This window comes from Ovis aries, chromosome 10, assembly GCF_016772045.2.
Source record: "Ovis aries strain OAR_USU_Benz2616 breed Rambouillet chromosome 10, ARS-UI_Ramb_v3.0, whole genome shotgun sequence".
In the NCBI taxonomy this organism is placed as follows: Eukaryota; Metazoa; Chordata; class Mammalia; order Artiodactyla; family Bovidae; genus Ovis; species Ovis aries.
In genome coordinates, this window is record NC_056063.1 from 70,699,178 (window position 1) to 71,852,610 (window position 1,153,433).

General features: G+C 41.6%; 6 protein-coding genes, 1 long non-coding RNA gene and 2 pseudogenes across 56 annotated transcripts in view; 7 read left to right on the forward strand and 2 right to left on the reverse strand.

The window, feature by feature from the left end:
- The first annotated feature begins 25,978 nt into the window (after window positions 1-25,978).
- Window positions 25,979-177,050, forward strand: LOC101109370 (ATP-binding cassette sub-family C member 4-like). The gene is made up of 29 exons (XM_042255125.2): window positions 25,979-26,049; window positions 26,623-26,743; window positions 36,006-36,230; window positions 43,576-43,665; window positions 44,970-45,133; window positions 46,290-46,415; window positions 47,615-47,864; window positions 50,211-50,312; window positions 61,773-61,862; window positions 63,753-63,944; window positions 69,755-69,849; window positions 70,073-70,159; window positions 86,110-86,206; window positions 89,885-90,082; window positions 91,432-91,572; window positions 92,298-92,335; window positions 92,999-93,093; window positions 96,264-96,410; window positions 101,079-101,158; window positions 105,090-105,240; window positions 113,993-114,112; window positions 115,282-115,392; window positions 126,652-126,752; window positions 127,851-128,042; window positions 148,513-148,671; window positions 150,966-151,055; window positions 160,223-160,395; window positions 160,837-160,942; window positions 168,309-177,050. The coding sequence occupies exons 1-29, from the start codon at window positions 25,994-25,996 to the stop codon at window positions 168,441-168,443; spliced, it is 3,732 nt and encodes a 1,243-aa protein (XP_042111059.2). The 5' UTR covers window positions 25,979-25,993; the 3' UTR covers window positions 168,444-177,050.
- On the reverse strand, window positions 71,996-77,575 carry LOC114116631 (uncharacterized). Its single transcript, XR_003590498.3, has 2 exons — window positions 77,082-77,575; window positions 71,996-73,449 (listed from the first exon to the last, which is right to left on the reverse strand). It is a non-coding gene; the product is annotated as an uncharacterized LOC114116631 (long non-coding RNA).
- Window positions 177,051-183,925: 6,875 nt separating the features above from the next.
- LOC101107612 (small ribosomal subunit protein uS12-like) lies at window positions 183,926-184,356 on the forward strand (annotated as a pseudogene).
- A 6,039-nt stretch (window positions 184,357-190,395) lies between these two features.
- LOC106991387 (ATP-binding cassette sub-family C member 4-like) lies at window positions 190,396-779,410 on the forward strand. Of its 13 annotated transcripts, none has more exons than XM_042255004.2 (31): window positions 358,381-358,805; window positions 371,838-371,948; window positions 372,442-372,562; window positions 384,203-384,427; window positions 390,810-390,899; window positions 392,463-392,626; window positions 393,783-393,908; window positions 394,839-395,088; window positions 397,373-397,474; window positions 405,091-405,180; window positions 410,387-410,578; window positions 415,499-415,590; window positions 415,814-415,900; window positions 427,538-427,634; window positions 431,428-431,616; window positions 432,981-433,121; window positions 433,871-433,908; window positions 434,601-434,695; window positions 445,673-445,819; window positions 449,562-449,641; window positions 464,125-464,275; window positions 472,717-472,836; window positions 473,981-474,091; window positions 485,444-485,544; window positions 487,136-487,327; window positions 500,305-500,460; window positions 508,271-508,360; window positions 520,902-521,074; window positions 521,514-521,619; window positions 531,911-532,045; window positions 540,463-542,265. In XM_042255004.2, exons 1-30 carry the CDS (start codon window positions 358,411-358,413, stop codon window positions 532,043-532,045), a joined length of 4,167 nt encoding a protein of 1,388 aa, XP_042110938.2. In that variant the 5' UTR covers window positions 358,381-358,410; the 3' UTR covers window positions 540,463-542,265. The 13 variants fall into 13 exon arrangements, 12 of the variants coding, with proteins under 12 accessions (XP_060250617.1, XP_060250616.1, XP_042110938.2 ...); XR_009595284.1 differs by lacking the exons at window positions 358,381-358,805; window positions 371,838-371,948; window positions 372,442-372,562; ... (26 more) ...; window positions 531,911-532,045; window positions 540,463-542,265 and adding exons at window positions 581,417-581,920; window positions 589,649-589,759; window positions 590,299-590,419; ... (26 more) ...; window positions 763,901-764,755; window positions 772,710-772,816; XM_042254995.1 differs by lacking the exons at window positions 358,381-358,805; window positions 371,838-371,948; window positions 372,442-372,562; ... (26 more) ...; window positions 531,911-532,045; window positions 540,463-542,265 and adding exons at window positions 581,417-581,920; window positions 589,649-589,759; window positions 590,299-590,419; ... (26 more) ...; window positions 772,710-772,844; window positions 777,515-777,623.
- Window positions 406,762-409,976, reverse strand: LOC121820459 (small ribosomal subunit protein bS18m-like). The gene is made up of 3 exons (XM_042255002.2): window positions 409,771-409,976; window positions 407,645-407,649; window positions 406,762-406,988 (listed from the first exon to the last, which is right to left on the reverse strand). Exons 1-3 carry the CDS (start codon window positions 409,974-409,976, stop codon window positions 406,762-406,764), a joined length of 438 nt encoding a protein of 145 aa, XP_042110936.1.
- On the forward strand, window positions 477,232-479,846 carry LOC132657281 (protein TOPAZ1-like). The gene is given in 4 exon segments (XM_060394255.1): window positions 477,232-477,304; window positions 477,471-478,742; window positions 478,745-478,870; window positions 478,873-479,846. Coding segments are annotated over 4 exon segments (2,379 nt in total). The 3' UTR covers window positions 479,781-479,846.
- A 26,233-nt stretch (window positions 779,411-805,643) lies between the features above and the next one.
- LOC105605916 (ATP-binding cassette sub-family C member 4-like) lies at window positions 805,644-974,629 on the forward strand. Of its 10 annotated transcripts, XM_042254991.2 has the most exons (31): window positions 805,644-806,098; window positions 811,984-812,094; window positions 812,645-812,765; window positions 828,670-828,894; window positions 833,581-833,670; window positions 834,705-834,868; window positions 836,034-836,159; window positions 837,973-838,222; window positions 847,781-847,882; window positions 851,741-851,830; window positions 852,997-853,188; window positions 865,723-865,817; window positions 866,041-866,127; window positions 875,258-875,354; window positions 877,595-877,762; window positions 879,101-879,241; window positions 880,032-880,069; window positions 880,460-880,554; window positions 892,258-892,404; window positions 894,440-894,519; window positions 916,028-916,178; window positions 923,293-923,412; window positions 924,565-924,675; window positions 929,700-929,800; window positions 930,881-931,072; window positions 940,144-940,299; window positions 951,610-951,699; window positions 957,087-957,259; window positions 957,687-957,792; window positions 970,718-970,852; window positions 972,698-974,629. In XM_042254991.2, exons 1-31 carry the CDS (start codon window positions 805,851-805,853, stop codon window positions 972,716-972,718), a joined length of 4,023 nt encoding a protein of 1,340 aa, XP_042110925.1. In that variant the 5' UTR covers window positions 805,644-805,850; the 3' UTR covers window positions 972,719-974,629. The 10 variants fall into 10 exon arrangements, with proteins under 10 accessions (XP_042110925.1, XP_060250581.1, XP_042110926.1 ...); XM_060394598.1 differs by having other exon boundaries at window positions 970,718-974,629; XM_042254992.2 differs by lacking the exon at window positions 879,101-879,241.
- Window positions 974,630-974,867: 238 nt separating this feature from the next.
- Window positions 974,868-982,749, forward strand: LOC114116673 (small ribosomal subunit protein uS12-like; annotated as a pseudogene).
- Window positions 982,750-1,000,919: 18,170 nt separating this feature from the next.
- The window catches only part of LOC105614203 (ATP-binding cassette sub-family C member 4-like), a 264,375-nt gene continuing 111,861 nt past the window's right edge, over window positions 1,000,920-1,153,433 (forward strand). For 4 of the 29 annotated variants that reach the window (XM_060394614.1, XM_060394608.1, XM_060394624.1 and 1 more), the window contains exons 1-29: window positions 1,000,920-1,001,131; window positions 1,007,475-1,007,585; window positions 1,008,132-1,008,252; window positions 1,019,469-1,019,693; window positions 1,023,709-1,023,798; window positions 1,024,834-1,024,997; window positions 1,026,122-1,026,247; window positions 1,027,622-1,027,871; window positions 1,033,694-1,033,795; window positions 1,035,912-1,036,001; window positions 1,037,550-1,037,741; window positions 1,043,715-1,043,809; window positions 1,044,029-1,044,115; window positions 1,056,041-1,056,137; window positions 1,059,410-1,059,607; window positions 1,060,337-1,060,420; window positions 1,061,211-1,061,351; window positions 1,062,108-1,062,145; window positions 1,062,843-1,062,937; window positions 1,071,591-1,071,737; window positions 1,077,476-1,077,555; window positions 1,093,495-1,093,645; window positions 1,111,964-1,112,083; window positions 1,113,265-1,113,375; window positions 1,121,154-1,121,276; window positions 1,121,681-1,121,781; window positions 1,123,070-1,123,261; window positions 1,134,757-1,134,912; window positions 1,141,647-1,141,736. In XM_060394614.1, coding sequence (XP_060250597.1) covers window positions 1,001,058-1,001,131; window positions 1,007,475-1,007,585; window positions 1,008,132-1,008,252; window positions 1,019,469-1,019,693; window positions 1,023,709-1,023,798; window positions 1,024,834-1,024,997; window positions 1,026,122-1,026,247; window positions 1,027,622-1,027,871; window positions 1,033,694-1,033,795; window positions 1,035,912-1,036,001; window positions 1,037,550-1,037,741; window positions 1,043,715-1,043,809; window positions 1,044,029-1,044,115; window positions 1,056,041-1,056,137; window positions 1,059,410-1,059,607; window positions 1,060,337-1,060,420; window positions 1,061,211-1,061,351; window positions 1,062,108-1,062,145; window positions 1,062,843-1,062,937; window positions 1,071,591-1,071,737; window positions 1,077,476-1,077,555; window positions 1,093,495-1,093,645; window positions 1,111,964-1,112,083; window positions 1,113,265-1,113,375; window positions 1,121,154-1,121,276; window positions 1,121,681-1,121,781; window positions 1,123,070-1,123,261; window positions 1,134,757-1,134,912; window positions 1,141,647-1,141,736 — 3,651 coding nt within the window. In that variant the 5' untranslated portion in view covers window positions 1,000,920-1,001,057. Of the gene's footprint in view, window positions 1,001,132-1,007,474; window positions 1,007,586-1,008,131; window positions 1,008,253-1,019,468; window positions 1,019,694-1,023,708; window positions 1,023,799-1,024,833; window positions 1,024,998-1,026,121; window positions 1,026,248-1,027,621; window positions 1,027,872-1,033,693; window positions 1,033,796-1,035,911; window positions 1,036,002-1,037,549; window positions 1,037,742-1,043,714; window positions 1,043,810-1,044,028; window positions 1,044,116-1,056,040; window positions 1,056,138-1,059,409; window positions 1,059,608-1,060,336; window positions 1,060,421-1,061,210; window positions 1,061,352-1,062,107; window positions 1,062,146-1,062,842; window positions 1,062,938-1,071,590; window positions 1,071,738-1,077,475; window positions 1,077,556-1,093,494; window positions 1,093,646-1,111,963; window positions 1,112,084-1,113,264; window positions 1,113,376-1,121,153; window positions 1,121,277-1,121,680; window positions 1,121,782-1,123,069; window positions 1,123,262-1,123,765; window positions 1,123,878-1,134,756; window positions 1,134,953-1,141,646; window positions 1,141,737-1,143,658; window positions 1,143,719-1,153,433 lie in introns of those variants that run through there. The other 25 variants (XM_060394626.1, XM_060394620.1, XM_060394625.1 and 22 more) reach the window with 15 other exon arrangements.

Consider the following 1,153,433-nt stretch of genomic DNA (forward strand, 5'->3'; position numbering starts at 1 on the left):
TGGAACCAGTCTGTTGTTCCATGTCCAGTTCTAACTGTTGCTTCCTGACCTGTATACAGATTTCTCAAGAGGCAGGTCAGGTGATTGCTTGTTTCTCTGATATCCTGGTCACCTCTCATTTGTTAAACCCAATCATGCTTGGCTAGTGCCTGTTCTCACCATCTTGAAATACTTAATTTTTGAACAAGGGTCCCTTCTTTTTCCATTTTGCACTGGGTTCTATAAATTATGTAGCCTACCCTGACTATGAGTATTCATAGGTGGTTTGTTTTCTTACTAAACCATGAGCTTCTAAAAACTTTAAACTGTGCCCTGTTTACTTTTTAATTACATCTTACAGCACAATGTGTATCACATTTTTGTTGTTCATTAGTCGCTAAATAGTGTCCAATTCTTTTGCAACCCCATGGACTGTAGGCCACTAGACTCCTCTGTCCACGGGATCTCCCAGGTAAGAATACCAGAGTGGGTTGCCATTTCCTTCTCCAGGGGATTTTCTGGACCCAGGGATCATACCCACGTCTCCTGCATAGGCAGGCAGATTCTTTACCACTGAGTCACCTGGCTAGCCTTGCAGCACAGTGTCACATAAGGGATACTCATTGCTGAATGAATGTTGACCGAAAACAAATAGTCTTTCTGAATGTTATGATTTTGAAATTTTAAGAGGTACCCTGGAGAAAGCAATGGCGACCCACTTCAGTACTCTTGCCTGGAAAATCCCACGGACGGAGGAGCCTGGTAGGCTGCAGTTCACAGGGTCACAAACAGTCGGACACGACTGAGCAATTTCCCTTTCACTTTTCACTTTCATGCATTGGAGAAGGAAATGGCAACCCACTCCAGTGTTCTTGCCTGGAGAATCCCAGGGACAGGGGAGCCTGGTGGGCTGCTGTCTATGGGGTCACATAGACTCAGACACGACTGAAGCAACTTAGCAGCAGCAGCAGCAGCTTGGGATAACAGAAAGTCCTGGGTTTGGAGTCAGTCACATTGATCTGCATGCTAATTCTTTATCTGTTACTTGCTAGCAGTGTGGGTGTTCAAAAAGTGTAGCATCCAGTTGGGACACTTGGGAGTGAAAGGAAATAACTAGCTAAGTTACCAACATAATAAACTGGCACCAACCTTGACAACATGGGCTCTGGATACCATATAGCCATGTAGCCTTAATTACTTGCATAGGTAAGTCTCAACTTCTGAATCTCAGCTTCTCCATCTGGAAAGTGAATATAAATTCTGCTCTTGAGCAGTTGCTTTGGTTGGATGATGGGTGGACCAAAAGCATCCAAAGAATCAAAGGATGGAATCACTGACCTTGGTGATTCTTAATCACCAAGAGAAGAGAGCAAGATGGATATGGATGAAAGTAGGTAAGAGACTAAAGGGTGTATTTGAGTAGGTTCTCATCTGATGGCCAAAGTTATAACTGTTCCTCTTTATTTAACATATAGTTAAAATGATATAAGCACATGGGGAGGAGCACAAGCTTTGGAGTAAGCCTTCTAAGGACAAATACTGGCTCCTCTGGGCATTGCTGACTGGGTTTGCATACAAGTTCTGCTACCGGTTAACTGTGAGCTGTTAAGGTTGGGAAGGCCACTGTGCTTCAGTTTCTTTGTAACGTTGAGATGGGAATAGTATGTTTCTCAGAGAGCAGTTGCACTCACAGAATATGGTCTGTGAGCTAGTGCCAGTTCATGACCTGTTTGTAATGAAGTCTGAAATAAGTACAGAAAATTCAAGAAAGCTAGAAACTCACAGCCATCTGCTATTGAAGTGACGTCCACGCTCAGGATGGGTGGGATCTTGAACAGCCCAGAGACCAGTGTGAGCATTGCACTTGCAGGGGTAGGGGAAATTGGCTGAGCAGCACACTAGCTGTGCACAGTGGATCAGTGATGAGATTGCAATGGGCTGAAAATGTAAAATTAAATAAAGTTGATTCTTAATCTGAGATGTGAGAAGCACTGCTTTAGAACAATACTGGATATGTGGTTAGCTCAACTACCTTCTTTACTGTTACCATATTTATATTTAAAAGTAGACCATAGTGATAATTCCCTGTCAGTCGAATGGTTAAAACTCTGCACCTTCATTGCTGTGGGCATGTGGGATGCTGATGCTGGTGCTCTGTGGACCACACTTTGCCAAGCGAGTGCCTGGAGGAGAGGGCTCTGGACTGGGTGTGTCCCCTTGGCTCTCAGAGGCTTCACCCTATGAGGACTGGGAGGGGGGTGTCAGTGGAGGACTAGACTGGGGTTCTCTAATGTGTGAGGCTCAGGGAAGAGGCCTCTTGCCCTGCTCTAAGAACAGCCTCCACTTTGGATCTGCCAATCACTGGTTTACAAGCCTGGCTACACGGTAGAATCACCTCAGGAGTTTCTCTAATGCCCAGCCACTCCTATAACTATGGAATCAGGATCACTAGAGGGAGAGGTGATCCTGATGGGCAGAGGGGTGTGGCAAACCCCTGGTCCATCCGAGGACTCTCATCTTCTGGACACATTGATTATAGATAGCAGTGAAATGAGACCTAAACCAATCAGCATAAAATGAGGTGCAACAACAAGAGTGGTCTAAAGATACACATGTATCCTAATCCCTGGAACCTGTTAAAATTGCCTAATACAGTAAATGATGTGGGTAAATAAGGATCTCCAGAGGAGAAATTCATCCTAGCTTATCTCGGTAGATCCTAAGTGCCATAACACCATAACATGTATCCTTGTAAGAGAGGTTCAGAGACTTTAGAGGTAGATAAGTGGAGGAGAGGTGATGTGATGGTTGAGAAGAGAGAGATGCAGCCAGGAGTCAAGGAAAGCCAACAGCCACTGGAAGATGGAAGAGGAGGATCTCTGGTCGAGCCTCCCGGGGGAGTGTGGGCCTGCCTGTCCCCTAATTTCAGACTTCTGGCCTCCAGAACTGTAAGAGAATAAATGTTTCTTGTGTTAAGAAATAAATGAGAATTCCATCTTCCTGACATCCTCACCAATACTTGGTTTTGTCAGTCTTTTTAATCATAGCCATTCAAATGGATGTGTAGTGGTATCTCATTTAGTTTTAGTTTGAATTTCCTTAATGGCTAGTGATGTTGAACATCTTTGCCTTTGTTTGCCATGTAGATTTTCTTTTGAATTGTTTCTTATTATAGTTTATATGATTTAGCATACACTATAATGGATAATTTGTTGGATTATCCATTATCCCAAATGGTAGGATACTGAAAGGGGAACTCCTCAGGTCAGTAGGTGCCCAATATGCTACTGGAAATCAGTGGAGAAATAACTCCAGAAAGAATGAAGGGATGGAGCCAAAACAAAAACAATACCCAGCTGTGGATGTGACTGGTGATAGAAGCAAGGTCCAATGCTGTAAAGAACAATATAGCATAGGAACCTGGAATGTCGGGTATGAATGACATGTCATGAATAAACGTCATGAATCAAGGCAAATTGGAAGTGGTCAAACAGGAGATGGAAAGAGTGAACGGCGACATTCTAGGAATCAGCCAACTAAAATGGACTGGAATGGGTGAATTTAACTCAGATGACCATTATATCTACTACTGCAGGCAGGAATCCCTTAGAAGAAATGGAGTAGCCATCATGGTCAACAAAAGAGTCCAAAATGCAGTACTTGGATGCAGTCTCAAAAACGACAGAATGATCTCTGTTCATTTCTGAGGCAAACCATTCAATATCACAGTAATCCAAGTCTATGCCCCAACCAGTAATGTTGAAGAAGCTGAAGTTGAACAGTTCTATGAAGACCTACAAGACCTTTTCGAACTAACACCCAAAAAAAGATGCCCTTTTCATTACAGAGAACTGGAATGCAAAAGTAGGAAGTCTAGACACACCTGGAGTAACAGGCAAATTTGGCCTTGGAGTACAGAATGAAGCAGGACAAAGGCTAATAGAGTTTTTCCAAGAGAATGCACTGGTCATAGCAAACACCCTCTTCCAACAACACAAGAGAAGACTCTACACATGGACATCACCAGATGGTCAACACTGAAATCAGACTGATTATATTCTCTGCAGCCAAAGATGGAGAAGCTCTATACAGTCAGCAAAAACAAGACTGGGAGCTGACTGTGGCTCAGATCATGAACTCCTTATTGCCAAATTCAGAATGAAATTGAGGAAAGTAGGGAAAACCACTAGACCATTCAGGTATGACCTAAATCAAATCCCTTATGATTATACAGTGGAAGTGAGAAATAGATTTAAAGGACTAGATCTGATAGACAGAGTGCCTGATGAACTATGGACAGAGACAGGCATCAAGACCATCCCCATGGAAAAGAAATGCAAAAAAGCAAAATGGCTGTCTGGGGAGGCCTTACAAATAGCTACGAAAAGAAGAGAAGTGAAAAGCAAAGAAGAAAAGGAAAGGTATAAGCATCTGAATGCAGAGTTCCAAAGAATAGCAAGAGGAGATAAGAAAGTCTTCCTTAGTGATCAAGGCAAAGCAATAGAGGAAAACAACAGAATGGGAAATACTAGAGATCTCTTCAAGAAAATTAGAGATACCAAGGGAACAGTTCATGCAAAGATGGGCTCGATAAAAGACAGAAATGGTATGGACCTAACAGAAGCAGAAGATATTAAGAAGACGTGGCAAGAATACACAGAAGAACTGTACAAAAAAGAGCTTCACGACCAAGATAATCATGATGGTGTGATCACTCATCTAGAGCCAGACATCCTGGAAAGTGAAGTTAAGTGGGCCTTAGAAAGCATCACTACAAACAAAGCTAGTGGAAGTGATGGAATTCCAGTTGAGCTATTTCAAATCCTAAAAGATGATGCTGTGAAAGTGCTGCACTCAATATGCCAGCAAATTTGGAAAACACAGCAGTGGCCACAGGACTGGAAAAGGTCAGTTTTCATTCCAATCCCAAAGAAAGGCAGTGCCAAAGAATGCTCAAACTACTGCTCAATTGCACTCATCTCACATGCTAGTAAAGTAATGCTCAAAATTCTCCAAGCCAGGCTTCAGCAGTACGTGAACTGTGAACTTCCTGATGTTCAAGCTGGTTTTAGAAAAGGCAGAGGAACCAGAGATCAAATTGCTAACATCCGCTGGATCATGGAAAAAGCAAGAGAGTCCAGAAAACATCTATTTCTGCTTTATTGACTATGCCAAAGCCTTTGACTGTGTGGATCACAAGAAACTGTGGAAAATTCTGAAAGAGATGGGCATACCAGACCACCTGTCCTGCTTCTTGAGAAACCTGTATGCAGGTCAGGAAGCAACAGTTAGAACTGGACATGGAACAACAGACTGGTTCCAAATAGGAAAAGGAGTAATCAAGGCTGTACATTGTCATCCTGTTTATTTAACTTATATGCAGAGGACATCATGAGAAATGCTGGGCTGGAAGAAGCACAAGCTGGAATCAAGATTGGCAGGCGAAATATCAATAACCTCAGATATGCAGATGATACCACCCTTATGGCAGAAGGTGAAGAGGAGCTAAAAATCCTCTTGATGAAAGTGAAAGAGGAGAGCGAAAAAATTGGCTTAAATCTCAACATTCAGAAAATAAGATGATGACATGTGGTCCCATCACTTCATGGCAGATAGATGGGGAAACAGTGGAATCAGTGTTAGATTTTATTTTTTTGGGCTCCCAAATCACTGCAGATGGTGACTGCAGCCATGAAATTAAAAGACGCTTACTCCTTGGAAGGAAAGTTATGACCAACCTAGATAGCATATTCAAAAGCCGAGATATTACTTTGCCAACAAAGGTCCATGTAGTAAAGGCTATCGTTTTCCCAGTGGTCATGTATGGATGTGAGAGTTGGACTGTGAAGAAGGCTGGGCGCCAAAGAATTGATGCTTTTGAACTGTGGTGTTGGAGAAGACTCTTGAGAGTCCCTTAGACTGCAAGGAGATCCAACCAGTCCATTCTGAAGGAGATCAGCCCTGGGATTTCTTTTGGAAGGAATGATGCTGAAACTGAGACTCCAATACTTTGGCTACCTCATGTGAAGAGTTGACTCATTGGAAAAGACTCTGATGCTGGGAGGGATTGGGGGCAGGAGGAGAAGGGGACTACCCAGGATGAGATGGCTGGATGGCATCACCGACTCGATAGACGTGAGTTTGAGTGAACTCTGGGAGTTGGTGATGGACCCCAAGGCCTGACGTGCTGTGATTCATGGTTTCGCAAAAAGTTGGACATGACTGAGTGACTGAACTAACTATAATGGATAATTAATTAATTTATAAAAATTTAACTATTTTGTTGAAAACAAATTGTAAAAATCTATATAACAATAAAGCAAAGCACTTTTCAGTTTATACTTTGTATTATAAAACAATATACTGAATACATTCTTAATGAACTCTATTGTATGTCCCTTTATTAGGCACTAATATTTGGAGCAATGGGGCTGTGTCAGACTTCATATCAGGTGCAACATCAAGTTTCTTCATTTATTCTGTTTCTGTTGGAGCACAGAAGGTGTAATGACAATGGAGAGAAGACCATAAATGGCATGTTTTGCAATATTGGGGCATTTTTGCAATGGGCTGCTCTTCAGGATCTGAAGGCTAAAATTATTCATCTTCATTCTGCATTGTTCAATTTTTTTGTGTTTTCAGAGCCACAAAATTGACTTTTTGTTTAAAACTGCAGGTCTTTCAGATCCATTCATAAGACAAGTAAATTAATCTTTTAATACACAAGGAACACTGAAACTCTCACAAATATGTGCTGAAATTATGACTCATAGCAGGCTGATGACTGTTGAGTAGACAGCATGTTGCTTACCTGTCCATGGGCATCGTACATGGACACATGAGGTGCCCTTATTCCCTGATCTCCCCAGGTGTGCTGTACCATTGTCTTGTTTTAGTAATAACCTCTTATGAACATATTTAATATTGTTCTTGCTGCTGCTGCTGCTAAGTCACTTCAGTCGTGTCTGACTCTGTGCGACCCCATAGACGGCAGCCCACCAGGCTCCCCCATCCCTGGGATTCTCCAGGCAAGAACACTGAAGTGGGTTGACATTTCCTTCTCCAATGCATGAAAATGAAAAGTGAAAGTGAAGCTGCTCAGCCATTTTTTACTCTTAGCGACCCTATGGTCTGCAGCCTACCAGGCTCCTCCATCCATGGGATTTTCCAGGCAAGAGTACTAGAGTGGGGTGCCATTACCTTCTCCGAACATTGTTCTTACATATATTTAAAAACTACATTTAAGAACATATATCCTTGCATAGGTTTTTTGCTGCTGTTGTTAAAGAACTGACTGTTAAGATCATGGCTCAGTCTGGGAAACCCTGTACCAAGCAGATTCACATTCATTATTTCACTGAATTTTATTTCAACTCTAGATGAAATAAAATTCACACTTTAGCAGTTAAAACTCATTTTAAATGTACTATCTGAGTAAAAGCTTTTTTTTTTTTTTTTCAAACTTGCTCCAGCTTGTTGTGAAGAACAAGGACTCAGGATGTGGGATTTGGATGGAATCTTTAAGCCCATCTAGTTGAGCCTCCTCAGCTAACAGCCAACTGAAATCACATTATGAAATCTCACAGCAATGTAATGGTTTTCTGTGCAAATCTCTAAAACACAAGGGTGTTTTAAAATAACCACAATATCAAATGCCCACCTAAAAACAATTAGCAATAATTTTTAATATTATCAAATACCCTTTTATATATATAATAATTTGAATATATATTATATATAATAATTTGAATTTATAATTATTTCATAGAAGATAGATTCGCCATCGCCTTAATGTATAATCACTGTCTAATCTGTCCTTTTATCCTTTACTTGTTCCACAGTAGCTGAGTCCAGCACTCTGTAAATGTTGTCATACTACATTTCGCCAGTAGATGGCACTGCTAATTGTGGGGAAGAAGGATGCTTGTTACCATTAAGATTCCTGCTTCAACTTCCCCAGGAGTTCTGATTCAGTTTGTCTGGGTAGGACTTCCCATATTCTCCAAGTAGTTTGGAAGAGTTTCTCAGGCTTTGAGAAACAATGTTCAAGGCCCTCAACTGCTAGTTTAAAACTGGGATTGTTAAATTTTCTGACGGGGCTTTCTTTTGATACAGGGATGGGAATTAGAAAAAAATATTATAGTCCAGTAACAAGCAGGAGAAAAAAATATAATTTAAAGACTTTAAAACAACAAGAACTTTAACTTGTTTTAAAAAGCAGTGTGTTGAACACATCAGCACTGCATGTGAAGTATAAACCCTCAGGTCCAATTAGAATCCTGTCAGCCTGGAGTCAAAAAACCCTCATCTCACACAAATGGCCCAGTGGTCTTAGGTAAATCACATGACAATTAGAATCCTATCAGCCTGGAGTCACGGAGAAGGCAATGGTACCCCACTCCAGTACTCTTGCCTGGAAAATCCTATGGACAGAAGAGCCTGGTAGGCTGCAGTCTATGGGGTTGCTAAGAGTCAGACACGACCGTGTGACTTCACTTTCACTTTTTACTTTCATGCATTGGAGAAGGGAATGGTAACCCACTCCAGTGTTCTTGCCTGGAGAATCCCAGGGACAGGGGAGCCTGGTGGGCTGCTGTCTATGGGGTTGCACAGAGTCGGACACGATTGATGTGACTTAGCAGCAGCAGCAGCAGCAGCAGCAGCTGTTTATTGGGACGCGCATTACCTTAAATCTCTGTACTTTTGGATGCTTGATATCATAGGCACTTGTCATGGGCTGTGCTCAGTCATGCGTGACTCTTTGCGACCTTTTGACTGTAGCCCGCCAGGCTCCTCTGTCCATGGGATTCTCCAGGCAAGAATACTGGAGTGGGTTGCCATTTCCTCCTCCAGGGAGTCTTCCGGACCCAGGTTTCCAACTCACGTCTCCTGTGTCTCCTGCATTGGCAGGTGGATTCTTTACCACTGAGCCTGGGAAGCACCTGTCACTGGACGATAAGACCAATTTCCTCAAACCCCCAGGGGGCGCTAGTGGTAAAGCATCTGCCTGCCAATGCAGGAGATCTAAGTAGGGGAACAGTCCCTGGAGGAGGAAATGGCAACCCACTCCAAGTGTTCCTGCCTGGGAAATTCCATCTTCTGTCCACGGGGTCCCAGAGAGTCGTCACGACTGAGTACACACACACACACCTCAAACCCCAGGCACAGGAATGTTCCAGTCACAGGCATGTGCCAGACCTGTGCTTGGCCAGTGGCTTGGAGCTCCCTGAGCTTCCCTGCGAAGGAGCAGATCCTGAAGTTACTGCTGAGCTGCTCATCCTGTTACAGTTCCCAGGGCTTCCCTCCCAGCAAACTCATAGGTTGTACTGAACTAGCACATACTGAGGGTAGTAAAAAACTGTACCTGGATGAGGAAACAGAGTAAACAAAGTGATTCTTCAGGAGCAGGAGTGTGTGTTTCTGAGTGCAGCGTGTAGATGAGGTGCTCATAGGTTTGTGCTGACCTACCCAGTCCATTCTAAAGGAGATCAGTCCTGGGTGTTCATTGGAAGGACTGATGCTAAAGCTGAAACGCTAATACTTTGGCCACTTCATGGGAAGAGTTGACTCATTGGAAAAGACTCTGATGCTGGGAAGGTTTGGGGGCGGGAGGAGAAGGGGACGACAGAGGATGAGATGGCTGGATGGCATCATTGACTCAATGGACGAGTTTGAGTGAACTCCGGGAGTTGGTGATGGACAGAGAGGCCTGGCGTGCTGCTTCTTGGGGTTGCAAAGAGTCGGATATGACTGAGTGACTGAACTGAACTGAAGGCTATGGTTTTTCCTGTGGTCATGTATGGATGTGAGAGTTGGACTGAGAAGAAGGCTGAGCGCTGAAGAATTGATGCGTTTGAACTGTGGTGTTAGAGAAGACTCTTGAGAGTCCCTTGGACTGCAAGGAGATCCAACCAGTCCATTCTGAAGGAGATCAGCCCTGGGATTTCTTTTGGAAGGAATGATGCTAAAGCTGAAACTCCAGTACTTTGGCCACCTCATGCGAAGAGTTGACTCATTGGAAAAGACTCTGATGTGGGGAGGGATTGGGGGCAGGAGGAGAAGGGGACGCCAGAGGATGAGATAGTGGGATGGCATCACGGACTCAATGAACATGAGTCTGAGTGAACTCCGGGAGAAGGTGATGGACAGGGGGGCCTGGCGTGCTGCGATTCATGGGGTCGCAAAGAGTCGGACACGACTGAGCGACTGAACTGAACTGAACTGAACCGAACTGAAGGTGGGGCTTGTGTGAAACCTCCAGGGAAAACTATGCCACACTGAAGATCACCAGCAGGGGGCAGCATAATCCACGTGACCAGGTGAGCAGTGTGCAAAGCCCGTGGAAAGAAGGGCCAGGAATGCCTTGCACGGGGCAAAAGTGGTCACAGGCTCCCACTTCACCCACCTCATCTACACGTTATACACAGAAACGCACACTCCTGCAGAATCACTCTATCTGTTCACTTTGTTTCCTCATACAGGTACAGTTCTTTATATCGTCAGTATGGGAAAGGCCAGGGGGTTGTAAACTTGGCTACAGGGGAGCTCTTTGAAATCCCAGTGCTGAAGCCTCATCTCAGTTGAATAAGAATCTCGGGGGGAGGGGAGGCAGGCGTCAACACTTTAAAACCCCACAGGTGATTCCACCCTGCAGCCAAGTGAGAACCATTGTTGGAGGCAAAAGATCTCATGTCTTCCCAAATGGCAGCTGCTTTCCCTGCTGGAAAGTGTGAATAAGTTTAAGTTGCTCAGTTGTGTCTGACTGTTTGTGACTCCACGAACTATATATAGCCCACCAGAATTCCATGGACTTCTCCAGGGAAGAATGTTGGAGTGGGAGGCCATTCCCTTCTCCAGGGAATCTTCTCAACCCAGGGATCGAACCTGGGTCGTCTCCATTGCAGGCAGATTCTTTACCATCTGAGCCGCCAGGAAAACCAAAGACGGTTTGATTTCTTCCTATTTTGTTACCGACCCTCCCCAGTCAGACCCCAAAGGCCAGGGGATTCCTTCTGCCAGGTGAGTGTGTGCTCAGTCACTCAGTCACATCTGACTCTCTGCAACCCGGTGGACTGCAGCCGACCAGACTCCTCTGTCAATAGGATTTCCCAGACAAGAATAGTGGAGCTGGTTGCCAATTTCAGCTCCAGGAGATCTGCCTGACCCAGGGATCAATGCGAGTCTCCGGCACAGGCAAGCAGGTTCTTTACCGCTGAGCCACCTGGGAAGCCCCTCTGTCAGGTATGGCTTGTGTCCATAGAATGTGCTGTAGAGGACAGACTTTCTCCTAAAAGCACCGCTGGGACTGCTGCGTGTGATTCTTGTCAGCTGGGGGATGGGTGGGTTCTCACAGGACCGGCTCGGCTGTGCTGCTTGTGGCTCCAGATCACAGTGCTGGGTCAGCATCTCTGCCCACGGCCCCCTGGCCGCCATCTTGAATCACAGTACCGGGCACAGAGACTCCGCACACAGTCCTTGGAGCTGAGGTGTCGGCACAGCTGTTTCACACCAGAGAGTCTCATCTGGTGCAAGGACCAGGTGCGAGGCTTCTGCACGAGGCGCCCTGTAAGCAAGTGAAACAAGACTCAACACAAAGGGAGAGATAAAAGGTAAACTTCATTATCCAGATTCTAACTTTACTCCCAGGAAATGGTTGATGGGCTTTATCAGTGTGACTGTTCCGTCACAGCCCAGCCTCCCTGAATATTAAGGGTCCCAGCTTACCTTAAATGACTGTTTCCTTTGTTACCTGTGGAGATAATCTTGATGAAGAGAGAGAGACAAATTTCTCTTCTATGCCTGAAGATCCAAAAGGGAAGGTATTGATATAATCAGTTTTGTTTTTTTTACTTATGAGCTAACTCCCTCTTGGCTGGGGCTTGATGTTGCTCCTGAAATAAGTGGGAGTCGGTGGTGCCCTTCATTTGAGGAAGGCAACCTGGTATTGCTTAAATGGGCAAGGGAAGGACATAGGCATCAGGGTACCAGGTCTGGACTTCCAGATGACAGGCTAAGATGGCCTCATCACTATGGAAATAGTGTTTCTATGCTTGTGAGACAGGATGGAAGAGGGGCACAGATATTGAGAAAATCAGGATCCCACAAAAACTGGCTTGGACCAGCTAAAATCAAGATGGTGTTGAGTACGGTCTGGCCTTTAACCTCTAACTTGTTACACCTTCATTATAACACTAAAATTCACACCCCTCTCACCGTGACAGGTGCTGTGATAGTTCCCAGGCTGACCATAGAAAGCCAAACAGTGATACCAAAGGGGCGGGTCTGGCTTCCTCACGCTCAAAAGTGAATAAAGAGGCCAGATTGGTAGAAAGGAACAGTTACTTTATTTTGGATGCCAGTTTGTGGTGAGGGGGAGGGTGGGCATCTGTCCAAATGCTGACTGCCCTCTCCCTTGAGAACGAATGGACAAGAGATTTTATAGACAGAGGGAGAGGTTTACGTGTAGAAATATCAGTCAGCACTGACAGTCATCGTGAGATTGGTCACTGGTGGTCTGATCAGCTTCATCTTTATTAAGTATAGTTACTCTTCAGCTCCAGGGTTGGTTTGTTCCCATTTCTCAAGGTCCATTCTCAGAACTGTGGTAGCTTATATCATGACTATAGTCTGGTCATCATGTAGTTCTTTTACCTGGAGGGGTTTTCAGTAACTATAAGACAGCTCACATGATACGGCTCAGAATATCATCTATAGCCCTTGGGAAGGAATTAAGAGGTCTTTGACTATGCTTAATGACTACATTATTATTATTTGGTCTCATTTAACTGTTTTCTTTTGCTTCTGCATGTTCTCACTCTGGGATTAAACTTATTTTTTGGCTAAAGATTTTTAACAGACAAAAGGCAGGCAGAGGACCGGGCAGGGGGCAAGGACCATTGGGTCCTGCTCCATTTCAAAAGTGTGCAGTGGTACAGTTCTTGGTTCTGTTCCTTCCCTGGAATAATAAGAGTATTTATCCCACTTATTATTGTGTGAAATTACCCTGTCCATGACAACTAACAATCTGGGTCCTCTCACCTTCTGAGAGGGTCCATATTTTGACTATGGAGTGTGTGTCTCCCTGAATAAGTCCATTTCCACTCTATTTCAGCTCCCTATTCAGTTCTCTCCCACAGGAAGCCAAAGCCCCTCACTTGGAAGCTGGTCCCTGGTACTCCCATGTCTCCCAGGATGAGATATTTCCTTCTCCTGCACCACTTGCAACGTGGAGGATGAAGAATAGGGACTATAAATCTAACCTGATTATAAAGCAGATGATCTGGTTTTAGGAAGAGTTTTTATTTATCTTCCTGGTGTTTCTTAAACTTTGCAAAGTCTGGTTTCCACTTTTCTGGGCAAATGTTTTTAAAAATGTATTCTGTTTTTAAAATCAACTCTGCTGTGGGATTTTAAAGGAAGGATGTAACTGGTTCTCATCTGCTCTCCAGCTGGATGGCACACGCTTCATCACCCTCTATGGCATTCTGTAATCCTGGCTCACAGACTCTGGTTGAACTGTTTCCAGTCCCTCTCCTCCCTGGACATGGGGGGTGGGCTGAAACTGCCAACCCTTTAATTAGATGTTTGGTTTTTCTGACAAACAAATGCATTCAGTAAAACTCAGGTGTAGTTGAAAGGGGCTTGTTAAAATTATCAAGATACTTTTTCACTCTTACCTTAGAGCACCTAAGGGTTTTAGGAGTTCTGTGCCAGCAACAGCATGAAGACTAAATAGGTATTCTAATTATAAGTCACAACTTAGTCTTCAAGGTTAATTCACGCTGTAGCACGTATCAGAGTTCCCTTCCTTTTTAAGGGTGAATGATACTCCACTGTATGTGTATACCACACTTTGTTTATTCATTCCAGAAATAATAGTTTTGAATACACTTATTTTCTTCATATATATTCATATGGGCTTTATGGAAAAAAAGTTTGAAGTTCTTTATTTCCCTCTTGCACTGATACCTGCTTATTGGCTGATTCAAAATTTATTTATTTGAGGGATAAACAAAGTAAACCTTGACTTCTTGCTTATGTCTTTTTCTCTGTGCTCAGATCACTGCTGAGTAACTGTCTTTCATGCCACAAGAAGGATGTGCTGTGGTCTTTCCTTTTCCCTCCACTTATCAAAACAGGATTCCTCAGGGCCAGCCTAGCAGTAGGACAGACACTAGGGAGTCTGGGGCTGTCATCTCAGTAGCCTGGAAGCTTTGTGCCCATCATCTGTGCTCACCTCCACCGTCCAGTACTGGCCACTAGCTCAGGGTATCTTGTGGTGGGGTGGGGTCTCTCCCGGAAAGGCCCCCCAGGGTCCTGCTCCATTCCAGTTGAAGACCTTCCCACAGAGCCCTGGTTTGGTCCTGATGAGGGCAGCGTGCCCAGAGGGCGGGCTGCTATCTCCTTCTGCCAGCTTTCTCCAGGTCTTCACCACAGCTGAGGGGCGTTTCTGCTGCAGCCTGCCCCTCCCTCTCCACCTTCTGTGTGGGGGTCCAGCCTTAGCGCGCGCCCTCCGGTAGCGGTAGCGTTTGCAGCCAGGGTGGGAGCGAGGGCGCCTGGAGTCCTGAGCCTTACGGTTCCCCCGCCGCCACCACCAGCGGCGCCTGCAGCCTCGCCTCACACCTGCGTGTGGCCCCCGGCTGCCCTCACCCCACAGGCCGGTAAGATGCGGCCGGTGTCCCCGGAGGAGAAGCCCAACGCGATGCAGGATGCGAACATCTGCTCCCGGCTGTTCTGGTGAGAGCCCGCCTGGGCTGAGACACCCCGCCGCCTCAGGCCAGTGCCTGAGCTGCGCCTCTCAGGGGCTGAGGGTCGAGGGTCAGGGCGAGGGACCTTTCCGATGGCTGCTTGTAGCGGGTGGGGTCTCCCCACGCCGGCCGCGGGGGTCCTTGTCTGCGCCCTCTGGGTGAGGCGGCGGGAAGGAGTAGCAGGAAGGGGAAGAGGGACCTGGTGGTGGGGCGCAGGGTCCCCCTGCCTAGCAGCTCGCTGCCCCGTCAGCCTCCTTCGTCCCGGGAGCAGGAGGCAGGGAGGCTGAGAACCCAGGCTGCCTAGGAGGGTCACCGCCAGCGGGAGAAGGACCGGACCCCTGACCTCCATCCTTAGCCGGCTTCCCCAGGACAGCTCCGGATTCATAGTTCTGAACTAATTCCTACTTTCCCCACTAAGCAAACAGCCCTGAACCGCTTCCTTAATCTAATTAGTGCTCTGCTTCTGTTGCCATTTTCCAATAATACTCCCAGCTTTCTCCATATTCTTGAGGTGACAGCTGAGTTCCAACTGCACCGGGCTCCCTTGTCACTGTGTCTGTGACCATGTCTCCCTGCCTCCCTCTGTGTGTGTGCATCTCTCACTATATTCCAGTATCTAGTTGTGACAAATTTCATGTGTGTAAAGAACACTTTTTAAGAAATGAACGGGGACATGACTCTTGAACCCATTTTGCTTTTATCTGGGATAGCAGCCCCTTCTCTTGCTGTGAATCTCTGCTTCCACTTTTGAGAGTCACCCTGGGGATGGGGTCCCTGAAGCCTGTGGGGTCTTATCTGCATCTCTAGCCTTTCCAGAAACAGTGCATGGTCTTGATGCAGGAGGTCCTGCCCAAGAGTCCTATGGTTTTAAAACCACTGAGGGGACCCTGAGCTGGGAGGAAACACACAGATGAAAAGCATCTCAGAGAGGTGAAGCTCTTAACTAAAGTTTTCCATCTGGTAGTTGCGACCACTAATTAGGTGGGCCGGAACCTTTGGGTTTAATCACACCTGAGTGATTATTATATCTTTCTTTCCTGGACCCGAAACCATCCATCTTTCCCACAAATTCTGATATTTCCTTTTCTTCATATGGGAGGTCCTTGGGGATTCCCAGGAAACAAGCTTCTGTGCTTGTTCTGATGGTGTATTCAGTGTGTGAAACTACATCTCTTGGCCATTTGGTGGCCCTTAAGGAAAGAGGGTCAAGAAGAGAAAATATGGGTGTAGGCTTCCTTGTTGGCTCAGTGGTAAAAAATTCACCTGCCATAGCAGAAGACCAAGAGATGTGGGTTTGTTCCTTGGGTGGGGAAGATCCCCTGGAGTAGGGAATGGCAACCCACACCAATATCCTTGTCTGGGAAATCCCATGAATAGAGGAGCCTGGTGGGCTACAGTCCATGGGGTTGCAGAAGAGTCGGACATGACTTAGTGACTAAACAACAACCACAATAAATAATAACAAAGTTAAGGGACACCTTCCTTAACTTCAGACAGGGCAAGGAACTCTTCAGGGCAAGGCATGTTCTATTTGTGGATTTTCAAAATGTATGTGAATGGAAATGGGAATGTGAGGACTTCTTATTGATTTGGGTGGGCACCCATTTCCAATTTTTCTGCTGGAGTGGAAGGAGCTATTACCTCTTATTTAACATGTGAAGTCACTGAAGCAGAGAGATTGAGTAATTTTTTTAAACACTTTTTATTTTATAAACTTGTGGCTCAGCTGGTAAAGAATCTGCCAGCAATGCAGGAAAACGGGGTTCGATCCCCGGGTTGGGAAGATTCCCTTGGAGAAAGGAAAGGGTACTCACTCCAGTATTCTGACCTGGAGAATTCCACGGACTGTATAATCTATGGAGTCGCAAAGAGTCGGACACGACTGAATGACGTTCACTTTCACAGCCGATTTACAATGTTGTTATAGTTTCAGGTGGACAGGAAAGGGATTCAGCCATATGTAAACATGTATCCATTCTGCCCCAGATTCCAATAGGTTGACCAGGTTGCCTACAGTCACACAGCTACTAGTAAGAGTTGGATACCAAACCAGTCAGTCTGGCTTCTGAGCCTGTGTTGTTGTGGATGTAACTGTAGTACTGAGCTGCTTCTGTTGAGATTCTTGTTCTTAAATGGAGGGAGAAGGTGATTCCAAACACACCTTTGGTCTGCTAAGTGGAGTTTCTCAAGGGAAGTTCTTAAAGATCTTGTTGTTGGAGATGATGCATGTGAAACGTCTCTATAAACAAGCTTTAGGGTGGCTGTTCTCAAATATGGCTTTCAGACCTGCAGCATCCCCCTCACCTGGGAGCTTGTTAGAAACGCAAATCACCACCCCCACCCCCACCCCACCCCACCCCTGCCCCATGCTCCACCTAGACCAATTCTGTAAAGTTAGAAACCCTGGTAATGAGGTTAAACAAGCTCCAGGAGATTCTGATGGAAGGTAGGGGCTGGTTTCTGCTTTAAGCCACTCCTCCAATTGGCATTGTTCCTTCAGTGTTAACTTTTAAAAGGGGTCCAGACTTTGTGAAGTTAGTTGGTGACCATGATTACCATCCTGTTTGTAAAGTCCAAGGTATCCTCATGATTTCCTCGTGTCCCCCGCTGTTGTCCTGGGAAATTGAAATGAGCCCAGGCAGGAAGTGCTGCTCAGAGACAAGATCTACCTTGTAGAGAAACTGAGTTTTCATCTTCTCATTGGGTGTTTGCTTTTCTTACATTTCGTCTGCTTTCTCAACTTGTAAATAATGCCAATAACTAGCTTATTGTCTTTATACAAATGTCCTCACAGGGGTTTTTGTGTTTTCACAGCACAGGTAGGACTTAGAGTCTAAGGGAAGGCATACATTACGGCTATTTGTAATTGTGAATTTTAGAAAAGAATATATATTTTTCTATTTCTATAAAAAAATTCATGGAAGAAGAAGGGCTTCCAGGTGGCCCAGACGTAAGGAACCCACCTGCCAATGTGGAGACACAGAGACATGGGTTTGATCCCTGGGTCAGGAAAATCCCCTGGTGTAGGAAATGGCAACCCACTCCAATACTGTTGCCTGCAGAATCCCATGAACAGAGGAGTCTGGTGGGCTACTCTGCAGAGAGTCAGACACGACTGAACACATAGAAGAAAGGAACAAGGATTTGTTGTGTTTTAGCCAGGTATACTTGCTGATACTTTGGTTATTTCTTAGTCTTTCCCCATGAAATTTTTGTGCATATCTGCACATGCATTTTTTTTTAAATAAAAATTATAGCTCATGTTTTTTTAGAGTTAATTTTTATTGTAGCATAGCTGCTAACAATGCTGTGTTATGCACACTTTTCTATAAAGTTAAATATCTTTGGATCCTGATTCCTTCTTAATTTTCTATCAATAACATTTATAGCATTAAATAATGTTCAAAATGTGGCATTTATTTTTTAGTTAAACTTTTTATTTTGTACAGGAATATATCCAACTGACAACATGATAGTTTCAGGTGGACAACAAAGGAACTCAGCCGTATATAAACACGTATCCATTCTCCTCTAAACCCCCGTCCCATCGAGGCTGGTGCATAATATTGAGCAGAGTTCCCTGGGCGATACAGTGGGTCCTTGTTAGTTATCCATCCTAAATACAGCAGTGTGTACATGTTCCTACTAAACTCCTTAACTATCCCTTTCTCCGATCACTCTCCCTGGCAACCACAAGTTCATTCTCTAAGTCTGTGAATCTGTTTCTGTCAAAATGTGGTATTTAATTGAAATGTATGCAGTCTTTCACTTTTATTTAGTAGAGTTTATTGCTAATTAGGATGTGATGCATATTTATGACCATATATTTTGGTGCATCTTTTCTTTTTCCAAATTCCCAGAAGTAGAATATTAGTGAAAGGCTGAATTGCTTTCCAGTAGGTTCAGGTCAATTTGCCCTCTTAACAGCTGTTTGTGAGCTTATTTCATTGTCAACTTTGAGTACCTGAATTACATTTTTTTCCCTGGGCCTAAAGTTAAAAATAATTAAAAGAGTTTTAATTTGAATTTATTTGATTTATGTGTGCTCAGTCACCTACTCCAGTTTGACTGTTTGCAACCCCATGGACTGTAGCTTGTCAGGCTCCTTTGTCCATGGGATTTCCAGGACAAGAATACTGGAGTGGATTGCCATTTGATTTGTAGAGATGGAAGATTTTTTATGTCTACTGACCATTTATTTGTGTTTCTTCAAATGTCTATTAATAGATTATTTTCCCTATAGGGCATTTATATTTTTGAAATAACTTGTAATTGTGCATATAATACTTTTTCAGATTTTCATTTGTTCTTTAGAGGTTTTAAATTATATATCATTAAATAAAATCAAGCTTTTCTTTTTGATTTCTCCTGCTGCTTTTGTAGTATGTGTTTTAAAAATCCTAACATCATCTAAATCTCTGTGTTTAATTTTAGCCTTTTTCTTATTTTAACAGTAAAAGCAGCTAGAATTTTTTTAGTTTTTGGTGTAACATAGGCCCCATTTTTTTTTCTAAAACAGCCCATTTCCCCATTATGATTTATTGAATGATTCTTCTTCCCCATTATTGGAAATCAGTGGCCTAGTTTGTGAACTGTGTCCCTCTGGGCACTGGACTGTCCAGTCTGCTGAGACTCTTCCCGCTGTCCTCACTGCAGCCTCTGGGGTGAGCTCTGCATTTCCCTCCACCCTCGTCCCAGAGCCCAGCAGGCTGGGGGCGAGTGCAGCACCTGTCCCCAGGGATGAGGTGGAGCAGGGTCTTGGACCAGATGCACTTGACCCTTCAGGGAGTGGTTACATGCTTGCTCCCCTGATACTGGCCACATATCAGTCAGTGAATTGTCCCCTTGCAGAGTGAGTGTGGATGTGAAAACTGTCACTGATGTTGAGACAGACTCTCCAGAGACTCTTGTCAGAGAAGCTGATGACAGGAGGGGGGTGTGAACTGGCTGAGTGCTGAGATGGTTTAGGGAGGTTGGTCCTGTAAGGCCCTCAGTAACTATCAATTGTGAATACATAGAAATGTTAAATTTCAAACTAGGACTCTTTGCACCATTTTCAGAATACCACTTGTTATTCTTCATTAACAGTCAGAAATCCACATGTTGGAGAAGGAGGCTTGGTGAGCTCTGCAGGGCTGTTTCTCTGGCCTTGACCTGTTCTCAATAACTGTTTAGTTTGATGAGTTTTGATAATTTTATGCAATATCCACAGCCTCAAGCAAGAGGTAGAACATCCCAATGGTATATTCAAATTTACTGGTATGTCCTTATGGCAAAATAAACTTCCTAACAAATTTAAGTTTATCTCCTGTAGTTTATTCTTGTTTTTTTTTTTTTTTTTTTTTGGTCTTAATAGTTCTTCATCTGATCAGCCTGAGACAAGTGTCCTTTCAGATGTGTCAAGTGGATAATTTGCCCTTTGGAGTATCCCACGGGTCCCCCAATCATGTTGATTCCCTTCCCTCTGTTCACTTGAACAAATAGAGTGTCAGATATTTCTCCAGCAAAAATGGGCTTATTCAGAATCAGCAGAGAATTGCAGTTTGAGGTTTGCATTTGTGAAGAGCCAAGTGTAAGTCCCCAAAGTGCCAAGGCTGGAGAGCACTTTTATAGAGGGGAAGAAGTTGGGAGGGCTCTTTCAGAGTCATGGCTTTTCATTGCCTGAATCCTTGCCAGGAAAGGAGAGGAGTCTTTCTTCTTCCTGTTGGGCACTGCTGTTGTAATCTCATGTATCAAACTTTCAGAGGCTTTCTACTAGGGACCACGTGGGATTACTCGAGCACTTTGTGGAAGGTGATGACTGCTCTTTGGAGGGACTTTGTCCTGTTCAGAGCATCACTGACCCTCTCAACATCCCAGGGAGTTGTTCTCTCCAGGTCTTCTCCCCACTTTCCCGAGGCCAATACTGAGAGGTTTTGTGGCTGGTCCACTGTCATGTAACCAGGAAGTGACAAAGTCTAGACTCTAACACAGGAACACTTCCAAATGAGGCACATCAGGTGCCATTTTTGTTTCTGATTAAATTTTTTTTAAATTGTGGAAAATGCACACAACATAAAATTTACAATCTTGACTATTTTTAAGCATGCAGTTCAATATTGTTAAGTACATTCACGTTATTGTGCAGCCAATTTCCAGAACTCTTTGCATCCTGTACTGCTGCTGCTGCTGCCAAGTTGCTTCAGTCGTGTCCGACTCTGTGCGATCCCATAGATGGCAGCCCACTAGGCTCCGCCATCCCTGGGATTCTCCAGGGAAGAACACTGGAGTGGGTTGCCATTTCCTTCTCCAATGCATGAAAGTGAAAAGTGAAAGTGAAGTCGTTCAGTTATGTCCGACTCTTCGCGACCTCATGGACTGCAGCCCACCAGGCTCCTCTGCCCATGGGATTTTCCAGGCAAGAGTACTGGAGTGGGGTGCCACTGCCTTCTCATCCTGTGCTAGTGTGCTGTTAAAGCACTAACTGCCCACTTCCCTTGTTCCCAGCCTCTGGCAACCACAGGGCCACTTTGTTTCTCTTTGAATTTGACTGCTCTGAGGACTTCATGTAAATCAAATCATAAAATCTTTGTCCTTTGTGATACATCATTTTATTTTTATTTTTTAATTTTATTTTTACTTTATTTTACTTTACAATACTGTATTGGTTTTGCCATACATTGACATGAATCCACCACAGGTGTATACGAACTCCCAATCCTGAATCCCCCTCCCACCTCCCACCCCATATCATCTCTGGATCATCCCCATGCACCAGCCCCAAGCATCCTGTATCGAACATAGACTGGCACTTCGTTTCTTACATGATAGTATACATGTTTCAATGCCATTCTCTCAAATCATCCCACCCTCGCCCTCTCCCTCAGAGTCCAAAAGTCCGTTCTGTACATCTGTGTCTCTTTTGCTGTCTCGCATATAGGGTCATCATTACAATCTTTCTAAATTCCATATATATGTGTTAGTATACTGTATTGGTATTTTTCTTTCTGGCTTACTTCACTCTGTATAATCGGCTCCAGTTTCATCCATCTCATTAGAACTGATTCAAATGTATTCTTTTTAATGGCTGAGTAATACTCCATTGTGGATATGTACCACAGCTTTCTTATCCATTCATCTGCTGATGGACATCTAGGTTGTTTCCATGTCCTGGCTATTATAAACAGTGCTGCGATGAACATTGGGGTACACGTGTCTCTTTCAATTCTGGTTTCCTCAGTGTGTATGCCCAGCAGTGGGATTGCTGGGTCATAAGGCAGTTCTATTTGCAATTTTTTCAGGAATCTCCACACTGTTTTCCATAGTGGCTGTACTAGTTTGCATTCCCACCAACAGTGTAAGAGGGTTCCCTTTTCTCCACATCCTCTCCAGCATTTATTGCTTGTAGACTTTTGGATCGCAGCCATTCTGACTGGTGTGAAATGGTACCTCATTGTGGTTTTGATTTGCATTTCTCTGATAATGAGTGATGTTGAGCATCTTTTCATGTGTTTGTTAGAGTATGTCTTCTTTGGAGAAATGCCTATTTAGTTCTTTGGCCCATTTTTTGATTGGGTTGTTTATTTTTCTGGAATTGAGCTGCATAAGTTGCTTGTATATTTTTGAGATGAGTTGTTTGTCAGTTGCTTCATTTGCTATTGTTTTCTCCCATTCAGAAGGCTGTCTTTTCACCTTGCTTATAGTTTCCTTTGTTGTGCAGAAGCTTTTAATTTTAATTAGATCCCATTTGTTTATTTTTGCTTTTATTTCCAGTATTCTGGGAGGTGGATCATAGAGAATCCTGCTGTGATTAATGTCAGAGAGTGTTTTGCCTATGTTCTCCTCTAGGAGTTTTATAGTTTCTGGTCTTAGGTTTAGATCTTTAATCCATTTTGAGTTTATTTTTGTGTGTGGGATACACCATTTTATAATCCCACTGTCACTGTGCAGATTTCCAGTTTCTCCACATCCTTGCCAACACTATTTTTTTTTCTTTTTTTCTCATGGTAGACCTCCTAATATGTGTGAGCTGATGTCTCATTGTGGTTTTCACTTGCATTTCCCTCATGATTAGTGATGCTGAGCATCTTTTCCTCTTCAAGCAGAATTTTAAAGAGGGTCTTTTGTGGGCTTTCCTTGTAGCTCAGATGGTAAAAAATCTGTCTGTAATGCAGGAGAACCTGCTTCAGTCCCTAGGTCAGAAAGATCCCCTGGAGAAGGGAATGGCTACCCACTCCAGTATTTTTGCCTGGATAATTCTGTGGACAGACCATGGGGTCGCAAAGAGTCAGACGCAACTGAGTGACTAATGCTTTCACTTTGGGGGCAGGGTGTCATCATCTGGGTAAGTCCCAGTGCTAATACCCTGAGCATTTTCTGAGGGGACAAGTGTGGAATAAATCACCCAACATGTTTCAAATGTGCTTAGTGGTAAAGCTCCTAGATATACACCTTTGTTTTGGAAGGAAACTGAGACCTAGAGATGTTAAAGGTGGTGGAGCTGGTGAACTGGAGTGGAGACGTGGAGCAGAGGACAGCTGAGGCCCTGGGTGCTCAGCACCACTGCTGGGACTAGAATCCAGTCTTCTGATTCCTGGATTGGGGTTCTTTAGAGGTGCCAAGGTACCCGGATTAGCAAAATCTGAGGTTCAGTCTTATTGCTTCTTTAATGAGTCATGGATATTCATACATTCAGCAAATATTTCTTGAGCATCTGTACCCATGTTGTCGTAGGAATAACAGGATAAAAGAAATATGATCCCTGTCGTTGCTGTTATTCAGTCACTCAGTTGTGTCTGACTCTTTGCGACCCCATGGACCAGCACACCAGGCTTCCTTGTCCTTTACTCTTTCCTGGAGTTTGCTCAAACTCATGTCTATTGAGTCGGTGATGTTATCTAGCCATCTCATCTTCTGCTCGCCTCTTCTTTTGCCTTCAACCTTTTCTGGCATGAGGGTCTTTTCCAATCAGTCAGCTCTTTGTATCAGCTTGGCCAAAGTATTGGAGCCTCAGCATCAGGCTTTCCAATGAATATTCAGGGTTGATTTCCTTTAGGACTGACTGGTTTGATCTCTATCCATGGGTTATTATGGTCTGGCCTTGGAAATTTCCTTACCCTGGCAAAATCAGTAAAAAGGTGTTTACTTATGGGCTGTCTCTGCATACTAACTATTATCATTTAAATAATGCATGATTGATCTGAATAGGTTTTTTGGTGGGATCATCTGTACAGTTACTGTTTTTTCCCTTTGTAATAAATAATTGCAGAGAGATAAGTTGAGATTATGTAAATATCATCTTCTGCTTCAAACTTTTAGCCAGTTTTTATTTTCCATTGATGATTTTCTTGACTTGATTTTTCCTTTTTTATTTTTTTGAATTGTTAAACACTTTTATTGTGCTGACTTATAACTTTTTAGGACTTGAAGGATAAAGAAGTATAAAATATCAGTAAGCATATAAAATTTCAGCAGTCTTTTGGACCAGCACTTGATTTGCACAAGGGACTAAGCATCTATCTAGAACAGACATGTCTTGGAATACATAGTTTATAGATTGAATCAGAAAACAGGTTCCCAAGTGATTTTCCTCATATAAAGATAAAAAATACCTTGCACTTAAAAATTATTCATATAGTACATTTTCCGTTATGTACACAGGTAAAAAGTAATTGATTACTCCTTTTATATGTGTTTGCATTTGTTTGCAAGAGCTTTCCTTTCTCTCCTGTTTATGTAGCAGTACTGATTCATGGATTCTTTAATTATTTACTGGGTTAAGGTTCATTGCCATTTATTTGTTTTGGTGTTCAAAGTATCTCAGATTTGTCTAGCAAGAGCCATTCAATCTTCTCTGTTCTTCCTACACATCCTTATGATTCCTTATTTTATGGCACAAGATGTCCCAGACCCATCTTGGACTTTCTCTGCCTGTTGGTGTTGGCCTGTAGATGGTGAGGCTTTTGCTGGGATTGCCTGGGGCTCTGCTCACCAGGGCTCATACTAGTTATGAGCAGCCCCCACAGAAATTCTCCTTTTGCAGTCAGTGTTGTGGCTGGATTGGCCCTTGTGGTTCATAGGATTGTGAGACACGTCTCAGCAACAACCATCAGGGAACTTTGAAATGCCAAGGTGTATCACTCACATGTCCTAGAGGGTACAAGGCACCCCTGGGGTGACACAGCGAGGTCCTGAGTAGAGAGAGAGAGCTCATGAGCAAGCTTGGCCTTGGGGTTCTGCCTTTTTGAGGTTGAGAGTGGGTGTCTAGGATTTTAAAGTTTCACTCTTTATTGGCGAATTTAAAAAATAAGGGCGGGAATTAAAGTGCAGGAAGGGAGAATCATACAGGCAATGAGATGGTCTGTTATCAGGTCAGCCAGAGCTTTCTAAAGCGGGAACTTCATGGGTGGGGTGGCCTGGCTCTTTATCTCTTTGTGTAGCTGTCACGTGTTCACTGGAGATGGATGTCTTTGACATGGATGTCTTCAAAGCTTCATGTCAGGCACTTATATTACAGTAAAAAAAAAAAAAAAAGAATTATCACATGCTGACATACACTGCCCCAATTTTAGAACCAGACATTTGCCCCTTTTTTTGGGGGGGTGGGTGGGAGGCAAGAATACTGGAGTGGGTTGCCATTCCCTTCTCCAGGATATCTTCTCGACCCAGGGATTGAACCCAGATCTCCCACATTGTGAGCAGATGCTCTACCGTCTGAGCCACCAGGGAAGTCTCCTTTTAGGGAAGAAGATATTAAAAAGCCAAGGTCTGGGTGAAGGGGGCCAAAGGGCACAAACTTCTATTATAAAATGAGTCAGTTGTGGGGATGTAATGTGCAGTCTGGTGATTGTAGTTAATCCTACTGTTCTGAATATTTGAAAGCTGACAAGAGACCTTAACATTTCTTACAACAAGAAAAAAATTGTGATTGTGTATGTTACCCCAAACCCCAAGATCAGGGGGCTAGAATGCTACCAGTGTGCCATTGCTTCCAGGGCCTCTCAGACTACAGAGTTAGGGACTGTTGTGTATGTATGTGTGTGAGTGTGTAAACACATATCTAATTATTCCCCCGTTCCTCTTTATATTTAAAATGTAGTTTTTTGTTTTTATTTAACAAAGCCCATAAATGTAGGATTCTAATTAGGGATATATAATTTGGATGTACAATTGAGCACCTGAGCAAAGCAGAAAGAATTTGGATATATGTCACTGTCCTTTTAATTTTTAGCAGGTGGCTAAACCCCTTGTTTAAAATTGGTCACGAACAGAAATTAAAACAAGATGACATGTACTCAGTGCTTCCGGAAGATCGCTCCCAGCACCTCGGAGAAGAGCTGCAAGGGTGAGCACAGGCAGCAGGGAGTAAGGGAGGGAGAGTGAGAATTTCCACGTGGGGCTAAAGGTGCCTGTTGGGGGGGCTTTGTTTCCTCTGGGTTCTTCTGAGCCTCCTCCCCTGACACTGCTCACTCACCCACTCAGGTTGACCCTGGGCTTAGCCCACTTTGGAGGCTGGGGGAGCCCGTGTTTCCTGTGCATCTGTGGACATGGAGGGAGCCCGCATCCATGGCCCTGGAGGCCGAGCTCTGTCCCTGGAGGTGGGGTCCCTGAGAATGGTGTCTGCCCTTCTGAGCTGCTCATGACCTCTGAATCCAGCAAAGCTAGGAAGGAACTTATTTCCAGAATTGGGACTTTTCTGCCTCAAAGCCTTTTATTTTGGTGCTTCAGGGTCTGCACTGCTTATCTCTCAGGAGCCTGTGAGCAGGTAGCCAGCATCTATTGCGCAACTGCAGAGCGCCCTGTAGTGCGGCTCGTCTCCCACTTCGCCCTTCCCCCTTTCCCCTTTGGTGCACTCCGCCCCGCCCCCTTTCCCCTTTGGTGGACACGCTGCTCTTCACTGTGCTCTTTCTCATCACAGGCACTGGGATCAGGAAGTGAAGACAGCCCAGAAGGATGCACGGGAGCCTTCCTTAACGAAAGCGATCGTAAAGTGTTACTGGAAATCCTGTCTAGTTTTGGGAATATTTACGTTTCTTGAGGTAAAAATTTTTACATGCTGTGCGTTGCTTTTAAGTGTATGCAGATCAGTACCGAGATGGATGTGATGGTGGGGAGAGAGGACAGCGGTTTGTCACAGGATAAATCTCATCATGATGTAGCCCAGTGGTTGTGTTTATTTTTGGAATGGACAGAGCTTAAAGGAGTGAGCCTCCAGGGGATTAGTACTAAGTTGGCTGAAAGTTCTTTCAGGTTTTCCCATAACAGCTTATGGGAAAGGATGGCACTGACAAGACAAGACATTTTATACCATATTAGGACACTTTTAGTGCTTAGTACTTGATATAAATGCTGAAAGTGATCCTTGAGAAAAAGATCCTACAACCTCAAGGAATGTGAGCCTCCTGGTTTGGAGGCTCATATTTGGATCAGAGCCCAGTAACATGAAGCATTTTACAGGTGCTCAAGCAAGTAATTGTTAACTTGCCCAGGTCACATCTGATAAATGGTTTCCTAAAAAGGGGTCCTTGCTTCTTCTCTTCTTGTGGAACAGAACTCTGGGCCCTGCATCTGGGCGGGAGCTGCCAGAGCTCCAAGAGCACGCCTTTCCCTCGGCTGCGCCCTCCCCGTGGGCCAGGTCACCCAGGTCAGAAACCCCGTGTGGAGGAGCTCCAGCTTCACCATGAATTCATGCACCCTCCATGCTGGTATCTGTTCTGGCTGTGGGGATGGTTTGCTGGTTGAAGGGAGGGTCTTGGTATCCTGGCTTTGGAGGAGGGTGGAGGAGGGGATGTGCAGGAGAAAACCGGAGACAGAAAGCTGTGAGGTCAATGACCTCCATGACCCTAAAGATCCTGGGTCAAGATCCCCCAGAGGACAGTTTACTTGGGGACACAGTGCCGTCATCCCCCTGTCCTGGCTGAGCCTGCTGGAGGTCTGCTGCAGACGCCCCTGGGGGGCTTGTGCTCTCCGTGGTCCCTTAGTGCTGCCTTAGGGACACGGGTGGCCTGTGAGTGTGTGGGACCAGGAGGGATGGAAGATGCAGTTGCTCTGAAAGGGGCATTTTAGGTGGGGAAGGGGGTGTGCTCTCCTCAGTCCATCGTGTTGGGGTGAGGTGATGGGTCAGGTGGTTTACAGGTGAGCGGCGTGGCTCTTGTTTAAAGGCTGTGTTATATTGAAGGGCACTGCGGGCAGTGGGCAGCTGGGCAGGTGAAGTCTGACCCACACAACTGGAGAGACAGAGAATCTGTCAGCTCCCAGGTGACTGGGTGGTCCTGGGAGATAGAGCTCTCGTTGATAACAAAGGTGTGTTGACTATTGTGCCAGAGGGTGGTGACAGGAATGTGGGGCTGAGTGCCGCCTTAGAGAGGGCTCTGACCACCGAGGCACTGCAGTGCCTTGTGAAGGGCGGGGTGGAGTGTTGATCTCACAGTTGTCCAGCCCCAGTAACACTTCCTGCTGGGGATCCGGGAAGGCCAGGCCTGGGGGCTGCATAAAGTGCAACTGGTAGAGCCCCGGCCCCTCTTTCAGGAGCTGGTTGTTGAGCAGTCATGGCGGAGAAGTGGGGAGTCGAGGACCTGGTAAATGGCGGGGCTCATCTCAGTAGTAGTACTACAAGTACTAGTGGCAGTAACAAGGGGTCACACTGCGAAGTACTGGTGGTGGCAGCCACAATACTATTAGTAGTGCAGCAATAGCAATTACTCGAAATAAGGTATATATCAGGAACTGCTACGAGCACTTTATGTGTAATAACATTTTTATTCCTTTGGCTAACTCAGCAAAGTTGTAGGTTTCCTATTACCCTCATTGTAGAAGAAAGGACTCTGAACCCAAGTAATTACATAGGTTGCCTGTGGTTACAGGGAGCTTAAAGGACAAAGTGAGGTTTCATTTCAGGCACTCTGACTTACAAGCTTGATCATCTCAATGATTAAGAGCTCATCCAGGATCAGGAAGGCTTGTCTTTAGAGCTTTGTCTTCAGGGTCTCAGACACATGCATCTTGAACTTTAATACAATAAATAGGATGCTAAGAACTTCCTGGAGCAGGAAGACAGATTTGGGATCATAACTGTGAGTAGATTTCAAGTGACCATGTACCCTGGGTGCCAGATTTGACTAGGATGTTGATGCCGGCAACATCATGCTGTGGTCAGATGGACTGGGAGCCTCTTAAGAAGCCAGCTTCCCCTCATTACCACCTCTGCTGCTGCTGCTGCTACGTCGCTTCAGTCGTGTCCAACTCTATGCGACCCCATAGACAGACGGCAGTCCACCAGGCTCCCCCGTCCCTGGGATTCTCCAGGCAAGAACACTGGAGTGGGTTGCTACCTCCTTCTCCAATGCATGAAAGTGAAAAGTGAAAGTGAAGTTGCTCAGTCGTTACCATCCCTAAGTGGTGATAATTTTAGGTAGTGGAAGATCTAAACTCAGCTCTGGATTCTCTAAAACATGAACACATTTACTTTGTGACCTCCTGCCCTCTTTTAATTCCTCTGGTTCACAGATGACTCATGGATTACCCGTGGTTCCCAGACAGTGCTGTGACCAACCACAGCACAGGCACTCCCGGCACACAGTGGGAAGAGGCAGGTGATGCCAGTCCAGGGCGAGGATTCTGGGGTTAGGATTTACGTGTGAAACCTCTGTCCTGTGAGAATTGAGGAGTGATCATAATGCTTGGGGAAGCCGGTACCAGGCTAATGTCCAACCTGGAGCATGTGCAGGTCACCCCTAATTAGAACAGAACAGCCAGTGAGTTCCCAGTACCTTGGCCCCTGTGTGCACCCCCATGGGGACCTTGGGTGAGGAGAACAGGTCTCTACCTGCCCGGGGCCCTCAGGGTGGAGAGGAGGGGCCTGAAGACTCTTCTTGGACCAGAGACACAGAGACCACCTCCCCAGGTCATCAGGGCTTCTCTGTGAGAGATGAGGTCTCCACCTGCTGGTGTGTAAGTGGGGTGACCTCAGAGAACCAGACAGGGTTCACCCAGTCCCTTCCCCTGAGAGGGGCGGAGTGACAAGGGTTTATGTCCTCTTCCCGGAATCTTAGAAATGGCCTGGCCTTGTCTAATTACTGACCTTTGTCCAAGGCCACTTTTGCTGATTGTCTCTGCTTTAGGTGGAGAATGTAGGAAGCACATATTTGTGTAAATCTTTACATTGGAGCTCAACTGATGATCAGGAAGTAAGCAGAATCCTCTGAGTCCCATAGTGGGCTTTGTGCCTCGACTCAGGGCTGGTTCCCTGAGAGCTGAGTGGTCTTTGTATTTATTTCCCAACCCTTCCTTCCATGTGTCCCTCACTTCTGCTCCACCCAGGAGGCTGAGGAGTGGCTGCTTGTGGCAGAGATATGTGGGCTCAGAGCAACCACTGAGGACCACACAGCAAGGAAGAGGAGGATGGGGGCACTGAACCAAGCAGCCAGGGACTTGCAGAGCAGACCTACCCTACTGATTCTTGACAGCATAGCATTAGCCATCAGATTTCAGTAATATCCACAGTGATGACCTTGAGACATATATGAGGGTAATGCTTTTCAATTCATTTTTTAAAAAACTATTTTTATTGTCTCATTGAAAAAAAGTTTTAAAAATTGAAGTATGATTGACTTACAATATTATATTAGTTTCAAGTGTATAGTGTAGTGACTCAGTATTGTTGTACATTATTAAATGATCACTCTGATCAGTCTAGTTATCCTCTGTCACCATATAAATTTTTCCAATGTTATTGACTGTATTTCCTATGTTGTACATTACATTTCCACGACTTACTTATTTTATAACTGGTTTGTGTCTGTTAATCTCCCTCACCTATTTCACTCATCCTCCAATTCCCCTCAATCCATTTTTTTAAAAAAATCAAGGATATAGATGACTCCTTTTTAAATAGATTACTCTCGTAATGATGAAAAAATAAAAATCCTGCTTAGAAGTGAAACTTTTAATTACTTTCCAGAAAAGTTGGCTTTCAGAAGTGACTTTTCTCAAGAGATCTCATTCAGCCATAATGGCCTATAAACAGCAATGAGTTTTCTAAGCCCTTTGTGAAACCAGCCTCTGCCATTAAGGATAGAATGCATCTCTTCCCAGGACTCCTGTCTTTTGTGCATACTGTAGAAATCCTTGCTAATTTTTTGCTTTCTGATGTGACAAAATATTTCTAGTTTATCGTTACACAAAAAAAGCTGCTCACCCTTAAGTACAGATTTGCCCCAGCCCTGGAGTCTCTATTTCTGCAAGCAGCCATGGCTCCTTCTAGCGGGAAGTGGTATTTAGAGACTATGGTCTGGGCACTAGGGGTGCTCATTGCTGTTGAGTTGGTTACTGTTTCTCAGCTTTGTCATTGGACAAAGCTAGTATACATTTTTTGTAGTAAACAAACCTTGAGTTTATATGGGTATTTTCAATCTGAATCAGATTCAGGACAGTAGTGTTTTTACTTTATCTTTTAACTCTTAGATTGGTATCTGTTTTCTTTCATCATCTGTTCTCTTTTCTGTCATGCCTAATCTCAGTTCTCAATATCAACATAATTAATCCTTTAAAAATCTTATAGCATCAACACTAGTAACCATAATGTGACTTTTGGAAGCTTTTTTTTTTTTTTTTTGCTGTTCATATTGTCCTTAGGCATATCACACAGGGAATGTGTTTTCAAATTATTTTTTTACACCTGCTTTTAATAATTCTTTTTTGTATAACTCAGCCTACTGGATGGATATAACCTTTGTTTCATTTTACTCTGAAATTTTAGGAATTGCTTTTTAAAACTTTATTGTTTTATAATTATAATTCTGTATAATGATTTGCTGGGAAAGATTGAAGACAGGAGGAGAAGGGGACAACAGAGGATGAGATGGTTGGATGGCATCACTGACTCAGTGGAGATGGGTTTGAATAGACTTCGGGAATTGGTGATGGACAGGGAGGCCTGGCGTGTGTGGTCCATGGGGTTGCAAAGAATCAGACACGACTGAGTGACTGAACTGAACTGATAATGTTTTCAAACTCTACCAACAGAAGAGGCTATTTTTAAGGAAGACTGATATCCTTGTTGGCTCCATTCTAATTCTCCCTTCCCTTTTAGAGGTAATATTACAAATTTTGATTCATGTTTTTATTTTGTAGATTTAGTATTTTATAAACATTTACTATTTTTCTGTAGTGTCAAATGAAAGGTCTGAATTTCATCATTGGAGTCTCAAGAGTTTGGATTCATAAGGAATTGTCCTAGAAGGATGATATGTAACATGGGACTCTGGTTAAAACCCTCTGTGGCACTTGTAAATCCTTCAGAGCAGATTCATGACCCCTCCACGTCCAGATGCCTGGATGATGCAGGAGAATAGCAGATGCTTACATGGGATTAGTTTCTGCATCCAGCATCTTCTAGGCAGGGGGAACTTCAGGCTCCGTCTCTAATCATTTGAACCTATATCAGTTTTTGGAGGCTGGGTTTCAGGCCTCAGAGTGCTCCTAACCCCTCCCAGGTGATGCTAAGCTGCAGTCAGGATGAAGACCACTGTATCAGGAGGAGTGAAGTTATATTTAGAATCCTAATGGTTATTATTTTCCCAGATTCACTGCTTTTCCTCCTTAGCTCTGGATCTTTCTCAGCTCTACTCTTTGTCACCTATTCCCCCATTTCTGAAGATAAACTTTCTATTCATTTTTTCTATAAGCTCATTCTTTTCTGCTTATATATTTCACTCAAGCGTTTTTTTCTTTGATAGCTTGTTTCTATTTTCTGTGTTTCCTTAATTTTTCTTATGAAGTGGAGATGGTGGAGTTGGGTAAGAAACCTTTTAAGTACATGTAAAAATGTAATGGAGAAACTATACTGACTAAGGAAATTTTAGCACTTAACCCTCTGAGAAGTTCCCCTAAGAAGCAGGAAATGGGGCCCGAAAGTCAGGTACTTTCAGAAGGTTGAATACTAGGGACTGCACCATGAAATGTCTGTCTGTCTGTCTCATACTGTGAGATTCCTGTGGAAACTTGAACGAATGTTGTCATATTGTATTGGACTCTTTTAAAAATCTTTTATGGTTTCACAGTTGTGAAGAATTCCTGTGAAGGAATAAGAACTCTAATCTCAATTGGTTTGTGGAAAGAATATTCACAGATCAAGCTTCAGTTCAGTTCAGTCGCTCAGTCATATCCGACTCTTTGTGACCCCATGAATCGCAGCACACCAGGCCTCCCTGTCCATCACCAACTCCTGGAGTTCACTCAGACTCACGTCCATCGAGTCCGTGATGCCATCCAGCCATCTCATCTTCTGTCGTCCCCTTCTCCTGCCCTCAATCCCTCCAAGCATGAGAGTCTTTTCCAATGAGTCAACTCTTCACATGAGGTGGCCAAAGTACTGGAGTTTCAGCTTTAGCATCATTCCCTCCAAAGAAATCCCAGGCCTGATCTCCTTCAGGATAGACTGGTTGGATCTCCTTGCAGTCCAAGGGACTCTCAAGAGTCTTTCCAGATCAAGCTTAGACTGACGTCAAAGATGAAAGGTTTTGGGAACAATTTTTGATCTTCTCCCTGCTTATCCAGAAAGTTTTAATTTAGTTAGTTTCAAGTTTGTGAAAGTCACTCAATTGTGTCTGACTCTTTGCGACCCCCATAGACTATACAGTCCATGGAATTCTCCAGGCCAGACTAACAGCGTGGGTACCTTTCCCTTCTTCAGGGGATCTTCCCAACCCAGGGATCAAACCCAGGTCTCCCACATTGTGGGTGGATTCTTTACCAGCTGAGCCACAAGGGAAGCCCAAGAATACTGGAGTGGGTAGCCTATCCCTTCTCCAGTGGATCTTCCTGACCCAGAAGTCAAACAGGGGTCTCCTCATTGCAGGTGAATTCTTTACCAACTGAGCTATCAGGAGAGCCCCCAGTTTCAAGTTTGATAGTGAATACTTTCTCAGTTGTTTTTTACCTCACTAATTGAGGGTTAGGATTAGGAACAGACAGAAGATTAGAAGCTATAGGTCCCGGACTGGCATTACTCCTTAGTGAGGCTGTTTGCTCAACTGGCATATTAAATTCTGTCTCTCAGCAGAAAAATTGAGACATTTAGGCAGTAATGACCTGCCTTTATTTTGTAGTTTTTTTTTTTTTGGCTTGATTTGTTGCATTTATATTATTCTTTAAGTAGGTGACATTACTCTTACTTTTCCTGTAATTACGATATTAGGACCAAATAGAGAGCTAAGTAACAGCAGTGATTCCCAAAGAGAATCACAGTTTTAGGACACTTTGGGATGGCAGGTTTACTGCTGGGCTTCTGGTGGAGAGCCCCAGGTTTGTAGCCTGTAGCACTGGGCTTCCCTTGATCATATCTGGGCTGGGACTGCCTTGTGTAGTTTGACATTCTTGCTTCTCTGTGTAAGCCTCCAGACTTCTATCTCAGTAAACTCTATTAACAGTGTGTTTTATAATCTATGATGTGAGGGAATCTTCTTAAGCTTTTAGCACCTCTAGGGGTGAATGATGGGGCTTTCTGGAAATGCAGCAGTAAGCCTTTGTGTTCTTGAAAACTGGTCATCTTACTCTGATATGGTTATCTTACTCATAATTCTTCCACAACATGGTCTTCTCTTCTCTGGAGTAGATGAAATCTCCCGTTACCTTGTGGAAGGTAAGGCAGGTGTTACAGCCTATGAACGTGTATATGTAGAGCAATACAGGAGGGCCTCATCCATTTGAGTGCCTCATTCATTTGAGTGCCTCATCCATTTGAGAGATGGGGTCAGCTTGCTGTAAATAATTTGAGCAGGTACTAGTTGGTTGAGCAGAAAATGCTTTTTAGTTATGCTTAACATTTTCAGCTTTGAATTCTCCTTCCTTTCCTCTTGTGTGTGGGTGCCTCAACTTTATACAGACAGTAGAGAGCTCTCAAAAGAAAACCCATCTGGGAACGTCCTTGGTGGTCCTAAGAGTCTGCCTTTCAATGCAGGGGTCACAAGTTTGATCTCTGGTCACGGAAGTAAGATATTACATGCCTCAGGGCAACTAAACTGGCAGTTCCCAACAAGAGAAGCCTGCGCACTGCAATGAAGACTCAACACAGCCAAAAAAAAAGAGAAAAGTTTTGTGCTGGAGGTTTCTTTGTGGCTGATGCTCCACAGTTGAGTAGACCAGTTGATAGTAGAAGTTGATAGAGATCAAATCCAGACATTGATTGAGAGCAATCAATGTTATATCATGTGGGAGATAGTCAACATACTCCAAATATCCAAAAAAAAAAAAAGTTGAAAGTCATTTTACCATTTTGTTTATGTTAATCACTTTGTGGTTTGGTTTCCACCTAAGTTAAGCTGGGGGCAAAAAACCCTTCTTGACCATATTTCCATGCTCAATTCTCTACTGATATGTAACTATTAATAAAATGCTCCTTTTTAAAAAACAAATTGTGATAGGCGATAAAAAGTAGATACTGTACACCGATTTGGAATGGAAGAGATCATGGGATAAGTGAAATGAACCACTACCAGCCACATCAAAGTCCAGTCTTCATCCAGAGAAGTTGATGTTATGTATATTGTGGGACTGAAAGGGAGTCCTCCATTATGAGCTTCTTCCGGAAAACCAAACAGTTAATTCCAATGAGTACTTCTCCCAATTATATCAACTTAAAGCAGCACTTGATGAAAAGTGTCTGAAATTAGTCAACAGAAAATGCATTATCTTCCATCAGGATAATGTAAGACCGCATGTTTCTTTTATGACCAGGCAGAAACTGTTACAGCCTGACCTGGAGGATCTAACTCATCTTCCATATTTACCAGATATTGCACTTTCAGATTTCCATTTATTTTGTTTTTTACAAAATTCTCTTACTGGAAGAAAATTTTAATTCTCTAGAAGACTGTAAAAGGCACCTGAAATAGATACAGAGTTTTCCTCAAAAAGATACAAAGTTTTGGGAAGATGAAATTAGAAAATTGCCTGAAAAATGGAAGAAGGTAATGGAACAGAACTTTGAAAAGGTTGTTCAACAAAGTTCTTGGTGAAAATGAAAAATGTGCCTTTTATTTTTACTTAAAAACCAAAAGTTTTCAGCCAACCCAATACTAAGGCTTTATTGTCTTTGTAAGATTTTGGCTTACATTAAAACTAACACTGTTGTGTGCTTGTCTTCTTTGAGATAGTGGATCTGTGCATTTTTCTTTTAGATTAGCCATGAATGTAGCGTTTTCTCAAGATGGTTTTTTAACATTTTAACTTTAATAAAAGTAAAGCTTGTATTAAGAAACACTGACATCACTTGTATTTCTAATTAAGGTTTTTTTCTTTCAGGAAGGCACCAGAGTAGTTCAACCCATATTTTTGGGGAAAATGGTTAGTTATATTGAAAACTATAATTCCAGTGATTCTGCCGCTTTACATGAAGCCTATGGCTACGCGGCAGGGCTGAGCGCCTGCGTGCTGGTGTGGGCCGTCCTGCACCACTTGTACTTCTATCACATTCAGCGTGCGGGGATGAGGCTGAGGGTAGCCATGTGCCATATGATCTACCGCAAGGTGAGTCACTCGGTACCATGGTGTGTACCTCCCCTGGAGCATCAGAAACATTTTGGGAAAGTTGTCTGAAAACTAAAAATTTGTAACTGGGATCATTTACACCTTCCTAGAGAGGCTTGCTATTTGCATCAGGCCAATTTTGTTCTTGTCATTTAAGCAAACTTTACCAGTAAATAATGAAAAGTTTTGTGTTGAGATTGGGTCAGGACTGCCTTTGATAACTTTTATCCACAGGTTGTTGCATAATATCCACTCAGCTTGTAATGGATTCTGATTATCAAACTGGTTTTCAATGTTTTCATACTTAAATCTCATAGCTGTATTTGTGGAACTTTTGTTGTTCATTAACCTTCTTTTACATTGAAGTTGTATTTAAAAGTAAACTTCAGTGATTGGATTTATAAAATTAAATCCAGGAGCAAAAAATGTATTTGAGAAAGGAAATGATTATATTTTTAAATGACCCATCTAATCATATTGAATATAATTGTGTGAACTAGAAAAGCATATAAAGGGAATCCATGCCAAACATAGACTCGCTCACTATATTCTATAGTTATGATTATTTATAATGGTATTAAAGAGTAGAGCTGAATGTTGGGCTGAAACTTGAAATTGTATCCTGTTTTTAGTATTTTGGTGAGAATTTGTTGCTATTCATTCAAGTTATTTAATTCAGTGTTTCTTTTTTCTTAAGTATGTAGTTTAGCACTTTTAATAAGACCTGATTTAATGTGTTCAGTGATTTTGTATTGAGAAATGCTGCAGAATTATTCCATAGTTCACCCTGGTCTTAACTAGTTTAAAAGAAATAAGGATTTTTGGTGATTTTATAAAGGAATTGCCACAGATACACCAGTGTTATGAGCTGAAGGGCTCTTTATAAACTTGATCTTGGATGTCTCTTTGCCCTGGGCTGTTTACACTTTTTTAGAAAAAAAAATTATATAACTGTATTTTATAGTTGAAATTTGCAGAGAGAGTAGATGTTAAGTGTTCTCACCACACATACAAAAGGGTAACTACATGTGATGATGGCGTATATTTGTTTGTTTTTCTACTGTAGTGTTTCCCAATGTTTATTTACATCGAAACATCACATTGCACATATTAAATATATTTAATTTTTACTACAAATAAACAAAACCCTCATTGAAAGCGAAAACCAAAAAATTTAAATGAAAAGTTTTGCTTCTCTTATTATTTGCTGCTTATCTAGAGCTTCTGTTTCTTGGGAATACTTTTCTGGGCAAAATGTAGGATGTGTTTTCCCCATCTTTCCTTTAGTAAAATGTTAAATCTTGGGACTGTGAACTCAGGGCCCTGGCATCTCACTGTCTGTGTTTGGCTATGGCGCATGAGTCCAGATTCTCCTTGGGTGACATACCCTCTAGTTAAGGGTCTTCATGGTCAGTCATCATCATCTTTGTTATTCTTTTGCACCTTGTTGTACCATTTAGTAGACAAAATACTCAGGTTTCCCCACAAGTTCAGTTCAGTTCAGTTGCTCAGTCATGTCCGACTCTTTGGAACCTCTTTGGACTGCTGCACACCAGGTCTCCCTGTCCATCACCAACTCCCAGAGTTTACTCAAACTCATGTCCTTTGAGTGGGTGATGCCACCCAACCATCTCATCCTCTGTCATCCCCTTCTTCTCCCACCTTCAATCTTTCCCCGCATCAGGGTCTTTTCCAATGAGTCAGTTCTTCACATCAGGTAGCCAAATATTGGAGTTTCACCTTCAGCATCAGCCCTTCCAATGAATATTCAGGATTGATTTCCTTTAGGATGGACTGGTTGGATCTTCTTGCAGTTCAAGGGACTCTCAAGAGTCTTCTCCAACACCACAGTTCAAAAACATCAATTCTTCGGTGCTTAGCTTTCTTTATAGTCAGACTCTCACATCCATACATGATTAGTGGAAAAACCATAGCTTTGACTAGATGGATCTTTGCTGGCAAAGTAATGACTCTGCTTTTTAATATGCTGTCTAGGGTTGTCAGACTGAACTGAACTAAACTGAGGTTTGTCATAGCTTCTCATCCAAGGAGCAAGCGTCTTTTAATTTCATGACTGCAGTCACCATCTGCAATGATTTTGGAGCCCCCAACCCCCTCAAAAAATAGCCAGATGTTTATCTTTCCAGATCATGCTTAGCTCCCATAAGTATGCAGTAAATTTCACCAGAACTGTGCTGTGAAAACCTTAACTTAGATTTGAGATGATGGTTTAGTCAAACAAAGCTCTTTCTTTGCTGCACAGGTGAGCCAGTGTCCACCTGGTTTTCTTCCTCTTCCCCCTAACACTTTGGAATGCTTCTTTTGGGAAATCTGATCTGACCTTGTATGTTGCTTATGTGAATGCCAACATCTCCCTAAGTGTTCATTTACTGGCTTAATTAGCCTAAAATAATAGTTTCTTTCAAAGTCAGAAACTGTGTATATAACCTGAAATTCCAGAAACATGGGAATTTCCTCATGGACAGCCTTGCATCTAGATTCCTACTGAGATGCAGGTAACAGGTGGGCTGATTTCTTAGGGCAAAGCTGGGGCTGCCAAACAGCTCTGAAATGCCCCTATGAACGTCTGTGGTTCATGCTTAGGCTCCGCCTCCTAACCCTTGGTCCTGGGGAGAAATCAGATTCGGTGTTAAAAATGGGATGGCTGCTAAGCTCATAGTCATAGTTTGTGATTTTGAATGATTTTGGGAGATGTATCATATATAAAGATGATTTGTCATTTATTTACCTTTTGATAAAATTACTTTTAGCTTTGGTTCATAATTTTAACAACTGTGGTAAAATATACACAACATAAGATTTACCATTTTAACTGTTTTTAAGTGCACCATTTAGTGACATTAAATACATTCACATTCTTGTGCAGCCATCACCACTCTGCATATTCAGAATTTTTTCTTCTTCCAAAACATAACCTCTGCACTAATTAAATACTCACTCCCCAGTCACCTCCTCTTCGTCATCACGACTCTACTATGTTTTTCTGTGAATTTGACTCCTCTAGGTCCCTCATTTAAATGAAATCATACAATGTTTATTATTTTATGTCATATAGTACAATATCTTCTAGATTCATCCATGTTGGAACAGATGTCAGAATTTAAGTCCTTTTTAAAGGTGAATCATATTCCTTCACATGTATATACAATATTGTGTATATCCTCATTGGCAAAATCAGGCATAAGTTGAAGAAAGTAGGGAAAACATTGAGAAAACTAAGATCATGACATCTGGTCCCATCACTTTATGGCAAATAGATGGGGAAACAGTAAGAGACTTTATTTTTGGGGGCTCCAAAATCACTGCAAATGGTGACTGCAGCCATGAAACTAAAAGACGCTTTCCCTTAGAAGGAAAGTTATGACCAAACTAGACAGCATATTGAAAAGCAGACACATTACTTTGCCAACAAAGGTCCATTTAGTCAAGTCTATGGTTTTTCCAGTAGTCGTGTATGGGTGTGAGAGTTTGACTATAAAGAAAGCTGAGCACTGAAGAATTGATGCTTTTGAACTGTGGTGTTGGAGAAGAATCTTGAGAGTCCCTTGGAGAGCAAGGAGATCCAACCAATCCATCCCAAAGGAGATCAGTCCTGAGTGTTCATTGGAAGGACTGATACGGAAGCTGAAACTCCAATACTTTGGCCACCTGATGCGAAGAAGTGACTCATTTGAAAAGACCCTGATGTTAGGAGAGATTTAAGGTCGAGGAGAAGGGGATGCCAGAGGATGAGATGGTTGGATGGCATCACCGACTCAATGGACATGAGTTTGAGTAAACTCCGGGAGTTGGTGATAGACAGGGAGGCCTGGCGTGCTGCAGTCCATGGGGTTGCAAAGAGTTGGACACAACTGAGAGGCTAAACTGAACTGAACTGATTCAGGCATGACCTAAATCAAATCCCTTCTGATTATACAGTGGAAGTTACAAATAGATTCAAGGGATTAGATCTGATACACAAACTGCCTGAAGAACTATGGATGGGGGTTCTTGACATTGTACAGGTGGCCATGATCAAGATCGTTCCCAAGAAAAAGAAATGCAACAAGGCAAAATGGTTGTCTGAGGAGACCCTGAAAATAGCTGAGAAAAGAAGAGAAGCTAAAGACAAAGGAGAAAAGCAAAGATATACTCATTTGAATTCAGAGTTCCAAAGAATAGCAAGGAGAAATAGGAATGCCTTCCTCAGTGATCGATGCAAACAAATAAAGGAAAACAATAGAATGGGAAAGACTAGAGATCTCTTCAAGAAAATTACAGATACCAAGGGAACATTTCATGCAAAGATGGGCACAATAAAGGACAGAAATGGTATGGACCTAACAGAAGCAAAAGATATTAGGAAGAGGTGGCACCAATACACAGAAGAAATATACTAAAAAGATCTTCATGACCCAGATAACCACGATGGTGTGATCACTGGACGAGAGCCAGACATCCTGGAATGTGAAGTCAAGTGGGCCTTAGGAAGCATCACTATGAACAAAACTAGTGGAGGTGATGGAATTCCAGGTGAACTATTTCAAATCCTAAAAGATGATGCTCTGAAAGTGCTGCACTCAATATGCCAGAAAGTTTGGAAAATCGGCAGTGGCCACAGGACTGGAAAAGGTCAGTTTTCATTCCAATCCCAAAGAAAGCAGTGCCAAAGAATGTTCAAGCTACCCCACAGGTGCACTCCTCTCACATGCTAGCAAAGTAATGCTCAAAATTCTACAATCCAAGCTTCAAGAGCACGTGAACTGTGAACTTCCAAATGTTCAAGGTGAATTTAGAAAAGGCAGAGGAACCTGAGGTCAAATTGCCAAGCTCCGTTGGATCATCAAAAAAGGAAGAGAGTTCCAGAAATACATCTACATTTGCTTTATTGACTATGCCAAAGCTTTTGACTGTGTGGATTACCATAAACTGTGGAAAATTCTTTAAGAGATGGGAATAGCAGACCACGTGACCCTGCCTCCTCAGAAATTTGTATGCAGTAGTTAGAAGCAATAGTTAGAATCAGACATGGAACAACAGACTGGTTCCAAATTGGGAAAGAAGTACATCAAGGCTGTATATTGTCACCCTGTTTATTTAACTTATAGCGAGCACATCATGAGAAATGCCAGGCTGAATGAAGCACAGGCTGGAATCAAGATTGCTGGGAGAAATATCAATAACCTCAGATATGCAGATGACACCAGCCTTATGCCAGAAAGCAAAGAAGAACTAAAGAGCCTCTTGATGAAGGTGAAAGAGGAGAGTGAAAAAGTTGGTTTAATACTCAACATTCAGAAAATTACAATCATGGCATCTGATCCCATCACTTCATAGCAAATAGATGGGGAAACAATGGAAAGAGTAAGAGATTTTATTTTTTTGGACTCCAACATCACTGCAGATGGTGATTGCAGCCATGAAATTAAATGATGCTTGCTCTTTGGAAGAAAAGCTATGATCAATCTAGACAGCATAGACATGAAAAAGCAGAGATATTACTTTGCCAACAAAGGTCTGTCTAGTCAAAGCTATGATTTTTCCAGTAGTCATGTTTGGATGAGAGTTGGAATCCAGAGAAAGCTGAGTGCCAAATAATTGATGCTTTTGAACTGTGGTGTTTGAGAAGACTCCTGAGAGTGCCTTGGATTGCAAGGAGATCCAACCAGTCCATTCTAAAGGAAGTCAACCCTGAATATTCATTGGAAGGACTGATGCTGAAGTTGAAACTCCAATAGTTTGGCCACCTGATGCAAAGAACTGACTCATTGGAAAAGACCCTGATGCTGGGGAAGATTGAAGGCAGGAGAAGGGGATGACAGAGGATGAGATGGTTTGATGGCATCACCGACTTGATGGACTTGAGTCTGAGTACTGACTGACTGACTGTGTATCTATTTATCTGTGAGTGGACATTTGAGTTGTTTCTACCTTTTGACTGTTGTACATAATGGTGCTATGAACAGGGTGCACAAATAACCAGTGAAATTCATGCTGTAAGTTATTCTGGGTACATTCTGGGAAATGAAATTGTATGCTGTGTACTAATTTCATGTTTGGTTTTTGAGGAAATGCCATACTCTCTTCCATTGTGGCTACATCATTTTACATTTTCTCTTGAGCATTGATTTTTCTGTTTAGCTTGAAGACTAAATAGAAAGAATTTATGAACCATGATATTTCGTTTGGATCCATGGCTCCAGTTGATGGTCTGTTGAAACAGCTCAAGGTGGTCTGTTCAGGTTTCTCAGTTCTCTAGGGAATTTTTCAGAGCTTTTTATCAAATCAAGGGATTGTACAGCACAGTGTGTGTCTTTTTGTAAAGTCAGCAGACTGGCGTTAAGAACATAGGTTCCTTACAGGATTAGTGTTTTGAATAGTATACTGGTTAGTTTTAGAATGAGGAAACTAAGACCAGAGTGTTTAAATGGTGTCACACCTGGTATTAATGACTGACCAGATTTATAGTCCAAGTCCCCTAATCTCTTTCCTTAAGGCGGCCTCTCCACTTTCATCTTGTTGTTGTTCAGTTGCTAAGTCCTGTCCAACTCTGTGACCCCATGGACTGCAGCACACCAGCCTTCCCTGTCATTTATTATCTCCTGGAGTTTGCACAGACTCATGTCCATTGAGTCAAGGATGCCATCCAACTATCTCATCCTCTGTTGCCCCCTCCTCCTTCTTCCCTTAATGTTTCTCAGCATTAAGGATCTTCTCCAATGAGTCAGCTCTTGGCATCAGGCAGCCAAACTGTTGGAGCTTCAGTTTCAGTATCAGTCCTTACAATGAGTATTCAGGGTTGATTTTCTTTAGGTTTGAGTGGTTGGATCTCCTAGCTGTCCAGGGGACTCTCAAGAGTCTTCTCTAGAACCACATTTCAAAAGCATAAATTCTTTGGTGCTCAGCCTTCTTTATGGTCCAGCTCTCACATCAGTACATGACTACTGGAAAGAACATAGCTTTGACTATATGGACCTTTCTTGGCATAATGATGTCTCTGCTTTTTAATATACTGTTTAGGTTTTGGCTGAAAATTACTTAGTTGGTTTGTAAGTCTAAACCTACATTCATTTATCCTTCAGGCAGGTCCAAGTTCACTGAGAAACAGGGTGGAGGGTTTTGCTTCTGTCTCCTGCTCCCCACTTTGCTGTCCTTGTGGGCAGGGCTGCCGCCGCATTGAATTGTCTAAGGATGAACATGGGTCCCCAAAGCCCTGCTTTCAGGCATCATTCTCATCCTGACACCACACAAGACCCCATGAAAACACACTCCATTTTGCTATCTTCTCAGAATGACTTGGTATCACTGTAGGAATCCGATTCTCTGTATCTTTCTCTCATTTCAGTCACTTCACCTGAGTAGCTCCGCCATGGGGAAGACCACCACAGGCCAGATAGTCAACCTGATGTCCAACGATGTGAACAGGTTTGATCAGGTAAGCTGCCCCTGAGGGATCCTCTTCCAATTCCCATCCTTCTTACTGGATTTAGCTTATTGGGATGCCAGGTGCCAGGGTTTGGTGTCAGTCAGCGTTCTGTTGAGGACATAAGACAAGGGTTCTCTTTATCCAACGCTTATTTCCTCTGTGTGCAACTTAGATGTGATAATATGTTTTGTCCTGTAGATGAGAAGTTTATTTTTCTGACATTGTCTGCAATATACTTCAGTAATAGGCAGGCAGTAGTGTTCTTGGACAGCTTGGTTAGTGTTCGTAGGGGTCCTCCATAGAAGTTTCGTAGTGGCCCTTCTTGGCCTGCAGTGTCAGTGTTGCTGCCTGAATTGTCTTCCTCTTCCTCTGGATGATGAAGGCCTGGTGGGCAGGGATTGTTCTTTCTCTGTGCCCTGTTCAGTGCTGCTTCACAGAGAGCCTTTGAGGAATATGCCAAGTGGGTGGTATCAAGCCATGCACAGCCTCCCCTCTGCTGTCCCATCATACCCATTTCACACTTACCTTATGAACAGATCACATTACCAGGGTGTTGAGCTGTTGGCCAGATCTGCATAGAACAGTTCTCTTTCCTGGATGATCCTGCCTTTAAGTTTGGGAGCTTCCCTGGTAGCTCAGATGGTAAAGAGTCCACCTGCAATGCAGGAGGCCTGGGTTTGATCCCTGGGTCAGGAACATTCCCTGGAGAAGCAAATGGCACCCTGCTCCAGTTATCATGCCAGGATAATTCCATGGACAGAGGAGCCTGGTGGGCTATAATCCATGGGGTTGCAAAGAGTTGGATGACTAAGCGACTAACACTTTCACTTCTCCTTCAATTATTCATTCATCAAACATGACGTAAGGCCTCTACTTAATTCGAAGGATGAATAAGCCTTAATTTCCGCCCTGGAAAGGCCACAGCCTGTCCGAAAGGTAAATGCACAAGCAGTTGTTGGAGAGTGTGGTAGGTGCCATAATATAGGCTCTTCTGGGGAGATGGGGCTGAATTTTGGGACAGAGAGAGTTTGGGGAAGCCCTGAGCTCATCTGTGCTGTGGACAAAATCAACGTCTTCTGTCAGTGGTGCTGGTCGTGTTCTCCCTGGATGTCCCTGAGGCCGGCCCTGTGCTGCCCTGGAACAGCGTCATCTGGGGTGGACACTTGGATTTCTGCTTCAGCAGGTGTAAAACTCACTGAGATCATTTCTGTTTAGATTCCTGCCTGTTCCTTCAGAGTAGATTGTTTCCACACCGTGTCCTGACTGGTCTTATTGTATGCAGTCCTAAGAAGGCTTTGTCTTTCTCTTTTAAGGTAACAGTGTTCTTGCACTATCTGTGGATGGGACCACTGCAGGCTGTCGCAGTGACTGCCCTGCTCTGGATGGAAATAGGAATGTCGTGTCTTGCCGGGATGGCGGTTCTCATTATTCTTCTGCTTTTGCAAAGCTGCTTCGGGATGTTGTTTTCATCACTTCGGTAAGAGAAACACTGGTTTAAAAAATAGGTGATATGTGCTTAGTAGCATGCAGCGTCTGCTTGGTGCTTGTGTTCAAACCAATGCCTTCTCTGATCTCTTCTTTGAGTGCGTTATAGACCCTTCAGTCTTTGCAGGTGGAGGCTCCAGCCTTAAGCTGAACGCTGATCTTGAATAGGGAAAGGAGATGGCACTCACTGGCTCCTCTCACTACCATAGCTGAATAAGTGGAGTGTCCTTAAGCAGAATGTACCTACATTGATGTTATGTAAACTTTATTAAATAGTAATAATCCTATAGGCTTAAATTTAGCTGCATGTATTTTTGTTATTCTTATGTTAGAGCAATTTTCAGGTACCTATTTTCATGTCTTGTTTTTAAATCAGTGTTTCCATTAACTTATAAGTGCCTCAAGGACAAGGTCAACCTTAATTAACTGTGTCTTAGTAAAGCCCCACAGTCCCAGCGGAATATGTGATAGAACAGTGGCTGGTGATGAAGGACCTAATGGATAGACCTGAAGCAGGTCCCAGAAGGTTGGAGGTGGGTCGTTGTCCAGGCTGTCAGGTGATGGAGGTGTTGTGCTCTTTGTAGTTTTTTTTTTTTTTTCCTTGAGATTTTTCTTTTTTTTTTTTCATGATTTTACATGTGATATTTTTGTCTATTTGAAATTCCCTTTCCTGTCTGCTGTGGAGAGATGCTCCTTATCCTTCAAGGCCCTGTTCCAATGGTACCAGGTCTCTGAAGCTCCTGTTCTCCTTTCCCAGTGGAATTAACAGCCCTATCTTTTCTGCTCCCCAGAACTTCACTCCTATTTTATCACAGCACAGACACTGTCTTCCCATCAGACTCAGTGTCTTTTTGCCTTCCCTGCCCAACTGCGACCTCCTTGGGCAGAGAGTTTATACCTGACTTACTTTGGGTCTTCCTCAGCCAGTACTGCGAGTTCTCCAAGTTACTCCTTGAATTAGGCTGAATGGTTGACTTCTAGAAGTCTTTTTCTCCATTTGCACTTTGAGAAGGACCTGCCTGTGATGTCAGCACAGAAGAGCTGTAGGGAATCATCAATCCCCTGGTCCCTCCCTGTGCCCCCTGCTGCTGCTGCTGAGGAAAGTTGGGCTGTGGTCACTGAGGCTCATCTCACGTCTGTCCCCTCAGGAGTAAGACTGCAGCTCTCACAGATGACAGGATCAGGATCATAAGTGAAGTCATAACTGGCATCAGAACAGTAAAAATGAATGCTTGGGAAAAGTCATTTATAGACCTTATTACCAGACTGAGAAGGTAAGTTTTTGTACATATCACACCGTATTTTTGTATTTTCCCCTCTATTTTTACCGACTGAAATTAGAAGTCTTACCAAGTTTTCACATGTAGATGAGCTTAAATACTATGAAATCCACACCTAACATGTGGCAGAAGGGTTAAGTGGAAGAGGGGAGATGTCATTTTAACCTGCTGTTCCACTTACGATCTTCTTAAAGGAAAAATTATGTATGCTTCTGAAGGCAAACAGATAGCCAATAAACACATGAAAAAATGTTCAACATCACTCTTTATTAGAGAAATGCAAATTAAAACTACAATGAAATATCACCTCACACTGGTAGGCATGGCCATCAACAAAAAGTCTACAAACAGTACCCTCCTGCACTGTGGTAGGAGTGCAAATTGGCACGGCTATTATGGAAAACAGGCTGGAGATTCCTTAGAAAACTAGGAATAAATCCGCCATGTGACCCAGCCATCCCACTACTGGGCATATGCCCTGAGAAAACCAGAATTCAAAAAGACACATGTACCTCAATGCTCATTGCAGCACTAGTTACGATAGCCAGGACATGTGCTTCCATAGAGGCCTTGGTGCCTGCCTCTGTCTGATGTCTTGGTGTCTCACTGTTTTGGGGCGTCTTATCCTCTTTCTCTACAAGTTCATGAGATCCAGGAGGAGAGGGGCTGTGTCTTTCTGTCATAAGTGGGGAGCCTGGCCCAGGACTTGTGGTTATGAATGCTTGTTGAAAGAATGTTCAAACCCAGTCCAATTTACCCACAGTGTTTAAAAGGGTGACATGAAGCCTCTCTTTAGTTGGGAGAGTGAAGTGGTGATGAAGTGTGTGTCCTGGTGTTGGGACGGAGCCCTGGGCGTGCACTGTGTAGTGTCTCCATGTGAGGACTTGAATTCATGCCTTGGATGTTGATGCTTCTTTTAAAACCTCTTTCATTGAAACATGTATAATATCATATAAGAAACAAATCACCAGTCTAGGTTCGATGCAGGGTGCAGGATGCTTGAGGCTGGTGCACTGGGATGACCTGGATGGATGGTGTGTGGGGGGAGGTGGGAGGGGGTTTGGGATTGGGAACACGTGTACACCTGTGGCGGCTTCATGTTGATATGTGGCAAAACCAATACAATATTGTAAAGTAAAAAATAGTAATAATAAAAAAATAAAATAAACCCTCTTTCCTACTCTCCTTTTCAGGAAGGAAATTTCTAGGATTCTGAAAAGTTCCTACCTTAGGGGCATGAATTTGGCATCATTTTTTGCCATCAGCAAAATTATGATTTTTGTCACCTTCATCACCAATGAGCTCCTTGACAACCGGATCTCAGCCAGCCAAGTGTTTGTGGTGGTGACGCTGATCGAGGCTCTGCGGTTCTCGAGCACCCTCTACTTCCCCATGGCCGTCGAGAAGGTGTCAGAGGCTGTCGTCAGCATCCGAAGAATCAAGGTTTGGGGACAAATAATTGTTTTCAGTTGTCGGTGGATTTTTTGTAAAATGCCCATTTGTTTGGTATCACTGTGTTCCAGTTGGGAGATATTTAGCTCTCTCAGTGCCAAAGCTGGCAGTCTTCCCAGAATGTTGTAGGTACTCCCCTTTCTTCTTAGGTAGAGTGTGTTACAGATGTCGTAAGACTGGTTCTCATGTAGGGGCAGTAGTATATATAATTAGCATAGCACAGGGCTCTAGTGTAGTGGTGCCTGCAGAGTGACTAAAATGTCTAAAAGCAGGAGAAGCATCAGAGTGCATCTCCTGTGCTGACTCCAGGGACCAGGCAGCGACTGTGCAGTCCTGGGGCATAGGGGTCCTCTCTGGGCCGGGAGGGGAGGAGCTTGCTGAGAGCTCCCTGCTGCTTGGACAGGAAGAGTAGCCTCAGATTCACTTAATTCTCTGTGTTCAAAAATGAGTTCTTTCCTCCACAGATGTTTTGCTTGTTGATATCTGAGCCACCTTTTGTGTCTGCCTTTTCATCCCTGGCCCCTCTTTATTTACTGCTTAATCCTCTCTCCCTAGCTGCCCTCTTCTTTTCACATTTATAATTCCCACCATTATGTGAACCAAGAAGTTCCAGATATACAAGCTGGATTTAGAAAAGGCAAAGGAACCAGAGATCAAATTCCCAGCATCCATTGGATCATAGAAAAACAAGAGAATTCCAGAAAAACATCTGTTACTGCTTCATTGACTACTCTAAAGCCTTTGACTGTGTGGATGACAACAAACTATGGAAAATCATGAAAGAGATGGGAATATCAAACCACCTTACCTGTGTCCTGTCAAACTTGTACGCAAGGCAAGAGGCAACAGTTAGAACTGGTCATGGAATAATGGACTGGTTCCAAATTGGGAAAGGAATACATGAAGGCTGTATATTGTAACCTTGCTTTTTTAACTTATATGTAGAGTACATCATGAGAAATGCTGGGCTGGATGAAGCTCAAGCTTGAATCAAGATTGCTGGGAGAGATATAAATAACCTCAGACATGCAGATGACACCACCCTTATGGCAGAAAGTGAAGAGGAACTAAAGAGCCTCTTGATGAAGGTGAAAGAGGAGAGTGAAAAAGCTGACTTAAAACTCAGCATTCAGAAAACTAGTCATGGCATCTCATCCCATTACTTCAAGGCAATAGGTGGAGAAACAATGGAAACAGAAACAGACTTTATTTTCTTGGGCTCCAAAATCACTGCAGGTGCTGACTGAAGCCATGAATTTCAAAGACCCTTGCTTCTTTGAAGAAAAACTATGACAATCCTAGACAGTGTACTAAAAAGCAGAGACATTACTTTGCCAAAAATGTTCCCTATAGTTAAAGCTATGGTTTTTCCATTAGTCGTGTATGGATGTGAGTGTTGGACCATAAAGAAGGCTGAGCACCGAAGAATTGATGCTTTGAACTGTGGTGGAGAAGACTCTTGAGAGCCCCTTGGACTGCAAGGAGATCAAATCAGCCAATCCTAAAGGAAGTCAACCCTGAGTATTCATTGGAAGGTCTGATGCTGAAGGTCCAATACTTTGGCCATCTAATGCCAAGAGCCAACTCATTAGAAAAGACCCTGATGCTGGGAAAGATTGAGGGCAAGAGGAGAAGGGGACGAGAGAGGATGAAATGGTTGGATAGCATCACTGACTCAACGAACATGAGTTTGAGCAAACTTTTGGAGATAGTGATGGACAGTGGATCCTGGAGTGCTGCAATCCATGGGATTGCAAAGAATCAGACACGACTTAGTGACTGAGGAACAACAAATACACTATATGATTATATTTATATGTAGCATGAGCTGTAATAGTAATTATTAATTATGTAATAATAGTAATTATGTAATGTATTATTCCATACATTAGTTAATATGTTCTGAGTGAAAGTGAAAGTTGGTCAGTTGTGTCCGACTCTTTGCAACCCTAAGGACTATAGATTCTGTGGAATTCTCCAGGCCAGAATACTGGAATGGATAGCCTTTCCCTTCTCCAGGGCATCTTCCCAACCCAGGGATCAAACCCAGGTCTCTTGCATTGCAGGTGGATTCTTTACCAGCTGAGCCACAAGGGAAGCCCAAGAATACTGGAGTGGGTAGACTATCCCTTCTCCAGCAGATCTTCCCGACCCAGGAATCAAACTGGGGCCTCATGTATTGCATAATATGTTCTGATGTGAACTAATACTTTAAGTACAGTGAGCAAAACAGTATTTAGACTGTTCAAAGTTTGCAAATCCCAGGAAAACAGTTGTTTTTGTTTGTGCTTTCTTCCTGCAGTTTAACAATCTGTTTTTTTTTTCTTGTTTCTGTAGAATTTTTTATTACTTGATGAAATACCACAGGTCAACACTCAGCTGCCATCAGATGGTGAAGTGATGGTGGACATGCAAGATTTCACTGCTTTTTGGGATGAGGTAACAGATCTTCCATTCCAAGATCATGACTGCTAACAGACAACTGTGACTAGGATTCATTGGAGAATTTTTAGATTTTACCCATGGTGTAAAATGTGACTTGCTCATTTGCTAAAAGTATGTTACAAAATTTTTCAAAATAGGGACTAATGTTTGTATCTAATGGAGATTAATTATAAAATCAGCCTAAGATGTTTGACATGTTGCTGTCTCTCTCATTTTCAAGAGAGATTTCAAAGTATTAGCACATTTTGAACTTAAAGTCCATACATTTGTAATGTTAGCATTTACAGAATTGGACAGTGATATGGGTTATCTGAAAAAATACACAACTAGTTTTTAAAGAGGCTTTGGAGAATCAGCATATATTTTTTGCCTTGATTTTCAGACCAGTTTATTATATACAGAGTGAGGCCATGATCTGGATCTTTGCTGTTGGGTAGAGTGGGGGCTATCCTATCCTGAGCTTCTGGATGGTTCTGGATACTTTGGTGGCAGCCAGGGCAGGAGGCGGAGAAGGCAATGGCACCTCACTCCAGTACTCTTGCCTGGAAGATCCCATGGATGGAGGAGCCTGGTGGGCTGCAGTCCATGGGGTTGCTAAGAGTAGGACACGACTGAGGGACTTCACTTTCACTTTTCACTTTCATGCATTGGAGAAGGAAATGGCAACCCACGCCAGTGTTCTTGCCTGGAGAATCCCAGGGGCGGGGGAGGCTGGTGGGCTGCCATCTATGGGGTCGCACAGAGTCGGATACGACTGAAGTAACTTAGCAGGGTAGGAGAAGACAGCAGGTGATCATAACGAGCGCCAGTGATTCCTAGTTAAAGGATTACGCTGTGTGGAAGCTGACAGGGAGAGCTGGTGATTTCCAACACTTGGTTTATTTGTTAGGTTCAGTCAAACAGAAAAAACAGGGTCTAGTCTCAAGAAGCTGTCAGTATCGCACACCCAGTTCAGCCCCTTTACCAACTGAAGTGCCCCACCTTTTCCCCGGTTCCGTGATCTTCTGTGCTCACCCTCCTGTATCAGTGAGGACTGATTAAGAAAATAGAACCCCACCACAGGAGAGGGAGTTCCATGCAGGGAATTAGTTACGCAGATGATGAAAGAGGGAGAAAAAAGCAGTAAGGGCAAAACGGTGGTGCGTGAGATGACCCAGGGGTTATCAAAGGCAGGAAGCTGCGCCCACCCCCAGGGCTGGGGGGACTCAGGGAGGTGGCACCTCCACCAGAGAGTCCATCCTCCAGAGCAGAGCCCAGGAGCTGGGCTGTCAGAGTGGGGACCACAGAGCACGCGTCCTGACTGTAGACTCACCCTGTCTTCCGTGCCTGTGAGTCTGTGGTGCGCCCTGCATCCTGTTCACCTGCTTCTGACTCAGCAGCTGCCGTCCCCACCGACCACCAGTGGTTTGTTCCCAGATACATGAAACCATGTCCCTGCACCTTCTGTCCATGGAAACTCACACAGGGTGTCTGATCTAACCTGAGAGCTTCTGCTACCTTAATACGGTGGATTTACCTTCTGGTTGGTGTTTCTCGTCGTAATGCTCTTGAAGCATTTATAGAAAGCACCACTAAAATTCCATTATAAAGACCATTTTATGTAAATGCTAACACATACTTTGTATGAACTTATTAGCTGATTTCTTTTGTTCCCAGCAAACATGTAAGGTAAGGTAAGGTAAGGTGAAGTCGCTCAGTCGTGTCCAACTCTTTGCGACCCCGTGGACTGTAACCTACCAGGCTTCTCTGTCCATGGGATTCTCCAGTCAAGAATACTGGAGTGGGTTGCCATTTCCTTCTCCAGGGCATCTTCCTGACCCAGGGATCGAACCCGGGTCTCCAGCATTGGAGGCAGACGCTTTAACCTCTGAACCACCAGGAGATTTACCTTAAATCAGTTCAGTATATGTTCTGCAGTTATTAACTGAAATAAAAATATCAGTGTGCAGCAGTCTGCCTGTGCAGCAAATGCCTATAAGGTAGAATAAGGCATTTTAGCTGTACTACAGTCCATGTGAATAAATCAGATGAAAAATCTGGAAAGGTTTCTATATAGCTTCTAGAGTTAAAAAAAACCTTATTACTAACTCAAGATCCTGAACTGCTGAAGGAAGAGGGGAAAAGGCTATGACTTCTGTTGTAAGGTTCTTGTAAAATCTAACTAATGGGATATTATGATTCTGTTAGAGCAGAATTCAAAATTACAGAGATGAGAGGCTTCATCAGCTACATTTTCATAAAAATATATACAAGGTTAACATTTTTGGGTGTCAAAGTTTCCTTGGAGAAGGAAATGGCAACTCCCGCCAGTATTCTTGCCTGGAGAATCCCACGGGTAGAAGAGCCTGGCGGGCTACAGTCCATAGGGTTGCAGAGTGACTGAGCAAAGCAAAACAAAGGTATTCCTATCTAGGTAAATGATGATTATGCTATTGCAGCTACTTTTTACCACTTCCATGGAATGGAAATTCTAAGTATTTTCAACTGAATCTAGTCTCTAATAGCACTCACTAAAAACTAATGGCCCTGGCACCATAATAACATTTTTTGTGAGTTAACTAGACTGTCCCTACTGAGGGAGACACAAAAATGTGAGGTAAGCATATCTTTTCCCAGAAGCCTTTGAAGCCAGAGATATTAACAATTAAGGCACTTGAAAACATTAGGGATATGTGTAAACTTGCGAGTAAAACAAACTGTAGCTGTACCAGCAAGCAATGAAGAAATAGTAAATCTTCATTTTATGAATCTTTAATTATCTAAATGTAAGGAATTTTGGCTTAAGAAATGGTCAAGAGCAACTTGTTGTTTCTTACTATATAATATTGAAAACCAAGTGCTAAATCCAGCCATTGTAGGGTAAGGGAACTAAAACAAAAAAGGCTTAATGACCTGGAGCCTTAATGAGCAAAAGCTCATTTTAAACTGACTTAAGCCCCTGAACTAATCCTGTGTGTCAAAGGCAGGGAAGAAGGATCCCTCTAAACCTGGAAAAAGTAGTGATTCACAAGGAAACTAAAGAGATGAAAGTATGCATGCTTACCATACCACACAGATTGAAACTAAGAAGAGAAAGATGGGTGAGAAGTTACCCAGGGCAATCATCATTAAAAATCGACAGTAATCCGATCAACTAAAATTTTTTTCTGAAATTACACTGTTCACATTTTCTGTGTCAAAACTTAAAATGATTGTCTCATTACAGAGTTAGTAAATCTAAAACTTCTTTCTTGCCTTATAAAAGTTACATGTTAAGAAAGCTCAGTGGAAATCTTAAGGTACAACAGTTAGGATACTTTTTGAAGTACAAAGGAAAATATAACTAAATCAACTTTATACTTTTTAATAGCCATAAAAATTTAGGTTGGTTCAATAGATGAAGGCTTTTGACTTCATATAAATTGTTTAAGTTACTCAGGCTTGAAATAAAGTAGGTAAGTTTTCAGTTATACTTAGAGCAGATTTTTTACTTCCACATCAACAGTTAACATCCTCAGACAAACTTTTGCCTTCTTTAATGTGAAATAGCAAATCACCAGCACTTTAGGTTAAGTCTAGACTTTAAGGCATTGTTCTTTAACTTCTAAATGATACAAAGTGCTTTTTAAGTATGAACAATAATCTGTTGAACTTTACTATTTTTGTGTTCTTTCCATTCATTTCTTTAAATCTGGGATGTGGCATCATTTTTCCATGTAGAAAAGATAACTGTTATCAAGCACAAAATTTTACTCTAAAGATACTAAATTTTAAAATTGATTCCACTTTTTAAATGATAGCTAAAAATTCACCTGATTGATGCTCATTTAGCACCTTCTTCTCAATTCTGGTCACTAAAGTACATCCTGAGTTTGAATAAAAATAATGCATCTTTCAGGGTTTAAAATGACTACTTTTTAAAAGAATTTTAATTGGAGGCTAATTACTTTACAATATTGGGCTTCCGTGGTGGATCCATGGTAAAGAATCTGCCTGCAGTGCAGGAGACCCAGGTTCGGGTCCTAGGTTGGGAAAATCCCCTGGAAAAGGGAATGGCAACCCACTCTAGTAATCTTGCCTAGGGACTGCTAAGTGACTTTCACTGCACCTGCAAAAGGGTCATGAGGTTGTCTGAGCAGGACAGTGTTTTCCATCACTTAGAGAGTTACATTTGGCATGTCAGGAAGAGAGAATCTAATCCCATAGCAGCAGCCATTTAAGGTAAAAGAAGAAGCCACAAATATTTATGCAGACTACTTTAAATATTCCCCTTGAGCAAAATGATTTAATTGATTTTTCTTCAAGAGTGATGCTCCGATATGCATCCCTTGAAAAATTAAAGACCCCAGAATAGCATCTTCCATGGGGGCATATTGAAAGATGATATTTTGGTTTCAGTGAGTTACATTCCAGCCCTTGTTAATTGAGCAGGTCAATTTTCAGAGGGTGGGGTTAGTGTTAGTCGCTCAGTTGGGTCCAACTCTTTGTGACCCCATGGACTATAGCCCGCCAGGCTCCTCTGTCCCTGGAATTCTCCAGGCAAGAATACTGGCATGGGTTGCCATTCCTTTCTCCAGAGGATCTTCCCTACCCAGGGATCAAACCTGGGTCTTGGCACATTGCAGGCAGATTCTTTACCATTTGAGTCATCAGGGAAGTCCACAGAGTGTGGTAGTTTTGTTTTTTAGATTTGCAGAATGTATGGAGAAAGAAAATTACAGCCTACACACCCAAGAAAGGACAATTACTCCAAAGAACCTGGCTGCATCAGAGGCAGTCTTTGGCGCAGGTTGTGAGCTCGGAGTTAGTGGTTTTAGTTACACCTGATGTGGCAGCTGCGGTGGGAGCTGCAGAGGGGAAGGCGGAGTTGTGGTGTTAGCTCTCGAATTGGTTGGCAATGGTGTGACAGCAGGCACAGACAGAGAAAGATTTCTGTGTTCACCACCTGGCAGTCACTAATTTTGAATTATGTAAACAATAGTTTTTATCTTTCATTCAGTCCAAAAGCAGGTAGTATTAGCAGTCTTAGCATCAAAACAGGAAACACAGCTGTTGTGGTTTCCCAGATTTCTGGGGCTGGAGAGGTGCCCCTGAGGAGTGGCGACACTGGGGCTGTCTTGGTGCTCAGTAAAGCCAGGCCACAGTCATGTCGGGGCCAGGGTGGTGTCCTGACCTGGTCATCACACAGAGCATGGCCAGGCAGCCTGCGGCCTGGAGCAGCGGGTGGGAGAGCCCGACAACGCGTCCTCCATGCAGATGTTCAAGTGGACCCATCGCTGCGTCTGTCCTTCTGTCCCGTGCATCCTCCCCCCTAATGTGTGCAGGTGACCACACTGATTTGGTTTTGTACCAAATTATGCAGCATTTTAAAATGAACTATCTTGTTCTTTCAAGAGCTTAATAACATGGTCACAGACTTCTGTGTAAATTGCACTGTAGTCTACAACACCCTGTTCTGTTGTCCTGGCCTTGCCTGTGGAAGGACTCTGCCCCTTGCTGGGGTCTTTAGTAATTAGGGCTGTCGGGTTAGGTCATGGGTGAGAGAGCCCTCGGAGGGGAATGGGAAGACGTTGGGGTTTTGGAGAGAAGCTGAGTCTGAATGAAGCCCCTGCTGGTCTGGGAGGCAAGAGACAGACGTGAGCTCTGTAACCTGCTCCCCTAGACAGCCAGGTGGGCAGGTGGGAAAGGTCTCAGGGACCCAGGTCTCATTCATGGAATGATGGGACTTGGTCTCAATCTTTAAGGTTTAAAATAAATGGTTCCAGGGACTTCTATGGTGGTCCAGTGGTTAAGAATCTACCTTCCAATACGGGGGACTCTGGTTCCATCCCTGGTTGAGGAACTAAGATCTCACATGCTATGGAGCAACTAAACCCCCATACCCCCAACAAAGACCCAGAGCAGCAGCCAAAATAATAAAAAAAAGAATAAGCAAAACAAACGGTCTTGTGGGAGCCTCCAGATCTCCCGGGGCGGGGTTTTGAACCGTGTCTGCACAGAGTAGTGGCTTAGATGATGATGTTTGTTGAGTTAGTGTTCCCTGAGCCTGGATAACCAGTCAGGGAGGGACCCAGCAGCCATGAGTTGTCGAGTGCTGCCCCCTTCTGGTCATGCCGGAGCAGTGCATGATCCTGAAGCGTGAACACGGAGTGAACTCTGTCCTTGACAGACTGAGGGGCTGTGATAGGACGTTGATGTTTGTAAGTGAAGTCGCTCAGTCGTGTCCGACTCTTTTTGACCTGTGGACTGTAGTCCACCAAGCTCCTCCGTCCATGGGGTTCTCCAGGCAAGAATACTGGAGTGGGTTGCCATTTCCTCCTTCTTCTGTTTGTAGGTGGTTCACTATTTTGCTGTCATAACTGAATGAAAAGGCAGTAAACTAAGAATCCCAAGTGTCAGGCAGGAAGAAAGTTCAGCTCAGTCGCTCAGTCATGTTCAACTCTTTGTGACCGCATGGACTGCAGCACGCCAAGCCTCCCTGTCCATCACCAACTCCTGGAGCTTACTTAAACTCATGTCCATTGATTCAGTGAGGCCATCCAACCATCTCATCCTCTGTCATCCCCTTCTCTTCCTGCCTTCAATCTTTCCCAACATCAGGGTCTTTTCAAATGAGTCAATTTTTCGCATCACATGGCCAAAGTATTGGAGTTTCAGCTTCAACATCAGTCCTTCCAGTGAATATTCAGGACTGATATCCTTTGGGATGGACTGGTTGGATCTCCTTGCAATCCAAGGGACTCTCAAGAGTCTCCTCCAACACCACAGTTCAAAAGCATCAATTCTTCGGCTCTCAGCTTTCTTTATAGTCCAACTCTCACATCTATACATCACTACTGGAAAAACCATAGCCTTGACTAGATGGTTCTTTGTTGGTAAATTGATGTCTCTGTTCTATAATATGCTGTCTAGGTTGGTCATAGCTTTCCTTCCAAGGAGCAAGCATCTTTTAATTTCATGGCTGCAGTCACCATCTGCAGTGATTTTGGAGCCCCAAAATATAAAGTCTCTCACAGTTTCCACATCTATTTGCCATGAAGTGATGGGACCAGATTCCTTGATCTTAGTTTTCTGAATGTTGAGCTTTAAGCCAACTTTTTCACTCTCCTCTTTACTTCCGTAAAGAGGCTCTTTAGTTCTTCTTCGCTTTTCTGCCATAAGCGTGGTGTCATCTGCGTATCTCAGCTTATCCATATTTCTCCTGGTAATCTTGATTCCAGCTTGTGCTTCCTCCAGCCCAGCGTTTCTCACAATGTACTCTGCATATAAGCTAAATAAGCAGGGTGACAATATACAGCCTTGACGTACTCCTTTTCCTATTTGGAACCAGTCTGTTGTTCCATGTGCAGTTCTAACTGTTGCTTTCTGGCATGCATACAGGTTTCTCAAGAGGCAAGTCAGGTGGTCTGGTATTCCCATCTCTTTCGGAATTTTCCACAGTTTATTGTGATCCACACAGTCAAAGGCTTTGGCATAGTCAATAAAGCAGAAATAGATGTTTTTCTGGAACTCTTTGGCTTTTTTGATAATCCAACTTATGTTGGCAATTTGATCTCTGATTCCTCTACCTTTTCTAAAACCAGCTTGAACATCTGAAAGTTCACAGTTCACGTACTGTTAAAGCTGGCTTGGAGAATTTTGAGCATTACTTTACTAGTGTGTGAGATGAGTGCAATTGTGTAGTAGTTTGAACATTCTTTGGCATTGCCTTTCTTTGAGATTGGAATGAAAACTGACCTTTTCCAGTCCTGTGGGCACTGCTGAGTTTTCCAAATTTGCTGGCATATTGAGTGTAGCACTTTCACAGCATCATCTCTTAGGATTTGGAATAGCTCAGCTAGAATTCCATCACCTCCACTCGCTTTGTTTGTAGTGATGCTTCCTAAGGCCCACTTGACTTCACATTCCAGGATGTCTGGCTTTAGGTGAGTGATCACACCATTGTGATTATCTGGGTAGTGAAGATATTTTCTTTATAGTTCTGTGTATTCTTGCCACCTCTTCTTAATGTCTTCTGCTTCTGTTAGGTCCGTACCATTTCTGTCCTTTATTGTGCCCATCTTTGCATGAAATATTCCCTTGTTATCTCTAATTTTCTTTAAGAGATCTGTAGTCTTTCCCATTCTAATGTTTTCCTCTATTTCTTTGCACTGATCGCTTAAGAAGGCTTTCTTATCTCTCCTTGCTATTCTTTGGAACTCCACATTCAAATGGATGTATCTTTCCTTTTCTCCTTTGCTTTTTGCTTCTCTTATTTTCTCAGCTATTTGTAAGGCCTCCTCAGACAGCCATTTTGCTTTTTTGCATTTCTTTTTCTTGGGGATGGTCTTGCTCCCTGTCTCCTGTACAATGTCATGAACCTCTGTCCATAGGTCATTCAGCACTCTGTCTATCAGATCTAATCCCTTGAATCTATTTCTCTTGTCTACTGTATAATCATAAGGGATTTGATTTAGGTCATACCTGAATGGTTAACTGGTTTTCCCTACTTTCTTCAATTTAAGTCTGAATTTGGCAATAAGGAGTTCATGATCTGAGCCACAGTCAGCTCCCCGTCTGTTTTTTTTTTTTTTTTTCCTGACTGTATAGAGCTTCTCCATCTTTGGCTGCAAAGAATATAATCAATCTGATTTTGGTATTGACCATCTGGTGATGTCCATGTGTAGAGTCTTGTCTTGTGTTTTTGGAAGAAGGTGTTTGCTATGAGCAGTGAGTTCTCTTAGCAAAACTCTATTGTCCTTTGCCCTGCTTCATTCTGTACTCCAAGGCCAAATTTGCCTGTTACTCCAGGTGTTTCTTGACTTCCTACTTTTGCATTCCAGTCCCCCATAATGAAAAGGACATTTTTTTTCGGTATTAGTTCTGGTGGCTCAGAAGGTAAAACATTTGCCTACAATGTGGAAGACCTGGGTTCAATCCCTGGATCGGGAAGATCTCCTGGAGAAGGAAATGGTAGCCCACTCCAGTATTCTTGCCTGGAAAATCTCTTGGACAGAGCAGCCTGGTAGACCACAGTCCAAGGGATCACAAAGAGTTGGACACAACTGAGCGATTTCACTTCACTTTCTAGAAGGTCTTATAGGTCTTCATAGAACTGTTCAACTTCAGCTTCTTCAGCATTACTGGTTGGGGCATAAGCCTGGATTACCATGATATTGAATGGTTTGCCTTGGAAAGGAACAGAGACCATTCTGTCATTTTTGAGATTGCATCCAAGTAGGTTCCCTGGTGGCTCAGAGGTTAAAGCATCTGCCTCCGATGTGGGTGACCTGGGTTCAGTCCCTGGGTTGGGAAGATCCCCTGGAGAAGGAAATGGTAACCCACTCCAGTATTCTTGCCTAGGTCACAAAGAGTTGGACATGACTGAGCGACTTCACTTTCACTTTCACTGCATTTTGGACTCTCTTGTTGACCATGATGGCTACTCCATTTCTTCTAAGGGATTCTTGCCCACAGTAGTAGATATAATGGTCATCTGAGTTAAATTCACCCATTCCATTCATTTTATTTTGCTGATTCCTAAAATGTCGACATTCACTCTTGCCATCTCCTGTTTGACCACTTCCAATTTGCCTTGATTCATGGACCTAACATTCCAGGTTCCTATGCAATATTGCTCTTTACAGCATCAGGCCTTGCTTCTATCACCAGTCACATCCACAACTGGGTGTTGTTTTTGCTTTGGCTCTGTCTCTTCATTCTTTCTGGAGTTATTTCTTCACTGACCTCCAGTAGTATATTGGGTACCTATTGACCTGGAGAGTTCATCTTTCAGTGTCCTATCTTTTTGCCTTTTCATGCTGTTCATGGGATTCTCAAGGCAAGAATACTGAAGTGGTTTGCCATTCCCTTCTCCAGTGGACCACGTTTGTCAGAACTCTCCACCATGACCTGTTTGTCTTGGGTGGTCCCACATGGCATGGCTAATAGTTTCATTGAGTTAGACAAGGCTGTGGTCCATGTGATCAGATTGGTTAGTTTCTGTGATTGTGGTTTCCAGTCTGTCTGCCCTTTGATGAAGATGGATAAGAGGCTTATGGAAGCTTCTTGATGGAAAGACTGACTAAGGGGGAAAGTGGAGAAGCTTAAAAGGCTTAAAAAATGTTTCTTGTATATTAAAATGCAGTTTCTTTTGATAGATTTTTCATTCCTAAAATCTGAAACTAGTTTTTTGGGTGATGAAAAATCACTGTCATTTTTTTAGTATGTGAATGTTGTTTAATCAGTTCAGTTTTTTCTAGAAAAAATTTCATTTGAAGGTTATTCAGACTTTTAATCCAGACTGTGTGCTTTTAGTCTTTTGAGTGTTTTACTTAATCACATATAAACTTTTTTTTTTTTTAACATGGAAGTTACTATTTTCTTAACACTCAGGATATGTAAAGACACATAGACACCCTAAGTCTCTTAGGAACGTGACCTGTGACCAGCATGAGGAGTACTTTGTCCTTCACCTTTGAGTTGGATTATGTGTTGTCACACATACCTTCATGTTTTATATTTTTCTTACAGTAGAAGTACCTTATTGCCCTGTTTAGCCAGGATATGTAATGCATGTATCATGTATAAAATTGAGGCTTTATCACTCTGACCCATGGTGTCATAATTAATTTCTTTATTACCCATTTTTTTTGTTGTTGTTGTAGGTGTTGAATTAAAGCTCTCTTTAGAGTTTTGAAGATTACTTATAAGAATTAATTTACCAAGAGTGACTTCTTAATATAAAGTGCCTCTTTGCTTGCTGAGCATTACTGAGGTTCATTCTATCAAATGAAAATGGAGAGATTAGTGGAGATTTCAAATTATTTAGGGCTTCCCTTATAGCTCAGTTGGTAAAGAATCCATTTGCAATACAGGAGACCCCAGTTCGATTCCTGAGTTGGGAAGATCCTCTGGAGAAGGAATAGGCTACCTGTCAAGTATTCTTGGGCTTCCCTTGTGGCTCAGTTGGTAAAGAATCCTCCTGCAATGCGACTGAGCGACTTTCACTTTCAATTTATTTATTTAGTAAAGGTCCAGGCATGCCAGGTACTTATGCTGCCACTTTGCGGAGATTAATGAGACAGTTAAAACCAAGGGTCCTGATGAAAACTTATAAATGATTAAAAACCTTCCACACTGGATATTGTATTAAGTACATTATTTTAATAAACTAGTGTGTATCATTCAGTTTGCATTTCAGGAAGGTGCCTTGTCATCTCTGCTACTAAATTCTGTGGGTGTCTAGAGCTGTGTCCATATATAAATCTAGTAAAAGAAGAAGGCTTCCTAAAGGCAACTTAAAACTACTTCAAACCCCCTAAGACTTAGTATTGGATGGAAAGGCCTTCGGGACACAGTATCTTAAAATAGGAAGGAGAAAAATGTGAGTTAATGTTAGGATATCAGTGACTATTACGTTACTTTCTCTACTTTTTAAAGTAATGTATATTACTTTATTGAAATGGGTACATTTTTATAAACTTTAATTTGCAGGAATCGGAAACCCCAACCCTACAAGGCCTTTCCTTTACTGTCAGACCCGGTGAACTGTTAGCTGTGGTCGGACCTGTGGGAGCAGGAAAGGTAAGTTATGATGCCTTTTGTCAGCCTGATGTAACGCCACAGCCCCTATTCAGTCCTCAGAGTGGAGCCCAGAGCTGAGTGTGACTCAGTTTGAGTTTGAATTGGGTCTATCTAGAAAGCTGCTTCTCTAGGAACATTCGTTTTGCAAAAAGGTTTCATGGCCAGATACATCAGGATAAATGCACATTGTGTTTTCCTTCTTGATGCCTCATGTGAATACTTGGGAACTGCTCGTGGGGAGTTTGCACGTCTCAGTGAAGGAGATTATGTGGCAGCTGTTCAGGATGGACGGGGACAGTGGGGACTTCTTTTTGTCACAGTGGCCCCTCCAGGAAGTCTGGAGGTGGTGAAGGCTCTTCCAGGAAGCTCTGAGCATTTCTTCATGTGACTTCATGTGGTCCCATCAGTGCACATGTAGGGAACGTGCAACCACGTGCTAGAGCTAAAGATATAGGCATGAACCAGACCTTGACACCTCTGCCCTCCAGAGGTAACCAGGTTCTGGAGCAAGACAGATATGAAGGCAGACTATTTTAGCCCAGTGTGGCGAGTGCTCTGACGGCGTGGACACAGGCATGTCATTTCTCTGTGTTACAGGAGATGTGAAGGACGTGTACGTGTGCGCTTAGTGTCCTGTGTTTTGTACAACAAAATCCAGAAACCTAAATGTGGGGTGTACACACGAGGGGGTGATGATTTCCTCCATGAAGGACTTTTTAAAAAATTTATTTTTAATTGGAGGATAATCGCTTTACAGTATTGTGTTGGTTTCTGCCATATATCAGCATGAAGCAGCCGTAGGTATACGTATGTTTCCTCTCTCTTGAACCTCTTTCCCGCCTCTCATCCCATCCACCCCCCTATTTGTCACAGAGCCCAGGATTCGAGTTCCCTGGGCATGGTGGACTTCTGTTCTTCAAATACAACAATCGCAGAGTTGTTTTAAATAATAATCTTTGGATATATTCTTCACACATTGTTCTTAATTTTTTTTAAAAAATATACTTATTTAGGTATTTGGCTGCACTGGGTCTTTGTTGCAGTGCATGGCATCTCTAATTGTGGCATGTGGGCTCAGTTGCCCTGGGCATGTGGAATATTAGTTCCCCCACCAGGGGACCAGGGATCTAACCAGAGCCTCTGGCACTGGAAGGTGGATTCTTCTTTTTTTCAGTGTTTATTATCTGGATATAATTATTGTTCTTTTAGCATTTTCTTTTGTGCTGGGGTGTAGCCAGTTAACAATGTTGTGATAGTTTCAGGTGAAAGTGAAGGGCGTATGTCAGCCATACGTACACATGCATCCATCCTCCCCCAAACCCCCTCCCATCCAGGCTGCCACGTAACAGTGAATCTCAGAGTGCCATGAGCTGTGCAGTAGGTCCTTGCTGGTGATCCATTTTAAATACAGCAGTGTGTACCTGTCCGTCCTGAACTCCCTAACTATCCCTTCCCCCCATCCTAGAAGGTGGATTCTTAACCACTGGACCACCAGCGAAGCCCCACATAGCTTTTTAAGAACAACTATTTGTCAAGTGAAAGATACCCAGATGCAGGAACAACTGCATTAAACATCAGATACAGAAAATACACATCCTGCTGGTCTGCTCTGCTAGTGAAGGATATTAAACATTCTTAGTCTTTGCTGAGTAGAGCATTTCATCTGAGGGAACTCAGGCAGAGTAGATTGTTATCATGTTAATATTCCTTATTAACCTTTACGGTGACCAATAATGCTCTTTTCCATTTTTTTCTTGTAGTATCCAAAGCTGTACTTCTATACTCTTCTGATATCGTGTATCAGGCACCCGGGTGGGGTCGGCTGTGCTGCGGGGCACATTCTGTCCTGAGTGTACCCTGTTCACGTGTGTGTGTTGCCGTCTATTTCAGTCCTCACTGTTAAGTGCTCTGCTGGGGGAGCTGCCCCCGAGCCAGGGGAAGGTCAGCGTGCTTGGGAAGATTGCATATGTTTCTCAGCAGCCCTGGTTGTTTCCAGGAACTGTGAAGAGTAACATTTTATTTGGGAAGAAATATGAAGAAGAGCGATATAAAGAAGTAATAAAAGCTTGTGCTTTGGAAGAGGTGAGTAATGACTCTTGAGTTGTATGTAGTCGAATTTCAAATAATGATAACGTTGATTTAAGCTCTAAGGTTTGTTAAAAGTTCTTTTTTTTTTTTTTTGAATTTGTGAGGTCTTATTTGTTGCTTTATGCTGGACTTCTGCGTAAGTATGCAGTCATATATGTTGCTGTTTTAATTCTGGTGTGATAATGATGGTCACAGAATACCTTTGTTTCATTTGGTGAAGTATCATTCACTTTTAGATCCTTTTTTTAATGGACAATTACAAAAATTTGTAAGAATAGAGAACACCGTGTAATGAACCTTCATGTTCCCACCCCCAGGTTCAGCCAGGGTCAGCTGGTGGCCAGTCTTGCTGGGTCTTTACCCCTGCCCTGTGCCACCCCTCCACCCAACACCCCGCCCCATCCCCTGGGATTCTAAAGCAGATCCTAGATCTCATGTAAGTTCATCTGTAAACATTTCATTGTTGTTGCTGTTCAGTCACTAAGTCCTGTCCAGCTCTTTTTGACTCCATGGACTGCAGCAGGCCAGGCCTCCCTGTCCTTCACCATCTCCTGGAGCTTGCTCAGACTCATGTTCATTGAGTTGGTGATGCCATCCAACCATTTAATCCTCCATTGTTTCCTTCTCCTCCTGCCCTCAGTCTTTCCCAGTGTCAGGGTCTTTTCCAGTGAGTTGGCACTTCGTATCAGGTGGCCAAAGTATTGGAGATTCAGCTTCAGCATCAGTCCTTCCAATGAATATTTAGAGTTGATTTCCTTTAGGATGGACTGGTTTGATCTCCCATAGGACTCTCAAGAGTCTTCTCCAGCATCACAATTCAAAAGTATCAGTTCTTTGGCACTCTGCCTTCTTTATGGTCCAACTCTCACATCCATATATGACTAGTGGAAAAACCATAGCTTTGACTATATGGACCTTTGTTGGCAAAGTGATGTCTCTGCTTTTAATATACTGTTTAGGTTTGTCACAGCTTTTCTTCCAAGGAGCAAGCATCTTTTAATTTCATGGCTGTAGTCAATGTCTGCAGTGATTTTTGAGCCCAAGAAAATAAAATCTATCACTGTTTCTATCTTTTCCTCATCTATTTTCCAGGAAGTAATGGGGGCAGATGCCACATAAATCATCAATAAACATATTCTGTTACCATAAGCAATATAGTATGTAACATTTGTATATTATCATTAACCACTTTTAAAAACTTAAGTTTTTTTTAAACAAGTTTTTATTAAAAATAAAACTTTTAAGGATTTTAAAAAGTTTTAAGCATTACCTAGTTAAAGGTATCATATTGATAAATTCTAGTTTGATATTTTCCCATATATATTGCTTGACCTTACAGCGCCCTCTTGGATGCCTGTAAGTTTATACTTTCATCTCATATTTACATACTCCTGGCAACTTGCACATTTTCTTTTCAGGTTGCCTTGACAATCATAGATAATAAGATCCTTCTGTGTCTAGGTATAGAGGCCTTCGAGACTTGAGTTATTTTAGTGTTGTCTTCATTTCAGATACAATCTTCGGTCACCCCGTGGGCCATGTGATGTGAAAGAGCAAAAGGCTATCAAGTGGTTCAAAAGGACATGATCTGGTTCAGATTCCAGCTTTTCTGTTTAACAGCTGACCATCCTCAGACCAGTGATATGACCTCACTTAGTCTCAGTTTCCTCATCTGTGAAATGGGGCCAGTGCTTCCTGTGAGCTTGTTGTGAGGATTAGAGATAATCTGCGTCAGGGTCCAGCACAGAGCTTGGTGCACAGATCTTACCCCTCAGGAGCTGAGAGAAGCCATGTACACGGGTACAAATGATGGAACAGAATAAGATGGTCCTTCGTGAGATATGAGAGATGTAAACAGAGCCTTAGGAACCCACCAGGTAGAGATGAGTCCAGGATGGTTTCATGGGAGAGTGTGCTTGGGATGAGCCTGGAAAGATGGGCAGGATGCTGACAGGCCGTGAGAGGAGGGGCGATTCCACAAGAAAGAAAAGCTGTGAAGGAAGCAGGGCTCCTGCTGCTTGACTCTAGAGTCCAGCCCTCCTCTGCCAGGGCCTCACGTCCGGCCCACATTTACCATTTCAGAAGTCTGCTCCCTGGTGCTTCTACTGTAAGTCTCCACCATTGCTGAAGGGCCCTTGATGTGCTTCTGGGCGGATGGCGTCAAGCTCGCGTCACCTTCTAGTTTGCCTCTAGTGTGTGTGTCTGCTATTCAGTGAGAATTGAGGAAACTTAAAGGAACCAGTCTGTTACAGGACTCAGTCTGTTACAGGACTACGTCAAGGCTGCATATTGTCACCCTGCTTATTTAACTTATATGCAGAGTACATCATGGGAAACGCTGGGCTGGAAGAAGCGCAAGCTGGAATCAAGATTGCCAAGAGAAATATCAATAACCTCAGATATGCAGAGGACACCACCCTTATGGCAGAAAGTGAAGAGAAACTAAAAAGCCTCTTGATGAAAGTGAAAGAGGAGAGCGAAAAAGTTGGCTTAATGCTCAACATTCAGAAAACGAAGATCATGGCATCTGGTCCCATCACTTCATGGGAAATAGATGGGAAACATTGGAAACAGTGTCAGACTTTATTTTTTGGGGCTCCAAAATCACTGCAGATGGTGACTGCAGCCATGAAATTAAAAGACGCTTACTCCTTGGAAGAAAAGTTATGACCAACCTAGATAGCATATTCAAAAGCAGAGACATTACTTTGCCAACTAAGGTCCATCTAGTCCAGGCTATGGTTTTTCCTGTGGTCATGTATGGATGTGAGAGTTGGACTGTGAAGAAGACTGAGCACCGAAGAATTGATGCTTTTGAACTGTGGTGTTGGAGAAGACTCTTGAGAGTCCCTCGGACTGCAAGGAGACCCAACCAATCCATTCTGAAGGAGATCAGCCCTTGGATTTCTTTGGAAGGAATGATGCTAAAGCTGAAACTCCAGTCGTTTGGCCACCTCATGAGAAGAGTTGACTCATTGGAAAAGACTTTGATGCTGGGAGGGATTGTGGGCAGGAGGAGAAGGGGACGACAGAGGATAAGATGGCTGGATGGCATCACTGACTTGATGAACGTGAATCTGAGTGAACTCCGGGAGTTGGTGATGGACAGGGAGGCCTGGTGTGCTGCAATTCATGGGGTCGCAAAGAATCAGACACGACTGAGCGACTGAACTGAACTTAAAGGAAAATAACGTGAATAAGAACACCATTCTGTCAGTGCAGGGAATTGTAGTCTATACTTAAGTCAGTCTTTTCCCTTTAACCTAATTGGAAAATGGTGGCTAGGAATTTAGCCTGACTTGGATTTTGTTGCAAATCCTGTGAAATGGTCTTCCTATTTGGGGCTGGTCGATAAATAATGTTCATAGTCAACAACACAGTCACAGTCTTGCTACAAGACTCAGAGAGAGCCTGTTTCTTGTGCCCTAACTGTGCTAAGGGGTGTGTGGGTGTGTGTGTGTGTGTGTGTGTGTGTGTGTGTGTGTGTGTGTGTGTGTGTGTGTGTGTGTGTGTGTGTGTGTGTGTGTGTGTGTGTGTGTGTGTGTGTGTGTGTGTGAGAGAGAGAGAGAGTGAGAGAATGAGAGAATGAGAGAATGAGAATGTAGGGCTGGGAACCTGTTTAAAGTGGCTCATTGTTGTTCATGAAAACCAAATTAAGACATGGTAATAACTTCTGAACTCAACAAAGAAAGAAGATGAAAGAATGATGGATTTTCATAACAAATCAATTGCTGCCTTTCATTGGATATAACCTAGTTAAGCTTTGAGTGAGCAGGGAACCTGTGTGTCTGTGTGCCTGTCAGGGAGGGTTATGATAGACATTCTTTCTTCTCTTTATGGTCATGTGCTTTGCATGTTATGACCCACGCTGTGAATGTGGTCCCACTGTGGATTTGATGGGAAAATAGGCATCAGCCACCAGTAGCAAGTTACAATCAACTCCAGTCCTTTTTCCATTTATAGAGAGTGTTGGCACTTTTGAGTTTAGTGACTCTGGTTTTTGTAGCACATTCTGTAGAAGAAGAATGGGAGACCTAGGGAGATCAAAGGACTTGTTTATCATGCAGACTCCAGTGTGCTACCCGCTTTCCCCCCAAATTTGCTAAAGTAGAGACAGAGAGTGAGGGCGTCATCTGCAGAAAGGTACTGCTGTGTATCTTAGGTTGGTGCCTGAGGGGTTTAGTAGATAATTCAAAGATTTCTAACATAATAATTGTGTAACTTAAACCTGATTGCTATCTTGCCATTTGGGGGATATTGTTGTCTTTTTTTTTTTTTTAATTTCCCCAGGTACTCTGGGGAAAATAGACTGATTTGTCCATTTACTTCTTAAATAATATTCAAATATAACTTATGGTAGATTCCCAGATCCTCGAGTCAAAGCTTCATATCCTTCTTTTTTTTTAATGTTTATTTTTACTTTATTTTACTTTACAATACTGTATTGGTTTTGCCATACATCCTGCTTTCACAGACAAGCATCTACTTAGTCCAGCTGAGCTGCTGGGTGTACGTCGAGCACACTCTTTCTTTCCTTTTGGTTTTCCTGCCCAGCCTGCTCTTTCTGCTCCCATTTCTTGTACAGACCTTGTCTGTCACTCTATGACTTGCCTTAAGTATCACTGTGAAGACACTGGCGCGGTGTTATCCCTTCTCTGAAAGTGAGACGCAGAGACCAAGATCAGGACAACTGGTAACTTGGGATAAAACAAGTCCTGTGCCTTCGCCTCCTGGGCCACCAGCTCTCACACCTGTGTCTCTAGCACAGACCTTCGCACCTGCATGTCCAGCTGCACCGTGACATCACCAAGAGCTCATCTCAGCTTGTCCACAAGTGATGTCTCCTAAACCTGCCTCCACCATCTTCCCCAGCTCAGTAAATGGAGACCCTGTCCATCCCCCTCCTCACCCCAGACACCACAGTCTCCTCTTACAGCCCACACCCATCCCATCAGCAGGTCTCACAACTCTGTCTTCCAAATGTGTCTGGAGTGTGACCCCGTCTCTCCAATCCTACTGTTCTCTAGCTTATTCCAGTAACATCCTCACTTGTATCTGCCCTCACCCTTCCCCACTTACTGCCTGGTTTCTGCAAAGCATAGGAGTTTCCTTGTAAACCTCAGACCATGTCAATCCTCCCCTCCCCCTTCCCCTTTTACTGAAGTGCCCCCAGGCTCCTCCTGCTCTGTCTCCACCCTCACCCCCTCATTCTCACTCTGCTCTCCTGTCTCCTTGTCCTGAACACCTTGGGCATCTCCCCATGGTCCCTGCATCCGCCCCTCCCTCTGTGAGGAGCAGCCTCTCCGGGTCTGCCTGAGCTCCCCCCTCCCCAGATCTGCTCACACCCTCTCTGAGCAAAGCCCTCACGCCCCAACGTGGACTCACTTCCCTTCTTCACTCTCCATCCCTCTGGGCCAGCTTTCTTTTCCTTCTTGTCCTCAGTCCTTGTGCTCAGGTTAATTTTCCATATCACCCATCTCCCACTGTGGAAAGAAATTCTAAGAGCTCTGTTTCCTCCTGGCTGAATTCATTGTGCCCGGAATGGTGCCTGGTGTATAGTCAGTCCTCAATAAATACCTGTTAAAGTGGTAAAATGCATAAATGCTTTGAAAAAATACAGAATGAAAACAAGTAAAAAGCCCCAAGATTTTTTTAAAAATTTCCTGGTTACAGTTTAGTCACTATGAAATAAGCACATTGCTGTTGCTTAAACACTTGTATGAAGAACTGATGCTGAAAGGTTAGGATGGCAGGGGAACACATTTTAAATGTTTTTCTTTTTTCCCTTTTCTATCTCCACACAGGATTTGCAGAATTTGAAGGAAAGAGATCTAACTGTAACAGGAGATGGAGGAACCCCACTGAGTGAAGGACAGAAAGCCCGGGTCAGCCTTGCCAGGTAAATGGGGTTTCAGTTGCCATCCTGCCCCTCCTCCTCCACGGCTCCTAGTGGACGTGAGCACTCAGACTCCGCTCACCGGGAGGGCCTGTGTGAAGCAGGGTCTTGGTCTTTTCCTTGGGCTCTTGGAATGAGCATGGGGTTTCTGGACGCTGTCATGATTCAGAGATGAGACCCAGGGAGTGTGAAGTGTCCTCTCCTGGTGTCTCTTTACATTTTCTAGAGCCATGTATCAGGACGCAGACATCTACCTCCTGGACGATCTGCTCAGCGCAGTGGACACAGAAGTCAGCAGGCACTTGTTCGAACAGTGAGTTTGCACCTGTTTTATATCATTTCTTCTTTCCAGGAACCCTGTAGGGATCAGGGAAGGGAGCTCAGGAAAGCCTTTGTGCTCCAAGAGCCTTAGCTCCCGCTGCCCTGGTGTTCCTCCCTTCCCTCCACAGAAGATTCATCGTAGAGAAATCTTACATCATGATGAGGGGAGGACAGGAAAATACAGCAGGTGCTTCCAGTGTGTGGAGGAGAGTGGGGTCCATGCTTTAGCGAATGAGGGATAGATGGCAGGTTCCCCCATGACTTGCAGTTGATGGATCCAGACCCCAGGGGTAAAAAGGGCAATGTAAAAATTGTAAATCAGAGAGTAGGACTTGGTAACCTGGTAACTTGATGCCAGTCCTTTTCCTCCATCATGTGTTGAAGACACATTAGAAGTGAAATTTTCAGTACTGACATAGGACTTCTGTGGAAAGACTGTTGGTTTATGCTTATTGATTAATCTGTTGGTTTGGAAATACATAATAAAGGCTAGAATTTACAAATGATTTATTTCACATCTGAATATGGCTCAATTATTTAACATTGCTTCATGGATTCCTACTAGAATTAATACTTGGACCCTCATGTAGGGTAACCTTGAATTTGAAACTTGGTGTCTTGGTTGAAGTCCTGACTCTCACTTTGTTTCTGGAATTTGTTATCAGTGGCTCTTTCTTGGCCACAGAACTCCTGAAGGAGAAGGGCTCTGATGCTTTTCTGTCCTAACACACACTGACCAAGGCCTCTGATAGAGACTAGACTGGCCTCTTTGAAAGCCTCATGAATTCACTGTTTCTGAAACAGCCTCCACAATCTACCCCTTGCTCTTGTTCACCTTGTAAAGGCAATGAGCCTTCCAGCTGCACTTATTAATGTCCTGCTGTTTACACTGAGATTGATGCCCTTACAGATGTTTCTACACAAAACCTCTCAGTTTACAAGGAGGATGGTGAGCCAGGAGAGGGGAAGGACCACACTGGGCCGAATAAGGGAGACTAGGATGCCCAGCTGTTATTCCTTCCTCTGAGGAATCTCTCTCTACATGGAGCTGGTTAAAAAAGATGCCTGGGAAAGCTCAGCAGAGTCACAGTTTAGAGAGTTTCCCTACAGGGTAGGAAGTACTAAGTGGAAGCGGAAGTGGAAGTGTCAGCTGGAGGCTTTCCCTGAAGTTGGAAAGCTCCCTGTGCCCGGAGCTGGGTGAGTGGTGCTCTGGGGGTCTTCAGGCTGGGCGGGTATGTGGAGGCTGAGAAGAGGACTCAGTCCTTTTTTGAAGGTAGGATAGAAGCTCAGGTGTGGAGGGAGGAGGAAGCAGGGCTGTGAGAATAGCAGGCATGTCCTCGTCTGGAGGAGGCAGGGTTTTTGGCAGAGAGAAGCCATCTGGGAATTCTCATTGTCAGGTCCTATGTTAGTTTCTAGGACTGTGTCCATCCAGGCTGCTCTCACAGGAGACCAGAGCTGGGTGGCTTAGAAATAATGGAAGTTTATCTATCTTGGTTTTGGAGGCTGAGAAAGTCAAAGTCGGTGCTGACAGATTCAGCGTCTGGTGAGGGTCTGATTCCTGTGTCCTCACGTGGTGGAAGGGTGAGGGAGCCCTGTGGTCCCTTTTATCAGGGCACAAATCCAATACTTTGGCCACTTCATGTGAAGAGTTCACTCATTGGAAAAGACTCTGATGCTGGGAGTGATTGGGAACAGGAGGAGAAGGGGACAACAGGATGAGATGGCTGGATGGCATCACTGACTCAATGGACACGAGTTTGGGTGAACTCCGGGAGTTGGTGATGGACAGGGAGGTGCTGGCGACGGAATGAAACACCAACACTGCAGAGTGGTTTAAATCTTTATATTTTAACACTTGCTTCTTACAGCTGCTTTATTTTATATCCCTTGCACAACAACCTACAGGGCAAGCTGCCAAGCACTACGATTCAGAGACTATACAGTGCGCAGGCGCAGGGCGAGATAACCTTTACCTTGGCTTATTTACTGCAGCTAAGACTTTGTTTTGGGGAACTTCCTTATCAACTTAGAATCCGTTTTGTCCCAAGGTCTGTTCCTTTTGAGGAATCAGAGAAATATCCTTGTGTGCAAGCAATGTTCTTTTCCCATGGGAACAAACAGGATTCTTAGCTGAATATCTCGTTTGCAAGAATGTTCAGCCCTGGTTGAGAGTCTCGTTTGCAAGCACTTCTCAACCTTCCTTAAACCTAGTTCCCTACATCTCCCCCTTTCTTTTCTTGTAGATGCTGAATAAGCGCTTGAATACGCAAAGCTTTTTCTTTCAATTGTTTCCCTTTTCGCCAGCGCTGGTAGACTATAAAAGCAATAAAACATAAAGCAACAATTAACAAAGTATTCACAAAGGATGTTGTTAACAATGTAGATACATGCCCTAAAGGATTAAGGTTATCTAATCCTTCTTGAAGACTCTTCAGTATATCAGAACCAAGAATATCAGGCAGCGTCTTACTAAAAGTTGACAATACAGTTTGTTCCAATTCCATAATTTCAGCAGTTAAATTCTGGTGTCCCACTAAAGACCTTTTCACCTTTTCTTAACCCTCACTCATATTAAAGGGAACAGGGGTTACACATAGGTGAGATGAGTTCCAATCACATTTTAACACACTCTTTGTAGCTAACACAGTCACTTGATCTCCTAACCAGGAAACTGTGTGTTGTAAATTCAATACATCAGTAGCCAATTGAGCGTCCAAATCATGCTGTTGTTGCCACAATAAATGAGCATCCTTATGCCACTCCCTGACAAAATCAGCAGTCTGTATGCCCTGATGCAAAGCAAGACCTGCTACAGTTGCTGTTGCTGTTACTGAAGCCACGGCGAGAACTGATGCGATGACAATGCCAAGCATTCTTCGAGATCGATGGAGAAGAGTTTGTACAGCATTCACAAGATGAGTGACAGCAAAAGAGTCCGACCAAGGTCGAGTAAGATTAACAGGTAACCAGAGTTCAGTCCGTGCTTTCACAATGACCAAAGAGTAATTACTGGAATGGACCATCTTGTTTTTACCATTTTCCCACCAGGAACGATTTATACATTGAGTCAAGTTACAATCAGAAATTCATAACTAGACGAGGGTCATGATCCCTGCAATGTTTTCTCAGCTTCTTGAGTCAGCTTCGTCAACTGTCCCCATGTCGGTGGGCTTGCCTCTCTTGTCGCAAAGGTGAAAGTCCTCTGCATTGACAGTTCCTGAAACTGGCACACGATTGGGTCGCTCATCCTGCAACTTCACCAATCTCAATGGAACCCAGATCCTGGAATTATTCACAGAAATAAAAGCATACCCTCGCTCCAAGAAGTGAAGTACTGCTGGAACCCATCCCTTTATCTCATCCTTATACCATACCTAGGAATGTTCAAAGCTTTTTGTCGTCTTTTCTGAATTGCCAAAATGCTGTTCTGCTGGAGTAATCTCACTTTTTCCCCAGACATTCAAAAAGTTAAGAGTTAATAGTGTTTTATTTAATACATCCCTTGGTGATATCACACCTTTCTCCCCCTTTCTTATTTTTTCAATGTATTCTCGAAGAGTCTGATTAGCTCTTTCAATTATAGCTTGTCCTTGACTATTATAAGGAATACCAAAAGTGTGCTTAATATGATATTGTTCTAAAAATTGAGATAATTTAGAGGATTGATATGCGGGAGCATTATCAGTTTTTAATTCTATAGGTATGCCCATAATAGCAAAACAAAATAATAAATGAGTAATAACAGAATCTGCCTTTTCTGAACTTAAAGCTGCAGCCCATTGAAAATGAGAATAAGTATCTATAGTATGATGAACATATTTCTGTTTACCAAATGAAGAAATAAAAACAACATCCATTTGCCAGATTTGGTTAGATTGTAGTCCTCTGGGATTTACTCCAGGAGGGGCAAAGGGCAAAATAAATGGTGCACATATGGAACAAGAACGAACAATGCGTTGAGCTTGTTTTCATGTTAACGAATAAGTTTTTTGTAACCCTTTAGAATTAGTATGATATAAGCAATGTTCTTGTGTTGCAGACTGTAAAGGATAAAGTAAGGCATCTATATTTGCATTTCCTTGAGATAATGGTCCGGGGAGAGAAGAATGAGCTCGAATATGAGTAAAAAAGACAGGGTTAGTTCGCCTAATTAATAATTGTTGAACCTGAAAAAAATAATTTATCAATATTAGTTTTTAAAGTTACTGGTAGAGTGGCTTCAGGAAGATAAATACATGAAAAGACTGCATATTTAGAATCAGAAACAATATTAATAGGAATATTGAAAAAATCCTGTAATGCCAAACAAATGGCCCAAAGTTTAGCAGGCTGCACAGAAGAAAAGGAATGTGGAACAACTTTAGAAGTAGTATCAGTCCAATAGCCAGCAGTATTTTTATTGGCATCTGTAAAAATAGTTTTTCCTTCAACTGGAATATTAGATATAGGAGATTTACAAACCATTGATGTATGTCGAAGAAAATCTATCATTTTAGATTGAGGATATTGATTAGAAAAAGTCCCTGAATAAGATGCAAGAGCTATCTGCCAATTTTCATTAAACTGTAAGCAATTAGAAATTTGGGTGGACGTAAGTTGAGTAATAATTGTTTGAGAGTCACTTCCAATTAACTGAGTAATATGGCCTCGACCTTTCAAAATAAGGAAAACAATTCTATCCATATAAGTAGTAAGCTTTTTTGTATAGTTATTGGGTAAAAACACCCACTCAATCAACCCTGCAGATTGAGCAATAACTCCAGTAGGAGAATAGGGAGTATGGAACACTATGAAATATATAGGTTGATCCTGTTGTAGATAAGTAAGAAACCCTTCATTCAACCATTGCTCTACAAAGTGTAATTCCTCTTTTGCTTGAGAAGTAAGAGATCGAGGACTATTAAGAGCAGTATCACCCTCTAAAGTAGAAAATAAATGACGCAATTGATGTGTAGGAATCCCTAACATGGGACGTAACCAGTTAATATCACCCAAAAGCTTCTGAAAATCATTAAGAGTTTTCAAATTATCTCGTCTAATTTGGACCTTTTGAGGTTTTATTCTTTGTCGTTCCAAAATAGCACCTAAATATGAAATAGGAAATTCAGTTTGAATTTTTTTAGGAGCAATTTGAAGATTAAAATCACTTAAAGCTTTCTTCACATGAATAAAAAATTTATCTCGTTCCTCTTTACTAGGAGCTGCCAATAGAAGATCATCCATATAATGATAGAGAAGACAATTAGAAAATTGTTGTCTCACAGTAATAAGAGCACAATCAACAAACTCCTGACAAAGTGTAGGGCTATTAATCATTCCTTGAGGCAACACTGTCCATTGATAACGTTTTACGTGCTGCCCATGATTATACACTGGAATAGTAAAAGCAAATTTATTTCTATCTTTTATTTGCAAAGGAATATTAAAAAAAAAAAAACAATCCTTCAAATCTAAAACCATCAAAGACCAATCCTGTGGAATCAAAGCAGGAGAAGGGAGACCTAATTGCAAAGCTCCCATAGGTTCTATACATTTGTTAACGTGTCTATACATTTGTTAAATCAGTCAACGTTCTCCATTTACCAGATTTTTTCTTAATGACAAAAACAGGAGAATTATAAGGAGACGTAGAAGGTTCAATATGGTCAGATTGAAGCTGTTCTTTTACTAATTGTTCTAAAGCCTAGAGCTTTACTTTTGGAAGCGGCCACTGCTCAACCCATTTAGGGACATCAGTTAACCATTTCAATGGGAGAGCTCGAGGAATCTGAGCAGTGGCTACAAGTTTTCCAACGAGATGGTGAGTGTTGTTCCTAAAGAAAATAAAAGATCTCTTCCCCAGATATTAATAGGTATATTAACAACGTAAAAAGAAATAGATACTTTCTTTCCATTAGACAATTGGCATGACAAAGGTTGAGCGCTTCTCCACACATCTGCTATTGATCCTAAGCCTGTTAAAACAAGAGGAATTTTTTCTTTTTTCCAGTCATTAGGCCACTGCTGGAGAGAAATAACCGAAACATCTGCTCCTGTATCCACTAATCCTTCAAACTGTTTACCTTCAATAATCAGTGACATTAAAGGACGAGAGTCATTAATAAGCATTCCCCAAAATATACTTTTTCCCGTACTTTTAAAACTATTGACTCTCTCTCCCTATCTCAGCCTTGTCAGCAGCTACCAGAAATAGGGATGCGTAAGGTGGTGCAGAAGGGTTAACAGCCTTGGAAGTTTGTTTTTTATTTAATAAAACCTTTCAAAAGGCAGCAGTCATTGTCTCTACAGAATCTGAATCCTCCCCAGAACTCACATCTCTATCTGACTCAGTGGATGAATTTTTACTATCATCCGGAGGTTTGGGCGGAGGCCGAGGTGAAGCCCCCTCCTCAAGATAACATGAGGCAGCCTCACTGTCAGCAGCCATTAATTTTAAAGCCTGCGTTATAGTGCTACATAGAGTCCACAGCCTTAAAGGAATCACATTTCCTTTTTGATGCTGCCTTCTTAACTCTTTCTGCACCACTTTCCATTCCTTCAAATTCAGCTGTACTTCTGTTTGATACTGAAACCAATAGCAATGCTGCTCTATAAGACAGAATAACTCACTCAAGCGGCGAGTAGACGTTTTAATTCCTATAGAATGCAGGAGCCCCTTAACCAGCTCCATATATTGTGACTTTAAAGACGGGGAATTCCCCATAGTTTTTTCTTTTTCTTTTTTCTGTTCTTTTTCTCTTATTTTTCTTATTTTCTCGAAAGTCTCCCTTTCGGATTTTTATTTCTCTTTTTCTCGAAAGTCCCCCTTTCAGCCTTTTGCTCCGGGGTGTTTACCCTTTCGGATTTTTATTCTTTTCTCTTTTTCTCTATTTCCCCAAAGTCCCCCTTTTAGCCTTTTGCCCCGGGGTGCTTACCCTTTCGGTTCCGTCGAGCCCCACGTTGGGCGCCAGATGCTGGCGACGGAATGAAACACCAACACTGCAGAGTGGTTTAAATCTTTATATTTTAACACTTGCTTCTTACAGCTGCTTTATTTTATATCCCTTGCACAACAACCTACAGGGCAAGCTGCCAAGCACTACGATTCAGAGACTATACAGTGCGCAGGCGCAGGGCGAGATAACCTTTTCCTTGGCTTATTTACTGCAGCTAAGACTTTGTTTTGGGGAACTTCCTTATCAACTTAGAATCCGTTTTGTCCCAAGGTCTGTTCCTTTTGAGGAATCAGAGAAACATCCTTGTGTGCAAGCAATGTTCTTTCCCATGGGAACAAACAGGATTCTTAGCTGAATATCTCGTTTGCAAGAATGTTCAGCCCTGGTTGAGAGTCTCGTTTGCAAGCACTTCTCAACCTTCCTTATACCTTGTTCCCTACAGGGAGGCCTGGCGTGCTGCGATTCATGGGGTCTTAAAGAGTCAGACACGACGGAGTGACTGAACTGAACTCAACTGAATCCCTTTCATGCAGGCTCCACCCTCATGATCTGATCCCCTCCTGATGGCCCCACCTCCTAATAAAGAGTGGGATTAGGTTTTAATGCATGAATTTTGAGGACAGAAACATTCACTCTACCAAGTTGTCACAGATGGAGGTGCTTAGAGAACAGAAATTAATTAATTCTCTCATGGTTCTCGAGGCTAGGAATTCAGCAGCAGGCAGCTTTGGTCTCTGCTGAGCACGTCTCCTCACCCGCTGGTGGCAGCTACCGTGCGGTGTCCTCACATGGTCTCCCCTCTGTCCTCGAGCACCCCTTGTCTCTGTCCTTCTTTATAAAAAAGTTTTTATTGAAATATGGTTAATTTACAATATTGTGTTACTTTCTTTGTACAGCAAAATGGCTCAGTTATACACAGCTGTACATTCTTTTAAATACTCTTTTCCATTATGGTTTACCTCAGGATATTGACTATCCTGAATATAGTTTGCTGCCCTATACCATAGGACCTTGTTGTCTGTCCATTATACACGTAATAGTTCTCATCTGCTAACCCCAAATTCCCAGTCCATCCCTTCCCCACACCCCCTCCACCCATGCGACCCCAAGTCTGTTCACTGTCTGTGAGTCTGTTTCTGTTTTGTAGGTAGGTTCATTTTTGCCATATTTTAGATTCCTCTATAAGTGATACGTGATATCTGTCCTCTTTCTGACTTACTTCACTTAGTATGATAAAGTCTAGGTCCATCCACATTTCTGCAGATGGTATTCTTTCTTTCTTTTTATTTTATGGCTGAGTAGTATTGCATTGTCTATAAGTATCACATCTTCTTTACCCATTCATTTGTCTATGGACATTTAGGTTATTTCCATGTTTTGGCTATTGTGAACAGTTTTGCTATGAACATAGGGTTGCATGTATCTTTTTGATTTATAGTTTCCCCCAGATATATGTCCAGAAATGGGATCACTGGATTATAAGATAATTCTGTTTTTAGTTTTCTGAGGAATCTCCATACTGTTTTCCATAATGCCTGTAACAACTGATAATCCCACCAGCAGTCTAGGAGGGTTCTCTTTACTCCATTCTCTCTCAGCCACTGTTATTTTAATGATTATTATTCTCACTGGTGTGAGGTGATACCAGATTGTAGTTCTGGTTTGCATTTCTCCAATAATTCACAATGGTGAGCTTCTTTTGGCCATCTGTGTCTGTCCTTTGGAGAAATGTCTATTTAGTTCTGCCTATTTTTTGATTGGATTTTTTGTTGTTGTTGAATTGTATGAGCTGTTTGTATATTGTGGAAATTAAGCCCTTGTTGGTCACATTACTTGTAGTACTTTCTCCCATTCTGTAGGTTGTCTCTTCACTGTGTTTATGGTTTCCTTTACTGTGCAAAAGCTTGTAAATTTGCTTAGGTCCTGTTTGTTTACTTTTTTAAAATTAAAAATAATTGTTTGTTTATGGCTATGCAGGCTCTTTGTTGGTGGGGCTTTCCCTCTAATTGTGATGAGCAGGGGCTTCTCGCTAGTGGCAGTGTGTGGGCTTCTCATCTCAGTGGCTCCCCTTGAGCAGAGCACTGGCTCTAGGGTGTGTGGGCTCAGTAGTTGAGGCTCCTAGGCCCCAGAGAACAGGCCCAGTAGTTGTGGTCCATGAACTTAAGCTCCATGGCATGTGGGACCCTCCTGGACTAGGGATTGAAACCATGTCTCCTGCATTGGCACATGGGTTCTTTACCAGTGAGCCACCACAAAAGCTCTTTTTATATATTTTCGCTTATGTTTCTATTGCCTTAGGAGACTGACCTAAGAAAATGTTGGTATAATTTGTGTCAGAGAATGTTTGCCTCTAATATGATTAAGTCTTTAAGCCATTTTGAATCTATTTTTGTGCATGGTGGGAGGGTGTGTTCCAATGTCATTGATTTGCAATCCTGTGTCTTGGTCCTTGTGTCTTAGTCTCCACTTCATCTAAGCACACCAGTCAGATTAGATTAGGTCCAGTATAATTAAGGGTAATGATTAACTCTTTAAAGTCTCTGTCACCAAATTCTAAGGAACTGATGGTTAAAGTGTCAAGTGAATCTGAGAAACAGCAAAGTGAAGAGACTTCAGCAGAGTCCAGTGTGTGAGAGGGAGACGTGAGGAACTCTGAGTTCTGGACACAAGGAGCTGGGATTCCATGTCCACTAAGCTGGGGTCGTTAGTCTTTGGTGGGACCTGCCTGGGTGTAGAATGTGCTGAGTGTTGGGGTGAAGAAAGAGTTGTGGAGATGGATGGTGGTGATGGCTGCACAGCTATGTGAATGTACTTAGTGCCACTGGGCTGTATGCTTAAAATTGTTAAAATGGTAAATTTCATGTTATATAAATTTAACACTTATACAAACCTGCATTGCCGGGAGCCAGCGTGAGGAATCCCACCCGTGGCAAAGGTCATGAGGAAGGAAGCCTGACAAAACGCAAAAGCGTGATCTGGCTTCAGGGGTTCTCCCTGGGTTTTCCTGAACATCTACCCCCCAAAACCAGAATCTGCCTGTTTTATTGTACTGTGCTTTCTGCTCTTCTGACATTCTCTGGAAAAAGTTAACTCAGGGCTTCAGTTAACAGTCTCCTGCATATAAAAAGAATGTCTCAGTTTAAACCCCTCTGATAGCTTTCTAACTTACCTGACTGGTCTGCCCGGACTTTTACAATTTGTGAATTGCTTACAGCCCCCCAACTATGAGAGGCACAAAGCTTAAGGCATCTTAAAGATACAGAGCCTTTTCTAAAGAGCTAAAAATTATATTGGTGACAGGTTTCACTGTTGAGTCAATGACTGCTGCCAGGCCTCCATATTCTTTATCTTTTAGGCACCTGAAGGTTATTAATCAAGGTAACTGGGATATAGAAAAAGGAATATAGTAGTTTTGATGTTAGCAACACTAGACTTTTGAGTTAATTACTCTTCTGTTTGTTATAAATCACTGTACTTCTTTCATTGTTACAAATTGTTGTATCCTTGCTATGAATGTAACTTTATTTAGTGCTTTCTGAGAGTGGCACCAGACTTTGGGAAGAACAGCACAAATAAGTTCTCTGGTTGACAGACCCTTATCAGAAAAGGGCCGTAAAATGTTAATTGGCTCTCTGGCCAGTAGATGATGTAAATCACCGAAGACTTGTGTATACAACTAGGTATGCAGAGAGAAAGCCTGGTCTCAATAAGAGTCAGGGCTGCTGATGCTGCATAATTTTATATTATCCATTGGTCTCTATGTACAAAAAAAGAGTATAAAAGGTCTTTCTGGACACTAGAAGATGGGCCAGTCACTGGAAAGACTGGTTTCCCCTGTGTGGTCTATTCTCCTTCTCTGCTTTTCAGGCTGAATTCCCATTTGGGGTGTGGAGGCTCGCCATGTCTACTTACTTGCCCTGGCTTCTGAGATCCACGAGAGAGGGAGCTTAAGGTGGGGCACCCTCCGCTATTCAAATGGGCACTGGTGGCCTAATGTAGATGGTGCAAATCTCTTGTCCTGAGGTTTTATTAGTTCTCCACGTAAACCAAGTTATTCAGCATCTTTTCTCCACTAAATTTCCCACTATACTATTTCTTCCTAATCCCTCTTATATTTCTAATTAAATAATTCTTTCTAAGATGCCACACTGTCTCCCCTTCAAATTACCCTGGATCGACTGGGGCTGGACCCTGGCACTGTATAGTAGCACTGAATCTTTGAGAACATGAGAGAACAGGGCAGATGACACATGGCATGGCCTCCAGTTCTCTGATCTGACCTCCCACCTTCTCCTGTTCATGACTTGATGAATTTTTCCTTAGAGAAGTGCCTGTGTCTTGTCATGAGTTCAAAGACAGGAGCTAGTGCTGTGACAGTGATTCCCTACCCCCACCCTCCTGGCATCGTGAGTATCTCAGCCTCTTTATTCCCAGGATCCTACCTTGAACTCACAAATGTGTGTCATCCCATCTTGTGAACATCTGCACAAGTTCCCCATCAGGGCAGGAACAGATCCTACTGGCTGTTGCATCCATGTCACAGGGGAAGGTAATTGGAGTGAAGTACAGTGTGCTGATCACAGAAATTCTCCTGAGTTCTTTTTTGAACACAGGAGATATTTATAAAATCCTCTCAAATACTTTAGGTGTATGACTTTGGATATATACTTGAGAGAAGCAGGCTTAAGACAGTTGTTTGCTAATCAGAACCACATTCTCTAGGGTGATTTAAAGCAAAAGCAGAGAGCATGAAAGCAATTTAGGAAATCACTCAGCAGCAGCTGGAGAGTGTTCTCAAGCTAGAGAACTGGACGGAACAATATGCTGTGAGAGATGGTGGTCACGTGGAAGCTTAGTCATGTGAAGGGTTCTGTATTAAAAGTGAATGAATCACACTTCTACTTATGATTAGCAGATTCCTTCAGTCATGAAGGAAGGTCATTAAGGTTTGTCAGTTTTACAGTTTATGCTGTGAATACTAAACGGGTTCTGTCACCCTCAGAAGGTGAGGGGCCTTAGGTGAACTAATGCTGTCTCACCTGTGTCCAGCTGTGGATCCTGTCCTGGTTCAGCCCCACATCCCACACCCCCGCCTCCTGCATTATCAAGTCTTTGGGTCTGTCCTGATCAGACTCCCACACTGCTGTCTACACAGCTCACCCTCCTGCTTCAGCCCTTCTCAGACCCCTCTTCACATTCAGGAAGCAGCTCCAGGTCCTCAGACAGAGAACAGGCTTCCTTGCCGTCTGCCCCCTTCAGCCTTTCCAGCTCCACCCCGACTCGGTGTCTGGCTGTGCTGGCTCTGTGGGGTCCTTTCTCACCCCGCCTGTCTGTGCACACTGGTCCCTCTGTCCCAGAGCCAGGGAGCAATGCACAGGACCCACAGAGAAGATGGGACCTGCCATTTCCTCCCACTCCTCCAGGGGGCGCCAGTGCCCCTCTGTCTTCCCACAGCCCTCTCTGGGTGCCCTTGACCATTTATGAGTCCCCCAACTGCCCCCAAGCTGTGAATGCAGGAAGGCGCCTCAGCCCAGCATGTTCTGTCCCAGGACCCCTGCACTTGCTGTGTCTTCTTCCAGATGTTTCCCCAGAGAGTCTCAGGGCTCCCGTGTCTCCCCAGAAAAGTGAGTCTCAGTCATGTCCAACTGTTTGTGACTTCACGACTATGCAGTCATTGGAATTCTCCAGACCAGAATACTGAAGTGGCTGGCCTTTCCCTTCTCCAAGGGATCTTCTCAACCCAGGGATCAAATCCAGGTCTCTTGCTTTGTAGGCGATTCTTTAGCAGCTGAGCCACAGGGGAATCCCAGCAATACTGGCGTGGGTAGTCTATCCCTTCTCCAGCATATCTTCCCAACCCAGGAATTGAACTAGAGTCTCCTGCATTGCAGGCGGATTCTTTACCAGCTGAGCGGTCAGGGACAGCCCTTATATAGGATTATATGTGGGATTATAGGATTAATACAGCATTTATATAGGAATAACAGTTAAACAACTGGTTGCTGCTCAGTAATTTCTCTGGCATGACTTGGAAATCTTTACTCTGAAAACCTGGAAAATAGTGTATTTTCCTAATGATTTGGATAAAAGCATTATCTAGGAAAAATTCAAAGCATCAACTGATCACTTTGTTGTAATTATTTATGTTACCTCATCTGTGATGGAATGTTAAGAAAACAATTTAAAAACTTTTGTGTTGGTCTATTTTGGACTTTACAGTCCATTAGATTTAATTAACATATGCCTTCTTAGACTACTGGCAGGTAATTATGAATTAAGGAGAAAAAAATTATATTTAAAAGCTTTAGTACTAAATCTGAAAAAAGTGTTAGTTAAGAAACTTAGTATGAACACTGAACTAACACATGCTAAAGGGTAAAAATGAATCCTTTTGGACTTAATGAAACAATGGTTTGTGTGTCTATGTCCTGGGGTCCTGATTCTGATCACAGACCCAGTGTCCAGAGTGTCTCCTTAGGACTTTTCTGTCCTGAGTCCAAAGCACAGGGCCACTTGTGGTTAGGGAAGAGCGGAGAAGGGGGCTGACATTTAATGAGTGTGTTGGTGGTTTGATTTCTCAGAACGTGTGGATGAAGTTGTCATTGACGTTCTGAGATGAAGAAAATGAGGTTTAGTTGCTCGTCTAACATCGTCAGGCTCATGAGAGGGACTGAGCTGCAGCCTGCTGCCTCCAGATTCTCCATCTGACTCATTCACAGGCTGAGCTGTGGCCCAAGCTCCTGAGATTTGCTCTGCGAGGGGCTCAGGTTCCCAGAGTACCTGCCTGGAGCCCTGCCCGTGGTCACCAGGGCGCCAGACCTGGACACTCGCTTCCCTAGAGGGGTTGTGGACCCTGTGGGATGAGACTGGGGCTGAGTTTCTCGGGTCCTGCTTTTAAAAGGTAGGAGAAGTTGTAATTTTTTCTTTCTGTGAAAAAAATTTAAGGTTCAATAGTGAGGGGCGTCTTGACTATAGAGAACTGATAGGTGCTCTGGGCTGTTGGATGATTTCCATTTTGATTTGGGCCCTTTGGGTTCTGTTCTTTTATTTTCATGTTTGGAAGGTGTTCAGTCCTAATGAAAGAAGTCTTGCTTCCTGATTGGGACTGGGAATGTTGCAGAGATTGATGGAGGCCACGCTAGGATTCAGTTTCTGTCTAACATTCTTTGGGAACAAGTGTCTAGCAAATGCACTGTGGCAAAGATGACAGAGAATCTATTAGTTTTTCCGTTGCTAATATTTACATCATTGATTATAATCATGTAGAAAGTTGCCCTAGAATGTACACATTTTTATATGACATAGATCCCTCTTCTTTCATTCCCACATAGCAATGAAATAGTATTTTAGTTCGGTCAAATTTAGGACTCTTAGTTGTTTTCCTTTATGAAACATGTAAATAATTGTTAAGCTGAGTTTTAGGGAAAAAAAAAACTTAGCTGTTGGTGCCTCCTTAATTGAACTACTGTTTAGAAGTTTTTCAGTTAAGTTCAGTCGCACAGTCATGTCCGACTCTTTGCGACCCCATGAACTGCAGCACACCAGGCCTCCCTGTCCATCACCAACTCCCAGAGTTCACTGAAACTCACAGCCATAGAGTTGGTGATGCCATCCAACCATCTCATCCTCTGTCATCCTCTTCTCCTCCTGCCCTCAATCTTTCCCAGCATCAGGGTCAATTCGAATGAGTCAGCTCTTCACATCAGGTAGCTAAAGTATTGGAGTTTCAGCTTCAAAATCAGTCCTTCCAGTGAACACTCAGGACTGATCTTCTTGCAGTCCAAGGGACTCTCAAGAGTCTTCTCCAACACCGCAGTTCAATAGCCATCAATTCTTTGGCTCTCAGCTTTCTTTATAGTCCAACTCTCACATCCATACATGACCACTGGAAAAACCACAGCCTTTACTAGATGGACCTTTGTTGACAAAGTCATGTCTCTGCTTTTTAATATGCTGTCTAGGTTGCTCATAACTTTTCTTCCAAGGAGTAAGTGTCTTTTAATTTCATGGCTGCAGTCACCATCTGAAGTGATTTTGGAGCCCCCCAAAATAGCCACTGATTCCACTATTTCCCCATCTATTTCCCATGAAGTGATGGGACCAGATGCCATGATCTTAGTTTTCTGAATGTTGAGCTTTAAGCCAACTTTTTCACTCTCCTCTTTCACGTTCATCAAGAGGCCCTTTAGTTCTTCTTCACTTTCTGCCATAAGGGTGGTGTCATCTGCATATCTGAGGTTATTGATATTTCTCTCCTGGCAATCTTGATTGCAGCTTCTCCATCATCCAACCTGGCATTTCTCATGATGTACTCTGCATATAAGTTAAATAAGCAGGGTGTCAATATACCGCCTTGACGTACTCCTTTTCCTATTTGGAACCAATCTGTTGTTCCATGTCCAGTTCTAACTGTTGCTTCCTGACCTCCATACAGCTTTCTCAAGAGGCAGGTCAGGTGGTCTTGTATTCCCATCTCTTTCAGAATTTTCTTTTTTTTTTTTAATTTTTACTTTATTTTACTTTACAATATTGTATTGGTTTTGCCATACATTGACATGAATCCACCACGGGTGTATACAAGCTCCCAATCCTGAATCCCCCTCCCACCTCCCACCCCATATCATCTCTCTGGATCGTCCCCATGCACCAGCCCCAAGCATCCTGTATCCTGTATCGAACATAGACTGGCACTTTGTTTCTTACATGATAGTATACGTTTCAATGCCATTCTCCCAAATCATCCCACCCTCTCCCTCCACAGTTTATTGTGATCCACACAGTCAAAGGCTTTGGCATAGTCAGAGTTAGGTTCAAATTTACTGGGGATAAATGTTAAGAACCTAGTCAGATTAATTGATTTATGTTTAATTTTTAGTATTGATTTGGTATTTAAACTGCAGATTTTTGACTACTATGTAGTCTTTGTCTTATTTTTTTCAAAATATAAGTTTCCAGTTTGAAGCACCCCATTAATCTGCATTTGCATACTGTGCCTTTGCATTTGTAGGTGTATTCGTCAGGCCTTGAAGGAGAAAGTCACAATCTTAGTAACTCATCAGTTGCAGTACCTAGAAGATGCAAGTCAGATTCTGATACTGAAAGATGCGAGTAGTTTCTAGAAGTCTGGGGAATTGCTTTCCTCTCAGGTGTGTTGAAGAACAGACCTCCCCGCAGGTCATTCTCCTTGGATTCATGGTAAACACCCCCTTCTCAGAGCAGGTGGTGGTCATGCCTTGGAGGATGAAACCAAAGCCCTGTAACCCCCAAGGCTCCTGTCCATGGGAATCTCCAGGCAACAATACTGGAGCGGGTGGCCATGGCCTCCTCCAGGGGATCTTCCTGACTCAGGGATCAAACCCGAGTCTCTTGCTATCGAATCCTGTCTCATTGGCAGTCAGGTTCTTTACCACTGGCACCACCTGGGAAGTCCAAAAATGGCACTACTACACTCTAAGCCACATAAACCCTAAAGTATATAAAAGTGCAACAGTATTACTAAATGGTCACTGTTCTGATGAAATCTGTTAAGGATAATGATTCAATTTTGTTTAGAAGTTTTTATTTTCCTCTTTCACAACTTAAGTCAAAATGTATCACTTAGAAATTAGAGATACTAACATCTGATTGTATCTAAGTGATTGTTATACATAGTTTGCCTAAAGAGCATCTTCCATCAACACTAGAAGCGAGGTTGGGTAGCTGAGCACCCGAGTCAGAGATGCCCTCTCTGCTGATGTCTCCAGTTGCTGGTCTTCCTGCCCAGGTCTCTATGTGCCTGATACGTGTGGGAGCCTGTGCAGCAGGAAGACAAGGCCCTGCCCTCACGGGGCTCCTGTTCTTATGGGGAGGATGTGACACAGAGAGGTGGGCTGACATCCTGGCTGCCTCCCTGAGGAGCTGCTGCCTCACGGGGTCTGAGTGACATGAAGGTGGGGGCCACCTGGGGGAGGGGGTCTGAGGCAGGGAGTCCTAAGGAAGGAGCTGACCTGGCAGGTTGGAGGAATGTCAGGAAGACCAGCGTGTCTGAGGAGAGTGAGCAGGGGATGGGAGGGAGCTGATCTCCGAGCTGTGGACAATGGGTGGTTGTAGGATGGAAGCCATCGGATGGTCTAGAGCAGAGGAGGGATGTGGTCTGATGTGGATTTGAAATATTCCTCTGATGGTCACTGAAGGGGTGACAGAAGAAGTAATTAGGAATCTTAGTAAAGCTGAGGAGACAGAAGTGTGGTCTCAGGCTAGAGTATCAGTTTCTAGAGCTGCCGCAACCAAGTACTACAAACTGGGTGACATAAAAACGACAGAAGTTTATCGTCTCCCTGTTCTGGAGGCTACAAGTCCCAAACCCAGGTGCTGGTAGGGCCATGCTTTCCAGGGGAGAATCCTTTCCTCCAGCCTATTTCACCGGCCTTCCTTGGTGTTCCTTGGCTTCCAGCTGCACCACTGTGGTCTCTGCCTCTGATGTCACAGGGTCATTGTCCCCATGTTTGTCTGAGTCTCATAAGAACCTCAGCCATATTGGATGTAGGGTCATCCTCCTCCAGAGTGACCTCATCTTAACTTGATTACATCTGCAAAGACCCTGCTTCCAAACAAGGTCATGTTCACAGGTGTCATATTTGAACTTATCTATTTGAGGAGGGGGCATCATCCAACCCCTAGCATGGTTGAGGGGTTAGGTGGAGAGTAGTGAGAAGTGTTCAGACTTAGAGGTCATTTGATGCTTCACTCTTTGGCTTGTTTGCCTCTGTGTCTCAGCACCTTTGTCATTAACCCCTGACTGTTCCACAAGCCCTTGGTCAAATTCCTCACTTAAGAAATGAATTTCTGCTCTAAGAAACATTATTAGAATGCAGACCCTCTGCCTCTCTGGAAGCAGTTCCATGTGTTGACTCCTACCTGATCCTCTAGGAATGGGAAGGGGGTGGTGGTTAAGGTTTTTTGAGCTTGAGGGCTGTTGATTTCATGTGCAGAAAGTGCAATTCTAGTGTGCAGATCCCAGTGTTGACAGCGTTATGAGCACAGGATCAGTGGGCAGGAGAATAACCTATTTATTCCATCCCTAGATGTTTTAGGGTCCCCTTATTGCTTCCTTTGAGGACACTATCCCCAATTTTACTACTAACAAAACAACTATTTGTCCACCAGTGAATACCCCTGCATGCGTTGGGGTCCATCCTTACTGTTTGTCTGGTCCGTCTCTCACAGCAGAGGGAGGATGGCTGCCCCCTTGTCCCCTTGGAATTGTCAGTGCTTGGCTGCTGAGTGAAATTGCTGTCTTTGTACTATGAGTCATTTCATTGTGTATATTACAGATATCAAATCGTGAGCACTAATTTCCTTAAAGAGGTGTATGCATTTTGCCTCCCAAGTGGAACAAGACACGCTATATCCTACATACGTTTCTAGTTCTGCAGTATCAGATGGTACCCAGATGCCTCACTGCATTTCTCCCATTGGCTCACCTCAGGGGATAGGGTGAGAGGGGTCCCAACTAGGGTCCCGAGTCATCTTCTCTCTGACCAGTGTTAACCAGAGCTGCTTGCACTTGATGAGTTTTGCATCCTGGGATTTTTTTCCTAATGTTTTGTTTGCCACTGAGTGATTCAGGTGTGTCTTGCTTAGGGATCAGAAAATAGTGAAACATCTGCACATTATTTTATATGACTTTGTAAGGGAGGGAAACTGTGCAAAGATCTGTCACATGTGTTCGAAGATTGATTGGCAGTAGCTTAAGCTCTAATTGATGATGAGATTGGCTGTAGCTTAAGCAGTTGCCTGTTTTGGGGAAGGCTGGTTGGCTGCTTGTGGGTGGTTGGTCTTAATTTTTTTTCTCGGATCTGAGTGCACTGATTCTGGCTTAGGTTTTGGTTTGTGGACACAGACTGCCAAAGCTTTAGAGCCACCCCAGCCCCATGGCCTCCTTGTTTAATTACTTTAAAAGGTGGAATATTGAATTTTCAGTTGGGAACTTGCTGAGTGTCTGGGGACAGTTGTAGAGACTAAGGAGAGGCCTCTCGTGGATTTTCTGTCTGGGGCTGGTTCCTATTATCCCAGCCGGGCACAGTGACAGTGACAGTGGTCAGTGGAAATTTCATGAGTGACTCTTACCTGTATGCAGATGTGCTGGTCTCCACCTCTGGGTTAAGTTTCAATTTCTTTCCTGGAATATCCTCCCCAACTGACTTTTTTTTAAAAGAAATTCTGCTTGTGACATGATGTGCTATATGTGCTTAGTCACTCAGTCGTGTCTGACTCTTTGTGACCCCATGGATCCTCTGTCCATGGGATTTCCCAGGCAAGAACACTGGAATGGGTTGCTGTGCCCTCTTCCAGGGGATCTTCCCAACCCAGGGATTGAACCCAGGTCTTCCGCATTGCAGATAGATTCTCTACTGTCTGAGCCATCAGGGAGGCTTCTCTCAATTCCCATGTTGTCTGTAACAGAGATTGCGCTGATCTTCCCACTAACCTCTGTGCTTTTTGCTTCCCTAAGTGCCCAGGGTACTTATGTCAATGGCCTGCATTTTAAACACATAAGCACATGTTTCTTTCATATCTCCCAGCACCTAACACAGGGTTTGGCAGAGAACACAATGCTCAGTTCTATACTGAGTTGACTGAACTAGATTTTTCAACAAGAATTCTAGACTCAGGGATCATTTTTTTTTAAAATTTTTACTAAAACCATAATTTAAGGCCACATAATTTTTCTTGATTAGTATTTAGGTTGTTTTAATATTATCAAAAGTAAATAAATTCCTTTCAATTTTTTTTAATTTTAGGGCAAAACAGTGAAAAGGGGAACTTACTCTGAGTTCCTGAAATCTAGGGTAGATATTCTTTCCCTTTTCGACAAGGGGAATAAGCAATCTGAACCATCTCCAGTTCCAGGAACTCCCACTCTAATCTCCAAGTCTTTGGATCAGTCTCTACAGTCTCGTAGACCCTCGTTGAAAGATGCGGCTCCAGAAGACGAAGATGTGAGTTTCTATCCATCAGTGTGCCCTGGTCTTTTTGCTCTTGGTGGCCTCATGGGCCTTCAGTCTGCTTCTCTAATGATATGATATCTTCATTTTTCCCAAAGTAGACCCCAAAGTTCCCAAAGTCTTATTCCATGGAATTCATGGAAGAGCATGAAGGGAGCAAGCCTGTTAGTGGTTCTCCTTTGGGTGTCGTTGGAAAATCCTATGGAGGTCAGCAGTGGGTGCACTGCTGTGTGCTGTGCATTTCTGGGTACATGTGGCTCACACTGATTGAGAACTCTTCAGTTTACCATGGTTATGTCCTACTTGCTCTCATGGCTCCCAACTTCCCTTATGCATCCAGAAGCTTAATGTGAAGACTGCCTTAGACTGAGTCCTGCTCTTGCCACAGTAAATCATCTACTTATCCTGCATGTTGGAATGTTCTAGCACTGCATATGACTAATGGTAGTATTTTACCTCGGTGTCAGATAGTTTGTGATAAGTCAGAGGTAATGTGTGCAAAGGACTTGACGCACGGTAGACACTTCAGTGTTAGTTCCTGTCCTCCTTACCCTTCAAGACCAAGAACCACATCTTATCGACCTTGGATCCCAGTGGGCAGGATAGAGTAGGACATTTTAGGCTCCCGTGACTCTATAATGCATTCTAAGTCCTCCAGACAGAAATGCAGAAACGTACTAGATCTCCCTTAAAATACACAGATAGTCTTTGATATCCAAACCTTCAATATCCAAATCCAGGAGCCTGGATGACTCTGATAATTACTCGGATTAGCTCTTCACTTTCTAGACTCAAGAATCACTCTGAAATTTCAGAACCAAATAGACTCAGATCGTACATTTGCAATGTGCTATCCAAACTGATTACTCCAGCCCTCTCTGTGATCTCAGTTCACTGTATTTGGCTAGTATTTTGAACCTGTGTTTTCTGTTTCTATCATTGAGTGACACAAGTCATCTAGAGGGATATATTAGCTCCATATCATTTTGTGTGTTATTTTAGAGCAAACTTCTGCATTTATACATTAATTGATTTTGTCGTGTGTGTGCTGAGAGTCATGATCTGTTTTAAGCTACCCAACAGTGAATAACCTCGTGCAAATGTTCTTTTATTTCTAATAGAGTCCTAGGAGTGGGATGGCTGTGTCCAGGAGTAAACGCATATGTGGTTTGCCCAGATATTCCCACACCCTTTTCCATAGGAGATGGACCATCCGGCGCTCCTGCCATGCATGTGATGTGTCTGTTTCCCCACAGTTTTGCGGTGGAGGGCAGTGTTGAACTCTTGAAATTTGGGGTTCATTATATAAAATTTCATCTCTCACTGCCATGTTTCCCTTCCAGACTGAGAACATACAGGTTACACTACCTCTAGAGGACCAATTGGAAGGAAAAGTGGAGTTTAAGACCTATGCAAGTTACTTCACAGCTGGTGCTCCCTGGCCTGTCATCATCTTCCTTATTCTGGTAAACATCGCAGCTCAGGTATGTAAAGGTTGATATTTGCATACTATTTATACTGTATTTTATGATTATTTTTGTGTATTAAGAGATTTATCTCAATGAATTAGCTCATGAGGTCGTGGGATCTAGCTTGGTGAATGTGAAATCAGAAAGGCAGGCCTGCAGGCTGGAACCTCAGTCAGGAGCTGACCCTGCTGTCTTGAGGCAGAATTTCTTCCTCCTCCCGGAAGCCTCAGGTTTTGCTCTTGGGGCCTTTGCCTGAGTGGATGAGGCCACCACAGTGTTGAGGATGATCTCCTCTACTTAACTTCTGATGATGGATGTGAACCACATCCACAAACTACCTTCACAGCAACATCTAGACGAGTGTTTGGTTGAATCACTGGAGACTGGCCCAGTCAAGCTGACACCGGAACTGACCATCACTGTACCTGTCAAGCTTTTTGCTTTGAAAAATCCCAACATTTGTACTGTTATTACTGCCTTTTGCAGTCCACTTGGATTTGCATTGACATACATTATATTTGGGGAGCAAAGCCTTCTAGGGAAAAGGGGAATTCTTTTAAAGATATTAACTTGTAAGTTGCCCTCCTCTGACCTGTGGTCATCTGGGGAGGGGGCTTGGTGAAGACCTGAGCCAGAAGGACCGTCTCCGTGTTCTGGAGCTTTTCCATCCCCCATCCTGGTGAGCGGGGTGTGAGGCTCAGTGATGTCTGTGTCTGAGTGACTGCTGTTTCCTGCTCCAGGTTGCCTACGTCCTGCAGGATTGGTGGCTTTTAAACTGGTGAGTGATTCCTGGTCTGACTGAAAGTGCTGAAAGTCTACATGAAGCCTCACTTTCCCACAGAGTCAGGGGGACTGACCCTCACATAGTTTCCCTGAAGAAAGATGAAAGTTCCTGCGGGTGGTGTGTGATCCCCCGTGATCTCTCCCATGTCCCTCCTTTTAGCAGCTTCACAGAAAGTTTTTTTTTTTCTTTTTTTGAACATTTAATATTGTATTGGAATATAGCTGATCAACAATGTTGTGATAGTTTCAGATGAACTTCAAAGGGACTCAGCCATACATATTCATGTATCCTTTCTCCCCCAAACCCCACTCACATCCAGGCTGCCACATAACACTGGGCAGAGTTCCATGTGCTATACAATAAGCCCTTGTTGGTTACTTGTTTTAAATCCAGCAGTGTGTGCATGAGCATCCAAACTCTCTAACTATCCTTCTCCTCGGCAGCCATAAGTTCCTTTTCTAAGTCTGTCTTCACAGACAGTTTTGAAAACTGAAAGTCGTGATTGAGATTTTTAAAAGGAAGACACACAGGGCCTTGTGAGCTGGGAAACGCTTTGCAGCATAAAATACATTTCTTGAATTGAGGTAAATTTTTTGATATTTGTATAAATTCTATGTATAATCTATAGTGTAATATTTTTTCTTCCCTGTTCCATAGGGCGAATGTACAAAGTGGCCTGTATTTAGGGACATATGTAGAAGAAGCTGCAGATGTAATGTTTGTGCTGAACTGGTTCTTAGGAGTTTATTCAGGTAAAGTTGTGTCATCTGCTCCATTATAGCAGAGTCTAAGGTGTGTATAATGAGTCTGTGTGATAAACTAGGGCTTCCAAAGTAATTCAGCAATGTCTTAACTGATTGTCTTAGTCTCATTTACTCTGTGGATTAATTAGAGTAATTATTTTAAAGATCTACTTGAAGAGAAGAGGTTGAATAAAGACTCTTAATTTGCTCTGTACTGGATTTTGGTAGTTAAACCAGGATTGTACATTCAGAAAATCAGCCCCTGGCAAATACATGGCTATTGTCTATTAAATAGATTGCTTTAGCTAAATATTTTATCTCTATATTGATGGGTAAGGGGATTAGAAATGAATCCCCACCCTGTGGTTCAGGTTGTTCCAATTCAGTCTAAATAACCCCTGGCTTTTATTGATCTTGGGTGAAATCCTCTGGCAGCATGGGCCCCAAATAAAAGCATTATTCCTTCCCAGGTATGCAAACCTCCCCTTTACCACACTGGTCATCTCTTGGGCTTCACTAATTACTAGAGAAGCTAAGCAGGGGAAATCCAGGGCCTGGGATTAGATTCCCCCTCTTTCTTACCTTGAGATCACAGTGTTGTCCTCTCCCCAACTGTGTGATTAATTTTACATTTGGTGTGTCAGACTAATATTAGCGTGACTGTCTCTATTCACAAGAATGTTTAGAATGTATATTGCTTTATATACTACTTAAAGGGTATCTTCACCTAAAATTTTAAATATCTTCTTTATCTATTTATTTGTTGATGGACATTTAGGTTGCTTCCATACCATGGCTTTTGTAAATATTGCTGCTATGAATATTGGGGTACATGTGTCTTTTTGAATTATGGTTTTCTCAGGGTATAGGCCCAGTTGTGAGATTGCTGGGTCATATAGTAGTTGTATTTTTAGTTTTCTAAGGAACCTCCATACTGTTCCCCATAGTGGCTGTATCAATTTACATTCCTACCAACAGTGCAAGGGGGTTGCCTTTTCTCCACATTCTCTAGCATTTATTATTTGTGTATTTTTTAATGATGGCCATTCTGACTGGTGTGAGGTAATACCTTATTGTAGTTTTGATCTACATTTCTCTAATAGTGATATTGACCATCTTTTCACGTGCCTCTTGGCCATCTGTATGTCTTCTTTGAAGAAATGTCTATTTAGGTCTTCTGCCCATTTTTAATTTTTTTTTTCCTGCTATTGAGCTGCATGAGCTGCTTGTATATTGGGGAGATTAATCCCTGTCAGTTGCTTAGTCTGTAGTTATTTTCTCCCATTCTCAGGACTGTCTTTTCATTTCATTTATGGTACATATATACACTGGAATATTACTCATCCATAGAGAGTAATGAAATTGGGTCATTTGTAGAGACGTGGATGGACCTAGAGTCTACCATGCAGAGTAAAGTAAGTCAAAAGAGAAAACCAAACAAAATGCTTATATTAATGCATATATATGGAATCTAGAAAAATGGTACATACACACCTATTTACAGGGCAGGAATGGAGTCGTAGATGTAGAGAACAGATGTGTGGACACAACGAGGGGGTGGGTGGAGGTGGGGAAGATGAACTGGGAGATTAGGATTGACATACATACAGTACCATGTGTAAAACAGATAGCTAGTGGGAAGCTGCTGTATAGCACAGGGAGCTTAGCTCAGTGCTCTGTGATGACCTGGAGGGGAGGGGTGGGGGGGACAGGAGGTCTAAGAGGGAGGGGATACATGTATACATATAGCTGGTTAGCTTCATTGTACAGCAGAAACTAACACAACAGTGTAAAGCAACTGTACCCTAATAAAATTAAAAAATAAATAAAAACTTAAATATCCTCACAGAAAACGCTTTTCAAAGTTTGCTTGTACAAAGAAAAGAGTGTGTTATGTAAAAATCCACTCATTGAAATCTGGCATTTATTTTGTTGATTACTTGTCAAGAAAATTGAATCCACCCGCAGTTTACCTTCTGAATTGGTGGGCAATGAGAGCTTAGAGAAGAAGGAAGGGATTCTGTTGCACATCCATATAGGATGGTGGGCTAAGGCAAAGGCCTGTTAATGGAATTCAGGAATTTAGCAGCTTTCAAAATTTAAATAATACTGGTCAGCTGAATGGAAAAAGTGCTTGATGGAATATTTATTGCAGAAGTTACCCCAACTCTATTTAGCATTGTGAGTTGAAGAGATGTTTAGAGGGCTCTTTTAATTTTTATATGCGTAGTAGTGTTCATTTATGTTATTGATAAAACATAAATTTGCATGATTATATTTGTTTACAAATGCTTTGGGGTTCTATCAAACACTTAGTGAGAGATTAGTTATTTGTTTAGATTAATTATCTCTGCCAGAATACAATTTGTAGTTTCTTACAATTCAGTTATTTAAGAGATTGTCCACTTGCAACTTAACATGGTCTTTTTATACTCTTTAAAGTTACTTGGGCCTAGAGTAGCTACTTTATTTTTAATATTTTAAATTTTTATTAATCTTTATTTCAGTATACTCACCAATGTTGTGTTAGTTTCTGTGGTACAGAAAAGTGAACCAATGATACAATATCCTCTCTCTGGATTTCCTTCCCATTTAGGTCACCACAGAGCATTTAGTAGAGTTACCTGTGCTATACAGTAGGTTCTTAAGAAGCTACTTTACATGGAAGTAAATTTCCTTGTAAATTATAGGGAAATGATAAATCATTTCTCCTATTTCCTGTGAATTCACATGCTGGTACCAAAGCATACCTCACTTTTAGATTGTGGGACATGTTGTAAATAGTGAAATTTGAAATGTGGAGAGATCAACTACTTTTTGCAATTATCAATCTGGTGAGTTTTTATTACAACTTGTAATTGAATTAGGAAAGTTTAGAATGAAACTGTAGGTAACAGATGATATTTTTACCCCTGTGTTATTTCTATTTAGTGAGAGTGAAACATTGATTTTTATATTCTTCTTTATAAATGTATTTTGTGAAAGTATTAAACTCTTACAGAATTTACTATATATATTTGCATATATAAAATTTTATTTATTCTATGTGCATATAAATTTCTGTGTAAATTTTACCTATAGAATTAAATGTATCATATCTTTATAAACTGCCTACCATGCTTCAGCACTGTTGAGGATTAGACAGAGATCTTGTGCTGACTGATGTTTCTTTATTTCAGGGTTAACTGTATCTACCATCCTTTTTGGCATCACAAGGTCTCTGCTGTTATTCTACGTCCTTGCTAATGCTTCACAAACTTTGCACAACAAAATGTTGGAGAGCATTTTGAGAGCTCCGGTATTATTCTTCAATAGAAATTCAATAGGTAAGTCAGACATGAAGCTTCTCAATGAATATGTCCTATTAACACATTTAGTGCCTGATTACAGTTTCATATTTGAAAATGGAAGATATGCTTAGGAGAAAATCACTGTCCATGTTTTTTCATTTTCTACAAAAAGCTTCATTGATTACTTTTCTTGGTAGGGAAAAAATCTGGATATAGGAGCATATAAGCTTTTATTCCAATTTATGCATGTCTGTAAAAAAATTAATGTTTACTTTGCAGGATGATTTAGGAGTCCATTTGTTATATATACCCAATATACAATGCAAATGTGTTGAAATGTTTTTGACTAGTTGTTGGGACGTTGGCCGTGTTACATGATGTTAAGCTAACTAGGAAGGACCTTCTTCCAGAAACATCTCTACAGGAGACAGGCTGTGTGTTTCTTTCTTTCATTGCCCCTCCATTTCTGGGACCACAGAGCTCTGGCCTGTGCTCATATTTTGAATTGTATCTGAATTGTAATGGAAAATTAATTTAAATGCAAGGTCAGTTAAATGTAAACATCCTCTTCGATAAAATCAACCCTCTAGTTTTACAGTGGAATTTTGGTTACATTTAAGAGGTCTTGTGGTACATATCAGGTGGATCTTCATTACTAAGTAAGAGTGTCCCTGAAGGTTTCCCAGTGGTTGCTTCCTCCACTCTGAGGCCTTTGACCTGTCTTGCTTTGGAAGGTAGTCTCATGACCTGGGTTTCTACAAACAGTTCATCAGCATTTATGCCCACTCTGTTCAGTTGGTTAGACTTGTGTTGAGGCCCAGGGCGGCTTTGTTTTTGTAGGTCATGATTAACAGGACCTGTCAAGGCAGGGATGTGACTGGAGAGAGGACAGGAGCTGCCTGGTCATCAACTAGCTGTGTGATCAAGGTCAAAGTAGGTAGATACTACTGGAGACAAATCACCAGGCAGGATATTGTCATGGTTATAAGTATGGACTCTGGAGCCAGCTTCTTAGGTTCAGTCCTGGTGCTAGTTGCTAATAGTAATAGCCAGTTATATTTATGTTAATAGTTATATGCAAGTTATTTAATTTCTCTGTGTCTCAATTTTCTTACCTATAAAATGAGAATATTATTCACACACCAATATCTTGATTTTGTGGGCATTAAGCAGGTTAATACATTCACAGCATTTAGCACACGGGCAGTACCTAATGAACTTTAGTGAGGATAATGACATAGTGTCTGGGAACTTCCTCTCCTGTGAAATGGGAATAACTGCTGTCCTTCCTGTTTGACAAGGCTGTTGTTTGAGGATTAAATAAGACTGTTTAGGGCTGCATAATGCACAGATTTATTCAACACATGTTGTTTAGTCCAGGCACTGTGTGGAGCACAGGATGGGTAAGGTGCAGAGGCTCATGCAGATCTCATCATATTTTGAAGCCATACTAAGGAAGTGATTGGAGGAGTCCATGCTATTGTGGCTGTGAAGCTGTTTGTCTGTTAATGTGAACGCTATGGTCATAAATTTGGGAGCATCAAGTGGCACTGAATTTCTGTTATCACAGTCCCTGAGTGCTCCTGACCACAGTTCAACAGGCTGATGATGACCTGTAGGCTTCTCCAGATGCTGATGTATTTGTTATTCAAGAATTTGGAATCAAGTTTAAATCTTCAAGGTCGGTAATCCTAGAGCAGCAGACATACCAGTGTATATCTTGTCTCCCCATCCTGTGTCCATTATCAGAACTTCTTTCTTTCAAGAAATAGAAGCCCAATTACGTGCTGCAAAGATATGCCCAAAGGTTTCAGGGCATCACTTATTTACTCTTTTGGTGGTACCTAAGTTGAACTTTCCCCTGTGTTTATTTTCAAAACTAGAATTTGTAATAGACTGTTTATGGTGTCTTTGTTTCTGGAATGTGATGGCATGAGGAGAGAACCACATGGAGTAGTGTTACTTGTTATCAAGTTCAAGCTTGCTCTGCTCGCCTCACAACGCCAGTAAGTCTTACAGATGATGTGTTAAAGCAAGAAATAGCAACTTTATTTGGAAACTTTGCAGACTAATGTCTCAAAATAACCATCTTATTGGGACCTGGATGCCAGGTTCTTTTATAGAACACAGAGGAGAGGAAGCGAGGAAGTAAAGCCATTTACCTTGCAAAATTGGAGGGAATTTGTTAATTTTTTCTTTTCTACAGCTATTCACAGATGGTGAGGGTCAGATTGTCCCCCTGTGAGCTGAAAAAAGCCACTTTAGTTTAACTTTGAGGCAGAGGGGCAGGGTTTCCTGACAAAAGCAGTGAACAGCAATGGTCAAAGAAACAGATCCAGCATGGAGTCAGTATTGGCTCCTTCTTGTTGCAGTTCCTTTGATGTGCACCCCCCTATCTGGGGCCAGTACCCTGTGCTTTCTCCTCCTCCGTCTCCTCAGGGTGCACCACCCTTGCAGGGATGGCTGCAGAGTCCTCATGGCTGCAGAATCCTTTGTTTACTGATGTGGCAAGTGGTGTTTTAAGTTCATACTAGATATTTAATAGAAATTAGTTCTCATATTACAATCCTGAAACCTTTATATATATATATATTGTTGTGGATATACTATTGTAGATTCTGAAAAGGGAAATAAAATCAATGATAAGTGATCCTTAGTCATTTAGTAATATATTTGTTTTCCTGCCTACATCCCTCTGATCTTCTTAGATGCTTATTCATTAAGTCTGTGTTTGTCACACCTGGTACACCTCTGAAAATAATGACTTTATTACCCCAGTAGTAAACTCACAACTTGGAAATGGTCAAAACTCACAGTTTCCCCAAATGTGAGGTGCTGTGAATGATCTGGAGGGAAAAAAATTACAGAGAGGTTATAATTATGTTGATTTAAAGAGTATCGCTAGACTGGAAGAAACACAAGCTGGAATCAAGATTGCCAAGAGAAATATCAATAACCTCAGATATGCAGATGACACCGCCCTTATGGCAGAAAGTGAAGAGGAACTAAAAAGCCTCTTGATGAAAGTGAAAGAGGAGAGTGAAAAAGTTGGCTTAAAGCTCAACATTCAGAAAACGAAGATCATGGCATCCAGTCCCATCACTTCATGGGAAATAGATGGGGAAACAGTGGAAACAGTGTCAGACTTCATTTTTGGGGGGCTCCAAAATCACTGCAGATGGTGACTGCAGCCATGAAATTAAAAGACGCTACTCCTTGGAAGAAAAGTTATGACCAACCTAGATAACATATTCAAAAGCACAGACATTACTTTGCCGACTAAGGTCTGTCTAATCAAGGCTGTGGTTTTTCCTGTGGTCATGTATGGATGTGAGAGTTGGACTGTGAAGAAGGCTGAGCACCGAAGAATTGATGCTTTTGAACTGTGGTGTTGGAGAAGACTCTTGAGAGTCCCTTGGACTACAAGGAGATCCAACCAGTCCATTCTGAAGGAGATCAGCCCTGGGATTTCTTTGGAAGGAATGATGCTGAAGCTGAAACTCCAGTACTTCGGCCACCTCATGAGAAGAGTTGACTCATTGGAAAAGACTCTCGTGCTGGGAGGGATTGGGGGCAGGAGGAGAAGGGGACGACAGAGGATGAGATGGCTGGATGGCATCACGGACTCGATGGACATGAGTCTGGGTGAACTCCAGGAGTTGGTGATGGACAGGGAGGCCTGGCATGCTGTGATTCATGGGGTCGCAAAGAGTCGGACATGACTGAGCGACTGAACTGAACCGAACCGAAAGAGTATCACTTGGGAAAACTAATCATGATAACTAAAGCAAAGTTAGTGTAACATTAGGATTGATTTAGGTATTTTGCAACTGTTTATTTACCAACTTAGCACTTGGAATGAGTCTTAGATGGGATGGCTCTAAAGGGAGGGAACATTCTGAAATCCACCAACCATTCTTGATACTGCCACAAGAGTCCCCCATTCTTTTAAAAATCAGGGCTCAGTTTCAACTCCCCACCCAATGCCATTTGGTGGTACTTTTGTTTCTCCTTAGGTATCATCCTGTTTTCTCTTTCCTTTTACACAGACATCAGCTTATTTCATTTGAATTTATAATATATAAAATTTGCTGTTTAATCATTAAATCATGTTCGACTCTTTTGTGGTCCCGTGGACTGTAGCCCATCAGGCTCCTCTGTTCATGGAATTTCCTGGGCAAGAACACTGGAGTGGGTTGCCATTTCCTTCTCAGGGGATCTTGATGACCCAGAGGTTGAGCTTACATCTCTTTTGTGTCCTGCATTGGCAGGTGGATTCTTCACCACTGAGCCACTAGGGAAATCCAATACATTAAATATTTAATAGGTGTCTTTCTTTTTTTAAGATTTATTTATTTATAGTTGCATTGGGTCTTTGTTGCTGCACACGGGCTTTCTCTACTTACAGCAAGCAGGGCTGCTCTTCATTGTGGTGCTCCCGCTTCTCATTGCAGTGGCTTCTCTTGTGGAGCTCAGGCTCTAGGCACAGGGGCTTCAGTAGTTGTGCCGCACAGGCTTAGTTGCTCTCCGGCATGTGGGATCTTCCTGGACCAGGGATTAAACCTATGTCCTCTGCACTGGGGACACTGTACCACCAGGGAAGTCCCTAAATACATATACTTAAAAAAAATAGTGTTTTGATTTGTTTGTGAATTTTTTTCCTATCTGAGGAAATGAGTAATTTCTCGTATCCTGTTCTTGCAGGAAGAATTTTAAATCGTTTCTCCAAAGACATTGGTCATATGGATGACTTGCTGCCCCAGATATTTCAAGATTTCATACAGGTAATGTACCAATCCTCTCAGAGTTCTTACAGGGAATAGTAGAGTGCCTGTTTCTCAAGGCCATTTCAGAGGGGCTGAGGGTGGCCCTTTCAGCCTGGCAGTGTGTCCTGTTATCTTGTGTAAGGTCATGTTTGTGAGACAAAGGTACAGCTGTGATTGGGAGGCTGAGTTAACATGGGAAACACCTGGGGCAGGAGTGGCTACACAGTCACGTCAAGGTTGGTCTGAAGTAGTGACATGCTGGGCAATTGGTTCTCCCTCTGCCTTCCAGCTGTCTCACTGGATTCCCTTTACTGTGAGCACATTTCACAACATAGAAATTATCACCTCTCATGGAAAGATAGCCTAGATTAACTAAATTATGCATTGTATCAGGCTTCCCAGGTGGTTCAGTGGTGAAGAATTTGCTTGTCAGTGCCGGAGATGCAAGAGATGTGAGTTTGATCCCTGGGTCAAGAAGATTCCCTGGAGGAGGAAAGAACAACCCACTCCACTATCCTTGCATGGGGAATTCCATGGGCAGAGGAAGCTGGTGGGCTACAGTCCATGGGGTCACAAAGAGTTGGACATGATTAAACACGAGCTGATACATTGTATTACCGCAGAGGACAAATATTTACTGCATTATTTTATTTGGATAAAGCCAGGTGTGGTTACTTACAAAAAGAGTGGTAAAAATAAGGTAAAATTCATACTTTAGCAAGGACAGTGTTGTTGTTGTTTAGTTACTAAGTTGTGTCCAACTATTTTGTGACCCCATGAACTGTAGCCCACCAGGCTCCTCCATCCATGGGATTTTTCAGGCAAGAATACTCAAGCAGGTTGTCATTTCCTTGCCCAGGAGATCTTCCTGACCCAGGAATCAAACCTGCATCTCCTGCATTGGCAGGTGGATTCTTTACCACTGAGCCACCTGGAAAGTCCAACAAGTACAATAGAGAGCAGTTATTGAAGATATAAGGCCTTTAAGCCAGTAATTCAATTCCATGATCAAAGCCATCTCATAAAATGTCTTTTGCTTTTGTAGGCAGTTTTTCTTTTAACAAGTTGACTGCTCTGTCTTAAAGAGTATTAAAAAAAAGAGAGAGAGACCTACAGGAATACTGTCTATCCAGCCTCTGTTTTGTCTGTGAATTTGAGGTTCTAAAGAATGATGTTGGGTCATCTCAGTTCTCATTTCTTTGTTCAGTACTATTGTTCATGTGGAGTGTTTTTTTCTGTTGTTTAATATTGTCAACTTTTTAGTGATTAAATCTGTGGGGAATTTTCATTTTCTTTCCAATTGTTAATTTCAGAAGTGAAATGCATTATCAAAAGCGGAGTGTAGAAATTCAGCAGTCAATATCTGACTGCAGACAGTGTAGCCTGTGGGCATGGCTTTCACTGTTACCAATGTGAATTAAGCTGAGATTTGGAGGTAGAGTGCTTTTACTGCAGAGATGTCTTTTCTTTTTTTTTTTCTCTTCCGCAAACTTATTTTATAAGTGCATCCTCCTGAGTTTAACTACATAATTTATCCCCGGAAACAAATCTTCCCTAAAAACAATGTTATATTTTATTTTATTTTTTTTTATTTATTTTTTTTTTTTTAAATTTTAAAATCTTTAATTCTTACATGCATTCCCAAACATGAACCCCCTCCCACCTCCCTCCCCATAACATCTTCCTGGGTCATCCCCATGCACCAGCCCCAAGCATGCTGCATCCTGCGTCAGACATAGACTGGCGATTCAATTCACATGATAGTATACATGTTAGAATGTCATTCTCCCAAATCATCCCACCCTCTCCTCTCCCTCTGAGTCCAAAAGTCCGTTATACACATCTGTGTCTCTTTCCCTGTCTTGCATACAGGGTCGTCATTGCCATCTTCCTAAATTCCATATATATGTGTTAGTATACTGTATTGGTGTTTTTCTTTCTGGCTTACTTCACTCTGTATAAAACAATGTTATATTTTAACAGTGATTGTGAATAACTTTGAAAAGATTTTGTGAAAGGCTCTGTATCTTTGTTAATGACAAGCTAGGCCAAGGTTGGGTTTCCTCCATGTGCATAGTATATGGTTAGTTAGTGGTCATAATCAGAATCGTCACATATTTTTGCATGACATATAGAAGGACAGTGATAGAAGCTACCTGATTTCTCTAGGATCCAAACTCAGTAATAAGGAGATAAAATTCTAGTCTCACTGATTTTGAATCCCAGCTTTGCCCTGTATTTCAGTTATCTTGAAGTTGAAGGTGGAGGCGTCCTGCAGGTCATTGGAAGTAAGAGTCTGGTGTTCGAGGGAGAGACCTGGGATGAGCATGGAGCCTGTGTAGTTTTCACTGAGCAGGTAGTAGCTGAATCTGTGAAGATGACAACCCAGGGAGAGTGAAGCAGTTTTAGGGGTCAAGATAAGAAGGTTCGATACTCTGAGAGAAAGCAGAGAGAAAGGGGAGGAGAGGAGACACACAATGAATAGCAAGGGAGAAAGGAGGAAGTAGATTGGGGAGCCAAGGAAGGATGAGTCTGTTCAACTCAAATAAGAGGGTGAGTCTGTGGAAAATTGCTGGTTGATTTTGAATCAGGAGGCTTCTGGTGACTCAAGGAACAGGATACAGATGGGAGGAGGCCAGACTGCAAAGGGCTGCAAATCCAGGAGGCATGGAAGGAAGGAGTTGAGGTGAAGACAGGCTATTTTTGGAAGGAGTTTGACTGAAGCAGGAGAGAGGTCCATCTGGAATGTAGGGTCTGAGGATATATTGCTGGCTGGTTGGATTTTAAGTTTGTGAGTCAGGTGTGTGTGAGGTGGTGAGGGTATTTCCCTCTCTCCCTCCTTCCCTTCAACAAACGGGATAGATTTGAGGTCCTGAGGTACAGGTGTGAGTCACTTATGAAGCCCTCCCCTTGTGGGTCTTCTCCAGTCCCCCAGGGGAGGAAGACATCTAGAAACTCACTCCTTGATGCTTCTGGACTCCTAATTGTGGGAGCTCTATCAAAAAAATAAAGATCATGGCATCTAGTCCCATCACTTCATGGCAAATAGATGGGGAAACAATGGAAACAGTGACAGAATTTATTTGGGCTCCAAAATCACTGCAGATGGTGACTACAGCCATGTAATTAAAAGACGTTTGTTCCTTGGAAGAAAAGCAATGACAAACCTAGACAGTGTATTTAAAGCAGAGACGTTACTTTGCCAACAAAGATCCATCTAGTCAAAGCTATGGTTTTTCCAGTAGTCATGTATGGATGTGACAGTTGGAACATAAAGAAAGCTGAGTGCTAAAAAATTGATGCTTTTAAACTGTGGTTAGGAGAAGACTCTTGAGAATCCCTTGGACAGCAAGGAGATCAAACCAGTCAGTCCTAAAGGAAATCAACCCTGACTATTCATTGGAAGGACTGATGCTGAAGCTAAAGCTCCAATACTTTGGCCACCTGATGTAAAGAGCCAACTCACTGGAAAAGACCCTGATGCTGAGAAAGATTGAAGGCAGGAGGAGAAGGGGATGACAGAGGATGAGATGGTTGAATGTTATAGCTGACTCAGTGGACATGAGTTGGAGCAAACTCTGGGAGATGGTGAAGGGCAGGGAAGCCTGGTGTGTTGCAGTCCATGGGGTCACAAAGAGTCAGGCTCAAGTTAGCAAGTGAACAAGAATACTGAGAAAGTTCTTTTTTTAAATTTTTTTTAAAAGAAATTATTTATTTTTTATTTTACAATTGTACAAGAATACTGAGAAAGTTCTTAATCATAGTGTTTGGTTCATATAATAAACATCATGAGGACCTCCTATAGTTTTATTTCTCAGGATGTGAAAGCATTCCTTACTGTTTCAACAAGTCTTTTGAGCAAAGGAGTTTAATACTAACAAAACAGCCAATTAAAGTTTGAAAAGTGTCCTTCCTAAGGAGGCCTCTGTACTTATTTTTGCCATTTCAGACATTTCTACTTGTGATTGGTGTGATGGGCATGATGGTGGCTGTGATTCCTTGGGTTGCTATACTTGTGATTCCCTTTGGCATCATTTTCTTTGTTGTCCAGTGGTATTTCTTAAGGACCTCACGAGATGTGAAACGCCTGGAATCTGCAGGTGAGTACCGGGGCTCTCAGGTTGGGATGGCAATACAGGCTGGCTTCCATTTATGCTGTAATTAACCATACCCCTGAAATTCCAGAGAGTCTATCTTCTGGAATTTCTCACTAAGTTGACATTATTGAATGTGATGGCCACCGTGAGTCAGTGTGGCCCTTAACAGGTGAGCTGCAGCTTTGCATTTTAGCACAAAGAAGATGAATGTGAGCGTGATGAGGACAGGCACCGTTCTGTCTTGTTTATGACATACTGCCTAACAGATTATCCACTCTATAAGTACTTTCCTTAAAAATAAAATATTTCATCATTTTGGAACTAATGTAGAAGGAAAATAGGAGTTTTTTTTCTCCTAAAGATGACATTTTTTCTTTCCTACTAGAGATGACAAGGATAGCAAAAGATTAAGAAAAGGAAAGGAGACATTAAGGAAATGTATATCAGAAGTGATATATTTGAAAAATACATTCATTTACATGTCCGAGTAAGTTGCAGCTGTTAAATGTGTTGGAAGTGAAGTGAAGTTGCTCAGTCATGTCCGACTGTTTGTGATCCCATGGACCGTAGTCTACCAGGCTTCTCTGTCCATGGGATTTTCCAGGCAAGAGTACTGGAGTGGGTTGCCATTGCCTTCTCCAGGGAAATGTATTGGAAAGATAAGTCCTATTATTTTCAGCTTCATTCTTTATCATCACCAGTATTTTGAGTGATCCCACACTGTTTGTGCTCCCTCCTTTCTCAAAACTTCTCATATAAATGATGCTATATGGGAATAGCTATATGAGATGCTATATGAAAAATATTCCCCTAGGAGGACCCAGGACGGGGAATCTGTTTGGTAGGCATTTGGTCTATTACCCCAGTCAGTTTCCTACTTGTAGAATAATGAGGAACAGGGACTTGTCTGGTGGTCCTGTGGATAAGATTCTGTGCTTCCACTGCAGGGGGCACAACTTCAATCCCTGGTTGGGGAACTAAGATCTCACACAGCACAGCCAAAAAAAAAAAAAACCAAAACACAAAATGGCAAACGCATTTTATGATGAATCCTTCTTTTCTATAGGTAATCACAGATGATGAAATAATTGAATTTATCTGATTATTAATGTACATATTTCATCAATATTAAAACAAAAAAATAAAAGTAGAATTGTTATATGTTTTCTAAAAAGTAATAAGAACTATAGCCACAAAATAAGGAAGGAAGATGTTTATATCAGAGACCTGAATCATGAATAATTATTACAAATTAATACCAACTTAACCTTCTAGAAACCAAGCCAAGAAGAGAAGCATAGAGTCCCATGATTCTTTGTATCTACCAAGTGGAAAAAAATCTAAGTTCATCCAGTCAAAGGAGTTTTTTCCCTTTATTGTGGCATTTGTGTGCTTTGTTTTTAATAATAAAAATGCTTAAGGATACTTACTCTAATTACTTGCAAAAAGAATAGTGATCATCTGTTTTATAAAAGCTTTAGAAGTTTTCACTCATCAAGAGAACTAGCTGAACTCCTGTGAGGTGTGGTCTTGTGAGGTGTTTGGATGGATGGGGAGCATTAGAGTCCAGGTGTGTGGCATTCTGCTGGTGTGACTTGGTAGCACAGTAGGACCTGGGGAGGCAGAAGAGGAAGTGATGAGCTCCATCCAGTCTTCTGTGTAGACAAGGCTTCAGACGTTTTATGATTTGAGGGTGCACGTGAGCTGGAGTCATTCAATAGTCTTGTGGGAAAAAGCAGGTCTCTGGTACATTCAAAGAGGGGTTGTTCCAGAAGGAACATGTGATTAAGATTTATACCTAGGGAAGGGCTACTTCCCATCCACACAGAAGTGGAGAGAAGGGCACTTCCTGAGGCTTTTTTAATGAAGAAGCAGTATAGGATTTTCTCAATCTTTCATCTGAAGAATCTGAAAACTTTGGCCCCATCTCTGTGGAATATTGGAATTTTTGGTACTCTAGTAGGCTGCAGCAATGTTAGACTGTAAATTCAATCCAGATACCCCCTCCTCCACACCCCAGATAACCACATGGTGGCTAGTTGATTAGAATTGTCTGTGTTCTCTCTCTAGGTGGTGGGTCTATGCCATAAATAATAACACTGCTGTTTTCTCTAAATAGTAACTGATAGTATATCTTAAGGTCACTGCTGGAACCACCAGCAAAAAGAAGGACACCTGACATCTGTTTTGTAAGTTCGCTTGCCTGACTGCTATGGTCAGGAGACATAAACCTGCTTCTTCTTTGTGCTCTGAAGGACCACTGATGTCCTGAGGTTTTGTTTCAAATCCTGCTGCCTAGTTGCCTCTAGATGCTTAGGCTAACATTTTCATCTTAATGATGAATATGCAGCTGATTATAATGGGTTTATTGAGCACATTTTTGCAAAATTGAGCATAGCAATAGTCACAGAGCAGTGCATAAAACCTGGATGGTGTTTGATTGTCTTTCTCTGCTGCTGCTAAGTCGCTTCAGTCCCGTCCGACCCTGTGCGACCCCATAGACAGCAGCCCACCAGGCTCCTCTGTCCCTGGGATTCTCCAGGCAAGAGTACTGGAGTGGGTTGCCATTTCCTTCTCCAATGCATGCAAGTGAAAAGTGAAAGTGAAGTCGCTCAGTCCTGTCTGACTCTTTGGGACCCCATGGACTGCAGCCTTCCAGGCTCCTCTGCCCATGGGATTTTCCAGGCAAGAGTACTGGAGTGGGGTGCCATTGCCTTCTCCATGACTTTCTAGCCAATTCTTTTTTGTTTGCTTTTAAACTTTTTATTTTGTATTGGGGTATAGCCAGTTAACAAACAACGTTGTGATGGCTTCAGGTGAACAATGAAGGAACTCAGTCATATATATACATAGATCCATTCTACCCCAAACCCCTCTCCCATCCAGGCTGCACTTAACATTCCATGTGCTACTCAGTAGATACTTGCTGGTTATCCATTTTAAATACAGCACTGTGTACACGTCCATCTGAAGCCCCCTATCTTTTCTCATTCTTCCCCCAGCAACGGTAAGTTCGTTTTCTAAGTATGCGAGTCTATTTCTGTTTTGTAAGTTCACTTGTACAATTTCCTATTAGATTCCACATATAAAGGATTTCATATGATATTTCTCCCTCTTTGTCTGACTTCATTCATGTGACACACTCTAGGTCCATCCATGTTGCTGCAAATGGCATTAGTTCATTCTTTTTGATGGTCTGGTCCACTCTGCATTTAGCAGTGCCTGAATGATGAAGTCACATGCAAATTCTGTTTGAAAGGCTGCTGTGATCAACTAGCAATGTCTGCCACAGGCTTTGGTAGCAGTGGGTTAGCACGTTGTTCAGGTGTATTCAGACCATGGATCCTTAAGTCTGCTGTTTTAAGGTGTTTTCATACAAGATTCCCAGAAACTTTGTTCAACCTCTGGTGCTTAATAAGATGTATGGTAATGGTAAAAGCTGTTAGTTATTAGCTGAGTTAGATCTGGGAGTTTTCTGAATATAAACAATAAAGTCTGGAGAAAAATGCATGTATTCACACATGGGCATCCTTAACCCTGATTATTCTCCCTCAGAGACACTGCAGCTGTGAATAAAAGCCCAGCCTTGGGAATAAGGGGCTTCCAAAGAGCCGGACATGACAGAGAGACTGAACTGAACTAGGTGGCGCTGGTGGTTAAGAACCTGCCTCCCAGTGCAGGAGACATAAGAGATGCAGGTTCGATCCCTGGGGTGGGAAGAGCCCCTGGAGAAGGAATGGCAACCCACTCCAGTATTCTTGCCTGGAGAATCCCATGGATAGAGGAGACTTGCAGGCAGCAGTCCATAGGGTCGCAAAGAGTCGGGCATGACTGAAATGACTTAGTACATAGGTACAGACTTGGGAATAAAACAGAGTTGGGTCTGACATCTGTCTGCTCTACCACTTAGGTAGGTTAACTTACTTAATCTTGGGCAGTGAGTGTTCTTCATCCCTCAGTGTCTGCGGTTCCTATGAGAATTTCTTGAGTTTGATGCTTATAAAGTACTTGCGGGCTACTGCCAAAGACACCAGACCTTGAACAAGAAGAAATAAGAAAACATTAACAACTAGTAATGTGATCCCTCACCTAGAACCAGACATCCTGGAGTGTGAAGTCAAATGGATCTTAGGAAGCATCACTACAAACAAAGCTAGTGCTGGTGATCAAATTCCAGCTGAGTTATTTCAAATCCTAAAAGATGCTGTTAATTTGCTGTGAATTCAATATGCCAGCAAATTTGGAAAACTCAGCAGTTGCCAGAGGACTGGAAAAGTCAGTTTTCATTCCTATCTCAAAGAAAGGGAATGCCAGAGAATGTTCAAACTACTGCACAATTGCACTCATCTCTATGCTAGTAAGGTAATGTTCAAAACCCTTCAAGGTAGGCTTCAACAGTACATGAGCCAAGAACTACCCAGATGTGCAAGCTGGATTTAGAAAAGGCAGAGGAGCCAGAGATCAAATTGCCAACATCTGTTGGATCATAGATAAGCAAAAGAATTCCAGAAAAGCATCTATTTCTGCTTCATTAACTACATGGAAGCCTTTGGCTGTGTGGGTCACAACAACTGAAAAATTCTTGAAGAGATGGGAATACCAGACCACCATAACTGCCTCCTGAGAAACCTGCATGCAAGACAAGAAGCAACAGTAGGAACTGGACATGGAATAACAGATTGGTTCAAAATTGGGAAAGGAATACTTCAAGTCTGTATTGTCACCTTGCTTATTTAACTTATATGCAGAATACATCATGCAAAATGCCAGGCTGGATGAATCACAAGCAGGAATCAAAATTGCTGGGAGAAATATCAACAACATCAGATATGCAGGTGATACCACTCTAATGGTAGAAAGCAAAGAAGAACTAAAGAATCTCTTGATGAAGGTGAAAGAGGAGGGTGAAAAAATCTGGTTTAAAACTCAGCATTCAAAAAACTAGATCATGGTATCCAATCCCATCCAATGGTCACAAATATATGGGGAAAAAGTGGAAACAGTGACAGACTTTATTTTCTTGGGCTCTAAAATCACTGTGGATGTTGACCAAAGTCATGAAATTAAAAGATACTTGCCCTTGGAAGAAAAACTGAAAAACCTAGACAGCATATTACATAGCAGAGATATCACTTTGCTGACAGTGGTCTGTATAGTCAAAGTATGCTTTGTCCAATAGTCATGTATGGATGTGAAAGTTGGGCCATAAAGAAGGTCGAGGGTGGAAGAATTGATTCTTTTGAACTTTGGTGCTGGAGGAGACTCTTGAGAGTCCCTCAGACAGCAAGGAGATCGAACCAGTCACTCGTAAAGGAAATCAATCCTGAATATTCATTGGAAGAACTGATGCTGAAACTGAAATTCCAGTACTTTGGCTACCTGATCTGAAGAGCCAACTCATTGGATAAGACCCTGATGCTGTGAAAGACTGAGGGCAGGAGAAGGGGACACCAGATGATAAAATATTTAGATAGTATTACCAACTCAATGGACATGAATTTGAGCAAACTCTGAGAGATAGTGGACAGGGAAGCCTAGCATGCTGTAGTTCATTTGGTTGCAAAGAGTCAGACATGACTTAGGGACTGAACAACAACAACTAGCAGGTCTCACGGAGCATGAATGATAACCTGCAGGAAGGCTGTCAGCCCAGGGTCCTTGCATGCAATTCCCTGGCCTCCCCCTGCTGGGGAAGTTGTGCTGGCCTTGTGGGGTTTGTTCCCAAGTGTCCTCAGGGTTGTGGAAAATGTAACTGAAATGTGTAGAGTAACATGAAATGTAGAGTTACACGTGTCTGTGACTGCTGAGTGATGCCATGTCTGTTACATATCTGCTTCAGGATAGTGAGCTCAGTGTTTCTGGGAAAAAGGATGTTACATTGGGCAACATAATACCAGAGCCTTGACATCCCCTCTTCTCCTGTACAAGTTAATTGTCTTTGCAGACCCTCCCATTCACTCATCCTGGCATCCTACTCAGCCCTAAGTGGGGTTTGAAAGAAACAGAATGGCTTTTCACAAGTGTGCGTTCCCTCTGGCCCACTGTAACTCTTGGGCATGAGGTGAGGTAGGTGGTGGGATGTTTGGTTCCCTGGTGTTCAAGGGTGAGATGACACCTGGTTTCTAAAATCGACCCTGCCCACCATCCCTGATGGAGAGAATCAGTTGCAGCTTTGATCTCCCAACAGGGAAGCAGGTGAGGGAGGCCTTGCTGAAGAGTTCGTTCCATGATCTCCCTGGGTGAACAGTCATGTCTGCTTCCTTCTCAGAAGCCTTGTCTGTGATGAGTAATGGGAGCCTGGTTGTAGTGAGTTTTCTGTGCTCTCTGGAGCTGCAGCCTTGGCATCCTCCTGACAGGGTGATGGCCCCGGAACTCACCTGTGTCATCCCTGTGAGCACCCTGCTTTCAGACTGAGTTCTGGTGTTGGATTGGGACACCTGCTGGGGTGCAGAAAAAGCGTGAACAGACATCCAAGCCTGTCTTATTTGGAGCATGAGTTTGGTCTGTGTTTGTGTTACTCTTATAAGGGCAAAGTTAGAGGAAGTTAAAATAAAAAGTTGTTCAACTTAATGAAGACAGAGAGCCTTGCGGGTGCTGAAATGAGAACACAGGCACACAACTGGATGACCAAAGGCAAAGCACCACTGACTCACTTTCAGCTCTCTGCCTGAACAACATACAAAAGGGAAATGTTAGATCATGTTCTGGTTCCGAGAAGGTTTTTCCTTTAAGTCAGTGTCACAGGTGGGGCCCTAATAGTTATAGTTCCTGGTCAGACACCCCCAGGTGGAAAGAGCACCAGGGTCCAGTGGATGCTCAACTGGCCTCCAGCCCAAGCTGTCCTCCTCCTGCCAGGGGTTCCTACCCTTTCTGTGCTCCAGTGTCTCACAGTAGGAAGCCTGCTCCTTCCTTGCTGGTAGAACTGAGGACAGTAAGCATAAGAGGAGGCTCTGTGTCTTTGCCCCCTTGTACCTCAGCCCCCACCCTCAATGCAGTGCCCATGTGCACATTGCTACTGATTACACTGTCACCCAGACAGATGTTCGGATGTTAGGCTAAGGAGTCAGGCCCTGAAAATAATTTGGAGTTCTCCCCCCTGACTTTTTCCCCTTTCATTTTATAAAATCTGCATAGCCACCTGCAAGATAAGTGATCTTAACTTCTAAACACCCCGGTTTTACTAACAGCTCTTCTCAGGAGATGCACATGTAACAAGGTGATATTGGTATTTCCTGCTGATAAAACACAAGTTATCATTCATCCCGCACAGAGGTCACAGTGTCACAGTCTGCCACTGACAACAGCAAGTTACAGCCTTGTTTACGGTGGAGAATGAGAACCGTAAGGGGTCCTCCCTGCCCTGCAGCCCACCTGCTCCCTGATGGGCAGGAGCCTGACCCTGGTGCTCGTGGTCAGTGTGCTCTTAGAGAAGATGTCAGGAAACAAATGACCAGTCATATGACAGTAGAACCCAAACCCACATGAAGCCACTCAAAAGAGAATGGACACTGTCAGATTCTAAAAAGGTGATGTGAGTGTTACATGCCGCAGTGGCCTCCGAACACCAGGACAGGTATCCAGCAGGGCAGTTATAAAAATATCCATCAGGTTCCCGGAATGGAAGTCAAGACCATTCAAAGGCTCCTCATCTGCCGGGTCCTGAGCACACAAGGGCAGTGCAGTGCCGGGTGCTCCGTGACCCGCACAGAGGCTCCTGGCTCAGGTGCAGGGGGAGGCCCAAGACGGGGGAGGCGGCAGACTGTCCCCCTGCTTACTCGTCTTCACCCTGTCCTGGGTCTGGCTCTGGTGTAGGGTGGGGCATGTACTGACTCTATCCCAGCCTTTAGGCTACTCATCTGAGGTGAAGACAGCATACAGGTAGCTCACCAAAGTTCAGTGTGGTGAGGACTCTAATGAATTAAATTTTGGAATGCCACTGACTCATAAATTAGTGAATAATTACTCAGTGAGGAAAAAGAATGAAATACTGCCATTTTCAGCAACATGGATGGAAAGAATATTTTTATTAGTAAAGTAATTCAGAGAAAAACAAATATGATATGTCATCACTTACACATGGGATCTAAAAAGTAAAAGACTATATATAAAACAGAAATAGACTCAGATACAGAAAACAAACTTATAATTACCAAAGGGGACTGGGAGGGAGGAACAAATTAGGAACATGGGATTAACAGATAAACACTACCATGTAAAAATAGATAAGCAACAAGGATTGGCTGTAAAGCATGGAATTTTATTCAGTATCTTGTAATAACCTATAATAGAATATAATCAGAAAAAATAAGTGACTCACTGTACTATATACCTGAAACTAACACATTGTTGTAAGTCAACTATCCTTCAATATGTTTTAAAAAACTGTAAACAATTTCCACATGGAGAGATGCCAGAAGAATTTGGAGGGAGGTGTATTTGAGAGGACCTTGATGAATTAATTAATAAAGAGTTCTTTTACATAAATCTAGCTTCAGTTTGAATTTGGTCAAAGGTGAGTTCAAAGAAAATCTTTAATGTCCAGGTTGTTAAAGTGAAGGTTGGTGTGAACAGGAGTTTCAGGGTCACATGGAGGATCCTTTCTAAAAGGAGAAGCTTCCTTCCCCAGGCAGCCCTCCAGGAAGCCCTGGGTGTGCCCTTTGGCGGGATGTGTGACCACAGAGCCTGGGAGGCAGTGGTTTCCTCATATCCAGCCTTCCTGACTTTCTCTGTCATGTGTCTGTCTCTGCTTCCCCAGCACAGAGTCCAGTGTTTTCTCACTTAGCATCTTCTCTCCGGGGACTCGGGACCATCCGGGCATGCAAAGCCGAACACAAGTTTCAGAAACTGTTCGACGCACACCAGGATTTGCACTCAGGTCTGTAAGTTTCTGGAGATGATTTCAAAGGATGAGATCTGCTGCCTTCTGAGGCCTGACCTTCTTCTCAGGTGGTCTGGCTGCTCTTACCTCTCTCTGTGCTGCCCCTCATCCCCCTCTGCACACCTGCCTCCACCAGCCCTTCCTCTCAGCATCCCTCTGTGTGCCCCTCTTCCCCATCACCCTCTACTTTTCTCCCCTGCCTTGTTTGCGTTGTCCTTTGTCCTTCCATCACTGTGCCCTGTGGCTTTCTCTCTCTTTAGGGAAGGAGTTAAGAAACTTTTTCTGTTTTTTTTTTTTTTGGTAAAGATCCAGGTAGAATATATTGTAGGATTTTTGTACTATACTGTCTCTAATGCAGCTACTCACCTTTGTTGTTGTAGCACAAAGACAGGCAAAGAAAATATGTGAGCAAATGGCCATGGCTGTGTTCCAGTAAAACTTTACAGAACCAGGTGGTGGCTGTTCTTGACCCACAGGCTTTAGTTTATTGACTCTCTTTTCAGAGTATGCAGGGTGGCAGATGTGATTGAGGAATATAATTTCCTGATTTGCCACCCACTTGATCATACTTTGTATCAACGAATTTTTTTCTAGGAAGAAATTTCAGAATTTCCACTAAGTCTGTAAAATTTTGACCTATCTCTAAAATCTTTATTCTGTTTTGAAGATAATGACTGCATTTAAAAAGCCACATGCAGATCTTGTTAGCTGATGGTCCTTTAGATATTGGCTCCTAAAAGTAGACACATGTAGGGTCGTGTAATGAGAACAGAAGGTGCTGGAAACAGTGTGAGCTGTGTTGTCTGCTATCAGAGAGCTGGGAAGAGTCGACATGTGAGAGGATGACCTTCATGTTGAGGTCTAGCACTGCTGGAAATGTGCGGATTATAAATTTTCCCCTTTTTCCTTGTGATTGTATTTCTGTTGATAACCAGTGAGTCGAGGTTTTCAGTGCAGGCTTCTCACAAAGGTGCTGGACTGATTCTATAGGTGCTATGTGTTGTCTTTGTCAGAACTTAGCTTTCTGGAATCTTCAGTTTCCTTGAATGTGTAACTTTGCTGTCCTACTTTGTGTAAATGTTTAACTAAGAAAAATGCTCTCCTTCATTAGAAGCAGCTAACATGGTTTTTATGTTTATTCATTATATTATGGTTCACAAATCCAGAGGCTTGTTTCCTGCTTTTGATGATGTCCCAACAGCTCGCTATGTATCTGGATGTCATCTGTGCCATCTTTGTCACTATTGTTGCCTTTGCGGCCCTGATTCTGGCAGATAGTAAGTAAAAATCTGAATATTTATGAAATGCTTACAGTTTATAGCTTCATTTCCAGTTATTAATTTAAACTCTTGCCACTTGTCTAATATATACTCTTTGATTCTAATGAATAGTATTAAAGTGTTTGTAGCATGTGACTCCACAAATGACTTCCGTGGTCCATGTGAAGTCATTTGCATCTTGATGAGAACTTTTATCTTTTTTTCCACTTATTTATTTACAGCAGATCCTTGTTGAGACCTTTAAAAAAAGATTTATTGGCATTTATTTGCTTTACAATATTGTATTAGTTTCAAATATACAGTCAAGTGAATCTGTTATTGTGTGCTTGTCTCTAAGCCATGTCAGCTCTTTGAGACTCCACGGACTGTAGCCTGCTAGGCTCCTCTGTCCATGGGATTTTCCAGACAAGAATGCTGGAGTGGGTTGGCATTTCCTTCAGGGGATCTTCCCGACCCAGAGATCAAACCAGTGTCTTTTGCATTAGCAGGCAGATTCTTTTTTTGTTTGTTTGTTTGTTTTGGTAACCCATTTTATTTTTTGTTTTATTATTTTTTAATATAAATTTATTTATTTTAATTGGAGGCTAATTACATTACAATATTGTGTTGGTTTTGCCATACATCAACATGAATCTGCCACGGGTGTACACGTGTTCCCCATCCTGAACCCCGCTCCCAACCTTCCTCCCCAACCATCCCTTTGGGTCATCCCAGTGCACCAGCCCTGAGCATCCTGTATCATGCATTGAACCTAGACTGGCAATTTGTTTCGCATATGACATTATACACGTTACAATGCCATTCTCCCAAATCATCCCACCCTCTCCCTCTCCCACAGAGTCCAAAAGACTGTTCTATACATCTGTCTCTTTTGCTGTCTCGCATACAGGGTTATCGCTACCATCTTTCTAAATTCCATATATATGCATTAGTATACTGTATTGGTGTTTTTCTTTCTGGCTTACTTTGCTCTGTATAATAGGCTCAAGTTTCATCCACCTCATTAGAACTGATTCAAATGTATTCTTTTTAATGGCTGAGTAATACTCCATTGTGTATACGTACCACAGCTTTCTTATCCATTCGTCTGCTGATGGACATCTAGGTTGCTTCCGTGTCCTGGCTATTATAAACAGTGCTGTGATGAATATTGGGGTACATGTGTCTCTTTCAATTCTGGTTTCCTCAGTGTGTATGCCCAGCAGTGGGATTGCTGGGTTGTATGGCAGTTCTATTTCCAGTTTTTTAAGGAATCTCCACACTGTTCTCCATAGTGGCTGTACTAGTTTGCATTCCCACCAACAGTGTAAGAGGGTTCCCTTTTCTCCACACCCTCTCCAGCATTTATTGCTTGTAGCCTTTTGGATTGCAGGCATTCTGACTGGCATGAAATGGTACCTCATTGTGGTTTTGATTTGCATTTCTCTGATAATGAGTGATGTTGATCATCTTTTCATGTGTTAGCCATCTGTATGTCTTCTTTGGAGTAATGTCTGTTTTGTCCTTTGGCCCATTTTTTGATTGGATCTTTTATTTTTCTGGAATTGAGCTGCAGGTGTTCCTTGTATATTTTTGAGATTAATTCTTTGTCAGTTGCTTAATTTACTATTATTTTCTCCCGTTCTGAAAGCTGTCTTTTCACCTTGCTTACAGTTTCCTTTGTTGTGCAGAAGCTTTTAATTAGGTCCCATTTGTTTATGTTTGCTTTTATTTCCAATATTTTGGGAGGTGAGTCATAGAGGATCCTGCTGTGATTTATGTCAGAGAGTGTTTTGCCTATGTTTTCCTCTAGGAATTTTATAGTTTCTGGTCTTATGTTTAGATCTTTAATCCATTTTGAGTTTATTTTTGTGTATGGTGTTAGAAAGTGTTCTACTTTCATTCTTTTACAAGTGGTTGACCAGTTTTCCCAGCACCACTTGTTAAAGAGATTATCTTTTCTCCATTGTATATTCTTGCCTCCTTTGTCAAAGATAAGGTGTCCATCAGTTCAGTTCAGTTCAGTCTCTCAGTCATGTTTGACTCTGCGACCCCATGAATCGCAGCATGTCAGGCCTCCCTGTCCATCACCAACTCCTGGAGTTCACTCAGATTCACGTCCATTGAGTCAGTGATGCCATCCAGCCATCTCATCCTCTGTCGTCCCCTTCTCCTGCCCCCAATCCCTCCCCGCATCAGAGTCTTTTCCAATGAGTCAACTCTTCTCATGAGGTGGCCAAAGTACTGGAGTTTCAGCTTTAGCATCATTCCTTCCAAAGAAATCCCAGGGCTGATCTCCTTCAGAATGGCCTGGTTGGATCTCCTTGCAGTCCAAGGGACTCTCAAGAGTCTTCTCCAACACCACAGTTCAAAAGCATCAATTCTTCGGTGCTCAGCCTTCTTCACCGTCCAACTCTCACATCCATACATGACCACTGGAAAAACCATAACAGCCTTGACAAGACGGACCTTAGTCGGCAAAGTGATGTCTCTGCTTTTGAATATGCTATCTAGGTTGGTCATAACTTTTCTTCCAAGGAGTAACTGTCTTTTAATGTCATGGCTGCAGTCAGCATTTGCAGTGATTTTGGAGCCCCCCAAAATAAATTCTGACACTGTTTCTGCTGTTTCCCATCTATTTCCCATGAAGTGATGGGACCGGATGCCATGATCTTCATTTTCTGAATGTTGAGCTTTAAGCCAACTTTTTCACTCTCCTTCACCTTCATCAAGAGGCTTTTTAGTTCCTCTTCACTTTCTGCCATAAGGGTGGTGTCCATAGGTGCGTGGATTTATCTCTGGGCTTTCTATTTTGTTCCATTCATCTATGTTTCTGTTTTTGTGCCAGTACCATACTGTCTTGATGACTGTGGCTTTGTAGTAGAGCCTGATGTCAGGCAGGTTGATTCCTCCAGTTCCATTCTTCTTTCTCAAGATTGCTTTGGCTATTCGAGTTTTTTTATATTTTCATACAAATTGTGAAATTATTTGTTCTAGCTCTGTGAAAAATACCAGTGGTAGCTTGATAGGGATTGCATTGAATCTATAAATTGCTTTGGATAATATCCTTATTTTCACTATATTGATTCGTGCAGCCCATGAACACGGTATATTTCTCCATCTATTAGTGTCCTCTTTGATTTCTTTCATCAGTGTTTTGTAGTTTTCTATATATAGGTCTTTAGTTTCTTTAGGTAGATATATTCCTAAGTATTTTATTCTTTCCATTCCAATGGTGAATGGAATTATTTCCTTAATTTTTCTTTCTATTTTCTCATTATTAATGTATAGGAATGCAAGAGATTTTTGTGTGTTGATTTTATATCCTGCAACTTTACTATATTTATTGATTAGCTCTAATAATTTTCTGGTGGAGTCTTTAGGGTTTTCTGTGTAGAGGATCATGTCATCTGCAAACAGTGAGAGTTCTACTTCTTTTCCAGTTTGGATTCCTTTTATTCCTTTTTCTGCTCTGATTGCTGTAGCCAAAACTTCCAAAACTATGTTGAATAGTAATGGTGAAAGTGAGCACCCTTGTCTTGTTCATAACTTTAGGGGAAATGCTTTAAATTTTTCACCATTGAGGATAATGTTTGCTGTGGGTTTGTCATATATAGCTTTTATTATGTTGAGGTATATTCCTTCTATTCCTGCTTTCTGGAGAGTTTTTATCATAAATGGATGTTGAATTTTGTCAAAGGCCTTCTCTGCATCTATTGAGATAATCATATGGTTTTTATTTTCCAATTTGTTAATGTGGTGAATTACATTGACTGATTTGTGGATATTGAATAATTGTTGCATCCTTGGGACAAAGCCTATTTGGTCATGATGTATGATCTTTTTAATGTGTTGTTGGATTCTGATTGCTAGAATTTTGTTAAGGATTTTTGAATCTATGTTCATCAGTGATATTGGCCTGTAGTTTTCCTTTTTTTGTGGCATCTTTGTCAGGTTTTGGTATTAGGGTGATGCTGGCCTCATAGAATGAGTTTGGAAGTTTACCTTCCTCTGCAATTTTCTGGAAGAGTTTGAGTAGGATAGGTGTTAGCTCTTCTCTAAATTTTTGGTAGAATTCAGCTGTGGAGCTGTCTGGACCTTGGCTTTTGTTTGCTGGAAGGTTTCTGATTACAGTTTCAATGTCTGTGCTTGTGATGGCTCTGTTAAGATTTTCTATTTCTTCCTGGTTCAGTTTTGGAAAGTTGTACTTTTCTAAGAATTTGTCCGTTTCTTCCAAGTTGTCCATTTTATTGGTATATAACTGCTGATAGTAGTCTCTTATGATCCTTTGTATTTCTGTGTTGTCTGTTGTGATCTCTCCATTTTCATTTCTAATTTTATTGATTTGGTTTTTCTCCCTTTGTTTCTTGATGAGTCTGGCTAATGTTTTGTCAATTTTATTTGTCCTTTCAAAGAATCAGCTTTTGGCTTTGTTGATTTTTGCTGTGGTCCCTTTTGTTTCTTTTGCATTTATTTCTGCCCTAATTGTTAAGATTTCTTCCCTTCTACTAACCCTGGGGTTCTTCATTTCTTCCTTTTCTAGTTGCTTTAGGTGTAAAGTTAGATTATTTATTTGACTTTTTTCTTGGTTCTTGAGGTATGCCTGTATTGCTATGAACCTTCCCCTAAGCAATGCTTTTACAGTGTCCCACAGGTTTTGGGTTGTTGTGTTTTAATTTTCATTCATTTTTGTGCATATTTGGATTTTTTTGGTTTTCTTCTGTGATTTGTTGGTTATTCAGCAGCCTGTTGTTCAGCCTCCCTATGTTGGAATTTTAAATAGTTTTTCTCCTGTAATTGACATCTAATTTCCACTTTCATGCTTGTTAGCATTTGTCTTACATATTGCGGTGCTCCTATGTTGGGTGCATATATATTTATAATTATTATATCTTCTTCTTGGGTTGATCCATTGATCATTATGTAGTGTCCTTCTTTGTCTCTTTTCACAGCCTTTGTTTTAAAGTCTATTTTATCTGACATGAGTATTGCTACTCCTGCTTTCTTTTGGTCTCTATTTGCATGGAATATCTTTTTCCAGCCCTTCACTCTCAGTCTGTATGTGTCCCTTGTTTTGAGGTGGGTCTCTTGTAGACAACATATATAGGGGTATTGTTTTTGCATCCATTCAGCCAGTCTTTGAATTTTGGTTGGGGCATTCAACCCATTTATGTTTAAGGTATTATTGATAAGTATGATCATGTTGCATTTACTTTATTTTTTTGGGTTCGAGTTTATACTCTCTTTTTGTGTTTCCTGTCTGGAGAAGATCCTTTAGCATTTGTTGGAGAGCTGGTTTGGTGGTGCTGAATTCGCTCAACTTTTGCTTGTCTGTAAAGCTTTTGATTTCTCCTTCATATTTGAATGAGATCCTTGCTGGGTACAGTAATCTGGGCTGCAGGTTATTTTCTTTCATCACTTTAAGTATGTCCTGCCATTCCCTCCTGTCCTGAAGAGTTTCTACTGAAAGATCAGCTGTTATCCTTATGGGAATCCCCTTGTGTGTTATTTGTTGTTTTTCCCTTGCTGCTTTTAATATTTGTTCTTTGTGTTTGATCTTTTCTAATTTGATTACTATGTGTCTTGGGTTTTTTTTGCCTCGGGTTTATCTTATTTGGGATTCTCTGGGTTTCTTGGACTTGGATGATTATTTCCTTCCCCATTTTAGGGACGTTTTCAACTATTATCTCCTCAAGTATTTTCTCATGGTCTTTCTTTTTGTCTTCTTCTTCTGGGACTCCTATGATTTGAATGTTGGGGCATTTTACATTGTCCCAGAAGTCTCTGAGATTGTCCTCATTTCTTTTCATTTGTTCTTTCTTCCTTTCTGATTCATTTATTTCTACCATTGTATCTTCTACCTAACTAATCCTATCTTCTGCCTCCGTTATTCTACTATTTGTTCCCTCCAGAGTGTTTTTTATATCATTTTTTGATTATTCATTATATATTGACTCTTTTTTCTAGGTCCTTGTTAAACCTTTCTTGCATCTTTTCAATCCTTGTCTCCAGGCTATTTATCCATGATTCCATTTTGTTTTCAAGATTTTGGATCATTTTCACTCTCATTATTCAGAATTCTTTATCAGGTAGATTCCTTATCTCTTCCTCTTTGTTTGGTTTATTGGGCACTTATCCTGTTCCTTTACCTGCTGGGTATTCCTCTGTCTCTTCATCTTGTTATATTGCTGAGTTTGGGGTGGCCTTTCTGTATTCTGGCAGTTTGTGGAGTTCTCTTTATTGTGGAGTTTCCTCTCTGTGGGTGGGGTTGTACGGGTGGCTTGTCAAGGTTTCCTGGTTAGGGAAGCTTGTGTTGGTGTTCTGGTGGGTGGAGCTGAATTTCTTCTCTCTGGAGTGCGATGAAGTGTCCAGTAATGAGTTATGAGATGTCAATGGGTTTGGAGTGACTTTGGGCAGCCTGTATATTGAAGCTCAGGGCTGTGTTCCTGTGTTGCTGGAGAATTTGCCTGGTATGTCTTGCTCTGGAACTTGTTGGCCGTTGGGTGGTGCTTGGTTTCAGTGTAGGTATGGAGGTGTTTGATGAGCTCCTATCAATTAATGTTCCATGGAGTCAGGAGTTCTCTGGTGTTCTCAGGATTTGGACTTAAGCCTCCTGCTTCTGATTTTCAGTCTTATTTTTACAGTAGCCTCAAGACTTCTCCATCTATACAGCACCATTGATAAAACATCTAGGTTAAAGGTGCAAGGTTTCTCCACAGTGACGGACACCCAGTGATGTTCACAGAGTTACATGGAGAAGAGAAGAGGGAGGAGGGAGATAGAGGTGATCGGGAGGAGAAGAGGGGGAGTCAAAAGGGGTGAGAGCAAGCTAGCCAGTAATCACTTCCTTATGTGCACTCCACAGTCTGGACGGCTCAGAGATGTTCACAGAGTTACACAGATAAGAGAAGATGGAGGAGGGAGATAGAGGGAACCAGGAGGAGAAGAGGGGGAATCAAAAGTGGAGAGATAAATCTAGCCAGTAATCACTTTCGTATGTGCTCTCCACAGTCTGGATCCCTCAGAGATGTTCACAGAGTTACATAGAGAAGAGAAGAGGGAGGAGGGAGATAGAGGTGACCAGGATGAGGTAAAGTGGAATCAAAAGAGGAGAGAGCAAGCTAACCAGTAATCACTTCCTTATGTGTGCTTCACAGTCTGGACCACTCAGAGATGTTCATGGAGTTATACAGAGAAGAGAAGATAAGAGGGAGGTAGGAGACAGAGGTGGCTAGGAGGATAAAGGGGGAATCAAAAGGAGATAGACAGATCCAGCCAGTAATCAGTTCCCTAAGTGTTTTCCACCATCTGGAACTCACAAAGAGATTCAAGTGTTGGGTAGAGAAGAGAAGGGGGAGGGAGGAGATAGAGGCCACCTGGTGGAGAAAAAGGAGAGTCCAAAGAGGGAGAGAGCAGTCAAGCCAGTAATCTTGCTCCCAAGTAAAAATGGGTACTGAAAATTGATTTCTTAAAGGTACAAAATTGATAACAAATACCAAAAGTCAAAGATTTAAAATCTAGAGTAGAGGTTGGATTTTAAAAATTACAATATTAAAGAAAAAAAAAAACCAAATTCACAAAAATTATAAAATATATGAAGTTTGCTTTAAAAAATAGGGTATCTTTTTTTTGCAAAGTAATAGTAGGTTATAAAAATGAAAATTAAATGAGTAATAAAGGACTTAAAAATTAAAAAAAATTAAAAAAAGATTGAAGAATGATAGTAAAAATATATCTAGGACTTTCTCTGGTGTTGTTGTGGGCACTGTGGGGTCAGTTCATTTTCGGATGGTTCCTTGATCCGTATATTTCTCAAGATTTATAGGACCCTTCCTATATAGTCAGTACTAACTACAGGGTTTTAATCTATTGCATCTGTCACTTCCAAGGAGGCTCCCTCTTTTTCGGCCTTTTCTGTTTGCTGGTCTCTTCAGTGTCTAATTTCCACCCTGACACAAGAGGGTGGTGGTGGACACTTTTAGGCTCACTTGTTCAGTCGTGCTGTGGGGAGGAAGGGACTCTGCAAACAAATAACACTGGTGTGTGCTTACAGTGTCTCAGCCACACTGGGTTTGTCCCCGCTCACGGCGTGTGTGGTTTCCCAGTCCACTCTGCTTAAGCTCTAGGTTGCTCTGCTGGGAATTGTCTGAGGCCGGCCCTGGGTTATTTGCACTTCCCAGGTCTAAGCCGCTCAGGTTCAGGTACTTGGGTACCTGCACCTCAGAGGTGCAGACTCGGTTTGGCCTGCATTTTGTGCCCTTTCCAGGTCCGAGCAGCTCAGGTGACCAAGTGTTTGGCGAGTGCGGTCGCTGCAACTTATCGCCTCCCTTGTCCTAGCAGGCGGATTCTTTACCACTGAGCCACGTGGGAAACCCAAATCTGTTATACTTATATCCCCATTTTTTGGATTCTGTTTTTCTGCCTTATGAACATTGGGCTGCATGAATATTTTTAGTAGTTTTCATTTTAAATAATACTTCAAATAAATGGCCCCTTTGGAAAGAATTTTTCTTTTTGGCTTTTGGAATCTTCAGGAACAAAGACCAGGTATGAATGTTCCTGTTCCAGCTGACCTGCGGTGACTTGGGTGCCTGCTTTGACTCACTTGGGCCATTCTTTTATTTTTATTGTTAAAGTATTTTATAGGGGTATAGTTGATTTTCACTGTTGTCTTAGTGTATAGTACTTCATGTGTACAGCAAAGTGAATCTGCTATACATATATCTTCTCTTTTTTAGATTCTTTTCCCTATAAGTTATTACAGAGTTCCCTGTACTTTATAGTAGGTCCTTATTAGTTGTCTATTTTATATGTAGTAGTGTGTATGTGTCAATCTTCCAAATTATCCCTCCCCTCCCTTAGCCCTTGTATTTTCTGCATCTGTAAGTATATTTCTGTTTTGTAGATAAGATCATTTGTAGCCTTTTGTTGGATTCTACATATAGGCAATATCATATGCTATTTGTCTTTCTCTGAATCTGACTTATGACAATCTCTAGGTCCATCCATGTTGCTGCAAATGGCATTATTTATTCCTTTTTATGTCTGAGTAATAGTCCATTGTGTATATATACCACCTCTTCTTTATCCATTCCTCTGTTGGTGGACATTTATGTCCAACTTCTATGTTCTGGTTATTGTAAATAGTGCTGCAATGAACATTGGGGGGAATTACGGTTTTCTCTGGATATTTACCCAGAAGTGAAATTGCTGGATCATATGGTAGTTCTGTTTTTAGTTTTTAAAGGAACCTCTGTATTGTTCTCCATAGGGGCTATACCAGTTAATATTCACACTAACAGTGTGGGAGGTTTCCCTTTTCTCCACATCCTCTCCAGCATTTATTGTTTGTAGGCTTTTTGATGATGGTAATTTTGACTGGTGTGAGGTGATACCTCATTGTAGTTTTGATTTACATTTCTCTAATAATTAGAGATGTTGAGCATCTTTTCATGTGCTTTTTTTGCCATTTGTATGTTTTCTTTGGAGAATGTCATTTTTGATCTTCTGCCCATTTTTTGATTGGGTTATTTGTTTGTTTTGATATTGAACCATGGACTGTGTATGTATTGGAGAATAATTCCTAGTTATTTCATCTGAAAATATTTTCCTCCATATTATGGGTTGTCTTTTCATTTTATTTATGGTTTCCTTTGCTGTATAAAAGCATTTAAGTTTAATTATGTCATATTTGTTAATTTTTTATTTTATTTTCACTACTTTCAGACGTGGATTAAAAAGTTATGACTGAAGTTTATGTCAGAGAGTGTTCTGTCTGTTTTCACCTGAGAGTTTTATAGTGTCTGGTCTTACATTTATGTCTGTAATCCATTTAGAGTTTATTTTTGTGTATAGTGTTAGGGAGTGTTTTAATTTCACTCCTTTACAAGTAGTTGTTCAGTTTTGCCAGCACCATTTATCGAAGAGACTGTCTTTTCTCCATTATGTATTCTTGCCTCCTTTGTCATAGATTAGGTGACAGTAAGAGCATGGGTTTATCTCTGTACTTTCAATCCTATTCCATTGATCTATATTTCTATTTCTGGTACCAGTAGCATACTGTTTTGATTACTGAAGCTTTGTAGTATAGTTTTAAGACTGGGAGTCTGATTCCTTCAGCTTTGTTTTTCTTTCTCAAGATTGCCTTGGCTATTCATCGTCTTTTGTGTTGCCATACAAATTGTAAAATATTTTGTTCTTATTCTGTAAAAAATGTCATTGGTTATTTGATAGGGATTACATTGAATCTATAGATTGCTTTGGGTAGTTTCTTTGTTTATTTGCTGTAGGTCCTTGTTGAAACCTTTTATCTTTTCATGTTTCTTTGAATGAGTTGAGGTCTACACAGCTGTAGCAACACGACATTCTGAACATTTCAGGTAATGTCCTGTAGTTGGGAGGGGATAATCAAGTTTTCTATTAAACTTTTCCCACAAATGAGAGTTTAGGTTTTAGCTTTAGGTCTACTTGGATCTCTTAGTTATTGGTAATGGCACATTGGGGCGAGAAATATTCTCTGTAGCAAAGATCAATATCCTCACTGCTGTATGGGTACAAGATTAGCAGATGTGGGTATGTGTGGCATGAATTCACCATCCCTAACTATTTCATAGTAATAACTCTGAATCATAGTCTTTGATAATGAAAAATGAGAATGATACTTTAGATTTAAAAGCACTGGCACCTAGAATTGATTGCCTTGTTTTTGTGATTTCAACTGCAGCTGCATTGGACATAAAAAGTGAGATTACATAATGATAATTGAAGCCATAATGATGAAAGTCTGAATAATGACATGATCCTCACTCATATAATACTGTCAACTGTATGTCAATCCAGTTGGGATTAATAAAATCACCTTTCTAGTTCTTTCTAAATTCATAGTGTTTTTTTCACTGTATTATGGTCCCAGTCAATAGACAGTAATATTATGAGTGATATTATCATTACATGGAAATGATTAAAATGTCATAAAGAAGTCTTCTCACTACTATATATTAATAAAAAATAGATAATTATTAAGGACCTACTATATAGCACAGGGAACTCAATACTCTGTAATGGCCTATATGGGAAAATAATTTTAGAATGAATGGATTTTATGTATATATGTGGCTAATTCATTTTACTGTACACCTGAAACTAACACAACTTTGTAAATCAAATATGCTCCAATAAAAATTATAAAAATAAAGGAGTCTTCTTCATAAAGTGACAGAAGGAACTAGGTGAGGGGGTGGAGAAGGAGACTGACTATTCCTCTTCTTCCTCATTTAGTTTTGAATCCTGGGGAGGTTGGCCTGGTCCTGTCTCTAATCGTCACACTTACGGGGATGTTCCAGTGGTGTATCAGGCAAAGTACCGAAGTTGAGAATATGGTGATGTTTATCTTTCTGTTCTTAGTCTTTTCAAGTCTCCTTGCTGTTAAATGGAATAAAAGCAATTCTAATGTAAAATAGTAAAACTATCCTTTTTACATCATTGTTAACAGAGGGATTTTTTAAAATATTCTTCTCCATCTGCTTAAAGTTAATGTTAAATAAAATAGATACATCTTTTTCTCAGTTTTATGTGCTCCATGTCAACAGGTTTTATAGTCACAAACTATTCTCAAGTATAATAAATGTCTCTGCAGGAGGGAGGTCATGTAATCCTGCAGAGAATATGAGCTAATTTCTTAGCAGCTTGTTTATCTTTGTTTCTTAAGGGGTAGTTCCTCATTTTTTGGAAAAAAAAAAAAAGAAGTCAGTACTTTTAGGTTTGTTTATTTAATTAACAGTTTCCTCTGCCTTTCCCCCCACCCATGTTATCATTTATTCTTGTATGGGTTGAGCACCTGAAATTGCTGGAAGCCCTTCTTTCTGGTAGGATAAGCTGTCTCTCAAAATGTGCTCTCAAAGGTGTTGAGTTCTAGTTGTTTAAGAGGACTTAGTCAATATGTAAATTATACACTTTCTAAATATTTGCACCCTCTCCTAAAGGGAGAAAAACAATAAAAATGAAGTCTTTCATTTTGGTCTTCTAACAGTGTAGAACGTGACTAATTATTAAAATGAAGTTTGATGACCGTCCAGTCCTGCTCATCTGTAACATGTGGCCCTTCTGTAACCACACATTACTAGTTGGTGTCCATACGTGTTCTTTTCTTTGAAAAAAATTCTCTTTTTAAAATATTCAGATGTGAGAGGTAGAGCAATAAAATCTTAAACATTCATTTCTCTAATTCTTTTAGCTTTAAGATAAAGTTGAAGGAAGTAATTGTAAGTAAAAGGGTTGAAGATGATGAACAAATTTGCAAATCACCCAAGGCCCCATGACTCCTACTTCTGTCCTTTGTGGATGCTGAGACCTGAGATATTCTATACCATATAAAAGCAAATGTGAAGATATAAAAGCAGAAGGTTTCACTTGCAATCTCTAAAATTCATAAGCAAGACTGTCTGATACTAACTCATGTGATGTCATATGCATTTCAGATGATTTCAGTAGAAAGGGGGATTGAATATATAGACCTTGAGAAAGAAGCACCCTGGGAACTCGAGTATCGTCCACCACCGTCCTGGCCTCATGAAGGAAGGATTTACTTTACTTATGTTAACGTCAAGTACAGCCTAGATGGGCCTCTGATATTGAAGAATCTGGACACGCTCATTGACCCAAGAGAAAAGGTTAGTTTAAGCCATTTGCCTCTTTAAAATCCAGCTAAAGATTTAGCAACACATCTGCTCTTGGCTTCCTTGTCAGTGTGTCAGGCAGACTCTTTGTTCCTAATGGATGCAGATTAGATCAGTGACACCATAGGTGAATCTTTCTTGGAAACTGAACATGGAATGGGGATACCAGCAATTTTTTCCCTGTGGAGTGAGCTCCCTCATGGTGGTAGATGGGTCCTGGTCTCCAGGGCTTAATCTTAACCTGACCCAGGACACTCACAAGGACACCAGATTATTCATACTAAGTCTGGGAAGTCAGCCCTGGCTCCCTGCCACTAACTGTCCAATATCCCCCACCTTCCCTCCTTTCCATCTTTTCTTCTTTGTATTTCTGAGATCTCCTCCTCCTCCTATGGTGCCCTTTGGTTGCTGCTTTCTCCTTTCTCCATCAGCCTTTCCTGTAGACATGTCCTCCATTCACCGACACTGAACTGCCATCACCCTGCCCCACCCTGCAGACTGCTTCTTTCTGAAGCACAGATCTGACTTTAACTGGCCTGGGTGAGCTGCTGGTAGAACCACAGCACAGCCCCAAGCCCAGTCCAGTAGGGACTGTGGGGTGAGCTCGTTGCCACTAGAGAAGAGCCAGAATCACAATTCAGTCACAGATGAGGCACCAGAGCCCCAGATGGAGACAGGGACCAGACACTCGTTTTGAGTCAAAAGCAAATTGAAGGGAGCAGGGAAGATTCACATTGGAGACAGCAAGAGGCTAGTAACCTGGACCTGCTGGCGTCCATGTCTGCTGATGATGTTCCTTTCATGCTCAGATTGGGACCCTCAACTGGGACCAGGGCAGACTCTTGAAGAAGAGATCAAACCAGAACAGATAAGGTGGTAGGAAGCCCTTGCTCCATCTCCCTCTGCAGCCAGTATGTCTTCTGATTTACACACACCGCTGCACTTGGGTTATGTGTAGCTTCTCCCAAAGCTATGTTTTCCCAGCTTCCAGTGTGCAGTCTGCCCCTCAACCTGAGAGACCCATCCCCTCTGTCATCTGGATGGTGAAAGTCTCCTCATTTTCTGAGGCGACTCTAATGCATCTTCGAGACTCTCAATTCTTCCTCAGTGTCTTATGTTTTCTTTTAACATAGCATTTACAGTACACTTGTGGTCATAGCAGGCAAAAGTTAGAAGGAACTAAATCCTTCCTTACAATGAAATATTATTCAGTCTTGAAAAGGAAGAAAATTCTGGCCTATGGATAAACCTGGAGGACATCTTGCTAAATGAAATAAACCAGACACAAAAGAAATGAAAACTCTGATTCCATTCATGTGAGTTTCCTAGAGCAGTCAAATTCAAGAAGACAGGAAGTAGGATGGTGGTCTCCAGGGACTGCTGGAGGGGAGATGGGGAGTTGTTTGTCTAAAGGGTATAGAATATCAGTTTTACAAGGCAAAAATAAATTCTCGAGCTTGGTTGCACAATAATGTGAATGTATGGAACACCAAGCTGTCCAATAAAATGGTTAAGTAATTAAATCTTATGTGAATTTTATCATAATTAAATTAAAAGATAGCACCTGTGACATGCCTTGTAATTTGAGGTCTGTATCTCATAGTACCTTGAAGCTTTTTAAAATCAGGAAGCATCTTATTTTCATCTTTGTTCCCTAGAAAGTGGCATTCTGCAGGGCACAGAGAGAGTACTGAGGGATTGCTGGATGACAGGGTGAGTGAGTAATACACAGGTGTGAGCAATCAGGAACCAATACACACACAGAAGACAACTCTGTAAATAACCAAAAGAAATGCTCTTTTAAACTCTCACCACCCCAGACCCACCTAGTGGACTGTAGCTGTAATTTAATGAATGATAACCTTGTAACATGAAAATGAAAAAATAAATATTCAACTTAATGCATAAATGCTACTCAGGGAGCAGCTTCAATTAGTCACAGGGCAAAAGCTGGCCCTAATTATTTCTAGTTCCACTGTAGGTCAGGAAGAAGGTGAACTGCCATGTCAGGAAAACATTCACCACAGCTCTTGCTACAGTTTTGTCCCTGAGAGCTCTGAAGGTGATGTTTGTTTACTCTCTGACAATAAGTCTGTTAGATTTTCCATTGTAAATGTAATTCTGTTAACTTGTCTTAAAATTTCCCCAAAGCCATAGAATATGAATTATCTAAGAAACTCTGTAGTAAAACTTAGGAATATAAGAGATTCTTATTCTTCCTTCTTAAACCCTGCAAGTCATAGGATTATTGAGATTCTAAAATGTTTGAGGGCAAATTAAATTTGGAGACTGAATTAATAACTGCAGCAACTTGACACAGTATTGCCATTAGCTTCATTTCTGTGTGGGGAGATGAAACCTGGGCAGCATGTTCATGAAGCCATTTCACTCCACCTATGTACACCCTAGGTTTCCTCTCCTGCTCATGGGTCCCCACCCCTGTCACTCAAGGACACACCTTTGGTGTTGGATTTGATTGAGAGAGGCTGCTGTGAGTGGGGAGGGGATGTGGAAGTGAACCAGCCTAACAGAAGCAGGGCTTTATTCTCTTTCCCTCATTTCCTCTCCTGTCATGATTCCTGGAAGTTACCATCAATAGGAAAGTGTAGTAGGTACTATGCAGGACTTTAATCCATGGAAAAAATGACAAGTGAAAATAAAGAACCAGGACTTCCCTGGTGGTACAGTGGAGAAGAATTCACCTGCCAATTGAACCAGGGGACACTGGTTCAATCCTTGATCTGAACTGAGAAGATTTCACATGTCACAGAGCAACTGAGCCTGTGTTCCACAACTGCTGAGCCCACTTGCCACAACTGCTGAGCCCACGTGCCACAACTACTGAGCCTACATGCCACAACTACTAAAGCTTGTGCTCAGCAACAAAAGCAGCCACCTCAGTGAGAAGTCCGTACACTGCAACAAGGAGTAACTTCCACTCATCACAACTCGAGACAGCCTGCCCAAAGCAACCATGACCCAGCACAGCCAAAAACTTAAAAAACAACAACAACAACAACAACAATTAGAAAAAAAAAAAAACAACAGCATGAAATAAATAGCATGCTAGGCTTCCTGGTTAGATTCTGAACATGGGCTGCATTTTTCATTTAGATGATTTTGTCAGCTAAGAATAGCTGTAGTGTAGTGTGAAGAGTTTGGAGAAGGAAATGGCAACCCACTCCAGTATTCTTGCCTGGAGAATCCCAGGGACAGAGGAGCCTAGTGGGCTGCCGTCTATGGGGTCGCACAGAGTCAGACACGACTGAAGCAACTTAGCAGCAGTAGCAGTAGCAGTAGCAGTGGTTGATTTGATCATTTTAGAAAGTCCTGGGCCATATTAAAGCATTTCCCAGCTCTTGAGATAGATTGATTTTGTTTGTTCCTGCTCACGGCTCTTACTTGGATAATACACTTTTACAGATGCTTACTAGACTTTGCTATAATGTGCAAAAATATTAGTTTCTATATTTTCTCTTTTTTTATGTACTGTTTTCTTATAAAGCCCTCCCTTTGCTCTCAGCTTGTCCCGCTTCCCCTGTGAAGCTACCTCATTCCTTGTGACTCAGACTCTGGTGCCAGAGCAGCAGCACCTGCATCTCCTGGAGCTTCTTAGAAATGCAGGGTCTCAGGCCCATTCAGACCACTTTCTCAGCATTGGATTTAAACAGGACCTCCTAATAAAGTCCTTTCTCTCCCATAGGAAGTATTTGATGACTGATGACCTGTGATTTCCAAAAAAATGTCCTTTGACAGTTTGAAACTGAGCTCATGAATCACCCAAACCCCTATTGTGACTGAGCAGGAGGCACTAGAAAGCTCTGTGCCACTTACCCTACAGATTTACTTACGTTTATATTCTATAAATTTGATTTAGGACATATCTGAATGGTGTAGTGGTTTTCTGCACTTTCTTCGATTTCAGTCTGAATTTGGCAATAAGGAGTTCATGATCTGAGCCACAGTCAGCTCCTGGTCTTGTTTTTGCTGATTATATAGAGATTCTTCATCTTTGGCTGCAAAGAATATGATCAATCTGATTTTGGTGTCGACCATGTGGTGATGTCCATGTGTAGAGTCTTCTCTTGTGTTGTTGGAAGAGGGTGTTTGCTATGACCAGTGCATTCTCTTGGCAGAACTCTATTAGCCTTTGCCCTGCTTCATTTTGTACTCCAAGGCCAAATTTGCCTGTTACTCCAGGTGTTTCTTGACTTCCTACTTTTGCATTCCAGTCCCCTATAATGAAAAGGACATACTTTTTTTTTGGATGTTAGTTCTAGAAGGTCTTGTAGGTCTTCATAGAAGCATTCAACTTCAGCTTCTTCAGCATTACTGGTTGGGACATAAACTTGGATTACTGTGATATTGAATGGTTTGCCTTGGAAATGAACAGAGATCATTCTGTCGTTTTTCAGATTGCATCCATGTACTGCATTTCGGACTCTTTTGTTGACTATGATGGCTACTCCATTTCTTCTAAGGGATTCCTGCCCACAGTAATACTGGTTATCTGAGTCAAATTCACCCATTACAGGCCACCTTATCCTAGAATGTCAATGTTCACTCTTGTCATCTCCTATTTGACCACTTCCAATTTGCCTTGATTCATGGACCTAACATTCCAGGTTCCTATGCAATATTGGTCTTTACAGCATCAAACCTTGCTTATATCACCAGTCCCATCCACAACTGGGTGTTGTTTTTGCTTTGGCATGAGAAACACTGGGCTGGAAGAATCACAGGCTGGACTCAAGATTGCCGGGAGAAATATCAATAACCTCAGATAGGCAGATGGCACCACCTTTATGGCAGAAAGTGAAATAGAACTAAAGAGCCTCTTGATAAAAGTGAAAGAGGAGAGTGGAAACGTTGTCTTAAAGCTCAACATTCAGAAAACAAAGATCATGGCATCTGGTCCCATCACTTCCTGGGAAATAGACGGGGAAACAGTGGAAACAGTGTCAGACTTTATTTTTCTGGGCTTCAAAATCACTGCAGATGGTGACTGCAGTCATGAAATTAAAAGACACTTACTCCTTGGAAGGAAAGTTATGAACAACCTAGACTGCATATTAAAAAGCAGAGACATTACTTTGTCAACAAAGGTCTGTATAGTCAAGGCTATGGTTTTTCCAGTGGTCATGTATGGATGTGAGAGCTGGACTATAAAGAAAGCTGAGCACTGAAGAATTGATGCTTTTGAACTGTGGTGTTGGAGAAGGCTCTAAGTATAGCTATTTATTTATTTTTCAAAGTTATTTGCACTGATTATGATTAAGGATCATAATCATAAACATAGTTTTTTTTAATAAATCATAAAATAAAGTTTGTTTTAACTTGTTTTTTAAAAGGTAAAGCAGCCTGGCACTGCAGTGCTGACTGTGAATCTTAAAATGAAGAACTGAGTCATAAAACACTGCAAGAGTAGAGTCTTCAGGGCTTGGCACCATGCTGGACTCAGGGAAGGGAGGTGGACAGTTCAGCCCCTGAAGCTGGGAATGAAGTCGTGAGAGTAATGTGGGAAAGACAGAGGAAGTGGTTGCTTTGTGTGGGGCATTTTGTATTGATTATGTTGAATTTGGTGTGTACAGAGAAATCCAGGTGCAAATGTCTAACAAGTTGATGTCATCATCAGAGACCAACCTGGCTGGAAAAACAGAAAGGGGCCATTTCAAAGCAAATATAATATTTTTTCCAAGTCTTTTTATAATTTTATTTATTTATTTTTGGCAGTGCTGGGTCTTTGTTGCTGCTCGGGCTTTTCTCTAGTTGTGGTGAACGGGGACTCCTCTAGTTGTGTGCCTGGGCTTCTCATTGTAGTGGCCTTTCCTGTTACAAAGCACAGTTTATAGGGTATGAGGGCTTCAGTAGTTGTGGCATGTAGCTCAGTAGTTTGGGTTCCCAGGTTGTAGAGCACAGGCTCAATAGTTGTGGCACACAGGATTAGTTGCTCTGTGGCATGTGGGATTCTCCTGGATGAGGGATTTCACCCATGTCTCCTGTACTGGCAGGTAGATTCCTTACCACTGAGCCACCAGGGAAGCCCTCGAAGAGTCTTTAATTGAAGAATGTGGGCTTACTGATACTGGTGACACTCTTCACGGGCAATTGGTAAAAACCCTTTGGTTACCCAGAAAAGACATTCAGACTATAGTTTTGATGACTGAACTGCAGGATAGCCAGAGCCAGACTTTCTTTGAGTTGCCTTTTTCTTTTTGGGGGGCCTGTGGCCAGGCAGCCTGTGGGATCTTAGTTCCCTGACGAAGGATTGAATTCACACCTCCTACAGAGGAAGTTCGTAGTGATGCTTTCTAAGGCCGACTTGACTTCACATTCCAGGATGTCTGGCTCTAGATGAGTGATCACACCATCGTGATTATCCAGGTCATGAAGATCCTTTTGTACAATTCTTCTGTGTATTCTTGCTGTCTCTTCTTAATATCTTTTGCTTCTGTTAGGTCCATACCATTTCTGTCCTGTATCGAGCCCATCTTTGCATGAAATGTTCCCTTGGTATCTCTAATTTTCTTGCAGAGATCTCTAGTCTTTCCCATTCTGTTGTTTTCCTCTATTTCTTTGCATTGATTGCTGAAGAAGGCTTTCTTATCTCTTCTTGTTATTCTTTGGAACTCTGCATTCAGATGCTTATATCTTTCCTTTTCTCCTTGGCTTTTCACTTCTCTTCTTTTCACAGCTATTTGTAAGGCTTCCCCAGACAGCCATTTTGCTTTTTTGCATTTCTTTTCCATGGGGATGGTCTTGATCCCTGTCTCTGTCTCCTGTACAATGTCACGAAGCTCATTCCATAGTTCATCAGGTGATGGAATTCCAGTGGAGCTATTTCAAATCCTGAAAGATGATGCTGTCAAAGTGCTGCACTCAATATGCCAGCAAATTTGGAAAACTCAGCAGTGGCCACAGGACTGGAAAAGGTCAGTTTTCATTCCAATCCCAAAGAAAGGCAATGCCAAAGAATGCTCAAACTACCACACAATTGCACTCATCTCACACACTAGTAAAGTAATGCTCAAAATTCTCCAAGCCAGGCTTCAGCAATACATGAACCGTGAACTTCCAGATGTTCAAGCTGGTATTAGAAAAGGCAGAGGAACCAGAGATCAAATTGCCAACATCCGCTGGATCATGGAAAAAGCAAGAGAGTTCCAGAAAAACATCTATTTCTGCTTTATTGATTATGCCAAAGCCTTTGACTATGTGGATCACAATAAACTGGAAAATTCTGAAAGAGATGGGAATACCAGACCACTTAACCTGCCTCTTGAGAAATCTGTATGCAGGTCAGGAAGCAGCAGTTAGAACTGGACATGGAACAACAGACTGGTTCCAAATAGGAAAAGGAGTACGTCAAGGCTGTATATTGTCACCCTGCTTATTTAACTTCTATGCAGAGTACATCATGAGAAACGCTGGACTAGAAGAAACACAAACTGGAATCAAGATTGCCAGGAGAAATATCAATAATCTCAGATATGCAGATGACACCACCTTTATGGCAGAAAGTGAAGAGGAACTAAAAAGCCTCTTGATGAAAGTGAAAGAGGAGAGTGAAAAAGTTGGCTTAACGCTCAACATTCATAAAACGAAGATCGTGGCATCCTGTCCCATCACTCCATGGGAAATAGATGGAGAAACAGTGGAAACAGTGTCAAACTTTATTTTTTGGGGCTCCCAAATCACTGCAGATGGTGACTGTAGCCATGAAATTAAAAGACGCTTACTCCTTAGAAGAAAAGTTACGACCAACCTAAATAACATATGCAAAAGCAGAGACATTACTTTGCTGACTAAGGTCCATCTAGTCAAGGCTATGGTTTTTCCAGTAGTCATGTATGGATGTGAGAGTTGGACTGTGAAGAAAGTTGAGCACTGAAGAACTGATGCTTTTGAACTGTGGTATTGGAGAAGACTCTTGAGAGTCCCTTGGACTGCAAGGAGATCCAATCAGTCCATTCTGAAGGAGATCAGCCCTGGGATTTCTTTGGAAGGATTGATGCTAAAGCTGAAACTACAGTACTTTGGCCACCTCATGCGAAGAGTTGATTCATTGGAAAAGACTCTGATGCTGGGAGGGATTGGGGGCAGGAGGAAAAGGGGATGACAGAGGATGAGATGGCTGGATGGCATCACTGACTTGATGGGCGCGAGTCTGAGTGAACTCCAGGAGTTGGTGATGGACAGGGAGGCCTGGTGTGCTGCGATTCATGGGGTGGCAAAGAGTTGGACACGACTGAGCCACTGAACTGAACTGAAATGAGCAGAGGGAGTACAGAATCTTAAGCACTGGACTGCCAGGGAGGTCCCCCCATTTTTTTTTTGTTTGTTTGTTTCTGTTTTTCTTTTATTCTCCTCACTGGAGTATGGAGTTCACAGACCTGTGGTTATGAGCAGTCCTCGGTGCTCCTACATATCTCAGTCCATTTATCCAAAGTCTACAAATGTTCCTGTTTGCACAATGTATCAGTTTCAGTGGAGCTGATAACATGGGAACATATACACATTCTCACAGATACAGTTCTCACTTGTGTCCTGATATGTGATGATTTGTGTATGAGAACACCCAGAAATATAGGCACACCTGTATTATTGTGCCTCACAGATAATGCATTTTTAAAAACAAATTGTACATTTATGGCAACACTGTGTCAAGCAAGTATATTGGCACAATTTTTCCTACAGCATTTGCTAACTTCATGTCTCTGTCACATTTTTGTAATTCTCACAGTATTCTGATCTGTGATCAGTGTATTTTAATGTTAAAGGCTCAGGTGATGGTTAGCATTCTTTTAGCAATAAAGTATTGAAAAATAAGGTTCTACATCATTTTAATATATAATGCTCTTGTACACTTAGTAGACTACAATATAGTATAAACATAAATTTATTTGAACAGAGAAACAAAAAATTCGTATAACTTATTTTGTGATTTTCAGGTGATTGAGGTTGTCTGAAACCAAATCCAAAATATCTTCGAGTTCTGCCTGTATACACACGTGAGCCACATATATACACACTACAATCTGTCTGTGGGCCCAGAATGGCCCATCTATATTATACAGATTAGGGTTTAAAATAAGGTACAAAATGTCCTGAGAAACCTGTATTCAGGTCAAGAAACAAGAGTTAGTACTGGACATGGAACAAAAGACTGGTTAAAAATTGGGAAAAGTGATCTAGTTTCATTCTTTTACAAGTGGTTGACCAGTTTTCCCAGCACCACTTGTTAAAGAGATTGTCTTTACTCCATTGTATATTCTTGCCTCCTTTGTTGAAGATAAGGTGTCCATAGGTGTGTGGATTTATCTCTGGGCTTTCTATTTTGTTCCGTTGATCTATATTTCTGTCTTTGTGCCAGTACCATACTGTCTTGATGACTGTGGCTTTGTAGTAGAGCCTGAAGTCAGGCAGGTTGATTCCTCCAGTTCGATTCTTCTTTCTCAAGATTGCTTTGACTATTCGAGGTTTTTTGTATTTCCATACAAATTGTGAAATTATTTGTTCTAGTTCTGTGAAAAATATTGCTGGTAGCTTAATAGGGATTGCATTGAATCTGTAGATTGCTTTGGGTAGTATACTCATATTCACTATATTGATTCTTCTGATCCAAGAAGATGGTATATTTCTCCATCTATTAGTGTCCCCTTTGATTTCTTTCATAGTGTTTTATAGTTTTTGATATATAGGTCTTTAGTTTCTTTAGGTAGATATATTCCTGAGTATTTTATTCTTTTCATTGCAATGGGCACGGGGATGATCCAGAGAGATGATATGAGGTGGGAGGTGGGTCCAGGATTGGGAGCTCGTATACACCCGTGGCAGATTCATGTCAGTGTATGGCAAAACCAATACAGTATTGTAAAGTAAAATAAAAATAAAATTAAAAAAAATAAAAAATATTGGGAAAAGAGTGTGTCAAGGCTGTATATTGTTATTCTGCTTATTCAACTTATATGCAAAGTACATCATGTGAAATGCTGGGCTGGATGAAACTCAAGCTGGAGTCAAGACTGCTGTGAGAAATATCAATAAACTCAGTTATGCAGATAACACCAACCTTATGTCAGAAAGCAAAAAAGAACTAAAGAGTGAAAGTGAAAGAGGAGAGTGAAAAAGCTGGCTTAAAACTCAACATTCAATAAACAACAATCATGGCATCCAATCCTATCACTTTGTGGCAAATAGATAGGGAAACAATGGACACAGTGACAGACTTTATTTTCTTGGTCTCCAGAATCCCTGTGGTTGGTTATTGCAGCCATGAAATTAAAAGACACTTGCTCTTCGGAAGAAAAAATCTATGACAAACCTAGACAGTGTATTAAAAAGCAGAGATATTACTTTACCAACAAAAGTCCATATAATGAAAGCTATGGTTTTTGCAGTAGTCGTGTATGGATGTGAGTGTTGGAACGTAAGGAAGGCTGAGCGCTGAAGAATTGATGCTTTTGAACTGTGGTGTTGAAGAATACTTTTCAGAGTCCCTTGAACAGCAAGGAGATCAAACCAGTAAATCCTAAAGGAAATCAACCCTGAATATTCATTGGAAAACTTATGCTGAAGCTGAAGCTCCAGTACTTTGGTTACCTGATGAGAAGAGCCAATTCACTGGGAAAGACCCTGATGGGAAAGATTGAAGGCAGGAGGAGAAGAGGATGACAGAGGATGAGATGGTTGGATGGCATCACCAACTCAATGGACATGAGTTTGAGCAAGCTCAGGGAGATGATGAAGGACAGGGAGGCCTGGCGTGCTGCAGTCCATGGGGTCACAAAGAGTTGGATGTGACTGAGTGACTAAACAACAACAACAAAGTATCTTATAGACATTGTATTATCTTTGTAATATAATAAAATTAGCTAAACCCGCTTTTTCTTATGTTTAATCTCTTTAAAGGTAAATTCTGCTTTGAAATGCCATGATTGATTTGACAGACAAAGATGTAAAACTTTAGAGATTCAAATCAGAAAATAGGAAAATTTCCAAGAATTCTGGTTATATTGCTCAGAAAGATTTAGTTGTTCCATTTAAAGCTATGTGTTTTAAAATTTTACTGATTTACAAGTGATCAAAAGCATGTCTTACACTGTCATCAATTCCAGATTCTAAATAGAGATGAAATCATCACTTGGGAAGCTTACTTCAGGGAATTTGCAGTTGGGCTTCCCTGGTGGCTCAGACGGTTCCATCCCTGGGTCAGGAAGATTTCCTGGAGTAGGAAATGGCAACCCTCTGTACTATACTTGCCTTGAGAATTCCATGGACAGAGGAGCCTGGCAGGCTACATTCCATGGGGTTGCAAAGAGCTGGACAAGACTGAGTGACTAATACTTTCTTGTACTTTCAAACTCATTGATAAAAAAGGCCAGTTTCTACATACATATTTGAATGAAATTTTATTCCTTACCAGTGTTTAACCTGCACTGTATAGATTCTTTAACTTTATTGTTAGTCATTTAATTTCTCTCTGCTTTGGTATTAATAAATAGACTGACGTCATTTTTTTTATTTTTCCAAAATTCAATTGTAGATATTAATTTTTATTTTTTATTTCTTTATTTTTTTAAGTCCTTTTTTTTAAAAATTTTAAAATCTTTAATTCTTACATGCGTTCCCAAACATGAACCCCCCTCCCACCTCCCTCCCATAACATCTCTGTGGGTCATCCCCATGCACCAGCCCCAAGCATGCTGTATCCTGCGTCAGACATAGACTGGTGATTCAATTCTTACATGATAGTATACATGTTAGAATGCCATTCTCCCAAATCATCCCACCCTCTCCCTCTCCCTCTGAGTCCAAAAGTCCGTTATACACATCTGTGTCTTTTTTCCTGTCTTGCATACAGGGTCATCCTTGCCATCTTTCTAAATTCCATATATATGTGTTAGTATACTGTATTGGTGTTTTTCTTTCTGGCTTACTTCACTCTGTATAATCGGCTCCAGTTTCATCCATCTCATCAGAACTGATTCAAATGAATTCTTTTTAATGGCTGAGTAATATTCCATTGTGTATATGTACCACAGCTTCCTTATCCATTCATCTGCTGATGAACATCTAGGTTGTTTCCATGTCCTGGCTATTATAAACAGTGCTGCGATGAACATTGGGGTACACATGTCTCTTTCAATTCTGGTTTCCTCAGTGTGTATGCCCAGCTGTGGGATTGCTGGGTCATAAGGTAGTTCTATTTGCAATTTTTTAAGGAATCTCCACACTGTTCTCCATAGTGGCTGTACTAGTTTGCGTTCCCACCAACAGTGTAGGAGGGTTCCCTTTCTCCACACCCTCTCCAGCATTTATTGCTTGCAGATTTTTGGACTGCAGCCATTCTGGCTGGTGTGAAGTGGTACCTCATTGTGGTTTTGATTTGCATTTCTCTGATAATGAGTGATATTGAGCATCTTTTCATGTGTTTGTTAGAGTATGTCTTCTTTGGAGAAATGCCTATTTAGTTCTTTGGCCCATTTTTTGATTGGGTCGTTTATTTTTCTGGAATTGAGCTGCATAAATTGCTTGTATATTTTTGAGATTAGTTGTTTGTCAGTTGCTTCATTTGCTATTATTTTCTCCCAATCGGAAGGCTGTCTTTTCACCTTGCTTATATTTTCCTTTGTTGTGCAGAAGCTTTTAATTTTAATTAGATCCCATTTGTTAATTTTTGCTTTTATTTCCAGAATTCTGGGAGGTGGATCATAGAGGATCCTGCTGTGGTTTATGTCTGAGAGTGTTTTGCCTATGTTCTCCTCTAGGAGTTTTATAGTTTCTGGTCTTACATTTAGATCTTTAATCCATTTTGAGTTTATTTTTGTGTGCGGTGTTAGAAAGTGATCTAGTTTCATTCTTTTACAAGTGGTTAACCAGTTTTCCCAGCACCACTTGTTAAAGAGATTGTCTTTACTCCATTGTATATTCTTGCCTCCTTTGTCAAATATAAGGTGTCCATATGTGTGTGGATTTATCTCTGGGCTTTCTATTTTGTTCCATTGATCTATATGTCTGTCTTTGTGCCAGTATCATACTGTTTTGATGACTGTGGCTTTGTAGTAGAGCCTGAAGTCAGGCAAGTTGATTCCTCCAGTTCCATTCTTATTTCTCAAGATTGCTTTGGCAATTCGAGGTTTTTTGTATTTCCATACAAATCTTGAAATTATTTGTTCTAGTTCTGTGAAAAATATTGCTGGTAGCTTGATAGGGATTGCATTGAATTTGTAAATTGCTTTGGGTAGTATACTCATCGTGACTATATTGATTCTTCCAATCCATGAACATGGTATATTTCTCCATCTATTAGTGTCCTCTTTGATTTCTTTCATCAGTGTTTCATAGTTTTCTACATATAGGTCTTTAGTTTCTTTAGGTAGATACATTCCTAAGTATTTTATTCTTTTCGTTGCAATGGTGAATGGAATTGTTTCCTTAATTTCTTTTTCTAATTTCTCATTATTAGTGTATAGGAATGCAAGGGATTTCTGTGTGTTGATTTTATATCCTGCAACTTTACTATATTCATTGATGAGCTCTAGTAATTTTCTGGTGGAGTCTTTAGGGTTTTCCATGTAGAGGATCATGTCATCTGCAAACAGTGAGAGTTTTACTTCTTTTCCAATTTGGATTCCTTTTATTTCTTTTTCTGCTCTGATTGCTGTGGCCAAAACTTCCAGAACTATGTTGAATAGTAGCGGTGAAAGTGGACACCCTTGTCTTGTTCCTGACTTTAGGGGAAATGCTTTCAATTTTTCACCATTGAGGATAATGTTTGCTGTGGGTTTGTCATAGATAGCTTTTATTATGTTGAGGTATGTTCCTTCTATTCCTGCTTTCTGGAGAGTTTTTATCATAAATGGATGTTGAATTTTGTCAAAGGCCTTCTCTGCATCTATTGAGATAATCATATGGTTTTTATTTTTCAATTTGTTAATGTGGTGAATTACATTGATTGATTTGCGGATATTGAAGAATCCTTGCATCCCTGGGATAAAGCCCACTTAGTCATGGTGTATGATCTTTTTAATGTGTTGTTGGATTCTGATTGCTAGAATTTTGTTGAGGATTTTTGCATCTATGTTCATCAGTGATATTGGCCTGTAGTTTTCTTTTTTTGTGACATCTTTGTCAGGTTTTGGTATTAGGGTGATGGTGGCCTCATAGAATGAGTTTGGAAGTTTACCTTCCTCTGCAATTTTCTGGAATAGTTTGAGGAGGATAGGTGTTAGCTCTTCTTGAAATTTTTGGTAGAATTCAGCTGTGAAGCCATCTGGACCTGGGCTTTTGTTTGCTGGAAGATTTCTGATTACAGTTTCAATTTCCGTGCTTGTGATGGGTCTGTTAAGATTTTCTATTTCTTCCTGGTTCAGTTTTGGAAAATTGTACTTTTCTAAGAATTTGTCCATTTCTTCCACGTTGTCCATTTTATTGGCATACAACCACTGATAGTAGTCTCTTATGATCCTTTGTATTTCTGTGTTGTCTGTTGTGATCTCTCCATTTTCATTTCTAATTTTACTGATTTGATTTTTCTCTCTTTGCTTCTTGATGAGTCTGGCTAATGGTTTGTCAATTTTATTTATCCTTTCAAAGAACCAGCTTTTGGCTTTGTTGATTTTTGCTATGGTCTCTTTTGTTTCTTTTGCATTTATTTCTGCCCTAATTTTTAAGATTTCTTTCCTTCTACTAACTCTAGGGTTCTCCAATTCTTCCTTTTCTAGTTGCTTTAGTTGTAGAGTTAGGTTATTTATTTGACTTTTTTCTTGTTTCTTGAGGTATGCCTGTATTGCTATGAACTTTCCTCTTAGCACTGCTTTTATAGTGTCCCACAGGTTTTGGGTTGTTGTGTTTTCATTTTCATTCGTTTCTTTGCATATTTTGATTTCTTTTTTGATTTCTTCTGTGATTTGTTGTTTATTCAGAAGTGTGTTGTTCAACCTCCATATGTTGGAATTTTTAATAGTTTTTCTCCTGTAATTGAGATCTAATCTTAATGCATTATGGTCAGAAAAGATGCTTGGAATGATTTCGATTTTCTTGAATTTATCAAGTTTAGATTTATGGCCCAGGATGTGATCTATCCTGGAGAAGGTTCCATGAGCACTTGAGAAAAAGGTGAAGTTCATTGTGTTGGGGTGAAATGTCCTATAGATATCAATTAGGTCTAACTGATCTAATGTATCATTTAAAGTTTGTGTTTCTTTGTTAATTTTCTGTTTAGTTGATCTGTCCATAGGTGTGAGTGGGGTATTAAAGTCTCCCACTATTATTGTGTTATTGTTGATTTCCCCTTTCATACTTGTTAGCATTTGTCTTACATATCGTGGTGCTCCTATATTGGGTGCATATATATTTATAATTGTTATATCTTCTTCTTGGATTGATCCTTTGATCATTATGTAGTGGCCTTCTTTGTCTCTTTTCACAGCCTTTGTTTTAAAGTCTATTTTATCGATATGAGTATTGCCACTCCTGCTTTCTTTTGGTCTCTATTTGTGTGGTATATCTTTTTCCAGCCCTTCACTTTCAGTCTGTATGTGTCCCTTGTTTTGAGGTGGGTCTCTTGCAAGCAGCATATAGAGGGGTCTTGTTTTTGTATCCATTTGGCCAGTCTTTGCCTTTTGGTTGGGGCGTTCAACCCATTTACGTTTAAGGTAATTATTGATAAGTATGATCCCGTTACCATTTACTTTATTGTTTTGGGTTCGGGTTTATGCACCCTTTTCGTGTTTCCTGTCTAGAGAATATCCTTTAGAATTTGTTGGAGAGCTGGTTTGGTGGTGCTGAATTCTCTCAGCTTTTGCTTGTCTGTAAAGCTTTTGATTTCTCCTTCGTATTTGAATGAGATCCTTGCTGGGTACAGTAATCTGGGCTGTAGGTTATTGTCTTTCATCACTTTAAGTATGTCTTGCCATTCCCTCCTGGCCTGAAGAGTTTCTATTGACAGATCAGCTGTTATCCTTCTGGGAATCCCCTTGTGTGTTATTTGTTGTTTTTCCCTTGCTGCTTTTAATATTTGTTCTTTGTGTTTGATCTTTGTTAATTTGATTAATATGTGTCTTGGGGTGTTTCGCCTTGGGTTTATCCTATTTGGAACTCTCTGTGTTTCTTGGACTTGGGTGATTATTTCCTTCCCCATTTTAGGGAAGTTTTCAACTATTATCTCCTCAAGGATTTTCTCATGATCTTTCTTTCTGTCTTCTTCTTCTGGGACTCCTATAATTCGAATGTTGGAGCGTTTCATGTTGTCCTGGAGGTCTCTGAGATTGTCCTCATTTGTTTTAATTCGTTTTTCTTGTTTCCTCTCTGATTCATTTATTTCTACCATTCTATCTTCTATTTCACTAATCCTGTCTTCTGCCTCCGTTATTCTACTATTTGTTGCCTCCAGAGTGTTTCTGATATCATTTATTGCATTATTCATTATATTTTGACTCTTTTTTATTTCTTCTAGGTCCTTGTTAAACCTTTCTTGCATCTTCTCAATCCTTGTCTCTAGGCTATTTATCTGTGATTCCATTTTGATTTCAAGATTTTGGATCATTTTCACTATCAATATTCGGAATTCCTTCTCAGGTAGATTCCCTACTTCTTCCTCTTTTGTTTGGTTTGATGGGCAACTCTCCTGTTCCTTTACCTGCTGAGTATTCCTCTGTCTCTTCATCTTGGTTATATTGCTGCGTTTGGGGTGGCCTTTTTATATTCTGGTAATTTGTGGAGTTCTCTTTATTATGGAGCTTCCTCACTTTGGGTGGGGTTCTATCAGTGGCTGGTCAAGGTTTCCTGGTTAGGGAGGCTTGTGTTGGAGTTCTGGTGGGTGGAGCTGGGTTTCTTGTCTCTGGATGCAGTGGAGTGACCAGTAATGGGTTATGAGACATCAAAGGTTTTGGAATAATTTTCAGCTGCCTGTATATTTTCAGCTCAGGGGAGTATTCCTGTGTTGCTGGAGAATTTGAGTGGTATGTCTTGTTTTGGAACTTGTTGGCCCTTGGTTGGAGCTTGGTTTCAGTGTAGGTATGAAGGCATTTGATGAGCTCCTATTGCTTAATGTTCCCTGAATTCAAGAGTTCTCTAATGTTTTCAGGCTTTGGATTTAAGCCTCCTGCTTCTGGTTTTCAGTTTTATTTTTACAGTAGCCTCTAGACTTCTCCATCCATACAGCACCGATGATCAACATCTAGATTAAAGATGAAAAGTTTCTCCACATTGAGGGACACTCAGAGAGGTTCACTGAGTTACAAGGAGAAGAGAAGATGGAGGGGGTAGTTTGAGGTAACTGGAATGAGATGCGGTGAGATCAAAAGAGGAGAGAGCAAGCTAGCCAGTAGTCACTTCCTTATGTGCGCTCTATAGTCTGGACCACTCAGAGGTATTTATGGAGTTATACGGGGAAGAGGAGAGGGAGGAAGTAGACAGAGGTGACCAGGAGGATAAGAGAGAGGAATGAGTAGGAGAGAGACAAATCCTGCCAGTAACCAGTTCCTTAGGTGTTCTCCACCGTCTGGAACACACAGAGATTCACAGAATTGGATAGAGAAGAGGTGGGGGAGAAAAGAGACAGAGGCCACCTGGTGGAGACAAAGGAGAGTCCAAAGGAGGAGAGGGTGGTCAAGCCAGTAATCTCGCTCTCAGGTAAACTTAGGTAGTGAAGTTTGGGTTTTTAAATGTACAAAATTGACAACAAAAACCTAAGAGCAAAGATTAAAGATCTAGAGTAGAGGTTGGATTTTCGAAAATACTATAGTAAAGAAAAGAAGCAGAAGGAAAAAGGAAGAAAGAAAAAAAAACCCAAGAATTATTAAAAAAAAACAAAAAACAAAAAAACTACAACAACAAAAAACAAACAAGAAACCACCAACAACCATCCAAAGACTATATATGGTGTTTGCCTTATAAAAAAAAAAAGTTTTTTAAAAATAGTAATAGTAGGTTATAGAATTAAAAATTTGAGGAGAAATAGAAGACTTAACAATTTAAAAAAGTTAGAAAAAAAAGAAAAAAGAAAAAACAAAAACAAAACAATACAAAAAAAGGGAATGATTTTAAAAGTAGTAAAAAATATATCTGGCCCTTCTCTGGTGTTTTGGGCCGTGTGGGATCACTTCCAAGGTGGTTCCCTCTGTTTAACTTCTTCTGTTTGCTGGTTTTTTAGGCTCAGTAGTTCAGTCGTGCTGTGGGGAGGGGGGATGCTGCAAACAAATAGCACTGTCGTGTGGATACAGTGTCTCAGCCCCACTTGACCTGTCCCTTCTTGCGGCACACAAACCGCTCCGGCTCTACGATGCTCAGCCGGGAACCGACTGGGGCCGGCCCTAGGCTGCGTGCACTTCCCCGGTCCAAGCCGCTCAGGTTCGGCGCTCAGGCAGCCCTCAGAGGCACAGATTCAGCTGGAACTGCGCTTTGTGCCCTTCCCAGGTCTGAGTAGCTCAGTAGTTTGGCGAGCGCGATCGCCGCAGCTTGTCACCTTTTCTGCCGCTGCTGCTCAGCTTTCTGGGTGGACCGCTGGCGCCCGCCGTGAGGCCGATGGTGACTGTCCAGCACCCCCAAAAGTCTTAGCAAAGAAGCCTGCTTGCAGTTAGGTAAGTAAAGTCTCTCCGGGTCTGCAATTGCCCCTTTCCAGTCCTTACGGCTCTGGCTGCCTGTCCCCGGCGGGGGATGGTCTGCAGCTGGCTTTTTCCATTCCGTCCTTTGTTCTGTGCTCGGTCCTGGCAGTGTCTTATGTTCGAGCTTTTCGTGTGATCGCTATCCCACAGTCTGGTTTGCTAGCCCAAGTTAGATCGTTCTGGTTGCGAGTGGGGCGCTCCTGCCCGATTCTTACAAAGCACTGCAGCCAGCGCCTCCCGCGCGTCCCTGCCCCGCCCCCCCTTCCCAATGGCGGATGCAGGCGTCTGTGCTGCTTTTCCGCTGGGGGAGTTACTGGTGGGCTTGTAATCTCTTGGTTTTAATTATTTATCTATTTTTCCTTCCTGTTATGTTGCCCTCTGTGTTTCCAAGGTTGGCCACAGACTCGGCAGGGAGAGTGTTTCCTGGTGTTTGGAAACCTCTCTTCTTAAAATTCCCTTCCCAGGACGGGCTTCCCTTCCTGGGACGGAGCTCCCTCCCCACCTCCTTTGTCTCCTTTTTCGTCTTTTATATTTTTTCCTACCTGTTTTTGAAGACAATGGTCTGCTTTTCTGGTTGCCTGATGTCCTCTGCCAGCCTACATAAGTTGTTTTGTGGAGTTTGCTCGGCGTTGGAATGTTCTTTTGAGGAGTTTGTGAGAGAGAAAGTGGTCTTCCCGTCCTATTCCTCCACCATCTTTACGGTTCTCTCTCTCAATTGTAGATATTAATTTTTAAATAAACTACCTTTTGTGCTGCTCTGATGAAAGGTCTCCTGTAAATAATAAATTTTCTTTGTGTTGTTTTTAATCTCATTATGTGCATTTTGTCTATTTTATATTTTAATTTGTTTTAAGATAGAATGTAATTAAGATATTTAATATCAGGAAGTGATTTCATTTTTGTACCAAAGAATAAGTCCTCTTAAAAGATCCCTGAGAAAGTGAGTACTTGTTTGTGTATAACACTTATGACTTGTTGACATCTCTGTAAAGCTACCCATGTAATTCTCAAGGTCAGATTACCCAGGCAGTAGGAATAGACCTAATTTAAAAACTGACTTCTTATGCACCACTTAGGAGACTGCTGTTTTTTCAATGCCAGCAGATTTTTTTTTTTAGTTATCTTCTTGCTTTATTTATGAATGTTAATTACACATATACATACACATGTAAACACATACACCACACACAATGCATGTCTCCCCCTTTTAACCTACCGCATAATGGATACTATGTGATAATCACAGAAAACAAACAATTTTTAGCATATTAAGCATTCCTTTGGGAAATCTGACTTCCCTGGTGGCTCAGACAGTAAAGCGTCTGCCTACAATGCAGGAGGCCTGGGCTCAATTCCAGGGTCAGGAAGATCCACTGGAGAAGGAATGTCAACCCACTCCAGTTCTCTTGCCCAGAAAATCCCATGGAGGAGCCTAGTAGGTTTACAGTCCATGGGGTCAGAAAGAGTTGGACACGACTGAGTGACTTCACTTTCACTTTCAGGGAAATCTGAATAAAACTACATAAATAAAACTGTAAGAAGGCATAAAAATCACTCACATTTGTATTACATATGCTTGGGTTGATGGTGGTCTCAAGGAGGGACGCTTGTAAATATCTGCCATTTTTGGTGCCACAATTTGGGGGTTGCATCTGTTATCTAGTGGGTAGAGTTCATTGCTACTGTCAAACATCTTACAATATGCAAGAGAGTCCCCAGATCCCCCAACAATGAATTATCTGGACCCAAATGTCATCAAGACCATGCTTGAGAAACTATAGACTACACTTTATATATAATACTTTGAAAATTCGTCTTCAACAAGCAGGGTTTAATTGCTCTGGGTCTCTTTACAGCGTGGCATTGTGGGAAGAACAGGAGCTGGAAAAAGTTCCCTCATCGCTGCTCTTTTTAGATTGTCAGAACCTGAAGAACCTGACATTTGGATTGATGGGATCTGGACAACCAACATTGGACTTCATGATTTAAGGAAGAAAATGTCAGTTGCACCTCAGGTATGCATATCAGAGCGTTCTCACACGTTCTTTTAATAAGGTATATAAGTTTAATTGCTTTTAATTTGATTTTTATTTTCAAGTTACATGAAAGGGTTGATCCTTATTTTCCCAATAGAGCATATTTTTAGCATCAGGTATTTTCAACAGACATTTTCATTGGATACCATGTTTTCTTTGTTCATTCATTAGTTCTGTGTGCATGTGATTTAATAACTTACTGAGATAGGTTTCTGGACTCAGTCTTCCTCAGTTGCCACAATTTTATCCACTGATAGCCACATAATTCTGAGAATAAAAGGACAAATGGTTTGTCTAGCACTGGAGAGGTTCCTATAGGGAAACATGACTTTTAAGTGTTTCACAGATAGAGTTTTGCTGTGGGAAATGAGGACATCTTTTCAAAGATGATAATCTCCTTGGAAGACTTTCTGTGAAACTGATGAGCTTTGAGAATTACAGGGTATATAGATTCTGGGGAGATTTTGACAGTTCATCCATTAATAAATGATTTTCACCAGGGAGGCAGTATAGAATAGTGAGGTAGAGCAGGTAACCGAGAAGTCTGTCTCTATGTACCTCAGTTTTCTCTCTCTGTTTTTTTTTTAATTTAAATTTTATTTTACTTTACAATACTGTATTGGTTTTGCCATACATTGACATGAATCCGCCATGGGTGTACATGAGTTCCCAATCCTGAATTCCCCTCCCACCTCCCTCCCCATATCATCTCTCTGGATCATCCCCGTGCACCAGCCCCAAGCATCCTGTATCTTGTATCGAACATAGACTGGTGATTCGTTTCTTACATGATAGTATACATGTTTTAATGCCATTCTCCCAAATCATCCCACCCTCTCCCTCTCCCTCAGAGTCCAAAAGTCTGTTCTATACATCTGTATCTCTTTTGCTGTCTCGCATACAGAGTTATCATTACCATCTTTCTAAATTCCATATATATGTGTTAGTATACTGTATTGGTGTTTTTCTTTCTGGCTTACTTCACTCTGCATAATCGGCTCCAGTTTCATCCATCTCATTAGAACTGATTCAAATGTATTCTTTTTAATGGCTGAGTAATACTCCATTGTGTATATGTACCACAGCTTTCTTATCCATGCATCTGCTGATGGACATCTAGGTTGTTTCCATGTCCTGGCTATTATAAGCAGTGCTGTGATGAACATTGGGGTACATGTGTCTCTTCAATTCTGGTTTCCTCGGTGTGTATGCCCAACAGTGGGATTGCTGGGTCACAAGGCAGTTCTATTTGCAATTTTTAAGGAATCTCCACACTGTTCTCCAAAGTGGCTATACTAGTTTGCACTCCCACCAACAGTGTAAGAGGGTTCCCTTTCCTCCACACCATCTCCAGCATTTGTTGCTTGTAGACTTTTGGATCACAGCCATTCTGACTGGTGTGAAATGGTACCTCATTGTGGTCTCGATTTGCATTTCTCTAATAATGAGTGATGTTGAGCATCTTTTCATGTGGCTCCTCCAAAAGTTGAACAGGAAAAGTTATTTGAACAATTTTATTATGACCCAGTCATAATGGGTTTCAGGTCATCCTGACTTTGCAGTTAGTAGTAAGGAGGCTCTGTGAGGCAGGTCATCCTGATGCACAGGTGAGAGAATGTGGGGATCAGGTTGATGTAGAATCCAAGGAGATCTCTCCTTGGACAGAGATGCTGCAGACCACAGGAGCTGACTTCTCTTTGCACGTGTGAGGATGTTCCTTTCACACAAATGGAGAGATTCCATATCCTATAAGACTGATCAGTGGAGAAAAGAGCCTACTTCATTCTTCAGTGCCAGTGTATAAATATTTAATGGTTTTGCTTTGAGGCACAAACCTCAACTAATTATGCTATTGATATTTCCCAGTCACACTAAGATTGATAATTAATTTAAGTAGATTTTGATGTAAAGTTTTTCCAGTGATTATATCCTCAGTTTGCGTGTGTGTACTTAAGCCCATGGTCCCAGGAAGCCTTTTTTTTGTTTTGTTTTTTAAAGAATCAAGTCCTCCTTTCTCTTCTTCAGGTTTTCTCTTAAGATAAAAAACTTCTTCAACATTTTTTTCTTCTCTTAATGTTCAATAGTCTGGAGGATATTTTGTAGCACGCTGGAAAGTTATTTTATAGATAATGTTTTCTAAATATATATTTGCAATTTTATTATTAATAATTACATTAAATTTTGATGTTTTATATTTTAATTCTGTTCTGTAAGCATTGGGATATAATGTAAAGAGGTTAAGGTAATAACATTCAGTATTTTGGGATATTTAGGAACCTGTTTTATTCACTGGAAGAGTGAGGAACAATCTGGATCCTTTTAATGAACATACAGATGAGGAACTGTGGAATGCCTTAGAAGAGGTAATTTATTAATATTAAATATCAGTATCCATGCGTGTACATTTAGAGTACTGCAGGCAATTAAGAGGAGCTTAACAGTTTAACTGACTTTGTTTACCTCCTAGAAGAACATTGATGACATGTGTACACTTATAATGTTTATTAATTGATGATGATGAAAACCAACAATATAATGCCATGTTTCCATCTTAGCTTTTTTCCTTAAAACCTTGAATGACTAGACACATTATCTTGTCCTTTGCAGAGCACTAAATTAGACATTAAAGTTGTGGGGTCAAATTCTACTAGTGATCTAGTGATGTAATTACCCTCCAGTGTTCGTTTTATTCCTCTGGTCTTAGGGAACATCTACTAAGTGGAGAAAATAGTAGTTTTTCATTATTAACTGAAAGATGTGAATGAGATCAGGCCAATAAAATGAGGAATTTTCATACTAAAGGGTCTATAAAAGTATATTTTATAGCTGGAATGTGAGAAGAAGACAGAAAAAAGAGATTCATGCAGTCATGTCTGACTCTGCGATCCCACAGACTGTAGCTTGCCAGGCTCCTCTGTACATGAACTTCTCCAGGCAAGAATACTGGAGTGGGTTGCCATTCCATCCTCCAGGGGATCTCCCCAACCCAGAGATCAAACCTGAGTCTCTCACACTGCAGGCAGATTATTGTCTGAGCCACCAGGGAAGCCCTGGAATGTGAGAATGATTATTTATTGGTGATTATGTCATTTTAATGCTGAAGCATGACTGCAGGTAACAGAACCCTGGAGAATGTGCTGAGCTTTTGTATGGAGAGGTTCATTTCTTGAGAATTTTCTGTCATTTGTGTCATGTTTCCCCTTGCCCCACTTCTTTGAATTTCCTTACCCTTGCATGAAACATTTTTGACTATTATCTTGCTGTTTGTTTAAATATTTATTGCAAATTATTTTGTATATTTGCCCTCATTTTACAAGTTGATTCTACTGAGGGCAGAAACTCTAGACTTCTAAACCACAGATAGTCTTTGAATTTTTCATAGGACCTAGCTCAGTCTTTTGCTTCTGAAAAGTAAGCACACGCATTCCTATACACTAACAATGAAAGATCAGAAAGAGAAATTAGGAAATAATCCCACTACCATTGCAACAAAAAGAATAAAATATGTAAGAATAAACCTACTTAAGGAGGCAAAAGATAAGTACTCAGAAAACTGTAATTTACTGACAAAGGAAACCAAAATTGATACAAACAGGTTGAAAGATATATTCTTGGATTGGAAGAATCAATATTGTGAAAATGACTATACTATCCAAAGAATCTACAGATTCAATACAATCCCTGTCAAATTACCAATGGCATTTTTTTCATAGAATTAAGGCAAAAATTTTACAATATGTATGGAAACACGAAAGATCCTGAATAGTCAAAGCAATCTTAAGAAAGAAAATATGAAGCTGGGGATTAGGTTCCCTGATTTCAGATTACATTATTAAGTTGGCCAAAAAGTTCATTACATACGATATTATAGAAATACCAAAATGAACTTTTTTTGACAAATTCAATGCAGAGCTGCAGTTGTCAAGATGGTATGGTACTGCCACACACACACACACACACACACACACACGCACACACACAAAACAAAACAGAAATATAGATCAAGGGAACAGTACAGAAAGCCCAGAGATAAACTCACATACCTATGGTCACCTAATCACCTAATCTATGACAAAGAGGGAAGAATATAGAATGGAGAAAAGACATCTCTTCAATAAGTGGTGCTGGAAAAATTGGATGGCTACATGTAAAAGAATGAAATTAGAACACTCCATAATACCATATTGGAGAAGGAAACGGCAACCCACTCCAGTATTCTTGCCTAGAGAATCCCGTGGACATAGGAGCCTGGTGGGCTGCTGTCCATAGCGTCACACAGAGTCAGACACGACTGAAGTGACTTAGCATGCATGTATGCATTGGAGAAGGAAATGGCAACCCACTCCAGTATTCTTGCCGAGAGAATCCTGTGGGCAGAGGAGGCTGGTGAGCTGCTGTCTATGGGGTCACACAGAGTCGGACACGACTGAAGTGACTTAGCAGCAGCAGCAGTTAATACCATATACAAAAATAAACTCAAATGGATTAAAGACCTAAATGTAAGACCAGATCCAATAAAACTCTTAGAGAAAACAAAGGGAAAACACTCTTTGACATAAATACTAAATTTTTAATTGCTCTCTTCATTTCAGAAAAGTGTGGCATAGTTCCTTAAATTTTTTTTCGTTACAAATCTGGATAATTGTTCGTGTTGTTTTGAATTGATGTATTTTTCATTTAGTGTTACCCTTACAGGCAAGCTCTGAAATCTGTAATATGTAGATGAACCTTGACTGTAAGCAGGGGGGTCATACATTTCCAGCCAGAAATTCTGGTTTCTGAAGGATGTCAGCACTGAGTCTTTACACACCCACCTGGCTTTCTAGCAACATGAGGATTTTGTTTTCCTAAATCAGGCCAATTGCTTTACCTTTTCCTGCCCCAAAAGAAGTGCACCTCTGATTTCATTTAAGTCTTTGAGTCTATAGTGAAATTCTAGAAGAGAAGAGGGGAGAGCAGTTAACTATCAAATATAATAAAAGATAGGATGATCCAATGATCTTGCTGAAGAATGCTGAAGAAGCTGCAGTTGAAAGTGAAACAGGAGAGTGAAAAAGTTGGCTTAAAATTCAACATTCAAAAAACGAAGATCATGGTATCTGGTCCCATCACTTCACGGCAAATAGATGGGGAAAACAATAGAAACACTGAAAAACTTTATTTTGAGGGTCTCCAAAATCACTTCACTTGGCGACCGCAGCCATGAAATTAAAAGACGCTAGCTCCTTGGAAGAAAAGCTGTGACCAACCTTGACAGCATATTACTTTAAATGTTACATTACTTTGCCAACAAAATTCCATCTTGTCAAAGCTATGATTTTTCTAGTAGTCATGTGTGAGTTGGACTATAAGGAAAGCCGAGCACCGAAGAATTGATGCTTTTGAACTGTGGTGTTGGAGAAGACTCTTGCAAGTCCCTTGAACTGCAAGGAAATCCAACCAGTCCATCCTAAAGGAAATCAGTCCTGAATATTCATTGGTAGGACTGATGCTGGAGCTGTAACTCCAATACTTTGGCCACCTGATGCAAAGAACTGACTCATTGGAAAAGACTCTGATGCTGGAAAAGATTGAAGGCAGGAAGAGAAGGGGGGTGACAGAGGATGAGATGGTTGGATGGCATCACTGACTTGACGGACATGAATTTGAGTAAGCTCCAGGAGTTGGTGATGGACAGGGAAGCCTGGCATTGTGTAATCCATGGGGTCGCAAAGAGTAGGACATGACTGAATGACTGAACTGAATTGAACTAACTGATCTTGAATTCACAGGACAGATTTAATGGTGAAATTATGACATCTTAAGAAAAATACTGGAAGAACTGGTAAATTATTTTTCTATTTGTTTCCCAGCTGATATATTTTTTCACAGATTCTCAGGTAGAAAAATTACTCTAGAATTTTTGAACACATTCCGTGGACAGAGAGGCAAATTTTATCTAAATTCTAAAAATGATGAAGTGTTGGAAAGGGTAGATAATACTAAGATCTGTCTTTATTTTAACTATATTTGGAGCTTTCTATAAAAAGAAATAGACATGAGTATATTTCAAAAGTGAAGTTTGTGGTTTCCGTATATTGCTTCTGGAATTTACCATGTTAACTTTGCTAATATCACTTACAGAAATCATCCCATCATTGTTTTTCTCTAGGAACTGCTTATTTGACTGTTTTAAAGAAAACCTACCAAATCTTTCTTTGAAAACATACACCTGTGATAAAGAAAAATTCCTGAAGAAATAGGATAATGGGGTGATTTATCACTCTAAGTGTGTGTGTGTGTGCATGCTTGATCATGTCTGACATTTTGTGACCCTCTGTGGAACTATAGCCTGCCAGACTCGTTTGTCCACGGAGTTTTCCCGGCAAGAAATATTGCAGTGGGTTGTTGTTTCCTCCTCCAGGGGATCTTCCCAAACCAGGGATTGAACCCTCATCTCTTGTATCTCCTCCATTTGGTAGGAGGATTCATAACCACTGTACCACCTGGAAAGCCTGTCACTCTAAGAGGTATCACTAAATCAGTGAGGTCAATTTTTATATGAACTCAAAACCATAGTTATTAGTGTGTAAATGGTGCCAAACTGGACACATGAACCCAAACTCACAGAGGTGGCCTGAGAGTGAGTAGGAGGGAAACACTATGTTTTCCTCTTTTAAAGTCCTCTAGTTCTGTTTTCTCCTTCTTCCTTGAGAGAGATGGACATTCAGAAGGGAGGCAGTACAATGGATTCTGCCCATCTCATCTTGGTTATTTTTCAAAATATGCTGAAAATACATTTTTCGTATACTGAAAACTAGCCACCTTACTACAAACTGACAAAAATTCATCAGTTAATTAGTGCTGATTGGGGCGCTAAGAAGCAAGATAATGCCACAAATAAAACATGAATGTACTTGAAGAGGAAGCACCTTATCACTCAAAGGTTAAAAGAGCACAGTAGATAAAACTCTCAAGATGAATCACTAATGTGTTGCTTCTGTTAAAAAAATGAAAACAAAGCAGCTAGGATTCTGGGATATGAAGTTAAGCATATGGTCTGTCCTGTCAAAACTGGGGAAGAAATCATGCAGTCAAATGTTCGATGTTGATAGTGTCTCTGTTTGGACAGAAATGTGTCTCATCACACAGGAAACCGAGATACAGAAACCTGGGCATCAGCAGCCTCTGCATCAGGAACCACGTGGTTCGTCCCTGCGGTGGAGACAGGTCACATGTCCACTTCCAGGCCTGTGTTATGTGAACGGGCTCTCCTTTACTTCCTTTACTGCCAGTCCTGCTCTAGTGAAAGTTCTTCCCCATCTGTTGATTGCATTTCAGTTTCTCCTTCAGTCCACACCAGCCTTTCTTTTTGAAAAGTAAGAAGGTTCCACAAAATATAGAAACCTTCTGACATCTGTGTTGATCTCCTGAGAGGGGTGTTGGTGCCTGGTTGGTAGATTCAGTACACGTAGTAGGTTACATTAAAATGTTTATAGTGATAGAAACAGGGCGCCTTCAATTTCAGTGTATTATTTTTCAATTTTGCTATATTCTGTTATTTTCCCAAACTCAAAAACAGTCTGAAGGATTCTCTACTGAGATGTATAGTTTTGAATAGTATTATTTACTCTGTTTTCCTTAAATCATAACTTTTTCAGTGCTTTCCACTGTTTAAAGTGTGAGGTTGTGATATCTTGGACCCAGTTAATTGTTATAATATATTCCTTTTATATTTAAACTTAATAAGAAGATAGTATTATGTATAAATTATTTATATATGTGGATTTATTTTCTAGTTTATTGGAACAGATGTGTTACACGATGAGATTCACTCATGCCTTCATACAGGCAACAAATATCTCCTGAGAGCTTGTTAGACAGGCAGTGTTGCAGATTGTAGGGCTGTCACAGTCATAAAAAGACAAAATCCTTACCCTTGGAGCTTAAAGTCTCTTGGAGAAGATGGAAAACAAGTCAATGCATATGTAACGAGGTCTCAGTGTTGATACATGCAAAGGAGGACAATGGAGCAGAACATGAAGAAAGGCCAGCTGACAGCATTATTATTGGGCAATATCTATTGATCTGTCAAAAATTCTACATGTACTGATTCATTTTATACTCTATCAATGTTAGGAGGTACCCATCTTTATAATTATAATATAGTCTTAGAGCTTAGGAAGCTAAGGTAGAGTAAGTTTAGAAACTTGCCCAGTTGGCAGAGCCAGGCAGGACTTATGCCCAGGCTGTCTGGCTTCAAGTCTCCATTTTTTTTTTTCCCTTTGGCTGTGCTGGTTCTTCATTGCTGCTTGTAGGCTTTCTCTAGTTGTGGCAAGCAGGGGCTAATCTTCGTGGCAGTATACAGCTTCTCACTGACATGGCTCCTCCTGTTGTGGCACCTGGACTCTGGAGCACACAGACTTCAGTACTGTGGCCTGCAGGCTCAGGAGTTGCAGCCCGTGGGCTCTAGGGTATGGGCTCAGTAGTGTGGCACATGGGTTTACTTGCTCCTTGCCACGTGGGATCTTCCTGGATCAGGGATGAAACCCATGTCCTGTGCATTGGCAGGTGGATTGTTAACCACTGGACCACCAGGGACTCCCAAGCCTCCAATTTATTGTTTTAAAATTTTCAAATCATAGGAACATGGAAGGAATAGTATGATAACACATATACACCTTCACCTGATTCATCAGCTGTTAGTGTCTTCCCATGTTTTCTCCATCAATATAATCTACATTTTGCTGAATTGTTTCTAAGTTGTAGAAATGTTTATTAAAAGTTGGATTTCACCTTTAAATACAAAAATGTAAACCTTGTAAGAACAAGCACGTTCCCTTATATGTCCTAACACAGTCATGTCAATCAATACATTTAAAAGTAATATTATACTATTATCTAGTATGTTTTCAGATTCTCTAATTGTAGCTCCTAGTTATTATTGTCTCTGCTTCTATTGTCCTTTTTTCCCATTTTAATACTTAATTATAATTTGATTTTATCATTATACTACAGAGAGCCTTCATATTCATATATTCTCATAACCATCCCTGATTTATAAATAAAGACAGAATCTCAGAAATTAACATTTTCTGAAAAACATTTCCCCTCACAACCCTTTTTCCTTGTGACTCCAATATGGACAAACTCAAAGGAAAGTATAAAATCAAATTAGTGATGAGATGTCATCCAAGTCAGAGGCAAGTGTGAGTCAGGATGTCAGTCTTAAGCAAGTCCAACCACTTGCACCACAATCTAAATCTTACTCTTTAGATTTTATGTACTTTTCATGCTAACACTATCTACAAATACCATATTTAATTCTAACTCAGGATTCCTTTTTCATGGGATCAGACTCCCATCTGGAACACAATTCAGGTTCACATTCATAGATGTGCTCCAGCATTTAGGATACCTGAAAAAAGAAAAATTAAAAACACTGCTCACTCATCCTTGGTGTGTTGTTATCTGACATTGTAAAGTGTCAGATAATTTATCAACCATCACTCATCAATCTGTTGGTCTCTTAATTTGGAGTGTATTTCTTCTTTGTTATTCAACTTCAAGTAAAGCCTGAGTTTGGTTCTTGCTCTATAATACGTTTCCAAAATAAATATTTATTGAACTTATCCCTACCACCAAATGTAGTTTCAGATTATCTTTGGCAGTTAAAAGTTTGTTTTTTCTAATCTTTGGAGTATAACTTTATGAAGATAGATTAATATAAACATCACCTATATCCATATTCTGGGGGAAATAAGATGTTGTGTTTTATTTTTCATGAGTTTTCATTCGCTATAAGACATTTATGACACCGAGGAAAATGCATTTGATTGGTCCAGTATTTATAGAAGTAAACCTGGGAAAGAACCATCACCAGAGCAGGTTCCAGGATTACTAATGTATAAGGTGCAGTTTGCAATTGTTTGAATTTGTGTATTTTCAGTTCAGTCACTCAGTTGTATCCGGCTCTTTGCCACCCCATGAACCGCAGCATGTCAGGACTCCCTATCCATCACCAACTCCCGGAGTCCACCCAGACACATGTCCATTGAGTCAGTGATGCCATCCAACCATCTCATCCTCTTTCATTCCCTTCTCCTGCCCTCAATCTTTCCCAGCATCAGGGTCTTTTCAAATGAGTCAGCTCTTCACATCAGGTGGCCAAGTATTGGGGTTTCAGCTTCAACATCAGTCCTTCCAATGAACACCCAGGACTGATCTCCTTTAGGATGGACTGGTTGGATCTCCTTGCAGTCCAAGGGACTCTCAAGAGTCTTCTCCAACACCACAGTTTAAAAGCATCAATTCTTCAGCATACAGCTTACTTTATAGTCCAACTCTCACATCCATACATGACTACTGGAAAAACCATAGCCTTGACTAGACAGACCTTTGTTGACAAAGTCTCTGCTTTTTAACATGCTGTCTAGGTTGGTCATAACTTTCCTTCCAAGGAGTAAGCGTCTTTTAATTTCACAGGTGCAATCACCACCTGCAGTGATTTTGGAGCCTCCCAAAATAAATTCAGTCACTGTTTCCACTGTTTCCCCACCTATTTGCCATGAAGTGATGGGACTGGATGCCATGATCTTCATTTTCTGAATGTTGAGCTTCAAGCCAACTTTTTCACTCTCCTGTTTCACATCAGCAAGAGGCTCTTTAGTTCTTCACTTTCTGCCATAAGGGTGGTGTCATCTGCATATCTGAGGTTATTGATATTCCTCCCAGCAATCTTTATTCCAGCTTGTGCTTCTTCTAGCCCAGCATATTTTCATGATGTACTCTACATATAAGTTAAATAAGCAGGGTGACAATATACAGCCTTGACGTACTCCTTTTCCTATTTGGAACCAGTCAGTTGTTCCATGCCCAGTTCTAACTGTTGCTTCCTGACCTGCATACAGGTTTCTCAAGGGGGCAGGTCAAGTGGTCTGATATTCCCATCTCTTGAAGAATTTGCCACAGTTTATTGTGATCCACACAGTCAAAGGCGTTGGCATAGTCAATAAACAGAAATAGATGTTTTTCTGGAACTCTCTTGCTTTTTCCATGATCCAGCGGATGTTGGCATTTTGATCTCTGGTTCCTCTGCCTTTTCAAAAACCAAATGTGCTGGTAAGATTTTATCTTCAGAGAAAAAGACTTATTGTAAAAATTTTTGAAGTTTTTTTTTAGTGTACCAACTCCTATGCAAAATGAACATTGGGAAACTTGACTCAACCATAAAGATTGTTTTAACTTTTCTGTTTAAACCACATTGGGAGAAATAGCTTCATTTTTTGAGAGACTTCCTTAACTAATCCCTCTGTGGGGTTTCTGGAGGCTATCCTGTGGCACGGATGAGGGAGACTGAGATCTTTCTCTCCTGACTTGACTCCACCATCTTTCTCAGTGAACACTCTTTGGAAAGAGCTCTCCACATCACCTGGCTGTACATGTAAGATACATAAGAAGTCCTGAGGACGTCAGAGTTCTAATGTGTAAGAGGCTTGTCTACTTCAGTAACAGTTTGCTTAGGAAAATGTCATTCTTTCTGTATCCACAGGTACAACTTAAAGACATCTTTGAACATCTTCCTGGTAAAATGAATACTGAACTAGCAGAATCTGGGTTGAACTTAAGTGTTGGACAGAGACAACTGGTGTGTCTTGCTCGGACTATTCTCAAGAAAAATCAGATATTGATTATTGACAAAGCCACATCAAATGTGGATCCAAGGTATGGAGCTGAGGTCCAGGAAAACTTGAATCTGAATCCTTGAATTCTAAAGGTGGTAAATGGAAAACATTTAGTGATGCTTAGAAATGTTTCTAAGTGTTCTCTTGGCCTCATGGATATTTCCTAATAATATTAATTCCAGAAAACAAAGGAAAAACCAGGACATGTTATATAGGGTTAATGGTGTTATAAGGCATACTGAGAGAGCTAGATTCCTAAATCCAGCTCATTATAATCTCAAGCAATTTTGAGGGAAGACTATTTCCCATTTTTGAAAAACATTAAATTTCTAAATAGACTTTTTATACTTAGTTTTTTAGGAACAAGATTATACATTAAGGTATTGATTTTTAAAAACATTATTAAAAGTATCATGATTTTTTAAGTCAAAAGTCTGCTTTCCCTGTTTTTACTGAACTAAATCAATGTCTTTGATTCTAGAACTGATGAGTTAATACAAAAAAAAATTCGTGAGAAATTTGCTCACTGCACTGTGCTAACCATCACACACAGGTTGAGCAATGTCATTGACTGTCAACGGATATCGGTAAGACTCATACCACTTTAGTTGTTTTCATTTATGTTCAATTTTTCAATGTATCCTTCCTTGTAAAATTTGATAGGAACCTCCAGTAATGTAATTTTCTGTTAGTTTCTCCTCTCTTTCCTCAAAATTGTTGTTGTTCATTCGCTCAGTCATGTCTGATTGTTCGTGACCCCATGGAGTTCAGCATACCAGGCCTCTCTTTGCTTCACTATGTCCCAGTTTGTTCAAACTCATGTCAGTTCAGTCCATGACATTGTCCAACCATCTCATCCTCTGTCATACCCTTCTCCTCCTGCCTTCAATCTTTCCTAGCATCGGGGTCTTTTCCAATGAGTCAGCTCTTCACATCAGGTGGCCAAAGTATTGGAGCTTCAGCTTCAGCATCAGTCCTTCCAATGGATATTCAGGGTTGATTTCCTTTAGGATTGACTGGTTTAATATTCTTTCAGTCCAAAGGACTCTCAAGAGTCTTCTCTATCACCACAGTTTGAAAGCATCAATTATTTGGTGCTCAGCCTTCTTTATGGTCAAACTCTCACATCCATACATGACTTCTGGTAAAACCATATAGCTTTGACTAGACAGACCTTGGTTGGCAAAGTAATGTCTCAGCTTTTTAATACACCATCTAGGTTTGTCATAGCTTTTCTTCTAAGGAGCAAGTATCTTTTAAATTTCTTGGCTGCTGTCACTGTCTACAGTGATTTTGGAGCCCAAGAAAATAAAGTGTGTCACTGTTTCCATTGTTTCCGCATCTGTTTGCCATGAAGTGATGGCGCTGGATGCCATGATCTTTGTCTTTTGAATGCTGAGTTATAAGCCAGCTTTTTTCGCTCTCCTCTTTACTTTCATCAAGAGGCTCTTTAGTTCCTCTTTGATTCTGCCATAAGAGTGGTATTATCTGCATATCTGAGGTTATTGATATTTCTCCCGGAAATCTTGATTCCAGCTTGAGCTTCATCCAGCCCGACATTTAGCATAATGTACTCTGCATATACATTAAATAAGTAGAGTGACAGTATACAAACTTGACGTGCTCCTTTCCCAATTTGAACCTTATTTATATTTCTTGCTTTAGAAATAGACACCCCTATTTTATTGTACTTCCCGGATACTATGTTTTTGCAAACTGAAAGCTTATCATAACCCTGCATCGAGCAAGTCTATGGGCACCATTTTACAAACAGTATTTCCTCATTCCAATTCTCTGTCTCACCTTTTGGTAATTCTCATTATATGTCAAACTTTTTCACAATCATAGTTTCTCTGGTGATCTGCACCATCAGTGTTACTGCTCTGACTTGCTGAAGTCCCCTCTGTTGGTTAGTATTTTTAATGGAAATGCATTGTTTTTAGGCTAAGGTCTCTACATTGTTTTCTCAGACATAATGCTACTGCATACTTGATAGGCCAGTGTCATGCAAACATAGCTTCTGTATGTTCTGGGAAACCAGAACATTCATGTGACTCACTTTGCTGCCATATTCACTTTGTTGAGGTGTTCTGGAACTGCACCCACACTGAGGGATAACTATACCTCGTTCCTTTCTGGAAAACAGGTGACTGTCTATTCTGAAAGCTTTAATGTGGGTATAAAGACGAGTCAATCTGTTTCAAAGCCTGATGCTCCAGAGGGCAGGTGACCGGCCTCAAGGAGTAGCTGGGGAAGTGTCAGATGCTGATAAAGGGCATAACCGACAGGGTTGTCACCATAAAGTCCTATCACTGCAAGTGATAAGGTGTAATAATTACATTTTATTGCATGTGAATACTTCTGCAGAAAGATAGATGAATATGTTTTTTAATTCTATTTTTAATTGAATCTAATCCATAAAGATATTTTTTGTGTTATAAAAAAGCAATAAATGTGAGAGGACGAAATAGGAAAATAAAAGAAAATCTCATAAAGGGAAGGTTACAAAATACCCACTACCAGAAAGTGGCGGTTATATAGTGCCATAATATTATTTGGATAATGTTAGAGCCATTTTAATAATTTGTTTTATTCTGCAAAACAGAATATTTCAGTACCAGAATTTTTATGTATTCTTAAAATTCCCCATGTCATTTATTAATTTTCCACAGCTCAATTCTTAAAGCTGCCTAAAATTTCATCATAGGGATAGAGCATAATTAATCTAAAACTTAGACATCTATATATTTTCCAAATTGTCACTTTTATCAAATATCTTGAAATGATTAGATGGATATGGTTCTGTTCACTGTAAGTAAATCCGAGAAAGGGCTTTTTGGGAAACAACTGTGACTTAATTAATAGCTTTGTGTATGTGTTGTCTCTCCTAAAGGATTTAGCCACTTTGATTCATTAAGCACCATTCATGTGTCAGGCATAGAATTTGATTCCACAAGGAAGTTCTCTCAATATTAAGTTTATTAAACATGATGGAGTCATAATGACAACTAATATAATCTTCCTTACTTTCTCTGTTGCCACAAAACAGTGGAGCAAGACAGACAAATTAGAAATGCTCTTTATCCTAAGACTCACCACTCTCTACACTAGAGGGTTCTTCCTGCAGTTTTTGAGAGTAGCTGGGTGCTTGTGACCTGCTTTCTCTGCCGCCAACAGCCGACCTCTTCCCTCCAGTCTGTGCACACTGCCACCTTCATATCACCCGGATTCTCCTGTTGGTGTGAACAAAGGAAGCATGTGACAATCTGCAGTTGCTCTAACAGTGTTATCTGTGGTCAACACTTTCACTGTCCTCAGAGAACTCTCTGGAAATGAATGAAGAACCAAAAGCAGAGCTGAGAAACTCAGATCCCACCTTTTCTGTTTATAGTCCATCTTATGGTTTTATATTCTTTGTTTCTTCCTCATCTCAAACCTCTTTTTAGAATTTTTCCCACAGAAGTGAAAATCAGAAATGGTTGTAACATCCCCACCTGACTGAACAGCTCAACCTAACTAGAGTTTTACTTAAATTCTGTTTTTTATCTTAATGGAACTTTTCTTTCATGAACCTACATGCTGTAATTAGAACATTTGAGAAGAGAAAAGCTCCTTCAAAAACACTCCAAGAGATTTCACTCAAGTTTTCAGAGGAAAGATAACTAACACTGAGGTAGAAAGTACAGTTGGGAAGAAGAGATACTTTATGGGGGGTGGCACTTATGTGCAAAGGCAGCAGCTTTGGGAGAGTGGCTGTGGAGGTCACCCTGACCCAGCGTTCATCCCTCCCCAGTGAGAAGAATGATTTACTATTTCAAGACCCAGGAAAGGATTTTGAGTTAATACTCACCACATTGTCCAGTCACTGAGAAAATCACAGGCACCCATTTTCCCAATGAGGACCCACCTTCCAGGGTTGGACAGCTGTCCCGTGTCATCACCAGGCAGCCAGAGACAAATCTGACACTCAGATCTCCCCCTCCCCACTCTGCTTGTTGCACAGTGGGAACTCTCTCCATTGATGTCATCATTTCCAGCATCTTTCTTATCAGGCTTCTCCTCCATCCTCTCTTGGGCACCCCCACCTCTTGGTGCACTGACCCACCTCTCCCTGCATTCTTCTTTATCACTGATGACATCTTGCCAGTGAAAAGGATCAAATTGTCTTGCAGTGGGTCCATTTCATTTTTATTTCTAGGATAGCTGTCTGGAATATCTGCACATAAACAAGCTTCATAAACAGATCTTCATTGAGCTTATGTAACTGACTTACTCATCCAACATAATGTAATTTTTACTTAACCTACTAGAGCTTGATAAGCAGTTCAGGGTTGGGGTTCCTGGAGAGATCTTAGGATTTGGGGATTGTTATCATACCAACTAGAATATGTGGTTTCAGTTCAGTTCAGTTGCTCAGTCGTGTCCAACTCTCTGTGACCCCATGAATCGCAGCACGCCAGGCCTCCCTGTCCATCACCATCTTCCGGAGTTCACTCAGATTCATGTTCATCGAGTCCGTGATGCCATCCAGCCATCTTATCCTCAGTCGTCCCCTTCTTCTCCTGCCCCCAATCCCTCCCAGCATCAAAGTCTTTTCCAATGAGTCAAGTCTTTGCATGAGGTGGCCAAAGTACTGGAGTTTCAGCTTTAGCATCAGTCCTCCCAATGAACACCCAGGACTGATCTCTTTCAGAATGGACTGGTTGGATATCCTTTCAGTCCAAGGGACTCTCAAGAGTCTTCTCCAACACCACAGTTCAAAAGCATCAATTCTTCGGTGCTCAGTCTTCTTCACAGTCTAACTCTCATGTCCATACATGACTACTGGAAAAACCATAGCCTTGATTAGACGGACTTTAGTTGGCAAAGTAATGTCTCTGCTTTTGAATATACTATCTAGGTTGCTCATAACCTTTCTTCCAAGGAGTAAGCATCTTTTAATTTCATGGCTTCGATCACCATCTGCAGTGATTTTGAAGCCCCCCAAAATAAAGTCTGACACTGTTTCCACTGTTTCCCATCTATTTCCCATGAAGTGATGGGACCGGATGCCATGATCTTCGTTTTCTGAATGTTGAGCTTTAAGCCAACTTTTTCACTCTCCACTTTCACTTTCATCAAGAGGCTTTTTAGTTCCTCTTCACTTTCTGCCGTAAGGCTGGTGTCATCTGCATATCTGAGGTTATTGATATTTCTCCCGGCAATCTTGATTCCAGCTTGTGTTTCTTCCAGTCCAGCATAGTTAATAGTTTATCTTGGATTATGAGAAGAGTTGGGGACCTAACGGGAGATTGTAGGAGCTTTTTCTTATAAGGGATGTTAAAAATCCAAAATTATACCTATTTTTCTGTACATAATGAGAATTTGGATTTGTTTTATGTTTATTTGTTCTGAAATATCTAGAGTCTTTTACCAAACCAGTAAATGTAAAGGCTAAGTTGGTAAAATTCTATTTCTGGCCTTTTTTCATCTGTGTCCCATCTCAGCTCTTGTAGCCCCTACATGAGCCTTGGCTTTTAAGTTTGATTATGTTCCATTTGTTTTTGCTTTTATTTCTTTTGCTTTGGGAGACTAATCTAAAAAAACATATTGTTTTCATTTAGTTTTATAGTTCCCAGCCTTATATTAGATTTTGAAGCCATTTTGAGTTTATTTTTGTGCATGATGTGAGGGAGTGTCTAATTTCATATATTTTCAGGTGTTCAGCTTTCCCAGTACTATTTACCATAGAAACTGTCTTTTCTCCAATTCTTGCATACTGTTTCATAGATTAATTAACGTAGATGTGTGGAGACCAGTGTTTTAAAACTGTAGTTTTTCTTCTTCAACATCAGGAGTGGTAGTTATGTTCTGTTATGCTATGCTTAAGTAGAATTTCACATTTGAGACATCTAAATTGACATGCCAAGTTACAGGGCTTCCCTAGTGGCTCAGATGGTAAAGATTCCACCTGCAATTCAGGAGACTTGAGTTTAATCCCTGGGTCAGGAAGATCCCCTGGAGAAGGAGATGGCTACCCACTCCAGTATTCTTACCTGGAGAATTCCATGGACAGAGGAGCCTGGTGGACTACAGTCCCATGGGGTCATAGAGAGTCGGACATGACTGAGCAACTTTCAGCAATTTAAACTGAACGTTTAAATTATTATGCAGATGTGAAAGTGAAAGTTGCTCAGTCATGTCTGACTCTTTATGATCCCATGGACTGTAGTCCACCAGACTCCTCTGTCCATATGATTTTCCAGGCAAGAATACTAGAATGGATTGCCATGCCTTTCTCCAGGGGATCTTCCCAACCCAGGTTTCGAACCTGTGTCTCTTGTGTCTCCTGCATTGCAGGTAGATTCTTTACCCACTTTACCTTGGAAGCCCATTAAGTGTATGAAACAGATTTGATTTTCTCGGACTCTTTTGAGAAAGCTGCCCTTAGCAGTGATTCACAGTACTAAACAAATGATTAACAGGAAAATGGCCTTTATGAGACTAGTAAATGTTTCCAATTAAATGCAAAGGATTAAATTTACTGTGGTACCTATATGTTGAAAAACAACCTGTATGTTGTTTAGAGTTCCTGCATATTCTGTTCTTTAAAAAAAAATAAAAACCTTTTATTTATTTATTTATTTTAGGCTGTGCTGGGTCTTCCTTGCTACACAGACTTTTCTCTAGTTGCAGCGAGTAGGGGCCAGTCTTCATTGCCATGTGCAGACTTCTCATTGCATGAGTTCTCTTGGTACAGAGCATGGGCTCTAGGCATGTAGCCTCAATAGCTGAGGCTCCTGGGCTCTAGACCACAGGTTCTGTAGTTATGGCACATGGGCTTAGTTGCTCTGTGGCATCTGCGAGCTTTCTGGACCAGGGATGAAACACAAGATTCCTGCATTAGTAGGCAGATTCTTTAATCGCTGAGCCACCAGGGAAGCCCATCCAGCATATTCTCTTAATATGCATTTATTTCAAATATGACCTAAATGAAGAATTAAATACTACTGAACATCAGAACTGTTTTTATAATTATATCACTTGGGACAATTGTTTCAGACACTTTTTCCCCATCCAGAACTATTAATCAAAGTCACTAATAAGTAGAAAGGCAGAGTGAAGGACCCCTTCCTCTCCCTTTCAGTTTGCATTTAGCAGACTTATTAATGAGCAATAAAAGGGGTGAAAGGAAGGCAACTGAAGAAAGAGGCCCCATGTGCTCTGTAGGCCATGATCACTGGAATTTGGAGCTCAATTTCTTACTTGCTTCTTTAGTCTTATCCAAAAAGAAAACTGGATTTCTAGAGATTTCTTCTGTACAGAGCAGTTTTGCAAAAGCTGCTTATGTACCAGCTCCTTTTGCCAGGCTTTCTCTCTCAGAAAAATAAACTGTAACCACATCAAGCTCAATCCCTTGGACAAGGATTCTGTTCCTCTTAGAAGCTGGCATAATCCAAGATCCTTAAGAAATCCTGGAAGCCTTTACGTTTTTCCCCAAATATTGCTCAGATTCTCAAATCGACCATTAATTTGTTGTCAGAGCACTGCTCTCTGGTTTGTATGACACCAACCTACTTTTTAGGTAAATGGAGTTTGGTTTTCTTGAATGAAGATATTTGCCAACTCTGTGTATCTGAATAAATTATCTCAAAACTCAGTCTGAGAGCTAAAAGTGCTAATGATAAAACCCCAAATGCCCTGAACATAAAATAAGATGCTATAGAGTACTAGTAGTCATAGTCTAAAGCTTCTATTTTCTTTCTTTCCTGTAACATTATGATATTAAAACATCAGGTTAGGCCTTTGTCTGCCTAGTAAAACAAATTAATCAAACTATTAAAACATCAGCCAGCTCTACCACCCAGATAGATATTCTCTGTTTCCCTATCCTGACACTTTTTGAAATATTGTCTGAGTTATATGTTACTGGGAGACATTATGTACTAATGGGTTTCTTTTTGCTGTTTACAGGTTTTGGATTCAGGGACACGGAAAGAAACTGGTCAGCCAAATGATTTGCTGCAGAATAGAAACAGTCTATTTTACAAAATGGTGCAACAACTGGGCAAAGAGGAAGTAGCTGTCCTCACTGAAAGGGCAAAATAGGACAGGGAGTTGTCATTAAAGTTTGTCTCCAGGTTCTCTCTTCACAAGATCTCCTCTATCAGGGGTCTGATAACTAGCACTCTGTGCCCTTATAAGCCTCCAGAGACTAAGCTTCATGACTAGGTCTTAACAGCACATGCCGGGTTAAGAGCAAGTCTGCTGGGAATCTGCAGCAGTGGTGGGGGTGGGGTCAGGATGTGTGCACCCTTCTGTGTGCACACACATGTGCCTGTGACAGAGATTTCAGATTGGACTTCCACACTTCTGGACTCTGCGTTCAGATTCTCATAGAGCACAGGACACTCTCATTTTGCAGACCCTTTACATTCATTCTGATTCAGTTCAGTTCAGTTCAGTCACTCAGTCATGTCCGACTCTTTGTGACCCCATGAATCGCAGCACGCCAGGCCTCCGTGTCCATCACCAACTCCTGGAGTTCACTCAGACTCACATCAATCGAGTCAGTGATGCCATCCAGCCATCTCATCCTCTGTCATCCCCTTCTCCTCCTGCCCCCAATCCCTCCCAGCATCAGAATCTTTTCCAATGAGTCAACTCTTCACATGAGGTGGCCAGAGTACTGGAGTTTCAGCTTCAGCATCATTCCTTCCAAAGAAATCCCAGGGCTGATCTCCTTCAGAATGGACTGGTTGGATCTCCTTGCAGTCCAAGGGACTCTCAAGAGTCTTCTCCAACACCACAGTTCAAAAGCATCAATTCTTCAGTGCTCAGCCTTCTTCACAGTCCAACTCTCACATCCATACATGACCACAGGAAAAACCATAGCTTTGACTAGACGGACCTTAGTCGGCAAAGTAATGTCTCTGCTTTTCAATATGCTATCTAGGTTGGTCATAACTTTTCTTTCAAGGAGTAAGCGTCTTTTAATTTCATGGCTGCAATCACCATCGGCAGTGATTTTGGAGCCCCCCAAAATAAAGTCTGACACTGTTTCCACTGTTTCCCCATCTATTTCCCATGAAGTGATGGGACCAGATGCCATGATCTTCATTTTCTGAATGTTGAGCTTTAAGCCAATTTTTTCACTCTCCACTTTCACTTTCATTAAGAGGCTTTTTAGTTCCTCTTCACTTTCATTCTGATTGGTGCTCAGCATATTTGTAATGCAAGTTCTGTCAAGGAATATCCAGGAAATTTGAGAGTTCAGGGGATAATTTTTGGAATATTTTGATTCTAGGAAGATCCTCCAGAGAAAGGTGTAGGTCTCTTCTGTTTTCCAATCTGTGAAGAAAACGTCTACATGATACTGTCAGCTTCTCCCTAATTCTTTGTTGTTTAGACTTAGGTGTATTTGCCGCTCACCACCCCCAGGCTTCCTCTACCTTCTAGAAAATGAAATTGTCATCAGGACAAATCAGGAACTCACAATACCTTCACACTGTAGTCTGAATGGTGCCTGAAGGTTTACAGAGCATTTTCTCATAGAGGAGGTGTGTGAGGCACTAAGCACTGTGCATGGTCTGAGGAAGGTGCTTGATGGGTAACACTCAGGTCATGTGACATCTTCCAAACAAAGGTGAGATGGTAACTGAGGTCTAGTTTAGGAGACTTAGCCATTGTCATGCAGCCATCTGTAAGTCTTTCTGGAAGAAGGTGGGAGTGGGAATAGGGTTGATGGGAGGATGGAGGGAAGGAAGGTCTGGTGTTCTTGACCCTTGACATTCAGTCTTTGGGGTGGGATGAGGCTTCCAGCTGCCTGTGGTGAGGCTTTCCCATAGAAAATTTATCTCTGAGTGTAAAATTATGGGTATGTTTTCTATTCTTCATACTTTTGTGCATTTCCCAGATTTTCACTTGTAAGTAGAATAAGATTACTAGTGTAGTATTTTAAATGTCTTAAAGAAAACATATCCCAGTATCTTAAGTACTACTATATGAAACATTTATCTAAATTGTGGCCTTAATTCATCACTGTCTCATCTCAGCCCTCCTTAGAAATGAGGAAATGCAGAGCAGTACCTTCCACTGCTCATAGTATAGGAGACTTCCTGGGTTGCAGAGCTGGCTGAAGAGGTGGCAGTTAGAGTTAGTACTTAGGTTTAGGGACAAGGAAGTCTGTGTTCTGAACATCTGCAAAGTACTTATATTGTATGCAAGTACAGAGTGTGTTAGTTGTCAAGTCATGTTTAACTCTGCAACACCATTGTCTGTAGCTTGCTAGTCTCCTCTGTCCATGGAATTTTGCAAGCAAGAACACTGGAGTGGGTTGCCACTCCCTTCTCTAGGGAATCTTCCCAACCCAGGGATTGAACTCCAGTCTCCTACATTGAGGACAAATACTTTACCATCTGAGCCATATATCACCCTATACATATATTTTTAATGCCTAAAATTCACAGAGCACTTTCATTAATTTGAGTGTCTGCCAGTCATTGAAGACTTGATAAGCATTTGTCATTTTTTGTGTGTGACCAAATCACAAAACATCCAGGAATCAAACTCTTTTGGTCTTTCCACCTTAGGCATCTCACATCAGAAAGAGTTGTACCCACCTGTGTCAAAGTCTTCATTTAAACACTATGCTATCATTATGTATTATCAAGACATTGAGTAATGAGAAGTAGATCATAGAATTTCTGATAGGTCCAGATAACATAAGATGATAGGTTTCAACAACCTCACTTTACAGGTGATGAAACTAAGGCCCCTTAGAAGGAAGGTGGCCCTATGTATATAATTGGTGTTAAGTTAGTTTGCAGCAGATACGGAATTAGACATCTTTCAGTAAATGTTTTAAATCAAGTGTAACATATATATAATAACAGACATGGGTCATAGAATTAGAAATCTTGTGCTTCCTGGTCTAGTAATCCTGCAGCTACTCTAACAAAATTCAGGGTAAGTTACATTTGTGTAGTTCTTTATAATTTATTTTACATTGTTCTCACATGTATGATTTCATGTAATCTCATGATGGTCCATTTCTATCCATGTAATGGATGAGGAGACTGGGTCCAGGGTTCACCTAAGGTCACAAAGCTGGTCCAGGGAGTACAGAGGGGCAATCAAGAGCGAGGCTAAGAGCCACCCTATGTACTGTGTTCTGTGTCAAGTCTGAGAACACTGCTTCTTTCATGTGGTAGCCAAGATGGGGCCATCATCCAAGTTCACAGAGTGGCAGAACTTCACTCTTGTGTTGCAGTCCTGCCACTGGGTCAGGTCACCTCTACAGAAAAAAAAAATGCACTTCTTGATCCTCATCCTAGTTGGTCATTATTTCTGCATACTCTGCATCCTCTTAAGTAAGCTGTCGGATTATCAGGTTTTTGGATGTGCAAGCATCAGATACCCATGCATTGTTCAGAGCTATAACACCAGGATCATTAGCCTAAGTCAACAAAATTTTCACTCTAATAGAATAGAATTCATTCATCTGAAAAGAAAACTCAACATCTGAGAAAAGGTGCTTCCAAGTCACATTTTTTAAAATACATAGTTCGGGTGAATCACTGAATCACTGTCTGATTGACCCTTTTAGATGGTCCATGAAATAGAGAAATTACCTTTCAGATACACAAAGCTGAAGGGGCATTAGTTTGCTAGGACTGCCATACAAAGTACCACAGAGTAGATGACTTAAGCAACAAAAACTTATTTTCTCACAGCCCTGGCGGCTGGAAGTCTGAGGTCATGGTGTCAGTAGGGTTGGTTTCCTCTGAGGTCTCTCCTTGGCTTGGAGATGCCATCTTCCCTGTGTGTCATCACAGGGCCTTCCCTCTGTTTGTACCTATATTCTGATCTTCTCTTCCTGTAAGTACTCCAGTCTATTAGATTAGGACCCACCTGTTTGACTTCATTTTAACTTTTTTGCCTTTTTAAAGAGTCTGTCTCCAAATGCAGTCACATTCTGAGGTACTGGCAGGTTTAGGACTTCAACATGTAAAATTCGAGGGGACGCAATTCAACTCAAACAAAGAATAAATGCCTGTCATTCATTCTGTTTTGTGATTAAGCAGACCTGGTTGAGTTTTTTGAAGTTTCTTTGTTACTTAGCCTATTCATGAAATCACTTAATACAGCCCAGAAGTTACAAAATCCTAATATCCTAGTTCTAGGCACCTGGACCAGTTTGAATCAGTGGAGGAGGCATTTAGCATCCATGTGGCCTTGTGTCCCCCGAGGCCTCTGAGCCTCAGGTCCTCACCTGTGTGTAGATCAGGGATTACAGCTCTGCCAGTTTCTTCAGACTCATTACAGGGATCAGATGAGAGAGCAGATGCTTAAATGCTTTGAGACTATAGAGTGTTTTACAGTATAAAAGTGGGATCATTTTTCCAACCTGAAGAATGGGAGAAAATAATAGCAAATGAAACAACTGACAAAGGGTTAATTTCCAAAATATACAAGCTGCCCATGCAAGGCTTCCCTAGTGACTCAGATGGTAAAGAATCTGCTGCAATGAGGGAGAACCCTGCAATGTGCAATACCCAGGTTCAATCCCTGGTTCAGAAAGATCTTCTGGAGTAGGAAATGGCAACCCACTTCAGTATTCTTGCCTAGAGATTCCCATGGACAGAGGAGCCTGGTGGGCTACAGTCCATGGGGTTGCAAAGAGTTGGATACAACTGAGATGCTAACACGACCACACTTCACATGCAAGTCAGTTCCAGAAAAACAACCCAATCAAAAAGTGGGGAAAAGACATAAGCATATATTTATTCAAATAAGATATACAGATGGTTAACGAACACATGAAAAGATGCTCAACATCTCTCATTGTTAGGTAAATGCAGATCAAAACCACAGTGAGATATCACCTCACACCCGTCAGAATGGCCATCATCAAAAAGTCTATAAACACTAAATGCTGGAGAGGGTATTGAGAAAAGGGAACCCTCTTTCACTGTTGGTGGGAATGTAAGTTGATGCAGCCACTATGGAAGACAGTATGGAGATTCATTAAAAAACTATGAATGAAACAACCATATGACCTAGTAGTCCCACTATGAGGCATATATTCTGAGGAAATCAAAATAAAAAAAGACGTGTACCCCAATGTTGTAGCAGCACTACTTACAATAGCTAGAACGTAGAAGCAAGCTAGATGTCCATTGACAGATGAATGGATAAAGAAGCAGTGGTACATATACACAGTGGAATATTACTCAGCCATAGAAAGGAACACTTTTGAGTCTGTTCTAAATGAGGTTATCATGAACCTAGAGCCTATTATATAGAATGAAATGAGTCAGAAAGAGAAAACAAGTATCATATACCAACGTGTATATATGGAATCTAGAAAGATGGTACTGATGGAATTATTTGCAGGGCAGCAATGGAGACATAGACGTAGAGAACACTTATGGACCTGGTGGGGTTGGGGGAGGAAGGAGAGGGTGGGATGTATGGAGAGAGTAACATGGAATCTTACATTACTGAATGTAAAATAGACAGTGGGAATTTGCTGTATGACTCTGGGAACTCAAACCTGGGCTCTGTAACAATCTAGAGGGGTAGGATGAGAAGGGAGGTGGGAGGGAGGTTCAAGAAGGAAGGGACATATGTATATGTAAGGCTCATTCATGTTGATGTTTGGCAGAAACCAACACTATTCTGTAAAGCAATTATCCTTCAATTAAAAATATTAAAATTAATAGGGGTCATTTTTAAAAGGCTGTAGTCAGAAGCCTTGCCTCTAACAATAAAACAAATATACCCATGGTTCTTCTAAGTAGCTTCAGAGACTCTAAATCATGGATCCCCAACCACTGGACCACAGACGTACCACTCCATGGGCTGTTAGGAACTGGGCCGCACAACAGGAGGTGAGTGGTGGGCTGGTGAACAAAGCTTCATCTGCTGCGCCCCATCACTCACATTGCACCTGAACCTCCTCCCCTCCCACCCCTGTCCTGTATGCGGACAACTTGTCTTCCATGAAACTGGGTCCTTGGTGCCAAAAAGGTTGGGGAGTGCTGCTGCAAATGATTAAAGGGTATTTTTAATAATAAGTTTTGAAACAAGTGATACATATACTGCTACAAAATTTAAAATCTTTTAAACATATTTTTTAAGGATTTATGAACAGAAAGTATATCACCCTTCACTCCTGTCATCACACAGCTCCTCCCCAGATGGAGCCCCAGCACCACTGTTGACTGTCTTGTTGATTGTTCTGTGCATCAGGAAGAACTTTTGAACATGTGGTCTTCCTGTTTTTAAGCACAGATGACAGCTGTTCTTTTCCTTTTTTTCAGCTAATATTATATCTCAGGTTATATCAATGCGTCTAGTTGTCTCATTCATTTTAATGGCTACATAGTGTTACACTTTCTCCATTTCCTACTCCTTATTTTCAATACTTGTCATGCAGAGTTTTTAAAACAGAGGGATTACAACCTGATATTAACATCCAAATTTGTTGTGCTCATATTATGAGAAACCCTTGGGCAGACAGTATTAATAGATTTCCCAGCCTCTTTGTCACTCTGTGTTTATCTCCAGGCTTCGAATTAGTAAAATGATTTTACTTATCAATTTGCTCTAGTGATAAAACTTGTTAATCAGAATGAGCAGAACTCTAGTGGATCTACAGGTTGTTTGGCATTAAGTTCAGCCCTGTTGAGGGTTCTAATGAGGCTATTTCCTCCGTAGAATAAGCACACCTGTTTTTTTAAATTGCGTCTCTAGTAGATATGATTTGCTTCAAATGAAGAAGGCACCTAGAAATGTGTTGCCTTAGGAGAAGGACTTTAAAACTCTTAAACATTTTGTTTTTGTCTTTCCCCACCCCCAGGTGAATTTTGAAGGAAATAGCCAGATATCACTCACAGTGACTGTGTGGTTTTATGAATATTATGAATGTCTAGGGGACAGCCCTCAGTCTTAACAATTTTTGAGTCAACTCTGTGATTCTACCATGAGTTCATGTCTATTCCAAAGGCATTTTTCCAATAGGTTTTTGCACTGCATAAATTGTACTTTTTTTGCACTAACAACAAATATTTACATATCACAAGATGTTTACTTTTTTCTATAATTTTTTCCTCCTCCTTCACTCGGTGCTTTCAAGCTCTTGCAAAAGGATTTATTATCTTTATTTATATGTTACAGTGTTTTCTTTCTTATCCAAATCAGAGTGCAGACCACCAATAAACCTGTCTCCCAGGTTTTGTGTCTTGAGAGACTCCAGAGCCAAACTCATTTTCTAAGAGTTGAGACAAAGTTGTCACAATTTTTTTTTTTTTTACTGTTTCCAGAATTACATATTACTTTCCAATTATGTCAGGGCTTCTGTTTACTTGAAGATAGTGTGAAGTTGCTGTTTTGTGTCACTACTTCCTTTAAAACTATGATCCATTTTTCCACTCAAAGATCTCTGGTTAAAATACTGGCGATAACTAATAGGGAAAACATATGATACATGTAGTTTAAGTGACATTATAGGAAAGAGAGGTGTCACCATTCAAAAAAACTATGGTTAAAATATAGGACAATATTTTATGTTCATCTGTGTCCCGTGCATTGCAGGCAGATTCTTTACCATTGAGCCACTGGGGAAGCCCTCTAAAAGAGAAGAAAGAGAAAATATGCTTTCTCAAAGTAGGAGCCCTTCCTGGGATTTGCTCAGAAGGACAAATGTGGGCTATGACTGTCTTCTAGATACAGGGCTTAATTTTTTTTACATTAAAAAAATATGGTAAAACATATAACATAAAATTTGCCTTATAACCACTTTTAATCATACGATTCAGTGGCATGAATCATGTTTACAAGGTTGTGCAACCATCACTGTCTAGGTAACTTTTGGTAAAGGTTGTTATTTCTGCAGAGTCATTCTGGTACATTTCATGTTTCTTGAAGTGGATTTGTTTCCTGTGAGTTTTGAGCTTGACTGGCATAAATATATTCACAGTATCTTATATGCTTAATCTCTGCAGCATCTCTGTCCTTTTGGCTTTTAGTTTTCTTTAAGCTTTTGCTTTTTTATTAACAATCTTGCATAACTTTTTCCTATTTTCAAAAATCAACTTTTTGTTTTATTGAGGCTCCATTTTCTTTTTTTCCTAATTCCTCACATCATTTTTTTTCCCTTCAACTTTTCCTTTGAGATTTTTTTCCTCTAAACTCTTAAATTGGAACATTAATAATGTCATTATTTTTCTAATATGAGTATATGAAGCTGACATTTTTTTCAGAGATCCACTTTAGCCATAATCTACAAGTTTTGATACCTACTACAATCAATAGTCAAAGTATTATGTATTTTGTAAATGCTAATTTAATTCATTAACTCTATCTTTTATCTATGGGTTATTCATAAGTATAATGTTTTCTAAGTTTCAAATGCTAATGGATTTTTTCTATTAGATTGAACCATGTGCACGTGCTAACATTCAGTCTTTTTATAAGCTATAAAATGGCACTTTCATATGGTTAAATAGAATCATTTTCTTTTGTTATTAATGTATAACAATTTCATTTTGGTCAGACATTAGATTGTGGATTTTAAACCAAAGGTAACCACATTCACACAAAAAATCATTGTTTCTAACATTTTGTATTTTATTTGGGTTTTTTTTTTAATGTTATAATTATGTATGTAACCAGTAATTTTCAAATAAATATCCTCCCTGAGTGCTGGAATGTTTTCTCATAAATGCAGGCTGATTCTCTAGGATGCAGACTCGGATGGAGTTTAGTGCTGGGATGTGTATCAGGGGTGCTTTGGGGTCAACATTGTGGAATCAGGAGGGACGAAATGGGATAGGGTAGAGGAACACTGGCCAGATGGCCTTAGCTGACCACAGGGGGGTCTTGGAGTGATGATAGCTCTCCAGGGTTGTCCTGACATGTCCACTGGCCAGGCTGTCATACCTCCCCCTGGATGGGTAGTGCACATAGGCTGTTCTTGGAGGGGCTGGTGGTTTAAACTTGCCCACTGGCAGCACTTCCAGCAGCTGGACAGTGAGTCCTTGAAGGGAGGTCAGGACAGCACGTCTCCATGTTCCCCCCACAGCATGTATCACAGCTCCAGAGGTAGGTGATGAGGGTGTACTGTGGAGGAAACTCTTGATGACTGATATGTAAGTCAAAACAGTGATTTAGTGATTCTTCTCAATACCCTCTGGTCTAAAAAATAGAGAAGGTCCATACAGGGGAGATATCCTCATTCTCCAGAGTCAGCCCAGTTGTCACCTCTTCTAGGAAGTCATCACCTAGGTAACTCGTATTTCTGTAGGACCCTGAGCACCTCTCGTTTGTTAAACTGAACCATGCTTGGTTAGTGTCCTGTTGTCACCATCCTGAGATTCTTCATTTGTAAACAAGGGGTCTGTTCTTTCCATCATGCGCTGCTTCTATATGATGTAGCCTACAGGTTAAAGCGTCTGCCTACAATGCGGGAGACCTTGGGTCGTTCCCTGGGTCGGGAAGATCCCCTGGAGAAGGAAATGACAACCCACTCCAGTATTCTTGCCTGGAGAATCCCATGGGCGGTGGGCTACAGTTCATGGGGTCGCAAAGAGTTGGACACGACTGAGCGACTTCACTTTCACTTTCACCCTGATTGTGAGTGTTCATACGTGGTCTGTTTTCTCTTTAAATCAAGTGAGAAAAAGACTTGGAATTGTGCCCTATCCACTTTTTAATTACATCTTCCAGCACAGTGTTCATCATGTGGGGGATGTTCAGTAAATGTTTGTTGAGTGAATAAATGTTGACTGAGAACACACCTTCCTTTTCAAATTTATAATTCTGAAATTCTAAGAGGTAGCCTGGGGGTAACAGACAGCCCTGGTTTTGGAATCAGTCACACTGCCTGTCGGGTCTTTCTCTGCTCTCACCAGCAGTGTGAGTGTCCAAAGAATGTATTGTCCAGAGTGGGATGCTTGAGAGTGATGGGAAACCGATAACCAGCCAAGATTCCAGGGAAATGAACTGGCCCCATCCTTGATAAAGTGGGCTCTGGACACACTACAGCCATGTAGACTTAGTTTCATGCTTGGGAGAGTATCTTAACCTCTGCCTCTCAGCTACTTTGTCTGGAAAATGAATATAATTCCTGCTCTTGAACCATTGCTTTGGTTGGGATGATGGATGGACCAAGAGCATCCAAAGTCACAGGGTGCAATCACTGACCTTGGTGATTCTTAATCACCAAGAGAAAAGAGCAAAATGGGTATGGATGAAGGAGGTTTATAGACTGTAGAAGGTGTATTTGAGGAGGTCCTTATCTGATGGGCTAAACCAAACAGTTCCTCCTTCACATGTAGTTAAAATGACACAAGCACACGGGGAGGAGTGCAAGCTCTGGAGTTAGCTTTCCAGGAACAAATCCTGGCTCCTCCGGACCCTGACTGGTTTTAGATACAAGTTCAGCTGCCTGCTAATCATGGGCTTTTAAGGTTGGGAAGCCCATTGTGCATCAGTGTCTTTGTCTGAAAGTTGAAGTGGGGATAGTATGACTCTCAGAGGGCTGTTGCAAAGATTACCTATGACAGTGACACCCCCAATGTGGTCTGTGCACTAGTGCCAGTCCGTGAACTGTTTGTAACCAGATTAGAAGTACACACAGGAAATTTAAGAAAGTTAGAAACTCAGCCACCAGCTATGGCTGTGGCCTCTACCCTTAGGATGGTGGGATCCTGAACATCCCAGAGACCAGTGTGACTGTTGCACTTACAGGGGGAGGGGCACAGGGCTGAGCTTCACACTTGCAGTGCACAGTGGATCACTGATTAGGTAGCAATGGACTGAAAATGTGAAATTAATAAAACTGATACTTAATCCCAGACAGGTGAGAAACACTGCTTTTGAACAATGCTGGATGTGTGATTAGCTGTCGATCAGTACTACCCTCTTTATTAATTGTTATCATCTTCAGTTCAGTTCAGTTCAGATGCTCAGTCATGTCTGACTCTTTGGGACCCCATGAATCGCAGCACGCCAGGCCTCCCTGTCCATCACCAACTCCCCGGAGTTCATTCAGACTCTCATCCATCAAGTCAGTGATGCCATCCAGCCATCTCATCCTCTGTCATCCCCTTCTCCTCCTGCCCCCAATCCCTCCCAGCATCAGAGGCTTTTCCAATGAGTCAACTTTTCGCATGAGGTGGCCAAAATACTGGAGTTTCAGTTATCACCTTACTTATGCTTAAAATGAGAACATATGGGCTTTCAAAAGGCCCTACTGTACATTATCAATATTTTTAATAGCATTAAAAAGTTGGAAATAATTAAATTTCTCTTTATGTTTAGAGGTTCCTCCCCAACAAGCCAATATTGTGCATGTATTTATATTGATGCTATTCTTAAATCAGCAACATGGTCCTAAAGTTGAAGAAGGTACCTGAAAATACAACGGGCTACTTTACAACTCTTCAGAGTTTTTTAAACACAAGATTTTATGTGTGAGCTCTTAATTTTCCTTTAAAAACAGAAAGAATAGGGATTAACTGAGCTTTTGTTTTTTAAACCTAATGTTCTAAGGAATTATTTTTTTCAAAAACTAAAACAACAATGTGTGTTGAAAACTGGGATAAACATATATTTATTTGAATTTAGACCTAAAAAATAACATTACAAGAAGGAATAACATGCCCAGCACTATGAAACCTCCATCTGTACTCCAGACCCATATGACTTGCCTTAGGAGTCAAACTGGGATTGTGTGTGTGTGTGTGTGTGTGTGTGTGTGTGTGTGTGTGTGTGTGTGTGTGTTTTAAGAAGAACCAAGGTTAGGACACACTAAGAATGCTTTACACAAAGTTTACATTTAATGGTTCTGACTAAATTCATTCTTTCACTCAGCAACCATGCTCACAAGTATCCATCCCAATAGGTGGAAGCTTGGGGTATGCCAAAACAGTGCTTGATCCAAAATCTAATCATATTTAATTCTGGAGAACATTATGTGAAAAACATTTTTCAAATTACATTTTGCAGACTATCTAGACAAGAATGAGTCTCCTAGATGTAGTTTATATCACATTAGAAATGTCATGAGTAATGATAAACAGAGGATTGAGGGTTTTAAAACCCTACATTTCACAACAATAAAATTTTTTAAAATCTGAATTTATATTGATTCCAATAAGACAGAAAATAGGAGGAAGGGAAAGCTCTTTTTTGCAGTAGAATGCCAACTCACAAATCTAAACAGATTGACAGGAAAGTACTATATGGCAGCCATCATTGTCATAAATAATTCAGACAAATTTCATCATTGGCTGAATAGACAGTGAATGTTTGGGGGTTGGGGGAGACATGGCATTTTCATGGACTCAAAGTATTTTCTCAGATTAATTCTTTAGGGAAGAATTCTATTTTTAAGTAGAAAAATCTGGCAAACACCAGGCTAAGCAAGTAACCAAAATAAACATTACTAATAATGAACCTAATGACACCCTTAGCTTTTTTTTCATGTTTCTTTAAAAATTTATTTAAGTATAGTTGACTTACAATATGTTAACTTCTGCTGTACAGCAGTGATTCAGTTATAGAGATACATACATTCTACTTCATATGAATTAAATCAGGGTGACAATATAAAGCCTTGTCATACTCCTTTCCCAATTTTGACCCAGGCAGTTGTTCCATGTCTGGCTCTAACTGTTGCTTCTTGACCTGCATACAGGTTCCTCAGGAGACAGATAAGGTGGTTTGGGATTCCCATCTCTTTTAAGTTTTCCAGTTTGTTGTGGTCCACAGAAAGGCTTTAGCATAATCAATGAAGCAGAAGTAGATGTTTTCCTGAGCAGAGACCATAAGGCCCCCAGAGCCTGGAAATACACTTCCTGGTCCTTTACAGGAAAACTCTGCCCACCCTGCTCCAGATCCTTGCTGTTCTAAGTGAGGCCTGTGGACCAGCATCCTTGGGCTGCCCTGGGAGGCTGTTAGAACACGGAATCTTGTCTCTAACCTGCCGGGGTCCAGCCCTGGTGGGTCCAGGGAATTCGAAGGGTGGATGGAGTTGGCGAGGAAAACTTATTTATTTATTAATATAAGATTAGATTAGGAAGAAATAGTGTAGTAGGAAGATTAAGTGGAGAAAGAGGGCTGAATAGCTTGGATTACGCGGAAGACCAATAAAATTCCAGACAAGGAATTTGCACCATCTACGTTGGGCCACCGGCGCTCGCTTGAATATCTAAGGGTGCCTCACCTTAGGCTCCCTTTCGCGTGGGTCTTAATAGCCAGGGCAGTAAGTAGACTTGGCGAGCCTCCTTGCCCCAGGTGGAAATTCAGCCTGAAATTAAAGTAAAGAGCAGAGGGAGGGAAAGGGAGAGAAGAAGAGAGAGACACGGGGGAAACCAGTCCAGCGACTGGCTCTCCTTCTATTGTCCTTCAAGGCCTTTTATACTTTTGAGTATAAATGGAGATCAATGGGTAATACAAAATTATGTAGAGTTCGCAGCCCAGACTCTTTCTGTACATCTTTTTGTATACAAAAGGTCTCAGGTGATTTACATTATCTTCTGGCCAAGAGGCTTGTTAACACTTTTTGGCTCTCTTCCTTAATGAATGTTAATTTTGTTTCCCCTAACTGTTTTTCTTTAATCTGCATTTCCTTAAAGCGCTAAAGTTACATCTCTATAGAACAAAGGCGCAGTGGGTTATAACAAAGAAGGTACTTAACTGAAAGATCTAATGTCACTAATACCAGGTCTACTACTTGTTTTTCTATATACCAACTATATCTAAAAATAAAGGATATGAAAATTTGGCAGCAAGTATCGGCTCAACAAATGAAACTTTTAATCAGTCCTATTCTAATGATTTTGACTCTTCGGAAGCCCCTACATTCCTAGGATGTTTTAAGCTTCCTGTGCCTCCTGCGGTCAGGAGGCCTCAAACAATCACATGTGCAGCTGTACGAGTCCTACAGGCAGGCTAGAAAGCCATCAGAGGGGTTTTTGGATTGAAACACTCTTTCAAATGCAGAAGACTAAAGCCCTGAATTGACTTTTTCCAGAGAATGTCAGAAGAGTGGAAAAGCAGGCAGATTCTTATTTTTTGGGGGGTGGATGCTCAGAAAATTCCAGGGGGAAAACTTGAGGTCTGATTAGCCTTGCCATTAGAGCTCTTGCTGCATGACCTTGTCATGGAATTCCACCAGCGTGGAATTCCTCACGCTGGCTCCTGGCACTAACCCAGACCCACTGACTCAGAATCTCCGGATCCCAGGTGACTCCTGCTCACAGTACAGTCAGAGAAGCGCTGGTTTAGAAGCCCTGCTCCATCATTCTGTGGTTGCAGCTTCCACAGGGGCAGGCAGAGAGGACCAGGGGCTGTGGCCACTGGGAGCCCCGCCCCCTCCAGGCTGTGCTCTGAGCACCTGGACCCCAAAATCCCTGCTCCCAGAGCCAGTGCCCACCTCCCTCCCGAGGCTCATGTCCCAGCCCGACAGGAGGTCAAGATTCAGCTCTTTAAGGGGCGGAAGAGGGTCCAAGTATGAGCTTGGACTTGAAGGCTGGGGGTGCTCTTTCTGAGCAGCAGATTGCTCAGGGGACAAAGAGGGTCAGAGCCAGAGGTGGGAAGAGCAGGGGGAGGGCTGAGGGCTGGGGCGGCCCCTCCTTCTGCTGTCCTGCCTTCTGGTTTGGAGCTCAGTGTCCAAAACCCCAGTCTGCCAGGTTTTAATTGTTAGGAAGGTGTACTCGACAATTTTGATTGACTGATTTATAACTTTTAACTGTTTAAACATATAGTATGGGCTTCATTTGTACTCTTGACCTGGGGCCACGGATGTAAGTGACAGGTCTGTTAAATGCTGCTCAAAATGTGTTCAGAGGACCCTCTGCATCAAAACCCACTGGGTTGTTGGTTAAAAATTCAAATTCCCAGGCCCCACTATGTGACCTCCTGGATCAGATCTTTGGGAACGGAGCCCAGGAACCTGCATTCTGACCCCTCCTGTGGTGACTCTGATCCACAGCAGAGCTACAGGAGCACGTGTAATGAAGAGAGGGTCATGGAGGGGAGCTGCCACGAGTGGTGGGAAGTGTCAGGGAGAGAGAGGGAGGTCCCAGGTCAGAGGTAAGTGCTGACCACGAGCTCACTCCCTTCCTGCTTCTCTCCTATTCTCCTCACAACCTGGCCTGACCCCACCCCCGGGAGCTGGCTGCAGGGAGAAGCTACCAGAATGGGACAAGGGTGTCCTCCTGCCGATTGTGGGGCTCTCGGGTCTGCCCCGCAGAAGGAAGGACACAAGTCAGAGGCAGTAGGAGCAAAGGGGCTGTGAGCGCCTGGAGGGACCTCACGGACCCACCCAGGGAGTCAGGCTGAAGCTGCTGAGCAGGTCTTTGGGCAGGGAGACCTCCTGGTCCTGCGGGACACGGGTGGAGTGGGGACAGACTGTGGGGTCCCACCTGCTTGGGCTCACAGGCTGCATCTGTCAGTTAGGAGTCCTATGACATTGATCAAGGTCCTAAAGTGCTGTAAGATGGGGCTTCTAATACCCTCCGAGCTTGTGTTAAAATTAAACATGATAGTCTTTTGTTCAGGCCTGTGATACTGGCAGAATGGGCAAGTGTCGTGGTCTTCATACTGCCAGGAATTTCTGTAGCCAATGACAAGCCCAGAAGTGGCATGGCAAGTAGTACAAGAAAGCCCATTTGGGCATAGCCCTGAAGGCCAACCCTTTTGGAGGGGCTTCTCATGCCAAGAGAATTGTGCTCAAAAAAGTAGTGGTTGAAGCCAAACAACCAAATTCTGCCATCAAGAAATGTGTCAGGGTTCAGCTCATCAAGAATGGCAAAAAGTCACAGCCTTTGTACCCAGTGATGGTTGCTTGAATTCTATTGAGGAAAATGATGGCATTATGGTTGCTGGATTTGGTTGCAAAGGTCATGCCATTGATGACATTCCTGGAGTCCGCTTTAAGGTTGTCAAATTAGCCAGTGTCTCTCTTTTGACCTTATACAAAGGCAAAAAGGAAAGACCAAGATCATAAATTTTGATGAAGAAAGCATGATAGTAATAAATTTTTATATACCAAAAAATAATTAAATGTGATAGTTAAGTAAAAACAAATCCTGACACACACAGCAGAATAAGGGGCAGCTGCTGTATATAGGGACTCTCATTACCTTACACCTCTGCACTTTTTGATGCTCCATATCATAGCCACTTGTTACTGGCTGTGTGCAGTCACGTCCGACTCTTTGCAACCCTATTACTGTAGCCTGCCAGACTCATCTGTTCATGGGATCCTCTAGGCAAGAATACTGGAGTGGGTTGCCATTTCCTCCTCCAGGGCGTCTTCCTAACCCAGACAAGGAACTTGCCTCTCCTGTGTCTCCTGCACTGGCAGGCAGATTCTTTACCACTGAGGCTGGGAAGCACCTGTCACTGCCTGATAAGATCAATTTCCTCAACACTGCAGGGGGCACTTGTGGTAAGGAATCTTCCTGCAACTGTAGGAGACCCAAGAGATGCAGGTTTCATTCCTGGGTCAGGAAGATCCCCTGGAAGAGGAAATGGCAACCCACTCCAGTATTTCTGCCTGGGAAATCCCATCCTCTGTCCATGGGGTCCCAAAAAGTCATCATGACTGAACACACACACCCCTCAGACCCCAGGCACAGGAAGACTCCATTCACAGCCCTGTTAAAGACTCGTGCTTGGCCAGTGGCCAGGAGCTCCTTGAGCTTCCCTGTGCAGGAGAGACTCCTGAAGTTACTGCTGAGCTGCTCATCCTATAAGGTTCCCAGGATTTCCCTCCTAGCAAGCCACACCTTGGGACTCAGGCTCAGGTTTGTGATGAACTAAGGCTGTGGTGGTTTAGTCACTAAGTCATGTCCGACTCTTGTGAATCCATGGACTGTAGCCTGCTAGGCTCCTTTGTCCATATGGGATTCTTCAGGTAAGAATACTGGAATGGGTTGCCATTTCATGCTCTAGGGGATCTTCCAGAACCAGGGATTGAACCTTGCAGCTCCTGTATTGGCAGGGAGATTCTTTACCACCAGAGCCACCAGGGAAGCCCAACTAGGCTGGGCTGGTATGAAACCTCCAAAGACAACTGTGCTATACTGAACATCACCACCAGGGGGCAGAAGAATCCATGTATCCAGGTGAGCAGCTGGAAAGGCCATGGAATGAGGGACCAGGAAGACCTCTCAGCGGGCAAGAGATATCACAGGCTCCCACCTCACCCACCTCATCTACACCCTAGACACAGAAGAACACACTCCTACTCCTACAGAATCACCTGATTTGTTTACTCTGTTCTTCGTCCAGATAGAGTCCTTATAGCTTAAACATGGCAAAGGCTTGTGGTTTGTAAAATCACCAGGCTGCTGCTGCTGCTGCTAAGTCGCTTCAGTCGTGTCCGACTCTGTCGGGGAGCTCTGTAAATCCCAGTGCTGAAGCCTCATCTCAGTTAAATCAGAATCTCGGGAGAGGGAAGGCAGGAGGCACGCTTTTTAAAACCCCACAGGTAATTCCACCCTGCAGCCAAGAGAGGACCTCAGTTGGAAGCAAAAGATCTCATTTCTTCCCAAATGGAAGCAACTTTCATTGCTAGAAAATGTTTGTCACTCCGTCTTGTCTGACTCTTTGGAACTCCATGGACCTTCAGCTCAGTTCAGTCGCTCAGTTGTGTCCGACTCTTTGTGACCCCATGAATTGCAGCACGCCAGGCCTCCCTGTCCATCCACCAGAATTCCATGGAATTCTGCACATAAGAATACTGGAGTGGGTTGCCTATTCCGTTCTCCAGGGGATCTTCCCAATCCAGGGATCAAACCCGGGTCTCCTCCATTGCAGGCATATTCTTTACCATCTGAGTCACCAGGAAAACCAAAGATGGTTTGATTTCTTCCTAGTTTGTTACTGACCCTCCCCAGTCAGACCCAAATGGGAGGCTGGGCGTCCTTTAACCAGGTTTGTGTGTGTGCTTAGTCACTTAGTCATGTCTGACTCTTTGCAACCCCATGGACTGCACCCCTCCAGGCTCCTCTGTCAGTGGGATTTCCCAGGCAAGAATATTGGAGTGGGTTGCCATTTTCAGCTCCAAAGGATCTTCCTGATCCAGGGATCAATGCAAATCTCCTGCACTGGCAGGCAGGTTCTTTACTGCTGAGCCACCTGGGAAGCCCCTTTGCCAGGTGTGGCTTGTCCCAATAGAATGTGCTCTAGAGGACACACTCTCTCCTAAAAGCACTCCTGGGACTGCTGTGTGTGATTCCTGTCAGCTGGGGGATGGAGGGGTTCTCACAGGACAGGTTCAGCTGTGCTGCTTGTGGCTACAGGTTATAATGCTGTGTCAGCATCTCTGCACATGGCCCCCTTGCCGCCATTTTGAATCATAGAGCTGGGCTTAGTGTCTCTGCACTCGGCCCTGGGGCCGCCATCTTGAATCACAGTGCTGGACTCAGCATCTCTCCACACGTCCCCCTTGCCGCCATCTTGAGTCACAGTGCCGTGTGCAGAGACACACGGCCCTCAGAGCTGAGGTGTCAGCATAGACTTTTCACATCAGGGAGTCTCGTCTGAAGAGCCAGGTGTGAGGCTTCTGCACGAGGTGCCCTGTGAGCAAGTGAAACAAGGCTCAGCACAAAGCAAGAGAAAAAAGGTGACACTTTATTTCATTATCCAGATTCTACTTTTACTCCCAGGGAATTGTTGATGGGCTTTGTCAGTGACTGCTCCATCACAGCCCAGCCTCCCTGAATATTAAGGGACCCACTTTACCTTTAATGGTTGTTTCCTTTGTTACCTGTCGAGATCATCTTGATGAAGAAAAAGAGACCAATTTCTCCCTATGCCTGAAGGTTCAATAGGAAACATTGATATAATCAGTTTTGTTTGTTTTATTTTCTTTAATGCATAAGGTAACTCCTTCTTGTCTGGGGCTTGATGTTGTGCCTGAAATAAGTGGGAGTCCCTGGTGCCCTTCATTTGAGGAAGACAACCTGGTATTGCTTAAATGGGAAAGGGAAGGACATAGGCATCAGGGTACACATAGAACCCTGTGTAACCCCATACACAGGTATGGACTTCAAGATGACAAGCTAAGATGGCCTTGACACTATGGAAACAATGTGTCCATGCTGTTGAGACAAGAAGGAAGAGGGGCACATATATTGAGAAAAACAGGATCCCACAGAAACTGGCTTGAACCAGCTAATCAAGATGGTGTTGACCATGGTCTGGTCTCTGAATCTGCATTGTAACACTGAAAGTCACTCCCCTCTCACCATGGCTGGTGCTGTGATAGTTCGAAGGCTGACCATAGAAGGCTAAAAAGTGATACTGAAAGGGTGGGGGGTGTCTGGCTGCTTGCTGCTCAAAAGCCAATAAAGAGACCAGGTTGGTGGTAAAGAACTTTATTTTAGATGCCAGTATATATGAGTTGGGGGAGAGTGGGCACCTGTCCAAAGGCTGACTGTCCCCACTGTTGATAGTGGACAAGAGCTTTTATAGACAGGGAGAGGGCTATGAGTATAAAGAGCAAAGTCAGCCCTGACAGTTGTATGGAAATTAGTCATTGGTGGCCTGACCAGCATCACCTTGATAAGTACAGCTAATCTTCAGTTTTCTGTGATTGTGGTTTTCAGCCTGTCGAGATTGCCAGGAGAAATATCAATCACCTCAGATATACAGACGACACCACCTTTATGGCAGAAAGTGAAGAAGAACTAAAGGGCCTCTTGATGAACGTAAAAGAAGAGAGTGAAAAAGTTGGCTTAAAGCTCAACATTCAAAAACAAAGATCATGGCATCCGGTCCCATAGATGGGGAAACAGTGGAAACAGTGACAGATTTTATTTTCTTGGCCTCCAAAGTCACTGCAGATGGTGACTGTAGCCATTAAATTAAAAGACCCTTGCTTCTTGGAAGAAAAGTTATAACCAACCTAGGCAGAAGGAAATGGCAACCCACTCCAGTCTTCTTGCCTGGAAAATCCCATGGATGGAGAAGCCTGGTGGGCTACAGTCCATGGGGTTGCAAAGAGTCGGACATGACTGAGCGACTTCGCTTCACTTTAGACAGCTTATTATAAAGGAGAGACGTTAACTGGCCAACAAAGGTCCATCTAGTCAAAGCTATGGTTTATCTAGTAGTCATGTATGGATGTGAGAGTTGGATTATAAAGAAAGCTGAGTGCTGAAGAATTTAAGCTTTTGAACTGTGGTGTTGGAGAAGACTCTTGAGAGACCCTTGGACAGCAAGTAGATCCAACCAGTCCATCCTAAAGGAAATCAGTCCTGAATATTCATTGGAAGGACTGATGTTGAAGCTGAAACTCCAACCTTTGGCCAGCTGATGCAAAGAACTGACTCATTTGAAAAGACCCTGATGCTAGGCAAGATTGAAGGCAGGAGGAGAAGTGAACGACAGAGGATGAGGTGGTTGGATGGCATCACCAACTCAATGGACATGAGTTTGAGTAAACTCTGGGAGTTGGTGCTAGACAGGAAGGCCTGGTGTGTTAGAGCCCAGGGGGTCACAAAGAGTGAGCGACTGAACTGAACCAGTTCTCAGACTTTACAGACACAACTGTGTCCCACAGTTAAGTCAATTCTGACACTGTCTGCCTGGAGTTTTTGTTAGACCTTGTTATAGGTCAAGGACCCAGTCCCACAATACTATCCCTTCTTCTCAACTTCAGAAGACAGTGGTGAGTCTAGGTGGTTACCTGTTTTTCTTACAGACTGATCATAAATCAGGCTTCCCATAACCTCCTTGGGTAATTTTCTAGAGTGGCTTACAGCTCAGGAAAACAGCTTACTCAACTAGATCACTAGTTTATTATAAAAGGATTCAACTCCAGAACATCCAGATGGAAGAGACGCAGAGAGCAAGGTAGGGGAGGGGCAGGGGCTTCCAGGCCTCTCCAGGTGAGTCACCCTCCCCGCACCTGCACAGGTTCACTAGCCGGGAAGCTCTGTGAACCCCATCCTATTGGTTTTTTATTGAGCCTTCATAGAAGCATACTTTAGGCAAGACTGGTTAATGCATTGGCCATTGGTATTTCAACTGTTTCCAGTCCTTCTTCTCCCTTGACATGAAGGGTGCTGCTGAAAATGCCAACCCTTTAATCAGGTGTTTGGTTTTTCTGACAAACAGATGAATTCACTAAAACTCAGGTGTAGTTGAAAGGGGCCTGTGATAATTATCGAAAGATACTTCTTCACTGTTACCTTAAAGCACCTAAGGGTTTTGGGAGTTCTGTACCAGCAACATCATGAAGACTAAATACATATTCTAATTATAAGTCACAACATCACAGTCTTCAAGGTTCATCCACGCTGCGGCGTGTGTCAGAATTTCCTTCCTTTTTAAGGCTGAGTGATATTTCATTGTATGTCTATACCACACTTTGTTTATTCATTCCAGAAATATTTCTTTGAATGCATTTATTTTCTTCATATATATGCATATGGGCTTCATGTATGGGAAAAATGTCTGAAGTTATTCATTTCCCTCTTGAACTGATACCTGCTTATTGGCTGATTCAAAGTTTATTTATTTGAGGGATAAAGTAAATGTTGACTTCTTGCTTATGTACTTTTCTCTGTGCATCAGTTTACTGCTGCGTAACTGTCCTTCATGCCAGGAGAAGGATGTGTTGTGGTCTTTCCTTTTCCCTCCTCTTATCAAAACAGGATTCCTCAGGGCCAGCCTCGCAATAGAACAGACACTGGGCAGCCTGGGGCTGTCATCTCAGTAGCCTGGCAGCTTTGTGCCCATCATCTGTGCTCACGTCCACTGACCACTACTGGTCACCAACTCAGGGTATCTCGTGGTGGGGTGGGGTCTCTCCCAGGAAGGACCCCTAGGGTCCTGCTCCATTCCAGTTGGAGACCTTCCCACAGCACCCTGGTTTGGTCCTGATGAGGGCAGCGTGCCCAGAGGGCGGGCTGCTATCTCTTTCTGCCAGCGTTCTCTGTCTTCACCACAGCTGAGGGGCGTTTCTGCTGCAGCGTGCCCCTCCCTCTCCACCTTCTGGGTGGGGAGTCGAGCTCAGAGCGCGCCCTCTGGTAGACTTGGCAGCCCAGTGCGGGAACGAGGGCGCCTGGGTTCCTGCGCCCCGCGCCTTGCGGTTCCCCCACAGGCTCCATCAGCGGCGCCTGCGGCCTGGCCTCTCACCTGCGTGTGGCCCCCGGCTGCCCCCTACCCCACGTCCCCGGCCCGCGCGGGTCCAAGCTGGCAAGATGCGGCCGGTGTCCCCGGAGGAGAAGCCCAACCCGCTGCAGGACGCGAACTTCTGCTCCAGGCTGTTCTCCTGGTGAGCCCCGCCTGTGCTAAGACACCCCGCCGCCTCAGGCCAGTGCCTGAGCTGCGCCTTGCAGGGGCTGAGGGTCGAGGGTCAGGGCGAGGGAGCGCTTCCCGATGGCTGCTTGTAGCGGTGGGGTCTCCCCACGCCAGCCGCGTGGTCCCTGTCTGCGCCCTCTGGGTGAGGCGGCGGGAAGGGGTAGCAGGAACGGGAAGAGGGACCTGGTGGCGGGGCGCAGGGTCTCCCTGCCTTGCAGCTCGCTGCCCAGTCAGCGTCCTTAGTCCCTGGGAGCAGGAGGGGCAGCGGGAGCAGGAGGCAGGGAGGCTGAGAACGCAGGCTGCCCAGGGGGGTCACCGCCAGTGGGAGAAGGACCGGACCCTGCACGGCATCCTTAGCAGCCTTTCCCAGTACAGCTCTGGATTCATAGTTCTGCACTAATTCTTACTTTCCCCACTAAGCAAACAGCCCTGAACCGCTTCCTTTATCTAATTAGTGCTTTGCTCCTGTTGCCATCTTCCAACAGTGTCCCCTCCTTCCCCCACATTCCTTAGGTGACAGCTGAGTCCAACCGCACTGGGCTTCCTTGTCCCTGTGTCTGTGACCCTGTCTCCCTGCCTCCCTCTTTCTCTCCGTGTGCATCGCTCACTGTACATCCTGGTATCTAGTTGTGACACATTTTATGTGTGTAAGAACACTGTTGTTTTTTTATTTAATGAACGGGGACATGATTCTTGAACCCATTTTGCTTTTACTTGGGATACATCGGGAGGACTGGAGGATGTATTTGACCAGCCCCTTACCTAACTGTGAATGTCTCTGCTTCCACCTTTGAGAGTCACCCTGGGAATGGGGTCCCTGAAGCCTATGGGATCTTATCTGCATCTCTAGCCTTTCCAGAAGCAGTGCATGGTATTGATGCAGGTGGTCCTGCCCAGGAGTCCTCTGGTCTGAAACCACTGAAGGGTCCCTGAGCTGGGAGGAAACTCACAGATGAGGAGGGATTCAGAGATATGAAGCTCTTAACTGAAGTTTTCCATCTGGTAGCTGCTGCTGCTGCTGCTAAGTCGCTTCAGTCATGTCCGCCTCTGTGCGACCCCATAGACAGCAGCCCACCAGGCTCCCCTGTCCCTGGGAATCTCCACACTGAAGTGTGTTGTCATTTCTTTCTCCAATGCATGAAAGTGCAAAGTGAAAGTGAAGTTGCTCAGTCGTGTCCAACTCTTAGCGACCCCATGGACTGCAGCCTACCAGGCTCCTCTGTCCATGGGATTTTCCAAGAGTACTGGAGTGGGGTGCCATTGGGACCACTAACTAGGTGGGGTGGGACCTCTGTGTTAATCACACTTGAGCGATTATTATATCTTTTGTTCCTGGACCCTAAACCTTCATCTTTCCCAGGCATTCTGGTGTTTCCTTTGTTGTTATGTGGGAGGGCCTTGGGGATCTCCAACAGAAACTCCTGTGCATGTTTTGATGGTGGTGTATTCAGTGTATGTGGCTACATCTCTTGGCCGTTTGATGCCCTTGAGGAAAGAGGGTCAAGAAGGAAAATCATGGGTGTGGGATTCCCTGTTGACTCAGTGGTAAAGAATTCGCCTGCAGGAGCCCAGGAGACGTGGGTTTGGTCTCTGGGTGGGGAAGATCCCCTGGAGGAGGAAATGGCAATCCACTTTAGTATTCTTGCCTGAGAAATCCCATGGACAGAGGAGCCTGGCAGGCTATAGTCCATGGGGTTGCAAAAGAGTTGGATATGGCTGAGTGACTAAACGGCAACAACTGTAAATGATACCAAAGTAGAGACACCTCTCCTTAACTTCAGGCAGGGCAAGGATCTCTCCAGGGATGTTCTATTTGTGGAATTTCAAAAGGTGTGTGTATGGAAATGGGAAGATGAGGACTTCTCATTGATTTGGGTAGACCCCCATTTCCAATTTTCCTGCTGAATTGGAAGGAGCTATTACCTCTTATTTTACACGTGAAGTCACTTAAGCAGAGAGTTTGAGTAATTTTTTTAAACTTTATTTTATATTGGAGTATAGCCAATTTACAATGTTGTGATAGTCTCGTGTGGACAGGAAACGGACTCCGTCATAGTTGCTCAGTTGTGTCCGACTTTGAGACCCCATGGACTGCAGCCTACCAGGCTCCTCCATCCATGGGATTTTCCAGGCAAGAGTACTGGAGTGGGGTGCCATCACCTTCTCTGATACATGTATCCATTCTCCCCCAAATTCTAAGAGTTTGAATAACTTGCCTGCATCACACAGCTTAATAGCTAAAGTTGGACCCCAAGTCAGGAGTCTTGCTCCTGAGTTTGTGTTGCCCTGTATGTAACTGCTATTCTGAGCTGCTTCTCTTTAGATACTTGTTCTTAAATGCAGGGAGAAGGCAAATGCAAACATACCTTTGATCTTGTAGGCAGGAGTTTTTCAAGGGAAGTTCTTAAAGTTATTGCTGTTAGATGCTCGTGAAACATCTCTATAATCAAGCTTTAGGGCAGCTGTTCTCAGAGTCTGGCTCTCAGACCTGCGGCATCATTGTCACCTGGGAGCTTGTTAGAAATGCAAATCTCCCTCTCAAGTCCTTTTAGACCAATTCTGTAAATTTAGAAATGGTGGGGGTGGGGTTAAACAAGCTCAGGAGAGTCTGATGGAAGGTGGAGGCTGGCTTCTGCTTTAAGCCTTTCCTCCCACTGGCTTTTTTCCTTCAGTGCTAACTCTTAAAAGGGGTCCAGACTTTGTGAACTTAGTTGGTGACCACAATTGCCATCCTGTTTGTAAAGTCTGAGGTACCCTTGTGATTTCCTCATGTCCTCACTCGCTGTCCCGGGGAATTGAAATGAGTCCAGGCAGGAAGTGCTGCCCAGAGACAAGGCCCACCTTGTAGAGAAATTGAGTTTTCATCTTCTCATTGGGTGTTTGCTTTTCTTCTCACATTTCATCTGCTTTCTCAGCTTGTAAATGATGCCAGTAACTAGCTTACTGACTTTATACAAATGACCGCACTGAGGTTTTAGTGTTTTCACAGCACAGGTAGGACTGAGAGTCTCAGTGAAAGCATACATTTTGACTATTGGTAATTGTGAATTTTAGAAAAGAATATATATATTTTCTATTTCTATAAAAAACTTTATAGAAGAAGAAGGGCCTCCCAGATAGGTGGCACAGAGGTAAAGAATCTACCTGCCAGTGCAGGAGACACAAGAGACACAGGTTTGATTCTTGGGTTAGAAAGATCCCCCAGTGTAAGAGATGGAAACCCACACCATTATTGTTGCATAGAGAATCCCATGGACAGAGGAGCCTGGTGGGCTATAGTCCATAGGGTCGCAAAGAGTTGGACATAACTGAGCACATACAAGAAGAAAGGAATAAGGATTTGTTTTTATTAGCCAGGTCTACCTGCTGATGTTTTGGTTATTTCTTAGTCTTTCCCCTAGAAATCTTTGCATATCTGCACATGCACAGTTTTTTTTTTTAATTAAAATTATAGCTCATGTTTTTTTAGACTTGATTTTTATTGGAGTAAGTTGCTTAATCATGTTATGTTAGTTATGCACCACAATGAGACACCAGCTCACACATGGGGGTAAAAAAGGAAGAAACAATAGTGTTGGCAAGGATGTGGAGAAACTGGAGCTCTGCACACTGGTGGTGGGGTTGCAAAAGGTGCATCACAAAGGACAAATATTTTATGATTTGATTTACATGAAGTCCTCAGAGGAGTCAAATTCAAAAAGAAAGGCCTCATGGTTGCCAGGAGCTGGGGTCAAGGGAAGTGGGAAGTTAGTGTTTGATAGCACACCAGTACAGGATGAAAAGTGTGCTGGAAGCTGGTTGCACGGTAATGTGAAGATAGTTACCAATAATGAACCGTGTGCTTGAAAAATCGTCAAGATGGTAAATTTTATGTTGTGTGCATTTCCCACAGTTTTAAAAAATTTAATGTGAAACAAAAATGGCACCTAATGTGCCTCATTTGGAAGTGTTCCTCTGTTAGAGTCTAGACTTTGCCACTTCCTGGTTATATGGCTGTGAACCAGCCACATAACCTCTCAGTACTGGCCTTGGGAAAGTGGGGAGAAGACCTGGAGAGAACACCTCCCTGGGATGCTGAGAGGGTTAGTGATGCTCTGAACAGGACAAAGTCCCCCCAGACAAAGAGCAGTCACCACCACAGAGTGCTCCAGTAATCCCATGTGGTCCCCAGTAGAAAGCCTCTGAGAACTTTGATAGATGATATTACAACAACAGCAACGCTCAACAGGAAGAAGAGAGACTCCTCTCCTTTCCTGGCAAGGATGCAGGCAATGAAAAGCCATGGACTTTGTAAGAGCCCTCCAAACCTCCTCTTCCTCTCTATATGCTCTCCAGCCCTGGCACTTTGGGGACTTACACTTGGCTCTCCACAAATGCAGACCTCAACTGCCATTCTCTGCTGATTCTGAATAAGCCCATCTTTGCTGAAGAAATATCTGACAGTCTGTTTCAGGTCAACAGACGGTAGGGAATCAACACACTAGGGGACCCATGGAAGACTCTGGGTGGAAAATTATCCACTTGACACCTCTGAAAGGACGCTAGTCTCAGGCTGATCAGGTGCAGAACTACAAAGACCAAAAAAATCAAGAGTAAACTACAGGAGATAAACTTAAATTTGTTAGGCAGTTTGTTTTGCTGTAAGGACATACCAGTAAATTTGGCTATGCCTTTGGGATGTTCTATTTCTTGCTTGAGGCTGTGGTTATAGTATAAAATTACCAAAACTCATCAAACTAAACATTCCCTGGGAACAGGTCAAGGTCAGAGAAAGCGCCCTGGAGAGCTCACCCAGCCTCCATCTACAGCATGTGGATTTCTGACTGTTAATGAAGAATAACAGGTGGTATTTTGAAAATGCTGCAAAGAATCTTACTTTTGAAATTAAACATTTCTGTCCATTCACAATCGATAGTTACTGAGGGCCTAGCAGGACAAACCTCCCTGAATTATCTCAGCACTCGGCCAGTTCCATCCCCCCTCATGTCTTCAGCTTCTCTGAAAAGGGTCTCCAGAGAGTCTGTCTTGATACCAGACAGTTTCCACATCCGCATTCCCTTTGCAAGGGGACAGTTCACTGACAGAGACATGGCCAGTGTCAGGGGAACAAGGATTTAACAGCTTCCTGATGGGCCAAGTGCATCTGGTCCGAGACCCTGCCGCACCCTCATCCCTGGGGACAGGTCCTGCACTCACCCCCAACCTGGTGGCCTCTGGGACGAGGGTGGAGAGAAATGCAGAGCTCACCCCAGAGGCTGCTGTAAGGACAGAGTCTCAAAGGACTGGACAGTCCAGTCCCCAGCTGGACATGCTTCATTAACTGGGCTTCTTATTTCCGATAGTGAGGAATAAGAAAAAGTCAGTAAACCATAATGGGAGAATGGACTGTTTTAGGAAAAAATGGGGCCTATCCTATATCAAAAACTAAAAAAAAAAAAAAAAAAAATTCTAGCTGCCTTTACTGCTAGAAATAAAATAAGAAAAAAGCTATAATAAAACACAGATTTAGATGACCTTAGGATATACTACAGAAGACATACTACAAAAGCAGCAGGAGAAATGAAAAAGAAAAGCTTGACTTTATTTAATGATATACAATTTGAAACCTCTAAAGAACAAATGAAACTCTGAAAAAGTATTAATGTGCACAATTACAACTTATTTCAAAAATATACATGCTCTATAGAAAATATATTAATAGACATTTGAAGAAAGACAAATGATCAACAGACCTAAAAAGTGTTCCATATTTACAAATCAAATGGCAACCCACTCTTGTATTCTTTCCTGGAAAATCCCATGGACAAAGGAGTCTGACAGGTTACAGTCCATGGGGTTGCAAAGAGTCTAACAGGACTGAATGACTAAGCACACGTAAGTCAAATAAATTCAAATTAAAACTCCTTGAATTATTTTTAACTTAAGGCCCAGAAAAACTGTAATTCAGGTATTCAAAGTTGACAATGAAATAAGCTCACAAACAGCTGTTAAGAAGGCAGATTGATCTGAACCTAACGGAAAACAATTCAGCCTTTATTAATTATTCTACTTCTGGGAATTTGGAAAAAGGAAAGATGCACCAAAATATATGATCATAGATGTGCATCTCATCCTAATTAGCAATAAACTCTATTAAACAAAAGTGAAAGACTGCATACATTTCAATTAAATACCACATTTTGACAGAAATAGACTCTCAGACTTAAGAGAATGAACTTATGGTTGCCAGGGAGAGGGAAGGGGGAAAGGGATAGTTAGGGAGTTTGATAGAGACATGTACATACCGCTGTATTTAGGATGAATAACCAACAAGGACCTACTGTATTGGACAGGGGACTGCTCAGTGTTATGTGGCAGCCTGGATGGGAGCAGAGTTTGAGTGAGAATGGATACACATGTATGTATGGCTCAGTCCCTTTGCTGTCCTCCTGAAACTATCACATTGTCCATTGGATATACTCCTTTACAAAATAAAAACTTTAATTAAAAAATAAATACCACATTTTGAACATTATTTAATGCTATAAATAAATGTTAAACTTTCCCATTGAAACTTAGGAAGGAATCTGGATCCAAAGATGTTTTGATGTTGAGTATCTTTTCCTCTTCAAGCAGAATTTTAAAAAGGATATTTTGCGGGCTTCCCTTGTAGCTCAGATAAAGGTGAAAAATCTGCCTGTAATGCAGGAGAACCTGATTCAGTCCCTAGGTCAGAAGGATCCCCTGGAGAAGGGAATGGCTACACACTCCAGTATTCTTGCCTGGAGAATTCTGTGGACAGACCATGGGGTCGCAAAGAGTCAGACACAACTGAGTGACTAATGCTTTCACTTTGGGGCAGGGTGTTATCATCTGGGTAGGTCCCAGTGCTAATTCCCTGAGCATTTTCTGTAGGGTACAAGTGTGGAATAAATCACCCAACATGTTTCAAACCTGCTTAGTGGTAGAGCTCCTAGATGTGCACCTTTGTTTTGGAAGGAAACTGAGACCTAGAGATGTTAAAGGTCGTGGAGCTGCTGAACTGGAGTGGAGATGTGGAGCAGAGGACAGCTGAGGCCCTGGGTGCTCAGCACCACTGCTGGGACTAGAGGCCAGTCTTCTGATTCCTGGACCGAGGTTCTTTAGGGGTGCCAAGGTACCCGGATTAGCAAAATTTGAAGTTCAGTCTTTTTGCTTCTTTAAAGAGTCATGGATATTCATACATTCAACAAATAGTTCTTGAGCATCTGTACCCATGTTGTTGTAGGAATAACAGGAGAGAAGAAATGTGATCTCTGTCGTTGCTGTTATTCAGTCGTTCAGCCATGTCCGACTCTGCAACCCCATGGACCAGCACACCAGGCTTCCTTGTCTTTTACTCTCTCCCATAGTTTGCTCAACTTCATATCTATTGAGCTGGTGATGTTATCTAACCATCTCATCTTCTGCTCTGCTCTCCTCCTTTTGCCTTCAATCTTTCCCAGCATCCAGGTCTTTTCCAATCAGTCAGCTGTTTGCATCAGGTTGGCCAAAGTATTGGAACTTCAGCATCAGGCCTTCCAATGAATATTCAGGGTTGACTTCCTTTAGGACTGACTGGTTTTATCTCTATACATGGGTTATTATGGTCTGGCCTTGGAAATTTCCTTACCCTGGCACATAAGTAAAATGGTGTTTACCAATGGACTATCTCTGCATTCTAACTCTTATCATTTAAATAATGCATAATCGATCTGAAGAAGTTTTTCGGTGGGATCATCTGTACAGTTACTTTTTTTTCCCTTTATAATAATTGCAGAGAGATTAGTTGAGATTATGTAAATATCATCTTCTGCATCAAGCTTTTCACACACTATTTTTAATTTCCATTGATAATTTTCTGCTTTAATTGTTCCTTTTCTTCTGAATTGTTAAACATTTTTATTGGGCAGACTTATAACTTTACAGGATATGCAGAATAAAAAAAAGTGTAAAATATAAGTAAGCATACAGAATTTTAGCAGTCTTTGGACCAGGACTTGATTTGCACACGGGACTAAGCATCTGTCTAGAACAGACATGTCTTGGGACACATAGTTTACAAATTGAATCACAAAACAATTTCCCAAGGGCTTTTCCTCATATAAAGATAAAAAATATTTTACACTTGAAAATTATTCAGTATAGTACACTTTCAGTTATGTACACAGCTTAAAAATAACTGATTTCTCCTTTTATGTTTGCTTGGATTTGTTTGCAAGAACTTTTCTTTGTCTCCTGTTTACGTAGCCTTACGGATTCATGGATTCTTTCATTATTTACTGGGTTAAGGTTCACTGCCATTTGTTTGTTTTGATGCTCAAAGTATCCCAAATTTGTCTAGTAAGAGCCATTCAAGCTTCTCTGTCCTTCTACACATCCTCATGATTCCTTATTTTATGGCGCAAGATGTCCCAGACCCATCTTGGACTTTCTCTGCTTGTTGGTCTTGGCCTGTAGACAGCGAGGCTTTTGCCGGGATTGCCTAGGGCTCTGCTCACCAAGGCTCATACTAATTATGAGCAGCCCCCACAGAAATTCTCCTTTTGCAGCCAGTGTTGTGGCTGGACGGGCCCTTGTGGTTCTTAGGATTGTAAGACACATCTCAGCAACAACCATCAGGGAACTTTGAAATACCAAGGCGTATCACTCACATGCCCTGGAGGGTATAAGGCACCCCTGGGGTGACACAGCGAGGTCCTGGGTAGAGAGGGAGAGCTCATGGGCAAGCTTGGACTTGGGATTTTGCCTTTTTGAGGTTGAGGGTGGAGTGTCTAGGATTTTAAAGGTTTACTCTTTATTGATGAACTTAGAAAATAAGAGCGGGAATTAAAGTGCGGGAAGGGAGAAGCAAGCAGTCAGTGAGATGGTCTGTTATCAGGTCAGCCAGAGCTTTCTGAAAGAGGGAACTTCAAGGGTGGGGTGGCCTGGCTGTTTATCTCATTGTGTAACTGTCACGTGTTCACTGGAGATGGATGTCTTTGACATGGATGTCTCCAAAGTTTCATGTCAGGCACTTCTATTGCAGTAAAAAAAATACAGAATTATCAGTGCTGACACACACAGCCCCAACCTTGGAACCAGCCTTTTCTTCAGTTGGTTCCTTTTTGGGAAGAAGGATATTAAAAAGCCAAGACCTGGGTGAAGGGGGCTAAAAGACACAAACTTCCATTATAAAATAATTTATACAGTAGGAGTAACTATAGTCACCAGACTGCACATTACATTCTCGTGAAAGTGAAAGTCCCTCTGTCGTGTCTGACTCTTTGTGACCCCATGGACTATACAGTTCATGGAATTCCCGCCTGCAATGCGAGAGACCAGAGTTTGATCCCTGGGTTGGGAAGATCCCCTGGAGAAGGGAAAGGCTACCCACTGCAGTATTCTGGCCTGGAGAATTCCATGAACTGTATAGTCCACGGGGTCGCAAAGAGTTGGACACAACTGAGCAACTTTCACTTTCATGAAGGTATAATGTCCAGTCTGGTGACTATAGTTAATCCTACTGTATTGAATACTTGAAAGATGATAGAGTAGACTTTAAAAGTCCTTCCCCCCAAGAGAAAAATTGTAATTGTATATGTTAAACAAAACCCCAAGAACCAGGGGCTAGAATGTTCTTTGCTACTAGTGTGTCATTGCTTCCGGGGCCTCTCAGCCTACAGAGTTAGGGAGTGTGGATGCATCTGTGTGTGAGTGTGTAAACATATGTCTAATTATTCCATCATATCTCTGTATATTTAAAGTATAGTTTTTTTTTTTTAACAAAGCCGATCACTGTAGGATTCTAATTAGAGCTGTGTAATTTAGATATATATGTCACTGTCCTTTTAATTTTTAACAGGTGGCTAAACCCCTTGTTTAAAATTGGTTATGAACGAAAATTAAATCAAGATGACTTGTACTCAGTACTTCCAGAAGACCGCTCCCAGCACCTTGGAGAAGAGCTGAAAGGGTGAGCACAGATAGCAGGGAGATGGGGAGGGAGAGTGAGAATTTCCATGTGGGGCTAACGGTGTGTGTGTGTGTAGGGTGCGCTTTGCCTTCCTCTGGGTTCTCTGGAGCCTCCTCCCCTGACACTGCACACTCACCCCTTCAGGCTGACCCCAGGCTTAGCCCATTTTAGAGGCTGGGAGCCTGTGTTCCCTGTGTATCTGTGGATGTGGAGGGAGCCTGCAGCCACAGCCCCGGAGGCCGAGCTCTGTCCATGGAGGTGGGGCCCCTGGAGGAGGGTGTCTGCCCTCCTGAGCTGCTCATGAACTGTGAGTCCAGCAAAGCTTGGCAGGAGCTTGTTTTCTGAGACTAAGACTTCTCCCTCAAGGCCTGGTCTGGTAGTTTTTCAGGTGCTTTGGTCTATACTGTTCATCCTTCAGGAGCCCTGTGACCCATTAGCCAGCACCTATGGGGCAGCCGCAGAGCGCCCTGTAGTGCAGGCCCCTGTTTTACCGGAGCAGAGCTCTTCTTCACTGTGCTTTGTTTCTCATCACAGGTACTGGGATCAAGAAGTTTTGAGAGCCAAGAAAGACGCACGGGAGCCTTCTTTAATGAAAGCAATCACCAGCTGTTACTGGAAATTCTGTTTAGTTTTGGGACTTCTTACGTTTCTTGAGGTAAAATCTTTTCCATACTGTGCATTGCTTCTCAGTGTGTGCAGATCAGTACTGAGATGGATGAGATGGTGGGGAGAGAGGACAGTGGCTTAAGGTCAGAAGATAAAACTTGTCTGTGAATCAGGATGTAGTTCAGTGGTTGTATTTACTTTTAGAATGGACAGGTGCTTAAAGAAAAATGCTCCAGGGGATTACTATTGGGTTGGCCAAAAAATTCCTTCAGGTTTCCCATACCAGCTTATGGCAAAACTTGAATAAACTTTTTGCCAAGCCAATATTTTTCTTTTAACTAATTAAAACATAGTATTGTGGAAGGATGGCACTGACAAGAAAATAATTTTATACAGTACTAGAAGGGAATAGCAACACACTCCAGTATTCTTGCCTGGAAAATCCCATGGATGGAGAAGCCTGGTAGGCTACAGTCCATGAGGTCACAAAGAGTCAGACATGACTGAGTGACTTTACTTACTTACTTACTTACTTAGGACATTGTTAGTGCTCAATAAATGATATAAATGCTAAAAGTTATCCTTGAGAAAAAGAAGATCCTAAAACCTCAAGGAATATGTGCCTTCTGGTTCGGAGGAAGTAAACTTGAGCCCCAAACATAAGACATTTTATAGTCACTCAGCAAGCAATTGTTAACTTGGCCAGGACACATCTGATAAATGCTTTCCTAAGAAGGGATCATCACCTCTCCCATTCCAGTGGAACAGGACCTGGGGCCCTGCATCTGGGTAGGAGCTGCCAAAGCTCCAAGAGCACACCCTTCCCTGGGCTGCTCCCTCCCCATGGGCCAGGTCACCCAGGCCAGAAACCCCCGTGGGGAGGAGCTCCAGCTTCACCATGAATCTTGGAGAATCCATGTACCATCTGTGCTGGTTTCAGTCCTGACTATGGGGGTGGCTTGCTGGTTGAAGGGAGATTCTTGGTATCCTGGCATTGGCAGAGAGTGTAGGAAGGGATGTGCAGGAGAAAACCAAGGCAGAAAGCTGTGAGGTCAGTGAGCTCCATGACCCTGAAGATCCTGGGTCAAGATCCCCCAGAGGCCAGTCCACCTGGGGACACAGTGCCGTCAGCCCCTGTTCTGGCTGAGCCTGCTGGAGGTCTGCTACAGACCCCTCTGGGTGGTCTCCGTGGTCCCTTAGTATTGCCTTAGGGACAAGGGTGGCCTATGAGTGTGTGAGGGCAGGAGGGATAGAAGATGCAGTTGCTGTGAAAGGGGTGTTTCAGGTGGAGAAGATGTGAGCTGTCTGTTGTGTTGGGGTGAGGTGATGGGTCAGGTGGTTTACATGTGGGCAGCGTGGCTCTTGTTTAAAGGTTGTGCTGGACTGAAGGGCACTGTGGGCACTGGACAGCTGGGTGGGTGAAGTCCACCCCACACAACTGGAGAGACAGAGAATCTGTCAGCTCCCAGATGACTGGGTCGGGAAGTCAGATTTGAGATCCTAAATGAGGGTAGAGTTCAGGTGTCCATGTCCCCTGGGTGCCAGATTTGACTAGGATGTTGATGCTAGAAGCAACATCATGCTGTGTTCAGATAGACTAGGAGCCCTTTAACCTTCACCTCATTACCGTCCCTAAATGGTGATAATTTTAGATAGCAGAAGATCTAAATTCAGCTCTGGATTATCTAAAACATGAACACATTTGCTTTGTGACCTCCTGCCCTCTTTTAATTCCTCTGGTGCACAGAATGACTCATGGGTTACCCATGGTTCCCAGACAGTGCTGTTACCATCCACAGTGCAGGCACTCCTGGCAGTACCAGTGGGAAGAGGCAGGGTGATGCCAATCTAGGGTGAGGCTTTATGAGTTAGGATTTCGAAGTGTGAAACCTCTGTCCTGTGAGAATTGAGGAGTGCCCATAATGCTTGGAGAAGCAAGTACCAGGCTATTTTTCAACCTAGAGCACGTGCAGGTCACCGCTAATTAGAACAGCCAGTGAGTTCCCAGCATGCCTGGGCCCTGTGTGCACCTTCATGGGAACTTGGGTGAGGAGAAGGAGAATAGGTCTCCTCCTGCCTGGGGACCTCAGGGTGGAGAGGAGGATCCTAAAGATTCTTCCTGGACCAGAGACACAGAGACCACCTTCCCAGGTCATCAGGGCTTCTCTCTGAGAGGTGAGGTTTTCACCTGCTGGTGTGTAAATGGGGTGACTTGAAGAGCCTCAGTGGGTTCACTCACTCCCTACCCTGAGTAGGGAGGAGTGACTAGGGTATATGTCCTCTTCCTGGGAACCTTAGAAATGGCTGGCCTTGTCTAATCACTGACATTTGACCAAAGCCGTTTTTGCTGGTTGTCTCTTTGCGCCTCGACTCAGGGCTGGTTCCCCAAGAGCTGAGTGGTATTTGAATTTATTTCCCAACTCATTCTTCCATGTGTCCTTCACTTCTGCTCAACCCGGGAGGCTGAGGAGTGGCTGCTAGTGGCAGAGATACTGTGGGATCAGAGCAACCACTGAGGACCACACAGCAAGGGAGAGGAGGAGGGGGCACTGAGGCAAGCAGCCAGGGACCTGCAGAGCAGACCTGCTGTGTGCTCCCTGCTGGTTCTTGAGAGCATAGCATTAGCCATCAGATGTTAGTAATATCCACAGTGATGACCTTGAGACATATATGTGGGTGATGCTTTTCAATTCATTAAAAAAAAAATTTTTATTGTATTTTTATTGTCTCATTGAAAACTTTTAAAAAATTGAAGGATGATTGACTTAAATATTATATTAGTTTCAAGTGTATAGCATAGTAATTCAATATTTTTATACATTATAAAATGATCACCCTGATCAGTCTAGTTACCCTCTGTCACCATACAAAGTTATTCCAATATTATTGACTGTATTTCCTATCTTGTACATTACATTCCCATAACTGGAAGTTTGTGTCTCTTAATCTCCCTCACCTATTTCATTCATCCTCAAATCCCCTTCAATCCATTTTATTTAATAAGGAAATAGGTGACTCCTTTTTAAAAAGATTGCTTTCATAATGGTGAAAAATTCAAAATTCTTCTTAGAAGTGAAACTTTTAATTACTGTCCAGAAAAGTTGATTTTTAGAAGTGACTTTTCTCAAGAGTTCTTGTTCTGCCATGATGGCCTATAAACAGCAGTGAATTTTATAAGCACTTTGTTAAACCAAGCTCTGCCATTAAGGATAGAATAGATCTCTTCCCAGGACTCCTGCTTTGTGCAAACTAGAAATCTTTGATAATCTTTGCTCTCTGGTATGACAAGAAGTTTCTCGTTTCTCGTTACACACACGAAAAAAGCGTGCATCTTAAGTACAAATTTGCCCCAGCCTTGGAGTCTCCATTTCTCCAAGCAGCTGTGGCTCCTTCTAGTGGGAAATGGTATTTAGAGACTATGGTCTGGGCACTAGGGGTGCTCATTGCTGTTGAGTTGGCTACTGTTTCTCAGCTTTGTCATTGTACAGAGCTAGAATACATTTTTTTAAAAATAGTAAACAGACCTTGAGTTTATATGGGTATTTCCAATCTAAATCAGATTCAGGACAGTAGTATTTTTACTTTATCTTTTTACTCTTAGATGGGTATCTCTTTTCCTCTCATCATCTTTTCTCTTTTCTGCCATGCCTAACGTTGACTCAGATGGTAAAGAGTCTGCCTGCAGCGTGGGAGACCTGGGTTCGATCCTGGGAAGGTCCCCTGGAGGAGGGCATGGCAACCCACTCCAGTATTCTTGCCTGGAAAATTCCATGGATAGAGGAGTCTGGCAGGCTATAGTCCCTGGGGTCACAAAGAGTCAGACACGACTGAGCAACTTCAGTGAATCCCAGTTCTCAATGATACTGACATAATTATTCATTAAAAAATTTTTTTAATCTTATAATATCAACACTATTAACCATAATGTGACTTTTAGAAGTATATTGTTGTTGTTGCTGTTGATATTGTTCTTAGATAGGCATATCACACAGGGAATGTGTTTTCAATTTTTTTTAAAAACCACTTTTAATAATTCGTTTTTGTGTAACTGCCAACCTACTGGATGGATATAGTTTTTGTTTCGTTTTACTCTGAAATTTTAGGAATTGATTTTGAAAACTTGATTGTTTTATAATTACAATTCTGTATAATGTTTTCACAATTCCAAAGTCAAATCAACAGAAGAGGCTAGTTTTAAAGAAGACTGGTATCCTCATTCTATTCTAATTCTTCTCCTTCTTTAGATGTAACATTACAAATTTTGATTCATATTTTTATTTTGTAAATACTGTATTTTACAAACTTTTTTTTCTCCTGTGGTTTCGAATGAAAGGTCTGAATTTCATCTTTGGAATCTCAAGAGCTTGGGTTCATAAGGAATTTTCTTGGAAGTATGATGTGTAACATGGAACTCAGGTTTAAAACTTCTGTGGTACTTGTAAATCCTTCAAAGCAGGTTCATGGCCCCTCCAGGCCCAGATGCCCTGATGATGCAGGAGAATAGCAGATGCTTCCATGAGATTAGTTTCTGCATCCAGAATCTTCCAGGGAGAGGGAACTTCAGGGTCCATCCTTAATCAGTTGAACCTAAACCAGTTTCTGGAGGCTTGCCTTCAGGTCTCAGAGTGCTCTTAATTCCTCCCAGGTGATGCTAAGCTGCAGTCAGGATGAAGACCACTTTGTCAGGAGGAGTGAAGTTATATTTAGAATCCTAGTGATTATGATTTCCCAAGAGTCATTTATTTTTCTCCTTAGCTCTGGATCTTTCTCAGCTCTGCTGTCTGTCACCTGTTCCCCCATTTCTGCAGATAAATTGTCCCTTCATTTCTCCCACAAGCTCATTTTTTTCTGCTTCTATATTTCACTCAAACATTTTTTTCTGTGTCTGATATAGGTTTTTGTTTTTGTTTTTTTTCTGTTTTCTGTGTTTTCTTAATTTTTCTCATGAAGCGGAGATGGTGGAGTTGGGTAAGAAACCTTTTAAGTATGTGTGGAAATGTAATGGAGAAACTATACTGAGTGGGGAAATTTTAGCCCTTAACCCTGTGAAAAGTTCTCCTAAGAAGCAGGAAATTGGGCCCAAAAGTCAAGTGCTTTCAGGAGGCTGAATACGAAGGACTCCACTGAGAGATGTCTGCTGCAGAGACTCAGATTCTTGTAGAACTTTGATCAAATGTTGTCATATTATATTAGACTCTTTTTAAAAATCTTTCATGGTTTCATAGTTGTGAAGAATTCCTGTGAAGATATAAAAACTCTATTCTTCAATGGTTTGTGGCAAGAATGTTCAAAAATCAGACTGATGCCAAAGATGAAGAGTTTTGGGGAACAATTTTTGATTTTGTGTCTGCCTATCCAGAAAGTTTTAATTTGGTTAGTTTCAAGATTGATAGGGAATATTTTCTCAGTTGTTTTATTCCTCACTAGGAGAAGGCAATGGCAACCCACTCCAGTATTCTTGCTTGGAAAATCCCATGGATGGAGGAGCCTGGTAGGCTGCAGTCTATGGGGTCGCTGAGTTGGACACAACTGAGTGATTTCATTTTCACTTTTCACTTTCATGCATTGGAGAAGGAAATGGCAACCCACTCCAGTGTTCTTGCCTGGATAATCCCAGGGATGGGGAGCCTGGTGGGCTGCTGTCACAGGGTCGGACACGACTGAAACGACTTAGCAGCAGCAGCAGCAGCAGCAGCAGCAGTTGAGGTGAGGATCAAGAATAGACAGAAGAGTAGAAGCTGTCGGCCATGGACTGGCATTACTCCTTAGTGAGTTTGCTCATCTGGGTTATTAAAGACTGTCTCTCAGTAGATAACCCTAGACGCTTAGGCAGTAAAGACCTGCCTTTATTTTATACTCTTTTTTTGCTAAATTTCTTGCATTTATTAGTATTCTTTTAGGTAGGTGACATTACTCTTACTCCTCCTGTAATTGAAACGATGTTAGGATCAAATAGATGAGTAACAGACAGCTGAGTAACAGCCAACAAAGGTCTGTCTAGCCAAAGCTGTGGTTTTTCCAGTAGTTATGTGTGGATGTGAGAGTTGGACTATAAAGAAAGCTGAGCATTGAAGAATTGAACTTTGGTGTTCGAGAAGACTCTTGAGAGTCCCTTGGACTGCAAGGATATCCAACCAGTCAATCCTAAAGGAGATAAGTCTTGAATATTCATTGGAAGGACTAATGCTGAAGCTGAAACTCCAATACTTTGACCACCTGATGCAAAGAACTGACTCATTGGAAATGACCCTGATGCCAGAAAGATTGAAGGTGGGAGGAGAAGGGGACGACAGAGGATGAGATGGTTGGATGACATCACTGACTAGATGGACATGCGTTTGAACAGGCTCTGGAAGTTGGTGATGGACAGGGGAGCCTGTCATGCTGCAGTCCATGGGATCGCAAGGAGTTGGACACTACTGAGCAACTGTACTGAACAGACAGCGGTGATTCCCCAAAAGAATCAGAGGTTTAGGGCACTTTGGGATGGCAGGTGTTATCACTGGTCTTCTGGTGGATACCCCCAGTTTTGTAGCCTGTAGTACTGGGCTTCCTTTGATCGTATCTGGGCTGAGACTTCTACGTGTATTTTGACTTTCTTGCTTCTCTGTGTAAGCCTCCAGACTTCCATCCCAGTAAATTGTATCAACAGTGTGTTTTATAATCTATGAGGGGCTCTTCTTAAGCTCTTAGGATGAATGACGAGGCTTCCTAGAAATGTGATTTGAGGATTGGTCATCTTCCTCTGATATGGTCATCTTACTCATAATTCTTCCAATAAACAGTCTTCTCTTCTCTGGAGTAGATGAAATCTCCTGTGACCTTGTGGAGGGTAAGGCAGGTGTTACAGCCTGTGAACATGTGTGTGTAGAACAAGACAGGAGTGTAGGGCTTCATTGCTTCATCCATTTGAGAGATGGCATCAGCTTTCCGTCAATAATCTGATCAGACACTAGTTAGTTGAGCAGAAAATGCTTTTTAGTTATGCTTTGTGTTTTGAATTTTGGATTCTCCTTCTCTTCCTCCTGTGGGCTCCTCAACATTTTACAGACAGAAGAGAGCTATCAAAAACAAACCCATCAGGGGACTTCCCTGGTGGTCCAGTGGTTAAGAGTCTGCATTCTGCCAGGGTCCAGCCCCAGTGGATCCAGGGTGATTCGAAGGGGAGACAGATAGGTGAGGAAAACTTATTTATTTAGAAATATAAGATTAGATTAGGAAGAAATAATATAGTAGGAAATTTAGGTGGAGAAAAAGAGGCTGAATAACTTGGTTTACAGGGAAAACCAATAAAACCTCAAGACAAGAGGTTTGCACCATCTACGTTAGGCCACTGGTGCCCACTTGAATATCGAAGGGTGCCCCGCCTTAGGCTCCCTTTCGCATAGGTCTTAGAAGCCAGGGCAAGTAAGTATACATGGTGAGCCTCCCCACTCCAAATGGGATTTCAGCCGAAAAAGGGGAGAAAAGAACGACATGGGGAGCCCTGCATTGGTGTAAGACTCAAGACTTTGTTTTCAAAATCAGCTTATATACCCCAAGTTGTATATAAAGAAATAATGGAATATGCAGAGTTATTCAGGGGCAGTAGTCCTGACCCTCATTGAGACCAGGCTTTCTTTTTGCATATCTTCCCGTATACAAAAGGTCTCCGGTGGTTTATATTATCTTCTGGCCAAGAGGCCTGTTAACATTTTTACGGCTCTCTTCCTGGATAATTGTCTATCAACCAAAAAACTCCTTTTCCCTAGAAGTGTTTTTTCTTTACTCTGCATCACCCTCAAAGTACTAAATAAAGTTACATTCCTGTAGAACAAAGGTGCAGTGGGTTATAACAAAGAAAGTACTTAACTCAAAGTTCTAATGTTGCTAATACCAGGTCTACTACCTGTTTTTCTATATGCCAACTATATCTACAAATAAAAGATATGAAAATTTGGCAGCAAGTATTGGCTCAACAAATGAAACCTTTAATCAGTCCTATTCTAATGATTTTGATTCCTTGGAAGCCCCTACATTCCTAGGATGTTTTAAGCTTCCTGTGCCTCCCGTAGTCCGCAGTCCAGAGGCCTCAAACAATCACATGCACAGCTGTACGAGTCCTGCAGGCAGGCTAGAAAGTCATCAGAGGGGGTTTTAAGCCGAGACATTCTTTTGTAGGAGACTGAAGCCCTGAATTAACTTTTTCCAGAGAGTGTCAGAAAAGTAGAAAAGCATGATACAGTAAGGCAGGCATATTCTTATTTTTTTGGGGGGGTGGGTACATGCTCAGGAAATACCAGGGGGAAAACCTGAGGCCTGATTCGCCTTGCCCATCAAGGCCTCGGCGGCAAGACCTTGTCACGCGTGGGATTCCTCATGCTGGCTCCTGGCAGCCTTCCAATGCAGGGGTCATGCATTTGATCTCTGGTTAGGGAATTAAGGTATCACATGCCTCAGGGCAACTATACTGGCACTTTCCAACTAAAGAAGCGTGTGCACTGCAATGAAGACCCAATACAGAAAAAAAAAAAAGTTCATGTTGGAGATTTCTTGGTGAATGATGTTTTTCAGTTGAGTAGACCAGTTAAAGTTGATAGAGATCAAATCTAGACATTAATTGAGAACAATCAATGTTACATCATGTGGGAGATAGCCAGCATACTCAAAAAAAAAAAAAAAAACCAAACATTGAAAGTCATTCCACCATCTCGATTCAATTAATCACTTTGATGTTTGGTTTCCACCTAAGTTAAGTGAGGAAAAAAAAAACCTTCTTGACCATTATTTCTGCATGCAATTCTCTACTGAAATGTAACTATTAATAAAATGCTCCTTTTTAAAAACAAATTGTGATGGGCAATGACATGTGGATACTGTACACTAGTGTGCAATGAAAGAGATCGTTGGGTAAGTGAAATGAACTACCACCAACCACACCAAAGTCCAGTCTTCATCCAGAGAAGGTGGTGGTGTGTATATGGTGGGACTGGAAGATAAGTCCTCTGTTATGCGCTCCTTCAGAAAACCAAACAGTTAATTCCAACGAGTACGTCTCCTTGTTAGGCCAACTTAAAGCAGCACTTGATGTAAAGTGTTGGAATTAGTCAACAGAAAATGAATTATCTTCCATCAGGATAATGTAAGACCACATGTTTCTTTGATGGCCAGGCAAAAACTGTTACAGCTTGGCTTGGAAGTTCTGACTCGTCTGCCATATTCAGCAGATGCTGGTTCTTCGGGTTTCTATTTATTTTGTTTTTTACAAAATTCTTTTAATGGAAAGAATATTAATTCCCAGGAAGACTGTAAAAGGTATCTGAAATAGTTTTTGCTCAAAAAGATATAAAGTTTTGGGAAGATGGAATTATGAAGTTTCCTGAAAAATGGCAGAAGATAGTGGAACAGAACTTTGAATATGTTCAACAAAGTTCTTGTTGAAAATGAAAAATGTGTCTTTTATTTTTACTTAAAGACCAAAAGAACTTTTTGGCCAACCCAATACTAAGGCTCTGTTGTCTTTGAATGTAAGATTTTGGCTTATGTTAAAACTATTGTCTGCTTGTCTTATTGGAGATAGTGGATCTGTGTATTTTTTTTTTTTAAGATTAGCCATGAATGTAGCATTTTGTCAAGATGGGTTTTTAAAATGCTAGTAATAAAAGTAAAGCTTGTGTTAAGAAAAACTGGCATGGCTTGTATTTCTAATTAGGGCTTTTTTCTTTCAGGAGGGCACCAAGGTAGTTCTGCCCATATTTTTGGGGAAAATTATTGGTTATGTTGAAAACTATGATCCTGCCAATTTTGCCGCTTTGCACGAAGCCTATGGCTACGCGGCAGGGCTGAGCGCCTGTGTGCTTGTGTGGGCTGTTCTGCACCACTTGTGCTTCTATCACATGCAGCGCGTGGGGATGAGGCTGAGAGTAGCCGTGTGCCACATGATCTACCGCAAGGTGAGTGCCACTTGGTACCACGGTGTGTACCTCCCCTAAGGGATCAGGAACATCTGGGGAAAATTCTCTGTAAATTACAAACTTTGTAACTGGGATCATTTACACCTTCCTAGAGAAGCTTGCTAGTTGCATCAGGCCAATTTTGTTGTTGTCATTTAAGCAAACTTTACCAGTAAATAATGAAAAGTTTTGTATTGAGATTGGGTCAGGGCTGCCTTTGATAACTTTAATCCATAGGTTGTTGCATAATATCCACTCAACTTGTAATTAAATCTAATTAAAAAATAAGTATAAAAAGTATCAAATTGGTTTTCAGTGTTTTCATACCTTAATCTTGTAGCTGCATTTGTGGCAATTTTGTTGTTCATTAAGACCATCTTTTATATCAAAGTTGTATTTAAAAGTGAACTTCCGTGATCAGATTTGTAAAGTTAAATCTAGGAGCACAGAATGTATTTGAGAAAGGGAATGATTATATGTTTAAATGACCCATCTAGTCATGTTGAATGTAATCCTGTGAACTAAAGAAAAATAAATGAAATCCGTGCTAAACAGACTCGCTCACTATATTCTGTAGCTATGATTGTTTATAATGGTATTAAAGAATAGAGGTGAATGTTGGGATGAAACTTGAAATCTTATGCTGTTTTTAGTAATTTTGGTGAGAATTTATTGCTATTCATTCAAGTTATTTTCTTAATTCAATATTTCCTTTTTTTTAATATGAATTTTAGCACTTAATAAAACCTGATTTGATGTGTTCAGTGATTTTGTATTGAGAAATGGCACAGAATTATTTCATAGTTTACCCTGATCTTAACTAGTTTAAAATAAATAAGGATTTTAGGTGATTTTACAAAGGAATTGCCACAGATACACCAGTGTTAAGAGCTGAAGAGCTCTTTATAAACTTGATCCTGCATATCACTTTGCCCTGGGCTGTTTGCTTTTTCCTAGAGAATTTTTTTTATTTAGCTGTATTTTATAGTTGAAATTTGCAGAGAGAGTAGATCTTAAGTGTTCTCACCACACACATATGAAAGGATAACCATGTGCAATGCTGGGTATGGTCACTTGTTTTCCTACTGTAACCATTTCCCAATGTTTATTTACATCAAAACATCATGTTGCCCACATTAAATATATTTAATTCTTATTACAAGTGAAGAAAATCCACATGAAAGCTAAAACCAGGCAATTTAAATGAAAGTTATTGCTTCTTTTACTATTTCTTACTTATCTAGAGCTCCTGTTTCTTGGGAATACTTTTCTGGGCAAAATGTAGAATGTCTTCCTTCATCTTTCCTTGAGTAGACTCTTGTTAAATCTCAAGACTGTGTGGACTCAGGGCCCTGGCATCTCACTGTCTGTGTTTGGCTTCAGCACATGAGCCTAGTTTCTCCTTGGGTGACATACCCTCTAGTTAAGGGTCTTTGTCAGTCATCGTCATTTTTGTTATTCTCTTGCACCTTCTACCATTTAGTAGATAAACACTCAGATTTCCCCACAAATTAGCTAGATGCTTATCTTTTCAGATCATGCTTAGTTCCCATAAGTATGCAGGAAATTTCACCAGAACTGCACTGTGAAAACCTTAAGTTAGATTTGAGATGATGGTTTAGTCAAATAAAGCTCGTGCTTTGCTGCACAGGTGAGCCACTGTCCACCTAGTTTTCTTCCTCTTCTTGCTAACACTTTGGAATCCTTTAGGAAATCTGATTTTGGAATCCTAAAGGAAATCTCGATCTGACCTTGTATGTTGCTCATGTGAATGTAAACATCTCCCAAAGTGTTCATGTACTGGCTTAATTAGCTTAAAATAATTGTTTCTTTACAAGTCAGAAACTGTGTACATAACCTGAAATTCCAGAAACATGGGAATTTCCTCATGCACAGCCTTGCATCTGGATTTCTAGTGAGGTGCAGAAATAAGACACTTCTTGCAGGTCACTGGTAGGCTGATTCCTTAGGGCAAACCTGGTGCTGCCAAGCGGCTCTGAAAGGCCCCTGTGAACGACTGTGTTTCATGCTCAGGCCCCGCCTCCTGACCCCTTGTCCTGGGGAGAAAGCAGGTCGGGTGTTGGAAATGGAATGGCTGCTAAGCTCAAAGTCATAGTTTGTAATTTGGAATATGTATCATATATAATGAAGAAGGAAATGGCAACCCACTCCAATATTCTTGCTTGGAGAATTCCATGGACAGAGGAGGCTGGAGAGCTACAGTCCATAGGGTCATAAAGAATCGAATGTGACTGAGTGACTAGTACGCACATCATATATAAGATTGTGTATAAAAGGCTTGTCATTTATTTACTTTTCTGCAGCTTTGGTAAAATTAGTTTTGGCTTTGGTTCGTTCATTTAAAAAAATTGTGGTAAAATATACACAACATAGAATTTACCATTTTAACTGTTTTTAAGTGCACCATTTAGTGAAATTAAGTATATTCACATTAAGCCATCACCGCTGTGCATCTCCAGAATTTTTGCTTCTTCCCAATCTGAGTCTCTGCCCCCATTAAACACTGACTCCTCAGTCCCCTCCTCTTAGTCATCACCCTTCTACTGCTTCTTTCTATGAATTTGAATCCTCTAGGTCCCTCATATAAGTATAATCACACAATGTTTGTCATTTTGTTTATGCCATGTAAGTACAATGTCTTCAAGGTTCATCAGTCTTGGAGCAGATGTCAGAATTTAAGTCCTTTCTAAGATTGAATCATATTCCTTAATATGTATATACAACATTGTGTATATCCATTCATCTGTTAGTGGACATTTGAGTTGTTTCTACCTTTTGATTTTTTTGCATAATGCTGCTATGAACACAATGCACAAATAATCAGTTTAAGTTTGTGTTTTTATATGAGTACATTCCTGGAAGTGAAATTCTATACTATATGTTAATTTCATGTTTGGTCTTTTGAGGAGCTGCCATACTCTCTTCCATTGTGGCTGTATCCCTTTATAGTCTTACTTGATCATTGATTTTTCTGTTTAACTTGAGGACTAAATGGAACATTTTTATGAACCGTGACATTTTGGTTGGATCCATGGCTCCAGTATGTGGTCTGTTGAAATAGCTCAAGGTGGTCTCTTCAGGTTCCTTAGACCTCTAGGGAATTTTTCAGAGCTTTTTATCAAATGAAAGAATTGTATAGCATAGGCTGTGCTTTGTGTAAAGTCAGCAGACTGGCATTAAGAACACATATTCCTCACAGGATTAGTGTTTTGAATATTGTACTGGTTAGTTTTAGAATGAGAAAACTAAGACCAAAGTGTTTAAATGATGTCACACCTAGAATTAATGACTTACTAGATTTATAGTCCAAGTCCCCTAATCTCTTTCCTTGAGGCGGCCTCTCCACTCTCATCTTGTTGTTGTTCAGTCACTCAGTCCTGTCCAGCTTTTTGTGACCCCATGGACTGCAGCACACCAACCTTCCCTGCCCTTAAATATCTTCTGGGGTTTGCTCAAACTCATGTCCATTGAGTCAGGGATGCCATTCACCATCTCATCCTCTGTTGCCCCCTCTTCTTCCTGCCCTCAATCTATCCCAGCATCAGGGTCTTTTCCAATTTGTCAACTCTTGGCATCGGTGTCCAAAGTTTTGGAGCTTTCAGTTTCAGTATCAGTCCTTCCAATGAATATTCATGGTTGATTTTCTTTAGGATTGAGTGGTTGGATCTCCTTACAGTCCAAGGGACTCTGAAGAGTCTTCTCCAGCACCACAATTCAAAAGCATCAATTCTCTGGTGCTCAGCCTTCTTTATGGTCCAGCTCTCACATCCAGTACATGACTACTGGAAAGACCATAGCTTTGACTAAATCGACCTTTGTCAGCATAGTGATGTCTCCGCTTTTTAATATGATGTCTTGATTTAGGCTCAAAATTGCTTTCAGTTCAGTTCAGTCGCTCAGTCTTGTCCAACTCTTTACCACCCCATGAATCGCAGCACGCCAGGCCTCCCTCCCTGTCCATCACCAACTCCCGGAGTTCACTCAGACGCACGTCCATTGAGTCAGTGATGCCATCCAGCCATCTCATCCTCTGTTGTCCCCTTCTCCTCCTGCCCCCAATCCCTCCCAGCATCAGAGTCTTTTCCAATGAGTCAACTCTTCGCATGAGGTGGCCAAAGTACTGGAGTTTCAGCTTTAGCATCATTCCTTCCAAAGAAATCTCGGGGCTGATCTCCTTCAGAATGGACTGGTTGGATCTCCTTGCAGTCCAAGAGACTCTCAAGAGTCTTCTCCAACACCACAGTTCAAAAGCATCAATTCTTTGGCGCTCAGCCTTCTTTGCAGTCCAACTCTCACATCCATACATGACCACTGGAAAAATCATAGCCTTGACCAGATGGACCTTAGTTGGCAAAGTAATGTCTCTGCTCTTGAATATGCTATCTAGGTTGGTCATAACTTTTCTTCCAAGGAGTAAGCGTCTTTTAATTTCATGGCTGCAGTCACCATCTGCAGTGATTTTGGAGCCCCCCAAAATAAAGTCTGACACTGTTTCTACTGTTTCCCCATCTATTTCCCATGAAGTGATGGGACCAGATGCCATGATCTTTGTTTTCTGAATGTTGAGCTTTAAGCCAAATTTTTCACTCTCCTCTTTCACTTTCATCAAGAGGCTTTTAGTTCCTCTTCACTTTCTGCCATAAGGGTGGTGTCCTCTGCATATCTGAGGTTATTGATATTTCTCCTGGCAGTCTTGATTCCAGCTTGTGTTTCTTCCAGTCCAACGTTAGTTGATCCCTAGGTCTAAATCTGTATCCCTTTATCCTTCAGGCAGGTCCAAGTTCATTGAGAAACAGGGTGGAGGGTTTTGCTTCTGTCTCCTGCTCCTACCTTTGTTGTCCTTGTGCACAGGGCTGCCACTACATTGAATTGCCTAAGGATGAACATAGGTCACTAGAGCCCTGCTTTCAGGCATCATCCTGCTCGTCCTGACACCACACAAGGCCCCAGGAAAATATACTCCATTTTTCTATGTTCTCAGACTGACTTGGTGTCACTGTAGAAATCCGATTCTCTGTATCTTTCTCTTATTTCAGTCACTTCACCTGAGTAGTCTGGCCATGGGGAAGACCACCACAGGCCAGATAGTCAACCTGATGTCCAACGATGTGTACAGGTTTGATCAGGTGAGCTGCCCCTGAGGGATCCTTTTACATTTCCCATCCTTCTGACTGGGTTTAACTTATTGGGATGCCAGTTGCCAGGGTTTGGTGTCAGCCAGGATTCTGTAGAGGACATAAGACAAGGGTTGTCTTTTTCCAACCCTCATTTCCTCTGTGTGCAGCTTAGATGTGATAATATGTGTTGTCCTGTAGATGAGGGTTTTGTTTTCCTGACATTGTCTGCAATATACTTCAGTAATAGGCAGGCAGCAGTGTTCTTGCCCAGCTTGGTTAGTGTTCCTGGGGTCCTCCTGGAGTGGCCCTTCTTGGCACGTGGTGGGAGTGTTGCAGGAATGTCTTCCTCCTCCTCTGGATGATGAAGGCCTGGTGGGCAGGGATTGTTTTTTCTGTGTGCCCTGTTCAGTGCCTGCTGCATAGGGAGCCTTTGAGGAATAATGCCAAGTGGGTGGTCTCCAGCTACGCACAACCTCCTCTCTGCTGTCCCATCATACCCATTTCACTCTTACTTTATGAATAGATCAAATAGTTCACATTACCCAGAGTGTTGTAGCTGTTGGCCAGATCTGTATAGACCACTTCTCTTTCCTGGATGGTCTCTGCCTTTAAGTTTGGGGCTTCTCTTGTGGCTCAGGTGGTAAAAAGTCCATCTGCAATGCAGGAGGCCTGGTTTCTATCTCTGGGTCAGGAAGATTCCCTGGTGAAGGAAATGGCAACCCACTCCAGCATTCTTGCCTGGGAAAATCCCATGGACAGAGAAGCTTGGTGGGCTACAATCCATGGAGTCACAAAGAATCAGGCATGACTAAGCAACTAACACTTTCACTTCTCCTATAATTATTTATTCATTAAACATGATGTAAGGCCTCTACTTAATTTAAAGGTGAATAAGCCTTAATTTCTGCCCTGGAAAGGCCACAGCCTGTCTGGAAGGTAAATACATAAGTAATTATTGGAGAGAGTGGTAGGTACCATAATATAGGTTCTTCTGGGGAGATGGGGGCTGAATTTGGGACAGAGAGAGTTTAGGGAAGCCCTGAGCTCGTCTGTGTTGTGGACAAAATCAACATCTTCCTTCAGTGCTGCTGGTTGGGTTCTCCCTGGCACGTCCCTGAGGCTGGCCCTATACTGCCCCAGAACAGCATCATCTGGGGTGGACACTTGGATTTCTGCTTCATCAGTTTTACAACTCACTGAGATAATTTCTGTTTAGGTTTTTGTCTGTTCCTTCAGAACAGATTGTTCTACACTCTGTCCTTACTTATTTTGATTTTATACAGTCCTAAGAAGGCTTTGTCTTTCTCTTTTAAGGTTACCATGTCCTTGCACTATCTGTGGGTGGGGCCACTGCAGGCTATCGCAGTGACTGCCCTGCTCTGGATGGAGATAGGAATATCTTGTCTTGCTGGGATGGCGGTTCTCATTATTCTTCTGCTTTTGCAAAGCTGTGTTGGAAATTCGTTTTCATCACTGAGGTAAGAGAAACACTGGTTTATAAACTGGGTGATATGTGCTTGGTAGCATTCACCATGTGCTCAATGCTTCTGTTCAAAAACAAAACCGATGCCTTCTCTAGTCTCTTCTTTACATGGCTTGTAGGCCCTTGAGACTTAGCCAGTGGAGGCTCCAGCCCTAAGCCGAAGGCTTTTCTTGAAGAGGGAAAGGTGACTACACTTGCTGGCTCCCTCCAGCACCATACCTGAATAAGTGCAGTGTCCTTGAGCAGAAGTTACCTATATTGAAGTTATTTAAGTATTATGAAATAGTAATAATCCTATATGCTCAAGTTTAGCTGCATGTGTTTTTGTTATGCAATTTTCAGGTATCTATGTTCATGTCTTTGTTTTAATTCAGTGTTTCCATTAACTTATATGTGCCTCAAAGACAAAGTCAATCTCAATTAACTTTGCCTTTATACAGCCACACAGTCCCAGCAGCATATGTGATACAACAGTGGCTGGTGATGAAGGGCCTAATGGTGATGAGGTAGACCTGAAGCAGGTCCCAGAGGGTTGGAGGTGGGTCATTGTCCTGGTGTCAGGTGATGGAGGTATTGTGCTGTTTGAAGATTTTTTTTTTTTCTTTGAGTTTTTTTCTTCTTCTTTTTTTGGTGACTTTAAATGTGATATTTTTATCTATTTGAAATTTCCTTTGCTGTCACTGTAGAGAGATGTTCCTTACCCTTCGAGGCCCTGTTCCAGTGCTTCCAGGTCTCTGAAGCTCTTCTTGTTTCCCTTTCCCAGTGGAATTAACTGCCCTATCTTTTCTACTCCCCAGCACTTCACTCCTATTTTATCACAACACAGACACTGTCTTCCCATCAGATTCAGTGTCTTTTTGCCTTCCCTGCCCAACTGTGACCTCCTTGGGAGGAGAATTTGTACCTGACTCACTTCAGGTCTTCCTCAGCCAATACTATGAGTTCTCCAAGTTACTCCTTGAATTGGGCTGAATGGTTGACTTCCTAGAAGTCTTTTTCTCCATTTGCACTTTGAGAAGGACCTGCCTATAATATCAGCACAGAAGAGCTGTAGGGAATCATGGATCCCTGGTCCCTCCCTGTGCTCCCTGCTGCTGCTATGGAAAGTTGGGCTGTGGTCACTAAGGTTCATCTCTCACGTCTGTCCCCTCAGGAGTAAGACTGCAGCTCTCACGGATGACAGGATCAGGACCATGAGTGAAGTTATAACTGGCATCAAAACAATAAAAATGAATGCTTGGGAAAAGTCACTTATAGACCTTATTACCAGACTGAGAAGGTAAGTTTTTTTTATGTATCACACCATCTTTTTGTACTTTCCCCCCTGATTTTACTGAATGAAATTAGAAGTCTTACCACTTTTCACATCAAGATGAGCTTAAATACTATGAATCCACACCTCACATGTGGCAGGCGGATTAAGTGGAAGAGGGGAGATGTCATTTTAACCTGCTGTTCCATTTACAATCTTCTCAAAGGCAAAATTATATATGCTTCTGAAGTCAGTCAATAAACACATGAAAAATATGTTCAACATCACTCTTTATTAGAGAAATGCAAATCAAAACGACAGTGAAGTATCACCTCACTCTGGTAGGAATGGTCATCAAGAAAACATCTACAAACAATACCTTTTTGCTCTGTGGTGAGAGTGCAAATTGGCACAGCTATTATGGAAAACAGTATGGAAATTCCTTAGAAAACTAGGAATAAGTCTACATATGACCCAGCCATCCCACTACTGGGCATATGCCCTGAGAAAACCAGAATTCAAAAAGACACATGTACCTCAATGCTCACTGCAGCACTACTTACAATAGCCAGGACATGTACTTCCAGAGGGGCCATGGTGCCTGCCTCTGTCTGATGTCTTGGTGTCTCACAATTTTGGGGTGTCTTATTATTTTCCCCCACAAGTTCGTGAGCTCCTGGAGTAGAGGGGCTGTGTCTTTCTGTCATCAGCGGGGAGCCCTGCCCAAGATTTGTGGTTATGAATGCTTGTTGAATGAATGTTCAAACCCATCTGATTGACCCATTGTATTTAAAAGGGTGACATGAAACCTCTGCTTAGTTGGAAGAGTGAAGTGGTATTGAAGTGTGTGGTCCTGGTGTCTGGACGGAGCCCTGGAGGTGCACTGCATAGTCCCTCCATGTGAAGACTTAGATGTCGATGCTTCTTTTAAAACCTATTTCATGCTCTGTTTTCCAGGAAGGAAATTTCCAAGATTCTGAAAAGTTCCTACCTTAGGGGCATGAATTTGGCATCATTTTTTGCCATCAGCAAAATTATGATTTTTGTCACCTTCATCACCAATGAGCTCCTTGACATGCGGATCACAGCCAGCCAAGTGTTTGTGGTGGTGACGCTGATTGAGGCTCTGCGGTTCTCGAGCACCCTCTACTTTCCCATGGCTGTTGAGAAGGTGTCAGAGGCCGTCGTCAGCATCCGAAGAATCAAGGTTTGAGGACAAATAATTTTTTTCAGTTGTAGGTGGGTTTTGTAAAATGCCTCCTTTTATTTGGTGTCACTGTGTGCCAGTTAGGTGAGATTTAACTCTCCCAGTGCCAAAGCTGGCAGTCTTCCTAGAATGTTGTAGGTACTGTCTTCTTCTGTTAGGTATAGTGTGTTACAGATATCCTAAGACTGGTTCTCATGTAGGGCCAGTAGTATATATAGATAGCAGTAGCACAGGGCTCGAGTGTAGTGATTCCTGCAGAGTGACTAAAGTGTCTAAAAGCAGGAGCCAACAGATTGCATCTCCCGTGCTGACTCCAGTGACTAGGCAGTCCTGCACAGTCCTGGGCTACAGGATTCCTCTCTGGCCCAGGAGGGGAGGAACTTGGTGAGAGCTCCCTGCTGCTTGGACAGGAAGAGTGGCCTCAGATTCACTTAATTCCCTGTGTTCAAAACTGAGTTCTTTCCTCCACAGATGTTTTGCTTGTTGATATCTGAGCCACCTTTTGTGTCTGCCTTTTCATCCCTGTCCCCTCTTTATTTACTGCTTCATCCTCTCTCTCTAGCTGCCCTCTTCTTTTCAAATTTGTAATTCCCACCATTATGTTAACCAAGAACTTCCACATGAACAAGATGGATTTAGAAAGGCATAGGAACCAGAGATCAAATTGCCAACATCTACTGGATCATAGAATAAGCAAGATAATTCCAGAAAAACATCTACTTCTCCTTCATTGAATACACTGAAGTCTTTGACTGTATGAATCACAACAAACTGTGGAAAATTCTGAAAGAGATGGTAATACCAGACCATCTGACCTGTCTCCTGAGAAAACTGTATTCAGGTCAAGAAGCATCAGTTAGAACTGTTGTTGGAACAATGACATGGAACAAAGACTGGCTTCAAATTGGGAAAGGAGTATGTTAAAGCAGATTCACGTTGATGTATTGCAAAACCAATACAGTAGTGTAAAGTAAAATAAAATAATAAATAAATTTAATTTTTAAAAAAGTTGTATATTATTACCTTCCCTCAAGGCTCAGTCAATAAAGAATCTGCCTGCAATGCAGGAAACCAGGGTGTGATCTCTGTGTTGGGAAGATCCCCTGAAAAAGGGCATGACAACCCACTCCAGTGTTCTTGCCTGGAGAATTGTCATGGATAGAGGATCCTGGAGGGCTACAATCCATGGGGTCCCTAAGAGTTGGACACGACAGAAGCAACTAAGCATAGCACAGCACATCAAGGCTGTTTATTGTCACCTTGCTTATTTAACTTATATTCAGAGTATATCATGTGAAATGCCAGGCTGAATGACACACAAGCTGGAATCAAGATTGCCAGGAGAAATATCAATAGCCTCAGATATGCAGATGACACCACTTTCATGGCTGAAAGTGAAGACAAACTAAAAACCTCTTGATGAAAGTGAAAGAGGAGAGTAAAAATGTTGGCTTAAAGCTCAACATTCAGAAAACTAAAATCATGGCATCTGGTCCCAGCACTTCATTGCAATATATGGGAAAACAATGGAAGCAGTGACAGATTTTATTTCCTTGGGCTCCAAAATCACTGCAGATGGTGACTGCAGCCATGAAATTAAAAGATGCTTCTTGGAAGAAAAGCTGTGACAAACCTAGACAGCATATTAAAAAGCAGAGATATTACTTTGCCAACAAAAGTCCATATAGTCAAAGCTATAATTTTTCCAGTAGTAATGGACAGATGTGAGAATTGGACCATAAAGAAGACTGAGCACCAAATAATTGGTGCTTTGGAATTGTGGTACTGTAGCAGACTCTTGAAAGTCCCTTGGGCTGCAAAGATTTCAAACCAGTCAATCCTAAAGGAAATCAACCCTGAGTACTCAGTGGAAGGACTGATGCTGAAGCTGAACCTCTAATACTTGGCCACCTAATGCCAAGAGCTGACTCATTGGAAAAGACTCTGATGCTTTTTGAAGATTGAAGGCAGGAGAAGGCAGCAACAGAGGGTGAGATGGTTAGATAGCATCACTGACTCAATCAGCATGAATTTGAGCAAACTCTTGGAGATAGTGAAGGACAGGGGAGCCTGGCATGCTGCAGTCCACGGGGCTGCAAAGAGTTAGACACTACTTGGTGACTGAACCACAACAAATGCACTATATTATATGATTTTATTGATATATACCATGAGCTGTAATAACAGTAAATATTATTCCATATGCTATTTAATATGTTCTGATGTGAACTAATACTTTAAGTACAGTTGGTAAAACATTATTTAGACTGTACAAAGGTTTTTATTGCAAATCCCATGAAAGCAGTTGTTTTTGTTTGGGCTTTCTTCTGCAGTTTAACAATCTGGTTTTTGTTTTTTCTTTTCTGTAGAATTTTCTATTACTTGATGAGATACCAGAGCTCCACCCTCAGCGGCCATCGGATGGTGAAAGGATAGTGGACATGCAAGATTTCACTGCTTTTTGGGATGAGGTAACTAGTCCTCCATTCCAGGATCCTGACTTCTAACAGACAACTGTGATGTGGATTTACTGGAGAATTTTTAGATTTTATGCGTGGTGTAAAATCTGACTTGCTCATTTACTGAGAGTATGTTATAAAAATTCTCAAAATTGGGACTAAAGTTGTATCTAATGGAGATTAAGTATAAAATCAACCTAAGACCTTTGACTTATTGCTCTCTATCTCATTTTCTTTTTTTTTTTTTTGAGTGAGAATGACTTTATTTATTTATTTTTTTGAAGTTCAACTTATTGATTTTTATTTATTTATTTTTATTTATTTATTTTTTAAATTTTAAAATCTTTAATTCTTACATGCGTTCCCAAACATGAACCCCCTCCCACCTCCCTCCCCACAACATCTCTCTGGGTCATCCCCATGCACCAGCCCCAAGCATGCTGCACCCTGCGTCAGACATAGACTGGTGATTCAGTTCTTACATGATAGTATACATGTTAGAATGCCATTCTCCCAAATCATTCCACCCTCTCCCTCTCCCTCTGAGTCCAAAAGTCCGTTATACACATCTGTGTTCTTTTTCCTGTCTTGCATACAGGGTCGTCATTGCCATCTTCCTAAATTCCATATATATGTGTTAGTATACTGTATTGGTGTTTTTCTTTCTGGCTTACTTCACTCTGTATAATCGGCTCCAGTTTCATCCATCTCATCAGAACTGATTCAAATGAATTCTTTTTAACGGCTGAGTAATACTCCATTGTGTATATGTACCACAGCTTTCTTATCCATTCATCTGCTGATGGACATCTAGGTTGTTTCCATGTCCTGGCTATTATAAACAGTGCTGCGATGAACATTGGGGTACATGTGTCTCTTTCAATTCTGGTTTCCTTGGTGTGTATGCCCAGCAGTGGGATTGCTGGGTCATAAGGTAGTTCTATTTGCAATTTTTTAAGGAATCTCCACACTGTTCTCCATAGTGGCTGTACTAGTTTGCATTCCCACCAACAGTGTAGGAGGGTTCCCTTTTCTCCACACCCTCTCCAGCATTTATCGCTTGCAGATTTTTGGATCGCAGCCATTCTGACTGGTGTGAAGTGGTACCTCATTGTGGTTTTGATTTGCATTTCTCTAATAATGAGTGATGTTGAGCATCTTTTCATGTGTTTGTTAGCCATCCGTATGTCTTCTTTGGAGAAATGTCTATTTAGTTCTTTGGCCCATTTTTTGATTGGGTCGTTTATTTTTCTGGAATTGAGCTGCATAAGTTGCTTGTATATTTTTGAGATTAGTTGTTTGTCAGTTGCTTCATTTGCTATTATTTTCTCCCATTCAGAAGGCTGTCTTTTCACCTTGCTTATATTTTCCTTTGTTGTGCAGAAGCTTTTAATTTTAATTACATCCCATTTGTTAATTTTTGCTTTTATTTCCAGTATTCTGGGAGGTGGATCATAGAAGATCCTGCTGTGATTTATGTCTGAGAGTGTTTTGCCTATGTTCTCCTCTAGGAGTTTTATAGTTTCTGATCTTACATTTAGATCTTTAATCCATTTTGAGTTTATTTTTGTGTGCGGTGTTAGAAAATGATCTAGTTTCATTCTTTTACAAGTGGTTGACCAGATTTCCCAGCACCACTTGTTAAAGAGATTGTCTTTCCTCCATTGTATATTCTTGCCTCCTTTGTCAAAGATAAGGTGTCCATATGTGTGTGGATTTATCTCTGGGCTTTCTATTTTGTTCCATTGATCTATATGTCTGTCTTTGTGCCAGTACCATACTGTCTTGATGACTGTGGCTTTGTAGTAGAGCCTGAAGTCAGGCAAGTTGATTCCTCCAGTTCCATTCTTCTTTCTCAAGATTGCTTTGGCTATTCGAGGTTTTTTGTATTTCCATACAAATCTTGAAATTATTTGTCCTAGTTCTGTGAAAAATGTGGCTGGTAGCTTGATAGGGATTGCATTGAATTTGTAAATTGCTTTGGGTAGTATACTCATTTTCACTATATTGATTCTTCCAATCCATGAACATGGTATATTTCTCCATCTATTAGTGTCCTCTTTGATTTCTTTCATCAGTGTTTTATAGTTTTCTATATACAGGTCTTTAGTTTCTTTAGGTAGATATATTCCTAAGTATTTTATTCTTTTCGTTGCAATGGTGAATGGAATTGTTCCTTAATTTCTTTTTCTACTTTCTCATTATTTGTGTATAGGAATGCAAGGGATTTCTGTGTGTTGATTTTATATCCTGCAACTTTACTATATTCATTGATTAGCTCTAGTAATTTTCTGGTGGAGTCTTTAGGGTTTTCCATGTAGAGGATCATGTCATCTGCAAACAGTGAGAGTTTTACTTCTTCTTTTCCAATTTGGATTCCTTTTATTTCTTTTTCTTCTCTGAATGCTGTGGCCAAAACTTCCAGAACTATGTTGAATAGTAGCGGTGAAAGTGGACACCCTTGTCTTGTTCCTGACTTTAGGGGAAATGCCTTCAATTTTTCACCATTGAGGATAATGTTTGCTGTGGGTTTGTCATATATAGCTTTTATTATGTTGAGGTATGTTCCTTCTATTCCTGTTTTCTGGAGAGTTTTTATCATAAATGGATGTTGAATTTTGTCAAAGGCCTTCTCTGCATCTATTGAGATAGTCATATGGTTTTTATTTTTCAATTTGTTAATGCGGTGAATACATTGATTGATTTGCGGATATTGAAGAATCCTTGCATCCCTGGGATAAAGCCCACTTGGTCATGGTGTATGATCTTTTTAATGTGTTGTTGGATTCTGATTGCTAGAATTTTGTTAAGGATTTTTGCATCTATGTTCATCAGTGATATTGGCCTGTAGTTTTCTTTTTTTGTGACATCTTTGTCAGGTTTTGGTATTAGGGTGATGGTGGCCTCATAGGATGAGTTTGGAAGTTTACCTTCCTCTGCAATTTTCTGGAAGAGTTTGAGGAGGATAGGTGTTCGCTCTTCTCGAAATTTTTGGTAGAATTCAGCTGTGAAGCCGTCTGGACCTGGGCTTTTGTTTGCTGGAAGATTTCTGATTACAGTATCAATTTCCGTGCTTGTGATGGATCTGTTAAGATTTTCTATTTCTTCCTGGTTCAGTTTTGGAAAGTTGTACTTTTCTAATAATTTGTCCATTTCTTCCACATTGTCCATTTTATTGGCATACAACTGCTGCTAGTAGTCTCTTATGATCCTTTGTATTTCTGTGTTGTCTGTTGTGATCTCTCCATTTTCATTTCTAATTTTATTGATTTGATTTTTCTCTCTTTGCTTCTTGATGAGTCTGGCTAATGGTTTGTCAATTTTATTTATCCTTTCAAAGAACCAGCTTTTGGCTTTGTTGATTTTTTCTATGGTCTCTTTTGTTTCTTTTGCATTTATTTCTGCCCTAATTTTTAAGATTTCTTTCCTTCTACTAACTCTGGGGTTCTCCAATTCTTCCTTTTCTAGTTGCTTTAGTTGTAGAGTTAGGTTTTTATTTGACTTTTTTCTTGTTTCTTGAGGTATGCCTGTATTGCTATGAACTTTCCTCTTAGCACCGCTTTTATAGTGTCCCACAGGTTTTGGGTTGTTGTGTTCTCATTTTCATTAGTTTCTATGCATATTTTGATTTCTTTTTTGATTTCTTCTGTGATTTGTTGGTTATTCAGAAGTGTGTTGTTCATCCTCCATATGTTGGAATTTTTAATAGTTTTTCTCCTGTAATTGAGATCTAATCTTAATGCATTATGGTCAGAAAAGATGCTTGGAATGATTTCGATTTTTTAAAATTTATCAAGTTTAGATTTATGGCCCAGGATGTGATCTATCCTGGAGAAGGTTCCATGAGCACTTGAGAAAAAGGTGAAGTTCATTGTGTTGGGGTGAAATGTCCTATAGATATCAATTAGGTCTAACTGATCTAATGTATCATTTAAAGTTTGCGTTTCTTTGTTAATTTTCTATTTAGTTGATCTGTCCATAGGTGTGAGTGGGGTATTAAAGTCTCCCACTATTATTGTGTTATTGTTGATTTCCCCTTTCATACTTGTTAGCATTTGTCTTACATATTGCGGTGCTCCTATATTGGGTGCATATATATTTATAATTGTTATATCTTCTTCTTGGATTGATCCTTTGATCATTATGTAGTGGCCTTCTTTGTCTCTTTTCACAGCCTTTGTTTTAAAGTCTATTTTATCGGATATGAGTATTGCCACTCCTGCTTTCTTTTGGTCTCTATTTGCGTGGTATATCTTTTTCCAGCCCGTCACTTTCAGTCTGTATGTGTCCCTTGTTTTGAGGTGGGTCTCTTGCAAGCAGCATATAGAGGGGACTTGTTTTGTATTCATTTGGCCAGTCTTTGCCTTTTGGTTGGGACGTTCAACCCATTTACGTTTAAGGTAATTATTGATAAGTATGATCCCATTGCCATTTACTTTATTGTTTTGGGTTCGGGTTTATACACCCTTTCGTGTTTCCTGTCTAGAGAATATCCTTTAGAATTTGTTGGAGAGCTGGTTTGGTGGTGCTGAATTCTCTCAGCTTTTGCTTGTCTGTAAAGCTTTTGATTTCTCCTTCGTATTTGAATGAGATCCTTGCTGGGTACAGTAATCTGGGCTGTAGGTTATTGTCTTTCATCACTTTAAGTATGTCTTGCCATTCCCTCCTGGCCTGAAGAGTTTCTATTGAAAGATCAGCTGTTATCCTTATGGGAATCCCCTTGTGTGTTATTTGTTGTTTTTCCCTTGCTGCTTTTAATATTTGTTCTTTGTGTTTGATCTTTGTGAATTTGATCAATATGTGTCTTGGGGTGTTTCGCCTTGGGTTTATCCTATTTGGAACTCTCTGTGTTTCTTGGACTTGGGTGATTATTTCCTTCCCCATTTTATGGAAGTTTTCAACTATTATCTCCTCAAGGATTTTCTCATGATCTTTCTTTCTGTCTTCTTCTTCTGGGACTCCTATAATTCGAATGTTGGAGTGTTTCATATTGTCCTGGAGGTCTCTGAGATTGTCCTCATTTCTTTTAATTCGTTTTTCTTGTTTCCTCTCTGATTCATTTATTTCTACCATTCTATCTTCTATTTCACTAATCCTATCTTCTGCCTCCGTTATTCTACTATTTGTTGCCTCCAGAGTGTTTCTGATCTCATTTATTGCATTATTCATTATATTTGGACCCTTTTTTATTTCTTCTAGGTCCTTGTTAAACCTTTCTTGCATCTTCTCAATCCTTGTCTCTAGGCTATTTATCTGTGATTCCATTTTGATTTCAAGATTTTGGATCATTTTCACTATCAATATTCGGAATTCCTTCTCCGGTAGATTCCCTACTTCTTCCTCTTTTGTTTGGTTTGGTGGGCAACTCTCCTGTTCCTTTACCTGCTGAGTATTCCTCTGTCTCTTCATCTTGGTTATATTGCTGCATTTGGGGTGGCCTTTTTGTATTCTGGAAATTTGTGGAGTTCTCTTTATTATGGAGCTTCCTCACTTTGGGTGGGGTTCTATGAGTGGCTTGTCAAGGTTTCCTGGTTAGGGAGGCTTGTGTTGGAGTTTTGGTGGCTGGAGCTGGGTTTCTACTCTCTGGAGTGCAGTGGAGTGACCCATAATGGGTTATGAGACATCAAAGGTTTTGGGATAATTTTGAGCTGCCTGTATATTGAAGCTCAGGGGAGTGTTCCTGTGTTGCTGGAGAATTTGCGTGGTATGTCTTGTTTTGGAACTTGTTGGCCCTTGGGTGGAGCTTGGTTTCGGTGTAGGTATGAAGGCATTTGATGAGCTCCTATTGCTTAATGTTCCCTGAATTCAAGAGTTCTCTAATGTTTTCAGGCTTTGGATTTAAGCCTCCTGCTTCTGGTTTTCAGTTTTATTTTTACAGTAGCCTCTAGACTTCTCCATCTATACAGCACCGATGATAAAACATCTAGGTTAAAGATGAAAAGTTTCTCCACATTGAGGGACACTCAGAGAGGTTCACTGAGTTACAAGGAGAAGAGAAGATGGAGGGGGTAGTTAGAGGTAACTGGAATGAGATGCGGTGAGATCAAAAGAGGAGAGAGCAAGCTAGCCAGTAGTCACTTCCTTATGTGCGCTCTATAGTCTGGACCGCTCAGAGGTATTTACGGAGTTATACGGGGAAGAGGAGAGGGAGGAAGTAGACAGAGGTGACCAGGAGGATAAGAGAGAGGAATGAGTAGGAGAGAGACAAATCCTGCCAGTAACCAGTTCCTTAGGTGTTCTCCACCGTCTGGAACACACAGAGATTCACAGAGTTGGATAGAGAAGAGATGGGGGAGAAAAGAGACAGAGGCCACCTGGTGGAGAAAAAGGAGAGTCCAGAGGAGGAGAGAGTGGTCAAGCCAGTAATCTCGCTCTCAGGTAAACTTGGGTAGTGAAGTTTGGGTTTTTAAACGTACAAAATTGACAACAAAAACCTAAGAACAAAGATTAAAAATCTAGAGTAGAGGTTGGATTTTCAAAGATACAATATTAAAGAAAAGCAGAAGGAAAAAGGAAGAAAGAAAGAAAAAAGAATTATTAAAAAACAAACAAAACAAATAAACAAAGAAAACCAACAACCATCCAAAGACTATATATGGTGTTTACCTTAAAAAAAAAAAAAAGTCTTTTTTTAAAAATAATAGTAATAATAGGTTATAGAAATAAAAATTAGAGGAGAAATAGAAGACTTAACAATTTTAAAAAAGTTAGAAAAAAAAAAGAAAAAAGAAAAAAAACACCAAAAAACAAAAAAGCAAAAAAAAAAAAAAAAAAAAAAAGGAATGATTTTAAAAATAGTGAAAATATTTCTAGCCCTTCTCTGGTGTTATGGGCCGTGTGGGATCACTTCCAAGGTGGTTCCCTCTGTTTAACTTCTTCTGTTTGCTGGTTTTTTTAGGCTCACTAGTTCAGTCGCACTGTGGGGAGGGGGGATGCTGCAAACAAATAGCACTGTCGTGTGCACACAGTATCTCTGCCCCGCTTATCCTGTCCTTTCTCGCGGCACGCAAACCGCTCCGGCTCTACGATGCTCAGCCGGGAACCGTCTGGGGCCGGCCCTAGGCTCTGTGCACTTCCCCGGTCCAAGCCGCTCAGGTTCGGCGCTCAGGCAGCCCTCAGAGGCGCAAATTCGGCTGGGACTGCGCTTTGTACCCTTCCCAGGTCCGAGTAGCTCAGGAGTTTGGCGAGCGTGATCGCCGTGGCTTGTCACCTTTTCTGCCGCTGCTGCTCAGCTTTCTGGGTGGACCGCTGGCGCACCCCGTGAGGCAGATTGTGACTGTCCAGCACCCCCAGAAGTCTTAGCAAAGGAGCCTGCTTGCAGTTAGGTAAGTCAAGTCTCTCCGGGTCTGCAATTGCCCCTTTCCAGTCCTTACGGCTCTGGCTGCCTGTCCCCAGCAGGGGATGGTCTGCAGCTGGCTTTTTCGGTTCCGTCCTTTGTTCTGTGCTCAGTCCTGGCGGTGTCTTATGTTCGAGCTTTTCATGCGGTAGCTATCCCACAGTCTGGTTTGCTAGCCCAAGTTAGATCATTCTGGTTGCGAGTGGGGCGTTCCTGCCCGATTCTTACAAAGCACTGCAGCCCGCGCCTCCCGCACATCCCTGCCCTGCCCCGCCCCCACTTCCCAATGGCGGATGCAGGCATCTGTGCTGCTTTTCCACTGGGGGAGTTACTGTTGGGCTTGTAATCTCTTGGTTTTAATTATTTATCTATTTTTCCTTCCTGTTATGTTGCCCTCTGTGTTTCCAAGGCTCGCCACAGACTCGGCAGGGAGAGTGTTTCCTGGTGTTTGGAAACCTCTCTTCTTAAAATTCCCTTCCCGGGACGGGCTTCCCTTCCCAGGACGGAGCTCCCTCCCCACCTCCTTTGTCTCCTTTTTCGTCTTTTATATTTTTTCCTACCTGTTTTTGAAGACAATGGTCTGCTTTTCTGGTTGCCTGATGTCCTCTACCAGCCTACAGAAGTTGTTTTGTGGAGTTTGCTCGGCGTTGAAATGTTCTTTTGAGGAATTTGTGAGAGAGAAAGTGGTCTTCCCGTCCTATTCCTCCGCCATCTTTTTCCTTCTCCTCTCTATCTCATTTTCAAGAGAGCTTTCAAAGTATTAGAACCTTTTGAAGTTAAAGTATATACATTTGTAATGTTAGTATTTACAGGAATGGACAGACAAAATGCTGCAGTGTGGAATGGGTTATCTAATAATTGCACAACTGGTTGTTAAAGAGGCTTTGGGGAGTTAGTGTACAATTTTGCCTTGATTATCAGATCACATTATTATATATAGAGTGAAGCTGTGATCTGGATTTTGGCTGGGGTAGGGTGGGGGCTCCACCATCCTGAGCTTCTGGATGGTTCTGGACACTTTATTGGCAGCCAGGAGCAGGAGGAGACAGCACATGGGCATAATGATCACCAGTCATTCCCAGCTAAAGGACTGTACTTGATGACAGGTTAACAGAGTTAATGACAAGTTGATGACAAGTTGGTGACAAGTTGGTGGTTTCCAACACTTGGTTTATTTGTTAGTTGCAGACAAAGAGAAAAAATGACTGAGTCTGGTCTCAAGAAGCCGTCAGTATCACACACCCAGTGCAGCCCCTTTACCAACGGAAATGCCCCCCAACCCCAGGTTTTGTGGTCCTCTGTGCTCCCCTCCTGTGTCAGTGTGGATTAGTCAGGAAAACTGAACCCCACCATGGGAGAGGGAGTTCCATGCAGGAAGTTAGTTACGGAGGTGATGAAAGAGGAAGGAAAAGTTAGAAAGGGCAAAACAGGTGCATGAGACAACCCAGAGCTTAGCAAAGGCAGGAAGCTGCCCTCACATCCAGCACTGGAGGGATTCAGGGTGGAGACACCTCCACCAGAGGGTCCACCCTTCAGAGCAGATTCCAGGAGCCCGGCTGTCAGAATGGGGACCACAGAGCTCGTGTCCTGACTGTAGACTCACCCTGTCTTCCATGCCTGTGACTCTGTGGTGCCCCCTGCATCCTGTTCACCTGCTTCTGACTCAGCAGCTGCCTTCCCCACCGTCAACACAGTGGTTTGTTCCCAGATACATGAAACCACATCCCCGTACCTTCTGTCCATGGAAACTCACACACAGTGCCTGACCTTCCCTTATGGTTTCTCCTACTTTAATATAGTAGATTTATCTCCTGATTGGTGTTTTTCGGCATAATGCTCTTGAAGCATTTATAGAAAGCACCACTAAAATTCCATTTTAAAGGCCACTCTATGTGAATGCTAACACCTACTTTATATGACTCATTAGCAGATTTCTTTTTTTCCCAGTAAACACATAGATTTATTTTATCTATTTATTTTTTTTGTAGATTTATTTTAAATCAGTTTGATATATGATGCAGATTGGTTCTGCAGTTTTTAATGAACTGAAATAAAAGTATCTATATACAACAGTATCTGCCTGTGCAACAAATATCTGCAAGGTAAAATAAGGGATTTTAGTTGAACTACAGTCTGTGAAAAAATCAGGTGAAGAATCTGAAAAGGTTTCTCTATACCTTCTAGAGAAAAAAGGAAAAATCAAATTATTAATAACTCAAGGTACTAAACTGCTAAAGGAAGAGGAACAAGGCTGTGAGGCTTTTCTTGTAAACTCTAATTCCATATTATGGTTTTGTTAGAGCAGCATTCAAAATTACAGGAGAGGCTTCATCAGCTACATTTTCACAGAAATAGCTATAGTGTTAACATTACTGTGTGGCAAGGTGTTCCTGTCTACCTAAATGACAATGATGCCATTGCAGCTAATATTTACCACTTTGGGAGAATGGAAATTCTATGTATTCTCAACTGAATCTTGTATCTTCTGCTGCTGCTGCTGCTGCTGAGTCACTTCAGTTGTGTCCGACTCTGTGTGACCCCATAGATGGCAGCCCACCAGGCTCCCCCGTCCCTGGGATTCTCCAGGCAAGAACACTGGAGTGGGTTGCCATTTCCTTCTTCAATGCATGAAAGTGAAAAGTGAAAGTGAAGTCACTGAGTCATGTCCAACTCTCAGCGACCCTGTGGACTGCAGCCCACCAGGCTCCTCCATCCATGGGATTTTCCAGGCAAGAGTACTGGAGTGGGGTGCCATTGACTTCTAGCACTCACTAAAAACTAACAGTCATGGCACTATTGTGAGGTACCTAGGTTGTTACTACTGAGGGAAACACAAAAATGTAAGCCTGCCTTTCCCCAGAAACCTCTGAAGCCAGAGATTTTAAACAATTAAGGCCCTTGAAAACACTAGGAATATGTACAGATTTGCAGGGAAAAGAAACTCAAGCTGTGCCAACAAGTAATGAAGTAATAGTAAATCTTCATTTTAAGAACCTTTAATTATCTAAATGTAAGGAAATTTGGCTTAAGAAATGGACAAAAGCAATTTGTCATTTCTTAACATAAAATATTGAAAACCAAGTGCTAAATTCAACCACTATAGATTAAAGAAGAAGTGAAGTGAAGTCGCTCAGTCGTGTCCGACTCTTTGTGACCCCGTGGACTGTAGCTCTCCAGGCTCCTCCGTCCATGGGATTCTCCAGGCAAGAATACTGGAGTGGGTTGCCATTTCCTTCTCCAGGGGATCTTCCCAACCCAGGGATTGAACCCAGGTCTCCTGCATTGCAGACAGATGCTTTAACCTCTGAGCCACCAGGGAAGCCACATAGATTAAACAAACTAAAACAAAAAAGCCTTAGCGACTGGAGCCTTAATGAGCAAACGCTCATTTTAAATTGATTTGAGCCCCTGAACTACTCCTGTGTGTCAAAGTCAGGGAAGAGGGACCCCTCTAAACCTGACAAAACTAGTGCTTCATAAGGAAACTAAAGAAATGGAAGTATGCATGTTATCACACCACAGGAACTGAAACTGGTAAAGGATGGGAGAGAAGAAAGAAAAAGTATGATCTGTTTACCCAGGGCAATCATCACTAAAAATCCACAATAATCTGACCAACTAAATTTTTGCTTAAATTACACTGCTCACATTTACTGTGTTAAAACTTAAAATGATCGTCTCATTAAAGAGAAAATGATTCTAAAACAACTTCTTTCTTGCCTCATAGAAGTTACTTTTCAGGAAAGCTTGGTGAAAACCTTTTTGAAGCACAACAGTGTTAGAGTAATTTTTTTAAGTACAAATGAAAGTAAAATTAAATCAACTTTATACTTTAAATAGCCATAAGAAAAACTTTGGGTAGTTCAATAGACGAAGGCTTTTGGCTTTGTATAACATCGTTTAAGTCACTTGGGCTTTGAGTAAAACAGGGATGTTTTCAATTAAATGCTAACAGTTAAGTATCTTAAAGCTGTTTTTTTACTGCCCACATCAACAGTTACATCCTCAGAGGAACTTTTCCCTTCTTTAATGTGAAATATCAAATCACCAAAATTTTAGGTTAAGTATACCTTTCAGTCTGTATTTAAGGCACTGTTTTTTAATTTGTCAATGATATAAGGTGCTTTACAAGTATGAACAATATGCTGCTATACTTTACTATTTTTCTTGTTTCTATGTAGGAAAAATTAGTTATTAAGCACAAAATTTTGTTCTAAGGCTACTAAATTTATAAATTTATTCCACTTTGGAAATGATAACCAAAATCCACCTGATTGATGCTGCTTCAGCATATTCTTCTCAATTCTGGTCACTAAACTACATCCTGAGTTCGCATAAAAATAACACAGCTTTCAGGCTTTAAAATGACAATATTTAAACTGCCAAGAGAGTCATGGGGTTATTTGCACAGGACAGAGTTTTCCATCACTTACAGAGTCACAGCTGACATGTCAAGAAAAGAGAATCTAATACCAGAGCAATGGCCATGTAAGGTAAAAGAAGATACAAGGATTCATGCAGAATGTTTTAAATATTCCCTTGAACAAAGTGATGTACCCAATTCTTCAAGGGCAATGCTCATAGGGGAACAATTAAAGGTCCTAGAATAACATCTTCCACGTGGGACATATTGAAAGATAATATTGCGGTTTCAGTTAGTTACACTCCAGTCCTTGTTAATTTAGCAGGTCTGTTTTCACAGTGCAGTAGTTTTGTTTTTTAGATCTGCAGGATTTATAGAGAAAGAAAATGACACCCTCTGCACCCAAGACAAAGACATTTCCTCCAAAGAAACTGGATGCGTCAAAGGCAGACTTTGGCACAGGTTGGGAGGTCAGAGTTAGAGTGGCATTAATTGTACCTGACATGGTCGCTGTGGTGGGAGCTGAGGAGGGGAAGGCAGAGCCGTGGTTTTAGAATTGAGTGAAAAAGTTGGCTTAAAGCTCAACATTCAGAAAACTAAGATCATGGCATCCGGTCCCATCACTCATGGGAAATAGATGGGGAAACAGTGGAAACAGTGTCATACTTTATTTTTTTGGGCTCCAAAATCACTGCAGATGGTGATTGCAGCTATGAAATTAAAAGATGCTTACTGCTTTCAGGAAAAGTTATGAGCAACCTAGATAGCATATTCAAAAGCAGAGATATTACTTTACCACAAACATTCATCTAGTCAAGGCTATGGTTTTCCAGTGGTCATGTATGGATGTGAGATTTGGACTGCGAAGAAGGCTGAGCGCCGAAGAATTGATGCTTTTGAACTGTGGTGTTGGAGAAGACTCTTGAGAGTCCCTTGGACTGCAAGGAGATCCAACCAGTCCATTCTGAACGAGATCAACCCTGAGATTTCTTTAGAAGGAATGATGCTCAAGCTGAAACTCCAGTACTTTGGCCACCTTATGCGAAGAGTTGACTCATTGGAAAAGACTTTGAGGCTGGGAAGGATTGGGGGCAGGAGAAGAAGGGGACAACAGAGGATGAAATGGCTGGATGGCATCACTGACTCGATGGACGCGAGTCTGAGTGAACTCCGGGAGTTGGTGATGGACAGGGAGGCCTGGCATGCTGCAATTCATGGGGTTGCAAGGAATCGGACACGACTGAGCAACTGAACTGAACTGGCGAAGGTTGGCAGTGGGCACAGAACAGAATTCGGCACCTGGTAGTCACCAATGTTGACTTATCGGAACAGTAGCTTTTAAGTTTCATTTATTCCCAAAGCAGGTAGTATTAATTTTAGAACAGGAAACACAGCTGTTGTGCTTTTCCCAGATTTCTGGTGCTGAAGAGGTTCCTCTGAGGAGTGGTAGTAATGGGGCTCTCGTGGTGTTGCTCAGTAAAGCCGGGCTATAGTCATGTCAGGGCCAGGGTGGTGCCCTGAGCCGGTCATCACACAGTGTGGCCAGGCAGCCCATGGCCCAGAGCAGCAGGTGGGAGAGCCCGACAACTTGTCCTCCATGCAGGGGTTCAAGTGGACCCATCACTGCATCTTTCCTTCTGTCCTCTGCATCCTCCCTGCCAGTGTGTGCAGGTGTCCATTGAATTGCTTTTGTGTGAAACTATGCAGCATTTTTAAGTGAACTATCTTGTTCTTTCAAGAGCTTAATAACATGGTCACAGACTTCTGTGTAAATTGCACTGTAGTCCAGAACACCCTGTCCGATTGCCCTGGCCTTGCCTATGGAAGGACTGTGCCCTTGCTGGGGTCATTAGTAATTAGGGCTGTCAGGTTAGGTCATGGGTGAGAGAGCCCTCGGAGGGGAAGGGGAAGACATTGGGGTTTTGGAGAGAAGCTGAGTCTGAATGAAGCCCCTGCCGGGTTGGGAGGTGGGAAACAAAAAGAGCTCTGTAACCTGCTCCCCTAGACAGCCAGGTGGGCAGGTGCGGGGAGGTCTCAGAGATCCAGTTCTCATTCGTGGAATAATGGGACCTGGTCTCAATCTTTAAGCTTTAGAATAAATAATCCAGGGCCTTCTCTGGTGGTCCAGTGGTTAAGAATCCACCTTTCAGTGCAGAGGACGTGGTTTCCACTTCTGGTTGAGGAACTAAGATCTCACATGCTATGGAGCAATTAAGTCCACACACTGCAACAAAGACCCAGTGCAGCCAAAATAAGAAAAATAAATGGTCCTGTGGGAGCCTCCAGATCTCACGGGGCAGGGGTTTTGAACTGTTTCTGCACAGATTGGGGGCTCAGCTGATGATCTTTGCGGAGTCAATGTCCCCCGAGCCTGGATAATCAGTGGAGGAGGGGTCCCAGCAGCCATGAACTGTTGAGTGCTGCCCCCTTCTGTTCACCTCAGAGTAGTGCTGAAGCCTGAACAGGGTGGAAACTCAGTGTCTGGCCCTGAGGGACTAAGGACCCGCAATAGAAAGCGGATGTTTGTAGGTGGTTCACTGTTTTGTAGTCATAACTGAATGGAAAGTAGTAAAATTGTAGTCCTAAGTGTCATACAGGAAGAAAGGAGTGGAGAAGCTTAAAAAGGTTAAAAAATATTTCTTGTGTATTAAAATCAAGCTTCTTCTTGATAATTTGTCATTTCCCAAATCTGAAACTAGCTTTTTTGGTGTTGAAACATCATTGTCACTTTTTAGTATGTGAATGTTGTATAATCAATTCAGCTCTTTTCAGAAAAAAATTTCAATTTGAAGATTATCCAGACTTTTAATCAAGACTCTGTGCTTTTAGTCTTTAGGGCATTTTACTTAATCATATGTAACCACTCCTTTTTTTTTTCTTGACACAGTGGTTACTGACAATTTTATTTACACTTTGAATATATAAAGACACACACACACACCCTTAAGTCTCCCAGGAATACAGCCTATGATTGGCTTGATGAGTACTTTTTCCTTCTTCCTCACATTGGAGTGTGTGCTGTTGCGTGTATCTTCATGTTTTACGTTTTTCTTACAGTAGAAGTACTTTATTGCTCCTATTTAGCCAGGACAGGTAATACATGTAACACGTATGAATTTGAGGCTTTATCACTTGATCCTATGATGTCATAATTAATTTCTTTATTCCCATTGTTTTGTTGTTGGTGTTACATTAGAGCTCTTGTTAAATGAGAGCTTTGACTGTTACATATAAAAGTTGATTTACCAAGAGTGATTTCTTCATATTAAAGTTCCCCTTTCCTTGCTGAACATTACTGAGCTTCATTCTTTATCAAATGAAAATGGAGAGATTTGTGGAGATTATTCTGTTTATATTTATTTATATTATAAATTATTAAAGGGCCAGGTACTTATGCTGCCACCTTGTGGACATTAGTGAGATAAACAGTTAAAATCAAAGGTCATGATGAAAACTTGAAAAGGAAGTGAGAGTTAGTTGCTCAGACCGCTCAGGGATCCTACTGTTTGCGACCCCATAGTGTGTAGCCCACCAGGCTCCTCTGTCCCTGATATTCTCTAGGCAGGAATACTGGAGTGGATTTCCATTCCCTTCTCCAGGGGATATTCCTGATCCAGGGATCGAACCCAGCTCTCCCACGTTGCAGGTATTTTCTTTAACATCTGAGCTACATAATTAAAAATCTCCCACACTGAATAGTCTATTAAGTACATTATTTTAAAAAACTAGTGTACATCCTTCAGTTTGCATTTTAGGCAGGTGCCTTGTCACCTCTGCTGTTTAAATTCTGTGGGTGTCTAGAGCTGTGTCCAGAAAACTGGTAAAAGAAGGAGGCTTCCTAAAAGCAACTAATACTTCCTCAATCCCCCAAAGAAATGGGATTGGTTGAAAAGGCCTCATGGACACAGTATATTGAAATAGGAAGGAGAAAAATGTTGGTTAATGTTATCATATCAATAACTATTATGTCATTTTCTCTACTTTCTAAAGTAAGGTGTGTGTTACTTTATTAAAATGGGTACATTTTTATAAACTTTAATTTGCAGGAATCAGAAACCCCAGCCCTACAAGGCCTTTCCTTTACTGTCAGACCTGGTGAACTGTTAGCTGTGGTTGGACCTGTGGGTGCGGGAAAGGTAAGTTGTGATGCCTTTTGTCAGCCTGATGCAATGCCACAGCCCTTGTTAAACTCTCAAGAGTGGAAGCCAGAGCTGAGTGTGACACAATTTGAATTGGCAATATCTAGAACAGGGCAATATCTAGGACAGTGTTTCTCGAGGTGTGTTCCATGGAATATTTGTTTTGTAAGAAGGTTTCATGGCCACATAACCCTGGATAAATGCACACTGTGCTTTACTTCTTGGTGCTTTATGTTGCACAGTTGGGAACTGGTGTCAGGAATTTGGACGTCTCAGTGAAGGAGATTATCTATGTGACAGCTGTTCAGGTTGGATAGAGACAGTGGGGACTTCTTTTTGTCATGGCAGCCCCTCCAGGAAGTCTGGAGGTGGTAAAGCCTCTTCTAGGAAGCTCTGAGCATTTCCTCATGTGACTTGACTTGATCCCATCAGTACATGTGTAGTGAAGGCGCAGCCACGTGCTGGAGATAAAGGTACAGACTTGAGCAAGACCCTGACTCTCTGCCTTTCAGAGGCAACCAGGTTCCGGGGCAAGACATACACAGACAGGTTATTTCAGCCCAGCGTGGTGAGCACTCTGATGGTGTGGACACAGATACGTCATTTCTGTGTGTTACAGGAGATTGAAGGATGTGTGTAGGTGCACTTAGTGCTCTGTGTTGTGTATGACAAAATACAGAAACCTAAATGTGGGATGTGTGCAGGAGAGGGTGATGATTTCTTCCATGGAGAACTTTTAAAATTTTTATTTAATTGGAGAATAATTGCTTTATAATGTTGTGTTGGTTTCTGCCATACATCGGCATGAATCAACCATAGGTATACATATGTTTCCTCTCTCTTGAACCTCTTTCCCACCTCTCACCCCATCCTACCCCCGTAGGTTGTCACACAGCACAGCATTTGAACTCCCTGAGCATGATGGACTTCTATTCTTCAAATGCAACAACCTCAGAGTTCTTTAAAATAATAATCTTTGGATATATTTTTCATACATAGATTAAAAAATTTTTTAATATATTTTAAAATTTATTTGGTTGCATTGGGTCTTGGCTACAGTGCATGGGATCTGTAACTGTAGCATGTGGGCTGAGTTGCCCTGGGGAATGGGGGATCTTAGTTCCCTGACCAGGGGACCAGGGATCTAACCAGAGCCTCTGGCATTGGAAGGCGGATTCTTCTTCTTCTTCTTTTTTTTTTTTTTCAGTGTTTATTATCTGAATGTAGTTATTATTTTTTTTTAACTTTTTATTTTGTATTGGCTTGTAGCCAGTTAACAATGTTGTGATAGTTTCACGTGAACAGTGAAGGGAATATGCCAGCCATACGTACACATGCATCCATCTTCCACCAAACTCCCCTCCCACCCAGGCTGCCACGTAACAGTGAATAGAGTTCCATGTGCTGTGCAGTAGGTCCCTGTTGGTTCAGCCAGTTCTGTTCAGTTAAGTCATTGAGTCATGTCCGACTCTTTGAGAACCGATGGACTGCAGAACGCCAGGCCTCCATGTCCATCACAAACTCCCAGAGTTTACTCAAACTCATGTCCATTGGGTCGGTGATGCCATCCACCACCTCATCCACTGTCATCCCCTTCTCCTCTTGCCTTCAATCTTTCCCAGCATCAGGGTCTTTTCAAATGAGTTAGTTCTTCACATCAGGTGGCCAACGTATTGGAGTTTCAACTTCAACATCAGTCCTTCCAATGAATATTCAGGATTGATTTCCTTTAGGATGGGCTGGTTGGATCTCCTTGCAGTCCAAGGGACTCTCAATAGTCTTCTCCAACACCACAGTTCAAAAGCATCAATTCTTCAGCACTCAGCTTTCTTTATAGTCCAACTCTCACATCCATACCTGACTACTGAAAAAACCATAGCCTTGACTAGATGAGCCTTTGTTGGCAAAGTAATGTCTCTGCTTTTGAATATGCTATCTAGGTTGCTCATAACTTTTCTTCCAAGGAGTAAGCATCTTTTAATTTCATGGCTGCAGTCACCATGTTGACTACAACAGTCACCCTGTTGATGATACATTTTAAATATAGCAGTGTGTACCTGGCCATCCTGAACTCCTAAACCGTCCCTTTCCTCTATCCTAGAAGGTGGATTCTTAACCACTGTGTCATTAGGGAAGTCCCCACATTGCTTTCTAAGAACAAGTGTTTCTCAAGAATATGATACCCAGATGCAAGAACAACTGCATTAAACATCAGATACAGAAAGTACACATCATGCTGGTCTGCTCTGCTGGTGAAAGATGTTAAATATTATTAGTCTTTGCTGAGTAGGGCACTTCATTTGGGAGAAACTCAGGCAGAGTAGATTGTTACAGTATTAATATTCCTTATCAACTTTTTCCAACATCTGCTGGATCATTGAAAGAGCAAGAGAGTTCCAAAAAAAACATCTATTTCTGCTTTATTGACTATGCCAAAGCCTTTGACTGTGTGGATCACAATAAACTGTGGAAAATTCTGAAAGAGATGGGAATACCAGACCACCTGACCTGCCTCTTGAGAAACCTGTTTGCAGGTCAGGAAGCCACAGTTAGAACTGGACATGGAACAACACACTGGTTCCAGATAGGAAAAGGAGTACGTCAAGGCTGTATATTGTCACCCTGCTTATTTAACTTATATGCAGAGTACATCATGAGAAACTCTGGGGTGGAAAAAGCACAAGCTGGAATCAAGATTGCCGGGAGAAATATCAATCACCTCAGATATGCAGATGACACCACCCTTATGGCAGAAAGTGAAGAGGAACTAAAAAGCCTCTTGATGAAAGTGGAAGAGGAGAGCGAAAAAGTTGGCTTAAAGCTCAACATTCAGAAAACTAAGATCATGGCATCTGGTCTCATCACTTTATGGCAAATAGATGGGGAAACAGTGGAAACAGTGGGTGACTTTATTTTTCTGGGCTCCAAAATCACTTCAGATGGTGATTACTCCTTTGAAGAAAGTTATGACCAACCTAGACAGCATATTAAAAAGCAGAGACATTACTTTGTCAACACAGGTCCATCTGGACAAGGCTATGGTTTTTCCTGTGGTCATGCATGGATGTGAGAATTGGACTGTGAAGAAGGCTGAGCACCGAAGAATTGATGCTTTTGAACTGTGGTGTTGGAGAAGACTCTTGAGAGTCCCTTGGACTGCAAGGAGATCCAACCGGTCCATCCTAAAGGAGATCAGTCCTGTGTGTTCATCGGAAGGACTGATGCTGAAACTGAAACTCCAATACATTGGCCACCTGATGCGAAGTGCTGACTCATTTGAAAAGACCCTTATGCTGGGAAAGATCGAAGCCAGTAGGAGAAGGGGATGACAGAGGATGAGGTGGCTGGATGGCATCACCAACTCTATGGACATGCTTTTGGGTGGACTTCAGGAGTTGGTGATGGACAAGGAGGCCTGGCGTGCTGTGGTTCATGGGGTTGCAAAGAGTCAGACATGACTGAGTGACAGAACTGAACCATCAACCTTTAGTTTACATTGACCAATAGTGCTCTTTTCCATTTTTTCCTGGCAATATCCACAACTGTAGTTTATCCTGTTCTGATATCATTGATCAAGCACCAGTGTGGGGTCAGCTGTACTGTGGGGCGTTTTCCGTTCTGAGTGCTGCCTGTTCATGCATGTGTGTTACCTTCTGTTTCAGTCGTCACTGTTACGTGCTCTGCTGGGGGAGCTGCCCCCGAGCCAGGGGAAGGTCAGTGTGCATGGGAGGATCGCGTATGTTTCTCAGCAGCCCTGGGTGTTTCCAGGAACTGTGAGGAGTAACATTTTATTTGGGAATAAATATGAAGAAGAATGGTATGAAGAAGTAATAAGGGCTTGTGCTTTGGAAGAGGTGAGTAATGACTCTTGAGTTGCATGTAATCGAATTTCAAATAATGACAATATTGGTTTAAGCTCTAAGATTTGTTGAAAGTTCTTTTTATTTCAATTTCGAAAGTCTTTTATTTGTTGCTTTAAGCTGGACTTCTGGATAAGTATGCAGTCATGTACGTTGCTGTTTTGATTCTTTTGTGATAATGATGGTCACAGAATGCCTTTGTTTCATTTGGTGAAGTTTCATTCACTTTTAGATTCTTTTTTTAATGGACAATTAACAAAAATTTTTAAGAATAGAGAGCACCATGTGATGAACCCCTGTGTTCCCACTAGGTTCAGCCAGGGTCAGCTGGTGGCCAGTCTTTCTGGATCTTTACCCCTGCCCTGTGCCACCCCTCCATTCAACCCCCATCCCATCCTCTGGAACTCTAAAGCAGATCCTAGACCTCAGATTAGCTCATCTGTAAACATTTCATTGTTGTTGTTGTTTAGTCAGTAAGTCCTGTACAACTCTCTTCTACTCCATGGATTGCAGCAGGCCAGGCTTCCCTGTCCTTCACCATCTCCTGGAGTTTGCTCAAACTCAAGTCCATTGAGTCGGTGATGCTATCCAACCATCTCATTTTCTGTTGTCCCCTTCTCCTCCTGCCCTTAGTCTTTCCTAGCATCAGAGTCTTTTCCAATGAGTTGGCCCTTCGCACCATGTGGCCAAAGTATTGGAGCTTCAGCTTTAGCATTAGTCTTTCCAATGAACATTTAGGGTTGATTTCTTTTAGGATTGACTCGTTTGGTTTCCTTGCATTCCAAGGGACTCTCAAGAGTCTTCTTTAGCACCACAATTCAAAAGTATCAATTTTTTGTCACTCAGTCTTCTTTATGGTCCAACTCTCACATCCATACATGACTACTGGAATAACCATAGATTTGACTATATGGACATTTGTTGGCAAAGTGATGTCTCTGCTTTTTAATATTATGTCTAGGTTTGTCATAGGTTTTCTTCCAAGGAACAAACATCTTTTAATTTCATGGCTGAAGTCACCATCTGCAGTGATTTTTGAGCCCAAGACAAAAAAATCTGTCACTGTTTCCACCTTTTCCCTGTCTATTTGCATGAAGTTATGGGACCAGATGCCATGTAAATCAACAATAAACATATTCTGTTACCATAAGCAATATAATATGTACATTTGTCTGTATATTATCTTTAACCACGTTAAAAAACTTAAGTTTTTTTTTTAAACAAGTTTTTATAAAAAGCTTTTAAGGCTTTTAAGAACTTTTAGGCATTACATAGTTAAAGTTGTGATGTTGATAAATTCTAGTTTGATATTTTTCCACATAGATTGCTTGACCTTACACATCCCTCTTGGCTGCCCAAAAGTTTGTACTTTCATCTTATATTTGCACACTCCTTTCAACTTGGAGATTTTCTTTTCAGATTGCCTTGGCAATCATAGGATAATAAGTGTATTGATCCTTCTGTGTCCAGGTATAGAGGCTTTCAAGACTTGAGCTATTTTAGTGTTGCCTTCATTTCAAATATGCTCTTCAGTTACCAGAATGATGTGAAAGAACAAAAGACTATGAACTGACATGAACTGGTTCAGATTCCAGCTCTTCTGCTTATCAGCTGACCATCCTCAGACCTGTTACGTGACCTCACTTAGTCTGTTTCCTCATCTGTGAAATGGGGCCAGTGTTTCCTGTGAGCTTGTTGTGAGGATTAGAGATAATCAGCATCAGGGTTCAGCCCAGAGCTTGGTGCACAGATCTTACCCCCCAGGAGCTGAGGGAGGCTGTGTGCACATGTACAAATGATGAAGCAGAATAAGACGGTCCTTCATGAGAGATGAGAGTTGTAAAGGGAGCCTCAGGAACTCAGCAGGAAGAGATGAATCCAGGTTGGTTTCATGGGAGAATGTGTTTGGGCTGAGCCTGGAAGGATGGGCAGGGTATTGACAGGCTGTGAGAAGAGGGATGATTCCACATGGAAGAAAAGCTGTGAAGGAAGGCAGGGCTCCTGCTGCTTGACTCTACCGTCCAGCCCTCCTCTGCCAGGGCACGTCTAGGCCACATTAAGCATTTCAGCAGTCTGCTCTGTGGTGCTTCTACTCTATGTCTCTGCTGTTGCTGAAGGACCCTTGATGTGCTTCTGGATGGATGGTGTCAAACCAGCATCGCCATTTCCTAGTTTGCCTCTAGCGTGTGTGTCTGCTGTTCAGTGAGAATTGATGAAATTTAACTTAAAGGAGAATAATGTGAATAAGAACATCTTCCTATCAGTGGGAGGAATTGTAGTATATACTCAAGTCAGACTTTCACCTTTAACATAATCAGAAAATGGTGACTGGAAAATTAGCCTGACTCGGATTTTGCATCAAATTCTCTGAAATGTTTTTCCCATTTGGGGCTGGTCCATAAATAATTGTCAGTCAACAACACACTCACAGTCCTGCTACCAGACTCGGGGGGAGCCTGTTTCTTATGCCCTGACTGTGCTGAGTGAATGAGTGGGTTTAGGTTCCTTTTCTAGAACATGATTAATATTGCTGTGCTATGATATGTTATTATTTTGAGAAACAAAATGAAACAACGTAGAATTAAAGCTTAAAAGCTAAGTGAAACAGTTTGCAAGGATTTCAACAGTGAAACATAGGCCAGTACCTGTGTGTGTGTGTGTGTGTGTGTGTGTGTGTGTGTGTGTGTGTGTGTGTGTGTGTGTGTGTGTGTGTGTGTGTGTGTGTGTGTGTGGCTGGGAACCTGTCTTAAAATGGCTCATTATTGTTCATGAAAACCAAAGCAAGGGATGGTAATAACTTCTGGACTCAACAAAGAAAGAAGATGAAATAATGATGAATTTTCATAACAGAGCAATTGCTGCCTTTCATTGGATGCCCCCCAGTTAATCTTTAAGTGAGCAGGGAACCTGTGTGTGTCTGTGTGTCATTGTGGCTGTCATGGAGGCTTGTGATGGAGACACTATCTTTCTTCTCTTTATGGTCATGTGCTTTGCATGTTATGATCCACACTGTGAATGGGTTCCCAATGTTGGTTTGATGAGAAAATAGTCATCAGCCACCAGTAGCAAGTTACAATCAATTCCTATTCTTTTTCCATTATGGAGGGTGTTTATACTTAGATTCTCACAGCATCCTTGAGTTTAGTGACTCTTGTTTCTATACCACATTCTGTAGAAGAGGAAAGTGAGACTTAGGGAGATCAAATGACTTATTTATGATGGAGACACCAGTGTACCATGCTTTCTCCCAAATTTGCTAAAGTAGAGACAGAGAAGTGAGCACGTCATCTGCAGAAAGGTACTGTTGTGTATCTTAGGTTGATGCCTGAAGGGTTTAGTAGATAATTCAAAGATTTCTAATATGATAATAGTGTAACTTAAACTTGATTGTTACCTTGTCATTTTGGGCATATTGTTGTCATCTTTTTTTCTTTTTAAATTTTCCCAGATACCCTGGGGAAAATAGATGGATTTGTCTATTTACTTCTTAAATAATATTCAAGTATAACTTATGATAGATTCCCAGATCCTCAGGTCAAAACTTCATATCCTTCTCAGCATAGAGTTTTTCCTGCTTTTACAGACAAGCATCTACTTAGTCCAGCTGATCTGCTGGTGCCCGTCGAGCACACTGTTTCTTTTCTTTTGGTTTTCCTGCCCAGCCTGCTCTTTCTGTTACCATTTCTTGCACAGACCTTGTTTGTGTCTGTCACTCTTTAAGTGTCACTGTGAAGACACTGGTCAGGTGTTATCCCTTCTCTGAAAGTGGGAAGCAGAGACCAAGACCAGCAAAAGTGGTAATTTAATATACAATAAATCCTGTGCCTTCACCAGCCTGGGCCACCAGCTCTCACACCTGTGTCTTTAGCACAGATGTTCACATCTGCATTTCCAGCTGCAATGTGGCATCACCGAGAGGTCATCTCAGCTTGTCCACAAGCCAAGTCTCCTAAACCTGCCTCCACCATCTTCCCCAACTCAGTAAATGGAGACCCTTTCCTTCCCCATCTTAATGTCCCAAACACCACAGTCCTCCTCTTCTCTTATATAGCCCACACCCATCCTGTCAGCAGGTCTTAAAGACTCTGCCTTCCAAGTATGTCTGAAGTATGACCCCGTGTCTCCATTCCCACTGCTCCCTAGATTATTCTAGTAGCTTCCTCACTTGTATCCACCTTTACCCTCCATCCACCCCTGCGACCACCTTGCTGTTTGTTTTCTGCAAAGCACAGGAGTGATGCCTTATAAACCTCAGACCATATCAGTCCTCCCCTGCTCCCTCCCCCTTTTACTGGAGTGACCCCAGGCTCCTCCTACTCCACCTCTACCCTAATTCCCCTCATTCTTACTTAGCTCTGCTCCCCTGTGTCCTTGTGCTGAAACCCTTGGGCATCTCCCGGTGGTCCCTGCACCTGCCCCTCCCTCTGTATAGAGCAGCCTCTCCAGGTCTGCCTGAGCCCCTCCCCTCCCCCAGATCTGCTCACACTCCCTCTGAGCAGAGCCCTCCGACCCCAGTGTAGACTCACTTCCCTCCTTCATTCTCCACCTCCCTGAGTCGGCTTCCTTTTCCTTCTTGTCCTCAGTACTTCCACTGAGGTTACTTTTCCATTGTGTCCATCTCCCACCATGGAGAGAAACTCTAGGGGCTCTGTTTCCTCGTGGCTGAATTCACTGTGCCCAGAACAATGCCTGGAGTAAAATCAGTCCTCAATAAATATCTGTTAAAATGGTCAAATGCAAAAATGCTTTGAAAAAAATGCAGAATAGAAAACAATGAAAATCCCTGAGAGGTTTTTTTAATTTTCCAGGTTACAGATTGGTCACTGTGAAATAAGCCCATTGCTGTTAATTACACACTTGTATGAAGAACTATAAAGGTTAAGGTGGCAGGAGGAGAACACATTTTAAACCTTTTTCTTTTTTCCCTTTTTTATCTCCATGCAGGATTTGCAGAAATTGGATAAAGGAGATCTAACTGTAACAGGAGATGGAGGAACCCCGCTGAGTGAAGGACAGAAAGCCCGGGTCAGCCTTGCCAGGTAAATGGGGTTTCAGTTGCAATCCACCCCTCCTCCTCTGCGGCTGCTAGTGGACATGAGGACACAGACTCTGCTCACTGGGTGGGCCTGTGTGAAGCAGGGTCTTGGCCCTTTCCTTGGGCTTGTAGAAGGAACATGAAGTTGTTGGACACCATCATGATTCAGAGACGAGACCCAGGGAGTGTGAAATGTCCTCTCCTGATGTCTCTCTCTGTTTTCTAGAGCCGTGTATCAGGACGCAGACATCTACCTCCTGGACGATCCGCTCAGCGCAGTGGATGCAGGAGTCAGCAGACACTTGTTTGAACAGTGAGTTTGCTCCTGTTTTATGTCATCTCTGCTTTGCAAGAACCCTGTAGAGATCAGGGAAGAGAGCTCAGGAAAGCCTTTGTGCTCCAGGAGACTCAGCTTGTTCTGCCCTTGTGTCCTTCTGTCCCCTCCCTTCCCTCCACAGAAGATCCATCATAGAGAAATCTTACTTCCTGATGAGGTTGGGACAGGAAAATACAGAAGGTGCTTCCAGTGTGTGTTGAGGAGAGTGGAGTCTGTGCTTTAGGGAGTGAGGTATAGATGGAAGATTTCCCCCTGCAACTTGCAGCTGATGAATCCAGACACTGTGGATGGATCCAGACCTCAGAAATAAGAAGAATGATGTACGATTTTTAAATCAGAGTGTAGGACTTGGTTACCAGGAAATTGGCTGCCAGTTCTTTCCCTCCATCATGCGTTGAAGGCTCATTAGAAGCGAAGTTTATCTTTCTCAGTTCTAGAGGCTGAGTAAGTCTAAAATCAGGGTGCCAAAAGATTCAGTGTCTGGTGAGGGTCCAGTTCTAATGTCCCCATGTCATGGCAGGGATGAAGGAGCTGTGTGGGTCCCTTTTATATGGACACTAATCCATTTCAGGCAGGCTCCATCCTCAAGACCTGGTCACTCCCCAGTGGCTATACTCTAGTACCTTTAATGTGGGGATTAGGTTTCAATGTATGTATTTTGAGGATGAAAACATTCAGTCTATACAAGTTGTCACAGTTGGGGGTACTTAAAAAATAGAAGTTAATTTTCTCAGTTCTTGAGGCTGAAGTTAAAGGTGTAGGCAGGTTTGGTTTCTGCTGAGACCGCTCTCCTTGGCTACAGATGGCATCCACCCCACATTGTCCTCACATGGTCTTCCCTCTCTCCTTGTGTACCCCTGGATCTCTGTCTTTTTTTAAAAGAAGTTTTTATTGAAATATAATTTATTTATAATATTGTGTTAACTTCTTCATGTGACAAAGTTACGCAGTTATATACATACATGTGCATGCATGCTCAGTTGCTTCAGTCCTGTCTGACTCTGCACATTTACGAACTGTAGCCCACCAGACTCCTCTGTCCATGGGATTCTCCAGGCCAGAATACTGAAGTGGGTTGCCATGCCTACCTCTAGGGGATATTCCCAACCCAGGGATCGAAACTGTGTCTCCTGTTATCTGCATCTCCTGCATTGCAGGCAGCTTCTTTACCCACTGAGCCACATGGGAAGCCCATATACATAGATACATTCTTTTTAATATTCTTTTCCATTATGGTTTCTCTCAGGATATTGGATATAGTTCACTGTGTTATACTGTAGAACCTTGTTTATCCATTCTATACATAATAATTTGTATCTGCTAATCCTAATTTCTGAGTTCATCCCTCCCCAACACTGGCTCCTTCCATGCATTGGCAAGTCTGTTCACTATGTCTGTGAGTCTGTTTCTGTTTTGTAGATAAGTTCATTTTTGCCATATTTTAGATTCTGCATGTTAAGTGATATCATATGATATTTGTCTTTCTCTTTCTGACTTTCTTCACTTAGTCTGATAATCTCCAGGTCCATCCATGTTTCTGCAAATGGCATAATTTTTTTCTTTTTCGATGGCTGAGCAGAACTGCATTGTCTCCAGTACCACATCCATTTATTTGTGAAAGCACATTTGGGTTGTTTCTGTGTTTTGACTGTTGTGAATAGTGTTGCTATGAATATAGGAGTACATGTGGTTTATAGTTTCATCCAGATATATGCCCAGGAGTGGGATTACTGGACTATAAGATAATTCTATTTTTAGTTTTCTGAGGAACCTCCATACTGCTTTCCATAGTGTTTGCAGCAATTTTGTATTCCCGCCAGCAGTGTAGGAGGGTTCCCTTTACTTCATACCCTCTCAGTCATTGTTATTTTAATGATGGCCATTCTTACTGGTGTGAGGTGATACCTCATTGTAGTTTTGATTTGCATTTCTCTAATAATTCACAGTGGTGAGCTTCTTTTCATGTCTGTTGGCCATCTGTATGTGTCCTTTGGAGAAATGTCTATTTAGATATTTTGCCCATTTTTAAATTGGATTTGCCTCCTTTGTCAAAGATAAGGTGTCCATATGTGTGTGGATTTATCTCTGGGCTTTCTATTTTGTTCCATTGATCTATATGTCTGTCTTTGTGCCAGTACCATAGTGTCTTGATGACTGTGGCTTTGTAGTAGAGCCTGAAGTCAGGCAAGTTGATTCCTCCAGTTCCATTCTTCTTTCTCAAGATTGCTTTGGCTATTCGAGGTTTTTTGTATTTCCATACAAATCTTGAAATTATTTGTTCTAGTTCTGTGAAAATGTGGCTGGTAGCTTGATAGGGATTGCATTGAATTTGTAAATTGCTTTGGGTAGTGTACTCATTTTCACTATATTGATTCTTCCAATCCATGAACATGGTATATTTCTCCATCTATTAGTGTCCTCTTTGATTTCTTTCATCAGTGTTTTATAGTTTTCTATATATAGGTCTTTAGTTTCTTTAGGTAGATATATTCCTAAGTATTTTATTCTTTTCGTTGCAATGGTGAATGGAATTGTTTCCTTAATTTCTTTTTCTACTTTCTCATTATTCGTGTATAGGAATGCAAGGGATTTCTGTGTGTTGATTTTATATCCTGCAACTTTACTATATTCATTGATTAGCTCTAGTAATTTTCTGGTGGAGTCTTTAGGGTTTTCCATGTAGAGGATCATGTCATCTGCAAACAGTGAGAGTTTTACTTCTTCTTTTCCAATTTGGATTCCTTTTATTTCTTTTTCTGCTCTGATTGCTGTGGCCAAAACTTCCAGAACTATGTTGAATAGTAGCGGTGAAAGTGGACACCCTTGTCTTGTTCCTGACTTTAGGGGAGATGCTTTCAATTTTTCACCATTGAGGATAATGTTTGCTGTGGGTTTGTCATAGATAGCTTTTATTATGTTGAGGTATGTTCCTTCTACTCCTGCTTTCTGGAGAGTTTTTATCATAAATGGATGTTGAATTTTGTCAAAGGCCTTCTCTGCATCTATTGAGATAATCATATGGTTTTTATTTTTCAATTTGTTAATGTGGTGAATTACATTGATTGATTTGCGGATATTGAAGAATCCTTGCATCCCTGGGATAAAGCCCACTTGGTCATGGTGTATGATCTTTTTAATGTGTTGTTGGATTCTGATTGCTAGAATTTTGTTGAGGATTTTTGCATCTATGTTCATCAGAGATATTGGCCTGTAGTTTTCTTTGTTTGTGACATCTTTGTCAGGTTTTGGTATTAGGGTGATGGTGGCCTCATAGAATGAGTTTGGAAGTTTACCTTCCTCTGCAATTTTCTGGAAGAGTTTGAGGAGGATAGGTGTTAGCTCTTCTCGAAATTTTTGGTAGAATTCAGCTGTGAAGCCATCTGGACCTGGGCTTTTGTTTGCTGGAAGATTTCTGATTACAGTATCAATTTCCGTGCTTGTGATGGGTCTGTTAAGATTTTCTATTTCTTCCTGGTTCAGTTTTGGAAAATTGTACTTTTCTAAGAATTTGTCCATTTCTTCCACGTTGTCCATTTTATTGGCATACAACTGCTGCTAGTAGTCTCTTATGATCCTTTGTATTTCTGTGTTGTCTGTTGTGATCTCTCCATTTTCATTTCTAATTTTATTGATTTGATTTTTCTCTCTTTGCTTCTTGATGAGTCTGGCTAATGGTTTGTCAATTTTATTTATCCTTTCAAAGAACCAGCTTTTGGCTTTGTTGATTTTTTCTATGGTCTCTTTTGTTTCTTTTGCATTTATTTCTGCCCTAATTTTTAAGATTTCTTTCCTTCTACTAACTCTGGGGTTCTCCAACTCTTCCTTTTCTAGTTGCTTTAGTTGTAGAGTTAGGTTATTTATTTGACTTTTTCTTGTTTCTTGAGGTATGCCTGTATTGCTATGAACTTTCCTCTTAGCACTGCTTTTATAGTGTCCCACAGGTTTTGGGTTGTTGTGTTTTCATTTTCATTAGTTTCTATGCATATTTTGATTTCTTTTTTGATTTCTTCTGTGATTTGTTGGTTATTCAGAAGTGTGTTGTTCAACCTCGATATGTTGGAATTTTTAATAGTTTTTCTCCTGTAATTGAGATCTAATCTTAATGCATTATGGTCAGAAAAGATGCTTGGAATGATTTCGATTTTCTTGAATTTATCAAGTTTAGATTTATGGCCCAGGATGTGATCTATCCTGGAGAAGGTTCCATGAGCACTTGAAAAAAAGGTGAAATTCGTTGTTTTGGGGTGAAATGTCCTATAGATATCAATTAGGTCTAACTGATCTAATGTATCATTTAAAGTTTGCGTTTCTTTGTTAATTTTCTGTTTAGTTGATCTGTCCATAGGTGTGAGTGGGGTATTAAAGTCTCCCACTATTATTGTGTTATTGTTGATTTCCCCTTTCATACTTGTTAGCACTTGTCTTACATATTGTGGTGCTCCTATATTGGGTGCATATATATTTATAATTGTTATATCTTCTTCTTGGATTGTTCCTTTGATCATTATGTAGTGGCCTTCTTTGTCTCTTTTCACAGCCTTTGTTTTAAAGTCTATTTTATCGGATATGAGTATTGCCACTCCTGCTTTCTTTTGGTCTCTGTTCGCGTGGTATATCTTTTTCCAGCCCTTCACTTTCAGTCTGTATGTGTCCCTTGTTAAAACTGGTCAACCACTTGTAAAAGAATGAAACTAGATCACTTTCTAACACCACACACAAAAATAAACTCAAAATGGATTAAAGATCTAAATGTAAGATCAGAAACTATAAAACTCCTAGAGGAGAACATAGGCAAAACACTCTCAGACATAAATCACAGCAGGATCCTCTATGATCCACCTCCCAGAATTCTGGAAATAAAAGCAAAAATAAACAAATGGGATCTAATTAAAATTAAAAGCTTCTGCACAACAAAGGAAAATATAAGCAAGGTGAAAAGACAGCCTTCTGAATGGGAGAAAATAATAGCAAATGAAGCAACTGACAAACAACTAATCTCAAAAATATACAAGCAACTTATGCAGCTCAATTCCAGAAAAATAAACGACCCAATCAAAAAATGGGCCAAAGAACTAAATAGACATTTCTCCAAAGAAGACATACGGATGGCTAACAAACACATGAAAAGATGCTCAACATCACTCATTATTAGAGAAATGCAAATCAAAACCACAATGAGGTACCACTTCACACCAGTCAGAATGGCTGCGATCCAAAAATCTGCAAGCGATAAATGCTGGCGAGGGTGTGGAGAAAAGGGAACCCTCCTACACTGTTGGTGGGAATGCAAACTAGTACAGCCACTATGGAGAACAGTGTGGAGATTCCTTAAAAATTGCAAATAGAACTACTGTATGACCCAGCAATCCCACTGCTGGGCATACACACCGAGGAAACCAGAATGGAAAGAGACACATGTATCCCAATGTTCATCGCAGCACTGTTTATAATAGCCAGGACATGGAAACAACCTAGATGTCCATCAGCAGATGAATGGATAAGAAAGCTGTGGTACATATACACAATGGAGTATTACTCAGCCGTTAAAAAGAATTCATTTGAATCAGTTCTGATGAGATGGATGAAACTGGAGCCGATTATACAGAGTGAAGTCAGCCAGAAAGAAAAACACCAATACAGTATACTAACACATATATATGGAATTTAGGAAGATGGCAATGACGACCCTATATGCAAGACAGGGAAAGAGACACAGATGTGTATAATGGACTTTTGGACTCAGAGGGAGAGGGAGAGGGTGGGATGATTTGGGAGAATGACATTCTAACATGTATACTATCATGTGAATTGAATCGCCAGTCTATGTCTGACGTAGGATGCAGCATGCTTGGGGCTGGTGCATGGGGATGACCCAGAAAGATGTTATGGGGAGGGAGGTGGGAGGGGGGTTCATGTTTGGGAATGCATGTAAGAATTAAAGATTTTAAAATTTAAAAAATAAAAAACTAAAATTAAAAAAAAATAAATTGGATTTGTTGTTGTTGAGTTGTATGAGCTGTTTGTATATTTTGGAAATTAAGCCCTTGTTGGTCACATCATTTGGAAATATTTTCTCCCATTATGCAGGTTGTGTATTCATTTTGTTTATGGTTTCCTTTGCTGTACAAAAGCTTGTAAGTTTGATTAGGTCCCATTTATGCATTTTTTATTTTATTTTTTAAAATAATTATTTATGAATCCTCTGGTTCTTTGTTGCTGCGAAGGTTTTTCTCTAGTTTGATGAACAGGTGCTACCCTCTAGTTGCAATGCATGGGCTTCTCATGGTGATGGCCTCTCATGGTGATGGCTTCTCTTGTTGCAGAGCACGGGCTCTAGGGTATGTTGGCTCAGTAGTTGCAGCTCCTGGCCTCCAGAGTGCAGGCTCAGTAGTTGTGGTACATGGGCTTAGTTGCTTTGTGCATGTAGGGTCTTCCCAAACCAGGGATGGATCCTATGTCTCCCACATCGACTGGTGGATTCTTTACCACTGAACCATCAGGGAAATCCCCATTTGTATATTTCTGTTTATATTTCTATTGCCTTCAGAGACTGATCTAAGAAAACATTGGTATAATTTATATCAGAGAATGTTTTGCCTGTAATCTCTACTAGGAGTTTTATGGTGTCACATCTTATTATTAAGTTTTTAAGCCATTTTTAATTTATTTTGTGCATGGTGATGGGGTGTGTTCTAACTTCATTGATTTCTATGCCTGTGTCTCTGTCATTATGTCTTAGTATCCTCTTCATTTACGCCCACCAGTCAGATTAGATTAGGTCCAGTATAACATCTGCTGGATCATTGAAAAAGCAAGAAAATATCTATTTCTGCTTTATTGACTGTGTCAAAGCCTTTGACTGTGTGGATCACAATAAACTGTGGAAAATTCTGAGAGAGATGGGAATACAAGACTACCTGACCTGCCTCTTGAGAAACCTGTATGCAGGTTGGGAAGCAGCAGTTAGAACTGGACATGAAACAACAGACTGGTTCCAAATAGGAAAAGGAGTGCGTCAAGGCTGTATATTGTCACCATACTTATTTAACTTCTATGCAGAGTACATCATGAGAAATGCTGGGGTGGAGGAAGCACAAGCTGGAATCAAGATTGCCTGGACAAATATCAATAACCTCAGATATGCAGATGACACCACCCTTATGGCAGAAAGTGAAGAAGAACTAAAGAGCCTCTTGATGCAAGTGAAAGAGGAGAGTGAAAAAGTTGGCTTAAAGCTCAGCATTCAGAAAACGAAGATCATGGCATCTGATCCCATCACTTCATGGCAAATAGATGGGGAAACAGTGGAAACAGTGTCAGACTTTATTTTGGGGGGGATCCAAAATCACTGCAGATTGTGGTTGCAGCCATGAAATTAAGACACTTACTCCTTGGAAGGAAAGTTATGAGCAACCTAGACAGCATATTACAAAGCAGAGACATTACTTTGTCAACAAAGGTCCGTCTAGTCAAGGATATGGTTTTTCCAGTGGTCATGTATGTATGTGAGTTGGACTATAAAGAAAACTGAGCACAGAAGAATTGATGCTTTTGAACTGTGTTGTTGGAGAAGACTCTTGAGAGTCCCTTGGACTGCAAGGAGATCCAACCAGTTCATCTGAAAAGAGATCAGTCCTGTGTGTTCATTGGAAGGACTGATGTTGAAGCTGAAACTCCAATACTTTGGTGATAGATGCAAAGAGATGACTCATTTGAAAAGACCCTGATGCTGGGAAAGATTGAGAGCAGGAGGAGAAGGGAATGACAGAGGATGAGGTGGCTGGATGGCATCACTGACTCGATGGACATGAGTTTGAATAAACTGGGTGTTGGTGATGGACAGGGAGGCCTGGTGTGCTGCAGTTCATTGGGTCGCAGAGTTGGACACGACTTAGCGACTGAATTGAACTGAGTATAACTAAGGGTAATGATTACTTTTTTAAGGTCCCTGTCACCAAATTTCAAAGTACTAATAACTAAGGTGTCAGCAAGTGAATCTGGAGGGGACATGATTGATGTACAGCAGGCCCAGAATAGCAAAGTAGAGACTTCAGCAGAGTTAGCAAATGTGAGAGAGAGACGTGTGAGGAGCTCTGAGCTCTGGACATGAGAAGCTGGGATTCCACGTCCACTAAGCAGAGGTCGTTAGTCTTTAGTGAAACTTGCCCGAATGTAAAATGTGCTCAGTGTCGGGGTGAAGAAAGAGTCATAGAGATGGATGGTGGTAATAGCTGGACAACAATGTGAATGTACTTAATGCCACTGAGCTGTCTTCTTAAAATGGCAGAAATGGTAAATTTCATGTTAGGTATATTTTACCACAATTAAAAAAAAAAACTGTATAGTATCATTGAATCTTTTAGAACATGAGTGAGCAGGGCAGCTGACACATGGCATGGCCCTCAGCTCTCTGATTTGACTCCCATTTCCCACCCTCTCCTGATCATGACTTGATGAATTTTCCCCTAGAGAAGTGCCTTGTGTCTTGCCATGAGCTGAATGACAGAAGCTAGTGCTGTGCAAGGATTCCCCACTCCCACCCTCCTGCCATCCTAAGTATAGCAGGCTCCTTGTTCCCAGTGCCCCACCCCGGACTTACAAGTGTCTGTCACACTGTCTTGTGAACATCTGCATTAGTTCCCCATCACTGTAAGAATAGTTTCTACAGACAGTTGCATCCTTGTCACAGGGAAGGGAGAGCAGGCATTTTAGTGCCAAGTACAGTATACTGATCATAGAAGTTCTCCTGAGTTCTTTTTCAAACACAGGAAAATTTGTAAAATTTTGTAATATTTGTAAAATTCTCTCAGATATTTTAGGTGTACCAGTTTGGATATATACTTGATAGAAGCAGGCTTAAGATTGTCTGCTGATCAGAACCACATCCTTTAGGGTGACTTAAAGCAGAACATGAAAGCATTTTAGGAAACCACTCAGCAGCAACTGGAGAGTGTTCTCAAGTTAGAGAATCAGATGGAAAAATATGCCGTGAGATATGGTGGTCATATGGAGACTTAGTCATGGGGAGGGTTTTGTATTAAAAGTGGATGAATCACACTTCTACTTTCATTAGCAGTTTCCTACAGTCATCACTCTATCTCCAAGGTCATTGAGGTTTGTGAGTTTATGTTGGGGAGTTTTATGTTGGGTACACTAAGTGGGTTCTATCACCTAAGAGGTCATAGGTGAACTGATGGAGTCTTATCATGCTATGGATCCCGTCCTGGTTCAGCCCCACATCCCAGACCAACTCCTCTTGTATCATCAGCTTTTCAGGTCTGTCCTGATCAGATTCCCACACTGCCATCTACACAGCTCACCCTCCTGCTCTAGCGCTTCACAGGGCCCCCTCAACCCCTCATGTTCAGGACGCAGCTCCAGGTGCTCAAACAGAGAATAGGCTTCTTTGCCGTCTGCTCCCATCAGCTTTTCCAGCTCATCACTGGAAACCCACACCAACTCAGTATCCAGCTGTGCTGGCTTTGTGGGGGTTCTTTCTCACTCCTCTCTGTCTATACATACTGGTCCCTCTGGCCAGAGCCAGGGAGCAGTGTCCGAAAACACAGAAAGAAGGTGAAAGATGGGCCCTGCCATTCCCTCCTGTTCCTCCAGGGCACCCTCTGTCTTCCCACAGCCCTCAGTAGGTGCACTTGACCATTTATGAGTCCCCCCAACCCCTCCTAAGCTGTGAATGCAGGAAAGTGCCTCAGCCCAGCGTGTTCTGTTCCAGGACCCCTGCACTTGCTGTGTCTTCTTCCAGGATGTTTTCCCAGAGAGTCTCAGGGCTCCTGTGTCTCCCCATCTAAGACAGTAGCACCCTGTGCTTTTCCGTCGTAAAACATGTCGCAGTGCAATAGTGCATTTTCTACTCTCATTCTGTGTGTCCCTGTGTACACAGTGCAGAGTATCATCTGCTGTCTTGTGTTAGGACAGTGCCTGGCTCTTCAACACACCTCTGCTGACTGAATGAATGGAGGTGGGGATTCTGTCTGTCTTATTTGTATCCCCTCCACCATGGGATGTGTCCTGTCTTAACACAGGCCTTATGTAGGATTATATGTGGGATTATAGAATTAACACAGCCTTTATATAGGAATAACAGTTAAACAACTGGTTGTTGACTCAGTCATTTGTATGGCATGACTTGGAAATCTTTCCTCTAAAAACTTGGAAAATAGTGTTTTTATCTAGTGATTGGATAAAAGCATTATTTAGGAAAAATTCAAAGACATCAACTGATCACTTCGTAATAATTTATATTACCTCATCTGTGATGGAATGTGAGGAACAAAATGTTTTAAAACTTTGGGTTGGTCCATCTTGGGCATAACAACCTTTCACATTTGGTTAACATCCACCTTCAGGGACTATTGGCAGGTAATTATGAATTAAGGAGAAGAATTCTGTTTAAATGTTTTAGTACTAAGTTTGAAAAGATGTCTGTCAAGAAACTTAAGTATGAACATGGAGCAAACATTGTCAAAAGGTAAAAATGAATCATTTTGGACTTAATTAAGTGATGGTGTATGGGTCTACATCCTGAAGTCTTGCTTCTGATCACAGACTCAGTGTCCAGAGTGTCCCCTTAGGACTTTTCTGTCCTTAGTTCAAAGCACAGGACCACTTGTGGGTTAGGGAGGAGTGGAGAAGGGGCTGAAGTTAACTGAGCGTATTGGTGGTTTGATTTCTTAGGAGGTATGAATGAGTTGCCATTGACTTTGTTTAGAGATGAAGAAACTGAGGTTGAGTTGCTCGTCTGAAGTTGTCAGGCTCGTGAGAAGGACTGAGCTGAAGTCTGCTGCCTCCAAACTCTTGATCTAACTCTCTCAGCTGAGCTCTGGCCCAGGTTCCTGAGATTTACTCTGTGAGGGCGTTGGGCTCCCAGAATACCTGCCTGGATCCCTGCCCATGGTCACGGGGGCCCTGGACCCAGCTACTTGCTTCCCTTGGCAGGTTGTAGACCCTGTGAGTGAGCCTGGGGCTGAGTTCCTAGGGGTCTGCATTTTAAATGTAGGAGCTTTTTTTTGTGTGTGTGTGTGTGTGTGAATAAAATTTAAGGTTGAATACTGAGGGGAGGGAGTCTTAGACATAGAAAACTGGCATGTGCTCTGAGCTATTGAGTGGTTTCCACTGTGATTTGGGCTGTTTGGATTCTGTTATTTTATTTTTATATTTGTAAGATATTCAGTCCTAATGAAAAGAGACTTGCCTCCTGGTTGCAAATGGGAATGTTGTAGAGACTGATGGAGACCATGCTCACATTCATTTTCTATCTAACACTCTTTGGGAACAAGTGCCTAGAAAATGCACTCTGGCAAAGGTTACCAAGAATCTATTAAGTTTTTGTTGCTAATATGTACATCTTTCATTATAAATAATCACCTAGAAAGCTGTCTAAGAATGTACACATTTCTATATGACATAGATTCTTATCCTCCCATTCCTGCATAGTGATAAAATAGTGCTTTAGTTCAGTTAAGTTTTGGAATCTCAGTATTACTCAGTTATTCTTCTTTATGAAGCATGTAAATAATTGTTAAGCCTAGTTTTAGGAAAAAGAACTTAGCTCTTGGTATCTCCTTCACTGGAGCACTTTGTAGAATTTTTTAAGCAGAATTAGGTTCAAATTTATTGTTGTTAAGTTTAAGACCTATTTGTATTAATTGATTTATGTTTATTTAATTTTTATTATTGATTTGATATTTAAACTTCAGATCTTTGACTGCTGTGTAGTCTTTGTCTCATGGTTTTCAAAATATGTTTCCAGTTTGAAGCACCTGCATGAATGTGCTTTTGTTTTCTGTACCTTTCACATTTGTAGGTGTATCCGTCAGGCCTTGAAGGAGAAGATCACAATCTTAGTGACTCATCAGCTGCAGTACCTAAAAGATGCAAGTCAAATTCTGATACTGAAAGGTGTAAGTAGTTTCTAGACGTCTGTGGAATCGTTAGCACTCAGGCATGCTGAAGATCAGACCTCTCAGAAGGTCACTCTCCCTGGATTTGTGGTAAACATCCTATTTTTCCTCAGTTTTTCACTCCCTTCTTCTCAGAGCTGTGTTCTTGCCTTGGAGAATAAATCCAAAGATCTATAGAAGTGTCTCTACTACAGTCTAAGTCACATAAACCCTAAAGTGTATAGAAATGCAACCAGAGGGTTATTGAATCATCAATGTTCTAATGAAATTTGTTTGGGATAATGATGCAATTTTATTTAGTCCAAGTGTATTTTTTAGAAATTAGGCTTAAGTCAAAGTATATTATTTAGAAATCAGAGATTCTAAGATCTGTTTGTATCCAGGTGATTGTTATGCATAGTTTGCCTAAAGAGCATCTTCCATTAACACAAGAAGCAAAGTTGGGTAGCTGAGCACCCGGGTCAGAGACGTCCTCTCTGCTGGTGTCTCCAGTTGCTGGTCTCCCTGCCCAGGTCTCTATGTGCCCGATACATGTGGGAGCCTGTGCAGCAGGACAAGGCCCTGCCTTCACGGGGGCTTCTGTTCTTTTTGGGAGGATGTGACAGAGAGAGAGATGGGCTGATATCCTGGCTGCCTCCCTGAGGAGCTGATGCCTCATGGGGTCTGAGTGACATGATGGTGGGGGCCCACAGTCACCTAGGGGAGGGGTCTGAGGCAGCAGGTCCTAAGAACAGGTCTCTGTTGTTCTCATGACGACATCAGTCATATTGGATGTAGGGTCACCCCTGCTCCAGTATGACCTCATCTTAGCTTGATTACATCTGTGAAGTTGGGGTCCATCCTCACTGTCTGGTCCCTCTCTCACATTTCCAAGTAAGGTCACGTTCACAGGTGTCATGTTTGAACTTATCTTTTTGAGCAGGGGGCATCATGCAACCCATAGCTCCTAGTATGGTTGGTGGTGGGGTGGAGATTAGTGAGAAGTGTTCAGACTTGGTGGTCATTTGATGCTTCATTCCTTGGCTTGTTTGCCTCTGGGTCTTAGCACCTTTGTTGTTAACCCCTGACCGCTCCATAGGTCCTTGGTCAGATCCCTGACTTCTGAAATGAATCTCTGCTCCAAAAAAGATTATTAAGATACAGAACCCCTATCTCTTTGAAAGCAGATCCATGTGTTGACTCCTCTTCACTCCTCTAGGAATGGAGGGAGGGGCTGAGGTTTTTAAGTTTGAGAGCAGTTGATTTCATATGCAGAGGGGGCTATTCTAGTGTTTAAACCCGTGTTGACAGTGTTACGAGCGCAGGATGAGTGGGCAGGAGAATAACCTGTTTAGCCTATCCCTAGATGTTTTAGGGCCCCCTTATTGCTTCCTTTGAGGATACTACCCCCAATTTTAGTACTAAAAAAACAACTATTTGTCCTTTGGTGAGCACCCCTGCATGAGTTGGGGTCCATCCTCACTGTCTGGTCCCTCTCTCACAGCAGAGAGGGGATGGCTGCCCCCTTGTCCCCTTGAAATTGTCAGTGTTTGACTGTTGAGCGAAATTGCTGTCTTTCTACTACCAGTCATTTCATTGTGCATATTACAGGTATGAAGTGGTCAGTGGTAATTTCACTAAAAAGATGTGTGAATTTTGCCTCCCAAGTGGAACAAGACACAATATATCCTGTATAATTTTCTAGTTCTGCAGTATCAGACGGTACGCAGATGCTACCCTGTGTTTCTCCTAGTGGATCCCCTCAGGGGAGAGGGTGATATGGGTCCAGGCGAGAGTCCTGGGCCATCTCCCTCCACCTGAGCTACCTTAACCAGAGCTGCTCTCATTTGATGAGTTTTGCATCCTGAGATTTTTTTTCCCCTGGTGTTTTATTTGCTATTGAGTGAATCCGTTGAGTCTGGTTTCAAGGAGTCAGAAAATAGTGAAACATCTACACATTATTTTATATGACTTTGTAAGGGAGAGAAACTGTACAAGGATGTGTCACATGTGTTCAAAGAAAATTATTTGATTGGCTGTATTTTAAGCAGTTGCTGATTTGGGGAAGCCTGGTTGGCTGCTTGTGGTTGGTCATTCCTATTTTTCCTCGGATCTGAGTGCATTGATTCTGGCTTAGGTTTTGGTTTGTGGGCACAGACTGCCAAGGCTTTAGAGCCACCCCAGCCCCATGGTCTCCTTGTTTAATTACTTTATCAGGTGGAATATTGAATTTTCAGTTGGAAACTTGCTGAGTATGTGGGGGCAGGTATAGACCATGGAGAGGCCTCTCATGGGTTTTCTGTCCGGGGCTGGCTCCTATTATCACAGCAGGACATGTGATAGTGTGACGGTGACAGTGGGCAGTGAAGATTTCATGAGAGACTCTCACCCACGTGCAGATATGCTGGTCCCCACCTCTGGATTAAGTTCAAATTTCTTTCCTGGAATTGTCACATGAGGCTTCTCTTAATTCCCAGGTTGCCTAAAAAGACTGTGCTGATCTTCCCACCAACCTCTGTGCTTCTTGCTTCCCTAAGTGCCCAGGTTAGTCATGTCGGTGGCCTCCATTTTTAACACATGAGCACACGTTTCTTTCACATCCCCTAGCACCTGACACAGGGACAGGGTTTGGCAGAGAACACAATGCTCAGTTGTGTCCTGAGCTGACTGAACTAGATTTCTCCACAAGAATTCTAGCCCCGGGGATCTTTTTTTTTTTTTTAAAGTAGTAATTTAAAACCAGATAACTTTTCTTGATGAGTATTTAAGTTGGTTTAATATTATCAAATATAAATTAATGTCTCTTAACTTTTTAATTTTAGGGCAAAACAGTGGAAAGAGGAACTTACTCTGAGTTCCTGAAATCCGGGGTTGATATTTTTTCCCTTTTTGAGAAGGGGGAGGAGCCATCTGAACCATCTCCAGTGCCAGGAGCTCACACTGTGATCTCTGAGTCTTTGGTTCAGTCTTTCCAGTCTCCCAGACCCTCGTTGAAAGATGCGGCTCCAGAGGACCAAGATGTGAGTTGTGCCCGGGTCTGTCTGCCCTTGGTGGTCTCATGGACCTTCAGTCTGCTCTGGTCATGACATCTTCATTTGTCCCAAAGTAGACCCTAAGGTTCCCAAAGTCTTGTTCCATGGAACTGGTAGAATTAGAAGAGTATGAGGGGAGCAAGCCTGCTTGGGGTTCCCCTTTGGTGCAGGATGGAGAATCTTATGGAGATCCGTAGTGGGTGTGCTGCTATGAATTTCTGAGTGAGTGTGGCTCACACTGACTGAGGACTCTTCAGTTTACCATAGTTACATCCTATTCATGCTGGTGGCCCCTGGCTTCCCTTATGCATCCAGAGGCTTTAATGTGAAGACTCCCTTAGACTGAGTCCTGCTGTTGCCATGTTAAATCACCTACTTCTCCTATATGTTGAAATGTTCTAGTACTGCATGTGACTGATGATATTATTTTGTCTCATTGTCAGGTGGTTTGTGATAGGCCAGAGATAATGTGTGCAAAGGACCTGACACATGATAGACACTTCAGTGTTAGTTCCCATTCTCCTTTCTTACCCTTCAAGACGAAGAATCACATCTTATCCACCTTGAATCCCAGTGACCAGGATAGAGCTGCGGATATCCTATCCCCCTGTGACTCTATAATGCATTCTAAGTCCTCCAGACAGAAATGCAGAAATGTACTAGATTTCCCTTAAAAACATGCGCAGATATTCTTTGATATCCAAACCCAAGAGCCTGGATGATTCTGATAAGTATTTGGATTAGTTGTTCACGTTCTAAACTCAGAAATCACTCTCTGAAATTGAGGAATCAAATAGATTCAGATCATGTGCTTGCAATGTGCTATCCAAAGTCGTATTACTCCAACTCACTCTGTGAACTCAGTTTACTGTATTTGGCCAGTATTTTGAGCCCCAAGTATGCTTTATGTTTCTATCATTGAGTGACAAAAGTCATCTAGAGGGATACATTAGCTCCATATCATTTCCTGTGTTATTTTAGAGCAAGCTTCTGCATTTATACATTAATTGATTTTTGTGTGTGTGTGCTGAGAGTCATGATCTGTTTTAAGCAAAGGTACCCAACAGTGAATCATCTTGTGCAAATATTTTTTTTATTTCTAATAGATTCCTAGAAGTAGGATGGCTGGGTCCAAGGGTAAACACATACGTGATTTGGCCAGATATTCCCACATCCTTCTCTATAGGAGGTGGACCATCCTGCACTCCTACAAGTATATGAGATATATCTATTTCCCCACAGCTTTGCAGTGGAAGGCATTGTTGAACTCTTGAAATTTGGGGTTCATTATTTAAAACTTCATCTCTCATTGCTATTTTTCCCTTCCAGACTGAAAATATACAGGTTATACTAGCTCCAGAGGACTATTTGGAAGGAAAAGTTGGTTTTAAGACCTATGAGAATTACTTCACAGCCCATTCTGATTGGCCTGTCATCATCTTCCTTATTCTAGTAAACATTGCAGCTCAGGTACGTAAGGGCATTTATTTTGGTTTGTGCACTCAGCTTGTTGTTTATGTACTATTTATACTGTATTTTATAATTATTTTTGTGTATTAAGAGATTTATCTCAGAGAATTGGCTCATGAGGTTGTGGGATCTTGCTGGGTAAATGTGAAGTCAGAAAGGCAGGCCTACAGGCTGGAACCTCAGACAGGAGCTGACCCTACTGTCTTGAGGCAGAATTTCTTCCTACTCCAGAAATCCTCAGGTTTTGCTCTTAGGGCCTTTGACTGACTGGATGAGGCCACCACAGTTGAGGGTGATCTTCCCTACTAAAGTTCTGATGATGAATTTGAACCACATCCACAAAACACCTTCCCAGAAACATCTAGAGGATTGTTTGCTTGAATCACTGGAGACTGGCCCAGCCAAGCTGACGCCAAGAACTGACCATCACTGTACCTGTCAAGCTTTTTGCTTTGAAAAGTCCCAACATTTGTCCTGTTATTACTGCCTTTTGCAGTCCACTTGGATTTTCATTGAAGTACATTATATCTGGGGAGCAAAGTCTTCTAGGGAAAAGGGGGTTTCTTTTAAAGGTATTAAATTGCAAGAGCCCCTCCCCTGACCTGTGGTCATCTGGGGTGTGGTGCTTGGCACAGACCTGAGCTGGAAGGACCGTCTCCATGTTCTGGAGCCTTTCCATCCCCCAGCCTGGTGAGCGGGGTGTGAGGCTCAGTGATGTCAGTGTGTGAGTGACTGTTGTTTCCTGCTCCAGGTTGCCTATGTCCTGCAGGATTGGTGGCTTGCATTCTGGTGAGTGATTCCTGGTCTAACTGAAAGTGCTGTGAAATCTACACGAAGCCTCACTTTCCCAGAGTCAGAGGGACTGATCCTTACTTAATTTCCTTGAAGAAAAATGAAAGTTCCTGTGGGTGGTATATGATCCCCCCATGGTCTGTCCCCATGTCCCTCCCTTTAGCAATGTCTTAAAAGAATTATTTTTTCTTCTTTTGAACTTTTAATATAGTATTGGGGTATAGCTGATCAACAACCTTATGATAGTTTCAGGTGAACAGTGAAGGGACTCAGTCATACATATGCATGTATCCATCCCCACCCCTAAACCCCTCCCATCCAGGCTGCCACATAACATTGGGCAGAGTTCCGTGTGCTATATAATAAGTCCTTATTGGTTACCTGTTTTAAATATAGCAGTGTGTGCATGACCATCCAAACTGTCTAACTATCCTTCCCTTCGGCAACCATAAGTTCATTTTCTAAGTCTGTCTTCACAGATAATTTTGAAAGCTGAATGTTGTGTCAGACTTTTATTTAATTTTTCAAATATAAATTTATTTATTTTAATTGGAGGTTAATTACTTTACAATATTGTATTGGTTTTGCCCTATATCAACATGAATCTGCCACAGGTATACACGTGTTTCCCATCCTGAACCCCTCTCCGTCCTCCCTCCCAGTACCATCCCTCTGGGTCGTCTCAGTGCACCAGCCCCAAGCATCCAGTATCATGTCAGACTTTTCAAAGGGAGATACACACAAGGTCTTATGAACCTGGGAATGCTTTACAGCATAAAATACATTTCTGTAATTTTATTTTTTTATATTTGTGTATTTTCTATATATAATCTATAGCGTAATATTTTTTCTTCCCTGTTCCATAGGGCGAATGTACAAAGCGGTCTGTATTTTGGGACATATGTAAAAGAAGCTGAAGATGTAATGTTTGTTCTGAACTGGTACTTAGGAGTTTATTCAGGTAAAGTTGAGTCCTTTGCTCCATTATACCAGAGTCTAAGGTGTTTATAACGAGTCTGAGTGATAAACTAGGGCTTTCAGAGTAATTCAGCAATGGCTTAACAGATTGTCTTAGTTGCATTTACTCTGTGAACTAATTACAATACTTATTTTAAAGCTCTACCAGAAGAAAAGAGTTTGAATGTATATTCTTAATTTGCTTTGTACTGAGTGTTGGTAGTTAATCCAGGATTGCACATTCAGAAAATCAGCCCCTGGAAATACATGGCAATTGTTTATTAAAAAGGTTGCTTTAGCTAAATCTTTTATAGCTATATAGATGGGTAAGGGGATTAGAAATGGAGCCCCTTGCTGTAATTCAGATTGTTCCAATTCTGTCTGAATAAGCCCTGGCTTTTATTGATCTTGGATGAAATCCTCTGGCAGCATGAGGTCCCAAATTAAAGGATTATTCCCTTGCAGGTATGCAAAACTCCCCTTTACCACACTGCTTATCTCTTGGGCTTCACTAATTACTAGAGAAGCTAAGCAGGGGAAATCAGTGTCTGGGATTGGGATTCCTTTTCTTTCTTACCTTGAGATCACAGTGTTATATCCTCCTCAGCTATGTGATTAATTTAACATTTGGCTTGCCAGACTAAACTAACATGACTCTCTCTATTCAGAAGTTGTGTTTCAGTTCAGTTCAGTCGCTCAGTCATGTCTGACTCTTTGCAACCCCATGAATCGCAGCATGCTAGGCCTCCCTGTCCGTCACCAACTCACAGAGTTCACTCAGACTCGCGTCCATCAGTCAGTGATGCCATCCAGCCATCTCATCCTCAGTCATCCCCTTCTCCTCCGGCCCCCAATCCCTCCTAGCATCAAAGTCTTTTCCAATGAGTCAACTCTTCGCATGAGGTGGCCAAAGGACTGGAGTTTCAGCCTTAGAATCATTCCTTCCAAACAAATCCCAGGGCTGATCTCCTTCAGAATGGACTGGTTAGATCTCCTTGCAGTCCAAGGGACTCTCAAGAGTCTTTTCCAACACCATAGTTCAAAAGCATCAATTCTATGGCGCTCAACCTTCTTCATAGTCCAACTCTCACATACATACATGACCGATGGAAAAACCATAGCCTTGACTAGACAGACCTTAGTTGGCAAAGTAATGTTCCTGCTTTTGAATACGCTATCTAGGTTGCTCATAACTTTTCTTCCAAGGAGTAAGCACCTTTTAATTTCATGGCTGCAATCACCATCTGCAGTGATTTTGGAGCCCCCCAAAATAAAGTCTGACACTGTTTCCACTGTTTCTCCATCTATTTCCCATGAAGTGATGGGGCCAGATGCCATGATCTTCATTTTCTGAATGTTGAGCTTTAAGCCAACTTTTTCACTCTCCTCTTTTACTTTCATCAAGAGGCTTTTTAGTTCCTCTTCACTTTCTGCCATAAGGGTGGTGTCATCTGCATATCTGAGGTTATTGATGTTTCTCCCGGCAATCTTGATTCCAGCTTGTGTTTCTTCCAGTCCAGCATTTCTCATGATGTACTCTGCATATAAGTTAAATAAGCAGGGTGACAATATACAGCCTTGATGTACTCCTTTTCCTATTTGGAACCAGTCTGTTGTTCCATGTCCAGTTCTAACTGCTGCTTCCTGGCCTGCATACAGATTTCTCAAGAGGCAGGTCAGGTGCTCTGATATTCCCATCTCTTTCAGAATTTTCCACAGTTTATTGTGATCCGCACAGTCAAAGACTTTGGCATAGTTACTAAAGCAGAAATAGATGTTTTTCTGAACTCTCTTGCTTTTTTGATGATCCAGCGGATGTTTGCAATTTGATCTCTGGTTCCTCTGCCTTTTCTAAAACCAGCTTGAACATCAGGAAGTTCACAGTTCACGTATTGGTGAAGTCTGGCTTGGAGAATTTTGAGCATTACTTTACTAGCGTGTGAGATGAGTGCAATTGTGCAGTAGTTTGACCATTCTTTGGCATTGCCTTTCTTCGGGATTGGAATGAAAACTGACCTTTTTCAGTCCTGTGGCCACAGCTGAGTTTTCCAAATTTGCTGGCATATTGAGTGCAGCACTTTCACAGCATCATCTTTCAGGATTTGAAATAGCTCCACTGGAATTCCATCACCTCCACTAGCTTTGTTCATAATGATGCTTTTTAAGGCCCGCTTGACATCACATTCCAGGATGTCTGGCTCTAGATGAGTGATCACACCAACGTGATTATCTGGGTCGTGAAGATTTTTTTTTGTACAGTTCTTCTGTGTATTCTTGCCACCTCTTTTTAATATCTTCTGCTTCTGTTAGGTCCAGACCATTTCTGTCCTTTATCGAGCCCATCTTTGCATGAAATGTTCCCTTGGTATCTCTAATTTTCTTGAAGAGATCTCTAGTCTTCCCCATTCTGTTGTTTTCCTCTATTTCTTTGCATTGATCGCTGAAGCAGGCTTTCTTATCTCTTCTTGCTATTCTTTGGAATTCTGCATTCAGATGCTTATATGTTTCCTTTTCTCCTTGGCTTTTCGCTTCTCTTCTTTTCACAGCTATTTGTAAGGCCTTCCCAGACAGCCATTTTGCTTTTTTGCATTTCTTTCCATGGGGATGATCTTGATCCCTGTCTCCTGTACAATGTCATGAACCTCATTCCATAGTTCATCAGGCACTCTATCTATCAGATCTAGGCCTTTAAATCTATTTCTCACTTCCACTGTATAATCATAAGGCATTTGATTTAGGTCATATCTGAATGATTTAGCGGTTTTCCCTACTTTCTTCAATTTCAGTCTGAATTTGATAATAAGGAGTTCATGATCTGAGCCACAGTCAGCTCCCGGTCTTGTTTTTGTTGACTGTATAGAGCTTCTCCCTCTTTTGCCGCAAAGAATATAATCAGTCTGCTTTCGGTTTTGACCATCTGGTGATGTCCATGTGTAGAATCTTCTCTTGTGTTGTTGGAAGAGGGTGTTTGCTATGACCAGTGCATTTTCTTGGCAAAACTCTATTAGTCTTTGCCCTGCTTCATTCCGCATTCCAAGGCCAAATTTGCCTGTTACTCCAGGTGTTTCTTGACTTCCTACTTTTGCATTCCAGTCCCCTATAATGAAAAGGACATCTTTTTTGGGTGTTAGTTTTAAAATGTCTTGTAGGTCTTCATAGAACTGTTCAACTTCAGCTTCTTCAGCGTTACTGGTTGGGGCATAGACTTGGATTACTGTGATATTGAATGGTTTGCCTTGGAAATGAACAGAGTTCATTCTGTCGTTTTTGAGATTGCATCCAAGTACTGCATTTTGGACTCTTTTGTTGACTATGATGGCTCCTCCATTTCTTCTAAGGGATTCCTGCCCGCAGTAGTAGATATAATGGTCATCTGAGTTAAATTCACCCATTCCAGTCCATTTTAGTTCACTGATTCCTAGAATGTTGATGTTCACTCTTACGATCTCCTGTTTGACCACTTCCAGTTTGCCTTGATTCATGGACCTGACATTCCAGGTTCCTATGCAAAATTGCTCTTAACAGCATCAGACCTTGCTTCTATCACCAGTCACATTCACAACTAGGTATTGTTTTTGCTTTGGCTCCATCCCTTCATTCTTTCTGGAGTTATTTCTCCACTGATCTCCAGTAGCATATTGGGCACCTACTGACCTGGGGAGTACCTCTTTCAGTATCCTATCATTTTGCCTTTTCATACTGTTCATGGGGTTCTCAAGGCAAGAATACTGAAGTGGTTTGCCATTCCCTTCTCCAGTGGACCACATTCTGTCAGACCTCTCCACCATGGCCCGCCCATCTTGGGTTGCCCCGTGGGCATGGCTTAGTTTCATTGAGTTAGACAAGGCTGTGGTCTTAGTGTGATTAGATTGACTAGTTTTCTGTAAGTATGGTTTCAGTGTGTCTTCCCTCTGATGCCCTCTTGCAACACCTACCATCTAACTTGGGTTTCTCTTACCTTGGGCGTGGGGTATCTCTTCACGGCTGCTCCAGTGAAGCATAGCCGTTGCTCCTTACCTTGGATGAGGAGTATCTCCTCCCGTCACCCTTCCTGACCTTCAACGTGGGATGGATCCTCTAGGCCCTCCTGCACCCACGCAGCCGCCACTCCTTGGACGTGGGGTTGCTCCTCCTGGCCACCGCCCCTGGCCTTGGGAGTGGGGTTGCTCCTCTCGGTTGCCGCCCTGGCCTCTGGCGTGGGTTGCTCCTCCCGGCCGCTGGCCCTGGCTTCAGGTGCCACCCCGGCCTCAGACGCCGGGTGTCTCCTCTTTGCCGCCACCCCTGGCCTTGGACGCAGGTAGCTCCTCTCGGTCATTCCTGCGCCATTGCAGCCTGACACTCCAGGCCGCTGCCCCTGACCTCGGATGTGGGGTAGCTCTAGGCCACGCTTAGTGCGCCGGCCGCCGCCGCCACTGCCTGCACTTAGTGCGCCATTCACAAGTGTGTTTAGAATACCTATAGCTTAATAGTTTGCATGTTTCTTAAAGGACATCTTCAACTAAAATTGTAAATATCTTCTTTATCCATTTATTTGTTGATGGACATTTTTGTTGCCTCCATGCCCTGGCTTTTGTAAATATTGCTTCTGTGAACATTGGGGTAAATGTATCTTTTTGAATTATGGTTGTCCCAGGGTACAGGCCTAGTTTTGAGATTACTGGATCATATGGTAGTTCTATTTTTAGTTTTTTAAGGAACCTCCATATTGTTCTCCATAGTGACTGTATCCATTTACATTCCTACCAACAGTGCAAGAGGATGACCTTTCATCCACATTCTTTAGCTGCCATTGCCTTCTCCAATTCCAGTGTATAATGTATAATGTACCATAAATGAGGTGGTGATAGCCATTCTGACTGGTGTGAGGTGATACCTTATTGTAGCTTTGATCTACATGTCTCTAATAGTGATGTTGACCATCTTTTCATGTGCCTCTTGCCTATATGTCTTTTTTGAAGGAATGTCTATTTAGGTCTTCTGCCCATTTTTTGATTGGGTTGTTTGCTTTTTTTGATATTGAGCTGCATAAAGTGTATATTGTGGAGATTAATCCCTGGTCAGTTGCTTAGTTTGCAGTTATTTTCCCCCATTCTCAGGGTTGTCCTTTCACCTCATTTATGGTACATTATACATTATACACTGGAATTGGAGAAGGCAATGGCAGCCCACTCCAGTATTATCACCTGGAAAATCCCGTGGATGAAGGAGTCTGGTATGCTGCAGTCCACGGGGTTGCTAAGAGTCAGACATGACTGAGCGACTTCACTTTCACTTTTGACTTTCATGCATTGGAGAAGGAAATGGCAACCCACTCCAGTGTTCTTGCCTGGAGAATCCCAGGGACCAGGGAGCCCGTTGGGCTGCTGTCTATGGGGTCGCACAGAGTCGGACACGACTGAAGCGACTTAGCAGCAGCAGCAGCATACACTAAAATACTCATCCATAGAGAGGAATGAAATTGGGTCATTTGTGGAGACGTGGATGGACCTAGAGTCTATCATACAGAGTAAAGTAAGTCAGAAAGAGGAAAACAAACAAAATGCTTATATTAATGCATATATATGGAATCTAGAAAAGTGGTACAGATACACCTTATTTACAGGCCAGGAATGGAATCATAGATGTAGAGAACAGACATGTAGAAACAGCCAGGGGTAGGGAGGTGGGGAAGATGAATTGGGAGATTAGGCTTGACATACATACAGTACCATGTGTAAGACAGATAGCTAGTGGGAAGCTGCTGTATAGTACAGAGAGCTTAGCTCAATGTTCTGTGGTGACCTACAGAGGAGACATGGTGTGGGGGATAGGGAGGTCCAAGAGGGAGGGGATATACATATACATGTAGCTGATTAACTTCACTGTACTTCAGAAACTAAACATTGTAAAGCAACTATACCCTAATAAAATTTTTTAAACTAAATGAAAATTTAAATATCCTCACAGAAAATGCTGGTGCAAAGTTTGCTTGTACAAGTGCTTATAGAAAGATTAATGAAGACTGAGTTATGTAAAAATCCACTCATTGAAATTTGGCATTTATTTTGTTTATTACTTGATAAGAAACTTAAATCTACCAACAGTTTACCTTCTGAATTGATGGACAATGAGAGCTTAGAGAAGATAGGGATTCTGTTACACATCCATATAGGATGGTGGGCTAAGGCAAATGCCTGTTAATGGAATTCAGGAATTTGAGCAGCTTTTAGAATTTAAATCACATGGGTCAGCTGAATGGAAAAAACTGCTTGATGGACTATTTATTATAGAAGTTATGTATGTATGTGAAGTCGCTCAGTTGTGTCTGACTCTTTGTGACCCCATGGACTGTAGCCTATCAGACTCAGTCTGTGGAATTTTCCAGGCAAGAGTACTGGAGTGGGTTGCCATTTCCTTTTCGTGGGGATTATAGAAGTTACCCCAACTCTATTCAGCATTGTGAGTTGAAGAGATATTTAGAGGGCTGTTTTACTTTTTATATGCATCAGTTCAGTTCAGTTCAGTCGCTCAGTCATGTCCAACTCTTTGCAACCCCATGAACTGCAGCATGCCAGGCCTCCCTGTCCATCACCAACTCCCGGAGTCTGCCCAAACCCATGTCCATTGAGGCAGTGATGCCATCCAACCATCTCATCCTCTGTCATCCCTTTCTTCTCCTGCCCTCAATCTTTCCTGGAATCAGGGTCTTTTCCAATGAGTCAACTCTTGGCATGAAGTAGCCAAAGTATTGGAGCTTCAGCTTCAACATCAGTCCTTCCAATGAACACTCAGGACTGATTTCCTTTAGGATGGACTGGTTGGATCTCCTTGCAGTCCAAGGGACTCTCGAGAGTCTTCTTGAACACCACAGTTCAAAAGCATCAATTCTTCTGTGCTCAGCTTTCTTTATAGTCCAACGCTCACATCCATACATGACCACTGGAAAAACCATAGCCTAGATGGACCTTTGTTGGCAAAGTAATGTCTCTGCTTTTAAATATGCTATCCAGGTTGGTCATAACTTTCCTTCTAAGGAGTAAGCATCTTTTAATTTCATGGCTGCAGTCACCATCTGCAGTGATTTTGGAGCCCCCCAAAATAAAATCAGCCACTGTTTCCACTGTTTCCCCATCTATTTGCCACGAAGTGATGGGACCAGATGCCATGATCTTAGTTTTCTGAATGTTGAGCTTTAAGCCAACTTTTTTAGTCTCCTCCTTCACTTTTATCAAGAGGCTTTTAGTTCCTCTTCACTTTCTGCCATAAGGGTGGTGTCATCTGCATATCTGAGGTTATTGATTTATATGCATAGTAGTGTTCATTTCTGTCATTGATAAAACAAATTTAAATGATAATATTTATTTACAAATACTTTTGGGTTCTATCAAACAGTTAAGAGATTATTTGCTTGTGTAGATTAATTATCTCATGTCAAAACATAATTCGTAGTTTCTTACAATTCAATTATTTAAGTGACTGTCCACATGCAACTTCACATGGTCTTTTTATACTCTTTAAAGCTACTTGAGCATGGAAGTAGCTACTTTATTTTTAATATTTTAAATTTTTATTAATTTTTATTTCAGTATAGGTGCTCTCCAATATTGTGTTAGTTTCTGCTGTTCAGAAAAATGAACCAGTGATACATATATCCTCCCTTTTTTGGATTTCCTTCCCATTTAGGTTACCACAGAGCATTGTGTAGAGTTACCTGTGCTATACAGTGGGTTCTTAAGAAGCTAGTTTACATGGAAGTAAATTTTATTGTAAATTACAGGGAAATGGTAAATCATTTCTCCTATTCCCTGTTAATTCACATGCTGGTACTAAAGCATTCAGTTCAGTTCAGTTTCTCAGTCGTGTCTGACTCTGCAACCCCATGGACTGCAGCATGCCAGGCCTCCCTGTCCATCACCAACTCCGGAGTTTACTCAAACTCATGTCCATCGAGCTGGCGATGCCATCCAACCATTTCATCCTCTGTCATCCTCTTCTTCTCCTGCCTTCAGTCTTTCTCAGCATCAGAGTGTTTTCAAATGAGTCAGTTCTTCGCATCAGGTGGGCAAAGTATTGGAGTTTCAGCTTCAACATCAGTCCTTCCAATGAATACTCAGGACTGATTTCCTTTAGGATGGACTGGTTGGATTTCCTTGCAGTCCAAGGGACTCTCAAGAGTCTTCTCCAACACCACAGTTCGAAAGCATCAATTCTTCAGCACTCAGCTTTCTTTATAATCCAACTCTCACATCCATACATGACCACTGGAAAAGCCATATCCTTGACTAGATGGACCTTTGTTGGCAAAGTAATGTCTCTGCTTTTTAATATGTTGTCTAGGTTGGTCATAATTTGGTATTAAAGCATACCTCACTTTTAGATTACGGGGCATGGTGTAAATAGTGAGATTTGAAATGCAGAGAGAAGATCAACTACTTTTTATGATTATCAATTTTGTGAGTTTTTATTAAAACTTGTGATTGAATTAGGAAATCCTAGAATGAAAGTGTAGTTTATACATGATATTTTCCCCTCTGTGTTGTTTCTATTTAGTGAGAGGAAAACATTGATTTTTATATTCTTGTTTATAAATGTATTTTGTGAACGCATTAAACTCTTACAGATTTTACTTTATTATATGTAAATATATACAACTTTATTCTATATGTATGTAAATTTCTATGTAAATGTTATTTATAGAGTAAAATACACAGTATCTTTATGAAGTGCTTATCATGCTTCAGCATCATTGAGGATAAGGCAGAGATCTTGTGCTGAGTGATGTTTCTTTATTTCAGGGTTAACTGTATCTACCATTCTTTTTGGCATCACAAGGTCTCTGTTGATATTCTATGTCCTTGTTAATTCTTCACAAACATTGCATGATAAAATGTTGGAGAGCATTTTGAGAGCTCCGGTATTGTTCTTCAATAGAAATCCAATAGGTAAGTCAGTCATGAAGTTTCTCAGTGAATACGTTTTGTTAACACATTTAGTGCCTGACTACATTTTCATATTTGAAAAAGGAAGATATGCTTGGAAGAAAATTACTGTCTGTTTTTTCATTTTTTACAAAAACTTCATTAATAATTTTTCCTGGTAGGAAAAAAAATCAGAATATAGGAACATCAAAGCTTTTATTCTAATTTATGCATGTCTGTAAAGATAAATGAATGTTTATTTTGCAGGATGATTTGAGTCCATTTGTTATGTGGCATATGAAACACCCAATATATGATGTGAATGTGTTGAAATATTTTTGAATAGTTGTTGAAACATTGACTGTGTTACATAGTGTCAAGCTGACTAGGAAGGACCTTCTTACAGGAAGATCTCTGTTGAAGGCAACCTGTGTGTTTCTTTCTTTCATTGCCCATCCATATCTAGGACCACAAAGCTCTGGCATCTGCTCATATTTTGAGGGTTACCTGAATAGTAATGGAAAATTAATTTAAATACAAGATCAGTGAAATGTACAGCCTCTTTGATAAAATCAACCCTCTAGTTTTACATTGAACTTTTGGTCACATTTAAGAAATCTGTGGTACATAGCAGGTAGATCTTTGTTATTAAGTAAGAGAGTCCCTGAAGGTTTCCCAGTGGTTGCTTCCTCCACTCTGAAGCCTTTGACCTGTCTTGCTTTGGAAGGTAGTCTCCTGACCTGGGTTTCTATGAAGAGTTAGTTCATCCATGTACATGCCCACTCTGTTCAGTTGGTTAGACTTGTGCTGAGGCTCAAGGCAGCTTTTTTCTGTAAGTGATGATTGACAGGACCTGTTGAGGCAGGGATGTCACTGGAGGGAGGACAGGAGTTGCCTTGTCATCAACTAGGTGTGTGATCAAGGTCAAGGTAGGTGGATACTACTGGGCAGGCAAATCTCCAGGCAGGATGTTGTCATGGTTATAAGTATGGACCCTGGAGTCAACTTCCTGGGTTCAGTCCTGGTGCTAGTTACTAATAGTAATAGCCAGTTTTACTTATGTTAATGCTTATGTACAAGTTATTTAATTTCTCCGTGTCTCAATTTTCTTACCTATAAAATGAGGATACTATTCATATACTTACCAATATCTTGATTTTTTGGGCATTAAGCAGGATAATACATTCACAGCACTTAGCACATGGACAGTACTTAGTGAACCTTAGTGAGGATAATGACATGGTGTCTGGGAACTTCCTCTTCCTGTGAAATAGGAATAACTGCTGCTTTTCCTGTTTGACAAGACTGTTGTAAAGATTAAGTAGACTATTTAGGGCAGCAGCATCTTGTGCAGATTTATTCAACATGTATTGTTTAGTCCAGGCACTGTGTGGAGCACAGGATGGTAAGATGCAGTGGCCCACAGAGATCTCATCATTTTTGAAGTCAGAGTGAGACGTGATTGGAGGATTCCATGCTATTATGACTGTGAAGCCACTCTGCTGCTGCTGCTAAGTTGCTTCTGTTGTGTCTGACTCTGTGTGACCCCATAGATGGCAGCCTTCCAGGCTCCGCCGTCCCTGGGATTCTCCAGGCAAGAACACTGGAGTGGGTTGCCATTTCCTTCTCCAGTGCACGAAAGTGAAAAGTGAAAGTGAAGTTGCTTAGTCAAGTCCGACTCTTAGTGACCCCATGGACTGCAGCCCACCAGGCTCCTCTGTCCATGTGATTTTCCAGGCAAGAGTACTGGAGAGGGTTGCCATTGCCTTCTCTGGTGAAGCCACTCTACTTTGCCTGTTAATGTGAAAAATGCAGTCATAAATTTGGGAGCATCAAATGGGACTGAATTTCTGTTATCACAGCCTCTGAGTGCTCCTGACCACAGGTCCACAGGCTGATGATGACCTGTAGGCTTCTCCAGATGCTATATATTTATCATTCAAGGATTTAGAACCAAGTTTAAATCTTCATGGTCACTAATCCTAGAGCAGCAGGCATACTGTGTGTATCTTGTCTCCCCATCCTGAGCCTATTATCAGAACTTCATTCCTTCAAAAAATAGAAACCCAAATAAGTACTGAAAAGATAGGCCCAAAGGGTTAGCAGCTTCAGTTATTTTACTCTTTAGTGGTATATTAAATTGAACTCTTCCCTGTGTTTATTTTCAAAAGTAGAATTTGTAATAGACTGTTTATGGTGATCTTTGTTTCTGATGGCATGAAGAGAAGAACCACATATAGTGGTATTACTTGTTACCAAGTTCAAGCTCACTCTGCTTGCCACACAACACCAATAAGTCTTACAGAGGCAAAGAATAACAACTTTATTCGGAAACCTGGCAGACTGAGAAGATGGCAGACTAATGTCTCAAAATAACCATCTTATTGGGGTCTGGATGCCTGGTTCTTTTATAGAACATAGAGGCGAGGAAGTGAGGAAGTAGAGTCAAAAGGCCATTTATCTTTCACAGTAAGAGGTTATTTATTCACTTTTACTTTTCTGCAGCCATTCACAGGTGGTGAGGGTCAGATTGTCTCCCTGTGAGCTGAAAAAAGCCACTTTAGTTTAACATTTAGGCAGACGGGCAAGGTTCCCTGACAAAAGCAATGAATAGCAATGGTCAAAGAAACGGATCCAGCATGGTGTCAAAATTGGCTGTGCTTTCTCATCCTTAGTCTCCTCAGGGTTCACCACCCTTTCAGGGGTGGCTGCAGAGTCCTGATTGCTGCTGCATCCTTTGTTTACTGATGTGGCAGTTGGTATTTTAAGTTCACACTAGATATTTAATAGAAATTGGTTCTCATATTCTAATCCTACAGCCTGTAGGATATGCTATTGCTGTAGATTCTGAGAAGAGAAATAATATCAATAATGAGTGATCCGTAGTTATTTCATAATATTTTTGTTTTCCCGAGTACATCCCTCTGATCTTCTTAGAGGCTAGTTTATAAGTCTGTGCTTGTCACACCTGGTACACCTCTAAAGATAATGACTTATTACCCCAGTAATAAACTCATAATTTGGAAATGGTCAGAATCCACAATTTCCCCAAATGTGAGGTGTTATGAATGATCTGGAGGGAAAAAATTACAGAGAGGTTATAATTATGTTGATTTAAAAATTATCACTTGGGAAAATTAATCTTGATAACTAAAGCAAAATTAGTATAACCTTAGGATTAGTGCAAGTATTTTTCAATATTTTATCTACCAGTTTAGCACTTGAGATAAGTCTTAGATGGGGTGGATCTAAAAGGAGGGAACATTCTGAAATCCATTGACCCTTCTTGATACTGCCACAAGAGTCCCCCATTCTTTTAAAAATGAGAGATCAATTTCAACTCCCCAGCCACTGCCACTTTGTGATATTTTTGTTTCTCTTTAGGTATCATCCTATTTTCTTTCTTTTTACCACAGACATGAGCTTATTTCATCTGAATTTGTAATATATTAAATTTGCTGTTTAATCGCTAAATCATGTCTGATGCCTTTGTAGTCCCATGGACTGTAGCCCACCAGGCTCCTTAGCCCATGGAATTTCCCAGGCAAGAATACTGGAGGGGGTTGCCATTTCCTTCTCCAGTGGAGCTTGATGACCCAAGGATTGAGCTCACATCTCCTATGTCTCCTGCATTGACAAGTGGATTCTTTACCACTGAGCCACCAGGGAAGTCCAATACTTTAAATATTTAATGCATGTCATTCTTTTTTTTTAAGGTTGATTTATTCATTTATTTTTAGTTGCGTTGGGTCTTTGTTGCTGCACATGGACTTTCTCTAGTTACAGCAAGCAAGGGCTGCTCTTCATGGCAGTGCTTGGGCTTCTCATTGCGTTGAGTTCTCTTGTTGTGGAGCTCAGGCTTTAGGCACAAGGGCTTCAGTAGTTTTGGTGTCCAGGCTTAGTTCCTCTGTGGCATGTGGGATATTCCTGGATCAGGCATTGAACCTGTGTCCTCCGCACACTGTACCAAGAGGAAAGTCCCTAAATACATGTACTTTAAAAATACTGTTTTGATTTGTTTGTGAATTGTTTCCTATCTGAGGAAATGAGTAATTCCTCATATCCTCTTCTTGCAGGAAGAATTTTAAATCGTTTCTCCAAAGACATTGGACATATGGATGAACTGCTGCCCCAGATATTTCAAGATTTCATCCAGGTAATGTACCAATCCTCTCAGAGTTTGGGGAATAGCAGAGTGCCTGTTTCTCAAGGCCTTCTCCCAGGGGTTGAGGATGGACTTTCAGCCTGGTGATATGTCCTGTTATATTCAGTAAAGGCCGTGTTTGTAGAGAGAGGGAGGCTGAGTTAACATGAGTAACACCTGGGGCAGGAGTGGCTACATGATCATGTCAATGTTCCTCTGAAGCAGCAACATACTGGGTTAGTGGTTCTCCCTCTGCCTTCCATGTGTCTGGTGTGGATTCCCTTTACTGTGATCACATTTCATACTAAAGAAATAATCACCTCTCATGGAAAGATAGCCTAGATTAACTAAATTATGCATTGTATCAGGCTTCCCAGGTGGCTGAGTGGTAAAGAATTTGCCTGCCAGTGCAGGAGATGCAAGTGATGTGGGTTTGATTCCTGGGGCAGGAGGATCCCCTGGAGGAGGAAATAACAACCAACTCCAGTATTCTTGCCTGGAGACTTTAATGGAGAGAGGAGCCTGATGTGCTGTAGTCCATGGGGTTGCAAAGAGTTGGACACTATTGAGCATGATGCATTGTGTTACCACAGAGGACAAATATTTACTACACTATTTTATTTGGATAAAGCCAGGGGTGGTTACTTACAAAGAAAAGAGTGGTAAAAATAAGGTGAAGTTAATGCTTTAACAAGAACAATGTGGAGAAGGAAATGGCAACCCGCTCCAATACTCTTGCCTGGAAAATCCCATGGATGTAGGAGCATGGTGGGCTACAGTCCATGGGGTCGCAAAGAGTTGGATATGACTGAGCGACTTCACTTCACCAGGGTTCTCACTTTGCTGAAAGCTGGGTGGGGTGGTGTGTCCTGTCTAAGTGGGGAAGGTAACTAACTTCTGGTGTGTGTGATAGGGAAACATTCTTTGCTAGAACTAGCTCCTATCTGAGGTCCAGATGTGGTTCATTGCTGCAGTCTCTGTAGCCCTTCCTAGGGAGTATAGCGACCAGCTTCAGATCCCATCCATATGGTTAATAGCACAAAGTTGGTGAAAGCCCTCAGCAAAGTGGGAGATAATGAAAACTAAGAACCAGGCTATTGTAAAACACAGTACCAACAGGATAAGGGGATCAGTGGAAGGGAGGGTGACCTTAAGAAAGGGGAAAAAAAAAAAGAAAAAAAAAGGACAATGTTGTTTAGTTACTAAGTTGTGTCCAACTCCTTTGTGACCCTATGGACTGTAGCCTGCCAGGCTCCTCCATCCATGGGATTTCTCAGGCAAGAATACTTGAGTGGGTTGCTATTTCCTTGCCCAAGGGATCTTCCTAACCAAAGGATCAAACCCACATCTTTTCCATTGGCAGGCAGATTCTTTACCACTGAACCACCTGGGAAGTCCAACAAGTACAACAGAGAGCAGTTATTGATGATACGAAGGCTTTAAGCCAGTAATTCAATTCCAGGATCAACGTCATCTCAGAAAATGTCTTTTGTTTTTGTAGGCAGTTTTTCTTTTCACAAGTTGATTGCTCTGCCTTAATGTTTCTTAAAAGAGAGAGAGAGAGAGAGAGAGAGAGAGGGAGGGAGGGAGGGAGGGAGGGAGGGAGGGAGAGAGACCTATAGGAATACCTTCTATCCAGCCTCTGTTTCATCTGTGAACTTGAGGTTGTAAAGAATGATGTTGGGCCATCTCAGCTCTTATCTCTTCATTCAGTATTGTTGCTCATGTGGAGTGTTTTCTCCTGTTATTTAATTCTGTCTACTTTTTTTGTGATTAAGTCTGTGGGGGATTTTCTTTTTCTATCCAAGTGTTAGTTTTAGAAATGAAATGCATTAGCAAAAGTTGAGCACAGAATTGCAGCAGTCAATATCTGACTGCAGACAGTGTAGCCTGTGGGCAAGGCTTCCAGTGTTACCAATGTGAATTAAGCTGAGACTCAGAGGCAGAGTGCTTTTATTGCAGAGATGTCTGTTTTATTTTATTTTTCCTCTTCTGAAAACTTAGTTCATAAATGTGTCCTGCTGAGTTTAACTACATAATTTATCCTCAGTAACAATTCTTTCCTAAAAACAGGGTTACATTTTAACAGTGACTGTGAATTACTTTGAATTACTTTGTGAAAAGCTCTGTGTCTTTCTTAAGGACAAGCTAGGCCAAGGTTGGGTTTTCTGCATGTGCTTCAGTTCAGCTCAGTTCAGTCACTCAGTCGTGTCTGACTCTTTGCAACCCCATGAATCGCAGCACGACAGGTCTCACTGTCCATCACCAACTCCCAGAGTTCACCCAAACTCACATCCATCGAGTCGGTGATGCCATCCAGCCATCTCATCCTCTGTCGTCCCCTTCTCCTCCTGCCCCCAATCCCTCCCAGCATCAGAGGCTTTTCCAATGAGTCAACTCTTCGCATGAGGTGGCCAAAGTACTGGAGTTTCAGCTTTAGCATCATTCCTTCCAAAGAAATCCCAGGACTGATCTCCTTTAGAATGGACTGGTTGGATCTCCTTGCAGTCCATGGGACTCTCAAGAGTCTTCTCCAACACCACAGTTCAAAAGCATCAATTCTTTGGTACTCAGCTTTCTACACTGTCCAACTCTCACATCCATACATGACCACTGGAAAAACCATAGCCTTGACCAGATGGACCTTTGTTGGCAAAGTAATGTCTCTGCTTTTGAATGTGCTATCTAGGTTGGTCATAGCTTTTCTTCCAAGGAGTAAGCATCTTTTAATTTCATGGCTGCAATCACCATCTGCAGTGATTTTGGTACATGGTTAGTTAGTGGTCATTATCAGAATCGTTACATATTTTTGCATCACCTATAGAGGAACAGAGATAGATGCTACTTGATTTTACTAGGATACAGTCTCAGTATGAGGAGAGAAAATTCTAGTCCTATTGATTTCCAATTCCAGCTCTGCCACTTGTAGTTCAATTATCTTGAAATTGAAAGTGGAGGCATCCTGCAGGTCATTGCCAGAGTCTGGTGTTTGAGGGAGAGACCTGGGATGAGCATGGAGCCTGCATATTCTTCACTGAGCAAGTAGTAGCTAAATCTATGAAGATGACAAGGTTGCCCAGAGAGAGGGAATCATTTTTAGTGGCCAAGATAACAAGCCTTGATATTCAGAGAGAAGGGAAAGAGAGGAGACACACATTGGATAGCAAGGGAGAAAGGAGGAAGTAGGTTGGGGAACCAAGGAAGGACAGATTTGTTCAACGCAAATTAGAAGGTGAGCCCACAGAAAATTGTCGGTTGATTTGGAATCAGGAGGTATATGGTGACCAGAGGGGCAGGCTTCAGATGGGAGGAAACCAGACTGCAAAGGGATGCAAATCCAGGAGGCATGGAAGGAGTTGAGGTAAAGGCAGGCTACTCTTGGAAGGAGTTTGACTGAAGCAGGAGAGAGGTCCATCTGGAATGTCGGGTCTGAGGACAGATGGCTGGTTGTTTGGATTTTTAATTTCCGAGTCAGGTGTATGTGGGCTGGGGAGGGTATTTCCCCCTCTCCCTCCTTCCCTTCAACAAACGGGATAGATTTGAGGTCCTGAGGTACAGGGGTGAATCAGGCATGAAGCCCTCCCTTCAAGGGTCTCCTCCAGTCCCCCAGGGGAGGAACACATCCAGAAACTCTCCCCTTGCTGCCTTTGGGATCCTAACTGTGGGAGGTCTGTCAAAAAACTAAGATTATGGCATCCTGTCCTATCACTTTATGGCAAATAGATGGGGAAACAATTGAAATGGTGACAGACTTTATTTTCTTGTGTTCCAAAATCACTGTGGACAGTGACTACAGCTATGAAATTAAAAAAAAAAAAAACACTTGCTCCTTGGAAGAAAAACAATGACAAACCTAGACAGCATATTAAAAAGCAGAGACATTACTTTGCCTACAAAGGTCCATGTAGTCAAAGCTATGGCTTTTCCAGTAGTCATGTAGGAATGTGAAAACTGGACAATAAAAAAGGCTGAGTGCCAAAGAATTGATGGCTTCATACTATGGTGTTGGAGAAGACTCTTGAGAGTTCCTTGGACTACAAGGAAATCCAACCAGTCAATCCTGAAAGAAATCAATCCTGAATATTCATTGGAAGGACTTATGATGAAGCTGAAACTACAATACTTTGGCCACCTTACATTAAGAACTAACTCTCTGGAAAAGACCCTGATGCTGGGAAAGATTGAAGACAGGAGAAGGGGGCGACAGAGGATGAGATGGTTGGGTGGCATCACCATCTCAATGGACATGAGTTTAAGCAAATTCCAGGAGATGGTGAAAGACAGGGAAGCCTTGCATGCTGCAGTCCATGGGGTCACAAAGAGTTGGACATGACTGAGCAATGAACAACAGTACTGAGAAAGTTCTTATCATAGTGTTTGTCTCATGCAATAAACATCACGAGGATCACCTATAGTTTTATTTTTTCGGATGGGAAAGCATTCCTTACTGTTTCAACAGATCTTTTGAGGAAAGGAGTTTAATCCTAACAGAACAAACCATTACAGTTTATCTTTGGAAAGGATTCTTTGTAAGGAGGCCTCTGTTTCTATTTTCTCTATTTCAGATGTTTCTACTTGTGATTGGTTTGGTGGGTGTGATGGTGGCTGCAATTCCTTGGATTGCTATACCTGTGATTCCCCTTGGCATCATTTTCTTTGTTCTCCGGTGGTATTTCTTAAGGACATCACGAGGTGTGAAACGCCTGGAATCTACAAGTCAGTACTGGGACTCTCAGGTTGGGAAGGCAATGCAGGCTGGTTTCCATTTATGCTGCAAGTAACCAGACCCCTGAAATTCCACAGATTCTGTCTTCTGGAACTTCTCACTAAGTTAACATTAAGTAATTGAATGTGATGGCCACTGTGAGTCAGTGCGGTCCTTAAGGCAAATGGAGCTACAGCAGGTCAGCTGCAGCTTTGCATTTAACACAAACAGGATGAATGTGAGCATGATGAGGACAGGGACCATTTCTGTCTTGTTCATGACCTACTTCCTAATACAGAGATTCCACTCTATAAACACATTTCTTAAAAATAAAATATCTTATCATGTGGGAACTAATGTAGAAGGAAAGTAGGGAATTTTTCTTCTCCTAAAAGTTACCAGAAGTGACAAGGAAAGGAAAAGATTAGGAAAAGGAAAGGAGACATCATGAAATGTATGTCAGAAGTGATATATTTGAATAATACATTCTTTCACGTGTTCAAGTAAACTGCAGTTGTTAAATGTATGGAAAAGATAAGTCCTGTTAGTTTCAGGTTTCCTCTTTATCATCACCAGTATTTGGGGTAATACCACATTGTGATTCCCTCTTTCTCAAAACTTCTCATAAAAATGATGCTAAAAATATTCCCCTAGGAGGACACAGGATGGGGAATCTGTTCAGTAGGCATTTCTTCTATTACTCCAATCAATTTCCTACTTTTACAATAATGGGGAACAGGGTGATCCTGTGGTTAAGACTCTCTGCTTCCACTGCAGGGGACACAGTTTCAATCCCTGACTGGGGGACAAAGATCCCACACAGCACAGGCAAAAAAAGAATAGAATAATGGGAACACATTTTATGATTAGTCCTTTTATTCAACAAGCAATCACAGATGATGAAAAAATTAGATTCATCTCATTATTATTGCACATACTTCATCAATATTAAAACAAAATAATTGTTATATATTTTAAAAGTTATAAGAACTATAGCTAAAAAATAAGGAATATATTTGTATCATAGACCTCAATCATGAATAATTATTGCAAATTAATACCAACTTAACCTTCTAGAAACCAAGCCAAGAAGAGAAGCATATTGAGTCCTATAGTTCTTTGTATCTACTAAGTGGGAAAAAAATCTAAGTTTATCCAGTCAAAGGAGTTTTTTATTGTGGCATTTTTATGTTCTGTTTTTAATAATGAAAAATGCTTAAGAGGCACTTATTATTTATAAAAAGGATAGTAATCGTCAATTTCATAAAAGCTGTAGAAAATTTTCACTCATCAGGAGAACCAGCTGAAATCCTGTGAGGTCTGGTCTTGTGAGGTATTTGAATGGGATGCAGAGCAGTAGAGTCCAGGTGTATGTGACATTCTGTTGATGTGACTTGGTAGGATGGTAGCACCTAGGGAGGCAGAAGAGGAAGTGATGAGCTCCATCCAGTCTTCTGTGTAGACAAGGCTTCAGATGGTTTATGGTTTGAGGGTGCACATGAATGGAGTCATTCAACAGTCTTGTTGAAAAGCAGGTCTCTGATACATTCAAAGAGGAGTTGTCCCAGAAGGAACATGTGGCTGAGATTTTATGCCTGGGGAAAGAGCCGCTTCCCATCCATACAGAAGTGGAGAGAAAACCTCCTGAGGTATTTTTTTTGAAGAAGCAGTATAGGATTTTCTGTGTTTCATCTGAAGAGTCTGAGAACTTTGGCCCCATCTCTGTGGAATATTGGAATATTTTTGTACCCTAGTAGGCTGCAACAATGTTAGACAGTAAATTCAATCCAGAAACCCCCTCCTCCATACCTCCGATAACCACATGTGGTGGCTAGTTGATTAGAATTGTTTGTGTTCCCTCTCTAGGTGGTGGGTCTGTGCCATAAATAATAACACTGCTGTTTTCTCTAAATAGTAACTGATAATATATCTTAAGGTCACTTCTGGAGCCACCAGCAAAAAGAAGGACACCTGACTGCTGTGTCCAGAAGGCATAAACCTGCTTCATCCTTGTGCTCTGAAGGACTACTGAAGTGCTGAGGTTTAATTTCAGATCCTACTGCCTAGTTGCCTCTAGATGCTTAGGCTAACATTTTCATCTTAATGATGAATATGCAGCTGATTATAATGGGTTTATTGGGTATACTTTTGCAAAACTGAGCATAACAATAGTCACAGAGCAGTGCATAAAACCTGGATTGCTTTTGATTACCTTTTTCTAGCCAACTTTTTTTTGTTTGTTTGTTTTTAAGCTTTTTATTTTGTATTGCGGTATAGCCAGTTAACAAACAACATTGTGATGGTTCCAGGTAAACAGTGAAGGGACTCAGCCAAACGTACACATGTATCCATTATCCCCCAAACTCCTTTCTCATCCAGGCTGCACTTAATAGTCCATGTGCTACACAGTAGGGCCTTGTTTGTTATCCATTTTAAATATAGCAGTTAGTACATGTCCATTTGAAACTCCCTAACTATCCCCTCTTCCCATTCTTGCCCCCAGCAACCATATGTTCATTCTCTAACTGTGTTGAGTCTATTTCTGTTTTTTCAGTAAGTTCATTTGTATCATTTCTTATTAGATTCCACGTATAAAAGATGTCATATGATATGTCTTCCTCTTTGTCTGACTTCATTCAGTATGACACTCTCTATGTCCTTCCATGTTGCTGCAAATGGCATTATTTTATTTTTAATGGTCTATCCAACTCTTTGCATTTAGCAGTGCTTGAATGATGAAGCCATATCCAAATTCTGTCTGAAAGCCTGCTGTGATCAGCTAGCAATATCTGCCACAGACATTGCTAGCAATGGGTTAGCACATTTGTCAGGTGTATTCAGACAATGGATCCTCAAGTCTACTGTTTTAATGGGTTCTCATACCAAATTCCCAGGAAATCTGTTCAACCTCTGGTGCTTAATAAGATGTACAGTGATGGCAAAGGTTGTTAGATATTAGCTGAGTAAGATCTGGGTGTTTTCTGAACGTAAATAAAGTCTTGAGAAAAATGCATGTAGTCACACATGGGCATCCTTAACCCTGATTATTCTCCCTCAGAGACACTGCAGCTGTGATAAAAGCACAAGAACTTGCCTGCCAACACAGGAGACTTACGAGATGGAAGTTCGATCCCTGGGGCAGGAAGATCCCCTGGAGGAGGGAATGGCAACCTACTCCAGTATTCATCCCTGGAGAATCCTTATAGACAGAGGAGCCTGGCAGGCTACAGTTCACAGGGTTGCAAAGAGTCAGACATGACTGAAGTGTCTTAGCATGCATGTACAAACTTGAGAATAAGACAGTTGGGTCTCACACCTGCTCTACTTCTTAGGTGGGTCCATTTAAATAATCTTGGGCAGTGAGTGCTCTTAACCCCACAGTTTTTGGCATTTGCATGAGAACTGCTTGAGTTGATGCTTATAAAGTACTTGCTGGCCACTACCAAATATAACAGAACCTTGAACAAGAGCAAATAAGAACATAGTAATAACTGCTGTTGTGGTAACTCACTTAGAGCTAGACATCCTGGAGTGTGAAATCAAGTGGGCCTTAGGAAGTATTACTACAAACAAAGCTAGTGCAGATGATCAAATTCCAATGAGGTATTTCAAATCCTAAAGATGCTGCTAAAGTGCCATACTCAAAACAACAACAAATTTGGAAAGCTGAGCAGTGGCCATAAGACTGGAAAAGGTCAGTTTTCATTCCAATCCCAAAGAAAGGAAATGCCAAAGAATGTTTAAGCTACTGTACAATTGCACTTGTTTGACATGCTAACAAGGTAATGCTCAAAATCCCTCAAGTTTGGCTTAAACAGTACATGAACTCAGAACTACCCAGATGTACAAGTTGAATTTAGAAAAGGCAGAGGAACAAGAGATCAAATTGCCAACATCTGTTGGATCATAGAAAAAGCAAGGGAATTCCAGGAAAACATCTATTTCTGCTTCATTGATTACATGGAAGCCTTTGGTTGTATGGATCACAGTTTCAGAAAAATTCTGAAAGAGATGGGAATACCAGACCACCTTACCTGTCTCCTGAGAAATCTGTATGCAAGACAAGAAGAAACAGAACTGTGCGTGGAACAAAGGACTGGTTCAAAATTGGGAAAGGAGTTCATCAAGGCTGTATGTTGTCACCCTGATTATTTAACTTATATGCAGAGTACATCATACAAAATGCCAGGCTGGATGAGTCACAAGCTGGAATCAAGATTGCTGGGAGAAATATCAACAACCTCAGATATGCAGATGATACCACTCTAATGGCAGAAAGCAAAGAGGAAGTAAAGAGCCTCTTGAGGAAGGTGATAGAGGAGAATGAAAAGCTGGCTTGAAACTCAAACATTTGAAGACTTAAGATCATAGCATCTGGGCCCATCACTTCATGGCAAATAGATGGGGAAAATGTTGAAACAGTGACTGATTTTATATTTTGGGGGTCTAAAATCACTGTGGATGATGCCTGAAACCACAAAATTAAAAGATACTTGCTCCTTGGAAGAAAAGGTATGGCAAACCTAGACAATCTCCCCAAGATGACAGAGTAGAAGGACATATGCTTATCTTTTGTAAGAAGACCAAAATTGCCACTAGCTGCTGAGCAACCATTGACAGGAGAACATTGGATCTCATCCAAAAAGACACCATATGTCCAAAGGCAAAGGATAAGCCCAGACAAGATTGTAGGAGGAATGAAATCATGTTTAGAACCAAACCTTATACTTGCTAGAGACACTCAGAGGATGCAAACAAAACCTTGTGTGCACCAGGACCCAAGGAAGGGAGAAATGACCCCAACAAGAGACCGAGCCAGACCTGCCTTTGAGTGTTGAGTGTCTCCTATGGAACCATGGGTCGGTAGTGGCCTGCCACAGGGACAGGGGCTCGGGCTATAGCAGACCTGAGAGGCATGATGTGTTACGTAAGTCCCCTTGGAAGAGGTTGCCATTAGCCCCACCATAGGGCCACCGAGGAGATACCCACAAAATGGAAAACAATTATACCAAAGAAGTTTTTGCACTCTTGCAAAAGTTCTAGGGCCCACAACAGATATCCCAACCTGAGGATTTGACAAAGGGACTGAGAATCCCCAGGGAGTTTGACTTTGAAGGCCAGTGGGATTTGATTACAGAACATACACAGGACTGGGGAAACAGACCTTGGAGGGCACAAATAAAACCTTGTCCACACCAGGACCTACAAGAGACTGAGCCAGATTTGTCTATGAGTGTCCAGGATTCTCTGGCAGGAGACATGCTGCAGTGGCATGCTGCAGGATCAGGGACACTGAATACAACAGTGAAAGGCCAAGGAGAAAAGGAAAGATATACCCATTTGAATGCAGAATTCCAAAGAACAGCAAGGAGAGATAAGAAAGCCTTTTTAAGTGAACAATGCAAAGAAATAGAGGAAAACAATAGAATGCAAAAGACTAGAGATCTCTTCAAGAAATTAGAGTCCCAAGGGAACGTTTCATGCAAAGATGGACATAAAGGACAGAAAATGTATGGGCCTAACAGAAGCAGAACATATTAAAAAGAGGTGGCAAGAATACACAGAAGTATACAAAAAAGATCTTAATGACCATGATAACCTTGGTAACCACGATAGTTGACCACTCACCTAGAGCCAGACATTCTGGATTGAAAAGTAAAATGGGCCTTATGAAGCATCACTATGAACAAAGCTAATGGAGGTGATGAAATTCCAGCTGAGCCATTTCAAATCTAAAAGATGATGCTGTGAAAGTGCCATACTCACTATGCCAGCAAGTTCAGAAAACTCAGCAGAGGCCACAGGACTGGAATAGGTCAGTTTTCATTCCAGCCCCAAAGGAAGACAATGCCAAAGAATGTTCAAACTACCACATAATTACACTCATCTCACACACTAGTAAAGTAATGCTCAAAATTCTCCAAGCTAGGCTTCAACAGTATGTGAACTGAGAAATTCCAGATGTTCAAGCTGGATTTAGAAAAGGCAGAGGAACCAGAGATCAAATTGCCAACATCCGTTGGATCATATATATTAAAAAAAGAATTCCATAAAAACATCTACTTCTGCCTTATTGACTGTGCTAAAGACTTTGTGTGGATCACAACACCTGTGGAAAATTCTTAAAGAGATAGGAAAACTAGATTACCTTACCTGCCTCCTGAGAAACCAGGATGCAGGTCAGACAGCAACACTTAGAACTGGACATAGAACAGCAGACTGGTTCCAACTTGGGAAAGGAGTATGTCAAGGCTGTATACTGTCACCCTGCTTATTTAACTTATAAGCAGAGCATGTCATGTGAAATGCCAAACTAGGTGAAGCACAAGCTGGAATCAAGGTGGTCAGGAGAAATATCAATAACTTCATATATGCAGATGACACCACTCTTATGAAAGAGAGTGAAGACAAACTCAGGAGCCTCTTGATGAAGGTGAAAGAGGAGAGTGAAAAAGTTGCTTTGAAACTCAACATTTGAAAAACTAAGATCATGGCACCTGGTCCCATCACTCATGGCAGATAGATGGGAAACAATCAATACAGTGATGGACTTTATCTTCTTGGGCTCCAATCACTGCAGATGTTGACTGTAGCTATGAAATTAAAAGATGCTTGCTCCTTGGAAGAAAAGCTATGACAAACCAGACAGCATATTAGAAAGAAGAGAAATTACTTTTCAACAAAGGCCCATCTAATCAAAGCTATGGTTTTTCCAGTGGTCATATATGGATGGGAGAGTAATACCATAAAGAAGGCTGAGTGCCAGAGAACTGATGCTTTTAAACTGTTGTGTTTGAGAAGACTCTTCTGAGTCCTGTGTACTGCAAGAAGATCAAAGCAGTCAATCTTAAAAGAAATCTATCCTAAATACTCATTGGAAAGATTGATGCTGAAGCTGAAGCGCCAATACTTTGGCCATCTGATGTGAAGAGCCAACTCATTAGAAAAGGCCCCAATGCTGGGAAAGATTGAAGGCAGGTGGAGAGGGTCATGGCAGAGGATGAGATAGTTGGAAGGTATCACCAACTCAAAGGACATGAGTTTGAGCAAACTCTGGGAGATCGGGAAGGACAGGGAAATGTGGTGTGCTGCAGTCCACGGGGTTGCAAAGAGGCGGATATGACTGAGCGACTGAACAATGAGATAGTGTGTTAAAAAGCAGAAACATTGCTTTGCTTTTGGCTTCCCTGGTGGTTCAGATGGTAAACAATAGGCCTGAAGTGCAGTAGACCTGGATTCAACCTATGGATTAGGAAGATCTCCTGGAGGAGGGCATAGCAACTATTACAGCATTCTTGCCTGGAGAATCCCCATGGACAGAGGAGCCTGTTGGGCTACAGTCCACGGAGTTGCAAAGAGTCAGACATGACTCACTGACTAAGCACTGCACTGCATCACTTTGCAGACAAAGGTCTGCATAGTCAAAGCTATGGTTTTTCCATTAGTCATATATAGATGTGAAAGTTGGACCATAAAGAAGACTGAACGCTAAAGAATTGATGCTTTCAAACGTGCTGGAAAAGATTCTTGAGAGTCCCTTAGTTAGCTAGGAGATTAAAGCAGTCAATTCTAAAGGAAATCAACCCTGAATATTCATTTGAAGGACTGATGCTGAAGCTCTAATACTTTGGCCCCCTGATACGAAGAGCTGATTCATTGGAAAAGACCCTGGTCCTGGGGAAGATTAATGGCAAGAAGAGAAAGGGGCTACAGAGGATGAGATGTTAGGATGGCATCACTGACTCAATGGACATGAATTTGAGCAAACTCAGGGTGATAGTGAAGGACAAAGAAGCCTAGCATGCTGTAGTCTATGGGGTCGCAAAGAGTTAGACACAACTTGGGGAATGAACAACAACTATCAGGCAGGTCTCACAGAAGATGAATGATACCTGCATGAAGGCTGTCAGCCCAGGGTCCTTGCATGCAGTTCCCTGCCCTCATCCTGCCAGGGAAGATGTGGTGTCCTTGTGGATTGTGTTCCCAAGTGTCCTCAGAGTTGTGGAAAATGTAGCCATCAGACACATGAAATGTAAAGTTACACGTGTCTGTGACTGCTGAGTCATGGCATGACTATTATATAGCCTGCTTCAGGATAGTGAGCTCAGTGTTTGTGGGGAAAAGGATGTTGTGTTGGGCAGTGTAATACCAGAGCCTTGAGATCACATTCCCCCCCCCCACCCCATACTAGTTAATTTTCTTTGCAGACCCTCCATTTCATTCATTCTGGCATCCTGCTTAGCCCTAGTGGGGTTTGAAAGAAGCAGGATATTTTTTCATGGGTCCAGATTCCTGCTGGCCCGCCGCAACTCTTGGGCATGAAGTGAGGTAAAGTGGTAGGATGTTTGGTTTCCTGATGTTCAAGGCTGAGTTGACACCTGATTTCTAAAGTCAACACTGCCTCCCTCCCTGCTGGAGATAATTAGCTGCAGCTTTGATCTTCTGACAGGGAAGCAGGTAGGACTCTCCCTAAGTAAACAGACACATTACTTCTTCTTCAAAAGCCTTGTCTGTGATGAATACTGTTGACATCATAACATTTGCTCTGGAAATGAGAGCCTGGTTCTAGTGAATTTTCCTTGCTCTCTGGAGCTGGATTCTCAGCATCCTCCTGACAGGGTGATGGTCCTGGAATTCACCTGTGTCATCCTTGTGAGCACCCAGTGTCCAGACTGACTGAGTTCTGGGGGTGGGTTGGGACACTGCTGGGGTGCAGAAAAGGCCTGCGCAGAGCTCCCAGCCTTTCTTATTTGGAGCATGAGCTCAGTTGGTGTTTGTGTTGCTCTTATAAGTGCAAAGTTATATTAAACTAAAATAAAAAGCTACTCAACTTAATGAGGAGAGAGCAGTGTGGATGCTGGCATGAGAACACAGCTGAATAACTGGATGGTCCAAAGCACCACCAAGGGAAGCACAAGGGAGACCTTTGTGGTGATGGAATCGTTCTGTATCTTGATTGTGTGGGGTATTAGATGGATCTACATACATGATAAAATGGCACAGAACTATACATATATATTATGCCAATGTCAATTTCCTTGTATGACATTGTATTATAACCACTGAAGGAAAACTGGGTTAAGAATATATGATATTTCTGTACTATCTTTGCAATTTCTGTAAATACACAATTATTTACAAAGAGAAAGTTTTAAAAGTAAAAAAAAAAAAAAAAAAAAGCACCACCAAATCACTTTTAGCTCTTTGCCTGAGTAAAGTATAAAGGAAAAATGTTAAAACTTGTCCCAGTTCAGAGGCTTTTTCTTAAATCAACATCATGGATGAGGACTCCTCACAGTTAATGTTTCTGGTCAGATGTTCCTGGTGGAAAGAGCCCAGGGGCTGAGTGGATGGTCAGCTGGCCCCCAGCTCAGGCTTCCCACCCTCTCTGAGCTCCCGTGTCTCATAGAGGGAGCCTGTTCCTTCCTTGCTTGTGGAACCAGGGACAATAAGCCCAAGGGCAGGTTGTGTGTCTTTGCGCATTTGTACCCCAGCCCCTCTCACGTCCCCACTCTAATGCCTATGTGCTTGTTGGTACTAACTGCCCTGTCACCCAGACAGACATTTGGATGTTAAGAGTCAGGCCCTGAAACTAATTTGGAGTTCTCTTCCTTGATTATTTTCCCTATCATTTTCTTTTTTTTTTAAATCTCAGTAGCTGTAAGATAACTGACCCTAACTTCCTCTAAACACCTAGGTTTTGCTATCAGCTCATCTTTAGATGTACAAGTAACAAAGTGATATCATTATTTCCTGCTGATATATCACAAGTTATCACTCATCCTAGACAGAGGTCACAGACTCACTATCTGCCCCTGACAACAGCAAGTAATAGCCTTCTTCACTGTGGGGAATGAGAACCGTATCCTCCCTGCCCAGCAGCCTGAAACCCACCTGTTCCCTGATGGGCAGGAGCCTGACTCTGGTGCTCATGGTCAGTGTGCTCTTAGAGAAGATGGCAGGAAACAAATGACCAGTGATGTGACACCAGAACCCAAACCCATGTGAAGTCATTCAAAATAGAATGGACACCAAGGCTACTATCAGATTCTAAAAGAGTGATATGTGTGTCACATGGCACAGTGCCCTTCAAATGCCAGGACAGGTATCCAGCAGGGCAGTTATGAAAACATTCATCAGGTTTCCAGAGTGGAAGTCAAGACCATTAAGGGACTCCTCATTTGCTGGGTCCTGTGGACACAAGGGCGGTGCAATACCAGGTGTTCCATGACTCACAGAGACTCCTGGCACAGGTGCAGGGAGAGTCCTAGGATGGGGGAGACGGCAAACTGTCTGTTCCCCTTACTTGTCTCACTCTGTCCTGTGTCTGGCTCTGGTCCAAGGTGGGGGATGTACTGACTCTATCCCAGCCCTTAGGTTACTCATATAAGGTGAAGATAACACATATGGAGCTCATCAGAATTCAGTGTGGTGAGGACTCTAATGAGGAATTAAATTTTACAATGCCACTGATTAAAAATTAGTGAGCAGCAATTATTCAGCTATGAAAAAGAATGAAATATTGCCATTTGCAGCAACACGAATGGCTCTAGAGAGTATTAGTAAAGTAAGTCAGAAAGACAAATATGATATGATACCCCTTATACATGGAAACTAAAAAATTACACAAATGTCTATATACAACAAAACAGAAATAGAGACATAGAAAATGAACTTATGTCAAATAGTTATGAAAGGGGACATGTGAATTGAATCGCCAGTCTATGTCTGACGCAGGATGCAGCATGCTTGGGGCTGGTGCATGGGGATGACCCAGAAAGATGTTATGGGGAGGGAGGTGGGAGGGGGGTTCATGTTTGGGAATGCATGTAAGAATTAAAGATTTTAAAATTTTAAAAATAAAAAACTAAAATTAAAAAAAAATAAAAGAAAGGGGACTGGGGGACAGGGAGGAACATATTAGGAGTTTGGGATTAATAAATACAAAGTGCCATGTAGAAGAAGTAAGTAACAAGGATTCTTGTAAAGCACAGGGAATTTTATTAGGTATATTATAATAACCTATAATGGAATATAATCAGGAAAAAACTAGATCTGTATTCTATATATCTGAAACTGATACATTATTGTAATTCAACTCTACTTCAGTGTATTTTTAAAAAACTGTGAACAATTTCTACCTGGAGAGATGCCAGAAGTATTTGGAAGGAGGTGTGTTTGAGATGACCTTGGTGAAAGAAATAGTAAAGAATTTCTTTACCTAAATCTAGCTGTGATTTGAATTTGGTCAAAGACGGGTTCAGAGAGAATCTTTCATTTCCAGGTTATTAAAGTGAAGGTCGGTGTAACCAGGAGTTTGAGGGTCACATAAAGGATCTCTCCAGAAAGGGTGTCATCCCTCCTCTCCCAGGCACCCCGCCAGGAAGCGTGGGTGTGCCCTTTGGTGGGATGTGTGACCACAGAGCTCAGGAGGCAGTGGTTTCCTCGCCTCCAGCCTCCCTGACTTTCTCTGTCGTGTGTCTGTCTCTGCTTCCCCAGCACAGAGCCTGGTGTTTTCCCACTTAGCATCTTCTCTGCGGGGACTCTGGACCATCCGGGCATACAAAGCCGAACAGAAGTTTCAGGAAGTGTTCAATACATACCAGGATTTGCACTCAGGTCTGTAATTTTCTGGAGATGATTTCAAAGGATGGGATGTGCTGCCTTCTGAGGCCTGACCTCCCTCTCAAGTGGCCTGGCTGGCCAGCACCACTCTGTGTCACCCCCATGTCCCACTCTGTCCACCTGCCTCCCCCACCCCTACCTCTCAGGATGCCCTCTGTGCTCCCCTTTTCCCCTGTCACCCCTGCTTTTCTCCCCTGACCACCTTGCATTGTCCTTCCATCACTGTGCCCCGTGGCTTTCTATCCCTTTACAACAGGATTCAGCAAGCATTTTTTTTTTTTTTTGGAACAAAGCAGATAGAAATTATTTTAGGCTTTGTGTACTATACTGTCTCTGTTGCAACTACTCACTTTTGCTATTATAGCACGAAAACAGGAAAAGATAATACATCAGCAATTTGCTGTGGCTGTGTTCCAATAAAACTTCATTTTCTGTTTTCAGAACGCAGTGGTAAGTGTTCTTGGTCCCCAGACTAGTTTACCAACTCTCTTTTCAGAGTATGCAGGGTGGCTGATGAGATTAAAGAAAATAATTTCCTGATCATCACATTTACTGCCCACTTGATGTATATCATCCTTTGTTTTCCTGAAGTTTTTTTTTTCTAGATAGAAATTTCAGAATTTCCTCTAAGTCTATAAAAGTTTGGCCTATCTTTCCAGTCTTTATTGTATTTTGAAGATAAAATGGCATTTCAAAAGCCACATGCCAGTCTGGTTAGCTCATGGTCATGTAGACACTGGCTCCTGAGAATAAACACTGTGCAGGGCTCTGTAGTAAATGCAGAAGATGTGGGAAAGAGCAGAGCTGTGCTGTCTGCTGTCTGAGAGCTGGAACAGTCAACTTGTGAGAGGATAATCTTTGCATCAAAGCCCAGCATTGCAGGAAGTGCACCGATGAGACCATTTCCCATCTTCTTTATTAGCATCATGTTTCTGTTTATAACCTGTGAGTTGAATTATTCAGTGCATGCTCCCCACAAAGAACCTGAACTGATCCCTCTGTCCTATATGTTGTCTTGTGTCAAAACCTAGCTTTTTGGAATCTTCAGGCTCCTTGTGTGTATATCTTTGCTATTCTACCCTGTGTAAAAATCTTTTGTAGTTCAACTGAGTAAAATGCTCTTCCTCATTAGAAGCAATTAACATGTTTTTTCTGTTTATGTATTATGCTTATTATGATTTTACAAATCCAGAGGCTTGGTTCCTGCTTTTGACGATGTCCCGATGGCTCACTGTGTATCTAGATGTCACCTGTGTCGTCTTTGTCACTGTTGTTGCTTTTGGGGCCCTGATTCTGGCAGAAAGTAAGTACAGATGTGAATAACATTTTGTGGTATGCTTACAGTTTATAGCTTTGTTTACAATCATTAAATTGTTGCTACCTCGTCTAATAATTTATACTGTTTTGTTGTAATGAATTGTATTAAAGTGCTTGCAGCATGTAATTCCACAGTGTGGTCCATATGAAGTCATTTGTGTCTTGATATGCTACCTTTTATCCTTTTATCTTTTGTTGAATGGGTTGGGGTCTGAACAACTGTAGCAAGCTGACCTTTTGAACATTCTAGGTAGTATCCTGTAGTTGTGAGGAGAGAACCAAGTTTACCATTAAGGTTTTTCTTCAGTGTAGAGTTTAGGTTTTAGCTTTAGGGCTACTCAAATCTATTGGATGTAGGTGCCTGGTACACACTGGGTGATAAAGATTTTCTGTAGCAAAGAATAGTATCCTCACTGCTGTATGGGTACCAGATGAGCAGTTGTTTGTGTGTGTGGCATGAATTCACCATCCCTAACGATTCCAGTCTAACAGCATTGAATCTTTAATATGGAACAAGGAAAGTAGTATTTTAGATTTAAAAACATTTGCTCTTAAAACCCGTTGTCTTGTTTTTGTGGTTTCAACTGCAGCTGCATTGGACATGTGGAAAGTGAAATTACCTAATGGTTTTTGCACCCATAATGACAAAAGTCTGAATAATGACTTGATTCCTCACCTATATAATGTGGTCAAGTATATGTCAATCCTGTCGGGATTAATAAACACATTTAACAGTCTTTCTGAATTCATAGTCATTTTTATTTACTGTTGTTATGGTCTCAATGAACGGATAGTAAAAGTATAAATAATATGATCATTACATGTGAATGATTTAAATATTATAAAGGAGTCTTCTTTATTAAGTTACAGAAGGATCTGAACAGGGCATTAAGAATAAGACTGACTTGATTCCTCTTCTTCTTCCTCATTTAGCTTTATATCCTGGGGAGGCTGGCTTGGTGCTATCTCTCACCCTCACGCTCACAGGGATGTTCCAGTGGTGCATCAGGCAAAGCATTGAAGCTGAGAATATGGTGATGTTTATCTTTTGGTTCTTAGCCTCTTCTAATCTCCTTGCCATTAACTGGCATAAAAGCAATTCTTATGTATAATAGTGAAACTCTTGTTTTTATATCATGATTAACAGAATTTTTTTTACATCCTCTCTGTCTGTTTAAAGTGAATGTAAAACTGAAAATTAAATATATATATGTGTTTTTCTCAGTCTTATGTGTACCATGTCAGCAGGTTTTATATTCATCACAAACTGTCTTCAGATATAATAAATATCTCTGCAGGAGAAAGGTTCTGAAATCCTGGAGAGAATACAAGCTAATTTCTTAGTGGCTTGTTTATATATGTTTCTTAACAGATAATTCCTCATTGTTGGTTAAAATATAGAATTAAGTGTTTTAAGATTTATTTAATTAGATTCCTCCACTCCCCATTTTATCATCTATTCTTGTGTGTGCTGAACACCTGAATTTGCTGGTGTCCCTTCTTTCTGATAGGATAAGCTCCCACTCAAAATGTGCTATTAGAGTGGAGTTCTGTCACTTTAAGAGACATTAGTCAGTATGTAAATTATCATCTCTTTTGAATATTTACACCCTCTCCTAAAGGGAGAAAAACAAATAACGTGAAAACTTTCCGCTTCTCTCTTTTAGTAAAGCAGAGAGTGACTAGTTATTAAAATGAGGTTTGATGACCATTCAATTTTGCTTGTTTATAACAAATGGCTCTTCTGTAGCCACACGTTACTGATTGGTGTCCATAAGTATTTTTTTCTTATAAAAATTATCTTTTTTTTTTTTTTTGTTCAGTTGTGAAAAGTGGATCAATAAAATCTTTGCATTCATTTCTCTAATTATTTTAGTTTTTATATAGTTTTTAAGGAAGTAGCTGTAAATGACAGTGTTACAAGACCATGAGCAAGTTTGTAAATCATCAAAGGCCTCATCCAGCTCTTAGCTCTGTCCCTCATGGATGCTAAGACCTGAGATCTTCTGAACCATAGAAAAGCTGATGTAAAGATATTAAAGTAGAATGCTTCATTTACAATCTCTGAACGTCCATAAGCAAGACCTTTCCTAACTCCTGTGATGTCTTATGTGTTTCAGATGATTTCAGTAGAGAGGGGGCTTGAATATACAGAGTGTGAGAAAGAAGCACCCTGGGAATACGAGTTTAGACCACCAACAGCCTGGCCCCATAAAGGAGAGATTGGGTTTTACAGTGTGAACTTCAGGTACAGCTTAGATGGGCCTCTGATATTGAAGAATCTGGGAGAAATCATATTCTCAACACTAAAGGTTTGTTTAAGCCATTTGCCTCTTTAAAATCTAGCTAAAGATTTAGTGCATGTCTGCTGTTGCCTTCCTTGTTAGTGAGTCAGGAGGATTCTCTTGCATGCAGATTAGATCAATGACACTATGTGAATCTTTCTTGGAAACTGACCATGGGATGGGGATCCAAGCATTTCTTTCCCTGTGTAATGAGCTCCCTCATGGCAATTGGTGGGCCTTGGGCTCCAGGGCTCGATCTTAACCTGACCCAGGGCACTATATGTGATGCCTGATTATTCGTATGAAATCTGGGAAGTCAGCACTGGCTCCATGTGCCTAACTGTCCAATATCCTCTCTGTTTCCTCCTTTCCATCTTTTCTTCTCTGTATTTCTGAGATCTCCTCCTTCTCCCATGGTCTCCTCTGGTTGCAGCCTCCTCCTCTGTCCCTTGGCCCTTCCCATAGACTTGTCCTCCACTCGCCCACACTGAGCCATCCCCCTGCCCTCCCCCCACAGACTGCTTCTTTCTTTAATATAATCTGATCCTTACTGGTGTGGGTGAGTTGCTGCTAGAACCAGAGCACAGCCCCAAGTCTACTACAGCAGGGGCCATGGGATGAGCTTATAGCCACTAAAGAAGAGCCTGAATCATGACTCAGTCACGGGTCAGGAACCAGAGCCCCCAGGTGGAGACAGGGCCCGGAGACTTACTCAAAGTGGATGAGATTTTACCTGTAAACATTTATGATCAGATCTATCAACACTCTTAGATATGCAGATAATATCATTTAAATGGCAGAAAGTAAAGAGGAACTAAAGAACCTCTTGATGAGGATGAAAGAGGAGAGTGAAAAAGCTGGCTTAAAACTCAGCATCGAGAAACTAAGATCATGGCATCTGGTCCCACCACTTAATGGGAAATAGATGGGGAAACAATGAAAACAGTGACAGACTTTATTTTATTGGGCTTCAAAATCACTTGGACAGTGACTGCAGCCATGAAATTAAAAGACATTTTGCAGGGCACAGAGAGGGTGCTGAGGACTGCTGGCTGGGAGACTGAGTGAGTAACACACAGGTGTGAACAACTAGTAACCAACACACACACACACACACACACACACACACACACGACAATGGAGTAAGCAACAGACTGCATTTAAATAATTACTCTTTGAGAACTCTACCACCGACCCACCTAGAGGACTATAGCTATGATATAATGAATGATACCCTTGTTACATGAAAGAATAAGTATTCAACTTAATGCCCGGGAGCAGCTTCAGTTAGTCACTGAGTAAAAGCTGGCTCCTAATTATTTCCAGTCTCACCATAGGTCAGGAAGAGGGTGAAGACTGCTGTGTCTGGAAAACATTAACCACAGTTCTTGCTGCAGCTCTGTCCCTGAAAGTGCTGGAGGCCATCATTGTTTGCTTACTCATAGCTCCATGTTGATCAGATCTTGTATAGTCAACATAATTCTGTTCATTTGTGTCTTAAATTTCCTCCAAAGTGATAAAATATAAATTATCTAAAAAACTTCATAGTACAGCTTAGGAAAATACAGTTTTGAATTCTTCCTTCTTAAAACCCTCCAAATCATAGGACTATCTGAGATTCTAAAATGTTTGAAGGAATATTTAATTTTGAGACTGAATTAATAAATGTGATAAGTTGCCTTTTGACCTGTATCTTGGTCTACTCAGCATCACCGTTAGCTTCACTTCTATATTGGGAGATGATACCCAGGCAATTTGTTCTTGAAATGATTTCACTCTACCTCTGTACGTCCCAGGTACCCTCTCCTGCTCATCTGTCTCTGCTCCCATCACTGCAGGACACCACTTTGGTGTTGACTTTGATTGAGAGATGCTGCTGTAGGGGAGGGGAGGACTTGGGAGTGAGTTCGCCCAGGAAAATGGGGCTCTATTCTGTTATGTCCTCTGCTGTCCTGATTCATGGAAGTTAGAGTTAATAGGAAAGTGTAGTTGGTACTCTGCTGGTTTATGATTCATGGAAGAAAAAAACAAAGACTCACAATAAGGTAAATGCAACCCTAGACTTCCTGGGTAGATCCTGAATATGGGCTGCATTTCTCATTTTGATGATTTTTGGTTGATTTGATAATTTTAGAGAGTCCTGGGCCACTTTAAAGCATTTTCCAGCTCTAGAGGTATATTGATTTGGGTTTGTTATTTTTTCCTGCTCAGAGCTTTTCTTGAACTTTTACAGATGCTTACCAGACCTTGCTATAATGTGCAAAAATATTAGTTTCCTACATTTTTTCCTTTTTTTTTTTTTTAACAAAATATTTTCTCAGGAACCTCTCCCCTCACTCCCAGCTTGTCCCACTTCCTCTCCAAGTTTCCTGATTCATTGTGACTCAGACTGTATTGCCGGGGCCAGCATCAACTGCATCTCCTGGAGCTTCTTAGAAATGCAAAGTCTCAGGTTCACCCAGACCTCTTGACTCAGCATCACGTTTGAACAAGACCTTCCAGTAAAGTCCTTTCTCTCCCATGGGCAGGTTTTGATGACAGATAACCCATGATTTCTAAGAAATATCCTTTGACAGTTTGAAATCGAACTCATGAATCACCCAAACACCTGTTGTGTCTGAACATGAGGCTCTAGAATGTTCTGCAGCACTTAACACCCTATAGATTTACTTACTTTCATATTCTGCAAATTACACCTTTACTTCATAATTCAACTCTGTATGATTCCACTGCATTTATTTGCATCTTTTCAGTGAGTCTGTCTTCATCACAGGCAGTTTTCACCCTGCTCCCGCATTCCCCACACCATCCTCCTGTGGGGACTGGAGGGATTTCCCACAGGGTCAGCCCTTCCTGGACCTGGAGTCAGAGACAGCCCCATGCTGCAGTGTATGTGTGCCTCTGTCACCACCTGATGGGATCAAAAATGAGTCTTGCTCCCAAGCAGGGCTCGAGGACAGTTTGGCCTGTTCCTTAGTCACCATGTACCCCACTTAGCAGCAGGTTTCTCTCCCAGCCTAACTGTGGGTGCTGGTTCTTCCTGTTGACAGCCAGTGAACCTGACCTAAGGTATACTTTTCTCAGTGATATCATCCCTCTTGTCCTACCCACCACATTATATGCATCCATGTCCAAGTCATGCTTCAACTTTCTGACCATGGGATCTCTATGGTAGGCCTGTTTCTTTAACTGCAGCTACACCTCTCCCCACTTTCTCTGTTCTAGCTACACAGAGGGACATGATAAGGTGTCTGGCCATCCTGGTGATAAGAAAACCATCAGCAGATGGAAAAGAGGCCAACATATATGGACTTGAGTTCCATCTTGTGCTTTATAGGCTCTCTTATTTCAGGCAGACTAATTAAACTTATACGGGCTTCTCAGTTGGCTCAGTGGTAAAGAATCCACCTGCAATGCAGGAGACACAGGTTCAGTCTATGAGTCAAGAAGATTCCATGGAGAGGAAAATGGCAACCGACTCCAGTGTTCTTGCCTGGGAAATCCCATGGACAGAGGAACTTGGTGGGCTACAGTCAATGAGGTCACAAGGAAGTCAGACACGACTTAACAACTAAACAACAGCAATGTAATTAAGGAAAGAGTTTATTTTGTTTTTCAAAAGTAGTGCAGCCTGGCACTCAGGTACTGAATCTGGTCCTTAAAATGAGGGGTTGAGTCATGAAACATTATAGAAGTAGAATCTTCAGGGCTTGGCACCACACTGGACGTGGGGAAAACTGGAAGTTAGGTGGACATTTTGAGCCTACGCGCTTGGGAAAGAAGTAATAATATTAGAGTGGGGACGTCAGAGGAAGCGGCTATTTTGTCTGGGGCACTGGGTTCTGATCATGTTAGGTTTGGTGTATGAAGAGAGATCTAGGTACAAATGTCTAACAAGTTGGTGTGGTCATCAGAGGCCAACACCAGCCTGGTCTGGGAAAACAGCAAGGGGCCATCACAAAGCAGCTAAAATAAGATTGTCTCCTAGTGTCTTTGTGTTAAGAATGTAAACTTACTCATGCTGGAGACACTGTCCATGGGCAATTGGTAAAACACATTGATGACCATGGAAATAATTCAGGTTATGTTTTTGATGACTGAATGGTAGAATTAGCCAGAGCCAGGTTTTCTTTGAGTTGCCTTTTCTTTACTTTCCTCACTGGGGTTTGGAGCTCACATTCCTATTGTGAGCAGCCTGTGGTGCCCCTGAGCATCTTGTACTTTTACCAAAAGTCTGTTTCAGTTTGCACAGGTGGATCAGTTTCAGTAGAACTGAGAGTATGGAAACATACATTCTTAGCGACAGTTCTCACCTGTGTCCTGATTGTGTTGATTTACATATGAGAACAGCCAGAAATATAGGCATACCTGGTTTGATTGTGCTTTGCAGATAGTGCTCTTTTTGTATGTTTTTTTTTTTTTTCACAAATTGAACATTTATGGCAACCCTGCATGGAGGAAGTGTATCAGCACCATTTTTCCTACAACATTTGCTTACTTTGTATCTCTGTCATGTTTTGGTGATTCTTCCACTATTTCAAACTTTTTTGTTATTGCATTTGTTGTGGTAATCTGGAATCAGTGTTCTTTAATGTTGCTATAACCCAGTAAAGGCTCAGATAATGGTGTTTTTTTGTCACAATAAAGTATTTGAAAATTAAAGTATGTACTTTGTAGACATAATGTAGACTATAGTGTAGTGACAATATAACTTTTATATGCACAGAGAAGCAAAAATTTTTGTATGATTTACTTCACTTTGCAATATTTACATTATTGAAGTGGTCTGGAATCAACTCCATGATATCTTTGAGACCTCTCTGTACACAGAACAATGAGTTTTATCTCTCTCTCTCTCTCTCTCTCTCTCTATATGTATATATATATATGTATATATACACACAGACACATGCACACACATACACTAGGCCTGCTTATATACAGAGACTGGTCCATCTATATTATGTAAATTATGGTTTAATGTGCAGTACAAAATGGCTACAAAGATAATAATCTAAAACCTCTTTTCTTACATTTAACCTCTGTAATGATTAAATTATTTTTTGAAATGCCATGACTGATTTTATGGACTAAGATTTGACAATTTGGAGATGTTCAAATGATAAAATATGAAAAGTTCTGAGCATGAGCATTATGATTACAGTGCTCAGAAAAATTATTTTTTCACTGTTTAAATCTCAGAGTTATGAAAATTTACTGAAATAATTGACAAATGATTGAAAGCATGTCTTACACCCCTCATTGATTCCAAATCCCTAAATAGAGATGAAACCATCTCTTGGGAAGCTCCTACCAGGGAATTAGCAGTTGAACAAGCTTGTTGGTTAGGAAAAAAAAAAAAAAAAAGAAGGGCCAGTTTTTGCATACATATTGAATGTACACAGCTAAAAGCCAATTTTTACAGTATAGTTTTATTCCCCACCAGTATTTTACCTGCGCTATATAGGTTCTTCAATCTTATTGTTAGTGTATTTTTTCTCTGCTTTAAAAAAAAACTTTAAATTTTGTATTATAGTATAGTTGATTAACAATGTTGTGTTAGTTTCAGTTGTACAGCAGAGTGTTTCAGTTATACATATACATGTGTCTATTCTTTTTCAAATGCTTTTCCATTTAGGTTATTACATAACATTGAGCAGTGTTCTTATGCTATACAGTAGGTCCTTGCTGGTTATCCATTTAAAATATAGCAGTGTATACATGTCAGTCCCAAACTCGCTATCTCTCTGTTTTGGTTTTAATAACTAGACTGACACTTAACATGTATTCTTACAAGGTGCAATTGTAAGTATTAATTCGTTAGTAAAATGCCTTTTGAACTGCTCAGATGAAAGTCCCCATATAAATAGCAAATGTTGTTTGTGTTGTTGTTGACTCATTATGTGCATTTTGTCTACTGGCACTGTCTTTTAAGACCCTGAGACCCGTAGTTTACAATTTTAAGATGTTTCCTTTCAAGATAGAATATGATTAAAATATTTAATGTAAGGAAATAATTTAATTTCTCTACCAAAGAATGCTGCTACTGCTAAGTCACTTCAGTCGTGTCCAACTCTGTGCGACCCCATAGACGGCAGCCCACCAGGCTCCCCTGTCCCTGGGATTCTCCAGGCAAGAACACCGGAGTGGGTTGCCATTTCCTTCTCCAGTGCATGAAAGTGAAAAGTGAAAAGTGAAAGTGAAGTCGCTCAGTCGTGTCTGACTCTTAGCGACCCCATGGACTGCAGCCTACCAGGCTCCTCTGCCCATGGGATTTTCCAGGCAAGAGTACTGGAGTGGGGTGCCATTGCCTTCTCCTACCAAAGAATAATTCCTCTTAAATAACAGATCCATGAAAAAGGGAGTATTTGTTTATATATAACACTTCTGACTAGACCTAACATCTCTGTAAAATAACCCACATAATTCTAAAGGTCAGAATACGCAGACAGGTATTTATAAACTGACTTTTTATGGACCACTTAGAAGACTTCTGGCTTTTCACTGCTAGAGTATTGATTCTGTTAGTTTTAAGTTGTCTTGTGACCATGGAGTCCCAACCAGGGGAGAGTTGTCAATGTCTGAAATTTTTGGTTGTATTGTTTGTGGGGCGCTTCTGGTATCTAGTGGGTAGAGCCCATGGCTACTGCTAACCCTGCTACAATATATAGGGTAGCCCCACATACTCCCAACAATGAATTATCTGGCCCAAAATGTCAACAGTGCCATGTTTGAGAAATTTACAGACTACTCTTTATATAGAACTTTTAAAATTCATCTTCAGCAATTATCTTTTCTCCCAGGTTGGTGTGTATTGTTAATTCTTAATCCCTCCTAGATCTCTTCAAAAGATGGCATTGTGGGAAGAACAGGAGCTGGAAAAAGTTCCTTCATCGCTGCCCTTCTTAGATTGTCAGAGCCTGAAGGTAGCATTTGGATTGATGGGATCAAGACAACCAGTATTGGACTTCATGATTTAAGGAAGAAAATGTCAGTTGCACCTCAGGTAAGCACATCAGAGCATTCTCAGATGTTCTTTTAATAAAGTATATAAGTTTAATTGCTTTTAATTTGATTTTTATTTTCAAGTTACATGAAAAGGTTGATCCTTATTTTCCCAATAGAGCACATTTTTAGCATCAGGTTGTTTCAACAGACATTTTCATCAGATACCATATTTTCTTTGTTCATTCGTTAGTTTTGTGTGCATGCGATTTGATAACTTACTGAGATAGATTTCTGGACTCAGTCTCCCTCAGTTGCCACAACTTTATCCACTGATAACCACATAATTCTGAGAATAAAAGGATAAATGGTTTGTCTAGTGCTGGAGAGGTCTCTATAGGGAAACATGACTTTTAAGTGTTTTACAGATGGAGTTTTGCTGTAGGAAATGAGGACATCATTTCAAAGATGATTATCTCCTTGGAGGACTTTCTGTGAAACTGTTGAGTTTTGAGAATTACAGGGTATATAGATGCTGGGAAGACTTTAGGCAGTATAGAATAGTGAGGTAGAGCATGTAACTGAGAAATCTGTCTCTATGTACCTCAGCTTTCTCTGTCTTACAAGGTAACTAAGAGTACCAATCCCTTGAGCCGAGGTGACTAAGTGTGAAGTGCTTCACATAGACCCAGATGTGACTGCTGTGATGGTGGAGCTTGGAATTGGCCATTGGCCAGTCTTTTCCTGGACTCTGATTCTGTTTTCTTTTCTTCTGCATCTTAAAGAAGTATAATTTTCAGGGAGTGTTTTGGAGACTGGATTATATGCACAATAGACACGTCTGTCATTCCTTGTGGTTAATTCACTCAACATAATTCGGTGAATATTTACTGAGAAAATACTATCCTCTAGGCATATAGCCAAGGGCAGCCTAGATTCTGTGTCCTCATCTTCCATCCTGCACTCTGTTTTGACAAACTCACTGATTAAAAAAAAAAAAAAAGAATTTGAATTTTGTAATATACTCGATAATCATCTGCTCATCAAAGGAAGCTCAGAAAAATTACCTTCTTGAGATGAAAAACAGAGAGAGGATGAGACCAAATGAGCCAGGCAATTGTGCTTCCTGGAATGTGGTTGTAATGTGCCCTGAAATGCCTGTTTATTGGGAAGCGTATAGAACATGGCACCCAAAGGAAAGGAGAATGTGGGCTTGGGTACAGCTGTTGCTACCTACCCATGACCTCTAAAATACCTGGAATTACTCTAAGTACTTTTGAAACCAAGATATTCTTTTCAGACTACAGTGAGATGCCACCTCACAACCTTTAAGATGTCTACTCTGACAGAAAAGAGAGAGAGAAAGAGAATAACAAGTGTTGGCAAAGATGTAAAGAAATTAGAAACCTTATTCATTGCTTGTAGGAATGTAAAATAGTAGAGCCACTATGGAAATCAAGTTGGTGTTTACTCAGGAAAGTTAAAGATAGAATTGTCATATGACCTAGCAATCCTACTTTAGAGTAGAAAGCCAAAAAGAATAGGCATAAAGGTCTTGAAGAGATACCTCTACATGCACGTTATAACAGCATTATTCTCAACAGCAAAAAGGTGGAGGCACCCAAGAGTCCATTGACAGATGAATCAATAAAGTGTAGTGTATATACATAGAGTTGAATATTATTTGGCCTTATAAAAGAAGAAAATTCTGACACATGCTATAATACAGATGAACCTTGAGGAAATTAAACTAAGTGGAATAAGCCAGTCACAAAGGACAAACACTGTATGACTCTACTAATAGGAGGTACCTAGAGTACTGAATTCATGGATACAGGATGTAGAATGGTGGGTGCCAGAAGCTGCTGGGAAAGGGGAGTTGTTTAATGGGTATAGATTTTTAGTTCTGCCAGATGAAAGGAGATCTGTGGCTGGAAGGTGGTGATGGTTGTACAACCGTGTGAATGTAATTAATACCACTGAACTGTGCACTTAAAAGTGGTTAAGCTAGTAAATTTTATGTGTATTTTTCTACAATTAAAACAATTTTTATTCGAAGGTGTTCATTCAGGAAAATATGGAAGAAATTTTTACCACATTCAGTCCCCAGGGGGGTTCAGGATGGGGAACACATGTACGCCTGTGGCGGATTCATGTTGATATCTGGCAGAACTAATACAATATTGTAAAGTAATTAGCCTCCAATTAAAATAAATAAATTTAAATTAAAAAATAAATTTATATTAAAAAATTTCTTCTGGCTATTAGATTTATGACTTGTGGTTACAGTAGAAAATAAATGAGCTTAGATTCCCAAGTTTTATGTTTTGATGGTATTCCTCTCTGAAGTAGCCAAGTGAGATGATCAGCTAACAGAAAAAAAGGGCATGTGTGTAATGTCCTTGGATACAAGGCTTTAAAAACATGCCCTACATTATTTTTAATCCTTCTCAATAGGAAAAAAGTTGTATGCTTGTGTACATAAAATAACACTATAAGTAAATATCATTAGATTATTCTTGGCTCTGCTAATAATGTTTGGAAGCACATCTGAACAAATACCAAGCAAACCTTTGCATCAACATGTTTTGGTTCTGTCCTGTTGGTTTCCACCCTTCCTTTGAATATGCCCTATATGCACACTCCAGACAGCATGCTTACAAAATAGTCCTAAGCTTTGTATCCATGATTCTTGCCTTGGGAACCCTATCGATGGTATGGAAAGGCAAAATGATAGGACACTGAAAGATGAACTCCCCGGGTCAGTAGGTGCCCAGTATGCTACTGCAGATCAGTAGAGAACTAACTCCAGAAAGAATGAAGAGATGGAGCCAAAGCAAAAACAACACCCAGTTGTGGATGTGACTGGTAATAGAAGCAAGGTCTGATGCTGTAAAGAGCAATATTGCATAGGACCCTGGAATGTTAGGTCCATGAATCAAGGCAAATTGGAAGTGGTCAAACAGGAGATGACAAGAGTGAACATTGACATTCTAGGAATGAGTGAACTAAGATGGACTGGAATGGGTGAATTTGACTAAGATGACAGTATATCTACTACTGTGGGCAAGAATCCCTTAAATGGAGTAGCCATCGTGGTCAACAAAAGAGCCCAAAATGCAGTACTTGGATGCAATCTCAAAAATGACAGAATGATCTCTGTTTGTTTCCAAGGCAGACCATTCAATATCACTGTAATCCAGGTCTATGCCCCGACCATTAATGCTGAAGAAGCTGTAGTTGAACAGTTCTAACAAGACCTACAACACCTTTTAGAACTAACATCCAAAAAAGAAGTTATTGAGGTCTGGAATGCAAAAGTAAGAAGTCAAGAAACACCTGGAGTAACAGGCAAATTTGGCCTTGGAGTACAGAATGAAGCAGGGCGAAAGCTAATACAGTTCTGCCAAGAGAACACACTGATCACAGCAAATACTTTCTTCCAACAACACAAGAGAAGACTCTACACATGGACGTCACCAGATGGCCAACACCGAAATCAGATTGATCATATTCTTTGCAACCAAAGATGGAGAAGCTCTATACAGTCAGCAAAAACAAGACCAGGAGCTGACTGTGGCTCAGATCATGAACTCCTTATTGCCAAATTCAGACTTAAATTGAAGACAGTAAGGTAAACCACTACATCATTCAGGTATAATGTAAATCAAATCCCTTACAACTATACAGTAGAAGTGAGAAATAGATTTAGGGGACTAGATCTGATAGACACAGTTCCTGATGAACTATGGATGGAGGTTCTTGATTTTGTACAGGAGATAGGGATTAAGATCATCCCTAAGAAAAAGAAATGCAAAAAAGCAAAATGCCTGTCTGAGGAGCACTTACAAATAGCTGTGAAAAGAAGAGAAGCAAAAAGCAAAGGAGAAAAGGAAAGATATACCCATTTGAATGCACAGTTCCAAAGAATAGCAAGGAGAGATAAGGAAGCCTCCCTCAGTGATCAGTGCAAAGAAATATAGAAAAACAATATAATGGGAAAGACTAGAGATCTCTTCAAGAAAATTAGAGATACCAAGGGAACATTTCATGCAAAGATGGGCTCAATAAAGGACAAAAATGGTATGGACCTAACAGAAGCAGAAGATATTAAGAAGAGGTGGTAAGAATACACAAAAGAACTGTAAAAAAAAGATCCTTACAACCCAGATAATCATTATGGTGTGATCACTCACCTAGAGCCAGACATCCTGGAATGTGAAGTCAAGTGGGCCTTAGGAAGTATCACTACAAACAAAGGTAGTGGAGGTGATGGAATTCCAGTTGAGCTATTTCAAATTCTAAAAGATGATGCTGTGAAAGTTCTGCACTCAATATGTCAGCAAATTTGGAAAACTCAGCAGTTGCCACAGGACTGGAAAAGTTGTTTTCATTCCAATCCCAAAGAAAGGCAATGCCGAAGAATGTTCAGACTACCACACAATTGCACTCATCTCACACACTAGTAAAGTAATGTTCAAAATTCTCCAAGCCAGGCTTCAAAGGTACATGAACTGTGAACTTCAAGACTGTCAAGCTGGATTTAGAAAAGGCAGAGAAACCAGAGATCAAATTGCCAACATCCACTGGATCATCGGAAAAGCAAGAGACTTCCAAAAATCATCTATTTCTGCTTTATTGACTATGCCAAAACCTTTGACTGTGTGGATCACAATAAACTGTGGAAAATCCTGAAAGAGATGGGAATACCAAACCACTTAACCTGCCTCTTGAGAAACCTATATGCAGGTCAGGAAGCACCAGTTAGAACTGGACATGGAATAAAAGACTGGTTCCAAATAGGAAAAGGAGTATGTCAAGGCTGTATATTGTCACCCTGCTTAGTTAACTTATATGCAGAGTACATCATTAGAAAACCTGGGCTGGATGAAGCACAAGCTGGAATCAAGATTGCCAAGAAATCTTGATCAAGAAATATCAATAACCTCAGATATGCAGATGACACCACCCTTACGGCAGAAAATGAAAAGAACTAAAGAGCCTCTTCATGAAAGAGAAAGAGAAAAGTGAAAAAGTTGGCTTAAAACTCAACATTCAGAAATCTAAAATCATGGCATCTGGTCCCATCACTTCATGGCAAATAGATGGGGAAACAGTGGGAACAGTGACAGACTTTATTTTGGGGGGCTCCAAAATCACTGCAGATGGTGATTGCAGCCATGAAATTAAAAGACACTTACTCCTTGGAAGGAAAGTTATGACCAACCTAGACAGCATATTAGAAAGCAGAGACATTACTTTACCAACGAAGATCCATCTTGTCAAGGCTATGGTTTTTCCAGTAGTCATGTATGGATGTGAGTGTTGGACTATAAGGAAAGTTAAGTGCAGAAGAATTGATCCTTTTGAGCTGTGATATTGTGGAGGACTCTTGAGAGTCTCTTGAACTGCATAGACCATACTAAAGGAGATCAGTCCTGAGTGTTCCATGGAAGACTGATGCTGAAGCCCAAACTCCAATACTTTGGCCACCTGATGTGTAGAGCTGACTCATTTGAAAAGACCTTGATGCTGGGAAAGATTGAGAACAGGAGGAAAAGGGGACAACAGAGGATGAGATGGTTGAATAGCTCACTGACTCAACAGAGATGAGTTTGGGTAAACTCCAGGAGTTGGTGACGGGCAGTGAGGCCTGGCGTGCTTTGGGTCATGGGGTCATGAAGAGTCAGGCATGACTGAGTAACTGAACTGAACTTGTATCCATGTACATTCCACGTTATATGCCTTTTTCTCCAAAGTGCAATGTTGGTTGATCAAAGAGAGAAAATCTAGAGAGAACTTGCAATGTGTAAAGGATCCCAGGAAACCATTCAGAAGGCAGAGAGGGCTAGAATGTTTAAAAGTGCAGACCAAGCGTCAACGTGACCCATAGTTTTACTCCTGCTCTGCCTCATATGACTGTGGGACCTTGACGATGTCACCTGGCTGCATCCTTAAATCAGGTCTGGGAATCATTGTCACACAGATTTGCTGTGAAGATGTAACTGGGTGCAAAGATGTTTGTGCCTGTGTCTAGTGCTTAGGAAAGTTCAGTCAATAAGAACTATTGTTATTCTTAAGGATCAGGGCACAGACATTTGGGTATTATTTTTCTTAAGTAAAAAGAGTAGCACCTTCTGGAGTGACTTTACTCTTCAATTTCTGCTTATATGTTTATAGTCCTTGGTTATTTTCTTTATTGTTACAATATTAACTAAATTGTTTTTATAAATATAAATAGTAAAGCAAAGAAACAAAGAACACAGTAGGAATTTTGGGGAAAAGTGTAACAGAGAAATGTATCTGATGTTTTCCACCAAGAGCAAGAAGACAGACTAGCATTTTTTTGTACTTTGATTTCTGGCTCCCCTCCCACCAGCTTCTCTCCTGATCACCACCTTGTACACACTGGCACTTTCTTATTTACTTGCTTATACCCCAAGACCTCTGGCCTTCTCAGTCCACCTCACACTGTCAACTCTTTTCTTCCTTTCCTTGAGAACAGAGCCTATATGTCTCATGTCTGTTCCTCTAGTGCTTGTTACAATCTCTGCCAAATTACATGAGTATTGGTGATTCCTAACGTCTGTGGAATCATTAACATGTCTTAGCCACTTATCCTACCACTTCCTGCTTAATCCTCACAATTCTTTTGTTATCCTTACAGATTTAAAAATTGAGTCACTGGGAGTTTATCCCACTTATCAAGTAAGGGACAGAGTCAGGATTTATTTTGTGTGTGTCTGTTTATTTTTTTAAATTGAAGCACAGTTGATTCACAGTGTTTCAGTAGTACAGCCGAGAGGTTCAGTTATATATATTTATATGTATAATTTTATATAAATATATATTTATATATACTTATATATATAATTGTTATAAATACATGTATTTATATATACATTATATATATGCATGTATATACACACATATACATATATCATAGGTTATTATAAGATATTACAAATAATTCCCTGTTCTATCAATAGATCCTTTTTACCTATTTTGTATATAGTAGTGTGTATCTGTTATTATGAGATTTCTAATTTGTCCCTCCCTATCTCTTTTCCTTTGGTAGCCATTATTTGTTTTCTACATCTGTGTGTCTATTTCTGGGTTGTAAATAAGTTAATTTCTATCATTTTTTAAGACTCCATATATAAGTGATCTCATGTGATGTTTGTCTTTCTCTGTCTGACTTATTTCACTTAGCCTGACAATCTCTGGGTACTTCCTTGTTGCTACAAGTGGCATTGTTTGGTTCGTTTATATGGCTGATAATCCATTGTGTGTTCATGTGTGTGTATACCCCACATCTTCTTTATCCATTCATCTGTCCATGGAGATATCTTGGCTGTTGTTAAGTAGTTCTGCTGTGAACACTCAGGTGTATGTATCTCTTTGAATAAGGGTTTTTATCTTTTCCGGATATATGCTGAGGATTAGAGTTGTTGGATCACATGGGAACTCTTTTTCTGCTTTTTAAGGAACCTCCGCATTGTTTTCCATAATAGCTGCACCAGTTTACATTCCCACCAACAGTGTAGGAAGCTACCCTTTCTCCACACCCTTGCCAGCATTTATTATTTGCCGACTTTTTCATGATGGCCATTCTGACCAGTGTGAAGTCATACCTCATTGTAGTTTTGATCTGCATTTCTCTAATAATTAGTGATGTCGAGTATCTTTTCATATGCCTTTCGGCCATCTGTATTTTTCTTTGGAGAAATGTCTCTTTAGATCTTTGGTCCATTTTTTGATTGGGTTGTTTGTGTCTTTGATATTGAGCTGTATAAGCTGTTGTATATACAGAAATCTCTTGCATTTATATAGGCTAAAAACAAAGTATCAGAAAGAGAAATTAGGGAATCAACCTTATTGGCTATCATGTCAAAGGGGGAAAAAATAAAAACAATGCTAGGAATAACTAGGAATAAACCTACTTAAGAAGGCAAAAGACCCTTAATCTATAAGACACTGATGAAAGAAATTGAGGACAATAAAAACAGATGAAAAGATATACTGTGTTCTTAGATTGAAAGGATCAATATTGTTAAAAATGACAAAACTATACAGTGCAATTTACAGATTCAGTGCAATCCCTATCAAATTACCAATGGCATTTTTCACAGAACTAGAACAAAAGAAAATTAAAAAAAAATTTTTATATGGAAACAGAAAAGACCTCAAATAGCCAAAAACATCTTGAGAAAGAAGAACATGGCTGGAGGATTCACAGTCTCTGACTTCCGACTGTACTACAGAGACACAATAATGAAAAGTATGTTCCTGTCACAGAAACCAGGCACACAGATTAATGGAACAGGTTAAGAAACCCAAATATAAACCATGCACTTATGGTCAGTTAATCTAAGACAAAAGAGGTAAGAATATGTAATGGACAAAAGACAGTTTCTTCAATAAATAGTGCTGGAAAATCTGGGCAACTATATGTAAAAGAATGAAATTAGAAATTTCTCTAATAACATAGACAAAAATAAAGTCAAAATAAATTATAAAGACCTAAAGATTTGTAAGACAAGATCCTAGAGGAAAACATAGAATACTCTTTGACATAAATCACAGCAATATATTCTTGGATCTGTCCCCTAAAGTCATGGAAACAAAAGCAAAAATAAAGGGGACCTAGTTAAAAGAATTTGAAGCACCAAGTAAACCATAAATAAAACTGAAAAGACAGCCTCTGGAAAGGAAGAAAATATTTGCAAATGTTGCAACCAACAAGGTATTAATTTCCAAAATATACTAACAGGATCCAAATTTAAACAGATTCCCAACTCCAGAGCCTGGGCAGCAAATTACTCTGCTTGTGCTTTCAAGTGACTGTTGAATGTGGTCCATGGACAATTGATTTGTATCGTGATTCATGTGCCTCCGTGTGCATACACACACACACACACACACACACACACACACACACACACAGGAATAAAAATTTCACAAATAACATTACTCTTGCTCTGTGCTCTGATATTTTCTGTGATGCCAGTTCTATTCTAGTTCACATAAATGACAAAATGATGGTCATGAGGCACAAAATTGACTTCCTGATCCATTCTTTGCACCTGCATTTTGACAAACACTGTCCCTCACTGTCCCCCTGCTGGGGGCTTCTGGTCCATGTTAGCATCACAGCAGGAGCTTCCCTGTTATTCCAGATTCTCAGAGCAGCCCTGCAAGGCTAACCCCAGTTTGCAGTAAGTCTTGGAAAGATTAATAATTTACCCTGAGTCTAATAACAAATGAGCAGTAAAATCAGAACTGAGAATTGTCTGACTCCAAGTTTATTTTTTTCAATAAATGTTAGTCGAACCAAATTATGTTCTCATCAGATATTTTCCTGAATTTTTTTTAAACATAACATTTTATGTTAAAAAATCCTCAAAAGGATTCCCCAAACCATAACAAAGTGAGTAAGTATGGAGCAAAGCCAGAAGATACTACTACTACTGCCCTGTCCCTTATTTGGACAGCATCAGTTTTTTTTGAAATGAGTTTATTTATTTTTGTGCCTTGTGCTAATAAGTGTCAGGAGAACATACTCAAACTCGTACCCCTCCCCAGTTAAGAGCCCATTGTCTTTACAATGTCTTACTGGCTCAGACGTGAAGAAAGTCTGTTGGTTTGGTTACATGAAGTTAAGTTGTCTAAGTGCAGAAAACTTAAATCTCTCTTCCCCCCAAATGAGTAGGAAGCAGTGATGCTTGTGTTTCAACACCCTAATTTAGGGAAGCTGAGAGCAGACTCTGCAGAAGGGGAGCCCAGTGCTCTTTCTTTGAGTTGCCCCACTCAGGTGAGCCACTCACAAAATGAACTCGCATCATCTTCCCTGGCTGTCTGCTCCCTGTGATTCTTGGAGCAGCAGCGAGCTTCTGGGGTCCTTTCTCTACCTCTCTCCCAGGCTCATCCCACCATCCTGCTGACTTCGCATGAGCAGATCAGAATTGGGGGAGATGGGATAGCAGCAAGGACCTGGGTAGGAACCAGAGACAGGGGAGTGGGGACATAGACCATCAGTCCTCGAGGCTCTTTTGAAGATGAATACTGTGTTTTAAAGAAGGTACTCAGTTTGTGTTCAAAATTCAGAAATGAGCAAACTTCCTAAGTTATTTCCTTGAACAGAACAGAACAGGTAGGATATATGTTCATCCTTTGTGCTGAGGATCTGAAGTAGTTAAATATGTTTCTCAGAAAGAACACTGATTGAGATTATGTTCAGGGAGCAGCTGCATATCTGAAAGGATCTGGAAAATGAAGTGAAGATGGAGAAAAGAGGAGTATTGGGGAACAGCTTCCCCTTGTCTGGCCATGTCATCTGTTTTAACCTCATGGGAACAACTGAAGGATGAAAAATTGCCTGCATGTAGGAATCTTACTGTTGATAATTACAAACAGTAAAAAAGTTTTGTGTAAATCTGAAGTAGAATGATGGTTCCCCTAACAAGGAAATCTTACCATTGCACAGATGGTTGTTTGGTCTTGGTCCTAAATTCAAGAATTTTAAGGGGGACCTTAAATTTGGGTCTCCAGAGTTTTCAGTTCAGTAATCATTTTGAAATGTATGAGCAGTGATTTCACCAGTTTAGAGGCATATTGGCCACGTAATCAACTTTGTGCAATAAAGCTCCTGTATGTCTTGTTAATTTTGGATTTTGCTTAGGGATACACATTTTTTGGTGGCACACCCTGAGTCTTCTGCATTCATTTCTCTCTCACCAGACTTAAAACAGAGACATATTGAAAGAAGGTACAGGAGGACATTAGAGTGTCATTCTTCTTCATTACTAGGGAAAAGAAATGTCTGTCTTCTTCATCTTCTCAGGCTTTTATGAAGTGAGGAGGAAAGTCCAGCCCCAAGGCCAGGCAGGATTTTGAAGCTGGTGATTCCAAGCAGTTCCGGGCACTTGTGGAAGCATCCTCTTGTTCTCACATGTGTGCCTCCCCTTGTTCTGCCCCCTTCACCAAAAGGAGCCTGTTGGGCTCTTCTCTGCTGCCCATATTCTTGTGGCCTGACTTACTAGAGCCTTCCAGAGGAAAATGTAAATGGTCTACAGGAGTTTTTGAACAAGATTCTCTCTTGAAACTTGAAAAAAATGAAAGGAATGTGAAGTTGCTCAATTGTATCGGACTCTTTGAGAACCGGTGGACTGTAGCCTACCAGGCTCCTCGGTCCATGGGATTCTCCAGGCAAGAATACTGGAATGGGTTGCCATTTCCTTCTCCAGGGGATCTTCCCAACCCTGGGATCGAAACCGGGTCTCCCGCATTGCAGGCAGACGCTTTACCCTCTAAGCCACCAGGGAAGTCCTGAAACTTGGAGGGACACATACATTTCTAGGGTAATTTACTTGTGGCTCTTCCAAAAGTTGAACAGGAAAAGTTATTTGAACAATTTTATTATGACCCAGGAGGCTCTGGAGGCTCTGTGAGGCAGGTCATCCTGATGCACAGGTGAGAGAATGTGGGGATCAGGTTGATGTAGGATCCAAGGAGATCTCTCCTTGGACAGAGATGCTGCAGACCCCAGGAGCTGACTTCTCTTTGCACGTGTTAGGATGTTCTTTCACACAAATGGAGAGATTCCATATCCTAGAAGACTGACCAGTGGAGAAAAGAGCCTAGTTTATTCAGTGCCAGTGTGTAAATACTTAATGGTTTTGCTTTGAGGCACAAACCTCAACTAATCATGCTATTGATATTTCCCAGTCACACTAAGATTGACAATTAGTTTATGTAGATCTTGATGTAAAGTTTTTCCAGTGATTATATCCTCAGTTTGCGTGTGTGTGCTTAAGCCCATGGTCCCAGGAAGCCTTTTTTTTTTTTTTTTTTAAAGAATCAAATCCTCCTTTCTTTTCTTCAGGTTTTTTCTTAAGATAAAAAACTTCTGCAACATTTTTTCTTCTGTTAATAGTCAATAGTCTGGAGGATATTTTGTAGCATGCTTTGTACATGGAAAATTATTTTATAGATAATGTTTTCTAAATATACATTTGCAATTTTATTATTAATAATTACATTAAATTTTGATGTTTTATATTTTAATTCTGTTCTATAAGCGTTGGGATATAATGAAAATAGGTTAAGTTAATAACATTCAGTATTTTGGGGTATTTAGGAACCTGTTTTATTCACTGGAACAATGAGGAACAATCTGGATCCTTTTAATGAACATACAGATGAAGAACTGTGGAATGCCTTAGAAGAGGTGATTTATTAATATTAAATATAATTAATTGTTAGTACCATGCATGTACATTTAGAGCATTGCAGGTAATTAAGAGGAGCTTAACAGTTTAACTGACTTTGTTTACCTCCTAGAAGAACATTGGTAACATGTGTACAGTTACAATGTTTATTAATTGATGATGATGAAAACCAACAATATAATGCCATGTTTCCATTTTAGCTTTTTCCTTATAACCTTGAATGACTAGACACATTATCTTGTCCTTTGCAGAGCACTAAATTAGACGTTAAAGCTGTGGGATCAAATTCTACTGGTGATCTAGTGATGTAATTACCCTAATTACCCTCCAGTGTTCATTTTATTCCTCTGGTCTTAGGGAACATCCACTAAGTGGAGACAATAGTAGATTTTCATTATTAACTGAAAGATGTGAATGAGATCAGGTCAATAAAATGAGGAAGTTTCATAGTAAAATGTCTATAAAAGTATATTTTATAGTTGGAATGTGAGAAGAAGACAGAAAAAAGAGATACACGCAGTCATGTCTGACTCTGCAAACCCACAGACTGTAGCCTGCCTGGCTCCTCTGTCCATGAGACTCTCCAGGCAAGAATACTGGAGTGGGTTGCCATTCCGTCCTCCAGGGGATCTCCCCAACCCAGTAATCAAACCTGAGTCTCCCATACTGCAGGCAGATTCTTTATTGTCTGAGTCACCAGGGAAGCCCTGGAATGTGAGAATGATTATTTATTGGTGATTATGTCATTTTAATGCTGAAGCATGACTGCAGGTACAGAACCCTGGAGAATATGCTGACCTTTTGTATGGAGAGGTTCATTTCTTGAGAATTTTCTGTCATTTGTGTCATGTTTTATCTTGCCCCACTTCTTTGAATTTCCTTACCCTTGCATGAAACATTTTTGACTATTATCTTGCTGTTGGTTTGAATATTTAATGCAAATTATTTTGTGTATTTGCCCTCGTTTTACAAATTAATTCTACTGTGGGCAGAAACTCTAGACTTCTAAACTATAGACAGTCTTTGAATTTTTCATAGGACCTAGCTCAGTCTTTTGCTTCTAAAAAGTAAGCACACACATTCCTATATACTAACAATGAAAGATCAGAAAGAGAAATTAGGAAACAATCCCATTACCATTGCAACAAAAAGAATAAAATACATAAGAGCAAACCTACTTAAGGAGGCAATGCCAAAGAATGCTCCAACTACAGCACAATTGCACTCATCTCACACGCAAGTAAAGTAATGCACAAAATTCTCCAAGCCAGGCTTCAACAATACATGAACTGTGAGCTTCCAGATGTTCAAGCTGGTTTTAGGAAAGGCAGAGGAACCAGAGATCAAATTGCCAACATTCGCTGGATCATGGAGAAAGCAAGAGAGTTCCAGAAAAACATATACTTTCTGCTTTATTGACTATGCCAAAGCCTTTGACTGTGTGAATCACAATAAACAGTGGAAAATTCTGAAAGAGATGGGAATACCAGACTACCTGACCTGCCTTGTGAGAAACCTGTATGCAGGTCAGGAAGCACCAGTTAGAACTGGACATGAAACAACAGACTGGTTCCAAATATGAAAAGGAGTACGTCAAGGCTGTATATTGTCACCCTGCTTATTTAACTTCTATGCAGAGAACATCATGAGCAACGCTGGGATGGAGAAAGCACAAGCTGGAATCAAGACTGACAGGATAAATATCAATAACCTCAGATATGTGGATGACACCACCCTTATGGCAGAAAGTAAAGAGGAACTAAAATGCCTCTTGATGAAAGTGAAAGAGGAGAGTGAAAAAGTTGGCTTAACACTCAACATTCAGAAAACGAAGATCATGGCATCTGGTCCCATCAGTTCAGTTCAGTCTCTCAGTCATGCCAGACTCTTTGCGACCTCATGAATCGCAGCACACCAGGCCTCCCTGTCCATCACCAACTCCCGGAGTTCACCCAGACTTGCATCCATCAAGTCAGTGATGCCATCCAGCCATCTCATCCTTGGTCGTCCCCATCTCCTCCTGCCCCCAATCCTTCCCAGCATCAGAGTCTTTTCCAATGAGTCAACTCTTCACATGAGGTGGCCAAAGTACTGGAGTTTCAGCTTTAGCATCATTCCTTCCAAAGAAATCCCAGGGTTGATCTCCTTCAGAATGGACTGGTTGGATCTCCTTGCAGCCCAAGGGACTCTCAAGAGTCTTCTCCAACACCACAGTTCAAAAGCATCAATTCTTCAGCGCTCAGCCCTCTTCACAGTCCAACTCTCACATCCATACATGACTACTGGAAAACCATAGCCTTGACTAGACAGACCATAGCCAGCAAACTAATGTCTCTGCTTTTGAATATGCTGTCTAGGTTGGTCATAACTTTTCTTCCAAGGAGTAAGCATCTTTTAATTTCATGGCTGCAGTCACCATCTGCAGTGATTTTGGAGCCCTCCAAAATAAAGTCTGACACTGTTTCCACTTTCTCCATCTATTTCCCATGGAGTGATGGGACCGGATGCCATGATCTTCGTTTTCTGAATGTTGAGCTTTAAGCCATCACTTCATGGAAAATAGATGGGGAAACAGTGCCAGACTTTATTTTTCTGGGCTCCAAAATCACTGCAGATGGTGACTGCAGCCATGAAATTAAAAGACGCTTACTCCTTGGAAGAAAAGTTATGACCAACCTAGATAGTATATTGAAAAGCAGAGACATTACTTTGCCAACAAAGGCCCATCTAGTCAAGGCTATGGTTTTTCAAGTGGTCATGTATCGATGTGAGAGTTCGGCTGTGAAGAAAGCTGAGCGCTGAAGAATTGATGCTTTTGAACTGTGGTGTTGGAGAAGACTCTTGAGAGTCCCTTGGACTGCAAGGAGATCCAACCAGTCCATTCTAAAGGAGATCAATCTTGGGTGTTCTTTGGAAGGACTGATGCTAAAGCTGAAACTGCAATACTTTGGCCACCTCATGCGAAGAGTTGACTCATTGGAAAAGACTCTGATGCTGGGAGGGATTGAGGGCAGGAGGAGAAGGGGATGACAGAGAATGAGATGGGTGGATGGCATCACCGACTCGATGGACTTGAGTTTGCGTGAACTCTGGCAGTTGGTGATGGACAGGGAGGTCTGGTGTGCTGCAATTCATGGGATCACAAAGAGTCAGACACTACTGAGCAACTGAATTGAACTGAACTGCCCTGAAGAAGGCAAAAGATCAGTACTCAGAAAACTGTAATTTACTGACAAAGGAAACCAAAGTTGACATAAACAGATTGAAAGGTATATTCTTGGATTTGAAGAATCTATATTGTGAAAATGGCTATACTACCCCAAGAATCTACAGATTCAATACAATCCCTGTCAAATTAGCAGTGACATTTTTCATAGAATTAGGGCAAAAATTTTTACAATTTGTATGGAAACACAAAGAAATCTTAAGAAAGGAAATATGAAGCTGGGGTTTAGGTTCCTTGATTTCAGACTACATTATTAAGTTGGCCAAAAATTTCATTACATAAGATATTATAGAAAGACCCAAATGAGCTCTTTGACAAATTCAATGCAGAGCCACAGTAGTCAAGATGGAATGGTACTGGCACGAAAAAAGAACAGCAATATAGATCAATGGAACAGTAGAGAAAGCCCAGAGATAAACTCATATACCTATGGTCACCTAATCTACGACAAAGGAGGTAAGAATATAGAATGGAGAAAAGACATCTCTTCAGTAAGTGGTGCTGGGAAAATTGGATGGCTACATTGAAAAGAATGAAATTAAAATACTCCCTAATGCCATATTGGAGAAAGAAATGGCAACCCATTCCAGTATTCTTGCCTAGAGAATCCCGTGGACAGAGGAGCCTGGTGGGCTGCTGTCCATAGGGTCGCACAGAGTCGGACACGACTGAAGTGACTTAGCATGCATGCATGCATGCATTGGAGAAGGAAATGGCAACCCACTCCAGTATTCTTGCCTGGAGAATCCCAGGGACAGAGGAGCCTGGTGGGCTTCCGTCTATGTGGTCTCACAGAGTCAGACACGACTGAAGTGACTTAGCAGCAGCAGCAGCTAATACCATATACAAAAATAAACTCAAAATGGATTAAAGACGTAAATATAAGACCATACCCAATAAAACTCTTAGAGAAAACAAAGGAAAAACACTCTTTGACATAAATAACTACCAAATTTTTTTATTGCTCTCTTCATTTCAGAGTAGTGTGGCATAGTGTTTTAAATTTTCTTTTTGTTGTTGTTTCACAAATCTGAGTAACTGTTTGTGTTGTTTTGAATTGATGTATTTGTCATTTAGTGTTACCCTTCCAGGCAAGCTCTGAAGTCTAATATGTAAATGAGCCTTTACTGTGAGCAGGCTGATTTGGATGGAGGTCATGGCAACCCACTCCAGTGTTCTTGCCTGGAGAATCCCAGGGATGGGGGAGCCTGGTGGGCTGCTGTCTATGGGGTCACACAGAGTTGGACATGACTGAAGTGACTTAGCAGCAGCAGCAGCAGCATACATTTCTAGCCAGAAATTCTGGTTTCTGAAAGATGTCAGCATTAAGTCTTTACACACCCACGTGGCTTTTCAGCAACGTGAGGATTTTGTTTTCCTAAATTGGACCAATTGCTTTACCTTTTCGTGCCCCAAAAGAAGTGCACCTCTGATTTCATTTAAGTCTTTGAGTCTATAGTGAAATTCTAGAAGAGAAGAGGGGAGAGTAGTTAACTATCAAATGTAATAAAAGATAGGATGATCCACTGATCTTGCTGAAGAATGCTGAAGAAGCTGCAGTTGAAAGTGAACCAGGAGAGTGAAAAAGTTGGCTTAAAACTCAACATTCAAAAAACGAAGATCATGGCATCTGGTCCCATCCCTTCATGGAAAATAGATGGGGGAACAATGGAAACACTGAAAGAATTTATTTTGGGGAGCTCCAAAATCACTGCAGATGGTGACTGCAGCCATGAAATTAAAAGATGCTAGCTCCTTGGATAAAAAGCTGTGACCAACCTCAACAGCATATTACTTTAAATATTACATTATTTTGCCAACAAAGTTCCATCTAGTCAAAGCTATGATTTTTCTAGTAGTCATGTAAGAGGTGGACTATAAAGAAAGCTGAATGGCAAAGAATTGATACTTTTGAATGTGGTGTTGGAGAAAACACTTGAGAGTCCCTTGAACTGCAAGGAAATCCAACCAGTCCATCCTAAAGGAAATCAGTCCTGAATATTCACTGGTAGGACTGATGCTGAAGCTGAAACTCCAATACTTTGGCCACCTCATGCAAAGAACTGACTCATTGGAAAAGACTCTGATGCTGGGAAAGATTGAAGGCAGGAAGAGAGGGGGGTGACAGAGGATGAGATGGTTGGATGGCATCACTGACTTGACAGACATGAATTTGAGTAAGCTCCGGATGTTGGTGATGGACAGGGAAGCCTGGCATTGTGTAGTCCATGGAGTCGCAAAGAGTAGGACATGACTGAGTGACTGAACTGAATTGAGCTAACTGATCTTGAGTTCACAGGACAGATTTAATGGTGAAATTATGACATCTTAAGAAAAATAGTGGAAGTACTGGTAAATTATTTTTCTGTTTGTTTCCCAGCTGATATATTTTTTCACAGATTCTCAGGTAGAAAAATTACTCTAGAATTTTAGAATACATTGTTCCATGGACAGACTTTTATCTTTTATCTAAATTCTAAAAATGATGAAGTGGTAGAAGGGGTAGATAATACTAAGATCTACCTTTATTTAAACTTCATTTGGAGCTTTCTATAAAAAGAAATAGACGTGAGTCTATTTCAAAAGTGAAGTATGTGGTTTCCGTATACTGCTTCTGGAATTTACCATGTTAACTTTGCTAATATCACTTAGAAAAATCATCCCATCATTTTTTTTCTCTAGGAATTGCTTCTTTATGACTGTTTTAAAGAAAACCTACCAAATCTTTCATTGAAAGCATACATATGTGATAAAGAAAAATTCCTGAAGAAGTAGAATAATAGGGTGATTTATCACTCTAAGTGTGTGTGTGTGCATGCTTGATCATGTCTGACTTTTTTTGACCCTCTGTGGAACTATAGCCCACCAGACTCATCTGTCCATGGAGTTTTCCAGGCAAGAAATACTGGAGTGGGTTGCTGTTTCCTCCTCCAGAGGGTCTTCCCAAACCAGGAATTGAACCCACATCTCTTGCATCTCCTGCGTTTGGCAGGAGGATTCATAACCACTGTACCACCTGGAAAGTCTGTCACTCTAAGAGGTGATCACTAAATCAGTGAGGTCAAATTTTTATATGAACTCAAAACCATCATTATTAGTGTGTAAGTGGTGCCAAACTGGACATGTGAACCCAAACTCAGAGGTGGCCTGAGAGTGAGTAGGAGGGAACCATTATGTTTTCCTCCTTTAAAGTCCTCTAGTTCTGTTTCCTCCTTCTTCCTTGGGAGAGATGGACATTCAGAAGGGAGGCAGTCCAATAGATGCTGCAGATCTCATCATGATTATTTTTCAAAATATGCTGAGAATACATTTTTCATATAGTATAATCTAGCCACCTGAGTATAAATTGACAAAATTCATCAGTTAATTAGTGCTGATTGGGGCACTAAGAAGCAAGATAATGCCACAAGTATAACATGAATGCACCGGAAGAGGAAGCATCTTATTACTCAAAGGTTAAAAGAGCACAGTAGAATGAAGCTCTCGAAATGAATCACCAATGCGTCACTTCTGTTAAAAAAAAATGAAAACAAAACAGCTGGGATTCTGGGATTTGAAGTTAAGCATATGGTCTGTCCTGTCAAAACTGGGGAAGAAATCATGCAGTCAAGTGTTTGATGATGATATTGTCTCTGTTCGGAGAGAAGTGTGTCTCATCACACAGGAAACCGAGATGCAGAAACCTGGGCATCAGCAGCCTCTGCATCAGGAACCACGTGGTTCAGTCCTTGCAGTGGAGACAGGTCACATGTTTATTTCCGGGCCCTGTGTTAGGTGAACGGGCTCCCCTTTAGTTCATTTACTGCCAGTCCTGCTCTAGTAAAAGCTCTTCCCCATCTGTTGATTGCATTTCAGTGTCTCCTTCAGTCCACATCAGCCTTTCTTTTTGGAAAGTAAGAAGGTTCCACAAAATATAGAAACAGTCTGACATCCGTGTTGATCTCCTATGAGGGGTGTTGGTGCCTGGTTGGTAGATTCAGTACACGTAGTAGGTTACATTAAATTGTTTATGGTGATAGAAATAGGGCGCCTTCAATTTCAGTGTATTATTTTTCAATTTTGTTATGTTCTGTAATTTTTCCAAACTCTAAAACAGTCTGAAGGATTCTGTTTTGAGATGTATAGTTTTGAATAGTATTATTTACTCCATTTTCCTTAAATCTTAACTTTTTCAGTGCTTTCCACTGTTTAAAGTGTGAGGTTGTGATATCTTGGACCCAGTTTGTTGTTATATTTTATTTCTTTTACACTTACTTAATAAGAAGATAGTGTTATGTATAAATTATTTCTATATGTGGGTTTATTTTCTAATTTATAGGAACAGATGTGTTACATGATGAGATTCACTCATGCCTTCATTCATACGGCCAACAAATATCTACTGAGAACTTGTTAGGCAGTGTTGCAGATTCTGGGGCTATCACAGTCATCAAAAGACAAAATCTCTACCCTTGGAGCTTAAATTCTCTTGGACAGGATAGAAAACAAGTCGATGCATATGTAAGAAGGTCTCAGTGTTGATACATGCAAAGGAGGAAAATGGAGCAGAATATGAAGAGAGGCTAGCTGACAGCATTATTAATATTGGGCAATATCTATTGATCTGTCATAAATTCTACATGTACTGATTCATTTTATACTCTATCAATGTTAGGAGGTATCCATCTTTATAATTATGATAATATAGTCTTAGAACTTAGGAAGCTAAGGTAGAGTAAGTTTAGAAACCTGCCCAGTTGGCAGAGCCAGGCAGGACTTATGCCCAGGCTGTCTGGCTTCAAGTCTCCAGGTTTTTGTTTTTTTTTTTTCCTTTGGCTGTGCTGGTTCTTCATTGCTGTTTGCAGGCTTTCTCTAGTTGTGGCAAGCAGGGGCTAATCTTAGTGGCAGTACACAGCTTCTCACTGACATGGCTTCTCCTGTTGTGACACCTGGACTCTGGAGCACACAGGCTTCAGTACTGTGGCCTGCAGGCTCAGGAGTTGCAGCCTGTGGGCTCTAGAGTGTGGGCTCAGTAGTTGTGGCACATGGGTTCACTTGCTCCTTGCCACATGGGATCTTCCTGGATCAGGGATGAAACCCATGTCTTGTGCATTGGCAGGTGGGTTCTTAACCACTGGACCACCAGGGAGTCCCAAGCCTCCTATTTATTGTTTTAAAATTTTCAAATCACAGGAACATGGAAGGAGTAGTATGATGAACACATGTACTCATTCACCTGATTCATCAGCTGTTAGTGTCTCCCCATGTTTTCTCCATCAATATAATCTACATTTTGCTGAATTGTTTGTAAGTTGTAGAAATGTTTATTAAAAGTTGGATTTCACCTTTAAATACAAAAATGTACACCTTGTAAGAACAAGGACATTCCCTTATATGTCCTAACACAGTCATGTCAATCAATACATTTAATAGTAATATTATACTAGTATCTAGTATGTTTTCAGATTCTCTAATTGTAGCTCCTAGCTATTATTGTCTCTGCTTCTATTGTCCATTTTTCCCATTATAATACTTAATTATAATTTGATTTTATCATTATACTACAGAGGGCCTTCATATTCATATATTGTCATAACCATCCCAGATTTATAAATGAAGACAGAATCTCAGAAATTAACATTTCCTGAAAAACATTTCCCCTCACAACCCTTTTTCCTTGTGACTGCGATATGGACAAACTTGAAGGAAAGTATAAAATCAAATTAGTGATGAGATGTCATCCAAGTCAGAGGCAAGTGTGAGTCAGGATGTCAGTTTTAAGCCAAGTCCAACCACTTGCACCACAATCTAAATCTTACTCTTTAGATTTTATGTACTTTTCATGCTAACACTACCTACAAATACCATATTTAATCCTAACTCGAATTCCCTTTCATGGGATCAGACTCCCATCTGGAACACAATTCAGGTTCACATTCATAGATGTGCTCCAGCATTTAGGATACCTGAAAAATGAAAAATTAAAAACACTGCTCACTCATCTTTGGTGTGTTGTTATCTGACGTTGTGACGTGTCAGATAATTTATCAGCCATCACTTATCAATCTGTTGGTCTCTTAATTTGGAGTGTATTTCTTCTTTGTTATTCAACTTCAAGTAAATCCTGAGTTTGGTTCTTGCTCTATAATAGTTTTCCAAAATAAATATTTATTGAACTTATCCCTACCACCAAATGTAGTTTCAGATTATCTTTGGCAGTTAAAAGTTTGTTTTTTCTAATCTTTGGAGTATAACTTTATGAAGATAGATTAATATAAACATCACCTATATCCATATTCTGGGGGAAATAAGATGTTGTGTTTTATTTTTCATGAGTTTTCATTCGCTGCAAGACATTTATGACACTGAGGAAAATGCATTTGATTGGTCCAGTATTTACAGAAGTAAACTTGGGAAAGAACCATCACCAGAGCAGGTTCCAGGATTACTAATGTATAAGGTGCAGTTTTCAATTGTTTGAATTTGTGTATTTTCAGTTCCGTTCAGTCACTCAGTCATGTCCGACTCTGCCACCCCATGAACTGCAGCATGCCAGGACTCCCTATCCATCACCAACTCCCAGAGTCTACCCAAAACCATGTCCATTGAGTCAGTGATGCCATCCAACCATCTCATCCTCTGTCGTTCCCTTCGCTTCCTGCTATCAAGCTTTTCCAGCATCAGGGTCTTTTCAAATGAGTCAGTTCTTCATATCCGGTGGCCAAGTATTGGAGTTTCAGCTTCAACATCAGTCCTTGCAATGAACACCAGAACTGATCTCCTTTAGGATGGACTGGTTGAATCTCCTTGCAGTCCAAGGGAATCTCAAGAGTTTTCTCCAACACCACAGTTCAAAAGCATCAATTCTTCAGCACACAGCTTTCTTTATAGTCCAGCTCTCACATCCATACATGACCACTGGAAAAACCATAGCCTTGACTAGACAGACCTTTGTTGACAAAGTAACATCTCTGCTTTTTAACATGCTACCTAGGTTGGTCATAACTTTCCTTCCAAGGACTAAACGTCTTTTAATTTCATGGCTGCAATCACTATCTGCAGTGGTTTTGGAGCCCACAAAAATAAATTCAGTCACTGTTTCCACTGTTTCCCCACCTATTTGCCATGAAGTGATGGGACCAGATGCCATGATCTTCGTTTTCTGAACGTTGAGCTTTAAGCCAACTTTTTCACTCTCCTCTTTCACTTTCATCAAGAGGCTTTTGAGTTCCTCTTCACTTTCTGCCATAAGGGTGGTATCATCTGCATATCTGAGGTTATTGATATTTCTCCTGGCAATCTTGATTCCAGCTTGTGTTTCTTCCAGTCCAGCGTTTCTCTTGATATACTCTGCATATAAGTTAAATAAGCAGGGTGACAATATACAGCCTTGATGTACTCCTTTTCCTATTTGGAACCAGTCTGTTGTTCCATGTCCAGTTCTAACTGTTGCTTCCTGACATGCATATAAGTTTCCCAAGAGGCAGGTCAGGTGGTCTGGTATTCCTACCTCCTACAGAATTTTCCACAGTTTATTGTGATGCACACAGTCAAAGGCTTTAGCATAGTCAATAAAGCAGAAATAGATGTTTTTTTTCTGAAACTCTCTTGCTTTTTTGATGATCCAGTGGATGTTGCCAATTTGATCTCTGGTTCCTCTGCCTTTTGTAAAACCAAATGTGCTGGTAAGATTTTATCTTCAGAGAAAAAGACTTACTGTAAAAATTTTTGAAGTTTTTTTTAGTGTACCAACTCCTATGCAGAATGAATGTTGGGAAACTTGACTCAACCATAAAGATTGTTTTAACTTTTCTGTTTAAACCACACTGGGAGAAATAGCTTCATTTTTTGGAGAGACTTCCTTAACTAATCCCTTGGTGGGGTTTCAGGAGACTGTCCTATGGCAGGGATGAGGGAGATTGAGATCTTTCTGTCCTGACTTGACTCCACCATCTTTCTCAGTGAACACTCTTTGGAAAAAGCTCTCCCCATCACCTGGCTGTACATGTAAGATACATAAGAAGTCCTGAGGACGTCAGAGTTCTAATGTGTAAGAGGCTTGTCTACTTCAGTAACAGTTTGCTTAGGAAAATGTCATTCTTTCTGTATCCACAGGTACAACTTAAAGACACCTTTGAACATCTTCCTGGTAAAATGAATACTGAATTAGCAGAATCAGGGTTGAACTTAAGTGTTGGACAGAGACAACTGGTGTGCCTTGCTCGGACTATTCTCAAGAAAAATCAGATATTGATTATTGACAAAGCCACATCAAATGTGGATCCAAGGTATGGAGCTGAGACCCAGGAAACCTTGAATCTGAATCCTTGAATTCTAAAGGTGGTAAATGGAAAACATTTAGAGATGCTTAGAAATATTTTTAAGTGTTCTCTTGGCCTCATGGATATTTCTTGATAATATTAATTCCAGAAAACAAAGGAAAAACCAAGACATGTTATATAGGGTTAATGTTGTTATAAGGCATCTTGAGAGAGCTAGATTCCTAAATCCAGCTCATTATAATCTCAAGCAGTTTTGAGGGAAGACTATTTTCCATTTTTTAAAAACAGTAAATTTCTAAATAGACTTTTTATACTTACTTTTTAAGGAACAAGATTATACATTAAGGTATTGATTTTTAAAAACATTATTAAAAGTATCATGATATTTTTAAGTCAAAAGTCTGCTTTTCCTGTTTTTACTGAACTAAATCAATTTCTTTGATTCTAGAACTGATGAGTTAATACAAAAAAAAATTCGTGAGAAATTTTCTCACTGCACTGTGCTAACCATCACACACAGGTTGAGCAATGTCATTGACTGTCAACGGATATTGGTAAGATTCTCACCACTTTAGTTGTTTTCATTTATGTTCACTTTTTCAATGTATCCTTCCTTGTAAAATTTGATAGGAACCTCCAGTAATGTAATTTTCTCTTAGTTTCTCCTCTTTCCTGAAAATTGTTGTTTATTTGCTCAGTCATGTCTGATTGTTCGTGACCCTATGGAGTTCAGCATACCAGGCCTCCCTTTGCTTCACTATGTCCCAGTTTGTTCAAACTCATGTCTGTTCAGTCCGTGATGTTGTCCAATCATCTCATCCTATGTCATCCTCTTCTCCTCTTGCCTTCAATCTTTCCCAGCATCAGAGTCTTTTCCAATGATTCAGCTCTTTGCATCAGGTGGCCAAAGTATTGGAGCTTTAGCTTTAGCATCAGTCCTTCCAATGGATATTCAGGGTTGATTTCCTTTAGGATTTACTGGTTTAATATTCTTTCAGTCCAAGGGACTCTCAAGAGTCTTCTTTATCACCACAGTTTGAAAGCATCAATTCTTTGGTGCTCAGCCTTCTTTATGGTCAAACTGTCACATCCATACATGACTACTGGAAAAACCATATAGCTTTGACTATATGGACCTTGGTTGGCAAAGTAATGTCTCAGCTTTTTAATATGCTATCTAGGTTTGTCTTAGCTTTTCTTCCAAGGAGCAAGCATCTTTTTAGTTTCATGGCTGTGGTCACTGTCTACAGTGATTTTTGAGGTCTAAAGTAAAATAAAGTAAAAAAAAATTAAAAAAAGAAAATAGTCTGTCACTGTTTCCATTGTTTCCCCATCTATTTGCCATGAAGTGATGGCACTGGATGCCATGATCTTTGTCTTTTGAATGCTGAGTTATAATCTAGCTTTTTTCACTCTCCTCTTTCACTTTCATCAAGAGGCTCTTTAGATCCTCTTTGATTCTGCCAAAAGGGTGGTGTCATCTACATATCTGAGGTTATTGATATTTCTCCCAGAAATCTTGATTCCAGTTTGAGCTTCATCCAGCCTGACATTTTGCATGATGTACTCTGCATATATGTTAAATAAGCAAAGTGACAATATACAACCTTGACATCCTTTCCCAATTTGAACCTTATTTGTTTTTTTGCTTTAGAAAAAACACAGCTTTTTTATTGTACTTCCCAGATACTGCCTTTTTGCAAATTGAGAGCTTATCATAACCCTGCATTGAGCAAGTCTACGGGTGCCATTTTTCAAACAGTATTTCCTCATTCCAATTCTCTGTCTCATCTTTTGGTAGTTCTCATTATATGTCAAACTTTTTCACAGTCATATTTTCTCTGGTGATCTGTACCATCAGTGTTACTGCTCTGACTTGCTGAAGTCTCCTGTGTTGGTTAGTAGTTTTTTAAGCAATACATTGTTTTTAGGCTAAGGTCTCTACATTGTTTTCTCAGACATAATGCTATTGCACACTTGGTAGGCTAGTGTCATGCAAACATAACTTCTGTATGTTCCGGGAAACCAGAACATTCATATGACTCACTTTGCTGCCATATTCACTTCATTCTGGTGTTCTGGAACTGTACTCACACTGAAGGATGACTGTACCTCATTCCTTTCTGGAAAACAGGTGACTGTCTATTCTGAAAGCTTTAGTGTGGACATAAAGTCGAGTCAATCTGTTTCAAAGCCTATGCTCCAGAGGGCGGGTGACCGGCCTCAAGGAGTAGCTGGGGAAGTGTCAGATGCTGATAAAGGGCATAACCGACAGGGTTGTCACCATAAAGTCCTATCACTGCAAGTGACAAGGTGTAATAATTACATTTTATTGCATGTGAATACTTCTGCAGAAAGATAGATGAATATGCTTTTTAAATTCTATTTTTAATTGAATCTAATCTATAAAAATATAGTTTTGTTATAAAAAAGCAATAAATGTGTAAGGTAGAAATAGGAAAATAGAAGAAAATCTCATAAAGGGAAGGTTACAAAATACCCACCACCAGAAAGTGGCGGTTATATAGTGCTATAATATTATTTGGATAACATTAGAACCATTTTAATAATTTGTTTTATTCTGCAAAACAGAATATTTCATTACCAGAATTTTTATATATTCTTAAAATTCCCCATGTCACTTATGAATTTTCCACAGCTCAGTTCTTAAAGCTGCCTAAAATTTCATCGTAGGGATAGAGCATAATTAATCTCAAACTTAGACATCTATATATTTTCCAAATTGTCACTTTTATCAAAAATCTTGAAATGAATAGATGGATATGGTTTTGTTCACTGTAAGTAAATCAGAGAAAGGGCTTATTGGGAAACAAGTGTGACTTAACTGATAGCTTTGTTTATGTGTTGTCTCTCCAAAGGGATTTACCCTGTTTTAGTTCATTAAGCACCATTCATATGTCAGGCTTAGAATTCGATTTCACAAAGTTCTCTCAATATTAAGTTGATTAAACATGATGGAGTCATAATGACAACTAATATAATCTTCCTTACTTTTTCTGTTGCCACAAAACAGTGGAGCAAGACAGACAAATTAGAAATGCTCTTTATCCTAAGACTCACCACTCTCTCTACACTAGAGGGTACCTCTAGTGTAGTTTTTGAGAGTAGCTGGATGCTTGTGACCTGCTTTCTCTGCAGCCAACAGCCCAGCTCTTCCCTCCAGTCTCTGCACGTTGCCGCCTTCATATCACCCAGATTCTCTTATTGGTGTGAACAAAGGAAGCATGTGACAATCTGCAGTTGCTCTAACACTGTTATCTGTGGTCAACACTTTCACTGTTCTCAGAGAATTCTCTGGAAATGAATGATAAAGGACCAAAAGCAGAGCTGAGAAACTCAGATCCCACCTCTTCTGTTTATAGTCCATCTTATGGTTTTATATTCTTTGTTTCTTCCTCATCTCAAACCTCTACTTAGAATTTTTCCCAGAGAAGTGAAAATCAGAAATGGTTGTAACATTCTCACCTGAACCGCATAAAACAGCTCAACCTAACTAGAGTTTTACTTAAATTCTGTTTTTCAACTCAATAGAACTTTTCTTCCATAAACCTATGTGCTATAATTAGAACATTTGAGAAGAGAAAAGCTCCTTCAAAAACACTGCAAGAGATTTCACTAAAGTTTTTAGAGGAAAGATAACTAACACTGAGGTAGAAAGTACAGTTGGGGAGAAGAAATACTTTATGGTGGGCGGCGGGGGTGGTGGAGGTGTGGGGTGGTGTGTGGGGGGGTGTTGGGGGGTGTGTGGGGGGGGTGTGGGGGGCGGGCGCTTGTGTGCAAGGCAGCAGTTTTGGCTGTGGAGTTCACCCTGACCCAGCCTTCATCCCTCCCCAGTGAGAAGAATGATTTACTATTTCAAGAGCCAAGACAGAATTTTGAGCTAATAGTCACCACATTCTCCAGTCATTGAGAAAATCACAGGTACCCATTTACCGATGAGGACTCACCTTCCAGGGTTGAACAGCTGTCCCGTGTCATCACCAGGCAGCTAGAGGCAGATCTGACACTCAGACATTCCCCTACCCACTCTACTTGTTGCACAGTGGGATATCTCTCTCTGTTGTCATTTCCTGACATCTTATTGGGCTTCTCCTCCATCCTCTCCTGGGCACCCCCACCTCTCGGTGCACTCACCCACCTCTCCCCACATTCTTCTTTATCGCTGATGACATCCTACAAGTGAAAATGGATCAAATTATCTTGTAGTGGGTCCATTTCATTTTTATTTCTAGGACAGCTGTCTGGAATATCTGCACATAAACAGGCTTCATAAACATCTTCATTGAGCTTATGTAACTGACTTACTCATCCAACATAATGTATTTTTACTTAACCTACTAGAGCTTGATAAGCAGTTCAGGGTTGGGGCTCCTGGAGAGATTCTATGGTTTGGGGATTGTTATCATACCAACTTGAATATGTGGTTTAGTTAATAGTTTATCTTGGGTTAAGAGAAAAGTTGGGACCTAACGGGAGATTGTAGGAGCTTTTTCTTAAAAGGGATGTTAAAAATCCAAAATTATACCTATTTTTCTGTACATAACAAGAATTTGAATTTGCTTTATGTTTATTTGTTCTGAAATATCTAGAGTCTTTGACCAAACCAGTAAATGTAAAGGCTAAGTTGGTAAAATTCTATTTCTGGCCTTTTTTCAGTCTGTGTCCCATCTCAGCTCTTGTAGCCCCTACGTGAGCCTTGGCTTTTAAGTTTGATTAGGTTCCATTTGTTTTTCCTTTATTTCTTTTGCTTTGGGAGACTAATCTAAAAAAATATTGCTGTGATTTATGTCAAAGAGTCTTTTGCCTGTGTTTTCATTTAGTTTTATCGTTCCCTGCCTTATATTAGATCTTGAAGCCATTTTGAGTTTATTTTTGTGCATGATGTGAGGGAGTGTCTAATTTCATATATTTTCAGGTGTTCAGCTTTCCCAGTACTATTTACCATAGAAACTGTCTCTTCTCTTTCTTGTGTACTGTTTCATAGATTAATTGACGTAGATGTGTGGAGACCAGTGTTTTAAAACTGCAGTTTTTCTTCTTCAGCATCAGGAGTGGTAGTTATGTTCTGTTATGCTATGCATAAGTAGAATTGCACATTTGAGACATCTAAATTGACATGTCAAGTTACACGGCTTCCCTGGTGGCTCAGATGGTAAAGATTCCATGTGCAATGCAGGAGACTTGAGTTTAATCCCTGGGTCAGGAAGATCCCCTGGAGAAGGAGATGGCTACCCACTCCAGTATTCTTACCTGGAGAATTCCATGGATGGAGGAGCCTGGTGGACTACAGTCCCGTGGGGTCATAAAGAGTCGGACATGACTGAGCAACTTCACTGAACATTTAAATTATTATGCAGCTGTAAAAGTGAAAGTTGCTCAGTCATGTCTGACTCTATGATCCCATGGACTGTAGTCCACCAGACTCCCTTGTCTATATGATTTTCCAGGCACGAATACTGGAATAGGTTGCCATGCCCTTCTCCAGGGGATCTTCCCAACCCAGAGATCGAACCTGTGTCTCTTGTGTCTCCTTCATTGCAGGCAGATTCTTTACCCACTGAGTTACCTTGGAAGCCCATTAAGTGGATGAAACAGATTCGATTATTCTCAGACTCTTGAGAAAGCTGCCCTTAGCAGTGATTCACAGTAGGAAACAAATGATTAAACAGGAAACTGGCATTTATGAGACTAATAAACGTTTCCAATTAAATGCAAGGGATTAAATATACTGTAGTACCTATATGTTTAAAAACAACCTATGTGTTGTTTAGAGTTCCTACATTCTGTTCTTAAAAAAAAAAAAAACAACTTTTATTTAATTTATTTTAGGCTGTGCTGGGTCTTCCTTGCTACACAGACTTTTCTCTAGTTGCAGCGAGTAGGGGCTACTCTTCATTGCCGTGTGCAGACTTCTCATTGCATGGGCTCTCTTGGTACGGAGCATGGGCTCTCTTGGTACGGAGCATGGGCTCTAGGCATGTAGCCTCAATAGCTGAGGCTCCTGGGCTCTAGACCACAGGTTCTGTAGTTATGGCACATGGGCTTAGTTGCTCTGTGGCATCTGCGAGCTTTCTGGACCAGGGATGGAACACAAGACTCCTGCATTAGTAGGCAGATTCTTTTATCACTGAGCCACCAGGGAAGCCCATCCAGCATATTCTCTTAATATGCATTTATTTAAAATATGACCTAAATGAAGAATTAAATACTACTGAACATCAGAACTGTTTTTATAATTATGTCACTTGGGCCAATTGTTTCAGACACTTTTTCCCCATCTAGAACCATTAACCAAAGTCACTAATAAGTAGAAAGGCAGAGTGAAGGACCCCTTCCTCTCCCTTTCAGTTTGCATTTAGCAGACTTATTAATGAGCAATAAAAGGGGTGAAAAGAAAGCAACTGAAGAAAGAAAGAGAAACAAGGAAAGAAAGATAATTTGTGGAAACAGATTCAGTTCCTAGGCAGTTCAGGTTGGGCTGGCCCCATGTGCTCTGTAGGCCATGATAACTGGAATTTGGAGCTCAATTTCTTACTTGCATCTTTAGTCTTATCCAAAGAGAAAACTGGATTGCTAGAGATTTCTTCTGTGCAGAGCAGTTTTGCAAAAGCTGCTTATGTACCAGCTCCTTTTGCCAGGCTTTCTCTCTCAGAAACATAAACTACAACCACATCAAGCTTCGAGAAGCATCTCAACCCCTTGGACAAGGATTCTGTTCCTCTTAGAAGCTGGCGTAATCCAGGATCCTTAAGAAATCCTGGAAGCCTTTGCTTTTTTCCCCCAAATATTGCTCAGATTCTCAAATCAACCATTAATTTGTTGTCAGAGCACTGCTCTCTGGTTTGTATGACACCAACCTACTTTTTAGGTAAATGGAGTTTGATTTTCTTGAGTGAAGATATTTACCAACTCTGTGTATCTGTATAAATTGCCTCAAAGCTCAGAGTCTGAGTGCTAAAAATGCTAATGATAAAACCCCAAATGCCCTGAACATAAAATAAGATGCTATAGAGTACTAGTAGTCATAGTCTAAAACTTACATTTTCTTTCTTTCCTATAACATTATAATATTAAAAGGTCAGGTTAGGCCCTTGTCTGCCTAGTAAAACAAATTAGTCAGACTATTAAAACATCAGCCAGTCCTAACCTGGTGGCTCAGATGGTAAAGCATCTGTCTGCAAAGCAGGAGACCTGGGTTTGATCTCTGGGTTGGGAAGATCCCCTGGAGAAGGAAATGGCAGCCCACTCCAGTATTCTTGCCTGGAAAATCCCATGGATGGCGGAGCCTGGTAGGCTAATGTCCTTGGGGTTGCAAAGAGTCGGACACGACTGAGCGACTTCACTTCACCACCCAAATAGATTTTCTGTTTCCCTATCCTGCCACTTTTTGAAATATTGTCTGAGTTATAATATGTTACTGGGAGACATTATGTACTAATGGGTTTCTTTTTGCTGTTTACAGGTTTTGGATTCAGGGGAACGGAAAGAAACTGGTCGGCCAAATGATTTGCTGCAGAATAGAAACAGTCTGTTTTACAAAATGGTGCAACAACTGGGCAAGGAGGAAGTAGCTGTCCTCTCTGAAAGGGCAAAATAGGACAGGGAGTTGTCATTAAAGTTCATCTCCAGGTTCACTCTTCACAAGATCTCTGCTGCTGCTGCTAAGTCACTTCAGTTGTGTCGGACTCTGTGCGACCCCACAGATGGCAGCTCAGCAGGCTCCTCCATCCCTGGGATTCTCCAGGCAAGAACAATGGAGTGGGTTGCCATTTCCTTCTCCAATGCATGAAAGTGAAAAGTGAAAGTGAAGTCACTCAGTTGTATCCAACTCTTAGTGACCCCATGGATTGCAGCCTACCAGACTCCTCTGTCCATAGGATTTTCCAGGCAAGAGTACTGGAGTGGGGTGCCATTGTCTTCTCCGACAAGATCTCTATCAGGGTTCTATAACAAGCACTCTGTGCCCTTATAAACCTCCAGAGACTAAGCTTCATGAGTGGGTCTTAACAACACATGGCGGGTTAAGAGCAGGTCTGCTGAGAATCTGCAGCAGTGGTGGGGTGGGGTCAGGATGTGTGCACCCTTCTGTGTGCACACACCTGTGCCTGTGACAGAAATTTCAGATTGGACTTCCACACTTCTGGACTCTGGGTTCAGAGTCTCATAGAGCACAGAACACTCTCATTTTGCAGACCCTTTACATTCATTCTGATTGGTGCTCAGCGTATTTGTGATGCAAGTTCTGCCAAGGAATATCCAGGAAATTTGAGAGGTCAGGGGATAGTTTGAAATATTTTGATTCTAGGAAGATCTTCCAAGGAAAGGTGTAGGTCTCTTCTGTTTTCTGATCTGTGAAGAAAACTCCTACAGGTTACTGTCAGTTTCTCCCTAATTCTTTGTTGTTTAGACTTAGGTGTATTTGCCACTCACCACCGCCAGGCTTCCTGTGCCTTCTAGAAAATGAAATTGTCATCGGGACAAATCAAGAACTCACAATACCATTACACTGTAGTCTGAATGGTGCTTGAAGGTTTACAGAGCACTTTCTCAGAGAGGAGGGGTGTGAAGCACTAAGGTCTGTGCATGGTGCGAGGAAGGGGCTCGATGGGTAACACTCAGGTCACGTGACATCTTCCAAACAAGGGTGAGATGGTAGCTGAGGTCTGGTTTAGGAGACTTAGCCATTGTCATACAGCCATCTGTAAGTCTTTCTGGAAGAAGGTGGGAGTGGGAATAGGGTTGATGGGAAGATGGAGGGAAGGAAGGTCTGGTGTTCTTGACCCTTGACATGCAGGGTTTGGGGTGGGATGAGGCTTCCAGCTGCCTGTGGCGAGGCTTCCCCATAGAAAATTTATCTCTGAGTATTAAATTATGGGTGTATTTTCTCTTCTTCATACTTTTGTGCATTTCCCAGATTTTCACTTGTAAGTAGAATAAGATTACTAGTGTAATATTTTAAATGTCTTAAAGAAAACATGTCCCAGTATCTTAAGTACTACTATATGAAAGATTTATCTGAAATGTGGCCTTAGTTCATCACTGTCTCATCTCAACCCTCCTTAGAAATGAGGAAATGCAGAGCAGTACCTTCAACTGCTCATAGTGTAGGAGACTTCCTGGGTTGCAGAGCTGGCTGAAGAAGTGGCAGAGTTAGAGTTCGTGCTTAGGTTTAGGGACAAGAAAGTCTGTGTTCTGAACTTTTCACAAGTACTTTTATTGTATGCAGGTATAGAGTGTGTGTGATAGTCACTCAAGTCATGTTTGACTCTGAAACACCATGGACTATAGCCCACCAGGCTCTTCCGTCCATGGAATTTTCCAGGCAAGAATACTGGACTGGGTTGCCATTCTCTTCTCCAGGGGATCTTCCCAACCCAGGGATTGAACTCTAGTCTCCCACATTGAGGACAAATACTTTACCATCTCAGCCATATATCACCCTATATATTTTTTAATGCCTGAAATTCACAGAGCACTTTCATTAATTCGAGTGTCTGCCAATCATTGAAGGCTTGATAAGCATTTGTCATTTCTGGGTGACAAAATCACAAAACAGCCAGGAATCTCCCAAACCCTTTTGGTCTTTCTACCTTAGGCATTTCACATCAAAAAGAGGTATATCCACCTGTATCAAAGTCTTCATTTAAACACTGTGTTATCATTATGTATTATCAAGACATTGAATGATGAGAAGTAGATCACATAATTTCTGATAGGCCCAGATAACATAATAGGTTTCAACAACCTCATTTTATGGGTGATGAAACTAAGGCCCCTTAGAAGGAAGGTGGCCCTATGTATATAATTGGTGTTAAGTTACTTTGCAACAGATACAGAATTAGAAATATTTTCCTTCAGTAAATGTTTTAAATCAAGTGTAACACATATAAAAATAGACATGGGTCATAGAATTAGAAATCTTGTGCTTCCTGGCCTAGCAATCCTGCACCTACTCTAACAATATTCAGGGCAAGTTACATTTGTGTAGTTCTTCTCAATTTGTTTTACATTGTTCTCACATGTATGATTTCATGTAATCTCATGATGGTCCATTTTTATCCATGTCATGGATGGAGAGAGTGGGTCCAGGGCTCACCTAAGGTCACAAAGCTGGTCCAGGGATCATAGAGGGGCAATTGCTGGGGGAGGCTGAGGGCCACCCTCGGTACTGTGTTCTGTGTCAATTCTGAGAACACTGCTTCTTTCACATGGTAGCCAAGATGGGCCGTCATCCAAATTCACAGAGTGGCAGAACCTCACTCTTGAGTTGCAGTCCTGACACTGGGTCAGGTTACCTCTACAGAAATAAACAAACAAAAAATGCATTTCTTGATCCTCATCCCAGTTAAACATCTTCTTGACATTATTTCTGCATACTCTGGATCCTCTTAAGTAAGCTGTCAGATGATCAGGTGTTTGGATGTGCAAGCGTCAGATACCCATTCATTGTTCAGAGCTATAACACCAGGAGCATTAGCCTAAGTCAACAAAATTTTCACTCTAATAGAAGAATTCATTCATCTAAGAAGAAAACTCAACAGCTGAGAAAAGGTGCTTCCAAGTCACATTTTTAAAAAATACATAGTTCAGGGGAGCTGAATCACTGTCTGACTGACCCTTTTAGATGATCCATGAAATAGCAGAGAAATTACCTCTCAGATACACAAAGCTGAAGAGGCATTAGTTTGCTAGGACTGCCATACAAAGTGCCACAGAGTAGACGACTTAAAGAACAGAAATTTATTTTCTCACAGCCCTGGAGGATGGACGTTTGAGATCAAGGTGTCAGTAGGGTTGGTTTCCTCTGAGGTCTCTCTCCTTGGCTCGGAGAGGCCATCTTCCATCTGTGTCATCACATGGCCTTCCCTCTGTACCTATGTCTTGATCTCTTCTTGTAAGAACTCCAGTCTATTATGTATTCTTCATTTTAACTTTTTTGCCTCTTTAAAGAGCCTATCTCCAAATGCAGTCACATTCTGAGGTACTGGCAGGTTTAGGACTCCAAAATGTAAAATTGGAGGAGACACAATTCAACTCAAACAAAGAATAAATGCCTGTCATTCATTCTGTTCTGTGATGCAGCATACCTGGTTGAAGTTTTTTGAAATTTTTTTGCTCCTGGTGTGTAACAAAGGTGTTATTTAGTCTGAAGTTACAAAATCCTAATATCCTAGTTCTAGGCACCTGGACCAGTTTGAATCAATGGAGGAGGCATTTAGCATCTTTGTGGCCTTGTGTTCCCTGAGGCCTCTGAGCCTCAGGTCCTCACCTGTGTGTAGAGCAGGGATTACAGCTCTGCCAGTTTCTTCACACTCATTACAGGGATCAGATGAGAGAGCAGATGCTTAAATGTTTTGAGACTATAGAGTGTTTTACAGTATAAAAGTGGGATCATTTTTCCAACCCGCAGAATGGGAGAAAATAATAGCAAATGAAACAGCTGACAAAGGGTTAATTTCCAAAATATACAAGCTGCCCATGCAAGGCTTCCCTAGTGACTCAGATGGTAAAGAATCTGCCTGCAATGAGGGAGAACCCTGCAATGTGCAAGACCCAGGTTCAATCCCTGGTTCAGGAAGATCTTCTGGAATAGGAAATGGCAACCCACTTCATTATTCTTGTCTGGAGATTCCCATGGTCAGAGGAGCCTGGTGGGCTACAGTCCATGGGGTTGCAAAGAGTCAGACACGACTGAGATGCTAACACTACCACACTTCCATGCAAGTCAGTTCCAGGAAAATGAAAAACCCAATCAAAAAGTGGAGAAAAGACATAAGCATATATTTATTCAAATAAGACATACAGATGGTTATCAAATACATGAAAAGATGCTCAACATCGCTCATTGTTAGGGAAATGCAAATCAAAACCACAGTGAGATATCACCTCGCACCCGTCAGAATGGCCATCATCAAAAACTCAATAAACACTAAATGCTGGAAAGGGTGTTGAGAAAAGGGAACCCTCTTTCACTATTGGTGGGAATGTAAGTTGATGCAGCCACTATGGAAGACAGTATGGAGATTCATTAGAAAACTATGAATGAAACAACCATATGACCAAGCAATCCCACTACGAGGCATATATTCTGAGGAAACCAAAATTGAAAAAGACATATGTACCCCAATGTTGTAGCAGCACTATTTGCAATACCTAGAACATGGAAACAAGCTAGATGTCCATCGACAGATGAATGGATAAAGAAGCAGTGGTACATATACACAGTGGAATATTACTCAGCCATAAAATGGAACACATTTGAGTCCATTCTAATGAGGTTATCATGAACCTAGAGCCTATTATATAGAATGAAGTGAGTCAGAAAGAGAAAAACAAGTATCATATACCAACGTGTGTATATGGAATCTAGAAAGATGGTACTGATGGAATTATTTGCAGGATAGCAATGGAGACATAGACAGAGAACAGACTTATGGACCTGGGGGGGGGGGGGGAGGAAGGAGAGGGTGGGATGTATGGAGAGAGTAACATGGAAACTTACATTACTGAATGTAAAATAGATAGTGGGAATTTGCTGTATGACTCTGGGAACTCAAACCTGGGCTCTGTAACAATCTAGAGGGGTAGGATGAGAAGGGAGGTGGGAGGGAGGTTCAGGAAGGAAGGGACATATGTATACGTAAGGCTCATTCATGTTGATATTTGGCAGTAACCAACACTATTCTGTAAAGCAATTATCCTTCAATTAAAAATATTAAAATTAATAGGGGTCATTTTTAAAAGGCTGTAGTCAGAAGCCTTGCCTCCAACAATAAAACAAATATACCCATGGTTCTTCTAAGTAGCTTCAGAGACTCTAAATCATGGATCCCCAACCACTGGACCACAGACTTGTACCACTCCATGGGCTGTTAGGAACTGGACCGCACAACAGGAGGTGAGTGGTGGGCTGGTGAACAAAGCTTCATCTGCTGCGCCCCATCACTCACATTGCACCTGAACCTCCTCCCCTCCCACCCCTGTCCTGAATGCGGACAACTTGTCTTCCATGAAACTGGGTCCTTGGTGCCAAAAAAGTTGGGGAGTGCTGCTGCAAATGATTAAAGGGTATTTTTAATAATAAGTTTTGAAACAAGTGATACATATACTGCTACAAAATTTAAAATCTTTTAAACATATTTTTTAAGGATTTATGAACAGGAAGTATATCACCCTTCACTCCTGTCATCACACAGCTCCTCCCCAGATGGAGCCCCAGCACCACTGTTGACTGTCTTGTTGATTGTTCTGTGCATCAGGAAGAACTTTTGAACATGTGGTCTTCCTGTTTTTAAGCACAGATGACAGCTGTTCTTTTCCTTTGTTTCAGCTAATATTATATCTCAGGTTATATCAATGCATATAATTGTCTCATTCATTTTAATGGCTACATAGTGTTACACTTTCTCCATTTCCTACTCCTTATTTTCAATACTTGTCATGCAGAGTTTTTAAAACAGAGGGATTACAACCTGATATTAACATCCAAATTTGTTGTGCTCATATTATGAGAAACCCTTGGGCAGACAGTATTAATAGATTTCCCAGCCTTTTTGTCACTCTGTGTTTATCTCCAGGCTTCGAATTAGTAAAATGATTTTACTTATCAATTTGCTCTAGTGATAAAACTTGTTAATCAGAATGATCGAAACTCTAGTGGATCTACAGGTTGTTTGGCATTAAGTTCAGCCCTGTTGAGGGTTCTAATGAGGCTATTTCCTCCGTAGAATAAGCACACCTGTTTTTTAAAATTGTGTCTCTAGTAGATATGATTTGCTTCAAATGAAGAAGGCACCTAGAAATGTGTTGCCTTAGGAGAAGGACTTTAAAACGCTTAAACATTTTGTTTTTGTCTTTCCCCACCCCCAGGTGCATTTTGAAGGAAATAGACAGATATCACTCACAGTGACTGTGTGGTTTTATGAATGTTATGAATGTCTAGGGGACAGCCCTCAGCCTTAACAATTTTTGAGTCAACTCTGTGATTCTACCATGAGTTCATGTCTATTCCAAAGGCATTTTTCCAATAGGTTTTTGCACTGCATAAATTGTACTTTTTTTGCACTAACAACAAATATTTACATATCACAAGATGTTTACTTTTTTCTATAATTTTTTCCTCCTCCTTCACTCGGTGCTTTCAAGCTCTTGCAAAAGGATTTATTATCTTTATTTATATGTTACAGTGTTTTCTTTCTTATCCAAATCAGAGTGCAGGCCACCAATAAACCTGTCTCCCAGGTTTTGTGTCTTGAGAGACTCCAGAGCCAAACTCATTTTCTAAGAGTTGAGACAAAATTGTCACAATTTTTTTTTTTTTTTTTTACTGTTTCCAGAATTACATATTACTTTCCAATTATGTCAGGGCTTCTGTTTACTTGAAGATAGTGTGAAGTTGCTGTTTTGTGTCACTACTTCCTTTAAAACTATGATCCATTTTTCCACTCAAAGATCTCTGGTTAAAATACTGGAGATAACTAATAGGGAAAACATATGATACATGTAGTTTAAGTGACATTATAGGAAAGAGAGGTGTCACCATCCAAAAAAACTATGGTTAAAATATAGGACAATATTTTATGTTCATCTGTGTCCCGTGCATTGCAGGCAGATTCTTTGCCATTGAGCCACTGGGGAAGCCCTCTAAAAGAGAAGAAAGAGAAAATATGCTTTCTCAAAGTAGGAGCCCTTCCTGGGATTTGCTCAGAAGGACAAATGTGGGCTATGACTGTCTTCTAGATACAGGGTTTAATTTTTTTACATTAAAAAAATATGGTAAAACATATAACATAAAATTTGCCTTATAACCACTTTTAATCATACGATTCAGTGGCATGAATCATGTTTACAAGGTTGTGCAACCATCACTGTCTAGGTAACTTTTGGTAAAGGTTGTTATTTCTGCAGAGTCATTCTGGTACATTTCATGTTTCTTGAAGTGGATTTGTTTCCTGTGAGTTTTGAGCTTGACTGGCATAAATATATTCACAGTATCTTATATGCTTAATCTCTGCAGCATCTCTGTCCTTTTGGCTTTTAGTTTTCTTTAAGCTTTTGCTTTTTTATTAACAATCTTGCATAACTTTTTCCTATTTTCAAAAAATCAACTTTTTGTTTTATTGAGGCTCCATTTTCTTTTTTTCCTAATTCCTCACATCATTTTTTTCCCCTTCAACTTTTCCTTTGAGATTTTTTTCCTCTAAACTCTTAAATTGGAACATTAATAATGTCATTATTTTTCTAATATGAGTATATGAAGCTGACATTTTTTTCAGAGATCCACTTTAGCCATAATCTACAAGTTTTGATACCTACTACAATCAATAGTCAAAGTATTATGTATTTTCTAAATACTAATTTAATTCATTAACTCTATCTTTTATCTATGGGTTATTCATAAGTATAATGTTTTCTAAGTTTCAAATGCTAATGGATTTTTTCTATTAGATTGAACCATGTGCACGTGCTAACATTCAGTCTTTTTATAAGCTATAAAATGGCACTTTCATATGGTTAAATAGAATCATTTTCTTTTGTTATTAATGTATAACAATTTCATTTTGGTCAGACAACATTAGATTGTGGATTTTAAACCAAAGGTAACCACATTCACACAAAAAATCATTGTTTCTAACATTTTGTATTTTATTTGGGGGTTTTATAATGTTATAAATATGTATATAACCAGTAATTTTCAAATAAATATCCTCCCTGCGTGCTAGAATGTTTTCTGATAAATGCAGGCTGATTCTCTAGGATGCAGATTCAGATGGAGTTTAGTGCTGGGATGTGTATCAGGGGTGCTTTGGGGTCAACATTGTGGAATCAGGAGGGACGAAATGGGATAGGGTAGAGGAACACTGGCCAGATGGCCTTAGCTGACCACATGGGGGTCTTGGAGTGATGATAGCTCTCCAGGGTTGTCCTGACATGTCCACTGGCCAGGCTGTCATACCTCCCCCTGGATGGGTAGAACACATAGGCTGCTCTTGGAGGGGCTGGTGGTTTAAACTTGCCCACTGGCAACACTTCCAGCAGCTGGACAGCGAGCCCTTGAAGGGAGGTCAGGACAGCACGTCTCCATGTTCCCCCCGCAGCATATATCACAGCTCCAGAGGTAGGTGATGAGGGTGTACTGTGGAAACTCTTGATGACTGATATGTAAGTCAAAACAGTGATTTAGTGATTCTTCTCAATACCCTCTGGTCTAAAAAATAGAGAAGGTCCATACAGGGGAGATATCCTCATTCTCCAGAGTCAGCCCAGTTGTCACCTCTTCTAGGAAGTCATCACCTAGGTAACTCGTATTTCTGTAGGACCCTGAGCACCTCTCGTTTGTTAAACTGAACCATGCTTGGTTAGTGCCCTGTTGTCACCATCCTGAGATTCTTCATTTGTAAACAAGGGGTCTGTTCTTTCCATCATGCGCTGCTTCTATATGATGTAGCCTACAGGTTAAAGCGTCTGCCTACAATGCGGGAGACCTGGGTTCGATCCCTGGGTCGGGAAGATCCCCTGGAGAAGGAAATGACAACCCACTCCGGTATTCTTGCCTGGAGGATCCCATGGGCGGTGGGCTACAGTTCACGGGGTCCCAAATAGTTGGACACGACTGAGCGACTTCACTTTCGCTTTCACCCTGATTGTGAGTGTTCACACGTGGTCTGTTTTCTCATTAAATCAAGTGAGAAAAAGACTTGGAATTGTGCCCTATCCACTTTTTAATTACATCTTCCAGCACAGTATGCATCATGTGGGGGATGTTCAGTAAATGTTTGTTGAATGAATAAATGTAGACTGAGAACAAACCTGCCTTTTCAAATTTATAATTCTGAAATTCTAAGAGGTAGCTTGGGATAACAGACAGCCCTGGTTTTGGAATCAGTCACACTGACCTGCCTGTCGGGTCTTTCTCTGCTCTCACCAGCAGTGTGAGTATCCAAAGAATGTATTGTTCAGAGTGGGACGCTTGAGAGTGATGGGAAACCGATAACCAGCCAAGATTCCAGGGAAATGAACTGGCCCCATCCTTGATAAAGCGGGCTCTGGACACCCTACAGCCATGTAGACTTAGTTTTATGCTTGGGAGAGTATCTTAACCTCTGCCTCTCAGCTACTTTGTCTGGAAAATGAATATAATTCCTGCTCTTGAACCATTGCTTTGGTTGGGATGATGGATGGACCAAGAGCATCCAAAATCACAGGGTGCAATCACTGACCTTGGTGATTCTTAATCACCAAGAGAAAAGAGCAAAATGGGTGTGGATGAAGGAGGTTTGTAGACTGTAGAAGGTGTATTTGAGGAGGTCCTTATCTGATGGGCTAAACCAAACTGTCCCTCCTTCACATGTAGTTAAAATGACACCAGCACACGGGGAGGAGCGCAGGCTCTGGCGTCAGCCTTCCAGGGACAAATCCTGGCTCCTCCGGACCCTGACTGGTTTTAGATACAAGTTCAGCTGCCTGCTAATCATGGGCTTTTAAGGTTGGGAAGCCCATTGTGCATCAGTGTCTTTTTCTGAAAGTTGAAGTGGGGATAGTATGACTCTCAGAGGGCTGTTGCAAAGATTACCTATGACAGTGACACCCCCAATGTGGTCTGTGCACTAGTGCCAGTCCGTGAACTGTTTGTAACCAGGTTAGAAGTACGCACAGGAAATTTAAGAAAGCGAGAAACTCAGCCATCAGCTATGGCTGTGACATCCACACTCAGGATGGTGGGATCCTGAACATCCCAGAGACCAGTGTGGGTGTTGCGCTTGCTGGGGGCGGGGCACAGGGCTGAGCTGCACACTAGCAGTGCACAGTGGGTCACTGATCAGGCAGCAATGGACTGAAAATGTGAAATTAAATAAAACTGATACTTAATCCCAGACAGGTGAGAAACACTGCTTTTGAACAATGCTGGATGTGTAATTAGCTTTCAACCAGTACTACCCTCTCCAGCACTACCCTCTTTATTAATTGTTGCCATCTCACTTATGCTTAAAATGAGACCATATGGGCTTTCAAAAGGCCCTACTGTACATTGTCAATATTTGTAATAGCATTAAAAAGTTGGAAATAATTAAATTTCTCTTTACGTTTAGAGGTCCCCCCCCCAATGCAATACTGTGCATGTATTCATACTGATGCTATTCTTGAATCAGCAACATGGTCCTAAAGTTGAAGAAGGTACCTGGAAATACAACAGGCTACTTTACAGCTCTTCAGAGTTTTTTAAACACATAAAAGATTTTATGTGTGAGCTCTTAATTTTCCTTTAAAAACAGAAAGAAGAGGGATTAACTGAGCTTTTGTATTTTATTTTTTTAAATATAAATGTATTTATTTTAATTGGAGGTTAATTACTTTATAATATTGTATTGTTTTTGCCATACATCAACATGAATCCGCCACAGGTATACACGTGTTCCCCATCCTGAACCCCCTTCCCTTCTCCCTTCCCGTACCATCCCTCTAGGTCATCTCAGTGCACCAGCCCGAAGCATCCAGTATCATACATCGAAACTGGACTGGCGATTCGTTTTATATATGATATTATACATGTTTCAATGCCATTCTCCGAAATCATCCCACCCTTTCCCTCTCCCACAGATGTTCTAAGAAATTTTTTTCCCCAAAACTAAAACAGCAATATGTGTTGAAAACTGGGATAAACATATATTTATTTGAATTTAGACCTAAAAAATAACATTACAAGAAGAAATAACATGCCCAGCACTATGAAACCTCCATCTGTACTCCAGACCCATCTGACTTGCCTTAGGAGTCAAACTGGGATTGTGTGTTTGTGTGTGTGTGTGTGTGTATTTTAAGAAGAACCAAGGTTAAGACACACTAAATGCTTTACACAAAGTATACATTGAATGGTTCTGACTAAATTCATTCTTTCACTCAGCAACCATGCTCGCAATTATCCATCCCAATAGGCGGAAGCTTGGGATATTCCAAAATAGTGTTTGATCCAAAATCTAATCATATTTAATTCTGGAGAACATTATGTGAAAAACATTTTTCAAATTACATTTTGCAGACTATCTAGACAAAGAATGAGTCTCCTAGATTTAGTTTATATCACATTAGAAATGTCACGAGTAATGATAAACAGAGGATTGAGGGTTTTAAAACCCTACATTTCACAACAATAAAAATTTTTTAAAATCTGAATTTATATTGATTCCAATAAGACAGAAAATAGGAGAAAGGGAAAGCTCTTTTTCGCAGTAGAATGCCAACTCACAAAACTAAATAGACTGACAGAAAAGTACCATATGGCAGCCATCATTGTCATAAATAATTCAGACAAATTTCATCATTGGCTGAATAGACAGTGAATGTTTGGGGGCTGGGGGAGACACAGCATTTTCATGGACTCAAAATATTTTCTCAGATTAATTCTTTAGGGAAGAATTATATTTTTAAGTTGAAAACTCTGGCAAACACCAGGCTAAGCAAGTAACCAAAATAAACATTACTAATAATGAACCTAATGACACCCTTAGCTTTTTTGTTTGTTTGTTTCTTTTTTTTTTTAATTTTAGTTTTTATTTTTTAAATTTTAAAATCTTTAATTCTTACATGCATTCCCAAACATGAACCCCCCTCCCACCTCCCTCCCCATAACAACTTTCTGGGTCATCCCCATGCACCAGCCCCAAGCATGCTGCATCCTGCGTCAGACATAGACTGGCGATTCAATTCACATGATAGTATACATGTTAGAATGTCATTCTCCCAAATCATCCCACCCTCTCCCTCTCCCTCTGAGTCCAAAAGTCCGTTATACACATCTGTGTCTCTTTCCCTGTCTTGCATACAGGGTCGTCATTGCCATCTTCCTAAATTCCATATATATGTGTTAGTATACTGTATTGGTGTTTTTCTTTCTGGCTGACTTCACTCTGTATAATCGGCTCCAGTTTCATCCATCTCATCAGAACTGATTCAAATGAATTCTTTTTAACGGCTGAGTAATACTCCATTGTGTATATGTACCACAGCTTTCTTATCCATTCATCTGCTGATGGACATCTAGGTTGTTTCCATGTCCTGGCTATTATAAACAGTGCTGCGATGAACATTGGGGTACATGTGTCTCTTTCAATTCTGGTTTCCTCGGTGTGTATGCCCAGAAGTGGGATTGCTGGGTCATAAGGTAGTTCTATTTGCAATTTTTTAAGGAATCTCCACACTGTTCTCCATAGTGGCTGTACTAGTTTGCATTCCCACCAACAGTGTAGGAGGGTTCCCTTTTCTCCACACCCTCTCCAGCATTTATTGCTTGCAGATTTTTGGATCGCAGCCATTCTGACTGGTGTGAAGTGTTTGTTTGTTTCTTTAAAAATTTATTTACATATAGTTGACTTACAATGTGTTAACTTCTGCTGTACAGCAGTGATTCAGTTATAGAGATACATACATTCTATTTCATATAAATTAAATCAGGGTGACAATATACAGCCTTGTCATACTCCTTTCCCAGTTTTGACCCAGGCAGTTGTTCCATGTCCGACTCTAACTGTTGCTTCTTGACCTGCATACAGGTTCCTCAGGAGACAGATAAGGTGGTTTGGGATTCCCATCTCTTTTAAGTTTTCCAGTTTATTGTGGTCCACAGAAAGGCTTTAGCATAGTCAATGAAGCAGAAGTAGATGTTTTCCTGAGCAGAGACCATAAGGTCCCCAGAGCCTGGAAATATACTTCCTGGTCCTTTACAGGAAAACTCCACCCACCCTACTCCAGACTCCTGCTGTTCTAAGCGAGGCCTGTGGACCAGCGTCCTTGGCCTGCCCTGGGAGGCTATTAGAACACGGAATCTTATCTCTAACCCAGACCCACTGACTCAGAATCTCCAGATCCCAGGTGACTCCTGCTCACAGTACAGTCAGAGAAGCGCTGGTTTAGAAGCCCTGCTCCATCATTCTGTGGTCGCACCCTCCCCAGGGGCAGATGGAAAGGACCAGGGGTGGCCACCAGGAGCCCCACCCCCTCCAGGCCGTGCTCTGAGCACCTGGACCCCAAAATCCCTGCTCCCAGAGCCAGTGCCGGCCTCCCTCCCGGTGCCGATGTCCCAGCCCGACAGGAGGTCAAGATTCAGCTCTTTAAGAGGCAGAAGAAGGTGGTCTGGGCTTGGACTTAAAGGCTGGGGGTGCTCTTTCTGAGCAGCAGATTGCTCAGGGCACAAAGAGGCTCAAAGCTAGAGGTGGGAAGAGCAGGGGGAGGGCTGAGGGCTGGGGCGGCCCCTCCTTCTGCTGTCCTGCCTTCTGGCTTGGAGCTCAGTGTCCAAAACCCCAGTCTGCCAGGTTTTAATAGTTAGGAAGGTGTACTTGACAATTTTGATTGACTGATTTATAACGTTTAACTGTTTAAACATATAGTATGGGCTTCATTTGTACTCTTGACTTGGGGCCACAGATGTGAGTGACAGGTCTGTTAAATGCTTCTCAAAGTGTGTTCAGAGGACTCTCTGCATCAAAACCCACTGGGTTGTTGGTTAAAAATTCAAATCCCAGGCCCCGCTATGTGACCTTCTGGATCAGATCTTTGGGAATGGAGCCTAGGAACCTGCATTCTGACCCCTCCTCTGGTGACTCTGATCCACAGCAGAGCTACAGGAGCACGTGTAATGAAAGGGGGAGGGGGCGTGGAGGGGAGCTGCCACGAGTGGTGGGAAGTGTCAGGGGGAGAGAGGCAGGTCCCAGGTCAGAGGTAAGTGCTGACCACCAGCTCACTCCCTTCCTGCTTCTCTCTTGATTCTCCTCACAGCCTGGCCTGATCCCACCCCTGGGAGCTGGCTGCAGGGAAAAGCTACCAGAATGGGACAAGGGTGTCCTCCTGCTGATCGTGGGGCTCTTGGGGACTGCCCTGCAGAAGGAAGGATGTGAGTCAGGGGCAGTAGGAGCAAAGGGGCTGCGAGTGCCTAGAGGGACCTCATGGACCCACCCGGGGAGTCAGGCTGAAGCTGCTGAGCAGGTCTTTGGGCAGGGAGACCTCCTGGTCCTGCGGGACATGGGTGGAGTGGGGACAGACCGTGTGGTCCCATTTGCCTGGGCTCACAGGATGCATCTGTCAGTTAGGAGTCCTATGACATTGATCAAGGTCCTAAAGTGCTGTAAGATGGGGCTTCTAATACCCTCTGAGCTTGCGTTAAAATTAAACATGATAGTCTTTTGTTCAGGCCCGTGACACTGGCAGAACGGGCAAGTGTCACAGTCTTCATACTGCCAGGAATTTCTGTAGCCACCGACAAGCCCAGAAGTGGCATGGTAAGTAGTACAAGAAAGCCCATTTGGATTAGCCCTGAAGCCCAACCCTTTTGGAGATGCTTCTCATGCCAAGAGAATTGTGCTCAAAAAAGTAGGGGTTGAAGCCAAACAACCAAATTCTGCCATCAGGAAATGTGTCAGGGTTCAGCTCATCAAGAATGGCAAAAAGTCACAGCCTTTGTACCCAGTGATGGTTGCTTGGATTCTATTGAGGAAAATGATGACATTCTGGTTGCTGGATTTGGTTGCAAAGGTCATGCTGTTGGTGACGTTCCTGGAGTCCTCTTTAAGGTTGTCAGATTAGCCAGTGTCTCTCTTTTGGCCTTATAAAAGGCAAGAAGGAAAGACCAAGATCATAAATTCTGATGAAGAAAGCATGATAGTAATAAATTTTTATATACCAAAAAAAAAAAATGAAATGTGATAGTTAAGTAAAAACACATCCTGGCACACAGAACAGAATAAGGGGCAGCTGATGTTTACTGGGACTCTCATTACCTTACACCTCTGCACTTCTTGATGCATAGCCACTTGTTACTGGCTGTGCGCAGTCATGTCTGACTCTTTGCAACCCTATGACTGTAGCCTGCTAGACCCCTCTGTTCATGGGATTCTCTAGGCAAGAATACTGGAGTGGGTTGCCGTTTCCTCCTCCAGGCGTCTTCCTAACCCAGACAGGGAACTTGCCTCTCCTGTGTCTCCTGCATTGGCCATTGAGGCTGGGAAGCACCTGTCACTGCCTGATAAGATCAATTTCCTCAATCCCCCAGGGGGCGCATGTGGTAAGGAATCTGCCTGCAACTATAGGAGACCCAAGAGATGCAGGTTTCATTCCTGGGTCAGGAAGATCCCCTGGAAGAGGAAATGTCAACCCACTCCAGTATTCCTGCCTGGGAAATCCCATCCTCTGTCCTTGGGGTCCCCAAAAGTCATCATGACTGAACACACACACCCCTCAGACCCCAGGGACAGGAAGACTCCATTCACAGCCCTGTTACAGACTCGTGCTTGGCCAGTGGCCCGGAGCTCCTTGAGCTTCCCTGCGCAGGAGTGACTTCTGAAATTACTGCTGACCTGCTCATCCTATAAGGTTCCCAGGATTTCCCTCCCAGCAAGCCACACCTTGGGACTCAGGCTCAGGTTTGTGATGAACTAAGGCTGTGGTGGTTTAGTCACTAAGTCATGCCCGACTCTTGTGAATCTAAGGATTGTAGCCTGCTAGGCTCCTTTGTCCATATGGGATTCTTCACGCAAGAATACTGGAATGGATTGTCATTTCCTGCTCTAGGGGATCTTCCTGAACCAGGGATTGAACCTTGTAGCTTCTGTATTGGCAGGGAGATTCTTTACGACCAGAGCCACCAGGGAAGCTCAACTAAGCTGGGCTGGTATGAAACCTCCAAGGACAACTGTGCTATACTGAACATCACCACCAGGGGGCAGAGGAATCCATGTATCCAGGAGAGCAGCGTGGAAAGGCCATGGAAGGAGGAGACAGGAAGACCTCTCAGCGGCAAGAGGTATCACAGGCCCCCACCTCACCCACCTCATCTACACCCTAGACACAGAAGAACACACTCCTGCTCCTACAGAATCACCTGATTTATTTACTCTGTTCCTTGTCCAGATAGAGTCCTTATAGCTTAAACATGGCAAAGGTTTGTGGTTTGTAAAATCACCAGGGGAGCTCTGTAAATCCCAGTGCTGAAGCCTCATCTCAGTTAAATCAGTATCTCGGGAGAGGGAAGGCAGGAGGCAACACTTTTTAAAACACCACAGGTAATTACACCCTGCAGCCAAGAGAGGACCTCTGTTGGAAACAAAAGATCTCATTTCTTCCCAAATGGCAGTAGTTTTCATTGCTAGAAAATGTTTGTCACTCCGTCTTTTCTCTTTGGAACTCCATGGACTATCAGTTTAGTTCAGTTCAGTTGCTCAGTTGTGTCTGACTCTTTGTGACCCCATGAATTGCAGGACGCCAGGCCTCCCTGTCCATCCACCAGAATTCCATGGAATTCTCCATGTAAAAATACTGGAGTGGGTTGCCAGGGGATCTTCTCAATCCAGGGATCAAACCCGGGTCTCCTCCATTGCAGGCAGATTTTTTTTACCATCTGAGTCACCAGGAAAACCAAAGATGGTTTGATTTCTCCCTAGTTTGTTATTGACCCTCCCCAGTCAGACCCAAACGGGGGGCTGGGAGTCCTTTAACCAGGTTTGTGTGTGTGCTTAGTCACTCAGTCATGTCTGACTTTTTGCAACCCCATGGACTGCACCCCTCCAGGTTCCTCTGTCAGTGGGATTTCCCAGGCAAGAATATTGGAGTGGGTTGCCATTTTCAGCTCCAAGGGATCTTCCTGATACAGGGATCAACACAAGTCTCCTGCACTGGCAAGCAGGTTCTTTATTGCTGAGCCACCTGGGAAGCCCCTCTGCCAGGTGTGGCTTGTCCCAATAGAATGTGCTCTAGAGAACACACCCTCTCCTAAAAGCACTCCTGGGACTGCTGTGTGTGATTCTCATCAGCTGGGGGATGGAGGGGTTCTCACAGGACAGGCTCAGCTGTACTGCTCGTGGCTCCAGGTTGTAATGCTGGGTGAGCATCTCTGCACACGGCTCCATTGCCGCCATTTTGAATCATAGAGCTGGGCTCCGCATCTCTGCACTTGGCCCTGGGCCGCCAGCTTGAATCACAGTGCCGGGCGCAGAGACACACGGCCCTCAGAACTGAGGTGACTTTTCACACCAGGGAGTCTTGTCTGAAGGGCCAGGTGTGAGGCTTCTGCACGAGGTGCCCTGTGAGCAAGTGAAACAAGACAGCACAGAGGGAGAGAAAAAAGGTGACACTTTATTTCATTATCCAGATTCTACTTTTACTCCAGGAAATTGTTGATGGGCTTTGTCAGTAACTGTTCCATCACAGCCCAGCCTCCCTGAATATTAAGGGCCCCGCCTTACCTTTAATGGCTGTTTCCTTTGTTACCTGTGGAGATAATCTTGATGAAGAGAAAGAGACGAATTTCTCCCTATGCCTGAAGGTTCAATAGGAAACGTATTGATATAATCAGTTTTGTTTTGTTTTTTTTTTAATGCATAAGGTAACTCCCTCTTGGCTGGGGCTTGATGTTGCACCGGAAATAAGTGGGAGTTCCTGGTGCCCTTCATTTGAGGAAGACAGCCTAGTATTGCTTAAATGGGAAAGGGAAGGATATAGGCATCAGGGTACACATAGAAGCTTGTGTAACCCCATACACAGGTATGGACTTCAAGATGACAGGCTAAGATGGCCTTGTCACTATGGAAACAACGTGTCCATGCTGTTGAGACAGAAAGGAAGAGGGGCATACATATTGAGCAAAACAGGATCCCACAGAAACTGGCTTGAACCAGCTAATCAAGATGGTGTTGACCGTGGTCTGGTCTCTGATCCTGCATTATAACACTAAAAGTTACTCCCCTCTCACCATGGCTGGTGCTGTGATAGTTTGAAGGCTGACCATAGAAGGCTAAAAAGTGATACTGAAGGGGTGGGGGGCATCTGGCTGTTCGCTGCTCAAAAGCCAATACAGAGACGAGGTTGGTGGAAAAGAACTTTATTTTAGTTGCCAGTATATATGAGTCGGGGGAGAGTGGGCAGCTGTTCAAAGGCTGATTGTCCCCACTGTTGATAGTGGACAAGAGCTTTTATAGACAAGGAGAGGGCTATGAGTATAAAGAGCACAGTCAGCGCTGACAGGCTTGAAATTAGTCATTGGTGGTCTGACCAGCATCACCTTGATTGTTTTTAGTACAGCTAAACTGCAGATGATGACTGCAGTCATGAAATTAAAAGACGCTCACTCCTTGGAAGAAAAGTTATGACCAACCTAGATAGCATATTCAAAAGCAGAGACATTACTTTGCTGACTAAGGTCCATCTAGTCAAGGCTATGGTTTTTCCTGTGGTCATGTATGGATGTGAGAGTTGGACTGTGAAGAAGGCTGAGTGCTGAAGAACTGATGCTTTTGAACTGTGGTTTTGGAGAAGACTCTTGAGAGTCCCTTGGACTGCAAGGAGATCCAACCAGTCCATTCTGAAGGAGATCAGCCCTGGGATTTCTTTGGAAGGAATGATGCTGAAGGTGAAACTCCAGTAATTTGGCCACCTCGTGCGAAGAGTTGACTCACTGGAAAAGACTCTGATGCTGGGAGGGATTGAGGGCAGGAGGAGAAGGGGATGACAGAGGATTAGATGGCTGGATGGCATCATGGACTTGATGGACATAAATCTGAGTGAACTCCGGGAGATGGTGATGGACAGGGAGGCCTGGCGTGCTGCGATTCATGGGGTCACAAAGAGTTGGACACGACTGAACTGAGCTGAACTGAATCTTCAGTTTTCTGTGATTGTGGTTTTCAGTCTGTCAAAATTGCCGGGAGAAATATCAATCACCTCAGATACGCAGATGACACCACCCTTATGGCAGAAAGTGAAGAAGAACTAAAGGACCTCTTGATGAACATTAATGAGGAGAGTGAAAAAGTTGGCTTAGAGCTCAACATTCAAAAACTAAGATCACGGCATCCAGTCCCATCAATTCATGGGAAATAGACTGGGAAACAGTGGAAATAGTAACAGATTTTATTTTCTTGGGCTCCAAAGTCACTGCAGATGGTGACTGCAGCCATTAAATTAAAAGACCCTTGCTCCTTGGAAGAAAAGTTATGACCAACCTAGACAGCTTATTATAAAGGAGAGACGTTAATTTGCCAACAAAGGTCCATCTAGTCAAAGCTGTGGTTTATCTAGTAGTCATGTATGGATGTGAGAGTTGGATTATAAAGAAAGCTGAGTGCTGAAGAATTTAAGCTTTTGAACTGTGGTGTTGGAGAAGACTCTTGAGAGTCCTTTGGACTGCAAGGAGATCCAACCAGTCCATCCTAAAGGAAATCAGTCCTGAATATTCATTAGAAGGACTGATGTTGAAGCTGAAACTCCAATACTTTGGCCAGCTGATGCAATGAACTGACTCATTAGAAAAGACCCTCATGCTGGGCAAGATTGAAGGCGGGAGGAGAAGGGAATGACAGAGGATGAGGTGGTTGGATGGCATCACCAACTCAAAGGACATGAGTTTGAGTAAACTCTGGGAGTTGGTGATGGACAGGAAGGCCTGGTGTGTTAGAGCCCAGGGGTCACAAAGAGTGAGTGACTGAACTGAACCAGTTCTCAGACTATACAGACACAACTGTGTCCCACAGTTAAGTCAGTTCTGACACTGTCTGCCTGGAGTTTTTGTTAGACCTTGTTATAGGTCAAGGGCAGTCCCACAATACTACCCCTTCTTCTCAACTTCAGAAGCCAGTGGTGAGTCTAGGTGGTTACCTGTTTTTCTTACAGACTGATCACAAATCAGGCTTCCCATAACCTCCTCCTTGGGTTTTGGTAATTTTCTAGAGTGGCTTACAGCTCAGGAAAACAGCTTACTCAACTAGATCACTAGTTTATTATAAAAGGATTCAACTCCAGAACAGCCAGATGGAAGAGATGCAGAGAGCAAGGTAGGGGGAGGGGCAGGGGCTTCCAGGCCTCTCCAGGTGAGTCGCCCTCCCCACACCTGCACAGGTTCACTAGCCGGGAAGCTCTGTGAACCCCATCCTGTTGGTTTTTTTATTGAGCCTTCATAGAAACATACTTTAGTCAAGACGGGTTAATGCATTGGCCATTGGCAGTTCAGCTGTTTCCAGTCCTTCTCCCTAGACATGGCAGGGTGTGGCTGAAAATGCCAACCCTTTAATCAGGTGTTTGGTTTTTCTGACAGATGAATTCACTAAGACTCAGGTGTAGTTGAAAGGGGCCTGTGATAATTATCAAAAGAGACTTCTTCACTCTTACCTTAAAGCACCTAAGGGTTTTGGGAGTTCTGTGCCAGCAACATCATGAAGACTAAATACATATTCTAATTATAAGTCACAACATCAAGGTTCATACACGCTGTGGTGTGTGTGAGAATTTCCTTCCTTTTTAAGGCTGAGTGATATTTCATTGTATGTCTATACCACACTTTGTTTATTCATTCCAGAAACATTTCTTTGAATGCATTTATTTTCTTCATATATATGCATATGGGCTTCATGTATGGAAAAATGACTGAAGTTATTCATTTCCCTCTTGAACTGATACCTGCTTATTGGCTGATTCAAAATTTATTTATTTGAGGGATAAACAAAGTAAGTGTTGACTTCTTGCTTATGTATTTTTCTCTGTGCATCAGTTTACTGCTGCGTAACTGTCCTTCAGGCCAGGAGAAGAATGTGCTTTACTTTTCCTTTTTCTTTACTTTTCCCTGCTCTTAACAAAACAGGATTCCTCAGGGCCAGCCTAGCAGCAGACCAGACACTGGGGAGCCTGGGGCTGTCATCTCAGTAGCCTGGCAGCTTTGTGCCCGTCATCTGTGCTCACCTCCACTGACCAGTACTGGCCACTAGCTCAGGGTATCTCGCGGTGGGGTGGGGTCTCTCCCAGGAAGGCCCCCCAGGGTCCTGCTCCATTCCAGCTGGAGACCTTCCCACAGCGCCCTGGTTTGGTCCTGATGAGGGCAGGGTGCCCTGAGGGCAGGCTGCTATCTCCTTCTGCCAGCTGTCTCTGGTCTTCACCACAGCTGAGGGGCGTTTCTGCTGCAGCCTGCCCCTCCCTCTCCACCTTCTGGGTGGGGACTCGAGCTCAGAGCGCGCCCTCTGGTAGACTTGGCAGCCCAGTGCGGAACAAGGGCGCCTGGGGTCCTGCGCCCCGCGCCTTGCGGTTCCCCCACCGGCTCCATCAGCGGCGCCTGCGGCCTGGCCTCTCACCTGCGTGTGGCCCCCGGCTGCCCCCTACCCCACGTCCCCGGCCCGCGCGGGTCCAAGCTGGCAAGATGGGGCCGGTGTCCCCTGAGGAAAAGCCCAACCCGCTGCAGGACGCGAACTTCTGCTCCCGGCTGTTTTCCTGGTGAGCCCCGCCTGGCCTGAGACACCCCGCCGCCTCAGGCCAGTGCCTGAGCTGCGCCTTGCAGGGGCTGAGGATCGAGGGTCAGGGCGAGGGAGCGCTTCCCGATGGCTGCTTGTAGCGGTGGGGTCTTCCCCACGCCGGCCGCGTGGTCCCTGTCTGAGTCCTCTGGGTGAGGTGGCGGGAAGGGGTAGCAGGAACGGGAAGAGGGACCTGGTCTCAGGGCTCAGGGTCTCCCTGCCTAGCAGCTCGCTGCCCCGTCAGCCTCCTTAGTCCCTGGGAGCAGGAGGGGCAGCGGGAGCAGGAGGCAGGGAGGCAGAGAACCCAGCCTGCCCAGGGCGTCACCGCCAGCGGGAGAAGAACCTGACCCTGCAGCCATCCTTAGCCGCCTTTCCCAGTACAGCGCTGGATTCATAGTTCTGCACTAATTCTTACTTCCCCCACTAAGCAAACAGCCCTGAACCGCTTCCTTTATCTAATTAGTGCTCTGCTCCTGTTGCCATCTTCCAATAGTGTCCCCTCCTTTCCCCACATTCCTTGGGTGACAGCTGAGTCCAACCGCACTGGGTTCCCTTGTCCCTGTGTCTGTGACCATGTCTCCTTGCCTCCCTCTTTCTCTCCGTGGGCATCTCTCACTGTACATCCTGGTATCTAGTTGTGACACATTTTATGTGTGTAAGAACACTGTTGTTCTTTATTTAATGAATGGGGACATAATTCTTGAACCCATTTTGCTTTTACTTGGGATACATTGGGAGGACTGGAGGATGTATTTGACCAGCCCCTTACCTAATTGTGAATGTCTCTGCTTCCACCTTTGAGAGTCACCCTGGGAATGGGGTCCCTGAAGCCTATGGGGTCTTATCTGCATCTCTAGCCTTTCCAGAAGCAGTGCATGGTATTGATGCAGGTGGTCCTGCCCAGGAGTCCTCTGGTCCTGAAACCACTGAAGGGTCCCTAAGCTGGGAGGAAACTCACAGATGAGATGGGATTCAGAGATATGAAGCTCTTAACTGAAGTTTTCCATCTGGTAGCTGCTGCTGCTGCTGCTGCTGCTCCTACTGCTGCTAAGTCGCTTCAGTCATGTCTGACTGTGCGACCCCATAGACGGCAGCCCACCAGGCTCCCCTGTCCCTGGGATTCTCCACACTGAAGTGTGTTGTCATTTCTTTCTCCAATGCATGAAAGTGCAAAGTGAAAGTGAAGTTGCTCAGTTGTGTCCGACTCTTAGCGACCCCATGGACTGCAGCCTACCAGGCTCCTCTGTCCATGGGATTTTCCAAGAGTACTGGAGTGGGGTGCCATTGCCTTCTCCACCATCTGGTAGCTGGGACCACTAACTAGGTGGGGTGGAACCTTTGTGTTTAATCACACTTGAGTGATTATCTTATCTTTTGTTCCTGGACCCTAAACCTTCATCTTTCCCAGGCATTCTGGTATTTCCTTTGTTGTTATGTGGGAGGACCTTGCGGATCTCCAAGAAACAGAAACTCCTGTGCATGTTTTGATGGTGGTGTATTCAGTGTATGTGGCTACATCTCTTGGCCGTTTGATAGCCCTTGAGGAAAAAGGATCAAGAAGGAAAAATATGGGTGTGGGATTCCCTGTTGACTCAGTGGTAAAGAATTTGCCTGCCATAGCAAGAGCCCAAGAGACCTGGGTTTGATCTCTGGGTGGGGAAGGTCCCCTGGAGGAGGAAATAGCAATCCACTTGAGTATTCTTGCCTGAGAAATCCCATGGACAGAGGAGCCTGGCAGGCTATAGTCCATGGGGTTGCAAAAGAGTGGATATGACTAAGTGGCTAAATAGCAACAACTGTAAATGATACCAAAGTAGAGCCACCTCTTCTAACTTCAGGCAGGGCAAGGAACTCTCCAGGGATGTTCTATTTGTGGAATTTCAAAAGGTGTGTGTATGGAAATGGGAAGATGAGGACTTCTCATTGATTTGGGTAGACCCCCATTTCCAATTTTCCTGCTGAATTGGAAGGAGCTATTACCTCTTATTTTACATGTGAAGTCACTTAAGCAGAGAGTTTGAGTAATTTTTTTTAAACTTTATTTTATATTGGAGTATAGCCAATTTACAATGTTGTGATAGTCTCGTGTGGACAGGAAATGGACTCCGTCATAGTCGCTCAGTTGTGTCTGACTTCGAGACCCCATGGACTGCAGCCTACCAGGCTCCTCCATCCATGGGATTTTCCAGGCAAGAGTACTGGAGTGGGGTGCCATTGCCTTCTCCGATACATGTATCCATTCTCCCCCAAATTCTAAGAGTTTAAGTAACTTGCCTGCGTCACACAGCTTAATAGTGAAAGTTGGACCCCAAATCAGGAGTCTGGCTCCCGAGTTTGTGTTGCCCTGTATGTAACTGCTATTTTGAGCCGCTTCTCTTTGGATACTTGTTCTTAAATGCAGGGAGAAGGCAAATGCAAACACACCTTTGGTCTTGTAGGCAGGAGTTTCTCAAGGGAAGTTCTTAAAGTTCTTGCTGTTGGAGATGATGCTCGTGAAACATCTCTATAATCAAGGTTTAGGGCAGCTGTTCTTAGAGTATGGCTCTCAGACCTGCTGCATCCTTGTCACCTGGGAGCTTGTTAGAAATGCAAATCTCCCTCTCAAGTCCTTTTAGACCAATTCTGTAAGTTTAGAAATGGTGAGGGTGGGGTTAAACAAGCTCCAGGAGATTCTGATGGAAGGTGGAGGCTGGCTTCTGCTTTAAGCCTCTCCTCCCACTGGCGTTGTTCCTTCAGTGCTAACTTTTAAAAGAGGTCCAGACTTTGTGATGTTAGTTGGTGACCAAAATTGCCATCCTGTTTGTAAAGTCTGAGGTACCCTTGTGATTTCCTTGTGTCCTCCACTCACTGTCCTGGGAAATTGAAATGAGTCCAGGCAGGAAGTGCTGCCCAGAGACAAGGCCCACCTTGTAGAGAAATGGAGTTTTCATCTTCTCATTGGGTGTTTGCTTTTCTTCTCACATTTCATCTGCTTTCTCAGCTTGTAAATGATGCCAGTAACTAGCTTACTGACTTTATACAAATGACCACACTGAGGTTTTAGTGTTTTCACAGCACAGGTAGGACTGAGAGTTTAATTGTGAATTTTAGAATATATAATTTTCTATTTCTATAAAAAACTTTATAGAAGAAGAAGGGCCTCCCAGATAGGTGGCACAGAGGTAAAGAATCTACCTGCCAGTGCCAGAGACACAAGAGATGTAGGTTTGATTCTTGGGTTAGAAAGATCCCCAGTGTAAGAAATGGCAACCCACACCATTATTGTTGCATAGAGAATCCCATGGACAGAGGAGCCTGGTGGGCTACAGTCCATAGCATTGCAAAGAGTTGGACATAACTGAGCACATACAAGAAGAAAGGAATAAGGATTTGTTTTTATTAGCCAGGTCTACCTGCTAATATTTTGATTATTAGAAATCTTTCCATATCTGCACATGCACAATTTTTTTTTAAAATTATAGCTCATATTTTTTAGGCTTGATTTTTATTGGAGTAAGTTGCTTAACCATGTTATGTTAGTTATGCACTGCAACGAGACACCAGCTCACACATGGGAAACAAAAGGAAGAAACAATAGTGTTGGCAAGGATGTGGAGAAACTGGAGCTCTGCACACTGGCGGGTGGGGTTGCAAAATGGTGCATCACAAAGGACAAAGATTTTATGATTTGATTTATGTGAAATCCTCAGAGCAGTCAAATTCAAAGAGAAACAAAGTGGCCTCGTGGTTGCCAGGAGCTGGGGGCAAGGGAAGTGGGGAGTTAGTGTTTGATAGCACACCAGTACAGGATGAAAAGTGTGCTGGAAACTGGTTGCATGGTAATGTGAAGATAGTTACCAATAATGAACTGTGTGCTTGAAAAATCATCAAGATAGTAAATTTTATGTTGTGTGCATTTCCCACAGTTTAAAAAAATGTAATGCAAAACAAAAATGGCACCTGATGTGCCTCATTTGGAAGTGTTCCTGTGTTAGATTCTAGACTTTGCCACTTCCTGGTTATATGACCATGAACCAGCCACATAACCTCTCAGTACTGGCCTTGGGAAAGTGGGGTGAAGACCTGGAGAGAACACCTCCCTGGGATGCTGAGAGGGTCGGTGATGCTCTGAACAGGGCAAAGTCCCCCCAGACAAAGAGCAGTCATCACCACCAGAGTGCTCCAGTAATCCCATGTGGTCCCCGGTAGAAATCCTCTGATAACTTTGATAGATGAGGTTACAATAGCAACAGCCCCCAACAGGAAGAAGAGGGACTCCTCTCCTTTCCTGGCAAGGATTCAGGCAATGAAAAGCCATGACTCTGTAAGAGCCCTCCCAACCTCCTCTTCCCCTCTGTAAAAGTGCTCTCCGGCTCTGGCACTTTGGGGACTTACACTTGGCTCTCCACAAATGCAGACCTCAAACTGCCATTCTCTGCTGATTCTGAATAAGCCCATCTTTGCTGAAGAAATATCTGACAGTCTATTTGTTTCAGGTCAACAGAGGGTAGGGAATCAACACACTGGGGGACCCATGGAAGACTCCGGGTGGAAAATTATCCACTTGCTACCTCTGAAAGGACACTAGTCTCAGGCTGATCAGGTGCAGAACTACAAAGACCAAAAAAATCAAGAGTAAACTACAGGAGATAAACTTAAATTTGTTAGGCAGTTTGTTTTGCTGTAAGGACATACCAGTAAATTTGACTATACCTTTGGGATGTTTTACTTCTTGCTTGAGGCTGTGGTTATTGTATAAAGTTACCAAAACTCATCAAACTAAACATTCCCTGGGAACAGGTCAAGGTCAGAGAAAGCGCCCTGGAGAGCTCACCCAGCCTCTATCTACAGTGTGTGCATTTCTGACTGTTAATGAAGAATAACAGGTGGTATTCTGAAAATGGTGCAAAGAATCATAGTTTGAAATTAAACATTTCTATCCATTCACAATCGATAGTTACTGAGGGCCTAGCAGGACAAACCTCCCTAAATGATCTCAGCACTCGGCCAGTTCACATCCCCCCTCATGTCATTAGCTTCTCTGAGAAGTGTCTCCAGAGAGTCTGTCTCGATACCAAACAGTTTCCACATCCACACTCCCTTTGCAAGGGGACAGTTCACTGACAGAGACATGGCCAGTGTCAGGGGAGCAAGAATTTAACAGCTTCCTGATGGGCCAAATGCATCTGGTCCGAGACCCTGCCCCACCCTCATCCCTGGGGACAGGTCCTGCACTCACCCCCAACCTGCTGGCATCTGGGACGAGGGTGGAGAGAAATGCAGAGCTCACCCCAGAGGCTGCTGTAAGGACAGAGTCTCAAAGGACTGGACAGTCCAGTCCCCAGCTGGACATGCTTCATTAACTGGGCTTCTTATTTCCAATAGTGAGGAATAAGAAAAAGTCAGTAAACCATAATGGGAGAATGGACTGTTTTAGGAAAAAATGGGGCCTATCCTATATCAAAAACTAAAAAAAAAAAAAAATCTAGCTGCCTTTACTGTTAAAAATAAAATTAGAAGAAATCTGTAATAAAACACTGAGATTTAGATGACCTTAGGATATACTACAGAAGATATACTACAAAAGCAGCAGGAGAAATGAAAAAGAAAAGCTTGATTTTATTTAATGATATATAATTTTAAACCTCTAAAAGAACAAATGAAAATCTGAAAAAGTATTATGTGTACGATTACAACTTATTTCAAAAATATAAATGCTCTATAGAAAATATATTAATAGACATTTGAAGAGAGACAAATGATCAAGAGACATAAAAAGTGTTCCATCTTCACAAATCAAATGGCAACCCACTCTTGTATTCTTTCCTGGAAAATCCCAGGGACAGAGGAGTCTGACAGGCTATAGTCCATAGGGTTGCAAAGAGTCTAACAGGACTGAATGACTAAGCATGCATAAGTCAAATTAATTCAAATTAAAACTCCTTGAATTATTTTTAACTTTAGGTCCAGAAAAACTATAATTCAGGTACTCAAAGTTGACAATGAAATAAGCTCACAAAGGGCTGTTAAGAAGGCAGATTAATCTGAACCTAACGGAAAACAATTCAGCCCTTATTCTACTTCTGGGAATTTGGGAAAAGGAAAGATGCATCAAAATATATGATCATAGATGTGCATCACATCCTAATTAGCAATAAACTGCATTAAACAAAAGTGAAAGACTGCATACATTTCAATTAAATACCACATTCCGACAGAAACAGACTCAGACTTTAGAGAATGAACTTATGGCTGTCAGGAAGAGTAAAGGGGGAAAGGGATAGTTAGGGAGTTTGGTAGGGACATGTACATATCGCTGTATTTAGGATGGAGATTCATGGGGTCTCAAAGAGTTGGACGCGACTGAGTGACTGAACTCAACCGACAAGAACCGACTGTATTGGACAGGGAACTGCTCAATGTTACGCGGCAGCTTGGATGGGAGGGGCTTTGAGGGAGAATGGATACACGTGTGTGTATGCCTCAGTCCCTTTGCCGTCTTCCTGAAACTATCACGTTGTCCGTTGGATATACTCCTTTACAAAATAAAAAGTTTAATTAAAATATAAATACCACATTTTCAACATTACTTAATGCTATAAATAAATGTTAAACTTTCCCATCGAAAGTTAGGAAGGAATCTGGATCCAAAGATATTTTGATGTTGAGTATCTTTTCCTCTTCAAGCAGAATTTTAAAAAGGTTCTTTGTGGGCTTCCTTGTTGCTCAGGTGGTAAAAAAATCTGGCTGTAATGCAGGAGAACCTAGTTCAATCCCTGAGTCAGAAAAATCCCCTGGAGAAGGGAATGGCTACCCACTCCTGTATTCTTGCCTCGAGAATTTTATGGACAGACCATGGGGTCACAAAGAGTTGGACACAACTGAGTGACTAATGCTTTCACTTTGGGGCAAGATGTCATCATCTGGGTAAGTCCCAGTGCTGATTCCCTGAGCATTTTCTGTAGGGGACAACTGTGGAATAAATCACCCAACATGTGTCAAACCTGCTTAGTGGTAAAGCTCCTAGATGTGCACCATTGTTTTGGAAGGTAACTGAGACCTAGAGATCGTGGAGCTGCTGAACTGGAGTGGAGACATGGAGCAGAGGACAGCTGAGGCCCTGGGTGCTCAGCACCACAGCTGGGACTAGAGTCCAGTCTTCTGACTCCTGGACCAGGGCACCAAGATACCCAGATTAGCAAAATCTGAAGTTCAGTCTATCTTATTGCTTCTTTAATGAGTCATGGATATTCATACATTCAACAAATAGTTCTTGAGCATCTGTACCCATGTTGTCATAGGAATAACAGGAGAGAAGAAATGTGATCTCTGTCGTTGCTGTTATTCAGTCACTCAGCCACGTCCGACTTTGTGACCCCATGGACCAGCACACCAGGCTTCCTTGTCCTTTACTCTCTCTCATAGTTTGCTCAACTTCATGTCTATTGAGCTGGTGATGTTATCTAACCATCTCATCTTCTGCTCTCTTCTCCTCCTTTTGCCTTCAATCTTTCCCAGCATCTGAGTCTTTTCCAATCAGTTAGCTCTTTGCATCAGGTTGGCCAAAGTATTAGAACTTCAGCATCAGGCCTTCCAATGAATATTCAGGGTTGATTTCCTTTAGGACTGACTGGTTTGATCTCTATCCACAGGTTATTATGGTCTGGCCTTGGAAATTTCCTTACCCTGGCACATAAGTAAAATGGTGTTTACCAATGGACTATCTTTGCATTCTAACTACTATCATTTAAATAATGCATAATCAATCTGAAGAGGTTTTTTGGTGGGATCATCTGTACAGTTACTGTTATTTTTCCCTTTATAATAAATAATTGCAGAGAGATAAATTGTGATTATGTAAATATCATCTTCTACTTCAAGCTTTCACACACTTTTTAAAATTTCCATTGATGATTTTCTGACTTGATCCTTTTTTTCTGAATTGTTAAACATTTTTATTGGGCAGACTTATAACTTTACAGGACATGCAGTGTAAAATATCAGTAAGCATATAAAATTTCAGCAGTCTTTTGGACCAGCACTTGATTTGCACCTGGGACTAAGCATCTATCTAGATCAGACATGTCTTGGGACACATAGTTTACAAATTGAATCACAAAACAATTTCCCAAGGGCTTCTCCTCATATAAAGAAAAAAATATCTTATACTTGAAAATTATTCAGTATAGTACATTTTCAGTTATGTACACAGCTTAAAAGTAACTGATTACTCCTTTTATATTTGTTTGGATTTGTTTGCAAGAGCTTACCTTTCTCTCCTGTTTACGTAGCACTATGGATTCATGGATTCTTTCATTATTTACTGGGTTAAGGTTCATTGCCATTTGATTGTTTTGATGCTCTAAGTATCCCCGATTTGTCTAGCAAGAGCCATTTGAGCTTCTCTGTCCTTCTACACATCCTCATCATTCCTTGAGTGCTTCCTTATTTTATGGCACAAGATGTCCTAGACCCATCTTGGACTTTCTCTGCCTGTTGGTCTTGGCCTGTAGAAAGTGAGGCTTTTGCCAGGGTTGCCTGGGACTGTGCTCACCACGGCTCATACTAGTTATGCACAGCCCCCACAGAAATTCTCCTTTTGCAGCCACTGTTGTGTCTGGACTGGCCCTTGAGTTTCTTAGGATTGTGAGACACGTCTCAGAAACAACCTTCAGTTCAGTTCAGTTCAGTTCAGTTCAGTCTCTCAGTCGTGTCCGATTCTTTGTGACCCCATGAATCGCAGCACGCCAGGCCTCCCTGTTCATCACCAACTCCCGGAGTTCACTCAGACTGAAGTCCGTCGAGTCCATGATGCCATCCAGCCATCTCATCCTCGGTCGTCCCTTCTCCTCCTGCCCCCAATCCCTCCCAGCATCAGGGTCTTTTCCAATGAGTCAACTTTTCACATGAGATGGCCAAAGTACTGGAGTTTCAGCTTTAGCATCATTCCTTCCAAAGAAATTTTAGGGTTGATCTTCAGAATGGACTGGTTGGATCTCCTTGCAGTCCAAGGGACTCTCAAGAGTCTTCTCCAACACCACAGTTCAAAAGCATCAATTCTTTGGCACTCAGCCTTCTTCACAGTCCAAATCTCACATCCATACATGACTACTGGAAAAAAACATAGCCTTGAATAGAAGGATGTTAGTTGGCAAAGTAATATCTCTGCTTTTTTTGAATATACTATCTAGGTTAGTCATAACTTTTCTTCCAAGGAGTAAGCGTCTTTTAATTTCATGGCTGCAGTCACCATCTGCAGTGATTTTGGAGCCCAAAAATATAAAATCTGACACTGTTTCCACTGTTTCCCATCTATTTCCCATGGAGTGATGGGACCGGATGCCATGATCTTCATTTTCTGAATGTTGAGTTTTAAGCCAGCTTTTTCACTCTCTTTCACTTTCATCAAGAAGCTTTTTAGCTCCTCTTCACTTTCTGTCATAAGGGTGGTGTCATCTGCATATACGAGGTTATTGATATTTCTCCCAGCTATCTTGATTTCAGCTTGTGTTTCTTCTAGTCCAGAGTTTCTCATGCTGTACTCTGCATAGAAGTTAAAGAAGCAGGGTGACAATATACAGCCTTGATGTACTCCTTTTCCTATTTGGAACCAGTCCATTGTTCCATGTCCAGTTCTAAGTGTTGCTTCCTGACCTGCATACAAATTTCTCAAGACGCAGGTCAGGTGGTCTGGTATTCCCATCTCTTTCAGAAATTTCCACAGTAGATTGTGATCCACACAGTCAAAGGCTTTGGCATAGTCAACAAAGCAGAAATAGATGTTTTTTTTCTGGAACTCTCTTGCTTTTTCCATGATCCAGTGCATGTTGGCAATTTGATCTCTGGTTCCTCTGCCTTTTCTAAAACCAGCTTGAACATCAGGGAGTTCACAGTTCACGTATTGCTGAAGCCTGGCTTGGAGAATTTTGAGCATTACTTTACTATCATATGAGATGAGTGCAATTGTGCGGTAGTTTGAGCATTCTTTGGCATTGCCTTTCTTTGGAATTGGAATGAAAACTGACCTTTTCTAGTCCTGTGGCCACTGCTGGGTTTTCCAAATTTGCTGCCATATTGAGTGCAGCACTTTCACAGCATCATTTTCAGGATTTGAAACAGCTCAACTGGAATTCCATCAGCTCCACTAACTTTGTTCATAATAATGCTTTCTAATGCCCACTTGACTTCACATTCCAAGATATCTGGCTCTAGATTAGTGATCACATCATCATGATTATCTGGGTCGTGAAGAACTTTTTTGTATAGTTCTTCCATGTATTCTTGCCACCTCTTCTTAATATCTTCTGCTTCTGTTAGGTCCATACCATTTCTGTCCTTTATCGAGCCTGTCATTGCATGAAATGTTCCCTTGGTATCTCTAATTTTCTTGAAGAGATCTCTAGTCCTTCCCATTCTGTTCTTTTCCTCTATTTCTTTGCATTGATCGCTGAAGAAGGCTTTCTTATCTCTTCTTGCTATCCTTTGGAACTCTGCATTCAGATGCTTATATCTTTCCTTTTCTTCTTTGCTTTTCCCCTCTCTTCTTTTCACAGCTATTCGTAAGGCCTCCCCAGACAGCCATTTTGCTTTTTTGCATTTCTTTTCCATGGCGATGGTCTTGATCCCTGTCTCCTGTACAATGTCATGAACCTCATTCCATAGTTCATCAGGCACTCTATCTATCAGATCGAGGCCCTTAAATCTATTTCTCACTTCCACTGTATAATCATAAGGGATTTGATTTAGGTCATACCTGAATGGTCTAGCGGTTTTCCCTACTTTCTTCAATTTAAGTCTGAATTTGGTAGTAAGGAGTTCATGATCTGAGCCACAGTTAGCTCCTGGTCTTGTTTTAGTTGACTGTATAGAGCTTCTCCATCTTTGGCTGCAAAGAATATAATCCAACTGATTTTGGTGTTGACCATCTGGTGATGTCCATGTGTAGAGTCTTCTCTTGTGTTGTTGGAAGAGGGTGTTAGAAAGTGGTCCACTGGAGAAGTGAATGGCAAGCCACTTCAGTATTCTTGCCTTGAGAACCCCATGAACAGTATGAAAAGGCAAAATGATGGGATACCAAAAGAAGAACTCCCCAGGTCATTAGGTGCCCAATATGCTACTGGAGATCAGTGGAGAAATAATTCCAGAAAGAATGAAGGGATGGAGCCAAAACAAAAACAATACCCAGTTGTGCATGTGACTGGTGATAGAAGCAAGATCCGATGCTGTAAAGAGCAATATTTCCTAGGAACCTGGAACGTCAGGTCCATGAATCAAGGCAAACTGGAAGTGGTCAAACAAGAGATGGCAAGGGTGAATGTCGACATTCTAGGAATCACCAAACTAAAATGGACTGAAATGGGTGAATTTAACTCAGATGACCATTATATCTACTACTGTGGGCAGGAATCCCTCAGAAGAAATGGAGTAGCCATCATGGTCAACAGAAGAGTCCGAAATGCAGTACTTGGATGCAATCTCAAAAATGACAGAATGATCTCTGTTCGTTTCCAAGGCAAACCATTCAATATCACAGTTATCCAAGTCTATGCCCCAATCAGTAATGCTGAAGAAGCTGAAGTTTAACGGTTTTATGAAGACCTACAAGACCTTTTAGAACTAACACCCAAAAAAGATGTCCTTTTCATTATAGGGGGCTGGAATGCTAAAGTAGGAAGTCAAGAAACACCTGGAGTAACAGGCAAATTTGGCCTTGGAATGCGGAATGAAGCAGGGCAAAGACTAATAGAGTTTTGCCAAGAAAATGCACTGGTCATAGCAAACAACCATCAGGAACTTTGAAATACCAAGTCGTACCACTCACATGCCCTGGAGGGTGCAAGGCACCCCTGGGGTGACACAGTGAGGTCCTGGGTAGAGAGTGAGAGCTCATGAGCAAGCTTGGACTTGGGATTCTGCCCTTTTGAGGTTGAGAGTGGGGTGTCTAGGATTTTAAATGTTCACTCTTTATTGATGAATTTAAAAAATGAGAGTGGGAATTAAAGTGCGGGAAAGGAGAAGCAAGCAGTCTGTGAGACGGTCTGTTATCAGGTCAGCCAGAGCTTTCTGAAAGCAGGAACTTCATGGGTGGGGTGGCCTGGCTCTTTATCTCACCGTGTAGCTGTCACGTGTTCACCAGAGATGGATGTCTTTGGCATGGATATCTCCAAAGCTTCATGTCAGGCACTTCTATTACAGTAAAAAAAAAAAAACAAAAAACACCCCCACACACACAAAACAGAATTATCAGTGTTAACACATATAGCCCCAACCTTGGAACCAGCCATTTCTTCAGTTGGTTCCTTTTTGGGAAGAAGGATATTAAAAAGCCAAGGCCTGGATGAAGGGGGCCAAAAGACACAAACTTCCATTATAAAATAAATTATACAGTAGGAGTAACTATAGTCACCAGACTGCACGTTACATTCTCATGAAAGTGAAAGCCCCTCTGTCGTGTTGGACTCTTTGTGACCCCATGGACTATACAGTTCATGGAAATCCCGCCTGCAACGTGAGAGACCAGAGTTTGATCCCTGGGTTGGGAAGATCCCTTGGAGAAGGAAAAGGCTACCCACTGCAGTATTCTGGCCTGGGGAATTCCATGAACTGTATTGTCCACGAGGTCGCAAAGAGTTGGACGCAACTGAGCAACTTTCACTTTCATGAAGGTATAATGTCCAGTCTGGTGACTATAGTTAATCCTACTGTATTGAATACTTGAAAGGTGATAAGACAGTACACTTTAAAAGTCCTTCCCACAAGAAAAAAAAATGTAATTGTGTATGTTAAACAAAACTCCAAGAATCAGGGGCTAGAATGCTCTTTGCTACCAGTGTGTCATTGCTTCCAGGGCCTCTCAGCCTACAGAGTTAGGGAGTGTATGTATCTGTGTGTGAGTGTGTAAACACATGTCTAATTATTCCATCATATCTCTATATATTTAAAATATAGTTTTTTTAAAAACAAAGCCCATCACTGTAGATTCTAATTAGAGCTGTGTAATTTAGAGATATGTCACTGCCCTTTTAATTTTTAACAGGTGGCTAAACCCCTTGTTTAAAATTGGTTATGAACGGAAATTAAAACAAGATGACTTGTACACAGTGCTTCCAGAAGATCGCTCCCAGCATCTTGGAGAAGAGCTGCAAGGGTGAGCACAGACATCAGAGAGAAGGGGAGGGAGAGTGAGAATTTCCATGTGGGGCTAAAGGTGTGCGGAGTCTTTGCTTCCTCTGGGTTCTTCTGAGCCTCCTCCCCTGACATTGCACGCTCACCCCTTCAAGCTGACCCCAGGCTTAGCCCACTTTGGAGGCTGGGGGAGCCCGTGTTCCCGCCGAGCTCTGTCCCCGGATGTAGGGTCCCTGGAGGAGGGTGTCTGCCCTCTTGAGCTGTTCATGACCTGTGAATCCAGCAAATTATGGCAGGAACTTGTTTCCAGAATCTGGAACTTCTCCCTCAAAGCCTGGTCTGGTGCTTTTTCAGGTGCTTCGGTCTACACTGCTCATCCTTCAGGAGCCCTGTGAGCAATTAGCCATCATTTATGGGGCAACCGCAGAGCGCCCTGTAGTAAAGGCTTCTGCTCCGCCCTCCCCCTTTTTACCTGAGCAGGGCTATTCTTTACTGTGCTTTGTTTCTCATCACAGGTACTGGAATCAAGAAGTTTCGAGAGCCAAGAAAGACGCACGGGAGCCCTCTTTAATGAAAGCAATCGTCAAGTGTTACTGGAAATTCTATTTCGTTTTGGGGCTACTTATGTTTCTTGAGGTAAAAGCTTTTCCATGTTGTGCATTGCTTCTCAGTGTATGCAGATCATTGCTGATATGGATGAGATGGTGGGGACAGAGGACAGTGGTTTAAGGTCTGAAGATAAAACTTGTCTGTGAATCATGATGTAGTTCAGCGGTTGTATTTACTTCTAGAATGGACAGGTGCTTAAAGACAAATGCTCCAGGGGATTACTATTGGGTTGGCAAAAAAAAATTCTTTCAGGTTTCCCATACCAGCTTATGGCAAAACTTGAATGAACTTTTTGCCAAGCCAATATTTTTCTTTTAACCTATTAAAATATAGTATTGTGGAAGGATGGCACTATCAAGAAAAGACATTTTATACCATACTAGAAGGAAATGGCAACCCACTCCAGTATTCTTGCCTGGAAAATCCCATGGATGGAGAAGCCTGGTAGGCTACAGTCCATGGGGTCACAAAGAGTTGGACACGACTGAGTGACTTTACTTACTTAGGACATTGATAGTGTTCAGTAAATGATATAAATGTTAACAGTTATCCTTGATTAGCTCTAGTAATTTTCTGGTGGAGTCTTTAGGGTTTTCGATGTAGAGGATCATGTCATCTGCAAACAGTGAGACTTTTACTTCTTTTCCAATTTGGATTCCTTTTATTTCTTTTTCTGCTCTGATTGCTGTGGCCAAAACTTCCAGAACTATGTTGAACAGTAGTGGTGAAAGTGGGCACCCTTGTCTTGTTCCTGACTTTAGGGGAAATGCTTTCAATTTTTTACCATTGAAGATAATGTTCGCTGTGGGTTTGTCATATATAGCTTTTATTATGTTGAGATATGTTCCTTCTATTCCTGCTTTCTGGAGAGTTTTTATCATAAATGGATGTTGAATTTTATCAAAGGCTTTCTCTGCATCTATTGAGATAATCATATGGCTTTTATTTTTCAATTTGTTAATGTGGTGTATTACATTGATTGTTTTGTGGATAATGAAGAATCCTTGCATCCCTGGGATAAAGCCCACTTGGTTATGGTGTATGATCTTTTATAAAATCAACACACAGAAATCCCTTGCATTCCTACACACTAATAATGAGAAAATAGAAAAAGAAATTAAGGAAACAATTCCATTCACCATTGCAATGAAAAGAATAAAATACTTAGGAATATATCTACCTAAAGAAACCAAAGACCTATGTATAGAAAACTATAAAACACTGGTGAAAGAAACCAAAGAGGACACTAATAGATGGAGAAATATACCATGTTCATGGATTGGAAGAATCAATATAGTGAAAATGAGTACACTACCCAAAGCAATCTATAGATTCAGTGCAATCCCTATCAAGCTACCAGCGGTATTTTTCACAGAGCTAGAACAAATAATTTCACAAGTTGTATGGAAATACAAAAAACCTTGAATAGCCAAAGTAATCTTGAAAAATAAGAATGGAACTGGAGGAATCAACCTCCTTGACTTCAGCCTCTACTACAAAGCCACAGTCATCAAGAGAGTATAGTGCTGGCACAAAGACAGAAATACAGATCAATGGAACAAAATAGAAAGCCCAGAGATAAATCCACACATCTATGGCCACCTTATCTTCGACAAAGGAGGCAAGAATATACAATGTATTAAAAACAATCTCTTTAACAAGTGGTGCTGGGAAAACTGTTTAACCACTTGTAAAAGAATGAAATTAGAATACTTTCTAACACCATATACAAAAATAAACTAAAAATGGATTAAAGATCTAAACCAGAAACTGTAAAACTCCTAGAGGAGAACATAGGCAAAACACTCTCCGACATAAATCACAGCAGGATCCTCTATGACTCACCTCCCAGTATACTGGAAATAAAAGCAAAAATAAACAAATGGGACCTAATTAAAGTTAAAAGCTTCTGCACAACAAAGGAAACTATAAGCAAGGTGAAAAGACAGCCTTCGGAATGGGAGAAAATAATAGCAAATGAAGCAACTGACAAACAACTAATCTCAAAAATATACAAGCAACTCCTGCATCTCAATTCCAGAGAAATAAACGACCAATCCAAAAATGGGCCAAAGAACTAAATAGACATACGGATGGCTAACAAACACATGAAAAGATGCTCAACATCACTCATTATCAGAGAAATGCAAATCAAAACCACAATAAGGTACCATTTCATGCCAGTCAGAATGGCTGTGATCCAAAAGTCTACAAGCAATAAATGCTGGAGAGGGTGTGGAGAAAAGGGAACCCTCTTACACTGTTGGTGGGAACGCAAACTAGTACAGCCACTATGGAGAACAGTGTGGAGATTCCTTAAAAAACTGGAAATAGAACTGCCTTATGACCCAGCAATTGCATTGCTGGGCATACACACAGAGGAAACCAGAATTGAAAGTGACACGCATACCCCAATGTTCATTGCAGCACTGTTTATAATAGCCAGGACATGGAAACAACCTAGATGTCCATCAGCAGATGAATGGCTAAGAAAGTAGTGGTACATATACACAATGGAGTATTACTCAGCCATTAAAAAGAATACATTTGAATCAGTTCTAATGAGGTGGATGAAACTGGAGCCGATTATACAGAGTGAAGTAAGCCAGAAAGAAAAACACCAATACAGTATACTAACACATATATATGGAATTTAGAAAGATGGTAATGATAACCCTGTATGCGAGACAGCAAAAGAGACACAGATGTATAGAACAGTCTTTTGGACTCTGTGGGAGAGGGAGAGGGTGGGATGATTTGGGAGAATGGCATTGAAACATGTATAATATCATATAAGAACTGAATCGCCAGTCCAGATTTGATGCATGATACAGGATGCTTGGGGCTGGTGCACTGGGATGATCCAGAGGGATGGTACGGGGAGGGAGGTGGGAGGGGGATTCAGGATGGGGAACACGTGTACACCCTTGGCAGATTCATGTTGATGTATGACAAAATCAATACAATATTGTGAAGTAAAAAAAAAGTTTTCCTTGAGAAAAAGAAGATCCTAAAACCTCAAGGAATATGTGCCTCCTGGTATGGAGGAAGTAAACTTGGACCTGAGCCCAAAACCTAAGACATTTTATAATCACTCAGCAAGCAATTGTTAACTTGGCTAGGACACATCTGATAAATGCTTTCCTAAGAAGGGATCATAGCCTCTCCTGTTCCAGTGGAACAGGACCCAGGGCAGGAGCTGCCAGAGCTCCAAGAGCACACCCTTCCCTGGGCTGCTCCCTCTTCATGGGCCAGGTCACCTGAGTCAGAGACCCCCATGGGGAGGAGCTTCAGCTTCACCATGAATCGTGGAGAATCCATGTACCATCAGTGCTAGTTTCAGTCCTGGCTGTGGGGGTGGTTTGCTGGTTGAAGGGAGAGTCTTGGTATCCTGGAATTGGCAGAGAGTGTAGGAGGGGATGTGCAGGAGAAAACCAAGGCAGAAAGCTGTGAGGTCAGTGAGCTCCATGACCCTGAAGATCCTGAGTCAAGGCCCCCCAGAAGACAGTCCACCTGGGGACACAGTGCTGTCAGCCCCCTGTTCTGGCTGAGCCTGCTGGAGGTCTGCTGCAGACCCCCCTGGGTGGCTCATGCTCTCCGTGGTCCCTTAGAACTGCCTAAGGACATGGGCAGCCTATGCATGTCTGAGGGCAGGATGGATGGAAGATGCAGTTGCTGTGAAAGGGGTGTTTTAGGTGGAGAAGGTGTGAGCTGTCTTCAGTCCATTGTGTTGGGGGTGAGGTGGGTGGGCCAGGCGGTTTACAGGTGGGTGGCGTGGCTTTTGTTTAAAGGCTGTGCTGTATTGAAGGGCACTGTGGGCACTGGGCAGCTGGGCAGGTGAAGTCCACCCCACACAACTGGAGAGACAGAGAATCTGTCAGCTCCCAGGTGACTGGGTCAGGAAGTCAGATTTGGGACCTGAATGAGGGTAGAGTTCAGGTGTCCATGTCCCCTGGGTGCCAGATTTGACTAGGATGTTGATGCTAGAAGCAACATCATGCTGTGTTCAGATAGACCAGGAGCCCTTTAACCTTCCCCTCATTACCATCCTTAAGTGGTGATAATTTTAGATAGCATAAGATCTAAACTCAGCGTAGGACTCTCTAAAACATGAACACATTTACTTTGTGACCTCCTGCCCTCTTTTAATTCTTCTGGTGCACAGAACGACTCATGGGTTACCCATGGTTTCCAGACAGTGCTGTGACTAACCACAGCACAGGCACTCTGGGCAGCACTAGTGGGAAGAGGCAGGGTGATGCTAGTCCAGGGTGAGGCTTTAAGGGTTAGGATTTCAAAGTGTGAAACCTCTGTCCTGTGAGAATTGAGGAGTGATCACAATGCTTGGGGAAGCCAGTACCAGGCTAATGTTCAACCTGGAGCACGTCCAAGTCCCCCTAATTAGAACAGAACAGCCAGCGAGTTCCCAGCACCTTGGCCCCTGTGTGCACCCCCATGGGGACCTTGGGTGAGGAGAAGGAGAATAGGTCTCCTCCTGCCTGGGGCCCTCAGGGTGGAGAGGAGGATCCTAAAGACTCTTCCTGGACCAGAGACACAGAGACCACCTCCCCAGGTCATCATGGCTTCTCTCTGAGAGGTGAGGTTTTCACCTGCTGGTGTGTAAATGCGGTGACCTTGAAGAGCCTCAGTGGGTTCACTCACTCCCGACCCTGGGAACCTTAGAAATGGCTGGCCTCATCTAATCACTGACCTTTATCCAAGGCCACTTTTGCTGGTTGTCTCTGTTTTAGGTAGAGGCTATAGGAAGATACATATTTGTATAAGTCTTCGATTTGGAGCTCAACTGATGGGCAGGGAGTAAGGAGAATCATCTGAGTCCCAAAGTGGGCTTTGTGCCTCGACTCAGGGCTGGTTCCCCAAGAGCTAAGTGGTCTTTGCATTTATTTCCCAACTCTTTCTTCCATGTATCCCTCACTTCTGCTCGACCTGGGAGGCTGAGGAGTGGCTGCTGGTGGCAGAGATACTGTGGGCTCAGAGCAACCACTGAGGACCACACAGCAAGGGAGAGCAGGAGGGGGCACTGAGCCAAGCAGCCAGGGACCTGCAGAGCAGACCTGTCTTGCTGATTCTTGAGAGCATAGCATTAGCCATCAGATGTCAGTAATATCCACAGTGATGACCTTGAGGGTGGTGCTTTTCAATTCACTTAAAAAATGTGTTTTTATTGTCTCATTGAAAAAATTTTTTTTTAAAAATTGAAGTATGATTGACTTACAATATTATATTAGTTTCAAGTGTATAGCATAGTAATTCAATATTTTTGTACATTATAAAATGATCATGCTGATCAGTCTAGTTGCCCTCTGTCACCATACAAAGTTATTCCAATATTATTGACTGTATTTCCTATCTTGTACATTACATTCCCATAACTGGAAGTTTGTGCCTCTTAGTCTCCCTCACCTATTTCATTCATCCTCCAATCCTTCTAAATCCATTCTCTTCAATAAGTCAAGGAAATAGATGACTCCTTTTTAAAAAGATTGCTTTCATAATGGTGAAAAATTCAAAATTCTTCTTAGAAGTGAAACTTCTAATTACTGTCCAGAAAAGTTGATTTTTAGAAGTGACTTTTCTCAATAGTTCTTGTTCTGCTATGATGGCCTATAAACAGCAATGAGTTTTCTAAGCCCTTTGTGAAACCAAGCTCTGCCATTAAGGATAGGATAGATCTCTTCCCAGGACTCCTGTCTTTGTGCAAACTGTAGAAATCTTCACTAATTTTTTGCTTTCTGATATGACAAGAAATTTCTGGTTTATTGTTACATTCAAAAAAGCTGGGCATCTGAAGTACAAATTTGCCCCAGCCCTGGAGTCTCCATTTCTCCAAGCAGCCATGGCTCCTTCTAGTGGGAAATGGTATTTAGAGACTATTGTCTGGGCACTAGGGATGCTTGTTGCTGTTGAGTTGGCTACTGTTTCTCAGCTTTGTCATTGTACAGAGCTAGAATACCTTTTTTTAAAAAATAGTAAACAGACCTTGAGTTTATATGGGTATTTCCAATCTAAACCAGATTCAAGACAATAGTATTTTTACTTTATCTTTTTACTCTTAGATGGTTATCTCTTTTCCTCTCATCATCTTTTCTCTTTTCTGCCATGCTTAATGTTGGCTCAGATGGTAAAGAGTCTGCCTGCAGTGTTGGAGACCTGGGTTCCATCCTTGGGTTCGGAAGGTCCCCTGGAGGAGGGCATGGCAACCCACTCCAGTATTCTTGCCTGGGAAATTCCATGGATAGAGGAGACTGGCAGGCTATAGTCCCTGGGGTCACAAAGAGTCAGACATGATTGAGCAACTTCAGTGAATTGCAGTTCTCAATGATACCGACATAATTATTCATTTAAAAATCTTTTTTAAAAATCTTATAATATCAACACTATTAACCATAATGTGACTTTTGGAAGTGTATTGTTGTTGTTGTTGCTGTTGATATTGTTCTTAGATAGATATATCACACAGGGAATGTGTTTTCAAATTTTTTTTAAAACCACTTTTAATAATTCGTTTTTATGTAATTGCCAGCCTACTGGATGGATATAGTTTTTGTTTCATTTTACTCTGGAATTTTAGGAATTGATTTTGAAAACTTGATTGTTTTATAATTACAATTCTGTATAATGTTTTCACAATTCCAAAGTCAAATCAACAGAAGAGGCTGTTTTAAAAGAAGACTGGTATCCTTGTTCCATTCTAATTCTTCTCCCTCTTTAGATGTAACATTACAAATTTTGATTTATATTTTTATTTTGTAAATACTATATTTTATAAACATTTAATTTTTTCCTGTGGTTTCAAATGAAAGGTCTGAATTTCATCTTTGGAGTCTCAAGAGCTTGGGTTCATAAGGAATTTTCTTAGAAGTATGATATGTAACATGGAACTCAGGTTTAAACTTTCTGTGGTACTTGTAAGTCCTTCAAAGCAGGTTCATGGCACCTCCAGGCCCAGATGCCCTGATGATGCAGGAGAATAGCTGATGCTTCCATGGGATTAGTTTCTACATCCAGAATCTTCCAGGGAGAGGGAACTTCAGGGTCCATCCTTAATCAGTTGAACCTAAACCAGTTTCTGGAGGCTTGCCTTCAGGTTTCAGAGTGCTCTTAATCCCTCCCAGGTGATGCTCAGGTGCAGTCAGGATGAAGACCACTTTGTCAGGAGGAGTGAAGTTATATTTAGAATCCTAGTGATTATGATTTTCCAAGAGTCATTTATTTTTCTCCTTAGCTCTGGATCTTTCTCAACTGTGCTATCTGTCACCTGTTCCCCCATTTCTGAAGATAAATTGTCCCTTCATTTCTCCCACAAGCTCATTTTCTTCTGCTTATATATTTCACTCAAGCATTTTTTGTCTTTGTCTGATATAGGCTTTTTCTGTTTTCTGTGTTTTCTTAACTTTTCTCATGAAGCAGAGATGGTGAAGCTGGGTAAGAAACCTTTTAAGTATGTGTGGAAATGTAACGGAGAAACTATACTGAGTGGGGAATATTAGCACTTAACCCTGTGAAAATTTCCCCTAAGAAGCAGGAAATAGGGCCCAAAAGTCAAGTGCTATCAGGAGGCTGAATACAAAGGACTCCTCCAAGAAATGTCTGCTTCAGAGACTCAGATTCTTGTAGAACTTTGATCAAATGTTGTCATATTATATTAGACTCTTTTAAAAAAAATCTTTCATGGCTTCATAGTTGTGAAGAATTCCTATAAAGATATAAAAACTCTATTTTTCAATGGTTTGTGGAAAGAATATTCAAAAATCAGACTGATGTCGAAGATGAAGAGTTTAGGGGAACAATTTTTGATCTTGTGGCTGCCTATCCAGAAACTTTTCATTTGGTTAGTTTCAAGATTGATAGGGAATATTTTCTCAGTTGTTTTATTCCTTACTAGTTGAGGTGAGGATCAAGAATAGACAGAAGAGTAGAAGCTGTAGGCTACGGACTGGCATTACTCCTTAGTGAGTCTGCTCATCTGGGTTATTAAAGACTGTCTTTCAGGAGATAACCCTAGACGCTTAGGCAGTAATGACCTGCCTTTATTTTACACTCTTTTTGCTGAATTTCTTGCATTTATTGATATTCTTTTAGGTAGGTGACATTACTCTTACTCCTCCTGTAATTGAAACGATGTTATGATCAAATAGATGAGTAACAGACAGCTGAGTAACAGCCCACAAATGTCCGTCTAGTCAAAGCTGTGCTTTTATATGATATTATACATGTTTCAATGCCATTCTCCCAAATCATCCCACCCTCTCCCTCTCCCACAGAGTCCAAAAGACTGATCTATACATCTGTGTCTCTTTTGCTGTCTTGCATACAGGGTCATCATTACCATCTTTCTAAATTCCATATATATGTGTCAGTATACTGTATTGGTGTTTTTCTTTCTGGCTTACTTCACTCTGTATAATCGGCTCCAGTTTCATCCACCTCATTAGAACTGATACAAATGTATTCTTTTTAATGGCTGAGTAATACTCCATTGTGTATATGTACCACTACTTTCTTAGCCATTCATCTGCTGATGGACATCTAGGTTGTTTCCATGTCCTGGCTATTATAAACAGTGCTGCAATGAACATTGGGGTACGCGTGTCGCTTTCAATTCTGGTTTCCTCTGTGTGTATGCCCAGCAGTGCAATTGCTGGGTCATAAGGCAGTTCTATTTCCAGTTTTTTAAGGAATCTCCACACTGTTCTCCATAGTGGCTGTACTAGTTTGCATTCCCACCAACAGTGTAAGAGGGTTCCCTTTTCTCCACACCCTCTCCAGCATTTATTGCTTGTAGACTTTTGGATCACAGCCATTCTGACTGGCATGAAAGTGTACCTTATTGTGGTTTTGATTTGCATTTCTCTGATAATGAGTGATGTTGAGCATCTTTTCATGTGTTTGTTAGCCATCTGTATGTCTTCTTTGGAGAGATGTCTATTTAGTTCTTTGGCCTATTTTTGGATTGGTCGTTTATTTCTCTGGAATTGAGGTGCAGGAGTTGCTTGTATATTTTTGAGATTAGTTGTTTGTCAGTTGCTTCATTTGCTATTATTTTCTCCCATTCAGAAGGCTGTCTTTTCACCTTGCTTATAGTTTCCTTTTGGGAACACGTGTACACCTGTGGCAGATTCATGTTGATGTGTGGCAAAACCAATACAATGTTGTAAAGTAAAATAATAATAATAATAAAGCTGTGGTTTTTCCAGTTATGTATGGATATGAAAGTTGAACTATAAAGAAAGCTGAGCACTGAAAAATTGATGCTTTTGAACTGTGCTTTTGGAGAAGACTCTTGAGAGTCCCTTGGACTGCAAGGAGATCCAACCAGTCAATCCTAAAGGCGATCAGTCTTGAATATTCATTGGAAAGACTAATGGTGAAGCTGAAACTCCAATATTTTGACCACCTGATACAAAGAACTGTCTCATGGGAAATGACCCTGATGCCAGAAAGATTGATGGTGGGAGGAGAAGGGGATGACAGAGGATGAGATGGTTGGATGGCATCACTGACTCAATGGACATGAGTTTGAGCAGGCTCTGGAAGTTGGTGATGGAGAGGGAAGCGTGTCATGCTGAAGTCATGAGATCACAAAGAGTTGGACACTATTGAGCAACTGTACTGAACAGACAGCAGTGATTCCCCCCAAAAATCAGAGTTTTAGGACACTTTGGGATGGCAGGTGTTATCACTGGGCTTCTGGTGGATACCCCCAGGTTTGTAGGCTGCAGCACTGGGCTTTCCTTGATCATATCTGGGCTGAGACTGCCATGTGTAGTTTGACTTTCTTGCTTCTCTGTGGAAGCCTCCAGACTTCCATCTCAGTAAATTGTATCAACAGTTTTACAATCTATGAGGGGCTCTTCTTAAGCTCTTAGTGCCTGCAGGAGTGAATGATGAGGCTTCCTAGAAATGTAACAATGAGCCTTTGTGTTCTTGAGAACTAGTCATCTTCCTCTGATATGGTCATCCTACTCATAATTCTTCCAATAAACAGTCTTCTCTTCTCTGGAGTAGATGAAATCTCCTGTGACCTTGTGGAAGGTAAGGCAGGTGTTACAGCCTGTGAACATGTGTGTGTAGACCAAGACAGGAGTGTAGGGCTTCAGTGCCTCATCCATTTGAGAGATGGCATCAGCTTTCTGTCAATAATCTGATCAGGCACTAGTTAGTTGAGCAGAAAATGCTTTTTAGTTATGCTTTGTGTTTTGAATTTTGGATTCTCCTCTTCCTCCTGTGGATTCCTCAACATCTTACAGACAGAAGAGAGCTATCAAAAACAAACCCATCAGGCGACTTCCCTGGTGGTCCAGTGGTTAAGAGTCTGCCTTCCAATGCAGGGGTCATGCGTTTGCTCTCTGGTTGGGGAATTAAGGTATCACATGCCTCAGGGCAACTATGCTGCTGCTTTCCAACTAGAGAAGCATGTGCACTGCAATGAAGACCCAATACAGAAAAAAAAAAAAAAAAGGTTCGTGTTGGAGATTTCTTGGTGAATGATGTTTTTCAGTTGAGTAGACCAGTTAAAGTTGATAGAGATCAAATCTAGATATTAATTGAGAACAATCAATGTTATATCATGTGGGAGATAGCCAGCATACTCAAAATATCAAAAAAAAAAAAAAACCATTGAAAGTCATTTCACCATCTTGGTTCAATTAATCACTTTGATGTTTGGTTTCCACCTAAGTTAAGTGAGGAAAAAATAAAAACCTTCTTGACCATTATTTCCACAAGCAATTCTCTACTGAAATGTAACTATTAATAAAATATTCCGTTTTAAAAACAAATTGTGATGGGCGATGACATGTGGATACTGTACACTAATGTGCAATGAAAGAGATTGTTGGGTAAGTGAAATGAACTACCACCAACCACACCAAAGTCTAGTCTTCATCCAGAGAAGGTGTTGTTATGTATATTGTGGGACTGGGAGGGAGTCCTCTGTTATGCGCTCCTTCAGAAAACCAAACAGTTAATTCAAATGAGTACTTCTCCTCGTTAGGCCAACTTAAAGCAGCACTTGATGTAAAGTGTTTGAATTAGTCAACAGAAAATGAATTATCTTCCATCAGGGTAATGTAAGACCGCATGTTTCTTTGATGGCCAGACAAAACCTGTTACAGCTTGGCTTGGAAGTTCTGACTCATCTGCCATATTCAGCAGACGCTGCTCCTTCGGGTTTATATTAATTTTGTTTTTTATAAAATTCTTTTAATGGAAAGAATATTAATTCCCAGGAAGACTTTAAAAGGTACCTGAAATAGTTTTTGCTCAATATAAAGTTTTGGAAAGATGGAATTATAGTTTCCTGAAAAATGGCAGACGATAGTGGAATAGAACTTTGAATATGTTCAACAAAGTTCTAGGTGAAAATGAAAAATATGTTTTATTTTTACTTAAAAATGAAAAGAACTTTTTGGCCAACCCAATACTAAGACTTTATTGTCTTTGAGTGTAAGATTTTGGCTTACGTTAAAACTATTTTCTGCTTCTCTTATTGGAGATAGTGGATCTGTGTATTTTTTTTTTAAGATTAGCCCTGAATGTAGCATTTTGTCAAGATGGGTTTTTAAAATGCTATAATAAAAGTAAAGCTTGTGTTAAGAAAAACTGGCATGACTTGTATTTCTAATAAGGGCTTTTTTCTTTCAGGAGGGCACCAAGGTAGTTCTGCCCATGTTTTTGGGGAAAATAATTAGTTATGTTGAAAACTATGATCCTGCCAATTCTGCCGCTTTGCACGAAGCCTACGGCTACGCGGCAGGGCTGAGCGCCTGCGTGCTCGTGTGGGCCGTCCTGCACCACTTGTACTTCTATCACATGCAGCGCGTGGGGATGAGGCTGAGGGTAGCCGTGTGCCATATGATCTACCACAAGGTGAGTGTCACTCGGTACCACAGTGTGTTCCTCCCCTGAAGGATCAGGAACATTTGGGGGAAGTTCTCTGTATATTACAGATTTTGTAACTGGGATCATTTACACCTTCCTAAAGAAGCTTGCTATTTGCATCAGGCCAATTTTTTAATTGTCATTTAAGCAAACTTTACCAGTAAATAATGAAAAGTTTTGTATTGAGATTGGGTCAGGGCTGCCTTTGATAACTTTAATCCACAGGTTGTTGCATAATATCCACTCAATTTGTAATGGAATATAATTAAAAAAATAAGTATAAAAAGTATTAAATTGGTTTTCAATGTTTCCATACCTTAATCTTGTAGCTGTATTTGTGGCAATTTTGCTGTTCATTAAGACCATCTTTTATATCAAAGTTGTATTTAAAAGTAAACCTCAGTGATCAGATTTGTAGAGTTAAATCTAGGAGCACAGAATATATTTGAGAAAGGGAATGATTATATGTTTAAATGACCCATCTAATCATGTTGAATGTAATTCTGTGAACTAAAGAAAAATATAAATGGAATCCATGATAAACATAGACTCACTCACTATATTCTATAGTTATGATTGTTCATAATGGTATTAAAGAATAGAGCTGATGTTGGAAGGAAACTTGAAATCTTATGCAGTTTTTAGTAATTTTGGTGAGAATTTATTGCTATTCATTCAAGTTATTTTCTTAATTCAATATTTCCTTTTTCTTTAGTATGAATTTTAGCACTTTTAATAAAACCTGATTTGATGTGTTCAGTGATTTTGTATTGAGAAATGCGACAGAATTATTCCACGGTTTACCCTGATCTTAACTAGTTTAAAAGAAATAAGGATTTTAGGTGTTTTTACAAAGGAATTGCCACTGATACACCAGTGTTAAGAGTTGAAGAGCTCTTTATAAAACTTGATCCTGCATATCTCTTTGCCCTGGGCTGTTTGGTTTTTCCTAGAAGAATTTTTTTATTTAGCTGTATTTTATAGTTGAAATTTGCAGAGAATAGATCTTCAGTGTTCTTTCACACACACATGAAAGGATAACCATGTGCCATGATGGGTATGTTCATTTGTTTTCCTATTGTAACCATTTCCCAGCGTTTATTTATATCAAAACACCATGTTGCCCACATTAAATATATTTAATTCTTATTACAAATGAAGAAAATCCTCAGTGAAAGCTAAAATGAGGCAATTTAAATGAAAATTATTGCTTCTTTTACTGTTTGTTACTTATCTAGAGCTCCTGTTTCTTGGGAATACTTTTCTGGGCAAAATATAGAATGTCTTCCCCCATGTTTCCTTGAGCAGACTCTTGTTAAATCTGGGGACTGTGTGGACTCAGGGCCCTGGCATCTCACTGTGTGTGTTTGGTACATGATCCCAGTTTCTCCTTGGGTGACATACCTTCCAGTTAAGGGTCTTCACTGTCAGCCATCGTCATTTTTGTTATTCTCTTGCACCTTCTACCATTTAGTAGACAAATACACAGATTTTCCTGCAAATTAGCTAGATGTTTATCTTTTCAGATAACGCTTAGTTTCCATAAGTATGCAGGAAACTTCACCAGAACTGCATTGTGAAAACCTTAAGTTAGATTTGAGATGATGGTTTAGTCAAACAAAGCTCATGCTTGGCTGCACCAATAGGCCACTGTCCACCTAGTTTTTTTCCTCTTCCCACTAACACTTTGGAATCCTTTAGGAAATCTGATTTTGGAATCCTAAGGAAAATCCAGATTTCCTTTAGGAAATCTGATCTGACCTTGTATGTTGCCTATGTGAATGTAATCATCTCCCAAAGTGTTCATATACTGGCTTAATTAGCCTAAAATAATTGTTTCTTTACAGAGTCAGAAACTGTGTACATAACCTGAAATTCCAGAAACATGGGTATTTCCTCATGCACAGCATTACATCTAGATTTCTAGTGAGGTGCAGAAATAAGACACTTCTTGCAGGTTACATGTGGGCTGATTCCTCAGGGCAAACCTTGTGCTGCCGAGCAGCTCTGAAATGCCCCTCTGAACATCTGTGGTTCATGCTCAGGCCCCACCTCCTGACCCCTGGTCCTGAGGAGAAAGCAGGTCGGGTATTGGAAATGGAATAGCTGCTAAGCTCTAAGTCATAGTTTGTAATTTGGAATGTGTATCATATATAATGGAGAAGGAAATGGCAACCCACTCCAGTATTCTTGCTTGGGGCATTCCATGGACAGAGGAGGCTGGAGAGCTACAGTCCATAGGGTCACAGAGAATCGAACATGACTGAGTGACTAGTACACACATCACATATAAGATGACTTGTCATTTATTTACCTTTCTGTAGCTTTGATAAAATTACTATTGGCTTTGGTTCATTCATTTAAAAAAAATGTTGTAAAATATACACAGCATAAAATTTACCATTTTAACTGTTTTTAAGTGTACCATTTAGTGACATTAAGTACATTCACATTAAGCCATCACCACTGTGCATCTCCAGAATTTTTTCTTCTTTCCAAACTGAATCTCTGCCCCCATTAACTCCTCAGTCCCCTCCTCTTAGTCATCACCCTTCTACTGCTTCTTTCTATGAATTTTACTCCTCTAGGTCCCTCATATAAGTGAAATCACACAAAGTTTGTCATTTTGTTTATGCCATGTAAGTACAATGTCTTCAAGATTCATCAGTCTTGGAGCAGATTCAGAATTTAAGTCCTTTTTAAGATTGAATCATATTTGTTTATATGTATGTACAACATTGTGTGTATCCATTCATCTGTTAGTCGACATTTGAGTTGTTTATACTTTTTGATTTTTGTACATAATGCTGCTATGAACACAGTGCACAAATAATCAGTTTAAGTTTGTGCTTTAATATGAGTACATTTCTGGAAGTGAAATTGCTATCAGTCCAGTTGCTCAGTCGTGTCCGACTCTTTGCAGCCCCATGAATCACAGCATGCCAGGCCTCCCTGTCCATCACCAACTCCTGGAGTTCACTTGGACTCGCGTCCATCGAGTCAGTGATGCCATCCAGCCATCTCATCCTCGGTCGACCCCTTCTCCGCCTGCCCCCAATCCCTCCCAACATCAAAGACTTTTGCAATGAGTCAACTCTTCACTTGAGGTCACCAAAGTACTGGTGTTTCAGCTTTAGCATCATTCCTTCCAAAGAAATCCCAGGGCTGATCTCCTTCAGAATGGCCTGGTTGGATCTCCTTGCAGTCCAAGGGACTCTCAAGAGTCTTCTCCAACACCACAGTTCAAATGCATCAATTCTTCAGCCCTCAGCTTTCTTCACAGTCCAACTCTCACATCCATACAAGTACTGGAAAAACCATAGCCTTGACTAGACCGAGCTTAGTCAGCAAAGTAATGTCTCTGCTTTTGAATATGCTATCTAGGGTGGTCACAACTTTTCTTCCAAGGAGTAAGCGTCTTTTAATTTCATGGCTGCAGTCACCATCTGCAGCGATTTTGGAGTCCCAAAATATAAAGTCTGACACTGTTTCCACTGTTTCCCCATCTATTTCCCATGAAGTGATGGGACCAGATGCCATGGTCTTCGTTTTCTGAATGTTGAGCTTTAAGCCAACTTTTTCACTCTCCTCTTTCACTTTCATCAAGAGGCTTTTTAGTTCCTCTTCACTTTCTGCCATAAGGGTGATGTCATCTGCATATCTGAGGTTATTGATATTTCTCCCGGCAAAACTGATTCCAGCTTGTGTTTCTTCCAGTCCAGCGTTTCTCATAGTGTACTCTGCATATAAGTTAAATAAGCAGGGTGACAATATACAGCCTTGACGTACTCCTTTTCCTATTTGGAACGAGTCTGTTGCTCCATGTCTAGTTCTAACTGTTGCTTCCTGACCTGCATACAGATTTCTCAAGAGGCAGGTCAGGTGGCCTGGTATTCCCTTCTCTTTCAGAAATTCCCACAGTTTATTGTGATCCACACAGTCAAAAGGCTTTGGCATAGTCAATAAAGCAGAAATAGATGTTTTCCTGGAACTCTCTTGCTTTTTCCATGATCCAGCGGATGTTGGCAATTTGATCTCTGGTTCCTCTGCCTATTCTAAATCCAGCTTGAACATCTGGAAGTTCAGAGTTCACGTACTTTTGAAGCCTGGCTTGGAGAATTTTGAGCATTACTTTACTAGCACGTGCTGCTGCTGCTGCTGCTATGTCGCTTCAGTCGTGTCAGACTCTGTGCGACCCCATGGATGGCAGCCCACCAGGCTCCCCCAACCCTGGGATTCTCTAGGCAAGAATACTTGAGTGGGTTGCCATTTCCTTATCCAATGCATGAAAGTGAAAATTCAAAGTGAAGTCACTCAGTCGTGTCCGACTCTTCACGACCCCATGGACTGCAGCCTACCAGGCTCCTCCGTCCATGGATTTTCCAGGCAAGAGTACTGGAGTGGGGTGCCATTGCCTTCTCCACTAGCATGTGAGATGAGTGCAATTGTGTGGTAGTTTGAGCATTCTTTGGCATTGCCTTTCTTTGGGATTGGAATGAAAACTGACCTTTTCCAGTCCTGTGGCCACTGCTGTGTTTTCCAAATTTGCTGGCATATTGAGTGCAGCCCTTTCACAGCATTATCTTTTAGGATTTGAAATAGCTCTACTGGAATTCCATCACCTCCACTAGCTTTGTTCATAGTGATGCTTTCTAAGGCCCACTTGACTTCACATTCCAGGATGTGTGGCTCTAGATGAGTGATCACACCGTCGTGAGTATCCAGGTCATAAAGATCTTTTTTGTACAGTTCTTCTGCGTATTCTTGCCACCTCTTCTTAATACCTTCTGCTTCTTTTAGGTCTCTACCATTTCTGTCCTTTATTGTGCCCATCTTTGCATGAAATGTTCCCTTGATATATTTAATTTTCTTGAAGAGCTCTCTAGTCTTTCTCATTCCGTTGTTTTCCTCTATTTCTTTGCATTTATCGCTGAAGAAGGCTTTCTTATCTCTTCTTGCTATTCTCTGGAACTCTGCATTCAGATGCTTTTATCTTTCCTTTTCTCCTTTGCTTTTCGCTTCTCTTCTTTTCACAGCTATTTGTAAGGCCTCCCTAAATTGCTATACTATATGTTAATTTCATGTTTGATCTTTTGCGAAACTGCCATACTGTCTTCCATTGTGGCTGTGTCACTTTATAGTCTTATTTGATCATTGATTTTTCTGTTTAACTTGAGGACTAAATGGAACATTTTTGTGAACCATGACATTTTGTTTGGATCCATGGCTCCAGCTGGTTGTCTGTTGAAATAGTTCAAGGTGGTCTGTTCAGGTTCCACAGATCTCTAGGGAATTTTTCAGAGCTTTTTATCAAATGAAAGAATTGTACAGCATAGGCTGTGCTTTTTGTAAAGTCAGCAGACTGGCATTAAGAACACAGGTTCTTCACAGGATTAGTGTTTTGAATATTTTACTGGTTAGTTTTAGAATGAGGAAACTAAGACCAAAGTGTTTAAATGGTGTCACACCTGGTATTAATGACTGACCACATTTATAGTCCAAGTCCCTTAATCTCTTTCCTTGAGGCAGCCTCTCCACTCTCATCTTGTTGTTGTTGTTCAGTCACTCAGTCCTGCCCAGCTCTTGCTGACCCCATGGGCTGCAGCACACTAGCCTTCCCTGCCCCTTAGTATCTCCTGGAATTTGCTTAAACTCATGTCCATCGAGTCAGGGATGCCATTCAACCATCTCATCCTCTGTTGCCCCCTCTTCTTCCTGCCCTCAATCTTTCCTAGCATCAGGGTCTTTTCCAATTCATCAACTCTTGGCATCAAGTGGCCAAAGTTTTGGAGCTTCAGCTTCAGTATCAGTCCTGCCAATGAATATTCAGGGTTGATTTTCTTTAGAATTGAGTGGTTAGATCTCCTAGCTGTCCAAAGGACTCTCAAGAGTCTTCTCCAGCACCACATTTCAAAAGCATCAATTCTTCTTTATGGTCCAGCTCTCACATCTGTACATGACTACTGGAAAGCCTATAGCTTTGACTATATGGACCTTTGTCAGCATAGTGACGTCTCCGCTTTTTAATCTGCTGTCTAGATTTTGGCTCAAAATTGCTTTAGTTGACCCCTAAGTCTGAATCTGTATCCCTTTATCCTTCAGGCAGGTCCAAGTTCATTGAGAAACAGGGTGGAGGGTTTTGCCTCTGTCTCCTGCTCCTCCCTTTGCTGTCCTTGTGGGCAGGGCTGGTGCCACATTAAATCTTCTAAGGATGGACATGGGTCGCTAGAGCCCTGCTTTCAGGCATCATCCTGTTCGCTCGTCCTGACACCACGCAAGACCCCAGGAAAATGCACTCCATTTTGCTATGTTCTCAGACTGACTTGGTATCACGGTAGGAATCTGATTCTCTGTCTTTCTCTCATTTCAGTCACTTCACCTGAGTAGCTCTGCGATGGGGAAGACCACCACAGGCCAGATAGTCAACCTGATGTCAAACGATGTGAACAGGTTTGATCAGGTGAGCTGCCCCTGAGGGATCCTCTTCCATTTCCCATCCTCCTCACTGGGTTTAGCTTATTGGGCTTCCAGGTACCAGGGTTTGGTGTCAGCCAGGGTTCTGTTGAGGATGCAAGGCAAAGATTCTCTTTATCCAACCCTCATTTCCTCTGTGTGCAGCTTAGATGTGATAATATGTGTTGTCCTATAGATGAGGGTTTTGTTTTCCTGACAAGGTCTGCAGCATACTTTCAGTAATAGGCAGGCAGTGGCACCCCACTCCAGTACTCTTGTCTGGAAATTCCCATGGACAGAGGAGCCTGGTAGGCTGCAGTCTATGGGGTTGCTAAGAGTCGGGCACGACTGAGCGACTTCACTTTCACTTTTGTGCATTGGAGAAGGAAATGGCAACCCACTCCAGTATTCTTGCCTGGAGAATCCCAGGGACAGAGGAGCCTAGTGGGCTGCCGTCTACGGGGTCGCACAGAGTCGGACACGGCTAAAGCGACTTAGCAGCAACAGCAGCAGCAGCAGCAGCAGCAGTGTTCTTGCCCAGCTTGGTTAGTGTTCCTGGGGTCCTCCTGGAGTGGCCCATCTTGGCACATAGGAGTGTTGCTGGACTGCTTTCCTCCCTATCTGGATGATGAAGGCCTGTGGGCAGGGATTGTTCTTTCTGCATGCCCTGTTCAGTGCCTGCTGCATAGGGAGCCTTTGAGGAATAATGCCAAGTGTGTGGTCCCCAGTCAGACACAGCCTCCTCTCTGCTGTCCCATCATACCCATTTCACACTTACTTTATGAACAGATCACGTTACCCAGAGTGTTGGAGCTGTTGGTCAGATCTGTATAGACCACTTCTCTTTCCTGGATGATCCTGGCCTTTAAGTTTGGGGGCTTCCCTTGTGGCTCAGGTGGTAAAGAGTCCACCTGCAATGTAGGAGGCCTGGTTTCTATCTCTGGGTCAGGAAGATTCCCTGGTGAAGGAAATGGCAATCCACTCCAGGATTCTTGCCTGGGAAAATCCCATGGACAGAGAAGCTTGGTGGGCTACAATCCATGGAGTCGAAAAAATCAGGCATGACTAAATGACTAATGCTTTCACTTCTCCTTCAATTATTTATTCATTAAACATGATGTAAGGCTTCTACTTAATTTGAAGGTGAATCAGCCTTAATTTCTGCCCTGGAAAGGCCACAACCTGTCTGGAAGGTAAATACACAAGTAGATATTGGAGAGAGTGGTAGGTACCATAAGATAGGCTCTTCTTGGGTGATGGGGGCTGAATTTTGGGACAGAGAGAGTTTGGGGAAGCCCTGAGCTCATCTCTCTTGTGGACAAAATCAACATTTTCCTTCAGTGCTACTGTTCAGATTCTCCCTGGCACGTCCCTGAGGCCGGCCCTGTGCTGCCCCAGAACAGCGTCATCTGGGGTGGACACTTGGATTTCTGCTTCATCAGGTTTAAAACTCACTGAGATCATTTCTGTTTAGATTCCTGTCTGTTCTTTCAGAACAGGCTGTTCTACACTCTGTCCTTAACTTATTTTGATTTTATAGTCCTAAGAAGGCTTGTCTTTCTCTTTTAAGGTTACAATGTTCTTGCACTATCTGTGGGTGGGGCCACTGCAGGCTGTCGCAGTGACCACCATGCTCTGGATGGAAATAGGAATATCTTGTCTTGCTGGGATGGCGGTTCTCATTATTCTTCTGCTTTTGCAAAGCTGCTTTGGGATGTTGTTTTCATCACTCAGGTAAGAGAAACACTGGTTTAAAAACTAGGTGATGTGTGCTTGGTAACATTCACCATTTGCTCAATGCTTCTCTTCAAAAACAAAACCAATGCCTTCTCTAGTCTCTTCTTTACGTGGATTGTAGACCCTGCAGGCTTAGCCAGTGGAGGCTCCAGCCCTAAGCTGAAGGCTTATCGAGAAGAGGGAAAGGTGACTGCACTCACTGGCTCCTTCTAGCACCATGCCTGAATAAGTGGAGTGTCCTTGAGCAGAAGTTACCTATATTGAAGCTATTTAAGTATTATTAAATAGTAACAATCCCGTATGCTCAAGTTTAGCTGCATGTATTTCTGTTATGCAATCTTCAGGTATCTATGTTCATGTCTTGGTTTTAATTCAGTGTTTCCACTAACTTATATGAGCCTCAAGGACAAGGTCAGTCTAAATTAACTTTGCTTTTATACAGCCCCACAGTCCCAGCAGTGTATGTGATAGAACAGTGGCTGGTGATGAAGGGCCTAACGGTGATGAGATAGACCTGAAGCAGGTCCCAGAGGGTTGGAGGTGGGTCATTGTCCAGGTTGTCAGGTGATGGAGGTATTGTGCTGTTTGAAGATTTTTTTCTTTGAGTTTTTTTTTTTTCTTCTTTTTTTTGGTGACTTTACATGTGATATTTTTGTCTATTTGAAATTCCCTTTCCTGTCTCACTTTGGAGAGATGTTCCTTATCCTTCGAGGCCCTGTTCCAGTGCTGCCAGGTCTCTGAAGCTCTTGCTCTCCCTTCCCAGTGGAATTAACAGTTTGATCTTTTCCGCTGGCCAGCACTTCATTCCTATTTTATCACCACACAGACACTGTCTTCCCATTAGATTCAGTATCTTTTTGAATCCCCTGCCCAACTGCGACCTTAGGTGGAAAGTTTGTACCTGACTCACTTCAGGTCTCCTTCAGCCAGTACTGAGAGTTCTCCAAGTTACTCCTTGAATTGGGCTGAAAGGTTGACTTCCTAGAAGTCTTTATCTCCATTTGCACTTTGAGAAGGACCTGCCTGTGATGTCAGCACAGAAGAGCTGTAGGGAATCATGGATCCCTGGTCCCTCCCTGTGCCCCCTGCTGCTGCTGCTAAAGAAAGTTGGCCTGTGGTCACTGAGGCTCATCTCTCACGTCTGTCCCCTCAGGAGTAAGACTGCAGGTGTCACGGATGACAGGATCAGGACCATGAGTGAAGTTATAACTGGCATCAAAACAATAAAAATGAATGCTTGGGAAAAGTCATTTATAGACCTTATTACCAGACTGAGAAGGTAAGTTTTTTATGTATCACAGCATATTTTTGTACTCCCCCCACCCCGTTTTTACTGACTGAAATTAGAAGTCTTACCACTTTTCCCATGAAGATGAGCTTAAATACTATGAATCCACACTTCACATGTGGCAGGTGGGTTAAGTGGAAGAGAGGAGATGTCATTTTAACCTGCTGTTCCATTTACAATCTTCTTAAAGGCAAAATATGCTTCTGAAGTCAAACAGTCAATAAACACATGAAAAAAATGTTCAACATCACTCTTTATTAGAGAAATGCAAATCAAAACTGCAATGAAGTATCACCTCACACTGGTAGGAATGGCCATCAAGAAAACATCTACAAACAATACCCTTTTGCTCTGTGGTGGGAGTGCAAATTGGCACAGCTATTATGGACAACAGGATGGAGATTCCTTAGAAAACTAGGAATAAGTCTACATATGACCCAGCCATCCCACTACTGGGCATATGCCCTGAGAAGATCAGAATTCAAAAAGACACATGTACTTCAATGCTCACTGCAGCACTATTTACAATAGCTAGGACATGTGCTTCCAGAAGGGCCACGGTGCCTGCCTCTGTCTGATGTCTTGGTGTCTCACAATTTTGGGGTGTCTTATTCTCTTCCCCCACAAGTTCATGAGCTTCTGGAGGAGAGGGGCTGTGTCTTTCTGTCATCAGTGGGGAGCCCCGCCCAGGACTTGTGGTTATGAATGCTTGTTAAATGAATATTCAAACCCAGCCTGATTGACCCACAGTGTTTACAAGGGTGATAGGAAGCCTCTGCTTAGTTGGAAGAGTGAAGTGGTGATGAAGTGTGTGGTCCTGGTGTTGGGACAGAGCCCTGAAGGTGCACTGTATAGTCCCTCCATGTGAGGACTTGGATATCAATACTTCTTTTAAAACCTATTTTGTTCTCTCTTTTCCAGGAAGGAAATTTCCAAGATTCTGAAAAGTTCCTACCTTAGGGGCATGAATTTGGCATCATTTTTTGCTGTAAGCAAAATCATGATTTTTGTCACCTTCATCACCAATGAGCTGCTTGACAACCGGATCACAGCCAGCCAGGTGTTTGTGGTGGTGACGCTGTTCGAGGCTCTGCGGTTCTCAAGTACCCTCTACTTCCCCATGGCCGTTGAGAAGGTGTCAGAGGCTGTCGTCAGCATCCAAAGAATCAAGGTTTGGGGACAAATAACTTTTTAAAGTTATAGGCAGATTTTACCTCAGATAGCTCCTTTATGTGGTATCCCTGGGTGCCAGTTAGGTAAGATTTAACTCTCCCAGTGCCAAAGCTGGCAGTCTTCCCAGAATGCTGCAGGTACTCTCTTCTCTTATTAGGTAGAGTGTGTTACAGATATCGTGAGACTGGTTCTCATGTAGGGGCAGTAGTATGTATAAGAATCAGTAGCACAGGGCTCTAGTGTAGTGGTGCCTGCAGAGTGACTAAAATGTCTAAAAGCAGGAGAAGCATCAGAGTGCATCTCCTGTGCTGACTCCAGGGACCAGGCAGTGGCTGTGCAGTCCGGGGGCACAGGAGTCCTCTCTGGGCCAGGAGGGGAGGAGCTTGCTGAGAGCTCCCTGCTGCTTGGACAGGAAGAGTGGCCTCAGATTCACTTAACTCTCTGTGTTCAAAAATGAGTTCTTTCCTCCACAGATGTTTTGCTTGTTGGTGTCTGAGCCTGCCTTTTGTATCTGCCTTGTCATCCCTGGCCCCTTTTTATTTACTGCGTAATCCTCTCTCTAACTGGCCTCTTCTTTTCAAATTTGTAATTCCCACCATTATGTGAACCAAGAACTTCCACATGCACAAGCTGGATTTATAAAGGCTTAGGAACCAGAGATCAAATTGCCAACATCCATTGGATCATAGAAAAAGCAAGATAATTCCAGAAAAGCATCTACTTCTCCTTCATTGAAAACACTAAAGTCTTTGTATGGATCACAAGGAACTGTGGAAAATTCTGAAAGAGATGGGAATACCAGACCATCTGACCTGTCTCCTGAGAAAACTGTATTCAGGTCAAGAAACAACAGTTAGAACTGTTGCTGAAACAAGTAATGGAACAAAGACTGGTTTCAGATTGGTAAAGGAGTACGTTAAAGCTGTATATTGTCACCTTCTCTCAAGGGTCGGTCAGTAAAGAATCTGCCTGCAATGCAGGAAACCAGGGTTTGATCTCTGTGTTGGAAAGATCCCCTGGAGAAAGGCCTGGCAACCCACTCCAGTGTTCTTGCCTGGAGAATTGCCATGGACAGAGGCGCCTGGAGGGCTACAATCCATGGGGTCCCTAAGAGTCGGACACGACCGAAGCAACTAAGCACAGCACAGCACGTCAACGCTGTTTATTGTCACCTTGCTTATTTAACTTATATTCAGAGTATATCATGTGAAATGCCAGGCTGGATGATGCTCAAGCTGGAATCAAGATTGCCAGGAGAAATATCGATAACCTCAGATATGCAGATGACACCACCCTTATGGCAGAAAGTGAAGAGGAACTAGAAAGCCTATTGATCAAAGTGAAAGAGGAGAGTGAAAAAGTTGGCTTAAAGCTCAGCATTCAGGAAATTAAGATCATGGCATCTGGTCTCATCACTTCATTGCAATATATGGAAAACAATGGAAGCAGTGACAAATTTTATTTCCTTGGGCTCCAAAATCACTGCAGAGGGTGACTGCAGCCATGAAATTAAAAGACGGTTGCTACCTGGAAGAAAAGCTGTGACAAACCTAGACAGCATTATTAAAAAGCAGAGACATTACTTTGCCGACAAAAGTCCATATAGTCAACGCTATAATTTTTCCAATAGTATTGGACATATGTGAGAGTTAAACCACAAAGAAGACTGAGTACCAAATAATTGATGCTTTGGAATTGTGGTACTGGAGAAGACTCTTGAGAGTTCCTTGGGCTGCAAAGATTTCAAACCAGTCAATCCGAAAGGAAATCAACCCTGAGTACTCAGTGGAAGGACTGATGCTGAAGCTGAAGCTCCAATACTTGGCCACCTAATGCCAAGAGCTGACTCACTGGAAAAGACTCGGATGTTTTTTGAAGATTGAAGGCAGGAGAAGGCAGCAACAGAGGGTGAGATGGTTAGATAGCATCACTGACTCAATCAGCATGAATTTGAGCAAACTCTTGGAGATAGTGAAGGACAGGGGAGCCTGGCATTCTGCAGTCCACGGGGCTGCAAAGAGTTAGACACTACTTGATGACTGAACCACAACAAATGCACTATATTATATGATTTTATTGATATATACCATGAGCTGTAATAGCAGTAACTATTATTCCATATGCTATTTAATATGTTCTGATGTGAACTAAGTACAGTTGGTAAAACATTATTTAGATTGTACAAAGGTTTTTATTGCAAATCCCAGGAAAGCAGTTGTTTTTTGTTTGTGCTTTCTTCCACAGTTTAACAATCTGTTTTTTGTTTGTTTTGTTTTCTGTAGAATTTTCTATTACTTGATGAGATACCAGAACTCCACCCTCAGCAGCCATCAGATGGTGAAAGGATAGTGGACGTGCAAGATGTCACTGCTTTTTGGAATGAGGTAACAAGTCCTCAATTCTAGGATCCTGACTTCTAACAGACAACTGTGATGTGAATTTACTGGAGAATTTTTAGATTTTATGTGTGGTGTAAATTGTGACTTGCTCATTTACTGAAAGTATGTTTTAAAAATTCTCAAAATTTGGACTAAAGTTGTATCTAATGGAGATTAAGTATAAAATCAACCCAAGACCTTTGACTTATTGCTTGCTCTCTATCTCATTTTCAAGAGAGCTTTCAAAGTATTAGCCCCTTTTGAACTTAAAGTACATGCATTTGTAATGTTAGCATTTATAGGAATGGACAGACAAAATGCTGCAGTGTGGAATGGGTTAATTGCACAACTGGTTGTTAAAGAGGCTTTGGGGAGTTAGTGTACAAGTTAGCCTTGATTATCAGATCACATTATTATACATAGAATGAGGCTGTGATCTGGATTTTGGCTGAGGGCTCCCCCATCCTGAGCTTCTGGATGGTTCTGGACACTTTGGTGGCAGCCAGGGGCAGGAGGAGACAGCAGGTGGGCATAATGATCACCAGTGATTCCCAGTTAAAGGACTGCACTTGATGACAAGTTGACAGAGTTGTTGACAAGTTGGTGACAAGGTGGTGGTTTCCAACACTTGGTTTATTTGTTAGTTGCAGGCAAAGAGAAAAAATGACCAGGTCTGGTCTCAGGAAGCTGTCAGTATCACACACCCAGTGCAGCCCCTTTACCAACGGAAATGCTCCCCTCACTCCAGGTTTCGTGGTCCTCTGTGCTCCCCTCCTGTGTCAGTGTGGATTAGTCAGGAAAACTGAACCCCACCATGGGAGAGGGAGTTCCATGCAGGCAGTTAGTTACGGAGGTGATGAAAGAGGGAGGAAAAGTTAGAAAGGGTAGAACAGTGGTGCATGAGACAACCCAGAGCTTAGCAAAGGCAGGAAGCTGCTCCCACCCCAGGGCTGGAGGAACTCAGGGAGGCAGCGCCTCCACCAGAGGGTCCACCCTCCAGAGCAGAGCCCAGGAGGCCGGCTGTCAGAGTGGGGACCACAGAGCTCGCGTCCTGATTGTAGACTCACCCTGTCTTCTGTCCTGTGACTCTGTGGTGCCCCCTGCATTGTGTTCACCTGCTTCTGACTCAGCACCTGCCTTCCCCACCGTCCACACAGTGGTTTGTTCCCAGATACATGAAACCGTGTCCCTGCACCTTCTGTCCATGGAAACTTACACATGGTGCCTGCCCTGCCCTGATGGTTTCTCCTGCCTTAATATAGTAGATTTATCTCCTGCTTGGTGTTTCTCAGCATAATGCTCTTGAAGCATTTATAGAAAGCACCACTAAAATTCCATCTTAAAGGCCACTCTATGTGAATGCTAACACATACTTTATATGACTCATTAGCAGATTTTTTTTCCAGTAAACACATAGATTTATTTTATCTATTTATTTTTGTAGATTAATTTTAAATCAGTTTGATATACAATGCAGATTGGTTCTGCAGTTTTTAATGAACTGAAATAAAAGTATCTATATACAACAGTATCTGTCTGTGCAACAAATATCTGTAAGGTAAAATAAGGGATTTATTTGTAACAGTCTATGTGAAAAAAACAGATGAAAAATCTGAAAAGGTTTCTATATACCTTCTAGAGTAAAAAAAAATCAAATTATTAATAACAACTCAAGGTACTAAACTGCTAACGGAAGAGGAACAAGGCTGTGAGGCTTTCCTTGTAAACTCAACTCCATATTATGGTTTTGTTAGAGCAGCATTCAAAATTACAGGAGAGGCTTCATCAGCTACATTTTCACAGAAATACCTACAGTGTTAACCTTACTGTGTGGCAACATGTTCCTGTCTACCTAAATGACAATGATGCCTTTGCAGCTAATATTTACCACTTCGGGAGAATGGAAATTCTATGTATTCTCAACTGAATCTTGTATCTTCTAGCACTCACTAAAAACTAACAGTCATGGCACTATTGTGAGGTACCTAGGTTGTTACTACTGAGGGAAACACAAAGATGTAAGCCTGCCTTTCCCCAGAAACCTCTGAAGCCAGAGATTTTAAACAGTTAAGGCCCTTGAAAACACTAGAGATATGTACAGATTTGCAAGGAAAAGAAACTCTAGCTGTACCAGCAAGTAATGAAGAAAGAGTAAATCTTCATTTTATGAACCTTTAATTATCTAAATATAAGGAAACTTGGCTTAAGAAATGGACAAAAGCAATTTGTCATTTCTTACCATAAAATATTGAAAACCAAGTGCTAAATTCAACCACTATAGACTAAAGAAACCAAAACAAAAAATCCTTAGTAATTGGAGCCTTAATGAGCAAAAGCTCATTTTAAATTGATTTGAGCCCCTGAACTAATTCTGTGTGTCAAAGGCAGGGAAGAGGGATCCCTCTAAACTGGAATAAACTAGTGCTTCTTAAGGAAACTAAAGAAATGAAAGTATGCATGTTATCACACCACAGGAATTGAAACTGATAAAGGATGGGAGAGAAGAAAGAAAAAGTATGATCTGCGTACCCAGAGCAATCATCATTAAAAATCCACAGTAATCTGACCAACTAAATTTTTTTCTGAAATTACACTGCTCACACTTACTGTGTTAAAACTTAAAATGATCGTCTCATTAAAGAACAGATGATTCTAAAACAATTTCTTTCTTGCCTCATAGAAGTTACTTTTCAAGAAAGCTTGGTGGAAATCTTTGAGGCACAACAGTGTTAGGATAATTTTTTAAAGTACAGAGGAAAATAAAATTAAATCAACTTTATACTTTTTATTAGCCATAAGAAAACTTTTGGGTGGTTCAATAAATAAAGGCTTTTGACTTTGTATAACATTGTTTAAGTCACTTGGGTTTTGAATAAAGTAGGGATGTTTTTAGTTAAATGCTAACACTCAAGTATCTTAAACAGGTTTTTTTATTGCCCATATCGACAGTTACATCCTCAGGGCAACTTTTCCCTTCTTTAATGTGAAATATCGAATCACCAAAATTTTAGGTTAAGTTTACCTGTCAGGCTGTCTTTAAGGCACTGTTTTTTAATTTCTCAAAGATATAAGGTGCTTTACAAGTATGAACAATATGCTGCTATACTTTACTATTTTTCTTGTTTCTATGTAGAAAGAATAACTGTTATTAAGCACAGAATTTTGCTGTAAGGCTACTAAATTTATAAATCTATTCCACTTTGGAAATGATAGCCAAAATCCACCTGATTGATGCTGCTTCAGCATATTCTTCTCAATTCTGTCACTAAACTACATCCTGAGTTTGCATAAAAATAACACAACTTTCAGACTTTAAAATGACAACATTTAAACTGCCAAGAGAGTCATGGGGTTGTCTGCACAGGACAGTGTTTTCCATCACTCACAGCTGACATGTCAAGAAGAGAGAACCAATATTACAGCAACAGTCATTTAAGGTAAAAGAAGACACAAAGTTTCATGCAGAATGTTTTAAATATTCCCTTGAGCAAAGTGATTTAACTGATTCTTCTTCAAGGGCGGTGCTCATATGGGAACAGTTAAAGGTCCTAGAATAACATCTTCCACGTGGGACATATTGAAAGAAAATATTGTGGTTTCAGTTAGTTACACTCCAGTCCTTGTTAATTTAGCAGGTCTGTTTTCACAGTGTAGCAGTTTTGTTTTTTAGATCTGAAGAATTTATAGAGAAAGAAAATGATGCTCTGCACACAAAGACATTTCCTCCAAAGAAACTGGATGCGTCAAAGGCAGACTTTGGCACAGGTTGGGAGGTCAGAGTTAAGAGTGGTGTTAGTTGTACCTGACGTGGTCGCTGTGGTGGGAGCTGAGGAGGGGAAGGCAGAGTCGTGGTTTTAGAATTGGTTGGCGTTGGTTGGCAGTGGGCACAGAACAGAATTCAGCACCTGGCAATCACTAATGTTGGGTTATCTGAACAGTAGCTTTTACCTTTCATTCAGTCCAAAAGCAGGTAGTATTAGCAACCTTAGTATCAAAATAGGAAACACAGCTGTTGTGGTTTCCCAGATTTCTGGTGCTGGACAGGTGCTCCTCAGGAGTGGTGGTACTGGGGTTCTCGTAGTGCTGAGTAAAGCCAAGCTGTAGTCACGTCAGGGCCAGGGTGATGCCCTGAGCCAGTCATCACACAGAGCGCGGCCAGGCAGCTCGCAGCGCAGAGCAGTGGGTGGGAGAGCCTGGACATTGCATTCTCTGTGCCGGTGTTCAAGTGGACCTGGGGCACCCAACGCTGTCTGTCCTTCTGTCCCTTGCATCTTCCCACCCCCAGTGTGTGCAGGTGTCCACTGAATTGCTTTTGTGTCAAACTATGCAGCATTTTAAAGTGAACTATCTTGTTCTTTCAAGAGCTTAATAACATGGTCACAGACTTCTGCGTAAATTGCACTGTAGTCCAGAACACCCTGTCCTGTTGTCCTGGCCTTGCCTATGGAAGGACTGTGCCCCTTGCTGGGGTCATTAGTAATTAGGGCTGTCAGGTTAGGTCATGGGTGGCTGTCAGGTTAGGTCATGGGTGAGAGAGCCCTCGGAGGGGAAGGGGAAGACACAGGTTTTGGAGAGGAGCTGAGTCTGAATGAAGCCCCTTCTGGGCTGAGAGGCAGGAGACAGACGTGAGCTCTGTAACCTGCTCCCCTAGACAGCCAGGTAAGCAGGTGGGGAAGGTCTCAGGAACCCAGGTCTCATTCATGGAATGATGGGACTTGGTCTCGATCTTTATGCTTTAAAATGAGTGGTCCCAGGACTTCTCTGGTGTTCCAGTGGTTGAGAATCCACCTTCCAGTGCAGGGGATGTGGGTTCCACTCCGGTGAAGAACTAAGATCTCACATGCTATGGAGTGATTAAGCCCACATACTGCAACAAAGACCCAGAGCAGCCAAAATAGGAAAAATGGCTCTGTGGGGGCCTGCAGATCTCATGGGACCGGGGTTTCGAACCGTGTGCACAGAGTCTGGGCTCAGATGATAATCCTTGAGTCAGTGTCCCACAGCCTGGATAACCAGTGGGGAAGGGGACCCAGCAGCCTTGGACTGTTGTGTGCTGCCCCCTTCTGGTCACTGCCCAGCAGTGCCGGATCCTGAAGCCTGAACAGGGAGGGAACCCTGTCTGGCCCTAACAGACAGACGGTTCAATTCAGTTCAGTTGCTCAGTTGTGTCCAGCTCTTTACGACCCCGTGGACTGCAGCACACCAGGCTTCCCTGTCCATCACCAACTTCCAGAGCTTACTCAAACTCATGTCCATCGAGTCAGTGATGCCATCCAACCATCTCATCCTCTGTCATCCCCCTTCTCCTCCCGCCTTCAATCTTTCCCAGCATCAAGGTCTTTTCAAATGATTAATTTCTTTGCATCAGGTGGCCAAACTATTGGAGTTTCAGCTTCAGCATCTGTCTTTCCAGTGAATATTCAGGGCTGATTTCCTTTAGGACGGACTGGTTGGATCTCCGTGTTGTCCAGGGGACTCTCAAGAGTCTTCTCCAACACCATAGTTCAAAAGCATCAATTCTTTGGTGCTCAGCTTTCTTTGTAGTCCAAATCTCACATCCATACATGACTCCTAGAAAAATCATAGCTTTGACTAGATGGACCTTTGTTGGTAAAGTAATATCTCTGCTTTTTAATATGTTGTGTAGATTGGTCATAGCTTTTCCTTGAAGGAACAAGCATCTTTTAATTTCACGGCTGTAGTCACCATCCACAGTGATTTTGGAGCTCCAAAAAATAAAGTCTATCACTGTTTTAATTGTTTCCCCATCTATTTGCCATGAAGTGATGGTATTGGATGCCATGATCTTAGTTTTCTGAATGTTGAGTTTTAAGCCAGCTTTTTCACTCTCTTTCACTTTCATCAAGAGGCTCTTTAGGTCCTCTTCACTTTCTGCCATAAGGGTGGTATCACCTGCATATCTGAGGTTATTGATATTTCTCCCAACAGTCTTGATTCCAGCTTGTGCTTCATCCAGCCTGGCATTTCCCTTAAAATGACAGACTAAGGGGCTGCAATAGGAAGCTGATGTTTGTAGGTGGTTCACTATTTTGTAGTCATAACTGAGTGAAAAGTAGGAATTCCAAGTGTCAGGCAGGAAGAAAGGAGTGGAGAAGCTTAGAAAGCTTAAAAAATATTTCTGTGTGTTAAAATCTAGCTTCTTATTATTAATTTGTCATTCTCCAAATCTGAAACTAGTTTTTTTTTTGGTGATGAAAAATCATTGTCATTATTTTAGTATGTGAATGGTGTATAATCAGTTCAGTGCTTTCCAGAAAATATTTTCAGTTTGAAGGTTATCTAGACTTTTAATCCAGACTCTGTGCTTTTAGTCTTTAGGGCATTTTACTTAATCATGTGTAACCACTATTTTTTTTTTTTGACACAGAAGTTACTGACAATTTTATTAACATTTTGAATATGTAAACACACACGGACACACACCCTTAAGTCTACCAGGAATCCAACCTGTGATTGGCTTGATGAGTACTTTGTTTTTCTCCCTCACATTGCTCTTGCGTGTACCTTCATGTTTTATGTTTTTCTTACAGTACAAATACTTTATTGGTCCTATTTAGCCAGGACAGGTAATGCATGTAAGACATTGGAAATTGAGTCTTTATCACTTTACCCCACAATGTCATTAATTTCTTTATTCCCCAATTGTTGTTGTGCTTGTGCTACAGTAGTTCAGTTCAGTTCAGTCGCTCAGTCGTGTCCAACTCTTTGCAACCCCTGAATTGCAGCACACCAGGCCTCCCTGTCCATCACCAACTCCTGGAGTTCACTCAGACTCACGTCCATCGAGTCAGTGATTCCTGTTTACTTATAAGAATTAATTTACCAAGAGTGACTTCTTCATATAAAGTGCCCCTTTGCTTGCTGAGCATTACTGAGGTTCATTCTATATGGAATGAAAATGGAGACATTTGTGGAGATTTCAAATTATTTATTGAAGGGCCAGGCACACCAGGCACTTATGCTGCCACCTTGTGGATTAATGAGATAGACAGTTAAAACCAAGGGTCATGATGAAAACTTGAAAAGGAAGTGAAAGTGTTAGTCTCTCAGTCATGTCTGACTCTTTGCGACCCCATGGACTGTAGCCTGCCAGTCTCCTCTGTCCCTGATATTTTCCAGGCAAGAATACTGGAGTAGGTTTCCATTCTCTTCTCCAGGGGATCTTCCTGACCCAGGGATCGAAACCCAGATCTCCTACACTGCAGGCAGATTCTTTACCGTCTGAGCCACATGATTAAAAATCTCCCACACTGAATATTGTATTAAGTACATTATTTTTAATAAACTAGCATGCATCCTTCAGTTTGCACTTCAGGCAGGTGCCTTGTCATCTCTGCTATTTAAAATCTGTGGGTGTCTAGAGCTGTGTCTGGAAATCTGGTAAAAGAAGGAGCCTTCCTAAAGGCAGCTAAAACTTCAACACCCCAAAGAGAGGATTGGATGAAAAGGCCTCTTGGTCACAGTATATTGAAATAGAAAGGAGAAAAATGTTGGTTAATGTTAGCATATCAATAACTATTACATTATTTTCTCTATTTTCTAAAGTAAGGTATGTGTTACTTTATCGAAATGGGTACATTTTTATAAACTTTAATTTGCAGGAATCAGAAACCCCAACTCTACAAGGCCTTTCCTTTACTGTCAGACCCGGTGAACTGTTAGCTGTGGTTGGACCTGTGGGAGCAGGAAAGGTAAGTTGTGATGCCCTTGATGCAACACCACAGCCCCTGTTAAATTCTCGAGTGGAGCCCAGAGCTGAGGGTGACACAGTTTGAATGTATCTAGAATGGCATTTCTCTAGGTGTGTTCCATGCAATATTAGTTTTGTGAGAAGGTTTCGTGGCCACATAAACCTGGATAAACGCACACTGTGCTTTCCTTCTTGGTGCTTTACGTTGCACAGTTGGGAACTGGTGTCAGGAATCCGGACGTCTCAGTGAAGGAGGTCATCTATGTGGCAGCTGTTCAGGTTGGATGGAGACAATGGGGGCTTCTTTTTGTCACAGTGGCCCCTCCAGGAAGTCTGGAGGTGGTAAAGGCTCTTCTAGGAAGCTCTGAGCGTTTCCTTACGTAACTTGACTTGGTCCCATCAGTGCACGTGCAGTGAAGGTGCAGCCCCGTGCTGGAGATAAAGGTATAGACTTGAGCAAGATCCTGACCCTGCCTTTCAGAGGCAACCAAGTTCCAGGGCAAGACGGATATGCAGACAGCTTATTTCAGCCCAGTGTGGTGAGCACTCTGAAGTTGTGGATATGAATACGTCATTTCTGTGTTTTACAAGAGATTTGAAGGACATGTGTAGGTGCACTTAGTGTCCTGTGTTTTGTATGACAAAATCCGGAAACCTAAATGTGGGATGTGCACACCAGAGGGTGAAGATTTCCTCCATTAAGGGCTTTTAAAATTTTTATTTTTTAAAATTGGAGAATAATCACTTTACAATATTGTGTTGGTTTCTGCCATACATCAACCTGAATGAACAGCCATAGGTATACAGATGTTTCCTCTCTCTTGAATCTCTTTCCCACCTCTCACCCTGTCCTACCACCCTAGGTTGTCACAAAGCACAGGATTTGAGCTTCCTGGGCACGATGGACTTTTATTCTTTAAATACAACTAGCTCAGAGTTCTTTTAAATAATAACCTTTGGATATATTCTTACACATACCTTAAAATTTTTTTAATATATTTTAAAATTTATTTGGTTGCATTGGGTCTTGGTTGCAGTGCATGAGGTCTCTAATTGTGGCATGTGGGCTGACTTGCCCTGGGGCATGTGGGATCTTAGTTCCCTGACCAGGGGACCAGGGATTTAACTAGAGCCTCTGTCATTGGAAGGTGGATTCTTTTTTTTTTTTTTTTCAGTGTTTATATTCTGAATGTACTTATTATTTTTTTAACTTTTTATTTTGTATTGGGTGGTAGCCAGTTAACAATGTTCTGATAGTTTCAGGTGAACAGTGAAGGATGTATGTCAGCCATATGTACACATACATCCATTTCCCCCCAAATTCCCCTCGCATCCAGGCTGCCACATAACATTGAATAGAGTTCAATGATCAATAGAGTAGGTCCCTGTTGGTTATCCATTTCAAATATAGCAGTGTGTGCCTGTCCATCCTGAACTCCCAAACTGTCCCTTCTGCCCATCCTGGAAGGTGGATTCTTAACCAGTGGACCACCAGGGAAATCCCCACATAGCTTTTTTTCTTGTTGTTGCAAAATACATTTAATGATGCTAACTTTATATAATTTATATAAATTTATATAATTTACTCCGTATATTTGATGTTACAAACTTTAGGGTCTTTGAGATAGGCAGGATCCTTGTATGTAACTGGCATAAACCCCAAAATTTGAGCTCTCTTAATTACTTTCATGATTTCTTTTTTTTTGTTGTTCCCACAAAGACCTGTTATGTGCCCTCTATAAATGCATCCAGTAAATGGAGAAATAAACTGGGATAAAAGCTGTAGATTCTTATAATCTACATATTTTTCTTTTTTTTTAAATTTTTTTTATTTTTTAATGTTTACTCAACAACCACAGCATGCAAAATTACAAATAAAATTTATGCAGAACATACTTTTAGTTAAGAAATACACTTCTGGAGAAAGAATCGCTCTCTAGTGCATAAATAAATTACACCATATGCTTATGAGAAGTTATACCTTCAGCAAGACACATCTTTTTTTTTTAGTTTTTTATTTTTTAAATTTTAAAATCTTTAATTCTTACATGCATTCCCAAACATGAACCCCCCTCCCACCTCCCTCCCCATAACATCGTTCTGGGTCATCCCCATGCACCAGCCCCAAGCATGCTGCATCCTGCGTCAGACATAGACTGGCGATTCAATTCACATGATATTATACATGTTAGAATGTCATTCTCCCAAATCATCCCACCCTCTCCCTCTCCCTCTGAGTCCAAAAGTCCGTTATACACATCTGTGTCTCTTTCCCTGTCTTGCATACAGGGTCGTCATTGCCATCTTCCTAAATTCCATATATATGTGTTAGTATACTGTATTGGTGTTTTTCTTTCTGGCTTACTTCACTCTGTATAATCGGCTCCAGTTTCATCCATCTCATCAGAACTGATTCAAATGAATTCTTTTTAACGGCTGAGTAATACTCCATTGTGTATATGTACCACAGCTTTCTTATCCATTCATCTGCTGATGGACATCTAGGTTGTTTCCATGTCTTGGCTATTATAAACAGTGCTGCGATGAACATTGGGGTACATGTGTCTCTTTCCATTCTGGTTTCCTCGGTGTGTATGCCCAGCAGTGGGATTGCTGGGTCATAAGGAGTTCTATTTGCAATTTTTAAGGAATGTCCACACTGTTCTCCATAGTGGCTGTACTAGTTTGCATTCCCACCAACAGTGTAGGAGGGTTCCCTTTTCTCCACACCCTCTCCAGCATTTATTGCTTGCAGATTTTTGGATCGCAGCCATTCTGACTGGTGTGAAGTGGTACCTCATTGTGGTTTTGATTTGCATTTCTCTAATAATGAGTGATGTTGAGCATCTTTTCATGTGTTTGTTAGCCATCCGTATGTCTTCTTTGGCGAAATGTCTATTTAGTTCTTTGGCCCATTTTTTGATTGGGTCGTTTATTTTTCTGGAGTTGAGCTGCATAAGTTGCTTGTATATTTTTGAGATTAGTTGTTTTTCAGTTGCTTCATTTGCTATTATTTTCTCCCATTCAGAAGGCTGTCTTTTCACCTTGCTTATAGTTTCCTTTGTTGTGCAGAAGCTTTTAATTTTAATTAGATCCCATTTGTTTATTTTTGCTTTTATTTCCAGCATTCTGGGAGGTGGATCATAGAGGATCCTGCTGTGATTTATGTCTGAGAGTGTTTTGCCTATGTTCTCCTCTAGGAGTTTTATAGTTTCTGGTCTTACATTTAGATCTTTAATCCATTTTGAGTTTATTTTTGTGTGCGGTGTTAGAAAGTGATCTAGTTTCATTCTTTTACAAGTGGTTGACCAGTTTTCCCAGCACCACTTGTTAAAGAGATTGTCTTTACTCCATTGTATATTCTTGCCTCCTTTGTCAAAGATAAGGTGTCCATATGTGTGTGGATTTATCTCTGGGCTTTCTCTTTTGTTCCATTGATCTATATGTCTGTCTTTGTGCCAGTACCATACTGTCTTGATGACTGTGGCTTTGTAGTAGAGCCTGAAGTCAGGCAAGTTGATTCCTCCAGTTCCATTCTTCTTTCTCAAGATTGCTTTGGCTATTCGAGGTTTTTTGTATTTCCATACAAATCTTGAAATTATTTGTTCTAGTTCTGTGAAAAATGTGGCTGGTAGCTTGATAGGGATTGCATTGAATTTGTAAATTGCTTTGGGTAGTATACTCATTTTCACTATATTGATTCTTCCAATCCATGAACATGGTATATTTCTCCATCTATTAGTGTCCTCTTTGATTTCTTTCATCAGTGTTTTATAGTTTTCTATATATAGGTCTTTAGTTTCTTTAGGTAGATATATTCCTAAGTATTTTATTCTTTTCGTTGCAATGGTGAATGGAATTGTTTCCTTAATTTCTTTTTCTACTTTCTCATTATTCGTGTATAGGAATGCAAGGGATTTCTGTGTGTTGATTTTATATCCTGCAACTTTACTATATTCATTGATTAGCTCTAGTAATTTTCTGGTGGAGTCTTTAGGGTTTTCCATGTAGAGGATCATGTCATCTGCAAACAGTGAGAGTTTTACTTCTTCTTTTCCAATTTGGATTCCTTTTATTTCTTTTTCTGCTCTGATTGCTGTGGCCAAAACTTCCAGAACTATGTTGAATAGTAGCGGTGAAAGTGGACACCCTTGTCTTGTTCCTGACTTTAGGGAAATGCTTTCAATTTTTCACCATTGAGGATAATGTTTGCTGTGGGTTTGTCATAGATAGCTTTTATTATGTTGAGGTATGTTCCTTCTATTCCTGCTTTCTGGAGAGTTTTTATCATAAATGGATGTTGAATTTTGTCAAAGGCCTTCTCTGCATCTATTGAGATAATCATATGGTTTTTATTTTTCAATTTGTTAATGTGGTGAATTACATTGATTGATTTGCGGATATTGAAGAATCCTTGCATCCCTGGGATAAAGCCCACTTGGTCATGGTGTATGATCTTTTTAATGTGTTGTTGGATTCTGATTGCTAGAATTTTGTTGAGGATTTTTGCATCTATGTTCATCAGAGATATTGGCCTGTAGTTTTCTTTTTTTGTGACATCTTTGTCAGGTTTTGGTCATATTTTTCATACAAAATACATTTTTTCAGAGGTTCCTTATAAGGATTTTCCATTGGAATAGGCAGGTCCCTGTTGCTGGTTACCTGTTTATATTGTGAACAACTTCTTCTCCACAGCCCTGCATGAATCCCGGGATTTGTGAGGCAGACAACAGCTGTTGTGAAACGTGTCAACTTTCTCTTCCCTAGCCCACTGCAAAGAGCTGCCATAGTGGCCATGGTTCCTTGCTCCTCCCCTCCTCACATTTTTGAAGAAAAAGTATTTGTCAAGTAACAGATACCAGATACAAGAACAATTGCATTAAACATCAGAAACAGAAAGTACACATCATGCTGGTCTGCTCTGTTAGTGAAGGATGTTAAACATTCTTAGTCTTTGCTGAGTAGAGCACTTCATTTCGGGGAAACTCTGGCAGCATGGAATGTTACAGTATTAATATTTCTTATCAACGTTTAGTCTACATTGACCAATAGTGCTATTTTCCATTTTTTTCCTGCAACTTCCAGAGCTGTACTTTATCCTGTTCTGATATCACTGATCAAGCACCAGGGTGGGATCAGCTGTGCTGCGGGGTGTGTTCCCTCCTGAGTGCTGCCTGTTCACCTGTGTGTGTTGCTGTCTGTTTCAGTCATCACTGTTACATGCTCTGCTGGGAGAGCTGCCCCCGAGCCAGGGGAAGGTCACCGTGCACGGGAGGATCGCGTATGTTTCTCAGCAGCCCTGGGTGTTTCCAGGAACTGTGAGGAGTAACATTTTATTTGGGAAGAAATATGAAAAAGACCGATATGAAAAAGTAATAAGGGCTTGTGCTTTGGAAAAGGTGAGTAATGACTCTTGAGTTGCATATACTCAGATTTCAAATAATAATATTGGTTTAAGCTCTAAGATTTGTTGAAAGTTCTTTTTATTTGATTTTGAAAGGTCTTTTATTTGTTGCTTTAAGCTGGACTTCTGAGTAAGTATGCAGTCATATACATTGTTGTTTTAATTCTGGTGTGATAATGATGGTCACAGAATTCCTTTGTTTCATTTGGTGAAGTTTCATTCACTTTTAGATTCTTTTTTTAATGGACAATTAACAAAAAATTGTAAGAATAGAGAGCACTGTGTAATGAACCCTCATGATTCCACCCCCGGGTTCAGCCAGGGTCAGCTAGTGGCCAGTCTTGCTGGGTCTTTACCCCTGCCCTGTGCCACCCCCTCCAGCCAACATCCCACCCCATCCCCTGGTATTCCAAAGCAGATCCTAGACCTCAGGTTAGTTCATCTGTAGACATTGTTGTTCAGTCACTAAGTCCTGTCCAACTCTTTTTGACCCCGTGGAGTATAGCACGCCAGGCTTCCCTGTCCTTCACCATCTCCTGGAGCTTGCTCAAACTCATGTCCACCGAGTCGGTGATGCCATCTAACCATCTCATTCTCTGTCATCCCCTTCTCCTCCTGCCCTCAGTCTTTTCCAGTGTCAGGGTACTTTCCAATGAGTTGGCAGTTCGTACAAGTGGCCAAATTATTGGAGCTTCAGCTTTAGCATCAGTCTTTCCAATAAATATTTAGGGTTGATTTCCTTTAGGATTGACTGGTTTAATCTCTTTGCAGTCCAAGGGACTCTCAAGAGACTTCTCTAGAACAATAATTCAAAAGTATCAATTCTTTGGCACTCAGCCTTCTTTATGGTCCAACTCTCACATTCACACACAACTACTGGAAAAAAATCATAGCTTTGACTGTATGGACCCTTGTCAGCAAAGTGATGTCTCTGCTTTTTAATATGCTGTCTAGGTTGGTCATAGCTTTTCTTTCAAAAGAGCAAGCATCTTTTAATTTCATGGCTGCAGTCGCCATTTGCAATGATTTTTTTTTTTCATCTGCAGTGATTTTTAAGCCCAAGAAAATAAAATCTGTCACTGTTTCCACCTTTTCCCCACCTATTTGCCAGCAGGTAATGGGACCAGATGCCACATAAATCAACAGTAAACATATTCTGTTACCATAAGCAATATAATATGTAATATTTGACTGAATATTATCTTTAACCACTTTTAAAAACTTTAAAAAATTTTATAAAAAGCTTTTAATGATTTTAAAAACTTTTAGGCATTACATAAAGGTATCATGTTGATAAATTCTAGTTTGATATTTTCCCACATAGATCTCTTGATCTTACAAACCCCTCTTGGATGCCTGTAAGTTTGTACTTTCATCTTATATTTATACATTCCTGCCAACTTGGACATTTTCTTTTCAGACTGCCTTACAATCATAGGATAATAAGTTAACTGATCATTCTGTGTCTAGGTATAGAGGCCTTTGAGATTTGAGTTATTTTAGTGTTGCCTTCATTTCAAATATAATCTTTGGTCACCATGTGGACAGCGTGATATGAAAGAGCAAAAGGCTATGAACTGGTTCAAAAGGACATGAACTTGTTCAGATTCCAGCTCTTCTGTTTAACGGTTGACCATCCTCAGACCAGTGATGTGACCTCACTTAGTAAATTTCCTCATCTGTGAAATGGGGCCAGGGCTTCCTGTGAGCTTGTTGTGAGGATTAGAGATAATCAGCATCAGGGTCCAGCACAGAGCTTGGTGCACAGATCTTACCCCACCAGGAGCTGAGAGAAGCCATGTACACATGTACAAATGATGGAGCAGAATAAGATGGTCCTTCATGAGAGATGAAAGATGTAAACAGAGCCTCAGGAACTCAGCAGGTAGGGATGAGTCCATTATGGTTCCATGGGAGAGGATACTTGGGATGAGCCTGGGAAAATGGGCAGGATATTAACAGGCTGTGAGAGGAGGGGTAATTCCACATGGAAGAAAAGCTGTGAAGGAAGCAGGACTCCTACTGCTCGACTCTAGAGTCCAACCTTCCTCTGCCAGGGCCTCACGCCCGGCCCACATTTACCATTTCAGCAGTCTGCTCCCTAGTGCTTCTACTGTAAGTCCCCACCATCGCTGAAGGGCCCTTGATGTGCTTCTGGACGGATGGCATCAAACCTGCTTTGCCATTTCCTAGTTTGCCTCTAGTGTGTGTGTGTCTGCTGTTCAGTAAGAATTGAGGAAACTTAACTTAAAGGAAAATAATGTGAATAAGAATACCTTTCTGTCAGCGGGGGGAATTGTAGTCTATACTCAAGTCAGACTTTTCCCTTTAATCTAATCAGAAAATAGTGGCTGGGAAATTAGCTGGACTTGGATTTTATTTCGAATCCTGTGAAATGTTTTTCCCATTTGGGGCTGGTCCATAAATAATGGTCAGAGTCAACAACACGCTCGCAGTACTGCTACCAGACTTGGAGAGGCCTTGTTTCTTGTGCCCCAACTGTGCTGAGTGAATGAGTGGATTTTGGTGCCTTTTCTAGAACATGGTTAAGATTGCTGTGCTATGACGTGTTACTATTTTGAGAAACAAAATGAAACAACATAGAATCAAAGCATAAAAGCTAAATGGAACAGTTTACAAGGACTTCAACAGTGAAACACAGGCCAACAACTCTGTGTGTATGTGTGTGTGTGTGCGTGCACCCGCGTGTGTGAGAACCTGTCTTAAAATGGCTCACTGTTGTTCATGAAAACCAAAGCAAGGGATGGTAATAACTTTTGAACTCAACAAAGGAAGAAGGTGAAATAATGATGATTTTCATGACAGAGCAATTGCTGCCTTTCACTGGATATACCCCAGTTAAGCTTTGAGTGAGCAGGGAACCTGTGCGTCTGTGTGCCTGTCAGGGAGGGTTACGATGGAGACACCTTCTTTCTTCTCTTTATGGTCATGGGCTTTGCATATTGTGATCCACACTATGAATGGGTTCCCACTGTTGGCTTGATGAGAAAATAGGCATCAGACACCAGTAGCAAGTTATAATCAATTCCAGTCCTTTTTTCCATTTATGGAGGGTGTTCATACTTAGATTCTCACAGCATCCTTGAGTTTAGTAACTCTTGTTTCTGTAGCACATTCTGTAGAACAGAAATGTGAGACTTAGGGAGATCAAAGGACTTTTTATCATGCCGACTCCAGTGTGCTACCCGCTTTCTCCCCAGATTTGCTAAAGTAGAGACAGACAGTGAGGGCGTCATCTGCAGAAAGGTACTGCTGTGTATCTTACATTGATGCCTGAGGGGTTTAGTAGATAATTCAAAGATTTTTAATTTAATAATTGTGTAACTTAAGCCTGATTGTTATCTTGTCATTTTGGGGATTTTTTTGTCATTTAAAAAAAAATTTCCCCAGGTGCTCTGGGGAAAATAGACTGATTTGTCTATTTACTTCTTAAATAGCGTTCAGATATAATTTATGGTAGATTCCCAGATCCTCAAGTCAAAACTTCATATCTTTCTTAACTTTGAGTTTTTCCTGCTTTTACAGACAAGCATCTACTTAGTTCAGCTGATCTGCTGGGTGTCCATTGAGCAAACTGTTTCCTTCCTTTTGGTTTTCCTGCCCAGCCTGCTCTTTCTGCTCCCATTTCTTGTACAGACCTTATCTATCACACTATGACTTGCCTTAAGTATCACTGTGAAGACATTGGTCAGGTGTTATCCCTTCTCTGAAAGTAGGAAGCAGAGACCAAGATCAGCAAAAGTGGTAATTTAAGATACAATAAATCCTCTTCCTTCACCAGCCTGGGCCACCAGCTCTCACGCCTGTGTCTCTGGCACAGACCTTCACACCTGCATGTCCAGCTGCACTGGTGGCACTCAGTGGCATCACTGAGAGGTCATCTCAGCTTGTCCACAAGAAAAGCCTCCTAAACCTGCATCCGCCATCTTCCCCAACTCAGTAAATGGAGACTCTGTCTTTCCCTTTCTTCCACCCAAACACCACAGTCCTCTTCTCTTACAGACAACACCCATCCTGTCAGCAGGTCTTACAGACTCTGCCTTCCAAATGTCTCTGCAGTGTGACCCGGTCTCTCCATTCCCACTGTTTTCTAGCTTATTCCAGTAATGTCCTCACTTGTATCCACCTTCACCCTTCCCCACTTACTGTCTGTTTTCTGCAAAGAACAGGAGTTTGTTTCCTTGTAAACCTCAGACCATGTCAGTCCTCCCCTCACCCTCCTCCTCTTACTGGAGTGACCCCAGGCTCCCCCTGCTCTGTCTCCACTCTCACTCCCATCATTCTTACTCTGCTCTGCTCTCCTGGCCTCCTTGCTTGTCCTGAAACCCTTGGGCATCTCCCTGTGGCCTCTGCACTCGCCCCTCCCTCTGTGTGGAGCAGCCTCTCCAGGTCTGCCTGAGCCCCTCCTGCTCCCCAGATCTGTTCACAGCTCCTCTGAGCAGAGCTCCCACACCCCAGTGTGGACTCACTTCCTCCTTCAGTCTCCATCCCCCTGAGCTGGTTTGCTTTTCCTTCTTGTCCTCAGTTCTTGTGCTCGGGTTAATTTTCCATATCATCATCTCCCACCATGGAAAGAAATTTTAGGGGCTCTGTTTCCTCGTGGCTGAATTCATTGTGCCCAGACCGGTGCCTGGTGTATAGTCAGTCCTCAATAAATACCTGTTAAAGTGGTCAAATGCATAAATGCTTCAAAAAAAAAGAAAAATACAGAATGAAAACAAAGGAAAAGCCCTGCGAGGTTTTTTAAGTTTCCTGGTTACAGTTAGTCGCTATGCAATAAGCCCATTGCCATTGATTAAATACTTGTATGAAGAAATGATGCTAAAATGTTAGGATGGCAGGAGGAGAGCACATTTTAAGTCTTTTTCTTTTTTCCTTTTCTATCTCCATGAAGGATTTACACAATTTGAAGGAAGATGTAATTGTGAGAGGAGATGGAGGAACCCCACTGAGTGAAGGAGAGAAAGCCCGTGTCAGCCTTGCAAGGTAAGCGGGGTTTCAGTTGCCATCCCGCCCCTACTCCTCCGCGGCTCCTAGTGGACGTGAGCACGTAGACCCCACTCACTGGGTGGGCCTGTGTGAAGCAGGGTCTTGCCTCTTTCCCTGGGCTCTTGGAATGAACATGGAGTTTTTGGACGCCATCATGATTCAGAGATGGGACCCAGGGAGTGTGAAGTGTCCTCTCCTGACATCTCTCTACATTTTCTAGAGCCGTGTATCAGGATGCAGACATCTACCTCCTGGATGATCCATTCAGTGCAGTGGATGTAGGAGTCAGCAGGCACTTGTTCGAACAGTGAGTCTGCTCCTATTTTCTATCATTTCTGCTTTCCAAGAACCCTGTAGAGATCAGGGAAGAGAGCTCAGGAAAGCCTTTGTGCTTTAGGAGTCTCAGCTCTCTCTGCCTTGCTGTTCCTCCCTCCCCTCCCTTCCCTCCACACAAGATCCATCGTAGAGAAGTTTTGCATCATGAAGATGTCAGGACAGGAAAATAGGCCAGGTGCTTCAAGTGTGTGGAGGAGAGTGGGGTCGGTGCTTTAGGGAGTGAGGGATAGATGGTTGATTCCCCCATGACTTGCAGGTAATGGATCCAAACCCTAGGGATAAGAATGATGTAAAAATTTTAAATCCAAGAGTAGGCCTTGGGAACCTGATAACTGGATGCCAAGCATTTTCCTCCATCCTGTGTTAAAGACACATTAGAAGTGAAGTTTTCAGTACCAACATAGGGCTTCCATGGAAAGACTTGGTTTATTAATCCATTGGTTTGGAAATACTTAATAAAGTCTAGAATTTACAAATGATTTATTTCACATCTGAGTATGATTCAGGTGTTTAACATTGCTTTATAGATTCTTACTAGAATTAATACTTCAGTTCAGTTCAGTCACTTAGTCATGTCCAACTCTTTGCGACCCCATGAATCACAGAACGCCAGTCCTCCCTGTCCATCACCAACTCCCAGAGTTTACTCAGACTCACGTCCATTGAGTCAGTGATGCCATCCAGCCATCTCATCTTCTGTCATCCCCTTCTCCTCCTGTCCCCAATCCCTCCCAGCATCAGAGTCTTTTCCAATGAGTCAACTCTTCACATGAGGTGGCCAAAGTACTGGAGTTTCAGCTTTAGCATCATTCCTTCCAAAGAAATCCCAGGGCTGATCTCCTTCAGAATGGACTGGTTGGATCTCCTTGCAGTCCAAGGGACTCTCAAGTCTTCTCCAACACCACAGTTCAAAAGCATCAATTCTTCGGCGCTCAGCTTTGTTCACAGTCCAACTGTCACATCTATACATGACCACTGGAAAAACCATAGACCCTCGTGTAGGGTTACCTTGAATTTGAAACTCAGTATCTTGGTTGAAGTCCTGACTCTCACTTTGTTCTGGAATTTGTTGTCAATGGCTCTTTCTTGGCCACAGAACTCCTGAGGGAGAATAGCTCTGATGCTTCTCTGTCCTAATACATGCTGACTGAGGCCTCTGGTGGAGTCTAGACTGACCTCTTTGAAAGCCTCATGAATTCGCTCTTTCTGAAGCAACCTCCGCATCTACCCCATAGTTAGTTCTCTTGCTGTTGTTCACCTTGTTAAAGCCAATGAGCCTTCCAGCTGCCCTTATTAACACCCTACTGTGTGCACTGAGATCGATGCCCTTACAGATGTTCCTGCACAAAACCTCTCAGTTTACAAGGAGGACAGTGAGCCAGGAGAGGGGAAGAACCACACTGGGCAGAATAAGGGAGACTAGGACATCCAGCTCTCATTCCTGCCTCTAAGGAACCTGTCTCTACATGAAGCTTGTTAAGACAGATGCCTGGGGAAATGTCAGCTGAGGCATGGTTTAGAGAGTTTCCATACAGGGTAGGAAATACTAAGTGGAAGTGGCAGCTGGAGGCTTTCACTGAAGTTGGAAAGCTCCCTGTGCCCAGGGCTGGGCGGGCAGTGCCCTGGGGGCCTGCAGCCTGGGCAGGTGTGTGGAGGCTGAGAAGAGGACCCAGTTCTTTTGGGGAAGGAAGAGGAGAAGCTCAGGTGTTTGGGGAGGAGGAAGCAGGGCTGTGAGGAGAACAGCAGGCACATCCTCACCTGGAGGAGGCGGGGTGTTTGGCAGAGAGAAGCGGTTTGGGAATTCTTGCTGCGAGGTCTTGTGGAGCTGGGGCTGTGTCCGTCCAGGCTGCTGTCACAGGAACCAGAGCTGGGTGGCTTAGGAATAATGGAAGTTTATCTCTCTTGGTTCTGGAGGCTGAGAAAGTCCAAGGTCAGGGTGCCGAGAGATTCAATGATTCCTGGTGAGGGTCTGATTCCTGCGTCCTCACGTGGTGGAAGGGGTGAGGGTGTCCTGTGGTTCCTTTTATCAGGACACCTATCCCATGTACGCAGGTTCCACCCTCCTGACCTGGTCCTGCCAATGGCCACACCTCCTAATACCAACACAGTGGGAATAGCTTTTAATGCATTAATTTTGAAGACAGAAACATTCAGTGTATAGCAAGTTATCACAGATGGGGGTGCTGAAGAACAAAAATGGATTCTCTCACGGGTCTCGAGGCTGAGAGTTCAGCGTGCGGGCAGCTTTGGTCTCTGCTGAGCGTGTCTCCTTGCCCGCTGGTGGCGGCCACTGCGTGGTGTTCTCACGCAGTCCCCTCTGTCATCAAGCACCCCGTGTCTCTGTTAGTTTATTTTTTTTTAAGTTTTTATTGAAATATAGTTGATTTACAGTATTGTGTTAAGTTCTTTGTTCAGCAAAGTGGCTCAGTTATACACATATGTAAGTTCTTTTTAATATTCTTTCATTATGGTTTATCTCAGGATATTGAATATAGTTCGCTGCACTATACTATAGGACCTTGTTGTCTGTTCATTATACACATAATAGTTCACATCTGCTAACCCCAAGTTCCTAGTCCATCCCTTCCCCACACCCCCTCCATCCATGCAACCCCACGTCTGTTCACTATGTCTGTGAGTCTGTTTCTGTTTTGTAGATAGGTTCATTTTTGCCACATTTTACATTCCATGTATAAGTGATGCATGATATCTGTCCTTCTCTTTCTGACTTACTTCACTTAGTATGACAAAGTCTAGGTCCATCCACATTTCTGCAAATGGTATTCTTTGTTTCTTTTTATTTTATGGCTGAGTGGTGTTACATTGTCTATATGTATCATATCTTCTTTATCCATTCGTCTATGGACATTTAGGTTATTTCCACGTTAGTTTATTGTGAATACTTTTGCTATGAACATAGGGGTGCATGTGTCTTTTTGATTTATAGTTTCCTTCAGATATATGCTCAGGAGTGGGATTACTGGATTATGAATTAATTCTGTCTTTAGTTTTCTAAGGAACCTCCATAGTGTTTTCCATAGTGCCTGAGGTAGCTGATAATCCCACCAGCAGTGTAAGAGGGTTCCTTTTACTCCATTCCCCCTCAGCCACTGTTATTTTAATGATGGCCATTCTGACTGGCATGAGGTGATAGCTCATTGCAGTTTTGATTTGCATTTCTCTAATAATTCAAAATGGTGAGCTTCTTTTCTTGTACCTATTGGCCATCTGTATGTGTCCTTTGGTGAAATGTCTATTTAGTTCTTCTGCCCCTTTTTTATTTTTATTTTTTAATTTTATTTTTACTTTATTTTAATTTACAATACTGTATTGGTTTTGCCATACATTGACATGAATCTGCCCTGGGTGTATACGAGCTCCCATTCCTGAACCCCCCTCCCACCTCCCACCCCATATCATCTCTCTGGATCATCCCAATGCACCAGCCCCAAGCATCCTGTATCCTGTATCAAACATAGACTGGTGATTTGTTTCTTACCCGATAGTATACATGTTTCAATGCCATTCTCCCAAATCATCCCACCCTCACCCTCTCCCTCAGAGTCCAAAAGACTGTTCTATACATCTGTGTCTCTTTTGCTGTCTCCCATACAGGGTCATCATTACCATCTTTCTAAATTCCATATATATGTGTCAGTATACTGTATTGGTGTTTTTCTTTCTGGCTTACTTCACTCTGTATAATCAGCTCCAGTTTCATCCATCTCATTAGAACTGATTCAAATGTATTCTTTTTAATGGCTGAGTAATACTCCATTGTGTATGTGTACCACTGCTTTCTTATCCATTCATCTGCTGATGGACATCTAGGTTGCTTCCATGTCCTGGCTATTATAAACAGTGCTGCAATGAACATTGGGGTACATGTGTCTCTTTCAATTCTGGTTTCCTCGGTGTGCATGCCCAGCAGTGGGATTACTGGGTCATAAGGCAGTTCTATTTGCAATTTTTAAAGGAATCTCCACACTGTTCTCCACAGTGGTTGTACTAGTTTGCATTCCCACCAACAGTGTAAGAGGGTTCCCTTTTCTCTGCACCCTCTCCAGCATTTATTGCTTGTAGACTTTTGGATCGCAGCCATTCTGACTGGCGTAAAATGGTACCTCATTGTGGTCTTGATTTGCATTTCTCTGATAATGAGTGATGTTGAGCATCTTTTCATGTGTTTGTTAGCCATCCTTATGTCTTCTTTGGACAAATGTCTATTTAGTTCTTTGGCCCATTTTTTGATTGGGTTTATTTTTCTGGAGTTGAGCTGCATAAGTTGCTTGTATATTTTTGAGATTAGTTGTTTGTCAGTTGCTTCATTGATTGGATTTTGTTGTTGTTGTTGAGTTGTATGAGCTGTTTGTATATTTTGGAAATTAAGCCCTTGTTGGTCACATCATTTGTAGTACTTTCTCCCATTCTGTAGGTTGTCTCTTCATTGTGTTTATGGTTTCCTTTACTGTGAAAAGCTTGTAAGCTTGATTACATCCCGTTTGCTTACTTTTTTTAATTAAAAAATAATTGTTTGTTTATGGCTGTGCGGGCTCTGTGTTGGTGGGGCTTTCCCTCTAGTTGTGATGAGCAGGGGCTTCTCTCTAGTTGCAGTGTGTGGGCTTCTTATTTCAGTGGCTCCTCTTGAGCAGAGCACCGGCTCTCGGGTACGTGGGCTCAGTAGTTGAGGCTCCTGGGCCCCAGAGCACAGGCCCGGTAGTTGTGGTGCGTGGACTTAGTTGCTCCGTGGCATGTGGGTCCCTCCTGGTCCAGGGATTGAAACCATGTCTTCTGCACTGGCACATGGGTTCTTTACCAGTGAGCCACCAGAGAAGCCCCCATTTGTATATTTTTGCTTATGTTTCTATTGCCTTGGGAGACTGACCTAAGAAAACATTGGTATAACTTATGTCAGAGAAAGTTTGCCTCTAATCTCTTCTAGAGTTTTATGGTGTCACATCTTGTGGTTAAGTCTTTAATCCATTTTGAGTTTATTTTTGTGCATGGTGGGAGGGTGTGTTCTAACTTCACTGATTTGCATGCCTGTGTCCATTCCTTGTGTCTTAGTCTCCTCTTCATCTAAGCACACCAGTCAGCTTAGATTAGGTCTAGTATAATTAAGGGTAATGATTACCTTTTGAGAGGGAGAGGGTGGGATGATTTGGGAGAATGGCATTCTAACATGTATACTATCATGTAAGAATTGAATCGCCAGTCTATGTCTGACGCAGGATATAGCATGCTTGGGGCTGGTGCATGGGGATAACCCAGGGAGATGTTATGGGGAGGGAGGTGGGAGGGGGGTTCATGTTTGGGAACACATGTAAGAATTAAAGATTTTAAAATTTAAAAAATAAAAAACCAAAAAAAATAATAATAATAAAAATAAAGGCAAAATCTTTTGGGGAGTTGGAAATTATTAATATAGTGGGTTGGTTAGGAATTATATTGGTGAAGGGTTCTTCATTTGTTGTGTCAATAATTGCTGCTAATTCCCTGCTCTGGGTGGGACAAGGATGTCTCAGGTCAAACCTCTCTGCTGACAGACTAGCTTGTATGACAGGATTATCCATACTCCTGCCACATGATTGTTTACTACCTCTTAACCATAAACAGCACAGAGCGTTTTGGAGTGTTTTGAGAGTCTTAATTAGCACAGGACTTTTTCTTCTTGTTGAGTCAATGATTGCCGACAGGCCTCCATATCCTTAGGCACCTGGGAATATATTAATCAATGTATTTGGAATATAGCAAAGGAAATATAGTAGTTTTTGATGTTAGCAATACTAAACTTTTTGAGTTAATGGATTTTCTCTTTTGTAATAGATCACTGTACCTTGTTATAAATCACTGTGTCCTTACTATGTAAGAATGTAACTTTATCATATCTTAAGACTAAATAGATCTTAAGGGGAGCATTGGTGAAAGGATTTTCCGTTGGTGGGCTGATGTTTGCTGCTAAATCTCCATGTTCCCTACTCTTATAATGAATATAACTAGCATATAGGAAGAAATAAGTATTAACCTTTAAGCATATAGGAGAAATAAGTATTAACCTTTAAGACTAATCATGTTAACCTTTCGTTAAATAAATTCCTTTCTTGATTGTAACTCACTACACCCTCACCCTATAGGAATGTAACTTTATTTGGAGGGTGGTGCCTGGTTTAAGAAAAAACACCCTTGGAAGAAATAAGTTTTTGGTTATCAGAAAGAAAGGATCATAAAATGTCGGCAGGTCTCACTCATGGCCAGAAGATTATGTAATATCCCTAAGACTTTTTTTTATACATTTATGTGAAGCACCTGATTTTAAAGGTCAGGACTGCTGACCCCCGCGTGATTCTGTATTCATCCCTATGTGTAACAAAAGGTATATAAGCAAACCCAAAAATAAAGAAATCGGATCAGTTTCCAGAAAAAAAAATAAAAATAAAAAAATAAAAGTCTCTGTCACTGAGTTCTACAGTACGGATGGTTAAAGTATCAAGTGAATCTGAGGGGACATGACTGATTTACAGCAGGTCCAGAATAGCAAAGTAAAGAGACTTCAGCAGAGTGTGAGAGGGAGATGTGTGAGGAGCTCTGAGCTCTGGACACGAGGAGCTGGGATTCCACGTCCACTAAGCAGGGGTCATTAGTCTTTGGTGGGACCTGCCCGTATGTAAAATGTGCTCAGTGTTGGGGTGATGAAAGAGTCGTGGAGATGGATGATGGTGATGGCTGCACAACTATGTAAATGTACTTAATGCCACTGAGCTATATGCTTAAAATTGTTAAAATGGTAAATTTCATGTCAGGTATATTGTAACACACATACAAACCTGCATAGTAGCACTGAATCTTTGAGAACATGAGAGAACAGGGCAGATGACACATGGCATGGCCTCCAGCTCTCTGATCTGACCCTCCATTCCCAGCCTCTCCTGTTCATGGCTTGATGAATTTTCCCTTAGAGAAGTGCCTGTGTCTTGTCATGAGTTCAATGACAGGAGCTAGTGCTGTGACAGTGATTCTCCACCCCCACCCTCTTGGCATCATGAGTATCTCAGCCTCCTTGTTCCCAGCGCCCCACCCTGAGCTCACAAATGTCTTGTGTGCATCTGCACAAGCTCCCCATCACGGCAGGAACAGACTCTACTGGCCGTTGCATCCGTGTCACAGGGGAAGGCAGTTTGGTGTCAAATACAGTGGGCTGGTCACAGAAGTTCTCCTGAGCTCTTTTTCAAACACAGGAGATATTTATAAAATCCTCTCAAATATTTTGGGCGCACCACTTTGGATATATATTTGATAGAAGCAGGCTTAAAACTGTTGTTTGCTAATCAGAACCACATTCTCTAGGGTGACTTAAAGCAAAAGCAGAGAGCATGAAAGCAAATTAGGAAATCACTCAGCAGCAGTTGGAGAGTGTTCTCAAGCTAGAGAACTGGATGGAACAATATGCTGTGAGAGACGGTGGTCACATGGCAGCTTAGTCATGTGAAGGGTTTTGTATTAAAAGTGAATGAATCGCACTTTTACTTACGATTAGCAGATTCCTTCAGTCATGAAGGAAGGTCATTAAGGTTTGTCAGTTTTACAATTTATGCTGTGAATACTAAATGGGTTCTGTCACCCACAGAAAGTGAGGGGCCTTGGGTAAACTGATGCTGTCTCACCTGTGTCCAGCTGTGGATCCGGCCCTGGTTCAGCCCCACATTGCAGACCCCCACCTCCTGCATTATCAAATCTTTGGGTCTGTCCTGATCAGACTCCCACACTGCTGTCTACACAGCTCACCCTCCTGCTCCAGCCCTTCTCAGACCCCTCTTCACATTCAGGAAGCAGCTCCAGGTCCTCAGACAGAGAACAGGCTTCTTCTGCCCCCATCAACATTTCTAGCTCATCCCCATATTCACTCAGTATCCAGCTGTGCTGGCTCTGTGGGGTCCTTTCTTACCCCTGTCTGTCTGTACACACTGGCCCCTCTGTCCCAGAGCCAGGGAGCGTTGTGCCAGGACCCAGAAGGAAGGTGGGCCCTGCCATTCCCTCCCGCTCCTCCAGGCAGCGCCCGTGCACTCCCACTTCCCACAGCCCTCAGTGGGTGCACTTGGCTATTTATGAGCCCCGCCACCAGCCCTCAAGCTGTAAATGCAGGAAGGCGCCTCAGCCCAGTGTGTTCAGTCCCAAGACCCCTGCCCCTGCTGTGTCTTCTTCCAGGATGTTTCCCCAGAGAGTCTCAGGGCTCCCTTGCCTCCCTATCTAAGAGAGCAGCCCGCCTTGCTTTTTCTTTAGAGCATACAGCACGGCCCAATAGTGCATTGTCTATAATCGTTCAGTGCGTCCCCCTGTGCACGGTGCAGAGTATTGTCTTCTATCTTGACTTCAGTGTATCCTCAGCACTTAGGACAGTGACTGGCTCCTCAACAAACCTCTATTGACTGAATGAATGGAGGTGGGTGGGGCCTCTGTCTGTTTCATCTGTGTCCCCTCCACCACAGGATATGTCCTCTCTTAAAGTGAAAAGTGAAAGTTGCTCAGTCGTGTCCGACACTTTGTGACCCCATCAGTTCAGTTCAGTTCAGTTCAGTTCAGTTCAGTTCAGTCCTCAATCGTGTCTGACTCTTTGCGACCCCATGAATCGCAGCACACCAGGCCTCCCTGTTCATCACCAACTCCCGGAGTTCACTCAGACTCGCGTCCATCGAGTCAGTGATGCCATCCAGCCATCTCATCCTCGGTTGTCCCCTTCTCCTCCTGCCCCCAATCCCTCCCAGCATCAGAGTCTTTTCCAATGAGTCAGCTCTTCACATGAGGTGGCCAAAGTACTGGAGTTTCAGCTTTAGCATCATTCCTTCCAAAGAAATCCCAGGGTTGATCTCCTTCAGAATGGACTGGTTGGATCTCCCTGTAGTCCAAGGGACTCTCAAGAGTCTTCTCCAACACCACAGTTCAAAAGCATCAATTCTTCGGCGCTAAGCCTTCTTCACAGTCTAACTCTCACATCCATACATGACTACTGGGAAAACCATAGCCTTAACTAGACGGACCTTAGTCGGCAAAGTAATAATGTCTCTGCTTTTGAATATGCTATCTAGGTTGCTCATAACTTTTCTTCCAAGGAGTAAGTGTCTTTTAATTTCAAGGCTGCAGTCACCATCTGCAGTGATTTTGGAGCCCCCCAAAATAAAGTCTGACACTGTTTCCACTGTTTCTCCATCTATTTACCATGAAGTGATGGGACTGGATGCCATGATCTTCGTTTTCTGAATGTTGAGCTTTAAGCCAACTTTTTCACTCTCCTGTTTCACTTTCATCAAGAGGCTTTTTGTGACTCCGTGGACTATAGGAATTCTTCAGGCTGGAATACTGAAGTGGGCAGCCTTTCCCTTCTTCAAGGGATCTTCCCAACCCAGGGATCAAACCAAGGTCTCATTGCAGGCAGATTTTCTACCAACTGAGCTATCAGGGGCCAGCCCTTATATATGATATATGTGGGATTATAGGACTAACACAGTCTTTATATCTGAATAACAACTAAAGAACTGGTTGCTGACTCAGTAATTTCTGTCACGATTTGGAAATTTTTAATCTAAAAACTTGGAAAATAGTGTATCTTCCTAATGATTTGGATAAAAGCACTTTTTAGGAAAAAATATAAAGCCATCAATTGATCACTTTGTTATTAATTATGTTACCTCATCTGTGATGGACTGTTGAGAAAACATTTTAAAACTTTTGTGTTGGTCCATCTTGGACATAGTAGCCCATTGGATTTGATTAACAAATCTAATCTTCTAACAATAACAAATCTTCTGAGACTACTGGCAGGTAATTATGAATTAAGGAGAAAAAAAAATTCTATTTAAATGCTTTAGTATGATACTTTTTTTTTATTTGAAAAAAGTGTTAGTCAAGAAACTTAGTATGAATGCTGAACTAACACATGTTAAAGGGTCAGAATGAATCCTTTTGGATTTAATGAAGTGATGGTTTGTGTGTCTGAGTCCTGGGGTCCTGATTCTGATCACAGACCCAGTGTCCAGAGTGTCCCCTTAGGACTCTTCTGTACTGAGTCCAAAGCACAGGGCCCCTTGTGGTTAGGGAGGAGCGGAGAAAGGGGCTGACGCTTACTGAGCGTGTTGGTGGTTTGATTTCTCAGAACGTGTGGATGACGTTTTCATTGGCGTTCTGAGATGAAGAAACTGAGGTTTAGTCTCTTGTCCGATGTCGTCAGGCTCCTGAGAGGGACTGAGCTGCAGTCTGCTGCCTCCAGACCCTCCATCTGACTCACTCACAGGCTGAGCTCTGGCCCAGGTTCCTGAGATTTTTCTCTGCGAAGGGCTGGGGCACTCAGACCTGCCTGTGATCACGTGGGCCCAGGCCTGGGCACTTGCTTCCCTAAAGGGGTTGTGGACCCTTTGGGGTTAGACTGGGCTGAGTTCCTATGGGTCTGCATTTAAAATGTAGGAGCAAGTGTTTTTTGTTTTTTTGTTTTTTTTTTCCCCTGTGAAAAAGATTTAAGGTTGAATAGTGAGGGAGGTCTTGACTATAGAGCACTGGCACGTGCTCTGAGCCACTGGGTGATTTCCACTGTGATTCGGGCCATTTGGATTCCGTTCTTTTATTTTCATGTTTGGAAAGTGTTCAGTCCTAATGGAAGAAGACTTGCTTTCTGGATGGAATATTCCTCTGGAATATTGCAGAGACTAATGGAGGCCATGCTGGCATTCATTTTTTATCTAACATTCTTTGGGAACAAGTGTCTAGTAAATGCACTGTGGCGAAGATTACCTAGAATCTATTAGTTTTGTTGTTGTTGTTGTTAATATTTACATCATTAATTATAATCACTCAGAAAGCTAAGAATGTAAACATTTTTATATGACATAGATCCCTCTCCTCCCATTTCTACATAGCATTAAAATAGTATTTTAGTTCAGTAGAATTTCAGAATCTCAGTATTACTCAATTGTTTTTTTTTTTATGAAACATGTATATAATTGTTAAGCTGAGTTTTATTAAAAAGCCTGGACTCTGAGGGAGAGGGAGAGGGTGGGATGATCTGGGAGAATGGTATTGAAACATGTATACTATCATGTAAGAAACGAAGTGCCAGTCTATGTTCGATACAGGATACAGGATGCTTGGGGGCTGGTGCATGAGGATGATCCAGAGAGATGATATGGGGTGGGAGGTGGGAGGGGATTCAGGATTGGGAGCTCGTATACACCTGCGGTGGATTCATGTCAGTGTATGGCAAAACCAATACAGTATTGTAAAGTAAAATAAAGTAAAAATAAAATTAAAAAAAAATGTAAATATAATCATGCCATAAAAACAACAACAACAAAAAAAAAACCCTTAGCTATGTGTACCTCCTTCAGTGGACTGCTTTTTAGAATTTTTTAAGCAGAGTTGGGTTCAAATTTGCTGCTGATAAATTTAAGAACCTGGTCGGATTAATTGATTTATGTTTATTTAATAATTATTATTGATTTGGTATTTAAACTGAAGATCTTTGACTGCTGTGTGGTATTTGTCTTATTCTTTTCAAAATATAAGTTTCTAGTTTGAAGCACCCCCATTAACATGCTTTTGCATACTGTACCTCTTACATTTGTAGGTGTATTCGTCAGGTCTTGAAGGAGAAGATCACAATCTTAGTGACTCATCAGCTGCAGTACCTAGAAGATGCAAGTCAGATTCTGATACTGAGAGATGTAAGTAGTTTCTAGAAGTCCGTGGAATTGCTAACACTCAGGTGTGTCCAAGGACAGACATCCCCGCAAGTCACTCTCCTCGCATTCATGGTAAACACCCTCTTCTCCCTGAGTTTTATGCCCTCTTCTCAGAGCTGCTGTTCATGCCTTAGAGGATGAATCCAAAGACCTGTAGCCCACCTGGCTCTTCTGTTCATGGGGTTTCCCTGGCGAGAATACTGGAGGGGGTTGCCATGCCCTCCTCCAGGGGATCTTCCCGACCTAGGAACTGAAACTGAGTCTCCTATCATCGAAAACTGTCTCATTGTCAGGCAGTTTCTTTACCACTAGCGCCACCTGGAAAGCCCAGAAATATCACTACTATACGCTAAGCCTACGCTCTAGGGCTTCCCCTTGTGGGTCAGTTGGTAAGGAATCTTCCTGCAATGTAGGAGACCTGGGTTTGATCCCTGGGTTGGGAAGGTCCCCTGGAGAAGGGAAAGGCTACCCACTCTAGTACTTTGGCCTGGAGAATTTCATGGACTGTATAGTCCATGGGGTCGCAAAGAGTTGTACACAACTGAGTGACTTTCACTTTCTTTCACATTCTAAGCTACATAAACCCTAGGTTACTGAATCATCACTCTTCTAATGAAATCTGTTAAGTGTAATGTTTATTTAGAACTTTTAATTTTCTTCTTCCATGGCTTAAGTCAAAGTGTATTACTTAGAAATTAGAGATACTAATACCTGTTGGTATCCAGGTGACTGTTATACCTAGTTTGCTTCAAGAGCATCTACCATTAACACGAGAAGCGAGGTTGGGTAGCCAAACACCCAGATCAGAGACGCCCTCTCTGCTGGTGTCGCCAGTTGCTGGTCTCCCTGCCCAAGTCTCTATGTGCCCGATTCGTGTGGGAGTCTGTGCAGCAGAAGGACAAGACCCTGCCTTCACGAGGCTTATGGGGAGGATGTGACAGAGAGAGAGGTAGGTGGGCTGACATCCTGGCCTCCCTGAGGAGCTGGTGCCTCACGGGGTCTGAGTAACATGAAGGTGGGGGGACCATGCAGTCACCAGGGGGAGAGGGTCTGAGGCAGGGGGTCCTCAGGAAGGAGCAACCTGTCAGGTTGGAGGAACAACAGGAAGACCAGTGTGTCTGAGGAGAGTGAGCAGGGGAATGGGAGGGAGCTGGTCTCTGAGCTGTGGGCAGGGACTGGAAATGGGATGGAAGCCTTGCACGGTCCAGAGCAGAGGAGGGATGTGATCTGATGTGGGAGTTAAGAGATTCCTCCAATGGTCACTGGAGGGGGTACAGAAGAAGCAGTTAGGAGTCTTAGTAAAGTTGAGGAAACAGAAGTGTGGGCTCAGGCTAGAGAGTCAGTTTTTAGAACTACTGTAAAGATGGCTGGATGGCATCACTGACTCGATGGACGTGAATCTGAGTGAACTCCAGGAGTTGGTGATGGACAGGGAGGCCTGGCGTGCTGCGATTCATGGGGTCACGAAGAGTCAGACATGACTGAGCAACTGAACTGAACTGAACCTAGTACTGCAAACTGAGTGACTTACAACAGCAGACGTTTATCATCTCCCTGTTCTGGAGGCTACAGCTCCCAAATCCAGGTGCTGGCATGGCCGTGCTCTCTCTGAAGGCTCCAGGGGAGAATCCTTCCTTCCAGCCTCTTGTGTTCACCGGCCTTCCTTCTGTTCCTTGGCTTCCGGCTGCAGCACTGTGCTCTCTGCCTATGATATGACATGGCCGTTGTCCCTGGTTGCCCCTGTGTCAGTCTAGGTGTCTTCTCATAAGAACATCAGTCATATTGGATGTAGGGTCACTCTGCTCCAGTGTGACCTCATCTTAACTTGATTACATCTGGAGAGACTTTGCTTCCAAATAAGGTCACATTCGCAGGTGTCATGTTTGAACTTATCTTTTTGAGGAGGGAGCACCATCCAACCCACAGCTCCTAGCATGGCTGAGGGTGGGCTGGAGATTAATGAGAGGTGTCAGACTTGGTGGTCATTTGGTGCTTCACTCCTTGGCTTTTTTACTTCTAGGTCTCAGCACCTTTGTTGTTAACCCCTGACTGTTCCACTGGCCCTTAGTCAGATCCCTGACTTCTGAAATGAATCTCTGCTGCAAGAAAGATTATTAAAATACAGAACCCCTGCCTCTCTGGAAGGAGTTTCATGTGTCAACTCTTTCTCTACTCCTCCAGAAGGGGCTAAGGTTTGCAAGGTCGAGAGCAGTTGATTTCATGTGCAGAGGGGGCGATTCTAGTGTGTAAACCCAGTGTGGATAGTGTTATGAGCACAGGATCAGTGGGCAGGAGAAAAACCTATTTAGCCAGTCCTAGATGTTTTGGGGCCCCCTTATTGCTTCCTTTGAGGAAACTACCCCCAATTTTAGTACTCACAAAACAACTATTTGTCTACTGGTGAGCACTCCTGGATGAGTTGGGGACCATCCTCACTGCTTGTCAGGTCCCTCTCTCACAGCAGAGAGGGGATGGCTGCCCCCTTGTCTCCTCGTAATTGTCAGCGCTTGACTGCTGAGTGAAATTGCTGTCTTTGTACTACCAGTCATTTAATTTGCACATTACAGATTTGATGTGGTGAATGGTGATTTCATTAAAGCTGTGTGTAAATTTTGCCTCCCAAGTGGAACAAGATACAGTACATTCTGCATAATTTTCTAGTTATACAGTATCTGACGGCACCCAAAGGCTTCCCTGTGTTTCTCCCAGTGGACCCCCTCAGGGGAGAGGGTGAGAGGGATCCCAGCAAGGGTCCTGGGCCAGCTCTGTCCACCTGAGCTGCCTCAACCAGAGCTGCTCTCATTTGATGAGTTTTGCATCCTGACATTTTTTCCCTCTGATGTTTTATTTGCTACTGAGTGAATCAGCTGAGTCTGGGTTCATGGGGTCAGAAGATAGTGAAACATCTGCACATTATTTTATATGACTTTGGAAGGGAGGGAAACTGTGCAAGGATGTGTCACATGTATTCAAAGAAAATGATTTGATTGGCTGTAGCTTAAGCAGTTGTCTGATTTGGGGAAGCCTGGTTGGCTGCTTGTGGTTGGTCATTCCTAAATTTTTTCTTGGACCTGAGTGCATTGATTCTGGCTTAGGTTTTGGTTTGTGGGCACAGATTGCCAAGGTTTAAGAGCCACCCCCGCCCCATAGCCTCCTTGTTTAATTACTTTATCAGGTGGAATATTGAATTTTCAGTTGGGAACTTGCTGTGTGTGGTGGCAGTTGTAGAGACCATGGAGATGCCTCTCGTGGGTTTTCTGTCCAGGGCTGGTTCCTGTTATCCCGGCCGTGACAGTGTGACAGTCACAGTGGGCAGTGAAGATTAATGAAAGACTCTCACCCACATGCAGATGTGCTGGGCCCCACCTCTGGGTTAAGTTTAAGTTTCTTTCCTGGAATTGTCACATGAGGCTTCTCTCAATCCCCATGTTGTCTAAGAAGACTGTGCTGATTCTCCCATCAACCTCTGTACTTCTTTCTTCCCCAGGTACCCAGGGTAGTTATGTCAATGGCCTCCATTTTTAACACATGAGCACACCTTTCTTTCATGTCCCCCAGGACCTAACACAGGGACAGGGTTTGGCAGAGAATGCAAGGCTCAGTTGTGTCCTGAGCTGACTGAACTAGATTTCTCCACAGGAATTCTAGACACAGAGATCATTTTTTTTCTTCAAAAATCATAATTTAAAACCAGATAACTTTTTTGATTAGTATTTAGGTTGATTTAATATTATAAAATATAAATTAATTTCTCTCAATTTTTTTTTAATTTTAGGGCAAAATGGTGGAAAGAGGAACTTACTCTGAGTTCCTGAAATCCGGGATAGATATTTTTTCCCTTTTTGAGAAGGAGAATGAGCAGTCTGAACCATCTCCAGTTCCAGGAACTCCCACTGTGATCTCTGAGTCTTTGGGTCAGTCTCCCAGACCCTCATTGAAAGATGTGGCTCCAGAAGACCAAGATGTGAGTTTCTCATCCTGCAGTGTTCCCGGGTTTGTCTACCCTTGGTGGTCTCATGAACCTTTAGTCTGCTTGTGACATCTTCATTTGTCCCAAAGTAGACCCTAAGTTCCCAAAGTCTTGTTCCATGGAATTAGTAGAATTAGAAGAGCATGAGGGGAGCAAGCCTGCTTGGGGTTCCCCTTTGAGTGTAGGATGGAGAATCTTATGGAGATCAGTAGTGGGTGCACTGCTATGAATTTTGGAGTGCATGTGGCTCACACTGATTGAGAACCCTTCAGTTTACCTTAGTTATACCCTACTCATGCTGGTGGCCCCTGGCTTCCCTTATGCATCCAGAGGATTAATGTGAAGACCCCCTTAGACTGAGTCCTGCTGTTGCCATGTTAAATCAGCTACTTTTCCTATATGTTGGAATGTTCTGGCACTGCAGGTGACTGATGGTATTATTTTGCCTCAGTGTCAGGTGGTTTGTGATGGGCCAGAGGTAATGTGTGCAAAGGACCTGACACATGGTAGACACTTTGGTATTAGTTCCCATCCTTTCTTACCCTTCAAGACTGAGAACCACATCTTATCAACCTTGAATCCCAGTAGCCAGGGTAGAGCCGAGGACGCACTAGGCTCCTGTGATGCTATAATGCATTCTAAGTCCTCCAGACAGAAATGAGAAACTGCACTAGATCTCCCTTAAAAACGTACACAGATATTCCCTTGATAGCCAAACCCTCAATATCCAAACCCAGGAGCCTGGAATGGTTCTGATAAGTATTCAGATTAGCTGTTCACTTTCTAAACTCAGGAATCACTCTCTGAAACTTAGGAACCAAATAGATTCAGATCATATGCTTGCAATGTGCTATCCAAACTTATACTACTCCAGCTCTCTCTGTGAACTCAGTTTACTATATTTGGCTGGTATTTTGAGCCCCAAGTATGTGTTATGTTTCTATCACTGAATGACACAAGTCATCTAGAGGGATACATTAGCTCCATATCATTTTGTGTGTTATCTTAGATCAAACTTCTGCATTTATACGTTAATTGACTTTGTTGTGTGTGTGTTGAGAGTCTTGATGTATTTTAAGCAAAACTATGCAACATTGAATGAACCCATGTGAATGACATATCCTTATTTCTAATAGATTCCTAGAAGTAGGATGGCTGGGTTCAAGTGTAAACACATATGTGGTTTGGCCAGATATCCCTACATCCTTCTCCGTAGGAAATGGACCATCCTGCACTCCTACCAGTGTATGAGATGTGTCTGTCTCCTACAGCTTTGCAGTGGAGGATGTTGCTGAGCTCTTAAAATTTGGGGTTCATTTTTAAAAATTTCATCTCTCACTGCCATTTTTCCTTTCTAGACTGAGAATATACAAGTTACACTACCTCTGGAGGATCATTTGGAAGGAAAAGTTGGTTTTAAGACCTATGTGAATTACTTCACAGCCGGTGCTGACTGGCCTGTCATCATCTTCCTTATTCTAGTCAACATCGCAGCTCAGGTACATAAGGGTGTTTATTTTGGTTTGTGCACTCAGCTTGATATTTATATACTATTTATACTGTATTTTATAATTATTTTTAAATATGCATATAAAGAGATTTATCTCAAAGACTTTGCTCATGCAGTTGTGGGCCTAGCGTGGGGAATGTGAAATCTGAAAGTCAGGCCTGCAGACTGAAACCTTAGACAGGAGCTGACCCTGATGTCTTGAGACAGAATTTCTTCCTCCTCTAGGAAGGTTTTGCTCTTCAGACCTTCATCTGACTGGACGAGGCCACCATAGTGTTGAGGGTGGTCTCCTCTCCTGAAGTTCTGATGATGGATTTGAACCACATCCACAAAATACGTTCACAGCAACATCTAGATGAGTGGTTGAATCACTGGAGACTGACCCAGCCAAGCTGACACCCAGAACTGACCATCACTGTACCTGTCTAGCTTTTGCTTTGAAAAAAATCTGAACATTTGTACTGTTATTACTGCCTTTTGAAGTCCACTTGAATTTGCATTGATGTACATTATATTTGGGGAGCAAAGTCGTCTAGGGAAAAGGGGATTTCTTTTAAAGATATTAACTTGTAAGATGCCCTCCCCTGACCTGTAATCATCTGGGGTGTGGGGCTTGATGGAGACCTGAGCCAGAAGGACCATCTCCATGTTCTGGAGCCTTCCCATCCCCCAGCCTGGTGAGTGGGGTGTGAGGCTCAGTGATGTCAGTGTGTGAGTGACTGTTGTTTCCTGCTCCAGGTTGCCTATGTCCTGCAGGATTGGTGGCTTGCATTCTGGTGAGTGATTCCTGGTCTGACCCAAAGTGCTGTGAAATCTACACAAAGCCCCTTTTCCCACAGAGTCAGGGGGAGAGATGGGGCAAGTTCAGCCTCCTCTTCTGACCCTGATGTAGTTTCCCTGAAGAAAGATGAAAGTTCCTGCAGGTGGTGTGTGGTCCCCCTGTGGTCTCTCTCCATGTCCCTCACTGTAGCAGCTTCTTCACAGACAATTCTTTTTCTTTTTTTGAACTTTTAATATTGTATTGCAATATAGCCGATCAACAATGTTGTGATAGTTTCATATAAACAGTGAAGGGATGCAGCCATGCATATATGCGTATCCATTCTCCCCCAAACTTCCCTCCCATCCAGGTTGCCACATAACATTGGGCAGACTTCCATATGCTATACAATAAGCCCTTGTTGGTTACCTGTTTTAAATATAGCAGTTTGTGCATGAGCATCCATTCTATCCATCCTTCCCCTTGGCAACCATAAGTTCATCTTCTAAGTCTGTCTTCACAGATAATTTTGAAAACTGAAAGTCATGATTCAGATTTTTAAAAGGGAGACATACAGAGGGCCTTGTGTGCTGGGAAACACTTTCCAGCATAAAATACATTTCTTGAATTGAGGTAATTTTTTTGGTGATATTTGTATAAATTTGATGTATATCCATAGTGTAATATTTTTTATTTCCTGTTCCATAGGTCAAATCTACAAAGTGACCTGTATTCTGGAGTATTAGTTAAAGAAGATGAAGATGTAGTGTCCGTTCTGAACTGGTACTTAGAAGTTTATTCAGGTAAAGTTGAGTCATCTGCTCTGTAATACCAGAGTTTAAGGTGCTTACAATGAGTCTGCATGAGCAAGAGGGCTTCCAGAGTAATTTAGTAATGTCTTAATAGATTAAGTATCTGAAATTACATTTACTCTGTGAATTAATTAGAATAGTTATTTTAAAAAAGATATACTAGAAGAAAAGAGGTTGAATGGGGACTCTTAATTTGGTCCATACTGGATTTTGGTAGTTAAACCAGGATTGAATATTGAGAAAAACAACCACTGGAAATATGTAGCTATTGTGTATTCTAATAGGTGCTTTAAGTAAATCTTATATTGCTGTATGGATGGGTAAGGGGATTAGAAATGGGAGAATGGCATTGAAACATGTATAATATCATATATGAGACAAATCACCAGTCCAGGTTCTATGCATGATACTGGATGCTTGGGACTGGTGCACTGAGACGACCCAGAGGGATGGTATGGGGAGGGAGGAGGGAGGGGAGTCCAGAATGGGGAACACATGTATACCTGTGGTGGATTCATGTTGATGTATGGCAAAACCAATACAATATTGTAAAGTCATTAACCTCCAATTAAAATAAATGAATTTATATTTTAAAAAAAAAGAAATGGATCCCCACCCTGTGGTTCAGGTTGTTCTGATTCTGTCTTTTATCCTGACTTTTATCGATCTTGAATGAAATCTTCTGGCAGCGTAGGCCCCAGATAAAAGCATTATTCCCTCCCAGGTATGCAAAGCTCCCATTTCCACACTGCTCATCTCCTAGGCTTCACTAATAACTTGAGAAGCTAAGCAGGGGAAGTTCAGTGTCTGGAATTAGGATTCCTTCTCTTTCTTACCTTGAGATCACAGTGTTATCTCCTCCCCAACTGTGAGATTAATTCAAAATTTGGCTTGCCAGACTAATATTATCATAACTGTCTCTATTCACAAGAGTATTTGGAATATATATAGCATAGCATTCAGTTCAGTTCGGTCACTCAGTCGTGTCCGACTCTTTGCGACCCCATGAATCGCAGCATGCCAGGCCTCACTGTCCATCACCAACTCCCGGAGTTCACTCAGACTCGTGTCCATCGAGTCAGTGATGCCATCCAGCCATCTCATCCTTGGTCGTCCCCTTCTCCTCCTGCCCTCAATCCCGCCCAGCATCAGAGTCTTTTCCAATGAGTCAACTCTTCACATGAGGTGGCCAAAGTACTGGAGTTTCAGCTTTAGCATCATTCCTTCCAAAGAAATCCCAGGGCTGATCTCCTTCAGAATGGGCTGGTTGGATCTCCATGCAGTCCAAGGGACTCTCAAGAGTCTTCTCCAACACCACAGTTCAAAAGCATCAATTCTTCGGCTCTGAGCCTTCTTCACAGTCAAACTCTTACATCCATACATGATCACTGGAAAAACCATAGCCTTGACTAGACGGACCTTTGTTGGCAAAGTAATGTCTCTGCTTTTGAATATGCTATCTAGGTTGGTCATAACTTTTCTTCCAAGGAGTAAGTGTCTTTTAATTTCATGGCTGCAGTCACCATCTGCAGTGATTTTGGAGCCCCCAAAAATAAAGTCTGACACTGTTTCCACTGTTTCTCCATGTATTTCCCATGGAGTGATGGGACCAGATGTCGTGATCTTCGTTTTCTGAATGTTGAGCTTTAAGCCAACTTTTTCACTCTCCTCTTTTACTTTCATCAAGAGGCTTTTTAGTTCCTCTTCACTTTCTGCCATAAGGGTGGTCATCTGCATGTCTGAGGTTATTGATATTTCTCCCGGAAATCTTCATTCCAGCTTGTGTTTCTTCCAGTCCAGCTACTATTTAAAGGATGTCTTTAACAGAAACTTTAAATGCTTTCTTTAACCATTCTTCTGTTGATGGATATTTAGGTGGCTTCCATGTCCTAGCTTTTGTAAATAGTGTTGCTATGAACACTGGCATATTGAGTACAGCACTTTCACAGCATCATCTTTCAGGATTTAAAATAGCTCAACTGGAATTTTAGCACCTCCACTAGCTTTGTTCGTAGTGATGCTTTCTAAGGCTCACTTGACTTCACATTCCAGGATGTCTGGCTCTACGTGAGTGATCACACCATCATGATTATCTTGGTCGTGAAGATCTTTTTTGTACAGTTCTTCTGTGTATTCTTGCCACCTCTTCTAAATATCTTCTGCTTCTGTTAGGTCCATATCATTTCAGTCCTTTATTGAGCCCATCTTTATATGAAATGCTCCCTTGGTATCTGTAATTTTCTTGAAGAGATCACTAGTCTTTCCCATTCTGTTGTTTGCCTCTATTTCTTTGCATTGATTGCTGAAGAAGGCTTTCTTATCTCTTCTTGCTATTCTTTGGAACTCTGCATTCAGATGCTTATATCTTTCCTTTTCTCCTTTACTTTTGCTTCTCTTCTTTTCACAGCTATTTGTAAGGCTTCCCCAGACAGCCATTTTGCTTTTTTTGCATTTCTTTTCCATGGGGATGGTCTTGATCCCTGTCTGCTTTACAATGCCACGAACCTCAGTCCATAGTTCATCAGGCAGTCTATCTATCAGGTCTAGGCCCTTAAATCTATTTCTCACTTCCACTGTATAATTATAAGGGATTTGATTTAGGTCAGAACATGAATGGTCTGGTGTTTTTCCCTACCTTCTTCAATTTCAGTCTGAATTTGGCAATAAGGAATTCATGATCTGAGCCACAGTCAGCTCCTGGTCTTGTTTTTGTTGACTGTATAGAGCTTCTCCATCTTTAGCTGCAAAGAATATAATCAATCTGATTTCAGTGTTGACCATCTGGTGATGTCCATGTGTAGAGTCTTCTCTTGTGTTGTTGGAAGAGGGTGTTTGCTATGACCAGTGCATTTTCTTGGCAAAACTCTATTAGTCTTTGCCCTGCTTCATTCCTCATTCCAAGGCCAAATTTTCCTGTTATGCCAGGTGTTTCTTGACTTCCTACTTTTGCATTCCAGTCCCCTATAATGAAAAGGACATCTTTTGGGGGTGTTAGTTCTAAAAGGTCTTGTAGGTCTTCATTGAACTGTTCAACTTCAGCTTCTTCAGCGTTACTGGTTGGGGCATATATTTGGATTCCTGTGATATTGAAAGGTTTGCCTTGGAAACGAACAGAGATCATTCTGTCGTTTTTGAGATTGCATCCAAGTACTGCATTTCGGACTCTCTTGTTGACCGTGATGGCTACTCCATTTCTTCCAAGGGATTTCTGTCCACAGTAGTAGATCTAATGGTCATCTGAGTTAAATTCACCCATTCCAGTCCATTTTATTTTGCTGACTCCTAGAATGTCGACGTTCACTCTTGCCATCTCTTGTTTGACCACTTCCAATTTGCCTTGATTCCTGGACCTGACATTCCAGGTTCCTATGCAATATTGCTCTTTACAGCATCGGATCTTGCTTCTATCACCAGTCATATCCACAAGTGGGTATTGTTTTTGCTTTGGCTCCATCCCTTCATCCTTTCTGGAGTTATTTCTCCACTGACCTCCAGTAACATATTGGGCACCTACTGACCTGGGGAGTTCCTCTTTCAGTATCCTATCATTTTGCCTTTTCATACTGTCCATGGGTTTCTCAAGGTAAGAATACTGAAGTGGTTTGCCATTCCCTTCTCCAGGGGACCACATTCTGTCAGACCTCTCTACCATGACCTTGGGTGGCCCCACGGGCATGGCTTAGTTTCATGGCAAATTTGGAAAACTCAGCAGTGGCCACAGGACTGGAAAAGGTCAGTTTTCATTCCAATCCAAAGGAAAGGCAATGCCAAAGAATGCTCAAACTACCGCACATTTGCATTAATCTCACATGCTAGTAAAGTAATGCTCAAAATTCTCCAAGTCAGGCTTAGCAATATGTGAACCGTGAACTTCGTGATGTTCAAGCTGGTTTTAGAAAAGGCAGAGGAACCAGAGATCAAATTGCCAACATCCATTAGATCATGGAAAAAGCAAGAGAGTTCCAGAAGAACATCTATTTCTGCTTTATTAACTATGCCAAAGCATTTGACTATGTAGATCACAATCAACTGTGGAAAATTCTGAAAGAGATGGGAATACAGACCACCTGACCTGCCTCTTGAGAAATCTGTATGCAGGTCAGGAAGCAACAGTTAGAACTGGACATGTAACCACAGACTGGTTCCAAGTAGGAAAAGTAGTACATCAAGGCTGTATATTGTCACTCTGCTTATTTAACTTATATGCAGAGTACATCATAAGAAATGCTGGGCTGGATGAAGCACAAGATGGAATCAAGATAGCCGGGAGAAATATCAATAACCTCAGATATGCAGATGACACCATCCTTATGGCAGAAAGTGAAGAGGAACTAAAAGCCTCTTGATGAAAGTGAAAGAGGAGAGTGAAAAACTTGGCTTAAAGCTCAACATTCAGAAAACGAAGATCATGGCATCTGGTCCCATCATTTCATGGGAAATAGATGGGGAAACAGTGGAAACAGTGTCAGACTTTATTTTGGGGGGCTCCAAAATCACTGCAGATGGTGACTGCAGCCATGAAATTAAAAGATGCTTACTCCTTGGAAGAAAAGTTATGACAAACCTAGATAGCATATTCAAAAGCAGAGACATTACTTTGCCAACAAAGGTCCGTCTAGTCAAGGCTATTGTTTTTCCTGTAGTCATGTATGAATGTGAGAGTTTGACTGTGAAGAAGGCTGAGCACCGAAGAATTGATGCTTTTGAACTGTGGTGTTGGATAAGACTCTTAAGAGTCCCTTGGACTGCAAGGAGACCCATCCAGCCCATTCTGAAGGAGATCAGCCCTGGGATTTCTTTGGAAGGAATGATGCTAAAGCTGAAACTCCAGTACTTTGGCCACCTCATGCGAAGAGTTGACTCATTGGAAAAGACTCTCATGCTGGGCGGGATTGGGGGCAGGAGGAGAAGTGAAAGGCAGAGGATGAGATGGCTGGATGGCATCACTGACTCGATGGACGTGAGTCTGAGTGAACTCCGGGAGTTGGTGATGATCAGAGAGGCCTGGCATGCTGAGATTCTGGGGTCACAGAGTCGAACACAACTGAGCAACTGAACTGAATTGACTGAACTGAACTGATGAACACTGGGGTGCATGCATCTTTTTGAGGTATGGTTTTCTCAGGATATGTGCTCAGTAGTGGGATTGCTGGCTCCTATGGTGGTTCTATTTTCTATTTTTTAAGGAACCTCTATACTGTTCTACAAAGTGACTGTAGCAATTTACATTCCTACTAACAGTGTAAGAAGATTCCCTTCTCTAGCATTTCTTGTTTGTATATTTTTTGGTGATGGACATTCTGCCTGTTGTGAGGTAATACCTTATCAGAGTTTTGGTCTGCATTTCTCTAGTAACGATATTGCACATCTTTTCATGTGCCTCTTGGCCATCTGTATATCTTCTTTGGAGAAAGATCTATATAGATATTCTGCCCATTCTTTTAATTGGGTTGCTTGTTTGTTTGTTAGTTTTGATACTAAGCTGCATGAGCTGTTTGTATATTGTAGAGATTAATCCCTGGTCAGTTACTTATTTTGTAATTATTTTCTCCCATTCTCAGGACTGTCTTTTCATGTCATTTATGGTACATATATACACTGGGTCAGGGGGGTAGCTCAAATGGTAAAGAATCTGCCTGCAATGTGGGAGACCTGGGTTTCATCCCTGGGTCAGAAAGAACCCCTGGATAAGGGCATGGCAACCCACTCCAGTATTCATGCTTGGAGAATTCCATGGATAGAGAAGCCTGGAAGGCTATAGTCCATGGGGTTGCTAAAGAGTCGGACATGACTGAGTGAATAACACACATATACACTGGAATATTACTCATCCATAGAAAGGAATGAAATTGGGTCATTTGTTGAGACATGGATGGACCTAGAGTCTGCCATACAAAGTAAAGTCAGAAAGAGATAAACAGAAAAAAATACTTGAATTAATGCATATATGTGGAATCTAGCCTCTGCCTTATTTTGGTGAAGAGCTTTGCATAACTCAATGAAGCTATGAGCTGTGCCATGTAGGGCCACCTAAGACAGACAGGTCATAGTGCAGAGTTATGACAAAATGTGATCCACTGGAAGAGGGAATGGCAAACCACTCCAGTGTACTAGCCATGAGAAACCCATGAACTGCATAAAAAGGCAAAGAGATAAGACACCAAAAGATTAGCCACCACGTTGGAAGGTGTCCAATATGCTACTGGGGAAGAGCAGAAGACAACTACTAATACCTCCAAACAGAATGAAGTGGCTGGGTCAAAGTGGGAACGACGCTCAGTTGTGGATGTGTCTGGTGGTGAAAGTAAAATCTGAGGCTATAAACAACAGTATTGCATAGGAGCCTGGAATGTTAGGTCCATGAATCCAGGTAAATTGTATGTGGTCAAGGAGGAGATGGTAAAGTAAACATCAACATCTTAGGAATCAGTGAACTAAAACGGATGGGAATTGGAGAATTTAATTCAGATGAGCATTATATCTACTACTGTTGGCAAGAATCATTTCGAAGAAATGGAATAGCTTTCATAATCAACAAGAGTCCAAAATGCAGTTCTTGGGTGCAACTTTAAAAACAACAGAATGATCTCCATTCATGGGCTTCCCTGGTGGCTCAGAGGTTAAAGCATCTGCCTGCAACGCAGGAGACCTGGGTTCGATCCCTGGATCAGGAAGATCCCCTGGAGAAGGAAATGGCAACCCACTCCAGTATTCTTACCTGGAGAATCCCATGGACGGAGGAGCCTGGTGGGCTACAGTCCACAGGGTCACAAAGTGTCGGACACAACTGAGCGACTTCACTTTCACTTTCTTTCCAAGGCAAACCATTCAACATTTCAGTAATCTAAGTCTATGCCCCAACCACTGATGCTGAAGAAGCTGAAGTTGACCAGTTCTATGAAGACCTAGAAGACCTCCTAGAATGAAATGCAGAGTTCCAGAGAATAGCAAGGAGAGACTGGGAGGGCTTCAATGGACAATACAAAGAAATAGAGGAAAACAACAGAAATGGTAAGGCTAGAGATGTCTTCAAGAAAATTGAAAATATCAAAGGAACATTTCATCTGAAGATGGGCACAATAAAGGACAGAAACAGTAAAGACCTAATTGAAGCAGAAGAGATCAAGAATAGATGGAAATAATACACAGAAAAACTGTACAATAAAGATATTAATGACCTGGATAACCACAGTGATGTAGCCTCTCACTCAGAACCAGAGATTCTGGAGTGTGGAGTCAAGTGAGCCTTAGGAAGCACTACTGCCTATAAAGCTAGTGAAGGTGATAGAGTTCCAGCAGAGTTATTTAAAATCCTAAAAGATGATGCTATTAAAATGCTACACTCAATATGTTAGCAAATTTGGAAAACCCAGCAGTGGCCACAGGACCAGAAACGATCAATCTTCATCCCAATTCCCAAGAAGGGCAATACCAAAGAATGTTCAATACACCAGACAATTGCACTCATCTCCCATGCTACTAATATTATGCTCAAAATCATTCAAGCTAGTTTTCAGCATTATGTGAATAGAGAACTTCCAGATGTTCAACCTGCATTTAGAAAAGGCAGTGGAACCAGAGATCAAATTGTCAACATTTTCTGGATCATAGAGAAAGCAAGGGAATTCCAGAAAAACATCTACCTCTGTTTCATTGGCTAAGCTAAAGCCTTTGACTGTGTGGATCATAACACACTGAAAAAGTCTTAAAGAGATAGGAATACCAGACCATCTTACCTGTCTCCTGAGAAACCTGTATGTGGGTTAAGAAGCAACAGTTAGAGCCCTGTATGGAACAAGTGATTGATTCAGGGTGGGGAAAGAAGTATGACAAGGCTGTTTGTTGTCATCCCATTTATTTAACTTATACACAGAGCACATCATGCGAAATGCTGGGCTGGATGGCTGATAAGCTGGAATCAAGACTTCTGGAGAATATCAACCTCAGATATGTGGGTGATAGCACTCTAATGGCAGAAAGCAAAAAGGAACTAAGGAGCCTCTTGATGAGGGTGAAGAAGGAAGGTGAAAAAGCCAACTTAAAACTGAATATTAAAAAAGAAAACCCAAGATCATGGCATCCAGTCCCATCACTTCATGGCAAACAGAAGGGGAAAATGTGGGAGAAGTGACAGATTTCCAGTGACAGATTTCCTCTTCTTGGGCTCTAAAGTCAATGTGGATGGTGACTGCAGCCATGAAATTAGAAGACAATTGCTTCTTGGTAGGGAAGCAACGATAAACCGAGATAGTGTATTAAAAAGCAGAGACGTCACTTTGCCAACAAAGGTCCATATACTCAAAGCTATCTTTCCAGTAATCATGTACAGATGTGAGAGCTGGACAATAAAGAAGGCTCAGCACTGAAGAATTGATGCTTTAGAACTGTGATGTTGGAGAAGACTCTTGGGAGTCCCTGGAGATAAAACCAGTCAGTCTTAAAGGAAATCAACCCTAAATACTCATTGGAAGGACTGAGGCTGAAGCTCAAGCTCCAGTACTTTGGCCTCCTGATGCAAACAGCTGACTCACTGCAAAAGACCCTGATGTTGGGAAAGGTTGAAGGCAGAAGGAGAAGAGGGTTACAGAGGATGAGCTGGTTGGATGGCATCACTGGTTCATGAACTTTGGCAAACTCTGGGAGATGGTGAGAGACAGGGAAGCCTGGCATGCTGCAATCCATGGGGTTTTGAAGAGTTGGACATGACTTGGTGACTAAACAACAACATGGAATCTAGGAAAAGTGATATAGATGAACCTATTTGCAGGGGATGACTAGAGTCATAGTTGTAAAGAATAGATGTTTGGACACAGAGTGGGAATGGGGAGGTGAGGGAAATAAATTGAAAGTTTAGGATTGACATATACACCCTACCATGTGTAAAACCGATAGCTAGTGGGACGCTGCTATATAGCACAGGGTGCTCAGCTCAGTGCTCTGCAATGACCTAGAGGGGAGGGATGGGGGGAAGGGAAGTCCAAGAGGGAAGCGATATATGTATATGTATAGCTGATTTAATTTGTTGAACAACAGAAACTAACACAACATTGAAAAGCAACTATACCCTAATAAAATTAAAAAAAAAAACAACTAAAATTGAAATATCCTCACAGGAAATGCTTGTACAAGCTTTCTACAAAGAGTAAGTTATGTAAAAATCCACTCATTGAAATTTGGTATTTATTTTATTGATCACTCGATAAGAAACTTGAATCTACCAGCTGTTCACCTTCTGAATTGGTGGACAATGAGTGCTTAAAGAAAAAGAAAGAGATTCTGTTACACATTCATATAAGATGGTGGGCTAAGGCAAATGCCTGTTGATGGAATTCAGGAATTTGAGCAGCTTTCAGAAATTAAATAACACTGATATGGTAGCTGAATGGAAAAAAGTACTTGATGGAATATATATTGCCAAAGTTATCCCCATTCTATATAGCATTGTGAGTTGAAGAGATGTTTGGAGGGCTATTTTAATTTTTATATGCATAGTAGTGCTCATTTATGTCATTGATAAGACATAAATTTAAATAATTATATTTATTTAAAAATGCTTTGGGGTCCTGTAAAATAATGAGAGATTAGTTTAGATTATCTTGTTTAGATTATCTCATGTCAAAATATAATTTGTAGTTTCTTGCAGTACAATAATTTAAGAGATTGTCCACTTGCAACTTAACATGGTCTTTTCATACTCTTTATAGCTACTTGGGCATAGAAGTAGTTAGTTTATTTTTATTATTTTAAATTTTTATTAATTTTTATTATAGTTGCTTTCCAATGTTGTGTTAGTTTCTGTTGTTCAGCCAAGTGAACCATTGAACATATATGTCTTTGGATTTCCTTTCCATTTAAGTCACCACAGAGCATTAAGTAGAGTTCCCTGTGCTATACAGTAGGTTCTTAAAAGTCTACTTTACATGGAAGTAAATTTCCTTGTAAATTACAAGGAAATGGTATATCATGTCTCCTTTTCCCTGTTAATTCATGTGCTGGTAGCAAAGCATTGGAAAAGGAAATGGCAAGCCACTCCATTATTCTTGCCTGGAGAATTCCATGGTTAGAGGAGCTTGGGGGCTACAGTCCATGGGGTTACAAAGAGTATGAGCAACTAACCACTGAGCAACTAACACTTTCACTTTCACCAAAGCATACCTTATTTTTAGATTATGGGACATGTTGTAAATAATGAGATTTGAAATGTAGAGAAAGAAAGATCAGCTACTTGTATAATTATCTGTCTTATAAGTTTTATTAGAACTTGTAATTAAATTAGGCAAGCCTAGAATGAAACTGTTCAGTTCAATTCAGTCGCTCAGTCGTGTCCGACTCTTTGTAACCCCATGAATAGCAGCACACCAGGCCTCCCTGTCCATCATCAACTCCCGGAGTTCACTCAAACTCATGTTCATCGAGTCAGTGATGGTAGTTTACACTTACTTTTTTCCGCCTGTGTTACTTCTATTTAGTGAGAGGAAAACAGTGATTGTTATACTTTTCTTTATAAATGTGTTTTTTGAAAGCATTAAACTCTTAGAGAATCTACTTTTTTTAAAATTTAAATTTATTTATTTTAATTGGAATCAGTTCTAATGAGGTGGATGAAACTGGAGCTGATTACACAGAGTGAAGTAAGCTAGAAAGAAAAACACCAATACAGTATACTAATGCATATATATGGAATTTATAAAGATGTTAACAATAAACCTGTATGCAAGACAGCAAAAGAGATACAGACGTATAGAACAGTCTTTTGGACTCTGTGGGAGAGGGAGAGGGTGAGAATCTACTTTGTATATATATATATCAGTTTTTTATTCTATATTCTATATATGTAAACCTCTATACAAATTTGATTTATAAATTTGTATAAAATTTATAAATTTGATTTTTAAACTGCCTGCCATGCTTTAGCATGGTTGAGGATAAGACAGAGATTTTGTGCTGAGTGATGTTTCTTTATTTCAGGGTTAACTGTGTCTACTATCCTTTTTGGCATCACACGGTCTCTGTTGATATTCTACATCCTTGTTAATTCTTCACGAACTTTGCACAACAAAATGTTGGAAACCATTTTAAGAGCTCCTGTATTGTTCTTCAATAGAAATCCAATAGGTAAGTCAGACACCAAATTTTTTAGTGAATATGTCTTGTTAACACATTAAGTGCCTAGTTACATTTTCATATTTGAAAATGGAAGAGATGCTTGGAAGAAAATCACTGTGTATGTTTATTCATTTTCTACAAAAGCTTCACTGATAATTTTTCCTGCCAGAGACAATCTGAATATAGGAGCATATAAGCCTTGATTCCAATTTGTACATGTCTGCAAAAATACACGAATGTTTACTTTGCAGGATGATTTAGGAGTCCATTTGTTATGTGGCATATGAAACACCTAACAGATGATGCAAATGTGTTGAAATGTTTTTAACTAGTTGTTGAAATGTTAGCTGTGTTACATAGTGTTAAGCTAACTAGGAAGGACCTTCTTCCAGGAACATCTCTATAAAAGACAGACTGTGTGTTTCTTTCTTTCTTTGCCCATCCATTTCTGGGACCACGAAGCTCTGATATGTGCTCATATTTTGAGTTTTACCTAAATGGTAATGTAAGATTAATTAAAATACAAGATCAGTGAAATGTAAACATCCTCTTCAAAAAAAAAAACCCTCTAGTTTTACAATGGACTTTTGGTTACTTTTAAGAGGTCTTGTGGTTTATAGCAGGTGGATCTTCAGTGTAAAGAGTGTCCCTGAAGGTTTCCCAGTGGTTGTTTCCTCCTCCCTGAGGCCTTCGACCTGTCTTGCTTCTGAAGGTGGCCTCCTGACCTGGGTTCCTCTGAAGAGTTAGTTCATCAGAACACATGCTACTCTGTTCAGTTGGTTAGACTTGTGCTGAGGCCCAGAGTGGCTTTGTTTTTGCAGGTCATGATTGACAGGGCCTGTTGAAGCAGGGATGTGACTGGAGAGAGGACAGCAGTAGCCTTGGCCTGGCCACCAACTAGCTGTGTGATTAAGGCCAAAGTAGATGGATACTACTGGGCAGGCAAATCTCCAGGCAGGATGTTGTCATGGTTATAAATATGGACCCTGGAGCCAACTTCCTGGGTTCAATCCTGGTGCTAGTTACTAACAGCAGTAGCCAGGTATAGTTAATACTTATATGCTAGTTATTTAATATCTCCGTGTTTCAATTTTCTTATGAATAAAATGAGGATACTATTCACATGCTTACCAATATCTTGATGTTGTGGGCATTAAGCAGGTTAATATGTTCATAGAACTTAGCACAGGGTCAGTGAGTAATGAACCTCTGAGGATGACAGCATGGTGTCTGGGAACTTTTCTCCTGTGAAATGGGAGTAACCGGTGCCCTTCCTGTTTCACAAGACTGTTGTGAGGATTAAATAAGACTGTTTAGTGCAGCATCTTGTGCAGATTTATTCAACACATGTTCTTTAGTCCAGGTACTGTGAGGAGCACAGGATGGTAAACTGCAGAGGCCCACACAATCTCATCTTATTATGAAGCTGGAGTGAGGAAGTGATTGGAAGAGTCTTTGCTATTACAGCTATGAAGTCTCTCTACTTTTCCTGTTAACATGAAAACTATAGCCATAAATTTAGAAGCATCAGGTGGGACTGAATTTCTGTTATCACAGCCTCTGAGTGGTTGTGACCACTATTAACCAGGCTCTTGATGACCTGTAGACTTCTCCAGATGCTGATTTATTATTCAAGGATTTGGAAACAAGTTTAAATCTTTAAGATCACTAATCCTAGAGCAGCAGGCACACTTGGTGTATATCTTATCTCCCTCTCCTGTGTCTATTATCAGAACTTCATTCCTTCAAGAAAATAGAAGCCCAAATAAGTACTGCAAAGATAGGTCCAAAGGTTTGGGGGCATCAGTTATTTACTCTTTTAGTGATATATATATATATATTAAATTGAACTCTTCTCTGTGTTTATTTTCAAAAGTAGAATTTTTAATAGATGATTTATGGTGGTCTTGGTTTCTTGTATGTGATGGCATGAAGAGAAAACCACATAGAGTGGTATTTCTTGTTACTATGTTCAAGCCCGTTCTGCTTGCCTCACAATGCCAGTGAGTCTTACAGATGACGTGTTAAGGCAAAGAATAATGACTTTATTTGAATTGGGGTCTGGATGCCTGGTTCTTTTACAGAACATAGGGGAGAGGAGGCGAGGAAGTGAAGTCAAAAGGCCATTTATCTTGCACAACAAGAGGATATTTTTTCTGCAGCCATTCACAGGTGGTGAGAGTCAGATTGTCTCCCTGTGAGCTGATAAAAGCCACTTTGGTTTAATATTCAGGCAGGAGGGCAGGGGTCCCTGACAAAAGCAGTAAATAGCAATGGTCAAAGAAACAGATCCAGCATGGAGTCAGTATTGGCTCCTCCCTGTTACAGTTCCTTTGGTGTGTCCCTCCCCTGTCTGGGGCCAGTGTCCTGTTCTTTCTCATCCTGAGTCTCCTTAGGGAGCACCACCCTTGCAGGGATGGCTGCAGAGTCCTGGTGGCTGCAGAGTCCTGATGTCTGCAGCATCCTTTGTTTACTGATGTGACAGGTGACGTTTTTAGTTTACACCAGATATTTACCAGAAATTCCCATATTCTATCCTGCAGCCTTAAGGATATACTATTATTGTGGATTCTAAGAAGGGAAGTAAAATCAATGATAAGTGATTCTTGGTCATTTAGTAATATTTCAGTTTTCCTGCCTACATCTCTCTGGTTTTCTTAGATGCTTATTCATAAGTCTGTACTTGTCATACCTGGTATACTTATGAAAATAACAGCTTATTACCCCAGTAGTAAACTTACAACTTGGAAATGGTCACAAGCCATAATTTCCCAAAATGTGAGCTGCTGTGAGCCATCTGGAGGGGGAAAAATTTGCAGAGAGGTTATAATTATGTTTATTTAAAAAGTACCACTTGGCAAAATTAATCTTGATAATTAAAGCAAAATTGATGTAACAATTAGGATTAACTTAGGTATTTTGCAACTATTTGTTTACCAATTTAGCACTTGGAGTAAGTCTTAGATGGCATAAATCTAAAGAGAGGGAACATTCTCAAATCCACCAACCCTTCCTGTTACTGCCACAAGATTCCCCCATTCTTTCAGAAATCAGGACTCAATTTCAATTCCACACCCACTGCCATTTGGGGATATTTTTGTTTCTCTTTAAGTGTCATCCTATTTTGTTTTTCTCTTTACCACTGACATTGGCTTATTTCATATGAATTTGTAATATATTAAATTTGTTGTTGTGTTACCACTAAGTCATGTCTGACTCTTTTGTAGTCCCATGGACTGTAGCCTGCCAGGCTGCTCTGTCCATGGAATTTCTCAGGCAAGAATACTCGAGTGGGTTGCCATGTCCAACTCCAAGGGATCTTCCTGACCTAGGAATTGAACCCCTGTCTCTTATGTCTCCTCCATTAGTAGGTGGATTCTTTAGCATGAGCCCCTTGGGAAGCCCAATATATTAAATATTTAATACATGTACTTTTTAAAAAAGATTTATTTATGTTTAGTTGCATGGGTCTTTGTTGCTGCACATTATGGTTGCTTTTTCTGCTGCAGATCTCAGGCTCTAGGCATATGGGCTTCAGTAGTTCTGGTGCACAGGCTTAGTTGCTCTGTGGCATGCGGAAACTTCCTGCACCAGGGATCAAACCAATGTCCCCTGCACTGGGGACACTGTATCACTAGGAAAGTCCCTAAATACATATACTTCAAAAATATTGTTTTGATTTGTTCATGAATTATTTCTCTTAAAGCTCCTATCTGAGGAAATGAGTAGTTTTTGTATCCTATTCTTGCAGGAAGAATTTTAAATCGTTTCTTCAGAGACATTGGGGATATGGATGACTTGCTGCCCCTGATATTTCAAGATTTCATCCAGGTAGTGTACCAGTCCTGCCAGAGTTCTCACAGGGAAGAGCAGAGTGCCTGTTTCTCAAGGATTTTTCACAGGGACTGGAGGTGGGCCTTTCAGCCTGGTGATGTGTCCTGTTATCTTCCGTAAGAGGCTGTGTTTCTGAGAGAGAGGTGTGGCTGTGATTGGGAGGCTGAGTTAACATGAGTAACCCCTGGGGCAGGAGTGGCTACACAGTCACATCAAGATTGGCCTGAAGCAGGAACATGCTGGGTAAATCGTTCTCCCTCTGCCTTCCAGGTGTCTGGTGTGGATTCCCTTTACTGTGAACACATCTCATAACAGAGAGACAATAAACTCTCATGGAAAGATAACCTAGATTAACTAAATTATGCATTGTATTGGGCTTCCCAAGTGGCTCAGTGGTAAAGAATTTACCTGACAATGCAAGAGGTGCAAGAGATGAGGGTTCCATTCCTGGGTTGGGAAGATGCCCTGGAGAATGGAATGGTGACCCACTTCAGTATTCTTGCCTAGAAAATTTCACAGACAGATGAGTCTGGTGTCCATGGGGCTGCAAAGAGTCAGGCACAACTGAGCATGAGGATGATGCATTGTATTCCCAAAGAGGACAATTATTTGCTGCACCATTTTATTTGGACAAAGCCAGGTGTGGTTACTTACAAATAAAGGATTGGTTAAAAATAAGGTGAAAATACAATGAGGTACCACTTCACACCAGTCAGAATGGCTGCGATCCAAAAATCTGCAAGCAATAAATGCTGGAGAGGGTGTGGAGAAAAGGGAACCCTCCTACACTGTTGGTGGGAATGCAAACTAGTACAGCCACTATGGAGAACAGTGTGGACATTCCTTAAAAAATTGCAAATAGAACTACCTTATGACCCAGAAATCCCACTTCTGGGCATACACACCGAGGAAACCAGAATTGAAAGAGACACATGTACCCCAATGTTCATCGCAGCACTGTTTATAATAGCCAGGACATGGAAACAACCTAGATGTCCATCAGCAGATGAATGGATAAGAAAGCTGTGGTACATATACACAATGGAGTATTACTCAGCCGTTAAAAAGAATTCATTTGAATCAGTTCTGATGAGATGGATGAAACTGGAGCCGATTATACAGAGTGAAGTAAGCCAGAAAGAAAAACACCAATACAGTATACTAACACATATATATGGAATTTAGGAAGATGGCAATGACGACCCTGTATGCAAGACAGGGAAAGAGACACAGATGTGTATAACGGACTTTTGGACACAGAGGGAGAGGGAGAGGGTGGGATGATTTGGGAGAATGACATTCTAACATGTATACTATCATGTGAATTGAATCGCCAGTCTATGTCTGACGCAGGATGCAGCATGCTTGGGGCTGGTGCATGGGGATGACCCAGAACGATGTTATGGGGAGGGAGGTGGGAGGGGGGTTCATGTTTGGGAATGCATGTAAGAATTAAAGATTTTAAAATTTAAAAAATAAAAAAACTAAAAAGAAAAAAAAAATAAAAAAAAAAAAAAAAAAAGAAAAAAAAAATAAGGTGAAAATAATACTTTAACAAGTACAATGTTATTTAGTTGCTAAATTGTGTCTGACTCTTTTGTGACACCATGGACTGCAGCCCACCAAACTTCTCCATCCAAGGGATTTCTTAGAGACAAATACTGGAGTGCATTTCCATTTGCTTTTCCAGGGAACATTCCTGACCCAGAGATCAGACTTGTGTCTCCTGCGTCTCCTGCAATGCAGGCAGATTCTTACCACTGAGCCACCTGGGAAGTCCAACAAGTTTAATAGAGAGCATCTTTGAAGATATGAAGGCTTTTAAGCCAGTAATTCTATTATGGGATCAAAGTCATCTCAGAAAATGTCTTTTGTTTTTGTAGACACTTTTTCTTTGGCTCAGAGGTTAAAGCGTCTGCCTGCAATGCAGGAGACCCAGGTTTGATCTGTGAGTGAGAAGGAAATGGCAACCCACTCCAGTATTCTTGCCTGGAGAATCTCATGGAGGAAGGAGCCTGGTGGGCTTCAGTCCACCGGGTTGCAAAGAGTTGGACACAACTGAGCGACTTCACTTTCACTTTCTTTTCACAAGCTGATTGCTTTGTCTTAAGGTGTCTTATTGACAAATTCAGACTTAAATCGAAGAAAGTAGGGAAAACCACTAGACCATTCAGCTATGACCTAAATCAAATCCCTTATGATTACACAGTGGAAATGAGAAATAGATTTAAGGGACTAGATCTGATGGACAGAGTGCCTGATGAAATATGGATGGAGGTTCGTGTCTTTGTATAGGAGATAGGAGTCAAGACCATCCCCAAGAAAAAGAATTGCAAAAAAAGCAAAATGACTGTGGAGGCCTTACAAATAGCTGTGAAAAGAAGAGAAGTGAAAAGCAAAGGAGAAAAGGAAAGATATAAGCATCTGAATGCAGAGTTCCAAAGAATAGCAAGGAGAGATAAGAAAGCCTTCCTCAGTGATCAGTGCAAAGAAATAGAGGAAAACAATAGAATGGGAAAGCAAAGGTGTTGAAAACTTTCTAAAGTGGTCACATGTATGCATCCCTTTGGGGTTACCACAGACTGAATCTTCCCATGTACAGATAATATGATTTCAGTTTAGATTTACTACCTTACAATGCATTGTTGTATAAAATACATCTTGTTTGTGCTTTACATGAAATATTTTCTTAAAAGGCTTTGTGTACAATTAAAATGTGTATATTTTCCTACAGATCTCCACTGTGACTTTCAGAGATACAGCCTTAAAAAAAATTGTCCCTGAGAAATTTATTCAGTGCTTTTCCAGGTGACCTCTATACATTGAGGTTATTAGGCCTCCATTAGACCCAATGGCACCCCACTCCAGTACTCTTGCCTAGAAAATCCCATGGATGGAGGAGCCTGGTAGGCTGCAGTCCATGGGGTCGCTAAGAGTTGGACACAACTGAGTGACTTCACTTTCACTTTTCACTTTCATGCATTGGAGAAGGAAATGGCAACCCACTCCAGTGTTCTTGCCTGGAGAATCCCAGGGACGGGGAACCCTGGTGGGCTGTCATCTCTGGGGTTGCACAGAGTCGGACATGACTGAAGCGACTTAGCAGCAGCAGAGATCTCTTCAAGAAAATTAGAGATACCAAGGGAATATTTCATGCAAAGATGGGCTTGTTAAAGGACAGAAATGGTATGGACCTAAGAGAAGCAGAAGATATTAAGAGGTGGCAAGAATACACAGAAGAACTGTACAGAAAAGATCTTCATGACCAAGATAATCATGATGGTGTGATCACTCATCTAGAGCCAGACATCCTGGAATGTGAAGTCAAGGGGACCTTAGGAAGCATCACTATGAACAAAGCTAGTGGAGGTGATGGAATTCCAGTGGAGCTCTTTCAGATCCTAAAAGATGATGCTGTGAAAGTGCTGCACTCAATATGCCAGCAAATTTGGAAAACTCAGCAGTGGCTACAGGACTGGAAAAGGTCAGTTTTCATTTCAATCCCAAAGAAAGGCAATGCCAAACAATGCTCAAACTACCGCACAATTGCACTCATCTCACACGCTAGTAAAGTAATGCTCAAGACTCTTCAAGCCAGGCTTCAACAGTACGTGAACCATGAACTTCCAGATGTTCAAGCTGGTTTTAGAAAAGGCAGAGGAACCAGAGATCAAATTGCCAACATCCGCTGCATCATCGAAAAAGCAACAGAGTTCCAGAAAGACATTTATTTCTGCTTTATTGACTATGCCAAAGCCTTTGACTGTGTGGATCACAATAAACTGTGGAAAATTCTGAAAGAGATGGGAATACAAGACCACCTGACCTGCTTCTTGAGAAACCTGTATGCAGGTCAGGAAGCAACAGTTAGAACTGGACATGGAACAATAGACCGGGTCCAAATATAAAAGGGGGTACGTCAAGGCTGTATATTGTCACCCTGCTTATTTAACTTATATGCAGAGTACATCATGAGAAATGCTGGGCTGGATGAAGCACAAGCTGGAATCAAGATTGCTGGGAGAAATATCAATAACCTCAGATATGCAGATGACACCACTTTTATGGCAGAAAATGAAGAGGAACTAAAAAGCCTCTTGATGAAAGTGAAAGAGGAGAGTGAAAAAGTTGCCTTAAAGCTCAACATTCAGAAAATGAAGATCATGCCATTCAGTCCCATCACTTCATGGGAAATAGATGAGGAAACAGTGGCAGACTTTATTTTTCTGGGGCTCCAAAATCACTGCAGATGCTGAATGCAGCCATGAAATTAAAAGATGTTTACTCCTTGGAAGGAAATTTATGACCAACCTAGACAGCGTATTAAGAAGAAGAGACATTACTTTGTCAACAAAGGTCCGTCTAGTCAAGGCCACGGTTTTTTCAGTAGTCATGTGTAGACGTGAGAGTTGGACTGTGAAGAAAGCTGAGCGCCATAGGTGCGTGGATTTATCTCTGGGCTTTCTATTTTGTTCCATTAATCTACATTTATGTCTTTGTGCCAGTACCATACCATACTGTCTTGATGACTGTGGCTTTGTAGTAGAGCCTGAAGTCAGGCAAGTTGATTCCTCCAGTTCCATTCTTCTTTCTCAAGATTGCTTTGGCTATTTGAGGTTTTTTGTATTTCCATACAAATCTTGAAATTATTTGTTCTAGTTCTGTGAAAAATACCACTGGTAGCTTGATAGGGATTGCATTGAATCTACAGATTGCTTTGGGTAGTGTACTCATTTTCACTATATTGATTCTTCCAATCCATGAACATGGTATATTTCTCCATCTATTAGTGTCCTCTTTGATTTCTTTCATCAGTGTTTTATAGTTTTCTATATATAGGTCTTTAGTTTCTTTAGGTAGATATATTCCTAAGTATTTTATTCTTTTTGTTGCACAGGATACAGGATGCTTGGGGCTGGTGCACGGGGATGATCCAGAGAGATGATATGGGGTGGGAGGAGGGTTCATGTTTGGGAACTCATGTACACCCGTGGTGGATTCATGTCAATGTATGGCAAAACCAATACAGTATTGTAAAGTAAAATAAAGAAAAAATAAAAATAAAAAAGAAATAAATAAAAAATAAATAGAAGAAACATTAAGAATCCAAAATAAATAAATGAATAAATAAATTTGAGGTCAGATAAAAAAAAAAAAAAGAAAACTGAGCATCAAAGAATTGATGCTTTTGATCTGTGGTGTTGGAGACGACTCTTGAGAGACCCTTGGACTGCAAGAAAGATCCAACCAGTACATCCTAAAGGAAATCAGTCCTGACTATTCATTGGAAGGACTGGTGTCGAAGCTGAAACTACAATACTTTGGCCACCTGATGCAAAGATCTGACTCCTAGTGCAGGAGGTGGGCAGAGCTTCTAGGAGGTAAACTTTGTTCCCGGATGAGAGGGAAAGGCCGCTGTGGATGGTCGGGCAGAAAGTGTTGGTGGAAGCCAAGTTCCTGTGTGGGACCCAGTCTTTTTCTCTATCACCAGCTGAGGAGGGACCGAGGGAGGAAAGAGGCTGGAAAGTCCTTGTTCAGCTGTGTAAGCGTACCTGTGTTCAAACTCATTTTTGATGATTTTGCTTATCCTTGTATTTGATAAACCTTAGAAGATTCTTGATCATTTTTATTTTTATTACTTCTAAAGTGTTTATTCCATATACTTTCCATCATCTAATTTATTCTCACTCCCTTAAATGAAATTTCAGACAATTTATTTAATATTTTGTGATAGTGATGCCAAATGTGGCTAAGGAAAACCCTGGATTCTGAGTAGTGGTCCACACTGCAGGACAGTTCACCCCCTCAGGTGATATCACTCAGAGATCACATCCCAACAGAGAGATGATCATGAGTTTGTGCACCATCCTGTACACTGACTCTCACAGCTACCAGCCTGTTCAGTCACATTATATGTGTTTGGGCAAATTGGAGCTGTTCACCATTTCAAAGGATGAAGGATAGCAGCATAAAAAAGTCAGTTTATGTGGTGTGATTGCACCTGATAATCATTTATGGTGCCAACAGCTTTAAAGTGTGGCAGTGCAGATCCCTCTAGTCTCCCTTTCCAAGCCCCCGTCCCAGCTCTCCCTCTTACCATCTCCACCCCACAAACCCTCATTCTCCTTTCTGTAAAATGGAGAAAATAACACCCACTTCCTAAGAATGTTGGAAGGATAAAAGGAAGTTAATTTTAACACTATTTTTGCATAACATCTAAATGCATGTTCAGCACTAAGTAACTGTTTTAAAAATACCATATGTGTTTTAGGTAAGAGAAGTCGTTTGATGACTGTGGTATTTGTTGTTGTTCAGTTGCTAAGTCATGCTTTACTCTTTGTGATCCCATGAACTGCAGCACATCAGGCCTTCTTGTCCCTCACTATCTCCTGAAGTTTGCCCAAGTTCATGTCCATTGAATCAGTGATATCATCCGGCCATCTCATTTTCTGCCACCCTCTTCTCCTTTTGCCTTTGGCAAAGTGGCATTATGTTGCTTTAAAGTTATTGTCAGAGACAGTCTCAAGGCCCATAAATATCTCATGAATTTGTACCACAGAGATTCTAGATTTGTAATCCTTGAAGATTTTGATGGACACTTTCTTTTTTTTAATATAAATTTATTTATTTTCATTGGAGGTTAATCACTTTATAATATTATATTGATTTTGTCATACATCAACATGAAAACATGTATAATATCATATATGAAATGAATCACCAGTCCAGGTTCGATGCATGATACTAGACACTTTCTTATATAGACTCACAAAATAAAAGTCAGTTGTTTCAAGATAGACCACTGAGCATTAAATATTTCAGAGTCATGTAATTTTCATACAATTTGCCAAAGTCCCAAATAACACTGAGTAAGAAGTCTCAATTATCTACAATTTTTGTCATTGAAATCATCACCTCCAAGGTGTCTTCTTACTGTTAAAACAAGTGAAAATGAAGGTGAGATGAGGAAGTTAGGTTTAGGCATTTTAATTTTCCAAAAAAAAAGTTTGAGACTGCTCTGAGCATGTGAACTTACACAGCTACTCTCAGCAAAATACTGTAATTTATTGAGGAAAACTAAGTTGCAAAATGCTTATTCCCACACACTCCTCATTCAGGGGAAAAAAAAATCAGAAGCTTGGCAGAGCTGAACTAGTCTTCACGTCCTTTCATGGTCACAAAGGGCTAATCCTGAGGGCACTTGAGTCACCAATGGCAGTTGTGGTGGGACCACCAGGGACTGTGTCATTCCTTCCTCAGCACACACAGAGCACACTGACTGCAGTTTTATGAAGTGAAAATGCCTAAGAAAAAGAAAATGTGAAGGAAGTGTCCTCAGTCATTTCTTTCCATAGAGGGGAGCCCAAAAGAACAGACCACTGCATCTGGATATTGAGAAGAAAGCCTGAGTGGAAATGCCTTTACTTGTCTCAGCACCACTGACCCTTGCATTTTGTTGTGTAGAGATGTCAGGGAAAGTATGTAGAGAGTATTCAGCCTCTCCCACTGAATAATGAGTTAGTCATTTTGAGATTTCTGTGGTGCGTTGATCCCTTCTCCAACCCCTTCTTCAAATGTCCCTTGGGGATGTTTATTTTTAATATATATTTAATATTAGTCCTTTGTGGATATTTTCTTCCAGTCAGTGGCTTGCCATTTATATCCTTAGTGGAGATAAAGGTTTAATTTTGATGAAGTCTAATGTTTCCCTTTTTTTTTCATATTTAATGTTTTTGTATCCTGACATCTTTACATATCCTTAGGAATGTGAAGATACTTTTCTATGTTCTACCTTTTTAGGTATTGATGCATCTTGCACTAATTTTTATATGTGAAAGAGTAATTAGTGGGTTAGTTTTATTTTTTCCAATTATTCTGGACACGTTTTTTAAAGACTTTTATGCATTGGATTAAGGAAATCTGCATCTGTATAATTTATCTTGTTCCTCAGTAGTTGCAGTTTATGCCAATATTTTGATCCTTATACCAAAACTGCATTCTTAGTTACTGTACATTTTAATAAGAGATGAAACCCATAGTTTAAATTGTCTAACTTTGTGCTTCTTTGTCAAGGTTGCTTTGATCATTCTGGATTCTTTACTTTTATGTGTAAATTTTAGAAGCCTTTCAATTTGTTTTTAAATAAAAGCCTGAAAACTTTGTTAATATTTCCTTTTAGCTATAGAATATTTGAGAAGTCTGAGTCTTAACAATGTTGGATCTGCAATTACTAATATGTGTCTCTCTCTGCTTATTTAGGTCTTCTTTAATTTTAGAAATATTTTGTAATTTTTGGTATAAATATCTTACACTTCTCTGGTTAAATTTATTTATGCATATTTGCCTTTTCATAGTATTATTGGATTGTTTTCTTAAAATTATTTATTCATTTATTTTGGATGCACTGGGCCTTCTTTGCTATGTGTGGGCTTTCTCTAGTTGTGGTGAGAGTGGGTGACTAGTTGCTGTGGGTGGACTTCTCATTTGGGTGGCTTTTCCTATTGCAGAGCATGGGCTCTAGGGCACATGAGTTTCAGTATTTGTGGCACATGGGCTCGGTAGGTGAAGCTGTCTGGTTCTAGAGCCTGGGCTCGGTAGTTGTGACACATGGGCTTAGCTGCTCTGCACATGTGGATTCTTCCCAAACCAGGGATCAGACCTGTGTTGCCTGCATTGGCAGGTGGATTCTTAACCAGTTGGACCACTAGGGAAGTCTTGTTTCTGATACCATTATTCACTTGCTTGTTGCTAGTCTATAGAAATGTTGATTTATTTGTGAATTAACTTTGCATTGCCTGGAGTCAATAGTGGTATGTTTTTTTTTTTTATTTTTATTTTTTAATTCTGTAGGATTTTGTCCATATGCAATCATGTCAGCTATAAATAATGACAGTTTTGTATCTTCATTTCCAATATTTATGACTTTTATTTCCTTTTCTTGACTTGTGGTTAGAATTTCCAGTTAGTGTTAAAGAGAATTGGTTAGATTAGATAACCTTGTATTATTAGGGCAAAAATCTTTCAGTAATTTTTTATTACAAATAATATCAATTGCAATTTTTTAGGTAGATATCTGTTATCAGATTGAAAATGTTTCTTTTAATTCCTCAATTGCTAAGAATTTTAATTTTTTAAAAAATGAAGAATAGGTATTGAATTTTATTTTTATTTTACTTTACAATACTGTATTGGTTTTGCCATACATCAACATGAATCTGCCACGGGTATATATGAGTTCCCAATCCTGAACCCCTCTCCCACCTCCCTCCCCATACCATCTCTCTGGGTCATCCCAGCGCACCAGCCCCAAGCATCCTGTATCCTGCATAAAACCTAGACTGGTGATTTGTTTCTTACATGATAGTATACATGTTTCAATGCCATTCTCCCAAATCATCCCACCCTCTCCCTCTCCCACAGAGTCCAAAAGTCCATTCTATACATCTGTGTCTCTTTTGCTGTCTCACATACAGGGTTATCATTACCATCTTTCTAAATTCCATAAATATGTGTTAGCGTACTGTATTGGTGTTTTTCTTTCTGGCTTACTTCACTCTGTATAATCGGCTCCAGTTTCATCCATCTCATTAGAACTGATTCAAATGTATTCTTTTTAATGGCTGAGTAATATTCCATTGTGTATATGCACCACAGCTTTCTTATCCATTCATCTGCTGATGGACATCTAGGTTGCTTCCATGTCCTGGCTATTATAAACAGTGCTGCAATGAACATTGGGGTATACGTGCCTATTTCAATTCTGGTTTCCTCAGTGTGTATGCCCAGCAGTGGGACTGCTGGGTCATAAGGCAGTTCTATTTCCAGTTTGCCATCCAACCATCTCATCCTCTGCCGTCTCCTTCTCCTCCTGCCCTCAATCTTTCCCAGCATCAGGGTCTTTTCCAATGAGTCCGTTCTTTGCATCAAGTGGCCAAAGTAGTGGAGTTTCAGCTTCAACATCAGTCCTGCCAATGAATATTCAGAACTGTTTTACTTTAGGATGGGCTGGTTGGATCTCCTTGCAGTCTAAGGGACTCTCAAGAGTCTTCTCCAACATCACAGTTCAAAAGTGTCAATTCTTATGTATCCTCATGAAAATACAAGGGAAATATTTCCATTTTTAATGGTCAGTTTAATGTCAGCTTGACCAGACTACATTCCTCAGTTATTCAGTCAAAAGGTGATCTGTGTGTTGCTCTGTAGGTATTTTGTAGATGTGATTGAAGTCTGTAATCAGTTGATTTTGAGTAGGGACAAAGCCTCCCTGAAGTAAAAAGAAATTCTGCTTGTGGTGAACAGCATCAGCTCCTGCCCAAGGGTTCCGGCCTGTCCTTTGTAACAGGCGAACCTGAGGATTTTAGACTTGCCCAGTTAAGTTAGATTGTGGAATATTATCTTTTTTTATATGGCTAGATTCAGTTCATTGTTATGTTGTTTAATATTCCAAGATAGTTTGGTTTTCAATTTTTCTTTCTTTTAATGTCTTTATCTGATTTTTCTGTCATGATAATGCTGGACCCTGGACAAGTACCCTAGAAAAGTTTGGTAAAACTTTTCTGCACAATGTTTTTGTGAAGCCCTTTGGACTTACAGTCTTTTCTTTGAGAAATTTAAAAATTATGTATTCAGTGAATTCCCTGATAGTCCAGTGGCCATGACTTGGTGCCTTCAATGCTGTGGGCCTGGGTTCAATTGCTGGTAGGAAAACTAAGATCCTACAAGCTACATGGAATGGCCAAAACAATAAAATAAATAAAATTTTAAAAAGTATTAAAATTCTTAAATCAATATGCAGTTATTCAGATTTTCTATGTCATTATGCTAGTTTTTATGTCATTTTAAAAGACATTTGTCCTTTACATTAAAATTTTAAAATTTATCTGTACAATGTTTATTATATTCTCTTTGTAATGCTTATGGTGTCTTTTGTATTAAAATGAAAGCTAAAGTGTTAGTTGCTCAGTCATGTCCTACTCTTTGTAACCCCATGCACTGTACCTGTCAGTCTCCTCTGTCCATGGGATTCTCCAGGCAAGAATACTGGTGTAGGTTGTCACTTCCTTTTCCAGGAGATCTTCCCAACCCAGGGCTCAAACGTGGATCTCCCCTATTGCAGGCAGATTTTTTACAGTCTGAGCCACCAGGGAATCCCAATCTTTCATGTTATCCTCTTTTAATGTGTATGAATTGTAAATTTTCTCTTTTTTTTTTCTTTCTTTTGGATTTTTAGTGATTTCAAAGAACCACGCTTTGTGTTTGTTGATTTTTCTGCTTAGAATTTAGTTTTCTCTTTCATTCAGGTCTTTTGTCATTTAGTTGTTCAATTGTGCCTGACTTTTTGTGATCTCATGGACTGCAGCACACCAGGCTTGCCTGTCCTTCACTATCTCCCAGAGTTTCTTCAAACTCAGGTCCATTAAGTTGATGATGCCATCCAACCATCTCATCCTGAGTTGCTCCCTTCTCCTCCTGCCCTCAGTCTTTCCCAGCATCAGGGTCTTTCTCAGTGAGTCAGCACTTCACATCAGGTGGCCAAAGTATTGGAGCTTCAGCATCCAATCTTTCCAGTGAATAATCAGTGTTGATTTCCTTTGGAATTGACTGGTTTGATCTTGCTGTCCCAGGGGCTCTCAAGAGTCTATTTTTTCTTATTTTCATTCTTCTACATACTTTAATATGCTGTTTTCTTCCTTTATTTATAAGATGAATTTCAAAGCCCTTGACTTTTAGCTTTTTTAAAGACTTTTTTCTTTTTTAAAATTTATTTTAATTTTATTGGAATAAGGTTGATTTACAGTGGTGTGTTTATTTCAGATGTACAGCAAAGTGATTAGGTTATACATGTACATATATTCATTCTTTTTTAGATTCTTTTCTCATATAGGTTATCACAGAATGTTGAGTACATTTCCCTGTGATATACTTTTATAATGTCCTTCTTTTTAAGGCGTACCTTTTTAAATTAGCAAATAAGAGGACTCCAGCGTTAAATTTTGTATTAACGTTGAACCCTGACAAAAGTGAAAAGGAAACCATTGATCAACGAGATACACTAAACACGAAGGAAGAGACCCACCATGTTTCCCTAAAGCTTCCTATTGTGCTGGTTAGCAAACTGTGAACCAATCCCCACCATTCACTCTCCAGTGGAGTTAGCTGTGACTCTCAGTTGGGAGCAAATTGGGGTGTGTGTGTGTGTGTGTGTAATATTGGGGTGGGTGGGTATGTGTGTGTGTGTAATAAAACCTTTAGAGACATCCTTTTTGCATTGCCTAGAATTTAGGACCATGAAATCTGAAAGACCAAACCTAACTTCAGAAGTTCTGAGAGCAATAGTAATGGGTTTTCAGTGGTTACCTAAGGAGAAAGCATTGGCACAGCTTCCATGGAGCCCTTCATTTTGATCTTATCTCTGCCTCCCAGGTTACCTACTGGGCTGGGTTAGTCATAAAAGGCCCTCACCTGGAGTAGTTTAGTCGCTCAGTCTTATCTGACTCTTTTTGACCCCAGGGACTCTAGCCTGCCTGGTTCCTCTGCCCATGGGATTTTCCAGGCAAGAATACTGGAGAGGGTTGCCATTTCCTTCTCCAAGGGAATTTCTTGACCCAGGGATCAAACCTAGGTCTCCTGCATAGCAGTCAGATTCTTTAATCACTGATCCACCAGGGAAGACACCTGGGGAGACCCAGATTATTGAAATGAATGAATGGTCATCAAATGATACAAATCTGCTAAAAACCAGTAATTTGAATTTTTTTATAATTAACATTTTAGTAGCTTTTTTTTTTAAAAAAAAAAAAACCAACAATGGCAAGCCAAGTGACCTAAAGGCTAGACTTAGAAGGAGCTGGAAGGACCCCTCCCCGTGAACATGAAGGTTGTAGTCTGGTAGGATGCACAGTCAAGCCAGCGGCTGTAAGAAATTGTTTTCTGTAGGTCTAGTAGGAGGGAGGTCAGACAGCCCTATTTTTCTCCACTTATGATTAGCATTTATTCCTTCAGTATTCCATCCTCTTCACTCTGAGTTTTCTTTTGATACCACGGGAGAGGTGGGGAGAAACAGGAAAAGCACATGGGTCTCCATCCAGATCATGCAGTTTGGTTCCCAAGGGCTCCTGGCCACAGAGTCACAGTTCTGGTTGTTTGCTCCTCCCGCCTTCAGCTGTGACTCTGGGATTCCCTGAGCACAAACTGCTCCTCTCCTCTAGGATAAGCAGTACCTTCCTGGGAAACTTTCGGACAACCACTTACCCTGCCAACCTTGTATTTCTTATCTTAAAGAACAGCCAGTGTTAACTCAGACAAGCATCTCAACCTTTTAATCCCAGCTCCCTTTTGGTCAAAATTTCCATCAACTGTGATTACTGCCTGCAAATCATTCATGCCATTCATTCTATTTGTTAAAGAAGCCTGTAAAATCAGTCATGAGTCTTAGAATCATCTAAAAATATTCAGATATTCCTCCCTGTGTTTCCCCAGCACCCTGTGCAGTTCACCATGGATTTGTATCCACCTGAGATCATAAACATCAGAGGCCTTGGCCCAGACTGGGTGAATCTGCTCATCCCTACCACCCCACCCCATTTTCATAGCAGGCAGACACTAAATGTTGATTGCATTCTTATTACCTGATACTATCCTCCAGGGTATCATAATTTTCCTGATAAAGATGGATGCTTAAATCAGCACCAACCAGTGATTTCATTTTCTATTCTACCTGCTGTCTTTTATAGGCCAAGATCATTTCCCCAGAGAATATCATCTCAGGGGATAATGTGATGATTAAGAGAATGTTCATGGAACTCAGCACAGAGCCTTACACACAGTACACACATTGTAAATGGAATCTGAGTTGTTATAATAGTTAACCTTTGGAATGGGCCTTTTAAGTACTTGGTATAATGATAGAAAGATGGCTGTATATTGGGGGCAAGCTTAAATATGTCATAATGGCTCATTACTTGGGCTTGCCAACGCCATGACTTAGGCTTTGCAGTCTCCATCAAGTTGCTTTACCTCTCCCTGTTCCTCACTGCCTCCATTTGTAAAATTAAATAACACTGTTACTAGATATGTTACACTGAATTTGTAATTAACCGCTTCTTTATCCCTACATGTATAGCTGATGTGTCTGGATTCCTCATCTCTCTAGTAATACCTGCTGACTCCTGACGGATTGAGGTGCAGCTCCTACTCTCTGAGCCTCAAATAGTCTCATCTGTTAAAAATAGTAATACCTGCCTCAAAGGGCGGCTAAGTGTATCACAAGAGCTGATACCTAGAAAGTTCTTATCAGAGTGTTTGGTGCATGCAATAAACATCATGAGGACCACCTATAATTTTATTTTTTTTTGGAAGGGAAAGGATTCCCTGCTGTTTCAACAAATTTCAAAGAAAGGAGCTTAATCCTAACAAATCAATAAAATTTATCTTTGAAAAGTATCTTTGACATGAAGGCCTCTGTATTTTCAATATTTCAGACATTTCTACTTATGATTGGTGTCATGGTTGTGATGGTGGCTGCGATTCCTTGGACTGCTATACCTGTAATTCCCCTTGGCATCATTTTCTTTTTTCTTCGGCGATATTTCTTAGAGACGTCACGAGATGTGAAACGCCTGGAATGTACAAGTGAGTACCAGGGCTCTCAGGTTGGGAGGGCAGTGCAGGCTGACTTCCATTCATACTGTAATTAACCAGACCCTTGAAATTCTGCAGACTGTCCTGTAGAATTTCTCACTGTTAACATTAAGTGATTAAAAGTTATGGCCCCTGAAAGTAGGTTTGGCCCTTAAGGCAAATGGAGCTGGTGGTGGTTCAGCTGCACTTTGCATTTCAGCCCAAGGAAGATGGATGTGAGCACCATGAGGACAGGGACCATTTCTGTCTTGTTCATGACATACTTCCTTACACAGAGTATCCACTCTTATTAATACTCAAAAGCAGAGACATTACTTTGCCGACTAAGGTCCGTCTAGTCAAGCCTATGGTTTTTCCAGTAGTCATGTATGGATGTGAGAGTTGGACTGTGAAGAAGGCTGAGCGCCAAAGAATTGATGCTTTTGAACTGTGGTGTTGGAGAAGGCTCTTGAGAGTCCCTTGGAATGCAAGGAGATCCAACCAGTCCATTCTGAAGGAGATCAGCCCTGGGATTTCTTTGGAAGGAATGATGCTAAAGCTGAAACTCCAGTACTTTGGCCACTTCATGTGAAGAGTTGACTCATTGGAGAAGACTTTGATCCTGGGAGGGATTGGGGGCAGGAGGAGAAGGGGACGACAGAGAACGAGATGGCTGGATGGCATTGCTGACTTGATGGATGCGAGTGTGAGTGAACTCCAGGAGTTGGTGATGGACAGTGAGGCCTGGCATGCTGTGATTCATGAGGTCACAAAGAGTCGGACACGACTGAGTGACTGAACTGAACTGAACTGAAAGTATTTAATCATGTTGAAACTCTTATAGAAGGAAAATAGAGAATTTTTCTACAAAACAAAGCTGAGTGCTGAAGAATTGATGCTTTTGAACTGTGGTGTTGGAGAAGACTCTTCAGAGTCCCTTGGACTGCAAAGAAATCCAACCAGTCCATCCTAAAGGAGGTCAATCCTGGGTGTTCATTGGAAGGACTGATGTTGAAGCGGAAACTCCCATACTTTGGCCACCTGATGCGAAGAGATGACTCATTTGAAAAGACCCTGATCCTGGGAAAGATTGAAGGCAGGAGGAGAAGGGGATAACAGAGGATGAGATGGTTGGATGGCATCACTGACTCAATGGACATGAGTTTGGGTAAATTCTGGGAGTTGGTGATGGGCAGGGAGGCCTGGCATGCTGCAGTCCATGGTGTTGCCATGAGTCAGACACAACTGAGCAACTGAACTGAACTGAACTGAAAGTTACCAGAAATGACAAGGAAAGGGAAAGATTAGGCAAAGGAAAGGAGACCTCAGGAAATATATGTCAGAAGTGATATATTTGAAAAATACATTTTTTCACATGTTCTAGTAAGTTGCAGTTGTTAAAAGTATTGAAAATTCAGCTCAGTCGCTCAGTCATGTCCGACTCTTTGTGACCCCATGAACCACAGCATGCCAGGCCTCCCTGTCCATCACCGACTACTAGAGTCCACCCAAAGCCATGTCCATTGAGTCAATGATGCCATCCAACCATCTCATCCTCTGTTGTCCCCTTCTCATTCTGCCCTCAATCTTTCCCAGCATCAGGGTCTTTTCAAATGAGTCACCTCTTCGTATCAGGTGGCCAAAGTATTGGAGCTTCAGCTTCAACATCAGTCCTTCCGATGAACGCCCAGGACTGATCTCCTTTACAATGGACGGGTTGGATCTCCTTGGAGTCCAAGGGACTCTCAGGAGTCTTCTCCAACACCACAATTCAAAAGCATCAATTCTTCTGCACTCAGCTTTCATTACAGTACAACTCTCACATCCATACATGACTACTGAAAAAACCATAGCTTTGACTAGATGGACCTTTGTTGGCAAAGTAATATCTTTGCTTTTTAATATGCTGTCTAGGTTGGTCATAACTTTCCTTCCAAGGTAAGTGTCTTTTAATTTCATGGCTGCAATCACCATCTGCGGTGATTTTGGAGCCCTCCAAAATAAAGTTTTCCACTGTTTTCCATCTGTTTCACATGAAGTGATGGGACCAGATGCCATGATCTTGGTTTCTGAATGTTGAGCATCAAGCCAACTTTTTCACTCTCCTCTTTCACTTTCATCAAGAGGCTCTTTTGTTCTTCATTTTCTGCCATAAGGGTAGTGTCATTTGCATATCTGAGGTTATTGATATTTCTCCTGGCTATCTTGATTCCAGCTTGTGCTTCTCCAGCCCAGCATTTCTCATGATGTACTCTGCATATAAGTTAAATAAGCAGGGAGGCAATATACAGCCTTGCAATACTCCTTTTCCTATTTGGAACCAGTCTGTTGTTCCATGTCCAGTTCTAACTGTTGCTTCCTGACCTGCATACAGGTTTCTTAAGAGGCAGGTCAGGTGGTCTGGTATTCCCGTCTCTTTCAGAATTTTCCACAGTTTATTGTGATCCACACAGGCAAAGGCTTTGGTGCCAGGGTCCAGCCCCGGTGGATCCAGGGTGATTCAAAGGTGGGGACAGAGTTGGTGTCCTTGGAAAAATACATATTTAATTACAGATATACAGAGAGATTAGAAACGGATAGTGTAGTAGGAAAATTATTGGAGAAAAAGAGGCTGAATAACTTGGTTTACCTGGAATAGCATCCATGCTCCAGATGGGAATTCAGCCGGAAAAACGGGGAGCAAGAAAGAACAACATGGGGGTATCAGTCTTTCCGGAAACTGATCCCATTTCTTTATTTTTGAGTTTGCTTATATACCTTTTGTTACACATAGGAATGAATACAGAGTCACTCGGGGGTCAGCAGTCCTGACCTTTATCAAAATCAGGTGCTTCACATAAATGTATAAAAAAAAGGTCTTAGGGATTTTACATCATCTTCTGGCCATGAGACCTGCTTACATTTTATGATCCTTTCTTTCTGATAACCAAAACTTATTTTTTTCCAAGCGTGTTTTTTCTTAAACCAGGCACCACCCTCCAAATAAAGTTGCATTCCTATAGGATGAGGGTGTAGTGAGTTACAATCAAGAAAGGAATTTATTTAACCCAAGGTTAAATGATTAATCTTAAAGGTTGATACTTATTTCTCCTATATGCTTGAAAGTTAATGCTTATTTCTCCTATATGCTTAAAGGTTAATGCTTATTTCTCCTATATGCTTAAAGGTTAATGCTTATTTCTCCTATATGCTAGTTATATTCATTATAAGGGCAGGGAACATGGAGATTTAGCAGCAAACATCAACCCAACAAATGAAAATCCTTTCACCAATGTTCCCCTTAAGATCTATTTAGTCTTAAGATAGTGATAAAGTTACATTTTTACATATAGTGATCTATTTTACATACACTATTTTACATACAGTGATCTCTTACAAAAGAGAAAATTCATTAACTCAAAAAGTCTAGTATTGCTAACCTTAAAAACTACTATATTTCCTTTTCTATATTCCAAATACATTGATTAATATATTCCCAGGTGCCTAAGGATATGGAGGCCTGGTGGCAATCATTGACTCAACAATGAGAAAAGCCCTATGCTAATTAAGACTCTCAAAATACTCCAAAACTCTCTGTGCTGTTTATGGTTGAGAGGTTGTAAACAATCATGTGGTAGGAGTATGGATAATCCTGTCACACAAGCTAGTCTGTCAGCAGAGAGGTTTGACTTAAGACACCCTTGTCACACCCAGGGCAGGAAATTAGCAGCAATTATTGGCACAACAAATGAAAAACCCATCACCAATATAATTCCTAACCGACCCACTATACTAATAATTTCCAATTCCCCAAAAGAATTTGCCTTTAGTAAGTCTAAAACATCTTGTGCCTCTCAGATTGGGATGCTGTAAACAATCACATGTGGCCAGACGAACCTATACAGGCGGGCTAGATAACCTTCAGAGCAGTCCGTAAGCTGAAATGCTCTTGTCATGCCCAAGAATTTTTATTGCCTTGGAGCTGCAGGTTTACTCCTTCTCCGAGAAAAACAGTTATGGTGGAGAGCATAAAACAGACTCTGGTTTTGGGGTAGATGCTCAGGAACAGGCGGTTTCCTGAGGCTTGATCACGCCTTTGCGTATGCCAAGCCTCCTTCCTCATGACCTTTGCCATGGGCGGAGTTCATCACGCTGGTTCCCAGCACTTTGGCATAGTCAATAAAGCAGAAATAGATGTCTTTCTGGAACTCTCTTGCTTTTTCTATGATCCACCAGATGTTGGCAATTTGATCTATAGTTCCTCTGCCTTTTCTAAAACCAGCTTGAATATCAGGGAGTTCACGGTTCACGTATTGCTGAAGCCTGGCTTGGAGAATTTTAAGCATTACATTACTAGTGTGTGAGATGGGTGCAATTGTGTTGTAGTTTGAGCATTCTTTGGCATTGCCTTTCTTTGGGATTGGAATGAAAACTGACCTTTTCCAGTCCTATGGCCACTGCTGAGTTTTCCAAATTTGCTGGCATATTGAGTGTAGCACTTTGACAGCATCATCTTTCAAGATTTGAAATATCTCAACTGGAATCCATCACCTCCATTAGCTTTGTTCGTAGTGATGCTTTCCAAGGCCCACTTGACTTCACATTCCAGGATGTCTGGCTCTAGTTGAGTGATCACACCATGGTGATTATCTGGGTCATGAAGATCTTTTTTTGTCCAGTTATTCTGTGTATTCTTGCCACCTCTTCTTAATATCTTCTTCTGTTAGGTCCCTACCATTTCTGTCCTTTCTTGAACCCCTTGGTATCTTTAATTTTCTTGAAGAGATCTATAGTCTTTCCCATTCTATTGTTTTCCTCTATTTCTTTGCATTGATCACTGAGGAAATGTGTGTTAGTCACTCAGTCATGTCCAACTCTTTGCAACCACGTGGACTGTAGCCCACTAGGCTCTTCTGTCCATGGAGTTCCCCAGGCAAGAATACTGGAGTTGGGAGCCATTCCCTTCTCTAGAGTATCTTCCTGACCTAGGGATTGAACCCAGTCTCTCGTATCACCAGTGGATTCTTTAATGTCTAAGCCAGGGAAGCCCTGCTGAAGAGATAAGCCCTGTTACTTTCAGGTTTGCTCTTTGTCATTGTCAGGATTTGGGGTGACACCACACTGTTTGTGTACCCCTTTTTCAAAGCTATTCATATAAATGATGCTGAAAATAATCCCCTAGGAGAACTTGAAGGGGAACTGTTCAGTATGCATTTAGTTGATTACTCCATTCACCTTCCTAGTTTTAGAATAATGGGGAACAGAGACTTCTCTGGTGATCCTGGGGTAAGACTCTGTCCTTCCAATGTGGGGGCCACCCCTTCAGTCCCTGGTTGGGAAATCAGATCCTGCAAGGTGCAGCCAAAAAACAGAATAATGGGAAACACATTTTATGATTAGTTAGTCTATTCTACAGGTAATTACAGATGATTAAATAATCAAATTTCTCTCTTATTAATGTATACATTTCATAAATATTAAAATAAAAATAAGGAAAATATTATATATTTTTTAAAGTTATAAAAACAATAGCCAAAAAGTAAGGAGAGAATATATTTGCATCAGAGGCCTCAACCATGAATAATTATTGCAAATTAATACCAGCTTAACCTTCTAGAAACGAAGCCAAGAACAGACACATATAGAGTCTCATGCTTCTCTGTATCTACTAAGTGGAAAACAAATCTCAGTTCATCCAGTCAGAGGAGATTTTTTTTTTAATTGTGGCATTTTTATGTTTTGTTTTTAATAATAAACACTTGAGGTACTTACCTTTATTTGCAAAACGGATAGTGATCATCAGTTTCCTGTAGAAGACACTTTCACTCATCAAGAGAAGCAGCTAACCTCCTGTGAGGTTGAGTTTGGCGAGGTGTTTGCATGGATGGGAGCAGTAGAGTCCAGATGTGTGTGACTTTTACCTGTATGACTGAGTAGAATGGTAGGACCTGGGGAGGCAGAAGAGGAAGTGATGAGCTCCATCCAGTCTTCTGTGTAGATAGGGCTCCAGACATTTTATGGTTTGAGGCCACTCATGAAATGGAGTCATTCAACAGTCTTGTTGCAAAGCAGGTCTCTGGAACATTGAGAGAGAGGTTGTTCCAGAGAGAATATTTGACAGAATTTTTGCCTGGGGAAGGGCAATTTCCCATTCATATGGAAGTGGAGAGAAGGGCTCCTCCTGAGGCTTTTGTCAAGAAGCAGTACAGGATTTCTCAGTATTTGATCTGGAGAGTCTGAGAACTTTCGCACCATCACTGTGGAATATTTGGACTTTTTGCAGCCAGTAGGCTGAAACAAGTTAGACAATACATTTAATCCAGGTATCCCGTCCTGCACACCTCAGATAACCACATGTGGTGGCCAGTTGATTAGAATGTTTATGTTCTCTCTCTAGGTGGTGGTGGTGGTTGTGTTTAGTCCCTCAGTCGTGTCCGACTCTTTGACCCCATGGACTACATGCAGCATGCCAGGCTTCCCTGTACTTCACCATCTCCCAGAGTTTGCTCAAACTCATGTCCATTGAGTTGGTGATGCCATCCAACCGTCTCATCCTAGGGCTGAGTGGATGGTCACCTGGCCCCCAGCCCAGGCTGTCCTCCCCCAGTCCAGGGCTTCCCATTCTCTCTGAGCCCCAGTGTCTCACAGAAGGAAGCCTGCTCCTTCCTTCCTTATAGAACTGGGAACACTAAACACAAGAGAAGGCTCTGTGTCTTTACCTATTTGTACCTCAATCCCTCTAAATGTGCAGTGCCCAGATGCATGTTGGTACTGACTGAACTGTCACCAGACAGGCATTCAGATACTGGACTAAAGAGTGAGGATCTGAGAACAGTTTGGAGTTTCACCCTTGATTCTTTCCCCATCATTTTATAAAATCTCTGTGGCCTCCTATAAGATGCATTACTAACTTCGCATAAACAACCTCATTGTACTAACAGGCCTTCTCTAGGAGACACACAAGTAACAAAGTGATGTCAGTATTTCCTGCTGATACAGCACAAATTATCACTCACCCCAGACAGAGGTCACAGGCTCACTATGTGCCCCTGACAACAGCAAGTTACAGCCTCATTCATGGTGAGGAATGAAAACCCTACCAGGAAGTGTCCTCCCTGCCTGGAAGCCTGCAGCCCACCTGTTCCCTGAGAGGCAGGAGCCTGATCCTGAAGCTCGTGGTCAGTGTGCTCTTAGAGAAGATGGCAGGAAACGGGCAGTCATGTGACACCAGGCCCCAAACCCACATGAAGTCACTCAAAAGATGGACACTGAGGCCACTGTCAGAGTCTAAAAGAATGATGTGAGTGTCACATACCACCGTGATCTCTGAACACTAGGACATTTATCTATCAGGCAGTTATAAAAACATTCATCAGGTTCCCGGAGCAGAAGTCAAGACTGTTCAAAGGCTCCTCATCTGCCGGGTTCTGTGGTCACAAGGGCGACGCAGTGCCGGGTGACCCACACAGAGGCTCCTGGCACAGGTGCAGGGGGAGGCCCAGGACGGGTAGATGGCAGACTGTCTGCTCCCCTGACTTATCTCACTGCTGTTCTGTGTTTGGCTCTGGTTCAGGGTGGGGGATGTACTGACTCTATCCCAGCCCTTAGGTTACCTATCTAAGGAGGAGACAAGACACAGATAGCTCACCTGAATTCAGTGTGGTGAGGACTCTAATGAGGAATTAAATTTTAAAATGCTACTGATTCAAAAATTAGTGAATAGTAATTACTCACCCATGAAAAAGAATGAAGTATTACCATTTGCAGCAACATTGATGGACTTAGGGAATATTATTAGTAAAGTAAGTCAGAGAAAGATAAATATGATATCACTTATATATGTAATCTAAAAATAATACAAATGAATCTGTACACAAAATAGAAATAGACTCAGAGACATAGAAAACAAACACAGTTGTCCAAGGGGATTGGGACAGAGGGAAGAACAAGTTAGAAATATGGGATTAATAGACACACTGCTATTAATGTGTCAAATAGACAACAACAAGGAATTACTGTAAAGCACAGGGAATTTTATTCAGTATCTTGTAATAACCTGTAATGGAATATAATCTGAAAAAAATAACTGAATGACTATACTATATACCTGAAACTAGCACATTATTGTAAATCAACTATACTTCAATATATATGTATTTTTAATGTGAACAATTCCTACCTGGTGAGATGCCAGAAAAATTTGGAGGGAGGCATGTTTGAGAGGATCTTGATGAAAGAACAAGAATTTCTTTATTTAAATCTAGCTGTGATTTGAATTTGATCAAATATAGTTTCAAGGAGAATCTTTCTTTCCCAGGTCATTAAAGTGAAGCTTGGTGTGAGCAGGAGTTTAGGGTCATATGGAAGATTCCCTTTGGTGGAATGTGTGACCACAGAGCCTGGGAGGCAGTGGTTTCCTCGCGTCCAGCTTCTCCCTGACTTTCTCTGTCATGTGTCTGTCTCTGTTTCCCCAGCACAGAGCCCGGTATTTTCCCACTTAGCATCTTCTCTCCGGGGACTCTGGACCATCCGGTCGTACAAAGCTGAACAGAAGTTTCAGGAACTGTTCGATGTGCACCAGGATTTGCACTCAGGTCTGTAAGTTTCTGGACATGATCTCAATGGATGAGATGTGCTCCCTTCTGAGGCTGACCTCCCTTTCAGGTGGCCTGGCTGCCTGCATCTCTCTCTTTGTCACCCCTCATCCCCCTCTGCACACCTGCCTCCCCCACCCCTTCCTCTCAGCATCCCCTCAAGGCTCCCTTCTTCCCTGTCATCACCTGCTTTGCTCCCCTGACTGGCTCGCATTGTCCTTGCATCACTGTGCCCTGTAGACTTCTGTCTCTTTAGGGCAAGAGTCAGCAAACTTCTTTTTTGTGAAGATCCAGATAGAAAATATTGTAGGCTTTGTGTGTTATATACTGTGTCTGTTGCAGCTACTCACCTTTGCTGTTGTAGCACAAAGACAGGCAAATAATAAATGAGTGAATGGTTGTACCTGTGTTCCAATAAAACTTTATTTACAGAACCAGGTGGTGGCTGTTTTCGCCCTCCAGGGTGCAGTTTGTTGACTCTTTTCAGAGCGTGGAGGGTGGCAGATGTGATTGAGGAAATAACTTCCTGATTTGCCACCCACTTGATTATGTTTTTATCAGTGAAGATTTTTCCCTAAGTAGAAAATTCAGAATTTCCTCTTAAGTCTATAAAATCCAAGCCAAACTTTCCAATCATTACTGTATTTTGAAGATAAAAATGGCATTTTGAAAGTCACATGCAGATCCTGTTAGCTGATAATCATATAGACAGTGGCTCCTAAGAATAAACACCACAGGGCCCTGTAGTGAGGGCAGAAGGTGCTGGAAACAGTGTGAGCTGTGCTCTCTGCTGTGTGAGAGCTGGGAGCAGTCGGCCCTGTGAGAGGATGATCTTAACGTTGAGGCCCAGCGCGGCAGGAAAGGCACTGATGAGGCGATTTTCCATCTTCCTTCTTGTGATCCTGTTTCTGTTGATAACCTGTGAGTTGACGTTTTCAGTGCATGCTTCCTGGACTGATTCCTGTGTCTCCCATACATTGTCTTGTGTTAGAACCTAGCTTTCTAGAATCTTCAGGTTCCTTGGGTGTGTAACTTTGCTGTCCTACCTTGTGTAAAATCTGTAGCTCAACTGAGAAAATATTCTCCCTCATGAGAAGCAGCTAACATGGTTTTCCTATTATGCTTATTACGGTTCACAAACCAGAGGCTTGGTTCCTGCTTTTGACGACGTCCCGGTGGCTCGCTGTGTATCTGGATGTCATCTGTGCCATCTTTGCCACTGTTGTTGCTTTTGGGGCCCTGATTCTGGTAGAAAGTAAGTACAGATATGAATACTTGTGATATGTTTACACTTTTTAGCTTTGTTTGTAGTTATTAAACTCTTGTCATCATGTCTAATATACTCTTTGGTTCTAATGAATTGTATTCAAGTGTCTGCAGTATGTGACTCTATGGTCCATGTGAAGTTGTTTGTGTCTTAATGAGAACTTTATCTTTTATTTTTCATTTACTTATTTATTTACAGTAGGTCTTTTTGAGGCCATTTAAAAAAAATAATGAGAGCAATAATGGGGAAATAAATGTTGGTTAAATCCTTTCAAAAAAAAATAAAATAAAAAAAAAATAATGATTGGCATATGGTTGATTTACAATGTGTTAGCTTTAGGTATACAGCCAAATGAATCTGTTATACATATATCCACTTTTTAAAGATTCTTTTTCCATACCCCATGAACATTGGGGTGAATGTATATTTTTTTCAGTAATTTGCATTTTGATTAATACTTCAAATGAATTGTCCTTTAGAAAACAATTTCTACTTTTCACTTTCAGAATCCTTAGGAGCAAAGTCCAGGTATGACGTGCCTGCTCCAGCAGACCTTTGGTGCCTTGGGCCCCTGCTTTGGCTCACTCAGGCCATTCTTTCATTTTTATTTTAAGTTTTATAGGAGTATAGTTCATTTACACTGTTGTCTTAGTTTCCGATGTACAGCAAAGTCAATCTGCTGTACATATACATATATCCACTTTTTTCTAGGTCTTTTCCCATGTAGGTTATTACTGAGTTCTCTGTACTTTACAATAGTTTCTTATTAGTTATCTATTTTAATATTTTATATATAGCAGTATGTATGTGTCAATCCCAGTCTTCAAATTTATCCCTCCCCTCCCTTATCCTGTTAACCATAAGTTTATTTTCTACATCTATTACGCTACTTGTTTTGTAGATAAGTTCATTTGTAGCCTTTTGTTATATTCCATATATAAGCAATATCATATTCTCTTTTTCTCTGACTTACTTCACTCAGCATGAAAATCTCTAAGTCCAGCCATGTTGCTGCAAATGGTATTATTTCACTCTTTTTTATGGCTGAGTAATATTATACCATATGATAGTGCATCTTCCTTATCCATTGCTCTGTTGATGGACATTTAGGTTGCTTATATATTCTGGCTATTGTAAATAGTGCTACAGTGAACATAAGGGTGGATGTATCTTATTTTTTTTAATTTTTTTAAAATTTTTACTTTTACTTTATTTTGCTTTACAATACTGTATTGGTTTTGCCATACATTGACATGAATCAGCCATGGGTGTACATGAGTTCCCAAACATGAACCCCCCTCCAACCTCCCACCCCATATCATCTCTCTGGATCATCCCCGTGCACCAGCCCCAAGCATCTTGTATCCTGTATTGAACATAGCCTGGCGATTTGTTTCTTACCTGATAGTATGCATATTTCAATGCCATTCTCCCAAATCATCCCACCCTCTCCCTCTCCCACAGAGTCCAAAAGTCCATTCTATACATCTGTGTCTCTTTTGCTGTCTCGCATGCAAGGTTATCATTACCATCTTTCTAAATTCCATATATATATGTTAGTATACTGTATTGGTGTTTTTCTTTCTGGCTTACTTCACTCTGTATAATCGGCTCCAGTTTCATCCACCTCATTAGAACTAATTCAAATGTATTCTTTTTAATGGCTGAGTAATACTCTATTGTGTATATGTACCACAGCTTTCTTATCCATTCATCTGCTGATGGACATCTAGGTTGTTTCCATGTCCTGGCTATTATAAACTCCTAATCTTTGACAAAGAAGGCAAGGATATACAATGGATTAAAGACAATCTCTTTAACAAGTGGTGCTGGGAAAACTGGTCAACCACTTGTAAAAGAATGAAACTGGATCACTTTCTAACACCACACACAAAAATAAACTCAAAATGGATTAAAGATCTAAACGTAAGACCAGAAACTATAAAAATCCTAGAGAACATAGGCAAAACACTTTCTGACATAAATCACAGCAGGCTCCTCTATGATCCACCTCCCAGAATACTGGAAATAAAAGCAAAAATAAACAAATGGATGTATCTTTTAGAATTATGGTTTTCTCTGGATATATGCCCAGGAGTGGGATTGCTGGATCATATGGTAGCTCTCCTTTTAGTTTTTAAAGGAACCTCCATATTTTTCTCCATAGTGGCTTTACCAGTTTACATTCCCACCAACAATGTTGGAGGGTTCCCTTTTCTCCACATCCTCTCCAGTATTTATTGTTTTGATGATGGTCATTCTAACTGGTGTGAGGTGAAACCTCACTGTAGTTTCTTGCATTTTTTTCACTATAGGTTTGATATACATTTTTCTAATAATTAGAGATGTTGACCATCTTTTCATGCTTTTTTTTTGCGGGGGGAGGCCATCTGTGTTTCTTCTTTGGAGACCATCTCATTTAATCTTCTGCCCATTTTTTGGATTTTTTTGTTTATTTACTTATTCATTTTTTGATATTGAACTGCATGAGCTGTTTGCATATTTTGGAGAGTCATCCCTTGTAAGTCACTTTGCAAATATTTCTCCCCATTCTGCAGGTTGTCTTTGTTTTGTTTTGTTTTGTTTTGTTTTTGTTTTTGTTTTTTTTTTTGGTTTTCTTTGCTGTGCAAAAGCTTTTAAGATTAATTGGGTCCCATTTGTTTATGTTTTCTTCTATTTTCATTACTCCAGGAGGTGCAGCAATTTATGTCAGAGAGAGTTCTCCCTATGTTTTCATCTAAAAGTTTTGTAGTGTCTGGTCTTACATTTATGTCTGTAATCCATTTTGAGTTTATTTTTGTATATGGTGTTAGGGAAAGTTCTAATTTTATTCTTTTACATGTTGCTGTCCAGTTTTCCCAGAACCAATTATTGAAGAAACAGTCTTTTCTCCATTGTATATTCTTGCTTAATTTGTCATAAGTGATCATAGGTGCCTGGGGGTTATCTCTGGACATTCTGTACTGTTCTGTTGATCTGTCTTTCTGATTTTGGTGCCACTTTCAGTTACTGTATCTTTGTAATATAGTCTAAAGACAGGTGGTGGGCCCCTGTGAGCAGGCGCAGCCTGCCTCGGCGGGGAGACTGGCAGCCCCGGGCGGAAGCAGTGGCCTCCACCCTCGGGCCCCATGGCGGCCCCAGGGTGCGGAGGCGACGCTCGGAGGCCTGAGGAAGAGAAGCCGGCGGCCAGGGCCAGGCGAGGCGGGAGGCTGCGGCCCTGAGGCAAGGGTGCGTGAGGAAAGCAGGCAGAAGAGGAGGATGGTGGCTCAGGTGTCTGGGAAAGAGGTGGAAAGTGACAAGTCAGCCAAGGAAAAAAAAAAGCTACTGAAGCCTCAAGTGATGATCCACAGCCAAGGATTGACCTGAGAACTGCCTGTACCGGATCCTGGATCAGTGAAGTCAGAGATCTGTGCTTCCTTGTCAGCAGCAAGTGAGATAAAACATGATTCCAAAGATGCAAACATTTCCTTAGGAGAAGTTACTCATGAAACTTCTTCAAATGAAAAACCGGGTGGCCTAAGTAAACAGACAAAAAGTTCAGACTTGGACGAAAAGTGTAGATTTTCAGACAAGGTAGCTATTCGAGAAGAAAAAGAAACTATTTCTGAAGTTTTCAGAAGCGGTTCTAAAAATTCAGAGATTATGGTTGGTGAATGTCACTTAGCAGCACTAGTCTCCAAACCTGTGTGCTTACCAGTGCCATTGCCGCCTTTGAATCTTAGTACTCATCAGGAAGACACATTACTGAATCCTTGGATGAATGATTTCAGATTACCAGGGAAACATTCTCTCCTAAAACTGCAGAATCCTGAAATTTGTGAAATATTTAAGAGGGAAAAAAATGTAGGGGTGTTCCAGAAGCCACTAGGATTGATGATACCCCACAGATATTGCAAATTTCATTTTAATACGATACGTGGCTGTGAGTGATAACAGTGCAAGTTTGCTCACGTGCCTGAGCAAGGAGATGAAAAGGTTTGTATGGATGTTTTTAAGAAATGTATAAGTATCAATGAGCTGTGTTTGCTACAATGTGCAGCAAACATGTTTATGGAGTACTACAGAAAGTTTCTTCCAGGTATACACTTTGATTTACAAGTATTAAATGACCTTCTAAATTCTTTACTCAAACACTGTTTATTGAAAGAAGTATTTCAGATCATGAACCTCTGCATAATGATTAAGATGCTGCCGACTCTGAAAATATTACTAAAAATATTTGAGTATGTGGCAACTATGAAATTAAGGAATGCTGTACCTACTTTAATTGATACGTTTTGCAAGCTCGTTGAAGCTGGGATGGTACTTGACCTAGAACACTTTAACTATATTGTTAAGCTTTTATACCAAGTACAGGCTTCCAAGCAAGAAATAAATGCAGTTCTGGAAATGAAATCCAGGTTACGCATGAGGCAATTTAAAAAGAACTGGAAATGTGACTTGGAGGCAGCCTTGAATGAAATAGAGCATTGTAAAGAAAAAGGTGACTGGACTAAATTGGGAAGTGTATACCTTAACATAAAAATGAGCTGTGAAAAATTTGCAGATTTCCAGAGGTTTTGTGCTTATATTGGTGAAATACTAACAAAAGACTGTAAAGAAGAGCGACCACGTGTTCCATTTTGTGAATTTGCTGAAACAGCAAAGATCTGCAGAATAGTGAAGTAGATAAAACTTTGCTGGGAAGAATCGGAATCAGTGCTATGTACTTCTATCACAAGCTGTTGCAGTGGTCCAAGGGAAGGAAGGTCTTAGATAAACTATATGAATTAAAATACATTGTACAAGTTTAAAAGGACTTATAGGGCCTGAGAAGTTAGCATCAAGATGTCAAATTGTGAATATTGCAGCAGAAATTTTTCTAAAAAGTGAAAGCCTAGATGGTGCCATTTGGGTATTAAGAGAGTCTGAGTGGATCATTAATACACCAGTATGGCCCTGTGATCGACTGGATGTGCTCAATCGGCATAATCTGCTCTGTACAATCGCACATGAAATCTTAGTAAAGAGTCTTTACAGACAGACATTTGAAGTTTTGCAAAATCTACCAGGCTTTCAAAATTCTCAAGAAACTGTGGAGGTCTCACAGTATAGCCTACTTTTTAATAAACTTCTAGATGCCTGTATAGAAAGCAACAGCCTTGGTATGTCATCCTCTGTAGCTGAATTCATGATTTCAAAGAGCATCCCTATTGATTTTTCCTTTCTTAGAAGATTAATTACTTCTTTAGGAAGGAGTTGTTTATGGCTCAAAGCCAGAGCCCACTACAAAAGTGCTCTTTCACTGGGTTGCTACCCACCATTGGAAGGAAATTTGTACTGGAAACTTCTACTGATTCCATCCTATTTGTCTGAAATTGAAATGCTTTTAGCTATTGAAATCTTCCTGGTATCTAATGCTAGTAGTATTCAGAGTCCTGGAACTTCTACACAGATGCTGCAGATAGTTTTAAAAAGATCTGAAGAAAACAAATCTCGGAGCAAGGATGATTATCAAGCTGCAGTGGAAAGATTAATTATGGCTGCTTGTATATCAGATCCAAAGCTTTTCATTAAGCACATGACCGTCAATGTTAATAAGGAACAGGTTTATAGTTTGGAACATTGTTCTGCCCTGAAATGGTTGAAAGAGAATATGAAGTGGGGCGTAAAGGTTTGGCTTTTCAATAACCATTAGTTATAAGGGCTTTTTTTTTTTAAGTTCAAGTAATCATTGTTGAAAATAAAAGGCAATAAAAATAGATAGTTTTCACTATAAAAAAAATAAATAAAGACAGGGAGCGTGATTCCTCCTAGTTTCATTTTTCTTCTTTGTTTTTCTCAAGATTACATTCTCTATTCATGGTATTTTGTGTTTCCATTAAAAATGTAATATGCAGATGACACCACCCATATGGCAGAAAGTGAAGAGGAGCTAAAAAGCCTCTTGATGAAAGTGAAAGAGGAGAATGAAAAAGTTGGTTTAAAGCTCAACATTCAGAAAACGAAGATCATGGCATCCTGTCCCATCACTTGTTGGGAAATAGACGGGGAAACAGTGGAAACAGTGTCAGACTTTATTTTTTTGGGCTCCAAAATCACCACAGATGGTGACAGCAGCCATGAAATTAAAATACACTTACTCCTTGGAAGAAAAGTTATGACCAACCTAGATAGCATATTCAAAAGCAGGGACATTACTTTGCCGACTAAGGTTCATCTAGTCAAGGCTCTGGTTTTTCCTGTGGTCATGTATGGATGTGAGAGTTGGACTGTGAAGAAGGCTGAGTGCCGAAGAATTGATGCTTTTGAACTGTGGTGTTGGAGAAGACTCTTGAGGGTCCCTTGGACTGCAAGGAGATCCAACCCATCCATTCTGAAGGAGATCAACCCTGGTATTTCTTTGGAGGGAATGATGCTGAAGCTGAAACTCCAGTACTTTGGCCATCTCATGCGAAGAGTTGACTCATTGGAAAAGACTCTGATGCTGGGAGGGATTGGGGGCAGTAGGAGAAGAGGACGACCGAGGATGGGATGGCTGGATGGCATCACAGATTCGATGGACATAAGTCTTAGTGAACTCTGGGAGATGGTGATGGACAGGGAGGCCTGGCGTGCTGCGATTCATGGGGTCGCAAAGAGTCGGACACGACTGAGCGACTGAAATGAACTGAACTGAATTGATTTGAACTGATTCAAAATGTAAACTTTTTTGTTCTAATTCTGTGAAAAATACTATTGGCAATTTGATAGGGATTACATTGAATCTGTAGATTGCTTAGGTAGTGTGTTTGTTTACAGTAGGTCATCATGGAGTTCTTTTGTCTTTTTATCTTTCCTTGAATGGGTTGAGGTCCACATAACTGTAGCAGGATAACCTTCTGAACATCCCAGGTAGTGTCCTGTAGTTGGACAGAGAGAACCAAGTTTACTATTAAGCTTTCTGTACAGCTTAGAAAATGCTGAGGAGGTAGAGATCAACTTGCCAACATCTGCTGGATCATGGAAAAGGAAGAGAGTTCCAGAAAAACATCTATTTCTGCTTTATTGACTATGCCAAAGCCTTTGACTGTGTGGATCACAATAAACTGTGGAAAATTCTGAAAAAGATGGGAACACCAGACCACCTGACCTTTCTTCTTGAGGAAGAAGAAGAATATGCAGGTCAGGAAGCAACAGTTAGAACTGGACATGGAACAACAGACTGGCTCCAGATAGGAAAAGGAGTACATCAAGGCTATATATTGTCACCCTGCTTATTTAACTTATATGCAGAGTACATTGTGAGAAACGCTGGGCTGGAAGAGGTGCCAGCTGGAATCAAGATAGCCAGGAGAAATATCAATAATCTCAAATATGCAGATGACACCACCCTTATGGCAGAAAATGAAGAGGAACTAAAAAACTCTTGATGGAAGTGAAACAGGAGAGTGAAAAAGTTGGCTTAAAGCTCAACATTCAGAAAACAAAGGTCATGGCATCTGGTCCCATCACTTCATGGCAAATAGATGGGGAAACAGTGGAAACAGTGTCAGACTTTATTTTGGGGGGCTCCAAAATCACTGCAGATGGTGACTGCAGCCGTGAAATTAAAAGACACTTAATTCTTGGAAGGAAAGTTATGATCAACCTAGATAGCATATTCAAAAGCAGAGACATTACTTTGCCAACAAAGGTCCATCTAGTCAAGGCTATGGTTCTTCCAGTGGTCATGTATGGATGTGAAAGTGGGACTGTGAAGAAAGCTGAGCACTGAAGAATTGATGCATTTGAACTGTGGTGTTGGATAAGACTCTTGAGAGTCCCTTGGACTGCAAGGAGATCCAACCAGTCCATTCTAAAGGAGATCAGTCCTGGGTGTTCTTTGGGAGGACTGATGCTGAAGGTGAAACTCCAGTGCTTTGGCCACCTCATGCGAAGAGTTGACTCATTGGAAAAGACTCTGATGCTGGGAGGGATTGGGGGCAGGAGGAGAAGGGGACGACAGAGGATGAGATGACTGGATGGCATCACCGACTCAGTGGACATGGGTTTCAGTGAACTCCAGGAGTTGGTGATGGACAGGGAGGCCTGAGTTCAGTTCAGTTCAGTCACTCAGTCATGCCTTGACTCTTTGCGACCCTATGAATCACAGCACGCCAGGCTGCTTTGTCCATCACCAACTCCTGGAGTTCACTCAAACTCAACGTCCGTCGAGCTGGTGATGCTATCCAGCCATCTCATCCTCTGTCATCCCCTTCTCCTCCTGCCCCCAATCCCTCCCAGCATCAGAGTCTTTTCTAATGAGTCAACTCTTCACATGAGGTGGCCAAAGTACTGGAGTTTCAGCTTCAACATCAGTCCTTCCAATGAACACCCAGGGCTGATCTCCTTTAGAATGGACTGGTTGGATCTCCGTGCAGTCCAAGGGACTCTCAGGAGTCTTCTCCAACACCACAGTTCAAAAGCATCAATTTTTTGGTGCTTAGCTTTCTTCACAGTCCAACTCTTACATCCCTAGCATGCTGCAATTCATGGGGTCGCAAAGAGTCGGACATGACTGAGCAACTGAACTGAACTGACAGCTTAGGTTATAGGTTTTAGCTTTAGGGCTACTTGGATCTCTTGGTTGTAGGGGTCTGGTGTACTGGTGCTAGAAAGAGTCTCTGTAGCAAAAACAGTATCCTCACTGCTGTTTGGTCACAGAAGAGCAGCTGTTGGAATGTATGGCATGAATTCACCATCCCTCACTATTCCATAGCAATAACCCTGAATCACAGTCTTTATGCAAAAATGAGAGTAATTTTTTGGATTTAAAAGCATTGCCTTGTTTTGCAAAACCCACTGCCTTGTTGTTGTGATTTCAATTGCCGCTACATTGGACATAGAAAGTGAAATTCCATAATGATAATTGAAGCATAAGGATAAAAATCTAAGCAATGACATCCTCACCTATATTATACTGTCAAGTTATCTCAATCTAGGTGGGATTAATATGATGAAGGATGAAAATGTTAAGGACCTAAGAGAAGCAGAAGAGATTAGGAAGGGATGGCATGAATACACAGAAGAACTGTACAGAAAAGATCTTAATGACCTGGATAATCATGATGATGTGGTCACTCACCTAAGCCAGATATCCTGAACTATGTAGTCAAGTGGACCTTAACTTGGAATTCCAGCTGAGCAATTTAAAATCCTAAAAGATGATTCTTTTGAAGTGTGGCACTTAATATACCAGCAAATATGGAAAATTCAACAGTGACCACAGGATTGGAAAAGGTCAGTTTTCATTCCAATCCCAAAGGAAGGCAATCCCAGAGAATGTTCAAACTATCATACTATTGCACTCATTTTGCATGCTAGTAAGGTTATACTCAAATCCCTTCAAACAAGACTTCAGCAGTACATGAACCAGGAACTTCCAGCTGTACAAGCTGGAAAGGTAGAGGAACCAGAGATCAAATTGCCAGTATTCACTGGATCATAGAGAAAGCAAGGGAATTCCAGAAAAACATCGGCTTTATTGACTATGTGGAAGGTTTTGACTGTGTAGATCACAACAAACTGTGAAAAATTCTGAAAGAGATAGGAATACCAGACCATCTTACCTGTCCTGAGAAACCTGTATGCAAGTCAAGAAGAAACAGTTAGAACTGGATGAGGAACAACAGACTGCTTCAAAACTGGAGAATGAGAATGACCAAGCTGTATATTGCCACTATGTTTATTTAACTTATATGCAGAATACATCATGCAAAATGCTGGGCTAGATGAAGCACAAGCTGGAATCAAGATTTCTGGGAGAAATATCAATAACCACAGATATGCAGATGATACCACTCTAATGATATAGAAAGTGAGGAGCCTCTTGATGAAAGTGACAGAGCAGAGTGAAAAAGCTGGCTTAAAACTCAACATTCAAAAAACTAAGATCACAATATCCAGTCCCATCTGGGGAAAAATTAAAAACAGTGACAGATTTTATTTTCTTGGGTTCCAAAAATCACTTCAAACTGTGACTACAGCCATGAATGAAAAGATGTTTGCTTCTTGGAAGGAATGCTATGACAAATCTAGACAGAATATTACTAAGCAGAGGCATCACTTTGCCAACAAAGATCCATATATTGAAGGTATATTTTTTCCAATAGTCATGTAAGAGTTGTCAACAGATGTAAGAGTTGGGCCATTAAGGCTGAGGGCCAAAGAATTGATGCTTTCAAGCTGTGGTTTTGGAGAAGACTCTTGAGAGTACTACTGTAAGGAGATTAAACCAGTCAATCCTAAAGGAAATCAACCCTGAATATTCAATGGAAGGACTGATGCTGAAGCCGAAGCTCCAATACTTTGACCACCTGATGAGAAGCGCTGACTCATTAGAGAAGACGCTGATCCTGAGAAAGATTGAAGGCAGGAAAAGAAGGGAGTGGCAGAGGATGAGATGGTTGGATGGCATCACTGACTCGATGGACATGAGTTTGAGCAAACTCCAGGAGATAACGAAGGACAGGAAGCCTGGTGTGCTGCAGTCCATGGAGACACAGAGTCAGACATGACTTAGTGACTGAACAACTTTGTTCAGTTCAGTTCCTCAGTCATGTCTGACTCTTTGTGACCGCATGGACTGCAGCATGCCAGGCCTCCCTGTCCATCGCCAACTCCCGGAGTTTTCTCAAACTCATGTTCATTGAGTTGGTGATGCCATCCAACTATCTTATCCTCTGTCATCTAACAACTTTGTTAGTTCTTTCTAAATTTATAATATTAAAAAAATTACTTAATTATTTGGCTGTACTGGGTCTTAGTTGGGGCATGCAGGATCTTCAGTCTTGGTTGTAACAGGCAGGAATTTAGTTGCAGCATGTGAACTCTCAGTTGTGGCGTATGTAATCTACCTAGTTCCTTGACCAGGGATCAAACCTGGACCCCCTGCATTGGGAGCTCAGAGTCTCAGCTAATGGACCACCAGGAAAGTCCCTCATAGTGTTTTTTTTTTTTTTTAAACTTTATTATTGTCTCATACAACAGAAGTAATATTATGAGTAATACTATTATTACATGCAAATGATTTAAATATTATAAAGGCATCTTCTCACTACTATATATAAAATAGCTAACTAAAAAAGACCTACTGTGTAGCACAGGGAACTCTATTTAATACTCTGTAATGACGTATGTGGGAAAATAATTTTAAAAGAGCAGATTACATATACGTCTGGCTAATTCACTTTATTGTACACCTGAAACTAACACAACTTTGTAAATCAACTATACTTCAATAAAAATCATAAAAATAAAGGAGTCTTCTTTGTAGAGTGACAGAAGGACCTGTGTGAGGGGTTGAGAAGTAGACTGACTTTCTTCTTCTTCCTCATTTAGCTTTGGATGCTGGGCATGTTGGCTTCGTCCTTTCACTAACCATCACACTTACCAGTATGTTCCAGTGGTGCGTCAGGCAAAGTGCAGAAGTTGAGAACATGGTGATGTTTATTTTTCTGTTCTTAGCCTTTTCAGGTCTCCTTGCTGTTGTATGACATAAAAGCAATTCTTATGTAAAATAATAAAACTGTTACTTTTACATCATTTTACAAAGTTTTTTACATTCTCCTCCATCTTCTTAAGGGCTTCCCTGGTGGCTCAGATGGTAAAGAATCCTCCTGCAATGCAGGAGCCACAGGAGACTCAGTTTTGATCCCTGGGTTGGGAAGATCCCATGGAAAAGGGAATGGCTACTCCAGTATTCTTGCCTGGAGAATCCTCATGGACAGAGGAACCTGGCAGGCTACAGTCCATGGGGTTGCAAAGAGTTGGGCATGACTGAGCAAGTTTCACTTTCACTTTCCATGTGCTTAAAGTTAATATAAAATAAAATATATACATATTTTTCTCAGTCATGTGTATGCCATGTCAGAAGGTTTTGTATTCATCACAAACTGTCTTCAAATACAATAAATGTCTCTGTAGGAGGGAAGTTCTGAAATTCTGGAGGCAATATAAGCTAATTTCTTAGCAGTTTGTTTGCATTTGTTTCTTAATGGGTAAGTCCTAATTTTTGGTAAAAGAAAATAATCCAGTATTTTGAGGTTTATTTAATTACTATGTTCCTCCACCCATCCCACATTTTATCATTTATTTTTGTGTGTGTTGAACACCGAATTTGCTGGTGGCCCTTCTTCCTGGTAGGATAGGCTCCCTCTCAGAATATGCTCTCTAAGGTGTGGAGTCATGGTTGTCTAGAAGAAACATTATACACTTTTGAATATTTGTACCTTTTCCTAAAGGGGAAAAAACAATAAAAATGAAATTTTTCCATATCTTTCTTCTAAGAGAGTAGAAGTAGTGAAAGTTGCTCAGTCGTGGAATAGTCCACAGAATTATAGTCCATGGAATTCTCCAGGCCAGAATACTGGAGTGGGTAGCCTTTCCCTTCTCCAGGGGGTCTTCCCAACCCAGGGATCGAACCCAGGTCACCTGCATTGCAGGAGGATTCTTTACCAGCTGAGCCAAAAGGCAAGGCCAAGAATACTAGAGTGGTTAGCCTATCCCTTCTTCAGAGGAACTTCCCAACCTAGGAATTGAACCAGGGTCTCCTGCGTTGCAGGCAAATTCTTTATGAACTGAGCTATCAGGAAAGCTCATAACAGAGTAGAAAATGACTGATTATTAAAATGAGGTTTTATGACCATCCAGTTCTGTTCATCTGTAACACATGGCCCTTCTGCGGCCACACATTATTAATTGGTGTCCAGAAGTATTCTTTTCTTTGAAAAAATTATTTTTTTTAAATTCAGATTGTGAAAGGAAGATCAATAAAATTTTACCATGCATTTCTTTAATTTTTTAACTTTAATATAAAATTGAAGGAAATAGTCGTATGTAAAAGTGTTGAAGATGATGAACAAGTTTTTAAATCATCCAAGGCCTTATCAGACTCCTACTTCTGTCCTTTGTGGATGCTGAGATCTAGGTTGTTCTGAACTGTATAAAAGCAGAAGGTTTCATTTACAATGTCTGAACATCCATAAATAAGACCCTCTGATACTAACTCATGTGATGTCATATGTATTTCAGATGATTTCAGTAGAAAGGGTGACTGAATACACAGACCTTATGAAAGAAGCATCCTGGGAACTTGAGTATCATCCACCACCATCCTGGCCCAACATGGGAATGATTTACTTTAACTATGTGCACTTCAGGCACATGTCGGACGGGCCTCTGGTATTGAGGAACATCTATGGAGCCTTTTACCCAGGACAAAAGGTTAGTTTAAGCCATTTGCCTTTTTAAAATCTGGCTAAAGATTTAGCACCACATCTGCCCTTGACTTCTTTGTCAGTGTGTCAGGGGGACTCTGTTCCTAATGGATGCAGATTAGATAGTGACATTGTAGGTGAATCTTTCTTGGAAACTGACCATGGAATGGGGATACCAGGAAATTTCTTCCCTGTGTTGTGAGTTCCCTCATGATGGTTGATGGGCCCTGGGATCCGGGGCTCCATCTTAACCTGATTCAGGACACTGTATGTGACATCTGATTTTTCATACAAAGTCTGGGATGTCAGCCTTGTCTTCCTGGCCCTAACTCCCCAATATCTCATTCCTTTCCATCTTTTCTTATTTGTATTTCTGAAATCTTCTCTTCCTCCCATGATGCCCTCTGGTTGCAGCCTCCCTCTCTGTCCCTTTGCCCTTCCTGTAGCCTTGTCCTCCACTCACCCACACTGAGATGCCAGCCCCCTGCCCTCCCCCACAGACTGCTGCTTTCTTTAGCACAGATCTGATACTTACTGGGCTGGGTGAGTTGCTGCTGGAACCATAGCATAGCTTCAGATCCACTCCAGCAGGGACTGTGAGGTGAGCTTGTGTCCACCAGAGAAGAGCCTCAATAATAACCCAGTCAGCAGTGAGGAATCATGGTATCAGATGGAGGCAAGGTCTAGAGATTGGCTCAAAGTCAAAAGCAAATTGATGGAAGCAGAGAAGATCCGTGTGGGAGACGGCAGAGAGGCTTGTGACCTGAACCTGTCAGCATCCATGTCTGCTGGTGATGTTCCTTCCACACTCAGCTTGGGGCCCTCAGCTGAGATCAGGACAGAGTCTTGAAGAAGAGACTGAACCGGAACAGACAAGGTGTTAGGAGCTCTTCCCCACCGCCCTCTGCAGCCAGTTTGTCTGACACACACACCCCTGCACTCGGATTGTGTGTAGTTTCTCCCAAAGCACCACCTCCTCCCTGTTCCCAGTGCACACGCTGCCCCTCAACCTCAGAGACCCAGGCCCTCTGTCATCTGGATGGTGAAAATCTTCTCATTTTCTGAGTCAACTCTAATGCATCTCTGAGACCCTTAGTTCTTTCTTAGTGTCTTATATATTCTTTCAAGATAGTGTTGATGGTACAGCTGTATTTATAGCAGCCAAAAGTTGGAAGGAACTAAATCCTTACGTGAAGTATTATTCAGCCTTAAAAAGGAAGAAAATTCTGACCTGTGGATAAACCTTGAAGACATCTTGCTAAATGAAATAAGCCAGACACAAAAGGAATGAATACTTTGATTCCATTTATGTAAGATTCCTAGAGAGTCAGATCCAAGCAGACAGGAAGTAAGATGGTGGTCTCCAGGGAATGAGGGAGGGGAAATGGGGAGCTGTTTATTTAATGGGTACGAATTTCAGTTTTACAAGGCAGAAAAAAAATTATCAAGCTTGGTTGCACAGCAATGTGAACATATTGAACACAGAACTATCCACTTAAAAATGGTCAAATAGTTCAATTTTATGTTATGTGAATTTTATCATAATTAAAAGAAAAGATAGAACCTGTGGTATGCTTTGTAATTTAGGATCTGTATCTCATAGTATCTTGAGGCTTTGTAAAATCAGGGAGCATCTTGTTTTCATATTTGTTCCCAGAAAGTAGCATTCTGCAGGGTACAGAGAGAGTACTGAGGGACTGCTAGTTGTGAGGGTGAGTGAGTTACACAGGTGTGAGCAAGCAGAAACCAGCACACACACACACACACACACACACACACACGACAACTCCGTAAATAACTGAAAGAACTTCTCTTTAAAACTCTTACCACCCCAAAGACCCATCTAGTGTAAAATAGCTATAATTTAATGTGTTATTGATTATTTCAAAGCCTTTGACTGTGTGGATCACAATAAACTGTGGAAAATTCTGAAGGAGATGGGAATACCAGACCACCTGACCTACCTCTTGAGAAACCTATATGCAGGTCAGGAAGCAACAGTTAGAACTGGACATGGAACAACAGACTGATTCCAAATAGGACAAGGAGTACATCAAGGCTGTATATTGTCACCCTGCTTATTTAAGTTATATGCGGAGTACATCATGAGAAACGCTAGGCTGGAAGAAGCACAAGCTGGAATAAAGATTGCCAGGAGAAATATCAATAACCTCAGATATGGCAGAAAGTGAAGAAGAACTAAAAGCCTCTTGATGAAAGTGAAAGAGGAGAGTGAGAAAGTTGGCTTAAAGCTCAACATTCAGAAAACGAAGATCATGGCATCTGGTCCCATCACTTCGTGGGAAATAGATGAGGAAACAGCAGAAAGAGTGGCAGACGTTATTTTTTGGGGCTCCAAAATCACTGTAGATGGTGATTGCAGCCATGAAATTAAAAGATGCTTACTCCTTGGAAGGAAAGTTATGACCAACCTCAGTTCAGTTCAGTTGCTCAGTTGTGTCTGACTCTTTACGACCCCATGAATTGCAGCACGCCAGGCCTCCCTATCTGACCAACCTAGATAGCATATTAAAAAGCAGAGACATTACTTTGTCAACAAAGGTCCGTCTAGTCAAGGCTATGATTTTTCCAGTGGTCATGTATGGATGTGAGATTTGGACTGTGAAGAAAGCTGAGTACCAAAGAATTGATGCTTTTGAAATGTGGTGTTGGAGAAGACTCTTGAGAGTCCCTTGGACTGCATGGAGATCCAACCAGTCCATTCTAAAGGAGATCAGCCCTGGGATTTCTTTGGAAGGAATGATGCTAAAGCTGAAACTCCAATACTTTGGCCACCTCATGTGAAGAGTTGACTCGTTGGAAAAGACCCTGATGCTGGGAGGGATTGGGGGCAAGAGGGGAAGGGGATGACAGAGGATGAGATGGCTAGATGGTATCACCGACTTGATGGACATGAGTTTGGGTAGACTCTTGGAGTTGGTGATGGACAGGGAGGCCTGGTGTGCTGCGATTCATGGGGTCGCAAAGTGTCGGACACAACTGAGTGACTGAACTGAACTGAACTGAATGAATGAAACCCTTGTAACATAAAATAATATTCAACTTAATGCCTGAATGTTACCCAGGGAGTAGCTTCAGTTAGTCACAGGGCAAAAGCTGGTCCTAATTATTTCCAGTTCCATTGTAGGTCAGGAAAAAGTTGAACTACTGTGTCAGGAAAATATTAATCACAGCTCTTGATACAATCTTGTCCCTCAGAGCACTGTGTGTGATGTTTACTTACTCTCAGACAATGTGTCTGTTAGATTTTCTATTGTAAATGTAATTCTGTTAACCTGCACTTGTCTTAAATTTTCCTCAAAGCCATAAAATATGAATTATCTAAGAAACTCTGTAGTACAACTTAGAAACATAACAGTTTCTTCTTCCTTCTTAAAACATAAGTCATAGGATCATTGAGATTCTAAAATGTTTGAGGGAAAATTGAATTTGGAGACTGAATTAATAAATTCAGTAATGTGACTTTTGATCTGTGCCTTGGTCCACTCTCAGTATCACTGTTAGCTTCATTTCTGTATTTGAAAATGATACCCAGGCAGTGTGTTCATGAATTGATTTCACTCTGCCTATTACATTCCAGGTTCCCTCTCCTGTTCACCTGCCCCAGCCCTAGTCACTCCAGGACACCCCTTTGGTGCTGGATTTGATTGAGAGAGGCTGTTGTCGGGGGGTGGGGGATGGGGACATGGGAGTGAGCCAGCCCAGCAGAAGGAGGGCTTTATTTTCTTTCCCTCATTTCTTCTTCTATCCCAATTCCTAGAAGTTACAGTCAGTAGGAGAGTATGTTAGGTACTATGCAGAATTTTAATTCAGAGAAATAGTAAGTGAAAATAAAGAACTAGGACTTACCTGTTGGTGCACTGGATAAAAATTTGCCTGCCAAGGCAGGAGACACAGGTTTAATCCCTGGTCTGGGAAGATTCCACATGCCACTGAGCAACTAAGCCCTGCACCACAACTACTGAGCCTACATGCCACAACTACTGAAGTCTTTGCTCAGCAACAATAGGAGCCCCCTCAGTGAGAAGCCTGTTCACTGCAGGAGTAGCCCCCACTTGTCACAACTAGAGACAGCTCGTGCAAAGCAATCAGGACCCAGCACAGCCAAACATAAAAAAATCAACATGAGGTAAATAGCACCCTAGACTTCCCGGTTAGTCTGAACATGGGCTGCATTTTTCATTTAGATGATTTTGTGATTGATTTGATCATTTTAGAGAGTCCTGAACAATAAAGTATTGTCCAGTTCTTGAGGTAGATTGATTTTGCTTTGTTTTTGCTCACAGCTATTATTTGGATGATACATTTTTACAGATGCTTAGTAGACCATGCTATAATGTGCAAAAATATTAGTTTACTACTTTTTCCCTTTTTTTACATAATATTTTCTTAAAAACCGCTCCCTTCACTCCCAGATTATCCCCTTTCCCTGCTGGCTTCCTAACTCCCTGTGACTCAGACTGTGGTGTCAGGGCCAGCAGCACCTGCCTTTCCTGGAGCTTCTTAGAAATGCAGAGTCTGAGGCTCACCCAGACCTCTTGACTCAGATTCCTATCTGAACATGACCTCTTCCTTCCTCTCCCGTGGACAGTTTTTGATGAGTGATATCCTGTGATTCTGAAGAAATGTCCTTTGATAGTTTGAAATTGAACTCAAGAATTCCCAAATCTCTGTTGTGACTGAGCAAGAGGCTCTAGAATGTTCTGTGGCCCTAGATTTACTTACCTTTATGCTCTATAAATTGCACTTTTACATTATAATCTAATTCTGTGTGATTCCACCGCATTATTTGTGTCTTTCCAGTGGAGTCTGTCTTCATTACAAGCAGTTTTCATCCTGCTGTCTGTCCTTCCCCACACCAGCCTCCTGCAGGGACTGGAGGGATTTCCCACAGACTCAGCCCTGCCTGGACCTGGAGTCAGAGACAGCCCCTTGCAGCAGTGTATATTCAGCTGTTTCACCACCTGATGGGATAAAAAATGAGTCTTGCTGCCCCAAGCAGGGCATGAAGTCTGTTTGGCCTGTTCCCCAGGCACCATGCATCCCACTTATGCAGGTTTCTCTTTCAGTCTGGCTGTGGGTGCCGGGTCTCCCTGCTGACAGCTGGTCCACCTGCTCTCAGGTACCCTCTTCGCTCTCACTCACTGCATATACACCTGTCTCCACGTCATGCTTTAACTCTCTGACCATAACATCTCTATGGTAGGCCTGTTCCTTTAACTACAACTACGCCTCTCCCCACTTTCTCTATTCTGTCTACACAGAGGGGCATGATAAATTGTCAGGCCATCCAGGGGATAAAGAGGCCCATCAGCAGATGGAAAAGAGGCCAACAGACATGGATTTGAGTCCCATCCTGCTACTTATTGGCTCTGATATTCAGGCAGACTAATTTATTTAAGCCTCAATCTTTCCTTATGCAAAATGGAAGTGAAAGGATGTAACCTGTAGGTCTGATGTACAATTTAAGATAAGACATGTAAAGCACCAAAAGTAAATGCTTGGACAAAAATGGTCATCATTTTCATAGGGTGTAAAATGACCATAACCACTTACGCTGTGGAAGGTGGTGTCTGTCCCATGAGAATGAGATGTTGGCCATTTGAAGTTGTATTTATGGCTATAGGATCCATCTACTGTGTGTGTCTCTGTCTGATTTATCTTATACCTAAATAATATGATAATAGATTTCCCATAAATTTATCTGGCTTGAGTTAAAAAATCTCAGCTCCCAGTGAAAGTTTGTCTCAGGGCACCACAGGTAATACAAATAAGAAAAAGTCAAACCCAATACAGCTCCTGATTTCAACATATACCGTCTAGTTAAAGAAACAAGAAAATGGCTATATTAGCTTTGTAAACTAGAACAAGGTCACAATTTTTATAGATGTATATAGAAAATGACATAACATCTTTTGGAGTTGGAACAAACCCACATGAGGAGACATGGAGAGCATTTCCAAGGAATTAGACATGTGAGACAGACTTAGTGATGTGTGGTTAGGGTTCCAACAGGTGGAAATGCATGTGAAAGGCATTCCAGGAGGTGGGACCAGCATAGGCAAAAGTATGATATCCTGATACAGTGAATGAAGACCTAGACACCTGCGAAGCATTCAGGAAAATGAACTACTAGGTGTGTAACACACATTTTTACATTCAACCCTCACCCTACCTAGTGATGCCAAGGAAGCTGACTTGCGTACATGAAGGATGGAGAGGTTAGAGAGGATGGTTTTGTAGAAGAGACATCCTGGGGTGGAGTATTGGGTGCTGAGCTGGAATTCAGGAGTTTAATCTGAGAAGTGAGAGCACATGGACCAGAGTAGGCAGGTCCAGGGGGCGGGGAGCCGGGAGCTGTTATGCCTCCAGCAAGATATCCTGGGAAAGTGATTCCACTTCTTGGAATCAAAGTGATTTTGATTAAAACAAAGCTACATCACCTGGATTTGTGATCATGCAGGGGAATGGGTGGGAGCAGAAAATGGTATTATACTTCTGGAGGGTAGGTTAGCAGTTTAACAGCTCCCTCTGAAAATGTTCATACCTTGTTGTTGTTCAGTCACCTACACATGCCCGACTCTTCATGACCCCATGGACTGATACACACCAGGCTTCTCTATCCCTCACCACTCTTGCAGTTTGCCCAAGTTCATGCTCATTGTATCAATGATGCCATCCAGCCATCTCATCCTTCATCCCCTTCTCCTCCTGCTTTCAATCTTTCCCAGCATCAGGGTCTTTTCCAATGAGTTGACTCTCTGTGTCAGATGGCCAAAGTATTGGAGCTTCAGCAGCATCCTTCCAATGAATATTCAGAATTGATTTCCTTTAGGATTGACTGGTTTGATCTCCTTGCTGTCCAATGAATTCATGCTTGCTGTTCAAGGGGTTCATATTTGACTCTCAGCAATTCCACATCTGAGAATTTATGTGAAGAAAATGATTTAGATTGTTTGTAAAGATTTAGCTTCAGGGATATTTGAGACAGAGTTATTTATAATAGCTAACTGTTTGATGCAGCCTAAATATCAAGCAGTAGAAGATTTGTTAAATAAATGATCACATGTACTATAATATTATCAACCATTAGTGTAAATTTTTATGAAATATGAAATGAAAGCACATATAACAGTATGTTCACATTAATCCCATTTTGTTTAAATATGTGACCTTGTGTCTTTAAGAACACATCCAAAAAAAATACAACAACAGCAACAACAAAAAAACACATATAGAAGCCTACAAAGTAAAAACATGATTTTAAGAATGTTTTTTTCAGAGTGCTGGGGCATAGCTAGTATTTATTTACTTTTAAAATTCATTTGTACTGATTATGATTAAGGAAAGAGTTTATTTTGTTTTTTAAACACTGTGAGCCTGGGAAAGATGTAATGAGAGTAAGTGGGGAAGACAGATGAAGGGGTTGTTTTGTGTGGAGCATTGGGTGTTGATTATGTTGAGTTTGATGTGTGAAGAGAGATCCAGGAGCAAGTATCTAACAAGTTGTGTTATCATCAGAGAGCAACCTGGTTGGAAAAACAGAAAGGGGCCACTGCAAGCAAATAACAGAAGATTTTCTTTAAGAGTCTTTATAATTGTATCTATTTATTTTTGGCTGGGCTGGGGCTCTGTTGCTGCTCAGGCTCCTCTCTAGTTACTGTGTGTGGGCTTCTCACTGTGGTGTCTTCTCTTGTTAAGAGCATGGGCTATAGGGTGCGAGGGCTTCAACAGTTGTGGCACATAGGCTCAATTGTTCATGGATTCTAGAGTGCAGGCTCAATAGCTGTGGTGCACAGGCTTAGTTGTTTTGCAGCATGTGGGATTCTCCTGGACTAGGGTTTGAACCCACCTCTCCTGCATTGGCAGGCAGTTTCTTTACCACTGAGATATCAGGGAAGCCCCCAAATGACTTTAGATTGAAGAATGTAAGCTTACTGATACTGGTGACGCTCTCCATGGGCAATTGGTAAAACCCTTTGGTTACCCAGAAAAGACATTTAGACTATAGTTTTGATGACTGAACTCTAGGAATAATCAGAATCAGGTTTTCTTGGAGTTGCTTTTTTCTTTTTGGGGGGTCTGAGGTCATGCAGCATGTGGAATCTTAGTTCCCTGACCAGGGCTCAAATCCATGCCTCCAGCAGTAGAAGCACAGACTCTTAACCCCCTGGAATGCCAGGGAAGTCTTCTGGTTTTTTAGTTCTCTTCACTGGAGTTTGGAACTCGTAGTGCTGTGGTCATGAACAGTCCTCGGTGCCCCTACATATCTCAGTCCATTTACCCAGTTTACAGACGTTCCCGTTTGCACAGATGTATCAGTTTCAGTGGAGCTGATAACATGGGAACATACACACATTTTCACAGATTGGTTCTCACCTATGGCCTGATGTGTGTTGATTTATGTATAAGAACAGTCAGAAATATAGGCCCAACTGTTTTACTGTGCTTCACAGATAATGCTTTAAAAAAAAAAAAAAAGACATTTATGGCAACGCTGTGTCAGGCAAGTACACTGGCACCATTTTTCTTTTTTTTTTTATAATTTTAAAATCTTTAATTCTTACATGCGATCCCAAACATGAACCCCCCTCCCACCTCCCTCCCCATAACATCTCTCTGGGTCATCCCCATGCACCAGCCCCAAGCATGCTGCATCCTGCGTCAGACATAGACTGGCGATTCAATTCACATGATAGTATACATGTTAGAATGCCATTCTCCAAAATCATCCCACCCTCTCCCTCTCCCTCTGAGTCCAAAAGTCCGTTATACACATCTGTGTCTTTTTTCCTGTCTTGCATACAGGGTCGTAGCATTTGCTCACTTGGTGTCTCTGTCAGATTTTGACAATTCTCACAGTATTTCAAACCATTTTATTATTATTATATTTATTATCCTGATCTGTGATCAGTGGCTTTTAATGTTACTACCCTATAAATGCTTAAATGGTTAGCATTCTTTTAACAATAAAGTATTTGCAATTGAGGTATGTAAATTTTTTATATATAATGCTATTGTACATCACTAGACTACAGTATAGTATAAACATAACTTTTATTTGCACAGAGAAACAAAACATTCATATAGCTTGGTTTATTTTGATATTCAAAATATCTTTGAGGCCTCCATGTACACAGAATGCAAGAGCCACATAAATACATTCTATGACCTGCCTGTATGCAGAGAATGGCCCATCTATATTATATGAATTAGGGTTTAACATAAGGTACAAAATGTCCTGAGAAGCCTGTATGCAGATCAAGAAACAACAGTTAGACCCGGACATGGAGCACTGGACTGGTTCAAAATTGGGAAAGGAGTACCTCAAGGCTGTATATTGTTACCCTGCTTATTCAACTTACATGCAGAGTACAGCAGGCAAAATGCTGGGCTGGATGAAGCACAAGCTGGAATCAAGACTGCCAGGAGAAATATCGGTAACCTCAGATAAGCAGCTGATACCACCCAAATGGCAGAAAGCAAAGAGGAACTAAAGAGCATTTTGATGAAAGCGAAAGAGGAGAGTGAAAAAGCTGGCTTAAAACTCAACATGCAAAAAGCTAAGATCACGGCATCTGGTTCCATCACTTCATGTCAAATAGATGGGGAAACAATGGAAAGAGTGATAGACTTTATTTTCTTAGGCTCCAAAACTCACTGTGGATGGTGACTGCAGCCATGAAATTAGAAGACACTTGTTCCTTAGAAGAAAAGCTATGACAAACCTAGACAGAATATTAAAACACAGAGACATTACTTTGCTGACAAACGTGAGTATAGCCAAAGCTATGGTTTTTCCAGTAGTCATGTATGGATGTAAGTGTTGGGTCATAAAGAAGGCTGGGCACTGAAGAATTGATATTTTTGAACTGGGGTGCTGGAGAAGACTCTTGAGAGTCCCTTGAATAGCAAGGAGATCAAACCAGTCAATCCTAAAGGCAATCAGTCCTGAATATTCATTGGAAGAACTGATGCTAAAGCTCCAATACTTTGGCTACCTGACACGAAGAGCCAACTCATTGGAAAAGACCCTGATGCTGGGAAAGACTGAAGGCAGGAGGAGAAGGGGATGACAAAGGATGAAATGGTTGGGTGGCATCACTGATTCAATGGACATGAGTTTGAGCAAACTCCAGGATATAGGGAAGGACAGGGAGACTTGGCATGCTGCAGTCCATGGGGTCGCAAAGAGTCAGACACTACTGAACAATATAAAAATATTTTATAGTCATTGCATTATCTTTATAAGATAATAAAATTAGCTGAACCCACTTTTCTTATGTTTAATCTCCATAAAGATAAATTCTTTTTTTGAAGTGCCATGATTGATTTTACAGACTAAGATGTGAAACTTCAGAGGTTTTCAAATCAAGAAACATGAAAAGTTCTAAGCATTCTGATTATATTGCTCAGAAAGATTTAGTTGTTCTTTATTTAAAGCCATGAGTTTTAAAACGTTACTGATTTACAAATGATTCAAGCATATCTTACACTCTAATCAATTCCAGATTTCACATAGAGATGAAATCATCTCTTGGAAAGCTTCCTTCAGAGAATTTGCAGTTGGGCTTCCTGGGTGGCTCAGACGGTAGAGAATCTGCCTGCAAGGTAGGAGACCTGGGTTTCATCCCTGGGTCAGAAAGATCCCCTGGAGTAGGAAATGGCAACCCACTCTAGTATTCTTTCCTGGAGAATTCCATGGACAAAGGAGTCTGGCAGGCCACAGTCCATAGAGTCACAAAGAGTTGGACACGAATGATCGTCTAATGCTGTCTTTCACTTTAAAATTCATTGGTAAAAAATGCCAGTTTCTGCGTATGTATTTGAATGCGGTTTTATCCCCCACGAGTATTTTACCTAGGAAAAAGAAATGACAACCCACTCCCGTATTCTTGCCTGGAGAATCCGATGGACAGAGGAGTCTGGCAGGCGACAGTCCCTGGGTTGCAAGAGTCACACACGACTTAGCAACTAAACTACCAACCACCAGCATTTTACCTACATTGTATTGATTCTTTAACCTTACTGTTCAGTTCAGTTCAGTTCAGTCTCTCAGTCGTGTCCAACTCTTTGCGACCCCATGAATCGCAGCATGCCAGGCCTCCCTATTCATCACCGTCTCCCGGAGTTCACTTAGACTCACGTCCATCAAGTCCGTGATGCCATCCAGCCATCTCATCCTCAGTCATCTCCTTCTCCTCCTGCCCCCAATCCCTCCCAGCATCTGAGTTTTTTCCCAATGAGTCAACTCTTCTCATGAGGTGGCCAAAGTACTGGAGTTTCAGCTTTAGCATCACTCCTTACAAAGAAATCCCAGGGTTGATCTCCTTCAGAGTGTACTAGTTGGATCTCTTTGCAGTCCAAGGGACTCTCAAGAGTCTTCTCCAACACCACAGTTCAAAAGCATCAGTTCTTCGGCACTCAGCTTTCTTCACAGTCCAACTCTCACATCCATACATGAGCACAGGAAAAACCATAGCCTTGACTAGACAGACCTTAGTCGGCAAAGTAATGTCTCTGCTTTTGAATATGCTATCTAGGTTGGTCATAACTTTTCTTCCAAGGAGTAAGCGTCTTTTAATTTCATGGCTGCAATCACCATCTGCAGTGATTCTGGAGCCCAAAAATATAACGTCTGACACTGTTTCCACTGTTTCCCCATCTATTTCCCATGAAGTGATGGGAGCGGATGCCATGATCTTCATTTTCTGAATGTTGAGCTTTAAGCCAACTTTTTCACTCTCCTCTTTCACTTTCATCAAGAGGCTTTTTAGCTCCTCTTCACTTTTTGCCATAAAGATGGTGTCATCTGCATATCTGAGGTTATTGATATTTCTCCCGGAAATCTTCATTCCAGCTTGTGTTTCTTCCAGTCCAGCATTTCTCATGATGTACTCTGCATTACTGTTAGTGCATTTAATTTCTCTCTACTTTGCTTTTAATCGATAGACTGATGCTTGACATGTGTTTTTCCAAGGTTCAATTTTAAGTATTAATGTATTAATAAAATGTCTTTTGAACTGCTCTGATGAAAGGTCCCATGTAAATAGAAAATATTGTCTGTGTTGTTGTTGATCTCATTATGTACATTTTGTCTACTGGCCTCTGTCTTTCAAGACTGAGACCTGCATTTTATATGTGAAGATGTTTCCTTTCAAGATAAAATATAATTAAGGTATTTAATATCAGGAAGTGATTTCATTTTTCTGCCAAAGAATAATTCCTCTTAAATAAATAACATACCCCTGAGAAAGTGAATACTTGTTTGTGTATAATCCTTCTGACTTGACTTGTTGATATCTCTGTAAAATTACCCATGTAATTCTCAAGGTCAAATTACACAGGGAGTAGGAATAAGACTAATTTAAAATTGACTTCTTATGGCCCACTTAGGAGACTGCTGGGTTTTCACTACAGTCAGGTTATTTAGGTCATCTTCTTCCTTTATTTATGGATGTTAGTTACATACATACACACAAACACACACACATATATAACACATGCACATGTGTGTTTTCCCCTCTAACATACCACATAATGGATACTATGTGATAATTATAGAAAATAAATAATTTTCTGCCTATTAAGCATTTACTCAGGGAAATCTGAATAGAAGGCATGAAAGTCACTATAGTTTATATTGTGTGTTCTTGGGATGATGGTGGTCTCATTCAGGGACATTTGTGAATTTCTGTCATTTTTGGTTGCCACAGTTTTGGGGGTTGCATCTGGTATCTAGTGGGTTCATGGCTACTGTTAATCATCCTACAGTATACAGGACAGGCCCTCGACACTCAACAGTGGATTATCTGGTCCAAAATGTCAGCAGGGCCTTGATTGAGAAACTTATAGACTATTCTCTACATATAATAGAACTTTTAAAATTTGTCTTCAACAATCAGGGTTCTCCTGGGTTTTGTGCATCCTATTAATTCTTCATCCCCCTGGGTCTCTTTACAGCATGGCATCGTGGGAAGAACAGGAGCTGGGAAAAGTTCCCTCATTGCTGCCCTTTTTAGACTGTCAGAACCTGAAGGTGGCATTTCTATTGATGGAATCTTGACAACCAGTATTGGACTGCACGATTTAAGGAAGAAAATGTCAGTTGCACTTCAGGTATGCACAGCAGAGCACTCTCACATGTTCTTTTTTAAGGTGTCTAAAGTTTAAGTGCTTTTAATTTGATTGGTCTTTTCAAGTTAAGTGAATGAGTTGATCCTTTTTTTCCCAATAAAGCATATTTTTAGCAGGAGGTATTTTCAACAAACACTTTCATTGAATAGCAGGTTTTGTTTTGTTTTGTTTTGTTTTCATCTGTTAGTTTTGTGTGCATGTGATTTAATAACTTACTGAGATAGATTTCTGGACTCAGACTTCCTCAGTTTCCACAATGTTATCCACTGATAATCACATAATTCTGAGAACAGAAGGATAAATGGTTTGCTTAGCACTGGAGAATTTCCTATAGGGAAACATGAGTTTTATTAATAAGTGTCTTACAGATATAATTTTGCTGTAGGAAATGAGGACATCTTTTAAAAAGTGATATTTCCTCGGAGAACTTTCTGTAAAATTGTGGGGCTTTGAGAATTATAGGATATATAGATGCTTTGGGGAGACTGACAATTTAGCCATTAATGAATAATTTTCACCAGGGAGGCAATACAGAATAGTGAGGAAGAGCAGGGGACTCAGAATTCTATCTCTATGTATCTTGGTTTTCTCTGTCTTACAAGGCAGATAACAAGACCAACCCCTCAATCTGCTGTGAGGACAAGATAGGTGAGTGAGTGTGCAGTGCTTCATGTAGACCCATATGTGCCTGCTCTGATGGTGGAGTGCTGAGTTGGCCATCTCTTCCTGGGCTCTGATTCTTTTCTCTTTTCTTCTTCTTCGTAAAGTAGTATAACTTTCAGGGAAGGTTTTGGAGACTGGATTATATGGACGGTAGACACTCCTGTCTTTCCTTGTGGTTCATTCACTGAACATAATTCCATGAAATTTACTGAGAAATTACTATCCTCCAGGTATATAGCCAAGGGCAACCTAGTCCCTGTGTCCTCATCTATCATCCTGCCCTCTGGTTTGACAGACTTGCTTATTAAAAAAAAAATGAGTTTTTATTTATATACTTAGTAATCATTTGCCCATCAAAGGAAGCTCAGAAAAATACCCTCTTGAGATGAGAAACAGAGAGGAGAGGAGAGACAATGAGCCAGGCAAATGTGCTTCCTGGAATGTGAGTGCAATATGTCCTGAAATACCTGTTTATCAGGAAGCATGTACAACATGACACCCAAAGGGAGGCAAAAGTGGACTTGGGTACAACTGTTGCTGCCTACCTGTGACCTCAAAAATACCTGGAATTACTCTAAGTAATTTTAAAACCAAGATATTCTTTTCAGACTCTAGTGAAATGCCACCTCACACCCCTTAAGATGTCTGCTATCAAAGAAAAGAGAGAGAAAAATGAAAATGATAAGTATTGGCAAGGATGTAGACAAATCAGAATCCTTGTTCATTGTTGATAGGAATGTAAAATAGTCCAGCTACTATGGAAATCAACTTGGTGGTTGCTCTGAAAAGTTAATGATGGAATTATCATCAGTTCAGTTCAGTCTTTCAGTCCTGTCCGACTCTTTGTGACCCCATGAATCACAGCACACCAGGCCTCCCTGTCCACCACCAACTCCTGGAGTTTACTCAAACTCATGTCCATCGAGTCAGTGATGCCATCCAGCCATCTCATCCTCTGTTGTCCCCTTTTCCTGCCCCCAGTCCCTCCCAGCATCAGAGCCTTTTCCAATGAGTCAGCTCTTCACATGAGGTGGCCAAAGTATTGGAGTTTCAGCTTCAACATCAATCCTTCCAATGAACACCCAGGACTGATCTCCTTTAGGATAGACTGGTTGGATCTCCTCGCAGTCCATGGGACTCTCAAGAGTCTTCTCCAACACCACAGTTCAAAACTATCAATTTTTTGGCGCTCAGCTTTCTTCACAGTCCAACTCTCACATCCATACATGACCACTGGAAAAACCATAGTCTATGACCTAGCAATTCTACTTTAGAGTATAAACCCAAAAGAATTAGAAGAAAGGTCTTGAAGAGATACTGGAACATGTTTGTTATAGCAACATTATTCTCAATGACAAAAAGGTGGAGGCATGCAAGGATCCATTGGCAGATGAGTCAACAAACAAAATGTGGTGCGTATACATACAGTAGAATATTCAGTTCAGTTCAATCGCTCAGTCGTGTCTGACTCTTTGCGACCTCATGAATCGCAGCACGCCAGGCCTCCCTGTTCATCACCATCTCCTGGAGTTAGCCTTAATAAAGAAGAAAAATTCTGACACATGCTACAGCACAGATGAACCTTGAAAAAATTAAGCTAAGTGAAATAAGTCATTTACAAAGGACAAATACTGAGTTACCTAGAACAGCAAATTCATGGATACAGGATGTAGAATGGTGGGTGCCAGGAGTGGCCAGGAGAGGGGAGTTGTTGTTTAATGGGTACAGAGTTTCAGTTCTTTAAGATGAAAGGAGATCTGAGGCTGGGTGGTGGTGATGGCTGTACAACACTGTGAAAGTATTTAGCATCACTGGACTGTGCACTTAAAGTGGTTAATCTAGCAAATTTTATGTATATTTTATCAAAATTGAAAAAAAATTTTTCAAGGGTATCCCTTTCAGGAAAAACGGGAAGTACTTTTTAGCACATTCAGTGCCCATATTTAAAGATTTCCTCTGGCTATTGGATTTATGATTTATGGTTAGAGTAGAAAATAAATGAGCTTAGATTCCCAAGTTTTATGTTTTGATGGTACTCATCGCTGAAATGGCCATGTGAGATTAGTTAGTAGAAATAAAGGGCATGTCTGTAAAGTCCTTTCATATCCTTGGATGCAAAGCTTTAGAAACATACCCTGAATTATTTTTAATGCTTCTTAATAGGAAAAAGTTGCATGTTTGTATACATAAAATAACTCTGTAAATAAATAACACTGGATGATTCTTGGCCCTGCCAATAATATTTGGAAGCACATCTGAGCAAAGATTAAACATGCCTGGACCTCAGCATGTTTTGGTTCTGTTCTGTTGGTTTTCATCCTTCCTTGGAGCATGTTCTAGGTACACACTCCAGAGAGTGTGTTTACAGAATAGTGCTAAGCTTTGTATCTGTGTAGATTCCACATTATATGCCTTTGTCTCCAAGGTGCAGTGTTAGTTGATTAAAGAAAAAGAATCTGGAGAGAACTTGCAATGTGTAAAGGTTCCCAGGAAGCCATTCAGGAAGCAGAGAGGGCTAGAATGTTGAGAGTGTAGCCCAGGTGTCAGTGTGACCCACAGTTTATTCCTGCTCTGCCTCATCAACTGTGGGGCCTTGATGATGTCACTTGGCGCCAAGCTTCAACATCCTCATCCTTAAACCCAGTCTGGAAATCATTGCCCCACAGATTTGTGGTGAAGATGTAACTTAGTCAGATAATGTTTGTGCCCTTGTTTCACTCAGGAATGCTCAGTCTTCAGGAGCTGTTATTATTCTTAAGAATCAGGGCACTGGCCTTTTGGGTATTATTTCTACTTAAGTAAAAGAGTAATACCTTCTGAAGTGACTTTACTCTTTACTTTCTGTTTATGTGTTCATGGTCTTTGGTGATTTTCTTTATATTTATTGTTTAATAATAAAAATTAAATTGTTACATAAATATGAATAGTAAAGCAAAGAAACAAAATAAAAACAAACAAACAAAAAACACAATAGGAATTTTGGGGAAAAGCATAACAGAGAAATGTATCTAACATTTTCCACCAGGAGCAAGAAATCAGACTAAAATTTTTTTGTATTTTGATTTCTGGCTTTCCTCCCACCAGCTTCTTTTCTGACCATCACCTTATACACACTCTTACTTTCCAATCATAGAAGGCAATGGCACCCCACTCCAGTACTCTTGCCTGGAAAATCCCATGGATGGAGGAACCTGGTAGGCTGCAGTCCATGGGGTCGCTAAGAGTCGGACACAACTGAGCGACTTGACTTTCACGTTTCACTTTCATGCATTGGAGAAGGAAATGGCAACCCACTCCAGTGTTCTTGCCTGGAGAATCCCAGGGACGGCAGAGCCAGGTGGGCTGCCGTCCCTGGAGTCGCACAGAGTCGGACACAACTGAAGTGACTTAGCAGAAGCAGGACTTTCCAATCCCCCACTAAGAAGGCCAGCCTTTTTCTCAGCCTTTCCCACACTCTTGACTATTTTATTTCTCTCTTTGAGGACAGGGCCTATATCTCTCATTTCTGTTCCTATCACCCCTGGGATTTCTTTGTAGGGAATGATGCTAAAGCTGAAACTCCAGTACTTTGGCCACCTCATGCAAAGAGTTGACTCATTGGAAAAGACTCTGATGCTGGGAGGATTGGGGGCAGGAGGAGAAGGGACAACAGAGGATGAGATGGCTGGATGGCATCACCGACTCGATGGACGCAAGTCTGAGTGAACTCCGGGAGTTGGTGATGGACAGGGAGGCCTGGCATGCTGCGATTCATGAGGTCACAAAGAGTTGAACACGACTGAGTGACTGAACTGAACTGAGTGCTTGTTACAGTCCCTGACAAGTTACAAGAGTATTAATAATAATTACTAGGGTTTATGGAATTGTTAACACATTTTAGTTTCATATCCCACCATTTCCTGCTTAATCCTCACATTTGTTGTTATCTTTATCTGACAGATTTAAAATCTTAGTCACTGGGAGCTTATCCTACTTTTCAAGTAAGGGGCAGAGCCAGGATTCAAATTTTATGTGTATCTACTTTTTAAAAATTGAACTATAGTTGAGTCACAGTGTTTCAGTTGTATAGTGAAGAGTTTCAGTTTTATCTCCAAAGACATCCATCGCAGCAGAGTAAAATCCAAAGTACTAGTCACATGACAGAGACCTACGCTCTCCTGTCTCCACCTTGTCCACTTCTCAGTCGTGTCTGACTCTTCGTGACCCCATGGACTGCAGCACGCCAGGATTCCCTGTCCATCACCAACTCCCGGAGCTTGCTTAAACTCATGTCCATCAAGTTGGTAATGCCATCCAACCATCCCCTTCTCCTCCTGCCTTCAATCTTTCCCAGCATCAGGGTCTTTTCCAATGAGTCAGCTCTTCACATCAGGTAGCCAAGGTATTGAAGCTTTAGCTTCAGTATCAGTCCTTCCAGTGAATATTCAGGGTTGATTTCCTTTAGGATTGACTGGTTTGATTTCCTTACAGTCCAAGGGACTGTCAAGAATCTTCTCCAACACCACAGTTTAAAAGCATCAATTCTTCAGCTGTGTTGTACTCATCAGATATTTCCTCATTTTTCCTACCATCCCACTTCAAAGGACCCCCCAAACCATAGCAAGAGTGAATAAGTATAGAGCAAAGCCAGAAGATACTACTCCTATTGCTCTGTCCTTCATTTGGAAAATATCAGTTTAGAAATGGGTTTATGCACTTGTATGTCATGGGCTGATATGTGTCAGGAGAAGACACTCAACATGTTATCCCATCCCGACCAAGAGCCCTTTGTCTTTACAGCATCTTGCTAGCTGCAGAGGTGGACAAAGTCTGTTAGTTTGGTTAGTTTGTCTTCCCCACAAATGAGTAGGAAGCAGTGATGCTTGTGTCTTAACACTCCAGTGTAGGGAACTTAGGAAGCTGAGAGAAGACTGTGCAGAGGGGGAGCCCAGTGCTGTTTCTTTGAGTTGCCCCTCTTAGCTGAGCCAGGCCCACACTGTCTTCCCTGGATCCCTGGTCCCTGTGATCTGGGAAGCAGCAGGAAGCTTCCATGATGTTCTCTTCCTCCCAGGCTCATCCCTGTCACTGCCGACCCTGCATGAACAAGTCAGAACTGAGAAGATGTGATAGTAATGAGGACCTGGATAGGAGCAGAGACAGGGGAGTGGGGACATAGACCATCAGTCATGGGGGGAACATTCAAAGATGAATATGGTGTTCTTAAGAAGGTACTCCTCAACTTCTGTTCAAAATTTTAGGAATAATCTAAAATTAAAGTTCTTCTTAAAAAATTTCCTGAAACACAACAGGTAGCTGAAGTCTGTGTGTTCTTTGTGCTCAGGATCTGAAGTAGTTAAATATGTCCCTCAGAAAGAACACCAATTGATATTATATACAGGGAGTGGCCTGCTTACTTGAGAGGGCCTGGAAAATGGAGGGAAGATGGAGACGGGAAGGAGGAAGAATATTGGGGACCAGCCTCCCCTCACCTGGCTACATCGCTTGTGTGAACCTCATGGAGACAGCTGAAGGATGAGAAATCACCAGCATGTGGGAATCTTAAGGTTGATAATTACAAACAGTAGCAAGTTTTTATAAAAATCTGAAGTAGAATGATGGTTATTCCCCTGGCAAGGAACGCTTACCATTGTTTAGGTGATTGTTTAGTCTTTGATCCTAAATTCAAGTTTTAAGGGAAAGCTTAAATTTGGTCTTGAGAGTTTCTGGTTCAGTTCAGTACTCATTCTGAAATATTAGTGGTTTTCAGTGCTTTGGAAGCATATTGGCCACTTAATCAACTTTGTGCGATTAAATCTCTCTTTTATAATGTCTTTTTAATTGTGGATTGTGCTCAGGGGTATGTCTTTTTTGGTGGCACACCCTGAGTTTTCTGTATTCATTTCTCTCTCACCAGACTTAAAACTGAGGCCATATTGAAGGAAGGTTTGGAAGGCTTCCAGAGTATCACTCTTCCTCATAATTAGGGAAAAGAAATGTCTGTCTTCTTTATCTTTCCTCTCAGGCTTTTGTGAAGTGAGGAGGAAAGTCCAGCCCCAAGGCCAGGCAGGACTTGAACATAGGGATTCTGAGCATCCGGGCACTTGTGAAAGAGTCGGGTCTCCTCTTGTTCCCACACCTGTGCCTCCCCTTGTCCTGCCCCCGTTACTGAAAGAAGCCTATTAGGCTCTTCTCTTCTGCCCACATACTTATGACCTGGCTTACTGAGCCTTCCAGAAGAAAATGTAAATGACCTACATGAGCTTATGTACAGGATTCTCTCTTGAGGCCAAGAGGAGACATATATTTCCAAAGTAATTTACTTGTGGCTCCTCCTGAAGCAGATGAATAGGAAGCAGATGAATATGATGAATATGATGAATAGCAGATGATATTAAAGTATCATGACACAGGTCACATTGGGTTTCAGGTCCTCCTGGCCTTGCAGTTAATAACGAATTTGAGGCAGGCCATCCTGACACACATGTGAGAGAACATGGGGGCCAGCTGATGCCAACATCAGAGGTGATCTCTCCATGGACAGAGGTGCTGCAGACCCCAGGAGCTGACGTTCCCCTTGCACATGTGGGGATGCTCATTTCACACATGTGGAGAGATTCCAGATCCTAGAAGATAGTGTGACCAATGGAGAAAATAGCCTAGTTTAGTCTTCAGTGCTAATGTGTAAATATTTAATGGTTTGCTTTGAGGCACAAACCTCTACTAATCATGCTGTTGGTATTTCCCAGTCACACTAGGATTGACAGTTAATTTATGTAGATCTTGATGTTAAATTTCTCATGTAATTATTTCCTCAGTTTGTGTGAGTGTTTAAACAGATATTTATTACCAGGGTGGTATTTTTTTTTAATCAAATCTTCCTTTGTCTTCAGTTTTTTCCTTAAGATGAATAAAAAACTTTTTCAACACTTTCTTCTGTTAGTGTTCAGTAGTTCAGAAGATATTTTCTAGCACACTTTGAACAATGGAAAATTATTTTAGAGATACTGTTTTGTAAACATACATTTGCAACTTCATTATTAATAATTAATGAATTTAGATGTTTTTGTATTTTAATTTTGACAGTCTGTACACATTGGAATAAAATGAAAAGAGGTTAAGGTAATAACATTCACTGTTTTGGCATATTTAGGAACCTGCTTTATTCACTGGAACAATGAGGGAAAATCTGGATCCCTTTAATGAACATACGGATAACGAACTGTGGAATGCCTTAGAAGAGGTAATTTATTAATAGTAACTGTGATTAACTTGTTAGCATCAGTAACTGTGTATTTATATTTAGAGCATTGCAGATAATTAAGGGGAGGGTATCAGTTTCACTGACTTCGGTAACCTACTAGGAAAACACTGATGACATGGGTACGCTTAAAAATGTGTGTATTGATGATGATGAAAATCAACAATATAATGTGACATGTTTCGTTTTAGCTATTTTCCTAGAACCCTGAACAAATAGACACATTATCTTGTCCTTAGCAGGGTACTCATTTAGAGTTTAAAACTGTGGGATCAAATTCTACTAGTGACCTAGTGAATTAATTACTCCATTACACTCCAATATTCATTTTATTCCTCTCGTCTTAGGAAACATCTCCTGAGTGGAGACAATAGTAGTTTTTCCTTATTAACTAAAAGATATAAACAAGATCATACTAATAAACTGTAGAAGTTTTATAGGAAAGTGTTTATAAAGATAAATTATATAGTCAGAATTAATGATGATTATTTATTGACAATTCTGTCATTTTAATGCATAATGCAAATAACAGAACCCTGGAACATCTGCTCAGCTTTTATATGGGTAGGTTCATTTCTAGAGAATTTTCTGTTATTTGTGTCATGTTTTCCCTTGTCCCACTTCTTTGAATTTCCTCACCCTTGCATGAAAAAAATTTGACTATATTAAGTTGCTGTCAGTTTGTATTTTAATACAGACTATTTTGTGTATTTGCACTCCTTTTACAAATCAGTTCTACTGATGGCAGAAACCCTAGACTTCTTTTTGGTGATTTATTTATTTTAATTGAGGGCTAATTACTTTACAATATTGTAGTGATTCTGCCATACATAGTCTTTTGCTTTTAAAAAGTAAGAATGAGCATTCCTATAAATTAACGATGAAAGATCAGAAAGAGAAGTTGAGAAAACAATCCCATTTACCATTGCAACAAAAAGAATAAAATACCTAGAAATAAATCTACCTAAGGAGACAAAAGACCTGTACTCATAAAACTACAAGATATGACAAAAGAAATCAAAGATGACACAAAACAGACAGGGGTATACCATGTTCTTGGACTGAAAGAAACAATATTGTGAAAATGACTATACTACCCAAAGAATCTACAGATTCAATACAATCCCTGTCAAATTACCAATGGCATTTTTCATAGAATTAGAGCCAAAATTTTACAGTTTTAATGGAAACACAAAAGATCCCAAGTAGCCAAAGCAGTCTTAAGAAAGGAAAACGAAGCTGGAGAAGTTGGGTTCCCTGACTTCAGAATATATTAATGAGTTGGCCAAAATGTTGTTACATATGACTTTATGGAAAAACTTAAATGAACTTTTTGACCAGTTTAATACAGAGCTAGAGTAATCAAGATGGTATGGCACTGGCACAAAACCAGAAATATAGATCAATGGAGCGGGCTGGAGATCCCAGAGGTGAACTCACAAAGCCGTAGCCAACTAATCTATGACATAGGAGGCAAGAATATACAATGGAGCAAAGGCAGTCTCTTCAGTAAGTGGTGTGGGAAAACTCGACAGCTATGTGTAAAAGAATAAAATTAGAACACTCCCTGATACCATATACAAAACTAAACTCAAAATGGATTGAAAACCTAAATGTAAGACAGATACTATTAGACTCTTGGAGGAGAACACAGGGAAAATGCTCTACCTAAATAACTACTAAATGTTTGATTGATCTTTTCATTTCAGAGAAGTGTGGCATATTTTTTAAAAAATCTTTGTTGTTGTTGTTACACAAATCTGAGAGACTGATCATGTTGGTTTGAATTGGTGTGTTTGTCATTTAGTGTCACCCTTCTAGGGAAGCTCTGAAATCTGTAATATACAGATGAACATTGACTATGAGCAGGCAGATTTGGAGGCATTACCATTTCCAGCCAGTAATTCTGGTTTCTGAAGGATGTCACCACTGAGTCTTTATACACCTACCCTGCTTTTCAGCAGCATGTGGATTTTGTTTTCTTAAATTGAGTCTATTGCTTCACCTTCTCCTCCTGAAAAACAGTGCGCCTCTGATTTCATTTAAGTTTGTGAGTCTTTTACAGTAAAATTCTACAAGAGAAGAGGTGTGTAGAGCATTTAACCATTAAACGCAAAGAATGATAGGATGATCCACTACTCTTGAATTCATAGGACAAATTTAATGGTGAAATTGGGACACATCTTCAAAAAGAAAAAAACAGGAAGTATTGGTTAATTATTTTTCTATTTGTTTCCCAGATTTTTTCACAGATTCTCAGGTAGTATTACTCTAGAATTTTAGAACATATTGTTCCATGGACAGAGAGGCAATCTAAATTATAAAAATGCTGAAGTAGTAGGTAATACTAAGATCTACTTCTATTTAAATTACATTTGGAACTTTCTATAAAAAGAAAGAAATGTGAGTTTATTTCATGAAGTGAATTGTGTGGTTTCCATGTATTGTTTCTGGAATTAACCCTGTTAATTTTGGTGATATCACTTAGAGAAATCATCCCATTATTATGCTTCTATAGGAATTGATTCCTGATGACTATTTTAAAGGAAAACTTTTTAAAATATAAATTTATCTATTTTAATTGAAGGTTAATTACTTTACAATATTGTATTGGTTTTGCCATATATAAACATGAATCTGCCACAGGTATACACATGTTCCCCATCCTGAACCCCCTCCCTCCTCCCTCCCCATACCAAATCATTCATTGAAAACATACAAATGTGATCAAGATATAATTCCTAGATGATCTGGATAAGGGGGTGATTTATCACTCTAAGTTATTGCTGTTCAGTTGCTAAATCACCACTGACTCTTTGTGACCCCATGGACTACAGCAAGCCAGGCTTCCCTGTCCCTCACCATCTCCTGGAGTTTGCCCAAGTTCATGTTCATTGAGTCAAACATGCCATCCAGCAATCTCATCCTCTGATCCCTCTTCTCCTTCTGCCTTCAATGTTTCCCAGCATCAGTCTTTTCCAATGAGTAAACTGTTTGCATCAGGTGGCCAAAATATTGGAGCTTCAGCTTCAGCATCAGTCTTTCCAGAGAATATTCAGGGTTGATTTCCTTTAAGATTGACTAGTTTGATCTTCTTGTTTTCCAAGGGACTATCAATAGTATTCTCCAGTACCACAGTTCAAAAGCATCTATTCTTCAGTTTAGTTCAGTTCAGTCATGCAGTCGTGTCTGACTCTTTGCAGCCCTATGAACTACAGCACGCAAGGCCTCCCTGTCAATCACCAACTCCCGGAGTTCACCCAAATTCATGTCCATCAAGTCGGTGATGCCATCCATCCATCTCATCCTCTGTCATCCCCTTCTCCTCCTGCCCCCAATCCCTCCAAGCATCAGAGTCTTTTCAATGAGTCAACTCTTTGCATGAGATGGCCAAAGTATTGGAGTTTCAGCTTCAACATCAGTCCTTCCAATGAACACCCAGGACTGATCTCCTTTAGGATGGACTGGTTGGATCTCCTTGCAGTCCAAGGGACTCTCAAGAGTCTTCTCCAACACCACAGTTCAAAAGCATCAATTCTTCAGCACTCAGCTTTTTCACAGTCCAACTCTAGCATCCATACATGACCACTGGAAAAACCATAGCCTTGAATAGACAGACCTTTGTTCACAAAGTAACGTCTCTTCTTTTCAATATGCTATCTAGGTTGGTCATAACTGTCCTTCCAAGGAGTAAACATCTTTTAATTTCATGACTGCTGTCAACATCTGCAGTGATTTTGGAGCCCAGAAAAATAAAGTCTGACACTTTTCCCACTATTTCCCCATCTACTTCCCATGAAGTGATGGGACCAGATGCCATGATCTTCCTTTTCTGAATGTTGAGCTTAAAGCCAATTTTTTCACTCTCCTCTTTCACTTTCACCAAGAGGCTTTTTAGTTCCTCTTCACTTTCTGCCATGAGGGTGGTATCATTTGCATATCTGAGGTTATTGATATTTCTTCCAGCAATCTTGTGCTTCTTGTGCTTGTGCTTGTGCTTCTTGTGCTTGTGCTTCTTCCAGCCTAGCGTTTCTCATGATGTACTGTGCATATAAGTTCAAAAAGCAGGGTGACAATATACAGCCTTGACGTACTCCTTTTCCTATTTGGAACCAGTCTGTTGTTCCATGTCCAGTTCTAACTGTTGCTTCCTGACCTGCATATAGGTTTCTCAAGCGGCAGGTCAGGTGGTCTGGTATTCCTGTCTCTTTCAGAATTTTCCACAGTTTGTTGTTATCCACACAGTCAAAGGTTTTGGCATAGTCAATAAAGCAGAAATAAATGTTTTTCTGCAACTCTCTTGCTTTTTAGATGATCCAGTGGATGTTGGCAATTTGATCTCTGGTTCCTTTGCCTTTTCTAAAACCAGCTTGAACATCTGGAAGTTCACGGTTCACAGATTGCTGAAGCCTGGCTTGGAGAATTTTGAGCATTACTTTACTAGCGTGTGAGATGAGTGCAATTGTGTGGTAGTTTGAATATTCTTTGGCATTGCCTTTCTTTGGTATTGGAATGAAACTGACCTTTTCCAGTCCTGTAGTCACTGCTGAGTTTTCCAAATTTGCTGGCATATTGAGTGCAACACTTTCACAGCATCATCTTTCAGGATTTGAAATAGCTCAAGTGGAATTCCATCACCTCCACTAGCTTTGTTCGTAGTGATGTTTTCTAAGGCTCACTTGACTTCACATTCCAGGATGTCTGGCTCTAGATTAGTGATCACACCATCGTGATTACTTGGTTGTGAAGATCTTTTTTGTACAGTTCTTCTGTGTATTCTTGCCACCTCTTCTTAATGTCTTCTGCTTCTGTTAGGTCCATACAATTTCTGTCCTTTATCGAGCCCATCTTTGCATGACATGTTCCCTTGGTATCTCTAATTTTCTTGAAGAAATCTCTAGTCTTTCCCATTCTGTTGTTTTCCTCTATTTCTTTGCATTGATCACTGAGGAAGGCTTTCTGATCTCTTCTTGCTATTCTTTGGAACTCTGAATTCAGATGCTTATATCTTTCCTTTTCTTCTTTGCTTTTCATTTTTCTTCTTTTCACAGCTATTTGTAAGGCCTCCCCAGACAGCCATTTTGCTTTTTTGCATTTCTTTTCCATGGGGATGGTCTTGATCCCTGTCTCCTGTACAATGTCCATGAACCTCTGTCCATAGTTCATCAGGCATTCTGTCTATCAAATCTAGTCCCTAAAATCTATTTCTCACTTCCACTGTATAACCATAAGGAATTTGATTTAGGTCATATTTGAATGGTTTAGTGGTTTTCCCTGCTGATGCTACTGCTGCTAAGTCGCTTCAGTCATGTCCAACTCTGTGTGACCCCATAGACAGCAACACTCCAGGCTCCCCTATCCCTGGGATTCTCCAAGCAAGAACACTGGAGTACATTGCCACTTCCTTCTCCAGTGCATGAAAGTGAAAAGTGAAAATGAAGTTGCTCAGTCGTATCCGACTCTTAGCGACCCCATGGACTGCAGCCTACCAGGCTCCTCCATCCATGGGATTTTCCAGGCAAGAGTACTGGAGTGGGGTGCCATTGCCTTCTCTGAGTGGTTTTCCCTACTTTCTTCAATTTATGTCTGAATTTAGCAATAAGGAGTTTATGATTTGAGCCACAGTCAGCTCCCCAGTCTTGTTTTAGCTGACTGTACAGAGCTTCTCCATCTTTGGTTGCAAAGAATATAATCAATCTGATTTCGATGTTGAGCATCTGGTGATGTCCATGTGTAGTCTTCTCTTGTGTTGTTGGAAGAGGGTGTTTTCTATGACCAGTGCATTCTCTTGGCATAACTCTATTAGCCTTTGCCCTGCTTCATTCCGTATTTCAAGGCCGAATTTGTCTGTTATTCCAGGTGTTTCTTAACTTCCTATTTGTGCATTCCAGTCCCCTATAATGAAAAGGACATTTTTTTTGAGTGTTAGTTCTAAAAGGTCTTGTAGTTCTTCATAGAACCGTTCAACTTCAGCTTCTTTAGTGTTACTGGTTGGGGCATAGCCTTGGATTACTGTGATATTGAATGGTTTGCCTTGGAAATGAACAGAGATCATTCTGTCATTTTTGAGATTGCATCCAAGTACTCTAGATTGCACCCAAGGACTATACAGGCCTGAATACTGGAGTGGGTAGCCATTCCCTTCTCCAGGGGATCTTCCCAGAACAGAGATGGAATTGTCCATAATCTAATCGATTCTTCAGTTCTCTGTTATTGTCCAGCTCTCACGTCTGTACATGAGTACTGGAAAGACCATAGGTTTGATTATACGGACCTTTGTCAGCAAAGTGATATCTTTGCTTTTTAATGCACTGTCTAGTTTTGTCATAGCTTTCCCGCCAAGAAGCAGTCATCTTCTAATTTCAAGGCTACAGTCACCATCTGCACCGATTTTAGAGCCCAAGAAGAGGAAATCTGCCACTGCTTCTATCTTTTCCCCTTCTATTTGCTGTGATGGGACTGGATGCCATGATCTTAGTTTTATTAATGTTGAATTTTAAGCTAACTTTTTCACTTTCCTCCTTCTCCCTCATTAAGAGGTATCACTAAATCAGTGAAGTCAGTTTTTAAGTGAACCAAAAACCCTAGTTATTAATTTGTGTATGATTCCTAACTGGATATGTGAACCCAAACTCACAGAGTTAACCTGAGAATCAATAGGAGGTAACCACTATGTTTTCCTCTTTATGAACTTCAATTAAATGGAAAAGATGGCTTAATTTTTTTTTAATGTCCTCTAGTTCTCTTTCCTCCTTCTTCCTTGGCAGAGATGGACATTCAGAAGGAAGACAGTCCTATGGATGCTGCCTGTCTCATTTTGTTTATATTTCTAAATATGCTGAAAATACATTTTTCATGTATTGAAATCTTGCCAAGTTACTGTAAACTGATAAAAGTTCATCAGAAATTAGTGCTATTGGGGTGCTAAAAAGCAAAGGCAGCTCCAAAAATATAACATGAGTAGTGCCTGAAGATAAAGAACTATCATTCAGAGGTTAAAAGGTCATAGTAGATAAAACTCTGGAAATGAATCATTGATGTGTTGCTTCTATTAAAAAGCAAAAACAAAACACATTAGATACTGGGATTTGGAATTAAGGGTAGAGTATGGGGGCTTCCCCAGTTGCTCAGTGATAAAGAGTCTGCCTGCAATGGGGGAGAAGTGGGATTGATCCCTGAGTTGGGAAGTTTCCCTAGAGGAGGTAATGGTAACCCGCTCCAATATTCTTGCCTGGGAAATCCCATGGACAGAGGAACCTGGAGGGCTACAGTCCATAAAGTCCATGACTTAGCAACTAAACAATAACAAAAATGTCCTGTCAAAACTGGGAAGAAATTGTGCGGTTAAATGTCTGACACTGATAGCATCTTTGTTAGGACACAAGCGTGTCTCATCACACAGGAAGCCAAAATGCAGAAACCTGGGCATCAGCAGCCTGTGCATCAGGAACCACGTAGTTCGGTCCTTGTGGTGGAGACAGGTCATGTGTCCATTTCCCAGGGCCTTGTGTTAGGTGAACTTCCTTACTGCTGGCCCTGCTCTGGTAAAAGCCCTTCCCCATCTGTTGATTGCATTTCAGTGTCTCCTTCTGGCCCACACCAGATCTTCTCTTTGAAAAGTAAGAAAGATCCAAAAAATGAGGAAACCACCTGACCTCTGTGTTCCCCTCCTGTGAGGGGCGTCAGCACCCATTACACAGAGTGCACACAGCAATGCTGGAGGCAAGGTGCCTTACGAGGCCAGTGTATTATTCTTCAGTTTAACTATATTTTATTATTCTCCCAAGCTCAAAAACAATTTCAGGTATTTTATACTGAGATATATAGTTTTGAATAGTAGTTGTTTGTTCTATTTTCCTTAAATTTAAACTTTTTCAGTGCTTTCCTTTGTTTAAAGTGTGATATGATATCTTGGAGTCAGTCAATTGTTATAAGAATATATCCTTTTTACAATTACACTTATAAGAAAACAGTGTTATATATAAATTAATTATCCATATGAATTTAGTTTCTAATTTATAGAAACAGATATGTCATGCAATTAGAGTCACTTATGCCTTCATTCATGTTGTTGCTGTCTGTCACGTCTGACTCTTCTGCAACCCCATGAACTGTATCCCGCCATGCTCCTCTGTCCATAGGATTTCTTAGTCAAGAATACTGGAGTGGGTTGCGATTTCCTTAGCCAGGGGATCTCACACAGGATTGAACCCAAGTCTCCTGTTTGGCAGGTGGATTCTTTACCACTGAGCAACCAGGGAAGCCCACCTTCATCCAGCCAGCAGATATCTACTAAGACCTTGTTAGGCAAAACTGCAGATTCTGGGGCTGTCACAGTCATCAAGAGACAAAATGTCTGTCCTTCTGGAGCTTAACTTCTCCTGAAGAAGCTGAAAAGCAAGCCAATGATATGTAACAAAATGTACATATGCAACAAAATCTCAGTGCTGATACATGCAAAGGAGAAAAGTGAACTTGACAAGGAGCAAGCTGATAGCATTATTAATAATGGGCAATATCTCTTGATCTGTTACAAATTCTACATGCACTGACACATTTTATATTCTTAACAATGTTAAGAGGTACAATTCAGTTCAGTCACTCAGTCATGTCTGACTCTTTGTGACCCCATGAATTGCAGCACGCCAGGCCTCCCTGTCCATCACCAACTCCCGGAGTTCACTCAGATTCACGTCCATTGAGTCAGTGATGCCATCCAGCCATCTCATCCTCTGTCGTCCCCTTCTCCTCCTGCCCCCAATCCCTTTCAGCATCAGAGTCTTTTCCAATGAGTCAACTCTTCGCATGAGGTGGCCAAAGTACTGGAGTTTCAGCTTTAGCATCATTCCTTCCAAAGAAATCCCAGGGCTGATCTCCTTCAGAATGGACTGGTTGGATCTCCTTGTAGGCCAAGGGACTCTCAAGAATCTTCTCCAACACCACATTTCAAAAGCATCAATTCTTCAGCGCTCAGCTTTCTTCACAGCCCAACTCCCACATCTGTACATGATCACAGGAAAAACCATAGCCTTGACTAGATGGACCTTTGTTGGCAAAGTATACACATCTTTATAATTATGATAGTATAGTCTTACTTAGAGTTTAGGAAGATAAGATAGAGTAGGTTCAGGAATTTGCCTAGTTGGCACAGCCAGGCAAGACTTATGCCCAGGCTGCCTCACTTCAAGTCTCCAATTTATTTTTTTGGCTACAAAAAAATAGTCAACAAAAGAGTCTAAAATGTGGTACTTTGGTGCAATCTCAAAAATGACAGAATGATCTCAGTTCATTTCCAAGGGAAACCTTTCAGTATCACAGTAATCCAAGTCTATGCCCCAACCACTAATGCTAAAAAAGCTGAAGTTGAACAGTTCAATGAAGAGCTAGAAGACTTTCTAGAACTAAAACCAAAAATGATGTCTTCTGAATCATAGGGAACTGAAATGCGAAAGTAGGAAGTCAGGAGATACCTGGAGTAACAGGCAAGTTTGGCCTTGGAGTAAAAAATGAAGCAGGACAAAGGCTAACAGAGTTTTGCCAAGAGAACATTCTGGTCATAGCAAACACCCTCTTCCAAAAACACAAGAGACAGCTCTACACATGTACATCACCAGATGGTCAATACTGAAATCAGATTGATTATATTCATTGCAGCCAAAGATGGAAAAGCTCTATACAGTCAGCAAAAACAAGATGGCAGCTGTCTATGGCTCAGATCATGAACTCCTTGTTGCAAAACTCAGGCTTAAATTGAAGAAAGTAGGGGAAACCACAAGGCAATTCTGGTATGACCTAAAACAAATACCTTACAAATTATACAGTGGAAGTGACAAGCAGATTCAAGGGATTAGATAGACAGAGTGCCTGAAGATCTATGGAAAGAGGTTTGCAGCTCTACAGGAGGTGGTGAACAAAACCATCCCCAAGAAAAAGAAATGCAAGAAGGCAAAATGGTTGTCTGAGAAGGCCTTACAAATAGCTGAGGAAAGAAGAGAAGCTAAAGGCAAAGGAGAAAAGGAAAGATATACCCATCCAATACAGAGTTCCAAAGAATAGCACAGAGAGATAAGAAAGCCTTCCTAAATGATCAATGCAAAGAAATAGAGGAAAACAATAGGAAAGGAAAGACCAGAGATTTCTTCAAGAAAATTAGCAATACCAAGAGACCATTTCCTGCAAGCATGGGCACAATAAAGGACAGAAACGGTATGGACCTAACAAAACCAGAAGATATTAGGAAGCGGTGGCAAAAATACATGGAAGAACTATTAAAAAAGATAAAAAAAGGTCTTAATGACCCAAATAGCTACAATGATGTGATCACTCACTTAAAGACAGACGTCCTGGAATGCAAAGCCAAGTGGGCTTTAGAAAGCATCATGATAAGAAAGCTAGTGGTGACAGAATTCTAGCTGATCTATTTCAAATCCTAAAAGATGATGCTGTGAAAGTGTTGCACTCAATATGCCAGCAAATTTGGAAGACTCAGCAGTGGACACAGGACTGGAAAAAGTCAATCTTCATTCCCATCCCAAAGAAGGGCAGTGCCAAAGAATGTTTAAATTACCACACAATTGCACTCATTTCACATACTAGCAAAGCAATACTCAAAATCCTTCACGCTAGGCCTCAATAGTACATGAACCAAGAACTTCGAAATGTACAAACTGTATTTAGAAAAGCCAGAGGAACCGGAGATCAAATTGCCAACATCCATTGGGTCATCAAAAAAGCAACAGAATTCCATTAAAAAACATCTACTTCATTGACTACACTAAAGTCCTTCACTGTGTGGATCACAACAAATTGTGGAAAATTCTTAAAGAGATAGGAATACCAGACCACCTTACCTGCCTCCTGTGAAACCTATATGCTGGTCAAGAAGCAACAGTTAGAACCGGACATGGAACAGCTTGTTCCAAGGCAACAACTTGGACTGGTTCCAAATTGGGAAAGGAGTAAGTCAAGGCTATATGTTGTCACCTTGCTTATTTGACTTATATGCAGAGTACATCATGTGAAATGCCAGGCTGGATGAAGCACAAGCTGGCATCAAGATTTCTGGGAGAAATATCAATAACCTCAGATATGCATCTGACACCACCCTAATCGTAGAAAGTGAAGAGGAACTAAAGAGCTTCTTGATAAAAGTGAAAGAGGAGTGTGAAAAAGTTGGCTTAAAACTCAACGTTCAAGAAACTAAGATCATGCCATCCTGTCTCATCACTTCATTGCAGTAGATGGGGAAATAGTGGAAACAATGACAGACTTTATTTCCAAAATCACTGCAGATGGTGACTGCAGCCATGAAATTAAAAGATGCTTGCTCCCGCGAAGAGGAGTTGTAAGAAACCTAGACAAAATATTAAAAAACAGAGACATCACTTTGCCAACAAAGTCCATGTAGTCAAACTTATGGTTTTCCCAATAGTCATGTACCAATGTGAGGGTTGGACCATAAAGAAGGCTGAGTGCTGAAGAACTGATGTTTTTGAACTGTGGTTCTGGAGAAAATTGTTGAGAGTCCCTTGGACAGCTAGGAAATCAAACCAGTCAATCCTAAAGGAAATCAACCCTGAATTTTCCTTGGAAGGACTGATGATGAAGCTGAAGCTCCAATACTTTGGCCACCTTATGTGAAGAGCCAATTCACTGAAGAAGACCCTGATGCTGGGAAAAGATGGAAGGCAAGTGGATAAGGGTACAAAAGAGGACAAGATGGCTGGATGGCATCACCAACTTAATGGACCTGAGTTTAAGCAAACTCCAAGTAATAGTGAAGGACTGGGAATACTGGTGTGCTGCTGTCCATGGGGTTGCAAAGTGTTGGACACTACTCAGCGACTGGATGACAATAACCTGTATCCAAATGCTGGGGTAAAAAGGATGTTGTGTTCTATTTTTCATGGGTTTTCATTCACTACAATGCATTTCTGACACTGAAGAAAATGCACTTGACTGGTCCACTACTTACAGGATTAAACTTGGGAAAGAACCATCATCAGAATGGGTTCCAGGATTACTAATGTATAAGGGGCAGTTTGTCATTGCTTGAACTTGCATATATTAAACTTTAGAAAATAGTAAAGGGCCAATAAGCTTATATCTTCAGAGAACCAGATTTTCTATAAAATTTTTGAAAGTTTTTCTCTAGTGTACCAACTCCTATGCAAAATGAACGTTGGGAAACATGACTCAACCGTAAAGGTCCTTTTAACTTTTCCGTTTAAATCACATTGGGAGAAATAGCTTCACTTTTTGAGAGATTTCCTTAACTGACCCCTAGGTGGGGTTTCTGGTGGATGTCCTGTGATGAGAATGGGGGACACTGAGATCTTTCTGTCCTGAGTTGATTCCACCATCTTTCTCAGTGAACATTCACTGGAAGGAGCTCTCCCCATCCCCTCCTATGCATGTAATATACGTAAGAAGTCCTGAGGATGTCAAAGCTCTAGTGTCTAAGAGGCTTGTCTACTTCAGAAACAGTTTGCTTAGAAAAATGTCATTCTTTCTGTATCCACAGGTACAACTTAAAGAATCCATTGAAGTTCTTCCTGCTAAAATGAATACTAAATTAGCAGAATTTGGATTGAACTTGAGTGTTGGTCAGAAACAACTGGTGTGCCTTGCCAGGGCTATTCTCAGGAAGAATCAGATATTGATTCTTGACAAAGCCACATCAAACGTGGATCCAAGGTATGGAGCTGAGCCCCAGGAAATCTTGAACTGACTTGTAAATGTGGTAAATGGAAAACATTTAGTGAATCTTTGAAATGTTTCTAAGTGCTCTCTTGGCCTCATGGATATCTGTTGATAATATTAATTCCAGAAAACAGAGGAAAAAACCAAGACATGTTATACGGTGTTAATGTTGTTTTGAGGCACCGTAAGAGAGCTGAATTCCTAAATCCAGCTCCTGATAGTTTCAAGCAATTTTGAGGGAAGACTAATTTTCCATCATTTTATGAAAAATAGTAAATTTCTAAGTAGATTTTTATACTTAGTTTTTAAGGAACAAAACTATATGTTAAAGTATTGATTTTTAAAAACATTGTAAAAATACCATATAATATTTTTAAGTCTTAAGTCTGCTTTTCCTGTCTTTACTGAACTAAATCAACCTCTTTGTTTCTAGAACTGATGAGTTAACACAAAAAAAACTTCGTGAGAGATTTGCCCAGTGCACTGTGCTGACCATTGCACACAGGTTGAGCACCGTTATTGACTGTGAACGGATAATGGTAAGACCTTCACCATTTTAGCTGTTTCCATTTATGTTCAATTTTCAATGTATCATTCCATGTAAAATTTGATAGGAACATCCATCAATTTTTCTCTCAGTTTCTTCTCTCATTCCTGAAATTTACTCAAGTACTTAGCTATACTTTTAGAATGCACTATTAAATAACATATCCAATAATCTTATATTTTCATATTAAAAGTTTATTTGAATTGTCACTTTTTTATGATGGGCAACCGTTAAGATATTCCAAACCCAAGATATAGCTCCATATTTTAGTGGGGCAGAACACATTTTCACTGTATCATAGTCATTTCAGCATTTTTGGATTCTCTCATCAAAAAATTGGCTCTAATTTAGACTGTCAGGAGGTTGATGGCTAAAGTTGTAGAATTTCTCAGGAGTCCATGAGAAGAAAGGGCCTAGTGAGAAAAACAGTACTTTAACTGAAAGGATTTAATATAAGAAATGTATTACATAGGGACTAGAGGGCTAGAAAAATGAAACATTGGGGCAATGATTTTAGAAAGCAGCTGCAATATCCTAGGACAGATCTCTAGACCTGAGAACTCGGAAGAGAGGCCCCAAAAAATTGATGCTCGTACCTCTGAGGAGAGGTCACTGTCCGATTGCTGATCATGTTTGTGAGGGGGCAGGATGGGGCTGGTTCTCCAGGTGCTAATAGCCGGGAGCTGGAGTCAGGTCTCAGTGCTGAGGTGCCCCTAGTAGCAGAATCAGGTAGAGCATTAGCGTTGTTTCCCACTTCAGTCTCCCTCTAGTGCCCCCTACTGGCAGGACTTAACAAAAGCCACCTGGCAAAAGAGTCTCTGAAATCTTGCAGTGACTTGCAGAGACCTGGCTTCTGCATCACAGATGAAAGTTTGGAAAGAAAGACAAATCAGGGAGGAGAGACTAAATAAACAACCAGCAAGTCTCTTACACAATAGCTCTGTTCTGCACACACAGCAGGCTCCAGGCTTTGGTCTCTGGTTATCTGTCTAGTATCTTCCTTCCAGGTTTGGTTGGCTCTTTCCTCCTTAGTAATTTAATATTTCCTTCCTTAGCTTTATTTCCTTCCTCCATCTATTCCTTTTATCTCTCTTTTTCGTTTTATCTCTTTCCTTGTCCTTTGCCTCTGTTGCTTGCTCAGTTTCAATACGTGTTAGGATGTGGCTTTATAAAACAAGAAAAGCATTCCTCAAAGGAAAAACTTTGGCAGCAAATAATCTCAAGGAATGCAAGATACTTTAAGGAATTTTGATGGTTCATACAAAACAGGTAATAATCACTAATGAGTGGTCAGTAATACCCACAGTTCCTTATGTCTAAGGATAATAGTACCATCTCTTTTGACTTCTTGGGCAGCTTCTGGAATAGCACCTCCTGTCCTACTTCACATGCATTGTCAGATGGGATCATCAGTGGGGCACTGAGTAGATACCAGTCTGTCAGCATTGAGGCAGTGCCTGTAGCCTCACACCCCAAGCTGGACGTACTCAGGAGTGAGCTCTGGGGAGGCAGACGACAAGAGTGGGGCATCCTGTTGTCTAGGCTCCAAGCAGTGTGTCTGGTCACGTGGACTAGACATCATAGTAGGAAGCAGGCTCTACCTGCAGACTTTCATGAGAGATGGGGTGGCATTCAAGATTGCCCAACAGTGACTCTTAATTTCTAGAAATGCTTTGTGTCAGTCCTTCATTTTGTGTTCTTGAATGCTAATTGGAAAAGTAACCTTTTATTTCTAGTTTTTATCTATCATTTTGTTGTTCTTGCCTCTCAACACTGTATTTCAAGACTGTCCCCCAAAGCACCATTTTTCCATAATAAATAAATGTTGTGAAATGTACCTGTTTCAAGCCCTTTGTCAGGCTTTAGACAGCAGCAGAAAGATGGTTTGATCTCCAGCTCAGATAAGGGTCTGTTCAATTAAATTCTTTGTTCCTAAATGTACCCTAACTTTTTCGGTTTTTTGGTATTATAGCACTAATGACATTTGTGGCAGCAGATTCTTTTTATCATCTAGTTCTTAGAAATACTGTCATCTTGGAATGTGTGGTTGGTTAGGGAAACTGAAGAAGAACAGAATTGGAGGACATGTCGCCTGATCAGTCCTAAAGTGTTATCACTCAGCACCTGATCTGCAGATGTCAGCATCTATATCCTCTGAACCAGTCAGCTTTGTTGCTATTATCAAAATATGCTCATTTTTTTTAATGCTTTACTTATCGGTTTGTTCTTCAGTCATTCAGTTGTGTCTGACTCTTTGTGACCCCATGGACTGCAGCATGCCAGGCTTCCCTGTCCTTCTTCCCTGCCCTATCTCCCAGAGCTTACTCAAACCCACGTCCATTGAGTCAGTGATGTCATCCAACAGTCTCATCCTGCCCTCAATCTTTCCCATCATCAGGGTCTTTTCCAGTGAGTTGGCTCTTCACATCAGGTGGCCAAAGTATTGGGGCTTCAGCTTCACCATCAGTCCTTCCAATGAATATTCAGGGTTGATTTCCTTTGGGATTGACTGGTTTGATCTCCTTGCTGTCCAGAGAACTCTCAAGAGTCTTCTCCAGCACCACAGTTCAAAAGCATCAATTCTTAGACCAGCACCCAGCCTTCCTTATGGTCCAACTCTCACATCCATACATGACTTCTGGAAAAACCATAGCTTTGACTATATGGGCCTTTGTCAGCAAAGCAACGTCTCTCCTTTTTAATACACTGTCTAGGTTTGTCATAACTTTTCTTCCAAGGAATAAGTGTCTTTTACTTACCAATATCTCCTGGTAAATTTCTATAACCTCAAATTTTTCTCTCTTGGTCAATGTCTGTGTACAAATATTTATAGTTTCATGAAGCAGCTCACTGCCCGTCCCTCCCCAACTTTCTAGTTTTGTCTCACTCTGTTCTCCCTCCTTCCTTTACAGCTAAAACCACACTGATGATCTTTCGGTTCTCCACATTCAATATTTGCTCTCTTACAATGTGCCCTCTCTAGACTGTTGGCTTAGTCTAAGGTGCCTGCAGTGGAAATGGTGAGATGGTGGGACCTGGGGTAGATAAAGAAGTGGAGCCAAGTGGACTGTGTGATGGATTGAACATGGGCTCTGAGGGCAGAGAGAGAAACCAGTTGGTGCTGGTTTCTGGGTGCAGAGACTGAACATCTGGGTGAGTGGGGAAGGTGGAGGGAGAAGGGAAAGGCAAGGGTTCTGTTTGGAGTCTGTCATCTTTGTGATGAATGACTTTGTTTCCAGAAAGGATCTTACCCTTCACTGTGGAGCTGCTCTTCCCACTCCTGTGTTAGGAGACCTTCAGTTTAAGGTTCCCTGGTTGAGGTCTTCAGTAAGGTCAAGGGGAGGTCCACCAGGAGATGTAAGCTTGGGCCTGTGTTTACTTCTCATTCTGAGCTGGTTGTGGTTGCTGACTCCTCTTGTAGGAATAACAGGATTAGACCTCAGAGCACCAAGAGACAGGCATCCCCCAGCTTCAGGGTTGGGGATTGTCCTCTGCGCTCCATTCACCCCAGGTATAAAGCTTATATGTTATTCTAGAGCTTCTAATTATCAATTGACTTTCAATGCAGCAAAAACATAACAAATAATGTTCTTTCTCAAACCTTCAATTTTTGAGGCAATCTTAATTTTTATTGCTTGCTTTAGAACTGTAGACATACCTTGTTTTATTGTGCTTCCCAGATACTGTAGTTTTTACAAACTGAGAGCTGGTCATAAACCTGCATCAAGCACGTCTATAGGCACCATTTTTCCATCAGCATCTGCTTATTCCATGTCTCTGTGTCACCTTTTGGTAATTCTCACAATATATCAAGCATTTTAACTATCATTGCAGTTGATTTGATGATCTGTAACATCAATGATCTTTGATATTACTACTATGACTTACTGAAGTCTCTTATGATGGTTAATGTTTTTTAGCAATGCCTTATTTTTAAGTTAAGGTCTCTACATTTATTTTTTTTCAGACATAATGCTATTGCACACATGCTTGGGTGTAGTATAGTGTAAACAGAACTTCTATACGCCCTGGAAAACCAGCAAATTCACATGACTCACTTTACTGCAATATTCACTATATTCCGGAGTTCTGAAACTGAACCCGCAGTAGCTCTGAGGGATGCCTGTACCAGTTCCTTTCTGGAAAGCAAGTGATTGTTCTGAAAGCTTTAAGGATATAAAGACAAGTCAATCTGCTGCAAAGCCTCATGCTTCATAGGGAGGGCTGCCAACCTGGGGGAGGGGCTTGGGGCAGTGACAGAGGCTGACCAACAAGGGCATAACCAACAGTGCTGTCACCGTAAAGTCCTGTCCCTGCAAGTGTTAGGTATAATAATTACATACTGTTGCACTGATGAATACTTTTGCACAAAAATAGATGGATATTTTCTTTTATTCCATTTTTTAAAATGAAGAGCCTAACTCATAAAAATATGTTTTTGTTACAAAAGAGCAATAAATGTGTAAGGTAGAAATAGGAAAATTTTTTTAAATCTCATAAAGGGAAGATTACAAAATATCCACCACCAGAACGTAACAGTTGTATAGTGCTGTAATATTATTAGGATAAAATTAGGACTATTAATAATGTAATAGTCTTATGCAAAACAGAGTGTTTCATCAGCAGAATTTTTATAGCAACAATATATTCTTAAAATCCCCCATGTCATTAATTAATTTTCTATAGCACCATTTTAATAGCTGCCTAAAATTTCATCTTCGAGATCGAGTATAGTTTATCTGAAACTTTGACATAATATGGGCTTGCCTAGTGGCTCAGACTGTTATGAATCTGCCTGCAATGCAGGAGACCAAGGTTTGATCCCTGGATCAGGAAGATCCCCTGCAGAAGGGAAGGGCTACACATTCCAGTATTCTTGACTGGAGAATTCCATGGACAGAGGAACCTAGCAGGCTACAGTCCATGGGGTTGCAAAGAGTCGGACATGACTGAGCAACTAACACTTTCACTTTAGAGATTATATATTTTTCAAATTGTCACTTTTATTCAAAATTCTGGAAATAATTAGATGGATATGGTTTTGCTTAGCATAAGTAAACAAGAGAAAAGGCTTTTTGGGAAACAACTGTGACCTAATTAATACCTTTGTGTATGTGTTGGCTCTCTGAAGGGGCTTCCTTGGTGGTTCAGACGGTAAAGCTCTCTGAAGGGATTTACCCAGTTTTGATTCGTTAAACCAAGCCACAAATGTTTCAGAATTTTATTTTACAAAGAAATTCTCTTGAAGTATCTTGAAGATGTCATAACAGCATCTAAGTTATGATTAAGTGTAAAAGTCATAACAGCAACTAAGTTAATCTTCCTCATTTGCTCCAAACTAGTGGAGCAAGACAGACAAATTAGAAATCCTTTTTCTCCTAAGACTCACTACTGTCTCTACATTAGAGGGTTCTTCCTACAGATTTTAGGATTAGCTGGGTGCTTGTGACCTGCTTTCTCTGCAGCCAGTAGCACAGCTGTTGCCTCCAATTCCTGCACACTGCAGCCTTCATATCACCTGAATTCTCCCTAGAACCATGAACAAAGAGGCATGTGACAGTCTGCACTTGTATTAACAGTATTGTTGTCTGTGGTCAACATTTTCACTGTCTGCAGCTAGAGAATTCTTTGGAAATGAATGATGAAGAACCAAAACCGGGGACAGGAAACAGATTCCACCTCTTTTGTTTATAGTCAATCTTATGATTTTGTTTCTTCCTCAACACAAACCTCTTCTCAGTAGAAATTTCCCCAGGGAAATCAAAACCAGAAACTGTTGTAACATCCCCACCTGGAAAGTACAAAACAGCTCATGTCTAACTAGAGTTTTACTTAGATTCTGTTTTTCACCTTCATGGAACATTTTTTTCAGAAGCCTACATGGCTGCAATTAGAATATTTCAGAAGAGAAAACTCTTTCCAGTTTTTTAAGGAATCTCCACACTGTTCTCCATAGTGGCTGTCTTATGACCCAGCAATCCCACTGCTGGGCATACACACCGAGGAAACCAGAATTGAAAGAGACACGTATACCCCAGTGTTCATTGCAGCACTGTTTATAATAGCCAGGACATGGAAGCAACCTAGATGTCCATCAGCAGATGAATGGATAAGAAAGCTGTGGTACATATACACAATGGAGTATTACTCAGCCATTAAAAAGAATACATTTGAATCAGTTCTAATGAGGTGGATGAAACTGGAGCCTATTATACAGAGTGAAGTAAGCCAGAAAGAAAAACACCAATACAGTATACTAATGCATATATATGGAATTTAGAAAGAGGGTAATGATAACCCTGTATGCGAGACAGCAAAAGAGACACAGATGTATAGAACAATATTTTGGACTCTGTGGGAGAGGGAGAGGGTGGGATGATTTGGGAGGATGGCATTGAAACATGTATAATATAATATAAGAAATGAATCGCCAGTCTAGGCTCAATGCAGTGCGCAGGATGCTTGGGGCTGGTGCATTGGGATGACCCAGAGGGATGGTATGGGGAGTGAGGTGGGAGGGAGGTTCAGAATTGGGAATATGTGTACTCCTGTGGCGGATTCATGTTGATGTATGGCAAAACCAATACAATATTGTAAAGTAAAAATAATAATAAAATAAAAGAGAAAACTCCTTCAAAAACTGAAAAAAGGTTTCACTCAAGTTTTCAAAGGAAAATAACTATTATGGAGGTAGAAAGCACAGTTGGGAAGAAGAGATATTTTAAGAGGGGGGTGCTTCTGTGCAAAGGCAGCAGATTTTGGAAAGTGACTGTGGAGGTGACTATAACCCAGCCTTCATCACCTCCCTGGTGAGAGACTAATTTATTATTTCAATATCTAGGAAAGGATTTTGAGTTAATACTTTTCACGTTGCCCCGTCACTGAGAAAATCACGGGCACCCATGTTATCAATGAGGGGCCCATGATGCAAGTTTGGACAGCGGTCCCTGTGTCATCACCTGGTGACCAGAAACAGAGATATGACACAGATCTTTCCCTTGCAACTCTACTTGTTGATAAATGGGGCTCGCTCTCTATTGTTGTCATCATTTCTTATCAGGCTCTAACTCCATCCTCTCCTGCCTCCCACCTCTCTGTGCACTCGCCCACATCTCCTTGCATTCCTCCTTTTCACTGATGGCATCTTGCCAGTGAAATGGATAAAGTTATTTTGCAGTGGGTCCATTTAATTTTTATGTCTAGACAGCTACCAAGAATATCTACACATAAACAGGTTTGATAAACATGTCTTCATTGGGCTTATGTAACTCATTTGTCTAACATAATGTGTTTTTATTTAACCTACTAGAGCTTGATAAGTAATTCAAGGTTGGGGTTCCTGGAGAGATCCTGGGGTTCAGGGATTATTATCACACCAATTTGAATGTGTGATTTAGTTTATAGTTTAACTTGTGTTACAGAAAGAGTGGGGGCATAGTGGGAAATTATACGTTATTCTTATAAGGGATGTTAAAAATCTAAAACTATACCTATTTTTCTGTACACAAAGAACATTTAGATTTGCTTTATGTTTATTTGTTCTGAAATATCTAGAGTCTTTGATCAAGCTAGTAAATGTAAAGGCTAAGTTGGTAAAATTCTGTTTCTGGCCACTTTTCAGTCTATGTCCCATCTTAGCTCTTGTATCCCCTAATGTGAGTCTTGCCTTTTAAGTTTAATTAGATCCAGTTTATTTTTGCTTTTATTTCTTTTCTTTGGGAGACTGATATAAGAAAATATTGCTACAATTTATGTCAAAGAGTTTTCTGCCTGTGTTTTCCTGTTTTTAATAGTACCCCGTCTTATCTTAGGTCTTTAATCTATTTTGAGTTTATTTTTATGTGTGGTATGAGGGAGTATTCTGATATCATTCTTTTCCAGGTATGCAGCTTTCTCAGTACTGTCTAGCAAAGAGACTGTCTTTTCGTCAATATATATTTTTACCTAAACTTTTGTAGATTAATTGAACATAGATATTTTGAAACCTGTGTTTCAAAACTGCAGTTTTTGCTCTTCAACATCAGGAGGAGCAGTTATGTTCTATTATGCTATACTTAAGTAAAATTGCACGTTCAGGGCATCTAAATTGGGCATGCCCAATTGGTATATAGAAAATTCATTATGTAGATGAGACATTCAATTATTCTTGGACTCTTTTGAGAAAGCTGCTGTTAACAATGATTCACAGTATAAACAAAAGATTAATAGGAATATGCCTTTTGTGAGACTTAAAAAATGTTTCCAATTAAATAAAAAAGATTAAGTTAACTGCAATACCTATGTGTGGAAAAAATAACTTGCGTCTTTTATAGAGTTCCAGCATATTCTCTTATTTTTCAAGAAAATAATTTTATTAATTTATTTTTGGCTGTGCTGGGTCTTCGTTGCTGTGTGGGCTTTTCTCTAGCTGCGGCAAATGTGCAGACTTCTCCTTGCAGAGGCTTCTGTTGTTGTGGAGCACAAGCTCTAGGCATTCAGGCTTCAGTAGTTGTGACATGTGGGCTCAGTAGTTGTGGTGCATGAACTTATTTGCTCCACAGTATGTGGGGTCTTCCCAGACTAGGGATCAAACCTGTGACTCCTGCATTGGCAGGCAGATTCTTTTACCACTAAGCCTCCAGGTAAGCCCATACCACATATTCTCTTTAGATACATTTACTCTAAATATGACCTAAATGAATTAAATTCCAATTAACATCAGAACCGTAGAAGGCAATGGGACCCCACTCCAGTACTCTTGCCTGGAAAATCCTATGGATGGAGGAGCCTGGTAGGCTGCAGTCTATGGGGTCGTGAAGAGTTGGACACGACTGAGCAACTTCACTTTCATGCATTGGAGAAGGAAATGGCAACCCATTCCAATGTTCTTGCCTGGAGAATCCCAGGGACGGCAGAGCTTGGTGGACTGCCGTCTATGGGATTGCACAGTCGGACATGACTGAGGTGACTTAGCAGCAGCAGCAGTAACATCAGAACTGCTTTTGTAGTTCTATTATTATTTGGGTCAGTTATTTCAGGTACTTTTTCTTCCTCCATAACCATTAACCAAGGTCACTCATAAGTAGAAAGGCAAAGTTAAGAGCCCCTTCCTCTCGCTTTCAATTTCCAATTAGCAGGTTTATTAATGAGCAATAAAAGGGGTGAAAGGCAGGCAGCTTAAGAAAGAAAGAGAAAGAAGCAAATAAAGGTAATTTGTGAAAACAGATTCAGATCCTAGGCAGTCCAGGTTGGGCTGCCCCATGTGCTGCACAGGCTGTGATCACTTCAATTTGGAGCTCAATTTCTTATTTGCTTTTATAGTCTTATCCAAAAAGAAAACTGGATTTCTAGAAATTCCTTCTGTGCAGAGCAGTTCTGCAAAAGCTGCTTATATAGCAGCTCTTTTTGCCAGCCTTCCACTCTTATAATAATAAACGACAGCTACAGCCAATATCAAGAAGCATCTTAACCTCTTGGACAAGGGATTCTGGCCCTCTTATTCAGTTGCTCAGTCTCTCAGTTTCAGACTCTTTGCAACCCCATGGACTGCAGCACTCCAGACTACCCTGTCCTTCACTACTTACTGGAATTTGCTCAAACTAATGTCCATTAAATAGGTGATGCCATCCAACCATCTCATCCTCTGCCTTCCCCTTCTCCTCCTGCCTTCAGTCTTTCTCAGCATCAGGGTCTTTTGCAGTGAGTCAGCTCTTCCCATTAGGTGGCCAAAGTAATGGAGTTTCAGCTTCAGCATTAGTCCTTCCAGTAGGGGCTGACATAATCCAGGACCCTAAGGAAATTCCAGAAGCATTTACTTTTTTCCCCCAAAATATTGCTCAGATTGTCAAATCAACTTGACAATTAATTTGTTGTCAGGACACTGCCATGTGGTTTGTATGATGTCAACCAACTTTTTAGATAAATGTAGTCTGATTTTCTTGAATCAAGACATTTCCCAACTCTGTGTATCTGTATAAATAGTCCTCAAAAGTCAGACTCTGAGAGCTAAAAGCACTAACTAATGATAGCAACCCCAAAGGCCCTGGGCAGAATATACAATGCTACAGACTGTTCAGTTCCAGTTACTATATTCTAAACTTTTCATTTTTTTCCTTTTCTATAACCATATAATGATGAAAGGTCAGGCTGGGCCTTTGTATCCCTAGTAAAACAGAGTAATCAAACATTTAAATATCAGTCCTTACTACCCAAATTCTCCCTGACCTGCCCCTTTTTGAAATATTCTCTGAGTTATGTTACTGGGGAATATTGTATGCTAATGGGTTTCTTTCTGCTGTTAACAGGTTTTGGATTCAGGGACATGGAAAGAAGATAGTCGGCCACGTAATTTGCTACAAAATAGAAACAGCCTATTTTACAAGATGGTGCAACAACTGGGTGAGGCGGAGGCTGCTGTCCTCACCAAAAGGGCAAAATAGGTGAGGCTGCTGCAGGAAGCTGTAACTAAAATTCGCCTCCAGGATTCACTCTTCATAGGATCTCCACCAAGCGTCTGGGAACAAGCACTCTGTGCTCTTTTCAATTAGAAGCCACCAGAGAGGAAGCTTCATGACTGGGTCTTAACATGTGGCAGGTGGAAGGCAGGTCTGTTTAGAATCTGCAGCGGTGCTGGGGGTGGGGTCAGGATGTGTGCACCCTTCTGTGTGCACACACCTGTGCCTGAGAAAGAGATTTTTGGATTTGACTTTCCACATGTTCAGACTCTAAATTGAGATTCTCATGGAGCACTGAACACCCTCATTTTTCAGACCTTTAAAATTCATTCTGATTGGTGCTCAGCACATTTGTGAATCAGGTTCTGTCAAGGAATATCCAGGAAATTTGAGAGTTTAAGGGGAAAAAACTTGGAATATTTTGATTCTAGGAAGATCTTCTAGAGAAAGGTATAGGTCTCTTCTGTTTCCTAACCTGTAAAGAAAACTCTTACCTGGTATTATCACTTTCTTCCTAATTCTTTGTTGTTTAGAATTAGGTCCATTTGCGCCCCACCCCCATGCTTCCTCTACTTTCTAGAAGATGAAATTGTCATCAGGACAAATCAAGAAATCACAATACCTTCACACTGTAGTCTGAATGGTGCCTGAAGGTTACAGAGCAAATTCTCAGAGATGAGGTGTGTGAGGCACTAAGCTCTGTACGTGGTGTGAGGAAGGGGCTCAGTGAGTAACATTCAGGTCACATGGTATCTTCCTAACAGAAGTGTAGTGGTAACCAAGGTCTGGTTTAAGAGGCTTAGCCACTGTCATGCAGCTATCTGTAATTTTTTCTGGAACCAGGTGGGAGTGGGATTGGAGATGATGAGAAGACAGAGGGAAGGAGGGAAGGTCTGGTGTTCTTACCCCTTAACATGTGTGGCTCAGGGTGGGATGTGGTTTCCCCATCAAAAATTTATTTCTGGATGTTAAATTATGGATATATTTTCCATTTTTCATACTCTTCTGCCTTTCCCAGATTTTCATTTGTAAATAGAATGAGTATTTTTGTTATATTTAAAATGTCTTAAAGTAAACATGTCCCAGTATCTTAAGTACTTGTATAAGAAAGATTTATCTAAAATGTGGCCTGAGTTCCTCACCGTCTCCTCTCAGTCCTCTCTAGAAATGAGGAAATGCAGAGCAGGGCCTTCCGCTGCTCATCAGATAGGAGACTTCCTGGGTCCCAGAGCTGGCTGAAGAGCTGACAGAGTTAGAGCTCATGCTTAGGTTTAGGGAGAGGGAAGTCTGTGTTTTGAACTTTTCATGAGTACTCACATTGTGTGCAAATGTTGAGAAGCTGAACAAGGGTATTCTTTTTATGGCTGAAATTCACAGAGTGCTTTTATCCACTAGAGTGTCTCCCAGTCAGACTATCCGTCCTGAGACCTAGAGAGCCAGAAATCTCCCAAACCCTTAGGCATTTCACATCAAAAAGAGGTGTTCCCACCTGTATGTCAAAGTATTCATTTTAAAACTATATCATCATGACATTCGATAATGAGAAATAGAACACAGAATTTTAGATTGGTCCAGATAATAAGATAATAGGATTCAACCCTCTCTTTGTACAGATGAGGAAACTAAGGTGCTTTAGAAGGAGGGTGGCCCTATGTATATAACTGGTGTTAAGCTAGTCTGCAGCAAACACAGAATTATAAATTTGGTCTTTTAGTAAATATTTTAAATCAAGTGTAACATACATACTGAAGCAGACATAGGTCATAGAATTAGAAATCTTGTGATTCCAGGTCTGGTAATCCTGCACCTACTGTAACAATGTTAATGGTAAGTTACATATGTATAGTTCTTTATAATTTGTTTTATACAGTTCTCACATGTATGATTTCACTTAATCTCATGATGGTCCATTTTTATCCCATGTCATGGATAAGGAGAGTGTGTACAGGGCTCACCCAAGGTCACAGAGCTGGTCCAGGGAGCACAGAAGGGGAATTGCTGGGGAGGCTGGGTGCTATACTAGGTACTGTGTTCTGTGTCGAGCCTGGGAACACTGCTCCTGTCACCTGGTCGCCAAGGTAGGGCCAGTCACTGAAGTTCACAGGGTGACAGAACCTCACTCTTGGATTTCAGTCCTGCCACTAGTTCAGGTCCCTCTACAGAAGGAAATACATTTCTTAATTTTTGTACCATATTGACTTTTTTTTCTGCATACTCTATATCCTCTTAGGAGGATAAACTGTCAGATTATCAGTTTTTTGAATGTGCAAGCATCAGATATCAATGTATAATTCAGAGCTATAATACCAGGAGGGTTAACCTAAGTCACAAGGTTCTCACTCTAATAGAACAGAATTCATTCATCTGAAAAGAAATTCTTAACATCTGGGAGAAGGTGCTTCCACATCACATTTCTTGAACTCATAGCTCAGGTGAGCTGACACTGTCTGATTTATCCTTTTGGATAATCCTTGAAATAGTAGAGAAAGTCCCTTTTAGATACATAAACCTAAATGGGGCTGTAGTTTGCTAGGGCTGTCATACAAAGACCACAGAGTAGGTGACTTAAACAGCAGAAACTTATATCCTTACAGCCCTGGAGATTGGAAGTCTGAGGTCAAGGTGTCACCTGGGTTGCTTTCCTCTGGGGTCTCTCTCCTTGCCTTGCAGATACCATCTTCTCTCTATGTCTCACATGCTCTTCCCTCTGTGTGAGCCTGTGTCCTGGTCTCTTTATATGAGAGCACCAGTCTGTTAGATTAGGACTCACCTGTATGATTTCATTTTAACTTCATTGCCTCTTTAAAGACACTGTCTCCAAATACAGTCACATTCTGTGATACTGGAGGGGTTAGGACTTCAACATGTAAAATTAGAGGAAGGAAGGCCAGGGGTCTCCAAACAGAGGGAGTAGGCTGCAAGTGTCAGAAATTTTTTCTCTCTCTCATAAGCTGCAGGAAGAATCAAACTACTAGTGTTATATGTTTCCCCCTTCTCTATACAAATTTATATCTGCCAAAAAAGAAATGCAAAAAGGTAAAATGGTTGTCTGAGGAGGGCTTACAAATAGCTGAGAAAACAAGAGAAGCTAAAGGCAAAGGAGAAAAGGAAAGATATACTCATTTGAATGCAGAGTTCAAAAGAATAGCAAGGAGAGATAAGAAAGCCTTCCTCAGTGATCAATGCAAAGAAATAGAGAAAAACAATAGAATGGGAAAGACTAGATATCTCTTTGAGAAAATTAGAAATACCAAAGGAATATTTCATGCAAAGATGGATACAATAAAGGACAGAAATGGTATGGACCTAAGAGAAGCAGAAGATATTAAGAAGAGACGGCAAGAATACACAGAAGAACTATACAAAAAAGATATTCATGACCCAGATAATCACGATGGTGTGATCACTCACCTAGAGCCAGGTGTCCTGGAATGCAAAGTCAAGTGGGGCTTAGGAAGCATCACTAAGAACTAAGCTAGTGGAGGTGATGAAATTCCAGTTGAGCTAATTAAAATCCTAAAGGATGATTCTATGAAAGTGCTACACTCAATATGCCAGCAAATTTGGAAAACTCAACAGTGGCCACAGGACTGGAAAAGGTCAGTTTTCATTCCAATCCCAAAGAAAGGCAATAGCAAAGAATGCTTGAACTACTGCACAATTACACTCATCTCACATGCTAGCAAAGTAATGCTCAAAATTCTCCAAGCCAGGTTTCAACAGGATGTGAAACATAAATTCCCAGATGTTTAAGCAGCTGGATTTAGAAAAGGCAGAGGAACCAGAGATCAAATTGCCAACAACCGCTGAATCATCGAAAAAGCAAGAGAGTTCCAAAAAACATCTACTTCTGTTTTATAGACTATTCCAAAGCCTTTGACTCTGTGGATCAAAACAAACTGTGTAAAATCCTTCAAGTGATGGGAACACCAGAACACCTGATCAGCTCCCTGAGAAATCTATATGCAGGTCAGGAAGAAACAGTAAAAACTGGACATGGAACAACAGGCTGTTTCCAAATTGGTAAAGCAGTACATCAAGGCTGTATATTGTCACCCTGCTTATTTAACTTATATGCAGAGTACATGATCAATACTGGACTGGATGAAGTTCAAGCTGGAATCAAGATTGCTGGGAGAAATATCAATAACTTCAGATATGCAGATGACACTACCCTTATGGCAGAAAGTGAAGAAGAATTAAAGAGCCTCTTGATGAGGAGAGAGGAGAGCCCAAAAGTTGACTTAAAGCTCAGCATTGAGAACACTAAGATCATGGCATCTCGTCTCATCACTTCATGGCAAATAGATGGGGAAACAATGGAACCAATGACAAGCTTTCTTTTTTTTGGGCTCCAAAATCACTGCAGATGGTGACTGCAGCCATGAAATTAAAAGATGCTTGCTCCTTGGAGTTTCCCTGGTGGCTCAGAGGTTAAAGCATCTGCCTGCAATGTGGGAGACCTGGGTTCATTCCCTGGGTCGGGAAGATCCCCTGGAGAAGGAAATGGCAACCCACTCCAGTATTCTTGCCATGGATGAAGAAGCCTGGTGGGCTAGAGTCCACGGGGTCGCAAAGAGTTAGACACCACTGTGACTTCAAATTCACTTTCTTTGCTCCTTGGAAGAAAAGTTATGACCAACTTAGACAGCACATCAAAAAGCAGAGACATTGCTTTAACAACAAAGGTCCGTCTAGTCAAAGCTATGGTTTTTCCAGTAGTCATATATGGATGTGAGAGATGGACAATAAAGAAAGCTGATTGCAGAAGAATTGATGCTTTTGAACTGTGGTGTTGAAACTTTTGAGAGTCCCTTGGACTGCAAGGAGATCTGACCAGTCCATCCTAAAGGAAATCAGTCCTGAATATTCATTGGAAGGACTGATGCTGAAGGTGAAACTCCAATACTTTGGCCTCCTGATGTGAAGAACTGACCCATTTGTAAAGGCCCTGATGCTGGGAATGATTGAAGGCTGGAGAAGGGGATGGCAGAGGATGAGATAGTTGGATGGCATCAGCAACTCAATGGGCATGAGTTTGAGTAAGCTCTAGGAGTTGGTGATGGACAGGGAAGCCTGGCATGCTGTAGTCCATGGGATGCAAAGAGTAGGATAGGACTGAGCAACTGAACTGAAATGATACAAATTTAGAAGGAGATTTCTTTTAAAATTCTGTTACCATAGGATACCTGGTTCCACTTGAACTTTTCTCAAACCTTGAGCTAACCAATGCATTTTTCTTATGGAAATGTTTTTCTTAAGCTATGTTAATGAACTATGTATTTATCCTAGATTCTGTCTTCAAGTCAGTTCCCCCTAAGACTCAGAATGGACTTGAGAAACCAGAATGTTTACTCTTTCAAATGTTCTCTTAAGCTATGTCAATGAGACTACATTTGCTTAGAAACGTGCCTTTCTTCAAGATTCATGTCAATCATTTTATGGCCAGGGACAACTCATCTTGTGCCAATGTTGTCTCAAAATGCATGTTGTGTGAGGGGCCTGATACCAGTCTCTGAGTTTTAAGACATTTCCTTTCTCTAATTAGCAGACTGCTAGTAGCTATGTGGATCTTCCCTGTAGCTCAGATGGTAAATAATCTGTCTGCAATGCAGGAGACCTGGGTTAGATCCCTGGGTCAGAAAGATCCTCTGGAGAAGGGAATGACCATCCACTCCAGTACTCTTGCCTGGAGAATTCCATAAAAAGAAGAGCCTGGCAAGCCACAGTCCATGTGGTCGCAAAGAGCTGGACATGACTGAGCAACTAACACTGCTACGACTAGTAGCTATATAACATCCACCTAAAGACCAGCAGGGGGCACTCTTTCTGCCCCCTTCTGAGGTCTATGTCAGAAGCTTTCTCTATCTCTTAATTTAATGAAACTTTATTACACAAAATCTCTGAGTGATCAGGCTTCATCACTGGCCCCAAATTGAATTCTTCTCCTCTGGAGGCCAAGAATCATGGCATCTTTTGTGTTCAGCAACAGCCTTTCAGAGGGGACACAGTTCAGCTCCAAGAATAAATGCCTGTCATCCATTGTGTTCTGTGACGAAGCAGATCAGGTTGAGGTGTTTTGAAGTTTCTTTGTTCCCAGTGTGTAACAGAGGTGTCATTTTGTCTATTTGTGAAATCACCTAATACAGCCCAGAAGTTATAAAATTCTCATATCCTAGCTCTAGGAGCCTGGTCCAGTTGGATAGATGGAGGAGGCACTTAGCATCCACGTGGCCTGTGTCCCCCAAGGTCTCTGAGCCTCAGGTCCTCACCTGTGTGTAGAGCAGGATTAGAGCCCTGCTGGCTTCTTCACACTTATCACAGGGATCAGATGAGAGAGCAGATGCTTAAGTGCTTTGAGGATATAGAGCATTTAACGGTATAAAAGTGGGATCATTTTATAAAAGGCTGTAGGTAGAAACCTTGCCTCCCAATAATAAAACAAATATACCCATAGTTCTTCTAGGTCGCTTTTGAGACTCTGAATCAGGGGCCCCCAACTGCTGAAGATCCTTTGCAGTATTCAGGTCAGGTATTTCAGACCATGAAACAAAGTCCTTTTCAGTTAAAAGTTGCTAGAAATAATATATTCTTTATAAAAAATTGTACTGAGAAGGGTTATGGAGAAAGGAAACAGATGATTTTGGAAAGAATATTAAGGAGTAGAAAATGACATGAATTTTCTTTGGTTACTTTAACTGTTTTTAGTTTCACCAAAAAAGTACATAAGCATACAATCACCAAATATGTCTAGCCTAATAAAATGGAGGAGGGTGACGATATGCAATTAACTACCCCACCCCCCACCCCACCCCACCCCGCCCCGCACTCCCACCAAAGGCTTTATTTTTAAGTGCTTCCATTACAATGGAAATAGCTTCAGATTTCAGCCAGTGGGCCCAAGCATTCTTGGAGGGTTTATCTTTCTCCTTAAGTGACATTTAAATATATAGCATTTCATGTGCAGAGCTGTTTGGGGGTAGCAGGTTACGTTAGCAACAAGAGAGTAAGAAAGTGCACTTGCTGTGAAGGTAGGTGTCCTAGTGCTTTTCTGTTTCGTGTGTGAAGTTCATTCTCTCTCATGATAACTCTGTTTACAGCGCCCACAAATGCACTTGCAGTCAGGTTCTGTAAAAGAGATCTGGAATCATGTGTCTAGGCAACCCAGTTTGTGACACAAGTCAGCCTCTGATAGATGATACATTTTCTGTTTTAAAGACTCAAATGAAACTTTTCACATTCTTCTTTGAGGATAAAGAGTTACACTTGAAGTCCTTTTTTGCCCAAACATATTCAGAGATAAGGCTTCACAAGCCCTGACATTATTTTATCTTGTTATGTACATCTGTAAGGAACCAAGATACAACACAGCTACTAAAAACTGATGATTGTGGAACTTGACAGCACTTCCTTTCCTTTGTGTTCTGATTATACACTGAGAAAACGTGTATCTCTTCCAGTTCAGCTAGAATTTGGTAGAATTCAAGAGCTCAAAGGTCTGGCAGAGATCTGTCCTACTATTGGGTATCATCTTACATTTTAGAGAAACCTCTTGGTTGAGTCATTGTTAAAGCATTTGATTTTCTTTTCATTCTTGAGACCCACTATCCACAGGTCACATTTCTATAGGCCCTATAACTGCTTTGCCACACAAATTAAATATCCGCACCAGGATATTTCACACATATATGCCAGTCCAATGGAGGAGGCAATGGCAGCCCACTCCAGCACTCTTTCCTGGAAAAGCACATGGACGGAGGAGCCTGGTAGGCTGCAGTCCATGGCATTGCGGAGAGTTGGACACAACTGAGGAACTTCCCTTTCGCTTTTCACTTTCATGCATTGGAGAAGGAAATGGCAACCCACTCCAGTGTTCTTGCCTGGAGGATCCCAGGGACGGAGGAGCCTGGTGGGCTGGCATCTATGGGGTTGCACAGAGTCAGACAGGACTGAAGCGACTTAGCAGCAGCAGCATTAACATCCAAATCTGTTGTGCTCCTTTTATGTGTGAAAATGGCAAACCCTGTTCAGATGCTAGATCTCCTATCCTCTTTGTTACCCTGTTTTTAATTTAGTTCAGGGAATAAAATGATTTTGCTTATCAATTTACTGTAGTGATAAAGCATATCTGTGAATCAGAATGACCAGAAATCTAGTAGATCTACAGGTTATTTGGCATTACATCCAGCCCCACTGAGGGTTTTAATGGGGCTGTTTCCTCCATAGAATAAATACAGCCCTGGTTTAAAAAAATAAATAAATTTATATTAAAAAAAAAAAGAACTGTGCCTCCAATAGTGATATGATTGCTTCACATGAAGAAGGAAACCTAGAAATGTGTTGCCTCAGGAGGAGGACTTTAAAACTTTTAAACATGTCGTTTTTGTCTTTTTCTCCCTCAGGTGTACTTCAAAAGGAGATAGCCAGATGTTACCCACAGTGACCTTGTGGTTATGAATGTTTCCAGTGGACAGCCCTCAGCCGCAACAATTTTTGAGTCAGCACTGTGATTCTACCATGAGTTCGTGTCTATTCCGAAGGCTTTTTTCCAATCGGTTTTGCACTGCATAAACTATATCTACTTGTTTTACATCAGCAACAAATATTTACACATTACAAGATGTTAGTTCTCCAACTTCACTCAATGATTTCAAGCTCTTGAAAATGGATTTATTATGTTTATTAAAATGTTAAATTACTCACTTTCTTATCCAAATCAGAGGTGCAGGCCACCAATAAAAGCTATCTTCCAGGTTTTGTGTCTTGAGAGACTCCAGAGCTAATCTCATTTTCTAAGATTTGAGACAAAATTGTCACAGATGTATTTTTACTGTTCCCAGAATTACCTATTACTTTCCAATTACATCAGGGGTTCTGTTTACTTGAAGACTGTGTGAAGTTGCTGTTTTGTGTCCACTTCCTTTAACATGACTAGGATCCATTTTTCCACCAAAAGACCTCTGGTTAAAATGCTACAGAGAAAACTGATAGGAAAAACATACAATATACTATAGTTTAAGTGACATCATAGGAGAGAGAGGTGTTCCCTTAAAAAAAATAGATATATGGTTAAATACAGAAGGACAATATCATATGTTCTAAAAGAGAAGGAAGAGAAAATATGCTTTCTCAAAATAGGAGCCCTTCTAGGGGGTTTGCTAATGAAGGACAGACGTGTGTTGACTATCTTCTAGATAGAGGATTTTATTTTTTTTTAATATTACAAATTGTGCTAAAGTATATGTAACATAAAATTTACCATATAACCGTTTCTAGTCACATAATCCAGTGGCATTAATCACATTCACAGTGTTGTGCAGCCACACTGTCTGGGGAACTTTTGGTAATTATGTGCTTCCTCTTCAGTGTGTTATTTCTGCAGAGTCATTTTGATAAGTTTCATTTTTCTAGGAGGAATCTGTTTCCTGTGAGCTTTGAGCTTGCTTGACATAAATTTATTCACAATATCTTGTATGTTTAATATCTGCAGCATCTCTGTGTTCTTTTTGCTTTTTAATTTTCTTTTAGCCTTCTTTTTTATGAATAATCTTGCATAACTTTTTCCTGTTTTCAAAGAATCAACTTTCTGCTTGACTGATGCTCTTTTTTCCCCTAGTTCATCATATCATTCTTTATTTCCTTCAACTTTTCCTTAACATTGAGGTTTTTCCTCTAAATTCTTAAATTGAAAAGAGATTAGTAATATCATCATTTTTCTAAAATAAGTATATAAAGTTGACTTTTTTTCCTAAGATCCACTTTAGCAGCAACCTGTAAATTTTGGTACTCACTGCTGTCAATAGCCATGTATTTTCTAATTCCTAATTTAATTCATTAACTATATCTTTTACCCATGGGTTGTTCATAAGTATAATGTTCTCTAAATTTCAAATGCTACTGGATTTTTTCTTTTAGATTGAACCATGTAGAACTGCTGACATTCAGTCTTTTTATAAGCTATAAAATGGCATTTTCATGTGGTTCAACATATATTTCTCTTTTGTTATTAATATATAACTTAATTTCATTTGGTGAGACAACATTAGATTGTGAATTTTCAACCAAAGTTAACTACATTCACACGGAAGGTCCTTGTTTCTACCATTTTGTATTTTATTGGGAGTTTTTAAAATGTTAACATTTAATGTTAAAATGTTAACTGGTACATGTGTAACCAGTAATTTTCAATAAAAATCCTCCCCAAATAATGGAATGTTTTCTGATACGTGTTGCAGGCTGGCTCTCTGGGATGCAGACTCGGATGGAATTTAGTGCTGGGATCTGTATCAGGGTTGCCCTTGGGATCAAAACTGTGGAATCAGGAGGGAAGAAACAGGGTAAGGCAGAGGGAAGGATCAAGCTGGATCACTGGCCAGATGACCCGAGCTGACTCTATGGGGGTCTGGAGTGACAACGGCCCCTCAGGGTTATCCTGACATATCCAATGACCAGGACTTTATACTTCCACCCGGATGGGTCATTGCACGCAGGCTGCCCCCAGAGGGGCTGGTGGTTTAAGGTTGCCCACTGGCAGCACTTCCAGCTGTTGGACAACAAGTCCCTGAAGGGAGGTCAGGACAGCACATCTCCATGTCCCCCCTCAGCATGTATCACAGCTCCAGAGGTAGATGATGAGGGTGTACTGTGGGAGAAACTCTTGATGACTGATGTTTAAGTCAAAATGATGACTCAGTGATTCACCTGAATACCCTCTGGTCTAAAAAATAGATGAGAAGGTCCATGTAGGGGAGATATCCTCCTTGTCCAGGGTCAGCCCAGTTGTCGCCTCTTCTAGGAAGTCACATTAAGATCAGTCATCATCCTAGGTAACTCGGATTTGTGTGTTACCCTGCCCCCTTCTCGTGTTAAACTGAACCATGCTTGGTTAGTGTCCTGTTGTCACCATCTTGAGAGACTTTGTTTTTAAACAAGGGGCCTGTTCTTTCTATTCTGCATGTGGCCTGCCCTGACTGTGAGTGTTCACATGTGGTCTATTTTCTCACTAAACTAAGTGAGAAAAAGACTTGAAACTGCGCCCTGTTCACTGTTTGATTTTGTCTTCCAGCAGGGTATCTGTGCACAGAGGCTGCTCAGTAAATGTTTGTGGAATGAACAAATGATAACTGAGAGCAAGCCTTCCTTCTCAACTTTATAACTTTGAGATATTAAGAGGTAGCCTGGGGTAACAGAAAGCCCTGGTTTTTGAGCCAGTCACACTGATGTGTCCTTTCTCTACTACTCACTAGCAGTGTGGGTGTGGGCAAGCAGTAACCAGCCAAGGTGCCAGGACATTGGAATGGCACCATCCTTGACAAAATAGACTCTGGACACCCTACAGCCACTTAGTCTTGGTTACATGCTTGGGTTAGAATCTCAACCTCTGAATCTCAGCTTCTTTGTCTGGAAAATGAATACAGTTCCTGCTCTTGAACCATTGGTTTGGTTGGGATGATGGATGACCTAAGAGCATCCAAAGACACAGGGTGGAATCACTGACCTTGGAGATTCTTATCACCAGGAGAGAACAGGATGGGTGTGGATGAAGGAGGTTTGTAGGCTGTAGAAGGTGTACTTGAGGAGGCCCTCATGTGATGGCCTAAACCAGACTGCTCCTCCTCCACGTGTAGTTAAAATGACACAAGCACATGGGGAGGGGCACAAGCTCTGGAGTCGGGACAAATCCTGGCTCCTCTGGGTACTGACGGTTTGGATTCAAGTTCTGCTAGCTGGTAAGTGTGGGCTCTTAAGGTTGGGAAGCCCACTGTGCTTCAGGTTCTTTGTCTGGAAGGTGAGTTGGGGGTAGTATGATTCTCAGAGGGCTGCTGCAAAGATTAATTGTGACAGTGACAGTGTGGTCTGTGCTCTAGTGCCAGTCCCTGACCTGTTTGTAACCCGGTTGGAAATAAGCACAGGAAATTCAAGAGCTAGAAACTCATAACCCTGTATTGCTGTGACATCCACTGTCAGGATGGGTGGGATCCTGAACTCCCCGGGGACCAGTGTGAGGGTTGCACTTGTGGGGCGGGGGAGGGGCCCGTGGCTGAGCTGCACACTAGCCATGCACAGTGGGTCATTGATTAGGTTGCAATGGGCTGAAAATGTAAAGTTAAATAAAAGTGATATTTAATCCCAGACAGGTGAGAAACACTGCTTTTGAACAATGCTGGATATGTGATTATCTGTCAGTTGGTACTATCCTCTCCAGCCCTATCCTCTTTATTAATGGTTACCATAATATTCATCTTAAAATTAGAGCACACAGGCTTTCAAAAGGCCTTACTATACTTTTAATAGCATAAAAAGTTAGGAATAATTAGATTCCTGTTCAAGTTTAAAGTTTTTTTTTTTAATCAAGTCTAAAAACAATACTGTGCATATATTTTACCAATTTTATTGCTGAATCAACAGCATGGTCCTATTGTTGAAGAAGGTCCCTGGAAGCACAATAGGCACCTTTAAAACCTTCAGAATTTTTTTAAACACAAGGTTTTAAGTGTAAGCTGTTAATTTTCCTTTAAAGACAGAAAGAATGTGGATTAAGTGAGCTTTTGTTTTTTAACCTTATGTTCTAAGGAAAGTGCTTCTTTTTTCCAAAAACTAAAACAGCAATGTGTGTTGAAAACTGTGAGAAATATATATTTATTTTAATTTAGACCTAAAAAATAACATTATTAGAAGGAATCGCATGTCCCAGCCCTATGAGACCTCCATCTGTACTCCAGGCCCATCTGACTTGCCTTAGGAGTCAAACTGGGATTGGATGATATTTTAATATGAACCAAGGTTAAGAAGACAAGCGAAAAGCAAAGGAGAAAAGGAAATATGTAAGCATCTAAATGCAGAGTTCCAAAGAATAGCAAGGAGAGATAAGAAAGCCTTCCTCAGTGATCAATGCAAAGAAATAGAGGAAAACAACAGAATGGGAAAGACTAGAGATATCTTCAAGAAAATTAGAGATACCAAGGGAACATTTCATGCAAAGATGGGCTCGATAAAGGACATAAATGGTATGGACCTAACAGAAGCAGAAGATATTAAGAAGAAGTAGCAAGAATACACAGAACTGTACAAAAAAGATCTTCATGACCCGAATAATTATGGTGGTGTAATCACTCATCTAGAGCCAGACATCCTGGAATATGAAGTCAAGTGGGCCTTAGAAAGCATCACTACGAACAAAGCTAGTGGAGGTGATGGCATTCCAGTTGAGCTATTTCAAATCCTGAAAGATGATGCTGTGAAATTGCTGAACTCAATATGCCAGCAAATTTGGAAAACTCAGCAGGGGCCACAGGACTGGAAAAGTGCAGTTTTCATTCCAATCCCAAAGAAAGGCAATGCCAGAGAATGCTCAAACTACCGCACAGTTGCACTCATCTCACATGCTAGTGAAGTAATGCTCAAAATTCTCCAAGCCAGGCTCGTTAACCGTGAACTTCCTGATGTTCAAGCTGGTTTTAGAAAAGGCAGAGGAACCAGAGATCAAATTGCCAACATCTGCTGGATCATGGAAAAAGCAAGAGAGTTCTAGAAAAACATATATTTCTGCATTATTGACTATGCCAAATCCTTTGACTGTGTAGATCAAAATAAACTATGGAAAATTCTCAGAGAGATGGGAATACCAGAGCACCTGACCTGCCTCTTGAGAAACCTATATGCAGGTCAGGAAGCAACAGTTAGAACTGGACATAGAACAACAGACTGGTTCCAAATAGGAAAAGTAGTATGTCAAGGCTGTATATTGTCACCCTGCTTATTTAACTTCTATGCAGAGTACATCATGAGAAGTGCTGGACTGGAAGAAACACAAGCTGGAATCAAGATTGCTGGGAGAACTATCAATCACCTCAGATATGTGGATGACACCACCCTTATGGCAGAAAGTAAAGAGGAACTAAAAAGCCTCTTGATGAAAGTGAAAGAGGAGAGTGAAAAAGTTGGCTTAAAGCTCAAGATTCAGAAAACGAAGATCATGGCATCTGGTCCCATCACTTCATGGGAAATAGATGGGTAAACAGTGGAAATAGTGTCAGACTTTCTTTTTGGAGGCTCCGAAATCACTGCAGATGGTGATTGCAGCCATGAAATTAAAAGACGCTTACTCCTTGGAAGAAAAGTTATGACCAACTTAGATAGCATATTCAAAGGCAGAGACATTACTTTGCCAACTAAAGTCCGTCTAGTCAAGGCCATGGTTTTTCCTGTGGTCATGTATGGATGTGAGAGTTGGACTGTGAAGAAGGCTGAGTGCCGAAGAATTGATGCTTTTGAACTGCGGTGTTGGAGAAGACTCTTGAGAGTCCCTTGGACTGCAAGGAGATCCAACCAGTCCATTCTGAAGGAGATCAGCCCTGGGATTTCTTTGGAAGGAATGATGCTAAAGCTGAAGCTCCAGAACTTTGGCCACCTCATGCGAAGAGTTGACTCATTGGAAAAGACTCATGCTGGGAGGGATTGGGGGCAGGAGGAGAAGGGGATGATCCAGGATGAGATGGCTGGATGGCATCACTGACTCAATGGATGTGAGTCTGAGTGAACTCTGGGAGTTGGTGATGTATAGGGAGGCCTGGCATGCTGTGATTCATGGGGTCACAAAGAGTTGGACATGACTGAGTGACTGAACTGAACTGAAGATTAAGACTTAGATACACTAGGAATGTTCTACAAGAAGTTTACATTGGATAATCCTGAAAATTCACTCTTTCAATCAGCAAACATGCTCACAAGTATCCATCCCAATAGATGAAAGCTTTGGGTATTCCAAACCAGTGTTTAATTCGAAAGCTTATCATATTTAATTCTGGAGGACATCACAGGAAAAACATTTTAAAATTAAAATTTTCAGATTATCTAGACAAAAATGAGTATCTGTGATGGAGTTTTTATCACATTAGAAATGTCATAAGTAAATAATGATAAACAGAGGACTGAGGACTTTTAAACCCTACATTTTTACAACACTAAAAATATTTTAGATATCCATGAGTTTATACTGATTCCTATAAGACGCAAAATAGATAGTAGGAAAAAAACCCTTTTTTGCAATAGAAGGTCAACTCACAAATGTATACAGATTGACAGAAAAGTACCATATAGCAGCCATCCTTGTCATAAATAATTCAGAAAAAATTCATCATTGTCTGAATATATGGTGAATGTTTATGGGTTGGGGGAGACACAGCATTTTCATAGACTCAAAGTATCTTCTCAGATTAATTATTTAGAAAAGAATTGTATTTTCAAAGTAGAAAAGTCTGGCAAACACCTGGCTAAGTAAGTAACCAGAGTAAATATTATTAATAGTGAAGCTACTGACACCCTTGACTTTTTTTTCTTGCTTCTTTAAATATTTACTTAAGTATCATTGATTTACAATATCTTAATTTCTGCTGTACAACAGTGATTCAGTTATACATATACAAACATTGTTTTTCATATAAGTTAAATAAGCAAGGTGACAATATACAGGTCATACTCCTTTCCCAATTTTGACCCAGGCAGTTGTTCCATGTTTGGTTCTAACTGTTGCTTCTTGACTTGCATACAGGTTTCTCAGGAGACAGGTAAGGTGGTCTTTAAGTTTTCTCATTTGTTGTGATCTACAGAGTCAAAGGCTTTAGGGTAGTCAATGAAGCAGAAGTAGATGTTTTCCTGAACAGAAACCATAAGACCCACAAAGTCTGGAAATGTACTTCCAGGCCCTTTACAGAAAATTCTGCCCACCCTGCTCCAGAGCTCTGGCCTGTGGACCAGCAGCATCAGCTGTCCTGGGAGGCAGTTAGGACACAGAATCTTTTCTCTATCCCAGACCTCCTGACTCAGAATCTCCAGATCCCAGGTGAGTCCTGCTCACAGTACAGTTAGAGAAGCACTGGTTTCGAGGCCCTGCTCCATCATCCTGTGGTTTCACCCTCCCCAGGTGCAGCCAGAGAGGACCAGGGGGCATGGCTACCTGGAGCCCCGCCCACTCCAGGCCATGCTCTGAGCACCTGGACCCCAGAACCCCTGCTCCCAGCGCCAATGCAGGCCTTCTTCCCAGTGCCCATGTCCTAATTCGACAGGTGGTCAAGATACAGCTGTTCATGGGTGGGAAGAGTGAGCTCGAACTTGAAGTGTAGGAGTGCTCTTGCTTGAGCAGTAGATTCCTCAGGACACAGAGAGGGTCAGAGCCAGAGGTGGGAAAAGCAGGGGGAGGGCTGGGGGCTGGGATGGCCCCTCCCTCTACTGTCCTACCTTCTGGCTTGGAGCTCAGTGTCCAAAATCCCAGTCTGCCAGGTATTAATAGTTAGGAAGGTGTAGATTGATTTATAATTGTTAAATATATATATATATATATATATATATATATATATATATATATATATATGTGTGTGTGTGTTTTATTTTTTTAATTTTAAAATCTTTAATTCTTACATGCGTTCCCAAACATGAACCCCCCTCCCACCTCCCTCCCCACAACATCTCTGTGGGTCATCCCCATGCACCAGCCCCAAGCATGCTGTATCCTGCGTCAGACATAGACTGGCAATTCAATTCTTACATGATAGTATACATGTTAGAATGCCATTATCCCAAATCATCCCACCCTCTCCCTCTCCCTCTGAGTCCAAAAGTCCGTTATACACATCTGTGTCTTTTTTCCTGTCTTGCATACAGGGTTGTCATTGCCATCTTTCTAAATTCCATATATATGTGTTAGTATACTGTATTGGTGTTTTTCTTTCTAGCTTACTTCACTCTGTATAATCGGCTCCCGTTTCATCCATCTCATCAGAACTGATTCAAATGAATTATTTTTAATGGCTGAGTAATACTCCATTGTGTATATGTACCACAGCTTTCTTATCCATTCATCTGCTGATGGACATCTAGGTTATTTCCATGTCCTGGCTATTATAAACAGTGCTGCGATGAACATTGGGGTACATGTGTCTCTTTCAATTCTGGTTTCCTCGGTGTGTATGCCCAGCAGCAGGATTGCTGGGCCATAAGGTAGTTCTATTTGCAATTTTTAAAGGAATCTCCACACTGTTCTCCATAGTGGCTGTACTAGTTTGCATTCCCACCAACAGTGTAGGAGGGTTCCCTTTTCTCCACAAATATTTAAAAATACCCTATGGTCTTCATTTGTACTTTTGACCCAGGGCTCACAGATGTGAGTGGGCAGGTCTATTAAATGTTTCTCAGAGTGCTCACAGGATCCCCTGCATCCCAATCCCCCAATCCACTAGGATGTTTGATAAAAATTCAAATTCCCAGGCCCCACTGTGTGACCTCCTGGATCAGATCTTTGGGAATGGAGCCTGGGACTCTGCATTCTGACCCCTCCCCTGTGACTCTGATCCGCAGCAGAGCTACAGGAGCACTTGTAATGGGGGTGGTAGGAGAGGAGCACAGAGGGGAGCTGCCATAAGTGGCGGGAAGTGTCAGGGAGAGAGAGGGAGGTCCCAGGTCACAGAAAGGTGCTGACCATGAGCCCACCCCCTTCCTCCTTCTCTCATGAGCCCTCACAACCTGGTCTGATCCCACCCCCAGGAGCTGGCTGCAGGGAGAAGCTGCCAGAATGAGGCAAGAATGTCCTCCTGCTGAATGTGGGGCTCTCGGGGCAACCCTGCAGAGTGAAGGACCAGAGTCAGGGGTAATAGGAGCAAAGTGGCTATGGGCACCTGGAGGGATCACTCGGACCCACCCGGGGAGTCGGGCTGAAGCCAGTGGGATGATCTTTGGACAGGAGAGAACTCCAGGTCCTGCCAGGACACGGGAGGAGCAGGGACACTGTGTGGTCCCACCTGCCTGGGCTCAGAGGCCGCATCTGTCAGTTACGAGTCGTATGACCATGAGCAATTTCCTTAAGCTCTGTAAGCTTGCTTCCTTATCTGTGAGATGGGGATCCTAACACCCTCTAGGCTTGTGTTACAGGTAAACATGGTAATAAGTAAAAACACATCTTTGCTATACAGGAGGGCAGAATACACAGCAGGACTGTTGCTGTTTACTGTGAAGCTTGTCGACTTACACCTCTGCACTTCCTGATGCTTGATATCACAGGCACTTGCCACTGGCTGTTAAGATCAATTTCCTCAAACTGCAGGCACAGGAAGGCTCCAGTCAGAGGCATGTGCCAGACCTGTGCTTGGTCAGTGACCTAGAGCTCCCTGAGCTTTCCTGTGCAAGAGCGACTCCTGAAGTTACTGCCAAGCTGCTCCTTGTGTATGGTTCCCAGGATTTCCCTCCCAGCAGACCACATCTTTGGGATGTGAGGGAATCGTGCTCACAGATTTGTAATGAACTGAGGAGAGGCTTGTATGAAACCTTCAGGGACAACTGTACCATACTGAAAATCACCACCAGGGGGCAGCAGAATCCACGCGTCCTGGTGAGGCGCATGGAAAGGTCATAGATGAGGGACCAGGCAGGCCTCACAGCAGGCAAGAGAGGTGGGGCCTCACCTCTCAAAGAGAGCTTTGCCTCACCCTTATTCACCGCACCCTCCACACACAGAAACGCACACTCTTGCTCCTGCAGAATCACCTGGTCCCTGTATATTCAGTTATCTCCTCCAGGTACAGTCCTTTATATTCTCAATATGACAAAGCCTGGTGGTTTGTAAACTTGGCTGCAAATTTGAATCACCAGAGGAGCTCTATAAAATCCCAGTGCTGAGTAGTCATCTCAGTTAAATCAGAATCTCGGAAGAGGGGAGGCAGGAATCAACACTTTTTATTAATAAAACCCCACAGGTGATTCCACCCTGTTGCCAACTGACAATCACTGTTGGAGGCAAAAGATCTTTCTTTTCAAATGGAAGCTGCTTTCATCCACATTTCTGACAAAACGTGGTCTACTGGAGAAGGGAATGGCAAGCCACTCCAGTATTCTTGCCTTGAGAACCCCATGAACAATATGAAAAAGGCAAAAAGATATGACAGTGAAAGACGAACTCCCCAGGCTGGTAGTTGCTCAGTATGAAGAGTGGAGAAATAACTACAGAAAGAATGATGAGACAGAGCCAAAGAGAAAACAATGCCCCATTGTGGATGTGATTGGTGATGGAAGAAAAGTCTGATGCTGTAAATAATAATATTACATAGGATCTTAGAATGTTAGGTCCATGAATCAAGGTAAATTGGAAGTGATCAAACAGAAGATGGCAAGAGTTAACATCAACGTTTTAGGAATCAGTGAGCTAAAATAGACGGGAATGACTGAATTTAATTCAGATGACCATTTCCTCTATTACTGTGAGCAAGAATCCCTTAGAAAAAATGGAGTAGCCCTCATAGTCAACAAAAGAGTCTGAAATGCAGTACTTGGGTGCAATTTCAAAAACAACAGAATGATCTCTGTTCGTTTCCAAGGCAAACCATTCAATATCACACTAATCCAAGTCTATGCCCCAACCACTAATGCCAAAGAAGCTAAAGTTGAATGGTTCTATGCAAACCTACAAGACCTTCTAGGACTAATACCAAAAGAAAATGTCCTTTTCATCATAGAGGAGCAGAATGCAAAAGTAGGAAGTTGAGAGATACCTGGAGTAATAGTAATTGGTCTTGGAGTACAAAACAAAGCAGGGCAATGGCTAACACAGTTTTGCCAAGAGAACACACTGGTCATAGCAAACACCCAATTCCCAAAACACAAGAGATGACTCTACACATGGACATGACCAGATGGTCAACACTGAAATCAGATTGATTAAATTATTTTCAGCCAAAGACAGAGAAGTCGATATAGTCAACAAAACAAGACCAGGAGCTGACTGTGGTTCAGACCATGAGCTCCTTATTGCCAAATTCAGATGTAAATTGAAGAAAATAGGGAAAACCACTAGACCATTTAGATATGACCTAATCAAATCCCTTATGATTATACAATAGAAGTAACAAATAGATTCAAGGGATTAGATCTGATAGAGTGTCTGAAGAACTATGGATGGAGCTTCGTAACATCATACAGAAGGCTGTGATCAAAACCATCCCCAAGAAGAAGAAATGTGAAAAGATAAAATGGTTGTCTGAAGAGGCCTTACAATTAGCTGAAAAAAGAAGAGAAGCTAAAGGCAAAGGAAGAAAGGAAGGATATACCCATCTGAATGCAGAATTTCAAAGAACAGCAACAAGAGATAAGAAAGCCTTCCTAATTGATAAATGCAAAAAAAATAAATAAAAATAAAAAATAAAGGAAAACAATAGAATAGGCAAGACTAGAGAGCTCTTCAAGAAAATTAAAGATACCAAGGGAACATTTCATGCAAAGATGGACACAATAAAGGACACAAACAGAGTGTACTTAACAGAAGCAGAAGATATTAAGAAAAAATGGCAAGAAAACACCGAACCATGAAAAAAAAAAAATCTTAATGACCTGGATAACCATGATGGTGTGATCACTCACCTAGAGCCAGACATCCTGAAATGTGAAGTCAGATGGACCTTAGGAAGCATCACTATGAACAAAGCTAGTAGAGGTAATAGAATTCTGGTTGAACTATTTCAAATCCTAAAAGATGATGCTGTGAAAGTGCTGCACTCAGTCTGCCAGCAAATTTGGAAAACTCAGCAGTGGCCACAGGACTGGAAAAGTTGAATTTTCATTCCAATCCCAAAGAAGGGCAATGCCAAAGAATGCTCAAACTACTGCACAACCTCACTCATCTCACATGCTGGCAAATTAATGGTCAACATTCTCCAGGTGAGGATTCATCAGTACGAGAACTGAGAACATCCAGATGTTCAAGCTGGATTTAGAAAAGGCAGAGGAACCATAGATCAAAATGTCAACATCCATTGGATCATAGAAAAAGCAAGAGATTTCCAGAAAAAAACATCTACTTCTGCTTTATTGAATATGCCAAAGGCTTTGACTGTGTGGGTCACAAAAAACTGTGGAAAGTCCTTCAGGTGATGGGAATACCAGACTACCCGACCTGCCTCCTGAGAAATCTCTATGCAGGTCAAGAAGCAACAGTTAGAACCGGACATGGTGCTACCAAATTGGGAAAGAGTACATCAAGGCTGTATATTGTCATGCTGCTTATTTAACTTATATGCAGAATAGATCATACTAAATGCTGGGTGGGAACAAGCACAAGCTGGAATCAAGATTGCTGGGAGAAATATCAATATGCAGATGACACCACCTTTTTAGCAGAAAGTGAAGAGGAACTAAAAGACTCTTGAAAGTAAATGAGGAGATTGAAAAAGCTGTCTTAAAACTCAACATTCAAAATACAAAGATCATGGCATCCAGTCCCATCACTTAATGGCAAATAGATGGATAAACAATAGAAACAGTGAGAAACTTTATTTTGGGGGGCTCCAAAATCACTGCAGATGGTAACTGCAGCCATGAAATTAAAAGATACTTGCTCCTTGGAAGAAAAGTTATGACCTACCTAGACAGCATATTATAAAGCAGAGACATTACTTTGCCAACAAAGGTCTGTCTAGTCAAAGCTATGTTTTTTCCAGTAGTCATGTATAGTTGTGAGAGCTGGACCATAAAGAAAGCTGAGTGCCAAAGAATTGACGCTTTTGAACTGTAGTGTTGGAGAAGACTCTTGAGATCCCTTTGGACTGCAAGGAGATCCAACCAGTCCACCCTAAAGGAAATCAGTCCTAAATAGTCACTGGATGCTGAAGCTCCAAACTTTGGCCATCTGATGGGAAGAACTGACTAATTGGAAAAGACCCTGATGCTGGGGAAGATTAAAGGTGGGAGGAGAAGGGGATGGCAGAGGATGAGATGGTTGGATACCGTCACTGATTCAATGGGCATGAGTTTGGGTAAACTCCGGGAGTTGGTGATAGACAGGGAAGCCTGGCATGTTGCATTCCTTGGGTTTGCAAAGAGTCAGACACAAATGAGTGACTGAACTGAAAGAAGCTGATTATGTGGGGTTCTTAAATATTTTTTTAGGTTGGAGAGAGAAGGGAGAAGGGAGAAAAGAACTGGGAAGTTTAGGAAGAGCATGGCCGACAGCCAGTTGCTGTGATTCGCACAAAGCCTGTCCTGTGTGTGTGAAAGAGGCTCCCAGGATGAATGTGCCATGGAGATGTTCCTTGGGGGCTCACTCTGGCTGGTTCTCTGATATGCTGAGGCTCTGAGGTCAAGGCTGTGAATGGAAACTCAACTTGAGGGAAACACATGTTGTGTCTCTTTGTATAAGTGATTGCTACTCTGCACCCCCAAACAAGCCACTTAAATAGGGACATCACACATTTCACAGTGTCCAAATCTCTCATCCACTCCCAGGGAAGGAAGGGGAAGGAAGGACTGGTTGTCCCTGAGTCCTACCCTTCAACCTCTGAGAACTGTTCACTCACTTACCCCAAAAGATCAGGGCTGAGGGTATGAGAAGGTTTGTCGTGCCTCCATCTCCAGCCCCCTGACTGCTGAGTGAGCCCTTGACTGAGAGGTGGGGAGGAGGGTGAGATGAATGAGTCCTAAAGCCAGTCCTCCCCCCGCCCTGCCCCCATCACCTCCACCCTTCCATTCCCTCTGCCCTTGTACCTTGGATTTCCTCTCATATTCATTCAAGGTTTCCCAGAGTTCTATCTCAGAGCTGAAATCTGTCTTAAGCCATCTTTTCCTTTGTTTAAAATCTTATCCCTTGATAGGGATTGCATTGAAATTGTAAATTGCTTTGGGTAGTATACTCATTTTCACTATATTGATTCTTCCAACCCATGAACATGGTATATTTCTCCATCTATTAGTGTCCTCTTTGATTTCTTTCATCAGTGTTTTATAGTTTTCTATATATAGGTCTTTAGTTTCTTTAGGTAGATATAGTCTTAAGTATTTTATTCTTTTCATTGCAATGGTGAATGGAATTGTTTCCTTAATTTCTTTTTCTACTTTCTCATTATTAGTGTATAGGAATGCAAGAGATTTCTGTGTGTTGATTTCATATCCTGCAACTTTACTATATTCATTGATTAGCTCTAGTAATTTTCTGGTGGAGTCTTTAGGGTTTTCTATGTAGAAGATCATGTCATCTGCAAATAGTGAGAGTTTTACTTCTTCTTTTCCAATTTGGATTCCTTTTATTTCTTTATCTGCTCTGATTGCTGTGGCCAAAACTTCCAGAACTATGTTGAATAGTAGCGGTGAAAGTGGGCACCCTTGTCTTGTTCCTGACTTTAGGGGAAATGCTTTCAATTTTTCACCATTGAGGATAATGTTTGCTGTGGGTTTGTCATATATAGCTTTTATTATGTTGAGGTATGTTCCTTCTATTCCTGCTTTCTCGAGAGTTTTTATCATAATAGTTGAGTGACTTCACTCAGGAGGACAAAGGGAGAACCGGGAGTATGGAAAAGGCAGGAGGGTCTGAGGTGTTGCTTAGTTTCTTATCTTACTTTTAAACTAGGGTGTGGGGCACTTAACACACAGCAAAGGCACACATCACAGCATTTCACCAGAAGCAGATCCTCTACACGTGTGACAGGGAGGAAAAGGTAACTTTGTTGGCCCCTGACCTCCGTGTCCATAAACGGTGAACTTCCAGATGTTCAAGCTGGTTTTAGAAAAGGCAGAGGAACCAGAGATCAAATTGCCAACACCCACTGGATCATCAAAGAAGCAAGAGAGTTGCAGAAAACATCTATTTCTGCTTTAATGACTACGTCAAAGCTTTTGACTGTGGGATCACAATAAACTGTGGACACTTCTTCAAGAGATGAGAATAACAGACCACCTGACCTGTCTTTTGAGAAACCTATATGCATGTCAGGAAGCAACAGTTCAAACTGGACATGGAACAACAGACTGGTTTCAAATCAGAAAAAGAATACTTTAAGGCTGTATATTGTCACCCTTCCTATTTAACTTATATGCAGAGTACATCATGAGAAATGCTGGGCTGGAAGAAGCACAAGCTGGAATCAAGATGGCCAGGAGAGATGTCAATAACCTCAGATATGCAGATGACACCACCCTTATGGCAGAAAGTGAAGAGGAACTAAAAAGCCTCTTGATGAAAGTGAAAGAGGAGAGTGAAAAAGTTGGCTTAAAGCTCAACATTCAGAAAACGAAGATCATGGCATCTGGTCGCATCACTTCATGGGAAATAGATGGGGAAACAATGGAAACAGTGTCAGACTTTATTTTTGGGGGCTCCAAAATCACTGCAGATGGTGATTGCAGCCATGAAATTAAAAGATGCTTACTTCTTGGAAGGAAAGTTATGACCAACCTAGATAGCATATTGAAAAGCAGAGATATTACTTTGCCAATAAAGGTCCGTCTAGTCAAGGCTATGGTTTTTCCAGTGGTCATGTATGGATGTGAGAGTTAGACTGTGAAGAAAGCTGAGCGGTGAAGAATTGATGCTTTTGAACTGTGGTATTGGAGAAGACTCTTGAGAGTCCCTTGGACTGCCAAGAGATCCAACCAGTCCATTCTAAAGGAGATCAGCCCTGGGATTTCTTTGGAAGGACTGATGCTGAAGCTGAAACTCCAATACTTTGGCCAACTCATGTGAAGAGTTGACTCATTGGAAAAGACCCTGATGCTGGGAGGGGTTGGAGGTAGGAGGAGAAGGGGATGACAGATAATGAGATGGCTAGATGGCATCACTGACTCAATGGACATGAGTTTGAGTGAACTATAAGTGTTGATGTTGGACAGGGAGGCCTGGCATGCTGCAAATCATGGGGTCGCAAAGAGTCGCACACAACTGAGTGACTGAACTGAACTGACCTGACCTCTTTGTCACCGTCAGCCCCTCCCAACACTCCAGGTCTTTGCTCTATTCCTACCTCTCCTCAAAGTGAAGGTAAAAGTATTAGTCACTCAGTCATGTCTGACTCTTTGTGACCCCATGGACTGTAGCCTGCCAGGCTTCTCTGTCCCTGGATTCTCCAGGAAAGAATATGAGTGGGTAGTCATTCCCTTTTTCAAGGGATCTTCCCAATCCGGGTGATCAAACCCAGGTCTCCCACATTGCAGTCAGATTCTTTACCATCTCAGCCACCAGGGAAGCCCTCAAACTCATGTTTATTATCTGGCTCCAGTTGTAGGGTGGAAAATTATCTCATTTGCTTATTGCATAATAATAACAAAAGAAACGGAGTGGAATCAAGATAAGACTGAAGCTCATTATTCAATGTTTCAAAGGGAAGAAATAAATCGTTCCAGAAACTACCCTCATGTAAAATGCCAAATAAGTGTGAAAGAAAGTGAAAGTCACTCAGTTGTGTTGGCCTCTTTCCAACTCCTTGGGCATAGTCCATGGAATTCTCTAGGCCAGAATACTGGAATGAGTAGCCTTTCCCTTCTCCAGGGGATCTTCCCAAGCCAGGGATCAAGCCCAGGTCTTCTGCATTGCAGGTGGATAATTTACCAGCTGAGTCACCAAGGAAGCCCAAGTGCAGTATTAAGCCAATGGCTTGTGATGATTTAGAATGACCCAGAGGATGGGATGGGGAGGGAGGTGGGAGGGGGGTCCAGGATGGGGAACACATGTACACCCGTGGTGGATTCATGTCAATGTATGGCAAAACTAATACAGTATTTTAATTAGCATCCAATTAAAGTAAATAAATTTAATTAAAAAATAGAAAAGGAAGCAGTGATTATTGGAATAACCTCTTGGGTTCAATACATAAAGGATTATATGTTGAATTAAATGTGTATGCTTGTAAAGGCTGATGGATCTGAAGAAAACTGTAGTGAAATCCTAGCATTAAGATTTTAGCAGGCAACTGTCCATTTCTTAAGATGCTCTTGAGATACTGTACTGAGTGTGAGTATATATATATATCTGTACACACACTTAAATATTAATGTTAAGGTGATTAGTAAAGGGATGATGGTACTGTGTTTATCTTTCTCAAGTGTTTAGGTCTTAGAAATGTGTACTCGAGTATCAGTGCTTGGAATATGTATCTGAGAGTTGTGCTAGATACTGGTGGCACTACTGCAAAAGAGGAGAGTTTAATGAAATGAGACGGACAACATGTGAATAACTGTTGAAGCTTGTTTTGTGGAAGTTCATTGTGCTATTCTACTTTTGGATACGCTTAAAAATTTCTATAATAAAAAGTTTAAACACCTACTTGCCATGATAGGATATGAACAATAAGAACTAAGGACAGGGTTTTTGATCAGATGAATTCCCAGTGTTTTAGGGTTGGGAACTCACCATTCCTCATGATACTTCCTTAATAGGTAGGCACAGGAGAGAGAATTATTATTCGTTATGTAAAAAGAAATGTGTATGTGAGTCAAGAAGCAACAGTTACAACCAGATGTGGAACAACTAATTGGTTCAAAATTGGGAAAGGAGTACATCAAGGCTTTATATTGTCACCCTGCTTATTTATCTTCTATGCAGAGTACATCATGCAAAATGTCTGACTGGATGAATTACAAGTTGGAATCAAGATTTCCAGCAGAAGTATCAACAGCCTCAGATATGTGGATGATACCACTGTAATGGCAGAAAGTGAAGAGTAAATAAAGAACCTCTTGATGAGGGTGAAAGAGGAGAAGTGGCTTGCAACTCAACATGAAAGAAAACTAAGATTATGCTATATGATTCCATCACTTCATAGCAAATCAAAGACGAAAAAGTGAAAGCAGTAACAGATTTTATTTTCTTGGGCTCCAAAATCAATGCAGACGGTGACTGCAGTTATGAAATTAAATGACACTTGCTCTTTGGCAGAAAAGGTGTCACAAAGCTAGAGAGTGTATTAAAAAGCAGACATTACATTGGCAACAAATGTCCATATAGTCAAAGCTCTGGTTTTTCCCATAGTCGTGTATCCATGTGAGAGTTGGAGCATGAAGAAGGCTGAGGGCCAAAGAACTGATGCTTTTGAATTGTGGTCTGGAGAAGACGCTTGAGAGTCCTTTGGATAGCAAGGATATCAAACCAGTCAATCCTAAAGGAAATCAACCCTGAATATTCACTGGAAGGATTGTTGCTGAAACTTCAATACCTTGCCCACCTAATGCAAAGAGCCATCTCATTGGAAGAGACCATGATCCTGAGAAAAAAGGAAGGCAAAAGGAGAAGGTGGTGGTAGAGGATGAGATGGTTAAATAGCTTCACTGACTAAATGGACATGAATTTGAGCAAACTCCAGGAGACAGTGGAGGACAGAGGAGTCTGGTGTGCTACAGTTCATAAGGTCGCAAAGAGTTGGACATGACTAAGTGACTGAATAAGAACATGAAAAACCAAGGGAATGAGGGCACAATTATATTTAAAAAGAAGACGGTTGCCTCTGCAGACAGATGTTCTAAGGTTTGTTACCAGTGACTCAGCAATTTCATTCCAGAGCCCTCTCTCCATTGCCCTCATGTCACAGTTTACTCTCCAGACCTCTAGATTTCCCTCATTGAAAAATAAGCCTGGGAGGAGTTCCCTGGTGGCACAGTGAATAAAAATCCACCTGCCAATGCAGGGGTCACAGGTTCGATCCCTGGGCTGGGAAGATTCCACATGCTGTGGAACATCCAAGCCTGTGTGCCACAACTGCTGAGGGCCCTTGCTGCAGCTACTGAAGCCCACATACCTAGAGCCTGTGCTCTGCAACAAGGGAAGTCACCACAATGAGAAGCCCACACACCACAATGCAGAGCAGCCCCTGCTCTCCTCAACCGGAGAAAGCCGCATGAAAGCAACAAAGACCGAAAGACCAGCACAGCCAAAAATAAAACAAGTAAACAAACAATCCTGGGACTAACCTGCCTTCTTTCCTTTTTTTTTTTTTTTTTTTCCAATGTCACACTGTGTGGCAGTGGTGTCTTCGTTGCCTGACCAGGGAAAATAAGATTAAACCTATACCTCCTGCATCAGGAGCATATAGTCTTATTAACCACTGGACTGCCAGGGAAATTCCTTTTGTTGCTGTTGTTTTTTAACTTTTGGGGTTTTTTTGCCCTGGCTTGCTGATTTTCAATCAGTTCCTTGATCAAACTTTGACCCTACTTGAGAAATCAATTCCTTTATCAGACTTCAACACTATATGAGTGTTGCATCAACAAACTACAACAGGGTGAAAGAGAACTTTACATTCCACATACTATTCTTTGGCCACCCAACTATGAGTATCCCCAACACGAGACCAGATTCTTTCTCAGAGCAGGTGAAATGTTAAAGGAGGGAAGCAGAGAGAGGATGGATGATTGGGTCACCATGATGGGTCTGTCCACCCAAATACTGCTGGTTTCATCTCCTGGTTTCTGCAGTTCCACCTGCTCATCCCAGCTCCACCTCCACCACTCAAGCCAGGTGAGGAGAATTTCTCTCCCGGAAAACAGAGGAAAACCTGCATTCATTCCACCCCAGTGGTTCTCAGCCAGGAACTGGCTTCCCCAAGAATACCTCACCAATAATGTCTGGAAACATTTTTGGTTGTCACAACTGAAGGAGGAGGTGACTGCTGCATCCAATGGGTAGAGGTCAGGGATGCTGCGACACACCCTGCGATGCACAGGTCCCCTCACCAACAAAGACTTGTCTGGTCCAAATGTCCACCCTGCTAAGGTTGAGAAAGCCTGCTCCAGTTCCCTTGTAAAACCAGAAATGCATAAGCATGCTCTTTCTTTAAGGAGAACATCAGATTGTGTCACCCCATTGCTTAACACTTTTCAACGGTTTCCACTCTTAGTATGAAGATTAAAAACAAACAACAACAAAAAACTCCTTAGCTCCTTGAACTTGCATGACCTGACACTCACCTCCCCTCTTTTCTTATATTACTTGCAGCAACAAAACTAACTTTATTCCTGTTTTTCTAGAAAGTATCATACTTTCTCCTCCCTCACAGGGTCTTGCTGTTATCTCTTATAAGTCAATTTCCGTCCTCTCACCAGCCTCTCCCCCTTTTCCCTGCTCACTGCTGCCTTCTAATCCTTTAGGAGACCTCAGCTTGAAAGTGACTCCATCACAGACTCCCTCCCTGACCACTGAGCAGTCAGAAGCCTGAGATGAGAGGCCACATGAGGGGAGAAACCAGGCCACCCCAGGTCCTTCAGCCATCCCAGCTCAGGCTGGAGTGGAAGTGAGGCCTGTCTGGACACCCAGTGCCAGGGAGGCCCCCGGCTGTGGGCAGGCCTGTGAGTGAGCCCAGGAGGCCAGCAACAACTCTGCCTCATCAGCCTCACAACTGTACTGAGTAATGAATAAGCGACCACTGTTTTAGGCCGCTTACGTCTCAGGTGGTTGATGTAGTGACAGACAGCAGATTCGCTCTCCCTGGTGTTCCTGACTGTGCGGTAAGGAGAGCTCCCTGCTACTGTGGGGAATTCCCCCCTCACCTCCTGCTCGGTCCCCTTCCCAGGACTGCTCTCAGGACCTGAGTTTCTGAGTCACGGTCCACTTGACAGGACGAGGCTCTCTCCCCAGTAGGTCAGTGAGTGGAGGTGGGGAGACTCTTTCCCTTTCCATCTCACCATTCTGTCCCATCAGCCTCCCTAGAACTGTAGCCCTGCACTGTGCTTAGTTAACTCAAGAACCAGAATATGTTTAAAAGGGTCAGGATCTATTTCAGTAAGCAGGGAAAGAGCTAAAGTTTATCACAATTTGTCTTTTCCTGTATTATAAAGGGGAAATCACTTAGAGAATTGAGACTAGGCTTCCCTTGTGGCTCAGATAGTAAAGAATCTGCCTGTAATATGGAAGACCCAGGTTCAATCCCCGAGTTGAGAAGAGCCCCTGGAAATGGGAATGGCAATCCACCCCAGTACTCCTGCCTGAGAGTTTCCACAGCCAGAGGAGCCTGGTAGGCTACAGTTTATGGGGTCACAGAAAATCGGAAACAACTGAGCAACTACACTTTCTTTCTTTCTTTTGGGGGAACTCCCCAGGGTCACACCATCCCTCTGGAACCTGGGTTTTTACTGAGAATCCCTTTCCATTCTGTTTACATGAATCTCTACCTGCCTCCTGCAGGAGACCCATCCTCATGGGAAAACCCCATCCCCATGAAGGTCTTGAGTCAGGCTCCATTCCCTGGGCAGTCACCAAATCTCGAGTTTACATCCTCAGTTTAGCATGATGGGACGTTTCTTGGGCCTCAGGTCAGGAAGGGTGGGGGCATCTGAAGGAGATGCTGTCGGTTTCTGGCTCTAGTGTGAGCCTGGTCACCCAGACAAATAATTTCCCTCCAGAGTCCCACTCTGAGAGGCTCCTGAGAGTCTGGTTCTGTAAGTCTTTGACCTGATAGAACAGAAAGGTATATCAGCCTCACCTGGCTTCTATCAGGAGGGGAGGCACAGGTTTTCAAGAGTAAACAACTTTTAAAGGGAATGAAGCAAACTACAATGGTATTAAGCCTAATTTTCTTAACTAGTCTGCTGCTTCTCCCTTACCTAGGTCTCCAGGAGAATCACACTCTTATTGAGCAGAAGGGGGTTGGATTTCTTCCTGTTCTGTTACCCACCCTCCCACGTCAGACCCCAGCAAGCGTCCTTCGCCAGGTGTGGCTTGTTCCAATAGAACGTGCTCTGGAGCACGTGCTCCCCGCTAAAAGCCTCCAGGGGCTGCTGCTAGTGGTTCATGTGAGTGGAGAGGGGTGGGGTTCTCGCGAGTCCCGGCTCAGCTATGTAGCTACACGCCCAGATCCGGTACCAGGTGCCTCGTCTCTGCCCACGGCCCCCTGGGCGCCATCTTGAATCATAGCCCCGGGAGCAGCGTCTCCGCACACGGCCCTCTGCGTTGAGGGGTCAGTGGAGCCATTTCTCCCTAGGGAGTCTTGTCTGAAGGGCCAGGGATGTGAGGCCTCTGCAGGAGGTGACTTGTGAGCAAGTGAAAGTCAACTCAGCACAAAGGGAAAGAAAAAGGTTAGATTTTTATTTTATGACCCGGATTCTACTTTCTGTTGTTAGTTGCTCAGTCAAATCCAACTCTTTTGTGACCCTGTAGACTGTAGCCCACTGTGCTCCTCTGTCCTTGGATTTCCTGGGCAAGAATACTGGAGTGGGTTGCCATTTCTTTCTCCAGGGGATATTCCCAACCAGGCATCAAACCTGCATCTCCTGTGTCTCCTGCATTGGTGAAGTGAAGTGAAGTGGCTCAGTCGTGTCCGACTCTTTGCTACCCTGTGGACTGTAGCCTGCCAGGCTCCTCTGTCCATGGGATTCTCCAGGCAAGAATAATGGAGTGGGTTACCATTTTCTTCTCCAGGGGATCTTCTCGACCGAGGGATTGAACCTGGGTCTCCTGCATTGGAGACAAACACTTTAACCTCTGAGCCGTAGGTGGGTGCTTTACCACTGAGTCACCTGGGAAGCCCCAGGTTCTACTTTTACTCCAGGGAATTGTTGGTGGCTTTGCTAGTGACTGCTTCATCAGCACCTGGCCTCCTGAGATATTAAGAGCACCACCTTACCTTTAATGATTGTTTCCTTTGTTACCTGTGGAGATAATCCTGATGGAGAAAAAGAGACCAGCTGCTTCCCTAAGCTGAAAGAAATAATCAATTTTGTTTGTTTCGTTGTTTTTGTTTTTACCCACAAAGTAACTCCCTCTTGGCAGGGGTTTGATGTTGCTCCTGAAATTAGTGGAAGTCCTTGGAGTCCTTCATTAGAGGAAGACAACTGGGTATTGTTTAAATAGGAAAGGGAAGTGTGTAGGCATCAGGGTGCAAGAGAACTAGGTCTGGGCTCCAGGGTAAGGGGCTAAGATGGCCTCATCACTATAGAAACTGTGTCTATGCTTGTGAGATGGGAAGGAGGGGGGCACAATAGTTAACAGAATGAGGACAGGAGCATAGATATTAAGAAAAACAGGATCCCACAAAAACTGGCTTGAACCAGCCACAATCAAGATGGTGTTGAGCATGATCTGCTCCCTGACCTCTAACTCATTACACCTTCATTAGAACAGTAAAAATCATTCACCTTGCACCATGACAGGTGGTGTGATAGTTCCAAGGCTGGCCATAAAAGGCCAAAAAAAGTGCAGTGAGCCAGCTCCTGACACTCCCCATCCCTTCCTCAGAATAGCAAAAATATTCTTCCCATTCTTCGCTATGCTATGAAATTCCCCACCCATAAAAACTCACAACCCCATACTTCGGGGGCACTCTTGCCTTCTGAGAAAGTCCACATTCTGTCTGTGGAGTGTGTACCTCCCTGAATCAGTCCATTTTCTCTCTACTTCAGCTCACTCTTGTATTCTTTCCTGCAGAAGCCAAGGACCCTCCCTGGACAGCTCATCTCAGGGCTCCCAGGACACTATTTCTTTCTCGTGCACCTCTGGTACCCTGGAGAATGAAGGATAGAGATTATAGATCTAAACTGATTATAAAGTAGTTGACCTGTATTTAAGAAGAATTCTTATTTATTGTCCTAGTGTCTCTTAAACTCTAGCAAAGTCTGGTTTCTGCTTTCCAAGCAGATTTTGCTTTTTTAACTTGTTTGTTTTTAAAATCTACTTTGCTATGGGATTTTAGGGCCTCCCTGATAGCTCGTATTGCTGAAGCCTGGCTTGGAGAATTTTGAACATTACTTTACTAGCGTGTGAGATGAGTGCAATTGTGTGGTAGTTTGAGCATTCCTTGACAATGGCTTTCTTTGGGATTGGAATGAAAACTGACCTTTTCCAGTCCTGTGGCCACTGCTGAGTTTTCCAAATTTGCTGGCATATTGAGTGCAGCACTTTCACAGCATCATCTTTCAGGATTTGAAGTAGATCTACTGGAATTCCATCACCTCCACTAGCTTTGTTCATAGTGATGCTTTCTACGGCCCACTTGACTTCACATTCCAGGATGTCTGGCTCTAGATGAGTGATCACACCATTGTGATTATCTGGGTCATGAAGATCCTTTTTGTACAGTTCTTCTGTGTATTCTTGCCATCACTTCTTAATATCTTCTATTTCTGTTAGGTCCATACCATTTCTGTCCTTTATTGAGCCCATCTTTGCATGAAATGTTCCCTAGGTATCTCTAATTTTCTTGAAGAGATATCTAGCCTTTCCCATTCTGTTGTTTTCCTCTATTTGTTTGCACTGATCACTGAAGAAGGTTTTCTTATCTCTTCTTGCTGTTCTTTGGAACTCTGCATTCAGATGTTTGTATCTTTCCTTTTCTCCTTGGCTTTCATTTCTCTTCTTTTCACAGCTATTTCCAAGGCTTCCCCAGACAGCTTTTTTTTTTTTTCATTTCTTTTCCATGGGGATGGTCTTGATCCCTGTCTCCTGTACACTGTCATGAACCTCATTCCATAGTTCATCAGGCACTCTATCTATCAGATCTAGGCCCTTAAATCTATTTCTCACTTCCACTGTATAATCATAAGGGACTTGATTTAGGTCATACCTGAATGGTCTAGCAGTTTTTCCTGTTTTCTTCAATTTCAGTCTGAATTTGGTAATAAGGAGTTCATGATCTGAGCCACAGTCAGCTTCTGGTCTTGTTTTTGTTGACTGTATAGAGCTTCTCCATCTTTTGCTACAGAGAATATAATCAATCTGATTTTGGTGTTGACCATCTGGTGATGTCCCTGTGTAGAGTCTTCTCTTGTGTTGTTGGAAGAGGGTGTTTGCTGTGACCAGTGCATTTTCTTGGCAAAACTCTATTAGTCTTTGCCCTGCTTCATTCCATATTCCAAGGCCAAATTTGCCTGTTACTGCAGGTGTTTCTTGACTTCCTACTTTTGCATTCCAGTCCCCTATAATGAAAAGGACATCCTTTTTGGATGTTAGTTCTAAAAGGTCTTGTAGGTCTTCATAGAACCGTTCAACTTCAGCTTCTTCAGTGTTACTGGTTGGGGCATAGACTTGGATTAGTGTGATATTGAATGGTTTGCCTTGGAAACAAACAGAGATCATTCTGTCGTTTTTGAGATTGCTTCCAAATACTGCATTTCGGACTCTTCTCTTGACCATGATGGCTACTCCATTTCTTCTGAGGGATTCCTGCCCGCGGTAGTAGATATAATGGTCATCTGAGTTAAAGTCACCCATCCCAGTCCATTTTAGTTCACTCATTCCCAGAATGTTGACATTCACCCTTGCCGTCTCCTGTTTGACCACGTCCAATTTGCCTTGATTCATGGATCTGACATTCCAGGTTCCTATGCAATATTGCTCTTTACAGCATTGGACCTTACTTCTATCACCAGTCACATCCACAGCTGGGTACTGTTTTTGCTTTGGCTCCATCCCTTCATTCTTTCTGGAGTTATTTCTCCACTGACCTCCAGTAGCATATTGGGCACGTACTGACCTTGGGAGTACCTCTTTCAGTATCCTATCATTTTGCCTTTTCACACTCTTCGTTGGGTTCTCAAGGCAAGAATACTGAAGTGGTTTGCTGTTCCCTTCTCCAGTGGACCACAATCTGTCAGACCTCTCCACCATGACCCACCCGTCTTGGGTTGCCCCGCAGGCATGGCTTAGTTTCATTGAGTTAGACAAGGCTGTTGTCCTAGTGTGATTAGATTGACTAGATTTCTGTGAGTATGGTTTCAGTGTGTCTGCCCTCTGATGCCCTCTTGCAACATCTATCATCTTACTTTGGTTTCTCTTATCTTCAAGCTAGTTTTAGAAAAGGCAGAGAAACCAGGGATCAAATTGCCAACATCCACTGGATCATGGAAAAGCAAGAGTTCCAGAAAAACATCTGTTTCTGCTTTATTGACTATGCCAAAGCCGTTGACTGTGTGGATCACAATAAACTGGGGAAAATTCTGAAAGAGATGGGAATACCGGAGCACCTGACCTGCCTCTTGAGAAACCTGTGTGCAGGTCAGGAAGCAACATTTAGAGCTGGACATGGAACAACAGACTGGTTCCAAATAGGAAAAGGAGTACGTCAAGGCTGTATATTGTCACCCTGCTTATTTAACTTATATGCAGAGTACATCATGAGAAACACAGGACTGGAAGAAACACAAGCTGGAATCAAGATTGCCGGGAGAAATCTCAATCACTTCAGATATGCAGACAACACCACCCTTATGGCAGAAAGTGAAGAGGAACTAAAAGCCTCTTGATGAAAGTGAAAAAGGAGAGTGAAAAAGTGACTTAAAGCTCAACATTCAGAAAACAAAGACCATGGCGTCTGGTCCTATCACTCCATTTGAAATAGATGGAGAAACAGTGGAAACAGTGTTAGACTTTATTTTTGGCGGCTCCAAAATCACTTCAGATGGTGACTGCAGCCATGAAATTAAAAGACGCTTACTCCTTGGAAGAAAAGTTATGAGCAACCTAGATAGCATACTCAAAAGCAGAGACATTACTTTGCCAACCAAGGTATGTCTAGTCAAGGCTATAGTTTTTCCAGTAGTCATGTATGGATGTGAGAGTTGGACTGTGAAGAAGGCTGAACGCTGAAGAATTGATGCTTTTGAACTGTGGTGTTGGAGAAGACTCTTGAGAGTCCCTTGGACTGCAAGGAGATCAACCCTGGGGTTTCTTTGGAAGGAATGATGCTATAGCTGAAACTCCAGTACTTTGGCCACCTCATGCGAAGAGTTGACTCATTGGAAAAGACTTTGATGCTGGGAGGGATTGGGGGCAGGAGGAGAAGGGGGCGACGGAGGATGAGATGGCTGGATGGCATCACTGACTCGGTGCACACTAGTCTGAGTGTACTCTGGGAGTTGGTGATGGACAGGGAGGCCTGGCGTGCTGCGATTCATGGGGTCGCGAAGAGGCGGACACGACTGAGTGACTGAACTTAACTGATAGCTCAGTTGGTAAAGAATCCGCCTGCAATTCAGGATACCATGTGGTTCAATTCCTAGGTTGGATAGATCCACTGGAGAAGGGATAGGCTACCCACTACAGTATTCTTGGGCTTCCCTGGTGGCTCAGCTAGTAAAGAATCCACCTGCAATGAGGGAGACTTTGGTTCAATCCCTGGGTTGGGAAGATCCCCTAGAAACTCCAAAGACTACCCACTGCAATATTCTGGCCTGGAGGATTCCATGGACAGTCCATGGGATCACAAAAAGTTGAACAGGACTGAGTGAGTTTCTCTTCTCTTCACTTCATGGGATTTTAAAGGAATGATGTAATTGGTTCTCATCTGCTCCCCAGCTGGATAGCACACACTTCATCTCTCTGTATGGCATTCTCTCATCCTGGCTCTAGACTCCATAAGTCTGTTGCTTTCCACTTTCTGAATTTTTCAGACCCCAAGTGGGAAATCAGGATTTTCTACTTCACTCGTAACACAGGTTTATGGCATGGGAGTCTCCTCTACAAAGCTGGTAACTCTGCTGGCTTCTAGCAGGAGGTAAGGCATGAGCCATACTTGAAGGGGTTTCTATCGTATCCTGTGTCCCCCCTACTTTGGGGATGGTGACCACTGGGGACAGGCATCTCCAGCTCTCTGCCTCTCGTTCCCAGACCTTTGCTCTTCTCTGACTTGGGGTTTGATCAGTCTTCTGTGGAGGAAATCTTGGTTGGCTGTTTTCTTACCAATTGTGCTCTTTATACCAGCACCAGTACCCTTTAAGCTATAACCTCAAGAATTCCATTTTCATTCCTTTTACACAAACATTCACACCATAGCAAGGGACAGGCAATTTAATATCCTGGTAAAATATCTTTCCATAATTGTTTCCACTGATTGAACATCTCTTCTGTGCTAGGAACTGCAGTAAGCACTTTCACATTAACTCCATGAAATTGATACTGATTTTCAGTACCCACTTTACAGATGAGAAACTTTGTTCAGGGAATATAGTTATCACCCAGAGGTGGAAGAGTGCCCCTGTTATGAGATGGCCTCCCTTATTTATCTGATACATCTGCTGGGAACCTAAGAGTTTCCAAGTTTTGGAGGGATTAGGTAGAAAGAAAAGACATGTTTTAGTTCTACTTACAAAGGTCTAATTTTCCAAATTGTTGCAAGTCATAATTATCTTGAAGGGAACTGTTTCATTATATCTGGAAAATGCAAACTTAAACTGGTAATATTTTAGACAAAACCTGTAAAAATCATAGCCATATTCACCAGTTCACTCAGCAACTAATCCTTTTTGTTAACAGTTTTATGAAGCCATTAGGCTTTCTGCTAGATTTATAAAATTTCTTACAAAGTTGACTAGCATGGTTTGAAATTTATCTGAAACCTGTATTTATCAAAAGTCCTTTCTATGAATCTGCTTAAACATAAAACACTTCTGCAAAACTGTCCAAGTACAGCAATAGCGATCTGTAAATGATAGAACTTTCCATAAGTGTGCATGCTGCACAGGTTAATAAACTGACTTTCTCTTGTTCATCTGTCTTACATCATTTTTAAAAAATATAAATTTATGTATTTTAATTGGAGGTTAATTAAAATATTGTATTGGTTTTGCCATACATCAACATGAATCCGCCACAGGTTGAATTTCCAAGGCTCCATCCAGAGAGCCTAGAATTGTAAAAGAGGAATTTTCCCCTCCCCTACACAGTAAAGTATACATAACGTAAAACAAACCTTGTTAACCATTTCTTAAATGCACTGCTCTGTGGCATTAATTATATTCACATTGTTGTGAATCCATCTCCAGAATTTCTACATCTTCCCTTTAGATTTTCTTATGTTTGTCATAGCTTTCCTTCCAAAGAGCAAGTGTCTTTTAATATCATGGCTGCAGTCACCATCCACAGTGATTTTGGAGCCCAAGAAAATAAAATCTGTCACTGCTTCCACTTTTTCCCATCTATTAGCCATGAAGTGATGGGACCAGATGCCATGATCTTAGCTTTTTGAATGTTGAGGTTTCAAGCCAACTTTTTCACTCTCATCTTTAAGCCTCATCAGGAGACTCTTTAGTTCCTCTTTGCTTTGTGCCACTAGAGTGATATCATTTGCATCAGTTCAGTTCAGTCGCTCAGTCGTGTCCGACCCTTTGCGACCCCATGGACTGTAGCACACCAGGCTTCACCTGCGTATCTGAGGTTATTGATATTTCACCTGGCAATCTTGACTCCAGCTTGTGGTTTATCCGGTCTGGGATTTTGCATGATGTAGTTTGCATATACGTTAAATAAACAGTATGACAGTATGCAGCCTTTTTGTACTCCTTTCCCAATTTTTGTTTGTCTGAAAAAGTATTCACTTTTATGCCTTCACTTTTGAACAATCATTTCACAAATTACAGAATTCTAAGTTGGTGTTTTTTTCTCTAAACACTTAAAAATTTTTCACTCTGCTCTCTTCCATGTTTGTTTGGTTTCTGAGGAGAATTGGATATAATTCTTATCTTTATTCCTCTATAGCCAAATGTTTTTTCTTTAATTTGAAAATAATAAGCCTAGTTGTAGGGTCCCCCCCCCCCATTTCTGTTGCACTGCTTTTTATCTCTAGCATTTCCTCTTGGCTCTTTCTTAGAATCTCCGTCTTTCTGCTTCTATCGTCCATCTGTTTTTATTTATTTTACTTTACAATAATGTATTGGCTTTGCCATACATCAACATGAATCTGCCACGGGTGTACACGTGTTCCCAATCCTGAACCCCCTCCCACCTCCCTCTGCATACCATCTCTCTGGGTCATCCCAGTGTACCAGCCCCAAGCATCCTGTATCCTGCATCGAACCTACACTGGCGATTCGTTTCTTACATGATATTATACATGTTTCATTGCCATTCTCCCAAATCATCCCACCCTCTCCCTTGCCCACAGAGTCCTCCCTCCCACAGTGCGACTGAACAAGTGAGCCTAAAAAAAGTGTCCACCACCGCCCCCACCTTGTGTCAGGGCGGAAAGCAGACACTGAAAAGACCAGCAAACAGAAGAAGCTAAAACAGAGGGAACCGCCTTGGAAGTGACAGGTGCAATAGATTAAAACCCTGTCATTAGTATCGACTACATAGGAAGGGGCCTATGGATCTTGAGAAATATAAGCCAGACCAAGGAACTATCCAAAAATGAACTGACCCCACACTGCCATCTGTTTTTATATGCTGTATACTTTATCCATTAGAGCCCTTGGCATATTATTCATGTTATTGTCGTTTAGTTTCTCTGTAGCGTTTGACCCTTTTGTGATCTCAAGGACTGTAGCCCACCAGGCTCCTCTGTCTGTAGGATTTCCCAGGGAAGAATACAGGAGTGGCTTGGCATTTTCTTCTCCAGGGGAACTTCTTGCCCCAGGGATCAAACCCAGGTCTCCTGCATCGGCAGGCAGATTCTTTACCACTGAGCCACCTGGGAAGGTATAGCTGCTTTTGAATTCCTCATCTGATATATCCAACATCCCTGCCATGTCTGGTTCTGATGATGCTTTGTCTCTTCAAAAATATTTTTCTTTTTTCTTTTGCCTTTTGGTGTGTCTTGTAAGTTTTTCTTGAAATGCAGACATGATGTCCTGGATTAAAGGCACTGCTATAAGAGGGCTTTAGTGATGAGGAGGTGAGGTGTGAGCGCAGGCAGATCCCATGATTAGGTCTCAGCCCCTCAGTGAGCCTCTTCCTCTGAACTGTGAACCTCACAAGTGTTTTTCACTTTTCTTTCCCCTACCCCATCCCTTATGTGGGACAGAATGGCTCAAGCCAGCTGGAGCTGGGTATTCCCTTCTCCCAGGTCAGTTGGGCTCAGTTAATACCCTAGAGGGTTAGACTCTAGTGCTAGTTTTCCTCTAGAGCCTTCTTAAGAGGACTGAGTGTTCTGGTCTATTTCAAATTGGCTGCCCCCATCACCCCACTCCCAGCAGGAGGGCTGAGGGGATTTTCCCTGGTATTCCTGTAGGATCCTGGTGAAGCTCCTGGAGGTAAATCTCACAATATTGTGAGTCCCCGCATGACTGGGTCCCCTGGAGTTTTTCCTCTCAGATTGTTCACACTGAGCCTCCAGCAGTTTGTCAGTTATGACTCTGGTTTCCTCCCCAAGCACAGGTTCCCATGTTCGTTTCACACTGAGGAAGTCTCAACTTCCTCTGTTCACATGTGGGCCTCCCCAGTCTTGGGGGTGGCAGTTTGCCTCCTCTGACAGATGCAAGAGCAGGTCTCCCTTTCCTCTTTTTTTTTTTTTTTAAAATCTACGCTCACCTAAGTTATCTTATCCAATACCATGGATTTTTTTTTTAATCTGTTTTTTTTTTTTGCTCCCATGTTTGCAGAAGACTGACTCCCTGGTTTTGGCTAAATTTCTACTCTAAGAAGCCTTCTTGATCATCCAATTTAAAGCAGGGCTTGCCAGCCATCTCCAGCCACTCTCACTTCCTGTTCTTCATATTCCTCATCAAACCTGATACTATCTTGTTCATCCATTTACTTTTTTACCATCTATCTCCCACTACTTCAATGTGAACACCGTGGAAGATAAACCTTACATATCTTGTAGTCCATTCATTCCCAGTGCTTTGAAAGGTAGATGTATGGTAGATGTTCAAAAGCACTTGTTAAAAAATAATTCATAATTTGTTCAATCATGTTGCTATTGGTAAACTTAGAAGTTAGGATATTTCTAAATCCTATTACAATTTAATAATAACCACTGTTCTGGAAAACATTTGCATAGAAATAAAATTGTGTATAAATAGTTCTCTATAAATGACTTTTTTGCCTTCATCATCTTGTAAGTAAAAGCCCTATTGAGTCAAGAAAGATGAATAGTTTTAAGGCTCTTAATAGATATTGGCAGATTATGTTCTGAAAATGCTTTTCTAATTTATAGTTTACCAATAGATTACAGTGCCTATCACACTTTTCATTAGCATGGACTATTCTGGTTTTTAAAGAGTGTTGCTAATTTAATAGGTGAGAATGAATATACTTATATGTTTATATTATTTGTATCATTTTGCTGCAATTTTCTTTTTACCTATTCCTTTTCTAGATTGTGAGCCTAATGAGAGCAGGGTTTTCATCTTTTTAGGTATATTATTTTCTGAGGACACTCTTATCAACTTTTAGCAGTCTCTGGACAACTTATCTCAGTAATGGACTAGTTTTCCAAAAGGCTGAAAACAAAATAACTGAAGCTCTCAGCATTATTATATCTTAATATTGTTGTTTAGTCACTCAGTCATCCTCTTTTGTGACTGCATGGGATGTAACTGCCAGGCCCCTCTGTCCATAGGATTTCCCAGGAGAGAACACTGGAGTGGGTTGTCATTTCCTTCTCCAGGGGATCTTCCCGACCCAGGGATCGAACCCGGGCCTCCTGATTGGCAAGCAGATTCTTTACCACTGAGCCCCCACAGAAGCCATTGGCCCAAATTGAGAAGTTTTGCTTACTTTTTTACATCAGGGTCCTATATGGTAGCAAAATGATGCAGTGGGAAGTGACAAGGGAACTCATCACTAACAACAAAGTTCTGAAATGTGAGTGTGACTTCTTTCCATGAATTAGATCACATTTGAAATTTGTATACTAATATGACCCTTACTGATTTGCTTTCTTGAGTGAGAGAGAAATTTTTGGTGCTAAAGCCTTTCCACTGGTTACAGCCACACTATCCATAGAAATATACAGTGAACCACATCTGTAAATTTAAATTTGTAATAGCCATGTAAAAAATTTAAAAGGTACAAATAATATTAGTAAGATTTTTTAAGCCAATGTTTCAAAAATACTATATCAATGTGTAATAAATGTAAAAAATCATTGAGGTATAAAAGAGTTTTATGCTGTCTTTGAAATCTTTGTTGTATTGTACAGTTAAAGGACACTTCAGTTTGGACGAGATGCATTTCAAACCCTCAAAATCATCATGTGAATAGTGCTACTGTATTAACATTATAAACCCAAGGTTTATAATATTAAAAAAAGGTTTTCATGGTTTCAAAGAGGAAGTGAATATAGTTTTCAGTACTTGGAATGATGTTCCTCAGAGGTGTCATAGTTTCGGTTTTCCAGTCACAGACTTTGAGGTAAACATTTGAGTGAAAGCGGTTTATTTTAGAAGTGATCGTGGGAAAACACATGTAGGGAGTGGAGAAGTGAGACAAAGCGAGAAGGAAACCAATAAAAAGTGTGTTAGCAAGAGACTTACTCCTTTGGCACCTGGGCTCCTTCCCTTGTGGTCACCTTGGTAGACACAGTTATTCCAAATCATAGGCAAGGGCATTGGGGCATTTATCCACTCACTCCCCATCCATCACTGGTTAAGGGTTGAATCCAGGGTTTTTGGCTTGCTTTTCATATGGCCCCAGTGTGCTTCCATAACTAGAAAGAGGCCCTAAGTGGAGAGTTGCAGATAAGCAGTGAGCTCCTTAGTCCCGGAGAAGAGTTAGAGGACACGAGCTGGAAAGTAACAGTTTCTGCTCCAGCAGGTCACACTGTCCAAGGAGGGATCCTGTTAGCCTCAGGATGTTACAAAGACTCTGCTTTATACCACTCATCCTATTCACTTCTATATCCCTAGCTCCTGGAATAGTAGGTGTTTAATAAATAGTTGTTGACTGTATAACTTTCCCTGAGTGCCTGCTTTATTCTTTAAGGCTCTCATGTAAATTGGGCACATGGTTACAAATCATGGGTCATGTCCTTAAAACTCCCTCATCAGAAAGGAAAGAGAGGTTTTCTCTTTCTCAGTTCAGTTCAGTTCAGTCGCTCAGTCCTGTCCGACTCTTTGCGACCCCATGAATCGCAGCATGCCAGGCCTCCCTGTTCATCACCAACTCCCGGAGTTCACTCAGATTCACGTCCATCGAGTCAGTGATGCCATCCAGCCATCTTCCTCCTGCCCCCAATCCCTCCCAGCATCAAAGTCTTTTCCAATGAGTCAACTCTTCACATGAGGTGGCCAAAGTACTGGAGTTTCAGCTTTAGTATCATTTCTTCCAAAGAAATCCCAGGGTTGATCTCCTTCAGAATGGAATGGTTGGATCTCCTTGCAGTCCAAGGGACTCTCAAGAGTCTTCTCCAATACCACAGTTCAAAAGCATCAATTCTTCGGCGCTCAGCCTTCTTCACAGTCCAACTCTCACATCCATTCATGACTACAGGAAAAACCATAGCCTTGACTAGATGGACCTTAGTCGGCAAAGTAATGTCTCTGCTTTTGCATATGCTATCTAAGTTGGTCATAACTTTTCTTCCAAGGAGTAAGGTTCTTTTAATTTCATGGCTGCAGTCACCATCTGCAGTGATTTTGGAGCGGGAGCCCCCAAAATAAAGTCTGGCACTGTTTCCACTGTTTCTCCATCTATTTCCCATGGAGTGATGGGACCGGATGCCATGATCTTCGTTTTCTGAATGTTGAGCTTTAAGCCAACTTTTTCACTCTCCTCTTTGACTTGCATCAAGAGGCTTTTTAGTTCCTTTTCATTTTCTGCCATAAGGGTGGTGTCATCTGCATATCTGAGGTTATTGATATTTCTCCCGGCAATCTTGATTCCAGCTTGTGTTTCTTCCAGTCCAGTGTTTCTCATGATGTACTCTGCATATAAGTTAAATAGGCAGGGTGACAATATACAGCCTTGACATACTCCTTTTCCTATTTGGATCCAGTCTGTTGTTCCATGTCCAGTTCTAACTGTTGCTTCCTGGCCTGCATACAGATTTCTCAGGAGGCAGGTTAGGTGGTCTGGTATTCCCATCTCTTTCAGAATTTTCCACAGTTTATTGTGATCTACACAGTCAAAGGCTTTGGCATAGTCAATAAAGCAGAAATAGATGTTTTTTTCTGGAACTCTCTTGCTTTTTCCATGATCCAACGGATGTTGGCAATTTGATCTCTGGTTCCTCTGCCTTTTCTAAAACCAGCTTGAACATCAGGGAGTTCACAGTTCACGTATTGCTGAAGCCTGGCTTGGAGAATTTTGAGCATTACTTTACTAGCGTGTGAGATGAGTGCAATTGTGCTGTAGTTTGAGCATTCTTTGGCATTGCCTTTCTTTGGGATTGGAATGAAAACTGCCCTTTTCCAGTCCTGTGGCCACTGCTGAGTTTTCCAAATTTGCTGGCATATTGAGTGCAGCACTTTCACAGCATCATCTTTCAGGATTTGAAACAGCTCAACTGGAATTCCATCACCTCCACTAGCTTTGTTCATAGTGATGCTTTCTAAGGCCCACTTGACTTCACATTGCAGGATGTCTGGCCTTAGATGAGTGATCACACCATCGTGATTATCCGGGTCATGAAGATCCTTTTTGTACAGTTCTTCTGTGTATTCTTGCCATCTCTTCTTAATATCTTCTGCTTCTGTTAGGTCCATACCATTTGGTAAAAAAAAAAAAAAAAAAAATCACCCTCACCTCCCCCTCACCCCACCCCTCACTGCTCAACATTTCAAGGAAGAAATCCAGTTGGTCTGGTTAGCCATGAGGTTATCTCTCAGCCAAGACCTTTGGACAAGATCATGGCATATGATGATTGGCTAGATTTCAGCTGAGTGCTTACTCCTGAGTTTAGAGGTGGATATATTACTAGGAGAAGTGATAGAGAAATTATCACTATATTCAGAACTATGGATACCCACAGGATTATGTTTAAATTGTGAATTTCATTTTCCTATATGTCTTGGTTGAAAATGCTTGAGGACCAGCATTATCTCAGCTGAATCATTTTAGTACTGCTCTTATACCTGCTGCAGGTTTAACACTTAAAGCTCTGACGATTTGACAGAGATCCTATAGACCAGTCATTTTCAACCTTTTTGGAACCAGGGACCAGTTTCCCTGAAAGAATTTTTTCATGGACCAGGGAGAGTGGGATGATTTCGAGATGATTCAATCACTTTATTTATTGTGCACTTTATTTCTATTATTATTACTTTGTAATATATAATGAAGTAATTATATAACTCACTATATTTCAGAATCAAGGAGCCCTGAACTTATTTTTCTACAACTAGATGGTCTCATCCAGGGGTGATGGGAGAGAGTGACACCCGAAGTGTATTCTTATGTCCAGTCTACTTTGTGATCTTGCTTTGACTGCTGTCACTGCAGAAAACCCTGCTTTACCAAGATAGCTTGTTCGAAATGGAAGCAGGCTTTTCAGTGCTTTGTTGCGATCTCTGACACAGAGAATATCCTATGGCAGGTTATTCTGCCTTGACTTTAATCTAGAAAGTATAGAAATTTGAATTTGCCTCAAACATACTTTTTAGGTCATCATCATTTGTAGGCTTAAAAAGCTGATCCTCTTTCTAGTATGAACAAAGTCGATTCACCTAGCTTATTCCCAGATGGCTTGCAGATCCATTCCTTTTCAATTCAAAAGTCTTTTGTGGTTGGGATGTAACGCTCAAACTCTTTAGAAAGCTGAGATAGGTGATCGCACACCAGCTGGGAGAAAGATGTCCCTGGCTCAGTCTCTTTCAAAATCTCTGCTAATATCTGAAACTTGTCAAAAATCTCAGTGTTCACTTGTCACCCCCATAGATCCAGTTTGGCATGGAATGCAGCCACTTTATTTTGTTGGATAACTGGTTGCCACATATATGTGATGCAATGAACCCATAATTGAAGTAGAGCTCTTGATATTTTATCTTAAATGAAGTTTATTTTTGTTGGTGGTCTTAGAGTCTTTTGCTCTCTCATCATTGGGTCTCTCCTCCTTATCAAAGAAGCTCTCCAGCTGTGTTTGTTTTTCACTCATTTTGGTAAAGTAAGCTGCGGGCTCACCAGACTGAGAGGGAGACCAGTGTGCAGTGCGGGAAGAGCTGCTGGTGGAAAATAATGGGTAGGACTTGTGCACACTGAAATGAGTGTCGGATTCTGACTTAAAGCCTATCACGAGATGTGACTGTCCAGTTGAACTACATCAACTCGTGCTACTGTACAGCCTGCCAGCAGATGCAGCTTGTCACTTGCCATTCAACGAAAGTGTTTTGATATGAGTCTGCAAGCAATTGTCTTATTTTGGTCTCTGTGTCGTCAAGCTCTCTGTTCGTGATAATCTGTGTTTGCTAGCATCATCCCTTCAGCTCCACCTCAGATCATCAGGCATTGGATTCTCATAAGAAGTAAAACCTAGATCCCTCCGTGGGCAGTTCCCAGTAAGGTTTGTGCCTCTATGAGAATCTAACGCTGCTGCTGGTCTGACAGGAGGCGGAGCTCAGGTGGTAATGTGAGTGATGAATGGAATGGCTGTAAATACTGATCAAGCTTCTCTTTCTTGCCCATCACTCACCTCTTACTATGTGGCCTGGTTCCTAACAGGCCACAGACCAGTAGTTGAGGACCCCTGCTGTAGACCATATAATATTTTATAGTTTGCACAGATACAAATTTCCACTATCTATCCCTGAGGTTTGCTTGGAAATGAAGCAACAAGTCCAACAAGATTGCATTTCTCCTTAGATACTGTTTTGTCCTCCTCACTAGAGTCAATGGCTGGCTTCATTAACTCGCATAATATATTCAATGTTCATCTGCTTTGTGGCATACATCAGTGTATCTATCTTGACAAATCATATCCTATTGCATGTAATTCCAGATTTCATTTACCCATTCATAAGGTGGTGTGCACTTTCTTCCTCCCATCCCTCACACCTTTATCTTTAATGAATAATGGTGTTATAACATTTGTAGCTAAGTTTTCAAGTGGACATATGTTTTCATTTATCTTGGATAGATAACTATGAGAAGAATTGCTGGGTTATGTGGTAACTTTGTGATGTACCGTTTTACTTTCCCACCAGCCGTATATGAGGATTCTGGTTTCTCTGCATCCTTTCCATCACTTGTTATTGCTCCTTTAGTCGTAGTATTGAGCCATTTCAGATCAATAAACAAGTGCAGATAGAGGTCTTATGACATCTCCCCTGTTTGTAAGCTCTGTGTCTTGCCTAGTGGTCCTGCACCTGAAAGGCATTCACTGAACATCTGTTCAAAACAAAGTTTTATTTGTATTTTGTTTTAGGTTTTAGAAAATGCTTTCACAAGTCCTGAGGCTCACAGTAACCCTGTAAGAAGGAAGATGAGTGAAGGATCTGGTCCCCTGGCTCTAGAGCCACTCTTCTGTGAACAATTTAACACTGGATTTCGACATTTCTTCTAAACATCATATTAGTTTATTCAGAAAATAATGCCAAGAAGTTTTTAAAAAAAGTCTTAGTTTAAAAAAATACACCAGAAACTGAAGGGACTGAGTGATTTGACAGTTTGGAGATGACAACTATGGTCCTGAGATAGTTGGAACTGGAGAGAACATTCTGGGGAATTTGTGACAAGGGAAGTCACCAGACTCCCAACTTCAGCAAACAATTTCTTTATCTTTGAAGAAGAACTAGTAGCTGAACATTTATAGGGATGGAAAATGTAGAGAATTTCAAAGACAACTGGAAATTAGGTGAGGAGTGATTATTTAGATTGTAGATTGCATTATCTTAGAAAAAGTTAACACCAGAAAGATGGGTAATTGAAAACTGACAATTTTCAGCTCTGTCTTCCTTTTTTCAATAGAAAATTTCAAACATGCATTAAAGTTAAGAAAATAAAATCAAGAAAATAGTATAATAAACAACCATCATGCCCATTAATAGAAAATAATCAACACATTGCCACTGTTACATGTTTGAGTTATAAAAAATGTTTGAATACATTAAGGATTTCTTTAAAATTGATTTCTCCTCCAGATTTATTGAGGTATAATTGACAATCAGAAATTGTATATATTTAGATGTACAACTTGATGACATACATATACACTGAAATGCTCATCATACTAAGCCAATTAATGTATCTATCGCTTCACATCTTAATCATTTAGATTTTTTTTTTCTCTTTTATGTTGAGAACCCCTAAGCTCTACTCTCAGCAAATGAACAGGACACAGTACAGAATCGTCAATTGTAGACACGTTGCCATGTCCTAGTTCTGCAGGACATATTCATCTTGCATAACTGAAGCTAAAAGTCATCATTAATAACACCATTTTAGCCAAGGTGCATGGGAAATTATCAAAGAATAATGAGGTGATCTTGTTATAAGCCCCGCAAACTTTGATCTTTCTTCATTTAGAATGAAAGGGAAGAAAAGCGGCTGAGCTGGTAAGACATCTACACAAATAACTTAGCACTTATGAGTGAGGTCCCAAGATTTTGTTCTCAGTCCTACAGTCATTGGTTCATTCAGATGGCATATTCTTGGTACTTTTCACACACTGACCATCCATGACAATCATGCTGGTCTTGGACTTGAATCCATGACCATCCAAGACAGTCATGCTGGTCTTGGACTTGAATCCAAATCAAGATTCATCATTTATTGATTTGAAGGCCCTGGAGAAGTGTTGTCCTTGAACCTCATTTTTCTCATCTGTAAAATAGAGATAACACCTCCTTGAATAGGGCATTGTTTGAGTTAAAAATGAAGTAAGTTCCCCACAAATGTGGATAACCCGTATCCTGCAACATATGCCACTGTTACTCTGCTAGGCAGGCCCTGAGCTCATGATGAAAGATATCATAAGGCAATCTCTCTGTCCCAAATTCTCCTTGTAGGAGGGCAGCAAAAAGCTCACAGGAGTCCCCCCACAATGTAACCTGTGAGACGCAAGACATCTCACATGTTGTGGAGATCTCCAATGACTGCATGAATTCATCTTTTGAAATCATTTGAACTTTTCCAATCTTCTGTTTCATTTCTCTAAGTCCTGCAGTTCTATAACCATAATCTGTGCTAAACCCTGTTGTTGGCCTTCATCAAATATTTGGTGCCTGGTTTGTATTGGCCAAACCAAGGTCTTGTGCCCAATGTGCACTGAGGTGAAACAAACTGAAAAGTTGGGAATTCTGAGCAAAGAAAGGTTTATTGCAAGGGTCAAACAAGGAGTACAGGATGTTTGTTCATGCTCAGAAGGCTGGAACTCCCCAGTGGATTTCCGGGGGGCTGAGGGGGAGGAGGGGATTTTTAAAGGCAAGCTGAGGGAGAGAGTCCAGGGTACTTGATTAGCTCATGCACTATTCTGCTTGATGTGGGGGAGCAAGGTGATGTAACAGGGGTTATCATCATATATCCTTAGGTTCCAGTTTATCCTGGTCATCATGCAGTTAACTTCTTCCACCTGGTGGACTTTTTAGCATCTACAAAACAACTCAGGAATGTGCACCAGATCCTGTTGTAAAGATTCTGTGATTGCTGTATGTCTAATCTATTGATGAAGTGTTTTTGTTGTTACATGTTCATATTCTTTCAATCATCCTTGAGCCAACCTCTTGTGACTCAGAGGAGGCCTGGGAGACTGAAGCTTTTCTACAAACAAGAGCCAGGCCAAGGGCATGCGGTGGGGGTAGGGTCTATCCCAGGAAGGCCCCACAGGGTCCTGCTCCATTCCAGTTGGAGACCTTCCCACAGCGCCCTTGTTTGATCCTGATGAGGGCAGCGTGCCCAGAAGGTGGGCTGCTGTCTCCTGCCAGCTTTCTCAGGGTTTCTTCTGCAGAGCATGGGCAGCCGCTGAGGAGCAGAGGTGGGTGGGGCCTGAGCCTCCCGCTCCACCTTCTGGGTGAGTTCCTGGACTCAGAGCAGGAACTTCCACTGAGTTTGCAGCCAGGGGCTCTCCTGGGAGCCTGGCTGGTTGTGCCCTGCAGTCAGCCTTCCTGCCTGCCTTTATCAAAGAGCTGATAACTTTGCCTCCCACCTGCGTGGGGCTTCTGGAAGTGTCTACCTGGGTGTCCCTTGGTCCTGCAGCCCCACACGTGGCACGCTGCCTCCATCCTATGCCTGTGACAGCAGCTGCACAGAGTGGGTGCCTCAAAGGTGGACTCTGGAGGCTTCTCAGCCCTGGGAGGTGAGCCTTGGCGCACAAAGGGCGCTCCACTCTCGGGAGCAGGTGTTCTCAGGATCCAGCCCAGTGGACCTGCGGGGCGGCCAGTCTCCAGTATCCCCGCCGGTTCCTCCAGGAGCAGCAGGAGCCCCACCGCCTCCTGAGCAGGGCGACCCCGGTCTGTGTCTGCCTTGGCCTGCAAGATGCTGCCTGTGTCCCCGGAGGTGAAGACCAACCCGTTGCAGAAGGCAAACTTCTTCTCGCGCCTGTTTGTCTGGTGAGCACCCCATCTAAGCTGTGACAATTCATGCAAGCACATGCCTGACACTGGTGGCTTCTGTTGGGGACCAAGGGACAAGGAGAGGGTGCGCTCGGGACTGGTGGCAGTAGGGGTGGGAAGAGGACCCAGGGACCTGGTGTCCACCTTATCCAGCTGCCTCAGAACAGCTCAGCAATTCACGATCAGTTCTGAAAGAAGCTGCAACTTTCACCCCAAGGAAGCAGCTTATGAACAACTTTCTTTATCTAATCAGTGACCTGCCCCTTTACCATCTTCCAATAATGTCCCCACCTTTCCCTATATTCCTTAGGTGAACATCTGAGTTCCAGCTGCCTGGGCTCCCTCTCTCACCCTGTATATGGCCATGTCTTTCTTTCTCTCCCTGCTTCCCTCCCTGTGTGGTTGACTGTTTGTCCTGGTACCTAGTCGAGGCCAATTTCATGTGAGTACAAAACACAATTGTTTTTTTATGAAGTGAATGTGAACACCATTCTGGAACACCTTTTGCTTTTTCCTGGGACACACAGCCAGGAGCAGAGTGTCTGTTTGACCACAGCCCCTTTCCCTATTGTAAATATATCCACTTCCACCTTTGAGGACCAAACCCTGGGGATGGGGTCTGTGAAACCTGTGGGTTCTTATCCAGATCTCTAGCTGAGAGAAGCAGTACATGGTCTTGATGTAGATGGTTCTGCCCAGGAGTCCTATACTCCTGAAACCACTGAAGGATCCCTGATCTGGGAGGAAACACACAGATGAAAAATGCTGCAGAGTGCTAAAACTCTTAAATTAAGTCTTCATCTAATAGCTGGGACTACAGAAAGGCAGGCCTGAAACTTTGGACTTTAATCACACTTGGGTGATTACTAGATCTTTTTTTTCTCAGCTCTAACCCATTCATCTTTCCCACAAATTCTGATACTTCTTTTATGGGACAGCCTAGGGGATCCCCAGGGGGATGGCAGCTCCTATGCTTGTTTTGATGGTGGTATAGTCAGTGTATGTGGCTACATCTCTTGGCTATTTGATGTCCCTTAAGGAAAGAGGGTCCTAGAAGAAGGAATATGTGTGTGATTACCATAAATAATGGTCTTCCCTGGTGGCTCAGATGATAAAGCGTCTGTCTACAATGCAGGAGACCCGGGTTCGATCCCTGGGTCGGGAAGATCCCCTGGAGAAGGAAATGGCAATCCACTCCAGTACTATTGCCTGGAAAATCCCGTGGAGAGAGGAGCCTGGTAGGCTACAGTCCATGGGGTCGCAGAGAGTCGGACACGACTGAGCGACTTCACTTTCACTTTCACCATAAATAATGGCAAAATAGATAAATGTCTCTTTAATTTCAGGTAGGGCAAGAAACTCTCAAAGCACATTCTGTTTGTTGATTTTGAAAATGTATGTGCATTGCCTATGTTCTCCTCTAGGAGTTTTATAGTTTCTGATCTTACATTTAGATCTTTAATCCATTTTGAGTTTATTTTTGTGTGCGGTGTTAGAAAGTGATCTAGTTTCATTCTTTTACAAGTGGTTGACCAGTTTTCCCAGCACCACTTGTTAAAGAGATTGTCTTTACTCCATTGTATATTCTTGCCTCCTTTGTCAAAGATAAGGTGTCCATATGTGTGTGGATTTATCTCTGGGCTTTCTATTTTGTTCCATTGATCTATATGTCTGTCTTTGTGCCAGTACCATACTGTCTTGATGACTGTGGCTTTGTAGTAGAGCCTGAAGTCAGGCAAGTTGATTCCTCCAGTTCCATTCTTCTTTCTCAAGATTGCTTTGGCTATTCGAGGTTTTTGTATTTCCATACAAATCTTGAAATTATTTGTTCTAGTTCTGTGAAAAATGTGCCTGGTAGCTTGATAGGGATTGCATTGAATTTGTAAATTGCTTTGGGTAGTATACTCATTTTCACTATATTGATTCTTCCAATCCATGAACATGGTATATTTCTCCATCTATTAGTGTCCTCTTTGATTTCTTTCATCAGTGTTTTATAGTTTTCTATATATAGGTCTTTAGTTTCTTTAGGTAGATATATTCCTAAGTATTTTATTCTTTTCGTTGCAATGGTGAATGGAATTGTTTCCTTAATTTCTTTTTCTACTTTCTCATTATTCGTGTATAGGAATGCAAGGGATTTCTGTGTGTTGATTTTATATCCTGCAACTTTACTATATTCATTGATTAGCTCTAGTAATTTTCTGGTGGAGTCTTTAGGGTTTTCCATGTAGAGGATCATGTCATCTGCAAACAGTGAGAGTTTTACTTCTTCTTTTCCAATTTGGATTCCTTTTATTTCTTTTTCTGCTCTGATTGCTGTGGCCAAAACTTCCAGAACTATGTTGAATAGTAGCGGTGAAAGTGGGCACCCTTGTCTTGTTCCTGACTTTTAGGGGAAATGCTTTCAATTTTTCACCATTGAGGATAATGTTTGCTGTGGGTTTGTCATAGATAGCTTTTATTATGTTGAGATATGTTCCTTCTATTCCTGCTTTCTGGAGAGTTTTTATCATAAATGGATGTTGAATTTTGTCAAAGGCCTTCTCTGCATCTATTGAGATAATCATATGGTTTTTATTTTTCAATTTGTTAATGTGGTGAATTACATTGATTGATTTGCGGATATTGAAGAATCCTTGCATCCCTGGGATAAAGCCCACTTGGTCATGGTGTATGATCTTTTTAATGTGTTGTTGGATTCTGATTGCTAGAATTTTGTTGAGGATTTTTGCATCTATGTTCATCAGAGATATTGGCCTGTAGTTTTCTTTTTTTGTGACATCTTTGTCAGGTTTTGGTATTAGGGTGATGGTGGCCTCATAGAATGAGTTTGAGGAGAACATAGGCAAAACACTCTCAGACATAAATCACAGCAGGATCCTCTATGATCCACCTCCCAGAATTCTGGAAATCAAAGCAAAAATAAACAAATGGGATCTAATTAAAATTAAAAGCTTCTGCACAACAAAGGAAAATATAAGCAAGGTGAAAAGACAGCCTTCTGAATGGGAGAAAATAATAGCAAATGAAGCAACTGACAAACAACTAATCTCAAAAATATACAAGCAACTTCTGCAGCTCAACTCCAGAAAAATAAACGACCCAATCAAAAAATGGGCCAAAGAACTAAATAGACATTTCTCCAAAGAAGACATACGGATGGCTAACAAACACATGAAAAGATGCTCAACATCACTCATTATTAGAGAAATGCAAATCAAAACCACAATGAGGTACCACTTCACACCAGTCAGAATGGCTGCGATCCAAAAATCTGCAAGCAATAAATGCTGGAGAGGGTGTGGAGAAAAGGGAACCCTCCTACACTGCTGGTGGGAATGCAAACTAGTACAGCCACTATGGAGAACAGTGTGGAGATTCCTTAAAAAATTGCAAATAGAACTACCTTATGACCCAGCAATCCCACTGCTGGGCATACACACCGAGGAAACCAGAATGGAAAGAGACACATGTACCCCAATGTTCATTGCAGCACTGTTTATAATAGCCAGGACATGGAAACAACCTAGATGTCCATCAGCAGATGAATGGATAAGAAAGCTGTGGTACATATACACAATGGAGTATTACTCAGCCATTAAAAAGAATTCATTTGAATCAGTTCTGATGAGATGGATGAAACTGGAGCCGATTATACAGAGTGAAGTAAGCCAGAAAGAAAAACACCAATACAGTATACTAACACATATATATGGAATTTAGGAAGATGGCAATGACGACCCTGTATGCAAGACAGGGAAAGAGACACAGATGTGTATAACGGACTTTTGGACTCAGAGGGAGAGGGAGAGGGTGGGATGATTTGGGAGAATGACATTCTAACATGTATACTATCATGTGAATTGAATCGCCAGTCTATGTCTGATGCAGGATGCAGAATGCTTGGGGCTGGTGCATGGGGATGACCCAGAAAGATGTTATGGGGAGGGAGGTGGGAGGGGGGTTCATGTTTGGGAATGCATGTAAGAATTAAAGATTTTAAAATTTAAAAAATAAAAAACTAAAAAAAAAAAAAAAAAAAAGAAAATGTATGTGCATAGAAATCGAAGGTGGAGACTTTGATTTTGGATGGCACCCATTTCCAGTTTTCCTGCTGGAGAGGAAGGAGCCTCTTATTTCACACTAGGAGACACTGAAGCACAGAGGTTGAGTGAGTTGCCGACCATCACACAGCTAGTAAGCAGTGGGATCTTCTCAAGCCAGGCAGTCTGATTCCAGTGTCTATGTTTCTTGTGTATGTAACTGCTGTGCTTGTCATAGAATTGGTTGCCTGGACTTGTTCCAGGGCCCTAGCCCAGGCTGAGACCCCTTATCATGATGGGGAGGTTCTTTCTCCACTCGGATTCCCACAACAAATAAGTAAACTGATGGTGAGACTGGTAGAGCACAAGCTTTGCTCAGCGATCAAAGAGTGAGAAGCGGAGACTCAGTTTGCAAATGAACCTCTCAGCCCACTTTGGCTTAGACACTGTGTATCTAGCAGGGTTGAAGCCAATGGAAGGAAATCCTATTAACAGAGGGAGGAATATTCATGGCTTATGCAAGAGCGGGGTGTGATTTGGACCTGAAATTCAGAAAACACTCCTTTTCAGTCCTTGTATGAGCTCTCACTTTGTCATCATAACCATTGTCAACTGTAATGGTCCTAGTGGGTTCATTTAGCATGCTACTATATTACAGTGAATGCGTAATGATGCTCTGTGTCTATTGGAGGTTAGGTCTTCTGCCATTTGGGTCCTGGCTAGTTCTAATTGGTTCTTATTTTTCTCTTTCCTTTTATGATTGAGTCTGAAAGTCAGATAAGAGCAACTGGTTTCCATTTGAGAAAGGGGCAGGGATATAATTCTAGGGCAACAGCCTTTCCTTTTTACTGCTCCTCTTTCCTGATAGACTCTGAAAGGGCAAATGTTGGTCTTCTGAAACACTTCCTGCTGAGCATGGGCATTGCCATATGCTAGGTTAGAGGGGCAGAATTTCTCCTGATTCACCAAAAATGAATCTGCTTGTCACCAAGCTAGAGTCCCAGTTTCTCATAGCCCTGGGTAAAGACCATCTGCAGCTTCATTATCTCAGTTCTCCAAGAGATAAAACTAATGAGACAATTGAGGAATCATGGACCAAAGAGCAAGAGAAGGAGAGTAACTGGAAGGGCTCTAAGAATGGCCTTAGAAGCTCAGGGAATCTGGGGATCTTTCTTTTGAAACTGTCACAGATTTTTCAGTCAGGCCATTCTTGTTCTGAGCGTTTAGCCAAGTGGCCTCTTTAAAAAAATAATAATAATTATTGGAGTATAGTTGATTTACAATGTTGTGTTAGTTTCAGGAGTACAGCAAAGTAAATCAATTATACATATACCCACTTTTAAAAAAATATTATTTTCTTTAAAAAAGAAAAAAGATAAAGGCTATTGCAGAGTATTGAGTAGAGTTCCCTCTGTTATACAGCAGGTTCTTATTAGTTATCTATTTTATATATGCTTCCTTGGTGGCTCAGATGATAAGGAATCCGGCTACAAAGCAGGAGACCTGGGTTAGATCCCTGGGCTGGGAAGAATCCCTGAAGAAGGAGATGGCAACCCACTTTGATATTCCTGCCTGGAGAATCCCATGGACAGAGGAGCTTAGTGGGCAACAGTTCATGGGACCACAAAGAGTCAGACACAAATATAGTAGTTTATATATATCAATTCCAGTCTCCCAATTGTCCCTACTTCCCTGTCTCCTGGTAACGATAAGTTCATTTTCTACATCTGTAACTCTTTCTGTTTGGTAGGTAAGTTCATTTGTACCGTTTTTTAAAGATTCTATGTATAAGTGATACCATATGACATTTGTTTTAGTCTGCAAGCGGCTTTCTCTGGCAGTTGGGATGCACTCTCTTTTATCAGACTGCTTGTATTAACAAAGAAACAATAGAAAATTGTTGCTGGGGCACAGATTCCCCCTTGATCAGCCGGCAGGTAATCAAGAGCTTTGTAGTGGTCAAGTGTCATGTGGGCCAGAGAGTCCAGTAAGATTTTGTCATTCTAAAACTGGTTTCTCTACTTACCCGGGCCAGTCTCTGACTTTTTTTTTTTTTTTTTAATGGTTATGGGATTATAAATCGTTTCTAGTTCTAATCTCATCAGGGATCCTACAAGAGAGACGACTGCTATTACCAGTCCAGCTCCCCTCCTGACTAGATGAATGGCCCCTTTGATTCACAGGTTGTGCGAGTGTAATTAAAATCTGAATGTAACCTTGATCTGGGTGTGAACCACCTATAGCCCAGTGTCCCCTGGTAGAGTTTTCTTGGAGATAGTGATAGCCCAACATGGGTGGCCCTTGCCACAGGGGCCTTGGGGAATAAACATCCCTCAGGGGTGCACACACTGTCTTTGGGTTTTCTTGAGTCACGTTTAGGCTCATGATGGTGCCCTTTCATCCAGGGTAATGGCTGCATAGCCAGACCCCTCTGTGTTTGGTATGATCCTGTTCCCACAGCCGTTAAGTATGGTAACTATCTAGAGTCAGCCATGCCTGGAGGTAGAGGGCTCATAGTGAACAGTTGGTTGAATTCCCAGAAAACAGGGATTTGACTAACACATACGCCTTTGCAGGGGTGTGGTGGCAGTGGGCAACCTTGATGTCCCCGGGCAGAAGCCTGGGCATGGAGGAATTAAACCATAGTTTGGTGATGCTATCAGCTGTTAGTGGAGTTCCCTGAAAGTCTGGCGGGCTATATTTATTCCCCGACTGAGGCTGATGATGACAGATCCAACAGTCAGTAAAATTTCAGCCCTTTTGGATGTTTGAATGTTACTTTTTAAAATAAATTAATCTGCCAGGGAGTAAGAAGAATCAACTGTGCATTTTAGTTGGGAAGGTGTTACTTATCTTTAGAATGACTTCAGGAGGTTGGGGTCAGAATGAGGCTCACATGAGCATTCTGGCTGAGGGGAGGCTGACAGGACTGTAAGGAGGTCAGGAACTGGAGCCTGTTAGACTCAGGGTGTTGTGTCCATAAGATAATTCCCGGTAAAAACTCCTCTGTGTTGACAGCTGATCTAAGGAGATCTTGATCTCAAGGTTGAAACTGCTTTGAATATGACTGGTGCTAAGACACTTCAGTCATATCTGACTCTTTGAGACCCCATGGATTGTAGCACACCAGGATCCCCTGTCCATGGGATTTTCCAGGCATGAATACTGGAGTGGGTTACCATGTCCTTCTCCTGGGGATCTTCCCAACCTAGGGATCAAACCAACATCTCTAACATCTCCTGCGTTAGCAGACACGTTCTTTACCACCAGTGCCACCTAGGTATCCTTGAATCTGATACAGTTCAGAAGATTTAAGTCCTCAGTAATACAGAAACATATCTGCAGCCTTACCCACAATGGCCATGCAGCTCTATTCTGCTTGCCTGAAGCACCGTTACTTTATTTTCATTTCTAGATATGTTTTTCCTTAATAATTAAAGCAGATGTACCATGTATGTTCAGTAGGCCACAAACAGCCTGCTTTTAAGTTATACCATGTATAAGCCAGCATGACTTTCCTATACCTAGAATGTATGTGTGGAAGAACATGTCTACATTCCCCATGTATCTTTATATATTTAAAATGTAGACTTCTATTTTAACAATGTCCATGAATGTAGGTTTCTAATTAGAGATGTGTAATCCGGATATATGTCACTCTCCTTTTCATGTTTAACAGGTGGCTAAACCCCTTGTTTAAAATCGGTCACAAACGGAAATTAGAACCAGATGACATGTACTCGGTGCTTCCAGAAGATCGCTCCCAGCACCTTGGAGAAGAGCTGCAAGGGTGAGCACAGACATCAGGGAGAAGGGGAAGAAGAGTGAGAATTTTCACATGAGGCTAAAGGTTTGGGGATGCTTTGCCTTCCTCTGGGTTCTTCTGAGACTCCTCCCCTGACTCTGCAGGCTCACCCCCTCAGGCTGACCCTGGGCTTAGCCCACTTTGGAGGCTGGGGGAACCCTGGTTCCCTGTGCATCCGTGGATGTGGAGGGAGCCAGCAGCCACGGCCCTGGAGGCCGAGCTCTGTCTCAGAGGTGGGGCCCCTGGAGGAGGGTGTCTGCCCTCTTGAGCTGTTCATGACCTGTGAATCCAGCAAATCTAGGCAGGAACTTGTTTCCACAATCTGGAACTTTTCCCTCAAGGCCTGTTTCTCTGGTGCTTCAGAGTCTGCACCGCTCATCTTTCAGGAGTCTGTGAGCAGGTAGCCGGCATCTATTGCGCGGCCGCAGAGGGCCTGTAGTGCGGGCTCCTCTCCCACTCCGCCCCGCCCCCTTTCCCCTTTGGTGGACACGCTGCTCTTCACTGTGCTCTCTTTCTCATCGCAGGCACTGGGATCAGGAAGTGAAGAGAGCCCAGAAGGACGCACGGGAGCCTTCCTTAACGAAAGCGATCGTAAAGTGTTACTGGAAACCCTATGTAGTTTGGGGAATGTTTACATTTCTGGAGGTAAAAGACTTTTATACTGTGCATTGCTTTTTGCTGTATGTATGTGGACAGCATACATACATGTGTCCTGTCCTGAGGTGGACAGGACAGGTAGGGAGAGAGGCCAGTAGTCTAAGGTCTAAGGATAAACCCTCTAGGAAACATGATAGAGCTCAGAAGTTGTATTTATCTTTACAATGGGTGAGGACTGAACTCCAGGGGTTACTATTTTTCTTTTAACGGTTAAAACAGTATTGTGGAAGGATGGCCTAGAAACGAAAGACATTTTATATTATGTTAGAAAGTTCCTGGTTCTCAGTATAAATACTGACTGATCTTTGACCAAAAGAAGATTCCAGCAGCCTCAGGCAATATGTGCCCTGTGATTTAGAGGAAGATAATTTGGACATGAGCCCAGAATAACATACATTTTTATGGCACTTTGTTATAGTTTAACAAGGTAAAAATTATTATCTTGACCAGGTCACATCTGATAAACGCTTTTCTAAGAAGATAACATCGTCTTTCCTGTTCCAGGGGAACAGAAACCAGGGCCCTGCATCTGGCCTGCAGCTGCCCAGAACTCCTAAGATCACACCTTGCCCCAGGCTGCCCACTTCCCCGTGGGCTGGCACTATGAGCAAAGCCCTTGTGGGGAGGAGCTCCAGTTTCACCGTGAATTCTGTGCACCCTCCATGCTGCTTTCTTTCCCTGGTTGTGGGAGCAGATTCCTGATTGAAGGGGGAGTCCTGATAGCCTGGCATTGGCAGAGGGTGTAGGAGGGAATGTGCAGGGCACATGAGAGGCAGAAAGCTGTGAGGTCAGTGACTCCTGTAACCCTGAAGATCCTGGGTCAAGATCCCCTAGTGAGACAGTTCACCTGGGGACACAGTGCCAGCAGCCCCCTGTTCTGGCTGAGCCTACTGGGGGTCTGCTGCAGACCCCACTGGGTGGCTCGTGCTCTCCGTGGTCCCTTGGTGCTGCCTTAAAGATACGGGCGGCCTGTGAGTATGTGAGGGCAGGAGGGATAGAAGATGCAGTTGCTGAGAAAGGGGTGTTTTAGGTAGAGAAGGTGTGAGCTGTCCTCAGTCCATTGTGTTGGGGTGAGCTGGGTGGGCCAGGTGGTTTAGCGGTGGGCGGCGTGGCTCTTGTGTAAAGCCTGTGCTGGACTGAGGGCACTGTGGGCAGTGGGCAGCTGGGCAGGTGAAGTCCGCCCCGCACAACTGGAGAGACAGAGAATCTGCCAGCTCCCAGGTGACTGGATGGTCTTGGGGGATGGAGTTCTCACTGATGTCAGAAGAGGATTGGCTGTTGTGTCAGAGGGTGGGACAGGTGTGTGGGGCAGGGTGCTGCCTTTGAGAGGACACTGACCACCTAGGTACTGCAGTGCCTTGTGAAAGACGGGGTAGGAGGGCAAGCAGGATCCCGTCAGGCTGCCCCAGCCCTTCTTTGTCCCGTGTGCAGCTGTCCCAGTCATGGAATTTCCACATAGTCACAGTAAGTCTCTGTTTGAAATACCAGGTGGCAAGCTGGTGTGGCCTGTTTGTGCAGGATTTCCTGACCTCACACAGCAGAGCTCTCATGAATTCTGCTTATCAGGAAACCCTGGGGCCTTGGTGTCTGCCTGTGGCTCATGCCAGGTGCCTGGTTGGATGAGTGGCCTCCGGGTTTAATGTTGGATCATATCCTGGAGCAGATCTTTCTCTGCTGTCCCTGGTTCTCTAGTTTCTCTTTGGTACCAGATGCTAAAGAGTCTTAAAGTCAGGAGGGTTCAAAGCAGAGCCCATGTGGCTGGGTTTGAACTGAGCTGCTGGTTTTTCTCGCTGTCCTGGGCTGTTGGCTCCTTGGGTGGGGTCACTAAGCCTTGGATGGATCCCATCCTAATATGAGTCCTGGATCTTGGCTGTGGCAGCTCATGGGAGAAGAAGACATAGAGGGAGAGGCCGCAGGATCTGGGGTTCTTCCTGAGAGGGAATCCTCCCCACTGTGGTGCTGGGAGTGTTGATTTCAAAGTTGTCCAGCCCCAGTAATACTTCCTGCTGGGGATCCAGGAAGGCCAGGCCTGGGGCTGCATAAAGTGGAACTGGAAGAGCCCTGGGCCCTTTCAGGAGGTTGGTCGCTGGGTGGTCATGGCAGAGAAGTGGGGAGTAGAGGATGTAAATTTAGGGGCTCATCTGTGTGGTAGTACTACTAGTACTAGTAGCAGTACTAGTTAGTTAAATAATTGATTTTCTGAAGCAGCCTCCCATGTTGTGATCAATCTATACTGCTTGCTCTTTATATTTTAGGTGGTGGAAGATCTAGACTCAGCCCAGGACTTTCTAAAACACAAACATGTTTCCTTTTAGATCTCCAGCCCTCTTTTAATCCCTCAGATGCACAGAACACCCTGTGGATCCTCCATGATCCCAAGCAGTGTGGTCTTTCCACCTACAGCACGAGCAAGGCATCCCAGGTACTCCTGGCGGCACCAGTGGGAGAAAGCAGGGTGGCGCCAGTCCTGGGTGAGGCTTTTAGGATTTTAGAATTTTGAGATATAAAAACCTCTGTCCTATGAGAAGGGCTTCTCTGATCGATCAGCTGGTAAGGAATCTGCCTGCAATGAGGGAGACCTGAGTTTGATCCTGGGGTTGGGAAGATCCCCTTGACAAGGGAAAGGCTACCCACTCCAGTATTCTGGCCTGGAGAATTCCATGAGCTGTCCTGTGAGAACTGAGGAGTATCTCTACCTCTCAGAGAAACAAGTAGCAGGCTGTGGAGCACTTGCTGGTCACCCCTAATTAGAACAGAACAGCCGGAGAGCTCCCAGCACCCCTGGCCCCTGTGTGCACCTCCACAGGTACTGTGGGTAGAGAGGACAGGTCTCCACCTGCCCAGGGCCCTCAATGTGGAGAGGAGGAGCCTGAAGCCTCTGCCTGGGCCTGAGTCACAGAGACCACCTCCCCAGGGCTTCTCTCTGAGAGGTGAGGTCTCCACCTGCTGGCGTATAAGTGGGGTGACCTCAGAGAGCCAGAGTGGGTTCACCCAGTCCCTTCCCCTGAGAGGGGAGGTGTGGCCAGGAATTATATCCTATTCCCAGGACCCTTTGAAGAGGCCCAGCCTTGTCCGGTCACTTGGCCTTTGTTTGAAGCCACTTTTGCTGATGGTCTCTGGTCCAGGTTGAGGCTGTGGGAAGCACATGTGTGTGTAAATCTTCTCTTTGGAGCTCAGCTGATGGGCAGGAAGTAAACAGAATCCTCTGCATCCCACAGTGGGCTTTGTGCCTTGACTCACGGCTGGTTCCCCAAGAGGTGAGTGGTCTTTGCATTTATTTTCCAACACTTTCTTCCATGTGTCCTTCACTTTGCTGAGGAGTGGCTGCTGGTGGGAAAGATACTGTGGGCTGAGAGCAACCACTGAGGACCACACAGCCGGAGAGGAGGGGCCCTTGAGCCAAGCAGAAGAGGACCTGCCAAGCAGACCTGCTGTGTGTGTCCTGCTGGTTCCTGAGAGCATAGCGTTAGCTATTAGGTGTCAGTAATACCCACAGTGATGACCTTGAGTTATAAATTAGGGTTTTATATCCATTCTCTTTTCGTTTTCGAAGCATACGTAAGTTACTAATGTAAAGTTAAAAGAACTTTTTAAATTTAAGTATGATTGGCTTACAATGTTATATTAGTTTCTGGTATACATCATTAGTGATTTAATATTTTATACTGTACGTGATAAGTTTAGTTACTAACTGTCACCATGCAAAGTTATTCCAATATTATTGAATATATTTCCTATGTTGTATATTTTAATCCTAGGATTTATTTTTTTTTAATTTTATATACTTATTTTTTGTCCCTGATCCCCTTTTACTTATTTTATAATTTGGAGTTTGTACCTCTTAAGTTCTGTCACCTATTTCACTTGCTTCTTCCACCCCTGCCCCCAATCCATTTTCTATATGTAGTCAGGAAAGTGGGAGACTCTTTTTAAAAGATTGCATTCATAATGGTTAAAAACTTTAGAAGTGAAAGTTTAATTACAGTCTAGAAAGTTTGGCTTTACACATGACTTTTCTCAAGAGTTCTTGTTCCTCTGTGATCACCTGTGAGCAACAATGAGTTTTCCAAGCCCTTTGCTAAACTAGCCTCTGCCATTAAGAATAGAATATATCTCTTACCAGTACTTCTAATAATAAGTGTGATGAAAAACCCTTGTTTTTATGGTGGTCTCAGAGCACTCTGAGCTTTTGTAGCTCATTTAGTTGTCCTAGGATTCCTCCGAGGGAAGTAAGGCCAGTATTTTCACAGATAAAGACCTGGAGACCCAGGAGGGCACATGGTGGGCTTGGGGTCACATGACTGGCAGGTGGCCGACCTGGTCCCTGAGGCGCGGTGCTCTGACTGCTAGACCCATGTTCTCTGTGTTCTGTCCTCTCCTCCCACAGCCTCTACTGAGGCTCAGAGGCAAGAGGAGCTGCTTTTCTAGCAACAGCTCTGGCCCCTCTGTCAACTGCTCTCTATAGTGTCCGACCCTCCCCCCCAATAGATTTTTAAGAAAATTTCAAAACTAGAGTAGACTGAAAGGGTAACACAATGTGTCACTCCAGAATAGGGCTCTCTGGCGGGAAGATTGCTGTGAGTTGATTCAGTTTTTGAGAAACAGACACAGGAGAAACCCTGAAGACAGAGTAGAAGCGCCTCTCCTGTGCGGGACATCCACACTGATAAAGGAAACCTCCCCCTGTAAGGATGTCTGCCTCTCTACCAGAAAAAGAAGGATGGCTCTAAATCACAGCAGGATCCTGTTGAAGGACAGTCTTCAAGAAGGATGAAATCTGCATAACACACCCAACCCTAGTGTAGTTTAAGCTGCTTTTCCTGTTAACCTTTCATAGGTGCTTCCTCACTTTTCCTTTGTCTTTAGCTGGGGATGCATTTAAGGTGGTGGCTTGGGCCATCTCAGGGAGTTACTCAGCTCTTCTTGATATTTCGCATGCGTATCAGAAACATACATGTTAATAAACTTCTGTTTGATTTTCTCTTCTTATTCTGTCATTTATTACAGGGATCCTCAGCTAGGAATTCAGAAGGGTAAAAGGAAATAAGTCCCGATGTCACCCTAGTGAATGTCGCTCAGTCGTGTCCGGCTCTTTGCAACCCCATGGACTATACAGTCCGTGGAATTCTCCAGGCCTGAATACTGGAGTGGGTAGCCTTTCTCTTCTCCAGGGGATCTTCCCAATCCAGGGATTAGACCCAGGTCTCCTGCATTGAAGGCAGATTCTTTACCACCTGAGCCACCAGGGAAGCCCATGTCACCTTAAGTCAGCTTCAATAGTTGCCGCAATGAGCAGTCTTGATTCATCTGAAACTCACTCTCACTTTCCAAGGTTATTTTAAAGCAGTTCCAAGACATCATATCATTTTTATCCATAAATATTTTAGTATATATATTTAAAAGATGTAGAATCTTCCCCAATAAACATATTTAGCATATTATTGTGCATAAATATTAACTTTAATGTCATCAATATCTAGCCTGTGCTCACAGTTGTCATTTTCCCCTCTTGCTGTTGGAAGCAATACTAAATAGGATACATTTGGCTGACATAGGTTATACAATTGCTTTTCTGTCCGCCGCCCCCCTCCCCCACCCTGCACCTCTAGGTTGTTTGTCCTGTAGAGACTCCCATAGCCTGGATTTGGCTGATCGCTTCTCCCCCTGTGTCAATTAACATGTTCCTCTGGCACCTTAGTTGGAGTTTATATCTAGAGGTTTGGTGTAACTCATTTGGATTTTCTTTACACCTTTCGTTTTTGTAGGGGATAGGGTTGTATACCTCCTTTATGAGGTACATAACATCTTTTGTGTGTGTGTGTGTGTGTGTGTGTTGTTAGGAGCTATTCATGATCCTTGCCCAAGGTCCATTAATTCACTAAAGGTTGCAAAATGGGTATGCTCTAAGCTCTTTGGTTAACCCAGAACTATAATATTTATAGGAAGAGTAGGGGAAAATATTGTTTTTCACTTTTTAAAACCTATTTTCAAAATGATTAGTTGGTTCTCCTCTGGGGCTAGTGAGTTTTTATTGTTGTTTGTTTGCTTTTGTGAATGTCAATTTGAGCTCATGGATTTAAGCATTTCTGATCTGCTTCAACCCATTTCATTTGTTATGCTTGTGCCAACCTTTGGCCATCTTTGGGCAGGGGGAGTCTATTCAGGTTGGGTCCTAAGTCTTTTGAACGTACTCTAGAAGTCTTTGGTAGATTTTTTGTTTTGTTTTGTATTTTGGTTCCTGATGTGAGAGGATGTTTCCAGCTCATTTTGTATAGCATTTGCTCCAGCCCTGGAATCATCCATTTCTCTAAGCAGTCCCAGCTTCCTTTAGTATGAAATGATATTTAAAAACTATAGTCTGAATGCTAGAGGTGCTTATTGCTGTTGGTTTTTGTTTCTTGGCTTTTTCATTAAACAAAGTTAGAACATATTTTTTAAAGTAAAGAAATATGTTTATATGGGAGTTTCCAGTCCAAGTCAGATGCAAGAAGGTTTTACTTCATCTTATTGTGCTTACATCTGTATCTCTTTCCTCCCATCATCTATTTGTTCCATGTCTAAGTCCAATTCTCAATGATATCAGCATAATTATTCATTTGTTTTACCTTATAATGTGAAAGCAATCTGAAAGCAATTTAAGATTTTTATTTTATTTTTTGCAGTTCATACCGTCTCAGGTGGATGTATCACACAGAAAATGTGTTTTCAGATTATTTTGTTTAGAACTACTTATTTAAAAAATTATTTATTTTTTATTGAAGGATAATTGCTGTACAGAATTTTGCTGCTTTCTGTCAAACCTCAACATGAATCAGCCATCAGTTCAGTTCAGTCGCTCAGTCGTGTCCAACTCTTTGTGACCCCATGAATCGCAGCACGCCAGGCCTCCCTGTTCATCACCAACTCCCGGAGTTCACTCAGACTCATGTCCATTGAGTCCGTGATGCCATCCAGCCATCTCATCCTCTCGTCCCCTTCTCCTCCTGCCCCCAATCCCTCCCAGCATCAGAGACTTTTCCAATGAGTCAACTCTTTAGTTTCATTAGATTCATAGTTTGTAATGAATATTTTCTCAGTTGATTTATTTCTTATTAGTTGAAGGTGAGAATAGGGCGTGTAGAAATGAGAGAATTCCTGGGTGGTGTCTGCCCACACCAGTGTATGTGTGGTAGGGGCAGCTCCCAGGAATGGCTGCCACCAGTGTCTGTGTCTGTGTCTTGCCCCTCTGAGAGACTCTCCAAGACAAGCAGAGTCTTCTGAAATTGGACTTTTCCTTGGAATTCACACCACTGTTTCATTTGGAGTTAAAACTTGGAGCAGAACATTGAGCATATGCAGGAGTTAATCTTCTGGTAGCTGGAAAACCTTTTACCTGGTTTGCCTCAGCCAGTTTTACCAAATGCCAGAAATGGAAACACTCACAGATTACAAATGCTGCTGCAGCCAACTTTCCTGCTAAATGACTCTTCAGCCTCAGTAACTCCTGTCCTGTGTGTCTGGAAGCTTTGAAGAATCATATTTAATATGTGTATTCTTATTCTCTATATATACTTTGGGGATTTATTTCCACAGTTTTGTGCTATTTACTATTTTGTTTTCTATTTTTTTTTTGAGAGAAATAACTGGGACTTCTTCTTTGCTTGCTGTTATTTTTCATATAGACTATAATATCAGTTTTCTATTTGCAATAGTGGCAACTTATGCCAGAATGGAAATTCCTTGTATATTACACTTTCCATCACTTCTCTGAGTCGCCGTGGCTGCTCCTTGCTGGAGGCAGAGTTGTGATGTGTGCTTAGTCACTCAGTTGTGTCTGACTTTTTGTGACCCCATGGACTGTAGCCCACTAGCTTCCTCTGTCCAGAGGATTATCCTAACAAACTACTGGAGTGGGTTGTCATTTTCTGTCCCAGAGGATCTCCCCAACTCTGGAATCAAACTTGCGTCTCCTGTGTCTCATGCATTGAGATGGATTCCTTTCCATCGGGGCATCAGAGGAAGTCCCAAAATAGTGCTTAAGGATAGCAAATGACTCTCCCCTCAAATTCCATCAGATCAAAGTAACAGTTCATGTTTGAAAACCTTTATCTTTTTGAAAATTTCTGTCCCAAATAAAGAATAATCATTATCAAGAAAAAGAAAAAGAAAAGAAAGAATTGACAGATGAATGAAAGATACAGGCATTATACCTTATTGAGGCTGTTAGTTCAACTTTTTTTGTTTGTTTGTTTTAATATTTATTTATTTACCTGTGCTAGGTCTTAGTTGCAGCATGTGGGATCTAGTTCCCTGACCAGGGAGTGGACCCAGGTCCCCTACACTGGGAGTGTAGAGGTGTGGAGTCAGCCACTGGGCCACCAGGGAACTCCCTCAACTGGATTATCAAATACTGTTAATCAGTGAAAAAATCCAGCTATGTTTAGGCAGTAGTGACGTGCCTTTATTTCCACTCTTTTTTGCTGTATTTGTTGCATTTATTCATATTCTTTTTGGTGAGTGCCATTACTCTTATTTCTCCTGTAAATTACAAGGATGTTAAGCTCAAATGGAGTGCTAAGTAACAGGAAACAGCAATTCCCAAAGAGAATCACAAGTTTCGGGAAAGTCTGGAATGTCAGGTATTACTGCTGGGCTTCTGGTGGTTTGTGGCTGCAGCACTGGACTGCCCTTGGCCATGCCTGGACTGGGACTGTCTGTGTGTACAGTTTGATGTTCTTGCTTCTCTGTGTGGGCCTCTACATTTCCATCTCAGGAAACTGTATAAACAGTGTGGTTGACAATCCATTTTATGAGGGACTCTTTCATGAGCTCTCTATGCCTCTTGGGATGGATGACAGGTTACAGTGGAAATGTATGAGAACTGATCATTTTAGTTATGTCTGATCATCTTACTTATACTTCAACTAAATAGTGTTCCCTTTATCCTCTATAGTAGATGAAAATCTCCATGACTTCATGGAAGGAGAAGCAATTGGTGCAGCCTGTGAACGTGTGTGTTAGCATGCATGTGTATAGATCAAGACAAGAATGTTGAGGTTTAGTGAGACACCCATATGAGGACTGAGCCATCTTTGGGTAAATATTCCTGATCAGGCACTAGCTGGCTGAGCAGAAAATGCTTAATTATTTTGGTGCTTGGTGTTATGGATTCTCCTTCCCTCCCTCTTGTGTGTGGGTTCCTCAGCTTCAGACAGATAGAAGAGAGCTATCAAAGCACACCTGTCAGTTGCTTCCCCTGTCTGTGTTAGTAAGGCAGGATTGCCAAAAAGGGAGAGCCCTGTTTCTGAAAGCTTTCCAAAATTTTGGCATGTTCTTTTGAGAAGTCTGTGGAGGAAATGACGCTGAGGGCCAAGGTGTTTACTTTTGGTGACTTGGATTCTTTGAGTGTTTGGTTTTCCTTCATGGTGAAGAAGGAAGGGGACCTGGGGAGAAGGGGACCTTCAGGGAGTGACTAGAGAGAGAAAGTAGGTTGTGGGTGAAGTGGCTGTTTGGCAGGGTGGGTAAGTATTGCTATTTCTTTGCCTTTTTCTTTGGGGAAGAAACTTGCTTTCCCTAAATCTTACTCAGGGTGGAAGCCTCAGTGCACCCTGAGCCAATTGTTTTATCCTTGGGGAAGAGAGGATTGGGAACATTTCTTCCAACCCACCAACTGTAGTGGATGGTGGATGGTGAACTACGAAAGGCATACTTTTCTAGCTTGGCCTCCACCATGTTTAATTCTTTACTCCAAGGGACATGCCAACTTCTAGGGGGTAGAGGCACATTGCGGAGAAGGCAATGGCACCCCACTACAGTACTTTTGCCTGGAAAATCCCATGGATGGAGGAGCCTGGTGGGCTGAAGTCCATGGGGTTGCTAGAGTCGGACACGACTGAAGCGACTTAGCAGCAGCAGCAGCAGCAGCAGCAGCAGCAGCAGCAGCAGCAGCAGCAGCAGCAGCAGCAGCAGCAGCAGCAGAGGCACATTGAGGCAGTGCTCTTGGGAACTGAGAGCCTGCAGAGCTGCCAAGCCTGGTTTCTTTGTGGTACTCTATTTGATCTATAGACCTGTGGAGTTTGGGGTGGAAAAGAGTGGATGTGTTTGTGCCAGTGTCTCAGTTTGTAAAGATTGATGAAGAAGGTGATAATAGCATGTCTCCCCTATGTGAACAAGGTTGACTTTCTCCTGGGCTGGGGCACTGAGGGTACAGGAGACAGGGGCAGGCTGCCAGCAGGCTTGTTCATATGGAAGAAGATTTCTTACTCTTCTGACATCTTTTTCCTTATTAATCTTAAGGCTCAGTAGGTATTAAGCCTGATTGTGACATTTACTGAGCATCCATGGTGCACTAAGCATGATGCACTAAGGCTTTACTATCTTTGAATGTAAAATTTTGCCTTAAGGTTAAACTGTTGCCACTTGTCTTGTGGAAGATAGCATATTTTTCTTTTAAATTAGCCATGAATGTAGCATTTTGTCAAAATGTATTTTTAACATGCTAATGCTAAAAGTAAAACTTGTATTAAGAAAAACTGACATTTCTAATTAAGACTTTTTTTTTCTTTTCTTTTAGGAAGGTACCAGAGTAGTTCAACCCATATTTTTAGGGAAAATGATTAGTTATGTTGAAAACTACAATCCCAATGATTCTGCCGCTTTGCATGAAGCCTATGGCTATGCAGCAGGGCTGAGCGCCTGCGTGCTCGTGTGGGCCGTTCTGCACCACTTGTACTTCTATCACATCCAGCACGTGGGGATGAGGCTGAGGGTAGCCGTGTGCCACATGATCTACCGCAAGGTGAGTGTCACTCGGTACCACAGTGTGTACCTCCCCTGAGGCATCCGAGACATTTAGACAAAGTTGTCTAAAACTAAAAATTTCCTAACTGTGATCATTTACACCTTCCCAGAGAAGCTTGCTATTTGCATCAAACCAAGTTTGTTGTTGAAGCAAACTTGATCAATAAATAATGAAAAGTTTATTTTGAGATCAAGAGAGGGCTACCCTTGATAATTTTAAGCCATAGGCTGTTGCATAATACCCACTAAATTTGTAGTATTGAATTAATATTAAACTATATTTTTACAATATTAAATTAATATTTAAAAATAAGTATTTTGATATATATACCAAATGATAATAAATATATCAAATATATCAAATAAATATATCACATGATTTAAAGATAAATCAATATATCATTGATTTTCATTGTCTTCATCCCGAAATATGATAGAGCTGTTTATGGAAATTTTTTGTTGTTGTTTATTAACATCTTAATTTACATCAAATGTTTATTAACAAGTGAATGTCAGAGATTGGATCTATAGAACTATATCTAGAAGCAGAGAATGCATTTGAGAAAGGGAATGATTATAATTTTAAAAGACCCATTTCATTATATTCAATATAATTATGTTAGAGAAAAATATAAAGAGAATTCATGCCAAATATAGACTCACTCACTATATTCTACAGATGTAATTCTTGTTAATGATATATTAAAGAAAATAGTAGGTTATTTGAGATAAAATCTGAAATTTTACACTGTTTTTATTCATTCTAGAGATAATTTATTACTCTTCATTTAAACTATTTTAATACAATATTTCCTTTTGTCTCTAGTATGTATCATAGCAATTTTAATAATGCTGATTTAATATGTTCAGTGATTTTGCATTGAGTAATGCCATGAAATTATTCCATAGTTTACCCTGGTCTAAACTAGTATAAAAGAATAAAGATTTCAGGTATCTTTACAAAGGTATTACCACAGATACATCAGTGTCAAGAGCTGAAGGGCTCTGTATAAACTTGATCCTGAATACCTCTTTGACTTTGATGGTTTGCTGTATTTATTTATTTTTTGTTCTTTAAGTACTGATGAATTTTATTTATTTTATTTTTTAAATATAAATTTATTTATTTTAATTGGAGGTTAATTACTTTTACAATATTGTATTGGTTTTGCCATACATCAACATGAATCCGCCACAGGTATATGAATGGCATTGACAATTTGCTTTAAAAATAAATCCTTATTTGACTGTATTGTAGCCTTGAAATTTTCCAAAAGAGTAGATCTTAAGTGTTCTCACTACGTATGTAAAATAGGATAACTATATTAGGTAGTGGATACTTGAAGTGGTTTTACTATACTAATCATTTCCCAATGTGTATTTATACCAAAGTATCATGTGGTAACCTTATATATATACAAATTTTATTAATAAATAAAGTCTTCTTTGAAAGATAAAACCAAACAGCTTAAATTGAAAATATTGCTTCCTTTACCTAGTTGTTACTTATCTAGAGCTTCTATTTCTTCAGAATCCTTCTATCAGCAGAAAGTGAGATGTCATCTCATCTTTCTTTGAGCAGAGTCTTGTACATCTCAGGACTGTGTGAACCTGGGGACCTGGCATCTCACTGTCTTGCTTGACAACAACATCTGAGCTGCTTTCCTTCTGGGTGATGTGGAAATTGCAGTGGTGCTCGCACACTCCAGTCAGGGGTCTTCATTGTCATTTATCATTGTCTTTGTTATTCTGTTGCATCTTTAACCATTTAGGAGATGGATCTCAAATGTCCCCACAAATTGGCTAAATGCCTTTCTTTTCAGATCATGCTGATCTCATGTGAATGATAATCACTCACTTGTATCCACCTCTTTTGGAAAAAGAAATGGCAACCCACTCCAGTGTTCTTGCCTGGAGAATCCACCTCTTTGCAACTCCATTGACTCTAGCCTGCCAGGCTCCTCTGTTCAGGGAATTCTCCAGGCAAGAATACTGGAGTGGGTTGTAATTTCCTTCTCTATAACACTCATAAACATTATGAAATTTTACCAGAACTGCATTGTGAAAGCTTTAAGTTAGATGTGAGGTGATGGTTTAGTCAAAGCTCACTCTTTGCAGCACAGGTGAGCCATTGTCCGCCTGTTTTTCTTCCTCTTCCCTCTAACACTTTGAAATCTTCCCTTTTGAAATGTGATCTTACCTGGTACATTGGCTTATGTGAATGTAAACATCTTCCAAGATGTTCATTCGCTGGCTTAATTATACTTGAAAGTTGGTTCCTATATGAAGTCTGAAATTGTGGAGATTATACCGTAGACATAACCTGAAATTCCAGAAACCTGGGAAAGACAAATTTCCTTGTGCATGGCCTTGCATTGAGAGTCCTGTTGTTGCAGAAACAAGACACTTCTTTTCAGGTTACAGGTGGGTTGATTCCTAAGGGCCCAAAAGCTGGTGCTACAGAGCAGCTCTGAAAGGCCCCTCTGAACATTTGTAGTTCATCTTAGGCCCCACCTCCTGATCCCTGGTCCTGGGAAGAAATCAGGTCAAGTGTTAGAAATGGAGTGGCTGCTAAGCTCATAGGTGTATTTTGTCCTGTTCATGGATTGCAGGTTTGGGCATTTCTCCAGAAGATCTCTAAGGCTGCACATCTGCCACTCCTAAAATGGCCCATCCAGCATTTTTGTGCTCTTTGCAGCTGAATTTTGCATGATTTGAGAGTTATCATATACAAAAATGAGCTACCATTTACTTATTAATACATTGCCACAGATTTGGTAAAGTTACTTTTTTTAGTATAAAGTTATTTATTTTAATTGGAGGTAAAGTTACTTTTGGCTTTTGATCATTGATCTGTTTTTCATTCTGGTAAAATAAACACAGCATAAAGTTTACCATTTTCATTCCTTTTAAGTGCAACAGTTAGTGGCATTAGGTACATTCACATTGTTGTGTGGCCATCACCATTATTCATCTCCAGAACTTTTCCTTTTTCCCAAACTGAACCTCTTTGCCCATTAAACATTAACTCCCTAATCCCTGTCCCCTCACCCAGCACCATTCTACTTCTCTCTGTGAATTTGACTATTTTAATACCTCATGTAAGTGGAATCCTACAGTGTTATTTTGTGTGTGGCTTGTGCTCTGTAGCATGATGTCTTCAAGGTTCATCCATTTGTGGCAGGTGTCAGAATTTAATTCCTTTTTAAGGCTGAATAATATTCTATTATAGGTCTATGCAACATTCTGTATATTTGCTTATCTGTCAATGGACAGTTGTGTCCACCTTTTAGCTATTGTGAACATCACTGCCATGAATATGAGTGTACAAATTATCTGTTCAAGTTTGTGTTTTTAGTTTTTTTGACTATATCCTTAGTAGTATAATTTCTGTATTGTATGCTAATTTCAAGTTTAATTTTTGAAAAACGCCCATATTCTCTTCCATTGTGGTTATATCACTTTACATTCTCACTTGATCACTGATTTTCTTCCTTAACTTGAGCAGTAAACAAAGTGTATTTTATAAACTATGACGTTTTGTTTGGATCAATGGCTCCAGTTCGTGGTCTATTATAGCAGCTCCTGATGTCTCCTCAGTTTCCTCAAATCTCTAGGGCATTTTTCTTACTAAATAAAGGGATTGTGCAGCATGGGTTATGTTTTTTTATAGAGTCAGCAAACTGGCGTTAAGAACACAGCTTCCTCAAAGGAACAGTGTTTTGGACATTATACTTGCTCATTTCAGAATGAACATACTAAGCCCAAAGTGTTTAAATATTGTCACCCACAGAATTAATAATTGAGTCTAGATTTATAGTCCAAGTCTCCAATATTCTTACCTAAGGCAGCCTCTCCACTCATCTAATTTGGCTCAAAGTTACTTAGTTGTCTCTTAAGTGTAAACCTACACCCTTTACCCTTCAGACAGGTCCAAGTTCATTGAAATGGGGGTGAGGAGGTAGGGATTTTGCTTCTACCTCTTGCTTCTCCTCCCTTTGCCTTCCTTGTGGGCAGGGCTGCCACCACCCTGAGGAGTTAGAGGCTGAATGAGGGTCCCTAGAGCCCTGCTGTCAGGGGTCATCTTGCTCCTGCTGACACCACCCAAGACCCCAGGACACATGCTCCATTGTGTTATGTTCTAAAGTGACTTAGGCATTCGGTTCTCTGTCTCCCTTTCTTATTTCAGTCACTTCGCCTGAGTAGCTCCGCCATGGGGAAGACCACCACAGGCCAGATTGTCAACTTGCTGTCCAACGATGTGAACAGGTTTGACCAGGTAAGCTGCCCCTGAGGGATCCTCTTCCATTTCCCGTCCTTCTCACTGGGTTCAGATTATTGGGAGGCCAGTTGTCCATGTTTGGTTTTGGCCAGGATTCCATCACGGATGTAAGACAAAGGTTCTATTTATCCAACTTTCATTTTTCTGTGTGCAGTTTAGATGCAATTATATGTATTGTTCAGTAAATGACAATTTTGTTTTTCTGATAATAAATAGGCAACAGTATTCTTCTTGGCTTAGTTAGTGTTCCTAGGGGTCTTCCTGGAGTGGCCCTTCTTGGCACATGGTGTTGGTGTGGCTGGACGGTCTTCCTTGTCCTCTGGATGATGAAGGCATGGTGAGAGGGAGTGTCTTTCCCTTGCACCCTATTCAGTGCCTGCTGCATCAGGAGCGTGTGAGGAATATGCCAAGTGGGTGGTCTCCAGCCAGACACAACCTACCCTCTGTTCTCTCCCTCACATTCTTTTTTCCATTGACCTTAGGCATACATCACATGACCCAGAGCTTTGTAGCTGTTGGTCAGATCTGTATTGCACTAGACACTTCTCTTCAAGTATTCATTCATCAAACATGAAGTAAGGCCTGTGCTCAGTTTCAGGGATGAATAATACTTAGTTTCTGCCCTATAGAAGCCACAGCTTATCAGGGAGATAAATACATAAGTATTTACTGGAGAGAGGAGTGGGTACCATAATATAAGGTTTCCTGGAGTGCTGGGGAACCCCAGGGATATGGGGGCTAAATTCTGGGACAAGAAGCATTTGGGGAAGCCCTGAGCTCATCTGTGGTATAAACAAAATCAACATCTTCCTTCAGTGCTGCTGGTTGAGTCCTCCCTCACCATCCCTGAGTCTGACCCTATGCTGCCCTAGAACAGCATCATCTGGGGTGGACACTTGGATTTCTGCTTCAACAGGTTTAAAGCTCACTGTGATAATTTCTATTTAAATTCCTGGCTATTCCTCCAGAGCAAAGTGTCTCTACACTGTGTCCTTGGGGTTTTGTTTTTATACCATCCCAAGAAAGCTTTTCTTTCTCTCAAGGTAACAATGTTCTTGCACTATCTGTGGGTGGGGCCACTGCAGGCTATCGCAGTGACCGCCCTGCTCTGGATGGAAATAGGAATATCGTGTCTTGCTGGGATGGCGGTTCTCATTATTCTTCTGCCTTTGCAAAGCTGCATCGGGAAGCTGTTTTCATCACTCCGGTAAGAGAAACACTTCTTTTAAAAACTGATAATATGTAACTGGTAACAGCCACAGTCTGCTTGATGCTTTTGTTGAAAAACAAGACCAATACCTTCTCTGGTCTCTTCTTTGTGTGGGTTGTAGACCTTCAGGCTTAGCCAGTGGAGGCTCCAGCCTTATGCTGAAGGCCTGTCTTGAAACAGGAACAGGGAAGGCATTCACTGTGTCCTCTTGGCACCGTATCTGAATAAGTAGAATGTCCTTCAGCAGAATTTACCCATGTCCAAGTTATTTAAATATTGTTAAATAATAATAATCTTGTAGGTCCATTTCTCGCTGCACATATTTTTGTTATGCTTGTGATGGAGGTTTTCAGGTATTTATTCATGTTTCCATTAAGTTATAAGCACCCCAAGGGCCAGGCTGATCTTCATTGTGTCTTTATGAAGCCCCGTATTCACAGCAGCACATGTGACAGAAAAGTGGCTGGTGGTGAAGAGCCTTCTGCTGCTGAAGCAGGTCCCAGAGGGTTGGAGGTGGGTGGTTGTCAGGTGATGGCGATGTTGTGCTATTTGAAGCTCACTGAGCTCTTGGGTGTGTTATGTGGGTGTGGTTCTGTGCTTGATGTCTTTCTCTATTTGGAATTCCCTTTTCTGTCTTTGCTGGAGAGATACTGCCTATCCTTCGAGGCCCTGTTCCAGTGCTACCACGTCTCTGAAGCTCTTCTTGTTCTCCTTTCCTATTGGAATTAATAACCCCATTTTTTCTGCTCCCCAGAACTTCCCCCCTATTTTATTATAGCAGAGCCACTGTCTTCCTGGTAGGTTCAGGTGACTTTCTGCCTTCCCTACCTGTCCATGACCTCCTTGAGCGAACAGTTTGTATCTGACTCATTTTAGGTCTTCCTTGGCCGATGCTGCAAGTTCTCCAAGTTACTTCTTGAAATGGCCTGAATGGTTAACTTTCTAATTGAAACCATTTTCTCGGTTTGTACTTTGAGTAGGACCTGCCTGTTTTATAAGGGCAAAAGGACTGTAGAGAATAATTTTATTCCTAGCCACGCCCCCATGCCCACTACTGCTGCTGTTGCTGAGGAAAGTTGGGCTGTGGTCACTAAGGCTCGTCTCTCATATCTGTCCCCTTAGGAGTAAGACCACTGTTCTCACAGATGACAGAATCAGGACCATGAGTGAAGCCATAACTGGCATCAGAACAATAAAAATGAATGCTTGGGAAAAGTCATTTATAGACCTTATTACCAGACTGAGAAGGTAAGTTGATATATATATATATATCTCACTCCGTATTTTCATGCATTATTTCCCATTCTACTGAAAGCTTTAGATGTCTTAGCACATAAGTATTTAAGTTCACTTTCACATTAACGTGAATTTAAATACTTACTATTCACTGTATCCCCTACATGTTGCAGGAGGGTTAAGTAGAATAGTGGAGATGTTTTAACCGGCTTTTCCATTTACCATCTTCTCAAAGGAAAAAAGGGTTTCCCTGGTGGCTTAGCTGGTAAAGAATCCACCTTCAACGTGGGAGACCTGGGTTCAATCCCTAGGTTAGGAAGATCCCATGGAGAAGGGAACAGATACCCTCTCCAGTATTCTGACCTGGAGAATCCATGGACTGTATAGACCATGTGGTTGCAAAGAGTTGGATATGATTGAGCGATTTTCACAAGGTAAAAGATATATATGCTCCTTACTTATATAGAAATAAAATTCTGAATATTTCTTAATACCTCAAGTCCCAATAAGCAATGCTTTTAAGATAGTATTTGAGACTATGACATTCAAACTAAAATTGTAACTTATGTTGATGGAGCACAAATGGGGAGATTATAGAGACTGGGTGTACCTGTGTTGAGCTAAATTGTATGAATCACTATTCTTCATCGTCGTCATGCTTAGTCACTCAGTCATGTCCCACTCTTTGCAACCCCCTGCACTGTGGCCTGCCAAGCTCCTCTGTCCATGGGATTTCTCAGGCAAGAATACTGGAGTGGGTTGCCAGTTCCTCCTCCGAGGGCTGTTCCTAACCCAGAGATTGAAACCACGTCTCCTGCACTGCAGGTACATTCTTTACCACCAAGAAAGCTCATGAATCACTATTATTCATTGCAAATGGAGGTATGAAAATATTGTTTCTTTTGTTTTGCTTCATGTTTATAGGATGTTTCTCCATCTTTCATTTAAATGTCTGATGAGCATTTCTCTGACCCCACCTTGTCACCTCATCTTTGCACCTTTGTGGGGTCCCTCTCTCTGCTGGGAATATATTCCCATCTTCCTACTTCTCTGGCCTCCGCCAAGCCTGACTGACTCCAGCTCATTTCTCAGGGTCCACGTGTGTGTGACTTGCCCTGACTCCACTGCTCTGGGGTACACGCCTCTGCTCTGGGCTCCTGTGAGGGCTGTGCTGACTGCCTCTATCTATTGTCTTTGTGTCTCACAATTTTGGGGTGTCTTATTCTCTTCCCTCAGAAGTTCATGAGCCCCTGGAGGGGACAGGCTGTGTCTTTCTAGGAGGAGCCCAGCACAGGACTTGTGATTATGAATGTTCATTGAATGAATGTTCAAACCCCATCTGATTGACCCAGAATGTTTGAAAGTGTGACATTGAGCCTCCTTTTACTTGGAAGACTGAAGTGGTGATGCAGTGTGTGGTCCTGGTGTCAGGCAGAGCCCCAGGTGTACACTGTGTAGTGATGTGAAGGATGGTTTATCTTAATCTGTGTCTACTCCCTAGAAAGGGGCCACTCACATGGGGCACTGAATCCATGTCTTGTACATTCATACTTCTTATAAAACTTAAGTCCTACTTTCTTTTCCAGGAAGGAAATTTCCAAGATTCTGAGAAGTTCCTACCTTAGGGGCATGAATTTGGCATCATTTTTCGCTGTGAGCAAAATCATGATTTTTGTCACCTTCGTCAGCAATGAGCTCTTTGACAACCTGATCACAGGCAGCCAAGTGTTCATGGTGGTGATGTTGTTCGAAGCTCTGCGGTTTTCAAGCACCCTCTACTTTCCCATGGCCATTGAGAAGGTGTCAGAGGCCATCATCAGCATCCAAAGAATCAAGGTTTGGTGAAAAATAACTTTTAAGTTATAGGCAGATTTTACCTAAAATGCCTCTTTTTATGTGGTGTCACTGTGAGCCAGTTCGGTGAGATTTAACTCTTTCAGCACCAAGCTGGCAGTCTTTCCAAAATGTCTGTATTTCTTAGGTAAAGTACATTAAAAGTATCATAAGATCCATGCTTGCTTAGGGCCAGTAGTATAAATAGCGGCAACACATGCTCTTCATCTGTAGTGATGGCTGCAGGACGATTGAAATGTCTAAAAGCAGGAGAAGCAAACAGATGTATCTGCTGTGCTGACTGGAATGACTAGGCAGTGGCTGTGCACAGTCCTGGGGTGACTAGGATTCCTCTCTGGGCTGGGAAGGCAGGAACTTGCTGAGAAGTTCTCTTCCCTGGGCAGGAAGAGTGGCCTCAGATTCACTTAGTTCTCTGTGTTTAAAAATGGATTCTTTCCTTCACAGATGTTTTCTCATTGACTGCTGATCTCTGTATGTTTGTTCTTATTTTACTTAGTGTGTAAGCCTGTCTCTAGCTTTCCTTTTCCTTTCAAACATGTGATTCCCACCAAACCTATTATCTCCTTTTTTAAACTAACTGTCCCTAAATAGTCAGGGGTAAATAATTTTTATCACTAAGACAAGGGCTTGGCACACAGTAGGTGCTCAAGTGTTTCTGTTTAAAATGAAGATTAAATCGCCTCTGTGAAAATGAATGATTTGTTATGACCTCATAGGCCCAAGAAGTCTCTCTATTTTTCTCTAAGTAAGGAAGAGGGACCCATGGTCTTGGCACTGGATGACTCCAATAGGATTGCAAACGATCTCAACTTCAAAGCACTGAAAGTCTTCAGTGACTTTCAAATCCAGTCAAATGTGTCTCTGAGGTTATGTTCACAAAGCAGCTTTTTGTTTTCCATTACCAGACACTAGGAAGTCAGTCGGAGAAGGCAATGGCACCCCACTCCAGTACTCTTGCCTGGAAAATTCCATGGACAGAGGAGCCTGGTAGGCTGCAGTCCATAGGGTCGCTAAGAGTCAGACACAACTGAGCAACTTCACTTTCACTTTTCACTTTCATGCATTGGAGAAGGAAATGGCAACCCACTCCAGTGTTCTTGCCTGGAGAATCCCAGGGACGGCGGAGCTTGGTGGGCTGCCATCTATGGGGTCGCACAGAATCGGACATGACTGAAGTGACTTAGCAGCAGCAGCAGCAGCAGGAAGTCAGTCTTTGTGGCTGCAGTTTTGACATTTATACTTTCATGCATAACCTGTTCTGGGTCTGCAGTCACTGGCTAATCACCGTTTAATTTCGGCTTTTTCATCAGACTATGTCCTGGAGAAAAATCCAGCCAGCAGTTTTGGCGCCTTTATGAGCTGATCATCTATTGAATGGGGTGTGAAGACTATGACATCTGTCCGCCTCAGAGCTATTATTTGTGGACAAATGCTCAATAAATTTAATTAGTCACTTAAGGCATAATTTTCTTATTCTTTCTTTTGTGTTTGAAAGTGAGGAATTTCTGTTCTAATATACACAGACTGAGTGTTGATGTCTTGGTTACATGCTTAGGCTGAAACTGTATTTGATTCTGTCTAGACCAGATATGTAACATATACATTACTCTCCAGGGCCCTTGGTCTTTTTAATCAATAGAAGTTGATAATAGGCCAGACGAGAAACTCAAGTAAGGCTTTACTGAGGCTTGTGCTACAGCACAAAGTATAAAAACAAGAAACTGATGCTCCCTGTTGACTCAACAAGGCAGGCTAGTTCCTTAAGTGGGGTGAAGGTGGGGGAGGTTTGCTCTTTTGAGCCACAGGGGTGACTTATGTGGTCTGCCCACTGTCTTGTAGGTGCCATGTGCCAAGATATATGCAGTTCCCTTCTTTGCTCTCAGAAGCTCAGAAATGGCAGTTGGCTTGTGGTGTTTTTATATCTTACTGTTCGTAATTGCCTTTGCATGCATGCAGTTATGTTTTGTACCTTATGATTTCTTTGTATTTTGTTGCTCAAGGAGATGTTTGTCCAGGTGCAAGTGCTCCCACACAGGGTCCCAGGTCCCAGCCTGTCCCATCACCTATTGCTTGTTGCTGTATTAGTGTAGACTATAAGACTCTAGCCATGCAGTCAGTGGTTGGATGGTTTGAACAACCATGCAGTATGTTTGTTCCTTTAGCTGATACCCACGATGGGCTGAGAGTGAGAGGCTCAGTCTTAGCTGTAGTTGGGACTGTAAAAGCACATGAATGATGTAGTGTCTCCCATCTGCGTGACTTAGTATTACTCCAGGGATTCAGAGGTAGGGAGGGCAGTGCCAGCTAGGGATGTCCTGAACTTGTTTCAATAAGGTTAGTATTTGAGATGGGCCCAGAAAGGTGGGTGGGGTCAGTACTCAGGGTGTCCAGGCAGAGGCTGCTTGGGGAACATGGACTTAGGTACAGGTAGGTCACTGGTGGGGGGTGGGGCTGGTGTTAAGCTTGTGGACAGTCTCAGAGGGGCTGTAAGGAGATCAGGAGGGAGTTAAGGACTGGAGAAGGAACCAGAAAAAGAAAAGTTGCATTACTGAAATAACTCATAATGAGTGAGATTCTGAAATTATGTTGTTTCAAGAGGAAAAGAAAATTAAGAGAGATGTGAATTGTGTCAGAACAGGTGAGAGCTGGTACCTGGCTGATGATGGGAGAGGTGGCATGGAGAAAGAACTCAGGCTGCAGTGGTTGAAAGCCTGCAAACATGTCCTCAGACCACTGTCTGTCCATCCTGCCTCGTGGTGCACCTGGGCTGAGGGAGAGTAGGAGTCTCCATGCCTCATGTTAGGTTCTGAGTGAGCCTGGATGAGAGGAGGACAGAATGAATGAATCACATCTTCCACCAGCAGGTGTTTGAGAGAAATGCAAGGATCCTGTCTTTCTTTTTCTGCACAATGGTTTTCATATTCAGTTTTTACCCGTTCTTCTTTTGAAGTAGAAGTTTGCAATCACGTTTATGACTCTGAGGCATGATAGATGTGGTGTCAAGATGTTTAAAATACTAGGTTACTGTTTATGTGTCGTTTTCTTCCTCAACTATCCTCATATGCTTGTTTCAGTTTCCCCACTTATTGGTAAGGATTCAGTTTGCCTGTTCGTCCCAGAGGTAACCATTTTAAATCTGCTTATATGGGTCATTTATTTTTCTCTCATGCAAGATTCCTTGTGAGGCTCTGAATGAATCTCAAAAACGACAGAATGATCTCTGTTCATCTCCAAGGCAAACCATTTGATATCACAGTAATCCAAGTCTATGCTCCAATCAGTAATGCTGAAGAAGCTGAAGTGGAATGGTTCTATGAAGACCTACAAGACCTTTTAGAACTAAAACCCAAAAAAGATGTCCTTTTCATTATAGGGGACTGGAATGCAAAAGTAGGAAGTCAAGAAACACCTGGAGTAGCAGGCAAATTTGGCCTTGGAATACAGAATGAAGCAGGGCAAAGATTAATCGAGTTTTGCTAAGAAAATGCACTGGTAGTAAACACCCTTTTCCAACAACACAAGAGAAGATTCTACACATGGACATCACCAGATGGTCAACGCCAAAATCAGATTGATTCTATTCTTTGCAGTCAAAGATGGAGAAGCTCTATACAGTCAACAAAAACAAGACCAGGAGCTGACTGTGGCTCAGACCATGAATTCCTTATTACCAAATTCACACTTAAATTAAAGAAAGCAGGGAAAACCGTTAGACCATTCAGGTATGACCTCAATCAAATCCCTTATGATTATACAGTGGAAGTGAGAAATAGATTTAAGGGCCTAGATCTGATAGATAGAGTGCCTGATGAACTATGGAATGAGGTTCGTGACAGTGTACAGGAGACAGGGATCAAGACCATCCCCATGGAAAAGAAATGCAAAAAAGAAAAATGGCTGTTTGGGGAGGCCTTACAAATATCTGTGAAAAGAAAAGAAGCAAAAAGCGAAGGAGAAAAGGAAAGATATAGGCATCTGAATGCAGAGTTCCAAAGAATAGCAAGAAGAGATAAGAAAGCCTTCTTGAGCTATCAATGCAAAGAAATAGAGGAAAACAACAGAATGGGAAAGACCAGAGATCTCTTCAAGAAAACTGAGATACCAAGGGAAGATTTCATGCAAAGATGGGCTCGATAAGGACAGAAATGGCATGGGCTTAACAAAAGCAGAAGATATTAAGAAGAGATGGCAAGAATACACAGAAGAACTGTACAAAAGGATCTTCATGACCTGGATAATCATGATGGTGTGATTACTCATCTAGAGCCAGACATCCTGCAATGTGAAGTCAAGTGGGCCTTAGAAAGCATCACTACGAACAAAGCTAGTGGAGGTGATGGAATTCCAGTTGAGCTGTTTCAAATCCTGAAAGATGATGCTGTGAAAGTGCTGCACTCAATATGCCAGCAAATTTGGAAAACTCAGCAGTGGCCACAGGACTGGAAAAGGTCAGTTTTCATTCCAATTCCAAAGAAAGGCAATGCCGAAGAATGCTCAAACTACCACACAATTGCACTCATCTCACATGCTAGTAAAGTAATGTTCAAAATTCTCCAAGCCAGGCTTCAGCAATACATGAACCGTGAATTCCCTGATGTTCAAGCTGGTTTTCGAAAAGGCAGAGGAACCAGAGATCAAATTGCCAACATGCACTGGATCATGGAAAAAGCAAGAGAGTTCCAGAAAAACATCTATTTCTGCTTTATTGACTATGCCAAAGCCTTTGACTGTGTGGATCACAATAAACTGTGGAAAATTCTGAAAGAGATGGGAATACCAGACCACCTAACCCGCCTCTTGAGAAATCTGTATGCAGGCCAGGAAGCAACAGTTAGAACTGAACATGGAACAACAGACTGGTTCCAAATAGGGAAAGAAGTATGTCAAGGCTGTATATTGTCTCCCTGCTTATTTGACTTATATGCAGAGTACATCATGAGAAATGCTGGACTGGAAGAAACACAAGCTGGAATCAAGATTGCCGGGAGAAATATCAATAACCTCAGATATGCAGATGACACCACCCTTATGGCAGAAAGTGAAAAGGAACTAAAAAGCTTCTTGATGCAAGTGAAAGAGGAGCGTGAAAAAGTTGGCTTAAAGCTCAACATTCAGAAAATGAAGATCATGGCATCCGGTCCCATCACTCCATGGGAAATAGATGGAGAAACAGTGGAAACAGTGTCAGACTTTATTTTTGAGGGCTCCAAAATCACTGTAGATGGTGATTGCAGCCATGAAGTTAAAAGACACTTACTCCTTAGAAGAAAGGTTATGACCAACCTAGATAGCATATTCAAAAGCAGAGACATTACTTTGCAACTAAGGTCCGTCTAGTCAAGGCTATGGTTTTTCCAGTAGTCATGTATAGATGTGAGAGTTGGACTGTGAAGAAGGCTGAGCCCCAAAGAATTGATGCTTTTGAACTGTGGTGTTGGAGAAGACTCTTGAGAGTCCCTTGGACTGCAAGGAGATGCAACCAGTCCATTCTGAAGGAGATAAACCCTTGGATTTCTTTGGAAGGAATGATGCTAAAGCTGAAACTCCAATACTTTGGCCACCTCATGTGAAGAGTTGACTCATTGGAAAAGACTTTGATGCTGGGAGGGATTGGGGGCAGGAGAAGAAGGGGACAACCGAGGATGAGATGGCTGGATGGCATCACTGACTCGATGAACGCAGTCTGATTGAACTCCGGGAGTTGGTGATGGACAGGGAGGCTTGGCGTGCTGTGATTCATGGGGTCGCAAAGAGTCGGACAGGACTGAGCGACTGAACTGAACTGAACTGAATGGGTTTCCTAGCACTGCTGTTAGAAAGTACCACAAACCAGGTGGCTTAAAACCACTGGAAGGCATTATTTCATAGCCCTGGAGGCTATAAGTCTAAATTCAAGGTGTCAGCAGGGTCAGGATCCATCTGAATTTGATAAGGGAGCATCCTTTCTTGCCTCTGTTAGCTTTGAGTGGTTTTAGGCAATCCTTGGCATTCCTTCACTTGTAACTGCCATCACTCCAGCCTCTGTCTTTCTCATCAGGTAACTGTTTTTTGGGGTATGCATCTGTCTCTGCATCTCTCGTAAGGGCACCAATCATATTGGATTCAGGGCCTACTCTGTGATCTCACTTTAATTGATTACACTTATAACAACTAAATATCCGAACAAAGTCATATTTTGAGGTAACTGGGGCTAGGACCACAGTGTATCCTTTTTTGTGGGGATCCACTTCATCTCATAATAAGTTCCATGGTTAGTGTGATCCTCTGTGGTGTTAGGGACCCAGACTTGGAGGCTAATTACTTTATAATATTGTGACGGTTTTTGCCATACATCAACATGAATCAGCCACAGGTGTACACATGTCCCCCATCTAAACCCCCCCTCCCATCTCCCTCCTCATCCCATCCCTCTGGGTTTTCCCAGTGCACCGGCATTGAGTGCCCTGTTTCATGCATTGAACTTGGACTGGTCATCTGTTTCACATATGGCAATATACATGTTTCAGCGCTAGTGTCTCAAATCACCCCACCTTTGCCTCGTTCTTTATATCTGTGTCTCTTTTCTGGTCTCACGTTTAGGGTCATTGTTACCATCTTTATAAATTCCATATATATGTGTCAATATACTGTATTGGTGTTTCTCTTTCTGACTTATTTTACTCTGTATATGTGTGTGTGTTAATCACTCAGTTGTGTCTGACTCTTTGCAAACCCATGGACTGTAGACCTCCAGGCTCCTCTGTCCATGGGATTTTCCAGGCAAGAATACTGGAGTGGGTTGCCATTTCCTCCTTTGGGGGATCTTCCCAACCAAGGAATCGAACCCAGGTCTCCTGCATTGCAGGCATATTTTTTACTCTCTGAGCCACCAGGAAAGCCACCATACCCTCTAAACTGGGTATTAGAGGATATCAAAGAGTTCATGTTGTTGGATATTAATGGCGTTGGTAGAATTTTAACCAAACTTGTAAGATAGCAAGGGAAATCCTGATTAAAGCAGAAGACCATGGCAGGGCGCTAAGGTGGCTGATTACTTCCACGGCCGCAAGAGTGCAAAAGAGCACCTGTGATCTGAGACCATGAATAAAGCCAGAAAGCTTTGCAAGGCTCTATACTCAGGAAAATGAGTTATCAGAGGAATACATTACCCTCCAAGGCAGTCTATCAAGAAACTTCCTGATTTAACTCTTGTAGAGGGAGCTTAAGTTTCTTAGAGAATTCATAACATGGACATAGCTGACCCTTGTGGGAACTAGAGCCTGCATTCATGCTATGTATTTGGAATAGCCTGAAAAACCTGTATGTCTTTGATCCAGGAATCCCATTTCAAAGAACCTCTCTCTGGATAGTTAGATATAAACAAGCAAATATTAAATGATATATAGAAGGTTAGTCAACATAGCCTTGTTTGTAATAGTAAAAAGGTGGAAAGAATTCAAGTATCCAGTAGAGGGAACTGGTGGATAAACTTTGGTGCATCCATACAGTTGACTCCTAGGCAAATTTAAAAATAATGAGCTGATCTCTGTGTGCTGGTGGGGAATCATCCTGGGGCTGTCTGTTCCCCCCCGCCCTGCCCCCACCACTCTCCTGGCCACTGTCCCCTCCTTAAGGCCGTCTTGTTAATCAAAAAAAAAAAAAAAAAAAGCAGGACAACATATAATATATAAGAGAGAGAGAAAGAGATGTCTTATGTAAGAAAAAGGGAAATCCCATGCATAATGCTTGTATTTTCAAAAAGAAACATTGAAAGGAGAAGTAAAAGGATAAATGATGAAAATGACTGCTAGGACAGGTGGGGATAATGAGGTGGATGGGGCGGTGGTTCAATCTCACTTGTATTCAGCTTACTGCATAGTTTTGACCTTTCAACTATCTAGTTTTAAAAACTTAATTAAAACCTCTCAAAAGTCAATAGCTAAATGCCTGGCAAATGTACATCCTTTCTGAATGAAACTTCACACTGGTCTGAAGGACAGCAGGGTCAGGGTGGAGAAGCCTACAATCAGTAGAAAGCCTGACAGGGATGGGACTGGTAGTGACTGCACCTTGGAGGCAAAGCATAGGGAGTTGAGGGACTCGGAGACATTCTCTTGTAGGGGAGAAATGTTCACAAATATGAGCATCTTAGCACTCTGTATAATAGGCTACATTTCATCCACCTCATTAGAACTGATTCAAATGCATTTTTAATAGCTGAGTAATATTCCATTGTGTATATGTACCACAACTTTCTTATCCATTCATCTGCCAATGGACATCTAGGTTGCTTCCATGCCTTAGATATTGAAAACAGTGCTGTGATGAACAATGGGGTACACGTATCTCTTTCAGTTCTGGTTTCCTCAGCGTGTATGCCCAGCAGTGGGATTGCTGGGTTGTATGGCAGTTCCATTTCCAGTTTTTTAAAGAATCTCCACACTGTTCTCCATAGTGGTTGTACTAGTTTGCATTCCTACCAACAGTGTAAGAGTGTTCCCTTTTCTCTGCACCCTCTCCAGCATTTATTGTTTGTAGACTTTTTGATAGCAGCCATTCTGACTGGTGTGAGATGGTACCACATTGTGGTTTTGATTTGTATTTCTCTGATAATAAGTGATGCTGAGCATCTTTTCATGAGTTTGTTAGCCATCTGTATGTATTCTTTGGAGAAATGTCTGTTTAGTTCTTTGGCCCATGTTTTTATTGGATTATTTATTTTTCTGGAATTGAGCTGCATGAGTTGCTTGTATGTTTTTGAGATTAATTTGTCAGTTGCTTCATTTGCAATTATTTTTTTCCCATTATGGAGGCTATCTTTTCACCTTGCTTATAGTTTCCTTCATTGTGCAAAAGCTTTTAAGTTTAATTAAGTCCCATTTGTTTATTTTTCCTTTTATTTCCATTACTCTGGGAGGTGGGTCATAGAGGATCCTGCTGTGATGTATGTTGGAGAGTGTTTTGCCTATGTTTTCCTCTAGGGGCTTTATAGTTTCTGGTCTTACATTTAGATCTTTAATCCATTTTGAGTTTATTTTTGTGTATGATGTTAGGTGGTTGACCAGTTTTCCCAGCACCACTTATTAAAGAGATTGTCTTTTCTCCATTGTATATTCTTGCCTCTTTTGTCAAAGATAAGGTGTTAATATGTATGTGGATTAATCTCTGGGCTTTCTATTTTGTTCCATTGATCTACATTTCTGTCTTTGTGCCAGTGCCATACTGTCCTGATGACTGTAGCTTTGTAGTGTAGTCTGAAGGCAGGCAGGTTGATTCCTCCAGTTCCATTCTTCTTTCTCAAGATTGCTTTGGCTCTTCAAGGTTATTTTGTATTTCCATACAAATTGTGAAATTATTTGTTCTAGTTCTGTGAAAAATACTATTGATAGCTTTTGATACCATTGATAGGAATTGCATTGTATCTATAGATTGCTTTGGGTAGTATACTCATTTTCACTATATTGATTCTTCTAATCCATGAACATGGTACATTTCTCTGTCTATTCATGTCACCTTTGATTTCTTTCATCAGTGTTTTATAGTTTTCTATATATAGGTATTTTGATTCTTTAGGTAGATTTATTCCTAAGTATTTTATTCTTTTTGTCACAATGGTGAATGGGATTGTTTCCTTAATTTCTCTTTCTGTTCTTTCTCTCTTGTTACCCACTGCATGTGACCTTGACCCCACTGGCAACACCCAGGCCCAGGCTGGGGAAGACGAAGGTCCTGGTTGCTGTCACTCCCCCTGCCCTGGATTTAGTCACAGGGATGTCCCTGTCTGCTTGAGAGGCTGGAGACAGAGGGAAGGCATCCTTCCAGTCTGCTACATGCAGCTAAAATCCAGGGTTTTTTACCTCAGAAGACAGAAAGCAGGTTTCAAGGACAGCCAGCAGTCTCTGCCTCATGCTTACAGTTTTGGGGACCTTGCGGATGTGGGAGTGGTATAAATTGTTTGTTCAGTTTCTCTACCACTCTAGCGTTCCTCTTTGAATTATGTCTAGCATTTGCAAGACAAGAGGGAGTTTTCTTGTATGTGTTTGTCAGCTTTGTAGCAGCTTATAAGACTGTTTTATTCAGCTACTTTGAATCAATGCTAAGTGGTGTAGAGGATAACAAGAAATGGGAGGTGTGGCCCTTCCTGCTGTGGAGGAGAGAGGGCATTGACTATGGAGAAGAGGCAGTGATTGTGAAAAGATGCTTGTAAAATGTTTTTTAAGATGTAGAAACTTAAGAGCATTTTCTTTTTAGAATGATGACTTAAGTGATAGTTATTGACAAGCAGTGATATGGATTTGACACACACAAGGGGGAAAGCATTGTGTACAGGGTTTGCACTGAGAATCTCTTTCGTTGGTCTTGTGTTCCCAGCCTGTCCCATGCCACCTGATTCCTGACGGCCTGGGAAGGGCCTTCCTCTCTGTGTTCCTCTCTGTGTCCCATGTTGCTTGGCACGTGGTGGGATTCAGTTAGTATTTATGAAATAATTTCCTACCAGCTCACCTGTTTGTTGTTGGTAACACAAAAGTATAACAGTTGAAATGTCCAGGTTCTAAATGTATTGGAGTTTGAAGCCATATTTTCTGCTTAGAGAGGAACCAGTACACTTGTTGAGAAGGTAATAAAGGTAGCCTCATGGCCATAACTCTTTGTTTATCTGTTTTATACACACACACACACACACACGTACTATATATATGTATGTATATACTATATTATATATATGCTATCCATATACTATATTATGTACTATATATTATATAGTATTTCTCATATGAACCAAGACTTAATAAAATACAGTTGTAAAATCATAGGTAGGTATAAATAATAGGTATAAAACTTTTTTCTTTTTTTTTTTTTGCAAATTCCAGAGAAGCAGTTGTTTTGTTTGTGCTTTGTTCTTGCAGTATAAACAATCTATATCTTTCCTTTTTCTGTAGAACTTTCTATCACTTGATGAGATGTCACAGTGCTACCCTCAGCTGCCATCAGATAGTGAAATGATAGTGGACGTGCAAGATTTAACAGGATTTTGGGAAAAGGTAAGAGACTCTCCATTCCAGGGTGGTGACTGCAAAAAGACAACTGTGACATAGATTTATTGGAGAATTTTGATATTTTACACATGCTGTTAAGTGTGAATTGCTCATTTACTGAGAATATGTTATAAAAATTCTCAGAATCAGAATAAGGTTTGCAATGAATGGAGATTAAATATAAAGACAGCATAAGGCAGTTGACATGTTTCTCTCTCTCATTTTCAAGAGAGCTTTCAAAGTATTAGCACATGTTGAATTGAAAGTACATAACATTCTTTTTTAAAATTTTATTTTATTTTCCATTATGTTTTATTATATAATATTAAATGGAAATCCCTGCTCTGTATAATAGGATCACCTTAAACAAAAGATACAGAGCATATATACATCTTTTCTTGAAAACCCAGATCTAATATTTTGGGCATCAGTGGTTTAACAGTTTTTAAACATGGTAATTTCCTTTGGGGTTACTTATGGTTATGAAGTAGACAGACAGAATGCTGCAGTATTGAATGGGTTAACTAACAAATACATAACCAGTTGCTACAGACCAGAGGCTTTGAGGAATCAGTGTACATTTTTTTGTCCTGATGTTCTTACTGTACACTGAATGAGGCCATGTTTTGGATCTTGGCTGTGGGATAAGGTAGGGTCTCCCCCATCCTGAGCTTCTGGATGGTTCTGGCTACTTTGGTGGCAGCTGGAGGCAGGAGGAGACAGCAGGTGGGCATCATGAGCACCAGAGATTCCCAGCTGAATGGTTGCATTGTGTTGTGAGCTGACAGGGAGAATTGGCAATTTTCTAATACTTGGTTTATTTATGAAGTTCAGACAAATAGGAAAAACAACAGAGACTGCTCTCAAGAAGTCTCAAAATATCTCACTCCATGAACCCCTTTAACCAATGACTGAAATGCACCCCCTGGTTCCCTGGTCCTCTGTGTACATCCTCGTGGATCAGTGTGGATTAATCAGGAATACAGAAACCACGTCATGGGGGAGGGAGTTCCACACAGTAAATTAGTTATATAGGAGACGAAAGAGCCAAAAGGGTAAAATGGTGGTAAGTGAGGCAATGCAGGGATTAGTGACAGTAAGAAGCTGTTCCCACCCTCAGGGTTCGAGGGACTAGGGGAGGAGCTGCCTCCATCAGGGGATTGATATCCAGAGCAGGCTCCTGGCCCTGGGGCTGTCAGAGTGGGGACCACAGGGCAAGTGCCCAGACTCTGTAGACTCTTCCTGTCTTCCATGCCTGTGACTCTGTTGTGCCACCGGCATCATGTTCACCTGCTTCTGATTCATCACCTGCCATCCCCACCATCAGGTTTCTCTGGTGGCTCAGAAGATAAAGAACCCACTTGCAATGCAGGAGACCCAGGTTCCATCCCTGGGTCAGGAAGATCCTCTGGAGAAAGAAATGGCAACCCACTCCAGTATTGTTACCTGGGAAATCCCTGGGAAACAGAGGAGACTGGCAGGCTATGATCCATGTAGTCACGAAGAGGTGGACACTACTAAGTTACTAAGCACACATCAATTCAGTTCAGTCGCTCAGTCATGTCCAACTCTTTGCGACCCCATGAATCACAGCATGCCAGGCTTCCCTGTCTGTCACCAACTCCCAGAGTTTACTCAAACTCATGTCTATCAAGCTGGTGATGCCATCCAGCCATCTCATCCTCTGTCGTCCCCTTCTCCTTCCCCCAATCCCTCCCAGCATCAGGGTCTTTCCCAATGAGTCAACTCTTCGCATGAGGTGGCGAAAGTATTGGAGTTTCAGCTTCAGCATCAGTCCTTCCAATGAACACCCCAGGCTGATCTCCTTCAGAATGGACTGGTTGGATCTCCTTGCAGTCCAAGGGACTCTCAAGAGTCTTCTCCAACATCACAGTTTAAAAGCATCAATTCTTCAGCAATCAGCTTTCTTCACAGTCCAACTCTCACATCCATACATGACCACTGGAAAAACCATAGCCTTGACTAGACAGACCTTTGTTGGCAAAATAATATCTCTAATTTTTAATATGCTGTCTAGGTTGGTCATAACTTTCCTTCCAAGGAGTAAGCGTCTTTTAATTTTATGGCTGAAATCACCATCTGCAGTGATTTTGGAGCCCCCGAAAATAAAGTCTGACACTGTTTCCCCATCTATTTCCCATGAAGTGATGGGACCGGATGCCATGATCTTCATTTTCTGAATGTTTAGCTTTTTTTTTTTTTTTTGAATGTTGAGCTTTAAGCCAACTTTTTCACTCTCCTGTTTCACTTTCATCAAGAGGCTGTTTAGTTCCTCTTCACTTTCTGCCATAAGGGTGGTGTCATCTGCATATCTGAGGTTATTGATATTTCTCCTGGCAATCATGATTCCGTCCTGTGCTGCTTCCAGTCCAGCATTTCTCATGATGTACTCTGCATATAAGTTAAATAAGTGGGGTGACAGTATACAGCCTTGACATACTCCTTTTCCTATTTGGAACCAGTCTGTTGTTCTATGTCCAGATCTAACTGTTGCTTCCTGACCTGCATGTAGGTTTCTCAAAAGGCAGATCAGGTGGTCTGGTATAACCCACCAACAAAACAGCAGTAGTATGTTCCCAAATATACAAAATCACGTCCCCATACCTTTTGCACATGGAAATTTACACAGGATGCCTGACTGACTGTGACAGTATCTCCTACTTTAATACAGTAGATTTACCTCCTGCTTGTTATTTTTCATAATACACTTGAAACCTATATGAAAATCACCATTAAAGTTTCATTATAATGGCAGACCCCATACTTTGAATGATCTGTTACCAAATTTCTTTTGTAGTAAACTATGAAACATTATAGAAAACAGCTGTTTTGTTCTTCTTCCAAGATCTTAGTAACATGTTCTCAGACTTCTGTGCAAATCACTTTGTAGTACAGAACACTATGTTCTGTTGTCCTGGCCTTGCCTATGGAAGGACTGTGCCCCTTGCCTGGGTCATTAGTGATTAGGGGCTGTCAGTTTAGGTCATGAGTGAGTGAGAGAGAGTGAGCAAGGGAGCCAGCTCTTTGGAGGGGGAGGGCTACAGACATTGGGAATTTTAGAGAGAAGCTGAGTCTGAATGAAGACCCTGCTGGGTTGGGAGGCAGAAGATAGACATGAGCTCTATAACCTGCTCCCCTAGAAAACCAGGTGGACAAGTGAGGGAAAGGTCTCAAGGACCCAGGTTTCATTCATGAAATGGTGGGACTTGGTCTCAATTTTGAAGCATTAAAATATATATGGGAGCCTCCAAATCACGGGATAGGGGTTTCGAACTGTGGCTGGCCCAGAGCGGGGGCTCAGCTGTTGATCTCTGTTAAATCATTATCCTCTGAACCGGAATAACAGAGAGGCAGATCCCCGGAAACCCTGGGCTGTCAAGTGCTGCCCTCTTCTGGCCATGGCGAAGCAGTGCCCAACCCTGAAGCTTGAACAGGAGTGTAGGGCTGTGACAGGAGCTGGCGTGGGTTATTATCTGTGTGTATCATTGTTTTGTTCTCAACCAAGTGAAAAGTAGTAATATGGGAACCCTAGGTGTCAGATAAGAAGAGAAGCTTAAAACATATTTCTCATGTATTAAAATCTAGCTTCCCCTTGGGAAATATAATTCCTATAAAATATGGGGTTAAGTTTTTGATGATTCAAAGTAATTGTTGTTAAGTAAGTAACTGTTCCATAATAGGTTTAGTTATTTCCAGAGAAACTTTTCATTAGAATATTTTCCAGACCTTTTCATCCAGAAGTATCAAGTGTCAGTCATTTCAGTCGTGTCTGATGCTTTGTGATCCCATAGATTGCCTGCCAGGCTCCTCTGTCCATGGGATTCCCCAGCCAAGAATATTGCAGTGGGTTGCCATTCCTTTCTCCAGGGGGTCTTCCTAACCCAATCAAACCTGGGTTTCTCACAGTGCAGATGGATTCTGTACCGTTTTATCATGGACTTGTGCATTTAATCTTTTAGGCATTTTACTAATCACAATAAGTTTTTTTTTCTGAACACATAAAGTTATTGAGAATTTTCTTTACGCTTAGTACATGTAAGGACACAAACACACTTAACTCTATTTACCTTAGATAGTGCAATAATCTGACTTGCACCTGACATGCCAAGATTTTGTCCTCCCTCGAGTTGGACTGTACACACAACAAACAGCACAACTCCGTGTTTTGTTGTTGTTGTCCCTGTTTAGTCAGGACAAGAAATGCATGTCAGTTCAATTCAGTTCAGTCACTCAGTCGTGTCCGACTCTTTGTGACCCCATGAATAGCAGCACGCCAGGCCTCCCTGTCCATCACCATCTCCCGGAGTTCACTCAGACTCACGTCCATTGAGTAAGTGATGCCATCCAGCCATCTCATCCTCTGTCATCGCCTTTTCCTCCTGCCCCCAATCCCTTCCAGCATCAGAGTCTTTTCCAATGAGTCAACTCTTCTCATGAGGTGGCCAAAGTACTGGAGTTTCAGCTTTATAATCATTCCTTCCAAAGAAATGCATGTAACACATGTAAAATTGAGGCTTTACCACTCTGACCCTTGATGCCATTATTAATGTCCTCATTCCCCATATTTTGTTGTTGTTGTTCAGTCCCTAAGTCATGAACAACTTTTTGCAACCCCATGGACTGCAGCATGCCAGGCTTCTATGTCCTTCACCATCTCCCAGAGTGTGTTCAAACTCATGTCCATTGAATCAGTGATGCCATCTAACCATCTTATCTTCTGTTGTCCCCTTCTCCTCCTGCCCTCTATCTTTGCCAGTATCAGGGTCTTTTCCAATGAGTCCACTCTTTGCATCAGGTGGCCAAAGTGTTGGAGCTTCAGCTTCAGCATCAGTCCTTTCAATATATATTCAGGGTTGATTTCCTTTAGGATTGACTGGTTTGATCTCCTTGAAGTTGAGGGTCTCTCAAGAGTCTTTTCCAGCACCACAATATGAAAACATCAGTACTTTAGCACTCAGCCTTCTTTGTGGTCCAACTCTCACATCCATACATGACTACTGGAAAATCCATGGCTTTGATTATACGGACCTTTATTGGCAAAGCAATGTCTCTGCTTTTTAACAGATTTTTCATAGGTATTCTCCCAAGGAGCAAGCATCTTTGAATTTTATGGCTTCATGCCGGGGTCCAGCCCCAATGGATCCAGGGAATTTGAAGTGGGGACGGAGTCAGTGTCCTAGGAAAAAGCTATTTAATTAGAAGTATAGAGAGAGATTAGAAAAGGATAGTGTAGTAGGAAATATTAGTGGAGAAAAAGAGGCTGAATAACTTGGTTTATGTGGAATACCAATAAAGTTCCAAGACAAGGAACTTGCACCACCTGCGTAGGCCACAGGCGTCTTTCTGTTCTCCCGAAGGAGAGGAGACACTAAGGCCTCCCCGGTCAGATCTTAGAAGCCCAGGCAAAATTAGCAGGCTTGGCGAGTACCCACACTCCAGATGGGAATTCAGCCAGAAAAATGGAGAACAAGAAAGAAACAACACAGGGGAATCAGTCTTTCCAGGAACTGATCCGTCTTCTTTCTTTTCAGGTCCACTTTTATACTTTTAGTTATGCATAGAGATAAATATAAGAAACAGAGTCACTGCAGAGTCAGCTGCTCCGACCCTTATCAGCATATCTTTGTTCTTACAAGGGTCTTACATTTGCTTATAATATCTCCTGGTCTGGAGACCAATGAACATTTTATGGCCCTTATGGTCTTACTTTCTATTGATAAAGGTTAGTCAATCAGAAAACTTGTTTTCCCTTAAGATCTACTTAGTCTTAAGATAGTGATATCATTACATTCTTACATAGCAAGGACACAGTTTATAACAAAGAAAGAGGAGTACAGTGATTTATAACAAAGAGAAAATTCATTAACTCAAAACATACTCCCAGGTGCTTAAGGGTATGGAGGCCTGACTCAACAGTCATTGACTCAACAATGAGAAAAGCCCTATGCTAATTAAGACATTCAAAATACTTCAAACTCTCTGTGCTGTTTATGGTTGAGAGGTAGTAAACAATCATGTGCATAGTGGCAGGAGTGTGGATAATCCTGTCACACAAGCTGTTCTGTTAGCAGAGAGGTTTGACCTGAGTCACCCTTGTCACGCCCAGGAATTTTATTGACTGGAGCTGCAAGTTAACTCCTTCTCCGAGAGAGGTGGGGGGAGGGGGACAGCCCCCTATAAAGTCAGAGGTGTAGGTGAGAGCATGAAACAGTAAAGTAGGCAGACTCTGGTTTTGGGGGTAGATGCTCGGGAACAGGGGGTTTCCTGAGGCTCAATCCCCCCTTTGTGTATGCCGAAGCCTCCTTCCTCATGACCTTTGCCATGGGCGGAGTTCCTCACGGTGGCTCCCGGCAGCTGTAGTCACTTCTTAAGTGATTTTGGAGCCCAAGGGGGGAAAAAAATCTGCCAGTGTTTCCACTTTTGCCATTTCTATTTGCCATTAAGTGATGGGACTAGATAACATGATCTTAGTTTTTCTAATGTTGAGTTTTAAGCCAACTATTTCACTCTCCTCTTTCATCCTCATCAATAAACACTTTAGTTCCTCTTCACTTTCTGTCATTAGAGTGGTATCATTAGCATATCTGAGATTGTTGATAGTTCTGTCAGAATTCTAGATTCTAGTAGTGATTCATCTAGCCTGGAATTTTGCATCACGTAATCTGCATATAAGTTAAGTTAGCAGAGTGACAATATAGCCATGACGTGCTTCTTTCCCGATTTTGAACCAGTCCATTATTCCACATTGGTTTTTAATGGTTGCTGCTTGTCCAGCATACAGGTTTCTCAGGTGACAGGTAACGTGGTCTGGTCTTCCCAACCTTTTTTTTTTTTTTTTTTTGTATTTATTTATTTATTTTATTTTACTTTATAATACTGTATTGGTTTTGCCATGCATCAACATGAATCCACCACAGGTATACATGAGTTCCCACTCCTTGAGAGTTTTCCACAGTTTGTTGTGGTCCACACAGTCAAAGGCTTTAGTGTAGTCAGTGAAGCAGAAGTAGATGTTTTTCTAGAATTATCTTTTTTTCTATGTCCAAAAGATGTTAGCAATTTAATATCTGGTTCTTGTGCCTTTTCTAAATCTAGCTTGTACATGTGGAAGTTTTCAGTTCACATACTGCTGAAACCTAGTTTGAAGGATTTTGATCATTACTTTGCTAACGTGAAATTAGTGCAATTGTGCAGTGCTTGGAACATTCTTCTGTCCAAATGGGAATCTAGTTTTGTTTTGTTTTGTTTTTTAAAAAAACCTTTATAAAGTCAGTTAAAGCTGCCTCAAATCCCTAAAGAAATAAGATTTGATCAGGGGTCTCCAGGACACAGTATCTTAAAATAGAAAAATTTGGTTTATATTTTGCATATCAATTATGTTGACTATTGTTTTCTTTTCCACTTTGTAAAACAATTTGTGTTGCTTTATTGAAATAGGTACATTTTTATAAACTTTAATTTGTAGGCATCAGAGACCCCAACCCTACAAGGCCTTTCCTTTACTGTCAGGCCTGGTGAAATGTTAGCTGTGGTCGGACCTGTGGGAGCAGGAAAGGTAAGTTGTGATGTCTTTTGTCAGCTTGATGCCATGCTGCAGCTCCTGTTAAATTCTCAGAGTTGAGCTCAGAGCTAAGTGTGACACAGTTTGAATTGAGTATATCTAGAAAAGTATTTATCTAGGTGTGTTTCATGGAACATTCATTTTATAAGGAAGTTTGTGTTCAAATAAAATCTGGATAAATGAGCACTGTGTTTTCCTTCTTGCTACTTCACATGGCACAATTGGGAGCTGCTTGTGGGGAATTTGGACGTCTCAGTGAAGGAGATTACTTATGTGACAGCTGTTCAGGATGGATAGAGACAATGGGGACTTCTTTTTATCTTAGTGGCCCTTCCAGGAAATCTGGAGGTCATAAAGACACTTACCGGAAGTTTTGAGCATTTCCTCCTGTGACTTGACGTGATCCTCTCAGTGCACGTGTAGTGAATGTGCAGCCACATGCTGGAGATACAGGTACAGATGTGAGCAAGTCCCTGACTCTCTGCCTTTCAGAGGCAACCAGATTCTAGGGCGAGATACACAGATATATTATTTCAGCCCATTGTGGTGAGCGCTCTGATGGTGTGGATACACACACACCACATCTGAGTGATGTTGAAGATTTGAAGGAAATGTGCACATGCACTTCATCTGAAACAACAAAATACAGAAATCTAAGGTGGAATGTGGGCTCCCCTGGTGGTTCAGTGATAAGAGATTTCGCCTGCCAATGCAGGAGACAGGTTTGATCCCTGGTCTGGGAAGTTCACTTCCCAGCTGTGGAACAACTAAGCCCGTGCACCACAGTTGTTGGGCTTGTGCTCTAGAGCCTGGGAGCTGCAACTACTGAGCCCACGGGCCACAACTGCACAGGCCTGCCCACTAGAGCCTGTGCTCTTCAACCAGAAAACTCCCGTGCACTGCAATGACGACTACACTGCATTGACGACCCAGTGTGAGCAAAAGTAAATAAAAAATTGTGGTATGGCAGAGACCAACATGACGCTGTAAAAAATAAATGAAAAAGATAAAAGAACTAAAAATAAATAAATAAAATTATTTTTAAAAATGTAGGATGTATACATGAAAGGGTGCTGATTTCCTTTATAATGGACTTCTGCACTGCAGACACAACTCACTTCAGAGTTCTTTCAATTAATCATCTTTGGATATATTCTTCAAACAAAGTTTTTTAAGAATAAAATACTTGTTTGTCAAGTAAAGGATACCCAGATGCAGGAGCAACTGCACTAAACATCAGATGCAAGAAATACATATCCTGCTGGGCTGCTCTGCTAGAGAAGAATGTTAACATTCTTAATTATTCTTTGACGAGTAGAATTTCATTTGGGGGATACTTAGGCAGAGTAGATAGTTTATGCTATTAATATATTCTTTATCAGCAGTTGTTTTCATTTCAAAACCTAAAGTTTCATTAGTGCTATTTTCATTTTTATTTTTATTTTGTTTAAAATCTCAACTCTGAGGGCTGTACTTTATCCTGTTCTGAAGGAAAGGGTTCTATCGTGTATCAAGCACTGGGTGGGGTCGGCTGTGCTGCGGGGCGTGTTCCGTCCTGAGTGCACCCTGTTCATGTGTGTGTGTTGCCCTCTGTTTCAGTCGTCACTGTTAAGTGCTCTGCTGGGGGAGCTGCCCCCGAGCCAGGGACAGGTCAACGTGCACGGGAGGATCGCGTATGTTTCTCAGCAGCCCTGGGTGTTCTCAGGAACTGTGAGGAGTAACATTTTATTTGGGAAGAAATATGAAAAAGAACGATATGAAGAAGTAATGAAGGCTTGTGCTTTGGAAGAGGTGAGCAATGACTTCTGAGTTGCATATACTTGAATTTCAAATGATGATAGTAGTTTACAGGTTTTTTTTTTTTAAGTTTTTTTTTTGAGGGATTTGTTTAATGTTGCTTAATATTTAAGCTGGTTGTCTGGGTAAATATGCAGGCATATTTACATATGGTGCCATTTTAATCCTTATGGGATAATGACACTCACAGAATACCTTTTCTGGAGGGGGAGTAGTTGTTTCTGTGACATTTCATTCACTTTCAACTTCTTTAAATGGAAAGTTAGAAAAATTTACAAAAAGAGGAAGCATGATATAATGAACCCTCATGTACCCACTGCAGCTTCAGCCAGAATCAGCAGGTGGCTGTCTTGCTGCATCCCTACCCCTGCCAGCCCCACCCTCACCCCAGAGTATTGTGAAGGAGATCCTAGACCTCAAATTAGTTTATCTGTAAACATTTCATTAGTTTTCTCTAAAAGACAGGAAGGCTTTGGGGAAAAAATCACTACTTTATTTCACCTGAAAAATACCTCAAGTTCCTGAGTATTATCCACCTGCTAGTCTGTGTTTGCATGTTGTTGATCGTCTCACTGAAAAATCTCCTTCATCACTGTTTGAATCCACATAAGGTCTGCCTCCTGCACTTGACTGATGCCTTCAGCCTGTGAGTTTCTCTCTCTCTCCACTTCATCTTTTACTTGTAATTTATTATTTAAGGAAACTGGAATGGTTTAAAATTTCTTCTTAATACTGTGTCGTTTCACTGAGGGAGAGATTATTTTCAGAAATGGCATTGAGTTGCACAGAAAATGGTGAGATGAAAGGTTTAAACTGTACATTGGGATTTAAATAAGATTAATGAATAAATGATGAGAACTAAACTTATAGGAGATTGCAATTTGGCAAAAAGAAAGAAAAAGATTAAATAATGTTAAATACTGTGTTATTTTCTCAGGTTGTAAAAATCAGTGAATAATAGCATTAAAGGTCTCCCCCTGGGGTCTGTTCAGTGCAGTCTGTCCAGACTGTTCTTTTGTACTGTGAAATAAAGACAGGGACAGATTGCCGGGATCCAGCCCTGGTGGATCCAGGGAATTTGAAGAGGAGACGGAGTCGGCGAAGAGAGATTTATTTAATTAGAAACATAAGATTAGATTAGGAAAAAATAGTGTAGTAGGAAAAATAGTGGAGAAAAGAGGCTGAATAACTTGGTTTACATGGAGAACTAATAAAACCTCGAGACAAGAGGTTTGCACCATCTACTTTGGGCCACCGGCACCCGCTTGAATAGCAGAGGGTGCCCCACCTTGGGCTCCCTTTCTCATGGGTCTTAGAAGCCAGGGCAAGTAAGTATACATGGTGAGCCTCCACACCCCAGATGGGAATTCAGCCAGAAAATAAAGAAGACATGGGGAGACCAAGCTGCTTTGGTGAGCGAGGCCCCAATAACTTTATTTTTCAAAAGGACTTTTATACCTTTCCCACAAATGATGTTGTGTACATTATCTTCTGGCCTTGGAGGCCTATGAGACATTTTAAGGCCCTCTTTTGATAAAGGCTACTCAACCAGAAAACTTGTTTTCCCTTGAAGTGTTTTTTCTTTATATTTCTAATCTATGTCAGCCTCAGAAAGTATCAAACAAAGGTACATTTTCAGAAGCAAAAGTGCAGTAAGTTACAACAAAGAAAGAACCCAGAAGTCTCAAAAGTCTGATGTGGTCAGTTTCAAGGCTACACTTGTTTTTTTTTTTTTTTTTCATTCTAACTATGTTAATGAATGTGCTCCCAGGTGCACAGTGGATAAGAGATACAGGAACTTAGCAACAAGCATTGGCTCAACAGTGAAATCTTACACTAGCACTACTCACTCTAATAACTTTAACTCTTTGAAAGGCTCTATGGTTTAGGCTTTCCATGCCTCTCACAGTTGGGAGGCTGTAAATAATCACATGCGTAGCTGTAAAAGTCCGGGTAAGGCAAGTTAGAGAGCCATCAGAGGGGTTTTTGGATTGAAACACTCTTATTATATGCAGGAGACTGTTAACTGGAGCTCTAAGTTAATTTTTCCAGAGAGTGTCAGAAGAGTGGAAAAGCACAGTACAATAAAATCAGGCTGACTCTGGTTTTTTGGGGGTAGATGTTCAGAAAAACTTAGGGGGAACCCCTGAAGCTAGATCACGCCTTTGCGTTTTGTCTGGCTCCCTTCCTCATGACCATTGCCACGGGCGGGATTCCTCACGCTGGCTCCCAGCAACAGATTTTCAAAGGTGTGGTATTAAAGGCTCCAAACCTGCTTTCTGAGAAAATTGTAATTCTCTCCGAACAATGGCTTGAGCATCATAGGTTTTATCAGGTGCTTATGTGTGTGCTAAGTCACTTCAGTCGTGTCCAACTCTGCAGTCCTATGGACTATAGCCCACCAAGCTCCTCTGTCCATGGGATTTTGCAGGCAAGAATACTGGAGTGGGTTGCCTTGCTCTCCTCCAGGGGATCATCCCAACCCACGGATGAACCTGGGCTCTTATATCTCCTGCATTGGCAGGTGGGTTCTTACCACTAGCACCACCTGAGAAACCCTGAATCAGGTGAGCAACATTTTATGATATGGACAAACAGAATTGCTTGTTTAATAGGCTTATTTATTTATTCTGAGTTCTTGTTCATGGGTGATCGTACATTTTCAGAAATGGTATCAAATTAGCAGGAATGAGCTGGATATTTATTAAATGGTATAGATGCCACATAAGGAGGGAAAGAAAATGTAGAACAGTGAGAAGAGTAGCTCCCATTTATTTATAGTTCACGAGCAAATCAGTTTTCTCTTTCACGCATGTGCGTGCACACACATACAAAGGTTTTTGAGTTATTCATTCTTTAAGAGTGTCTTTGATATTCCCCTCATCATTTTATAGTTAGTAAAACTGAGTTCTGGAGAGATGAGATACCTCATCAGTGTCCAGGGCTTCACTCTCCCTAGGGCATCTGTGCAGCACAGACATTGGTGGGAAGGGGCCCTGCTGGACTGGACTGTGCAGCAGTTCTTCTGTACATGAAGTTGAAAGGTTGTTGCTGACACAAGAAAAGACACTGGGATTCTTGGCCTCTGGAGAAGAATTCAATCCAGGGCCAGAGATGAGGCTTGATCGCTCAGAGCTTTGTGTAATAAAGTTTTATTAAAATATAAAGGAGATAGAGAAAGCTTCTGACATAGGCATCAGAAGGGGGCAGAAAGAGTACCCCTAGCTAGTGTTAGCCATGGAGTTATATACTCTCTAATTAGTATTACAGTGAATCAAAAGAATGTCTGGAGGTTGTAAAGACCTCACTAGACCTACTCCCATAATTTACACCTTAAGATAACAGGATTAGCCAGAAGTGTTTTTCCAGAGACTGTCCTCAAGCAGGATATATTATTATTATATAATCCTAAGGAATGTAGAGGAAAAGAAGTTTGTCCTTTCTTCCTCCTTGATAATTCCAGACCCCTCTCTTCTTGGGGACTCCTAGACTTCTTATCAACCTGCCTAGGACTTGGCTCTGTAAATGTGACATTTATAAACATGGACGACTCTCCTGTTCTCTGTGGAGGTGGGACATGGAGTCAAGGCCCCTTGCATACATTTCCTCCTTGGCAGGAAGGGAGGGTCAGGATAGAAAAGTAAGAGAGAGCAAAGCCCTGGCCCTGACTTGATCCATCTATCCACCCATCCATCCATACAAATATAATAAAAATTTCTCCTTATTCTTCTTATTCCCACCTCCTCCAAATCCTGGAGGATAAAACTGGAGCCTATTATACAGAGTGAAGCAAGCCATAAAGAAAAACACCAATACAGTATACTAACACATATATATATAGAATTTAGATGGTAACGATTAAGATGGTAACGATAGCCCTGTATGCAAGACAGCAAAGAGACACAGATGTATAGAACAGTCTTTTGGACTCTGTGGGAGAGGGCGAGAGTGGGATGATTTGGGAGAATGGCATTGAAACATGTATAATATCATATATGAAATGAATCGCCGGTTCAGGATCGATGCATGATACTGGATGCTTGGGGCTGGTGCACTGAGACGACCCAGAGGGATGGTACAGGGAGGGAGGAGGGAGGGGGGTTCAGGATGGGGAACGTGTATACCTGTGGAGGATTCATGTTGATGTATGGCAAAACCAATACAATATTGTAAAGTAATTAACCTCCAATTAAAATAAATTTATATTAAAAAAACAAAACACAAACACTCTTTATATTACATCTGTTAATAACAACTAGATGTATTATACCAGGTCTAATTGAAGTAATCATTTAAGTTTGTTGAGCTGAAAATGTTGCTGTAAGAAAATAGGGAGACATGAAGTAATCACATTGCCAACATTGATTGAGGCTGATGACATCAACTCCAAGATCTAGGAGTCAGAAGGTTCAGGAATTGAGTCCCAGTCTGTCTGTTGATCAGGTGTGTTCAGTTCAGTTCAGTCGCTCAGTCGTGTCCGACTCTTTGTGACCCCATGAATTGTAGCATGCCAGGCCTCTCTGTCCATCACCAACTCCCGGAGTTTATTCAAACTCGTGTCCATTGAGTCGGTGATGCCATCCAGCCATCTCATCCTCTGTTGTCCCCTTCTCCTCCTGCCCCTAGTCCCTCCCAGCATCAGAGTCTTTTCCAATAAGTCAACTCTTCACATGAGGTGGCCAAAGTATTGGAGTTTCAGCTTCAACATCAGTCCTTCCAATGAACACCCAGAACTGATCTCCTTTAGGATGGACTGGTTGGATCTCCTTGCAGTCCAAGGGACTCTCAAGAGTCTTCTGCAGTATCATGCACTGAACCTGGACTGGCGACTCGTTTCATATATGATATTATACATGTTTCAATGCCATTCTCTCAAATGATCCCATCCTCCCCCAATACAATATTGTAAAGTAATTAGCCTCCAATTAAAATAAATAAATTTATATTAAAAGAAAGTCTTCTCCAACACCACTGTTCAAAAGCATCAATTCTTTGGTGCTCAGCTTTCTTCACAGTCCAACTCTCACATCCATACATGACCACTGGAAAAACCATAGCCTTGACTAGACGGACCTTAGTTGGCAAAGTAGTGTCTCTGCTTTTTAATATGCTATCTAGTTTGGTCATAACTTTCCTTCCAAGGAGTAAATGTCGTTTAATTTCCTGGCTGCAGTCACCATCTGCAGTGATTTTGGAGCCCCCCAAAAATAAAGTCTGGCACTGTTTCCACTATTTCCCCATCTATTTGCCATGAAGTGATGGGACCAGATGCCATGATCTTAGTTTTCTGAATGTTGAGATTTAAGCCAACTTTTTCACTCTCCTCTTTCACTTTCATCAAGAGGCTTTTTAGTCTCTTCACTTTCTGCCATAAGGGTAGATCAGGTATGTGATTTGGCTAATTGATCCTTACAAGCCTGTTTCTTCATCTGTAAAATGGAGAGAATAAAATTATCAACCTCATGAGGTTGTTTTGAGGATGAAATGTGGTTGTGATTTTAAAGCACCTGACTGCTAGGAACATAACCAGCACTCTATAAGTATTAGAATGATTTTTTTTTTTTTTACTTTACAATATTTTATTGGTTTTGCCATACATCAACATGAATCTGCCACAGGTATACACGTGTTCCCCAACCTGAACAACCCCCCCCCCCATACCATCCCTCTTGGTAGTCTCAGTTGAATTAATTCTTAATTATAAGCTAAGCCAGTTTTTGGAAAAATTGCAAACATAAAATTTGACATGTAAGAAAGAAGGTATCTGAGTATTTTACTTCTATTTCTTGATTTAATATTTTTACAGGTGCTCTACACACAGCACATTATATAAATCAGCAATAACAATATTCTGTTACCATAATATAAGCAATGTCAGTTCAGTTCAGTCGCTCAGTTGTGTCCGACTATTTGCAACCCCATGAATCGCAGCACTCCATGCCTCCCTGTCCATCACCATCTCCTGGAGTTCACTCAGGCTCATGTTCATCGAGTCCGTGATGCCATCCAGCTAGCTCATCCTCTGTTGTCCCCTTCTCCTCGTGCCCCCAATCCTTCCCAGCATCAGAGTCTTTTCCAATGAGTCAACTCTTCGCATGAGGTGGCCAAAGTACTGGAGTTTCAGCTTTAGCATCATTCCCTCCAAAGAAATCCTAGGGCTGATCACCTTCAGAATGGACTGGTTGGATCTCCTTGAAGTCCAAGGGACTCTCAAGAGTCTTCAACACCACAGTTCAAAAGCATCAATTCTTTGGCGTTCTGCCCTCTTCACATTCCAACTCTCACATCCATACACGACCACAGGAAAAACCATAGCCTTGACTAGACGGACCTTAGTCGGCAAAGTAATGTCTCTGCTTTTGAATATGCTATCTAGGTTGGTCATAACTTTTCTTCCAAGGAGTAAGCGTCTTTTAATTTCATGGCTGCAGTCACCATCTGCAGTGATTTTGGAGCCCCAAAATATAAAGTCTGACACTGTTTCCACTGTTTCCCCATCTATTTCCCATGAAGTGATGGGACCGAATGCCATGATCTTCATTTTCTGAATGTTGAGCTTTAAGCCAACTTTTTCGCTTTCCTCTTTCACTTTCATCAAGAGGCTCTTTAGTTCCTCTTCACTTTCTGCCATAACGGTGGTATCATCTGCATATCTGAGGTTATTAATATTTCTCCCAGAGCTCTTGATTCCAGCTTGTGTTTCTTCCGGTCCAGCACTTCTCATGATGTACTCTGCATATAAGTTAAATAAGCAGAGTGACAATATACAGCCTTGACATACTTCTTTTCCTATTTGGAACCAGTCTGTGTTCCATGTCCAGTTCTAACTGTTGCTTCCTGACCTGCACACAGATTTCTCAAGAGGCAGGTCAGGTGGTCTGGTATTCCCATCTCTTTCAGAATTTTCCACAGATTATTGTGATTCACACAGTCAAAGGCTTTGGCATAGTCAATAAAGCAGAAATAGATGTTTTTCTGGAACTCTCTTGCTTTTGCCATGATCCAGCGGATGTTGGCAATTTGATCTCTGGTTCTTCTGCCTTTTCTAAAACCAGCTTGTACATCAGGGAGTTCACAGTTCATGTATTGCTGAAGCCTGGCTTGGATATGTAACATTTGTCTACATGTTATCTTTAACCACTGGGAGGCTTTTGAAAATATTTAGTCAACATGTATTTAAAGGTATCAAACTGATAAATTCTAGTTTAATATTTTCCCACATAGATCACTTACTTGGACATTTTTTTCTCAGATTGTCTTGACAATCTTAGGATGATAAGTGTGATCCTTCTGTGTCTTGGTATAGAGGCCTTTGAGGCTTGAGTTAGTTTAGTGTTGCCTTACTTTCAAATATACTGTTCAGTCACCACCTGGGCAGCATGATGTGAAAGAGCAGAAGGCTATGAACTGACATGAGCTGGTTCAGATTCCTGCTTTTCTGTTTAAGAGCTTACCGTCCTCAGACCAGTGATATGACCTCAATTTCCTCATCTGTGAAATGGGGCCAGTACTTTCTGTGCAGCTTGTTGTGGGGATTAGAGATAATCATCGTCAAGAGTCTAGCACAGAGCTTGGTGCACAGATCTTACCCCCAGGAACTGAGAGAAGCTATGTGCACGTGTACAAATGATGGAGCAGAATAAGACGGATCCTTCAGGAGAAATGAGAAATGTGAACAGAATCTTAGGAACCCAGCAGGAAGAGATGAGTCCAGGATGGTTTCATGGGAGAGCGTGCTTGGGATGAGCCTGGAAAGATGGGCAGGATATTGACATAACGTGAGAGGAGGGGTGATTCCAAGTGGAAGAAAAGCTGTGAAGGAAGGTGTATCCTTCCCACTGCTTGACTCACGTCCAGCCCTCCTGTGCCAGAGCCTCATATCATGCCCGCATCAACCACTTCAGCAGTCTGCTCTGTAGTGTTTCTACTGTAAGTCTCTACCATCGCTGAAGGGCCCTTGATATGCTTCTGGACAGATGGCATCAAGCCAGCATTGCCATATCCTAGTTTGCCTCTAGTGTGTGTGTCTGCTGTTCAGTGCGAATTGGTTATATTTAACTTAGGATAAAATAATAATAAAAATACCTTAGAAGGGAACGACAGAGGATGATATGGTTGGATGGCATCACTGACTCAATGGACATGAGTTTGAGTAAACTCCAGGAGTTGGTGAGGGACAGGGAGGCCTGGCATACTGCAGTCCATGGGGTTGCAAACAGTCAAACATGACTGAAGGACTGGACTGAACTGAACTTAGAATAACAAACATGAATAAGAACACCTTCCCGTCAGTGGAAGGAACTGTAATATATTCTCAACTCAAGCTTTTCCTCTTTAATAAGATAATGTTGACAGATAAATCAGCTTGATTTGTTTTACTTCAAATCCTCAAAAATGTTTTTCCTCTTGGTGACTTGTTCATAAATACTTTGCAGGGTCAACAACACACTTGAAGAATTACTACCAGACTGAGGGATAGTTTCTTATGTCCTGTAAAGAGAGGCCATAAGTGCCTTTTCTGGAATGTGGTTAAGATTGCTATGTTACAATGTGGTGCTATTTTAAGAAGAAAATCATTTGAACAAGAGAAAATCAAAGCTTAAAAACTAGGTGGAACAGTTTGCAAGGACTGTCAAAAGTGAAAGAGAGGCTAAGTAATTCTTTGTGTGTGTGTGAGGCTGAGAATACAGCTCATTCTTTTTTTAAAATGAAAACCAAAAGCAAGAGATAATATTAATTCCTGAGCTCAAGAAAGAAAGAAAGTGAAATAATGATAAATTGTGAGGGCTTCATCTGCAAAAAGGAACTGAAGAAGTGAGGGCTTCATCTGCAGAAATGTACTGCTGTGCTTCCTAGGTTGATGCCGGAGGGGGTTAGTGATAAAAACTCCAAACAAATTGTTCATCTATGTCAAAATGTGCCAAGTGATAACTATAGGCAATGTATGACTTCTAATATAATACTGCTTAACGTAAGCCTGATTTTTATCTTGTTATTTTGGGAATGTTCTTGTGATCTATTCTTTTTCCCCCATGATGCTCTGGGGAAAATAGGCTGATTTGTCTATTTACTTCTTAAATAATATTCATATATAACTGCTTTGCATTGATACCCAGATCCTCAAGTTACAACTTCATTTCCTTCTTAGCTTTGAGTTTTTTCCTGCATCCACAAACAATCATCTACTTAGTCCAGCTGATCTGCTGGGTGTCCGTCAAGCACTGTTTCTTTTCTTTTGGTTTTCCTGCCCTGCCTGCTCTTTCTGCTCGCATTTCTTTTATAGACCTTATCTGTCACTCTGTCACTTGCCTTAAGTATCACTGTGAGGACTTGGGTCAGGTGTTATCCCTTCTCTGAAAGTGGGAAGCTGAGACCGAGATCAGCAAAATGTCCAGTTGAAGACACATTCATTCCCTGATGAAACAAGTCCTGTGCCTTCACCAGCCTGGGCTACCAGCTCTCACACCTATGTCTCTAGCACAGACCTTCACACCTGCGTGTTCAGCTGCATCATGACATCACCGAGAGGTCATCTCAGCTTGTCTGCAAGCAAAGTCTCCTAAGCCTGTATCCAGCATCTCCCCCAACTCAGTAAATGGAAACCCTGTCCTTCCCCTTCCTCACCCCAAACACCACAGTCTCTCTTCTCTTACAGCCCACACCCATCCTGTCTGCAGGTCTTACAGACTCCACCTTCTAAATGTGTCTGGAGTGTGACCCCATCTCTCCATTCCTGCTGCTTCCACTGTGGTCCTGACCACGGTCATCTGTCACCTAGTTTTTTCCATTAGCCTTCTCATTTGTACCCACCCTAACCCTTCCCCACTTACAGTTGTCTGCAAAGCACAGGAGTGATTCCTTAAAAACCTCAGACCACATCAGTCTTCCCCGCCCCCTCTTACTGGAGTGACACAGGCTACTCCTGCTCTGTCTCGGCCCTCACCCCTCTCATTCTTACTCCCTTCTCCTGCCTCTTTGTCTTGAATACCTTGGGCATCTCCCCCATGGCCCCTTGCACTTGCACTCTCCAGGTCTGCCTGAGCACCTCCCCCTCCCCCAGATCTGCTCACACCTGCTCTGAGCAGAGCCCTCCCCGCCCAAGTGTGGACTCACTTCCCTCCTTCACTCTCCATCCTCCTGAGCAGCTTCCTTTTCATTCTCATCCTCAGTACTTGAACTCAGGTTATTTTCCATATCATCTCTCTCCCACCATGGAGAGAAACTCTAGGAGCTTTGTTTCTTCACAACTGAATTCATTGATCCCCAATAAATATCTGTTAAAACAGTCAAATGCATAGATGATGTGAAAAACTAAAGAATGAAAACAAATAGAAAACACTGAGAGGTTTTGTGTGTGTGTGTGTGTGTGTGTTCAAGGTTAAAGTTTAGTTACTCTAGCATATACCCACTGTGGTGGCTTCCCTGGTGGCTCAGTGGTAAAGAATCCACCTGCTGGTGCAGGAAACATGGATCCAATCTCACTCTAGTATTCTTACCTGGAGAATCCCATGGACAGAAGAGCCTGATGGGCCATAGTCCATGGGGCTAGGAAGAGTCAAACACAACTTAGCAGCTGACATGCATGCACGTTGATCAAATACTTGTATAAAGAATTAATACTAAAAGTGTAAGATGGTAGTTGAATATATTTTAAATCTTTTTCTTATTCCCCTTTCCTATCTCCATTTAGGATTTACAGCTTTTGAAGGAAGGAGATCTAACTGAGATAGGAGAGAGAGGAATCCCACTGAGTGAAGGACAGAAAGCCCGGGTCAGCCTCGCCAGGTAAATGGGGTTTCAGCTGCCATCCTGCCCCTCCTCCTCCATGGCGCCTAGTGGACATGAGCATGCAGACCCCATTCCTGGGTGGGCCTATGTGAAGCAGGGTCTTGGCCCTTTCCCTGGGCTTGTAGGAACATGAAGTTGTTGGAGGCCATCATAATTCAGAGATGGGACCCATTTAGATCTCCTTCCTTCAAAAGCTGTAAATCCTATATGGAGATAGGAAAGGGGAATAGGAAAAAGATTTAAAATATATTCTACTACCATCTTACACTTTTACAGATGGGGGTGTGAAGTGTCTTCTCCTGATGTCTCTCTACATTTTCTAGAGCCGTGTATCAGGATGCAGACATCTACCTCCTGGACGATCCGCTCAGCACAGTGGATGCAGAAGTCAGCAGGCACTTGTTCCAAGAGTGAGTTTGCTCCTGTTTTCTACCATTTCTGCTAAGAACCCTGTAGAGATCAGGGAAGAGAGCTCAGGAAAGCCTTTGTGCTTCAGGAGACTCAGCTCGCTTTGCCCTGGTGTTCCTCCATCCCCTCCCTTCCCTCCACAGAAGATCCATTGTAGAGAAATTTTGCATCATGTTGAAGTCAAGATAGGAAAATACAGAATGTATTTACAGTGTGTAGAGGCCAGTGGAGTCTGTGCTTTAGGGAGCAAGGGATATATGACAAATGTCCCCCTGCTACTTGCAGTTGGTGGATCCAGACACTGTGGATGGATCCAGACCTCAGGAATGAAAAACATGTTTTTAAATCAGAGAGGGAGCCTCCATAACCTGCTGCTTGGCTGCCAGTCCTTTTCCTCCATCATTTGTTTAAGGTACATTAGAAGAAAAGTTTTCAGGTCTGACACAGGGCTTCTGTGGAAGACCTTGTTAGTTTATGCTTGTTATTCTATCACTTTGAAAATAAATTCTTTATTAAACCTAGAATTAATAAAGTCTAGAATTTGAGAATCATTTATTCCACATCTGAGTATGATTTTAATCATTTCACTTATTTCATGGATGCTTACTAGAATCAATACTTAATCCTACAATGTAGGGTCAACTATAATCTGGCTTAAGTCTTTTTAAAATTAATTTATTATTTTATTGAAGGATAATTGCTTTACAGAATTTTGTTGTTTCTGTCAAACTTCAACATGAAATCAGTCGTAGGTATACATACATCCCCTCCCTTTACAATCTCCCTCCCATCTCTCTCCCATTGCACCCCTCTTGGTTGATACAGAGCCCCTGTTTGAGTTTTCTGAGCCATACAGCAAATTCCCGTTGGCTATTTTACATATGGTAATGTAAGTTTCCATAGATCTCACCTCTCCTCTCCTCTTCCCATATCCATAAGTCTGTTCTCTATGTCTGTTTCTCCATTGCTGCCCTGTAAATAAATTCTTCAGTACCATTTTTCTAGATCCTGTATATATGGGTTAGAATACAACATTTATCTTTCTCTTTCTGACTTACTTCACTCTGTATAATATGCTCTATGTTCATCCATCTCATTAGAACTGACTCAAATGTGTTCCTTTTTATGGCTGAGTAATATTCCACTGTGTATATATACCATGAATTCTTTATCCATTCATCTGTCGATGGACATATAGGTTGCTTCCATGTTCTAGCTACTGTAAATAGTGCTGCAATGAACAATGGGCTACATGTGTCTTTTTAAATTTTGGTTTCCTCAAGGTATATGCCTAGGAGTGGGATTGCTGGGTCATATGGTGGTTTTATTCCTAGTTTTTTAAAGGAATCTCCATACCATCTTCCATAGTGGCTGCATCAATTTACATTCCTACCAACAGTGTAAGAACATTCCCTTTTCTCCACATTCTCTCCAGCATTTATTGTTTGTAGGCTTTTTGATGATGGCCATTCTGACTGGTATGAGGTGATATCTCATTGTTGTTTTGATTTGTATTTCTCTAATAATGAGCCGTGTTGAGCATCTTTTCATGTGTTTGTTAGCCATCTGTGTGTCTTTTTTTGAGAAATGTCTGTTTAGATATTTTTCCCACTTTTTTATTGGGTTGTTTGTTTTTCTGGTGTTGAGTTGTATGAGCTTGTTGTATATTTTGGAAATAATCCTTTGTCAGTTGTTTCATTTGCTATTATCTTCTCTCATTCTGAGGGTTGTCTTAGCTTTCAAGTTTAATCAGGTTCCACTTGCTTACTTTTGTTTTTATTTCCATTACTCTAGGAGGTGGGTCATAGAGGCTCTTGCTTTTACTTATGTCATCAAGCATTCTGCCTATGTTTTCCTCTAAGAGTTTTAAAGTTTCTGGTCTTAAATTTAGGTCTTTAATCCATTTTGAGTTTATCTTTGTGTATGGTGTTAGGAAGTGTTCTAAGTTCATTCTTTTACATGTAGCTGTCCAATTTTCCCAGCACAATTTATTGAAGAGGCTGTCTCTGCCCCATCATATATTCTTGCCTCTTTCTTTGTCAAAAATAAGGTACCCTTAGGTGCATGGGTTTATTTATGGGCTCTTTATCTTGTTTCATTGGTCTAGATTTCTGTTCTTGTTCCAGTACCATACTGTCTTGATGACTGTAGCTTTGTAGTATAAACTGAAGTCAGGAAGGTGGATTCCTCCAGCTCAATTCTTCTTTCTCAAGACTGCTTTGGCTATTCAGGGTCTTTTGTGTTTCCATACGAAATGTTTTGTTCTAGTTCTGTGAAAAATTTCATTGGTGACTTGCTATGGATCACATTGAATCTGTAGATTCCATTTGGTATTATAGTCATTTTCACAGAATTGATTCTTCCTACCCAGAAACATGAAATCTCTCTCCATATGTTTATGTCATATTTGATTTCTTTCATTAGTGTTATAATTTTCTGTGTCCAGTTCTTTTGTCTCCTAGATAATTTTTCTTAGATATTTAATTCTTTTTGTTGCAATGGTGAATGGGATTGATTCCTTAATTTCTCTTTCTGATTTTTCATTGTTACTATATAGAAATGCAAGTGATTTCTGTATATTGCCTTTGTATCCTGAAACTTTGCTGAATTCACTGGTTAGCTTTAGTAATTTTCGGATACTATCTTTAGGGTTTTCAATTACAATATCATGTCATCTGCAAATAATGAGAGCTTTACTTCTTCTTTTCTGATCTGGATTCCTTTTATTTCTTTTTCTTCTCTGTTTGCTGTACTTAGAATTTCCAGAACTATGTTGAATAATAGTGGTGAAAATGGACACCCTTGTCTTGTTCCTGATCTTAGGGGGAATGCTTTCAGTTTTTCACCATTGAGAATAATGTTTACTGTAGGCGTATGCTATACAGCCTTTACTATGTTGAGGTAGGTTCCCTCTATGCCCATTTCTTGAAGAGTTTTAATCATAAATGGGTGCTGAATTTTGTCAAAGGCTTTTTCTGCATCTATTGCAATATAGTTTTTATCTTTCAGTTTTTAATATGGTATATCACATTGATTGATTTGCATATATTGAAGAATCTTTGCACCCCTGGAATGAACCCAATTTGATCATGGTGTATGAGCTTTTTGATGTGTTGCTGAATTCTGTTTGCTAAAATTTTGTTGAGGATTTTTGCATCTATGTTCACCAGTGATATTGGCTTGTGGTTTTCTATTTTTGTGTTGTCTTTGTCTGGTTTTGGTAACAGGGTGATGGCAGCCTCATAGAATGAATTTGGAAGTGTTCCTTCCTCTTCAATCTTTTGAAAAAGTTTTAGAAGAGTAGGCATTGGCTCTTCTCTAAATGTTTCATAGAAGTCTTCTGTGAAGCCACCTGGTCCTGGGATTTTCTTTTTGGTGGATTTTTTTTTTTTTTATTGCAGCTTCACTTTCAGTTCTTATAATTAGCTTGCCTTTTTCTATTTCTTCCTGGTTCAGTTTTAGAAGATTGAACTTTTCTAAGAATCTGTCCATTTCTTCCATTTTATTGGCATGTAGTTGTTCAAAATCATCTCTTATAATCATTTGTATTTGTGCAATGTCTGTTGTAACTTCTCCTTTTTCATTTCAAATTTTGTTGATTTGATTCTTCTCTCTTTTTTTCTTGATGAGTCTGGCTAAAGGTTTGTCAATTCTGTTTATCTTCTCAAGAACCAGCTTTTAGTTTTATTAATCTTTGCTATTGTTTCTTTCATTTCTTTTTCTTTTATTTCTGCTCAGATCTTTCTTTCTTTCCTTCTACTAATTTTGGTGGTTTTTTGTTGTTGTTGTTGTTGTTTTTCTTCTTCTTCTTTTTCCAGTTTAAGGTATAAAGTTAGATTGTCTATTAGATGTTTTTCTTGCTTTTTGAAATAGAATTATATTGCTATAAACTTCCCTCTTAGAACTGCTTTTGCTGCATCCCACAGGTTTTAAGTTGTCATGTTTTCATTGTCTTTTGTTTCTAGAATGTTTTTGATTTCCCCTTTGATTTCTTTAGTAACCTGTTGGTTAATTAGAAATGTGTTGTTTAATCTCCATGTGTTTATGTTTCTCACAGTTTTTTTTCTTATAATTGATACCTAGTCTCATGGCATTGTGGTCGGAGAAGATGCTTGATACAATTTCAATTTTCTTAAATTTACTGAGGTTTGATTTGTGGCCCAAGATGTGGTCTATCCTGGAGAATGTTCCATGTGCACTTGAGAACAAGGTATATTCTTCTCCATTTGGATGGAGTGTTCTGAAGATATCAATGAGATCATCAAATTATCATTTAAGACTTGTGTTTCCTTCTTAATTTTCTGTGTTGATGGTCTGTCCATTGATGTGAGTGGGGTGTTAAAGTATCCTACTGTTGTTGTGTTACTGTCAATTTCTCCTTTTTTGTCTGTTAGTGTTTATCTTATGTATTGAGGTGCTTCTATGTTGAGTGCATAGATATTTACAGTTGCTTTATCTTCCTCTTGGATTGATCCCTTGATCATTAGGGAAGGAAGTGTCCTTCCTTATCTCTTGTGATATTCTTTATTTTAAGGTCTATTTTGTCTGATATGAGGATTGCTACTCCAGCTTTCTTTAGCTTTCCATTTGCATGAAATATATTTTTCCATCCTCTCACTTTCAGTGTATATGTGTCTTGAGGTCTGAAGTGAGTTCTTGTAGACAGCATATATATGGGTCTTGTTTTTTATCCATTCAGCCAGTCTGTGTCTTTTGATTGGAGCATTTAATCCATTTACATTTAAAGTGCTGCTGCTGCTGCTAAGTCGCTTCAGTCCTGTCCGACTCTGTGAAACCCCATAGACAGCAGCCCACCAGACTCCTCTCCCTGGGATTCTCTAGGCAAGAATACTGGAGTGGGTTGCCATTTCCTTCTCCAATGCATGCAGGCATACTGAGTCGCTTCAGTCGTGTCCAACTCTGTGAGACCCCATGGACAGCAGTCCACCAGGTTCCTCTGTCCAAGGGATTCTCTAGGCAAGAATACTGGAGTGGGCTGCCATTGCCTTCTCCAACATTTAAAGTAATTGTTGATGTATATGTTCCTATTGCCATTTTCTTAATTGTTTGGGGTTGATTTTGTAGATCTTTTTTCTCCTCTTGTATTTCTTAATGGTATAAGTCCATTTAACGTTTGTTGTAAACCTGGTTTGGTGATACTGAATTCTCTTAACTTTTGTTTGTCTGAGAAGCTTTTTATTTCTCCATCAGTTTTGAATGAGATTCTTGTCAGGCACAGTAATATTGGTTGTAGATTCTTCCCTTTCAGTACTGTAAATATATAATGCCATTCCCTTCTGGCCTGCAGAGTTTCTGTTGAAAGATCAGCTCTTTAAGTGTATGGGGTTTCCCTTGTATATTACTTGTTGCTTCTCCCTTGCTGCTTTTAATATTCTTTCTTTATGTTTAGTCTTTGCTAGCTTGATTAGTATGTGTCTTGGTGTGTTTCTCCTTGAGTTTATCCTGTATGGGAGACCTTTTGTGCCTCTTGGACTTGATCATCTATTTCCTCTTCCATGTTGGGGAAATTTTCAACTATAATCTCTTCAAAAATTTTCTCATACCCTTTCTTTCCCTCATCTTCTTCTGGGACCCCTATAATTCAGATATTGGTGTGTTTGGTATTATCCCAGAGGTCTCTGAGACTATCCTCAGTTCTTTTCATTCTTTTTACTTTATTCTGCTCTTCAGAAGTTATTTCTACCATTTTATCTTCCAGCTCACAGATTCGTTCTTCTGCTTCAGATATGCTACTGTTGATTCCTTCCAGAGTATTTTTAATTTCAGTAATTTTGTTGTTTATCTCTGTATGTTTACTTTTTAATTCTTCTAGGCGTTTGTTAATTGATTCTTGCATTTTCTCCATTTTTTCAAGGTTTTTGATCATCTTTATTATCATTATTCTGAATTCTTTTTCAGATAGTTTTCCTATTTCCTCTTCATTTATTTTGACTTTTGCTTTTCTGTTTTGTTCCTTCATTTGTGTAGTATTTACCTGCCTTTTCTTTTCTTCCCTTTTTTTTTTTTTTTTTTTTTTTTTTTTACTGAGTCTGTCTGAGGTCTCATTTTCCCAGGCTTCAAGGTTGAATTCATTCTTCCTTTTGGTTTCTACCCTCCTAAGGTTGTTCTAGTGTTTGTGTAAGCTTCTTCAGGGTGAGATTTGTGCTGAGTTTTTAAATTTGTTTGATATTCCTCTGATTGGTAAGGCTGAGTGAGGTGGTAATCCTGTTTGCTGGTTGATTGAGTTCGTATTTTGAATGTGTTTGTTGTTTAGATGAGGCGTCCTGCACAGGGTGCTACTGGTGGTTGTTGATGCTGGTCTTCTATTCAAGTGTTTTCCTTTGTGTGAGTTCTCATGTGATCACTAATCTAGAGCCAGACATCCTGGAATGTGAAGTCAAGTGGGCCTTAGAAAGCATCACTACTAGTGGAGGTGATGGAATTCCAGTTGAGCTGTTTCAAATCCTGAAAGATGATGCTGTGAAAGTGCTGCACTCAATATGCCAGCAAATTTGGAAAACTCAGCAGTGGCCACAGGACTGGAAAAGGTCAAGTTTTCATTCCAATTCCAAAGAAAGGCAATGTCAAAGAATGCTCAAACTACCGCACAATTGCACTCATCTCACATGCTAGTAAAGTAATGCTCAAAATTCTCCAAGCCAAGCTTTAGCAATACGTGAACTGTGAACTTCCTGATGTTCAAGCTGGTTTTAGAAAAGGCAGAGGAACCAGAGATCAAATTGCTAACATCCGCTGGATCATGGAAAAAGCAAGAGAGTTCCAGAAAAACATCTATTTCTGTTTTATTGACTATGCCAAAGCCTTTGACTGTGTGGATCACAATAAACTGTGCAAAATTCTGAAAGAGATGGGAATACCAGACCACCTAACCTGCCTCTTTAGAAATCTGTATGCAGGCCAGGAAGCAACAGTTAGAACTGTACATGGAACAACAGACTGGTTCCAAATAGGAAAAGGAGTACGTCAAGGGTGTATATTGTCACCCTGCTTATTTAACTTATATGCAGAGTACATCATGAGAAACGCTGGACTGGAAGCAGCACAGGATGGAATCAAGATTGCCGGGAGAAAATCAATAACCTCAGATATGCAGATGACACCACCCTTATGGCAGAAAGTGAAGAGGAACTAAAAAGCCTCTTGATGACAGTGAAAGAGGAGAGTAAAAAAGTTGGCTTAAAGCTCAACATTCAGAAAACGAAGATCATGGCATCTGGTCCCATCACTTCATGGGAAATAGATGTGGAAACAGTGTGAGACTTTATTTTGGGGGGGGCTCCAAAATCACTGCAGTTGGTGATTGCAGCCAGGAAATTAAAAGATGTTTACTCCTTGGAAGAAAAGTTATGACCAACCTAGATAATATATTCAGAAGCAGAGACATTACTCTGCCGCCTAAGGTCCGTCTAGTCAAGGCTATGGTTTTTCCTGTGGTCATGTATGGATGTGAGACTTGGACTGGGAAGAAGGCTGAGCGGCAAAGAACTGATGCTTTTGAACTGTGGTGTTGGTGAAGACTCTTGAGAGTCCCTTGGACTGCAAGGAGATCCAACCAGTCCATTCTGAAGGTGATCAGCCCTGGGATTTCTTTGGAAGAAATGATGCTAAAGCTGAAACTCCAATACTTTGGCCACCTCATGTGAAGAGTTGACTCATTGGAAAACACTTTGATGCTGGGAGGGATTGGGGGCAGGAGGAGAAGGGGATGACAGAGGATGAGATGGCTGGATGGCATCACGGACTCGATGGACGTGAGTCTGAGTGAACTCTGGGAGTTGGTGATGGACAGGGAGGCCTGGCGTGCTGTGATTCATGGGGTTGCAAAGAGTCGGACACAACTGAGCAAATGAACTGAACTGAACTGAGGGTTAGTTCTTTGGTCATCTAGTGTCTTGGAGTCAGACCTCCCACTCTAAAGGCACAGGGCTCGATTCCTGGTCAGGAATGAAGATTCCACAAATGGTTTTTTATGGCATGAAGTGAGATTGAAACAAATACCCCAAAATGAGAAACCAAAGATGAACCTCAGACAAATGGCAGTTACAAAACCAGGCAAATAATAATTAAAATAATGGAATATTTACATATACCCATACATCTATAAGCAAAGTCTAAACAGTTCAACAAAAATAAAGTACAGTAGATTGATCCAGCAAACAAAAGAAATCAGAAATTATATTTACTACTTAAGAACAAAACTAACTAAAGCACAAACGGGGAAACAAAATAAAAGCAGGGTGCCAAGTGGGGAATAATGCAATGAAAATAGAACTAACACATATGTTGAGAGGAAAGGAAAGAAATTATAGATATGCAAAGTTAAATAGAGGTAGATGGAGAAGATTTATATACATTAAAGATTAACTCCAAGGGAAAAAGTACAGTAGAAAAGGTAAACAATAGAATAAATGTAGAAAAATATAATACATTTTAAAAATTAAAAAATAAAGAGAAAAGAAAAAAAGGAAGAAGAAGGAAAAAAGGGGGGGCGGGGAAAGAAAAAGGAAAACTCCACAGAACTGCAAAAATGCAATGTAGAGGCAGAGGTTTATGACAACAATAAAAATTATGACTGAACATAAACATATACATATACACCCATAGAAAAATAAAAACAGTTCAACAGAAATAAAGTATAATACATTGCCCTGGTGAACAAAGGAAACCAAGAATTGTATCTACCAGTTAAGAACAAAACTACCTAAAGCACAAACTGGAAAACAAAACTAAAGCAAGGTGCCAATTGGGGAATATAGCAATGAAAATAAAACTAACAAATATGTTAAGAGGAAAAGAAAGAAAGAATAGATACACAAAGTTAAATAGAGGTAGATAAAGAAGATTTATATGTATTAAAGATTAACTGCAAGTGGAAAAGAACAGTAGGAAAAGCAAACAAAGGAATAAATGTAGAAAATAATAGATTTTTAAAATTTTAAAAAGAGAAAATTGAAAAAAAATTAAAGGAAAACTCCACCAGACTGCAAAAGCCCAACACAGAGGCAGAGGTTTACAACAATAGAAAATGTGACTCATGGAAAGAAAAAATTTCAAAAGCTTAATTAGATTTCATAATGCCAATAAAATCAACAACTACAACAGAGGGGGAGCAAAAAAAAAAAAAAAAGAGAGAGAGAAAAAAATCCAAGAGAATCTACAGAACAAGTCAAACCGTAAAAGCAATAAATTTTTTTCTTGAGTCACTGCTGTCAGAGTCCTTTCCCTCCCTAGGAGTCATAGTCCACCTCACCTCCCTAGGATGCCCTCCAACAATGCGCTAATCTCTGAACCTGCTGTGAAGGCTGCTCAGATTCTAATCTGGTCCTACTCCTGTGTGTTCTTGCCTCCAACGTCTACAGCTATCAGAACTAGTGTATTTTCTTTTTTGGGAGCTCTCAGTGTCCTTTTATATATTCCATAGATGCAGAGTCTGCCTAGTTGACAGTGTGGATTTAATCTGCAGCTTGTACAGCTGGTGGGAAAGTTCTGAGTCTTCTTCCTTAGCCACACTGCCCCTGGGTTTCAATTGTGGTTTTATTTCTACCTCTGCATGTGGGTTGTCCACTGGGGTTTATTCCTGAGTCTTCCCTGGAGGACTTGGGTTTGCCCCTGTGAGGGCCACATGTGGAGGTGGTGCAGCTGCTTGGGTTGCAGGGGTTCTGGCAACACCAGATATTCAGGGGAGTTGATGGCTAGGTAGCAGGAAATACAGTGCTCTAGAAAGGTATGGCCACAAGTATTGGCCAGTACATTCCAGTATTCTTGCACAGAGAACACCACCCCCACCCCCCACCCCCAGACAGAGAAGCCTGGCAGGCCATAGTCTACAGGGTCACAAAGTGTTGGGAATAATGGAAGCAACCCTGTGCGCATGGACACAGACTTTTTTTGCCTGTGGCAGCTCTGTCCCCAGTGAGAGTTGAGCATGAAGGTGGTGCAGCTGGCTTGGCTTTCAGGGACCCTGGCGGTGCCAAATGTGCAGGGACATGGACTGCTTCTGCCTCAGGAGTTATGGCCCTATCAGAGTCTTTTTTTGAACCTTTTGCAGCTGGTGATCAGAAGGCCTCTTTGGCCAGTCTTTCTCCATAGCTCCCCCCATTTAGGCACTTAGAGGGTTTCCTTGCCTGGGGTCTTTCTCTGTTGTTTGGAGCATCAAGTACATAGAGGGGCTCCCCTGCCTGGGGCCCTACTCTGTAGTTCAGTGCATGAAGCGATTGATGGGCCAGCCTCTCTACTGTTCAGCTGCCAATGCTGGAGTGTGGAGAGAGAGAGGCTATGGTGATGGCTCCACCCGCTATGTGTGACTCAGCTGTATCGCCTTGCTTCCATGGCTGCTCAGCTTTTCTCCACAGGCATTTCCCATCACAGTCTCCTCCCTCACATCTTTCCTGATCCATCTCTCTCCAATCAACAGCAGCCCCCACCCTGGGCTTGCTCCACGATCCCTAAACTCCAGCTCCCAGACGCTATCCCTTCCAGGAAACCAGCGTTCCTGCCCAGGGTATGTATGGCTGTGGCAAGGACTGTCTAATTCTCATTCCATTTAGGCTGCCACAGATCAGCTGTTTCACTTTCAGCCTTATGTGTTTCTCCTCTGACACAGACAATTGCCCTGATGGGGGAATTGGACCCCTGCTTCAGTTCCCCCACCTGCCAAGGGAAGGTCCAGTCCTACTAACACTCCTGTTTTTCTGCCTAGTCCTTCATCCTACTGAGTTTTGCACGGTTTTATATATTCTTTCCCGCTGGTCAGGTACTCCTGTCCACTCTCAGCTGGTGTTCTGCATGCACTTCTGTGTCTGAAGGTGTATTCCTGATATATCGTGGAGAGAGATGTACTCCAGGTCCACCTACTCCTCTGCCATGTTGTCCAATCTCTACATTTTCTTAAGTAGGAGACCCAAAACTGAATCCAGTCTTCCAATGAAGGTACATATGAACTCAGTAAAAATGTTAAATTATTTTCTTTTCTCACATTCTTCTTTCTTAGCATCTTGACTAGGGACCTCCTGAGAGAGTCATTTCCTAGGCAGGTTGATAAGAAGTCTAGGGATCCCCAAGGAGAGAGGGGTCTGGAATTCTCAAGGAGGAAGAAAGGACAAACTTTTTTCTTCTCTACATTCCTTAGGAGTATACAACGATAATGTATTCTGCCTGAGGACAGTCTCTGGATTAAACCTTCTGGCTAATTCTGTAAATTATGGGAGTAGACCTGCTCTTTACAAAGATAACAACAATGTGTTCTGCCTGAGGGCAGTCTCTGGATTAAACCTTCTGGCTAATTCTGTTATCTTAAAATGTAAATTATGAGAGTAGGTCTGGTAAGGTCTTTACAACCTCCAGACATTCTTTGGATTCATTGGAGAGTATATAACTTCATTGCTAACACTAACAAGAGGGTACTCTTTCTACCCCCTTCTGATGCCTATGTCAGAAGCTTTCTCTATCTCCTTTATACTTTAATAAAACTTTATTACACAAAAGCTCTGAGCGATCAAGCCTCATCTCTGGCCCCGGATTTAATTCTTCTCCTCCGGGGGCCAAGAATCCCGGCATCGCAATTCAACAACAACCTTTCATCTTGGGGGCTTGTCCAGGATCCTTCAGGACAAGGTAAGGATGCTTGGAGCTCTAGTTCATGTTCTCTTAGTGAACACGTTTTCTGCTGTGCTTTACTAACTCTACGGTGTGCTTGTGTGAATGAATGACGTGCCCTGCATGAAGCAAGTAAGGATCCCTGCTCTGCGGTTCCACAGTGATCTCATACGACTTATGGCAGAAACCTGTCGGGGGTTAATACTGACCTACCAATGCCAAGAGGCACCCGATGACTCCTTTGGGAACCGACCAGAAATGGGCAAAGCGTGTGGACCAAACTCTCCTTTCTCAGTCAAACTTTTCAGTCTCTTTGACCATTTCATAATTCCTTGGGAATTACCAGTACTAACCTAATCTATTTTTAAGTCTTCCCCAGACAGCCATTTTGCTTTTTTTGCATTTCTTTTCCATGGGGATGGTCTTGATCCCTGTCTCCTGTACAATGTCACGAACCTCGTTCCATAGTTCATCAGGCACTCTATCTATCAGATCTAGGCCCTTAAATCTATTTCTCACTTCCACTGTATAATCATAACGGATTTGATTTAGGTCATACCTGAATGGTCTAGCGGTTTTCCCTGCTTTCTTCAATTTAAGCCTGAATTTGGTAATAAGGAGTTCATGATCTGAGCCACAGTCAGCTCCTGGTCTTGTTTTTGTTGACTGTATAGAGCTTCTCCATCTTTAGCTGCAAAGAATATAATCAATCTGATTTTGGTGTCGACCATCTGGTGATGTCCATGTGTAGAGTCTTGTGTTGTTGGAAGAGGGTGTTTGCTATGACCAGTGCATTTTCTTGGCAAAACTCTATTAGTCTTTGCCCTGCTTCATTCTGTATTCCAAGGCCAAATTTGCCTGCTACTCCAGGTGTTTCTTGACTTCTTACTTTCACATTCCAGTCCCATATAATGAAAAGGACATCTTTTTTGGGTGTTAGTTCTAAAAGGTCTTGTAGGTCTTCATAGAACCATTCAACTTCAGCTTCTTCAGTGTTACTGGTTGGGACATAGACTTACTGTGATATTGAATGGTTTGCCTTGGAAAAGAACAAAAATCATTCTGTCGTTTTTGAGATTGCATCTAAGTACTGCATTTTGGACTCTTTTGTTGACCATGATGGCTCCTCCATTTCTTCTGAGGGATTCCTGCCCACAGTAGTAGATATAATGGTCATCTGAGTTAAATTCACCCATTCCAGTCCATTTTAGTTCACTGATTCCTAGAATGTCGACGTTCACCCTTGCCATCTCTTGTTTGGCCACATCCAATTTGCCTTGTTTCATGGACCTGACATTCCAGGTTCCTATGCAATATTGTGCTTTACAGCATCTGACCTTGCTTCTAGAACCAGTCACATCCACAGCTGGGTATTATTTTTACTTTGGCTCCATCCCTTCATTCTTTCTGGATTTATTTTTCCACTGATCTCCAGTAGCATATTGGGCACCTTCTGACCTGGGGAGTACCTCTTTCAGTATCCTATCATTTTGCCTTTTCATACTGTTCATTGGGTTCTCAAGGAAAGAATACTGAAGTGGTTTGCCATTCCCTTCTCCAGTGGACCACATTCTGTCAGACCTCTCCACCATGACCCGTCTTGGGTTGCCCCGCGGGCATCGCTTAGTTTCATTGAGTTAGACAAGGCTGTGGTCCTAGTGTGATTAGATTGACTAGATTTCTGTGAGTATGGTTTCAGTGTGTCTGCCCTCTGATGCCCTCTTGCAACATCTACCATCTTACTTGGGTTTCTCTTACCTTGGGTGTGGGGTATCTCTTCACGGCTGCTCCAGCAAAGCACAGCTGCTGCTCCTTACATTGGATGAGCGGTATCTCCTCCCACCTCCCTTCCTGACCTTCAATGTGGGATGGCTCCTCTAGGCCCTCCTGGGCTCGGGCAGCCACCACTCCTTGGACATGGGGTTGCTCCTTCCGGCCACCACCCCTGGCCTCGGACACAGGGTAGCTCCTCTCGGCAGCCTGAGCCATCGCAGCCTGGCATTTTAGGCCACTGCCCCTGACCTCAGATGTGGGGTAGCTTTCAGTCGTGCTTAGTGTGCCGGCCACCACCGCTGCTACTGCTTGCCTTTAGTGCGCCGGCCGCCACCACCACCGCCAAGTGAAAAGCCAAGGAGAAAAGGAAAGATATAAGCATCTGAATGCAGAGTTCCAAAGAATAGCAAGAAGAGATAAGAAAGCCTTCTTCAGCGATCAATGCAAAGAAATAGAGGAAAACAACAGAATGGGAAAGACTAGAGATCTCTTCAAGAAAATTAGAGATACCAAGGGAACATTTCATGCAAAGATGGGCTCGATAAAGGACAGAAATGGTATGGACCTAACAGAAGCAGAAGATGTTAAGAAGAGATGGCAAGAATACACAGAAGAACTGTACAAAAGGATCTTCACAACCCAGATAATCATGATGGTGTGATCACTCATCTAGAGCCAGACATTCTGGAATGTAAAGTCAAGTGGGCCTTAGAAAGCATCGCCACAAACAAAGCTAGTGGAGGTGATGGAATTCCAGTTGAGCTGTTTCAAATCCTGAAAGATGATGCTGTGAAAGTGCTGCACTCAATATGCCAGCAAATTTGGAAAACTCAGCAGTGGCCACAGGACTGGAAAAGGTCAGTTTTCATTCCAATTCCAAAGAAAGGCAATGTCAAAGAATGCTCAAACTACCGCACAATTGCACTCATCTCACATGCTAGTAAAGTAATGCTCAAAATTCTCCAAGTCAGGCTTCAGCAATACATGAACCGTGAACTTCCTGATGTTCAAACAGCTTTTAGAAAAGGTAGAGGAACCAGAGATAAAATTGCCAACATCCACTGGATCATGGAAAAAGTAAGAGAGTTCCAGAAAAACATCTATTTCTGCTTTATTGACTATGCCAAAGCCTTTGACTGTGTGGATCACAATACACTGTGGAAAATTCTGAAAGAGATGGGAATACCAGACCACCTAACCTGCCTCTTGAGAAATCTGTATGCAGGCCAGGGGAGCAATAGTTAGAACTGGACATGAAACAACAGACTGATTCCAAATAGGAAAAGGAGTACGACAAGGCTGTATATTGTCTCCCTGCTTATTTAACTTATATGCAGAGTACCTCATGAGAAACACTGGACTGGAGGAAACACAAGCTGGAATAAAGAGTTCTGGGAGAAATATCAATAACCTCATATATGCAGATGACACCACCCTTATGGCAGAAAGCAAAGAGGAACTAAACAGCCTCTTGATGAAAGTAAAAGAAGAGAGTGAAAAAGTTGACTTAAAGTTCATAATTCAGAATATGAAGATCATGGCATCCAGTCCCATCACTCCATGGGAATTAGATGGAGAAACAGGGGAAACAGTGTCAAACTTTATTTTGGGGGGTTCAAAATCACTGCAGATGGTGATTGCAGCCACAAAATTAAAAGACTCTTTCTCCTTGGAAGAACAATTATGACTAACCTAGATAGCATATTCAAAAGCAGAGACATTACTTTGCCAACTAAGGTCCACCAAGTCAAGGCTATGGTTTTTCCATTAGTCATGTGTGGATGTGAGAGTTGGACTGGGAAGAAGGCTGAGTGCCGAAGAATTGATGCTTTTGAAGTGTGGTGTTGGAGAAGACTCTTGTGAGTCCCGTGTACTGCAAGAAGTTCCAACAGTCCATTCTGAAGGAGATCAAGACTTGGATTTCTTTGGAAGGAATGATACTAAAGCTGAAACTACTCCAGTACTTTGGCCACCTCATGCAAAGAGTTGACTTTTGGAAAAGACTTTGATCCTGGGAGTGATTGGGGCAGGAGAAGAAGGGGACGACCGAGGGTGAGATGGCTGGATGGCATCACTGACTCGATGGACGTGAGTCTGAGTGAACTCCGGGAGTTGGTGATGGACAGGGAGGCCTGGCTGTGCTGCGAATCATGGGGTCACGAAGAGTCAGACACGACTGAGTGACTGAACTGAACTGAACCTAATCTATCAGAATTTAGACTTTCAAGGGACTTGTGATCTACACTGTTACTCTGTACTGTGGCTTAGGTCCCAAACTTGGATTGGTAGTCTAGAAATCGCCTATCCTCACTAGGAATCGGAAGTTCAGAAACTAGATGGAGCTATAGCTCCAAGAACATCTCTGAGGTTAAAGGTTACTCAGATTGGGACTGAAATGGTTTTTTTCTTTTGGAAACGCTGACTCTTAGTGGACCAGAGGAGGCTCTCATACTGGTGTGGTGATGCTTGAAAAGATCATCTCAGCTTTATGTTTGTATCAGTCTTATTGTGGTCAGGAATATAATCAGGGTCGTGCACAGGCACTCAGGGGACGAATGTTTCCCCCAGCGGTCTTAGCTTGGGAGGCATTCCAGAAAGTTACTCTGATTGCACCCCGGGTGGCATCAGAGGCAAGCAAGGTTAAAGGTGAAGAGCTGGATATAAGGTAGAGATGCTATCAGGTCTATCCATGGTACATCTCCACCCCATCTCGGTGGTAGAACCAGGAGGGTCGAGACAGCACCTGCGTCGGTAAGGGACAGACTAAGTCCGACCAGGAAGGAAAAGCTTCTGGTGTAAAGTCTGTCTACACCCCCACCTAGAGCAGGGAGGGACGCCTCCGGTAGAAAAATGGCCCTGGTCACTTTTTTTCTCTCTTACAGATGGGAGCTAACAGTTCCAACCTTCCTCCTTTGAACTGTATCTTGAAAAACTGGGATATATTTTATTCCCAGGGCTTAAAGAAGACACACCTGGTCTTCCTATGTGATACTGCATGGCCACGGTATCCATTGGAGGATGGCAAACAGTGGCCGGTTGGAGGGTCTCTTAAGTATAATACTGTTTTACGATTAGACCGGTTCTATAAGGAACAAGGGAAGTGGGTAGAAGTAGCATATGGGTTGCCCTTTTTCTCTCCGCGAAATATGCCAGACTTATGTCCTAAGGGTATAGATTTGGGCGTGAAACCTTCAGCTCCCTCCTGTCCTCCTATTTTGCCCCCGTACCCGGGGCTCCAAGCTAAGCAAACTGAAAACCAGAGAACCCTGCTCAGAAGGGTTGCCTTGGTTTCAGTGGAAATCCAAACTGAGATTCAAACTGTCCACATGGAGGTCCAAACAACTCCTGTCTCAGTATGACCTCAGACTACTCTGGTTTCAGTAGAAACTCAGACCATCAAAGTAAGAGATGAGATGGAGGACAGGAGACAAAGAGAAAAAGAAAAACATGTTTCTCCAGTCTATCCCCGGGATCATATGCACCGAGCAGCCAGAGACTGAGGAACAGCCACACAAGCTGTTGCCTCTTCATGAAACACCCACTGGGAGAAATAATCAGTCTATGAGAGTTAATAAGCCTTTTTCTTATCAAGAAATACAAAGAATCAAGGAAGATCTGGGAGACTATTTAGAGGACCCAGAAAAATATATTAGAGCTTTTAAAGGTGTTACTCTGCTTTAGGACCTTACTTGGAAGGATGTGATGTATATCTTGGGACAAATGCTGACTCCTGACTCAAAGCCTCAAGTTTTGGGAAAAGCGGTTGCTTATGGAGATGAGTGGCTTGGTAATGAATCAGCAGGGAAGAGGGAGGACGAGATAGCAGCCCTCCTCACTGGGAATCAGGCAGTCCCAAGTATAGAACCAGACTGGGACTACAACACAGCTAAAGGAAGATGGGATCAGTCATTTTGTCAGATGTATTCTTGAAGGACTTAGGCAGGCGCATTCTAAGCCTTTAAACTATAGCAAATTGGCAGACATAGAACAGGAGGAGAAGGAAACTCCTGGTAAATTCCTAGATAGACTAAGAGAAGCCCTTTGCAGATTCACTGAGACTGATCCCGAAAGCGAAGAAGGAAAAGTGATCTTAAAAGATAGATTTCTCACTCAGGTGGCTCCAGATATCCGCCGTAAGCTACAAAAACAGGTGTATGGACCAAATCAGTCTTTAGATACTCTGTTACAACTGGCTCAGATAGTCTATTACCTTGGGGAATATGAGGAAAAGAAAGAAAGGCAAAAAAAGACAAAGGAAAAGGCAGAAAGCCTTCGCAATGGCTATGAAAAACGTTTTTAAACAGCTGGAGAAAAATGCCCAGAGGGACCCAGGTGAAAAGGGATGGGCTTGCTTTTACTGTGGAAAGGAGGGGCATCTCAAGCAGGATTGCCCTCAGGCATCTAAGCCACCCCCGGCTCCATGTCCAGTCTGCAAAGGACTACACTGGAAGAAAGACTGCCCTCAGAGGCGTAGGTCTCCGGGGTCAGACTCTCAAGACAATCAGGACTGAAGGTGCCCGGGAGTCCCTACACAAGCTCCCATCCTAATTACACCTGAGGAACCCCAGGTATTAATAATTATGGGGGCCAATTTGTCGATTTCCTTTTAGATACTGGGGCAACTTACTCTGTGCTTACTGAAGCCCCTGGCCCACTTTCTTCCCGATCCGCTTCTGTAATGGGACTGTCTGGACGAGCCAAAAGGTATTATTTCAGTTATTCTTTATCTTGCAACTGGGACTCTGTGCTGTTTTCACACGAGTTTCTGATCGTGCCAGAATCTCCCTCACCCCTTTTGGGGAGGGAAATACTGAGCAAGGTCCATGCCTCTGTTTTCATAAATATGGAGCCCTCCCTTTCTTTTCCTCTAGTTGAACAAAATGTAAATCCTAGAGTATGGGCTGATGGAAAATCTGTGGGTCGAGCACAAAATGCTATTCCTGTAGTTGTCAAGCTCTAAGATCCGCACTTATTTGCACATAAGAAGCAGTATCCACTGAAACCTGAGGTTAAGGAAGGGTTAAAAACCCATCATCGAAAATTTAAAGGAACGGGGACTATTAATTCACTGTAACAGTCCTTGCAACATTCCTATTTTGGGTATAAAGAAATCAAATGGTAAATGGAGACTAGTTCAAGATTTACATATAATAAATGAGGCTGTAGTTCCTTTACACCCCATGGTGCCTAATCTTTATACTCTATTGTCTGAAATTCCTGAAGGAGCCAAATATTTCTCAGTAATTGATTTAAAATATGCTTTCTATTCAGTACCTTTGGTGGAAGAAAGTCAATTCCTATTTGCCTTTGAAGACCCTACGCAGCTTCTCAGTTAACCTGGACAGTTTTGCCTCAGGGATTTCGTGACAGTCCTCACTTAGTTGGACAAAGTCTGTCACGGGATCTCCAAAACTTTAATAGCTCTAAAGCGGTGATATTACAATATGTAGATGATATTTTGCTCTGTGTTGAGACAGAGGAAGCTTGTTCGTGAGCTTCAGAAGATTTCTTAAACTTCCTGGCAGGCTGTGGTTACAAAGCATCAAGAGAAAAGGCTCAGCTTTGTCAACAATCAGTTAGATATCTGGGCCTAATCATATCAGAAGGGACTAGGGCCATAGGCCCTGAGAGAATTAAGCCTATACTAAATCATCCCCTACCTATGACTTTAAGACAATTGAGAGGATTTTTGGGAATCACAGGTAACTGCCACATTTGGATTCCTGGTTATGGGGAACTTGCCCGGCCTTTATATAAACTTATAGCTGAAACTCAGCAGGCCGAAACTGACAAACTGATTTGGTCTCCAGAAACTCAAAAAGCTTTTAAGCTTCTTCTGACTGCTCTCCTGCAAGCTCCAGCTCTGAGCTTGCCCACAGGGTCAGAATTTAATTCGTCACTGAAAGAAAAGGTATGGCCTTGGGAGTTTTGACACAACCCCGAGGGCCTCACCAGCAACCTGTTGCTTATCTAAGCAGAGAATTAGATGTAATTTCACATGGGTGGCCCCACTGCCTAAGAATAATTGGGGCAGTGGCTTTATTAGCACCTGAAGCTTTAAAAATAATTAATGGATGAAACCTTACTGTACTGACTTCTCATGATGTGAGTGGAATCTTAAATTCTAAGGTTAATATTAGGATGACAGACAGTAGGCTTCTTAAATATCAGTCATTGTTGTTAGAAGGACCAGTAACTAAGCTTAAAGTTTGTGGAAACTTAAATCCTGCCACTTTCCTTCCTGAGAAGGAAAATGAAACACTTGATCATGATTGTTCTCAATTACTAACTTTAAACTATGCAGCTCGGGAAGATCTAATGGATACCCCATTAGACAATCCTGACATGGAAATATTTACTGATGGCAGTTCTTTTGTTTGGGATGGAAAGCGTAAAGCAGGTTATGCCGTGGTGACTGCTGAACAGGTTTTGGAAGCAAAATCTCTCCCCCATCTGGATTACAACGAAGTGGGAAGTATCCTGGAGAGGACTGGGAAATTGATTTTACTCGTATGCCAAAAGCTAATGTATATTCTTGCTTACAAGTTTGGGTAGATACTTTTACTGGATGGATTGAGGCTTTTCCCTGTCATAGTGAACAGGCTAAGGAGGTTATAAAGATTCTCTTCATCAGTGGAAGGCTTCCCATGGTGGACATCTCCACTTCAAGGAAAGAACTTTCTCCAAGTCTGTGAATACCTTGGACAACAATCACATGTGATGCCTCTTCTTCATCTGATGACATCTACCAACCCTAAAATGGACTGGTACAATACGTTGCACTTTACCTATATAAATAATGTGACTTTAATTTTGATTCTGATTGTTTTTTTTCGCTGTTTACTCCCTGTATTTGTAACTGTATAACTGGATTTGTTTCTAGCTGTTATGCACCGAACCCGTATCTCCGAACCGACCGAGAGAGCAAGTCCACCACAGTAATGCAAGGGCAAAAAGGGAGTTTATTTCTAGCGTGCTAGGGCCCAAGTCTCTTCCAGCACAGTGGAATCTGACAAGAGCCCCGAACAAAGGAGTATGGTGGCTTATATACAGGCAGTTCTTTGTCTCAGTTACAGGAGTAGCTGGCGTTACATGATTGGCCAGGCAGGATGAGCGCATGTCCTGTCTCTTTCTGGTAAACATGACTCAGGTCCTAGAGCCCATTGTTTGGTCCCTAACATTCCCCCCTGTCCTTAGATCATATAGAGGAATCTTCCTCTCGGTCCTGAGACACAGCTTGATATTGTTGCCAAAGCACAAACAGCTGTACTGCATTTATGTGTTCTTTTACAAAGGCTACAAGTCTATTGATAATACATGGGCCAAAGGTAAGCATCAGTAGAAGTACTAGCAGGGGTCCCAGCAAGGTGGAGATTAGGGTGGTCAACCAAGGGGATTGTTGAAACCAAGATTCAAACCATCCTTGTTGAGCCTCACGTTCTCGTTTACTTTGGACTAGTCCCTCTCTTACTTTGGCCATAGATTCTCTAACTATTCCTGTGTGATCAGCATAAAAACAACACTCTTCTCCTAGGGCAGCACAGAGTTCCACCTGTTGCAGAAAGAACAGATCTAATCCTCTTCTGTTTTGCAGAACTACTTCAGATAGGGAAGTTAAAGACGATTCTAAATGACTAATAGATTGCTCTATAAGGGTGATGTCCTCATCTATGGCCGCTCTCAGGGAGTTAAATCCTTGGCTTTGCAGGGACAAAGCTGTTATTCCTGTTCCGGCCCCGGCTATTCCAAGACCGAACATAGTTGCTATGGTTATGGCAGTAAGAGGTTCCCTCTTGATTTTGTAAGTTCTTTCTTGAGGATTTAGGGTCAATTTTTGGGCCCAGTAATCATATATTGTTTCATCTGGTCAGTACAGAATCTTTGGCATGACTGCTACCATAACACAGAATTCTTCTTTGGGATCAAAGATTGAGCTGTGTAAGCATGGAGTCAGCCCCGTGTGTGAACAGACCCACCATCCTCCCATCCGTGGTATTAGCCACCTGGCTATGGGCAAGTCCGTAGGCTCAATGACGACATGCGCACACAGTGGAGACCTCTCTGATAATACCTTGCCCATACATAACCCTTTCCCCCATACCTCTCTCATTGTAAGGCCTACTTTTCGGTCTCCCCATTGACATTGAGGAGGATCGGTGCCGTTGGCCAGGTTGTAAGAGGCATTGAGGCCTACTGCCTCGTAATAAGGGGGAATTAAGTTGTAACATAACCAACAGGATTTAGTTGCCTCAGGATGGGTTTGATTTAAGGTAGCATAAGCTGCCTTTACTAATTTCCATAGTGGATCTGTTTGTCCGAGTTTAGCAAGGGGGCCTGCCTCTGGGTCTTTTGTTGGTCCCTGGGATGTAGGTAGGGAGGTTGTCGGGTAGAGAGTTGCATGGACCTGTTCAACGGGGTTTGGACCGATACTATACATTTGTACCGGTTCTAAAACTTGACTCACAACAATGATCCCATTATAATACTCCCGGTATGGGAACCCGTAAGTTCTGGTCTGAAGCCCCCATGATATCCTGTTGACCCAGGCCTTTTCTTTTTTTGCTTTGTCAATGTTAAACCTTATTTTTACCGGGGCAAAGTTACGATCCTTTTCCCAATCGGAGTACGGAGGTATGGGGCCTACAAATGAGAAGTTAAGCAAGTCCCGATTTCCTACATCCCACCGTCTATACCCTGGAGTCTCTGACCCATCATTGGAAGTTACGCAGTCCCAAGATTTACAATAAGAGTCCTGTATCCCCCCACAGATCTTCCAGTTGTGCCTGGGCACACCTGGACATGCCCAGAATGCATGATTCCAGAGCTTGCCCCTCTTCCAGGGTACATTTACCACCGGCTTAAGGTCAAAGTATAAGTCTGGCCACCAAGTATTTGGTGGATGTATGGCGGTGGTGGAGTTAAGCATCTCACGTGTTAGTCCATTTTGCAGTTTCCAGGTGATTTTGACGGGTTGGTGCGGGTTCACGCTGGCAGCTTCGGAGCAGAGTAACATGGTCATCCATAAGATGATCCAGACGAGTTGTCTTGATCCTGTCGACGACGCCGGAGCTTCAGCCTCAGGGGGTTGGACGGGTGCAGAGATGCTTCCCATTCTTTTTTAGCGTCTTCCTGCTCTGCTGAAGTAGCTGGGCATACGTGGTTGCAATGCACCCAAGGCCCGATACCGTCGACCTGGCCTTACCTCGGTGAAATCTATTTCCCAGTGTTGCCCTGGTCCTTCTCCCTGATACCTCAGTCCTGCATGTTGTCTTTTTCCTGGCCTCATCTGTTGACATGCCTTAGAAGCATGCACTATGTTCTTTACAGTTGTCTGGTGCCGGGGAAATCGCAGGTGTGCAGTTTGAAAGAGCATCAGAGTCTTCTTTTCTCCCAGATGAGTAGACAAGTGTAAATGCTCACATAGTTGCCGTCCCAACTGAGCAGGGAGTATCAATAGCCGTCTGAGTCTCGGTACCATCCATCTTCACATTTTTGAAGGTTGGTGTGTTCTTGGATCCAAGCAAGGTCTGTGGATGAATACTCAGGGGTTGGGGGCAGAGTTCCCATACCTGGAGGTGGAAGTCCGATCGCCAACACAGGGGTGATGAAATATTCATCAGCTACTTTTCGAGCTGCCAGGTCTGCAGCACAATTCCCTCGTGCTGTGGGGCTGTCACCCTTCTGATGTCCAGGTACATGTACTATTGACACAGCCCGAGGCATCTGTACAGCCTCTAAAAGTCTACGGATTTCAGGCAAATTTTTAATTTCTTTTCCTTCAGCTGTCAAAACCCCCCTTTCCAGATATATCGGGCCCAGGATGTGTATAGTGCCAAAAGCATAGCGACTGTCAGTGAAAATAATTATTCTTTTTTCCTTTGGCTCTCTCTAATGCTTGAATCAGGGCAATTAACTCTGCCTTTTGTGCTGAGGTATCCAGGGGAAGGGCCTCTGCCCATATCATCTGTCCAGAGTCATCTACTACTGTGGCTCCCGCCCATCTCTGTCCATCTTTCACATAACTGCTGCCATCTGTGAACCATTTTAGCTCACTGTTATCCAGTGGAGTATTGGTTAAGTCCTTTCGTATTGCTGTTACCCCGGCCAGTATCTCATCACATTTATGGAGGGGGCTATTTTCCTCCGGATTGGGCAAAAGAGTGGCCGGATTTAGAGTGCAGGGCATTTGGAAATGAATCCATGGGGTGTCAAGTAGCAAGGCCTGGTAGTACGTCAAGAGGGCATTAGAAATCCATTTACCTGGGGGTTGCTTTAAAACTCTCTCTATGGCATGAGGAGTGTATGGCAAGAGTCTCTGTCCATGAATCAGTTCATCAGCATTGTGGACTAAGAGCGTGGTGGCCGCGATGATATGGAGGCAGGTGGCCATCCGGCTGCCACTGGGTCCAGTCTCTTGGAAAGGTAAGCTACAGGTTGCTTCCATGGTCCCCATCTCTGTGTTAGTACCCCTTTTCCTATACCCCGCTTTTCATCTACAAATAATTGGAAAGGCTTAGATGGATCAGGGAGGGCAAAGGCAGGAGCTTCTAGCAAGGCTTGCCTGAGCTCTTGGAAGGCCTCTTTCATTGGCTCAGTCCATTTCCTGTCCTTGTTTTCTTTGGTCCCTTCATATAGGGGCCTGGCCTTTTCTGCAAACCCCAAGATTCATAACCTGCAATATCCCACAGTTCCCAGAAATTCTCTCACTTGTCTAGGGTTAGCCGGCTCAGGGATCTGAAAGATGGTTTCTTTCATAGCCTGTGTTAGCCACCTCTGGCCCTGTTTTATCTTATAACTGAGGTATGTCACCTCTTGCTTGGCAATCTGGGCCTTTTTGGCACTGGCCCTGTAACCTAAAGTCCCCAAGGTTTGGAGAAGGTCACCTGTTGCCTCTTGGCACTCTTTCTCTGTTGCCGCTGCCAGCATAAGGTCATCAACATATTGTAATAAAACAATGGTAGGGTGTTCAACCCGATACTCATGGAGGTCTTCATCCAGGGCCTCATTAAATAACGTGGGCGAGTTTTTGAAACGCTGTGGTAAGCGAGTCCATGTCAGCTGCACAGGGGTCTGACCACCGTCTTCCTGCCATTCGAAGGCAAAGATCTCTTGGCTTGCGGGGGCAAGAGGCAAACTGAAAAAGGCATCTTTTAAATCTAAAACAGTATACCAAATGTAGTTTGGAGGCAAGTTGCTTAGCAATGTATAAGAGTTAGGAACCGTAGGATGAATATCACTAACCCGTTTGTTGACTTCTCGTAGATCTTGAACCGGTCTAAAATCAGTTCCCCCAGGCTTTTTCACAGGCAACAGGGGAGTGTTCCATGGGGACTGGCACCTTTTCAGGATCCTAGCATCTATGAGGCATTGTATATGAGGAGTAATTCCTTGTCGAGCCTCTTGACTCATGGGATACTGTCGTACCCTCACTGGGGAAGCACTGGCTTTCAGTTCCACAGTGAAAGGGGGCCTCTGTTTGGCTAGTCCCATTCCTGCAGTTTCAGCCCAGGCCTGAGGGTATCTTTGAACCCATGGTTGTACTTTGGGGCTTATTGTCGTTGGGGCCTCTGGCAAGTAGAGTCTGTATTCATCTTTTAATGCCAGAGACAAGACCTGAAGAGGATGCCCGGTCCCATCTAAAACTGACACTTGTCCATGGTCGAAATGAATCTGGGCATTTACTTTAGACAGTAAATCCCTTCCCAACAAGGGCACTGGACACTCAGGTATCACCAGAAAAGAATGGGTCACCTGGTGGGCCCCCAAGTTCACATGCCATTTTGTAGTCCATCCATATCATTTAGTCCCAGTTGCTCCCTGCACCCAGCTACTTTTCTTAGACATGGGTCCATCTTTTTGGTTTAAGACTGAGTATTGGGCTCCCGTGTCCACCATGAAGCCAACCGGTTTCCCCTCCACATTTATAGTTACCCAGGACTTGGGGAGGGGCTTCGAGCCCTGACCCCCCTAGTCGCTATCCTCACCCACGTAGAGGATATGACTGTCTGGAGAGGGAGTCTCATTCTTGGGATTCTTGGGCCCCTCTTTTAGATTTTTCTTGGGGCATTTATCTTTCCAATGTCCAAACTCTTTACAAAATGCACATTGGTTTTTCTCAAGCTTACGCCTTGTCGTTTTTCCTTCAGTTTTTGAGTCCAATTTTTTTCCTTTTTGGAACCTGTTTTTGTTTTCAACCCCAGCAAAAAATATCTGGGCCAGCTCTTTTTTATTTTTACGGTTTTCTTCAGCTCTAAATTCTCTTTATTCTCTTCTAATGTGGTCCTCTCTCTCTTCTGGGGTCTCTCTATGATTAAAAACTTTCTCGGCTGCCCTCACTAGATCTTGCAAGGATTGTTCATTTAACCTCTCTATCTTTTGTAACTTTCTTCTAATATCGGGGACTGCCTGATTTACAAATGCTAACATAACTGCCGCTCGTGACTCATCTGCCTGTGCGTCCATAGGGGTATACTGTCTAAAAGCTTCCATTATCCTTTCAAGGAAGGCTGCTGGGCTCTCATTTGGCTCCTGCCTCACTGAATTTATTTTGGCCAAGTTAGTTGGCTTCCTGGCGGCCGCTCTAAGGCCGGCCATAAGAGTGGCGGTACACTCCGAGACGCTCCCTACCTTCAGTGCGTTCGAAGTCCCAGTTGGGTCGCACCAAGGGGAACCCCTCCTCAATGAGGTTAGGCTGTATTGTGGGCCTCCCATCCACCCCTGGCACATTCTTCTGAGCTTCTGACAGGATCTGCTCGCGCTCCTCTGTAGTGAAAAGCACCTGTAACAGTTGCTGACAATCATCCCAAGTGGGATTGTGAGTAAAAAGGATAGACTCTAAAAGATCAATAAGACCTTGTGGTTTTTCAGAGAAGGAGGGAGTCTGGGTTTTTTAATTGTACAAATCACTAGTGGAGAAGGGCCAATACTGATATGTCTGCTCTCCACCCTCTCTGGCTGGCCCTGCCCAGACCGGAAATGCGTGAACGGTGGAGGAGGGGACTTCTGGGTCTTCTTTTTCCACTACGCTGGCCATTTCCCTTGTTCTTCCCCGAGTTCCCTGGGTGGGCCCCCCTTCTCTGGGAGGAGCTGAAGGCTCGGTTCTCCTCCTGGCTTCTCCCGATGAAACCTGTGGAACCTGTGGAAGCAAGGGTGGATGTGGATCTGCATACGGGGGTGGGAACAATTCAGTCTCCAGATCTATCAGATTAGGATACAGAGAAGATTCCTGGAAGACCGGCTTTGGTTGATTCTCGTCCTTTTTTCCTTCTTTTTCTTCAGAAGCCTTCATGACTAGCACCTGTGGGCTTGGCAAGGTTGGAGTTGGGAAAGAGGGACGGGGAGGTTTAGGAGGTTTAGAAGGAGCGAGAACAAATGGTTTAAGCCATTCCGGCGGGTTTCTTACTAGGTCCTGCCAGACCAGAATGTAGGGAGTCTGATCTGGGTGCCTGGCAGGACTAGGAGTAAGCACCCTCTCTTCAACTGCCTGGATAATTTGGGGATTGAAGGTTCCCTCTTGTGGCCATCCGATGTCAAAGGTGGGCCACTCGGCAGAACAGAAAGTCACCAGTTTGCTCTTCTTCACCAGTAACGAAAGATTCTGGGCTCTAGACTTGAAATCAGAGAAGTGGTCAGTCATCAGAGATAAAGGAATAAAAGTTGTTTGTCCCATGATCACAGAAAAGTACACTGGGAGCCAACAGAGCACACAAAGAGCAACATAGACACCACGAATAGACAAACAGATAACAAACACAAGGTGGCCACCAACAATGCACACAATCTTACCTGCAGGATGTTCACAGAGCCAGCTGCCTCCCCAGCACAATACTGGGCCCCGGCCTTATGCTGGACTTAATCCAGTAACCAGAACCAGCCGCCTCCCCAGCACAATACCGGGCCCCAGCCTTACGCTGGACTTGCCTCTGCACTTTACACCCAGATGCCTCCCCAGTACGATACTGGGCCCTGGCCTTAATCTGGGCTTTCTGCAACATTAGCACCAGTGCTCAGAGCTCTTATCTCCTAATGAGGTTACTCCCTTCTACCAGGAGAATTGTCCTCCCCAGTGGGACGGAGATCCCGGACGAGCCCCCAAATGTTATGCACTGAGCCCATATCTCTGAACCGACCGAGAGAGCAAGTCCACCACAGTAATGCAAGGACAAGAAGGGAGTTTATTTCTAGCGCGCTAGGGCCCAAGTCTCTTCCAGCACAGTAGAATCCTACAAGAGCCCCGAACAAAGGAGTATGGCGGCTTATATACAGGCAGTTCTTTGTCTCAGTTACAGGAGTAGCTGGCGTTACATGATTGGCCAGGCAGGATGAGCGCATGTCCTGTCTCTGGTGAACATGACTCAGGTCCTAGAGCCCGTCGTTTGGTCCCTAACACTAGCTGCATGAAAGCCTTTAAGTTAAAAATGGTTGCTCAAACTCCTGCTACTGCTGCAACTTCCTCCAACTACTACTTGAGGCCCCTGGATCAGATATCCTCAATATGAGGATTAGGAGAATATGTTGCCTCGCCAATTTAGGGAAAATGCCCCTTCTCAGCTCAGAAGCAGTTATAGAATGAGAATGACACCCCTTTTCCCTAGGCAACATAATTCTCCTAAAAGAAAAGGGGGGAATGAGAGAGTCATTTCCTAGGCAGGTTGATAAGAAGTCTAGGGATCCCCAAGGAGAGAGGGGTCTGGAATTCTCAAGGAGGAAGAAAGGACAAACTTTTTTCTTCTCTACATTCCTTAGGAGTATACAACGATAATGTATTCTGCCTGAGGACAGTCTCTGGATTAAACTTTCTGGCTAATTCTGTAAATTATGGGAGTAGACCTGTCCTTTACAAAGATTATATAACAACAATATATTCTGCCTGAGGACAGTCTCTGGATTAAACCTTATGGCTAATTCTGATATCTTAAAATGTAAATTATGGGAGTAGGTCTGGTAAGGTCTTTACAACCTCCAGACATGCCTTGGATTCATTGGAGAGTATATAACTTCAGCCTGGTGGCTCAGAGGTTAAAGCATCTGCCTCCAATGCGGTAGACCCAGGTTCGATCCCTGGGTCGGGAAGATCCCCTGGAGAAGGAAATGGCAATCCACTCCAGTATTCTTGCCTGGAGAATCCCATGGACAGAGAAGCCTAGTAGGTTACAGTCCATGGGGTCACAAAGAGTCAGACATGACTGAGCGACTTCACCTTAACACTAACAAGCGGGTACTCTTTCTACCCCCTTCTGATGCCTATGTCAGAAGCTTTCTCTATCTCCTTTATACTTTAATAAAACTTTATTACACAAAAGCTCTGAGAGATCAAGCCTCATCTCTGGCCCCGGATTGAATTCTTCTCCTCCAGGGGCCAAGAATCCTGGCGTTGTGATTCAACAACAACCTTTCACTCCCAGGCCACCACTGCTTCCCCTGGCTTAAGTCTTGACCCTCATTCCTGTTTATGGAATTTAGAACTTGTCAGTGACTCTTGGTTGGCCACACAGTGACTAAAGTACAACTCTGATGCTTTTCTGTGTAAAAGGTGTCCTAATACACACTGACTGAGGCCTCTATGGAGTCTAGACTGGTCTTTTTCAAAGCTATACAAATTTATTTTTTTTCCCCCAGAAACAGCCTCCACATCTTTCCATGGTTAGTTCCCTTACTGTTGTTCACCTTGTTAAAGCCAATGAGTCTTCCAGATGCACTTATTAACACCCTGCTGTGTGCACTGAGATTGATGCCCTTACAGACGTTACTTCACAAAAACCTCTTAGTTTACAAGGAGGACACTGAGCCAGGAGAGGGGACGGACCCACCCTGGGCAAATTAAGGAAGACTAGGACACCCAGCTCTCATTCCTGCCTCTAAGGGACCTGTCTCTACCTAGAACTTGTTAAGATGGATGCCTGAGGAAACCTCAGCCTAGTCAGGGTTTAGACGTTTTGATACAGGATGCTGCTGCTGCTAAGTCACTTAGCAAAGTGATTTAGTCGTGTCCGACACTGTGCGACCCCATGGATGGCAGCCCACCAGGCTCCCCCGTCCCTCGGATTCTCCAGGCAAGAACACTGGAGTGGGTTGCCATTTCCTTCTCCAATGGATGAAAGTGAAAAGTGAAAGTGAAGTCTATCAGTCATGTCCGACTATTCGTGACCCCAAGGACTGCAGCCTATGAGGCTCCTCCGTCCATGGGATTTTCCAGGAAAGAGTACTGGAGTGGGGTGCCAGGATAGTAAGTGCTAAATGGAAGTGGAAGTGGCAGCCGGAGGCTTTCACTGAAGTTGGAAAGCTCCTTGTGCCCAGGGCTGGGTGCGCAGTGCCCTGGGGCCTGCAGGCTGGGCAGGTGTGTGGAGGCTGAGAAGAGGATCCAGTACTCTGGCACATCCTCACCTGGAGGAGGCGGGGTGTTCAGCAGAGAGAAGCTGTTTGGGAATTCTTGGTGTCAGGTCCTGTATTAGTTTCTAGCACTGTGTCTGTCCAGGCTGTTCTCACAGAGACCAGAGCCTGGGCAGCTTAGAAATGATGGAAATTTATCTCTCCTTGTTCTGGAGGCTGGGAAAATCCAAGTCAGGGTGCTGAAAGAGTCAGTGTTTGCTGAGGGCCCATTTCCTATGTCCTTGCGTGGTGGCAGAGGTGAGAGAGCCATGTGGGTTCTTCATGCAGGCCTCACGCTCATGCCCTGGTCCTTCCCCACGGCCCCACCTCCTAATACTAACACAGTGGGGCATAAGTCTCAATGTATGACTTTTGAGAAGAACATTGTCTATAGCATGTTGTCACAGATGAAGTGCTTAAAGAATAGAAATCAATCTTCTCACAGTTCTTGAGGCTACAGGTTCACGGTGTGGGCAGCTTTCTCCTGAGTCCTCTCTCCTTGGCTTCTGACCACATCCACTTCACAGTGTCCTCACATGGTCTTCCCTCTGTTCACATGCAACCTGTTTCTCTGTCCTTTTTTTTTTTTTAAGTTTTTATTAAAATATAGTTGATTTACTACATTGTATTAATTTCTTTGCACAGCAAAGTGACTCAGCTATATACACATATACGTTCTTTTCCATAATGGTTTATCTCAGAGTATTGAATGCCACTCCCTGTGCTATACCATAGGACTTTGTTGTTTGTCCATTCTACACATAATGGTTTGCTTCTGCTAAACCCAAATTTCCAGTCCATCCCTCCCCACCACTTCCCTCCATCCATGCAGTCACAGTCTGTTCACTATATTTGTGAGCCTGTTTCTGTTTTGTAAATAGGTTCATTTCTGCCATAGTTTAGATTCCACATATGAGTGATTAATATGATATTTGGCTTTCTCTTTCTGACTTACTTCACTTAGTATGACAATCTCCAGGTTCACCCATGTTTCTGCAAATGGATTCTTTCTTTCTTTCTTTTTTTTTTTTTCATGGCTGAGTAGTATTGCATTGTCTACATGTACCACGTCTTCTTTATTCACTCATTTCTCACTGGATGTTTAGGTTGTTTCCATGTTTTGGCTATTGTGAATAATGCTGCCATAAACATAGGAGTACATGCATATTTTTGACTTATAGTTTCATCCAGATATATGCCAAAGAGTGGAATTATTGGCTTATAAAGTAATTCTATTTTTAGTTTTCTGAGGAAACTCTATACAGTTATCTACAGTGTCTGCAGCGATTTATATTCCAACCAGCATTGTAGAAGGGTCCCCTTTACTCCATAGCCTCTCAGTTCAGTTCAGTCGCTCAGTCGTGTCCGACTCTTTGTGATTCCATGGACTGCAGCACACCAGGCTTCCCTGTCCATCACCAATTCCAGGAGCTTACTCAAACTCATGTCCATAGAGTCGGTGATGCCATGCAAACATCTCATCTTCTGTCATCCCCTTCTCCTCTTGCCTTCAATCTTTCTGAGAATGAGGGTCTTTTCAAATGAAATTCTTCACAGCAGGTGGACAAAGTATTGGAGTTTCAGCTTCAGCATCAGTCCTTCCAATGAATATTCAGGACTGATTTCCTTTAGGATGCACTGGTTGAATCTCATTGCAGTCCAAGGGACTCTCAAGCTTCTTCTCCACACCATAGTTCAAAAGCATCAATTCTTTGGCACTCAGCTTTCTTTATAGTCCAACTCTTACATCCATAGATGACTACTGGAAATATCATAACTTTGACTAGATGAACCTTTCTTGGCAGAGTAATGTCTCTGCTTTTTAAATATGCTGTCTAGATTTGTCTTCGCTTTTCTTCCAAGGAGCAAGCATCTTTTAATTTCATGGCTGCAGTCACCATCTGCTGTGATTTTGGACACCTCAAAATAAAGTCTGTCACTGTTTCCACTTTTTCCCCATCTATTTGCTGTGAAGCAATGGGACCAGATGCCATGATCTTAGTTTTCTGAATGTCAAGTTTTAAGCCAACTTTTTTCACTCTTCTCTTTCACTTTCATCAAGAGGCTCTTTAGTTCTTCTTGGCTTTCTGTCATAAGGGTGCTGTTATCTGCATATCTGAGGTTATTGATATTTCTCCCAGCAATTTTGATTCCATCTTGTGTTTCATCCAGCCTGGCATTTTTCTTGATGATACTCTGCATATAAGTTAAGTAAGCAGGGTGACAATACAGCCTTGACATACTCCTTTCCCTATTTGGAACCAGTCTGTTGTTCGATGTACAGTTCTAACTGTTGCTTATTGACCTGTATACAGGTTTCTAAAGAGGCAGGTCAGGTGGTCTGGGATCCCCATCTTTTAAAAAAATTTCTACAGTTTGTTGTGATCCACACAGTCAAGGCTTTGGCATAGTCAATAAAGCAGAAGTAGATATGTTTCTGCAACTCTCTTGCTTTTTTGATGATCCAACAGATGTGGGCAATTTGATCTCTGGTTCCTCTGCCTTTTCTAAATCCAGCTTGAACATCTGGAAATTCATGGTTCACATATTGTCAAAGCCTGGCTTGGAGAATTTTGAGCATTACTTTGCTAGTGTGTGAGATGAATGCAGTTGTGTGGTAGTTTGAACATTCGTTGGCATTGCCCTTCTTTGGGATTAGAATGAAAACATATTTTCCAGTCCTGTGGCCACTGCTGAGTTTTCCAAATTTACTGGCATATTGAGTGCAGCACTTTCACGGCATCATGTTTTAGGATTTGAAATAGCTCAACTGGAATTCTATCACCTTCACTAGTTTTGTTCACAGTGATGGCTCCTTCCAGGATGTCTGGCTTTAGGTGAGTGATCACATCATCATGGTTATCTGGGTCATGCAGATCTTTTTTTGTATAGTTCTTCTATGTATTCTTGCCACCTCTTAATATCTTCTGCTTCTGTTAGGTCCATATCATTTATGTCCTTTATTGAGCCCATCTTTGCATGAAATGTTCCCTTGGTATATTTAATTTTCTTGAAGAGATCTCTAGTCTTTCCCATTCAATGTTTCCCCCCTCTATTTCTTTGCATTGATCACTGAGGAAAGCTTTCTTATTTCTCCTTGTTATTCTTTGTAACTCTGCATTTCAATGGGTATATCTTTCCTTTTCTCTTTTTCCTTTAGCTTCTCTTCTTTTCTCAGCTATTTGTAAGACCTCCTCAGGCAACCATTTTGCCTTTTTCATTTCTTTTTCTTGGGGATGGCCTTGGTCACTGCCTCCTGTACAATGTCAGGGACCTCTGTCTGTAGTTCTTAATGCACTCTGTCTATCAGATCTAATCCCTTGAGGCAGCCCACTCTCTCTCAGCCACTGTTATTTTAATGGTCTTTCTGACTGGTGTGAGGTGATAGCTTGTTTGGGTTTTCATTTTCATTTCTCTAATAATTCACAGAAATGAGCTTCTTTTCATGTGCCTATTAGCCATCTATACATGTCCTTTGGAGAAATGTCTATTTAGTTCTTCTGCCCATTTTTAAATTGGATTTTGTTGTTATTGTTGAGTTCTATGAGCTGTTTGTATATTTTGGAAAGTAAGCCCTTGTCTGTCACATCATTTGCAATATTTTCTCCCATTCTGTAAGTTGTCTCTTCATTTTGTTTATGGTTTCCTTTGCTGTGTAAAAGCTTGTAAGTTTGATTAGGTTTCATCTGCTTATTTGCTTTTTTTAATTAAAAATTATTATTTATTCTTGACTCTGCTGGGTTTTCATTGTTTTGAGGGCTTTTCTCTAGTTTCAGCGATCAGGGGCTGCTCTATATTGTGGTGTGTGGACTTCTCAATGTGGTGGCTTCTCTTGCTGCAGAACGTGGGCTCTAGGATATGTGGGCTTAGTAGTTGCAGCTCCTGGACTCCAGGGCACACGCTCATTAGTTGTGGCACATGGATTTAATTGCCTTGTGCATGTGGGAATCTTCTTGCACCAGGAAAGGATTTCATGTCTCCTGCACTGGCAGGTGGATTATTTGCCAGTGAGCCACCAGGGAAGCCTCCATTTGTATATTTTTGCTTATATTTCTATTGCCTTAGGAGATTGACCTAAGGAAACACTGGTATAATTTATGTCAGAGAATGTTTTGCCTATAATCTCTACCAGAAGTTTTATGATATCACATCTTATGATTAAGTCTTTAAGCCATTTTGAGTTTATTTTGTGCATGGTGAGGTGGTTTGTTCTAACTTCATTGATTTACATGCCTGTGTTTCTGTCCCTATGTCTTAGTTGCCTCTTCATCTAAGCACACCAGTCACATTAGATTAGTTCCAGTATAACTAAGTGTAATCATTACTTCTTTAAAGTCCATGACACCAAATTCTAAGGTACTAATGACTAAGGTGACAACATGTGAACTTGAGGACAAGATTAATTTACAGTAAGCCCAGAAAGAGTTGTGGAGATGGATGGTGGTGATGGATGCACATCATTGTGAATGTACTTAATGCCACTTTATGGCTACATGGTTAAAATGGTAAATTTCATGTTAGATATATTGTAACACACATACAGACCTGAACAGTAGGACTGAATCTTTGAGAACAAGAGGGAACAGGACAGATGACGCATTGCAGGGCCTCCAGCTCTCTGATCTAACCCCCCTTTCCTACCCTCTCCTGTTCAAGACTTGATGAGTTTTCCCTTAAAGAAGTGCCTTGTGTCTTGTCATGAGTTCAGTGACAGGAGTTCATGCTGTGATGGTGATTCCCCACCCCCACCCTTCTGGCATCTTGAGTATCTCAGCCTCTTGGTTCCCAGCACCTCACCCTGGACTTACAAATGTCTGTCACCCCATCTTGTGAGCACCTGCACAAATTCTCCATCAGGGCAGGAACAGATTCTGCTGGTCATTGCATCCGTGTCACAAGGGAGAGTAAGGCATTTTGGTGCCAAGTACACCATGCTGATCACAAAAATTCTCGTGAGTTCTTTTTCAAACACAGGAGATTATTTATGAAATCATCTCATATTTTGGGTGTACCACTTTGGATATGTACTTGAAAGAAGCAAGCTTAAGATTGTTGTTTGCTAATCAGAACCACACTCTCTAGGGTGACTTAAAGCAGAGAGCATGAAAGCTCTTAAGGAAGCCACTCAGCAGCAGCTGGAGAATGTTCTCAAGTTAGAGAATTGGATGGGACATATGCTGTGAGAGATGGTGGTTGTGTGGAAGCTTAACAATGGGGATGTTTCATATTAGAAGTGAATGAATCACACTTCCACTACCATTGACAGTTTCCTTCAGTCATGAAGGAAGGTCACCGAGGTTCATGAGTTTTACAACTTGCTGCTGTGAACACTGTGGGTTCTGTTATCTACAGAAGGTGAGAGGCCTTGGATGAACTGATGCAATCTCACCTGTGTTCAGTTATGGATCCTGTCATGGTTCAGCCCCACATCACCTGACCCCTGCCTCTTCATGTCTGTGGGTCTGTCCTGATCAGATTCCCATGCTCCTGTTTATGCAGCTCACCCTCCTGCTCCCATCCTGCACAGACCCTGCCCCTACCCCCACCATTCAGGAAGCAGCTCCGGGTCCTCAAGCAGAGAACAGGCTTCTTTGCTGTCTGTCCCCATTAGCTTTCCCAGCTCGTCCTGACACCCACTTGGTATCTAACTGTACTGGCTCTTTTGGGGGTCCTTTCTTACCTCCATCTGTACATACTGGTCCCAGAGCAGGGAGCAGTGTGCCAGGACACAGAAGGAAGGTGCAAGATTGGCCCTGCTGCTCCCTCCTGCTCCTCCAGGTGGCGCCAGTGCCCCTCTGACTTCCTGTGGGTGCACTTGACCATTTATGAGTGCCCCCACCAGCCATAGCCACCCCCCATAAGCTGTGAATGCAGGAAGGCACCTCAGCCCAACTTGTTCCGTCCCAGGACCATTGCACCTGCTGTGTCTTCTTCCATGATGTTTCCTCAGATAGTCTCGGGGCTCCTGTGACTCCCCATCTAAGACAGCAGCCTCTCTTGCTTTTCCTTCAAAGTACACATCACTGCCCAGTGGTGCATTTTCTACACTCATTCAGTGTGTCCCCTTCTACACGATGTGGAGGGCTGTCTGCTTTCTTGACCTGTGGGTATATCCTCAGCACTTAGGACAGTGCCTCGCTCCTCGACAAACATTTGCTGATTGAATAAATGGAGGTGGGGACTCTGTCTGTTTCATTTCTATACGCTCTTCCATGGGGTTTGTCTCCTCTTAACACAGCCCTCCCTCATATAGGATTATATATGGGATTATAAGATTAGCATAGTCCTTGAAGTGAAGCGAAGTCGCTCAGTCGTGTCTGACTCTTTGCGACCCCATGGACTGTAGCCCACCAGGTTCCTCCTTCCATGGGATTCTCCAGGCAAGAATACTGGAGTGGGTTGCCATTTCCTTCTCCAGGAGATCTTCCCGATCCAGGGATTGAACCCTGGTCTCCTGCCTTGCAGGCAGACTCTTTAACCTCTGAGCCACCAGGGAAGCCCAGGAATAATAGTTAAACAACGGGTTGCTGACTCAGTCATTTCTATGGCATGCCTTGGAAATCTTAAACTTGGAAATAGTGTATTTTTCTAGTGATTTGGGTAAAAGCATTATTTAGGAAAAATTAAAAGCCATCAACTGATCATTTCATTTTAATTGTTTGTATTACCTCATCTGTGATGAAATATAGGAAGAAAACATTTTACAGCTTTTGTGTTGGTCCATCTTGGACATAACAGCTCATCAGATTTGATTAACATTCACCTTCAGGACCTTTAGGCAAGTAAATATGAATTGAGGCAAAAAAAATTCAATTTAAAAACTTTAGTTTTTAAAGTCTGAAAAGGTGTTAGTCAAGAAACTTAGGTATGAACGCTGAGCTAACACATGTCAAAAGGTAAAAATGAATCCTTTGGACTTAATGAAGCAATGGTGTATATGCCTACATCTTGGGGTATTGCTTCTGATTAGACTCAGTGTCCAGTGTGTCCCTTAGGACTTTTCTTCCTGAGTCCAAAGCACATGACCACTCATGGTTAGGGAGGACTGGAGGAAGAGGCTGACATTTACCAAGCCGGATTTGTGGTTTGATTTCTCAGGATGTGTGGATGGGTTGTCATTGACCTTGTTCTGAGATGGAGAAACTGAGGTTCAGTCGCTCATCCAACATCATCAGGTTTGTGAGAGGGATTGAGCTGTAGTCTGCTGCCTCCAGATTTTTTTCTGACTCACTCACAGGCTGAGGTCTGGCCTAGGTTCCTGAGATTTGCTCTGTGAGGGGCTCGGGATCCCAGAGTACCTGCCTGGAGCCCTGCCCGAGGTCACCGGGGCCCTGGACCAGGCACTCACTTCCCTGGAGGGGTTGTGGACCCAGTGGGATGAGACTGGGGCTGAGTCCCTAAGCGTCTGCATTTAAAATGTAGGAACAATATTTTACTGTGAAAAATATTTAAGGTTGAATATTGAGGGGATGTCTTGACTATAGAGAACTGGCATGTCCTTTGAGCCATTGGGTGAATTCCACTCTGATTTGAGCCTTTTGGATTCTGTTCTTTTATTTTCATGTTTGGAAGGTGTTCAGTCTTAATGAAAGAAGACTTGCTTCCTGGATGGAATGGGGAATGTTGTAGAGACTGATGGATGCCATGCTGACATTCATATTCTGTCTAATATTCTTTGGGAACAAGTGTCTAGCAAATGCACTCTGGCAAAAGTTACCAAGAATCTATTAGGCTTTTGTTGCAAATATGTATGTCATTAATTTTAAATAAACACCTATAAAACTGTCTAAGAATGTTCACATTTTTATATGACATAGATCCTTCTTTTCCCATTCCTTCATAGTGATAAAATAGTGTTTTAGTTCAGTCAAATTTTGATTTCTCAGTATTGCTTAGCTGTTTTTCTTCATAAAACATGTAAAAAATTGTTAAGCTGAGTTTTAGAGAAAGAACTTAGCTGTTAGTTTCTCCTTCACTGGACTGGTTTTTAGAATTTTTTGTAGCACTAGATTCAAATTTGCTGCTGATAAATTTAAGAACCTAGTCACAATAATTAATTTATGTGTATGCAATTTTTATTATTGATTTGGTATTTAAACTACAGATCTTTGACTGCTGTGTGATCTTTGTCTCACTGTTTTCAAAATATAAGTTTTTTTGTAGCACCTCCATAACGTGCTTTTGCATTCTGTGCCTTTTACGTTTGTAGGTGTATTTGTCAGGCCTTGAAGGAGAAGATCACAATCTTAGTGACTCATCAGCTGCAGCACCTAAAAGATGCAAGTCAGATTCTGATATTGAAAGATGTAAGTAATTTCTAGAAGTCTGAGGAATTGGTAGCGCACAGGTGTGTTGAAGGACAGACCTCCCCGCAGGTCACTCTCCTTGAATTTATGGCAAACAGCCTCTTTTCCCTCAGTTTTTTACCCCTTTCTTCTCAGAGCTTTTGTTCGTGCCTTGGAGGATGAATCCAAACACCTGTAGCCCACCAGGCTCCTCTGCCCATGGTATTCTCCAGGCAGGAACACTGGAGGGGGTTGTTATGCCCTCCTCCAGGGGATGTTCCTGACCCAGAGATCAAACCCTGTCCCATTGGCAGGCAGTTTCTTTACCACTAGCACAGCTGGAAAGCCCGGAAATATACTCTAAGCCACATAAATCCTAAAGTATTTAAGTACAACCACAGGGTTATTGAATCATCACTGTTCTAATGAAATCTGTTAAAGATAATGATGCAATTTTATTTAGAACTTTTTGTTTTCCTCTACCATGACTTAAGTCAGAGTATATTACTTAGAAATTAGAGATACTAAGATCTGTTTGCATCCAGGTGGTTGTTATACGTAGCTTGCCTAAAAATCATCTTCCATTAACGTGTGGGAGTCTCTGCAGCAAGAGGACAAGGTTCTGCCTTCATGGGGCTCCTGATTTTAACGAGGATGGATGTGACATCCTTGCTGCCTCCCTGAGGAGCTGGTGCCTCACAGGGTCTGAATGACATGAACTTGGGGGCCACACAGTCACCTAGGGGCGGGGGTCTGAGGCAGGGGGTCCTTAGGAAGGAGCTGACCTGGCAGGTTGGAGGAACGGCAGAAAGACCAGTGTGTCTGAGGAGAGTGAGCAGGGGGACGGGAGGGAACTGGTCTCCGACCAGTGGCCAGTGGGCCCAGAAGTGGGATGGAAGCTTTGGATGGTATCAGATTTGAGAGATTTCTCTGATGTTCACTGGAGGGGTAACAGCAGAAGTAGTTAGGAGTCTTAGTAAAGTGGAGAAAATGGAAGTGTGGGCTCAGGCTAGAGTATCAGTTTCTAGAGCTGCTGTAACAAAGAATCACAAACTGGGTGACTTAAAATAACATTTTTATCATCTCCCCGTTCTGGAGGCTACAAGTCCCAAATCCAGGTGATGGCAGGGCCGTGCTCTCCTGAAAGCTCCTGGGGAGGATCCTTCCTTCCAGCCTCTGGTGTTCACCGGCCTTCCTTGTGTTCCTTGGCTTCCAGCTTCCGCACTGCGGTCTCTGCCTCTGATGTCACATGGCCATTGTCCCCATGTCTGTCTGAGTCTTTTCTCTTCTCATAAGGCTATCAGTCATATTGAATTTAGGGTCACCCTGCTCCAGTGTGACCTCATCTTAACTTGATTACATCTGCAAAGACCCTTCTTCCAAATAAGATCGTGTTCACAGGTGTCATGTTTGAATTTATCTTTTCAAGGAGGAGGCACCATTCACACCATAACTCCTAGCATTTTGGGGGGCGGGGTGGAAGTTAGCGAGAAGCTTTCAGACTTGGTGGTTGTTTGATGCTTCACTCCTTGGCCTGTTTACCTCTGGGCCTTGGCACTTCTGTCATTAACCCCTGACTGTTCCACAGGCCCTCAATCAGATCCCTGACTTAAGAAATGAATTTCTGATCTATGAAGGATTATTAAAATGCAGAACCTCTGTCTCTCTAGAAGCAGTTCCATGTGTTGACTCCTCTCTAATCCTCTAGGAATGGGTTGAGGGAGGGGCTAAGGTTTCTCAAGCTTGAGAGCAGTAGATTTCATGTCCAGAGGGGGTGATTCTGGTGTGTAAACCTCAGTGTTGACAGTCTTATGAGCACAGATCTGTGGACAGAATAACCCATTGAACCAACCAATCCTTAGATATTTTAGGGTCCCCTATTTCTTCCTTTGAGGACACTACCCCTAATTTTACTACTGATAAAACAACTGTTTGTCCCCTGGTGAGCACCTCTTGGATGAGTTGGGGTGCATCCTTACTGTTTGTCTGGTCCATGTCTCACAGCAGAGAGGAAATGGCTGCCCCCTTAGTCTCCTTGGGATTGTCAGTGCTTGGCTACTGAGTGAAATTGTTCTCTTTGTGCCACCAGTCATTTCATTGTGCATATTATAGATGTGAAGTGGTGAGTTGTGATTTCTTTAAAGAGGTATGTGAATTTTGCCTCCCAAGTAGAACAAGACACATTATATCCTACATGATATTCTAGTTCTGCAGTATCAGATGTTACTCAGATGCTTCATTGGGTTTCTCCCAGTGGCTTACTTCAGGGGATAGGGTGAGAATGGTCCCAACTAGGGTTCTGAGTCAACTTCTATCTGACCAGTGTTAACCAGAGCTGCTCTCATTTGATGAGTTTTGCATCCTGGGATTTTTTTTCCTAGTGTTTTGCTTGCCACTGAGTGAATCCGCTGTGCCTTGTTTAGGGATCGGAAAATGATGAAAACATCTGCACATTATTTTATATGACTTTGTAAGGGAGGGAAACTGTGCAGTGATATGTTACATGTGTTCAAAGACATGATGAGATTGGCAGTAGCTTAAGCAGTTGTCTGATTTAGAGAAGCCTAGTTGGCTGCTCGTGATTATTCTTAAGTTTTTTCTCGGATCTCAGTGCACTGATTCTGGCTTAGGTTTTGGTTTGTGCACACAGACTGCCAAGGCTTTAGAGCCACCCCAGCCCCGTGGCCTCCTTGTTTAATTACTTTAAAAGGTGGAATATTGAATTTGAAGTTGGGAACTTGCTGAGTGTGTGGGGACAGTTGTAGACCAAAGAGAGGCCTCTCGTGGATTTTCTGTCCAGGGCTGGTTCCTATTATCCCGGCCGGGCACATGACAGTGTGACAGTGACAGTGGTCAGTGAAGATTTCATGAGAGACTCTCACCCACATGCAGATGTGCTGGTCCCCACCTCTGGGTTAAATTTACATTTCTTTCCTGGGAATATCCTCCCCAACTGACTGTTTTTTAAAATTCTGCATTCACATGATTTGCTGTAAGTGCGTAATCATTCAGTCGTGTCCAACTCTTTGTGACCCCATGGACCCTCTGTCCATGGGATTTCCCAGGCAAGAACACTGGAGTGGGTTGTCATGCCCTCCTCCAGGGGATCTTCCAAACCCAGGGATCAAACCCAGGTCTCCCGCATTGCAGGCAGATTCTCTACTGTCTGAGCCACGAGGGAGGCTTCTCTCAATTCCTATGTTGTCTGTAGAGACACTGCTGATCTTCCCACCAAGCTCTGTGCTTCTTGGTTCCCCAATTGCCCAGGGTACTTATGTCAATGGCCTCCATTTTAAACACACAAGCACATGTTTCTTTCATATTCCCCAGCACCCAACACAGGGTTTGACAGAGAATACAATGCTCAGTTCTGTACTGAGTTGACTGAATTAGATTTTTCAACAAGAATTCTAGACTCAGGGATCATTTTTTTAACAAAAATCATAATTTAAGGCCAGATAACTTTTCTCGATTAATATTTAGGTTGTTTTACTATTATCAAATGTAAATTAATTCCTCTCAATTTTTTTTTTTTAATTTTAGGGCAAAACGGTGAAAAGGGGAACTTACTCTGAGTTCCTAAAATCCAGGGTAGATATTTTTTCCCTTTTTGACAAGGGGAATAAGCAATCTGAACCATCTCCAGTTCCAGGAACTCCCACTGTGATCTCTGAGTCTTTGAGTCAGCCTCTACAGTCTCCCAGACCTTTGTTGAAAGGTGCAGCTCAAGAGGACCAAGATGTGAGTTTCTATCCATCAGTGTGCCTGGGTCTGTCTGCTCTTGGTGGCCTCATGGACCTTCAGTCTGCTTCTCTAATGGCATCTTCATTTGTCCCAAAGTAGACCCTAAATTTCCCAAAGTCTATTCCATGGAATTGATAGAAGAGCATGAAGGGAACAAGCCTGCTTGGGGTTCCCCTTTGAGTGTAGGATGGAGAATCTTATGGAGATGAGTAGTGAGTGCACTGCTATGAATTTCTGGGTGCATGTGGCTCACACTGATTGAGAACTCTTTAGTTTACCATAATTAGATCCTACTCACTCTGGTGGCTCCTAACTTCCCTTATGCATCCAGAGGCTTAATGTGAAGACCTCCTTAGACTGAGTCCTGCTGTTGCCACATTAAATCAGCTACTTTTCCTATATGTTGGAATGTTCTAGCACTGCATGTGACTGGTGGTATTATTTTGCCTCGGTGTCAGATGGTTTGTGATAGGTCAGAGGTAACGTGTTTCCTATACTCCTTTCTTACCCTTCAAGACAGAGAACCACATCTTATCAACCTTGAATCTCAGTGGCCAGGATAGAGTTGGGACACTGTAGGCTCCTGTGACTCTATAATGCATTCTAAGTCCTCCAGACAGAAATGCGGAAATGCCCTAGATCTCCCTTAAAATACACAGATAATCTTTGATATTGAAACCCTGAATATCCAAACCCAGGAGCCTGGAAGATTCTGATGAGTATTCAGTTTAGCTATTCACTTTCTAAACTCAAGAATCACTCTCTGAAATTTTGGAATCAAATAGATTCAGATCATATGCTTGCAACATGCTATCCAAACTCATATTATTCCAGCCCTCTCTGTGACTCAGTTTACTGCATTTGGCTAGTATTTTGAGCCCCAAGTATGTTTTCTGTTTCTGTCATTGAGTGACACAAGTCATCCAAAGGGATACATTAGCTCCATATCATTTTGTGTGTTATTTTAGCTTCTGCATTTATATATTAATTGATTTTGTTGTGTGTGTGCTGACAGTCATGATCTATTTTAAGCAAAGCTACCGAACTGTGAATAACCTCATGCAAATGTTCTTTTACTTCTAATAGATTCCTAGACATAGGATGGCTGGGTCCAAGTGTAAACACATATGTGGTTTGCCCAGATATTCCCACACCCTTCTCCATAGGGGATGGACCATCCTGCGCTCCTGCCAGTATATGAGATGTGTCTGTTTCCCCACAGCTTTGCAGTGGAGGGCATTGTTGAACTTTTGAAATTTGGGGTCATTATTTAAAGTTTCATGTCTCACTGCCATGTTTCCCTTCCAGACTGAGAACATACAGGTTATATTACCTCTAGAAGACCAATTGGAAGGAAAAGTGGAATTTAAGACCTATGCAAGTTACTTCACAGCTGGTGCTCCCTGGTCTGTCATCATCTTCCTTATTCTAGTAAACATCGCAGCTCAGGTACGTAAGGGTGTTTATTTTGATTTGTGTACCCAGGTTGATATTTACATACTGTTTACACTGTACTTTATAATTATTTTTGTGTATTAAGAGATTTATCCCAATGAATTGGCTCATGAGATTGTGAGATCTAGCTGGGTGAATATGAAATCAGAAAGGCAGGCCTGCAGGCTGGAACCTCAGGCAAGAGCTAACTCTGCTGTCTTGAGGCAGAATTTCTTCCACCTCCAGGAAGCCTCAGGTTTTGGGCTTAGGGCCTTTGACTGACTGGATGAGGTGACCACAGTGTTGAGAGTGATCTCCTCTCCTGAAGTTCTCATAATGGATGTGAACCACATCCACAAAATACCTTCATGGCAACATCTGGACAAGTGTTTGGTTGAATCACTGGAGACTGGCCCAGCCAAGTTGACACATAGAACACCATTACTGTATCTGTCAAGCTTTTTGCTTTGAAAAATCAAAACATTTGTACTGTTATTACTGCCTTTTGCAGTCCACTTGGATTTGCACTGAAACTATATGCAGGTCAGGAAGCAACAGTTAGAACTGGACATGGAACAACAGACTGGTTTCAAATAGGAAAAAGAGTACATCAAGGCTATATATCGTCACTCTGCTTATTTAACTTATATGCAGAGTACATCATAGAAACGCTGGGCTGGAAGAAGCACAAGCTGAAATCAATATTGTCGGGAGAAATATCAGTAACCTCAGATATGCAGATGACACCACCCTTATGGCAGAAAGTGAAGAGGATCTAAACAGCCTCTTGATGAAAGTGAAAGTGGAGAGTGAAAAAGTTGGCTTAAAGCTCAACATTGAGAAAACTAAGATCATGGCATCTGATTCCATCACTTCATGGGAAATAGATGGGGAAACAGTGGAAACAGTGTCAGACTTTATTTTGGGGGGCTCCAAAATCACTGCACATGGTGATTGCAGCCAGGAAATTAAAAGATGCTTACTCTTGGAAGAAAAGTTATGACCAACATAGATAGCATATTCAAAAACAGAGACATTACTTTGCCAACAAAGGTCCGCCTAGTCAAGGCTATGGTTTTTCCTGTGGTCATGTATGGATGTGAGAGTTGGACTATGAAGAAAGCTGAGCGCCAAAGAATTGATGCTTTTGAACTGTGGTGTTGGAGAAGACTCTTGAGAGTCCCTTGGACTGCATGGAGAGCCAACCAGTCCATTCTAAAGGAGATCAGTCCTGGGTGTTCTTTGGAAGGAATGATGCTAAAGCTGAAACTCCAATACTTTGGCCACCTCATGTGAAGAGTTGACTCATTGGAAAGACTCTGATGCTTGGAGGGATTGGGGGCAGGAGGAGAAGGGGACGACAGAGGATGAGATGGCTGCATGTCATTACTGACTCGATGGACGTGAGTCTGAGTGAACTCTGGGAGTTGGTGATGGACAGGGAGGCCTGGCATGCTGTGATTCATGGGGTCTCAAAGAGTCAGACACAACTGAGCAAGTGAACTGAACTGAACATTGTATTTGGGGAGCAAAATCTTCTAGGGAAAAGGAGATTTCTTTTAAAGATATTACATTTTAAGAGGCCCTCCCCTGACCTGTTGTCATCTGGGGTGTTGGGCTTGGTGCAGACCTGAGCCAGAAGGACTGTCTCCATGTTCTGGAGCCTTTCCATCCCCCATCCTAGTGAGCCAGGTGTGAGGCTCAGTGATGTCAGTGTGTGAGTGACTGTTGTTTCCTGTTCTAGGTTGTCTACGTCCTGCAGGACTGGTGGCTTGCAGACTGGTGAGTGATTCCTGATCTGACCAAAATTGCTATGAAATCTACACAAAGCCTCACTTTCCCACAGAGTCAGGAGGACTGACCCTCACGTAGTATCCCTGAAGAAAAATTAAGGTTCCTGTGGGTGATGTGTGACCCACCATGGTCTCTCCCATGTCCCTCCCTTTAACAGCTTCTTCAGAGAATTTTTTTTTTCTTTTTTTGTTTTAACTTTTTATATTGTATTGGAGTATAGCTGATTAACAGTGTTGTGATAGTTTTAGGTAAACATCAAAGGGACTCAGCCATACATATGCATGTATCCATTCTCCCCCAAACCCCACTTACATCCAGGCTGCCACATAGCATTGAGCAGAGTTCCATGTGCTTATCAATAAGTCCTTTTTGGTTACCTGTTTTAAATATAGTAGTGTGTGCATGACCATCCCAAACTCTGTAAGTGTCCTTCCCTTGTCAACCATAAGTTCATTTTCTAAGTCTGTCTTCACAGACAGTTTTGAAAACTGAAAGTCGTGATTCAAATTTTTAAAAGGGAGATATACACAATGCCTTATGAGCTGGGAAACACTTTAGAGCATAAAATACATTTCTCAAATTGAGATTTTTTTTCTATATTTGTGTATATTCTATATATAATCTATAATGTAATATTTTTTCTTCCCTGTTCAATAGGGCAAAAATACAAAGTGGCCTGTATTTTGGGACATATGTAAAAGAAGCTGAAGATGTAATGTTTGAGCTGAGCTGGTTTTTAGGAGTTTATTCAGGTAAAGTTGCATCATCTGCTCCATTTTAGCAGAGTCTAAGGTGCTTATAATGAGTCTGTGTGATAAACTAGGGCTTCCAGAGTAATTCAGCAATGTCTTGACAGATTGTCTTAGTCATATTTACCCTGTGAATTAATTAGAATAATTATTTTAAAGATCTACTAGAAGAAAAGAGGTTGAATGAAAACTCTTAATTTGCTCTGTACTGGATTTCGGTAGTTAAACCAGGGTTGTACATTCAAAAAATCAGCCCCTGGAAATACATGGCTATTGTCTTAAGTAGGTTGCTTTAGCTAAATTTTTTTATGGATGGGTAAGGGCATTAGAAATGAATCCCCACCCTGTGGTTCAGGTTGTTCCAATTCTGTCTGAATGAACCTTGACTTTTATTGATCTTGGATGAAATCCTCTGGGAGCATGGGCCCAAGGTTCAATGCATGATGCTTGGGGCTGATGCACTGAGATGACCCAGAGGAATGGTATGGAGAGGGAGGAGGGAGGAGGGTTCAGGATGGGGAACACGTGTATACCTGTGGCGGATTCATGTTGATGTATGGCAAAACCAATACAATATTGTAAAGTAATTAACCTCCAATTAAAATAAATAAATTTATATTAAAAATAAATAAAAGGAAAGAAAAAAAGCATTATTCCCTCCCAGGTATGCAAAGTTCCGCTTTACGATACTGCTCATCTCTTGGGCTTCACTAATTACTAGAGAAGCTAAGCAGGAGAAATCCAGTGTCTGGGATTAGATTCTTTCTCTTTCTTACCTTGAGATCATAGTGTTATCTCCTCCCCAACTGTGTGATTAATTTAACATTTGGCTTGCCAGACTAATATTAACATGACTGTCTCTATTCACAAGAGTGTTTAAATTTTATATAGCATTATGTACTTCTTAAAGGGTATCTTCACCTAAAAATTGAAATATCTTCTTTATCCATTCACTTGTTGTTGGATGTTTAGGTTGCTCCCATGCCATGGCTTTTGTAAATATTGCTGCTATGAATATTGGGGAACATGTGTCTTTTTTTAATATAAATTTATTTATTTTAATTGGAGGTTAATTACTTTACAATATTGTATTGGTTTTGCCATACATCAGCATGAATCCACCACAGGTATACATGTGTTCCCCATCCTGAACCCCTGTCCCTCCTCCTTCCCCGTACCATCCTTCTGGGTCATCTCAGTGCACCAGCCCCAAGCATCCAGTATCATGCATCGAACCTGGACTGGCGATTCATTTCATATATGTGTCTTTTTGAATTATGGTTTTCTCAGGTTATATGCCCAATTGTGAGATTTCTAGGTCATATAGTAGTAGGTCTGTCTAGTCAAGGCTATGGTTTTTCCTGTGGTCATGTACGGATGTTACAGTTGGACTGTGAAGAAGGCTGAGCGCCGAAGAATTGATGCTTTTGAACTGTGGTGTTGGAGAAGACTCTTGAGAGTCCCTTGGCCTGCAAGGAGATCCAAACAGTCCATTCTGAAGGAGATCAACCCTGGGATTTCTTTGGAAAGAATGATGCTAAAGCTGAAACTCCAGTACTTTGGCCACCTCATGAGAAGTGTTGACTCATTGGAAAAGACTCTGATGCTGGGAGGGATTGGGGGCGGGAGGAGAAGGGGACGACTGAGGATGGGATTGCTGGATGGCATCACGGACTCGATGGACGTGTGTCGAGTGAACTCCAGGAGATGGTGATGAACAGGGAGGCCTGGTGTGCTGCAATTCATGGGGTCACAAAGAGTCAGACACGACTGAGTGACTGAACTGAACTGAACTGAAGGAACCTTCATACTGTTCCCCATAGTGGCTGCATCAATTTACATTCCTACCAATAGCGCAAGAGAGTTCCCTTTTTTCCACACTCTCTAGTATTTATTGTTTGTGTATTTTTTGGTGATGGCCATTCTGACAGGTATGAGGTAATACCTTATTGTAGTTTAGATCTACATTTCTGTAACAGTGATGTTGACCATCTTTTCATGTGATTCTTGGCCATCTGTATGTCTCCTTTGAAGAAATGTCTATTTAGGTCTTCTGCCAATTTTTTTATTTTTTTTTTTCCTGATATTGAACTGCATGAACTGTTTGTATATTTTGGAGACTAATCCCTGTCAGTTGCTTAGTTTTCAGTTATTTTCTCCTGTTCTCAGGATTGTTTTTCATTTCATTTATGGTACCTATGTACACTGGAATATTACTCATCCATAGAAAGGAATGAAATTGGGTCATTTGTAGAGATGTGTATGGACCTAGAGTGTATCATACAGAGTAAAGTAAGTCAGAAAGAGAAAAGCAAACAAAATGCTCATATTAATGCATATATAGATAATCTAGAAAAACGGTACATATAAACCTATTTATAGGGCAGGAATGGAGTCATAGATGTAGAGAACACACATGTGGACATGGTGAGGAGTGGGGAGGTGGGGAAGATGAATTGGGAGATTAGGACTGACATATGTACAGTACCATGTGTAAAACAGATAGCTAGTGGGAAGCTGCTGTATAGTACAGGGAGCTTAGCTCAGTGCTCTGTGATGACCTGGAGGGGAGGGATGAGGGGACGGGAGGTCTAAGAGGGAGGGGATACATGTATACATATAGCTGGTTAGCTTCATTGTACAGCAGAAACTAACACAACAGTGTAAAGCAACTATACCCTGATAAATTTTAAAATAAACTAAATAAAAATTTAAATATCCTCATAGAAAATGATTGTACAAAGTTTGTTTGTACAAATGCTTATACAAAGATTAACAAAGAATGACATATAAAAATCCACTCACTGAAATTTGGCATTTATTTTATTGATTACTTGATAAGAAACTTGAATCTAACAGCAGTTTAGCTTCAGAATTGGTGGACAATGAGAGTGTAGAGAAGAATGACAGGATTCTGTTACACATTCTTATAGGATGGTGGGCTAAGGCAAAATGACTGTTGATGGAATTCAAGAATTTAAACAGCTTTCAGAATTTAAATAACACTGGTCAGCTGAATGGATAAAAGTGCCTGATGGAATATTTATTACAGAAGTCACCCCAACTCTGTTTAACATTGTAAGTTGAAGAGATGTTTAGTAAAAGTGAAGTCGCTCAGTCGTGTCCAACTCCTTGCAACCCCATGGACTGTAAGCTACCAAGCTCCTCTGTCCATGGGATTTTCCAGGCAAGAGTACTGGAGTGGGTTGCCATTTCCAGGGGATCTTCCTGACCCAGGGATCGAAGCCAGGTCTCCCGCATTGTAGGCAGACACTTTACTGTCTGAGCCACCAGAGAAGTCCAAAGAGATGTTTAGAGGGCTGTTTTAATTTTTATATGCATAGTAGTATTCATTTATATCATTGATAAAACATAAATTAAATTATTGTATTTATTTACAAATACTTTGGGGTTCTATCAAACATTTAGTGAGAGATTAATTGTTTGATTAATTACCTCATGTAAAAACATAATTTGTAGCTTCTTGTAATTCAGTTATTAAAGAGATTGCCTACTTGCAACTTAACATGGTCTTTTTATACTCTTTAAAGTTACTTGGGCAAAGAAGTAGCTACTCTATTTTTAATATTTTAAAGTTGTATTACTTTTAATTTCAGTATAGTTGCTCTCCAATATTGTGTTAGTTTCTGCTGTACAGAAAAGTGAATCAATGATACAATATCCTCTCTTTGGATTTCCATTTAGGTCACCACAGAGCTTTGAGTAGTTGCCTGTGCTATACAGTAGGTTCTTAAGAAGCTACTTTACATGAAAATAAATTTCCTTGTAAATTATAGGGAAATGGTAAATTATTTCTCCTGTTCTGTTACTTCACATGCTGGTGCTAAGACATACCTCACTTTTAGACTGTGGGACATGTTATAAATAGTGTAATTTGAAATGTAGAGAGAAGAAGATTAACTACTTTTTGTAATTATTAATCTTATCAGTTTTTATTAGAACTTGTAATTGAACTAGGAAAGCCTAGAATGAAACTGTAGGTAACAGATGATATTTTTCCCCCTCTGTTGTTTCTATTTAGTGAGAGGAAAACACTGATTTTTATATTCTTCTTTATAAATGTATTTTGTGAAAAAACTAGTCTTACAGAATTTACTTTATATATATTTACATATATAAAATTATGTATTCTATATGTATGTAAGTGTCTATGTAAATTTTATCTATAGAATAAAATATACAGTATCTTTATAAACTGCCTACCACGCCTCAGCATTGTTGAGGATAAGGCAGAGAGCTTGTGCTGACTGATGTTTCTTTATTTCAGGGTTAACTGTATCTACCATCCTTTTTGGCATCACAAGGTCTCTGCTGTTATTCTACGTCCTTGCTAATTCTTCACAAACTTTGCACAACAAAATGTTGGAGAGCATTTTGAGAGCTCCGGTATTGTTCTTCAATCAAAATCTAACAGGTAAGTCAGACATGAAGTTTCTCAATGAATATGTCTTATAAACAGATTTAGTGCCTGCTTACATTTTCATATTTGAAAATGGAAGATATGCTTGGAAGAAAATCACTGTTCACTGTCCATGTTTTTTCATTTCCTACCAAAAATTCATTGATAATTTTTCCTAGTAGGAAAAAATCTGGATATAGGAATATATAAGCTTTTATTCCAATTTATTCATGTCTGTAAAGATAAATGAATGTTTACTTTGCAGGATGATTTAAGAGTCCATTTGTTATATATACCCAATATATGATGCAAATATGTTGAAATAGTTTTGACTAGTTGTTGAAACACTGGCCATGTTACGTAGTGTCAAGTTAACTAGGAAAGACCTTCTTCCAGGAACATCGCTACAGGAGACAGGCTGTGTGTTTGTTTCTTTCATTGCTCATCCATATCTGGGACCCCAGAGCCCTGGCATGTGCTCATATTTTGAGGTTTACCTGAATGGTAATGGAAGATTAATTAAAATACAAGATCAGTGAAAGGTATACATCCTCTTCAATAAAATCAACCCTCTAGTTTACAATGGACTTTTGGTTACATTTAAGAGGTCTTGTGGTACATAGCAGGAGGATCTTCAATACTAAGTAAGAGTGTCCCTGAAGGTTTCCCAGTGGTTGCTTCCTCCACACTGAGGCCTTTGACCTGTCTTGCTTTGGAAGGCAGTCTCATGATCTGAGTTTCTACGAACAGTTAGTTCATCACTGTAGATGCCCACTCTCAGTTCGTTAGACTTGTGCTGAGGCCCACACTAGCTTTGTTTTTCTAGATGATGATTGACAGGACCTGTCAAGGCAGGGATGTGACTGGAGAGAGGATAGGAGTTGCCTGATCATCAACTAGCTGTGTGATCAAGGTCAAAGTAGGTAGATACTACTGGAGGCAAATCTCCAGGCAGGATGTTGTCATGGTTATAAGTATGGGCTCTGGAGCCAACTTCTGGGTTCAGTTCTGGTGCTAGTTACTAATAGTAATAGCCAGTGACATTTATGTTAATACTTATGTGCAAGTTATTTAATTTCTCTGTGTCTCAATTTTCTTACCTATAAAATGAGGATACTATTCACACACTTACCAATACCTTGAGTTTGTGGGCATTATACAGGTTATTATATTCACAGCATTTAGCACACAGGCAGTACCTAATGAACCTTAGTGAAGATAATGACATGGTGTCTGGAAACTTTCTCTCCTGCGAAATGGGAATAACTTCTGCGCTTCCTGTTTGACAAGGCTGTTGTGAGGATTGAATAAGACTATTTAGGGCAGCATCTTGTGCAGATTCATTCAACACGTGTTGTTTACTCCAGGCACTGTGTGCTAGCACAGGATGGTAAGGTGCAGAGGCTCACTCATATCTCATCATGTTATGAAGCCATAGAGAGGAAGTGATTGGAGGAGTCCAAGGTATTATGGCTGTGAAGTGCTCTACTTAGCCTGCTAGTGTGAAAGCTACAGTCATAAATTTGGGAGCATTAAATGGGACTGAATTTCTGTTATCACAGCCTCTGAGTGCTCCTGACCACAGTTCAACAGGCTGATGATGACCTGTAGGCTTCTCCAGATGCTGATGTATTTATTATTCAAGGATTTGGAACCAAGTTTAAATCTTCAAGATCACTAATCCTAGAGCAGAAGGCATACCAGTGTACATCTTGTCTCCCTATCCTGTGTCTATTATCCAAACTTCATTCCTTCAAGAAATAGAACCCCGATTAAGGACTGCAAAGGTTATTTACTCTTTTAGTGGTACACTAAGTTGAACCCTTCCCTGTGTTTATTTTCAAAAGTAGAATTTGTAATAGATAATTTATGGTGGAATTTGTTTTTGGTATGTAATGGCATGAAGAGAAAACCATATATAGTGGTATTATTTCTTACTGAATTCAAGCTCATACTGCTTGCCTTCCCAATGCCAATAAGTCTTACAGATGTCATGTTAAAGCAAGAAATAGCAACTTTATTTGGAAACCTAGTAGACTGAGAAGATAGCAGACTAATGTCTTAAAATAACCATCTTACTGGGGTCTGGATGCCAGGTTCTTTTATAGAACATAGAGGAGAGGAAGTCAGGAAGTAAAGCCATTGACCTTGCAAAATTGGAGGGGATTTGTTAATTTTTTTCTTTTCTATAGCTATCCAAAGGTGGTGAGGGTCAGATTGTCTCCCTGTGAGCTGAAAAAAAGCCACTTTAGTTTAACCTGAGGCAGAGGGGCAAGGTTCCCTGACAAAAGTAGTGAATAACAATGGTTAAAGAAACAGATTCAACATTGAGTCAAAATTGGCTTCTCTCTATTACACTTCCTTTAATATGCACCTTCTCTATCTGGGGCCAGTACCCTCTTCTTTCTCATCCCGAGTCTCCTCAGGGTGCACCACCCTTGTAGGGGTGGCTTCAGAGTCCTCATGGCTGCAGAATCCTTTGTTTACTGATGTGGCCGGTGGTGTTTTAAGTTCACCCTAGATATTTTATAGAAATTAGTTCTCATATTCCAATCCTGCAGCCTTTAGGATATAATATTGTTGTGGATTCTGAGAAGGGAAATAAGATCAATGATAAATGATCTTTACTCATTTAGTAATATTTTTGTTTTCTTTCCTATATCCCTCTGATCTTCTTAGATGCTTATTCGTAAGTCTGTGCTTGTCACACCTGGTACACCTCTGCAAATAAAGACTTGTTACTCCAGTAGTAAACTCACAACTTGGAAATGTCAGAATTCACAGTTTCCCCAGATGTGAGGTGCTGTGAATGATCTCTTTCTTTTTACACACACAGCTTATTTCACTTGAATTTGTAATATACTGAATTTGCATTAAATAGTTAAATCATGTCCCTCTCTTTTGTGGTCCCATGGAGTGTAGTCCACCAGGCTCCTCTGTTCATGGAATTTCCCAGGCAAGAATACTGGAGTAGATTGCCATTTCCTCCTCCAGAGGATCTTGATGACCCAGGAATTGAGCTTATATCTCTTTTGTTTCCTGCATTGGCAGGTGGATTCTTCACACCTGAGCCACTAGGGAAGTCCAATACACTAAATATTTAATACAAGTCTTTTTTTCTTTTTAAAAATATTTATTTATTTATTTATAGTTGCATTGGGTCTTTGTTGCTGCACATGGGCTTTCTCTACTTACAGCAAGCAGGGCTGCTCTTCATTGTGCTGCTCCCTCTTCTCACTGCAGTGGCTTCTCTTGCTGTGGGGTTCAGGCTGTAGGCACAGGGCTTCAGTAGTTGTGCCGCACAGGCTTAGTTGCTCTGTGGCATGTGGGATCTTCCTGGACCAGGGATTGAACCTATGTCCTCTGCACTGGGGACACTGTACCACCAGGGAAGTCCCTAAATGCATATACTTTAAAATTATTATTTGTTTGTGAATTGTTTCCTATCTTAGGAAATGAGTAATTTCTCATATCCTGTTCTTGCTTTTGTTTGTGAATTGTTTCCTATCTTAGGAAATGAGTAATTTCTCGTATCCTGTTCTTGCAGGAAGAATTTTAAATCGTTTCTCCAAAGACATTGGGCATATGGATGACTTGCTGCCCCAGACATTTCAAGATTTCATCCAGGTAACATACCAATCCTGTCGAGTTCTCACAGGGAACAGTAGAGTGCCTGTTTCTCAAGGTCATTTGAGAGGGGCTGATGGTGGGCTTTTCAGCCTGGTGATGTGTCCTGTTATCTTCAGTAAAGGTCATGGTTTTGAGAGAAAGGCGTGGCTGTGATTGGGAGGCTGAATTAACAACAGTATGGCTACACAGTCATGTCAAAGTTGGTCTGAAGCAGCAACATGCTGGGCAAGTGGTTCTCCCTCTGCCTTCCAGGTGTCTGGCATGGCATCCCTTTACTGTGAGTGTATTTCATAACATAGAAATAAACACCTCTGTGGAAAGATAACCTAGATGAACTAAATTATGCTTCATACTGGGCTTTCCAGGTGGCTCAGTGGAAAAGAATTTGCCTGCCAGTGCAGGAGATGCAAGAGACACGAGTTCAATCCCTGGGACAGGAAGATCCCCTGGAGGAGGAAATAGCAACCCACTCCAGTATTCTTGCCTGGAGAATTTCATGGAGAGAGGAAGCTGGTGGACTACAGTCCATGGGGTCACAAAGAGTTGGACATGACTGAGCACTAGCCAGATGCATTGTATTACCACAGAGGACAAATATTTACTTACTATTTTATTTGGATAAAGCTAGGTGTGGTTGCCTGGAGAATCCCAGGGATGGGGGAGCCTGGTGTGCTGTCGTCTATGGGGTCACACAGAGTCGGACCCGACTGAAGTGACAGCAGTAGCAGCAGCAGCAGTGGGTGTGGTTACTTACAAAGAAAAGAGTGACAAAAATAAGGTGAAATTTATACTTTAACAATGATAATGTTGTTGTTGTTTAGTTTCTAAATTGTGTCCAAATATTTTGTGACCCCGTGGACTGTGGCCTGCCAAGCTCATCCATCCATGGGATTTCTTAGGCAAGAATACTTGAGCGGGTTGCCATTTCCTTGCCCAGGAGATCTTACTGACCCAGGGATCAAACCTGTGTCTCCTGTATTGGCAGGTGGATTCTTTACCACTGAGCTACCTGGGAAGTCCAAGTACATTAGAGAGCAGTTATTGAAGGTACAAAGCCTTTAAGCCAGTAATTCAATTCTGGGATCAACGTCATCTCAGAAAATGTCTTTTGTTTTTGTAGGCAGTTTTCCTTTTCACAAGTTGATTGCTCTGTCTTAAGGGGTCTTAAAAAAGAGAGGGAGAGAGGGGGAGAGAGGGGGGAGAGAGGGGGGAGAGAGGGGGGGAGAGAGAGAGAGAGAGAGAGAGAGAGAGAGAGAGAGAGAGAGAGAGAGAGAGACCGACCTTCTATCCAGCCTCTGTTTTGTCTATGAACTTGAGGTTCTAAAGAATGATGTTGGGTCATCTCAGCTCTCATTTCTTCATTCGGTATTGTTGCTCACATGGACTATTTTTTTTTTTCTGTTTTTTAATTCTGTCTACTTTTTAGTAGACAGAATTATCAGTAACCTCAGATATGCAGATGACACCACCTTTATGGCAGAAAGTGAAGAGGAACTAAAAAGCCTCTTGGTGAAAGTGAAAGAGGAGAGTGAAAAAGTTGTCTTAAAGCTCAACATTCAGAAAAGGAAGATCATGGCATCTGGTCCCATCGCTTCATGGGCAATAGATGGTGAAACAGTGGAAACAGTGTCAGACTTTATTTTTTGGGGCTCCAAAGTCACTGCAGATGGTGCCTGCAGCCATGAAATTAAAAAACACTTGCTCCTTGGAAGGAACGTTACGACAAACCTAGATAGCATATTCAAAAGCAGAGACATTACTTTGCCAACAAAGGTCCACCTAGTCAAGGCTATGGTTTTTCCAGTAGTCATGTATGGATGTGAGAGTTGGACTGTGAAGAAAGCTGAGTGCCAAAGAATTGATGCTTTTGAAGTGTGGTGTTGGAGAAGACTCTTGAGAGTCCCTTGGACTGCAAGGAGATCCAACCAGTCCATTATAAAGGAGATCAGTCCTGGGTGTTCTTTGGAAAGAATGATGCTAAAGCTGAAACTCCAATACTTTGACCACCTCATGCGAAGATTTGACTCACTGGAATAGACTCTGATGGTGGGACAGATTAGGGGCAGGAGGAGAAGGGGGCGACAGAAGATGAGATGGCTGGATGGCATCACTGACTCGATGGACGTGAGTTTGAGTGAACTCCAGGAGTTGGTGATGGACAGGGAGGCCTGGCGTGCTGCAATTCATGGGGTTGCAAAGAGTTGGACACGACTGAGTAACTGAAGTTGAACTGAACTTTTTAGTGGTTAAATCCATGGAGAATTTTCTTTTTCTTTCCAAGTGTTAATTTCAGAAATGAAATGCATTATCTAAAGCTGAGCACAGAATTGCAGGAGTCAATATCTGACTGCAGACAGTGTAGCCTATGGGCACAGCTTCCACTGTTACCAATGTGAATTAAACTGAGATTTGGAGGCAGAGTGCTTTTACTGCAGAGAAGTCTGTTTTGTTTTGTTTTGTTTTGTTTTGTTTTCCCCTCTTCCACAAACTTATTTCATAAATGTGTCCTACTGAGTTTAACTACATAATTTATTCCCAGAAACAATTCTTTCCTAAAAACAGTGGTATATTTTAACAGTGGTTGTGAAGAATAACTTTGAAAAGATTTTGTGAAAGTCTCTGTTTCTTTGTTAATGACAAGCTAGGCCAAGGTTGGGTTTCCTCTGTGTGCTTAGTACATGGCTAGTTAGTGATCATAATCAGAATCAACACACAGTTTTGCATGACATATAGAGGGTCAGAGATAGATGCTACCTGATTTCAGTAGGATACAGTCTCAGTAATGAAGAGAGAAAATTCTAGTCTCACTGATTTCCAATCCCGGCTCTGCCCTGTAGTTCAATTATCTTGAAGTTGAAGGTGGAGGCATCCTGCAGGCCACTGGAAGTAAGAGTCTGGTGTTAGAGGGAGAGATATGGGATGCGCATGGAGCCTCTGTGTTCTTCACTGAGCAGGTAGTAGCTGAATCTGTGAAGATGACATGATTGCCCAGTGAGAATGAATGAGAAGGCTCGATACTCAGAGAGAAAGCAGAGAGAAAAAGGAGGGGAGGAGACACACAACGAATAGCAAGGGAGAAAGCAGGAAGTAGGTTGGGGAGCCAAGGAAGGACAAGTCTGTTCAATGCAAGTGAGAAGGTGAGTCCGTGGAAAATTGTCACTTGATTTCGGGTCAGAAGGCTTCTGGTGACCTGAGTAACAGGCTTCAGATGGGAGGAGGCCAGACTGCAAAGGGCTGCAAATCCATGAGGTGTGGAGGGAGTTGAGGTGAAGACAGGCTACTCTTGAAAGGAGTTTGAAGCAAGAGAAGAGTCCATCTGGAATCTAGGGTGTGAGGATATGTTGCTGGTTGTTTGGATTTTAAGTTTGTGAGTCAGGTGTGTGTGAGGTGAGGGTGGGTATTTCCCTCTCTCCCTCATTCTCTTCAACAAACCAAATAGATTTGAGGTTCTGAGGTACATGTGTGAGTCAGACATGAAGCCCTCCCCTCTTGGGTCTCCTCTAGTCTCCCAGGGGAGGAAGACATCCAGAAACTCACCCCTTGATGCCTTTGGAATCCTAATTGCTGGAGCTCTGTCAAAAAATAAAGATCATGGCATCTAGTCCCTTACTTCTGGCAAATAGATGGGAAAACAATGGAAACAGCGACAGACTTCATTTTCTTGGGCTCCAAAATCACTGCAGATGGTGATTGCAGCCATGAAATTAAAAGACGCTTGCTCCTTGGAAGAAAAGCAATGACAAACCTAGATAGTGAATTAAAAAGCAGAGACATAACTTTGCTGACAGAGGTCCATCTAGTCAAAGCTATGGTTTTTCCAGTAGTCATTTATGTATGTGACTGTTGGACTATAAAGAAAGCTGAGTGCCAAAGAACTGGTGCTTTTGAACTGTGGTTTGGAGAAGACTCTTGAGAATTCCCTGGACAGCAAGGAGATCAAAGCAGTCAATCCTAAAGGAAATCAACCCTGAATATTCATTGGAAGGGCCGATGCTGAAACTGAAGCTCTAATACTTTGGCCACCTGATGTGAAGAGCCGACTTACTGGAAAAGACCCTGATTCTGGGAAAGATTGAAGGCAGGAGGAGAAGGGAATGACAGAGGATGAGATGGTTGAATGTCATCACTGACTCAATGGACATGAGTTTGAGCAAACTCTGCGAGGTGGTGAAGGACAGGGAAGCCTGGTGTGCTGCAGTCCATGGGGTCACAAAGATTCAGGCTCAACTTAGTGACTGAACAACAATACTGAGAAAGTCCTTATTATAATGTTTGGCTCATACAATAAACATCATGAGGACCACCCATAGTTTTATTTCTTAGAATGGGAAAGCACTCCTTACTGTTTTAACAAGTCTTTCAAGGAAAGGAGTTTAATTCTAACAAAATAGCTCATTAAAGTTTATCTTTGAAAAGTGTCGTTCATAAGGAGCCCTCTGTATCTATTTTCACTATTTCAGATGTTTCTGCTTGTGATTGGCGTGGTGGGTGTCATGGTGGCTTCAATTCCTTGGATTGCTATACTTGTGATTCCCCTTGGAATCATTTTCTTTGTTCTCCGGTGGTATTTCTTAAGGACGTCACGAGATGTGAAACGCCTGGAATCTACAAGTGAGTACCAGGGCTCTCAGGTTGGGATGGCAACGCAGGCTGGCTTCCATTTATGCTGTAATTAACCAGACCCCTGAAATTCCAGAGAGTCTATCTTTTGGAATTTCTCATTAATTTGACATTATGTAATTGAATGTGAAGGCCACTGTTGAGTCAATGTGGTCCTTAAGGTAAATGGAGCTGGGAGCAAGTCAACTGCAACTTTGCATTTTTAGCATAAAGAGGACAAATGTGAGCACCACGAGGACAGGAACCATTTCTGTCTTGTTTATGACATACTGCCTAACACAGAATATCCACTCTATAAATATTTTCCTTAAAAATAAAATATTTCATCATACTGGAACTAATGTAGAAGGGAAAAAGGAGTTTTTCTTCTCCTGGAGTTACCAGAAATGACAAGGATAGTAAAAGACTAGGAAAAGGAAAGGAGACATTAAGGAAATGTATGTCAGAAGTGACATATTTGAACAATACATTCATTTAATGTCCAAGTAAGTTGCAGCTGTTAAATGTATTAAAAAGATAAATCCTGTTATTTTCAGCTTTGCTCTTCATCATCACCAGTATATGGAGTGATATCACACTGTTTGTAATCCCTCCTTTCTCAAAACTTCTAATGTAAATAATGTTAAAAATATTAACAACAGACTGGTTCCAAATAGGAAAAGGAGTACGTCAAGGCTGTATATTGTCACCCTGCTTATTTAACTTATATGCAGAGTATATCATGAGAAACGCTGGACTTTAAGAAACACAAGCTGGAATCAAGATTGCTGGGAGAAATATCAATCACCTCAGATATGCAGATGACACCACCTTTATGGCAGAAAGTGAAGAGGAACTAAAAGCCTCTTGATGAAAGTGAAAGTGGAGAGTGAAAAAGTTGGCTTAAAGCTCAACATTCAGAAAACGAAGATCATGGCATCTGGTCCCATCACTTCATGGGAAATAGATGGGAAACAGTAGAAACAGTGTCAGACTTTATTTTTGGGGGGCTCCAAAATCACTGCAGATGTTGACTGCAGCCATGAAATTCAAAGACGCTTACTCCTTGGAAGAAAAGTTATGACCAACCTAGATAGCATATTCAAAAGCAGAGACATTACTTTGCCAACAAAGGTCCGTCTAGTCAAGGCTACGGTTTTTCCTGTGGTCATGTATGGATGTGAGAGTTGGACTGTGAAGAAGGCTGAGCACCGAAGAACTGATGCTTTTGAAGTGTGGTGTTGGAGAAGACTCTTGAGAGTCCCTTGGACTGCAAAGAGATCCAACCAGTCCATTCTGATGGAGATCGGCCCTGGGATTTCTTTGGAAGGAATGATGCTAAAGCTGAAGCTCCAGTACTTTGCGAAGAGTTGACTCATTGGAAAAGACTTTGATGCTGGGAGGGATTGGGGGCAGGAGGAGAAGGGGATGACGGAGGATGAGATGGCTGGATGGCATCACGGACTCTATGGACGTGAGTCTGAGTGAACTCCAGGAGATGGTGATGGACAGGGAGGCCTGGCATTCTGTCATGGGGTCACAAAGAGTCGGACACGACTGAGCGACTGAACTGAACTGAACTGAACTGAACTGAACTGAACTGAAGGAGGACACAGGGCAGGGAATCTGTTCAGTAGGCATTTGGTCTATTACTCCAATCAATTTTCTGCTTTTAGAATAATGAGGAACAAGGACTTCCCTGGTGATCCTGTGGATAAGACCCTGTGCTTCTACTGCAGGGGTCACAGCTTCAATCCCTGGTTGGGTAATAAGATCTCACACAGCACAGCCAAAAAATAAAAAAATACAAACAGAATAATGGGGGACACATTTTATGATTAATCTTTCTATTCTACAGATAATCACAGATGATGAAATAATTGAATTTATCTCATTATTAATGTACATATTCCATCAATATTAAAACAAAAAATAAAAGTAGAATTGTTATATATTTTTTAAAAAGTTATAAGAGCTGTAGCCAAAAGATAAGGAAGGAAGATATTTGTACCAGAGACCTCAATCATGAATAATTATTGCAAATTAATACCAACTTAACCTTCTAGAAAACAAGCCAAGAAGAGAAGCATATTGAGCCCCGAGGTTCTTTGTATCTACCAAGTGGAAAACAATCTAAGTTCATCTAAAGGAATTTTTCCCCTTTATTGTGGCATTTGTGTGCTTTGTTTTTAATAACAAAATGGTTAAGAGGTACTTATTCTAATTATTTGCAAAAAGGATAGTGATCATCCATTTTATAAAAGCTTTAGAAGTTTTCACTCATCAAGAGAACTAGCTAAACTCCTGTGAGGTGTGGTCTTGTGAGGTGTTTGTATGGATGGGGAGCATTAGAGTCCAGGTGTGTGGCATTCTGTTGATGTGACTTGGTAGCACGGTAGGACTTGGGGAGGCAGAAGAGGAAGTGATGAGCTCCATCCAGTCTTCTGTGTAGACAAGGCTTCAGACGTTTTATGATTTGAGGGTGCACATGAGCTGGAGTCATTCAGTAGTCTTGTTGGAAAAAGCAAGTCTCTGGTACATTCAAAGAAAGATTATTCCAGAAGGAACACGTGATTAAGATTTATACGTAGGGAGAGGGCCACTTCCCATCCACACAGAAGTGGAGAGAAGGGCACCTCCTGAGGCTTTTTTTTGAAGAAGCAGTACAGGATTTTCTCAATGTTTCATCTGAAGAGTCTGAGACCTTTGGCCCCAACTCTGTGGAATATTGGAATTTTTGGTACCCTAGTAGGTTGCAGGAATGTTAGACTGTAAATTCAATCCAAATACCCCCTTCTCCACACCCCAGATAACCACATGTGGTGGTGAGTTGATTAGAATTGTCTATGTTCTTTCTCTAGGTGGTGGGTCTGTGTCATAAATAATAACACTGCTGTTTTCTCTAAATAGTAACTGATAGTATATCTTTTTTGTGTGTGTGTGCAAAAACCCCTCCAAATTTATTGTTCAAAAGGTGTTTGTATACCCTAAATTTTACATAATGAAGATACAGAGTCACGCAGGGGCAGCAGTCCTGACCCTTTCTGTAAATATTTTTGTATACAAAAGGTCTCAGGTGATTTACATTATCTTCTGTCCCAGAGTCTTGCTAACACTTTTTGGCTCTCTCCTTTTTTTTTTTTTTTAATTTTTATTTTTACTTTATTTTACTTTACAATACTGTATTGGTTTTGCCATACATTGACATGAATCCACCACGGGTGTACATGCGATCCCAAACATGAACCCCCCTCCCACCTCCCTCCCCACAACTTCCCTCTGGGTCATCCCCGTGCACCAGCCCCAAGCATGCTGTATCCTGCATCAAACAGACTGGTGATTCGATTCTTACATGATAGTATACATGTTTCAATGCCATTCTCCCAAATCATCCCACCCTCTCCCTCTCCCTCTGAGTCCAAAAGTCCGCTACACACATCTGCAAGCAATAAATCTGGAAGCAATAAATGCTGGAGAGGGTGTGGAGAAAAGGGAACCCTCCTACACTGTTGGTGGGAATGCAAACTAGTCCAACCACTATGGAAAACAGTGTGGAGATTTCTTAAAAAATTGCAAATAGAACTGCCATATGACCCAGCAATCCCACTGCTGGGCATACACACCGAGGAAACCAGAATTGAAAGAGACACATGTACCCCAATGTTCATCGCAGCACTGTTTATAATAGCCAGGACATGAAAGCAACCTAGATGTCCATCAGCAGATGAATGGATAAGAAAGCTGTGGTACATATACACAATGGAGTATTACTCAGCCATTAAAAAGAATACATTTGAATCAGTTCTAATGAGATGGATGAAACTGGAGCCAATTATACAGAGTGAAGTAAGCCAGAAAGAAAAACACCAATACAGTATACTAACACATATATATGGAATTTTGAAAGATGGCAATGATGACCCTGTATGCAAGATAGTAAAAAAGACACAGATGTGATAATATATCTTAAGGTCACACCTGGAGCCTTCAGCAAGAAGGACACCTGACTGCTGTGGCCAGAAGGCATAAACCTGCTTCATCCTTATGCTCTGAAGGACTACTAAAGTGCTGAGGTTTTGTTTCAGCTGTCTCTAGAAACTTAGGTTGAAGTTTTCATCTTAATTTTCGGCTGATTATACTGGGTTTATTTGGCACATTTTTGCAAAATTGAGTAGACCAATAGTCACAGAGCAGTGTATAACACCTGAATGACATTTGATTGCCTTTCGCTAGCCAACTCTTTTTTGTTTGTTTTTAAAGTTTTTATTTTGTATTGTTCAATTGCTCAGTTCAGTTCAATTGTTCAGTTCAGTTGCTCAGTCATGTCCGACTTTGCAACCGCATGGACTTCAGCATGCCAGGTCTCCCTGTTCATCACCAACTCCCAGGGTTTACTCAGACTCATGTCCATTGAGTCAGTGATGCCATACAACCATCTCATCCCCTGCCGTCTTCTTCTCCTCCCACCTTCAATTTTTCCTAGCATCAGGGTCTTTTCAAATAAGTCAGTTCTTTGTATCAGGTGGCCAAAGTATTGGAGTTTCAGCTTCAGCATCAGTCCTCCTAGTGAATATTCGACTGTTTCCTTTAGGGTGGACTGGTTGGATCTCCTTGCTGTCCAAGGGACTCTCAAGAGTCTTCTCCAATTGCACAGTTCAGAAGCATAAATTCTTTGGTGCTCAGCTTTCTTTATAGTCCAACTCTCACATCCATACATGACTACTGGAAAAGCCATAGCTTTGACTAGATAGACCTTTGTTGGCAAAGTAATGTCTCTGCTTTTGAATATGCTATCTAGGTTGGTCATAACTTTCTTTCCAAGGAGTAAGTGTCTTTTAATTTCATGGCTGCACTCACCATCTGTCGTTATTTTGGAGTCCCCCAAAATAAAGTCTGTCACTGTTTCCAGTGATCAATGCAAAGAGAGGAAAACAATAGAATGGGAAGGACTAAAGATGTCTTCAAGAAAATTAAAAATACAAAGGGGATATTTCATGCAAAGATGGGCACAATAAAGACAGAAATCGTATGGACCTAATAGAAGCAGAAGATATTAAGAAGAGGTGGCAAGAATACACAGAACTATACAGAAAGATCTTCACGATCCAGATAATCATGATGGTGTGATCACTAACCTAGGGCCAGACATCCTGGAATGCAAAATCAAGTGGGCCTCAGGAAGCATCACTACAAACAAAGCTAGTGGAGGTGATGGGATTCCAGTTGAGCTATTTCAAATCCTAAATGATGATGCTGTGAAAGTGCTCACTCAATATGCCAGCAAATTTGGAAAACTCAGCAGTGGCAACAGGACTGGAAAAATTCAGTTTTCACTCCAGTCCCAAAGAAGGGCAATGCCAAAGAATGCTCAAACTACCACATAACTGCACTCATCTCACACACTAGCAAAGTAATTTTGTATTGGGTTATAGCCAATTAACAAGCAATGTTGTGATGGCTTCAGGTGAACAATGAAAGAACTCAGTCATACATATACATGTATCCATTCTCCCCCAAACTCCTCTCCCATCCCGGTTGCACTTAACATTCCATGTACTACACAGTAGATACTTGTTGGTTATCCATTTTAAATACAGCACTGTGTATACATCCATCCAAAACTCCCTAATTATCTGTCTTCTCATCCTTCACCCAGCGACCATATGTTCGTTCTCTAAGTGTGTGAGTCTGTTTCTGTTTTGTAAATTCACTTGTATCATTTCTTATTAGATTCCACATATAAGGGATTTCATATGATATTTCTCCCTCTTTGTCTGACTTCATTCATATGACACTCTCTAGGTCAATCCATGTTGCTTTTCATTCTTTTTGGTGGTCTAGGCCACTCTTTGCATTTAGCAGTGTCTGAATGATGAATTCATATGCAAATTCTGTCTGAAAGTCTGCTGTGATCAACTAGCAATGCCTGCCACAGGCATTGCTTGCAATGAGTTAGCATATTTGTCAGATGTATTGAGACCATGGATCCTCAAGTCTGCTGTTTTAAGGGGTTCTCATACCAGATTCCCAGGAACTTTGTTCAATTTCTGCTGCTTAATAAGATGTACAGTAATGGCAAAGGCTGTTGGATATTAACTGAGTTAGATCTAGGAGTTTTCTGAACATAAATAACTAAGTCTGGAGAAAAATGCCTGTAGTCACACATGGGCATCCTTAACCTTGCTTATTCTCCCTCAGAGACACTGCAGCTGTGAATAAAAGCCCAGCCTTGGGAATAAGGGGCTTTCTAGGTGGTGCTAGTGGTAAAGAACTTGCCTGCCAATGCAGTAGACATAAGAGATATAGGTTTGATCCCTGGAGTGGGAAAATTCCCTGGAGAAAGAAATGGTAACCCACTTAAGTATTTTTGCCTGGAGAATCCCATGGACAGAGGAGACTTGCAGGCTGCAGTCCATAGGGTCACAAAGAGTTGGACATGACTGAAATGAATTAGTACACATGTACACACTTGGGAATAAAACAGAGTTGGGTATGACATCTGCTCTACCACTTAGGTTAATTTACTTAATCTTGGGCACTGAGTGTTCTTAATCCCTCAGTTTCTGGGATTCCTATGAGAATTTCTTGAGTTGATGCTTATAAAGTACTTGCTGGCCACTGCCAAAAACACAGAACCTTGAACAAGAGGAAATAAGAACATAGGAACAACTAGCGATGTGATCACTCACCTAGAGCCAGACATCCTGGATGAATTCAAGTGGTTCGTAGGAAGCATCACTACAAACAAAGCTAGTACAGGGGATCCAATTCCAGCTGAGCTATTTCAAATCCTAAAAGATGCTGTTAAGTTGCAGCAAACTCAATATGCCAGCAGATTTGGACAACTCAGCAGTTGCCAGAGGACTGTAAAAGTCAGTTTTCATTCCAATCTCAAAGAAAGGCAATGCCAAAGAATGTTCAAACTACTGCACAATTGCAATCATTTCTATGCTAGCAAGGTAATGCTCAAAACCCTTCAAGGTAGGCTTCAACAGTACATTAACCGAGAACTACCCAGATGAGCAAGCTGGATTTAGAAAAGGCAGAAGAACCAGAGATCAAATTACCAACATCGGTTGGATCCTAGAAAAAGCAAAGGAATTCCAGCTCAGTTCAGTTCAGTAGCTCAGTTGTGTCTGACTCTTTGAGACTCCATGGACCACAGCATGCCAGGCCTCCCTGTCCATCACCAACTCCCAGAGTTTACCCAAACTCATGTCCATTGATTCAGTGATGCCATCCAACCATCTCATCCCCTGCCGTCCCCTTCTCCTCCCACCTGTCCTCCTCCTTTGTCATCCCCTTCTCCTCCTGCCTTCAATCTTTCCCTGCATCCGGGTCTTTTCAAATGAATCAGGTCTTCACATCAGGTGGCCAAGTATTGGAGTTTCAGTTCCAACATCAGTCCTTCGAATGAACACTCAGGACTGATCTCCTTTAGGGAAGAATTTCAGAAAACCATCTATTTGTTCTTCATTGACTACATGGAAGTTTGTGTGAGTCACAACTGTGGGAAATTCTTGAAGAGATGGGAATACCAGACCACCATACCTGCCTGCTGAGAAACCTGTATGCAAGACAAGAAGCAACAGTTAGAAGTGGACATGAAACAACGGACTGGTTCCAAATCAGGAAAGGAGTATGTCAAGTCTGTACATTGTCACTCTGCTTATTTAACTTATATGCAGAGGACATCAAGCAAAATGCCAGGCTGAGTGAATCACAAGCTGGAATCAACATTTCTGGGAGAAATACCAACAACCTCAGATATACAGATGATACCACTCTAATGGCAGGAAGCAAAAAGAACTAAAGAATCTCTTGATGAAGGTGAAAGAGGAGAGTGAAAAAGCTGGCTTAAAACTCAACATTCAAAACACTAGATCATGGCATCCAGTACCATCACATCATGGCAAATATATGGAGAAAAAGTTGAGACAGTGACAGACTTTATTTTCTTAGGCTCTAAAATCGCTATGGATGGTGACCACAGTCATGAAATTAAAAGATACTTGCTCCTTGGAAGAAAAACTATGAAAAACCTAGACAGCATATTACAAAGCAGAGACATCATTTTGCCAACAAAGGTCTGTGTAGCCAAAGCTATGGTTTTTCCAGTAGTCATGTATGGATGTGAGAGTTGGACCATAAAGAAGGTTGAGCACCGAAAAATTGATGCTTTTGAAATTTGGTGCTGGAGAAGACTCTTGAGAGTCCCTTGGACAGCAAGGAGATCAAACCAGTAAATAGTAAAGAAAATAAGTTCTGAATATTCATTGGAAGGGCTGATGATGAATCTGAAGCTCTAATACTTTGGCCACCTGATCTGACAAGCCAACTCATTGGATAAGACCCTGATGCTGGGAAAGATTGAGGGTGGGAGGAGAAGGGAACGACAGAGGATTAAATAGTTAGATAGTATTACTGACTCAATGGACATGAATTTGAGCAAACTCTGAGAGATAGTGCAGGACAGGGAAGCCTGGCATGCTGCAGTTCATTTGGTCGTAAAGAGTCAGACACGACTTAGGGACTGAACAACAACTAGCAGGTCTCATGAAGCATGAATGATACCTGTAGGAAGGCTGTCAGCCCAGGGTCATTGCATGCAATTCCCTGGCCTCCCTCTTTCAGGGAAGTTATGCTGGCCTTGTGGGATTTGTTCCCAAGTGTCCTCAGGGTTATGGAAAATGTAGCTGTCACACGAAATGTAAAGTTACACACGTCTGTGACTGCTGAGTGATGCCATGTCTGTTACATATCTGCTTCAGGATAGTGAGCTCAGTGTTTGTGGGAAAAGGATGTTACATTGGGCAACATAATACCAGAGCCTTGACATCCCCTCTTCCCCTGTATTAGTTAATGGTCTTTGCAGACCCTCCCATTCTAAGTGGGGTTTGAAAGAAACCGGATGGCTTTTCATAGGTGTGCATTCCCTCTGGCCTGCTGTAACTCTTGGGCATGAGGTGAGGTAGATGGTGGGATGTTTGGTTCCCTGGTGTTCAAGGCTGAGATGACACCTGGTTTCTAAAGTCGACCCTGCCCTCCATCCCTGCTGGAGAGAATCAGTTGCAGCTTTGATCTCCCTACAGGGAAGCAGGTGAGGGAGGCCTTGTTGAAGAGTTCGTTCCAGGACTCTCCCTGGGTGAACAGTCATGTCTGCTTCCTGCTCAGAAGCCTTGTCTGTGATGAGTGATTTTGCTGTGAAAATGGGAGCCTGGTTCTAGTGAGTTTTCTGTGCTCTCTGGAGCTGGACCCCTGGCATCCTTCTAACAGGGTGATGGCCCTGGAATTTACCTGCATCATCCCTGTGAGAACTCTGGTTCCAGACTGAGTTCTGGGGTTGTATTGGAACTCCTGCTGGGATGCAGAAAAGCCCTGAACAGAGATCCAAGCCTCTCTGAGCATGAGCTCATTCTGTTTGTGTTGCTCTTATAAAGGCAAAGTTATAGGAAGCTAAAATAAAATGTTATTCAGCTTAATTAAGACAGAGAGCCATGTGGATGCTGAAATGAGAACACAGGCACACAACTGGATGACCAAAGCAAAGCATCACTGACTCACTTTCAGCTCTTTGCCTGAGCAAAGTACAAAGGGGAAATGTTTGATCATGTTCAGGTTCAGAGAAGGTTTTTCCTTTAAGTTAGTGTCAGAGGTGGAGTCCTAATAGTTATGGTTCCTGGTCAGACACCCCCAGGTGGAAAGAGCCCCAGAGCAGAGTAGATGGTGAGTTGGCCTCCAGCATAAGCTGTCCTCCCCCAGCCAGGGCTTCCTACCCTCTCTGAGCTCCAGTGTCTCACAGGAGGAAGCCTGCTCCTTCCTTGCTGGTAGAACCAAGGACACTAAGCATAAGAGGAGGTTCTATGTCTTTGCCCCCTTGTACCCCAGCCCCCACCCCCAATGCAGTGCCCATGTGCATGTTGCTACTGATTACACTGTCACCCAGACAGATATTTGGATGTTAGGCTAAGGAGTCAGGCCCTGAAAATAATTTGGACTTCTTGCCCTTGACATTTTTTCCCTATCATTTTATAAAATCTCCATAGCCTCCTGAAAGATAAATGATAAACCCCCAGGTTTTACTAACAGCTCTTCTCAGGAAATGCACAAGTAACAAGGTGATGTCAGTATTTCCTGCTGATACAACACAAGTTATCACTCGTGCTGGACAGAGGTCACAGTCTCACAATCTGCCCCTGACAACAGCAAGTTACAGCCAGCCTTGTTCACGGTGGAGAATGAGAACTATAAGGGGTCCTCCCTGCCGAACAGCCTGCAGCCCACCTGCTCCCTGATGGGCAGGAGCCTGACCCTGGTGCTCATGGTCAGTATGCTCTTAGAGAAGATGGCAGGAAACGAACGACCAGTCATATGACACCAGACCCAAAAGCCACATGAAATCACTCAAAAGAGGACACTAAGGCCACTGTCAGATTCTAAAAAGGTGGTGAGTGTCACATGCCACAGTGACCTCCAAACACCAGGACAGGTGTCCAGCAGGCAGTTATGAAAGCATCCATCAGGTTCCCAGAGCAGAAGTCAAGACCATTCAAAGGCTCCTCATCTGCCGGGTCCTGAGGGCCCAAGGGCAGTGCAGTGCCGGGTGTTCCGTGACCCGCACAGAGGCTCCTTGGTGCAGGTGCAGAGGAAGGCCCAGGATGGGGAGGCGGCAGACTGTCTGCTCCCCTTACTCGTCTCACCCTGTCCTGGGTCTGGCTCTGGTCTAGAGTCGGGGATGTACTGACTCTATCCCAGCCCTTAGGCTATTCATCTGAGGTGGAGACGGCACACAAAATTCAGTGTGGTGAGGACTCTAATGAGGAATTAAATTTTGGAATGCCATTGACTCATAAATTAGTGAATAATTACTCAGTGATGAAATAGAATGGCATACTGCCATTTGGAGAAACATGGATGGAAAGAATATTATTCTTAGTAAAGTAATTCAGAGGAAAGCAAATGTGATACGTTATCACTTTTACTTGGAATCTAAAAAATAAAAGACCATATGCAAATAGAAATAGACTCAGAGATAGAAAGCAAACTTATGGTTACCAAAGGGGACAGGGAGGGAGGAACAAATTAGGAATATAGGATTAACAGATAAATATTACTATGTAAAATAAGTAAACAACAAGGATTGACTGTAAAGCACAGGGAATTTTATTCAGTATCTTGTAATAAGTTGTAAGGGAGAAGGCAATGGCAACCCACTCCAGTACTCTTGCCTGGAGAATCCCATGGACCGGGGAGGCTGGTGGGCTGCCATCTATGGGGACTTAGCAGCAGCAGCAATAAACTGTAATGGAATATAATCAGAAAAAAAAAAAAAAGTGACTCACTGTGCTATATACCTGAAACTAACATATTGTTGTAAATCAGCTGTCCATATATATATATATATATATATATATATATATATATATATATTTAATTGTGAACAATTTCCACCTGGAGAGATGCGAGAAGAATTTGGAGGAAGGTGTATTTGAGAGGACCTTGATGAATTAGTTGCAAGGAAATCCAACCAGTCCATTCTGGAGATCAGCCCTGGGATTTCTTTTGGAGGGAATGATGCTGAAGCTGAAACTCCAGTACTTTGGCCACCTCATGTGAAGAGTTGACTCATTGGAAAAGACTCTGATGCTGGGAGGGATTGGGGGCAGGAGGAGAAGGGGACGACAGAGGAAGAGATGGCTGGATGGCATCACCGACTCGATGGACTTGAGTCTGAGTGAACTCCAGGAGTTGGTGATGGACAGAGAGGCCTGGCGTGCTGCAATTCATGGGGTTGCAAAGATTTGGACACGACTGAGTGACTGAACTAAACTTGCCTAAATCTAGCTTCAATCTGAATTTGGTCAAAGAGGGATTCAAAGAGAATCTTTAACTTCCAGCTTGTTAAAGTGAAGTTTGGTGTGAACAGGAGTTTCAGGGTCACATGAAGGATCCTCTCCAAAAGGGGCAGCTTCCTTCCCCAGGCAGCCCTCCAGGAAGCCCTGGGTGTGCCCTTTGGCAGGACGTGTGACCACAGAGCCCAAGAGGCAGTGGTTTCCTCATATGCAGCCTTCCTGACTTTCTCTGTCATGTGTCTGTCTCTGTTTCCCCAGCACAGAGTCCAGTGTTTTCTCACTTAGCATCTTCTCTCCTGGGACTCGGGACCATCCGGGCGTACAAAGCCGAACACAAGTTTCAGAAACTTTTCGATGCACACCAGGATTTGCACTCAGGTCTGTAAGTTTCTTGAGATGATTTCAAAGGATGAGATCTGCTGCCTTCTGAGGCCTGACCTTCTTCTCAGGTGGCCTGGCTGCTCCCACTTCTCTCTGTGTCTCCCCTCATCCCCCTCTGCACACCTGCCTTCCCCATCCTTCCTTTCAGCATCCGTCTGTGCACCCCTCTTCACCATCACCCCCTGCTTTTCTCCCCTGCCTTGTTTGTGTTGTCCTTCATCCTTCCATCACTGTGTTCTGTGGTTTTCTCTCTCTTTAGGGCAGGAGTTAAGAAACTTTTTTTGTTCTTGTCTGTAAAGATCCAGATAGAAAAAATTTGTAGGCTTTTTGTACTGTACTATCTCTGTTGCAGCTACTCACTTTTGCTGTTGTAGGCTTTTTGTACTGTACTGTCTCTGTTGCAGCTACTCACCTTTGCTGTTGTAGCACAAAGACAGACAAATATAATATGTCAGCAAATGGCCAGGACTGTGTTCCAGTAAAACTTTACAGAACCAGGAAGTGGCTGTTCTTGGCCCATAGGCTTTAGTTTATTGACTCTCTTTTCAGAGTATGCAGGAGGCAGATGTGACTGAGGAATATAATTTCCTGATTTGCCACCCACTTGATTATACTTTATATCAGTGATGTTTTTTCTAGGAAGAAATTTCAGAATTTCCACTAAGTCTAAAATTTTGATCTATCTCTCCAATTTTTATTCTGTTTTGAAGATCATGACTGCCTGTAGAAAGCCACATTCAGATCTTGTTAGCTGATGGTCCTTTAGATATTGGCTCCTAAAAGTAGACACATGTAGGGCCATGTAATGAGTGCAGAAGGTGCTGGAAACAGTGTAAGCTGTGCTGTCTGCTATTAGAGAGCTGGGAACAGTCAACATGTGAGAGGATGACCTTCATGTTGAGGTCCAGCACTGCAGGAAATGTGCCAATTAGACATTTTCCCCTCTTTTTCCTTGTGATTATATTTCTGTCGATAACCTGTGAGTTGAGGTTTTCAGTGTATGCTTCTCATAAAGGTGCTGGACTGATTCTGTATGTGCTATATGCTATCTTTGTCAGAACCTAGCTTTCTGGAATGTTCAGCTTCCTTGAATGTGTAACTTTGCTGTTCTACTTTGTGTAAATGCTTAACTAAGCAAAATGCTCTCCTTCATTAGAAACAGCTAACATGGTTTTTATATTTATTCATTATACTTATTCACAAATCCAGAGGCTTGGTTTCTGCTTTTGACGACGTCCCGATGGCTTGCTGTGTATCTGGATGTCATCTGTGCCATCTTTGTCACTGTTGTTGCCTTTGGGGCCCTGATTCTGGCAGATAGTAAGTAAAAATCTGAATATTTATGGAATTCTTACAGTTTATAGCTTCATTTCCAGGTATTAATTTAAACTCTTTCCATCTTGTCTAATACATACTCTTTGGTTCTAATGAATTGTATAAAGTGTTTGTAGCATGTGACTCCACAGTGTGGTTCATGTGAAGTCATTTGCATCTTGAGAACTTTTATCTTTTTTTTCCATTTATTTATTTACAGTAGATCCTTGTTGAGTCCTTTTTTAAAAAAATATTGATTTACAATGTTGTATTAGTTGCAGATGTGCAGCCAAGTGAATCTGTTATTGTGTGCTCAGTCTCTAAGCCATGTCAGCTCTTTGAAACCCCATGGGCTGTAGTCTGCTAGGCTCCTCTGTCCATGGGATTTTCCAGAATGCTGGAGTGAGTTGCCATTTCCTTTTTCAGGGGACCGTCCCTATCCAGAGATTGGACTTTTGTCTTCTGCATTAGCAGGCAGATTCTTTACCACTGAGCCACCTGGGAAACCCAAATCTGTTATATATATATCCCCCTTATTTTGGATTCTTTTTTTCTACTTCATGAACATTGGGCTGCATACAATTTTTTAGTAATTTGCATTTTAAGTAATACTCCAAATAAATTGCTCTGTTGGAAAGAATTTTTCTTTCCGGCTTTTGGAATCTTCAGGAACAAAGACCATGTATGAACATCCCTGTTGCAGCAGACCTGTGTTGACTTGGGTGCCTGCTTTGACTTACTTGGGTGCCTGCTTTGACTTACTTGGGCAGTTCTTTTATCTTTATTTTTTAGAATTTTTATAGGGGTATATTTGATTTGCACTGTTGTTTCCGTGTGCAATAATTCATGTGTACAGCAAGGTGAATCTGCTATACATATATCTAGTCTTTTTTAGATTTTTTTCTTGTATAAGTCATTACAGAGTTCCCTATAGTTTATAGTAGGCCCTTATTAGTTAACTATTTTATATATAAGAGTGTGTAAGTATTAATCTTTCAAATTATCTCTCTCCTCTCTTATCCTGGTATTTTCTGCATTTGTAACTTTATTTCTGTTTTGTAGATAAGTTCATTTGTAGCCTTTTGTTGGATTCTGCATATAGGCAATATCATATGCTATCTGTCTTTGTCTGACTTACTTTGCTCATTATGACAATCTCTAGGTCCATCCATGTTGCTGCAAATGGCGTTATTTACTCCTTTTTATGTCTGAGTAATAGTCCATTGTATATATGTACCACCTCTTCTTTATTCATTCTTCTGTTGGTGGATGTTTAGTTTGCTTCTATGTTCTGCTATTATAAATAGTGCTGCAGTGAACATTGGGGGGAATTATGGTTTTCTCAGGAGTAGGATTGCTAGATCATATGTAGTCCTATTTTTAGTTTTTAAAGGAACCTCCATACTGTTCTGTATAGTGGCTTTACCAGTTAACATTCCCACTAACAGTGTAGGAGGGTTCCTTTTCTCCACATCCTCTCCAGCATTTATTGTTTGTAGGCTTTTTGATGATGGTCATTTTTACTGATATGAGGTGATAGCTCATTGTAGTTTTGATTTGCATTTCTCTAATAATTAAAGACATTTACCATCTTTTCATGTGCTTTTTTGGCCATTTGTATGTCTTCTTCGGAGAATGCCATTTTTTATCTTCTGCCCATTTCTTGATTAGGTTATTTGTTTTGATATTGAACAGCATGTACTGTTTGTATATATTGGAGAGTAATCCCTAGTTAGTCATTTCATTTGCAAATATTTTCCCCCATTCTATGGGTTGTCTTTTAATTTTGTTTATGGTTTCCTTTGCTGTGCAAAAGCTTTAAGTTTAATTATACCCCATTTGTTAATTTTTAATTTTATTTTCACTACTTCCAGAGGTACATCAAAAGTTATGACTGCAGTTTATGTCACAGGGTGTTCTATCTCTTTTCATCTGAGAGTACAGTGTCTGTGTGTTAGTCACTCAGTCATGTCAGACTCTCTTTGACCCCATGGACTGCAGCCCACTAGGCTCCTCTGTCCATGGAATTCTCCAGACAAGAATACTGGAGTGGGTTGCCATTTCCTTCTCCAATGTGAATTTTGGTAGTAGTAGTTTAGTTGCTAAGTCATGTCCAACTCTTGCGACCCAACAGACTATAGCCTGTCAGGTTCCTCTGTCCACGGAATTCTCCAGGCAAGAATACTGGAGTGCGTTCCATTTCCTTCTCCTTTATAGTGTATAGTCTTACATTTATGTCTATAATCCATTTTGAGTTTATTTGTGTGTGGTGTTAGGGAGTATTTTAATTTAAGTCTTTTATAAGAAGCTGTCCAGTTTTGCCAACACTATTTATGGAATAGACTGCCTTTTCTCCATTATATGTTCTTGCCTCCTTTGTCGTAGATTAGGTGCATGGGTTTATCTCTGTACTTTCAGTCCTGTTCCATTGATCTATATTTCTGTTTTTGGTGCCAGTATCATACTGTTTTGATTACTAAAGCTTTGTTGTATAGTTTTAAGACAAGGAGCCTGATTCCCTCAGCTTCATTTTTCTTTCTCAAGATTGCCTTGGCTATTCATGGCCTTTTGTGTTGCCATACAAATTGTAAATTTTTTTGTTCTAATTCTGTAAAAAATGTCAATCATAATTTGATAGGGATTACATTGAATCTATAGACTGCTTTGGATAGTTTCTTTGTTTATCCTGGTTGAGACCTTTTATATTTTCATGTTTCTTTGAATGGGTTGAGGTCTACATAACTGTAGCAAGATGACATTCTGAACATTCCAGGTAGTGTCCTGTAGTTGGGAGGGGAGAATCAAGTTTCTTATTAAGCTTTTCAAACAACTGAGAGTGTAAGTTTTAGCTCCAGGTCTACTCAGATATCTTAGTTGTAGGTACTGGTGCACTGGGGTGAGAAAGATTCTCTGTAGCAAAGAACAATATCCTCACTGCTGTGTGGGTACAAGATGAGCAGATGTGGGTATTTGTGGCATGAACTCATCATCCCTGACTATTTCATAGTAATAACATTGAATCATACTCTTTAATAATGAAAAATGCAAGTAATACTTTAGATTTAAAAGCACTGGCTCCTAGAATTGATTGCCTTGTTTTCGTGGTTTCAACTGCAGATATATTGGACATAGAAAGTGATATTCAGTTCAGTTCAGTTCAGCCGCTCAGTTGTGTCCAATTCTTTGTGACCCCATGGGCTGTGGAACGCCAGGCCTCCCTGTCCATCACCAACTTCTGGAATTTATCCAAACTCATGTCCGTTGAGTCAGTGATGCCATCCAACCATCTCATCCTCTGTCGTCCCCTTCTCCTCCAGCCTTCAATCTTTCCCAGCATCAGGGTCTTTTCTAATGAGTCAGTTCTTTGCATCAGGTGGCCAAAGTATTGGAGTTTTAGCTTCAATATCAGTCCTTCCAATGAATATTCAGGGCTGATTTCCTTTAGGATGGACTTGTTGGATTTCCTTGCAGTCCAAGGGACTCTCAAGAGTCTTCTCAACATCACAGTTCAAAAGCATCCGTTCTTCGGTGCTCAACTTTCTTTATAGTCCACCTCTCACATCCGTACATGACTACTGGACAAACAATAGCTTTGACTAGATGAACCTTTGTGGCAGAGTAATGTCTCTGCCTTTTAATATGCTGTCTAGGTTGGTCATAGCTTTTTGGCTGCAATCACCATCTGCAGTGATTTTGGAGCCCCCCAGCCAAAATAAAATCTGTTACTGTTTTCTCTGTTTCCCCATCTATTTGCCATGAAGTGATGGGACCAGATACTATGATCTTAGTTTTCTGAATGTTGAGCTTTAAGCCAATGTTTTCACTCTCCTCTTTCACTTGCATTAAGAGGCTCTTTAGTTCTTCTTTGCTTTCTGCCATAAGTGTGGTGTCATCTGCATATCTGAGGTTATTGATATTTCTCCCAGCAATCTTGATTCCAGCTTGTGCTTCATCCAGCCCAGTGTTTCTCATGATGTACTCTGCATATAAGTTAAATATGCAGGGTGACAATATATAGTCTTGACATACTCCTTTCCCTATTTGGAACTAGTCCGTTGTTCCATGTACAGTTCTAACTGTTGCTTCCTGCCCTGAGTAGAGATTTCTCAGGAGGCAGGTCAGGTGGTCTGGTATTCCCATCTTTTTATGAATTTTCCACAGTTTGTTGTGATACACACAGTCAAGGCTTTGGCATAGTCAATAAAGCAGAAGTAGATGTTTTTTTGGAACTCCTTTGCTTTTTCTATGATCCAATGGAAGTTAGCAATTTGATCTGGAAGTTTACAGTTTACATACAGTTGAAGCCTGGCTTGGAAAATTTTGAGCATTACTTTCCTAGCATGTTAAATGAGTGCAATTGTGCGGTAGTTTGAGCATTCTTTGGCATTGCCTTTCTTTGGGATTGGAATGAAAACTGACCTTTTCCAGTCCTGTGGCCACTGCTGAGTTTTCCAAATTTGCTGGCATATTGAGTGCAGCACTTTCACACCATCATCTTTTAGGATTTGAATTAGCTCAACTGGAATTCTATCACCTTCACTAGCTTTGCTTGTAGTGATGCTTCCTAAGGCCCTCCTGACTTCACATTTCATGATATCTGGCTCTAGGTGAGTTATCACATCATCATGATTATCTGGGTCATGACGATCTTTTATGGATAGTACTTCTGTGTGTTCTTGCCACCTTTTCTTAATATCTTCTTCTTCTGTTAGGCCCATACCATTTGTCTTTTTGTGCCCATCTTTTCATGAAATGTTCCTTGGTATCTGTAATTTTCTTGAAGAAATCTCCAGTCTTTCCCATTCTATTGTCTTCCTCTATTTCTTTGCACTGATCACTGAGGAAGGCTTCTTATCTCTCCTTGCTATTCTTTGGAATTCTTCATTCAAACGGGTATATTATTCCTTTTTTCCTTTGCCTTTTGCTTCTCTTGTTTTCACAGCTATTTGTAAGGCCTCCTCAGACAACCATTTTGTCTTTTTGTGTTACTTTTTCTTGGGGGTGATCTTAATCCCTGCCTCCTGTACAATGTCATAAACCTCTGTCCATAATTCTTCAGGAACCCTGTCTATCAAATCTAATCACTTTTTGGGGTGTTAGTTCTTGAAGGTCTTGTAGGTCTTCATAGAACCGTTCAACTTCAGCTTCTTTAGCATTACTGATGAGGGCATAGACTTAGATTACTATGATATTGAATGGTTTGTTTTGGAAATGAACAGAGATCATTCATTTTTGAGGTTGCATCCAAGTACTGCATTTTGGACTCTTTTGTTGACTATGATGGCTACTCCATTTCTTCTAAGGGATTCCTGCCCACAGTAGTAGATATAATGGTCATCTGAGCTAAATTCACCCATTCCAGTACATTTTAGTTCGCTGATTCCTAAAATGTCGACGTTCACGCTTGCCATCTCCCATTTGACCACTTCCAATTTGCCTTGATTCAAGGACCTGATATTCCAGGTTCCTATGCAATATTGCTCTTTACAGCATTGGACTTTACTTCTATCACCAGTCACATCCACAACTGGGTGTTGTTTTTGCTTTTGCTCCACCTCTTCATTCTTTCTGGAGTTATTTCTCCACTGATCTCCAGTAGCATATTGGGCACCTACCGACCTGGGGAGTTCATCTTTCAGTGTCCTACCTTTTTGCCTTTTCATGCTGTTCATGGGATTCTCAAGGCAAGAATACTGAAGTGGTTTGCCATTCCCTTCTGCAGTGGACCATATTTTGTCACAGTGAGATTACATAATGATAAATGAAGCTATGGTGATGAAAGTATGAATAATGACATGATCATCACCTATATAATACTGTCAAGTGTATGTCAATCCAGTTGGGATTAATAAAATCACCTTTCTTAATTCTTTCTAAATTCATATTTTTTCATCATGTTATAGTCTCAATCAATAGATAGTAATATTATGAGTAATATTATCATTACATGCAAATGATTAAAATATCATAAAGAATTCTTCTCACTACTATATATTAATATAAAACAGATAACTATTAAGGACCTACTGTATAGCACAGGGAACTCTGCTCAATACTCTGTAATGGCCTATATTGGGGAATAATTTTAGAAAAAAATGGATTATATCTATATGTGTGGCTAATTCACTTTATGTACACCTGAAACTAGCACAACTTTGTAAATCAACTACACTTCAATATAAATTATCAAAATAAAGAAGTCTTCTTCATAAAGTGACAGAAGGACCTGGGTGAGGGGTTGAGAAGGACACTGATTATTCTTCTTCTTCCTCATTTAGCTTTGAATCCTGCAGAGGTTGGCCTGGTCCTGTCTCTCACCCCCACACTTATGGGGATGTTCCAGTGGTGTGTCAGACAAAGTGCTGAAGTTGAGAATATGGTGATGTTTATCTTTCCATTCTTAGTCTTTTCAAGTTTCCTTGCTTTTAATAGCATAAAAGCAATTCTAATGTAAAATTATCCTTTTTGCATCGTCATTAACAGAGGTTTTGTGGGTTTTTTTAAATTCCCCTCCATCTGCTTAAAGTTAATGTTAAGTAAAATATATACATCTTTTTCTCAGTTTTATGTATTCCATGTCAGATTTTATATTCATTACAAGCTGTCCTCAAGTATAGTAAATGTCTCTGCAGAAGGGAGGTTATGAAATTCTGGAGAGAATATGAGCTGATTTTTTAGCAGCTTGCTTATCTTTGTTGCTTAAGGGTAATTCCTCATTTTTGGTTAAAAAAAAATTCATTACTTTGAGGTTTGTTTATTTAATTAATAGTTGCCTCAGCCTTCTCCCCTACCAATTTTATCATTTTTTGTTGTATGTGGTGAGCACCTGAAATTTCTGGAAGCCCTTCTCTCTGGTAGGATAAGCTGTCTCTCAAAATGTACTCTCAAAGGTGTGGGGTTATAGTTGTTTAAGAAGCCTTAGTCAATATGTAAATTGTACACTTTTTTTTTTTTTGTTTAATATTTGCACCTTCTCCTAAAGGGAGAAAAACAATAAAAATGAAGTATTTTCATTTCAGTCTTCTAACAGAGGTAGAATGTGACTAATTATTAAAATGAGGTTTGATGACTGTCCAGTTCTGCTCATCTGTAATATGTGGCCTTTCTGTAATCACACATTACTAATTGGTGTCCATAAGTGTTCTTTTCTTTGAAAAAATCTCCGGTTTTTCAAATTCAAACTTGGAAGGTAGATCAGTAAAATCTTAAATATTCATTTCTCCAATTCTTTTAGCTTTAATATAAAGTGGAACGAAGTAGTCATAAGTAAAAGTGTTGAAGATGATGAACAAATTTGCATATCATCCAAGGCCTCATAAGACTCCTACTTCTGTCTTTTGTAGATGCTAAGACCTGAGATATTCTATACCATATAAAAGCAAATTTGAAGATATAAAAACAGAAGCTTTCACTTACAATCTCTAAACATCCAGACCCTCTGATACTAACTCATGTGATGTCATATGTGTTTCAGATGATTTCAGTAGAAAGGGGGATTGAGTATACAGACCTTGAGAAAGAAGCACCCTGGGAACTTGAGTATCGTCCACCACCATCCTGGCCTGATGAAGGATGGATTTACTTTAGTAATGTTAACTTCAGGTACAGCTTGGACGGGCCTCTGGTATTGAAGAACCTGGATGACACATTCATTAATCCAAGAGAAAAGGTTAGTTTAAGTCATTTGCCTCTTTAAAATCCAGCTAAAGATTTAGCACCACATCTGCTCTTGGCTTCCTTGTCAGTGTGTCAGGGGGACTCTTTGTTCCTAATGGTTGCAGATTAGATTAGTGACATTATAGATGAATCTTCTTGGAAAATGACCATGGAATGGGGACACCAGCAATTTTTCCCTGTGTAATGAGCTCCCTCATGGTGGTAGATGGGTCTTGGGCTCCAGTGCTCAATCTTAACATGCTTTCCATCTTTTCTTCTTTGTATTTCTAAGATCTCCTCCTCCTCCCATGGTTCCCTCTGGTTGCTGCCTCCTCCTCTCTCCATTGGCCTTTCCTGTAGACATGTCCTCCATTCACTGACACTGAACTGCCATTGCCCTGCCCCACCCCTCAGACTACTTCTTTCTGAAGCACAGATCTGACTTTTACTGACCTGGGTGAGCTGCTGGAGGAACCACAGCACAGCCCCAAGTCCACTCCAACAAGGGCTGTGGGCTGAGCTTGTAGCCACTAGAGAGGAACCAGAATCACAACTCAGTCACGGGTGAGGAACCAGAACCCCAGATGGAGACAGGGCCCAGAGACTTGCTCAGAGTCAAAAGCAAATTGAAGGGATCAGGGAAGATTCACACTGGAGACGGCAGAGAGGCTTGTGACCTGGACCTGCCGGTGTCCATGTCTGCTGGTGATGTTCCTTCCACACTCAGATTGGGACCTTCAACTGGGACCAGGGCAGACGCTTGAAGAAGAGGCTAAACCAGAACAGACAAGGTGGTAAGAAGCCCTTGCCCCATCTCCCTCTGTGGAAAGGATGTCTCCTGATTTACACATATCCTTGCACTCGGGTTGTATGTAGGTTCTCCCAAAACTATGTCCTCCCAGCTTCCAGTGTGCACTATTTCCCTCAACCTGAGAGACTGGTCCCCTCCATCATCTGGATGGTGAAAGTCTCCTCATTTTCTGAGGCAACTCTAATGCATCTTTGAGACTCAATTCTTCCTCAATGTCTTATATTTTCTTTTAACATAGCATTTACAGTACACCTGTGGTCATAGTAGGCAAAAGTTGGAAGGAACTAAATCCTTACAATGAAATATTATTCAGTCTTAAAAAGGAAGAAAAATTCTGACTTATGGATAAACCTTGAGGACATCTTGCTAAATGAAATAAACCAGACACAAAAGAAATGAAAGCTCTGATTCTGCTCATGTGAGTTTCCTAGAGCAGTCAAATTCAAAAAGACAAGAAGTAGGATGGTGGTCTCCAGGGACTGCGGGAGGGGAGATGGGGAGTTGTTTGTCTAAAGGGTATAGAATATCAGTTTTATGAGGCAAAAAATAATTCTTGAGCTTGGTTGCACAATAATGTGAATGTACTGAACAACAAACTGTCCACTTAAAAGGGTTAAGTAGTTAAATTTTATGTTATGTGAATTTTATCATAATTAAAATAGAAGATAGCACCTGTGGCATGCTTTGCAGTTTGAGGTCTGTATCTCACAGAATCTTGAGGCTTTTTAACATTAGTCAGCATCTTATTTTCATCTTTGTTCCCCAGAAAGTGGCAGGCACAGAGAGAGTACTGAGTGACTGCTGGATGAAAGGGTGTGTGAGTAACACACAGGTGTGAGCACCCAGGAACCAATACACATGCACACACACACATACAGAAGACAACTCTGTGAATAACTCAAAGAACTGCTCTTTAAAACTCTCACCACCACAGACCCATCTAGTGGACTGTAGCTGTAATTTAATGAATGATACCCTTGTAACATGAAAATGAAAAAATAAATATTCAACTTAATCCTCAGATACTACCCAGGGAATAGTTTCAGTTAGTCACAGGGCAAAAGCTGGTCCTAATTATCTCCAGATCCAGTGTAGGTCAGGAAGAAGGTGAACTGCAGTGTCAGGAAAACTCACCACAGCTCTTGATACAATTTTGTCCCTGAGAGCTCTGAAGGCGATGTTTTTTTACTCTCAGACAATGTGTCTATCAGATTTTCCAATGTAAATGTAATTGTGTTAACTTACACTTGTCTTAAATTTTCCCCAAAGCCATAGAATATGAATTATCTAAGAAACTCTGTAGTACAACGTATTAGGGTTAGGGTTTGGGGTTAGGTAGGAACATGACATTCTTATTCTTCCTTCTTAAAGCCTACAAATCATAGGATTATTGAGATTCTAAAATGTTTGAGGGCAAATTAAATTTGGAGACTGAATTAATAACTGCAGCAACTTTATACAGTGTTGGAAGATGATACCTGGGCAGTGTGTCCATGAAGCCATTTCACCCCACCTGTGTACATCAGAGGTTCCCTCTCCTGCTCACCTGTCCCAGCCCCTGTCAATCCAGGACACCCCTTTGGTGTTGAATTTGATTGAGAGAGGCTACTGTGGGTGGGGGAGGAGAGGTGGGAGTGAGCCAGCCCAGCAGAAGGGGGGCTTTATTCTCTTTCCCTCATTTCCTCTTCTGTCCTGATTCCTAGAAGTTAGCATCAATAGGAGGTTATAGTAGGTACTGTGCAGGATTTAAATCCATGGAAGAAATGACAAATGAAAATAAAGAACTAGGACTTCCCTGGTGGTGCAGTGGAGAATTTACCTGCCAATGCAGGGGACACTGATTTAATTCCTGGTCTGAGAAGATTCCACATGCCACAGAGCAGCTAAGCCTGTGTACCACAACTACTGAGTCCACGTGCCACAGCTACTAAAGCTTGTGCTCAACAACAAAAGAAGCCACCTCAGTGAGAAGTCTGTGCACTGCAACAAGAAGTAGCCTGCACTCATCACTAGAGACAGTCTGCACAAAGCAATGATGACCCAGCATAGCCAAAAATTAAAAAAAAAAAAGAAAGAAAGAAAGAAAGAAATCAGCAGGAGGTAAATAGCATCCTAGACTTCCTGGTTAGATTCTGAACATGGGCTGCATTTTTCATTTAGATGATTTTGTGGTTGATTTGATCATTTTAGAGAGTCTGGGGTCATATTAAAGCATTTTCCAGCTTTCTAGGTAGATTGATTTTGGTTTTGCCCATAGCTATTACTTGGATAATACATTTTTACAGATGCTTATTAGGCCTTGCTATAATGTGCAAAAATATTAGTTTCCTACTTTTTCTCCTTTTTAACATAATATTTTCCTAAAAACCCCTCCCTTCACTCTCAGCTTGTCTCCCTTTCCCTGCTGACTTCCAAATTCCTTGTGACTCAGACTGTGGTGCCAGAGCAGCAGCATCTGCATCTCCTGGAGCTTCCTAGAAATGCAGAGTCTCAGGCCCATTCAGATCACTTTCTCAGCATTGCATTTAAACAGGACTTCCAAGTAAAGTCCTTTCTCTCCCATAGGCAGTTTTTGGTGACTGATGACCTGTGATTTCCAAAAATTGTCCTTTGACAGTTTGGAACTGAGCTCATGAATCACCCAAACCCCTATTGTGACTGAGCAGGAGGCACTAGAAAGCTCTGTGCCACTTACTGTATAGATTTACTTACTTTTATATTCTATAAATCAAGCTTTTACAGTATAATCTAATTCTCTGTAATTCTACTGCATTTATTTGTGTCCTTTCAGGGGAGTCTGTCTTCACATGTAGTTTTCATCTTACTCCCACCTTCCCCACACCAGCCTCCTGCAGGGACTGGAGGGATTTCCCACAGGCTCAGCCCTGCCTGAACTTGGAGTCAGAAAGAGCTGAGTGTAACAGTGTATGTGCAGCTCTTTCACCACCTGATGGGATCAAAAATGAGTCTTGCTCCCTAAGCAGGGCACGAGGTCTGTTTGGTATGTTCCCCAGGCACCACGTGCCCCACTTCATTGCAGGTTTCTCTCTTAGCCTAGCTGTGGGTGCCAGTTCTTCCTGCTGACAGCCGGCCCACCTGACCTGAGGCACACTCTTGCTCCCACTCACCATGAACATACCTGTGTCCACATCATGCTCTAACTCTCTGGTTGTAGGATCTCTATGTTAGGCCTATACCTTTAACTGCAGCTACACTTCTCCCCACTTTCTCTGCTCTGGCTACACAGAGGCACATGACAAGGTGCCAGGCCATCCAGGTGATAAGGAGGACATCAGTAGATGGAGAAAAGCCGGAAGATATGGATTCGAGTCTCATCCTGTGACTTACAGGCTGTGATATTTTAGGCAGACTAGTTCATCTAACTAAGCCTCAATCTTTTCTTTTGCAAAATGGAAGCTATAAGATGTAACCTGTAGGTTTGTTATACAACTTAAACAAAATAAGATATGTAAAGCACCCAACATGAGGATCGGAGTAATTGATTGGATAAAGATGGCCATCATTTTCTTTGGGTGTAAAATGACCATAATCACTTATACTGCAAAAGTTGTCTGTCCTGTAAGGAAAGAAGTGTCGGCCATTTGAAGTTGTGTTTACCACTATAGGAACCATCTGCTGCGTCTGTCTCTGTCTGGTTTATCATATATACCTAAATAATATGGTAATAGATTTTCCATAAATTTGTCTGGCCTGAGTTAAACATCTCAGTTCCCAATGGAAGCTTCTTTTACTCAGGACACTACAGTTAATACAAATAAGACAGCCAAATCCAATACAGCTTTCAACATGTACAGTTTCAACATGCTTTCAACATGTACAGTTCATCAGAAGAAACAAGAAAATGGCTATATTAGTTTTGTAAGCTAGAAAGAGGTCATAATTTTTATAGACGTTTTTTAAAAAATAACGTAACATTTGTTAGGGTTGGGACAAGCCCACATGAGGGGACAGGGAAAGCATTTCCAAGGATTTAGGCATTTGAGACAGACTTAGTGATGTGTGGTTAGGGTTTCAGCAGGTAGAAATGCATTCATTAGAAATGCATGTGAAAGTTCGTTTAGGAGGTGGGGTCAACATAAGCAAAAGCATGATGCCCTGATCCAGTGAATGAAAAACTAAGAACATGCAGAGCAATCAGGAAAATCAGCTGCCAGTTGTGCAGCAGACATTTTCATGTTCAAACCTGACAACTCCTGAGTGACCCCAAGAAAGCTGACTTGTGGACATATGGGACAGTGGGGAGAGTTTTATAGAGGAGACATCCTGGGGTGGAGTCATGGGTGCAAATTCAGCCTTCGGGAGTTTAATCTGAGAAGTGAGAGCACATGGACCAGAGTGGGCAGATGCAGGAGGCAGGGAGCCTGGAGCTGTTGTGCCTCCAGGAAAATGTCATGGGAAAGTGATTCCACTTTTTGGGATCAAACTGATGTCAATTAAAACAAAGCTCCTAACACTCAGGTTTGTGAACGTGCAGGGAAATGAGTGGGAGTAGAAAATGGTATCATATTTCTGGAGAGTAGGTTAACAGCTTCCTCTGAAAATATTCATACTTGATTCTCAGCAGTTCCACATCTGAGAATTTATCTGAAGGAAATGATTAAGGTTGTTGGCAAAAAAGATCTAGTTTCAAGGATATTTAACAGAGCTATTTATAATAGTAATTTATTGGTGATTGCCTAAATATCCAGTAGTAGGGACTTTGTTAAATGATCACATACACTGTATTATTTTGTAGCCATTAAAATAAATATTCTTATGAAATACTAAATGAAAACACATAACAGTATGTTCCTATTAATCCAATTTTGTTTACATATGTGAACTTGTGTCTTTAAAAACACAAACAGAAGTCTAGAAAGTAAAAATGTCACCTTGAAAATGTTTTTTTTTCAAAGTGCTGAGTATAGCTAGTATTTACTTTTCAAATTCCTTTGCACTGTTTATTTTTAAGGAAAGGATTTGTTTTAACTTGTTTTTTGTTTATTTTATTTATTTATTTATTTTAAATTTATTTATTTTAATTTGAGGTTAATTACTTTACAATATTGTATTGGTTTTGCCATACATCAACATGAATCCACCACAGGTATACACGTGTTCCCCATCCTGAACCCTCCTCCCTCCTCCCTCCCCATACCATCCCTCTGGGTCATCTCAGTGCACCAGCCCCAAGCATCCAGTATCATGCATCGAACCTGGACTGGCTATGCGTTTCATATATGATATTATACATGTTTCAATGCCATTCTCCCAAATTATCCCACCCTAGCCCTCTCCCACAGAGTCCAAAAGACTGTTCTATACATCTGTGTCTCTTTTGCTGTCTCAATACAGGGTTATCGTTACCATCTTTCTAAATTCCATATATATGCGTTAGTATACTGTATTGGTGTTTTTCTTTCTGGCTTACTTCACTCTGTATAATAGGCTCCAATTACATCCACCTCATTAGAACTGATTCAAATGTATTCTTTTTAACGGCTGAGTAATATTCCATTGTGTATATGTACCACTACTTTCTTATCCATTCATCTGCTGATGGACATCTAGGTTGCTTCTATGTCCTGGCTATTATAAACAGTGTGGCAATGAACATTGGGGTACACGTGTCTCTTTCAATTCTGGTTTCCTCTGTGTGTATGCCCAGCAGTGGGATTGCTGGGTCAAAATTCAACATCCATTTATGATAAAAGCTTTCCAGAAAGCAGGAATAGAGGGAACATACCTCAACATAATAAAAGCTATATATGACAAACCCACAGCAAACATTATCCTCAATGATGAAAAATTGAAAGCATTTCCCCTAAAGTCAGGAACAAGACAAGGGTGCCCACTTTCACCACTACTATTCAACATAGTTTTGGAGGTTTTGGCCACAGCAATCAGAGAAGAAAAAGAAATAAAAGGAATCCAAATTGGAAAAGAAGAAGTAAAACTCTCACTGTTTGTAGATGACATGATCCTCTACATAGAAAAACCTAAAGACTCCACCAGAAAATTACTAGAGCTCATCAATGAATATAGTAAAGTTGCAGGATATAAAATCAACACACAGAAATACATTGCATTCCTTTACACTAATAATGAGAAAATAGAAAAAGAAATTAAGGAAATAATTCCATTCACCATTGCAACAAAAAGAATAAAATACTTAGGAGTATATCTACCTAAAGAAACTATAAACCTATATATAGAAAACTATAAAACACTAGTGAAAGAAATAAAAGAGGACACTAATAGATGGAGAAATATGTTCATGGATAGGAAGAATCAATAGAGTGAAAATGAGTATACTACCCAAAGCAATTTATAGATTCAATGCAATCTCTATCAAGCTACCAATACTATTTTTCACAGAGGTAGAACAAATAATTTCACAGTTTGTATGGAAATACAAAAAACCTTGAATAGTCAAAGCAATCTTGAGAAAGAAGAATGGAACTGGAGGAATCAACCTGCCTGACTTCAGATTATACTACAAAGCTAGAGTCATCAAGACAGTATGGTAATGGCAAAAAGACAGAAATGTAGATCAATGGAACAAAATAGAAAGCCCAGAGATAAATCCATGCACCTATGGACACCTTATCTTTGACAAAGGAGGCAAGAATATACAATGGAGAAAAGACAATCTCTTTAACAAGTGGTGCTGGGAAAACTGAGCAACCACTTGTAAAAGAATTAAACTAGAACACCTTCTCACACCATACACAAAAATAAACTCAAAATGGATTAAAGATCTAAACGTAAGACCAGAAACTATAAAACTCCGAGAGGAGAACATAGGCAAAACACTCTCCGACATATGTCACAGCAGGATCCTCTATGACCCACCTCCCAGAATATTGGAAATAAAAGCAAAAATAAACAAATGGGACCTAATTAAACTTAAAAGCTTCTGCACAACAAAGGAAACTATAAGCAAGGTGGAAAGACAGCCTTTAGAATGGGAGAAAATAATAGCAAATGAAGCAACTGACAAACAATTAATCTCAAAAATATCCAAGCAACTCGTGCAGCTCAATTCCAGAAAAATAAAGGACCCAATCAAAAAATGGGCCAAAGAACTAAATAGACATTTCTCCAAAGAAGACATACAGATGGCTAACAAACACACGAAAAGATGCTCAACATCACTCATTATCAGAGAAATGCAAATCAAGACCACAATGAGGTACCATTTCACACCAGTCAGAATGCCTGTGATCCAAAAGTCTACAAGCAATAAATGCTGGAGAGGGTGTGGAGAAAAGGGAACCCTCTTACACTGTTGGTGGGAATGCAAACTAGTACAGCCACTATGGAGAACAGTGTGGAGATTCCTTTAAAAACTGGAAATTAACTTGTTTTTTAAAAGGTGATGCAGCCTGGCAATCCGCTGCTGACTGTGGCTCTTAAAATGAGGAAGTGAGTAATAAAACACTGCACAAGTAGTCTTCAGGGCTTGGCTCCATGCTGAATTCAGGGAAGTAAGGTGAACAGTTAAGCCCCTGAGCCTGGGAAAGAAGTTGTGAGAGTAACGTGGGAAAGATGAAAGAAGGGATTGTTTTGTGTGGGGCATTGGGTATTGAATATGTTGAGCTTGATGAGTGGAGAGAGATCTAGGTGCACATGTCTAACAAGTTGGTGTCATCATCAGAGACCAACCTGGTTGGTAAAACAGAGAGGAGCCATTGTAAAGCAAATAAAATAAGATTTTCTCCAAGAGTCTGTATAATTTTATTTATTGATTTATTCTTGGCTGAGCTGGATCTCTGTTGCTGCTTGGGTTTTTCTCTAGTTGCGGTTAGCAGGGGCTACTCTAGTTGTGGTGCCTGGGCTTCTCATTGTGGTGTCTTGTTATACAGCATAGTCTATAGGGTGTGAGGGTTTTAGTAGATGTGGCATGTGGGCTCAGCAGTTTTGGTTCCCAGGGTCTAGAGCACAGGCTCAATAGTTGTGGCGCATGAGCTTAGTTGCTTTGTGGCATGTGGGATTCTCCTGGACCAGGGACTGAATCCGTGACTCCTGTACTGGCTGGTGGATTCTTTACCACTGAGCCACCAGGGAAGGCCTCCAATAGACTTTAGATTGAAGAATGTGAGCTTACTGATACTGGTGACACTCTCCATGTGCGATTGGTAAAACCCTTTGGTTACCCAGAAAAGTCATTTAGACTATAGCTTTGATGGCTGAACTGTAGGGTAGCCAGAGCCAGATTTTTTTTGAGTTGCCTTTTACTTTGGGGTGCCTGTGGCCATGCAGCATGTGGGATCTTCGTTCTCTCACCAGGGATTGAACCCACACCCCTGTAGTGGAAGCCTAGAATCTTAACCACTGGACTGCCAGGGAAGTCCCCCATTTTTTTTTTTTTTAATTCTCCTCACTGGAGTTTGGAGTTCACAGTCCTGTGGTCATGAACAGCTTTTGGTGCCCTTATATATCTCAGACCATTTACTCAAACTCTACAAAGGTTCCTGTTTGCAAAGATGGATCAGTTTCAGTAGAACTGATAACATGGGAGCATCCAGACATCCTCACAGATAGAGTACTCACTTGTGTACTGATGTGGGTTGATTTATGTATGAGAACACTCAGAAATACAGGCATACCTGTTTTTATACAGGTAATGCAATTTTTTCACAAATTGTACTTTTATGGCAACATTCTGTCAAGCAAGTACATTGGTACCATTTTTCCTACAGCATTTGTTAACTTCATATCTCTGTGTCACTTTTTGATAATTCTCACAATATTTCAAACCATTTCATTATTATTATATTTGTTATTCTGAGATCTGTGATCAGTGTGTTTTAAGGCTCAGATGATGGTTAGCATTCTTTTAGCAATAAAGTATTGGAAATTAAGGTGTGTACATCTTTTTAAAATATATAATGCTATTGTGCAATTAGTAGACTACAATATAGAATAAACATAAATCTATTTGAACAGAGAAACAAAAAATTCATATAACTTGCTTTACTTTTTGATAGTCACATTATTAAGATTGTCTGGAACCAAATCCAAAATGTCTTTGAAGCCTTCCTGTACACAGAACACATGAGTTACATATGTACTTACTATGACCTGCCCGTGTGCACAGAATGGCCCATGTGTGTTATATGGATTAGGGTTTAAAATAAGATGCAAAATGTCCTGAGAAACCTATATGCAGGTAAAGAAGCAACAGTTAGAACTGGACATGGAGCAACAGACTGTTTAAAAATTAGGAAAGGAGTACGTCAAGGCTGTATATTTTCACCCTGCCTATTCAACTTATATGCTAAGTACGTCATGCGACATGCTGGGCTGGGTGAAGCTCAAGGTGGAATCAAGATTTCTGGGAGAAATATCAATAACCTCAGATATGCAAATGACACAACCCTAATGGCAGAAAGCAAAGAGAAACAGAAGAGCCACTTGATGAATGTGAAAGAGAAAGCTGGCTTAAAATTCAATATTCAATAAATGAAGATCATGGCATCTGGTCCAATCACTGCATGGCACAGATAGATGGGGAAACAATGGAAACAGTGACAGATTTTATTTTCTTGGGCTCTGGAATTGCTGTGGTCAGTGACTGCAGCCATGAAATTAAAAGACATTTGCTCTTTGGAAGAAAAACTATGACAAGCCTAGACAGCACATTAAAAAACAGAGATATTACTTTGCCAACAAAAGTCCATATGATCAAAGCTATGTTTTTTTCCAGTAGTCATGTATGGATGTAAGGGTTAGACCATAAAGAAGGCTGAATGATGAAGAATTGATGCTTTTGAACTGTGGTGCTGGAGAAGACTCTTGAGAGTCCCTTGGACTGTAAGGAGATCAAACCAATCAATCCTATAGTAAATCAACCCTGAATATTCATTGGAAGGATTGATGCTCAAGCTGAAGCTCTAATACTTTGGCTACCTGATGGGAAGAGCTGATTCATTCAGAAAGACCCTGATGCTGCAAAAGATTGAAGGCAGGAGGAGAAGGAGTCGACAGAGGAAGAGATAATTGGATGGCATCACTGACTCGATGGATATGAGTTTGAACAAGCTCTGGGAGATGGTGAAGGACAGGGAAGCCTGGTGTGCTGCGGTCCATGGGGTCGCAAAAAGTCGGACACGATTGAGTGACTAAACAACAACAAACTATCTTATAGACATTATATTATCTTTGTAAGATGAAAAAATTAGCTACACCCACTTTTCTTACATTTAATCTCTATAGATATAAATTCTTTTTTGAAATGCCTTGATTTGACAGACTAAGTTGTAAAACTTTAGAGGTATTCGAATAAGAAAAATGAAAAGTTCTAAGAATTCTGATTATATTGCATAGAAAGATTTAATTGTTCTCTTTAAACCTATGAGTTTTAAAATTTTACTGATTTACAAATAATCGACAGCATGTCTTACACCCTCCTCAATTCCAGATTCTAAACAGAAATGAAATAATCTCTTGGGAAGCTTCCTTCAGGGAATTTGTATTGGGCATTCCTGGTGGCTCAGACGGTAAAGAATCTGCCTACAAGGCAGGAGACCCTGGCTTCATCCCTGGGTCAGGAAGATCCCCTGGAGTAGGAAATGGCACCCTACTGTACTATTCTTGCCTTGAGAATTCTATGGACAGAAGGGCCTAGTGGGCTACATTCCATGAGGTCACAAACATGTGGACAAAATTGAGTGACTAATACTTTCTTTCACTTTCAAACTCATTGGTAAAAAAGGACAGTTTCTGCATACATATTTGAATGCAGTTTCATTCCTTACCAGCATTCAACTTGCATTGTATAGATTCTTTAATCTTATTGCTAGTCACTTAATTTCTCCCTGCTTTGGTATTAATAAATAGACTAACACTTAACATGTATTTTTCCAAGGTTCAATTGTAAGTATTAATTTGTTAATAAAATACCTTTTGTACTCTCCATGAAAGGTCCCATGTAAATGGCAAATTTTGTTTGTGTTGTTTTTGATCTCATTATGTGCATTTGTCTACTGGCCTCTGTCTTTTAAGATTCTGCATTTTATATTTTAATTTTTGGATGTTTCAAGGTAGAATAAAATTAAGATATTTAATATCAGGAAGTGATTTCATTTTTCTACCAAAGTATAATTTTTCTTAAATAACAGATCCCTGAGAAAGTGAGTACTTGTTTGTGTATAACACTTGTGATTTGTTGACATCTCTGTAAAACTACCCATGTGATTCTCAAGGTCAAATTACCTAAGCAGCAGGAGTAAAGCTAATTTAAAAGCTGACTTCTTATGTGCCACTTAGGAGACTGCTGGTTTTTCACTGCCAGCAGATTATTTTTTTTAATCATCTTGCTTTACTTATGAATGTTAGTTACACACATCCATACACATGTATACTCATACACCACACACACTTACAGTTCTCCCCCTTTAACATACCACATAATGGATGCTATGTGATAATCACAGAAAACGATTTTCAGCATATTAAGCATCCCTTCAGGGGAATCTGAATAAAACTGCATGACATCTTAAGAAGACATAAAAATCACTCTAGTTTATATTCTATATGCTTGGGATGATGGTGATCTCAACCAGGGACATTTGTGAATATCTGCCATTTTTGGTTGCCACGATTTGGGGATTGCATCTGGTATCTAGTGGGTTGAGTTCATAGCTACTGTTAAACATCTTACAATAGACCTGACAGTCCCCTGCCGCCCACCCCCCCGGCAATTAATTATCTGATCCAAAATGTCACCAAGGCCATATTTGAGAAACTATAGACTATTCTGAAAATTCATCTTCAACAATCAGGGTTTCTCCTAGGTTTGTTGCATCCTGTTAATTCTTAATCCCTGTTGGTTTCTTTACAGGTTGGCATTGTGGGAAGAACAGGAGCTGGAAAAAGTTCCCTCATTGCTGCTCTTCTTAGATTGTCAGAATCCGAAGGTGGTATTTTGATTGATGAATTGTGGACAACCAGCATTGGACTTCATGATTTAAGGAAGAAAATATCAGTTGCACCTCAGGTATGCACATCAGAGCATTCTCACATGCTCTTTTTATACAGGGTTTCAGTTTAATTGCTTTTAATTAGATTTTTTTTCAAATTACATGAAAGGGTTGATCCTTTTCTTCCCAACAGAGCACATTTTTAGCATCAGGTAGTTTCAACAGACATTTTCATCAGATACCATGTTTTGTTTCTTTGTTCATTCATTAGTTTTGTGTGCATATGATTTAATAACTTACTGAGATAGATTTCTGGACCCAGTCTTTCTCAGTTGCCACAATTTTATCCACTGATAACCACATAATTCTGAGAACAAAAGGATAAATGGTTTGTTTAGGGCTGGAGAGGTTCCTATAGGGAAACATAACTTTTAAGTGTCTTACAGATGGAATTTTGCTGTGGGAAATGAGGACATCTTTTCAAAGGTGATTATCTCCTTGAAGGACTGTGAAACTGTACAGCTTTGAGAATTACAGGGTCTATAGATGCTTAGCAGTACAGAATAGTGAGGTAGGGCAGGGGACAAAGAATTCTGTCTCAATGTACCTCTGTTTTCTCTGTCTTACAATGTAACTAACGGTACCAACCCCTTGAGCTGTTGTGAGGACAAAATAGATCACTAATTGTGAAGTGCTTCACTTAGACCCAGATGTGACTGCTGTGATGGTGAAACATTGAATTGGCCATCTTATCCTGGACTCTGATTTGGTTTTCTTCTCTTCTGCGTCTAGTATAACTTTCAGGGAGAGTTTTGGAGACTGGTTTATATGCATGGTAGACACTACTGTCGTTCCTTGTGGTTAATTCGTTCAACATAATTCCATGAATATTTACTGAGAAATTACTGTCCTCCAGGTATATAGCCAAGGGCAACCTAGATCCTGTTTCCTCATCTTCCGTCCTGCCCTCTGCTTTGACAGACGTACTGATTTTTTAAAAAAGAATTTGAATTTTTTTTATATACTTGATAATCATCTGCCCATCACAGGAAGCTCAGAAAAATACCCTCTTGAGATGAAAAACAGAGAGGAGATGAGACAGAATGAGCCAGACAATTGTGCCTCCTGGAATGTTGGTATAATGTGTCTGAAATGCCTGTTTATTAGGAAGAATGTACAGTATGGCACCCAAAGGGAAGGAGAACGTGGGCTTGGGTACAGCTGTTGCTACCTACCTGGGGCCTCTAAAATACTTTGAATTACTCTAAATACTTTTGAAACCAAGATATTCTTTTCAGAATACAGTGAAATGCCACTTCACAACCTTTAAGATGTCTGCTATCAAAGAAAAGAGAATGAGAATGACAAGTGTTGGCAAGGATGTAGAGAAATTATAAACCTTATGCACTGCTTATAAGAATGTAAAATAGTGCAGCCGCTATCAAAATCAAGTTGGTGTTTGCTCAGAAAAGTTGGAGATAGAATTATCATATGACCTAGCAGCTCTACCGTAGAGTATAAACCCAAAAGAATTGGAAGAAAGGTCTTGAAGAAATAGCCTTACATGCACGTTATAACAGCATTATTCTCAATAGCAAAAAGGTGGAGGCACCCAAGAGTCCATTGACAGATGAATCAATAAAGTGTGGCACATATACATATAGTGGAATATTATCTGGCCTTAAAAAAGAGAAAATTCTGACACATGCTACAATACAGTTGAACCTTGAGGAAATTAAACTAAGGGGATAAACCAGTCACAAAGGACAGATAGTTTATGATTCTACTAATAGGAGGTATCTAGAGTACTAAATTCATGGATACAGGACATCGAATGGTAGGTGCCAGGAGATGCTGATGGGGGGAGTTGTTGTTTAATGGGTACAGATTTCAGTTCTTCAAGATAAAAGATCTGTGGCTGGAAGGTGGTGATGGTTGTACAACAGTGTGAATGTATTTAATGCCACTGAACTGTGCACTTAAAGGTGGTTAAGCTAGTAAATTTTATGTGCATTTTATTACAATTAAAACAATTTTTATTCAAAGGTGTCCCATTCAGGAAAAATGGGAAGAAATTTTTAGCACATTCAGTTCAGTTCAGTTCAGTCACTCAGTCGTGTCCGACTCTTTGCGATCCCATGAATCGCAGAATGCCAGGCCTCCCTGTTCATCACCATCTCCGGGAGTTCACTCAGACTCATGTCCAAGTCCGTGATGCCATCCAGCCATCTCATCCTCAGTCGTCCCTTTCTCCTACTGCCCCCAATCCCTCCCAGCATCAAAGTGTTTTCCAATGAGTCAACTCTTCGCATGAGGTGGCCAAAGTACTGGAGTTTCAGCTTTAGCATCATTCCCTCCAAAGAATACCCAGGGTTGATCTCCTTCAGAATGGACTGGTTGGACCTCCTTGCAGTCCAAGGGACCTTCAAGAGTCTTCTCCAACACCACAGTTCAAAAGCATCAATTCTTCGGCGCTCAGCCTTCTTCACGTCCAACTCTCACATCCATACATGACCACAGGAAAAACCATAGCCTTGATTAGATGGAGTTTAGTTTGCAAAGTAATGTCTCCGCTTTTGAATATGCTATCTAGGTTGGTCATAACCTTTCTTCCAAGGTGTAAGCGTCTTTTAATTTCATGGATGCAATCACCATCTGTGGTGATTTTGGAGCCCAAAAAAATAAAGCCTGACACTGTTTCCACTGTTTCCCCATCTATTTCCCATGAAGTGATGGGACCGGATTCCATGATCTTCGTTTTCTGAATGTTGAGCTTTAAGCCAACTTTTTCACTCTCCTCTTTCACTTTCATCAAGAGGCTTTTTAGCTCCTCTTCACTTTCTGCCATAAGGGTGGTGTCATCTGCATATCTGAGGTTATTGGTATTTCTCCCGGCAATCTTGATTCCAGCTTGTGTTTCTTCCAGTACAGTCTTTCTCACGATGTACTCTGCATATAAGTTAAATAAGTAGGGTAACAATATACAGCCTTGATGTACTCCTTTTCCTATTTGGAACCAGTCTGTTGTTCCATGTCCAGTTCTAACTGTTGCCTCCTGACCTGCATGTAGGTTTTTCAAGAGGCAGGTCAGGTGGTCTGGTATTCCCATTCTTTCAGAATTTTCCACAGTTTATTGTGATCCACACAGTCAAAGGCTTTGGCATAGTCAATAAAGCAGAAATAGATGTTTTTCTGGAACTCTCTTGCTTTTTTCATGATCCAGCGGATGTTGGCAATTTGATTTCTGGTTCCTCTGCCCTTTCTAAAACCAGCTTGAACATCAGGGAGTTCACGGTTCATGTATTACTGAAGCCTGGCTTGGAGAATTTTGAGCATTACTTTACTAGCATGCGAGATGCGTGCAATTTTGTGGTAGTTTGAGCATTCTTTGGCATTGCCTTTCTTTGGGATTGGAATGAAAACCGACCTTTTCCGGTCCTGTGGCCACTGCTGAGTTTTCCAAATTTGTTGGCATATTGAGTGTAGCACTTTCACAACATCATCTTTTAGGATTTGAAATAGCTCAAATGGAATTCCATCACCTCCACTAGCTTTGTTCATAGTGCTGCTTTCTAAGGCCCACTTGACTTCACATTCCAGGATATCTGGCTCTAGATGAGTGATCACATCATCATGATTATCTGGGTCGTGAAGATCTTTTTTGTACAGTTCTTCTGTGTATTCTTGCCACCTCTTCTTAGTATCTTCTGCTTCTGTTAGGTCCAGACCATTTCTGTCCTTTATCAAGTCCATCTTTGCATGAAATGTTCCTTTGGTATCTCTAATTTTCTTGAAGAGATCTCTAGTCTTTCCCATTCTGTTGTTTTCCTCGATTTCTTTGCATTGAATGCTGAAGAAGTCTTTCTTATCTCGCACATTCAGTCCCCATATTTAAAATTTTCCTCTGGCTATTAGATTTATCACTTGTGGTTACAGTAGAAAATAAATTAGTTTAGATTACCAAATTTTATGTTTTGATGGTACTCATCTCTGAAATGGTAACATGAGATTAGTTAACAGAAATAAAGGGCATGTCTGTAAAGTCCTTGGATGAAAGGCTTTAGAAACATGGCCTACATTATTTTTAATGCTTCTCAATAGGAAAAAGTTGTATGCCTGTGTACATAAAATAACTCTATAAATAAATAACATTAGATTATTCTTGGCTATGCCATGTTTGGAAGCACATCTGAGCAAAGACCAAGCAAACCTTTTCATCAACATGCTTTGGTTCTGTCTTGTTGGTTTCCACCCTTCCTTTGAGTATGCTCTAAATGCACACTCCAGACAGCATGCTTACAAAATAGTCCTAAGCTCTGTATCCATGTAGGTTCTACTTTATATGCCTTTGTCTCCAAGATTCAGTGTTGGTTGATCAAAGAGAGAGGATCTGGAGAGAACTTGCCATGTGTAAATGGTCCCAGAAAACCAGGAGGCAGACAGGGGTAGAATGTTTGAGTATAGACCAAGTGTCCATATGACCCATAGTTTTATGTCCTCTCTGCCTCATATGACTGTGGGGCCTTGAGGATGTCACTTGGCTTCCAAACTTCAGTGTCCTTGTTCTTAAACTAGGTCTGGTAATCATTGTCACAGATTTGCTGTGAAGATGTAACTGGGTGAGAAAATGTTTGTGTCCATGTCTGGTTCTTATGAAAGCTCAGTCAATGAAAACTATTATTATTCTTAAGGATCAGGGCACAGGATTTGGGGTATAATATCTGCTTAGGTAAAAAGATTAACACCTTCTAGAGTGACTTTACCCTTTAATTTCTGCTTATGTGTTCATAGTCCTTGGTGATTTTCTTTATACTTATTGTTACAATATAAACTAAGTTGTTTTTATAAATATAAACAGTAAAGCAAAGAAACAAAAAATAAAAACAAAAAAATAGGAATTTTGGGAAAAATTGTAACAGAGAAATGTATCAAATATTTTCCATCAAAATCAAGAAGACAGGCTGGCAATTTTTTGTACTTTGATTTCTGGCTTCCCTCCGAACAGCTTCTTTCCTGACCACCAGCTTGTATACACTGGTACTTTCTTTTTTTTTTTTCTTTTTTTGACATTCTTTTTTGTTGTTGTTGTTGTTGGTCTTTTATTTTTATTTTTTTTTATTTTTTAGTTTTTTATTTTTTAAATTTTAAAATCTTTAAACCTCTGGCCTTCTCAGCCTACCCCACACTTCTTTCCTTTCCTTGAGCACAGAGCCTGTGTTTCACATGTCTGTTCCTCTGGTGCTTGCTACAATCCTTGGCAAGTTACATGAAAGTAAAAGTAAAGTCGATCAGTCGTGCCTGACTCTTTGAAACCCCATGGACTGTAGCCAACCAGGCCCCTCCATCATGGGATTTTCCAGGCAAGCATACTGGAGTGGGTTGACGTTTCCTTCTCCAGGAGAATCTTTCCAACCCAGGAATTGAACCTGTGTCTCCTGAATTGTACGACAGATGCTTTACCATCTGTGCCACCAGGAAGGGTTGCAACCAAGACTTGACCTGCAAAGAGAAACCAGCCTTGGCTATTAGAGAAAGGGCTTCGAGTTGGACCAGAAGGCAGAAACAGGAAGAGTTGAAAAAGGAGCAGAGATGCTTAAAGGAAGCTCTCCACAAAGAATGAAATTTCACTCTGTTCTCCAAGAGCTTAGCAGATGCTGGATGTTAGTTAATCTGTGACAGATTGTGCTACACAATGAAACACAGTTTTGAAGTAAGTCTCCCCCACTCCATAAAAATGATATTTTATGGTTCGTCTTGCTAATTTTTCACCCATTTAGATTCTGCATACAGAGAAAGTTGACAGTGTTAAATAGTATTACATCCTCTGAGGTCCCTCAGCTTGCTACTTACTGACTGCCGTTAGGTAGCTTAATCCAAGTTAAACGTTTGTAACACAAACATGGTGAAAGCGTGTCATCCAGTTATCTAGAATCGCAGAAATCAATTTGGTTTCATCAAAAAACAAACATTAAAAAAGTCCTATGGCCAGGGGTTAGGACACTCACTTAAATTCCAGTATTTTATGATGTCCAGCATGATGCATTTACCAAATTCAGGAGGGAAAAATTGCAAAGGCCCAGAGGCCCATCAGCAACAACTTCCTGTTTATCAGATTTTGGTGGCAAGAGGGGAAAGAATGACTCAGCCTCTGAGTGCCCGTCAGTCACCTTCCACCCTTGTGTAGGGGTTGGACCTGTTGTCATCGCCTGGAGAGAGAAAATACTCTGTTCTCTCTCATTTGGAATTTCTGATAAAGCTATTTACATGAGTATTTAAAATTCTTAACGTTTGTGGAATAACTAACGTGTCTTAGCCACTTATCCTACCATTTCCTGCTTAATCCTCACAATTCTTTTGTTATCCTTACCTGACAGATTTAAAAACTGAGGCACAGAAGCTTATCCCACTTATCAAGTAAGGGACAGAGTCAAGACTTAATTTCTATGTGTCTGTGTATTTTTTTAAGTTGAAGCATAATTGATTGATAGTGTTTCAGTTGTACAGCAGAGAGGTTCAGTTATATATATTTATGTATATATAATTTATATAAATATGTATATTTATATATACATTAGATATGTGTGTATATACATGTATATATATATATATTTCTATCATAGATTATTGCAAGATACTACAAATAGTTCCCTGTTCTATAAATAGATCCTTTTTTATCTGTTTTGTATATAGCAGTGTGTATCTATTACTACCAGATTTTTAATTTATCCCTCCCCATTGCTTTTCTCTTTGGTAACCATTATTTGTTTTTTATGTCTGTGAGTCTATTTCTGGGTTGTAAATAAGTTCATTTCTATCATTTTTTAAGATTCCATATATAAGTGATCTCGTATAATGTGTGTTATTCTCTGTCTGACGTATTTCACTTAGTCTGACAACCTCTGGGTCCCAATCCTTGTTGCTGTGAGTGGCATTATTTCACTCCTTTTTATGGCTGATAATTATGATAAATAATTATGGCACACAATTCCATTGTGTGTGTGCATGTGTGTATATACTCCACGTCTTCTTTATCCACTCATTTGCCCATGGGCATATCTTGGCTATTATTAAGTAGTTCTGTTGTGAACACTCGGGTACGTATATCTTTTTGGATAACCGTTTCTGTCTTTTCCAGATATGTGCTGACGAGTGGAGTTGCTTGATCATATGGGAACTCTTTTTCTAGTTTGAGGAACCACCACATTGTTTCCCATAATAGCTGCACAAGTTTACATTCCCACCAACAGTGTAGGAATGTACCCTTTTCTTCACACCCTCTCCAGCATTTATTATTTGTAGACTTTTTAAACATGGACAATCTGACCAGTGTGAAGTCAAACCTCATTGTAGGTTTGATTTGCATTTCTCCAATAATTAGTGATGTTAAGTGTCTTTTTATATGCCTTTTGGCCATCTGTATTTTTCTTTGGAGAAATGTCTATTTAGGTCTTTGGCCTGTTTTTTTATTGGATTGTTTGTGTCTTTGATATTGAGCTGTATAAACTGTTATATATACAGAAGTCTCTTGCATATATAGACTAAAAACAAAGTATCAGAAAGAAATTAGGGAAACAATTTTATTGGCCATCATGAAAAAACAATGCTAGGAATAACTAGGAATAAACCTACCTAAAACGAAGGTCATGGCATCCAGTCCCATCACTCCATGGGAAATAGACGGGGAAACAGTGGGAACAGTGTCAGACTTTATTCTGGGGGGCTCCAAAATCACTGCAGATGGTGATTGCAGTCATGAAATTAAAAGACGCTTACTCCTTGGAAGAAAAGTTATGACCAACCTAGATAGTATATTCAAAAGCAGAGACACTACTTTGCCGACTAAGGTCCATCTAGTCAAGGCTATGGTTTTGCCAGTAGTCATGTATGGATGTGAGAGTTGGACGTGAAGAAGGCTGAGCGCCGAAGAATTGATGCTTTTGAACTGTGGTGTTGGAGAAGACTCTTGAGAGTCCCTTGGACTGCAAGGAGATCCAACCAGTCCATTCTGAAAGAGATCAACCCTGGGATTTCTTTGGAAGGAATGATGCTAAAGCTGAAACTCCAGTACTTTGGCCACCTCATGCGAAGAATTGACTCATTGGAAAAGACTTTGATTCTGGGAGTGATTGGGGGCAGGAGGAGAAGGGAATGACCCAGGATGAGATGGCTGGATGGCATCACTGACTCGATGGACGCAAGTCTGAGTGAACTCTGGGAGATGGTGATGGACAGGGAGGCCTTGCGTGCTGCGATTCATGGGGTCGCAAAGAGTCGGACATGACTGAGCGACTGAACTGACCTGAACTGAAGAAGGCAAAAGTCCTGTAATCCAAAAACTATAAGATGCTGATGAAAGAAACTGAAGACACCACAAAGAGATGGAAAGATATACTGTGTTCTTAGATTGAAAGAATCAATATTAATCAATCAATATTAAAAATGGCCATACTATCCAAGGAAATTTACAGATTCAGTGCAATCTCTATCAAACTACCAATAGCATTTTTCATAGAACTAGAACAAAAAAATTTTTTTTTAATTTATACAGAAACAGAAAAGACCTCAAATAGCTAAAACCATGCTGAGAAAGAAGAACACAGCTGGAGGAATCACAGTCCCTGACTTCAGATTATCCTACAGAAACACAATAATGAAAAAGTATGTTCCTGTCACAGAAACCAGACACATAGATTAATGGAACAGGATAAAAAAAACCCATATATAAACCCATGCACTTATGGTCAATTAATCAAAGACAAAAGAGCTAAGAATATGTAATGGATAAAAGACAGTCTCTTCAATAAATAGTGCTGGGAAATCTGGACAACTGTATGTAAAATAATGAAATTAGAACATTCTCTAATACCATGGACAAAAATAGAGTCAAAATAAAGACCTAAAGATTTGTAAGACAAGATCCTAGAGGAAAACATAGAATACTCTTTGACATAAATCACAGCAACATGTTCTTGGAACAATCCCCTAAAGTCATGGAAACAAAAGTAAAAATGAAGGGGACCTAGCCTGGAGAATCCCAGGGACGGGGGAGCCTGGCGGGCTGCCATCTATGGGGTCGCACAGAGTCAGACACGACTGAAGCGACTTAGCAGCAGCAGCAGCAGCAGTTAAACTTAAAAAGAATTTGCAGCACAAAGGAAACTGTAAATAAACTGAAGACAACCTGTGGAATGGAAGAAAATATTTGCAAATGTTACAACCAACTAGGTATTAATCTCCAAAATATACTAACAGGATTAAAATTTTTATTATTATTATTATTTTTTTTACTTTACAATATTTAAAGAGATTCCCAGCTCCAGAACCTGTGCGGCAAATTACTCTGCTTGTGACTTCAAGTGGCTGTTGAGTGTGGTCCATGTATAACTGATGTGTATCATGACTCATGTGCCTGCATGTGCATAAACATACACACACACACAGAGGAACAAAAATTTCCCAAATAACACTACTCTCGCTCTGTGCTCTGATATTTTCTGTGATACCAGTTCTATTCTTGTTCATGTAAATGACAAAATGATGGTCACGAGGCACAAAATTGATTTCCTGATCCATTGGTTGCACCTGCAGTTTGACAAACACCACCCTGTGTCCCTCTGTTGGGCTGGGCTCCTGGTCCATGTTAACATCACACCAGAAGCTTCACTGTTATTCCAGATTCTCAGAGTAGCCTTGCAACGCTATCCCCAGTTTCCAGTAAGTCTTAGGAAGGTTAATAATTTACCCTGTCTAATAACTAATGTGCAGTAAAATCAGAGCTGAAAATTGACTCCAAATTTATTTATTTCAATAAATGTTAGTTGAACTGAATGATGTTATTATTGGATATTTTCCTTAATTTTTCCTACCATCACACTCAAAAGAATTCCCCAAACCATAACAAAAGTGAGTAAATATGGGGCAAAGTCAGAAGATACTACTCCTACTGTCCTCTCCCTTATTTGGACAGTATCAGTTTTGAAGTGGGTTCATTTATTTATGTGTCTTGGGCTAATAAGTATCAGGAGAACATACTCAAAATCTTACTCCTTCCCAACCAAGAGCCCTTTGTCTTTACAATGTCTTACTGGCTCAGAGGTGAAGAAAGTCTGTTGGTTTGGTTACATGAAGTTAAGTTGTCTAAGTGCAGAAAACTTAAATCTCTCTTCCCCTCAAATGAGTAGGAAGCAGTGATTCTTGTGTCTCAACACCCTAATTTAGGGAACCTGGGAAACTGAGAGCAGACTCTGCAGAAGGGGAGCCCAGTGCTGTTTCTTTGAGTTGCCCCACTCAGGTGAGCCACTCAGATAATGAACTCACATCATCTTCCCTGGTTTCCTGCTCCCTGTGATCCTGGGAGCAGCAGCGAGCTTCTGGGGTCCTCTCTGTCTCTCTCCCAGGCTTGTCCCACCATCCTGCTGACCCTGCATGAGCAGATCAGAATTGGGGAAGATGGGATAGCAGCAAGGACCTGGGTAGGAGCAGAGACAGGGGAGTGGGGACATAGACCATCAGTCCTTGGGGGAACTTTCAGTCCTTGGGGGAACTTTCAAAGACGAATACTGTGTTTCTTAGATACTCCTCAATTTGTGTTCAAAATTTCAGGAATAAGCAAATAGGAAACTCTTCCTAAGTAATTTCCTTGAACAGAACAGGGAGTTGATGTATGTTCATCCTTTGTACTGAGGATCTGAAGTAGTTAAGTATGTTTCCCAGAAAGAACACCGACTGAGATTATATTCAGAGAGTAGCTGCTTATCTGAAAGAATCTGGAGAATGAAGTGAAGATGGAGAAAAGAGCAATATTGGGGAGCAGCCTCCCCTTGCCTGACCATGTCACCTGTTTTTTTTTTTTATTTTATTTTTATTTTTTTTTTATTTTTTTATTTTTTAAATTTTAAAATCTTTAATTCTTACATGCGTTCCCAAACATGAACCCCCCTCCCACCTCCCTCCCCATAACATCTCTCTGGGTCATCCCCATGCACCAGCCCCAAGCATGCTGTATCCTGCGTCAGACATAGACTGGCAATTTGATTCTTACATGATAGTATACATGTTAGAATGCCATTCTCCCAAATCATCCCACCCTCTCCCTCTCCCTCTGAGTCCAAAAGTCCGTTATACACATCTGTGTCTTTTTTCCTGTCTTGCATACAGGGTCGTCATTGCCGTCTTTCTAAATTCCATATATATGTGTTAGTATACTGTATTGGTGTTTTTCTTTCTGGCTTACTTCACTCTGTATAATCGGCTCCAGTTTCATCCATCTCATCAGAACTGATTCAAATGAATTCTTTTTAATGGCTGAGTAATACTCCATTGTGTATATGTACCACAGCTTTCTTATCCATTCATCTGCTGATGGACATCTAGGTTGTTTCCATGTCCTGGCTATTATAAACAGTGCTGCGATGAACATTGGGGTACATGTGTCTCTTTCAATTCTGGTTTCCTCAGTGTGTATGCCCAGCAGTGGGATTGCTGGGTCATAAGGCAGCTCTATTTGCAATTTTTAAGGAATCTCCACACTGTTCTCCAAAGTGGCTGTACTAGTTTGCATTCCCACCAACAGTGTAGGAGGGTTCCCTTTTCTCCACACCCTCTCCAGCATTTATTGCTTGGAGATTCTTGGATTGCAGCCATTCTGACTGGTGTGAAGTGGTACCTCATTGTGGTTTTGATTTGCATTTCTCTAATAATGAGTGATGTTGAGCATCTTTTCATGTGTTTGTTACCATCCGTATGTCTTCTTTGGAGAAATGTCTATTTAGTTCTTTGGCCCATTTTTTGATTGGGTCGTTTATTTTTCTGGAATTGAGCTGCATAAGTTGCTTGTATGTTTTTGAGATTAGTTGTTTGTCAGTTGCTTCATTTGCTATTACTTTCTCCCATTCAGAAGGCTGTCTTTTCACCTTGCTTATATTTTCCTTTGTTGTGCGGAAGCTTTTAATTTTAATTAGATCCCATTTGTTTATTTTTGCTTTTATTTCCAGAATTCTGGGAGGTGGATCATAGAGGATCCTGCTGTGATTTATGTCGGAGAGTGTTTTGCCTATGTTCTCCTCTAGGAGTTTTATAGTTTCTGGTCTTACATTTAGATCTTTAATCCATTTTGAGTTTATTTTTGTGTAGGGTGTTAGAAAGTGATCTAGTTTCATTCTTTTACAAGTGGTTGACCAGTTTTCCCAGCACCACTTGTTAAAGAGATTGTCTTTACTCTATTGTATATTCTTGCCTCCTTTGTCAAACATAAGGTGTCCAAATGTGTGTGGATTTATCTCTGGGTTTTCTATTTTGTTCCATTGATCTATATGTCTGTCTTTGTGCCAGTACCATACTGTCTTGATGACTGTGGCTTTGTAGTAGAGCCTGAATTCAGGCAAGTTGATTCCTCCTGTTCCATTCTTCTTTCTCAAGATTGCTTTGGCTATTTGAGGTTTTTTTGTATTTCCATACAAATCTTGAAATGATTTGTTCTAGTTCTGTGAAAAATATGGCTGGTAGCTTGATAGGGATTGCATTGAATTTGTAAATTGCTTTGGGTAGTATACTCATTTTCACTATATTGATTCTTCCGATCCATGAATATGGTATATTTCTCCATCTATTAGTGTCCTCTTTGATTTCTTTCATCAGTGTTTTATAGTTTTCTATATATGGGTCTTTAGTTTCTTTAGGTAGATATATTCCTAAGTATTTTATTCTTTTCGTTGCAATGGTGAATGGAATTGTTTCCTTAATTTCTTTTTCTACTTTCTCATTATTAGTGTATAGGCATGCAAGGGATTTCTGTGTGTTGATTTTATATCCTGCAACTTTACTATATTCATTGATGAGCTCTAGTAATTTTCTGGTGGAGTCTTTAGGGTTTTCCATGTAGAGGATCATGTCATCTGCAAACAGTGAGAGTTTTACTTCTTCTTTTCCAATTTGGATTCCTTTTATTTCTTTTTCTGCTCTGATTGCTGTGGCCAAAACTTCCAGAACTATGTTGAATAGTAGCGGTGAAAGTGGACACCCTTGTCTTATTCCTGACTTTAGGGAAATGCTTTCAATTTTTCACCATTGAGGATAATGTTTGCTGTGGGTTTGTCATAGATAGCTTTTATTATGTTGAGGTATGTTCCTTCTATTCCTGCTTTCTGGAGAGTTTTTATCATAAATGGATGTTGAATTTTGTCAAAGGCCTTCTCTGCATCTATTGAGATAATCATATGGTTTTTATTTTTCAATTTGTTTATGTGGTGAATTACATTGATTGATTTGCAGATATTGAAGAATCCTTGCATCCCTGGGATAAAGCCCACTTGGTCATGGTGTATGATCTTTTTAATGTGTTGTTGGATTCTGATTGCTAGAATTTTGTTGAGGATTTTTGCATCTATGTTCATCAGTGATATTGGCCTGTAGTTTTCTTTTTTTGTGACATCTTTGTCAGGTTTTGGTATTAGGGTGATGGTGGCCTCATAGAATGAGTTTGGAAGTTTACCTTCCTCTGTAATTTTCTGGAAGAGTTTGAGGAGGATAGGTAGGTGTTAGCTCTTCTCGAAATTTTTGGTAGAATTCAGCTGTGAAGCCGTCTGGACCTGGGCTTTTGTTTGCTGGAAGATTTCTGATTACAGTTTCAATTTCTGTGCTTGTGATGGGTCTGTTAAGATTTTATATTTCTTCCTGGTTCAGTTTTGGAAAATTGTACTTTTCTAAGAATTTGTCCATTTCTTCCACATTGTCCATTTTATTGGCATACAACTGCTGATAGTAGTCTCTTATGATCTTTTGTATTTCTGTGTTGTCTGTTGTGATCTCTCCATTTTAAATTCTAATTTTATTGATTTGATTTTTCTCTCTCTGCTTCTTGATGAGTCTGGCTAATGGTTTGTCAATTTTATTTATCCTTTCAAAGAACCAGCTTTTGGCTTTGTTGATTTTTGCTATGGTCTCTTTTGTTTCTTTTGCATTTATTTCTGCCCTAATTTTTACGATTTCTTTCCTTCTACTAACTCTGGGGTTCTCCAATTCTTCCTTTTCTAGTTGCTTTAGTTGTAGAGTTAGGTTATTTATTTGACTTTTTTTCTTGTTTCTTGAGGTATGCCTGTATTGCTATGAACTTTCCTCTTAGCACTGCTTTTATAGTGTCCCACAGGTTTTGGGTTGTTGTGTTTTCATTTTCATTCGTTTCTATGCATATTTTGATTTCTTTTTTGATTTCTTCTGTGATTTGTTGGTTATTCAGAAGTGTGTTGTTCAACCTCCATATGTTGGAATTTTTAATAGTTTTTCTCCTGTAATTGAGATCTAATCTTAATGCATTATGGTCAGAAAAGATGCTTGGGATGATTTCGATTTTTTTGAATTTATTAAGTTTAGATTTATGGCCCAGGATGTGATCTATCCTGAAGAAGGTTCCATGAGTACTTGAAAAAAAGGTTAAATTCATTGTTTTGGGGTGAAATGTCCTATAGATATCAATTAGGTCTAACTGATCTAATGTATCATTTAAAGTTTGTGTTTCTTTGTTAATTTTCTGTTTAGTTGATCTGTCCATAGGTGTGAGTGGGGTATTAAAGTCTCCCACTATTATTGTGTTATTGTTGATTTCCCCTTTCATATTTGTTAGCATTTGTCTTACATATTGCAGTGCTCCTATATTGGGTGCATATATATTTATAATTGTTATATCTTCTTCTTGGATTGTTCCTTTGATCATTATGTAGTGGCCTTCTTTGTCTCTTTTCACAGCCTTTGTTTTAAAGTCTATTTTATCGGATATGAGTATTGCCACTCCTGCTTTCTTTTGGTCTCTATTTGCGTGGTATATCTTTTTCCAGCCCTTCACTTTCAGTCTGTATGTGTCCCTTGTTTTGAGGTGGGTCTCTTGTAAGCAGCATATAGAGGGGTCTTGTTTTTGTATCCATTCGGCCAGTCTTTGTCTTTTGGTTGGGGCATTCAACCCATTTACGTTTAAGGTAATTATTGATAAGTATGATCCCGTTACCATTTACTTTATTGTTTTGGGTTCGGGTTTATACACCCTTTTGTGTTTCCTGTCTAGAGAATATCCTTTAGAATTTGTTGGAGAGCTGGTTTGGTGGTGCTGAATTCTCTCAGCTTTTGCTTGTCTGTAAAGCTTTTGATTTCTCCTTCGTATTTGAGTGAGATCCTTGCTGGGTACAGTAATCTGGGCTGTAGGTTATTGTCTTTCATCACTTTAAGTATATCTTGCCATTCCCTCCTGGCCTGAAGAGTTTCTATTGAAAGATCAGCTGTTATCCTTATGGGAATCCCCTTGTGAGTTATTTGTTGTTTTTCCCTTGCTGCTTTTAATATTTGTTCTTTGTGTTTGATCTTTGTTAATTTGATTAATATGTGTCTTGGGGTGTTTTGCCTTGGATTTATCCTATTTGGAACTCTCTGTGTTTCTTGGACTTGGGTGATTATTTCCTTCCCCATTTTAGGGATGTTTTCAACTATTATCTCCTCAAGGATTTTCTCATGATCTTTCTTTCTGTCTTCTTCTTCTGGGACTCCTATAATTCGAATGTTGGAGCGTTTCATATTGTCCTGGAGGTCTCTGAGATTGTCCTCGTTTCTTTTAATTCGTTTTTCTTGTTTCCTCTCTGATTCATTTATTTCTACCATTCTATCTTCTATTTCACTAATCCTATCTTCTGCCTCCGTTATTCTACTATTTGTTGCCTCCAGAGTGTTTCTGATCTCATTTATTGCGTTATTCATTATATTTTGACTCTTTTTTATTTCTTCTAGGTCCTTGTTAAACCTTTCTTGCATCTTCTCAATCCTTGTCTCTAGGCTATTTATCTGTGATTCCATTTTGATTTCAAGATTTTGGATCATTTTCACTATCAATATTTGGAATTCCTTCTCAGGTAGATTCCCTACTTCTTCCTCTTTTGTTTGGTTTGGTGGGCAACTCTCCTGTTCCTTTACCTGCTGAGTACTCCTCTGTCTCTTCATCTTGGTTATATTGCTGCATTTGGGGTGGCCTTTTTATATTCTGGTAATTTGTGGAGTTCTCTTTATTATGGAGCTTCCTCACTGTGGGTGGGGTTCTATCAGTGGCTTGTCAAGGTTTCCTGGTTAGGGAGGCTTGTGTTGGAGTTCTGGTGGGTGGAGCTGAGTTTCTTCTCTCTGGAGTGCAGTGGAGTGACCCGTAATGGGTTATGAGACATCAAAGGTTTTGGGATAATTTTGAGCTGCCTGTATATTGAAGCTCAGGGGAGTGTTCCTGTGTTGCTGGAGAATCTGCGTGGTATGTCTTGTTTTGGAACTTGTTGGCCCTTGGGTGGAGCTTGGTTTCAGTGTAGGTATGAAGGCATTTGATGAGCTCCTATTGCTTAATGTTCCCTGAATTCAAGAGTTCTGTAATGTTTTCAGGCTTTGTATTTAAGCCTCCTGCTTCTGGTTTTCAGTTTTATTTTTACAGTAGCCTCTAGACTCCTCCATCTATACTGCACCGATGATAAAACATCTAGGTTAAAGATGAAAAGTTTCTCCACATTGAGGGACACTCAGAGAGGTTCACTGAGTTACAAGGAGAAGAGAAGATGGAGGGGGTAGTTAGAGGTAACTGGAATGAGATGTGGTGAGATCAAAAGAGGAGAGAGCAAGGTAGCCAGTAGTCACTTCCTTATGTGCACTCTATAGTCTGGACCGCTCAGAGGTATTTACAGAGTTATTCGGGGAAGAGGAGAGGGAGGAAGTAGACAGAGGTGACCAGGAGGACAAGAGAGAGGAATGAGTAGGAGAGAGACAAATCCTGCCAGTAACCAGTTCCTTAGGTGTTCTCCACCGTCTGGAACACACAGAGATTCAGAGTTGGATAGAGAAGAGCTAGGGGAGAAAAGAGACAGAGGCCACCTGGTGGAGAAAAAGGAGAGTCCAAAGGAGGAGAGAGTGGTCAAGCCAGTAATCTAGCTCTCAGGTTAAACTTGGGTAGTGAAGTTTGGGTTTTTAAATGTACAAAATTGACAACAAAAACCTAAGAGCAACGGTTAAAAATCTAGAGTAGAGGTTGGATTTTCAAAGATATAATATTAAAGAAAAGCAGAAGGAAAAAGGAAGAAAGAAGAAAAGAAATTATTTAAAAAAAGAAACAAAACAAACAAACAAACAAACAAAAAACCCCACCAACAACCATCCAAAGACTATATATGGTGTTTGCCTTTAAAAAAAAAAAAAAGTCTTTTTTTTTTAATAGTAATAGTAGGTTATAGAAATAAAAATTAGAGGAGAAATAGAAGACTTAACAATTAAAAAAAGTTAGAAAAAAGGGAAAAAAAAACAAACAAACAAAAAAGGAATGATTTTAAAAATAGTAAAAATATACTGGCCCTTCTCTGATGTTATGGGCCGTGTGGGATCACTTCCAAGGTGGTTCCCTCTGTTTAACTTCTTCTGTTTGCTGGTTTTTTAGGCTCACTAGTTTAGTCGCGCTTTGGGGAGGGGGGATACTGCAAACAAATAGCACTGTCGTGTGCACACAGTATCTCAGCCCCACTTGACCTGTCCCTTCTCGAGGCGCACAAACCTCTCCAGCTCTACGATGCTCAGCTGGGAACTGTCTGGGGCCGGCCCTAGGCTGCGTGCACTTCCCCGGTCCAAGCCTCTCAGGTTCGGCACTCAGGCAGCCCTCAGAGGCACAGATTCGGCTGGGACTGCGCTTTGTGCCCTTCCCAGGTCTGAGTAGCTCAGGAGTTTGGCGAGCGCTATCGCCGCGGCTTGTCTCCTTTTCTGCCGCTGCTGCTCAGCTTTCTGGGTGGACCGCTGGCGCCCCCCATGAGGCAGATGGTGACTGTCCAGCACCCCCAGAAGTCTTAGCAAAGGAGCCTGCTTGCAGTCAGGTAAGTAAAGTCTCTCCGGGTCTGCAATTGCCCCTTTCCAGTCCTTACGGCTCTGGCTGCCTGTCCCCGGCGGGGGATCGTCTGCAGCCGGCTTTTTCCGTTCCATCCTTTGTTCTGTGCTCGGTCCTGGCGGTGTCTTATGTTCGAGCTTTTCGCTTGGTAGCTATCCCACAGTCTGGTTTGCTAGCCCAAGTTAGATCGTTCTGGTTGGGCGTGGGGCGTTCCTGCCCGATTCTTACAAAGCTCTGCAGCCCAAGCCTCCCGCGGGTCCCTGCCCTGCCCCCACTTCCCAATGGCGGATGCAGGCGTCTGTGCTGCTTTTCCGCTGGGGGAGTTACTGATGGGCTTATAATCTCTTGGTTTTAATGATTTCTTTATTTTTCCCTTCCTATTATGTTGCCCTCTGTGTTTCCAAGGCTTGCCACAGACTCGGCAGGGAGAGTGTTTCCTGGTGTTTGGAAACCTCTCTTCTTAAAATTCCCTTCCCGGGACGGGCTTCCCTTCCCGGGACGGAGCTCCCTCCCCACCTCCTTTGTCTCCTTTCTCGTCTTTTATATTTTTTCCTACCTGTTTTTGAAGACAATGGTCTGCTTTTCTGGTTGCCTGATGTCCTCTGCCAGCCTACAGAAGTTGTTTTGTGGAGTTTGCTCGGCGTTGAAATGTTCTTTTGAGGATTTTGTGGGGGAGAAAGTGGTCTTCCCATCCTATTCCTCCGCCATCTTTCCCTCTCTCCCATGTCATCTGTTTTAACCTCATGGAAACAGCTGAAGAATGGGAAATTGCCTGCATGTTGGAATCTTAAGGTTGATAATTACAAAGAATAAAAAAGTTCTGTGAAAATCTGAAGTAGAATGATGGTTATTCCCCTAACAAGGAACTCTTACCATTGCACAGATGATTGTTTATTCTTTGATCCTAAATTCAAGAATTTCAAGGTAGACCTTAATTTTGGGGTCTCGGGATTTTTCAGTTCAGTAATCGTTTTGAAATGTATGACCAGTGATTTCACTGCTTTGGAGGCATATTGACCATTTAATCAACTTTGTGCAAATAAAGCTCCTTTTATAATGTCTTTTTAATTTTCAATTTTGTTTAGGGATGTGCATTTTTTGGTGGCACACCCTGAGTCTTCTGCATTCATTTCTCTCTCACCAGACTTAAAACAGAGACAATATTGAAAGAAGATACAGGAGACTGTCAGAGTGTCATTCTTCTTCATGACTAGGGAAAAGAAATGTCTGTATTCATCTTTAGTCTCAGGCTTTTGTGAAGTGAGGAGGAATGTTTTGCCCCAAGTCCAGGCAGGATTTTGAGGCTGGGGATTCGGAGCAGTTCCGGGCACTTGTGGAACAGTCAGGTCTCCTCTTGTTCCCACACGTGTACCTCCCCTTGTTCTGCCCCCTTCACTGAACGGAGCCTCTTGGGCTCTTCTCTGCTGCCCATATTCTTGTGATATGGCTTACTAGAGCCTTCCAGAGGGAAATGCAAATGGCCTACGTGGGCTTATGTACAATATTCTCTTGAAACTCAGGAGGTGTATATTTACTTTTGGCTCCTCCTGATGATGAATAGGAAAGTAGATGAATAGGAAAAGCTATTTAAATAATTTTATTATGGCTCACATCACAGTGGGTTTCAGGTCTTCCTGGCCTTGCAGTTAGTAACAAGGGTCTGCAAGGCAAGTCATCCTGACACACAGGTGAGAGAACGTGGGGTCCAGCTGATGCAGAATCAGAGGTGATCTCTCCATGGACAGAGGTGCCTCAGGCCCCAGGAGCTGACATTCTCTTTTGAGGTGTAGGAGTGTTCCATTCACATCTGGAGAGAGATTCCAGATCCTAGAAGACAGTCTGACCAATGGAGAAAATATCCTAGTTTATTCTTCATTGCCAATATGTATATTGAATGGTTTTGCTTTGAAGCACACACCTCAATGAATGTAGCTGATATTTCCCAGTCATACCAGGATTGACAGTTAATTTATGTAGATCTTGATGTAAAGTTTCTCATAAGATTATAATGTCAGTTTGTGTGCGTGTTTAAGCAGATATTTATTACCAGAATGGAAATTAAAAAAAATAAAAATTTCCTTTCTTTTCATTTTTTTTAAAGATGAAAACACTTCTTAGACATTTTCTTCTTTTAATGTTTAATAGTCCAGAGGACTCTTTGTAGCACAATTTGTACAATGAAAAACTATTTTAGAGATACTGTTTGGTAAACATACATTTGAAACTTTAATGTTAGTAGTTGCAGTGAATTTCGTTATTTTGTATTTTCATTATTTTCTATAAGCATTGGTTTAAAATGAAAAAAAGATTAAGGTAATAACATTCACTATTTTGCGGTATTTAGGAACCTGTTTTATTCACTGGAACAATGAGGAAAAATCTGGATCCCTTTAATGAGTATTTGGAGAAGGAACTGTGGAATGTCTTAGAAGAGGTAATTTATGTAACATGATTAACTTGTTAGCACCAGTATCTGTGTGTGTACATTCATAGCATTGCAGGTAATTAAGGGAAGCTTATCATTTTAACTGCTTACTTTCTAGGAAAACAGTGATAAGATGGGTACACTCAAAATGTGTATATTGATAATGAAAACCAACAAAAGAATTCCCCATGTTTTCATTTTAGCTTTTTCTATAGACCCCAAAGCAACCAGATACATTATTTTGTCCTTCAGTTCAGTTCAGTTCAGTCACTCAGTCATGACCGACTCTTTGCAACCCCGTGAATTGCAGCACACCAGGCCTCCCTGTCCATCACCAACTCCCGGAGTTCACTCAGACTTGCGTCCATCGAGTCAGTGATGCCATACAGCCATCTCATCCTCGGTCGACCCCTTCTCCTCCTGCCCCCAATCCCTCCCAGCATCAGAGTCTTTTCCAATGAGTCAGCTCTTCGCATGAGGTGGCCAAGGTACTGGAGTTTCAGCTTTAGCATCATTCCTTCCAAAGAAATCCCAGGGTTGATCTCCTTCAGAATGGACTGGTTGGATCTCCTTGCAGTCCAAGGGACTCTTAAGAGTCTTCTCCAACACCACAGTTCAAAAGCATCAATTCTTCGGTGCTCAGCCTTCTTCACAGTCCAACTCTCACATCCATACATGACTACTGGAAAAACCATAGCCTTGGCTAGACAGAACTTAGTCGGCATAGTAATGTCTCTGCTTTTGAATATGCTATCTAGGTTGGTCATAACTTTTCTTCCAAGGAGTAAGCATCTTTTAATTTCATGGCTGCAGTCACCATCTGCAGTAATTTTAGAGCCCCCCAAAATAAAATCTGACACTGTTTTCACTGTTTCTCCATCTATTTCCCATGGAGTGATGGGACCGGATGCCATGATCTTCGTTTTCTGAATGTTGAGCTTTAAGCCAACTTTTTCACTCTCCTCTTTTACTTTCATCAAGAGGCTGTTTAGTTCCTCTTCACTTTCTGCCATAAGAGTGGTGTCATCTTTCTATCTGAGGTTATTGGTATTTCTCCCGGCAATCTTGATTCCAGCTTGTTTTTCTTCCAGTCCAGCATTTCTCACGATGTACTCTGCATATAAGTTAAATAAGCAGGGTGACAATATACAGCCTTGATGTACTCCTTTTCCTATTTGGAACCAGTCTGTTGTTCCATGTCCAGTTCTAACTGTTGCCTCCTGACCTGCATGTAGGTTTTTCAAGAGGCAGGTCAGATGGTCTGGTATTCCCATTCTTTCAGAATTTTCCACAGTTTATTGTGATCCACACAGTCAAAGGCTTTGGCATTGTCAATAAAGCAGAAATAGATGCTTTTCTGGAACTCTCTTCGTTTTTCCGTGATCCAGTGGATGTTAGCAATTTAATCCCTGTTTCCTCTGCCTTTTCTAAAACCAGTTTGAACATCAGGAAGTTCATAGTTTTCATATTGCTGAAGCCTGGCTTGGAGAATTTTGAGCATTACTTTACTAGCGTGTGAGATGAGTGCAATTGTGTGGTAGTTTGGGCATTCTTTGGCATTGGCTTTCTTTGGGATTGGAGTGAAAACTGACCTTTTCCAGTCCTGTGGCCACTGCTGAGTTTTCCAAATTTGTTGGCATATTGAGTGCAGCACTTTCATAGCATCATCTTTTAGGGTTTGAAGTAGTTCACCTGGAATTCCATCACCTCCAATAGCTTTGTTCATAGTGATGCTTTCTAAGGCTCACTTGACTTCACATTCCAGGATGTCTGGCTCTAGATGAGTGATCACACCATCGTGGTTATCTGGGTCGTGAAGATCTTTTTTGTACAGTTCTTCTCTGTATTCTTGCCACCTCTTCTTAATATCTTCTGCTTCTGTTAGGTCCAGACCATTTCTGTCCTTTATCAAGTCCATCTTTGCATGAAATGTTCCCTTGGTATCTCTAATTTTCTTGAAGAGATCTCTAGTCTTCCCCATTCTGTTTTTTTCCTCTAAGCCCTTGATAAATAGGTACTAAATATTTGGTTGATTTCTTCTTTTAGAGAAGTATGGCTTATTTCTTTAAAAAAATTTTGTGTTACACAAATCCAGCATTGATAGTATCTGTTACTGCACAAGTGTGTCTCATCACACAGGAAACCAAGATACAGAAATCTGGGCATCAGCAGCCTGTGCATCAGGAACCACGTGGTTCAGTCCTTGCTGTGGGACAGCTCACATGTCCATTTCCTGGCACCTTGTGTTGGGTGAACAGGCTTCCCTTTACTTCCTTTACTGCTGGCCCTGCTCTAGTAAAAGCTCTTCCCCATCTGTTGACTTCATTTCCCTCTCTCCTCCAGCCCTCACCAGCCTTTCTTTTTGAGAAGTAAGAAGGTCCCTGAAATATAGAAAGCACCTAACATCTATGTTAACCTCCTGTGAGAGGTGTTGGCACCTACTAGATATACTACACACAGGTTACTTCTTTAAAAATATTTATGATGATAGAAATAGGGTACCTTATAAGTTCAGTTTATTATTTTTCAATTTTGCTATATTCCATTATTTTCCCAACCTCAAAAATGATCTGAAGTGTTTCATATTGAGATGTATAGTTTTGATCAGTATTATTTGCTCCATTTTCCTTAGATTATAATTTTTATATACTTTCCACAGTTATAGTGTGACATTGTGATATTCTGGAGCCAGTTAATTATTATAAGAATATAATCCTTTAACATGTAATAATAGTGTTATATATAACCTGTCTTTATGGATTTACTTTCTAATTTATAGGAATGGATATGTCATATGATGAGATTCACTTCTGCCTTCACACAGCCAACAAATATCTCTGACAGCTTCTTAGACAGGCATCGTTGCAGATTCTGGGTCTATCACAGTCATCAAGAGACACAATCTCTGTCCTTTTCAAGGACATTCTCTTGCATAATCTAACACAATTTTCTGGACTAAGAAATAAAATAGTAATATTACATTATTGTCTAATGTGTTCAGATTCTCCAGTTATAGCTTCTAGTTATTATTGTCTATTGCATCTATTGCCCTTTTCTTCCATTCTAAGACTTTATACCTGGATTTTATGATTACACTACAGAGGGCCTTGATGTTCATATTATTCTCATAACCATCCCTGATTCATAAATAAATGCAGTGTCTCAGAAAACTGCATTTTATGAAAAACACTTCCCCTTACAACTCTTATTCATCGTGAAGCAGATATGGACAACCTGAAGGAAAATAAAAAAAACAACAACAGATTAGTTATGTGATGTCATACAACTCAGGAGTAAGTGTGAGATTATTTCCTTATAGTTAGAATGTCAGTCTTAACAAAGACCAACCACTTGCACCACAATCCAAATCTTACCCTTTAGAGTTTGTACACCTTTTATGCTATCACTAAATACCAATACCATATTTAATCCTAACTCAGAATTCTGCTTTCTAGGGATTGAACTCCAGCAGGAGCACAGTTCAGGATCACATTCATGGAAGTGGTCCAGCATTTAGGATATCACAAAAATGCTACTCATTCACCCTTGGTGTTTTGTTATCTAACATTGTACTGTGTCACATAACTTATTGGCCATCAATCTGTTGGTTTCTTAATTTGAAGTGTATTTCTTCTTTGTTCTTTCACTTTAAGTACAGCCTGAGTTTGCTTCTTGCTCCATAATATTTCTCCAAAATGAATATTCATTGACCTGACCCCTATCACCAAGTGTACTTTCAGATTATATTTGGCGGTTAAAGAATTAGTTTCTTTAATCTTATGAGTATAATTTTATGAAGATTAGTATGAACATGACCTATATCCATATTGTGGGGGAGATAAGATGCAATATTCATCTTGTTTTTTTAGAGTTTTCATTCACTGGAAGACATTTATGATATTGAAGAAAATGCACTTGACTGGTCCACTATTTATAGACTAAGCTTGGGAAATGTTCCAGGATTACTAATGTATAAGATGAAGTTTTCCATTGTTTAAATTTGTATTATTTTAAATGTTAAAAAATTGTAAGCTGTTAATAATATTATATCTTTAAAGAACCAAACTTTCTGTAATTTTTTGAAGTTTCCTTTTAGTGTACCAACTCCTATGCAAAATGTACTTTGGTAAAGTTGATTCAACCATAAAAATCCTTTTAGATTTATGTTTAACCCACATTGGGAGAAATAGCTTCAACTTTTGAGACTTTCTGAACTAATTCCTAGGTGGGGGTTGTTGGTGGATGGCATGTGGCAGGGATGGGGGACACTGAGATCTTTCTGTCCTGACTTGACACTACCAACCATCTTTCTCAGTGAACACTAATTGGAAACAGCTTTTCCCATCACGTGACTATACATGTAAGATACAAAAGTCATGAGGACTTCAAAGCTCTAACGTCTAAGAGGCTTGTCTACTTCAGCAGCAGTTTGTTTTTGAAATGTTGTTCTTTCTGTATCCACAGGTACAACTTAAAGAAGCCATCCAAGGTCTTCCTGGTAAAATAGATACCAAATTAGCAGAATCAGGATTGAATTTGAGTGTTGGACAGAGACAACTAGTGTGCCTTGCCAGGGCTATTCTCAGGAAAAATCAGATTTTGATTCTTGACAAAGCCACATCCAATGTGGATCCAAGGTATGGAGCTGAGGTCCACGAAAACTGGAATCCAAATTGTAAATGTGGTAAATGGAAAACATTTAGTGATGCTGAGAAATGTTTCTATGCTCTCTTTGGCCCACAGATATCTTTTAATAATATTAATCACAAACACAGGAAAACAAGGGAAGAAACCAAGACAGTTAAATGCTGTTAATGTTGCTATGAGGCATCCTAAGAGAGCTGGCTTCCTAAATCCAGCTCCTGATAGTTTCAAACAGTTTCAAGGGAAGGCTATTTTCCATCACTTTATGGAAAATGGTAAATTTCTAAATAGACTTTTTAAACTTAGTTTTTTAGGAACAAATATTAAATGTTAAAGTATTGATTTTTAATTTTTAACTCTAATCTGCCTTTCCTGTCTTCACTGAAGTATAACAACTTCTCTGATTCCAGAACTGATAAGTTAATACAAAAAAAAATTCATGAGAAATTTGCCCAGTGCACTGTGCTAACCATCACACACAGGTTGAGCACCGTTATTGGCTGTGAACGGATACTGGTAAGACTCTCACCATTTTAGTTGTTTTCACCTATATTCAATTTTGCACTAATCCTTCCTTGTAAAACTTGATAGAAAACTCCAGCAATTTAATTTTCTCTTCTCATTCCTGAAATAACTCGAGTAATGAACTTTACTTTCAAAATGTGCTATTAAATAATATATCCAATAATCTTATATTTTATATAATATTCCTATATTTGAATTGTCATTTTTTAAGACAGCCAGCCATGAAAATATTCCAAACCCAAGTTATAGCTTCATATTTCAAGAGGCTAGAATATAGTCATTTTCACTGTGTCACAGTTGTTTCAGTATTTTTCGATTCCCTTAATCAAAAAATTAACCTCTCATTTAGATTGTCAGGAGATTGTTGGCTAAGGTTGCAGAATTTTTCAGCTCTTGCTGTCAGAAGGGAGTCCATGAAAAGAAAGAGCCTCATGAGAAAAACAGTATTTCTCCTGAAAGGATTTAATATAGGAAAATTGCTACATAAGAATTAGAGTCTAGAAAAATGAAAGGAAACACTGGGGTAATGATTTTAGGAAGCAGCTACCGTGTCCTAGGACAGATCTCCAGACCTAAGAACTCAGAAGAGAGGCCCTACAGTTGGTGCTCAAACCTCCAAGGAGAGGCCCAGTTGCTGGTCATATGCGCTGAGGAAGCAGGATGAGGCTATTTCTCCATGTGCTAATAGAAGCTGGGAGATGGTGTCAGGTCCCACTGCTGAGGTGACCAGGAACAGCAGGTCAGATAGAACATTAGCTCTGTCCCACTTTCAGTCTCCCTCTAGTGCTCACTTACTGGCACAACCTAAAAAGAGGCCAGCTTCCCAAAGAGCCTCTGAAATGTGATTGCAGAGACAGAACCTGTGCATCACAGGTGAGCGTTTAGAAAGGCAGGCAAATCAAGGCTGAAAGACTGTAGATAAACAACCAGCAAGTCTCTTACACAGTGGATCAAGGCACTGCACATGCAGTAGGCTCCAAGCTTTGGTCTCTGGATATCTATCTGGATATCTTCCCTCCAGATTTGGTTGGCTTTTTCCTCTCAGTTATTTAATATTTCCTCCCTTATCTTCCTTTCCTTCCTCCCTCTATTCCTTATCTCTTTTCATCTTCTCTTTGTTGTTTCCCTCTGCTGCTCGCTGAGTTTCAGTAAATGATAGAGTGTGGCTTTATAAAATGATATAGAAAGCATGGCTCAAAGGAAAACCTTTGGCTGCGTATAATCCCAAAAGAATGTGCTTGTCAATCAGTCATGTCTGACTCTTTGTGACCCTATGGACTGTAGCCTGCCAGGCTTCTCTGTCCATGGGATTCTCCAAGCAAGAATACTGGAGTGGCTAACCATTCCCTTCTGCATGGAATCTTCCCAGCTCAAGGATTGAACCCAGTTCTTCTGCACTGCAGACAGATTCTTTACTGTCTGAGCCACAAGGGAAGTCAGTCCCAAAAGAATGCAAGATATATTTAGGTATTTTGATGGTCCACACAAAATAGGTAATAATCAATAATAAACAGTATCTAATTCTTAGAGATGCTGTCACCTTGAAATGGTGATTGGTTAAGGAAACAGTGAGGAAGGACAGAGTTTTGAAAGCCTCTCCGCTGCTCAGTTCTCAGTCTTATCCCTCTGCACCTGAATCACAGATTTGAATGTCTGTATCCCCTGAACCAATCAGCTTTGTTGCTGTTATCAAAGTATGTTCAATTTATTTAATGCTTTACTTACTCATGTGTGTTACTTGCTCAGTCGTGTCTGACTCTTTACAACCCATGAATTGTAGCTTGCCAGACTCCTCTGTCTATGGGATGTTCCAAGCAAGAATTCTGAGTGGGTTGCCATTTCCTACTACATGGGATCATCCCAACCCAGAGACTGAACCCGGTTCTCCCACATTGCAGGCAGATTCTTTACCATCTGAGCCACCAGGGAAGCCTATCTCCTGGTAAATTTCTGTAACCTCAATTTTTTCTCAGTTGATCAGTGTACAAATCTCTAATGTGCTTTAACAAAGCAATTTACAGCCCAGTCCCTCCCCACCTTTCTAGTTTTGTCCCACTCTGCTCCCCCTCCTTCCTTTACAGCTAAGACCACAGTGATGGTCTTCAATTCTCCAAATGCAGTGTTCCCTCTCTCTCGCACTTGTGCTCTCTCTTGACTGTTGGTGGCTGAGACTAAGGTGCCTGCAGTGGAAATGGTGAGATGGTTGGATTTGGGGGCGATAGGGAAGAGGAGCAAAGTGATGAATTGACTACAGTATCTGAGGGGAGAGAGAGAAGTCAATGCTCGTGTCTGGATGTAGAGACTGAGCATCCAAGTGAACAGGGAAGGCAGAGAGAGAAGAGAAATATGAGGGTTCTCTTTGGAGCCTGTCACCTTTGCAGGGACTGGACTTGTTTTCCGTGATGACCTTGTTCTTCACTGTGGAGCTGCCCTTCCCTCTCCTGTATTGGGAGACCTTCAGTTTAGGCCTCCCTGATTGAGTTTATCGGTGATGTCACAGGGAGATCCCACCAGGAGATGCAAACTCAGTCACTTGTTTACATCTTGGTCTGAAATGGTTGTGGTTGCTGCCTCCTCTTGTAAGAATAGCAGGATTAGACCTTAGGGGACAAAGATACATACACCCCCCCCAGCTTCAGAGTTGGGGATTGTCATCTGTGCTCCATCCACCACAGGTGTAAACTTTATATTTTGTTCTATAGCTTCTGATTACTGGTTGGTTTTCAATTTAGCAAATCATCACAAATAACAAATAATGTTCTTTTATTTTTATTTTATTTTATTTTATTTTTTAAATTTTATTTTATTTTATTTTATTTTTTTTTTTTTTTTAGTTTTTTATTTTTTAAATTTTAAAATCTTTAATTCTTACATGCATAACCTTTGATGTTTGAATCAGTTTCTTTATTGCCTGCGTTAGAAATACAAGTATGTCTTGTTTTATTGAAGTTGCCAGATAGTACTTTTTTTAATTTTTTTTTTTTTTTTTTTTTACAAATTAAAGGTTTGTTAGCAAATTGAGAAAGTTTGTAGGTACCATTTTTCCAACAGCGTGTGCTTACTCTGTGTCTATATCACCTTTTGGTAATTCTCAAAATATGTCAAACTTTTTCAGTATCATTACATTTGTTATGGTGATCTGTGATCAGCTATCTTCAGTGATACTTCCTGAAGTCTATGATGATGGTTAGTGTTTTTTAGCAATGTATTGTTATTATTATTTTAATTAATCTTTTAATTGAAAGATAATTTCTTTACATAATTTTGCTGTTTTCTGTCATACATCAACAAGAATCACCCATAGGTACACCCATGAGCAATAAATTATTTTTTAAATTAAGGTCTGTGCATTGTTTTCTCAGGCATAATGCTACTGCACACTTGCTAGGCTACAGTGTAGTCCAAACATAACTTTTATACAGCCTGGGAAACCAGAAATTTTGTATAACTGACTTTATTGTGATATTCACTACATTCTGGTATTCTGAAAGTAAACCCCCAATATCTCCAAGGGACCCCTGTCCCTCTTTCCTTTCTGGAAAGCAGGTGACTGTTCTGAAAGCTTTAATGTGGACATGAGATGAGTCGACCTGCTGCAAAACCTGATGCTCCAGAGGGCGGGCAGCCAGCCTGAGGGAGGGGCTGAGGAAGTGACAAGTACTGATGAAGGGCATAACCCGCAGGCTTGTCACCATGAAGTCCTGTGGTTATAGGTACTGAAGGTGTTGTTTAGTTGCTAAGTTGTGTCTGACTTGTGCCACCCTATGGACTATAGCCTGCCAGGCTTGTCTGACCATGGTGATTCTCCAGGCAAGAATACTGAAGTGGGCTGCCATTTCTTGTAACAAGTAAATTTTTTTTGCACTGGTGAATATATTCGCACAAAGACAGAAGGGTATGGTTTTGTTTTGTTGTTGTTCAGTTGCTCAGTCATGTCCAAATCCTGGTGACCCAATGTACTGCAGCACACTATGCTTCCCTGACCTTCACCATCTCCTAGAGTTTGTTCAAACTCATGTCCATTGAGTCAGTGATGTCATCCAACCATCTTGTCCTGTGTTGTCCCCTGCTCCTCCTTCCCTCAGTCTTTCCCAGAATCAGGGTCATTTCTAAAGAGTCAGCTCTTCACATCAGGTGGCCAAGCATTGGAGCTTCAGCATCAGTCCTTGAATGAATATTCAGGGTTGATTTCCTTTAGGATTGACAGGTTTGATCTCCTTGCAGTCCAAGGGACTCTCAGGAGTCTTCTCTAACACTGCAGTTCAAAAGCACTCAGCTCTTCATCACTCAGCCTTCTTTAAGGTCCAACTCTCACATCCATTCATGACTACTGGAAAAACCATACCTTTGACTATATGGATCTTTGTGAGCAAAGTAATGTCTCTGCTTTTTAATATGATGTCTAGGTTTGTCACAGTTTTTCTTCCAAAGAGTAAGTGTCTTTTAATCTTAAGGCTGCAGTTACCCTCTACAGTGATTTTGGAGCCCCAAGAAAATAAAATCTGTCATTGTTTCCCCATCTATTTGCCATGAAGTGATGGGACCAGATGCCATGAGCTTAGTTTTTGAATGTTGAGTTTTAAGCTAGCTATTTCACTCTCTTTTGCCTTCATCAAGAGACTCTTTAGTTTCTCTTTGCTTTCTGCCATAAAGATGGCGATATGTGAATATCTGACGTTTTTAACATTTCTCCCAGCAGTCTTGATTCCAGTTTGTGGTTCATCCAGCCCGCTATTTCACATGATGTACTTGTCATAGAAGTTAAATAAGCAAGATGACAATCAGTTCAGTTCAGTCGCTCAGTCGTGTCCGACTCATTGCGACCCCATGAATCGCAGCACGCCAGGCCTCCCTGTCCATCATCATCTCCCGGAGTTCACTCAGACTCACGTCCATCGAGTCAGTGATGCCATCCAGCCATCTCATCCTCTGTCATCCCCTTCTCCTCCTGCCCCCAATCCCTCCCAGCATCAGAGTCTTTTCCAATGAGTCAACTCTTCGCATGAGGTGGCCAAAGTACTGGAGTTTCAACTTTAGCATCATTCCTTCCAAAGAAATCCCAGGGCTGATCTCCTTCAGAATGGACTGGTTGGATCTCCTTGCAGTCCAAGGGACTCTCAAGAGTCTTCTCCACACCACAGTTCAAAAGCATCAATTCTTCAGTGCTCGGCCTTCTTCACAGTCCAACTCTCGCATCCATACATGACCACAGGAAAAACCATAGCCTTGACTAGACGGACCTTAGTCGGCAAAGTAATGTCTCTGCTTTTGAATATACTATCTAGGTTGGTCATAACTTTTCTTCCAAGGAGTAAGCGTCTTTTAATTCCATGGCTGCAGTCACCATCTGCAGTGATAGCTTTGATTACGACTTCCCTGGTGGCTCAGATGGTAAAGCATCTGTCTACAATGTGAGAGACCTGGGTTCGATCCCTGGGTTGGGAAGATTCCCTGGAGATGGAAATGGCAACCCACTCCAATACTCTTACCTTGAAAATCCCTTGGACGGAGGAGCTTGGTGCAGGCTACTCTCCATGGAGTCGCAAAGAGTCAGGTATGACTATGAGACTTCACTTTCACATTCTTTCTTTCCCAATTTCGAACCAGTCTGTTGTTTCATATCCAGTTCTAACTATTACTTCTTCTCCTGCATACAGGTTTCTCAGGAGGCAGGTAAGGAGGTCTGGTATTTCCATCTCTTGAAGAATTTTCCATAGTTTTTTTGTAATCCACATGGTCAAAGGCTTTAGCATAGTCCATGAAAGAGAAGGTGATATTTTTCTGGAATTATCTTACTTTTTCTAAGATCCAAAGGATGTTGGCAATTTTATCTCTAGTTCCTCTGCCTTTTCTAAATCCAGCTTGAACATCTGAAAGTTCTTGGTTCATATCCTATTGAAGCCTAGCTTGAAGGATTTTGAGTTTTACTTTGCTAGCTTGTGAAATGTGTGCATTGTGTGGTAGTTTGAACATTCTTTGGCATTGGAAAGAAAACTGACATTTTCCAATCCTGTCTTGTCTTTAGCCATCAACCTGAAGCTTGTGGTCCTCCAGGTCCACATCCCTCATCCTGTCATCCCTGTATCCCCTGGCTTAGCTGTTCCCCATGCCAGCTAGACTCATGTTCCCTTGATCTACACTTCATTGGTGTAGTCTTCACAAACTACACCATTAAGCACTCACCCAGTCAAGTCCTGAATTTAGTTTCATTTGTATTGAACTTCCAACTGGCATCTACTGTGTGCCTGTTACTTATCTTGTACAATGCCAGGGCCCTGAGATGCAACAGTGAACAAAGAAAACTACATAACCCTGCTCTTAAGGAGCTGCCAGGCTCATCTCCAGTTCACTTGGCCCATGACAGTCCATGTGTCTGGAATGACCACTGTCCACCCACCCACTCCTGTTTCCACAAGGTCCATGCCTGTCGTTTCTTCATAGCCTAGTTCATTGCCCTCTCTCCTCCTTGAAGCTCATCCTCAGAACCTCTGACCAGAAGTCATCTCTTCTGTTACTAAACCTTTCTTGTTGTGCTTTTTTTCCTGCATGATAGACACTTGAAATTTTCTTCTCTATTTCCTCAGTACCGTCTCTCTTCGAGCAGGGTCTGTGGCTTATGTGTGATTTCATCTTCCATAGCATATAGCAAAATGCCATCAATGCACTTAAATGTGCAATAAATATTTGCAGAATCAATTTAGAAATTAATGACAATTTACTTAAGTGTTCCTCAATTGTGTTTTAGCTGTGTGTTACTCCTGTTTGTAAGCATTAGATATAGTTGGTTTGCAACATTTTGTTAGTTGCAAATGTATAGCAAAGTGATTCACCTAAATATGTGTATATGGTTTCAGAATATTTTCCACTATAGATAATTACAGGTTATTGGGTATAGTTCCCTGTGTCATGCATTAAGTCTATTTTGCTTATCTGTTTCATTTATGGTTCAGTTCAGCTCAGTCACTCAGTTGTGTCCAACTATTTGTGACCCCATGAATTGCAGCATGCCAGGCCTCCCTGTCCATCAGTAACTCCCGGAGTTTACCCCAAACTCATGTCCATTGAGTCGGTAATGCCATCCAGCCATCTCATCCTCTGTCGTCCCCTTCTCCTCTTGCCTCCAATCCCTCCAGCATCAGGGTCTTTTCCAATGAGTCAACTCTTCGCATGAGGTGGCCAAAGTATTGGAATTTCAGCTTTAGCATCAGTCCTTCCAATGAACACCCAGGACTGCTCTCCTTTAAAATGGACTGGTTGGATCTCCCTGCAGTCCAAGGGACTCTCAAGAGTCTTCTCCAACACCACAGTTCAAAAGCATCAATTCTTTGGCTCTCAGCCTTCTTCACAGTCCAACTCTCACATCCATACATGACCACTGGAAAAACCAAAGCCTTGACTAGACGGACCTTAGTCAGCAAAGTAATGTCTCTGCTTTTGAATATACTGTCTAGGTTGCTCATAAGTTTTCTTCCAAGGAGTAAGTGTCTTTTAATTTCATGGCTGCAGTCACCATCTGCAGTGATTTAGGAGCCCCCCCAAAATAAAGTCTGACACTGTTTCCCCATCTATTTCCCATAAACTGATGGGACCAGATGCCATGATTTTAGTTTTCTGAATGTTGAGGTTTAAGCCAACTTTTTCACTCTCCTCTTTCACTTTCATCAGGAGGCTTTTTAGTTCCTCTTCACTTTCTGCCATAAGGATGGTGCCATCTGCTTATCTGAGGTTATTGATACTTCTCCAGCAATCTTGATTCCAGCTTGTGCTTCTTCCAGCTCAGCGTTTCTCATGATGTTCTCTGCATAGAAGTTAAATAAGCAGGGTGACAATATACAGCTTTGATGTACTCCTTTTCCTATTTGGAACCAGTCTGTTGTTCCATGTCCAATTCTAACTGTTGCTTCCTGACCTGCATACAGATTTCTCAAGAGGCAGGTCAGGTGGTCCGGTATTCCCATCTCTCTCAGAATTTTCCGCAGTTTATTGTGATCCACACAGTCAAAGGCTTTGGCATAGTCAATAAAGCAGAAATAGATGTTTTTCTGGAACTCTCTTGCTTTTTCCATGATCCAGCAGATGTTGGCAATTTGATATCTGGTTCCTGTGCCTTTTCTAAAAGCAGCTTGAACATCTGGAAGTTCATGGTTCACGTACTGTTGAAGCCTGGTCCAGCCTGGTCCAGCCTGGTCCAGCCTGCTCCAGCCCTGGGGGATCCAGGGAATTCGAAGGTGGTGACAGCGTTGGCGTCCTTGGAAAAATACATATTTAATTGCAGATATATAGAGAGATTAGAAACGGATAGTGTAGTAGGAAAATTAGTGGAGAAAAAGAGGCTGAATAACTTGGTTTACATGGAATAGCATCCATGCTCCAGATGGGAATTCAGCCAGAAAAATGGGGAGCAAGAAAGAACGACATGGGGGTATCAGTGTTTCTGGAAACTGATCCGATTTCTTCATTTTGGGGTTTGCTTATATACCTTTTGTTACACATAGGGATGAATACAGAGTCACGCGGGGGTCAGCAGTCCTGACCTTTATCAAAATCAGGTGCTTCACATAAAAAGGTCTTAGGGATTTTACATCATCTTCTGGCCATGAGTGAGACCTGCTGACATTTTATGATCCTTTCTTTCTGACAACCAAAAACTTATTTCTTCCAAGGGTGTTTTTTCTTAAACCAGGCACCACCCTCCGAATAAAGTTGCATTCCTATAGGGTGAGGGTGTAGTGAGTTACAATCAAGAAAGGAATTTATTTAACCCAAGGTTAACATAATTAATCTTAAAGGTTAATACTTATTTCTCCTATATGCTTAAAGGTTAATACTTATTTCTCCTATATGCTAGTTATATTCATTATAAGGGCAGGGAACATGGAGATTTAACAACAACCATCAACCCAACAAATGAAAATCCTTTCACCAATGCTTCCCTTAAGATCTATTTAGTCTTAAGATAGTGATAAAGTTACATTTTTACATAGCAAGGACACAGTGATTTATAACAAAGTACAGTAATCTATTACAAAAGAGAAAATTCATTAACTCAAAAAGTCTAGTATTGCTAACCTTAAAAACTACTATATTTCCTTTTCTATATTCCAAATACATTGATTAATATATTCCCAGGTGCCTAAGGATATGGAGGCCTGGTGGCAATCATTGACTCAACAATGAGAAAAGCCCTATGCTAATTAAGACTCTCAAAATACTCTAAAACTCTCTGTGCTATTTATGGTTGAGAGGTAGTGAACAATCATGTGCGTAGTGGCAGGAGTATGGATAATCCTGTCACACAAGCTAGTCTGTCATCAGAGAGGTTTGACCTAAGACACCCTTGTCCAACCCAGGGCAAGGAATTAGCAGCAATTATTGACACAACAAATGAAAGAACCCTTCACCAATATAATTCCTAACCAACCCACTATACTAATAATTTCCAACTCCCCCAAAGAATTTGCCTTTAGTAAGTCTAAAACATATCATGCCTCTCAGATTGGGAGGCTGTAAACAATCACATGTGGCCGGACGAACCTATACAGGTGGGCTAGATAACCTTCAGAGGAGTCCCTAAGCTGAAACACTCTTGTCACACCCAGGAATTTTTATTGACTTGGAGCTGTAAGTTAACTCCTTCTCTGAGAGAAATGGTTATGGGGGAGAGCCCCCTGCAAAGTCAGAGGTGTAGGTGAGAGCATAAAACAGACTCTGGTTTTGGGGTAGATGCTCGGGAACAGGGGGTTTCCTGAGGCTTGATCACGCCTTTGTGTATGCCAAGCCTCCTTCCTCATGACCTTTGCCATGGGCGGAGTTCCTCACGCTGGCCCCCAACAGCTTGGCTTGGGGAATTTTGAGCATTACTCTACTAGCGTGTGAGATGAGTGCAATTTTGCGGTAGTTTGAGCATTCTTTAGCATTACCTTTCTTTTGGATTAGAATGAAAACTGACTGTTTTCCAGTCCTGTGTCAACTGGTGAGTTTACCAAATTTGTTGGCATATTGAGTGCAGCACTTTCACAGCCTCATCTTTTAGGATTTGAAATAACTCAACTGGAATTTCGTCACCTCCACTAGCTTTGTTTGTAGTGATGCTTTCTAAGGTCCACTTGACTTCACATTCCAGGATGTTTGGCTCTAGGTGAGTGATCACACCATCATTTATGGTAGTTTGTATCTATTGATCTCATAGTCCTAATTTATGTGCCCTCTCCTTTCCTCTTTGGTAACTGTGAGTTTATTTTCTGTGTCTGAGTTTATTTCTGTTTTATATGTAGATTTGTTTTTATTAGTTTTTAAGTTCCATATATAAATGATATCATATTTGTCTTTCCCTGTCTGATTTACTTCACTTAATATGATATTCTCTGGGTTCAGCCATGTTAATACAAATGGAAATATTTCACCATTTATTATCATCTGAGTAATATGCCATTGTGCATAAGTGTGTGTGTGGGGGGGGAGGTATCACATTTTATTATACCAATCATCTGCTGATGGGCACTTAGGTTGTCTCCATATTTTGGCTATTTTAAGTGTTGCTGCTATGAACGTTGGTGTATGTATCTTTTGGAATTAGGGTTATTGTCTTTTCTATATACATGCCCAGTACTGAGATTGTTAGATCATATGGTAGCTCTATTTTCAGGTTTTTTTTTAGAAATCTCCATACTGTTTCCCATTGTGGCTGCACCAAGTTATATTCCCACCAATGATGTAGGAGGTGTATCCTTTCCTCCACACCCTCTCCAGTATTTGTTATTTGTAGACTCTTTAATGATGGCCATTCTGACCCATGTGAGTGATACCAAATTATGACTTTGATTAACATTTCTTGATAAATAGTGATGTGGAGCATCTTTTCATGTGCTTGTTGGTCTCTGTATGTCTTCTTTGGAGAAATGTCTATTTAGGTCTTCTGTCCATTTGTTGATTGGTTTTTTTATATTGAGTTATGTGAGGTGTTTATATATTTTAGATATTAAACCCCTATTGGTTGCATAATTTGTAAATATTTTATCCCATTCATTAGGTGTTGTCTTTTCAATTTGTTGGTGGTATTCTTTGCTGTTCAAAAGCTTTTGAGTTTGATTAGGTCCCAGTTGTTTACTTTTGCTTTTTTTCTTTTGCTTTGGAGACTGATCTAGGAAAATATTGTTGTGATTCATGTCAAAGAGTATTCTGCCTGTGTTTTCCTCTAGTTTTATAATATCCAGTCTTATATTAGGTCTTTAAACCATTTTGAGTTTATTTTGTTTATGGATTACTTTGTATGGTTATACATATACAAAAAAAATTAGTGTGTTCTAATTTCATTTATTTCTATGTAGGTGTCCTGCTTCCCCAGTACTATTTATCAAAGAGACTGTCTTTTCCATTGTATATTCTTGACTAATCTTTCATAGATTCATTGACCATAGGTGTTTGGAGACCTGTGTTTTAAAATTGTACTTTTTCTTCCTCGACATCAGAATGAGTAGTTATGTTCCAACACATTATACTTAAGTAAAATTATACATTGAGAGCATATAAATTGGCATGCCAAATTACAGAAGACATAAATTATTATGTGGCTGTGACAGATTTTGTTATTCTTGGGTTTTTTTTGAGAAAACTGCCCTTAGCAATGATCCACAGGAATGAACAAAAGATTACAGGAAAATGGACTTTATGAGACTTAATAAATATTTCTAATTAAATACAAAGAATAGAAATAACTGTAATATCTAGATGTGGAAAAACAACCTGTGTCTTGTTTAGAGTTTCAGCATACTGTCTTAAGATACATTTACTTTAAATGAAGAACGAAGTACTACTTAACAACAGAACAGTTTTTATAGTTATAACATTTGAGCAAATTGTTTTAGATACTTCCTCCCCCCTAAAAAAAATCATTAACCAAAGCCAGTAATAAGTAGAAAGGGAAAGTTAAGAGTCTCTTCCTCTCTCTTTCAATTTCCAATTAGCAGACGTATTGCACTTAGTGGCTCAGTCATGTCTGACTCTCTGTGACCCCATGGCCTGTAGCTGGCCAGGCTCCTCTGTCCATGGACATTCTCCATGCAAGAATACTGGAGTGAGTTCCCATGCCCTCTGCCAGAGAATCCTCCCAACCCAAGGACTGAACCCAGGTCTCCCACACTGCAGGCAGATTCTTTATTGTCTGAGTCACCAGGGAAGCCCAAGAACACTGGAGTGGGTAGCCTATCCTTTCTCCAGGGGAACTTCTCCACCCAGGAATAGATCAGGGTCTCTTGCATTACAGGTGGATTCTTACAAGCTGAGCTACCCAGAAAACCCAGCAAACCTATTAATGAGCAATATAAGGGGTGAAACAAAGGCAGCTTAAGAAAGAAAGAAAAAGGAGTAGTGACAGATAATTTGTGAAAACAGGTTCAGGTCCCAGGTATTCAGATTGGGCTGCCTCCATGTGCTGTGTGGGCCATGATCACTAGAATTACAAGCTCAATTTCTTAATTGCTTCTTTGATCTTATCCAAGGAGAAAACTGGATTTCTAGAGGTGTTTTTTGTTTCATTTTTTTTGTGTGTGTGTGTGCAGAGCAATTCTACTAAAGCTGCTATGTAGCAGCTCCTTTGGCCAGCCTTTCACTCTCAGAATAATAAACTACAACCACAGCCAACTTCCAGAAACATCTTTAACTCTCAGATAAAGGATTCTGCCCCTCTTAGCAGCTGATAGTAATCCAGAACCCTAAAGAAATTCCAGCAGCATCTTCTTTATTTTTCCCAAATATTGCTCAGATTCTGTCAAACCAAGTTGCCAATTTGCTGTCAGGTCACTGCCATCTGGTTTGTATGACATCAACCTACTTTTTTTTAGATAAATTGATTTTCTTGAATCAAGGTACTTGCCAGCTCTGTGTATCTGTATAAATATACCTCAGAGCTCAAAGTGTGAGAGCTAAAAGTGCTAACTAATGATAACAACTCCAAATGCCCTGGGCAGAATATAAGATGCTACAGACTGCTGAGTACCAGTAATCATAGTATAAAACTTCCATTTTCTTCCTTTCCAATAACCCTATACTAATAAGAGATCAGGTTAGGCCTTTGTCTGCCTAGTAAAAGAGGTTAATCAAACCATTTAAACACCAGCCTGTCCTCTACCCGAATAGATTCTCCCGATTCTCCCTGTCCTGCTGGTTTCTGAAATATTGTCCAAGTTACAATGTCACTGTGAAACATTTGGTGCCCTGGGTAAAGAACCCACTCGCCAATGTAGGAGACTCCTAAGAAACATGGGTTGAATCCCGGGGTAATAAAGATCCCTTGGAGAAGGAAATGGCAATCCACTCAATATTCTTGCCTGGAGAATCTCATGGAGAGAGGAACGTCTCAGGCTATAGTCCATAGGGTTTCCAAGAGTCAGACACAGCTGAAATGACTTCACACACACACACACACACACACACACACACACACACACACACACACAAATATGTTACTGTGAAACATTGGTGATAATGGGTTTCTTTCTGGTGATTGGCAGGTTTTGGATTCAGGGAGGCTGAATGATGATGATGAGCAATATGAAATGCTGCAAAATACAGACAGCCTGCTTTACAAGACGGTGCAATAGCTGAATGAAACTGAGGCTGCTGCTCTCATTGAAAGAGCAAAACAGGTGAGCCAGCTGCTGCTGCTGCTGCTGCTGCTAAGTCGCATCAGTCATATCTGACTCTGTGCGACCCCATGGACGGCAGCCCACCAGGCTCCCCGGATTCTGCAGGCAAGAACACTGGAGTGGGTTGCCATTTCCTTCTCCAAGCCAGCTGCAGGGTGTTGTAATTACGGTTTGTCTCCAGGTTCAGTCTTCAGAATCTCCACCAGGGGTCTCTGTGCCCTTTTCAATCCTAAACCTCCAAAGAGGAAGCTTCATGACTGGGTCTTAACACATGGCAGGTTGAATGCAGGTCTGCTGAGAATCTGCAGCAGTGGTGGGGGTGGATTTAGGATGAGTGTGCCCTTCTGGGCTCATGCATACCTGTGCCTGAGAGACAGATTTTGGATAGGACTCTTGGACCCTAGGTTCAGATTCCCTTAGAGTACAGAACACTCTCATTTTGCAGACCCTTTACGTTTCATTATGATTGGTCCTCAGCACACTTGTGATACAAATGCTGTCAAATATCCATGAAATTTGAGTTTTAGGAAAAAAATGCGGAAAAATTTTGGAATATTTTGAGTCTAGGAAGATTTTCCAGGGAAGGTATAAGTTGCTTCTGTTTCTAACCTGTAAGAAAACTCCTACATGATACTGTCACTTAATCCCCAATTCTTTGTTGTTTAGAATTTTACCCAGTTACCCCCTACACACCCATGCCCCCTCTACCTTCCAGAAGAAGGTAGATTGTCATCAGGATAAATCAGGAATTCACAAAACCTTAACACTGTACTCTGAATGGTGCTTGAAGATGAGGTGTGTGAAGGCACTAAGCACTCTACACAGTGTGAGGAACGCCCTCGATGAGTGACTTTCAGTCATGTGGTGTCTTTCTATCAAAGGTGAGGTGATAGTATCTTGTATAGATGTGACAGCTGAGGTCTAGTTTGAGGGACTTAGCCATTATCATGCAGCCGCCTGTAATTCATTCTGGAACAAGTTGGGATTGACACTGATGCTAAGATAGAGGGAGGGAGGGAAGGTGTGGTGTTCTTGCTGCTTGAGATGCGTGATTTAGGGTGGGGTGAGGTTTCCAGCTGTAAGTGGTGAGGCTTCCCCATTGAAAATTTATCTCTAGATATTAAATTATGGATGCATTTTACCTTCTTCATCTTTTTCTGCCTTTCCCAGATTTTCTGCCTTTCCCAGATTTTCATTTTCCCACTTGTAAGTAGAATACAATTACTTGTGTAGTATTTAAAATATCTGTTAAAGAAAACACACCTCAGTAACTAACAGTATTTCTGTATGAAAGACTTATCTAAAATATGACCTAAATTTCCTCTGTCACTGTTTCATCTCAATCCTCCTTAGAAATGAGGAAATGCACAGCAGTACCTTCCACTGTTCATAGGGTAGGAGATAGCTTTTTGTAAGTACTGTACTGTATGCAAATGTTGAGTAGCTGAACATGGAGCTCTGTATTTTTTGTGCCTAAAATTCACAGAGTGCGTTTATCTAGAGTGTCTCCCACTCAGAGTTTCCCTCCTGAGACTTGCTAATCATTTGTGATTTCCCATATAACCAAGTCACAAAGCAGCAAGGACTCTTAAAACCCTTTTGTTCTTTTGAATTTAGGCATTACACATCAAAGAGAGGTGTCCCCACTTATAGGTCAAAGTGTTCATTTAAAAAAACATATTATCCTTATGTATGATCAAATCATTGAGTAATGAGAAATTGATCTCTGAATTTTAGATAAGCCCAGATAAGATAATAGGGTTTAACCTCCTCATTTTATAGGTGAGGAAACTAAGTCCTCAGAAGCAATGTGGTCTCATGTATATAATTGGTGTTAAGCTAGTTTGCAGCAGACACAGAATTAGATATCTGTTCTTTAAGTATATGTTTTAAATCGAATGTCACAGAAGATACATACAGAAGCAGACATAGGTCATAGAATTAGAAATCTTGTGATTCCTGGTCTAGTAATCCTGCCCGTACTCTAACAATATTAATGGTAAATTAAATTTGTGTAGTTTTTTATAATTTATTTTACACAGTTCTTGCATGTATGATTTCACATAGTCCTCATGACTGCCCTTTTTTATCGCAAGTCATGGATGAAGAGATTGGGTCTGGGGCTCACCCAAGGTCACAGAGCTGGTCCAGGAAGCACAGAGGGGGAATTTCTGGGGAGGCTGAGTGCAGTCCTGAGTACTGTGTTCTGTGTCGAGTCTGAGAACACTGCTCCTTTCACATGGTACCCAAGGTGGAGACGGTCACTCAGGTTCACAGGGTGATAGAAACTCACTCTTAGATTTCAGACCTGCCACTGGCTCAGGTCACCTCTACAGAAAGAAATGCAGTTCTTGATTCTCATCCCATCTTGACATTACTTCTGCATACTCTACATCCTCTTAGGAGGATAAGCTGTCAGATTATTAGTTTTTTGAATTTGCAAGTATCAGATATCAATGTCTGGTTCAGAGCTGTAACAACGGGTTGATTAGCCTAAGTTACAAGGTTTTCACTCTAATAGAACAGAATTCATTCTTCTGAAGAGAAAACCCAACATCTGGGAGAAGGTGCTTCCATATCACATTTTCTTGAACAAATAGTTCAGGTGAACTGATCACTGTCTGATTGACCCTGATCCATGAAGTAGTAGAAAAAGTACCTTTTGGATTCATAAAGCTGAAGGGGGCATTAGTCTGCTAGGGCTGCCATACAAAGACAACAAAGCAGGCAACTCAGACAACAGAAACTTATTTCCTCACAGCCCTGGAGACTGGAAGTCTGAGGTCAAGAGGTCAGTAGGGTTGGTTTCCTCTGGGGTCTCTCTCCTTGGCTTGGATACGCTGTCTTCTCTCTGTGTCTCATAGGGTCTTCCCTCTGAGTGAGCCTGTGTCCTGATCTCTTCTTATAAAAACTCCAGTCTGTTAGATTAGGACCCACCTGTATGACTTCATTTTAACTTTATTGCCTCTCTAAAGACACTGTCTCCAAACAGTCACATTCTGAGATATGGTGGGGTTTAGGACTTCAGCATGTAAAATTGGAGGGGACACAGTTCAGCTCAAAGAATGAATGCCTGTCATCTACTCTGTTCTGTGATAAAGCAGATCTGGTTGAGGTTTTTAGAAGTTTCTTTGTTCCCAGTGTGTAACAGAGGTGTCCTTTTGTCTAATGATGAAATCAACTAATAGACCCCAGAAGTTATAAAATCCTCATATCCGAGCTCTGGGAGCCCAGACCCATTTGAATAGATGGAGGAGGCACTTAGCATCCATGTGGCCTTTGTCCCCCAGGGCCTCTGAGCTTCAGGTCCTCACCTGTGTATGGAGCAGGGATTACAGCCCTGCCGGCTTCTTCACACTTATTACAGGAATCAGATGAGACAGCAGATGCTTAAGGACTTTGAGAATATAAAGTGTTTTACAGTATAAAAGTGGGATCATTTTTTTAAAGACTGTAGACAGAATACTTGCCTTCCAGTAATAAAAAAATATACCCATAGTTCTAAGTAGCTTTAGAGACTCTAAATCAGGGGTCCCCAACTCCCGGGCCAGACTGGTATGGTCCGTGGGCTGTTAGGGACTGGGCCGCACGGCAGGAGGTAAGTGGTGTGCAAAGGAGCAAAGTTTAGCTGCTGCTCCCATCGCTCACTTTACACCTGACCCTCTCCTTTCTCGCCCTGTCTGTGGAAAAACTGTTTTCCAGAAACTGGGTCCCTCGTGCCAAAAAGGTTGGGGACCACTACTCTAAACAATTAAAATGTATTTATAATAATATATTTTAAAACACATGGCTTATCTAATGCTACGAAATTTAAAAACTTTTTTAAACACTTTTTTAAAATTTATGAACAAAAAGATAAATTACTCTCCACTCCTGTCATCACACAGCTCCCCTAAGGTGGAGTCCCAGCACCACTGTCGACTGTTCTGTTGAGCGCTTCTGTGTATCAGGAAGAAAATTCCTGTTTCTAAGCACAAATGATAGCTATTCTTTCTCTTTTTTTCACTAAATGTTGTATCTCAGATTATATCAATGCATATGGTTATCTCACTCTTTTTAATGACTACATGTGTGTGTGTGTTAGTCGCTCAATCATGTCCAACTCTTTGTGACCCCATGGACTGTAGCCCACCAGGCTCCTTTGTCCATGGGATTCTCCAGGCAAGAGCATAGTATTATGCTTTCTCCATTTTGTACTCTTTATTTTCAATGCTTGTCAATCAGAGTTCATATAATGCAGGGAATACAACCTGATATTAACATCCAAATTTGTTGTGCTCATTTTTTGTGTGAAAATGAGAAACCCTTGGGCAGACAGTATTAATAGATTTCCCAGCCTCTTTGTCACCTTGTTTTTAATTTCTCTCCAGGCTTTGAGTTAGTAAAATGATTTTACTTATCAATTTACTCTAGTGATAAAGCATATCTGTGAATCAGAATGATCAGAACTCAAGTGTATCTACGGGTTGTTTGGCATTACATCCAGCCCCAGTGAAGGTTTTAATGGGGGTACTTCCTCTATTGCATAAATACACCCCTGGTGTTTCCTATTGTGCCTCTAGTAGTGATATGATTTGCTTCACGTGAAGCAGTGGACCTAAGAATGTGTTGCCTTAGGAGAAGGACTTTAAAACTCATGAACGTGTGTTTTTTGTCTTTTTTCCCCTCAGGTGCGCTCTGAAAGCGAACAACCAGATATCACTCACAGTGACTGTGTGGTTATGAATATTATGAATGACAAGTGGACAACCCTCAGCCTTCACAATTTTTGAATTAACTCTGTGATTCTACCATGAGTTCATGTCTATTCCAAAGGCATTTTTCCAATAGGTTTCTACACTGCATAAATTATATTATACTTTTTTTACACCAGCAACAGATATTTATATATTACAAATATTAATCTAAAATTTTTTCTCCAGCTTCACTCAGTGAGTTCAAGTTCTTGCAAAAGGATTTGTTATGTTTATTTATATATAATACTATTTTCTTTTTTATCCAAATCAGAGGTGCAGGCCACCAGTAAGAGCTGGTTTTGTGTCTTGAGATATTCTGGAGCCAAACTCATTTTCTAAGATTTGAGACAAAGTTCTCACAGATATATATATATATATATATATATATATATATATATATATATATACACACACACACATATATATATGTATATATACTGTTCCCAGAATTACATATTACTTTCTAATTATGTTAGGGATTCTTAAAGACTGTGTGATGATGCCGTTTTGTATCACCACTTCCTTTAACAGAACTATTATCCATTTTCCACTCAAAGACCTCTGGTTAAAATACTACAGGAAAAACATATAGTAATGTAGTTTAAGTAATATTATAGGAAAGAAAGGTGTCACCCTCCAAAAAACTTATGGTTAAAATACAGAAGGACAATATTGTACGTTCTTCCCCTGCATTACAGGCAGATTCTTTCGCTGAGCCATTGGGGAAGCCCTCTAAAAGAGAAGGAAGAGAAAATACCTTTTATCAAAGTAGGAACCCCTCTAGGGGATTTGCTAATGAAGGACAGACATGTTCTAGACTGTCTTCTAGATAGAGGATTTTATTTTTTTACATTAAAATAATTTTGGTAAAATATATATAACATAAAATTTGCCATATAACCATTTTTAATCACACAATTCGGTGGCATTCATCACACTCACTGTGTTGTGCAGCCATCATCGTCTGGGTAACTTTTGGTAATTATGTGCTTCCTATTCAGTGTGTTATTTCTGCAGAGTCATTTTGGTAAGTTTCATTTTTCTAGAAGTGGATCTGTTTCCTGAGTTTTGAGCTTCATTGGCATAAATTTATTCACAATATCTTACATGTTTAATCTCTGCAGCATCTCTGTGTTCTTTTGGCCTTTTACTTTTCTTTGAACCTTCTCTTTTTTATGAGTAATCTTGTATAACTTTTTCCTATTTTCAAAGAATCAACTTTTTGCTGGATTGATGTTCTGTTTTTCTTTCTAGTTCATCATATCATTCTTTCTTTCTTTCAACTTTTCCTTTTTGAGATTTTTTTCTCTAAATTCTTAAATTACAAACAGATGAATAACATTACTATTTTTCTAACCTAAGTATATAAAATTGACATTTTTTCTGAGATCCACTTTAGCTACAGCCTACAAGTTTTGATACTTACACCAATCAATAGCCAAGTTTTATGCATTTTCTAATTCCTAATTTAATTCATTAACTATATCTTTTACCCATGAGTTATTTATAAGTGTAATGTTCTCTAAATTTCAAATGCTAATGGATTTTTTTCTATTAGATTGAACATGTGGAACTGCTAACATTCAGCCTTTTGTATAAAATGGCACGTTCATGTGTTTCAACAGAATAGTTTTCTTTTGTTATTAATATATAACTTAATTTTATTTTGGCCAGACAATATTAGGTTGTGGATTTTAAACCAAAGGTAATGATACTCACACAAAAAGTCCTTGTTTCCATCATTTTATATTTTATTTTGGGGTTTTAAAATGTTTTAAGGACATGTGTAACCAGTAATTTTCAAATAAAAGTCCTCCTTGAGTACTGAAATGTTTTCTGATACATGTTGCAGGCTGGTTCTCTGGAAGGCAGACTCAGATTGAGTTTAGTGCTGGGATATTTATCAGGACTGCCCTTGGAATCAACACTGTGGAATCAGGAGGGAAGAAACGGGATAGGGCAGAAGGAAGGATCAAGCTGGATCACTGGCTGGATGACCTTAGCTGATCCCATGGGGCATCTGGAGTGAAGATGGCCCTTCAGAGTTGTCCTGGCACATCCAATGGCCAGGTCTTTATACCTCCACCTGGAAGGATCATTGCATGCAGCCTGGTAGTTTAAGGTTGCTCACTGGCAGCACCCCCAGCAGCTGGGCAATGAGTCCTTGAAGGAAAGTCTGAACAGCATGTCTCCATGTCCCCCCATAACCTGTGTCACAGCTCTAAGGTAGGTGATGAAGAAGTACTGTGGGGAAAACTCTTGATGACTGATGTGTAAGTCAAAATGATGACTTAGTGATTCTCCTCAATACCCTCTGGTTTAAAAAATAGAGGAGAAGGTCCATGAAGGGGAGAAATCTCATTCTCCAGGGTCAGCCCAGTTGTCACCTCTTCTAGGAAGTCACCTTAAGATCAGTCATCATCCTAGGTAACTCGTCTTTCTGTAGGACCCTGAGCACCTCTCATTTGTTAAACTGAACCATGCTTGGTTAGTGTCCTATTGTTATCCAGTGTGATGATTCTTAAACAAGGGGCCCTGCGCTTTCCATTTTACACAGGTTATGTAAACTATGTAGCCTGCCCTGACTATGAGTATTCATATGGTTTGTTTTCTCACTAAACCAAGTGAGAAAAAGACTTGAAACTGTGCCCTATTCACTTTTTAATTACATCTTTCAGCACAGTATCTGTTACATAGGGGGCACTCAGAAAATGTTTTCTGAATGAGGAAATGATGACTGAGAACAAACCTTCATTGTGAACTTTGTAGTTTTGGAATTCTAAGAAGTAGCCTGGGATAACAGAAAGCCCTGGTTTTGGAGTCAGTCACACTGATCTGCCTGTTAGGTCTTTCTCTGCTCTCACCAGCAGTGTGGGTGTCCAAAGAATGTACTGTCCAGAGTGGGACACTTGAGAGTGAAAGGAAAGCAGTAACCAGCCAGACTGCCAGGGAGATAAACTGGCACCATCTTTGACAAAATGGACTATGGACACCCTACAGCCGTGTAGCTTTAATCTAAAAACAATTCTGTGCATGTATTTATATAGATTCTATTCTTGAATCAGCAGCATAGTCCTAGTGTTGAAGAGGGTACCTAGAAACACAACAGGTTTTTTTAAACCAAGATTTCATGTATACATTATTAATTTTAATTTTAAAACAGAATATGGATTAACTGAGTTTTTGTTTTTTAAACCTAATATTCTAAGGAAAAAATTTTTTTTTCAAAGACTAAACCAGCAGTGTATGTTGAAAACTGGGAGAAATACATGTTTATTTGAATTTAGACCTAAAAAAATAACATTACTAGAAGGAATAACATGCCCCAGCCCTATGAAACCTTAATTTATACACCAGAACCATGTGACCTGCCATAATCAAACTGGGATTGTGTGATATTTTTAAGAAGAACAAGGTTAAGGCTTAGATACACTAAGAATGTTCTACACGGAGTTTACATTGGAGGGTTCTGACTAACTTCACTCTTTCACTCAGCAACAATGCTCACAATTATCCACCTAATAGGTGAAGGCTTTGTGTATTCCAAACCAGTGTTTGATCCAATAGTTAATCACATTTAATTCTGGAGGACATTATGTGAAAAACATTTTTTTTAATTACATTTTGCAGACTACCTAGACAAAAAAATGAGTGCCTGAGATGGAGCTTATATCACATTAGAACTTTTGTAAGTAAATAACAATAAACAGTAGATTGAGGATTTTTAAACCCTACATTTTGCAATAATAAAAATTTTTAAAAATCCATGAGTTTATATTTATTCCAATAAGACATAAAATAGATAGAAGTAAGGGAAACATTTTTTTTACAGATTGAAAGAAAAGTACCACATGGGAGCCATTGTCATAAATAATTCAGACAAAATTCATCATTGACTGAACGTATGTTGAATGTTTGGGGGTTGGAAGAGACACACCATTTTCATGGACTCAAAATATCTTCTCAGATTAATTCTTTAGGGAATTATATTTTTAAAGTGGAAAATCGGACAAACACCAGGCTAAGCAAGTAACTAGAGTAAATATTAATAGTGAACCTACTGACACCCTTGGCTTTTTTTTTTTCTTGTCTCTTTAAAAATGTATATAAGGACAGGGGAGCCTGGTGGGCTGCCGTCTCTGGGGTCACACAGAGTCGGACACGACTGAAGTGACTTAGCAGCAGCAGCAGCAGCATGGTTGACTTACACTGTTGTGTTAATTTCTTCTGTATGGCAGTGATTCGGTTATATATATATACATATATACATACATTCTTTCTCATGTAGGTTTAATAAGCAGGGTAACAATATACAGCCTTGTCATACTCCTTTACCAATTTTGACCCAGGCAGTTGTTCCATGTCCAGTTCAAACTGTTGCTTCCTGACCTGCATACAGGTTTCTCAGGAGACAGGTAAAGTGGTCTGGTACTTCCATCTCTTTAAGTTTTCCAGTTTGTTGTGATCTACACGGTCAAAGGCTTTAGCGTGGTCAACGAAGCAGAAGTAGATATTTTTCTGAGCAGAAACCATAAGGCCCCCAAATCCTGGAAATGTACTTCCAGGTCCTTTACAGGAAATCTCTGCCCACCCTGTCCTGGGGCTCTGCTGTTCTAAATGCATCCTTTGGACCAGCAGCATAGGCTGGGCTGGGAGGCAGTTAGAACACAAAATCTTGTCTCTATCCCAGACCTACTGACTCAGAATCTCTAGAACCCAGGGGAGACCTGCTCACAGTACAGTCAGAGAAGCGCTGGTTTAGAGGCCCTGCTCAGGTCATCCTGCGGTTGCACCCTCCCCCAGGTGCAGGCAGACAGAGAAGACCAGGGCGTGGGCCACCTGGAGCCCCGCCCCGTCCAGGCCATGCTCTGAGCACCTGGACCCTAGAATCCCTGCTCCCAGCGCCAGTGCAGGCCTCCCTCCTGGGGCCTGTTTCCCAGCCTGACAGGTGGTCAAGATTCAGCTGTTTATGGGGCAGAAGAGGGTGGCCTGAGCTTGGACTTGAAGGCTGGAGATGCTCTTGCTTAAGTAGCAGATTCCTCAGGGCACAAAGAGGGTCAGAGCCAAAGGTGGGAAGAGCAGGGGGAGGGCTGGGGGCTGGGTCGGCCCCTTCCTCTGCTCTCCTGCCTTCTGGTTTCTCACTCCAGGGTCCAGGATCCTCAGCCTGCCAGGTGGTTATGAGGGTGTACTTGACTGTGTTAGCTTGATTTATAACTTTTAAATATTTAAACATAAAGGATGGGCTTCATTATACTCTTGACCCAAGGCCCACAGATGTGAGTGGCAGGTCTGTTAAATGCTTCTCAGAATGTTATCAGAGGACCCCCTGCATCCCAATCCACTGGGATTGGGATGTTGGATCAAACCTTTGGGGCTGGAGCCTAGGACTCTGCATTCTGACCCCTCCCCTGGTGACTCTGATCCACAGCAGAGCTACAGGAGCACTTGTAATGGAGAGGGGTGGGGCGTTGAGAGGAGCTGCCCTGAGTGGCAGGAAAAGTCAGAAGAGAGAGAGGTCCCAGGTCAGAGGAAGGTGCTGACCACAAGCTCACACCTTCCTGCTTCTCTCATGATTCTCCTCACAACCTGGCCTGGGCCCACCCTCAGGAGTTGGCTGCAGGGAGAAGCTGCTAGAACTGGGCAAGGGTGTCCTCCTGTTGACCGTGGGGCTCTCGGGGACTGCCCTGCAGAAGGAAGGACCTGAGTCAGGGGCACTAGGAGCAAAGGGGCTGCGGGTGCCTAGAGGGATCACATGGACCCACCCAGGGAGTCAGGCTGAAGTCGCTGAGCAGCTCTTTGGTCAAGGAGACCTCCTGGTCCCATGGGAAACAGGTGGAGTGGGGACAGACTGTGCGGTTCCACTGGGGCTCAGAGGCCGCATCTGTCAGTTAGGAGTCTTATGACCTCTAGCAATGCTCTTAAGCTCTGTAAGACGAGGGTCCTAACATCCTAGTATCCTCTGAGCTTGTGTTAAAATTAAACATGATGTTCTTTCGTTCTGGCCCACAATGCTGGTAGGATGAGCGAGTGTTGTGGTTTTTGCTAGGAAGCTCTGTAGCCACTGAGGAGCCCAGAAGCGACATGGTAACAGTGTAAGAAAGCCCATTTGGGCACAGCCCTGAAGGCCAATCCTTTTGGATGCAATTCTCATGACAAGAGAATTGTGCTCGAAAAAATAGGGGTTGAAGCCAAACATCCAAATTCTGCCATCAGGAAATGTGTCAGGGTTCAGTTCACCAAGAATGGCAAAAAATCACAGCCTTTTGTACCCAGTGATGGTTGCTTGAATTTTATTGAGGGAAATGATGAAGTTCTGGTTGCTGGATTTGGTTCCGAAGGTCATGCTGTTGGTGACATTCCTGGAGTCTGCTTTAAGGTTGTCAAAGTAGCCAGGGTCTTTTTTGGCCTTCTACAAAGGCAAGAAAGAAAGACCAAGATTATAAATTTTGATGATGAAAGAATGATAGTAATAAATTTTCATATACCAAAAAAATTAAATGCGATATGATAGTTAAGTAAAAGCACATCCTTGTCACACAGAGCAAAAAAAGTGGCAGCTGCTGTTTATTGGGACGCTTATTACATTACACTTCTGTACTTCTTGATGCTCGATATCATAGGCACTTGTCACTGGCTGTGTTCAATCATATCCGACTCTTTGTGCCCCTATGATTGTAGCCCACCAGGCTCCTCTGTTCATGAGATTTTCCAGGAAGATTACAATACTGGAGAGGGTTGCCATTTCGTCCCCCTAGGCTTCTTCCCGACGCAGGTATCGATCTAGTGGCTCCTTTGTCTCCTGCATTGGCAGGCAGATTCTTTATCACTGAGCCTGGGAATTCCTGTCACTGACTTTAAGATCAGGTCCCTCAAGCTCCCAGGGGGCATTAGTGGTAAGGTATCCACCTGCCAGCGCAGGAGACCCAAGAGAAACAGGTTCAATCCCTGGGTCGGGAAGATCCCCTGGAGGAAGAAATGGCAACCCACTCCAGTATTCCTGCCTGGAAAATCCCATCCTCTGTCCATGGGGCCCCAAAGAGTCATCATGACTGAGCACACACACACACACATTTCAGATCCCAGGCACAGGAAGGTTTCAGTCACAGCCGTGTGACACACCTGTGCTTGGCCAGTCGCCTGGAGCTCCCTGAACCTCCCTGCGCAGGAGCAACTCCCAAAGTTACTGCTGAGCTGCTTGTCCTGTATAGTTCCCAGGATTTCCCTCCCAGCAAGTCACACCTTGGGAATCCTGCTCATAGGTTTGGGAAGAACTAAGATGCGGCTTGTATGAAATCTCCTGAGACAACTGTATCATACTGAAAATCACCACCAGGGCACAGGAAAATCCAGGCATCCAGGTGAGAAGCATGGAAAGGCTGTGCAATGAGGGGCCAGGAAGGCCTCAGAGTGGGCAAAAGGGGCCACAGGCCCCCACCCCAACTACACCCTGCACACAGAAACATACACTCCTGCTCATGATGCAGAATCACTCTGTCTGTTTACTCTGCTTCCTCGTCCAGGTAGAGTTCTTTATATCCTCAGTATGGCAAAGGCCAGTGGTTTGTAAACTTGACTACAAATTTGAATCACCAGGGGAGCTCTGTAAATCTGTTTCATCGCAGCCCAGCCTCATGGAATATTAAGGACCCTGACTTACCTTTAATGACTGTTTCCTTTGTTACCTGTGAAGATAATCCTGATGAAGAAAAAGAGACCAATTTCTCTTCTGTTCCTGAAGGCCTGAAAGGGAAGGTACGGATATAATCAGTTTTATTTTGTTGTTGTTGTTGTTGTTTTTAACCCATAAGGTAGCTCCCTATTGTCTGGGGTTTGATGTTGCTCCTGAAATAATGGAAGCCCCTGGCACCCTTCATTTAAGGAAGACAACTGGGTATTGTTAAAAAAGGAAAGGAAAAGACCTAGGCATCAGGGTCCACAGAGAACCAGGTCTGGGCACTCGGGTGACAGGCTAAGATGGCCTCATCACTATGGAAACAGTGTGTCTATGCTTGTGAGGCAGGAAAGTAAGTGGGCACAGATGTTGAGAAAAATAGGATCCCACAAAAACTGGTTTGAACCAGCTAAAATCAAGATGGTTTTGAGCATGGTCTGGTCTCTGACTTCTAACTCATTACGCCTTCATCATAACATGAAAATTCCCTCCCCTCTCACCATGACAGGTGCTGTGGTAGTTCCAAGGCTGACCATAGACAGTCAAAAAGTGAAGGGAGGTCCGTCTGCTCACTGCTCAAAAGCCAATAAAGGGCCAGGTTGGTGGAAAGGAACATTTGCTTTATTTTGGATGCAGGTGTGTGTTGGGGGGAGGGTGGATGCCTATCCAAAGGCTGACTCCCCCTCCTTTGACAATCAGTGGACAGGAGCTTTTATAGACGGAGAGGGCTACCTGTAGAAACAGTACAGTCAGTGCTGACAGTCATCTTGAAGTTGGTCATTGGTGGTCTGACCAGTGTCATCTTGATTGTTTTAGGTACAATTAATCTTCAGTTTCAGGGCTGGTTTGCTCCCATTTCTCCAGGTCAGTTCTCAGAATTGTGGCAGCTGATGTCATGGCTACAGTCCGGTCATTGTGTAGTTCTTTTACCTGGTGGGTGTTTCAGTACCTATAAGACAGCTCACAGGATATGGCTCAGAATATTATCTATAGCCATTGAGAAGGAATTAAAAGGTCCTTAACTATGCTTAATAACTACATTATTATTATCGGTCTCCTTTGACTGTTTTCCTTTGCTTTTGCATATTCTCCCTTCTCTAATTAAACTTATTCTTTGGCTAAAGTTTTTCCACAGACAAAAGACAGGCAGAGGACATGGGGGGCAAGGACCATAGGGTCCTGCTCCATTTCAAAAGTGTGCAGTGGTTCAGTTCTTGAAAATCCCTGCCCCTTCCCTGGAATAGCAAGTAGATTTCTGCCACTTGTTGTTGAATGAAATTACCCAGCCCATGACAGCTAACAACTCCATACCCTGGGTCCTCTCGCCTTGTGAGAAAGTCCACATTCTGCCTGTGGAGTATGTGTCCCCCTGAATAAGTCCATTTTCACTCTGCTTCAGCTTGCTCCTCAGTTCTTTCCTGCAGGAAGCCAAGGACCCTCACTTGGAAGCTGGCCCTAGGTACTTCCACGTCTTCCAGGAAGAGATATGTCCTTCTCCTGCACTACTTGTAACATGGAGGATGAAGAATAGGGACTACAGATCTAAACTGATTATAAAGCAGATGATCTAGATTTAGGAAGAGTTCTTATTTATCTTCCTAGTGTTGTTTCTTAAACGTTACCAGTCTGGTTTCTGCTTTCCTGGGCAAATGTATTTGGTTTTTAAAATTGACTCTACTGTGGGAGTTTGAAGGAAGACATAACTGATTCTCATCTGCTCCCCAGTTGACGCTACAAGCCACATCTCCCTCTGTGGCATTCTCTCATCCTGGCTCACAGACTCCTTAAACCTGCTTCCTCCTTTTCTGAATTTTCCAGACCCCAGGTGAGTCAGGGTTTTCTCTTTAACTCATAACACAAGCTGATGGCAAAGGATCTCCTCTACAAAGCTGGTAACTCACCTGGCTTCTAGCAGGAGGTAAGGCATCAGCCATACTTGGAGGGGATCTATCATATCCTGTGTCCCCCCTGCTTCGTCCTTGCCCAGGAGGTTGAGGATGGTAACCTTGGAGATAAGGATCACCAACTCTCTGCCTCTTATTCTCAGACCTTTGTTCTCCTCTGACTTGCATTTTAATCTTTCTTCTGTGGAGGAAATCTTGGTTGGCTAAGTTTTATTGCAAACTGTGCTCTTTATGCCAGCACCAGTGGCCTTTAAGCTATAACCTCAAGATTTTCATTTTCATTCCTTTATCATAAACATTCATACCATAGCAAGGGCAATTAACTTAATATTCTGATAAAATATCTTGCCATAATAGCTTCCACTTATTGAACATTTCCTCTTTGCCAGAAATTGCAACAAGTACTTTCACATTAACAATAACTCCATGAAATAGATATTCCTTTTTTTATTTTGGCTTTGCTGGGACTTATTTGTGGCACTCGGGATCTACGTTGTGTTAAGGGAGCTCTTTCATTGGGGTGCATGGACTCTCTTATATGGAGTGGGCAAGCTCAGTAGTTGTGGCATGTAGGTTTAGTTGCTCAACCGGCATGTGGGATCATAGTTTCCTGACCAGGAATCCAACCCAGGTCCCCTTTGAAGGTAGATCTTAACTACTGGACAACGAGGGAAGCCCAATATGTTACTTAAGTACCCATTTTACAGATGAGAAACTGAGTTCAAAGAACATGTGTCATTGAATCACAGGTGGAAGAGTTGCCCCTGTTAGGAGGTAGCCTTCCTTATTTATCTAATCCAGCTTCTGGGAAACTAAGAGTTTCCAATTTTTGGAGGGATCATGAAAAAGAAAAGAAAAAATGTTTTAATTCTACTTCAGTTCAGTTCACTTCAGTTGCTCAGGTCTGTCCAAATCGTTGTGACCCCATGAAGTGCGGCATGCAAGGCCTCCCTGTCCATCACCAACTCCCAGAGTTTACTCAAACTCACGTCCGTTGAGTTGTGATACCATCCAACCATCTGATCCTCTGTCGTCCCCTTCTCCTCCTGCCCTCAGTCTTCCCCAGCATCAGGGTCTTTTCAAATGAGTCAGCTCTTTGCATCAGGTGGCCAAAGTATTGGAGCTTCAGCTTCAACATCAGTCCTTCCAATGAACACCCAGGACTGATTTCCTTTATAATGAACTGATTGGATCTCCTTGTAGTCCAAGGGACTCTCCAGAGCCTTCTCCAACACCTCAGTTCTAAAGCCTCAATTCTTCGGCGCTCAGCTTTCATGACAGTCCAATTGTCGCATTCATACATGACTACTGGGGAAACAATAGCTTTGATTAGACAGACCTTTGATGATAAAGTAATGTCTCTGCTTTTTAATATGTTGTCTGTGTTGGTCATAACTTTCTTTCCAAGGAGTAAGCATCTTTTAATTTCATGGTTGCAATCACCATCTGTAGTGTTTTGCTAAGTCTAAATCGCTTCAGTCATGTCTGACTCTGTGTGACCCCATAGATGGCAGCCCACTGGGGTTATCCCCGTCCCTGGGATTCCCCAGGCAAGAACACTGGAGTGGCTTGCCATTTCCTTTGGAGCCCCCCAAAATAAACTTAGCCACTGTTTCCCCATCTATTTACCATGAAATGATGGGACTGGATGCCATGATCTTCGTTTTCTGAATGCTGAGCTTGAAGCCAACTTTTTCACTCTCCTCTTTCATTTTCATCAAGAGGCTCTTTACTTCTTCTTGACTTTCTGCCATAAGGGTGGTGTCATCTGCATATCCGAGGTTATTGATATTTCTCCCGGCAATCTTGCTTCCAGCTTATGCTTCATCCAGCCCAGCATTTCTCATGATGTACTCTGCATAGAAGTTGAATAAGCAGGGTGACAATATACAGCCCTGTCATACTCCTTTTCCTATTTGGAACCAGTCTGTTGTTCCATGTCCATTTCTAACTGTTGCATCCTGACCTGCATACAGGTTTCTCAAGAGGCAGGTCAGGTGGTCTGGTATTCCCATCTCTTTCAGAATTTTTCACAGTCTATTGTGATCCACACAGTCAAAGGCTTTCACATAGTCAATAAAGCAGAAATAGATGTTCTTCTGGAACTCTCCCACTTTTTTGATGATCCAGAAGATGTTTTGCAATTTGATCTCTGGTTCCTCTACCTTTTCTAAAACCAGCTCGAACATCTGGAAGTTCATGGTTCACATATTGCTAAAGCCTGGCTTGGGGGATTTTGAGCATTACTTTACTAGAGTGTGAGATGAGTGCAATTGTGTGGTAGTTTGAGCATTCTTTGGTGTTGCCTTTCTTAGGGATTGGAAGGAAAACTGACCTTTCCAAGTCCTGTGGCCACTGTTGAGTTTTCCAAGTTTGCTGACATATTGAGTACAGCACATTCACAGCATCATCTTTTTGGATTTGAAATAGCTCAACTAGAATTCCATCACCTCCACTAACTTTGTTCCTAGTGATGCTTTCTAAGGCTACTTGACTTCACATTCCCGGATGTCTGGCTCTAGGTGAGTGATCACACCATTGTGATTATCTGGGTCGTGAAAATCTTTTTCGTACAGTTCTATGTATTCTTGCCACCTCTTCTTAATATTTTCTGCTTCTGTTTGGTCCATACCATTTCTGTCCTTTATCAAGTCCATCTTTGCATGAAATGTTCCCTTTGTATCTCTAATTTCCTTGAAGAGATCTCTAGTCTTTCCCATTCTATTGTTTTAATCTATTTCTTTGCATTGATCGCTAAGGAAGGCTTTCTTATCTTTCCTTGCTATACTCTGGAACTGTGCATTCAAACGGTTTTATCTTTCCTTTTCTCCTTTGCTTTTTGCTTCTTTTCTTTTTACAGTTATTTGTAAGGCCTCCTCAGACAGCCATTTTGCTTTTTAGCATTCCTTTTTCTTGAGGATGGTTTTGATCCCTGTCTCCTGTACAATGTCACGAACCTCATTCCATAGTTCATCAGGCACTCTATCTATCAGATCTAGTCCCTTAAATCTATTTCTTACTTTGACTGTATAATCATAAGAGATTTGATTTAGGTCATACCTGACTAGTCTAGTGGTTTTCCCTACTTTCTTCATTTTAAATCTGAATTTGGCAATAAGGAATTCATGATCTGAGCCACAGTCAGCTCCTGGTCCTATTTTTGCTGACTGTATAGATCTTCGCTATCTTTGGCTGCAAAGAATATAATCAATCTGATTTCACTGTTGGCCATCTGGTGATGTCCATGTGTAGAGTCTTCTCTTGTGTTCTTGGAAGAGGGTATTTGCTATGACCAGTGCATTCTCTTGGCAAAACTCTATTAGTCTTTGCCCTGCTTCATTCTGTACTCCAAGGCCAAATCTGCCTTTTACTCCAGGTGTTTCTTGACTTCCTCCTTTTGCATTCCAGTCCCCTATAATGAAAAGGACATCTTTTTGGGGTGTTAGTTCTAAAAGGCCTTGTAGGTCTTCATAGAACTGTTCAACTTCAGTTTCTTCAGCATTACTGGTTACAGACGTTTAATTTTCCATATTGTTGTAGGTCATAATTAGTTTGAGGGAAAGGGTTTCCTTATGTCTGGAAAACACAAACTTAAACCAGTAATATTTCAAAGAAAAAACCACCAAAAGTATGACCATATTCACCAGGTCACTCAGCAACTAGTCCTTTTTGTTAATGGTTTTATGAAGGCATCAGGTTTTCCATTAGGATCCCATAATTTCTTACAAAATTTCCTTGTGGTTTGAGACTTATCAGAAATATCTACATGTCAAAAGTCCTTCCTATGAATCTTCTTAGAGCTGAAGCACACATCTGAGTACAGCAAAAACTATCTGTAAGTGACAAAAGGCTTTTCCCATACTGTGCATGCTGTGCAGGTTGATAAACTACTTCTCTCCTGTTCATCTGTCTTACATCAGTTGAATTTCCAAGGCCCAAGCCAGAGAGCCTAGAAGGGTAAAACAGAGAGGAATTTTCTCCCCCCTTACATGGTAAAATATAGATAACATAGACTGAACCATTTTAACCATTTTTAAATGTACTATTGTGGGCATTAATCATATTCACATTGTTGTGCAACCATCACCACCATCCATCTCCACAACTTTTTCATCTTCCACCTGAAGCTCTGTGTCCATTAAACACTCCCCCCGCCCCGCACCCCCACTCCACTCAGCAAACGTCATTCCACTTTGTGTCTCTATGAATTTGACTAGTCTAGGCACCTCACACAACTGGAGTCACAGTATTTGTCTTTTGGTGACTCAGTATTTCTGGACACCAAGTGTGTCAGTATTTTTCCCATACTAATTCTACAGCTCTTCAGACACAACTGTGTCCTACAATTTAAGTCAATTCTGATACAATCTACCTGGAGTTAGTGTCAGACCTCATCTTAGGTTAAGGACTCAGTCCCACAAGACTGCTCCTTCTTCTCAACTTCAGAGCCAGTCATGAGTCCATGTGGTTAACTTTATTTATGGACTGATCATAAATCAGGGTTCCCATAACCTCCTCTTTGGGTTTGGTAATTTTCTAGAGTGGCTTACAACTCAGGAAAACAGTTTACTCAACTAGATCACTAGTTTATTATAAAAAGATAAGATGGAAGGTATGCGGAGCAAGGCAGGAGGAGGGGAGGGGCTTCCAGGCCTCTCCAGGAGAGTTGCCCTCCCAGCACCTGCACATGTTCATCAGTTGGGAAGCTCTGTGATCCCCATCCTACTGAGTTTTTATTGAGGCTTCATAGAAGCATACTTAGGCAAGTTTGATTAAAGCATGGTCCATTGGTGGTTGAACCGTTCCCATTCCCTCTCCTCCCTGGATGTGGAGGGTGGGGCTGAAAGTTCCTTCCTTTGTTTTGACTGAGAAGCAGTCATTCAAAAACTCAGGTGGGGCTGAAAGGGGCTTCTTATAACAAAAGATACCTCATCACTCTTAGTTCTCCAAAGCGTTTCAGGAGCTCTGAGCCAGGAAGAGAATGAAGACCAAAAATATTTCTGATTATAAGTCACACCATCATACTCTTCAAGGTTCATCCATGCTGCAGCATGTGTCAGAATTTCCTGCAGTTTTAAGGCTGAGTGATATTTCATTGTAGGTTTATGTCATGTTTCGTTGTATGTTTATATCACACTTTGTTTCAGGAGAGCTTCTCTGATAGCTGAGTTGGTAAAGAATCCACCCACAATCCAGGAGACCTGAGTTTGATCCCTGGGTTGGGAAGATCCCTTGGAGAAGGGAAAGGCTTCTTTCAGAAAGACTTTCAAAAACAACACTTTTGACTGCATTTATTTTCTTTATTCAGATGGTTTTCATATATGGGAAAAATTCTGAAGTTACTTATTTTCCTCTTATACTGATGTGCACTTATTAGTTCACTGAAGTTTATTTATTTATCTGAGAGATAAAGAAACCAGAGTTTTACTTCTTGCTTATGTACGTTTCTCTGTGTAACAGTTGCTGGGTAACTGCCTTCATGCCCCGAGAAGAATATGCTTTGGTCTTTCCCCTTTCATTCTCGTATATCAAAACAGGATTTCTCCAGGACCAACCTAGCAGTAGAACCGACATCGACGTAGTCTGGCTGACTTTGTCCATTATTTATGCTCACCTCCACTGATCAGTATTGGCTACTATCCCTGTGTATCTCAGGCAGTGTGAGAAGCATAGTTCTTCCTTTGGTCCTGAGACACATAGAAAGTTTTTGAGTCATAGTAAATGTTTTTAGAGGTTGCAGTGCCCTCCTCTTTCTGGTAGGTTGTGGGTATCCTCATCATTCACCAGGCATATGCTTTCTAATACTTCCTGTGGGCAGGGCATTGAGTGGGCACTCGAGTCTGAGGGAGCAGTCCTTCTCCACCTGCTTTAAGAAGCCTGTGGTCCAGGCATTGTGAACCAGTGAAGATCCAGCGATTATAACTCTTTGCTCATTTTTAATAAGCTAAAAGTAGAAATAACAGGCTTCTTTCTGCTTTATCTCTTAAAGATTAATCTGCATTTTACCTTGTAAATAAAGTAGTGAGTGACTGGTGTCTAGTAGATATGACTATTTTGCTTGACAGCAAATGCAGCTGAGAGATAAGTAAGAGCTGTTCTTGTGTAAAGTGAGACCAAAGAACCTAATTCTGACCAAAACTTTATTTTACAGCATGTTATTATGTACTTACTCTCTGTGCCATTTTTAGTCCTTTAAGCTCAGATATACTTTAGGATTGTGGTATATCTCGGCCTTGTAGTTTAAAAAATCCATCTCTTTGTGGTACAGTTTGATTTTCCACCATTGTGATGTACTGTTCTTGCTTCCAGGCTTTGACAGCACAGCATTCTAATTGTTCTATCCAACATGACTCTCGTGACCACACTTCAGCTTTCTCTGAAGAAGCCATTAGCCCCAGCAAAGTGTCTTTATACACATCTATCCTCCTAGTTCTAAATTGCATCAAGCACATCAGAAATGTTGATGCAGTGATTACTCTTTGACTTTCTGTCTGTGACTCTAAAATAATACCTGAAGGTACAGAGAGAGGCAGCCCAAAGTGGCAGAAAGTTCATGGGCTTTGGGACCAATTATCTGGGTTCAAATCTTCCCCCATTTTGGAGAATTCACTTCACTGTTGTCTAAACTATATTATATGTAAAAAGATGAGAATAATACATACCTTAACAGTAGTATTGCAAGGATTTGTGAGATAATAAAAGGGCATTGTTACACATTCAATAAGTGGTAACTATAACAATAGCCATTGGTGTGTTTTTCATACGGATATTGGTACTTCATTTGCTATATGCTGCTGGGAAAGTTAGCAGCAGCCGTATTTTCTTTAGGAATACTTTTTGTTGTTTTAGGGTTCCCTGGTGGCTCAGATGGTAATGCGACTGACTGCAATGCAGGAGACCTGGGTTTGTTTGATCCCTGGGTTGGGAATATCCCCTGGAGAAGGAAATGGCAACCCACTTCAGTATACTTGCCTGCAAAATCCCCTGGACAGAGGAGCCTGGCAGGCTACAGTCCATGGGGTTGCAAACAGCTGGACATGACTGAGCAACTTCCCTTTCTTTCTTTCCCTTTCTTTGTTCTTTTAAGACCACCTTCTGAAATTCACAAAATCTCTATTAATCTGTATGTTGTAATTACAGTACTTCTTTACCAAAAGAAAACCACTTTCTTTTCTTGAGGAAAAATGAGATTTTGTTTTTTAATCACCCATAATCCCACAATAAAGAAATGACCACTGTTATCATTTTGAAATATTTTCTTTTAATGTTTCTTGTTTCATGCATTCTTGTGCAAAATTGGTATAATGGTTTCATGTCATTACATGAATATTTTCGGTTGTCTTAGTTTGGGTGTGCTGAAGCTAAAGTCTAGGATGAGAATTTGAATGCAATAGGTTATTTGGGAGGGGGTCCCAGGAAACACTGGTAATGGAGGGGGGAAGTGAGACAAGAAAGGGAGAGAGGGCCGCACAGGATGTGTTATCAAGTATGTTGCAGGCTGGGTTACTGGAACACCATCCTGCTGGGAAACTCTAGGAGACAGTGCGGAGCACAAGCCTCAGGGTTAGCGTCCCTGTGTGAGGGAGTCAGGTATTTACACACCAGCTCCTGTCTGTCTGTTGACTGAAGGCTGCCAAGGGGGAGAGCAGAGGAAGACATTAAATTCCCCAGCACTCCTGGCTGACTTGTGCTTTAGCAGAGCTGGCTCAGGTGGCAGACAAAGCCCTCAGGCAGAGTTGCAGGAAGTCAGGCTAGGGTGACAGGGAAGGCACGGGTGCAGATACTGACAACATCAGGTCACCCATGTTACTCAAACAGTCTATTTTCACACTGGCTATTGAACAGATCACAGTGGATGAATGCCTCCTCAAGGGTTATGGTCCTGCAGTTACTTCTTTTTCTATTTTCTATTCCTCCTCAGAGCAAAATTTCTGACAGGAGTTGTGTAAAACCACTTTTCCAGACACAGTTCTCTGCTCAACACATCTTTAAAAGGCTTCAATCTCTTTCTCTTTAAAATAATGCTTTTCCTAAGTCACCAAAAGCCCTGTCTTTGCCAAATCCAACTGGTACTGTTTCTCTCTAACTTACCAGTCTCTCAGAGGCTCGGGTTCCAGCTCTTCCTGCGCTCCGGTGACTGCACTTTCTCTCCCTCCTCAGTCTCCTTGGGTGGGTCTCCACCTGTGAGTGCTGGATGGTCTCGGGGCTCAGCCTTGGGCTTCTCTCTCCCTCTTTCTCTTTGTTTTTGTATATCGTATTATTTAATGAAAATCCTTAAATAACGATTGAAAAGTGTGAATACTTTGTATGTAATCCATTTGAGAATTATTTACATTTAAAAAATAAAATTGGGGAATATTTTTAGCATTCTTAAACTATTTCATGTCAAATGAAGAGCGAAATTTACTAATGATTTAGGAACACTTATAAAGCCTTGGGCTTCCCTGGTAGCTCAGCTGGTAAAGAATCAGCCTGCAATGCGGGAGACCTGGGTTCAGTCCCTGGGTTGGGAAGATTTCCTGGGGCAGGGAAAGGCCACCCACTCCAGTATTCTGGCCTGGAGAATTCCATGGACTGCATAGTCCCTGGGGTTGCAAAGAGTCCAACACAACGGAGCAACTTTCACTTTCACCTTCACTTTCATAAAGCCATTGGTAAACCAAAGCACCTTTTGATAACATTCACTTTTTCAGCTGTCATCCTTGGGTAATTTCAGTCTCACAGAAGACATCTGACACCAAGAGGCACCTAAGTTGCTAAAATTAGATATGCAAGTTCATAATTATTCCTAGCAGAGTTCCTCAGGTCCTTACTTTAAGCCCTATTAAGTCTTACTTTACAAGCTAGTTTAAAAGTAGTAACAAGTAAAGTATTATTAGAAAAGACAAGAGAAGAAACAAAAATATTAAAAAAAATAGATGTGAAAAATTTTAAAGGTAATTTGCTGTTAGTAAGTGTATATAAATAAATCTGTAAACCCCTATGCCTATGTTTCAATATAAATAAATCTGTAAACCCCTATACCTATGTTTCATTAGCCCCTAAGAGTATTGCACCAAATGGCATAATATGGTAATGATGTCAAATAGTTAATAATGTTTATCATTATGTTCTGCAAATTCTGTGAGGGAGGGACATCAGCAATACATTTTAGAGAAAATGTCCATAAAAAGTCAATACTTTTGTTTTGTTTGGACGCATGATGGACTTCATTTCTGTTGTCCACATATAATGAAAGCCTTTACGCAAAGGTGTGACTCTTAAGAATGGGAATTGCACACACAGTATGAGTTGTATGCTTGGTGAGGGTAGGAAATACATTTCATTCAGCTGCAATTTGCTACCTTTATACCCGCAGCTTCCCTGAGAGTGCAACTGAAAGTAGACTGTATAAAAGGAAGCAAGAGAAGTCTCTTCTCAGAAAACAAAGAAAGAATTCTAAAGTTCTTTATGTTTAGAAAGAATACTTCAGCTTTTTAATCTCTGAATATTATGAGTATCAAAATATAGATTAAATATTAATAATATGCAGTACAAATTAATTTTATAGACATATTTCTTACCTCAAATTCTATTTCTCTTAATTTCACTGAAGTTATATTTAATAAACAGAAAATTTAATGAAGCAAAATGGACTTGATTTGCAAGGGGTGGGAAAGAGATTATAACTCTGGTAGTGTTTTATAAGACTTTCCTATAGCTCAAATGGTAAAGAATCTGCCTGTGAGGCAGGAGACCAGGGTTCAGTCCCTGGGTTTGGAAGTTCCTCTGGAGAAGGGTATGGCAATCCAATCCAGTATTCTTGCCTGGAGAATTCCATGGACAGAGAAGCCTGGCGGGCTACAGTTTGTGGGGTTGCAAAGAGTTGGACACGACTGAGTGACTAACACAGTGTTTTATAAGTTATTTTTAAAAATTGACAAGAGTAAAGGTAATTTTTTCTTATTTTCTTGATTAAATTGAAGAAAGTTATCATATGATTTATAAGTCTAAGAAATACTATAAGGGATCATTGGGACATTTTATTAATATGAATCTCAATCTACAACTTTAAAAATCTCATTTCCTCTATTATAACACTTCATTTAAAAATTTTATTTATTTGCTTATTTTAGTTTATGCTGTGCTGTGTCTTTGTTGCTATGCATGGACTTTCTCTGCTTGCAGTGGGCAGGGGCTGCTCTTCATTGTGGTGCATGGGTTTCTCATTGCAGTGGCTTGTCTCGTTGTGGAGCACAGGCCCTAGGGCGCACATGCTTCAGGAGCTATGGTTGGTGAGCTCAGTAGTTGCAGAGCACAGGGTCTAGAGTGCAGGTTACATGGCCTGTGGGATCTTCCAAGGGCAGGGATAGAACCCATGTCTCCTGCATTGGCAGGCGGCTTCTTAACCACTGGACGACCAGGGAAGTTCCAGCACTTCATCTTTTGGATGTATAATTGTCATCAGTATCTCACAAGCATTTCATAGATTTCTCTTTCTGGGGGAGGTGGGGTGGGGCAGGCACAGAGATTTCCTTCTCTCCCCTGCCCCCACACCCCATAGCCTCCCCACTATCAACATAGAATGAAAGATTTGCTACATCTGATGAATCTATAGAGACACATCAGTCACCACAAATCCATAGTTTACATCAGGGCTCACTCTTGGTGTCGTGCATTCCATGGGTTTAGACAAATGTATGATAACATTTCCATCATTGTGGTATATTACAGAGTATTTTCATTGCCCTAAAAATCCCCTGTACTTCATCTACTCATCTCTCATCCCACCTCCACCCTCCGGCAACACTGATCTTTTACTGTCTGCATAGTTTTGCCTTCTTGTCATATAGTTAGAATCATACAGCATGTAGCCTTTTCGAACTGACTCCTTTCACTTAGTAATGAGCATTTACGTTTTCTCCGTGTTGTTTCATGCGGTGGTAGCTCATTTCTTTTTAGTGCTGAATAGTGCTCCATTGCCTAGATGAACCAGTTTGTCCATTCACCTGTTGAAGAATATCATGATGGCTTCCAAATTTTGGTAGTTTGAATAAAGCTGCTCTAGATATTTCATAGGTTCAAAAATAATGGTTTCTCTTCCTTGAAAATTAAATACATAATGAACCGGCTTACCTCAAATGTGCATCCAATCCAGACTGAAGTGTCACCTCCTCTCTTTCATTTCATGCTCTCTCCATATTTACATTAATTGTATTGTTGTTCATATTAGCATATCAATTCTTTCCATCTTCTAATTTTTTAAACAATGGAGGAAAATATAAAACACCTAAATATATCTACAAAGAAGGGCCATTACGATACAGAGATGATTGTTTTATGGAAACTGAACAAGTTGACTGATAGATATGGGTGGCAATGCTTGATACTCAGTTGCTGGGTGAAATTCTAAATTTGAAATAAGAAGAGTTGTTTGAGGTTAGCAGAGTAAAGGTTATGACCCAATAGGACATCTAGCTGTGTGCTAGAAATAGCCTCCCTGGCTGTTTTGATTAATGAGTAGAAACTAAGTCTCTTGGCTGCTGCAGAATGATAAATGACATTCACATAAAGGTATCAAAACTTTTAGTCCAAAATTTGGTCTCAATTTAGACAGAGTGGCGTCTCTCATGGGATACAAGCAAGCTATACCACATAATTTGATTCTGAACTTTGTGTGGCTACATGACATGGAATTAAATGTATCCTTACAGACCAGCTCATTTGAAGATGTGGCACCTCAGGCTCTTGGAACAAAACTACCAGCTTTGAGCCAAAGGCCAGTTGCTCTTCCCCAGTCGCTTCTTTTCTAAAGCTATCACCTTACCGTGGATCCTCCATCTGGTAAATTGTTGTCAATAGTAAAATATTGTCACCACACAGAATGCAGAGAAACCCACTGCAGGGAGTACAACAAACAAACCCCTCCTCTCCCCCCCCCCAAAAAAAATACCTATCACTTTGATCTCAATTCCTCTGTGTGGTAGACTCTGGTCAATAGCAAAATACCATCACCGGGCAGAATCCAGCAAAACCTACTACAAAGTAAGAATCCAGAAAAAACCTGCAGTTGAGTCAGAAAAAGGTATTAGCTGTCAGTGCAGTAAAGATAGGTCAATATAACATGTCAATATACAGCAGGCTGAATCTGAGTTGACAGGTGATACACAACACGTTTTGCCATGAAAGAGAAATGAAGGAATGGGAATGTCAGGCAGAGCCTAATAGCTTCTTTGCTGGAATACCTCACAACTTCTTTGTTACTTTCATCAGTACACTCTGCGCATCCAGCTTTTTCAAGATCTTCTCCCATTTCGGTCATTGTTCAAAGCTTTCAATACCATTTTTGCTGTTGTTGTACTAGGTCTTTGTTGCTGCCTGGGTTTTCTCTAGCTGTGGTGAGTGGGGGCTACTGTTTGTTGTGGAAGATGAGCTATTCATACTGTTCATGAGGTTCCCAAGGCAAGAATACTGAAGTGGTTTGCCATTCCTTTCTCCAGTGGACCATGTTTTGTCAGAACTCTCCACCATGACCCGTCCATCTTGGGTGGCCCTACATGGCACGGCTCATAGTTTCATTGAGTTAGACAAGGCTGTGATCCATGTGATCAGTTTGGTTAGTTTTCTGTGATTGTGGTTTTCCTTCTGTCTGGCCTCTGATGGATTAGGATAAGAGGCTTATGGAAGCTTCCTGATGAGAGAGATTGACTGTGAGGGAAACTGGGTCTTGTTCTGATGGGTGGGACAATGCTCAGTAAATCTTTAATACAATTTTCTGTTGATGGGCGGGGCTGTGTTCTCTCTTTGTTGTTTGGCCTAAGGCCAAACTATGGTGGGGGTACTGAAGATAATGGCGACCTCCTTCAAAAGGACTTGTACACGCACTGTTGTATTCAGTGCCCCTGACCCAGCAGCAGGCCACTGCCAACTCACGCCTCTACTGGAGACTCCTGGATACTCCAAATCTTGCAGAATTTCTGAGGGTCAGTAAGCTGGGAGCAGCTCAGCTGGGTGATCTGGCTCAGGGTCCCTCATGAGGCTGGAATCAGATGCATCCTGGAGCTGCAGCCATCGGAAGGCTTCTCTGGGCCCTCACTCAGCACACTAATTCTCAAAATTCTCCCAGCTAGGCTTCAACAGTACATGAACTGAGAACTTATAGAGGTTCAAGTCAGATTTCAAAAAGGCAGAGGAACCAGTGATGCAATTGCCAACATCCATTGGATCAAAGAAAAATCAAGAGGATACCAGAAAAACATCTGCTTCTGTTTTCTTGACTATGTCAAAGTCTTTGACTGTGTGGATCACAAGAGACTATTTAAAATTCTTCAAGAGATGGGAATACCGGACCACCTTATCTGTCTCTTGAGAAATCTGTATGCAGGTCAAGATGCAACAGTTAGAACCAGACATGGAACAATGGACTAGTTGCAAATTGGGAAAGGAGTATGTCAAGGCTGTATATTGTCACCCTGCTTATTTAACTTACATGCAGAGTACATAATGCAAAATGCTGGGCTGCATGAAGCTCAAGCTGGAATCAAGATTGCTGGGAAAAATATCAATAACCTCAGATATGCAGATGACACCAGACTTAAGGCAGAATGTGAAGAGGAGCTAGAGAGCCTGTTGATGAAAGTGAAGAGGAGAATGAAAAAGCTGGCTTAATGCTCAACGTCAAAAATTGAATATCATGGCATCTGGTCACATCACTTCATGGCAAATAGATAGGGGAACAATGGAAACACTGACAGACTTTATTTTCTTGGGCTACAAAATCACTGCAGATGGTGACTGCAGACAAAAAGTTAAGAGATGCTTGCTTCTTGGTGGAAAAGCTCTGCCCAACCTGGACAGCATATTAAAAAGCAGAGACATTACTTTGCTGACAAAGGTCTGTCTAGTCAAAGCTGTGGTTTTTCCAGTAGTTATGTATGGATGTGAGAACTGAACCATAAAGAAACCTGAGCACCAAAGAATTGATGCTTTTGAATTGTGGTTTTGGAGAAGACTCTTTAGAGTCCCCAGGACTGCAAGGAGATCAAACCAGTCAATCCTAATGAAAATCAGTCCTGAATATTCACTGGAAGGACTGATTCTGAAGCTAAAACTCCATTACTTTGGCCACCTGATGTGAAGAACTGGCTCATTGGTAAAGACCCTGATGCTCAGAAAGATTGAAAGTGGGAGGAGAAGGGAACAGAGGATGAGATGGTTGGATGGCATCACTGAGTCAATCGGCATGAGTATGAGCAGGCTCTAGGAGTTGGTGATGGACAGCGGATGTCTGGCATGTTTCAGTCCATGAGGTCACAAAAAGTCAGATACGACTGAGTGCATGAACTGAACTGAACAGGCTTTTCATTGCAGTGACTTCTCTTGCTGGGGAGCATGCGCTGTAAGCACACAGGCTTCAGTAGTTGTGGTGCTTGGGCTTAGTTGCCCCTTGGCTGCATGTGGGATCTTCCTGGACCAGGAGTTGAACCTGTGTCCCCTGCATTGGCAAGTGGCTTCTTATCCACTCTACCGCCAGGGAAATCTAAAGCACTTCTCTAAAACTGATTCATGATTTATTCAATCATTTTGCTTTTGCTGAGCTTAGAAGTTAGGATGTTTCTAAATTCTAATATTATAATAAACACTGCTCTGAGAAACAGGAAAGTGAAAGTTAGTCGCTCAGACATGTGGAATTCTCCAGGCAAGAGTACTTACTGGAATGGGATGCCATTTCCTTCTCTGTGGGACCTCCCCAATCCAGGAATTGAATCTGGGTCTTCTGTATTGCAGGCAGATTATTTACTGTTTGAGTATTTGTACATAAGTAGCTGTTTATAGCTGACTTTTTATCTTCTTCATCTTCAAAGTGGAAATCTTATTGAGTCGAAAAAATGAACATTTTTAAGGCTCTTAAAAATGAATATTGTTAGATTATTTTATGAAAAAACTATTCTAATTTATATTTTGCCAATAATATACTACAGTGTCTCTCAGACTTTGCCTTCATTACGATGGGGTAGTCTGGTTTTTCTGGTTTTTTGTTTTTCTTTTTTGATGGCTATTAGGCCTCTTTATTTGGCTGAAAAACACTTGAAGCATGAAACTGTGTGACACAATCAGCACCAGCAGCATCACGAAACATCCTTAATTTATCAGAGTAAGGATGAATGTGTTTGTGTTATTTTATTATTTTGTATTCTTTTGCTGAAATTTCCTTTTTGCCTATTACTTTTCTAGATTGTGAGCCTAATGAAAATAGGAATTTCAATTTTTTTTAGGTATATTCTTTTCCAAGGACATCTTTATCAACTCTCAATAGTTTCTGGACAACTCATCTCAGTAATGAACTAGTGTTTCCGATGAAATGAAAACAAAATAACTCAAGGTTCCATTATTATTATAACATCTTAAAGGAAGATCAAATAGAATATATTAACAGAAAATAAGGAGTTTTGTTTAAGTTTTTATACCAGAACTCTCTGTAAAAGTGTCATAATGCAAATATGTCTGAGAGCCAGTGGGAAGTGACAGAAGCAATTCATTACTAGTAACAAAATGAGGAGAAATGTGAGAAATGTGAGGATGATTTCTTTTCATGAATTAGATCACATTCAAGGTTTTTATGTACAGAAGAGGATGCTAAGAAATTTGAAAAGATCTTAGTTGTTTTAAAAATAAAAAGACAGCAGAAGCTAAAGGGACTGAATGTATTTGTCCGTTTGGAGATGGCTAATTATGATCCTGAGATAGTTGTGGGGACCGGACAGAACAGTCTGGGGCAATCTGACAAGGAAGTCACTAGACTTCCAACTGCAGCAACCAATTCCTTTATTTTTGAAGTAGAACTAGTTGCTGAGTGTTTACAGCACTGGAAAATGTGGGGAATATAAAAGAGAACTGTAAATCAAGACAAGTCTGGTACCATACATTGTAGATTGCATTATCTGAGAGAAAGCTAACACAAGAAAGGTAGGTAACTGAAAAATTAAAATTTTCAGCTCTAATCATTCTTCTTTTTTTGCAGCAGAAAATTTCAAACATGCATGAAATATCAAGAAAATAGTGTAATAAATTCTCATCATGCCCATCAATACAAAATTATCAACACCTTGTCATTCTTATGTGTTTGACTCATAAAAAAAAAGTCTGAATACATTAAAGTTTTCTTTAAAATCAATCTCCCCTCTGGCATTAAGTTATAATTGACAAAGAGTATATATATATTTAGATGTTCAACATGTTGACTTCATTTAACAACTGAGAGAGTCAATTCCTAGGTAGGTTGCTAAGAAGTCCAGGGTCCCCGAGGAGGATAAAAGGGTCTGGAGCCCTCAAGAAGAAGAAGGGTCTGGGGCTCTCAAGGAGAAAAAGACAAACTTTTTTTTTTTTCCTACATCGCTTTGTGGTAGTCAGTATAACAATGTAGCTTGCTCCAGGACATGTGTCTCCTTCTTGGGAACCTCCTGACTAATCCTGTCATCTTCCAATGTGTGTTGTGGGAGTGGGTCTAGTAAAATATATAAGGTCTATATGCAGAGTACATCATGAGAGTCGCTGGACTGGAAGAAACACAAGCTGGAATCAAGATTGCTGGGAGAAATACCAATAACCTCAGATATGCAGATGACACCACCCTTATGGCAAAAAGTGAAGAGGAGCTAAAAAGCCTCTTGATGAAAGTGAAAGAGGGGAGCGAAAAAGTTGGCTTCAAGCTCAACATTCAGAAAACGAAGATCATGGCATTCGGTCCCATCACTTCATGGGAAATAGATGGGGAAACAGTGGAAACAGTGTCAGACTTTATTTTTTTGGGCTCCAAAATCACTGCAGATGGTGACTGCAGCCATGAAATTAAAAGAAGCTTACTCCTTGGAAGAAAAGTTATGACCAACGTAGATAGCATATTCAAAAGCAGAGACATTACTTTGCCGACTAAGTTCCATCTAGTCAAGGCTATGGTTTTTCCTGTGGTCATGTATGCATGTGAGAGTTGGGCTGTGAAGAAAGCTGAGCGCCGAAGAATTGATACATTTGAACTGTGGTGTTGGAGAAGACTCTTGAGAGTCCCTTGGACTGCAAGGAGATCCAACCATTCCATTCTGAAGGAGATCAACCCTGGGATTTCTTTGAAAGGAATGATGCTAAAGCTGAAGCTCCAGTACTTTGGTCACCTCATGCGAAGAGTTGACTCATTGGAAAAGCCTCTGATGCTGGGAGGGATTGGGGGCAGGAGGAGAAGGGGACGACCGAGTATGAGATGGCTGGATGGCATCACGGACTCGATGGACGTGAGTCTGAGTGAACTCTGGGAGATGGTGATGAACAGGGAGGCCTGGTGTGTTGCGATTCATGGCATCGCAAAGAGTCTGACACGACTGAGCGAGTGAACTGACTGACTGAACTGACTTGATACGACTACCTAGTGGGGGCACTCTCCATCCCTGGCCCCCTGGCCCTCTTCTGATGTCTGTGTCAGAAGACTTCTCTGTCCCTTTCACAGTTTAATAAAACTCTGCTACACAAAAGCTCTTGAGTGATCAAGCCTGGTCCTTGGCCCAAAGCTAAATCTTCTGCTTCGGAGATCACAAATTTGACACCATTTACCGTAAGCTATCACAACCAAGCCAATCAACATGTCCATCCCTTCACACTTTTTTCCATTTTCTTTCTTTTTTTTTTTTTCTTTTTTATGTTGAGAACTACTACTCTTTAAGCAAATTAAAGGTACACAGCAATATTATCACATTGCTGTACACCAGTTTTCTTGAACTTACCTTTTCCTCTTCCATAACTGAAGCTAAAAGCCGTCATTAATAACACCAATCTTAGCCAAGGTATATGGGTAATTATTAAAGAATAATATGGTGATCTTGTTGTAGGTACAAAAATTTTGATATTTCTTCATTTAGAGTAGAAGGGAAGAGACACTGTTGAGCTGGTAACTAAACACTTCTGAGTAGGAGCCCAAGATTTTGTTCATTCAGTCCTGCAGTCATTCATTCATTCACACAGCATATTCTAGGCACTTTTCACACACACTGTCTATGTACCAGTGAGACAATTCCCAAACTTGGGTCCAAGACCTTGGACAAGTGCTGTCCTTGAGCCTTACCTTTCTCATCTGTAGGATAGGGAGAATACCTTCCTGAACAGGACGTTGTTAGAGTTGACACTGAGGTAAGGTCCCCAGAAATGTATTTTGTGACATATGTCACTGTTACTTGTCTAATTTTGAAAGCATGATGAAAGAAATTAGGAGGTAGTTTCTCTCTTCCCAGACTCCCCTTTCCCAATCTAAGAGGGCAGCAAAAAGCTCACAGAGGTTCCCTCACAATGCAACGTGTGAGTGTGAGATGCCACAGGACATCTTACATGGGCTGATCATGCCTTCTGCCAGGTTTCTCCAGGCCTTCCCTACAGCCCATGGGGAGCTTCGGAGCAGCAGAGGAGGGCAGAGCCTGAGGCTGCCCTCTTCACCTTCTGGGTGAGTGCCTGGGCTCAGAATGGGAGTTTCAGCGGAGTTTGCAGCCAGGTGGGATTCTCGGAGCTGGTCTGTTTGTGCTGTCCGGTCTGCCTACCCTCCTCAGTCAAAGAGCCGGTGGCCTTACCTCCCACTTGCATGCGGCTCCTGGAGGCTTTGGCCTGACGGCCGCTTCATCCTGCAGCCCCACACACGGCCCTACTTCTTCAAAGCCTTGACAGCAGCGCAGAGCCAGTGATGGGAGGTGGGCAGTGGGTGCTCCACCCCCAGAAGCCTGTTCTCAGGGCCCGCCCAGCAGACCTCGAAGGCGAACTGATCTCCAACATCCCCGCAGTCTCCTCCAGGAGCAGCGGGAGCTTCACAGCGGCCAGAGCAGCACAGCGCCGCTCCATGCCCGCTCTGGCCGGCACGATGCTGCCGCTGGACCCAAAGGTGAAGCCCAATCCGCTGCAGAAAGCGAACGTCTGCTCGTGCCTGTTCTTCTGGTGAGCAGCCCCCACCCCCACCCAGGCCATGATACGCGGCAGTCACAAGGCCCTCCGCTGCCTCAGGAAAGAAGTGTGGACCCTCCCAATGCTGTCCTGCTCCCGCCTGCACCCTGGGAAGGCAGGGCACAGCTGGGCAAGGAAGTGGGGAGCAGGGGTGGGGAGGGGACTCGGTGACCTGGTGGCGGAGATACAGGGTCTCCGTGCCTTGCCGCTGGCAGCCCGTCCAGAGCAAGAAAACAGGAAGCTTGAAGTCTGCCGAGGGGGAATCACAGCCCAGAAGGAAAATGCACTGAACACCGTGCCTCTGCTCTTACTGGTTTCCCCTATCTGGTCAGGAATTCCCAGTTCTGAACTGAAGCGTCACACCCCACACCCTACCCCGTCCCCAGCCCCAAGCAAGCAGCTTATGAACAGCTTCCTTTATCTAATTAGTGCCCTGGACCGTTGTTGTTGTTCAGTTGTTCAGTCGTGTCCAACTCTGCAACCCCGTGGATGGCAGCACTGCTGGTCTCTGTCCCTCACCATCTCCTGATTTTGTCCAAGTTCATGTCCATTGCATCCGTGATGTCATCTATATATCTCATTCTCTGACACCCTCTTCTCTTGCCCTTAATCTTTCCCAGCATCAGACCCTTTTCCAGTGAGTCATCTGTTTGCATCAGATGACCAAAATACTGGAGTTTCAGCTTCAGCATCAGTCCTTCCAAAGAAAACTCAGGGTTGATTTCCTTTAAGATTGACTGGTTTGATCTCCTTGCAGTCCAAGGGATTCTCAGAAATCTCCAGCACCGTAGCTGCAGTGCTCCACCTTCTTTGCCATCTTTCAGTAATGTCCCCACCTTTTCCCACATGCCCTGTGTGACAGTGTGTTCCAGCTCCACTGGATTCCCTCTGCCCGCATGTCTATGATCATGTATTTCTTTCCCTCTCCCTTTCTCCCTGTGTGGCTCTCACTGTATAACCTGGTTGCTAGTTGTGGCAAATTTCACATGGATTAAAAAAATGAAAGGTTTTTTATTTAATGATTGGGAACACTATTCTTGAACGCGTTTTGCTTTTGCCTGAGACACAAAGTCAGGACTAGAGGATTTATTTGATAGCCCCTTTCCATATTGTGAATATCTCCACGTCCACCTTTGATGATCACTCTGGGGATAGGGTCCCTGAAGCCTGTGAGGTCTTTCCCAATCTCTAGCCTTCAGAGAAGCAGTGCATGGTCTTGATGCAGGTGGTCCTGCCCAGGAACCATTTGGTTCTGAAACCACTGAAGAGTCCCTGAGCCCAGAGGAAACACACAGATGAAAAACAGCTCAGAGAGTTGAAGCTCTTAACTAAAGTGTTCCATGTGGTAGCTGGGGCCACTAATTATATGGTCCTAAACCTTTGGGCTTTAATCACACTTGGATGATTACTAGTTGTTTTATTTCTGGACCCTAACCCATTTATATTTCCCAAATTTCTAGTATTTCCTTCTTTTATGGAACAGCCCAGGGAATCTCCAGGGATTGGGAACTCCTATGCTTGTTTTGATGATGGTATATTTAGTGTGTGTAGCTTCATCTCTTGGCCATTTGGTGGCCCTTAAGGAAAGAGGAGCCTAGAAGAAGGAATATGGGTGTGGGTACTGTAAATAATAATAAAGTAGAAAAAAATTCTCCTTAACTTCACTCAGGGCAAGGAACTTTCCAAACACCTTCTGTTTGTGAATTTTCAAAATGTGTGTGCCTGGAAATGGGAACGTGAGGACTTTTCATTGATTTGGGTAGGCACCCATTTCCAGTTTTCCTGCTGGAAGGAAAGGCACTATTACCCTTTATTTTATACCTGAAGGCACTGAAGCAGAGATGTTGAGTAAGTTGCTTACTGCCACACAGCCAGTAAGTAATGGAGCAAGATCCCAAGTCAAGCAGTCTGGCTCTGAAGACGGTGTTCCTTGTATATGTAACTGATGTCACCAAATTGGTCTCCTTCCTTGTGCTGGGCTCCTAGCCCAGGCTAAGACCGCTTATCTTGGCTGAAGAGGTTGTTTTTCCACTCAGATTCACACAACCAATAACTAAATTGATGATGAGACTGGAACAGCACAAGTTTTATTCAATGACCAAAGAATGGAGAAGTGAGAGCTTAGTTCACAAATCAACTTCTCAACCCAATTTGGGTCAACGTAAAAGCAAGGAAATTGATCAAGAGAGGGAGGAATATTCATGACTTATCTGAGAACAAGGGTGTGGTTTGGACCTAAAACTGAGGCAACACTTGTTTTTAATCCTTGTGTGGGTTGTTGTCATGACCATTGCCAGCTGTCACGGCCCGGGTGAGTATGCCAGTTAGCATACTAATATATTACAGCGAACGCACAAATGAGGCTCAGGGCCTAGGGGAGGTTAGGTTTTTCACCATTTGGGGCCTGAAAGTGAAAGGTAGTCACATAGCCGTGGCCAACTGTTTGTGACCTTGTGGAATATAGCCCACCAGGTTCTCTGTCCATGGAAATCCCCAGGCAAGAGTACTGCAGTGGGTTGCCATTTCCTTCTCCAATTTTGGGCCTAGCTAGTTCTAACCAGTTGTGTTTTTTTCTCTGTAACTTCCTCCTTTGGGCCTGAGACTCAGACAAAAACAGGAAGTGAAAGTGAAAGAGTTAGTCAGGCAGTTATATCCAACTCTTCGTGACCTCATGGACTGTAGCCTGCCAGGCTCTTCTCTCCATGGGATTCTCCAGGCAAGGATACTGGAGTGGATAGCTAAAATAGATATGATTGTCACCTGGCTGAAGTCCCAATTCTCACACCCAGATAAAGACCAGATAAAACTAATGAGACATTTGGGGATACACAGACCAGAAAGCAGGAGGAGAATAATTGTAAGGGGTCCTAAGAATGGCAGAAGCCCAGGAAGCTGAGATTACCCTTTTGATGCTGTCCTAAATTTGTTCAGTCAGGGCCCTTCTTGTTCTGAGTATTGGATCAAGTGACTTTCTCTTTGAATTTTTATTGGAGTTTAGTTGATTAACAATGTTGTGTTAATTTCTGCTCTACAGCAAAGTGAATCTCTTATACATATACATATTCACACTCTTTTTTAGATTCTTTTCCTATGTAGGCCATTACAGAGTACAGAATGGAGTTCTCTGTGCTATGCCATAGGTCCTTCTTAGTTATCTGTTTTATATATTACAGTGTGTGTAGGTCAATCCCAGTGTCCCAATTTGTCCCTCCTCTCACCCCCTGGTGACCATAGCTTTTTTTTTTTTTTCCCTACATCTGTGACTCTCAGTCTAGTTTTTAAAGAGTTCATTTATAGCCTTTACTTACATTCCACATATAAGCAATATCATATGATATTCGTCCTTCTCTGTCTGCAAGCAGGCTTCTCTAACTGTCAGGTTACGCTGTCTTCTACTTGACCACTCATGTTAACATAGAAACAACAGGAACTAGTTGCAAGGGCACAAACTCCTCCTTGATCAGCCAGAAGGTGATCAGGAGCTATGCAGTGGTCGCTGTCGTGTGGACCAGAGGCCCAGTGAAAATTTCGTCTTTCTAAAGTTACAGCTGGGTTCTTTAGTTGCCCAGGCCAATGTTTGGGTGCCCTTTTTTGTTATTTTTGTTTTTTTAGTAGCTTTGGCTCTATAACTTGTTCCTCGTTGCTAGGCTCACCAAGGATGCTACAGGGGCGACAGCTCCTTCCATTACCAGTCCAGCCCAGCTCCCTCCTGACTAGATGAATGGCTCCATTTAGATGGGAGGTGGGGTGAGTGTAATTAAAATCTCAATGTGACCTGGATCGGGGTGTGCACCTCATATAGCCCAGTATCCACTAGTAGAGTTTTCTTGGAGACAGTTGATGGCCCAATGTGGGTGGTCCTCGCCCCAGGGACCTTGAGGACCCTCAGGGGCGCAACTGTGTTTGGGTTTTCTTGAGTCATGTTTAGACTAATGGTGGCGCCCTTCCATCCAGGATACTGCCTCCATAGACTAGGCCCCCTCAGGTTTGTATGATCCTGTTCCCAGAGCCCTTGGGCATGGTCAGTATCTAGAGTCAGTCATGTCTGGAGGTGGAGGGCTAATTGGAAATATTGGTTGGGTCCCAAGAAAATAGAGATTTGAGTAATACATACGCCTTTGCTGGGGTGGGGTGGCAGTGGGGGTAATCTTGATGTCCTTGGGCAGAAACCTGGGCATGAGGGATTGAACTGTAGTTTGGTGATGTTCTCGGCTGTTAGTGGAGTTTCCTGACAGTATGGGGGCTATATTTATTCCCTGATTGAGGCTGAAGGTGGCAGACCCCACAGTCAGTAAAATTTCAGCCCTTATGAAAGTCTTTTGTTACATTTGAAAAGAAATTAATCAGCCAGGAAGTGATAATGAAACGTGAAACCTGAGTTCTGTTCACGAAGCCTAAGAACGAATTCCAGGGAATTGGCAAACGCAGAGGCGAAGTTTATTTTAAAAGATAGAGGTACAAAATCCTCAGCATAGACTCTGAGAGAGGGTGAAGGGCCCCCCAAAGGCAAGGATTATAACACTTTTATATCTTTCCTAGTATTGATCTGTACATTTTGGGTTGATTCATGACTTTAATATACGCCATTTTTGACCAATTAATGTAAACGTCACAATGTCCAGTTTGTCGATTTTATGGCTTTCTTGTAACCCCAGTTTCTCAGTTTCTCTAGACACTGCAACACCATCCCTCGACCCTTTCTCAAGACCCCAGACCATTATTTAGGGGCCAAATGTATGTTTTAAGTGCTAATGGTCTTCTTGGAGGTTTCTTTTGATAAACTGGACAGCAGTTAATAACTGTCTTGTCCTGGGTCTGAATGTTTTATGACCTTCCAGACCAGGAAGGGATTCCTCTGAATTCCTGGAAATTGGAGCACAGAGTGAGATGCTTACTTGAGAAGAGAAAAATTGAAATTAAAAAAGGAATTAAGAATTGAAATTAATAAGCCTTACACTGTCTAGCAATTTCTGCTTCAGTTATAGGGAGGAGTATAAGAAAAATCAATGTATTCATTTTAGTTGGAAAGATGTTACTTATCTTTAGGACATCTTCAGATGGTCGGGGTCCGAAAGAGGCTCAGGTAAGGGGAGTCTGACAGGGTTGTAAGAAGGTCAGGGTCCAGAGCCTGTTGGACTCAGGGTGGTATATTGTAACGTGATTCCCTATAAAATTTCCTTTGTGTTATTAGCTAAACTAAGGAGGTCATGAGATCGCAAGGTTGCATCTTATGTGAATGTGACTGAGGCATTCTTGAGCCTGGTGGGCTTCCCTGGTGGCTCAGTGGTAAAGAAGCCATCTGCCAGTGCGGGAGACATGGGTTTGATCCCTGAGCCAAGAAGATCCCCTGGAGAAGGAAATGGCAACCCACTCCAGTATCCTTGACTGGGAAATCCCATGGACAGAGGAGCCTGGAGGGCCACAGTCCATAGGGTCACAAAACTAGTCAGACACAACTTAGCCACTAAAAAACAACAGCAAAATCCTTGAGTCTGATACAGGTCAGAAAATTTAAGTACTTGGCAGTACAGGAACATATCTACAGCCTTATCCACCATGGCCATTCAGCTCTATTCTGTGCTCCTGAACCAAGGTAACATTATTTTGATTTCTAAATGAATTTTTCTTAATAATTAAAGTAAATACAATGTGTGCTCAGTAGACCACAAACAGGGCATTTTAGTTAAGTTTTATTCTGTGTAAGCCAGAGTGACTTATTGACACCCTGATATATGTGTTTGTAAGCATATGTGTAATTTTCTCCTTACATCTTTATATAGTTGAAATGTAGACTTTTTTAAACAATGTCCATGAATGTAGGATTGTAATTAAAGATATATAATCTAAATATATATCACTCTCCTTTTAATGTTTAACAGGTGGCTAAACCCCTTGTTTAAAATTGGTCATAAACGGAAATTAGAAGAAGATGACATGTACTCGGTGCTTCCAGAAGATCGCTCCCAGCACCTTGGAGAGGAGCTGCAAGGGTGAGCACAGGCAGCAGGGAGTACGGTTAGAAGAGTGAGAATTTCTCCATGGGGCCAAAGGCTTGTGGGGAGGGGCCTTTGCCTTCCTCCGGGGTCTTCTGAGCCTCCTTCCCTGACACTGAACCCTCAGCCCTTCATGCTGACCCTGGGCTTAGCGCACGTTGGAGGCTGGGGGAGCCTGTGTTCCCTGCGTGAGTGGACATGGAGGGAGCCCCCAGCCATTGCCCTGGAGACCTAGCTCTGTCCCCAGAGGTGGCGTCCCTGGAGGACAGTGTCTGCCCTTCTGAGCTGCTCATGACCTGTGAGTTCAGCAAAGTTTAGCAGGAACTTGTTTCTAGAATCTGGGACTCTTCTCTGAAGACCTGGTCTGGTGCTTATCCTGGTGCTTCAGTGTCTGCACCACTCATCTTTCGGGAGCCCTGCGAGCAGTTAGCCAGCATCTATGGGCAGCCACGGGGCGCCCTGGAGTGGAGGCTTGTCCCCTGCCCTGCCCCTCCCCTGTTTTCCTGCGGCAGGGCTGTTCCTCACTGTGCTTTGTCTTTCTTCGCAGGTACTGGGATCAAGAAGTGTCGAGAGCCCAGAAAGATGCGCGGGAGCCTTCTTTAACGAAAGCGATCTTAAAGTGCTACGGGAAATCCTACTTAGTTTTGGGAATGTTAACATTTCTTGAGGTAAAAGCTTTTCCATATAGTGAGTGCATTGATTTTGAGTATATGTGGGTTAGTCCTGAGATGGCTGCACTGAGGCAGGGAGAGGACAGTGATTTAAGGTCTGAGGGTAAATCTCATCTAGGAATCATGATGTAAATCAGCAGTTGTATTTGTCATTAGAATAGACAGGTTCTTAAAGGACTTGACCTCTGGAGGTTACTATTTTTCTCTTAACTTATTAAAACATAGTGTAATGGAAGGATAATAGCACTGGAAAGAAATTTTATGCCATGTTAGGATGTTTTTGGTGCTCAATATAACTATTGAGTGATCCTTGACCAAAAAAAGATCTTACAGCCTCAGGGAATATGTGTCCTGTGGTTTGGAGGAAGTAAACTTCAGAGAACAGAGATCAGGAGATGGCAACAAACCTAACAGATTCCAAAACAAAAGCCAGAAGCAGAGTTTTAATAAAGCATTTGGACAGTAATTTGAAGTAGAGGATTTATGTGGCAACAAGAGACCTATGTTCAACAACATGGAACTGAACATTATTTTTCATACAAAGTTAAAAGCACGTTGTATTTCCTTCCTGACCACTTGCCCAGACCCCATCTCTTCGAGAGAGGCAAGCTTCATCTAAATAATTTCATCTGATTGATGACTGTCATTTATAACTTTATTGCTACTTCTGTCTTGGCTATTCCTTTGGAAAAGGTATATGGATTCATTACATATTCTAATGTATTGTCTACAGATTGTAAGATAAAGTGAAACATGTACTGAGGATACTTTTTAAGTTGACTTGTCTTTATACTTGGCAATGTCTCTTAATAGCAGGCTTCCCTGGAGGAGAGTTTTGACAAAATGTGGTCCACTGGAGAAGGGAATGGCAAACCACTTCAGTATTCTTGCCTTGAGAACCCCATGAACAGTATGAAAAGGCAAAAAGATAGGACACTGAAAGATGAACTCCTCAGGTCGGTAGGTGCCCAGTATGCTACTGGAGATCAGTGGAGAAATAACTCCAGAAAGAATGAAGAGACAGAGCCAAAGCAAAAACAATATCCAGTTGTGGATGTGACTGGTGATGAAAGTAAAGTCTGATGATATAAAGAGCAATATTGCATAGTAACTTGGAATGTTAGGTCCATGAATCAAGGCAAATCGGAAGTGGTCAAACAGGAGATGGCAAGAGTGAACAGCGACATTTTAGGAATCAGCAAAGTAAAATGGACTGGAATGGGTGAATTTAACTCAGATGACCATTATATCTACTACTGTGGGCAGGAATCCCTCAGAAGAAATGGAGTAGCCATCACAGTCAACAAAAGAGTCAGAAATGCAGTACTTGGATGCAATCTCAAAAACGACAGAATGATCTCTGTTCATTTCCAAGACAAACCATTGAATATCACAGTAAGCCAAGCCTATATCCCGACCAGTAAAGCTGAAGAATCTGAAGTTGAATGCTTCTGTGAAGACCTACAAGACCTTCTAGAACTAACACTCAAAAAAGATGTCCTTTTCTTATAGGGAACTAGAATGCAAAAGTAGAAAGTCAAGACATACCTGGGGTAACAGGAAAATTTGGCCTTGGAGTACAGAATGAAGCAGGGCAAAGGCTAACAGAGTTTTGCCAAGAGAACACACTGGTAATAGCAAACACCCTCTTCCAACAATGCAAGAGAAGACTCTACACATGGACATCACCAGATGGTCCATATGAAATCAGATTGATTATATTCTCTGCCACCAAAGATGGAGAAGCTGTATACCATCAGCAAGAGAAGACCAGGAGCTGACTGCGGCTCAGATCATGAAGTCCTTATTGCCAAATTCAGATTTAAATTGAAGAAAGTAGGGAAAACCACTAGACCATTCAGGTATGAGTTAAATCAAATCCCTTTCAATTATACAGTAGACATGAGAAATAGATTCAAGGGATTAGATCTGATAGAGTGCCTGAGGAACTATGGACCAGGGTTCGTGACACTGTACAAGAGGCAGGGACCAAGACCATCCTCAAGAAAAAGAAATGTAAGAAGGCAAAATGGTTGTCTGAGGAGGCTTTACAAATAGCTGTGAAGACAAGAGAAGAGAAACTAAAGGCAAAGGAGAAAAGGAATATACCCATTTGAATGCAGAGCTCCAAAGAATAGCAAGGAAAATAAGAAAGCATTCCTCAGTGATCAATGCAAAGAAAGAGATGAAAGCAATAGAATGGGAAAGACTAGAAATGTCGTCAAGAAAATCAGAGATACCAGCAGAACATTTCATAAAAAGATGGGCACAATAAAGGACAGAAATGGTATAGATCTAACAGAAGCTGAAGATGGTAAGAAGAGGTTGCAAGAATACATAGAGGAACTATACAAAGCATATCAAAAAGCATAGACATTACTTTGGCAACAGAGGTCCATCTAGTCAAAGCTATGGTTTTTCCGGTAGTCATGTATGGACTATAAAGAAAGCTGAATATCAAAGAATTGATACTTTTGAACTGTTGTGTTGGAGAAGACTCTTGAGAGTCCTTTGGACTGCAAGGAGATGCAACCAGTCTACCCTAAAGACTCTTGAGAGTCCTTTGGACTGCAAGGAGATGCAACCAGTCCACCCTGAATATTCATTGGCTGATTCTAAAGCTGAAACTCCAATACTTTGTGCACCTGATTCAAAGAACTGAGTCATTGGAAAAGACCCTGATGCTGGGAAAGATTGAAGGTGGGAGGAGATGGGGATGACAGCAGATGAGATGGCTGGATGGCATTACCGACTCAATGGACATTAGTTTGAGTAAACTCCGGGAGTTGGTGATGGAAAGGGAGGCCCAGAATGGTGCAGTCCATGGGGTCGCAAAGAGTCGGACACGACTGAGTGGCTGAACTGAACTGAACTTCCTGGTGCTCAGAAGAATCTGCCTGCAGTGCAGGAGACCGTTGTTCGATCCCTGCATCAGGAAGATACCCTGGAGAAGAAAATGGCAACCCACTCCAGTATTCTTTCCTGAAGAATTCCATGAACAGAGGAGCCTGGCAGTGTCCAGTCCATGGGGTTGCAAAGAGTCAAACACGACTGAGCGATTATTGTTCACTCAAATTTGGACTGGAGCCCAGAATAACATAAGATATTTGACAGTTGCTCAGCAAGTAACTCGGAGAAGGCAATGGCACCCCACTCCAATACTCTTGCCTGGAAAATCACGTGTACGAAGGAGTCTGGTAAGCTACAGTCCATGGGCTCACTAAAAGTTGGACACGACTGAGCGACTTCACTTTCCCTTTTCACTTTCATACTTGGAGAAGGAAATGGCAACCCACTCCAGTGTTCTTGCCTGGAGAATCCAGGGACGGGGGGGCTTGGTGGGCTGCCGTCCATGGGGTCACACAGAGTTGGACACAACTAAAGTGACTTTAGCACCAGTAGCAGCAGCAGCAGCAAGTAACTGTTGACTTTCCCAGGTCACATATGATAAATGCTTTCCTAGGAAAGGATCATCCCCTTCTTGTGGAACAGAACCTGGGGTCCTGTGTCTGGGCTGGAGCTGCCAGAGCTCCCAAGATCACTCCCTTCCCCGGGCTGCCCCTCCCCATGGGCCAGGTCAGCCAGGCCAGAGCCTACCATGAGGAGGAGCTCCAGCTTCACCATGAATTGTGGAGAACTCATGCACCCGCCATGTAGGGTTTCGTCCTGGGTGAGTTCTTATGAATTCTGCTTGTTTGGAAACCCTGGGGCCTCGGTGTCTGCCTGTGGCTCATGCCAGGTGCCTGGTTGGATGAGTGGCCTCCAGGTTTAATGTTGGATCATATCCTGGAGCAGGTCTTTCTCTGCTGTCCCTGGTTCTCTAGTTTCTCTTTGGTACCAGATGATAAAGAGGCTTGAAGGCAAGTAGGTCTCAAAGCAGAGCCCATGTGGATTTTCTTGCTGTTCTGGGCTGTTGGCTCCTTAGGCGCGGTTGCTAAGCCTCGAATGGATCCCATCCTAGTATGAGTCCTGGGTCTTGGCTGTGGCAGTTCACGGAAGAAGCAGACATAGAGGGAGAGGCCGCAGGATCTGGGGTTCTTCCTGAGAGGGAATTCGCCCCACTGTGGTGCTGGGAGTGTTGATTTCAAAGTTGTCCAGACCCAGTAATACTTCCTGCTGGGGATCCAGGAAGGCCAGGCCTGGGGCTGTGTAAGGGGCAGCTGTACAGCCCTGGGCCCTCTTTTAGGAGATTGGTTTTTGGGTGGTCATGGTGGAGAAGTGGGAAGTAGAGGACCTTGAATGTTGGGGCTCCTCTGTGTGGCAGTACTACTAGTACTAGTAGCAGTAGCAGTACTAGTTACTTAAATTGATTTTATGAAGCAAATGTCCACGTTGTGATCTATCTGTACTGCTTGTTGGTCTTTATATTTTTGATAAGGAAAGATCTAAACTCAGCCCAGGATTTTCTAAAATACAAACATGTTTCCTTTTAGATCTCCAGGCCTCTTTCTATTCCTCCAGTGCACAGAAAGCCCATTGGATCATCCATGATCCCAAGCAGTGTGCTCTTTCCACCCACAGCACAAGCAGGGCCTCCCAGGTACTCCTGGCAGCACCAGTGAGAAAAAGCAGGGTGACGCCAGTCCAGGGTGAGGCTCTTAGGATTCTAAAATATGAAAACCTCTGTCCTATGAGAACTGAAGAGTATCTCTATCACTTGGACAAACAGGTACCAGGCTGTGGAGCCCTTGCAGGTCAATGCTAATTAGAACAGAGCAGGCAGAGAGTTCCCAGCACCCTAGCCCCTGTGTGTACCTTCATGGGGACTGCGGGTAGGGAGGACAGGTTTCTGCATGCCCAGGGCTCTCAGGGTGGAGAGGAGGAGCCTGAAGTTTCTGCCTGGGCCAGAGACACAGAGACCACCTCCCCAGGTCATCAGGGCTTCTCTCTGAGAGGTGAGGTCTCTACCTGCTGGTGTGAAGTGGGTTCACCCAGTCTCCTGAGAGGGCAGGAGTGGCTGGGAGTTATGTCCTCTTCCCAGGACCCTTAGATGTGGCCCAGCCTTGTCCAGACACTTGGCCTTTGTCTGAGACCACTTTTGCTGATGGTCTCTGGTCCAGGTGGAGGCTGTGGGGAAGCCCATGTGTGTGTAAATCCTCACTTTGGAGCTCAATGGATGGGCAGGAAGTAAACAGAATCCTCTGTGTCCCAAAGTGGGCTTTGTGCCTCGACTCACAGCTGGTTCCCCAAGAGCTGAGTGGTCTTTGCATTTATTCCCCAATCTTTTCTTCTATGTGTTCCTCACTTTGCTCAACCCAGAAGGCTGAGAAGTGGCTGCTGGTGGCAGAGATACTGCGGGCTGAGAGCAACCACTGAGAGGTTACAGGGAGGAGGAAGGGACCTTGAGCAGAGTGGACGGGGACCTGCTGAGCAGACCTGCTGCGTGCGCCCTTCTGGTTCCTGAGAGCATCGCGTTAGTCATTAGGTGTCAGTAATACCCACAGTGATGACCTTGAGTTATAAATTAGGGTTTTATATCCACCTTCTTTTCTTTTTCTAAGCATATGTAAGTTTTTAATGTAAAGTTAAAAGAATTTTTTAAATTGAAGTATGATTGGCTTACAATGTTATATTAGTTTCTGGTATACATCATTAGTGATTTAATATTTTATACAGTACATGATAAGTTTAGTTACCAACTGTCACCATACAAAGTTATTCCAATATTATTGAATATATTTCCTATGTTGTATATTATAATCCTGTGATTTATTTATTTTTTAAACTTTTATATATTTACTTTTTTGCCCCTGATCCCCTTTTACTTATTTTATAATTTGGAATTTGTACCTCTTAAGTTCCCTCATCTATTTCACTTGTTTCCTCCACCCCCCTCAATCCATTTTCTTTCTGTAGTCAGGGAGGTAGGAGACTCTTTTTAAAAGATTGCATTCATAATGATTAAAAATTTTAGCAATCTGCTTAGAAGTGAAACTTTAATTGCAGTCTAGAAAATTTGGCTTTACACATGGCTTTTCTTAAGAGTTCTTATTCCACTGTGACCACCTGTGAGCAACAATGAGTTCTCCAAGCCCTTTGTGAAACCAGGCTCTGCCATTAAGAATAGAGTAATTCTCTTATTGAGACTTCTAATAATAAAAGTGATGAAAAACCCTTGTTTTTATGGTGGTTTCAGAGCTCTCTGAGCTGTTGTAGCTCGTTTAGCTGTCCCAGGATTCCTCCGAGGGAGGCAAGGCTGGTATTTTCACAGATAAAGACCTGGAGGCCCAAGAGGGCACATGATGGGCTTGGGGTCACGTGACTGGCAGGTGGCTGACCTGGTCCCTGAGGCAGTGTTCTGACTGCTAGACCCGTGTTCTCTGTGTTCTGTCCTCTCCTCCCACAGCCTCCACTGAGGCTCAGAGCCAAGAGGAGCTGCTTTTCTAGCAACAGCTCTGTGCTCCTCTGTCAACTGCTTTCTATAGTGTTTTTTTGTTTTGTTTCATTTTTAATTTCATGTAGATTTTAAAAACATTTCAAAAGTGCAAAAATAGAATGAAAGGTAACACAATGTGTCACTCCAGAGCGACAGGAAGACTGCTATGAGTTGATTGTGTTTTTCAGAAATAGACGCAGGAGAAACTCTGAAGACAGGGTAGAAGTTACTCTTCTGAGGGACATTTGCACTGATAAAGGAATCTCCATTTGTAAAGGCATCTCCCTCTCTGTACCAGAAAAAGAAGGATGGCTCTAAATCACAGCAGAATCCTGGTGAAGGACAGTCTTTAAGAAGGATGAAATCTGCTTAAGAAACCCAACCCTACTGTAGGTTAAGCTGCTTTTCCTATTAACCTCTCATAGGTGCCCCATCACCTTTTCTTTTGTCTTTAGCTGGGGATGGTAGTTAAAGTGGTGGCTTGGGCCATTTCAGGGGGTTACTCAGTTCTTCTTGATATTTCACATGTGTATCAGAAATATACATGTTAATAAACTTCTGTTTGATTTTTTTCCTGCTATTCTGTCAATAATTGCCATAATGAGCAGTTTTGATTCATCTGAAAGTCACCCTCACTTCCCAAGATTATTTTAAAGCAGTTTCAAGACATCATATCGTTTTTGTCCATAAATATTTTAGTATGTATCTTTAAAAGATATGGAATCTCCCTCCACTAAACATATTTAGCATAAACATTATTATTATTCATAAATATTAACTTTAATGTCATTAGTATCTAGCCAGCACTCACAGTTGTCTTTTTCCCTCTTCTGTTGGAAGCAATATTAAATAAGGTACACTTGGCTGACACAGGTCATATAGATTGCCTTTCTGTCCCCTCCACCCCATGCCTCTAGGTTATTTGTCCTGTAGAGATTCCACAGCCTGGATTTGGCTGATCGCATCTCTCACTGTGTCAAATCACATTTTCCTCTGGCACCTTAGGTTGGTGGTTAGGTCTAGAAGTTTGATGTAGCTCATTTGGATTTTCTTCACCCCTTTTGTCTATGTAGGAGGTAGGGTTGTATATATCTGTTATAAGGTACATAACATCTTTTGTGTGTATGTGTGTGTGTGTGTGTGATGTTGGAGCTATTCATGATCCTTGCTCAAGGTCCCTTAATTTATTAAGAGTTGCAAAATAGAGATGTTTTAAGCTCCTCGGTTAACATCATGAAATTAAAAGACACTTACCCCTTGGAAGAAAAGTTATGACCAACCAAGATAGTATATTCAAAAGCAGAGACATTACTTTGCCAGCTAAGGTCCATCTAGTCAAGGCTATGGTTTTTCCAGTAGTCATATATGGATGTGAGAGTTGGACTGTGAAGAAGGCTGAGTGCCAAAGAATTGATGCTTTTGAACTGTGGTGTTGGAGAAGACTCTTGAGAGTCCCTTGGACTGCAAGGAGATCCAACCAGTCCATTCTGAAGGAGATCAACCCCAGGATTTCTTTGGAAAGAATGATGCTAAAGCTGAAACTCCAGTACTTTGGCCACCTCATGCGAAGAGTTGACTCATTGGAAAAGACTCTGATACTGGGAGGGATTGGGGGCAGGAGGAGAAGGGGACGACCGAGTATGAGATGGCTGGATGGCATCACTGACTTGATGGACGTGAGTCTGAGTGAACTCCGGGAGTTGGTGATGGACAGGGAGGCCTGGTGTGCTGTGATTCATGGGGTCGCAAAGAGTTGGACATGACTGAGCATCTGAACTGAACTTAACTGATAGTATTTATTGGAAGAGTAGGGGAAAATAATTTTTTAAGTTTTTAAAACCTGTTTTCAAGATGATGAATTGGTTCTCCTCTAGTGAGGAGAGGGGCTAGTGAGTTTTCATGGTTGTTTTTTGGTTTGGTTTTGTGAATGTCAGTTTGAGCATGGATTTAAGCATTTCTTGCTCAAAATTCTCCAAGCCAGGCTTCAGCAATACGTGAACCGTGAAATCCCTGATGTTCAAGCTGGTTTTAGAAAAGGCAGAGGAACCAGAAATCAAATTGTCAACATCCGCTGGATCATGGAAAAAGCAAGAGAGTTCCAAAAAACCATCTATTTCTGCTTTATTATCTATGCCAAAGCCTTTGACTGTGTGGATCACCATCAACTGTGGAAAATTCTGTAAGAGATGGGAGTACCAGACCACCTGACCTACCTCTTGAGAAATCTGTATGCAGGTCAGGAAGCAACAGTTAGAACTGGACATGGAACAACAGACTGGTTCCAAACAGGAAAAAGAGTACGTCAAGGCTGTATATTGTCACTCTGCTTATTTAACTTCTATGCAGAGTACATCATGAGAAATGCTGGACTGGAAGAAGCACAAGCTGGAATCAAGATTGCTGGGAGAAATACCAATAACCTCAGATATGCAGATGACACCACCCTTATGGCAGAAAGTGAAGAGGAGCTGAAAACCTCTTAATGAAAGTGAAAGTGGAGAGTGAAAAAATTTGCCTAAAGCTCAACATTCAGAAAACGAAGATCATGGCATCCAGTCCCATCACTTCATGGGAAATAGATGGGGAAACAGTGGAAACAGTGTCAAACTTTATTTTTCTGAGCTCCAAAATCACTGCACATGGTGACTGCAGCCATGAAATTAAAAGACGCTTACTCCTTGGAAGAAAAGTTATGACCAACCCAGATAGCATATTCAAAAGCAGAGACATTACTTTGCCGACTAAGGTCCGTCTAGTCAAGGCTATGGTTTTTCCAGTAGTCATGTATGGATGTGAGAGTTGGACTGTGAAGAAGGCTGAGCGCCGAAGAATTGATGCGTTTAAACTGTGGTGTTGGAGAAGACTCTTGAGAGTCCCTTGGACTGAAGGAGATCCAACCAGTCCATTCTGAAGGAGATCAACCCTAGGATTTCTTTGAAAGGAATGATGCTAAAGCTGAAATTCCAGTACTTTGGCCACCTCATGTGAAGAGTTGACTCATTGGAAAAGACTCTGATGCTGGGAGGGATTGGGGGCAGGAGGAGAAGGGGACGACCGAGTATGAGATGGCTGGATGGCATCACTGACTCGATGGGCGTGAGTTTGAGTGAACTGCCGGAGTTGGTGATGGATAGGGAGGCCTGGCGTGCTGCGATTCATGGGGTCACAAAGGGTCAGACATGACTGAGCGACTGAACTGAACTGAACTGATCTGCTTCAGTCCATTTCATTTGTTATGCTTGTGTCAACCTTTGGCCATCTTTGGGCAGTGGGAGTCTATTCAGGTTGGGTCCTAAGTCTTTTGCACATACTCTAGAAGTCTTGGCTAGTTGTTGTTGTTGTTGTTGTTTTTTAAATGTCTTTGTTTGTTTGTTTGTTTGTTTTTGTTTTTTTTTTTTTTTTTTTTGGTTTCTGGTGTGACAGGATGTTTCTAGTTCATTTTGTACAGCATTTGCTCAGCCCTGGAATTATCCATTTCTCCAAGCAGCCCTGTCTTCTTTTAGTGTGAAATGGTATTTAAATACTATAGTCTGGGTGCTAGAGGGGCTTATTGCTCTTGTTTATTGTTTCTTGGCTTTTTTTCATTAGACCAAGTTAGAATACATTTTTTAAGGTAAACAAGTATGTTTACGTGGGTGTTTCCAATCCAAGTCAGATGCAGGACACTAGTGTTTTTACTTCATCTTAGTGTGCTTACATCTGTATCTCTTTTCTCCCATCATCTGTTCTCTTTGTCCCAAGTCTAAGCCCAATTCTCATTGATATCAACATAATTATTCATTTGTTTCATCTTATAATGTGACTTCTGAAAACATTATAGGATTTATCTTTTTGAAGTTCATATTGTCTTCATGTGGGTATGTGATGCAGAGAATGTGTTTTCAAATTGTTTTGTTTAAAATCACTTTTGATAGTTCCTTTTGTATTGCTCTGTGAACCAACAGGATGGGTAGATATTTAAGTACTTTTATTTAAATTTACTTTGAAATTTTAGGAATTGCTTTTTAAAAAATTAGTTCTTTTATGATTATAATTCTGTATAATGTTTTCATGATTCCAAAATCAAGATAAGGCTACTTTTAAAGAAGGCTGATATCCTTGTTATGTCTATTCTAATTCTCCTTCTCCTTTTAGGGATAACTTTCCAGGCTAATTTTGACTCATCTTTTTATTGATGTTTTTTAAGTATAGTTTTATCTGAAATTTAATTTTTCCTACTGTGCAGAATGAAAATTTTCAATTTCAATACTGTAATCTCTGGATTTGGGTTTATCAGGATTTTTCTGGAAGCATGAAATGTGTCATGGAACTCTGATTAAAACTCTGTGATCGTTGTAATTCCTTCAGAGCAGGTCTGTAGCCATTCCAGGCTCAGATGCCAAGACAGTGCAAGAGTGGAGTTTAGCAGATGCTTACATGGGGTTAGTTTCTGCATCCAGAATCTTCCAGGGAGAGGACTCTTCAGGCTTCATCACTAATCAGTTGAACCTAAACCAGTTTCTGGAAGCTTGGCCTCAGGCATCAGAGTGCCGTTATCCCCAGCCAGGTGATGCTAAGGTGCAGCCAGGATGAAGACCACTGTGTTAAAGATGAGTGAAGGCTAGGATATCTAGAATGCTGGTGGGTATGATTTCCCAGATTCACTGCTTTTCCTCCTTATCTCTGGATTTTTCTCAACTCCATCCACTTTAGAACTCCCCCAGTTCTAAAGATTAACTGCCTGTTCAATTTTTTCCTACAAGCTCACTCGTTTCTGCTTATATGTTTCACTCAAGTGTTTTTCTTTGTTAGCTTGTTTCTATTTTTGTGTTTTTATTTCCATGAATGAGGTATGGGGAAACTGGGTGAGAAATGTTTCAAGTACGTTAACTTGGAGAAGGAATTCTATCCACTGCAGAAATTCTAGTTTCTAACCTAACCCTGCAAGAAGTTATTCTAAGAAGCAAAAGGTGGGACCTAATATCAGGTGCTTTCAGGAGGCTGAATACCAAGGCCTCTGTCAAGAAATGGCTACCACAAGCTTCCCTGGAAGTCCAGTGGTTAAGACTCTATGCCCCCAGTACAGATGTGAGGGTTCTTGATCCCTGGTCAGGGAACTAAGATTCTGTATGCCACAGGGTGTGGCCAAAATAAAAAGTCTGCCTCAGAGACTCAGACTCTCAGAGAATCCTGAATAATGAATGTTGTGGTATTGAATTCTGCTCTTTTAAAGATCCTTTATGATTTCAGAGTTGTGAAGAATTCTTGTGAAAGAATAAGAATTATATTCTCAATTGGTTTGTGGAAAGAATATACGTGTGATCATAGATTTATGTCAAAGAGGAAAGGTTTAAAGGGGCAATGTTTGACCTCATTCTTGCTGATCAAGAAAATTTCAGTATGGTTAACTTCAAGGTTGATAATGAATATTTTCTCAGTTGTTTTATTTCTTTTTAGTTGACGGTGAGAATCAGGAATGTACAGATGAGAGAATTCCTTGGTGCTGTCTGCCCACACCAGTGTAAACGTGGTGGGGGCAGCTCCCAGGAATGGCTGCCACCAGTGTCTGTGTCCCCAGGGTGAGCCACAGACACTCCTTGCCTCTCTGAGAGACTCTCCAAGGCAAGCAGAGTGTTCTGAAATTGGACCTTTCCTTGGGATTCACATCACTGTTTCACTTGGAGGTAATACTCGGAACAGAACATTGAGCATATGCAGGAGTTAATCTTCTGGTAGCTGGAAAATCTTTTGCCTGGTTTGCCTCAGCCAGTTTTACCAAATGTCAGAAATGGAAACACTCACAGATTATAAATGCTTCTGCCAGCTGTCCTATTAAATGACTGTTCATCTAACCTTTCCCTGTGTGTGGAGGGGACAGATCTACTCAGTCTACCTTTGATGACTTCAGTGACTTCTGTCCTGTGTGTTCTGGAAGCTTTGAAGAATCATATTTAATATGTGTCTTCTTACTCTCTATATGTACTTGGGGTTTTGTTTTCACAATTTTGTGCTATTCACTATTTTGCTTTCTATTTTTTCTGTTTGAGAGACATTACTGGAAAATTGTTTTTTACTTGCTGCTATTTTTCATATGGAGCATAATAGCCATTTTCTGTTTTCCATAGTTGCATCTTGTGTCAGGATGGAGATTCCTTGTGCATTGCACTTTTCGTCGCTTCTCTGAGTTGCCGTGGCTGCTCCTTGCTGGAGGCACAGCTGTGCATGTGTGCTCCGTCACTCAGTCGTGTCTGACTCTTTGTGACGCCAGGGACTGTAGCCCACCAGGCTCCTCTGTCCATGGGGTTATCCCGGCAAGAATCCTGGAGTGGGTTGCCATTTCCTTCTCCAGAGGATCTTCTCAACTCAGGAATTAAACCTGCATTTCCTGTGACTCCTGCATTGAGATGGATTCCTAATCATTGAGTCATCAGAGGAAGTCCCAAAATAAGAAAGCTGTGGTACATATACACAATGGAGTATTACTCAGCCATTAAAAAGAATACGTTTGAATCAGTTCTAATGTGGTTGGTGAAACTGGAGCTGATTATACAGAGTGAAGTAAGCCGGAAAGAAAAACACCAATACAGTATACTGACACATATATATGGAATTTAGAAAGATGGTAATGATGACCCTGTATGCAAGACAGCAGAAGAGACACAGATGTATAGAACAGACTTTTGGACTCTGAGGGAGAGGGAGAGGGTGGGATGATTTGGGAGAATGGCATTGAAACATGTATACTACCATGTAAGAAAAAAAGTGCCAATCTATGTTCAATACAGGATACAGGATGCTTGGGGCTGGTGCACGGGGATGATCCAGAGAGATGATATGGGGTGGGAGGTGGGAGGGGGATTCAGGATTGGGAGCTCGTATACACCCATGGTGGATTCATGTCAATGTATGGCAAACCAATACAGTATTGTAAAGTAAAATAAAGTAAAAATAAAATTAAAAAATAATAATAAATTACTCTCCTCCCAAACTGCATCAGTAACAGTTCATGTTTGAAATCCTTTGTTATCTTTTTGAAAGATAACACATTTTCTATCCCAATTAAATAATAATCATTATCAAGAATAAAAAGAACTGACAGATGAGTGGAAGATATGAGCCATGAACTGGCATTATACCTTAGTGAGGCAATTTTCCAACTGTTTTTTATTTTTTTTTGCCTGTACCAGGTCTTAGTTTCTGCATGTGGGAACTAGTTCCCTGACCAGGGATTGAACCAAGGTCCCCTGTGTTGGGAGTGTGGAGTCTTAGTTAAAGGACCACCAGGGAAGTCCCTCAGCTGGGTTATTAAATATTGTTTCTCAGCGAAAAACTCCATATATGCTTAGGCAGTAGTGACCTGCCTTTATTTACACCCTTTATTGCTGGATTTGTTGCATTCATCCATACTCTGTTTGGTGAGTGAAATTATTATTTCTCCTGTAATCACAAGGATGTTAGCTCAAATGGAGACCTAAGTAACAGGCAGCAGTGATTCCCAAAGAGAATCATGTTTCAGGAAAGTCTGGGATTGCAGATATTACTGCTGGGCTTCTGGTGGTTTGTGGCTGCAGCACTGGACTGCCCTTGGTGACACCTGGGCCGGGACTGCCCTTGTGTACGGTTTGATGTTCTTGCTTCTCTGTGTGGCCTCCACATTTCCATCTCAGGAAACTGTAAACAGTGTGTTTGACAATCCATTTTATGAGGGACTCTTCCATGAGCTCTCTGTGCCTCTTGGGATGGGTGACAGTACACGGTGGAAATGTATTGGAACTGACAATTTTACTCCAGTCTGATCATCTTACTTATACTTCTTCAACTAAATAGTGTTCCCTTTATCATCTGTAGTAGATGAAAATTTCCATAACTTCATGGAGGGAGAGGCAGTTGGTGCAGCCTGTGAATGTGTGTGTGTCCATTTGTGTAGAACAAGACAGGAATGCTAAGGTTTAATGAGACCCTCATATGAGGGATGGGGACATCTTTTGATAAATATGCTGATCAGGCACTAGTTGTCTGAGCAAGAAATGCTTAGATTTTTTGGTGTTTGGTGTTATGGATCTTCCTTCCCTGCTCTTGTGTGTGGGTTCCTCAGCTTCAGACAGAAGAGAGCTAGAAAAGCACACCTGTCAGGTCAGCCAACCTTACCTTGTCTGTGTTAGTAATGCGGGATGGCTGAGAAAGGAAGAGCCCTGTTCCTGAAAGACTTCCAAACTTTTAACATTTTGTCTTTTGAGAAGTCTGTGGAGGAAATGATGTTGAGGGTCAAGGTGTTTACTTTTGGTGACTTGGATTCATTGAGTGTTTGGTTTTCTTTGATGGTGAAGAAAGAAGGGGACCTGGGGAGAAAGAGACCTTCAAAGAGTGACTGGAGGGAGGGAGTAAGTTGTGGGGGCGAAGTGGCTGTTTGGCAGGGTGGGTAGGTATGGCTGTTTCTTTGCCTTTTTCTTTGGGAAAGAAGCTTGCTTTCCCTAAGTCTTACTCACAGTGGAAGCCTCAGTGCACTCTGAGTCAATTGGTTTAGCCTTGGGGAAGAGATGATTGGGAACATTTCTTCCCAACCACCAACTGCAGTGAATGGTGGATGGAGAACCATGGAAGACAGGATTTTTTAGCTTGACCTCTACCATATTTAATTTTTCATTCCAAGGAACATTCCAACTTCTAGGGGGTAGAGACATATTTAAGCAGTGCTCTCGGGAGCTGAGAGCCTGTAGAGCTGCCAAGCCTGGTTTCTTTGTGGTATTCCAACTGAAGCTGGTTTCCATTCCCTTGACCTACAGACATGTGGAGTTTGGGATGGAAAAGAGTGGATATGTTTGTGCCAGTGTCTCAGTTCATAAAGAGTCACAAAGAAGGTAATAAAAGCATGTCTCCCACATGTGAACCATGTTGACTTTCTATTAAGAATACAGGGGATAGGAGCAAGCTGCCAACAGGCCTCCTCATATGGAAGCAGATTTCTTACTCTTCTTCTGCCACCTTTTTCCTTATTCATCTTAAGGCTCAGTTGGTGTTGAGCCTGGTTGTGGTATTTACTGAGCATTCACATTACACTAAGCATGATACCCCTTCCAGTATTCTTGCCTGGCAAATCCCATGGACGGAGGAGCCTGGTGGGCTGCTGTCCACGGGGTCGCGAAGAGTCGAACACGACTGAGCTACTTCACTTCTACATTTTACTTTCATGCCTTGGAGAAGGAAATGGCAACCCACTCCAGTGTTCTTGCCTGGAGAATCCCAGGGGTGGTGGAGACTGGTGGGCTGCCGTCTGTGGGATCGCACAGAGTCGGACACGACTGAAGCGACTCAGCAGCAGCAGCAGCAGCAGCAAGGCTTTACTATTTTTGCATGTAAAATTTTGTCTTAAGGTTAAAACTGTTATCTACTTGTCTTATAGGAGATAGTGAATCTGCATATTTTTCTTTTAAATTAGCCACGAATGTAGCATTTTGTCAAAATGTATTTTTAGTATGCTAATGCTAAAAGTAAATCTTGTGTAAAGAAAAACGGACATTTCTAATTAAGACTTTTCTTTTCTTTTAGGAAGGCACCAGAGTAGTTCTGCCCGTATTTTTGGGGAAAATGGTTAGTTATGTTGAAAACTACGATCCCACCGATTCTGCCGCTTTGCACGGAGCCTACGGCTGCGCGGCAGGGCTGAGCGCCTGCGTGCTCGTGTGGGCCGTTCTGCACCACTTGTACTTCTACCACATGCAGCGCGTGGGGATGCGGCTGAGAGTAGCCGTGTGCCACATGATCTACCGCAAGGTGAGTGCCACTCGGTACCATGGTGTGTTCCTCCCCTGGAGCATCAGAAATATTTTGGGAAAGTTCTCTGTAAATTAAAAATTTTGTAACTGGGATCATTTATACTTTGCTAGGGCTTCCAGATGATGGTTCAGTGTTAAAGAATCCGCCTGCCAATGCAGGAGACACAGGTTCAATCCCTGGGTCTTGAAGATCCCCTGGAAAAGAAAAGGGCAACCCACTCCAATATTCTTGCCAGGAGAATTCCCTAGGGCCTGGCACGCTACAGTCCATAGAGCCGCAAGGAGTTGGACATGACTGAGAGACTGAACAGAAACAGAGAAGCTTATTTGCATCAAGCCAAGTTTGTTGTCTTTTAAGCAAACTTTACAAATATATAATAAAAAATTTTCTATTGAGATCAGGTCAAGACTGCCTTTGATGACTTTTAGTCATAGGCTGTTACCCAATATCTACTAAATTTGTAACAAAATCTAATTAAAAAATACGTACCAAAAATATCACATTGATTTTCTGTGTTTTCATGCCAAAGTAGTATTGATGGAAATTTTGTTGTTGTTCATTAAAACCTTCATTTTTATCAAAGTTGTATTTGAAATGAAGTTCAGTGATTGGATTAAATCTAGGAAATTTAATTTATAAAATTCAATCTAGGAGAACAGAATGTGTTTGAGAAAGGGAAGGATTATATATTTATATGGCCCATTTACTCATATTCAGTAAAATTGTGTTAACTAAAGAAAAATATAAATAGAATCTAGGCCATATACAGACTCACTGACTATATTATATAATTATGATTGTTTTAATGATATTAAAGAAAATAGTTGGATATTTGGGATAAAACTTGAAATTTTCCAGTGTCCTTGGCAATTTTGGAGAGAATTTATGGCAGTTCATTCAAATTATTTTCATACTTGAATATTTCCTTTTTGTCTTTAGCATACATTATAGCAGCCACCCTGGTGGCTTAGATGGTAAAGTGTCTGCCTACAATGCGGGAGACCCGAGTTCAATCCCTGGGTTGGGAAGATCTCCTGGAGAAGGAAATGGTGACCCACTCCAGTATTCTTGCCTGGAAAATTCCATGGACAGAGAAGCCTGGTAGTCTACAGTCCATGGGGTCACAAAGAGTCAGACACGACTGAGCAACTTCACTTTCACTATAGCAGTTTTAATAAGACCTGATTTGATGTGTTCAGTGATTTTCTATTGAGAAATGCCATAGAATTATTTCATAGTTTATCCTGGTCTTAGCTAATATAAAAAGAGTAAGGATTTCAGGTATCTTTACAAAAAAATTGCCACAGATACACTATGTCAGGAACTAAAGGCTCTGTATAAACTTGTTCCTGTGTGTCTTGTTGCTCTGGGTTGTTTGCTTCTTTTCAAATCCTTACTTGACTGTATTGTATACTTGTAAGTTGCTGAGAGTGAGCTCATCTCACATACACAAAATGATAACTACATGAGATGATGAATATGTTAACTGGTTTTACTACAGAAATCAATTCCCAATGTGTATTTTTAACAAAACATCATGTTACTCACCTTAAATATATATAATTTTTATTTAAAAAAATTCTTATTGGAAACTAAACCAAACACTTTAAATCAAAGTTATTGCTTCTTTTACCTGGTTGCTACTTATCTAGAGCTTCTGTTTCTTAGGAATGTTTTTTTTTTTTGCAAAATGTAAGGTGTCTTCTCTTCTTTCCCTGAGCAGAGTCTTATTAATGTCAGGGCTGTGTGAATCCAGGGCCCTGACATCTCACAGTCTGTGTTTGGCTATTGCACGTGAGCAGGTTTCCTCTTGGGTGACGCGGAAATGGCAGTGGTGCCCGTACACTCTAGTCAGGGATCTTCCTTGTCTTCCATCGTCATCCTGTGTACATGTGTGCTTGCTCAGTTGCTAAGTTGTGCTCTGTGACCCCATGAGCTGTAGCCTGCCAGGCTCCCCTGTCCATGGACTTTCCCAGGCAAGAATATAAGAGTGCATTGCCATTTCCTCCTCCAGGAGAGGTAGATTTTTAACCACTGAGCCACCAGAGAAGCCCTAGTCTCTTTTGCAGTCCACCATTTAGCAGACAAATACTTAGATTTACCCATAAATGATGTTTGTCTTCCTAGATCATGCTTAGCTCCCATGAATATGCATGGAATTCACCAGAACTATACTATGAAGCCATAAGTTAGGTGTGAGCTGATGGTTCAGTCAAAGCTTACTCCTTGCTGTACAGGTGAGCCATAGTCCACCTGTTTTTCTTCTTTCCAACTAACACTTTGGAACATCACCTTTGGGAAATCTGATCTGACCTGGCACGTATGCTTGTGTGAATGTAAATTTCTCCCAAAGGTGTTCATTTGCTGGCTTGATTATGCCGGAAAGAACTGTCCCTGTATGAAGTCAGGAATTTTAGAGATTAAACCATAGGCTTAATCTGAAATTCAAGAAATGTGGGAAAGACATATTTCCTTACTTTGGCCACCTCATGAGAAGAGCTGACTCATTGGGAAAGACTGATGCTGGGAGGGATTGGGGGCAGGAGGAGAAGGGGACGACCAAGGATGAGATGGCTGGATGGCATCACGGACTCGATGGACATGAGTCTGAGTGAACTCCGGGAGATGGTGATGAACAGGGAGGCCTAGCGTGCTGCGATTCATGGGGTCGCAAAGAGTCGGACACGACTGAGTGACTGAACTGAGCTGAATTGAGCCTTGCATCTAGGGCATCCCTGGTAGCTCAGATGTTAAAGAATCTGCCTGCAGTGAAGGAGACCTGTGTTCAATTCCTGAGTCAGGAAGATCCCCTGGAGAAGGAAGTGGCAGTTCACTATAGTATTCTTGCCTGGAGAGTCCCATGGACAGAGGAGCCTGGTGGGCTACAGTCCACAGGGTTGCAAAGAGTCAGACATGACTTGAAGTGACTTAGCACTAGCGCCAGCCTTGCATCTAGAATCCTGCTGAAGTGCAGGAATAAGACACCTTTTTTGCAGGTTACAGATGGTCTGATTCCTTAGCACCAGCAAATCTGGTGCTACAGAGCAACTCTGAATGTTGTGGTTCTTATTCAACTTCTAATCCCTGGTCCTGGGAAGACATCAGGGTGGGTGTTAGAAATGGAATGGCTACTAAGCTCAGAGTCGTAATTTGTCTGCACCATGGATTCCAGGCTGGAACACATCTCCGGGAGCTCTCTAAGGCTGCACATCTGCAGCTTCCTAAAGTGCCCCATTCAGCATTTTAGTGCTCTTTTCAGCTGAACTTGGGATGATCTTTTGGGAGGAATCGTATGTAAAATGACTTGTATATTCACATTTCCACAGCTTTGGTAAAATTACTTTTGGCTTTTGATCATTGATTTTTTGAATTGTGGCAAAATATACACAATAAAACATTTACTATCTTAACTCTTTTTAAGTCCACTGTTTATTCACATCAAGTATCACATTGTTAGGAACTTCCCTCCACTCATCCATCACCATGCTACTTCTCTCTCCGAATTTAACTACTTTCGATGCTGTGTATAAGTGGAATCACACAATGTTTGTCATTTTGTGTCTAGCTTATGTCTTGTAGCACAATGTCTTCAAGGTTCATCTACGTTGAAGCTGGTGCCAGAATTTAGTTTCTTTTTAAGGCTGAATAACATTCCATTATAGGTCTGTACAACAGTGTTTGTATCCATTCATCTGTCAGTGAATTTTTGGGTTATTTGCACCTTTGGCTATTGTGAACATTTGCACACAGGTGTGCAAAAAGATCAAATTTGTGTGTTCAGTTCTTTTGAGTACATCCACAAAAGTGGTCTTGCTGTACTAGACGCTGATTGTATGTTTACTTTTTTAAGGAACTGCTATACTCTCTTCCATCACAGCTATACTGTTTTACATTCACACTTGATTGCTGAGTTTTCTGTTTAACTCAAGGACTAAATGAGAAGTTTTTATGAACCATGACATTTTGTTTGGATCAGAGCCTCCACTTGATGGTTTGTTGAAGTAACTCATGGTGTCTGTTCAGGTTCCTCAGCTTTCTAGGGCATCTTTCAGAGTTTGTTTGTTTGTTTGTTTGTTTTGCCAAATAAAGGGACTGTGAAACACAGGCTATGTTTTCTAAATTCAGAAGACTGGAATTAAGAACAGAGGTTCCTCACAGGAATAGTGTTTTGAGCATTATACTCATTTCAGAATGAAAGGGAATAAAGATTCCCTTTCATACTCTTCAGAATGAAGATTCCATACTCTTTAGAATGAAGAAACTAAACCCAAAGTGTTAAAATGACATCATCCACAGAATTAGTGATTGATTCCATATTTATAGTTCAAGTCTCTTATTTTATTTCCTTAATGCAGTCTCTCCACTCTCATATAATTTGCCTCAAAATTACTTTAGTTGACCCCTAAGTCTGAATCTACACCCTTTAGACTTCAGGCAGGTCCAAGTTCACTGAGAAACTGGGTGGGGGATTTGGTTCTACCTCCCTCTCCTCCCTTTTCTGTCCTTGTGGCCGAGGTTGCTGCCAGACTGAGGAGATGAAGGATGAAGGAGGGTCCCTAGAGCCCTGCTGTCATCCTGACACCAGGCAAGATCCCAGGAAAACACACTTCGTTTTGTTATGTTCTTAGAGTGACTTGGTATCACCTTGGGAATCCAATTCTCTGTCTCCCTGTCTTATTTCAGTCACTTTGCCTGAGTAGCTCGGCCATGGGGAAGACCACCACAGGCCAGATAGTCAACCTACTCTCCAACGATGTGAACAGGTTTGATCAGGTGAGCTGCCCCTGAGGGATCCTCTTCCACGCCCTGCCTTTCTCACTGGGTTCTGCTTATTGGGATGCCAGGTGTGAGCATTTGGTGTTGGCCAGGGTTCTGTTGAGGACTTAAGTGTTCTCTTTATCCAACTCTCATTTCCTCTGTGTGCAACTTAGATGTAATAATCTGGGTTGTCCTGTAGATGAGGGTTTTGTTTTTCTAGTAATAGACAGGCAGCAGTGTTCTTGCCCAGCTCAGTGAGTGTCCCTAGGGGTTCTCCTGGCATGGCCCTTCTTGGCACGTGGAGTCAACATTGCTGCCTGAACTGTCTCCCTCCTCCTCTGCCTGATGAAGGCCTGGTGGGCAGGGGTTGTTCTTTCCCCTGTGCCCTGTTCAATGCCTGCTGTGTAGGGAGCCTGCGAGGAATATGCCAAGTGGGTGGCCCTCAGCCAGACAAAGGCTACTCTCTTCTGTCCCCTCACACTCTTTTTTCCACTGGCTTTATGAATAGATCACAGTCTCCAGGGCCTTGTAGCTGTGGGTCAGATCTGTGTTGTACTAGACACTTCTCTTTCAGTTATTCATTCATCAAGCATGAAGTAAGGTCGCTACTCAGTTTCAAGGTTGAATGTGATTTAGTTTTTGCTGTGGAGAAACCACAGCCCATTAGGGAGGTAAGTACACAAATAATTACTAGAGAGTGTGGTACTTATCATAATATAAGGTTTTCTTGGGTGCTAGAGTGAGATGGGGGCTGAATATGGGGAAGAGTGAGAGTTTGGGGATGCCCTGAGCTCATTTGTGGTGTAGACAAAATCAACATCCTCCTTCAGGTGGGGTTCTCCCTGGATGTCCCTGAAGCTGGCCCTGTGCTGCCAGGAACAGCGTCATCTGGGGTGGACATGGGTTTCTGCTTTAGCAGGTTTAAAACGCACTGAGATATCCTTGTTTAGGTTCTTGTCTGTTCTTTCAGAGCAGATTGTTTCTACACGGTGTCTTTACTGACTTTGATTGTATACAGTCCCAAGAAGGCTTTGTCTTTCTCTTTTAAGGTAACGATGTTCTTGCACTATCTGTGGGTGGGACCACTGCAGGTTATCGCAGTGACCGCCCTGCTCTGGATGGAAATAGGAATGTCGTGTCTTGCTGGGATGGCGGTTCTCATTATTCTTCTACTTTTGCAAAGCTGCTTTGGAAAGTTGTTTTCATCACTCCGGTAAGAGAAACACTGGTTTAAAAAAATAGGTGATACATGCTTGGTAACATGCACAGTCTGTGAATGAAGTCGATGCTTCTGTTCAAAAACAAAACCAATGCCTTCTCTAGTCTCTTCTTTGCATGGGTTGCAGACCCTTCAGGCTTAGCCTGGAAGCTCCAGCCTTAAGCTGCAGGCTGATCTTTAAACAGAAAAGGTGATGGCATTCACTGGCTCCTCCTGACACTGTACCTGAAAAAGTGGAGAGTCCTTAAGAAGAATTTACCAATGTCCAAGTTATTTAAACATTATTAAAAAGAGTAATAATTTTACAGGCCTATTTCTAGCTGCATTTATTTTTTAAGCTTGTTTTAGAGCCACTTTCAGGTGGTGTATTTATGTCTCGTTTTATTTCAATGTTTCCATTCAGTTATAGGCACCCCAAGGGCAAGGTTGACCTTAATTATGTTTTTATAAAACCCCACAGTCCCAGCAGCATATGTGATAGAACAGTGGCTTGTGATGAAGGGCCTGATGGTAATGAGATAGACCTGAAGCAGGTCCCAGAGGGTTGGAGGTGGGTCATTGTCCAGGTTGTCAGGTGATGGAGGTATTGTGCTGTTTGAAGATTTTTTTCCTTGAGTTTTTTCTTTTTATGTGTGACTTTACATGTGATATTTTTATATATTTGAGATTTCCTTTCCTGTCTTTGCTGTGGAGAGGTGTTCCTTATCTTTCAAGGCTCTGTTGCAATGCTACCAGGTCTCTAAAGATTTTCTTGCTCTCTTTTCCCAGTGGAATTAACAGCCCCATCTTTTCAGCTCCCCAGAATTTTACTCCTATTTTTTTACATCATAGACACTGTCTTCCTGGTACATCCCTTTCTGCCTTCTCTGCCCAAGCACAACCTGCTTGGGAAGATGGGTTGTATCTAACTCATTTCAGGTCTTCCTTAGCAGATATGGCAAGTTCTCCAAGTTACTTCTTGAATTGGACTGAATGGTTGACTTCCTAATTGAAGTTTTTCTCTCTTTGTACTTTGAATAGGACTTGCCTGTGTTTGTTGTCAGCTCAAAAGAGCTGTAGAAAATAATTTGATCCCTGGTCCCTCCCTGTGCCCACTGTTGCTGCCACAGAAATTTGGGCTGTGGTCACTAAGGCTCATCTCTCATGTCTGTCCCCTCAGGAGTAAGACTGCAGCTCTCACAGATGACAGGATCAGTACCATGAGTGAAGTTATAAGTGGCATCAAAACAATAAAAATGAATGCTTGGGAAAAGTCATTTATAGACCATATTTCCAGACTGAGAAAGTAAGTTGTTTTTTTCTTTTTAATATATCACAGTGTATGTTTGTACTGTTTTATTTCCCATTTTTACTAAATGGTTTAGAAGTCTTACCGAGTTTTCACATTAAGGTAAATTTAAATACTACCCCTCCATGCCCCCATATGTGGCAGGAGGGTTAAGGGGAATAGTAGAGATGTCATTTTCAGCTGCTCTTCCATTTACCATCTTCTTGAAATACATATGATTCTTACTTATACAGAAATGAAATTCCAAATACTTCTTAATACTGCAAATTCCAAATAGGCAATGATTCTAAGATATTAGTGTTTGAGATGATATTTAAACTAAAGCTATAATATGTGTTAATGTAGCCCCATTCCAGTACTCTTGCCTGGAAAATCCCATGGACGGAGGAGTCTGGTGGGCTGCAATCCATGGGGTCACTAAGGGTCAAACATGACTGAGCGACTTCACTTTCACTTTTCACCATCATGCATTGGAGAAGGAAATGGCAACCCACTCCAGTGTTCTTGCCTGGAGAATCCCAGGGACAGGGGAGCCTGGTGGGCTGCCGTCTGTGGGGTCGCACAGAGTCGGACACGACTGAAGCAACTTAGCAGCAGCAGCAGCAGCAGCAGCATAAATGGGGAGATTATAGATTGAGTGTACCTCTATCAGGCCAAACATTATGGATCAGTATTACTCATTCCAGAGCCATGAAAATACAATTTCTTTGTCTTTGCTTTATGTTTGTAGATTTTTAAAAAAATGTTTCATTTAAATATCTGATGAGTGTTTATACTCGAGCACAGGGTACTTAGAATTTTCTGGGAGTACCCTGTCACCTCTCACTTTGCATCTTTGTGGGGGCTGCGCCCTCTGCTGGAAATACACACTCATCTTCCTTCTCCTCTGGTCTCTGCCAGGCCTAACTGACTCCTGCTCATCTTCTCAGGGTCCACATGTGTGTGACCTGTCCTGTCTCTACTGCTCTGAGTTACATGATTCAGCTCTGTGCTCCTGTGGGGATGTGCTGGCTGCCTCTGTCTAATGTCTTGGTGTCTCACAAACTTTGTGTTTATTCTCTTTTAAAAATGTACACACGCATCACACTACATCTTTTTTATTTCTTTACTCATTTATTTTTGGTTGTGCTGGGTCTTCACTGCTGTGCACAGGCTTTCTGTAGTTGTGGCGGGCGGGGGCTACTTTTCATTGCTGTTCTTGGGCTTCTAACTGGTGGTTCTCTTGTTGCGGAGCACAGGCTCTAGGCGCACAGGCTTCAGTAGCTGCAGTAATGCGCGGGCTCTCGAGCTTGGGCTCAGTAGCTGTGGCGCACAGGCTTAGTTGCTCTGCAGCACGTGGAATCTTCCAGACCAGAGACTGAGCCCCTGTCCGCTGCATTGGGAGGCCAATTCTTATCCACGGGACCATCAGGGAAGTCCCGAGGTTTATTATTCTTTTCCTCTCCAAGTTTATGAGGTCTTGGTGAGGATGGGCATTTTTTCCTGTCATCAGTGAGGAGCCCAGCACAGGATATGTGGTTGTGAATGCTTGCTGAATGTATGTTCAAATCCTGTAGGATTGAGCCCAGTTTTTAAAAGTGTGACATTAAGACTTCATTTAGTTGGAAAAGTGAAGTGGTGATGAAGTGTGTAGTCCTTGGTTTGGAGCAGAGTCCCAGGTATGCACTCTTGAGTGTCTCCATGACACGATTGAGGGTTTACCTTAATCTGTGTCCACTCCATAAAAAGGGGCCACTCACAGAGGGCACTTGAATTCATGCGTTGGATGTCAGTGGTTCTTAAAAGTGCTATTTCCTACTGTCCTTTCTAGGAAGGAAATTTCCAAGATTCTGAAAATTTCCTACCTTAGAGGAATGAATTTGGCATCATTTTTTGCTGTTAGCAAAATCATGATTTTTGTCACCTTCATCACCAATGAGCTCCTTGACAACCTGATCACAGCCAGCCAAGTGTTTGTGGTGGTGACGCTGTTCGAGGCTCTGCGGTTCTCGAGCACCCTCTACTTCCCCATGGCCGTCGAGAAGGTGTCAGAGGCCGTTGTCAGCATCCAAAGAATCAAGGTTTGGTGACAGATAACTTTTTTCCATTATAGGTGGATTCTTTGTAAATTGCCTCCTTTTTTTGTGGTGTGACTGTGTTCCAGTTAGGTGAGATTTGCCTCTCTCAGTGTCAAATCTGTCAGTCATTCCAAACTGTCTTACATACTCCTGTCTCATCTTAGGTGGAATGCATTACAAAGCACGTAGGATCCCTGCTCATTTAGGGGCAGTAATATCAATAGCAGTGGCACAGGCTCTATGTGCAGTGATGCCCGCAGGGCAATTAAAGTGACCAAAAGCAGGAGAAGGAAGGAAGCAGACTGCATCTCCGGTGCTGACTCAAATGACATTTGTGTGTGTGTGATGAGGTTTCTGTACTGTAAAAAAACCATTACCCATAAAACAGATCAGCCATACTGGGTCATTTCTGATTCCCCGAGTTTCTCATTCTTTCTTATGGGACTTCTAGCAACACTGATAAGGGATGGTCCATGCAGTTTACAAAATTTCTTCTTCATAGCTTTCACGTCTTGAAATAAGACATTCAGGAATATCCTTGGACCATAGTGATATAATGAGTGACACGGTGATTTGTCCAAGATGGAAGCTTCATGTGTGTGTTGTGTGGCTGTGGTTTTATTATTGTTGATATTGGTCTAACTTTTTTTAAGGCCTTTAACTAATTTAATGAGACCCACCTACATTATTGACGATAATCTGCTCCATGCTCTACTAAGAGTCTACTTATTTAAGTGTCCATTTCATTTGAAAAATACTTTCACTATAATACGTGTTTGAACAAGTGTCTGGGGACTGTGGTTTACCTAAATCAACATAAATCCCTATCTCCTTCTTTGAGCTCTTGAACATGACTTTGTCCTCACTAAGCCAGGTGTAAATGGATTTCTTTCCCTCCCTGAGCCCCAGACTTACCTAAAGGGCAGATACAATGCCTTGTTCATCTTTGTAGTCCTGTCAAATAGTAGATGCTCAGAAAATATTTAACTGAAGAAAACTTCCAGCTTCATCATGTCTGAGCTCTTGCAAATGCCTAACCATTAAGTATGTTTGTAGTGGAGAAAAGTAATAACTCTGATTCTTTGGTAGTTTATGTGATAAACCAAGAACTGTGACATGAAAGGGGTCCTGCAGAAGGTTTTCAGGGAATTGTGCTCAAATATTTGGGTAGGGTTATTTATTCCTTTCCCACCAAAATGTAATTGAACTGTCCAAGGCTTGAAATTTCTTCCCGTGTAGATGTGTGCAGTAATATTAAAATTATGACCTGGGGAGAACATTGAATTTTTGGGGGCTGATGAATTTTCTTTGTCAGGCTGCTTTGTGTTCTGATGAAGGAAGCACTTGTGATCTGAGCAGAAAACCTAAAATTTTCTTTGTGTATACTAGATGTCTGGCAGGAAGTTGGTCTAGGAATTTAGAGATCTGTCAGCGGTAGCTATTTTCAGTAAAGATGGGACCAGTGGCTGAGAATAAGAGTGGTGAGAAAAGTAGGTGTTATCCTGGGAAACTGCTTCCTGGTGAAGTGAAGTGAAGTCGCTCAGTCGTGTCCAACTCTTTGCAACCCCATGGACTGTAGCCTTCCAGGCTTCTCCGTCCATGGGATTTTCCAGGCAAGAATACTGGAGTGGGTTGCCATTTACTTCTCCAGGGGATCTTTCCAACCCAGGGATCTAACCTAGGTCTCCCACATTGCAGGCAGACACTTTACCCTCTAAGCCACCAAGGAAGCCCTTGCTTTCTGGTGGGTTGAAGTAATTGGTGTAAGACTTTCATTTAGATATTAGATGCTTCTTCAGCCCGTATAGTTTCTACAACTCTTTAAAATATTTAGTTGTCTAGTTAATCAGAATCACCTAGTTCACTTCAGTTCAATTCAGTTGCTCAATCATGTCTGACTCTTTGCAACCCCATGGACCACAGTACGCCAGGCCTCCCTGTCCATCACCAACTCCCAAAGCCTGCTCAAACTCATGTCCATCGAATTTGTGATGCCATCCAACCATCTCATCTTCTGTCGTCCCCTTCTCCTACTGCATTGATCTTACCCAGCATCAGAGTCTTTAAACCTACGTGATCATACTTTGGAGTTTCTGATTCACTAGGATTTTTTATTTCTTTCCCACCAACGTTCAATCAAACTGTCTGAGGCTAGAAATTTCTTCCCATGTAGATGTGTGCTGTAATACTAAAATTATGACCTGGGGAAAAATTTGACTTTTCTGGGGCTGACAAATTTTGTTTGTTAAGCTGCTTTGTGTTCTGATGAAGGAAGCACTTTTGATTTGGGCAAAATCAAAAGCAATTTGAATGGTCTAGTGGTTTTCCCCATTTTCTTCACTTTAAGTCTGAATTTGGCAGTAAGGAGTTCATGATCTGAGCCATAGTCAGCTCCCAGTCTTGTTTTGCTTACTGTATAGAGCTTCTCCATCTTTGGCTACAAAAAATATAATCAACCTGATTTCGGTGTTGACCATCTGGTGATGTCCATGTGTAGGGTCTTCTCTTGTGTTGTTGGAAGAGGGTGTTTGCTATGACCAGTGCATTCTCTTGACAAAACTCTATTAGCCTTTGCCCTGCTTCATTCTGTACCCCAAGGCCAAATTTGCCTGTTACTCCAGGTATTTCTTGACTTCCTACTTTTGCATTCCAGTCCCCTATAATGAAAAGGATGTCTTTTGGGGGTGTTAGTTCTAAAAGGTCTTGTAGGTCTTCATAGAATCATTCAACTTCAGCTTCTTTAGCATTACTGGTCGGGGCATAAACTTGGATTACCGTGATATTAAATAGTTTTCCTTGGAAATGAACAGAGATCATTCTATCATTTCAGAGACTGCATCCAAGTACTGCATTTTGGACTCTTTTGTTGACCATGATGGCTACTCCATTTCTTCTAAGGGATTTCTGCCCATAGTAGTAGATATAATGGTCATCTGAGTTAAATTCACCCATTCCAGTCCATCTTAGTTCGCTGATTCCTAGAATGTCGACGTTCACCCTTGCCATCTCTTGTTTGACCACTTCAAATTTGCCTTGATTCATGGACCTAACATTCCAGCTTCCTATGCATTATTGCTCTTTACAGCATCGGACCTTGCTTTTATCACCAGTCACATCCACAGTTGCTGTTGTTTTTGCTTTGGCTCCATCCCTTCATTCTTTCTGGAGTTATTTCTCCACTGATCTCCAGTAGCAAATTGGGCACCTACCGATCTGGGGAGTTCATCTTTCTCTGTCCTTTTTGCCTTTTCATACTGTTTATGGGGTTCTAAAGGCAAGAATACTGAAGTGGTTTGCCATTCCTTTCTCCAGTGGACCACATTCTGTCAGAACTATGGACAGAGGTTCATGATATTGTACAGGAGACAGGGATCAAGACCATCCCCAAGAAAAAGAATTTCAAAAATGCAAAATGGCTGTCTGAGGAGGCCTTGCAAATAGCTGTGAAAAAGAGAACGCAAAAATCAAAGGAGAAAAGGAAAGATATACCCATTTGAATTCAGAGTTCCAAAGAATAGCAAGGGAGATGAGAAAGCCTTCCTCAGTGATCAATGCAAAACAACAACAACAACAACAACAACAACAACAATAGAGGAAAACAATAGAATAGGAAAGACCAGAGATCTCTTCAAGAAAATTAGAGATACGAAGGGAACATTTCATGCAAAGATGGGCTCAATGAAGGACAGAAATGGTATGGACCTAACAGAAGCAGAAGATATTAAGAAGAGGTGGCAAGAATACACAGAAGAACTATACAAAAAAGAGCTTCACAACCCAGATGATCATGATGGTGTGATCACTCACCTGGGGCCAGACATCTCACCCAGGGACGAGATGATGTGTTTAGGTTTAGGGTGAAATAGAGAGACTTGGCCAGATTTGAGAGATACTCAGGGCGCACCTTGAGTTGGGTATTGAGGGTGGAAAAGATGGATTTCAGGCTGCCCTTCCCATTTTGGGGCTATAAAATCACCTGGATTCACTCAAATAGTGAATGCTAAAGGAGAGCCAAACTTGGGGAGGAGAGCATGAACTTGGTTTTGAATTCTGAGATGCTTAGAATATCTAAATGTTTGCTATAAGACCCACTTCACTGATTGTCCTTGGCCCGATTCAGCTTCCCATTCTGTTCAGTTCAGTTCAGTTACTTAGTTGTGTCTGACTCTTTGCAACTCCATGGACTGCAGCACGCCAGGCTTCCCTGTCCATCGCCAACTCCTGAAACTTGCTCAAACTCTTGTTCATTGAGTCGGTGATGCCATCCAACCATCTCATCCTCTGTCATCTCCTTCTCCTCCTGCCTTCAGTCTTTCCCAGCATCAGGGTCTTTTCAACTGAGTCAATTCTTCACATCAGGTGGCCAAAGTATTGAAGTTTCAGCTTCAGCATCAGTCCTTCCAATGAATATTCAGGACTTATTTCCTTTAGGATGGACTGGTTGGATCTCCTTACAGTCCAAGGGACTCTCAAGAGTCTTCTTGGACACCAAAGTTCAAAAGCATCAATTCTTCAGCACTCAGCTTTCTTTATAGCCCAACTCTCACATTCATACACGACTACTGCAAAAACCATAGCTTTGACTAGATGGATGTTTGTTGGCAAAGTAATGTCTCTGCTTTCTAATACACTGTCCAGGTTGGTAATAGCTTTTCTTCCAAGGAGCAAGTGTATTTTCATTTCATGGCTGCAGTCACCATCTGCAGTGATTTTGGAGCCCAAGAAAATAAAGTCTGTCACTGTTTTCATTGTTTCCCCAAATATTTGCCATGAAGTGATGGGACCAGATGCCATGATCTTAGTTTTCTGACTGTTGAGTTTTAAGCCAACTTTTCACTCTCCTCTTTCACTTTCATCAAAAGACTCTTTAGTTCTTATCCTGTTATCCTGTTATTTAGCTCCTATGCTGTTATCTAACAGGTAATAGACAATGACTTGATGTTCATTTTTTCCCTCAACCTGCCTCTCACTTAGATGAGTTAATGTCCAATTAGAAGGTGAAAAGGACAGCAAGAGTGGAAGAAAAGGTCAGCTGAGTTTACTGACAGGTGGTTAGAGCTGGGTGAGGTTTGACCACAGATGGGCTGGAAGTGTGGTGGACATGAGGAGTTTAGAATACAGTGTGGGGTTGAGCTCTGCTTCCCCACTGTCCCCCGCAGCCTGGGACTCAGTAGACTGGATGGTCATCTCCTAGGACTTCTTCTCAGGTCATATCTGGGCATCCTAGGAAGGAAATCCACCACCCCTGCCCACCTTAGAGGGGGGTGTGGTGGTCCATACCCACAGGCAGACCTACACGCGTCTTCATAGTTTTGTGTCTTCTTGTTTATACATGCTTTTCAATTTCCTTTTTTCATACAGAGAATATGAGGATTCATTATGATTTTATAGGTCCAAGAAGTCCCTCTATTTTTTAAATAAGAAAAGGGGTCTGAAGGTCTTGGCATTGAATGACTCCACTAGGATGGTAAATATCTTGTCTCCAAAGCACTGAAAGTCTTCAGTGATTTTACATGCCGTAAAATGTGTCTCTGAGGTTATATTGTTCATAAAGCAGGTTTTCCATTTCCAGCCACTGGGAACTCAGTCTTTTTGGCTACAGTTCTGATGTTGATCCTTTCCTGCAGAACCTGTTCTGGGTCTGAGAGAAATTTAATTTCAGCTCTTTCATTAGCCTGAGTCCTGGAGAAGAATTTAGCCAGCACTTCTGCACCTTCATGAGTTGGTCATGTGCTGAATGGAGTGTCATTTAACCCCTGGAAGCCTGTGACTCTTTCCCTACTCAGACCTAATATTTGTGAACAAGCACTCAATAGATTCAATTCCTTACTTAGTGCTTGTTCTTTACTTTCTTCTTCTTTTATTGAAAGTGGAAAATTTCTGTTCTACTGTGCACATACTTAACATTGTTTTTTGTCTTGGTAACACATTTAAGCTAAACTTGGAATTTCTGTCTAGACAAAATGTATAACATACATGTGTAACCTTTTGCTTGTTGCCGTGTTAGCTCAGACTGTGTAAGGCTATAGTAATCATGCAGTCAGTGTCTGTACTGATTTGAACCAGCCCTACAGTCTGTCCCTTGCCTTACCCATGATGGGTTGACTCTGCAAAGCTTGGTCTCAGTTGGAGTTGTGACTGTAGGTGCATGAATGATGTAGTGTCTCTCCTCTATGTGACTTACTATCTTTCTGGGGATTCAGAGGTAGGGAGGGCAGTGTCAGCCTGGATCGTTCTGAGTGGTTCCATGGAGGGTTAGCCTTTGAGATGGACTCAGAAGGATGGGTGGGGTTAGTACTCAGGGCATCCAGGCAGACGCCACCTGGGGAGTGTGGACTTAGGTACTGATGGGTCTCTGGGTGTGTTAAGCGTGGTGGACACTCAGAGGTGCTGTAAAGAGATCAGGAAGAAGCGGTGTTGGGATCGGTTTGGTGGTGTTGGGGAGGGCTGGCGAAGGAGCCAGCAAAAGAAAAATTGTATTAATATTTTCAGTGTTTAAAAGTGGGTGAAATTCTGAAATCATACTGTTTTGAGAGAAAAGCATTGGGAGAGGGATGAGCTGTGTCAGAACAGGTGAGAGCTGGTACCTGGCTGACTATGGAAGAGGTGGTGTGGAGAGAGAACTCGAGCTGCGGTGGTTGAGAGTCTGCAGAGGAGTCCTCAGACCACTGTCTGTCCACCCTGTCTCCTGCTGGACTCGGCTCGAGATGGGGCGGAGGAGCCATGCCCAGCGTTAGGCTCTCAGTGAGATGGCGTCTCCCACCCGCTGGCCTTTGAGAGAGATGCAGGGATCACGATGTCTTTCTTTTCCTGCGCAGAAGCAGGTTTTCATGTTCAGTTTTTACCAGTTGTTCTTTTGCAGTAGAAGGTCGCAATCACATTTATGATTCGGGGGCATGATATTCTGGGTGTCAAGGACTTGAAGTGTGTTTATGATTTTTAGGGTAATAGGTTACTGAGTATGTGTTGTTTTCTTTCTCCCACATCCTCAGATGCTTATTTCAGTTTCCCCCTATGTTGGTTTGGACTCAGTTTGCCTATGAGTCCTAGAATTACCCATGTTAAAGCTGCTTACACAGATAATTTATTTTTCTCTCATGCAAGTGTCCTTATAAGGCTCTGTATGGGTTTCCTGGGGCTGCTGTTACCAAGTACCACAAACAGGTGCTTAAAACCCCAGAAATTGATTGTGTCTCAGTCCTGGAGCCTAGAAGTCTGAAGTCAAGGAGTCAGCAGGGTCACCATCCTTCTGAATCCTGCAAGAGGGAATCCTTCCTCGCCTCTGTTAGCTTAGGTTGTTGCAGGAAAACCTTTATCTTCCTTGGCTTGTAACTGCCATCACTCCAGCTTCTGCTAGTGTGTGTGTCTCCACTAATATTGCACCTGGCATGGCTTCTCAGTCTCCATGTGTGTCTGTCCATTCATTCCACTGGTTCTTTCACTTCACTTATGCATTGGAAGGCAATTCCAGTGTTCTTGCCTAGATGATCTGATCTATCATCACCCAGTGTGATCTCACCTTAATTGGTTATATCTGCAGCAACCCTGTTTTTAAGTCATATTTTGAGGTAATAGTTCAGGATTGCAGCAGACTTTTTTTGTGTGGGAATCATCCTCCATGGTGTTAGGGACTCAGATTCTTTCTTTTTTCTAACAAAAATTTGATTTTATCTGTGCTTAGGTCTTCCTTGCTGCACAGATTTTCTCTAGCTGTGGCAAGCAAGCTTCTCATTGCAGTGACTTCTCTTGTGGAGCATGGGCTCCAGGTGCCCAGGCTTCGGTAGTTGTGGCACTTGGGCTCTGAGCTCAGACTCAGGAGCTGTGGCACATGGGCTTAGTTGCTCTGTGGCATGTAGAATCTTCTGGACCAGGGATCAAATTCGCGTCACTGCATTGGCAGGCAGATTCTTAGCAACTGCATCACTAGGGAGGTCCCAGACTCTTTCCTGTCACTCCATTGTGTATGGACCAAGCTGGCAGCCTCCATAGCCCAGGCCATGGGGCAGAGGAAAGTTCTGGATATTGTCACTCTCCACTGACAAGGATTCAGTCACGTGGCTGCTCCTATCTTCTTGGGAGCCTGGAGAGCGAGGGCCTCCTTCCAGCCTGCCGCTTGCAGCTAAAATCTGGGGTTTGGGAAGAATGAGAGCAGATTTTGAGGACAACAAGCAGTCTCTGCCACATTTTCATGGTTCTTGGAGGGGGCGATGGCACTGGGGTTGTCTCAGTTGTTTACTCAATTTCTCTGCCATAGTAGCTTTTCTTGTTGGATTATGTCTAGCATTTTCAGGACAGGAGGGAGTTTTCCTGCATAAGATTATGCTAGCCTTGTAGTGGTTCTCAGGAGTTGGTTTTAATCAGCTACATTCCACTAACTGCTAAGCAATGTGAACATGGCAAGAAGTGGGAGCTACAGTCATTCCTGTTGTAGGAGAGAGGGCAGTGTCCAAGAAGAGAGACCGTGATTGTAGAAAGATGCTTGTAAAATATTTTTAAGAGAAATTTAAGAGCATTTCATTTTTAGAATAACGACTTAAGTGATAAGTAATGGAAACCAGTGATACTGACTTAAAACACATTAGGAAAAAGGCAGAGTGTGTTTAAGTGTCCGGGGAAAGGTCATGATGCAAAATAGGCATCGCCAGGGTTTTTGTTTGGCATCTCTGCCATTGGTCTTGTTGTCCCAGCCTTTCCTGTGCCCCTTGATGCCTGAAGGCCTGGGCATGGCCTTCCTCGCTGTGTTCCTAGCAGTGTCACGTGGTGCTTGGCACCTGGTGGGACTCAGTAAGTATTTGTGGAATCATTTCCTACCAATTCTCCTGTTTGTTGTTAGTAACTCAAAAGGTAAACAATAAGAATATCCAGGCTGTAAATGTGTTGAAGTTTGGAGTCATATTTTCTCTTTAAGGAGGAACCAGTATACTTGTTGAGAAAGCCACTACTTTGCTCATGGCCAGGAACTGTTTATTTTATATGTGTGTATATATATATATGTATGTTTATATACATATAGGGCTTCCCAGGTGGTGCTAGTGGTAAATAACCTTATGTTTATATGGCTTCCCAGGTGGCACAGTAGTAAAGAATCCTCCCGCCAATGCAGGAGATGCAAAAGATGCAGGTTTGATCCCTGGGTTGGGAAGATTCCCCGGAGAAGGAAATGGCAACCGATTCCAGTATTCTTGCCCAGAAAATCCCATGCAGGTCTCAAAAGAGTCATACTTGGCTGAGCAATTAAATAACAGTGTTTGTATATAAAATATTCTTATATGTGCTTTATATATAAATATGTTTATATATACACATACATATGTATATAAAACACTATGTATACTATATATACTATATTATATGATTATGTATACCATATAATATATATTATTCTATATAATATATATTATTTAGTATGTTCTGATATGAAACAAAACTAGTTTGCATACAGCTGACAAAATGATATGTAGGCTGTATAAAATCTTTTATTATAAATTCCAGAAAAGCAACTATTTTTGTTTGTACCTTGTTCTTGCAGTTTAGCAATCTGTGTTTCTCCTTTTTCTGTAGAACTTCCTATTACTTGATGAGATACCTCAGCTCAACACTCAGCTGGCATCAGATGGTAAAAGGATAGTGGACATGAGCTATTTCACTGCTTCTTGGGATAAGGTAACAAGCCCTCCACCCCAAGATCATGACTACTAATTGACAACTGAAGACATAGGTTTATGGGAGAGTGATGAGGTTTTCCACATGGTGTAAAATGTGATTTGCTCATATATTAAGAGTATGTTATAAAAGTTCTCAAAATCAGGAATAAGGTTGCAGCTAATGGAGATTAAGTGTAAAAATCAGCCTAAGAAGTTTGACATGTTGCTCTTTATTTCATTTTCAAGAGAGGTTTCAAAGTAGTAGCACATTTTGAATTTAAAGTACATGTGTTTATAATGTTGGAATTTACAGGACTGGATGGACAAAATGCTGCAGTGTGGAATGGTTTAACTAATGAATACACAGACAGTTATTAAAGAGGCTTTGGGGAATCAGTGTACATTTTTTGCTTTGATTATCAGTTCACTTTATTGTATATGCAGTGAGGCCATGATGTGAATCTTTGCTGTGGGGTAAAGTGGGGGCTCCCCCATCCTAAGCTTCTGGATGGTTCCGGCTACTTTGATAGCAGTCAGGGGCAGGAAGGAAACAGAAGGTGGGTGTAGTGAGCACCAGTGAGTCCTAGTTGAAGGGCTGCAGTGTGTGGAAACTGACAGGGAGAACTGGTGATTTTCTACTTGGTTTATTTATGACTTTCTGGCAAACAGAAAAAAGCAAGGGTCCACTTTCAAAATTGCACATGCAATGCTGCCTCCTTTATCAGTGATTGAAATGTTCCTGCCTCCGTGGTTCCCTGGTCCTCTGTGCACATCCTCCTATATCAATGTGGATTAGTCAGGAAAAAAGAACCCCACCATGGGAGAGGGAGTTCCATGCAGGGAATTGCATACATGACAAGAGTGGGCAAAAGCAGAAATAGCAAAATGGTGATGGGTGAGACAACCCAGAAATTAGCAAAGGAAGGAAACTGTTCCCACCTGAGAGCCAGGAGGACTCAGGAAAGAGATGTCTCTACCAGAGGGTCCACTCTCCAGAGCAGAGCTCAGAAGCCTGGCTGCTGTCAGAGTGGGACCATAGGGCAAGTGTCTAGACTCTGTGGACTCCTCCTGTCTTTCATGCCTGTGACACTGTTTTGCCACCTGCATGGTGTTCACCAACTTCTGATTAAGTGCCTGCCATCTCCATCAATAGCACAGTAGGATAATATGTTCCCGAATGTATACACCAACTTCTGATTAAGTGCCTGCCATCTCCATCAATAGCACAGTAGGATAATATGTTCCCGAATGTATAAAACCAGAGCCCTGTACCAGTTGCACATGGCAATGCACAGAAGGCGCCTGACCTATCCTGAGAGTGTCTCATACCGTATTCCGGTAGATTTACCTCATGTTTCGTATTTCTCATCACAGTACTCTTGAAGCATTTATGGAAAGCACTAAGATTCCATTGTAAATACCACTCGATGTGAATGCTAACATATATTTTTTAATGACCCATTACCAAATTTCTTTTGTGCCAAATTATGCAGCATTTTAAAATGAGCTATTTTGGTTTTTTTTTTCAAGAACTTAATAACATGTTCTCAGATTTTTGTGCAGCTTGCATTGTAAAACGGAACAGCCTGTTATGTTGTCCTGGCCTTGCCTATGGAAGGTCATTAGTGATTATGGCTGTCAGGTTAGATCACGGGTGAGAGATCCCTTGGACGGGGAACACAGACATTGGGGTTTTAAAGAGAAGCTGAATCTGAATGAAGCCCCTGCTGGGTTGGGAGGCAGGAGATAGACACGAACTCTCTGTAACCTGCTCCACTAGAGAGCCAGGCGGGCAGGTGGGCAGGTGGGGGCAGGTCTCAGGGACCCAGGTCTCATTCATGAAATGATGGAACTTGGTCTCAATCTTGAAGCTGTAAAAGAAATGGTCCTTTGGGAGCCTCCATTTATTCATGGGGTTTTCAACTATGTCTGGTACAGAGTTGGGGCTCAGCTGATGATCCTTGTTGAGTCAGCATCCCCTGAGTCTGGATAACCAGGGGTTGACTGGACCCAGCACGTGTGCGCTGCTGAGTGCTGCCCTCTACTGGTCTAGGCTGAGTAGTGCCCGATCCTGAAGCCTGAACAGGGAGGGAACTCAGTGTCTGACCCTGGGAAACTGTGAGGGGTGATGCCAGGGAGCTGATGTTGGTATGTGACTAATTGATTTTTAGTCATAACTGAGTGAAAAGTAATAAAATAGGAACCCTAAGTGTCAGAAAGGAATAAAGAAGTGGAGAAGGTTAAAAAATATTTTTTATGTTTTAACATCTAGCTTCTTATTGGTAGATTTATAGGTTTGTTTTTTTTTAAAAATCTGGGGCTGGTGTTTTTGACCACGCAAAATAATTGTCATTTTTTAGCATGTGAAAGCTTTATAATTAGTTCATTTCTTTCCGGAGAAATTTTTCATTTTGAGGAATATTCAGACTTTTAAATTCAGAGTTATGTTTTTAGTCTTTGGGGCACTTTAGAGTCAAGTGTCACCATTCTTTTTTTCTCTTTTTTTTTTTAAGCATTGGCAGCTATTGACAGTTTTCTTAACACTTATGATATGTAAAGACATACATGAGCCTATACGTCTCTCAAGAATGTGACTTGTTACTGGCACAATGAATACTTTGTCCTCCGTTGCATTGGGTGGGGGTACTAGCGGAAGTATCTCCATGGTTCTTGTTGTTATTTTGTTCCTTTGGGCTTCCCTGGTGGCTCAGACAGTAAATAAGCTGCCTGCTTTTCTTCAGTAGAAGTACTTTATTATCCTCCGTTCAGCCAAGACAGGTAATGTATATAAATACATATAAAATTGAGGCTTTATCACTTTGATTTCTCACGTCATAATTAATTTATTCCTTATTTTTTGTTGTGTTGTTGGTGGTGGTGGTATTAAATTATAGCTCTTGTTAAAAATTAGAGCTTGGACCATTATTAATAACACTTAATTTGACAAGAGTGACTATTATATAAAGTACCCCTTTGCTTGCTGAGCACTACTGAGGTTCATTCTCTATCAAATGAAAGTGGAGAGATTAGTGGAGATTTCAGGTTATTTAATTAAAGGCCAGGTCTGCTACTGCCACCTTGTGGGGATTGATTGATGCTTTTGAACTGGGCTGCTGGACAAGACTCTTGAGAGTCCCTTGGACAACAAAGAGATCAAACCTGTCAATCTTAAAGGAAATCAGTCCTGAACATTCATTGGAAGGACTGATGCTGAAGCTGAAGCTCCAACACTTTGGCCACCTGATGTGAAGAGCTGACTCATTTGAAAAGACCCTGATGCTGGGAAAAATTGAAGACAGAAGGAGAAGGGGATGACAAAGGATGAGCTGGCTGGATGGCATCACCAACTCCACGGACATGAGTTTGAGTGTGCTCTGGGAGTTGGTGATGGACAGGGAAGTCTGGCATGCTGCAGTCCATGGGGTCGCAAAGAGTTGGACATGGCTGAGTGACTGAACTGAACTGAACTGTGAAGATTAATGAGACAGTTAAAACCAAGGGTCATGATGAAAACTTATAAATGATTAAAAGCCTCCCAAGCTGGATATTCTATTAAGTGCATTATATTAATAAGCTTATATGCATTATTCAGTTTGCGTTTCAGGCAGGTGCCTTGTCGTTTCTATGACTAAAATTCTGTGGGTGTCTAGAGCTATGTCCTTATGGAAATCTGGTAAAAGAATGAGCCTTGTTAACCCCCAAAGAGATATGTATGATTGGATGAAAAGGCCTCCAGGACTTACTATCTTAAAATAGGAAGGGGAAAAATGTGGATTACATTAGCATATCAATGACTATTACACAATTTTCTCTACCTTCTGAAGTATGTATGTTACTTTATTGAAATGGGCACATTTTTATAAACTTTAATTTGCAGAAATCAGGAACCCCAACCCTACAAGACCTTTTCCTTTTTGCCAGACCTGGTGAACTCTTAGCTGTGGTTGGACCTGTGGGTGCAGGAAAGGTAAGTTGTGATGCCTTTTGTCAGCTTGATACAACACCACTGCCCTTGTTAAATTTTCAGAGTCAAGCCCAGAGCGGGGTGTGACACAGTTTGAATTGGGTGTACCTAGAAAGTTTTGCAAGAAAGTTTCATGGCCAAATAAATCTAGATAAGCACACACTGTGTTTTCCTTCTTGGTGCTTCACATTGCACAGTTGGGAAACATTGTCAGGAATTTGGACGTCTCAGTGAATGAAATTATTGATATGACAGCTGTTCAGGTTGGATGGAAACAGTGGGGACTTATTTTCATCACAGTGGCCCCTCCAGGAAGTCTGGAGGTGGTGAAGGCTCTTCCTGGAAGCTCTGAGCATTTTCCCATGGGACTTGATGTGATCCTTTCAGTGCATGTGTCGTGAATGTTCAGCCACGTGCTGGAGCTAAAGACACAGATGTGAGCTAGACCCCGACGTCTCTACCGTCCAGAGGCAACCAGGTTCCAGGGCCAGACAGATACACAGGCAGTTGATCTCAGCCCAGTGTGGTGAGCGCTCTGATGGTGTAGACACAGACACGTCACTTCTGTGTGTCACAAGAGATTTGAAGGACGTGCACTTGCACTTAGTGTCCTGTTTGTGAAACAACAAAATACAGAAACCTAAATGTGGATGTGTACACGAGAGGGTGATGATTTCCTCTATGATGGCCTTTTTCTCTTTAGACACAACTCATTTCAGAGTTCTTTTAAGTAATCATCTTTGGATATATTCTTCACACATAGCTTTTTAAGTGATAAGTGTTTGTCAAGTGAAGGATACCTGGATGCAAGAACAACTGCGCTAAACATCAGTTACATGAAATACACATCCTGCTGGGCTGCTTTGCTAGTGAAGGATGTTAGACATTCTTAGTTTTTGCTGAGTGTAGTGCTTCATTTGGGGGCTCCTCTTGGGCAGAGGAGATTGTTATAGTATTTTATTAATATTCCTTATCAGCCATTCATTTGCATTGACCAATAGTGTTATTTTCATTTGTTTTTGTCCAAACTTCCAGGGCTGTACTTTATCCTGTTCTAAATGCAAGAGGTCTGTTGTGTATCAAGCACCAGGCTGGGGTCAGCTGTGCTATAGGATGTGTTCCGTCCTGAGTGCTCCTTGTTCATGCGTGTGTGTTGCCATCTGTTTCAGTCGTCACTGTTACGTGCTGTGCTGGGGGAGCTGCCCCCGAGCCAGGGGCAGGTCAGCGTGCACGGGAGGATCGCATATGTTCCTCAGCAGCCTTGGGTGTTCTCAGGAACTGTGAGGAGTAACATTTTATTTGGGAAGAAATATGAAGAAGACCGATATGAAGAAGTAATAAAGGCTTGTGCTTTGGGAGAGGTGAGTAAGGACTTTTGAGTAGCATGTACTAGAATTTCAAATGACAGACTTGGTTTAAACTATCAGTAAAGTTTGTTGAAAGTTCTTTCTTTTTTTAAGTTTGAAAGATCATTCAGTGTTGTTTAATACTTACACCGATCTTCTGAGTAAGTATGCAGGCATATATGCTAGTCCTTCAATTCTGATGTCATAAGGACACTCACAGAATGTCTTGCTGAGGAGGGAGTTGATTCACTTTGTAAAGTTTCATTCAGTTCAGTTCAGTTCAGTCACTCAGTCGTGTCCGACTCTTTGCGACCCCATCAATCACAGCACGCCAGGCCTCCCTGTCCATCACCAACTCCCGGAGTTCACTCAGACTCACGTCCATCGAGTCAGTGATGCCATCCAGCCATCTCATCCTCGGTCATCCCCTTCTCCTCCTGCCCCCAATCCCTCCCAGCAATCCCTTTCCAATGAGTCAACTCTTCGCATGAGGTGGTCAAAGTACTGGAGTTTCAGCTTTAGTATCATTCCTTCCAAAGAAATCCCGGGGTTGATCTCCTTCAGAATGGACTGGTTGGATCTCCTTGCAGTACAAGGGACTCTCAAGAGTCTTCTCCAACACCACAGTTCAAAAGCATCAATTCTTCGGCGCTCAGCCTTCTTCACAGTCCAACTCTTGCATCCATACATGACTACTGGAAAAACCATAGCCTTGGCAAAGTAATGTCTCTGCTTTTGAATATGCTATCTAGGTTGGTCACAACTTTTCTTCCAAGGAGTAAGCGTCTTTTAATTTCATGGCTGCAATCACCATCTGCAGTGATTTTGGAGCCCCCCAAAATAAAGTCTGACACTGTTTCCACTGTTTCTCCATTTCCCATGGAGTGATGGGACCAGATGCCATGATCTTCGTTTTCTGAATGTTGAGCTTTAAGCCAACTTTTTCATTCTCCTCTTTTACTTTCATCAAGAGGCTTTTTAGTTCGTTAATTTGAAGTTTCATTCACTTTTAACTTATTTTTATGGTGGACAATTACAAACATTTCTAAAATTAGAGTGTACAGTGTAATGAACCCTCATGTGCCCACTCCCCAGCTTCAAGCAGGAGCAGCTGGTGGCCAGTCTTGCTGCATCTCCACCCCTGCCCTCTGCCAGCCCCATCCCTCCCCCCACCCTCCTGGGTTATTCTGGAGCAGATCCTAGACCTCAGATTAGTTCATCTCTAAAGGTTTCGGCTCAGCTGGTAAAGAATCTGCCTGCAATGTGAGAGATCTGGGTTTGATCACTGGATTGGGAAGATCCCCTGGAGATGGGAACGGCTACCCACTACAGTATTCTAGCCTGGAGAATTCCATGGACTCTGTAGTCCATGGGGTCACAAAGAATTGAATACAACAGAGTGACTTTCGCTTTCACTTTCAAAGCTTCCCTGGTGGCTCAGACAGTAAAGACCCTGCTTGCAGTTCAGGAGATGTGAGTTTGATTCCTGGGCTTGAAACATCCCCTGGAGAAGGGAATAATTATCCACTCCAATATTCTTGCCTGGTGAGCTACAGTCCATTGGGTTGCAAAGAGTCAGACACCACTGAGTGACTAACACACAAACGTTTTACTAGTTTTTCTCTAAGAGATAGGAGAGCCTTTGGAAACACATATTATTTCATCTGAAAAATAACCCAAATTCCTCAATATTATCAACCTTCTAGTTTACATGTTGCTAATCATCTCACTGAGAAGTCTCCTTTACCATTGGTGTGAATCAGACTCCACATGAGGTCTGCCCCCTGCACTTGGTTGGTGCCCCCTTGGTCCCTTTCAGTCTCTAGGTTTTTCGCTGCACTTGGTTATGACTGGTATTTTTATTAAAACAAAACAAAAACAAAATGCTTTAACATTTCTTCTTAATACTGCATTGTTTCACTGGGGGAGAGATTGTTTTCAGAAAAGACTGTGTTTCACAGAAAATGGCAAGGTGAAACTCTGAAATTTAGATGAAATCAGTGAATGAATGGTGAAAACAAAATTACCTGATAAACAGTATAATCTGGAAAAAAAGAAAGAAAAATGTAAATACTGATGAATACTGTGTTACTCTCTTGGGTTATGAAAATCTAACTAATAGCATTAAAGGGCTTCTCCTCCCCAGGCCTGTTCAGTGCAGTGTGTTCTTTTGTAGTGTGAGGAAAAGATTGGGACGGTCTTTCAAAGGTGTGGTGTTGAAGGCTCCAAACTAGCTTTGTGAAACAATAGTGTTTTGCTTGAACAATGACTTAATATCATAGATTGTGTCAGATGAGTAGCATTTTGTGGTGATGTGAACAAAACAGAATTGCTTGTTTAATGCTCTTGTTTCTTTCTCCTGGGTTGTTGTTAATGGGAGATCTTCTTTTGTGGAAGTGATATTGTTAGTGAGTCCACTCTTTTCATACTGTGGACTCAGTAACAATATCATGAAGCACAAGCTGGAATCAAGATTCCTGGGAGAAATATCAACAATCTCAGATATGCAGATGACACCACCCTTATAGGGGAAAGTGAAGAGGAACTGAAGAGCCTCTTGATGAAGGTGAAAGAAGAGAGTGAAAAGGCTGGCTTAAACTCAGCATTCAAAAATCTAAGATCACAGCATCCAATCCCAACACTTAATGGCAAATAGATGGGGAAACAATGGAAACAGTGACAGACTTTATTTTCTTGGGCTCAAAAATTACTGAAGATGGTGACTGAAGCCATGAAATTAAAAATGCTTGCTCCTTGGAAGAAAAGCTATGACCAACCTAGACAGTGTATTAAAAAGCAGAGACATTACTTTGCTGACAAAGGTCCATCTAGTAAAGGCTATGGTTTTTCCAGTAGTCATGCATGGATGTGAGAGTTGGACCATGGAGAAAGCTGAATGCCAAGGAATTGATGCTTTTGAACTGAGGTGCTGGAGAAGACTCTTGAGAGTTTCTTGAACTGCAAGGAGATCCAACCAGTCCTAAAGGAAAGCAGTCCTGAATATTCATTGGAAGGACTGATGCTGAAGCTGAAGCTCCAGTACTGTGGCCATCTGATGCGAAGAGCTGACTCATTGGAAAAGACCCTGATACTGGGAAAGATTGAAGGCAAGAGGAGAAGGAAACAGTTGAAAATGAGACGGTTGAATGGCATCACTGACTTGATGGACATGAATTTGAGCAAGCTCTGGGAGTTGGTGATGGACAGCGAAGCCTGGCGTGCTGTAGTCGATGGGGTCTCAAAGAGTTGGACATGACTGAGTGATTGAACTGAACTGAGTCCAAGCTCACTCTGCTCCCTGCACCATAGGCCAGTAAGTCTGAGATGAGGTGTTGAGACAAGGAAGGGACATTATTCAGATCAGTTCAGTTGCTCAGTTGTGTCTGACTCTTTGACAAAACATGGTCCACTGGAGATGGGAATGGCAAGCTACTTCAGTATTCTTGCCTTGAGAACCTCATGAACAGTATGAAAAGGCAAAAATATAGGACATTGAAAGATGAACTCCCCAAGTCAGTAGGTGTCCAGTATGCTACTGGAGATCAGTGGAGAAATAAATCCAGAAGGTATGAAGAGACAGAGTCAAAGCAAAAACAACATCCAGTTGTGAATGTGACTGGTGATGGAAGTAAAGTCCAATGCTGTAAAGAACCATATTGCATAGGAACCTGGAATATTAGGTCCATGAATCAAGACAAATTGGAAATGGCAACCCACTCCAGTATTCTTGCCTGGAAAATCCCATGGACCACGGAGCCTGGTAGGTTACTGTCCATGGGGTCACAAAGAGTCAGACATGACTGAGTGACTTCAAACAGGAGATGATAAGGGTGAACATTGATGTTGTAGGAATCAGTGAACTAAAATGGACTGAAATGGGCAAATTTAACTCAGATGACCATTATATCTACTATTGTGGGCAGGAATTCCTTAGAAGAAATGGAGTAGCCATCATAGTCAACAAAAGAGTCTGAAATGCAGTACTTGGATGTAATCTCAAAAATGACAGAATGATCTCTGTTCATTTCCAAGACAAACCATTTAATATCATGGTAATCCAAGTCTATGTCCTGACCAGTAATGCTGAAGAAGCTGAAGTTGAATTGTTCTGTTAAGACCTACAAGGCCTTCTAGAACTAACATCCAAAAAGACATCCTTTTTATTATAGGGGACTGGAATGCAAAAGTAGGAAGTCAAGAGACACCTGGAATAACAAGCAAATTTGGCCTTGGAAAAAGGAATAAAGCAGGGCAAAGGCTAATAGAGTTTTGCCAAGAGATCACACTGGTCATAGCAAATACCCTCTTCCAACAACACAAGAGAAGATTCTACACATGGACGTCACCAGATGGTCAACACCAAAATCAGATTGATTCTATTCTTTGCAGCCAAAAATGGAGAAGCTCTATACAGTCAGTGAAAACAAGACTGGGAGCTGACTGTGGCTCAGATCATGAATGCCTTATTGCCAAATTCAGACTTAAATTGAAGAAAGTAGAGAAAACCACTAGACCATTCAGGTATGACCTAAATCAAATCCCTTATTATTATAGAGTGGAAGTGACAAATGGATTCAAAGGATTAGATATGATAGAGTGCCTGAAGGACTATGGACAAAGGACTAAAGGACAAGAGGCAGTGATCAATACCATCCCAAGAAAAAGAAATGCAAAAAGGCAAAATGATTCTCTAAGGAGGCCTTACAAATAGCTGAGATGGCAGGTTAGCACCTCAAAATAGCCATCTCATCAGGGGCAGGATGTCACGTTCTTCGGTGAATCAGAGATGGTTGCACATGAGGAAACAAAGTCAAAAGATCATTTAATTCTTGTGAATATCTTATAAAGCAGCAAGCCTCATGCTGGGAGATGTTAGTTTCACTTCCTTATAAGCCTTCACAAAGAGTAGGGTACCCTTCACAGGTAGGCAGGGTCACACTATCTCCTTGAGGCAGGCCATTGTGCATGCCTGCAGTAACAAAAGCAGCAAGATAAGGATTAAAGTCACAGAAGCAGATCCAGTATGAGTTCAAAATTAACCCTTCCTGATATCACGGTAGTCCAAGTCTATGCCCCAATAAGTAACACTGAGGAAGCTGAAGTTGAATGGTTCTATGAAGACCTACAAGACCTTTTAGAACTAACACCCAAAAAAAGATACCTTTTCATTATAGGGGATTGGAATGCAAAAGTAGGAAGTCAAGAAAAACCTGGAGTAACAGGCAAATTTGGCCTTGGAATGCAGAATGAAGCCGGGCAAAGACTAATAGAGTTTTGCCAAGAAACACACTGGTCATAGCAAACACCCTCTTCCAAAAACACAAGAGAAGACTCTACACAAGGACATCACCAGATGGTCAACACTGAAATCAGATTGATTATATTCTTTGCAGCCAAAGATGGTGAAGCTGTATACAGTCAACAAAAACAAGACCAGGAGCTGACTGTGGCTCAGATCATGAACTCCTTATTACCAAATTCAGACTTAAATTGAAGAAAGTAGGGAAAACCACTAGACCATTCAGGTAGGACCTAAATCAAATCCCTTACGACTATACAGTGGAAGTGAGAAATAGATTAAAGGGCCTAGATCTGTTAGATAGAGTGCCTGATGAACTATGGAATGAGGTTTGTGACATTGTACAGGAGACAGGGATCAAGACCATCCCCATGGAAAAGAAATGCAAAAAAGCAAAATGACTGTCTGGGGAGGCCTTACAAATAGTGTGAAAAGAAGAGAAATGAAAAGCAAAGGAGAAAAGGAAAGATATAAGCATCTGAATGGAGAGTTCCAAAGAATAGCAAGAAGAGATAAGAAAGCCTTCTTCAGTGATCAATGCAAAGAAATAGAGGAAAAGAACAGAATGGGAAAGACTAGAGATCTCTTCAAGAAAATCAGAGATACCAAGGGAACATTTCATGCAAAGATGGGCTTGATAAAGGACAGAAATGGTATGGACCTAACAAAAGCAGAAGATATTAAGAAGAGGTGGCAAGAATACACAGAAGAACTGTACAAAAAAGATTTCCATGACCTGGATAATCACGATGGTGTGATCACTCATGTAGAGCTAGACATCCTGGAATGTGAAGTCAAGTGGGCCTTAGAAATCATCACTATGAACAAAGTTAGTGGAGGTGATGGAATTCCAGTTGAGCTGTTTCAAATCCTGAAAGATGATGCTGTGAAAGTGCTGCACTCAATATGCCAGCAAATTTGGAAAACTCAGCAGTGGCCACGGGACTGGAAAAGGTCAGTTTTCATTCCAATCCCAAAGAATGGCAATGCTAAAAGAATGCTCAAACTATCGCGCAATTGCACTCATCTCACATGCTAGTAAAGTAATGCTCAAAATTATCCAAGCCAGACTTCAGCAATATGTGAACCGTGAACTCCCTGATGTTCAAGCTGGTTTTAGAAAAGGCAGAGGAACCAGAGATCAAATTGGCAAAAAGCATGGGAAAAGCAAGAGAGTTCCAGAAAATCATCTATTTCTGCTTTATTGACTATGCCAAAGGCTTTGACTGTGTGGATCACAATAAACTGGAAAATTCTGAGAGAGATGGGAATACCAGACCACCTGACCTGCTTCTTGAGAAACCTATATGGAGGTCAGAAAGCAATAGTTAGAACTGGACATGGAACAACAGACTGGTTCCAAATAGGAAAGGAGTACGTCAAGGCTGTATATTGTCACCCTGCTTGGTTAACTTATACGCAGAGTACAGCATGAGAAACGCTGGACTGGAAGAAACACAAGCTGGAATCAAGATTGCCAGGAGAAATATCAATAACCTCAGATATACGGGTGACACCACCCTTGTGGCAGAAAGTGAAGAAGAACTAAAAAGCCTCTTGATGAAAGTGAAAGTGGAGAGTGAAAAAGTTGGCTTAAAGCTCAACATTCAGAAAACAAAGATCATGGCATCTGGTCCCATCACTTCATGGGAAACAGATGGGGAAACAGTCAAACAGTGTCAGACTTTATTTTTCTGGGCTCCAAAATCACTGCAGACGGTGACTACAGCCATGAAATTAAAAGACGCTTACTCCTTGGAAGAAAAGTTATGAGCAACCTAGATAGCATATTCCAAAGCAGAGACATTACTTTGCCGATTAAGGTCCGTCTAGTCAAGGCTATGGTTTTTCCAGTGGTCATTTATGGATGTGAAAGTTGGACTGTGAAGGAGGCTGAGCACTGAAGAATTGATGCTTTTGAACTGTGGTGTTGGGGAAGACTCTTGAGAGTCCCTTGGTCTGCAAGAAGATCCAACCAGTCCATTCTGAAGGAGATCAGCTCTGGGATTTCTTTGAAGGGAATGATGCTAAAGCTGAAACTCTGGTACTTTGGCCTCCTCATTTGAAGAGTTGACTCACTGGAAAAGACTTTGATGCTGGGAGGGATTGGGGGCAGGAGGAGAAGGGGACGACAGAGGATGAGATGGCTGGATGGCATCACTGACTCTATGGATGTGAGTCTGAGTGAACTCCGGGAGTTGGTGATGGACAGGGAGGCCTGGCGTGCTGCGATTCATGGTGTCGCAAAGAGTCAGACAGGACTGAGTCACTGAACTGAACTGGTTACAGTATCAAGGTAGCAGGAATGAATTGGATTTTTATTCAGTGGTGTTTATAATGTGGTGATCCAGTGGTTAAAACTCCATGCTCCCAATGCAGCGGGCATAGATTTGTCTTTGGTCAAAAGCTAAGATCCTACAGGCCACAAGGTGCAACCAAAAATTTAAAAACAATTTAAGAGCAAATATACGGACTTCCCTGGTGGCTCAGATGGTAAAGGATCTGCCTGCAATATGGGAGACCTGGGTTCAATCCCTGGGTCCAAAAGATTCCTGGAGAAGGGAATGGAACCCTCTCCAGTAGTTTTGCCTGGAGAATTCCATGGACAGAGGAGCCTGGCACGCTATAGTCCATAGGGGTCAAAAGAATAGGACACAACTGAGTGACTAATGCTATACTACAAATACTGTGTAAGAAAAGGGGGAAGCAAATGTAAACAGTGAGAACTGCTGCTGCTGCTGCTGCTGCTGCTGCTGGTGCTAAGTCGCTTCAGTCGTGTCCGACTCTGTGCGACCCCATAGACAGCAGCCCACCAGGCTCCCCCATCCCTGGGATTTTCCAGGCAAGAACACTGGAGTGGGCTGCCATTTCCTTCTCCAATGCGTGAAAGTGAAAAATGAAAGTGAAGTCACTCAGTCGCGTCCGACTCTTCGCGACGCCACAGACTGCAGCCTACGAGGTTCCTCCGTCCATGGGATTTTCCAGGCAAGAGTACCGGAGTAGGGTGCCGTTGCCTTCTCCGAAACAGTGTAAACAGCAGCTCCCATTCAGAGTCTACATGGAAATCAGTTTCCCTCTCTCACACGTGTGTATATACACATATAAGAAGGTATGTAAATTATTCTTCATGAGTGTCCTCGATGTCAAATTCCTCAATTTTGTTGGTAAAGCTGAAGCTTGGGGGATGAAACAGCTGTCCTTAACATCTGGAGCTTAAGTTCAGATCTGCCTCTTCACGACTCTAGACCCCATGCTTGTCCTCGGTGCCGTGCTGGCTTGAGGAAGTTTAAAAGAAAGAACTTTTCAAAAAGCAGGTGATGGATGAAGGTGGAAGGTGGGATGCAGAATAAACAGATTTCAGGCATTTCCTCTTTACCTTAATCATGTCCAGCTCCTGATGCCCACATCAGACTCCAAAGACCCAGGCCAGGTGTGTTTCTCTCATGACCTTGCCTTTCTGGTGAAGCTCAGCCCTGTCTTTCTCTCCCACATTTGAGCATCTCTGGAGAAGAGCAGCTGTGGGACAGTGGCTACCATTCAGCGTTTTCCTCAGGGGCCACCGTTCTCCCTGGGGGCCAATGCTCTGCTGCAGCCACATGGCGCGACTGGACCAGTAACGTGCACAGTGTTCTGAGGCTTCCCTCACCCTTGACCATCCATGCAGCAGGTTCTGTGAGAAGGGGCCCTGCAGACTGGGCTGCACAGCGATTCTTCTGTATGTGATGAGACAAACATTTACAAAGATGGACTGCTCTCCTGTTTGCATGGTCAGGACAGAGAGTTGGGGCCCCTGGTGCCCTTTCTCTCCTTGGCAGGAAGGTGGCCTAGGGCAGAGGAGTAGTGAGAGGGGAGTCCTGGACCTGGTTGTGTCACTTGCCTGCTGTCACTTTGAACACGTCCTATTACCTTCCTGAGGTTTCCACAGCAAAATGAGGACACTGGTTCAGCGGTTTTCCAAGAGGTTTTGTTGCTGCTCTGAAATGTCCTCTATGACTGATTAGCAATTAGCATGGGGTTAGCAAGGTCTTTGCAGCACTTGGGAACCATTTAATGAGTTATGAGAACCTTTGCTTATCTCTTTTGGAATCCATATGTCGGTGGATGAACATGAGATGGTCACAGGTAGTACAGGTGTCTAGAGTTATTTTGGGCTTCCTTGGTGGCTCAGTGGTAATCTGCTTGCAATGCAGGATTCCTGGGTCAGGAAGATCCCCTGAAGGAGGGCATGGTAACCCCCTCTATTACTCTTGCCTGGAGAATTTCATGGACAGAGGAGCCTGGCGGGTTACAGTCCGTGTGATCTCAGAGTCAGACACGGAAACGACTAAGCTGCAGCAGCGGCAGCAGAGTTATCTTGGCCTGAAGATACAGAGACTGCACGTGTAGTAGAAAAGGTTTGACCTTTAGAGAAAAATAGTCCTGGATAGTAACTCCAGGTGTTTGTCTCAGTTTCTTCTCTTAGTACGTGGTGGAGGGGTGGGATTACCCTAAAGGCTACAGGCCAAGCCTGTGCAATGCAAACAAGTCAGGGTTTCAGTTAATGGTAGCAACTGTTACTAACACAGCCTTTTTCTCTTCATTTATCCATACTTAAATGCATATAAATATTATAAAGATTTCTCCTTACAGTTCTCCCTGTGCTCACATCTGCCTGATCTTGGAGGAAAAAAATAGTTTAAAAAAGCGAAATTTTTTGTATTACATTAAACTAGACCTAATTGAAGTAAACCTTTAAGCTTATTGAGCTGAAAACTTTTCTGAAATAAAATAGGGAGATATGAAGTAATCACATTGGGAATATCAATTCAGGTTGATGAGATAACTCCAAGGTCCAGGAGTCAGCAGGCTCAGGGATTGAGTCTCAGTTTGTCTATTTACTAGGAGTGTGATCAGTCACCAATAGCAAGTTATCAGTTGCTGTCCTTTTTCCATTTATGGAGGGTTTTCCTACGCTTTAGATTCTTACAGCATCCTTGAGTTTAGTGACTCTTGTTTCTGCAGCACATTCTGTAGAACAGGAAAGTGAGACTTGGAGATCCAAGAACTTGTTTATCATGGAGACCCCGGTGTGCCGCTTGCTTCCTCCCCAAATTTGCTAAAGTAGAGACAAAGAAATGAGTGCTGCTTGTCTGTGCCAGGATCTGTCCAGTGATAATTACAGGCAGCCTAAAATTTCTAATATAATAACCGTGTAACTTAAACTTGATGATTATTTTGTGGTTTTGGAGATGTTCTTGACATCTTTTTTAATGTCCCCAGGTACTCTCGGGAAAATAAACAGATTTGTCTATTTATTTCTTAAATAGTATTCAGATAAAAGTTATGATAGATTCCCTAATTCTCAAATCAAAGCCTCATATCCTTCTTAACTTTGAATGTTTTCTGCTTCGATGGGCAAGCGTCTACTTGGTTTAGCTGATCTGCTTCGTGTTCCTTGAGTACACTGTTTCCCTGTAGTTTTTCCTCCCCAGCCTGCTTTTCTTTTCTTTTCTTTTTTTTTTTTTTTTGCTCCCTTTTCTTGTATAGTTATTGTCTGTCACTCTATGACTGGTCTTAAGTATCACTGTGAAGACTCCAGTCAGGTCTTACTCCCTCAGTGGGAGTGGGAAGCTGACATCATGTTCAGCAATATTGGAAATTTAAGACACACTCATTCCCCAATGAAACTAGTCCTGTGCCTTCACCACCCTGGCCACTAGCTCTCATACCTGTGTCTCTAGCACAGACCTTCACACTTGCATGTCCAGCTGCACCGTGATATCACCATATCTTCTCACCTTGTCCACAAGTGAAGCCTCCTAAACCAACATCTACCATCTTTCCCAACTCAGTAAATGGAGACCCTGTCCTTCCCCTTCCTCATGTCTCAGACACCACAGTCGTCCTCTTCTCTTACAGCTCACTCCCATCCCATCAGCAGGTCTTACAGACTCCACCTTCCAAGTGTGTCTGGAGTGTGACCCTGTGGCTCCATTCCTGCTGCTCCCACTCTGGTCCTGACCACCATCATCTATCCCCTGGATTATTCCAGTTGCCTCCTCACTTGTAGTCACCCTCACCCATTCCCCCTTACTGCCTGTTTTCCACAAAGCATAGAAGTGATTCTTGAAAAAACCACAGACCAGGTCAGTCCTCCCTTCTCCCCCTTCCCCTGTTACTGGGAGTAATGCAAGGGCTCCTCCTGCTCTGTCTCTGCCCTCACTCCCCTCATTCTTACTCTGCTCTCCTGCCTCCTTGTCCTGAATACCTTGGGCATCTCCCCCATGTCCCCTGCACTCGCCCATCCCTCTGTGTGCAGCAGCCTCTCCAGGTCTGCCTGAGTCCCTCCTCCTCCCCAGATCTCCTCACACCCCCTGAGCAGAGCCCTCACACCCCAGTGTGGACTCGCTTCCCTCCTTTACTCTCCATCCCCCTGAGCCAGCTTGCTTTTCCTTTCTGTCCTCAGTATTTACACTCAGGTTAATTTCTTATATCATCCATCTCCCACTATGGAAAGAAACTCTAGAACTTTGTTTCTTTCTGGCTGAATTCATCATGCCCTGAATAATGCCTGGTGTAAAGGTCGATCTTCAGTAAATAAGTGTGAAAATAGTCAAATGCATAAATGCTGTGAAAAACTATAGAATGAAAACAAATAAGAAACCAAAGAGGTTTTTGTTGTTGTTGTTGTTGTTGTTCAAGGCTATAGTTTAGTCACTATGAAACATTCCCATTTCCCGTTATCAAATACTTATATGAAGAGCTGGTACTAAAGGATTAGGAGAATGGGAATTCCCTGGTGTTTCAGTGGTTAGGGCTCCATGGATATTGTGGGTTCAATCCCTAGTCAGAGAACTAAGATCCCACAAGCTACATGGTTTGGCTAAAAAAAAAAAAAAATTAGGATGAGGGGAAAGTGAAAGTTGTTCATTCATGTCTGACTCTTTGCGACTCCATAGACTGTATAGTCCATGGAATTCTCCAGGCCAGAATACTAGAGTGGGTAGCCTTTCCCTTCTCCAGGGGATCTTCTCAATCCAGAAATCAAACTGGGGTCCCCTGCATTGCAGGTGGATTCTTTACCAGCTGAGCCACAAGGGAAGCCCAAGAATACTGGAGTGGGTAGCCTATCTCTTATTCCAGGGGATCTTCTCAACCCAGGAATCAAATTGGGGTCTCCCGATTACAGGCAGATTCTTAACCAGCTGAGCTATGAGAGGAGGAGAACACATTTTAAATTTATTCTCTTTCCCTTTTCTATCTCTACATAGGATTTACAGCTTCTGGAGGACGGAGATCAAACTGTGATAGGAGACGGAGGAACCCCGCTGAGTGAAGGACAGAAAGCCCGGGTCAGCCTCGCCAGGTAAATGGGGTTTCAGTTGCCATCCTGCCCCTCCTCCTCTGCAGCTCCTAGTGGACATGAGCACGCAGACCCCGCTCATTGGGTGGGCCTGTGTGAAACAGGGTCTTGGTTCTTTCCATGGACTCTTGGAATGAACATGGAGTTGTTGGACGCCATCATGATTCAGAAATGAAAGCCAGTGAGTGTGCAGTGTCCTCTCCTGACATCTGTCTACATTTTCTAGAGCCGTGTATCAGAATGCAGACATCTACCTCCTGGATGATCCATTCAGTGCAGTGGATGTAGAAGTCAGCAGGCACTTGTTTGAACAGTGAGTTTGCTCCTGTGTTTCTATCATCTCTGCTTTCCAGGAACTCTATAGAGATCAGGGAAGAGAGCTCAGGAAAGCCTTTGTGCTTCAGAAGACTCAGCTCACTCTGCCCTTGTGCCCCTCCCTTCCCTCCACAGAAGATCCATCGTAGAGAAATCTTGCATCATGATGAGGTCAAGAAAGGACAATACAGAAGGTGTTCCAGTGTGTGGAGACCAGTGAGGTCTGTGCTTCAGGGAATGAGGGATAAATGGCAGATTCCCCTTGCTAATTGCCGTTCATGGATCCAGACCCCAGAAATAAGAAAAATGATATACGGTTTTTAAGTCAGAGAACAGACTTGGTAACCTGGTACTTGGCTGGCAGTTCTTTTCCACCATCATTTTTTTTTCTTTTCTTTATTTATATTTTTAATTGAAGGATAATTGCTTTACAGTATTTTGTTGTTTTCTGTCATATATCAAGAATCAACCATAGTTACATCCATGTCCCCTCCCTCCCAAACCTCCCTCCCACACTATTTACCCTTTGTCACTGAGCCCGTTTGAGTTCCTTGAGTCATAAAACAAATTCCCATTGGCTATCTATTTTACATTTGGTAACATCAGTTTCCATGCTACTCTCTCCATACATCCCACCCTCTCCCTCCTTCCCTCACCCCCGTGTCCTTAGGTCTTTTCTATATGTCTGTTTCTCCATTGCCGCCCTGAACATAAATTCATCAGTACCATCTTTTTAGATTCCATGTATATGTATTAGTATACAATATTTATATTTCTCTTTCTGACTTAATTTCCTCTGTATAATAGGCTGTAGATTCGTCCATCTCATTAGAACTGACTTGAATGCATTCCTTTTTACGGCTGAGTAGTATTCCATTGTATATATGTACCACAGCTTCTTTATCTGTTAATCCTCCATCATTTTTTTAAGGCACGTGAGAAGCAGTTTTCAGTACTGACTGGAAAGACCCTTGGTTTATGCTTATTACTCTGTAGGTTTGAAAATACTTAGTAAAGTCTAGAGTTTAAGAATGATTCTCTAGGTCTGTAAATCTGGTTTTGTTTTGTAGATAGTTTCATTTTTGCAATATTTTATATTCCACATATTAATGATGTCATATGATATTTGTCTTTCTTTTTCTGACTTACTTCACTTAGTGTGATGATCTCCAGGTCCAACCGTGTTTCTGAAAATGGCGTTCGTTCTTGCTTTCTTTATCCATTCAGCTGTCAGTTGACATTTAGGTTGTTCCCTTGTCTTGGGTGTTGTGAATAGTGCTTCTGTGAGCATAGAGGTACATGTGTCCTTTTGTGGTTTTGTCTGGACATATGCCTAGGAGTGAGATTGCTAGGTTATAGGGTAATTCTATTTTTAATTTTCTGAGGAACCTCCAAACTGTTTTCCATACTGCCTCTACCAACTTACATTCCCACCAACAGTGTAGGAAAGCTTTATTTTCTTTGTATCCTTTCTAGCCATTGTTATTTTAATGATGGCCATTCTGACTGGTATGAAGTGGTACATCACTGTAGTTTTGATTTGTATTTCTCTAATAATTCATAGTGTTGAACATCTTTTCATGTGCCTATTGGCCATCTCTATATATATCCTTTGGAGAAATGTCTGTTTAGTTCTGCTAATTTTTCAGTTGGGTTGTTTGTTTTGTTTTTGTTATTGAATTGTACGAAATGTTTGTATATTTTGCAGATTACCCCCTTGTCAGTTGCATCATTTGGAAATATTTTCTCCCGTTCTATATGTTGTCTTTTTGTTTTCTGATGGTTTTCTTTGCTGTGCAAAAGCTTGTACATTTGATTAGGTCCCATTTGTTTATTTTGTTTTTATTTCTATTGATTGCCTTATGAGACTAACCTAAGAAAACGTAGATATTATTTATGTCAGAGAATATTTTACCTGTGTGCTATTCTAGAAGTTTTATAGTGTCATTTTTAAGTTTAAGTCGTTAAGTCATTTTAAGTTTACATTTGTGAGTGGTGAGAGGGTGTGTTCTAACTGCATTGATTTACAAGCCTGTGTCTCTGCCTTTGTATCTTAGTCCCCTTTTCCTCTAAGCATCCCCATCAGATTAAATTAGGCCCAGAGTAATTAAGGGTAACAGTTAGTACTTTAAAGTCCCTGTCATGAAATTCTAAGGTACTGATGGCTAAGTGAATTTTGTTTTTGTTATTGTACAAGCCACTTGTAGGTTCAGGTCAGAGTCCTGGGAAGAGGGAGCCTAAGCTACTCATGATGCCAGGAGGGTGGGGGTGGGGAATCCCTGTCACAGCACTAGCCCCAGTCACTGAACTCATGACAAGTCACAAGGCACTTCTCAAAATTCAACAAGTGAATTTTGAGGGGACATGACTGATTTACAGCAGGTCTGGAATAACAAAGTAGAAACTCCAGCAGAGTCAGCCGATGTGTGAGGAGCTCTGACCTCTGGACACAAGGAGCTGGGATTCCACATCCACTAAGCAGAGGTTGTTAGACTTTGGTGGAACCTGCATGTATGAAAAATATGCTTAGTGCTGGCATGATGAGAGAGTTGTGGAGATAAATTTTGGTGATGGCTGCACAACATATTTTACCACAGGGTTTCCCTGGTAGCTCAGTGATAAAGAATCCACCTGCCAAGCAGGAAATACAGGTTGGATTCCTGGATTGGGAAGATCCCCTGGTGAAGGAAATGGCAGCCCACTCAAGTATTCTTGCTTGGAGAATCCCAGGAACAGAGGAGTCGGGTGGGCTACAGTCCATGGGGTTGCAAAGAGTCAGCAATAACTTAGGGACTGAACAACATCAACAACATATTTTACCACAATTAAAAAAAAAAACACTTGGATAGTAGAATCAAATCTTTCAGAACCCGAGGTAGCAGAGGAGCTGACACATGGCAGGGCCTCCAGCTCTCTAATCTGGCCCCCCTTTCCCTTCCTCTCTTGATCCTGACTGGATGAATTTTCCCTTAGAGAAGTGCCTTGTGACTTGTCATGAGTTCAGTGACTGGGGCTAGTGCTGTGACAGGGATTCCCCACCCCCACCCTCCTGGCATCATGAGCAGCTTAGGCTCCCTCTTCCCAGGACCCTCACCTGAACCTACAAATGGCTGTCACCCCATCTTATGTGAGGCTGCACAAGTTCTCCATCATTTCCTGAAGAGTTTCTGCTGGCCATTGCATCTGTGTCACAGAGAGGGGAGAGGGAGGTATTCTGATTGCTGAGAACAGTGTGCTGATCACAGTAGTCCTCCCAAGTTCTTATTCAAACACAGGAAGTATTTGTAAAGTTTTCTTAAACATTTTGGGTTAAATGACTTGAAATGTACACTCGATGGAAGCAAGCTTGTTTAGATTGTTGCTTGCTAATCACAGCCACATTCTCTAGGGAAACTTAAAGTAGAGAGCATGAGACAGTTTATGAAGTCACTCAGCAGCAAGGAGAGAATGTTCTCTAGTTAGAAAGTTGGATGGAATAATATGCTATGAGTGATGGTGGGCATGTCGAAGCTTAGTAATGGGGTTATTGTTCAGTCGCTCAGTTGTGTCCTACTCTTTGCGACCCCATGAACTGCAGCCCGCCAGGGAGTATTTTGTGTTAGTAATGGGGATTGTTTTGTATTAAGAGTGAATGAATCACACTCTACTTTCTGTTAACAATTTCCTTCAGTTGTGAATATATATCCACGTTTATTAAGGTTCTGTGAATTTACATCTGTATGTTGCAGACATTGTGTGGGTCTGTCACCTACAGAAGGTTAGCAGCCTTAGGGGAACTGATGCAGTGTTACCTGTGTCTTATATTTTAACATGCTTCAGCCCCACATCAGCAGGCCCCTGCCTCCTGTGTCATCAGGTCTTTAGGTCTGTCCTGATCAGACTCCCACGCTGCTATCTACATAGCTCACCCTCCGGCTCCAGCCCTTCGCAGACCCCCGCCAACCACGCTCAGGAAGCAGCGCCAGGACCTCAGAGAACAGGCTTCTTTGCCATCTGCGCCCACAGCCTTCCCAGCTGTGCTGGCTTTGTGGGGGCCCTTTCTCATCCCTCCCTGGAGAAGCGAATGGCTACCCACTCCAGTATTCCTGCCTGGAGAACCCCATGGACAGAGGAGCCTGGCAGGCTACAGTCCATGGTGTCACAAAGAGTCAGACATGACTCAGCAACTGACACTTTCATTTTCACTTTTTTCCCACCCCTGTCTGTCTGTGTATTCTGGTCCCTCTGTCCCCAAGCTAGGGAACAGTGTGCCAGGGCACAGAAAGAAGGTGAAAAATGGGCCCTGCCATTCCCCCTGCTCCTCCAGTGGGTACCTGTGCCCCCTGTCTTCCCACAGCCCACAGAGGGCTGCACTTGACCATTTATGAGTACCTCCCCCCAGCCCCCATAAGCTGTGAATGCAGAAATGTGCCTCAGCCCGGCTTGTTCAGTCCCAGGACCCCTGCACCTGCTGTGTCTTCTTCCAGGGATGTTTCCCCAGAGAGTCTCAGGACTCCCATGTCTCCCCATCTAAGACAGCAGCCCCCCTTTCTTTTCCTTCACAGCACATGTCATGGCCTGAAAGGGCATTTTCTATACTTGTTCTGTGTGTCCCCATTTACATGGTGTATAGTGTTGTCTCCTGTCTTGACCAGCGGGTGTGTCCTTGGCATGTAGGACAGTGCCTGGCTCCTCAACAACCTCTGCTGACTGGATGAATGAAGGTGGGGGCTCTGTCTTTTTTGTTTTATTTGGTATACATCCCTGTACCACTGGATGTGTCCACTCTTAACGCAGTCCGTTGTAGAATTATACATGGTATTATACTCCCTGGTGTACTTCTGAACTGGTGTACTTCCATGCTTCTAGACTCCCCTGGTGGCTCAGATGGTAAAGCATCTGCCTACAATGTGGGAGACCCAGGTTCGATCCCTGGGTCAGGAAGATCCCCTGGAGAAAGAAATGGCAACACACTCCAGTACTCTTGCCTTGAAAATCCCATGGACGGAGGATCCTGGTAGGTTAGAGTCCATGGGATTGCAAAGAGTCAGACATGACTGAGGGACTTCACTTTCATATGGTTATTATAAGATTAACCAAGCCCTTACATAGGAATAACAATTAAATAACTGACTGTTGAATCAATCATTTTTATGGCATGACTTGGAAATCTTTACTCTAAAAACTTGGAAAGTAGAGTGGTTTGGAGAAATAGCATTATATTTAATTAATTAATTTTTATTTATTTATTTGACTGCATCGGGTCCTATTTGCAGCACACAGGATCTTCTTGCTTCATGTGGGATCTTCCGTTGCAACACATAGCCTCTCTAGCTGTGATGCACAGGCTCAGGCACTCTGAGGCATGTGGGATATTAGTCCCCCTACCAGGCTGCCAGGTCCTGTGTCCCCTGCATTGGCATGTGGATTCCTAACCACTGTTATCACCTGGGAAGTCCCCTAAAAGGCGTCTGAAGTTTAGTCACTTCTCTGATGTCATCAGACTCGTGAGAGGGACTGAGCTGCAGTCTGCTGCCTCCAGACACTCCATCTGACTCACTCACAGGCTGAGCTCTGGCCCAGGTCCCTGAGATTTGCTCTATGAGGGGCTTGGGCTCCCAGAATACCTGCCTGGAGCCCTGCCCATGGTCACTGGGGCCCTGGACCCACCCACTCACTTCGTTGGAGGGGCTGTAGACCCTCTGGGGTGAGACTGGGGCTGAATCCCTAGGGGTCTGCCTTTAAAATGTAGAAGCAGTCTGGAGGGGTACTATGAAAACAACAACAACAACAACAAAAACACTGAGGTTTGAATTCTGAGGAGGTCTTTGCTAAGAAAATTGTGTGTCCTTTAGCCTTGGGTGATTTTTCACTCTCATTAGGACTGTTTGGACTCTCATCTTTCATTTTGACATTCAGAAAGTTTTCAGTGAAAGTAAAAAAAAAAAAAAAAAAAAAAAAACCTCCTGGATAGGACTGGCACCGCTTCCTAGGGGTCTGCATTTAAAATGTAGCAGCAGAGAAAGCCTTTGTCAAAATTCAGCATCCATTTATGATAAAAACTCTCCAGAAAGCAGGAATAGAAGGAACATACCTCAACATAATAAAAGCTATATATGACAAACCCACAACAAACATTATTCTCAATGGTGAAAAATTGAAAGCATTTCCCCTAAAGTCAGGAACAAGGCAAGGGTGCCCACTTTCACTACTACTATTCAACATAGTTTTGGAAGTTTTGACCACAGAAATCAGAGCATAAAAAGAAATAAAAGGAATCCAAATTGGAAAAGAAGAAGTAAAACTCTCACTGTTTGCAGATGACATGATCCTCTACATAGAAAACCCTAAAGACTCTACCAGAAAATTACTAGAACTAATCATTGAATATGGTAAAGTTGCAGGATATAAAATCAACACACAGAAATCCCTTGCATTCCTATACACTAATGATGAGAAAATAGAAAGAGAAATTAAGGAAACAATTTCATTCACTATTGCAATGAAAAGAATAAAATGCTTAGGAATATATCTACCTAAAGAAACAAAAGACTTATGTATAGAAAATTATAAAACACTGGAGAAAGAAATCAAAGAGGACACTAATAGATGGAGAAATATACCATGTTCATGGATCGGAAGAATCAATATAGTGAAAATGAGTATACTACCCAAAGTACTCTATAGATTCAATGCAATCCCTATCAAGCTACCAACAGTATTTTTCACAGAGCTAAAACAAATAATTATTTGTATGGAAATAAAAAAAGCCTCGAATGACCAAAGCAATCTTGAGAAAGAAGAATGGAACGGAAGGAATCAACCTGCCTGACTTCATGCTCTACTACAAAGCCACAGTCATCAAGACAGTATGGTCATCAAGACAGTATGGTACTGGCACAAAGACAGAAATATAGATCAACGGAACAAAATAGAAAGCCCAGAGATAAATCCATGCACCTATGGACACCTTATCTTTGACAAAGGAGGCAAGAATATACAACGGAGAAAAGACAATCTCTTTACCAAGTGGTGCTGGGAAAACTGGTCAGCGACTTGTAAAAGAATGAAACTAGAACACTTTCTAACACCATATACAAAAATAATCTCAAAATGGATTAAAGATCTAAACATAAGACCAGAAACTATAAAACTCCTAGAGAAGAACATAGGCAAAACACTCCCTGACATAAATCACAGAAGAATCCTCTATGACCCACCTCCCAGAATATTGGAAATAAAAGTAAAAATAAACAAATGGGACCTAATTAAAATTAAAAGCTTCTGCACAACAAAGGAAATCATAAGCATGGTAAAAAGACAGCCTTCAGAATGGGAGAAAATAATAGCAAATGAAGCAACTGACAAAGAATTCATCTCAAAAATATACAAGCAACTCCTGCAGCTCAATTCCACAAAAATAAACGACCCAACCAAAAAATGGGCCAAGGAACTAAACAGACATTTCTCCAGAGAAGACATACAGATGGCTAACAAACACATGAAAAGATGTTCAACATCACTCATTATCAGAGAAATGCAAATCTAAACCACAATGAGGTACCATTTCATGCCAGTCAGAATGGCTGCAATCCAAAAGTCTACAAGCAATAAATGCTGGAGAGGGTGTGGAGAAAAGGGAACCCTCTTATACTGTTGGTGGGAATGCAAACTAGTACAGCCACTATGGAGAACAGTGTGGAGATTCCTTAAAAAACTGGAAATAGAACTGCCATATGACCCAGCAATCCCACTGCTGGGCATACACACCGAGGAAACCAGAATTGAAAGAGACACGTGTACCTCAATGTTCATCTCAGCACTGTTTATAATAACCAGGACATGGAAGCAACCTAGATGTCCATCAGCAGATGAATGGATAAGAAAGCAGTGGTACCTACACAATGAAGTATTATTCAGCCATTAAAAAGAATACATTTGAATCAGTTCTAGTGAGGTGTATGAAACTGGAGCCTATTATACAGAGTGAAGCCAGTCAGAAAGAAAAACACCAATACAGTATACTAACGCATTTGTATGGAATTTAGAAAGATGGTAACAATAACTCTTTATGCGAGACAGCAAAAGAGACACAAATGTATGGAACAGTCTTTTGGACTCTGTGGGAGAGGGAGAGGATGGGATGATTTGGGAGAATGGCATTGAAACATGTATAATATCATATGTGAAATGAATCGCCAGTCCAGGTTCAATGCATGATACAGGATGCTCGGGGCTGGTGCACTGGGATGACCCAGAGGGATGGTACGGGGAGGGAAGTGGGAGGGGGGTTCAGGATGGGGAACACATGTACACCCATGGCTGATTCATGTTGATGTATGGCAAAACCAATACAATATTGTAAAGTAATTAACCTCCAATTAAAATAAATAAATTTATATTAAAATAAAATAAATAAAATGCAGCAGCAGTTTTATTATTGTAGAAAAGAGATTAAAGCTACTGTTAGATGATTCCTGCTGTAATTTGGATTCCGTTCTTTCATTTTCATGTTTGGAAGGTGTTCAGCCCTAGTGAAAAAAGACTTGCTTCCTGGATGGGACTGGGAATGTTGTAGAGACTGATGAAAGCCACGGTGGCATTAATTTTGTATCTAGTACTATTTTGGAAGAAATATCTAGAAAATACACTCTGGCAAAAGTTACCAAGAATCTGTTTTTTGTTTGAGTATGTACATCATTAATCATGAATAATCATCTAGAAAACTGCCTAAGATAAATGTACACATTTTTATATGACATGGATTCCTTTTTTCCATTCCTACATAGAGATAAAAGTGTTTTAGTTCAGGCAAGTTTTAGAATTCCAGTAGTAGTTGTTTTTCTTTATGAAACATATAAATGGGTTAAGCTGAGTTTTAGGCAAAAAAGCCTTAGCAGTTAGTGCCTTCTTCACGGGATTGCTTTTTAGAATTTTTTAGTGTAACTATTGTTTAAAGTTTGCTGCTGATGACTGTGAGGACCTAGTCAGATTTATTGATTTATGTTTATTCAGTTTGTATTATTGACTTGGTATTTAAACTACAGATCTTTGCTGTGTTGTCTTTGTCTCATGTTTACAAAATATGTTCCCATTTTGGAGAAGCCCCATTAATCTGCTTTTGTATACTATACATTTTACATTTGTAGGTGTATTTGTCAAGCCTTGAGGGAGAAGATCACAATCTTAGTGACGCATCAGTGGCAGTACCTAAAAGCTGCAAGTCGAATTCTGATATTGAAAGGGGTAAGTAATTTCTAGATGCCTGTGGAACTTGCTAGCACTCAGTTGTGCTGAAAGCCAGGCCTCTCAGTGGTCACTCTCCTTGGGTTCATGGTAAACACCTTCTCCCTCAGTTTTCCAGCTCCTTCTTCTCAAACGTGGTGTTCATGCCTCTGGTGATGAATCCAAAGACCTGTATAAATGTCACTACTATACTCTGAGCCACATAAATCCTAAAGTATATAAAAGTGCTACCACAGGGTTACTGAGTCATCACTGTTCTTGCAAAATTTGTTAAGGATAATGATGCTATTTTATACAGAACTTTTTGTTTTCTCCTTCCAGGATTTAAGTCAGAGTATATTATTTGGAAATGAGATACAAAGACCTGTTTGTAACCATGTGATTGTCATACACAGTTTGCTAAAGAGCATCTTCCATTAACACCAGATGCGAGGTTGTATATCTGAGCACCCAGAGAGACGCACACTTTGCTGGTGTCCCCAGTTGCTGGTCTCACTGTCCCTTTCTGTGCCTAATACGTGTGGGAGCCTGTGCAGCAGGATGATAAAGCCCTACCTTGTGGGGCTCCTGTTCTTATGGGGACAAATATGACAAAGAGAGAGGGGTGGAGCTGACATCCTGGCTCCCTGCTTAAAGAGCTGGTGCCTCATGTGGCCTGAGTGACATGAAGGTGGGGGCCACACAATCACCTGGGGTAGGCAGGTCTGAGGCAGGGGGTCCTAAGGAAGGAGCCACTAGGCAGGTTGGAGGAACAACAGGAAGACCAGTGTGTCCGGGGAGAGTGAGCAGGGGGATGTGGAGGGGGCTGGTCTCTGAGCACTGGGCAGTGGGTGGAAGTGGGATGGAAGTCTTGGACAGTCCAGAGCAGAGCAGTGATATGGTCTGCTGTGGGATTTAAAAGATTCCTTACTATTCATCTGGTCCCATTCGCAGAAGGGAGAGGATGGCTCTCCTTTCGAAATTGTCAGTACTTACTTGCAGAGTACAGTAGCAACCTTTGTACCCACCAGTCATTTCCTTGGGCATCTTACAGATGTGAAGTGGAAAGTGGTAATTTCATTTAAAAGGTGCATGAATTTTGCCTCCCAAGTGAAATAACACAATGTATCCTGAATAATTTTCCAGTTCTGCAGTGTCAGATGGTACCCAAACTCTTCATTGAGTTTCTCCCAGGGGCCACCTCAGGGGATAGGGTGAGAGGGGGGTCCAGCGAGGGTCCTGGCTCATCTTCCACCTGACTTGTCTTAACCAGAGCTGCTCTCATTTTATGAATTTTTCATTTTAGGATTTTTTATATTTTGTTTGCCACTGACTAAATCAGCTGAGTCTTGTTTCATGGGGTAAGAAAATTGTGAAAATATCTGCATATTATTTTATATGACTTTGTAAAGGAGGGAAACTGTGCAAGGATGTGTCACACATGTTCAAAGAAAATGGTTAGATTGGCTGTAGCTTAAACAGAGGCCTGATTTGGGGAAGCCTCGTTGGCTGCTTGTGGTTGGTTGTTCCTAAGTCTTTTTCTTGGATCTGGGTGCACTGATTGTGGCTTAGATTTTGGTTTGCTGGCTGCCAAGGCATTAGCGCCACCCAATCTCATGGCCTCCTTGTTTAGTTGCTTCAACAGGTGGAATATTGAATTTTCAGTTGGGAACTTCCTGCATTTGTGGGGAAGCTATACTATACTGTGAAGATGTAGCTCCTGGGTTCTCTGTCCAGGGCTGGTTCCTACATGTCCTGTCCCAGCTGAGCGCATGATACTATGAAAATGACAGTGGTCAGTGAAGCTTTGATGAATGACTGTTACCTGTGTAGTTGTGTCAGTATTTTTCTTTCCTGGAATATCCTCCCCAATTAATTTTTTTTTAAATTCTGCTTCTCACGTGAGGTGTCTCTCAGTTCTCATGTTGTCTAAAAAGACAGTGCTGATCCTCCCACCAACCTCTGTACTTCTTGCTTCCCTAAGTGCCCACAGTAGTTATGTCAGTGGCCTCCATTCTTAACACATCATCACACATTTCTTTCATATCCCTCAGAACCTAACACAGGGTTTAGCAGAGAATAAAATATTCTGTTCTGTGTAGAGTTGAACTGCATTAGATTTGTCAACCACAATGTCAGACCCAAGGATCATTTTCTTAGGAAAATCACAATTTATGACCAGTTAACTTTAGTTGATTAGTGTTCAGATTATATTGCTATTATCTAATGCAAATATATTCCTCTCAAATTCTTTATTTTAGGGCACAATAGTACAATGTGGGACTTACATTGGGCTCCTGGAATCTGGGGTAGATTTTGATTTCCTTTTAAAGAGGAATGAGGAAGAACCATCTCCAGATCTGGAATCTTCTACCCTGAAGAATGAGTCCAGACCCTTGATGAGAGGTGCTGCTCCAGAGCTCCAAGATGTGAGTTTCTCATCCTGCAACATGCCGCTGTATGTCTGCTCTTGGTAGACTTATGGAACTTCAGTCTGTTCCACTGGTGACATCTTCATTTGTGCTAAAGTAGATCCTAAGAGTCCAAGGCCCTGTTCCATGGAACTGGTAGAGTTAGAAGAACATGACGGGAACAAGCCTGCTTGTGTTCTCCTTCGGGTGTAGAATAGAGGATCTTATGGGGATCAGTAGAGGGTGCACTGCTATGACTTCCTGGGTGTATGTGACTCACCATGATATGTGAACTCTTCATTTACCGTAGTTACATCCTACTCACTGTGGTGGCCCCCAGCTTCCTTTATGCATCCAGAGGCTTAATGTGAAGACCCCCTTAGACTGAGTCCTGATGTTGCCACATTAAATCAGCTACTTTTCCTATATGTTGGAATGTTCTGGCACTGCAGGTGACTGATGGTAGTATTTTGCCTCATTGTCAGATGATTTATGATGGATCAGAGGTAGCCTGTGCAAAGAACCTGACAAACAGCAGACTTTGGAGTTAGTACCCATCTTATTTTCTTATCTTTTAAGACTGAAAACCACATCTAATTCACCTTGCATCCCAATGGTCAGGGATTCAAGGTAGATTAGACATCATCAAGCTGAGGACATCCTGGGCTCCTGTGACTCTATAATGCATTCTAAGTCCTTCAGACAGAAATGCGGAAATGCACTAGATCTCCCTTAAAAACATACATAGATACTCTTCAGTATCCAAACTCTGGATGATTCTGATAAGCATTTGGATTAATTCCTCAGTTTCAAAACTCAGGAATCACTCTCTGAAATTTAGGAATCAAATAGATTCAGATGATATGCTTGTCTCTTCCTATCCAAACCCATTTTACTCAAATTCACCTGTGACCTCAGTTTACTGTATTTAGCTAGTATTTTGAACCACAAGTATGCTGTATGTTTCATGTTTCTATGATTGAGTGACACAAATTATCTAGAAGGATACTTAAGCTTCATATCATTTTGTGTATTATTTTGGAACGAGCATATGCTGAGAGTCATGACTGACTTTAAGCAAAGCCACCCAACAGTGAATAACCTTGTACAAATACTTTCTTATTTCTAACAGATTCTTAGGAGTGGGATGGCTGGGTCCAAGGATAAATGCACACATGGTATGGCCAGATATTCCCACATTCCTCTCCATAGGAGATGGACCATCTCGTACTTCTACTAGTGTATGAGATGTGTCTGTCTCCCCACAGCTTTGCTGTGGAGGGCTTTGTTGAACTTTTCACATTCAGGAGTTCTCTATTTAAAATTTTGTCTCTCACTGCCATTTTTCCCTCCCAGACTGAGAATATAGAGGTCACACTTCCTTTAGAGGACCGTTTGGAAGGAAAAGTTGGTATTAAGACCTACAACGATTACTTCACAGCTGGTGCTAAATGGTTTATCCTCATTTTCCTTATTCTAGTGAACACTGCAGCTCAGGTAAATAAGGACATTTATTTTGTTGTGTGCCCTCAGCTTGGTATTTACATATTTATACTGTATTTATGTTATCATTATTTTTAATATGTATATGAAAATTTTTATCTCAAAGAACTGGCTCATGCAGTTGTGGGATCTAGCTGGGTAAATGTGAAATCAGAAAGGCAGGCCTGAAGACTGGAACTTCAGGCAGAAGCTGACCCTGCTATCTTGAGGCAGAATTTCTTCTTCCTCCAAGAAGCATCAGGTTTTGCTCTTAGGGCCTTTGACTGACTGGATGAGGCCACCACAGTGTTGAGTGTGATCTCCTCTACTGAAGTTCTGATGATGAATGTGAGCCACATCCACAAAATACCTTCACGGCAACATCTAGACAAGTGTTTGGTTGAATCATTGGACACTGGGCTGCCCAAGCGGACACAGACAGTTGACCATCACAGTACCTGTCAAATGTTTTTTTCTTGGAAAAATCCCCACATTTGCACTATGATTACTGCATTTGGCAGTTCACTTGTGTTTGCTTTGAAATATATTATCTGTGGGGAGCAAAATAAGTGAAGCTTATTGGTATTATGTACATGATAGAGAACTTCCAGGCAAAAAAGAATATCTTTTAAAGAGTTTAAAATGTAAGATGCCCTCCCCTGACCTGTAGCCATCTGAGGTGTGGGGCTTGGCACAGACCTGGGCTGAAAGGACCATCTCTGTTTTCTGGAGCCTTTCCATCCCCGATCCTATTGAGCGGGGTGTGAGGCTCAGTGACGTCAGTGACTGTTGTTTCCTGCTCCAGGTTGCCTATGTCCTGCAGGACTGGTGGCTTTCATACTGGTGAGTGATTCCTGATCTGGCCCAAAGTGCTGTGACATCTGCATGAAACCTCACTTTCCCACAGTCAGGGGGAGAAGGGAGGGGCTTGTTCAGCCTCCTCTTCTGACCCTCACATAGTTTCCCTGAAGAAAAAGTAAAGTTCCTGCTGGTGGAGAGTGACGCTCCTATTGTCTCTCCCCAAGTCTGACCCTCAGCAGCTTCCTCATAGATGATTTTGAGAACTGAAGGTTGTGATTCAAATTGAATCTTTATAAGGTAGATGGACACAGAGCCCTGTGAACTGGGAGCCATTTTTCTAGCATAAAATACATTTCTCAAATTGAGATTTTTTTTTTGTATATGAATACATTCTGTCTGAAGCATAATATTTTTTTCTTCCCTCTTCCACAGGGCAAATTTACAAAGTGACCTGTATTTTGGAGTTTATGGAAAAGGCGAGACAGTTGTGATGCTTCATCTGAACTGGTATTTAAGAGCCTATTCAGGTAAAGTTGAATTCTCTGGACTGTTATATGAGAGTCTGAGGTGCTTACAAGGAGCCTGTGTGAGCATCTAGGGCTTCCAGGCATAATTCAGTAATGCCTCAACAGATTTAATAGTTTGATTGCATTTGCTGTGTGAATTAACTAGAACAATTATCTTTAAAATTTAGAAGAAAGAAGTTGAATGGAGATTCTTGATTTATTGTGCACTGGATTTTGGTAGTTAAACCAGGATTGCACATTCAGAAAATCAGCCACTGTAAATACATGGTATTGTCTATTCTAATAGGTTGGTTTAGCCAAATCTTATATTGTTATATGGATGGGCAATGGGATTAGAAACAGATCCCTACTCTGTGGTTCAGATTGTTCCAGTTCTGTCTGAATAAGCTCTGGCTTTTATTGATTTTAGTTAAGTCATTAGTTAAGTCGCTTGGTCAGTCACGTGCGACTGTTTGCGACCCCGTGGACTGTAGCCCACCAGGCTCCTCTGTCCGTGGGATTCTCCAGGCAAGAATACTGGAGTGGGTTGCCATTTCCTTCTCCAGGGGATCTTCCCGACCCATGGATCAAACCCAGGTCTCCCACATTGCAGGCAGACACTTTAACCTCTGAGTCACCAGGGAAACCATGCAGGTATGCAAAGTCCCCTTCACCACACTGCTCATTTCTTGGGCATCACTAATTACTTGAGAAGCTAAGCAGGGGGAATCCAGCATCTGGGGATAGATTCCTTCTCTTTCTTACCTTGAGTTCACAGGGTTATCTTATCTCCAGCTGTGTGATTAATTTAACATGTGACTAATATTAACATGACTCACTGTATTCACAAGAGCTTAGAATATATATAATATTACATAGTGTTTAAAGGATGTCTTCATCTAAAATTTTAAATATCTTTTTATACATTCATTTGTTGATGGACATTTAGATTGCTACCATGTCGTAGCTATTATAAATATTTGCTACTGTGAAATTGGGGCATAATAATAAATAATAATAATAATATTAATTAATTAATTTTAAAATTATAAATAAAAAATAATAAAATAATTTTATATTGGATTATAAATGATTGGGCTTCACTGGTGGCTCAGATGGTAAAGAATCTGCCTATAGTGCAGGAAACCTGGGTTCAATCCCTGGAGAAGGGAATGGCATCCAACTCCAGTATTCTTGCCTGTGATATCCCATGGACTGAGGAGCCTGATGGGCTATGGTCCATAGGGTTGCAAAGAGTTGGACATGACTGAAGTGACTTAGCATGCACACATAGATGATTAACAATGTTGTGATAGTTTCAGGTGGACAGCAAAGACACTCAGCCATACATATATGTGTATTCATTCTCCTCCAAATCCCTTCCCCGCCCCGCATCCAGGCTACCATGTAACTGAGCAGAGTTCCCTGTGCTATACAGTAGGTTCTTATTGGTTACCCACTTTAAATACAGAAGAGTGTGCATGTTGATCCCAAACTCCCTAACTGTCTCTTCCCCCTTCTTCTTTCCCCTGACAACCATGATTTCATTCTCTAAGTCTGTCAGTACGTTTCTGTTACAGAAATACATTCATTTGTATAATTTCTTTTTAGATTACACCTATAAGGGATGTTTTCAATATATCTCCTTCCCTGACTTACTTCATTCAGCCTGACAATCTCTAAGCCCACCCATGTTGTGGCAAATGGCATTATTTCATTCTTTTTTAATGGCCGTGTAGTAGTCCATTGTATGTATGTACCACCTCTTCTGTGTCCATTCCTGTCAATGGTTATTTAGGTTGCTTTCACATGTTAGCTGTTGTAAACAGTGCTGCAGTGAACACTGGGGTGCATATATCCTGGTATGTATCCTTTTGGACCATGTTTTTCTCTGGGTGTATGTCCAGAAGTGGGGCCCCTGGACTACCAGGGTCATATCGTAGTTCTATTTTTAGTTTGTAAAGAACCTCCATACTGTTCTCCATAGTAGTTATATCAATCTACATTCCCACCATAGTGCAAGAGGGTTCCCTTCTCTCTACAGCCTTTCCAGCATTTATTGTAAGATTCTTTGCTGATGGCCATTCTGATTGGTATGAGGGGATACCTCATTGTAGTTTTGATCTGCATTTCTCTAATAATTAGTGATATAGACTATTTTTTTCATGTTGACCATCTGTATGTTTTCTTTGGAGAAATATCTATTTATGTCTTCCACTCGTTTTTTTGATTGGATTGTTTTTTCAATATTGAGCTGCATAAACTGTTTGTATATTTTGAAGGTTAATCCTTTGTTAGTTGCTTAGTTTGCAGTTATTTTCTCCCATTCTGAGGACTGTCTTTTCGTCTCCTTTATGGTACCTATATATAATGGAATATTACTCAGCTACAAAAAAGAATGAAATTAGCTCATTTGTAGAGACATGGGTGGACCTAGAGTCTGTTATACAGAGTGAAATAAGTCAGAAAGAAAAGCAAAAAAATGCATATATTAACACAGATATGTGAACTCTAGAAAAATGGTATGGATGAACCTAATTGCAGGAATAGAGATAGTGATGTAGAGAACATAGGTGTGGAAACATGTGGAGGAGGTATAGGAGATGAATGGACAGGTTAGGAGTATACACTACCATACACTAGATAGCTAGTGGGAACTTGCTGGATAGTACAGGGAACTGAGTACAGTGCTCTCTGAGGACATTGAGGGGTGGGACTTGTTAAGAAGGGAAGGTATAGGAGGAGGGGTTATATGTACATATTGCTGATTTACTTCCTTGTACAGAAACTAACAGAACATTGTAAAGCAACTACACGCCAGTAAAAATAAATAAATAAATAACAATATCCCCACAGGAAACACTTGTATAAACTTTCTACAAAGAATGTGTTATATAAAAATCCACTCTTTGAAATTTGGTATTTATTTTATGAATCACTTGCTAAGAAATCTAAATATGTTAGCTATTTACCTTCTTATTCAGGAATCTGAGCAGGTTTCAGAGTTTAACACTGATGTGTCAGCTGAATGGGAAAACACTACGTGAAGGAATATTTATTGCAAGGGTCATCACCCCTTTATTTACCATTGTGAGTTGAAGAGATGTTCAGAGGGCTATTTTGATTTTTATATGCTATTTTCATTTTTATCAGTTCAGTTCAGATCAATTGCTCAGTCGTGTCCGACTCGTTGTGACCTCATGTACTACAGCACACCAGGCTTCCCTGTCCATCACCAACTCCCAGAGTTTACTCAGACTCCTGTTCATTGAGTCAGTGATGCCATTCCACCAATTATCCTCTGTCGTCTCCTTCTCCTCCTGCCCTCAATCTTTCCTAGCATCAGGGTTTTTTCAAATGAGTCAGCTCTTCGCATCAGGTGGCCAAAGTATTGGAGTTTCATCTTCAACATCAGTCCTTTCAATGAACATTCCGGACTTATTTTCTTTAGGATGGACTGGTTGGATCTCCTTGCATTCCAAGGGGCTCTCAAGAGTCTTCTCCAACATCATAGTTCAAAAGCATCAATTCTTCGGCCCTCAGCTTTCTTTATAGTCCAACTCTCACACCCATACATGACTACTGGAAAAAGCATAGCCTTGAATAGATGGACCTTTTTTGGCAAAGAAATATCTCTGTTTTTTAATATACTGTCTGGATTGATTATAACTTTTCTTCCAAGGAGTAAGCGTCTTTTAATTTCATGGCTGCAATCACCATCTGCAGTGATTTTGGAGTCCCCAAAAATAAAGTCTGTCACTGTTTCCACTGTTTCCCCATCTATTTCCCATGAAGTGATGGGACCAGATGCCATGATCTTAGTTTTCTGAATGTTGAGCTTTAAGCCAAATTTTTCACTCTCCACTTTCACTTTCATCAAGAGGCTCTTTTGTTCTTCTTCATTTCTACAATAAGGGCAATGTCATCTGCATATCTGAGGTTATTGATATTTCTCCCAACAATGTTTATTCCAGCTTGTACTTCATCCAGCCCAGCGTTTCTTATGATGTACTCTGCATATAAGTTAAATAAGCATGATGACAATATACAGCCTTGACATACTCCTTTTCCTATTTGGAACCAGTCTGTTGTTCCATGTCCAGTCTAACTGTTGCTTCTGATCTGCATACAGATATCTCAAGAGGCAGGTCAGGTGGTTTGGTATTCCCATCTCTTTCAGAATTTTCCATAATTTATTGTGATCCACACAGTCAAAGGCTTTGGCATAGTCAATAAAGCAGAAATAGAAGTTTTTCTGGAACTCTCTTGCTTTTTTGATGATCCAGCGGATGTTGGCAATTTGATCTCTCGTTCCTCTGCCTTTTCTAAAACCAGCTTGAACATCTGGAAGTTCATGATTCACATATTGCTGAAGCCTGGCTTGGAGAATTTTGAGCATTACTTTGGTAGCATGTGAGATGAGAGCAAATGTGCAGTAGTTTGAGCATTCATTTCCTTTCTGTGGGATTGAAATGAAAATTGAACTTTTCCAGTCCTGTGGCCACTGCTGAGTTTTCCAAATTTGCTGGCATATTGAGTGCAGCACTTTCACAGAATCATCTTTTAGGATTTGAAATAACTCAACTGGATTTCCATCACCTCTGCTAGCTTTGTTCATAGTGATGCTTACTAAGGACCACTTGACTTTACATTCCAGGATGTATGGCTCTAGGTGAGAGATCATACCATCGTGATTATCTGGGTCGTGAAGATCTGTTTTGTACAGTTCTTCTGTGTATTCTGCCACCTCTTCATAATATCTTCTGCTTCTGTTTGGTCCATACCATCTCTGTCCTTTATTGAGCCCATCTTTGCATGAAATGTTCCCTTGGTGTCTCTAATTTTCTTGAAGAGATCTCTAGCCTTTCCCATTCTTTTGTTTTTCTCTATTTCTTTGCACTGATCACTGAGGAAGGCTTTCTTATCTCTCCTTTCTATTCTTTGGAACTCTGCATTTAAATGGGTATATTTTTCCTTTCTCCTTTGCTTTTTGCTTCTCTTCTTTTCACAGCTATTTGTAAGGCCTCCTCAGACAGCCATTTTTCTCTTTTACATTTCTTTTTCTTGGGGAGGTCTTGCTCCCGGTCTCCTGAACAGTGTTCCATCCATAGTTCATCAGGCACTCTATCAGATCGAGTCCCTTAAATCTATTTCTCTCTTCCACTGTATAATCATAAGGGATTTGATTTAGGTCATACCTGAATGGTCTAGTGGTTTTCCCTACTTTCAAGTCTGAATTTGGCAATAATGAATACATGATCTGAGCCACAGTCAGCTCCCAGTCTTGTTTTTGCTGACTGTATAGAGTGTCTCCATCTTTGGCTGCAAAGAATATAATCAATCTGAGTTTGATGTTGATCATCTGGTGATGTCCACACGTAGAGTCTTCTCTTGTGTTGTTGGAAGAAGGTATTTGCTATGACCAGTGTATTCTCTTGGCAGAACACCAAGAGCCTTTGCCCTGCTTCATTCTGTACTCCAAGGCCAGATTTGCCTGTTACTCTGGGTGTTTCTTGACTTCCTAATTTTGCATTCCAGTCCCCTATAATGAAAAAAGACATCTTTTGGGGGTGTTAATTCTAGAAGGTCCTGTAGGTCTTCATAGAACTGTTCAGCTTCAGCCTCTTAAGCATTACTGGTCAGAGCATAGACTTGGATTACTGTGATACTGAATGGTTTGCCTTGGAAATGAGCAGAGATCATTCTGTGTTTTTTGAGATTGCATCCAAGTACTGCATTTTGGACTCTCTTGTTGAATATGATGGCTACTCCATTTCTTCTAATGGATTCCTGCACACAGTAGTAGATATAAAGTCTTCTGAGTTACATTCACCCATTCCAGTCTATTTTAGTTCGCTGACTCCTAGAATGTCGAATTTAAGGAATTTGATGGCATTCACTCTTGCCGTCTCCTGTTTGATTGCTTCCAATTTGCCTGGATTCATGGACCTAACAGTCCAAGTTCCTTTGTAATATTGCTCTTTACAGCATCAGACCTTGCTTCCATTACCAGTCACATCCACAACTGGGTGTTGTTTTTGCTTTGGCTCCATCTCTTCATTCTTTCTGGAGTTATTTCTCCACTGTTCTCTAGTAGCATATTGGGTACCTACCATCCGGGGGAGTTCATCTTTCAGTCCTATCTTTTTGCCTTTTCATACTGTTCGTGGGGTTCTCAAGGCTGGAATACTGAAGTGGTTTCCTGTTCCCTTATCCAGTGGACCACATTTTGTCAGAACTCTCCATCATGACCCATCAGTCTTAGGTACCCCTACACGGGGATGGCTCATAGTTTCATTGAGTTAGACAAGGCTATGGTCCATGTTAGATTGGTTAGTTTTTTTGTGATTGTGGCTTTAAGTCTGTCTGCCCTCTGGTGGAGAAGGATAAGAAGCTTATGGAAGCTTCCTGATGGGAGAGACTGACTGAGGGGGCATACTGGGTCCTGTTCTGATGGGCAGGACTATGCTCAGTAAATCTTTAATCCAATTTTCTGTTAATGGGTGGAGCTGTGTTCCCTCCCTGCTACTTACCTTGGGCCAAACTATGGTGGAGGTAATAAAGATAAACTACAGTGGAGGTGCATTTTCTTGGCAAAACTCTATTAGTCTTTGCCCTGCTTCATTCCGTATTCCAAGGCCAAATATGCCTGTTACTCCAGGTGTTTCTTGATTTCCTACTTTTGCATTCCAGTCCCCTGTAATGAAAAAGACATCTTTTTTGGGTGTTAGTTCTAAAAGGTCTTGTAGGTCTTCATAAAACCGTTCAACTTCAGCTTTTTCAGTATTACTGGTTAGGGCATAGACTTGGGTTACCATGATATTGAATGATTTGCCTTGGAAATGGACAGAGATCATTCTGTCATTTTTGAGATTGCATCCAAGTACTGCATTTCGGATTCTTTTGTTGACCATGATGGCTACTCCATTTCTTCTGAGGGATTCCTGCCCACAGTAGTAGATATAATGGCCATCTGAGTTAAATTCACCCATTCCAGTCCATATTAGTTCATTGATTCCTAGAATGTCAACGTTCACTCTTGCCATCTCTTGTTTGACCACTTCCAATTTGCCTTGATTCATGGACCTGACATTCCAGGTTCCTATGCAATATTCCTCTTATAGCATCGGACCCTGCTTCTATCACCAGTCACATACACAAGTGGGTATTGTTTTTGCTTTGGCTCCATCCCTTCATTCTTTCTGGAGTTATTTCTCCACTGATCTGTTTCACCTACTGACCTGGGGAGTTCCTCTTTTAGTATCTTATCATTTTGCCTTTTCATACTGTTCATGGGGTTCTCAAGGCAAGAATACTGAAGTGGTTTGCCATTCCCTTCTCCAGTGGACCACATTGTGTCAGCAAACACCCTCTTCCAACAACACAAGAGAAGACTCTACACATGGACATCACCAGATGGTCAAAATCAGATTGATTATATTCTTTGCAGCCAAAGATGGAAAAGTTCTATACAGTCAACAAAAACAAGACCAGGAGCTGACTGTGGCTCAGATCATGAACGCCTTATTGCCAAATTCAGACTTAAATTGAAGAAAGTAGGGAAAACTGCTAGACCATTCAGGTAAGACCTAAATCAAATCCCTATGATTATACAGTGGAAGTGAGAAATAGATTTAAGGGCCTAGATCTGATAGATAGAGTGCCTGATGAACTATGGAATGAGGTTTGTGACATTGTGCCGGAGACAGGGATCAAGATCATCCCCATGGAAAAGAAATGCAAAAAAGCAAAATGGCTGTCTGGGGAGGCCTTACAAATAGCTGTGAAAAGAAGAGAAGCAAAAAGCAAAGGAGAAAAGGAAAGATACAAGCATCTGAATGCAGAGTTCCACAGAATAGCAAGAAGAGATAAGAAAGTCTTCCTCAGTGATCAATGCAAAGAAATTGAGGAAAACAACAGAATGGGAAAGACTAGAGATCTCTTCAAAAAAAATTAGAGACACCAAGGGAACATTTCATGCAAAGATGGGCTAAAGGATAGAAATGGTATGGACCTAATGGAAGCAGAAGATATTAAGAAGAGGTGGCAAGAATACACAGAGGAACTGTCCACAAAAGACCTTCATGACCCAATTAATCACGATGGTGTGATCACTTATCTAGAGCCAGACATCCTGGAATGTAAAGGCAAGTGGACCTTAGGAAGCGTCACTATGAACAAAGCTAGTGGAGGTGATGGAATTCTAGTTGAGCTATTTCAAATCCTAAAAGATGATGCTGTGAATGTGCTGCACTCAATATGCCAGCAAACTTGGAAAACTCCGCAGTGGCCACAGGACTGGAAAAGGTCAGTTTTCATTCCAGTCTCTAAGAAAGGCAATGCCAAAGAATGCTCAAACTACTGCACAATTGCACTCATCTCACGCGCTAGTAAAATAATGCTGAAAATTCTCCAAGCCAGGCTTCAGCAATACGTGAACCGTGAACTCCCTGATGTTCAAGCTGGTTTCAGAAAAGGCAGAGGAACCAGAGATCAAATTGCCAACATCCACTGGATCATGGAAAAAGCAAGAGAGTTCCAGAAAAACATCTATTTCTTCTTTATTGACTATGCCAAAGCCTTTGACTGTGTGGGTCACAGTAAACTGGGGAAAATTCTGAAAGAGATGGGAATACCAGACCACCTGACCTGCCTCTTGAGAAACCTATATGCAGGTCAGGAAGGAACAGCTAGAACTGGACATGGAACAACAGACTGGTTCCAAATAGTAAAAGGAGTATGTCAAGGCTGTATATTGTCACCCTGCTTATTTAATTTATATGCAGAGTATATCATGAGAAATGCTGGGCTGGAAGAAGCACAAGCTGGAGTCAAGATTGCCGGGAGAAATATCAATAACCTCAGATATGTAGATGATACCACTCTTATGGCAGAAAGTGAAGAGGAACTAAAAGGCCTCTTGATGAAAGTAAAAGAGGAGAGTGAAAAAGTTGGCTTAAAGCTCAGCATTCAGAAAACGAAGATCATGGCATCCAGTCCCATCCCTTCATGGGAATAGATGGGGAAACAGTGGAAACAGTGTCAGACTTTATTTTGGGGGGCTCCAAAAGCACTGCAGATGGTGATTGCAGCCATGAAATTAAAAGATGCTTACTCCTTGGAAGGAAAATTTTGACCAACCTAGATAGCGTATTGGAAAGCAGAGATATTACTTTGCCAGCAAAGGTCTGTCTAGTCAAGGCTGTGGTTTTCTAGTAGTCATGTATGGATGTGAGAGTTGGACTGTGAAGAAAGCTGAGCACTGAAGAATTGATGCTTTTGAACTGTGGTGCTGGAGAAGGCTTTTGTGAGTCCCTTGGACTGCAAGGAGATCCAACCAGTCCATCCTAAAGGAGATCAGTCCTGGGTGTTCTTTGGAAGGACTGATGCTAAAGGTGAACCTCCAATACTTTTGCCACCTCATACAAAGAATTGACTCATTGGAAAAGACTCTGATGCTGGGAGGGATTGGGAGCATGAGGATAAGGGGACGACAGAGGATGAGATATCTGGATGGCATTACCGACTTGATGGACATGAGTCTGAGTGAACTCCGGGAGTTGATGATGGATAGGGAGGCTTGGCCTGCTGCAGTTCATGGGGTCGCATAGAGTCAGACACGACTGAGCGAATGAACTGAACTGAACTGAACTGAATGAATATAATGGTGACTTCCCTCAAAAGATCCCACACATGTAATGCTACAGACTGTGCCCCCAACCCTGCTGCAGGCCACCACCAACCCACACCTTCAGTGGAGACTCCCTGACTCCCATAGGCAAGTCTCCTGTGGGGTCACTGTTCCTTTCTCCTTGGTTCTGGTGCACAAGGTTCTGTTGTGCCCTCCACGGGTCTATTTCCCAGTCTTGTTAAGTTCTGGCAGCTCTATGGTGGGGTTAATGGCGACCTCCTCCAAGAGGACTTATGCCATACCCACACCCAGAGCCCCTGTCCCTGCGGCAGACCACTGCTGACCCATACCTCCACGGGAGACACTCAAACACAGTTCTGTCTCAGTCTCTGTGGGGACCCTGGGTCCTGGTGTGCACAAGGTTCATGTGAGCCCTCTGAGCATCTCTGGCGGGAATGAGGTTTGATTCTAAACGTGAATTCGCCCCTTCTACCGTCTTGCTGGGGCTGCTCCTTTGCCCTTAAACATGGGGTATTTCCTCACAGCTGCTCCAGTGCCTACCATCTTACTAGGTTTTCTCTGACCTTGGATGTGGGGTATCTCCTCATGGCTGCTCCTTCTGACTTTGTATGTGGTTTTATATGCATAGTGATGCTCATTTATCATTGATAACAAATTTAAATGATAATATTTATTTATAAATGCTTTGTGTTTCCTTAAAATACTTAGTGAGAAGTTAGTTGCTTGTTTAGATTATCTATAAATTATTATTTAGGTTATAATTATCTCTTGTCAAAATATAATAGTTTCTTGCTATTTCTTGAATAGCAATAGTTTGCAAACTAACTGTTAGTTGCAAACAATTAAGTTGTCTGTTTGCAACTTAATATGGTCCTTCTGTACTCTTGAAAACTACTTGGACCTAGAAATTGCTATGTTATTTTTAAATTTATTTTTATTAATTTTGACTGCAGTATAGTTGCTTTACAATGTCGTGTGAGATTTTGCTGTACAACAAAGTGCCATCAGTCATACGTACATTACACATATGTCCCCACTTTTTTTGATTTCCTTCTCATTTAGGTCACCACTGAGTAGAATTTTCTGTGCTATAAAAGTAGGTTCTCAAGTAGCTACTTTACATATAAGTAAATTTTCATGTAAATTTACTGTTTACAAGGAAATGGTAAATCATTTCTCCTGTTCCTCTTCCTTCTCATGCTGATATCTAAAACTGAAATATGCTTTGATTGTGGAATATGTAACTAGTGGGATTTGAAATGTGGCAAAGGTCAGAAGATCAACTATTTTTCATAATTATCTTTCTTTTTGTTTTTAAACAGTGTTTAAATAACTAAAGTTTTTTTTGTTTTCTTTTTTAAGTTTTATGTATTGACTGTGCTGGGTCTTCATTGCTGTGTGGACTTTCTCTAGTTGCCAAGGGCAGAGTCTACTCTAATTGCGACGTGCCGGTTTCTCATTGCATGCCTTCTCTTGTTTCAGAGCATGGGCTCTAGGGTGTGTGGACTTCAGCAGATGCAGTCAGTGGGCTTTAGTAGTTGTGGTTCCTAGGGTCTAGAGCACAAGCTCAATAGTTATGGAGCACAGGCTCAGCTGCTTTGAGACATGTGGGATTCACCTGGGTCAGGGGCTGAACCCATGTCTCCTGCATTGGCAGACGGACTCTCCAACACTGAACTACCAAGGGAGCCCTGTAATTATCTTTCTTGTGAGTTTTTATTAGAACTTGTAAGTGAATTAGGAAAGCCTAGAATGAAACTGTAATTTATATAAGACCTTTCCCCCCTGTGTTGTTTCTATTTAGTGAGAGGGAAATAATGATTTTCATATTCTTCTTTATAACTGTATTTTGTGACAGCATCAAGTTCTTATACAACCCATTTCATATGTATATTTACATATATATACATTTTTATATATATAAATTTATTCTATAGTCTACATGCATAAATTTTATGTAAATCTTATTTGTAGAATAAAATACATAATATCTTTATAAACTGTCTTCCATGCTTTAGCATCATTGAGGATAAGGCAGAGATCTTGTGCTGAGTGATGTTTCTTTATTTCAGGGTTAACTGTATCTACCATCCTTTTTGGCATCACAAGGTCTTTGTTGATATTCTACGTCCTTGTTAATTCTTCACAAACTTTGCATAACAAAATGTTGTGGTCCATTTTGAGAGCTCCAGTATTGTTCTTCTGTAGAAATCCAATAGGTAAGTCAGACACCAGGTTTCTCAGTGAATATGTCTTGTTAACACATTTAGTTCCTGATTACATTTGATATTTGAAAATGGAAGAGATGCTTAGAAGAAAATCACCATTCATTTTCTATGAAAAGCTTCACTAATATTTTTTCCTACCAGAGGAAATCTTAATAGGAGTATGCAACCTTTTATTCCAATTTGTGTGTGTCTGTAAAGATAAATGAATGTTTACTTTGCAGGATGATTTATGAATCCATTTGTAAGACATACGAAGCACCCAACATATGATGCAAATGTGTTGAAATAATTTTGATTAGTTGTTGAAATGTTCCTGTGTTAATAATGTTAAGCTAACTAGGAAGGACCTTCTTCCAGGAACATCTCTACAGGAGACAGGCTGTGTATTTCTCTTTTTCATTGCTCATCCATTTCTGGGGTCACAGAGGTCTGGCATGTGCTCATATTTTGAGGTTTACCTAAGTGGTAATGGAAAATTAATTAAAACACAAGATCACTTAAATGTATACATCGTCTTCAATAAAGTCAACTCTCTAGTTTTATAATGAACTTCTGGTTACATTTAAGAGGCTTTGTGGTACATAGCAGGTGGATCTTCAGTATTAAGTAACAGTGTCCCTGATGGTTTCCCAGTGGTTGCTTCCTCTGCTTTGAGGCCTTTGACCTGCATTGCTTCAGAAGACAGCCTCCTGACCTGGGTTTCTGTGAAGAGTTAGTTCTTTAGTGAACATACCCACTCTGTTCAGTTGGTTATACTTGTGCTGAGGCCCAGGGTGGCTTTGTTTTCTCAAAGATGATGATTGACAGGACCTGTTGAGGCAGGGATGTGACTGGAGGGAGGACAAGTGTAGGCTCAGCCTGGTCATCAACTAGTCATGTGACTGAGGCCAAAGCAGGTAGATTCTACTGGCCAGGCAAATCTCCAGGCAGGATGTTGTCATGGTCTTAAGTGTGGACTCTGGAACCAACTGGCTGGGGTCAGTCCTGTTACTAGTTACTAGTTACAGTTATGGTAATACTTCTGTGCTAGTTATTTAATTTCTCTGTGTCTTGATTTTCTTACCTGTACAATGAGGATACTGTTCACACACTTACCAATATCTTGGTATTGTGGGCATTAAGCAGGTTAACAATTTACAGCTCTTAGCACATGGGCGGTGCCTAATGAACCTTAGTGAGTATGACGACATGATGACTGGGAACTTCTCTTCTGTGAAATGGGAATAACCACTGCCCTTTCTGTTCCACAAGACTGTTGTGAGGAGTAAATAAGAATTTTGAGGGCAGCATCTTGTGTAGATTTATTCAGTGCACATTGTTTAGTCCAGGCAGTGAACAGAGCACAGGATGGTAAACTGCAGAGGCCCACACAGTTCTCATCTTATTATGAAGCCAGAGTGAGGAAGGGATTGGAGGAGTTCATGCTATTATGGGTGTGAAGTTGCTCCACTTTGCCTGTTAATGTGAAAACTACAGTCATAAAGTTGAGAGCATTAAGCGGGACTGAATTTCTGTTCTCACAGCCTCTGAGTATTCATGACCACAGTTAACCAGGCTCCTTATATTCAAGACCTGTAGGCTTCTCCAGATGCTGGCTTACTTATTATTCAAGGATTTGGGATCAAGTTTAAATCCTGAAGGCCACTAATCTTAGAACAGTCAGCACACTAATATTTATCTTGTGTCCCCCTCCTGTATCTCTTAGCATGACTTTATTCATTCACTTTATTCAACAGAAGCCCAAATAAGTACTGCAAAGATAGGCCTGCTTTGCCCCAAAGGCTTAGGGGCTGTAAATTACTTACTGTTTTAGTAGTGTATTAAATTGAACTCTCCTATCTTTTATTTTCAAAAGTGGAATTTGTAATGTCCCCTGCATTGGCAAGCAGATTCTTCTCCACTGTATCACCAGGGAAGTCCCTAAATACATGTGCTTTAAAATTATTGTTTTGATTTGTTCATGTATTGTTTCTTTTAAGGCTCCTATATGAGGAAATGAGTATTTTCTTTTATCCTGTTCTTGCAGGAAGGATTTTAAATCGCTTCTCGAAAGACATTGGGCATATGGATGACTTGCTGCCCCTGATATTTCAAGATTTCATCCAGGTAATGTACCAGTTCTGCCAGAATTCTCCCAGGGAAGAGCAGAAGGCCTTCTCACAGGGGCTGAGGGTGGGCTTTCAGCCTGGTGTTGTGCCCTGTTATCTTCAGTAAAAGTTATGTTTGTGAGAGAAAGGTGCAGTTTGGGAGGCTGAGCTAACATGAGGAACACCTGGGTCAGGAGTGGCTACACCGTCTTGTCAAGGTTTTCCTGAAGCAGTGACATGCTGGGTAAGTGGTTCTCCCTCTGCCTTCCAGGTTTCTGGTGTGGATTCCCTTACTGTGAGCACATTTCATAATAGGGAAAAGAAATCACCTCTCATGGAAAGATGGCCTAGATGAACTAAATTATGCATTGTATTGGGCTTCCCAGGTGGCTCAGTGTTAAAGAATTCACTTGCCAGTGCAGGAGACACAAGAGCCAAGAGTTCAATCCTTGGGTCAAGAAGATCTCCTGGAGAAGGAAATGGCAAGCCACTCCAGTATTCTTGCCTGGAAAATTCCATGGGCAGAGGAGCCTGGTGGGCTACAGTCCATGGGGTTGCAGTCAGACATGCACAAGGCACTGTATTACCACAGAGGACAAATATTTACTGCACTATTTTATTTGGATAAAGCCAGTTGTGGTTACTTACAAAGAAAAAATTGGTAAAAATAAGGTGAAAATACTACTTTAGGACAGTGTTGGGCAGTGTTGTTTAGTTGCTAAATTGTGTCTGACTGTTTTGTGACCCCATGGACTATAGCCCACAGAAATGCAGCAGAGATCTGACTGCAGACAGTGTCAACTGTGGGCATGGCTTCAACAGTTACCAGTGTGAACTACACTGAGACTCAGAAGCAGAGGACTTTTACTGCAAAGAGGTCTGATTTTTTTTCTATTCTGCAGACTTATTTTATAAATGTGCCCTTCTGGGTTTAACTACATAATTTATCCCCAGAAACGATTTTCCCCTGAAAACAGTGTCACATTTTAACAGTGATTGTTAATTTCTTTGAAAAGATTTTGTGAATGGTTCTGTTTCTTTGCTATGGCAAGGTAAGCCAACTTGGGTTTCTGCCATGTGCTTACATGGTTAAGTTAGTGGTCATAGTCAGATTGCCACATGTTTTTTGCATGTCATATAGAGGGACAGGGATAGATGCTACCTGATTTCAGTAGGAAACATTCTCATTAATGAGGAGGGAAAATTCCAGTCTCGCTGATTTCCAATCCCAGCTCTGCCACCTGTAGTTCAATTATCTTGAAGTTGAAGGTGGAGGTGTCCTGTAGGTCATTGAAAGTAAGAGTTTGGTGTTTGAGGGGGAGACCTGGGATGAGCATGGAGCCTGTGTACCCTTCACTGAGCAGGTAGTAGCTGAAACTGTGAAGATGACAAGATTGCCCAGAGAGAAGGAAGCATTTTAGGGGCCAATATAAGAAGACTTGATATCAGAGAGAAAGCAGAGAGAGAAGGGGAGGAGAGGAGACACACAGTGAATAGCAAGGGAGAAAGAAGGAAGTAGGTTGGGGAATCAAGGAAGGACAGATCTGCTCAGTGCAAACGAGAAGGTGAGTCTGTGAAAACTTATTGGTGGATTTGGAATCAGAAGGTTTTGGTGACCTGAGAAGCAGGTTTCAGATGTGAGGAGGACAGAGTGCCAAGGGCTGAAAATCCAGGAGGTGTGGAGGGAGTTGAGGTGAAGATAGGCTACTCCTGGAAGGAGTTTGAATGAAACAGGAGAGAGGCCCATCTGGAAGGTAGGGTTGAGGAGGTATTGCTGGGTGTTGGGGTGTACAGTTCGTGAGTTGCATGTATGTGTGAGGTGGTGGGTGGCATTTCTCTCTCTCCCTCCTTCCCTTCAACAAACAGTGATTAGAGTTGAGGTCCTGAAGAACAAGGGTGAGCCAGACCCCTCCCCTCATGGGTGGTCTCCTCCAGCCTCCCTTCAGGAGGGAGACATCCAGAGATTCACCCCTTGCTGCCTTTGGAATCCTAATTGTGGGAGCTCTGTGGAAGAAGTCCTGGAAGGCAAACTGGATGTGGGGGCTGGAGGCAGTTAGGGAGCCTGGTCCAGGAGGTGGGCGGAGCTTCTAGGAGGAGACCTTTGATCCCAGATGAAAAGAAAAGGCTGCTGTGGATGGTGGGGCTGGAGGTGCTGCTGGAAGCAGGGTTCCTATGTGGGAACCTATCTTTCTCTCCCTTCAACTGAGAGGAAGGAAAGAAAGGGGCTGGAAGGGGGTTGTTCAATTTTATTTTAAAGGACGTAGTTTGTGCCAAGTGTTTTCCACTCATTTCTGATGATTCTGCTTATCCTTGGTGTATTTGATAAAACCTTGGAAGATTCTTGATCATTTTTATTTTTATTACTTCTAAAGTGTTTATTTCATATACTTTTCCTCATTTAATTCTTTCTCATTCCCTTAAATGATATCTCAGATAATTTATTTACTATTTTGTAATAGTGATCCCAAGTGTGGCTAAGGGAAACCCTGAATTCTGAGTAGTGGTCCGCACTGCAGGACAGTCCATCCACTCAGACGATGTCACTCAGAGACCACATCCCACTAGAGGGCGATCATGCGTATGTGCACCATCCTGTTCACTGACTCTCACAGCTGCCAGAGAAGTTGCCTGTTCAGTCACAGTATAGTTGTTGGGCAAATTGGAGCTGTTCACCATTTTAAAAATGGTGAAGGAAAAGCAGCCTAAAAAAAATCAATTTATGTAGTGTGATTCCACCTGATAATCATTTATGATGTTGACAGTGTTAAAGTACAGTGGCGTGGGAAGCTCTGCAGTCTCCCTTTCCAAGCTTGAATCCCAGCTCTCCTTCCTGTCTCTACCCCACAAAGCCAGTCTCCTCTCAGTAAAATAGAGAAAATACTACCAACTCCATAAATGTTGTGAGAAGACAAAATGAAGTTGTTTTAATATTATTCTTTTCATAACATCTAAATGCATGTTGAGCGCTAAGTAGTAGGTAGTTATTTTTAAAACACCATTATGTATTTTTTTTCTTTTCTTTTTTTTTTTTAGTTTTTTATTTTTTAAATTTTAAAATCTTTAATTCTTACATGCATTCCCAAACATGAACCCCCCTCCCACCTCCCTCCCCATAACATCTTTCTGGGTCATCCCCATGCACCAGCCCCAAGCATGCTGCATCCTGCGTCAGACATAGACTGGTGATTCAATTCACATGATAGTATACATGTTAGAATGTCATTCTCCCAAATCATCCCACCCTCTCCCTCTCCCTCTGAGTCCAAAAGTCCGTTATACACATCTGTGTCTCTTTCCCTGTCTTGCATACAGGGTCGTCATTGCCATCTTCCTAAATTCCATATATATGTGTTAGTGTACTGTATTGGTGTTTTTCTTTCTGGCTTACTTCACTCTGTATAATCGGCTCCAGTTTCATCCATCTCATCAGAACTGATTCAAATGAATTCTTTTTAACGGCTGAGTAACACTCCATTGTGTATATGTACCACAGCTTTCTTATCCATTCATCTGCTGATGGACATCTAGGTTGTTTCCATGTCCTGGCTATTATAAACAGTGCTGCGATGAACATTGGGGTACATGTGTCTCTTTCAATTCTGGTTTCCTCGGTGTGTATGCCCAGAAGTGGGATTGCTGGGTCATAAGGTAGTTCTATTTGCAATTTTTAAGGAATCTCCACACTGTTCTCCATAGTGGCTGTACTAGTTTGCATTCCCACCAACAGTGTAGGAGGGTTCCTTTCTCCACACCCTCTCCAGCATTTATTGCTTGCAGATTTTTGGATTGCAGCCATTCTGACTGGTGTGAAGTGGTACCTCATTGTGGTTTTGATTTGCATTTCTCTAATAATGAGTGATGTTGAGCATCTTTTCATGTGTTTGTTAGCCATCCGTATGTCTTCTTTGGAGAAATGTCTATTTAGTTCTTTGGCCCATTTTTTGATTGGGTCGTTTATTTTTCTGGAGTTGAGCTGCATAAGTTGCTTGTATATTTTTGAGATTAGTTGTTTGTCAGTTGCTTCATTTGCTATTATTTTCTCCCATTCAGAAGGCTGTCTTTTCACCTTGCTTATATTTTCCTTTGTTGTGCAGAAGATTTTAATTTTAATTAGATCCCATTTGTTTATTTTTGCTTTTATTTCCAGAATTCTGGGAGGTGGATCATAGAGGATCCTGCTGTGATTTATGTCGGAGAGTGTTTTGCCTATGTTCTCCTCTAACAGTTTTATAGTTTCTGATCTTACATTTAGGTCTTTAATCCATTTTGAGTTTATTTTTGTGTGCGGTGTTAGAAAGTGATCTAGTTTCATTCTTTTACAAGTGGTTGACCAGTTTTCCCAGCACCACTTGTTAAAGAGATTGTCTTTACTCCATTGTATATTCTTGCCTCCTTTGTCAAAGATAAGGTGTCCATATGTGTGTGGATTTATCTCTGGGCTTTCTATTTTGTTCCATTGATCTATATGTCTGTCTTTGTACCAATATCATACTGTCTTGATGACTGTGGCTTTGTAGTAGAGCCTGAAGTCAGGCAAGCTGATTCCTTCCGTTCCATTCTTCTTTCTCAAGATTGCTTTGGCTATTCGAGGTTTTTTGTATTTCCATACATATCTTGAAATTATTTGTTCTAGTTCTGTGAAAAATGTGGCTGGTAGCTTGACAGGGATTGCATTGAATTTGTAAATTGCTTTGGGTAGTATACTCATTTTCACTATATTGATTCTTCCGATCCATGAACATGGTATATTTCTCCATCTATTAGTGTCCTCTTTGATTTCTTTCATCAGTGTTTTATAGTTTTCTATATATAGGTGTTTAATTTCTTTAGGTAGATATATTCCTAAGTATTTTATTCTTTTCGTTGCAATGGTGAATGGAATTGTTTCCTTAATTTCTTTTTCTACTTTCTCATTATTCGTGTATAGGAATGCAAGGGATTTCTATGTGTTGATTTTATATCCTGCAACTTTACTATATTCATTGATGAGCTCTAGTAATTTTCTGGTGGAGTCTTTAGGGTTTTCCATGTAGAGGATCATGTCATCTGCAAACAGTGAGAGTTTTACTTCTTCTTTTCCAATTTGGATTCCTTTTATTTCTTTTTCTGCTCTGATTGCTGTGGCCAAAACTTCCAGAACTATGTTGAATAGTAGCAGTGAAAGTGGACACCCTTGTCTTGTTCCTGACTTTAGGGGAAATGCTTTCAATTTTTCACCATTGAGGATAATGTTTGCTGTGGGTTTGTCATAGATAGCTTTGATTATGTTGAGGTATGTTCCTTCTATTCCTGCTTTCTGGAGAGTTTTTATCATAAATGGATGTTGAATTTTGTCAAAGGCCTTCTCTGCATCTATTGAGATAATCATATGGTTTTTATTTTCAATTTGTTAATGTGGTGAATTACATTGATTGATTTGCGGATATTGAAGAATCCTTGCATCCCTGGGATAAAGCCCACTTGGTCATGGTGTATGATCCTTTTAATGTGTTGTTGGATTCTGATTGCTAGAATTTTGTTGAGGATTTTTGCATCTATGTTCATCAGAGATATTGGCCTGTAGTTTTCTTTTTTTGTGACATCTTTGTCAGGTTTTGGTATTAGGGTGATGGTGGCCTCATAGAATGAGTTTGGAAGTTTACCTTCCTCTGCAATTTTCTGGAAGAGTTTGAGGAGGATAGGTGTTAGCTCTTCTCGAAATTTTTGGTAGAATTCAGCTGTGAAGCCGTCTGGACCTGGGCTTTTGTTTGCTGGAAGATTTCTGATTACAGTATCAATTTCCGTCCTTGTGATGGGTCTGTTAAGATTTTCTATTTCTTCCTGGTTCAGTTTTGGAAAATTGTACTTTTCTAAGAATTTGTCCATTTCTTCCACGTTGTCCATTTTATTGGCATACAACTGCTGATAGTAGTCTCTTATGATCCTTTGTATTTCTGTGTTGTCTGTTGTGATCTCTCCATTTTCATTTCTAATTTTATTGATTTGATTTTTCTCTCTTTGCTTCTTGATGAGTCTGGCTAATGGTTTGTCAATTTTATTTATCCTTTCAAAGAACCAGCTTTTGGCTTTGTTGATTTTTGCTATGGTCTCTTTTGTTTCTTTTGCATTTATTTCTGCCCTAATTTTTAAGATTTCTTTCCTTCTTCTAACTCTGGGGTTCTCCAACTCTTCCTTTTCTAGTTGCTTTAGTTGTAGAGTTAGGTTGTTTATTTGACTTTTTTCTTGTTTCTTGAGGTATGCCTGTATTGCTATGAACTTTCCTCTTAGCCCTGCTTTTATAGTGTCCCACAGGTTTTGGGTTGTTGTGTTTCCATTTTCATTAGTTTCTATGCATATTTTGATTTCTTTTTTGATTTCTTCTGTGATTTGTTGGTTATTCAGAAGTGTGTTGTTCAACCTCCATATGTTGGAATTTTTAATAGTTTTTCTCCTGTAATTGAGATCTAATCTTAATGCATTATGGTCAGAAAAGATGCTTGGAATGATTTCGATTTTTTGAATTTATCAAGTTTAGATTTATGGCCCAGGATGTGATCTATCCTGGAGAAGGTTCTATGAGCACTTGAAAAAAAGGTGAAATTCGTTGTTTTGGGGTGAAATGTCCTATAGATATCAATTAGGTCTAACTGATCTAATGTATCATTTAAAGTTTGCTTTTCTTTGTTAATTTTCTGTTTAGTTGATCTGTCCATAGGTGTGATTGGGGTATTAAAGTCTCCCACTATTATTGTGTTATTGTTGATTTCCCCTTTCATACTTGTTAGCATTTGTCTTACATATTGTGGTGCTCCTATATTGGGTGCATATATATTTATAATTGTTATATCTTCTTCTTGGATTGTTCCTTTGATCATTATGTAGTGGCCTTCTTTGTCTCTTTTCACAGCCTTTGTTTTAAAGTCTATTTTATCGGATATGAGTATTGCCACTTCTGCTTTCTTTTGGTCTCTATTTGTGTGGTATATCTTTTTCCAGCCCTTCACTTTCAGTCTGTATGTGTCCCTTGTTTTGAGGTGGGTCTCTTGTAAGCAGCATATAGAGGGGTCTTGTTTTTGTATCCATTTGGCCAGTCTTTGTCTTTTGGTTGTGGCGTTCAACCCATTTACGTTTAAGGTAATTATTGATAAGTATGATCCCGTTGCCATTTACTTTATTGTTTTGGGGTCGGGTTTATACACCCTTTTCATGTTTCCTGTCTAGAGGATATCCTTTAGAATTTGTTGGAGAGCTGGTTTGGTGGTGCTGAATTCTCTCAGCTTTTGCTTGTCTGTAAAGCTTTTGATTTCTCCTTCGTATTTGAATGAGATCCTTGCTGGGTACAGTAATCTGGGCTGTAGGTTATTGTCTTTCATCACTTTCAGTATGTCTTGCCATTCCCTCCTGGCCTGAAGAGTTTCTATTGACAGATCAGCTGTTATCCTTATGGGAATCCCCTTGTGTGTTATTTGTTGTTTTTCCCTTGCTGCTTTTAATATTTGTTCTTTGTGTTTGATCTCTGTTAATTTGATTAATATGTGTCCTGGGGTGTTTTGCCTTGGGTTTATCCTATTTGGGACTCTCTGTGTTTCTTGGACTTGGGTGATTATTTCCTTCCCCATTTTAGGGAAGTTTTCAACTATTATCTCCTCAAGGATTTTCTCATGATCTTTCTTTCTGTCTTCTTCTTCTGGGACTCCTATAATTCGAATGTTGGAGCGTTTCATATTGTCCTGGAGATCTCTGAGATTGTCCTCGTTTCTTTTAATTCATTTTTCTTGTTTCCTCTCTGATTCATCTATTTCTACCATTCTATCTTCTATTTCACTAATCCTATCTTCTGCCTCCGTTATTCTACTATTTGTTGCCTCCAGAGTGTTTCTGATCTCAGTTATTGTGTTATTCATTATATTTTGACTCTTTTTTATTTCTTCTAGGTCCTTGTTAAACCTTTCTTGCATCTTCTCAATCCTTGTCTCTAGGCTATTTATCTATGTTTCCATTTTGATTTCAAGATTTTGGATCATTTTCACTATCAATATTCGGAATTCCTTCTCCGGTAGATTCCCTACTTCTTCCTCTTTTGTTTGGTTTGGTGGGCAACTCTCCTGTTCCTTTACCTGCTGAGTATTCCTCTGTCTCTTCATCTTGGTTATATTGCTGCGTTTGGGGTGGCCTTTTTATATTCTGATAATTTGTGGAGTTCTCTTTATTATGGAGCTTCCTCACTTTGGGTGGGGTTCTATCAGTGGCTTGTCAAGGTTTCCTGGTTAGGGAGGCTTGTGTTGGAGTTTTGGTGGGTGGAGCTGGGTTTCTTCTCTCTGGAGTGCAGTGGAGTGACCCGTAATGGGTTATGAGACATCAAAGGTTTTGGGATACTTTTGAGCTGCCTGTATATTGAGGCTCAGGGGAGTGTTCCTGTGTTGCTGGAGAATTTGGGTGGTATGTCTTGTTTTGGAACTTGTTGGCCCTTGGGTGGAGCTTGGTTTCGGTGTAGGTATGAAGGCATTTGATGAGCTCCTATTGCTTAATGTTCCCTGAATTCAAGAGTTCTCTAATGTTTTCAGGCTTTGGGTTTAAGCTTCCTGCTTCTGGTTTTCAGTTTTATTTTTACAGTAGCCTCTAGACTTCTCCATCTATACAGCACCGATGATAAAACATCTAGGTTAAAGATGAAAAGTTTCTCCACATTGAGGGACACTCAGAGAGGTTCACTGAGTTACAAGGAGAAGAGAAGATGGAGGGGGTAGTTAGAGGTAACTGGAATGAGATGCGGTGAGATCAAGAGAGGAGAGAGCAAGCTAGCCAGTAGTCACTTCCTTATGTGTGCTCTATAGTCTGTACCGCTCAGAGGTATTTACAGAGTTATACGGGGAAGAGGAGAGGGAGGAAGTAGACAGAGGTGAACAGGAGGATAAGGGAGAGGAATGAGTAGGAGAGAGACAAATCCTGCCAGTAACCAGTTCCTTAGGTGTTCTCTACCGTCTGGAACACACAGAGATTCACAGAGTTGGATAGAGAAGAGATGGGGAGAAAAGAGACAGAGGCCACCTGGTGGAGAAAAAGGAGAGTCCAGAGGAGGAGAGAGTGGTCAAGCCAGTAATCTCGCTCTCAGGTAAACTTGGGTAGTGAAGTTTGGGTTTTAAATGTACAAAATTGACAACAAATACCTAAGAGCAAAGATTAAAAATCTGGAGTAGAGGTTGGATTTTCAAAGATACAATATTAAAGAAAAGCAGAAGGAAAAGGAAGAAAGAAAAAGAAGAATTATTAAAAACAAACAAACAAAAAACAAAACAAAACACCAACAACCATCCAAAGAGTATATATGGTGTTTGCCTTAAAAAAAAATAGTCTTTTTTTTTTAATAGTAATACTAGGTTATAGAAATAAAAATTAGAGGAGAAATAGAAGACTGAACAATTTAAAAAAAGCTCGAAAAAAAAGAAAAAAAAGAAAAAAGCAAAAAAAAAAAGAATGATTTTAAAAATATTAAAAAATTAAAAATATATCTGGCTCTTCTCTGATGTTATGGGCCGTGTGGGCTCACTTCCAAGGTGGTTCCCTCTGTTTAACTTCTGTTTGCTGGTTTTTAGGCTCACTAGTTCAGTCGCGCTGTGGGGAGGGGGGATGCTGCAAACAAATAGCACTGTCGTGTGTACAGAGTATCTCTGCCCCGCTTGACCTGTCCTTTCTCGCGGCGCACAAACCGCTCTGGCTCTACGATGCTCAGCCGGGAACCGTCTGGGGCCGGCCCTAGGCTGCGTGCACTTCCCTGGTCCAAGCCGCTCAGGTTTGGCGCTCAGGCAGCCCTCAGAGGAACAAATGCGGCTGGGACTGCGCTTTGTGCCCTTCCCAGGTCCGAGTAGCTCAGGAGTTTGGCGAGCGCGGTCGCCGCGGCTTGTCGCCTTTTCCGCCGCTGCTGCTCAGCTCTCTGGGTGGACCGCTGGCGCACCCCGTGAGGCAGACTGTGACTGTCCAGCACCCCCAGAAGTCTTAGCAAAGGAGCCTGCTTGCAGTTAGGTAAGTAAAGTCTCTCCGGGTCTGCAATTGCCCCTTTCCAGTCCTTACGGCTCTGGCTGCCTGTCCCCGGCGGGGAATGGTCTGCAGCCGGCTTTTTCCGCTCCGTCCTTTGTTCTGTGCTCAGTCCTGGCGGGTCTTATGTTCGAGCTTTTCGCGTGGTAGCTATCCCACAGTCTGGTTTGCTAGCCCAAGTTAGGTCGTTCTGGTTGCGCGTGGGGCGTTCCTGCCCGATTCTTACAAAGCTCTGCAGCCCGCGCCTCCCGCACATCCCTGCCCTGCCCCCACTTCCCAATGGCGGATGCAGGCGTCTGTGCTGCTTTTCCGCTGGGGGAGTTACTGGTGGGCTTGTAATCTCTTGGTTTTAATTATTTATCTATTTTTCCTTCCTGTTATGTTGCCCTCTGTGTTTCCAAGGCTCGCCACAGACTCGGCAGGGAGAGTGTTTCCTGGTGTTTGGAAACCTCTCTTCTTAAAATTCCCTTCCTGGGACGGGCTTCCCTTCCCGGGACGGAGCTCCCTCCCCACCTCCTTTGTCTCCTTTTTCGTCTTTTATATTTTTTCCTACCTGTTTTTGAAGACAAAGGTCTGCTTTTCTGGTTGCCTGATGTCCTCTGCCAGCCTACAGAAGTTGTTTTGTGGAGTTTGCTCGGCGTTGAAATGTTCTTTTGAGGAATTTGTGAGGGAGAACGTGATCTTCCCGTCCTATTCCTCCGCCATCTTTCCCTCCCCCCCATTATGTATTTTTAAGTGAGGAAAGTTGTCTGATGACACGAGCATTATGTTGCATTAAATTTATTGTCAGACACAGTTTCCAGGTCCGTAAATACCTTCTCATGTGTTTGTATTACAGAGATTCTAGGTTTGTAATTCTTGAAGATCTTAAGGGACACTTTCTTATGTAGACTCACAGGATAAAAATCAGTTGTTTTCAAAACTGACAATGGGGCACTAAATATTTCAAATTAACATAATTTTCATACAATTTTCCAAAGTCCAAAATAACATTGAGTAAGGAGTCTCAATTATGCACTGTTTTTATCATCGAAATCATCACCTCCAAGAAGTCTTCCTACAAATAAAACAAGTGAAAATGAAGGTAAGATATGGAAGTTAAATTTAGGCATTTTAATTATCCTTCAATTAAAAATAAATAAATTTAAAAATACCAAAAATATCACTTATTAAATTTCAAAAAAAAAAAAAAATGGACTTCTGTGAGCATCGGAAGTTGCATACAGCTGCCCTCAGCAAAATGCTTTAATTTATTGAGAAAAACTGAATTGCAAAACCTTTCTTCCTCACACACACCTTATTCAGGAAGAGAAAACAACAACAACAATCATCAGCTTGGCTGAGCTTAAATGACTGAATCCTCATGTCCTTTCCCCCTTCATGGATCACAGCCTTGTCCTGGTGAAGGGGCTTGTGTAACTCACTGAATCTATGAGCCATGCCATGCAGGGCCCCCCAAGACAGATGGGTCATAGTGGAGAGTTCTGACAAAACATGGTCCACTGGAGGAGGAAATGATAAACCTCTCCAGTATTCTTGCTGTGAGAGCCCCGTGAACAGTATGAAAAGGCAGAAATATACGACACTGGAAGTACAGCCTTCTTAGTTGGAAGGGATCCAGTATGCTAATGGGGAAGAGCGGAGGGCAACTGCTAACAGCTCCAGGAAGAATGAAGCAGCTGGGCCGAAGTGGAAATGACACTCAGTTGTGGATGTGTCTTTTGGTAAAAGTAAAGTCCAATGGTGTAAAGAATGATATTGCATAGGGACCTGGAATGTTAGGTTCATGAATCAATGTAAATTGAATGTGGTCAAGCAGGAGATGACAAGAGTGAATATTGGCATCTTAGGAATCAGTGAACTAAAATGGATGGGAATGGGCAAATTTAATTCAGATGACCATTGTGTCTATTTCTGTGGGCAGGAATCCTTTAGAAGAAACAGAAAAGCTGTCATAGTTAACAAAACAGTCTGAAATGCAGGGTACAAACTCAAAAATGACAGAATGATCTCAGTTCTCTTCCAAGGCAAACCATTCAACATCACAGTAATACAAGCCTATACCCCAGCTACTAATGCCAAAAAAGCTGAAGTTGACTGGTTCTATGAAGACCTACAATACATTCTAGATCTAATACCAAAAAAGATGCCCTTTTCATCATAAGGAATTGTAATGCAAAAGTAGGAAGTCAAGAGATACCTGGAGTAACAGGCAAGTTTGGCTTTTGGAGTACGAAATGAAGCAGGGCAGAGGCTAACAGAGTTTTGTTAAGAGAACACATTAGTCATAGCAAACTCCCTCTTCCAGCAACACAAGGGACAGTTCTACACAAGGACATCACCAAATGATCAACACCAAAATCAGATTGATTATGTCCTTTTCAGCTGAAAATGGAGAAGCTCTATACAGTCAGCAAAAACAAGACCTGGAGCTGACTGTGGCTCCAAGCATCAATTCCTTATTGCAAAATTCAGGCTTAAATGAAGAGAGTAGGGAAAACCACCTGGCCATTCAGGTTTGACCTAAATCAAATCTCTCATGGTTATACAATGGAGGTGATGAATAGATTCAAGGAATTAGATCGGGTAGACAGAGTGCCTGAAAAACTATGAACAGAATGAACCGCTGCTGTTGCCATTTAGTCGCTTAGTTGTGTTTGACTCTTTGTGACCCATGGACTGCAGTGCTCCAGGCTCCTCTGTCCATGGGATTTCCCAGGCAAGAATCCTGGAGTGGGTTGCCATTTCCTTCTCCAGAGGATCTTCCTGATCCAGGGATCAAACCCGCATCTCCTACACTGGCAGGCAGATTCTTTACTACTAAGCCACCAGGGAAGCCCAGTGAGCACTTTAAAGATCTTTTAATGATCATTCTGCTCTCTGAACTTTACAGGCTGTTATTCCCTAAGTAGCTGGGAATCTAGAACTGGCCCCCTCATGGGAGAGAACAGATAGAACCATGAGAAACCCAACAGGGTTAGAAAATGCAGACAGAAGGGGAAATATATGTGATACAGTGTCTATATGTGATACAGTATCAGGCAGAAGTTAAAAGAAAAGACTTGGGGTCATAATGACTGAATTGTTTGAATTTGGGCAAATCAATTAGTCTCTCTGAGTATCAGTTTCCTGCCTTGCAAATGGAGAGGATAATCCCTCCTCGTGTTGATGTGAGAATGAGATTAATATATATATGTAAAGCCTGTGAAATACTTGAGATTGGGATTCCTGACAAGTCTTATGAAGTATCATCCATTATTGGTATTTGGAAGCATGGCATAACCATTACTCCTTGGCTTGTTGGCTAGATCTAAAGAATTGTGGATTTCTGTGTTATGAGAAAACTTTTCATAGCCTCTAGCAATAAAGCAAAGTCTTATTTTTCTAGTTTTTTGGTTGGACAGGCTTTTAAACAAAACCATTAACATTTTCACAAGCATTATTTTCTTTTCTTTGCTGCTTTTTTATATATTTCACTTACAAGTCATTTAGAAACCAGTGTGGCTTGTCATAAACAGCTGCTCACAACACAGCATCCTTTTGGAGGATGAAAGCTGCTCATGGGACTTCCTTCCATAGGTGGTGGGGACCTATCCTCTGCCTTAGTCATCCTGACAACCTAACCAGGCTACTTGCTTCCACCAAGAATGCCGGCCTGGAGTGGACACAGTTCAATTTCCTGAGGTTCATGATTTTACAAAATACAGACTTTGTGCTTCCACTGGTATCAGTGTACCAGTTCATGGTGCATAAAATAGTAAATGTCAAATTGATCTTCTCTTTGGTCTATATTGAATAATCTTGTTTGGTTTTGTTGATTCAGAGGTCCAGCACTTTTCCCCTTAGTCTCCCATAAATGCTTAGGAGTTTCAAAACAGCAAGTCTTCACTAAGAAAAAGGATAAATTGAAAGAAAAAAATGATACAGAATAAGAAAAGAACATCTACATCTCTTTAAAATATATATTAAAAAAGAAAAAAAACATCTCCAAAAATGTTACTTACTGCCATGTCCCAAAATTTGTCAGTCTTTGGAAGGCTTAGAGTTGGGAAGATAATTCAGAGAGGACAAAAACTATAGTAGACATGAAGTTTATTGGTCATATTATTTTAAAAGTGCATCTTCAAACAAAATAGACCTCAGATGTGATTTTCACTGTGACTAAAGAAAAGCCACAGTCACTTTGGTACATGTCACCTCATCACCACATCTAAGAAAAATTGCACCTGCTCTGATACATTCTTGGATAATACTATACTAGTGGTTAGAATGAGAGGCCTGTTAGGGCTCAACTTCATGAGATTCTTAAGATTCTTTGGGCTCATCAATCTATAAACACCTCATCCCTCCTCCCCTGGCTGCTGGCACCCAGAGCACGCTCATGATAGTAATGTTGGAGTTAGAATTTCTGTTTGTTATGCATGAACTGGTTAACACTTTTGTGTGTGACCTCATTTAAGTCCCATTACCATCATTTCATGTTGTTGGTATATCCCAGTTTTTACTAAGATTGAGAATGGATGTAGAGTCTTACCCTCCCTTTTAATATGCAGGAAGATTTGTCCTAAACCCTGTCTTAGCACAATACTGGGCTAGTGGAATATCCTCTCTAGGTGTAGGCTGTCATTCTCTGCAAATTAAAGGATTTTTCTGAATTGTAAAAAATCACCATTTTCTCTAAAGTGAAAGATTTCATCGAAGAATTTTTTTTAATTTGTTCGTGTGGATTCATAGATTTTGGATAGAATTTCCCAAATAGTGTGCTCCAATTAGGGAATATATAAAAGTAATGATTCTCTTTATTTGGGGGGCATCAGGACTTGAGTCACTTACTTCTGGGACAATATGTTTCTTTCTATATATCCATTATTGTCTCTGTGCCAGTGTGACAGAGGTGTAGAAACACTGGCCATGGTGATATGGGCCACCATATGGGCCTGAAATCCAAGCAGATGGGGGGAATTATGTGTGTAGGTTTAACTGGGCTTTTTGTAATTCCTGGGAATGTAGGAGAAAGAAATGAGGTTGACTTCAAGGAATGGATGTGTGTTGTACACCAGAATCTTTTGTTTCCTTCTTCAAATGACTTTTTGTTTAGATACTATTTTCATCTTCTGCCAACTTCTATAAAGAGTTTGAGATAGCTGGCAATAAAAGATTCACAAATGTATATTCATATAACTTTAAACACATACACTGTTTATAGATACAACATTCAATCCACAATGAGGGTGGCTATAGTAGATGTCAGAAACAACCTCTTTAAAATATTTCAGAATTTAGTGGCATGAAATCTGAGGAATATAACCTAATTTTGGAGCTCTGAGAGCATAAATAATGGGTCTTCTTCTTAAAGAGATGGGAATACCATACCACCTGAAGGTTGGAGAGTGAAAAAGTTGGCTTAAAGCTCAACATTCAGAAAACTAAGATCATTGCATCTGGTCCAATCACTTCATGGCAAATAGATGGGGAAATAGTGGAAACAGTGGCTGACTTTATTTGGGGGGGAGGCTCCAAAATCACTGCAGCTGGTGAGGTCAGGCATGAAATTAAAAGATGCTTACTCCTTGGAAGGAAAGTTATGACCAACCTAGACAGCATATTAAAAAGCAGAGACATTACTTTGCCAACAAAGGTCCATCTAGTCAAGGCTATGATTTTTCCAGTAGTCATGTATGGATGTGAGAGTTGGACTGTATACAAAGCTGAGTGTCAAAGAATTGACTCTTTTGAACTGTGGTGTTGGAAAAGACTCTTGAGAGTCCCTTGGACTGCAAGGAGATCCAACCAGTCCATCCTAAAGGAGATCAGTCCTGGGTGTTCAATGGAGGGACTGATGTTGAAGCTGAAACTCCGATATTTTGGCCACCTGATGTGGAGAGCTGACTCATTTGAAAAGACCCTGATGCTGGGAAAGATTGAGGGCAGGAGGAGAAGGGGATGACAGAGGATGAGATGGTTGGATGGTATCACCAACACAATGGACATGGGTTTGGGTGGACTCCGGGAATTGGTGATGGACAGAGAGGCCTGGCGTGCTGCGGTTCATGGGGTCACAAAGAGTTGGACATGACTGAGTAACCAAACTGAACTGAACTGAACTGACCTGCCTCCTGAGAAATCAGTATGCAAGTCAAGAAGCAACAGCTAGATCTGGGCATGGAATGACAGACTGGTTCCAAATCGGGAAAGGAGTATGTCAAGGCTGTATATTATCTCCCTGCTTATTTAACATGCAGAGTACATCACGATAAATGCTGGACTGGATGAAGCAGAATTTGGAATTAGGATTTCCCGTAGAAATATCAGTAACCTCAGATATGCAGATGACACCACCCTAATGGCAGAAAGCAAAGAAGAACTAAAGAGCCTCTTGATGAAAGTGAAACAGGAGAGTAAAATATTTGGCTTAAAACTCAACAGTCAGGAAACTAAGATCATGGCATCTGGTCCCATCACTTCATGGGATATAGATGGGGAAACAGTGGAAACAGTGACAGACTTTAATTTTGGGGCTCCAAAATGATCGCAGATGGTGACTGAAGCCATGAAATTAAAAGACACTTGCTCCTTGGACGAAAAATTTTGACCAACCTAGACAGCACATTAAAAAACAGAGACGTTACTTTGTGGACAAAGGTCTGTCTAGTCAAAGCTATAGTTTTTCCATTAGTCATGTATGGATGTGAGAGTTGGACTATAAAGAAAGTTGAGCCCCAAAGAATTGATGTTTTTGAACTGTGGTGTTGGAGAAGACTCTTCAGAGTCCCTTGGACAGCAAGGAGATCTAACCAGTCCATCCTAAAGGAATCAGTCCTAAATATTCATTGGAAGGACTGATGCTGAAGCTGAAGCTCTAATACTTTGGCCACATGATACAAAGAACTGACTCATCTGAAAAGACCCTGATACTGGGAAAGAATGAGGGCAGGAGGAGAAGGGAATGACAGAGGATGAGATGGCTGAATGGCATCACTTACACGATGGACATGAGTTTGAGTAGACCCCGGGAGTTGGTGATGAACAGGGTGGCCTGGGGTGCTGCAGTACAAGGGGTCGCAAAGAGTCAGACATGACTGAATGACTGAACTGATTGAACTGAATGCATACCTAAGGAAAAAGCATTGGCTCAGCTTCCATGGAGCCCTTCAATTTGATTTTACCTCTGCTTCCCAGGTGATCTTCCAGGCTGGGTGAGTCTTAAAAGGCCCTTACCTGGGAGAGCCAAATTATTGAAACTGATTAATGTTGTCCATCAAATGATGAGTCTGCTCAGTTCAGTTCAGTTGCTCAGTTATGTCCGACTCTTTGCGACCCCATGAACTGTAGCATGCCAGGTCTCCCTGTCCATCACCAACTCCCGGAGTTTGCCCAAACTCATGTCCACTGAGTCAGTAATGCCATCCAACCATCTCATTCTCTGTCGTCCCCTTCTTCTCCTGCCCTCGATCTTTCCCAGCATCAGGGTCTTTTCAAATGAGTCAGCTCTCCACATCAGGTGGCCAAAATATTGGAGTTTCGGCTTCAACATCAGTCCCTCCATTGAACACCCAGGACTGATCTCCTTTAGGATGGACTGGTTGGATCTCCTTGCAGTCCAAGGGACTCTCAAGAGTCTTTTCCAACACCACAGTTCAAAAGAGTCAATTCTTCAGCACTAAGCTTTCTTTATAGTCCAACTCTCATATCCATACCTGACTACTGGGAATACCATAGACTTGACTAGAGGACCTTGGTTGAAAAGTAATGTCTCTGCTTTTTAATATGCTGTCTAGGTTGGTGATAATTTTCTTTCCAAGGAGTTCAGTTCAGTTCAGTCAGTTCAGTCGCTCAGTCATGTCTGACTCTTTGCGACCCCCTGAATGGCAGCACGCCAGGCCTCCCTGTCCATCACCAACTCCCGGAGTTCACTCAAACTCACATCCATTGAGTCAGTGATGCCATCCAGCCATCTCGTCCTCTGTCGTCCCCTATTCCTCCTGCCCCCAATCCCTCCCAGCATCAGAGTCTTTTCCAATGAGTCAACATTTCGCATGAGGTGGCCAAAGTACTGGAGTTTCAGCTTCAGCATCAATCCTTCCAAAGAACACCCAGGACTGATCTTTAGAATGGACTGGTTGGATCTCCTTGCAGTCCAAGGGACTCTCAAGAGGCTTCTCCAACACCACAGTTCAAAAGCATCAATTTTTCAGTGTTCAGCTTTCTTCACAGTCCAACTCTCACATCCATACATGATTACTGGAAAAACCATAGCCTTGACTAGACAGACCTTTGTTGGCAAAGTATATCTCTGTTTTTCAATATGCTATCTAGGTTGGTCATAACTTCCTTCCAAGGAGCAAGCTTCTTTTAATTTCATGGCTGCAGTCTCCATCTGCAGTGATTTTGAAGCCCAAAAGAATAAAGTCTGACACTGTTTCCCCATCTATTTCCCATGAAGTGATGGGACTGGATGCCATGATCTTCATTTTCTGAATGATGAGCTTTAAGCCAACTTTTTCACTCTCCACTTTCACTTTCATCAAGAGGCTTTTTAGTTCTTCTTCTCTTTCTGCCATAAGGGTGGTGTCATCTACATATCTGAGGTTATTGATATTTCTCCCAACAGTCTTGATTCCAGCTTGTGCTTCTTCCAGCCCAGTGTTCCTCATGATGTACTCTGCATATAAGTTAAATAATCAGGGTGACAATATACAGCCTTGATGTACTCCTTTTCCTATTTGGAACCAGTCTGTTGTTCCATGTCCAGTTCTAACTGTTGCTTCCTGACCTGCATATAGGTTTCTCAAGAGACAGGTCAAGTGGTCTGGTATTCCCATCTCTTTCAGAATTTTCCACAGTTGATTGTGATCCACACAGTCAAAGGCTTTGGCATAAACTCCAAGGAGTAAGCGTCTTTTAATTTCATGGCTGCAATCACCTTCTGCAGTGATTTTGGAGCCCAGAAAAATAAAGTCAACCACTGTTTCCACTGTTTCCCCATGTATTTACCATGAAGTGATGGGACCAGATGCCATGATCTTCGTTTTCTGAATGTTGAGCTTTTTTTAAAATATAAATTTATTTATGTTTATTGTAGGTTAATTACTTTACAATATTGTATTGGTTTTGCCATACATCAACATGAATCCGCCATAGGTATACACGTGTTCCCCATCCTGAACCCCCCTCCCTCCTCCCTCTCCGTACCATCCCTCTGGGTCGTCTCAGTGCACCAGCCGCAAGCATCCAGTATCATGCATTGAATCTGTACTGGCAATTTGTTTCATGTATGATATTATACGTGTTTCAGTGTCATTCTCCCAAATCATCCCACCCTCTCCCTCTCTCACAGATCCAAAAGAATGTTGAGCTTTAAGCCAATGAGTTTGCTAAAAAATTGAAATTTGAATTTTTTATTGACATTTTAGCAGGTTTTTATGACAACCAGCAATGGCAAGCCAGATGACTTAAGACCAGACTTAGAAGGCCCTGGCAGAACCCCTCCCCATGAACATGAAAGTTATAGCAGACAGAATGCATATTTAATGCAGTAGCTGGAAGCAGTTGTTCTTCTGTAGGTTAATAGGAGAGAGGTCAATCAGGCCTATTTTTTTCCACTAATGACTGGAAAGTATTGCCTCAGAATCCCATCTTCTTCACTCTGGGTTTTATTTTGATACCACAGCAGATGTGGGAAAAACAGGAAAAGTACATGGGTCTCCATCCAGATAATACAGTTTGGTTCCCAAGGGCTCCTGAACACAGATTCACATTTCTGGGCATTTCCTCCTCCTTCCAGGCTCCTCCTGCCTATAGCCAAGACTCTAGGATTCCCTGAGTACAAACCGCTCCTGCCTTTCTCCTGACCTGCAGTCCTTCCTGGGAAAACTTAGGATAACCACTTACCCTCCCATCTTTATGCCATCTCTGTAAATGAAAATGGAGTTCTTACTTTTCTCATTCACAAGATGGTTGTGAAGATCCTATGAGAAAACTGATCAGGAAGAGCTGTGAAATGATAACCCACGTCCTTGTGATACAGACATGACCACCCCTAACCCATCCCTTAGAGACGCACCTGGGCCAGTTGCCCTGGGTGACAAGGTGGGGAGGCCCTGGGGTGGCAAGCACAGGATGCAGGTGCTGGTGCTGAGAGGACCCAGAACAACCAGTGTTAACTCAGACAAGCATCTTAACTTCTCATCTCAACTCCTTTCTGGTCAAAATTTCCATCAATTGTAGTTGCTGTCCGCAAGTTTTTCTAGCCGCTCTTTCTATTTGTTAAACCAGCCTGTAAAATTCAGCCATAAGTCTCTTCTTAGAATTGTCTAAAAATGTTCCTGAATTCTTCTCTGTGTTTTCCCAGCACTCTCTGCCTTGTGCAGATCACCATGAATTTGTATCCACCTGAGATCATAAGCTTTGGAGACCTTGGCCCAGACTCAACCTGCACATCCTCACCACCATACCCCAGTGTCATAGCAGGCAGAAACTAAATGTTGATTGCATTCTTAAAAAGTAAGGGTATTATATTTTTCCTGATAAAGATGAATGCTTAAAGCAGCAACAACCAATGATTTTGTTTTGTCTTCTACCTGCTCTCTTTTTTTGACCAAGATAGAATAATCTCATGGGATAATGTGATGATTAAGAAAATGCTCATGGAACTCTAAGCCCATTGTCTTATGTACAGTAAACATTTGGTAAATGGAATCTGCTGTTGCTGCAATCATTAACTTTTGGAACAGGCATTTTAAATACTTACTATAATGATAGATGGCTGTATATTGGGGGCAAGCTTAAATATGTCATAAAGCCTCGTGACGTGGACTTCCCAGTTTCATGACTGAGGCTTTGCAGTGTCCATCAAGGTTTTTTTCCTCTCCCTGTGTCTCACTCTCTCCATCTGTAAAATGAGACAATACTGTTACTAGATACAGCTGTTGGGAGGATTAATGAGTTAATATATGTGAAGGTTTGAAGGTATAGCTCTGTATACAGTCAACAGTCAGTAAGTATTAACTATGGATAGAAAATCTAGAAAGACAAATTCCTACTTCCAAAGGTCAACATTTAAATTTTGTCCTACTTTTCTGGACACAGAATTTGTATTTAACCACTTCTTTATTCCTCCATGTATAGCTGAGGCATTTGGATTCCTCACCTGTGATGCCTGCTCGCTCATCTCTCTAGTAACGCCTGTTGACTCCTGAGAGTTTGGGATTCAGCTCCTACTCTCTGAGCCTCATATATTCTCATCTGTTAAAAGTAGTAATGCCTGCCTCAAAGGGCTACTGAGTGTATCACAAGAGCTGATACCTGGAAAATTCTTACTATCCTGTTCGATATATGCACTAAGTATCATGAGGACCGCCTATAATTTTATTTATTTGGAAGGGAAAGCATTCCCTGCTGTCCCAACAAGTCTTTTTGAGGAAAGGAGTGTAATCCTAATGGAACAAATCATTACAGTTTATCTTTGGCAAGTACCCTTCATAAGGAGGCCTCTGCATCTATTTTCGCTATTTCAGACACTTCTTCTCGTGGTTGGTGTGGTGGGTGTGATGGTGGCTGCGATTCCTTGGACTGCTATACCTGTGATTCCCCTTGGCATCATTTTCTTTGTCCTCCAGTGGTATTTCTTAAGGACGTCACGAGAGGTGAAACGCCTGGAATGTACAAGTGAGTACAGGGGCTCTCAGGTTGGGATGGCAGTGCCGGCTGGCTTCCATTTATGCCATAATTAACCAGACCCCTGAAATTCTGCAGACTCTGTCTTCTGGAATTTCTCACAAGTCAATGTTAGATAATTGAATGTTATGGCCACTGTGAGTCAGCGTGTTTCTTAAGGCAAATAGAGCTGGTGCAGGTCAGGTGCAGCTTTGCATTTTAGCACAAGGAGGATGGATGTGAGCACCATGAGGACAGGGACCATTTTTGTCCTTTTCATGACATATTTCCTAACACACGGTATCCACTCTAAATACTTTTCTTAAAAATATTTTATCATGTTGGAACTAATATAGAAGGAAAATAGACAATTTTTCTCCTCCTGAAGTTACCAGAAATGACAAAGAAAGGAAAAGATTAGAAAAGTAAAGGAGACCTCATGAAATATATGTCAGGAGTGATATATTTGAAAAATACTTTTTTTTTCACGTGTTCAAGTAAGTTGCAGTTGTTAAATGTATTAAAAAGACATATGTTAGTCACTCAGTTGTGTGTGACTTTTTGCAACCCCATGGACAGTAGCCCACCAGGCTCCTCTGTCCATGGAATTCTACAGGCAAAAATACTGGGGTGGGTAGCCATTCCCTTCTCCAGAGGATCTTCCCAGACCCAGGGACTGAAGCCAGGTCTCCTGCATTGCAGGTGCAGTCTTTACTGTCTGATCCACCAGGGAAGCCCTGCTGAAAGATAAGCCTTGTTATTTGCAGGTTTGCTGTTTATCATTACTAGTATTTGGGGTGATTCCACACTGTTTGTGGCTCCCCCTTTCTTAAAGTCATTCAAATAAGTGATGCTGAAAAGAATTCCTTAAGAGCACACGAGAGGGGGGTCTGTTCAGTATACATTTAGTTTATGACTCCATTCAGCTTCCTGCTGCTGCTGCTGCTGCTGCTAAGTCACTTCAGTTGTGTTTGACTCTGTGCGACCCCAGAGATGGCAGCCCACCAGGCTCCCCCGTCCCTGGGATTCTCCAGGCAAAAACACTGGAGTAGGTTGCCATTTCCTTCTCCAATGCATGAAAGTGAAAAGTGAAAGGGAAGTCGCTCAGTCGTGTCCTACTCTTCGTGACCCCATGGACTGCAGCCCACCAGGCTCCTCCATCCATGGGATTTTCCAGGCAAGAGTCCTGGAGTGGGGTGCCATCACCTTCTCCGATTCAGCTTCCTAGTTTTAGAACAATGGGAACAGGGACTTTCCTGTGGTCCTATGGTTAAGACTCTGTGCTTCTGCTGCTTTACTCCCTGGTCAGGGAACTAAGAACCTGCAGGGTGCATCAAAAAAAAAAAAATAGGGGATCACATTTTATGACTAATCATTCTATTGTGCAGGTAATCACAGATAATGAAATAATTGAATTTATCTTATTATTAATGCACATATTTCATCAATATTAAAACTAACAAGATAAGTAGAATTATTGTATATTTTTAAAAGTTATAAAAACTGTAGCCAAAAAGTAAGGTGGGAATATGTTTATATCAGAGACCTCAACCATAAATAATTATTTCAAATTAATACCAACTTATCCTAGAAAGCAAGCCAAGAAGAGAAGAATGTTGAGCCTCATGGTTCTTTGTATCTACCAAGTGGAAAAAAATCTCAGTTATCCAGTCAAATGAGTTTTTTCACTGTGGCAATTGCATGTTTTGTTTTTGTAATAAACACGTAAGATGCTTGCTTCCCTGTTGACTTGCAAATCTTCCTGAAATGCAGGAGACCCTGGTTCGAACCCTGGGTCAGGAAGTTACCCTGGAGAAGGAAATGGCAACCCCCTCCAGTATTCTTCCGTGGGGAATTCCATGGAGAGAGGATCCTGGTGGACTACACTTCATGGAGTCACAAAGAGTTGGACATGACTGAGCAACTAACAATTTCACTTTCAAAGAGATATTTTCTAATTAGTTGCAAAAAGGATAGTGATCATCTGTTTCATAAAAGCTGTAAAAATTTTTTTTTCAGCTATCAAGAGAACCAGCTAACTTTTGTAAGGTCCAGTTTTGTGAGGTGTTTGGATGGATGGGGAGCAGTAGAGTCCAGGTAGATGTGACTTGGTTGATGGAAGGACCTGGGGAGGCAGAAGAGGAAGTGATGAGCTCCATCCAGTCTTCTGTGAAGACAAGGCTTCAGACATTTTATGGTTTGAGGCTGCCCATGAAATGGGATCATTCGAGAGTCTTGCTGAAAAGCAGCTCTCTGGTACATTCAATGAGGAGTTGTTCCAGAAGGAACACTTGACAGAGATTTTTGCCTGGGGAAGGGCCATTTCACATCCATATGGAAGTGGAGAGAAGGGCACCTCTTGAGGCTTTTTTCAAGAAGCAGTACAGGATTTTCTCAATTTTGAGCTGGAGAGTCTGAGAACTTGTGCATTGTCTCTGTGGACTATGTGGATTCTCCTGCATCCTAGTACTTTGCAATAAGTTAGACACTAAATTCAATCCAGATGCCCCTGCCTATACACCCCAGGTAACCAAATGTGGTGGCCAGTTGATTAGAACTGTTTATGTTCTCTCTAGGTGGTGGGTCTGTGCCTTAAATGCTGACATCACTGTTTTCTCTAAATAGTAACTGAAAGTATGTTTTAGGGCTTCCCAGGTGGCTCAGTGATAAAAGAATCTGCCTGCCAATGCAGGAGACACAGGAGAAATGGGTTCAGTCCCTAGGTTGGGAAGATTTCCTGGAAGAGGAAATGGCAACCCAGACCAGTATTCTTGCCTGGATAATCCCATGGACAGGAGAGCTTGGTGGGCTACCGTCCATGGGTCACAAAGAGTCAGACACAACTGAGCAACTGAGTGAGTGAGAGTATATCTTCAGGTCACTGCTGGAGGCACCAGCAAAAAGAAGGACACCTGACTGCTGTGGCCAGAAGGCATAATCCTGCTTGTGCTGTGAAAGACTGCTGATGTCCTGAGGTTTAGTTTCAGATTCTACTGCATAACTGCTTCTGGAAGCTTAGGTTGATATTTTCATCTTAATGACATTTGGCAGCTAATTATAATAGGGTTTTGAGGGGCACATTTTTGCAAAGGTGAGCATAGCAAAATAGACAAGTACATAAATACAAGGTGGCATTTGGTTGCATTTCTCCAGCCAGTTTTTTTGCCTTGGGCAGTGCCTGAATGATGAAGTCATATCCAAATTCTGTCTGAAAGGTGCTGGAATCAACTAGCAAGGTCTGCTACAAGCATTGCTAGGGGAGGGTTAGGATGTGTGTCAGGTGTATTAAGACCATGGATCTTCAAGTCTGCTGTTTTAAGGAGTTCTCATACTAGATCCCCAGGAATTTTGTTCAACCTCGGGTGCTTAATAAGACGTGCAGTAGTGGTGAAGGCTGTTGGATGGTACCTGAGGGTTTTCTGAACGTAAATAGCAGTCTGGGGAAAAATGCACATTGTCACACATGAGCATCCTTAACCCTGATTATTGTCACACACGAGCATCCTTAACCCTGATTATTCTCCCTCTGAGACACTGCTGTTATGATTAAAAGCACAACCTTTGGATTAAGAAAGTTATGTCTCACACCCAGGTCTGTCACTTTGGTGGGTTAAAATAGTTAACCTTGGGCAGTGAGTGCTCTTGATCCCTCAGTCTCTGGGGTTCTCATGAGGATTTCTTGAACTGATGCTGGTACATTACTTGCTGGCCATGACCAAAGGCACTGGAACCTTGAACATGAGGGAATTAGGAACTTACTCACAACTAGCAGGTCTCACATAGCTTGAATGATCATCTTCAGCAGGGCTGTCAGCCTGGGGTTGTCCTGCCCGGGAAGATCTGCAGTCCTGGTGGGGTGTGTCCCCAAGTGTCCTCAGGGTTGGGGAAACACAGGCATCAGTCCTGTGAACCATAGGTTTACACGAGTCTGTGACTGCAGACAAACACCGTGACTGTGACATAGTCTGCTTCAGAACAGCAAGCTCAGTGCTTGTGGGAAAAGTGTTACTTTGGGCATCACAGCACCAGAGCCTTGACAAACCCTCTCCCCCTGTACTAGCTAATTTTCTTTGCAGACCCTCCAGTTCACTCTTCCTGGCATCCTGCTTAGCCCTAAATGGGGTTTGAGAGAAGCAGGATAGATTTTTACAGGCCCAGATTCCCTCAGCCTGTAACTCTTGGGCATGAGGTGAGGTAGGTGATGGGGTGTTTGGTTCCCTGGTGTTCAAGACTGAGATGACACCTGGTTTCTAAAGTCCACCCTGCCCTCCATCCCTGCTGGAGAGAATCAGCTGCACTTTCATCTCCTGACAGAGAAGCAGGTGAGGGAGGCCACGCTGGAGAGTTCACTCCAGGACTCTCCCTGGGGGAACAGCCGCGTCTACTTCCTGCTAAGAAGCCTTGTCTCTGTGATGAATAAAGTTCACATAACCTCATTTGCTCAGGAAATGAGAGCCTGGTTCTAGTGAGTTTTCTGTGCTCTCTGGAGCTGGACCCTTGCCATCCTTCTGACAGGGTGATGGGCCCTGAAATACCCTTGCGTTATCCCTGTGAGCACCCTGCTTCCAGACTGAGTTCTGGGGGTGGGTTGGAACACCTGCTGGGCTGAAGAAAAGGTCTGAACACAGTCCCTTGCCTTTATTATTTGGAGCACGAGCTCCATCTGAGTTTACGTTGCTCTTATAAGGAAAACGTTATAGGAAGCTAAAAAGTTAGTCACTAGAGTAAAGAGAAAGAGAACAGTGTGGATGTGAGGATGAGAACACAGGTACTCAACTGGATGAACAAAGGCACCACCGAGTCACTTTCAGCTGTTTGCATGAACAGAGGACAAAGGGAAAGTGTTAGATCATGTCGCAGTTCAGAGATCCAGCAGTGCAGTTATGAAAGCATTCATCAGGTTCCCGGATCAGAAGTCAGGACCATTCAAAGGCTCCTCGTCTGCTGGTTCCTGAGGGCACAAGGGCGGTACACTGTTGGGTGCTCCATGACCTGCACAGAGGCTCCTGGCGCAGGTGCAGGGGGAGGCCCAGGACGGGGAGGCAGCAGACTGTCCCCTCCCCTTACTCGTCTCACCCTGTCCTGTGTCTGGCTCTAGTCCAGTGTAGGGGATGTACTGACTTTATCCCAGCCCTTAGGTTACTCATCTAAGGAGGAGACAACACACAGGTAGCTCATCAAAATTCAGTGTGGTGAGAACTCTAATGAGGAATTAAATTTTAGAATGCTACTGATTCAAAAATTAGTGAACAATGAAAAAGAAAAAAACTATCACCATTTGAAGCAATATGGATGGATGTAGAAAATAATATATTTTTTAAAAAGTCAGAGAAAAACAAATATGGTAACATTTATACATGGAATCTAAAAATAATACAAATGAATCTGTATACAAAATAGAAATAGACTCAGAGACATAGAAAACAAACTTACCAAAGGGGATTTGGAGGCAGGGAGGAACAAAGTAGAAATATGGAATTAGAGGACCCAGAAATAAATTGCCAACATCCGCTGGATCATGGAAAAGCAAGAGAGTTACAGAAAAACATCTATTTCTGCCTTATTGACTATGCCAAAGACTTTGACTGTGAGGATCACAATAAACTGGAAAATTCTGAAAGTGATGGGAATACCAGACCACCTGACCTGCCTCTTGAGAAACCTACATGGAGGTCAGGAAGCAACAGTTAGAACTGGACATGGAACAACAGACTGGTTCCAAATAGGAAAAGGAGTACGTCAAGGCTGTATATTGTCATCCTGCTTATTTAACTTATATGCAGAGTACATCATGAGGAACGCTGGGCTGGAAGAAACACAAGCTGGAATCAAGATTGCCGGGAGAAATATCAATAACCTCAGATATGCAGATGACGCCACCCTTATGGCAGAAAGTGAAGAGGAACTCAAAAGCCTCTTGATGAAAGTGAAAGAGGAGAGTGAAAAAGTTGGCTTAAAGCTCAACAGTCAGAAAAAAGATCATGGCATCTGGTCCCATCACATGGGAAATAGATGGGGAAACAGTGTCAGACTTTATTTTTTGGGGCTCCAAAATCACCGCAGATGGTGACTGCAGCCATGAAATTAAAAGATGCTTACTCCTTGGAAGGAAAGTTATGACCAACCTAGATAGTATATTTAAAAGCAGAGACATTACTTTGCTGACTAAGGTTGTCTAGTCAAGGCTATGGTTTTCCAGTAGTCATGTATGGATGTGAGAGTTGGACTGTGAAGAAAGCTGAGCGCCAAAGAATTGATGCTTTTGAACTGTGGTGCTGGAGAAGACTCTTGAGAGTCCCTTGGACTGCAAGGAAATCCAACCAGTCCATTCTGAAGGAGATCAGCCCTGGCATTTCTTTGGAGGGAATGATGCTGATGCTGAAGCTGAAACTCCAGTACTTTGGCCACCTCATGAGAAGAGTTGACTCTGGAAAAGACTCTGATGCTGGGAGGGATTGGAGGCAGGAGGAGAAGGGGACGACAGAGGATGAGATGGCTGGATGGCATCGCTGACTCGATGGATGTGAGTCTGGGTGAACTCTGGGAGTTGGTGATGGACAGGGAGGCCTGGCATGCTGCGATTCATGGGGTCCCAAAAAGTTGGACATGACTGAGCGACTGAACTGAACTGAACTATTTGTCAAATAGGTATGCAACAAAGATTTACTGTAAAGCACAGGAAATTTTATTCAGCATCTCATAATAACCTGTAATGGAATATAATCAGAAAAAAATAACTGAATGGCTATACTATATACCTGAAGCTAACACATTATTGTAAATCAACTATGCTTCAATACATTTTTTTAAAGTTGTGAACAATTTCCACCTGGAGAGATGCCAGGAGAATTTGGAGGGAGGCATGTTTGAGAGGACCCTGATGAAAGAACTGGTAAAGAATTTCTTTATCTAAATCTAGCTGTAAATGAATTTGGTCAAACATAGTTTCAAAGAGAATCTTTCATTCCCATGTCATTAAAGTGAAGCCTGATGTGAGCAGGAGTGAGGGTCACATGGAGGATTCCTATTGGTGGAATGTGCCACCACATATCCCAGGAGTTAGTGGGTTTTCTCGCATCCAGCCTCCCTGACTTTCTCTGTCGTGTGTCTGTCTCTGCTTCCCCAGCACGGAGCCCGGTGTTTTCCCACTTAGCATCTTCTCTGCGGGGGCTCTGGACCATCCGGGCATACAAAGCTGAACAGAGGTTTCAAGAGCTGTTCGACGCATATCAGGATTTGCACTCAGGTCTGTAAGTTTCTGGAAATAATTTCAGATGGGATGTGCTGCCTCCTGAGGCCTGACCTCCCTCTCAGGTGGCCTAGTAGGCCAGCACCTCTCTCTCTGTCACCCGCATGTCCCCCTCTGCACACCCACCTTCCCCACCCCTTCCTCTCTGCATCCCCTCTGTGCTCCCCTCTTCCCCGTCACCCCCTGCTTTTCTCCCCTGACTGGCTTGCATTGTCCTTCCATCACTGTGCCCTGTGAGCTTCTGTCTCTTTAGGGCAGGACTCAGTAAAATTTTCTTTTTTGCAAAGATCCAGATAGAAAATATTGTAGGCTTTGTGTGCTATACTGTGTCTGCTGCAACTACTCACCTTGGCTGTTGTAGCACAAAGACAGGCAAAGATAATACATCAGCGAATGGCTGTTTTCCAATAAAACTTCGTTTTAAGAACCAGGTGGTTGCTATTCTTGTCTCCCAGGCTGTAGTCTGCCAAGTGTTTTCAGAGCATGGAGGGTAGCAGATGTGATTGACGAAACTAATTTCCTCATTTGCCACCCACTTGATTATACTTTGTATCGGTGAAGTTGTTTTTCCTAGGTAGAAAATTCAGAATTTCCTCTAAGTGTATAAAATCCTGGTCAAACTTTTCAATCATTACTGCATTTTGAAGATAAAATGGCATTTTGAAAACCACATGCAGATCCTGTTAGCTGATGGTCATATAGATAGTGGCTCTTAAGAATAAACGCCGCAGGGCCCTGTAGTGAGGGCAGAAGGTGCTGGAAACAGTGTGAGCTGTGCTCTCTGCTGTGTGAGAGCTGGGAGCCGTCGGCCCTGTGAGAGGATGATCTTCATGCTGAGGCCCAGCACTGCAGGAAAGGCACCAGTGAGACAATTTTCCATCTTCTTTCTTGTGATCATATTTCTGTTGATAACCTGTGGGTTGAAGTTTTCAATGCATGCTTCCTGGACTGATTCCTGTATGTCCCATACCTTGCCTTGTGTTAGAACCTAGTTTTCTGGAATCTTCAGGTTCCTTGAATGTGTGACTTTGCTGTCCTACCTTGTGTAAAATCTTCTGTACCTCAACTGAGGAAATGCTCTCCCTCATTAGAAGCAGCTAACATGGTTTTACTATTTATGTATTATGCTTATTACGGTTCACAAACCAGAGGCTTGGTTCCTGCTTTTGACGACGTCCCGATGGCTCGCTGTGTATCTAGATGTCATCTGTGCCATCTTTGCCACTGCTGTTGCCTTTGGGGCCCTGATCCTGGTAGAAAGTAAGTAAATATGTGAATGTTTGTAGTATGTTTACAGTTCATAGCTTTGTAGTTATTGAACTGTTGCCATCTTGTCTAATATATACTGTTTGGTTCTAATGAATTAACGTGTTGGTTGTATGTGACTCCACCATGTGGTCCATGTGAAGTCATTTGTGTCTTGAGAACTTTTATTGTTTTTTTCCATTTACTTATTCATTTACAGTAGGTTTTTGTTGAAACCTCTTTAAAAAAATTTTTGATTGGCATATGGTTGATTTATGATGTTGCGTTAACTTCAGGTGTACAGCCAAGTCAATCTGTTATACGTATATCCACTTTATAAGAGATTCTTTTTCCATAGCCCATGGACATTGGGGTGCATGTATCTTTTTTTTTAGTAATTTGCATTTTAATTAACTTCAAATAAATTGTCCTTTAGAAAAGAATTTCTGTTCTGGACTTTCAGAATCTTTAAGAGCAAAGACCAGATATAAAAGTGCCTCCAGCAGACCTGTGGTGTCTTGGGCCCCTGCTTTGGCTGGCCCGGACCATTCTTTTAAATTTTACCGGTTTACACAGTTGTTTTAGTTTACGGTGTATAGCAAAATGAATCTGAAATACGTATACATATATACTCCTTTTTTGATTCTTTTCCCATATAGGTCATTACAGAGTTCCCTGTACTTTACATTTGTTTCTTATTAAATATCTATTTTAATATTTTATATAGTAGTATGTATGTGTCAAGCCAAGTCTTTTAGTTTATCCCTCCCTCCCCTTATCCCCCAGTAAGCATAAGTTTATTTTCCACATCTGTGACTCTACTTCTGTTTTGCAAATAAGTTCATTTGTTGCCTTTTGTTAGAATTCTTGTATAAGCAATATCATATTCTATGTTTCTCTGTCTGACATACGTCACTTAGTATGATAATCTCTATATCCATCCATGTTGCTGCAAATGGCATTATTTTGCCCTTTGTTATGGCTGGATAATATTCTATTGTCTATATGATACCACACGTCTTCCTTACCCAATGCTTGGTTGATGGATATTTAGGTCACTTCCATGTCCTGGCTATTGTGAATAGTGCTGCAGGGAACATTAGGGTGCATATATCTTTTGGAGTTATGGTTTCCTCTGGAGATATGCCCAGTAGTGGGATTGCTGGATGACATGGTAGCTCTGGTTTTAGTTTTTAAAGGAATTTCCATATCATTCTCCATAGTGACTGTACCAAGTTACATTCCTAGCAACAGGGTAGGAGCATTTCTTCACATCCTCTCCAGCATTTATTGTTTGTAGATTGTTTGATGATGGTCATACTTACTATGTGAGGTGATAGTTTTAGTTTGCATTTCTTTAATAATTAGAGATGTTGACCATCTTTTCATGTGCTTTTTGGCCATCTGTATGTCTTCATTGGAGAGTGTCTGTTTTAATCTTCTGCCAATAGTTTGATTGGGATTTTTTTCATTGAACTTCATGAACTGTTTGTGTATTTCAGAGAGTAATCCCTTGTCAGTCACTTTGTTTGCAAATATTTTTCCCTATTCTGAAGTTGTCTTTTCAGTATTGTTTATGGTGTTCTTTGCTGTACAAAATCTTTTAAGCTTAATTAGGTCCCATTAGTTTATCTTTTATCTTCATTACTCTAGGAGGTTGATTAAAAAATATCTTGCTGAAATTTATGTCAGAGAGAATTCTCCCTGTGTTTTCATCTAAGAGTTATATATTGTCTGGTGTTACATATATGTCTATAATCCATTTTGAGTTTATTTTTGTGCATGATGTTAGGGAGTGTTTTATTCTGTTACACATAGCTGGCCAATTTTCCCAGCACCGCTTATTGAAGAGACTGTCTTTATCCACTGTGTATTCTTGCTTCCTTTGTCATAGGTGACCTTAGGTGCACGGGTTTATCTCTGGACTTTCCATCCTGTTCCATTGATCTGTATTTCTGTTTTTGGTGCCAGTAGCATATTGTTTCAGTTGCTGTAGCTTTGCAGTATAGTCTGAAGACAAGGAGCCTGATTCTACCCAGCTTCAAGTTTCTACTCTGCTTTTCTCAAGATTGCTTTGGCTTTTCATAGTATTTTGTGTTTCCATAAAAAATGTAAAAGTTTTTGTTCTAATTCTGTGAAAAATGCCATTGGCAGTTTGATAGGGATTGCACTGAATCTGTCCATTACTTTGGGTGGTATGTTTATTTGTTTGTTTGTTTATTGTAGGTCTTTGTTGAGAACTTTTATCTTTTTATCTTTCTTTAAATTGGTTGAGGTCCATGCAACTGTAGTAAGCTGACCTTCTGAATATTCCAGGTAGTGTCCTATATGTGGATGGAGAGAGCCAAATTTACTATTAAGCTTTTTGTACAGCTTAGGGTTTAGGTCTGACTTTAGGGCTACTTGGATCTTTTGGTTGTAAGTGCCTGGTGTACTGAGCAGAGAAAGATTCTCTGTAGCAAAGAACAGTGTCCTCACTGCTGTGTAGGTACCAAATGAGCAACTGTTGGGGTGCATGGCATGAATTCAACATCCCTAACTATTCCATAGTAATAGCCCTGAATCACAGTCTTTGATAATGGAACAACGAGAATAATACTTTAGATTTAAAAGCACTGGCTCTTAGAACCCATTCCCTTGTTTTTGTGGTTGCAACTGCAACTACATTGGATGTAGAAAGTGAAATTGTACAGTGAAAATTGGAGCCATGAGAATAAAAATCTGAATAATGACATGTGAAAGTGAAAGTCACTCAGTCGTGTCTGACTCTTTGTGACCCCATGACCTGTTGCCTGCCAGGCTTATCTGTCCATGGAGTTCTCCAGGCAAGAATACTGGATTGGGTTGCCATTTGCTTCTCCAGGGGATCTTACTGACCCAAGGATTGACCTGGGTCTCCTGCATTGCAGTCGGATTCTTTACCAACTGAACCACCAGGAATGACCTTGAATAATGACATGACCCTCACCTATATAATACCATAAAGTGTATCTCAATCCAGTTGGAATTAATAGGATAAATGACAGAAATCATAAGGACCTACTAGAATCAAAAGAGATTCGGAAGAGCTGGCAATAATACACAGAAGAATGGTACAGAAAATATCTTAATGATCTGGATGACCATGATGGTGTGGACACTCACCTAGAGCCAGACTTCTTGGAGTGTGAAGTCAAGTGGGCCTTTGGAAGCATTACTATGAACAAAGCTAGTGGAGGTGATGGAATTCCAGCTGAGTTATTTCAAATCCTAAAAGGTGATGCTGTTGAAGTGCTTCACTCAATATATCAGCAAATTGGGAAAACTCAGCAGTGGCCACAGGACTGGGAAAGGTCAGTATTCATTCCAATCCCCTGGATGGGCAATGGCAAAGAGTGTTCAGGCTACCATAAAGTTGCACTTATTTCTCATGCTAGTAAGGTTATGCTCAAAATCATTCAAGCAAGGCTTCAACAGTACATGAACTGAAAACTTAGAGATGTACAGGCTAGGTTTATAAAAGGCAGAGGAACCAGGGAACAAACTGCCAACATTTGATGAATCATACAGAAAGCAAGAGAATTCCAGGAAAACATCTGCTTCATTGACTACACAAAAGCCTTTGATTGTGTGGATCAGTACAAACTGTTGAAAATTCTGAAAGAGATAGGAATGCCAGACCACTTTACCTGTCTCCTGAGAAACCTGTATTCGGGTGAAGAGCAACAGTTACTACTAGACATGGAACAATGGATGGGTTCAAAATTTGAAAGAAGTATGACAAAGCTGTATATTGTTACCCTACTTATTTAATTTATATGTAGAAAACATTATGTGTAATTCCAGGCTGGATGACTCACAAGCTGGAATCACAATTGCCAGGAGAAATATCAATAACCCTAAATATACAGATGATACCAGTCTAATGGCAGAAAGTAAAGAGTATGAGAGTCTATAGTAATAAAATATCCCACTAATAGAAAGAAGAATTGATGCTTTTTAATTTGGTGCTAGAGAAGACTCTTCAGAGTCCTTTGGACTGCAAAGAGATCAAACCAGTCAATCCTAAAGGAAATCAGTCCTGAATATTCATTGGAAGGACTGATGCTTAAGCTGAAGCTCCAATACTTTGGCCACCTGGCACGAAGAGCCAACTTATTAGAAACCCTGATGCTGGGAAAGATTGAGGGCAGGAGGAGAAGGGGATGACAGAGGATGAGATGGTTGGATGGCATTGCCGACTCAATGGACATAAGTTTGAGCAAGCCCCAGGAGATAGTGAGGGACGGGGAAGCCTGGTGTGCTGCAGTCTGTGGCATCGCAAAGAGTCAGACACAACTTAGTGACTAAACGACAACAACAACATTGTTAATGCTCTCTAAATTCATAGCATTTTAAAAATTTACTTCTTCATGTGGCTCCACTGGGTCTTAGTTGGGACACGCGGGGTCTTCAGTCTCAGTTGTGACAGGCGGGCTTTGGTTGCAGCACGTGCGCTCTCAGTTGTGGAATGCGGAATCTAGTTCCCTGAGCAGGGATCAAACCTAAGCCTTCTGATTGGGTGCTTGGATTCTTAGTTATTGGACCACCAGGGAAGTCCCTCATGTTTGTTTTTTTTTTTTTAACTGTATTATTATCTCAATCAACAGAAGTAATTTTATGAGTAATAATATCATTACATGCAAATGATTGAAATGTTATAAAGGAGTCTTTTCAGTACTATATATAAAATAGAAAACTAAAAATGACCTGTATTGCAAAGGGAACTCCAGTTGATACTCTGTAATGACATATATGGGAAAAATAACTTTAACAGAGTGGATTATATATATATATGTGTGTGTGTGTGTGTGTGTGTGTGTGTGTGTGTGTGTGTATAAAGTATATATATATATGGCTAATTCACATTACTGTACACCTGAAACTAACACAACTTTGTAAATCAACTCTACTCCTTTAAAACTCATAAAAATAAAGGAGTCTTCTTCATAAAGTGACAGAAGGAGCTGCATGAGAAATCGAGAAGGAGACTGACTTTATTCCTCTCCTTTCTCATTTAGCTTTGGATCTCGGGCAGGTTGGCCTGGTGCTGTCTCTCACCTTCACATTCACAGGGATGTTCCAGTGGTGCGTCAGGCAAAGCGCTGAAGTGGAGAATATGGTGATGATTATCTTTCCATTCTTAGCATTTTCAAGTCTCCTTGCTGTTAAATGGCATAAAAGCAATTCTTATGTAAAATAGTAAAACTGTTATTTCACATCGTAGTTAACAAAGTTTTTTTTAACATTCTTCATCTGCTTAAAGTTAATGTAAAATAAAATATATACATCTTCTCTCAGTCTTATGTGTGCCATGTCAGAAGGCTTTATATTCATCACAAGCTGTCCTCAAATACAATAAATGTCTCTGTAGGAGAGAGGTTCTGAAATCCTGGAGAGAAGCTAATTTCTTAGCAGCTTGGTTATCTTTGTTTCTTAATAGGTGATTCCTCATATTTTGTAAAATAAAGAATTCAGGTTTTTAAGGTTTCTTTAATTAATATGTTCCTATCTTCTGCCCTTCCCCCATTTTATCATTTATTCTCATGTGTGTTGAACACCTGAAATTTCTGGTGGCCCTTCTTTCTGGTAGGATAAGCTCCCTCTCAGAAAGTGCTCTCAAAGGTGTGGAGCCATGGTTGTTTAGGAGGCCTTGGTCAATATGTAAATTATGCACTTTTGAATATTTGCAGCTTCTCCTAAAGGGAGAAAAACAATAAAAATGAAATCTTTCCACTTCTCGCTTCTAATAGAATAGAAAATGACTAATAATTAAATGGAGGTTTGATGACCATCCAGTTCTGTTATCTGTAATACGTGACCCTTCTGTAGCCACACATTACTGACTGGTGTCCATAAATATTCTTTTCTTTGAAAAAATGCTCTTGTTTTTCATTCAGGTGTGAAAAGTAGATCAATAAAATCTTACCATTCATTTCTCTAATTCTTTTAGTGTTAATATAAAGTTGGAGGAAGTGGCTGTAAGGAAAAGTATTGAAGATGACAAACAAATTTGCAGTTCATCCAAGGCCTCATCAAACTCTTGTTTCTGTCCTTTGTGGATGCTAAGACCTGGGATAGTCTGAACCATATAAAATCAGATATAAAGATTTTAAAAAGCAAAATGTCTCATTTACATTCTCTGAACATCCATAAACAAGACTCTCTGATACTAACTCATGTGATGTCATATGTGTTTCAGATGATTTCAGTAGAAAGGGGAATTGAGTATACAGACCTTGAGAAAGAAGCACCCTGGGAACTTGAGCATCGTCCACCGCCATCCTGGCCCCATGGAGGAGAGATTGACTTTTATCATATTAACTTCAGGTACAGCTTGGATAGGCCTCTGGTATTGAAGAACCTGAGAGTACCCACTGCCCCAAGAGAAAAGGTTAGTTTAAGCCATTTGCCTCTTTAAAATCCAGCTAAAGTTTTAGCACCACATCTGCTCTTGGTTTCCTTGTCGGTATGTTGGAAGTGGGGGGAGGGCTGTTTGTACCTCATGGATGCAGATTTAATCACTGATATGTAGATGAATCTTTCTTGGAAACTGACCATGGAATGGGGATACAAGCATTTTTTAGATATTTTTTCCATTCTCCTGTTGTTGTTGTTTTGGTTCAGGATGGGGAACAAGCATTTTTCATCCCCTGTATTATGAGCTTCCTCATGGTGCTTGGTGGGCCCTGGGCTCCTGGGCTCAATTTTAACCTGACCCAGGACACTATATGTGACACCTGATTATTCATACAAAGTCTGGGAAGTCAGTCCTAGCTCCCTGTCCCTAATTCTCCATGGTCTCCTTTCCATCTTTTCTTCTTTGTATTTCTAGAATCTTTTCTTCCTCCCATGGTGGCTTTTGTTTGCAACCTGCTCCTGTCTCTTGGTCTTTTCTGTAGACTTGTCCTCCTACACATCCACACTAAGCTGCCATCCCCCTGCCCTCCCCACCCCCCCACAGACTGCTTCTTTCTTTAGCACAGATCTGATCCTTACTGGGCTGGGAGAGCTGCTGCGGGAACCAGAGCACAGCCCCAAGTCCACTCCAGCAGGGGTCATGGGGTGAGCTCATTGTTACTAGAGTGGAGCCCAGAATCATGACTCAGTCAGGAGTGAGGAACCAGGGCCTGTGATGGAGGCAGAACCTAGAGATTTGCTCAAAGTCAAAAGCAAATTGAACAGAGCTGGGAAGATCCACATGGGAGATGGCAGAGAGGCTTGTGAACTGAACCGGCCAGTGTCCATGGCTGCTGTGATGTTCCTTTATACTCAACTTGAGACCCTTGGCCTGGACCAGGGCAGAGTACTTAAGAAAAGAATAAACCAGAGCAGACAAGTTGATAGGAAGCTCTTCCTCACCTCCATCTGCAGCCAGACTATCTCCTGACTAACACACACCACTACACTCAGGTTGTGCGTTGGTTCTCCCAAAGCACCACATCCTTCCAGCTTCTAGTCTGCCCTCTGCCTCAGAGACCTTCCCCTTTGTGATCTGGATGGTGAAAGTCTCCTCATTTTCTGAGGTGACTCTAATGCATCTTCAAGACCCTCAATTCTTCCTTAGTGTCTTATATACTCTTTGAAGGTAGCATTCACAGTACAACTATGTTCAAAGCAGCCCAAAGTTGAAAAGAACTAATCCTTACAATGAAATATCCAATGTTCAAAAGGAGGAAAATGCTGACTTATGGCTAAACCTTGACAACATCTTCCTAAATGTCAGACACAAAAGGAACAAATACTCTGATTCTGCTTATGTGAGGTGGTGAAATTCTATGAATGTGACACAGAGTGGTCAAATTCAGGAAGACAGGAAGTAGGATGGTGGTCTCCAGGGACTTGGTGAGTGGCAATGGGGAGTTGTTTGTTTAATGGTTATAGAATTTCAGTTTTATGAGGAAAAAAAAATCTTGAGCTTGGTTGCACACCATGTGAATGTACTGAACGTTAAACCATCCACTTAGAAATGGTTAAGTAGTTAAATTTTATGTTATGTGAACTTTATCATAATTAAAATGTAAGATAGCATCTGTGTTGTGCTTTGTAATTTGAGGTCTGTATCTCACGGTACCTTGAGGCTTTTTAAAATCAAGGAGCATCTTATTTTCATCTTTGTTCCCGAAAGTGGCATTCTGCAGGGCTTAGAGAGGGTGCTGAGGAACTGCTGTCTGCAGGGTGAGTAACACACAGGTGTGAGCAGCCAGTAACCAGAAAATGCACACAAGACAACTGCATGAACAACTGAAAGAACTGCTCTTTACCTTTTTCCACCACAACCCCAGTGGACTATAGCTATAATTTAATGAATGATACCCTTGTAACATGAAAATACATATTCAACTTATTGCCAAAAGGATACCCAGGGAGCAGCTTCAGTTAGTTGCAGCACTAAAGGTGACTCGTAATTATTTCCAGTTCCATCGCAGTTCAGGAAGAGGCTGAGGACTGTTTTGTTGGGAAAACATTAACCATAGCTCTTGATACAATCCTGTCCCTGAGAGTACTGTAGGTGATGTTGGCTTAGTCTTAGATAATGTGTCTGTCAGATTTCCTGTTGTAAATGTGATTCTGTTAACTTGCACTTGTCTTCATTTTCCCCAAAGCCATAAAATAGGAATTATTTAAGAAATTGCAGCACAACTTACGAACATAATAGATTCTATTCTTCCTTCTTAAAAACTGCAAATCATAGGACTATTGAGATTCCGAAATATTTGAGGGCAAATTGAATTTGGAAACTGAATTAATGACTGTGGTAGCTTGACTTTTGATCTCTGACTTGGTCTATTCCCCGTATCACAGATCAGTTCAGTCGCTCAGTTGTGTCCAACTCTTTGTGACCCCATGGACTGCAGCACCAGGCCTCCCTGTCCATTACCAACTCCTGGACCTTGCTCAAACTCATATCCTTCAAGTTGGTGATGGCATCCAACCATCTCATCCTCTGTCATCCCCTTCTGCCTTAACAACGTTAGCTTCATTTCTGTGTTTGGAGATAATACCCATGCAGCGTGTTCAGGAAGTGATTCGACTCCACCTGTGAACATCCCAGGTTCCCTTTCCTGCTACCCTGTCCCACCTCATCACTCTGGGTCACCCCTATGGTACTGGGTTTGATTGAAAGAGGCTGGTGTGGGGGATGTGGGAGTGAGCCTGCCTAGCCGAAATGGGGCTTTATTCTCTTTCCATTGTTTCCTCTGCTGTCCTAATTCCTGAAAGTTAGAGTCAATAGGAGAATGTAGTAGGTACTACATAGAATTCTAATTCATGGAAGAAATAGCAAGTAAAACTAAAAACCCCAGATGAGGTAAATAGCACCTTAATCTTCCCAGTTAGATTCTGAACACTGGTTGCAATTTTCATTTAGACGGTTTTGTGGTTGATTTAATGATTTTAGAGTTCTAGGACATTTTAAAGCATTTATCCAGCTCTCAGGATAGACTGGTTTTGGTTTGTTATTTTTTTCTTGCTCAGAGCTCTTACTTCCATAATACACTTTTAAAGATGCTTACTAGACCTTGCTGTAATGTGCAAAAATATTAGTTTCCTACATTTTCTCCTTTTTTTGCATAGTATCTCCTCAGCAACCCCTCTCCTCACTCCAGATTGTCCCACTTCCCTTGCTGGCTTTCTAATTCCTTGTGACTCAGACTGTGGTGTCAGGGCCAGCAGCTCCTACCTCTCTTGGAGCTTTCTATAAAGGCAGAGTCTCAGGCCCATCCAGACCTCTTTACTCATTTGAACAAGACCTTCTGGTAAATTCCTTTCTCTCTCATAGGCATTTCTTATGAGTGATAACCTGTGATTTCTATTAAACATCCTTTGACAGGTTAAAGTTGAGCTCAGGAGTTACCCAAGTCCCTATTATGACTGAGATGAGGCTCTAGAAGAGCCACTTCCCCTATAGATTTACTTGCTTTCGTATTCTGCAAATTGCGCTTATGCTTTATAATTCAACTCTGTGTGATTCCACTGCATTTCTTTGCATCCTCTTGGTGGAATCTCGTCTTCATCACGGGCAGTTTCCATCCTGCTCCCGCCTCCCCTACACGAGCCTCCTGCAGGGACTGGAGGGATTTCCCACAGGCTCAGCCCTGCCTGGACCTGGAGTCAAAGACAGCCCAGTGCAGCTGTGTATGTGTGGCTCTTTCACCACCTGATGGGATAAAGAATGAGTCTCACTCCCCAAGCAGGGCAGGAGGTCTGTTTGGTTTGTCTCCTGGGGAACCATTGCCCCACTTAGCTGCAGGTTTCTCTTCCAGCCCACCTGGGGTGCTGGTTCTTCCTGCTGACAGCCAGCCCACCTGACCTCAAGTACTCTCTCTGCTCAGTGATGTCATCCCTCTTGTCCCACTCACCGTGTTATATGTACCCATGTCCACATCATGCTCAACTCTCTGGCCACAGGATCTCTATGGTAGGCCTGTTCCTTTAACTGCAGCTACACCTCTCCCCACTTTCTCTGTTCTAGCTACACAGAGACATGATAAGGTACCAGGCCGTCCAGGTTTAAGGAGTTCATTAGCAGAATGGAAAGAGGCTGACAGATGTGGGTTTGAATCTCATCCTATGACTTAGTGGACTCTGAAATTTCAGGCAGACTAATTAAGCCTCAGTCTTCTTTTGGAAAAATGGAATTGATAGGACCTAACCTGTAGGCTTGTTGTACGACTTAAACAAGATAAGACATGTAAAGCACCCAGCACATGGGTCAGAGTAAATGCTTGACCAATGACGGTTGTAGTTTTTATACTGTATAAAATGACCATAACCACTTACATGGTGGAAGTTGTTGTCTGTCCCATGAGAATGAGGTGTTGGCCATTCGAAGTTTTATTTATGGCTGTAGGATCCATCTACCATGTTTACTTTTGTCCAACTTATCATATGTCTAAATAATATGGTGATAGATTTTCCATAAATTCTCTGGCCTGATTAAAAATCCCAGCTTTCTGTAGAAGCTTCTTTGTCTCAGGGCTCCACAGGGAATAAAAATCAGAAAAAGTCAAGTCCAATACAAATCCTGCTGTCAACATATACAGGCCAGTTGAAGAAACAAGAAAATAGGTATATTAGATTTATAAGCTAGAAGGTGGTCAGAATTTTTATAGAATATTAGGAAAAGATAATACAACACCTGTTAGTATTGGGATAAGCACACATAGGGGACAGGGACAGCATTTGTGAAGAATTAGGCATGTGAGACAGACTTAGTGATGTATGGTCAGGGCTTCAGCAGGTGGAAATGCATGTGTAAGGCATTCTGGGAGGTGAGACCAACATGAGCAAAGGCACGAGGCCCTGATCCAGTGAGTGAAGAACTAGGCACCTGCAGAGCATTCAGGGAAAAGAACTACCAGGTGTATAACAGAGATTTTCATATCCAACCCTCACAACTACCTAGTGACCCTAAGGAAGCTGACTCATGTACATGAAGGATGGAGAGGTCAGTGGGGATAGTTTTGTAGAAGAGATGTCCTGGAATGGAATGACATAGAGCCAACCTTTGGGGATTTAATCTAAGAAGTGAGAGCATGTGGACCCGAGTGCGCAGGTGCAGGGGACAGGGAGTCAGGAGCTGTTGTGTTTCCAGTAAGACGTCCTGGGAAATTGACTCCACTTTTCGGAATCAAACTGATGTCAATTAAAACAAAGCTATAATACCCAGGTTTATGAATGTGCAGGGAAACAGGTGGAAGTTGAAAATGGTATTTTTCTGGAGGTTGGCAATACTTAGCAGCTTTCTCTTAAAATGTACGTACCTTATTCTCTGCAATTCCACATCTGAGAATTTATCTGAAGGAAATAATTAAGGTTGTTTGCAGAGACTGAGCTTCAGGGATATTTGACACAGAGTTATTTATGATAGCAAAATATTGGAGATTGTCTAAATATCTACCAGTAGGAGTTTGTCAAATAAATAATCACATATACTGTAATGTTATATAGCCATTTAAAATAAATATTTTTATGAAATTCTAAATGAAGATACATTATAACAGTTCAGTTGAATTCAGTTGCTCAGTCGTGTCCGACTCTTTTTGACCCCATGGACTGCAGCATATCAGGCCTCCCTGTCCATCACCAACTCCCGGAGGCTACTCAAAGTCATGTCCATTGAGTCGGTGATGCCATCCAAACATTTCATCCTCTGTCGTCCCTTTCTCCTCCAACCTTCAGTCTTTCCCAGCGTCAGGGTCTTTTTCAATGAGTCAGCTTTTCACATCAGTTGGCCAAAGTATTGGAGTTTCAGCTTCAACATTAGTCCCTCCAATGAACACATGGGACTGATCTCCTTTAGGATGGACTGGTTGGATCTCCTTGCAGTCCAAGGGACTCTCAAGAGTCTTCTCCGGCACCACAGTACAAAAGCATCAATTCTTCAGCACTCAGCTTTCTTTATAGTCCAACTCTCACATCCATACATGACTACTGGAAAAACCATAGCTTTGGCTAGGTGGACTTTTGTTGGCAAAGTAGAATAAAATAAAAATTTGAAATTCTAAATGAAGATATATTATGTTCATACTAATCATATTTTGTTTAAATATGTAAATTTGTATCTTTATAAATTTTTATCTTCACATAACACAAGTCTGGAAAATCAAAACATCAACATCTTAAGATTGGTTTTATCAGACTTCTAGGGTATATCTAGTCTTTATTTACTTTTCAAATTCATTTGCACTGATTATGATTAAGAAAAGAGTTTGTTTTATTTTGTTTTTTAAACGATAATGCAGCCTGACACTCAGGTGGTGAATGTGGATCTTAAAGTGAGGGATTGAGCCATGAAACACTGCAAGAGTAGAGTCTTCAGGGCTTGGCAGCGTGCTGGACTCAGGGAAAGCTGGAAGGAAGGTGAACAGTTGTGCCTATGAGCCTGGAAAGAAGTAGAGTGGGGAAGTCAGAGGTCATGGCTGTTTTATGTGGGGCATCAGATGTTGATCATGTTGAGTTTGATGTGTGAAGAGAGATCCAGGAGCAAGTGTCTAACAAGTTGGTGTGGTCATCAGAGATGAACCCTGGCCTGGTTTCCTGCACATTCACAAACCTGGGATTTATAGCTACATTTTATTGGACATCAGTTTAATTTCAAAAAGTGGTGTCATTTTCCCATGACGTCTTGCTGAAGACTCAATAGCTCCTGACTTCCTGTCTTATACTTCCCACTCTGATCCAAGTGGTACGAAAAACAAAGGAGCTGTTGTGAAGCAGCTAAAAAGAGATTTTTTCCAAGTGTCTTTGGTGTTAGGAATGTAAACTTACTGATACTGGTGACACTTTACATGTGGAATTGGTAAAACCCATTGGTGACCCAGATAAGGCATTCAGACTATATTAATAAGTTTAATGATTTAACTGTAGAAATAGCCAGAGCCAGGTTTTTTTTTTTCCTTTGAGTTGCCTTTTTTGGAGGGAATGTGTGGCCATATAGCATGTGGGATCTTAGTTCCCTACCAGGGATTGGACCCATGTCCCCTGCAGTGGAAGCTCAGAATCTTAACCACTGGACTGCCTGTGAAGTCCCTTGTTTCTTATCATTCTCCTCACTGGAGTTTGGAGCTCACAGTCCTGTGGTCATGACTGGCACTCAGTGCCCTTACATATCTCAGCCCATTATCCAAAGTCTACAAATGTTCCCATTTGCACAGATGGATCAGTGTCAGTAGAGCTGATAACATGGGAACATACACACATTCTCATGGATGCAGTTGTCACCTGTGTCTTAACGTGTGTTGATTTATGTATGAGAACACCCAGACAGACAGACAGACACATATTTTTATTGTGCTTCACAGATAATGCTGCTTCTTTTTCTTTTTTTTTTTTTAACAAACTGAACATTTATGACAACCCATTGTTGAATAAGTACATTGGCACCATTTTCCCTACAGTATTTGCTAACTTCATGCCTCTGTCAACTTTTGCTAATTCTCACAATATTTCAAGCCATTTTATTATTATTAAATTTGTTTTTCTGATCTGTGATCAGTGTTTTTTAGTGTTACTACCCAGTAAAGGCTTAGATGGTGGTTAGCATTCTTTTAGCAATCAGTATTTGAAAACTAAGGTATGAATATTGTTTTTCATACATAATACTATTGTGCACTAAGTAAACTACAACATAGTATAAACATAATTTTTTACAAAATAATTGTATTTATTTCTCTTTGGCTGGGCTGGGTCTTTGTTGCTGCTCTGGTTCCTTCTCTGGTTGCAATGAATGAGGGGTCACTAGTTGCAGTGAGCAGCTCTCTGGTTGCAGTGCCCAGGCTTCTCTCTGCGGTGGCTTCTCTTGTTGTGGCTCCCAGGTCTTGGGCGTGTGGGCTTCAGTAGGTGTGGTGCACTGGCTTAGTTGCTCTGTAGCACGTGGGATCTTCCCAGATTAGGGATTGAACCCATGTCTCCTGCACTGATGCATACTAGTTACTCAGTCATGTTCAACTCCATTGTGACCCCATGGATTGTAGCCTGCCAGGCTCCTCTGTCCATGAAATTCTCTAGGCAAGAATACTGGAGTGGGTTGCTATTTCCTTTTCTGGGAGATCTTCCACACTCAGGGATCAAACCTGAGTCTCCTGCATTGACAAGTATGTTCTTTACAGCTGAGTCACCAGAAAAACCCCAATCTTACCATTAGCACACTGAATTTCTCTCTGCTTTTGTTTTAATGACTAGACTGCTACTTGACATGTATCTTTCCAAGGTGCAATTGCAAGTATTAAATTGTTTATAACATACCTTTTGAACTGCTCCAGTGAAAGGTCCCATATAAGTATCAAATGTTGTGTTAATGTTGACTTTATTATGTGCACTTTGTCTACTGTCCTCTGTGTTATAAGACACTGAGATCTGCATTTTATAATTTTAAGATATTTCCTTTCAAGATATAATATAATTCAGATATTAAATATTAGGAAGCTTTTTAGTTTTTCTACCAAAGAATAATTCTTATTACATAATAGGCCCTTGAAAAAGTGAATACTTGTTTTTGTATAATACTTCTGACTTTACTTGTTGATATCTCCATAAAATTAGTCACATAATTCTCCAGGCTATAGGAATAAAGCCAATTTAAAGGCTGACTTCTTATGGAGCACTTAGGAGATCGCTGACCTTTCACTGCCAGCAGATTGTCATATTTAACTCTTCTTGGGACTAGGGGACTCTCAACCAGGGGACAGTTGTCAGTGTCTGAAAGTTTTGGTTGCCACTGTTTATTTAGGGGGTGCTACTGGGTAGAGTTCAAGGCTACTGCTAAACATCCTACAATACACAAGACAAGCCTTCTTCCCCCAAGAATGCATTATCTGGCCCATAATGTCAACAGTGCCGTGACTGAGAAACTGATAGACTACTCTTTATATAGAACTTTTAAAATTCATCATCAATAACCAACATTTCTCCCAGGTTTGTTGCGTTTTGTTAATTCTTACTCTCTTCTGGATCTCTTTACAGCTTGGCATTGTAGGAAGAACAGGGGCTGGAAAAAGTTCCCTCATCGCTGCCCTTTTTAGATTGTCAGAACCTGAAGGTCGTATTTGGATTGATGGGCTCTGGACAAGCGATATTGGACTTCATGATTTAAGGAAGAAAATGTCAGTTGCACTTCAGGTATGCACTCACATGTTCTTTTCATAAGCCAGCTAGCTTTACTTATTTTTTATTTTTTTTCAAATTAAATGAAAGGGTTAATCCTTTTTACACCTAGTAGAGCATATTTTTAGCAGCAGGTATTTTCAACAGATACTTTCATCATATACTAGATTTTATTTCTTTGTTTATTTGTTAGTTTTGTGTGCATGTGATTTAATAACTTACTGAGATGGATTTCTGGACTCAGACTTCCTCAGGTTCCACAGTTTTATCCACTCATAACCACATAATTCTGAGAACAAAAGGGTAAATTGTTTGTTTAGCGCTGGAGAGGTTCTTATAGGGAAATACAAATTTTAAGTGTCTTCCAAATAGAGCTTTGCTGTAGGAAATGAAGACATCTTTTCAAAGTTGATTATGTCCCTGGAGGGTGTTCTGTGAAACTGTGGGGCTTTGAGAATTGCAGAGTGTATGGATGCTATGGGGAGACTTTGACAAATCAGCCGTTAATATAATAATTTTCTCCAGGCACTATAGAATAGTGAGGAAGAGAAAGGGACTTGGAATTCCACCTCTGTGCTCCTCAGTTTTCTGTCTTATAAGGCAGCTAACAGTACCAACCCTTCGAGCTGTTCTGAGGGCAAAATAGGTCAGTGCATGGTATAGAGTGCTTCACACTGAGACCCAGTGTGTGGCTGCTGGGATGGTGCAGCACTGAATTGACCGTCTCTCCCTCAGCTCTGCTTCTGTTTTCTTTTCTTCTGCTTCTTAAAGAAGTGTGACTTTCAGAGAGTATGTTGGAAATTGAATTATGTGCACAGAAGAAGCTCCTGTCTTTCCTTGTGATTTATCCACTCAACATACTTTAATGAATATTTACTGAGCAATTACTATCCTCCAGGTATACTGTTGTTCAGTTGCCCGGTCGTGTCTGACTCTTTGCGACCCCATGGACCTCACCATCTCCCAGAGTTTGCCCAAATTCATGTCCGTTTCGTATGGTGATGCCATCCAGCCATCTCACCCTCTGTTGCCCTCTTCTGCTGCTTTCAGTCTTTCCCAGTATCAGGATATTTTCCAGTGAGTCAGCTGTTTGCATCAGGTGGCCAAAGTATTGGAGTTCAGCTTCAGCATCAGTCCTTCCAGTGAGTATTCAGGGGTGATTTCCTCTAAGATTGACTGGTTTGATCTCCTTGTAGTCCAAAGGACTCTCAAGAGTCTTCTCCAACACCACAGTTGGAAAGCATCAATTCTTTGGTGCTCTGCTTTCTTTATGGTACAGCTCTGACAACCATACATGACCACTGGGAAGACCATAACTTGGACTAGACAGACCTTTGTCGGCAAAGCGATGTCTGCTTTTTAACACACTGTCCAGATTTGTCATAGCTTTCTTGCCAAGAAGCAGTCATTCTCTAATTCCATGGCTGTAGTCACCATCCATAGTGATTTTAGAGCCCAAGAAGAGGAAATCTGTCACTGCTTCCACCTTTTCCCCTTCTAAAGGCCATGATGGGGCTAGAAGCCATAATCTTAGTTTTATTAATATTTAGTTTTAAGCTGGCCTTGTCACCCTTTCCCTTCACCCTCATCAAGAGGTTTTTTAGTTCCTCTTCTCTTTCTGCCATTAGAGTGGTATCATCCAAATATCTGAAGTTGTTGATGTTTCTCCTGCCAGTCTTGATTCCAGCTGAAACTCATCCATCATAGCATTTCTCATGATGTTCTCAGCATATAAGTTAAATAAACAGGGTGACAATAAACAGCCTTGTTGTACTCCTTTCTCAATCCTGAACCCGTTAGTTGTTCCATGCAGTGTTCTAACTGTTGCTTCTCGACCTGCATGCAGGTTTCTTAAGAGACAAATAATATGGCCTGATATTCCCATCTCTTTAAGAGTTTTCCACAGTTTGTTATGATCACACAGTGAAAGGTTTTAGTATAGTCAATGAAACAGAGGTAGATGTTTTTCTGGAATTCCTTTGCTTTCTCTATAATCCAGCGAATGTTGGAAATTTAATCTCTGGTTCCTCTGCCTTTTCTAAGCCCAGCTTGGACATCTTGAAGTTCTTGGTTCATGTAACACTGCAGCCCAGCATGAAGAATTTTGAGCATAACCTTATTAGCGTGGAAGATGAGTGTAACTGTCCAGTAGTTTGAATATTCTTTAGTACTGCCCTTCTTGGGAACTGGGATGAGAATTGACTTTTTTTCCAGTCCTCTGGCCACTGCTGGGTTTTCCAAATGTGCTGACATACTGAGTGCAGCACTTGGATAGCATGATCTTTTAGGATTTTAATAGTTCTACTGGAATTCCCTCGCCTCCACTGGCTTTGTTTGTGTATGCCAAGTCACTTCAGTCATGTCTGACCCTCTGCAGAGTCCTATGGACTATAGCCCACCAGGGTACGGTCCATGGGATTCTCCAGGCAAGAATTCTGGAGTGGGTTGCCATGCCCTCCTCCAGGGGATCTTCCCGACCCAGGGGTCAAACCCATGTCCCTTATGTCTCCTGCATTGGCAGGTGGATTCTTTACCACTAGTGCTGCCTGGGAAGCCAGGCTTTGTTCATAGTGATGCCTTCTAAGGCCCACTTGACTTCACACTCCAGAACGTCTGGCTCTGGGAGAGTGACCACAGCATGGTAATTATCTGTGTTATTTAGGTCCTTTCTGTACAGTTCTTCTGTGTATTCTTTTCATCTCTTCTTGATCTTTTCTGCTTCAGTTAGGCCTTCACCATTTCTGTCCTTGGTTGTGTCTAGGTATATAGCCAAGGGCAATGTAGGCCAGGTGTCCCGATCTTCCATCCTGCCCTCTGTTTTGACAGACTTGCTGTTTTTCTTTTTTTTTAATTTTGAGACTTTATTTTTGTACTCCATAATCATTTGCCTATCAAACAAAACTCAGAAAAACACCCTCTTGAGATGGGAAACAGAGAAGAGATGAGACACAAAGAGCCAGGCAAATGTGCTTCCTGGAATGTGAGTGTAATGTGCCCTGAAATGCCTGTTTATTAGGAAGCATTTCAGCATGGCATCCAAAGGGAAGGAGAACGTGGGCTTGGGTCTTATGACTGAGTACAGCTGTTGCTTCCTACTGGTGGCCTCTAAAATACCTGGAATTACACTAAGTACTCTTGTTTTTTTTTTTTCTAATTAATTTATTTTTAATTGAAGGATAATTGCTTTGCAGTATTGTTTTGGTTTCTGCTGTATATCAACATGGATCAGCCATAGGTGTACATATGTCCCTCCCTCTTAAACCTCCTTCCTACCTCCCACCTCATCCCACCCCTCTGGGTTATCACAGAGAACTGAATTTGAGCTCCTTGCATCATACAGCAAATTTCCACTGACTATCTGATTTTACATATGGTAATGTGTATGTCTAAGTACTTTTGAAACCAAGATATAGCTTTACAGACTACAGTGAAATGCCACCTCGCACCCCTTAAGACATCTATCAGAAAAGGAAAATGAAAGGGAGAAAGAAAGAAAATGGGTTGGCAGTATTGGCAAGAATGTAGAGAAATTAGAATCCTTGTTTGCTGTTGGTAGGAATATAAGATATTGCAACCGCTATGGAAAACAAGTTGATCATTTCTTGAAAAAGTTAAGGATAGAGTTATTATATGATCTAGCAATTGTGCTTTGGAGTATAAACCCAAAAGAATTGAAAGAAAGATCTTCGAGTGATACCTGTACATGCATGTTCAGAGCAGCATTATTCTCAGTAGCAAAAAGGTGGAGGCACCCAAAGGTCCATTGACAGATGAATCGATAAACAAAATGTGGTGCATATGCGTATACAATGGAGTATTATTCAGCCTTAGAAACGAAGGAAATTCTGACTTGTGCTACAACACAGATGAACCTTGAGGAAATTAAGTGAAATCAGCCAGTCACAAAGGACAAACACAGTATGATTCTACTAATATAAAGTACCTAGAGTACTAAATTCATGGAGACAGGAAGTCGAATGGTGGGTACCAGGAGCTGCTGGGAGTGGAGCGTTGTTGTTTAATGGGTACAGAGTTTCAATTCTGAAAGATGAAAGGAGTTCTGTGGCTGGATGATGGTGATTGCTTTACAACAGTGTAAATGTATTTATTATCACTAAACTGTGCACTTACAGGTGGTCAAGCTAGTAAATTTAATGTGTATTTTACCACATTTAAAATTTTTTTCAAAGGTATCCCTTTCAGGAAAAATGGAAAGAGCTTTTTGGAACATTCAGTCTCCATATTTAAAAGTTCCCTCTGGCTATTAGTTTCATGACTTATAGTTACAGTAGAAAATAAATGAGTTTAGATTTCCAAGTTTTATGTTTTGATGATACTCATCTCTTAAATGGCCAAGTGAGATTAGTTAGTAGAAATGAAGGGCATGTCTGTAAAGTCCTTTCATTTCCTTTGATGCAAAGCTTTATAAACATGCCCTGCCTTATTTTTAAAGCTTCTTAATTGGAAAAAGTTGTATGCTTGTGTACATAAAATAGCTCAATAAATAAAGAAATAACAGAAGATCCTTGGCTCTGCCAATAATGTTTGGAAGGACATCTGAGCAAAGACTAAACATGGCTTTGCATCAACATGGTTCTGTTCTGTTCTGTTGATTTCCACCCTTCCTTTGAGCATGTTCAATGTACGCACTCCAGAGAGCATCCTTACAAAATAGTGCCAAGCTTTGTATACATGTAGATTCCTCTCTATATGCTTTTGTCTCTAAGGTACAATATTGGTTGATAAAAGAGGGAATATCTGTAGAGAAATTGCAATGTGCATAGTTCCCAGGAAATCATTCCAGAGGCAGCCAGGGAGAGAATGTTTGTGTAGACCGAGTGTCAATGTGACCCACAGATTTATTCTTGCTCTGCCTCAGAGGGCTGTGGGGCCTTGATGACATCACTCAGCTTCCAGACTTCAGGGTCCTCATCTTTAAACCAGGTCTGGGAATCATTGCCACACAGATGTGTTGTGAAGATGTATCTGGGCTTCCCAGATGGTGCTAGTGGTACAGGACCTGCCTGCCAATGCAGGAGACATAAGAGATGCAGGTTCAATCCCTGGGTCAGGAAGGTCTGCTGGAGGAGGGCACAGCAACTCACTCCCGTATTCTTGACTGGAAGATCCCTTGGACAGATGAGCCTGGTGGGCTATGAATCCATGGGGTAGCAAAGAGTCTGACATGACTGAAGCAACTTAGCACACACAACTGGGTGAGGTAAGGTTTGTGCCCATGTTTGGTTCTTGGGAATGCTCAGTCCTCAGGATCTGTTATTATTCTTAATGATTGGGTTACTGACCTTTGAATATTATTTCTGCTTAAGTAAAAAGAGTAATACTTTCTGGAATGACTTTACTCTTTAATTTCTCTTATGTGTTCATGGTGCTTGGTGATTTTCTTTATATTTATTGTTTACAATATAAACTGAATTGTTGGTATAAATATAAATAGTAGAGCAAAGAAACAAAAATCAAAAAAACACAATAGGAATTTGTGGGAAGGCGTAACAGAGAAATGTATCTAACGTTTCCACCAAAAGCAAGAAGAGAGAATGACACTTGTACTTTGATTTCATTTTCCCCTCCCAGCAGCTTCTTTCCTGACCACCACCTTGTACACATTGTTACTTACCAAGACCTCTGGCCTTCTTTCTCAGCCCTCCCACACTCTTGGCTATTTTCTCCCTCTCCTTGAGGATCTCCTTGAGGATACAGAAATGTAGCTCTCATTTCTGCTCCTCTGTGCTTATTACAGTCCCTGACAAGTACTGATAAGAATTTCTAACATTTGTGGAATCATTAACATGTTTTAACCCCTTATCCTATCATTTCCTGCTTAATCCTCACAATTCTATAGTTATCCTTACCTAACAGATTTAAAAACTGAGGCCCAGGGGGCTTGTTCCACTTATCAAGTAAGGGGCAGAGCCAGGAGTCAGATTTTGTGTGTGTCTGATTATTTTTTCAGTGTTTCAATTGTATAGCAAATTAGTAGTGTGTATTTCTTAAGCACAGGTTTTTAACTTATCCTTCTCCTCCACTCTCCTCTTTGGTAACCATTAGTTTGTTTTCTATGTTTGTGAATCTGTTTCTGTGTTGTAAATAAGTTCATTTCTATCAGTTTTTAAGATTCCACATATAAGTGATCGCATATGATATTTGTCTTTCTCTGCTGACTTATTTCACTTAGTCTCATGATCTCTAGGTTCATCTATATTGCTGCAAATGGCATTATTTCATTCTTTTTATGGCTGAATAATATTCCTCTGTGTGTGTGTGTGTGTGTGTGTGTGTGTGTGTGTGTGTATACATCACATCTTTATCCATTCATCTGTCCATGGACATACCTTGGCTATTATAAATACAAAAGTTGTGAAAACTGGGGTGCATGTATCTTTTTGAATTAAGGTTTTTATGTTTTCCAGATATTTGTTGAGGAGGGGAATTGCTGGATCACACAGTAACTCTTTTTCAATTCCTTAAGGAGCCTCCATACTGTTTTCCATAACAGCTGCACCAATTTACATTCCCACCAGCAGTGTGGGAAGGTCCCCTTTCCTCCACACCCTCTCCAGCATTTATTATTTGTAGATGTTAAATGATGGTCATTCTAACCAGTGTGAGGTGATACTTCATTGTAGTTTTGATCTGCATTTCTCTAATAATTAGTGACTATAAAGACAACTCAGCATAGAATAATTGATGCTTTTGAACTGTGGTGTTGGAGAAGGCTCTTAAGAGTCCCTTGGACTGCAAGGAGATCAATCCAGTCACTCCTAAAGGAAATCAGTCCTAAATATTCATTGGAAGGACTGATGCTGAAGCTGAAGTTCCAATACTTTGGCCTCCTGCTGCGAAGAACTGACTCCTTAGAAAAGACCCTGATGTTGGGAAAAATTGAAGGCAGGAGGAGAAGGAGACGTCAGAGGATGAGATGGTTGGATGGCATCACCAACTCGATGGACATGAGTTTGAACAAGCTCTGTGAGTTGGTGATGGATAAGGAAGCCTGGCGTGCTGCAGTTCATGGGGTTGTAAAGAGTTGGACATGTCTGAGCGACTGAACTGAATAATTAGTGATGCTGAGTATCTTTTCATGGGTCTGTTGACCATCTGTATGTCTTTGGATAAATGTCTGTTTAAGTCTTCTTTGCATTTTTGATTAGGTTGTTTGTTTCTTTGATATTGAGCTGTATAAGCCATTGTTTATACAGATATTGACTGTATTTATATAGACTAGAAACAAAGTATCAGAAAGAGAAATTAAGGAAACAATCCCATTGACATCACATCAGAGGAAAAAAAAAAAACACAACAGAATAAACCTACCTAAGGAGGTAAAAGGCCTGTATACAAAACCTGTAAGACACTGATGAAAGTAATTCAAGATGATACAAACAGATGAAAAGATAAACTATATTCTTGGATTGAAAGATTAAATATTGTTAAAAATAACCATACTACCCAAGACAATTTACAGAGTTAATGCAACCTCTATCAAATTGCTAGTGGCATTTTTCACAAAACTAGAACAAAAAAAAATTTTTTTTTAATTTGTATGGAAACAGAAAAGACTGCAAATAGCCGAAACAATCTTGAGAAAGAAGAACACAGCTGGAGGAATCACAGTCCCTGATTTTAGACTATATTACAAAGTTACAATAATGAAAAAGTGTGTTACTGTCACAGAAACCAGACACATAGATTAATGGACCAGAATAGAAAACCCAGAAATAAACCCACACACTTATGGTCAGTTAATCTAAGACAAAAGAGGTAACAATATGTAATAAAGAACAGACAGTCTCTTCAATAAATAGTGTGGGGAAATCTGCATGACTGCATGTGGAAGAAATAATTAGAACATTCTCTAATACCATATAAAAAATAAAGTAAAAATGAATAAATGAGCAAAGACCTGTAAGACAAGATACTTAGAGGAACACATAGGCAGAATACTCTTTGACATAAATCACAGCACTATTTTTTTTTTTTTTGGACCTGATCCCTAAAGTAATGGAAGCAAAGCAAAAATAAACAAATGTGACCTGGTTAAACTTAAAAGTATAGCATGAAGGAAGCCATTAAACAAAACCAAAAAGACAACCTATGGAAAAGAAGACAATATTGCAAATGACATGATCAGCAATGTATTAATTTCCAAAATATACTAATAGGGTTCAAAGTAAATTTAAAGAGATTCCCAACTCCAGAGGCTGAGAAGCAAACTACTCTGTTTGTGCAAGACTTCAGGTGGCTGTTGACTGTGGTCCTGATAGAACTGCTTCATATCATGATTTCATGTGCATGCATGCACACACACACACACACACAGAGGAACAAAATGTCACAAAACAACATTCCTATTGCTCTGTGCTCTGATATTTTCTGTGATGCCAGTTCTATTCTACTTCATATAAAAGACAAAATGATGATCAGTATACACAAAATTAATTTCATAATCCACTGACTACATCTGAAGTTTGACAGACACTGTCCCTGCCTGTCCCCCTGTTGGGCTGGGCTCCTGGTCCATGTTAGCATCACATCAGGAACTTCATTGTTGTTTCAGATTGTCACAGCAACCTTGCAAGGCTAACCCTAGTTTCCAGTAATGGAACTGTCTTGGAAAGATAAATAATTTACCCTGAGTCTAATAATTAATGAGAAGTTGAATCAGAACTTAGAACTGTCTGACTCCAAATTTATTTTTTGTTTTCAATAAATGTTAGTTAAACTGAATGATGTTCTCATGAGATATTTTCCCCAAAACATAACAAAAATTTAGTAAAGTCAGAAGATATGACTCCTTCTGTTTTGAGTCTCATTTGGAGAATATCAGTTTTTAAATGATTTTTGTCATTTATGTGTTATGGGCTAATAAGTGTCAGGAGAAGATATTCAAAATCTTACCCCTCCCCAGCCAAGAGCCCTTTGTCTTTACAGTGTCTTGTTGGCTCAGAGATGGAGAAAAGTCTGTTGGTTTGGTTACTCGAAATTAACTTGTCTAAGTGCAGAAAATTTGCATCTCTCTTCCCCTCAAATGAGTAGCAAGCAGTGATGCTTGTGTGTCAACACCCTGATTTAAGTAACCTGGGAAGCTGAGGGAAGACTCTGCAGAAGGGGGAGCCCAGTGCTGTTTCTTTGAGTTGCCCCACTCAGGTGAACCAGGCCCACATCATGTTCCCCGAATCCCTGTTACCTGTGATCCTGGAAGCAGCAAGGTTCTGGGGCCATCTCTCTCTCTCTCCCCCAGGCTTATCCCTGTCACTTTTGGTCCTGCCATGAACAGGTCAGAACTGGGGGAGGTATGATAGCAGCAAGGACCTGAGTAGGAACCAGAGATAGGGGAGTCGGGACATAGACCATCAGTCCTGAAGGGAACTTTAAAAGATGAATACTCTGTTCTTAAGAAGTACTCCTCAATTTGTGTTCAGAGTTTCAGGAAAAAGCAAAAATGAAAGGGTTCCTAAATAATTTCCTTAAACGCAACAGGGGGTTGAAGTGTATGCGTCCTTTGTGCTCAAGATCTGAAGTAGTTCAGTATATTCCCCAGGAAGAACGCCAGTTGAGATTACATTCAGGGAGTAGCTGCTTACTTGAAAGGACCTGGATAATGGAGGGAAGATGGAGAAGAGAAGGGTGAGGAATATTGGGGACCAGCCTCCCCTCACCTAGCCGGTTGTTTGTGTAAACTTCATAGATACAGCTAAAAGATGAGAAATACCCTGCATAGGGGAAACTGGGGTTGAAAATTACAAAGAGTAAAAAGTTTTTATAAAAATCTGGGGTACAATGATGGTTATTCTCCTGACAAGGAACTCTTACTATTGCTTAGATGGTTGTTAATCTTGGTTCCTAAATTCAAGAGTTTTAAGGGAAACTTTAAATTTGAGTCTCTGGATTTTTCAGTTCAATTCAGTAATAATCTTGGAATGTTGTATGTCCAGTGGTTTTCAATGCTTTGTAGGCTTATCGGTCACTTAATCACCTTTGTGCAAATGAAGCTCCCTACATAGTATATTTTTAATTTTGGGCTTTCCTTAGGGATATATCTGTTTTGGTGGCACACTGTCCTGTGCCTTCTGCTTTCATTTCTCGATCACTAGACTTAAGACTGAGACAAGAGGGAAAGAAGGTATGAGAGGCTCTCTGAGTATCATTCTTCATCATGACTAAAGAAAAGAAATATTTGTCTTCTCCATCTTTCTTCTCAGGCTTTTATGAAGTTGGGAGGAAAGTCCAGCCCCAAGGCCAGGCGGGATTTGAGGCTGGTAATTCCTAGCAGTTCCGGGCACTTGTGGAAGAGTCAGGTCTCCTCTTGTTCCCACACATGTGCCTCCCCTTGTCCTGCCCCCTTCACTGAAAGGAGCCTGTTGGGCTCTTCTTTGTTGCCCATATTCTTATGACCTGGCTTACCAGAGCCTTCCAGAAGAAAATGTAAATTGTCTACATGAGCTTATGTACAAGATTCTCTCTTGAAACTCAGGAGGTGTGTTTCCAGTTTAATTTACTGGTGGCTCCTCCTGATGATGAATAGGAAAAGCTATTTAAACAGTTTTATGATGGCTCACATCACAGTGGGTTTCAGGTCCTTCTGGCCTTGAAGTTAGTAACGAGGTTCTGTGAGGCAGATCATCCTGATGCACAGGTGAGAGAACGTGGGGACCAGCTGGTGCAGAATCAGAGGTGATCTCTCCATGGACAGAGGTGCCTCAGGCCCCAGGAGCTGACGTTCTCTTTGAATATGAGGGGATGTTCCATTCATACCTGGGGAGAGATTCCAGATCCTAGAAGACAGTCTGACCAATGGAGAAAATAGCCTAGTTTATTCTTCATTGCCAACGTATAAATATTGAATGGTTTTGCTTTGAAGCACAAACCTCAACTAATCATGCAGTTGATGTTTCCCAGTCACACCAGGATTGACACTTAATTTATGTAGATCTTGCTGTAAGCTTTCTCATGTGATTATAATGTCAGTTTGTGTGTGTGTGTTTAAGCAGATATTTATTACCAGAATGGCAACTTTTTAAAAAAAATCAAAATTTCCTTTCTTTTCTTCAGTATTTTTTTCCTTAAGATGAAAATACTTCTTAAACACTTTCTTCCTTTGGTGTTTAATAGTCCAGAGGATTTTTTGTAGCACACTTTGTACAATGGAAAATTATTTTAGAGATGCTGTTTTGTAAACATACATTTGTAACTTAAATATTAATAATTGCAGTAAATTTTGATATTTGGTATTTTCATTTTCTATAAGCATTGGTTTAAAATGAAAAGAGATTAAGGTACTAACATTCACTATTTTCTGGTATTTAGGAACCTGTTTTATTCACTGGAACAATGAGGAAAAATCTGGATCCCTTTAATGAGTATTTGGAGGAGGAACTGTGGAATGTCTTAGAAGAGGTAATTTATGTAATGTTGTTAACTTGTTAGCATCGGTATCTGTGTGTGCACATTCATAGCATTGCAGGTAATTAAGGGAAGCTTGTCATTTTAACTGTTTACTTTCTAGGAGAAGAGTGATGAGATGGGTACACCTAAAATGTGTGTACTGATAGTGAAAACCAACAATATAATTCCTCTTGTTTTCATTTTAGCTTTTTATATAGAACCCCAAGCAACTAGATTCATTATTTTGTCCTTAACAGAGCATTAAACTGGACATTAAAACTGTTGGATCAAATTCTATGAGTGACCTGGTAAATTAATTACCCTAAACACCCTCCAATGTTCATTTCCTTCCTCTGGCCTTCAGTTCAGTTCAGTTCAGTTCAGTCGCTCAGTCATGTCCAGTTCTTTGCGACCCCATGAATTGCAGCACACCAGGCCTCCCTGTCCATCACCAACTCCTGGAGTTCACTCAGACTCACGTCCATTGAGTCCGTGATGCCATCCAGCCATCTCATCCTCTATCATCCCCTTCTTCTCCTGCCCCCAATCCCTCCCAGCATCAGAGTCTTTTCCAATGAGTCAACTCTTCACATGAGGTGGCCAAAGTACTGGAGTTTCAGCTTCAGCATCGTTCCTTCCAAAGAAATCCCAGGGCTGATCTCCTTCAGAATGGACTGGTTGGATCTGCTTGCCGGATATCTAAGTGAAGACACTAGTTTTTCATTATTAACTGAAAGATAAACAAGATCATTCCAATAAAATGGTATGAAGTTTTATAAGAAAGTGTTTATAAAAGTAAATTATTTAGTTGGAATGTGATGATGATTACTTATTGGTGATTATATCATTTTAATGGTGCGGCATGAATGCAGGTAACAGAACCCTGGTGTTCTGGCTCAGATTTTACATGGATACGTTAATTTCTAGAGGAGCTCCTGTTATTTGTGTCATGTTTCCCCTGGCCCTACTTCACTGAATTTCCCTGCCCTTGCATGAAAAAAAAAATTGACTATTAAGTTGCTGTTGGTTTGTATATTTCAATACTAATTATTTTGTATATTAGTCCTAGTTTTGCAAATTGGTTCTTCTGATGGCAGAAACTTTAGATTTCTAAACCATAGACAGACTTCTAGTCTCCCATGGGATCTAGCTCAGTCTTTTGATTTTAAAAAAGTAGCACTTGATAATGTGAAAGTGAAGTCGCTCAGTCATGTCCAACTCTTTGTGACCCCATGGACTGCAGCCTACCAGGCTCCTCTGTCCATGAGATTTTCCAGGCAAGAGTACTGGAGTGGATTGCCATTTCCTTCTCCAGGGGATCTTCCCGACCCAGGGCTTGAACCCACATCTCCCACATGCAGACAGACACTTTACCGTCTGAGCCACCAGGGAAGTCAGCACTTGATAAATAGGTGCTAAATGTTTGGTTGATTTCTTCATTTTAGAGAAATATGGCTTATTTCTTTAAAAAATTCTGTGTTACACAAATCCAGCATTGATAGTGTCTCTGTTAGGGCACAAGTGTGTCTCATCACACAGGAAACCAAGATACAGAAACCTGGTCATCAGCAGCCTGTGCATCAGGAACCACGTGGTTCAGTCCTTGCTGTGGGACAACTCACATATCCATTTCCCGGGACCTTGTGTTAGGTGAACGAGCTGTCCCTTTGCTTCATTTACTGCTGGCCCTGCTCTAGTAAAAGCTCTTCCCCATCTGTTGAATGCATTTCCCTGTCTCCTTCCAGCCCTCACCAGCCTTTCTTTTTGAGAAGTAAGAAGGTTCCACAAAATGTGGTAAGCACCTGACATCTGCGTTAACTTCCTGTGAGAGGTGCTGGCACCTGCTGGATACACTACACAGCAGGTTACTTTAAACATGTTTATGATGATAGAAATAGGGTACCTTATAAGTTCAGTTTACTGTTTGTCAATTTTGCTATATTCCATTATTTTCCCAACCTCAAAAATGATCTGAAGTGTTTCATATTGAGATGTGTAGTTTTGATTAGTATTATTTGCTCTATTTTCCTTAAATTATAACTTTTTATATACTTTCCACAGTTTACAGTGTGATGCTGTGATATTCTGGAGCCAGTTAATTATTACAAGAATATAATCCCTTAACATGTAATAATAGTGTTATACATAACCTGTTTATATGGATTTAGTTTCTAATTTATAGGGACAGATATGTCACATGATGAGATTCACTTCTGCCTTCACACAGCCAACAAATATCTCTGAGAACTTCTTAGAGAGGCATCGTTGCAGATTCTGGGTCTATCACAGTCATCAAGAGACACAATCTCTGTCCTTTTCAAGGACATTCTCTTGCATAATCTAACACAATTATCTTGATTAAGAAATAAAATAGTAATATTACACTCTTGTCTAATGTGTTCAGATTCTCCAGTTGCAACTTCTGTTGTCTACTGCATCTGTTGCCCTTTTCTCCCACTGTAATATTTCATACCTTGATTTTATGATTACACTACAGAGGGCCTTGATATCATGTTATTCACATAACCATCCCCGATTCATAAATAAATATAGTGTCTCAGAAAACAGTATTTTATGAAAAACACTTCCCCTTACAACTCTTATTCATCATGAAGCAGATATGGACAACCTGAAGGAAAAGGAAAAAACAGATTAGTTATGTGATGTCATCCAACTCAGGAGTGTGAGATTATTTCCTCAAAGTTAGAATGTCAGTCTTAACAAAGACCAACCACTTGCACCACAATCCAAATCTTACCCTTTACAGTTTGTGTACCTTTTATGCTGGTAAACACCAATACCATATTTAATCCTAACTCAGAATCCTGCTTTCTGGGGACTGGACTCCATCAGGAGCACAATTCAGGATCACATTCTTGGAAGTGCTCCAGCATTTAGGGTATCAAGAAAATGCTACTCATTCACCCTTGGTGTTTTGGTATCTGAAGTTGTACTGTGTCACATAACTTATTGGCCATCAATCTGTTGGTTTCTTAATTTGAGGTGTATTTCTTTTTTGTTCTTTCACTTTAAGTACAGCCTGAGTCTGCTTCTTGCTCCATAGTATTTCTCCAAAATGAATATTCATTGAAGTGACCCCTACCACCAAGTGTACTTTCAGATTATATTTGGTGGTTAAAGATTTGGCTTTTTAATCTTATGAGTATAATTTTATGAAGATAGATTATCCATCTTGTGGGGGAGATAACCTATATCCATATTGTGGGGAGATAAGATGTAATATTTATCTTGATTTTGTGAGTTTTCATTCACTGGAAGACATTTATGATATTGAAGAAAATGCACTTGACTCCACTATTTATAGACTAAGCTTGGGAAATGTTCCAGAATTACTAATGTATAAGACAGAGTTTTCCATTGTTTAAATTTGTATTATTTTAAATGTTAAAAAATTGTAAACTGTTAATAATATATCTTTAGAGAACCCAACTTTCTGTAATTTTTTTCAACTCCTATGCAAAATTTACTATGGTAAAGTTGATTCAACCATAAAGATCCTTTTAGATTTTTTGTTTAAACCATATTGGGAGAAATAGCTGCAATATTTGAGAGACTTTCTGAACTAATTCCTAGGTGGGAGTTGGTGTATGGCATGTGGCAGGGATGGGGGGACATTGAGATCTTTCTGTACTGACTTGACTCTACCCACCATCCTTCTCAGTTCAGTTCAGTTCAGTCGCTCAGTTGTGTCCGACTCTTTAGGACCCAATGAATCACAGCACGCCAGGCCTCACTGTCCATCACCAAGTTCCGGAGTTCACTCGAACTTGTGTCCATCAAGTCAGTGATGCCATCCAGCCATCTCATCCTCTGTCATCCCCTTCTCCTCCTGCCCCCAATCTCTCCCAGCATCAGAGTCTTTTCCAATGAGTCAACTCTTCGCACAAGGTAGCCAAAGTACTGGAGTTTAAGCTTTAGCATCATTCCTTCCAAAGAAATCCCAGGGCTGATCTCCTTTAGAATGGACTGGTTGGATCTCCTTGCAGTCCAAGGGACTCTCAAGAGTCTTCCCCAACACCACAGTTCAAAAGCATCAATTCTTCGGTGCTCAGCTTTCTTCACAGTCAACTCTCACATCCATACATGACCACAGGAAAAACCATAGCCTTGACTAGACGGACCTTAGTCGGCAAAGTAATGTCTCTGCTTTTGAATATGCTGTCTAGGTTGGTCATAACTTTTCCACCAAGGAATAAGCATCTTCTAATTTCATGGCTGCAGTCACCATGTGCAGTGATTTTGTAGCCCAAAAAAATAAAGTCTGACACTCTTTCCACTGTTTACCCATCTATTTCCCAGGAAATGATGGGACTGGATGCCATGATCTTCGTTTTCTGAATGTTGAGCTTTAAGCCAACTTTTTCACTCTCCTCTTTCACTTTTATCAAGAGGCTTTTTAGCTCCTCTTCACTTTCTGCCATAAGGGTGGTATCATCCGCATATCTGAGGTTATTGATATTTCTCCTGGCAATCTTGATTCCAGCTTGTGTTTCTTCCAGTCTAGCATTTCTCATGATGTACTCTGCATAGAAGTTAAATAAGCAGGGTGACAATATACAGCCTTGACATACTCCTTTTCCTATTTGGAACCAGTCTGTTGGTCCATGTCCAGTTCTAACTGTTGCTTCCTGACCTGCATACATATTTCTCAAGAGGCAGGTTAGGTGATCTGGTATTCCCATCTCTTTCAGAATTTTCCACAGTTTCTTGTGATCCACACAGTCAAAGGCTTTGGCATAGTCAATAAAGCAGAAATAGATGTTTTTTTGGAACTCTCTTGCTTTTTCCATGATCCAGTGGATGTTGGTAATTTGATCTCTGGTTCCTCTACCTTTTCTAAAACCAGCTTGAACATCAGGGAGTTCACAGTTCACGTATTGCTGAAGCCTGGCCTGGAGAATTTTGAGCATTACTTTACTAGCATGTGAGATGAGTGCAATTGTGTGGTAATTTGAGCATTCTTTGGCATTGCTTTTCTTTGGGACTGGAGTGAAAACTGACCTTTTCCAGTCCTGTAGCCACTGCTGAGTTTCCCAAATTTGCTGGCATATTGAGTGTAACACTTTCACAGCATCATCTTTCAGGATTTGAAATAGCTCAGTAGAAATTCCAGCACCTCCACTAGCTTTGTTCTTACTGATGCTTTCTAAGGCCCACTTGACTTCACATTCCAAAATGTCTGGCTCTAGATGAGTGATCACACCATCGTGATTATCTGGGTCTCAGTGAACACTAATTGGAAACAGCTTTTCCCATCACGTGACTGTACATGTAAGATACATAAGAAGTCATGAAGACTTCAAAGCTCTAATGTCTAAGAGGCTTTTCTACTTCTGCAGCAGTTTGTTTTTGAAATGTTGTTCTTTCTGTATCTATAGGTACAACTTAAAGAAGCCATCAAAGCTCTTCCTAGTGGATTGGATACTGAATTAGCAGAATCAGGATTGAACTTGAGTGTTGGACAGAGACAACTAGTGTGCCTTGCCAGGACTGTTCTCAGGAAAAATCAGATATTGATTCTTGACAAGGCCACATCCAATGTGGATCCAAGGTATGGAGCTGAGGTCCATGAAACCTGGAATCCAAACTGTAAATGTGGTAAATGGAAAACATTTAGTGATGCTGAGAAATGTTTCTGTGCTCTCTTTGGCCCACAGATGTCTTTTAATAATATTAATCACAAACAAAGGAAAACAAAGAAAGAAACCAAGACAGTTATATGCTGTTAATATTGTTGTGAGGCATCCTAAGAGAGCTGGATTTAGGAATCCAGCTAGTTTCAATCCAGATAGTTTTAAACAGTTTTAAGTGATGGCTATTTTCCATCACTTTATGGAAAATAGTAAATTTCTAAATAGACTTTTTATACTTAGTTTATTAGGAACAAGATTATATGTTAAACTATTGATTTTTAATTTTTAACTCTTTAGTCCGCCTTTCCTGTCTTCACTGAAGTATATCAACTTCTCTGATTTCAGAACTGATGAGTTCATACAAAAAAAAATTCGTGAGAAATTTACCCAGTGCACTGTGCTAACCATCACACACAGGTTGAGCACCGTTATTGACTGTGAACGGATACTGGTAAGTCCCTCACTCTTTCAGTTTTTTTCACTTATATTCAATTTAGCACTGATCCGTCCTTGTAAAACTTGATAGAAACCTCCAGTAATTTTCTCTTGGTTTCTGTTCTCATTCCTGCAAATAACTCGAGCAATGAACTTTACTTTCAAAATGTGCTATTAAATAATATAACCAATAACCTTATATTTTATATAATATTCTTATATTTGAATTGTTATTTTTAAAGACATCCAGCCATGAAAATATTCCAAAGCCAAATTGTAGCTTCATATTTCAAGAGGCTAGAACACAGTCATTTTCACTGTGTCACAGTTGTTTCAGTATTTTTCAATTCCCTTAATCAAAATATTAACCTTTCTTTTAGATTGCCAGGAGGTTGTTGGCTAAGGTTGCAGAATTTTTCAGCTCTTGGTGTCAGAAGAGAGTCCATGAGAAGAAAGGGCCTCGTGAGAAAAACAGTATTTCAGCTGCAAGGATTTAATATAGGAAATTTGCTACATAAGAATAGGAGGCTAGAAAAATGAAAGGAAACACTGGGGTAATGATTTTAGGAAGCAGCTACCATGTCCTAGGACAGATCTTCAGACCTAAGAACTCAGAAGAGAGGCCCTACAGTTGATGCTGAAACCTCCAAGGAGAGGCCCAGTTACTGGTTGTATGTGCTGAGGAAGCAGGATGGGGCTGTTTCTCCATGTGCTAATAGAAGCTGGGAGCTGGAGTCAGGCCCCACTGCTGAGGCGACGCTGCAGGAACAGCAAGTCAGATAGAACATTAGCTCTGTCCCACTGTCAGTCTCCCTCTAGTGCCCACTTACTGGCAGAACCTTAAAAAAGGCCAGCTTGCCAAAGAGCCTCTGAAATGTGACTTGCAGAGACTGAACCTGTACATTGCAGGTGAGAGTTTAGAAAGGAAGGAAAATCGAGGCTGAGAGACTGTAGATAAACAACCAGCAAGTCTCTTGCGCGTAGATCGAGGCACTGCAATGCAGTAGGCTCCAAGCTTTAGTCTCTGGACATCTTTCTAGTATCTTCCCTCCAGCTTTGGTTGGCTCTTTCCTCTCAGTAATTTAACATTTCCTTCCTTATCTTCTTTTCCTTCCTCCCTCTATTCCTTTTCTCTTTTCATCTTCTCTTTGTTGTTTCCCTCTGCTGCTCGCTGAGTTTCAGTAAACGTTAGAATGTGGCTTTACAAAATGATATAGAAACCATGGCTCAAAGGAAAACCTTTGGCTGCATATAATCTCAAAAGAATGTGTTTGTCACTCAGTCATGTCCAACTCTTTGTGACCCCATGGACTGTAGCCTGCCAGGCTCCTCTTTCCGTGGGATTCTCCAAGCAAGAATACTGGAGTGGGTAGCCATTCCTTTCTGCAGGGAATCTTCCTGACTCAAGGATTGAACCCAGGTCTTCTGCATTGCAGACAGATTCTTTACTGTCTGAGCCACAAGGGAAGTCAGTCCCAAAAGAAGTATTTTGATGGTCCACACAAAATAGGTAATAATCAATAATAAACAGTAACATCCAAACTTCCTTATGCCTTATGATAATGGAACTGTCTCTTTTGATTTCTTGGACAGTTTCTAAAATATCACTCCCTTCCCCCACTTCACATGCATTGTCAGATGGATCATCAGTGGGGACATTGAGTAGATATCAGGCTGTCAGCACTGAAACAGTGCCTGTAGCCTCACTCACCAAGATGGACATGGAGAGAAATGAGCTCCAAGGAGTCCAACGAGAGGAGTGGGGCATCCCCAACCAAAGGGATGCTCTAGGCTCCAGCAGTGGAGCCAGTTGTCTGGACTAGAGCAACTCAGTAGGAAGCCGACTCCACCTGAAAACTTTCAGGAGGGACTGGGTTAAATTCCAAGACTACAGGACAGTAGCTCAAATTCCAGAAATGTTTTTTAGCACCCAGTATTCCTGGATCCTCATTTTGTGTTCTTGAATGCTAATTGGAAAAGTAGCCTTTCATTTCTACTTTTTCCTTGTTGCTTTGTTGCTCTTACCTCTTAGCACTGTATATTTTGAAGACTGACCCCAAAGCATCTTTCTTCCATAACAAATAAATGATGCTATAAAATTTACCTGTTTCAAACCCTTTATCAGGCTTTAGAGGCAGCAACAGACAGATGGCTTGATCTCCAGCTCAGTTAGGCGTCGGTTCAAATAAATTCTTTTTTCCTAAAGGTACCCTGCAGCTTTATTTTTGGGTTTTGGTATTCCAGCATTAATTGCAGTAGATTATTTTTATTATCTAATTCTTACAAATACTGTCACCTTGAAATGTGTGATTGGTTAGGGAAACAGCGAGGAATGACAGAATTTAGAAAGCATGTCCTCTGGTCATTTCTAAGTCTTATCCCTCAGCACCCGATCCATAGGTGTGAACATCTGTATCCCTTGAACCAATCAGCTTTGTTGCTGTTATCAAAATATGTTCAACTTTTTTAATGCTTTACTTACTTGTGTGTGTTACTTGCTCAGTCATGTCCGACTCTTTGCAACCCCATGAACTGTAGCCCACCAGGTTCCTCTCTCCATGGGATTGTCCAGGCAAGAATAATGGAGTGGGTTGCCATTCCCTTCTCCAAGGGATCTTCCCAAACCATAGACTGAACCTGTGTCTGTTGCATTGCAGGCAGATTCTTTACCATCTGAGCCACCAGGGAGGCCTATCTCCTGGCAAATTTCTGTAATCTCAAGTTTTTCTCGATTGGTCAGTGTCTTTGAACAAATCTTTAACGTGGTTTAACAAAGCAATTTACACTCTGGTCCCTCCCCACCTTTCTAGTTTTTTCCCTACTCTTCTCCCTTCTTCCTTCAGAGCTAAAACCACATTGATGGTCTTCAATTCTCCAAATGAAGTGTTCCCTCCCTCTCACAGTTGTGACTTCCCTTGGCTGAGACTAAGGTGCCTGCAGTGGAAATGGTGAGATGGTTGGATTTGGGGGAAATGAGGAAGTGGAGCCAAGCGATGGATTCAATGTGGGATCTGAGAGGGGAGAGAGGAGTCAATGCTGGTCTCTGGGTGTGGAGACTGAGCATCTGGGTGAATGGGGAAGACAGAGGCAGAAGGGAAATGGAAGCCTTTGCTTTGAAGTCTGTCACCTTTGCAATGACTGGACTTGTTTTCCGTGATGACCTTGTCCTTCACTGTGGAGGAATCCTTCCCACTCCTGTGTGGGGAGACCTTCAGTTTAGGGCTGCCTGGTTGAGGTCATCAGTAAAATCACAGGGAGGTCCCACCAGGATATATAAATTCAGCCACTTGTTTATATCTTGGTTCGAGCTGGTTGTGGTTGCTGATTCCTCTGGTAGGAATGGCAGGATCAGACCTTAGGGGACTAAGGGACTTGCATCTCCCAGCTTCAGAGTTGGGGATTGTCCTCTGTGCTCCATCCACCCCAGGTGTAAACCTTATGTTTTGTTCTAGAGCTTCTGACTACCAGTTGGTTTTTAATTCAGCAAATCATTACAAATAACAAATAGTGTTCCTTTTCTAACCTTTGAGTTTTGAATCAGTTTTCCTTTTTATTGCTTTCTTTAGAAATACAGGCATACCTTGTATTATTGCAATTCCCAGATAATGTTTTTTGTTTTGTTTTTAATAAAAAGTTCATGAAGCATGTCGAGAAAATCTACAGGTACCGTTTTTCCAACAGCATTTGCTCACTCCATGTCTGTGTCACCTTTTGGTAATTCTCACAATATGTCAAACTTTTTCACTATCATTACATTTGTTATGGTGGTCTGTGATCAGTGATTTTTGGTATTACTTGCTGAAGTCTCCAATGATGTTTGGTATTTTTTAGCAGTAATTTATTATTATTATTTTGCTTAATTTAATTTATTTTTTTAAATTGAAGGATAATTGCTTTACAGAATTTTGTTGTTTTCTGTCAAACATCAATAAGAATCACCCATGGGTATGCCCATGAGCAATAAATTATTTTTTAAATTAAGGTCTGTACATTGTTTTCTCAGGCATAATGCTACTGCACACTTGCTAGGCTACAGTGTAGTCTAAACATATCTTTTGTACAGGCTGGGAAGCCATAAATTTTGTATAACTAACTTTATTGTGATATTCACTATACTCTGGTGTTCTGGCAGTAAACCCCCAATATCTCCAAGGGATCCCTGTCCCTCTTTCCTTTCTGGAAAGCAGGTGACTGTTCTGAAAGCTTTAATATGGACATGAAACGAGTCAACCTGTTGCAAAATGAGATGCTGCAGAGGGCAGGCAGCCAGCCTGAGGGAGGGGCTGGAGAAATGACAGATGCTGATGAAGGGCATGACCGACAGGGTTGCCGCCATGAAGTCCTGTGGTTATAGGTGCTGAAGGTGTTGTTGTTTAGTTGCTAAGTTGTGTCTGACTTTTGTGCCACCCCATGGATGGTAGCCTGCCAGGCTCATCTGACCATGGGGATTCTCCAGGCAAGAATACTGGCGTGGGCTGCCATTTCTTGTAAAAAGTACATTTTGTTGCACTGGTGAACCTATTTGCACAAGGGCAGAAGGGTATGGTTTGTGTGTGTGTGTGTGTGTGTGTGTGTGTGTGTGTGTGTGTGTGTGCATTCAATTTATTTTACATTACATTTTCTCTTCACATAAAGGGTATGGTTTTGTTTTGTTGTTGTTCAGTTGCTTCGTCGTTTCTAACTCCTGATGACCCAATGTACTGCAGCACGCTAGGCTTCCCTGTCCTTCACCATCTCTTAGGGTTTGCTTGAACTCATGTCCATTGAGTCAGTGATGTCACCTAGTCATCTCATCCTGTATCGTCCCCTGTTCCTCCTTCCCTCAATCTTTCCCAGCATCAGGGCCGTTTCTAATGAGCTGGCTCTTCACATCAGGTGGCCAAAGTCTTGGAGCTTCAGCTTCAGCATCAGTCCTTCCAGTGAATATTCAGGGTTGATTTCCTTTAGAATTGACTGGTTTGATCTCCTTGCAGTCCAAGGGACTTTTAAGTCTTCTCTAATACTGCAGTTCCAAAGCATGAGTTCTTCAGCACTCAGCTTTCTTTATAGTCCAACTCTCACATCCATTCATGACTACTGGAAAACCATACCTTTGACTATACAGATCTTCGTCAGCAAAGCAATGTTTCTGCTTTTTAATACACTGTCTAGATTTGTCACAGCTTTTTTTCCAAAGAGTAAGTATCTTTTAATTTTAAGGCTGCAGTCACTCTCTGCAGTGATTTTGGAGCCCAAGAAGATAAAATCTGTCACTGTTTCCACTGTTTCCCGATCTATTTGCCACGAAGTGATGGGACTGGATGCCGTGATCTTAGTTTTCTGAATGTTGAGTTTTAAGCCAGCTATTTCCCTCTCTTTTGCCTTCATCAAGAGGCTCTTTAGTTCCTCTTTGCCTTCTGCCATAAGGGTGGTGTTATCTGAATATCTGAAGTTTTTGATATTTCTCCCAGCAATCTTGACTCCAGCTTGTGCTTCATCCAGCCCAGCATTTCACATGATGTATTTGGCATAGAAGTTAAATAAGCAAGGTGACAATATATACAGCCTTGACGTACACCTTTCCCAATTTTGAATCAGTCTGTTATTTCATATCCAGTTCTAACTATTGCTTCTTGTCCTGCATACAGATTTCTCAGGAGGCAGGTAGGGTGGTCTGGTATTTCCATCTCTTGAAGAATTTTCCACAGTTTGTTGTGATCCACATGGTCAGTGGCTTTAGCATAGTCAATGAAGCAGAAGGTGATATTTTTCTGGAATCCTCTTGCTTTTTCTATGGTCCAACAGATGTTGGCAATTTGACCTCTGGTTCCTCTGCCTTTTCTAAATCCAGCTTGTACATCTGGAAGTTCTTGGTTCACATCCTGTTGAAGCTTAGCTTGAACGATTTTGAGTATTACTTTGCTAGCATGTGAAATGTATACATTGTGCAGTAGTTTGAACATTCTTTGGCACTGGAATGTAAACCAGCCTTTTCCAGTCCTGTGGCTACTGCTGAGTTTTCCAAATTTGCTGGCATATTGAGTGCAGCACTTTCACAGCATCATCTTTCAGGATTTGAAATAGCTCAACTGGAATTCCATCACCTCCACAAGCTTTGTTCATAGTGATGCTTCTTAAGGCCCACTTGACTTTGCACTTCACGATGTCTGGCTCTAGGTGAGAGATCACATCATCATGGTTATCTGGGTCATTAAGATCTTTTTTATACAGTTCTTCTGCATAATCTTGCCACCTCTTCTTAATATCTTCTGCTTCTTTTAGGTCCATACCATTTTTGCCCTTTATTGTGGCCATCTTTGCATGAAATGTTTCCTTGTTACCTCTGATTTTCTTGAGATCTCTAGTCTTTCCCATTCTATTATTTTCCTCTATTTCTTTGTATTGATCACCAAGGAAGGCTTTCTTATCTCTCCTAGCAATTTTTTGGACCTCTGCATTCAGATGAGTATATGTTTCCCTTTCTCCTTTGCCTTTTGCTTATCTTATCTCAGCTGTTTGAATTAGTTTTCTTTACTAAGTAAACTGAGCAAAAGACTTGTTGGGAAACAACTGACTCAGCTAATAACTTCATTTTTGTGTTGACTCTTCAAAGGGATTTATTCTGCTTTAGTTCATTAAGTACCAGTAATATTTCAGAATTCTATTTTATAAAGATGTTCTCTCAATTTTAATTTTATTAAACATTATGGAGTCATAGGGACAGCTAATTTAATCTTCTTTATTGCCTCCAAAACAGTGGAGCAAGACAGATAAATTAGAAATCCTCTTTCTCCTAATACCCACCACTGTCTCTGCCTTAAAAGGTGGGTTCTTCCTGTCGTTTTTAGGATTCACTTGATGCTTGGGACCTGTTTTCTCTTCAGCCAAGAGCACAGTTGTTCCCTTGCATCTCTGCACACTCCAGTCTTCATATCACCTGCATTCTCCCTAGAAAAATGAGCAGAGGAGGCAGCTGAAAATCTGCACTTGCTGTAACAGTGTTGCTGTCTCTGTTTTACATTTTCACTGTGTAATTATTCTTTGGAAATGAATGATGAAGGACCAAAACCAGGAATAGGAATCTCGAATTCCACCTCTTCTATTTGTAAACAATCTTATGCATATTCTTTGCCTCTTTTCCTCAGCTCAAACCTCTGCTAAGTGCTTTTCCCAGAGAAATCAAATCCAGGAACTAATGCAATATACCCACCTGAAAAACACAAAAACAACTCAAACCTAACTAGAGTTTTACTTAAATTCTGTTTTTTACCTTCATGGAATTTTTCTTTCATAAGCCTACATGGATACAGTTAGAACATTTCAGAAGAGAAATCTCCTTCAAAAACATGCCAAAAGCTTTCATATAAGTTTTTAGAAGGAAAATAACTAATATGGAAGTAGAGAGCACAATAGGGCTTCCCTCATAGCTCAGTCAGTAAAGAATCTGCCTGCAATGAAGGAGAACCAGGTTCAATTCCTGGGTTGAGAAGATCCCCTGGAGAAGGAAATGGCAATCCATTCCAGTATTCTTGCCTGGAAAATCCCATGGACAGAGGAGCCTGGCGGGCTACAGTCCATGGGGTCACAAGAGTCAGACACAACTTAAACGACTAAGCCACCACCAGAGAGCACACTAAGGGAAAAGAGATACTTTATGGAGGAGGTGCTTACATGGAAAAGCAGCAGATTTGGGAGAGCAATGATGGAGGTGACCATGACCCAGCACTCATCATTCCATGGGCAAGAAGAATGATTTATTATTTCAGGACCTAAGAAAAAATTTAGTGTCCAGTCCCTGGGAAAATCACAAGGACCCTTTTTATGAGAGACCCAACTTGCAAGGCTGGACAACTCTCTCCCTGTGTCATCTGGCAGCCAAAATCAAGGTCTAATACTCAGATCTTCACCTCCCTACTCTATTTGTCCCTAATGGGATCTCCCTTTAATGTTTGTCACCATGTTGAAAACTATTCCTGGCATCTTTTCCTACTGCTACTGCTAAGTCGCTTCAGTCGTGTCCGACTCTGTGCGACCCCATAGACAGCAGCCCATGAGGCTCCCCCGTCCCTGGGATTCTCCAGGCAAGAACACTGGAGTGGGTTGCCATTTCCTTCTCCAATGCATGAAAGTGAAAAGTGAAAGTGAAGTCGCTCAGTCGTGTCCAACTCTTAGTGACCGCATGGACTGCGGCCCACCAGGTTCCTCTGTACACAGGATTTTCCAGGCAAGAGTGCTGGAGTAGGGTGCCATTGCCTTCTCCCTTTTTTTTTTCTTACTAGGCTTTTCTTCCACCCTCTCCTGCCCCCACTTTTCCTTGCAGCCACTCCATTACAAATCGTATTACCTTGCAGTGGCTCCGTTTAATCTTTATGTGTAGGACAGCTCCCTGGAATATCTGTGGCTGCACTGCACTCCTGCTTCTCCCAACTCCCCCTCCTCTCTCTCTCTCTTTTCTTCTTTATCTTTTCCAATATTTGACATAAACGAGTTTGAAGCCTTCATCTGTAACCATGGTTTGACCCTCCCTCATTTTCCCTCTCACTCTCTGTCCTGTCCATCAACCTGAAGCATGTGGTCCTCCAGGTCCACATCCCTCATCCTGTCATCCCTGTATCCCCTGCCTTAGCTGTTCCCCATGCCAGCTGGACTCATCCTCCCCTTGATCTCACCCTGTAGTCTTGACAAACCACACCATTGGGCATTCACCCAGTCACGCCCTGAATTTAGTTTCATTTGTATTGAACTTTCAACCTACTCTGTGCCTGTTGCTTATCATGTACAGTGCCAGGGCCCTGAGATGCAACAGCAAACAAGGAAAGCTACATAACCCTGCCCTTAAGGAGCTTCCAGGCTCATCTCCAGTCCACTTGGCCCATGACAGTCCATGTGTCTGGAAAGATCACTGTCTACCCACCCCTGTTTCTGCATGTTCATGCCTGTCCTTTCTTCAAGGTCTAGTTCATTGCCCTCTCTCCTCCTTGAAGCTCATCCTCAGAACCTCTGACCAGAAGTCCTCTCTTCTGTTACTAAACCCTTGTTGTTGCCTTTTTTCCTGCATGATAGACATTTGAAATTTTCTTCTTTCTCTCTCCTCTCAGTACAAGCTCCCCAGGGTCAGGGTCTGTGGCTTATATGTGATTTCATCTTCCACAGCATCTAGCAAAGTGCCATCAGTGCACTCAAATGTGCAATAAATGTTTGCAGAATCAATTCAGAAATTAATGAAAATTTACTTAAGTGTTCCTCAAATGTGTTTTGGCTATGTGTTACTCCTGTTTGTAAGCATGAAATATAGTTGATTTACAACATTTTGTTATTTTCAGATGTATAGCAAACTGATTCTCCTAAATATGTATATTTTTTTCATAATATTTTGAGTGATAGACAATTACAGGATATTGGATATAGTTACCTGTGTTATACATTAAACCTATTTGCTTATCTGTTTCATTTATGGTAGTTTGTTTCTATTGATCCCATAGTCTTAATTTATTTGCCCTCTCCTTTCCTCTTTGGCAACTGAGTTTGTTTTCTGTATCTGTGAGTCTGTTTCTGTTTTATACATTGGTTTGTTTGTATCATGTTTAGGTTCCACATACAAATGATATCATATTTGTCTTTCTCTGTCTGATTTACTTCACTAATTTGATTCTCTAGGTTCACCCATGTTGGTGTGAATGACAATATTTCATCATTTATTATGGTCTGAGTAATATGCCACTGTGCATAATTGTGTGTGTGTGTGTGTGTGTGTATCAGATTTTCTTAAACCAATCATCTGTTGATGGGCACTTAGGTTGTTTCCATATTTTGGCTATTTTAAGTATTGCTACTAAGAACGCTGTTGTATGTATCTTTTTGAATTAGCGTTATTGTCTTTTCTAGATACATGCCCAGTACTGAGGTTGTTAGATCATACGGTAGCTGTATTTTCAGTTTTTTTCAGAAATTTCCACACTGTTTTTTGCCATTGTGGCTGCACCAAGTTATATTCCCACCAACAGTGTAGGAGGTGCATCCTTTCCTCCACACCCTCTCCAGCATTTGTTCTGTGTAGACTCTAATGATGGCTATTCTGACCCATGTGAGTGATACCAAATTATGGTTTTGAGTAACATTTCTCTGATAAATAGGGATGTGGAGCACCTTTTCCTGTGCTTGTTGGTCTTCTGTATGTGTTCTTGGGAGAAGTGTCTATTTAGGTCTTCTGTCCGTTTTTGGTTGGTTTTTTGATATTGAGTTATGTGAGTTCTTTGTGTATTTTAGATATTAAACCCCTGTCGGTTGCATCCTTTGATTTTATCCCATTCATTTGGGGTTGTCTTTTCATTTTGTTGGTGTTGTTCTTTGCTGTTCAAAAGCTTTTGAGTTTGATTAGGTCCTATTTGTTTACTTTTGCTTTTTTTCTTTTGCTTTGGGAGACTGATCGAAGAAAACATTGTGATTCATGTCAAAGAATTAAAGATTTTAAAATTAAAAAAATAAATTTAAAAAAAAAAAGGTCAAAAAAAAAAAAAGAGTGTTCTGTGTTTTCCTCTAGTTTTATAATATCCAGTCTTATATTAGGTCTTTAAACCATTTTGAGTTTATTTTGTATATGGATTATCTTGTATGGTTGTATATTTACAAAAAAAAAAATAGTGTGTTCTAATTTCATTTATTTCGATGTAGGTGTCCTGTTTTCCCAGTACTATTTGCCAATGAGACTGTCTTCTCCACTGTATACTCTTGAGTACTCTTTCATAGATTAATTGACCATAGGCGTTTGGAGACCTGTGTTTTAAAACTGTACTTTTTCTTCCTTGACATCAGAATGAGTAGTTATGTTCTGTCATGTTATACTTAAGTAAAATTGTACATTCAGAGCATCTCAATTGGCCAAGTTACAGAAGATATAAATTATTATGTGGAGGTGACAGATTCTGTTATTCTTGGGCTCTTTTGAGAAAACTGCCCTTAGCAAAGATCCACAGGAGTGAACAAAAGTTCAACAGGAAAATGGACTTTATGAGACTTAATAAATATTTCTAACTAAATACAAAGAATGGAATTAACTGTAATACCTCTTTAAAATTAAAAATTACTGTAATGTGGAAAAACAACCTGTGTCTTGTTTAGAGTTTCAGCATACTCTCTTAAGATACATTTACTCTAAATGAAGAACGAAGTACTACTTAACATCAGAAAAGTTGTTTATTTATTTATTATTATTATTTTTTAATTTTTATTTTTACTTTGCTTTACAATACTGTATTGGTTTTGCCATACATTGACATGAATCAGAACAGTTTTTATAGTTATATCATTTGAGCAAATTGTTTCAGACACTCCCTCCCCTCCCCACCAAAAATCATTAACCAAAGTCACTAATAAGTAGAAAGGGAGAATTGAGCCCCTTCCTCTTTCGATTTTCAGTTAGCAGACCTATTGCACTTAGTTGCTCAGTCGTGTCTGTGTCTGACTCTTTGTGACCCCATGGCCTGTAGCTGGCCCGGCCCCTCTGTCCGTGGGATTCTCCAGGCAAGGATACTGAAGTGGAGTGCCGTGCCCTCTTCCAGGGGATCTTCCCAACCCAGGGATCAAACCCAGGTCTCCTGCATTTCAGGTGGATTCTTTACTGTCTGAGCCACCAGGGAAGCCCAAGAACACTGGAGTGGGTAGCCTGTCCCTTCTCCATGGGAACCTCCCCAACCAGGAATTGAACCAGGGTCTCCTGCATTGCAGGTGGATTCTTACCATCTGAGCTACCTGGGAAACCCAGCAGACCTCTTAAAGAACAATAAAAGGGGACTTAGCAGCAGCAGCAAGGAAGGCATTTAGAAAGAAAGAAAAAGGAGCAGTGAAAGATAATTTGTGAAAACAGGTTCAGGTCCTAGGCAGTTCAGATTGAGCTGCCTCCATGTGTTGTGTGGTCCATGATCACTAGAATTACAAGCTCAATTTCTTAATTGCTTCTTTGATCTTATCCAAGGAGAAAATTGGATTTCTAGAGTGTGTGTGTGTGTGTGTGTGTGTGTGTGTGTGTGTGTGTGTGTAGAGCAATTCTACTAAAGCTGCTATGTAGCAGCTCCATTTGCCAGCCTTTCACTCTCAGAATAATAAACTACAACCACAGCAAACTTTAAGAAACATGTTAACCTCTCAGATAAAGGATTCTGCCCCTCTTAGCAGCTGACAGTAATCCAGAACCCTAAAGAAATTCCAGAAGCATCTCCTTCTTTCCCAAATACTGCTCAGATTCTGTCAAACCAACTTGATAGTTTGCTGTCAGGCCCCTACCATCTGGTTTGTCTGATATCAACCTGCTTTTTAGATAAATTGACTTTCATTTTCTTGAATCAAGGTATTTGCCAACTCTGTATATCTGTATAGATATCCCTGAAAGCTCAGAGTCTCAGAGCTAAAAGCACTAACTAATGATAACAACCCCAACTGCCCTGGGCAGAATATAAGATGCTACATACTGCTGAGTGTCAGTAATCATACTGTGAAACTTCCATTTTCTTCCTTTCCTATAACCTTATAATAATAAAAGATTAGGTTAGACCTTTGTCTGCCTAATAAAACAGGGGAATCAAACTATTTAAACACCAGCCAGACCTACCACCCAGATAGATTCTCCCTATTCTCTCTGTCCTGCCTGTTTCTGAAATATTGTCCAAGTTATAATATCACTGTGAAACATTTGGTACTCATGATAAAGAACCCACGTGCCATTGCAAGAGACTCATAAGAAACATGGGTTCAATCCCTGGGTTGGAAAGATCCCTTGAAGATGGAAATGGCAATTTACTCTTTATTCTTGCCTGGAGAATCCCATTGACAGAGGAGCCTGACGGGCTACAGTCCATAGGGTTACAAAGAGTCGGACACAACTGAAGTGACTTAACACGTACACACACATACACAATATGTTACTGTGAAACACTGGTGCTAATTGGTTTCTTTCTGCTGATTAACAGGTTTTGGATTCATGGAGACGAAGAGAGTTTGCCCGGCCATATGATTTGCTACAAAATACAGATAGCCTGTTTTACAAGATGGTGCAGAAACTGGGCAAGGCAGAGGCCTCTGCCCTCACTGAAAGGGCAAAACAGGTGAGCCTGCTGCAGGGTGTTGTAGTCTGTCTCCTGGTTCACTCTTCAGAATCTCCACCAGGGGTCTCTGTGCCCTTTTCAATCATAAACCTCCAGAGACTAAGCTTCATGACTGGGTCTTAACAACATGTGGTAGGTTGAAAGCAGGTCTGCTGAGAATCTGTAGCTGTGGTAGGGGTGGGGTTTAGGGTGAGTGTGCTCTTCTGTGCACACACACCTGTACCTAAGCGACAGATTTTGGATAGGACTCACCACACACTAGGACCCTAGGTTCAGATTCCCTTAGAGCACAGAACACTTTCATTTTGCAGACCCTTTATGTTTCATTCTGATTGGTCCTCAGCACATTTGTGATGCAAGTGCTGTCCAGAAACATCCGTGAAATTTGAGAGTTTAAGGGAAAAAAATTCTGGAATATCTTGAGACTAGGAAGATTTACCAGGAAAAGGTATAAGTTGCTTCTGTTTCTAACCTGTAAATAAAACTCCTACCTGTTACTGTCACTTAATCCTTGATGCTTTGTTGTTTAGAATTTTGTTCAATTACCCTGTCCTTGCCCATGCTCCCTCTAACTTCTAGAAGAAGGTATATTGTCATCAGGATAAATCAGGAATTCACAACACCTTAGCACTGTACTCTGAATAGTGCTTGAATATGAGGTGGGTGAAAGCACTCAGCGCTGTACATGGTGTGAGGAAGGCCCTTGATGAGTGACCTTTCTAACAACTGAGAAATGATAGTATCTTGGACAGATGTGACAACTGAGGTCTAGTTTAAGGGACTTAGCCATTGTCATGCAGCCACCTGTAATTCATTCTGGAACAAGGTGGGATTGACACTGATGGGAAGATAGGTGGAGGGAGGGAGGGTGTGGTGTTCTTGCTGCCTGAGATGCACGGTTTGGGGTGGGATGAGGCTTCAGGCTGTATGTGGTGACGCTTCCGCCATGAAAATTTATGTCTGGGCAGTAAATTATGGATGCATTTTACCTTCTTCATACTTTTCTGCATTCCACAGATTTTTACTTGTAAGTAGAATAAAATTGTGTGATATTTAAAATATCTGTTAAAGAAAACATGCCCCAGTATCTAACAGTATTTCTGTATGAAAAATGTATCTAAAATGTGGCCTAAATTCCCTCTGTCATTGTTTTATCTCAATCCTCCTCAGAAATGAGGAAATGCACAGCAGTACCTTCCACTCTTCACAGGGTACAAGATAGCTTTTTGTAAGTACTATATTGAATGCAAATGTTGAGAAGCTGAACATGGAGCTCTGTATTTTTTGTACCTAAAATTCACAGACTGCTTTCATCTACTACAGTGTCTCCCAGTCAGAGTTTCCCTCCTGAGATCTGATAATCATGTGTGATTTCCCATATAACCTAGTCACAAAGAAGCAAGGACTCTTAAAACCCTTTTGTTCTTTAGAACTTAGGCATTACACATTTTGATGTGTCCTCACCTATGTGTCAAAGTGTTCACTTAAAAACTATATTATCCTTATGTATGATCAAGTCGTTGAATAATGAGAAATTGATCTCTAGGTTTTGAGTTAGTAAAATGATTTTACTTATCAATTGACTCTAGTCTTAAAAACATATTTGTGAATAAGAATGATCAGAACTCAAGTATATCTACAGGTGGTTTGGCATTATGTCCAGCCCCAGTGAAGGTTTTAATGGGGCTTCCTCCTCCATAGAATAAATACACCCTTGGTTTTTCCTATTGTGCCTCCAGTAGTGATATGATTTGCTTCACATGAAGCAGTGGACCTAAGAATGTGTTGCCTAAGGAGAAGGACTTTAAAACTCATAAACGTGTGGTTTCTGTCTCCCCCCCTCAGGTGCACTCTGAAAGCGAATAACCAGATATCACTCACAGTGACCATGTGATTATGAATATTATGAATGGCCAATGGACAACTCTCAGCCTTCACAACTTTTGAGTCGACTCTCTGATTCTACCATGAGTTCATGTCTATTCCCAAGGCAGTGTTCCAAATGATTTTTGCACTGCGTAAATTATGTTGTTCTTTTTTTACACCAGCAACAGATACTGACATATTGTAAGATATTAACCTATAATTTTTCTCCAACTTCACTCAATGATTTCAAGCTCTTGCAAAAGGATTTATTGTGTTTATTTATGAGTTATACTATTTTATTTTTTATCCAAATCAGAGGTACAGGCCACCAATAAAAGGTGTCTCCCAGGCTTTGTGTCTGGAGAGACTCTGGAGCCAAACTTATTTTCTAAGATTTGAGACAAAGTTCTCACAATTTTTTTTTACTGTTCCCAGAATTACATCTTCCTTTCTAATTATATTACAGATTCCTGAAGATCATGTGAAGGTGCCGTTTTGTGCCACCATTTCCTTTATGTCATGTTTTGTGTCACCTGTGATCCATTTTCCACTCAAAGGCCTCTGGTTAAAATACTACAGAGAAAAGTAATAGGAAAAACATACAGTGCATGTAGTTTAAGTGACATTATAGAAAAGAGAGATGGCCCCCTCCCAAAAAAAAAAAAATGGTTAAAATACAGAAGGGCAATACTGTACGTTCATCTCCTGTGTCCCCTGCATTGCCGGCAGAGTCTTTATCGCTGAGCCATGTGGCGGATTCATGTCAATGTATGGCAAAACGAATCCAGTATTGTAAACTAAAATAAAGTAAAAATAAAAACTTAAAAAAATTAAAAAATAAAAGAGAAGGAAAAGAAAATATGCCTTATCAAACTAGGAACCCATCTAGGGGATTTGCTAATGAAAGAAAGACCTGTTCTAGACCCTTCTTGATAGAGGATTTTATTTTTTTAATTAAAAAATTGTGGTAAAATATATATAACATAAAATTTGCCATATAACCATTTTTAATCACACAATTTGGCATTAATCACACTCACAGTGTTGTGCAGCCATCATTGTCTGCATAACTTTTGGTAATTATGTGCTTCCTATTCAGTGTGTTATTTCTGCAGTCATTTTGGTAAGTTTCACTTTTCTAGAAGTAGATCTTTTTCCTGTGAGTTTTGAGCTTGACTGGCATAAATTTATTTACAATATCTTACATGTTTAATCTCCAGAGCATCTCTGTGCTCTTTTGGCCTTTTAGTTTTCTTTGAGGCTTCTCATTTTTTATGAATAATCTTGTATAACGTTTTCCTATTTTCAAAGAATCAAATTATTGCTTGGTTGGTACTCTGCTTTTCCTTCTCGTTCATCATATCATTCTTTCTTTCAACTTTTCCTGTATTTTGAGATTTTTTTTTTCTCTGAATTCTTAAATTGGAAACAGATTAATAATAAAATTATTTTTCTAACATAAGTATATAAAGCTGACAATTTTTCTGTGATCCACTTTAGCTACAACCTACAAGTTTTGATACTTACCACCAACCACTAGCCAAAGTATTATGTATTTTCTAATTCCCAATTTAATTCATTAACTATATCTTTTACCCACGAGTTATTCATAAGTATAATATTCTCTAAATTTCAAATGCTAATGGCTTTTTTCTACTAGATTTAACACATGGAACTGCTAACATTCAGCCTTTTATATAAAATGGCACTTACATGTATTTAAACATAATAATTTTCTTTTATTAATATATAACTTAATTTCACTTTGGTCAGAAAATATTAGGTTGTGGATTTTAAACCAAAGGTAATGATATTCACACAAAAAGTCCTTGTTTCCACCATTTTGTGTTTTTAAAATGTTTTAAGTACATGTGTAACTAGTAATTTTCAAATAAAAGTCCTCCGTGAGTACTGGAGTGTTTTCTGATACATGTTGCAGGCTGGTTCTCTGGAATGCAGACTCAGATTGAGTTTAGCGCTGGGATGTTTATCAGGGCTGCCCTTGGAATCAACAGTGTGGAATCAGGAGGGAAGAAACGGGATAGGGCAGAAGGAAAGATCAAGCTGGATCACTGGCTGGATGACCTTAGCTGAACCCATGGGGCATCTGGAGTGAAGATGGCCCTTCAGGGTTGTCCTGACACATGCAATGGCCAGGTCTTTATACCTCCACCTGGAAGGGTCACTGTATGCAGCCTGGTGGTTCAAGGTTGCCCACTGGCAGCACTCCCAGCAGCTGGGCAACGGGTCCTTGAAGGCAGGTCTGAACAGCACGTCTCCATGTCCCCCCACATCCTGTGTCACAGCTCTGAGGTAGGTGATGAGGATGTACTGTGGGGGAAACTCTTGATGACTGATGTGTAAGTCAGAATGATGAGTTAGTGATTCTCCTCAATACACTCTGGTTTAAAAAATAGAGGGGAAGGTCCATGAAGGGGAGAAATCTCATTTTCTAGGGTCAGCCCAGTTGTCACCTCTTCTAGGAAGTCACCTTTAGATCAGTCATCATCCTAGGTAACTCGTATTTCTGTAGGACCCTTGAGCACCTCTCATTTGTTAAACTGAACCGTACTTGGTTAGTGTCCTATTGTCATCCAGTATCGTGATTTTAAAATAAGGGGCCCTGTTCTTTCCATTTTACACAGGTTATGTAAACTATGTAGCCTGCCCTGACTATGAGTATTCATATGGTCTCAGTTCAGTTCATTCGCTCAGTCGTGTCCAACTCTTTGCGACCCCATGAACCGCAGCACGCCAGCCCTCCCTGTCCATCACCAACTCCCAGAGTCCACCCAAAACCAAGTCCATTGAGTCAGTGATGCCATCCAACAATCTCATCCTCTGTCGATCCCTTCTCCTCCTTCCCTCAGTCTTACTCAGCATCAGGGTCTTTTCAAATGAGTCAGCTCTTCGCATCAGGTAGTCAAAGTATTGGAGTTTCAGCTTCAACATCCATCCTTTCAATGAACACCCAGGACTGATCTCCTTTAGAATGGACTGGTTGGATCTCCTTGCAGTTCAAGGGACTCTCAAGAGTCTTCTCCAAACCACGGTTCAAAAGCATCAGTTCTGCGCTCAGTTTTCTTTATCCATATGGTCTGCTTTCTCACTAAACCAAGTGAGAAAAAGACTTGAAACTGTGCTCTATTCACTTTATAATTTCATCTTTCAGCGCAGTGTCTGTCACATAGGGGACACTCAGTAAATATTTGCTGAATGAATAAATGATGACTGAGAACAAAACTTCCTTGTCAACTTCATAATTTTGGAATTCCAAGAAGTAGCCCGGGATAACAGAAAGCCCTGATTTTGGAGTCAGTCACACTGATCTGCCTGTTAGGTCTTTCTCTGCTCTCACTAGCAGTGTGGGTGTCCAAAGAATGTACTGCACAGAATGGGATACTTGACAATGAAAGAAAAGCAGTAACCAGCTAGAGTGCCAGGGAAATAAACTGGCACCATCCTTGACAAAATGGACTATGGACACCCTACAGCCGTGTAGCCTTAGTTACATACTTAGGCAAGTATCTTAACCTCTGAATCTCAGCTTCTTCATCTGGAAGATGGATATGATTCCTGCTCTTGGAGTTCTTTGGTTGGGATGATAGGTGGACCAAGAGCATCCAGAGACACAAGCTGGAATCACTGACCTTGGTGATTCCTAACCACCAGGAGAGGAGAGCAAGGTGAGTGTGGACGAATGAGGTTTGTAGACTGTAGAAAGTGTATTTGAGGAGGTCTTCATCTGATGGCCTAAACCAGACTGTTCTTCCTCTGCATGTAGTGAAAATGACATAAGCCTCCAGGGAGGAGCACAAGCTCTGGAGTCAGCCTTCAGGGACAAATACTGGTTCTGGGCATTGCTGACTGGGTTTGGATACAAATTCTGCTGCTGTTTACCATGGGGTCTTAAGGTTGGGAAGTCCACTGTGCTTCAGTGTCTTTGTCTGAAAGTTGAGGTGGGGATAGTATGATTCACAGAGGGTTGTTGCAGAGATTAACTATGACAGTGACACTCACTGTGTGGTCTGTGCACTAGTGCCAGTCCATGAACTGTTTGTAACCAGGTTAGAAGTAAGTACAGGAAACTCAAGAAAGCTAGAAACTCAGAGCCATCAGCTATTGCCATCCACACTCAGGATGGATGTGATCCTGAACAGCCGAGAGACCAGTGTGAATGTTGCACTTAAAGGGGGAGGTGCATACTAGCCATGCACAGTGGATCAGTGACTAAGTTGCAATGGGCTGAAAATGTAAAATTAAAACTGATATGCAATTCCAGACAGTTGAGAAACACTGCTTTTGAACAATGTTGGATATGTGATTAGTTGTTAATCAGTACTACCCTCTCCAGCACTGCCTTCTTATTTACCATCATAATTATATTTAAAATGAGGCTATACTGGCTTTCAAAAGAAAATACTGTACATTATCAAAGTTTTTAATAACATTTAAAATTTAGAAAGGGTTAAATTCCTGTTCAAGTTTCAGTTCAGTTTAGCCATTCAGTCATGTCCAACTCTTTGTGACCGTTGGACTGCAGCACGCCAGGCTTCCCTGTCCCTCACCACTCCCAGAGCTTGATCAAACTCATGTCCATCGAGTTGGTGATGCTATCCAACCATCTCATCCTCTGTCATCCCCTTCTCCTCCTGCCTTCAATCTTTCCCAGCATCATGATCTTCTCCAATGAGTCAGTTCTTCCCATGAGGTGGCCAAAGTATTGGAGCTTCAGCTTCAACATCAGTCCTTCCAGTGAATATTCAGGACTGAATTCCTTTAGGATTGACTGGTTGGATCTCCTTACAGTCCGAGGGACTCTCAAGAGTCTTCTCCAACACCACAGTTCAAAAGCATCAATTCTCAAGCACTCAGCTTTCTTCACAGTCCAACTCTCACATCCATACAGGACTACTGGAAAACCATAGCCTTGACCAGACGGACCTTTGTTGACAAAGTAATGTCTCTGCTTTTCAATATGCTATCTAGGTTGGTCATAACTTTCCTTCCCAGGAGTAAGCGTCTTTTAATTTCATGGCTGCAATCACCATCTGCAATGATTTGGGAGCCCAAAAAAATAAAGTCTGAGACTTTCCGCATCTATTTGCCATGAAATGATGGGACCGGATACCATGATCTTCGTTTTCTGAATGTTGAGCTTTAAGCCAACTTTTTCACTCTCCTCTTTCACTTTCATCAAGAGGCTTTTTAGTTCCTCTTCACTTTCTGCCATAACGGTGGTGTCATCTGCATATCTGAGGTTATTGATATTTTTCCTGGCTATCTTCATTCCAGCTTGTGCTTCTTCTAGTCCAGCATTTCTCATGATGTACTCTGCATACAAGTTAAATAAACAGGGCGACAATATACAGCCTTGATGTACTCCTTTCCCTATTTGGAACCAGTTTGTTGTCCCATGTCCAGTTCTAACTGTTGCTTCCTGACCTACATACAAATTTCTCAAGAGGCAGGTCAGGTGGTCTGGTATTCCCATCTCTTTCAGAATTTTCCAGTTTCTTGTGATCCACACAGTCAAAGGCTTTGGCATAGTCAATAAAGCAGAAATAGATGTTTTTCTGGAACTCTCTTGCTTTTCCATGATCCAGGGGATGTTGGCAATTTGTTCTCTGGTTCCTCTGCCTTTCCTAAAACCAGCTTGAATATCTGGAAGTTTAAAGTTCACGTATTGCTGAAGCCTGGCTTGGAGAATTTTGAGCATTATAATACTAGCATGTGAGACGAGTGCAATTGTGCTATAGTTTGAGCAATCTTTGGCATTGCCTTTCTTTGGGATTGGAATGAAAATGGACCTTTTCCGGTCCTGTGGCCACTGCTGAGTTTTCCAAATTTGCTGGCATATTGTGATCTAATTAAACTTAAAAGCTTTTGCATAACAAAGGAAACTATAGACAAGGTGAGAAAGCAGCCTTCAGAATGGGAGAAAGTAATAGCAAACAAAACAACTGACAAAGAATTAATCTCCAAAATATACAAGCAGCTCATGCAGCTCAGTACCAGAAAACAGCAGCCCAATCAAAAAGTGGGCCAAAGAATTAGACGTTTCTCCAAAGAAGACATACAGAGGGCTAACAAACACATGAAAAGAGGTTCAACATCACTCATTGTCAGAGAAATGCAAATCAAAGCCACAATGAGATATCATTTCATGCTGATCAGAATGGCAGCCATCAAAAAGCTTATAATCATTAAATACTGCAGAGGATGTGAAGAAATGGGAGCCCTCTTACACTGTTGGTGGAAATGCAAACTAGTACAGCCACTATGGGGAACAGTGTCATGATTCCTTAAAAAACTGGAAAGAGAACTGCCATATGACCCAGCAATCCCACTGCTGGGCATACACACTGAGGAAACAAGAATTGAAAGAGACACATGTACCCCAGTGTTCACTGCAGCACTGTTTACAATAGCTAAAATGTGGAAGAAACCTAGATGTCCATTGGCAGATGAATGGATAAGGAAGTCGTGATACATATGCATAATAACTTAGCTATAAACAGAACACATTTGAGTCAGTTCTAACGAGGTGGATGAAACTGGAGTCTATTGTACAGAGTGAAGTAAGCCAGAAAGAAAAACTCCAACAGAGTGTTTTAATGCATACTTTTGGAATTTGGAAAGTCAGTAATGATGATCTTATATGCAAGGCAGCAAAAAAGACACAGATGTAAAGAGCAGACTATTGGACTATGTGGTAGAAGGCGAGGGTGGGACGGTATGAGAGGATAGCACTGAAACATGTATGTATATTACCATTCATAAAATAGATGGCCAGTGCAAGCTCGATGCATGAAGCAGGGCACTCAAAGCCAGTGCTCTGGGACAACCCAGAGGGATGGGGTGAGGGGGGAAGCGAGTGGGGGGTTCAGGATGGTGGGACACATGTACACCCAAGGGTGATTCCTGTTGATGTATGGCAAAAGCTACCACAATGTTGTAAAATAATTTTCTTCCAATTAAAATTAAAATGAAGAAGAACCAAGGTTAAGACTCAAACACACCAAGAATGTTCTGCACAAAGTATACATTGGATGTTTCTGACTAAGTTCTCTCTTTCACTCAGTAAACATGCTCACAAGTATCCATCCCAATAGGTGGAAGCCTTGGGTATTCCAAACCATGTTTGATGCAAAAGCTAATCATATTTAATTCTGGAGAACATTACATGAAAACATTTTAAAAATTAAATTTTGCAGACCACCTAGCAAAAAATGAGCCTCTGGGATGGAGTTTATATCACATTAGAAATGTGGTAAGTAATGGTGAACAGAGGATTGAAGGTTTTACACCCCACATTTTACAATAAAATTTTTTTTTAATCCAGGAGTTTATACTGATTCTGATAAGATATAGAATAGCTATGAGGAAGGAAAAGCTCTTATTTTGTAGTAGAATGCCAGCTCACAAATGTAGACAGGTTGACAGAAAAGTACCACGTGACAGCAATCATTGTCATAAATAATTCAGACAAAGCTCATCATTGGCTGACTAAATCGTGAATGGTGGGGCGTGGGTGTTGAGAGGAACATGACCTTTCATGGACTCAAAGTATCTTCTCAGCTTAATTCTTTAAGGAAGGATTGTTTGTCTGAAGTGGGAAAATCCAGCAAACACAGGCCATGCAAGTAACCAGAGTACACATTACTAATAAAGAACTTAATGACACCCTTGGGTTTTTTTTTTTCCTTGTTTTTAGAAAAATTTATTGTATTTAAGTATAGTTGACTTACAATGTTGTGTTAATTCTGCTATACCACAGTGATTCAGTTATACATATATGCACATTATTTTTCATGTAAGTTAAATAAACAGGGTGACAGTATACAGCCTTGTCATACTCCTTTCCCAATTTTGACCCAGGCAGTCAATCCATGTCAGGTTCTGACTGTTGCTTCTTGACCTGCATACAGGTTGCTTAGGAGGTAGGTAAGGTGGTCTGGTATTCCCCTCTCTTGAAGAATTCTCCACAGTTTGTTGTCATCCACACAGTCAAAGGCTTTAGCGTAGTCAATGGAGCAGAAGTAGATGTTTTTCTGAGTACAGACCACAAGGCCCCCAAAGCCTGGAAATGTACTTCCTGGTCCTTTACAGGAAGTCTCTGCCCTCCCTGCCCCAGAGCCCTGCTGTTCTAAGTGAGGCCTGTGTACCAGCAGTGTCAGCTGGCTTGGGAGGCTGTTAGGAACACATGATTGTGGTCTCTACCCCAAACCTACTGACAAAATCTCCAAATCCCAGGTGAGACCTGCTCACAGTACAGTTGGAGAAGCGCTGGTTTAGAGGCCCTGCTCAGTTCATCCTGCGGTTGCACCTTCCCCCAGGTGCAGGCAGCCAGAGAGGACCAGGGGGTGTGGCCACCTGGAGCCCCGCCCCCTCCAGGCCTTGCTCTGAGCACCTAGACCTTGAACCCCTGCTCCCAGCACCAGTGCAGGCCTCCCTCCTGGGACCCATGTCCCAACCTGACAGGTAGTTGAGATACAGCTGTTTATGGGGTGGAAGAGGATGGCCTGAGCTTAGACTTGAAGGCTGTAATGCTCTTGCTTGAGCAGCAGATTCCTCAGGGCACAAAGAGGGTCAGAGCCAGAGGTGGGAAGAGCAGGGGGAGGGCTGGGGGCTGGGTCGGCCCCTCCCTCTGCTGTCCTGCCTTCTAGCTCAAAACTCTAGGTTCCAGGAATCCCAGCCTGCCATGTGGTTATGAGGGTGTACTTGACAGTGTGTTAGCTTGATTTATAACTTTTAAATATTTAAACATATCGGATGGGCTTCATTTATATTCTTGACCCAGGGCCCACATATGTGAGTGGCAGGTCTGTTAAATGCTTCTCAGAATGTGCTCAGAGGACCCCCTGCATCCCAATACACTGGGATTGGGATGTTGGATCAGACCTTTGGGGCTGGAGCCTAGGACTCTGCATTCTGACCCCTCCCCTGGTGACTCTGATCCACAGCAGAGCTACAGGAGCACTTGTAATGGAGGGGGGTGGGGCGTTGAGAGGAGCTGCCCTGAGTGGCGGGAAATGTCAGGAGAAGAGAGGGCTGTCCCAGGTCAGAGGAAGGTGCTGACCACAAGCTCACTCCCTTTTTGCTTCTCTCCTGATTCTCCTCACATCCTGGCCTGACCCACCCCCGGGAGTTGGCTGCAGGGAGAAGCTGCTAGAATGGGGCAAGGGTGTCCCCCTGCCGACCACGGGGCTCTCGGGGGCTGCCCTGCAGAAGGAAGGACCTGAGTCAGGGGCAATAGGAGCAAAGGGGCTGCGGGCCCCTGGAGGGACCACACAGACCCACCCAGGAAGTCAGGCTGAGCAGGTCTTTGGGCAGGGAGACCGGGTGCAGTGGGGACAGACTGTGTGGTTCCACCAGGGCTCAGAGGCTGCATCTGTCAGGAGTCTTATGACCTCTAGCAAGGTCCTTAAGCTCTGTAAAATGGCGGGGGTCCTAACATCCTAATACCTTCTGAGTCTGTGTTAAAATTAAACATGATGGTCTTTCTTTCAGGCCCATGGTGCTGGTAGGATGAGCAAGCGTCGTGATCTTTGCCAGGAAGCTCTGTAGCCACCGACGAGCCCAGAAGCGGCATGGGAACAGTGCAGGAAAGCCCATCGGGGCGCAGCCCTGAAGGCCGTTTTAGATGCACTTCTCATGCCAAGAGAATTGTGCTCGAAAAAATAGGGGTTGAAGCCAAACAGCCAAATTCTGCCACCAGGAAATGTGTCAGGGTTCAGTTCACCAAGAATGGCAAAAAATCACAGCCTTTTGTACCCAGAGACGGTTGCTTGAATTTTATTGAGGAAAATGATGAAGTTCTGGTTGCTGGATTTGGTTGCAAAGGTCATGCTGTTGGTGACATTCCTGGAGTCCACTTTAAGGCTGTCAAAGTAGCCAGTGTCTCTTTTTCTGCCTTATACAAAGGCAAGAAGACCAAGATCATAAATTTTGATGATGAAAGAATGATAGTAATACATTTTCATATACCCCCCCCAAAATTAAATGTGATATGATAGTTAAGCAAAAGCACATCCTGTCACACAGAGCAGAATAAGGGGCAGGTGCTGTTTATTGGGACGCTTATTACATTACACCTCTGCACTTCTTGATGCTCGATATCATAGACACTTGTCACTGCCTGTGTTCAATCATGTCCAAATCTTTGTGACTCTGTGACCGTAGCCCACCAGGCTCCTCTGTTCATGAGATTTTCCAGGCAAGCATAGAATACTGGAGAGGGTTGTCATTTCCTCCCCCAGGGCTTCTTCCTGACCCAGGGATCGAACTTGCATCTCCTATGTCTCCTGCATTGGCAGGCAGATTCTTTATCACTGAACCTGGGAATTCCCTGTCACTGACTTTAGGATCAGTTCCCTCGAGCCCCCAGGGGGCGCTAGTGGTAAGGAATCCACCTGCCAGAGCAGCAGTTGCAAGAGAAACAGGTTCAATCCCTGGGTTGGGAAGATCCCCTAGGGGAGGAAATGGCGACCCACTCCAGTATTCCTGCCTGGGAAATCCCATCCTGTGTCCATGCGGTCCCAGAGAGTCATCACAACTGAGCATACATACACACCTCAGATCCCAGGCACAGGAAGGTTCCAGTCACAGCCGTGTGCCACACACATGCTGGCCACTGGCCTGGAGCTCCCTGAACTTCCCTGCGCAGGAGCAACTCCTGAAGTTACTGCTGAGCTGCTCCTCTTGTATAGTTCCCAGGATTTCCCTCCCAGCAAGCCACACCTTGGGAATCCTGCTCATAGGTTTGTGATGAACTAAGGTGGGACTTGTATGAAATCTCCTGAGACAACTCTGTGTGTGTGTGTGTGTGTGTGTGTGTGTGTGTGTGTGTGTGTGTGTGTGTGTGAAGTCGCTCAGTCGTGTCCGATCATACTGCAAATCATCACCAGGGCACAGAAGAATCCAGGCATCCAGGTGAGAAGCGTGGAAAAGCTGTGTAATGAGGGGTCAGGAAGGCCTCAGAGTGGGCAAAAGAGGTCACAGGCCCCCACCCCAACTACAGCCTGTACACAGAAACATACACTCCTGCTCCTGCAGAATCACTCTGTCTGTTTACTCTGCTTCCTCATCCAGGTAGAGTTCTTTATATCCTCAGTATGGCAAAGGCCAGTGGTTTGTAAACTTGGCTACAAATTTGAATCACCAGGGGAGCTCTGTAAATCCCAGTGCTGAAGCCTCATCTCAGTTCAATCAGAATCTCAGGGGAGGGGATGCAGAAATCAACACTTTTTAAAACCTCACAGGTGATTCCACCCTGCAGCCAAGTGAGAACCAATATTGGAGGCAGAAGATCTCATTTCTTCCCAAATGGCAGTTGCTTTCCTTGCTAGAAAGTGTGAAAAAGTTTAAGTGCTTAGTTGTGTCTGACTCTTTGTGACTTCATGAACTATAGCCCACGAGAATTCCATGTAATTCTCCAGGCAAGAATACTGGAGTGGATAGCCATTCCCATCTCCAGGGAATCTTCCCAACCCAGGGATCAAACTCGGGTCTCCGGCACTGCAGGCAGATTCTTTACCCTCTGAGCCACCAGGAAAAACAGGAATGGTTTGATTTCTTATTTTGTTACCGATTCTCCCAAGTGAGACCCCTCACCCTCGACAGGAGGTGGGGGTCCTTCTGCCAGGAGTGTGCATGTGTGTGTATGTGCGCATGCTCAGACATTCAGTCATGTCTGACTCTTTGTGGCCCCATGGCCTGCAGCCTGCCAGGATCCTCCGTCAATGGGACTTCCCAGGCAGGAATATTGGAGTGGGTTGCCATGTCCTGCTCCAGGGGATCCTACTGACCCAGGGATCAACACGAGTGTCCTGCATTGGCAGGTGGGATATTTACTGCTGAGCCACCTGGGAAGTTCCTCTTCCAGGTGTGGCTCGGGCCAGTAGAATGTGCTCTAGAGGACACTGTTTCCTCTGAAATCCCTCCAGGGGGCTGCTGAATGTGATTCCTGTCAACTGGGGGCTGGGGGTGTTCTCATAGGACCGGCTCAGCTGTGCTGCTGGTGGCTCCAGATTGCAGTTCCAGGCTCAGCGTCTCTGCATTCGACCCCTCAATGCCATCTTGAATCACAGTGCTGGGGGCAAGGATCCTGCACTTGGCCCTCCAAGCTGAGATGTCAACGCAGCCGTTTCACACCAGGGAGTCTTGTCCCTCCAAGATGAGATGGTCAACGCAGCCGTTTCACACCAGGAAGTCTTGTCCCTCCAAGCTGAGATGTCAACGCAGCTGTTTCACATCAGGGAGTCTTGTCTGATGGGCCGGGTGTGAGGCCTCTTCATGAAGCACCCTGTGAGCAAGTGAAACTCGTCTCAGCACAAACGGAGTAACAAAAGGATAGACTTTAGTTTATCACCAAGTTTTACTTTTACTCCCAGGTAATTGTTGATGGGCTTTGTTGGTGACTGTTTCATCACAGCCCAGCCTCATGGAATATTAAGGGCCCCAACTTACCTTTAATGACTGTTTCTTTGTTACCTGTGGAGATAATCCTGATGAAGAAAAAGAGACCAATTTCTCTTCTATTCCTGAAGGTCCGAAAAGGAAGGTATGATATAATCAGTTTTATTTTGTTGTTGTTGTTTTTAACCCATAAGGTAGCTCCCTATTGTCTGGGGCTTGATGTTGCTCCTGAAATAATGGGAGCCCCTGGCACTCTTCATTTAAAGAAGACAACTGGGTATTATTTAACTAGGAAAGGAAAGGACCTAGGCATCAGGGTCCACAGAGAACCAGGTCTGGGCTCTCAGGTGACAGGCTAAGACGGCCTCGTCACTATGGAAACAGTGTGTCTATGCTTGTGAGACAGGAAGGAAGTAGGTGGGTACAGATATGGAGATAAACAGGATCCCACAAAAACTGGCTTGAACCAGCTAAAATCAAGATGGTTTTGAGCATGGTCTGGTCTCTGACTTCTAACTCATTACGCCTTCATTGTAAAACGAAAATTCACTCCCCTCTCACCGTGACAAGTGCTGTAATAGTTCCAAGGCTGACCGTAGAAGGCCAAAAAGGGAAGGGAGGTCCGTCTGCTCACCACTCAAAAGCTAATAAAGAGGCCAGGTTGGTGGAAAGGAACATTTGCTTTATTTTGGATGCTGGTGTGTGTGTTGGGGGGAGGGTAGACTCCTGTCCAAAGGCTGACCCCTCTTCCTTGACAATCAGTGGACAAGAGCTTTTTATAGACATAGAGGGCTACAGTCAGCATTGTAAACTATAGACAGAAACAGTACAGTCAGCATTGAGTACATTTATTATTTTTTATTTATATATTTTATTTATATTTTATTATTTATATTTTTAAAAATATTTCTATTTTTTTATTCAGATGGTTTTCCTGTATGGGAAAAATTCTGAAGTTACTTATTTTCCTCTTATACTGATGTGCACTTATTAGTTCACTTAAATTTATTTACTTATTTGAGAGATAAAGAAACCAGAATTTTACTTCTTGCTTATGTATTTTTCTCTATGCATCAGTTGCTGGGTAACTGCCTTCATGCCCCTAGAAGAATGTGCTTTGGTCTTTCCTCTTTCCCTCTCTTATCAAAACAGGATTCCTCCAGGAGCAACCTAGGAGTAGAACAGACACTAGGGAGTTGGGGGCTGTCATCTAAGTAGTCTGGCTGACTTTGTCCATCATTTATGCTCACCTCCACTGATCAGTATTGGCCATTATCCCTGTATATCTCAGGCAGTGGGGGAAGCATAGTTCTCCCTTTGGTCCTGAGAGACAGAGAAACTTTTTGAGTCACCGTAAAAGTTTTTAGAGGTTGCAGTACCCTCTTCTTTCTGGTGGGGTGTGGGTATCCTCGTCATTCACCAGGCATGTGCTTTCTAAGACGTCCTGTGGGCAGGGCATTGAGTGGGCACTTGAGTCCAAAGGAGTGGACCTTCTCCTGCTTTAAGAAGCTTATGGTCCAGGCATTGAGAACCAGTGCAGATCCAGCAATTATAACTCTTAGCTCATTTTTAATAAGCTCAAAATAGAAATAACAGGCTTATTTCTCCATTATCTCTTAAAGATTAATCTGTATTTTACATTGTAAATAAAGTAATGAGTGACTGGCATCTAGTAGATAGTCAAGCAAACACAGCTGAGAGATAAGTAAGAGCTGTTCTTGTGTAGAGTGTGACCAAAGAGCCTAACTGTGACCAAAAATTTATTCTACAGTATGTTATTATGTACTCTGTGCCATTTTCAGTCCTTTAAGCTCAGATATACTTTAGGATTGTGCTGTCTTGGCCTTGTAGTTTAAAAAAATCCATTTCTTTGCGGTACAGTTTGATTTTTCCACCATTGTGATGTACTGTTCTTGCTTCCACGCTTTGACAGCACAGCGTTCTAATTGTTCTATCCAACATGCCTCTGGTGACCACACTTCAGCTTTCTCTGAAGAAGCCATTTGCCCCAGCAAAGTGCCTTTATACACATCTATCCTCCTAGTTCTAAATTGCACCAAGCACATCAGAAATGTTGATGCAGTGATTACTCTTTGACTTCCTGTTGGTGATTCTAAAATAATACCTGAAAGTACAGAGGGAGGCAGCCCAAAGTGGCAGAAAGTTCATGGGCTTTGGGACCAATATCTGGCTTCAAATATTCCCCCATTTTGGAGAATTCACTGTTGTCTGAACTATATTTTATGTAAAAAAGATAAGAATAATACATACCTTACAGTAGTATTGCAAGGATTTGTGAGATAATAAGAAGGGTATTGTTACACATTCGATAAATGGTAACTATAACAAAAGCCATTGGTGTGTTTTTCGTATGAATATTGGTACTTCATTTGCTATGTGCTGCTGAGAAAGTTAGCAGCAGCCATATTTTCTTTGGTAATACGTTTGTTTTTTTAGGGTTCCCTGGTGGCTCAGATGGTAAAGTGTCTGCCTGCAATGCGGGAGACCCGGGTTTGATCTCTGGGTCAGGAAGATCCCCTGGAGAAGGAAATGGCAACCCACTCCAGTATACTTGCCTGCGAAATCCCCTGGACAGAGGAGCCTGGTGGGCTACAGTCCATGGGGTTGCAAAGAGCTGGACATGACTGAGCGACTTCCCTTTCTTTCTTTCCCTTTATTTGTTCTTTTAAGACCACCTTCTGAAATTCACAAAATCTGTATTAATCTGTATGTTGTAATTACAGTACTTCTTTACCAAAAGAAATCCACTTTCTTTTCTTGAGGAAAAACAAGATTAAAAAAAAAAAATCACCCATAATCTCACAATACAGTAATGATCATTGTTATCATTTTGAAATACTTTCTTTTAATGTTTCTTGTTTCGTGCATTCTTGTGCAGAATTGGTATAATGGCTTCATGTCATTACATGAATATTTTCAGTTGTCTTAGTTTGGGTTTGCTGAAGCTAAAGTCTAGGATGAGAATTTGAATGCAATAGATTATTTGGGAGGAGGTCCCAGGAAACACTGGTAATGGAGGGGGGAAGTGAGACAAGAAAGGGAGAGAGGGCCGCACAGGATGTGTTACCAGGTATGTTGCAGGCTGGGTTACTGGAACACCATCCTGCTGGGAAACTCTAGGAGACAGTGTGGAGCACAAGCCTCAGGGTTAGTTTCCCTGAATGATGGAGTGGGGGTATTTACACACCAGCTCCTGTGTGTCTGTTGACTGAAGGCTGCCCGGGTGGAGCAGAGGAAGACATTAAATTCCCCAGCACTCCTGGCTGCCTTGTGCTTTAGCAGAGGCAACTCAGGTGGCAGACAGAGCCCTCAGGCAGAGTTGCAGGAAGTCAGGCTAGGGTGACATGGAAGGCACCGGGGCAGATACTGACAGCATCGGCTCACCCATGTTACTCAGTCTATTTCACACTGGCTGTTGAACAGTTCACAGTGGATGAGTGCCTCCTCGAGGGTTATGGTCCTGCAGTTACTTCTTTTTCTGTTTTCTGTTCCTCCTCAGAGCAACTTTCTCACAGGAGTTGTGTGCAACCACTTTTCCACACCTTCAGACACAGTTCTCTGCTCAACACATCTTTAAACGGCTTCAATCTCTTTCTCTTTAAAATAATGCTTTCCTAAATCACCAAAGGCCCTGTCTTTGCCAAGTCCAACTGGTACTGTCTCTCTCTAACTCACCAGCCTCTCAGAAGCAGGGGCTCCTGCTTCTCCTGCTCCGGTGACTGCTCTTTCTCTCCTGACTCAGTCTCCCGGGGTGAGTGTCCACCTGTGAGTGCTGGACGGTCTCGGGGCTCAGCCTTGGGCTTCTCTCTCCCTCTTTCCCTTTGTTTCTGTATATCTTATTCTTTAATGAAAATCCTTAAATAACGATAGAAAAGTGTGAATACTTTATATGTAATCCACTTGGGAATTATTTACATTTAAAAAATAAATTGGGAAATATTTTTAGCATTCTTAAACTATTTCACGTCAAACGAAGAGTGGAAATTTACTAATGATTTAGGACCACTTATAAAGCCATGGGCTTCCCTGGTGGCTCATCTGGTAAAGAATCTGCCTGCAATGCGGGAGACCAGGGTTCAATCCCTGGGTTGGGAATATTTCCTGGAGAAGGGAAAGGCCACCCACTCCAGTATTCTGGCCTGGAGAATTCCATGGACTGTATAGTTCATGGGGTTACAAAGAGTCTGACAAGACTGAGAAAATTTCACTTTCACCTTCACTTTCATAAAGCCATTAGTAAACCAAAGCACCTTCTGATAACATTCACTTTTCCAGCTGTCATCCTTGGGTAATTTCAGTCTCACAGAAGACACCTGACACCAAGAGGCATCTAAGTTGCCAAAATTAGATCTGCAAACTCATAATTATTCTTAGCAGAGATCCTCACGTCCTTACTTTAAACCCTATTAAATCTTACTTTACAAGCAAGTTTAGAAGTAGTAAAAAGTAAAGTATTATTAGAAAAGACAAGAGAAGAAACAAAATATAGAAAAAAAATAGATGTGAAAAATTTTAAAGTTAATTTGCTGTTAGTAAGTGAGGTAAGAAAGCCTTCTTCAGCGATCAATGCAAAGAAATAGAGGAAAACAACAGAATGGGAAAGACTAGAGATCTCTTCAAGAAAATTAGAGATATACCAAGGGAATATTTCATGCAAAGATGGGCTCGATATAGGACAGAAATGGTATGGACTTAACAGAAGCAGAAGGTATTAAGAAGACATGGCAAGAATACACAGAAGAACTGTAAAAAAAAGATCTTCATGACTAAGATAATCATGATGGTGTGATCACTTACCTAGAGCCAGACATCCTGGAATGTGAAGTCAAGTGGGCCTTAGAAAGCATCACTATGAACAAAGCTGGTGGATGTGATGGAATTCCAGTTGAGCCATTCCATTTTGAGCATCATCTGAAAGATGATGCTGTGAAAGTGCTGCACTCAATATGCCAACAACTTGGAAAACTCAGCAGTGGCCACAGGACTGGAAAAGGTCAGTTTTCATTCCAATCCCAAAGAAAGGCAATGCCAAAGAATGGTCAAACTACAGCACAGTTGCACTCATCTCACACGCTAGTAAAGTGATGCTCAAAATTCTTCAAGCCAGTCTTCAGCAGTATATGAACTATGAACTTCCAGATGTCCAAGCTGGTTTTAGAAAAGGCAGAGGAACCAGAGATCAAATTGCCAACATCCGCTGGATCATTGAAAAGGCAAGAGAGTTCCAGAAAACATCTATTTCTGCTTTATTGACTATGCCAAAGCCTTTGACTGTGTGGATCACAATAAACTGTGGAAAATTCTGAAAGAGATGGGAATACCAGACCACCTGACCTGCCTCTTGAGAAACCTATATGCAGGTCAGGAAGCAACAGTTAGAAATGGACATGGAACAACAGACTGGTTCCAAACAGGAAAAGGAGTGCATCAAGGCTGTATATTGTATGGTAATTGCAGCCATGAAATTAAAAGACGCTTACTCCTTGGCAGAAAAGTTACGACCAACCTAGATAGCATATTCAAAAGCAGAGACATTACTTTGCCAACAAAGGTCCGTCCAGTTAAGGCTATGGTTTCTCCAGTAGTCATGTATGGATGTGAGAGTTGGACTGTGAAGAAAGCTGAGTGCCAAAGAATTGATGCTTGTGAACTGTGGTGTTGGAGAAGACTCTTGAGAGTCCCTTGGACTGCAAGGAGATCCAACCAGTCCATTCTAAAGGAGATCAACCCTGGGATTTCTTTGGAAGGAATGATGCTAAAGCTGAAACTCCAGTACTTTGGCCACTTCATGCGAAGAGTTGACTCATTGGAAAAGACTCTGATGCTGGGAGGGATTGGGGGCAGACGGAGAAGGGGGCGACAGAGGATGAGATGGCTGGATGGCATCATCGACTCAATGGACGTGAGTTTGAGTGAATTCTGGGAGTCGGTGATGGGCAGGGAGACCTGGTGTGCTGCAGTTCATGGGGTTGCAAAGAGTTGAACACGACTGAGCGACTGAACTGAACTGAGTAAGTGTATATAAATAAATCTGTAAAACCCTATACCTATGTTTCATTTGCCCCTAAGAGTATTGCACCAAATGGCATAATATGATAGTGATATCAAATAGTTAATAATGTTTGTCATATTCTGCAAATTCTGTGAGGGAGGGACATCAGCAATACATCTTCAAGAAAATGTCGATAAAAAGTCAATACTTTTGTTTAAATATTGACACATGATGGACTTCATTTCTTTTGTCCCCATACAATGAAAGCCTTCACGCAAAGGCGTGACTCTTAAGAATGGGAATTGCACACACAGTATGAGTTGTATGCTTGGTGAGGGTAGGAAATACATTTCATTCAGCTGCAATTTGCTACCTTTATACCCGCAGCTTCCCTGAGAGTGCAACTGAAAGTAGACTGTATAAAAGGAAGCAAGAGAAGTCTCTTCTCAGAAAACAAAGAATTCTAAAGTTCTTTATGTTTAGAAAGAATACTTCAGCTTTTTAACCTCTGAATGTTATATGAGTATCAAAATATAGATTAAATGTTAATAATATGCAGTACAAATTTTATAGATATATTTCTTACCTCAAATTCTATTTCTCTTAATTTCCATGAAGTTATTTTTAATAAACAGAAAATTTAATGAAGCAAAATGGACTTGATTTGCAAGGGGTGGAAAGGAGATTATAACTCTGGTAGTGTTTTATAAGACTTCCCTGTAGTTCAGATGGCAAAGAATCTGCCTGTGAGGCAGGAGACCAGGGTTCAATCCCTGGGTTGGGAAGTTCCTCTGGAGAATGGTATGGCAATCCAATCCAGTATTCTTGCTTGGAGAATTCCATGGACAGAGAAGCCTGGTGGACTTCAGTTTGTGGGGTCGCAAAGAGTCAGACATGACTAAGTGACTAACACAGTGTTTTATCAGTTATTTTTAAAAATTGACAAGAGTAAAGGTAATTTTTTCTTATTTTCTTGATTAAATTGAAGAAAGTTATCATATTATTTATAAGTCTAAGAAATACTATAAGGGATCATTGGAACATTTTATTAATATGAATCTAATCTATAACTTTAAAATCTCATTTCCTCTATTAAACACTTCATTTAAAAATTTTATTTATTTGCTTATTTTAATTTTTGCCATGCTGGGTCTTTGTTGCTACCCATGGACTTTCTCTGCTTGCAGTGGGCAGGGGCTGCTCTTTATTGTGGTGCATGGGCTTCTTATTGCAGTGGCTTGTCTTGTTGTGGAGCACAGGCCCTAGGGCGCACATGCTTCAGGAGCTATGGTTGGTGAGCTCAGTAGTTGCAGAGTGCAAGGTCTAGAGTGCAGGTTACATGGCCTGTGGGATCTTCCGAGGGCAGGGATAGAACCCATGTCTCCTGTGTGGGCAGGCGGCTTCTTAACCACTGGACGACCAGGGAAGTTCCAGCACTTCATCTTTTGGATGTATAATAGTGTTCAGTGTCTCACAAGCATTTCATAGATTTTTTTTTTTTCTGGGGGAGGTGGGGTGGAGCAGGCACGAGATTTCCTTTTCTCCCCTGCCCCCACACCCCATAGCCTCCCCACTATCAACATAGAACGAAAGATTTGCTACATCTGATGAAACTATAGAGACACATCAGTTCAGTTCAGTTCAGTTCAGTTCAGTCGCTCAGTCATGTCCGACTCTTTGCGACCCCATGAACTGCAGAATGCCAGGCCCCTCTGTCCATCACCGACTCTCAGAATTCACTCAGATTCACGTCCATCGAGTCAGTGATGCCATCCAGCCATCTCATCCTCTGTCGTCCCCTTCTCCTCCTGCCCCCAATCCCTTCCACCATCAGAGTCTTTTCCAATGAGTCAACTCTTCGCAAGAGGTGGCCAAAGTACTGGAGCTTCAGCTTTAGCTTAATTCCTTCCAAAGAAATCCCACGGCTGATCTCCTTCAGAATGGACTGGTTGGATCTCCTTGCAGTCCAAGGGACTCTCAAGAGTCTTCTCCAACAACACAGTTCAAAAGCATCAATTCTTCAGCGCTCAGCCTTCTTCACAGTCCAACTCTCACATCCATACATGACTACTGGTAAAACCATAGCCTTGACTAGACAGATCTTTGTTGGCAAAGTAATGTCTCTGCTTTTCAATATGCTATCTAGGTTGCTTATAACTTTTCCTCCAAGGAGTAAGCATCTTTTAATTTCATGGCTGCAATCACCATCTGCAGTGATTTTGTAGCCCCAAAAAATAAAGTGTGACACGGTTTTCACTGTTTCCCCATCTATTTCCCATGAAGTGATGGGACCAGATGCCATGATCTTCGTTTTCTGAATGCTGAGCTTTAAGCCAACTTTTTCACTCTCCTCTTTCACTTTCATCAAGAGGCTTTTTAGTTCCTCTTCACTTTCTGCCATAAGGGTGGTGTCATCTGCATATCTGAGGTTATTGATATTTCTCCCGGCACCGCAAATCCATAGTTTACATCAGGGTTCACTCTTGGTGTTGTGCATTCCATGGGTTTAGACAAATGTATGATAACATTTCCATCATTGTGGTATATTACAGAGTATTTTCATTGCCCTAAAAATCCCCTGTGCTCCATCTGCTCATCTCTCATCCCACCTCCACACTCTGGAAACACTGATCTTTTACTGTCTCCATAGTTTTGCCTTTTTGTCATATAGTTAGAATCATACAGCATGTAGCCTTTTCAGACTGACTCCTTTCACTTAGTAAGGAGCATTTACGTTTCCTCCGTGTTGTTTCATGTGGTGGTAGCTCATTTCTTTTTAGTGCTGAATAGTGCTCCATTGCCTGGATGAACCAGTTGGTCCATTCACCTGTTGAAGAATATCATGATGGCTTCCAAATTTTGGCAGTTTGAGTAAAGCTACCCTAGATATTTCATAGGTTCAAAAAAAAGTTGGTTTCTCTACCTTAAAAATTAAAAACATAATGAACCAGCTTACTTCAAATATGCATCCAAACCAGACTGAAGTGTCACCTCCTTTCTTTCATTTCATGCTCTCTCCATATTTACATTAATTGTATTGTTAATACTAGCATATCAGTTCTTTCCATCTTCTAATTTTTTTAAACAGTGGAGGGAAATGTAATAAAACACCTAGATGGATCTACAAAGAAGGGCCATTATGATACAGAGATGATTGTTTTATGGAAACTGAACAAGTTGACTGATAGAGATGGATGCCAATGCTTGATACTCAGTTGCTGGGTGAAATTGTAAATTTGAAATAAGTAAAGTGGTTTGAGTTTAGCAGAGTAAAGGTTATGACCCAACAGGACATCTAGATGTGTGCTAGAAATAGCCTCCCTGGCTGTTTTGATTAATGAGTAGAAACTAAGTCTCTTGGCTGCTGCAGAATGATAAATGACATTCACATAAAGGTATCAAAACTTTTAGTCCAGGATTTGGTCTCAGTGATGTCTCTCATGGGATACAAGCAAGCTATACCACATAATTTGATTCTGAACTTTGTGCGGCTACATGACATGGAGTTAAATGGATCCTTACAGATCAGCTCATTTGAAGAGGTGGCACCTCTGGCTCTCAGACCAAAACTACCAGCTTTGAACCAAAAGCCAGTTGCTGTTTCCCAGTTGCTTCTTTTCTAAAGCTATCACCTTACTGTGGATCTTCCATCTGGTAGATTGTTGTCAATAGTAAAATGTTGTCATCACACGGAATCCAGAGAAACGCACTACAGGAAGTAAAACAAACAAACCCCTTCCCTGCCCACCTCCCCCTCCAAAAAAAAAAAAAAAAACAACTATCACTTTGATCTCGATTCCTCTGTGTGGTAGACTCTGGTGAATAGTAAAATACCATCACCAGGCAGAATCCAGCAAAACCTACTACAAAGTAAGAATCCAGAAAGAAGCTACAGTTGAGTCAGAAAAAGGTATTACCTATCAGTGCAGTAAAGATAGGTCAATATAACATGTCAATATACAGCAGGCTGATTCTGAGTTGAAAGGTGATACACAACACGTTTTGCCATGAAAGAGAAATGAAGGAATGGGAACGGCCAGCAGAGCCTAATAGCTTTTTTGCCAGAATATCTCACAACGTTTTTGCCTTCATCAGTACACTCTCAGCATCCAGCTTTTTTAAGATCTTCTCCCATTTTGGTCATTGTTCAAAGCTTTCAGTACCATTTTTGCTGTTGTTGTTCTAGGTCTTTGTTGCTGCCTGGGTTTTCTCTAGTTGTGGTGAGTGGGGGCTACTGTTTGTTGTGGAAGATGAGCTATTCATACTGTTCATGGGGTTCCCAAGGCAAGAATACTGAACTGGTTTGCCATTCCCTTCTCCAGTGGACCATGTTTTGTGAAAACTCTCCACCATGACCCGTCCATCTTGGGTGTCCCTACATGGCATGGCTCATAGTTTCATTGAGTTAGACAAGGCTGTGATCCCTGTGATCAGTTTGGTTAGTTTTCTGTGATTGTGGTTTTCCTTCTGTCTGGCCTCTGATGGATTAGGATAAGAGGCTTATGGAAGCTTCCTGATGAGAGAGATTGACTGTGAGGGAAACTGGGTCTTGTTCTGATGGGTGGGGACAATGCTCAGTAAATCTTTAATACAATTTTCTGTTGATGGGTGGTGCATGTTCTGTCTCTGTTGTTTGGCCTAAGGCCAAACTATGGTGGGGGTAATGAAGATAATGGAGACCTCCTTCAAAAGGACTTGTGCACACACTGTTGTATTCAGTGCCCCTGACCCAGCAACAGGCCACTGGTGAGTCATGCCTCTACTGGAGACTCCTGGATACTCCAAATCTTGCAGAATTTCTGAGGGTCAGTAAGCTGGGAGCAGCTTGGCTGGGTGATCTGGCTCAGAGTCCCTCATGAGGCTATAATCAGATACGCACTGGAGCTGTAGCCATCAGAAGGCTTCTCTGGGGCCTCACTCAGCAAAGTAATTCTCAAAATTCTCCAAGCTAGGCTTCAACAGTACATGAACTGAGAAGTTATAGAGGTTCAAGCCTGATTTTAAAAAGGCAGAGGAACCAGTGATGAAATTGCCAACATCCGTTGGATCAAAGAAAAATCAAGAGAATTCCAGAAAAACATCTACTTCTGCTTTCTTGACTATCCCAAAGTCTTTGACTGTATGGATCACAAGATACTATGTAAAATTCTTCAAGAGATGAAAATACCAGACCACCTTATCTGTCTCTTGAGAAAGCTATATCCAGGTCAAGAAGCAACAGTTAGAACCAGACATGGAACAATGGACTAGTTCCAAATTGGGAAAGGAGTATGTCAAGGCTGTATATTGTCACCCTGCTAATTTAACTTATATGCAGAGTACATCATGCAAAATGCTGGGCTGGATGAAGCACAAGCTGGAATCAAGATTGCTGGGAGAAACATCAATAACCTCAGATATGCAGATGACACCAGACTTAAGGCAGAAAGTGAAGAGGAGCTAAAGAGCTTGTTGATGAACATGAAAGAGGAAGATGAAAAATCTGCCTTAATGTTCAACATTCAAAAATCGAAGATCATGGCATCTGGTCCCATCACTTCATGGCAAATAGACAGGGAAACGATAGAAACACTGACAGACTTTATTTTCTTGGGCTACAAAATCACTGCAGGTGGTGACTGCAGCCATGAAATTAAGAGCTGCTTGATCCTTGGTGGAAAAGCTCTGATCAACCTAGATATCATATTAAAAAGCAGAGACATTACTTTGCTGACAAAAGTCTGTCTAGTCAAAGCTGTGGTTTTTCCAGTAGTCATGTATGGATGTGAGAACTGAACCATAAAGAAACCTCTGAGCGCCAAAGAATTGATGCTTTTGAATTGTGGTGTGGAGAAGACTCTTCAGAGTCCCCAGGACTGCAAGGAGATCAAATTCGTCAATCCTAAAGAAAATCAGTCCTGAATATTCACTGGAAGGACTGATGCTGAAACTAACATTCCAATACTTTGGCCACCTGATGTGAAGAACTGACTCATTGGGAAAGCCCCTGATGCTCGGAAAGATTGAAGGTCGGAGGAGAAAGGGAACAGAGGATGAGATAGTTGGATGGCATCACCTAGCAACGGGCATGAGTTTGAGCAGGTTCTGGGAGTTGGTTATGGACAGGGAAGCCTGGCATGTTGCAGTCCAGGAGGTCACAAAAAGTCGGATACGACTGAGTGCATGAACTGAACTGAACAGGCTTTTCATTGCAGTGACTGCTCTTGTTGTCGAGCATGCGCTCTAAGCACACAGGCTTCAGTAGTTGTGGTGCTTGGGTTTAGTTGCCCCTTGGCTGCATGTGGGATCTTCCTAGACCAGGGGTTGAACCTGTGTCCCCTGCATTGGCATGTGGATTCTTATCCACTCTACCGCCAGGGAAATCTAAAGCACTTCTCTAAAAATGATTCATGATTTATTCAATCATTTTGCTTTTGCTGAGCGTAGAAGTTAAGATGTTTCTAAATTCTAATGTTATAATAAGCACTGCTCTGAGAAACAGGAAAGTGAGAGTTAGTTGCTCAGTCATGTCCGACTCTGTGATCCCACGAACTATATCCTGCTAGGTTCCTCTGTCCATGGAATTCTCCAGGCAAGAGCACTTCCTGGAATGGGTTGCCATTTCCTTCTCCGCAGGACCTTCCCTATCCAGGGATTGGATCCTGGTCTCCTGCGTTGTAGGCAGAGTATTCACTGTTTGAGTATTTGTACATAAGTAGCTGTTTATAGCTGATTTTTTATCTTCGTCATCTTCAAAGTGGAAATCTTATTGAGTTGCAAAGAATGAACAATTTTAAGGCTCTTAAAAATGAATATTGTTAGATTATTTTATGAAAAAACCATTCTAATTTATATTTTGCCAATAATATACTACAGTGCCTCTCAGACTTTGCCTTCATTAGGATGAGGTATTCTGGTTTTTCTTTCTTTCTTTTTTTTTTTTTTTTGATGTCTATTAGGCCTCTTTATTTCGCTGAAAAACATTTGAAGTGTGAAAACGTGTGACACAATCAGCGCCAGCACCATCACAAAACATCCTTAGTTCATCAGGGTAAGAATGAATGTGTTTGTTTTATTTTATTATTTTGCTGAAATTTCCTTTTTACCTATTCTTTTCCTAGATTGTGAGCCTGATGAAAATAGGAACTTCAATTTTTTAGGTATATTCTTCTCCGAGGACATCTTATCAACTCTTAACAGTTTCTGGACAGCTCATCTCAGTAATGGACTAGTGTTTCCAATGAACTGAAAACAAAATAACTCAAGGTTCCATTATTATTATAACATCTTAAAGGAAGATCAAATAGAATATATTGACAGAAAACAAGGAGTTTTGTTTAAGTTTTTATACCAGAACTCTCTGTAAAAGTGTCATAATGCAAATATGTCTGAGAGCCAGTGGGAAGTGACAGAAGTAATTCATTACTAGCAACAAAGTTCTGAAATGTGAGGATGATTTCTTTTCATGAAATAGATCACATTCAAGGTTTTTATGTACAGAAGAGGATGCTAAGAAGTTTCAAAAGATCTTAGTTAAATAAATAAAATAAAAAGACAGCAGAAACTAAAGGGACTGAATGTATTTGTCAGTTTGGAGATGGCTAATTATGGTCCTGAGATAGTTGCGGGGACCGGACAGAACAGTCTGGGGCCGACTGACAAGGAAGTCCCTAGACTTCTAACTGCAGCAACCAATTCCTTTATTTATGAGTAGCTGAGTGTTTACAGCACTGGAAAATGTAGGGAATGTAAAAGAGAACTGTAAGTCAGGACAAGTCTGGTACCATACATTGTGGATTGCATTATCTGAGAGAGAGCTAACACCAGAAAGGTAGGTAATTGAAAAATTAAAATTTTCAGCTCTAATCATTCTTCTTTTTTGCAACAGAAAATTTCAAACATGCATGAAATAGCAAGGAAATAGTGTAATAAATTCTCATCATGCCCATCAATACAAAACTATCAACACCTTGCCATTCTTAGATGTTTGACTCATAAAAAAGAGTCTGAATACATTGAAGTTTTCTTTAAAATCAATCTCCCCTCTGGCATTAAGGTATAATTGACAAATACTATATATATTTAGATGTTCAACATGTTGACTTCATTTACATATACATTGTAAAATATTCATCACAAGTGAGAAAGTCAGTTCCTAGGTAGGTTGCTAAGAAGTCCAGGGTCTCCGAGGAGGAGAAAGGGGTCTGGAGCCCTCAAGAAGAAGAAAGGGGTCTGGGGCTCTCTAGGAGAAAAAGACAAACTTTCTTTTCCTACATCGCTTTGTGGTAGTCAATATAACAATGTAGCTTGCTCCAGGACATGTGTCTCCTTCTCGAGAACCTCCTGACTAATCCTGTCATCTTCCAATGTGTGTTGTGGGAGTGGGTCTAGTGAAATATATAAGGCCTTGATACGACTGCCTAGTGGGGGCACTCTCCATCCCCCGCCCCCCGTCCCCCTTCTGATGTCTATGTCAGAAGATTTCTCTGTCCCTTTTCATAGTTTAACAAAACTCCGCTACACAAAAGCTCTTTAGTGATCAAGCATGGTCCCTGGTCCTAAAGCTAAATCTTCTGCTTCGGAGATCACAAATTTGACGCCATTCACCGTAAGCTATCACAACCAAGCCAATCAACATGTCCATCACTTCACACTTTTTCCATTTTTCTTTTTTTTTTCTTTTTTATGTTGAGAACTACTACTCTTTAAGCAAATTAAAGGTACACAGCAATATTATCACATTGCTGTACACCAGTTTTATGGAACTTACCTTTTCATCTTGCATAATTTAAGCTAAAAGCCGTCATTAATAACACCAATCTTAGCCAAGGTATATGAGAAATTATTAAAGAATAATATGGTGATATTGTTGTAGGTACAAAAATTCTGATATTTCTTCATTTAGAGTAGAAGGGAAGAGAAACTGTTGAGCTGGTAACTAAACACTTCTGAGTAGGAGCCCAAGATTTTGTTCATTCAGTCCTGCAGTCATTCATTCATTCACACAGCATATTCTAGTCACTTTTCACACACACTGTCCATCTATCAGCGAGACAACCATGCCGAACCCCAAGCTTGGGTCCAAGACCTTGGACAAGTGCTGTCCTTGAGCCTCATCTTTCTCATTTGTAGGATAGGGATAATACCTTCCTGAACAAGACATTGTTAGACTTGAAACTGAGGTAAGGTCCCCAGAAATATATTTTGTGACATATGTCACTGTTACTTATCTAAGTTTTGAAAGCATGATGAGAGAAATTAGGAGGCAGTTTCCCTCCCCCCAGACTCCCCTTTCCCAATCTAAGAGGGCAGCAAAAAGCTCACAGAGGTTCCCTCACAATGCAACGTGTGAGTGTGAGATGCCACAGGATATCTCACATGGGCTGATCATGCCTTCTGCCAGCTTTCTCCAGGCCTTCCCTGCAGCCCATGGGGAGCTTCGGAGCAGCAGAGGAGGGCAGAGCCTGAGCCTGCCCTCTCCACCTTCTGGGTGAGCGCCTGGGCTCAGAATAGGAGTTTCAGCAGAATTTGCAGCCAGGTAGGATCCTTAGAGCTGGTTTGTTCCTGCTGTCCTGTCAGCCTACCCTCCTCCATCAAAGAGCTGTGGCTCCTGGAAGCTTTGGCCTGACGGCCTCTTGGTCCTGCAGCCCCACACAGGGCCCTACTTCTCCCAGAGCCGTGACAGCAGCGCAGAGCCGCAGAGCCGGTGACCCGGAGGCGACCCGGGAGGTGCGCGGTCCCGGGAGGCGGAGACCTGGCGGTAGGTGGGTGCTCCACCCCCAGAAGCTTGTTGTTCTCAGGGCTCGCCCAGCAGACCCAGAAGGCGGACTGGTCTCCAACATCCCCCCAGTCTCCTCCAGGAGCAGCGGGAGCCTCACAGAGGCCAGAGCAGAGCAGCATCGCTCCAAGCCCGCCCCGGCCGGCACGATGCCGCTGCTGTACCCGAAGGTGAAGCCCAACCCGCTGCAGAAAGCAAACCTCTGCTCGCGCCTGTTCTTCTGGTGAGCGCCCCCCTGGCCGTCATAGGCAGTAGTCATGGAGTCCTCAGCTGCCGCGCCTTTTGGAAACAAGTGTGGACCCTCCCAATGCTGTCCTGCTCCTCCCTGCACTCAGGGAAGGTGGGGCAAGCCTGGGCAAGGAAGCGGGGAGCAGAGGTGGGGAGGGGATCCGGTGACCTGGTGGCAGAGATACAGGGTCTCCTTGCCTTGCCGCTGGCAGCCCCTCCGGAGCCAGAACACAGGAAGCTGGAAGGCTGCCCAGGGGGAATCACAGCCCAGAGGCAAAATACACTGAACATCCCGCATCTACTCTTACTGGCTTTCCCTGATCTGCTCAGGAATGCCCAGTTCTGAACTGAAGCGTCATACCTCCACCCCCTACCCCGCCCCCAGCCCCAAGCAAGCAGCTTATGAACAGCTTCCTTTATCTAATTAGTGCCCTGGACCATTGTTCAGTCCTTCAGCTGTGTCCGACTCTTTGCAACCCCGTGATGGCAGCGCAGCCGATCACTGTCCCTCACCATCTCCGGAGTTTGCCCAAGTTCATGTCCATTGCATCTGTGATGTCATCTATATAACTCATCCTCTGACACTCTCTTCTCTTGCCCTTAATCTTTCCCAGCATCAGACCCTTTTCCAGTGAGTCATCTGTTTGCATCAGATGACCAAAATACTGGAGTTTCAGCTTCAGCATCAGTCCTTCCAAAGAATATTCAGGGTTGATATCCTTTAAGATTGACTGGTTTGATCTCCTTGCAGTCCAAGGGACTCTCAGAAATCTTCTCCAGCACCACAGTTTGAAGGCATCAGTTCTTCAGTGCTCCACCTTCTTTGCCATCTTTCAGTAATGTCCCCACCTTTTCCCACATGCCCTGTGTGACAGTGTGTTCCAGCTCCACTGGGTTCCCTCTGCCCCTAGGTCTATGACCATGTATTTCTTTCCCTCTCCCTTTCTCCCTGTGTGGCTCTCACTGTATAACCTGGTTCCTAGTTGTGGCAAATTTCACGTGGGTAAAAAAATGAAAGGTTTTTTATTTAATGATTAGGAACACTATTCTTGAACACGTTTTGCTTTTGCCTGGGACACACAGTCAGGACTGGAGGATTTATTTGATCGGCCCCTTTCCTTATTGTGGATATCTCCACTGCCACCTTTGAGGATCACTCTGGGGATAGGGTCCCTGAAGCCTGTGAGGTCTTTCCCAATCTCTAGCCTTCAGAGAAGCAGTGCATGATCTTGATGCAGGTGGTCCTGCCCAGGAATCATTTGGTCCTGAAACCACTGAAGGGTCCCTGAGCCCAGAGGAAACACACAGATGAAAAATAGCGCAGGGAGTTGAAGCTCTTAACTGAAGTGTTCCATGTGGTAGCTGGAGCCACTAACTATGCAGTCCTGAACATTTGGGCTTTAATCACACTTGGATGATTACTAGTTGTTTTATTTCTGGACCCTAACCCATTTATATTTCCCAAATTTCTAGTATTTCCTTCTTTTATGGGACAGCCCCAGGGCATCTCCAGGGATTGGGAGCTCCTATTCTTGTTTTGATGGTGGTGTATTTAGTGTGTGTATCTTCATCTCTTGGCCATTTGGTGGCCCTTAAGGAAAGAGGGGCCTAGAAGAAGGAATATGGGTGTGGTTACTGTAAATAATAATAAAGTAGAAAAAAATTCTCCTTAACTTCACTCAGGGCAAGGAACTTTCCAAATACCTTCTGTTTGTGAATTTTCAAAATGTGTGTACCTGGAAATGGGAAGGTAAGGACTTTTCATTGATTTGGGTAGGCACCCATTTCCAGTTTTCCTGCTGGAGGGAAAGGCACTATTACCACTTATTTTATACTTGAAGGCACAGAAGCAGAGATGTTGAGTAAGTTGCTTACTGCCACACAGCCAGTAAGTAATGGAGAAAGATCCCAAGTCAAGCAGTCTGGCTCTGAAGACAGTGTTCCTTGTATATGTAACTGATGTCACCAGATTGGTCTCCTGCCTTGTGCTGGGCTCCTAGCCCAGGCTAAGACCCGTTTCCTTGGCTGAAGAGGTTGTTTTTCCACTCAGATTCCCACAGCCAATAACTAAATTGATGGTGAGACTGGAACAGCACAAGTTTCATTCAATGATCAAAGAATGGAGAAGCAAGTTCTTAGTTCACAAATCAACTTCTCAACACAATTTGGGTCAAGGTAAAACCAAGGAAATTGAATCAAGAGAGGGAGGAATATTTATGACTTATCTGAGAACAAGGGTGTGGTTTGGACCTGAAACTGAGGAAACACTCATTTTTAGTCCTTCTGTGGGTTGTTGTCATGACCACTGTCAGCTGTCACGGCCCGGGTGAGTATGCTGTTTAGCATAGTAATATATTACAGCGAATGCACAAATGAGGCTCAGGGCCTAGGGCAGGTTAGGTTTTTCCCCATTTGGGGCCTGAAAGTGAAAGTTAGTTGCACAGTCGTGTCCAACTCTTTGTGATCCCATGGAATGTAGCCCACCAGGTCCTCTGTCTATGGAATTCCCCAGCCAAGAGTACTGCAGTGGGTTGCCTTTTCCTTTTCCAATTTTGGGCCTAGCTAGTTCTAACCAGTTTTTATTTTTCTCTGTAACTTTCTCCTTTGAGCCTGAGACTCAGACAAAATCAGGAAGTGAAAGTGAAAGAGTTAGTCTCGCAGTCATGTCCAACTCTTCATGATCCCACGGACTGTAGCCTGCCAGGCTCTTCTCTCGATGGGATTCTCCCGGCAAGAATACTGGAGTGGATAGCTAAAATAGATACGATTGTCACCTGGCTGAAGTCCCAGTTCTCACACCTAGATAAAGACCAGATAAAACTAATGAGGCAGTTGGGGATACACAGACCAAAGAGCAGGAGGAGAATAATTGTAAGGGGTCCTAAGAATGGCAGAAGCCCAGGAAGCTGAGATTACCCTTTTGATACTGTCCCAGATTTGTTCAGTCAGGGCCCTTCTTGTTCTGAGTATTGGATCAAGTGACTTTTTCTTCTTTGAATTTTTTTGGAGTATAGTAGATTTCCAATGTTGTGTTAGCTTCTGCTGTACAGCAAGGTGAATCTCTTATACACATACACATATATATACATATACACACTCTTTTTTAGATTCTTTTCCTATGTAGGCCATTACAGAGTATAGAATAGAGTTCTCTGTGCTGTACAGTAGGTCCTTCTTAGTTATCTGTTTTATATATTACAGTGTGTATATGTCAATCCCAGTGCCCCAATTGGTCCCTCCTCTCACCCCCTGGTAACCATAGGGTTTTTTTTTTTCCCTACATCTGTGACTTTCAGTCTAGTTTTTAAAGAGTTCATTTATAGCTTTTACTTACATTCCACATATAAGCAATATCATATGATATTCGTCCTTCTCTGTCTGTAAGCAGCCTTCTCTAACAGTCAGGTTGCATCTATTTGACCACTCATGTTAACATAGAAACAACAGGAAATAGTTGCAAGGGCACAAACTCCTCCTTGATCAGCCAGCAAGTAAACAGGAGCTATGCAGTGGTCAAGTGCCATGCAGACCAGAAGCCCAGTGAAAATGTCATCTTTCTAAAGTTAGAGCTGTGTTGTTTAGTTGCCCAGGCCAATGTTCAGGTGCCTTTTTTTTTTTTCTTTAAATAAATTTGGCTTTATAAATTGCTTCTCGTGCTAGGCTCACCAAGGATGCTACAGGGGCGACAGCTCCTTCCATTACCAGTCCAGTCCAGCTCCCTCCTGACTAGATGAATGGCTCTATTTAGATGGGAGGTGGGGTGAGTGTAATTAAAATCTCAATGTGACCTGGATCAGGGTGTGTGCCTTATATAACCCAGTATCCACTAGTAGAGTTTTCTTGGAGACAGTTGATGGCCCAACGTGGGTGGTCCTTGCCCCAGGGGCCTTGAGGACCCTCAGGCACACTGTCTTTGGGTTTTCTTGAGTCATGTTTAGAGTAATGGTGGCGCCCTTCCATCCAGGATACTGCCTCCACAGACCAGACCCCTCCAGGTCTGGTATGATCCTGTTCCCAGAGCCCTTGGGCATGGTCTGTATCTAGAGTCGGTCATGTCTGGAGGTGGAGGGCTCCTCAGAAAGATTGGTTTGGCCCCAAGAAAACAGGGATTAGACTAACACATACACCTTTGCTGGGGTGGGGTGGCAATGGGGGTAACCTTGATGTCCCTGGGCAGAAACCTGGGCATGAAGGAACTGAACTGTAGGTTGGTGATGTTGTCAGCTGTTAGTGGAGTTTCCTGGAAGTATAGGGGGCTATATTTATTCCCTGACTGAGGCTGAAGGTGGCAGACCCCACAGTCAGTAAAATTTCAGCCCTTATGAAAGTCTTGTGTTACACTTGAAAAGAAATTAATCTGCCAGAAAGTGATAATGAAACGTGAAACCTGAGTTCTGTTCACAGAGCCAAAGAATGAATTCCGGGAACTCAGAAACACACAGGCAAAGTTTATTTTAGAAGACAGAGATACAAAGTCCTCAGCATAGACACTGAGAGGGGGTGAAGAGCCCCCAGAAGGCAAGGATTATAGCAGTTTTATATCTTTACTAGTATTGACCTGTACATTTTTGGTTGACACATGACTTTAAGATACGCCATTTTTGACCAATTAATTTAAACGTCACAATGTCCAGTTTGTCAATTTTATGGTTTTCTTGGAACCCCAGTTTCTCAGTTACTCTAGACATTGCAACACCATCCCTCGAACCTTTCTCAAGACCCCAGACCATTATTTAGGGACCAAATGTATGTTTTAAGAGCTAATGGTCTTCTTGGAGTTAGGTTTTTGTTTTTTTGTTTTTTTCCCTTGATAAGCTGGACAGCAGTTAATGATTGTCTTGTCCTGGGTCTGAATGCTTTCTGACCTTCCAGACCAGGGAGGCGTTCCTCTGAATGACTGGAAATTGAAACAAAGAATAAGATGCTTACTTGAGAAGAGAAAAATTGAAATTAAAAAAGGGATTTAAAAATTGAAATTAAAATAAGTCTTACACTGTTTAGTAATTTCTGCTTTAATTATAGGGAGGATGATGAGAAAAATCAACATACAAAGTTTAGTTGGAAAGATGTTACTTATCTTTAGGACATCTTCAGAAGGTCGGGGTCAGAAAGAGGCTCATATGAGGGGAGTCTGACAGGGCTGTAAGGAGGTCAGGGTCCAGAGCCTGTTGGACTCAGGGTGTTGTATTGTAACGTGATCCCCTGTAAAATTTCCTTTGTGTTTTTAGCTGAACTAAGGAGGTCGTGCTTCCCTGGTGGCTCAGAGGTTAAAGCGTCTGCCTGCAATGTGGGAGACCTCGGTTCGATCCCTGAGTTGGGAAGATACCCTGGAGAAGGAAATGGCAACCCACTCCAGTATTCTTGCCTGGAGAATCCCATGGACAGAGGCCCCAGTCCATGGGGTTGCAAAGAGTTGGACATGACTAAGCAACTTCACTTTCACTTTCACTTTCAAGGAGGTCTTGAGACCTCAAGGTTGCATCTTATGTGACTGTGACTGAGGCATTCTTGAGTCTGGTGGGCTTCCCTGGTGGCTCAGTGATAAAGATTCTACCTGCCAGTGCAGGAGACACAGGTTTGATCGCTGAGCCAAGAAGATCCCCTGGAGAAGGTATGGCAACCTACTCCAGGATCCTTGCCTGGGAAATCCCATGGACAGAGGAGCCTGGAGGGCCACAATCCATGGGGTCACAAAACCAGTCAGACACAACTTAGCTACTAAACAACAATACCAAAATCCTTGAGTCTGATACAGGTCAGAAAATTTAAGTGCTTGGTAATACAGGAATGTATCTACAGCCTTATCCACAATGGCCATTCAGCTCTATTCTGTGCTCCCTAACCAAGGTAACTTTATTTTGACTTTTAAATGTATTTTTCTTAATAATTAAAGTAGATGTAGAATGTATGTTCAGTAGACCACAAACAGGGTATTTTAGTTAAGTTATATTGTGTGTAAGCCAGAGTGACTTACTGACACCCTGATATATGTGTTTATATGTTTGTAAGCATATGTCTAATTTTCTCCCTGTGTTATGTGTTAAAGTCACTTAGTCGTGTCCGACTCTTTGCAACCCCACGGACAATACAGTCCATGGAATTCTCCAGGCCAGAATACTGGAGTGGGTAGCCGTTACCTTCTCCAGGGGATCCTCCTAACCCAGGGATCAAACCCAGGTCTTCCGTATTCCAGGCAGACTCTTTACCAGATGAGCCACCAGGGAAGCCATTTAAAATGTAGGTTTTTTTTTAAAAAACAGTGTCCATGAGTGTAGGATTCTAATTAGACAAAGATGTGTAATTTGTATGTATGTCACTTTCCTTTTAATTTTTAACAGGTGGCTAAACCCCTTATTTAAAATTGGTCACAAACGGAAATTAGAAGCAAATGACATGTACTCGGTGCTTCCAGAAGATCGCTCCCAGCACCTCGGAGAAGAGCTGCAAGGGTGAGCACAGGCAGCAGGGAGAAGGGAGGGAGAATGAGAATTTCTACGTGGGGCTAAAGGTGTGGGCAGAGCTTTGCCATCCTCTTGGGTCTTCTGAGCCTCCTTTCTTGACACTGAACCCTCAGCCCTTCATGCTGACCCTGGGCTTAGCCCACTTTGGAGCTTGGAGGAGCCTGTATTCCCTGTGTGAGTGGACATGGAGGGAGCCCACAGCCATGTCCCTGGAGACCTAGCTCTGTCCCCAGAGGTGGGGTGCCTGGAGGACAGTGTCTGCCCTTCTGAGCTGCTCATGACCTGTGAGTTCAGCAATGTTTAGCAGGAACTTGTTTCTAGAATCTGGGACTTTTCTTTGAAGACCTGGTCTGGTGCTTTTGCTGGTGCTTCAGTGTCTGCACTCCTTATCTTTTCGGGAGCCCTGCGAGCAGTTAGCCAGCATCTATGGGCAGCCATGGAGCGCACTGGAGTGGAGGCTTGTCCTCTGCTCTGTCCCTCCCCTGTTTTCCTGCGGCAGGGCTGTTCCTCACTGTGCTTTGTCTCTCTTCGCAGGTACTGGGATCAAGAAGTGTTGAGAGCCCAGCAAGATGCGCGGGAGCCTTCTTTAACGAAAGCGATCATAAAGTGCTACGGGAAATCCTACTTAGTTTGGGGAATGTTAACATTTCTTGAGGTAAAAGCTTTTCCATACAGTGCTTTGCATTTCAGTGTACGTGGGTCAGTCCTGAGATGGATGGACTGAGGCAGGGAGAGGACAGTGGTTTAAGGTCTAAGGGTAAATCTCTGTTCTCTTTAGAACAGAAAGGTGCTTAAAAGACTTGACCTCTGGGAATTACTATTTTTCTTTTAATGATTAAAACATAGTGTAATGAAAAGATAGCACCGGAAAGGAAAGATATTTTATACCATGTTAGGATGTTCTTGGTGCTGAGTATAGATGCTGAGTGATCCTGGACCAAAAGAATATCTTACAACCTCAGGGAATATGTGTCCTGTGGTTTGGAGGAAGTAATCTTCAGAGGACAGAGATGAGAAGATGGCAACAAATGTAACAGATTCCAAAACAAAGGCCAGAAGCGGAGTTTTAATAAAGCATTCAGACATTAAGTAGAGGATTTATGTGGCAACAACAGAACTATGTTCAGCAACATGGAATTGAACATTATTTTTCATACAAAGTTAAAAGCACATTATATTTCTTTCCTGACCACTTGCCCAGTCCGCATCTCTTTGAAAGAGACAAGTTTCATCATAATTATTTCATCTGATTGATGACTATCATTTATAACTTTATTGCTGCTTCTGTCTCAGGTATTCCTTTGGAAAAGGTGTATGGGTTCATTACATATTCTAATGTATTGCCTATAGATTGTAAGATAGAGTCAAACACATATCTGCTGATACTTTTTAAACTGACCTGCCCTTATACTTAGAAATATCTCTTAGTAGTAGGCTTCCCTGGTGCTCAGAAGAGTCTGCCTGCAATGCAGGAGATCCATGTTCGATCCCTGGGTCAGGAAGATACCCTGGAGAAGGAAATGGCAATCCACTCCAGTATTCTTTCCCGGAGAATTCCATTAACAGAGGAGCCTGGCATGCTCCAGTCCAGGGGGTTGGAAAGATTTGGACACGACTGAGCAACTGTTACTCACTCAAACTTGGAGTCAAGCCCAGAATAATGTAAGACATTTTACAGTTGCTCAGCAAGTATTTGTTGACTTTTCCAGGTCACATCTGATAAATGCTTTCTAAGAAAGGATCATCCCCTTCCTGTGGAACAAAACCTGGGGCCTTGCATCTGGGCTGGAGCTGCCAGAGCTCCCAAGATCTCTTCCCTGGGGTGTCCCTGGCACCCCCTTCCCCAGGGGGCCCCCTCCCCATAGGCCAGGTCATCCAGGCCAGACCCCTATGTGGGGAGGAGCTTCAACTTCACCATGAATTCTGTGCACCTTCATGCTGGTTTCCATCCTGGCTGTGGGGGTAGATCACTGGTTGAAGGGGGATCCTGGTAGCCTGGCACTGGCAGAGGGTGGAGGAGGGGATGTGCAGGGAAAACTAAAGGCAGGATGTTGTGAGGTCAGTGACCCCCATGACCCTGAAGATCCTGGGTCAAGATCCCCCAGAGGACAGTCCGCCTGGGTACACAGTGCCGTCAGCCCCCTGTCCTGGCTGAGCCTGCTGGGGGTCTGCTGCAGACCCCTCTGTGTGGCTCGTGCTCTCCGTGGTCCCTTGGCGCTGCCTTAGGGACACGGGCTGGCTGTGAGTGTGTGAGGGCAGGAGGGATGGAAGATGCAGTTGCTGTGAAAGGGGTGTTTTAGGTGGAGAAGATGTGAGTTGTCGTCAGTCCCTTGTGTGGGGCTGAGGCGGGTGGGCCAGGTGGTTTACAGGTGGGCATCATGGTTCTTGTTTAAAGGCCGTGTTGTACTTAAGGGAACTGTGGGCAGTGGGCAGCTTGGCAGGTGATGTCTGACCCACACAACTGGAGAGACGGAGAATCTGTCAGCTCACAGGTGACTGGATGGTTCTGGGAGATGGAGTTCTCATTGATGATAGAAGCAGACTAGCCATTGTGCCAGAGGGTATGTGGGGCAGAGTGCCACCTTAGAGAGGGCACTGACCACTTAGGTACTGCAGGGCCTTGTGAAAGATGGGGGGTGGGAGAGGGGACAGGCACCCTTCAGGCTGTCCCAGCCCTTTTTTGTCCTGTGTGCAGCTATTCCAGTGATGGTATTTCCACATAGTCACAGTAAGTCTGTGTTTGAAATACACAGGTGACAAGCTGGTGTGGCCTGTTTGTGCAGGATTTCCTGACCACACACAGCAGAGCTCTCATGAATTCTGCTTATCAGGAGACCCTGGGGCCTCAGTGTCTGCCTGTGGCTCATGCCAGGTGCCTGGTTGGATGAGTGGCCTCAGGTTTTAATGTTGGATCATATCCTGGAGCAGATCTCTCTGCTGTCCCTGGCTCTCTAGTTTCTCTTTGGTACCAGATGATAAAGAGTCTTAAAGTCAAGTGGGTCTCAAAGCAGAGCCCATGTGGCTGGGCTTGAACTGAGCTGCTGGTTTTTCTTGCTCTCCTGGGCTGTTGGCTCCTTGGGTGGGGTCGCTAAGCCTCGGGTGGATCCCATCCTAATATGAGCTTTGGTCCTTGGCTGAGGCAGCTCATGGGAGAAGCAGACATAGAGGGAGAGGCTGCAGGATCCGGAGTTCTTCCTGAGAGCGAATCTGCCCCATTGTGGTGCTGGGAGTGTTGGTTTCAAAGTTGTCCAGCCCCTGGAATACATCCTGCCAAAAGTGAAAGTGTTAGTTGCTCAGTCATGTGCAACTCTTTACTACCCCATGGACTGTATCCCGCCAGGCTCCTGTGCCCATGGAATTCTTCAGGCAAGAATACTGGAGTGGGTTGCTTCTCCAGGGGATCTTCCTGACCTGGGGATCAAACTTGGGTTTCCTGCGTTAGAGGCAGACTCTTTACCATCTGAGCCACCTGAGGGTCCAGAAATGTCCCTGGGGGCTGCATAAGGTGCAAGTGGTAGAGCTCCCTCTAGCCTCTCTTTTAGGAGATTAGTTGTTGGATGGTCATGGTGGAGAAGTGGGGAGTAGAGGACCTTGAATGTAGAGGCTCATCTGTGTAGTAGTACTGCTAGTACTAGTAGCAGTACTACTTAGTTAAATAATTGATTTTATGAAGCAACTTCCCAGTTGTGATCTAGCTGTACCGCTTGTTGGTCTTTGTATTTTAGACAATGGAAAATGTAAACTCAACCCAGAAGTCTGTAAAACAAAAACGTATTTCCTTGGTGACCTCCAGCCCTCTTTCAATTCCTTGGGTGCACAGAATGCCCGTGGATCATCTATGGTCCCAAGCAGTGTGATCTTTCCAGCCACAGCATGAGCAGGGCTTCCCAGGTACCCCTGGTGGCACCAGTGGGATAAAGCAGGGTGACGCCAGTCCAGGGTAAGGCTTTTAGGTTTCAGGATTTTGAGATTTGAAAACCTCTATCCTATGAGAAGTGAGAAGTATCTCTACTGCTCAGAGAGACAAGTACCAGGCTGTGGAGCCCTTGTAGGTCACCCCTAATTAGAACAGAACAGCCGGAGAGTTCCCAGCACCCCTGGCCCCTGTGTGCACCTCCACGGGTACTGTGGGTAGAGAGGACAGGTCCCCACCTGCCCGAGGCCCTCAGGGTGGAGAGGAGGAGCCTGAAGCCTCTGCCTGGGCCTGAGTCACAGAGACCACCTCCCCAGATCATCAGCGCTTCTCTCTGAGAGGTGAGGTCTCCATTGCTGGTGTGTAAGGGGGGTGACCTCAGAGAGCCAGAGTGGGTTCACCCAGTCCCTTCCTCTGAGAGGGGAGGAGTGACTGGGAGTTATGTCCTCTTCCCAGGACCCTAAGAAGTGGCTTTGTCTTGTCTGGTCATTTGGCCTTTGTCTGAGGCCACTTTTACTGATGGTCTCTGGTCCAGGTGGAGGTTGGGAAGCACATGTTTTTGTAAATCTTCACTTTGGAGCTCAGCTGATGGGCAGGAAGTAAACAGAATCCTCTGAGTCCCACAGTGGGCTTTGTGCCTTGACTCACAGCAAGCTGCAATGGACTTTTGCCTTTATTCCCCAACCCTTTCTTCCATGTGTCTCTCACTTCTGCTCAACCCAGGAGGCTGAGGAGTGGCTGCTGGTGGCAAAGATACTGTGGGCTGAGAGCTACCACTGAGCACCATACAGCAAGGGAGAGGAGGAGGGGGCACTGATTAGAGTGGATGGGGACCTGCAGGGCAGACCTGCTGTGCTCCCTGCTGGTTCCTGAGTACATCGCATTAGCCGTTAGGCGTCAGTAATACCCACCGTGATGACCCTGAGTTACAATTGAGGGTGATGCTTTTCAACCTATTTTCTTTTCTTTCTCTGAGTATATGTAAGTTTTTTATTGCAAAATTAAAAGAAATTTTTAATTGAAGTATGATTGGCTTATAATGTTTTATTAGTTTCTGGTATACATCATTAGTGATTTAATATTTGATACAGTATATAGTAATTTTAGTTACCAACTGTCACCATAAAAAGTTCAGTTCAGTTCAGTCACTCAGTCATGTCTGACTCTTTGCGACCCCATGAACTGCAGCACGCCAGGCCTCCCTGTCCATCGCCAACTCCTGGAGTTCACCCAAACTCAGGTCCATAGAGTCGGTGATGCTATCCAGCCATCTCATCCTCTGTCGTCCCCTTCTTCTCCTGCCCCCAATCCCTCCCACCATCAGAGTCTTTTCCAACGAGTCAACTCTTCGCATGAGGTGGACAAAGTATTGGAATTTCAGCTTTAGCATTAGTCCTTCCAAAGTACACCCAGGACTGATCTCCTTTAGAATGGACTGGTTGGATCCCCTTGCAGTCCAAGGGACTTTCAAGAATCTTCTCTAACACCACAGTTCAAAAGCATTGATTCTTTGGCGCTCAGCTTTCTTCACAGAATGGGTGTTTGTAATGTTAGGAGCTATTCATGATCCTTTCTCAAAGTCCATTAATTCATTGCAAATTAGGGTTGCGAAATCGGGATATTCTAAGTTCTTTGATTGACCCTGAAATAGGGCGAGTAGGAGAAAATGATTTTTTCACTTTTTAAAACCTGTTTTCAAAATGATAAGTTGGTTCTCCTCTGGGGCTAGTGAGTTTTTGTTTGTTTGGTTTGGTTTTGTGAACGTCAGTTTGAGCTCACGGATTTCAGCATTTCTGACCTGCTTCAGTCCACTTCATTTGTTATGCTTAGGCAAACATTTGGCCATCTTTGGGCAATGGGTGTCTATTCAGGTTGGGTCCTAAGTATTTTGCACATACTCTAGAAGTCGTTGCTAGTTTTTTTTTTTTTTTAATTGTCTTTTTTTTGTTTTGTTTTGTGGTTTCCAGTGGGACAGGATGTTTTAATCTCATTTTGTACAGCATTTGCTCAGCTCTGGAATCATCCATTTCTCCAAGCAGCCCTGTCTTCTTTTAGAGTGAAATGGTATTTATAGACTATAGTCTGGTTGGTAGAGGAGCTTACTGCTCTTGATTGTTTTTCTTGGCTTTTTCATTAGATAAAGTTAGAATACATTTTTTAAAGGTAAAAAAAATTATGTTTATATGAGTGTTTCCAATCCAATTCAAAAGCAGGACACTAGTGTTTTTACTTCATTTTATTGTGCTTCAGTTCGGTTCAGTCACTCTGTCGTGTCTGACTCTTTGCACCCCTATCGCAACCCTTTGCAGCACGCCAGGCCTCCCTGTCCATCACCAGCTCCTGGAGTTTATCCAAACTCATGTCCACTGAGTCGGCAATGCCATTCAACCATCTCATCCTCTGTCGTCCCCTTCTCCTTCCCTCAATCTTTCCCAGCATCAGGATCTTTTCAAATGAGTCAGTTCTTCGTATCAGGTGGCCAAAGTATTGGAGTTTCAGATTAAACATCAGTCCTTCCATTGAACACCCAGAACTGAACCCTTTTAGGATGGACTGGATGGATCTCCTCACAGTCCAAGGGACTCTCAAGAGTCTTCTCCAACACCACAGTTCAAAAGCATCAATTCTTTTGCACTAAGCTTTCTTTATAGTTCAACTCTTACATCCATGCATGACCCCTGGAAAAACCATAGCCTTGACTATGGTTTGACCTTTGTTGACAAAGTAATGTCTCTGCTTTTTAATATGCTGTCTAGGTTGCTCATGACTTTCCTTCCAAGTAAGCATCTTTTAATTTCATGGCTGCAGTCACCATCTGCAGTGATTTGGAGCCCCCCGAAATACAGTCAGCCACTGTTTCCACTGTTTCCCCATCTATTTGTCATTAAGTGTTGGGACTGGATGCCATGATCTCAGTTTTCTGAGTGTTGAGCTTTAAGCCGGCTTTTTCACTCTCCTCTTTCAGTTTGATTAAGAGGTTCTTTAGTTGTTCTTCATGTTGTGCCATAAGGATGGTGTCATCTGCATATCTGAGGTTATTGATATTTCTCCCAGCAATCTTGATTCCAGCTTGTGCTTCCTCCAGCCCAGCGTTTCTCATGATGTACTCTGCATATAAGTTAAATAAGCAGGGTGACAATATACAGCCTTGACATACTCCTTTTCCTCTTTGGAACCAGTCTGTTGTTCCATGTCCAGTTCTAACTGTTGCTTCCACGCCTGCATACAGATTTCTCAAGAGGCAGGTCAGATGGTCTGGTATTCCCATCTCTTTCAGAATTTTCCATAGTTTATTGTTCTCTTTTCTCCCATCATCTATTCTCTTTGTCCAATGTCTAAACCCAGTTCTCAATGATATCAACATAATTATTCATTTGTTCTACCTTATAAAGTGACTTCTGAAAGCAATCTAATATTTTTCATTTTCTTTTGGAGTTCATACTGTGTTCATTTGGGTATATCACACAGAGAATGTGTTTTCAAATTATTTTGTTTGAAATCACTTTTGATAGTTCTTTTTTGTGTGGCTCTGCAAACCAACAGGATGGGTGTATATGTTTATGTAATTTCATGTAATTTCACTCTAAAATTTTAGGAATTGCTTTTTAAAAATTTAGTTATTTATAATCATAATTCTGTATAATGTTTTCATGATTTCAAAATCAAGAAAAGGTTACTTAAAGAAGTCTGATATCATTGTTGCTGCTGCTGCTGCTAAGTCTCTTCAGTCGTGTCTGACTCTGTGAGACCCCATAGACAGCAGCCCATGAGGCTCCCCCATCCCTGGGATTCTCCAGGCAAGAACACTGGAGTGGGTTGCCATTTCCTTCTCCAATGCATGTAAGTGAAAAGTGAAAGTGAAATCGCCCAGTTGTGCCGACTCTTAGCGACCCCATGGACTGCAGCCTACCAGGCTCCTCCGTCCATGGGATTTTCCAGGCAGGAGTACTGGAGTGGGGTGCCATTGCCTTCTCCAATATCATTGTTAGCTCTATTCTAATTCTCCTTCTCCTTTTATAGATAACTTTCCAGGCTAATTTTGACTCATCTTTTTATTAATGTTTCTTAAATATAGTTTTTTTTTCTGAATATTTTATTTTTTCCAACTGTGCATGAATGTTTTCAATTTCAATACTATAATCTCTGGACTTTTCTGGAAGCATGAATTGTGCAATGGAACTCTGATAAAAAGTCTTTGTGATCATTGTAATTCCTTGTAATTCCTGCAGATCAGGTCTGCAGCCATTCCAGGCTCTGATGCCATGACAGTGCGATAGTGGAGGTTAGCAGATACTTATATGGGGTTAGTTTCCACATCCAGAATCTACAGGGAGAGGGATCTGCTCCACCCTAATCAGTTGAACCTAAACCACTTTCTGGAGGCTGGGTCTTGGGTGTCAAAGTGCACTTATCCCCTCCCAGGTGACACTAAGGTGCAGTCAGGATGAAGACCACTGTGTAAGAGACAAGTGAAGGCTAGTAGTCTGGAATCCTGATGGTTATGGTTTCCACAGGCTCACTGCTTTTCCTCCTTATCTTTGGATTGTTATCAACTCTACATTTTGTCACCCCTCACCTGGTTCTAAAGATTCTGTCTATTCATTTTTTCTTACAAGCCCACTCTTTTCTGCTTATATGTCTTACTCAAGCATTTGGTAAAACTTTGATAGCGTGTTTCTATTTTTGTGGGGTTTTTTCCCCTATAAATGAGATATGAGGAAGTTGCCTGAAAAATGCTTCAAGTGCATTAACATGGAGAAGGAATTCTACCCACTCAAAAGTTCTAGCATCTAAGCTAACCCTGTAAGAAGTTACCCTAAGAAGCCAAATGTAGGGCCCATTTTCAGGTGCTTTCATGAGGCTGTATACCAAGGACTCTACCAATAAATGTCTACCTTGAGCTTCCCTGGCGTCCCCGGTGCAAATGCCAGGTGTGTGTTTTTTTTTTTTTTTTTAACTAATTTGTTTATTTTAATTGTAGACTAATTGCTTTACAATGTTGTGGTGGTTTTGCCAAACATTGACATGAACCAGCCATAGTTGTACATTTGATCCCCCATCCAGAACCCCCCTCCTACCCCTCCTACCTTCCTCCCTACCCCATCACTCTGGCTTGTCCCAGAGCACCAGCTGTGAGTGCTCTGCTTCATGCATCAAACTTGTACTGGTCATCTATTTTACATATGGTAATATATATGTTTCAATGCTATGCTCTCATATCGTCCCGCCTTCATCTTCTCCCACATAGTCCAAAATCTCTTCTTTACATCTATATGTCTTTTGCTGTCTTGCATATAGGGTTGTTGTTACTGTCTTTCTAAATTCTATATATATGCATTAATATACTGTACTGGTGTTTCTGTTTCTGGCTTACTTCACTCTGTGTAATAGGCTCCAGTTTTATCCACCTCATTAGAACTGACACAAACACATTCTTTTTTACAGCTGAATAATATTCCATTGTGTATATATACCACAACTTCCTTATCCATTCATCTGCCAATGGATATCTACGTTGCTTCCATGGCTAGCTATTGTAAACAGTGCTGTAATGAACACTGGGGTACATGTGTCTCTTTCAGTTCTGGCTTCCTCAGTGTGTATACGCAGCAGTGGGATTGCTGGGTCATATGGCAATTCTATTTCCAGTGTTTTAAGGAATCTCCACATTGTTCTCCATAGTAGATGCCAAGGTTTTTGATCCCTGGTCAGGGAACTAAGATTCTGCATGCCACATTGTATGCCAAAAATAAAAAAGTCTGCCTCAGAGACTCCAACTCTCAGATATTCCTGAATAATGGATGTGGTGGTATTAAATTTGGTTCTTTTAAAGATCATTTATCATTTCAGATTTGTGAAGAATTCTTGTGAAAGAATGAAACTATATGCTCAATTGGTTTGTGGAAAGAATATACGTGTGGTCATAGATTGATGTCAAAGAGGAAGGGTTTAAGGGGGGCAGTGTTTGACCCTGTTCCTGCTTATCAGGAACATTTTAATTTGGTTAATTTCATGGTTGATGGGAGAAGGCAATGGCACCCCACTTCAGTAGTCTTGCTTGGAAAAACTCATGGACAGTGGAGCCTGGTAGGCTGCAATCCATGGAGTCGCTAAGAGTCAGACATGACTGAGCGACTTCACTTTCACTTTTCACTTTCATGCTTTGGAGAAGGAAATGGCAACCCACTCCAGTGTTCTTGCCTGGAGAATCCCAGGGATGAGGGAGCCTGGTGGGCTGCCATCTATGGGGTCTCACAGAGTCGGACATGACTGAAGCAAATTAGCAGCAGCAGCAGCATGGTTGATAATGAACATTTTCTCAGTTGTTTTATCTCTTATTAGTTGAAGGTGAGAATCGGGAATGTGCAGATGAGAGAATTCCTTGGTGGTGTGTGCTCACACCCAGTGTACACGTGGTGGGTTTTGGTCCTGGGAATGCTGCTAAAAGTGTCTGTGTCCTCAGCCACAGCCACTCCTTGCCTCTCTGAGAGACTCCTCAAGACAAAGAGAGTCTTCTGAAATTGGACCTTTCCTTGGGATTCACACCACTATTTGATTTGGAGTTAATACTTGGAACAGAGCATTGAGCATCTGTAGGAGCTAATTTTCTGGTAGTCAGAAAATGTTTTGCCTGGTTTGCCTCAGCCAGTTTTACCAAATGCCAGAAATGGAAATATTCACAGATTACAAATGCTGCTGATAGCTGTCCTGTTAAATGACTCTTTATCTCTAACCTTTCCTTGTGTGTGGAGGGGACGGATTCACTCAGTCTACCTTTGAGGGCCATAGTCACTTCTGACCTATGTGTTCTAGAATCATATTTAATATGTGCATTCTTATTCTCTATATGTACTTTGGGATTCTGTTTTCACAATTTTGTGCTGTTCACTATTTTGCTATTTTTTTTTTTTTTAGAGAGAAATTACTGGAAAATTGTTCTTTGCTTGCTGTTATTTTTCATATGGAGCATAATATCAATTTTCTGTTTTCAATAGTTGCAGCTTATGCCAGAATGGAAATTCCTTGTGTGTTATACTTTTCATCACCTTTCTGAATTGCCATGACTGCTCCTTCCTAGAGGAAAACTTGTGCACTTGTACTCAGTCACTTGTTTGTGTCTGATTCTTTGCAAGCCTAAGGACTGTAGCCCGCCAGGCTCCTCTGTCCATGGGATTCTCCAGGCAAGAATACTGGAGTGGGTTGCCATTTCCTCCTCTAGAGGATCTTTCCAACTTAGGGATCAAACATAATTTTTTAACTTGGCCTCCGCCATGTATAATTTTTTACTCCAAGGAACATTTCAACTTCTAGAGGGTAGAAACATAGTGAGGCAGTGCTCTCGGGTGCTGAGAGCCTGCAGAGCTGCCAAACCTGGTTTCTTTGTGGTGTTCCAACTGAAGCTGATTTCTTTACTCTTGATCTACAGACATGTGGAGTTTGGGATGGAAAGGAGTGGGTGTTTGTGTCAGGGTATCAGTTCATAAAGATTCCTGAAGAAGGTGATGAAAGCATGTCTCCCATATGTGAACCAGGATGACTTTCTGTTGGGCTAGAACATTGAGAGGACAGGGTCAGGGGTAGGCTGCCAGCAGGCTAATTCAAATGGAAGCAGATTTCTTCCTCTTCTTCTGCCACCTTTTTCCTTATTCATCTTAAGGCTGACTTGTATTGTGCCAAATGACTTCTAAAGCACTGGTTGTGATATTTATACTGAGTATCCACTGTATTAGGCATAAGGTACTACGGCTTTACTTACTATCTTTGAATGTAAAATTTTGCCGTAGGGTTAAACTGCTGCCGCTTGTCTTATAGGAGATAGTGGATCTGCATATTTTTCTTTTAAATTAACCATGAATGTAGCTTTTTGTCAAAATGTATTTTTAATTGCTAATGCCAAAAGTAATCCTATATTCAAAGAAACTGACCTTTCTAATTAAGACCTTTTTCTTTTCTTTTAGGAAGGCACCAGAGTAGTTCAGCCTATATTTTTGGGGAAAATGGTTAGTTATGTTGAAAACTACGATCCCAGCGATTCTGCCGCTTTGCACGAAGCCTACGGCTATGCGGCAGGGCTGAGCGCCTGCGTGCTCGTGTGGGCCGTTCTGCACCACTTGTACTTCTACCACATGCAGCGCGTGGGGATGAGGCTGAGAGTAGCCGTGTGCCGTATGATCTACAGCAAGGTGAGTGTCACTGGGTACCACAGTGTGTACCTCCCCTGGAGCATCAGGAACATTTAGGGAAAGTTCTCTGAAAACTAAAAATTAAATAACTGGGATCGTATACACCTTCCTAGAGAAGCTTGCTATTTGCATCAAGCCAAGTTTGTTGTTGTTGAAGCAAACTTTACCAATAAATAATGAAAAATTTTCTTTTGAGATCACGTGAGGGCTGCCCTTGATAACTTTTAGCCATAGGCTGTTGCATAATACCCACTAAATTTGTAATATTAAATTAATATTAGATTATATATTTTAATATTAAATTAATACTTAAAAATAAGCATCAAAAGTATCAAGCTGATTTTCAGTGTCTTCATGCCTAAATCCCATAGTGCTCTTTATAGAAATTTTTTGTTGTTGTTCATTAAAACCTTACTTTACATCAGATATGTATTTAAAAGGTAACTTAGAAGATTGGATCTATAAAACTATATCTAGAAGCAGAGACTGTATTTGAGAAAGGGAATGATTATAATTTTAAAAGACCCATCTAATTATATTCAATATAGTTATATTAATTAGAGAAAATATAAAGAGAATTCATGCCAAATATAGACTCACTCACTATATTCTATGGATGTGATTGTTGCTAATGATATTTAAGAAAATAGTAGTGTTTTTGAGATAAAACTTGAAATTTTACACTGTTTCATTCATTCTAGAGAGAATTTGTTGCTCTTCATTTAAGCTACTTTAGTACAATATTTCCTTTTATCTTTAGTATGCATCATAGCACTTTTAATTAGAACTGATTTAATGTGTTCAGAGGTTTTGTATTGAGGAATGCCATGGAATTATTTTGCAGTTTACTCTGGCCTAACTGATATAAAAGGAATAAGGATTTCAGGTATCTTTACAAAGGTATTGCCACAGATATATAAGTGTCAAGAGCTGAAGGGTTCTGTTTAAATTTAATCTTGGATACCTTTTTGCCTCAAACTGTTTGCTTTTAAAAGAGAGGGGGTTCATGTTTGGGAATGCATGTACACCCGTGGTGGATTCATGTCAATGTATGGCAAAACCAATACAGTATTGTAGAGTAAAATGAAGTAAAAATAAAAATTAAAAAATAAATAAATAAATAAAAATAAAAATAAAAATATCCTTATTTGACTGTATTGTAGCCTTGAAATTTTCCAAGAGAGTAGATCTTAAATGTTCTCACCACACATATAAAATCAGATAACTATATTAGGTAGTGGATACTTTAAGTGGTTTTACTATAATAATCATATCCCAATGTGTATTTATATAAAAGCATCATGTGGTAACCTTAAACATAATGAAATTTTTATTAATAAATATAGCCCTCATTGAAAGATAAACTCAAACAGCTTAAATTTAAAATATTGCTTCTTTTACCTGGTTGCTGCTTATCTAGAACTTCCATTTCTTTGGAATACTTCTGTCAGCAGAAAAGTGAGATGTCATCTCATCTTTCCTTGAGCAGAGTCGTATGCATCTCGGTACTGTGTGCACCTGGAGACCTGGCATCTCACTGTCTTGTTTGGAAGCAGCATCTGAGTTGGTTTCCTTCTGGGTGATATGGAAATCTCAGCAGCGCCCACGCATTCCAGTCAGGGTCTTCATTGCCGTCCAACATCATCTTTGTTATTCTGTTGCATCTTTAACCGTTTAGGAGATGGATACTCAGATTTCCCCACAAATCGGCTAAATGTTTGTCTTTTCAGGTCATGCTTAACTCTCATGTAAATGATAGTTGCTCAGCTGTGTCTGACACTTTGTGACTCCATGGATCATAGCCTGCCAGGCTCCTCTGTCCATGGGTTTCTCCAGGCAAGAATACTGGAGTGGGTTGCCATTTCCTTCTCCATAACTCTCATAATAATTACGAATTTTACCAGAACTGCATTGTGAAAGCTTTAAGTTAGATGTGAGGTGATGGTTTAGTCAAAGCTCACTCTTTGGTGCACAGGTGAGCCATTGTCCACCTGTTTTTCTTCCTCTTTCCTCTAACATTTTGAAGTCCTGCCTTTTGGAAATGTGATCTGACCTGGCACGTTGGTTTATGTTAATGTAACCATCTCCCGAGATGTTCATTTGCTGCCTTAATTATACCCAAAAGATGGTTCCTATATGAATTCAGAAATTGTGGGGATTACACCATTGACATAATCTGAAATTTCAGAATCATGGGAAAGACAAATTTCCTTGTGCACAGCCTTGCATCTAGAGTCCTGCTGTTGCAGAAACAAGACACTTCTTTTCAGGTTACAAGTGGGCTGATTGCTTAGGGCACAAAAGCTGGCGCTACAGAGCAGCTCTGAAAGGCCCCTCTGAACATTTGTGGTTCATCTTGGGCCCCACCTCCGGATCCCTGGTCCTGGGAAGAAACCAGGTCGAATGTTAGAAATGGAGTGGCTGCTAAGCTTGTAGCTGTAGTTTGTCTACACCATGGATTCCAGGCTGGGGCAGATCTCCAGGGGATCTCTAAGGCTGCACATCTGCCACTCCTAACATGGCCCGTTTAGCATTTTCACGCTCTTTTCAGCTGAGTTTTGAATGATCCTTTGGGAGGTATCATAAATAAAAATGACTTGCCATTTATTTATTAATACATTGTCACAAATTTGGTAAAGTTACTTTTGGCTTTTGATCATTGATCTTTTATTTTTTAATTGTGGGGAAATATACACTGCATAAAATGTCCCATTTTTACTCCTTTTCAATGTAGCATTTAGTGACAATAGGTACATTCAGTTTGTTGGTGGCCATCACCATAATTCATCTCTAAAACTTTTTGTTTTTCCCAAACTGAACCTCTGCACCCATTACACACTAACTCCCCAACCCCTGTCCCCTTACCCAGCACCGTTCTTCTTCTCTCTGGGAATCTGACTATTGTAGGTACCTCTGTTAAGTGGAATCATACAGTGTTTGTCGTTTTGTGTGTGTGAGGCTTATGTCCTGTAGCACAATATCCGCAAGGTTCATCCACGTTGTAGCAGGTGTCAGAATTTAATTCCTTTTTAAGACAGAATAATATTCCATTATAGGTCTGTACAACATTCTGTGTATTCTCTCATCTGTCAATGGACAGTTGTTTTCAACTTTTAGCTATTGTGAACATAGCTGCTATGAATATGAGTTAAATTGTCTGTTCAAGTTTGCATTTTTAGTTTTTCTTGAGTATATCCTTAGTAGTATAATTTCTGTATTGTGTGATAATTTCAAGTTTAATTTTTGAGGAACTTCCGTATTCTCTTCCATTGTGGTTATATCATTAAACCATATCATTATTCTCACTTGATCATTGGTTTTCTTCTTTAACTTGAGGAGTAAACAAACATTTTTATAAAGTATGACACTTTGTTTGGATCAGTGGCTCCAGTTGGTGATCTGTTGAAGCAGTTCCTGGTGTCTTTCAGCTTCCTCAGAACTCTAGGGCATTTTTCTTACTAAATAAAGGGATTGTGCTACATGGGTCGTGGTTTTTGTAAATCAGCAGACTGGCATTAAGAACACATTTCCTCACAGGAACAGTGTTTTGAACATTATACTTGCTCATTTCAGAATGAACAAACTAAGCCTGAAGTGTTTAAATATTGTCACCCACAGAATTAATGATTGAGTCCAGATTTATAGTCCAAGTCTCCAAATTTCCTTCCTTAAATCAGCCTCTCTGCTCTCATCTAATTTGGCTCAAAATTACTTAGTTGTCTCTTAAGTGTAAACTTACACCCTTTACCCTTCAGACAGGTCCAAGTTCACTGAAATAGGGCGTTGATTTTGCTTCTACCTCCTGCTCCTCCCTTTGCCATCCTTGCTGGAGGGGCTGCCGCCACACTCAGGAGTTAGAGGCTGAACAAGGGTCCCTAGAGCCCTGCTGTCAGGGATCATCCTGCTCGTGCTGACACCACTCAGGACCCCAGAACGCATGCTCCACTGTGTTATGTCTAAGATGACTTGGTATCACCTCAGGAATCCGGATCTCTGTCTCCCTCTCTCATTTCAGGCCCTTCGCCTGAGTCGCTCTGCCATGGGGAAAACCAGCACAGGCCAGGTAGTCAACCTGCTGTCCAACGATGTGAACCAGTTTGACCAGGTGAGCTGCCCCCGAGGGATCCTCTTCCACGTCCCATCCTTCTCACTGGGTTCAGCTTATTGGGATGCCAGGTGCCAGGGTTTGGTGTCAGCCAGGATTCTATTGAGGATGTAAGACAAAGTTTCTATTTCTCCAACTTTCATTTCTCTGTGTGCAACTTAGATGTAATTATATATATTGTTCTATAAATGAGAGTTTTGTTTTTCTAACAATAAATAGGCAGCAGTGTTCTTGCCCAGCTTTGCTAGTGTCCCTAGGGGTCCTCCTGGAGCGGCCCTTCTTGGTACGTGCTGTGGGTGTTGCTGAACTGTCCTCCTCCTCCTCTGGATGACGAAGGCCTGGTGGGAGGGATTGTTCTTTCTCCTGCACCTTGTTCAGTGCCTGCTGCATAGGGAACCTGTGAAGAATAATGCCAAATGTGTGGTCCCCAGCAAGACACAAACTCCTCTCTACTGTCCCCTCTAGAGTCTTTTTCCAACGCCAACCCAGGGCGTTGTAGCTGTTGGTCAGATCTGTGTTGCACTAGATACTTCTCTTTCAAGTATTCATTCATCAAACATGAAGTGAGGCCCCTGCTCACTTTCAGGGATGAGCAAAGCTTAGTTTTTGCCCTATAGAAGCCACAGGCTATCAGGGAGCTAAATATATAAGTAATTACTGGAGAAAGTGGTATGTACCATAATATAGGTTTTCCTGTGATGCCATGGTTCCCCAGAGGAGATGGGGTCTAAATTCTAGGACAGAGAGCATTTGGGGAAGCCCTGAGCTCCTCTGTGTTGTGGACAAAATCGACATCTTCCTTCAATGCTGCTGGTCTGATTCTCCCAGGACATCCCTGAAGCCAGCCCTGTGCTGCCCCTGAATAGCATCATCTGGGATGAACACGTGGATTTCTGCTTCAGCAGGTTTAAAACCCAGTGAGGTCATTGCTGTTTAGGTTCCTGTCTGTTCCCTCAGAGCTGATTGTTTCTACACTGTGTCCTCACTGGTTTTATTGCATGCAGTCCTAAGAAGGCTTTGTCTCTCTCTTTTAAGGTAATGATGTTCTTGCACTATCTGTGGGTGGGGCCACTGCAGGTTGTTGCAGTGACCGCCCTGCTCTGGATGGAAATAGGAATGTCGTGTCTTGCTGGGATGGCAGTTCTCATTATTCTTCTGCTTTTGCAAAGCTGCTTTGCGATGTCATTTTCATCACTCCGGTAAGAGAGACACTTCTTTTAAGTATTGACACTATGTAATTGGTAACATCACAGTCTGCTTGATGCTTTCGTTGAAAACAAGACAAATGCCTTGTCTGGTCTCTTCTTTGTGTAGGTTGTGGACCCTTCAGGCTTAGCCAGTGGAGGCTCCGGCCTTAAACTGAAGGCTGATCCTGAAACAGGAACAGGGAAGGCATTCACTGGCTCCTCTTGGCACCATATCTAAATAAGAAGAGTGTTCTTCAGCAGAATTTACCCATGGACAAGTTATTTAAATCTTTTTAAATAGTAATCTTGTAGGCCCGTTTCTCGCCACATATATTTTTGTTATGCTTGTGCTGGAGATTTTTCAGGTATTGTGTTAAGTTTCCATTAAGTTATAAGCACCCCCAGGGCCAGGCTGATCTCCGCTGTGTCTTTATGAAGCCCCATTCACAGCAGCACATGTGACAGAAAAGTGGCTGGTGGTGAAGAGCCTTCTGCTGCTGAGTTAGACCTGAAGCAGGTCCCAGAGGGTTGGAGGTGGGTGGTTGTCAGGTGATGGAGATAAGCTATTTGAAGCTCATTGAGCTCTTGTGTGTGTTGCGTGTGTTCCGTTCTATGCTTGGTGCCTTTCTCTATTTGGAATTCCATTTCCTGCCATTGATATGGAGAGAGGTTCCCTATCCTCCGAGACCCTGTTTCAGTGCTACCAGGTCTCTGAAGCTCTTCTTGTTCTCCTCTCCTGCTGGAATTAACAGCCCCATCTTTTCTGCTCCCCAGAACTTTACTCCTATTTTATTACAGCACAGCCACTGTCCTCCTGGTAGATTTGGGTGCTTTTCTACTTTTCCCTATCTGACTGTGACCTCTTTGAGCAGGTGGGTTGTATCTGACTCATTTCAGGTTTTCCTTAGCTGATGCTGCGTGTTCTCCAAGTTACTTCTTGAAATGGGCTGAGTGTTTGACTTCCTAATTGAAACCCTTTTCTCTGTACTCTGAGTAGGACCTGCCTGTGTTCTAAGTGCAAAAGGGCTGTAGAGGATGATTTGAGTCCTGGCCCCAGCCCCTGCCCACTCCTGCTGCTGCTGCTGAGGGAAGCTGGGCTGTGGTCACTGAGGCTCCTCTCACGTCTGTCCCCTCAGGAGTAAGACCACTGCTCTCACAGACAAGAGGATCAGGACCATGAGCGAAGTCGTTACTGGCATCCGAACAATAAAAATGAATGCTTGGGAAAAGTCATTTATAGACCGTATTACCAGACTGAGAAGGTAAGTGTGTGATATATCTATGTATATATCTATATCTATATCACTCCATATTTCCGTGCTTTATTCCTAGTCTACAAAATGCTTTTGATGTCTTAACAAATAAACTCTTTAATTCACCTTCGTTTTAAGGTGAGCTTAAATACTTACTATTCACTGCATCCCCCACATGTCGCTGGAGGGCTCAGTAGAATAGTGGAGACATCATTTAACCTACTCTTCCATTTACCATCTTCTCAAAGGAAAAAATATATATGCTTCTTACTTGTATATAAATGAAATTCTAAATAGTTCTTAATACCTCAAATCCTAATGAGTGATGCTTTTAAAATAGCATTTGAGACCGTGACATTCAAACTAAAATTGCAATTTGTGTTGATGGAGTACAAACCGGAAGATTGTAGAGGCAGGGTGTACTTGTATCGAGCCGAACTATGTGAATCACTGTTCTTTGTCATTGTCACGCTTAGTTGCTTGTTCGTGTCCAGCTGTTTGTGACCCCCTATACTGTAGCCCACCAGGCTCCTGTGTCCATGGAGTTTCCCAGGCAGGAATACTAGAAGAAGTTGCCATTTCCTCCCCCAGGGGATCTGCCCGACCCAGGGACTGAACTCGTGCCTCCTGCATTGCAGGCAGATTCTTTACCACCAGGAAAGCTCATGAATCACTATTATTCATTTCAATGGAGCTATGAAAATACTGTTCCTTTTGTTTTGCTTCATGTTTCTAGGATGTTTCTCCATCTTTCATTTAAATATCTGATGAGCATTTCTCTGACTCGACCTTGAAACCTCTGACTTTGCACTTTTGTGGGGGCCCCTCCCTCTGCTGAAAATACACTCACTTCTTCCTTCTACTCTGGCCTCCACCAAGCCTGACTGACCCCAGTTCATCTTCTTAGGGTCCATGTGTGTGTATGACTTGCCCTGACTCCACTGCTCCGAGTTTCACACTTCTGCTCTGGGCTCCCTTGGGGGCTGTGCTGACTGTCTCTGCCTATTGTCTAATTCTCTTCTCCAACACGTTCATGAGCCCCTGGATGGGACAGGCTGTGTCTTTCTGTGAGGAGCCTGGCCCAGGACTTCTGATTATGAATGTTTGTTGAATGAATGTTCAAACCCAGTCTGACTGATGCAGAATGTTTGAAAGTATGACAGTAAGCCTCCTTTCACTTGAAAGATTGAAGTGGTGATGCAGTGTGTGGTCCTGGTGTCAGAGAACCCCGAGTGTGCGCTGTGTAGTGTCTCCATGAGGTGAGGGATGGTTTATCTTTCTGTGTCCACTCCCTAGAAAGGGGCCACTCACACACAGGGCACTGAATCCATGTCTTGTATGTTGACACTTCTTGTAAAACCTATATCCTACTCTCTCTTACAGGAAGGAAATTTCCAAGATTCTGAGAAGTTCCTACCTTAGGGGCATGAATTTGGCATCATTTTTTGCTGTGAGCAAAATCATGATTTTTGTCACCTTCGTCGCCAATGAGCTCCTTGACAACCTGATCACAGGCAGTCAGGTGTTTGTGGTGGTGATGCTGTTCGAGGCTCTGCGGTTCTCAAGCACCCTCTTCTTCCCCATGGCTGTCGAGAAGGTGTCAGAGGCCGTTGTCAGCATCCAAAGAATCAAGGTTAGGTGAAAAATAACTTTTTAAAGTTATAGGCAGATTTTTCCTAAAATGCCTCCTTTTATGTGGTGTCATTGTGTGCCGGTTAGGTGAGATTTAACTCTTTCAGTGCCAAGCTGGCAGTCTTTCCAAAATGTATGTGTTTCCCTCTTTTCTTAGGTAAAATATGTTAAAAGTATCATAAGACCTATGCTTCTTTAGGGGCAGTAGTATAAATAAAGCCTCACAGGCTCTTGACGTTCAGTGATGGCTGCTGGACAATTAAAATGTCCGAAAGCAGGAGACACAAACAGATTGCATCTCCTGTGCTACATGGAATGACTAGGCAGCAACCGTACACAGTACCGGGGTGAACAGGATTCCTCTCTGGGCCAGGAGGGGAGGAACTTGCTGAGAAGTCCTATTCCCTGGGCGGGAAGAGTGACCTCAGCTTCACCTAGTATTCTGTGTTTAAAACTAGATTCTTTGTGCCATAGATAATTTCCTGCTGATGTCTGATCTCTGTATTTTTGTTCCTATCCTTATTTTGCTTAGTGTCTAAGCTTGTCTCTAGATTCCTCCTTCCTTTCAAACCTGTGATTCCCACCATACCTCCTGTCTCCTTTACCACTGTCTCTAGTCAGGGGTAAATAATTTTTATCATGAAGACAAGGGCCTTACACACAGTAGGTGCTCAAGTATTTCTGTTTAACATGAAGATTAAATGGGCTCTGTGAAAATGAATGATTTATTATGACCTCAAAGGCCCAAGAAGACTCTATTTTTCTCTAAGAGAGGAAGGGGGACCCATGGTCTTAGCCCTGAATGGCTCCAATAGGATTGCAAACGATCTCAACTTCAAAGCACTAGAAGTCTTCAGTGACTTTTCATCCAGTTAAATGTGTCTCTGAGGTGATATTGTTCACAAAGCAACTTTAGGTTTCCCATTACCAGCCCCTGGGAAGTCAGTCTTTGTGGCTGCAGTTCTGATGTTTATACTTTTCTGCATAACCTGTTCTGGGTCTGCTGGCCATTTAATTTCAGCTCTTTCATCAAACTGAGTCCTGGAAAAAAATCCAGCCAGCACTTCTGATGCTTTTAGGAGCCGATCATGTGTAGAATAGGGTCTCATTTAACCCTTGGAAGACTGACATCTGTTCCCCTCAGGACTATTATTTGTGGACAAGTGCTCACTAAATTGAATTCTTCACTTGGGGAGTAATTTTCTTTTTCTTTCTTTTTTGTTTGAAAGTGAGGGATTTCTATTCTAATATACACACAGTCAGTATTGATATCTTGGTTACATGCTCAGGTTGAAACTGTATTTGATTCTGTCTAGACTGAATATATAACATATACATTACTCTCCAGGGCCCTTGGTCTGTTTTAATCAATAGAAATTGATAATAGGCCAGACGATAAATTTAGACAAGGCTCTTTGAGGCTTGTGCTACAGCACAAAATATGAAAACAAGAAACTGATGCCCCATTGATTCTTTGAGATGGGCGGGCTGGTTCCTTAAGTCGGGTGAGGGTAGGGGAAGCTTGGTCGTTTGAGCCACAGGGGTGACTTATGTGGTCTCCCCACCATCTTGTAGGTGCTGTGTGCCAAGATCATATGCAGTTCCCTACTTTGCTCCCAGCAGCTCAGAAACGGCAGTTGGCAGTTGGTGTTTTTTTGTCTTACTGTTTGAAATTGCCTTTGCCTATGTGCAGTTATATTTAGTCCCTTATGGTTTCTTTGTATTTTGTTGCTCAAAGACACATTTGTTCAGGTGCAAACGCTCCCATAAATGGTCCTGCGTCCCAGCCTGTCTCATCACCTTTTGCTTGTTGCTGTGTCAGCTTAGACTGTGTAAGGCTGTAGCCATGCAGTCAGTGGTTGGACTGATTTGAACAGCTGTACAGTCTGTTCCTTCCTTTAGCTGATGCCCACGATCGGCTGACTGTGCAAAACTCGGTCTTAGTTGGAGTTGGGACTGTATAAGTGCACAAATGATGTCGTGTCTCCTCTGTATGTGACTTGCTATCCTTCTGGGGATTCAGAAGTAGGAAGGGCAGTGACAGCTGGGGATGTGCTGAGCTAATTTCAATATGGCTAATATTTAAGAAGGGCTGGAAGGATGGGTGGAGTCAGTACTCAGGGTGTCCAGGCAGAGGCCACCTGTGGAGTGTGGACTTAGGTGCTTTGGGTCACTGGGGGGTGTTAAGCTTGTCGACACTCTCAGAGGGGCTGTAAGGAGATCAGGAGGGAGTTGTCTTGGGGTCGGGTCAGTGATGTTGCAGAAGGAATCAGAAAAAGAAAAGCTGCATTATTGAGATGACTAATGGTGAACGAGATTCTAAATTATGTTTTTTCAAGGGGAAAAGAGAATTAGGAGAGAGATGAACTGTTTCAGAACAGATGAGAGCTGGTACCTGGCTGACAGTGTGGGAGATGGTGTGGAGAGAGAACTCAGGCTGTGGTGGTTGAAAGCCTGCCAACGTGCCCTCAGACCACTGTCTGTCCATCCTGCCTCCTTCTGGACTCAGGCTTGGGGAGGGTAGGAGTCATCGTGCCTGGTGCTAGGTTCTCAGTGAGCCTGGATGAGAGGAGGAGGGCATGAATGAACCACATCTCCCACCAGCTGGACTTTGAGAGAAATGCAAGAATCACGTCTTTCTTTTCCTGCAGAACATTTTTCACATTCAGTTTTGACCAGTTCAATGTTGAAGCTGAAACTCCAATATTTTGGCCACCTGATGCAGAGCGCTGACTCATTTGAAAAGACCCTGATGCTGGGAAAGATTGAGGGCAGGAGGAGAAGGGGATGACAGAGGATGAGATGGTTGGATGGCATCACTGACACAATGGACATGGGTTTGGGTGGCCTCCGGGAGTCGGTGATGGACAGGAAGGCCTGGCGTACTGCAGTTCATGGGGTCACAAAGAGTTGGACATGACTGAGTGACTGAACTGAACTGCCTTTGACCAGTTCTTCATTTTAAGTAGAAGTTTACAATCACATTTATGACTCTGAGGCATGATAGATGGGGTGTCAAGATGTTTAAGATAGTAGATTACTATTTGTGTGTTGTTTTCTTTCTCAAACATCCTCACATGCTTGTTTCAGTTTTTCCCCATTCAGTTCAGTTCAGTTCAGTTCATTTCAGTAGCTCAGTCGTGTCCGACTCTTTGCAACCCCATGAATTGCAGCATGCCGGGCCTCCCTGTCCATCACCATTTCCCGGAGTTCACTCAGACTCACGTCCATTGAGTCCGTGATGCCATCCAGCCATCTCATCCTCTGTCGTCCCCTTCTCCTCCTGCCCCCAATCCCTCCCAGCATCAAAGTCTTTTCCAATGAGTCAACTCTTCGCATGAGGTGGCCAAAGTACTGGAGCTTCAGCTTTAGCTTAATTCCTTCCAAAGAAATCCCAGGGCTGATCTCCTTCAGAATAGACTGGTTGGATCTTCTTGCAGTCCAAGAGACTCTCAAGAGTCTTCTCCAACACCACAGTTCAAAAGCATCAATTCTTCGGTGCTCAGCCTTCTTCACAGTCCAACTCTCACATCCATACATGACCACTGGAAAAACCATAGCCTTGACTAGATGGACCTTAGTCGGCAAAGTAATGTCTCTGCTTTTGAATATACAACTAGGTTGGTCATAACTTTCCTTCCAAGGAGTAAGCATCTTTTAATTTCATGGCTGCAATCACCATATGTTTTTCCCCATATGGGTTAGAATTTGGTTTGCCTGTGGGTCCCAGCATTACCAGTGGTAAAGCTGCTTACAGGGGTCATTCGTTTTTCTCTCATGCAAGAATCCTTGTGAGGCTCTGTATGGGTTTCCTGGGGCTGCTGGTATGAAGTACCATAAACCACATGGCCTAAAACCAGAGGTATGTATTGTTTCACAGTCCTGAAGGATAGAAGTCTAAAATCAAGGTGCCATCAGGGTCAGGATCCCTCTGAATACGATAAGGGAGCATCCTTTATTGCCTCTATTAGCTTTGAGTGGTTGCAGGCAATACTTGGCATTCCTTGGCTTGTAACTGCCATCACTCCAGCCTTTCTCTCCATCAGGTAAGCTGTTTTCTGTGTGTAAATCTGTCTCTCCATTTCTCATGAGGATTCCAGTCTTACTGGATTCAGGGCCAACCCTACTCCACTGTGATCTCACTTTAATTGATCACATTTACAGCAACCATTAAAAAGCAGAGACATTACTTTACCAGCAAAGGTCCATCTAGTCAAAGCTATGGTTTTTCCAATAATCATGTATGGATGTGAGAGTTAGACTATGAAGAAAGCTGAGTGCTGAAGAATTGAGGCTTTGGAGCTGTGGTGTTGGAGAAGACTCTTGAGAGTCCCTTGGACTGCAAGGAGATCCAACCAGTCCATCTCTGTGATGTTAGAGACTCAGACTCTTTCTCTCTTGTTACCCCACCACATGTGAGCTTGACCTGGGCCTTGGGGTGGAGGAAGGTCCTGGTTGCTGTCACTCTTCACTGACCTGGATTTGGTTGCATGGCTGCTCCTATCTGCTCGGGAGTCTAGAAGCAGAGGGCCTTCTTCCAGGCTGCCATGTGCAGCTAAAATCCAGGGTTTGTTACCTCAGAAGAATGAGAGCAGATTTCGAGGACAGCCAGTTGTCTCTGCCCCATCATCACATTTTCTGGACTTTGGGGAGTGGGAGTGGTCTAAGTTGTGTGTTCGGTATCTCTGCTGCTGCTGCTAAGTCACTTCAGTCGTGTCCGACTCTGTGCAACCCCACAGATGGCAGCCCACGAGGCTCCACCATCCCTGGGATTCTCCAGGCAAGAACACTGGAGTGGGTTGCCATTTCCTTCTCCAATGCATGAAAGTGAAAAGTGAAGTCACTCTTCTCATTGAATTATGTCTAGCATTTGCAAGGCAAGAGGGAATTTTCTTGTATGTGTTTGTCAGCTTTGTAGCAGTTTATAAGACCTTGTCTTATTCAGCTACTTTGCATCCATTAACTGCCAAGTGGTGTAGAAGATAACAAGTGGTAGGTACAGCCATTCCTGCTGCGAAAGAGAGGGTCACCGAGCAAGGACAAGAGACAGTGTTTGTGAAAAGATCCTTGAGAAATATTTTTTAAGGCATAGAAGCTTAAGAGCGTTTTCTTTTTAGAATGATGACTTAGTGATAGTTAATGACAAGTAGTGATATGGATTTGACACACATGAGGAGAAAAGCATTGTGTACAGGGTTTGCACTCAGGGTCTCTGTCGTTGGTCTTTTGTTCCCAGCCTGTCCTATGCCACCTGCTTCCTGACGGCCTGGGAAGGGCCTTCCTCTCTGTGTTATAGCAGTGTCGCATGGTGCTTGTTACATGGTGGGATTCAGTTAATATTTATGAAATAATTTCCTACCAGCTCACCTGTTTATTGTTGGTAACACAAGTAAAGCAATAAAAATGTCCAGCTTCTAAATGTATTGGAGTTTAAATCCATATTTTCTTCTTAGAGAGGAACCAGTGCACTTGTTGAGAAAAGTACAAAGATAGCTTCATGGCCAGGAACCATTTGTTTTATACATGAACCCACACACACACATGCAGACATGCTATATATATGTATGTATATGCAATATTATATATATGCTTTACTATATTATGTATTTAGATGTACATATACTATAATAATAGTATGTTACATACTATTTAATATTTCTTCTATGAACCAAGACCTAATAAAATACAGTTGTAAAATGATAGGTAGGTATAAATGATAGGTATCAAACTTTTTATTGCAAATTCCAGGGACGCAATTGTTTTGTTTGTGTTTTGTTTTTGCGGTAAAAAAAAAAAAATCTGTGTTTTGCCTTTTTTCTGTAGAACTTTCTGTTACTTGATGAGATATCACAGTGCTACCCTCATCTGCCATCAGATGGTAAAATGATTGTGGATGTGCAAGTTTTTACAGCTTCTTGGGAAAAGGTAAGAAACCTTCTCTTCCAAAATTGTGCCTGCAAAAGACAATTGTGACATAGATTTATTAGAAAACTTTGAGATTTTGCACATACCATAAAATGTGACTTTCTCATTTAGTGAGAATATGTTATAAAAATTCTCAGGATAGGAATAAGGTTTGCAATGGAGGAGATTAAGTGTAAAATCAGCGTGAGGCATTTGATATGTTGCTCTTTTTTTCATTTTCAAGAGAGCTTTCAGTGTATTAGCATGCGTTGAACTTAAAGCACGTAAATTATTCTTTTAATTTTCATTTTTAATTGTTTTATTATGGACTATATAAATATAATTATAAAATAAGTATTAATTGTTATAAATTTTATATAAAATTATAAAATTATAAAAATAATTATAAAAATATAATTTCCTGTGCTATACAATAGGATCATCTTAAACAAAAGATATAAAGCACAAATACATCTTTTCTTGAAAACCCAGATCTAATATTTTGGGCTGAATTGTGAAGTGTCAGCGCTTCAGTTGTATCTGAGTCTTTGTGACCCCGTGGACTATAGCCCAACAGGCCCCTCTGTCCATGGGAATGGATACCCACTCCAGTATTTCTGTTGTTTTTGTTCAATTGCTCAGTCGTGTCCAGCTCTTTGTGACTCTAGGGACTGCAGTACACCAGACTTCCCTGTCCTTCCACCATCTCCTGAGCTTGGTCAAACTCATGTCCATCCAGTTGGTGATGCCATCCCACCATCTCATCCTCTGTCATCCCCTTCTCCTCCTGCCTTCAGTCTTTCCCAGCTTTAGGGTCTTTTCCAATGAGTTGGCTCTTTGCATCAAATGGCTAAAGTATTGGAGCTTCAGCTTCAGCATCAGTCCTTCCAATGACTATGCAAGATTGATTTCTTTTAGGATTTATTTGTTTGATCTCCTTGCTGTCCAAGGGACTCTCAAGACTTTTCTCCAACACCACAGTTCAAAAACATCAATTCTTCAGCATTCAGTCTTCTTTAAGGTCCAACTCTCACATCCATACATGACTACTGGAAAAACCATAGCTTTGACTATGTGGACCTTTATAGGCAAAGTAATATCTCTGCTTTTTAATACACAGTATAGTTTTGTCATAGCTATTCTTCCAAGGAGCAAGCATCTTTGAATTTCGTGGCTGCAATCGCTGTCTGAAGTGATTTTGGAGCACAAGAAAATAAAATCTGCCACTGTTTCCACTTTCTCCCTTTCTATTTGCCATGAAGTAATGGGACCAGATGCCATGATTTTAGATTTTCGAATGTTGAGTTTTAAGCCACCTTTTTCACTCTCTTCTTTCAGCTTTCATCAAGAGGCTCTTTAGTTCCTCTTCACTTTCTGCCATTAGAGTGGTATCATCTGCATGTTTGAGACTGTTGATATTCTGTCAGAATTCTAGATTCCATTTTGTGATTTATCTAGCTGGGTATTTTCCATCATGTAGTGTGCATAAAAGTTAAATAAGCAGGGTGACCGTATACAGCTTTGACATACTCCTTTCCTGATTTTGAACCAGTCCATTGTTACATGTCTGATTCTAACTGTTGTTTCTTGACCTACACACAGGTTTCTCAGGTATCAGGTAACGTGGTCTGGCCTTCCCATCTCTTTAAGAATTTTCTAGTTTGTTGTGATCCACACAGTCAAAGGCTTTAGTCAATGAAGCAAAAGTAGATGTTTTTCTGGAATTACTTTGATTTGTCTGTGATCCAACAGGTGCCAAAAATTTGATCTCTGTTTCCTCTGCCTTTTCTAGTTCTAGCTTGTACATCTGGAAGTTCTCAGTTCATGTACTGATGAAGCCTAGCTTAAAGAATTTTGAGCATTACTTTGCTACCATGTGAAACGAGCCCAGTTGTGCAGTAGATGAAACATTCCTTTGTCCATATGGGTTAAAGTCAGCTAAAGCTGCCTCAAATCCCCAAAGAGATAAGATTAGATAAAGAATCTCCAGGACTCAGTGTCTTAAAATAGGAAAGAGAAAAATGTGGGTTATATTTTGCATATCAATTATGTTTACTATTTCTATCTTTTCCACTTTGTAAAACAATTTGTGTTACTTTATTGAAATGGGTACATTTTCATGAACTTTAATTTGTAGGCATCAGAGACTCCAACCCTACAAGGCCTTTCCTTTTCTGTCAGGCCCGGTGAACTATTAGCTGTGGTCGGACCTGTGGGCGCTGGAAAGGTAAGTTGTGATGCCTTTTGTCTGCTTTAATGCAACACCACAGCCCCTGTTAAATCCTCAGAGGGGAACCCAGAGCCGAGTGTGACTCAGTTTGACTCGAGTGTGCTAGAACAGCGTTCCTCTAGGTGTGTTCCACGGAACATTCATTTTACAAGAAGCTTTCGTGGCAAATAAATCTGGATAAACGCACAGTATCTTTTTCTTCTTGGTGCTTCACTTTGCCCAGTTAGGAACTGCTTGGGGGGAATTTGGATGTCTCAGTGAAGGAAATTATTTAAGTGACAACTGTTCAGGATAGACAGAGACAATGGGGACTTCTTTTCATCTTAGTGGCCCTTTCAAGAAGTCTGGAGGTAGTAAAGGCTCTTCCCGGAAGCTTTGAGCATTTCCTCGTGTGACTTGATGGGATCCTGTCGGTGCACGTGTAGTGAATGTTCTCCACGTGCTGGAGCTAAAGGTACAGATGTGAGCAAGGCTCTGACTCACTGCCTTTCAGAGGCAACCAGGTTCTGGAGTGAGACAGATATGCAGGCAGGTTATTTTAGCCCAATGTGATGAGAGCTCTGGTGGCATGGAGACACACATCTGCCTGATGTTGAAGATTGAAAGAAAAGGTGCACGTGCGCTTGGTCTGAAACAACAAACTACAGAAATCTAATGTGGGATGCAGCCTTCCCTGGTGGCTCAGTGGTAAAAGAATCCACCTGCCAATGCAGGAGACACAGTTCGGTCCCTGGCCCAGGAAGATACCACGTGTTGTAGAGCACCTAAGCCTGTGCACCACCACTGTTGGGCCTGTGCTCTAGAGCCTGGGAGCTGCAACTACTGAGCCCATGGGCTGCAACTGCTGAAGCCTGCGCATTAGAGCCTGTGCTCCTCAACAAGAATATCCATGCACTGCAATGAAGACCCAGCACAAGCATAAATAAATAAAATTAGAATTGTGGTATGGCAGAAACCAACACAACATTGTAAAAAATTAATGAAAAAAAAAAAGATCTAAAAATAAATAAATAAAATTATTATTTTTTTAATGTGGGATGTGTATATGAAAGGGTACTGATTTCCTCTATGATGGACTTTGCTCTGCAGGCACAACTCACTTCACAGTTCTTTCAATTAATCATCTTTGGATATATCCTTCGCACATAGTTTTTAAACAAGTGTTTGTTAAGCAAAGGATACCAGATGCAGGAACAAATGCACTAAACATCAGATATAGAAAATATACATCCTGCCAGGCTCTGCTAGAGAGGGATGTTAAACATTCTTAATTGTTCTTTGCTGAGAAGAATTTCATTTGGCAGATATTTGGGCAGAGTAGATTGTTTATACTATTAATATATCCCTTGTCAGTCATTATTTTCATTGACCATTAGTGTTATTTTCAATTTTTTTGTGTGTCAACTGTGAGGGCTGTGCTTTATTTTGTTTTAAATGAAAGTGTTCTGTTGTGTATCAAGCACCCGGGTGGGATCGGCTGTGCTGCAGGGCGTGTTCCATCCTGAGTGCTCCCTGTTCATATGTGTGTGTTGCCGTCTGTTGCAGTCGTCACTGTTATGTGCTGTGCTGGGTGAGCTGCCCCCGAGCCAGGGGCAGGTCAGCGTGCACGGGAGGATCGCGTATGTTTCTCAGCAGCCCTGGGTGTTTCCAGGAACTGTGAGGAGTAACATTTTATTTGGGAAGAAATATGAAGTAGACCGATATGAAAAAGTAATTAAGGCCTGTGCTTTGGAAGAGGTGAGTGATGACTTCTGAGTTGCATATACTTGAAATTCAAATGATGATAGTGTTGATTTTAATCTACAAGTTTTGTTAAAAGTTATTTTTAAAAAATGGATTTTTGAATGTTGCTTAATATTTAAGCAGGTCTTCTTGGTAAATAAGGCAGGTATATTTACATATGCTGCCGTTTGGATGCTTATGGGATAATGACACTCTCAGAATATATTATCTGCAGGGTGGATTGTTTCATTCTGTGAAGTTTCATTCACTTTCAACTATTTCTAAAGGAAAGTAACCAAAATTTACAAAAACAGAGAGCAAGGTATAATGACCCCTCATGTACCACCCTCAGCTTCAGCCAGGATCAACTGGTGGCCAGTCTTGCTGCATCTCTACCTCTGCCCTCTGACCTCTGCCAGCCTCACCCCACCCCATAATATTGTGGAACAAATCCTAGACCTCAGATTAATTCATCTGTAAACATTTCATTAATTTTCTCCATAGGAAAGCTTTTGGAAAAAAAATCACTACTTTATTTCACCTGAAAAATACCTCAAATTCCTGAATATCACCCACATGCTAGTCTGTGTTTACGTGTTGTTAGTCATTAGACTGAGAAATCTCCTGCACCACTGTTGGAATTCACATAAAGTCTGCTCTCTGCACCTGGTTGATGCCTCCTTGGTCCCTTTCAGTCTATGAGTTTCTCTCTCCACTTCATTTTTGACTTGTAATTTATTATTTAAGGAAACCGGAATACTTAAAAAAAAATTTTTTTAATACTGCATCATTTCACTGAGGGATATTATTTTCAGAAACAGCACTGAATTTCACAGAAAATGGTAAGATGAAAGGTTTACCTGTACCTTGGGATTTAAATAAGATTAGTGAATAAATGATGAGAACTAAACTGATAGGAGAATACAATTTGGCAAAAAGAAAGGAAAAAGGGTAAATAATGTTAAATACTATGTTACTCTCTCAGGTTGTAAAAGTCAGTGAATAATAGCATTAAAGGTCTTCCCCTGGGGTCTGTTCAGTGCAGTCTGGGCATCTGACTGTTCTTTTGTACTGAGAGGAAAAGACTGAGACAGATTTTCAAAGGTGTGGTGCTGAAGGCTCCAGACCTGCTTTGTGAGGAAGTAGTAATTCTCCTGGAACATTGGCTTGAACATCAATAGGTTGCATCAGGTGTGCGCATGTGTGTATGCTAAGTCACTTCAGTTGTGTCCAGCTCTGCGGCCCCATGGACTATAGCCCACCAGGCTCATCTGTCCATTGAATTCTACTGGCAAGGATACTGGAATGGGTTGCCCTGCCCTTCTCCAAGGGACCTTCCCAACCCAGGGATTGAACCCACGTCTCTTACGTCTCCTGCGTTGGCAGGTGGGTTCTTTACCACTAGCACTACCTGGGAAGCCCTGTATCAGGTGAGTAGCATTTTACAATGATGTGGAGAAACAGAATTGCTTGTTTAATGGGCTTGTTTCTTTCTTCTGGGTTCTTGTTCATGGGTGATTGTGTGTTTGTAGAAATGATGTCAAATTAGCAGGAATGGGATAGAATTTTGTTAAATGGTGTAGATACCATGTAAGAAAAGAAGGGAAAGTGAATGTAGAACAGTGAGAACAGTAGCTCCCATTTATTCAGAGTCCATGGGCAAAGCCTTTTTCTGTTTCTCACACGTGCACATGCACACACAAAAATTAGATTTATGAGTTATTCATTCTTTATGAGTGTCTTTGATGTTCCCATCCTCATTTTGTAGTTAGTAAAACTGAGGCCTGGAGTGATGAGACACCTCATCTCTACATTTACAGCTCAAGATCAGATCCGGGGGGCTGATACTTTGCTGCAGCCTCATGGGGTGACTGGACCAATAATGTGAGCAGTGTCCTGGAGCTTCACCCACCCTAGGCTTGTGTGCATCATAGACTCTGTGGAAAGGGGCTCTGCAGGACTGAGCTGCACAGTGCTTCTTCTGAACCTGATGTGATGCTTATAAACATGGACTGTGTAGTTGGGACGTGGAGTTGGGGTCCATTCCTTCCTTGGCAGAAAGGGAGGCCCACCCAGCGTGGAGAAGTAGCACAGGGGAGAGTTCTGGCCCCAGCTTCATCACTTGTCCGCTGTCACTCTGGACCTGTCCTGTTACCTGCCTGGACCTCTGAAGTTTCTGCAACAAAATGAGGATGTTGGATCAGAGGGCTTCCAGGAGGTTTTGTTGCTGCTCTGAAATGTCATCTATGACTCTGATTAGCAAGAGGTCGGCATGGTCTTTATGACACCCGGGAACTACTTAGTAAGTTAAGAGAGCCTCTGCTTATCTCCTTTTGGATTCCAGATATCAGTGGATGGACATAAGACAATCACAGGAAATAGCGGCATCCTGGAGTTAGTCTGTAGACACACAGATGGCATGTGCGGTAGAAAAGGCTTGGCCTTTGGAGAGAACAGTCCTGGGTAGTGACTCCACGTGTTTGTCTCAGTTTCCTTTCTTGTTAAATGGGGGAGGGGTGGGATTACTGTAAAGGCTACAGAAAATACCTGTGAAATGTAAACAAGCCAGGGTTTCAGTGAATGGTGGCTATTGTTACTATACTTTTTTTTCTCCATCCACCCAGCCATCCATATAAATATAATAAAGATTTATCCTTACTATTCTCCCTACTCCCATCTCCCTCAAATCCTGAAGGAAAAACCATAAAAAAGCAACAAATTTTTTAATTAATGTATTTTTAAAATTGGAGGATAATTACAATATTGTGATAATTTTGCCATACATCAACATGAATTGACCATGGGTAAACATGTGTCCCCCAATCCTGAACCTCCCCTCCCACCTCTCTACCCACCCTATCCCTCTGGGTTGTCCCAAAGTACTGGCTTTGAGTGCCCTGCTTCATGCATCAAACTTGCACTGGTCATCTATTTTACATATGGTAATGCACATGTTTCCATGCTATTCTCTGAAATCATCCCACCTGCACCTTCTCCCACTGAGTCCAAAAGTCTGTTCTTTACATCTGTGTCTCCTCTGCTGCCCTGTGGAGAAGGAAATGGCAACCCACTCCAGTACTCTTGCCTGGAAAATTCCATGGACGGAGGAGCCTGATAGGCTATAGTCCATGGGTTCGCAAAGAGTCAGATACGACTGAGCAACTTCACTTTCTGCTGCCCTGCATGTAGGATCGTTGTCACCATCTTTCTAAAAGCAACATTTTTATATAACATATATTAGTAACAACTAGATGTATTACACTAGATCTGACTGAAGTAATTGTTTAAGTTCATTGAGCTGAAAGCTTTTCTGTAACAAAACAGGGAGATAGGAACTAATCACACTGGCAGTGTTGATTCAGGCAGATGACATCAACTCCAAGGTCTAGGAGTCAGAAAGCTCAGGAAATGAGTCCCAGTGGCTCTGTTGACCAGGTATTTGGTTTTGGCTGATTGATCTTTACAAGCTTGTTACTTCATCTGTAAAATGGAGATAATAAGACCATCAACCTCATGACATTGTTTTGAGGATGAAGTGTGGTTGTGATTTTAAAGCAGCTGATTGCTAGGAACATAGCAAGTACTCTGTATTATTAGAATGATTTTGAAAATAAATTAATTTTTATTTATAAGCTCAGCCAGTTTCTGGTAAAACTACATCCATAAAATGTGACATGTAAGAAAGAAGGTGTCTGAGTATTTAGCTTCCATTATATGAGTTAATATTTCTATATTTTTATAGGTGCTCTACACATAGGACATTATATAGATGTACAAAGACAATATTCTGTTACCATAATGTAAGCAATATAGTATGTAACATTTGTCTACATGTTATCTTTAAGGCTTTTGAAAATGTTTAGTAAACACATTTAAAGGTATCAAGTTGATAAATTCTATTTTAATATTTTTCCACATAGATCACTTACTTGGTCATTTTTTCCAGATTGCCTTGACAATCAAAGGATGATAAGTTTATTGATACTTACATGAATAGGTATAGAGGCCTTCAAGTCTTGAGTTACTTTGATATTATCTTCATTTTAAACATACTCTTTAGTCACTATCTGGCCAGCATAATGTGAAAGGGCAGAAGGCTCTGAACTGAGATGAGCTTCATCAGATTCCATCTCTTCTGTTTAACAGCTGACCGTCCTCAGACCAGTGACATGACCCCACTTAGTTTCAGTTTCATCATCTGTGAAATGGGGCCAGTGCTTGCTGTGCAGCTTGTTGTGAGGTTTAGAGATAATCAGCGTCAGAGTCCAGCACAGAGCTTACCTGCCAGGAGCTGAGAGAAGCTGTGTGCAGGTGTACAAATGATGGAGCAGAATAAGACGGGTCCTTCATGAGAGATGAGAGATGTAAACAGGGCCTTAGGAACCCAGAAGGAAGTGATGAGTCCAGGATGGTTCCATGGGAGAGTGTGGGTGGGCTGAGCCTGGAAGGATGATGGACAGGATACTGCCAGGCTGCGAGAGGAGGGGCGATTCCACATGGAAGAAAAGCTGTGAAGGAAGGAGGGCTCCTGCTGCTCGACTCTGGGGTCCAGCCCTCCTTTGCCAGGGCCTCCTGTCCAGCCCACGTTACCCATTTCAGCAGCCTGCTCCGTGGTGTTTCTAGCATTGTCTCCACCGTCACTGAAGAGCCCTTGATGTGCTTCTGGATGGATGGCACCAAACCAGCAGCGCCATTTCCTGGTTTACCTCTAGGTTGGGTGCCTGCTATTCAGTGAGAATTGGTTACATTTAACTCAAAATAACAAACATGAATAAGAACACCTTCCTGTTAGTGTAAGGAACTGTAATATATGCTCAGCTCAGGCTTCTCCCCTTTAATCTGATCAGAAAATGGTGGCTGAGAAACCAGCTTGACTTGGTTTTGCTTCAAATTCTCCAAAATAGTTTTCCCATTGGTGGCTTGTTCTTAAATAATTTGCAGAGTCAACAACACACCCAAAGTATTACTAACAGACTCAGAGATAGTATCTTATTATCCTGGAAAGAGAGGATGTAAGTGTCTTTTCTAGAATGTGGTTAAGATTGCTGTGTTACATAATTGTGGTATTTTAAGGAGAAAACCATTTGAACAACGTCAAATCAAAGCATAAAACTAAGCAGAACAGTTTGCAAGAACTGTCAACAGTGGAAGAGAGGCTAAGTAATTCTGTGTGTGTGTGAGGCTGTGAACTTAACACAGGTCATTTTTTAAATGACAACCAAAGGCAAGAGATGGTATTAATTTCTGAGCTCAAGAAAGAAAGAAGGTGAAATAATTATAAATTATAACAACAGTGCAATTGCTGCCTCTTATGTGATACACCTCCATTAAGCTTTGAGTGATCAGAGAACCTGTGTCTACGTGTCTTTGTGGCTGTCAGGGAGGGTTATGATGGAGTCTTTTCTACTGTGGTCACGTGCTCTGCATGTTATGATTCACACTGTGAATGGGGTCCCACTGTTGGTTTGATGAGAGAATAGAGATCAGTCACCACCAACAAGTTATGATCAATTCATATACAGCAGATCCTCAATAAATATCTGTTAAAATGGTCAAATGCATAGATGCTGTCAAAAACTGCAGAATGAAAACAAATTAAAAAACACTGAGAGGTTTTTTTTTTTTTAATGTTCAAATTTATAGTTTAGTAAATCTGACATTTACCCATTGCTGTGGCTTCCCAGGTGGCTCATGGTAAAGAATCCACCTGCCAATGCAGAAGGCACAGATTCAGTCCCTGGGTAGGGAAGATCTCCTGCAGGAGGAAATGGCAGCCCACCCCAGTATTCTTGCCTGGAGAATCTCATGAACAGAGGAGCCTGATGGGCTACAGTCCATGGGATTGCAAAGAGATAAACATTACTTAGCAGCTGAACATGCATTCATGTTGATCAAATACTTGTATGAGGAACTAATACCAGGAGTGTAAGATGGTAGTAGAACACATTTTACATCTTTTTCTCTTTCCCATTTCCTATCTCTGTATAGGATTTATGGCTTTTGGGTGCTGAAGCTATAATTGAGATAGGAGACGGAGGAACCCCACTGAGTGAAGGGCAAAAAGCTCGGATCAGCCTGGCAAGGTAAATGGGGTTTCAGTTGTCATCCTGCCCCTCCTCCATGGCTCCTAATAGATGTGGGCACGCAGGCCCCACTCACCCGTGGGCCTGTGTGAAGCAGGGACTTGGCTCTTTCCATGGACTCTTGGAATGAACATGGAGTTGTTTCACATTGTTGTGATTTAGGGCTGAGACCCAGGGAGTGTGAAATGTCTTTTCCTGACATCTCTGTACATTTTCTAGAGCTGTGTATCAGGACGCAGACATCTACCTCCTGGACGATCCACTCAGCGCAGTTGATGCAGGAGTCAGCAGACACTTGTTCGAACAGTGAGTTTTCTCCTGTTTTCTATCATCTCTGCTTTCCAGGAACCCTGTAGAGATCAGGAAAAGAACTCAGGAAAGCCTTTGTGCTTCAGGAGACTCAGCTCGCTCTGCCCTGGTGTCCCTCTCTCCCCTCCCTTCCCTCCACAGAAGATCCATTGTAGAGAAATCTTGCATCATGATGAGGTCAGGACAGGAAAATACAGTAGGTATTTCCAGTGAGTGGAGGAGAGTGGGATCAGTGCCTTAGGGAGTGAGGGATTGATGGTAGATTTTCCCCTGCTACTTGCGGTTGATGGATCTAGGCACTGTGGATGGATCCAGACCTCAGGGATAAGAAAGATGATGTAGGATTTTTAAATCAGAGAGTGAGACTCCATAACCTATTACTTGGCTGCCAGCTCTTTTCCTCCATCATTTGTTTAAGACACGTTAGAGGTGAAGTTTTTGGTGCTGTCATGGGGCTTCCATGGAAAGGCCTTGTTGGTTTATGCTTGTTATTCTATCACTTTCCAAACAAAATCTTTAAGTCTGTGTGTGTTTGTGTCTGTGTGTGTGTGTGTGTGTGTGTTAGTTGCTCAGTCATTTCTGATTCTTTGCAACACCATAGACTGTAGCCGACCAGGCTCCTCTGTCCACAGAATTCTCCAGGCAAGAGTACTGGAATAGGTTGATATTCCTTTCTCCAGGGGATCTTCCCGACCCAGGGATCGAACTTTGGTTTCTCGCATTGCAGGCAGATTCTTTACCATCTGAGTTACCAGGGAAACCCATAAAGTCTAGAATTTGAGATTCATTTATTCCACATCTGAGTACGATTTCAGTCATTTCACATTGCTTCATGAATGCTTAGTGGAATTAATACTTAGACTTACAATGTAGTATAAACTATAATCTGGCTTAAGCCTTGACCCTCATTTCTGCTTCTGGAATTTATAACTTGTGAATGGCTCCTGCTTGGCTACACAGTGACTAAAGTAGAACAACTCTGATGCTTTTCTATGTATAATGTGTCCTAACACACACTGACTTAGGCCTCTTATGGAGTCTAGACTGACCTTTTCAAAAGCCTCACGAACTTGTTTTTTTCCTTAAACAGCCTCCACATCTCCACATTATTGTCAAAGGCGACAATCCCTTCCAGCTGCACTTAATAACACCCTGCTCTGTGCACCGAGATCAATGCCCTTACAGATGTCACTGCACAAAACCTCTTAGTTTAAAGGAGGATGATGAGCTGGGAAAGGGCAAGGATCCACACTGGGCAGAATAAGGGAGATTAGGATGGTCTGATCACTCACCTAGAGCCAGACATTCTAGAATGTGAAGTCAAGTGGGCCTTAGGAAGCTAGTGGAACAATGAAGCTAGTGTAACAACAAATCTAGTGGAGATGATGGGATTCCAGTTGAGCTGTTTCAAATCCTAAAAAATGATGCTGTGAAAGTGCTGCACTCAATATGCCAGCAAATTTGGAAAACTCAGCAGTGCCACAAGACTGGGAAAAGTCAGTTTTCATTCTAATCCCAGAGAAAGACAATGTCAAAGAATGCTCAAACTACCGTACAATTGCACTCATCTCACATGCTAGTAAAGTAATGCTCCAAATTCCCCAAGCCAGACTTCAACAGTATATGAACCGTGAACTTCAGGATGTTTAAGCTGAGTTTAGAAAAGGCAAAGGAACCAGAGATTAAATTGTCAACATCCGCTGGATCATCAAAAAAGCAGAAGAGTTACAGAAAAACATCTATTTCTGCTTTATTGACTATGCCAAAGCCTTTGACTGTGTGGATCACCACAAACTGGAAAATTCTGAAAGAGATGAGAATACCAGACCACCTGACCTGCCTCTTGAAAAGTCTGTATGCAGGTCAGGAAGCAATAGTTGTAACTAAACATGGAACAACAGACTGGTTCCAAATAGGAAAAGGAGTACATCAAGGCTGTATATTGTCACCTTGCTTATTTAACTTATAGGCAGAGTACATCATGAGAAACGCTGGGCTGGAAGAAGCGTAAGCTGGAATCAAGATCGCCAGGAGAAATATCAATAACGTCAGATATGCAGGTGACACCACCTTTATGGCAGAAAGTGAAGAAGAACTAAAGAGCCTCTTGATGAAAGTGAGAGAGGAGAGTGAAAAAGTTGGCTTAAAGCTCAACACTCAGAAAACTAAGATCATGGCATCTGGTCCCATCACTTCATGGCAAATAGATGGGGAAACAGTGGAAACAGTGATAAACTTTATTTATTTATTTATTTATTTATTTTAGCCTCCTAAATCACTGCACATGGTTACTGCAGTCATGAAATTTAAAGACGCTTACTCCTTGGAAGAACAGTTTGACCAACCTAGACAGTATATTCAAAAGCAGAGACATTATTTTGCCAACAAGCTCTATCCAGTCAAGGCTATGGTTTTTCCAGTAGTCATGTATGGATGTGAGAATAGGACTATAAAGAAAGCTGAGTACTGAAGAATTGATGCTTCTGAACTGTGGTCTTGGAGAAAACTCTTGAGAGTCCCTTGGACAGCAAGAAGATCCAACCAGTCCATCCTAAAGGAAATCAGTCCTGAATATTCATTGGAAGGACTAATGCTGAAGCTGAAACTCCAATACTTTGGCCACCTGATGTGAAGAGCTGACTCATTTGAAAAGACCCTGATGCTGGGAAAGATGGAAGGTGGGAGAAGGGGATGACAGAGGATGAGATGGTTGAATGACATCACTGACTCAATGGACATGAATTTGAGTAAACTCCAGGAGTTAATGATGGATAGGGTGGCCTGGTATGCTGAAGTCCGTGGGGTCGCAAAGAGTCGGACATGACTGAGTGACTGAAATGAACTGCACTGATGATGGTCAGCTCTCATTCCTGTCTCTGAGGAACCTGTCTCAATGTGGAGCTTGTTAAGACAGATGCCTGGGAAAAGATCAGCAGGGACAAAGTTTAGAGGTTTTGATACAGGATCGGAAGTGCTAAATGAAATTGGAAGTGGCATCTAGAGGCTTTCACTGAAGCTGGAAAGCTCCCTGTGCCCAGGGTTGGGTGGGAAGTACCCTGGGGCCTGCAGGCTGGGCAGGTGTGTGGAGGCTGAAAAGAGGACCCAGTCCTTTGCTGAGCAGAAGCACAGGTGTGGAGGGAGGAGAAAGCAGGGCTGTGAGGAGAACAGTAGGCACGTCCTCACCTGGAGGAGGCGGGGTGTTCGGCAGAAAAGCTATTTGGAAATTCTCTCTGTCACATCCTGTGTTAGTTTCTAGGGTTGTGTCCATTCAAATTGCTCTCACTGGAGACCAGAGCCTGGATGGCTTATAAATAGCACAAATTTGTCTCTCATGGTTCTGGAGGCTGGGGAAGTCCAAGGTGAATGTGCTGGCAGATTCAGTGTATGGTGAGGGCCGGATTCCTGTGTCCTCATGTGGGGAAGGGGTGAGAGAGCTGTGGTGGTCCCTTTTATAAGGACACTAATCCCTTCTATGGAGGCTCCACCCTCATGACCTGATCACCTCCTGATGGCCCCACCTCCTAATACCCACACAGTGGGGATTAGGTCTCAATGTATGATTTTTGAGGACAAAAATATTCAGTGCATAGCAAAATTGTCACAGATGGGGGTGCTTAAAGAATAGAAATTGAATTTCTTACAGTTCTTGAGGCTACAGGTTTAAGATATGGGCAGGTTTGGTTTCTCCCGAGACCTCTCTCCTTGGCTTCTGACTGCATCCGTCTCGCTATGTCCTCTCATGTTCTTTCCTCTGTTTATATGCAACCTGTGTCTCCGTCCTATTTTTTTTTTTTTGGAAAAAATTTTATTGAAATGTAGCTGACTTACTACATTGTGTTAATTTCTTTGTACAGCAAAGTGACTCAGTTATGCACAAATATATACTTTTCCATAATGGTTTATCTCAGGGTATTGAATGCCGCTCCCTGTGCTATACCATAGGACCTTGTTGTTTATCCATTCTACACATAATAGTTTGCCTCTGCTAACCTCAAATTCCCAGCCCATCCCTCCCTACCGCCTCCTTCCATCCATGCAACCACAGGTCTGTTCACTATGTCTGAGTCTGTTTCTTTTTTGTAAATAGGTTCATTTTTCCATAGTTTAGATTCCACATATAAGTGATATAATTATGATACTTGACTTTCTCTTTCTGAGTTACTTCACTTAGTATGAGAATCTCCAGGTCCATCCATGTTTCTGCAAATGGCTTTCTTTCTTTCTTTCTTATGGCTGAGTAGTATCACATCGTCTATATGCACCACATCTTCTTTATCTACTCATCTGTCGATGGACATTTAGGTTGTTCCCATGTTTTGCTATTGTGATTGGTGCTGCTGTGAACATAGGAGTGCTTGTCTCTTTTTGATTTATAGTTTAATGCAGATATATGTCCAGCAGTGGGATTACTGGACTATAAGGTAATTTTAGTTTTAGTTTTCTGAGGAACCTCTATTCTATTTTCAACAGTGCCTACAGCCACTTATATTCCCACCAGCAGAGTAGGAGGGTTCCTTTTACTCCACATCCTCTCAGCCATTGTTACTTTAATGATGGCTATTGAAGCTTATGTGAGGAGATACCTCATTGTAGTTTCGATTTGCATTTCTCTAATAATTCACAGTGGTGAACTTCTTTTCTTGTGTCTGTTGGCCATCTGTATGTGTCCTTTGGAGAAATGTCTATTTAGTTCTTTTAACCATTTTTTGATTAGATATTTTTGTTGTTGTTGTTGAGTTGTGTGAGCTGTTTTTATATTTTGGAAATTAAACCCCTGTTGTCACATCATTTGCAAATATTTTCTCCCATCTGTAGGTTGTCTCTTCATTGTGTTTATGGTTCCCTTTGCTGTGCAAACGCGTGTAAGTTTGATTAGGTCCCATTGTTTATTTTTTTAATTAAAAATATTATTTATTTATGGCCGTGAAGGCTTTCTTGGCTGTGAGGGCTCTTCTCTAGTTGCAGTGAGCAGGGCTACTCTCTAGCTGTGGTGCATGGACTTCTCATTTTGGTGGCTTCTCTCGTTGCACAGCGCGGTCTCTAGGGTATGTGGGCAAGTAGTTGTGGTTCCTGGGCTCCAGAGCACAGGCTCTGTAGTTGTGCTGCATGGGCTGAGGTGCTTTTGGCATGTGGGAGCTTCCTGGACCAGGGAGGGATTCTGTGTCTCCTGTACTGGCAGGTGGATTCTTTGCCACTGAGTCATCAGGGAAGCCTGCATTTGTATATTTTTGTTTGTATTTCTATTGCTTTAGGAGACTGACCTAAGAAAACATTGGTATAATTTATATTAGAAAATGTTTTGCCTATAATCTCTACAAAGAGTTTCATAGTGTCATATCTTGTGATTAAGTCTTTAAGCCATTTTTATTTTATTTTTGTGCATGGTGGGGAGTGTGTTCTAACTTCATTGATTTACATGCCTGTGTCTCTGTCCTTATGTCTTAGTCCTCTTCATCTAAGCACACCAGTCAGATTAGATTAGGTCCAGTATAATTAAGGGTAATGATTATCTCTTTAAAGTCCATGACACCAAATTCTAAGGTACTGATGACTAAGGTGACAACATGTGAATCTGAGGGGACGTGATTGATTTACAGCAGGTCCAGAATAGCAAAGTAGAGACTTCAGCAGAGTCAGCAAGTGGAGAGGAAGGCCTGTGAGGAGCTCTGGGCTCTGGACACTAGAAGCTGGGATTCCACATCTACTAAGCAGTGGTTGTTAGACTGGTGGAACCTGCCCGTGTATAAAACATGCTTAGTGTTGGGGTGATGAAAAAGTTGTGGAGATGGAAGGTGGTGATGGCTGCACAATAATGTGAATGTACTTAATACCACTGGGCTATGTGCTTTAAATGGCAGGAACAGTAAATTTCATGTTAGGTATATTGTAACGCACATACACACAAACCTGCATAGTAGCGCTGAATCTTTGAGAACTTGAGAGAACAGCGCAGATGACACATGGCATGGTCTCCAGCTCTGATCTGATCCCCCCTTTCCAGCCTGCTCCTGTTCATGGCTTGATGAATTTTCCCTTAGAAAAGTGCCTTGTGTCTTGTCAAGAGTTCAGTGACAGGAGCTTGTGCTGTGATAAGGATTCCCTAACTCCATCTGCCTGGCATCATGAGTATCTCAGCCTCCCTGTTCCCAGCACTCCATCCTGAACTCACAAATGTGTGTTACCACATCCTGTGAGCATCTGCACAAGTTCTCCATCAGGGCAGGAACAGATTCTGCCAGTCATTGCATCCATGTCACAGGAAAGGGAGAGTAAGGCATTTTGATGCCAAGTACAGTGTGCTGCTGATCACAAAAGTTCCCCTGAGTTCTTTTTCAAACACAGGAGATATTTATAAAATCCTCTTCAATATTTTGGGTGCACCACTTTGGATATATACTTGATAGAAGCAAGCTTAAGACTGTTGTTTATAATCAGAACCACATATTCTCTAGGGAAACTTAAAGCAGAGAGCATGAAAGCAATTTAGGAAACTTCTCAACAGCAACTGGAGAGTGCTTTTTAAAAAATTTTAAATTTATTTATTTATTTTAATTGGAGGCTAATTACTTTACAATAGTGGTTTTTGCCATACATTGACATGAATCAGCCATCGGTGTACATGTGTTCCCCATCCTGAAACCCCCTCCCACCTCCCTCCCCGTCCCATCCCTCATGGTCATTCCAGTACACCAGCCCTGAGCATCCTGTCTCATGCATTGAACCTGGACTGGCAATCTGTTTCACATATGATAATATACATGTTTCAATGCTATTATCTCAAATCATCCCACCCTCACCTTTTCCCACAGAGTCCAAAAGGCTGTTCTTTACATCTGTGTCTCTTTTGCTGTCTCACATATAGGGTCATCATTACCACCTTTCTAAATTCCATATATATGTGTTAATATATCGTATTGGTGTTTTTTTTTTTTTCTGACTTCCTTCACTCTGTATAATAGACTCCAGTTTTATCCACCTCATTAGAACTGACTCAAATGCATTCTTTTTAATGGCTGAGTAATACTCCATTGTGTATACGTACCACAGCTTTCTTATCCATTCATCTGCCAACGGACATCTAGGTTGCTTCCATGTCCTGGCTATTGTAAACAGTGTTGCAGTGAACATTGTGGTATACGTGTCTCTTTCAGTTCTGGTTTCTTTGGTGTGTATGCCCAGCAGTGGGATTGCTGGGTTGTATGGCAGTTCTATTTCCAGTTGTTTAAGGAATCTCCACATTGTTTTCCATGGTGGTTGTACTAGTTTGCATTCCCGCCGACAGTGTAAGAGGGTTCCCTTTTCTCCACATCCTGGAGAGTGCTTTCAAGTTAGAGAATCGGATGGAACAATATGCTGTGAGATATGGTGGTCATGTGTAAGCTTAGCCATGTGAGAGTTTTGTATTGTAACATGTTTTGTATTGTAACATGTGTACTATCATGTAAGAATCAAATCGCCAGTCTATGTCCGACACAGGATACAGCATGCCTGGGGCTGGTGAACAGTGATGACCCAGAGAGATGTTATGGGGAGGGAGGTGGGAGGGGGGTTCATGTTTGGGAATGCATGTACACCTGTGGTGGATTCATGTCAATGTATGGCAAAACCAATAGAGTATTGTAAAGTAAAATAAAGTAAAAAAAAAAAAAAAAGTGAATGAACCACACTTCTACCTGCTGCTGTTTTCTTCAGTCATGAATTTATATCCAAGGTCATTGAGGTTCATGACTTTTACAGCTTTATGCTGTGAACACAGTGGATTCTATCAGCTACAGAAGGTGAGGGCCTTACGTGAACTGATGCAGCCTCACCTGTGTCCAGCCATGGATACCATCCTGGTTTAGCCCCACCCACATCACTAGACCCCTGCCTCCCACGTCATCAGGTCTTGGGGTCTGTCCTGATCAGATTCCCATGCTGCTGTCTACACAGCTCACCCTACTGTCTACACAGCTCACTTTCCTCCTGCTCCAGCCCTTCACGGACACAACTCCCCCCTACATGAACACACACATTCAGGAAGCAGCTCCAGGTCCTCAGACAAACAGGATTCTTTGCCGTCTGCCCCCCTCAGCCTTTCCAGCTCATCCCCACACCCACTGGGTGGCCAGCTGTGCTGGCTCTGTGGGGTCCTTTCTCATCCCCATCTGTCTGTACACACTGGTCCCTCTGTACACACTGGTCCCTCTGTCCAGAGGAAGGGAGCAGTGTGCCAGGGCACAGGAGGAAGATGGAAGACGGGACCTGCCATCCCCTCCTGCTCTTTCAGGGGGCGCCCATGTCCTCAGTCTTCCCACAGTCCTCAGTGGGTGCACTTGGCCATTTATGAGTCCCCCTGCCACCCGTAAACTATGAATGCAGGAAGCTGTTTCGGTCCGTCATGTTCTGTCCCAGGAACCCTGTACCTGCTGTGCCTTCTTCCAGGATGTTTCCCCACGTAGTCTCGGGGCTCCCGTGTCTCCACATCTAAGATATCAGCTACATTTGTTTTACCTACAGAGTATAGGTCCCAGCCGAGTAGCATATTTTCTATGCTTGTTCAGTGTGTCCTCTACATGGTGAAGGGTTTTGTCTTCTATATTGACATGTGGATGATTCCTCGGCACTTAGGACAGTGCCTGGCTTTCTCAGCAAACCTCTGCTGATTGAATGAATGGAGGTGGGGACTCTGTCTGTCTTATTTATATTGCCTCCACCAAGGGAGGTGTTCACTCTTACTAGAGTCCTTATATAGAATTATATGTGGGATTATAGAATTAGCATGGCCTTTATATAAGAATAATTATTATACAACTGGTTGCTGACTTGATTCTTTCTATGGCATGACATGAAAATCTTTAAAAACTTGGAAAGTAGTGTATTTTTCTACTGATTTGGATAAAAGCATTATTTATGAAAAATTCAAAGCCATCAATTGATCATTTTATTGTAATTATTTGTATTACTGCATGTGTGATGGTCAGTTTTCATTCCAATTCCAAAGAAAGGCAATGCAAAAGAATGCTCAAACTACCACACAATTGCACTCATCTCACATGCTAGTAAAGTCATGCTAAAAATTCTCCAAGCCAGGCTTCAGCAATACGTGAACCGTGAACTCCCTGATGTTCAAGCTGGTTTTAGAAAAGGCAGAGGAACCAGAGACCCTGCCAACATCTGCTGGATCACGGAAAAAGCGAGAGTTCCAAAAAAACATCTATTTCTGCTTTATTAACTATGCCAAAGCCTTTGACTGTGTGGATCACAATAGACTGTGGAAAATTCTGAAAGAGATGGGAATACTAGACCACCTGACCTGCCTCTTGAGAAATCTGTGTGTAGGTCAGGAAGCAACAGTTAGAACTGGACATGGAACAACAGACTGGTTCCAAATAGGAGAAGGAGTAAGTCAAGGCTGTATATTGTCACCCTGCTTATTTAACTTATATGCAGAATACATCATAAGAAATGCTGGACTGGAAGAAACACAAGTTGGAATCAAGATTGCCGGGAGAAATATCGATAACCTCAGATATGCAGATGACACCACCCTTATGGCAGAAAGTGAAGAGGAGCTAAAAAGCCTCTTGATGAAAGTGAAAGAGGAGAGTGAAAAAATTGGCTTAAAGCTCAACATTCAGGAAACGAAGATCATGGCATCCAGTCCCATCACTTCATGGGAAATAGATGGGGAAACAGTAGAGACAGTGTCAGACTTTATTTTGGGGGGCTCCAAAATCACTGCAGCCATGAAATTAAAAGACGCTTACTTCTTGGAAGAAAAGTTATGAGCAACCTAGATAGCATATTCAAAAGCAGAGACATTACTTTGCCGACTAAGGTCCGTCTAGTCAAGGCTATGGTTTTTCCTGTGGTCATGTATGGATGTGAGAGTTGGACTGTGAAGATGGCTGAGCACCGAAGAATTGATGCTTTTGAACTGTGGTGTTGGAGAAGTCTCTTGAGAGTCCCTTGGACTGCAAGGAGATCCAACTGATCCATTCTTGATCTCAACCCTGAGATTTCTTTGGAAGGAATGATGCTAAAGCTGAAACTCCAGTACTTTGGCCACCTCATGCGTAGAGTTGACTCATTGGAAAAGACTCTGATGCCCGGAGGGATTGGGGGCAAGAGGAGAAGGGGACGACCGAGGATGAGATGGCTGGATGGCATCACTGACTCGATGGATGTGAGTCTGAGTGAACTCCAGGAGATGGTGATGGACAGGGAGGCCTGGCGTGCTGCGATTCACGGTGTTGCAAAGAGTCAGACATGACTGAGCGACTGAACTGAACTGAACTGATGTGTGATGGGATGTTAGGAAGAAAACATCTTAAAACTTTGGGTTGATTCATCTTGGACATAACATCCCATCAGATTTGATTAACATTCATCTTTAGGGACTGCTACTGCTGCTGCTAAGTTGCTTCAGTCGTGTCCGACTCTGTGCCACCCGATAGATGGCAGCCCACCAGGCTCCCCCATCCCTAGGATTCTCCAGGGAAGAACACGAAGACTAGTGGCAGGCAATTATGAATTAAGGAGAAAAAATTCTGTTTAAAAGCTTTAGTACTAAGTTTGAAAAGGTGTTAATCAAGAAACTTAGGTATGAACGCTGAACTAACACATGTCAGAAGGTAAAAATGAATCCTTTTGGACTTAACGAAGCAATGGTGTATGTTTTTACATCCTAGCGTCTTGTTTCTGATCACAGACTCAGTGTCCAGAGTGTCCGCTTAAGAGTTTTCTGTCCTGAGTCCAAAGCACATGACCATCCGTGGTTAGGGAGGAGTGGAGAAGTGAGATGACATTTACTGAGTAGATTGGTGGTTTGATTTCTCAGAACATGTGGATGAGATGTCATTGACCTTGTTTTTAGATGAAGAAACAGGTTGAGTCACTCATCTGACTTCAGGCTCGTGAGAGGGACTGAGCTGCAGTCTGCTGCCTCCAGACTCTCCATCTGATTCACTCACAGGCTGAGCTCTGACCCAGGTTCCTGAGATTTGCTCTGCGAGGGGCTGGGGCACCCAGAGTACCTGCCTGGAGCCCTGCCTGTGGTCACTGGGCCCCAGACTCATCCACTTGCTTCCTTGGAGAGGTTGTGGACCCTGTGTGATGAGGCTGGGGCTGAGTCCCTAGGGGTCTACATGTGAAATGGAGGAGTGTTTTCTTACTGTGAAAAAAATTTAAGGTTGAATAGTGAGTGATGTCTTGACTAAGAGAACTGGTGGGTATTCTGAGCCATTGGGTGATTTCCACTGTGATTTGGACCATTTGGATTCTTTCTTTTACTTTAATGTTTGGAAAGTGTTCAGTCCTAATGAAAGAAGGCTTGCTTTTTGGATGGAACTGGGAATGTTGTAGAGACTGTTGGACACCACGCTGACATTCATTTTCTATCTAATATTCTTTGGGAGCAAGTGGCTAGCAAATGCACTCTGGCAAAGAGTTCCAAGAATCTATTAATTTTTTGTTGTGAATATTTACATCATTAATTATAAATAATTGCCTAGAAAGCTGTCAAAGAATGTACATATTTTAAAATGACATGGATCCCTCTTCTCCCATTCCCAGATAGTGATAAAATAGTGTTTTAGTTTAGTCAAGTTTTGAAGTCTCAGTGTTACTCAGTTGTATTCCTTTATGAAACATGCAAATAATTGTTAAGCTGGGTTTTAGTGGAAAAGACTTAGCTGTTAGGGCCTCCTTCACTGGACTGGTTTTAATAATTTTTTGTAGCACTAGATTCAAATTTGCTGCTTATAAATTTAATAATCTATTTGGATTGATTTTTATTTAATTTTTATTATTGATTTGGCATTGAAACTAAAGACCTTTGATTGCTGTGTGGTCTTTGTCTCACTGTTTTCAAAATATAAGTTTTCAGTCTGAGGCACCCCATTAATGTGCTTCTGCTTATTGTGCCTTTTGCATTTGTAGGTGTGTTCGTCAGGCCTTGAAGGAGAAGATCACGATCTTAGTCACTCATCAGCTGCAGTACCTAAAAGATGCAAGTCAGATTCTGATGTTGAAAGATGTAAGTAATTTCTAGAAGTGTGTGGAATTGCTAGCCCTCAGGTGTGTTGAAGGACAGACCTCCCTGCAGGTCACTCTCCTGGGTTCATGGTAAACGCTCTCTTCTCCCTCAGTTTTTTGCCCCTTTCTTCCCAGAGCTGGTGTTCATGCCTTGGAAGATGAATCTAAAGCCCTGTAGAAATGTCACTATTACACTCTAAGCCACATAAACCCTAAAGCGTATAAAAGTGCAACCACAGGGTTATTGAACCATCACTGTCCTAATTAAATTTGTTAAAGATAATGATGCAATTTTATTTAGAACTTTTTATTTTCCTCTTCCTTGACTTAAGTCAAAGTGTATTACTTAGAGATTCTAAGATCTGTTGGTATCCAGGTGATTGTCATACATAATTTGCCTGAAGAGCATCTTCTATTAGCACCAGAAGCGAGGTTGGGTATCCAAGCACCCGGGTCAGAGATGCCCTCTCTGCTGGTGTTTCCAGTTGCTGGTCTCCCTGCCCAGGTCTCTATGTCTCCGATACGCATGGGAGCCTGTGCAGCAGGAGGACAAGGCCCTGCCCTCACGAGGCTCCTGTTCTTCTGGGGAGGATGTGACAAAGAAGGTGACATCCTGGCCTCCCTGAGGAGCTGGTGCCTCACGGGGTCTGAGTGACATGAAGGTGGCGGCCACGCAGTCACCAGGGGGAGGGGGTCTCAGGCAGAGGGTCCTAAGGAAGGAGCTGACCTGGCAGGTTGGAGGAACAGCAGGAAGGACCAGCGTGTCTGAGGAGAGTGAGCAGGGGATGGGAGGGAGCTGGTCTCCAGGCAGTGGGCAGGGGACTGAAGTGGGATGGAAGCCTTGCATGGTCCAGAGCAGAGGAGGGATGTGGTCTGATGTAGGAGTTAAGAGATTCCTCTGATGGTCACTGGAGGGGTGACAGAAGAAGCAGTTTGGAGTCTTAGTAAAGCTGAAGAGACAGAAGTGTGGGCTCAGGCTAGAGATTCAGTTTCTAGAGCTGCCATATCACAGCACCGCAAGCCGGGTGATAGCAGGAGTTGATCGTCTCCCTGTTCTGGAGGCTTCAAGTCCCAAATCCAGGTGCTGGCAGGGCCGGCTCTCCCTGAAGGCTCCAGGGGAGGATCCTTCCCTCCAGCCTCTTGTGCTCACGGGCCTTCCTTGGGTTCCTTGGCTTCCAGCTGCAGCGCTGTGGTCTCTGGCTCTGATGTCACATGGCCGTAGTCTCCGTGCCAGTCTGCGTCTCTTCTATTCTCATAGTGACGTTGGTCTTACTGGCTTCAGGGTCACCCCTGCTCCAGTGTGACCTCATCTTAACTCGTTTACATCTGCAAAGACCCTGTGTCCAAATAAGGTCATGTTCACAGGTGTCATATTTGAGAACATCTTTCTGAGGAGGCTGCACCATCCAGCCCACACCTCCTGGCATGGCTGGGGGTGGGTGGAGGGTAGTGAGAAGGGTTCAGACCTGGTGGTCGTTCGATGCTTCACTCCTTGGCTTGTTTGCCTCTGGGTCTCATTGCCTCTGTCGTTAACCCCTGACTGCTCCATAGGCCCTTGGTCAGATCCCTGACTTCTGAAAAGAATCTCTGTTCCAAGAAAGATTATTAAGACACAGAACCCCTGCCTCTCTAGAAGCGGTTCCATGTTTCAGCCCTTCTCCACTCTCTAGGAATGGGGGGAGGCTAAGGTTTTTCAAGCTCAAGAGTAGTTGATTTCATATGCAGAGGGGGTGATTCTAGTGTGTAAACTCCAATGTTCATAGTGTTATGAGCACAGGATCAGTGGGCAGGAGTATAACCTATTTTGCCCATCTCTAGATGTTTTGGGGTCCCCTGATTGCTCCCTTTGAGGACATGACCCCCAGTTTTAGTACTAAGAAAACAACTATTTGGCCACGGGTGAGCACCCCTGCCTGAGATGGGGACCATCCTCACTGTCGGGTCCCTCTCTTCAGAGCAGATGGCTCTCCCTTCATCCCCCTGGAATTGTCAGTGCCTGACTGCTGAGTGAAATTGCTGTCTTTGTACCACCAGTCATTCATCGTGCATATTACAGATTTGATGTGGTGAGCGGTGATTTCATTAAAGAGGTGTGTGAATTTTGCCTCCCAAGTGGAACATGGCATAATATATCCTGCATAATTTTCTAGTTCTGCAGTATCTGACGGTACCCAAAGGCGGCCCTGCATTTCTCCCAGTGGACCCCCTCAGGGGAGAGGGTGAGAGGGGTCCCAGCGAGGGTCCTGGCCAGCTCCCTCCACCTGAGCTGCCTTAACCACAGTTGCTCTCATTTGATGTGTTTTGAATCCTGAGATTTTTTTTCCCCTGATGTTTTATTTGCTACTCAGGGAATCAGCTGAGTCTGATTTCATGGGGTCAGAAGATAGGGAAACATCTGCACATTATTTTATGTGACTTTATAAGGGAGGGAAACTGTGCAAGGATGTGTCACATTTGTTCAAAGAAAATGATTTGATTGGCTGCAGCCTAAGCAGTTGCCTGATTTGGGGAAGCCTGGTTGGCTGCTTGTGGTTGGTCGTTCCTAAGTTATTTATTGGATCTGAGTACATTGATTCTGGCTTAAGTTTTGGTTTGTGGGCACAGACTGCCAAGGCTTTAGAGACACCCCAGCCCCATGGCCTCCTTGTTTAATTACTTTATCAGGTGGAATATTGAATTTTCAGTTGGGAAATTACTGAGTGTGTGGGGGCAGTTATAGACCATGGAGAGGCCTCTTGTGGGTTTTCTGTCCAGGGCTGGCTCCTATTATCACAGCCAGGCACGTGACAGTGTGATGGTGACAGTGGGCAGTGAAGATTTCATGAGAGACTCTCACCCACATGCAGATATGCTGGACCCCACCTCTGGGTTAAGTTTAAATTTCTTTCCTGGAATTGTCACATGATGCGTCTGTCAATTTCCATGTTGTCTAAGAAGACTGTGCTGATCCTCCTATCAACCTCGGTACTTCTTCCTTCCCCAAGTGCCCAGGGTAGTCATGTCAATGGCCTCCATTTTTGACACATGAGTACAAGTTTCTTTCATATCCCCCAGCACCTACCATAGGGACAGGGTTTGGTAGAGAATGCAATGCTCAGTTCTGTACTGAGTTGACTGAATTAGATTTCTCAACAAGAATTCTAGACCCAGGGATCTTTTTTTTTTTTTTCTCAAAAATCATAATTTAAAACCAGATAACTTTTCTTGATTAGTATTTAGGTTGGTTTAATATTATCAAATATAAATTAATTCCTCTCAACTTTTTAATTTTAGGGCAAAATGGTGGAAAGAGGAACTTACTCTGAGTTCCTGAAATCCAGGGCAGATATTTTTTCCCTTTTTGAAAAGGGGAATGAGCAGTCTGAACCATCTCCAGTTCCAGGAGCTCCCACTGTGATATCTGAGTCTTTGGTTCAGTCTCTCCAGTCTCCCAGGCCCTCATTGAAAGATGCGGCTCCAGAAGACCAAGAAGTGAGTATTTCATCCTGCAGGGTGCCCGGATCTGTCTTCCCTTGGTGGTCTCATGGACCTTCAGTCTGCTCAGCTCGTGACATCTTCATTTGTCCCAAAGTAGACCCTAGGGTTCCCAAAGTCTTGTTCCATGGAATTGATAGAGTTAGAAGAGCATGAGGGGAGCAAGCCTGCTTGGGATGCCCCTTTGGGTGTAGGATAGAGAATCTTATGGAGACCCGAAGTGGTTGCACTGCTAAGAATTTCTGGGTTTATGTGACTCACACTGATTGAGAACTCATCAGTTTACCGTAGTTACATCCTATTCATGCTGGTGGCCCCCCAGCTTTCCTTATGCATCCAGAGGCTTAATGTGAAGAACTCCTTAGACTGAGTGTTGCTGTTGCCATGTTAAATCAGCTACTTTTCCTATGTGTTGGAATACTCTAGTACTGCATGTGACTGATTATTATTTTGCCTCAGTGTCAGATGGTTTGTGATAGGACAGAGGTAATGTGTGCAAAGGACCTGACGCATGGTAGACACTTCAGTGTTAGTTCCCGTCCTCCTTTCTTACCCTTCAAGACTGACAACCACATGTTATCGACCTTGAATCCCAGTGGCCAGGATAGAGGCAAGGACATCCTAACCTTCTGTGACACTATAATGCAGTCTAAGTCCTCTAGACAGAAATGCTGAAATGCACTGCTAAGTCACTTCAGTCGTGTCCAACTCTGTGTGACCCCATAGATGGCAGCCCACCAGGCTCCCCTGTTCCTGGGATTCTTCAGGCAAGAACACTGGAGTGGGTTGCCATTTCCTTCTCCAATGCATGTAAGTGAAAAGTGAAAGGGAAGTCACTCAGTCATGTCCGACTCTGCGACCCCATGGACCACAGCCTACCAGGCTCCTCTGTCCATGGGATTTTCCAGGCAAGAGTACTGGAGTGGGGTGCCATCGCCTTAAAAACATATTCCCTTGATAGCCAAACCCTCAATATCCAAGTCCAGGAGCCTGGAATGACTCTGATAGTATTTGGATTAGCTGTTCACTTTCTAAACTCAGGAATCACTCTCTGAAACTTAGGAACCGAATAGATTCAGATCATATGCTTGCAACGTGCTGTCCAAACTCATATTACTCCAACTCTCTCTGTGAACTCAGCTTACTGAATTTCGCTAGTATTTTGAGCCCCAAGTATGTTTTATGTTTCTATCCTTGAATGACACAGTCATCTAGAGGGATACATTATCTCCATATCATTTTGTGTGTTATTTTAGAGCAAGCTTCTGCATTTATACATTAATTGATTTTGTTGTGTGTCAGAGTCATGATCTATTTTAAGCAAAGCCACCCAACCATTAATAACCTCATGTGAATGACCTTTGATTATTTCTCATAGATTCCTCCAAGTAGGATGGCTGGGTCCAGGAGTAAAAGCGTATATGATTTGGCCAGATATTCCCACACCCTTCTCCATAGGAGATGAACCATCCTTCACTCCTAACAGTGTATGAAATGTGTCTGTTTTCCTAAGCTTCACTGTGGAGGGCATTGTTGGACTCTTGAAATTTGGGGTTTATTATTTAAAGTTTCATCTCTCACTGCCATTTTTCCCTTTTAGATTGAGAATATACAGGTTACGCTACCTCTAGAAGACCACTTGGAAGGAAAAGTTGGTTTTAAGACCTATAAGAATTACTTCACAGCTGGTGCTGACTGGCTTGTCATCATCTTCCTTATTCTAGTAAACATCGCAGCTCAGGTACATAAGGGGGTTTATTTTGGTTTGTGCACTCAGTTTTACATTTACATACTACTTATACTGTATTTTAGAATTATTTCTAAATATGTGTATTAAGAGATTTATCTCAAAAACTTGGCTCATGCAATTGTGGGATCTCTCTTGGTGAATGTGAAATCAGCAAGGTAGGCCTGCAGGCTGGAACCTCAGTCAGGAGCTGGCCCTGCTGTCTTGAGGCAGAATTTCTTCCTCCTCCAGGAAGCCTCAGGTTTTGCTCGTCAGGCCTTTGTCTGACTGGACGAGCCCACTGAAGTGTTGAGGGTGATCTCCTTTATTGAAGTTCTGATGATGGATGAAACATCATCCACAAAATACCTTCATGGTAACATCTGGATGGGTGTTTGGTTGAATCACTGGAGACTGGTCCAGTCAAGCTGACACCTAGGATTGACCATCACTGTTCCTGTCAAGCTTTTGCTTTGAAAAATCCCAACATTTGTACTGTTATTGCTGCCTTTTGCAGTCCACTTGGATTTACATTGAAGTACATTATATTTGGGGAGCAAAGTCTTTTAGGGAAAAGGGGATTTCTTTTAAAGATATTAACTTGTAAGATGCCCTCCCCTGATTGGTGGTCATCTGGGGTGTGGGGTTTAGTGCAGACCTGAGCCGGAAGAACCATCTCCATGTTCTGGAGCCTTTCCGTCCCCAGCCTGGTGAGTGGGGTGTGAGGCTCAGTGATGTCAGTGTGTGAGTGAGTGTTGTTTCCTGCTCCAGGTTGCCTACGTCCTGCAGGATTGGTGGCTTGCATTCTGGTGAGTGATTCCTGGTCTGACCCAAAGGGCTGTGAAATCTACACAACGCCTCACTTTCCCACAGAGTCAGGGGGAGAGATGGGGCTGGATCAGCCTCCTCTTCTGACCCTCCCATAGGTTCCCTGAAGAGAAATGAAAGTTCCTGCAGGTGGTATGTGATCCCCCTGTGGTCTCTTCCCATGTCCCTCCCTTCAGCAGCTTCTTCACAGACAAAAATTTTTTTTTTCTTTTTTGGAACTTTTAATATTGTATTGGGCTATGGCAAATCAACAATATTGTGATAGTTTCATTTGAGCAGCGAAGGAATGCAGCCATATATATGCAAGTATCCATTCTCCCCCAAATTTCCCTCCCATCCAGGCTGCCACATAACACTGGGCAGAGTTCCATGTGCTATACAATAAGCCCTTGTTGGTTACCTGTTTTATATATAGCAGTGTGTGCATGACCATCCAAACTCTCTAATACTCTTTCCCCTTAGCAACTAAGTTTATTTTCTAAGTCTGTCTTCACAGATAATTTTAAAAACTGAAAATTATGATTCAGATTTTTAGAGGGAGACATACACAGGGCCTTGTGGGTTGGGAAACACTTTCCAGCATAAAATACACTTATTGAATTGAGGTAATTTTTTGTGATATTTGTGTAAATTCTATGTGTATCTATAGTGTAATATTTTTTATTTCCTGTTCCATAGGGCGAATCTACAAAGTGACCTGTATTCTGGGGCATTAGTAAAAGAAGATGAAGCTGTAGTGTTCGTTCTGAACTGGTACTTAGGAGTTTATTCAGGTAAAGTTGAGTCATCTGCTTTATAATTCCTGAGTTTAAGGTGTATATTACAATGAGTCTGTGTGAGCAATGAGGGCTTCCAGAGTAATTCAGTAATGTCTTAACAAATGAAGGGTCTGAATCACATTTACTCTGTGAATTAATCAGAATAATTATTTTAAAGATCTACTAGAAGAAAAGAGGTTGAATGAAGACTCTTAATTTGCTCCATACTGGATTTTGGTAGTTAGGAGTGCATATTGAGAAAATCAGCCACTAGCAATATGTAGCTATTGTCTATTCTAATAGTTGCCTTTGCTAAATCTTATATCCTTATAAGAATGGCCAAGGGGATTAGAAATGTATCCCCACCCTGTGGTTCAGTTATTCCAATTCTGTCTGAATAAACCCTGGCTTTTATTGATCCTGGATGAAATCCTTTGTCAGCATGAGCCACAAATAAAGACATTATTCCCTCCCAGGTATTCAAAGCTCCACTTTACCACACTGCTCACCTCCTGAGCTTCACTAATAAACTTCAGAAGCTAAGCAGGGGAAATCCAGTGTCTGCAATTAGGATTCTTTCTCTTTCTTAAACTGAGATTACAGGGCTACCTCCTCCCCAACTGTGGGGTTGATTTAAAATTTGGCTTACCAGACTAATATTAACATGATTCTCTCTATTGACAAGAGTATTTAGAATATATATATAGCATAGCATTATATAGTATTTAAAGGATGTCTTTAACAAAAATTTTTAAATGCCTTCTTTATCCATTCATCTGTTGATGGACATTTAGATTGCGTCCATGTCCTAGCTTTTGTAAATAGTGTTGCTGTTAACACTGGGGTGCATGTGTCTTTTTGAATTATGGTTTTCTCAAGGTATATGCACAGTAATGGGATTGCTGAGTCATATGGTAGTTCTATTTTCAATTTTTTAAGGAACTTCCAAATTGTTCTCCATAGTGACTGTATCAATTTACATTCCTACTAACAGTGGAAGAAGGTTCCCTTTTCTCCTCACCTTCTCTAGCATTTATTGTTTGTCTATTTTTTATGGTGGCCATTCTGACTGGTAGTTTTGATCTGCATTTCTCTAATAATGATATTGAGCATCTTTTTATGTGCCTTTTGGCTATCTGTATGTCTTCTTTGGAGAAAGGTCTGTATAGGTCGTCTGCCCATTCTTTGATTGATTGGTTGTTTTTTTTTTTCTTTTTATATTAAGCTGCATGAGCTGTTTGTATATTGTGAAGAATAATCCCTGGTCACTTATAATTATTTTCTCCTATTCTCAGGGCTGTCTTTTCATGTCATTTATGGTGCATATATACACTGGACTGGGGAAGAGGGGCTTCCTGGGTAGCTCAAATGGTAAAGAATCTGCCTGCAATGAGGGAAACCTGGATTTGATCCCTGAGTTGTGACGAACCCCTGGATAAGGGCATGGTAACCCACTCCAGTATTCATGCTTGGAGAATTCCATGGACAGAGGAGCCTGGCAGGCTACAGTCCATGGGGTTGCAAAGAGTCAGACATGACTGAGCAACTAACACATATATACACTGGAATATTACTCATCCATAGAAAGGAATAAAATAGGATCATTTGTCTAGACATGGATAGACGTAGAGCCTGTCACACAAAGTAAAGTAAGTCAGAAAGAGAAAAACAGAAAAAAAATACGTGTGTTAATCCATATATATGAAATCTAGCCTCTTCATGGATCACTGCCTTATTACAGTGAAGGGGCTTGTATCACTCAATGGAGCTATGATCTGTGCCATGTAGGGCCACCTAAGACCGACGGGTCATATTCGAGAGTTCTGATAAAATGTGATCCATTGGAGGAGGGAGTGGCAAACCCCCCCAGTCTACTAGCCATGAGAAAAACCCAGGAACTGCATAAAAAGGCAAAATGATATGACACCAAAAGATTAGCCCCTCGGGTCAGAAGGTGTCCAATATGCTACTGGTAAAGAGCAGAAGACAACCACTCATAGCTCCAGAAAGAATGAAGTGGCTGGGCCACAGTGGAAATGTGTTCAGTTGTGGATGTGTCTGGTGGTGAAAGTAAAATCTGATGCTGTAAGAACAGTATTGCATTTTAGTTGATAAGATATTTTTCAACCAAAGTATGCGAGACAGCAAAAGAGACACAGAGGTATAGAACAGTCTTTTGGACTCCGTGGGAGAGGGAGAGGGTGGGATGATTTGGGAGAATGGCATTGAAACATGTATAATATCATATATGAAATGAATCACCAGTCCAGGTTTGATGCAGGATACTGGATGCTTGGGGCTGGTGCACTGAGACGACCCAGAGGGATGGTATGGGAAGGGAGGAGGGAGGGGGGTTCAGTTTGGGGAACACATGTATACCTGTGGCGGATTCATGCTGATGTATGGCAAAACCAAAACAATATTGTAAAGTAATTAACCTCCAATTAAATAAATTTATATTTTTAAAAAATAATAAAGAAAAATAATTTAAAAAAAGAACAGTATTGCATAGGAACCTTGAATGTTAGGTCCATGAATCAAGGTAAATTGGATGTGGTCAAGCAGGAGACGGTCAGAGTAAACATCAACATCTTAGGAATCAGTGAACTAAAATGGACAGGAATGGGTGAATTTAATTCAGATGACCATTATATCTACTACTGTGGGCAAGAATTGCTTAGAAGAAATGGAATAGCTCTCATAATCAACAAGAGTCCAAAATGCAGTTCTTGGGTGCAACCTTAAAAATAACAGAATGATCTTGGTTCATTTCCAAGGCAATCCATTCAACATCTCAGTAATCCAAGTCTATGTCCCAACCACCGATGCCAAAGAAGCTGAAGTTGACCAGTTCCTTGAAACCTAGAAGACTTCCTAGAACTAAATGCAGAGTTCCAGAGAATAGGAAGGAGAGACCAGAAGGACTTCATCAATGGACAATACAAAGAAATAGAGGAAAACAATAGAAAGGATAAGGCTAGAGATCTCATCAAGAAAACTGGAAATATCAAAGAAACATGTCATCCAAAGATGGACACAATATAAAACAGAAATGGTAAAGACCTAATTAAAGCAGAAGAGATCAAGAAGAGATGGAAAGAATACACAGAACTATACAATAAAGATCTTAATAATCTGGATAACCATGATGATGTAGCCTGTCACTCAGAGCCAGACATTCTGGAGTTCCATGTCAAGTGAGTCTTAGGGAGCACTGCTGCCTATAAAGCTAGTGGAGGTGATGGAATTCCAGCATAGCTATTTAAAACCCTAAAATATTTAAAGTGCTGCGCTTAATATGTCAGCAAATTTGGAAAACTCAGCAGTGGCCGCAGGACTGGAAAAGGTCAATCCTCATCCCAGTTTCCAAGAAGGGCAATACTAAAGAATGTTCAGTCCACCAGACAGTTGCACTCATCTCCCATGGTAGTAACGTTATGCTCAAAATCATTAAAGCTAGTTTTCATCATTATGTGAACTGAGAACTTCCAGATGTTCAGCCTGCATTTAGAAAAGACAGAGGAACCAGAGATCAAATTGCCAACATTTTCTGGATCATAGAGAAAGCAAGGGAATTCCAGAACAACATCTACCTCTGTTTCATTGGCTAAGCTAAAGCCTTTGACTGTTTGGATCATAACAAACTGTGGAAAACTCTTAAAGAGATGGAAATACCAGACCATCTTAACCTGTCTCCTGAGAAACCTGTATGCAGGTCGAGAAGCAACCATTAGAACCCTGTATGGGACAACTGATGAGAAAGGTGTACGACAAGGCTGTTAATTGTCACCCTGTTTATTTAACTTATACACAGAGCACATCATGTGAAATGCTGGGCTGGATGGGTTACAAGCTGGAGTCAAGATTGCTGGGGAGTATCAACCTCAGATATGTGGATGATACCACTCAAATGGCAAAAGGCAAAAAGGAATTAAAGAGCCTCTTGATGAGGGTGACAAAGGAGGGTAAAAAAGTCAACTTAAAACTGAATATTAAAGAAACTAAGGTCATGGCATCCAGTCCCATCACTTCATGGCAAACAGAAGGGGAAAATCTGGGAGCAGTGATAGATTTCCTCTTCCTGGGCTCTAAAATCATTGTGGATGGTGACTGCAGCCATGAAATTAGAAGACGATTGCCTCTTGGCAGGAAAGTTATGACAAACCTAGATAGTGTGCTAAAAAGCAGAGACATCACTTTGCCGACACAGGTCCATATACTCAAGGCTATGGTCTTTCTAGTAGTCATGTAAGGATGTGAGAGCTGGACTATAAAGAAACCTGAGCACGAAAGAATTGATGCTTTCAAACTATGGTGCAGGAGAAGACTCTTGAGCATCCCTTGGACAGTAGGGAGATCAAACCAGTCAGTCTTAAAGGAAATCAACCCTGAATACTCATTGGAAGGACTGATGCTGAAGCTGAAGCTCCAATACTTTGTCCTCCTGACAAACTGCTGACACACTGGAAAAGACCCTGATGCTGGAAAAGGCTGAAGGCAGAAGAAGAGGGTGACAGAGGATGAGATGGTTGGATGGCCTCACCGATTCATCAACTTGAGCAAATTCTGGGAGATGATGAGGGACAGGGAAGCCTGGCTGAAGTCCATGGGGTTGTGAAGAATTGGACATGACTTGGTGACTGAACAAAAACAACATGGAATCTAGAAAAATGGTACACATGAACCTCTTTGCAGGGGATTAACAGAGTCACAGATATAGCGAATAGATGTTTGGACTCAGAGTGCGAGTGGGATAGTGAGGGAGATGAATTGGGAGATTAGGATTGACATATGTACACTACCATGTGTGAAACAGATAGCTAGTGGGAAGCCGCTGTATAGCACAGGGTGCTCAGCTCATGCTCTGCGATGACCTAGAGGGGAGGGATGGGGGAAGGGAGGTCCAAGAGGAAAGGGACATATGTATACATATAGCTGATTTGTTTTGTTGAACAGTAGAAACTAACACAACATCATAAAGCAACTATACCACAATAATTTTTTTAATTAAGTAAAAATTTAAATATCCTCAAAGGAAATGCTTGTACAAGCTTTCTACAATGAGTAAGTTAAGTAAAAATCGTCTCATTGAAATTTGGTATTTATTTTCTTGATCACTTGATAAGAAACTTAAATATACCAGCTGTTCACCTTCTGAAATGGTGGGCAATGAGGGCTTAAAGAAGAAGGAAGGGATTCTGTTACACATTCATATAGGATGGTGGGCTAAAGCAAAGGCCTGTCGATGGAATTCAGAAATTTAAGGAGCTTTCAGAATTTGAATAACACTAATGTGGAAGCTGAATGGAAAAACATACTTGATGGAATCAGTTCAGTTCAGTTCAGTCGTTCAGTCATGTCTGACTCTTTGCAACCCCATGAATCGCAGCACGCCAGGCCTCCCTATCCATCACCATCTCCCGGAGTTTACTCAGACTCACGTCCATTGAGTCCATGATGCCATCCAGCCATCTCATCCTCGGTCGTCTCCTTCTCCTCCTGCCCCCAATATCTCCCAGCATCAGAGTCTTTTCCAATGAGTCAACTCTTCTCATGAGGTGGCCAAAGTACTGAAGCTTCAGCTTTAGCATCATTCCTTCCACAGAAATCCCAGGGCTGATCTTCAGAATGGACTGCTTGGATCTCCTTGTAGTCCAAGGGACCCTCAAGAGTCTTCTCCAACACCACAGTTCAAAAGCATCAATTCTTCAGCGCTCAGCCTTCTTCACAGTCCAACTCTCACATCCATACATGACCACAGGAAAAACCATAGCCTTGACTAGACGAACCTTAGTCGGCAAAGTAATGTCTCTGCTTTTGAATATGCTATCTAGGTTGCTCATAACTTTTCTTCCAAGAAGTAAGCGTCTTTTAATTTCATGGCTGCAGTCACCATCTGCAGTGATTTTGGAGCCCCCAAAAATAAAGTCTGACACTGTTTCCACTGTTTCCCCATCTATTTCCCATGAAGTGATGGGACCAGATGCCATGATCTTTGTTTTCTGAATGTTGAGCTTTAAGCCAATTTTTTCACTCTCCTCTTTCACTTTCATCAAGAGGCTTTTTAGCTCCTCTTCACTTTCTGCCATAAGGGTGGTGTCATCTGCATATCTGAGGTTATTGATATTTCTCCTGGCAATCTTGATTCCAACTTGTGTTTCTTCCAGTCCAGCATTTCTTATGATGTATTCTGCATATAAGTTAAATAAGCAGGATGACAATATACAGCCTTGACATACTCCTTTTCCTACTTGGAACCAGTCTGTTGTTCCATGTCCAGTTCTAACTGTTGCTTCCTGACCTGCATACAGATTTCTCAAGAGGCAGGTCACGTGGTCTGGTATTCCCATCTCTTTCAGAATTTTCCACAGTTTCTTGTGATCCACACAGTCAAAGGCTTTGGCATAGTCAATAAAGCAGAAATAGATGTTTTTTCTGGAACTCTCTTCCTTTTTCCATGATTCAGCAGATGTTGGCAATTTGATCTCTGGTTCCTCTGCCTTTTCTAAAACCAGCTTGAACATCAGGGAGTTCACGGTTCACGTATTGTTGAAGCCTGGCTTGGAGAATTTTGAGCATGACTTTACTAGCATGTGAGATGAGTGCAATTATGCGGTAGTTTGAGCATTCTTTTGCATTGCCTTTCTTTGGAATTGGAATGAGAACGGACCTTTTCCAGTCCTGTGGCCACTGCTGAGTTTTCCAAACTTGCTGGCATATTGAGTGCAGCACTTTCACAGCATCATCTTTCAGAATTTGAAATAGCTCCACTGGAATTCCATCACCTCCACTAGCTTTGTTCTTAGTGATGCTTTCTAAGGCCCACTTGACTTCACTTTCCAAGATGTCTGGCTCTAGATGAGTGATCACATCATCATGATTATCTGGGTCGTGAAGATCTTTTTTGTACAGTTCTTCTGTGTATTCTTGCCACCACTTCTTAATATCTTCTGCTTCTGTTAGTTCCAGACCATTTCTGTCCTTTATCGAGCCCATCTTTGCATGAAATGTTACCTTGGTATCTCTAATTTTCTTGAAGAAATCTCTAGTCTTTCCCATTCTGTTCTTTTCCTCTATTTCTTTGCATTGATCGCTGAACGAGGCTTTCTTATCTCTTCTTGCTATTCTTTGGAACTCTGCATTCAGATGCTTATATCTTTCCTTTTCTCCTTTGCTTTTTGCCTCTCTTCTTTATATATTGCCAAAGTTATCCCCTCTCTATATAGAACTGTGAGCTGAAGAGATGTTTGGAGGGCTCTTTTAATTTTTGTATGTATAGTACTGATTTATGTCATGATAAGACATAAATTTAAATGATTTTAGTTATTTACAAATGCTTTGGGGTTGTATAAAATAGTGAGAGATTAGATTATCTTGTTTAGATGATCTCATGTCAAAATATATTTTGTAGTTTCTTGAAGTTCAATTATTTAAGATATTATCCACTTGAAACTTAACATGGTCTTTTCATACTCTTCATAGCTACATGGGAATAGAAGTAGCTACCTTATTTTTAATATTTTAATTTTTATTATAGTTGCTTTCCAGTGTTGCGTTTGTTTCTGTTGTACAGCCAACTAGTTCTAAGTGAACTAGTTGAACATGTATCTTCTCTTTGGATTTGCTTCCCATTTAGGTTGCTACAGAGCATTAAGTAGAGTTCTTTGTGCTACACAGTAGGTTCTTAAAAAGCTACTTTGCTGCTGCTGCTAAGTCACTTCAGTCATGTCTGACTCTGTGCAACCCCATAGACGGCAGCCCCCCAGGCTCCCCCTGTCCCTGGGATTCTCCAGGCAAGAACACTGGATTGGGTTGCCATTTCCTTCTCCAGTGCATGAAAGTGAAAAGTGAAAGTGAAGTTGCACAGTCGTGTCCGACCCTCAGCGACTCCATGGACTGCAGCCTTCCAGGCTATTCCGTCCATGGAATTTTCCAGGCAAGATTACTGGAGTGGGTTGCCATTGCCTTCTCCGAAAAAGCTACTTTACATGGAAGTAAATTTCCTTGTAAATTACAAGGAAATGATAGACATTTCTTCTTTTCCCTGTTAATTCATGTGCTGGTAGCAAAGCATTGGAGAAAGGAATGGCAACCCACTCCAGTATTCTTGCCTGGAGAATCCCATGGATAGAGAATTGTCTGGAAAATTCCATGGATAGAGAAACCTGAGGTCTACGGTCCATGTGCTTGCAAAGAGTATGACACGACTGAGCACCTAACATGTTCACTTTCACCAAAGCATACCTTACTTTTAGATTATGGGACGTGTTGTAAATAATGAGATTTGAAATGTGGAGAAAGGAAGATCAGCTATTTGTATAATTATCTTTATTTTAAATTTTATTAGAACTTGTAATTGAATTAGGCAAGCCTAGAATGAAACTGCAGTTTACACATTTTCCCCACATGTTGTTTCTATTTAGTGGGAGGAAAACAGTGATTTTTATATTTTTCTTTATAAATATATTTTTGAAATCATTAAACTCTTACAGAATCTACTATATATATATATATATAGTTTTTATTCTGTATCCTATATATGTAAATATCTATACAATTTTTATTTATAGAATGAAATACACAGTATCTTTTTAAACTGCCTGCCGTGCTTGAGTGTGGTTGAGGATAAGATGGAGATCTTGTGCTGAGTGATGTTTCTTTATTTCAGGGTTAACTGTGTCTACTGTCCTTTTTGGTATCACAAAGTCTCTGTTGATATTCTACATCCTTGTTAATTCTTCACAAACTGTGCACAACAAAATGTTGGAGACCATTTTAAGAGCTCCGGTATTGTTCTTCCATAGAAATCCAATAGGTAAGTCATGCACTCAAGTTTCTTAGTGAATATGTCTTGTTAACACATCTAGTGCTTGATTACATTTTCATATTTGAAAATGGAAGAGATGCTTGGAAGAAAATCACTGTGTATGTTTATTCATTTTCTACAAAAAGCTTCACCGGTAATTTTCCTACCAGAGAAAATGTGAATATAGGAGTATGTAAGCTTTTATTCCAATTTATTCATATCTGTAAAAATACATGAATGTTAACTTTACAGGATGATTTAGGAGTCCATTTGTTATGTGGCATATGAAACATCCAACGGATGATGAAAACATGTTGAAATGTATTTGACTAGTTGTTGAAACATTGGCTGTGTTACACAGTGTTAAGCTAACTAGGAAAGACCTTCTTCCAGGAATGTCTCTACAGAAGACAGGCTGTGTGTTTCTCTCTTTCATTGTCCTCTGTTTTTGGGACCACAGAGCTCTGATATGTGCTCATATTTGGAGTTTTACCTAAATGGTAATGTAAAGTTAATTAAAATACAAGCTCAGTGAAATGTAAACATCCTTTTCAATAAAATGAACTCTAGTTTTACAGTGGACTTGTGGTTACATTAAAGATGTCTTGTGATATGTAGCAGGTGGATCTTCAGTATTAAGTAAGAATATCCCTGAAGGTTTCCCAGTGGTTGCTTCCTCCACCCTGAGGCCTCAGATCTGTCTTGCTTTGTTTGGAAGATAGCCTCCTGACCTGGGTTCCTCTGAAGAGTTAGTTCATCAGCACACATGCCACTCTTCATTTGGTTAGACTTGTGCTGAGGCCCAGGGTGGCTTTGTTTTTTCAGGTGATGATTGACAGGGCCTGTTGAGGCAGGGATGTGACTGGAGGGAGGATAGCAGTAGCCTTGGCCTGGCCACCAACTAGCTGTGTGATCATGGCCAGAGTAGGTAGAGGCTACCGGGCAGGAAAATCTCCAGGAAGGATGTTTTCATGGTTATAAGTATGGACTCAGGAGCCAAATTCCTGGGTTCAGTCCTAGTGCTAGTTACTAATAGTAATAGTCAATTATAGTTATGTTAATACTTATATGCTAGTTATTTAATTTATCTGTGTCTCAGTTTTCTTACCTATGAAATTAGGATATTGTTCACACACTTACCAGTATCTTGATGTTGTGGGCATTAAGCAGGTTAATACATTCACAGCACTTAGGACAGGGTCAGTGCCTAATGAACCTCAGCGAGGATGCCAATATGGTGTCTGGGAACTTCTCTCCTATGAAATGGGAATGACCACTACCCTTCCTGTTTCACAAGACTGTTGCGAGGATTAAAGACTGTTTAGGGCAGCATCTTGTACAGATTTATTCAACAGTTCCGTTCAGTTGCTCAGTCATATCCGACTCTTTGCGATCCCATGGATTGCAGTGTGCCAGGCTTCCCTGTCCAACTCCCAGAGCTTATTCAAATACACATCCATTGAGTCGGTGATGCCATCCAACCATCTTATCCTCTGTCATCCCCTTCTCCTCCCACCTTCAGTCTTTCTCAGCATCAGGGTCTTTTCCAGTGAGTCAGTTCTTCGTATCAGGTGGCCAAAGTATTGGAGTTTCAGCTTCAGCATCAGTCCTTCCTGAATATTCAGGACTGATTTCCTTTAGGATGGACTTGTTAGATCTCCTGGCAGTCCAAGGGACTCTCAAGAGTCTTCTCCAATACCACAGTTCAAAAGCATCAATTCTTCAGCACTCAGCTTTCTTTATAGTCCAACTCTCACATCCATACATGACTACTGGAAAAACCATAGCTTTGACTAGATGGACCTTTGTTGGCAAAGTGATGTCTCTGCTTTTTAATATGCTGTCTAGGATGGTCATAGCTTTTTTTCCCAAGGAGCAAGCATCTTTCAATTTCATGGCTGCAGTCACAATCTGAAGTGATTTTGGAGCCCCACAAAATAGTCTGTCACTGTTTCCATTGTTTTCCCATCTATTTGCCATGAAGTGGTGGGCTGCCATGATCTTAGTTTTCTGAATTGGGTTTTAAGCCAACTTTTTAAACCCATTTTCTTTAGTTCAGGCATTATAAGGAGCACAGGATGGTAAACTGCAGAGGCACATACAGATTTCATCTTATTATGAAGCTGGAGTGAGGAAGTGATTGGAAGTGTCTTTGCTATTATGTCTATGATGTTGCTCTACTTTACCTGTTAATATGAAAACTACCGTTGTAATTTTGGGGGCATCGAGTGAGACTGACTTTGTGACCCTTGACATTGGCTTATTTCATATGAATTTGTAATATATTAAATTTGTTCTTGTTTTACCGCTAGTCATGTCTGACTCTTTTTTAGTCCCATGAACTATAGCCTGCCAGGCTCCTCTATCCATGGGATTTCCCAGGAAAGAATACTGGGTTGCCATTTCTTCCTCCAGGGGATCTTCCTGACTCTGGGATTGAACCCCTGTCTCTTATGTCTCCTGCATTGGCAGGCAGATTCTTTAGCACTGAGCCCCTAGGGAAGCCCAATGCATTAAATATTTAATGGTGCTTAGTCACTCAGTTGTGTCCAACTCTTCATGACCCCATGGACTGTGGCCCACCAGCTCTGCTGTCCATGGGGATTCTCCAGGCAAGAAAAATGGAATGGGTTGTCATTTCCTTCTCCAGAAAGTATTTAATACACATACTTTATTTTTTTAAAGATTTTTAGTTGCATTGTGTCTTTGTTGCTGCATGTGGGCTTTCTCTAGTTACAGCGAGCAAGGGTTACTCCTCATTGCAGTGCCTGGGCTTCACACTGTGGTCACTTTTTCTGTTGCAGAGCTCAGGCTCTAGGCACATGGGCTTCAGTAGTTGTGGTGCACAGGCTTAATTGCTCTGCAGCATGTGGAATCTTCCCGGACCAGGGATTGAACACATGTCCCCTGCACTGGAGATACTGTACCACCAAGGAAGTCCCTAAATATATATTCTTCAAAATTATTGTTTTGATTTGTTCATGAATTGTTTCTCTTAAAGCTTCTATCTGAGGAAATGAGCTATTTCTCATATCCTGTTCTTGCAGGAAGAATTTTATTTTATTTTTTTAAAAAATAAATATTTTAATCTTTTCTGTAGTTAAAATTTTATATCAATAAACTCACAATTATTTCAATGGACAATTTTCTAAAAAAACAAATTGCTACCATTGACCCAAGGTAAAATTTTAAAACTAAAAAGAGCAACAAGAGAAATTTAATTGTTAGCTAAAAGCCATCCGTCTCAAAAGTCATGACAGTTTACTTTCTTATTGTGAAAAGCTTTTTTTTTTTTTTTGGTTTTTTATTTTTTTTTTTATTTTTTTTTTTTAAATTTTTAGTTTTTTATTTTTTAAATTTTAAAATCTTTAATTCTTACATGCATTCCCAAACATGAACCCCCCTCCCACCTCCCTCCCCATAACATCTCTCTGGGTCATCCCCATGCACCAGCCCCAAGCATGCTGTATCCTGCGTCAGACATAGACTGGCGATTCAATTCTTACATGATAGTATACATGTTAGAATGCCATTCTCCCAAATCATCCCACCCTCTCCCTCTCCCTCTGAGTCCAAAAGTCCGTTATACACATCTGTGTCTTTTTTCCTGTCTTGCATACAGGGTCGTCCTTGCCATCTTCCTAAATTCCATATATATGTGTTAGTATACTGTATTGGTGTTTTACTTTCTGGCTTACTTCACTCTGTATAATTGGCTCCAGTTTCATCCATCTCATCAGAACTGATTCAAATGAATTCTTTTTAATGGCTGAGTAGTACTCCATTGTGTATATGTACCACAGCTTTCTTATCCATTCATCTGCTGATGGACATCTAGGTTGTTTCCATGTCCTGGCTATTATAAACAGTGCTGTGATGAACATTGGGGTGCATGTGTCTCTTTCCATTCTGGTTTCCTTGGTGTGTATGCCCAGAAGTGGGATTGCTGGGTCATAAGGTAGTTCTATTTGCAATTTTTTAAGGAATCTCCACACTGTTTTTCATAGTGGCTGTACTAGTTTGCATTCCCACCAACAGTGTAGGAGGGTTCCCTTTTCTCCACACCCTCTCCAGCATTTATTGCTTGCAGATTTTTGGATCACAGCCATTCTGACTGGTGTGAAGTGGTACCTCATTGTGGTTTTGATTTGCATTTCTCTAATAATGAGTGATGTTGAGCATCTTTTCATGTGTTTGTTAGCCATCCGTATGTCTTCTCTGGAGAAATGTCTACTTAGTTCTTTGGCCCATTTTTTGAATGGGTCATTTATTTTTCTGGAATTGAGCTGCATAAGTTGCTTGTATATTTTTGAGACTAGTTGTTTGTCAGTTGCTTCATTTGCTATTATTTTCTCCCATTCAGAAGGCTGTCTTTTCACCTTGTTTATATTTTCCTTTGTTGTTCAGAAGCTTTTAATTTTAATTAGATCCCATTTGTTTATTTTTGCTTTTATTTCCAGAATTCTGGGAGGTGGATCATAGAGGATCCTGCTGTGATTTATGTCTGAGAGTGTTTTGCCTATGTTCTCCTCTAGGAGTTTTATAGTTTCTGATCTTACATTTAGATCTTTAATCCATTTTGAGTTTATTTTTGTGTGCGGTATTAGAAAGTGATCTAGTTTCATTCTTTTACAAGTGGTTGACCAGTTTTCCCAGCACCACTTGTTAAAGAGATTGTCTTTACTCCATTGTATATTCTTGCCTCCTTTGTCAAAGATAATGTGTCCATATGTGTGTGGATTTATCTCTGGGCTTTCTATTTTGTTCCATTGATCTATATGTCTGTCTTTGTGCCAGTACCATACTGTCTTGATGACTGTGGCTTTGTAGTAGAGCCTGAAGTCAGGCAAGTTGATTCCTCCAGTTCCATTCTTCTTTCTCAAGATTGCTTTGGCTATTCGAGGTTTTTTGTATTTCCATACAAATCTTGAAATTATTTGTTCTAGTTCTGTGAAAAATGTGGCTGGTAGCTTGATAGGGATTGCATTGAATTTGTAAATTGCTTTGGGTAGTATAGTCATTTTCACTATATTGATTCTTCCGATCCACGAACATGGTATATTTCTCCATCTATTAGTGTCCTCTTTGATTTCTTTCATCAGTGTTTTATAGTTTTCTATATATAGCTCTTCAGTTTCTTTAGGTAGATATATTCCTAAGTATTTTATTCTCTTCGTTGCAATGGTGAATGGAATTGTTTCCTTAATTTCTTTTTCTACTTTCTCATTATTCGTGCATAGGAATGCAAGGGATTTCTGTGTGTTGATTTTATATCCTGCAACTTTACTATATTCATTGATGAGCTCTAGTAATTTTCTGGTGGAGTCTTTAGGGTTTTCCATGTAGAGGATCATGTCATCTGCTAACAGTGAGAGTTTTTCTGCTCTGATTGCTGTGGCCAAAACTTCCAGCACTATGTTGAATAGTAGTGGTGAAAGTGGACACCCTTGTCTTGTTCCTGACTTTAGGGGAAATGCTTTCAATTTTTCACCATTGAGGATAATGTTTGCTGTGGGTTTGTCATATATAGCTTTTATTATGTTGAGGTATGTTCCTTCTATTCCTGCTTTCTGGAGAGTTTTTATCATAAATAGATGTTGAATTTTGTCAAAGGCCTTCTCTGCATCTATTGAGATAATCATATGGTTTTTATTTTCAATTTGTTAATGTGGTGAATTACATTGAATTGTTTCTCTTAAAGCTTCTATCTGAGGAAATGAGCTATTTCTCATATCCTGTTCTTGCAGGAAGAATTTTAAATCGTTTCTCCAAAGACATTGGGCATATGGATGACTTGCTGCCTCTGACATTTCAAGATTTCATCCAGGTAACAACAGTCCTGTCAGAGTTTTCACAGGGAATGGCAGAGTGCCTGTTTCTCAAGGCCTTCTCACAGGGGCTACAGATGGTCTTTCAGCCTGGCAATGCATCTTGTTATCTTCAGTAATGTTCATGTTTGTGAGAGAAAGGTGCAGTTGTGATGGGAAAGCTGAGCTAACATGAGAAACACCTGGGACAGGAGTGGCTACACTTCTACATGTCAAGGTTGGTCTGAAGTAGCAGCATGCTGGGTAAGCGGTTCTCCCTCTGCCTTCCAGGTGTCTGGCATGGTTACCTTTACTGTGAGTGCATTTCATAATATAGAAATATTCACCTCTCATGGAAAGATAGCATAGATTAACTAAATTATGCTTTGTATTGGGCCTCCCAGCTGGCTTAGTGGTAAAGAATTCACCTGCCATTGCAGGAGATGCAAGAGATATGGATTTGATCCCTGGGTTAGAAGGTGTCCTGGAGAGGGGAATGGGATCCACTTCAGTATTCTTGCTTAGAAAATTCCACAGATAGAGGAGCCTGGCGGGCTACAGTCCAGGGGGCTGCAAGAGTCATACACAACTGAGCACAAGCACTATGCATTGTCTTCCCACAGAGGACAAATATGTACTGCAACATTTAATTTGGATAAAGCCATGTGTGGTTACTTACAAAGCAAAGATTGGGTAAAAATAAGGTAAGAACTTTAACAAGGACAGTGTTGTTCTTTAGTCACGAAGTTGTGTACGGCTCTTTTGGGACTGCATAGACTGCAGCTTGCCAGGCTCCTCCATCCATAGGATTTCTCAGATAAGAATACTGGATTGGGTTGCCATTTCCTTGTCCAGGGGATATTCCTGACCCAGAGATCAAGCTTGTGTCTCTGGCACTTCCTTCATTGCAGGTAGATTCTTCCCACTGAGCCACCTGGGAAGTCCAAAAAGGACAGTAGAGAGTTCTTATTGAATATACAAAGGCTTTAAGCCAGTAATTTGATTATGGGATCAAAGTCATCTCAGAAAATGTTTTTTGGTTTTGTAGGCAGTTTTGCTTTTCACAAGCTGATTGCTCTGTCTTAAGGTATCTTAAAAAAGAAAGAGAAAGACTTACAGGAATACCTTCTACACAGCCTGTTTGTCTGTGAACTTGAGAGTCTAAGGAATGATGTTAGGTCATGTCAGCTCTCATCATCACATTCAGTATTGTTGCTCTTATGGAGTGTTTTTTTTTTTTTCTGTTATTCTGTCTACTTATCAGTGATTAAGCCTGTGGGGAATTTACGTTTTCTTTCCAAGTGTTAATTTTGGAAATGAAATATGTGTGTCCAAAGCTGCACACAGAAATGCAGCAATGAACAGTGCAACATGGTCCTACAGGCAGTGCAGCCAGTGGGCAAGGCTTCCACTGTTACCAGTGAGAACTAAGCTGAGACTCGGAGGCAGAGGACTTTTCCTGTGAAGATGTCTGATTGTTTTCTTCTCTTCTGCAAACTTGTTTTATAAATGTGCCCTGCTGGGCTTAGCTACATAATTTATCCCCAGAAACAATTTTTCCGTGAAAACAATGTCATGTTTGACAGTGATTGTGAATTACTTTGAAAGGATTTTGTGAAAGGTTCTGTTTCTTTGCTACAGTAAGCTAGGCCAAGGTTGGCTTTCCACTGTGTGCTTAGCATATGGTTTGTTAGTCCTCATAATCAAAATTTGTCACATATTTTTGCATGGCATATGGAGGGACAGGGGTAGATGCTATCTGATTTCAGTAGGAAATATTCTCATTAAAGAGGAGAGAAAATTTTAGTCTAGGTGATTTCCATTCCTTCTCTACCACTTGTAGTTCAATTATCTTGAAGTTTGGTGGAGGCATCCTGGAGTTCGTTAGAAGTAAGAGTCTGCTCTTTAATAGAGAAATCTGGGATGAGCATGGAGCTTATGTATTCTTCACTGAGCAAGTAGTTAAATCTCCGAAGATGGATAATATTGCCAAGAGAGAGGGAAGCATTTTAGGAGCCAAGATCAGAAGCTTAGGGAAACCTTGATATTCAGAGAGAAGCAGAGAAAGAAGGGAAGTACAGAAGACACATAATGAACAGCAAGGATGAGAGGAGGAGATCCAGTGGAGACCTGAGGAAGACAGTTCTGTTTAGTGCAAATGAGGTGAGTCCATGGAAACTTGTTGATTGATTTGGAATCAGAAGGTGTCTGGTGACCTGAGGAGCAGGTTTCAGATGGGAGGTGTTAGAGAGCAAAGGGCTGCAAATCCAGGAGGTGTGGAAGGAGTTGAGGTGAAGACAGGCTACTCCTGGAAGGAGTTTGAATGAATCAGAAGAGAGGCCCATCTGGATGTAGGGTCTGAGGAGGTGTTGCTGGTTGTTTGAGATTTTAGTTTCCGGGAGGCGATTATGAGTGATGGTGGGTGGTTTTTCCCCTCTCTTCCCTCGTTCTCTTCAAAAAACAGGGATGAGAGTTGAGGCCCTGAGGTACAGGGGTGAGTCAGGCACGAAGCCCTGTCCTTATGGGTCTCCTCCAGTGCCCTGGGGAAGGAAGATATTCAGAGACTCACCCCTTGACGGCTTTGGAATCCTAATTGTGGGAGCTCTGTGGAGGAAGTCTTGGAAGGCAAACTATATGTGGGGGCTGGAGGCAGTTAGGGAACCTAGTCCAGGGGTAGCCGGAATTTCTAGGAGGTGACCTTTGATCCCAGATGAGAGGAAAAGGCTGCTGTGGATGATGGGGCATGAGGAGCTGGTAGAAGCAGAGTTCCTGTGTTGGACCCAGTCTTTCTGTCTGTCACCAGCTGAGAAGGGGAAAGGGAAAGGCTTGGAATGGTGTTGTTCACTTTTCTTTAGAGCCTACTGTGTTCAAACTCATTTTTGATGGTTCTACTCATCCTTGGTGTATTTGATAAACCTTGGAAAATTCTTGATCATTTTTATTTTTATTACTTCATGTATGTATGTACTTCTAAAGTATGTATTACTTCTTTTCCTCATCTAATTCCTTCTCATTTCATAAATGGAATCTCAGATAATTTATTTAATATTTTGTAACAGTGATACCAAGTGTGGCTAATGAAAAGCCTGGATTCTGTGTAGTGGTCCACACTGCAGGGCAATCCGTCCACTAAGACGATGTGACTCAGAGACCGCCTCCCAGCAGAGGGCGATCATGAGTTTGTGCACCATCCTCTACACTGACAGCTACCAGATAGGTTGCCTATTCAGTCACATTAGAGTTGGGAAAACTGGAGCTGTTCACTATTTCAAAGGATGAAGGAAAGCAGCATAAAAAATCAACTTATGTGGTGTGATTGCACCTGATAATCATTCATGATGTCAACAGCTTTAAATTGTAGCAGTGTAGAGCCCCGCAGTCTCCCTTTCCAAGCCCTCATCCCAGCTCTCTCTCTTACCATCTCTGCCCCACAAAGCCACACTCTCCTTTCTGTAAAATGGAGAAAATAATACCAGCTTCCTAAGGTTTGCTGGGCAGATAAAAATGAAGACATTTTAATATTATTATTTGCATAACATCTAAATGCATGTTGAACACTAAGTAATGGATACCTAATTTAAAAAATACCATGTGTGTTTTAGGTGAGAGAAATAGTCTGATGACAGTGGCATTTGTTGTTCAGTCGTGAAGTCATGTCTGACCCCATAGACTGCAGCACACCAGACCTTCCTGTCCCTTGCTATCTCCCGGAGTTTGCCCAAATAAATTCATGTCCATTGAATCAGTGATATGATCAGCCATCTCATTCTCTGCTGCCCTCATCTCCTTTTGCCTTTGGTAAAATGGAATTATGCTGCATTATAGTTAATTTCAGAGGCAGTTTCCAGGCCCATAAATATCATCTCATGACTTTATATCACACAGATTCTAGGTTTGTAATCCTTAAAGATTTTAATGGACACTTTCTTCAGTAGACTCACAGATAAAAATCAGTTGTTTTCAAGACAGACCACTGAGCATTAACTATTTCAGAGCAATGTAATTTTCATACAATTTGCTAATGTCCTAAATAGCACTGAATAAGGATCTCAATTATCTACAATTCTTGTCATTGAAATCCTCATCTCCAAGGAGTCTTCCTATTGCTAAACAAGTGAAATTGAAGGTGAGATGTGGAAGTTAAAATGCCTAAACCTAGGCATTTTAGTTTTCAAAAAAAAGTTTGGGACTGTTCTGAGTGTGTGAACTTGCACACACCTGCTCTCAACAAAGTACTGTAATTTATCGAGGAAAACTAAGTTGTAAAATGCTTATTTCCCACACACCCCTCATTCAGGGAAAAAAAAAAATCAGCAGCTTGGCAGAGCTCAACTGATTCTTCACGTCCTTCCGTGGACACAAAGGGCTTATTCTGAAGCTTCTTGAGCAACCAGTGGTGAGACCACCAGGGTCTGTGTCCTTACCTCCTCAGCACACATAGAACTCACTGACAGCAGTTTTTTTTCCAGAGAGGGGAGGGCAAAAGAACAGGCCGGTGCATCTGGATATTGAGAACAAAGCCTAAGACTCAGTTCAGTTCAGTTTAGTTGCTCAGTCCTGTCTGACTCTTTGGGACCCCATGAATCGCAGCACACCAGGCCTCCCTGTCCATCACCATCTCCCGGAGTTCACTCAGACTCACACCCACTGAGTCAGTGATGCCATCCAGCCATCTCATCCTGGGTCGTCCCCTTCTCCTCCTGACCGCAATCCCTCCCAGCATCAGAGTCTTTTCCAATGAGTCAACTCTTCACGTGAGGTGGCCAAAGTACTGGAGTTTCAGCTTTAGCTTAATTTCTTCCAAAGAAATCCCAGGGCTGATCTCCTTCAGAATGGACTGGTTGGATCTCCTTGCAGTCCAAAGGACTCTTAAGAGTCTTCTCCAACACCACCGTTCAAAAGCATCAATTCTTTGACACTCAGCCTTCTTCACAGTCCAACTCTCACATCCATACATGACCACAGGAAAAACCATAGCCTTGACTAGACGGACCTTAGTCGGCAAAGTAATGTCTCTGCTTTTGAATATACTATCTAGGTGGGTCATAACTGTTCTTCCAAGGAGTAAGCGTCTTTTAATTTCATGGCTGCAGTCACCATCTGCAGTGATTTGGGAGCCCCAAAAAATAAAATCTGACACTGTTTCCACTGTTTCCCCATCTATTTCCCATGAAGTGATGGGACTGGATGCCATGATCTTCATTTTCTGAATGTTGAGCTTTAAGCCAACTTTTTCACTCTCCTCTTTTACTTTCATCAAGAGGCTTTTAGCTTCTCTTCACTTTCTGCCATAAGGGTGGTATCATCTGCATATCTGAGGTTATTGATATTTCTCCCAGCAATCTTGATTCCAACTTGTGTTTCTTCCAGTCCAGCGTACTCTGCCTATAAATTAAATAAGCAGGGTGACAATATACAGCCTTGACGTACTCCTTTTCCTACTTGGAACCAGTCTGTTGTTCCATGTCCAGTTCTAACTGTTGCTTCCTGACCTGCATACAGATTTCTCAAGAGGCAGGTCAGGTGGTCTGTATTCCCATCTCTTTCAGATTTTTCCACAGTTTATTGTGATCCAGTGTAATAGGTCATGATGGGTCACTTGCTTTTGCAGCGTTGACTTGTCTCAGCACCACTGACGCTTGTATTTCATTGTGTGGAGATGTCAGGGAAAGTGTGTAGAGAGTATCCCAGCCTCTCCCACTGAACAATGACTTGTCATTTTGAAATCTCTGTGGATGTTGATCTCTTCCCCAACCCCTTCCTCAAATCCCCCTTAGGGATGTTTATATTTAATATATATGTAATATTAGTGCTTTGTGGATATTTTCTTCCAGTCAGTGGCTTGCCATTTATATCCTTAGTAGAGATCAAGGTTTAATTTTGGTGATATCTAATGTTTACCATTTTTTTCTTTTCTTTTGTAGTTGTTGTTTTTGTATCCTAAGAAACCTTTGCACATCCTTAGGAGTGTGAAGATACTTTTCTATGTTCTACCTTTTTAGATATTGGTGCAACTTGCACTATTTTTTGTATGTGAAAGAGTAATTAGTGGCTGAAGTTTATTTTTTCCAATTATTCTGGACACATTTGTTAAAGACTTTTATGCATTGAATTAAGGAAATCTGCATCTGTATAGTTTATATTGTTCCTCAAAAGTTTTAGTTTATGCCAATATTTAGATCCTTATACCAAAACTGCATTTTTAATTACTGTACATTTTAATAAGAGATGAAACCCACAGTTAAAATTGTCTGACTTTGTACTTCTTTGTCAAGGTTGCTTTGGTCATTCTGGATTCTTTACTTTTATGTATAAATTTTAGAAGCCTTCCAATTTGCTTTTAAATAAAAGCCTGCTGAAAATATTATCAATATTTCCTTTTAGCTATAGGTTATTTGAGAAGTCTGAGTCTTAACAATATTGGATCTGCAATTATGAATATGTATCTCTCTCTGCTTATTTAGGTCTTTTTTGATTTTAGAAATATTTTGTAATTTTTAGTATAGACATCTTACACTTCTCTGGTTAAATTTATTCATGGTATCATTGTATTGTTTTTTTAAAATTATTCATTTATTTTAGGATGCACTGTGCCTTCTTTTGGAGAGGGCAATGGCACCCCACTCCAGTACTCTTGCCTGGAAAATCCCATGGATGGAGGAGCCTGGTGGGCTGCAGTCCATGCGGTCGCTGAGAGTCAGACACGGCTGAGCGACTTCACTTTCACTTTTCACTTTCCTGCATTGGAGAAGGAAATGGCAACCCACTCCAGTGTTCTTGCCTGGAAAATCTCAGGGACGGGAGAACCTGGTGGGCTGCCATCTATGGGGTCGCACAGAGTCGGACACGACTGAAGAGACTTAGCAGTAACAGCAGCAGTGCCTTCTTTGCTACGTGTGGGCTTTCTTTAGTTGTGGGGAGAGTGGGTGACTAGTTGCTGTGGGTGGGCTTCTCATTCTGGTGGCTTTTCCTGTTGCAAAACATGGGCTGTAGGGTGCATGGGTTTCAGTAGTTGTGGCACATGGGCTTGGCTGCTCTGCAATGTGGATTCTTCCCAGGGATCGAACCTGTGTTTTCTGCATTGGCAGATGGATTCTTAACCACTAGGACCACTAGAGAAGGCTTGTTTCTGATACCATTATAAACTTGCTGGTTGCTAGTCTACAGAGATATAGTTGATTTATGTGTGAATTAACTTTGCATTGCCTGGAGTTGATGGCAGTAGTTTGTGTGTGTGTGTGTGTGTGTGTGTGTGTGTGTGTGTGTTTCTTTTTTAGTTCTATAGGATTTTGTCCATATACAGTCATGTCAGCTGTAATAATGACAGTTTTGTATCTTAATTTCCAATATTTATGACTTTTATTTCCTTTTCTTGACTTGTGGCTGGAGTTTCCAGTTAGTGTTGAAGAGAGTTGGTTAGATCAGTTAATCTTGTACTCTTAGGGCAAAATCTTTCAATATATTTTTCATTACAAATAATATTAATTCCAATTTGTAGGTAGGCATCTGTTGTCAGATTGAAAAAGTTGAACTTAACATTCCTGGAATAGAGTTTACTTGGTTGTAATGTAGCATTGTTTCTGTGTATTGCTGTATGTAGTTTGTCAAGAATTTTTGTATCTGTTGTTCATGAAGGATATTGGTCTAGAATTAGCTTTTTAAAGTATTTTGTCAGCTTTTTTTATCAGAATTATGTAGCCTCAAGAAGATACATGGGAAATATTTCCATTTTTAATGGTCAGTTTAATGTGTCAGCTTGATCAGACTACATTCCTTAGTTATTCAATCAAAAAGTGATCTGTGTGTTGCTCTGTAGGTATTTTGTAGATGTGATTGAAGTCCATTATCAGTTGATTTTAAGTAGGGACAATTATCCTACATAGTCCAGTGGGCACAGTTCAGTCAGTTGTAAAGCTTTAAGAACTAAGCCTTCCCTGAAGTAAAAAGAAATTCTGCTTGTGGAGAACAGCATCAGCTCCTGCCCAAGGGTTCCAGTCTGTCCTTTGTAACAGCCAACCCTGAGCATTTTGGACTTGCCCAGTCAAGTTAGATTGTGGAGTATTATCTTTTTTATATTGCTAGATTCAGTTTATTGGTATGTTGTTTAATATCCCAAGACAGTTAAGATTTAATGTCTTAATCTGGTTTTTATATCATGATAATGCTGGACTCGTGTACCCTAGAAAATTTTTGTAAAACTTTTCTACAAAATATTTTTGTGAAGCCCTCTAGACTTAAAGTCTTTCCTGTGGAAAATTTAAAAATTATGTATTTAGGAAACTCTTTGGTGGTCCAGTGGTCAGGACTTGATGCTTTCACTGTTGTGTGCCTGGGTTCAATTGCTCGTAGGAAAACTAAGATCCCATAAGCTGCATGGTATGGCCAAAACAATAAAGTAAAACAATACAACACAAGAGAAGACCGTATACATGGATATCACCAGATGGTCAATACTGAAATCAGATTGATTATATGCTTTTCAGCCAAAGATGGAGAAGTTCTATACAATCAGCAAAACCAAGACGGGGAGCTGACTGTGGCTCAGATCATGAACTCGTTATTGCCAAATTCAGATTTAAATTGAAGAAAGTAGGGAAAACCACTAGACCATTCAGGTATGACCTAAATCAAATCCTTTACGATTATACAGTGAAAGTGACAAATAGATTCAAAAGATTAGATCTGATACAGTGCCAAGAAGTAAGGACAGACGTTCATGACATTGTACAGGAGGCACTGATCAAGAACATCCTCAAGAAAAAGAAATGAAAAAAGGCAAACTGGTTGTCTGAGGAGGTCTTACAAATAGTTGAGAAAAGAAGAGAAGCTAAAGGCAAAGGAAAAAAAGGAAATATAATATCCATTTGAATGCAGAGTTCAAAAGGATAGCAAGGAGAGATAAGAAAGCCTCGCTCAGTGATCAATGTAAAGAAATAGAGGAAGGTAATAGAATGGTAAAAACTAGAGATCTCTTGAAGAAAATTAGTGATACCATGCAAAAGATGGGTACAATAAAGGACAGAAATGGTATGGACCTAACAGAAGCAGAAGATATTAAAAAGAAGTGGAAGCATACACGGAAGAACTATACAAAAAAGGTCTTCATGACCCAGTTAAAAACTGGTGTGATCACTCACTTAGAGCCAGACATCCTGGAATGTGAAGTCAAGTGGTCCTTAGGAATCTTCACTACAAACAAAGCTAGTGGAGGTGATCGAATTCCAGTTGAGCTATTTCAAATCCTAGATGATGCTGTGAAAGTGCTGCACTCACTATGCCAGCAGATTTAGAAAGTGAAGCAGTGGCCATAGGAAAAGGTCAGTTTTCATTCCAATCCCAAAGAAAGGCAATGTCAGGGAATGTTCAAACTACCGCACAATTGCACTCTTCTCACATGCTAGCAAAGTAATGCTCCAAGCCAGGCTTCAATAGTGTGTGAACTGTGAACTTCCAGATGTTCAAGCTGGTTTTAGAAAAGGCAGAGGAACTACAGATTAAATTGCCAACATCTGTTGTATCACAGAAAAAGCAAGAGAGTTCCAGAAAAACATCTGCTTTACTGACAACACCAAAGCCTTTTACTGTGTGGATCACCACAAACTGTGGAAAATTCGGAAAGAGATGGAAATACCAGACCACCTTACCTGCCTCCTGAGAAATCTGTATGCAGTTCAAGAAGCAAGTTAGAACTGGACATGGAACAGCAGACTGGTTCCAAATAGGGAAAGGAGTACATCAAGGTTGTATATTGTCACACTGATTATTTAACTTATATGATGAGTATAACATGTGATATGCTGGACTGGATGAAGCACAAGCTGGAATCATGATTGCCAGGAGAAATATCAATAACTTCTGATATGCAGATGGCCCAACCCTTATGGCAGAAAGTGAAGAACTAAAGAGCCTCTTGATGAAAGTGAAAGAGGTGAGTGAAAAAGTTGGCTTAAAACTCAACATTCAGAAAACTAAGATCATGGCATCTGGTCCCATCCCTTCATGGCATATAGATGGGGAAACAATGCAAACAGTGGCAGATTTTATTTGGGCGGGGGTGGGGGGGGCTCCAAAGTCACTGCAGATGGTGACTGCAGCCATGGAATTAAAAGACACTTGCTCCTTGGAGGAAAAGCTATGACCAATCTAGACAGCATATTAAAAAGCAGAGACATCCCTTTGCAACAAAGGTCCTTCTAGTCAAGGCTGTTTTTCCAGTAGTCATGTTATGGATGTGAGTTGGACTATAAAGAAAACTGAGTGCCAAAGAATTAATGCTTTTGAAGTGTGGTGTTGGAGAAGACTCTCGAGACTCCCTTGGACTTCAGGAAGATCCAACCAGTCCATCCTAAAGGAGATCGATTCTGAGTGTTCTTTGGAAGGACTGATGCTGAAGCTGAAACTCCAATACTTTGGCCATTTGATGTGAAGAAGTGACTCACTGGAAAAGACCCTGATGCTGGGAAAGATTGAAGGTGAGAGGAAAAGGGGACGACAAAGGATGAAATGATTGGATGGCATCACTGACTCAATGGACATGAGTTTGAGTAAGCTCTGGGAGTTGGTGATGGACAGGGAAGTCTGTATGCTGCACTCCATGGGGTTGCAAAGAGTTGGATATGACTGAGTGACAGAACAGAACTGAGAAAATAAAGGATTCGAATTCTTAAATAAATATGCAATTATTCAGATTTTCTATGTCATTAGGTTAGTCTTTTATGTCATTTTAAAGACATTAGTCCTTTACATTAAAATTTAAAAGTTCATCTGCACAATGTTTATTATATTCTCTTTGTAATGGTCATGGTATCTTTTGTATTTAAGTGAAAGCTAAAGTGTTAGTTGCTCAGTCATGTTTGACTCTTTCCAACCCCGTAGGCTGTAGCCTGTCAGGCTCCTCTGTCCATGGGATTCTCCAGGCAAGAATACTTGAGTAGGTTGGTTGCCATTTCCTCTTCAAGGGGATCCTCTCAACCCAGGGATCAAACCTGGGTCTCCCATGTTACAAGCAGATTCTTTACCGTCTGAGCCACAGGGAAGCCCAATGTCTTGTATTATCCTCTTTTAATTCATATTAATAGCAATTTCCCCCTTTCTTTTCTTTTCTTTTGCATTTTGTGGTGATTTCAAAGAACCAACTTTGAGTTTGTTGATTTTCCTGCTTAGAAGTTAGTTTTCTTTTCATTTGGGTCTTCTGTCATTTAGTTGCTCAGCTGTTTCTGACTTTTGCGACCTCATGGACTGCAGCACGCCAGCTTTGCCTGTCCTTCACTATCTCCCAGAGTTTGCTCAAACTCACGTCCCTTCAGTTGATGATGCTGTCGAACCATCTCATCCTCAGTCACTCCCTTCTCCTCCTGCCATCAATCTTTCCCAGCATCAGGCTCTTTTCCAATGAATCATCTCTTTGAATCAAGGAGCCAAAGTATTGGAGCTTCGGCTTTGGCATCCAGTCTTTCCAATGTATAATCACTGTTGATTTCCTTTAGGATTGACTGGTTTTTGCTACTTGCTGCCTCAGGAACTCTCAAGAGTCTATTTTTTTTCTTATTTTCATTCTTCTACAAACTTTAATATGCTGTTTTTTTAAATTTATAAGATAGAGCTCAAAAGCCTTGACTTTTAGCTTTTAATTTTTTTTAAAATTTTATTGGAATATAGTTGATTTATAATACTGTGTTTATTTCACAGTATTATAAATGTGCAGCGAACTGGTTCAGTTATACATATACATATATTCATTCTTTTTTAGATTCTTTTCTCATATAGGTTACCATGGGATATTGAGTAGATTTCCCTGTGATATACTTTTATAGTGCTCCTCTTTTTAAGATGTACCTTGTTAACTTAGCAAAGAAATGGACTCCAGACTTAAGCTTTGTAAAAAACTTGAACCCTGACAAAAGTAGAAAGGAAGCTATTACTTAATGAGATACACTAAACATGAAAGAAGAAATACACCATGTTTCCCTAAAGCTTCCTGTTGTGCTGGTTAACAAACTGTGAACCAAACCCCACCATTCACTCTTCAGTGGAGTTAGCCATGATTCTTAGTTGGGAGCAAATTGAAGGATACCCAGGTCCTAGAGCTTACATGGTTTTGAAAAGATCCAAGGCAGCCAAATGAGGGATGAAGAGTGTGATGAATGTATCCCAAAGAAAGGACAGGTTTAGAAAAGCTTAGTCTTAGGGTTTGTACGTGTGTGTGTGTGTGCATGTTAGTTGCTCAGTTGTGTCCGAATCTTTGCAGTCTTGTGGACTGTGGACTGCCAGCCTCCTCTGTCCATGGAATTCTCCAGGCAACAATAATGGAGTGGGGTGCCATTCTCTTTTCCAGGGGATCTTCCCAACCGAGGGATCAAACCCTAGTCTTCCTGTACTACAGGCAGATTCTTCACCATCTGAGTCAACAGGGAAGTCCAGGGTTTGTATAGATCTCACCATATAGCTAAGACTCACCAATGTTTTATAGTGTCCTGATTTATCAGACCTAAATGAGTTGGATTATATCAAAGGAGACAGAGGTGATGAGGGAGGGATTTGAGAATCAGAGCTGATTCTAAACTTCCTGAGACGTGCAAGCTACTGTATCTGCTTACATGAAGACTTAGCACTGACCCTCGGTTAGTGTTAAGCTTGTGTACTTACTTAGTCACTCAGCTGTGTCTGACTCTTTACAACCTCATGGACTGTAGCCCTCCAGGCTCCTCTGTCCATGGAGATTCTTCAGGCAAGAATACTGGAGAGGGTTGCCATGCCCTCCTCCAGGGGAATCTTCCCAACCCAGGGATTAAAACCAGGTCTTCCACGTTGCAGGCCTATCTCAGCACGATATTGGGCTAATGGAATTTCTCCTTCAGGTATAGATTGTCATTCTCTGCAAACTGAAGAATTTTTCTGAATTGTGAAAAATCACCATTTTCTCTCAAGTGGAAGATTTCATCTAAGAATTTGTTTTTTATTTGTCCATGTGGATTCATAGACTTTGGATAGAATTTCCCAAATGGTATGCTCCAAATGGGAAATATATAAAAATACATAAAAGTAATGATTCTCCTTGTTTGGGTGGTATCAGGACTTGGGTCACTTGCTTTGGGTCAATATGCTTCTTTCTATATTTCCATCCTTGTCTCTGTGCTGTAGTGTGACAGAGGTGCCAAAGCACCTGCCATGGTGATGTGGTCCATCAGATGGGCCTGGAATCCAACCAGATGGGGGAATAGTGTGTGTAGCTTGAATTGGGCTTTTAGGAATTCCTGGGAATGTAGAAGAAAGAAATGAGGTCAGCTTCAAGGAAGGGATTTATTGTGTGTTTGTTGTACACTAGGATCTTGTGTTTCCTTCTTCAGATGTTGACTTTATTTTAGATACTATTTTCATCTTTTATAAAATTCTATTAAGGGTTTGAGATGAGATGGCTGGCAATAAAAGATTCACAAATGTATATACATATAAAAGTAAAAGTGCTCAGTCACGTCCAACTCTTTTACCATGGACTATAGCCTGCCAGGCTCCTCTGTCCATGGAATTCTCCAGGCAACAATACTGGAGTGGATTGCCAGTCCCTTCTTCAGGGAATCTTCCATACCCAGGGATCAAACCTGGGTCTCCTGCATTATAGTCAGGTTCTTTACCATCTGAGCCACTAGGGAAACCAATATGCTGTGTGTGTGTGTGTGTGTGTGTGTGTGTGTATGTGTGTGTGTGTGTGTGTGTGTGTGTAATAAAACCTTTAGAGACATCCTTTTTGAATTGCTTTAGAATTTAGGGCCATGAAATCTGAAAGACCAAACCTAATTCCAGAGATTCTGAGAGCATTAGTAATGGGTCTTCAGTGGATACCTAATGAAAAAGTATTGTCCCAGCTTCCACGGAGCCCTTCATTTTGATCTTACCTCTGCTTCCTGGATTACCTGCTGGGCTGCATTAGTCATAAAAGGCCCTCACCTGGAGTGGTTTAGTCGCTCAGTCTTGTCTGACTCTTTTTGACTCCATGGACTCTAGCCTGCCAGGTTCCTCTGTCCATGGGATATTCCAGGCAAGAATACTGGAGTGGGTTGCCATTTCCTTCTCCAGGGGAACTTCCTGACCCAGGGATCAAACCTGGGTCTCCTGCATAGCAATCAGATTCTTTAATGACTGCTCTACCAGGGAAGCCACCTGGGGAGAGCCAGATTAACAAAATGGATAAATGTTATCCATCAAATGATGCAAGTCGGCTAAAAAACAGTGATTTGAATTTTTTATAATTGATATTTTAGTAGGTTTTTTGTTTGTTTGTTTTTTGACAAACAACAATGGCAAGCCAAGTGACCAAAGGCTAGACATAGGAACTGGAAGGACCGCTCCCCATGAACATGAAGGTTGTAGCATAGTGGGATGCACAATCAAGACAGTGGCTGTAAGAAATTTTTTTCTGTAGGTCTAATTGGAGGGAGGTCAGACAGCTCTATTTTTCCTCGCTTATGATAATTTATTCCTTCAGAATTCCATCATCTTCACTCTGAGTTTTCTTTTGATACCACGGCAGAGGCGGGGAGAAACAGGAAAAGCACATAGGTCTCCATCCAGATCATGCAGTTTGCTCCCCAAGGGCTCCTGGCCACAGAGTCACAGTTCTGGTCATTTGCTCCTCCCACCTGTAGCTGTGGCTCTGGGATTCCCTGAGCACAAACTGCTCCTCTCCTTCTCCAGGATGAGCAATACCTTCCTGGGAAACTTTAGGACAACCACTTACCCTCCAACCTCATAGTTCTTATCTGTAAAGAACAACCAGTATTAACTCAGACAGGCATCTCAACCTTCTCATCCCAGCTCACTTTTGGTCAAAATTTCCATCAACTGTGATTACTGCCTGCAAATCATTCATGCCATTCTTTCTGTTTGTTAAGCAACCCTGTAAAATCAGTCATAAGTCTTAGAATCATCTAAAAATATTCAGGTATTCTTCCCTGTGTTTCCCCAACACTCTGTGTCCACCAGAGATCATAAACTTCAGAGGCCTTGGCCCAGACTGGGTGAATCTGCAAGTCCCTACCACCACACCCGACTTTCATAGCAGGCAGACACTAAATGTTGATTGCATTCTTATTGCCTGATATTGTCCACCAGTGTATCATATTTTTCCTGATAAAGATGGATGCTTAAATCAGCACCTACCAATGACTTCATTTTCTGTTCTACTTGCTGTCTTTTTAGACCAAGATCATTTCCCAAGAGCAAATCATCTCAAGGGATAATGTGATGATTAAGAGAATGTTCATGGAACTCAGCACAGGGCCTTACATACAGTACACACATTGTAACTGGAATCTGGTGTTGTTATAATCACTAACCTTTAAAATGGGTACTTTAAATACTTAGTGTAATGGTACAAATGTGGCTGTATGTTGGAAGTAAGCTTAAATATGTCATAATGGCTCATAGCATGGGCTTCCCAGCTTTGTGAGAGGCTTTGCAATCTCCATTAAGTTGCTTTTCCTCTCCCTGTGCCTCACTGTCTCCATTTGTAAGATTAGATAATACTGATACTAGATATGTTACACTGAATTTGTAACTAACCACTGCTTTATCCCTACATGTATAGCTGAGGCATCTGGATTCCTCTGCTGTGATACATGCTCACTCATCTCTCTAGTAACACCTGCTGACTCCTGATAGTTTGAGATGCAGCTCCTACTCTCTGAACTTCAAATATTCTCATCTGTTAAAAATAGTAATGCCTGTCTCAAAGGGCTACTGAGTGTATCACAGGAGCTGATACTTAGAAAGTTCTTATCAGAGTGTTTGGTGCATGCAGTAAACATGAGGACCACCTATAATTGTATTTCTTTGGAAGGAAAAGCATTCCCTGCCATTTCAACAAGTTGTTTTCAAGGAAAAGAGTTTAATCCTAACAAATCAATAAAGTTTATCTTTGAAAAGTATCCTTGAAACAAAGGCCTCTATTTTCACTATTTCAGGCATTTCTACTTGTGGTTGGTGTGGTGGGCGTGATGGTGGCTGCAGTTCCTTGGACTGCTATACCTGTGATTCCCCTTGGCATCATTTTCTTTTTTCTTCGGCGATATTTCTTAGAGACGTCACAAGACGTGAAACGCCTGGAATGTACAAGTGAGTACCAGGGCTCTCAGGTTGGGAGGGCAGTGCAGCCTGTCTTCCATTCATACTGCAATTAACCAGACCCCTGAAACCCTTCAGACTGGTCTGTGGAATTTCTCACCGTTAACATTAGGTGACTGAAAGTTATGGCCCCTGAGAGTAGGTTTGGCCCTTAAGGCAAATGGAGCTGGCTGTGGGTCAGCTGCACTTTGCATTTTAGTCCAAGGAGGATGGATGTGAGCACCATGAGGACAGGGACCATTTCTGTCTTGTTTATCCATGCTTCCTAACACAGAGTATCCACTCTATTAATACTATTCTTGAAAGTATTTCATCATGTTGGAACTAATGTAGAAGGAAAATAGAGAATTTTTCTTCTCCTAAAGCTACCAGAAATGATAAGGAAAGGAAAAGATTAGGAAAAGGAAAGAAGACTTCAGGAAATATATGTCAGAAATGATATATTTGAAAAATACATTATTTCACATGTTCTAGTAAGTTGCAGTTGTTAAATGTATTGAAAAGATGTGTGTTAGTTGTTCAGTCATGTCTGACTCTTTGTGACCACATGGACTGTAGCCCACCAGGCTCTTCTGTCCATGGAATTCCCTAAGGAAGAATACTGGAGTGGGCAGCTGTTCCTTTCTCCAGAGGATCTTCCTGATCCAGGGGTTAAACCCAGGTCTCCTGCATTGCTGGTGGATTCTTTAATGTCTAAGCCAGGGAAGCCCTGCTGAAAAGATAAGTCCTGTTATTTTCAGGTTTGTTCTTTGTCGCTGTCAGTATTTGGGTGACACCACACTGTTTGTGTACCTCTTTCTCAAAGCTATTCATATAAATGATGCTGAAAATCCCCTAGGAGTACACAGGAGGGGGATCTGTTCAGTATGCATTTAGTTGGTTACTCCATTCAACTTCCTAGTTTTAGAATAATGGGGAACAGAGACGTCCCTGGTGGTCCTGTGATTAAGACTCTGTGCTTCCAATGTGGGGGTCACCACTTTAGTCCTTGGTTGGGGAACTAGATCTTGCAAGGTGCAGCCAAAAAACAGAATAATGAGGAACACATTTTATGATTAATTATTCTATTCTACAGGTAATCACAGATGATGAAAGAATCAAATTTCTCTCTTATGAATGCATGCATTTCATCAATATTAAAACAAAAATAATAAGGAAAATAGATTCTTATATAGTTTTTAAAAGTTATAAAAACAATAGCCAAAAAGGAAGAAAGAATGTGTTTGTATCAGAGACTTCAGCCATGAATAATGATTGCAAAATAATTACCAGCTTAACCTTCTAGAAACCAAGCCAAGAACAGAAGCATATTGAATCTCATAGTTCTCTATATCTATGGAGTGGGAAAAAAATCTCAGTTCATCCAGTCAAAGGAGTTTTTTTATTGTGGCATTTGTATGTTTTGGTTTTAGTAATAAACACTCGAGGTACTTATCTTTATTTGAAAAAGGATAGTGATCATCAGTTTCATAAAGTCTGTAGAAGACATTTTCACTCATCAAGAGAAGCAGCTAAACTCCTGTGAGGTCGAGTTTGGTGAGGTGTTTGGATGGATGGGGAACAGTAGAGTCCAGAGGTGTGTCATTCTCCTATATGACTCAGTAGGATGGTAGGACCTGGCGAGGCAGAAGAGAAAGATGGAGGCAGAACTCCATCCAGTCTTCTGTGTAGGCAAGGCTTCAGATGTTTTATGGTTTGAAGCCACTCATGAAATGGAGTCATTCAACGTCTTGTTGCAAAGCAGGTCTCTGGTACATTGATAGAAGCGTTGTTCCAGAAAGAATATTTGACAGAATTTTTGCCTGGGGCAAGGGCCATTTCCCATTCAAATGGAAGTGGAAAGAAGGGCTCCTCCTGAGGTTTTTGTCAGGAAGCAGTACAGAATTTTCTCAATATTTGATCTGGAGAGTCTGAAAACTTCGGCACTATCATTGTGGAATATTTGGACTTTTTGCACCCAGCAGGTTGCAACAAGTTAGACAATAAATTTAATACAAGTACCCCATCCTGCACACCTCAGATAACCACATGTGGTGGCCAGTTGATTAGAATGTTTATGTTCTCTCTCTGGGTGGTTGTGGTGGTGTTGTTCAGTCCCGCCTTTGTATCCAACTCTTTGACCCCATGGACTGCAGCATACCAAGCTTCCCTGTTCTTCATCATCTCTCAAAGTTTGCTCAAACTCATAGCCATTGAGTTGGTGAAGTGATCCAACCATCTTATCATTTCTTGTCTCCTCTCCTCCTGCCTTCAACTTTCCTAGCATCAGGATCTTTTCCTATGGGTTGGCTCTTCGCATAAGTTGGCTTAAATATTCGAGCTTCAGCATCAGTTCTTCCAATGAGTATAAAGGGTTGTTTTCTTTAGGATTGACCAGTTTGATCTCCTTTCTATCCAAGGAACTACGAAGAGCCTTCTCCAGGACCACATCTATCACGTCAATTTTTCCGTGCTCTGCCTTCAACATGGCCCAACTCTCACATTCATACATGACTACTAGAAAACCATAACTTTGACTATATATACCTTTGTCAGCAAAGTGATGTCTCTGCTTTTTAATATGCTGTCTAGGTTTGTCACAGCGTTTCCTCCAAGGAGCAAGTGTCTTTTAATTTCATGGCTGCAGTCCATAGTGATTTTGGAGCCTAAGAAAATAATGTCTGTCAACTGTTTCCCCAACTATTTGACATGAAGTGATCAGACTGGATGCCATGATTTTCATTTTCTGAATGTTGAGTTTTAAGCCAGCTTTCTCACTCTCATAATTCACCTTGATCAGGATGCCCTTTAGATCTTCTTTGCTTTCTGCCATAAGGATGTCATCTGCATATCTGAGGTTATTGATATTTCTCCTGGCAGTCTTGATTCCACCTTCTGCTTCATCCAGCCCAACATTTCACATGAGGTACTCTGTGTATCATGAGAAACAGACGGGTCTGATGGAGAGTTCTGACAAAATGTAGTCCACTGGAGAAGGGAATGACAAACCACTTCAGTATTCTTGCCTTGAGAATGCCATGAACAGCATGAAAATGCAAAAAGGTAGGACACTTAAAGATTAACTCCCCAGGTCAGTAGGTGTCCGATATACTACTGGAGATCAGTGGAGAAATAACTCCAGAAAGAATGAAGAGACAGAGCCAAAGCAAAAACAACACACAGTTGTGAATGTGACTGGTGATGGAATCAAGGTCCAATGCGGTAAAGAGCAATATTGCATAGGAACCCGGAATCTTAGGTCCATGAATCAAGGCACATTGGAATTGGTCAAACAGGAGATGGCAAGAGTGAATGTTAACATATTAGGAATCAGCAAACTAAAATGGACTGGAATGGGTGAATTTAACTCAGATGACCATTATATCTACTACTGTGGGCAAGAATCCCTTAGAAGAAATGGGGTAGCTATCGTAGTCAACAAAAGTGTCCAAAGTGCAGTACTTGTTGACAGAATAATCTCTGTTCATTTCCAAGGCAAATGATTTAATATCACGGTAATCCAAGTCTATGCCCTGACCAGTAATGCCTAAAGAAGCTTAAGTTGAATGGTTCTATGAAGACCTACAAGACCTTCTAGAACTTACACCCAAAAAAGATGTACTTTTCATTATAGGAGACTGGAATGCAAAAGTAGGAAGTCAAGAAACACCTGGAGTAACAGGCAAATTTGGCCTTGGAGTACAGAATGAAGCAGGGCAAAGGCTAATAGAGTTTTGCCAAGAGAACGCACTGGTCAGAGCAAGTACCCTCTTCCAACAACACAAGAGGAGACTCTACACATGCATATCACCAGGTGGCCAACACCGAAATCAGATTGATTATATTCTTTGCAAACAAAGATGGAGAGGCTCTATGCTGCTGCTGCTGCTGCTGCTAAGTCACTTCAGTCGTGTCCGACTCTGTGTGACCCCATAGAGGGCAGCCCACCAGGCTCCCCCATGCCTGGGATTCTCCAGGCAAGAACACTGGGGTGGGTTGCCATTTCCTTCTCCAGTGCATGAAAGTAAAAAGTGAAAGTGAAGTCGCTCAGTTGTGTCAGACTCTTAGTGACCCAATGGACTGCAGCCTACCAGGCTCCTCTGTCCATGGGATTCTCCAGGCAAGAGTTACTGAAGTGGGGTGCCGTCGCCTTCTCCAAAAGGCTCTATACAGTCAGCAAAAACAAGACCAGGGGCTGACTGTGGCTCAGATCATGAACTCCTTATGGCCAAATTCAGACTTACATTGAAGAAAGTGGGGAAAACCACTCGACCATTCAGGTATGACCTAAATCAAATCCCTTATGATTATATAGTGGAAGTGAGAAATAGATTTAAGGGACTAGATCTGATAGACAAAGTGCCTGATGAACTATGGATGGAGCTTCGTGACATTGTACAGGAGACAGGGATCAAGACCATTCCCAAGAAAAAGAAATGCAAAAAAGCGAAATGGCTGTCAAATATCTGTGAAAAGAAGAAGAGAAGAAAAAAAGAAAAAGTTAAATATATACTCATTTGAATGCAGAGTTCCAAAGAATAGCAACTAGAGATCAGAAAGCCTTCCTCAGTGGTCAGTGCAAAGAAATAGAGGAAAACAATAGAATGGGAAAGACTAGAGATCTCTCCAAGAAAATTAGAGATACCCAGGGAACATTTCATGCAAAGATGGGCTCAATAAAGGACAGAAATGGTATGGACCTAACAGAAGCAGACGGTATTAAGAAGAGATGGCAAGAATACAGAGAAGAACTGTACAAAAAAGATCTCCATGACCCAGATAATCATGACGGTGTGATCACAAACCTAGAGCCAGACATCCTGCAATGTGGAGTCAATGGGCCTTAGGAATCTTCACTACAAACAGAGCTAGTGGAGGTGAGAGAATTCCAGTTGAGCTATTTCAAATCCTGAAAGATGAAGCTGTGAAAGTGCTACACTCAGTATGTAAGTAAATTTGGAAAACTCAGCAGTGGCCACAGGACTGGAAAAGGTCAGTTTTCATTCCAGTCCCTAAGAAAGGCGATGCCAAAGATGCTCAAACTACCTCACAATTTCACTGATCTCACACACTACTAAAGTAATGCTTCCAATTCTCCAAGCCAGGCTTCAACAATACATGAACCATGAACTTCCAGATGTTCAAGGTGGTTTTAGAAAAGGCAGAAGAACCAGAGATCAAATTTCCAACATCTGGTGGATCATTAAAAAGCCAAAGTGTTCCAGAAATATATCTATTTCTGCTTTATTGACTATGCCAAAGCCTTTGACTGTGTGGATCACCACAAACTGTGGAAAATTCTGAAAGAGATGAGAATACCAGATCGCCTGACCTGCCTCTTGAGAAATCTGCCTGCAGGTCAGGAAGCAACAGTTAGATCTGGACATGGAACAACAGACTGGTTCCAAGTAGGAAAAGGAGTATATCAAGGCTGTATATAGTCACTCTGCTTATTTAACTTCTATGCAGAGTACATCATGAGAAATGCTGGGCTGGAAGAAACACAAGCTGGAATCAAGATTGCCGGGAGAAATATCGATAACCTCAGATATGCACATGACACCACCCTTATGGCAGAAAGTGAAGAAAAACTAAAGAGCTTCTTGATGAAAGTGAAAGAGGAGCGTGAGAAAGTTGGCTTAAAGCTCAACATTCAGAAAACTAAGATCATGGCATCCGGCCCTATCACTTCAGGCAAATAGATGGGGAAACAGTGGAAACAGTGGCAGACTTTATTTTTTGGGGCTCCAAAATCACTGCAGATGGTGACTGCAGACATGGAATTAAGAGACACTTACTCCTTGGAAGGAAAGTTATGACCAACCTAGACATCATATTAAAAAGCAGAGACATCACTTTGCCAGCAAAGTTCCATCTAGTCAAGGCTATTGTTTTCTAGTAGTCATGTACGTATCTGAGAATTGGACTATAAAGAAAGCTGATTGCCAAAGAATTGATGCTTTTGAACTGTGGTGTTGGAGAAGACTCTTGAGAATCCCTTGGACTGCAAGGAGATCTAACCAGTCAATCCTAAAGGAGATCAGTCCTGAGTGTTCATTGGAAGGACTGATGTTGAAGCTGAAACTCTAGTACTTTGATGTGGCCAACTGATGTGGAGAGCTGACTCATTTGAAAAGACTATGGTGCTGGAGAAGATTGAAGGCAGGAGAAGAAGGGGATGACAGAGGATGAGATGATTGGATGGCATCACTGACTCAGTGGACATGAGTTTGAGTAAACTTAGGGAGTTGGTGATGGACAGGGGAGCCTGGCATGCTGCAGTCCTAGGGGTTCCAAAGAGTCAGACATGACTGAGCGATTGAACTGAACTGAACTCTGCATGTAAGTTAAATAGCAGAGTGATAGTATGTAGCCTTGACATACTCCTTTCCCAATTTGGGACCAGTCCATTGTTCCATGTCTGGTTGTAACTGTTGCTTCTTGACCTGCATACAGATTTCTCAGGAGGCAGGTATAGTGGTCTGGTATTCCCATCTTTTTAAGAATTTTCCACAGTTTGTTGTGATCCACACAGTCAAAAATTTTAGTGTAGTCAATGAGGCAGAAGTATATGTTTTTTTTCTGGAATTCTCTTGCTTTTTCTATGTTCTAACGAATGTTGGCATTTTGATCTTCAGTTCTTCTGCTTTTTCTAATTCCAGCTTGTACATCTGGAAGTTCTCGGTTCATGTACTGTTGAAGCCTAGCTTGAAGGATTTTGAGCATTTCCTTGTTAGCATATGAAATGAGTGCAATTGTATGGTAGTTCGAACAATTTTTGGCATTGCCCTTTTTGGGGAATGGTATGAAAACTGGCCTTTTCCAATTATGTGGCCACTGCTGAGTTTTCCTTATTTGTTGGCATATTGAGTGCAGCACTTTAACAGCCATCATCTTTTAGGGTTTGAAATAGCTCAGTTCAATTCCATAACCTCCACTTGCTTTGCTCGTAGTCATGCTTCCTAAGGCCACTTGACTTGGAACTCTTAGATGTCTGGCTCTAGGTGAGTGATCACACCATTGTGGTTATCCCGGTCATTAAGATCTTTCTGTATAGTTCTTCTTGTATTGTTGCCACTTCTTCTTAATATTGTTTGCTTTTGTTAGTTCCATCCCATTTCTTTCCTTTATTGTGCCCATCTTTGCATGAAATGTTCCCTTGGTATCTCTAATTTTCTTGAGGAGATCTCTAGTGTTTCCCATTCTATTGTTTCCTTCTATTTCTTTGCACTGATCACTGAGGAAGGTTTCTTATCTCTGTTTGCTAACTCTGCAAATGGGTATATTTTTCCTTTTCTTCTTTGCCTTTTACTTCTCTTCTTTCCTCAGCTATTTGTAAGGCCTCCCTGGCAACGGTTTTGCCTCTTTGAATTTCTTTTTTTGGGGGATGGTTTGGATCACTGCCTTCTGTACAGTGTTATGAACCTCAGATCATAGTTCTCCAGGCACTCTATCAGATCTAATCCCTTGAATCTATTTGTCACTTACACTGTATAATCATAAGGAATTTGATTTAGATCATACTTGAATGCCCTAGTGGTTTTCCCTACTTTCTTCAATTTAACTCTAATATTTCAACAGGGAGTTCATGATCTGAGCCACAGCTCCTTATCTTGTGTAGAGCTTCCCCATTTTCAGGTCAAAAGAATATAATCAATCTGATTTTGGTATTGACCATCTGGTGATGTCCATGTGTAGAGTCGTCTATTTGTTGTTAGAAGAGGGTGCTTGCTATGACCAGTGTGTTTTCTTGGCAAAACTCTGTTAGCCTTTACCCTGCTTCATTTTGTACTCCAAGGCCAAACTTGCTTGATACTCCAGTTATCTCTTGATTTCCTACCCTTGCATTCCAGTCCCCTACAATGAAAAGGACATTTCTTTTTTGTGTGTGTGTGTGTGTGTGTGTTAGTTCCAGAAGGTCTTGTAGGTCTTCATAGAACTATTCAACCTCAATTCTTCTGCATTAGTGGTTGGGGCTAGTGGACATGGATTTCTGTGATATTGAATAGTTTGCCTTGGAAATGAATGGAGATGATTCTGTCATGTTTGAGATTGTATCCAAGTACTGCATTTTGGACTCCTTTGTTGATTATGAGGGGTACTGCATTTCTTCTAAGGAATTCTTGCCCACAGTAGTAGATATAATGATTATCTGAATTAGATTTGCTCATGCCCATCCGTTTTAGTTCACTGATTTCCTAAAATGTCGATGTTCACTTTGCCATCTCCTGCTTGAACCATTTTAATTTACCTTGATTCATGGGCCTAGCATTCCAGGTTCCTATGCAATATTGTTCTTTCCAGCATCAGACTTTATTTTCACCACCAGACACATCCACAACTGAGTCTCTGCTTTGGCTCAGCCTCTTCATTCTTTCTGTAGCTATTTCTCGGCTCTTCTCCAGTAGTATATTGGGCACCTACTGACTTGGGGAGGTGGGTCTGTGCCATAAATAATAACACTGCTGCTTCCTCTAAATAGGAACTGATAGGATATCTTAGGGCTTCCCAGGTGGCTCAGTGGTAAAGAATCTGCCTGCCAATGCAGGAGATGCAGGACACACAGCTTCAGTCCCTGGGCTGAGAAAATCCCTTGGAGGAGGACGTGGCAACCCACTCCAGTATTCTTGCCTGGATAATCCGATGGACAGAGGAGTGTGACAGGCTACAGTCCATGGGGTCACAAGGAGTCAGACATGATTGAACAACTGAGCAAGGGAGAGCATATCTTAAAGGTCACTACTGGACTCAACAGCAAAAAGAGGGACACCTGACTGCTGTGGCCAGATGGCATATGCCTGCTTCATCCTTGTGCTCTGAAGGACTGCTGAATCCTAACATTTATTTTCAGGTCCTGTGGCCTCACTGCCCCTGGGCCTTACACTGACATTTTTATCTGATGACATATTGGCAGCTGATTTTAACCGGGCTTTGGGGTCAAATTTCTGCAAAACTGATCATAGCAATGCTCAATCATGGACAAGTACATAAAACCAGGGTGGCATTTGCTTGCCTTTCTCTAACTTCTCTAGCCAGCTTTTTTCATTTGACAGTGCCTTAATGATGAATTCATATACAAATTCTGTCTGAAAGGTGCTGGGATCAGCTAGCGATGTCTGCCATGGTCATTGTTAGGGGAGGGTTAGCACACGTGTCAGGTGTGTTAGGACCATGGATCATCAAGTCTGCTGTTTTAAGGGGTTCTCATGCCAGATTCCCAGGGACTTTGTTCAGTGGAAGGTGATTAATGGGGCTTCCCAGGTGGTGCTAGCAGTAGAGAATGCACCTGATAATGCAGGGGATGTAAGACATGTGGGTTCAATCCCTGGGTCAGGGAGATCTCCTGGATGAAGATCTCTTCCATAAAACCCATTTCAGTATTCTTGCGTGGAGAATTCCATGGACAGAGGACCCTGGAGGGCTGCAGTCCATGGGATCGCAAAGAGTCAGACACGACTGAAGTGAGTGAGCACAGAGTGATTAATAAGATGTGCAGTGGTGGCTAAGGCTGTTGGGTGTTAACTGAGTAAGATCTGGGGGTTTTCTGAACATAAATACTAAAGTTTGGAGAAAAATTGCTCATTGTCACACACAAGCATCCTTAACTCCAGTTATTCTCCCTCTGAGTCATTACAGCCGTGATTGAAAGCACAGCCTTGCGAATAAGATAGTGTGGGTCTCACACCCAGGTCTATCACTTCAGTTCAGTTCAGTCACTCAGTCGTGCCTGACTCTTTGCGACCCCATGAATCGCAGCATGCCAGGCCTCCCTGTCCATCACCATCTCCCGGAGTTCACTCAGACTCACATCCATCGAGTCCGTGATGCCATCCAACCATCTCGTCCTCTGTTATCCCCTTCTCCTCCTACCCCCAGTCCCTCCCAGCATCAAAGTCTTTTCCAATGAGTCAACTCTTCGCATGAGGTGGCCAAAGTACTGGAGTTTCAGCTTTAGCATCATTCCTTCCAAAGAAATCCCAGGGTTCATCTCCTTCAGAATGGACTGGTTGGATCTCCTTGCAGTCCAAGGGACTCTCAAGCGTCTTCTCCAACACCACAGTTCAAAAGCATCAATTCTTCAGCGCTCAGCCTTCTTCACAGTCCAACTCTCACATCCATACATGACCACAGGAAAAACCATAGCCTTGACTAGATGGATCTTAGTTGGCAAAGTAATGTCTCTATCTAGGTTGGTCATAACTTTTCTTCCAAGGAGTAAGCGTCTTTTAATTTCATGGGTGCAGTCACTACCTGCAGTGATTTTGGAGCCCAAAAAAATAAAGTCTGACACTGTTTCCACTGTTTCCCCATCTATTTCCCATGGAGTGATGGGACCAGATGCCATGATCTTCGTTTTCTGAATGTTGAGCTTTAAGCCAACTTTTTCGCTCTCCTCTTTCACTTTCATCAAGAAGCTTTTGAGTTCCTCTTCTCTTTCTGCCATAAGGGTGGTGTCATCTGCATATCTGAGGTTATTGATATTTCTCCCGGCAGTCTTGATTCCAGCTTGTGTTTCTTCCAGCCCAGCGTTTCTCATGATGTACTCTGCATATAAGTTAAATAAGCAGGATGACAATATACAGCCTTGACATACTCCTTTTCCTATTTGGAACCAGTCTGTTGTTCCATGTCCAGTTTACCTGTTGCTTCCTGACCTGCATATAGGTTTCTCAAGAGGCAGGTTAGGTGGTCTGGTATTTCCATCTCTTTCAGAATTTTCCACAGCGTATTGTGTCCACACAGTCAAAGGCTTTGGCATAGTCAATAAAGCAGAAATAGATGTTTTTCTGGAACTCTCTTGCTTTTTCCATGATCCAGTGGATGTTGGCAATTTGATCTCTGGTTCCTCTCCCTTTTCGAAAACCAGCTTGAACATCAGGGAGTTCACAGTTCATGTATCACTTAAGTGGGTTAATATAGTTAATACTGGGCAGTCAGTGCTCTGAATCCCTTAGTCTCTGGAGATCTCATGAGGATTTCTTGAATTGATTCTTGTAAAGTACCTGCTGGCCACTACCAAAGGCACTAGAACCTTGAACAAGAGGCAATTAAGAACCTATTCACAACTAGTAGGTCTCACATAGCTTGAATAATAACCTGCAACAGGGCTATCGGCCTGGAGGTCCCCCTGCCAAGGAAGATCTGCACCCCACACTCGTGGGGTGTGTCTCTAAGTGTTCTCAGGGTTATGGGAAACAGCTGTCAGTCCTGTGAACTTAGGTTTACATGTATGTGACTGCAGACTGACACAATGGCTGTGAAATAATCTGCTTCAGTACAGCGAGCTCAGTGCTTGTGGCAAAAAGGTGCTACTTTGGGCAACATTGCAACAGAACCTTGACATCCTCTCTCCCCCTGTACTAGTTAATTTTGGGGGGGCAGACCTTCCAGTTCAGCCATCCTGGCATTCTGCATAGCCCTAAGTGGGGTTTGAAAGAAACAGGATAGATTTTCATGGTCCAGATCCCCCCATCCTGTAACTCTTGGGCATGAGGTGAGGTAGTTGATGGGGTGTTTGGTTCCCTGGTATTCAAGGCTGAGATGACACCTGGTTTCTAAAGTCAACCCTGCCCTCTATCCCTGCTGGAGAGAATCAGCTGCACTTTGATCTCCTGGTGAGGGAAGCAGGTGAGGGAGGCTACGCTGAAGAATTCACTCCAGGACTTTCCCTGGGGAAACAGCCACGTCTGGTTCCTGCTCAGAAGCCCTTTCTGTGATGAACAGTGTTGATGTCACTCTCTGCGGAGTGGAATTGAGAGCCTGGTTCTAGTGAGCTTTCTTCTCTCTCTGGAGCTGGGTTTTCTGATCCTCCTGACAGGGTGATGGGCCCCAGAATTCACCTGTATCATCCCTGTGAGCACCTGGTGTGCAGACTAATGAGTTCTGCAGTTGGTTGGGACATCTGGTAGGGCTGCAGAAAAGACGTGAACAGAGCTCCTGGACTTTCTTGTTTGGAGCCTGAGCTCAATCTGAGTTTATGTTGCTCTTACAACACAAAGTTATAGGCAGCTAAAAAGTTGCTCAGTAGAGTGAAGAGAGAGACCAGTGTGGATGCTGGAATGAGATTACAGGTACACAACTGGATGATCAAAAGCACCACTGAATCACTTTCAACTCTGTGCCTAAATGAAGTAAAAAGGGCAAAAGTTAGAACATGTTGTCATTCAGAGAAGGGATTTTCCTTAAAGCAACATTACACCTGCAGTCCCGAACAGTTAAGGTTCCTGGTCAGGTGTCCCAGGCCAGAAAGAGTCCCAACCAGGGGTGAGTGGATGGTCCCCTGCCCCCCAGCCCAGGCTGTCCTCCCCCAGTCCAGGGCTTCCCATCCTCTCTGAGCCCCAGTGTCTCACAGGAGGAAGCCTGCTCCTTCCTTTCTTAATGAACTGGGGACCCTAAACACAAGAGGAGGTTCTGTGTCTTTACCTGTTTTTACCTCAACCCCTCCAAATGTGCAGTGCCCAGATGCACGTGGGTACTGACTGAAGTGTCACCAGACAGGCATTCAGAGCCTGGACTAAGAAGTGAGGACCTGAGAACAGTGTGGAGTCTCCCCTTGATTCTTTCCCCATCATTCTATAAGCCTCTCTATCCCCTGTAAGATGTGTTACTGCTAAATCACTTCAGGTATGTCCAATTCGGTGTGACCCCAAAGACGGCAGCCCACCAGGCTCCCCCGTCCCTGGGATTCTCCAGGCAAGAACACTGGAGTGGGTTATTTCCTTCTCCAATGCATGAAAGTGAAGTTGCTCAGTCATGTCAACTCTTCGCGACCCCATGGACTGCAGCCTACCAGGCTCCTCCATCCATGGAATTTTCCAGGCAAGAATACTGGAGTGGGGTGCCGTTGCCTTCTCCAAAGATGTGTTACTAACGTCCTGTAAACAACATCGTTGTACTAACAGGTCTTCTGTAAGACACACACAAGTAAAAAAGTTATGTCAGTATTGCCTGCTGATACAGCACAAGTTATCACTTATCCCAGACAGAGGTCACAGGCTCACATGTACCCCTGACAACAGAAAGTTACTTCCTCATTCATGGTGGGGAATGAGAACCATAAGGGTCCTCCTTGCCAGGCAGCCTGCAGCCCAGCTGTTCCCTGAGGGACAAGAGCCTGACCCTGGAGCTTGTGGTCAGTGTGCTCTTAGAGAAGATGGCAGGAAATTAATGGGCAGTCATGTGACACCAGGCCCCCAACCACATGAAGTCACTCAAAAGATGGACACTGAGGCCGCTGTCAGATTCTAAAAGATTGATGTGAGTGTCACATGCCACAGTGACCTCCGAACACTAGGACAGGTATCTAGCAGGCAGTTATAAAAACATCCATCAGGTTCCCGGAGCAGAAGTCAAGACCATTCACAGACCCCTCGTCTGCCAGGTCCTGAGGGCATAAGGGTGGTGCAACACCGGGTGCTCCGTGACCCGCACAGAGGCTCCTGGCGCAGGTGCAGGGGGAGGCCCAGGACAGGGGAGGCAGCAGGCTGTCCCCTCCCCTTACTCATCTCGCCCTGTCCTGTGTCTGGCTCTGGTCCAGGGTAGGGGTGTACTGATTCTATCCCAGCCCTTAGGCTACTCATCTAAGGAGGAGACGGCCAACAGGTAGCTCATCAAAATTCAGTGTGGTAAGGGCTCTAATGAGGAAATAAATTTTAAAATGCTACTGATTCAAAAATTAGTGAACAGTAATTACTCACCCATGAAAAAGAATGAAATATTACCATTTGCAGCAACATGGATGGATCTAGACTGTATTATTCTTAGTAAAGAAAGTCTGAGAAAGACGCATATATCACTTAAATGTAGAATCCAAATATAGTACAAATGAATCTATACACAAACTAGAAATAGACTCAGAGGCATAGGAAACAAACTTGTGGTTACCAAAGGGGACTGAGAGGGAGGGAGGAACAAATTAGAAGTATGGGATTAATAGTCACACTACTATTAACATGTCAAATAGATAACAACAAGGATTTAGTGTAAAGCACAGAGAATTTTATTCAGTATCTTGTAATATCCTATAATGGAATATAATCAGAGAAAAGAACTGAATGACTATAAATGCCTAAAACTAGCACATTGTTGTAAATCAACTATACTTCAATATACTTTTAAAAAGTTGTGGGCAATTTCCATCTAGAAAGACACCAGAAGAATTTGGAGGGAGGCATGTTTGAGAAAACCTTGATGAAAGAACCAGTAAAAAATTTTATCTAAATCTACCTGGAAGCGGAGTAGCCCCTCTCTGCCGCGCCCCTGACCTCAGATGCGGGGTAGCTCCTCTTGGCCGTTCTTGCGCCATCGCAGTCTGGCACTCTAGGCTGCTATCCCTGACCTCGGTTTTCCACCACGGTTACTGTGCTGGCCGCCACCACCGCTTGGCTTAGTCTACCACACCGGCCACCGCCGCTGCCTGCGCTTAGTGTGCTGCGCCAGCTGGAAGGAGATATCCCAAGTCTGAGGCCAGCGATGGTGGCCGGAAGGAGCCACCCCGCATCTGAAGTCAGGGATGACGGCCAAGAGGAGCCACCCTGCATCCAAGGCCAGGGGTGGCACCCGAGAGGAGCCACCCCATGTCTGAGGCCAGGGGCAGTGCCCGAGGCCAGGGGCAGCGCCCGAGGCCAAGGGCAGCAAGCAGGAGGAGCAACCCCATGACCAAGGCTAGGGGCGGCAGCCAGGAGGAGCAACCCCAAGTCCAAGGAGTGGTGGCTGTGTAGGCACAGGAGGGCCTAGAGGAGCCATCCAACACTGAAGGTCAGGAAGGCCCGCAGGAGGAGATACCGCTCATCCAAGGTAAGGAGCAGCGGCTTTGCTTTGCTGGCGCAGCCGTGAAGAGATACCCCATGCCCAAGGTAAGAGAAACCCAAGTAAAATGGTAGGTGTTGCAACAGGGCATCAGAGGGCAGACACACTGAAACCATACTCACAGAAATCTAGTCAATCTAATCACACTAGGACCACAGCCTTGTCTAACTCAATGAAACTAAGCCATGCCTGTGGGGCAATCCAAGACAGGTGGGTCATGGTGGAGAGGTCTGACAGAATATGGTCCACTGGAGAAGCGAATGGCAAACCGCTTCCGTATTCTTGCCTCAAGAACACCATGAACAGTATGAAAAGGCAAAATGATAGGATTCTGAAAGAGGTACTCCCCAGGTCAGTAGGTGCCCAATATGCTTCTGGATGTCAGTGGAGAAATAACTCCAAAAAGAATGAAGGGATAAAGCCAAAGCAAAAACAATACCCAGCTGTGGAGGTGACTGGTGATAGAAGCAAGGTCTGATGCTATAAGAGCAATACTGCATAGGAACCTGGAATGTCAGGTCCATGAATCAAGGCAAATTGGAAGTGGTCAAACAGGAGATGGCAAGAGTGAACGTCAACATTCTAGGAATCAGTGAACTAAAATGGACTGGAATGGGTGAATTTAACTCAGATGACCATTATATCTACTACTGCGGGCAGGAATCCCTCAGAAGAGATGGAGTAGCCATTGTGGTCAACAGAAGAGTCCGAAATGCAGTACTTGGATGCAGTCTCAAAATCGATAAAATGATCTCTGTTCATTTCCAAGGCAAACCATGCAATATCACAGTAATCCAATTCTATGCCCCAACCAGTAACACTGAAGAAGCTGAAGTAGAATGGTTCTATGAAGACCTACAAGACCTTTTAGAACTAACACCCAAAAAAGATGTCCTTTTCATATAGGAGACTGGAATGCAAAAGTAGGAAGTCAAGAAACACCTGGAGTAATGGACAAATTTGGCCTCAGAGTACAGAATGAAGCAGGACAAAGGTTAATAGAGTTTTGCCAAGACAGCGCACTGATCAGAGCAAGCACCCTCTTCCAACAACACAAGAGAAGACTCTACACATGGACATCACCAGATGGTCAACACCGAAATCAGATTGATTATATTCTCTGCAGCAAAAGATGGAGAAGCTCTATACAGTCAACAAAAACAAGAACAGGGGCGGACTGTGGCTCAGATCATGAACTTCTTATTGCCAAATTCAGACTTAAATTGAAGAAAGTAGGGAAAACCGCTAGACCATTCAGGTATGAATTAAATCAAATCCCTTATGATTATACAGTGGAAGTGAGAAATAGATTTAAGGGCCTAGATCTGATAGATAGAGTGCCTGATGAACTATGGAATGAGGTTCATGACATTGTATAGGAGATAGGGATCAAGACCATCCCCATGGAAAAGAAATGCAAAAAAGCAAAATGGCTGTCTGGGGAAGCCTTACAAATGGCTGTGTAAAGAAGAGAAGCGAAAAGCCAAGGAGAAAAGGAAAGATATAAGCATCTGAATGCAGAGTTCCAAAGAATAGCAAGAAGAGATAAGAAAGAATTCTTCAGCAATCAATGCAAAGAAATAGAGGAAAACAACAGAATGGGAAAGACTAGAGATCTCTTCAAGAAAATTAGAGATACCAAGGGAACATTTCATGCAAAGATGGGCTCGATAAAGGACAGAAATGGTATGGACCTAACCGAAGCAGAAGATATTAAGAAGAGATGGCAAGAATACACAGAAGAACTTTACAAAAGGATCTTCATGACCCGGATAATCATGATGGTGTGATCACTCACCTAGAGCCAGACATCCTGGAATGTGAAGTCAAGTGGGCCTTAGAAAGCATCACTACAAACGAAGCTAGTGGAAGTGATGGAATTCCAGTGGAGCTATTTCAAATCCTGAAAGATGATGCTGTGAAAGTGCTGCACTCAATATGTCAGCAAATTTGGAAAACTCAGCAGTGGCCACAGGACTGGAAAAGGTCCGTTTTCATTCCAATCCCAAATAAAGGCAATGCCAAAGAGTGCTCAAACTACCACACAATTGCACTCATTTCACATGCTAGTAAAGTAATGCTCAAAATTGTCCAAGCCAGGCTTCAGCAATACGTGAATTGTGAACTTCCTGATGTTCAAGCTGGTTTTCGAAAAGGCAGAGGAACTGGAGCTCAAATTGACAACATCCGCTGGATCATGGAAAAAGCAAGAGAGTTCTAGAAAAACATCCATTTCTGCTTTATTGACTATGCCAAAGCCTTTGACTGTGTGGATCACAATAGACTGTGGAAAATTCTGAAAGAGATGGGAATACCAGACCACCTGACCTGCCTCTTGAGAAATCTGTATGCAGGTCAGGAAGCAACAGTTAGAACTGGACATGGAACAACAGACTGGTTCCAAGTAGGAAAAGGAGTATATCAAGGCTGTATATAACTGCTTATTTAACTTATATGCAGAGTACATCATGAGAAACGCTGGGCTGGAAGAAACACAAGCTGGAATCAAGACTGCCGGGAGAAATATCAATAACCTCAGATATGCAGATGACACCACCCTTATGGCAGAAAGCCTCTTGATGAAAGTGAAAGAGGAGAACGAAAAAGTTGGCTTAAAGCTCAACATTCAGAAAACGAAGATCACGGCATCCGGTCCCATCACTCTATGGGAAATAGATGGGAAACAGTGGAAACAGTGTCAGACTTTATTTTGGGGGCCTCCAAAATCACTGCAGATAGTGATTGCGCCCATGAAATTAAAAGATGCTTACTCCTTGGAAGAAAAGTTATGACCAACCTAGATAGCATATTCAAAAGCAGAGACATTACTTTGCCGACTAAGGTCTGTCTAGTCAAGGCTACGCTTTTTCCGGTAGTCATGTATTGATGTGAGAGTTGGACTGTGAAAAAGGCTGAGCGCTGAAGAATTGATGCATTTGAACTGTCGTGTTGGAGAAGACTCTTGAAAGTCTCTTGGACTGCAAGGAGATCCAACCAGTCCATTCTGAAGGAGATCAACCCTGGGATTTCTGTGGAAGGAATGATGCTAAAGCTAAAACTCCAATACTTTGGCCACCTCATGAGAAGTGTAGACTTATTGGAAAAGACTCTGATGCTGGGAGGGATTGGGGGCAGGAGGAGAAGGGGACGACAGAGGATGAGATGGCTGGATGGCATCACGGACTCGATGGATGCGAGTCTGTGTGAACTCCAGAAGTTGGTGATGGACAGGGAGGCCTGGCGTGCTGCAATTCATGGGGTCACCAAGAGTCGGACATGACTGAACGACTGAACTGAACTGATCTAAAACTAGCTTGGATTTTGAATTTATCACAGATAATTTCAAAGAGAATCTCTCACTCCTAAGTCATTAAAGTGAAGCTTGGTGTGAGCAGGAGTTTGAGCGTCACGTGGAGGATTCCCTTTGGCAGTACATGTGACCATAGAGCCCGGGAGGCAGTGGTTTCCTCACATCCTGCCTCCCTGACTTTCTCTGTCGCACATCTGTCTCTGTTTCTCCAGCTCGGAGCCCGGTATTTTCCCACTTAGCATCTTCTCTCCAGGGACTCTGGACCATCCGGGCCTACAAAGCTGAACAGAAGTTTCAGGAGCTGTTTGATGCACACCAGGATTTGCACTCAGGTCTGTACGTTTCTGGAGATGATTTCTAAGGATGGGATGTGCTGCCTTCTGAGGCTGACTCCCTCTCAGGTGGCCTGGCTGGCCAGCACCTCTCTGTGTGTCAGTCCACATCGCCCTTTGCACACCTGCCTCCCCCACCCCTTTCTCTCAGCATCCCCTTGTGTTCCCCTCTTCCCCCCTCACAGCCCTGCTTTTCTCCCCTGACTGGCCTGCATTGTCCTTCCATCACTGTGCCCTGTGGACTTCTGTCTCTTTAAGGCAGGAGTCAATAAACTTTTTTTTTTCCAAAGGTTAAGATAGAAAATATTGTAGGCTTTGTGTTTTGTCTATGTTACAGCTACTCACCTTTGCCATTGTAGCACAAAGACAGGCAAAGTTCAGACATCAGCCAATGACTGTGTTCCAGTAAAATCTTATTTTCAGAACCAGGTGGTGTCTGTTCTTACCCCGTAGGGTGTGGTTTTCTGACTCTCTTCATGGCAGACATGGAGAGTAGCAGATGTATTGAGGAAAATAATTTCCTGATTTGCTACCTACTTGATTATGCTTTGTATCAATGAAGGGTTTTTTGTTTTTTGTTTTTTGTTTTAACCCCTGCTTAGATAGGAAATTCAGAATTTCCTCTAAGTACCTGGCCAAACTTTCCAATCATTAATGTATTTTGAAGATAACATGGCATTTGAAATCCACGTACAGATCCTGTTAGCTGATGGTCATGTGGACACTGGCTCCTAAGAATAACCACCTCAGGCCCTGTAGAGAGGGCAGAAGGTGCTGGAGCTGTGATCTCTGCTGTCGGAGCTGGGAACAGCCGACCCTTTTAGAGGAGGATCTTCATGTTGAGGCCCAGCACTGCAGGGAACACACCAGTGAGATATTTTTCCATCTTCTTTCCTGTGATGGTATTTCTCTTGATAACCCGTGGGTTGAAGTTTTCAAAGCATGCTTCCTGGACTGATTCCTGTGTGTCCCATATGCGTTCCAAACGTGTCCCATTATTTTGTGTTGAATCTAGTTTTCTGGACTCTTCAGGTTCCTTTGAAGTTACTGGTGTGTAACTTTGCTGTCCTACCTGTGTAAAATCTTCTGTAGCTCAACTGAGAAAATGCTCTCCCTCATGAGAAGAAGCTAACGTAGTTTTCCTGTTTATGTATTGCACTTCTTATGGTTCACAAATGCAGAGGCTTGGTTCCTGCTTTTGACGATGTCCCGATGGCTCGCTGTGTATCTGGATGTCATCTGTGCCATCTTTGTCACCCTTGTTGCCTTTGGGGCCCTGATTCTGGCAGAAAGTAAGTACAGATGTGAATATTTGTGGTATGTTTACAGTTTATAGCTTTGTTTGTAGTTATTAAACTCTTGTCATCTTGTCTAATATATACTCGTTGGTTCTAATGAGTTGTATTAAAGTGTCTGCAGCATGTGACTCCACAATGTCCATGTGAAGTCATTTGTGTCTCGATGAGAACTTTTATCTTTTTTTCATTTACTTATTTATTTACAGTAGGTCCTTGTTGAGACCATTTAAAAAAATTTTTGATTGGCATATGGTTGATTTATGATGTTGTGTTAACTTCGGGTATATAGCCAAGTGAATCTGTTATACATAAATCCACTTTTTAAAAGATTCTTTTTTCATACCCCGTGAACATTGGGGTGCATGTATATATTTTTTTAGTAATTTGCATTTTGATTAATACTTCAAATGAACTGTCCTTTAGAAAAGAATTTCTGATTTTCACTTTCGGAATCTTTAGAAGCAAAGACCAGGTATGACCTGCCTGCTACAGCAAACCTGTGGTGCCTTGGGCCCCTGTTTTGGCTCACCCAGGCCATTCTTTCATTTTTATGTTAGGTTTTATTTGGGTATAGTTCATTTACACTGTTGTCTTAGTTTCCGATATATAGCAAAGTCAGTCTGCTATACATATACATATATCCACTCTTTTTTAGATTCTTTTCCCATATAGATAATTACAGAGTTCTCTGTAATTTAAAGTAGTTTCTTATTAGTTATCTTTTTAGTATTTTATATATAGTAGTATGTATGTGTCAATCCCAGTCTTCCAATTTATCCCTTCCCTCCCTTATCCTCTGGTAACCATAAGTTTATTTTCTATATCTGTTACTCTACTTCTGTTTTGTAGATAAGTTCATTTGTAGCCTTTTGTTATATTTCATATGTAAGCAATATCATATTCTATTTTTCTCTTACTTCACTCAGTTTGAAAATCTCTAGGTCCAGCCATGTTGCTGCAAATGGCATTAGTTTGCCCTTTTTAATGGCCGGGTAACATTCCATTGTATGTATGGCACCACATCTTCCTTGTCCATTGCTCTGTTGACAGGCATTTAGGTTGCTTCCATGTCCTGGCTGTTGTAAATAGTGCTGCAGTAAATATTAGGGTGCATGCATCCTTAGGAATTATGGTTTTCTCTGGATATATGCCCTGGAGTAAGATTGCTGGATCATATGGTAGCTCTATTTTTAGTTTTTAAAGGAACCTCCATATTGTTCTCCATAGTGGCTGTTCCCACCAAGAGTATAGGAGGGTTCCCTTTTATCCACATCCTCTTCAGTAGTTATTGTTTGTAGACTTTTTGATGATGGTCATTCTGACTGGTGTGAGGTGAAACCTCACTGTAGTTTTTCGCTTTTTTTTTTTCCATTTTTTCCCACTGTAGTTTTGATATGTATTTCTCTAATAATTAGATATGTTGACCATCTTTTCATGTGCTTTATGGCCATCTGTATGTTTTCTTTGGAGAATGTCTGTTTTAATCTTCTGCCCATTTTTGATTGGATTGTTTATTTATTTTTGACATTGAACTCATGAACTGCTTGTATGTTTTGCAGAGTAATCCCTTGTCAGCCACTTCATTTGCAAATACTGCCCCCATTCTTCAGGTTGTCTTTTTTTTTTTTTTTCTGTACAAAAGTTTTTAAGCTTAATTGGGTCCTATTTATTTGTGTTTCATTTATTTTCATTGCTCTAGGAGATGGGTAAAAAAGTTTGCTGCAATTTATGTCAGAGTTCTCCCTGTGTTTTCATCTAAGAGTTTTCTACTGTCCGGTCTTACATTTATGTCTGTAATCTATTTTGAGTTTATTTTCGTTTATGGTCTTAGGGAGTGTTTTGGTTTTATTCTTTTACATGTAGCTGTCCAGTTTTCCCAGCAACAATTATTAAAGAAACTGTCTTTTCTCCATTGTGTATTCTTGCTTCCTTTGTCATAGGTGAGACAGGTGCATGGGTTTATCGCTGGGCTTTCTGTCCTGTTCCATTGATCTATATTTCTGGGTTTGGTGCTAGTAGTCTACTGTTTCAATTACTGTAGCTTTGTAGTGAAAGGTTGTTGTTGAATCAGGCAAAGACACCGGGATTCTTGGCCCCCAGAGGAGAAGAACTTAATCCGGGGCCAGAGATGAGGCTTGATCGCTCAGAGCTTTCACGTAATAAAGTTTTATTAAAGAATAAAGGAGATAGAGAAAGCTTCTGACATAGGCATCAGAAGGGGCAGAAAGAGTACCCCCCTGCTAGTCTTTAGCTGGATGTTATATAGTCACTAGCAGACTGTTAATGAAAGAAAGGAATGTCTTAAAACTTGGAATGGCACCAGGCCCCTCACCCATAAGATGTATTTTAGGATAATCTTGGCACCAAATAGTTCATCCTGGGCCATAAAATGATTAACTTGAATGTTGAAGAAGGGAAGATCATCATACAAATAGTTTCATTCACATAGATTGCTGCTGCTAAGTCGCTTCAGTCGTGTCTAACTCTGTGGGACCCCACAGACAGCAGCCCATCAGGCTCCCTGTCCCTGGGATTCTCCAGGCAAGAATACTGGAGTGGGTTGCCATTTCCTTCTCCATTACATAGATTAGGGGAACAATATCTGAGTGTAACATGTTGGTTTGTCAAGTAGGTTCTGAGCCAAGAGGCAACAGACTTGAAGACGGAGTTTGGGGTAAATACATAGTACATTAGCATAGTTTAAGGTAAACAGTTCCATAAGAGAAATGAATTGGTTATCTCTAAGTTTGAGAATAGTTAACTTCAGGTGAAACCAGGTGTCATTATGGCAACACAGTATTTTAAGAGAAACCACCTTTTAAATTTGTATAGAGAAGGAAAAAAAATATCCCTAATTTGTTTCCTCCTGCTGCTTAAGAGAGATAAAAATGTCTGACACTTGCAGGCTATTTCCTCCATTTGGAGACCTCTGGCCTTCCTGCTTGTTACCTTTTTAGTAGTATAGTCTGAGGAAAAGGCAATGGCACCCCACTCCAGTACTTTTGCCTGGAAAATCCCATGGATTGAGGACCTGGTAGGCTGCAGCCCATGGGGTCGCAAAGAGTCGGACATGATTGAGCAACTTCACTTTCACTTTCCACTTTCATGCCTTGGAGAAGGAAATGGCAACCCACTCCAGTGTTCTTACCTGGAGAATCCAAGGGACGGGGGAGACTGGTGGGCTGCTGTCTATGGGGTCACACAGAGTCGGACACGACTGAAGTGACTTGGCAGCAGCAGCAGTATCGTCTGAAGATAGGGAGCATGATTCCTTCTAGCTTGATTTTACTTCTTTTTCTCAAGATTACATTGGCTATTCACGGTATTTTGTGTTCCCATACAAAATGTAAACATTTTTGTTCTAATGCTGTGAAAAATGCAATTGGCAATTTGATAGGGATGGCACTGAATCTGTAGATTGCTTCTGAGTAGTTTGCTTGCTTGTTTGTTTACAGTAGGTCTTCATTGAGATCTTTTATCTTTTTTATCTTTGAATGAGTTGAGGTCTACATAACTGTAGCAAGATGACCTTCTGAAAATCCCAGGTAGTGTCCTATAGCTGGATAGAGAGAACCAGGTTTACTGTTAAACTTTTTGTACAGATTAGGTTTTAGGTTTTAGCTTTAGGGCTACTTAGATCCCTTCCTTGTAAGGGTCTGAGAGAGATTCTCTACAGCAAAAGCAGTATACTCACTGCTGTGTGGGTCCCAGATGAGCAGTTGTTGGAAAATGTGGCATGAATTCACCATCCTTCACTATTCCATAGAAATAGCCCAGAATCACAGTCTTTAATAGTAGAAAAATGAGAGTAATATTTAAGATTTAAAAGCACTTGCTCTTTGAATCCACTGTCTTGTTTTTGTGATTTTAACTGCAGCTACATTGTTTGTAGAGAGTGAAATTACATAATGATAATTGAAGCATAAGGACAAAAATCTGAACAATGGCATCCTCAACTATATTATACTGTCAAGTGTATCTCAATCCAGGTGGGATTAATATGGATAAAAGACAAAAATGGTAAGGACCTAAAGTGAAGTTGCTCAGTCATGTCTGACTCTTTGCAACCCCATGGACTGTAGCCTACCAGGCCCCTCCATCCATTGGATTTTCCAGGCAAGAATATTGGAGTGGGTTGACATTTCCTTCTCCAAGGACCTAAGAGAAGCAGAAGAGATTAGGAAGAGGTGGCAAGAATACACAGAAAAACTGTACCAAAAAGATCTTAATGACCTAGATAACCGCAATGGTGTGGTCACTGATCTTGAGCCAGACATCCTGGTGGGTGAAGCCAAGTGGACCTTAGGAAGCATCACTATGAACAGAGTTAGTGGAGGTAATGGAATTCCAGCCTAGCTATTTCAAAACCTAAAAGATGATGCTGTATTGGTGTTTTTCTTTCTGGCTTACTTCACTCTGTATAATCGGCTCCAGTTTCATCCATCTCATCAGAACTGATTCAAATGAATTCTTTTTAACGGCTGAGTAATACTCCGTTGTGTATATGTACCACAGCTTTCTTATCCATTCATCTGCTGATGGACATCTAGGTTGTTTCCATGTCCTGGCTATTATAAACAGTGCTGCGATGAACATTGGGGTACATGTGTCTCTTTCAATTCTGGTTTCCTCGGTGTGTATGCCCAGAAAAACACCAATACAGTATACTAACACATATATATGGAATTTAGGAAGATGGCAATGACGACCCTGTATGCAAGACAGGGAAAGAGACACAGATGTGTATAACGGACTTTTGGACTCAGAGGGAGAGGGAGAGGGTGGGATGATTTGGGAGAATGACATTCTAACATGTATACTATTATGTGAATTGAATCGCCAGTCTATGTCTGACGCAGGATGCAGCATGCTTGGGGCTGGTGCATGGGGATGACCCAGAAAGATGTTATGGGGAGGGGAGGTGGGAGGGGGGTTCATGTTTGGGAATGCATGTAAGAATTAAAGATTTTAAAATTTAAAAAATAAAAACCAAAAAAAAATAAAAAAAAAATAAAAGATGATGCTGTTCATGTAATATGCCAGCAAACTTGGAAAAGTTACTAGTGGCCACAGACTGAAAAAGGTCAGTTTTCATTCCAGTCCCAAAGAAATGCAATGCCAAAGAATGTTCAAACTATCATACAATTGCACTAATTTTACATGCTAGTAAGGATATACTCAGGAGAAGGCAATGGCACCCCACTCCAGTACTCTTGCCTGGAAAATCCCATGGATGGAAGAACCTGATGGGCTGCAGTCCATGGGGTCGCTAAGAGTCAGACATGACTGAGCGACTTCCCTTTCACTTTTCACTTTCACTCCATTGGAGAAGGAAATGCCAACCCACTCCAGTGTTCTTGCCTGGAGAATCCCAGGGACGGCAGAGGCTGGCGGGCTGCTGTCTATGGGGTCGCACAGAATCAGACACGACTGAAGTGACTTAGCAGCAGCAGCAGCTGCAAGGATATACTCAAAATCCTTCAAACAAGATTTCAATAATATGTGAACCGGGAACTTTCAACTGCACAAGCTGGGTTTAGAAAAGGCAGAGGAACAAGAGATCAAATTGCCAATATTTATTGGATCATAGAGAAAGCAAAGGAATTCCAGAAAAAAACTATATGAAAGGCTTTGACTCTGTAGATCACAATAAACTGTGGAAAATTCTGAAAAAGATAGGACTATCAGACTATCTTACCTGTCTCCTGAGAAACCTGTAAGCAGGTAAAGAAATAACAGAACTGTACATGGAACAATGGACTGGTTCAAAACTGGGAAAGAAGCATGACAAGGCTATTTGTTGTCACTATGTTTATTTAACTTATGTGCAGAATACCTCATGCAAAATGCCAGGCTGGATGAAGATCAAGCTGGAATCAAGATTGCTGGGAGAAATATCAATAACTTCAGATGTGCAGATGATACCACTCTAATGGCAGAAAGTGAAGAGAAACTGAAGAACCTCTTGAAAGTGAAAGAGCAGAGTGATAAAGCTGGCTTAATACTCAGCATTCAAAGATCGAAGATCATGGCATCCAATCCCATCACTTCATGGCAAATAGATGGGGAAAAGTTGAACGCAGTGACAGATTTTGTTTACTTGGGCTCCAAAATCACTATGAACTGTGACTGCAGCCATGAATGAAAAGACGTTTGCTTCTTGGAAGCAAAGCTATGACAAATCTATACAGAATATTAAAAAGCAGAGACGTCACTTTGCCAACAAATGTCCATATAGTGAAAGCTGTGTTTTTCCCCAGTAGTCATGTAAGAGTTGTCAATGGATGTAAAAGTTGGGCCATTGAGAAGGCTGAGGGCCAAAGAGTTTGCTTTCAAGTTGTGATGTTGGAGAAGACTGTTGAGAGTCCCTTGGACAGCAAGATCAAATTAGGAAATCCTAAAGGAAATCAAATCCTAAAGGAAATCCAAATAGGAAAAGGAGTACATCAAGGCTGTATATTATCACCCTGCTTATTTAACTTATATGCAGAGTACATCATGAGAAACGCTGGACTGGATGAAACACAAGCTGGAATCAAGATTGCCGGGAGAAATCTCAATAACCTCAGAAATGCAGATGACACCACCCTAATGGCAGAAAGTGAAGAGGAACTAAAAAGCCTCTTGATGAAAGTGAAAGAGGAGAGTGAAAAAGTTGGCTTAAAGCTCAACATTCAGAAAATGAAGATTATGGCATCCGGTCCCATCACTTCATGGGAAATAGATGGGGAAACAATGGAAACAGTGTCAGATTTTTTTTTGGGGGGGGGGGGGGAGGGGCTCCAAAATCACTGCAGATGGTGACTGCAGCCATGAAATTAAAAGACGCTTACTTCTTGGAAGAAAAGTTATGACCCACCTAGATAGCATATTCAAAAGCAGAGACATTACTTTGCCGACTAAGGTCTGTCTAGTCAAGGCTATGGTTTTTCCTGTGGTCATGTATGGATGTGAGAGTTGGACTGTGAAGAAGGCTGAGTGCCGAAGAATTGATGCTTTTGAACTGTGGTATTGGAGAAGACTCTTGAGAGTCCCTTGGACTGCAAGGAGATCCAGCCAGTCTATTCTGAAGGAGATCAGCTCTGGGATTTCTTTGGAAGGAATGATGCTAGAGCTGAAGCTCCAGTACTTTGGCCACCTCATGTGAAGAGTTGACTCATTGGAAAAGACTGATGCTGGGAGGGATTGGGGGCAGGAGGAGAAGGGAACGACCGAGGATGAGATGGCTGGATGGCATCACGGACTCGATGGATGTGAGTTGAGTGAACTCTGGGAGGTGGTGATGGACAGGGAGGCCTGGCGTGCTGTGATTCATGGGGTCACAAAGAGTCGGACACGACTGAGCGACTGAACTGAACTGAAAGGAAATCAACCCTGAATATTCACCAGAAGTACTGATGCTGAAGCTCCAATACTTTTACCACCTGATGCAAAGAGCTGACTCATTAGAAAAGACCTTGATACTGGGAAGATTTAAGGCAGGAGGAGAATGAGGTGGTAGGGGATGAGATGGCTAGATAGCATCACGAACTCAGTGGACATGAATTTGATCAAACTCTGGGAGATAACAAAGAGCAGGGAAGCCTGGCATGCTACAGTCCATGGTGTCACAGTCAGACATCACTTAGTGACTGAACAACAACAACTTTGCTAGCTCTTTCTAAATTCATAATAATTTTTAAAATTTATTTATTTATTTGGCTGTACTGGGTCTTAGTTGGGGCATGCAGGATCTTCAGTCTTAGTTATAACAGGCAGGACTTTTGTTGCAGCATGTGAACTCTTAGTTGTGGCACGTGGAGTCTCTTTGCCTGACGAGGGATCGAACGTGGGCCCCCTGCATTGGGAGTTCAGAGTCTCAGCTATTGGACCACCAGGGAAGTCCCTCATAATGCGTGAGTGTGTGTGTGTGTGTTTTACTATATTATTGTCTCATACAACAGAAGTAATATTATGAGTGATAATATCATTACATGCCAATGATTTAAATATTATAAAGGAGTCTTCTCACTACTATATAATAAAATAGATAACTAAAAGGGACCTACTGTATAGCACAGGGAATTCTATTTAATACTCTGTTAATAACATATATGGGAAAATAATTTTAAAAGAGCAGATTATATGTATATATCTACCTGGCTAATTCACTTACACCTGAAACTAACACAGCTTTGTAAATCAACTATATTTCAATAAAAATCATAAAAATAAAGGAGTCTTCCTTATAAACTGACAGAAGGACCTGTGTGAGGGGTTGAAAAGTAGACTGACTTTATTCCTCTTCTTCCTCATTTAGCTTTGACTCCTGGGCAGGTTGGCCTGGTCCTGTCTCTCACGCTCACACTCATGGGGATGTTCCAGTGGTGCGTCAGGCAAAGTGCTGAAGTTGAGAACATGGTGATGTTTATCTTTCAGTTCTTAGCCTTTTCAGGTTTCCTTGCTGTTATATGGCATAAAAGCAATTCTTACGTAAAATAATAAAACCTTTTCTTCTTTTTTTTTTTTTTTTACCATAATCTTACAAATTTTTTTAATGTCCTCTTCCATCTGCTTAAGGGCTTCCCTGGTGTCTCAGATGGTAAAGAATCTGCCTGCGATGCAGAGCCACAAGAGACAAAGGTTCTATCCCTGGATTGGAAAGATCCCCTGGAGAAGGGAATGGCTACCCACTCTAGTATTCTTGCCTGGAGAATCCCCATGAACAGAGAAGCCTGGCAGGCTATCGTCCATGGGGTTGCAAAGAGTTGGACATGACTGACTGACTTTCACTTTCACTTTCCATCTACTTAAAGTTATAAAAAATATATACATATTTTCTCACATATGTATGCCATGTCAGTTTTACATTCATCACAAACTGTCTTCAAATACAATAAATGTCTCTGTAGGAGAGAGGTTCTGAAATTCTGGAGACAATTAAGCTAATTTCTTAGCAGCTTATTTATCTTTGCTTCTTAATGGATAATTCCTTATTTTTGGTAAAAGAAAAGAGTCCAGTATTTTAAGGTTTATTTAGTTAATATTTCTCTCTACCACCCCCATTTTATCACTTATTCTTGTGTGTGTTGAACACCTGAATTAGCTGTTTGCCCGTCTTCCTGGTTGGTAGACTTCCTCACAGAATGTGCTCTCAAAGGTGTGGAATTATGGCTGTTTAAGAGGTCTTAGTCAATAAGTAAATTATATACTTTTGAATATTTGTACATTCTCCTAAAGGGAGAAAACCAATAAAAATGAAGTTTTTCCATTTATTTCTGCTAACAGAGTTGAAACTGACTATTAAAATGATGTTTGATGATTGTCCAGTTCTGGACATCTGATACATGTGTATCTGTAGTCACACATACTGATTGATGTCCATAAGTGTTCTTTTCTTTCAAAAAAGAACTTTAGCTTTTTTTATTCAGATGTGAAAGGTAGATCAATAAAACTTTACCATTCATTTCTCTAATTTTTTTTAGCTTTATATAAAATTGAAGGAAGTAGTCGTGTAAAAGTTTTGAAGATGATGAACAAGTTTGCAGATCATCCAAGGCCTCATCAGACTCCTACTTCTGTCCTTTGTGGATGTTGAGACCTGAGATACTCTGAACCATAGAAAAGCAGGAGGTTTCATTTACAATCTCTGAACACCCATAAACTAGATCCTCTGATACTAACTCTTGTTATGTCATATGTCTTTCAGATGATTTCAGTAGAAAGGGGGATTGAATATACAGACCTTGAGAAAGAAGCGCCCTGGGAACTTGGGTATTGTCCACCACCACTCTGGCCCCCAAATGGAAGGATTTCCTTTTTCAGTGTGAACTTGAGATATAACTCGGACAGTCCTCTGGTGTTGAGGAACCTGGAAGCATTCATTTACCCAAGAGGAAAGGTTAGTTTAAGCCATTTGCCTCTTTAAATCCAGCTAAAGATTTAGCACCACATCTGTTCTTGGCTTCCTTATCACTATGTCAGGGGACTGTTTGCTTCTAATGGATGCAAATCAGTGACATTGTAGGTGAATCTTTCTTGGAAACTGATCATGGAATGGGGACACCAGCAATTTTTCCCCTGTGTTGTGAGCTCCCTCATGGTTGTTGATGGGCCCTGGGATCCGGGGCTCTATCTTAACCTGACCCAGGGCACTATATGTGACACCTGATTATTCATACAAAGTCTGGGACATCAGCCTTATCCTCCTGGCCCTAACTCTCCAATGTCTCATTCCTTTCCATCTTTTCTTGTTTGTATTTCTGAAATCTCCTCCTCCTCACATGGTGCCCTCTGGTTACAGCCTCCTTCCCAGTCCCTTAGCCCTTCCTGTAGCCTTGTCCTCCACTCACCCACACTGAGCTGCCAGCCCCCTACCCTCCCCCACAGACTGATTCTTTCTTAGCCCAGATCTGATCCTTACTGGGCTGTGTGAGCTGCTGCTGGAACCATAACGTAGCCTCAAGTCCATCCCAGCAGGAGCCGTGCGGTGACCTTGTGTCCACCAGAGAAGAGCCTGAATAATGACCCAGTCAGGAGTGAGGAACCAGGGCCTCAGATGGAGGCAGGATCTAGAGACTGGCTCAAAGTCAAAAGCAAATTGAAGGGAGCAAAGAAGATACACGTGAAAGATGGCAGAGAGGCTTGTGACCTGGACCTGCCAGCATCCATGTCTGCTGGTGCTGTTCATTCCACACTCAGTTGGGGCCCTCAGCTGGGACCAGGACAGAGTCTTGAAGAAGAGACTAAACAACAACTGGCAAGGTGGCTGGAAGCTCTTCCCCACCACCCTCTGTTGTAAGTATGTCTCTGACATACACATCCCCGTGCATTGGGATTGTGTGTAGTTTCTTCCAAAGCACCATATCCTCCTTGTTCCCAGTGCGCACGCTGCCCCTCTGTCTCAGAGAACCAGGCGCTCTGTCATCTGGATGGTGAAAATCTCATTTTCTGAGTCAAGTCTAGTGCATCTTCGAGACCCTTGGTTTAATATACCCTTATATATAGTAATATGCTAATATATATTATATATTTTAATATACATACTTAATATACTAATATATATGTTGTATATATATATTATATATATATATATATAACATATATATACACACTGATATATCCTTAGTGTCTTATATATTCTTTTAAGATAGCATTTATGGTACACCTATGTTCATGGCAGCCAAAATTTGGAAGGAACTAAATCCTTACAATGAATTATTATTCAGCCTTAAAAAGGAAGAAAATTCTGACCTGTGGATTATCCTTGATGACATCTTGCTAAAGGAAATAAGCCAGACACAAAAGGAATAAATACTCTGATTCCATTTATGTGAGATTCCTAGAGTAGTCAAATCCAAGAAGACAGGAAGTAGGAAGGTGGTCTCCAGGGACTCCGGAAGGGGAAATGGGGAGTTGTTTGTTTAGTGGGTAAGAATTTCAGTTTTATGAGGAAAAAAGAATTCTCAAGCTTGGTGGCGCAGAAATGTGAATGTACTGAACACCAAACTATACACTTAAAAATGGTTAAATTTTATGTGAATTTCATCATAATTAAAATAAAAGATAACACCTGTGGCATGCTTTGTAATTTGGGATCTGTATCTCATAGTACCTTAGTGTTTTTAAAATCAGGGAGCAGCTTGTTTTCATCTTTGTTCCCAGAATGTGGCATTCTGCAGGGCACAGAGAGGTTGCTGAGGGACTGCTCAGGTGTGAGCAAGCAGAAACCAACCCCCCTCCCGCCCCCCCACCACACATACACATGACAACACCATATATAACTGAAAGAACTGCTCTTTAAAACTCTTACCACCCCAGACCCATCTAATGGCTGTGCTGTGATTTAATGAATGAAACCCTTATAACATGAAAGAATATTCAACTTAATGCCCAAATGCTACCCAGGGAGCAGTTTCAGTTAGTCACAGGGCAAAAGCTCCCTCCTAATTATTTCCAGTTTCAGTGTAGGTCAGGAAAAATGTGAACTTCTGTGTCAGGAAAACATTAACCACAGCTCTTGATACAATCTTGTCCCTGAGCACTGTATGTGATGTTTACTCACTCTCAGACAGTGTGTCTGTCAGATTTTCTGTTGTAAATGTAATTCTGTTCACCTGCACTTGTCTTAAATTTCCCCCAAAGCCATAAAATAGGAATTATCTAAGAAACTTTGTAGGACAAGTTAGGAACATAACAGATTCTTATTCTTCCTTCTTAAAACCCGAAAATCATAGGATTATTGAGATTCTAGAACGTTTGAGGGAAAAGTGAATTTGGAGACTGAATTAATAACTGAAGTGACTCGTCTTTTGATCTGTGCCTTGGTCCACTCTCAGTATCACTGGTAGCTTCATTTCTGTGTTTGGAGATGACACCCGGGCAACGTGTTCATGAGGTGGTTCACCCCACTTGTATATATGTCAAGCTCCCTCTCCTGCTCACCTGTCCCAGCCTCCGTTACTCCAGGATGCCCCTTTGGTGTTGGATTTGATTGAGAGAGGCTATTGGTGGGGGTGGGGGGCGGGGTGCGGGCAGCAGACATGGGAATGAGCCAGCCCAGCAGATGTGGAGCTTTATCCTCTTTCCCTCCTTTCCTCTTCTGTTCTGATTCCTGGAAGTTAGAGCCAATAGGAAAGTATAGTAGGTACTAGTCAGGATTTTGATTCACAGAAGAAATTGCAAGTGAAAATAAGGAACTAGGACTTCTGTGGTGGTGCAGTGGATAAGAATTTGCCTGCCAATGCAGGAGACACTGGTTCAATCCCTGCTCTGGGAAGATTCCACATGCCACAGAGCAACTGAGCCCTGCACCACAACTATTGAGCCCATGTGCCACAACTACTGAAGTCTTTGCTCAGCAACAATAAAAGCCCCCTCAGTGAGAGGCCCGTGCACTGCAACAGGGAGTAGCCCCCACTCGTCACAACTAGAGACAGCTCGTGCAAAGCAATCAGGACCCAGCGCAGCCAAACAGAAAAAAAAAATCAACATGAGGTAAATAGCACCCTAGACTTCCTGGTTAGAGTCTAACCATGGGCTTCATTTTTCATTTAGATGATTTTGTGGTTGATTTGATCATTTTAGAGTTCTAGGCAATAAAATATTTTCCAGCTCTTGAGGTAGATTGATTTTGCTTTCTGTTTTCTCACAGCTATTATTTGGATGCTACATTTTCACAGATGCTTAGTAGACCATGCTATAATGTGCAAAAATATTATTTTCCTACATTTTTCCTCTTTTTTATGTAATATTTTCTTAAAAACTGCTCCCTTCACTCCCAGATAATCCCCTTCCCCTGCTGGCTTCTTAATTCCCTGTGACTCAGACTGTGGTGCCAGAGCCAGCAGCACCTGCATCTCCTGGAGCTTCTTAGAAATGCAGGCTCTCAGGCCCACCCAGCCCTCCTGACTCAGATTCGTATCAGAACATGACATCCACCTTTCTCTCCCATGGGCAGTTTTTGATGAGTGATAACCTGTGATTCCCAAGGAATGTCCTTTGACAGTTTGAAATTGAACTCAAGAATTCCCAAATCTCTGCTGCTAACTGAGCAAGAGGCTCTAGAATGTTCTGTGCCACTAGATTTACTCACTTTATGCTTTTATGAGATGGTTGAATGGCATTACTGACTGGATCAACATGAATTTGAGTAAGCTCTGGGAGTTGGTGATGGACAGGGAAGCGTGGCATGCTTCAGTCCATGGGGTTGCAAAGAGCTGGACATGACTGAGCAACTGAACTGAACTGATGTTCTATAAATTGCACCTTTGCATTATAATCTAATTCTGTGTGATTCCACTACATTTCTTTGCATCTCTCCAGTGGAGTCTGTCTTCATTACAGGTAGTTTTCATCCTGCTGTCTGTCCTTCTCCACACCAGCCTCCTGCAGGGACTGGAGGGATTTCCCACAGGCTCGGCCCTGCCTAGACCTGGAGTCAGAGACAGCCCAGTGCAGCAGTGTATGTGTGGCTGTTTCACCACCTGATGGGATCAAAAATGAGTCCTGCTGCCCCAAGAAGGGCATGAGGTCTGTTTGGCCTGTTCCGCAGGTACCATGTGTCCCACTTAGCTGCAGGTTTCTCTCTCAGTCTGGCTGTGGGTGCCGGGTCTTCCTGTTGACAGCTGGTCCACCTGTCCTCAGGTACCCTCTTTGTTCTCACTCACGACATGTATGCCTGTCTCCAAAACATGCCTTAACTCTCTGACCATAAGATCTCTATGGTAGGCCTTTTTCTTTAACTGCAGCTGCACCTCCCCCCACTTTCTCTGTTCTAGCTACTCAGAAACATGATAAGGTGTCAGGCCATCCAGGAGATAAGGAGGCTCATTGGCAGGTGGAAAAGAGGCCAACAGACATGGATTTGAGTCCCATACTGCTACTTATGGGCTCTGATATTTGGACAGACTAATTGATCTAAATCTCAATCTTTTCTTATGCAAAATGGAAGCGATAGATTGTAACCTATAGGGTTCATGTACAACTTAACTAAGATAAGGCATGTAAAACACCCAGAGTAAATGCTTGGACAAAAATGGTTGTCATTTTCATAAGGTATAAAATAACCATAATTGCTTATGCTGTGGAAGGTGTCTGTCCCATGAGAATGAGGTGTTGGCCATTTGAAGTTGTATTTATGGCTGTAGGATCCATCTGCTATGTCTGTCTGTCTGATTTATCTTGTACTTAAATAATATGGTAATGAAGTGAAGAAGTGAAGTCGCTCAGTCGTGTCCGACTCTTTGTGACCCCGTGGACTGTAGCCTACCGGCTACTCCATCCATGGGATTCTCCAGGCAAGAGTACTGGAGTGGGTTGCCGTTTCCCTCTCCAGGAGATCTTCCAAACCCAGGGATCGACCTGGGACTCCCGCATTGCAGGCAGACGCTTTACCATCTGAGCCACCAGGGAAGCTCAATATGGTAATAGATTTTCCATAAATTTCTCTGGACTGAGTTAAAAATCTCAGCTCCCATGGGAGTTTCTTTTTCTCAGGACACCACAGGTAATACAAATAATAAAAAGTCAAGTCCAATACAGATCCTGATATCAGCATTTGCAGTCTGGTTGAAGAAATAAGAAAATGGCTATATTAGCTTTGTAAGCTAGAAGGAGATCACAGTTTTTAAACATGCTTATAAAAATGACATAACTTCTGTTAGAGTTGGAACAAGTCCATTTTAGGGGACAGAAAGAGCATTTCCAAGGAATTAGACATGTGAGACAGACTTAATGATGTGTGGTTAGGGTTTCAGCAGGTGGAAATGCATGTGGAAGCCGTAATGAGTGGTGAGACCAGCATAAGCAAAAGCATGATGTCCTGATTCAGTGAATGAAGACTTAGACACCTGCAAAGCATCCAGGAAAATGAACTACCAAGTGTGTAACAAACATTTTTACATTCAACCTTCGCAACTAGCTAGTGATACCAAAGATGCTGACTTGTGTACATGAAGGATGGAGAGGTTAGAGAGGACAGTTTTGTAGAAGAGATGTCCTGGGGTGGAGTGTTGGGTGCTGAGCTGGCATTCAGGAGTTTAATCTGAGAAGTGAGAGCACATGGACCAGAGTGGGCAGGTTCAGGGGGCAGGGAGCCATGAGCTGTTATACCTCGAGCAAGACATCCTGGGAAAGTGATTCCACTTTTTGAAATGAAGTTGATGTTGATTAAAACAGAGCTATAACACCTGGATTTGTGAACATGCAGGGAAATGGGTGGGAGTAGAAAATGGTGTCATACTTCCGGAGGGTTAGCAGCTTAACCACTTCCTCTGAAAATGTTCATACTTTGCTGTTGTTTTTCAGTGACCTAGTCGTGTCTGGCTCTTTGTGACCCCATTGACTGACACACACCAGGCTTCTCTGTCCCTCACCGTCTCCTACAGTTTTCCCAATTCATGCTTATTGTATCAATGATGCCATCCAGTCATCTCATCCTCCGTCATCCCCTTCTCCTCCTGCTTTCAATCTTTCCCAGCATCAGGGTCTTTTCCAATGAGTTGGCTCTTTGTGTCAGGTGGCCAAAGTATTGGAGCTTCAGCATCAGTCCTTCCAGTGAATATTCAGGACTGATTTCCTTTAGAGTTGACTGGTTTGATCTCCTTGCTTTCCAGGGGGTTCATACATGACTCTCAGCAATTCCACATCTGAGATTTTTTGTGAAGGAAATGATTAAAGTTGTTTTCAAAGATTTAGCTTCAGGGATATTTAACACATAGTCATTTATAATAGCTAACTATTTGACACAGCCTAAATATCCAGCAGTAGAGAATTTGTTAAATAAATGATCACATGTACTATAATATTATGCAACCATTAAATAAATATTTTAGAAATACAAAATTAAAACACATATAAGAGTATGTTCACATTAATCGTCTTTTCTTTAAATATGTGAACTTGTATCTTTAAGAACACATAGAAAAAAAAATACAAGCATACACACAGAAGCCTAGAAAGTAAAAACATTTTAAGAATTTTTTTTCAGAGTGCTAGGCTATAGCTAGTATTTATTTACACTTCAAATTCATTTTCACCAATTATGATTAAGGAAAGAGTTTATTTTGTTTTTAAATGCTGTGAGCCTGGGAAAGATGTAATGATAGTGAAGTGGGGAAGACAGATGAAGGGGTTGTTTTGTGTGGAGCACTGGGTGTTGATTATGCTGAGTTTGATGTGTGAAGAGAGATCCAGGAGCAAGTGTCTAACAAGTGTCATCATCAGAGAGCAACTTGGTTGGAAAAATAGAAAGGGGCCACTGCAAAGCAAATAACAGAAGATTTTCTCCAAGTGTCTTTATCTATTTCTTTATTTTTGTCTGGGCTGGGTCTCTGTTGCTGCTTGGGCTTTTCTCTAGTTGCTGTGTGTGGGCTTTTCACTGTGGTGTCTTCTCTTGTTAAGAGCATGGGCTACAGAGTGCGAGGGCTTCAACAGTTGAAGCATGTAGGCTCATAGTCGTGGTTCCCGGGTTCTAGAGTGCAGGCTCAATAGTTGTGGCACATGGGCTTAGTTGCCTCACAGCATGTGGGATTCTCCTGGACTAGGAACTGAACCCACGTCTCCTGCATTGGCAGGCAGTTTCTTTACCACTGAGCCACCAGGGAAGCCCCCAAGTGTCTTTAGATTGAAGAATGTGAGCTTACTGATACTGGTGAAACTCTCCATGGGCAATTGGTAAAACCCTTTGGTTACCCAGAAAAGATGTTTAGACTATAGCTTTGATGACTGAACTCTAGGAATAATGAGAGTTAGGTTTTCTTTGAGTTTCCTTTTTCTTTTTGGAGGGCCTGGGGCCATGCAGCTTGTGGGATCTTAGTTCCCTCACCAGGGATCGAATCCACGCCTCCAGCAGTGGAAGCACAGAATCTTAACTGCTGAACTGCCGGGGAAGTCCCCTGGTTTTTAGTTTTCTTCACTGGAGTTTGGAACTCACAGTCCTGTGGTCATGAGCAGTCCTTGGTGCCCCTACATATCTCAGTCCATTTGCCCAAAGTTTACAGATGTTCCCATTTCCACAGATGGATCAGTTTCAGTGGAGCTGATAACATGAGAATATATACACATTCTCACAGATCAGTTCTCACCTGTGTCCTGATGTGTGTTGGTTTATGTATAAGAAGGCCCCCCTGTTTTACTGTGCTGCACAGATAATGCTTAAAAAAAAAAAAAGGACATTTATGGCAACACTGTGTCAGGCAAGTACATTGGCACCATTTTTCCTATAGCATTTGGTCACTTCATGTCTCTGTCACATTTTGATAATTCTTACAATATGTCAAACCATTTCATTATTATTATTTATTATATATTTATTATCCTGATCTGTGATCAGTGGTTTTTAATGTTACTACCCTGTAAATGCTTAGATGGTTAGCATTCTTTTAACAATAAAATATTGAAAATTAAGGTATATACATTTTTATATATAATGCTATTGTACGTCATTAGACTACAATATCATATAAATGTAACTTTTATTTGCACAGAGAAACAAAACATTGCTATAACTTGCTTTATTTTGATATTCATCTGTTGAGGTGGTCTAGAGCCAAATCCAAAATATCTTTGAGGCCTGCCTGTACACAGAACACATGAGCTGCATATATACACACTACAACCTGCCTGTATGCAGAGAATGGCCTGTCTATATTATATGAATTAGGGTTTAACATAAGGTACAAAATGTCCTGAGAAGCCTGTATGCAGATTAAAAAGCAACAGTTTGAACTAGATATGGAGCACTAGACTGGTTCAAAATTGGGAAAGGAGTACCTCAAGGCTGTATATCGTCACCCTGCTTATTCAACTTACATGCAGAGTACAGCATGCAAAATGCTGGGCCGGATGAAGCACAAGCTAAAATCAAGACTGCCAGGAGAAATACCAGTAACCTCAGATAAGCAGATGATACCACCCAAATGGCAGAAAGCAAAGAGGAACTAAAGAGCCTCTTGATGAAGGTGAAAGGGGAGAGTGAAAAAGCTGGCTTAAAACTCAACATGCAGAAAACTAAGATCATGGCTTCTGGTTCTATCATTTCATGTCAAATAGATGGGCAAACAATGGAAACAGTGATAGACTTTATTTTCTTGGGCTCCAAAAGTGACTGTGCTTGGTGACTGCAGCGATGAAATTAGAAGATGCTTCTTCCTTGGAAGAAAAGCTATGACAAACATAGACAGCATGTTAAAAAGCAGAGACATTGCTTTGCCGACAAAGGTGCATATAGTCAAAGCTATGGTTTTCCCAGTAGTCATGTACGGATGTAAGTGTTGGGTCATAAAGAAGGCTGGGCACTGACGAAAGGATACTATTGAACTGGGGTGTGGCAGAAGACTCTTGAGAGTCCCTTGAACAGCAAGGAGATCAAACCAGTCAGTCCTAAAGGAAAGCAGTCCTGAATATTCATTGGAAGAACTGATGCTGAAGTTCCAATACTTTGGCCACCTGACACAAAGAACCAACTCACTGGAAAAGACTGTGATGCTGGGAAAGACGGAAGGCAGGAGGAGAAGGAGATGACAGTGGATGAGATGGTTGGATGGCAACACTGATTCAATGGACATGAGTTTGAGCAAACTCCAGGAGATAGTGAAGGACAGGGAAACCTTGCATGCTGCAGTCCATGGGGTTGCAAAGAGTTGGACACTACTGAACAATAATAAAATGTCTTACAGTCTTTGTATTATATTTATAAGATAATAAAACTAGCTGAACCCACTTTTCTTATGTTTAATCTCTATAAAGATAAATTCTTTTTTGAAATGCCATGATTGTTTTGACAGACTAAGATATGAAACTTCAGAGGTTTTCAAATCAGAAAACCTGAAATGTTCTAAACATTCTGATTATATTACTCAGAAAGATTTAGTCGTTCTTTTTTTAAAGCCATGAGTTGTAAAACTTTACTGAATTACAAATAGCCCTGTATGCGAGACAGCAAGAGACACAGATGTATAGAACAGTCTTTTGGACTCTGTGGGAGAGGGAGAGGGTGGGATGATTTGGGAGAATGGCATTTAAACATGTATAATATCATATATGAAATAAGTCACCAGTCCAGGTTCTATGCATAATACTGGATGCTTGGGGCTGGTGCACTGAGACAACTCAGAGGGGTGGTACGGAGAGGGAGGAGGGAGGGGGGTTCAGGATGGGGAACACATGTATACCTGTGATGGATTCATGTTGATGTATGGCAAAACCAATACAAATAAAGAATTTAAAAGAAAATAAGAAAAATTAAGAAAAAATGATCCAAGCATATATTACACTCTCATCAATTCCAGATTTTCAATACAGATGAAATCATCTCTTGGAGAGCTTCCTTCAGAAAGTTTGCAGTTGGGCTTCCCTGGTGGCTCAAATGGTAGAGAATCTGCCTACAAGGCAGGAGACCCAGGTTCTATCCCTGGGTCAGAAAGATCCCCTGCAGTAGGAAATGGCAACCCACTCTAGCATTCTTGCCTAGAGAATTCCATGGATAGAGGATCCTGGCAGTCTACAGTCCTTGGGGTCACAAAGAAGTGGACACGACTGATTGTCTAATGCTTTCTTATACAGCCAATAAATAAATAAATAAAAGTGGTCCACATTAAAAACTCAGTGGTAAAAAAAGGCCCGTTTCTGCATATACATTTGAATGTGGTTTATTCCCCACTGGCATTTTACCTAGGAAAAGGAAAGAGTAACCCACTCCAGTATTTTTGCCTGAAGAATCCAACGGACAGAGAGAGGAGCCTGGCAGGCTACAGTCCATGGTCGCAAGAGTTGGACAAAACTTAGTGATTAAACCACCAACCAGCAGCATTTTACCTACATTGTATCAATTCTTTAATCTTACTGTTAGTGCATTTAATTTCTCTCTGCTTTGGTTTTAGTAAATAGACTGACACTTGACATGTGTTTTTCCAAGGTTCAATTTTAAGTATTAATGTATTGATAAAGTGCCTTTTGAACTACTCCAATGAAAGGTCCCGTGTAAACAGCAAATATTCTTTGTGTTGTTGTTGGTCTCATTATGTACATTTTCTCTACTGGCCTCTGTCTTTCAAGACTGAGGCCTGCATTTTATATTTGAAGATGTTTCCTTTCAAGATAAAATATAATTAAGATATTTAATATCAGGAAGTTATTTCATTTTTCTACCAAAGAATAATTCCTCTTAAATAAATAACATATCCCTGAGAAAGTGAGTATTTCTTTGTGTATAATACTTCTGACTTGACTTGTTGATATCTCTGTAAAATTACCCATGTAATTCTCAAGGTCAAATTACCCAGGGAGTAGGAATAAAACTAATTTAAAAGCTAACTTCTTATGGACCACTTAGGAGACTGCTGGTTTTTCACTGCAGTCAGGTTATTTTTTTGTTGTTGTTATCTTCTTCCTTTATTTACGAATGTTAGTTACAAATATACATTCACATACATATAAACACCACATACACATATGTGTCTCCCCCTTTAAGATACCACATAATGGATACTATGTGGTAATTAAAGAAAACAATTTTCTGCATATTAAGCATTTAATCAGGGAAATCTGAATAGAAGGCATGAAAGTCCCTATAGTTTATATTGTATATTCTTGATGACGGTGGTCTCAATCAGGGACATTTGTGAATTTCTGTCATTTTTGGTTGCCACAATTTTGGGGATTGCATCTGATATCTAGTGGATTCATGGCTACTGTTAATCATCCTACAATATACAGGACAGGCCCCAACCCTCAATAATTGATTATTGGCTCAAAATGTCATTAGGGTCTTGCTTGAGAAACTATAAGACTATTCTTTACATATAACAGAACTTTTAAAATTCGTCTTCAACAATTAGGGTTCTCCTGGGTTTTGTGCATCCTGTTAATTGTTCATCCCCCTGGGTCTCTTTACAGTATGGCATCGTGGGAAGAACAGGAGCTGGGAAAAGCTCCCTCATTGCTGCCCTTTTTAGATTGTCAGAACCAGAAGGTGACATTTATATTGATGGAATCTTGACAACCAGTATTGGACTTCATGATTTAAGGAAGAAAATGTCAGTTGCACTTCAGGTATGCACAGCAGAACACTCTCACATGTTCTTTTTATAAGGTGTCTAAAGTTTAAGTGCTTTTAATTTGATTGGTCTTTTCAAGGTAAGTGAATGAGTTGATGCTTTTTTTCCCCAAAAGAGCATATATTTAGCAGTAGGTAGTTTCAACAGACACTTTGATTGGATACCAGGTTTTGTTTTTTTTGTTGTTGTAGTTGTTCATTTGTTAGTTTTGTGTGCATGTGATTTAACAACTTACTGAGAGAGATTTCTGGACTCAGACTTCCTCAGTTTCCACAGCGTTTCCACTGATAATCACATAATTCTGAGAACAGAAGGATACATGATTTGCTTAGCGCTGGGGAGGTTCCTATAGGGAAATATGAATTTTATTAATAACTGTCTTATAGATGTAATTTTGGTGTGGGAAACAAGGACATCTTTTTAAAGTGTTTATCCCCTTGGAGAACTTTCTGTGAAATTGTGGGGCTTTGAGAATTGTAGGATATATAGATGCTTTGGGGAGACTTTGACAATTTAGTCATTAATGAATAATTTTCACCAGGGAGGCAGTACAGAATAAGGAAGAGCAGGGGACTGAGAATTCTGTCTCTATGTACCTTGGTTTTCTCTGTCTTACAAGGCAGATAATGGTATCACCCCCTCAGTCTGTTGTGAGGACAAGATAGGTGAGTGAGTGTGCAGTGCTTCATGTAGACCCATATGTGCCTGCTCTGATGGTGGAGTGCTGAGTTGGCCATCTCTTCCTGGGCTCTGATGCTGTTCTCTTTTCTTCTTCATAAAGTAGTAAATCTTTCAAGGAGAGTTTGGAGACTAGATTATATGCACTGGTAGACACTCCTATCATTCCTTGTGGTTCATTCACTCAACATAATTCTGTAACATTTACTGAGAAATTACTATCCCCCAGATATATAGCCAAGGGGATCCTGTATCCTCATCTATCATCCTGCCCTCTGCTTTGAAGGACTTGATGATTTTTTTTTAAATTGAGTTTTTATTTATATACTTAGTAATCATCTGCCCAAAAGGGGAAGCTCAGAAAAATACCCCCTTGAGATGAGAAACAGAGAGGAGGTGAGACAGAACGAGCCAGGCAAATGTGCTTCCTGGAGTGTGGGTGCAATATGTCCTGAAATACCTGTTTATCAGAAAGCATGTCCAACATGACACCCAAAGGAAGGCAAATGTGGACTTGGGTATGGATGATGCTACCTGCCCATGACCTCAAAAATACCTAGAATTGCTCTAAGTAATTTTAAAACCAAGATATTCTTTTCAGACTCTAGTGAAATGCCACCTCATACCCTTTAAGATGTCTGCTATCAAAGAAAAGAGAGAGAAAAAAAGAAAATGATAAGTATTGTCAAGGATGTAGAGATATTAGAATCCTTGTTCATTGCTGATAGGAATGTGAAATAGTGCAGCTACTATGGAAATCAACTTGCTGGTTGCTCTGAAGAGTTGATGATGGAATTATCATATGACCTAGCAATTCTACTTAAGAGTATAAACCCAAAAGAATTGGAAGAAAGGTCTCGAAGCAATTCTGGAACATGCATGTTATAGCAGCATTATTCTCAATAGCAAAGGGTGGAGGCACCCAAGGATTCATTGACAGATGAATCAACAAACAAAATGCGTTGCACATACATACAGTAGATTATTACTCAGGCTTAATAAAGAATAAAATGCTGACACATGCTACAGCACAGATAACCTTGAAAAAATTAAGCTAAGTGAAATAAGTCATTTACAAATGGCAAATACTGTATGATTCTACTAATAGGAGTTACCTAGAATAGCAAATTCATGGATACAGTATGAAGAATGGTGAGTGCCAGGAGTGGCCAGGAGAGGGGAGTTGTTGTTTAATGGGTACAGAGTTTCAGTTCTTCAGGATGAAAGGAGATCTGAGGCTGGATGGTAGTGATGGCTGTACAACAATGTGAATGTATTTAACACCACTGAACTGTGCACTTAAAGTGGTTAATCTAGCAAATTTTATATATATTTTATCACAATTGAAAAAAATTTTTTTCAAAGGTATCCCTTTTAGGAAAAATGGGAAGAACTTTTTAGCATATTCAGTCCCCATATTTAAAGATTTCCTCTGGCTATTAGACTTATGACTTATGGTTACAGTAGAATATAAATGAACTTAGATTCCCAAGTTTCATGTTTTGATGGTACTCATCTCTGAAATGGCCATGTGAGATTAGTTAGTAGAAATAAAGGGCATGTCTGTAAAGTTCTTTCACATCCTTGAATGCAAGCTTTAGAAACATCCCTGCATTGTTTTTAATGCTTCTTAAAAGGAAAAAGTTGTATGCTTGTGTACATAAAATAAACTGCAAATAAATAATGTTAGATGATTCTTGGCTCTGCCAATAATATTTGGAAGCACATCTGAGCAAAAACTAAACATGCCTTGACATCAGCATGTTTTGGTTCTATTCTGTTGGTTTCCGTCCTTCCTTTGAGCATGTTCTAGGTACACACTCCAGAGAGCATGTTTGCAAAATAGTGCTAAGTTTTGTATCCATGTAGATTCCACTTTATATGCCTTTGTCTCCAAGATGCAGTGTCGTCTGATTAAAGAGAGAAAATCTGGAGAGAACTTGCAATGTATAAAGGTTCCCAGGAAGCCATTCAGGAGGCAGAGAGGGCTAGAATGGTTGAGCGTAGACCCAGCGTCAGTGTGACCACAGTTTATTCCTGCTCTGCCTCATCGACTGTGGGGCCCTGATGATGTCACTTGGCTGCCAAGCTGCAACATCCTCATCCTTAAACCCAGTCTGGAAATCACTGACCCACAGATTTGTGGTAAAGATGTAATTTAGTGAGAAAATGTTTGTGCCCATGTCTCATTCTTAGGAATGCTCAGTCATCAGGAACTGTTATTATTGCTAAGAATCAGGGCCCTGGCCTTTTGGGTATTGTTTCTACTTAAGTAAAAAGAGTAACACCTTCTGAAATGACTTTTCTCTTTACTTTCTGTTTATGTGTTCATGGTGTTTGGTGATTTTCTTTATATTTATCTTTTAATAATAAAAGCTAAATTGTTGCATAAATATGAATAATAAAGCAAAGAAACAGGAAATAAAAACAAGCAAACAAAAAAACACAATAGAAATTTTTGGGAAAAGCACCACAGAGAAATGTATCTAACATTTTCCACCAAGAGCAAGAAATCAGACTAAAACTGTTTTGTATTTTGATTTCTGTCTTTCCTCCCACCAGCTTCTTTCCTGACCATCGCCTTATACACACTCTTACCTTCCAATCCCCCACCAAGACCTCCAGCCTTTTTCTCAGCCCTCCTCACACTCTTGACTATTTTCTTTCTCTCTTTGAGGACAGGACCTGTATCTCTCATTTCTGTTCCTCTAGTGCTTGTTACAGTCCCTGACAAGTTACACAAGTATTAATAATAATTCCTAACTTTTATGGAATAGTTAACACATTTTAGTTTCTTATCCCACCATTTTCTGCTTAATCCTCACAATTTGTTGCTATCCTTATCTGACAGATTTAAAATCTGGGTCACTGGGAGCTTATCCTACTTTTCAAGTAAGGAGCACAGCCAGAATTCAAATTTTGTGTGTGTCTACTGTTAAAAATTGAAGTATAGTTGATTCACAGTGTTTTATCAGTTGTATAGTGAAGAGCTTCAGTTTTATCTCCAAAGACTCCCATCGCAGCAGAGTAAAATCCAAAGTACTAGTCATATGACAGAGACCTACGCTCTCCAGTCTCCACCTGTCCACTTCTCAGTCATGTCTGACTCTTTGTGACCCCATGGACTGCAGGACGCCAGGATTCCCTGTCCATCACCAACTCCCGGAACTTGCTTAAACTCATGTCCATCGAGTCTGTGATGCCATCCAATCATCCCTTTCTCCTCCTGCCTTCAGTCTTTCCCAGCATCAGGATCTTTTCCAGTGAGTCAGCTCTTCATATCAGATAGCCAAAGTGTTGAAGCTTCAGCTTCAGTATCAGTCATTCCAGTGAATATTCAGGGTTGATTTCCTTTAGGACTGATGGGTTTGATCTCCTTGCAGCCCAAAGAACTCTCAAGAATCTTCTGCAACACCACAGTTTAAAAGCATCAATTCTTCACCTGTGTTGTACTCATCAGATATTGTCCCCATTTTTCCTACAGTCCCACTTGAAAGGACTCCTCAAACCATAGCAAGAGTAAGTAAGTATAGAGCAAGGCCAGAAGATACTACTCCTATTGCTCTGTCCCTCATTTGGACAAAATCAGTTTAGAAATGGGTGTATGTGCTTGTATGTCATGGGCTGATATGAGTCAGGAGAAGATACTCAAAATGTTATCCCTCCTCAACCAAGAGCCCTTTGTCTTTACAGCGTCTTGCTAGCTGCAGAGGTGGAGAAAGTCTGTTAGTTTGGTTGCTTGAATTTACTTGTCTAAGTGCAAAAACTTACATTCGGCTCCCCCTCAAATGAGTAGGAAGTAGTGATGCTTGTGTCTTAACACCACAATGTAGGAAACTAAGGAATCTGAGAGCAGACTCTGCAGAGGGGGAGCCCAGTGCTGTTTCTTTGAGTTGCCCCTCTTTGCTAAGCCAGGCCCACACCATGTTCCCTGGATGGCTGGTCCCTGTCATCCTGGAAGCAGCAGAGAGCTTCCATGGTGGTCTCTGTTCCTCCCAGGCTCATCCCCGTCACTGCTGACCCTGCATGAACAGGTGAGAACTGGGGGAGATGTGATGATAACAAGGATCTGGGTAGGAGCAGAGACAGGGGAGTGGGGACATAGACCATCAGTCATGGCGGGGGGGACATTCAAAGATGACTACTGTGTTTTTAAGAAAGTACTCCTCAACTTCCATTCAAAATTTTAGGAATAATCTAAAATGAAAGTTCTTAAATAATTTCCTTAAACAAAACAGGTAGCTGAAGTATGTGTGTTCTTTGTGCTCAGGATCTGAAGTAGTTAAATATGTCCCCCAGAAAGAACACTGATTGAGATTATATGCAGGGAGTAGCCTGCTTACTTGAAAGGACCTGGAAGATGGAGGGAAGATGGAGAAAGGAAGGAGGAAGAATATTGGGGACCAGCCTCCCCTCGCCTGGCTACATTGCTTGTGTGAACCTCATGGAGACAACTGAAGGATGAGAAATCACCAGCATGTGGGAATCTTAAGCTTGATAATTACAAACAGTAACAAGTTCTTACAAAAATCTGAAGTAGAATGATGGTTATTCCTCTGACAAGGAACGCTTACCATTGTTTAGGTGGTTGCTTAGTCCTTGATCCTAAATTCAAGTTTTAAGGGAAACCTTAAATTTGGTCTCAAGACTTTTTAGTTCAGTTCAGTACTCATTCTGAAATATTGTATGACTAGTGATTTCCAGTGCTTTGGAAGCATATTGGCCACTTAATCAACTTTGTGCAAATTAATCTCCCTTTATAATGTCTTTTTAATTGTGGATTGTGCTCAGGGGTATGTCTTTTTTTGGTGGCACACCCTGAGTTTTCTGTATTCATTTCTCTCTCACCAGACTTAAAACTGAGACTATATTGAAGGAAGGTTTGTAAGGCTCCCTGAGTGTCATTCTTCCTCATGATTAGGGAAAATAAATGTCTGTCTTCTTCGTCTTTCCTCTTAGGCTTTTGTGAAGTGAGGAGGAAAGTCCCGCCCCAAGGCCAGGCGAACGTGGGGATTCTGAGCAGTTCTGGGCACTTGTGGAAGAGTTGGGTCTCTCTGGTACCCACACGTGTGCCTCTCCTTGTCCTGTCCCCACCACTGAAATGAGCCTGTTGGGCTCTTCACTGCTGCCCATATTCTTATGGCCTGGCTTACTAAGCCTTCTAAAGGAAACTGTAAATGGCCTACATAAGCTTATGTACAGGATTCTCTCTTGAGGCCAAGAGGAGACATATATTTCCAGAATAATTTACCTGTGGCTCCTCCTGAAGCAGAGGAATAGGAAGAACTATTTAAATTAAAGTATCATGACACAGGTCACATTGGGTTTCAGGTCTTCCTGGCCTTGCAGTTAATAACAAATTTGAGGCAGGCCATCCTGACACACACGTGAGAGAACGTGGGGGCCAGCTTATGCCAAAATCAGAGGTGATCTCTCCATGGACAGAGGTGCTGCAGGCCCCAGGAGCTGACATTCCCCTTGCACATGTGGGGATGTTCATTTCACACATGTGGAGAGAGTCCAGATCCTAGAACACAGTCTGACCAATGGAGAAAATAAACTAGTTTAGTCTTCAGTGCTAATATTTAAATATTTAATGGTTTGCTTTGAGGCATAAACCTCTACTAATCATGCTGTTGGTATTTCCCAGTCACACCAGGATTGACAGTTAATTTATGTAGATCTTGATGTTAAGTTTCTCATGTAATTTTTCTCTCACTTTGTGTGAGTGTTTAAACAGATATTTATTACTAGGGTGGTATTAAAAAAAATCAAATCTTCCTTTGTCTTCAGCTTTTTCCTTAAGATGAAAAAAACTTCTTCAACACTTTCTTCTGTTAGTGTTCAGTAGTCTAGAAGATATTTTGTAGCACACTTTGTACAATGGAAAATTATTTTAGAGATACTGTTTTGTAAACATACAGTTGCAACTTTATCATTAATAATTAATGAATTTAGATGTTTTTATATTTTAATTTTGACAGTCTGTACACATTAGAATAAATTAAAAAGAGGTTAAGGTAATAACACTCACTGTTTTGGCATATTTAGGAACCTGTTTTATTCACTGGAACTATGAGGGAAAATCTGGATCCCTTTAATGAGCATACGGATAACGAACTGTGGAATGCCTTAGAAGAGGTAATTTATTAATAGTAACTGTAATTAACTTGTTAGTATCAGTATATGTGTGTTTACATTGAGAGCTTTGCAGGATTTCTTTGGAAGGAATGATGCTAAAACTGAAACTCCAGTACTTTGGCCACCTCATGGGAAGAGTTGACTCATTGGAAAAGACTCTGATGCTGGGAGGGATTGGGGGCAGGAGGAGAAGGGAACGAGAGAGGATGAGATGGCTGGATGGATGGACATGAGTCTGAGTGAACTCCGGGAGTTGGTAATGGACAGGGAGGCCTGGCGTGCTGCGATTCATGGGGTCGCAAAGAGTCGGACACAACTGAGCGACTGAACTGAACTGAAAATAATTAAGGGGAGCGTATCAATTTCACTGACTTCGATAACCTCCTAAGAAAACACTGATGACATGGGTGCGCTTAAAAATGTGTGTATTGATGATGATGAAAAGCAACAATATAATGTGACATGTTTTCATTTTAGCTATTTTCCTAGAACCCTAAACAAATAGACACATTATCTTGTCCTTAGCAGAGTACTCAATTAGATGTTAAAACTGTGGGAACAAATTCTACTAGTAACCTAGTGAATTAATTACTCCATTACACTCCAATATTCATTTTATTCCTCTGGTCTTAGGAAACATCTCCTGAGTGGAGACAATAGTAGTTTTTCCTTATTAACTAAAAGATATAAACAAGATCATACTAAGAAAATGTAGAAGTTTCATAGGAAAATGTTTATAAAGGTAAATTATATAGTCAGAATTAATGATGATTATTTATTGACAATTATGTCATTTTAATGCTGTAGCGTTAATGCAGATAACAGAACCCTGGAACATCTGCTCAGCTTTTATATGGGTAGGTTCATTTAGAAAGAATTTTCTGTTATTTATGTCATGTCCCTTGCTCTGCTTCTTTGAGTTTCCTCACCCTTGCATGAAAAAAAAAACAAAAAAAAACCACTGACTATTAAGTTGCTATCAGTTTTTTTATTATTATTATTATTATTTTAAACTATTTTGTGTATTTGCACTCCAATACCTAGGAATAAACCTACCTAAGGAAACAAAAGGCCTATACTTATAAAACTACAAGATACTGACAAAAGAGATCAAAGATGATGCAGACCAGATAGAGGGATATACCATGTTCTTGGATTGGAAGAAACAATATTGTGAAAATGACTATACTACCCAAAGAATCTACAGATTCAGTACAATCCCTGACAAATTACCAATGGTGTTTTGCATAGAATTAGAGCCAAAAATCTTACAGTTTTAATGGAAACACAAAAGACCCCAAGTAACCAAAGCAGTCTTAAGAAAGAAAAACAAAGCTGGAGAAACTAGGTTCCCTGACTTCAGAATATATTATTGAGTTGGCAAAAAAGTTTGTTACATAAGATTTTATGAAAAAGAAAATGAACTTTTTCGCCAGTTCAGTACAGAGCTAGAGTAATCAAGTTGGTATGGCACTGGCACAAAAACAGAAATACAGTTCAATGGAGCAGGCTAGAGAGCCCAGAGATGAACTCACAAACCTGTGGTCAACTAATCTACAACATAGGAGGCAAGAATATACAATGGAGAAAAGGTGGTCTCTTCAGTAAGCGGTGCTGGGAAAACTGGACAGCTATGTGTAAACGAATAAAATTAGAACACTCCCTGATACATACAAAACTAAACTCAAAGTGGATTGAAAACCTAAATGTAAGACCAGATACTATAAGACTCTTAGAGGAGAACACAGAGAAAGCACTCTACCTAAATAACTACTAAATGTTTGATTGATCTTTTTATTTCAGAGAAGTGTGGCATATTTTTTAAATCTTTTTTGTTGTTGTTGTTGTTATACAAATTTAAGAGATTGATTGTTCACATTGGTTTGAATTGGTGTGTTTATCATTTAGTGTCACCCTTCTAGGGAAGCTCTGAAATCTGTAATATACAGATGAACCTTGACTATGAGCACGCAGATTTGGAGGTATGACCATTTCCAGCCAGTAATTCTGGTTTCTGAAGGATGTCACGACTGAGTCTTTATATACCCACCCTGCTTTTCAGCAGCATGTGGATTTTGTTTTCTTAAGTTGAGTCTATTGCTTCACCTTCTCCTGCCTGAAAAACAGTGCACCTCTGATTTCATTTAAGGTTGTGAGTCTTTTACAGTAAAATTCTACAAGAGAAGAGGCGTGTAGAGCATTTAACCATTAAACACAAAGAACGATAGGATGATCCACTACTCTTGAATTCATAGGAAAAATTTAATGGTGAAATTGGGACAAATCTTAAAAAAAATAACTGGAAGTACTGGTAAATTATTTTTATATTTGTTTCCCAGATTGAGATCTTTTTTCACAGATTCTCAAGTAGCCTTACTCTAGAATTTTAGAACATATTGTTCAATGGACAGAGAGGCAATCTAAATTATAAAAAACTGAAGTATTTTTATATACTTTGCCTATTTTTATCGCTTACTCCTTAGAAGAAAAGTTATAAGCAACCTAGTTAGCATATTCAAAAGCAGAGACATTACTTTGCTGACTAAGGTCCGTCTAGTCAAGGCTATGGTTTTTCCAGTAGTCATGTATGGATGTGAGAGTTGGACTGTGAAGAAGGCTGAGCACCGAAGAATTGATGCTTTTGAACTGTGGTGTTGGAGCATACCCTTGAGAGTCCCTTGGACTGCAAGGAGATTCAACAAGTCCATTCTGAAGGAGATCAACCCTGGGGTTTCTTTGGAGGTAATGATGCTAAAGCTGAAACTCCAGTACTTTGGCCACCTCATGAGAAGAGTTGACTCATTGGAAAAGACTTTGATGCTGGGAGGGACTGGGGGCAGGAGGAGAAGGGGACAACAGAGGATGAGATGGCTTGATGGCATCACTGACTCAATGGATGTGAGTCTGAGTGAACTCTGGGAGTTGGTGATGGACAGGGAGGCCTGGCGTGCTGCGATTCATGGGGTCACAAAGAGTCAGACACAACTGAGCGACTGAACTGAACTGAACTGATAGGCAATCTAAATTATAAAAATACTAAATCTACTTCTATTTAAACTACATTTAGAACTTTCTATAAAAAGAAAGAAATGTGAGTTTATTTCACAAAGTCAAGTGTGTGGTTTCCATGTGTTGCTTCTGGAATTAACCCTGTTAACTTGTGTGATATCACTTAGAGAAATCATCCCATCATCATGTTTCTCTAGGAATTGATTCCTTATGACTATTTTAAAAGAAAACTTACCAAATCATTCATTGAAAAACATACAAATGGGGTAAAGAAATAATTCCTAGAGGATCTGGATAAAGGGGTGATTTATCACTCTAAGTTATTGTTGTTCAGTTGCTAAGTCATCTCTGACTCTTTGTGACCCCATGGACTACAGCATGCCAGGCTTCCCTGTCCCTCGCCATCTCCTGGAGTTTGCCCAAGTTCATGTCCGTTAAGTCGATGATGCCATCCAGCCATCTCATCCTCTGATCCCTCTTCTCCTTCTGCCTTCAATGTTTCCCAGCATCAGGGTCTTTTCCAGTAAGTCAACTGTTTGCATCAGGTGGCCAAAATATTGGAGCTTCAGTTTCAGCATCAGTCTTTCCAGAGAATATTCAGGGTTGATTTCCTTTAAGATTGACTAGTTTGATCTCCTTGTTTTCCAAGGGACTCTCAATAGTGTTCTCCAGTACCACAGTTCAAAAGCATCGATTCTTCAGCATTCTTTTATTGTCTAGGTCTTGCGTCTGTACATGACTACTGGAAAGACCATAGGTTTGATTATATGGACCTTTGTCAACAAAGTGATATCTTTGAGTTTTAACACACTGTCTAGTTTTGTCATAGCTTTCCTGCCAAGAAGCAACCATCTTCTAATTTCAAGGCTACAGTCACCATCTGCACTGATTTTAGAGCCCAAGAAGAGGAAATCTGCCACTGCTTTTACCTTTTCCCCTTCTATTTGCCGTAAAATGATGGGACTGGATGCCATGATGTTAGTTTTCTTAATGTTGAGTTTTAAGCCAGTTTTTTCACTCTCCTCCTTCACCCTCATCAAGAGGTATCACTAAATCAATGAAGTCGGGTTTTAAGTGAACCAGAAGCCCTAGTTATTAATTTGTAAATGATGCCTAACTGGATATGTGGACCCAAACTCACAGAGTTAACCTGAGAATGAGTAGGAGGTAACCACTATGTATTCCTCTTTATGAACTTCAATTAAAAGGAAACGATGGCTTAAAAAATTTTTGAAGGTTCTCTAGTTCTGTTTCCTCCTTCTTCGTTGGCAGAGATGGACATTCAGAAGGAAGACAGTCCTATGGATGCTGCCTGTCTCATTTTGGTTATTTTTCTAAATATGTTGAAAATACATTTTTCATGTACTGCACTTTGCCAGTTCAGTTCAGTTCAGTCGCTCAGTCGTGTCTGACTCTTTGTGACCCCAGGAATCACAGCACGCCAGGCCTCCCTGTGCATCACCAAATCCCGGAGTTCACTCAGACTCACGTCCATTGAGTCAGTGATGCCATAGAGCCATCTCATCCACGGTCGTCCCCTTCTTCTCCTGTCCCCAATCCCTCCCAGCATCAGAGTCTTTTCCAATGAGTCAACTCTTCTCATGAGGTGGCCAAAGTACTGGAATTTCAGCTTTAGCATCATTCTTTACAAAGAAATCACAGGGTTGATCTCCTTCAGTATGGGCTTGTTGAATCTCCTTGCAGTCCAAGGGACTCTCAAGAGTATGCTCCAACACCACCGTTCAAAAGCGTCAATTCTTCAGCGCTGAGCCTTCTTCACAGTCCAACTCTCACATCCATACATGACTACTGGAAAAACCATAGCCTTGACTAGATGGACCTTAGTCGGAAAAGTGATGTCTCTGCTTTTAATATGCTATCTCGGTTGGCCATAACTTTTCTTCCAAGGAGTAAGCATCTTTTAATTTCATGGCTGCAGTCACCATCTGCAGTGATTTTGGAGCCCAAAAAAATAAAGTCTGACACTGTTTCCATTGTTTCCCCATCTATTTCCCATGAAGTGATGGGACCAGATGCCATGATCTTCATTTTTGAATGTTGAGCTTTAAGCCAACTTTTTCACTCTCCTCTTTTACTTTCATCAAGAGGGTTTTTATTTCCTCTTCACTTTCTGCCATTAGGGTGGTGTCATCTGCATATCTGAGGTTATTGATATTTCTCCCAGCAATCTTGATTCCAGCTTGTGTTTCTTCTAGTCCAGTGTTTTTCATGATGTACTGTGCATATAAGTCAAATAAGCAGGGTGACAGTATACAGCCTTGATACAATCCTTTTCCTACTTGGAACAAGTCTGTTGTTCCATGTCCAGTTCTAACTGTTGCTTCCTGACCTGCATACAGATTTCTCAAGAGGCAGGTCAGGTGGTCTGGTATTCCCATCTCTTTCAGAATTTTCGACAGTGTATTGCGATCCACACAGTCAAAGGCTTTGCCATAGTCAATAAAGCAGAAATAGATGTTTTTCTGGAACTCTCTTTCTTTTCCCATGATCCAGCAGATGTTGGCAATTTGATCTCTGGTTCCTCTGCCTTTTCTAAAACCAGCATGAACATCAGGAATTTCACAGTTCACGTATTGCTGAAGTCTAGCTTGGAGAATTTTGAGTATTACTTTGTAGTGTGTGAGATGAGTGCAATTGTGTGGTAGTTTGAATACTCTTTGGCATTGCCTTTCTTTGGGATTGGAATGAAAACTGACCTTTTCCAGTCCTGTGGCCACTGCTGAGTTTTCCAAATTTGCTGGCGTATTGAGTGCAGCACTTTCACAGCATCATCTTTCAGGATTTGAAATAGCTCTACTGGAATTCCATCACCTCCACTAGCTTTGTTCGTAGTGATGCTTTCTAAGGCCCACTTGACTTCACATTCCAAGATGTCTGGCTCTAGATGAGTGATCACATCATCGTGACTAACCGAGTCGTGAATATTCTTTTTGTACAGTTCTTCCGTGTATTCTTGCCATCTCTTCTTCATATCTTCTGCTTCTGTTAGGTCCATACCATTTCTGTCCTTTATCAAGCCCATCTTTGCATGAAATGTTCCTTTGATATCTCTAATTTTCTTGAAGAGATCTAGTCTTTCCCATTCTGTTGTTTTCCTCTATTTCTTTGCATTGATCGCTGAAGAAGGCTTTCTTATCTCTTCTTGCTATTCTTTGGAACTCTGTATTCAGATGTTTATATCTTTCCTTTTTTCCTTGGCTTTTCACTTCTCTTCTTTTCGCAGCTATTTGTAAGGCCTCCCCAGACATCAATTTTGCTTTTTTGCATTTCTTTTCCATGGGGATGGTCTTGATCCCTGTCTTCTGTACAATGTCATGAACCTCATTCCATAGTTCAGATCTAGGCCCTTAAATCTATTTCTCACTTCCACTGTATAATCATAAGGGATTTAATTTAATTCATACCTGAATGGTCTAGCAGTTTTCCCTACTTTCTTCAATTTAAGTCTGAATTTGGCAATAAGGAGCTCATGATCTGAGCCACAGTCAGTTCCTGGTCTTGTTTTTGTTGACTGTATAGAGCTTCTCCATCTTTTGCTGCAGAGAATATAATCAATCTGATTTTGGTGTTGACCATCTGGTGATGTCCATGTGTAGAGTCTTCTCTTGTGTTGTTGAAAGAGTGTGTTTTCTATGACCAGTGCATTTTCTTGGAAAAACTCTATGAGTCTTTGCCCTGCTTCATTCCGCATTCCAAGGCCAAATTTGCCTGTTACTACAGGTGTTTCTTGACTTCCTAATTTTGCATTCCAGTCCCCCAGAATGAAAAGGACTTCTTTTTTTGGATGTTAGTTCTAAAAGGTCTTGTAGGTCTTCATAGAACCATTCTACTTCAGCTTTTTCAGCATTACTGGTTGGGTCATAGACTTGGATTACTGTGATATTGCATGGTTTGCCTTGGAAACAAACAGAGATCATTTTATCGATTTTGAGATTGCATCCAAGTACTGCATTTCGGACTCTTCTGTTGACCACAATGGCTACTCCATTTCTTCTGAGGGATTCCTGCCCGCAGTAGTAGATATAATGGTCATCTGAGTTAAATTCACCCATTCCAGTCCATTTTAGTTCACTGATTCCTAGAATGTTGACGTTCACTCTTGCCATCTCCTGTTTGACCACTTCCACTTTGCCTTGATTCATAGACCTGACATTCCAGGTTCCTATGCAGTATTGCTCTTATAGCATCAGACCTTGCTTCTATCACCAGTCACCTCCACAGCTGGGTATTGTTTTTGCTTTGGCTCTATCCCTTCATTCTTTCTGGAGTTATTTCTCCACTGACCTCCAGTAGCATATAGGGCACCTACTGACCTGGGGAGTACCTCTTTCAGTATCCTATCATTTTGCATTTTCATATTGTTCATTGGGTTCTCAAGGCAAGAATACTGAAGTGGTTTGTCATTCGCTTCTCCAGTGGACCACATTCTGTCAAACCTCTCCACAATGACCCGCCCATCTTGGGTTGCCCCACGGGCATGGCTTAGTTTCATTGAGTTAGACAAGGCTGTGGTCCTAGTGTGATTAGATTGACTAGATTTCTGTAAGTATGGTTTCAGTGTGTCTGCCCTCTGATGCCCTGTTGCAACACCTACCATTTTACTTGGGTTTCTCTTACCTTGGGCGTGGGGTATCTCTTCACGGCTGCTCCAGCAAAGCACTGCTGCTGCTTCTTACCTACTGTAAACTGATAAAAGTTCATCAGAAATTGGTGCTACTGGGGTGCTAAAAAGCAAAAGCAGCTCCAAAAGTATAACATGAGTAGTGCCTGAGGATGAAGCACTTTATCACTCAGAGGTTAAAATATCATAGCAGATAAAACTCGGGAAATGAATCATTGATGTGTTGCTTCTGTTAAAAAGCAAAACAAAACACCTTAGGTACTGGGATTTGGAATTAAGAATATAGTATGGGGGCTTTCCCAGTTGCTCAGTGATAAAGAGTCTGCCTGCAATGGAGAAGTGGGGTTGATCCTTGAGTTACAAAGATTCCCTGGAGGAGAAAATGGTAACCCACTACAATATTCTTGCCTGGGAAATCCCATGGACAGAGGAACCTGGTGGGCTACAATCCATAAGGTCTATGACTTGGCAACTAAACAATAGCAAAAATGTCTTGTCAAACTGGGGAGAAATCATACAGTTAAATGTCTGACATTGATAGTGTCTCTGTTAGGACCCAAGTGTGTCTCATCACACTGGAAACAAAGATACAGAAACCTGGGCATCAGCAGCATCTGCATCAGGAACCATGTCATTCAGTCCTGGCAGTGGCAACAGGTCACATGTCCATTTCCCCAGGTCTTGTGTTAGGTGAACTTCCTTTACTGCTGGCCCTGCTCTCGTAAAAGCTCTTCCCCATCTGTTGTTTGCATTTCAGTGTCTCCTTCTGACCCACACCAGATTTTCTTTTTGAAAAGTAAGAAGTTTCTACCAAATGTGGAAACCACCTGACCTCTGTGTCCCCCTCCTGTGAGGGGCATCAGCAGCCACTACACAGAGTGCACACAGCGATGATGGAGGCAGGCTGACTTAGTGTCCAGTGTATTATTCTTCAGTTTTGCTGTATTCTATTATTTTCCCAAGCTCAAAATCAATCTGAAGTATTTGATACTGATATGTATAGTTTTGAATAGTAGTTATTTGTTCTCTTTTCCTTAAATTATAACTTTTTCAGTGCTTTCCTTTGTTTAAAATGTGATATGATGTTTTGGAGTCAGTTACTTTTATAAGAATATATCCTTTATACAATTGCACTGAGATGACCCAGAGGGATGGTATGGGGAGGGAGGAAGGATGGGGGTTCAGGATGGGGAACACATGTATACCTGTGGCGGATTCATGTTGATGTATGGCAAAACCAATACAATATTGTAAAGTAATTAACCTCTGATAAAATAAAATAAAATAAAGCCTTCCTCAGTGATCAATGCAAAGAAATAGAGGAAAACAATAGAATGGGAAAGACTAGAGATCTCTTCAAGAAAATTACAGATAACAAGGGAACATTTCATGCAAAGATGGGCTCAATAAAGGACAGAAATGGTATAGACATAACAGAAGCAAAAGATATTAAGAAGAGGTGGCAAGAATACACAGAAGAACTGTATAAAAAAGATCTTCATGACCCAGATAATCAGGATGGTGTGATCACTCACCTAGAGCCAGACATCCTGGAATGTGAAGTCAAGTGGGCCTTAGGAAGCATCACTATGAACAAAGCTAATGGAGGTGATGGAATTCCAGTTGAGCTATTTCAAATAGTAAAAGATGATTCTGTGAAAGTGCTGCACTGGATATGCCAGCAAATTTGGAAAACTCAGCAGTGTCCACAGGACTGGAAAATGTCGGTTTTCATTTCAGTCTCAAAGAAAGTTCATGCCAAAGAATGCTCAAACTCTGCACAATTGTACTCATCTCACACACTAGTAATGTAATGCTCATAATTCTCCAAGCAAGGCTTCAACAATATGTGAACCGTAAACGTCCAGATGTTCAAGCTGGTTTTAGAAAAGGCAGAGGAACCAGAGATGAAATGGCCAACATCTGCTGGATCATCAAAAAAGCAAGAGAGTTCCAGAAAAACATCTATTTATACTTTATGACTCTGTCAATGCCTTTTATTGTGTGGATCACAATAAACTGTGGAAAATTCTGAAAGAGATGGAAATACCAGTCCACCTGACCTGCCTCTTAAGAAATCTGAATGCAGGTCAGGAAGCAACAGTTAGAACTGGACATCGAACCAGAGACTGGTTCCAAATAGGAAAAGGAGTACATCAAGGCTGCATATTGTCACCCTGCTTGTTTAACTTTTATGCAGAGTACATCATGAGAAATACTGGGCTGGAGGAAGCACAAGCTGGAATCAAGATTTCCAGGAGAAATATCAATAAATTCAGATATGCAGGTGACACCACCATTATGGCAGAAAGTGAAGAAGAACTAAAGAGCCTCTTGATGAAAGTGAAAGAGGAGAGCAAAAAACTTGGCTTAATGCTCAACTTCAGAAAATGAAGATCATGGCATCCGGTCCCATCACTTCATGGGAAATAGATGGGGAAACAGTGTCAGTCTATTTCTTTGGGCTCCAAAATCACTGCAGATGGTGACTGCAGCCATGAAATTAAAAGATGCTTACTCTTTGGAAGGAAAGTTATGACCAACTTAGCATATTAAAAAGCAGAGACATTACTTTGCCAACAATGGTCCATCTGGTCAATGCTATTTTTTCCCTGTAGTCACGTATGAATGTGAGAGTTGTACTATAAAGAAAGCTGAGCACTGAAGTACTGATGCTTTTGAACTGTGGTTTTGGAGAAGACTCGTGTGAGTCCTTTGGACTGCAAGGAGATCCAACCAATCCATCCTAAAGGAAATTAGTTCTGAATATTCATTGGAAGGACTGATCTTGAAGCTGAAACTCCAAAGGTGGTACTTTGGCCACCTGATGCAAATAACTGACTCCTTTGATTAAAGCCTGATGCTGGGAAAGATAGAAGGCAGGAGAAGAAGGGGTCAACAAACAATGAGATGGTTGGATGGCCTCGCTGACTCAATGAACATGAGTTTGAGTAAACTCTGGGAGTTGGTGATGGACAGGGAGGCCTGCTATACTGCGGTCCATGGAGTTGCAAAGAGTTGGACACGACGGAGCGACTGAACTGAACTGAACTGTTTTTAAATCCTAAAAGATGATGCTGTTCAAGTGCTGGAAACCAATACTGCAGGCATGGTTGAAGAAGCATACTACTCAGGAAAATAATGTATTCCTAACTCTGTATGATAAAATATTTGAGGATGCATATACATATATGAAACTGAACCTCAATCCGAAAATGCAGCTCTTAGAGTGCAACTATATTGTGCAAGGGCCCTTCTGGAACTGGAAAGCAGAGACAAGCTTGAAGCTTTTATGCGAAGTCATGAAAGCAAGTTAGACTTACCAGAAATACCTAAAGGCTTGACTCAAACCATGTATGAGTTCTATGTTACTGATTATGGCTGTTTTACTCACAGGGGAGCAAGGAACTGCAAAAACTGTAATGATTAAGGCCTATTTGAAAAAATATGACCCAGAAGTACAGTTAGCCAAAAGTCTAAACTTTTCATCTGCCACAGAACCAATGATGTTTCAGAGAACAATTGAAAGCTATGTGGACAAGCGGATGGGAAGCACATATGGGCCACCTGGAGGCAGAAAGATGACTGTATTTATTGATGACATTAATATGCCCGTGATTAATGAATGGGGAGATCAGATAACTAATGAGATTGTGCGACAGATGATGGAAATGGAAGGAATGTACAGCTTGGATAAGCCTGGAGATTTCACCACTATAGTTGATGTACAGCTCATAGCAGCAATGATCCATCCTGGAGGTGGTCGAAACGATATTCCACAACGTTTAAAAAGACAATTTACTGTGTTTAATTGCACATTGCCTTCAAACACTTCAATAGACAAAATTTTTGGTAAAAAAAAAAAAAAGATGATGCTGTTCAAGTGCTGCACTCAGTATGCCAGCAAATTTGGAAGACTCAGCAGTGGCCACAGGACTGGTAAGGTCAGTCTTTGTTCCATTCCCATAGAAGGGCAGTGCCAAGAAATGTTCAAATTACCACACAGTTGCACTCATTTCTCATGCTAGCAAGGTAATGCTCAAAAT

What these genes read in the sequence shown, in the direction of transcription:
- LOC106991387 (XM_042255004.2), top strand. Translation starts at nt 358,411, where the DNA reads ATGAGGGCAGGGTGCCCTGAGGGCAGGCTGCTATCTCCTTCTGCCAGC. An exon ending in TCAGCATCCAAAGAATCAAG is followed by an intron (nt 395,089 to 397,372) that starts GTTTGGGGACAA and finishes TGTTTTCTGTAG; the next exon opens with AATTTTCTATTACTTGATGA. An exon ending in TATTTCAAGATTTCATCCAG is followed by an intron (nt 449,642 to 464,124) that starts GTAGTGTACCAG and finishes TCAATATTTCAG; the next exon opens with ACATTTCTACTTATGATTGG.
- LOC121820459 (XM_042255002.2), bottom strand. Translation starts at nt 409,976, where the DNA reads ATGGCCACTATGGCAGCTCTTTGCAGTGGGCTAGGGAAGAGAAAGTTG.
- LOC105605916 (XM_060394598.1), top strand. Translation starts at nt 805,851, where the DNA reads ATGGGAGGTGGGCAGTGGGTGCTCCACCCCCAGAAGCCTGTTCTCAGG. An exon ending in ATATCAGGATTTGCACTCAG is followed by an intron (nt 923,413 to 924,564) that starts GTCTGTAAGTTT and finishes TTCACAAACCAG; the next exon opens with AGGCTTGGTTCCTGCTTTTG. An exon ending in TTGACTGTGAACGGATACTG is followed by an intron (nt 957,793 to 970,717) that starts GTAAGTCCCTCA and finishes GCTGATTAACAG; the next exon opens with GTTTTGGATTCATGGAGACG.
- LOC101109370 (XM_042255125.2), top strand. Translation starts at nt 25,994, where the DNA reads ATGTACTCAGTGCTTCCGGAAGATCGCTCCCAGCACCTCGGAGAAGAG. An exon ending in TCACTGCTTTTTGGGATGAG is followed by an intron (nt 50,313 to 61,772) that starts GTAACAGATCTT and finishes TTTAATTTGCAG; the next exon opens with GAATCGGAAACCCCAACCCT. An exon ending in ACATCAAATGTGGATCCAAG is followed by an intron (nt 160,396 to 160,836) that starts GTATGGAGCTGA and finishes CTTTGATTCTAG; the next exon opens with AACTGATGAGTTAATACAAA.